Source organism: Macrosteles quadrilineatus, unplaced genomic scaffold (assembly GCF_028750875.1).
Source record: "Macrosteles quadrilineatus isolate MER2022 unplaced genomic scaffold, UCM_ALF_1.0 Scaffold_2__2_contigs__length_208266976, whole genome shotgun sequence".
Taxonomy (NCBI): Eukaryota; Metazoa; Arthropoda; class Insecta; order Hemiptera; family Cicadellidae; genus Macrosteles; species Macrosteles quadrilineatus.
In genome coordinates, this window is record NW_026542595.1 from 36,235,858 (window position 1) to 37,272,318 (window position 1,036,461).

The 1,036,461-nt window shown below is 33.5% G+C and overlaps 6 protein-coding genes across 16 annotated transcripts; 2 read left to right on the top strand and 4 right to left on the bottom strand.

Annotated features, from left to right (window-relative positions):
- Positions 1-3,356: 3,356 nt before the first annotated feature.
- LOC128985852 (ATP-dependent RNA helicase SUV3 homolog, mitochondrial) lies at positions 3,357-57,180 on the bottom strand. Its single transcript, XM_054405795.1, has 14 exons — positions 56,767-57,180; positions 47,537-47,759; positions 42,866-43,034; positions 42,227-42,338; positions 41,280-41,449; positions 28,826-28,942; positions 24,948-25,105; positions 19,412-19,553; positions 17,095-17,253; positions 15,518-15,697; positions 14,226-14,374; positions 9,038-9,234; positions 8,588-8,703; positions 3,357-3,467 (listed from the first exon to the last, which is right to left on the bottom strand). The coding sequence occupies exons 1-14, from the start codon at positions 57,092-57,094 to the stop codon at positions 3,390-3,392; spliced, it is 2,298 nt and encodes a 765-aa protein (XP_054261770.1). The 5' UTR covers positions 57,095-57,180; the 3' UTR covers positions 3,357-3,389.
- A 5,988-nt stretch (positions 57,181-63,168) lies between these two features.
- On the top strand, positions 63,169-83,066 carry LOC128984082 (uncharacterized protein K02A2.6-like). The gene is made up of 3 exons (XM_054403366.1): positions 63,169-63,466; positions 63,582-63,688; positions 81,351-83,066. The coding sequence occupies exons 1-3, from the start codon at positions 63,169-63,171 to the stop codon at positions 83,064-83,066; spliced, it is 2,121 nt and encodes a 706-aa protein (XP_054259341.1).
- A 3,204-nt stretch (positions 83,067-86,270) lies between these two features.
- LOC128985941 (uncharacterized) lies at positions 86,271-157,250 on the top strand. 4 transcript variants are annotated; one of them, XM_054405940.1, is made up of 12 exons: positions 86,271-86,399; positions 89,569-89,736; positions 97,661-97,816; positions 99,262-99,523; positions 115,179-115,395; positions 121,825-122,014; positions 122,657-122,882; positions 128,763-128,952; positions 129,695-129,808; positions 153,264-153,425; positions 155,695-155,956; positions 156,931-157,066. In XM_054405940.1, exons 2-12 carry the CDS (start codon positions 89,586-89,588, stop codon positions 156,936-156,938), a joined length of 1,938 nt encoding a protein of 645 aa, XP_054261915.1. In that variant the 5' UTR covers positions 86,271-86,399; positions 89,569-89,585; the 3' UTR covers positions 156,939-157,066. The 4 variants fall into 4 exon arrangements, with proteins under 4 accessions (XP_054261915.1, XP_054261912.1, XP_054261914.1 ...); XM_054405937.1 differs by having other exon boundaries at positions 155,695-157,250; XM_054405939.1 differs by having other exon boundaries at positions 97,667-97,816; positions 155,695-157,250.
- A 159,898-nt stretch (positions 157,251-317,148) lies between these two features.
- On the bottom strand, positions 317,149-907,649 carry LOC128985943 (complexin). Of its 5 annotated transcripts, none has more exons than XM_054405941.1 (8): positions 907,529-907,649; positions 891,234-891,273; positions 651,899-651,929; positions 558,731-558,764; positions 538,225-538,329; positions 327,128-327,294; positions 323,177-323,309; positions 317,149-321,805 (listed from the first exon to the last, which is right to left on the bottom strand). In XM_054405941.1, exons 5-8 carry the CDS (start codon positions 538,277-538,279, stop codon positions 321,732-321,734), a joined length of 429 nt encoding a protein of 142 aa, XP_054261916.1. In that variant the 5' UTR covers positions 538,280-538,329; positions 558,731-558,764; positions 651,899-651,929; positions 891,234-891,273; positions 907,529-907,649; the 3' UTR covers positions 317,149-321,731. The 5 variants fall into 5 exon arrangements, with proteins under 5 accessions (XP_054261916.1, XP_054261919.1, XP_054261918.1 ...); XM_054405944.1 differs by having other exon boundaries at positions 327,128-327,291; positions 907,529-907,647; XM_054405943.1 differs by lacking the exons at positions 651,899-651,929; positions 891,234-891,273; positions 907,529-907,649 and adding an exon at positions 565,958-566,090.
- Positions 907,650-954,275: 46,626 nt separating this feature from the next.
- Positions 954,276-973,572, bottom strand: LOC128987798 (putative serine protease K12H4.7). 2 transcript variants are annotated; one of them, XM_054408825.1, is made up of 11 exons: positions 973,092-973,109; positions 971,616-971,817; positions 965,020-965,201; positions 964,444-964,679; positions 963,533-963,668; positions 960,303-960,494; positions 959,052-959,176; positions 957,138-957,270; positions 956,578-956,747; positions 955,462-955,588; positions 954,276-954,553 (listed from the first exon to the last, which is right to left on the bottom strand). In XM_054408825.1, exons 2-10 carry the CDS (start codon positions 971,799-971,801, stop codon positions 955,476-955,478), a joined length of 1,473 nt encoding a protein of 490 aa, XP_054264800.1. In that variant the 5' UTR covers positions 971,802-971,817; positions 973,092-973,109; the 3' UTR covers positions 954,276-954,553; positions 955,462-955,475. The 2 variants fall into 2 exon arrangements, with proteins under 2 accessions (XP_054264800.1, XP_054264799.1); XM_054408824.1 differs by lacking the exon at positions 973,092-973,109 and adding an exon at positions 973,512-973,572 and having other exon boundaries at positions 954,277-954,553.
- Positions 973,573-975,450: 1,878 nt separating this feature from the next.
- LOC128986626 (cilia- and flagella-associated protein 206-like) lies at positions 975,451-1,016,037 on the bottom strand. Of its 3 annotated transcripts, XM_054407084.1 has the most exons (15): positions 1,015,941-1,016,037; positions 1,014,388-1,014,526; positions 1,013,603-1,013,884; positions 1,008,519-1,008,651; positions 1,007,110-1,007,281; positions 1,005,699-1,005,887; positions 999,033-999,191; positions 998,292-998,535; positions 992,884-993,013; positions 992,090-992,194; positions 980,236-980,403; positions 979,495-979,643; positions 978,627-978,719; positions 978,203-978,338; positions 975,451-975,714 (listed from the first exon to the last, which is right to left on the bottom strand). In XM_054407084.1, exons 3-15 carry the CDS (start codon positions 1,013,662-1,013,664, stop codon positions 975,478-975,480), a joined length of 1,977 nt encoding a protein of 658 aa, XP_054263059.1. In that variant the 5' UTR covers positions 1,013,665-1,013,884; positions 1,014,388-1,014,526; positions 1,015,941-1,016,037; the 3' UTR covers positions 975,451-975,477. The 3 variants fall into 3 exon arrangements, with proteins under 3 accessions (XP_054263059.1, XP_054263061.1, XP_054263060.1); XM_054407086.1 differs by lacking the exons at positions 1,013,603-1,013,884; positions 1,014,388-1,014,526; positions 1,015,941-1,016,037 and adding an exon at positions 1,012,181-1,012,714; XM_054407085.1 differs by lacking the exons at positions 1,013,603-1,013,884; positions 1,014,388-1,014,526; positions 1,015,941-1,016,037 and adding an exon at positions 1,009,449-1,009,886.
- Between the last annotated feature and the right edge of the window lie 20,424 nt (positions 1,016,038-1,036,461).

Sequence of the window (1,036,461 nt, forward strand, 5' to 3'; positions counted from 1 at the left end):
AGATTAAGAACAGCAGTTAGTTTGCATATTCGCAGATATGCTGGCAAAACTATTATATATAAACCTTCGCAAATACAGTATCTGACAGTTCAAGCCAAAATAAATGCTTCGCAATTAAATGTCACCCGGATCGTTATGGTCCATATGTCCAATGATTAAACTAAAAATGTTTTATAGATCCATGAAGCGTAGCCCTAAAGTAGGCCTATAATTGAAAGTTACTTTCCACATCAGTTAACTTAAACGTATTTAAAGTACTACCTCAACCTCACCATTTAACACTTTATTCCGGTTGACATTTTCAGTATCAAAGGTGCTCTTGTCCATTCCGTGAAACACTGAGAAATAAGGGCATTAATGCGTTACCAACATACATACACACAACAATCCAAAAAAGGCCACAAACTATTGATACATAAACAGTATAAAGGCGTAAACAATTCATGATGGTTTGCCCAACAAATGTTTTACTCAAATAGGTTATCATTTTCTTAGCATACCGGGTAAGAACCTACCTAAGAACTATAGTACATCCGACCAATTAAATACATTAATATCTAGTCCCGAGGATATTGATCTCTTGCTTTTGGATTTTCTCGTAAAAAGTTATAGCGTAAACTTATCGGTGTCAGTTTGAAAAAAAAAAACAACCTTACCCAAACAACTTTTTGTTATTTAATAGATTACGCATTCTCTAAACAATGATTAGTATATCTGTTAACATTAGAAGGAAATGTGACGAAAATCACACAATGTTGGGGTTTTGGTCATTTGTAATTATATTTCTTAAGTAGGTAGGCCATGTATTCTATGGAAAAGTACCGGTATCAAGGATCGTCGTCAAAAAGGTTGTTATGAATAAATATGTAGGCTTACGTACCCAAGATATGAGCTATGGGCCTATTGGCTGTATGGTCCAGCGATTGCATCACACGGTGAGTAGAAACAGAAAGTGACACATTGGAAAAGCGAGTTTAGCACTTCCTCTGTTAAACCTCTGTTACAATCACCCACTGCAGTTGTGATTTTTTACTTTACACTTTACACAACCGCCATTGAAGCGCCGTCAATGAGTGGAAACCTTTTTTGTAAGCTATTGGCGACGATCATTTCAGTGTCCAGCCCTATACAACACTGATTCAAGGTCTTCTTTCTGGTTGTCAAAACTCAAGAAACATTTTATACTCAAAGAATTTCTGGTTCCGATTTGGACGATGTCTAGTTATTTAATTTCATTTACGGTTACACTATTAGACTATATTATTGCACTTGCGATTGATTAAATCCGTTATGTAAGAAAAACGTTTTTAATCTCACTTGGTTGGGATTTGCTTTCAAAACGCGATTCGAAATGGTTGCGGTATTTGTAAACAACATTTGTAAACATATCATTGACAGCTAGAAAAAATAATCTTGATCCGAACAGCTGTTCGTTATTTCATAGACGATTATGTGATAAAAATTGAAAGAAAATTTGACAAAAATCGCACAAAACTGCATTTTTGAACGTCCGTAATTTTATTTACAAAGTAGTGAGGCTATATTTAAATCACTAAAGACACTCTCGCCAATCCAGTGAATACATTAAAATGACTTGGATCTTGATAGGTACTCTGGTTTTCACGGAGAAGATTGCATAAAATGCTATCTTGAGTGTTACAGACAAAGGGAAAGACAGACAGACAGACAGACAGACAGAAATAGAGATAAGACTCGTTTCTGCTTCTTTAATGTATAAAACGTAAAAATAACCTAAAAGTATATAATTCTGAGCAAAGTACAGACAAAACTCTAATTTTATTTATATAGATAATTAGACCACAGTTTAAAATAGTTTAGACCAAAATTAATTAAACCACAGTACAAATCGAGGCTCTGTACACGAGTCTTAATAAAAAAGGATAAATGCAAATTATTTTACTGCTCCACTTTTCAAGGAAAGATTAGAAAAATAACAATGTTTACATGTTTTAATTCTTCATGGTAGCATTTTGTTTACAATTAATGTTTGTCTGCTTTAACTTTGTTTGGATTAGGCCCGGAAATATTGATGTCATAAAAAGAAGATCAAGAATAATCAGGAATCACGATTTTAAATTACCACCACAACCTAAGCCGGGTTTTATACAAAGATAAACAGATGGATGACATAGATTGAACACAACGTCAACATTGACCTAGGATACTGCAATTAGACAAACCATCCTTTTATGAAATCGTGTTCAGTTGTGGTTACGTTTGGGGGTGCCTATATCAGCGCCCCCAAACTTGAAAATAATTCTTTTATTTCAATTATGAATATATTGTAGTTTAAATTAACTAATATGGGAAATTACGATGTATATTTATTCAATGAGGGTGGGTAATTGTCAAGGATAGAACCATAGACTAAACAACACAACAAACTAAACAAACACTTGGGGGAGTATGTTTTATCTATGATAGAACTGATAACGGCATGGATAATAAACATTGACAATTACGTCATTAGCTTTACTAGCGTGTTTACTTTTTATATTCCTGCTACATGTGACCAGTTCTTTTTTTCAAATGAATGTTATTTGAACCAAACAGCTGTTCCAAAACAAACTGTTATTGTTTTTACTTTTCTTTGTTTACACTTATTTATTTAGCAACTAATGCAGTGAAATAATTGATATAAAGGATAGGTGTGACGATTAGTTTTGATGTTAGGACACCAAACTTAAATTATGTGTACTGTGAATTTTATTGGATATTATCGTTTTATTTTAGGTCGTTTCTATTCAGACCTACTGGCAATTGTGTGTAGTAGTTGTATTGTGGTGATAATAATTATGAAAGAGGCAGGTATGCGATGGAAGGTGGTATCGTTGACTAGGTCTATACACTTCTCAATTGACTATTACCATAGATAAAACATACTCCTCAAGCTATTACTCTCTCTACTGTAGGCTACTTATAATCAGTGTGCGTCTGTGCGAATCGGCTGCAAATCTCACTTCAACGCTTTTCACATCGTAAAAATTGCAGAATTGCTGTTTTATTGTAAAATTATCAGATTTAAAATGCATATCGTATAGGCCTATGATGGAATAAAAACATATTTGGTCACACAACATTTGTTTAGAAGATGATTTTTCACATTAAAACTGCAAAAAACTTTGTCTTTAGCCTATATGTGTAAACTAGCTGATCTGATTTGTACACGGTTTTAACTGACTACTGAATTCCCGTACGTAGGACGGGCTAACACCTCGTAATAAATAATTGTTCAACACTTAAATATTGCTTGGAGGTGTAAGATAAAATGTGATACAGTGTCAGTTAACTAACAAATAAAGAGTTAGGGGTTTGTAACAAAAACAAGATTAGGATAACTTTGTTTATAAATTTTAATTTCATTTTAATTATGTTTTTGGCTTTCTTTTTCTCTTGGTTTTTGTATTTGATTCCCCTTCTTCAATTATTTGTTTGTCTTGGCCAATCTGAAACATTAGGAAAGCAACAAAAATTGAAAATGTTTTTTTTCAAACAAAACATCATACATTGTTTTAGGCTTGAAATTAACTGATCGTGATACACTATCATATATAGCTGCTATCCTGACACATTATGAGTTATTAGAGTAAGAAAACAAGGGTTACCAGCCGATTTTAATTTTTTGCAATCTAAAAAAATAGTTGTTTGATAGCTAAACAAGAATGGAGTGCTATAATATAATTGTGAAAATGGATACTATGGGGAAGTAGTTATAATCAAAATATTCACACAATATACCTTAATCTAGGAAAACATTTTTGGTATTAGGGTCCCTAGATGCCAAAACATGGTTTGTTCAATTCACTAGATAAAGTATTTATGTGTCATAAGGAACCACAAATGTTATAAAATCGCCAATTTTGTAGAAATTTGGGCCATACCTGAGAACAAAACCTACAAAAGTATTACGATTTTACAAAACAGTCTGAACTGATTACATGGACAGATCCGACAGATGGTTTGTAGAAGTGAAGTTTGTATTTCAAAAATTTTTTTTTTAACGTTTTCACTCAAATTTTACAAAATTGTACAAGCTTACACAGTTTACATTACGTTCTAAAAAGGACGTAATGTATAATACATTGGCAATACAGAACTTATGGAGATGACCGCGGGACATCTCCCACAGTCGTATAGTTATCATCGTTTTCCGGGATTACGGTAAAATCCTTAACATCTCAGGAGGTTGTTTAAGCATCATCATCACAGCAAAATTCTGTACCACAGTCAAGTAGACATAATTATCATTGTCTTCTGTGATTGCGGCCAAATATTAGACATCCCCCAGGGGTCATATAAACATCACCATGCAGGTATTGTCGTCATCCCCACTCGCAGCAAAAGCGTGATTTTTTTACTTTTTGATCCTAGCACACGTGCCCTGTGATCGCAATCGTAAAATCTCGGCTAAATTTTCCGATTTGGTACTTTTAGCTCATCATCTCTTTCTAATTGTAATCACATTTTCATGATAAAAAGATGATCAGTTTACTAGAAAAGTCCCAATGCGATATTGAACAATATAACTCTTGAATTCAACTACAACAAACAAGTTTATCCATTACACTATCACAGTCTCATTGCAATCAGCTAAATGTTCTATGACTTGACCTAACCCATTGGTGCTGAGATACTTGTGTTGCCTGTTATTTGAATAACTGTAGTTTGTCAAATCTATCCAGCGAGAGCAAGTGTCACCGTATGCTTTCAGTAGCACTCCTCTCTTTGTGTCAGTGGCATGGTAGCTCAGTTGGCTAAGACGTTGAATTGACAAGTGTAGCAATGAAGTCTTTCTTCATGTGCGGGTTCTAATATCGTACATGTGCAATCCATACTATTACACATGTACGTGTAGATGTACACATGTAGATATATTACTAATGAATCAGATTAGTCCATTTATATATAGTTAAATCTCCATTCACTTTATTTAGTTTATTTATTAATTAGATGCATTGATAACATAAAAGCTGGCTGTGATATTCAGTTGAGGTTATTATTGTGCACATTGACGAGGTTGTTAGGTTCATTTGAATATAGTTCCAGCAGCGTCAGGAAATGTGTGTGATTTAGCGGTGATTGGCGGAAGATATACTGGGCCCAGGTATCTTAACTAACACTCATTTCGCCACAAGTAAGCAATACAAGTTTTATGAGCAAATAGTTTTCTGTTTCTTTATGATTTCCTTTATTTACTAGGCATGCGGCCTCAGGTCCGCCAATTGAGCGGAGTAAGCAAGCTTTGATATAAACAAATAACTTTAATTTGTTTTCATGATTCAAATTGAATACATGATGACGTCACCATAGCAACAATCCAATTGAATTCTCGTGTTTGGTTGGAATAGTTGAAGGAAATATGAATCCAGTCAGCTGTTTCTATTAGGTCATTGATTTTTACTTGTTTATATGAGTAATAGTAAAACTGTGTGTTTGTAATACTGTAGCATAAAGATAAGTATTATTTTGTCAATATCCTAATGTTTGTTTAGCATCCATTTATGTAATAGGCCTATAGGCTTCCTTCACATTTTCTCCAACTAAAACATTTAGCCAATTAGTAAACTTTGCTCAGCGAACAGAATGACAGAAGAAGGTGACTATATATAGCAATACCATAGTCAATGGTCACCACAGGAAATAAGGCGCGGCTAATTTCACGAGCTGATGATACCCTGAAAAGATGGTGGTTGCCGCGACGCTAGTGGCATTGAATTGGTGACGTTTGCGCTAGCTCCGCCCCGTTGCCAAAATAGGCCTACTGTACACAATAAATAGATTAGATTTTAAAGACGGCACTGGATAGAGAATTGATGAATTAAACAAGAATATATTTATTCCTCATGCTAAATTACAGCATGATTAAGTAAAATACTGTATAACAAAATTATTAAAATCAAATTATTATAAAAGACGTTTTTATATTAGGCTATGGCAATTTAATTTGAGAACCTGCACTGTGTTGATGTAAAGCCTATTTATTGGGTTGTACTAAATTTTCAACCTGACATAAAAATGCCAACATGCTGTTCTGTTAGCTGTAATAATTCATCTTATAGTATTACGGAAAAAAATAGGAATATTATATCACGCTTATTTTATAACTGGACTCCCGTACAGGCTAAGCGGTCTAGGCTCTACTTTTTGTAATTATTACCTTATTATCTTCATCTTTTACCCAAAAGGGATTGATGGTGTCAGACTTTCAAATAAAAAATATATACATTTAAACAAACAGACATAAATACTGAACATATATTTACAACATTGGCATGTGAAATTGTAACTGTGTCTGTATATCTGCACAGAGAAAATTATTTCCACACTTATAAGTTATAAATTGGACAACACAAGTTAACAAGTTTAGTTAAATATTTAATTATAATAAATAGCTATAACTGAACTTCTGTATAGGCCTAGCAGTCTAGGCATTAGGCCTACGCATCGTAATCGTAACTGTACAAGCCTAACCAATTATTTACACGCCTTAGTTAAAGTGGACTTCTATAATATCCTAGGTAATTATTTATTTATTGTAGTCGCAACTGGACTTTAGTGTGCAAGCCCAGCAAATCACTGTATTTATTTAGGATAGGCTACCGTTAATAATATTTGAAAATACTGAATTCCTGCTTCGGAAATACAGTTTCTATAGTTTTCAATTTGAATACTCTCTTTTACTGTTTATAAACTAAGTACCTGGAGACCCCCCACTCTGCGATGCCAGCCTTTACTACTTCCTTCACCATTTCCTACGTCATTGTTTCCTTCCCTTCTCATAGCATTTAAGTATTACAGATACATTAATCTAACTGCCAAAAACGGTTCCCACACTCTGCGATGCTAAACTTTACTACTTCCTACGTCATGGACATGTTGTCATCTCTTTCCATTGCATTTTAGTATTTTAAATACATTAATCTAATTGCCAACAACATTTCCCACACTCCGCACTGCTAGCATTTACTAATTCTTTAACCATTTCCTATATCTTGGACATCCCATCTCATAGCATTTCAGTATTTCAATTTCAGATACAGAAATCGAACTGTTACAATTGGTTTCCAGTTCCCAGACTCCACAGTGCTCGCATTTACTACTTCCTTCACCTCTTCCTACGTCGTGGACCTGTTTCCCTCTCTTCCCATTGCATTTTAAGATTGCAGATACCTTAATCTAATCCTTATAAACAGTTCCCACACTCCGGACTGCTCGCCTTGACTACTTCCTTTACCACTTCCTACGCCACGGGCCTGTTTTCCTCCCTTCCCATAGCATTTTAGGATAACAGATACCTTAATCTAATCGTCATAAACATTTCCCACACTCCGAACTACTCACCTTTACTACTTCCTTCACCATTTCCTACGTCGCGGACCTGTTTCCCTCTCTTCCCATAGCATTTTAGGATTGTAGATACCTTAATCTAATCGTCATAAACAGTTCCCACACTCCGGACCGTTTACATAAGGTCCGATCTCAAAGAGCTTCGCTCGCTCCGCTCGCTCCGCTCAATTAATAGAGCAATGGTGCAGTCTCAAACCAATTTAACATTTTATTGGCAATAATAGTTTGGTGATGGCTATTGAATTTCCATTTCTGACTTATGTATTTTAAATATGGGTTTTTGGCAGGGAGTGAACAATCGGGATGAAAAATCATACAACTGTTTATAGATACACTACAGCCACAAGCATTGTTGTAAATATATAATGAGCAGTCTTTTATCATATTCATTTTAAATAATCTTACTCGTATTTAGTTGTATTTATCTGCTTATTACTGCTATTTTTTAAAACTTTAATCAGCTATATCATGTCACTCAAGATGTGTATTGGCCCATCTAAATAATTATACCTAGGTCTGGGCCATTTGATTCTTTTGGCTTAAAAATAGTCTGCTGTCAGAACTGAATGAAGCCTAGAAGACTAAAGATTGACATGTGCTGATATTAACCATGTGACTGAAAGGAATCTCATTCTGTGGTAATCCAATTGTATTTCTCTTAATGCATTTCCTTGGTTTTTAGAGAGGGCACTGTGAGAATCTTATTTTTGTGTATTTTTTATGTGAAAATAAATAAATTATTTAATGTGGAAAGCGAAAAGGGACCTTTTGTCGGCGATGCAAAATTTTCAGTACAGCCGATATAAGTAATTAGGGTCAAAAATATTTAAATTCAATTTTTATCCATTGTTATACCTCATTTAATATAGAACAGGACAGTATCGGTTAAAATATAGAATTGAAGATGTAAACAGTGGAAATAAATCCTTTTGTTAGCCTCTGCACGGTCTGAGAAAAGGTACCTCTTGTCGCTCAATGTTATTTTGCCATAACGACAAGAGGTCCCATTTCTAATATTCACTTTATAAACAGACTTAAGTCCAAAAAAAGAATTGTACTGCATTCTAGAGAAAATTTAGTGCGTCGATTGCTTAAGTAGACATAAGAATATTATTTCTCTATTTGATTTTTTCGTCAGCGATGGCTTACTCCAATATTTTATTTTCTAGGATCCCAACTAGTTATGTATGGTTAGATTGTATGTTCTGTCGTACTGTACCTGCTGCCACTCTCTCCTCAACTCTTGCAGCATGTTGGGTGTGAGCAGTCCTTGTGCTATGAGTCGCTCAGTCAGTCTGCCTCGGCCAACTGGTTCACTGCCACTCTGCTTGTCTCCTGCAAACATTCAACTATTATTACAAACCACACAATAACTGTACGGTACGCTACAAGTACAAATGTCCAATAGTTTAATTTTGTTCTGAAATTATCATTCTTTAAGACAACTCGTTCTTTGACTCAGCTATGTGAAATTGGAAAAATCAGACCATTTGAAGTTTCAGTCACAGAAATTTGCAAACAGTTATTTCTAGTGTTTTGATATGGTTTAGACCTACAGTTTTTGAACAGCCAATCAACTGATTGAAATTAAGTAAAATTATTTTAATCCCTTAATTTGAGAGAATAATTATTTGAGGGGAAACAAACTTTAGTCTATCATGGAATATACCTCTGAGATATGCCTGTTGGTTCTGCTTCATTGTGAATTGCTCCTGAGTGTCCGTGCCTGTGCCAGAAGACACTCCTGTTTCACTGTTGCGTAATAGTTTGGTCAGTTGCACCACACCTCGTTGTATTACGTCATCCAACTCTGACTGCATGTCTCGAACCAACTTGGCGTCAGGGAACAGGTCCATAAAACGGTAACTGCAATGTTGGCAAGACTTTAGAAATAATGGTTGGGTAGCTAATGTTATTGAATGTTTATTAGAGGTCTGCAGGTTCTTGAAATGTTGTGTCGAGCCAGGCCACCAGTTGGCCTGAGACATTGGTTTGGGCTATAATTTTTTCTATATATATAAAATCCAATGTATGTTTGTTTGTCCTTTGTGGACTACAAAACCGCTGGACAGATTGTAATGAAACTTTCAGGCATTATTAAGCATTATTCAAGGATGGTGTGTATGAAGTTTGGTGCAGATCCTTCAAAAGGGCTCCGCCTCGGTGGCTCTGGAGTTTACCATGTTAACCTTATGAGTACTCATATTTAAATGGAATTAAAGTATCTTAACAGCTGGTTCAACTAAACAATTTGATTCTGTGATGTTCAATAGCATTAAAAAGTTAATAGGCTTACCAACAGGGTGCAGCACTACTATTTTTTTTAATTTATAACAACAGCTAATTTGCAACCAAAAGGTGAGTGAGCGTAGCGAACAAACTTCCTTTTCAAACCACAAAAAATAATACGGTTTGAAAACCATTACAGTAGAATCCCGCAAACTCGGCACTCGATAACCCGGCAGTCTGGAAAACTCGGCCATCACCTGGCTAAGATAATTAGTGATTTTTTGTGTCCGAGTTAAACATTGACTTAAGCCAGGTCAAGTCATATAATTCACAACTCTGTACCAAGGATTTGTTGTACTATATCTGATCACTTAATACTGGCTTTTTATATAAAAAAGGCGGTTAAAAAGCTTTAAAATTGTATTGATCTTATTTTTAACCCTAGTTCCCAATAATCCGGCATTTCACAAACTTGGCACCCTTCCAATCCACATTACGCCGAGTTTGCGGGACTCTACTGTACTGTATTAATGAGTGCCAACCATCGATGTATAATAACTCTACTGGATAGCGCGCTAGGTGGTGGAAAAACGGTCCGTGCCCGCCAATCGAATTGACGGGATACCGAGGCGGACGGGCCGATTGAACCTCTCTGTTTTACACAAACATACATTCACTCAACCTGCTCTGCTACACTTATTTGTTAACATAAAAATTTCAAATTGATATATTATTTTTCTGGAAAAACCAGTGCTCATTACTGTGTAGCTAGTTTTTACATTAACATATTTTTATAATTTATTTAGGCAAAATAAAACAGATGATTGTTTTTTAACACCACTAAAAACATGAAAAATGTAGTAAGCGAGGAACTTTTTTATTTTTTGGGCAGGAAAAAAATTCCTGCGGCAAAGTTTTAGATCAAAGTATGAATTTTATTTTTTATTTTAAGCTTTTTTTGATACGGAGCCTGCTTGTATCATTTTTAAGCGATTAAAAATAGGCATAAAATCGCTTGGCGCGGCATTGGCGCTAGGAGCTCGGCCGGCTCAGCACCAGTTTACGGAATATAGAAACTGAGTTTCTAGCATTTAATTATCATTATATTACATCAAATATGTCATTACATTACGAAGAATGGTAACTTAATTTACAGGCGTATGTTTGTGCATTTTAATGCTTACCGGTAGTCTATAGTTAACAAAATTCTTTGAATCAAAGAATAAATGTTGGATTTGACAGTAGTATTTAATACCTAAGAAAATATGTTTTTATTATACTTCAGTGAGAATAACGAATATATTTGAGATATTGACATTAAATATTATACACTCATTTTATTTAGCAGCATAATATGTTTTTCAAACACGCTAATCAGTATGACAAAGAAACATATTATAATATAAACAAAATATATATTCTTAAATTATGCAAAGTCTCTCAATAATAATTGGGCCTCACCGAAGCAAATGATTTCATGCATATGTGATCAAATAATTATTGTGATATACTTTGCTCTGGTTAATGTTCAAATATAAATAAATCTAACTCTTCTATATCACCACTACATATCTTATGAGATTTACTTTTGACACATAGTCTATAAAGTGTGAGCAAGTACGTAGATTAATTATATCTGCTTATAAAACCTCCTTAAGTTCATTACAATCAATTATCCTCGGAATATTTCCACAAAACTAAATAGCAATACATGGCGAGAGCGGGCGCGACGCTCGCCACTAGGGTGACTCATGCCTTTATCCCCACTCCTCGCGGACAGAGCGAGGTAGCGACGGACTGTTTTTCGAGCCCTACTTCAACCTGAGAGCGCAATCCAGGGAGTTATTATACATCGATGGTGCTAACCTCATTAACCAATACTGAGTACTGAGTTAACTTGAGTACTGTTTGTTGGTTCAGGTTAATAATACGGTGCGCTTTTTTAACCTGGAGGCGAGTTAGCGCAGCGAATGAGTTCCAACCTAAAGGTGAGTAAGCGTAGCAAACAAACTTCAACCAGGACTGCTTATTATTTTATTCCTTTTAGTTGTGCTACGGTATAATTTTTCTATTAGAAAGGGGAGGATAAAGGATTGTTGGGAAATGGAGAAAAAGGGTGACAGACCCTAGGTTTTAATTTTTTTACCTCAAGTTAAAAAATCTTAGCTCTTAGGTCTTGGGGAAAAATCAGGTTGCTTTGGAAAGTATTGATTAAAAATATAATAATTATATTATATTATATTATATATTATATTATATTATACAATGTACAATATTGTACACGGTTAGGGATCTTGTGACATGAATTCCAGGGGGAGGAGAAGATAACATTCACAAAACAGGCCAGGCCTAACCATAAAACCCTAACATTGGAGAATTTACTTGAATGAATGAATAAAGTGCTTTATTTTTTGATAAACATTCCTCACGTAACATAATCAAACACTTAATTAAACAATGGTTTACGACCGTCTGTTTGGTTGGCACTCTAAATGTTAAAACACAATCCTGAAAATAAAATAAAAACAAAATACACTTAATTCCTAACATACACAAATAAAATTAAAAAAAATATCCAACTACATCCATTTTACATAAAACTTAAAACCTATTTCATGATGGTTTAGATAACTTTTTTTTATTTATCTAATTTTCAAAATTATTAGGTTTTAATAGGTTTATGCATAGTAAAATCTATACAAATTACTATGAATATTCAATATAGAAGACAGGCTGACAAGTTTTTTGACATAATTATAGTTTTGCTATCATTATGCCCCCTCAGTTCATTTTTATCTAGAACAAGTTTATCTCTATGAGCTGCAGACAAGCCAATTTTTCCTGGCTATTGCAGCAAGCTTTGTTTATGAAATGTTGTAAGATTTTTGTGATTTTTCAAATAAATAAATAATTTAGAACATTGAAAGAGAAGTTATATTGATAATGCGGAAATTACATCTAAACTGTAGGATACACAGCTGGTAAGGTATCACACGCATTTTCTTATAACTCGCCGGTTCCATTGTCTCTGCCCTCCCCTCCCCTCACCAGTATTTCTATTGCGGTGTTGTATATGATGCTTGAATTAAAATAAAGTTGGTCGTTTAGAACATTATCCTTGTCTGATTTGACTGCTCTATACATCTCGAATTCTTCCAGGGTGTTAATTTTAAACTTATCTTGTGACGTATGTAAAATTTCCTTGTTTTCATTAATACTACTGTAATTATGCTGATATGAAACTGGATGTTCTGGTCTTCTTTGGTATGTGCTCTTTAAAGCGTTTCGAGAAAGAGCGGGAAGTTTTTACAATTGTTTTTGTAAACACCACTTTTATTATACTTGTGTTTAGTTGTATTTGGCCTTTTTTTTTAATAGTGGTCCCATAATGTTTTTTGTTCTAAAGGATACTGTTATACACGAATACTAGAAAAATACCGGTATGGATCATAAATAAAAACAAATGACGTTTTTGGCCCGAAAATAAACATTATTAAACATTGTTTAAATGGAACTGCCAAAACATATGTTCAATGCTATTAGTATAGGATTCAGGCCAACGTCATTTGCTTATGTTTATGATCCATACCGGTATTTTTCTAGTAATTGTGCTGTTATATTATTCTTCCCCATTTAAGGATTTGAATTTATTGCCAAGAGAAGAACTATAGTCAGCTGATAAAAACTTTTTATTTTGGTTCACTCTTTGAGTTTTATTTTGGTGTTTCAAAATTTATTTATTTATTTATTAGTGAGGTTGTGAATCTGTTGGAAACTGCAATGTGGTTGATAATGTTTATTTCTTCATTGAAATCCACCCTGCTCATTGGGATTGATAATAATCTATTTACAAAACAATGGTATGCGGCTAACTTTTGTGATAATTGATGGTGTGAATCTGAATGTATTGTTTGATCGGTGCAGGTGGGTTTTCGGTAGATTTTGAATTTTAAGCTGCTATTATGTTTTGATATGGTAAGGTCCAGAAAATTATCGTCGTGTTGAAAATTGTGCAGTTTAACATTTGTAAGGTCAGTTAAAAACATTACAGGACTCAACCAGGAAAAAAATTTAAAATGGATAAAAAAATAATAAAATCCTGGGATTGGCTTCTAGACAAATTGCTAAATCCCAGCATTGGATTAAAGCTCCGGAATTAACACCCCTATGCATCATCTCCCTCGTATGATGGTGAAATTAAGAACATTTTTTGCAAAAAGGGTAAAATTATGAATGTCTTTCATAGTAATGGAAAAATCTTTAAAGACTTCTGCGGTTACAGGAAGATTTTGAACACCTTCCACAGTCAGGGGAAAAAGTGAACATCTTCTGTGAAATCGTGAATGTCTTCCGCCAACTGTTGGCTCGACCCAGCCAAAAAAATATTGGGAATAATGCCGGGTGGTAACCCCTATTTTCAGTGCAAGCAGCAGTGATTAAAGGTTTTTGAGCTAATTACACAAATAGCATGAATACTTTAAAATGTAATTATAATATTTTCAACAAGATGTTAGTAGGTACTGGTAATATATTTTTTCACCCTTACTTGCACGAATATTGCTGTTTTGATTGTTTAATTAGTATATTTAAATTTACAAAATAGTTTTAAAATTCCTCAGTCTACTTACCTGAGCCACAGGTATAAGTCTAGAACATCAAATATTGCTTCTAAATGAACTAAATCTAGAATGGTCTTGGGCATGGTGACAGGCCAGCCGACGTTGCGACACAACCAGTCAAAAGTCAGAGCTTCATTCTTGCTGTACTGACGAGCAAACTGAAATATCACAGGTCATGTCACAGCAAAGAAAATTACATTTTACTATTACATAATATTATATTAGTTTGAGTTATGCAGTAGCATTGAGTACATTAAGACAAATCATCTGGGAATCCCTGCATCATGCCCCCCCCCCCTTGTTTCAGAACATTATCACAACTGTGCACACTTGCAGTTTTACATGAAAATCTCAAGTCAAATGTAAATAATGTAGGGTGTGTGCTAAATGTGTTGAAATTTATACTTATCAAACAAAATAAATTCAGAGCATATTTTAAACAACACCTACATTCAGTATCACTAAGGAAAAATATGTAATATCCAATACATAACAATCATCATTGATAAAAAAATAAGGTTCTTGAAATGAAGCATTAACCTGCTTTAGATCTGCAAAGAAATACTCACTCAGGATACTAACTTCTCATGGCAATAAATATTATCTCCATCACTAAATAGTTTATTGATAAAATCTCAAATGTTTCATATGGTTGAATAAGGAATATATCTAAAATAAACAGTATTAGCAATCTGACACATACTTTCTCCCATAAGCTTGTCAACAACCTTTATCATGGGTAAGCGGTGGAAGTAACTATGATATTTTATAATCACAAAAGTTGCAATGGCTTTTTGAACCGTAATTTTTACGGAAATGGGATTTGAACCATTTGTTCAAAATTTAAAGGACTATAACATAACCTACTAAAATGTTATCAAAATTGTTCGGGCCATTTTAGAGAAGATCCGGTTTTCCCGTTTTTTTATGTGTTTTAAGGGAAAATAACCATTAAAATCAACGTTTCAAAAAAGTGAAAGTGCTCAGTAGCTCTGTACACATCCACAGATACACACATACACACACACGCACACACACATATCACTACAAAAAACCACTTTTTTGGGTTCAAGGGGACCCAAAACGGATGTATCCACGAAAACTCAAACACGGAAATTTTGACGAAAACAATACTTTCTCCATATACTATGTATAGGGGAGAAAGTAATATGCCAATTCCCAATGGTCAAGTTGGACGGGTATGAAAAGTAGGCCCTACTCACAAGATAAACTTTAAAACTTTTACACCGTTAGTTAATTATTTTCTTTATAATACATAAAATAATAATAATAATAAATACCTTGAGAAACATAGAGCAAACAAAAGGCATCTTCTTGTTGATAGGAGAGCAGCAAAACACATAGCGGGCTCGCAAAGGTAGAGGAACGTGTTGGATCATGTCAGCCAGAAATTTAAAATCCTCCACATTGCACATGAAGTAGAGGGAATCATCAACCGTTGACAGAGTCACAAAAATATCCTTAACATTAAAAGAAAACATTCAGTGTAATCAGTAAAACACTACGTAAAACTTCCTAAGCAAAAACATGTGTCTCGTATACAAATAGTAAAGATGGATCAGGGTCAAAAATGTCCATCCTTGGCTTTGGTCTGCACCGAGAATCAATAGCTTGCAGTCTTGTAAATTTGTAATTGAATATCAGTCATATAACATAATGATTAGTTGGAAAGTTTGAATATATCTTACATCAGTATCTTTTTACAGGATATGTGTGTCTCTTATAAATTCAATACACTGTATCGACTCAACTGGATCTCTAAGGGCCACTTTCCGCAAATGTAGTTTAACTTAACCTTAGTTAACTTTAAACGGCGGGTTAAACTTAGGATGGCTTTCCCCACTATTTTGTCATGGAAGTTTAGTTCAACCAAGCTTTTTTTGCAAGCAACAGTGTTGGCAACACAGTTATGCAGTTTTGTCTGAAATATTAGCTGTTTAGCTCCTCCCCACTATGACATTATCTGTCATTTATTTATTTTCTCGTGTTTTGGTTGTTTGTATTAAGTTTCGTGTCACTGTCTTCAACTGATGACATTAAAAGGAAACATATTTGCAGGCTACTTGCTGCTAATTTATAATCATTTATTGTGTTTGTTATGTTATTTAAACTTGTGTAGGCCTACTGTACACATAAAATACCTGCAATAATTCCAATCAAGGGAAAATAATTTATTTCCAGTTCAATTTATTTTGGGTTATGTTGAACAAACATCAAACAAGGATATTTGCCATTGCCGAACTTAACAAGTCAGCCAATCAAAATCAAGCTATTATTCTTCTCTCCTGGTTTAACCCATAGATCGCCGGATAAACCAGCCTCTAGCGATGGGGGTATTTTTGTCCTTTGACGCTAGGCACGAGCCCGGGATTGTTTTTCACATAAATTCAGGCTAGACCTAGGGGTTGCATCATTATCACTTAGATAAAATCCTTTGGTGATTTGGCGGGGTTTGGACCCAGGACCCCCGGGACCGAAGTCCCGTGCTCTAACCACTACAACAGCTTGCTCCCCACCCTGAGGATTAACTCAAACCTAGATTAAACCGAGAAATTATTTTGGAGAAAGTGAATCTGAGGTTAAACTAGATTTGGGGAAAGCGGCCCTAAATTTACTACTTTTACACCCCTAATGTCCCATAGTACAGTCGGAACCCATTTTGGTGAAAATTATTAATTTGATTTAACTTAGGGCTTTAGCGAAATAAAAAAAATTCTTGAGCAACTGATTCTGTTGAAAGAATAGAATTATTACCGTTAATAAGGATTATTCGTATGCATGGAATTGTCTTCGTTCATCTCATATGTGACTTAAGAGCATACTCCTAGTTACTGTAAACCTAAAAATATAGTAATACCATGAGATTGGCGAGTGTGGAGTTTGGTAAGTGGTAGGCGTACAGTTCTATCTGCTCTGCTGTGGGATGAAGACCAGCCTTGGTGATAGGCTCAGGTGTCTGAGACAGCAGGTTACGTAAGGTATGCAGATCCTCATGTTTGAACGTAGTAACATAACCCTGTAGGGACATAGTTATACCATGAGATTGGCAAGTGTGGAGTTTGGTAGGTGGTAGGCATACAGTTCTATCTGGCCTGCTGTGGTGGGTTGAAGACCAGCCTTGATGATAGGCTCAGGTGTCTGAGACAGCAGGTTACGTAAGGTATGCAGATCCTCATGTTTGAACGTAGTAACATAACCCTGTAGGGACATAGTTATACCATGAGATTGGCGAGTGTGGAGTTTGGTAGGTGGTAGGCATACAGTTCTATCTGCTCTGCTGTGGTGGGTTGAAGACCAGCCTTGGTGATAGGCTCAGGTGTCTGAGACAGCAGGTTACGTAAGGTATGCAGATCCTCATGTTTGAACGTAGTAACATAACCCTGTAGGGACATAGTTATACCATGAGATTGGCGAGTGTGGAGTTTGGTAGGTGGTAGGCATACAGTTCTATCTGCTCTGCTGTGGTGGGTTGAAGACCAGCCTTGGTGATAGGCTCAGGTGTCTGAGACAGCAGGTTACGTAAGGTATGCAGATCCTCATGTTTGAACGTAGTAACATAACCCTGTAGGGACATAGTTATACCATGAGATTGGCAAGTGTGGAGTTTGGTAGGTGGTAGGCATACAGTTCTATCTGGCCTGCTGTGGTGGGATGAAGACCAGCCTTGATGATGGGCTCAGGTGTCTTCAAGAGTGATTATTTGTTGTAAATAAAATTTGGAAAAATAGAAAGAAGCTATACAGAATAAGAGTACTCTAGAACTCCAACTATCCGAATTCATTAGGACCTTAACATAATAATTAAAAATTCAGATAATTAGATATTGCCGAAAGAGAGTCGAGCCAAGCTTTTACTATTGCAATTGCAGAATGCGTCTGCAAAGATTTTTAAATAAAAAAAATCAAGCTTACACCACGATAGTGGAATTAGAAGATGTTCACATGATCGCGGGGTATAATGATGATGTCAACAAGACCGAGGAAGATGTGCAAGATTTTGCCGTGATCGTCTAAAATGATGACCAGTTTCCATGACCAAGGGGACGATGATCATGGATAAACAACCGTGGGATGTATTTTACATTCTGCCGCAATTACTTAAGAAGATAATGATGTTTCCGTAACCACAGTATTATGCTCTACATTAAACAAGCAGCTCTACTTGGAGGTCACGAATTGTGGAGATTTATAGGCATACACGGTGGATGCGATACACCCTGGTATTGATTAACGTCCGCACTAGTGAGTACTACGACTATCCGCAGTACTATCCTGATAATTAGACCAATTCGTTATTACAAGGTAAAAATGTGGTTCGGATTCACTATAAACTGTAGGTCCCTTAGTTGCCATTGGCTGTGTGGGCTATTAACTAACAGCTGTGTCTAAGTAACATGTTGGCCTTAGTCACTAACAAGACTACAAGATCGGACCACTGATCCTACACTCATCTCCATTAATACTTGGCTTAAAATACCTACATTTGTATGGATGCCATCATATCATACTAATATTATAAATGTGAAAGTTTGTGTGTTTGTTTGTTTATTTGTTTGTTTGTTTGTTTGTTTGAAGTTCAATCACGCATTAACTAATGGTCGGATCACGTTGAAATTTGGTATGATGATAGCTCACATTCCCGATTAACATATAGACATATTCTTACCTCAAAAATCCTTTCGGGCTCCGCCCCAGCGGCTCTAGAGTTTCCCATGTTAACCTTATGAGTATTCATATTTAAAAGGAATGAAATAATTTTGCCAGCTTTTTCAACTACACAATTTGTTTCTATGATATTCAATAGCATTAAAAGGTTATAGGTACGGTTTACCAACAGGGTGCAGCACCATTAGTTCTTTAAACATTTATGACAACAGCTAATTTGAAGCAAGCAGCAACAAAAAAGCTGTGAGATTTTTACATTTTTCTATTGGTTACGTGCAGTGGTAGAGCATGGCTATGGTAAACGTGATGTATTATAGTATACAGTAGTAAATCATAGTAAACCAAATTTTTTTAAAACGTGTCCTCTCCCATTGAAAACGCAAAGCATGAGTATTCAACTACAATAAGCATTGTATACCAACCCCGTACGAAGGACGGGTACTCAGCTAGTTTCAGAATAAAGTATAAAAAAGTATAAGGTTAAATTAAGGTTTGTAATAACAAGGCCACCTTATCAAACTGAGTCCCATAGCGCCCAGCTCGGCCAGCAATCTGCAATGCCTGAGACACTGAGATGACGTCCATCTCCTTCTCTCCTTTGTCATTCATCACAGGCTTGATCAGCGAGTAAAAAATCACTCTTCTTATGCTCCTAGATTGTGAAAAACCCATTTAAAGTTATGAATTTTAAAGAACAGGAAAAGAAAAAGCGTTATATAAGTGTAAGGAATATTTACCTTGACAGATGATTTATAGTAACTGGACTTTGGTGGGTAAACCATAGTCCCTATAACTACTCCAGATTACTTTCATCAGACAAGCAAGGCGTTATAAATCAAGGGGTTATTTTAATAATCAATCACGAGTGTAATACTTTAGAAGCCGCTTTGCGAGTGACGATAACACCGCTATCGCGAGAGATGTTCACGATAGTTCCGCGAACGCAGGAGGCAAAGTCATTTCGACGATCGCGCCGTTACCGCGGAGTCATACCGACGATTGCGCCATGACCATGAGTCAAGTTTCTATACCTGTAAATTTTTACTCATTTTTTGGTTATGATAGATCAGTGCTACAAATGGTAAAAATTGATTTTGTTTGCCTTTTTTGGTAACTGCATTACTCAAGACTTTCTTTTTATGCACAGGAAGAAATCCCGTGACCGCGGAGTCATACCGACGATCACACCATGACTGCGGAGTGATACCGACGATCACGCCGTGATTGCGGAGTCATACAGACAACCACGCCGTGACCGTGAGTCTTAAGTTTCTATACCTGTAAATTTTTACCCATTTTTTGGTTTTGATAGATCAGTGCTACAAATGGTAAAAATTGATTTTGTTTCCCTTTTTTGGTAACTGCATAACTCAAGACTTTCTTTTTATGCACAGGAAAAAATCCCGTCCTGAAAATCGGGAACAAATTAAAAATTCAATCCCGTCCATCCCTAAAATTAGTCCAGCATCTAAAGGGGGTTGAGTATGCACTGCAGTAAAAATAAGAGAAAAATTCCATAAACCTAAAAAAAATTAGCACAACCGGGGAATTTGGTACAGATGTTGGGTGTACCTTCCTTTTGAACATACTAAAAGTCCCCTAAAATTGAAGCTGTGCTACGGCCGCCATATTGGAAAATGGCGGCATATTTCCGTATTTTTCGCTATAGTGACTTTATTATTAGAGATACAGGAAAAAGCTAAATATACAAAATGTAGGTAATCTAAAAATACACATTTTTTGTATTTACCATCTTTCTCTAAACCCAACGGTTTTTTAGTTATTTGTTATTAAGTATAGATAGTTTTTTCTATTTATCAAAAATAGGTGAAACGCATGGAAATTGTCCGTTACTTTCAAGGATTATGATAATTTATCCTATTTAGTTAAATAGTGTGATACTATAAAATCTTAAAATTTAAGCTTATTTTATGAGTAAAACAACTTTGCCACAGCAAACCTGCAGACTCAGCAAATTTCCTTTTGATTGGATGTTTTATTAATTGTATTTAAATAAAATCAGATTCAACAGGTACCTAGGTTTGCTGCTACAGGTAGGTTATTATAGTGTGTTTTTTTAGTAAAATATCAATAACTTAGTATAAAATAATTAATTTTCCAAGTTTGATCATAATTAATCTATAAACAAACAAACTGCAACAGTTAACTAATTCAAAATAATAGCATGGTAGCTTAAGATTTACAATTTACAAATTTAAATATACAAATTTTGGTTGTGTTTACTAAAAATATGGCGATTATTCGTCACGATTCGAATACTAACCGAAGGGGTTTTCAAAAGGAGATGAAGCAAGTAATTTAAGTACTGTAATATTAACTCGTACCAAGTATCGGAAATATTGTATGGAGTGAGGAAATCAACCATATTTTGTAAACTACGCAATAGTCATATTAATATTTTATACTCATTTGTACCCATTTAATAAATAAACATTTTAATATTTTGATAGAACTACCACTATCACTCTGATATCAACTAAGTGGGATGAATAATTGTCGTAAACCTTGAAAGCAACCGTCAATTGCTTCACCGATTTTTGATAAATAAAACTAACTATACCATGCTTAATTAGTCACCAACATGAACTAGACACGAAAAACACCCTTCCAAATTTACAATGGGATGTCAAGTATCGTTAGTTAGTGTGGTGGTGCCATCAAAATACTAAATTGTTAACTATTAAATGGATAAAAAATAAGATAAAATATTAATATGACTATTCCATACTTTACAAAATATGGTAGATTACCTTACTGCATACAATATTTTCGGTGCTTGGTACGAATTAATATTACTTAAATAACAGGCTCCATCTCCTTTTGAAAACCCATTTGGTTAATATTCTAATCGTGACGAATAATCGCCATCTTTTCAGTAAACAAAACCAAAATTTGTATATTCAAATTTGTTTATTGTAAATTTAAAACTCCCATGCTATTCTTATGAATTAGTTAACTGTTGCAGTTTGCTTGTTTATAGACATATTTTGATCAAACTTGGAAAATTAGTTATTTTATAGTAAGGTATTGGTATTAAAAAAAAAACACTATAATAACCTCCCTGTAGCAGCAAACCTAGGTACCTGTTGAACCTAATTTTATTTATATACATTTTTTAATAAAACATCCAATCAAATGGAAATTTTCTGAGTCTGCAGGTTTGCTGTGGCGGAGTTGTTTTACTTATAAAATAAGCTTAAATTCTTAGATTTTATAGTATCACTCAATTTAACTAAATAGGATAAATTATCATAATCCTTGAAAGTAACGGTCAATTTCCATGTGTTTCGCCTATTTTTGATAAATAGAAAAAACTAAATATACTTAATAACAAATAACTCAAAAACCGTTGGGTTTAGAGAAAGATGGTAAATACAAAAAATGTGTATTTTTAGATGACCTACATTTTGTATAATTAGCTTTTTCCTGTATCTCTAATAATAAAGTCACTATAGCGAAAAATACGGAAATATGCCGCCATTTTCCAATATGGCGGCCGTAGCACAGCTTCAATTTTAGGGGACTTTTAGTATGTTCAAAAGGAAGGTACACCCAACATCTGTACCAAATTCCCTGGTTGTGCTAATTTTTTTTTTGTCAAAACATATTTTTACTGTACTAAAAGTGTAACTGTAGTTTATATGGTAGTTAAGTTTTAAAATTAAGTACACCATTTCCAAGCCTATTTTAATATTCTTTTAATAAAAACCATATACATTTCAAACTGAAGCATTTTCATTGATATTTTTACCTAGATTGTTGTTTAAACTTTATATTTAAAATAGCTTAGTGATAAACAGCTTATAATTATTTTCCCGTTAACTTGAGAACTCCGTACACATTATTTAAAGGAAATAACACTTAATGTTTTGTAATTCATGTGTTGAACATAGAATGCACTCCAAACACAGTACTATTTATTGTTTTATGGGAGTTATATAGGTAGATTTAAACAGTATTTTTACTTTAAATTTGTAATTTAAAATTAAATGTTAAATAACTGAATTATTATCATTGATATGGGATTTTTCATTGTAAAATCTTTAAAGCAGATGCGGTTTGTAATACAATGCCGTTTAAAACATGTTTCTTTCGTGTCTAGTTCACGAGATATGAACGATGTTCTAGAACACGCCTCAGCGCTACTTCCCCCCTCCCGCCGAAGTTGTGCACTTGCTGGGAGGGCGACAACATTGGTTTTTGTCATCTCCAAGGTGCCCCCAACAACAATCAAAAGTCAAAATGCGTTACACTTTCAGTACATACGCAATTTTTACAAGTCTGTACTACACGTTGATTTCTGCCGCGCAGCAGCGTCACCAGCCTCACTGTGCCACTTCATCGGAAACCTCGCAAAGCTTTGTAATATTTCGATATAATTATCATATAAAGTGACTTTAGTGTGTTAAAAATACTATGCACGATTAAAGAAATGTACTGTTTGTTGTTTAATAGGGTTTTTAATGGATAGTTTAACGTTATTTAGGGGTTCTAATTCAAATTTTTTAATAAATTGTTAAATAGCTCAATTAATATCATAGATACGGGACTTTTCCTTGATATTGCTTTAAAGCAGATGAAGTTGGCAATACAATACCGTTTAGTGCTTGCTTCTATCGTGTCTAGTTCATGAGATATGAGCGATTTTCTAAAACGCGTCTCAGAGCACCTTCACCCCCTCCCCCCAAGTTGTGCACCTACTGCGAGGGCGACAACATCGGTTTTTGTCATCTCCAAGATGCGCCCAACAAGAATCAAAAGTCAAAAAGAGTTACACTTTCAGTGCATACTCAACCCCCTATAGATGCTGGACTAAATTTGGTAATCCAAGTTTCTGTAAGCAATAGGGATGGACGAGATTGGATTTTTAGTTCGAGACAAGACGAGACAAGATTTTTTATTTCTCATAAAATTTCGAGACGAGATCGAGACGAGATTTCTCTTCTCATACACAACGGGAAATGCACGTTCGAAATTTTTACCTGATTTTGTAACATTGTTAGATGACTGTTTAAATACTAAAATAATGATAATAGGCAAGAATATTTACAATCTTTCATTAAATAACATCAGCATAACATTTTTTTATTAATCACGCCTAACTTATTAAAAATGCCTACGATTAGGAAACATGGTGATATCAGTTAGGATAGAGTTCAACTTATCCTAAAATAAAATAAATCATAAAATAAAAGCAATATTAATTTTTATAAAATAGTTACTTGTTTTGAATTTTTTTATAGTAATAAAACATTCCTCACACTGCTTACACTTAACAAAACTTCTCAAATGTTATTAAAGTAATATTATTAAAATAATGAAAGTAATATTTACATTAAAAGAATTAAAGTAATATTTACATTAAAAGAATTAATTAAATAAGAACGCCTACGAAAAGGAAACGCAACTACAACACGCTCCTGTATTGCGGGTATTGCATTGACTTTCTGCAGGCGTTTTTAATTTTTTTTTTTTTTTTTTTTTTATTCTCGTCTTGATAAAAATCTCGGCCAAAAAGTAATCTCGTCTCGTGTAACGAGATTGAAAATTTCCCGAAAATTTCCCGAAATTTCGAGACTTGACCATCCCTAGTAAGCAATTATGGCACATCTTGATTGCATAGATATATTTAAGTCAACTCTTCCTAACTATAAATTTACTATTTTGATCTTGTTGTGTTTGATTGATACTGACCAAAGGTTTATGATTAAATGAAAGGATGAGGATTTCCAGCCTTTTTTTTTAGTTCTTACTACCCATCCTTGTGAAACATATTAGTTGCACTCAATATGACATATCACAATCAATAGTCAAACTACCATAATATGAAAATCAAGAGAATTATGATGTTGTGGTTTCAAGCATTCCGACAATGTTGAGTGTTTCAAGAAGCGTGGACAAATGTAATTTAAGTAGCTATTTGGAGCCATGTGTATTTTTTCTTTCTGTAAACTTCAATTGAGATTGTCTACAACGGTGTACATATTTAGTAAGATCCTCCACTACTGTATTCTCTATCACTTACAAGTTGAGTCCCATTCCAATGGCATCTGTAGCTACCAGGACCTTGCATGAATTGGCCGGGTCATTGAACTTCTGTGCTTGGGCCAGCTTGGTGCCAGGCGGTAGACCTCCATAAATCACAGCCACCTCCATACCTCTAGCTTCTATGCCTCTGCTTACCTATACACGTTCAATTAGTTGACTTGTTTTGTTGGGTATGCAGTCATGAATGTTACAAGAACATCATTTGGTTGAGGACTCTTTCATTCAGTCTCTGTAATATTGTCTACAAATTAAACCAAAACTTTATTTAGTTAAAAATGGGGCAGCATACACTTAGGGCCGTCGCGTGGTTTATTGGCGCCCGGGGCAGGATGTTGTCAGGTGCCCCCCCCCCCCCCCCATGATGAGTGATGCTCGTTATAAAAAGTTGTGTGGCGGGTTGCGTCGCTATCTGCATTTTATTCCCCAACAACAGACACCCAGAGGATATAATACAAAAATTACAAAAATACTAGAGTCAAGAATCAGGGATTAAATTACTTAAATTTTTGATGAAAATCTTTTTTTTTACCTATAAAAAGTACTATATATGTTATAAATTAATACAGTGCAAATTGGATGTACACTGACACAATATTCACGTAAATAATTCGTAATAACTCATTAAACTAAGCTGACAGCTAAGCTGAGACTGCCGTAGGAGAAAGGAGTGATTGGGGTAGGGGTGACTTGTCAACACTTATATATTTGAAGTGATTGACTCTACCACGAGTCATGTCAGAGTCCCAAGGTCGGCTGTCGGCCGGTCGGGTGAAATAAGACATTGCAATATTGATTTATATTAAGATAATTTAAGTTCGGACAGGGCCTACAACTCCGCAGCGGGGTTAAATATTAGGCTATTATTACTTAACTGAATAGTATACAAGAAAATCCAGCTACTCCATTTTCATAAAATATTTACTTTTGGAAAACATTGCATATACAAAAAGTGATTGGTGTCAAATAATATGTATTTATTCAGTAATATTAAAAAATCGTAATATTCAAAATTCAAATATACATAAACTTTAAACTTTCCAAAATACGTTATGTACATCTAACATATTTTTTCAATTTTGTTGTATTACTTTTTCCATGGCACCCACGGCGCCTCCAAAACCCAGGGCTGTCGCCCCAATCGCCACACCCATGTGACGGCCCTGCATACCGTTACCTGCTTATTGTCACTTTTATATGTATTTAACATCTATGGTGATAAGAATTTGATATGAATGAAAAACCATCAAATTTCATTTCACACTGATGATCATTTTAAAGATGTTTTGTTGCAAATATAAACTTAAATACTGAGGGGCATGGCGCAATTTGCACCATCAACATTTTTGGGGGGCGTGATTTTTTTGGGTAGGATTTTGGTTTTTTTGTAAGGGATTTTATACCAGCAAAAATTGATAGGAAAATTACAAAAAAAATTATCATAAGCAACAGTAAAAAGTACTGTTTATTTATTTAACCATTCAATAAGGAGTTTAGACTTTAGACCAACACCAGAATTTTCCTGTCAATCCGTAAATGTATTGCTCTGGTTAAGAGGACGGTTGGTAGGCCTAATGGCTCGACTTGCAACCATGTCTGTCACAGCCATTAGTTAGAGGATGAGTAAGGAAATAGTCATCTGAAGCGTGCTTTTATTACATTGTACCTTTTTATTTTGCATGAATCGCAATTAATCATACTAGGTAGATAGAGCCTATAAAATATACTCATTCAAATGGATATTTTTTAATCAGGCAATTATTTTTATTTTATTAGCATTTTTGTCATACTCTTGTAATTTTAGCCTATATGATACAACTTACAACATCAGTAATAACCTGTTCCAATGTTTAATGATGTAAGATAACGATATTAGATATATTAATGCTAAGTTTATTAATTTCCTAATTTATTTAGGCCTAATGCAAAATATCTGGTTGATTTAATTTATTGTTTCCATGATGGTGGGGGTTATCTTTTTTACTAAGATAACCCCCACCATCATCAAAACAATAAATTAAATCAATGCATTACTAAACTTTGTAAATTAAGAATGCATGTTGGATAGGTTTGAAAAATATACTACAACACTTACCTACAACAACACAACACTGAACTACAACTGATTCAACCTGTCAAAAGTCAATGATGATATACCTCAAAATGTACCTCATTAGTTTTATTGTTTTATTAATTAGAAACAAATTAGTTACTATTTTATTCATACTATTGAAAGTTGGCTCTGGGCTGGTGCAAGGAGTTTTTTTGCCAGGCTTAAGAGCGTCATTTTGGTGCCCCCTGATACAAACCCACTCCTATCTATATTAAAAAAATATATATATCCTACAAATCTATAAAAAATAAAATATCCTTAAAATGAACAAAGGTTACAAAAGTAAATCAGGTAGGCCTATAATTACTTTTTTGTCTATTTATACAGGGTGTCCCAGAACTCTCTACCAATATTTTAGGGCATTGCTCCTGGGTAAGAAAAATACCTAAATATCATATTTAAATTGTCCGGAAGTCCTTAGTTACTCACACAGCCGCCATTTTTTTTTTCAGTTATTAATTTTTTTCTAAAGAATGGTTAAACATACGAAATGGAAACTTTGCGCAAACATTTATGACAACTAGACAAAGCTACCAAAAAATTATGAAGATTTTTCAAATTCATAAAACAAAATGGCGGCTGTTTAAAATTTTGTTTCTTAAATAACTCGAAAACCGTTGAAAAACTTACATTAACCAAAATGTTGATACACAAATTTTTAGGGTAGTTCAGCCCTATATATATATATTTAACATCCCATCCTTACACCTAAAGAATTTGATTGTTTGTTGTTGTTGAATTGATTGTTTGTTATCAATAGTTGGCGCTACTGATGAACAAAGAATTGTAGGCCTACTTAAAATTTTGATCAATGGGGAAAGGTTTGTGAATTGTACATACATTTATTATCCAAGAAATTAAAACTTTTTAATGAATACCAATAAAATTCACCACAAATCACCATTCTCTATCCACTTAGATGTCTCACAAAATGAAGTACGACGATGTTTCTGTAATCCATGAGAAATAATCTCAACCTTGTCGTGATTGAGGGAGGTAGCCACGACTTTGCCGTGATTGTGGGATACGACCAGGAAGTCGCCTTAATCGCAGGATATGACAAAGACAATGTTAGCGTCAAGTATGTGCACAGAGTTTTTGGGTGCTATCTAGAGAAGAGAAATATGCTAATTTTCTGTGAACTTAGGAAAATGACACGCTGAAATCCAGTAGCAAAAGAAATTCTGCATCTAATGTGCAACTTCATATGTTTCTGATATAGTCCTTTAGTTGGAGTAAAGAAGTGTGAAGCCTACAAAACCGCGGTAGGTGTGCGTTTTTACTGACATACTAATGTTATAATTTAAAGGGTGGAGTGTAGATGTCATGCTTTGGGAGGGTGGCATTAGGCTTGGTTTAGGGGGGGGGCATGCACCATTGCCCTTGGGGGGGGGGGGGGGCTGGGCACCCCAGCTTAAAAAAGCTTTCAAATTTTAGTTTTTAAAACGTTTTTTTAGCCATAATTCTTTGAAGAAAAAAATACCCGTTGCAGTTGTCTTTATGGTTAACCCTCGGACCTCTTTACCTTTTGTTATTTGTAACTGTACGTGACTGTTTCCATTTACAACTGGCTTATTATCATGCTATGTTTTTAAGCTGTAAGAATAACAGTTGAATATTCTAATAATGGATTATTATTATTATTTAATATTTAGGGATATAAAATAGTTAGTACAATAGCAAATGTGATTTTTAACCACCAACATGTAACAGCATTTTGTGACTAGTCCAAATGATGAACTTACTGTATAGACGTCGTTTTTACTGAAGCACACAATGCAGTCCCCAGGAAGAACATTGTCAAGGCTTCCTAGGCCATTGGATTCAATTGTGAGTTCTGTCAGTCTTTTGTATTTGCAAACCTGGTAAAACCAAAATTAGAGCCAATTGATACTATATTACATGAAGTATTACATAAAGCTTAGTTACTAGTTATAATAAAATAATAGTACATTTTATAAATGGAAAAGTCAATTATTGATGGGAAATTCAGCAAACTTTGCCCACAACCATAGTTGAATGTGTCTGCTGTATTCTGGTGGATATATATAATAATAAAGTTATATTTGTTGTACCTACCTCAATATCTTCACCCGTGGTGACAGCTAATGCTTTGACCAGGTCTACTGCTCCTTCCTCCCCACACACATGGATCTCCTCAGCCATTACTCCCAGTAGTGTCCTGGTCTATGCACAACCTTATCCTGGATCTCTCATCATCTGAAGCATAGTTGTTGTACCTACCTCAACATCTTCACCCGTGGTGACAGCTAATGCTTTGACCAGGTCTACTGCTCCTTCCTCCCCACACACATGGATCTCCTCAGCCATTACTCCCAGTAGTGTCCTGGTCTATGCACAACCTTATCCTGGATCTCTCATCATCTGAAGCTTAGTTGTTGTACCTACCTCAACATCTTTATCCGTGGTGACAGCTAATGCTTTGACCAGGTGAACCATGCCCTCGCGCCTGCACCCAGACTAACGAAAAGGAAGCGTGATCCATGCGCAGGCCCGAGGAGCGGCTCACAAAACTTTACTTAACAAAATGAGAACCATGGATGGAGGCTCAAGAACAACACGCCATTTGAGAGAAACGAGCTGTAATTAACCATTTAAAAAAATAACACAACAATAACATCAACAACAATAATTAACAATAATACATGAATTAAATACTCTCAATTAAACTTTAAAAATTTTGATACCCGTTTACCCTACTAACTTACATTTATTTCATTAATCATTTTCAAATAGGCTAAATTTCAAAATAAATCTTACTAGCTTTTACCTTTCAAAAAACTTTTAAATTAACAAATTACAACATGATATATATAATGACTCTTTTAATAAATTCATTTCATCTGGTAACTATAGAAACTTTAGGGGCCCCAAATTAGAATTCAATAGAATATTTAATAAAATTATAAAATTTAAAAAAGATCAACAAGTAGCCTAGGCTAAAGAATTTAAAATTTAAAAAGAAAAACAATTAATAAATCTCTGTGCACAAATTAACAAATAGGTAACGAAATCTCCAAGTCCAGGACGGTGGTTAGCAATAATTAATTAGGCCTAAAACTTGCGGAATTTGCGGTACTAGTTCATGTTTCTGGGCGAGCAGCACCGGAGGGGAAGCAGGCATGACGGAAGAGGGGGGCCAAGATCCAGGGGTGGCCAAGAGTTGTAATTCCCACTCCGCCAAGGCTGATGCAGACTACCGGTACTCCATGTTCCTCCTCACGGGCCCCAAAAGGCGCGCGTGGCGCACTTGACTTACTCCATAACCTCGCAGACTAAGCACAAAGTAAAAAACTTACACAACCTTGTATAAATCATGTGCCAAAAGGGCGATTTAAAACGATGAAAAATGTCTGCGAGGTTAACTAGTTGATTGTCACGCAACCTCTGAAGTGCTTGGCGGTGGGAGTAAAAAGAACAAAACCCACAGCCTTGTTCGGGGGGCCGTGGAGTGAGAAACACTGAACTAGCCTACTATAAAAAAAACACTTGAACCATTGATCATGAGTCGTGACATTCGCCCGGTGGAAATAGTCACGGCTCAACCTCCCTCCCCAAAAGAGGACACTCCTCTCCAAAAGGGACAAACAAACAAGCCTCTCCCCCACTTCCTGAAAAGAGATTGACCTGAAAGACAACTCAAGTGTCTGTGGTGGGGAACGCCAAGGGACTTCCAAACTGAGGGGAAAACTCACCCCCAGGGTTTGCTCTGGCCAGAGCTGGAAAATTTTGTGAGGGAAATTCCTTCGCAGAACACAGGGGACAGGAGAAGTGATCAGGTTCTCTGGCCCAGTGCACTTCCCACCCAGACACAAGAGGAAAGAAAATTGCCTACGGAAGAGTTCCGCGGAAGGGCTTGAGATGAGAAATGTGCGCCCTCCGGAACACTTTTCCAGTCCGCGGATCTCCAAGCTCCGCCGTGACAGGCGTCAAAAACCTCAGGATGCGGTGGGGACCTGACCACCGATGACACAACTTTGCAGCTCTCTTGTCCACAGCCGAACTGGCTGGATGAGCTTTACAAAACACCAAATCCCCCACCTGGAAAGGGTTGTCTACTCTACCACGATTGTGCTTCCTCCGGACCAATTCCCTAGCTCTGATCAAGTTTCTCCTGGCCGCTTGCCAAGTTGCCTTGACATCAGCCGCACCAGGAGGTGGCAGAAGGTCGCCAATTCCCCACACATTCGCTAACGGGTTGTTAGGCGGATAGCCTAGAAACAGCTCGAAAGGGACCGCCTTGTGACTCTCATGGTGAGCAGTATTGAAAGCAAACTGAAGCCAAGGGAGTTCCTGATCCCAGGTGGTCTGCTTGTCAGCATGGAAAGCTATGAGAGCGGAACGAAGATTGCGATTGAACCTTTCAGCATGAGAAGGCTGTGGATAGTAAGGGGAAGTAGTCACATGGCGGATTCCGTGCCCAAAGCACATTCTTTTGAACAGATGGGAAACAAACTGTGTTCCGTTGTCGGAAACAATGGTGGCGGGTATTCCAAAATGTTGGAAGAGGTGAGTTCGAAGTACCTGCACGGTGAGCTGTGCAGTGGCATTCCTTAAGGGGAAAAGCCAACAAAACTTGGAGAAGGCATCCACACAAACAAGTAGGAACTTATTTCCTGACTTGCTACGCGGGAGAGGCCCTACATAGTCAATGAAAACCTTCTCCAAAGGTCTTTCCGCCACCTCAGATGACAACAAACCAAACTTAGAGTTTTGAGCGGGCTTGCTCAGTGAGCACGTTTGACAAGAACGCACCCTAGCAGCAAGATCCCGATCCATACCCTTCCAGATGAACATTTCCCTAACCTTCGCAATGGTCTTGTGGATACCTAGATGCCCACCCACAGGAGAAGAATGAAAATACTCAAAGACCATAGGTATTAGAAGACTAGGCAGCACAACTTTAGGTTTACCTCGCTGCCGAGCGCGACAGCAAAGGGCACCCTGGGACAGAAAATATGGGGGGTGGGCTCCCCCATTTTGAAGCTCACCAATGATCTTTGCCAGCTCAGGATCCTTCAGCTGATGGGGAATGAAATCAGAAAAGGCGAGTGGAAACTCCAAGAGCACGGCACAACCCGGTTGCTCTTGGTCAGAAGGAGGATCGTCGGGTGAATGGTACATCCTAGATAGTGTGTCAGCAATCACATTCTGAGTGCCTCGAACGTGTTGCACTTGGAACTTAAGGGACGATATTTGGACAACCCAACGACCAATTTTCCCAAGCTGGCGTGGATGTGCAAGAAGCCACGAGAGTGCCTGGTTGTCGGTTTCCAATAAAAACTCCTTGTGCTCCAAAAAGCGTCTGAATTTATTGACTCCAAACACGACAGCCAAACACTCGAGTTCATACACCGAAGAGCTTTTCTTTTCGCAGGGACTCAAAGTGCGTGAGGCGTACGCAATTGGCTGCCTAACACCATCCACCTCTTGTGACAACACAGCCGCAATTGCGACGGAGGAAGCATCTGTTTGCAAGACAAAGTTTTGATTGAAATCCGGCATCGCCAAAACAGGGGGCTGCATGATAGCCTCCTTGAGAAGATCAAAAGACGTCTGCTGCGCTTCACCCCAGACAAACTTGGCGCCCTTCTTCCGAAGCTCATTGAGAGGAGCCGCCAATTCAGCAACATTGGGTATGAAGCGTCGGTAAAAACCTACCATGCCGATGAACCTAGCAATACCCTTGACATCTCTGGGAGGAGGAAACTCCCTGATAGCCTGGGTTCTAGCGGGGTCGATGCAGACGCCTCTATGAGAGATAAGATGACCAAGGAACGAAATTTCCGGCTTTGCAAAACTAACCTTGTCAGGATTCACGGTAAGGCCAGCCCTATTCAATCTACTCATGACTTCTTCAAGATGAATCAGGTGATCTTCGAAGCTCTCACTGTACACCAAGAGATCGTCGAGGTAATTGAACACAAACTTGAACTTGACATCATGAAAGATGGAATCAAGGAGTCTGGTGAGAGTCTGGGCCCCCACAGCAAGACCCATCGGAACTCTTGTGAACTGATACAAATTCCACGGAACGCAGAAAGCAGTGAGAGGTCGAGACTCAGGTTTCAAAGGAATCTGATGATAGGCCTGATTCAGATCAAAAACAGAAAAATACTTGGCCTTACCGAACCAATCAAACGCAGAATGCAAATCGGGGAGAGGCACAGAGTCGATTTCAATTTGCGCATTCAATTTGCGATAGTCCAAAACCATTCGGGACTTGCCATTGGGTTTTGGGACGAGAAAAGCTGGACTAGCGTAGCTCGAACGGGAAGGTTCAATGACACCATTTTCCAGAAGTTCGTCAATGATTTTTCTGAGAGTTTCCATTTTGGGTGGAGCTAATTTGTATGGGTGAGAGCGAACGGGACGGGTATCTGTTAGACGAATCTCGTACTCCAACAGGTTAGTGACTCCAAGCTTTGGCGTCAGCACATCTGGGAAACGAGAACACAAGGTTCTGATGGCTTCAGCCTCGCAAGTAGTCAGATGCCCTAACGGATCAATTGTTGGCTTGCTGGGTATCTCAGGCTCGACTACCGCAGCACCACCACCAATTTCATCAGCAAAAGATATTAATACCCGTCTCGCAAATCGGAAAAAACACTGACCTCTGCCTAAATCCAAAATTAGGCCAGTGTGCTTGATAAAATCCGCTCCCAAAATGACAGGGAAACAAAGGTCCTTAGCCACCCAAAAACTCCAAACCCAAGAAAAATGTTCAATTTTGAACTTGAAACGGGCTTCATAGATGATGGGAAGGGGTGAATTTGACGCAGTCCAGCAGATAGGGGTTTTTCGCTCAACTTGCTTGATAAGCCCAGACGATTCAAGTTTTTCAAAAAGGGACAAGGAAATGAGGCAACGGGCTGACCCAGAATCCACTAGGGCCTTCTGCACCGTGGAACCTATGAAGATGTTGAGACGTGGGCAAGTTGAGCGCGCCGCTTTCACGCCCATGGAAGCAAGGCCCGCAATCCCCCGCAGCAGAGGCTCGGTCACAGGCACAACACTCCCAGAAGGGGAGGCAACAGAAACATTAACTGACTTTAACTTAGACTTTGACTTACTTGAAAAAACATTCAAATTATTGCCCTTTACATTATCACCAACAACCTCACAGGAAGGATCGGGCAATTTTTCCTCCTGTGAGCAAACTAGTTTTTTGGACCACGTCCAAAATTTCCACCTTGACGGCAATGCCGCCGAATGTGACCTGGTTGCCCACAACCAAAACAAACAACAGGTTGCCTCTGCCACTGCGGCGGTTCAGGACCCAACACTCCCACGGGTGCTACGACAGCATGATGACCAGCTAGGGGAAGATGCCCCGCCGCTTGGTCTCTCTGAAAATCAGCGTCCTGGACAGATCTCGAAAGGATGGAAAGTCTGTCCAGATCCGCAAAAGAAGAAGGCCGTGGTGCAAAAACCAGACGGGAGCGTTCCTCAGGCTTCAACCCCTGAAGCACAATGTCAATGAGCTCAAGCTCACTGATCCCCAAACGCAAGACCCTTTCCACCGTGCGAATGTCCCCCACGTACTGGCTGAGAGACTCGGCTGGCTGCTGAGGACGAAAAACTCTCTCAACTTTCAGCTTCTCCATGACCCGACGGGGCATGAAAAGCTCCAAAACTTCTTTATGGAAAACATCAAAGGTGACGCCTCTGCGCAAACAATCAAGCAATCTGTCCCCCAACGGTTTCAGACAGTATGGAGCAATGAGTTCCATCAAAGTTGCGTCTGACATGCCAGGGTATTCACGCATGCGCAAAACACTCTCCAGAAAAAAACAAAGACCATTCACATCTAACCCGTCCACCGGCCGGAAACCACTCAGGACAGAGGCAAGGGGATGGGGAAGTTTGCCAAAGGAGTTAGAGATGGAAGGGGAACCATGAACTTGAGAAGGAAAGGGAGATGGGGACTGGACATTCAGCGTAGCCGCAGCCAAGGTGGACGTGTGAGAGGGGGACGGTGTGACATTTGCATTTGACATTTGAACATTTGCAGGCAACTGGAGCAGTGTACTTGGCGTAGGCGGAGCCTGGGGGGTACCCACTGGAGCCACAACTTCAACAACAGACTTTGGCACTTCGTTTGAAGTTTCCGAAGAACGGTTGTCTTCAAAAATTTCAACTTTCTCCTTGACAGACTTTCCTGCCTTAATACTCTCCAAAATTCCTTCCAGCTCAAGAATTCTGGCTTCCACCCAGCTCTTGTCCTCATCTTGGATTTCAGGTTGCCCTGAAACCAAGAGCAGACGCTTACGCCAGTGCGTCAGCTGTGTGATAGCCGAACTCTTAGCTGAGCCCATAGGCAAACTACTCCAACTATCAATTTCCCCACTTAGCTCTTCCATCCTCTCTTTACATGCCTCCAGTTCCTCATCCAAACTGAGCGACTCAACCCAAGCTTGAGGCATGCTAGCAATTTGTCTGAACTGTGTACGCAAAGTGCGTACATCAGTTCCAGGAGTCTCCCCCCGGGACCGCACCTCGTACACCAGCTCCGGCTTCCTCAAATATTCCGGCACAATTGACGCCATACCGAGTCTCAACCAGCACTTGACTCAAAATAACAGCCAACAAAATTTTTTCACAAAACAAACACAGAAATTTAATTCCTAAGGCTTCTGGACGTTGATGCCTACGCACCTGATGGGGCCCAAAAGAAGAACCTGCCCATTCATACCGCAAGTACCGCAAGAAAAAACAACAACAAATGACCCACGAACATACACACACACAAACATACACCGATACATACACTAGACAACACCTAACACTTGTGTGATGGGGTGTACACACAAACCCCTTTTTTTTTTTTTTTTTTTTTTTTTTTTTTTGACACATGACCATGCTTTTGACACTCTTGCTCCCGAAGGATGCAAGTCATTACCACCGATTCCACCCGGTGCCTCGGCCAAAGGGCGAGCTCCTAATAAAAATGTGTTTACGCCCCACCACAACAACAACAAGACCTTTTTCCAAAACTGCCAGGCCAGAACATTTCCAAGAAACCAATCCATCCACGGCTCTTCAAAACAAAACAAAAAACAGAACGCGGACAGTGATCGCATCTCTAAGTATCAGAGTCGTGAAACCAAGTTTCACGACAAGGCACCCAGGACGCAACCCACTAACCACGCTCTGCTACCAGATGAACCATGCCCTCGCGCCTGCACCCAGACTAACGAAAAGGAAGCGTGATCCATGCGCAGGCCCGAGGAGCGGCTCACAAAACTTTACTTAACAAAATGAGAACCATGGATGGAGGCTCAAGAACAACACGCCATTTGAGAGAAACGAGCTGTAATTAACCATTTAAAAAAATAACACAACAATAACATCAACAACAATAATTAACAATAATACATGAATTAAATACTCTCAATTAAACTTTAAAAATTTTGATACCCGTTTACCCTACTAACTTACATTTATTTCATTAATCATTTTCAAATAGGCTAAATTTCAAAATAAATCTTACTAGCTTTTACCTTTCAAAAAACTTTTAAATTAACAAATTACAACATGATATATATAATGACTCTTTTAATAAATTCATTTCATCTGGTAACTATAGAAACTTTAGGGGCCCCAAATTAGAATTCAATAGAATATTTAATAAAATTATAAAATTTAAAAAAGATCAACAAGTAGCCTAGGCTAAAGAATTTAAAATTTAAAAAGAAAAACAATTAATAAATCTCTGTGCACAAATTAACAAATAGGTAACGAAATCTCCAAGTCCAGGACGGTGGTTAGCAATAATTAATTAGGCCTAAAACTTGCGGAATTTGCGGTACTAGTTCATGTTTCTGGGCGAGCAGCACCGGAGGGGAAGCAGGCATGACGGAAGAGGGGGGCCAAGATCCAGGGGTGGCCAAGAGTTGTAATTCCCACTCCGCCAAGGCTGATGCAGACTACCGGTACTCCATGTTCCTCCTCACGGGCCCCAAAAGGCGCGCGTGGCGCACTTGACTTACTCCATAACCTCGCAGACTAAGCACAAAGTAAAAAACTTACACAACCTTGTATAAATCATGTGCCAAAAGGGCGATTTAAAACGATGAAAAATGTCTGCGAGGTTAACTAGTTGATTGTCACGCAACCTCTGAAGTGCTTGGCGGTGGGAGTAAAAAGAACAAAACCCACAGCCTTGTTCGGGGGGCCGTGGAGTGAGAAACACTGAACTAGCCTACTATAAAAAAAACACTTGAACCATTGATCATGAGTCGTGACATTCGCCCGGTGGAAATAGTCACGGCTCACAGGTCTAGTGCTCCTTCCTCCCCACACATGTGGATCTCCTCAGCCATTACTCCCAGTAGTGTCCTGGTCTATGCACAACCTTATCCTGGATCTCTCATCATCTGAAGCTTAGTTGTTGTACCTACCTCAACATCTTTATCCGTGGTGACAGCTAATGCTTTGACCATTTCTAATGCTCCTTCCTCCCCACACATGTGGATCTCCTCAGCCATTACTCCCAGTAGTGTCCTGGTCTATGCACAACCTTATCCTGGATCTCTCATCATCTGAAGCATAGTTGTTGTACCTACCTCAACATCTTCACCCGTGGTGACAGCTAATGCTTTGACCAGGTCTACTGCTCCTTCCTCCCCACACACATGGATCTCCTCAGCCATTACTTCAAGTAGCGTCCTGGTCTATGCACAACCTTATCCTGGATCTCTACTGAAGCATAGTTGTTGTACCTACCTCAATATCTTCACCCGTGGTGACAGCTAATGCTTTGACCAGGTCTACTGCTCCTTCCTCCCCACACACATGGATCTCCTCAGCCATTACTCCCAGTAGTGTCCTGGTCTATGCACAACCTTATCCTGGATCTCTCATCATCTGAAGCATAGTTGTTGTACCTACCTCAACATCTTCACCCGTGGTGACAGCTAATGCTTTGACCAGGTCTACTGCTCCTTCCTCCCCACACACATGGATCTCCTCAGCCATTACTCCCAGTAGTGTCCTGGTCTATGCACAACCTTATCCTGGATCTCTCATCATCTGAAGCTTAGTTGTTGTACCTACCTCAACATCTTTATCCGTGGTGACAGCTAATGCTTTGACCAGGTCTAATGCTCCTTCCTCCCCACACATGTGGATCTCCTCAGTCATTACTCCCAGTAGCGTCCGGTTCTATGCACAACCTTATCCTGGATCTCTCATCATCTGAAGCTTAGTTGTTGTACCTACCTCAACATCTTCACCCGTGGTGACAGCTAATCCTTTGACCAGGTCTAATGCTCCTTCCTCCCCACACATGTGGATCTCCTCAGCCATTACTCCCAGTAGTGTCCGGTTCTATGCACAACCTTATCCTGGATCTCTCATCATCTGAAGCATAGTTGTTGTACCTACCTCAACATCTTCACCCGTGGTGACAGCTAATCCTTTGACCAGGTCTAATGCTCCTTCCTCCCCACACATGTGGATCTCCTCAGCCATTACTCCCAGTAGTGTCCTGGTCTATGCACAACCTTATCCTGGATCTCTCATCATCTGAAGCTTAGTTGTTGTACCTACCTCAACATCTTTATCCGTGGTGACAGCTAATGCTTTGACCAGGTCTAATGCTCCTTCCTCCCCACACATGTGGATCTCCTCAGTCATTACTCCCAGTAGCGTCCGGTTCTATGCACAACCTTATCCTGGATCTCTCATCATCTGAAGCTTAGTTGTTGTACCTACCTCAACATCTTCACCCGTGGTGACAGCTAATGCTTTGACCAGGTCTACTGCTCCTTCCTCCCCACACACATGGATCTCCTCAGCCATTACTCCCAGTAGTGTCCTGGTCTATGCACAACCTTATCCTGGATCTCTCATCATCTGAAGCTTAGTTGTTGTACCTACCTCAACATCTTTATCCGTGGTGACAGCTAATGCTTTGACCAGGTCTAGTGCTCCTTCCTCCCCACACACATGGATCTCCTCAGCCATTACTCCCAGTAGTGTCCGGTTCTATGCACAACCTTATCCTGGATCTCTCATCATCTGAAGCTTAGTTGTTGTACCTACCTCAACATCTTTATCCGTGGTGACAGCTAATGCTTTGACCAGGTCTACTGCTCCTTCCTCCCCACACACATGGATCTCCTCAGCCATTACTCCCAGTAGTGTCCTGGTCTATGCACAACCTTATCCTGGATCTCTCATCATCTGAAGCTTAGTTGTTGTACCTACCTCAACATCTTTATCCGTGGTGACAGCTAATGCTTTGACCAGGTCTACTGCTCCTTCCTCCCCACACACATGGATCTCCTCAGCCATTACTCCCAGTAGCGTCCGGTTCTATGCACAACCTTATCCTGGATCTCTCATCATCTGAAGCTTAGTTGTTGTACCTACCTCAACATCTTCACCCGTGGTGACAGCTAATGCTTTGACCAGGTCTACTGCTCCTTCCTCCCCACACACATGGATCTCCTCAGCCATTACTCCCAGTAGTGTCCTGGTCTATGCACAACCTTATCCTGGATCTCTCATCATCTGAAGCTTAGTTGTTGTACCTACCTCAACATCTTCACCCGTGGTGACAGCTAATGCTTTGACCAGGTCTACTGCTCCTTCCTCCCCACACACATGGATCTCCTCAGCCATTACTCCCAGTAGTGTCCTGGTCTATGCACAACCTTATCCTGGATCTCTCATCATCTGAAGCTTAGTTGTTGTACCTACCTCAACATCTTCACCCGTGGTGACAGCTAATCCTTTGACCAGGTCTAATGCTCCTTCCTCCCCACACATGTGGATCTCCTCAGCCATTACTCCCAGTAGTGTCCTGGTCTATGCACAACCTTATCCTGGATCTCTCATCATCTGAAGCTTAGTTGTTGTACCTACCTCAACATCTTTATCCGTGGTGACAGCTAATGCTTTGACCAGGTCTAATGCTCCTTCCTCCCCACACATGTGGATCTCCTCAGTCATTACTCCCAGTAGCGTCCGGTTCTATGCACAACCTTATCCTGGATCTCTCATCATCTGAAGCTTAGTTGTTGTACCTACCTCAACATCTTCACCCGTGGTGACAGCTAATGCTTTGACCAGGTCTACTCCTCCTTCCTCCCCACACACATGGATCTCCTCAGCCATTACTCCCAGTAGTGTCCTGGTCTATGCACAACCTTATCCTGGATCTCTCATCATCTGAAGCTTAGTTGTTGTACCTACCTCAACATCTTTATCCGTGGTGACAGCTAATGCTTTGACCAGGTCTAATGCTCCTTCCTCCCCACACATGTGGATCTCCTCAGTCATTACTCCCAGTAGCGTCCGGTTCTATGCACAACCTTATCCTGGATCTCTCATCATCTGAAGCTTAGTTGTTGTACCTACCTCAACATCTTCACCCGTGGTGACAGCTAATGCTTTGACCAGGTCTAATGCTCCTTCCTCCCCACACACATGGATCTCCTCAGCCATTACTCCCAGTAGTGTCCTGGTCTATGCACAACCTTATCCTGGATCTCTCATCATCTGAAGCTTAGTTGTTGTACCTACCTCAACATCTTCACCCGTGGTGACAGCTAATCCTTTGACCAGGTCTAGTGCTCCTTTCTCACCATATATATGGATCTCCTGAGCCATTACTCCTAGTAGCGTCCTGTTCTATGCACAACCTTATCCTGGATCTCTCATCACCTGAAGAATAGTTGTTGTACCTACCACAACATCTTCACCCCTGGTGACTGCTAATGCTTTGACCAGGTCTACTTCTCCTTTCTCACCACACACATGGATCTCCTCAGCCATTACTCCCAGTAGTGTCCTGGTCTATGCACAACCTTATCCTGGATCTCTACTGAAGCATAGTTTTTGTACCTACCTCAACATCTTCACCCGTGGTGACAGCTAATGTTTTGACCAGGTCTACTGTTCCTTCCTCACCACACACATGGATCTCCTCAGCCATTACTTCAAGTAGCGTCCTGGTCTATGCACAACCTTATCCTGGATCTCTACTGAAGCATAGTTGTTGTACCTACCTCAACATCTTCACCCGTGGTGACAGCTAATGCTTTGACCAGGTCTACTGCTCCTTCCTCCCCACACACATGGATCTCCTCAGCCATTACTTCAAGTAGCGTCCTGGTCTATGCACAACCTTATCCTGGATCTCTACTGAAGCATAGTTGTTGTACCTACCTCAACATCTTCACCCGTGGTGACAGCTAATGCTTTGACCAGGTCTACTGCTCCTTCCTCCCCACACACATGGATCTCCTCAGCCATTACTCCTAGTAGTGCCCTGGTCCATGCCCAACCTCGCCCTGGATCCCTCATCATCTGGATTTCGTCAATTACTGCTACTTCGTCTAGACAACATATTCTGTTCAATCACATTATTTTAGACAAGATTTTGAAATTCTTAAAACTGAACAGTAAATAAGATGTGGTAAGAATTATAACATGACCTTCAAAGTCAAATGAATCAACAAAAAGTTTCCTGTCATCCAACTCCACATTTCAACTGGTTCCATACTCACATGAACTTTTTTGGCATTTACTTAACACAAATCTTTTCTTTTGCAAACTCAGACTGCGAACTAATTCTTTGTAAAATCCTACACTACAATTTTAGAAAGATACTTAATCAATGGTTTTAGTAGGAATTAAAAAAAACAATCATACATGTATCTTTTTATATTAGTTTTTGAATGAATTTTGCACACACTTGACCATCTTGCAGCTTAAGTGTCTGTCTGTGCTTCAGACTGAAGATGTTCAGCTTGCAACAAGAATTAACAGTGATAAATCTTTCAAAATTGTCTTTTTTAACATTGCAAACATGTTTGAATTCTAAACTTATTTCTAAATGCTTTAGTAACAGCATAGACAAATAGAATAAATATAGACTATCAAAGGAAGGTTCCGGCGCCCACCGCTAGGTTTGCCATGTAGTTACGGCACACACCGCTGCAAGCGAGGTGCTCAGGAGCCGTATGTGACCAGCAGACGCTGCAGCGGTGTGCGCCGTAACCACACGGCAAACCTAGTGGTGAACGCCAGAACTTATGCTAACCGCAGCACAGCTGACGGTCTATATTTATTCTATTTGTCTATGTTAACAGGTACTGGTATTGTAAACCTACAAGGTGTGTTGACTGAGGTCATCTCTACAGTGCATGACACATGAGCAGCAGGGCTGTCTTCACCAGAGACATACTTCCGCTCCTCTCCCGTTATAAGATCACATGGTGTTCCCTGAAAGTAACTTATCTATCTTACTTATGCTCTTTAAGTCCGTTCACAAAATTCAGGCAGTTTGAGGGGAAGTTTTTCTATGTGTTACAGCTGATTGATAGTTTGAATAAATCTATATATTTAATAAGCAACAAGGAAAGTTTTTTCCCCGATAAAAAGACTGAGCCCACATCATTTTATACATAAAAACACGCGTCTACGCAAGTAGGCCTAGATTTGCTAAGTCTTAAAACTTGCAAAAAAACACCGTGATTACATTTATAATTTTAAATTCAGAAATCTCAGCTGTTTTAATAATATAAATTGCAACTAGGCGTATTTTAACTGAAATATGAGTGAAAAATGAAGTTAAAATTACATATATTTATTGTTTGATTATTTAGTAGATTACTCTTGATCTATACAATTGTTATAAGTCATTCCATTGTTTGAGAAACCATGAATGTCTAATAATTTAAGCTACCTTTTATTATTTAACTAGCCTACTTAACTTATTTTGTGCAACAACAGAAGACAAGCATGCTTACCCTGTCATTAGCTTTCTTGAAAACTTCAGTTGCAAGGAGTTTCAATGGACCACAGTAGACTCCTGATTTTGCTGAAATATATCTTTCTAAGGCATGATATGTTTTCCCACTATTTGTTGGTCCTGCATGGAAGATTATTCTTCTATTTATTGATCTTGCATTCGGGTACCTAAGAGGTTTGTTTAGTTGTAATTATGTTTTTTTTTTACCACACTACTCTATTTTAATGGACTTTCAACACCAGGATATAGTCCGGAAAACAGCTGTTTGCAGCCTGCTTAATCAAATGAGATTTCATTATGTACTACTGTACGGTAATGAAATTTACTGAACACCAGCTGATCATAATTAGCCTATTTCTAGTTATAAAAGTAATAATGTAGGTCTGATAAAATTAAAAAATCATATCAAATGAACAGCGTCAAAATTCTTAATCTAAAATACAAAACAGTATCTGATAATGTAATAATAAAGCACTTGTTCACATGAAGGTTACTGCACTTACTAACCAATGTTTATGTAAAATTTTCCTCGCTCATTCGCTCATAACATTTATTTTTTCACACTATACTTAGGCCTAATCGTTAAGATGATATAAGTGATATAGTTAAGGAATCTAACTCTAATATTTTACGGGTAGTAACTTAAGTGGTTACAAACAAAACATAAACCTCAATCAGAGAAGTTATGAGTACCGTAGTGATTGTTTAGTTCTCAAATTAGTGAGAGCATAACTGATTTTGAAAGTTTTTCTATTCTTAGGATAGTTAAGGGTAGTATGTCTAATGGCAAAAATACAGGAGGTACTTCACTTTTCCAAAATATGTTTACCGGACTCATCCGGTTAGCAGGTTATATTTTCCGGACCAATAACATCCTATTACAACATTGTTTTAAAATCAATAATTAGGTACTTGTTTATGTTCCGAGTTGCATTAAATAATACGCTTTAAGTAATCGTCTATTTTATGTCTCAATATTTACATTTAATCAGTAGTTTACCGTTTTCTATGTCCATTAATTGTATATTTTAAAATACATGTCTAAAAGAAAGGTAGGCTATTGCAAGAAAATGGCATGGATAATAGCTCACATTATAGTGGGGGATTACACTCTTCTTTAAAAAAAAGCAGAGCAACACTTGAAGAACAGCCCACACAAAAATAGTAACAAAATTTATAACAGATTTTGATCAAACCTATTGCATATTTCATCAAAATAAAAAATTAAAATTTAACCCTCCGAGCGTCACTTGTCGAAAAATCGACGCGCGACACACTTTGTGTAGTGTCACGCGTCGATTTTTCGACGCACGAACATCGTTTACGGCGAAGGCTCTATGACTGACTGAATCGGATTGAACTGGATCGAGTTAGGTATAGTTCTTTTCGTTAGATTCTACGCTTTCTCCAGAGGTCTGTCTCTAAGCGCTTTATGTTCTCCGAGCCGATCGTAATTGTAGCAGACAGCTGACGTGCGTATTTGTAAACAGCTAGGTTACCCTCGGACCGATGACTGATGTGTTTTATTACGTTTATCATTGTTTTAGTGTTAAAAATCAAAAGTAGTGATATACATGGTGCATTATAAGAAGATTATATATATAGATTTAAGTGATTTTGAAGGGCTGGTTGATGATCCTGAAGAAGTAGGTAGTGATATTGATGTAAATTATCAGCCAGATTCCTAGCTATGGTTAGGCTATGCATTCTTAGCTAAACGCTATGTACTGAAATCTGTTTTTTGCCCATAACTTATTTATTTGCAAATCGACTTCCTTATATTATTATATATTTGTAATCCTCATAAAATTTAGAACAAAGTGGCTATTTTCAAATATTTATAGGCCTATAATCTATACAATTTCATTGAGCGCGAACATATTTTTTTTTGAAAATTTTTCAAAATATTTTTTTTTAACTAAAAAAAACTTTTTGAAACAAATGTTCCTTATGTTTTATGTATAATATTGAAGCCCATGATTTTCCAAACAAAATGGTATATAGAACAGAATTAACATTGTTTTAAGCTTCTCAGATCCGTTTTAATAAAACCTTGCAAATGCGCCAAAAATAGGTGGACATTAAGGCCTAAACTATGGACACTCGGAGGGATATACCCCCGTAGCAGCAAACCTACAGACTAAGCGAATTTCCATATACCTTATTTGACTCTAGCTTAAATCTATTTTAATAGCATTAGGTTTAACGAGTACCTAGGTTTGCTACTACAGGGGGGATGGGGATAATAAAGTGTGTTTTTTAGTAAAATAATAATAGCTTAGTATAAAATAAAGAAATTGGCCGGTCTTGCTTGATCAACATGTATCCAGAAATAAGCAAAGTACAACAGTTTAATTATTCTCCATAAGAATAAAATAGATGAACTTTACATTTAGCCTCACTTTATATTTACAGTAACCGATAACCGCACAAAAACAATTCCATATAGGCCTACTAAATTATTTGTTTTTTTTTTAGCTCTTTAAAATGGTTTAAAAATAAACGGTATCAGCATTCTGACACATACTTTCTCCCATAAGTTTGTCAAAAACCTTTATCATGTGTAAGCGGTGAGAGTAAATATACGGAAATGGGATTTGTAAGATTTCCTTCAGAATTTAAAGGACTATAACATACTAAATTTTTATCAAAATCGTTCGAGCCAATATTGGGAATATATGATTTTCCGTTATTTTATGGGGTTTTTATGGGGAAATAACATAATTTACAATAACTTTTGAACCGTACTTTTTACAGAGATGGGATTTGTACCATTTTGTTCAGAATATAAAGGACTATAACATACTAAATTTTTATCGAAATCGTTGAGGCCATTTTTGGGAAAATCTTTTTTTTCCGTCATTTTATGGGGTTTTATGGGAAAATACCCATTAAAAATAAAAATTTCAAAGAAATGAGAAAAACTATCAAAATTTTAAGGATCATAACATACTATGTTAAATAAAAACGGATTTTTTTTGTCTAAAATCCTATTTTTCGTTATTTTATGGGATTTTTATGGGAAAATAACATAATTTACCATAACTTTTGAACCGTAATTTTTACAGAAATGGGATTTGTACCATTTTGTTCAGAATTTAAAGGGCTACAACATACTAAATTTTTATCAAAATCGTTCGGGCCATTTTTGAGAAAATCCGATTTTTCCGGTTTTTTATTGGTTTTTATGGGAAAATCCCCATTAAAAATAAAAATTTCAAAAAAATTAAAAAAACGCCTGGAGATACCATGGATTAGAACCTACATACCAAATTTCATCGAAATCGGACCACAGGTGTAGTCTCTAGCTCTGTACACATCCAGACACACAGACACACAGACACACAGACACACACACACACACACACACACACACACACACACAGACATCACTTCGAAAACCACTTTTTTGGGTCCAGGGGGACCCAAAACGAATATATCCACTCAAAACTCAAACTCGAAAATTTTGACGAAAACAATACTTTCTCCATATACTATGGTATAGGGGGAGAAAGTAAAAATTGGGAAATTTTGTGTTTTCAGGGCAAAAAATTAGATAGGCCTTTAAACCAGTTTTACCCCATAAAACCCCCCATAAAGCCCCGTTCCCATGGTCTGATCATGCTGGTTTGTAAACTCATTCAAGTTTACCCCGCATTATATCTTCAAAATCAAATCATATCAAATTTCATCAAAATCGGACAAAAATTACTCAATTTATCGCTTTCACGGATATATACATACAGTATATAAAAATTTAAACGAATGGTGTTTATGGCTTCTAGGGACATCAAAATTAAAAATTATATCGGTCCTGTGTCCAGGTCTTGCTGTGCCACCTACGGTAATAGCTCCTTACCTATAGGGAAATTCGCTATAACATTGCTAAAACTTTGTTGGATTATTTTGATGTGATCTAGGCTATTATTTCAGTTGTTTCGTCAACAATGACATCACTAGAATATTGTATAAATAGATCTAGTACCATGCACTTTGTTTTTGTACACAGTTAGTTATTAAAGTATAGAATTGACTTATTTATTTTGTTACTTCAAAAAGAGTTTTGTTTTTAATTTTTGCTTTTGTGAATATATTGTAATTTTGCACATCAAAGTAAAGCTTTGTAAGGAATGTAAAGTTTTAATCACAGTAGAGGTTAGGTCTAATTTTACACACAAATGTAAATGTTTTCTAATTAAAATTTCCAGTTTAATTGGGAGTCTATTTTTACCCAGATTATCAGCCAAATTTTGAGTATTTAATTAATTGTCAACATTTTTGAGTTTTGGGTGGATACCCGTTTTGTCCACCCCTGAAAACAAAAAATTAATTATTGAAGTGATGACTGTCTGTTTGTGTTTTGTTTCTGGATGTGTAGAGCGCTATAGATGACACCTGTGGTCCAATTTAATGAAATTCAATTTGTGGTAACTCCAGGTTTTTTTTATAATTTTTGTTTAACCCTTTTAATTCTTAACAAAATGGTACCCATTGCTGTAAAAATTAAGTTTCAAAAGTTATTGCTACTGATGTGATTTTCCTCCATAAAATATCATCTAGTTACTCCTGTACCACTTACCTATAAGGGTTGTTAACCACTTGTTGTTGATCACTAGATAACCCCTGTAAATACAAAACTAAATTTTAAGCTTAGCCTATTGTCTCATACCAATTAGCTGGAGAGCGAAGATCACTAATTTTCTTCAAATCGTCCATACATTCTAAGTGGGGAAACATTTGACGAGCATGTCTCAAATAGTAAGGGAAAATGTCATCAACATGTCCTGCTCCTTGAATAATGTCACTGAATACAACATGCAAATCTGCTGGGAGGGTTTCAGCTTCTAAACAGTATTTTCTAAAACTGACATATACTTGATGCTGCAAATAACCTGAAAAATTATCCACAACTTAAGGGTAGGCCAAATTGTAGTTAGATCTATAAATATAAAATTCCTACAACAAAGCGGTAAGTACAAAGAGCATGATGTACTAAATTGAGCAGTGTTGCGGTTTTTTCAATAAAGTATCAATTTTGTCCATTGTCCCAACACATGGAGGTATTTAGGAGTCAGCCCCAAATTTTACAATGTAAAGCACGTGAAATCTCATTTTACTCTTTTAGCTTAACTAACTCCATGAAATATTTGGTGAGTTAAATAAGCATATAACTAAAGTATTTTTATTATTATTTTTCCTCCCCTAATAAATTTTCAAAAAATATATAAAAAATTCAAAATATTGTAGGCTAAATGATGTTGTTGGCAGACACTAACTTAACACATCTGATAAAGAATCCACAGATCCTGTCAACTTTCACCTGGAAGCTCTCTACAGTATGTTTAAGGAGGGCCTCTCTCCTACCAAGCTCTGCCACATGCAGACGAAAACTGAAACTCCTCATGAATTACAGTAAGCCTAAGTTTGAACCTCAGAGAGACATCATTTTAACTCTCTATTCGTGCCGTCTCCTAGCTGACCACTGCCTTTTCATGGCCCAACCCTTCCCTGGTGAGTACCGTATCTGCAAGGACCAACCTTGGCTTTTCCCTTCAGTAATGACCAAAATAGTGTACATTGGTCTTTTCCACTGACATGCGCTGCCTGGATTGTTAAATCATGTAGTTATAGTATTTTTAAGCAAGCATCTGCGCTACTTAAATAGCCTACACCATACTTGGCTGCCTCAAACAATTCTTACCAAACTTACTGTAGGCACGAATTGTCCTAAAAATAATTTGGACCGTTCCCTTTCAAAACGTAAAGAATGCAACTGGCTTGAAAACACACAAAATAAAATAAATATCAACAAAGTACCTAGTCAAATTAACTTGAGTTCCGTTTCTTAAATGTACAGCAGAGATCCAACTAAAACGGTAATTGTGCAAAAACAGTTTTCACAATTAATTTCAACTGTGCAAAAACAGTCTGGAGGTAACGTATATTAATAAGTCTGTTCATTAAAACCTAAACTTTACCTTCCTAATCCAACCTAACTTTAAAACACTTAATACAGTACGAATCCGCATAAAACCCGACCTACCTTCCCCACATATGCCTAGGTTAAATAAGGGCAGATTATTTAGATTCAAAACTAATTTATTTCATACCTCATTGTTAAGTCGAGTAGGCTATATAAACAGCTGTTTGCTCTCCTCACTCAGTCCTCAGCCCACATACAAACCCGTCCAGACCACGCAATATTACCATCAGTACCGCTATAGTAAATAAACCATAGATTCGTAATTTTAACCTTTGTTTTACAGCCACTTAGGAATCTCTACGACAAAAACTGATTTCATTTTTGGATTCAGAGTGAATAAAAACTGTAGGCTAAGTAGACATCTAAAAATTACATCATATCCCAGTGTAGACATAGCTTAGCCTATTAAATATGTCGTCGTAATTTTAACCTTCATTTTACAGCCACTTAGGAATCCCTCTAACAAAAACTGATTGCATTTTTGGATTCAGCATAAAAAAATCTGCAAGTTAAGTAGACATCTAAAAATTACATGATATAAGTTAAGTGTAGGAGGAAGAAGAAGTTGGCTGAGCACAGGTCGTCTCCTGTGCAGCTCCTCAGCTTTTAACAGTTTATTACATTTCCTTTTCAAATTAAACCATAAATACAGTCTCAAAGTGATTTAAAAAGTGCATTTTATCTGAAAAACTCACAACTTTATAATATACCGGCATTAATTGACACGAAAAAGACATCGCAACATATTGGTAAGACCAAGCCATTTTCTCAACCATAGGAGCTTCACTCAGAACTTTTATTCGCATTTCTAAATAAATATCTGCAAATTTTGTATTACTCAAGACTCTACAAACTCAAATAAACCAAAACTCTGAAAATTTAAAGTGCTTTCTGTGATTTCTGAACTTATTCATCATTAACTTCTATTTAAAAGTTAAATATGTAACTGTGATCCGCCATCTTGATTCAATCAAGAAGCCAAGCTCAGAAAGCAAAAGACCTCGACCAATCAGAGGACAGCTTAGGAAAACTTCATCAAGCTCAGCCAACCAATCACACGTCACATACATACATCATTAGACCATACACAAACCATTTCTACAGAACACGAATCTACAGTTTTCTACCCAATTAACCAAAAAACTTCCAAAATCACATGAAACACACAATTAAACCTACATACAAACACATAAGCAACTCTTCCCCCACCAAAGTGACATTCTACCTAGCCTACCAATCTCTGACCCCCAAGCTAGGCCTAGACACCCACTGTCTCTCTTCTTTGAATTTTTACTGTCTCTTATCTATTTAATTGTGTATTATTCTTGTATAGCATATGTAATATTTTGTATTCAGTATCATCTTGCTCATCTTTCACATCATCCTGCCTCACATCTTGTAAACCCATACCATCCCATCTGCCCACCAAATCATACATCCTATGTCATTCACCCCACCCCACACATACTACATATCATTGCCTATCAACCACAAGTATTAAATCGCACCTCACCTTGCATCCACCACGCTCACCCATCACCTACCATAGCATCCATCAATCCTCCTTCAAACCTAACCTAACCCTACCAACCTCTGAAACAACGAATTAACAACCATGACAAGATCATCTCAAACCAACAATCAGGGCCCTACCCACCCCTGTGCTATATGTAAAATAGAAGTTCAAGAAAACGACAAAGCAATCGAATGTGATTGCCTAACATGGTACCATATAAAGTGTGTAAATGTCACCGACAAGCAATATAGGGCGCTTTCCCTAAACAATCATCTCTTTGATTGGATGTGTAAGACCTGTTCAAGTAGGACTAGACCCACTAAAAAAGATACACCTGATAATAACGCAAGCCTAGACCCAGCACTGACACAGCTGGAAGTTTCTCAAAGCCAAACATATACAAAAACTGACCAAACAAACAAGATTGTGGAACTTCTGTTAGAAGACATAGACACCCTAAAAACCCAATTAGACACAAAAAATGAAGAAAACCTAAAACTATCTGACATAATAGCCCGCAAAATGGAAGTCATATCCAGACTCGAGGAAACCATCCACGACCTAGTCAAAGATACCTCTAAACTTCCCTCAAGCCCTGAAAATAACCAAGTATCTACAAACCCGATTACTGACAAACCCTCCGAGAGCGCCCGACACACAAACCCAAATCAGGAAACCCGCCAACAAAACCAGATTCATAAACCAAACAAACTCAACCCAACCACAAACAAGCCTAACTATAGGCCTAAAATAAATGTGCCCAACCCAGATGCTAGAAACCTAAACCAACCCAAAAAAAGTACACTACTGATCGGAGACTCAACACTAAGAGCTGCAGCAAGCATTATAAAAGAGAACCACAAGATTGATATCTTAACCAAAGTCCGATCTGGAGCCATCATAAGAGACCTGAGTCAGTACCTAAGCGAAGAAGATAAACTACCTGACCAAATAGTTATAAATATTGGATCTAATAATATGGCACACTCAAAAACGCCCAACCATGTTATGAGGCCGTTATGGCTGACAATAGAGGCCGCCAAAAAGAAATCACCACACACTAAATGGTTTGTAAACGGCATAATGTATCGAAGGGACATAAGAGATAAACATATTGAAGAAACAAATGCAGCACTAAACTACATGTGTAATGAGCTCAAATTGAATTTCATTGACACCAGCCCAGCATGCCAAGAAGACTGCTACGGACCCGACAACATTCACCCCAACCGTAAAGGCGCCACTATTCTTTCTAACATTATCATCGAAAAAGCCAAACTTCTCGTTACCAACCCACCTCAGCCTAGCATAGAAGCCGATCTCACCACCCATCCTAGCCATAAACAAACCAGTGAACACCCATGCCCTCAACACCAGAACAACATCCCTCAGCCAACTGAAGAAACCCAGGAAGCCTCCACCGGCCAACAAATACCCAACAATTCCCAATCAACCACAACAAATACCAGCAACCTAAAACCGACCCTGTCCTCAAAAAACATACAAACTCCCCCCCCTCCAGCTCCAAGCTAAACCTAAACCCGCCACCCCAAAAACCCCAAAACCATCCAAGAAACAGCATCCACCAAAAAAATCACTCCAAAAAAATAAAAATCTTTCACCTCAACATTCAACGAGGGCTCCACAGTAAACTAAGTAAATTAGAATCAGAAATCAGCTCAATAGACCCAGACATTATCATTATATCCGAACACGGCCTAACAGAAGAACACATAAAGCAAATTAATCTACCTGACTACTCCCTAACTACGAGTTTCTCAAGGATATTGCATAAATGGGGAGGGATAGCCATCTTCTCAAAAAAATCAAGTAACAACTCCTACTCAGAAATCGATACCAAGCCACATTGCGAGGAACTTGCCTCAGAACTGGTTGCCATACACCTGCCTAAACAACAACTAACGGTCATTGGAGCCTATAGATCCCCCTCTAAACCCATCGAAGAACTCACCAAACACCTAGATCCCTTTCTGGAAATGTACTCCAAAAGAAATAAGGATATTATATTTTTGGGAGACATAAATGTAAATATCCTGCGCCCACACGAACCGGACACATTGAAATTAATAGCTTTTGCAGACCAACACAACCTAGAGATCGGAAACATCTTGGCCACCAGAATCACCCCCACCTCGGTCAGCAGTATTGACATCTGCCTTACAAATCTTGGACTCCACAACACCGCCCTAAAAACCCACAAAATGTCCTTCTCAGACCATCTGGGAATCAGCTGCACCATAACAAACCGCCACAACCTAAGAAACCAACCCATCAAGAAACAAGTCAGGCCTATCACAAAAACCAAACTGGACCAGCTCAAAATAAATCTCAGCCAATGTGACTGGAATGAAATCTACACTGCTCAATCAGTAGACGCTAAATACAATGCCCTTGTAAATATCCTAACATATGAAATAAATAATACTATGCCGAAGATCTACATAAACTTAAGGAAAAAAACCAATTATACCTTCTGGGATGAAACCACAGCCAAACTTAAAAAACTACTTGACACCGCCCATGACAAATATCTGCTCAGTGGCAGTGAGGAAGACAAAAAAATCTACAGTAACTTCAAAAGAGCATACGACTTAGATGTAAAAAAGAAGAAGTCTGAACATACAATGAGCATAATAAACAATGCCCCCAATAGAAATAAGACGATATGGAACATCATAAATAAAGAAAGGAAAAATACGGACAATGAAGTGAATAATATCACCCTCAACTCAGATGGACACCAAATAACCAACCCAACATCGATCTGCAACACTTTCAACAACTATTTTATCAACATCGGTAACCACGCACTACAAAACCCAAACCTCAGCAAAGCACCTGATCCAACCCCACTTGATATGACACAGAAACCACATCTATCTGCCTTCAAAACAATCACCGAACATGAACTCGATAAGCTCTTCAAAATCCTTCCTCCAAAATCTTCGTGCGGACTGGACGAAATCCCAAACAAAATCCTAAAACACTGCAAGAATGAACTGATCCCTCCTTTGACAAATATTATCAACACTTCCATAATACAAGCCACAGTTCCACAAGCCATGAAACAAGCTCTGGTCTACCCCAAATTCAAGAAAGGAGATACCACCCTAACCGAAAACTATAGACCAATTTCAATACTACCGGCCCTATCCAAATATCTAGAAAAAATAATCAACTCCCAAATAATAACTTTCCTGGAAAACAACCACCTCCTAAGCGACAACCAGCACGGATTCAGAGAAAAGAAATCCATAAATACCGCTCTGGCTCAACTCTGCAACACTATAACCAATATCTGGGAGGATAAAAAAACAGCAAACGGCGTATTTCTGGATCTCCAGAAAGCGTTTGACAGCCTAGACCATAAACTACTTCTCCAAAAAATATCAGCCCTAAACATCAAAAACAAAGCTCTAGACTGGATAAAAAGCTACCTCTACAATAGACAACAACTCATTGAAATTGAACACCAAAGTGGAAACTTCATTACCAAATCCAGATCAAAACTGCAAACCATCACTCAAGGCATACCTCAAGGCTCAGTACTAGGACCCCTACTCTTTCTGATCTACATAGACACCTTCCCCACCCTCCTACCAGCAGACAATACATGTATAATGTTTGCTGACGACACGACCATTATAGTCCCGGGCATACCAACACCTAATCTAACAGAAAAAACAATAGACACAGCAAAAAAAATCTGCAATAGCCTAAATCTCCGAATCAATGAATCTAAAACTGTCTGCCTGAAATTCACCCCAACAAACAAACCTCTAACTCAAGAAGACACAACAAATGCCAACCCCACAACCAGATTCCTTGGCGTCATTCTTGACCAGCAACTAAACTGGCACCCCCACTTGGAAAGGCTCCAGCGAAAACTCTCATCAGCTATCTATGCCCTCAGAAGAATCAGGGAAATCACCAACGAAGAAACTACTAAGATGGCTTACCATGGAATCTTCTCTTCACACCTGAAATTCGGCTTAATTGCATGGGGAAGTGCCAGCGAAAGCCTATTAAAAGAAATACAAATCATTCAAAAGAAAGCAGCCAGAATCATAGACCAATCCCACTACCTCGAACACTGCAAGCCCCTTTTCATAAAACACCAAATCCTAACCCTAACCTCTCAATACATATTTGACACCATCAATTTCATAAAACAAAATCCGCCTGAAACCAGACAAACATGCCACAACCACAACACCAGATCAAAATCGAACTATAACACCCAACAAAACAGATTAAACAAAACCAACAAAACTCCCACTGCAATGGGAGCAAAGCTCTACAACCTACTTCCACAACAACTCAAAACAATAAACAACACAAAAAAATTCACTGCTGCACTAAAAAACTACCTCCTTCAAAGACCATACTACACCATCAAAGAGTTCTATGAAGATCATAACTACCACATAGGGCTATTATAAGAAGAGAAGGAAGGAACTTAAATGACGATTCTCCAGTCTCTACGACTGCGATGAAGAGGACCTATGTAAGATGTAAGTGTAGACATATTAACTTAAATAATTGCCAAACTGACTTAATTATTTTCTTCTACAGCCCCTTCCCGTTGCAAAGCCCTGGTATGACTTAGTAAGCGACTAAAACTTAGTTGAAAATTAAATCTAGCATGTACCATGATATTTGATTAAAAATCAAATCAGGAAAATGGAAATTTGCTTTGCTTTGTCTGCAGGGAGGGCAGGAAGTTGGAAGCTAACTTAGACTTATCACCTTGACAACATGGATCAGGATAACGGCTAATCCTCCACTAACTTAAGTTGCTGTGGCTATCAAGACACCTCACTCGGCCAATAAGTTAAAATTCGTGACCATTAACTTACGAAGCAGTCGATGATGATACTGTCGATTTGGCTTGATGCTGGAAAGTACTGGTTAACTTAAAACTTATTGATTCACAGCCCTAGTGGCAGTAATTTTAGCTTAAAAGGGTACAATTTCTTAACTGGGCTAGGCCTATGCTAATATCGATTAAAACTAATTGAAAATATTGATTAACCCTCCGAGTGTTATGTGTCGTAAAAGCGACTCATAACAAATCCGCTGTAGTGTTGTGTCGCTTTTGCGACTCACAAACACTGTTTACGGCGACGGCTCTGGGACTGACTGAATCGGATTGAACTGGATCGAGTTAGGTAGCCTATCGTTTTTTTCAGCAGATTCAGAGCTTTCTCCTGATGTCTGTTTCTATACGCTTTTCATTTTAGTTCCAAAAATATTGTAGCAGACAGCTATTTGTAAACAGTTTGGTTAACCTCGCACCGATGTGTTTTATTACGTTTATCATTGTTTTAGTGTGAAAAATCAAAAGTAGTGATATACGTGTTGCATTATAAGAAGTTTTAAGTGATTTTGAAGGGCTGGTTGATGATCCTGAAGAAGTAGTTAGTGATATTGATGTAAATTATCAGCCAGATTCCTAGCTATGGTTAGGCTATGCATTCTTAGCTAAACGCTATGTACCGAAATCTGTTTTTTGTCCATAACTCATTTATTTGCAGACCTACTTCCTTATATTATTATATTTTTGGAATCCTCATACAATTCTGAACAAAGTGGCTATTTTAAAATATTTGTAGACCTATAAATTATAACAATTTATTGAGCGCAAACATAATTTTTTTTTTCATTTTTTTAATAATTTTTTAGAAATGTTAGGCTAACCCCACAAAAATTGTTGAACTTTTTTTTGTGATGTTTTATATGTTACATTGAAGCCCATCATTTTCCAAACAAAATGATATATAAAACAGTATGCTTTACATTGTTTTTAAGTTTCTAAGATACATATTAATAAAACCCTGTGATTGCGGAATAAATGGGCGAACATTAAGACCAAAACTAGAGACACTTGGAGGGTTAATGGGTACAGTTTCTTAAATGGGCTATGCTAAATCGATTGAAACTATCAATTTGATTAGTAAACCTTCATGCGATTTTTTCACCATCAGCAAGTTTGGTTGGTTAGGTTAACTTAGGTCATGATAGTTTAATTTGATAATAAATATATTTAAAAATATCGATTAGGCCTATTAATCAATATTTTCAATTCGATAGTTTCAATCGATATTAGCTAAGAAACTGTATCCGGGTTAATAATCGATATTTTTAAATATATTTACTATCAAATTAAACTATCATAACCTAACCTAACCAACCAAACTTGCTGATGGTGAAAAAATCGCATGAAGGTTTACTAATCGAGTCGATAGTTTCAATCGATTTAGCATAGCCCAGTTAAGAAACTGTACCCGCTTAAAAAAAGAAAGTACCTATTTCTAGATTAGGCCTAGCTGTATAACTAGACTATCCTGTAGTGTAACTTAGAGTAGCAATAACTTACTGTCAATCCCATTTTCCATTGCAAGTATTTTAATCTCCTGCTTTTGATAAAATGAACTTAAGATTTTTAATAGTTGGCTTTTGTCTAATTTACCAGTTAATTCAGCTCCTATATTAATTTCATCTGAATTCGGTTTAACGTTAACCGGTACAAATAAGGTGGACACTGGTGCTGTGCTTGTTTTCTTAGATCTGGATTTCACTCTTTTGTTACTATAATGTTTTATCAAGTAGAAGTCTTCACTTACATTATTGAGAAATGAGTTGCAAGTAATTAATTTAGAGCGTGAGCAAATAATGAAAGCAAATGTTTTTCTTATTTGAATCATGTCTATTGTCGATAATCAACCCTAACAAAATGATATTGTAAGCAAGCAACCTTAATCCTGACAACTTGAGCTTGAGAAAGCATAACATAACCTTTAAACATTTGTTTTGTTTTGTTATGATCATTTCGCCGACTTTTTCGCCGTCGTGAAATGGTGTCCGGTCGTCCGTCACCCGGTGGCGCACACGGGAGGGACGATGGCTAACATAGTGTCAGCGTTCGCCGCTAGAACCGCTAAGTTAAATTTTAAATTAAGTTAATTTTATAATTTTTAGTTAAAAAATTAACTTTTTAATTATAAAATTAAACTGTCATATCCTAACCTAACCAACCAAACTTGCTGATAATATAAAAAAGATATAAGATAAAAATCAAATAAAGCAAAATCTTTGACAAAAAATTAGTGTCCCCGACGGGTTTCGAACTCGAGACCTCCTGAACTCTCGTCCAATGCGCTATCAACTTACACACGAATGCCGCTGGAATCACATCGTCTCGTTATAGTAATCGTGTTGCTTCAAGAGAAGACATTAGCATAGATAAAACATACTCCCTTAGTTGTATGTTAGTTAGTTAGTAACTTGTGTTGGTTAGTCACATTAGCCACTATAGATATGACGTCACCACACCTTTAGCCATCGTCCCTCCCGTATGCCCATTCCGTCCACCACCTTCGTGAAGCGGTTTTCATCCATGGTGGAAGGAAAAAACATAGGTGTGCTATTCCCACATATTCTGACGTCACTCGGATTGCAAACAAAAGATTACCTGATTGTAACTGTCAAATTAGTATATGTATTTGTTTTGATTTGGTTGTTATTGTTTTTATTATTATAAAAACAATAACATTCAAATAAAAACAAATACATACTAATTTGACAGTTACAATCAGATGATCTTTTGTTTGCAATCCGAGTGACGTCAGAATATGTGGGAATAGCACACCTGTTTTCATCCATTTCATCGGCGCTTTTTCGAATTATTTAATAAAATACATAATAAAATACTGGTTCGTTTGGGGGTTGAGTTCCCGCAAGGCTCACGGGACGCTCCGTGACGTCATAGTGATGGCAGGTTTCCCATATTCCAGCTTTCCAAGATTACTTCAGATCAAATCATCTGCACTGTCTGTGACAGTTGACAGTATCGTTCGTACTCGTAGTTGTCGTCTGCCTTTGCAAATGTAAAATTGTCAAATCGCCAAAATTGGTTGCTTATTTAAAATGTGTTCCACTTGAGTCAGATATCGTTCCTAGCTCATCACGAAAGAGTTCGGAAAACTCCTGGGTTAATGCCTCAACTTCTGTTTGTAGCTCTTTTCTATAACTTTCTTCATTCTTATATGTCTCTTTATATTTGTCTTTCCATTGTCTATTTTGGAAGAGCTCATCTATTTGTAATCTAGATAACCATCCACTCCATCTCCACTTTTAGTTTTAGGGTAACAATAAGCTACTATAAATATTCGGTAACTTAGCCCTAGATGTGATTTTGCAAAGCCTATGACGCTTGATCTCTGTTATGTTCGTAAATTTTTACCAAATTTATTAAATATTTCATATTAACTCATAAGTTGTTTACAAACTTAAAGCGTTAATTCACTCATACCCCCCCCCCCCCCATTAATATTAAGCAAAATTCCTTTCTACTCCCAACTCAGGTTATTGACTTTCATAAAATAAATGAAATTTGAAACAAAACTTTGTTTTTTGTATTTCAAAACTATCCAACTACTATATTATTTTATTATTTATTTTTCTCAGTTGTTATTGGTTGTTAGCTTGTGGGTTTGTTGCTGTTGTTTCAAATTATTTATTTATTAGTATTCCTTTGGTTATTTTGACGGTTTTTGTTCTTGTCTGGCTGGTAGGTTTGTCATTGTTATTGTTGTTTTGTTATTATTAGATCATTATTATATTGTTGATTTATTATTTCTAGTCCATAAGCACAAAATTATCAATTAATTAAGCCATCCTGAGTTGTAATGTTTTGATTTTTATGGCTGTAAAATGGAAATGTCCGTTGGAAATAAATAAATAATATCATATTAATCAATTATCAATCATTGAGATGGGTACGCCACCTTGGTCCGTAATTGAACCCAAAAACGAGTGAAGGATGAGCGTAGAATATGTTGTGAGATGATCCAGGATGATCTGTGTAGCTTTTGTTACTGACTAAGATCAGTGGTTTCATTAGCCAGGATCATTTATTTAAGCACAATGATCAGGAACAGCTGGGCGCAGTTTCGAACCATCAAAAAGCTAGGGTCTGACCAAGGCCACACTAAGTCTGGTCTGACTTAAGGGAGGTATAAATGAGGCAACGATCACATCATAGTTTAGTTCAAAATTCCTCCGTCAACAGCGTTGTAGTAGAGAGCACAGCGCGTAATTTTTACTTCATTGATTCAATTTTTACATCAGGCCTAGTTAATTATAAATTAAGAAAAATTATAAAATGAATCTTAAAAATTTTCAATTATTAAATTAAACTGTCATAACCTAACCAAACCAACCAAACTTGCTGATATGAAAAAAAATTGTTGACAAAAAGTTAGTGCTGCCAGCGGGATTCGAACCCGGCAACTTCGAATTGTCAGCCCGACACGCTATCCATTACATCATGATATGCATTACACCACCGAGGCCGATGACTGAATTCCGTATCGTTGCGGTAATGGTGTTCCCTCAAGAGATCTGACAGCTGAAATTATCGAAGGCTTTCCTGTACCTCCGGCCCTGGAGTAAATACCAAAAAGCTACTGGCTTTTCTAAGGATCGAACCGGCGACTTTTTGATTACTAGGCGAGCACTATAAACACACAGTTACCCAGCCACAATATGGGTTTATGGGGTTTTATGGGAACATCCCCTTTAAAAAAAAATAAAAAAAATAAAACGCCTGGATTTACAATGGATTAGAACCTACACACCAAATTTAATTAAAATCGGACCACAGGTATAGTCTCTAGCTCTGTACACTTCCATACACACACACACAGACATCAATAATTATGAATTATTATTATTACAATTATGAATGTACCTATTTAAACGTATTTTTGGATAACTGTGCATGTTTTATATTTATTGACTGTATAATATTATTGACTGTAAAAATGATGTTTACCGTATAAATAAATAAATGGTTGTAAAAAAAGAAAGAAATGTTATAGATTGTTAAAAGTGAAAAAAGTGATATGACATAATATTAACCTGAAACAATACATATTATGATGATTAAGGCTGCCAGACAGCTATTCTGTACTAAACAAAATGTACTTTTTTACGTACGAACCCTGCGTGGTTCATGGGAGTATTTGTATTTACATCTTATCCAGAAAATAAAGAATTTTGAACTGTGAACATCACTTCAACAACCACTTTTTTAGGTCTAGGGGGGCCCAAAACGGATATATCCACACAAAACTCAAACATGTTGACGAGAAAAATACTTTCTCCATAAATATACTATGGTATAGGGGGATAAAGTAAGAAGGAATGGAACTGGAAAGTCATTAAATCTCAACGTCGGGGTCGAGCAACGTCAACTAGCGTCTAGATACTCAGAGCAACGAGTAGGCTCACCGGAGCAAATGTCGCGGTGGGGAGAGGGGGAGGAACGATGACGTAATTACTTAATTCAAACCTTCACCATGGGTAGCGCTCTTAGCGGTTAGCTGTCAAGCTGTCTGCTGGCATTGACTTGTGACTTTATATCTACACGTAGGCCTAGATATAAAGTCAATGCTGCTAGCCCTGTAGCGAGTCCGAATCTGGTAAACCAAATTAAAATGGCAAATAGATTTTTAGCGATTGTTTGGAATAAACGTTAAACTGAAAAGATTAAATAAGTTGTTCAAAGAATGATTTTTGATGTCATCTAATAATAAGGAATCGTAATTGTTTTCTTCTTGTATTCTTCTTGTGTGTCCAGTTCATTGTCCAGATCAGCATCAGAAGCATCTTATGCATTTCATCAGAGATTTTTCCATCCATTGCCATTAATGCTGTTATTTTATCTTCAATTTGAGAAAAGTTTACTTTTATTTGAGTTTCTATATCGTTCATCGACAGGTCTTCATTATTAAATGCTTCTTCCAGTTCATAATAAACTTTGGTGAATAGCCTCTTCTGATCTGCGATCTTTTCTTTTTCATAATTTCTAGGCTTTCCATATTGTTATAATCTATTAAATAACCCAGATGTCTTAATTAAAGAAAAGGTCCTGTCACGGTCGCCAAAATGTTTTGAATCTTGAAATAATTACCAGAAATTATAAAATAATTATTTCACAAACAGATTAGTAGGCTTCTTTATTTTATTCCATTTTCGTCTTAACTGAACCTTTTAAACAATTAAATTAATTCAATACAAAATATTTAACATGTGGTAAAACAAAACACAGTAGTTTAGAAAAAATATAACAGTCAGATCAAAAGGAAAATCAATGAAGTGAAAACATATTCAATAAAGTTCACAACATCCTCCCCCCCCCCATTTAAAATTGCTAAACAATCATGTGCAATTTTAAATCAGTAAAATCGCTGGGGCACTTTTACTTCTCTTCCACATCTGGCTTTCTTCTTAGCGAAATCAAAGACTTTGTTTTCAACTATACCTTCTTCTTCCTCTTCAAGTGGTTATTTTCTTTCATACACTTCTTTTCACAAGCTGAGTAAGTAGTGTGCAGGTCTATCAGTTACAGAGGACTCAACAACCCTTTCAATAATGTTTGAATTCAACCACTCTGAAAATACCTGATCATACTCATTGAACTTTTTCTAACTTAATCAACTTCTTGGTCACTGCATTTAGTCGCTTCTCGGCTCTAACTTTGTTGTTCGTAAGCACCGGATGGCCTTCAATCAATGGAAGAGTCACCTTGTACCTATTTTTACTATTTACTACAATAGTTATGTTAAAATGCTCCATGACATCTGATGCATTCGCCTCCTTTGTTTTACTACCCCGATGGATCAGAAATGCCCAAAACATCTAAACGCCGTAGATCTGAAATGTCAATTTTAGCAAAGCAACTAATGCTAATAAGTGACTGGTTACTTTTTCCACATATTTACCCATTACTGTCCATCCTAACACAGTCTGAACAGCAACCAGAGTGTGATCTAGCTGTTCGATTATTTATTCCAAAGTCTTAACTGGACCTTAAATTAATTCAAAAACCACCTCAAAATTTCTAAAATCTTTAAACGATGTTCCTGGTGCATTAACTTTTCATCTTGGTGAAGCAACTGAGAACAGGAGGCTACGTCGAAGGCTCCCTCAAGATCTATTGGATGAATGAAGCCTAAAGACGATTAAATTATTCTCTAAATTAATTATGTTACAGGGTGTACCAGGTTTGGGCAAACCCACGATGTTATTATAGTTAATTTCTTTTTAATTTTGTTAACACTTCTGTGTATAATGTCTACATTGAACCAGAAATAAATGCTGTAAAAAAAAAAAAATAATTCAATACAAAATATTTAACATGTGGTAAAACAAAACACCGTAGTTTAGAAATAATATAACAGTCAGATCAAAAGGAAAAATCAAAATTCAATGAAGTGAAAACCTATTCAATAAAGTTCACAACAGTAATTATATAAATAACAACATATTATATGTTTGTGTATATCTATCTGTCTATAGCTGTAAAATAACTTATTGGCAGGCTATTTTTGAATAAATACTATTGTGTAAATTCTCAGATTTATCTTACGATTAATATATTTTTATTAATTGAAGATATTAGGTTGAAGAACTCATGACAAACCCTTTACAGGTTTATTCTCTGGTTAGTAGTGGTGAACCCAGAAAGAGCCATCACTTTAGGCACGTTTTCCCCATGTTATTCTTATGGGGATCATTTTTTGGCCACTAATTGCAAAAATCCTGCTCTCGACCTATACATATACAAGCCTATATTAATGTTCAATACCATTGTATAACTTTATTACTATTTCAAATCCACATGCATTCACATGTATATTCTCAAAATCATCAACTTGACAGTGCGAGGTTTGTGCGTAAACCATTGATATATAACTACTGCGTAAACTCGGGCATGCTGCTGGCCTTGAGTGCGACCGGTCTTCTCACTTTCAACAGCGACACTAACAACACATCAAGGCTACTTCGGGTACCTCCGCCAAGGTTCGGTGAACCCCACACGACCAAGCGAGGAAGCGTCCATACCACTGCAACTAATTATGCAGACAGCTCACTCCCAGACATTCTATTCAATGTCGAGAGGGGGGGTATTGAAAGAGAGAGAGAGAGAACGCGGCGCGGGAGAGAGTGGCGACACATGTCTAGACAGGTCCCTGGCGCCAGACACATTGACCTGATTGATGTGATGACAGGTGACAGGTGTCAAATTAAATTTGTACTTTCATATTTTAATTTTCTCCAGAAATTGTTAAAATAAATTTTACAAATACACTGCAATTGTTAAAAATTATTTTATGAATTGTAAAGAATTCACTCGCTGGGAATTATATAAAAAGGCGGGGAAAACCGGTTCCTTCAGTCAGTCCCCTTCCGTCGCAGCGCAGCCATCTTGGTCTCTAGCTCCTCCTCCTCTGGTAAGTTTTTTTTGCACATGCGGGGCTGGGCTAGTGGAAGGCGTCAGCGCCAAGGACCTGTCTAGACATCCTACGCCACCACGCCCCTGTATCGGTAGCGAATATAATGTCTGGGAGTGAGCTGTCTGCATAATTAGTTGCAGTGGTATGGACGCTTCCTCGCTTGGTCGTGCGGAAATGACAGTTAGGTGACTGCCTGTCTGTGTATTTATTATTTGAAACTTAGAGTATTTCTCAAAAGACTTGTGACAGTGAAACTTAAACATTAAAGTCCTAATTTTTGAACTTAGAACAATTTTACAGGATTTTTCTTTAAAACTTACATTTATTTTTCTCTAATGACACTTGGTCATTTTTGTATAACTTCCACTATGTTAAAATTTAACAAGTCCTGATTTTTATACACTTAGCTGAATTTCACTCACTGAGGTAACATAGGTAGTTTTCTCTATAACACACACTGTATAAATGTAGACTCAGCATTCTGAATTGCTAAAAAGTATTTTTTTATTTAACAAATTTAATTTTTGATTTCATATTTGATTTTGAAAATTGCAATTATAAAATCTTATTGTATAAAATTGTTTTGAATTTTAACATTTAAAATTCTGATTTAAATTATTATCTCTCACTAATTGAAATTGTTAAAATGTAATTTCAACTATATAGAAGATGCCAACCTAGTTTTTAGTTACATTTTATATAAAATGAAGACTACAGGAACACTGCTCCATGTCACTCCACTCAGCATTCTGAATTGCTAAAAAGTATTCTTTTATTTAACAAATTTAACTTTTAAAATTTAGTTTTGATTTTGAAAATTGCAATTGTCAAATGTTATTGTATAAAATTGTTTTGAATATTTAAATTTAGAATTCTGATTTAAACTATTATTTCTCATTAATTGAAATTGTCAAAATGTAATTTATACTAAAGAGTATTTCTCAACAGTTACTATGGTAGTGAAACTTAAACATTAAAGTCCTTATTTTTGAACTTAGAAAACATTTTACAGGATTTTTCTTTAAAATTTACATTATTTTTCTCTAATGACACTTTGTCATTTTTGTATAACTTCCACTATGTTAAAATATAACAAGTCCTGATTTTTATACACTTATCTGAATTTCACTCACTGAGGTAACATAGGTAGTTTTCTCTATAGCACACACTGTATAAATGTAGACTCAGCATTCTGAATTGCTATAAAGTATTTTTTATTTACAAATTTAACTTTTAAGATTTAGTTTTGATTTTGAAAATTGCAATTGTCAATTTTTATTGTATAAAATTGTTTTGAATATTTAAATTTAGAATTCTGATTTTAATTATTATTTCTCATTAATTGCAAATTCTCAAAATGTAATTTCTACTATATAGAAGATGCCAACCTAGGTTTTTAGTTACATATATAAAATGAAGACTACATGTCAACATTGCTCCGTGTCATTCTCCACCAAAAGTAACCTGATTCGCCACTACAACTTAAAACATCAAATGAAGGTAAAACTGTGTAAAGTTTGTAATTTAATCTGTGATAGTAACATAGCTCTAAAATCTCATATATTACAAACTCACAAGACTTGTAGTTTCTGTAAAAGAAATGTTGTTGGTCATTTTAAAAGACATGTAATTTCTTGCAACAAATGTCCATATACAATGATTAAATTTGTTGGTGAATCGATTAAAACTAAACTTAAAAATACTCTTCAGTCTTGTCCTCTGCCAATAAAATGGACTTTAATAAGGAGAATCAAATTTATTAAATATACAATAGATCAAAATGGAAAATTAATTAATGAAAAAGAATGTATTGCAGATTTTAGAAGCCTTGCCATCCTAACCATTGAGAAGAGAGATTTAAAGTCTCAAATAGAAAATGCACTTTTAAAGATTGACACGTCGATTCATAAATATCAAGCCCAAGGCAGTGGATGGATTTATGACCATACTAAATATTGGCAGTTACATGTTTACAAGTATAAGCCCCTAACTCCAAGGTCATACATTCCTACACCAGAGAGTATTAAATCGAAACATGCAGTTTTAAATATACAAAATTCAGACAATAAATGCTTCCTTTGGTCGATATTAGCAGCTTTATATCCAAGGAACTCTAATGAAAATGCTAATAGAGTCTCCAGCTATACACCCTATGAAACACAGTTAAATATGACAAACATAAAGTATCCTGTGAAAATATCCGATATACATAAATTTGAAAGACAAAATAATATAAGTGTTAATGTATTTGGAGTTGAAGATGATAAATGTATATATCCATTAAGAACAATCAAACTGAATAGTAATACTCACGTAGATTTATTATTATTACAAGAAGGTCGTAAATCACATTACTGTTTAATTCGTGATTTTAATAGGTTAATGCTGCGGTCTACAAAAGATAACAATACAAAGTATTTTTGCAAGTTGTGTTTACAACATTTTTACACTAATGATATATTGGAGCGTCATATAACATATTGTAAAAACTTTGATGCCCAACGAGTTGAAATGTCTAAACAAGATACATTACAATTTAAAAATTTTAAATATCAACTTAAAGCCCCATTTGTGATTTATGCAGATTTTGAATGTTTTATAAACTCAAACAACCATACTCCATCTGGATTTGCATTCGTAGTAGTGAAAGAGTCTAAGATTATTTCTGAAGAGTTATATAGTGGCGAAAATGTTATGGATGTGTTTTTCAAAAGGTTGTTTGAGACTTATGACTTCATTAAAAGTCAAATGGCGATATATATTCCCCTTGTAATGACTCCAGAACAAGAGGCATCTTTTCAAAACTCAACACACTGTCACATTTGCGAAAAGCCCTTATATTTTGATAGGGTGAGAGATCATTGTCATTCAAATGGCCAATACCGTGGAGCTGCCCATAATGATTGTAATTTAAACTATAAAGTAACAAAGAAAATACCAGTATTCTTCCATAACTTGAAAAATTATGATGGCCATTTAATAATGCAACACTTGGGAAATTTTAATCGTAAATTAAATTGCATAGCTAAAGATATGGAAAAATATATATCATTCTCTATTGATGATTTAGTATTTTTAGATTCATACAACTTTCTGTCCCTTCCATTATACAAATTAGCTTCCAATTTAAATACATTTAGATTCATAGACGATCCACTACTACAACGTAAAGGTGTATTTCCCTATGAATATATGACGGGACCAGATAAGTTTGCAGAGTATCTCCCTCCTATAGAAGCATTTTACAGTACTCTAACTAAAGAACATATCTCTCCCATTGAATATGAACATGCTAAAAATGTCTGGACTCAATTTAATATAAATAATTTTCAAGAATATCATGATTTATATCTTAAAACAGACGTATTACTATTGGCTGATGTCTTTGAGACATTTAGAGACCTGTGTTTAAAAGATTACAAACTTGATCCCGTACATATGTATTCACTCCCTGGACTAACATGGGAGGCCTGTCTTAGAATGACTGGTATAAAATTACAATTATTCCAAGATATTGACATGCATTTGTTCATAGAAAGTGCGATTAGAGGAGGAGTCAGTATGATTTCCACACGTTACGCTAAAGCCAATAATAGATATATGAGCGAACACTATGATCCCAATCAAGAGAGTGTGTATTTAATATATTTAGATTGTAACTCGCTATACTCCACAGCAATGTGTGAGCCACTCCCCATGGATGGATTTCGTTGGACCAATGAGATAGACTACAAAATATACAAAAATAACCAAAATAATGAGTTTGGATACATTTTAGAAGTTGATTTAAAATATGATAAAAGCTTACATGTTTTACATAATGACTATCCATTAGCACCAGAGAAAATGAATGGCAAATTAATACCTAATTTAAATGACAAAACTAAATATATTTTACATTACAAAGCATTACAAAAATATGAGGAATTGGGTTTAATTGTTACAAAATACCACAGAATTTTAAAATTTAGACAATCAAAATGGCTTGCGCCCTTTATTAATTTTAATATTGAAAAACGAAAATATGCTAAAAATGATTTCGAAAAAGACTTTTACAAATTGTTAAATAATAGTCTCTTTGGTCGAACAATTATGAATCAACAAAAGTTTCGTGATATATATCTCAGGGATGAGTCACTATTAACAAAATATGTCACTAATCCAAGGTTTGATTGTAGCAAAAAGTTTGATAACAATTTACATGCTATACATTTAAATAAATTAGTTGTAAAGTTTAATAAACCAATATATTTGGGAATGGCCATTTTAGATATTAGTAAAGTAATAATGTATGATTTCCACTATAATTATATGTCAAAATTTAAGAATAAAAGATTTCTAATGACTGATACAGATTCTTTAATGTATGCTATAGTTACAGAGGACTTTTACAAGGAAATAGAATGTGACTTACACTATTTTGATACCTCTGGATATAGTAAAGATCATTTCTTATACTCTGATAAAAATAAAAAAGTCACAGGCAAGTTTAAAGACGAATTAGATGGTCATATTATGTATGAATATTGTGGTTTAAGACCAAAGTTATATTCTTACATTCCTTTAAAATGGTTATATGAAGAAGACAAGCAAGCTTTAGAGGTCAAAAAAGCTAAAGGTGCTGATGTTGCTACAGTTAAACATCTCCTTAGACATCAACATTATTTGAACTGTCTTGCAACTGGGCAAGATTACTATGAGAATGTGACAAGAATTAAATCTACAAACCATCATCTTCAAACATTGACCATGAATAAGAAAGTACTATCGTTTGACGATGACAAGAGGTTTATTCTAGAAGATGGCATCAACACCCTTGCTCTTGGTCATTATAAAATTGATCAAACATAAATCTATATTTGCCATTATTCTTTGACCTTTCTTTGTCTATTACAAAAAATCCATATTTAGTTTTATCCCAACATTGATGACAGAGATTTCTAAATTGGTTAAACGAAAAGTCATTACCAACATGATTGTTATATACATGTTTTAAATTTAAATCATCTTGTTTAAATAATATTAGGAAATTTACATTATCACGTAAATGTTTGTGTACTTTGCTGTAAGATTGACACAAGTAAAAACAGTTAATATTTTTATGTCGACCCATTGAGAAAAATTGTGTAATATTTGGACTATTTATATCATCAAATACAACAATTGACTGTGATTTTACATCATTTGGTGTGATTTCACAGTCAGTAAACGTGTGTAATTTCACTTCGTCACACAAACTAAATATTTCAATTATTTTTTTATATTTTTCTTGTTCTAAAGATTTAGATATTAAATATAAGTTTGTAAATTTTAATCCTTCCTTTCTTAAAATTAAATTGTAAATTACAACCGTCTTCCCACTTCCACTTGGACCACAAATAACACATCGAATATTAGTAGGAAATAGACCCAACTTCTTTGGTATTTTTTCCTTAGTATGTACTATTTTAAATTTATGTTTTTGTTGAATAAAAGACATTTTTTATATAATAAAAATGGTAAAAAATGATAATAAGAAAACATGTAAAAAGGGCAAAGGTTTATTCCTAAAGCCCTATAGGGGTCGAGGGTTATTGAATACTCTTATAAATAACCTTCCATTTCCACTTCACATACCATCATATCAATACTGTGGACCTGGGACGAATGTACGTGAGAATTTAGCTAAAAATGTACCTCCAAAAAATAAACTAGACTCTTATTGTAAAGAGCATGACATATTCTACATGAATAATCCCGATACTGCTGCTCGGAACAAAGCAGACATGAGATTAGCAGACTTAGCTTGGACTAGAGTAACGGCCAAGGACGCAAGTCTTGCTGAAAGAGCTGCTGCTTATGCCGTGACAAATTTGATGAAGGCAAAAGCAAAAATGGGAATGGGATTAAAATTTAACTAGTATCCCTGTTGCTCGAATTCGAGCAATTTATAAGTATTAGAGTCGTTATTTTAAAAGGAATAACGGTCATAATTTCTGATATTTTTAAGAGATTCGACCCTAAGATTATGGAAATATTCAAAATGTACATAACAGAATATATCAATTTATCCAGGTTCTCTCGCTTTTTCCATTGTAATATTTACGCCAACCTAAATTCAAATAGTAAATATGTACAAGCTGCTATACCCGTGCTTTGCAACGGGAAGAAAAAGTGACCTAGAGAGTTATTAAAGTGGTGCTGATGTGTGTTTTAAAATACAGCAACTCTATGATTTAGTTTGAAAATATAAACTGATTTAAAAAGCATAACCCTACTTACTTTCAAACCCCTACTTTTGATGTTAATAGATCCCTAAGAATATGACAACATACATTAGTGTAGCAATAGCATCAATTATTGCTTCATATTGATGATTATGAATGACATGTTTTACCATTTTCTTCAATTTTATTCAAGCCTCTTCACATGTAGCTAACTATATAAATTAAAAAATGAAACTTTGAGCAATACTTTACAAAACGTATACAACCTCACTTTAAAACCAAACATAACCTTCCTCAATCTACATAAAAAGTCACAAACATCTTATTTGAGTAAATAAACAAACACCAGTTCATTGTACTGACCAGCTGTTTCATTAAATAAATTAAATTAAATCATTTAAATATTAGAAGCGTGCCAGGCGTAGCCCTTTGGAAATCAGCCTGTGGGGCAGAGACCTCAGGACATTCGTCCATATCAATACTTTTCGGCAAATCTACACACTCTAAGCTTCATTTTGATGTGCCATATGCCTATATTTTTATTTGGTAAATGACCTTAACCGTTTACATAAAATTTGATTGTATCACTTTAATAATATAATAGATTTCATTTCAACCAAGTCAGTAAAATGTTTGTAGCAAACTGTTAAATTAGCAAACTTTTATCATAAAGAAAATTAAGTAAAAGTTACTTGGCTTGGCGCTTTCATAACTGCAAACTCAAAATACACCCACAAGTAAAAAAGAATCAATTTAATGGAAAAAAAAACTATGTTTGTGTAAAGACATTGTTCACATGAAGTAGGTGATTTGTTTGATTTCTCGATCAGCTGTTTCGTTTGTGATGAATTAATAATGTCAAAGATTTGTGATTTTAAAATCATAAATTATTATAGTAAAGTTTTCAACATCATGGTAACTTAGTCTCAACTACATTTTACTATTCCCAGCATTAAAATAAAGTAGTGAGATCCATTATGAGTAAACGTTAAGGTACACAATTCTTGATTGAAATGTAGTATACATTAACAGTCATAATACACAGCAATTATTATGTAGTAGACTTTGACTATTTTCAATTAACAAACATATGTTTCTGTAAATAAAAATTATCTCCCATGTTATCCTTATGGAGAAATACGAAACTTTAAAGGGCCCCAGGGCCTCACTCTCTAACTATTTCCTTAAAAAGAAGGTTTCCTGCACAACTTCACGTTACGCTCTTTCCAATGACACCAAAAACATCTCAATCGGTTCAGTAGTTTCGGAGGAGTAATTGTCACAAAAAACCTGCTTGCGTATTAAATAAGTAATATAGATATAGATAAAAAAGATGGACAACTACCAGCTGTTAGAGGCCGCAAAAGACGTGCCTCACTTCAGGGGGGTGTACCTAAAAAACGAGCTAAAAAATCTAACACCAAGAGTAAAAGAGTGCGGAATAGTTAATTTAGACAGTTCATCTGGCACACATTGGACAGCATATCGTAAAAATAAAGATATGGTAATTTATTTTGACCCATTTGGAATCCAACCTCCAAAAGAAGTAATTAAATATTTTGAGGGACATAAAATATTCTATACAACTGATCAAATACAAGATTTAAATAGTTCTATTTGTGGAATTTTATGTTTATCATTCATAAAAAATTTTTGTTTATAAAAATGGATTCATTTACTATAACATTTTCGGGTACAGAGTCAGAGCTAAAGTCAGTGTTCTTTCCTCCCATAGAATTAAATGATGATTATGTAATTGGATTAGTAGATTTTCAAAGTTATAATTCTATATTTAATGTTAAAAAACCTCTAAATACTTTAACATATTACAAAGTAGAGAAAATGACATTACCAAAAGGAGAGATCTCTGTCGATGATTTAAACCAGTTATTAAATGGTAAACTTAAAGTTATAATAGATAAAAATGGAGAAGCATTAATTAATACTAAATCCAAACTTTTATTTAAAGGGCTTATTCCAAAATTAAATCAACTTAAGGGCAACAAATTAACCATTAGAGAAGGTAATGATGTTTTCTATTATGACCACAATGCTCCAGTTACAATAGAAATTTCTGAAGGAACATATGAGGTGGTTGAGCTTGCAAAGGAAATTCAAAAGCAAATCCCAGACTTTTTCCTTACAGCTAAAAATAAAACTATGAAAGCTACACTACTTTCTAGCCACGTGTTTGATTTTACAAAACCATGTTTAGGGTCTGTTTTATTGGGATTTAAAGGTGTTTCTACTCCTGGTGTTCAGTTTGAATCTACAAATAAAATAAACATTAATAATGTAAATGTGATTAGAGTAAAATGTAATATTGCAAATGGGTCCTATTTAAATGGCAACAAATCACACACCATACATAGCTTTTATCCAGAAGCTCCTCCCGGATACAAAATTATTGAAGTTCCAAGAAATATTATATATTTTCCTGTAAATAAGAGAAGTTTAGATGTTGTCAGTATTACATTTGCCGATCAGCACGACAAGGCAATTGACTTTAACGGAGAAGAAACTACAATTACTTGTCATATAAAAAAGATATGAGAATTTATAAGAGTGGGCAGCTATCTATAAGTGTACAAAATGCTAGGTTCCTAAAGTCAATAGGACTAAATTTAAAAATTTCTATTAATAAAAATGGAAGATTTTCTAGATGTTACAGGGAAATCCCAATTCGACGATAGTGTGGTTAAAATTACAAATCACTCCTATGTTCCCCACAACACTTTGGCAATAAATAATTCTGATGAAATTCGAATATGTATTAATAATCAAGATTTGCTAACTCTCCCATGTAGGAGTTATCTGTATATTAAGGGAGAAATTGAAAATCATGATAAAGGTCATTTTATAAATAATGCATTTGCGTTCTTATTTGATGAAATTAGATACGAAGTTGCAGGTAAAGAAATAGACATTATAAGAAACCCAGGAATTTCTAGTCTTATGAAAATATTGAGCTCTTACAATAAAACTACTAAATTGTCAAATGTGGCATTTGATTCTGACACAAATTTAAAAGAGTTCCATAAAGGTGGTAAGTTTAGTACATGTTTGCCATTAGAGCTGTTAATGGGTGTATTTGAGGATTTTAATAAGGTATTAGTAAATGTCAAACAAGAATTGGTGTTGAAAAGATCCAAAAAATGATTTGAATTGTATATTAACAACCGCTAGTGCTCCAGCCAGTGGCACTGCTGATATGATTCCCAAAATTACACTTAACTCAATTCAATGGGTGATGCCACATGTGACACCATCAGATGGGGAGAAGTTACAATTACAAAAGATGTTATTGCAAAATAAAAATTTGCAAATTGCATTTAGAAGTTTAGAGTTGCATGAACTTCCATCATATCCCAATACTACAAGACATACATGGTCAGTAAAGACATCTTCAAGTTTGGAGAAGCCTAGGTATATTATATTTGGTTTTCAAACAGCTAGGGATAATAGTGCACGAAAAAGAACTGATGAATTTGATCACTGTAAGTTAAAAAATCTCAAAGTATTTCTAAACTCTGAATATTATCCTTATAGTGATTTAAATCTCGATTTTGAAAATGGAGATGTCTCTAAAGCTTATGAGATGTTTATGAGGTTTAGAGAGACTTACTACAATACTATCCCAGATCCTATGATTAGTAGGGCTGAGTTTATGAAGAAATATCCACTAATTGTAATAGATTGTTCTAGGCAGAACGAAACAGTGAAGGAAGGAATTGTTGATATTAAATTAGAGATTGAAACTGCAGAAAATGTACCAGCAAATACATCTGCATATTGTTTGATAATACATGATAAAGTGTTTGAGTACAATCCTTTGTCAAATGAGATAAATAAAATTTTAATAAAAGATGAAAAACATTCAACAAGAATTGGTTGACTCTGAAAATCAAATACGAGAGAAATATAGAGCTTTAAAACGTGGCAAGTTTCTAGAGGCTGAAGAGAGGTTCCAAACATTCCAACCTTTAATAGAGCCATTACAAGAATTAAAAAAAATCGCCAAAACAGAGAGGCCTCGAATGGAGATACTCCCAATGACTCCATCTAGAATATCAATGATACCAAGATTACAACAATCCACCCCACAGAAATTAGATTTTGGTCTTTTAGCATCAGACTATTTAGGAAATTACCTCAGTAAAAGTAGTATGACAGACACTACATATGGTATTAGACGAGAAGCAAATAAATTTTTTATTGGAAATAAGGAAGTTGATATTGCCAATGATGATGTTACAGTTGCAAATAAAACTTACAAGGGGACAAAAGGCTTGTGGCAATTGTTAACTTTAAAAGAACCTGAGGATTATACTCCGGCTGATTTGCAAAATTATAAAGAAATTTTGGAAGCTACAAATGGGCATTTAAAGAGTTACAAAGATGGTGCACCAATTTCAAGTAATAGACATACTAAATATCTTAATATAATTAAACCTCTATTTAAATCTGTTGGTGAAGGTTTGAGACAAGTGACTGGTAATAAAATAGACTATATTTATTGGGATGATCCTAATGAGCTTGTAGATAGGTTAAGACTTCTTTGGCTAAGTCGCCAAGCCGGTAACTCAGGAGTGGATAATGAAATAGATTCCATTATTGAGGAATTGAGAGAAAGTGGTATTATTTATTAAATAAAAATAATATATTTAATACACAGTTGTAACACTGTTTTCTCAGTAATTACTGGACCGATCTACAAGATTTATGTCTCAAATTAAAGGGGATAGTGTGTAGATTTGCCGAACTTCCTTAGAATTTACGTTTTTTCTAAGGGCTACGACCTACAGCCCTTTAAAGGTCGAGTCAATACAATTCTTATTGAAGAATATAATACACAATTTATAAATTATTCGTCAGCTGTTTAATGTTTGTCAGACATTTGTTAATATTTTTATAACCTCACTTTCAGAATGCAATTATTAAACTTGGAGTTTCTGTTTATAAACACACGATTTTGACCAAGGAAAGTGTATTTGTTAACTTATTTTTGAAATGTTTTAGTTTTCCTGCAAAGTGATCTGAATGAAAGTGGTAATTGAGTTTAAGTTTGAGTATGGAATGTGAAATAATATCTATAGTAGGGAATGGAAACTTATTGTTTGATCAATAGAATTTATTCTCTACGGCCACCAGAATAATCATGGGGAAATCCGCTTGCAAGTTGTACATATAATTGCTAATGAGTGGGAAACATACAAGCATTTTATAGTAGGTGACGAATCTTACTCAAGATCAGTGTTAGACGTTCAGTGGTACCAAACTTTACCTTCTCAAGATGGCGAGTACGCTGGGATATACGTGGAACTACAATATATCAGTGAATTTTTTCAAGTACACAGGGAAGTTGCTTGAGAAACTGTGACTTACCATTCGGTTCTGGCGAAGAAGTATGTGACTTGATGTTTAATGGCAATGTTGACTCGGGTCATTATAACTTTATAAAACTTTATCATTAACACCAGGGTGTGAAAAGTACAAAATGAAAAAGAAAAGGTAATCATTAACCGGGCGTAAAGAGACATACCGAACGAAAAAAAAATGTAGAGAACCATCGAACTAAAAAGGTAAAGAGCAGTGTTGGTGTTAAATGTGCTGTGGAAGTCCCTAAACAAAATACCATCTCTTTTGAATTGGGGTCGTTAGATTGGATTTGTCACTACGGTACTTCAAATCTATGAATTTCGACTCAGAACAGACTAACTGGGACAAGTTGTACAGATAATTGCTAATGATTGGTAAACATACAAACATTTTATCGTTAGTGATTAATCTTAGGCTTACTCAAGATCAATGTTCGACGTCCAAATTTTACCTTCTCGAGATGGTGAGTACGCTGGGATATTTGGAACTGCAATTTATCAGTGAACTATACCCTAACTATATTTTTTCGAGTAGGCCTACACAGGGAAGTTGCTTGAGAAACTGTGACTTACGATTTCGGTTCTGGCGAAGAAGTATCTGACTTGATGTTTAATGGCAATGTTGACTCGGGTCATTATAGCGTTATAAAACTTTATCATTAACCCCAGGATGTGAAAAGTACAAAAAGAAAAAGAAAAGGTAATCATTAACCGGGCGTAAAGAGACATACAGATCGAAAAAACACGTAGAGAACCATCGAACTAAAAAGGTAAAGAGCAGTGATGGTGTTAAATGTGCTCTGGAAGTCCCTTCTAAAAAATACCAATTTTTTAAATTGGGGTCGTTAGATTGGATTTGTCAGTACTGCAAATCTATGAATTTTGAGTCAGAACAGACTAACTGGGACACAAATATTTTTTCCTTATGTTGTGACAAGGGGAAGGTAAAATGAACTCCTTATAAACATTGTGAGTTTATGGAAAATCTTATCAACAGCGACTATAAAAAAAGTATTAAGGGTCAAAAGAGACAAAAAACTATTTGAGTAAAATATAATACAAATCTGCATTTGAAATGGCCAGTTCTGTCTCACTTGAATCAACATCTTTCTGGTAGTGGTAGTCTACATTTAAAATCCACGACTCCTTTTCCATCAAATTGGACCGTTAATACCCTCTAACATTGAACAAAGTATGCCCAACTTTATATATACGACGTAAACACAGCTTTTACTCACCGAATGGGTCAAAGATTCGTGAAATGCGACCAACTGCTGATGCGTGATTTACATGTAGGCTAAGTGACTATCTTTATTCAATACAACAAATGTAATGAAAAAAACGACGAATATAGGAATATACTTGAGCAAATTATCTAAATAGCATAAATAGCTGCTTATTAGGTTATCAGCATTGCCCAGTTCGTATAGGTACTATTTATTTTTCAAATGAAACTCGAATTAATATAAACATTAATTTGGTTAAAATAATATATCGGTTTGATTAACATAAAATAGTTTATACAGGCAAACTACCAGTTATATTTCAAAGATACATAAAGATAATACAAAGATAAACAGTATTTGTTAATTATTATTTCTTTTATTGCTGACAATATTCCCGTGGCGGAGCACGGGCGGTTAACTAGTTTTTATTTAATAAATAATACCACTTTCTCTCAATTCCTCAATAATGGAATCTATTTCATTATCCACTCCTGAGTTACCGGCTTGGCGACTTAGCCAAAGAAGTCTTAACCTATCTACAAGCTCATTAGGATCATCCCATGTTGATATTAAATTAGAGATTGAAACTGCAGAAAATGTACCAGCAAATACATCTGCATATTGTTTGATAATACATGATAAAGTGTTTGAGTACAATCCTTTGTCAAATGAGATAAATAAAATTTAAATAAAAGATGAAAAACATTCAACAAGAATTGGTTGACTCTGAAAATCAAATACGAGAGAAATATAGAGCTTTAAAACGTGGCAAGTTTCTAGAGGCTGAAGAGAGGTTCCAAACATTCCAACCTTTAATAGAGCCATTACAAGAATTAAAAAAAATCGCCAAAACAGAGAGGCCTCGAATGGAGATACTCCCAATGACTCCATCTAGAATATCAATGATACCAAGATTACAACAATCCACCCCACAGAAATTAGATTTTGGTCTTTTAGCATCAGACTATTTAGGAAATTACCTCAGTAAAAGTAGTATGACAGACACTACATATGGTATTAGACGAGAAGCAAATAAATTTTTTATTGGAAATAAGGAAGTTGATATTGCCAATGATGATGTTACAGTTGCAAATAAAACTTACAAGGGGACAAAAGGCTTGTGGCAATTGTTAACTTTAAAAGAACCTGAGGATTATACTCCGGCTGATTTGCAAAATTATAAAGAAATTTTGGAAGCTACAAATGGGCATTTAAAGAGTTACAAAGATGGTGCACCAATTTCAAGTAATAGACATACTAAATATCTTAATATAATTAAACCTCTATTTAAATCTGTTGGTGAAGGTTTGAGACAAGTGACTGGTAATAAAATAGACTATATTTATTGGGATGATCCTAATGAGCTTGTAGATAGGTTAAGACTTCTTTGGCTAAGTCGCCAAGCCGGTAACTCAGGAGTGGATAATGAAATAGATTCCATTATTGAGGAATTGAGAGAAAGTGGTATTATTTATTAAATAAAAACTAGTTAACCGCCCGTGCTCCGCCACGGGAATATTGTCAGCAATAAAAGAAATAATAATTAACAAATACTGTTTATCTTTGTATTATCTTTATGTATCTTTGAAATATAACTGGTAGTTTGCCTGTATAAACTATTTTATGTTAATCAAACCGATATATTATTTTAACCAAATTAATGTTTATATTAATTCGAGTTTCATTTGAAAAATAAATAGTACCTATACGAACTGGGCAATGCTGATAACCTAATAAGCAGCTATTTATGCTATTTAGATAATTTGCTCAAGTATATTCCTATATTCGTCGTTTTTTTCATTACATTTGTTGTATTGAATAAAGATAGTCACTTAGCCTACATGGAAATCACGCATCAGCAGTTGGTCGCATTTCACGAATCTTTGACCCATTCGGTGAGTAAAAGCTGTGTTTACGTCGTATATATAAAGTTGGGCATACTTTGTTCAATGTTAGAGGGTATTAACGGTCCAATTTGATGGAAAAGGAGTCGTGGATTTTAAATGTAGACTACCACTACCAGAAAGATGTTGATTCAAGTGAGACAGAACTGGCCATTTCAAATGCAGATTTGTATTATATTTTACTCAAATAGTTTTTTGTCTCTTTTGACCCTTAATACTTTTTTTATAGTCGCTGTTGATAAGATTTTCCATAAACTCACAATGTTTATAAGGAGTTCATTTTACCTTCCCCTTGTCACAACATAAGGAAAAAACATTTGTGTCCCAGTTAGTCTGTTCTGACTCAAAATTCATAGATTTGCAGTACTGACAAATCCAATCTAACGACCCCAATTTAAAAAATTGGTATTTTTTAGAAGGGACTTCCAGAGCACATTTAACACCATCACTGCTCTTTACCTTTTTAGTTCGATGGTTCTCTACGTGTTTTTTCGATCTGTATGTCTCTTTACGCCCGGTTAATGATTACCTTTTCTTTTTCTTTTTGTACTTTTCACATCCTGGGGTTAATGATAAAGTTTTATAACGCTATAATGACCCGAGTCAACATTGCCATTAAACATCAAGTCAGATACTTCTTCGCCAGAACCGAAATCGTAAGTCACAGTTTCTCAAGCAACTTCCCTGTGTAGGCCTACTCGAAAAAATATAGTTAGGGTATAGTTCACTGATAAATTGCAGTTCCAAATATCCCAGCGTACTCACCATCTCGAGAAGGTAAAATTTGGACGTCGAACATTGATCTTGAGTAAGCCTAAGATTAATCACTAACGATAAAATGTTTGTATGTTTACCAATCATTAGCAATTATCTGTACAACTTGTCCCAGTTAGTCTGTTCTGAGTCGAAATTCATAGATTTGAAGTACCGTAGTGACAAATCCAATCTAACGACCCCAATTCAAAAGAGATGGTATTTTGTTTAGGGACTTCCACAGCACATTTAACACCAACACTGCTCTTTACCTTTTTAGTTCGATGGTTCTCTACATTTTTTTTTCGTTCGGTATGTCTCTTTACGCCCGGTTAATGATTACCTTTTCTTTTTCATTTTGTACTTTTCACACCCTGGTGTTAATGATAAAGTTTTATAAAGTTATAATGACCCGAGTCAACATTGCCATTAAACATCAAGTCACATACTTCTTCGCCAGAACCGAATGGTAAGTCACAGTTTCTCAAGCAACTTCCCTGTGTACTTGAAAAAATTCACTGATATATTGTAGTTCCACGTATATCCCAGCGTACTCGCCATCTTGAGAAGGTAAAGTTTGGTACCACTGAACGTCTAACACTGATCTTGAGTAAGATTCGTCACCTACTATAAAATGCTTGTATGTTTCCCACTCATTAGCAATTATATGTACAACTTGCAAGCGGATTTCCCCATGATTATTCTGGTGGCCGTAGAGAATAAATTCTATTGATCAAACAATAAGTTTCCATTCCCTACTATAGATATTATTTCACATTCCATACTCAAACTTAAACTCAATTACCACTTTCATTCAGATCACTTTGCAGGAAAACTAAAACATTTCAAAAATAAGTTAACAAATACACTTTCCTTGGTCAAAATCGTGTGTTTATAAACAGAAACTCCAAGTTTAATAATTGCATTCTGAAAGTGAGGTTATAAAAATATTAACAAATGTCTGACAAACATTAAACAGCTGACGAATAATTTATAAATTGTGTATTATATTCTTCAATAAGAATTGTATTGACTCGACCTTTAAAGGGCTGTAGGTCGTAGCCCTTAGAAAAAACGTAAATTCTAAGGAAGTTCGGCAAATCTACACACTATCCCCTTTAATTTGAGACATAAATCTTGTAGATCGGTCCAGTAATTACTGAGAAAACAGTGTTACAACTGTGTATTAAATATATAGATATGTTTATAGATAAATTTTATCGTTTATATAATTGTTATGTATCAAGAAATAAGTCCATATGTTTTATTTATAACATCTGTCAGATGACTGTTAACATTATTATGTTTTGTTTACTTTTTAGTTTAGTCTGATTTGTGAGTTCAATAAATTCAGTTGTGTTAATTATGTTTTAATTTACTAAACTGGCGACGAGGATAATTGGATAATGGATCTCAATAAGCCTGATCGTTTTGACCCCCATACAAATCCTGCAAGTGTCGCACAGCGTTGGGGTACATGGATTAAGCAATTTGAGAGGTATGCTTTAGCTGCAGACATTACCAGTGATGTAAGGAAAACTGCACTAGTACTTAATCTAGCTGGTGAGGAAGTGGCTTACATTTTTGATAGTTTACCACAACCTAATGAAATAACGTACAAAAATGTTATAAAACTATTAACTGACTATTTCGCTCCTACCAAAAATGTCCTTTTTGAAATATTTAATTTTAGGAAGTGTCATCAAGCAGAATCAGAGTCGTTTAACTCTTTCTATTCTCGACTAAGAACATTAGCTGTGAACTGTGAATTCAAAGACTTGGATAGGGAATTAATTATGCAAATTTTGATTGGATCTAGAAGTGATGAGTTAAGGAATAAAATTTTGAAAGAACCTACTATTAAACTTCAGGATGTTGTTATTGCAGCTAAGTCAAATGAATTATTTCAAACTCAAAGTAAGGAACTTTCTTTCAGTAGCTCAAGTTTTGCTAATGCACATAAAATTGACCATTCAAACAGGAAATTTGTTGCATTTAACAACAATCCAGCTCACTCTGTTACACCTAATGTTTGTCTTGGTTGTGGATTAAGACATTTTAGAAGGGATTGTCCCCATCTTCAGACTACTTGTAATATTTGCAAGAAAATTGGGCATCTAGCACGAGTTTGTAAAGGAGGGAAACCACGCCCCAAAGAATATTTTAGCCAAAAACACGGATCAAAGGGACAGCGGGCTCATGAAGTTTTGTCAGAGGAAACCAATTATGAACAAGAAGAAACTATTCCGAATGCTGATGGTTTGAGTCGTCTTCCATGTTCCTCCAATGTTGTTGATCAAGAGATAAATGAAGTCTTGAATGACGTGCTATACATTGAATCCGATGAGGTTAAACCAATCACCGCTAATATAATAGCAAAAGAAACAGAAAAGGATCCACTTCTATCTAAAGTACTATTATGGACTCAACGTGGTTGGCCAACTCATAACTCAGATATCAACCTTACGCCTTTCATTTCTCGTCAAAATTCAATTTCTCAATGCAAACAATGTTTACTTTGGGGAACTAGGGTGATCATTCCATCCACTCTCAGGCAACAAGCTCTGAAGCTTCTACACATGGGACATGAGGGCATTGTTCGAACAAAGGCGTTGGCTCGAAGCTATTTCTGGTGGCCAAAACTTGATCAAGACATAGAAAACATAGTGAATTCTTGTCAAGCATGTCAACAAAGTCGTCACAACCCTCCAAGAGCAACAGTTCTTCCCTGGGAGAAAACGAAACAACCCTGGTCTCGTCTCCACATAGATTTCGCTGGGCCCTTCCAAAACAAGTTGTTTTTGATTGTTGTCGATTCTTTCAGCAAATGGTTAGAAGTAGTTTTGGTGCCTTCTACAGATTCAAGATCAACTATAAAGGTCCTCAGAAGCCTTTTCGCAACACATGGTGTTCCAGACACAATAGTATCTGATAACGGGTCGGCTTTCACTTCACAAGAATTTCGATCGTTTAATGAAAGCAATGGCATCCGCCACGTCGTGGTTGCACCATACCATCCGTCATCGAATGGTCAGGCAGAAAGGATGGTCCAAACGACAAAAAATTCTTTGCGACGAATACTTCAAGGAGATTGGCAAAAAAGATTGGCTCAGTTCCTAATATCATCTCATATAACGCCAAATTGTTCTACTAATATGTCACCGAGTGAACTGCTGTTCGGAAGGCGTATTAGAACCATCTTAGACAGAGTTCACCCAGATTATTCTTCAAGTGACAAAGAAGAGAAAATCTTGGATAAAGCGCTTCACGATTACCAACAGTCACCTCAGAGGAAATTTAAAGAAAATGACTCCGTATTTGCAAGAAACTATAATCAGCGAGGACCAAAGTGGATTCCTGCTAAAGTCACTAGAATAACCGGGCCACTGAGCTACCATTTGATAACAAAAGAAGGCATTGAAATACGACGTCATATTGACCAATTGAGACCTCGCTCAGAAACATCAAAAGCATCTACTAACTCACACTTGGATAATCCTGAATCTCCAGTAAACCCACCATTCCACCCACTACTCCAGAATCCTATTCAAATGAGAACACCAGAAGCACATCATATCACTCCAGTGCAACCACCATCAATGGTTCGCAATCCTATTATGATGAGAACACCAGACGTACAACCAATGCGACCATCAGTGATGCAACAATCTCGCAATTCCTTTAGTGGTATAGAAGGTTCAATTAACCCTCATCAAGAAGATGCTGGTTTAATTCAAGACTCCACTAGCATGAGCACGAGTCCACAACCTGTTCGGTCACGTGTCTCTAGATCAAACTCCCAAAACACTTCAATGAGCATGAGTCCTCGACCTGTTCGTATCCGTCGACCACCGGCATATCTGAAGGACTACCTAACGGGAGGAGGAGTGTTATGTATCAAGAAATAAGTCCATATGTTTTATTTATAACATCTGTCAGATGACTGTTTACATTATTATGTTTTGTTTACTTTTTAGTTTAGTCTGATTTGTGAGTTCAATAAATTCAGTTGTGTTAATTATTATGTTTTAATTTACTAAAATAATCCATATAATAAGCCTGCAGAACCCAGGGCTAGTCATGAACCTACTTTAAATTTAAAAGACGATAGTTGGAATTGTTTAAACCGTAAAATTGGTAATGTTAAAGATGGGGAGATTGTAGATGATGTATCAACTTTGGGACAGACATTAACTAGAAAAGGTGATGTCTTTTTACAAGGTAAAACTAAATACGAGTTTTTAGAATCTAAGAATAAAAATTGGAATGCTAAAAAACAGAAAATTACTAATGTGAAAAAGGGTGAAAGTTTAGATGATGTGCCCACTTTACAACAGACTTTAATACGAACAGATGGTGGTAAATTTATACAAGACAATAATAATTATGAATTTGTAGAATCAGAGAATGGTGTTTGGAATGCTAAGAAACGGAAAATTACTAATGTAGAAAAGGGTGAAAGTTTAGATGATGTGCCCACTTTACAACAGACTTTAATACGAAAAGAAGATGGTAAATTTATACAAGATGATAATAATTATGAATTTTTAGAATCAGAGAATGGTGTTTGGAATGCTAAGAAACAGAAACTTAGCAATTTGATGGAAGGTACAGATAGTAAAGATGCTGTGAATGTTTCACAAGTTCCAAAAATGGAAGCAGGCTATTGGAGTTTTTATAATAAAAGGTTAGTACGTGTTAAACCTGCCATTGATGAAACTGACTGTGTTATAAAAGAACAGACTATAACTTTTGATAAAAAAGAAAAATGTTGGGATGCCAAAAAAATATTTATAAGGAATCTACCAGAGGGGGAACATTCGAATGATATTTGTCTAATGTCACAATCTATGCATTACGATGGATCAAAATTTGTATATGGGGAAAAAATTTTTAATTTGATGGAATATAATCCTGATTTATTAGTTGCTGACCCCACATCTTTGAGTGGATTTAAGTATATAGATAATAGACCATATATACCAGAAAACTATGTATTTAAAAGAATGGAAGATAATCTTTTGATTGGGGCTAATGGTGATGTATTTAGAGTTACAGGAAAAAAGGATGATGTTATAAAAAATGAATGAAATTGCATACGAACTTCATAAGCCTGCAAGAAAGAATTTCATTAGAAGGTCTTTTAAAGTATTGGGTATAAACGAAACCATACAAATAGATTTAATTGATATGCAAAACTATGCTAGAGAGAATTCTGGCAATAAATATATTTTAACTTTAATAGATACATTTTCTAAAAAAGCTTATGCTGCTCCACTAAAGAATAAGACAGGGTTAGTGGCTACAGAAGCCATTAAAACCATTCTACCAAAGGGGGTTAAAAACATTCAATCCGACAATGGAAAAGAATTTTTTAATCAATATTTTAGCAAACTAATGAAAAAATTAAATATTAATCACTATCACACATTTTCTACAACTAAGGCTGCAATTGTGGAGAGGTTTCAGAGAACTTTAAAGAATTGGTTATATAGAGAATTTAGTGCTCAGGGGAGTTATAAATGGTTGGATTTACTTCCAAAGTTAATTCGAAAATATAATAATAAAGTGCATAGATCTATAGGTATGAAGCCTAACCAAGTGAATATTAAGAACAGTAAATATGTGCATGAGAGGTTGACTTCTAAAGTAGTGCAAGTTAAAAAGCCAAGATATAAGGTAGGTGATAGCGTGAGAATTTCCAAATATAAACATGTGTTTAGTAAAGGATATACCCCAAATTGGACAGGGGAACTATTTACAATAGCAGAAGTTAAGAATACAAAGCCTGTGACTTATATCTTGAAAGATGAAAATGGTAATATAATCAGAGGAGGCTTCTATACAGAGGAGTTGTTAAAGACCAAGTATAAAGACATGTATTTGATAGAAAAGGTAATTAGGAGGAAGGGTGATTTATTGTATGTCAAATGGCTTGGGTTCCCAAGTAGTCAGAATTCATGGATTTCCACTAAGGATGTCCAAGGGAGCGCGCCATGAGCCGGGAACACGCCCAATTTTGCGTACAAACCTCGCATTGTCAATTTGATGATTTTGAGAATATACATGTGAATGGATGTGGATTTGAAATAGTAATAAAGTTATACAATGGTATTGAACATTAATATAGGCTTGTATAGGTCGAGAGCAGGATTTTTGCAATTAGTGGCCAAAAAATGATCCCCATAAGAATAACATGGGGAAAACGTGCCCCAAGTGATGGCTCTTTCTGGGTTCACCACTACTCTAAATTTACACTTGTAAGGGTCAATAAATGTAAGAAATAGCTTTTTAGCTTAATATCAAATATATTTATGGGGAATAAGTAAGAAATAAGGTTTGACAATTATATAGGGATATTTAGGCAAAGATCAGGATTTTTGGTTTTGGTGGCCAAAAAATGATCCCCATGTTATTCTTATGGGGAAAACGTGCCTAAAGTGATGTATCTTTGCTAGTTCGCCACTACTCTGGTTAAATTATGCCCAAGCTGTTGATAAAAAAAATATTTAAAATCATTTAAGATTAGATAATAAAAATATATGCATGAAATCTAGAACTGCTCAAATTGTGTAGTAAATAAGTCCAAGATAAATGTTCAAATTAATTCTATGATATCTGTTGTAGGCCAACTGGTTTACCAACCATAAGCACAGAAAACGTACTACTATAACCCAAGTGATAATACCAAGTGATAATCAAGTAAGAGCAAAGGTTAGTGTCACATTACCTTTTATAACATACACATACAGATTACAGCTATCCTATATTGACCATGATGAGCTCATACCTCCTTCAGGAAATAGTTTTAATCCATAAATATAAATTAAATCACAATTAATTAATTAATTATTTTAGACATGATAGAGAAATCAGTAAAGCGTAAAGCTGGAAGTAAGTGATGACGTCATCGTTCCTCCCAGCTCCCCACCACGACTGTTGCTCCGGTCCGGTGAGCCGACTCGTTGCTCTCAGTATCTAGATTCTAGACGCTAGTGCAACGTCACGGAGCGTCCCGAGAGCCTTGCGGAAACGTGGCCCTTGGCTGAGTGGCTGGAGGCTGGAGTTTGGATTGGACTCTTTTTGGAGGCTCAGGCCCAGGCTGGCTAGGCTTGCTAATAAAAAACTCAATCCAATTGGGTTGGGAATTGGAATTGGGAGCGTCGCAAATCGCAATCGCAACGCAACATCCTCCTACGTTACGTATACGTACGATCCTACCTAACCTCAATGTTGTAATTGTAAGTAGGCCTAGCCTATGTTTATTCAGCACAAAATTATCTTTTAAGAATAAGAATCTTTTATTTTAGGGACACAGTTGTGTAATAGACATTGTCAATGCTATAAAATAAAAGAAAAAATAGTTGTCACACGCGGAAAATTGTAAAATGTATAACATCGCTACCTACCTAGGCCTAGTTGCACAAATGGGTACAGTTTCTTAACTGGGCTAGGCCCTATGCTAATATTGATTGAAACTATCGAATTGAAAATATTGATTAATAATTGATATTTTTAAATTTATAAAAAAAACTATCATAACCTAACCTAACCAACCAAACTTGCTGATGGTGAAAAAACGCATGAAGGTTTACTTAATCGAATCAATAGTTTCAATCGATATTAGCGTAGCCCAGTTAAGAAACTGTACCCGCACAAATAACTAATGCGTTGCGAGTAGGGTGTTGTTGTTAAATAGGCTAAATAAAGTCTAGAAATTCTGAATAGGGGTACAGTGTCTTAACTGGGCTACGCTAATATTGATTAAAACTATCGAATTGAAAATATTGATTAATAATCAATATTTTTAAATATATATCTAGGCTATTATAAAATAAAACTATCATAACCTAACCTTAATAACCAAACTTGGTGATGGTGAAAAAATCGCATGAAGGTTTACTAATCGAATCAATAGTTTCAATCGATATTAGCGTAGCCCAGTTAAGAAACTGTACCCGTGAATAGGGCTATGTTTTGGCCTAGGCCTACTTCTATGAGTAAAGCCGCGTTTACATGGGAGTTTTTGACACATGCCAGCGACAAAAAGTCTGTTTTAAATCGAGAGTCAAGAAGATTAAAGTAGGCCTACTGTCACCGACAACATCCACAGTAATTAACTGGGTAGACTTTTGTATCTGTTGTCAAAAACAACCAAATGAAAATATCGATCGATTTAGCGATTATTTCATTTGATATGCTGTAGTGACTTTTGTCTGTGGCAAAAGCTTCCTATCTCGTCCGCCAAGTGGACCTACCGGCACACTCAGTACTGGTAGAACAGCGTTGCGGGCAGAATGTGAGATATAATAACTTACTATGTCACTGACCAAAACAAAAGTACAAGATTATCTGTCAGTGACTTATGTCAATAACTTGTGTTTGTATCTTGTGATCTGCGACAAAATTCTAATTAAGAATAAGTAAGTTATGACAATTCTGCCAGTGACTCCGTTGTACTTAGCGTAAACACAGCTTAGCCTTACAAATTTTAGAACAAATGCTTGTAAGCCTAGCTATATTTATGAATCAAGGTGCAACCGGCAATAGATCAGACCCATGGACCATGGCAACGGGGTTTTACTGAGGGTTTTAAGTTTTGGGGTAAAAAATGGGTTTTCTCATTTTTGACGCTCAAAACACAAAATTTCCCAATTTCTCTTTAGACTTTTTTAAAGAACCAACTTAAAAAACATAATTTAGTAGGCCTATATTAAAGTGTTTTTCTATGGTTATTGGCACCTAACAGAGAAAATTAAAAAAAAATTAGGCCTAAATTTAAAATTAGTTTATTATTTTTATGGAGAATATTGTAAAATTCTGTAGTTTTTAGCAATTTAAATTGAGTAAAAATCATCTGATTTTAGCGAATTTCCCAGATAGGGAATAAGCTATTTTCATAGGTCTCATGGTAAGACCTAGACCCGGGACCAATTTACTTTTTCGTTTTGAGGTCTTCAGAGGGCAAAAACACCCTCATATAGAAGGCTTATAAGTTAGCCTATAAATATATATATATATATATATATACACACACACACACGTGTCCGTTAGCGTGATAACTCGAGCAAAACTGATCCGATTTTGATGAAATTTGGTACAAACGTGTAAACCTCCGTTTATTCAAACGAGTTCGCGAACCAGTATGATCGGACTATGGGAACAGGTGTTTAGGGGGGGGGGGGGTTATGGTGTAAAATTTGGTTTTTCCCATTTTTGACTCTAAAAACATAACATTTCAAAATTTATTTCCAGACCATTATGTAGAGCTTAAAAAAAATAATTTTGTTTATTGAAGTGTTGTTGTGTGCCTAAAGTTTACGGAGATAATTAAAAAAACTTAAAATTTAAAATTTCCATGTTATTCTTATGGGGAACAAATAAACTGTTGTAAGCTAGTTTGCTTGTTTATAAACATAGCCTAGGCCTACTGTACTATGTTTTCAGAATCAAATTTGGTAATTTTTTATGTCATACTAAGCTGTCAATATTTCAATTTAAAAAAACACCTCAATACCTTCCCTGTTGCAGCAAACCTAGGTACTCATTAAAATTAATGTTATTTAAATAGGAAATAAATCTGACAATTTTCTGGTAGGCCTAATATTTGAATAGAAATCTAGCCAGGTAAATGGAAATTCGCTTAGTCTGCAGGTTTGCTGTGGCGGGGGTATTTATGAAATCTGGTATACATATAGGCCCATGCAAGTTAACCAAACCTACATTTACCTACCTATACCAACGAGTTCGCAAACCTGCCTCGTAGAAGCAAATCCAAGTAGTTTGATTTGATTTGATTTGATTAGCCCTTCTCATAACAATTAATGTTAGGCCTATTAACCCTTTGAGTGCCAACGTCCGGGGAACCGGACGTTTTTAAAACAAGCCAAAAGTGCCGACGTCCGGCCGACCGGACGTTTTTAGAACGAGCCAAAAGTGCCAACGTCCGGCTGACCAGACGTTTCGTAATGATCGAACAGTTGTCATAACAACCGAATGGATACTCGGATTCTTTTTACCCATATATTAACATTGAGTCTAAAGTTACTAGATGCGATACATCGATTTTCGTTGGTCGAAATATCGAAAATTCTATTTTTACGAAATTTTAACCTAAAAATCGCCAGATCGCGCTCGGCATTTTTAGCGCGACCTTCGGGAAAAATCATCGGCATTTTTTGAGTGTTACTTTTATTTCTCGCCTGGCACTCTAAGGGTTAAAAAAGAAAATAAAGGTCTCTTACAATCTTAAGGAAATAATCCAACCAGATGAATGTAAATTCGCTTTGTCTGGAGGTTTCCTGCTGCGGGGGTATTTTATTATTCTATGTATATTTGCAATCATTTACTAAATCTGAGTTTCTTTTTGTATGGCTTAAAGGAGAATAATTTTGTGTAATTTTATTTTAGATTCTACCGTAGGCTACATGGATTCTTCAGCAGGCTTCAGACGATCAAAACAAAGTGAAATAAAAAATGAAAAAGAGAATCCCAGAACTAGCAGTGGATTAGCTAGTCAAAGAAGTTTTAGTGAAGTTTTAGTAAGAGGGAATAAACTAGACGAAAAGTGTGTGAAAGGTAAGTCCAATTAATCTTTGATTAGATAAGAAGAGCATCTAAAGAAGCCAATTGTCATGGCCTAGACAAGTATAATCAGTACCGGTAGCTTATTTATTTCCAATAACATGAAACCTATTGCAATCATCCCCATTGAAGAACATTAACGGATGAAAAACGACTCATAATTAATTATTAACTTAAACTTACTGAGCTACAATCTTTTCATAGCCACCTCATGTATGGCTTGGTACTGTGGGGCCATTTTAAAACGTTTTTATTAGCTCGCTTCCTTGTCCGGTACAAATTTTGCAATCAATTTTATACTAACTTCCCAATGAGCTAGAGACTTGAAACTTGTAACATAGCTCACAAATGGAAGACAATGCAATATTATATAATTTAATTTTCATAATTTCCCTTGGGCTACGCCCCATGGGCTTGTTTTTATTAACTCGCTTTCTTGCAAATTTTGATACTTCCCGATGAGCTAGAGATTTTAAACTTGAAACCTAGCTCACAAATGGATGATCATGCAATATTATATAATTTAATTTTCATATTTCCCTTGGGCTACGCCCCATGGGCTTGTATTTATTAGCTCGCTTTCCTACAAATTTTGATATCAATTCTAAATGAAGTTCCGGATGAGCTAGAGACTTGAAATTTGAAACATAGCTCACAAATGGATGACAATACAATATTATATAATTTAATTTTCATATTTCCCTTGGGCTACGCCCCATGGGCTTCCAAATTTTCCATGTTTACATTTTGAAAGAATGTAAATATCAATTAATTTAAGTCAGCTGAAAAATACTTAAATTTGACAGTTCGAAGAGCAGAGGTTAAGAGGTACAGGTTTTGCTCCCAACAAATTCATTATACAAACAAACATTTCAAAAAATTTCTTGCTTTCTTGCAAATTTTGATACTTCCCGATGAGCTAGAGATTTTAAACTTAAAACATAGCTCACAAATGGATGATAATGCAATATTATACAATTTAATTTTCATATTTCCCTTGGGCTACGCCCCATGGGCTTGTATTTATTAGCTCGCTTTCCTACAAATTTTGATATCAATTCTAAATGAAGTTCCCGATGAGCTAGAGACTTGAAATTTGAAACATAGCTCACAAAAGGATGACAATGCAATATTATATAATTTAATTTTCATGTTTCCCTTGGGCTACGCCCCATGGGCTTCGGAATTTTCCATGTTTACATTTTGAAAGAATGTAAATATATCAATTAATTTAAGTCAGCTGAAAAATACTTAAATTTGACAGTTCGAAGATCAGAGGTTGGGGGCTAGCCTAGCAAAAAATTTCAAATTTTTAAATTTTTTTAAAATATATTTTTTTATTTTGTGAGTTCTTTCTGAACAGTTTGGTACCAGAATTATAAAGATATCTATTTTTTTAGTTGAGATATGACCAAAAACATTTATCAGTGCACATGCCTTTTCATTGTTAGTCCAATACTTGTCCGCGACTTGTGGCAAGTGTCCGTCGATTTTCCGAAACTAGTGTTTTTTTCTTACTATTTACATGATATCTTCTAAGCCAGTTGAGATATCATTACCAAATTTTTACAGGATGTTTATACCATCAGTACCTATGACCTGAACTAGAATTGTAGCAGTAGGTATGGTTTAAGTAATAAAATATATAAATTTATCAAAAAATAAAATAAAATATTTTTTTATAATCTAATGTTAAGCCAACTAACCAATTTCAATTATATTAACATATTTTTAGTTCAGGCTATAGCCCTAGGCATAAGGAAAAGAACCATACCAAATTTATTTGTGTAAATTAAATACAAAAAAGCACAATGTGTAAAATGGTTACCTAGGTTTTTACAAATATAAAATTTAATTTTTTTATCATAACTCCCGAACACATCAACATTTTTCAAAATATTTTACATGATTATATGCCCAGATTTGTGCTTAAAATGCCCTGAAAAATTCAAAATCCTAGGTCAAAAAGTGTATTCACAGCAAAATGTTTTCTATAAACGTGCGTTTTTAGCTAGGCTAGCCCCCTTTTAAGAGGTACTGTACCAGTAACAGGTTTTGCTCCCAACAGATTCTTTATACAAACAAACATTTCAAAATAAAGATAAACAATCTGATTGCAGATATAAAGGTGTTTGTTAATAATGTCAATTGTTATTTATTTAGTATTCTATAAAGTAAACAATAAATTAAATAGATTGATATATTTATAGTTAGTAGGTAGGCCATACATTCAATCTAATACATAATTATATGAAAAGAAATTCAAATAAACCTTAGATTTCCCAAATGCCTCTGTCTTAATCTGATACAGATGCTTGAAATAGATTTAACATCCACACAAATTAAAAACTAAAAAATATAAAATAATTTATAAATAAAAAAAAAACTTTTTAAAACAAAACGTTTTTAAACGCACTAAAAAGTATAAATTAATTTAAAAATATGTGGAGATTATAAATACTTGTAAGATTTAAAACAAAAAACGCGGGGTGCATGCAATAGATAATTTCTTTTTAGTGCGTTTAAAAACGTTTTGTTTTAAAAAAGTTTTTTTTATTTATAAATTATTTTTTTGTCTGTAGACATGTTGACTGTTGTCTAGGAGAGGGCCAAATGGTTTGGATGATACTGAAGCTTAGAGATGTATTTTTTACTGCACCTCGCAACTTCTTCAGAAACAAATGGAATTTTGCAATCATTGTGAATGGGGACGTTGGATACATACCAAAGGGGCTTTCAGGATGGTTCTTAGTATTTTTGACTGAAAGCTTTGTAATATTAGTAATTTTGACTGAAATCTTTGTAATATATCCAAGTATGATTTTGAAGCTGTTCCCCACAAAGAAATGCCATATGTCCAAATTGGTTTGAGGACAACCTTGTAAAGCAATAATTTATTATTGCTCCATAAGCTGTAAGAATAATATCCTCAGCTGAGTATAATGCACATTAAAGATCCTTTTCAAAGACCTGGGAATTCATGCAGTTTTCTAAATTACTTCTTGATCAAATTTACCCGAAAGTGCAAAAAATACATCTAATAACACTTGTATTTATACTTCTACTGTTGATTCACAAGACGGTAAGCTAAATACAAATAAAAGATAGTAAATGGTGATTGATTTCGATTGAAAACTCCAATCATCATCAGACCCAATAGGCGAATTCACGTTGAACACATCCTTGAAACTACTCTTCCAAAACAAAATTTCCACAAATAAACACCCGCAATGACAATCAGCAAGCCTACTTCTTGATTTGCCGTGATGTCGTCTTGCCCGCATCCTCAAGAGTTGAATTTCAAACATTTTGAACATCAAACATTGCGAGAATTATCCCCGGTACGCCATATACAGGGTGGGGCAATGAAAGCGCCCCAATTTATAAGCAGTACAAACTCAATAATATTCACCCTATGGATAATGCCAAATATATCGAAGAAAGTAAAAATAAATGTAAAGCGGCCTGGAACATAATTAAAACTCATAGTTGTGGTTTACATAAAGCAAACAACCATCACATTGCACCAGATGTCTTTAATACCTTTTTTGTAGAAAGTGTAGCAAATATTAAAATACCCCCGCCGCAGCAAACCTGCCGACTAAGCGAATTTCCATTTGTCTGAATTGATTTTCAGTTAAATATATTTTAATAACATTAGGTTTAACGAGTACCTAGGTTTGCTGCTACAAGGAAACTAATAAAGTGTGTTTTTGAGTAAAATATTGATAGCTTAGTAGAAAATAAATAAATTTGCCAAGTTTGATCAAAATATATTCATAAACAAGCAAACTACAACATTTGACAATATTCTCCATAAGAATAACATGGGAATTTTAAATTTACAATTTTTTTAATTTTCTCCGTTACTAATAATCGAACAAAAATACTTTCATATACTAAATTATTTGCTTTTTTAAGCTCTTTAGAAAGGTCTAAGGAGAAATTGGGAAATTTTGTGTTTTGAGGGTCAAAAGTGAGAAAAACCAATTTTTACCCCATAAAACCCCCGTAAAGCCCCGTTCCCATGGTCCGATCATGCTGGTTCGGGAACTCATTCAAGTTTATCCCGCTTTACACCTTTAAACCAAAATCGGACAAAAATTACTCAAGTTATCGCGTTCACGGACGTATATATATATATATATATAAGTCTATATATATATATAAGTCTATATATATATATAAGTCTATATATATATATATATATATATATAAGTCTATATATATATATATATATATACATATATAAAAATTTGAACGAATAGTGTTTTTGGCCTCTGGGGACATCAAAATGAAAAAGTAAATCGGTCCCGGGTCTAGGTCTTACCGTGCCACCTACGGTAATAGCTACTTCCCTATAGGGAAATTCGCTAAAACAAATTGGTAACACTAAATTTACTTCCAGTGATTTTCTAAGAAATACAGTTATAACCCCAGATATTTTCCAATGGAAACTTGTAAATTCTGAAGATATTATACGGGTTGCTAAAAGACTTAGTAATTCAGACAGCTGTGATGTATATAATATGAGTAACAATTGTCTAAAAAGTATTATTCCTAGTATTTCAGTACCCTTGGCATATTGCATACATTTTTCATTGATTGAGGGAGTCTTTCCAGATCAGTTAAAAATATCCAGGATATGCCCAGTTCGTAAGAAGGGCCCAAGGAACGAACCTTTAAGCTACCGCCCAATTTCAATAATTCCAGTAATTTCAAAAATATATGAAAATATAGCTCATGATCAAATCTATTCCTTTTTTGAAGACAATAAAATTTTCAATCATTGTCAATTCGGGTTTCGAAGGGACAAATCAACAGTCCAAGTTGTAGACAAACTAGTTCGTGAAATTATTTCTTCCTTTGAGACCAAGTCATACGCCCAGGCCACCTTCTGTGATCTTAGCAAGGCATTTGATTGTGTTGATCCAAATGACCTAATAAAAAAATTAAATTACTATGGAATTACAGGCTCTGCTCTAAAGCTCATAAAATCTTACTTATCTAATCGAAGACAAAGGGTTTACACTGATGGTCTCTGGTCTCAAGAAATATCAATAAATGTGGGTGTGCCCCAGGGTTCGGTCCTGGGTCCACTTTTGTTTTTAATATGCATTAATGATCTCCCAAATTCAGTTAATTCCTCAACTATTCTTTATGCAGATGATACAACCTTTTTCCACAGTAATAATGATTTTGAACAGCTAAATTTATTATAAAAAAATACCCTCACCACATCAGACTGGTTCAAAGCAAATGGATTTCTCTTAAATGAAAGTAAAACACAGAATGTTGTTTTCAGCCTAAGACCCCTCCCTAATAGCGGGACTGATATTAATATCGCAGTTAATTCGGTGAAATTTTTGGGCATAAAAATAGATAGTACTCTTACCTGGGGATCTCACATTGATTATATAACACCAAAACTATCAAGAACAATATTTCTCCTAAGACGCCTGGTTCATTGCTTGGAAACAAATTCTGTTAGAACTGCCTATTTTGCCTACTTTCAATCAATAATTAGATATGGATTAATTCTCTGGGGTAACTGCAGTAGAGTGGATGAAATCTTAATTCTCCAAAAAAGAGCCGTTAGGGTTATCGCTGAATCTGAACTTGATGAACATTGTAAACCTCTTTTTGTTTCAACGAAAATTCCTACTATTATTAATCTGTATATCTTTGATTTAACTGTATATGTAATTAATAACACACAAATACTAAAATTCCATGAACACAGATATAATACTAGAAATAAAAATCATACTTCCATTGACTACCACAGGCTCTCAAAATCTATAAACAGCCATGTTGTTGTAGCTCCAAAGGTTTACAATAAACTCATTGGCCTTATCTCAAAATATGATGTCAAACAATTCAAGAGAAAGTTTTATAACTGGTTATTAATAAACCCACTTTATTCACTTAATGAGTTTTTTTCTTGCCAAATTGCTTTCTAGATCGTTCTATACACTTAAATACAAATCCCCTCACTCTATTAATTAATAGTCTCTAAAAATCATTCTTCACATTAAAACTATTATTGAAAACTAATCCTCTCTTTTTTTTATTAAGATATGATGTTATCAGAAATTATTTTCTATTTTATCTGTTATTGATGTTCCTGGCCAGCTTGAAGGAGAAATTGTTTTGTTCTATATACTATATAATTTAAGTTTAATTTTATATTTACATCTACTTTAATTTGCTTCATGACAATTTGTAAAATGCAATCTGACCTATCCTATTGTACTTTATTGTACCGAATGGAAATAAATATATTTGATTTGATTTGATATAAATAGCACATCAAAACACAGCTTATCTTTTGCCATTTTAACTTAACAAAGTCATTTTTCAATTTCTTGAGAACGAAATCCTGCAAGTGGCGTCCTTGTCCTACTTGACATTAGGCACTTGAAAACTCCATCAAATACTCCTCCAGCATTTCTTCAGGAATCACTTTAGTTTTTGGACAATTCTTAGCTTCGGTTCAAGCAAATCTGTGGGGTGACTTTGAAAAACCTCGAACTTCAAATAGCTTATTAGAAACCCCCCCCCTCCCAAAAAAAGAGCCAACGTAAAGCTTTCAACAACAACAGCTTCCTGGCAAATCTCTTTGGACTTTGAGTTACTGCGACTTGCACTCTTTCAACATTTGCTGGTGTTTAAAGAGTTTTGCGGCACCCACCGATCATTTTTAAGGTTTAAGCGTTTATCCTAAATAATTTTACCCAGTTCACCATTGTTTTCCAATCTGGAACAGTGCCATGTTGACCAAGGATGGAATGTGGTCCAAACAATCTCTGGGTTTTTGCACAAGAACCACTATTTTAAAAATAGGTTTGCACATCAAAATCTCAGTGTTAATAGCCTCGGGCATAATATTTACTAAAATGGCATAGTTTAATTGATGTTTTAAGCACAGCTGATCATTCGTTGTTGCAACAATTAACATGTGACAGCTAAAACAAATTGTGGCGTTCTCATTGCCCCACCCTGTATTTGATTTGATTGTTATTGTTTTTACAATTTTTCTCAATGGTAAAATGGTATTTGCAATCTGAGTGACGTCAGCATATGACGGGAATTAGCACACCTATGTATTTTTCTTCCACCATGCAGGCCTCCCTGCCTTTGATAGTATAGTGAGTGCGCCCGGTTCACACTAATGCCTGCCTTTCCCTGACTACACGAGGTATAACCTGAAAGTTGAGTATTTTCAATTTTGTTGTATTTATTTACTTTTGCAATAAGGGAAAATCACTTAACTACAAGTTGAAATCACCCATTTTATTTTTGAAATCCCGGCTGATAAAACCCTATTTTTCCTAGTGCGGGCGGTGGTTCAGGGCGCCCCCCAACCACCGGCGCCCCTGGGTATATGCCCAGTCTGCCCGTTAATAAAAGTGGGCCTGGGTTTCGTTATTCATTGCTTAAACAACACATAAAAAAGTAATGAGCAATTACTGATAATCTGAGAAGATTTTTCTGATATTGTTATTAGGATCACTCCAAATATCGGACACTCAAATGCAAGCCTTTTAGATAAAGACATGACGCTGGTGTTTGCACAATACACAAATGTTTCATTGCAAGTACAACTACGCACAAATAGTAACACAAACACAGATGATCAAACACTTGCACGGATCAGTGTTGTTGAGACGGCAGTCTGGTGAGAACTGAACAATGGCGGTGTGATGTTCCACTTAAATTGGTTTTTTTACACCAACCTAATTGTTATGCACATTATTCAGATAAGGTAGGTAAGTTTAATGTTAAATGGGAAGAAGTCAAATATATAGCAATTATTTTTATGTATTGTAATAGTTTGCAAAAAATGTGTTTCTTTTTGTGTAGCTTGAAGGTGAATAATTAATTATTTGTCTTTTAATTTTATATTCTACCATAGGCAGAGGCTACACAGATTCTTCAAAAAACCCCAAAGGATCAAAACAAAGTGAGTTGAAAAATGAAAGGGAGAATCTCAGAACTAGCAGCGGAGATTCCAGTCAAAGAAATGCGGTTCTTTTTAGTGATAAAGTTAGAGGAAATAAAGTAGACAAAGGTAAGTCTAAATATTTCAAATTAAAATACTTGTAACAACCAAAGTAGGCTAGAGTAACTTGAGAACTCAAAGGAACCAAATTTCATTACCACATCATCATTAGACATCATTCGTCATTAGACAAGAAATCAGTAACTTAATCATCATATATATATTAAAACCTGACAGGGTTTTTTTATTTCACGATTTCTGAATTCATCACTTGACGGATTTTCACGATTTTTGTGTTGAAAGAAAGACAATTTAGAGAATAGGAAATGTCAAAGTCCCTCAATAGTCCAGGAGCTGAGGGGGTTTGAGCATGCATAAAAGTAGTACGCAATGTTATTGCTGATTATTGTAATATGGACTGTGGTGATCAAAATTACGTATGTCGCCTATTTCAAAAGTGGTCGATAAGGTGGGGGGGAGGGGGCAAACATGGCGGTTTGCGCTATGCGCTAAAACGCTGATAGTTCGAAAACGGTATAAGATAGAACATCGGTTAAAACGTCGTTGTAATTCTAAAAATGTGGACAACAATAATGGTTATTGGGTCCGAGGTCGTATCTCTATAAATAAACAAGTTGTTATATATAATATGTAAAAATGGACTTTTCGTGTAGTTTTTTTTACCGAAAGTAGAATTAATTTGTGAGTGTCGCAAAGAAGTAACATAAAATATCTTTGATGATAGGCATACTTTTCAGGTGGTCGAGAACTTGGGAGGAGGGGGGCAAAGATGGCGGAACGCGCTATGCATCGAAACGACTGTAGCTCGAGAACGGTATGAGATAGGACATCGGTTAAAACGTAGATTTAATCCAAAAAATATTACCAATAGAAAAGGTGGTTGGGTAAAAAGTTGTATCTTAACTAATAAAAAAGTTATAACGATAATAAGTTAAACAAAATATACATCGTACAGCTATTTTTTTCGAAAATCGTATGGATTGTTGATAAATAATAGTGTAATTACTTAATTACTCGGCTAAATAGTAACTAGATGCATTTCCTTATAAGAAAAAAATATATTATTACGAATACATTTGGTTTAAAATGTAAAACACAGCCTCCTTTTTGATTGTGAATACAATCAAAAAACTAATGAATTGACCAAGTATTCAGTGTTCTGAGACAGGCCAGCCAAGGGAAAATTATCAAAATACCAAACAACGTGAACTAACTAAGCTCCCAGTTAGACTGCACTGAAATTTGTTGTAATCATGAAATCGTATCGAGGCTTGGTATCCAATATATTAAAATAACCAGCTTATGGTTTATTTTCATTGATTTATCATTGATGTATAATTTGACTAAATACAATTTATGCTGTTTAGTTCTCAAAAGTAATTATTTAATAAATGTTTTTTTTTTATTTAAATAAAAAGAATATAAGAGATTATAACAATTTCTTTTTTTTTTTTTGTGGCAATTCTTACTAATCTTGCTTGTGTGATTTCCAGAGGTTCCAAAGCCACCCTTAGTAAGACCAATCTATCCTAAATTTTCAAAAACTTGCTGGTCTCAATCTAAAACGCCAACTCATAAGGAAGAGACCAAAGAAGAGAAAAAATCTAGATTAATAAAACAATTACAAAAATTTGATTCTCCCTTTAAATGGAAACCGAGAGAAGTTAAGCCAATCAGCGAGCCGGAGGTCATAATTGAAAGAATCCAAGAAAAGGATAAAGAGCTGGTGGATGAAAGAAAGTTTAAATGGCGAAAGTAAGTATTTTATGAAACAAAGGTTCTGTACTTTGTATACAAAATGTAAACTGATTACAGTAGACCCCCTCTTAACCGACCCTAATGGGACCGGACCTAGGTCGGATGATTCAAAAGGTCGGATAAAACGGGCAATCCCTAAAATCATAACAATATAATGAAGTGCTATTCATCTGGAATTATATAATCATTATTTTGAAGTCATACTAGCATTATTTATAAAATAAACTACTCTTATCTCCTTTTTCATATTGATAGAAATGTCACAAATAAACACAAAACACGGTTAAGTCAAATAGAACTACTTTCAGTGAATATATTATAATACTAGGCAAGAGTTAATAAAATTCCTATTTTAATAACTTTACTACTGTAATGTATTAATTAATGCTTTCCAAATACGTCGTAATACAGTAAAGAACCTTTTGTCGTCATTAAAGATACAAGCGACCATTTTGTTACAAGACAGGACGTTTATTTATAGCCTCTCACTGGAGGCTCGAGGCACAAAAACTATCTTGACCTTGGAGTTGTTAACACCCCTTCCCTACCCCCCATACAAGTTGTGTTGTTTGTTTACTCAAGCGATAAGATAATCAGTTCTCAAAATCGTAACGCACTTTATGATGTTATAAATTTGCCGCACAGATAACAATTCAGATCAGATGTGCTCAAGCTACGAACGATGATGACAAACTGACAATAGGCAATGCTATATCCTGTGGAGATAAGCGTATGGTTCAGTTCTCATCGCTGAGCGTGGGAGCGGAAATGCCGAGATTCCTAGAAAGCGGCGGTTAAAACAAACTGTATTATTTTACGATCAAAGGCGGATAATCCGATTATCGGTTAATACGAGGTACAAAAACTATCTTGACCTTGGAGTTGTTAACACCCCTTCCCTACCCCCCATACAAGTTGTGTTGTTTGTTTACTCAAGCGATAAGATAATCAGTTCTCAAAATCGTAACGCACTTTATGATGTTATAAATTTGTTTCGAGGCACAAAAACTATCTTGACCTTGGAGTTGTTAACACCCCTTCCCTACCCCCCATACAAGTTGTGTTGTTTGTTTATTCAAGCGATAAGATAATCAGTTCTCAAAATCGTAACGCACTTTATGATGTTATAAATTTGCCGCACAGATAACAATTCAGATCAGATGTGCTCAAGCTACGAACGATGATGACAAACTGACAATAGGCAGTGCTATATCCTGTGGAGATAAGCGTATGGTTCAGTTCTCATCGCTGAGCGTGGGAGCGGAAATGCCGAGATTCCTAGAAAGCGGCGGTTAAAACAAACTGTATTATTTTACGATCAAAGGCGGATAATCCGATTATCGGTTAATACGAGGTCGGTTAAGAGGGGGTCTACTGTAATTGTATTTACCATTTTTATATCTTGTTTTGTGATGGCAAAATTTAATTAGTCTGATATTCTATATTTCACTTACATTAGTTAAAAAGTACTTTGATTTGCTGCTACTGGGAAGGTAATGAAGTGTTTTATAAATATTTAGTAAAATGTTAAAAAATTATGAAATAATAAATTTTTTTATTTGATCAAAATCCTGTATTCTAATACGAGCTATGTCTGTTTATCTGTCTGTAATATATATATATCTCGAAATCCAGCGGAAGGATTTTGTCTACATTTTGGAATTAGGGACTTTTAGTCCTAAAAACGTGATTGGCAACAGCCACCACCTCAGGAAAATTTGTATTTCTCTACACAACTCATTTGGAAATTAACAAATAACATGGCCTTATTTGTTGCCAAGTAACTATGTCGGTTGAACAAAATAACAAGTAAAAAGTAAACAAAAGAATTGTCACATGTGTTAATATCAAGCCATCCAAAGTACACTAGTAAATTACAAAATACGGTACAATGGGGAAAAAACATCAGTTGTAACTATTGAGCAAAAATTGAAATGAAGATTATTCGATATAGGGGAAAATAGTGCAGATAAAAAATACTGATTATTTTACTTAGCTGTATCCCACCAAAACTTAATCCCCGACGTATTGAGGAATTCCAAGTAAACTAATTTATTACATCTGGGGCCCTTTTTACTTTCTCCCCCTATACCATATTATATGAGGAAAGTATTGTTTTTGTCAAAATTTTCGAGTTTGAGTTTTGAGTGGATATATCCGTTTTGGGTCCCCCTGGAACAAAAAAAGTGGTTTTCAAAGTGATGTCTGTGTCTGTGTGTCTGGATGTGTACAGAGCTAGGGACTACACCTGTGGTGCGATTTCGATGAAATTTGGTGTGTAGGTTTTAATCCAAGGTATCTCCAGGGTTTTTTTTTCATTTTTTTACATTTAGATTTTTAATGTTGATTTTCCTATAAAAATCCATAAAATAACGGAAAAAATCGGATTTTCTCAAAAATGGCCGAACAATTTTGATAAAAATTTAGTTTGTTGTATCCCTTTAAATTCGGAACAAAATTATACAAATCCCATTTCTGTAAAAATTACAGTTCAAAACTTATTGTAAATTATGTTATTTTCCCATAAAAATCCCATAAAATAACAAAAAATAAGATTTTAGATAAAAACTGGTTTTGATTTAACATAGTATGTTATGGTCCTTAAAATATTGAACTTTTTTGGATTTTTTTTTGAAATTTTGACTATCAATGGGGATTTTCCTATAAAAACCCATAAAATAACGGAAAAAATCAGATTTTCTCAAAAATGGCCCGGACGATTTTGATAAAAATGTTGTATGTTATAGTCCTTTAAATTCTGAAAAAAAATTCACAAATCCCATTTCTGTAAAAATTACGGTTCAAAAGTCTGTCACGTTGGTATGTCGTGTCGTCGTATTTTCCCATAAAAAAAACATAAAATAACAAAAAATCTGATTTTTGGAGAAAAGCTGGTTTTGATAAAAATTAATCTGTTATGGTCCTTATAATTCTAAAAATATAGTACAACTTGTATCAATTCTGGTTTAAAAGTTAGTGCAACTTTTGTGATTTTTAACTATAAAATAATATAATATTTATTTACTCTCACCGCTTACCCATGATAAAGGTTGTTGATAAACGTATGTCAGAAAGTGTGTGTCAGAATGCTGATACTGTTTATTTGAAATGGTTGAGTGTTGAGTCACTCACTTTCCAATCGTTTCGTATTTTTCAAACGATTGACAGTTGACTTATCCAACCAAAACTACTCACCACCGGTTGAGCTGTTAAGTGGACGGTTGACTGCACTTCCTTCTTCCTCTCTCGGCAAAAATTGCTCTTTTTGAATCGACGCCATATTGTTTTGTTTATTATCTATATATAGATGTATAGGCTATATATATATATAAAATATGCTAAGCCGATTTTTGCAAACAGAACTCCTCCCTCATTTTTAGACCGATTTTGATGTTTAAAGTGTCAAAATAATGGCCCTGATCTGTAGTTTTGCAAAGTGGTTTGATCGTTTATTGAAATTTAAATTATTTTGAGCAGGGTCTTCCATCAAAGTTGGGTTTTCTCCCATAAGGTTAACATGGAGGAATCTATTTATTCAATTGAAAACTTTGTCTCCACTAATTTGAGAGAACGGCTCTCCGTAAAAGTTTTTTAGAGGTGTCTAAAGAAAGGTCTTGGTCTTTAGATGAGCTTTCAAAAGAAAAACAAAGTGAATTCCCTTGGGCCTCTGCCCCAGTGACCTTTAAAGTTCCCTCTCCAGATTTGTTTACATTATTGCCATATGGATAATTTTTCACTACTTATTAATTTAACAGCTGTTAGTATTAAAATTGTATTTTAAACAACACACATTAATTAATAGGGAGTTGCTGAATTAGTCAAAAAGAAGTATTTGCAATGTTATTTTCTGATTTTAAAATTTATTTTCTTCTGCATCATGTCATGTCATGTTTTGCAATATAACGTGCTATTACGAAATCAGTGGAAATATCTCAATATCACAGTAACTCTTAGATTATTTCTTATTGAATTGTCTTATATCTATATCTATTGTACGGGTTGGTGTCTGCCTTTTTGACCAATTTTGCTCGATACTAAAAACTCGATACTACAAAAAAGTTCAGACCAGAGCCATTTTAATGCCCATGGATTGTGGCATTTATAATTTGGCTTATATTTCTCTAAACCAACAGATTATTCATCTGCAGAAGTTCATTGCGCTCTTATCGTGTCTAATAACATCCAAACACAGAAACCCTGCCTAAAATACTACCAATCTTGACAGATGATTTGCAGTGGCCTATTACGGACTGTGGCCCACTTGCGCATGAGATTTTTAAAAATAACACTACACTTTGACTTTAAAAAAGTGGCACAAAGAGTAATTACTATTTAAGTACTAATTAAATAAGTAATTACTATTTACTTATATAGAGTAATTACTATTTAAGCAGCTAATATCATGACAGAAAGTTCATGTTCCTTTTAAAATAAATCTCATCATCCTTTTTAAGATACATTGATTAACAACAATGCATGTAAACGTCGCTAACTATGTATAGGCGAGGTGCTAGGTGCAGTTGAGTATGCATGAAAAGAGTCAGAGATTTTGACTTTTGATTTTGGTAATGGGGACCTAGGTGAGGGTAAAAACCCATGTCTTCGCCTCCAGGGGTGGTCGACAACATAGGGGTGGGGGTGCAAAGTTGCGAAAAACGTTAATCAGAAAACCACTTTTAACTCCCTTGTTATTGAACGTAAGTAAAAGACTCATTTAAATTGACTTTTGATTTTAGTATTAGGGGCCTAGGTAAGTGTAAAAACCCATGTCATCGCCTCTAGGGGTGGTCGACAACATAGGGGTGGGGGCGCAAAGTTAAGAAAAACGTTAATCAGAAAACCACTTTTAACTCCCTTGTTATTGAACGTAAGTAAAAGACTCATTTAAATTGACTTTTGATTTTAGTAATAGGGGCCTAGGTAAGTGTAAAAACCCATGTCGTCGCCTCTAGGGGTGGTCGACAACATAGGGGTGGGGGCGCAAAGTTAAGAAAAACGTTAATCAGAAAACCACTTTTAACTCCCTTGTTATTGAATTTAAGTAAAAGACTCATTTAAATTGACTTTTTATTTTAGTAATAAGGGCCTAGGTTAGTGTAAAAACCCATGTCGTCCCCTCCAGGGGTGGTCGACAACATAGGGGTGGGGGCGCAAAGTTAAGAAAAACGTTAATCAGAAAACCACTTTAACTCCCTTGTTATTGAACGTAAGTAAAAGACTCATTTAAATTGACTTTTTATTTTGGGCCTAGGGTAAAGACCCATGTCTTAGCCTCCAGGGGTTAAAGTTTTAAGTCACTACATCACGTTTTGAATTAGTTAAGAAACTAACACTGAAGTATGTCACTTTCAAGCTTATTCCCCATAAGAATAACATTGGAAACTGTTATAGCCTCGTAACAGTGTTAGAATCTTTCTACATTAAATTTGCATTTTAGGGGCGAAGGAGCTACGAAAAAATATGTAGTGATTGAAATTTAAAGTAATCTAAGGAGAGTACAAAGCATTAATAATATAAATAATTTATAAATAAAAATACTTTTAAAAAATGCCACATTTTTAAACGCACTAAAAAGTATAAAATAATTTATAAAATGTTGAGAGAATAAATACTTGTAAGATTTAAAACGAAAAACGTGGGGCGCATGCTGATTTACAATTAACTTCACCTATTGAACTATTATGATCTATTGCATGCGCCCCACGTTTTTCGTTTTGAATCTTACAAGTAATTATTCTCTCAACATTTTATAAATTATTTTATACTTTTTAGTGCGTTTAAAAACGTGGCATTTTTAAAAAGTATTTTTATTTATAAATTATTATCTAGTTTTTAGTCTTTAATGTGTAAATATATTAAATCTATAAGTATAAAAGAGGATGTTTGTATATATATATATTTGTTTGGCAGTGATAAACTCAGACACCGCTGAACCGATTGCCACGAAACTTGGTACATACGTGTAGAATTTCATGGAATAGGTTTATACACCATCAATTTCGTGATCCGTCCAATCGGCTCCGCCCCAGTGGCTCTGGAGTTTCCCATGTTAACCTTATGAGAAATGGAATTAATGAATCTTAACAGCTGTTTCATTTAAACAAGTTGGTTCTGTTCTATGATGTTCACTAGCATTAAAGTTACAAGGATTACCAACAGGGTGCAGCACTATTATTTCTTTTACATTTATGACAACAGCTAATTTGCAAGCAAAAGGTGAGTGAGCGTAGCGAACAAACTTCAACCTGGAGGCGAGTTAGCGTAGCGAACGAGCTAACCTGAAGGCAAGTGAGCGCAGCGAACGAGCTCCAACCTTAAGGTGAGTGAGCGTAGCGAACGAGCTCCAACCTAAAGGTGAGTGAGCGTAGCGAACGAGCTCCAACCTAAAGGTGAGTGAGCGTAGCGAACAAACTTCAACCAGGACGTGATTGAGCCATGCGAACGAGATCATCTTGAAAATTAAGAAGTTAAACGGGGCAAAGCCCGCGGATTACAGCTAGTCTATTTTATATAGCCTCTTAATACATAACCAAAGCCCAAAACCTTATTATCTGTAATCAGATGTTTTATCTATACTTTGAAATGATTGTTTTATATTTTTAGAATATCTCGGGAGCAGAACCTGTACCTCTTAGCCTCTGCTCTTCTAACTGTCAAATTTAAGTATTTACAGCTGACTTAGATTAATTTATGTTTACATTCTTTTAAAATGTAAACATGGAAAATTTGGAGGCCAAAGGGGCGTAGCCCAAGGGAAATATGAAAATTAAATGATATAATATTGCATTGTCATCCATTTGTGAGCTATGTTTCAAGTTTCAAGTCTCTAGCTCATCGGGAACTTCGTTTAAAATTGATATCAAAATTTGTAGGAAAGCGAGCTAATAAAAACAAGCCCATGGGGCGTAGTCCAAGGGAAATATGAAAATTAAATGATATAATATTGCATTGTCATCCATTTGTGAGCTATGTTTCAAATTTCAAGTCTCTAGCTCGTCGGGAAGTTAGTATAAAATTGATTTCAAAATTTGTACCGGACAAGAAAGCGAGCTAATAAAAACGTTTTAAAAAATGAAATTAAATAGTTTGGAAAAGTAGCGAAAACCATTTAAATAAACGGTATCAGCATTCTGACACATACTTTCTCCCATAAGTTTGTCAAAAACCTTTTTCATATGTAAGTGGTGAGAGTAAATATACGCAAATGGGATTTGTATAATTTTGTTCACAATTTAAAGGACTATAACATGCTAAATTTTTATCAAAATCGTTTGGGCCATTTTTGTGAAAATCCGATTTTTCTGTTGTTTTATGGGGGTTTTATGGGGAAATGACATAATTTACAATAACTTTTGAACCGTAATTTTTACAGAAATGGGATTTGTACCATTTTGTTCAGAATATAAAGGACTATAACATACTATTTTTTTATCAAAATCGTTCGGGCCATTTTTGGGAAAATCATAGTTTTCCGTTATTTTATGGAGTTTTATGGGAATATCCCCATAAAAAAAAATTCTAAAAAATTAAAAAAACTATCAAAACTGTAAAGACTATAACATACTATGTTAAATCAAAACCGGATTTTTTTCAAAAATCCTATTTTTCGTTATTTTATGGGGTTTTTATGGGAAAATAACATATTTGACCATAACTTTTGAACCGTAATTTTTACAGATATGGGATTTGTACCATTTTATTCCAAATTTAAAGGGCTACAACATACTAAATTTTTATCAAAATCGTTCGGGCCATTTTCGAGAAAATCAGATTTTTCTGGTTTTTTATGGGTTTTTATGGGAAAATCCCCATTAAAAATAAAAATTTCAAAAAAATGAAAAAAACGCCTGGAGATACCATGGATTAGAACCTACATACCAAATTTCATCGAAATCGGACCACAGGTGTGGTCTCTAGCTCTGTACACATCCAGACACACAGACACACACACACACACACACACACACACACAGACATCACTTCGAAAACCACTTTTTTGGGTCCAGGGGGACCCAAAACAAATATATCCACTCAAAACTCAAACTCGAAAATTTTGACGAAAACAATACTTTCTCCATATACTATGGTATAGGGGGAGAAAGTAAAAATTGAACAAAATTTACCAATTTTTGAAAGTATGTCAATTTTTGGGGGTGAAGGGTTGTGATTTTCGGAAACGTCTAGCAGGGTTTTGTGGAAAATTTAATTCCTGATCATGTTCTTTCTTACAAATCTTTTCTAGCTCTTACCCTTTTTGAGTTATAGCCGTTTTTAAAAAACTTGTTTTTTTCGTTTTTAGATGTCCACCATTTTGGATTTTTGGTCAAGTTAAAATTTTAAAATGGGACTTTTGGGAATTTTACCGTTTATTTAGGATCCCATACAACAATACTATCAAATTTAAAGTCTCTAGCACGTTTCTAAACGAATCAGATGAGCATACTAAAGTCTTTAAATTTCATACCTTTTCTCCGTAAGAATAACATAGGGCTAGTAAAAGTGGTAAAAAAAAACTTTAAAATTTTGGCATTAAACCAAAGTTTTGGGGTTGAAGAAGTAAGGTTACGAAAAAACATGTAATGAGTAGAATTTAAAGTAAACTAAGTTAGATATAAAGAATTAATAATATTTGCAAAAGAAAATTCTCAAGGCGAAAAAATAGCGAAAATCATAATAAATTTGAAAGAAATTTATCAAATTTTGAAATTAGGGCGTTTTGTTTAAGGTGAAGGAGTGCGATTTTCGAAAAACGCTTGAAAATGTTTTGTAGAAAATTTAGTTCCTGATCATTAAAATTCTTCCAAATCTTTTATAGCTCTTACCATTTTAGAGCTAGCCATTAAAAAACGTGTTTTATTCGTTTTTAGGTGTCAGCCATTTTGGATTTTTGAGGGGTTAGAATTTGAAAATGGGACTTTTGCAAATTTCACTGTTAATGTAAGATCCGATACGACAATATTACAAATTTTCAAGTCTCTAGCACGTTTCTAAACAGTTTAGATGAGCACACGAAGTCGACCACTTTCAATGCTATTCCCCCTAAGAATGAGATAGAGGGGAAATTTCTAGATTTGGGGGGGGGGGGTTAAAATGTGAAAATGTCATTTTTAAATATTTTCCTTGGGGCCCAAGACCAAGAAGCGTTTGGGCAAGACCAAATTTCAACTCCCTAGCAGCTCTTTTTACACTCACCTAGGCCCCTATTACTAAATGAATCTATTACTTACGTTCAATAACAAGGGAGTTAAAGTGGTTTGCCGACTAACGTTTTTTGCAAATTTGCACCCCCACCCCTAAGTTGTCGACTACCCCTGGAGGCGACGACATGGGTTTTTACACTTACCTAGGCCCCTATTACTAAAATCAAAAGTCAATTTAAATGAGTCTTTTACTTACGTTCATTAACAAGAGAGTTAAAAGTGGTTTTCTGATTAACGTTTTTCGCAACTTTGCGCCCCCACCCCTAGGTTGTCGACCACCCCTGGAGGCGACGACATGGGTTTTTACACTTACCTAGGCCCTTATTACTAAAATAAAAAGTCAATTTAAATGAGTCTTTTACTTACGTTCAATAACAAGGTAGTTAAAAGTGGTTTTCTGATTAACGTTTTTCTTAACTTTGCGCCCCCACCCCTATGTTGTCGACCACCCCTAGAGGCGACGACATGGGTTTTTACACTTACCTAGGCCCCTATTACTAAAATCAAAAGTCAATTTAAATGAGTCTTTTACTCACGTTCAATAACAAGGGAGTTAAAAATTGTTTTCTGATTAACGTTTTTCGCAACTTTGCGCCCCCACCCCTATTTTGTTTTCAAGGAAAATAATGGAGTTTCATAGGACCACTGGCATTCCAATCATAGTGGTAACAAAAGAACAACCTGGTGCTCAGAGAATACTTCACCATGGACTCTCCCATTCAGAATTTGTCCTTAAGCTGAGACAGAACATCCAGACATTATGCCCGGCAAGCAAACCAACAACTGTACCACTGACACTCTGCTCATCTCAACCGTCTTCGCAGCAACTACAACCACTATCTAGTTCTCCACAGCATCACTCACAACCAACTTCAACACAACTTCCTGCTGTTGGTCTTATCAGCCCCCGGTTGGTTCCAGGCGGTCTCAGCTATAACGAAGTTGTTAAGTCAAAACCATCGAGTGTTGTGAAAAAGCAGAGCAAATGTGTGGTGTCAAGTGTTGAGGGTGATCCATCAATGTTAGAGTTAGATTCCTGTTTAGATGATAGTTCTCCTTTAATTTTAAACTGATTCATTCTGACAATGACCTTGTACCTGCTAAATTAAGTAACTTAGATAATTCTTTGCACAAAACAAATTCACTGGCTCAAAATAACAAACTAAAAGGTTAATGTAATCAATCTTTTTATTCAACTAACTGTGATTTAATAATGCATTACAATTGTCAAGGTTTAAATTTAACAAAAATTTCAGCTCTCAATTTATTTTTATCTGAGGCCAATTTGAATATTAAAGCTATATCTTTTAATGAACATTGGTTAGATCATAATTCAGCCTCTCTGTTAAATACAATCAATAATTTTAAATTGGCTAGTGTGTAATGGTCACATTTAAAAAAAGTCAAAAATCTTTTTATAAATTTCCTGAATATTTACAAATTGTTTAGTTTTGAAGCATTATTTACTTAAGTTTTGTATAAATTTGTGTAAAGCATTCAATCTTAGAATTTTAAATTTAAATATTTAGGCCTGTATGTACAGTTTATGCAACAAAATGTTCAATGTTTCATAGGATGATGTAGATTTAAGCATGATGTCACATTTGTGTCCTGACTTCTGACGTTGTCTATTGCAATTTTATGTTGCTGAATGACAATAAAGATTATTATTATTATTATTGGGGGGGTTAGTTTTAATTATTTTAAGGCCGCGAAGGTTTGAGCGCGCTCGACAACAATGCCCAACATGTCCGCTGCAAGTCAAGTCGCCTAGTTCGTGCCTTGGCCGCCGCGACTTCGGGGCGCTGACATAGACGTGGTGGGGAGCAGCCGAGACGCCGGACAGTGGACATTTCTTGAGTCAGTCTACGGCGAGCGCTTGTTCGCTAAACACCCTTCCTCAAGAGCGTGCAGCGGACCTGCGAGCAAAGATCGTCGATTCGATTCGCAACGTGCGAGACAACATAAAAGCGAAAAAATAATAAATCGAGAGAAGTATCGTCAGACGTAAGTACTGTGGGATATCATTACGTTAATAATAATCCTATTTTCCCCGTTTTACTTTGGCGAGTAAAAGTTAACATTTACTATCATCTTAGTTGTAAGTGATTAGCGTATTGTATTTCTCGGGCCGGCACTGCGTGTGCGGTGCCACAGTAGCCTACACTTTTTAGTTTATTTATCGGAAGTTATTTTATTTTATTTTACCTAAAAGTATTTCATTTAGTTATATTTCGAAGCCAAGAAGTTCATTGGCATATTAGCGCTGACTCTTTTCATTTCGTTATTTTGTTATTGCGCGGGTCGACCTTTTATTTTACTACGAGAGATTGATTTTTAGTTTTTATTCGAGAAGCGATACCTTTTGTTAGACTAGAAGCTGGTCACGTATTTTAATTCTCATAGCAGCATCGTATTTAGTGCCGATATATTCCTGGTCAGTGCGTCGTTGTGCTTACATGCAACCATAGTATCGGGTGCATGTAGGACGACGAAGAAAACGTCTACGAAGATCGAGAGGCGGTTAGCAAGCGACGGAGACTCAGCTAGAACCCTGGACTACTCCCGAGCTGTCCGAGCAAATCGGAGGTAAGTTTACGATAGGTGCCCTACCCGACATAAACACCTCACAAGTTCTTATATAAGAGGAAGTGGCTGTAGGGGCGGATCTTGCATATTAGTGGATAAGAACTGTAAATATGTAACAATAACACAGTTTTCCAATTTAAATGAAGACTTTATTTTTGAATGTTCTGCTATTGAACTTGTGGATTTTAATTCAATTTTGATTTCTATTTATACAGTACCAAATTTCAACATAAGTAAACAGTTTTTAGATAGACTTGAAATTCTATTTTTGATAATACAGAAAAAATTAAAAAAAAAATACTGTTTTTGTAACTGGAGATTTTAACATAGACATTTTAACGAATGACACATTCACAAGTAGATTTAAAGAAATTGTCGAATGTAATGGTTTTTGTTTTCAATTTGAGGAGCCAACTAGAATAACAAATACTTCATTTACTTGTTTGGATAATTTTATCACACCCAAAACGTTTAGTTGCCATTACAGGTTAAACACTGAGTTAGGTCTTTCTGATCACAATGCTATATTTATAAACCTCCCTATGCTAGCCAAGTGTAAAACCATCAAGAATACTTCTAGTTCTTTTAAGAAAAGAATCATCTCTGATAGAAATACAGATGAATTTTGCAAATATCTACAGAGCACTAATAATAATTTTGTATTTAACCCCACTTTAAACCCCAATGAAAATTACAATAGTTTTTTGAGAAATTGTTTATTATCTTTCAATCATATATTTCCTGTTAAATCACTAAAAAAGAATGCTAAAACTAATAAATCTACTCTGAATTGGGTGACCCAAGGTATAAGAATTTCCAGTAAGAGGAAACGAGAATTGCACTTGGAAGCCAAGTTTAGTAGAAACCAAGAGTTTTTATCCTATGTAAAGCAATACAAAAAAATATTTAATAAAGTTGTAAAAAATTCAAAAATTCTCTCAAATAATAACCTAATTAGAAAATCTGAAAACAAGTCTAAGGCAGCTTGGCAAATTGTTAACAATGAACTGGGTTTAAACCGTCCTCAAAGATACAAAATTATTTTAAAAGATGATACAAACCAAACCACTGTTAATAATCCTGATGATGTAGCTAAGCTTTTTAACAGTTTTTTCTGTAAAGTTATTAATCTGAATGTAAAAAAGGCTTCTGTCAATGGTGTTCATTCGTCTGTAAAATCATACTGCAGTGATGGTGGGGTTACATTGTTCAATCTTAGCCCCACTAATAAAGATGAAATAAAAAAGATCATCCTTTCTCTAAAGAACAAAATTTCAGTAGGCTGGGACGAAATCCCAATTAAATTGATCAAATCTGCTGCTGACATTATCTCCGAACCCTTATCTCTTATTATAAATCAGTGTTTAGAGAATGGTATTTTTTCGGATCAACTCAAGTACTCCCAAATTTCTCCCGTTTTTAAGAAAGGTTCAAAATCAGATATTAATAACTACCGTCCAGTATCAGTATTAAGTAATTTTTCTAAAATATTTGAAAAAGTAATAAGCTATAGACTAGTTAATTATTTTGAAAGTAATAATTTATTTTACAATAAACAATTTGGTTTCAGAAAAAACTTAAGCACAGTTTCTGCTCTTACTCAGTTTGTTAATGAGATTGCAGAGGCCTTGGACAGGTCTCAGGCCACAGCAGGTGTTTTCTGTGACCTGTCTAAGGCTTTTGATTGTGTGGATCACTCACTCCTGTTGCTAAAACTTATTGATTATGGGATTGGGGGAAGTTGCTTTTCTTTAATACAATCTTACCTTTCTGAAAGAAAACAAAGAACTTTAATTTTAGAAGATAACAAAAAACATTATTCACCATGGGAAATTATATCCACAGGTGTTCCCCAAGGCTCAGTATTGGGCCCACTTTTTTTTCTTATTTACATTAATGATCTTCCAAAAGCTATTAATAAAGAACTAATTCTTTTTGCCGATGACACTACTGCTTTGATCAAAAATAATAATACAGCTGAAATGTTTTCTTCTCTGCAAAGTGTGGTAAAGGACATGGAGCAATGGTTTTTAGAAAATGGGTTAAAACTTAATGTTGAAAAAACAAATATTATTAAATTTTCTACTAGACACAAAAATATGGAAAACTGTTCCTTTAATTTAGTTGAAGCTCATAAATTCTTAGGGGTTTACGTAGATGACGCAGTTAAATGGGATTCACATTTGAATTATTTACGTAACAAAATTAGGTCGATATCATCTTTATTCATACATTTAAGGGACTGTGTTTCTATTGAGACACTTAAAGTAGTTTATCATGCTTATGTGGAGTCAGTGTTAAGATATGGCATAATTTTATGGGGTCAAGCTACTGGTATTAAAACTTTATTCAGGTTACAAAAACGTATTATTCGTATTATTACCAACTCTCATCCACGCAGTTCTTGTAAGAAACATTTTCAAAATTTAAGAATTCATACATTAACAGGGTTGTATATTCTAGAATTATTAAATTACATACATTCAGTTAAAAATGAGCTACCCGAAACAATACATTTTAATCACAGGTATGAAACCCGAAATGAAAATATATTTAGACTCCCCAGACACCGTTTGACCCTATATGAAAAATCTCCATTGTACGCTGGGCTGAGATTGTACAATGTGCTTCCGCCATGCTATAAGTCACTAAGCAAAACCAAATTTAAAGATACAATAGATAATTTTCTTATTGACAAGGCTTTTTACTTAATTGAAGATTTGTACAGAACTACAATTAAAAATTTTTTTTTTTTTTTAAGTGTTTAATTTTAAGTTAAAAGTTTTAATGTTAAATATTTTATGTATGGATTTAATTTTGACAATGCACCTATTCTAAATGTTATGACATGTATGGAATGTTTTGTGCAAATAAAGTCTATTGTCAATGTCTATGTCTATGTCGACCACCCCTGGAGGCGATGACATGGGTTTTTACACTTACCTAGGCCCCTATTACTAAAATCAAAAGTCAATTTAAATGAGTCTTTTACTTACGTTCAATAACAAGGGAGTTAAAAGTGGTTTTCTGATTAACGTTTTTCGCAACTTTGCGCCCCCACCCCTATGTTGTCGACCACCCCTGGAGGCGACGACATGGGTTTTTACACTCACCTAGGTCCCCATTTCCAAAATCAAAAGTCAAAATCTCTGACTCTTTTTATGCATACTCAACTGCACCTAGCGCCTGTACTATAGTTCGGCCGCTTAGAAAGCGACCTCCTCTAGCATTAGCGCGCAGGTCGTTTTCTAAGCGGCCGAACTATAGTAGACTAACAGCCAATTTACAGTATTTGATTTTTTGAAATGAGAAAAAAAAATCTCGTCTCGTCTCAAACTAAAAATTCAATCTCATCCATCCCTACCAGAAAGCGATCAAAAGATATGATCACCAATGTGGCTACGGTTGCAAGAAACTATCACAGAACTCTCTGCGATAGTGCGAGATGTAAATCAACTGTGTCTGGCTTAAGTGGTAGTTTTAGTTTTGTTTCCTTCACATTAGTAAAGAGGAAGAGTACTGGGATTTTTCTTTTTTTGGTTAAATTTGGACATACGTGTTGAACTACAAGTGCAATAGAAGACATAAAACGGCATCACCTAAAAAAATTGGCTTAGGGACAAATATTAAAGCAATGGGTTAGTATTGTATTGGACAAGAGTACTAAAACATTTGTGTTACTGTTTAATAATTTAAATAGGTATTCACTTCCTTAATTAAGACTTAATTATTCACTTCCTTAATTCCTAATTAGACACAGTACATGATTTATAAGGGAATGTAACAATGGAGTATAAATTTTAAGTGGTCCTTTCGTTATTTTTGTTTGTATGTATCCTTTCTTTTATTTTGTTTTGTTTCAGATTTTTACTCCATTTAGTGATCAGTTATGAGTATTGGCGAGCTAAAAATATTTCTAAGGCCTTTGAAGAAGTTTGTGGTTTAGAGTCCTTGTTAAATAACGAGTCAAATCATCGTGACAACCTTTTTAGTTGCATAGAAGATGCTTTAAAACATGTTGTCTATGCTAGTAAAGCTTTCCTCTACCTGGAACAAAACATGCTCACTGAGGCAGAAAAGGTCAGTACTATCATAAAAGTAAACTTAAAGTCATGTGGATAAGCCTAAGAATAGCAGCACAGTGGATGGTGAGGTGAATAAAAACAATAATACCCATGGCCATGTTACAACAAACTTGCAGACTAGGTGAATTTCCATATGCATGATTTAAATTTCCCTAAAATATCTCTTAAAAAATTTCAGATTTATTCGCAACTAGCAGAGTACCCATCCTTTGTATGGGGTTGGCGTATAAGTATATATTATTGCAGTTATACTCATGCTCTGCGTTTGCAATGGGTAAGGACACCGTTTGAGGGAATTTGGTTCATTAAATTTATGGTATGCTATAGCATAAAACATCTACCATAGCCATAATGTTCTACTACTGTACCTAAGCAATAGAAAATACCCCAGCCGCAGCAAACCTGCTGACTAAGTGAATTTCCATTTGCCTGATTGGATTTACACTGAAATGTCTCCTTAAAAATATCACATTTATTCCCTATAAATAGAATTAGTTACACCCCGCTTACCTACGGAGTTAAGGTACAAGTGTTAACCTGAAACAGACAAAGGTTAGCTTAAGATAGGCCTAGCCTAGCCTAAGTCCCACAGAGTCTGGATTTACAAAAAAAAAAAAAAAAACACAAGCTGGCTTAAGTTTTCCTGGTGAGAAACAAATCGAGAAAAACGGAAACGAAAAATAAAACTGCTCCTTGAGCTTAAAACAAAACTAAAACTTGTACTTACTCAAGTGGTCAACTTAAGCAAACTTCTGCAAAACTAGTCTAGCAGAAACCTGTCTGCTGGGACAAACTTAGGGGAACTTTAGAACAGATTTAAAATTTAAGAGAAAGTCCAAATATAAATTTCAAGGCGTTAATTTAGAAGATTAAATCACCAACTACAATGCTTTGCTAAATTGGTTGGTTAAAAGTATCGTATGACTAGGTCTGAGAGTCAGGCCTAGCCCGCAAAATTTGGCTAAGTTTATCGAATAACTGAAACAGGCGAAGTAAATTTGAATAACGCAAGCAGCGTATTATTACACCACTCACCAATAGATGATCCAAACGACAAAAAAGTGTCACTAATACAAAACTCATTATTACTCACTAATACATAACTAATACACCGCGCACAAACAGTGTTGCAATAATTTACATAGGCTTACCCTACCTCACAGAAGGCTATCCTAATCACTATCGATCGACTCCTGGGAAAATCCCTGCAACCCGACTCGTGCGATTCCTGGGACTTCGTTTATCGTACAGGTGGCGTAATTTCCCACGTTTCGTCTTCAGGAAAATTACGTCACAAATATTTCATTCAAATACATTGTCACGTCAATTTAATAAATGATATTCAACAGAAATCCTTAACAGTCCATTGTCTTGACATATACTCTTCTACAGAATAAAAGGATCCTTTACATAGAAAATCATTTAATTTAATTTTAAAATCCTTATCGCTAAGCAGTCTTATACCTAATGGCAACATATTGTAATAAAAACTTCATTTGCATGAGGAGAAGATCCCCAAACAATCAAACCATACCTTAAATGGCTATGAAATAGTCCATAATAAGCCTGTATTAAAGTATTCTGATTCAATTCACCACACAAACATTTCATAGGAAATACACTAGAACTAAGTCTTGCCTTCACCAAATGAACATGATTTTGCCAATTTAGAGTAGAATCAAAAGTTAGTCCCAAACTTTGGCATTTTCATTTGGCATCTCAGTAATCTCTCTATGACTAAATACTACAGTTAATGTTTTATCTTTATATAAAACTATATTATTTTCTGTGAGCCAGTTCTCAACACCATTTTAATCCAACTCACAGTTTTCTAAGAGTTGACAAAAGTCTGTACTCCTGGTGATTACCGTGGTGTCGTCTGCATATAAGCAATATCTGTAAGGACATTTAAAAAGTCATTAACCACTATCAAGAACAATAATGGCCCAAGTACAGAGCCTTGATGGACTCTGCAGGTTACAGGTTTACATCGTGACACATTATTCCCTAATGCTGAGGTCTATTTTGCAGAAAAGACCTAAAAAATCTAAAGCCACACCTTTGATATTGTAGTGCTTTAATATTTCTAACAGTACTGTATGTGAAGCTCGATCGAGGGCTTAACTTAGATCACAGAAAGTGATTGCAGCAAAGTCCTTTTTTCATAACAATCTAGCACCTTATCAACCAGAGAAATAATTGCCAGAGTTGTCTTTTTCAGAATCCAAACTTTTCTTTGCAAATCAAATCATGGGATTCCAAATATTCTAAAAGGTTTAAATACCTGCTATTAAGTAATCCAATGTTGTTGTTAGCACTACTAGTTTCGGTGTCTGTGTGACACCATCATCAGGCTGTACAAGGACAGTTTTCTTTCTTCATACGAAGAGCGTCATATAATTTACACGAAAAAAATAAATAAACATTTAAACACGACACAAACACGAATACGAGACATTTATGGTAACTGATCAGTTAAGAAAACGGACGACGCTAACCCGGCGGAGTTTGAGTCCATACTAAATGTCCAGTTGAGTCCAGTTAGCATAAATGTCTCGTATTCGTGTTTGTGTCGTGTTTAAATGTTTATTTATTTTTTTCGTGTAAATTATATGACGCTAACGGCTTTTATGGGGTAAAAATAGGTTTTTCCCATTTTTGACCCAAAAAACATAAAATGTTGCAATTTCTTTCTAAACTATTTTGTAGAGCTTAAAAAAACAAATAATTTAGTATATTGAAGCGTTATGCGCCTAATGGTTATGGAGAAAATTCCAAAAAATTGTAAATTTAAAATTCCCATGTTATTCTTATGGAGAATAAGTACACTGTTGTAGTTTGCTTGTTTATTAACATATTTTGCCCAAATTTGGAAAATGTTTTTATTTCTTACCAACTATTAACATTTTACATAAAAAACACTTTTACCCTCCCTGTTGCAGCAAACCTAAGTATGTTTTAAACTGATTCTATTTAAATCTTACTAATATTATAAATCTGAAAGTTTGTGAGTTTGTGTGTGTGTTTGTGTGTATGTTTGTGTGTGTGTGTGTGTGTGTTGCTCAATCACGCATAAACTACTGGACGGATTGGGCTAAAATTTGGCATGATTATAGCTCACATTCCCGATTAACATTAAAGCATAAAAATTCTTTCGGGCTCCGCCTCAGTGGCTCTGTAGTTCCCCATGTTAACCTTATGATTTTTCATATTTAAAGGAATTAATGAATCTTAACAGCTGTTTCAATTAAACAAGTTGGTTCTGTTCTATGATGTTCAATAGCATCAAAGTTATAAGGATTACCAACAGGGTGCAGCACTATTATTTTTTTTATTTATGACAACAGCTAATTTCCAACCAAAAGGTGAGTGAGCGTAGCGAACGAACTTCAACCTTGGGGGTGAGATAGCGTAGCGAACGAGCTAACCTGAAGGCAAGTGAGCGCAGCGAACGAGCTCCAACCTAAAGGTGAGTGAGCGTAGCGAACGAACTTCAACCAGGATGTGAATGAGCCATGCGAATACTTATGAAGTTAAACGGGGCGAAGCCCGCGGGTACAGCTAGTAGGGAATAAATGTGATATTTTTAAGGAGACATTTTAGTGTAAATCCATTCAGGGAAATGGAAATTTCGCTTAGTCTGCAGGTTTGCTGCGGCGGGGGTATTTTTTTATCTTTTTGATATTAATTCCATTAGGTACCGGTATTTTATGGGTTTCTATGGGAAAATAAAAAAAATGAAAAAATCTCTGGAGGTATTATAGATTAGCACCCACATACCACGGACGAAAAGCCTCTTTGAGAACACCTTTTCCAGAACATCTTCCTCTGGTTACGATGTTTGCCTAAAAAGTTGAGTCAAGCACAAGCTTATATCGCGCTAACGGACATATATATATATATATGTATATATAGGGTTAGTAAAAAGTGTGGAGACCCCCTATTATTTTTTTAACGGCCCATACTAGAAAAATAAACTCGGCACACCTTTATGACATGTTATGAAGTACTTTTTGGGCATAACCGTCACTTGGTGTACATCCCCAAAATGGGGGATTTTGGGGGAAACTCAAACATTTCAAATACAAAGACCCATTGAGTGACCCCTCATTTTGAAGGTCCTGGTAAAAGAAAACCAACAACGCAAACTAGAGGTCTTTATCTCAATCCAGTAAAAAATGGCAGCCAATTGAAATTTTCAGAATTTAAATTTAACTTGCAGCTTTCCAAGTCTGGAGGCCCCCTGTAAATTTTGTAGCGGCTCACACTAGGATAACTAAACTCTACACACCTTTATGGCATGTTATGAAGTCCTTTTTGAGCATAACCACCACTTGGTGTACTTCCCCAAAATGGGGGATTTTGGGGGAAACCCAAAGGTTTTAAATGATAAGCCCCATCATTTTGAAGGTCCTAAGAAAAGAAAACTAACAACGCAAACTAGAGGTTTCTATCTCAATCCAGTAAACAATGGAAGCCGATTGAAATATTTAGAAATCGGAAATAACCAGGACCTTCAAAATGAGGGGTCACTCGATGGGTCTTTGTATTTGAAATTTTTGAGTTTCCCCCAAAATCCCCCATTTTGGGGATAAACACCAAGTGACGGTTATGCCCAAAAAGTACTTCATAGCATGCCATAATGGTGTGCCGAGTTTAGTTTTTCTAGTATGGGCCGTTAAAAAAATAACAGGGGGTCTCCACACTTTTTACTAACCCTGTATATATATATATACAGTAGAACCTCTTTAATCCGAACTAAATGGGACCAGGGGTAGTTCGGACTAGTGAATAGTTCGGATTACAGAACATATTGTTGTTTTTACATAACAATAGCTAAAACATGGCTAAAATTGATCTAAATTATTTTGGGAAAAGTGAAAAAAATGTTTTATAAATTAAAATACAGTGTTTATCCAATACATGGTGAATAAACAGTACTGTACATTAAATACAGTATACAATAAAGAACTGCTATACTGTGTATAGAGTACAGCAATGAGGGGTTCGGATTAGTGGACGTTCGGATTACGGGGGTTCGGATTAAAGAGGTTCTACTATATATATATATATATATATATATATATACTAGCTGTGTACCCGTTCTACGCACGGGGATCTTATAGTTATCAGTTGAAACCTTCTTATATAACAGCAGTTGGTTTGCATATTTTCAGATATGCTGGCCAAACTATTTATTAGCCTATACATAACTTCATTTTATGTTGTTTGTTGTTCCGGATCGGTATGACAATCAATAAAAGGATAAATTACCTGTGTCAGCTGGTCGATCCTAATGTATCCTATTACAGGAGATGCATTTCGGCGAAATTAAGTCGCCATCATCAGTCCTAATATAAGGTCTTGAGCTTCCCCATTAGGTGCGTCTTGGAGTTTTTGAAACACATACACGAACTATACACTTATACACATGACGAATAAAACATAAATACACGGTAGGCCTACTTTTATTTTTACTATGGACAAGTAGACGCGCGTCGGTCGTGTGCCAAGTCTCGACTGAAAACGCTCATTTAAAAAATGTAAGTTTCCCAGCAATATACAACACTGATTCAAGGTCTATTTCCCTTCAAAACGAGATCGGAAATGGTTGCGGTATTTGTAAACAACATTCAATGTAAACATATCAGTGACAGCTAGAAGAAATAATCTTGATTTGAACAGCTGTTCGTTTTTTCATAGAAGATTATGTGCTAAACATTAGGAGAAAACTTTACAAAAAAATCGCACAAAATTGGGTTTTTAAACGTCCGTCATTTTATTTACAAAGTGGTGACGCCATATTTTAGTGGCTAAAGACAATCTCGCCAATCCAGTGAATACATTAAAATGATTTGGAACTTGATAGGTACTCTCGTTTTTCTGGAGTAGGCCGCGTAAAATGGCTCTTGGGCCGTAACAGACAGGAAGACAGACAGAAATTTAGATGAGACTTGTTTCGGTTTCTCTAATGTATAAGACGTAAAAATAACCTAAAAGTTTATTATTCTGAGCAATGTTCAGACAAAACTCTAATTTTATTTATATAGATATATATATGAATTTGAACGGATGGTGTTTTTGGCCTCTAGGGACCTCAAAACGAAAAAAAAAAAATCGGTCCCGGGTCCAGGTCTTACCATGAGTACTATGGTAATAGCTTATTCCCTATATGGGAAATTCGCTAAAACTAGACAAAAGATTTAGTTCAAATTTAGTATTTTATTACGATCCTTTTAGCTGTAGGCCCATTTCTGTAAAAATTACGGTTTGAGAGTTATTACAACTTTTGTAATTTTACCCACAAAATACCATACTTTCTCCCACTGCATGTCCACGATGAGGATTGTTGACAAGCAAAGGAGAGAAAGTATGTGTCATATTGATGATAACTGTTTATTCATTATTTGGATTCCTGCTCCAGTGCATAGATATGATCCTACCGAAAGATGCGATGAACCGTTCAAACAAATCTGGGATCCATGGCATTACAGCTGGAGTGTTAATGGAATACGGTCACAGAGGAAACAAGTATGCATTGGCTGAGGCTAGTAAGGCAAAGGTGATAGACCATTCTATTGCTGAGTGGCACTTCTTCATCAGTAAATGCATGGGTAAGTATTTATGTTTTTAAAGATTTTAACTGGCTGGGTAGCCGAGTGGTTATAGTGCTTGCCTAAAGATCAAAAGGTTGCCGGTTCGATCCTTAGAAAGGTCAGTAGCTTTTCGATATTTCGAAACTGGACCCAGCTGTTCCTGATCATTGGATTTTAAATAAATGATCCTGGCTAATGAACAGCAAGTCTTAGTCAGTAATTCCCAAGTATAATGTAATCCCGTCCCGAAAATCAAGAAAATTTTTTTCATCGAAATTTCCCAAAATTTCAGGACCCGTCCATCTCTAGTTGTTTCTGACACTATTTGTAAGGACTGGATTTGGAAAAATAACTTGCTCTAACTCTAACTAAGTAACTCTTTAACTAAATAATAAAAATAAATCAAAAAGATTCTGACGAAAACGCCAGCAGAAACTGCTAAATTCTAAACCATGTTTCGGCCGTTTGCCTAACTACCAGCCATTGTTTACGCCGCCTCCATTACCTTTAACCAGTACTTAAAAGACTTGTGTGTGTTTGTGTGTGTGTGTTTGTGTGCAAGTAAGTTTACATTAAATCATCATTTATTCTGACCCCCCATTAACAATTTTTGTTATTTGCTTAGTATTATTGTTATATTACTGTCCAATATTGTTCCAGGGAGATTGCGCAGAGTAGCTCAATGTCATGATCTTGTAGACAGAACAGAAGTCACTGCGATTAATAAAGCTCTTGATCTTGACAAGGGGAATGCAACATACAAAGTTTTCCTGGGCCAAGTCTTGGCCGAGAAAACATTGAGGGAATACAAACATCATCCTAAAATAGAACCTGAGCTAAATAACAAAATTAAGAAAACAAACCATGCAGCTATGAAAAATTTTGAGTAAGTATGGATCAATTTTTTTTTTTTAAATAAAATAAAATAATTCTTTTCTTTTTTGTTATACACAAAGAACACACATTGAATAGTCATATAGGCTATAAATACATACACATGACTATTACAAAATGTTTAAAATATATAATAAGATTTAGTGTCAACAAAATAGTAAAAAAATTAAGAATTTCTAACTGAACATAAACAGAAATATAACAAACTTATATGCAACTTATAGGCCTATATAACCTCTCTAGCTGTGTGGGTGTTCTACGGACGGGATCATGTAGTCAGTTGAAACCTTATAATCAGAACAGCAGTTGGTTGCATGCAATACCGTTGCACATTATTGCACTTTTGTTATTAATAAAATCTGTTATGTAAGGCACAACATTTTTAATCTCACTTGGTTTTGGATTTTCTTACAAAACGTGATTGCAAATGGTTGCGGTATTTGTAAACAACATTTTAATGGAAACATAATATCCAGTGACGGATAGAAAAAATAATCTGTATCTGAACAGCTGTTCGTTACTTCTTGGATGTCGTATTTTCCAAACAGATGAGTATTTCATAAATGACATAATATGGTAAGCATTTAGAGAAAACTTGAAAAAATCTTACACAATTGGGTTTTTGAACGTCCATTATTTTATTTCAAAAGTAGTGAGGTCATATTTTAATGGCTAAAGACACTCTAGCCAATCCAGTGAATACAAAAAGACTATTTGAATCCCGATCGATGCTCTCGTTTTTCAGGAGTTTGCCGCGTAAAATGTTTTCTGGGCCGTGACAGATAGACAGAAATTGAGATAAGACTTGTTTAGGTTTCTTTAATGTATAAAACGTAAAAATAACCAAAAAATATATAACTCTGAGCAATGTATACACAAAACTCTAATTTTATTTATATAGGTATATAAATGTATCAATCATCGTAACATGAGCAGTAAATAAAAAAAAATATATATTTAGTTTCCGGTATAAAATAAATATAATAAAAGTATTACTAATCATAAACAAACATAGTTAAAATTGAAATTGTTCCCCTAATTTTGTTATGAAATTCAAATTAGACTTATGTTACTGTTATGTAACTTTTGTTTAATTCTTAATTCTTTAAAGTCTTCTGCAGCATAAAATGATGTAAATTTAAAAAAAAATCTTTTAGCGTTCTTTTAAATTTATTTAAATTGGTTTCCCTCCTCGCAGGAGCCGGCAGGTGTTGTGATTAAAGTAAACCCTGAATAATTAGTTTTCTTTTTAAAAATAATCCAGTTTATGCCATGGTAAGTTAACTTTAAATTTAGTTTCTAGTGGCAGTGATAAGAACCCGAGGGCCCTCTTCGCAAGTTTGTTCATTCCCTCTCCAAATAATCTTTCAAAACATTATCACAGGTATTTCCACCAAAGCTTGCACTTGGGGTTGGTACATCATTTCCCGAGGCACCGAGGCGTCATCATTGTCATCCATGATTGCGGCAAAATCCTGAACGTCTCCCGAAACAACGGAGATATCATGATCGTCATCTACAGGGGAATGTTCTCGTCGACATCCCCGATTGGAGCAAAAGCGTGAATCTTTCAATCACATGGGTGTGATCCTTGCAGACGTGTTCTACGGTCGGGATGTTATCGTGGTCGCAACAGCTCGGCTTGAGCTCAATTTTGTACTAGATCTCTCAAGCTAGTAGGCCAGGCTCGGCTAGAAAATCGATATTCTCACAGCAGCATAGAGGTTCACAGAGAGCACTGGCACTCACCTATTTGGAGACACTGACTGTGGAGAAGATGGCCATCGCCAGATCTGAACACTCGTACAGGAAACGGACGGAAGCTGAAGCCAACAAAATCAAGGGGGAGCTGTTCAGGTAATTCGTGGCAAAGACGTCAGGATAAGCAGCTGCCATCTTGAAGGCCGAGCCTTGGTGGCTGGCTGTGCTAACGCAGCCACAAAGGATTGGCTGGTCAAGCAAGTCCCCTTCGGGAAAATCTCGCTACAGCTTACCCCAGCCAGAGACCATGTGAGAGCTGTGAACGTATCAGCGTTTGTTCCAACCTTAATGGGGGCAATGACCAGGAAGGACGTGATGCAGGGCCTCAAGCTGCAGAATGACCTTGACACAGACCACTGGGCGGTTGTCGGGGGAAACTCAAACCCTGACGGACAATTGCTGGTCATGATAATGGCAACATACAGTAAAGAGAATGCTGCAGACACCTACCGGCGCGATAGGGCTGAATAAGAAGGGGGTTGGCTTCATCAGCGGCCTCTGGGTTTTCCGCGGACACAATTGCGTTCAAGATTGAACACAAGATGGGAATTCAAGTTGAAAGCCTCTTATGTAGGAAATGTGGTGAGGAAAAGGAGACATAGCCTTCCACGTTATATGTATGTGCCCAGACCAACGAGGTCTGCATATGAGATCCCCTTGGCCTATTTACGGGAGATTAAAGGGAACAACAGGAAACCATAGTCAAAAGGATTTCATGGTTCACAAAGGACCTGGGATGTGACTGAGAATGAGGACCTGTGAATGAGGGTGCACAATAAGCTTTTCCAGCTGTGATGCAATCGCATGGTAACTTGTAAGCCTGGCCCTCTGTTCTCTCTCTGTTGTGACCCGCCGGGGGCCACATCGATTCTAAAATACAGCCCGATTATAGCGCCTTCAAGCAGACCTCAAGGAGAGTTTATACAACCCGCATGACTGCAGACATTTTAGCAAATTTCCTATAGGGTAGTAGCTCAATCCGTAGGTGGCATGGTAAGGTCTAGGCCCGGGACCGATTTACTTTTTAATTTTGACGTCCCCAGAGGCCAAAAACACCATTCGTTCAAATTGTTATATATATTGTGTATTTTATATATTTATATGTGTCAGTGAAAGCGATAACTTGAGTAATTTTTGTCCGATTTTGATGAAATTTGGTTTCAAGGTGTAAGGCGGGATAAACTTGAATGAGTTTGTGAACCAGCATGATTGGACCATGGGAACTGGGTTTTATAGGGTAAAAATTGGTTTTTCTCATTTTTGGCCCTCAAAACATAAAATTTTACAATTTCTCTCAAGTCCTTTTTAAAGAGCTTATAAAAACAAATAATTTAGTATATCAAAGTGTTTTTGTACAATTATTGGTAACGGAGAAAATTCAAAAAATTGTTAATTTAAAATTTTTATGTTATTCTTATGGAGAATATTGTAAAATGTTGTAGTTTGCTTGTTTATGGACATATTTTGATCAAACTAGGCAAATTTATTTATTTAAAAATAAGCTATTAATATTTTACTAAAAACCACACTTTATTAGTTTCCTTGGAGCAGCAAACCTAGGTACTTGTTAAACCCTTTTTTTATTTAAATAGATTTAATTGAAAATCAGTTAGGCAAACGGAAATTCGCTTAGTTGGCAGGTTTGCTGCGGCAGGGGTATTTGACTTAGGAGAGAATTTTTATCGACTGGTCAATAAGTACTGTAGTGTCAGTTTAGCAAAACTTACTTTTGCTAGCGCTCTTAATGGTATTACTTAACACATTTTTGTCAAATAACAATGAATGGTAATGCTCATATAAAATGTTGTTATGATAGGGCCTGTCATGGGTTCCAATAAAATTTCCCGAAAAATCCTGGTTGAGGCTATCGCTGCCATTGTATGTGACCAGTATTGCTTGAAGTGGACGACTCAACAACTATGCCTTAACCCTTTCATTATGAACTACAGCTAATATGGCTAAACTAATACTTATTAAACTAAAATAGGCTTTACCTTCGTCACTGCAGCTCAAATTCTTGTGGTGTAATTACGTTACGGCCGTTTCGGCATTACAATGCCATCGTCAGACTACAAAAACGTATACAAACTATATTGTAATGCCGAAACGGCCGTAACGTAGTTACACCACAAGAATTTGAGCTGCAGTGACGAAGGTAAAGCCTATTTTAGTTATTATACAGCTCAGGGGCTAAAACATGGATTTTAAATAATAATAACTAGTGGAACCCCGTCGAAATCGACGGTTAATCTTGAGGTTTTATGTAAATTCAGCTAACTGCGATGGATAGAGTGAAAGTCATTAAATCTTAGTTAAATGAAGGGAGGATAAGCAATAATAAGTATGACGATTGTGTTCCCTAAAAAAACGTGATTGATGAATTCGTTTAACACAATATTTCCTACCTTTTTATCGGCTTTAGGTTGCCCAAAAGGTATTTTAGGAGTCTTATAATTGTTTGTTCATGAGTTTGTTTCATGCCAAAGCCACTTTCACTATATGGGAGAATGAGTTAATATAATTAGTCTATCATGTAACGGAAAGAGTCAATATTTATTACTAACAACTAATTCCATCTGCTTTAGGAAAATAATTTAGATTGTATCCGGATTTATAATAAATCTTCATCTTTGGTCATAAAAATACAAAATTCTATCAGCATATTAAATCAGTTCTTTTTGTATTTGATAAAAATATCTGATTCTCCAGAAAGCAGTAACATTCTTACTTTGATCCCAGCAATTTTAATTCCTTCTCTTGCCACATCGACCCATGTATTTAATCATCCTGTTCTTACTTGATAATTCATTAACTTATGGGGTAGTTTTGCCTTTGCCATATCGATCACATAAAGCTGTGCATGTATTTCGTGGATGGAATGAACCATAATTGTAGGAAATTTGATCACAAATCTTGAACATTTGCGGAACCAAATCCATAACCTAGTCCAGCTTTGGTAACAAATTATGCAAATGCGATGAGATGTGATGAGACTGTTGTGTTTCCGAATGTTTTGTATGTAATGAGGCTTAGATGCGTTGTTCGACCTAGCTACATGTGTACATCAAAGTAAAAACCGTGTACACATTTTTTTTAAATACCTGAATTGACATTAGTTCACCTACTTCACCAAAACCATAGATGAAACATACTCCGTAGTTAGTCTATTCCAAAACTTGAACACAGCTCTCATCCTCAACGTACTCATCTATGACACAATTTTCAACCCGTTATCAAAAACTTGTATGCCAATAAATTAATCTCTGGTGTTCTTTCTTGAATTTAAAAATAAATGGTGATTGAAAGTAGGAAAAAAAAGGCAATTGCCAACCTTACAATATATATATAAGCTAACCCAATAATTATATGTTCCTTTGAAATTGATATATCACACTTATTTCATAATTTAAAATTTTCTAAGAGCAATAAAGCATAGACAAAACATTTAAAATGTATCATAAATTCATCATTTTGTTGAAACTATAAAAAACTTGCCATGCAGTGGAGAATCCATTTAAAATAAAAAAATATAATGTAAACATTTAATTTTGACAGTTTCAGTAGACCTTTGAATACAATGTTAATATTAACAGCTGGTTTATTAAAAGTAGTGTAAAATTATCCATATGGTCGTAATGTAAACAAAATTGCAGAGTGAACTTTAAAGGCCTCTGGGACAGAGCCCCAAGGAAATTCTCCTCGTTTCTCTTTTGAGGGCTCACTTACAGACCAATACCTTTCTTTAGACACCCCTACCAAGTTTCTACGCCCAGCCGTTCTCCCAAATTAGCTGTGACAAAAACCTCGTTTTCCTCCATAAGAATAACATGGGATGGGAATTTAAAGGCCACTGGGGCAGAGCCCCGAGGGAATTATCCATGGTTCTCTTTTGATGGCTCATCTACAGACCAGGACCTTTCTTTAGACACCTCTACCGAGTTTCTACGCCCAGCCGTTCTCTCAAAATAGCTGTCACAAAGAAAAACAGTTTCAAATTAATCTATAGATACTTATTCTTAACAATTAGAGGTTCTATGCCGTATTATGCTCCAAAATCAAAACCCTATTGACTTTCATTTCCAAACCACTAACGTTATAATTTTTTCAACAGAGAAGCGGTGGAAATGAGACCAAAGGATCCTCATATTTTAATTCGTTGTGCCAAAGGACTGATGAAACTTCCTTACCGTAATAAAAAGCTCAAATTTACCAAAGAATGTATTGACAAAGCTTTGGAATTGGCTCCAAACAATCCAATGGTGCATCATGTACAAGCCATGTATCACCAGAGATACGATTGTGTAAGTGTTATATCTATTTATTTAATATTATTCAATTGATATTGAAACTTAATTGTATTTCAACAAGTTAGTGTAATGTACCTCTCTCCTAATTTTATCGAGATCGACCAAGACAGAAAAGCAACATTCCTTTAAAATTGTTATCCTTAAGGCTAGAGTTGGAATAAAATTTATTTTTATGTTGTAAAACAGAAACTTGATTAAACATGATGTTTACAGGAAAAGGAACAGAAGAATATTTATCTAATAATATGAAATTTTGTAAATTATTAAGTTTCTTGTACCTCAATTTTTAACTTATGTTAATTTATTTGATGATGGATTGGCTCATATCAGCCTACACAAGATTTAAAATAATCATAAACCAAAATGGTGGTATCCACTACTTACCAGATTTAAAAGTCATAACTTAAACGTTTCTATTAAGGCTATAAAAGTTGATTTTTGTTTCTAAAAGCATTGGAGGATGTGTAACTATTATATGCAACAGATGTAAAGATTAAAATGTTTCTATTTTGTGTCCTCTTCCCGTTGCAAAGCACGGGTACAACCGCTAGTTATTTATAAATACGTAATATCGTATCTAAATATCAGCTGACATCCTGACCTAATGATGTGCTCAATGTGCAGCATGAAACAGCTGTGCCCCCTACAAAGTACACGGGATCGTTTTGACGGTAACCAAATAATCTATACATTTATTATTATTTTATTTATTATTTGCATATTGTTGTTATTTTAGGATCATGAACTTGAGTTAAAAGCATATGAAAGGGCGGCTTCATTAAATAATTTTGGAGCATCATTGGATCTCATAAAACTACACCATGAACTTCAAACTGGCGATATCCTTGAGGTAATTTAAATTTATATTTTATATTTGTCTATACATTGTCCATAAATATATTAACTAAACAAACTATTACAACTCGTGACATGTAAGCTGGCACTTGACTGATCGCTACTATCCTAGTCCAAAAGCGTTGTATGCCATCATGCAGCCCCACGTGAAGTCCCTCAAGTACATGAACCTTGAAAACCTACCCCTTGAGTCAGTGACAATGTTTGCAGTCCTGTTTTTAATTACCTCCACCCTCGCCCCACCTACACTGCCCGCGATAGGCTCAAAAGCCAGCTCACAAGTCACCAGATGTACACACTAGTGATGTGTCAAAACCGAATCTCAAATCTCAAAACCATTAAAACTTAGGAAAAGTTTTGGTTTCGAGATTTGATCACCAAGTTTCGAGATTCAAAAGTTTAGAAAAAGAAGATTTTGGCAGTTTTATTTTTGAAACTGCTGACATTTTTTGTGCCATTGTTATTGTTTTTAACACTGTTTCCAACAAGCTAGTAGCAACAGAGCAAACATCGCCATTAACAGTAATGAAACAAGTAAATTTTATTCTGAACTTCAAAAGGTATCTTAAATACTATAACTGGTACAATTCAGTTTCACATCAATATTTACTATACACAAAGAAATATTGACCACTAAATTTTCTAATTAATCTAATACGAGGTGTTAGCCCGTCCTACGTACGGGAATTTAGTAGTCAGTTAAAACCGTGTACAATCCAGATCAGCTAGTTTACACATATAAAGACAAAGTTTCTTGCAGTTTTAATGTGAAAAATCATCTTGTACACAAATGTTGTGTGACCAAATATGTTTTTATTCCATCATAGGCCGAAACGATATGCATTGTAAATCCGATAATTTTACAATAAAACAGCAATTCTGCAATTTTTACGATGTGAAAAGCGTTGAAGTGAGATTTGCAGCCGATTCGCACAGACGCAGACTGATTATAAGTAGCCTACAGTAGAGAGAGTAATAGTCAATTGAGAAGTAGACCTAGTCAATGATACCACCTTCCATAGCATACCTGCCTCTTCCATAATTATTATCACCACAATACAACTACTATACACAATTTCCAGTAGGTATGAATAGAAACGACCTAAAATAAAACGATAATATCCAATAAAATTCACAGTACACATAATTTAAACTTTGGTGTCCTAACATCAAAACTAATCGTCACAACTATGCATTAATTGCTAAATAAATAAGTGTAAACAAAGAAAAGTAAAAACAATAACAGTTTGTTTTGAAACAGCTGTTTGGTTCAAATAACATTTATTTGAAAAAAAGAACTGGTCACATGTAGCAGGAATATAAAAAGTAAACACGCTAGTAAAGCTAATGACGTAATTGTCAATGTTTATTATCCATACCGTTATCAGTTCTATCCTCGATAATTACCCACCCTCATTGAATAAATGTACATCGTAATTTCCCATAGTAGTTAATTTAAACTACAATATATTCATAGTTGAAATAAAAGTGATATTTTCACGTTTGGGGGCGCTGATATAGGCGCCCCCAAACGTAACCACAACTGAACACGATTTCATAAAAGGATGGTTTGTCTAATTGCAGTATCCTAGGTCAATGTTGACGTTGTGTTCAATCTATGTCATCCATCTGTTTATCTTTGTATAAAACCCGGCTGATGTTGTGGTGGTAATTTAAAATCGTGATTCCTGATTATTCTTGATCTCCTTTTTATGAAATCAATATTTCCGGGCCTAATCCAAACAAAGTTAAAGCAGACAAACATTAATTGTAAACAAAAAGCTACCATGAAGAATTAAAACATTTTAACACTGTTATTTTTCTAATCTTTCCTTGAAAAGTGTAGCAGTAAAATAATTTGCGTTTATCCTTTTTTAATAAGACTCGTGTACAGAGCCTCGATTTGTACTGTGGTTTAATTAATTTTGGTTAAAACTGTGGTCTAATTATCTCTACTAATCTTACTTTGACAAAGCAAAACATTTTAATATAATCAATTTTGACATGGAAAAATAATAAAACATTTGTTATTTAAATTAATAAATAACTGGTACTCCAGCCCCATCTTCAAACTCTCTAAAGGTCCTCCACTTCTTCCTTGTCCTCCTTAGAGGATATCTTACCTATTTCCTATAATCAATGACAAAATAAGAGTAAATAAAATAACCTCAAAGTTCCATAGTTTATATTTAACCAGCTGTTAGTTAAAACAAAATATTGATCGAAAACAAATCGATGATTACAAAGATTGCTTTAAAAATAATTTGGACATCCTAGTATTCTTCTATGTATATTTAATTTATCTGCCATCCTCTTACAGAAGAATTGAACTTATCAATGGTTAGCATTACACATAGTATAAATAAGTCAACCCTAAGTATGTCTTTACATTTTTATCCAAATACTGAATTAGTGACACAAAATCTGAATGTTTACAGCTGTTATGTTAAGCAAATTATTTTATGCCAAAAGCTAGTTTAGAATCTTAGCGTCGGCTGCTAGACTTTTTAAAAATTAAAACTTAATTTCTAAAAAACTGGGGCCCTAAACTAAAATTATGGCTTCGACATTCCCTAGTTCTCAAAATTATCTTTCTTTCAACACAAAAATCATGAAAATCCGTCGAGTGGTTGATTCAGAATCGTGAAATAAAAAAACACTGTTTCGTTTTAATATTATAGATTCATGTATATGTTGGTGTTAGAAGTTTAATTAATTTTTTTTGTTGGTTGTTTATAAAAAATTATGTTGTATTGGGTTTTAAGATTATCAGTCACATTCACATACTGTATTTATGTCATGTCGCGGTCAGGAGGAGTTGATCTCTTTCAGTTTAGATTGCATACTTAACATTTTATGATTATGTGTATTTTTTGTAACCTTGACCTTTGTAACCAGCTAAGTAAAAAAGTTTCGCGTTTAGGTTTTGAGATTCGAGATTCGGGATTCGATGTTTCAAAGTTTCGGTTTCGGTTTTGAGATTCGAAATTTCTGGTTTTGACCATCACTAGTACACACACTGTTGAATATTTCTAAAAAATTACTTTAGACAATGTTTTGATCATCAAAATTTACATAGTTAAATTTGATTAACCTCTAGGAGTTCAATTAGGTAGAATTTTAAAATTACTATTCAAATGACAAAAAGTGGCGAAACTTAGTAAAATCTAAAAAAAGAGCTGGTGGCTAAAACTGCTTACACGAGTCTTTTTGGGTACTAGAAGCTCATTAAAAAGGTAGCCCTTATGACGTTGAGTGCAAATAATTATGAGTATTGCGACCCTAAAATGCAAAAGTTTATAATGCGATTACTTTAGTCAAAAATGATGTCAGGATATCCAAAATGATGAATCTAGATATCTCAGTCTGGAATTGGTGACATTACTTCTGGGGCAGGAATTCCTGTTCCCAGGTACTGATGCCAGTCCTTGTCCAACCCCTAATTATTTGTCAGCCCCACACGCTCACAGTCACACAGTAAATATTTGTTTAGCGAATTTCCCATATAGGGTAAACTAAATGCAAATAAACTAGCATCTAATGTTGTAATTAGACTTAGAAAAAGTGGTAACAAAATGGTGATGCTAACTCACTTGTAGAATTTCCAAGACAGCAAGGCATTCCTCTTCGCCTATTCTCTGCGTCTTCCTCATGGCCTTCTTGATAATAAACTAATAACGAATAAGTTACTACCATTGATTATTTTTAAAACGAAACACATCTCTTCTGGTTTATAACATAGGAAATAAGCTATTATAGTTCGGCCGCTTAGAAAACGACCTGCGCGCTAATGCTAAACCAATGCTGGAGGAGGTCGCTTTCTAAGCGGCCGACCTATACCATAGTACTCATGGTAGGACCTGGACCTGGGACTGATTTACTTTTTCGTTTTGAGGTCCCGAGAAGCCAAAAACACTATCCGTTCAAATTCATATACAGGGTGTCCAAAACCACCCGTACACCCCTTTTAAAACAAGGAAAACCTTTTATTACAAACAACAAATAATACAGAACTAGATAAATTGGGCACAGTCTACCAAATGGTGATAATTTCAAATCCAAAATCACACCGGAAGTGGCTTTTTCAGACTAGAAGTTGACTTTTTTAAATGTAAACTACCAATTTTGATCACAGAATCGGATTCTACGTAAAAAATACATACCTTTTGTCATAAACATAAAAAAAACGTTTTTTCTACCCCTAATCCCCAACTAAAGTTAATAATTATAAGTCATTCACCTGTCAAATTGTTGTTTTACAACTATGGAGCTCTCAGAACATTTTCCAAAAATTTTACAGAATTTAGTACCTACATGAAATAGTGGTTGACAAATTTGGATACCACAAATTTTGTGCCAGGTAGGTTTCGAAGTTGCTACAAAAGACCATAAAAAACAAAGAGTTGCTGCAGAACTGATATTTCCGGAAGAGTATGACAAAGGTGGAAACTAGTGATGGTCGGATCCGGATATCGGACTACCGGATCCACCGGATCTGAGCTAGAACCGACACCCGATCGGATCCACAAAAAATCGGATCTTGGGCTGGATCCGGTATTAATGGATCCGATTTTTTTATACTATTAACACAAAACGGGCGAGTATTTGAGATTTCGAGTTCCAGTACAGTACGGCCTTGAAATTCGAGCTTATCTTTGAACTCGCCAGTTTGGTTTAAAATTGTAAAAATCAATATTTGTTGAAATGTAACTTGTGTTTTCATAAAATGATGAATAATTTGTATTACTGTAGATTCTACAGTAATACAAATATAGAAATAAGCAAGAGGTAGTTGTCCTAACCTATTTTTATAGCTGTCAGTGCTGTCACGACAGAATAGGTCAACTCAAGGCAGTCGGCGACTGACTGGCAATGGTATACTGACTTGACACAGAATAGAATGACATGATCGGTAGTGATTTTGTTTTAAAGTAGGTCTACTGTTTCACAATAGAAAATTCCACTACTGAACTGTTGTAAGCAATTATAAAAGTCAGAATAGAAACACTATAAAGGCAAAACAATTTAGAAGGGAGGGAGGAGTTGTGCAATAACCTCGAGCAACATTGAGTAGGGGGTTGGGGGGGGGGGGGGGGAAGGGAAGGCTGAGCCTTTGAGCTATATTTAGACGACTTTCACACTTCCCAAATGGCTGGGTACGGGGATTACAATAGCCGGTTTTTTCCTTGCCTGGTTTGACTTATATCTTTTTGTGTAGGAGATTTGAATAATCAAAAATATAATTTGAATTTACCACAATTATTTAGCATTGATAATACAATTTGCAAGGGACTAGGAGGAAATAGACCAAAACACTAAAATAATAGAATAACACACAAAGTAAACAATAAATGAAATACAGAAGAGCGATTTAACACTGTCACTGTCACTCAATTTTGTTGTCTAGAAGGGTCGGTGAACTAATCAATAAATAGCCAAAACCAGTTTCCTCCCTGTCTTCTCTCTCGGCCAGGTCCAAATTCACCAACATTTTTGGGGTCGTTTCTAATGTCCAAATTCACCAACTTTCTACCTTTAGCAGGTACGATATTTCTCCCGGCGGGCGGGGAAGGAATTCCCTCCGAATAGTTTGCCATCGCCTGCTCCGTCTCGTCTCGGCGAGAGTGTACTGTAACCTAACCTAACCTAACTTAACCTAACCTAACCTAACCAAACCTAACTTAACCTAACCTAACCTAACCTAAAGCTGCCTGAAACAATCACAGCTTAAACAGTACTATTAGGGCTAAGCAGTACACTCTTGCCGAGACGAGACGGAGCAGGCGAGGGCAAACTATTTGGAATTCCTTCCCCGCCCGCCGGGAGAAATATCGTACCTGCTCCAGGTAGAAAGTTGGTGAATTTGGACATTAGAAACGACCCCAAAAATGTTAGTCAATTTGGACATAGCCTCTCTCTCAGTCTCACCACCACCCCTCCCCCCCTTGAGCTGGGAGGCCCAGCACTTTGTCCTTGAAACACCCTAGCCTCTGAAACAATAAACCCTTACACCTGCGTTGCTGTTTTGACAACAGGGTTATGAATGCATTCACTATTTTTCATTTTCCAGAATTAACTATCAATTATTATTATTTGTAAGTTACAAATAGGAAACTACATGACATTATGGTATTCAATGACCCATGTATTATCAAAAATTAATAATTCATTACTTATTTTGAGAATAAAAAGCATTTATTACAGCACGCAGCACTTATTGATATATATAATCATCAAAGTAACTGTTACTTTATACAAAATAGAATAGGTACAAAATTTTGTGGCCAGTTAAACTTTATAAATAAACATTTTATTCTATAAAATACAATAGGGATTGGTTTAAAGGAAATAAAATACGAAACAGATTAATTAATTATTTTGATAAGCAATAGAAAGGTTGTGGGATTGATTGAACTAAAATAACCGCAGGGAAGTAGAAAAGTCGTCAACCACAATCTGTTTAATCAGTACATCGTTAGAGAGAGAGGGGGGAGAGAGAGAGATAGCAGATAGGGGCGTTTGATAGGGAATCTGAAAAAGTAAACAAACAAGGAACAACGACGCGACAATATTCTTTATAGCCTTATTGTCTCGCCCACTACATTTTACACACGTGACCACTTTTTGTTTCTTACTTATCTTTCATCCGTCCCAAAATGGAATTCCTGAAATAGTTTGTTGGTATAATCTTCCCTCCCACACAAGGCGCAGTACTCAGTGCGCACTGTAGGTTGTCACGGCAACCGTGTGTCGTCATAGCGACTAGCCAATCACGCACTCGCACTGCGTTGTAGATTACGATACAAATAGCTGTGTTAGAAAGACAACGCGATAGGTGGTAGTTTTTTATAATTTGTGTTTAGAACCGTACTACGTTTATAAGGTTATATAAAAATGCATTAACAATTTTTTTTGTTATCAGTTTGTGATAAAAGGGAGTTACACATATGGAACACCGTGCAGCAAATGGAACTTATTTTATTGAATCCCCTAAATATTAAAAATCAAAATAGAGGGTTTCTTTGGGGATATCATAAATACAAATGCAAATTACAATATAAGAAAGTTAGTATATATTTTACACATACACAATATAAAGCATTACAACATCATATGGAGACCTGAATAAATATAGTAAAAGAAAATTCACACACTGATGAATGTAAAAATACCCCCGTCGCAGCAAACCTGCATCCTGAGCGAATTTCCATTTACCCGGCTTGATTTCTACTAAAATATTCCCTATAAATTTTCAGATTTATTTCCTATTCAAATAACATTAATTTTAGTGATTACAGTAGTTAGGTTTGCTGTTCCGGGAAGATGTTGAGATGTGTTTTTTCAATTGAAATATTGATAGCTTAGTACCCGGCTTGATTTCTACTAAAATATTCCCTATAAATTTTCAGATTTATTTCCTATTCAAATAACATTAATTTTAGTGATTACAGTAGTTAGGTTTGCTGCTACGGGGAAGATGTTGAGATGTGTTTTTTCAATTGAAATATTGATAGCTTAGTATGAAATAAACCAAATTGCCAAATTTGATTAAAATATATCCATAAACAAGCAAACTAGAACAGTTTATTTATTCTCCATAAGAATAACATGGGAATTTTAAATTTACAATTTTTTTAATTTTCTCCGTAGTCAATGAACATTCAAAAACACTTCAATATACTAAATTATTTGTTTTTTTAAGCTCTTCAAAATGGTCTAGAGAGAAATTTAGAAATTTTAAGTTTTTAGGGTCAAAAATGAGAAAAACCCATTTTTACCCCATAAAACCCCCCATAAACCCCTGATCCCATGGTCCGATTAAGCTGGTTCGCAAACTCGTTCGAATAAATGTAGGTTTACACGTTTGTACCAAATTTCATCAAAATCGGATCAATTTTGCTCGAGTTATCGCGCTAACGGACACATATATAAATATATATATATATATATAAATATATACTTTTGTGCCCACCCGGTTTGGCAGTCAGTGCGCTGGTAATTTACTCGGTGTGGCAGTCACCCGCCCGAAAGCCAGTCAGCTCTCCCATAAGCCAGTCAGGTATGGCTTCCCGTGCACTTTATACGTATGAAAACAGCAAACCGGTGCTGCTGCCTGTGTCGATAAGCGTAACTGCAATACCAATGCGGAGACTGTCTCATCGTGTGTTCTATCGTGGAGTAGTGTAGCCAGTACGGCACCCTACCCTACTTTGTAGCGGTAAAACCCAGCGGTCTGTAACCTTCGTTTACTCCTTTTTACTATTTGTGTTGGGATAGTGATTAACTACGTGTTAATGTTTAAACATGTTCATACTCCAAATAAATATGATGCACCTCTAATAAGGATCGTCGAATATTAATTAATTATAATTGGTTGAATCTTGATCCTACCCGTTCATCATCTCATATTTTAAGTTATTTTGATTTTTTTTACCTTCAGTTGAAATTTTAGTCAACTTCTCCTTTATACAATATTTTTTATCCTAGTATTTACAGTGTTTCCACGGACCGGGAACTATACGGATTTTCTTTATCTCGAGAAATATACGTGAATCTTGTCCGAGATACTGTAACTGTTTTTTACGCAATTGCGTAACGCGAAGGAGTAACTATTACATATGACAACGATATTATTCTATCTGATAAGAATAACCATGAAACTACACTCGAAAGATAAAATATTTTTATAATAATTTCAATTTTACAAACAAACTATTACAGGAATTATATTTTGGGACGGATGAATGATAAGGAAGCAACAAAAAGTGGTCACGAGTGCAAATACGGGGGGGGGGGGGAGGGGGGTACAATATAACGAACGCCAGAAACGATTATTTGTTTACTTTTCAGATTCCTTATCAAATCTCTCCCTCTCTCTCTCTCTCTCGCTCTCTAACAATGTACAGATTGTGGACTTTACGATTTAAGTTTTCCTGCAATTATTTCAGTTCAATCCCATACCTATCCTTATGGTTTCCTATCTATTATTTTTCAAAATAAATAGTAAAGCAGGTTAAACTATTTTTTATTTTATTTTCTTGAAACCAAACACTCTTTACCATCCGGTATTCTGCAGAGTCAAATGTTTAACACTGTGTTTATAAAAATTGAATGGCCACACAATTTTGTGTTTTATTTTTTTTTTACTAATAGTAACTGGGATATTTATATATACCAATAAGTGCTGCAAGATGTAATAAATGCTGCTGATTAATATCAAAATAAGTTATAATTTATTTTGTATAATACATCGGTCATTGAATACAAACCATAATGGGTTTTCTATTTGTAACTTTAACTTGCAAATACAGTAGAACCTCGCTTAACTGGAGTCGCATCATCATGATGCCTATATATTATATAACCTCACAAATCCCAATGTTTTATTAACTGTGTTTTTCAGTCTAATATTTCGATATGAACGATATATTTAACTATTTACGGTAATTTTTATGTGCAGTAGGTTCCCAATTATTGAAATATTACAGTTCATTTAACAAAAATAAGATGGAAGCAAAACGGAGAAATATCGATCAGTATCGTCAAGGTCAACCTATACGCTCGCACCTACAGACTGACAATCTTGCACTGACACTGACATACTGACAATCGTCTGCTTCTGTCTGCTGTCACAACACTACAATATTTTGTGGTTGGGTCGTTGGGTGATTAGTAACCATGACAACTTGTGGATGTAGAGAAACCAAAGAAATAATAGAACAAAGAGAAATAATAAGAGGTGTTTTACATCATTTTTATCTTTATCTTATTTTTATCATTGTTATTATTACCAGAAAGACTTAAGTACAGTACTATGATTTTATGGTGTTTTATGAGTTATTTAATATTTTTATCCCCATACTTCTGTTCTGAAACATCATGTAGTAGTAGCCTAGGATGACTACGGTATCAGTAGTCTTCTAGTCTACATTTTCATTTTGTTTTGTTCTTTACGTGATTTATTGCTGTACAGTAAGCAAATTTTGTTTTGTTTGAGTAAGCATACGGTGTAGTTTTTATTAGTAAACCAAGGTTAATGACTTAACATATCACGGTTGCGCAATACCTATTGTATTTTGACTATGTAAAATGCAAATTTATAATCACGTTAACGTCCATTTATATAGTGTCCCGGAACGGCATTGTTCCTGAGTAAGAAACATATAAATATCATATTTAAATTATCCAGAAGTCCTTAGTTACTCACACGGGGAAAAAAAAGTTTTAGGCCTAAATCATTTGAAACCTGTACATTACATATTTTTGGTCGAGTTTTCGACCACTGGACGACCACTAGTTAAAGTTAATTGTATTACAACAATCTTTATAGTAAGCAATATAAGCTTGATTCGGACTTATCTGCCTTCAGCTAATCCATCATATGATAGTACGTTAGAGAGTATGCCCATGCTGAAGTTTTACTTATACTTGAAGAATGACTTAATTTAGTACCAAGAAATAAATCACACCCCTTACATACACTGTGCTGTTTTAATGCTGTGTAGTTGATTGCTACTGTATTAACCTGTGATCGCATATTAATTCATTCATTAGGAACGTATTTAAAAAAATACTACTTTTATTTTTTTTAAATTTCTATGATTTATTTACAATAACAGAAATGTGTAAGATTAAAATAAATTAATGTGTTGCATTGTCCATTTAAAGTTACATCATAGTAAATTAAAATTCCACTGAAACTTAAACAATAAAAGCCGAAATTAGTTATAAAGAAAACACGAGTTTCCTTTGTATTGCTTTTACAATCGAAATATACATACTGAGCCACGGCTCGGTCCCCCGGTACTTTTCATTTTAAATATTCAAATAAAGTCGATTATTTTTAATGTTTTATGAAACGTGACATAGCAAATTTCCACGGAACTTTTTTTGTCGGCTACTACTTTATTTTATTTTTTGGTCAGGTTAGTTTAAAAACAGTGGATTCTGTATACAAAAAGTGAAATGTTCTAAATCATATTTTTTTATTTTTGGCTTATGTACGTAATTTAAATTGTACGAGAGGGGCTTCCCACCGTGCCGGATTGCGCCGTGCGGGCATATTTTGATCCAGTGGCGGGTGTTTGGTGTTTTGAATAAGAATACTGAATTGCTCGTTTTAAGATCGTATCATTACAAATCCTATCATTTTAAGATTTGCTTACACTTACGAGAAATGCATTTTCCATTTGTACATTTCTCAGGTACAAATTTTATGAAATAACGTACATTATTGAGTTGTTTGACAAGTAGCTGGGGACCGAGCTTTGTTCGGGAAACTTTACACTTTGAGAGTATTCCTTGGTCAATATAATGCTATCCCAAAAATAATAATTTGCGGTATTTTTTTTTCTTGACATTTAACTTCTATTCAAATAATAATATCATAGTTTACTGAAATGATGAGATAGAAGAGTTTTTAAAAATTTGTTTGGTTCCCCTAAATGGCCGAAACTATAGAAATTACCCAGTATTTTTCACGCTGAATTCAAAGAAGGCTATTAGTAGTATGAAAATCTTCCCACCTTCCTTCCTTTGAAGTATTAGTCACTGCAAGAACTTGGACTCGCTCCAAAACCAGAACCGAAACGTTTAATTTACCCTCAATTTTTAAAATGTAATAAGTTACAATTTTCTGGAAACTCAGGACACTTTCTGACTGAAAATAATTACGGTTGATCCTTGTTGGTGAGTACCAAAAAGGAACCTTAGGTATAAACATGGTTGTATATCCAAGTTTGGTTGTCCTTGATATTGCACTATTTCATTGACACTGACAAATTAGGGCTAGGCTGCACTATAAGTTAATTGGGAGTTTATTTGATATCTAGTCCTAAGCTTATAGCCATCTTAAGGCAAACATAACCAAAACCTAACCACAGACATATAAATATAAGTGATATAAATATAAACACTCATCCTCTGTAGGCCTAAAGCTACCTATCTATATTTTTTTGGGTTAGGATTAGTACTTTTTTGAGAGAGTGTCATTATGTACTGAGCACACTTAGATGATATAGGGTATCAGTGATTTATGAAATTATTTATTTATAAAAAGCAACCTAACGGAGTTACCTTAATGATGCACCCAGTATTTAATACAAAAATTAAAGCTTATGCCTATGTATATTAGTTTTAAAACAGAGTAGAATAAGGCACCTATAATCTAGATTAGGCATTGATTAGTGTTTATAAACTAAACATGGATGAACCACTAAGTCAAGCTACTAATCCAGTTGTTCAGGCTAGGCTAAACTGAACTCTGAAAGCATCCATCTCAAAACGGCCACAACTTAAGAACAGATCCTAGAATTTCATTTATTTTAAACTTTATTTTTCTGAAATAGATAGCTAAACAGTCCAGTGCAATCATCCCACACTGCAAATAGCAACACTCAAACTTAGTTAGGTAAGCTAGTGGTAGGTTACAACTAATTATTATCCCTGTGACCGATTCAGTGTAACATCTGACATCAGTCAGAATCAGACGACATTATTGACAACGACACTCGTCGTGTCGTTTCTTTAATTTACGGTATAATATAGTATAAAACATCTACCATATCCATAATAATGTTCTACCACTGCACCTAAACAGCAGAAAAAAGCAAATCACCAAATTCAAATCACCAAGATTCTCACAATATGACAAATTATTTATAAATTAAAAACAGTATATCTTCTGTGCCAGTAGTTAATGCGTGATTGAACTTCAAACAAACAAACAAACACACAAACTTTCACATTTATAATATTAGTAAGATAAGATGTATTAATTAAATATTAATTACTAGCTGTGTGCCCGTTCTACGCACGGGGATCCTCTAGTGGTCAGTTGAAACCTTCCTAAATAAAGAAAAACTATTGGTTTGCATATTTTCAGATATGCTAGCCAAACTATTATATACAAACAAATACAGAAATACAGTATCTGACAGTTTCAAGTAAAAAAAAAAATGCGTAATAGATCTATGAGGGGTACACTTCCATATCTGTTGGCACAAACAGCTAAATTAGTAATATTGATTATTCAATTGTTTAATTCCATATATCGTTTAGTTAGTTAGGTTAGGTTAACCTTACCTAACTAACCAAACGATATATAGTTAAAATACTATACCTCAACCTCGACATTAAACATTCAGGTTGGAAATTTCACTATCAAAGGTGCTCTTGGCCTGTCCGTACGGAACACTGATATTATGCGCTACCAACTTAATTGTTAATTGTTTAATTAATTAAATTAATTGTTAATTAATTGTTTAAGCCTACGAACCCAAGAGATGGATAATTGGTCTGTTGGACGTATGGTCCAGCGAGCAGCACATAGCGTTGAGAAAACACATTAGAAATACGATTTGAGCATAATCCGTAAACCTCTGTTACAATCACCCACTGCAGTTGTCTCTAAACACTTTACACAACCACCATTGAAGTGCCGTCAACGAGTTGAAACCTTATATGTAAGCTATTGGTAACGCTTATGTAAAAAATGTAAGTTTCCCAGGCATATAGAACACTGAGTCAAAGTCTTTTCCCCGGTTATAAACCCAAAACTCGATAGAAATTCTATACACAAAGAAGCTCTATTTTCATTTACGGTTACCCTACACATTATTGCACTTGCGATTAATTAAATCCGTTATGTAAGGAAAAACGGTTTTAATCCAACTTGGTTTGGATTTGCTTTTGTAACTTGATCTGAAATGATTGCGGTATTTGTAAACAATATTCAATGTAAACGTATCAGTGACAGCTAGAGAAAAATAATCTTGATCCGAACAGCTGTTCGCTATTTCATATGATGATTATGTGATAAACATTGTGAGAAAACTTGACAAAAATCGCACAAAATTGGGTTTTAAACGTCCGTAAGTTTTTTTTACAAAGTAGCGAGGCCATATTTTAATAGCTAAAGACACTTTCGCCAATCCAGTGAATACATTAAAATGATTCGAGGATCTTGATAGGTACTCTCGTTTTCAGGAGAAGGCCGCGTAAAATGGCCTTTGGACCGTGACAGACGGAAGATAGACAACAACGAAATTGAGATAATAATTGATTTGAGATAATAATTGATGATTGAGATAATAACGTAATTGAGATGAAACTTTTTTTCGGATTCTTGAATGTTTAAAACGTAAAAATAATCTAAAAGTTGATGATTCTAAACAATGTACAGACAAAACTCTAATTTTATTTATATAGATTAGTACCTGTGGTGATTTTTATTAGAAATTTATTGAAGTAAATAAACAGCAAAGTTAAAAACCATCTGACCAGTGTTTTTATTTAAAAAGTACGTAGGCCTATTTGATTGGCTTTGTTTTCTGAACTAAAATATCTATTTCCTGATCTATTTTTAGTTCCTGTTTTCGAAACATAATTTGGCAAAACAATTATTTATTCATTAAACAACTTGATCGAAAAATAATTTCTAAACATTGGAGGACAATTAAAAAACTTTTGAATTCTAATAAACCTAGCTGCCGTACCTGTGTTTTACATCGGAGAGGATTTTGAAGAGAAAAAGTTTGATACACGTCACATATTTCAAATCCCACTCCAAACACGTCATGTTAATACGTTTACTTCCTTAAATTAAGAATGTCAGAATCTCCAATTAACAGGCCCGTAGCAAAAGTTAAAAGTTTCACAAATCGAATCGTTTCTACCTTTTGGACCGCAAAATCAAAGAACTTTATTGACAGCATTTAAAGCTGACTTCGTTAAACATTCTGTTATCTACATTCTTCAAAAATGTAAACATTGTGAAACTTTGGAATCCCATGGGGCGTAACTCAAAGAAAACACGTTAAATGTAATCGGTATATTTGTTAACCAGGTACAGGGCTTAAATAATATAGTAAATAAATTTATCAATGAAAAAATGACTATATTCTACAAATCATAAAGATATTGGAACTTTATATTTTTTATTTGGTACCTCTTGAATTGATATAGATAATAAATCGAAAAATAAAGAAATATAAGTTGATTGATTATTGGCTCTTAAGGGTAAACAATCAAGGAACATGATTTAATTAAGTAACCACACATCACTGAGTCTATATCTTCATTCTTTCTTGTAAAAATCGCTTTGATTGTGGCTATATAAAATAGGGAAGTAATATTTCACTGTACAACGAGCTCAAAAAGCTCGAGAACCAGCAATGATGGAAATAACCGGCAGAACCTTTAACCATCCACTGGCTCGCTAGTCGCTACCTCAGGTCGGTCGGTAGCCGGGTAGCCCATCAATGGAACCCGTTAGGCTCGCCCCTACCTCTCGCCACAAAAGAGACAAGAATTTTGCCTTGTTCCACACGCCTTTGATTGTTTGAGGCGGGAAAACTATTTGTGTGCTACGGCCCGCGCAACACAGGATATTGTTTTCGTATTAGTTGGCCTTTTTCCAAGATGACCGTGACCGTTAACTTATTTTATGGACTCCCTTGGAGAATAATTCAAAACTACAAAGAACATTTCTAATCCCACAGTATACTAGCTATTTAAATTATAAACACTTTGGTGTTTGAAAAATATTTTTGGACGATAAATTTTGCAGCTTTTTGAAATCATCCAAGATGGCCGCTTGCCTCCAAGGACTCAACAATAGGCCTAATTGTGCGACTATAAAGCAATAACTTCCCACCTTACGCTTGCGAATTAGTACGGTACATATTTGTATCCACAGTTGCCAGGACGACTATTAAGACGACCAAAGATTACATTGACATTTAGGTATTTAATCTGTAGAATAGTAATTGTTAAGTAATCTGGAAGACAACTAATTAAAATGAAGTGCGAAAGATGGGTTATGAGAGTGCCCAATGCCTGAAGCATAATCCATTTGTTTGAGGTGCGGATTTTCAAGTTTGTAGAACAAATAAATATCACAAAGTAGAAGGGCAGGGGTGAAAGTGACTGAAGTGACGGGATACCCGGGTGGATTTTCAGTGACTGGATTCCAGTGGTATGCGGTAAAATATATAGTGACTGGCTTAACAGCACAAATTTTACGTGACTGGCTTTCCCATGCAAATGCGGTGGTGACTGCATTAGCATAGCATTTTTTACGTAATTATATTTTAGTATTTTTAAGAAAAAACGAGATATATACGTTCAGATATGTCTAGGCTTAAGATATTTACCAACATATATTATATATATATCATAGTCTTGAAATATATTGGGGGGTGCAACTGACTGACTTCCAGTGTATATTTTATGTGACTGGCTTCCCGGGCGCGGCCGTGTATATATATATATAAATATATATATATATATGAATTTGAACGGATGGTGTTTTTGGCCTCTGGGGACCTCAAAACGAAAAAGTAAATTGGTCCCGGGTCTAGGTCTTACCATGAGACCTACGGTAATAGCTTATTCCCTATATGGGAAATTCGCTAAAAATTATAAAATGTAAAAGTTACTTAGCCAAAACAAAGTAATATAAAGGCCAATTTATATTTAAGTAATATAAACATAAATTTAAAGGCGGGTTTCAATAAAAAATGTTCCAATATGCCAAAACTTTATCCTAAATTGTAATGACAAAAGAAAAAACAATCAATATCGAGCCAAAAATGGGAAAAAAACTATTTATAATGTCATATTATTTATAAAAATGCATAAACACAATTAAAATTAAGTTTCTGGAGGATTTTATAGTTAATTTATTATTTATGGATAGATATATTTGGAAAGCAGAGCTGCATGGTGGAGTAACGCACTTTGAAAACTCAAAATACCTTCTAGTTTACTGATTTTATGACTCTAAACTATTACAAGGGATGCTATTATAACAGTACATTACAAAACAGCATAGGAATTATATAATCAATATCAACATATCTTTCATTTGCATAAAAATAAAGACGGGATCTTGGGCATGAGTCTTTCACCAGGAACAGCTGTTTTCTTTGAGTTATTTGTCAGAATGTAAACAAATGGATGGTGCTGCCACCTAGCAAAGGTCCATAGTACTAACATTTAAAGTTTCCAGATGCATAGCGCTAGTAGTATCGTTTACAAAAAATAAAATGTCTCGCGTTACAAAGATGTAACACCGTGCATCAAAGAAGTCAAAAAGTCTGTTACATAAATGTAACACTGTGCTTGAAATAGTTAAGTGTTTTTATATGGACACAGTTAGTCTTTGACATTGCCTAGCCATATGAATTATTTTACTTAAAAAACCCACCCTTGAAATAAGAAAAAAATGTATTTGTATTTGGATCCGAAGATCTGGATCCGAGGATCCGGATCCGATTTTTTCAAGATCCGGATCTGGTACCGACATTTTCTTGGATCCGCCCATCACTAGTGGAAACCATATTGATTGTATTGTAACTGATGATGAGACTTGGGTAAAGCATGTCAACTACTCTGTTCCCAGCGATGAAGACGTGGCTTGCTACGTAACGCTTTGACTCTGGCGCTGAACTCCATACTGTTGTAAACCAGTGGTTGAACTCACAGGCGGCTGATTGAGGGCATTGAAAAGCTTGTACCACACTATGATAAACACCTTAGTTTTAATGTGATAATGTATAAAAATATCCTAAAAGTTTAGCTTTAAAATGTATATAATACTAGCAGAGTACCCGTCCTTCGTACAGGGTTGGCATGTAAGTTTAAAATGCTTATTGCAGTTATACTCAAGCTTTGCGTTTGCAATGGGGAAGGACACATTTTGATAAAATTTTCTTCTTTAAATTGACGGTATACTAATGGTATTAAACATCTACCATAGCCATAATGAACCCCATGTGTTTGTAGTTCATGTTCTACCACTTCCCTAAACAATAAAAAAAAAATTATTAAAAATTCACAAAAAATCACAAATTATTCATGACACTTTAAAATATAAACATAACTAAACAAGCCTACTTTGACAGTTCTCATAGCGTATCACAGTTTTTTGTTGCTGCTTAGTTCAAATAAGCTGTTTGCATAAATGCAAAAAAAATATAGTGCTGCACCCTGTTGGTAAATCTTATAACTTTTTAATGCTTTTGTATATCATAGAACCAACTTTTTAGTTGAAACAGCTGACTAAATTCTATAGTTCCCTTTAAATATGAATACTCATTAAGTTAACATGGGGAACTACAACAGAGCCACTGGGGCAGAGCCCAAAAGGATTTTTGAGATAAGAATATGCCTATATGTTAATCGGGAATGTGAGCTATCATCATGCCAAATTTCAGCCCAATCCATCCAGTGGTTTGTTTATGCGTGATTGAACTTCAAACAAACACACAAACTTTCACATTTATAATATTAGTAAGATAAGATAAGATAAATTGTTTTTTTTTTTTCATTTTGTATATGGTTTATTTTAAAATGTACCCGCTACTTTCTGGATAGCCTTATGGCTAGGGGTGTGCGAATATTAAAACTTAGAACTTTTTTGAATCAAATATTGGGATATTTGATTTGATTCAAAATTTCTAAATAGGTTCGAAGTTTGAATCGAATATTTAAATGATCGACCTACCATTTAAAAGTAGGTTATAATCAATTATTATTCCAAACTAAATGATTATTCATATTGTTTTATAGTTCTAAAAAGTATATTAAATAAAAAATAAAGTCCAACTATGAGTTTACTGTCAAGAATATGTAAGATCGGCAGAATAGAATACAAACAATTGACGACACGACACGGGCACGGCAGCTCAGATGAGTCGAATCCTAATCTATTCTTAGGGTTCGACCCTGAGAATAGATTCGGATTTGAGATTCGATTAACGAGATTCGAGAATCGCTCACAGAATACACAGACTCGCCACCAGCTCTATATATAATAACTAATAACGTTAAAAGGGGGTTCGGTACCCCCTATGTTAGCAATGTTAACATAATGTACCTTTTCTCAAAAACCATAGCAACTATGACAATGCAATTTTTGTTAGTTGTTTATGGTAACCTTAGCAACAATTTAACACAGGGATTTTAAAATGTATAAACTTTTAGGTATTAAAAAAATTTTTTTGGAAAACATAAAAAATGTCATGAAATTTACTAATTAGGCATTCCTAAAATCAGTTAAAATCTAACTAGAACAAAACCCATGTGTTAAAATTATCTGTTACACCTAATAAATAAGTGGTTAAAATTTCAGGGCTCTAGCTTTAATAGTTCCTGAGAAAAGATACATTTTATATAAAAAAACAAAACTTTCGGAAAAACGAGTTTAAACTTACAGTAAATGGTAGTTAGTACATTCCTGAAGCATAAGAAGGTCCTGCTTTGCTATCCTCAACATCAAACTCATCTTCAAGCTTTCTTTTGGCAATCTCCTTACTATGTCTGATCTTCTTTTGGATTTCTTGAGCTTCTCGGTCACTTTTCGCGATACGCACCATGTCCAAGTATTTTAATATTTTGCAGCAATTAGTGCCGGGGCCATTCCTAACTTTCTTAAAACAAAACATTTGGCAATATTCCCTTCATTAAAGTATGCCACTGCATCAAAAACCCCTAGTTCTAGAGTGTTAAGGGCCACAAAATTAATTTTGGGTAGTCGGCTCCAGATAATATTATTTACCGATTCATTCGGATTCTGGGTTTTGCCATGCAAGCACTTGCGAAGAAGGTCCTTATTACTCAGGTCCCTGAAAATGTCCTTTAATTCTAACATAGTGTATTCTGGCAAATGAAAATGTTTACTGTGGTCATATGGAGTTCCTGAAGCTACTGACTTTTTATACTTGCACCATGAGTTTTCAGGACAGAGGCCATGCTGCGGTTTTTCATTGCTACTCTGTAAGTGGAAATATTCCGCCCAAACATCCCTTCGCATTGCTTCTAAATTGTTAGGGTTACGTCTGATGGCAAGGCCATAATATTTTTGTATCTTTAAAATGTCTGCATCAGTTAATTTAAATTCAGCTTCCTTTTTCTTATTTTCCTTTTTCTTTGCTGGTTTACCTTCCGCCGACTTCTTTTCTTCATCTGCTTTCTTCTTTTCTGCCATCTTCTGTGCTGTCTTCTTCTTTTTTAAATCCATTAATCTTCTTCCCTTTCTTTTTTGCACATGTCCAATGCACTCTAGTTTTTTTTAATTCAATGTCCTGGCCATAAATATGTAAGTCTGCTACTTGTTGAAAAGATTTTGAGTCACCGTCACCTAAGTAATATTCATATCGCACATCGCGTTCAAGAGATCGTTCAAATATTTCTTTCACCCCACTTATGTCCATTCCTCCACTAACACCTATGTAGTTTGCATAGCATTTTTCTTCATGCTTATTACTATATTTATCCTTACATCTACAGAACTTAGATCTAACCGCTACGTTTATAACTTTTCCTGTGTCAAAGCTAGTGGCTGAGACAACGCCGTTGAGGGACGTGTGCCCACGTTTTTGCCAAGACCCATCTAATGCTATGCTTAGGTCACTGTTCCCATCATTTTTCTCCACAGCTTCTTTTAGGGCATTGTCCATTGAAGTTTTAGCTACATTACTAACAGCTTTTCCAATTACATCTACATATGGAGAAAATCTAGTCGGCGGAGGAGGAAGATTCATTACTCCGGCTAACGTTTTGCCGGCAGTAGGTCCTTTGCCAATGGTGCGAAGACCATACACATATCTTATGTTAATATCAAACAAATGTTTTGGTTTATTTAAATTAGATAGGCCTACTGGTACTTGAGGTGATGAAAAGAATTTGCTTTTGTCATCACAGTTTGTACAACTTACAACTATTTCGTAGGCTAAGCCGAACTGTCGCTCAAAATTTATTGTGAGATTACTACCACAGGTCTGACAGGCTCCAAACTTGCAAAACATTTCCTTGAAGACACTTGTGTCTATTATCAGGTTGAACTCATTGGAATGGTACTCACTATATCTATCTAAATTAGGAGTTATTTTAGTATTTGAAGCCCCTTTACTAAGTTCGGGTTCAGGGTTAGGCCTTGGATTAGGGGAATGTTCAGTTGTGTTGCCTACAGGACACTTAGGTTTCCCAACTAGCCTACGTTTTTTGAACACTTTGGGAACTGTAGATCTCGGCATTGTTACTATAGGCCTAAATCACTAAAAACTATTTCACATAAAACACAACAAACTGAACTAAACTTATTCACATAAGCAAATTTTACTCACAACACTGGTAAGAAAGTAAACAAACAACAATAAAAACAAAGGCTATGTCCAGCTGGCAGGATTGTCAAGCTGTCTTTAAAAGCATGGTGACCAACATAGGAAAATAAAATCAATAATCAATAAGTAATGTTCAGTCATTGACACTTTATGTATGAACATGCAATATTTTATCTCACTTTTGGAGCTAAAACCTGAGTGCTGCATTATTTTTGAAAAATTTTATCTATTGTTTATAAGGCAACAACCCTTATAAGTTATATGTTTCTGAAATCAGAAAAAAACCGAGAATAATATAAAAATATATTTTTTTTTTAAATTTTGAGGTACCGAACCCCCTTGGAACAGCACAGCAGTTAGCAGTGTCAAACTACGCCTAGCTGGAAAAAATCCGAACTCGGTCTCAAAACTTAAGGCCATGGCTTGAATTACGTCTTAGTCGAGTATTAATTGTATTTTAATAGGGATTCAATACCAGTTCTGAAATATTACTCACAATTCTTGATATCGATTCCATATAAAAACTCATATTTAAGGAAGTTGCCTTGGTCAATGTTTTGTTGTTAGTTTAAATTCGGAATAATCAGACAACCGGCGTAGTTCATGCCGGCCCAAAATTATCGTGCCCTCTCAGTTATTTATCGTATCTGAGTGTGATAAGTAAACGGAATCAGGGAACCGCTCTTGCTTTTTACAAAACAAAATAGTCGTAGACTGAAAACATCCAAATGGAGGTAGCACTGGCACAGAAACTCTGCTAGAAAATCGAGACACTGTAAAATATTATGTTGGTACCACTAGAAGAATCAACCAGCTCATTGGCTGTTGGCAATTGCAATGCCATAGTTCCAAAGTACTATTCCCCTAGTAAATATGGCAGCCAACGTCTCCCAATTCTCGCATTCAGTGCTACCTTCGGTTGTAGCTCTAGTTCAGTGCGAGCAACTATTGCCGCCATTGCGGGTATCGACTTAACCTTGATCGCAATAAGTATTTGTCTTTGTTCGTGAGTGTGTGTAGACAGACACAAAGACTGAAACTAAGAAGACTCAGACGGCATGACAATTCAGACAATACTCAATACGATTCCCAATCGACACTTGACTGTGGATTGAATTGATGTTTAGTATTTATTTAATATGTTTTTTTTTTTATTTGATTAACAGAGTATACTATTGTATCGATTAACAAATTTGAAATCACCAAAGTGTACCTACAACAACCATAAACTAGACACGAAAAAACGAGCTTCATAATTTACAATGGGATGAGAAGGCTACTTGTGTTGTTTAGTCTATGGTTCAATCAGCTTACTTGGAAAGTAAAACAACTGTGTAAAACCCTATTTCGTTTGCTTTAAATAACATTTGACTTTAAAAAAAGGCGTGGTATAGGCCTACATTTTTGTCGTGGTAAAAAGTAGGCCTACCGATACAATTTTTTTGTCACACAATCGGTACTTTCTTCTTGATCTTACTCCAAATTTAGCTATATTTCAACATCGGTGATATTTTTTCTTTTCCTTCACTCATCTAAAATAACATACCGGTAGCATTTTTTAACGCACATTTTTGGACTTGGACGACTGGTTTTGGCTGTGGTATGGTACAAGTAGGTGCCTATTACCTAACGTAAAATGATGTTATGGTTGAGGAAGTAAGGTTTAAATAGACAAAAAAAATCATTTTCATTTTATGCTATGGAGGTTGGGTATGTTTTATTTCTTGATTTACGGCAGGGAAATCTGTTCTACAGTACAATACAACAGTAAATGACAGATCATTATTTAATTTTTCAGAATACAGAATTTTAACAGAAAATTTAAAAACCACCATCTACAAATCTCGCTATACCAAGGCCTGAGTCATGAATGATACATATTATTAATGGTAAGGGGAAAAGGAAACGGTGATATAAATAAGTTAACACAATCATATAACTTTTAATTTTGTATTACATAAATTATAGATTTTCTAGGCTTACATTGTATTATACTTACATAACATGAAGTTGATCTCAAACTCAATTGAACTTAAAAACTCTTCGATTGAATATTCGCTCGTAAATATTCGATATTAGGAATAGTAAAAATATATTTGATTTGATTCTAAATCCAACCTAAAAATCACAATTCGCACACCCCTACTTATGGCATGATATTTCATCAAGAAATTGTGTTACTTATAGGTTATCAATCTAGACCAGGTTATGTGAAGGTCTGTTGAGACAGAATAATGTGATACAATATTTGAGCTGTCAAGATAAAATAGATTTAGGGACACATTGGCTCTTATATGTTTTATAGCTACTTATGTTGTCTAATAGGAGCTGGAGATGGTTGCGACCAAATATGAGCAAACAGAGAGGGTCCAAGTAGTCTACACACAAGCAGGATCTTATCTGCTCTTCATCAAGAAGGATTTTGTGGGTGCATTGAAATACTATTTGAAGGTGATTGAAATGGACAAAATGTCATATGCCATGAAGGTAGGTTTTTATGTGTACATTTTCCATAAATAAATTAATTAAATGAGTGTAGCAACATAAAGGTATGCTAGGGAGGCGCATTTCACCCTCAAAATACTGTTTAATACTTTAAGAATAATACTTTACTGTGTAATGTTTAGGATAAATAGAAACATATCACTTTCAATATTGTAGCAACTGTAAAAAAAAACTATTTTCAGTTTTTTCCTTTTAGCGAATTTCCCATATAGGGAATAAGCTATTAGCGTAGTACTCATGGTAAGACCTGGACGCGGGACCGATTTTTTTTTTCGTTTTGAGGTCCCTAGAGGCCAAAAACACCATCCGTTCAAATTCATATATATATATATATTTATATATATATATATGTGTCCGTTAGCACGATAACTCGAGCAAAAATGATCCGGATGAAATTTGGTACAAACGTGTAAACCTACGTTTATTCGAACGAGTTCGCGATCCAGCATGATCGGACCATGGGAACGGGGGTTTACGGGGGGTTTTATGGGGTAAAAATAGGTTTTTCCCATTTTTGACCCAAAAAAACATCAAATTTAGCAATTTCTTTCCAAACCATTTTGTAGAGCTTAAAAAAACAAATAATTTAGTATATTGAAGCGTTATCATGCGCCTAATAGTTACGGAGAAAATTCAAAAAAATTTTAAATTTAAAATTCCAATGTTATTCTTATGGAGAATAAGTAAACTGTTGTAGTTTGCTTGTTTATGAACATATTTTAATCAAATTTGGAAAACGGTTTTATTTCTTACTACCTATTAAGATTTTACAAAAAAAAAAAAACAGTTTTACCCTCCCTGATGCAGCAAACCTAAGTACTTGTTAAACTAATCCTATTTAAATCGGGAATTTAAATGTTATATTTTTAAGTAGACATTTCAGTGTAAATCAAATCAGTCAAATGGAAATTCGCTTAGTCTGCAGGTTTGCTGCGGCGGGGGTATTTTTATTTAAGATTGTCTCCTCTTTCAAGTTCTATGCATTATGCATTATATAAACACATTAAATAAATTCTATATAAAAATTAAATAAATATCTTGCAAACAAATATAAAAAAAATATTGTTTTTAAATAGAGGTGTGCCAGCCTGTGATTTTTGTCAAGACCATTCATTGGCAATCACATCATCCTTATAACCATAAAATGATGCTTATAATAGTTGTGTACACCGCCTACTCTCTATCCCATTGACCCCGACTGATTACAACAATGATAATGAACAATTTTTACATCTTTAAACACAGCACAGTCACTAATGGTTACAATATTTCTCTAATCGTCAAACTGATAAATAAACCGAAAAATTAAACCAAAATAACAAAAGATATATCAGTGCCAATTATGGTGTTGGTATTAAATTACTCCTTAACAAATGAACTGGCTAAAAATGATGTCATAGTAGCCTTCAAAACAAATAACTGATAAGATGCTGTCGTCAGACACTTCAGTCCAGGGAATAAATACATTGAATCCGCGTCATTTGCTTCGTTGGTTTTTAAACACAAACACACATTCAATATACGACACATACAGATACAACATAAATAATTTTTGTATAGAAATAGGCCTTTCCAGGAAACAAAGCATTGCCGGAACGCGAGCAGGTATAAACTGCCAGACAATCCGACAGCTACCGACAGTCTGTCTCGGATTAGTTGTCTCGGATTAGTTCCTGCTTCTGTACTGGCAATGTTGTATTTCCCGAATAGCCTTAGTCTCAATACAGTTGTTGTGAGAAAGTATAAGTTGCTCTTGCAGACTTGTCGAGCTTCAAAAAAATCTTCCACTGACACATTAGTCAATTATGCCATGTTACGATGAATGGCAAGAACACAATCTGACACTAACAAAGGAAGAACTAAGAAACCTAGATCTCAGGTTAAACTGTCCAAAGTTAAAGGACATGCTGCATCCAGATAACTGGTTAATTGGAAATCGAAAGTGAGTTTTGATTACTGAAAAAAGTCAGGGAATTTAGTCTTTAACCGGGAATTTTTATGGAGTGTCTTTAAAGTAAAAAAATGGTGACTGTGGAAAATGATATAGAAGTTACTGTTATTGGGGTTGATGATTACGGATATTGCCACAGTTGCGGAGAAACTTTTGATGTGACCATTATTGTGTATGGCCTCTTACTAGCTTTTATACATACAAGACACAAGTTGAATCTAGCCAATGGGAATTGCAATTAACTGTCATTTTTTTACCATTTATAAGGATTTTAAGTTAATTTTTATTTATTTGTTTCAGTCTCACAAGCCACTCTTCCTGCGTTTAAAAAATCCAGTGAATATGTTTCAAATCTTGATAAATGAATTGGCAGCTGAAAAAACTGATTGGCGTAGTTTTTCACCTGAAGAGAGGAAAGTTTTAAAAGATGTTAGAATAAAACTGATGGATTACAAACCACCTGAAGGTGCAACGGGACCAACAACTGTGGAGGAAGTGCTGAAAAAAGCAGAGGAACATATGCTTCCAAGAAAAAGGAAACAGAAAAGAAAACAGAAATCAGGTAAAAAGTGGTGTGGAAAAAAAAAATCTGTAGCTAAAGCTAAAGTGAAAAAAGACTTTTGTGATGGTGAAAAATTAAATCCTAAATTTATAAACAATTCAAGAAGCCCTGTCAGTGAGAACAGAAATTTAAATACTCAGAATAATCATAAAAGATATAGTATCAGCAGTTGTAGTTCTGTTGATAGTAGTTATCTTCGAGATAGCACAACATTCGGACCTAGAGCATCTTGTCTGCAGACTAGTAATGAGAATTTATATGGTGCCCAAAGTGAAAGAACTTTGGACCAAAAATTTTCAAGGGAGTCAGGAGATTTAAATGGGAAACGTTACTATGAAAACAGAAAATTTTCAAGAGATTTGAGCAATTCGAGTAGATCTAGTATCAATTCAGTCCACAGTGGTTTTGTTTGTCGCCCCGAGAAATTAAATAATTGGATACCTAGTCCTGCAAAATCCACAGAGGGAAGTCTGCTAACAGCTGACAACGTAAACAAGTTTGAACAGTCATATGACAAAAGTATTCGGAGTTTAAGTCAGTTGTCATTAACTGATTCATTGTATAATGAGGTACAAACTCCTAACTCCACAGAAGGAAGTCTGCTAACAGCTGACGACGTAAACAAGTTTGAAAAGGCATGTGATAACAGTATTCGGAGGTTAAGTCAGTTGTCATTGACTGATTCATTACATAATGAGGCACAAAGTGCTGCAAACTCCACAGAAGAAAGTCTGTTAACAGCTGACAACGTTACAAAGTTTGAACAGTCATATGGTAACAGTATTCGGAGGTTAAGTATGTTATCAATTTCTGATGTTAGTGTAGGTAGCCAAGATAGCATAAGTACTTTGTCCGTGATGGATAGAGTCAAACAAAGTTATGCAATGCTTGGCCGTAATAATGAACGACAAAGTAATGCTAAGAAAAACAAAAACTTTAACAAGTTTGGTAGTACTCAAAGTTTGAATTTGCAGAAATCTGATGATTGCAAGAGGAATTTGGGAAGTAGTGGAAGTCTTAACAAATTTGAAGATAGCAATCTTAAAAGAAGATTGAATTCACGAGATTCTAGTGTTGAAAGTACTAGATCCTTCTCATTTATGCCTTCTTTTGCTAAGAAAAAATCTGAAAGTGATTTGTAGCCAATAAGTCGGTATCTGTTAAGTAAGAGGTTGAATGTCATTATGCCTTGTTGTCCGGTAATATAATAATTTCCATTTTAGATTTTAGATGCCCATTTAAAGGGGTAATTTTATGTTATTTAAAATATTTTAATAAATTGTTTTTAGGCTTTTCTTGGAATGATTCATTTTACCTGTACAATGCAAGGCAAGGCACACATTATAGACTGGAGCTGTAATATTAAAGTTTCACCAAAATATTTCATTTTTTTCTTATACCTTCTCAATTTGGTTTACCAATTAATTGTTTATAAATAGGTAAAACCCATCAAAATAGACTGTTACTTTTAAGGGTTCACACCAATTCAGCTAAATACAACTGATAGAGTAAAATTTTTTTAAATATTGAACATTCAACTTTATTTTGAGGAAAATAATAATAATAACAAGCTGTTGCCCCGTCCTACGTATGGGATTGAGAAATATCATGTACACATTGTTATTTTCCTATTCTTTCCTCAAAAAGTCGAACAGAAAAATAATTAGCATACGCTTTCCCTTGAAGACTCGGGGCCAGAACCTCGATTTGTATTCATCAGTGGTTATAAAATCTTACTTATTTCCCATAATCAATGGCAAAATCACAGAATAATAAACTAACCTGATAGTTCTAAAGAATATTTTTATATTCAACCAGCTGTCAGTTAAAACAAATTATATTCCACAAAAAAAAAACTTAAAATTTTAAAGATTGCTCTAAAAAATAAAGTAGAACGTCTAGCATTTTACCATGTATATTTAAATAGTCTGAAATCCTCTTAACCAATAAATGAACGTATCAATGAGTATAGCATTACACATAGTATAAATAAGTCAACCCTATGCATGTCATTATTATCCAAACTAGGTGAAACTAGGTCAAGGCGAGCTGTCCGGTGTGTGGGAACTGTTTATGACGGTTAGATTAAGGTATATGGAATCCTAAAATGCTATTGGAACGGAAGGAAACAGATCCGCGGCGTAGGAAGTGGTGATTTAAATAGTAAAGGCGAGCTGTTTGGGGTATGGGATCTGTGTTTGACCATTAGATTAAGGTATTTGCAATCCTATGATGCTATGAGAGGGAAGGAAACAGGTCCGTGACGTAGGAAGTGGTGAAGGAAGTAGCAAAAGCAGTCCGGACTATGGGAACTGTTTGTGACGATTATATTAAGGTATCTGCAATCCTAAAATCCAAGGGGAAGGGAGGAAAACAGGTCCGCGACGTAGGAAGTGGTCAAGGAAGTGGTCAAGGTGAGCTGTCCGGTGTGTGGGAAATGTTTATGACGATTAAATTAAGGTATATGGAATCCTAAAATGCTATTGGAACGGAAGGAAACAGATCCGCGGCGTAGTAAGTGGTGATTTAAATAGTAAAGGCGAGCTGTTTGGGGTATGGGATCTGTGTTTGACCATTAGATTAAGGTATTTGCAATCCTATGATGCTATTAGAGGGAAGGAAACAGGTCCGTGACGTAGGAAGTGGTGAAGGAAGTAGCAAAAGCAGTCCGGACTATGGGAACTGTTTGTGACGTTATATTAAGGTATCTGCAATCCTAAAATCCAAGGCAGGGGCGGACTGGGTACTCTATTAGGGCGTAAACCTTGACCAGCCCGAAGGCGCCAACCGGGGGGTATGGAATACCCCCCTGTACAGAGGGGGGTCCGGGGGTCCTCCCCCGGGAAATAGTTTAAAAATTATACCTGTAAACTCGCATTTTTAGGCAATCTAGAGGCATTAACAGTGGAAAATCAGAAATCTGATAACTGACACTATTGGTCAATGTTTGGTTTACAAAATTTAGACTATTTACCCACACGACTTGGTGCTATTCTGACAGTAAATATCCTAACAAAAATAAAAATACAAATGATTTTCTTAGGTTCTTTCGTATTATATTTGTGTATTTTCTTTATTTTTCCCTTGCATGACTTGGCTGCATGCATACAATATAAATCATTTGCATCCTGTTTACAACCTGAACTTGCAACTGTTGTATTTTTTGGCACTGTAAATAACAGAAGTTATATATTTTAGATTTCTATGAAATTATTTTAACACAAACAATATGCTTTCACTGTGAACAAAACCAATTTATTGACTTAACCTTTTTTAGCATTACATTAAGTCAAAACTGTAACCCTAAAGTAGGCCTACCTAACGTATTTCTACAAACGAAATAGCCTAGAGAGAACTACGAAGGTATTTTGAGCTGGCTATCTGTAAGCAAAGTAGGAAAGTTGACCAAATTAGTGCCATAGTGCATATTGAAATAATTAATTAATAGGCGGTAGCCACATACGGTATTAAAATAATGTGTACTGTTTAACCTTTACTGTGTAATGGTTAAGTTAACAAATACACTGTCACTAAATCTAATTTAAATTTTGTAAAAGTAGTGATTCTACAATACTGCTTTCGTTCATGTTTCCTGTGTAGGTAAATAATATAAAAATAAATTGAAGCTTTTGACACAGAGACACAAATCAGACACTCACTAAAGAGAGACACATTTTAATTGGCAGCTCACACTTTTTATTTATTTATTAAATGCACGGCAAACGCCATTTTACAAGAGAGTTGAGTTGACATTGATAAAAATTAAATGTGACTTAAAGTGAAATAGTTATAGTGTGAGCAATAATTAAATATTATAACAAATATGAATAATATTAAATTATCTTGACTAGTTGTTTACCACAGACGACATCGTGACATCGACCGATGTCGGATGCAGTCGCAGTGCAGTTTTTTTCGGGTTCGGCGTAAAATGACGTGGGAAGAGGACAGCTGTTTTTAAGTACCTCAGACCACAGAGTAAAGTCAGAGTAAAGTGCCTTCCACTCGGAGTAGGCCTACACCATTGACTATACTCAATGCCTACACGTACGAGAGAGAAGAGCTGCTTTGCTCTCGCTTGTCGACAGTGTCTATTCAGGTCTCACACCCGACTTTATGTTTTGCTATTCACTGCTGAAACTTTTACTCTAAGTTTTTCCTCTTGCTTTCTAAAAACACATCTCGTCTCATTTTTAAAAAATTTTTATGAATTTTTCCTTTAACGAGGGCGCAAATATTGGAATGTTGAGAAGGCGTATCGGCCCACCAGCCGGTGGGCCGGCGGGCCAGTCCGCCCCTGGGGGAAGGGAGGAAAACAGGTCCGCGACGTAGGAAGGGTTGAAGGGGTGCAGTCAAGGCGAGCTGTCCGGAGTGTGGAATCTGTTTTTGACGATTAGATTAAGGTATCTACAATCCTAAAATGCTATGGGAAGGGAGGAAAACAGGTCCGTGATGTAGGAAGTGGTGAAGGAAGTAGTCAAGGCGAGCTGTCCGGAGTGTGGGATCTGTTTATGACCAATAGATTAAGGTATTTGCGATCCTATGATTCTATGGGAAGGGAGGGGAACAGGTCCCTGACGTAGGAAGTGGCGAAGGAAGTAGTAAAGGCGAGCAGTCCGGACTGTGAGAACTGGTTGTGACGATTAGATTAAGGTATCTGCAATCCAAAAATGCTATGGGAAGGGAGGAAAACTGGCCCGCGACGTAGGAAGTGGTGAAGGGTGTAGTCAAGGCGAGCTGTCCGGATTGTGGAAACTGCTTATGACGATTAGATTAAGGTATCTACAATCTTAAAATTCTATGGGAAGGGAGGAAAACAGGTTCGCGATGTAGGAAGGAAGAAGTCAAGGCGAGCTGTCCGGAGTGTGGGAACTGTTTATGACGATTAGATTAAGGTATCTGCAATCCTAAAATGCTACGGGAAGAGAGGGAAACAGGTCCAAGAAGTAGGAAGTGGTGAAGGAAGTAGTCAATGCGAGCTGTCCGGAGTGTGGGAACTGTTTCTGACGATTAGATTAGGGTATCTACAGTCTGAAAATTCTATGGGAAGAGAGGGAAACAGGTCCGCGGCGTAAGAAGAGGTGAAGGAAGTATTAAGGTGAGCAGTGTGGAGTGTGGGAACTAAAAACAGTTTGTAGCAGTTAGAATAATGTATCTGCAATGCTGAAATGCTATGAGAAGGGATGGAAGCATCCCCACGACATAGAAAATGGTGAAAGAACAAGTAAAGGCTAGCAGTGCGGAGTGTGGGGAATGTTTGTGGCAATTAGATTAACGTATCTAAAATACTAAATTGCTATGGAAAGTGATGAAAACAGGTCCACGATGTAGGAAGTGGATTCGAAAGTAAAGTAAAGTTTGAGCGTAGTGTGAGAACCGTCTGTGGCAGTTAGATTAATGTATCTTTAATCCTAAAATGCTATGTCAAGGGAAGGAAACCGGCCCCACGACGTAGGAAGTGATGAAGTAAATAGTAAAGGCTGGTAGTGCAGTGTGGGGGGACCGTTTGGGCTGTTAGATAAATGTATCTATTGCTATGAGAAGGGAAGGAAACAGGTATATGACGTAAGAAATGGCGAAGGAAGTAGTAAGGCTTGCAGTGCAGAGTGTGGGAACTGTCTTTGGCAATTACATTAATGTATTTGCAATCCTAAAATGCTATGGGAAGAGAGGGAAACAGGTCCACGACGTAGGGGGTGGTGAAGGAAGTAGTAAAGGTGAGCAGTGTTGAGTGTGGGAATGGATTAATGTATCTGCAATGCTTAAAAAATTTAAAAACTGTTAGTTACTTTAAAATTATATAGGCATTATCAAAAATTGAAATTGGTTACCTCTAACTAAATCATCCAAACATTTGACAAAACAACCTTGGTAAGTTTGGCTAATATGTTCAGCCATTATCGAGATTTAGTGTTATAAAGAGTACATTGAAGTTGGGCCCAAAGAGCTTCGCTCAAAAATTGAATTTCAATACTGCAGAATAATTGTGAGGAAGCAGAGTTTAATTCAAACAATTATATATGTCAGTATTTTATCAACTGCTTAGATTAAGTCTTAGAATGCATGGACAAAAACATTTATTTTCAAGGCCTACTCTAGATTATTTTTGCTATATTCAGTATTATTTGCACTTGATCTAAAGGTGTTTCTTCTCATAACTTTCAATATCCAAAATCAATGTTACATTTGGTTCACGTGAATGGGACGTTTACTTGCAGTATACAAAGTTAACGGTTCATCTAGTTCATATCAATGGAATGTCTACTTGCAGTATCAAAAGTCAATGGTGCATAGGCACCATAAGAATTGGTTTGGCTTTAGTGAATTGGTTATTTGTTAGCGAATTTCCCTATAGGGAAGTAGCTATTACCGTGGGTGGCACGGAAAGACCTAGACCCAGAACCGATTTACTTTTTCATTTTGATGTCCCCAGAGGCCAAAAACACCATTCGTTCAAATTTCTATATATGTATATATATATATATATAGATTTATATATGTAAATGCATACATATATACATATACATGTAAATAGTAGCCCTAATCACTACAGTTCTCCTAATAGATTGATATATATATATACGTCCGTGAACGCGATAACTTGAGTAATTTTTGTTCAATTTTGATGAAATTTGGTTTAAAGGTGTAAAGCGGGATCAACTTGAATGAGTTCGCGAACCAGCACGATCGGACCATGGGAACGGGGCTTTACGGGGGGTTTTATGGGGTAAAAATTGGTTTTTCTCACTTTTGACCCTCAAAACACAAAATTTCCCAATTTCTCTTTAAACCTTTTTAAAGATCTTAAAAAAACAAATAATTTAGTTTCAAAAAGTATTTTTGTTTGATTATTAGTAACCGAGAAAATAAAAAAAAATTGTAAATTTAAAATTCCCATGCTATTCTTATGAAGAATATTGTCAAATGTTGTAGTTTGCTTGTTTATGGATATATTTTGATCAAATTTGGCAAATTTATTTATTTTGTACTAAGCTATCAATATTTTACTCAAAAACACACTTTATTGGTTTCCTTGTAGCAGCAAACCTAGGTACTCGTTAAACCTAATGTTATTAAAATATATTTAACTGAAAATCAATTCAGACAAATGGAAATTCGCTTAGTCGGCAGGTTTGCTGCGGCGGGGGTATTTTGTAGTATATTATGCTCAACTATAAATTATTGTTTAATCATAATAATTGTATGACTTTTGTTTGTTGTTGTATATATTGCTGTTGTTTTGCAAAACCTGTCATGGCAACCCAATCAACTCATAGGGGCCCATGTTAAATGTCTAAAAGTTTCAAGTAGGGAAAATCCTGTAGTCTGATTTTTACTATTTCAGATTTATACCTTCCCATAGTTTCGGTTCCTATAACTGTCTTAAATTTCGCACATATCGCTTAAGCCATTCAGGAGGAGTACTTGTAAAAAGGATCAGGAGTGTAATATAAGAGCTTCGCTTGCTCCGCACAATTAGTTGTTGAACATGTAAAATAGTACCATATGTATAGTCTGCCATCACGCAAGGGTCCCATATTATATATGCCAGGTTATAGTTCCCACGTGCAAGATTGCTTCATAAACGTATTACCCTTCGATATAGCCACTTTTGAAGACAATTAAGAGCTCTGTATTAAGTTGGCAAGAAATTGGTTTCAACGTAAACAGTATACAGTTTATACAAGCAAGTAACAGCCATTGGAGATCATTAAAATAAACTAATAGAAGAAGCTACTCTAATTTTTGGTCATATTTATTTTTACTACTAATGATCTACAGTAATGTGTTACATTATTTCCTTCAGCAAAACACTTATTACTGTACTTATATAACCATTCCCTTACAAAAAAACCTGTTAAAATTCAATTTTTTCAAAGCACCCACAAAAATATTTAACCTACATCCGGCCCTGTACACATGAGGGCGGCAGCCGCCGCGGTTATTACTATTGCGCGAGGAACCGCGGCGGTTGAAAGTACAAAGGAGCAAATGGGACCGTCCACATGCGACCGCCCACTTCCAATCAACAGCAACAAACCCGTGGTAGATTTCCCTTCGACCGCCGCGGCTCCCGCGCGGTTGGAGTTACTTGAGTTGGCATTAGAGCGTTTAGTTAGAGGGCGGTAGCCGCCGCGGTTGACTTGCAGTTGGTACTAGGATTACACAGTCACTCACATCTGCGCTCACTGATGACAAGTTTTTCTTCTGGCGAAATCCCATCCCTCACTAGGTAATAAGTAATCTTTTACTAAAGTTATCGAAATAGCTAGGTAACACTCATCCAAAAGTAGTTAAAAAACTTAGGAGGGTATTCTCGTAATTTTGGGTACAGAGTAACAAATGAACCGAACCGAAGGTTAAGCTGTCGTCTATTACAGGATGCACCCACCATCTCCTTTGTCGTCTTCGCCTTGATTTCAATCTTCAATGCAGCAACCAAAGACAGGTTAACTCTTCCAGCTCCCTAACTGTACTGTCTGTCGAGTCCGAGAGTCTTGAAGGCCAAAAATCACACCACAACCGCGGCGGTTAACGCTGTCATGTCTACGGTCCTAGGCGGGCGCCGAGGCGGAAACCGCGGCGGCTGCCGCCTTCATGTGTACATGGCCTAAAATCTGGCAGAGCAAGATAAATATACACAGACTAGTTTTCTGTCCCATATCTGTCTTTCCTCTTGCTGAAGACTTTAGATCCAGAGAATCTGGCAATGATATAAGTTATGTATGGTAATACATTTATTAGAAGTGATTATCTACACAGTCACCTATTGATAACATGCAACAAACGATCCTGTGACTACACTTCATCACCTAAGATTGGTTGGATACTGGAATTAAGGATGTAGCCCTAAGGTCCTTCCGTAATGATATCCAATGTACACTCAAGCCCCGTTTATTTAGGGACCCTAAATCGGGCCCGATCGACGTCGGCCTTGAAATCCGGTCGTGTAAACTGTAAACACGTGCTCCTGGTAACGATTTGGCCGGCAACCGGGTAGGGAGGTCGGGAGGGATTTCCATCGGATTTAGGGTGGAAGGGTGAGGATAGCACACTTCCTCTGAGAACGGATGTGAATTCCGAAGCTATACACCAGGCAAATCTCTCAGTCCAACCTTGACATGAGTATCTGAGTTGTTTTCGTGTTTTTGAGATGTATGGAATCTACTCCACAGACGAAAGAATACTTTTGACGGAAATTTTAATGTGTACATATCTTACAAACTGTTGTGAGACACTTCTGAAGCTTTATATTTAAACTTAAAAAAAATCCGAAAAAGCAACTTTTTACAATGACGTTCTCCAACGAAGGAAAGCAACGCACTGAGCTCAGATCGGGCGCAGATCGACGGCATTGCTAGCTAACTGGTTGTGGACGAATTAAACAACACCGCTGCCCCTGATCTCATAAATGCATGGCTTGTAACAGGTAATTTATTTATTTATTTTTTTATGAATTTGGTTATTTATTTTTTTTTTTAATTTTGGTTATTTATTTTATTTTTTTAGGACAATTGGGATTTTGTTCATCTATTTTGATGAAGCTCGTAAAAATTTTGAAACTCATAAAATGTCCCCATTGAAGACGGGTAGGATTAATAACATAAAACAAAATAAAAAAAAAATTTTTTTTCATTATTGCCTTAGTAGATGATCACTTACCTTGTTAAAAACCATCCTGCGTCATTTTTATTGCCTACATATTTTTACTGTCCCAATAAATCGCCGGGTTTTGGCATTTTTAGCGACATTTTGGGCTTACTCAAGGTTATTCTTTGGTTATTTTTTATAATTTTGGTTATTTTTATGTTTTATAACCTCAAATACTGTTACAAGCCCTGTAAATGTATCCTTGCTTGAGGTCAGATAGTCAGTGGACCACATAGGTATCTTCGTATTATCTATTCATTACGTCTTCGTGTGTAGGTATATATATAGGAAAGTTGGAAGATGTATTGCATTATATCTGTTTGACTGCACCAACATGTTAATAAGGTTAATCTAGAAATTATACCGCCTCATTGAAAATACGTATTCTTCTAGTTTTATTTTGCTTTGATTTTAAAAGAATTAGCAAATATTAATTAACTCTAAACTGAAACCTTAAATCGAAACTTTTCTATGTTTCCTGAACATTGCTGTAACATTGTTGTTACGGTGTTGAATCTGAATCAGGTTAAGGAATATAAGGAAGTTAAAACAAGAAGGAATATAAGGAGTAAAACAAAAGGAACATTATTGGAAAGTTTGTTACAAGCTGCTATCGCAATCAGGTAGTTTCTTTGAAATATCGGCCTATCAAAAGTTGACCAAGTTGCTCACAGTTAACCCATTTGTCACTCTGATGCCTTTGTAGAAAACCTTATCGGATTTTTAACAATGTAAAACCACTCAAGTTTGTATTTTTATTTTACTGCTGATCAGTCCCAATGTCAAACTAAAGAAGTATACATTTGTTTCTTATTTTATTTTTCACATTGTTAAAAATATTAAACGAGACCTATACGTTCAGCCTTTCCAATCAAAGGGTAGCTGTTGGTACAAAGTTAGTCTTCAGATAAGCTTATGATTATCATATTACTCTTGATATGTCGTCATGATTTTTTTATATATTAATGTATGCTAATTTTTTGCAGCTCACAATGTATGCTAATTTTTTGCAGCTCACACGATTTACTTCACTTTTAAGGAGGGAATTCCTTTCTGAAATATCATTGGACGAGCTAATTAGCCAAAGAAATCGTTTAGTTTTTAACGTAGTCTTTTGTATTCACATTTGGCATTTTTTATCCCAAAATTAAGATAAGAATGCTCTAAAAGATTAATATACAAATAAACTATGTTAAACGTTTACCAGCTTTAATAGTGTTATTATAACTTTAATTTTTAGATATCGCAGAAAATACGGTTTCTTGTAAATATTTTATGTCGGCATAAAATCCATTATTTTTTTAAAAATATAACAGTAATGAATATTGAACGATTTACAAACATGTTTCAGAAAACGTTACACATGTAATGCTCATGAATCGGGTTTTTTTTAGTACAAAAATTAAAATGACTATTTACTATCTTCTTTGCCCCCTTCCCCACAGTTCTAGTCAGATAGGTATCTATTTTTCTTAAGTTGGAACTTAGACTACCTACTTTATATAGTCAAGAGTTAAGAGTAATACATGAGAACTTATTTAACATAAAGAAATATAAAGAATACGGTATATAAGAATTTGGATATACGTATTTCATTATATCTTTTTGTAAGAAGGTACGCTACATCATAGGCCTACTAAAATAACCTGCATGTATTGTTTGTTGATTACCATCAATATATTTTGATAACTATGGTTACCCTGATAAACTAAAACTGACATTGCAGCTTTTTAAATGGCTAAGCCCTGGGATATCCGTTATGAGTTTTCCCGGTTTCTTTGTTTTAAACTTTTAATGGTAAGACTTTTAACTGGGTCCTTCTGCGCCCTTACTGTAAGCGATTTCGCGTACTGAAACTTTTTGACTTTATCCATTTACTGTATCCTATTGAAAAAAAATCAAACGTCATATTATAATAATTCACAGTAAAGATTAAATCAATTAATTTAAACTTAATGATTTTTAATTAGCCTATATCTCTCTTACATTAAAAAAAAAATCATTTCCCAAGGGTAGGAATTGACTATAAAATATTGGATTAAGAAAGACAACAGTAAAGTATTAGTATAGAAAGTAAATATTTTAACCGTAGCATACATCTCGTCTTCCTCTTTCCCTAGTAAATTTGCAACCTTTAAACATCGCTCTTGCAATATTTTCTGGGAAGGGAAATAGTGTAAAACTTAACAAATCTCTGCCAGTAAAAGTGTAGTTGTTGTCGCTTACTATCAGTTATCAGCATGTTTTAGCTGTTTCATATTAGCCAAATACTAAATTCATGTTTGCAAGCTAGCTGTGTTTTATTGTTTTGGAAATAAAAATCAATCAAATGGTTTGGAATGTATTCGGAAAATACTCTTACTTAGCCCAAAAAGGACATATAATAATACAAATAAAGTTAGATATAGTGCTGAAAGTGCTATTATAAATATGTTTACTAATGCTGCTGTTGTGGCATTTATAATTTATGTTGATTACAAACAGGTTTGCAAGAAAATTACAAAAATGGTGATAGAAATTTTCCAACAAAGTCCATTCCCAGTTTTACGGCTAATCACAAACCATAAAAAAGAAGACAGATTTGTCAAACACACATTTTCTTTAGAATATGTTTGGCTGTCGTCATTTAATGAAATCATAGTATATGTTCCCACCAAAAAAGTGTAATATTACTAGTTTATAGAGTTAATTTAAACATAACCTACATTTTTACGTGAAGGGAAAGGTAAATATGGAGTCTCGACAAACTATTGAATAAAGCGTTATCTGATTTGTAATGTAATAGCAAGTGACAAATATCTTAACGGAGAACAATAACTTAAACTTGGTCAACTTTAGATAGCCCAATATTTCACAAGACTACCTTTGATAGCTACTCGTTACTCGATTTTCATCAGTTTCTTTTGTTTGAAATAATTTGATCAACGATTCATTTCCCCATCGTCTAAACTTTCCCATAATGTTATTGTATTTGTTTATCAAAATATAAAAGCTTACTGCAACCTTGTTTTCTCCTTAACTGAGATATAGACTATTGGTGAAGTATTGGTAAATTATCCTCTTCAGCCGGATCCACAAGGATGATGTATCTATCAATAGATATTATAATCTATGGTTTAAGTGAAGGTTATCAACTGCTTTACTTGGCATATTGAATTTATGCTGACGTCTCCGTATGTTTAATGTCCTTGTAATAATTATTATAAACTATACTCAAGAAGTTCGCATGCATTCTTCTTGCACTCTTATCGAGTGGTATAAGAGTCACTGAACCAAATGTAATCAGGCTCGCTTATAATATCTCCAACTATCGTGCTTTAAGTTTTCCTAGTGCTCTACTCATCCGTCGCACAAATCACGAATCCCCTTGTTGCCACTGGCAGCTCATTTCCTTTATAGTTAATCATATTATGTGAATAATCAAGTTATAAAAAAGTAGTTTATTTAAATGATTTCATTAAACTTTGAAAAGCACATTAGATTACATTATTAATTTTTGCTTGCGTCTAAACCAGAGGCATTTTAATTAGTAAGACCAAAAGCTTTTTTGGGAAAGCGGCACAAACCCGGCTGTGGATGTACCGGGAATCGAACACGTCCATCCCGCACTGAAGTTCGAGACGTTAACCAACCACTAGGCAACCCACATTAAACTTTGAAATGCACATTGGATAACATTAAACTATTATTCAGGCAAAAATGCGTGTCTGTACTCTAGATAATTTACTAGTGGTGTTTTGTGACCATTTCGACTAACATGATCTTCAAACACGATTACAAAACCAGATTTTGTCCTAATAAATAATCATTCATTACAAACATATTTATTGGCAGTTAACGTCGTAAATGGATTGTTGAGCAAATTAAAATATGTTTCAATTTACAATTCTAATTAATTTGTTTAAGTAGTTACGAAAACGTAGATATGGATAAGAGCAAATAAATGTGTTTCAATTTACAGTTATGATGCTACGGCCACACTTGGCGACTTTGTCGTGGCGACAATGAATGAAAGTGCGTAATATTAAACTAAATTGAAACGATCACACTTGCGACTCGCTACCAGCGACCACCGGCGACAGAAAAATAAACACGTAAAAAAAATAAAACGTATTTTAATATTGTAATTTTTAGTATTTTAGGATGAGCATAACTTTGGCGAACATTAAAGACGACGCGCGATGTTTGAAAAAAAAAACAAGTCGTTCCGGATTTCTTTTGCACCAGAAGAGAATATACTTAGGGTTTAATCTCAAATACGCTGCAGGACACATGTTAACATGTCGACACTTATTTTTTCGATAACAATTTTGTATTTGTATTTAACTGCATATTTTCCATATTTAACAATTGACAGCCCAAAACTGAACAATATATACATGAAAAACAAGAAGTCAGTGGGTGTGTGAGCAAGCGACTTGTCGCCTAGAATGACCGGTGCCGTAAGATAACATGGGGAGCGTATTTGTCACCGCGACCAAAAAACGCTCCCGGTCGCGTTTATTTTTCTGTCGCCGGTGGTCGCTGGTCGTGAGTCGCTTAGTGTGGCCGTCTCCGTTTAATTTTACGTTAACGCACTTTCATTCATTGTTACCACGTCAAAGTCGCCAAATGTGGCCGTAGTCTTCATTATTGTGTCGTACATTATGAAGTGTAACTTTATTGTTCTTTGGTATAATTTTCTGATGTTGTAAAGACATTTTTGTATGTGCTTTAGAACTTCCTGTTACTTATCGTGTGCTAATTTCGTCTATATGGTGATGTAAAGGTGAACAAAGTAATCCAAATAAATCAACTTCTAACTAAGCGAGTTATAATGCCTAGCAAGAAGCTAACATATTGTTCAAAGGATAGATATATTTTCCATAAGTCTATTGCCTGGGAATACCTTCAAGTTTATTTGTTCTTTGGCAGAAAGGAGTGGCAGGGACCTCAAATCCATCAGTCGGGATGGTTGGTAGAGAAAAAAACCAAGGACCTCCAATCTATTGTTCGGTTAGTAGAGAGGAGCAAGGACCACCAATTTATTGGTTGGTTTGGTAGAAAGTAGTAGAAAAGATCTCCAATCTATTATTCGGTTGGTATAGAGGAGTCACAAAGGCCTTAAATCAATTAGTTAAGTTCAATCAATTAGTTTAGTTAGTTGGTAAAGACCTCCAATTTATTGGTCGATTGGTAGAAAGGAGTAGAAAGGTCCTCAAATCTATTGGTCAGTTGGTAGAGAGGTGTAGCAAGGACCTCCAATCTATTTGTTGGTTGGTAGAGAGGAGTTGCAAGGACCTCAAAATATATTGTTTGGTTGGTAAAGAGGAGTCGCAAAAACCTCATATCTAATGTTTGTTTGGAAGAAGTTGCTAAGGACCTCCAATCTATCGATCAGTGATAGAACGGATTATTTAGGACCTCCAATCTATCATTCTGTTAGTAGAGGAGTATCAAGGACCCCCAATCTATTGTTAGGTTCGTAGAGAAGAGTAGCAAGGACCTCTAATCTATTGTTAGGTTAGTAGAGAGGAGTATCAAGGAGCCCCAATCCATTGGTCGGTTAGTAGAGAGGCAGAGGAGTAGAAAGCCGCAGTGAGGGAGGGGTGAGGAGAGGAGCTCTAGAACTGACTGGGTGCAGTTTGTATTGCTTCATGAGACCCTCTTCTCACCCTTGACTGCGAGAGGTAATTCTCTGAATAGCCTTTTTTCTGTGGAAGATAATTTTAATTTTGAACAAAATAAGTATATATACATTTCCCACTCTGAATAATAGTAGGCTACATTTGGGGCAAGATGGAGTAGTGGTTTATGATCGAGGAAAAATTGAACGCGGAAACAAATATCGGGCCCAGAACGGATTTTTCGTGACGAGTAGTGAACAATACTTTTAACGATGCAAAATTCACACACAGCTTACTGAGTAAAAAAATGAATATTATTCCATAGTATGTCCAAATATTCTGTTTAAAGTTGTCATGGCACAGGGTTTTCAATTTATTTAACACAGTTGTAAAAAAAAATATATATTTCTCGTAATCAAAAATGCACACATTAGTGCTCCTATGAGCTAAATCGAACTTAGTTGGATTGGGCAAAATAAGAAATTAAAACAGGCAAAATCATACATTTAGCTAGATTGGGAATCGCAGATTTTCGGATAGGTAAGATATATGGAAATGGCTATTTTTTTTTACAGAAAGATGGAAATATGTTTTACGCTAAACGCACTTTTGAACACAAATTGGCTGCCAAAAGCACTTGACATTGTAATGGAACCATTTCCTACGAGTGTCTTTGGTTCAATTACTTTCGCCAAGAAGCAATTTCCCTCAATCTCGGCACTTCTGATCCATCAGCTCTGAATGCCCTCTTTTAGCTCAATTATTTTTAACCTTTACATTAGTTTGACTCTTGAGTAAGTTTAAATAGTAAATTTTTTAAGGTACACTCTCAATCCTTATTTGCAGTATAGCTACCATCACATCTGCACAAAAGTTATGTCGATGCTTAAAACCTACATCTTTCAAGTTTAAACACCATTTTCAACTATGTTTAAATTTAATTTAATTGAGTTTAAAATATATTTTTTTATCTAAAACAAATGTATAGATCGAATGGAGTCATATTCCTTAAATCGGATATAAAACTAAAGAGGCTCATGGATTTTTGTGTTTCTAAACTGTAAACGAGAAAATGTTATAAGTTGCACTAAAAATCACACACAATTTCCACTAATTATCAATTCTGACTAATGATTCTTGTGTACTGTTCGCTTTAAGCACCTTTAGAGGTTATTTAAAACCCCGAGGAAGTTAATTCTGAGCGTAACTTTGAGTTAAGCGAAATTAGTTTTGCATCACTAATGGAGAAATCTTATACTGGTGATTACTTTACAATCAATGTAAGCTTATACATAAAATATAATGGACATTTTGTTAAATATCTTGTTTAAATTGTAGTGACAAACTTACATAAACTTATGACTTTCAATTAATTATATTTGTCTATTGTTAGCGAATTTCCCTTATAGAGAAGAAGCAATTACCGTAGGTGGCATGGCAAGACTTGTACCCGAGACCAATTCGCACTTTCATTTTGTTGTTCCTCAGGCTACGAACAATCTCGTACTAAATGTTATGCACGTGGTGCATTTACGGTCCGGTTTGATGAAATTTGGCATCCATAAATGTCTGTGGTTGCATACACTTTCATGAGATTGCGATCCTGCATCATCGGGTTAGACAAGATTTTATGGGGTTTTAATGTTTTCAAAAATGTATTCACCTAAAAAAGTGCCTTAAAGTATGAAAATGTCAAATTTTTATTATAGCCAAAAGATATCTTAAAATAATTTTGTATAAGAAGTGTTGATGTACGCTAAATGATTACTGAGAAAAAGATAGTAACTGGGGACCGTGCTTTGCTTGGGGAATATCATTAGTATTCTGTATACTCTGAGAGCAGTCTTTGCTCAATGTCATTCACACAAATCTTTCTATCTTAAATCTTTCATATTTGGTAGGATTGTAGTTGACCTTTTTATATAAGCAGCAGTTATGATTCTTATGTATTGTTTACATTTTGTTGTTATTTTAGTAATAAACATATCCAATAATATAAATATTTGAGAAAAATATGAAATAATATAATCTTTTATACAGTGCTAAAATTCCATAAAAACCCTTTTGGAATTTATGTTTGAACAAAGGTAAGGCTCATTTTAAAGAGAGTCAGAGTACTACGGTGCAGCGTACTTATGTCTCTTTTGGAGACGTTAGAAATTATAATAACATGGATTTAACTGTACTTCTTACGGGTGATTTCCAAAAAACTTTACTTCTTGTTACAACTAAGAGGAACTTGAGCAAATAAAATTAAACTGCTAAAGGAATGTTGAAAAACTCCGTTAAAACCTTGAATCTAAAAAAATATTTAACCATGTAGTGGTTGAGAATAAATATACTTTCAAGCTAAGTCCAGGTTTCACCTAACTTTTATTAACTGTAAACCGTACTTGATTAGTAAAAGCTATGAAAGATTAAACTTGGAAATTGAATAGGATTGTTTCACAAAACTTAATTTAGTATTTTTCTGATTTGGTCTCAAATTTAAAAGATTATGTTCCTAAGATCTGCCGTTTGATCCTGGTTATTCCTTCAGATGATACATACAACGTCACACAATAATATTCAATGTTATTATTTGTTTATAATCTAATATTATGAGCGGTGAAAAACTGAAACTTTTCGTTAAAATCTGAACTATTTACGCACTAATAGTTCAGGTTGTACACAAGTTGAATAAATTATAGCACATTACACGAGGGAACACACTATAGTCTGTATGCAATACGTATACAAACTTTATGCCATAATTTCATAATAATTATGGCGATAATAGTTTTTTTTCTGGCTATACCACTTGTCTTGAACTTATTTATGGCGCATAACTTTATTATACCGTAAGTATAAAGAGATTTCCTGGTGCCGATTATAAGATCAAAGTAAAATAATCGAACTTTACTCAGGATCTCAATACAATTTGGCAAGTTTATTTATTTTCAATACTTAGATAATAACATTTTACCATAGATAAAACATAGGGAGTTTGTGATTGTTTTATAGATTGATTTTATAGATTATTTTATAGATTATTTTTATAGATTGTTATTATAGATTTCTTTTATAGATTGTTTTACATTGTATCATCACAGAGGTTATTTTCGAAGATTGATTATTTATATTGTTTTGGACTGTTTGATAGATTGTTTTTATATATAGTTTAAGTAGGTTAATGACAAGAGTTGTTTTGTAAAGCAGAATTGTAAATATCTGAAAAACGCTTGCTGAATAAATGCCATTTATTATTATTATAATTATCATCTATGATTTAAAAAAAAATTCTTTCCTCGGACCAGTAAAACTATATTGCCTACTCAATAAACCTTAATTTCGTTTAAATAGGGGGAATAAAGCCAATATTGTTTAGGAAATATTTTAGTTGAAATCCAATCAGGTAGCCGACATGCTTGCTGGGGTGGTGGTAATGATAATTCCTATGTCTCTTGGTTAGTTATGAAACAGACCTATGTTTATCACACACTCACTTGAGCTTGACACCTTCGACTCTGACTGCCTTGTGAAATCACTCATTATCAATCCACGGACCTCACAACACGAAAACGTTTGAGACACTGATTGCAATATCAAAACACCATCTTAAACAATTTCGTAACAAAATCGTACATAAATAAATAATTCTTTTTTATATTTCCACGCAGGTTTGAAGTATATCATAATGTACAGGTGGACTATAAGTTCGGCCGCTTAGAAAACGACCTGCGCGCTAATGGTAAACCAATGCTGGAGGAGGTCGTTTTCTAAGCGGCCGACCTATAGCAATTGATTTTAGCCAACTAATTGGCTGGTTAGTTGGTATAATTGCAAATATTTCCAGAACTAAATTTAACACTACGAATTCTAACACGCATATTTTGACGTTCCAAAGTATTTATAGATGTACGAAGGTTGTAAGCCAACATACATGACTTAAATTATCCTATTTACATAAAATCACCCAGAAAAATGATATCATAGTTTACTGCGAAATTTAAATTACAAAAATCCATATTTTTATCTACGATTTTTATTTCAAAGTAAACTAACCATTAGTAATTTAGTTAATATCGTAATTATAATTTATCCAAACTTACATTATACATTGGTTTTAGACAGACTACTATTTCGACTTTCAATGTTATTCAAACTAGGAAAGATGTTCGTTGTAAGTATATCGGATTTATATTTATGTTATTATTATTTTGGGCATGATATTCTCCCATTAGTGATTCACAGTGATCATTAAAGACACCCAGCGAAGAAGATATTGATTTTTCAGCATACAAATTTATTTTTCCCGTTGAATTCAACTTTTTTTGCATGCGAAATTTTATGGCATATACTGCTATATAGGATTACAAAATATAGCAAAATAAAAATAAAACAACCATATTCCATGTAATGCAGTACCTCAGTAATGCAGGATAAGATGGGATATAGAAGATTAGGCTGAAGAGCAAATGGCAGTGTAGTGTTATCATGGCATGGTGGTTGATCAAAGCCGCGGAACATTGCTGCTGACAGTTCGATATCATCACAATTCGCGACACACTCCCCGCCCCCGCACTACCGTCGTATCAAAGAATACTACAAATAAATAATGACTTGCAGTCTCACTAAAATATGATAATGTAAAAGTCTCAAACTAAGTCTATAGACTACTTAATATTTCATGATTAACCTTTTTCCATTGTAACATATGTTTGAAGAAGTAGGTTAAATATAATTTGTTGGTCAACGCATTAATTAAACACTGATGTACTTCATTGCACCTTAAATAAACTTAAAATTGTTTACTTTAAACCTCTTCAGCCGGCTGTGGTATTTTCCTTGGATCTAGTGTATTTAATTATGCTTGGTACTTAGTAGAGTTTAACTTAAATTACTACGAAATCGAAAATACAAAAACAAGTTTTGGAAATATATATTTACTATTTTACCTTATATTATATTTACAAGTAACTTAGCCATTACATCGTCCTTTTATCTCATAGTACGAGACTTAATTTAATTTATTCTATACTTTCATCAAAGGACTCAAAAATTTAGATTGTTATTTTTGAAAGCCAATTTAAGGACTAAACTATTCTTTTTGTAAAATACACACAAAACAGATTTTAATGTATTAGTAAATTTTGGCTATATCTTAATATTGTAAGAAAATGGCCACGATTTGTGAAATGTTATACTTGTTCATCCTTTATTGTTGCTTCATTTATTTTATGAATTTCCACTCTGCCTTTAAATATGTAAGAAAATTACTTGTGGAAGATTACGTTTACTTTGCATAACTTCTACCATAATCTTTTAGGAAACTCGGACACATTCTGAGTCTGCCCTGGACTAATAACTCATCCCTAAATCAACACTTGAGGTACAATGAAATTGGGCCATGAGCTGAAAGATAGTCACATGTATGACGTTTTAACAAAATATGTTTTCAAAACTAACTTAAATTCTGAGACAGTACCGCACGCTAAGGCTGTAAAGTGGTTAATTCAAACTCCAAATATTATTTTCACCTTCTAATTAAAAGAAACAATTACCATCAAGTATAAAAATCATAAAAATGAAAAACTGTTTGCTTACCAACTAAATACTATAATAACACATTTACATCCCCCACGTTTAGTATGATTTTAATCAGCAGCGAGTAACGAGATAACCAGGATTAGCGTTTTGCAGTCACATGCCTCTTGTCGCAACACGCATAATGAGTGTGTGATAAATCAACTGAAAGCTCATTATAAAGCCTCTTGTATTCATTTAAAACAATGTCTGCCGCATCTAACGTGACGTACCATTTTTTGACAAACCATACAAAAACTAATCCATAACTAGTAATACTGTTGCATCAACGTTGTTAATAAAATAATCTTCCGATATTCGTAACTGTTTGTAAGGTAAAAATTACTGGTATTACTAGTGATTGTTTCACTAGTAGTTCTACTGGTAATAATGCTTATAAATAAGCAAAAATATGACGTTTTGTGAGTACGTAAATAGTAATAACCCCGCGGCAGCAAACCTGGAGAATATCGAATTCCCATTAACCTGATAGGATTTACACTTAAATATTCCCTTAAAATTTTCAGATTTATTCCTTTATACACATTTAATTGTATTTATACACGAGGGGACCCAAGCACAAATTTCGTAGTTTTATAATAATATTATATTAAAGGACCCAAAACGTTTTTCCAAGGGAAATGAATCCAGTGCAATACCCATTTACTTTTTCAAGGTTATGTTTGCTTTGAATAGTTAGTTTTTAGGTTAAAAGAACTAATAATTTACAATGTTTTTTTTATTTTATACGTACACTATGAAGAGTAATGTCATTAGGTAAAATTTATATAAAAAGTAGCCTATTTAAAAACCATTTTCATATTCTTTTAGTCTCTTGTTTACAATCTGACTGTGGTTATACATTTAACTAATACAGCTGTTAAATTAATTACAGTTCACATACCGTTATAAGGCAAGTTGGTAAGCAAAACTGGATGCTTCAAAATAGACTCTAGAAATAAATTAAACGTTAGGGGTGTAAGGCTCTAAAGGAAATTACCTATATTATTGTCATTCGCAAGCCATGAGCTAGATCATAAGCCTTAAAATGATAACTCAATCGTTACAAGTAGGACGGCTGGAAAATGAATGCAGCAGAGAAGCCCCTTATTGTATTAAGTATGTAAACAATTTGTTTAATGAGTACTTAATGGGATATGCTGCTACAGGGAAGGTAATAAGTTGTGTCTTTTAGTGAAATGTTTATAGCTTAGTATGAAATAAACAAATTTGCCTAATTTGATTAAGTTATATCAATAAACAAGCAAACTAAAAAAGTTACATTATGTGTAAGAATAACATGGGTATTTTTCATTAAAACTTTTTTAGAATTTTCTTTGCAACCCACTATTATTTTTTTAAGTTTTACAAAATAGTTTGGAAAGAAACTGCAATTTTCTTTTGTTTTAGGGGTTGAGAAATGTGAAAACCTAAATTGCAACTCCTTAAAATAACCCATGCAACTCAAGTACCAAATTTCATCAAAATCGGATTAATTTACTCAAGTTATCGCATCAACGAACACGTATATATGTGAATTTGTACGAATGATGTTTTTGTCCCCTAGAGAAATTATATTGCGAATTGTGGATATTTATAGGCATGCGCTGTGGATGCGATACTCTCTGGTGTGGATTAACGTCCGCACGAGTGAGTACTACGTCTATCCGCAGTACTATCCTGTGATAATTAGACCAATTCGTATATACCAAGACAAAAATGTGGTTCGGATTCCACTATAAACTGTAGGTCCCTTAGTTGCCATTAGCTGTATGGGCTATTAATTAACAGCTGTGTCTAAGGAATATGTCGGCCTTAGACACTAACAAGACTACAAGATCGCGCCACTCATCCTACACTCATCTCCATTCATACTTGGCTTAAAATACCTACTTTGTATGGTCGCCATTTCATCGAAAAGTATAAAGTAAGTAAAGTATTCAATAGCTAATTGATTGGCTTTTTACTTTTATAAAAATGAAAGATGGATAACCCCTATAAACAAACTAAGCATATTAATCAATTTAACTGTGTCATGCTGATTAATTACTCTCACTAAAAACCTTTAATCAATTTTGTTGTTTCTGCTCTTCATAATTTACCATTTTAATAGCATACTTGTAGTGCTGTTGTAATGTTTAATAGCAATAACAGGAGAGCACCATTTACATGCTGCTCACCAGTCGTTACACTACTCTATATGATGTATGCCTTGTGTCACCTGGTAGTGAATGTGTTAAACTCATAGTAACAGCAATACATTTGAAGAATACCTTGTCTTTACAAGGATCACAAAGTTCTTGCACTAATTTATCTCATCAAATATGGTTTACATTTAGTTAAGTATCAAATTAATCTTAGCGTAATAAAATTAAACATATAACCCATTCATGAGCATATAATATTGCGAATAACATTTAAATATTGATATTTAAACCAACCAGTAAAACCTTGTCATTTAGTTGAATTTCATCAACAGTATAAATAAACTGTCAGGTTTGAAATGTTGATATTTAGTATCATTTTATAAACTCTCAAAAATAAATTTTATATTAGTATGTACTACCCAATATTTAAATCCACATAATAAAAAATATTCTTAAGTTAAATGGAGCGAGTGAATGTCCAATATGGAAGAGGTATGTAAGGGGAATCCATTGGGAAGATTGCTTCCACACTTTTCTGGGCTGTTGGCTCCAGGATTGAGGTTTCTCCATTTATTCATGAGTCTTAAATCAACTCTAACACTCTGTTTTAATACAAAGTGTGTTTTGTACTTCATAGACTAGACACCAGACCAGTCGGTATAATTATATATATATTTACATTTGTTATAATTAAGAGATATGGATTATTATACATATTAAAATAAACATATTAAAAGAATACTTTACACATATTAACTAAGTGAATTATTAATGTAGCATAGAAAAGTATAACACTTTTTCAACCCTTTGGCCTCAATTACAATATTTAGTAATTTATTTATGCATGTTGATATTATGTTCCCTTACAAATCTTACAGATAAAAAAACCTAATTCAAAACAGGTTTTTGGTGGAGATTAGTGGAACAACTTACAGTAATCGTCAGCAAAAAGTAGTAAATTCCTGATTTGTGGTGCATTTTACGTACACACAACACTGGTGAATGAAAAACTTAGTAGTTTTAAACTCGTTTTCCGGATTACAGCACATTTTGTTGTTGATACACTCGTGAAAAGAGTTGAAAGAGGAAGTTTAGCCAATTCAATATTACTTTTAATATATAGGCTGGTAAATCTAAGAGGTTCTTGCCCTGTGGGGTGGTATGCCAGAACATCTCTAACAGCCTATAGTGGTTCAGCTATATGGAAGTGTGTCTCGGGATGGATGCATTTTGATGCGGGAAGATAGGTTCTATAACTAACGCGTATAAAGATAAATATTTAAGAGATTTAGACTGCTTTCTCTTAAAAGTGTTTGCGATCTTTTATACTGCCTCTGGAGTCGACACTAAAAACAGAAGTTTTGGTGAAGAATAAATTTACCTACCAACAATTACAAACTTATTTACCCATAAACATCACACTGAGAATGTAATAAGGCTACTGTAACGAAAATAAAATGAAAAATTATTACACGTATTTCATTTAAACACCTTAAGAAAGCTCCAAGTATGAAGTTTTAGACAGGGGTAAGGGGGAATAAAAAAGTGTTTTTAAAACTGTTTCTAAATGTTAGTTTATGAGATATTATATAATATATTGATATTATTCTTCCATTTCACTAAAAGAAACAAACACAGGTTGGACTGATTCACCTCTTTAGATGACCTTAAAATCTCTTTGCTTATGCTTATAATCTGAAAAATGGATAATTTAACTATTTTTAGTTTACAACTATCAACTTAGATTTGTTATAATAATTTGAAAGTGTTTATATTCTAACCTCGTCTGCAAATATATTTGGGACTCTTGTGTAGGAATGTGAGCGTCATTTCAAGGGGTATTCAGATATTACGGAGTACTCACATTCTTGAGAGTTTGACTCTAACCTCATTTATTGTAAGCTTATTGATAAAAAAAATTCTATTAATAACTACTGGGGAGCGAGCTGGTCTAGTGGTAGAGCGTGGGGCTTCGGAGCCCAGGGGCTCAAATCCCACCAATCACCAATTGATTTTACCCAAGTAATAATGCCGCTAACCTCTAGAACTAGGCTGAAGTAATGTGTAAACAGCTCTGGGCTAGAACCTAGCATCCTAGGATGTGAAGAAGAGCTACTCCTAATTATATTCTATAAAATGTTTGAATTTTGATAGCTAAGTTTTCAAGAAAGAATAAGATTTAAGAAAACTCTGTGTCAATTAACGTACTGTACATCTAAGAGATAATAGTCCAAAGAATCAGGTTACAAGTACAATTTACAACAGTGTACGCGTTATATATCTTTTGCCAATGCAGCCTTATGGTTGGTAGGTCTACAAAATTCATAATTGCATAGTTGTAAGGTTAGTTGAGTGGTTGCTGTAGTGATCTCAAGCGTGGTTGATTCTTGAGAGGTTAGATGTATATAGACCGATCTCTTGCAAGAAAAGAAAAAAAAGATGCCTCTATGGTAAAAATTTTGTAGCTTAAATGATTAATTGGGGGCTTTGCAGAACATAACATCACTCGTACAAGATTTTATTTTTGTAAAAGCTTCTATAAAATTACACATGAAGAATGTAACAAAGTAAACAATTAAAAAAATAATCAAATCGTAGATAATTCATTGTTAAGGAAGTTGAAAAGGAGCGTCAACACAAAATATTACAGGTGTATTTGCCACTAATCTGGAGATAACTAGATTAAATATTGTTGGATTCAAAATTAGTAAACCTTTAACTAAATACTAATAAGTGGATTTTTAAAACTCAAAACGTAATTGTTGATATTTAAATGACATTCAACACAATTATTTAACACCGTAGTGTAGTGAACGGGGTTTTCCAAAGTTTAATGGGAGCGCTCTAATTTTTTAAATTCAATAACAATTTTTCAAAAGTATCTTTGCGATAAGCCAATAATAAAACGACCTCTTTGTGCCATTCAACATTTTTTCCTTACAATTGATCTTTTCTATACTAAAATGGCAAATCCTTGATGCTTGCAATATTATTCAACTGTATCGAACAATCCATTAAGTTTGAACGTACTAACGGCTCAAATTAGCACTTTTAATGTGAGAGTGTTTTATAATTTATTCAATAAACATACACAATAAGAGAAACTACCGTTACCTTAGGAGGATAAAAAGTGATAATCACTTTGGTATATTTTAGTTTTTAATATACGCCCCAAGCAATTAGTGGCAATTTAATAGGATTTTCTTCTAAGTGGTTAGTTTCTATTGTATTTAACGTAAATTTGGCACAGTAAGATCAAGTCTATACCCAAAACACAATTAGTTATAACATTTTTGAGTATAACATATCAACGTCCCCGCGCCATGTTATGCCGTCCTGTTGTGTATGTAGGCGAGGGGGGGGGGGCTGACCATATTGGACTGTCAGCTGCAATGTTCCGTGGCTTTGATCATTCTAGTCCTGTTAACATTGCCGTTTGCCTCTCAATCTTGTATATTCAATCCACGACTATCATTCTGAAAACTCTACCCCCATAAGAAATACTGTGAAGTTTTAAACTGTGGCATCACTTATAGATACAGATTGCCAAAAGAGAACTTTTTCGAATATGACCAAGGAGTAAAGATAACTACTTATTGAATGGAAATCCCTCTTTGAGAATATTTGTGGTCAGTTTTTGTACATGATCACATTATTGTAAGTTCTGGTTACTTATTTTCGTAATTTGTGGGATTTTTTAAACATAGCAGTTACTGTTTTGTGTAAACTAAAAATCATCAACGGCTACAAACATTGCATGTACAATAAATAACAAATGCCATATTGATAAATAGTCTACTTGGAACAATATTCACGTTTATTTCAACAGTACAATTCGTACAATTTTGTACTAAGTTCGTTATTATATTTTACCAATACAATACAATACGTATACTTTATTGAATACGAACGATTTTTTTAATCGTACAGAGTTGTTATTCATATATTTTAAAATACTGTGTATTGACCTAAATTACGTTTAATGTGACTAGAGTTTTGAGCATTTGCACTAAAATTTACCGAAAATCTGTAATATATTTTAACATCTCTATGTTGGTGTGTGGTGTAAAGGAAATCCATCAGTAGATGACTCTTGCGGCATCTTTCTAAACCATTGGTCTCAAGGGATATGTTACTGGCTGTTCCATTCATTCATGAGCCTTTAATCTGGTTTAAAGAAAGTAAATCTCGCCATGAAAGTGATCTGCGATAAACCTTACCCGACTCCATTTTGCAGTAAAATGTGTCGTAAATTTTAGTTAGAAACGCTGTAGATAACTAAGGAATCATTGAGTACTAGGGGAGCCGTGCGCAAATAGCACAGTTTAATAGGGTCCAAAACTTGCAATACCCATTCACCTTTTCAATATTATGTTTGTTGTAATAGTTATTAGACGAATAGAATTTCAGGTGAGTCGGCGACACAGTCGGTAGCGTCACGGACATGGGGCCCAAGGCAGCGGTGCCGTGGGTTCGGATCCTGGTTACTGCCGAAAACATTTTATCAGTATAGTTACCCTTTGTACTGTACCGGCTCACCCCTTGCTTTGCTGGATACGTTCCACGCACGGGGAGTTAGTCTATGTGGACGGGCAAATTCAAGGTTAAAAGAGGCCACCAACTTCTTTAAAAAAGTCAAAAAAAAAAATAAACAACGAATTTGTTGATTTTTATTTTGGATCTACATTATAAGGAGTGGTTTACGTACGTCAATCAGGCCGCAGAGTTGTAAAAAGGTAGCACATATAAAATACATTTTCATAAACTGTTTAGTCTATTGCTTACAATCTGACTGTGGTTGAACAAGCCACTAAAGAAACAGATGTTAAAAATTACAATTCGCATTTAAAGTGTTTAGATAAAGTTGTCCACTGTAACTGGATATTTGAAAACGGACTCTAGGAATAAATTAAACTCGAGGAGGCGAAGCCTTATAACCTATTTGCAGGTGTGCTAGATAATTAGCTTTGACGTGCCACCTCAATCGTAAAAAGCTGTTAAGTAGGACTGCTGGTAGAGGGCTGTAACATAGAAAATCCTTATTGTATCAAATGTCCGTATACTAGGATTGCTTTCATAGCAATGAAAGCCAGTTGATCGGAGCGATCACGTTTCATGACTTTGAATTAAGCAACAAATAAAAAAAAATATAGATATAGGGCCTACTGTAATACAACATACAACTATTTCATCAATTTAACTTTAGTCAAATTCTTCCACCGGATTTCGAGATATACAGGGTGTCTCACGAGTGGTGTCTCAAATTGATTACGGAAAAATGGCTTAACTTATTTAAGGATGAATTTGCTTATTGATTTGCTTATTTAAGGATGAAATAAAATTATTTCCCGCTAAATCGACCCCAAGAAATAACGTAAAAATATTTTTAACTTTTTCCCAATACAGGGTGTGCCAAAAACTGAGGGTCACTAGTTCGAATCTCGGAATTTTCAAATTTAAACATATGTCATGTTATACATCACTTTAAAGGTATTTGATAGACAAACATTTTGGCGAAAACAGAAATAGGTTATCTTTTCCCGTTTCAAAATGGCGGCAGTTTTTTTGGAAAAAATCTATATTTTTTTAATACTCTGTGTTTCCTATACCAATGCATTTATCCCTTCTCCGGTTGAATTTTCTTACTCGTTATGAAATTAGCTTTACTTTGATATGCTACAAGTAACGGTTTTTTAAAATTATAAAAATACCAAAAAAATGTATTTTTGAAAATTTGCAAATGCTTATTTTTCAAAAAATTCAAATAGCAACATATGTCAAATGGCACATCATTTTATAGGTTTTTTAATTCCTAACAACTTTGTAATTTACACTTACTTCGTATCTCTTTTAGTTTTTGCGTAAATAACAAAAAACCTAATTTTCCTATATCAAATGCATGTAATTTGGGTTTGACGAGGTAACACTTCATCAAATTGGGCCTTTAGTGTTAAACCCAAATAACATGCATTTGATATAGGAAAATTAGGTTTTTTTGTTATTTACGCAAAAACTAAAAGAGATACGAAGTAAGTGTAAATTACAAAGTTGTTAGGAATTAAAAAAACTATAAAATGATGTGCCACTTAACATATGTTGCTATTTGAAATTTTTGAAAAATAAGCATTTGCAAATTTTCAAAAATACATTTTTTTGGAATTTTTATAATTTTAAAAAACCGTTACTTGTAGCATATCAAAGTAAAGCTAATTTCATAACGAGTAAGAAAATTCAACCGGAGAAGGGATAAATGCATTGGTATAGGAAACACAGAGTATTAAAAAAATATAGATTTTTTCCAAAAAAACTGCCGCCATTTTGAAACGGGAAAAGATAACCTATTTCTGTTTTCGCCAAAATGTTTGTCTATCAAATACCTTTAAAATGATGTATAACATGACATATGTTTACATTTGAAAATTCCGAGATTCAAACTAGTGACCCTCAGTGTTTGGCACACCCTGTATTAGGAAAAAGTTAAAAATATTTTTACGTTATTCCTTGGGGTCAATTTAGCGGAAAATAATTTTATTTCATCCTTGTACGTTAAGCCGTTTTTCCGTAATCAATTTGAGACACCTCTCGTGAGACAACCTGTATATTACAGACAGACAAACATACATAGCTCGTTTTAGAGTATAGGATAGATGATTTATATGACGATTTGTGATAGTGTAATATTTGTGTTTGAAACATAATATGTAGCCTAATTACAAAAAAGAGACCAATTAATCCTGATTAAAAATTATGCAACGATTCCTTTCTTGTTAGTTTGTATCTAACAATTATGAAGTGAAACATCCTAAACAAACAGATCATTATAAGTTGTAAAAGACTGACGTTAGCTTTGGAGTGGTTGCGTCGAGTTCTCTGGTATCTGATAGAATTAAAATACATTCACCGTTGTCACAAACGCTGCCATTTCGGAAGAAAGATTTTCCCCACTGATAAGTATTTTAAGATATTCCATTTAAATGCTTGACTTAACTATATACATTTTAAGTACCGGTAATCAATAGTTATCAATGTAAAAAAACCAAGAGTAATCAATAAAAGTGAAATGCTAGAACGGTTACGTGCTCACTGCTCATAGTTATTTTTATAACTTTTAATAGTGTAACTTTTAAGTGAATGACATTGAACAAACCCTCAAGTTATTATTGACTGTTTTTTTCGCTATTTGGTTTTTGTCACCACTGTATTTGGTACTCTAGATAGGTTATTCAATTGGTTCAGGGGTTTATTTGATGATAAATACTATTCTATAGTGGTCAAAAAGCACCGTGCACCAAATGATAACATTACACTTATTTATGGTGTAAAATCTATACTTATCTAATACGCAAGTAGGTTTTTTGTGACAATTACTCCTCCGAAACTACTGAACCGATTGCCATGTTTTTGGTAGCATTGGAAAGAGCGTAACGTGAAGTTGTGCAGGAAACTTTTTTTAGGGGAATAATTAGAGAGTGAGACCCTGGGGTCCTTCAAAGTTTCGTATTTCTCCATAAGATTAACATGGGAAACAAACATTGTAATGAAATTCCAGCTGTTGTCAGAAATTAAAAGTGAGAATAAGAACATGTTAATTGTAAATCGTCAATAAGTTTGCTAATCTAACAGTTTGCTACAAACATATACTGACTTGGTTTAACTTAAATATTTACTTTTTGAATTTGGGTTGGCGTAAATATTATAATTGAAAAAAGCGAGAGAGCCTGGATAACTTTAAATAATAAAAAGAAAACTGAATTAACACTGTGCTGCATTTCTTAGTAATCATTGAAAGAGCCGATTTGCAAACTATGGAAACATAGGAAAGTCATATAACACCGCCAAGGAGAATAAATAGAAATAATGTTTTTTTTTATATAATCTTAAACAAACAAGATCAGCTTTTGAAAAAATGATAAGAACTTACAAGAAATGTTGATTATATCGATCTGTTGTACAACTTAAATATTTCCATAATCATTAAGTCGAATCTTTTAAAGATTATGTTTTAAAATAACGCCTGTAATACTTATCAATTGCTCGAATTCGAGCAACAGGTACACTAGTTATCTTTAAAAGGTTAAAAGACTATTAAAAATAAATTTTGAAAATCAATAAAGTACTCTCACAACTTGAAATTCTTACATTAATAATTAACATCATATTATAAAGTAATGTTGTTATATTATAACATATAGAAGTTCATAGTAGGTAGCACGAAAACGTAATTGTGTATTAAAGCCACATTTTCTTAACAGTTAATACGGGGAGTTTTGTTTATGGTAACAAAATTATCATAAGTACCGCGAGACACTTCTTAATAACGAAAATACACCCACAGCAGCAATCCTGCAGACTAAGCGAATTTATATTTGCCTGATTTGATTTTCACATAAATCTATTTAAATGACATTAAGGTTACCCTAGGGGGGCTAGGTTTGCTGCTACAAGGAGTGTAATAAAGTGTGCGTTTTTAGTAAAATAATAGTAACTTAGTATAAATAAATAAATTTGCCAAGTTTGTTCAAAATATATCTATAAACAATCAAACTACTAAAGTTTACTTATTCTCCATTAGAGTAACTTGAAAATTTTTAATTTAATATTTTTTTAATATTCTCCTTAACCAATAACCGTACAAAACCTTTTTAATATACTGTACTCAATTATTTGTTTTAAGCTCACAAACTGGTTTGGAGAGAAATCGGGAAATGTTGTGTTTTTAGGGGGAAAAATTGTAAAAAGCCGCAATTTTACCCCATAAAACTCCGTCCCCATGGTCCGATTATACTGGTTCGCGAACACTTTTGAATAAAACCTAGGTTTACGCGTTTGTTCCAAATTTTTCATCAAAATCGAATGATTTTTCCTCGAGTTATCGTGCTAACGGACTCATCTAAATAATTAAATACATATAAAGAATTGAACGGATATTGTTTTTGACCTCTAAGGACATAGACACGAAAATGTAAATCGGTCTCGGGTTCAGGTCTTACCATGAGACCTACGGTGTTAGCTTATTACCTATATCGGGAAAATTGAATGTTGAAGTGATATTAAAAAATGTTTTTTTTACCGTTAAAATGAGGACATGACAAAATTTTAGTACAACCATCTTGTAGATCTTAAAAAGCAAATAATTTTCTTCATTCTTGTTAATCTATAACTATGATTGTTCAAATAAATTATAATATTTACAAAACATACATGCAAAACTGCTACAGACACTCTCGAAAATATATTCATCATCAGAATATTAAACTATCTGCATTATACATAACTGTACCACGAGAAAGTTATGTTGATAGATATGGTGTGGTCGGCATCCAAAGTTTATGCATCAATGTAGTTTTAGTCCAGCTATTCTATTAGGTATTTTGTATTTATAATTAGTTCAACATTGTGTAATGTCTGATCCGAACAACGTTATTATTACGTTAGAGATAGGTGAAACGTGTTGCATATCTCCGTATGACGGAGGGGAGGGCACTTGCATGCCGAGCATTCCTCTCCTGGTTATGTCAGCGTGCGTCACTTGATTATACACAGTTTGTCGTTTTCATCTTACTTCATGTGAAATTGTTCACATTTTTATAATTTTAGCTACGAATATTTTTTTTTGTAAACATTCTTCTTGCCATTGTAGTAACATATTCGAAGCTTCACCCTTCCACTACCTAATAAACACATGTGGCCGTTAAAAAATGCGGGGAAATAAAAAAAAAACTTGAAAGAAAATGTGTAAGTTGTGTTCTAATGGATTATTTCTGAGCAATCGACGTCACTGTATGTGATACATTTTTCAAACGCTATATATTCATTTTCCTTGTAATTAGTATCCTTATGCATGAAGGTACTTTTATTATTTTAAAAAAAAACCTTACGTGAAGACGATTAATTACTCGAAAAGAGTTTTTAAATTTCCAAACTATTAATAATTTAAATGATACCTTTTAAACAAATAAATGCGTACTCTAAGGAATTTTATGTCCTCTTTTATCAATCGATCTCCGAGACAATCTGTGTTCATACAATTAAATCTATGCCGCCAGATGTTTGACAATTCATTATCAAGGGTTTTACAAGTAACAAGGACGTGTTGCCTTTACCCTTATTTAAAGATTTTTCGCAATTGTTCTAAGAGATTAATTAATACACCAATTTGGCAGAACACTTGCTGTAACTAACAAACGTAATCTTTATAAAAATGTGTTTTTCTGTATTAAAAAGTCTAGGATTTATTTATTTTATCATATTTTATTTTATATTTTGCCAAATAAATTGTAAAAAAGTACCAAGTAGATTTGATCAATTACCCTGAAAACTGTTATAAAAGAACATCAAACGCATTTGCATGCAACTTTGCGATAATGCATAACATTTTTTATAGTCACGGATTGTACAGTAACGTAAATTTTATCCTTTTAACTGTGGGTGAACAAGATTTAACAACTTAAGTTTCTTGTACTCTTTTATAATCCTAAACAACAAATGCTGTCCCCTAAATCGAAGCTTACTCCCATTTGCATTCTACAGAGCTCGGCCGTCGACAGTTTCGACATGGCGTATTTTATTGTAGGAAAATATACAGAGGACGTGATTTGTTTTTAAACCAGAAGGTTTTCTCTTTCACCGAAGCATGGTTTAAATCGAACACGCAATATGTGTAAAATGTGCAATCATTGCAAACATCTTTCTGGTAGTGGTAGTCTACATAGTTTTAAAATCCACGACTCCTTTTCCATCAAATTGGACCGTTAATACCCTCTAACATTGAAAAAAGTATGCCCAACTTTATATATACGACGTAAACACAGCTTTTACTCACAGTATGGGTCAAAGATTCGTGAAATGCGACCAACTGCTGATGCGTGATTTACATGTAGGCTAAGTGACTATCTTTATTCCATACAACAAATGTAATGAAAAAAAAACGACGAATATAGGAATATACTTGAGCAAATTATCTAAATAGCATAAATAGCTGCTTATTAGGTTATCAGCATTCCCCAGTTCGTATACTATTTATTTTTCAAATGAAACTCGAATTAATATAAAACATTCATTTGGTTAAAATAATATATCAGTTTGATTAACATAAAACCGTTTGTACAGGCAAACTATCAGTTCTATTTCATGTAAAAAATTAAACAACCCCTAAATAAAATACAAAGATAACAGTATTTGTTAATTATTATTTCTTTTATTGCTGACAATATTCCCTTGGCGGAGAACGGGCGGTTAACTAGTCTATACTTATTTAATACGCAAGCAGGAATTTTGTGACAATTACTCCTCCGAAACTACTGAACCGATTGACATGTTTTTGGTGTCATTGGAAAGAGCGTAACGTGAAGTTGTGCAGGAAACTTTCTTTTTAGGGAAATAATTAGAGAGTGAGGCCCTGGGGCCCTTTAAAGTTTCGTATTTCTCCATAAGATTAACATGGGAAACAAAAATTGTTTTGAAACTCCAGCTGTTGCCAGAAATTAAAATTGATAATTGGTCTCCATGGAACCATGAGAAAATTCTAAATGTTTACTTTTGCTTTGACATTTAAATGTAAACAACCAGAACTGTCAAATGCCTTTTTCACAATTTTAGACAGCTGATAAAAAAATAAAACAACTATGTGGTAGGTTTATTTAATCTTAAACTATATGATAGATTATTATAAATCTATTTCAATAATTATGAAACAAATTTTTCCCGTTGCGAAGCAAAAATTAATAGTGAGAAGAAAAAGATATGTTGTAAACAGTCAATGTGTAAATTATCGAAGTTGTATTAAAAATGTGTATAGTTTTGGATGTTGGTTTGTGTTTAATGATATAAGTTAGTTATTACATTTTTGTTTTAAATTTTAAGGATTTGGCATATGACTAAGCCTATGATAAATAACACCATTTCAGATTTCTGCCAGTTATTGCCTAACTCTGTCCTGTAGAGTTTAAAGTAGCCTACACCTTATTGTCTACAAATTGGCTAGATAACTTAGGTACGGAACTTAATAAAAGCTGACAGCCTTTTTACGTTGACCTTAAATTGTAAGCTTACATTTTCCCGTCCATGGGAAGTTTGATTGTTAAAAATTCACCCTTTAAAATGGAAAAGGACTATTATGTAAATTGTAAGTATTTCCATTGGTTTATAATCTTTTAGTTGGCTCTTTTGCTCTTTTAAAATCATTGGAAATTATGACTGTTATAAGTTTTCAACTAAGTAATTTGTTTGTAAAAAACTCCTGTACTTCTTTGCAATTGCTCGATTTTGAGCAACATGTACACTAGTACATATTTAATACGCAAGCAGGATTTTTGTGACAATTACTCCTCCGAAACTACTGAACCGATTGACATGTTTTTGGTGTCATTGGAAAGAGCGTAACGTGAAGTTGTGCAGGAGACTTTCTTTTTAGGTAAATAATTAGAGAGTGATTCCCTGGGGCCCTTTAAAGTTTCGTATTTCTCCATAAGATTAACATGGGAAACAAATATTGTTTTGAAACTCCAGCTGTTGTCAAAAATTAAATATTACATATGCTTTGACATTTAAATGTAAACAACCAGAACTGTCAAATGCCTGAAGAAGAACACATGTTGTTAATTGTAAACAGTCAATGTGTAAATTATCTATGTTGTATTAAAAATGTGTATAGTTTTGGATGTTGGTTTGTGTTTAATGATATAAGTTACTAATTATTGAATTTGTATTTTAAGGATTTGGCATATGAGTATGTCTATGATAAATAACTCCATTTCAGAGTTCTGCCAGTTTTTGCCTAACTCTGTTCTGTAGAGTTTAAAGCAGCCTACACCCTCACCTACAAATTGGCTAAATAACTTAGGTAGGCCTACGGTACATTATAAAAGCTGACAGCCTTTTTACTTTGACTTAAATTGTAAGCTTACCTTTTCCCGTCCATGGACAGTTTGATAGTTAAACATTAACCCTTTAAACTGGAATAAGACTGTTATGTAAATTGTGAGTATTTTTATCAGTTAATAATCTTTTAGTTGACTCTTTTAAAATCATTGGAAATTATGACTGTTATTAGTTTTTAAACAAGTCATTTGTTTATTTGTAACTCCTCAACTCATGTACTTATTTGAAATTGCTCGATTTCGAGCAACATGTACACTAGTCATGTTTAATTTAATGCAATTTAAAACTCTTTTGGGGTTTTCAAGGCTTCCACCACAGACCCACATTCGAATGACAGTCAAAATGCAGGATCATCACGAAATAATTGTTCTATAACTAGATGAGGTCCCACGACAGAGTTGCCTATCTGGTTTTTGAAAGTCATGTGAAAATTGTTGGACCTCATTAAATTCATGGATTTGTCCAGAGCAGGATGACATTGGATAATTGCAATTACAATAACTGTCCACATGCTAATTAGACTGACATCCAATTACGAACAGGTTCTGAACGGGCATCGCACCTTTGGTCCTTTCAGTGTTTGTATTCCATGTGACATTATTGTGCCACGTTGGCTGCCATTAATAAAGCTTTATAGCCGTCCTTTTATAAGACCTTGAGATCAATCATATTACTCGTATACAAACTAAACTGCCATTTACTTACCACTGCATCATATCATCAAAGACTTTTGACCAAGGAGAGGAAAATAATTCCAAATATCCCTGTATATTACAAATGCTAGCTTACGTATTGTTCTGTAATAAATAGTACATCAGACATAAAACAGTTTTAAAAATACCAAACTGTGGCTGATGACTCATTAAATCCTGACATATCATTGAAAATAATATCAGTGGATCCCTACACAGTGGATCTAATATCAGTGTATATGCCTACATGCCTTTACAACGCATATAATTTGCATTTTAATTAAAATATTAAGTAATATGTACTTAATTTAATTAGAACTTATGGATTCATTGCGAATATTAATGCAACGCTGCTTGATAAAAACAGAAATAAGCTAGAGAAATATGCTGCTAATTAAATTAATGCTAATACAAATTAAATTTGATGCAACGGTGTCGATTTTGAAAAGCTGGATTTTCTAATGATATTAAAGTATTTTTTGTTAATTTATGAAATTAAATGCTGACCTAACGTTGCCCTAAACAACAGCAATTAATTTAATGGTGTAGCAGCCTCTGGATCACTAAATGTAAGCTAAATTGATTATATTACCTCGCTTCGTCAAGTGGTCCTTTGCAGTGGTATACTACAATAGTTTCAGACTTCTAGAGTCCATCAACACACTGAATTATAAAAGTCTGAAACTATAGTCTTGCACTACTACAAATGACTTGTTGACGAAGAAAAGTAATGGGAAGCATTTAGTAATTAATCGTATACACGTATTTAAGAAAACTCCTTTAATTGGCATTTTATTTGACATATTTTGTTACCCAAAAACTATGTTTTTGAAGTTCGATTAAATGACGCAGAACCTTAAACATGACTGCTTACTCGCGTAGTGGGAGCCTTACCCAGGGAACTGGTGATAAAATGGTGTTTATCACATCATAGATTTAGAGTTTTGATTTAGTATCATCAAGTGTTTTTGCTAAACCCCTCCTTTGTGTATGAATACTCCGTCGCAGAAAAGTGACATGTGGCCACTGCAGAGGGACTTGTCACTTAAGATTATGTTGTACAAGTTGAGGAAGTCGCATTTAGAGTTCCTCTATTTCTTCATACAAAACGAGACTATGATGGCTGAATGCCCACTAGGTTGTACAAAGATTCATGATTCGTTGATCTAGCTGTTTAGATGAAGATGTGTTCATATATACGTATAAACCAACGTTTATTTGAAAGATTTCACGAAACAGCCTGATTGGACTATGGGAATGGGTTTTCAGGTAAAACTTAAGTTTTCTATTTGTTACCCTTAAACATAAATTTTCGTAATTTCTCCCTAAACCATGTTGTAGAAATTAGACAGTAGAACTAGAAAACACTAATAATGTAGCAAATCGAAGCGTTGCTGTACAATTATTGGTTACGAAGAAAATTTAAAAAATAATTGTAACTTTAAAATCCCCATGTTATTCTTGTATGTATGGAGAATAAGTAAACTTGTGTAGTTTGTTTGTTGATACAACTCACAAAATTTTTATACAAGTTTTAAGCTAAACACATTTTACAAAAAACCTTCTTCTTTCCTTATACCAGCTAAACTAAGTACCCGACAAAATCTAAGGAAGGGGTAGGGTAAATATCTAATCAGGCAAATGGAAATTCGCTTAGTTTGGTAACTTATTATTCTTGTCACAGAGAAAGAAGAATATCAATACATTTCCCAAAATATCCATCTTTCCTTGTTTTTGAATAATCTTTGTCTTTTTTAACGTTACTGGTTTTTAATAATCGTTACGAAATGAAGTAAACAGGTTTTTACTTCATTTGAGCAAAACTAACTTAAACAAGGGGTCCTTGCATTTAATAAACAAGGCAATACAACAACATAATAACAGTGTGGTATAACATTTACTTGCACTGTAGCAAATTCCATTAACTACAGTAAAAGTAAATGTTAAACCACGCTGTCATCTCTACTAATACAGGGTGGGGCAGGGAAATATCCCTACTTTTAAGATGGTACTGTGGGTAGTGGGGGTGTGCTGGAGGAATGGGGTTAGCCTCAAATGAAGCTTTTGTTTTGGGAATTTCTAAAAATATCACTATCAGTAGTAGATATGGCTTGTTCGAGTGACCAATGTGCTTTTGCACTCGAGATGTATTTTTTCAAAAATCTGTCTATTGTTGCTGTGTAGCTACCATTGGCTGTCGGGTTATCGGGTGGCCTGTCACAAAGCTGTTACAATTTGGTGTGGGTGAATTACTTTCGTGTATGTGGTGGTGTATTACGAAGGATTGGAGCTCAAAGAACGGTCCGGAGTCCTGAAAACTTTGACCTTGTCAGAAGATCGATTTTGCAGTCTCCTCAAAGTTCTCCTTGATAATACTCTATTCTATAATAGATCTATTCTATAAAATAATAGATCCTTGAATAAATACAGTATAGATTGAACACTTAGTAACTGGTTAACTATAGGTACATAATCGTATTTTTACTAAATTTTAAATATGAAAATAAAAGGGTTGTATTATTTAATTGAAGAACTATTTAACGAAGCACTGGCGCGACGCGATGTTTTGTCCGGATACCGAGTATAATGAGTTTGGAAGAGCCATCAGTCTGAGAGGGTATTGTTGTAAGACAAATTCGATCCCTCCAGTCAACCTATTCTAGCGCTTTAGATTAACCTACAAACTCAAATGCATCGTCTATTACATGTACAGGGTGGGGCAGGGAAGTATCCCTAATTTTAAAGGTAAATTAAAAGACAACCAAAAATGTTAGAGCCAAACTTTTTATTGAGATTAAAAGGTTACATCTGGGAATTTATTTTAATATAACTTTACTTGGTTTTAAACAGCATATCCTGCAAGTTGTGTCCCTAATCTTAAATGCATTACTGTATTCTGGTTCTGGAGTTCATTATAACTTTGTGAAGCATTTGTTGTGGAAAGAGGCGACATTCAAGGTGAATTGCATCCTTCAAGGCATCTAGGGTCTTCCCTTGAAGTACCCTAGGCTTAGCATCACTCCAATAGAGCACATTCTGCTTATTTACCCGCTCCAGGAATATGGAAGTGTGCCTCGTCACTAAACAAAATCCGAGCAGCATGAGGTAGTCCCGCAATTAAGATTTCACATGCCTGCATTCGTTGTTGCCAGTCCCTTTGTGTGAGTTCATGAGCAACTACCCTCTTGTATAGATGGAGGTGTAAGTCCTCATGGAGAATACGAGGCACAGTACGATTAGACAACGCCAGCGCGGATGCATGCTTACAAGGAGAACTTTGAGGAGACTGCAAAATCGATCTTCTGACAAGGTCAAAGTTTTCAGGACTCCGGACCGTTCTTTGAGCTCCAATCCTTCGTAATACACCACCACATACACGAAAGTAATTCACCCACACCAAATTGTAACAGTTTTGTGACAGGCCACCCGATAACCCGACAGCCAATGGTAGCTACACAGCAACAATAGACAGATTTTTGAAAAAATACATCTCGAGTGCAAAAGCACATTGGTCACTCGAACAAGCCATATCTACTACTGATAGTGATATTTTTAGAAATTCCCAAAACAAAAGCTTCATTTGAGGCTAACCCCATTCCTCCAGCACACCCCCACTACCCACAGTACCATCTTAAAAGTAGGGATATTTCCCTGCCCCACCCTGTATTAGTAGAGATGACAGCGTGGTTTAACATTTACTTTTACTGTAGTTAATGGAATTTGCTACAGTGCAAGTAAATGTTATACCACACTGTTATTATGTTGTTGTATTGCCTTGTTTATTAAATGCAAGGACCCCTTGTTTAAGTTAGTTTTGCTCAAATGAAGTAAAAACCTGTTTACTTCATTTCGTAACGATTATTAAAAACCAGTAACGTTAAAAAAGACAAAGATTATTCAAAAACAAGGAAAGATGGATATTTTGGGAAATGTATTGATATTCTTCTTTCTCTGTGACAAGAATAATAAGTTACCAAACTAAGCGAATTTCCATTTGCCTGATTAGATATTTACCCTACCCCTTCCTTAGATTTTGTCGGGTACTTAGTTTAGCTGGTATAAGGAAAGAAGAAGGTTTTTTGTAAAATGTGTTTAGCTTAAAACTTGTATAAAAATTTTGTGAGTTGTATCAACAAACAAACTACACAAGTTTACTTATTCTCCATACATACAAGAATAACATGGGGATTTTAAAGTTACAATTATTTTTTAAATTTTCTTCGTAACCAATAATTGTACAGCAACGCTTCGATTTGCTACATTATTAGTGTTTTCTAGTTCTACTGTCTAATTTCTACAACATGGTTTAGGGAGAAATTACGAAAATTTATGTTTAAGGGTAACAAATAGAAAACTTAAGTTTTACCTGAAAACCCATTCCCATAGTCCAATCAGGCTGTTTCGTGAAATCTTTCAAATAAACGTTGGTTTATACGTATATATGAACACATCTTCATCTAAACAGCTAGATCAACGAATCATGAATCTTTGTACAACCTAGTGGGCATTCAGCCATCATAGTCTCGTTTTGTATGAAGAAATAGAGGAACTCTAAATGCGACTTCCTCAACTTGTACAACATAATCTTAAGTGACAAGTCCCTCTGCAGTGGCCACATGTCACTTTTCTGCGACGGAGTATTCATACACAAAGGAGGGGTTTAGCAAAAACACTTGATGATACTAAATCAAAACTCTAAATCTATGATGTGATAAACACCATTTTATCACCAGTTCCCTGGGTAAGGCTCCCACTACGCGAGTAAGCAGTCATGTTTAAGGTTCTGCGTCATTTAATCGAACTTCAAAAACATAGTTTTTGGGTAACAAAATATGTCAAATAAAATGCCAATTAAAGGAGTTTTCTTAAATACGTGTATACGATTAATTACTAAATGCTTCCCATTACTTTTCTTCGTCAACAAGTCATTTGTAGTAGTGCAAGACTATAGTTTCAGACTTTTATAATTCAGTGTGTTGATGGACTCTAGAAGTCTGAAACTATTGTAGTATACCACTGCAAAGGACCACTTGACGAAGCGAGGTAATATAATCAATTTAGCTTACATTTAGTGATCCAGAGGCTGCTACACCATTAAATTAATTGCTGTTGTTTAGGGCAACGTTAGGTCAGCATTTAATTTCATAAATTAACAAAAAATACTTTAATATCATTAGAAAATCCAGCTTTTCAAAATCGACACCGTTGCATCAAATTTAATTTGTATTAGCATTAATTTAATTAGCAGCATATTTCTCTAGCTTATTTCTGTTTTTATCAAGCAGCGTTGCATTAATATTCGCAATGAATCCATAAGTTCTAATTAAATTAAGTACATATTACTTAATATTTTAATTAAAATGCAAATTATATGCGTTGTAAAGGCATGTAGGCATATACACTGATATTAGATCCACTGTGTAGGGATCCACTGATATTATTTTCAATGATATGTCAGGATTTAATGAGTCATCAGCCACAGTTTGGTATTTTTAAAACTGTTTTATGTCTGATGTACTATTTATTACAGAACAATACGTAAGCTAGCATTTGTAATATACAGGGATATTTGGAATTATTTTCCTCTCCTTGGTCAAAAGTCTTTGATGATATGATGCAGTGGTAAGTAAATGGCAGTTTAGTTTGTATACGAGTAATATGATTGATCTCAAGGTCTTATAAAAGGACGGCTATAAAGCTTTATTAATGGCAGCCAACGTGGCACAATAATGTCACATGGAATACAAACACTGAAAGGACCAAAGGTGCGATGCCCGTTCAGAACCTGTTCGTAATTGGATGTCAGTCTAATTAGCATGTGGACAGTTATTGTAATTGCAATTATCCAATGTCATCCTGCTCTGGACAAATCCATGAATTTAATGAGGTCCAACAATTTTCACATGACTTTCAAAAACCAGATAGGCAACTCTGTCGTGGGACCTCATCTAGTTATAGAACAATTATTTCGTGATGATCCTGCATTTTGACTGTCATTCGAATGTGGGTCTGTGGTGGAAGCCTTGAAAACCCCAAAAGAGTTTTAAATTGCATTAAATTAAACATGACTAGTGTACATGTTGCTCGAAATCGAGCAATTTCAAATAAGTACATGAGTTGAGGAGTTACAAATAAACAAATGACTTGTTTAAAAACTAATAACAGTCATAATTTCCAATGATTTTAAAAGAGTCAACTAAAAGATTATTAACTGATAAAAATACTCACAATTTACATAACAGTCTTATTCCAGTTTAAAGGGTTAATGTTTAACTATCAAACTGTCCATGGACGGGAAAAGGTAAGCTTACAATTTAAGTCAAAGTAAAAAGGCTGTCAGCTTTTATAATGTACCGTAGGCCTACCTAAGTTATTTAGCCAATTTGTAGGTGAGGGTGTAGGCTGCTTTAAACTCTACAGAACAGAGTTAGGCAAAAACTGGCAGAACTCTGAAATGGAGTTATTTATCATAGACATACTCATATGCCAAATCCTTAAAATACAAATTCAATAATTAGTAACTTATATCATTAAACACAAACCAACATCCAAAACTATACACATTTTTAATACAACATAGATAAGTTACACATTGACTGTTTACAATTAACAACATGTGTTCTTCTTCAGGCATTTGACAGTTCTGGTTGTTTACATTTAAATGTCAAAGCATATGTAATATTTAATTTTTGACAACAGCTGGAGTTTCAAAACAATATTTGTTTCCCATGTTAATCTTATGGAGAAATACGAAACTTTAAAGGGCCCCAGGGAATCACTCTCTAATTATTTACCTAAAAAGAAAGTCTCCTGCACAACTTCACGTTACGCTCTTTCCAATGACACCAAAAACATGTCAATCGGTTCAGTAGTTTCGGAGGAGTAATTGTCACAAAAATCCTGCTTGCGTATTAAATATGTACTAGTGTACATGTTGCTCAAAATCGAGCAATTGCAAAGAAGTACAGGAGTTTTTTACAAACAAATTACTTAGTTGAAAACTTATAACAGTCATAATTTCCAATGATTTTAAAAGAGCAAAAGAGCCAACTAAAAGATTATAAACCAATGGAAATACTTACAATTTACATAATAGTCCTTTTCCATTTTAAAGGGTGAATTTTTAACAATCAAACTTCCCATGGACGGGAAATGTAAGCTTACAATTTAAGGTCAACGTAAAAAGGCTGTCAGCTTTTATTAAGTTCCGTACCTAAGTTATCTAGCCAATTTGTAGACAATAAGGTGTAGGCTACTTTAAACTCTACAGGACAGAGTTAGGCAATAACTGGCAGAAATCTGAAATGGTGTTATTTATCATAGGCTTAGTCATATGCCAAATCCTTAAAATTTAAAACAAAAATGTAATAACTAACTTATATCATTAAACACAAACCAACATCCAAAACTATACACATTTTTAATACAACTTCGATAATTTACACATTGACTGTTTACAACATATCTTTTTCTTCTCACTATTAATTTTTGCTTCGCAACGGGAAAAATTTGTTTCATAATTATTGAAATAGATTTATAATAATCTATCATATAGTTTAAGATTAAATAAACCTACCACATAGTTGTTTTATTTTTTTATCAGCTGTCTAAAATTGTGAAAAAGGCATTTGACAGTTCTGGTTGTTTACATTTAAATGTCAAAGCAAAAGTAAACATTTAGAATTTTCTCATGGTTCCATGGAGACCAATTATCAATTTTAATTTCTGGCAACAGCTGGAGTTTCAAAACAATTTTTGTTTCCCATGTTAATCTTATGGAGAAATACGAAACTTTAAAGGGCCCCAGGGCCTCACTCTCTAATTATTTCCCTAAAAAGAAAGTTTCCTGCACAACTTCACGTTACGCTCTTTCCAATGACACCAAAAACATGTCAATCGGTTCAGTAGTTTCGGAGGAGTAATTGTCACAAAATTCCTGCTTGCGTATTAAATAAGTAATAGAAAGTTTGTAAGCATGCATCCGCGCTGGCGTTGTCTAATCGTACTGTGCCTCGTATTCTCCATGAGGACTTACACCTCCATCTATACAAGAGGGTAGTTGCTCATGAACTCACACAAAGGGACTGGCAACAACGAATGCAGGCATGTGAAATCTTAATTGCGGGACTACCTCATGCTGCTCGGATTTTGTTTAGTGACGAGGCACACTTCCATATTCCTGGAGCGGGTAAATAAGCAGAATGTGCTCTATTGGAGTGATGCTAAGCCTAGGGTACTTCAAGGGAAGACCCTAGATGCCTTGAAGGATGCAATTCACCTTGAATGTCGCCTCTTTCCACAACAAATGCTTCACAAAGTTATAATGAACTCCAGAACCAGAATACAGTAATGCATTTAAGATTAGGGACACAACTTGCAGGATATGCTGTTTAAAACCAAGTAAAGTTATATTAAAATAAATTCCCAGATGTAACCTTTTAATCTCAATAAAAAGTTTGGCTCTAACATTTTTGGTTGTCTTTTAATTTACCTTTAAAATTAGGGATACTTCCCTGCCCCACCCTGTACATGTAATAGACGATGCATTTGAGTTTGTAGGTTAATCTAAAGCGCTAGAATAGGTTGACTGGAGGGATCGAATTTGTCTTACAACAATACCCTCTCAGACTGATGGCTCTTCCAAACTCATTATACTCGGTATCCGGACAAAACATCGCGTCGCGCCAGTGCTTCGTTAAATAGTTCTTCAATTAAATAATACAACCCTTTTATTTTCATATTTAAAATTTAGTAAAAATACGATTATGTACCTATAGTTAAACAGTTACTAAGTGTTCAATCTATACTGTAAGGCAAGGTTTTATTACATTTAACCCATTATCTGTTAATTGATAGAAATGCAGTTCGCCAGCTCATCATATTTTTTATCAACCCATTTTATTTATGGTTATTGGACGTTACACAAAAATAATTGACATATATTGGTATACAATAGTGAGGAAAGTCATTTTTACTCGATGGGTTTTCTTACTAAGTATTCTAATTTCTTTTGTACCAAAATGCTAAGGCTTGATTTTAAATACAATGTAGATATTTTAAACATAAATTTTAAGAGGTGGTAGAACCAAATAAAGTAGTTTTATATTTACACATGAAAAGTACTGATACAATATATTTGTACTGTATGTTTTTAGAGTGTGCGAGATATATAAGTACACAGCATACAGACCGCGCCATGCGGACTCATGTTGACGTTACTATTACAATATACTGTATAGGTATGTAAGAGTGCGCGAGATATATAAGTACACAGCATACAGACCGCGCCATGCGGACTCGTGTTGACGTTTATTGGAAGCAATCAATCACAGGCGAGTCCCACAGCTGGATATCGCTTTGTTTCTTGGAATCCTTCGTGGATCAAAATGTCGATTATTGAGTAGAATTTGAAAACGGAAAGTTATTAAAGTAATATTTTTCTTCAGTAAAGTTGGTGAATCAAATAGTAGTTTTCATCACTACGAGCAAAAGTATTTTTATTGGTTCGCAATCGTGTTTTACGATTTAGTTCCACAAAGACACTTTCGTTCCATGTGATGAACAACTATTTTCATCATACTGTAGAAATAGCCATCTAATCGTTACAAAATTATACCACATAATTTGAGGTTATACAAAGTCGTCACCAATCTTTACATTGCTGTTGTTTACAAATATCGTATTTTATATTTGCTATCTTGTGAGTAACAGAATAAGCGTAAATACATGGTTTCTCAGACCACCCGGCCGGCTTCTATAGCTCCAAAACGAAAACAAATGGAAACCTAATTGCAACTGGATCCCCTAAGGGGTCAACCCTTGGAATTCAGCTAAATTTTTTTAAAACCCAAAAAAGCACCCCAAAGGGCAGATTTTTGGGGATGGGGGTGGTTTTTGGGACATTTTCAAATGTTAAGGGGGTTCGTGGTATACCTCATTTTAAAGGTCCTTGAGTCCTGAGTATTTTAGTGGAAAAAGTTTTAAATTACTTTCATCCCTATTTACAGGGTGTTCAAAAACGTACAAAAAAAGACCTTTGTACTACTTTTCACTGCAAAGAGGTGGAATTTCGTGGAGGGTTAGCTGAATTCCTTTGGATCAAAATAGGGGGTTCCAGTTTGCAGTTAGGTTTCCATTTGCTTTCGTTTTGGAGCTAGAAGCCAGCCGGGTGGTCTGAGACACCCTGTATATGCTTTAAGTGTTATAAGACGTTTCATTTATTTACTTTCCGTAACTATGCAGTAAAAGAATTTTTGTAAGCTTTCGTCTTTGAAAGGTAGCTACATATAAAGTCAATAGTGTAGTGCTCCCAGAATGGCGTGTAGAGTTAGTTGACTGAGTTGCATTCCTTTTGTTAACAATCCAACTTAATTAGTTAGCATGTTTCGCCAATAGTCACACACACTAGTCACACAAGTATTCTGTGCTTAAAATTTAACTAGTGTAGACTTTAGAGGTTATACGTAGACTGTTCACATACACTGACGTAGACTTTTAAGGAACAGTTGTTTTACAATTTTCACGGCATCTATTGAAAGTATTTATCTGCGATTGTCTGACCATGGTACAACTTTTTGAGGTTGTCTCTAGGTTTAGTGATAAAAGTATTACAACAATTTTCGTGTTATAAATTTAGGACCTAGTTAATGTTGTATGACACTGGTGTTTGCTAGCACCTGGTCCATATTAAGTAGTCATACTTAAAATCGGTATTTTGTCATTAATTAGCACTTTACATTCATCTCATATCATATTTACACGTATGTACACTTCAATGTATCCGCTTTTTTAACTCAGTGATCCAACATTCAGAGACTGGGCAAGGATATGCGATAAAGATGTATCTTACTATACAAACGTTTTTGTTCATTCAATTTTTACTTCATTGTAAATTTATGTTTTCAATGACGTTTTTAATCGTACAAAGATTGATATCGATAAAATACCGACCTAAATCGTTTAAGTCGCTCACATTCACGTCTTGAATATTCATGTTCGGTCGCTGAGAACAATCACATGTTTAGTTTGATCTCTCTGTGGTTGTTATCCCTCGACTAAATCAATGTCCACGATGTCTATTGTGTATTCTAAGTGGTCTCTTAGCTTAAAGATCATACTACACATGTATAATGGCTATCCACGATACGTCAAATGCATGTTTTTAATAAACTGCTACTCATCGGTGTGTTGAGTATTATTTGTTTTACACACGGAAAACCTACAGTTCATTTTTTTGACATTTTAGGACAGTTTTCAATAACAATAAAGTTTTACGAATTTTAATTGATTTACTTGTGTTAAAATAGGGTATAAAAATTTGCATTGCTCTTCTGTTTATTTAGCAACACTAAATTTGAATTGAATTGATTAAAAATGCTTAAAATCTAACAATTGTTTCCCTTCTAAGTCAAAAGTGTTTGCTGGAACGTTTCCAGTTATACCATTGGAACTGAGTCAAGTTTCACTGCTCCAACATATATTAATACATCTGTATTCTTTTTGCAGCAAAATATAAGGATGTAACAAATCCATTTTTTCTTGATATTTGTAATCTTTTTACGAGTAAAACAACAAAAGATTTTATTTTCAAATATCATATTTGCTTAAAGTGTAGTATCGTACAGTTTTGGGTACTTAGAGTATCGCTTAGATTGTATGGTTTCAATTATTAATTTAATCGTAAATGGGAAGTGGTTTGTATTATGAAGGTTTTATAAATTATTCATACATTATACATGATTCTATACTTTATACATTATAGTTTATTAACATTAGTCTTATATTTACCGTAGCTTATTGCAATATAAATACTAATATTATGCCAGCCGTTTATTTTACTCGCTGACCCAAGTGTAATAGTATTTTAAGGTGTAGAATAGATTAATTGAGAAATATTTAGGCCCGGTTTCCCCAACTCATTTAAACTTAGTTTTAAGTTAAACGGTGATTTAAACTTAGTTTAACTTTGATTTGTGTTTCCCCAAATTTAAACTAGGTATTAATCTAAGTTCAAACTAAACCACCTCTCGACTTGGTTTAACTACTGGAGATAAAATAAACTGAGTTCAAATTAGTAAATTACAACAGTAACATAACCTCAAATAATTCCAAAACAATAGGTAGCCTAGGTTAATTGAAGCATCAACAAATTTATTTGGACGAAAATAGGCTTAACTTAGGGCTAGCTTATAGTGTAAAGGCCTATAATTATGTTAAGTTTTATTTATATTTTTATTTTATTTTGTTTATGAGTTCTTTTTATTTGTACATTTATTTTTTTGCAAGTTAGGCTACTATTAATTGCAGTATTTACCTTAACTCAAATGGAAGAGTTAATTGACATTTTCGAAGAAGTTGAAGATAAAGATTTTAACACTTTGTGACCAAGAACAAGAGGGCCTACAAAAATAAGGGACAGAATTCTTCTTGTTGTAAAAGAAAAATCAACTTTATAACATAACATAACCTTTTACAGTGATGTTATTCTAGCAGCATTCGCACTTTGCTCGTCTGCTCTACTGAGTTGTAGCGTAGCATAGCGAGCGTTGTAAGAAACACTAGCCCAAAGCCCACCGAAGATTCCTTACAAATACACATTCAGGATTGCCAACCGCTCGAATTGCCGTTTATCTTAAACGAAGCCAGTAAAATTTTGGATAAACCGAACACACATTTTAAACGGAGTTTAAAAATAAACTAGTTTATTATAAACGAAGTTTACACCATTTTGGGGAAACCGGGCCTAAGAGGTTCACGCAGCTTACAGCCAAATAGTGTTAGTGTTTGTGCGTACCCTAAGTTAGTCTTATTTTGAACAATCTCTGTGTTACTGTACTGCAGCTTTACTGTGGTTCATGAAGATAAGCGTAAAGGACAATGTGAACTTGGTTTATAAATAATTATTAGACAAAAAATGATAGTTTTAAAAGATTTTTTGCAAATAATTAGCTTGGAAATTTATTTTAGGTAAAACTTAACAAGTGTATTAAATGTTAAAGGTTAAAGCTTTTATGTACCCACTATAAACAAAGTTCAGCAGTATTTATAAAGAACGCATAATGTCACGAATTAACTTAAAAAATAGATTTAAACTACCCAACTCACTCGATAAAATAACGAAGAACAGAACTGTTTTGTAAGATTAAAAACTACACTTGAGGTACTATGTACGTACCTACTTACAGGCTTATTCTAACATTTTCACTCCACGAAAAACCGCGATATAAATATACGCTACTAAACTATTCACTCATCCAAGCCAATCACAAAGAGTTAATATGTTAAGGAAACCGTGGGATAAACCAACACAAGTATGAAAGGGCTACAATTAAAACTTTGAAGGGATTGACAAATAACCATTTAGTTATTGTGGGTTTACTCTCACACTCTTACATGACAATCTATCATCACCCTCTTCAAATGGTCAGCACAAATCTTTTTTGTTATTTCTTTGGCTAACATGTCCGTTCTCATTGCATTTACAACTCAAATGTCTAATACATCCTCATGTATAAACATCACAGTAAGTAGACGGCAAAGCTTTGTTAGCATTAGCACAATCTCTAGAGACTGACTGTGGCAGACCAAAAGTGGCTCTTCGCTAAATTATACCCAACCCTGCGAGTGGCACCACGGGACTGAACATTTTGACAAATTTTCGACAGCCTATTGAAATACACCGGCTTACATGAAATCTGTTTGTCTTCTTTATTGTTGGCGATTGAAAGTTTGTTCATTTACCTTTGTTACTTGTAGAAAAGTGCATTTTTTACCTTAATGTTTTCACTGTGACTCCTTTAATGGTTATTAAATGTAATACCTCCATCGCAACAAACTTGCAGACTAAAAATACTTATAACTCTCTAACTGGATTTGAATTACAATGATTCTTGAACATTTTAGATTTATTCCGTATTTAAATAACATGAAACTTAACTAGTACTTCCGTTTGCTGCTACAAGGTGTATAAAAAAGTGTTTTTGGATCAAATATGATTATATATAAATATAAAAAAATGCCAACTTTAATCAACATATCCTATATAGCATACGAGTAAAGTTTGTATACTTGTTACTTCAGTCTTGGAATCGACACCAACAAACACGTTTGTACTTATGATATAACTAAATTCTACGTCCAAAAACAGGTATACACGAGTGGTATAACCAGGAAAATATGTTCACCATTATATGTATACAAACTTAAAAAAATTGAAAATTGGCCTAATGGAATGCCATCTTACCATTACGCTCTATGGATCGTTACATTTATTTCATGAATCACGATCGTAAACATTACATTTATTTAATGAATCACGATCGTAAACATGATTGTTAACTTATGTTTATGTAGACCAAAAGAAAATTACAACCAGATTAATTCAATTGAATATATTATACTAAAAAGTAATATCCAATAAGTTCTATGTCAAATGGCGAATAATTTAGGAGGTCGTCCACCAAAAACAGTACAAAATAAGTTTACAAAAGGAAACGCAACGAACTTGATTTAGGTCTACGTGTAAGTTAAAAAAAAGCAATATATACCTAAATGTTTTCCAGTGGTAGGCATATGATGGCTATTATTGTTTTGTACCATATTTTTGTATATTGAAATCAGCTGACAAAAATACCGAATGATTTATCAGTAATTCATGTGTAAACGTCGACAAAGATAATTAGGCAATTAAGCCCCTATCACACGGAGCTGGTTTTCTCGCCGCTAGTACCTAGCAGCTAGAACCAGCATAAAACTAGCATCGTGAGACAGGGACTTTACTGTGCTATTTCAGCTTATCTAAAAATTTGATTGAACATTAGGTGTGAACGTTGATTTAAATAAGCTATATTTAAGTTCACTGGAAATACAGAAGTTGTACCAATGTCTCCCCACCCGAGAAATTGGAACTGTCAAAACCTCAAGATGGGCTCAAACAATGATATTTCTATAATATAGCGTTTTATTTTTCAACTTACCAAGATTACATGGATTTTATTTTAACAAAAATAATGTTCGTTGAAAGAAATGTATTAAAAAAACACCAATGGATGACGTTAAGATTGCAATTCAAATATTTTTACATATATCATAAACGATCTTAATTCTTCGTTGAATAGCAAAACTGTTAACAAAACTTAAGTTCTGAATTGCCTACGTTTTGATTTTTTTATGGATCTAGATTGGAGTAGTTTTGTCGAGTTACCAAAAATAACAAATCCCCATGATTTATAGGCTGAAGGTGATTCTGTATAAAAGATCAACAATTTATGTAGAGATCGGAAGAGGCTCACAGCTGTTTGCCAGGCGAGAGGTGGTTACGGCAATGAAAGCATCCAAATTCAATTCAACTTGGACTGAAAGTTTACAGGTAGTTATGACGGGTGAATTGATTTAGTACTTTGCCCTGAACTGGATGGATAACCTCTAACACCTGTGTAATCATTTAACGTGGATGTGGAGATGGGAAATAATTTTTTGTTATACAACTTTTGTAAATGTTTCTGAAGCAATAGTTGCATTTCTATTGTAGTTACTCCTACATAGTTGTATTTTTATTGCAAACATAACATTCTAGATTGGAAATCAACGTATATAAGGAGAATGTTAACCTATATACTTCCTAATATACATAAGCTACCAGCTATGTAAAGCTTTTCAGAAACAGATTCTTTCTTGGTAGCGTAATTGACTATAACACCTGCCAGGGATCCTGTCGTTCGCATACCAGACTTGACCTTCATTGGGTTTATCCCACTCTTGTCATTCTTGTTCAGTTCTGGCCTACTACTTGCTTTGGTCGGTACAGTCAAATTTAAGGTTTTAAAGGCCACTGCCAAATAACTTATTCGTAACAACCGCACTGGTATAATTGAACCTAAATGAAACAATTAGCCTCATTGTAAGTACAAAAACAACACTTTATTATACCCACTTTGACTATTATCTAGAATAGAGCAGTGTAAACAGAATTATATCAGAGAGCTCATTTTACAAATATTGAACAATACTTCTATAAAAACTCTGGGAACGGTGTCAGACTTAATGACAAAAACTGAATTGCGCTGTTAACAAAAAGGTAAACAGGTTTCCTCTCACAGCAGTCATTTATCACGTGTTTGAGAGTACCAATGTTTTATATTTATTCTTTAGTGTTACTATCTTACTGACCTAGTATAAGTATAACAGTAAATACAATTTTGCGTTATGTTAATTCTTATTCATACAACATTTTTGTTGAAATGGTATTTAAAAGCACCGTTTGGTAGTTAACTATCGATTTTAGATAAATAATATAAATTAAATCTCTGAAAACGTCATAATTTTTATTGAGCTAGAAATGTTATTCGTTTATGGGTTATTTAATGGCTGTGTTGACATTACGGGTTACGACCAAAGTCGTTAAGAGATCCTGTTTCAGATAGATGTTCCTTGGTTATTACTCTATCGTCAATTAAACCCCGTAGGAATATTTCTGTGGTATTGATTTCAATGTTTCTGTATTATTAAAAACAACGACATGTTATTGCTCAGAAATAATTTCAATATCCATCCCATCGTCATGGTGCGATTCCCTCTAAGAATATCATCTCTAGGTGGCTTTTTAATTTAAGAACTAAGAAATTCGTTTTCAAGAATAAACCTCCTTGAAGGTTTAAGTCTGTCCGCACAGAGGAGCATATCGCAAGATTGCGAGAATCTGTCCTCCAAGTCTACAAAAGATAAGCTAAACAAATTTCTTTTGCCTTGAACAGATTTATCTGAATGTAACTTCTGGATTTGGTGCTAACTTATAAGCAAAGTCTAAGATAGAAAACCATTCATGATCTAAAGAACAGCATCATCGATGAAATCTCTGCAACTCAAATGCAGAGAATGTTAAGCAAATATTAGACGCCTGTGTGTAAATTGGTGAAGGTAAGACGTAATTTTCAAATGAAAAACGTAATTTTTCATAAATGAAATTGACAAACGATATTTTGTAATTTAGGTGTATTAATAAAGTAATATTGTTATTTTTCTAAACGTTACTTAATTTAGAAAAAAACTACCATTATTTATGGACCACGCTTTATTATTAGCCACAAGATTTCACACTTAATTGAGTTATTTTTTTTAAAAAACATAAAGATGTCTAGTATAGCATGTTTAATGGAATGTGTTCAAATAAGTAAGCTAATATTAACCTGCTCCTTTATCACAATGCATGAAATAAATTTGACAAATACGAAATATGTATTCCTAATTGATTAACATGCATTTAATGTAAACTACAAACATTTATACAAACGTCATAGATTTAATGTATTCTAATCATTCTAGAAAAACATACATAACTACCTTTTACCGAAGTTGTCCGTTAGTGTGTACAACTGTATCCAGCCGCTACCATGTAGCTAGTTCTAGTCTGACAGTAGCGCCGCGTTATTCTCTCCATGCACAAATATCCCAGTGACAACTCCTATTTAAAGCTCATTGCCATTTGACAAGCTGAACGAAGAACAGTTTTTGGACATAGAAAATGCGCGTGAGTTTAGAGGAAGTTCAGAGGCGAATGTAAACATTTACAAGATGTTCACAATATTTGTTTTGCATAGTTAGTTTTGCGTTTGGTGAGGTCGTTCTTTAGTTTCGTTTGAGGCAGTGCCCAAAGTAAAGGAAATATTGCATGAAGATCATGATGAGACTGAACTTGCTGATATATATATATATATATATTATATCTTACATACTGGCATTAAGTATTTTGTCCAGTTATACAGATAAGGACGACATCAACATGGACGAGGCTCCTACAACACGTAAACACAACATGATGGGCAAGAGCAAGGGTATGGAACACGTTACATCAATTAAGTTGCATAATTACGCAAAATGTACAAAGATGAAATATTTTGAACCAAATTAAAATTTTACTAATTGTATTTTTTTACTATTCCTCTACATACACATTTGATTTTTGTATAGGAGAAGGATGTGAAATACGGCTGTTGTAATTTTCAAGTTTATTATACAATGTACGGTTGACAAATATTATGTACACGTGAGAAATTAACTATTATAGAAATATAATAGTTAATATAATACTATTTCGTACTCGAAATCTATTTTTTCTATCTAAGAACTTTGATGAATCGTATTATGGATATTTCATTCGGATCTTAAATTACCAGTAATTATTTACAAATATATTGTAAATTGAAAACAGTTTACGACTGAAAAGGTTTTTTCAAATTTAAACAAATTGGAGAAAGAGACACAAGAAAGTCGAGTCATCAATTATTTGGAGCATTGTTAAGGAACAAAGACCAGTTTGAGAACAGGGTGAAGCAGACTAAAGAACTTTTAAACTACGATCTTCTATAATCAAACCTCACATCGTGCTAAGGTTTAGATAAAATATTACATTATGTGTAAATGCAACATCAACGATAAACCAGGCTTGGGTTTTCAAATTTTGAAACTGCAAATTATTTTTATAACATGAGACTACTTGACTAAAATAATCTTACACAATATATTTATAACGAAGCTAAAAAATAAATGGTTAGGAACAATATAAAACATATTTTGGTGAGTAGAATGGCCAGTGTTGTATAAAGTCTAAATACTGTAAATTGACTTAATTATCAGCTTTGTGGTAAATAAACATCAATAACAACTGATGTGAAACTACAACTACAAAGGTATAGTTAGATGATGTAGGAAAGGTCTGTTATCTGTAACTGTGTCTCTTATCTTGCAGGATTTTCCACACGAAATGAATAGTCCATAATCATGGAATCTACTGTTGTAAATTGCCTGCCACCTGATAGAGAAAGAACTATCACCTAATACGATCTTACAAACTCCTTGGATAACCTTAATTGGAAGATTTTAACAACAAACAAAAGTTCTTAACAACAAACGGTCCAACAACAGCTGTAGGTGGTAAGCAGCTTATTTGCATGTAGTAGGAATTTAATATCCTTGTAATGCCACAACTACATCAAAGGTGGATTAAAAGCTAAGTATTTAAAAAAAAACTATAATTTTTTCCAGTATAAAATATTTTTGATCCCCCATGAAATCTCATAACAGTGAAATTGTTGTAATATCGGTAAGATTTATGTACTGACGTCTGATGACATTCGGTGGCCGGAATAGTTGATCAACTGCAATATATTTTATTACATATGCAAACCACATGAATTTCTAAAACCTCAATTATTTTACAAAGTTATATTTGAACACAATTAGTTTTATTTACAAATACCTTTTGTTTTTTTTTCAATTATTATTTTATTTATTAGTTTTATTTAAAGAAATTTTTTACCAATAAACCACATAGTTATTTTCGGGGGGCTAAATTGGCTTGCAAAACATAGCACTGGATTAAAACTTAAAAACAAATCTAAATCCATGTAATGTTTATATTCATTATAAAATTAATTTCAAGCTTCTGATTAAATTTCAATGAATTTTCCTATAGAGAGAAGTAAGTAGTTATTAAACCCCGGTAGCACAGTACAGTAATAGCTATTTACTCTATATAAGAAGTAAAATAAAAAGAAGACATAGAAAGATGGGTCATATTAGGAAAGTCGAGCCATCAATTATACAAAGCATCGTTAACTAACAAAGACCTATTTCACAATAGGCGAAGCAGATGGAAGAGCAACCTCTTCTGACTACGATCGAACTTCTTAACAAGTAATTGCTTTATTCCAATCTTAACAATCGTGTACTTCTACAATACTAAGTACCTAATAGATGTGTATAAATCAACACTACGTGGGTAAGTTTGACCAATGATTGACAACCTACATCAATGCTCAAATTATTTTGATCTAAAAAAAAATACATTAAACGCCAAATCGTAGACGTTATTAAGGTAGAAATAACATACACAAATCGAAACGTGTTAGTTAATACAAATGTTTGTTGAAACTCATGAGCAATCAATGTACCATGTTCGTGAAAGCGATAACTCGAGTAATTTTGTTCCGATTTTGATTAAATTCTGCTTGAGCGTGTAGGGTGGCATAGCCTTGAATGCATTCGTGATCTAGCAAGATCGGGTCAAGCACACGAGGTGTAGTTGGGTTAAAAATGTTCAAAAACGGGTTTTTACAAATACTATTACCCTAATGCATAGTTCTTACTATGGCCTTTGTGTAAAGCTTAAAAATAATTGAATCATTGTTGTACAATTAAAACTTACGGAGAGCATTGCAAAACACTGTAGCCTACATTGTAATTACCATGTTATTTTTATGTAGAACAATCAAAACTGTTGTAGTTTGCTTTATGGATATTATATTTTGATCAAATTCGGCTGGTTTATTTATTTCAACTTATTCTATTAATATTTTGTATACATAAAACAAATCTTATTCTGGAATGTAAAAAAGCTTAAATCGAATGTAATTTGAATGGGGACTAAATATGACATGTTTATCGAAATGTTTTGGTAAAAATACAATCAGGCAAATTTAAAACCGCAATTACTGTAGGTTCGCTGCAGTGGTTGTATTAAGTATTATACATATTTTGTTTCCTTATCCTTTCATTTGAGAAGAATCGCGCGAAAAAAGATGATTCTTAGGTAAAAATCTCACTAATCCAATTTTTATATTTTTTCGGAATATAAGTAAGTGAAAATAATAGATTACTCTTAATCATAGCTGCCCAAAATACATAGCTAATATGGTTTTTGCAATAAATAATTTAACTGTATAGCCTAGTTGTACAGAATATTTAATTATTTACACGAGACTACAGGAGAACCGAATCACACAGTTTAATATGTAGATGAATTGCCGTGGCCGAGATGAGCTTCCCCTCAATTTCACGAGGCCGTGGAGTTATGTGGAAGATATTCAGGCTATGACGTTGGAACAACTCTCTTTATATTTAAATTTTATATCTCACGAGAATATGCAGCCAAGGTAAATGGCATTGTGGTAGGCAATCATCCAATATATGTATTACTTTGAAAACTATTTTCTTTTTCTTTTAGCCCCCCCCCCACTACCACATGAAATTTTAAATGTTTCAGCAAAGAGCTGATTACTTTATAACCCTGTTGGTTGATTTAAATACAAAATCTAATGTAAATCATGGTTGCAGCTAGTCATATTGGTTTTAATAATAATTTATTATACTTCAAGTATTACGTGAAATCGCATATAGTTAAGTTTAAACACACCCAACAGTTATAAATAGAGGATACCTTGCGATTGGACTACATACCTATTTTACACTTTGTGGATATAAATATAAGTGCGTCATCAATCGTATTTATATCAAAACCCCAGTTAGTGCAAGTAAATGCTTTATAACCCCGTTTGAAGGAACGCGTTCCAGAGGAAAGCTTTATCATCAGCATACAAATCTATATGAATTATTTACATAGAAGTCTACATGGCAAAAATACCCCTGCAACAGCAAACCTGCAGACTAATTGAGTTTCAATATGGCTGATTGTATATTAAGTCAAATATTTCCAGAAACAAGTCATATTTATTTACCATTTAAATTGCCCTAGATTTAACGATTCCTAGGTTTGCTGCTAAAAGGAAGAGAATAACTACTATTTTTTTATAAAATTTTAATAGTATAGGATGAAATAAATAAATTTGACAAAATGTCATCTAAATATTCATAAGCAAGCAGCATTACAGTTTACTTATTAACTATAAAACTACCATAGAAATTTTAAATGTAATACTATTTTGTCATTTTTATCATCCATTAGACGTACAAACCACATTTAAATTTACAAACTTATTTGATTTTTTTTAGGGCTACTGCGAAATCTTATATTTTGGTTGCCCCATAAAACATTTCCATAGTCCGACCATGGTGATTCGCCAACTCGTTCGAATAAACGTAGGTTAGCAGGTTTGTACCAAATTTAATCAAAATCTGAGGATTTTAACCCGAGTTATCGTACTATCAGCCACACACAAACACACAAATTTTATTACTATTGTGATCAGGAGGCAAAAAACAACAAAAATGAACACAAATTTTACTAAACAAATATTCCCAATCAATCAAACAAATATTCCCTAGGTGTTAACTATTTTACTATCAGCTTTTACTTCGTAGATCTACTCTTAGGTTACGGTACTATATCTGTAGTAGCATTTTGAATATTAAATTTAAACTATCAACCTAGTAAACCGCTTGATCTATAAGAGGTGGACAGCTAACTTAGCTGATAGACAAGTACAACGGACCCGAGGTTGATTGTTAATTTACGCTGATTGGAGCGTAAGTGATGAGAGATTACAACGTAATCAACCTCAGCTCATGTCGCTTCATTGCTGACTTAAGTTGACCGAGAAAAATTTATGTAGTTTTGATTTTTGTATTTACGTTTTCTCACGCCATGGTATTTTTTGGGGCAATTGAACTGCTAAATTGCAGTCTTACTTACTTTCGTCTTATATATGATTACGTCTTAAGATTATATATGATCCTACGTCGACTGTTTGTCAGATAGCACCATTAATTAATTGTACAATAACAGCTATTACGACATCGCATCTAGTGCGGCCTTGCATCGCTGCCCATTGTTGGATGAATTAAGGATATCGTTTAAACGTATACTTGGATACCATTACTGTGATGAGAAATGTTCCTTATGCATCTATCATGGATTACAACAAGTACAGTAGTATGTGATTGAAGGTGGTAACTGACCATAGTAGATAGCCAGTAGAGGTAACTAAAGCGTAAGTACGACTAGATTACAAGACAGTCACCATTAGCTAGTCACTGTTGCCAGCTCACCTCCAAAACGTTGTGAGTTACTGCAACGGTTACTATGCTTTACATTAGTAATGTTTACCAGCCTTAGTTGATTGTCAGTGTTAAATAGGGAACGCTATTCTCATTATTTTCTCAATACGATTGTTGAATTGTTCACAGATTTTTGTCTTTATTCAATTAAAACACGTTAGTGCAGGTTTCCTGACTCTACAATTTACTTTAAAGAGCGAAATTGATTTGAAATAAACGCCAAAAGATTTACACCGCATGGTAAAATAAATATAATTACAAACGATTACCTTAAAGAATATCAAACTATATAAAAACCATTACTATAATATTGAAACTAAAGCATAGGTTGCGTAATGTCAGTTTTTTTAATGTCGTTTAAATTAGGTAGGTAAAGTGTTATTTAGTTGCTATATAATACCATAATACATACTAATTCTAGTTCTTCACCGACTTTCGTTTGAGTCGTTCTTATCATGGTTTGAGGTACATATCCACTATATTTTACGTATTTTAAGATTTGTATTGCCTAGTATAAAAATCTTTTAAGGTTAGCAGTTTTTTTTTTTTTTATAACGATGTTGAGGTTAATTTAATGGCTTAGTAGTTTATACTGTATATCGTACAGAAGTATTCGCCTTTGCTCAAATTGTCACGATTTTTACAACGTACGTGTGGAGAAGACGGAGGTGTAAAACTGAACGTGATATAAGCTCAGCAACTTGAGTGTTCTGTGACAATAAAACTTGATTCAAACTTGAAAGTTAAAGTCCGTAAATAAACTGCTACTACAACGTTCATAGCCATCCGGCTGTAATCCTACATTCGTCGTGTTACTATTAAAGACAGGAGAGTAAAATAAATGTTAATCTGTGAACTTTAAAGTGTATAGGATGTAACACTAGTTCTTATTAGAAAACTAACAAATAGGTGTGCAATGTAGTTGTCTGCTTGTAATATTGGTACTTTGGTATTATACCGACCACGCCTAATAATTATAACCTCACCTAACCCTACCCTACCTAATCTAACTTAACCTAACATAACATAACATATCCTAACCTAAGGATGGACTGTGTTTTAGGCTAGGTAAGGTTATGTTAGGGAATTTTTTTTATTTAAATTAATTAAAATCCTAGTTGGAAGTGGATTTATCGGTGTGATTTGTTTAATACCAAAGTACCACAAGCAGAGCAAGCATATTAACCTCATTCTTTTGAGAAATGTAACAAAACATTGATTGTTACCAGTGGGAACTGGATCACCAACGTGGGATGTCTACTTGCAGTATACAAAGTCAATGGCACATCTGGTTCACAAAATGAGATTTCTGATTGTAATATCTAAAGTCAATGCTGTATCATGTTCAAGTAAATGTGATGTTTACTTGAAATAACTAAGGATAATGGTTTAAATCCACGTAGCGAATAGCCCTGAAGTCAGGTTTGTACCATTTCAGATTTGTACCATCCCATTGACTATGGCTGTGCAAAATTTCATGGGCATCGTTTCACCCGCTTAGAAGTATTTGGAAAACAAAAGCAGGAGTGTAGTATTTAATAAGAGTTTCGTTCACTTCTCTCAGCCATTATAGAATATACTATTTCTTCGTTTTTAAGATTGAAAAGTCTAACTCTAATATAACTGTTAAAAAAAACCTTGAAATGTGGAGAATTGTCTTTATGAAATCTCCAACAATGGAACACAAAAGAAGAACACATGGCAGATAAGGGGGCTTGCACTGCACAATACAGCTGTTACGATGCACCATCACCTGCTAAACAAGATGGCGTCCGATCACATTCACATCAACGTGATTAACTTTGTATCACAGTAAGTACGTGTCTAAAAGTTATATCAGTAAACAGCAGACAGACCACGCCATGCGGACTCATCTTGACGTTACTATTACAATATACTGTATAGGTATGTAGAGTGCGCGAGTTATATCAGTACACAGCATACAGACCACGCCATGCGGACTCATCTTGACGTTACTATTACAATATACTGTATAGGTATGTAGAGTGCGCGAGTTATATCAGTACACAGCAGACAGACCACGCCATGCGGACTCATCTTGACGTTACTATTACAATATACTGTATAGGTATGTAAGAGTGCGCGAGTTATATCAGTACACAGCGTACAGACCGCGCCATGCGGACTCATCTTGACGTTACTATTACAATATACTGTATAGGTATGTAGAGTGCGCGAGTTATATCAGTACACAGCATACAGACCGCGCCTTGCGGACTCATGTTGACGTTACTATTACAATATACTGTATAGGTGTGTAAGAACGTTTTCTGTGGTAAGAGTGCGTGAGTTATATCAGTACACAGCATACAGACCGCGCCTTGCGGACTCATGTTGACGTTACTATTACAATATACTGTATAGGTGTGTAAGAACGTTTTCTGTGGTAAGAGTGCGCGAGTTATATCAGTACACAGCATACAGACCGCGCCTTGCGGACTCATGTTGACGTTACTATTACAATATACTGTATAGGTATGTAAGAGTGCGCGAGTTATATCAGTACACAGCAGACAGACCGCACCATGCGGACTCATGTTGACGTTACTATTACAATATACTGTATAGGTATGTAAGAGTGCGCGAGTTATATCAGTACACAGCAGACAGACCGCGCCATGCGGACTCATGTTGACGTTACTATTACAATATACTGTATAGGTATGTAAGAGTGCGCGAGTTATATCAGTACACAGCATACAGACCGCGCCATGTGGACTCATGTTGACGTTACTATTACAATATACTGTATAGGTATGTAAGAGTGCGTGAGTTATATCAGTACACAGCATACAGACCGCGCCATGCGGACTCATGTTGACGTTACTATTACAATATACTGTATAGGTATGTAAGAGTGCGCGAGTAATATCAGTACACAGCAGACAGACCGCGCCATGCGGACTCATGTTGACGTTACTATTACAATATATCGTATAGGCATGTAAGAGTGCGCGAGTTATATCAGTACACAGCAGACAGACCGCGCCATGCGGACTCATGTTGACGTTACTATTACAATATACTGTATAGGTATGTAAGAGTGCGCGAGTTATATCAGTACACAGCATACAGACCGCGCCATGTGGACTCATGTTGACGTTACTATTACAATATACTGTATAGGTATGTAAGAGTGCGCGAGTTATATCCGCACACAGCATACAGACCACGCCATGCGGACTCATGTTGACGTTACTATTACAATATACTGTATAGGTATGTAAGAGTGCGCGAGTTATATCCGCACACAGCAGACAGACCGCGCCATGCGGACTCATGTTGACGTTACTATTACAATATACTGTATAGGTATGTAAGAGTGCGCGAGTTACACACAGCAGACAGACCGCGCCATGCGGACTCATGTTGACGTTACTATTACAATATACTGTATAGGTATGTAAGAGTGTGCGAGTTATATCAGTACACAGCAGACAGACCGCGCCATGCGGACTCATGTTGACGTTACTATTACAATATACTGTATAGGTATGTAAGAGTGCGCGAGATATATAAGTACACAGCATACAGACCGCGCCATGCGGACTCATGTTGACGTTTATTGGAAGCAATCAATCACAGGCGAGTCCCACAGCTGGATATCGCTTTGTTTCTTGGAATCCTTCGTGGATAAAAATGTCGATTATTGAGTAGAATTGTAGAACTAAGCATTTTCATACTTATTATCTTCTTCAGTGGATGCAGTAAAAGGTAGGATAAATGTACATCAATGTTTTTAATCCACGAAAAAAATATTTATTTAGTGTGAATCCACTTAAGATTAAAGCGGAAATTAATCACTAAAGCGAGTGTTTGAAAAGATTGATTTGGATTTCAGCGCTCAGACTCTTTGACTAATTATCTGCGCGTTTTACTCATTCGTTCTTCTGTAAGCAAATTAAAGTACCATTCCTTATACCGAGCCTGTTGATACAAATCAGTTTATGCTTATAAAATTCTGTTACACATTATTAATTTAAACACATGTATGTTGAAGCATAAACTGAAATCCTCTTTGTATTGTGCAGGGTTTTTACATATATTTTTTTTTAATGCAAGATTGTTATTCAGCGAATTAGAAGAATTAAGTACCTTGAATACGTATACTTCTAGATAGCATTGTATTTCAACATATAAAAAAATCGTCCCAAATCCTATATTTAGAGAGTGAAAAGGTATTCAAGAAACAATAAAATTAAAGATAAACATTTATAACTATTTTTAAGAACCAAGAGATGGGCCCAGTAACACTTAGAATTTATTGAAACCATACCAGTTTCATAGCCTTCACTATGTGTTCAAATCATAACTTTTTAAATAATATTAAAAAAACCCCAAGGATTTATTTCAATAAAATACCGAAGTAAATCGTTTAAGTCCCTCACATTCACGTCTTGAATATTCATGTTCGGTCGCTGAGAACAATCACATGTTTAGTTAGATCTCTCTGTGGTTGTTATCCCTCGACTAAATCAATGTCCACTATGTCTATTGTGTAATTAATAAAGTGTTTATAGTGTGATTTTGGGTAATCTATAGAACAAACAAGCGGTGTCTTTACAGCTTAAGATGAATTAAACAAAGAATTGTGATTTATGCATGGTACAGAAATCAAAAAAATTAACGAATTAAACAAATGTTTGTGTACTTTTAAGCAATATGTTTTTGGTTATTAACATTGTTATTTGAATTAGTTATCAAAAGTGCCTCGTAGTAATTTATTTAACTATTTACAATTTATATTTTTGATATAAGATTTTGTATAATTCACTTAACATTTCATGTAAATATAAACAACTTAAAATATAGATTAGTATGGGCCCTAATTAAAAGCTTTACACAATCAAATTTATCGACAGTGCATTTTAACTTATATTGAATTTTTGTTTAATCAGTTTTTGCAAGTGTTCATGAAAAGTCATCCTAAGTGAAAAATGTTTCTCGGTGCTCGTCCAGTTATACCATTGGCTCGAAGTCAAATGTCTGATTAAATGTATTCTCAACTCTGTTTTGTTGCAAAAACAAAGGGAAATATAGTCTGGCGTCTCCTTGGTGGTTTTATGCTAAAATTCATTAACTGCACTTAAAGTAAAATAAGCCATCGTTAAATACGTATCACATTGTTATACAGATTTCATATGTTATTAGCAAAACAAGAAGAATCGATTATTTAAAAGGAGATAACATATCTTTAACCATAATTATTAATAATTAATATTAAGGTGTCCGTCACTTGGAGATAAAATTTTTATTAATAACCCAACATTTCCCTTCCTCTTCAAAAACATCCCCAGTTTGAACAGAGATTGTTTGTAGTGAGCTTTTGGCTGGTATGTCACTATTTTTTCTTTTCATTTAAAATCATTAGAAAATTGTAGATTGACTCTGTTGTATTGTAACTCAAATGTCTAACACATGTGCAAACATCGCAGTAAGTAGACGGCAAAGCTTTGTTAGCATTAGCACAATCTCTAGAGACTGACTGTGGCAGACCAAAAGTGGCTCTTCGCTAAATTATACCCAACCCAGAGAGTGGCACCTTGGGACTGAGCATTCTGTGTCGTACAAGGCTTCGTTGGTCTATTGAAATTAAGAGGCCTCCACATTGCATTTACTAATCCATGTAATAAGCTATTATAGGTTTCTTCAGTTTACAGACATTAAGAATTTAACTGAAAAACCTTTCAAAGTTAGTAGATGCACTGATATGATTGATATTTAAATTTTAATCATAAACTTACAAATGTGAATCAAAGATTTTGTGTTTGCTGTATCCTTTTAAAAACCAAATTTGTTACTAATATTGGTTTTACATTACCTGTCGTCAGTTCCAAATTCGGAACTAACGATAGGTAATATAAAACCAATATCTATTTATTTATTACGCTAGGCATATTTTTGTCATAATTGTTTAGGAGTGGGGGTGCTACCGATCAACATGTCCATGTCCAAGGTGTCGTTAGAAAGGTCTTAGCATGTAGTTTTGCCATCAAACAAAAAAACGTTGGAATTCCATCAGGGCTCTGCCCCAGTGGCCTTCAAAGTTACCATGTTATTCTTTGTGAGAAAATGTTTGTTTACTTTTGTACAGACGAATACTATTAAATTGACCCTAATATTTGAAACAGCTGGTTATACTAAAATTGTTTAGTCATTATTACAGTTCCGGGGATAATACAATGAATTTTAATTCCAAATTCGTTATTATATAAAAATTTCAGCATGAATTTCATGTGGATTTATTTCATTAAACTAGTTAAACTCAACTTTTAATTAAACTTATGAGCTGATTAAGAGTTATTATTGTGAAACAGTATATTTAAAACAAATTACAGCCTTAAGCACATTGGGTGTTTTTTTTCTACAGCTTGAACCTAGAATTGGAGGCATTCGTTTACCGAAGATAAAGAAGTGTTACAAATTTCTCCATGATTAAATCAAGTTTTAAAAATTCATCAGACTTATATTAATTTAATTTTTTTTTCCAAAATAATATTTCTTTAATATATATATATATATATATATATATATATATACATATATATAACTAAACATATAAAAAGATTTACAATTGCAGGTACAGCTCGGAAGAGATTCACAGCTGTTTGCGAGGCAAGAAGTGGTTACGGCAATGAAAGCATCCAAACTCAATTCAACTTGGTAGGTAAATGGAATTGATTCGCCCATAGACGGGTGAATTGATTTACCCTCAACTGGATGGATAACGTGTATATAACACCTGTGTAATTATGTGAATATGGAAGTGGTTTTTTGCTCGTTTGAGGTGTTGAGGTGGCCTGTAGGCTATATTGTCCTAAATTGAGTCCTTCATCATGTTTATAAAGTACTTATCAAATCAACTTTTGTAAGCCGTTGCGTGTATATAGAACAGCACATTGACTGATACACAAATGTAGCATCAGTTAAGGACAGGTCTACTGAGATAAATGTTTTTTTAGCCCAAAATCTACTTTGAATTTCACTATGCAGAACATTATCGAATAAAAACATAGGTTAGTTTTGCTAACATATTAAGAGAAAGTTTACAAAAGCCGTTTGTCTGATAAATATTACCAAAGTATCATGAGGATTTTCTCTGGGTATAATCCCTCCCAATTGTTAAGCTTAGAAACGTCTAAAATTCCTCCCAGGGTTGACTAAATGTATCCAATAGCCAATCATTTTATTAATTAAACACGATCATGGGAAGGAGGAAAAAGGACATAGTGGTAATTTTATGCAGTAATACTAGGCACCCGCGGAGCTATTTCAATCTCAAAAATAAGAATACATTTTATAAAACATATTTTATGTACTAAAAAACAATTATGTTAAAAATAAAATTTGTTTTCCTCCTTATTATTAACTAATAGTCTTAATATGAGGGAAAATGCCATAGTATTGATAATACTATTGTAACAAATATAACAGTAGCTAAGTTATACAAATGATTTCCTGATACCACCACTGCCGTATAGTTTTTTTTTTTTTTTTAAGGGAGAGGAGGGAAAATGCTTTTACGCACACAGGTAGCCAGCCTGTAGTGTGAGACTCCTGAATCTATCACAGACCTCTCACTAAAAAACCCCCTCTACTCTGTTGGACACAGACCTGGAATTGTTTGTCACATTACTTCAAGTCAGGCCAACATGTGACCATGTGACCTAAGCCCTCAGGGCTCTCACCGTTTTTGGCATTTAGATACATCTAAACTGCCGTATAGTAGTAGAGGTCTACTGTTTATTATTTTAAGCCAAACTACACTGTTTTAACGAACTTCCTACGCAAGGATTCAGTCCAGAAAACAGCTGTTTGCCGCCAGCTTAATCAAATAGTGTTTCAATACATACTATTGTACATTAATGCGTTTTTACCGGACACCAGCGGATGATGATTATATTTGGCAATGAGAAATATGCAATAACAAACAAAAACATAACCTCTCTTAGAGACAATTAGTTGTGATTTTTAGTCCTTTAGTCGGCAGGAACATACATATAAGGTTAGTAATATGGCGTAAATTATCGTACGTCACTGATACAAAATGTGTTTACCGGACTCGTATGGTAATCCCTCACTCTACTTCGTCTAGCACGGGAACGACCACACTCGTCCGGTTAACACACTTATTTTCAGGACTAGTAACGTAATACACTATTACTATACCGGCTTAATCATTGGTTTACTTATGCATTCTAAACACAGGGCTGAGGCTCATTAGACGTGCTAATAATATTTTTACTATACTAGGAACATATTTTTTGGGGTACAAGGATAAGTATCGAAATATAATTTTTTGAGCCTGAAAGACACAGTTTGCTACAATAGTTAACACATGTCTTACGCATATGATACTCTTCATGCACTCCCTAATAGAGATTAGCAATCTAATTACAGCTTGTCACCAAACAATGTTGAATTATTGGTTTTCTCAAATAGTAAAAGCTCTGGGAACGGTGTCAACTCTTGATGGCAAAAACTATTCTGCAACGTTAACAAAAAGGTAAATGTGGTTCTTCCAACAGCAGCCATTTGTCTTTTGTTTGGTACTGAAGCTGTATACAGTTTAACTTTAACCTGAAGCAACGCTGTACTATTGCACTTAATAATATCTTTACATATGAAACATGTTTATAATTAAAATATCACCAGCAAATAACTGCTCAAAACCAAACAAACAACAATTAAACAAAACACGACATAGTTATATAATAATCAACCAAACAAAACTAAATAAAATATGACACATTGCATAATTATCAGACCCTTAAGACCCTTAATTTTTAGAGATTAACATCTTTGTACTGTACCGACTCAACCCTTTGCTTACCTGGATACGTTCCATCATAGATTAAGCATACTCCCTTAGCAATACATTTCTAAGTAAGAAAACATTTGATTTCGAAAAATAATATCCCCAAAGTAAACGACTAAATTAGTAAGATTGCTTAAGTTTATTGTATGTGTCTTTACCATCGAAGTATATAACACAACCTTTACAGATTATATAAAACCCCCCCAAAGAAATATTTGTCACGAACTCTTACTTCTTGTTACGAAAAAAAAATAAATAAAATGCATGGAAATGTGAAGAAGGCAACTATGTCGTGTGATTGGGTCCTATTACCTGCCACTACTATGTTGGTTCTTTTTCCTTGTTCTGTAACGGCTCACCCCTTGCTTTGCTGGATACGTTCCACGCACCGATCCGTAGTATATTTGGACGCGAAAGTTTAAGGTTGAAACAGACCGCCAATCTCTTCTTTTTGACAAAAAAAGATTTCAAATGACTTAAATGTGTTTAGCAAGCCTTTGAAAAATATCTTTAACTGCCATTTGTCTCGTAATATTATTTGGTTTATGGGTTATTTAATGGCTATGTTGACATTTCAGTTTACAGCCTAAGTCGTGAAAGACCCTGTTTCAGATAGATGTTCCTTGGCTATTACTCTATCGTCAATTAAACCTGACGCAGTAATGTTTCTGTAGTATTGACTAGCTGTGTGCCCGTTCTACGCACGGGGATCTTATCATAGTCAGTTAAAACCTTCTTATATAAAGCACAGCAGTTGGTTTGCATACTTTCAGATATGCTGACAAAACTATTCCTTCGCAAATACAGTATCTGACAGTTTTAAGCCAAAACTAATGCTTCGCAATTAAATGTCACCCGGATCTTGTTGGTCCATATGTTATATCCAATGATTAAACTAAATAAACGGTATCAGCATTCTGACACATACTTTCTCCCATAAGTTTGTCAACAACCTTTATCATGTGTAAGCGGTGAGAGTAAATATACGGAAATGGGATTTGTACAATTTTGTTCAGAATTTAAAGGACTATAACATAATGGTTAAAAGTATTTAAGGTACTACCTCAACCTCTTAATTTAACACTTTATTCGGGTTGACATTTTCATTATCAAGGCGCTCTTGTCCTTTCCGTGAAACATTGAGAAACAAGGACATTAATGCGTTACCATCATACATACACACAAAAATACCGAACTTAATTAGGGAATCTGCTACGTTTTAAGCATAAAAAGGTACATATAAAATTATTACTTGAAATCTTTGTTAATGCCATAAAATTTGATCATAACAATTTATATTTGCTTGGACCGGAGATGACTCGAAATTCTGTCGAAATGCTATCTGAATCGGTTTGCTATATGAAATGAAGTACAGTAGGCCTACTATAGACGATTTAGATTGGTAATTTGTAATAAAAATTACCAAAATAGGCCACGAACTATGGTTACATAAACAACGTTCAAAGTGTTTGAACAATTCATGATGGTTTGCTGAATAAATGTTTTACTAAAATGCGTTATAGTTTTCTTAGCATAACATTTTGGAATCCAGACAGAAAAAGCAAAAATTATACAGTTAAGACATCAATTAAATTAAATAGGCCTACGCCTGTAATAAATAAGGTGCAACACCAACGATACCTAATTTGTTAAATTACTGTGATGTGTTGGCACGTAAAAATGATTCTTGTTGCTTCTAAAGGTTAAAAGGAAAAGAACCAGTACCAAAAACCAACGTTTACAGTTAAGAACTGTAGTACAGCCTACCAATTATATGCGTTAATCAAGGTTATTGATCTCTTGGTTTTGGATTTTCTCGTAAAAAGTTATCGGCAATCAAAGTTATTTCCCATTAATTACTTTATTTGTACACAATTCTTAATGTAAACTTATCGGTGTCAGTTTGAAAAAAAAACCGTATACAACATAACTTTCTGTTATTTAATAGATTACGTATTCTCTAAACAATGGTTGCTGGTATATATATTAACATTATAAGGAAATGTGACAAAAATCACACAACGTTGGGTTTTTGGACGTTTATAATTTTATTTCTTAAGTACCTAGGTAGGCCGTGTATTCTATGGAAAAGTACCGGTATCAAGGATCGTTGTCGAAAGGGTTGTTATAAATAATTGGGTAAGCATACGTACCACACGTACCCAAGAGAAGGGCTATGGGCCTATTGGCTGTATGGTCCAGCGATTGCATCACACGGTGAGTAGGAACTATTGACTTTATATAGTCAATGGTAGGAACAGAAAGTGACACATTGGAAAATCGAGTTCAGCATCATCCGTAAACCTCTGTTACAATCACCCACTGCAGTTGTAATTTTTTGCTTTACACTTTACACAACCGCCATTGAAGAGTGGAACATTGTTTCTAAGCTATTGGCGACGGTCATTAGTAAATTTAAGTTTCTCAGCCGTATACAACACTGATTCAATCTTTATTCAATGTCTTCTTTCTGGTTATCAAAACTCCAAAACAATTTTATACACATATTTCTGGTTCCTGACCTGTATGATGCCTAGTTATTTAATTTACGGTTACACTATATTATTCCACTTGCGATTAATTAAATCCTTTATGTAATAAAAACGTTTTTAATCTCACTTGGATGGGATTTGCCTTCAAAACGTGATCGGAAATGGTTGTGGTATTTGTAAACAACATTTGAAAACATTTCAGTGACAGCTAGACAGCTAAAAATAATCTTGATCCGAACAGCTGTTCGTTGTTTCATAGATGATTATGTGATACAAATTGGAAGAAAACTTGACAAAAATCGCACAAAACTGCATTTTTGAACGGCCGTAATTTTAATTACAAAGTAGTGAGACCATATTTTAATGGCTAAAGACACTCTCGCCAATCCAGTGAATACATTAAAATGACTTGGGTCTTGATAGGTACTCTCGTTTTCCTGGAGAAGATTGCGTAAAATGCCATCTTGAGTGTGGCAAGAACAGACAGACAGACAGACAGAAATTTAGATGAGACTTGTTTCGGCTTCTTTAATGTATAAAACGTAAAAATAACCTAAAACTGTATGATTCTGAGCAATGTACAGACAAAACTCTAATTTTATTTATATAGATTTCAAAGTTGCTGCATTATTTATGGTCTCCATCAAAGTTTGATGTTTAATTGATTTGTATGTTTAAATACCTAAGGATTTAATTAAACTACTTTACTAAATGTTTTAGTTGATTAATGTTATTTTCCACCGTCTTGCTGAATGCCTATGGATTACAATGTGTAGTAAAAAAATCAGTCTTTAATAGTTTCCACTATCGAGTGAGTCCACAAACTACACTCTTCGAATGAAAAAACCTTAACTTCTCAAACATTGTTCTAATATATTTTTGAGCTTTTAATGAAAACTATCCTAAATGTAACATATTCCATGAAAACTATCCTGCCATAGTTGACGCTATATCAAAGTAAGTCTCGTATATAAAAATCAGCAACAAATAATTATAATCAGATTTCCCCATTAACACAATTTGCATTTAAACCATTAACCTTAACCTCACTCTACTGTTTAAACAACATTGGTGAATTTAATCAATTAATATATAGCTATCGATAAAAACACAGCTACTTCAGTTAGGTTTCCCTCAATTCCCTCTACATAAGTATTATCAAACATATATGGTAAATTAGGTAAATTACAAGTAATTGATAGTAAGTAGGTATGTTGTGTGCGTAGTATGTATGTTTGGTTTGATTGAAATCATGCCTTATATTTTTTTAAGTCCAACATTACGACTTCAACGATTTAACACACGTCTAAATACGAACAACTTTGCCATAGGACGTGTATTATTTCAAGACTAATAATTATAATAATAATAAAATGTCCTTCATACCATATCTTTATCCAATGTGAAGTAAAGAGTTTTACTGTGTAGTTTTATTAGTTAGTTAGATTCACGTGAATTAATAAATAAAATCTTCACTATAATATAAAACCCTAATGGTGTCTGTTTGTATGTCTATTACTAATAGGCGCAAACACTACTGAACAGACTGGCCTTAAATTTTACAAAAATATAGCTACCATACCGAGAATGCTAGTAGGACTATTCACACTTCGATACTTCAGTGGGCTTTGCCCCTTTTTAAGGTTCTGAGGTGAGTGTTTTAAAAGTAATATTGATCGGTCTTCATGACTGTAATGAGAACACTCACAATGTTTACATTTGCTTTGACATTTCAATTTAAACAATAAGATCTGCCAAATTGCATATTTCATACTTTCAGACAGCTGATCTTAAGGAATTAAATATAACATTTTACATAACTATGGGAATTTTTTTTAATATGGAATATTTATTCCAAAACTATGTCAATGATTATAGAAATAAAAAAAAGATTCTATAAAACTTTTTTGTATCAACTCAGGCTCTGCTTTCGATTTTTAAGGTGTATACGTTTTGAAAATAATATTGTATTGTTATATTTTTATGGAAACATTATTAAAGTTATAATGTATAGATATCTTGTATGAATTTGGAAGGTATTTAAAAATTCAAATTGCTTAAAATGTGTTGGATTAACTTAACAAAACATTGGCTTATTAAATTTAGTAAATGTTTTTGCTACATCTATGCTTTCTAGACTTAAGAATATCATAAATAACTAGATTTTACGCAATTGATTTTTGTGTTCTAAAATCGGTGGTATGTGTAACTATATTCAATTATTACAGAAAATGGTAATACACAATTATTTTATTTTAACATAGCTTGCAGTTCAAAATTTACTTTTTTGAACATAATAAATTTATTATTTTTGTTTGCTACACCACTGATTAAATTAAACCAAGAAAATATAATTAAAATAAGCTGTGGGCCTACGTGTACACAGTGTTATTTTGTTTCAAAAGCCAATGAAATATCTGTTACTATGTTTTCTTAATGTTAAGTGTGAAAATGTAATGAAAAGGTCTATGGGACTGATTAAAATAACTGGTTTGTATATTATGTTCTTCGTTTATGTTTTGTATGGTTAGTCCTTGATGTTTTGATTATCATATTAGTTTTGTTTGCCGTCTCCAATGCTCAATTTCATTTGTAAATTAAATAATATGTATTAAAGATATTAAACAAAGTTTTATTTATAATTTCATTTAAAATAATTCCATATTGGCATCACTACTTACACGAGCTAAACTAATAATTTACAACTTTTATAGTGTGGATAAAGTTTCTTAAATATTTCAACAGACTATTGACAAGGCATATCAATAATTCTAAAGTTTATAACAGCTGAGGTTAATGTTGCATATTATTTATTGTGACTGAGGATGGAAGGATTTGTGATTTAATTAGAAGAAGATTGACCATAAACATTTGGTAATTTAAATTTAGTAGTAGTTTTAAAACTTCATGATTGAAATTAAAAATGTCAAAAATAAAGAAATAAGATATGTGAATATGGGAGATGAAGGTAAACCATGTATGTGGAAATGTTATTCAACAAAGTAATAAGTTTGTCTCATATCAACCTTCACAGGATTGAATATTAATCTAAACAAAAATGGTATCCACTACTTACTAGATTTAAAAGCCACAAACGATTTTATAAAGGCTATAAAGGTTAAATTTTGTTTCTAAGAGCTTCGGTGGATGTGTAACTATTTTATTCAATAAATGTAAAAATGTTAGAAGGATAAAAATGTTTCTATTTTCTGTCCTATTTTCGTTGCAAAGCACGGGTAAAACAGCTAGGACAAGTTATAAATTTCAATTGAATCAGAAACTGCGACCACTACTATTTAAAATTGTTTGTACAGTATTTGCAAGGACCTGTTGTGTAGGTGTCTTCCGGTTGGTCAGAATGTTCTTGAACTTTGAAGCTGCGATCTAATAAGGAAATACCTACTGATTAACTATATGAATAAATTAATAAATCCCCCAATTATTGATTAAGGGATTTTTGGTGTAACAACTGTTTTTCAGAATAACTCTTGTTCTGTTTTTCTTTTAATACGTAATAAAAACTACAACATTACATTTAAAGAATTAGAATAATGTATAAACAACCATAAAAAGTTGTATAAAACATACGTGGTATAGTAAAATGTTTATGTTGCACAGAACAATGAATGTTCATCTAGTTTAGATGTGACTGCCAATACCTAGTTACAAGAGCTGTAAAGCCTATTATCCATGTCAAGGTCGTAGTGCTAATGTCTGGTGACAGCTGACAGTCGGTTGGCACAACGCTGACCAACCGCAATATCTATCATTGCATTGATATACATGTCAACAATAGATATGATATACAACTAACTTTAATCTTAATGAGGACATGTTTGCCAAGAGGTACTGTTTAAAATTTTCAAAGTCCTTTTTTTGTAAGATATTTTGTAATATAGTTTTGATCAAATTTGATGAACCAATCCTTTTAAAACTTTTGGTTCCATGAGAAATATACTTTTTTAGTTTTTACCATGCCTAATCCTTTACATGTTTAAATCCCCAATCTAATATGCATATATTATAGGTAACACACATTTTTTAACATCATCCTTGCAATTTTAAATGTAAAAATAATCGTACTGAAATAACACTTTTTCGAAGGAAACCAGCAGTATTGTTCTCGACTATGCAAGGCTGCACATGTTATACCAAACACTTTGGCAGTTTTGTGTTACCCCATTTTACATTTCACACTGGCAGTATTGTGCCCAGTTATACAGAGATGTTCATCAACATGTACGGGGCTCCAGGGATATCACTTCATCAGACATATCCTACAACACGCAAGCCAAACATTTTAATGACTAGTTTCCTAGATTATGACGCCAGCAATTATAAAATATTGGGTTTTTGTGTAATATTGAAAGGAGTTATTTTAAACAGGAAATATTGGGAAACAATCTATAAATAGAAGAAGTGAAAACGACAGATATATAAAAACTTTATATTTTATATTTTCAATTTTAATATTAAAATATATATTGAAAAAATATATAAAAGTATATATATATATATATATATTTATACATATTTTATTTATATATATTTAAACATTAAACACCATATTTTTTGACATTACTTTACTCATTCGATGGAAGTGAAAATTATTCAAGTATACACATTGAGCATTATTCATCAAATTGTGTTATTTTTTTCCATTAGGAAGAATTTTACAGCAGTATTATACCTTATCATTCACGTATAGGTCGCAACGGCAATAATTGTTAATATGAGTTTTATAGCACAATTAAAATGTTTACTTTTTTCGTTTGGTTGAACAAACAATTGGCTGTCATATAATACTTGAATTTAGTATTTTGAGTCGTAACAAGTTAACTTAAATTTATTTGATGAAAATGATCAAAATTGGATGTTAACAGCATCGTAAAGATGTAGCTTCATCTCGTGTTAGCGTGTACTTGGTTGTGTAATGTCCAAGACAACTGCATGTTTACAGCCCTTACCTTCGACTAAAACATAATATGATTAGGCAAAACAATTATAATTAAAAAATCAAGCTAAGTTATTTGTTTTTAGTTTAACAGAGTATTTAGCTTACCCTCAATTTCAGTATTTATTTAGGTCCCAAACTACAACTTTTAGTGTTATTATTCAGATGCGAGTTTCTAAGTTTTCTGTTTGTGCGAGACTTATTATACTGTTCAGATTGCAAATTAAATTATAATCCGAATATACAATCAAATTAAAGGGAATGTATAACGTTTCAATAATTCCCACAAGTATATGCAAAATTACCAAATAATAATATTCCTTGTATCTGTTCAATCTGCTATCTTACGTGCCTGATTAATTAATGATTGTTTAGTCTGACCTTCTAGTGTTCATTATCAGGAGTAAAGATATTGAGGCACTTATTAAGATCATGATGTTTAACAAAATTGTTAGGTAGTAATTTTTAAATTATCTTAGACTTGACTGGGTATTTTAATTTTTATGGTACATAACGTTCAAGTCCAACCCCTTAACATTAATTGATTAGTTTTTTCGTGTTCCAAACACAATAAGCCATTTTCTTTTACCCCAGGGACATAATTGCATTTTCTTGTAGGGGAAAGGTCCAAACTGTGTTCTTGCAACTCTCAATATTGATATTTCGTAACATCATTAATAATTGTTAGCCCTGTCAAAATGGAAAAAATGCAACTGGACATATCGAATAAAAATTAACACTAAAGCACAATATTTTGTTATTAGAACCTACACAGCACATTTGTTTACAACACCTATACGTATTGCTTGGACCCATCCCACCTATAACCTCAGTAGCGTATGCCTTGTTGGATAATCATCTTCATGTCTATGAAAGGTCGCTCATAACATGCTTGGGACCTATTAAATTACAGCAACATAAAACAATTCCAATAAACAGTGCCTTGCCCATGTCCCTACACGGTGGATATAACCCCACATGTGAGTCTTGTTGTTTTTTCCTCTTCATGTAATTGTTGATCTCTAGATGTGAAGTAAACGAACGAATCACGCTGTTTTATTGGTAGTCTATTTTTTCATACTAGCTAAATAATTGTATGTTTGTTTATTATTTATTTATTGTACTGCTGAATGAAATGTAGATTGTTACAAAATAAAGAAATGACAAAATTTGTTACCAGGTAAACGATATTATATACACTTTTGTAAGAAATTTACTACAAAACACTATTAAATAAGATAGCTATTAAATGACAAATATGATAGATTTTACAAAAAAAAACATAACCTAATTACTAACTAAAATTTCCTTTATAAATTCTATCTTTACGTTATAATTTAAATAAAGAAGAACCGAATCACACAGTTTGATATGTAGATGAATTGCCGTGGCCGAGATGAGCTTCCCCTCAATTTCACGAGGCCGTGGAGTTATGTGGAAGATATTCAGGCTATGACGTTGGAACAACTCTCTTTATATTTAAATTTTATATCTCACGAGAATATGCAGCCAAGGTAAATGACATTGCGGTAGGTAATCTTCCACTATGTGTATTACTTAGATAGATTTAATTTCTAATTTAGTTTTTATAAATTTGTCTGGAATTAATTGTATGACTGCGTGCAAAGTATTTTAATCTATAACATTGTAACTGAAAAATTTCAAGGAATTTTATTTCTTAAATCACTAACATTTCTAGTCTTTTATGTTGTTTTAATAAATACCCTATAACATGTGTTAAAACCCTAATCAAATGTGGGGTTTGTAAAATGAAATAGTAAAAATGTTAAATATGTAAATTTTATACTAAATTAATAATATAGTTCTTTCATAGCAGTAAATCTATAACAGTTTAGTACGCTTATTTAAACATGTGCTGTGACAAATATACACAAGGGTTAATTGATTTTTAATCTTTAAGGGATCTTTAATCTTTAATTGTCATCATAAATTCATAATCAAGCAAAAATGTGGAATTTTTAATCCATTAATTTATTAGGAATCAAAATGTTTGAGTCAAATGTTCGATTTCCTATTCATAATTTCGTACATACTGCCACGTGTTGACAATGGTGGACATAATCATACAAGTCAAGAACAATTTTGTGCGATTTATTTGTTATACCTTAATAATTCTCTAGATTTTAGAAGTAACTTGTTAAAATATCAAAGCGGAGACTTGGTAATACCTCAGGCAGGATTTGTAATCTATAGATAAGGTCAAACTAACAACGCAAGACCTCGGGCTGCAAACTTGCAGAGTGCAGACAGTTTAACTTGATATTAGCAACTATGTTTCAAATACATATTTCTAGTGATGTGCTTTTTATGATCCAGTGAAACAGGTTGAATATTATCGTTGTGAATCAATAACTATTTTGTAATAATAATATTTACTAAATTGCTATATACTATTATACTACCCTAATTAGTTAGTACTTTAATAATATTTCTTTGCAAGAATACATTTTGTATTAGAAGATAGTGTTCACATGGGTACTATTGATTTACTATACTTTAAATTTCGTCCGTTAAACCAAATGATTGTAGGCCTCTGAGGTTACTATATTCTTGTAATCCCCTAATACACTAATTACAACTATCAAACCCCTAGGCCAACGAGATAGACATTCTAACATGACCAGTTAGACGTGTAACATCGGACCCTACTAGTAGGTCGATTGTTAATTTACGCTAATTGGAGCGAAAGTGCTGAGAGATTACTTACAAGATAATCAACCTCGGCTCATATTTGGTACCACCTTATTGAGTCATACTTAAGGATACAGTAAAACCTAAAATTATATATATTTCTGCAGTATTGGAATACCATTTTAATTTCAATTTGAATTAAATTGCATCTACAAATCAATATATTACTTGGACATTGTGTTTTATACTTGTGTATATGTTGCTCTTAATAACTAGGATTTTTTCAGAGCAGTGAAAGCAAGTTGATCATGTTGTTTTGTTGCTTACTACTCCTTTCTTTTTATTCCTCTCACTTTAAAATACAAAAATACTAAAAATATCCATTTTTAGCTTTCAGGGGGAAATACGTGTATTTCTCATTCCAATCTCTATATCCAAACATTCACAAAACCCATTCTTTGGAGTTTGTTTTGTATATGGTGATGTTATCTGTAAATAAAATACTACCCCACTATATGAACGATAAGCATATTGAGGAAGAATAGGAAATAAAATAATACCCAACTTGAAGATCAACGTCACACACAACAAAACGAAACATTTAACAATATATTACTGATCCCGATGAGACTGGAGGCCCAGGGAGCTATTCACCAATGTACTAACAGCTGTATACCTTTTGCACATTACTTGTATTAGAACAGGATACAATAAATTAAGACCGGAGGGCAGCTTTACTCGGAAAATCATTATGGGTACTGTAGGAGCAGTTTATTCGCTCGTTGCCTATATCATCCAATTTTTGTCAAATTAATATTTTATCTTAAATATGTTTTTGTTTGTCTAAGCTTTAATCAGCTGTTTAAAGTTTTTTTGTTGTTTTGTACCCAACACGATAGCTCACAAGGCTAATGTAAAAAAAAATAATGTTTGATGTAAAATTAAAATTTAATTTCGTACAAGGATTTTTTTAAATGCAATTCTGAGTATGATTCGTTTTCTTAACTTCCATAATAAATTGTTTGCTATTTAAATCAATGGATTGAACTTTCTCTTGAAACACACTTCTTACTTATAATGTAAAATTAAATCTCTTTGAAGTAAAACCAGAAAATACACCATCATTACTTAGAATCTTAATGAATCTGGGCTCTTCAGTAAAACCCAACATTCAGCAATCAATTATAAACAAAAGAAAGTAAATATCGCCAAAGATTTAGTATATTATTTCATTGCAGTTTTGAGACGGATAAAGTTGTTTATATCTTACCATTAACTATTGTACGAAGCTAGTTACCTTTACTCATCATGTCACGATCTTTCTAAGTATGTGTGGAGAAGCTAGATGTGTAAAACTTAACGTGATATAAACTCAGTGACTTGAGTGTTCTGTGACAATAAAACTTGATTCAAACTTGAAAGTTAACGTCCATGAATAAACTGCTACTCCAAAGTTCACGTTCTTCCTTCTGTTATTCTACATACGCTATGTCGCTAGTAATACAGAATGTTAAACCGTGAACGTTCAAGTTTGTCGAGTATCAAATTATGCGATTTTTTGAACCTGAAAGCGAAGTTATGTTTTAAAGTTTTTTTTCTCAATAAACTAACTCAATAAAACGCATTATTTTAAATTTATATGTCACAAAAGTTTGTGACGTGAAGGATTTATTTATAACCTTTCCAACAATGAATCGCATTAGAGGACGCATGCCAGTTAACGAGCCGTGTAGAATACAGCTGTTACGATGCACCAGCACCTGTTAAAAAGGTTTACTCCTAAACACCTTCTCGCGTACGTGAGCTATCAATGTATAATTGGTAAATAAGAGCCTGTAATTGTGTTCAAAATATAAAAAATAAATTGTCTGATTTTTCAGAGAATTGATGTATAATGGTTAGCTTCAATAATATTTGTTATAACCAACATTCATATCTTATATATAAAAAAATTGTTTTTATTTTCCGAGTTCGTTTGGCTCTTCACCTCTTTGCAGATATCACATCAAGCATCGGCATATATTTACCTACTGCATTATTTAACCAAAAAACATAATTTGATTAATCTTTGTATTTTTACTTCAATTTAAGATGTATTTCCCCAGTTATAATTTAAAATCCTATATATTTTGAATATATATTTTTGAAGTCTATGGATCTTCAGTGAAATACCTGCTTTCATTTCAGCTATTAGTTATTCAAATCGGACAAGTTTCAAGCAAACTCAAGGTGAACAACGAACATAGAAATTTTGTTTTATAAGGTTTTTCTATGATTAAAAATCAATAGTTCCAGTAATGTTCATGTTTTTGACTAAAAATAATCAGTAAATTATAGGCTTTTATTTTAGCTATTCTTTGAATCATTCGAGCTCAAGATACTGTATTACTCAATAACAAATTATATAATTTGATTATTTCTTGGATATTATAATCATTTTAACAACTCTGTGGAGCAGCATTGGTCCTCTAGTTTTATATTAATATTGGGAACTATTTTCCTAAATCTTCTCCATTATTGGTGTACTTACCACCATTAAGTGAGGATTTACGTAGTGAATTAACGGAAAAGAACAAAATTATATAGTTGACAGATTTTTCGTAAGAACTGCCAGCCATCGACCGTCAGCTCTAGTTGTACAAGAGCCACTCCAAGGCAGGTCACGTAGGCGACAATTCATCATGATGACGTCACTCGCCGTCTATTACTTATTTTACATAACTTGGCTTTTACACATTGGTACATTTTACTGTCTCTTATTACCTTTATTTTTTTATATAGCATTTGTTAATGTTTATCTGAATGACATTTTTTTTAGTTATTTTTTCTGAAACAATCTTTGTTTAGTACACTATAGACTAGCATGTGGAATCGTTACATTATATAATTGCATACATTCTAAACCTATGAATACTGTTGAGTTATTAGTATTAAAGAGTTGTTAATATATTACTAAATCTAAATGATTATTTAGTATTAGTATAACCTAAAACACCTGACTTTCTTCTAACTTTTTGCATAAACATTGGAAATTCCTCAACTTTTAATTTTTAATTTCGAAACATTGAATTATTGACTAAATTTACGGTTTAACTATGAGCAATAGTTATATGGAATATTTAAAGACCTTAATAGGTTCTGGAGTTTGATTCATAGTTCTACATCAATAAATTGCCTATATTTTCTTTTGTATTCGACTGAATTATATTACTTTATAAGGTATCTTGAGTATAATGTCTCAGAAAAATTTCAGAATGTGTCATTTTATGATATTTTCCTGTATCGTAACGTCACACTCTTTAAATGATACGTGTTTTCAAAACGTATTTTTATGGTATAAAACTAGATTTTAACAGCTTTTTATGTACGAAATGTATGTGTTTAAATAGAATCAAAGATGTTATACTTATTTTTTATCTGAATTTACATCGGTTACCATGTAGCTATAATACAGAGGATAATATTACTAAAATATTGTCTTTCATAATCCAACAGTCTGATAATTTTAGTTTTATCTTAAGCCTCGTCCACACATGGCGATTTGTCTGCGGAAACATTGTCTGCCGACTGTCTCCGGAGTGTTGCTATTTTGTCTCCTGTAAGTCGGCCGACTGTCGGCAGACAAATTTCGGTGTTTCTGGAGACAAAATACAGTGATTTCTGTTTCCCGTTCGAATGGGAAACACGGAGACAAGAGACGAAGCTTTTGTCTCAAGTCTGCATGTGTGGACGTGTCTGGAGACAGGAGACTAGATACAAGCTGGAGAGGAATGTTCAACATTCAGCCCATTTAGTTGGACCGCAAAGCGGTAATATTACGATTTTTGGATGGTAATACAAGTGCTGGATTGAGTTTCTTGAAAGTGTTAGAATTAGTTTTCAATGATTTATATAATTATATGACATTTTATTGAATTGTTTATCTCTTAAAGTTTGAAAAAGACCAACAAAGCCCAGAAAATTTAAATTAAACCTAGCATTGTTAAATAAATATCGTTAAAACACGACATATTATAAGGTTAGCTTTACATATAAAAATGTGTTATAAACAAATAATAACGTATAATATACCTAATACAAGTAAAATATTAGAAAATAATTTACGGAATGACAGTTGTAACGATTTAATGGACTGTTCGTAATTTTTAAGTTAACTAGAAACATTAAGATCTTACGCACATTTCTCTTACGACTTAAGACTACATTTGTGTGGGTATACCTCATGGTAGGTCTCTTGATACGTATGTTATAAATGTCACTAAAGAGAAACAAATGTAACGTAAACACAGAATAAGTAGATAAGATTGAAAAAAATAATTATATTGAATGGACGATTAAGTATTAGACCTTTAAGAAACAACTTAGAAAAAAATCTAAGAAAAGAAAAAACTAAAAGGATAGGAAAGAACGAAGTAGGAAAGTCGAGCCATCAATTATTCGAAGCATTGTTAACGAACAAAGACCTATTCTACAATGGGTGAAGCAGAAAGAAGAACAACTTCTGACAAAGATCGAACTTCTTAACAAGTAATTGCCTTCACGTTGTCCAACATATGCACATGATTAGATGTGTATACTGTTTACCTAATAGATGTGCGCTTTGGTATTATTTAACATAAATGAAGATTATGGTGTTAAAGAATATATTTTTTGGATGTGCAAAAGGATTTTTTAAAATTTATCGCATTATTCAATAAAATAAACAAATGCACATTTTGACTATTGGAAAATACATGACTAACCAACTATAATGCTAAAACATTAGCTAATACATTAGTAACATCACTCTAAAAATTATTAAATGTGGATGATTTATGTAAGTGTATTTAATGCACATACAGGAATCATTGGCAATCGTCCATATTTAATAATTTGTAGCGACCGATATATTTATTAAAGATATATCATTATGACGTATTATGCACATTGCTGAGTGAAAATCCACTCGAGCACACCTGCTGGTTAATGAGATCTGGTTGGCAACTTGTTAAGGCCTATATACCCTCTACTCTATAGACAACACAGATTTCAATCCATAATTCTAAGGTAAAACTAACGTATAATAAAGTACAGAACAAAATAATAAATAAAAAAAATCTAACACACTAAATTGTAAGGAAATTTATAACTGGATTGTAAAGACAATGCTCTAACATTGGTTTATATATGGAGGCATAATTACTCATGGATAAGTTATAAAATAAAAATAAAAACTTGAAATTGCTATAAATGTAATAAGTATTGTAAATTAAAGTCTAGTATATTATGCAAGGAAACAATTTAATCGAGTTTACCTCAGAACACTTTGTCAAGGCAAAATAACCGCTTTTGTAAACTTGACTATTCAACACAGTCACAATATTCATGGTACTGCAGTCGTGCATTGTCGTTACAAAGGTTGTCTTAGGAAACTTTCATTCTGCTTGCTCTGTCTCAACATGATTGTTTTTTATCCCATTTTATCGTCCGGTTTGAAAAGGATACCATTGCAATGGAATTAGTTTGATCTTATGTGGCCAATAAACCAAGGGACCTAGGGAAATACGTGAGGACTTTTTGCCATCAAATCAACTAAAACACATATACTAAACACGAATCTTTTCCTCTCTAATTATAGAGTTACGACAGAATGCTACATCGATAAATTTGGTAAGCATTTCTTGGATGAAAAAAGAACGAAGGTTGCATGAGGAATTAGCTTACGAGATAATCTAACATATTAGGCCTTTTAGGGATAATTTGAAACGGCTACGCGTTTTTGATCGGAATCAAACCTTGTTATGGCAATCTGCTTTGGTTCCCGGATCACCAATTATAATTCATCCTTAAAGGGATTTAAATGTTGTCATTTATTTCCAATAAGAAACAATCTCTCAAGTCCAAACTATAGGCCTATTTGAGTCTATGATTAGTATTCTAATTATTCTAAGTTGATAGTCACGTTGCAGTTAGCTATATTTATAAGTTATTATTTACTCAAATTATTTGTCCTATGGATCATACAATTTACAATAAACTAAATCTTCTTAGGTAGAAAAGACTTTTTTAATTTTGGATGGAATACACAATTTATATTTTCACAAGGTAAAACATTTAATAAGAGGAAACATAGCCTATATTACTATCAACTAATAGAAAAAATAATTTTTCAACCAGAAAAATTTAGTTTATTCATATTACTATCGTTTTAGTGTCTATTAATTTTAAAACACAACATTCCAGTAGCTAAATCGAAAAAAAAAAAACACGAAGAAGATATGTACTTTAATTTTGCAGAGTGATCATTGATAGCAGCAATTGAACGGATCCTCTGACTGATTTAATGGTCTGACTGTAAGTGATAAAGTTACTCATTAACAAAATATTCATATTGGAGTTAGTTGTAAATACTTTATTTTAAACTAAACATGTAGCCTATAGCTAAATAGGAAAACATATAATGATTTGTGGTTTGGTAAGTGTATTTCTCATATTTATAAACTACTGTGATTATTTTATAATCTAATTCAATCCTTCTTGTACACCTACAAATTTATGTTAAATTGTTGATTTAATTATGTATTTATGATACACGTATTGGCAACATTTCAAATTAAAAAAATGAATTACTTCTAAAAATACGAACACGTGTCAAACGACGGAGAAAGTAAAAAAAAAAAATATTTATAAAAAAATGAAAACATTTAGCAAAAATAGTACATCAGAAAGATAAACTGACCACTTTATCAATTAGTTGTGATGATTGTGTGAGTTGGTAGTGTGTGATGATGAATTAGTGTACACAAAAACGTATCGGTATCAAAACAAACATATTGTTCAGTCAATCAGTTTATTGGCCTAACTTGTCACTCCTGCTGCTATCTGTAGCGTTACGTGTAGTGTTTTATGTAACGTTTCATGTGGTACGAATATGTATGACATTAGCAAACGACAAACTAAAAACAACTATCAAATAATAAATAACAAACCACTATGGATACTATTAAAACTTGTAATAAGCGGCTGCAAGTCTTTAAATTAATTTTTTGAAAAAAATAGATGGATAAAATATCCTTTTTTATGTGATTTTGTAACGGCTATAGTATCGTAATATGATCGATATGAATATACGTAATATACATCGTAATATGTATCGTGATGAAGCTAATTTCTCTTATAATAATTCGCTACTTACTGAAATGTCTTATTTTAATCTTGCATTAATAGTTATTTGTATAATCCTGACTTCAGTTACCATTAACTGACCATTTTAGACATTAAAACAATATAATAAACCATATTAATTACCTGCTTGACGAAAAAATAAATAAAGGAACCCGTGGACGTAAATAAATACAAACATTTACATACAATTGTATTTTAAAACATTTTACAGTATAAAAATGAACACCCACAAAAGCTCTTCGATAAATTTGAATTAAAGTTTTAAAAATGGAGTGTCAAGAAATTGAAAGAAACAGTAAAGATTCTACATTTCAGGCGTGAACTTTTCTTATAAAACCAATCAAAGCTCGCGGTTATGCGCTGACTAAGGTTCAGCTTCTCGGGAATATTACAGCATTTCGCGTATTCTGCTTGGAGCTTTAGTTATAACGAAAGATATAAAAGAATCAATACTTGAACGCTGTTCATTTCAAATGTTTTTTTTTATAAATACACTAAATCGATGCACATCTTAATATAAATATTATTAGTGCTTAAAGTAATTTTCAACATATGCAATAGTTCAAATACTACAGTAAATCTTTAATCTTCAAAATTTTTCCTAATGTAAATTAAACAATTCATTTGTCAATTAATTGACAACAAAATATATATTTTATTTTTGAACATATCACACTTAGTAGTTTTAGCTACTTACGAGTTTGAAAATATTCTACACTTTGTTACGTTTTGCGAAAAAGGTTTTATTTGTGGGAAAGAAATTACCAAACAATTTTTTAAAATTGGTTTAAACTCTTTTCATATTTTTAATGCTCTATTTTCACATTTTTCTTATTTGACGGATCATAAATAGAGTGTTTTAAGTGACAAAAGTCATGATTGATTAGTTCAAAGCCTTTCTTTATGCTATCAGCCTTTTGATGAAGAGGTAAAATATCCCTGTAAGGATGTTTTTTAAACCACTCGTTCATTTGACTTTTTTAGTAGAGCTATAAAATTACATAATTAACTAGTGACATAGCAAGTGATTCATTAAGTATTTGCACAGCAACCTTTGTAATGGCAATGCACGACTGCTGCATCATCCATATTGTTTCTTAGTCAAGTTTACAAACGCGCTTGTTCTGCCTTGACAAAGTGTTCTTGTAAGGTAACTCGAGTTAATTGTGTTCTTGCAGGATATACATTATTTAATTCACAATACTAATTAAGAATCTTTACTTTGTGTAAATAAAAAAAATGTAAACTAAAATAAAACTAGTTTTTTGCTAATTATTCTATAGGGAAATAGTTATTTGTGCAACTAGTGAGCAAAGTGAGCAATTGCCACTGCTCGTGAGTAAAGATTTCTCGAATGAGGCAATTGCACTTTGCACTCGAGTTGCACATTATATTTTTCCTACAGTTACCATAAAACAAATAAATTGGTAAAGAAACGTAACATATTATTACACAGAAGTGAACTTTTAATATGACATTTAATGTGAAAGTAGCGTTACAGTACAACAGCTGAACAGCTGATTTACAGCCAGTGCTGCCAACGTATTTCGCTGGCATACGACCTTGTCTGCATGTTACGCGCTCACTTTTCGTGCCTTCACGTTGAAAATCTGGAGTGAGACAAAGTAATTAGAGTGAGACAATGTTAACATTGTCTCACTGATGAGTGAATTGGCCACTTTGCTTTCTCAAATCAGTGAGAGAACATGTACATTGTTAGGTAACTGTAGGAAAAAGCTATTACAGTAGGGGTAGTTAGCCCAGGACCGATTTACTTTTACATTTTGACGTATCCAAGGGCCGAAACACCGTTTGTAAAAAGTTATATAAAAATATGTATACTATTTAGATACGTACATTTATATAAATCAAGTTTTATATATGTATTTGTGTGTGTGTCCGTAAAACCGATAACCAGGGTACCTTATTAGCCCGATTTTTTTATAATATCTGATCTGGCTTGAATTTGTATAACTGGGTAAACTAGATGCGTCAGCGAACCAGCAAGATCAGGTCATGAGAATTACTCTACAACATAGTGTAGAGCTGAAAAAAAAATTTGAGCTTGATTCTATAATTATTAAAGTGTCGGAAAAAATAATAATACAAAAAATTACAATAAAAACTCCTATGTTTTTCTTATAGAGAATATACGTACAATTTTGTATTTTGCATGTTTATAATTGGAAATTCGTTTGTACAATTCTAATTCTTGTATTTAATTCTATATTATGAAAATGTTATCTATCTCTTCCCTGTAGCAACCAATCTAAGAACTGGCAACCTAATGCTATTTAAATAGTGAAACGTTCTTTTTGAATTGCGTTATTTGTCAGTAATTTTATCAGATAAAATTATTACACTTTATAACACAATTATTGTTTCTATTGGAATTATGCAATTTTTACTAATAATTAAAATAACATACATTTATCTTTTCTAACTCATAAAAATTTGGTAAAATCATTAAAAACTGGCTTCTAGAAACCCCATTCTATAGCCTAAGTGAGTATTTTGAAGCAGATTTCCTACCAATGACGATTGGACTTAAATAAAGTGATTTATAGCAGCCTGTTCTTGCATGTCGTGTTTGGTGTCAGATCTTTTTTACTTATTTGTAATTATATATTTTAGTGTTTTCTTCATGGTGTTAGTGCGTGTTTTTATTTCATTATTAAGGACTGACTATTGTACGTCAAGAGGACCAAGAGGATTGTCGTTTTGTCAATTTCTGACCTAGCCTATTACTTTAATGTTGAATGGCCCAATAAAATTTTGATTTTGGTTTTTCGTAAATAATTATTTAGTAGAGTAAATCATCTTAATTATCTACATTACCTGTTCACAGTTTTGATTTGATTCTTTTATAATTTGATTGAATATCACAACATAGGCCTTAACCTATTGAATACCTTGCACATCCTCCTAACCTCTTGAATTACCTTGTACATTCTAATACTTATATTGTTATAATCATTTTTAAGGAACAGTTTTCGTTTGAGTGCAATGAGATACATGGAAATTCGTAGACTGCAAGTTTGTTTTGGCAGGAGCACCGAATATATATGACTGGATTTCTTCGTCTCTTTCTTACATTATTTTTACAATTAGAGATTAGTTTCCTTCTTATTTAACTACTTCTTTGTGTTTCTTCCAGAATATATTTATTTTCTGTTGATTTAACTCAAGATTCAAGGATTGAAGGATAATAACTGAAGATTTTGACTTTAGGATCATCTGTGCGGCCTAGTAAGAAAAGGAAATTATTAAGCATGAACAAGTTGCCAACCAGATCTCATTAAACAGCAGGTGTGCTCGAGTGGATTTTCACTCAGCAATATGCATAATACGCCAAGATGGCGAAATTCAAACCAGGTAAACGTAAATTCTTTTTAGTATGCAGATTTGCTGTGGCTGGGGTATTTACTCTTTAGTTTATATTAAAAACGATAGAACATATTTGACTGAGAACCATATCAAAGGTGAATATCTATACAAAACGTGTTTCTGAATATCTCGTCAAAGACCCATCTTGTTGTAGTTCAATTCACAATAAATAATATTATTCAATCTTATAAGAATATATCATATACTGTAAATTCTTATAACAATATTTAAGAATATATATATATGGTCTAGACCATGAAGTTTATTCATAAACCAAATATGTAACTTGTTAAACGTAGACTTTTATCACTGTAAGGACTTGGTAATATATTCTTATCAGATTGAATAATCTTATTTATTGTGAATCGAACTACAACAAGATGGTTCTTTGACGAGATATTCAGAAACACGGTTTGCATATTGTATACTGATTCATATCGTCGTACTAAAAAGTGAATCAAATACTATTTTATGGGATATAAAACGATAAATTTATTTTGGTACTAGGTTTAAGACTACCAATTTGAATTACTAATTTTCAGGTTACAGGAATTAAGTAAACAGATTGTACCCGTGCTCAAATTGCTTAGGTTTGTTTAATAGTGCCCAAAACATGTTTCTGAGGCAGAATGAATCCAGTGCAATATACATTTTACCTTTTCAAGATTATGTTTGTTTACAGCGGTTATTAGGCGAATAGGACTTGTAATTTACAATATATTTGTTGATTTTAGATCTACACAATAAAGCGTAATTTACCCACCTCATTCAGGTCACAGTTTTCATAAAAGTAGCATTTTAACTCATGTTTTCATAAAATATTATATATAAGGATTGGCTAGCATACTGGATTGTTGAAAAATAACCCTAGAAATGAACTAATCGTGACTTCAGAGGTGAGGTGGATCATAAGATTTAAAATTACACCTCAATCGTCAAATCGGTTTGGTAGGGCGGTTGGCAAATATATAAACAGCGAAATCCCTAATTTTATAGATGATTAAACAACTTCTGTTATTAATATATATAAACTATTTGCGTTTGACATATTATATTGTTTCAGGAAAGCAACTACAATAATTCAAGAACAACTATGACTCGAGTGAAATGTTTGCAAACGCCATTTGTGAAGGTAATAAGATACGGCAAAGAGTACCAAAGTAAAAAGCCAAGTCATGTAAAATAAGTAATAGACGGCGAGTGACGTCATCATGATGAATTGTCGCCTACGTGACCTGCCTTGGAGTGGCTCTTGTACGTCTAGAGCTGACGGTCGATGGCTGGCAGTTCTTACAAGAAATATGTAAACTATATAAGTTTATCCACAGACAATAGTATATCTCATAACAAAGAGTAGAGAGTTAGTCATTACATATTTGAAATTAATGTTTGAAGTGCGAGATTTATAAAGCATTTAAAAGGTCGAGAATATCTATAGACCCACTTTCACTCGTTTTTTGAACGCTACTTTTCGCTACAAAGAGCAATAACTACAAGGAATAATAATTATTTTTTTTTTAAATTAAAACAGACATTGGGTATTTCTTTATTACAGTTATACAATTACAAAATTCATAGCATTTTTAGGTTATGCTTCAATTTTAAGTTTATCTTCACGTTGGATGTACAGTTTTGGTTATTGAAAATCGAAACAGTTTACTAAACAATAACAAATCTTTAATTGTTTACGTCGGCAAAAGCCAAAACAGATAGTAAACATTACTTTAGCGAAAAAAATATTTTCGGGTTTCTTATGCAGTGTAAAAAATCGTTTTACAGCGTTAACTTTGTGTAGTTACCATAATTTAAGTTCTTGATACTGGGAAAACAAAAAGAAAATACAATTAATCATAAAAATACAGCAAAAGGAACGCTAGGGGTTGGGTATTTTATTTTTCGTTGCAGTATTAAGGAAATATGTTGATTTATTTCACTATTAAAGTACCGTACGATGTTGGTTACCTTTACTCAACGTTATAAACACTCGACATGTCACGATCTTTCTAAGTATGTGTGGAGGAGACGGAGGTGTAACATTGAACGTGATATAAACTCAGCAACTTGAGTGTTCTGTGACAATAAAACTTGATTCAAACTTGAAAGTTAACGTCCGTTAACAAACTGCTACTAGGCTACTACATTCATAGTCTTCCGGCTGTAATCCTACATTCGCCATGTCGTTATTAAGGATACGAGTTACGAGTAAAACAAAATGTCAAACTGAGAACTCAAAATTGTGTCAAATTATAAGGTATTTAGAAATAGAAGATTATGTTGTATTCACATTTTTAAATTAACCAAGTAACTTAAATCTGGTAAGTACGGTTGTAAACGAATACAGTAGTTCGTGAGTAGACATACACGTGACCGTACACTTCTCGGAAGATTGGCAAGTATATCAGTGAAAGAATAATTCGAGCGTGTAGTAAGTCTTAGGGTTGGTAATATCGACGAGTAAATACTCTCTTACTTAGTATAGTTAACTAATAATAATTAGTATAGTTAACCAATCCCAGGCGTAATAACTTGGACAGGATATTCCAAAGGGACGGCTTACAAGGGAAGTGTTGGTCAGGAAGGGAATACCTTACAGTAAAGTTGTGCTGCTTGAAGGGGCTATAACCTGCTACTGCAAAAGCATACTCGACCGGCATTGGACTACAACTCGCACTCTTGGACTATAGTACCAACCGGCGACCGAATAAGTTGCGGCACTTCAGTTAGGCTAACACAGCGTTGCCCTAACGTAAGTCAATAGATAGGAGCATGGTCAACATTGGTTAACTGGAAATAATTTGATCGTAAATACCTTAGGGTCAAAGTTCAAATTCGACATCTCAAGGTAGGCGATGATGAGTCAATTTTATTGTAGGCGTATCTGGTGGCCGCGGGATGACCTTGAATCTCGAGATTAATAAGAGAATAGAGACCCAGACTTGCTCAGACCTCTGGATATTGCGATACCCGTTCCATGAACTATCTAAGGGAATATTAGTGATCAATATTTAGATTGGAGGGTTGAATCCCTCACAAGACAAACGAAAACAGATTTCAGATAAAAACTAAATAAATTTGGTTAAATAACATTAAGCGTAGAAACTGCTCCTAGAGTGCTGTAATGTGTTTTTCCTAATAAAGCTCTGTCCCCAGGTATTATTTATTGTATCTTGTTCTCATCGTAATATTTATTTGTAACAGCAGTTAGTATATTGTTAAAGGTTTTGTTTGATGTTACCCCTCCAGTTGACTATTCTTTTGTTCTCTGTTCTTCCTTAAAGTACTTCTATGTAACGTTTCATGTGTTACAAATATGTATGACATTAGCAACCGACAATCTAAAAACAACTATCAAATAACAAATAACAAACCACTATGGATACTATTAAGACTTGTAATAAGTGGCTGCCATTCTTTAAATTTATCATTTGAAAAAATAGATAATGAAAATATCCTTTTAGCGAATTTCCCTATAGGGAAGTAGCTATTACCGTAGGTGGCATGGTAAGACCTAGGCCCGGGACCGATTTACTTTTTCATTTTCATGTCCCCAGAGGCCAAAAACACTATTCGTTCAAATTTTTATATATGTATATATATATATATATATAGATTTATATATATATATGTGTCCGTGAACACGATAACTTGAGTAATTTTTGTCCGATTTTGATGAAATTTTGTTTGAAGGTGTAAGGCGGGATAAACTTGAATGAGTTCGCGAACCAGCTTGATCAGCATGGGAACAGGGTTTTACGGGGGGTTTTATATGGGGTAAAAATTGGTTTTTCTAATTTTTTACCCTCTAAACACAAAATTTCTCAATTTCCCTCCGGACCTTATTAAAGAGCCTAAAAAAAGAAATAATTTAGTATATCAAAGTGTTTTTGTACAATTATTGGTTACGGAGAAAATTCAAAAACATGTTATTTTAAAATTCCCATGTTATTCTTATGGAGAATATTGTAAAATGTTGTAGTTTGCTTGTTTATGGATATATTTTGATCAAACTTGGTAAATTTATTTATTTTATACAAAGATATTCATATTTTACTAAAAACACACTTTTTTACCCTCCCTGTAGCACCAAGCCTAGGTACTCACAAAACCTAATGTTAATTAAATACATTCAATTGAAAATCAATTCAGGCAAATGGAAATTCGCTTAGTCGGCAGGTTTGCTGCGGCGGGGGTATTTTATGTTATTTATAACGGCTATAGTATCGTAACATACGATGAAGCTTATTTCTCTTATAATAAGGCGCTACTTACTGAAATTTCTTATTTTAATCTGGGATTAATAGTTATTTTTATAATCCTGACTTCAGTTACCATTAACTGACCATTTTAAACATTAAAACAATATAATAAACCACCTGCTTGACGAAAAAATAAATAAAGGAACCCGTGGACGTAAACAAATACAAACATTTACATACAATTGTATTTTTAAACATTTTACAGTATAAAAATGAACACCCACAAAAGCTCTTCGATAAATTTGAATTGAAGTTTTAAAAATGGAGTGTCAAGAAATTGAAAGAAACAGTAAAGATTCTACATTTCAGGCGTGAACTTTTCTTATAAAACCAATCAAAGCTCGCGGTTATGCGCTGACTAAGGTTCAGCTTCTCGGGAATATTACAGCATTTCGCGTATTCTGCTTGGAGCTTTAGTTATAACGAAATTTAAAAAGTCTCATTACTTGAACGCTGTTCATTTTAAATTTCGTTATTTAATAAATGCACTAAATCAATGCACGTTTTAATATAAATATAACTTATAAGTGCTTAAAGTAATTTACGACATATGCAATGGTTCAAATACTACAAACATTTTTTTAGCTTCAAAATTTGTCTTAAGGTAAATTGAAAAAAATATTTGTCAATTAATTGATTACTAAATATATATTTTATTTTGAACATATCACACTTAATAGTTTTAGCTACTAACGAGTTTGAAAATATTCTACTACTTGAATTACTATGTCAAGTTTTGCGAAAAATGGTTGTGTTTGTGGAAAAAAATCCCAATAAAACAATTTTTGAAATTGGTTTAAACTGTTTTCATATTTTTAATGCTCACTTTTCACATTTATATCATTGGAAGGATCATAAATAGGATGTTTTAAGTGACAAATTCATGATCGATTAGTTCGAAGCCATTTTCTATGCTATCTGCCTTTTTATGATGTAAAAGTAAAATATCCCTGTAAGGATATTTTTTAAGCCACTGGATCTTTTTACTTAATTAGAAAGTAAATCGTTCGTTCATTTAACTTTTTTAGTAGAGCTATAAAATTACATAATAAACTAGCGACATATCAAGTGATTCATAAAATATTGGCACAGCAACCTTTGTAATGCACGACTGCTGCATCATCCATATTGTCAAGTTTACAAACGCGCTTGTTCTGCCCTGACAAAGTGTTCTTGTAAGGTAAACTTGAGTTAGTTGTGTTCTTGCAGGATATACATTATTTAATTCACAATACTAATTAAGAATCTTTACTTTGTGTAAACCTAAAAAATGTAAACTAAAATAAAACTAGTTTTTTGCGAATTACTCTATAGAGAAATAGTTATTTGTGCAACTAGTGAGCAATTGCACTTTGCACTCGAGTTGCACATTATATTTTCCCTACAGTTACCATAAAACAAATAAATAAGTAAAGAACTGTAACATATTTTTACACAGAAGTGAACTTTTAATATGACATTTAATGTGAATGTAGCATTTCAGTATAACAGCTGACCAGCTGATTTACAGCCAGTACAGTGCTGCCAACGTATTTCGCTCGCATACGACCTTGTCTGCATGTTACGCGGTCACTATTTCGTGCCTTCACTTTGCAAATCTGGAGTGAGACAATGTTATTCACTGATGAGCGAATTAGCCACTTTGCTTTCTCAAATACGTGAGAGAACATGTACATTGTACATTGTTAACTGTAGGATAAAGCTATTACAGTAGGAGTAGCTAGCCCGGGACCGATTTACCTTTAAATTTTAACGTAACCAAGGGCCGAAACACCGTTTGTAAAAAGTTATATAAAAATATGTATATTATTTAGATACGTACATTTACATACATCAAGTTGTATATATGTGTTTGTGTGCGTATCCGTAAAACCGATAACCGGGGTACCTTATTAGCCCGATTTTTTATAATATCTGATCTGGCTTGAATTTGTAGAACTGGGTAAACTAGATGCGTCAGCGAACCAGCAAGATCAGGTCATGAGAATTACTCTACAACATAGTGTAGAGCTGAAAAAAATATTTGAGTTTGACTCTATAATTATTAAAGTGTCGGAAAAAAATAATAATACAAAATTTACAATAAAAACTCTTATGTTTTTCTTATAGAGAATATACGTAAAATTTTGTATTTTGCTTGTTTATAATTGGAAATTCGTTTTTATTTAATTCTATATTATGAAAATGTTATTTATCTCTTCCCTGTAGCAGCCAACCTAAGAACTCGCAACCTAATGCTATTTAAATAGTGAAACGTTCTTTTTGAATTGCGTTATTTGTCAGTAATTTTATCGGATACAACTATTACACTTTATAACACAATTATTGTTTCTATTGAAATTATGCGATTTTTACTAATTAAAATTACGTAAATTTATCTTTTCTAACTCATAAAAATTTGGCAAAATCATTAAAACTGGCTTCTAGAAAACCCATTCTATAGCCTAAGTGAGTATTTTGAAGCAGATTTCCCACCAATGACGATTGGACTTAAATAAAGTGATTTATAGCAGCCTGTTCTTGCATGTTGTGTTTGGTATCAGATCTTTTTTACTTATTTATATATATTTTAGTGTTTTCTGCATGGTGTTTGTGCATGTTTTTATTTTATTATTATGGACTGACTATTGCACATCAAGAGAACCCAAGAGGATTGTTGTTTTGTTAATTTCTGACCTAGCCTATTACTTTAATGTTGAATGGCCCAATAAAATTTTGATTTTGGTTTTTCGTAAATAATTATTTAGTAGAGTAAATCATCTTAATTATCTACATTACCTGTTCACAGTTTTGATTTGATTCTTTTATAATTTGATTGAATATCACAACATAGGCCTTAATCTATTGAATACCTTGCACATCCTCCTAACCTATTGAATTACCTTGTACATTCTAATACTTATATTGTTATAATCATTTTTAAGGAACAGTATTCGTTTGAGTGCAATGAGATACATGGAAATTCGTAGACTGCAAGTTTGTTTTGGCAGGAGCACCGAATATATATGACTGGATTTCTTCGTCAATTTCTTACATTATTTTTACAATTAGAGATTAGTTTCCTTCTTATTTAACTACTTCTTTGTGTTTCTTCCAGAATATATTTATTTTCTGTTAATTTAACTCAAGATTCAAGGATTGAAGGATAATAACTGAAGATTTTGACTTTAGGATCATCTGTGCGGCCTAGTAAGAAAAGGAAATTATTAAGCATGAACAAGTTGCCAACCAGATCTCATTGAACAGCAGGTGTGCTCGAGTGGATTTTCACTCAGCAATATGCATAATACGCCAAGATGGCGAAATTCAAACCAGGTAAACGTAAAATCTTTTAGTCTGCAGATTTGCTGTGGCTGGGGTATTTACTCTTTAGTTTATATTAAAAACGGTAGAACATATATGACTGAGAACTAGGGTCTCTATCAAAGGTATATCTATACAAAACGTGTTTCTGAATATCTCGGCAAGGACCCATCTTGTTATAGTTCAATTCACAATAAATAATTATATCATATACTGTATATTCTTGTAACAATATATAACCTATATGAAGAATATATTATTTAAGAATATATATATATGGTCTAGACCATAAATTTTATTCATAAACCAAATATGTAACTTTTAAACGTAGACTTTCATCACTGTAAGGACTTGATAGCATATTCTTATCAGGTTGAATAATGTTATTTATTGTGAACTGAGCTACAACAAGATGGTTCTTTGACGAGACATTCAGAAACACGCTTTGAATTTTGTATAAATTAATTATTCATATCGTCGTACTAAGGGAAATCAAATATTATTTTATGTGATATAAAACAATAAATTTATTTTGGTACCAAGTTTAGGACTACCAATTTGAATTACTAATTTTCAGGTTATAGGAATTAAATAAAACGATGGTACCTGTGCTCAAATTACTCAGGTTTTTAATAGTGTCCAAAACATGTTTCCGAGGCAGAATAAATCCAGTGCAATATACATTTTACCTTTTCAAGATTATGTTTGTTTACAGCAGTTATTAGTTGAATAAGACTTGTAATTTACAATATGTTTGTTGATTTTATATCTACACTATAAAGCGTAATTTAACCACCTCATTCAGGTAACAGTATTCATAAAAATAGCATTTTAACACATGTTTTCATAAAATGCTGGTTAGCATACTGGATTATTGAAAATGAACCCTAGAAATGAACTAATCGTGACAGGGATGAAGTCCTAAAGGAATTTACCTTTTTAATTAGCATTCAGGGGTGAGGTTGATCATAAGATTTAAAATGACTCCTCAATCGTCAAATTGGTTTGGTAGGGCGGTTGGAAAATATATAAACAGCGAAATCCCTAATTGTATAGATAATTAAACAACTTCTGTTATTAATATATTTAAACTATTTGTGTTTGACATATTATATTGTTTCAGGAAAGCAACTACAATAATTCAAGAACGACTATGACTCGAGTGAAATGTTTGCAAACGCCATTTGTGAAGGTAATAAGATACGGCAAAGAGTACCAAAGTAAAAAGCCAAGTCATGTAAAATAAGTAATAGACGGCGAGTGACGTCATCATGATGAATTGTCGCCTACGTGACCTGCCTTGGAGTGTCTCTTGTACGTCTAGAGCTGACGGTCGATGGCTGGCAGTTCTTACAAGAAATATGTAAACTATATAAGTTTATCCACAGACAATAGTATATTTCATAACAAAGAGTAGAAAGTTAGTCATTACATATTTGAAATTAATGTTTGAAGTGCGAGATTTATAAAGCATTTTAAAAGGTCGAGAATATCTATAGACCCACTTTCACTCGTTTTTTGAACGCTACTTTTCGCTACAAAGAGCAATAACTACAAAGAATAATAATTATTTTTTTAAAATTAAAACAGCCATTGGGTATTTCTTTATTACAAATATAAAATTACAAAATTCATAGCATTTTTTTAGGTTTTGCTTCAATTTTAAGTTTATCTTCACTTTGGATATACAGTTTTGGTTGTTGAAAATCGAAACAGTTCACACAACAATAACAAATCTTTAATTGTTTACGTCAGCAAAAGCCAAAACTGATAGTAAACATTACTTTAGCGAAAAAAATATTTTCGGGTTTCTTATGCAGTGTAAAAAATCGTTTTACAGCTTTAATTTTGTACAGTTACTATAATTTAAGTTTCTTCTTATTCTTTAAGTTAACTGGGACAACAACAAAAAATACAATAAATTATGAACATACGATAAAATAAACGCTAGGGGTTGGGTATTTTATGATTTTGTCGTTGCAGTATTAAGGAAATATGTTGATTTATTTAATTATTGAAGTATCGTACGTCGTTGGATACATTTTTTCAACGATATAAACACTCAGCATGTCACGATCTATTTAAGTATGTGTGGAGAAGACGGAGGTGTAAAACTGAACGTGATATAAACTCAGCAACTTAAGTGTTCTGTTACAATAAAACTTGATTCAAACTTGAAAGTTAACGTCCGTGAACAAACTGCTACTAGGCTACAACGTTCATAGTCTTCCGGGTGTAATCCTACATTCGCCATGTCGCTATATGGGACACGAGTTACGAGTAAAACAAAATAACAAACTGAGAACTCAAAATTGTGTCAAATTATAAGGTATTTTGAAATAGAAGATAATGTTGTATTAAACATTTTAAATTAACTAAGTAAATAAAATACGGTAAGTACGGTCGTAAACGAATACAGTAGTTCGCGACTAGACACACACGTGACCGTACAATTCTCGGAAGATTGGCAAGTATACCCGCGACCGAATAAGTCTTAGGGTTTATAGTATCAATGAGTAAATACTCTTGGTCTTTGAGGCATACAAACAAATCATAAAATTAGTATAGTTAGCCATTCCCAAGCGTAATAACTTGGGCAGGATATTCTACTGGGACGGCTTACAAGGGAAGTGTTGGACAGCAAGGGAATACCTTACGGTAAAGTTGTGCTGCTTGAATGGGATATACCCTGCCATTGCAAAAGTATACTCAGGCATTGGACTATAGCTCGCACTCTTGGACTATGGGACCGACCGGTGACCAAATAAGTTGCGGCAGATCAGTTAGGCTAACACATAGTTGCCCTAAACCTAAAGTCAATAGATAGGAGCATGGTCAACATATGTTAACACGAAATAATTTTATTGTAAAGACCTTAGGGTCAAAGTTCAAATTTGACATATCAAGGTAGGCGATGATGAGTCAATTGTAGGCGTATCTGGTTGCCACGGGATGAGCTTGAATCTCGAGAAATATAAGACAACAGAGACCCAGACTTGCTCAGGATATTGAAATACCCGTTTCCTGAACTATCTAAGGGAATATAAGTGATTAATATTTAGATTGGAGGGTCGAATCCCTCACAAGACAAACGAAAACAGATTTCAGATAAAAACTAAATAAATTTGGTTAAATAACATTAAGCGTAGAAACTGCTCCTAGAGTACTGTAATGTGTTTTTCCTAATAAAGCTCTGTCTCCAGGTATTATTTATTGTATCTTGTTCTCATCGTAATATTTATTTGCAACAGCAGTTAGTATATTGTTAAAGGTTTTGTTTGATGTTATACCTCCAGTTGACTATTCTTTTGTTCTCTGTTCTTCCTTAAAGCACTTCTTGTTTATACAGGGTGGCTGAAAAGTAACTTGCACCCCTACTTAACTTTTCAACCATTTGAGATATTTGAAATCGGTTTACGGCAACCTTCTTAGATATGAGGGACTACAATAATTATGGCCAATTTTGAAAATTTTGCCCTTAGGGGTAGGGGGGGTAGGGGGTAGCTCAAAATTTTCAAATAGCAACTATAGTCGAGTTTGGTATCATTTTGTAGGGTTTGACAAAACATAACAATTAACATAAGGAAAATAGAAATCGGACCATTAATAACAAAATGGCAGCTAAAAATGATTTAGACAATGGTTATTTAAAGTAATTTTGAGCTGCTATTTTGTTATCAATGGTCCGATTTCTATTTTCTTTATGTTAATTGTTATGTTTCGTCAAGACCTACAAAATGATACCAAACTCGACTATAGTCGCTATTTGAAAATTTTGAGCTACCCTCTACCCCCGCTACCCCTAAGAGCAAAATTTTCAAAACTGACCATAATTATTGTAACCCTTCATTTCCAAAGAACTTGCCGCAAACTGATTTCAAATATCTCAAATAGTTAAATAGTTAAAGAGGGTGCAAGTTAATTTTTTGCCACCCTCATGGTTATTTGGATTTGAAACTTTTTAGGACGCCATTTTGTTATTAGTGAGCCGATTTTGGTTTTCTTTATGTCAATGTTCATGTTTCGTCAATACCTGTAAAATGATACCAAACTCGACTATACTTGTCATTTGAAAATTTTGAGCTGCCCCCTACCCCCGCTACCCCTAAGGGCAAAGTTTTCAAAATTGACCATAATTATTGTAGCCCCTCATATCTAAGAAGGTTGCCGCAAACCGATTTCAAATATCTCAAATGGCTGAAAAGTTAAGTGGGTGTGCAAGTTACTTTTCAGCCACCCTGTATAGTGGTATACTATTTGATTTAGAGTTGTGATCACTATATGCATATTAAACTCCAGCAGTTAGTCTTGTTTATGTGTGGATATAGAGGTTCGATAACCGATAGAAGAAATCCACTTTCTGAGAAAAACACGTAATTCCCCTTAAAAACTTTGAAACACATAAGGTAAACGCACCAGTAGCTGACAGTATAAGAAACTATACGCACTTAATAATCCGTGGTTTTGAATAAATAGGAACTTAAGAGATATTACGGATTTTATGTGATTCTAAATTTAGTGTAGTTCTCAAATTTGTCATAAAAAAGGGTTTTTTAAATATATTTTATAACATTTTTTAACTTAATGCAACCTTTGTACGTGTTCCAGTGGCTGACAGTGAAAAAAGTGCTTGTACCAGTAGCTGACTGTCAGTTGTCCCAGTAGCTGACACTGGTACTAAAAATGTAATAGCTGCTAAACCTAAGGGTTTTATAATTTATAAGTCGAATAAAATCTAACTTAATAATTAAATAATTATAAAATCATGTAAAACGTTATTAAGAAAATTTATTTTACATATTTTAAAATAAAAAATATTTACATAAAAAAAATAATTAAAAAATTACCATGAGACCTACGGTAATAGCTCTATTTCCAATAGGGAAATTCGCTAAAATCAGTTATGGGGTCTTATTTCTTTATTATAATGACATTTTAAGGTGTGGTTGAGATCACATAAATTATGAATAGTAAGCAAATTTCGATGGGTAAAACTAATTTAATATTGTGCAAGTAGCAAATATCTGTCAGCTAGTGGAACTTGTATAGCTTTTGTGTACCAAAGCCTGACATTGATATAATTTTAAATCCAAAACCCCTAACACCCCAATTTTATTATGAAATTGTCAACAAAGGTATAATTGATTAAAATAATGAGCCTAATCATTAATACTATTTAAGAAATTTAGCGAAATGACAAAAAACCAAACTTACCTTCTTAACAATTTCATTAAGGGAATCGACTAAATGTGATGTGTACAGACAGGGTCACTTTCAAAACAACACCATTCAGTGAGTATGGGCTAAATTTCACTGATTTGTTTGTTAACAAATCAAGAATAAACATATGTTCTTCTAACAATGCAATCATGTGTACATATTTTTAAGAGACCACGTTATAATGTAAAGAAACTCAAACTGTCAGCTTCTGGAGCACTGTCAGCTACTGGTGCATTTACCTTATGTTTAGTACAATGTTTAAGTTAAAAGTTAAAAGAATAGAAAAGAAAGAAGTAGTATACAACAAAACACCATGATTACTTGCTCAACTTCCTTTACTGCTCTGAAACTAAATCAAGCATATTGAGGAGCAGCATATCAAGGTATTGAGGATCAACTTATACACAAGTGTAAGACACAACGTTTAAATAATATTTCGTAACTTGACTCGGAAATTCAATAAAATTGAAATTGAATGTAAAAGTTTTCCTGTTGTTTACAGTTATTATTGTATTTTCTTAAGTATGTCTCCTTAAGGTGGCACCAAACATGAGCCGAGTTTGATTATCTTCTAATCTTTTAGTACTTACGCTCCAGTAAGAGTAAATTAACAATCAACCTAGGGTCCGTTTTTATAAGTCTAACTGCTTAGGTTAGCTGTCTATCTTGCTGACCTAGGGGTTTGATGATTTGATAGTTGTAATATGTGTATTAGGGGACTACTAAGAATATAGTAACCTTAGAGCTTTACATTATTGGTTATAAAGGACGAAAGTTAAAGCACACCAAATCAATAGTACCCATCTTTTAATACAAAACGTAAAATCTTGCAAGGAAAAGTGAATTGTAAATTAAATTACTTGTTATTACCAATGAATACAAACCTCTACCTAGCGGCCGCCACGGGAACTATCGAAAATTCGAATATTTCCAGACTTCTTGGGTTTGTATTCATTGTTATTACTAACTAGAATAATTAGTCTAGTATATAGTATATAGTAGTTTATTGTATAATATTATTATAGTAAAATCATAGTTTTATGACGATATAATCAACAAGTTTTATTACTTAATAAAAAGCACATCACCAGAAATATTTTAAACATAGATGCTAATATCAAGTTAAACTGTCTGCACTCTGCAAGTTTGCAGCCCGAGGCCTTGCGTTGTTAGTTTGACCTTATCTATACCAATCATGCCTGAGGTATTACCAAGTCTATGCCTTGATATCTTCACGAGTGATAATTAAATTTATAGAATGCTATTCAACTAATAATAATGGTTTCAATACCTGATTCTGGCAATCCAATTGTTGTGTTCACAACTAGTTGCAAGCTACTAAGAAATCATCAGGTGAGTACAAGAATGCTTACTTGTACTCACCTGATGATGATCTTTTATCAGATCGAAACTAGTTGTGATTAAAACAATTGGATTGCCAGAATCAGGTATTTAAACAATTATTATTAGTTATTCTTTGCAATCCGGAGGCTATACATACTATAATGAAAAAATTTCTATTCAATGTTGTACAACACACAGATCACACAATAATTGTTCATTACTAGTATAAATTTGGTGAGTAAGGTTAAAATATACTACTGTAGTATGCATGACATGATCAACTGAAAATCGAACACTTGATACCTTTATTGTGATTCCTAATTGATTGTACTAAAATGTACACTTTTTGCTTGATTACATCACTTTGATGATAATAGATTTCCCTCGTTGTAAAAGATGCGTTCCCATAATAAAACAGGGTTTTAGGATATCAATTTGGTGTACAGAAGGTGTTTTATAATGCAACTAGCTGGACCCGCGGGCTTTGCCCCGTTTAACTTCACCAGTGAGCTCGTTCACATGGCTCAAGCACGTCCTGTTTGAAGCTCGTTCGCTTAGGTTGGAGCTCGTTCGCTCCGCTCACTTGCCTTCAGGTTAGCTCGTTCGCTACGCTAACTCGCTTCCAGGTTGAAATTCGTTCGCTACGCTAACTCGCTTCCAGGTTGAAATTCGTTCGCTACGCTAACTCGCTTCCAGGTTGAAATTCGTTCGCTACGCTAACTCGCTTCCAGGTTGAAATTCGTTCGCTACGCTCACTCACCTTTTGGTTGCAAATTGGCTGTAGTCATAAATAAAAAAAAAATAATAGTGCTGCACCCTGTTGGTAACCCTTGTAACTTTAATGCTATTGAACATCATAGAACAGAACCAACTTGTTTAATTGAAACAGTTGTTAAGAAATTCCTTTTAAATATGAAAAATCTTAAGGTTAACATGGGAAACTCCAGAGCCACTGGGGCGGAGCCCGAAAGCCCGATCAGAATAAAAACTACTTAGTTTTCCTATTTAATGCCCAAAGAATCGGTGTTCCGAATTTCAGCCTCCTAGGTAAATGGGAAGTGGGAGAATTAGTGATGAGTGAGTGAGTGAGTAAGTCAGTCAGTCAGTAAGGGCTTTGCATTTTATATATTTAGATATATTTACTTAACCTCATGAAGTCCTAAGATTAATTATAGACGAAAGTGGAAATTAAAAGCAGAAACTAAATATTTCAAAGTAATACACATAGTGGAAGATTACCTACCGCAATGTCATTTACCTTGGCTGCATATTCTCGTGAGATAAAATTTAAATATAAAGAGAGTTGTTCCAACGTCATAGCCTGAATATCTTCCACATAACTCCACGGCCTCGTGAAATTGAGGGGAAGCTCATCTCGGCCACGGCAATTCATCTACATATCAAACTGTGTGATTCGGTTATTCTGTATTATTGCATCGCTATTTAAATACAACATAGAGGTATATTATTGTTGTATTAAATAAACCTTGCCAATTTTTGGTAAGTATATAATTTATATTTTTAAGGTTCAAGGATTAATTTTAATTAAGAGGTTAGTAGTAGGTTTTACAAAAATAAAACTATGCGTAAAAAAGTTTTTTAGTGACTTTCCCATATAATAAGCTATTGCCGTAGGTCTCATGGTAAGACCTAGACCCGGTACCGATTTACTTGTTTGTTTTGAGGTTCCCAGAGGCCAAAAACACCATATATATATGTCCGTTAGCACGATAGCTCGAGAAAAAATGATTCGAAGATGATAAAATTTTGTACAAACGTGTAAACCTACGTTTATTCGAACGTAATCGGACCATGGTAACAGTGGTTTGGGGGGGGGGTTATGAGGTAAAAATTAAGTTTTCCCAATTTTGACCCTAAAAAAAGATTTTGAAATTTCTTTCTTAACCACTTTGTAGAGATTAAACAAAGAAATAATGTTTCCTACAGTCACCCGAAAAAGTTGGCTTTTTTATACTGTTTATAGTACAGAAAGGTGCTAATTGCTGCATATTTATACTTTGCCGTACGGTTTATACTTTGCCGTACGGTTTATACTTTGCCGCACATCAGGATTCCAACGAAACAACACAAAACAGCGTGGTTCTATTATGCACGTAATCCATGTACGCTTGGAAATAGGTTGGCAACACTTAAAGATAATAATACTATGAGCAGCTGATTGACAACTACGATTTAACCTGTCATTTCGTGTTTATAGTTTCGGTATTTCTGAACTTACTGCACTTTTCTTTTAAACGTTTTCAAAACATTCCTATGATCTTAATAAACAAGAAAATACCTTTAAAGCATTTTTTTAGGCGCGGAAACCACTTGAAATTACAAAAACATACGGAACTATATTCTCAAAACGCGGAGCACATTTCTTGCCGAGGAAAAATAGCGGAGTGATACGGACCGCGGGTACTACTTTCTCTAGGGCACCATTTGTGTTGCCAGCTGAACCTAAAAACGTGTTGTATAGTGTTTGAAAGACTAATTAGTTATATGCTTTATAGTGACTGTAGGAAAAATATAATGTGTAACACGAGTGAAAAAGGCCTTTGCTGCACTCGAGATCATTCCGCACTCGCCTGCGGCTCGTGCGTAAACATTGCTCTCGTGTGCAGCAAAGTGCCACTTTCACCACTAGTTACACAAATAACTATAGTATATTGAAGCGCTGTTGTATCCCTTAACGGACACAGAGAAAACTAAAAAAGTGTAACTTAAAATTCCCATGCTATTCTTATGGAGAAAATGAAAATGGTTGTTGTTTACTTGTTTATGGATATTTGTTGATACAATTTGGCAAATTTATTTATTTCATCTTATACTACTGCCCTTTTGATCAAATACACGTTTTACCTTCCCCGTAGCAGCAAACCTAAGCAATCGTTAAATCTAATGTTATTTAAATTGGGAATAAATATGTCTTATTTATGGAAATATTTTAGTAAAAATGTAATCAGACAAGTTGAAATTTGCTGAGTCTGCAGGTTTGCTGTGGCGGGGGCATTTTTGTATTATTATATGCAGTTTATAAGCAAAGTATTTAGTTCGGTAATTTTAATTAATCCATGAAATGATGTTTCATCGTAAAATGCTATTTTTATCATAACAATTATTTTTAATGTTGTTTAATTTCCAACCAACGTATATAGCATAGTTAACCTGGTTTACATGGCCATGCCACTATTTTGTTACAATGTACATTTTACCTAGTACAATAAAAAATATTACGTATACAAATATTTGGCTGGTACAAAACAAACAGACGACCGAAAAGATAACATCAGCGTGATTCATGAATTCACTTACAGCTCTAAGATGACAACAATGACGACCAGATAAATACAATATGTCTTACATCTGTGATGGTGGCCACCGTGAGACAAGGGCAAGGCTAATTATGTGCATTGGTATTATTTGATGTTGCTGTAATTTAATAAGATGTCAAGCACGTTATGAGTGACATTTCCTGATCATGAAGATGAACATACATTACGAGTCACTTTTATGATAACATACAGTAACAGCCAAGTACACGCTAACACGAGATGACGCTATTTCTACGATCCTGTTAACAACCAATTTTGATCCTATTTATTTTCCTTCACCGTCGCAGGGAATAACTCAATCTTAGTATGAACAGTATGAACACTTAGTAGGAAAGAAACAAATTTGCCTAATTTCATCAAATTATGTTTATAAAAAGCAAATTAGGACAGTGTGCTTTTTTCTATGATAACTACATAAGGATTTTAAATTCACAGGTTTTTGGCATTTTATACTTACCCATTAAGGGCATAACAATGCTTCAATATACTAAATAATTTGGGTTTTTAGGCTCCACATAATAGGGTGTAAAGAAATTGCTAAATTTTAGGTTTTTAGGGTTAAACATTGGGAACATAATTTGTACCACATAAAACCTCCATAAGCCCCCGTTACCATGATCCGATCGTTTTTCTGTAGCAGCAAAACTAAGAAATCGTTAAACTGACATTATATAGATAGGGAATGAATATACGTCAATTTTAATGAAATATTTTAGTGAAAATCCAATCAGGCAAATTGAATTTTGCTTAGTCTGCACGATTCATAACTACATACACACATAGGGTGTATATTCATAACTTTTATTTTACAAAGTGATATAATGAATTTTATATAAATACGTAGGCCTACAGATACGTTCTACATTATTTACGTTTTGATTGATTTAGTACATACTTTGACACATGTAATCGTTATGGCTTTTATATAATTTCAAAGCGCACTTCCATTATGTACACAGTATAAATTCTAAACATTTAAGCATGTCCGATAACTTTAAAGTAATTACTTGTTAAGAAGTTCGATCGTAGTCAGAAGAGGTTGCTCTTCCATCTGCTTCACCCATTGTGAAATAGGTCTTTTTAGTTAACAATGCTCCGAATAATTTATGGATTGACTTTCCTATTTCATTATTTCCTATCCTTTTGTTTTATTTTCTTAGATGTTTTTGTAAGTTGTTTCATTGTGACTGATACTTATTAACTAGGTGTACAGTAGAGTTGTCTGTTTGAAATATTGAGCGGAGCAAGCATATTAGTCCAATAATTTTGAGAAATGTATCAGCGAATTGATTGTTCCCAGGGGGTGTCTACTAGCAGTATCTAAAATCAATGCTAAATCTGGTTCACTTTAATGTGATGTCTACTTATAGTTATACAATTTAATGCTACATCTGATTCACTTAAATGTGATGCGAACTTGCAGTATCTTAAGTCAATGGTACGTCTGGTTCACATGTATGGCATGTATACTTACAGTTTCCAAAGTCAATGGTATTTGTGGTTAAAATAAATTAATTGGTTGTCTATTCGTAGTATCTAAAGTCAATGATGCATAGGTCCCAATTGCTTATTAATTTTCAAGTATGTTATGGTCAACGGTATTAGTCCGATTGTCCTTTTCTTTTCTTCTTTCCTTTGTTTTTGTATATCTAACTTCTAGTATAAAGCGTTCATAGTATGAAAAGCCAAAATATGCAAGAGAACACAAAAAATAGATTCATATGGGAGGCTCTTTAAAATGCTATTTTCTTGACTAAAAATTCTGGCTACAGCTTTTATAGATCCATATAGATGAGATGTTTCAGTATCTAAAGATAGTAATAGTATTTGATCTTCAGTCACTGATTTACAATTTATATGGTTTAGAGGCCGCGGTATAACAGATAATAGATGTTATTTATTCTAGTTCACTCACAAAACACAATGTTTTGGAGGCGAGCTGGCAACAGTGACTAACTACTGGTGATTGTCTTGTAATCTACTCGTGCTTACGCTTTAGTTTCCCCTACTGGCAATCTACTACGGTCAATTACTACCTTATTATACATTATTTGTTTTTTTTTCTTTAGTATACAGTATAATTTGGAGTTATAGAAGATTATCGTTCACGTAATATCAACATACACAAAACTAAAAACTCAATTAACTTTTAAGTTTCTTTTCACAACTTTAGTTATTCGCAATAAGGTAGCCTAAATTAACAATTAACCTAGGGTCAGTTGTTACACGTCTAACTTATCATGTAAGCTAACCTCCTTATTTATCTAGGGGTTTGCTAGGCTGTTAGTCTAAAATCTTTTATCCGAAAGGCAAAGCAAATGTTAACCATAATGTTTATAATGATTGGCTGAAGTGAACAAAAGCCTATGCTTAAGCAATAACATCTTACGTGTGAGAAATTTTTATTAACCAAATATGACATTCTGTAGGTGAAAGTGAAATGATATATATATCAGATAGAGTAATTATTATTTGTTTTCATTTATTGTAAATTTTGGTATTTTTAGAGCTCGCGGGACACCTGATGGGCGTGTTGAGCCCGCGGAGACACCTGATGGGCGTGTTGAGCCACGGGCACCGCTGGATAGGCGTGTTGAGCCACCAGCACCGTCGGATGGGCGTGTTGAGCCCGCGGGACACCTGATGGGCGTGTTGAGCCCGCGGGACACCTGATGGGCGTGTTGAGCCCGCGGGACACCTGATGGGCGTGTTGAGCCCGCGGGACACCTGATGGGCGTGTTGAGCCCGCGGGACACCTGATGGGCGTGTTGAGCCCGCGGGACACCTGATGGGCGTGTTGAGCCCGCGGGACACCTGATGGGCGTGTTGAGCCCGCGGGACACCTGATGGGCGTGTTGAGCCACGGGTACCGCTGGATAGGCGTGTTGAGCCACCAGCACCGTCGGATGGGCGTGTTGAGCCCGCAGGTCCGTAGTCGTAGGTGGAGAGGAGGACTTATGTCGTCTCCCACCACCTTAAGATGATATATACAGGTGTACGTCAAGTACTGACGGTAGTTTACGTCGGCCTCCTGACCGAGCAGACTGTCTAGAAAGTGTTAAATTCTGAGCAAGAGACGCCAGAATCGACTTGGAGAGCATTAGCACATTAAACCGGCCCAGCTTGACTTCTCTGCAGGAAAGCCAGAACTGTCTCCAGTGGAACACAGCAGCCATGGGACAGAGGATTCTGGGGTGAAGGTAGCAAGGATCTAGACCGCGGACCCACACGGATACCTTGTAGGAGTGTCGTAGACCACCGGGCCAGTAAGGACGTGGTAATTATAATATAGTACATTTACTTTATATGGATGGTTATTTTCTCATTTTGCAATAGTGTTTATTTAAGGCCAAAACATAGATAACTTTTCCATGCATAACAACATTAAATTAAGCCAGTTGTACGCTAGGACTGATCCAACCATTACCAAACCCTGAACACGAGCCCGGAGACAATGCCTGGTAGTAGGACTATGGACCTAGGATCAAGACTGTATATACAATTGTACATAGAAGCCTGTGTGTTAGCAAAAGAAAAACACTTAATAAAAAGAAGTGTAAGATACCCAGTCTTTCACTTAGCGACCCTTACTAACCTTGAGAAGGCCTAGGGTTCTAGGGGAAACTTTCACATAATTTATTTAATATGTCCGTTAGCACGATAAATCGAGTAAAATCATCCAATTATTAGGTTGTTTGGTAAAAACATTGTACAAAGAGTGGTTGCAAGAAGAGCCATCGATGGTTGCAAGTTGCTGAAGTACAAGTTCGCTGAACTGGGTCTTGTGTTATTCGTTTGCCCAGATTCACGGAGTATCAATCCCGACCATAGGGTTACTAGGTCTCCGTGACGACAAGTTTCATCTATTCGTTCATATCGTAATTTATTCGTTTTTATCGAACTTTATTGACGACCTTCAGTAATTTATGTTGACTCTTTGCTGTCAAAATGGTCTATTCTTGATCTGAAACTCGTTGTCATTACAGCAGCCAAGGATTACTTTATGGAGGTATTTTAACCATAAAAATCATTGTTTTCGTTGTATGTGTCAGAGATTTATAATCGGTATACATATGAACCATACATTGTATGCTCGTAGCACGAACTGTACTAAATAGCCACCATCTGTCACTGAGCGAGGTACTAAATCAATTCACCAGTCAGAACTCTGGCTTAACTTTCAGTCCAAGTTGAATTAAGTTTGGATGCTTTCATTGGCCTGACCCACTCTTGCTCTTGAATCATGCTATTAGTATGGAAACTGATAAATCAATTGATGAGAGATTTTAAAAAGTTGATCCGGGTTGTGTGAAGAGTACATTTACTTTATATGGATGGTTACTTTCTCATTTTACAATAGTGTCTGGCCAAAATATAGAAAAAGTTTTCCATGCATAACAACATTAAATTTAGTTTAATTTACGTATAATATATTAATTATTGAATAATATGCAATAGAAATTGGTATTTTTTACTACTGATTGTTTATAGCAATTTTACTATCTCGTAAATTCTAAGCTCCTACAAATATTTTACGACACTATTTATTTACTAAACTTTTACTGTTTTATTTCAGACCAAAGAGCTCTCAGACCTATGCAATTTTTCCATAGGACTATATATGACAAAATACATCCCATGACGTAACATATAAAAATATATTGTTGGCATTATGCGTTTGTTATGTAATAATTCGTGTATATTGTGTTACGGTTATTTTTTGATTACCTTAAGACCTACAATATAATACGAATAAATTGAAGTATGCTGGTAAGAGGATATGTTGATACCTTTTAAAAGAAGACGTCAAGGAAGATGATCCTGCGGGCAGCAAACTGTTGGTTTAGCCAACAGCTAACAAACCAAGTTTGTTGAGCCCCAACAATCGAAAAATCACGATCCTCCTCGATCCTACAGAAAACTCCATCCATATTCCAAATAAATAAATCTTGTCTTCAGAGGTAAAAAAAAACTTAATTCTTGTTAATTTCTAGTTTGTATTTAATTCCACTAAATGAAGTTCATTCAGGATTCCACTGATAATTTTAAACATACATAAATTAACTATGTAGCTGTTGAGACTTCATTTAAACTCATAATTTATAAACGTAAAAAACATAAACCCACATTGAAATAGTAAATTTGTATTGTATCGCTAAAACATATTACCCTACCCTGATCCCCACGTTTCAATACTGTTTGGTCGTATTATAGTTTATGTCAATTTCTACTCTAAAAATTCTATGCAATTCAGCAGCTACAATTTTTTTACAGCATTACAATAGTTTACAATTTGAAAAATCTAGTATAGCAACATTGGGACCTTTTCTATTGATTCACTACCACTAGTCTTAAGAGCAATAGATTATTAGCAATATAAGTTGTAGTGAGTTAATCTTTGTTTAGGTTAGGTTAGGTTAGTATAGAGTTTAGCGTAGAGTTAAAAAAACCTAACCTAACCTAACAACATTCCACTAGTGGTAAATTAACAATAACCACTAGTGAATACAATAACCAGCGGTGGTGAAGTAACGGGAAAGGACCCAACATTGTTCTAGTTCCATATTTAAAAAAAACCCACATAACGTCATAATTTATTTAACACTAAGTTCCAATAAATGTGCCACAGCCACCGTTTTGTCGGTAGTTCAACCCAGCTGACGTTACAATGTGGCTGACCAATAATATGAATTATTTCTCCATTGAAAGTCTGATTCCACAGCTGGAAATATTACACGTGAAAATTAAAACCAAGATAACTATATCATTTAAACTGCAAAGATAAAATTTGTTGTATTCTTTTACTTAAAAACTACTTACTGCTTTTAAACGCATTTCCCTTAATTTTGTTTCCGTATACAGCAAACTGAAACTCTGACCTGGACAACTTATTAGAATGTTTACCTGTAATTGAATCCATAAACAATCCATAAGCCATCCATAACGATTCCCTAAAATTAAGTTAGTCGTTCACTCATTATTTCATAATCTTTGGTTTTCTTAGGGGATGCATCGTTGCCTATTATATGTTTCTATAAATTAATAATTAAAAATAAAATATATATATTACGGGATAAACCTGACAATGTCATTTAAAAAACACACAAAATATTATTTAGAAAAATATTTTAAGTTAAAAGTTTTTAACGTATAAGAAAATGCAGAGTTTTTATTAAATTTTAATTTTTTAATCCACGATGCCTTATATAATGAGTTCAATATATGTTTTGACAGTACGGACAGTAATTATTACCTTTATTTTTTATTCAGGGAAATAAAGGTTTTGGATTCAAGTGTAATTTTTCCTAAAGTGTAGTACAAACCCCCTCAAAAATCATATGAATCCAGGTAAAGCCCTTATGGATTCATTGTTCATAATACTTAAAAATATTGCCTACTGTATTGGTTCAAACGCAAGAGATTGTGTTCCAGCCGCTATGTTCCACTGGGTTTAGCTTCACTTTGTTGCATCAAAGCTGTTAGGTTCCCTTAATTTTTTGCACACTCTTGGAAAATTCAGAAACAGTGTTCCACTGTTTGGGACTGGACAACATCAGATGAACGATTGTGTCCACAAATATCAGCCAACGGCCGCTTCAATTTCCTTTCCAACTGCTTCACAACTTTATAGATTGGAAGATGGCATGCAGAACATAATCTTAATCGTAATTGTGTTTCTGGCATTACGTGCTTGCTGACTTTCCCATCATGTGAAGTTCTGTTACGGGAACTATCGTTTCTGTGACGCGAACTGTTCGCGTTGTTACGGAAACTTTATTAAGGGAACGGACTATCCAGTTTCTCACATAAGCTGGACAGGCTTATTTTCTACCACCCCGTGCTCTTAAACAAGACGACAATGAAAATCAACCTGGCAAACTATGAGAAAGTTTGGTAACGGTACTGTGAGGTGCGCCGAAGCTAAACTAGGAGCTCTTTTTCTCTGGGCCGCTGCTATATTTCTACTGAGTTGTTTACTTCAGAGTGCCACTGACCATTAAAAAAAAAAAAAAAAAAAAAAAAAAAAAAAAACATAATGTCGACGAACATCCGCTCTCGCCGCTGGTCCATCGACGTTATAATTAACCTGATCAATTTGGCTAATGCATTTTAATTACCAAGATAAGGTCATTTAAAAATTAAAAAATACTTTAAAATATTCACTTAGTTTTAAGAAAGATTCTTCTTATCAATAAGAGTCCAAAAACTTCTGTATTGGGTATAATAAGCTGTACATTATCTGCAGTCTTGATAATTTTAAAACAACGCTATACATTTAGCTGAGGCTACAATATTCACTTCTTCAAAAATGATGTATCACATTTGAAATCGGTCTGTGCTTAGGAATACGATGAAAAACAAAGATAAAATATTCGATATCTATTATATACTCAAATAGTCTTCATATGCACTTCTTGTGATGTCTTACACAGTTTGGACACACTCCCCTTCCAGCAACTTATAGAGTTTTCAAACAAAACAAACAAACAAAAAATAGCTAAAACCACAAATATCGGGCCAACGGCATAATACAATGTTTTAAAGTGTGGCTTGAATAAAAATTAGAAATGTCTATCACAAAATATGGAGAACATTAAAATACAAATAAAAAAATATTTATTATACAATAAATAATTTAACGCTTAGAGAAGATTTTTGTAGTTAGAGAAAATATTAAAAGTACGTTTTTACCCTAAAACATCATTTACAATCTTATTAATTGTGTTTGTGAAACTGGAAACTATACAACGCATTTCAACGGGTTTCTCGGTTGCGTATTCATTGTTTTACGAGAGCACGCCCCGTGGTCGAAAAATCGACCAAAAGTATGTTTTGTACAAACTTTTCTATTTTTACCCCACACTGTAAATAAAACATGTGATTGGAATGTCTTCCATTTGTTTTGATTTTCTGTTTATATTGTGTTGTTATTTCGTCATCGCCATAGCAACTCATAAGACCCATGTTAACTAGGGAACCCGTGCGGCTCAATGAGCCGCCTAGTATTGAAACATAACGCCGAGGAAAACCTTATGCTTAAATTTTAGTAACTTTAGTTACATCTTAGAGTTATTTGAAAACTTGTTAGAAACTAATTTTAAAAATCTCTAATGGCGTCACCAAGGTTCACCTACATAATTTCTGCTCTCGATTTTAACTGATAACTTCTAATGAATGCTAAACGATCTGCCTCAATTCGAGTTAATATGTTGCAACAAAGTTTTTCCAGCATTGAGAATTGAAGAACACTGTTACCGTACTGATACCCTTTCTTAAGTAATTAAAGTTGGACCATTTTATTCCTTTGATTTGAGACATCCCCCGATCAAACGAATTTTCTCCGTAGAGTAACCTGAAAAGTGGGGTGATGTCAACCATTTCATGTGCTCCATTTTTTACCCACAAACTCGGGGTTACCAACTGGACAGCCATAACCTGCTTTGAATAGGCTAAAGCAGCAACACCATTGAAAGTTGGTTAACGTAATTTTAACAAATTTTTTTGAAATATCTCGATCTGTCAGTGTCTGAAGTAAACATTTCTTGCATGCATTCATTTGATCTGACATTTAGGCAAGTTTACTTACCCACCGTGACAACACTATGAGCTTCGTATATTTTTTCACTTCCAAAGTAAGTTGCATAGCAGAACTGGCAAATATTATTCATCTCACAAAGTGAATGTGTATCTGGATGGGTATCTGTTAGACCAGGTCTCTATCTTTTTCTACTCTCCTCATACGCACAAAATATCTTGTGTCCTACTACCGTGTTCAATATTTCTTCTTTGAACTTGAGGCATTTTCTGTTCTTCCAACAAAACTGATTTGAACTGTTTAACTTGGTCTTAACCTACTAAATATTACAAACATCAATATTTACTCCCAAAAAGCTACAGCTTCTTATAAACAGCTGTTTTTTTGTTTTAAATTTGTTCTATGTATTTCTTATGGGGAAAACCCGACCTTTGAGTGGGCCTCACGCTCTTAAGGGCAGGAATTTTAGAATTCTAAAACCTTATTGCAAAACTACATATTGAGACGAATCTTTTGACACCTCAAACGTTGAAATTGGTCCACAAATAAGGGAGGAGTTGCGTTAACAAAAAACGGCTTCACGTATTATATATATAGATTTTTTTAACCGACTTCCCCACTACCAACAAAAGGAGGAGGTTCTCAATTTGTTTTAATTTCAAATTCATTTTTTGTGCTTATTTTTGAGCCTATTTTAATTTATAAAGGGATTCTGCACACCTACAGGAAAATAGCTTTCTAACGGTACGCGTAGATTTTCCCTACGATACACACGAGCTGAGAAAAAAGGTTTTAAAGAAACATGCTTGCCTATTAATATATAGATATCTTCCTGAATGGTTTGTTTCAAAAGATTTGTTTGCATGAATGATGACAGCAGCAGCGCCCAGAGGCTCGGGCTACTTAGTTGGCTTGGATAATGCTTCTCTCCCTTCCACAGTAAATCATACCCCTGGGCCATCAGCAAATGTGGACACCAGCTGGCAAATATAACAGTTGTAACATTATCCCCCCTTTCATGTAATCGTGCAAATTTTTTTATAAAAATTGACTTCAATTCAATTCACACTATTATTACCGATAGTATGCGTCAAGTAAACAATACCGTTGATAATTTGTACATTAAACATGCCTTGTTTTCATTCTTTATTCAAAACATGTTTGGATTATCGACCATCATAATTGTAAATTTAGTTTTAATACTAAACATAAAATCATAATCAACACATCAATTTAGATATGTTTGATACTTTAAACGTTAATTTCACACAAACACACAATTTAATATGTAATTATGTTCTACAGAAAAAATTAATTGGTGATATGCATATGTTTCTACATTTCAGTATTGTAATATAACTTTTTCACTTGAATCTTCTAAGTAAAACGTTTTCATGGTGTTTGATAAGAAAACACTACATCTTTTACTAACGGTATCGCTGAAAATAACTATAAAGTTTTGGTAATAGGCCTTAAAGTATAGTTTTTTTAATAGAATACTACCCATAAACTAGTTTATTTTATGTTTACATACAGGGTGACAATTAAGTCTTAGGACGACTTTATAGCTTTAAAACGAAAACAGATATCACAACCGAATTTGGCATACAATTACTGGTAACGGTAAGCTATTTATTGTGTACATTGTTATCAGATGTGACCTATAGCGGACAGACCATATGGAGTAAGTTGAAAATCGTAAAAGTAAGCGTTGATATGTACGTAAAACTAAAGGTCTTGTTAAACTAAATACCATTCCGCAAACCGGACCTTAAATGTTCAACCGAGTCAAAAATGGTAGCCTCTATCTCTTTGACTATACAGTACATATCTCTTTTCTTTTTAAAGTTTTTAGGTCGTCCTAAAACTTAATTGTCGCCCTGTATACCACTTAGCATGTTTTTTTACCACTTGGTATGTTTATATAAGACATATTAAGAGGTACTATGTATTATGGAGATACATGGTTAATATACAGGATTTTTGTTTAACTTGCTTCTTTATTTATGTAAAAACTGCAATAGATAAAAATATGCAGTTTGCAGGAAACATCTATTAACGTAGAGGCCTCAATTGTTGTGAATTCAACGTTAAGTTCCCATTCACCTTCTTCCTCCCCCTACCTTTAATATAAACTCTTTAAATTTAAAGATACCCCTTGTGACATATGTAATGAAATGGCATTAAAAACAAAAAGAATAACGCAAACTAGAGGTCTATACTGCAATCCTATCAGATGGTATAGTAGTTTTAAAGTTGTAAGTCCCCTTTTTGGGGGGAAAACACATTTCTTTTACGGCTATAGCACGAAAACGGTTAAGAGCTAGCAACGATTTTAAAGGTTTTTCATAGTCAGGGATTAAATTTCCTACAAAACACTCTTGAACACTTCTGAAACTAGCGACAGTTTGATTTGTGTTTTGCCTACTTTTGAGAGACAAACTTTACGTCACCTAAATGAAAGATACGCCAGCATGTATGTGTGGATGCATTTGCTATGCATTACATAATATATTATTTAATTGGTTATTAGATGCATATGATGAATATTCTAGGTAAACTGAAACCCTAAACTACGCCAGCTTCTAATCTATTATTTATGTAAAGTAAGAAAAATAGAACCATCTGGAAGTTAATTATATTTACTTTAAATATTTAAAAAATGTCCGTATTTTTAATATTTCCTATTTTCAAACTGTAACCTAACACGTACATCATACGAGCTATATTACTGTACTTCAATTATGCGGATCTAAGTGGATTCTTTTAAAAAGTTTACAGGAAGGATAATGGGACTTCGCTCTTAGATACGTGCTTCCTTGTCAGTGTTTACTGTCCCATTGTTTCGAAGTTATAATAGCTAAACTTTAAACGAACATGCTTTCTTTTCCAAGGCATTACTGTGTATCAAACGCTTTTTTTTGTACACAGAAGACACGTTTGTGCTGACAGTTTATGCCTGTTTAAATGTATATACATTTTCAGTTAATACATAAACCCTGGATTTAAACCTATACAAATATTTATTGCACATGAAGAAAAACATATTTTTATTTAGTATAAGGCTTAATTATATAAACAAATGGTAAGGTATTAGTTCATCATACACCACATATGTATAATGTATAAACTATAACTTTAAGTAATATGTATTCACCATTGTAGGAAAGGTGTTTTTAAAGTATAAAGCGGAATTGAAATCCACAAAGTCCCACCCCATCATGAAATAGAACAGTTTTCTATATTTTTGCGCTCACTACTAAGAAAGCTCCGGATAAATTTGTTAATATTGTGTAGTTACTTTTACGGCAAATTAATACAATATATAATTCCAATATATTCACTTTATCGTATGGGCCATCATTTAAATATTTATTTCAACTACTGCAGAATAAACGGAAATATTTTACTTGTGTTGTGTTCCTACAGTAGCTCTTTTTCTCCCTAAAGCCAAAAAAGTATCAGCTTGAGTCCAAAACATGAGCTGCAGATTTTATAGCCGAAAATGTGTCTGATTGTTTTGCTAAAGAAAATATTGCCAGTGATATTTCCCTACAGGTGCCACAATTTTTGATTTCTATCGTATCACATTGAATACTGTCCGAAAATATATACACCTTAATCGATATTTTGATCAATTAAATTGTAGGATAATTTCAATCGTTGAATTTGTAATTGAGTGGAAGATGTAATTAATATTGCATCTAAACACCAAAATCGGCCATTTTTATAAGACAAAAATATTTGGGTGTGGCAAAAGTCAGCGTCCCGAAAGTGCAGCTAAACTGCAGCTAGTACATAACTATAACAGTATTATTGTAAGTACGTCTGTTAGAGAAGCTACACAAAAAGACCACCTACAATCCTATCTATACAAACACATCTAGCACCTTTTCAAAACTGATTTAGAAATTCTTTTACATTGTTGTGGTGTGAATATAACATCAAAATATCCCGTTATCAATTCTTTTAAATGTTCTAAGCTTAGAGATTTCTCCGAAAACATGTTTTCCTTAAAACAAACCACACATAATAAAATCACACGGAGTTAAGTCTGGAGACCTAGCTGGCCAACCAATAGTTTCTTTTCGTCCTATCCATTCCGTGAAGTTAGTATTTAAAATGGCTCGAACATTAAGTCCGTAGTGCGGATTAAGTCCGTAGTGCGGAGGTGTTCCGTATTGCTGCCAAATAATTGAACGACGACGCATCTCGCTGTTTCGCAACTCTAATAACACTTCATGTAGCATTTCCAGGTAATATCCCGCATTCACACTGCAATCATAAAAGTAAGTTTCTATCACACCTCCACTCCAAATGCCGGCCCAAACTGTAACTCCTGGGACATTCAACTCATGAGATATCATGGCGTGAGGGCTCCCGGCGGCCCAATAAACACAATTGTGCCGGTTAATCCGACCATTCAGTTTGAAAGTAGCTTCATCTGACCTTAATATTCGTTTAAACAAATTTTTATCGGCTTGCTGTCTTATTATGTATTGCTCACAAAATTAAACGCTGCGGTCTGGGTTGTCTTCGTGAAGCGCTTGAAATAGCTTTGGCCTGTACGGCTTCAATTTTGAATCATACTGTAACATTCTCCTGAGGCTTGGGTCTGAAATATCAAGTTCATTATAGGCTTTTCTCGCAGATTTTTTTGGGGAATTGAAAAATTGTTGAACAATAAATTCCATGTTTTCGAGGGTAAATCATTCGCGGTAAATCATTCACTGAACTTGTCTGTTCAAATCTCTGGTTTAATTTATAATTGCTTGTCGTCTAGGAGGTTGTGTTCCAGGAAACTGTTGTTCATACTAATAAGGCAAAATAAAACATTACATGAAGTTTTATTGGATAAGGAGTAAAACTAAGAGTCAAAAATAGCTCGAGAAATTAACAATGACGCTCACCGGTCTGCAGCGGTACGCTGACCTTTGCCGCACCCGGTATAGCTCAAAAGGTTATTAAGACCAAAAGTGCATTTTCGATCAGTGCTTATTTTTCTAATTCGGCGTGAGTTCGATTGTTAAGCTAGAAATTTGTAAAAAAAGGGTCACTTTAGTGATTAAATATATTACTAGTGTACCTGTTGCTCGAATTCGAGCAATTGCGAAGCATTACAGGCGACTCACGAAGATTATGGAAATACTCACGATCTACACAACAGTTAGATATAATCAAAATCTTTTGTAAATATCTTATCTTTTCTCAAAAAGCTGATCTTTTTTTCCCTCTCATAGCCGCATTAGGTTGTCTATAATAACGATTATAAATGAAAAAAAAAACATTATTTCTTTTCTTGTACTTGGTTGTGTTCTATGACTTTTTCTATGTTTCCATTGTTTGCAAATCGGTTATTTCAATGATTGCTCAAGAAATGTTGCATATTGTTAATTCAGTTTTATTTTTAGCCTATACCAAATTGTCCAGGATTTCTCACTTTTTTCCATTGTAATAATTTCACCAACCCAGGTTTCGTCTACAGATGCAATACGCCAAAGAATATCACCTACGTACAATCACCAAGAAGTGGTAAAAAAGGCAGAAACCAAGCCATACAATAGATATAAGTTAACTCCAAAACTAAGAAATTATTTTATGAGTTAACTTACTGCGATATTAGGATTTTCCACTGATTTGGTAATAGAACATTATATTGCAAAACATGACACGATGCAGAATAAAATCGATTTTAAAATCAGAAAACCCCATTGCAAATACTGTACTTCATTTTGACAAATTCAATTTAAATATTAACAGCTGTTTCATTAAAAAGTAGTGTAGAATTATGCATATGGTAAACAAATTTGAAGAGGCAACTTTAAAGGCTTCTGGGGCAGAGCCCCAAGGGAATTTACCACGTTTCTCTTTTGATGGCTCATCTACAGACCAAGACCTTTCTTTAGACACCTCTACCGAGTTTCTACGCCCAGCCGTTCTCTCAATTTAGCTATGACAAAGAAAAACAGTTTCAAATTAATATATAGATTATGTCTAAATCAAAATATAATGAAGATATAAGAATTAAATCTACTAAGAAAAGTTTAGGAAAATTAGAAACAACTGAAATATACGTCAAAATACAAAATAATGCACTCTGCCTTCAGTTTATTCGGAAATTTGATTAAACTATTTGTTACTAAAATCCTTGCCCATCTATTTATTGTATGTACAATTTAAAGTTTGAAATTATTTGAATGATTTATGTGGTGCACAGTAAGATAACCTACACACGGTGGCCAAGAGAACTAAGGCGATGCAATCAGTAATTGTGTCTGTAGAGCAATGTCAGTACAGATCTGTGTCGGACTCCTTCAATCTCTTCACCCTTCCTGCGGGCAACCGTCTCTTTCCAAGAACTGTGTTAGTTGTTTGGGACTGTTGTGATTAATTTGATTCAATATAAATGAAATCTAATTCACAAGAATGAGAGTAATTTGTCAAAGTCCATTAATAATCAACGAAAGCAGAGATCGATTTCCGATGTAAAAATCGTTAGTACAGTCTAGTATGCATAGGTATATTCAATATCAACCTAACATAGAAATTGTAAACAAGCGGGTGATTTGCTGTATGCCCTTAGGGAGACCTAACGTAGTTGATCAATGCTCGTATATTTTCTGCTTGTAAAAATTAAGATTGTAACAGAAAACGTAGGCTCACTACTGGATTCTAAGATTTTTAAAAATAACTACTTGATAATTTGGGATTTTTTCATCTCACTTATTACTAGGAATCAATGTGAGCACAGTGTAATCTGATCACGAATAGAGCTGATGTATTGCCTTGGGCAGTCCCGGAACTTTATGTGTGTGTCGAGATTTTGTAGATTAATCTAACCAATGCAAATACCATACATTTTAAAGTCTATATCTTTTTACTAAACCTTGTTTTTTAGTAATTACTTTTATAATTTGTAAAAACTGGATAACAAAACATAGCAAAATTGAATTTTCAATATGGTATTCGAGTAAGTTACACGCGTTGTAGAGAGTTTTAAATTCGTATTTTTATTTTACCTTGTTAAAACTGTGTTGGTGATTCCACAATTGGGCAAAGGTGATCTTATTTAAAGCGTCTTTCAGGAAATAGAATTTAACTAATCTCTTAATGTTTTATACCTTGTTTTTAAATTTTAAATACAATTAATACAATAAATACAATTTAAATTTAAATTTTTAAAACCTAATCATGATAACCAAAACTTATTTTGGAATTGATTTAATTACCGAATTGAATACACTTGACTATCTTTATTACTTCAGAACAATGACAAATGGTCGGAAACAGCAGTTGAGAGGTGGCGAAGTAATGTGAGAGAAGCAATGGCGATCTATCGACGCTGAACGTGCCGAGCTTGACGATGAGTCCAATCTGTTTCACGGAGATTTGCATGCATCAAACTCTCCTGAAAATCTTTTACGACATCTTTACACAGCACTCGTACGGTTTTGTTTTATACCAAAGGGCTTTGTCGTATAACACTATGAGGAGATATGAGGACGATGTGCGTATGTTTTGGTATTGAAAATGTAAACATGTTTGGATAAAATAAACATTTAGAAGATATACTATACCTATTATAGGAGTTCTCCTCAAATCTGTCATATAGAGGTATGGTATAAATATAGAGAAAATCTTTACACTCTCCGATTTTAGACCATTGGTAGAAACAATGCCTTAATCTCCATTCCAAACGAGCTACGTGTGGCATGCAATTCCTTAGTAAATAGTAGGCTTAGGGATGAAACAGCTCCCTATGTGCTTCCAAACAGCTCCTGGAAATGTGTGAGAATAGGTTTTAGGTCAGTCTTTTCATAATGCAATCATAATTCTTTGTTTGAAGTTCATTGTTGGTGATGGTGAGTTAATGTTGTTCAAAGGTTTATTGCGGACATTTTCCATCACGATGGTAAAAAAAATGCACAGCAATCATAAGTCATGTAGGAAATTATTTAACTTTTGATATACCACCCTGTTTGTTAACCATAACTCAGATGGAGCAGTGCTAACTTTGGTCAGAACACTATCTAGTCTTATATGTTCTACAGATAGACTAAAAACCTAAAAAAAAACAATTTTTCCTTATAACTAAAAATGAGTGAGCTTAGGACATTATAGGATATTATATTGTATTATAGGACATTTTTTCAGTGTTGACCCCAGTAATTATTTCCTGAAGTTTGTCATGGTTCCGGTGAAACACTCTGTATAATGGAATGAACTATCAGAGGCCTCCTGTGAAAAAAGCAAAAATTAGGGATTAGGTAAAGAACTAGCCTACATTGCGAACTTATTCTGTGTGTGTTATAGGTTTACGTATTAGAAGTTCATGCAATAATTTATGATTAACCTGTTTTATTACTTTTTTATTGAATTAGACTACTAGTAAGAAAAAAAATTCTTATCCAGATTTTTAAAATCATTTTATAATTATTTTAATTTAACCAGTAGATTGGCAAATCCGCACACACCATCAATGGGGAACTTTCTGTATTTGCTTTTTATACCTATACTAATGGAACGTAAAAATGGAATAAAAAATCTGGCTTTAATTATTTCCTAATTTGATGATAATGTTGGCTTTATTTCCTGGACTATTAGTTTTCAACAATTGAACCAATGCTGATGTCAAATTCCTCTAACGTACATTTTAAATAATTAGTTAATTGACAAAGGCTACTTGAGGAACAATGGTTATATAGTTGTTGATTGGAAACATGTGCTTAAATTGCCTTGTATCATTGACTATTGGTTGTTGTATTAACAGTCAAAGCTTGTATGTGTAATAAGCCTTTTAGTCGAAATTTTCAAAAAATGGGAATACAGAAGTGTAGTAAAACATTAAACATTAAATATTAATTGACAAATCATTGCAAGGTCTGACTGATAAGGGAAGTTACAATAAAAGAAGTAGAGTAATATATCACCAATGGACGAACGACTTCGGACTTGACATGCTGCAAGTTTAGAAACTGTGGAGACGGTGATAACGTGAAACTTTCGGCCCCAAAGATATAGGTATTGAATCACATTCATTTCATAGAAAGAAAAGTTTTCTCTGATATTGTTAAAGCACAACTATTGTTCCCTTCTTCAAGTTATACATCAATTTCAGTATCACATATGACAATCCAACCCAATAAACATTCATAACTACTAATTCAAACACACATATACACAAGAAGAAAGAAGTAAAACTGTTATACAGGTACATGAGAGGGAAGAAGTAAAACTATTTTAAACATATGACAAGAACCAGGCTCCAGTTACAACAATGGCGTGATGAAGCAATGATAAAGTAAGTGAAGTTTACTCCAAGTTCAAACTTAAAAACATTACTCGTTTAACAAAACTATAATTTATTGAAACATATAAAAAAACAATATTAAAAATAAGAAATAAATTAAATGGAGAGTTCAATAAAAATGAATACGCTGTTACCGTCATAGAACGTTCTCGTTTTATCGATAATTACAGTAGTATTTCTAGGACTAGTAAACATTAATATCACGTACGAGTACCGTGTTTTCGTGTTGCGGTTGTGTGCTTTGGTTGTAGATCGTTTGATTACATCGCAAAATCAATAGTTTTAAGGCCTTGAACAGGGATATGACTAGGGCTTGTAATAAGCCAAAACTTGTCCCATCCACACCACGGAATAGTCAGAGCTGAGCGGAAGAAGATAATACATTGATAATACCCCCGCCGCAGCAAACCTGCAGACTAAGCGAATTTCCATTTGACTGATTGGATTTACACTGAAATGTCAACTTAAAAATATAACATTTATTCCCGATTTAAATAGAATTAGTTTAACAAGTACTTAGGTTTGCTGCATCAGGGAGGGTAAAACTGTTTTTTTTTTTTTGTAAAATGTTAATAGTTAGTAAGAAATAAAAACATTTTCCAAATTTGATCAAAATATGTTCATAAACAAGCAAACTACAACAGTTTACTCATTCTCCATAAGAATAACATGGGAATTTTAAATTTACAATTTTTGGGAATTTTCTCCGTAACCATTAGGCGCATAATAACGCTTCAATATACTAAATTATTTGTTTTTTAAAGCTCTACAAAATGGTTTGGAAATAAATTGCTAAATCTTATGTTTTTTGGGTCAAAAATGGGAAAAACCTATTTTTACCCCATAAAACCCCCCGTAAACACCCGTTCTCATGGTCCGATCATGCTGGATCGCGAACTCGTTCGAATAAACGTAGGTTTACACGTTTGTACCAAATTTCATCAAAATCGGATCATTTTTGCTCGAGTTATCGTGCTGACGGACATATATATATATATATATAAATATATAAATATATAAATATATAAATATATATATATATATATATATATATATATATATATATATATATATATATGAATTTGAACGGATGGTGTTTTTGGCCTCTAGGGACCTCAAAACGAAAAAAAAATCGGTCCCGCGTCCAGGTCTTACCATGAGTACTACGGTAATAGCTTATTCCCTATATGGGAAATTCGCTAAAATGAAGAATTGAAGATAATATTCCGTAGCTTAAATTCGTTTAACGCTATTAAATAATCACCTAGCTGGCACGTAATAACATGAAATTGACGTTGGTACATACAATTTTGTATGATTTAAATGTGTGGCAAAATATTTAAAATTATTACATTGTTCATATTGTTTACACTCTTCGTAGGCTAAACTGTATTGGTAGCTCACATTTGCTTCATGTTTTCTATAAAGAAAAAAAAAAATAATACAAATAACCTAGTGCGCACATTTTTGTTCAAAACGTTAATGTTTCACCAATAGGAAAGTAAATTAATAAATAAACCATCGTTAATAATAGGCAGTGTTAATTCCTTACACATAGAAAAACTAATAAGTCTGTTTATGATTTGGGTTTTATTTAGTTTGATGATAACTTAAGTATTTTATTATATCTCAGAAGAATATATAAACTGTACTAACTAATCGTCATCTGTCTCTGAGTGATGTACTAAATCAATTCACCAGTCAGAACTCCGGCTAAACTTTCAGTCCAAGTTGAATTGAGTTTGGATGCTTTCATTGGCGTGACCACCTCTTGCTCTTGATGCGATCAAATCATACTATTAGTATGGAAACTGATTAGCAAATTGAAGACGTATTTAGAACTATTGACTTCAATTTATTAGTAATAATTAATTACTGAACATATTAACTACGTGAACAATCCTTTTTCATTAGACCGTATTTGTCATTGAAGTTTTAAAAGTCTTTTTTGAATTGGTATTAAACTAAATTTGTAAACAATTGATGGAATATCGTATAATAAGCAATGGAAATGGATAGTTACCGCTAGAAATAGTTTGCAACAATTCAACGACTACATACAAATATTTTCAACTAAATATTTGTAAATTTCTTTACTGCACTTTAATATTTTGTATTAGACTAAAGAGCTCCTTTTTGTATTTAAATTGGATTGCATGTTAGTCTAAAATAATCGTCATAATTTTACATATTACATTACTAGGGCCGGAAATGGGGTTTTACCGGCTCGAGATAGTTTTTAAGTTCGAGACGAAGTCGAGAGCTGCAAAACCATTACGGTCCATGGTACGAACTCTATTTTTCAAGACACTATACCCTATTACCATTATTCACTTCAATAATGATGCACACTGATAGTCAACACAACTACAACTTAAAGGTTATATGAAGAAATAATTTAAGGAATCAGCAAAAATAATAATAAACAGTTACTAGGCAGCGCTGTTGATAAACAATTCTATTGCAATGCTATGGATTGATACTGATTGTGTATTTAATATGCATTCACGTTTTAAGAAAGTAAACGGGCAACTGATTTTGTGGCCCTAGGGATGAAAAAACCTGCTCGGTCCCCAAATGACGATGACAGCTAGCATGGCCAGCAAAACGTAATTTTCAGCCACTAATTGACGTATGTAAAACACCTAAAAACATCATAGTGCTGTGAAAAAATATTCTAAATTGTGTGTTTGTTTAATAACTCAGCAAATATTGTGTTTTACTAAAATGTCCGGATTAATTTTGAAACAACTATAGGTATATGAAAATGCGTCATTTATAATAATAAATAGAAGTGTTCTAGTGAGAGGATGAGACCTTTTAGATGAAGACGTCAAAGAAGATGATCCAGCGGACAGCAAATTGTTGGTTGAGCCAACAGCCAACAAACCAAGTTTGTTGAGCCGGTACATCGAAATCCTCTTTGACCCCGCAAAAAAACTCAATCTTTATCCCGAGGGAAAAAGTCTTCATAGGTGTGAACCTCTAGTGCACATTAGTTTTTACCTTTATTTTCAATTTATAAGTTCAAGACCTTATACAATATATTTACTGTACAACATTGTGAAAAAATAAAATGGAAAATGTCTTTATTTCAATGTCTTTATTAAAAGTCGATTAATCAACAAAAAGTATGCAACTATTTCATGATTTAAACCCAATACCTATTTTGACGTATTTCTAGGATAAAAGAGGCAATACTTTAACAAGGTTTTTTGTCTTAAAGTACTGCATTTGAAATTCTTAATTATGTGCATACAAGATTTTAAATGTGCCCACTTTTGTGGTCAATTATGAAACGAGGTAATTAATTTGCCTCAGGTAATAATAATAATACCCTTTGGGAGCATGTAAGTATAAGCAAGCTCGTATAAATATTTACTTTCAACTGTAAAAGAATGTAAAATTTTGAATTAAAAACAGATTTCAGTAAATGTTAGTGGCTATGTTCTGTACAACAATATAAACAGAAAGATATTGTACAATTAATACCCTCAAATATCAAGGAAGGTCACAATATCTATCTTGCTGTTCAAAGTACGCGAAATTAGTGGAATGAAAAAAAAAACTGAAACTGGCAACTAGATATATAGTGAGATATAAAAAAAGACAGGAAAATGTATTGATTATACAAAGTAATTAGGTAAGACTTCTTACAAGTGTGACATACCAATAGAATTATAATACTGCGCTTTATGATTTTCAATTACTGTTTAGAGGCGATGTTGTCAGCTGTCAGTCAAGTCATGATCACTGATCACTGCTGATGCCAGAGGTCACGGATTAAATCATACTGACATGACGTAATACATCATAGTGATCACATTAGAATCATCTTGTATATCAAATGCAAATACGACTCACTGACAGATGATCACTATACCTCAAAACATTATATATACTTATGAAATTCGGTATAGTGGTCCCTATATGGTGTAGATGAGCAATAAGACGCGGTTTTGTGAAATTCGTAATTCAATGGGGTTTAGGGAGGGTTAAAGTGATTTCCGGTGAAAATCTACTATATAAGCCATCATATTATATTCTGTAAAACTAAACCACTGTTAGGATGTCAAATCTTATGGAAATTGCTAGTGCGGAGTTAAATTCTCGAAAACTTTCTTTTCCATCTTAAATGGTTTGCGTGTAAAATCATAATCGTCCACCGCAATCGTGGCGATAGGTTGAACTTTTCGATCGTGAAAGCTTTGTAGACGTTTTCTTGGATCGCAGTAGTAAACGCTCGATATATTTTCTTTAAAATACGTTAAATTTCGGTAAATTACAAAGTATCCGAATGTTTACCATCCGAATGCGTTAAGGTTCCAATTAATTTGGATAATTGTAAATCTAATGTATAGAGTGTTCACAATGTACATTTTACAACGCCAAATGCATATTTCATGTATGTGGTAGGTAAAATTCGATTGCGTCAAGGAGGTGTACAGCCAGATTGGGGCATGTTGCTTATACATATTCAACGTTTGATTGGTCAAGTCGGTGGTATGAAACTCCCACCTGAATACCCATCCCTTGGGACTGGTGTAAGTAGAGTCACTACGGGTAGGGTCCTAACTCCCTAAATGGACTATCCTTCATATGTAATACAACAGTGTTTATCAGTGACATTAGCCTAGTTTTGTGTTGAGTGGAGGTATCACTTCAAAGGCTCATTTGACCAACGTTCGCAAATGTTAACTCAACAAAAATGCTGGTAATAGAAATTATAATCATGAATAATAATTATGCCTAATTCTTACGCGGTATAAAATATATGTTTTATCTTTAAAATATCGTTGACTGTTCTTCGTTGGCCCTATGGTTAACACCTGCAGCACTCGATTCTTACAGATTTTGTTTCTCTTGTCCTATTAATTTAACACAATTAGTTATTTTGAAACAAATCTGGACGTTGGTAAATAAGTTGTTTACTTATCAGAAGCAAGTATAAGGTTTAAGAATGAAAAGATTAACCAAATGATTAGTGAAATTGTTAATTAAAAAAGACCTGGGAATGCTAAGCAAATACTTGCTTGGTTTGTATTTTCCTCTACTTAAGATACAAAAAAATTTGTTGGAATACATTTATTTGTTGTTTTTACCTTAAATAGATATTACTTATTTGAAGTTGCTAATCCAGATAGTATTTACGCAGGATTGTTTTTATACCTGCTCAAAAATGCTTTGAAATTGTTTTTGATGTAGATTATAATAGATTCAGATATTTTTTATTAAACATTTAGTTTCAGTGAGGAGTAATAAACGGCACTTATGTGTATTGTGTATTTGGGTTCCGTTTTTAATTATAAGAACGTGTTTCTTATGTGTGTTCTTATGTGTCGTGTTTCTTATGTATAAGATTGTCACTTTTCGACAGTGGGAAAGCTACGTGGCGTTAAACACGCAAGATAAAGTGCCCAATTGTATTTTTACCTACATGAAAGCAAATACATGTAGATATAAAATAAAAACTCTCTTGAGTTTCAAAGTGATTTATTGAGGTAGTACGTGAGTGGCTTGGAAATGACCAGTAAAGTCGCTGCAGAAAATATCCCCTTTCAACTACATACTTATATTTTAGCAACAAGATAACAAATAAACTTTTAATTTGTTAAAAATTTCAGATAATGTTTGAGGTTGTGAACTCACAAATGCTAGACAAGAGTAAAAATACGTGTATTTAGTAAAAAGATAAAGTGAACAATAACAATTGAATGAATTAGTAAACAAATAAAAATCATCTGTTAAATAAAGATTTACAGGGATACAGGTAAGTAGTCAGGCACTACAGTACCCCCTTGCCAGTGGTTGAGCTGTGTAGCTGAGCAAACACAAAAAAATCAACTCTGGAACCGTACTGGAAAATGAACTTGCCTCCCAGAGCGCGTAGTTAATGGTGTAGATCTCAGAATAGGTTTAGATGTCAAGGTACCTCGTTGTTGAATGTCAGAATGAGAAAAGGGAGGAGTAGAAGTTAAGGTGTCTCTGGAAACGCTGGTATCGTCATGATCGAGTTGTAAGGAATAGACTGGCTTAAGTCGATCCATTGAAATGGTTACATCATTGCCTCGCATCCGAATAACTGCAGTCTTGTCAGATCTTCTAATGACGAGGTAAGGACCTGAGTAGGGGGGATCGAATGCACCCTTAGAAATGTCGGTACGTACGAAGACATGAGTGCATGTGTTGAGATCCTTGAACACAAATGGTGTCCTACCTCCATGTCTTGTTCCATCAACTGGTCTTAAGTTGTTGCAATGTTGACGCAGATCTTTGGCAAAACTTTGTGGGTCAAGTTCATGGTTGGAATCGCTAAGTGTAAGGAACTCTCCAGGTAGGCGAAGTGGTTGACCATACAGGAGTTCAGCTGAAGAAGCTTGTAGATCATCACGCCATGCTGTCCGTATTCCCAAAAGTATGACGGGCAACACTTCAGTCCATCGTGCTGTTGCGTGGCATATGATGGCTGCCTTCAGTTGACGGTGAAAACGTTCAACTAGTCCATTTGACGATGGGTGATAGGAAGTTGTTCTGAGACGAGTCGAACCTAACAAATCTCCTAGGTGTTTAAACAGGCTTGACTTAAATTGCCGACCTTGATCTGTTGTAATTCGTAGTGGTGTTCCGTATCTCGAAATCCAAGTGGTAAAAAGTGCTCGTGCTACTGTTTCTGCTTCTATGTTTTCGATTGGTACTGCTTCTGGCCACCTTGAGAAACGATCAACACAGGTCAAACAGTACCTGTGTTGGATTTTTTTAATTAATTGATTAATTAATTGATTGGATTAATTAATTAGTCAATTAATTTATTAATTAATTGAATTAATTAATTAATTTAATTGTTTGGCTAAGTATTTTTTTCTTTTTACATTAAATATTGTTAATAGATTATAGTATTTTATTTGTATTGTACATTGTTTTGTTTTATTTGTATGTTTAGATTTGTATAAACAGGTTAAGTGAAAGAGAGGGCCATGTGGCCCTAACTTTGCGTGACTAAATAAATCATTTTCATTTCATTTCATTTCATTTCATTACCTGTAACCCTCGGAGACAGGTAGCGGACCAACAAGGTCAATGTGTATGTGCTCAAACCTGGAAGATGGAGGAGCGAACATACCTACAGGAGTCCAGTTGTGACGTGATATCTTTGACTTTTGGCATGCCATACAAGAACGGGCCCATCGACGACAGTCAGAGTTCATTGAAGGCCATACAAAACGTTGACTGATAAGTTTCAATGAAGCTTTAATACCTGGGTGAGAAAGATTATGTAAACTGTTAAAAACGGTTTGTCGAAATGGCCTTGTGATGAAGGGACGAGGGATGGGAGTAGATATGTCACAGTAAAGCAAAACCTGTGTTCCTGGAATTGGGACCTGTCGGAGTTTCAGGCTGGAATCAGACTGTATGTGACGTATTAACTCTTCATCTTTGCTCTGTGAGTCTGCTAATGCCTGATAGTCCAATGGAACGGTAATCGTCTCAATTCTGCTCGTAAAAATTCTTTTGTAAAAATTAAGCCTGTAACAGAAAACGTAGGCTCTTTTTAAAAATAACTTCTTGATAATTTGCGATTTTGTCATCTCACTTATTATAGAAATCAATGTGAGCGCAGTGTAATCTGATCACGAATAGAGCTGATGTATTGCCTTGGGCAGTCTCCGCACTTTATGTGTGTGTCGAGAGTTTGTAGATTAATCTAACCAATGCAAATACCATACATTTTAAAGTCCATATCTTTTTACTAAACCTTGTTTTTTAGTAATTACTTTTATAATTTGTAAAATTTGAATAAAAAAAAAAACATAGCAAAATTAAATTTTCAATATAGTATTTGAGTAAGTTACACGCATTGTAGAGAGTTTTCAATTAGTTTTTATTTTACCTTGTTAAAACTGTGTTGGTGATTCCACAATTGGATAAAGGTGATCATATTTAAAGCGTCTTTCAGGAAATATAATTTAACTAATCTCTTCATGTTTTATACCTTATTGAAATTTTTAAAACCTAATCATGCTAACCAAAACTTATTTTGTTTTTAATTTAATTATCGAATTGAATACACTTGACTATCTTTATTACTTCAGAACAATGACAAATGGTCGGAAACAGCAGTTGAGAGGTGGCGAAGTAATGTGAGAGAAGCAATGGCGATCTATCGACGCTGAACGTGCCGAGCTTGACGATGAGTCCAATCTGTTTCACGGAGATTTGCATGCATCAAACTCTCCTGAAAATCTTTTACGACATCTTTACACAGCACTCGTACGGTTTTTTTTATACCAAAGGGCTTTATCGTATAGCACTACGAGGAGATAAGAGGACGATGTGCGTATGTTTTGGTATTGAAAATGTAAACATGTTTGGAGTAGATAAACATTTAGAAGATATACTATTCCTATTATAGGAGTTCTCCTAACATCCGTCAAATAGAGGTATGGTATAAATATAGAGAAAATCTTTATACTCTCCGATTTTGGACCATTGGTAGAAACAATGCCTTAATCTCCTTTCCAAACGAGCTATGTGTGGCATGCAATTCTTTAGTAAGTAGTAGGCTTAGGGATGAAACAGCTCCAAACAGCTCCTGGAAGTGTGTGAGAATAGGTTTTAGGTCAGTCTTTTCATAATGCAATCATACTTCTTTGTTTGAAGTTCATTGTTAGCGATGGTGAGTTAATGTTGTTCAAAGGTTTATTGCGTACATTTTCCATCACGATGGTAAAAAAAAATGCACAGCAATCATAAGTCATGTAGAAAATTATTTTAACTTTTGATATACCACCTTGTTTGTTACCCCGACTCCATAACTCAGATGGAGCAGTGCTAACTTTGGGTAGAACACTATCTAGTCTTAGTTTTCAACAATTGAACCAATGCTAATGTCAAATTCCTCTAACGTACATTTTAAATAATTAGTTAATTGACAAAGGCTACTTGAGGAACAATGGTTATATAGTTGTTGATTGGAAACATGTGCTTAAATTGCCTTGTATCATTGACTATTGGTTGTTGTATTAATAGTCAAAGCTTGTATGTGTAATAAGCCTTTTAGTCGAAATTTTCAAAAAATGGGAATACAGAAGTGTAGTAAAACATTAAACATTAAATATTAATTGACGAACCATTGCAAGGTCTGACTGATAAGGGAAGTTACAATAAAAGAAGTAGAGTAATATATCACCAATGGACGAACGACTTCGGACCTGACATGCTGCAAGTTTAGAAACTGTGGAGACGGTGATAACGTGAAACTTTCTGCCACAAAAAATAGAGGTATTGAATCAGATTCATTTCATAGAAAGAAAAGTTTTCTCTGATATTGTTAAAGCACAACTAATGTTCCCTTATTCAAGTTATACATCAATTTCAATATCACATATGACAATCCAACCCCAATACACATTCATATATACTAATTCAAACACACATATACACAAGAAGAAAGAAGTAAAACTGTTATACAGGTACATGAGAGGAAAGAAGTAAAACTATTTTAAACATATGACAAGAACCAGGCTCCAGTTACAACAATGGCATGATAAAGTAAGTGAAGTTTACTCCAAGTTCAAACTTAAAAATATTACTCGTTTAACAAAACTTTCATTTATTGTAACATATAAAAAAACCAATAAAAATTTGAAATCAATTAAATGGAGAGTTCAATTAAAATAAATGCGTTGTTACCTTTAACGTTCCCGTTTTATCGATAATTACAGTGGTATTTCTACGACTAGTAAACATTAATATCACGTACGAGTACCGTGTTTTCGTGTTGCGGTTGTGTGCTTTGGATGTAAATCGTTTGATTACATCGCAAAATGAATAATTTTAAGGCCTTGAACAGGGATATGACTAGGGCTTGTAATAAGCCAAAACTTGTCCCATCCATACTACGGAATAGTCAGAGCTGAGCGGAAGTAAATGACACATTGATGAAATGAAGAAGGATGAATATTCTGTATCTTAAATTCTTTAGACGCTATTAAAGTAACAAATCACCAAGTTGGTACGTAATAACATGAAATTTTTACGTTTGTACATACAATTTTCTTCGATTTAAATAAGTGGAAAAATATTTTAAATTATTACATTGTTCATATTGTTTGTACTCACTGTATTTGTAGCACACATTATGCTTCATGTTTTCTATAAATAAATAAAATAATACAACCAACCTAGTATGCACATTTTTGTACAAAACTTTAATGTTTTCAACCAATGAAAACAAATAAATATACCATCGTTAATAATAGGCAGTTTTAAACACACACATAACAAATCAAATAAGTTTGATTGTTATTTGGTTTGTATTTAGTCTGATGATAACTTAAGTAATTTATTATATCTCACAAGAATATATAAACTGTACTAACTAATTGCCATCTGTCTCTGAGCGACGTACTAAATCAATTCACCAGTCAGAACTCCGGCTAAACTTTCAGTCCAAGTTGAATTGAGTTTGGATGCTTTCATTGGCGTGACCACCTCTTGCTCTTGATGCGATCAAATCATACTATTAGTATGGAAACTGATTATTAAATTGAAGACGAATTTAGAACTATTGACTTTAATTTATTAGTAATAATTAATTACTGAACATATTAACTACGTGAACAATCCTTTTTCATTAGACCGTATTTGTCATTGAAGTTTTAAAAGAAAAGTCTTTTTTGAATTGGTATTAGACTAAATTTGTAAACAATTGATGGAATATCGTATAATAAGCAATGGAAATGGATAGTTATCGCTAGAAATAGTTTGCAACAATTCAACGACTACATACAAATATGTTCAACTAAATACAGGGTTTCCATAAAATAATGGTGCGGTTTAATTATGAAATGAAAAGATAACGAGAAGAGGTACATAAAAACTATTTACTTTATTGGATTCCTAACATTAAAAAGATTTTATACATATCTAATAAAGCTCACCATGGCCACCATTCCTTGCCCTGCAGACGTCCAAACGATAATCTACTTCAGCCCACATATTTTGCAACATTTCTTTTGTCACCGTTGAAACTGAAATCTGTTGTTTTTATTTTTTGAACAAGTTGAGTTTTGTAGGCATGAGCATGGAGTCTTTTGTGTAAAACTTTCTGAAGAGTACTTACATGTATTCCTAATTCAATACTACGGCGAGGGAGGGACGTCTTTGAACATCTAACATAAGATAGTCTGATGTCTTCAACTGTCTTTTTTAGATACTGGTGGTCTACCAGGTCTACTTTGCTTTTTAACTGACCCAGAGTTTATGAATTGCTTACTCCAACGAATAATGTTGTTTTTATGAGCGGAGCTTTATTGAATGTTCTTCGAAATGCCCGTTGCACTAAAGTCACTGAATTTAACTCACAACAATACACACTTAGCTTTTTCCTAATCTGAAAACATGTTGGTAAAAAAAACTCAACTTATTAAATAAGAAGTGTTTTGAATGGCACTACAATCAAAACAGCTGTTTTAACTAATGTGAACAAAACTGTTTGAGCTACTGAAAACAAGGATACCAACAGAAGTTATTTAATTTGTCTTATAACAGTTTTACAGTATGTTAAAACCGCACCATTATTTTATAGAAACCCTGTATTTGTAAAATTATTTTACTGCACTTTAATATTTTGTATTAGACTAAAGAGCTCCACGTTGTATTTAAATTGGATTGTATGTTAGTCTAAAATATTCGTCATAATTTTACATATTACATTACTAGGGCCGGAAATGAGGTTTTGCCGGCTCGAGATAGTTTTTAAGTTCGAGACGAAGTCGAGAGCTGCAAAACCATTTCGGTCCATGGTACGAACTCTATTTTTCAGCACACTAGGTATAACACACTACACACTACACTAGGTATTCACTAGTAATTATTTCTTCACAGAACCTTAAAGTTTTAATTGTGTTGACTATCAGTGTGCATTATTATTGAAGTGAATAGTGGTAATAGTACCCTATTACCACCTATATATACCTATATAAGTGAATAGTGGTAATAGTACCCTATTACCACTATTCACTTCAATAATAATGCACACTGATAGTCAACACAATTACAACTTTAAGGTTCTGTGAAGAAATAATTTAAGGAATCAGCAAAAATAATAATAAACAGTTACTAGGCAGCGGAGTTGATAAACAATTCTATTGCAATGCTATGGATTTTTATTGATTGTGTATTTAATATGCATTCAAGTTTTAAGAAAGTAAGCGGTCAGCTGATTTTGCGGCCCTAGGGGTGAAAAAAACCTACTCGGTCCCCAAATGACGATGACAGCTGGCATGGCTAGCAAAACATAACTTTCAGCCACCAAGTAATGTATGTAAAACAGCTAAAAACATCATAGTGCGGTGAACAATTATTTTTAAATTGTGTTTTCCAAATCGTGAGTTTGTTTAATAACTCAGCAAATATTGTGCTTTACTAAAATGTCCGAATTAATTTTGAAACAACTATAGGTATATGAAAATGCGTCATTTATAATAATAAATAGAAGTGTTCTAGTGAGAGGATGTGTTGAGACCTTTTAGATGAAGACGTCAAAGAAGATGATCCAGCGGACAGCAAACTGTTGGTTGAGAAAACAGCCAACAAACCAAGTTTGTTGAGCCGGAGACACATCGAAATCCTCTTTGGCCCCGCAAAAAAACTCAATTTTTATCCCGGATGGAAAAAGTCTTCAAAGATGGGACCCTCTAGTGCACACTAATTTTTTATTTACATTTATTTTCAATAATTAAGTTCATTTAAGACCTTACATTATATTTTTACTGTACAAAATTATAAAAAGAGAAATTAGAAAATGTCTTTATGTCTTTATCAAAGTCAATTAATCAACACTAAGTATGCAACTATTTCATGATTTAAACCCAATACCTTTTTTGCTGTTTTTATCTAGGATAAAAGAGACAATACTTTAACAAGATTTTTTGTCTTTAAATACTGCATTTGAAATTCTTATTTATATGCATACAAGATTTTAAATGGGCCCACTTTAGTGATCATTTATGAAACGAGGTAAACATTTTGTTTGCCTCAGGTGATAATTATACACCTTGGGAGCGTGTAAGTATAAGCAAGCCCGGAAAATAGTTACGTCTAACCTAGAAGCATGTGGAATATTCTTTTTTAAAAGAAAATTTTGAATTATTATAAACAGATTTCAGTAAATATAAGTGACTATGTTTCTGTACAACAATATAAACAGAAAGATATTATTCAATTAATACTCTCAAACATCAAGGAATGCCACAATACCTATCTTGCTGTTCAAAGTACGTGAAATTAGTGGAATGAAAAAAATGAAACTGGCAACTAGATACGTAAATTGCCAGATCTTTTCAAAAAATTTAAAAAAGACAGGAAAAATGTATTGATTATACAAAGTAATTAGGTAAGACTTCTTACAAGTGTGACATACCAATAAGATTATAATACTCTGCTTTGTGATTTTCAATTACTGTTTAGAGGCGAGGTTGTCAGCTGTCAGTCAAGTCATGATCACTGATCACTGCTGATGCCAGAGGTCACCGATGAAATCATACTGACATGACATTATAGATCATAGTGATCACATTTGAATCTTCTTGTTTATAAAAGGCAAATACGACTCATTGACAGATGATCGCCATATCTCAAAACATATACTACATATATAATTATGAAATTTTGTATATGGGTCCCTATATTGTGTAGATGAGCAATGAGACGGGGTTTTGTGAAATTCTAAATTAAGGGTGGTTTAGGGTGGGTTAAAATGATTTTTGATGAAAATCTACTATGCAAGCCTTTATATTTTGGTCTGTAAAAGCTAAACCACTTCTTGGATGTCAGATCTTAAGCAAATCCCTAGTGTGGAGTGAAATTCTCAAATGTTTTTTATATTTACAGTTCTTTTCTATCTGATATGGTTTTCGAGTAAATTCATAATCGTCCACCGCAATCGTGGTGAAAGGTTGAATTTTTAGATCGTGAGAGCTTTGTAGACGTTTTCTTGGATCGCAGTAGTAAAAGCTCGATATATTTTCTTTAAAATACCTCGAATTTTGGCAAATTTCAAATTATTCGAATGTTTACAATCCGAATGCGTTAAGGTCTCAATTAATTCCGATAGTATTAGTTCTACTGTAAAGGTATATTTCATGAATGAGGTAGGTAAAATTTGATTGCGTTAAGGAGGTGTACAGCCAGATTGGGGCATGTTGCTTATACATATTCAACGTTTGATTGGTCAAGTCGGTGGTATGAAACTCTCACCAGAATACCCCTCCCTTGGGACTGGTGTAAGTAGAGTCACTACGGGTAGGGTCCTAACTCCCTAAATGGACTATCCTTTATATTTAATAATTCAGATGTTATCAGTGATATTAGACTAGATTTGTGTTGAGTGGAGGCACTTCAAAGGCTCATTTGACCAACGTTCGCAACTGTTAAATCAACAAAAATACCCCCGCCGCAGCAAACCTGCCGACTAAGCGAATTTCCATTTGTCTGAATTGATTTTCAGTTAAATATATTTTAATAACATTAGGTTTAACGAGTACCTAGGTTTGCTGCTACAAGAAAACTAATAAAGTGTGTTTTTGAGTAAAATATTGATAGCTTAGTAGAAAATAAATAAATTTGCCAAGTTTGATCAAAATATATCCATAAACAAGCAAACTACAACATTTGACAATATTCTCCATAAGAATAACATGGGAATTTTAAATTTACAATCTTTTTAATTTTCTCCGTTACTAATAATCGAACAAAAATACTTTTATATACTAAATTATTTGTTTTTTTAAGCTCTTTAAAAAGGTCTAAAGATAAATTGGGAAATTTTGTGTTTTGAGGGTCAAAAGTGAGAAAAAGCAATTTTTACCCCATAAAACCCCCCGTAAAGCCCCGTTCCCATGATCCGATCGTGCTGGTTCGCAAACTCATTCAAGTTTATCCCGCTTTACACCTTTAAACCAAATTTTATCAAAATCGGACAAAAATTACTCAAGTTATCGCGTTCACGGACGTATATATATATACAGGGTGACAAAAAGGCTGGAAACGGCTTGATATCTTTTTAACTAAATTTGTTAGAAAATTAAAACTTTTCACATAATCTTATATGTATGAAAACTACTTTTTGCAAGCATTACCATTTTTTGACCTTAACCAGGGGACGGCCCATGAGGAGTAGGTACATAATCTTTAATGTAAGCATAGATTTATATGCACGTCATTTTAAAGATCTGGTCAAGTGGAGTTCATTGCCGGAAACCGCGTCAAAAAAGGTTCATCCGTTACAAAATGGCGGCAGTCCAAAGTTCTTGCGGAATATACCTGCAGAGGCCTTAGAATTGGTAAATAATCATATTCAACATTAGCCGGGAAATCTGAAACCCGTTTAAATTTGTTTTGAAGATTGAATAATATTAGTCTATGAGATAGTTGACTTTAAAATACAGTTTCAGCTCTCAAGCTAATGTTTAATACGAGTATTTACCAATATTAAGGCCTGTGCAGGTATATTCAACAAGAACTTTGGACAGCCGCCATTTTGTAACGGATGAACCTTTTTTGACGCGGTTTCTGGCAATGAACTCCACTTGACCAGACCTTTAAAATGATGTGCATATCAACCTATGCTTACATTAAAGATTATGTACCTACTCCTCATGGGTCGTCCCCTGGTAGAGGTAAAAAAATGATAATTCTTGGAAAAAGTAGTTTTTATACATGTGAGTTGATGTGGAAGGTTTGAATTTTCTAACGAATTTAGTTAAAAAGATATTAAACCGTTTCCAGACTTTTTTGTCACCCTGTATATATATACATATATAAAAATTTGAACGAATGGTGTTTTTGGGCTCTGGGAACATCAAAATGAAAAAGTAAATCGGTCCCGGGTCTAGGTCTTACCGTGCCACCTACGGTAATAGCTACTTCCCTATAGGGAAATTCGCTAAAACTGGTAATAGAAATTATAATCATGAATAATAATTATGCCTAATTCTTACGCACTATATAAATATTTTTTTTTTCTTTAAATATCGTGGACTGATCTTGGTTGGTCCTATAGTTAACACCCCCTATGGTTGGCACTTACTCCTTACGGATTGTGTTTCTTTTGTCCTCTTCATTTAACAAAATTAGTTATTTTTAAACAAATCTGCACGTTGGTAAATAAATTGTTTACTTATTAGAAGCAAGATTAAGGTTTAAGAATGAAAAGATGAACCAAATGATTAGTGAAATTTTTAATTTAAAAAGACAAGGGAATGCTAAACGAATAATTGCTTGGTTTGTATTTTCCTCTACTTAAGATACAAGGAAGTTTTTTGGAATCCATTTTATTTAACGGTTTTAACTTATATAAATAATACTTTTTTGAAGTTGTTAATCCAGATAGTGATAGTATTTAGGCAAGATTGTGTTTATACCTGCTCAAAAATGTTTTGAAATTGTTTTTGATGTAGATTATAATAGATTCAGATATTTTTCATAAAACATTTAGTTTCAGTGAGGAGTAATAAACGGCACTTATGTGTATTGCGTATTTGTGTTCCGTTCTTAATTATAAGAACGTGTCTCTTATGTGTGTTCTTATGTGTCGTGTTTCTTATGTATAAGATTGTCACTTTTCGACAGTAGGAAAATTACGTGGCATTAAGCACGCAAGATAAAGAGCCCAATTGTATTTTTACCTACATGAAAGCAAATACATGTAGATATAAAATAAAATCTCTCTTGAGTTTCAAAGTGATTTATTGAGGTAGTACGTGAGTGGCTTGGAAATGACCAGTAAAGTCGCTGCAGAAAATATCCCCTTCCCACTTCATACTTATATTTTAGCAACAAGATAACAAATAAACTTTTAATTTACTAAACAATTCAGATGTTAATAAGTAATGATAAGTCGTGTAAAAACTAAGATAATTATACAGGGTGGTAAAAAAGTCCCAGGACAGTTAAATATTTTAAAAAATAATGCAGATAGAGCTACAATACTTGGTACAAAGTTACAGGGCATAAAACTCTATTTTAACACATATTCAGTGATCCAATAACTCTTCAGGGGGACGGCCCACAAGGAGTCGGAAGAAAATCTTAAATGGAAGCATAGGTCAATATGCACATCAAATTAAAGGTCTTTTTTAGTAGAATGCAATGCCGCAACCCGCACTTCAAAAGGTTGATCCTGCGCAAAATGACAGTTGTTCAAAGATTCATTTAATTTACATTGTTATTATAGGCTACGCTTACTCCTCAGGGGGCCCTAGGAATCGGAAGAAAATTGTTAACGTAAGCATAGGTCTATATGCACATCAAATCAAAGGTCTTTACTAGTAGATTACGATGCCGTAAATTCAAGCTCAAAAGAATGCCTGAGTAAAAAATGGCAGTCGTTCAAATATTCAAAATGGCGGATTCAAGAAATCTTTGAACATCTGCCATTTTGCGCAGGATCAACCTTTTGAAGTGCGGTTTGCGGCATTGTATTCTACTAAAAAAAGACCTTTAATATGATGTGCATATTGACCTATGCTTCCTTTTAAGATTTTCTTCCGACTCCTTGTGGGCCGTCCCCCTGAAGAGTTATTGGATCACTGAATATGTGTTAAAATAGAGTTTTATGACCTGTAACTTTGTACCAAGTATTGTAGCTCTATCTGCATTATTTTTTAAAATATTTAACTGTCCTGGGACTTTTTTACCACCCTGTATAATACGGTGCAGCAACCCTCAGAAAGCGAATTTCGTTTGCTTGATTTGATTTTTACTAAGACCTAAATCAATCTTTAAATAAAATTAACTTTAACGAAGCCAAATTATGTTACTACAGGAAGGGCAATAACATGTGGTTTGGTAAATTATTAATAGCTTAGCACAATATAATAAATAACTTGTAAAATCTGATCAAAGTATATCCATAAACAATCAAACTAGGCCTATGATAGTTTTCTCACCCACTAAAAGAATAACATGGGAATTTTAAATTGACAATTTCTTAAATTTTCTCCTCAACCAATAACAAAAATACTTTAATACACTATATTACTTGTTTTTATGAGCTCTTCGAAATAATTTAGAGAGAAATTTAAAAATTGTATATGTTTTGAGGCTCGAAAATGGGAAATAGTTATTTGTGCAACTAGTGAGAAAAGTGAGCAATTGACTCACTCGAGAGAAGTCCTTACTCACGAGCCGTAGGCAAGTGAGGAATGGTTTCTCGAGTGAGGCAATTGTACTTTGAACTCGAGTTGCACATTATACTTTTCCTACAGTTACCATAAAAAAAAATAAATTGGTGAAGAAACATAACCTAGTTTTACACAGAAGTGAACATTTAATATAACATTTAATGTGAAGTGACAAATACAACAGTACAACAGCTGACCAGCTGATTTACAGCCAGTGCTGCCAACGTAATTCGCGCGCATACGACGTTGCCTGCATGTTACGCGCTCACTATTTCGTGCCTTCACGTTGCAAATCTGGAGTGAGACAATGTTAACATTGTCTCACTGATGAGCGAATTGGCCACTTTGCTTTCTCAAATCAGTGAGAGAACATGTACATTGTTAGGTAACCGTAGGAAAATACTATTTTTACGCTATTAAAAATAGCGTAAAGACCCAATACAAACCCCCGTTCCTATAGTACGATCACGCTAATTTGTTCGAATATATGTAGGTTTAAACTTTTGTAGAAAATGTCATCAAAATATGGGACATTTACTAAAATATCAGTTAAATAAAATTGTAGGCTACAAAATATATTCTAACAATAACATTTTATAATTTTAAGCTTTTGAAAATTGACTTGGTTTGATCAATATCTGAAAATTCCTTCATTTAATACGCACGGAACTTGTTAATATTTTTAAATTAATAATTCAAATAAATAAAGGGTCTTTTAGAGCCTTATCAGATACAATTCTGCTTTTCAAATCAACTTTTGTCACTATAGGACTACTTAAACTATTTAAGAAGCAATCCATGAAAACAATTTATTAACAATCTTCATGATTAATCTATTAAAACAATATCTGTAAACAAATTAAAAAAACAATTCTTAAAAATAGTAGGAAAAAGGATAACAAAAATGTATAACAATCCATGCATACATTTAAATATGATCAAAGTAATCCCAAATAACCAAATTTGCCTTTATTAATCTTTTTGCATTTGTATCACATTTATTTTGTAAATAATATATTGAATATCTTATAATAAGCATTGGAAATGGATAGTTATCGCTAGAAATAGTTCGCGACAATTCAACGGCTGCATACAAATATTTTCAACTAATATTTGCAACATCTTTTACTGAAATTTTATTATTTTGTATTAGACTAAAGACCTGCACGTATTTAAATTGGATTGTATGTTAGTCTAAAATATTCGTCATAATTTTACATATTACATTACTAGGGCCGGAAATGAGGTTTTGCCGGCTCGAGATTTTAAGTTGGAGACGAAGTCGACAGCTGCAAATAACCAAATTTGGTTAACGAAATACACTTTTCCAACGATCCTAGTTCATCGTAAATCTTTTGTATATAAAAATAATAAGATCCTAAGTTTTATTAAGTTACAAGTAGTTGAACTGACTCGTTGAGTTGTCATTTCCTAGAATAAATGTTTTTAAAGAAAATTTTAATCGTACATAAATATTGTTCATTTTACGGCATTTGAACGGTAAACTTGTTGCAGTTTTATGTTCAACCACATACTAATCGTTATAATGAGTCAGCAATACTATGGCGTCAGCCGGTCGAATGCTTTTGTAATTGTTGGTTGTTAAACACGCTCTCATATAAATGATTATTACGACCGTAATAACGTTCGTGCTATTTTTATTATAAATAACAAAATATTTACTTCTGTAAAACGTTCAAATACCATTCTCGTAAAGATTATGCAAGCACTTTGAAGCGGCCATAAAGAATTTTCAGGAGAGTTTGAAGCGTGCAAATCTCCGTGAAACAGATTGGACTCATCGTCAAGCTCGGCACGTTCAGCGTCGATAGATCGCCATTGCTTCTCTCACATTACTTCGCCACCTCTCAACTGCTGTTTCCGACCATTTGTCATTGTTCTAAGTAATAAAGATAGACAAGACGTAGAATTCGATCATTATTCAACATAAACGGGCTTAATCGGATTGTTGAATCGGATTTTACCAGCGATTATAAAGAACATTGTTTAGCTACCGTACATTTTTGGGTTTTCACAGCTAATTTTTTTGTCAGTTTATTACCCATATTGGAAGATTATCAACATGTGTGACAAAATAATTTGTATTTTCAATATCCGGTGCAAAACGGTCTTAAGCATTGGGATTGTTTCTAAAACTAAACACCAAGTTGATGGACCCATTCGTGTTAACGCCGCGGCAGATGTTGATTAATAAGTCAAGTGCTGAAATTGTAGGAGGTTGGTTTGTTTACGTCCTCCATTGGTTCAAGTGTTCCAATAATAAAGACCTGATAGTCAGATCCATAACGAGTTCGTCAACCCATTAACACTAGTGGGTATTGTTGTTTATTGAATTGAACCGTAGAATTCAATCTTCTTTGTCCAGCAAGTGCATGAAAGACGTCTAATTCTTATATAATCATAAAAATGCCGTTATTTAGTATAGATAATTTAATAAGTATTTTTAATTCACCGGGATATAAAATATGCCAAAACAGATACATAGATAGAATTTCCTTTGCATTTGTCTACTGGTAGGTTTTATTCATTAACTTACAAAATGTGCGTATTATTGCTACTAGTATTTCATTTTCACAAGGGAGAGTAAACATATGCTCAATTCTCCCCTATGCACTGGGATGAGATTTCTTGGTGAAACCAATTCTTGTTTTCTGCGGTGTTAAATCATTTATATATTATTGTACAACTCTTTTTACAAACATCATAATCGTTAATCAAGTGAAAGGCCAAATTGAAGTCCAAATTTGGAAATATAATATAATATAGTTGACAATGGGATATGTTAATACAATCAGGTGTTTTATGTGCCTTTCTAGACAGTATAGGACTAAGGAACAGTTATCTTCTATTTATTTAATTACGTAAGGTGATTCTTTGCGTTCTATTTTTCCAGTTGCACGAAACCTGAGCGTGAACCAAGCATTGTGAAGGAGCGCAACCTGTGCATACGCCCATGAGCTTTTGTCACTAGTTTAGATTAATTCATATCAAGCATTTGTGTACATCTCAAGTTTATTATTATTGTGTTCAAGATGAATTAAGTGGGAAAGGAGACAAGTGATTATGTACATAACAAATTAAACATTACAGTATTCGATAGGACTTGACCTATTGTAACTTTATAATCATAATAACTTTATAATAGGCCTACCTTATAGCCTATACTGTAAAAAATAAAATGTTTTAACATTTATAAATAAACAAGTATCAACTGCAATGATGATGGGTTTCATGATTAAACATTGAGTTGAAACGTTATTCATAATGTTTTAACAAAATCCCCTCAATTCCCTCGGCTGTAGTTCTGAAGTATTGGACCATTCTCCGGACGACAATTTTTCTTGTAAAGTAGCAATATTTCAGCAAGTAATATTATGGTATTACTATTCTCAATTTTTGTATTACATAGATGTAATTCAATTGGTATAAATGTTTGTGTTGTTTTTTAGTTTAGGCTGTTATACACAAAAACTACTCTTCAATTGAACTATTTTTAATCTTTTGATTCTCCAACAAAACTGCTATCACTCTCATGGTTTGAGGGCAAATGGTCAGAAAGTATTAAAAATGTCTCAAAAATATAAATCAAATGTTTACCAACAATAGAGCCATGTGTACTGGTTTAAACGGATTATTTAGCCGATTGTAACAGACTACCCACTAAAAACAAAAATATAGAACTCGCATATTAATTTTTATCGGCTATTTTTGTAATTGATTATAGTTGAATAGACAACAATAGCATTGGTAAATGAAAGAGTTTTGACTTTTTTCATAAAATAAACTACATTTGTTTAAAACTAATAATTATTATTTTGAATAGTAAATTTACTACCATACATAATGTCATGAGTTTTTGTTATATCTATAATCGTTTTTAGGGACGGATCGACAATTCAAATTGACGAATTGTCCGTTAACTAGGTGTTAGTACGATTGCATTCTCAATTTTCCCTTTATTGTATCTCTAGAGCCATGTTCTAGGGTTTGGCACTTTACCTATTGGTATTTTGTTTTTGGCAGGTTTTTAAGTTAAACAAAACAACAAGTACTAAGAAATGTAATTGTATATTTCGTACCTGGGGCCGAAAATGAGATTTTGCCGGCTCTATATAGATTTTAAGTTCGAGACGAAGACGAGAACTTAAAACGATCGAGAGTTGCAAAACCATTTCGGTCCGTGGTACGAACGCTATTTTTCACCACAATATACCCTATTACCACTGTTCACCACTATAAAAATGCACACTAACGGTAAAAACAACTACAATGTAAAGAAATAATTTGGGGAATCAGCGAAAATAATAAATAGTTGCTAGGCAGCTGTGATAATAAAACATGTTTATTGCAATGCTATGGATACTGATTGTGTATTTAATATGCATATTAATATATAGATTACGGATTAAGAAAGTAGTCTAACAGGAGTTTTTTTGACTCTAGGGATGTAAAAACCTGCTCCATATTATTATCTTAACCATGCACCTTCATGAGGGTTAATGCAGAAATAGTTTATTCCGACAATTCTCACTAAAAAATCTTGATAACACAAAAAACCCTGATAATTACTATTGACTAAGAGAACATCTGGAGGGCACCTATTAGTTCACATTGAAAATAAAACTTTAAAATTGAAGAAGTGTAGAATTTACGGAAGCAGGCATATCCTCCTTGGCCATCAGTATAATGAAACTCAGGCTGGAGAACGACTGCTGCATTTCGATAACGTATTAATGTCAGCTAAAATCCAATCTGTTTTATGATGAATCTAAAACCTCCTTCAAGAGTTCACAGGATATTTTTGGGCATTTGAGGAGTTATGCTTCCTTTTATCATTCCTTTACGTTATTGCAGCATGGTTCCCTTTGACGGTTTGATAAGAAGTGCGTACAAGTTTAAATATTTCCAATTGGTAGGCCTTCTTGTTATTATGATGGATTTGTTGTTGCCTTTTGCCTTAAAATTTAAGGGAAAATATTTCAAGTTTAAGGTTTAATGTTTAAGGTTAAACATTTAATTTAAGGTTAAAATTTAAGGCATTTTAAAATTATTAGGTGAGTCGGTGGCTTAGTTGGTAGCGTCACGGACTTTGGGCCCAAGGCAGCGATGTCGTGGGTTCGGATCCTGGCCACTGCCGAAAACCAGATACACCAGGAAATGAAATGAAATGAAATGATGTTTATTTCCCAACTAAAAAAGTACAATTCATGGTATTTTACAGAATAAATATCTAGGAACAGAGACAGTGTTGTGTGTTGTATTTTATCAGTACAGTTCACCTTTGTACTGTACCGGCTCACCCCATGCTTTGCTGGATACGTTCCACGCACAGATCTGTAGTCTATGTGGACGGGCAAATGCAAGGTTAAAAGAGGCCGCCAATCTAAAAAAAGTTTAACACCGGTTGGGTTTTATTATTAATCTAAGCTCTGTTCCTTACAATTTCGGTGTCTTGATTTTCTCGTAAAAACATTTATGGTATTTATGATAAATTACACATTTTTTTTACGATGATATGATATACATTGTCACTAATGTAGCCTCAAAACCCTTTTAGCGGATTCAAGCGAGAGATGTTCGCAGACGTAACGAAGTTTAAGCGCAATCAACGGAGACGTTGCCGATTGAATTCATTAAGGGTTCATTCAGCTGGATATCCCAAATCTTCGCCTCTACAAAGGTAAAAAATTTATTTTGGATATTTACACAATTCATAATAATAAAATTGTATATAGTTAACTAGGAAATGTTTTAAATACACACCAAAAGGTTTGTTGCTCAACCAGAAATTACTTTTCATCAAAAGGTAAAAAAGACTAGTATCCTTGCTGTGACATCTTACGATTTCAAATATTATAAGGTGGCATGGTTTTGTTTTAGATTCAATGTTGTGAACCAATATAGTTGTAAACAAAACACAATATTGACTATTAAAGCTAGAGTACCTAGTAAACATGTACCTAGTAAACATTTTGAGTTTATATGAATGGGTGCATGAATATGTACCCTGAAAAATGTACCATGTGTATTTATTTCTTACAATTTATTGCTTTTATTTGATATACCATTAACCTTACACCATCAGCATATACTGTTTAAAACGAAATACTGGTATTTTGTAGATATTAGATATCCAATATTATCAAAGGCAACGACGCCACGCTATCATAGAAGCTGTGAAACCTACTTGAATTAAATATGCCCTTAAAATAATTTACATCTAAAAAATCTTGTCTTTAAAAAAGTCCAAAAAGTCTTGGTCTCTGAATTTTAGCTTTGCTTATGTAATGTAGATGGGAAAATTCAATATAAAGAGGTATAATCGGGCAATCAATGAATATGAGATTTTTAACTTGACGTTTTGCACCGCGCTAATTGACGGATCGCCTGTCACTCCAAATTTTAACCTCCTGTAGTTAGACTTCTGGAACAACTAAAACGGGTTGTTTTACCCATTAAGATTATTAAGGCTGAAGATTTATTCCACCTAGGTTGTACGAGTCAGGTATTGGGATTCTTTTCGATCGTTGGAAGACGCTGATGATAAAGAAAAATAATCTTGAGAAGAAATTTCAGTCTACTTAGGCCTACTAGCCCGCCTACTAGCAACCCCATCTTGGTCTTGGTATTTCCAACGAATTCTCTCTGATGATGGTAATTATGAAGGCGCGATCAAATAATGGTTTTACTTTTATTGCTTTTTAGCTTACTTGTCAGGTTAAGCTGTACCGCAGTTCCCAGTTTGATGATGATTCACCACACAATGAAACTTAAATTGTTCTGGGTGATACAGTCACTCAGTCGGTAGGGCTACACACTCTGGAAACCAAAGCCTTGATATGATATTAGTTCATTATTTTAAAATTTTTATCCAAATTTAATTATTATTTCCTATAAATATCTCCGTCGATATTTCCTCTAAAGTATTAGCATGTACAAGCTATATCGTTAACTTGTACGATGGTCTTAGTAATAGCATAAACGTTAGTGAGACAACAGTGCAGTGCACTTAACTTGAAGGTACAGAGATCTAATCACTACAAAACAACACCTCAGAGACAAGACGTTGTTCTATCTCAAAGGGATTGTGTTGAAATGGCTAGTGTCTTATGCCCAGGGGTCTTGTCGATGTAGTTGCTTTTGGGATGTTTGACACAGTACGATGAAGTATCTTAACAAACAACATATTTTAGTTGATATGGTAAAAAAAAGATTTTTAAGTTCTATGAGCATTATTATTCTTATGAGTATTAGTCTTTTCTCTACGTGTTATGTAATGATATTTAATAAGTATATGATACCATTTTAGTAGTTGGAACTCCATTTTAATTGTTGCACTAATAACTCAAAGTAAATGTATACCATAGAACTATCTTTTTACATTGACATTTAAATATCGCCTTTCTGCTTACGGTACTTTTTCCAATCGATCTACTAAAACATTGATTCGACGTACTAATTTATTCAAAAGGGTACATCGTAGTTAATGTATTACAATCGACGAATTATATGTCAAATTCGTTTGTAGTCGAACAAGCAATCATTCAACACTTCAAGTTGGATTCTTTTAAATATTTTTTTAAATACTTAGAAAAAACAAATAATTTCATAAACACACAAAGAAAGAAAGTAAATTTAGTCGCAATTATATCTATTTTAAATATATTTTCTTTGAATAAACCCGTTGAAGCCAGAGATTAGTGACAACAACATTATAAATTAGTACTGAAAAGAAGATAAAAATGAATTTAACTGCGTCCAATGTCTTACTTGTATGATGCATTTGTGATAGTGTTTCTCGAGCATTTATTAGTTAAACTTTCTTCCGACCCAGATTGTATCGCGTGATCAATCGTGCTAAGGGATATACAAGAAGCAGTAAGTCAGTGAGCGATTGCTACTAGTCGTGTACATAATATGTATACATTATATATTATACAGGGTGTCTCGCAAGTAAACAGCCAAACTCCGGGAAATGGTTCTATGGGTCAAAATAAAGAGAAAATCAAGAATATTTTTTTTTTCCAAAATCGCTTCGTTAACCATATATCTGCCATTTTGTATATTTTACAGAAACATTTTTATTTTTGGATTTTTTCAACCGATCTTTATAAAACTTGGTATGTAGGTTAAGGTAGAAGAGCCCATTCTGACTAGCTTCTACCTTATTCTACCCCATTTTACAACTAAAATCTTAATATTTCAGCCATTTATTATTCGATCTTTTTGGTATAGTTTGATAGGGAATAAATAATTCTAAATGGAAGTGTTCTTGGCATTTTTTCATAAAATTAGCCGTTTTTGAGTAATTTAAGTTAAAAATTGAAATTTTAAGTTGAATCAAGATGATTTTTCTCCTGACATGGGGCTCTTTTACTTTAACCTACATACCAAGTTTTAAAATATTAGTTGAAAAAATCCAATAATAATGATTATGTAAGAAATACAAAATGGCGTATATTTGGTTAACTAAGCAATTTTGAAAAAAATGTTAATTAGATTTTCTCTTTATTTTGACCCATAGAACTATTTCCCGGAGTTTGGCTGTTTACTTACGGGACACCCTGTATATACTTAATATTATATATTTCTCTCATTGATTTGTTAACAAGTTTTTTACACCATGATAAAAAACATAGTATAGTACAAACACGGTTACAGTATGATTTGTATTACAGTGCTTTAAGCGGGTTGAAATTATACATTTATTCACAATAATGATTAACACCCGTGCACTTGCTACATGCCTCTACTATTATTATCACATGGGTTGCTAAAACTCTTATTTAGGTCTGCATCTACATTACAACATCTATTGTAGAAAGTAAACTATTATCATTTCAATGTTATAATTTCCACTTATATATTTGTTCTGCTGTTTAAACAATTTAAACATATGACTTTTTAATTACAAAAGTCATTGCAGAATACTATGGTGCCCCAAATACTAAACTATAACAAAGTTCTTAGACGGTTATGTTGAACCATAATAAGCAGAGCGGCGGGGCCGAGCTCGATAACTTATCCAGTGTATTGGCAAGACCTCGTGGCATGGGTCCAGGATCGGCTTGGTACGGACCAACCAGATACTTGCACACGACCTTCGTGATGTGTAACTTGCTTAATGTATTTTAAACAGTTTATAGAGCTCCAAACGTTATAAATATAAAAATTTGTATTTCATGAAATGTATACATTTCGACGACTTTTTGGTTACCATTTTATATTTTCTTTGATATAAGACTACTATTAGCATGTCCATGACAGCACATTATTTTACACATTATAGTATGACTACTAAATTTGTAGTTATATTTGTAAAGGGTTTAAAGTAGAACATTATTATTTTTGACAAGGGTTATAAATCAGCTGAAATTTCATACTTTAAGTAAACTCCCAAAACTTTATTAGAATAAGATCAAAATGAACTCGAATGTAGCACATTGCATATTGTTTTTCCAACTGGATTATAGAGTAAATGTGCTGGCTAATAGTGAGTCCCATGCACTAAGCCGTAACACAACTAGAGGGTGGCCTTGGCACGGCAACTCTGATAGAAAATTTAAATGGTGTATTTTTTAAGTTGGTATAACAAATTAGAAGAATAAACCAGCTCATTATTTCATTGCTTTATTACAATTTCATGATCCCCTATTAGCCACTACCAAGAAAATGTCTACTATGCTAGTAGTACATATGGCGGCCAACGTCTCGGTTTTCTCATTCAGTGCTACCTCCAGTATCCAGTTGCATCTCTATCTGAGTGGTTTCATTCAGTAACCAAACAAAATCAGCTCATCGACAACATATCAGTGTTGTAGTGATATTTAGTTGTAAGTGATAAGTAGAAGACAGCGTTAACATTTTACACTGCAGTGCAAGTTAGTCGTTAGCCATAACAGAGAGAAAACCTTGATGTGTTGGCTCAGAGTGATTCTCTCATGTAGTACTAGGCCAAGATCAGCTTATCAATAACACTGCAGTGCAAGTTAGTCGTTAGCCATAACAGAGAAAAAGCGTTGATGTGTTGACTCAGAGTGAGTCTTTTATGTAATATTAAGCCGAGATCAGCTGATCAATAACACTGCAGTGCAAGTTAGTCGTTAGCCATAATATAGAGAGAGCCTTAATGTGTTGGCTCAGAGTTATTCTCTCATGTAGTATTAGGCCGATATCAGCTGATCAATAACACTGCAGTGCAAGTTAGTCGTTAGTCATAACAGGTCAAATGCGTTGATGTGTTGGCTCAGAGTGAGTCTTTTATGTAATATTAAGCAGAGAGAAGCAGTTTGATAACACTGCAGTGCAAGTTAGTCGTTAGCCAGAACAGAGAGAAAGCCTTGATGTGTTGGCTCAGAGTTATTCTCTCATGTAGTATTAGGCCGAGATCAGCTGATCAATAACACTGCAGTGCAAGTTAGTCGTTAGTCATAACAGGTCAAATGCGTTGATGTGTTGGCTCAGAGTGAGTCTTTTATGTAATATTAAGCCGAGATCAGCTAATCAATAACACTGCAGTGCAAGTTAGTCGTTAGTCATAACAGAGAGAAAGCTTTGATGTGTTGGCTCAGAGTGAGTCTTTTATGTAATATTAAGCCGAGAGAAGCTGTTTAATAACACTGCAGTGCAAGTTAGTCGAGAGAGAAAGCGTTGGTGTGTTGGCTCAGAGTGAGTCTTTTGTGTAATATTAAGCCGAGAGAAGCTGTTTAATAACACTGCAGTGCAAGTTAGTCGAGAGAGAAAGCGTTGATGTGTTGGCTCAGAGTGAGTCTTTTATGTAATATTAAGCCGAGAGAAGCTGTTTAATAACACTGCAGTGCAAGTTAGTCGAGAGAGAAAGCCTTGATGTGTTGGCTCAGAGTGAGTCTTTTATGTAATATTAAGCCGAGATCAGCTAATCAATAACACTGCAGTGCAAGTTAGTCGTTAGTCATAACAGAGAGAAAGCTTTGATGTGTTGGCTCAGAGTGAGTCTTTTATGTAATATACAGCCGAGAGAAGCTGTTTAATAACACTGCAGTGCAAGTTAGTCGAGAGAGAAAGCGTTGATGTGTTGGCTCAGAGTGAGTCTTTTGTGTAATATTAAGCCGAGAGAAGCTGTTTAATAACACTGCAGTGCAAGTTAGTCGAGAGAGAAAGCGTTGATGTGTTGGCTCAGAGTGAGTCTTTTATGTAATATTAAGCCGAGAGAAGCTGTTTAATAACACTGCAGTGCAAGTTAGTCGAGAGAGAAAGCGTTGATGTGTTGGCTCAGAGTGAGTCTTTTGTGTAATATTAAGCCGAGATCAGCTGTTTAATAACACTGCAATGCAAGTTAGTCGAGAGAGAAAGCGTTGATGTGTTGGCTCAGAGTGAGTCTTTTGTGTAATATTAAGCCGAGAGAAGCTGTTTAATAACACTGCAGTGCAAGTTAGTCGAGAGAGAAAGCGTTGATGTGTTGGCTCAGAGTGAGTCTTTTATGTAATATTAAGCCGAGAGAAGCTGTTTAATAACACTGCAGTGCAAGTTAGTCGAGAGAGAAAGCCTTGATGTGTTGGCTCAGAGTGAGTCTTTTGTGTAATATTAAGCCGAGATCAGCTGATCAATAACACTGCAGTGCAAGTTAGTCGAGAGAGAAAGCGTTGATGTGTTGGCTCAGAGTGAGTCTTTTATGTAATATTAAGCCGAGAGAAGCTGTTTAATAACACTGCAGTGCAAGTTAGTCGAGAGAGAAAGCCTTGATGTGTTGGCTCAGAGTGAGTCTTTTGTGTAATATTAAGCCGAGATCAGCTGATCAATAACACTGCAGTGCAAGTTAGTCGAGAGAGAAAGCGTTGATGTGTTGGCTCAGAGTGAGTCTTTTATGTAATATTAAGCCGAGAGAAGCTGTTTAATAACACTGCAGTGCAAGTTAGTCGAGAGAGAAAGCCTTGATGTGTTGGCTCAGAGTGAGTCTTTTGTGTAATATTAAGCCGAGATCAGCTGATCAATAACACTGCAGTGCTAGTTAGTCGTTAGTCATAATATAGAGAGAAATCCTTAACGTGTTGGCTCATATTAAATCTTTTATGTAATAAAAAGCCAAGATCAGCTGATCAATAACACTGCAGTGCGAACTTAATTGTTAGCCACATAACAGAGAGAAGTCGTAAATTGTTAGCTCAGTGTGAGTCTCCCATGTAGACCATAATTTTTAAAATCAGTCATGTAGAAGACAACTTGGAAAAGTAACCCCATTAAAAAAAATCTATAGACTTCATATTCATGTTAAAAAGCTTTTCTGTATGTATGTGGTTTATTAAATTGATGAAACTGTGAGGAAAATGTATGATGTTTCTTCATGCCAGATGATGGGCTGGGCTGATGGGCTTAAAATTAGAAATCTTTGCGTAGTCAATACACCTACTAGAAAAGGAACTGCTCCGACTGAAGGCATGTAACCTTGATTCTTTAAAAAACTTAAAATCTAATCGACTAACCTGTGAAAGAGCCGCTTTTGTCTTAGTCACAAATTTGTAATCATATTATGAGGAAAGGACCACGTCAACCAATGAATAACAAAAAGTTCAATGAAAAAAGATTTATATATTTGGTAAGTGATCAAGATTTTTATAGAAACGGTATTATTTTAACGAAAAGTTTGTTACAACTGCTTTGCATTCATCTTCCGCATCATAGTTGAAATTCAGCTATACAAGGCCCGAGAGGCATTTTACCACATCAATCTTCATATTTAAAATTGTATTTAGCTGTTGTCAGTTGACTTAAATACATAAAGAAGTGGTGATAAATTCACAAGTGACGTCTTATATTCTTAATAATTTCTTAAAATAAGCTAATTGTCTCAACACTTTGTAATTAATATACATACTAAACAGTTTTAGACAATATCTTTTTATAAATAGGGTTACCATGCCTAGATCTAAATGGTAGCGAAGAGTATAAATAGGTGTATTTTTTACGTCAAAAGAATTATCAATAAATCGGGGATGTACTTAACGAATTTCTTAAGTTTCCGCATTTCTTTGAAAAGTCTAAAAGGAAAAAAGAGGTTAAGGAAAGAGATAAAGTAGAGACATTACAATTGAAAGGCATTTACGGGTGAATAGGCCCTTTAATGGGACAGTCACTTAGCCTAAACCATCCCGGAACTAAAGATCGGACTGAATGGCTCCTCGTCCGTAATCCAGGACTGATCTACTCCACACAATCAGTAGTTTAGCCCTTAGAGATGATTTGCCTAGATATATCCAGCCGTGTAACTCATATTAGCTATCAGGTAAAGTTTGTTGATGTGTAATATATAACGAAAACCACAGCGTTTTGATGTAGGGACCAAAACTTCAACACTTGGGAGGAAGTCATCCAAAGGCATTTCCATAATGGACAAATAAACACTATCAGCAAACTAACTAATTTTTCCTATTTTAGCTTGTCAATAGCCCTTATATTGGGGATAGTCGTTATGGGAGGGAGTAACTTTACTATTTTATAGGTAAAACCACAGAAATAGCAATAACTTTCAAACCGAAACTGTACAGCATTGGTAGTCTTATTTTTTTCAATAAATACTAAATGTTAATCAAATTCTTTAAGCCGTGTTGGGGGAAATCCAATTTCCCCGTTGTTTTATGAATTTTCATGAGGAAATCTCCAAGCAAATTTAAAATATCAATACCAGTTTAATCTACCTGAGATGCCATTGGTGCTTTGTACTCATCCACGCACACACAAGGCACACACTTAGACAAAACTTTGAAAACCTCTTTTTTGTTCATGGGGACCCAAAACGCATAATCCTAACCAAAACTCAATCTCCAAAATATTGAAGAAAATATTACCAAGCAATATTGAAGAGTATATTGTCTTCATTGCATTCGTAATATGTACTAAGTATAAATATATATAAGTTAGGAGACAGTTTGTAAGTATTGACCCATTGTAATGGTAATCAATACGTTATAATAAGATTAATTAGAATAAAGATTATAAACAAACAACAGAAATAATCAGAGTTATAATCAGAGTTTCAGATTATATATATAGTATATATATTTATATATATACTATTGTTATCATTGAGTCGAGGATAACGTTCCACAGGTACTCGAACCTGTTAATGTTTATATAGAACGAGTTGACGAGTTGACATAAAATTAAGGCAACACTTTACAGGGAAGTAAAAGGTTCGTTCGAAAAATGCTGGTTAAGCGGATACAAGTGATTTGGATTTGTCGAATGTCAAAATAAATCAGTTTTACCTACTGAACTTTTGAAAAGATAAAACATTATTTTAATCACTTTATCAATACAAGTACTTATTCCATATGAATGTAATATCTGGAATTAAGATAACTATTATTCCCAATGAAAATAAGATAGTAAAAAACTTAAAGGAACTGGTGACAAAAACTTGTCTGGCTTCACATTAAATGTTGTTAAATTATTAAATAATTCGGGATGTTTATTGGTAATATGGTCCTTATTTAATTGTTGCCAAAGAAACAACTGTTAATATTAGTAATATTACAGAGGAAAAAGAAATGTTAAGTAAGGTTTGATAAAGGCGAGTGGGGCTAAAGACTAAGGATGTGTAAACGGACGTGTAATTTGGACGACCCTCGCCCTCTGGGAGTCTTGAAAAGGGGCGGAAGGCCGTTAGGGATCAAAGGTTTGATAAGGCGCGTTCGGACCACTGATGCGGGAACTTCTTGGACCTTATCCAACGCCACTTTCATCTTGGATTTTATATGTGAGAACCCGGTTGATTTATTGCTAAAATTGTATAACTAATCTTTTTTGTAACACTTTTGCATCGTTTTCCAAAACAACGTGTTTGATAAGGTTATTTTGAATTATATCTGTTTACTGATTGGGCCTTTTATACTACAATTTACGGCCTTATACAACTTATTAGGTGGTTCAGAGTCACACTAATATTACTAGAAATAGTACAAAAATATATCGAATAGAGATCTGTTGCATGGCATGTAGAGTTCATTAATGCAGTTTTGAAAAATACTGTTTACTTGGAAATATTAATTGTTAACTCCAAGTATACATACCAAATAAAAACTAAATGTACTGTAGTATTATTATGGCAGTAGTTTTATTATTTACTAGCTTGTACCCGTGGCTTCGTCTGCGATGGTATAACCATAAATATTATACAGCATAAGAAATGAAAATAGTATTACGTGCATTACAATAATTATCCGTAATGGATTTGACAATTATCACAAAAATAATATATTATCATTATTCATTGCGTCACGCATAGTTTAAACATAATATGTTACGATTAAAACGTCTACAGCGATTAAATTGCAATTAAAACCTAAATTAAAACCAATTTTTTTAATATCCGACAAAAAAATGTTACAACAAAAAGTCTTGAAGTTAAAAATGCCGCTACTCTTCAGCTTCTCCAAGTACAGTCATTTCATAGCTTTATCGGCTCTTCTAATACAGGTAAAAACAATTTTCCAACAGAACAACACATCCCAGCAGGCTCATCTTTACATTTTAATGCTCCGCAGTGTATACAATCTCTCTCCATTCGATATATTTTTAATAATTGTATCGTATGTATTTTATTGTTGCGTGATATTCCACTGCACCATTTTCAAACACACAACAAGTATCGAAGTATCTCCATGTTAAGTGTTGAATGCGTGTTGCCAATTATTAAATTAAAACACAAACATAACTGGAAACAATCCTACTTTGACAGTTTTCATTGTACGTTACAGCTTTTTTTGCAGCTAGTTCAAATTAGCTATTAATTGTCATAGATGCAAAAGATGTAGAGCTGAACCCGGGTAAACCTTTTAACTTTTGAATGCTATTGAATAACATAGAAGCAACTTCTCTAATTGAAACAGCTGTCAAAATTAATTAATACTTTTCAAATAAGAATACTAAAAAGGTTACATGGGAAATTCCAGAGCCACTGGGGCTGAGCCCGTTTCATCTTTGATGGAGCTGATTGTTTGTCATGCGATAAGTCTAAGCCTCGTAGGGGACATCGACTTCCTACGTGGCCAATAGAACCCTTAGAAAAGTCAGAGGAGTACAAGGTTTAAAAAAAGTCTCTTCACTGGGCCATCAACCGGAGCTTGAAGAAAGAAGCTATTGCTAGGGGAAACCAAAAGAACGGCATATATTCCGTACCACGGGTCTTGGGATACAAACCTGCAGCCCAGAAACTCAGTTTCAACCCTCCCCCTTTGATAATAGAGGGGAAAATATAATACAGTCCCATTTTGTAACGGGTAACGAGTACACATGTACTCTTTGGGAAGGTGAACTCAAATTAAGTCCCACCTCCAATCCAATCAGTGGAGCCTGGGGTTGGAGATTTTTTATTCTATCCCTAAAAATCAACAAGGCCCCTAGAGATGATGGGGTGACCGGCCAGGCCACCAAGAAAGTTAATCTATCCCCTGATCCAGTTAATCGCGTACGGTGTCCTTTTGGCAGAGAGTTGTTTCCTCGTTCTAGAGAACAGTTAGGTTTGAGTTCACAGGAAAGGGGGAGGGAGGTGTAGACCTGCTATCCTATTACAAACCTCTCTGTTCTCGACTGAGTTCAGCCGTGGTCACTGCGGGAGACCTGTCACCTCCTCCGAACTGCCTCAGGGACGAAGCAAGCCGCTGATGAGAGCTGGTTCATGATACTGTGGGAGGTATCAATTCCGGTGCCGAATGAGGGTCCATATCTCTAAAACGTCACCTACAGCAGCCTTCTGAGATCTTAACTAGATGAGGTAACTGTTTTTGTTTAGTACTTAGATGATCTTACGGTTTTGATAACTGCACGTAGCATTGAGCTGGCTTAGCTAAAACAGAACATAGTCATGCGAACCATCAATGTATGGTTGGCTGACCATTGCCTCTCGCTCACTTAGAACATAGCCAAGAGACTGTAGTGAAACTGACAAAACCGAGTTAGTGCCCCCAAGTACCGTAAAGGCAACATAGATGGTGGAACCAGATCATACTTTCGGAGCCTTATGGTGTTTGGGGCCTGCCAAGTCTGCTGCCACCGCCAGTCCTGAAAAGCGGACTACGCCTCCACAGCTACCGAGTGCAAAGCCTCCTCGGCCAACATCGGCCGCTGTACCAACGCAGCCAGCCTATGTTCCGACGACCGAGGGTGACGCCAGCCCGTCAAAGAGGAGGAGGAAGAGAACCACGAGAACCGCCGGCCACGACAGGGCGAGAGAGAACCCAATCCCACGACAACGAAGAAAACGGAGCAGAGACCGTTGGAGTCAGAAGATCCAACCCCAGCTATTTCTGCGAAGTTTCGCCCGCAGACTCACCACACCCCACCCGCTTCGGGAGCTGCTCCTGAGACAGCAAACCACGACCAATATAAAATCTTCCACCGCTGTAGACGCCCAGACGACCCTTGTGGAGATAAACAAGGTCCTCGCCCAGGTCATGGCAAGAGTGAAAACACTAACGGATCTGACTTCGCGGCTCATCGACCAGCGTTTGTGGACAGCCTGTGTTGCCCACACCGGGACCCAAGCTATCTCCAGCCGGACCGGCATGCAAAGCTTGCGCAAGTTTATGCCACCACGAGAGGGGAGGAAGAACCGGCCGCCTAATGGCCAATATCAGATGCAGAATGATGTTGATACAATCAGCCCATTCCGTACTCGTTTAAATTGAGAAAGAGCAGGGAACAAGAGGGAGGCACTGGTATTTGGACCAGGTGACTTTTTCTGCAAGGCCAACTTTGTGTTAATCAGTGGTATGAAGAGGAAGTCTATTACCTCACTCAGTTCTGTCATTCTATGCATTTTTCCAGCCGTGTTCAGGATGGTAAAATCCATGTCACCCGATTGCAATTACTTACAGGCACTCCCAATAACGCGAAAGAAACTTTCTGGTGTTAACGTAAGCTTAACTTTCTGGAGCGCACTGGGAAACGCTTCACCTGGACGCCTCACACGATGTACGACTATTTTTTGGTTGACGAAGTCACCCTGATGGTGGGGACAATTTGTTCTATGTGCCACAGGGTATCTTTCTTGCCGAGAATGGGATGTTGTCTAGAGCATATAAGAACTGAATACCAGAATCTTTGAAAATTAAAAATGAAATGAAATTAAAAATTATTTATTTACCCAGGCAAAGTTAGGGCCACATGGCCCTTTCTTACACTTAACCATTTAATCTTTGCATGCCCTGAAGGCCAGATATTATGATTATCTAACTTGAAGAAATGGAAAAACAATCTCAGGTCTTTGTCTAATCACAGAGAAGTATGGCATATAAGAAACAAGGTTATGGGGTGACCGTGCAGTCCCAGATCTAGTAGGTGTGAAATATACTTCTGACAAGCAAGGAAGAGCCCGAGCGGCACACCTTGTGTGGAAATTCCTATTGAACAAGGCACAGGGTCTTCCTCCACCGTAAGCGTTGTAGTACATGATGGCGAGGGCGGTGGTGTTAGACTTTGCCCCATAAACCAGCGACTAGTGTTTGGCACCACTTAAGTTTGCCATTGCGTGTTTGTTTCCTCTGTACCTTACTTCTCTATGGCATAAAAAAGTAGAGGGTTTTTTTGTATTAAGTAGTGTGATACATCCAGGGAGTATTACATCACAGGCTAAGGTGTTCTTGTCGTTTCACCTCTACTAGAAATTACACGAGAAAGTTTACTTTAGAAAATTGCTTGGATCTTGAATGCCAACGATGTTTGTTAAGAACGTAATTGAAGAGTCTACTTTGGCCTGAAATAGTGATGCCCTATATTTAAATTTCACATTTCTTATTCAAGCTATGGTGGCAATGTCTTTATAAATACAACTTACCTTTATTTAGTTTTCATTAAATGTTTTAAATGGTGGTGAAGAAAATAAGACACAATACGTTAACAACAACTTTTGTATTTACCAACAGGCTCCTATAAATAAATGTACAACTCCAAGTACTAATACTTCTAACACAACAAAATGATGACAATGCGTTTAGAATTCTGGCTCTTTCCCGATCTATCTTTCGTATCAAATATTACAAAAAAATAATCAACGCCATTATTGAGTTGTTTGTACCAACGATTACATGTACTGCTGATTGAATTATACCAAAACATCGTATAAACCGCGTGTCGTGCCAACGACTGATTACACTGACGTCCTGAATGTTATTGCTATTTATTTTAAAGGTTATAAAATCTCCTAAAAATCTTGAATGAGGATAAAGAATTAAGACAAACATATTATATAAAAAGATTTTTCGTAATTAGATTTCTTTATAAGAACAATAATAATAGATTACACAGATACGTATTTAGGTGTGCTTACACTCTTCAAATAATTAAATTTATTTTAAATGTAAAGCTTTGAAATAGCTTACCACTTAGATATTGAACACAAATAAGGAAAGTTGTTAATTTACTATAAAACTCTAGAATAATCTGGCAGTATTTATCTTACAAAAAAATCTTATAAAGTTTTTAATAGGTGACGAAACACAGAATTATTTTATAGTTTAACAATCTTTACAGGACTATTCTTTTCTTCAAAACTCAACAATTCGATTATTCTAAAGTAACAATTGACGAATATATCTTCTAGAATAACAGTTGCTATACATAGTATGTGCTCCTACCTTCACTTCAAGAAATTCAATAAATGTATATCTAACTATTCTACTTTGGAAATATTTTCTATTCATTTCGAATTTTAACTCTATATACACTATACATGGGAGTGTTTACTGACCATGATAATGGCTGGAGAGTTCATCTTTTGAAAACTGTTATACTAAAAGAATGTATAAAAAGATCATCGTTAGTGGACGCAAACATTTTATCAACTTGTGTATAAGTTAATTATCCAATTGGGAACGCAAGACGTTGAAATAAAATTTCACACAAAAATTGTTATGGATTATTCCAAGATTGCAAAAACTATACTCATGATTTATCATGTTGTTTGGCCAATGGCTTGTAAAGAGGGTGTTAAAATACAATCTCCTCCAACCATCGTCAGGTTTATTCTAACACCACTAAGGAGCAGAATCAACAACAAGCCAAAACCTAACCAACGGCAATACAGATCTAAGACCAAAACACGTTACAAAATTGTAAGAAATGCTATTTTAAATTCATGTTCTTTGGTCTGGTGGAATGAAAACATATTTTCGGTTTCCTCAAAAACGCCTAATGACTATGTGATAATCTAAATGTACAACAGTTTGCAGTATAGAATATAAGATAAGATGAGATAGATATCGTGAGGACAAAGCGTCTATGAGAGACTACAAGAGCACACGATAGGTGCACGACATCGATACAACATCCAGTTGGGAGCGAGAAATAGGTAGCGCAAAGAAAAAACCATCACTTCTACTCTCCAAACTATAAGGACAACACGATCACTTCTACCCTCCAAACAAACCTTAGAATATTCAGTGCAAAGAAAATACCACTTCCTCGTCTCGAAACATACGGAAGAATAGGTAGCATGAAGAAAACACCATCACTTCTACCTTCCAAACAACCATAGAACAAGTAGTGCTAAACAAAACTTCATCACTTCTACCCTGCAAGCAGTCAAGTTTTTTTTTACTGTGTCCTTATACAAGTATTATTAGAGGTATTAAAGTAGTTTCAAGTTTTATTCAGTTAAGTGTTCTGTACCATAAAAAAGGTTAATTGCCGCTCTAAAAAAACAACTATTACCGAACCATCCCATCACTCTGAAATAGATTATTCAATTTTATGTCACCATGACATTGTATAACAACACATTTTAAACCTAATCTATGGAGCCTCTAACATAATGTAACTACAGCACACAAATGTAACTCTTAATAATAGAATATATATTTATATTACAATATCAAATTATAATCAGTATTTATCTAACGATACTGTATAAGTAATTGACTGAATGTCACATATCTAAGGACAGATGCTCTTCATACTGTGAATATGCTTTGAATGGTTTACGATTGAACCTAGCTATATGAAATTTACTTTCTTGTTCAAAATATTTCTATTAGAGTTTCTTCAAAGCAAATTGTTGTAGTGGTTTGGTTTAGGATCTAATTGTTTAAATGCAATTCTCAAAACTACATAAGTTTTGTAAAATAAGAAACACCATTAGTATATTAGCTATATTACTCGTCTCTTCAGCTAGTTTTGTTCCAATTAAGCACCTTGTTTAGGAGGGCGCGTACTACTCTTCACCATGTATAAAGAAATAAATCATCATAGCATAATGTTTTCCTGTGTATGGGTTGATGATAAACAAAGGATATCAAGAGCAAGAACAGAGTACACCAACATGCAAGCTACCCACTGCAGTAGGTTGTTGGTGTTTAGCCTTGGTACGACCCCTTCTTGCATTTTGTTACAACTCATAAAACACGAACAATTATCTTTAAATAGTTTTTTCTATATTATTATACTCTTTATTTCTGTTAAGTATAAATATTGATAATGAGTACTTATTATTTAAAATAAAATATGCTATGTAGGCATATTCATTTGGTTATTTATTTATCATTATCCACTTCTACTCTTAAGTACAAAACACAAGAAGGATCATCAGCTGATAGACGACATTGAGGATAATCAAGAGACCATGCAGATGCAGAGAGGGACACTCCGATATGCGAGGGAATAGATACAGTAGTTGGGGTCTGTAGTGTACAACACTGTACTGTACACCCTTAGTGACGAAGAACAGAGAACAGCAAGCGAAGCAGCGGGCAAGCGACACTGACACATTAAACATCTTAACAATGAATTATATTTCTTTTATCAATTAAAAATCGGTATCACAATCTTTTTGACATTTAACCTCATTTATTATTTCTTAAATGAAATAACACATCCTGAGGTCGGGTAGTAACAACTTTAAACATAGAAAAGAGAGACAATAAAAGTAACAGTAATCGAAGCGGACATAGACTATTTTACAAAAGTCCGTTTCTACATTGTGGAAACATAATTATAAAAAATCCAGTGTTATAAGTGATTTAACGCAACACCACTGAGAATAAGTGTTGTGACCTCGCAAATGGAATCAGAGTCAAAGTTTTACTTTATTTTGTTTTTAACCACAAAATACAGTATATAAAATAATAAATTTTTCATTTGAATTTTGCTGGACAGACTTTTTACTTCATAATAGTAGCCGAATACTTTAAGTCTCAAATAACAGCTGAGTTGGTTAAGTTTGCTCTTGTAGTATTGCGTTAAATCGAAAGTAAGCAATATGGTATATTTACAGGGACCATGTATAACAAACAATCGAGTGTCTAACAGTTTTTTACATTGAATAACGAGTCACTCCATTTACTATAAAAATCAATATTCTAATATGTAGTTTTTGTACAACGTCAAAAATTCAAATTGAAACATCAAAACAAAAGGATATAACAAGGATTGGTATTGTCTCCCTAACCATGTATATAAACACACATAATCTTTAACATACATTCAAAATGTTTTTTTTATAATTTTTATAATTACAAACAGTTATCACAATAACTCTTTGTTTTCTTACATTTTTGTACAAATTTCGGCGTAACAACCACTGAAATTTTCAAACTTGAGCTAAATGCCATGTTATTAGAATTTAAATTAAAGCCAAACGCTTTTAACTCGAATCCTCTCAGAAAGTAAGGTAGGATTATTTAAATTTGATCGTTGTGTGAATTCACTATCACTATTTAACCGTAACTATGTTAAGTATAACAATTATACAAGTACTTAGTTTTACTAGAGTCGTAAAAAATTAAGGCTTTCATTTGCAAGAGGTGAAATAATTATTCTCATTTGAATTTTACGGTCATATAGACAGTTGTTAAAGTCATGGATACTTACTAGTTTAGTTTAAAAGGCCTCATAGTGTCATATTAAATCTCACATCTCTTTTAGCAGTGGATTGGTATTAAAATTATTATTAGCAAACTTCTATCGTCAAACTATATCCACTGTTCTCTGCAATGATGATAATGGTCAATGATGCAGTTAAACGTATTCATTTGGATTAAAATATGTTAACCTGTATTTTATACAAACTAATATTATTATTACATTTTAACATAAACCCCTTTGCAAAATATTGACGGAACTTATAGCTTAAGATCTCTTTACATATAACGTATTATAACCCTCAGTCGTTCTACATTGTGGGCCTTAGGAAATTCAGTTGTAATCCCAAAATAACTTACGGCACACAATAAACTAGTAAGTAACATGATTTTGTATGTCGTAAAAATCTGGTTATTGGAAATCCGATGAGAGAATGCAAAAGCTTTTCCTAAATCGCACGATCTAGATAGCTAACGCATAGCGAAGCAACTAACTGCAAATGTCAACTTATAGGTTTGTCTCTTGTCAGCTCAATGTTTCGCTATCGGGGTGTTGTATCTGCACAATAGTCCATCTACGAGATATGTGGGGCGTAGGGCTCAGGCTCACTTTGGTCCACTCACTGGAGGCTGCACTTGCTTTCTATTTGTGTTTTCAACTCATTCACTTGCGTTTCTATTGTGTTTTTCAGTTCTGAAACAAAAAACACTGAAATTTAAAAACTTGACTTGGCATTATGGTAAGTATAACTAATGTAGGTATCTTATTATGTAATATTGGGGTTGGACAGGAGAAAATAGGTTGTAACCAGTTCATCACCTAGTTTCCCGTACGTAAAACTAGCCTAAAATGGACATATTCTGTGATTACCTTTGAGCATTTAACATTAAATAATTTGACAGTATTTAAGGTTAATCTACTCTAAGATGTTCAATAATGTTTATAAAATATGGAAAATGAGAGATTTGTAAATCGCTAGCTTTAGGTTTGATACTTTACAAAAAATGTTGTTGCTATTCAGGAGTAAAGCATTACATTATGGGGAATGTTGTTCAGTTTTTTTTTTCATTAATACTCATTTAACTTTGATTAAATATAGCAATATTTCATCTATAAATGCACGAAGAAAAGTTTTATAAATGTTGTTTATGGTGAATTATATGATAAAGGTTGTTCCAAGGTTTTTTTACTTACAGTACGTGCACATAATAATCCACACCTCCGTGGACAACTTATACAATATATGATTATTTATCAGAACCCTAGGTGAGTGCAATAGTTTACAATAATATTCAATTAACTCGTCCAGCTTGAGTGTAACTCACACAGTGAACAGTTTTTTTGTTTTTTTTCCTGATATTAATACTTTACTAGACAATGTGACCCAAATGGAGGAGGAAGGTCTACTGAAATCTGACGATGACAACAAGCTCGCAGAAACCGGAAAGGAACGAAAAACAGCGAGTTCCAGGGGCGAGTTGCAAAGATGGAGGATAGCGGATGCTTAAGCCAAAGACGAAAAGGTGCTATCCAGAAGTGAGAGGAGGCTGGTGTGGGCTGCCAAGCACCCTAACTCTGCTGCCTGCAAAGCCAGTTCCTCCGGGAACTAGGATGCTGGGAAAAAGCAGGGCAAGGGTGGTACCCCCAAAGCTGACTCTAATGAAGCCTCCAGGAAGAAAGGTGGAGGTTGTGCTGACGCAGCCACAAAGGATTGGCTGGTCAAGCAAGTTCAGGAGCTGAGTCCTTTCGGGGAAATCTCGCTACGGCTTGCCCCAGCCAGAGACCTTGTTAAAGCTGTGAAGGTATATTTATGTGCCCAGTCCTACAAGGTCTGCGTATGAGATCCCTTGGCCTATTGATGGGATATCAAAAGGAAAAACAGGTCACCATAGTCAAAATGCTCTCACGGTTCGGACGGTGACGGAGAATGCGGATCTGTGAACGAGGGTGCACAATAAGCTGTTCTAGCTGCGATGCAATCCCATGATAACTTGTAAGCCTGGCCCTCTATTAAAAAAAAGGTATCATGAACTACAGTAACATAAACATGTAACGGTAACTCACTAGTAAACTCGTCTTGGTCAGCCTCTTCCGCCTCCCGTGCTAACTCTTCTGGAGTCTTCTTCTTTCGCATCAGAGGGTTTTCAGGCTCCTCTGGTGGCATTTCTTGGATTTCTTCTTTCTTCTTAATGTTATACTAGAACAACAATCGTTATGTTAGTAACTCTTTATCAACACAAGTTTAACATCGATGTAATAACAATTGATTATAACTTGTGAGATCGTGGTAAGTAATTTCTTGATTAGCATTGTACGTGTTGTTAAATTTACGGAAAGTAAATAAAAGAAACGTCTTACAACACTTAAAACATATATTTACACTTATACTGTTACTCACAAGACAAAAAGATGGTAAGTGGTGATCGATTTTGATTGGACACTCCAATCATCATCAGACCCAATAGGCGAATGACCTAAGTGATAAGTGTAAATATATGTTTTATGTGTATACTTTCTTGTGTGTTTATGTGTTTAGACGTTTCTTTTATTTACTTTCCAACATGGTAAGACCAAACATTCAGTTAGTTAATCTTAAGTGGTGCATCTTAAGTCAAACCAATATAAATATAATATATATATTTGTGTTTAATGTAAGTTAAATACAATTTAATACATTCTTAATTATAAACATCGTTATATACTCTAAATTATGATACAATTACGCGTTACTTAAGAATAAATAAACCTATTTATAGTTAGATTTACAAGATCAATATTTCTTCGGATAATTTCTATAAATATTAGTGTTAAAAGTTTTGTGCTGTAGAAAAAAGAAGCAAAAATAACACATAGACCTAACTCCATGAAAGTAAAAATAAATTGTTTAGTCAAAGTCATTTGTGCAAAAAATAATTTTAGATTTTACCATACAAATAAACTTATAGACGGTATCTAAATTTCTCTTATCTAATACTTGATTGTTTATCTAAATATAACATGTATGAACAAAAATATAATTTTGAAAGTACAGTGGAAATGAAAAAAAATACACACACTAACACTACACAATATTAATTAACTAGACACGTATTAATATTATACATTTGTAAAATCTCAAGTTTATTACGTACAATAATGTCAATATTTAAAGACAAATGGATTGGTTCTTAACAATATAATTGTATAATCAAACATTATGCTGAGAAAATCTTTAAGTCTCTTTATAAACATTGAGATGAAACACAACAAATTTAAAATATAGAATGTTCTGTTCTTTAGGATTCTATTAAGTTAAAACACTTTTTGACAGTGCGTGTGTGCTATGTATATAATATTTATTCTTTTCAATTTTTGTACACCAATTAAAATTAAAAAAATATGAGACTTAAATCATTTTTTAATTGTATTGATCAACTTTACTTAATTTTTAAATGCAATAATAGAAACAGGAATGACATTTAGTTTAAGGCAGTAACTGGCTGTAGCAAACGCCAAGATTGTTGGTCTTGAGTCAATCTTGGGCTCCGTGGGGCGAGGACGGTGAATATTTCAAGTGGTCTAAGATGGCGTCCGACGACAAGCCCATAGGAAATCAATCTGACTCCATTAGGGAGTCTACAACTGACTCCCTACTAGAGTCAATTTGACCCCCGTCTGGGACGAATCTACTTGTTCCCATCAATAGGACCAATTATAGTTGCCAGTCGTTCAGATGTCGCTCCCGTTGTTGTTACACGCTGTTGTTGACGTGTCATCTGTTGTTCCTGTTGGTTTATACTGTTGTTTACATAATTTTTAATTTTAAACTACTATTAATTCTATTTTGGTTCTCTATATCAAGCATATATTTATCGTGTCTAGTTATTTTATTTCAATAGAGTCTCCTTATGTATTATTTGCATTACACAATGTAAACTCGACGACACATTAACATCCAAATGATGTGTATTTAAAAAAGTATAGAGCTATAAATACGTATCAAGTACAATGTAGGTAAAATTACGTAGAACTATTATACAATTAAATTTGACAATTAGGTTTGAAAGTCCTTTTACTTATTAGAAATGGAAACAGAATTTGACAAATGTAGCATTGTTCATATAACATCCATCGTTCTTATAAAACCAAAAGAGGTTTTTATTTCTAACTCATTAAGTAAGTATTGGTAGATAATATTCAAAACTGGGTTTTGGTACTTATTATTGCATTATTATATGCATTGAGTTTGGTTCTGTGAGGGACGCTTAAACAATACAGGATAAAACAAATGTTGGTGATAAATAAAATTATAAGTGAAGAATGAAATCGTTAATATACCTGGGTGAAAAATGAACATTCGACTATCTCAAATAAATGTAAGATTGTTCTATTACTTTAGTATGAATGTGATTTAATAGTAGAACTAATCAAATAGAAAATGAAGTGTATGCGCATCAAGCAGTGCAATTTGACAGAAAATCTAAATGAAAATGTCAATCAATATGACCCATTTTTGAAACCACTGAAGAAATAAAAGTGAGATTGAATTGGCTTTTTAAAGTAGGGTACTGTCGTCTGGCTGTATTGACAGCGAGTTTGTTACAAGCAAACATGTTGAACTGCCGAGATGATTTTGAAAAATGCATACTAATATAAACAAAATGCCATAGCTATTTACATGGTTACACACACACGGCAAGTCATTCAATCTTTATTCAACAAAGAGTAAGTCAAGGCTAAAGTATGTTTTAAATATAAAAATGCTTCAGATTAAACTAACTTAACCATTCAGAGGACACTAAGTTAACAGTGTTTTACATAAAGAATAAGGTATGTGGAACACATAATTTACATTTCTGTAATTTGTCACATTATTGTGTATTTTACAATACACACACATATATATATATATATATATTTATATTTATATATAATATTCATATGGCTTGTTCACATACAACCTGAATCGTATTTTTAACAAAAAATGGTTTGATCAACCAACGGTTTCAAAGAATGTTAACAGCTGAGCTTCAAATGATTACGGTAAAAGTTTTATTGATCAAACTTTAATAATTTCCTCCACAAAACATAATAATACACTTATAACTCTTTTTACACAATACCTATTAAAAAAAATATTAAAACATGTCTTACAGACATTAATCTTTCATTTACTTGGTATGTTATTATTGCAATAAAAACATACCAAATAAGTTTCTTTGCTAAAATATAACCTCTTGACTTTTGTACTCAAATGGATACAAACTATGCTAAAGAATTATACTGTTTACGACTTGGTAGTTTTTATCTGAACAAGGTATGTTAGCAGAAATGTAATTTTTCCTTCAAGATGAATAGTAATTAATCCACAAAGATTTGAACTTGTATCCTTATTGACACCTTTAATGTAGTGGCATATCATTGTACTAATAATCTAATTCACCATCGATTAGAGCTCGATTATATTTGATCCAAGTTTAAGTAACATTAAAGATATAAATTAAAAATATGTAAGCTCGAAGTTAGTTTAAATGAAAATTATTTACACAGTCAAGCGCATACTTTATAACACTCTGTAAAAAAAGAATACACCAATATATTTTCGATGTACTGAACATTTTTTCTCAGCTCAGTCTGATAATTAAGCCCACAGTAAATAATAAAATGTTATTAAATTGATTTTAGCTGTAATAGTAAATATCATCATGTTAAAACAACGCTGCTATTGCTGTTTATGATTCTACAGTAGAACGTTAAGTTAAAGAACTTGAATGAAAGGCTACCATGAAGCCTCGGCATAAATTAGTTTCAATTAAAATAACAGCTGAGAACTTAATCAGGGATACAACATCTAGGTTAGTGCAGTGGTTTCTACAAAATCCCAAATAAGTAAGAATTTTTCTGAAAAGAATTTAAAACTATATATTTGACTTAAGACTTATTTATTCTATGCTTATAGTTTTAAGTAGGTCAAACAATATTTACTTAATATTTATCTGATTTCATCGTAGTTTTTGTGGTGTGTGTGACAGTTACCTTATCTCTGATCTCCTGTCTCATCTTTTCTCGCTCCTCCTCCATTTTCCTGTGTTTCTCCTTCCTCCGCTCTTCCGCCTCCCGGATGGCCTCCTGCCGCTCTCTCTCTGCCTCCTCCTCCTTCTCCTTATCATCTTCGTTATCTCCATCTCCACCAACTGCCCCTGTAACCCGGAAAAATAGTTAATTATATTTTCTTTTAATTCGCCGTTTTAGTATTTGTTATTGTTCAAACTTCATTTGCGTCGAAATTCATCTATAGAAGGTTTGTCAAAAGTTTGTCATCACTATTTAAATAGTTGAACAATGCTAGTGTATGTATTTTTAATCTAAAACTTATTTGTTATTTATTTATTAAAAAGAATCTAATTACATTCCGTCTATTGTTTTAATTGATCTTTGTGTCATTGTGTAAACCTCCAACATTTAAATTTTGTTGGCAGTTTATAAATTTGTTTAAGGTGTTTCGACTAGAGTTTTAGAACACCTAATACTTTTTACTGAGTAGATTGGTACAAGGAACTGTGTCCTGCTTGTAATTGAATTGAAACCTTATTTCCGAACAAGCTAGCGGCGCCCGCCTAGCGTACAGCCTTCGGCAACAATATATCATGTTATTACAGTCATTTTTGTTCTTTGAATAAGGGATGGATAATCAGATTCCCATAAAATTTATTTTATATTTACATAAAACAGTAATATTAATGTAATAAACAGCTTTAAACAATTGTACCAGTTTAAAAAGAAACCTATGCAGGAAAACCTTTTTCATTACACTACTGTGAAATGACCTATTTTCTATATACGTTTATCACCTGAAAAAAATCATCATTACATTTTCTACTACGGAAAAAGAAAGTTTACTGTACAAAATTAATATTTACTATCTTATTTGGATTTTTCCGGCGTAAACAAACAATGTTTATTATTGTACATCAGCTGTTTCAATTTGCAACAACCAAAACTGTACAATCAATGTAAATTTATCTTTTAAAACTTCTATAAATTTGTTAGTATTCCTAACTGTAATAAAGAAATATCCAATGCATATTTAAATTAAGAAAATAATTAGTGTTTGTAGTGTAGCGATCAGTAACGTTGAAAACACGAGTGAAAGTGGGTCTATACATATTCTCAACCGTATTTAACGTGCTCCATAAATCTCGCACTTAAACAAATATGGGCTCATATTATGTAATGACTCACTTTTTACTCCTGTTCTGAAATATAATATTATATTTTACATATGGTTAAATAAATTTAGTAAATCAGTAAATGATATTAGGATATAAAATGAACAATAAATATGGCATTGCAAATTTAAAAATTTTTCGGGTTAAATAGTATTTTAACAAAACTAAAAATTATAAATATTTTTAAGAACATTTCCCTAGTAGTTTATTACGTTAGTTAACTCTTAAGGTAACGTTCAAATATCTTGCTTTACCAAGGTGTATGCGTTTTTTTCCATGATTTGTTTGCAATGATATCATTAGAGTCGAAATCCTAAATTTACTATGATAATATCTTATGATCTAATTATTACTATGCAATTTCTGTATACTGTATATAAAACATAGTAATCATTTCATTGTGTATGACCAAATACTGAATTGATTTTATAAATACAATTACTTTAAAAAGAAAAATATTGCTTAACTACCATAGTAAGTTAATTTTTATAAACTTACTATGGTAGTTAAGCAGGAATTTTCTTCAAAATCTTCCAAACATCCGGAAAAGCTAGGCTTTTATCTTAAATAATATTGTAAGAATTTCATTTGAAGAAGGTTGAGTTATTTAAAGGACTATATGTATAAGTTGAAACTTTTGATTGTCTGAAGTTGGTTATAATTATAGTTATAATGTTGGTTATAATTATAGCACAATATTGTAGTCGTGCAGTGAAATACAAGTACAGGCTATACAGCTTGACGATGATATTTTGACGTTAACAAAATTATTTATTGAGTTATCTTCAAGGAGAAAATGTATTTACAAACTTCTCATGCGAAACTTTTAAAACATTTCTTCAAAAGATAACTTGATCTAAAAGAACAATTAAATTATAATAAACCAAAGAGGTGGGATTTTGCGCAGTGTTTTGCGCACAATAATTTTCATGCAAAACCCATTATACTCGTACAAACTCATAATTCAACTGATTAAATATTTCAACTGGGTTAGAAATAATATTTTGATGATACGAGTAAACCACAAAAAGTATTTGTCGAAGACATAAAGAACCCTTGACTTAAATTGACCTGGTCAATTTCTGCTCATATTGTTTGGTACAAGGAGTACAATGCTTTCAAGAGATCGAATGGACAACTTGAACAAGGAATGCAGAGGGCGTTACACTGGTAGATGACTAACAGGAGCAGTTAGCCGGGTAACAAGGGACCTTAGTTGATTGTCAATTAATGCAAGTCAGAGTGTGAGTGTGGCTCCCGAGTAGATTACAAAGCAATCAACATCAGCTGGGCTCTGTTACCAGCTCATCTCCTCAGTCCCCAGCACTACCACAACTGCCCCACAAGTACCCCATCCACAATAATAGTTTACAGTTTATCAGATGTGGCAAGAATTAAATCTTTAGCTGGATATAAAATGAATAGTGGTGGCCTGCTATGCTTCACGCTCGTATTGGATGAAAAAAATAGTTAGATAGTTTCTAGAACTTTTTATACTAGCCATTGTTTGTCGTATTACATTCTTGATAAATAGATTTGTTCACTTATTATTAAATAATACATGGTGTTTAAAAAAGGTAGCGACATAATTAGGTATGGTAATGATTTGTTGGGTCAAAATAAAGATAAAATCAAGAATAACATGTTTTGCAAAATCGCTTCGTCAACCAGATATCCGCCATTCTGTATTTTTTACATAACAATTTTTATCGTAGAATCTTTTTTAAATGGTCTTTATGAAACTTGGTATGTATACTAATGTGTTAGAAAAAAAGTTGTCTAGATAAAAACAATCTAAATGGCTGAAATAAAAATCATAAATGAACATAGCTGAAATATTACGATTTTTATTCCCTATCCAACAATACCAAGTTTAAAAAGATCGATCGGAAAATAACTAAAATATCATGATTGTTAGTTGTAAAATTAGGCAAACCTGACTAGCTTAGTCTTATTATACCCATATTACACAACTAACAATCATAATTTTTCAGTTATTTTCCAATCGATCTTTTTAATTTTGGTATCTTGGAGAGGGAATAAGAAAATGCTAAATAAAAGTGTTCAAGACATTTTTCATAAAATAAGCCACATTTTAGTAATTTACGTTTAGAAATTGGAAAGGGCCACCATTTGAAATTTTATGTTGAATTAAGGTAACTTTGTTTTACATGCTCCTCGTCTATATCCAAGTTTCATAAAGATCGGTTGAACAAATTCTAAGATAAAATGTTTATGTTATAACAATGGCGGAAATCTGGTTAAGAAAGATATTTTGGAAAATATTTTATTCTTGACATTTAGACCTAAGGAATCACAACGTAAATTATGTCCCCACCTTTTTTGAACACCCTGTTTATCACTTAACTTATGTGGAATCCTAAATAACCACTAAGGTTTCAATCAAGCGGTTTGTTTATTTGTGTGTTTTATAAAACAACTCTCTTACAAGATTAAATTTGTTTTTTATTTTTCTTTACAAATAATGTTTACAATAGTAGGCTTTAACACCTGGAAATAACTGGATTTTATTGGATAAGAGTCTATTAAAATAACATTTTGCAAAAGAAAGGATTTTTTTATGTTTACAATTATTCCTTTCAATACTCAACATAGCACGGTGTGTATTTGTAATTTTGACAGCATCCTTTACAATGGTACATGGAACACTAGTGACACTTTTTTACTTAATTAATTGATGATGGGCCCTCATAAAGTGAACATGAAATACATTTTGTAGAAAACAATCTCAGTTCATTTTGTTCATCATAACATATATGTATGTATGTCACAATTATTTTATATTTTCTAATACATTATAATGCTGTTAATATTTTTAACATTACAGATTAACCATGTCTGCTAATTACATGACATCATGACTATTGTAAAGATGAAGAAACAAATTTGCAGGGTTTTAGATATTCCCTTGGTAAAATTATTCTTAAAAACAAAACATTCTGGTGCAATGAGATTATATTCTTAATTATAGTGAATCTTCACGGTCTTAGTTTTTAACTAGTTTTATATGCTTCAACGTGAAGACGTTATGGCAAACGCTTTAAATATGAGAACAAACAAATGCCAGATAACCTGAATGCAGGCCTTGCGTTGGTTAAGTAGTGCGTTTTGGATTGAAATGTATTTATTCTTAATAATTTAATTTATTTCTGCACAGATTACTTTTAGTAGTATTTGTTGGACTATGTTGGACTATATCACTGAACGTGTTTATGTGTCTAATTTGTTCTTAATAGGAATTCATTCAACATAAAAACAACTTGACTTAAAATAAATTTAATAATATTCCAATTCTAATATAAAGGTATACAGGGTGTTCAAAAAGGGTGGAGACATATATCACCTAGTGATTCCTTGACTAAAATAAAGAGAAACTCAAGTATAACATTTTTTCAAAATCGCTTCGTTAACCAGATATCCGCCATTTTGTATTTTTTACATAAACATTTTTATCTTTGGACTTTTTTTAACTGATATTTATAAAACTTGGTATGAATGTTAAAATAAAAGAGACCCATTATAGAAAAACAAATCATCTTGATTCAACTTAAAATTTCAAAATGGCGGCCATTTTAATTTTTTAAACTTAAATTACAAAAAAAAAACGGCTGATTTTATGAACAAACGTATAGAACACTTTTATTTAGCACTTTTAATTCCCTATCAAACGATACCAAGTTCAACAAGATCTAATAAGAAATAGCTGAAATATTGCGATTTTTGTTTGTAAAATGGGGTAAAATAAGGTCGCCCAGCTTTGCCCCATTTTACAAATAAAAATCTTAATATTTCAGCTATTTCTTATGCGATATTTTTGAACTTGGTATTGTTTGATAGGGAGTTAAAATCGGTAAATAAAAGTGTACTTGAAATTTTTTCATAGAACTGACAGTTTTTGAGTAATTTCAATTAAAAAATTAAAATGGCCGCCATTTTGAAATTTTAAGTTGAATAAAAATGACTTTTTCCAACATTGGTCTTTTCTACCTTAACCTACATAACAAATTGTATAAAGATCGGTTGAAAAAGTCCAAAAAAAATGTTTATGTAAAAAATACAAAATAATGGATATCTAATTAACGAAGCGACTATGGAAAAAAATGTTATACGTGATTTTATCTTTATTTTTACCCAAGAAATCACTAGGTAAAATATGTCCCTAGCATTTTTTAACACCCTGTATACATATAATTTTCATATTTGACCATTCGATAGTAAATTGTGGGGTTTAACTAAGAAATCACTTTAAGCTACATTTTCAGAAATAATCAGATAGTTGAATGAATATTTACAAGTATTTATTTACAATCCAAAGAAACGATCACAGATTATGAATAGGTAGGTTTTAGTTAATTTAACTCCAAAAACTGAGCTATCATAAACAAATCCTTCTTAAATTTTAACTGGAAACGAGTTGGAAAGTCGATCGGATGAATTCTTTCAATTCTATAAGTCGATTTGCTGTTACCGATGAGGTTTACTGGCAGTGAGTTTGGATATTTTGTTACAGTATTTTAATATTTTCCATTGCGTTATTAGTTTCTGTTCTAGTAAAAGGAATTTTTGGGTCATCATAAAATTACATGATTACATAACACATAAAAATCACATAACACGGTGCTTCCAAACTCTTTTTAGTATGGAATTTATTAATTTGATTATTTCTACTTTGGGGTTAGAAGTGGCTCCCCAGAGCTAAACAACATCGGTCCAAATCAGTTTTAATAACATTTTGCACAGTAATTTGTTTTCAAGGAATAAAATGTTGAATTGCGATCTATGTACCAAACTAGTTAGTATGTTTTTAAGTTTAGATTAAGTCTTTAGTTCAAAAAGAAGACCATCATTTAAGCCGTTCATCGAGTCCTCATTCTTAGATTTTACTTCATTACATTATGAAAGCAATAATTTATTGAATGTCAGGTGAAGGGGAAGTTCTTTTAGACATAGTACATTAATGCATTTTTTACCAAATAAAAAGTAAAGCTAGATAAAATAAAAATAGATAGTTCCAATGTTGTAATTTATTAAGAGGTTATAACAATACAACCATGTCATAGTAATACTTTGGCTAATATCAAGGTTTTTATAAAACCTATTCCCACCCAAAATAAAATAATATCATTTAAGCAATAGGAACAGCGTTTATTTGAAGTTGAATTTAAAGGTTGTGAGTTTATGTTATCTAAGATATATTGGGGAAATTGTCCATCAAATAAAAAAAAGTAAAGTTTTACGACGTTTTGTTTACGTTCGTTGGTTCAGATTCAATATATCGGAACTTATTCATTTTTGTTTGATTTATCATAGTGATGGAGTATGTCGGCAATAATGTCTAAGGTAAAAAGAACTTGGCTCGTTACTATCACGCTTGAAATGTGCGTCTTATTTTAGTTTTATTTTATAATTTCAAGTTATGTTTTTAATTTATGTAATATATATTGCACCTGAAACTGTTTCACACAATTTCAACAAATTACATGATGTAGAGTTTGATTGGCCAATGTGAGGGTATCACGTGATCACAGGCCACGCCCCTCGCAGCTGATTGCAACAAGCCACGAGGCTGTAGCGCGATAATGGGATTGGAGAAGCGTGTGATTGGAGACAAAATAGATTACGATTCAATCATCACCAGTTGGCCGTGATTCGCTTTGCTGCATGGAAATACCTCCACTCCACCCTTCGGCGTCGCTGGGCACGACGTGTTTTGTGTTTAACTGAAGCAGAGGTTATTGTGCTGTATATAGCATACCCTACACTGATCACAGTAAAGAAATAGTCATTAAATATTATGTAGAATAATTAATGGTTTAAAAACAAACAAATTAAAAAAATTTACGATTAGAAGAAGATGTTTCTGCTCTTTAAGAAAACAATTTGTATTGACGACGTACTGGGGCAGTTGAACTGAAAAGGCGGGCTTTAGTAAAGTAAAAAATAAAGGCAAGAAATTCCTGAAATATTTAGGACGAATGTTAGTCAAATTTCCAATGTAAATCTTTTAAGTATATTCATTTAAGTATTGTGTTTGGTAAAACAAATATATGCGGACGCATCACTATTGACAACTTGATAAAATTATATGTTGAAAATCAAATTAGGAACATTAGTTCAGGGAAATTATAAAAAAAAAATGAAAATTTATAAAAACTTATTTAAACACCATATTCATAGAATATAGTCAGAATCAGCAATAATAATGCTACTGTAGCATACTCATGATAACAATATATGTAAAATTGTTTTCACAAACAGATTTAGAAGTAGATGTAACCTAGCCTCTTTATGAAATAAAATAAAATTAAAGAAATATGATAAATTAGAATAAATTATAAAGGAGATAATACACAGTACGCAAATTTTTACAAAATAACACACCATGGAACATGCTTTTACGGAAACCTTTACCCGGTCTAAAAGTATGATTAGGAGGATTGGATAAATTACTCAGTGTATAAATGAAGTTAATGAAGATCAAATGTTATAATGTATTTTTAAAGGTATTTATAACATAATAACATTTAGATAATTAAAATGATATAAAGGCCAAAACCTGCTATGTAATTAATATCAAACTCTTATACAACAGAAACAATATTTCAAGAGTTAAATGTTACCTACTATAGTGAATTGAGTCCTGCGATTAAGGACTTTTGTTACTTATATGTACGGGATTTTGAAAAAGTCAAATTACTATTGATTGATCCACAGTGATTTATAAAATAAAATACAATTATTAGCCAACTATGCATATAAAAAAAACACATGTACAATAAAATACAAAATTGTATAAAACTTTATATGTTGTTAAGTTGTAACAAAAGTTAACAATCAATGGACATTATACCTACTCATACATTATACTTCTTGTAATCAACATACTCTTCCGCTATCCTAATATATTTATCGTTTAACTATTACTATTAGAGACATTTATGTAATTTATGTACAGAGACATTTATGTTCACTTTGGAACTGTATAACCATATCTATACTATTGAAAACTGGTTTGTCTTGTTTCAAGGTCTAATCAGAGCATTAAACTATGAAATATTGTACAGTATGAATGTTTTAAAAATATCACTTCATGTTACAATTTATGCGTATAAAAGTAATAGGGGAAAAAATAATTTCGGTATGCCAATTGGATCTAATATGTAACTGAGCTTCGAACAATAAGTGGGGACAGGTAGGAAATTAAGATTGTGTTTTTGGGGATACTGAGTTAGTTTTTCAAACAGTTTTTGTGAACTTGTTCATTTATAATCAAACATTTTAAATATATTTTTAATTTCACTGGGTGTAAAAAAGTTATCGAGCGATTTCAGTCTGCTGATATTTTGTTTGAATATGTGATTAGGTTGAGTAGTATTACAGTAGTAAAAGAATGGTTTTTAGCTTCTAGAGCTACTACTGTTAAATGTATGATTAATTAAATTTTTAACTCCTAAACTGTTTACAGAGAACTTGCCTGTTCATGTCTTATGGAATGCTCTTAAAGTTGATTGACCAAAAGGTTTTCAAAGAATCGATATAAGCTACGTAGATGTAGGCCTACTTATGAATATTTCACTTACAAAAAATAATACAAAGCATTTGTTCAATAATCGTCGTGGATTCAGACCTCTAATACATAGATAGCTCCCCGTCTGAGAAATATAATATTTTATTTTATTGGTGAACTGGCAGCTTAAGGTGGGCACCGATCTTATCACATAGTAAATTAACACTGATTGTAGAAGGAATTGAAACTCGAACTTACATTCTGCATTCTAACCACCAAACCAACCGTGCCCCATTTACACAATAAAAATTGCCTACAGCAGAATAATATAGTAAAATAGTATTAAAAAAATGGAAACATTTTAAGTGAAGTAGTCAGTATTTATACTAAACATTTAGCAAGTGGTACAAAGTTATCGCCCTAATACAAACAAATCTTTCCACTAATCAATCAAAAATCTAACTGTAACTTAAATATGTTATATGACGTAGTAGACCTAAAATCTAGTGTTAGTTAGTCTTAAAAGTAATTATACGCCGTTCTTAACCAATTTGTATCTGTGAAATGTTGTTGAATAGAGATATAGTCGTGTGTATTGTGAAACAACTAATGGTTCTGTAAAGTACAATCTAAGTGTAATTGTGTAATCGCATGCAGTAAGATGACTTACACATGGTACCTGGTGCTTAGCTCAGTCCTGGACAGCCTTCCTCCACATTACCTGCAACAAACGTTACTTGTTAGAATTGAAGTTAAGTTTACAACTCTGTAACATATATGTTGCAGTTCAATATGTTGACGATAGAGCTACAAACCTCAGTACCCCCTTTTACATTTTAAAATTAACCATTTGAGTAAACCTACATCTTTAATTTGCATAACAATTGGATATTTTGCGGCAGTATTTTATAGCAGTCGCCTTGTTTTGAAGATTTGTATATGATTCGCTCTTCTTTAAATTCCACTGTAGACCTTTTTTCAATGAGATAAACTATAACACTTTTCTGTTTTCTCTCTCCATTAAGTAAGGATTTTCATTTAAACATTTGGATTTCACTCCATTGCCACCTTATACACATGTGTCAGAAATGTAGAATGAGCCAACTAAACTTTACCAACTACTTTTGAAAACTTTGTTTCTCCTGCTGTAACTCTGTATGAAACAAATAAAACATACAAGTCAGCCTGACGCGCTGCATATACATAACTCATAGCTAAACACATTTTTGGTTACCCCAAATGAAAGTTTAAACCAACAGACAAGTGAGTCACCTAGAAGTAGAAAATCAACACGAATCGGCAGTCATTATTGTAACACGTCCAACATATGTCATGACACAGAAATTAGAAACGACATTCCAATAGTGAGCTTAATTTGTTGATGTTTCATAAAATACCGATAGTGAAAGTTGAACGAAAGTCTTTTTCATATATATGTGGTACATGTGTCTCGAAAAATCAATTTTGAATGTGAATCTTAAATATAATTAATACCAAGAAAAAATTTGATTGGCTGATGCAGAACATAACAAAATATTCATCTAAATTCATTATTTAATGTGATTTGTACATACTTTATGGCAACAAAAAATTACTAGCCTTGCCTTAATCTGAATTTATGTAGTAAGACAAAAATATTCATTCCTGTGTATAACAATAAAAAAATATAATTAAATTCTCTCAGGATTTGATCAGTTTTTAAATAAAATTCTGCATTCGGCTTTATATGTCGAAGCTTCGAATCGTATGAAACAGATAAAACAACTTAATCAGCTTGTAACGGATTATTTTAGGATTGCTGAAACAACTTTGTATGCAAATTAAGTTTGCACAGTGAGTTACAGTTTTAAGCCACTCCCTTAGTTCCTCTGGATTTTTGAAACTCACAACAATATCGTAGGGTAATTATGATTAACATTGAGTGTTAACTCTCTTTGATAGTTTTGTCTTGTTCTAAATTGACTTGGAGTTTTTTTATACATGGTTTTGCTAATATATACTATTTTCCATCATGTGTTTTAGTGTCTACGATAATTTAGAAAAGTAACATGATGAGCGATTTGAGTGAAATTCTTATCATGGGCGTGACAGTCTAACCGCCAAAAGTCGATCCATACCTCAATATAGTTTTAACCGGCCACTTACTCTAAAATATATCTGTCGATGAAGGTACAATAATAAAAAATAAAAAAGGATCACAATACATTATATAAAATTTTACAACAGTATTTCGTAAATAATTCTATTAAATGTTTAATTAAAGCATTTTCAAACTAGTTAGACACATTCCAATATGAATGTCAACTACAACTTGTAAAAGAGCCAACGAATTATAATCGCCTGTTTAACAAATCGAAGGTAGAGTCCGACACAAATAACGGTATGTCAGTTGTAATATGGCTTTAGAATGCGAAGCCATTTATTCACAGAATGTTTACCTGGGTCATGTTTTTGTAAGATGTTATCTGTTATAAATGATTCTCCGTTGAAAGCCAGCCAGAAACGGGCAAATATATAACTTGGCCATAAGACTGCGGATCCGGGCAGAGGGCCAACAACGGCTTGGTACGATCAATATCTATGTTTGAGTTGCACAAAATATACCGAGTTTGTAAAAGGCGTAAGATACATCTACAACACTAGCTATTCAAATTCGGATCGGACAGAAACTCTTCTATTTTTAAGTGTATATGGTCTATTCAATGATTTATGATTACATACATGTTCAGGTTTCTAAATGAATACATTATATAATATTTTAATATCACAGGAGTTTATGATTACTTTATGACAAAGTGTCATATCCAAAACAAAAAGGAATGTATGTAGATAATGTAATAGGTCAAACCTTCTATGACATTGTAAGATTTGGGTAAAGTATATTACAATCAGAAGTAGGCTATATAAAAGAATTTTCCGCAAAGACGTAAGGCAAATGGTTTAACAAGCGTGTAAAAAAGAAAGATCGTGTAAAACAGCCGATTTCGTTTTTAAACGCACTCTCACAACGCATTCTCTTTTTTTGGGATATCGAAAAGGTACAGAACAATAAATAAATTGGAAATATCTAGTAAAAGTAATGTCTGTTGGATTATCGATATCTCCGATTGTTCGAAGCGGATTATATCGAGGGCTTGCGGACTTGAGGGGGGTAATATAGTGGGCAAGATAGAGGGTATAATGGCAGTATCAGTTTGCAATCGCTACCACTTAACTCTCGCTTTAGTGAAGGAAGTGGTGGAAGGGGGGGGGGGGGTCTGCTGATGAAGGTAAGACACTCCTAGTGTAATGTGGGTTAATAAGGCCCGGGAACTACAGTAAATGCAGCTCCATACTTTACATGTAATGTGTGTTAGTAATGAATCAATCGTGTAATCAGTTAACCAACGCGTACTTTGGGTTCGTGGTTTTAGCTGGATCTTAATGTGGAGTAAGTGTTTAATTTTAAATTATTATTTTAATACGTTTAATGCTTAACGTTGCTTACTAATGTAACTCACCAAAGTTGAGGACGAAATGGGGTTGAATAATACGCATGTATTAGGAGTTGGTAAAAAACCTACCCACGGATCCGGTCTAGACAGTTTACAATGTTCATAGCACAAGTGTAATATACATGTTTTTGATGTAATAGTGTTCTATCAAAGTCCAAAATTACACACTGGATAAATTTGTTTAATAACAATTCTTTGATATTTTTGGTAACTTATTATTTGCAGCTTTAAGTTTTAAAAAATTTTTGAAATAAGCGATACGGATAAATGGCGATTCGGTTAATTGGAGTTCGGGTTATTTTAATACTTTCAAAATTGAAAGACATACACCGCTTACAATCATTTTGGTAGAAATGGTTTTGTGTCTGCAGTCTGCAGTGACAGTGTATTGCATCAGTCCCCATCTATAAAGACGTAAACGTAGACATGAAGGCTGATTGTGGCACGAAACACGTAATGGATTAGGAACGTGTTACATCGCTGGATAGTTTTATGTCTGCAGTCTGCAGTGACAGTGTATTGGATCAGTCTCCAGCTATGAAGTCGTAAACGTAGACATGAAGGCTGATTGTGACACGAGACACGTGATGGATTAGGGACGTGTTACATCGCTGGATTGTTTTGTCTGCAGTCTGCAGTGACAGTAAATTGGATCAGTCTCCACCTATGAAGTTGTAAACGTAGACATGAAGGCTGATTGTGGCACGAGACACGTGATGGATTAGGAACGTGTTACATCGCTGGATAGTTTTATGTCTGCAGTCTGCAGTGACAGTGTATTGGATCAGTCTCCAGCTATGAAGTCGTAAACGTAGACATGAAGGCTGATTGTGGCACGAAACACGTGATGGATTAGGAACGTGTTACATCGCTGGATAGTTTTATGTCTGCAGTCTGCAGTGACAGTGTATTGGATCAGTCTCCAGCTATGAAGTCGTAAACGTAGACATGAAGGCTGATTGTGACACGAGACACGTGATGGATTAGGGACGTGTTACATAGCTGGTTTGTTTTATGTCTGCAGTCTGCAGTGACACTAGTGACAGTGTATTGGATCAGTCTCCAGCTATGAAGTCGTAAACGTAGACATGAAGGCTGATTGTGACACGAGACACGTGATGGATTAGGGACGTGTTACATAGCTGGTTTGTTTTATGTCTGCAGTCTGCAGTGACACTAGTGACAGTTTATTGGATCAGTTCCCAGCTGTGAAGTCGTAAACGTAGACATGAAGGTTAATTGTGGCACGAGACACGTGATGGATTTGGAACGTGTTACATCGCTGCATTGTTTTGTCTGCAGTCTGCAGTGACAGTGTATTGGATCAGTCCCCAGCTGTGAAGTCGTAAACCTAGACATGAAGGCTGGTTGTGGCACGAGACACGTGATGGATTAGGGACGTGTTACATCGCTGGATTGTTTTGTATGTAGTCTGCAGTGACAGTGTATTGGATCAGTCCCCAGCTGTGAAGTCGTAAACGTAGACATGAAGGCTGATTGTGGCATGAGACACTTGATGGATTCGGAACGTGTTACATCGCTGGTTTGTTTTATGTCTGCAGTCTGCAGTGACAGTGTATTGGATCAGTCCCCAGCTGTAAAGTAAACGTAGGCATGAAGGCTGATTGTGGCACGAGACACGTGATGGATTAGGGAAGTGTTACATCGCTGGATTGTTTTATGTCTGCAGTCTGCAGTGACACTAGTGACAGTGTATTGGATCAGTCCCTAGCTATGAAGTTGTAAACGTAGACATGAAGGCTGATTGTGGCACGAGACACGTGATGAATTAGGGACGTCTTACATCGCTGGATTGTTTTATGTCTGCAGTCTGCAGTGACAGTGTATTGGATCAGTCCCCAGCTGTGAAGTCGTAAACGTAGACATGAAGGCTGATTGTGGCTTGAGACACGTGATGGATTAGGAACGTGTTACATCGCTGGTTTGTTTTATGTCTGCAGTCTGCAGTGACAGTGTATTGGATCAGTCCCCAGCTGTAAAGTAAACGTAGGCATGAAGGCTGATTGTGGCACGAGACACGTGATGGATTAGGGAAGTGTTACATCGCTGGATTGTTTTATGTCTGCAGTCTGCAGTGACACTAGTGACAGTGTATTGGATCAGTCCCTAGCTATGAAGTTGTAAACGTAGACATGAAGGCTGATTGTGGCACGAGACACGTGATGAATAAGGGACGTCTTACATCGCTGGATTGTTTTATGTCTGCAGTCTGCAGTGACAGTGTTTTGAATCAGTCCCCAGCTGTGAAGTTGTAAACGTATACATGAAGGCTGGTTGTGACACGAGACACGTGATGGATTAGGAACGTGTTACATCGCTGGATTGTTTTATGTCTGCAGTCTGCAGTGACAGTGTATTGGATCAGTCCCCAGCTATGAAGTCGTAAACGTAGACATGAAGGCTGATTGTGGCACGAGACACGTGATGGATTAGGGAAGTGTTACATCGCTGGATTGTTTTATGTCTGCAGTCTGCAGTGACAGTGTATTGGATCAGTCTCCACCTATGAAGTTGTAAACGTTGACATGAAGGCTAATTGTAATTGTGGCACGATACACGTGATGGATTTGGAACGTGTTACATCGCTGGATTGTTTTGTCTGCAGTCTGCAGTGACAGTGTATTGGATCAGTCCCCAGCTGTGAAGTCGTAAACCTAGACATGAAGGCTGGTTGTGGCACGAGACACGTGATGGATTAGGGACGTGTTACATCGCTGGATTGTTTTGTATGTAGTCTGCAGTGACAGTGTATTGGATCAGTCCCCAGCTGTGAAGTCGTAAACGTAGACATGAAGGCTGATTGTGGCATGAGACACGTGATGGATTAGGAACGTGTTACATCGCTGGTTTGTTTTATGTCTGCAGTCTGCAGTGACAGTGTATTGGATCAGTCCCCAGCTGTAAAGTAAACGTAGGCATGAAGGCTGATTGTGGCACGAGACACGTGATGGATTAGGAACGTGTTACATCGCTGGATTGTTTTATGTCTGCAGTCTGCAGTGACACTAGTGACAGTGTATTGGATCAGTCCCTAGCTATGAAGTTGTAAACGTAGACATGAAGGCTGATTGTGGCACGAGACACGTGATGAATTAGGGACGTCTTACATCGCTGGATTGTTTTATGTCTGCAGTCTGCAGTGACAGTGTTTTGAATCAGTCCCCAGCTGTGAAGTTGTAAACGTATACATGAAGGCTGATTGTGACACGAGACACGTGATGGATTAGGATCGTGTTACATCGCTGGATTGTTTTATGTCTGCAGTCTGCAGTGACAGTGTATTGGATCAGTCCCCAGCTATGAAGTTGTAAACGTAGACATGAAGGCTAATTGTAATTGTGGCACGATACACGTGATGGATTTGGAACGTGTTACATCGCTGGATTGTTTTGTCTGCAGTCTGTAGTGACAGTGTATTGGATCAGTCCCCAGCTATGAAGTCGTAAACGTAGACATGAAGGCTGATTGTGGCACGAGACACGTGATGGATTAGGGACGTGTTACATCGCTGGTTTGTTTTCCACGTTTGACAAATGTTCATAGCGTGTTACATGAACACGTGTCTCACGACACAAATAACGTCTCGTTCATATGTATGAACCTCCAGTTGAAATATATTGCCTACAGGCTATTAAGCGCAACAGTAACGTCGTCATTAATGCAGATTGTAACGCTAAATGGGTTTAATTGCACGTCGCGTAACATGTTCTACATTAAAATAATTACAGACGTTTAATACACAGAATGTTTTAGAGATTAACGGTGTGTATAACGGGTTTTCCTGTTCACGTATCGGTAGATGGTAAAGTACAAAACCAACATCGGAAACGGTATTTCGGCATAGTCAATAAATATTGGGTTGCGAATTCCTTGCCAGGTATTGACAGTTTTAAAAGAATCGTAAATATTTCTCTTGTTTTTTTTCAAACATAGCAGAGTTTTTATGCTCCAATGCTATTTACAAAAGTCACAGTTTTATTGACAAATAGTTCCTGATGAACAAATAATTTAGGTTGTAAGTTAATTAAAAAACTAACCTAGTGTAACTAACTAGTGTTGTAGGTTATAACACTTTAAAAAAAGTAAGCAAAGAAAATATGTTAAAGGGAGCTAAACAAGTTTTTTTTTACTTAGTGCTTCTGGATTTCAGTTAGTTTTATGTTTTTAAAGTTTGACCTAGAAATATATTTTTTGTATTCTTTACTCTTTTTTTAGTAGCATTGAAGTTTATAAAAATTAAAGGTTTAAAATCATATATGCAAAGGTTTGTAAGTTTGGTAATATGGTAACTGTGTTTGAGAATGTAATCTTGCCTAGTTGATGGTACCCGGCTATTGATTGGTCTGCAGTTTTGGCCCATCGCCACGGCAGGCTTGGAGCAGCCAAACACATTACAGCGGCTTGGAAATACAAATACAGTAAAATGTGTTATTTATATGAAAAATTGATAGATACTTCTGAACAATAATATATTAATTATACATTATAAATACAGGTTTGAGACTATACATAAATACTGTAAATTGTGATATATAATGCTATAGGAAAGCATTACAAAATGTTTTTAAGACCTTTAACATTACTTGACTTTCATAATTTCTCTATGGGTTCTAAAAATTTACAAGAAAATTTTACATCAAAACAAAAATATCAAATGTGTCCTGAAAGTGAATGTCCAAGTGATGTAAATCAAAATGGTTTTTTGTAACTCACATTTTACCATGGAAAAAGATGCTTCTCTAGTAAAACACGCAAAAAAGGTTATACTGCAACAATTGCTGTATTTACAAACGATTACTGAATTTATTTTGTATTTTTTCTGATCGCGTTCCCAAGCTGTTTAAAACAGTCATATTGAGTGGGCAAGTTTCTGTAAAAGCATATCAAATGCAAATAAGCTCCCTTTTTTGATTCATTTACTTATCTTAAGAACCTGAACTTGTTTTCCATCAGTGGATCATATTTCTCTTCGTGAGTTAAAACAAAACTTGCATAACACTAAAGCTCATAACACTAAACCACAAAAAAATCGAGTTTCGAATCAGAAGCGCCATAACCATAAAGGACCAAATCGGTGTAAAAAGCAACACAGCTCCCCGTGGAGCCGAGTCAGCAGGTCAGGAAGCCAAAACTGTCCAACTTGGGCCTGCAAAAACATGAAACACCCCCATTACCTGCGCCGACTACAGAGAGAGAGGCTGAAATATGAGAGCGACAACATAACAGGAAATTGGGAACAATTCAACGTTGTCAGCTGTGATACAGATTCGATAAAACACATGTTATAGTCACTAACACATATTATAGTAAACCAGCAGTATTTTAGTAAATCTTTTTGACGCCCTAAAGTTGCTGATAACAACACACAGAATGATTGATGTGTTGAAGATAAAGTTTCACTGATGTGTTTATCTAATTAGAAAACGTCCCTGGAGCTAAAACTCTCTCAGAAGCACGTTTTAAAGGATTTCTAAAGCCAACCAGACCTTGCGGGTAAGCTTTAACTAACCTCCTTACTCGATTAGCGCTTCATATTATTTCCATGTCAAACTTGTTTTCCTAAATATAAACCAATTAAATAAAACTTGGAAAATAAAAAAATATAGAAGTCGAGTAGAAGACATGCGGTATATATACTGATTTTGAAAAAATGGTTAAATTTCCATGTTTGTATAGTTCGGCCGCTTAGAAAGCGACCTCCTCCAGCATTGGTTTAGCATTAGTGCGCAGGTCGTTTTCTAAGCGGCCAAACTATAGTTAATGTCTTTTTTAGTTTACGTAATACTAGTTTCAATAGTAATTACCTGATGTTTATTTCGTATGTTAATAATACAGTATATTTTAAACCACTAATAACACAATGCTCATAAACTTTTTTCGTCAAACTACGGCAAAAACAGCCGTTTTCAATGCGTTGCGGGTCTAAAGTAGCATTTTTACTCTCTAGGGAGTAAAAATCGTGTTTAGACCTAAGGGAGTAAAAATCTGCTGTTTACACTTAGTTGTACATTTTGATTGAAAACAATTGCATGTAAAGAAAGTATATATATTTATTGTTTAACCAGTTTTAGTTTGTTGTTGCCTTATTGTAAATAGTTCGTCATATCGATAGTACAGGGCTATTAGAAATTATGGTTCCAAGTTCGGGAGTTTGTATCTCGAAAAGTATAAATCGAAAAAAATACGTTTTATGCAGTTCGAAAAAGAAAGTTTTAATGTTTTATTTACACTGATTACAAATGATCAATGTGTCTCCCCTGTGCTGCGCGGCAATCATCTAAGCGATAGCCAAATTTGCCCAATAAACGAGACAGCATCTCTTGTATCACTGATTGCACAGCTGCGATTTCTTAAAATTGCTTAAAGCCACGAGTTACGTTTTTCCTAGTCGGTGGTTCAATACCCAATTCGAGATGAAAAGCCCGCTGTACTGTAATAGGAGAGTCTATTTTATCAAACTCTGAACTCTTATGCCGCATAGCCATCTTCCTAACAACTGATGGTAACACAAAATGCCTGCCCATTGTTGCAATAACTTTTTCGACCGTTTACAGAACTATTGCAAAACAACTTTAACGTTTCCTCTTTTGAATGGTGTAAAGTTTATGTCTGCCCCATTTATACTTTTTGAGATATAAAGTCATGAAGTATGGTCCATATTTTTGAATAGCCCTATAAAATGTACACAAACAAAATCGGAAAAGACGGAACGACTGAATCACTTATTAAACGGCTGCTTGTTTCCACTAGCAAATTAAATTGAAAACAAGTTAGATGTAGTTTTGAGAGGTTATCTTTAAATGGAAACGGTTTTAGTTTTGTAACATACTTTGTTAAAATAATGGTGCAATATTACTGAAAATGTACTTCATCAGAAGGTCAAAAAGTGTCTTATCAACTATCGCTCATTTTCCAACCTCGACTCGGCTCGAGCGTAAAACTTGAGTTTGGGTCGAAAAGAGTCACTTCACGCCCTAGTGATGAAATATACTACTTTACTCTTTTTGTAAAAATATAAGATTGTTTTCAAAATTTATTTGAATATTCATAGTTTTACAATTTACAATTTAAGATTCCGGATTCCAATCTTGTCTATTAAAATTAGTTGCTTGTCCGATGGTTAGGGGCAAACCTAAGCTATTTTAAAGTATACTAAAATTAATCGTTTCGCTTATTCAATATTGCAGTAACTAGACGAAAATCTAAGTAATAATTTAATATATGCCTGCCTTATTTTGATTTGTGCTTCTTTGATTGTACCATAAACCCAAGATTGCGTAAATAACAAAACACATTTCCAACCTTGGTACCTTGCCAAACAAGTTAGCATGCCACAGCAACAAAAACACAAACAAGTCGCTGTACCAGGTGTTATTCCCGTGTGTTTTGTTTTAAAAGAGAGAGAAATGCAGGGATCGTGTGTCGACATTACGCTTGTAGACAACGTGGACCCTGATAACGGAAACGTTTTTATGTCCTAAATATTTATTTTTTCACGCTCTTCATGAGTAAATTAAAAATTATCAACCTAATCAAAAATTATAAACAAAATTCATCGCGAAGGTATTTTAAGTAAAGGTAAATTTTAGGAGCTCGTTGTCTTTTTCTTTGAAAAGTATATGTAGTATTTATACTATAGTAGAAAGCTAGGTTAAGCTATAATTTACTACCCCACAAACTTTTATTGCCGAATTAATTGTATTATTTCAGTAAGGTATGAAATTCATTCCATATTATTGTGAATTCATGTCACAAACCCAGCCTGACCACAGTTAAGCTGTATAAAGGACGTCGGGCCTACTCGGGATTGCCACGGCCGGGTCATGCCGTGCCACTTAGAGCATTAGTAATGTTTAACTAAAGCTAATTAATTGTAATTTCCATGTGAAATTAACAAGGAAATTATTTCGTGTAGAGCCTTATATCCTTTTGTTTTTCATACAACTTTAATTATATTGGCAAAAATAAATTAAATATAAAATAATATGTTGGTTTAACACCACATAATGTGTATTTAGGGCTAATGCAAAGCATGATTCCATTATGTGCTACATGCCACATTACACTCCAGAATCAGATTAGCCTAATTGAGCCTCATATAGACTAGCACTATCGGACAACCATGTTGATTTAGCTATATCAGCACACTTAGGTAATTGAATAACTGGACAAAACTTTATGCCTTGTTAAACAATGCAAGTATGCTACTTATAGTTCTTGTTTGCGAAGTTAATTGAAATACGGTACAAAAATATGTAACGTAATTCACTTTGCACGTTGGTTTGGCTTCAGCCATTTTCAAGCTCTACCAACGAATTTTTGATTATTTACTTAATAGTATATTTCATACCTAGGGCAAAAAATTAGGTTTTGCCAGCTCGAGATCATTTTTAAATTAAGAGAGCTGCAAAACTCTTTCGGAACGTAGTACAAACACTACTTTTTTACCACACTATACAAAATTGAGAAAATTTATGCAATAAATGCACACTAATAGGCAACACAACTAAAACTTTAAAGTTATGTGAAGAAATAAATGAATCAGCAGAAATAATAATAAATAGTTATTTTCAACAAGCGCAACAAAACATGTCTTTTATAATGGTTTAAATACCTGCATTCAGTAATCCAGTATGCTGCTTGTGGCAACTATAGTTTCGGTTCACAGGGAACCATCTTCAGGCCGTACAAGGCGTCGTTATTATGTACTTATTTATTAAATGACGACCTTCGTATATGGAAGTGAATAACGACGCCTTGTACGGCCTGAAGATGGTTCCCTGTGAACCGAAACTATAGTTGCCACAAGCAGCATACTGGATTACTGAATGCAGGTATTTAAACCATTATAAATATTCAAACGTAATCCGGAGGCTAACAACTCTTAAAAATGAAAACATGTATATTGTAATGCACTGATTGTGTATTTAATATACCAACATACCAATATTGTTTTAAGTAAAAAACTTCTCGGCCCCCAAATGACGACGACAGCTGGATTTTCGGCCAGGACAGCAATACGTAACTTTCAGCCTCCAATTAAAGATTGTAAAACAGCTAAAAACATCATAGTGTAGTGAACAATATGATACATTACAGCCACTTTATCAGCTGCACAATAGGCGCATGTTTATATAACTACTCATGTGTAGGCTACCTTTGTCATTTCATTATTACAGTGACAAGATGCTCCGTATTTTAATATGAAAATTAATGTGATATGGGTGTAGAATGGAGTAAGATACCTTTACAAAATATAGAGTTACCCTATCGGCTTTATTGCTAATAACCCTGCTGTTATTTAGCAAATATTTACTATTCATAGTAAATAGTAGGGTAACTATAAAACCCGGCTGAGACTATTTTCGGTCAATGAAATAGGTCTCCTAACTCTTACCACTCAGACACACTGATAAATAGTGTGGGACTGCATGGAAACGCAAGTTAGTCAAGCTGCTGTGTTGTATTTCACGGCTCGTGTGGTGAGCTGTAATCGACGTTACGATTGACGACCTCGTTGTCTGAGCTCTACGAGCCTCAACAGTTGTGTTAACAAGACAAAGTTATTTATATTATTTTTGTAAGAAAACATGGAAGTTAATGATAATATAATCTAAAAAATTAACAATAGAAAAAATTACATCTTCTTGTATTGCTATAGTCGGATTCTATGATCAATAGGATTGAATCATTGTTGGTTAACGATTTGTTTGTAAATTACATAACATTACTAAGACTTAAAAGTTAATTTGGTTTACCTGATCAATAATCTTTTACAATACTTCGATAAATTCTTCATAAATACTTTGATTCATCAAACAATTTAACAACAAGATCAGACATAGTTTGTCTTTTTTTATTTAATACATGTTGTGAAAAAAAAATCTGTTTGAATGTTTGCTTAGCTATCAGATATGTATTGTTCACCTACAAGTATTCTATGTTGATATTGTGTAAATGTATCGGTTATTTATTGCACTGTTTATTGCATGTATCTACAGTATATGGTGGATAAAAATTCAAGACCCCCCCCCCTAATATTTTTCCAAGTAAATATGCAGAGATATCCTTTTGGTGGTCGTCCAATCTTAGCAGGAAGTTTCATTTTATGATTTTGAAATTTTTGAGTGTCCCCCCAAAAGGGGGGATTTGGGGGGCAACTGAAATATTTTAAATGTAAACCACCATCAAGTGAAGTGTTTACAAAAACTTGAAGAATGGCGAAAACTAGAGGTCGCTATCTCTTCTCTTTCCAAAATGGTAGCCTGTCAAATGTTGTGGAAAATCAATGGTAAAATCGGTTCGTAATGGTAATATTGGCTACCATTCTTTAAGTTTTTGTAAACACTTTAAAACGAAGAGTCACTTGATGGGGGTTTACTTTTAACATTTTGAGTGTCCCCCCAAAAGGGAGGATTTGGGTGGCAACAAAAATTGTTTAAAGTAAACCCCCTCAAGTGACACCTCATTTTGAAGTGTTTACAAAAACTTAAAGAATGGTGAAAACAAGAGTTTGCTTACTCTTCTCTATCCAAAATGTTAGCCAATATTACCATTACGAACCAATTTTACCATTAATTTTCACAACATTTGACAGGCTACCATTTTGGAAAGAGAAGAGTTAGCGACCTCTAGTTTTCACCATTCTGTAAGTTTTTGTAAACACGTCACAATGAGGTGTCACATGAAGGGGGTTTACATTTAAAATATTTGAGTTGCCCCCCAAATCCCCCCACTCAAATTTTTCAAAATCATAAAATGAAACTTCCTGCTAAGATTGCACGACTACCACCAAAAGGATATCTCTGTATATTTACTTGGAAACATATTAGGGGGGGGGGTCTTAACTTTTTATTCACCCTGGATATTAACCTTGTTATTAGTAAAAAGAAATTACCAACCTTTGTATTTTCACGTATATTTGGAAAATGTAATTATTTGATGTACCTTTCGAAGGAAAAACCAATAAATAATTATAATGACCTTCCCCCGTAGATAGCCTAGACTTTCACCATTGCAAGTAACTGTGTCATCTAGGTAGTCTTAAGCTTGTTTAATGTCTGGTAACGATTGGGTATTTTGATATTTAGTTAAAGTTTCCCCACTTATTTCACAAAGTTTTTTAAATCACATTATGTACGTGTTTTTATTAATATCAACGTACAAAGTATATTTTTCACATTGTTCATATTTAACATTAACGAGGACAGGCCACACGACACAGGGTATTGTTCGAGAGGTTGAACGATTGATTGGTCATTTGCCCGTTGGACCGCATCGCACTCTATACAGCTTCGCTATTATTCAGGCATCTGTAGTAGGTAGATAAGGCCATATATTGTTCACGCTCCAGTTATTTTACTCAGAAGCTTATTTATTTCACTGCAGTAAAAGTGCCACGATGACAACGGCGATTTTATATTGAACAAGTTTGTACGTAAAGTACAACGTTTAACACATGTATTTTATACCTGTGTTAAATAAGATTAAAATACATTTTTATTGATAATTGATAATTATATTTATGAAATAAGGTAACATAACGATTCTTTAGCAAAACCCCCTTAGTGTATTAACAAACAATGCCTTGCCATGTTCTTTGTTCTAATGAGGTAAGGTAAAGTGTACATTTTTCGTACGCACATTTTTTTTTAACGACTATTAATCACATTTATTTAAAAATCTTAATAGAGAAGATACAAGAAACAATACAAGCTCAAGTTATCTGGGCATTATCTTTATTTTTCAAAGTCAATAATATATTTAGTTCCCAAGCCGTTTTAAATTACGTTTTATTCAGAATCAAATACTTCTTATTATTGTCTCATAAATAATGCGGAATAAAAAGAAGAAAAAACTGTTTTTGTGTGAAATATGAAATTATCTACAGTGTAGCTGTGGTATAGTGTATTAGTAATATATTTATAAGTAAAATAGAGAATATGGATGACCTTTGTAACTACAAAAACCTTAAATGTATTGCTGATCATCTTAAAGCAAATCAAATGCTCTTAATGGAAAACACAAGCTAGTAGTTTGATAGTAGCTAGTAGTTAGTAGGTATTAGTTTTAATTTTTGTAAAATTGATGGATCAAAAAGATAAAAAGTACATTTATAAAAAAATTAAAAAATAATTTTCAGAACGGTTTTCTTTATGATAATTTGTTTACTAATCCGGCCTACCTACTAAAATTAACCAGCTAAAAACTCTAAAGCACACATAACGTCAACACAGTAACAGATACAATTGTTTCAAAAACCTACAAACCATGCTAGAAAATTAGATAGAGTATAATTTAAAATAGAAACAATCAAGCAAATACGAATAATAGTTAGAAAACTAAATCTAATATACAATAACGATGTGTAAAACTTACAATATTTTATTGCCTCTATTGAAAGGGGCAACACATTTATTACAGAATTTCTAATAACAATGGCGTAAATGTCCAATGACAATATATTTGACTGCTACACAGCCTATAAATCTTGGCGACCCAGGCCCATAATGGCCGTATTACAAGCGCTAGGCGCTACCAACAAGGCCCGGGCTCCACCTCTATTATAACCAAACTAAGATTAGTTTGAATTGTAAAATTGCCATCTAAATAATGAAGTATTAATTATTTAATATAAGTTGCAAAGTATGTGTGAAAGGTTTTGTAATAAACTCACAGGCGAATAAAACTTGGATCTAACTGAGTGGTTTAAAAATGAAAACCATTGTGTTACATTGGAAATCGGTACCAATAGTTCGCAAGTTTTTAAAATATTCGTATCTAAAACCCTAACAACCTAACAAATGCTTGCCATTATTGAATATGATGGCATTCGTTTACCTGAAGTATAGCGTATAGCAGACTTTTTCTCTTAATTAGATTTAGCCTAATTGATCAATTCTATATTGGTACATAAACAAATATTCCTTTAAAGTATTTGTTCATACTTAAATACTTTTCCAAATAACACGATACTGTAATAGGTACTATCATGTTTAGCTTTGGGTTCTAGTTCGATTAGAATACTTTAAATTATCAACATTAATGTGTTTTACTAAATTTAAGGAGTTGTTGTACAAGAAATAACAAATTAGGTACAAAATATTTGCAGTGTTATAGTATTTTTTTTTTTTTTTGTCAAAAACGTATTTTAGCTTAGTATGTAGCATATACTATGTGACTAGATCCTGATTTTAGCCTAAAGTGGAGTATTGTTTGTCACTTTATTAAGTTCATTTTTCCTAATTAACTACGATAAGAAAATATTCGAAGAAATAGATGATAATAAAACAAAATATTAGGCTAGAAGTTGATTCTTTACAGATGCTCTTGATGAAATAATTGTAAAGAATTTGTGATAGAATATTTTGCTTTTTCAAAGTATATTCATCACCATTTTAAAATTGTTCTAAAATGGAAAGATCCGTTAGATATGTTATAAGTATTGCATACTTAAACTTCTTTTCTAAAAAGCTGCACTTGTAATCATACCAGATTGATTTATTTAAAAAATCGCGAAGCAAAGTAATAGCTACTGCAATGAACAGTTTTACTGCTTGAATGTAATTTGATTCATAATTAAAGAGGTGACATGTAACCTCAACTGTTCCCGTGTGGCACGACAAGTCACTAAACCTCACGCTACCAACAACCTTCGACGCACGTGATGTGTGCAATAGGCTTATATACCGACTTCCAAAAACATATTGAACTGAACTGAACTGGAAAATTCTAGAACTGAAAAATATTTACGACTCTTTTTGGTTATAATTCTTTTCCATGCTAGAATTAATAAATTTTAAACAATGTGGTAAAATATTTTTGCTACTAAGAAGATAATTTAAATAAATACCTAAGGTAAAACAGTATCGTATTTTATGTCAGTCTATAAATTTTTAAACGTTTCCTACTAAGGACGTTTATACTATGATATAAAGTTCATACTACGACTGTCCGCAGTACTACCCTGATAATTAGACCAATTCGTTAAAATTTTGGTTCGCATTCCACTATAAACTTGGCTATATGTGCTATTAATTAACAGCTGTGTCTAAGTAACATGTCTGCCTTAGTCACTAACAAGACTACAAGATCGTGCCACTCATCCTACACTCATATCAGGGTTAAAATACCCACAAGTGGCGTCCCCATTTTAAGATAATTGATATAATTTACTTATTGACAAAAGAAAGGTGAGTACTTGGCTTGCCAGCATTGGCCGGACGGCTACGGAGGCGCTGGTAAAATCCCCATATAATTAGGCTCACTAGAAAGAAAAAAAAAAACGTAAACATCTTAGTAATCTGCTGAGACCCTTTCATTGTAGCTATTGTAGCTTCTAGTTGCTTATTTTAATCTTTGGTTACATTAGGAAATTCTACTCTAAATTAATTTTGTGTTATTGTATCCTAATTTTGTACATATTAACTTTTAAATTATGTTTTTATGTAATATATAATTATTTTTAAGAAATGTAGTAAATGTTTAATTAGACAATAAAAATTACTGTTTATCCACAATATACCAGATTGGTAGCAGATTTAGAACTCTTTTTCCGCACACGGGCTTACGCCTATGCGGAAAAATATATTTCTTTTTAATTTATATCTGTTTATTGTATTGTTTATATTTTGGAAATAAACGATTTGATTTGATTTGATTTGACGTAATAACCAATGAACGCTACAAGAATGTTGCGTAAGTTATAGTATATCATGAAAAACTAATAAATAAACAAGCTACTAAATCATCGTTTTGACATAAAACCTATCAATACAATTATATTCTAAACAAGAATACTTTAATGGATACCCGATGGGTTTTACGTATCCTAGAGACGTTGTAACCGGTCTTGGATGTGTAAAGTTGTCAAATGTCATATTTTACAAAGCGCGAGTGCAGTTGTGACAGTGCTACATCATAAGCTGCATAGACCCGCGAGACTGCTACTACTAAACTGTACTTAACTCAGATATCACAAGTGTCACAATGGCAGTGCTATTACAATATATCATCAACTGTTGAGAGACCAACACGGTTCCCATGTCACTGCAATATATACACTATACACCCAACTAGTATCCACCGAATAAACACATCGTACTTTCGCCATATTTTTCATTGTAATCGGAAAAGAATTATTGTGGTTAGTTATAACAAGTGTTGGAAGGACGCTAGTGTGAAGCTTGTGGAGAGTTCATTCATGACACTTTTATTTCTCTGGAGCCAACTAGTTTTTGGCCACGCTATGTATAAAATGTTTCTACGTGTTTTTTTTTTTTTTTTTTTTTTTTTGTACGTCTAGTGTTTTATGTTGTTGTGTATTTGTACGGCGTAGTGACATGAAGACTATAGTGACTTAAAACATGAATAATGATAGTCCAACATTCACTTTAGTATTTAGTACTTAACGATGCAAAATAAAAGATAAAACTATCTTTTTGTTGTATATATCATAGTGATTCAGAGGTTACTATCACCACTGTTACTGTTACTTGTTACGGTTACCACAATGTACTATGTTACTCAACACCTTTAATTATGTAGCAATATCTATTTTTATTTTGGCCATCAAACGAGTCTTATAAACGTAATAGGTAATACAAATAATTAGGGAAATTTTAAGAAACATAGTAAATAGATGTCGAGAGTGTAAAAATTTCTTATAGATATAGAAATCACAGAATTATAAATATTAGGTCGTATATAGATTTAGCTATTAATCATACTTATTAGTTATAAGTTCGGCGGTGCATGTCATTTATAAACTAACTCGTTGTACTCACGCACTTCCACGTTTGTTGTATGATCGGTAGATAATCCGGAAGGGAATCAGGAAATCCCATTATCAAAACATAAATCATCTCATGGCTACCAGTAATCCTCACGTCAATAATCTACCCTTTGGTAATTAAATGTTCGTTAAATCAATTTATTAAAACACGTATTTCTTAACCAACTATAAAAAAGGCCTGTTAGTAAGTAGTTTCTATTTACTTATTACCATTATTTTAATATCCCCAGGTATAAAAAAAATCGAATTCATTAATCGTTGCGATATCAATCACTCCATCGAACTTATTGGTATAGATAAAAAACTATGTAAAAAATCCAACAAATTGTAAAAGTAACCAATGGCCGTGGAGTAGAATGTGTATTAAAGAGAAATGTAAATTTGACAACAAATATAATCCGTAAACGAAACTGTGGAGATTGTAGCGATCGCATCACTGTTTGCTTGCGGCGGAACTTCCGGTGTTACACGTCGGTGTCGTACCGATTTATCGTTTGTATTCATGACTGTCCATAAAAAATATGCTCACCAATACAATGCATGTTGTGTCTCGTTGCTATGTTTGGAATTTTGTTGCTTTAATACGTAAGTAAAAATATGGCTATAAACGTGAATCATTAAAACACTTTTGAACTAAACGCTGATAATTAGACATCATAATGTGAGAGAAATGATAAATATCAATTATCATAAATTCAAAACTAATTAGTACATCATTTGTATTTTTGTTCATCATTTGTATGTTAGTACATCATACTAATTAATTTTGTTTATATTTAATCACCGGCTTAAAAGCCAAAACAGTTACCGAAGAACATAAAGCAATTGCCTTGTTACGGACGAATCAAAACCATTTCCATAACTGATTTAAATTGTATTAGGGGGAAATTTCCATGCGAGGTTTTCTGTTTAACGGGGTTTAATAATAATACATATTTAATCCCCACCACCTAGTGGTCTACAACCTTAAGACTTCAAGGAAAATGCTCTTTTATCGCCTTTTTCTTTCTGACCTCATTCAATGCAACCCATCAATATTCCTATTTAGAGTTCTTTAAGAATAATTGATTTATGTGAAATTCTAAGCAATTATTAATTATAACGTAATTATTGTCAGGTACCTTTTAACTTACATTTATAGGTAACTAAGAAGATAACATTTGCAAGTTGAAGCAGAGAGATAAATTGATTTCTGTTTTATACTCTCTATGACAAAACTGGTTGAAAACTGTAATTGAACAAAATATTAAATCAACGTCATCGAGAATTTATCTGCAAATGTTTTGAAAGCGATAAGCCGTACAGTAACAATGGTTATTTAAAAAACAAACCACACTCAAACCTCGTAGAATAAATCCAATTTCCATAACAATGGCCGAGTCGAAGCTTTCGCTGATGATATCAACGTTTGCCCGCCAACTAGCGATTCAACCGAAGTAAACCTAACCATTCAACATTTGCATCTCACTCCCTTTATCCAGCTTATATCAGCTGCCCTTTAAAGCTACTGAACATGTGGAATTACGAGTCGTTACACAATTTAGTTCTGCATAGAGCAAAGGGGAATGGTATACTCGTTAACCAGTTTAACGCTTCTAAAGATTAAATTACGATTTCATTGTCTTTGTTAGCTCTCACTATATTTAATATTTTTGTATACGGCCATACTTTTTTCAAACTTGTATAATATACAAAGAAAGGGGCTTGTGTCTGGCAATCCCTAAATATATATGGTATAAGATGTTCTTAAATGTTCTGCATCTATGTATATCTTAAACATGTAAGCTTCCTTTGCCACTGAGCATTTGCAGGACGTTCGTAGGGCTCCTCCTGTAAGCTTCCTTTGCCACTAAGGATCTACAGAGCGTTCTTATAGATCCCCTCGCGAACTTCTATACTTCCATTCCCACTAAGGATATACAAAGCGTTCGTAGGGTTCCTCCTGTAAGCTCCCATTGCCACTAAGGATCTACAGAGCGTTCGTAGATCCCCTCGCGAACTTCCATTGCAACTAAGGATATACAGAGCGTTCGTTGAAATCCTCCTGTAAGCTCCCATTGCCATTAAGGATCTACAGAGCGTTCGTAGATCCCCTCGCGAACTTCCATTGCAACTAAGGATATACAGAGCGTTCGTTGAAATCCTCCTGTAAGCTCCCATTGCCATTAAGGATCTACAGAGCGTTCGTAGATCCCCTCGCGAACTTCCATTGCAACTAAGGATATACAGAGCGTTCGTTGAAATCCTCCTGTAAGCTCCCATTGCCATTAAGGATCTACAGAGCGTTCGTAGATCCCCTCGCGAACTTCCATTGCAACTAAGGATATACAGAGCGTTCGTTGAAATCCACCTGTAAGCTTCCATTGCCACTAAGGATCTACAGAGCGTTCGTAGATCCCCTCGCGAACTTCCATTGCAACTAAGGATATACAGAGCGTTCGTTGAAATCCTCCTGTAAGCTCCCATTGCCATTAAGGATCTACAGAGCGTTCGTAGATCCCCTCGCGAACTTCCATTGCAACTAAGGATATACAGAGCGTTCGTTGAAATCCACCTGTAAGCTTCCATTGCCACTAAGGATCTACAGAGCGTTCGTAGATCCCCTCGCGAACTTCCATTGCAACTAAGGATATACAGAGCGTTCGTTGAAATCCACCTGTAAGCTTCCATTCCCACTAAGGATATACAAAGCGTTCGTAGGGTTCCTCCTGTAAGCTCCCATTGCCACTAAGGATCTACAGAGCGTTCGTAGATCCCCTCGCGAACTTCCATTGCAACTAAGGATATACAGAGCGTTCGTTGAAATCCTCCTGTAAGCTCCCATTGCCATTAAGGATCTACAGAGCGTTCGTAGATCCCCTCGCGAACTTCCATTGCAACTAAGGATATACAGAGCGTTCGTTGAAATCCACCTGTAAGCTTCCATTGCCACTAAGGATCTACAGAGCGTTCGTAGGGATCCTCCTGTGCGCTTCCTTTGCCACTCACATTACAGATCGAACAAAGGAAGCTCTACACAAAGCCTTTACGACAAACTCACTCCAAAGTACTTAAGTAATTAACCCGTCCCAGTTACGCTTTACAAGCGCACACCTGCATTGTTTTCGTATTCCCTGATTATAAAGGTGGTTCAGAGCTGTAAAGGTAAAGCACTTGTTTTCAAACATTACTTTACACAGGTTATTTTGAAATGTCTTCCTCGACATTGCGCCGTACTGTTATGTGTGAACGGTTGATATTTTGCACTCAATGATAATTTATTGCTTTATTCTTTATATTAAAAAATAAACTAAGACTGATAAAATAAAAGGATTACCTTATCCGACCACAGTGTATAGAAACTGTGGTTGGATAAGGTAGTCCTTTTATTTTATCGATAATATATTCAAACCAAGGGTCACAATGAATAACATAAACTAACACATCAGTTAGTTGCATCTTTTTTCGCATTAAATTTAATATGTTTTGAAAAATATATACTACGTAAGCTTAGAGAATTTATTATGTTGGAAATAGGTTATTTCCGGAGGTCTCATGGTAAGACCTAGGCCTTAAATTGAAACGAAAAAGTAAATTGGTCCCGGGTCTAGACCCGGTGTGCTTATGTACCCTAGAGGACAAATTCATAATATATAATAAATATGTATCTATTCATATGTATCTATTGGCACGATTAAAAGTCGAGTAGAAATCATCTAATTTTGATGAAATTCGGTATACACGTTTGGATTTACGATTATTTGAACGAGTTCACAAACTAGCATGTTCACGCACCATAGGATTGTGGTTTTAGGGGTTTTTTTTGGGGGGGGGGGGAGGTAAAAGTGGTTATCCCATCAAAAGTTTTGTTTAACCGAGGCTTAAAAACAAATATGTAGGCCAATATTAAGTTGTTGTGGTATGCTCAATAGTCACGGAGAAAGTTCACAAGAAGCTGTAATTGTTAAATTCCCATGTCATTCTTATGGAGAATAAATAGGTTTGCATGTTTATGGATATATTGTCATCGAATTTGGCAAATTTATTTATTTCTTACTAAAATATTAATAGTTTACTTAAAATCCACTTTATTACCTTCCTTGCAAATCACACACAAGATCTCCTTAATTCATTTAAATGGGAGATATCAACGTAACAACCCTACAGTCCAGACCTTGCACCGAGTAACTTTCTCTTGTAAAAAAAAAATTGTTTAGTGGAAATCGCTTTGATGATGACGAGCAGCAATTGCGTATCACCGGGTGGCTGAGCTTGTAGGCGAAAAATCTGACGACAAAAATGTTAAATATCGTCTAAAATAAGTTCATACATTTGTTTGGCAACTGTACAAAAATGTATATTAGTGTCTCTTACAAATGTATAATGGAATTTGTTTCTTGTACAAACTTTTTATTTATTCCAAAATTTTTTCTTCTTTCTAAACAGCCCTAGATAGGTTTTAATAATCAACAAAATCTTAGAACTAGTAATTAACATAATAGAGAAACTTGTGTTTAGTAGTCAACAAACTTTTAAAAGCATAAGACAATTACTATACAAATCCGTTAGAGATAAGGCTCAATAAATGTGTTTATGATGCACAGTAATTACTACCTGGTGTACGGTAGGAGTTTATTTTACACAACTTCCTCCTCGCTGCTGGAGCATAACACGTAAATTGGCATCAATTATGGGTTTGCTTTCCACATCTATTCCGTTGTTAATACAACCATTGCATGCTAGGGATCTAATTTATTTCATAATCATGTTGGCACTGATTCCTCAGTTTGTATGTGTCTGATTTGTAAATGTATATTTAGGGGTTAACAGTCACATTTTACTCAATGCTCCTCTTTGTACAGACTTTAAATATGTAAATGGTTTTTAGTTTTTCATTGCTTTATGATACAGGTCCGTCACCAGGTATTCTGTAAAAACGATAACATTAAAACGACCATTTATTAAAATTAAAACCGTGTATAAGTAAAGCACATTACAGTTTGGATTATAAGTGAAAATTTCAAACTATTAATTTCCCTTCATGCATTTTGAATGGTAAAATAGGGGTTAAATTACACACATGTACATAAAATGTTAAATTTTACCTTTAAAATTCAAATCGAGTATTCAAAGTACCAAATTAATAGACTTTTATATAAGTCACAAATCAGAATGTTTGAAATATTCTTTATATTTCAGAAATTAACAAAGTTAGTATAAAATATTATTACACTCAGAGTAAAAGTTAATGGCATCCCACAGACACACGGCCTGGGCTGAAGTAAGCCATCCACTAACTTTTACGCTGATGCTCGAAACTCGGCTAAGTGCAATGCACCGTGACCAAGTACTAATCTTAAATTACCTAAAAACAAAAGTTTATGAAGCTGGTGTGACCGGATCCCAAAACATAATACATTTTTAAAATATAATTTCTCCTGTGTATAAATTATATTTTATATACATTTATTTCGGGTTTCTACATTTAATTTCAGTATTCTAACACATCTGTCGTTGCCAATATTAATAAATTGTGAACACAACTGTTAAACCTTAAAAGAACATATTTTAAAGCATTGAAACAGATAATAGCATTTTTTTTTCTAGGATTGACATTTAAACCCAAACAAAACTACGTCGAGAGGCATTTACTTACTATAGTGCATTATCTTGAATTGCAGGTAACCTCACCTGGAAAAAGAAACGTATATAATTAATAACAAGCTAGACATATTAAGGCATAAATGTTTGCTTAGGCCTTTTCACGGAAATACACTTAGTACAGGGTGTATGAATGAACACAGATTTTAATTGTATTACCTATCATCTGCTAATTAATTTGTACTAATGGTTCTCCAGCTATACTTCACCATGCCATGGATCTTACATACCTAATAAGGTCAGAAATAATTTACATATTATCTAATTGAACCAAGTGTTTATAGCATAAGGTAAGACTGTAAAACATATTATAAATACAAATGTATTTTTAATTTGTATATAATTTAAAGATTTGTAACGAGTTATTTTCCCTAGGGGGGTATATTTTTGCTATTTGGCCGCGCACCGATTGTTGAGGTGAGCGAGCGGCGGCAGCGAGGCTAGCGAGCGCCCTTTGACCCGGCTTATCAGTGCCGATAAGCCTGGGATATCCTAGATCTTCAGGACAGTATAGGTAGGACATTCGAGTCGTGGATCCCAGTGAGTGAGGATAGCGTGTGTCTAGTGAGACGTCCAGTGGTGTACGTAGAGAGGAGTGCTGTGGTGACATCGGTGTCGTGTGAGGTTGGTGCTCAAGGAGTGAGTGTCGGCATTCAAGTTGGGTAGTGAAACAGTGACCCACTTGGGGTGAGTGGACGACGTTTTATTATATTTTGGTTTAAGAGAGTTAGAGAGTTAGAGTGGTAACCGTGCTGGTCAAAGCCTGACGGTAGTTAGGATTTATTTACAGGTGTCAGGAATAAAAAGTGTATTCCTGACGGTTCTGGGCAGGTGCCAGAGCGCAAATAATATAATTTAATTGACTGTAGTAGATATTATTTTGCGTTGTACCTAGAGTTAGTTATATTACGAATAACTCTGAGGCCCGACAAACCTAGGCTGCACGATTTAGCGTGCGTAGTTGGAAGCACGAGGCCAGTAGGCTAGTAGCTAATATTATTAGCCGATTAACAGAAGCCCAGCTAAGTAACATAAAGTTGGTAGTAGCAGTAGCAGTAGTAGGGTTGTTATTGTTTATTCATTTTATTATTTTAATTTAACCTGAACAGCTTGTTTGGTAGTCCAACACGTTATCTTGGTAGCTTGGATAGCGGAGTACCGGCTATCAGATAATATATTTATCTAGTGTTTGGAACGTATTTAATATTTATTTATCCGCTACTAAGTAGCTCAATATTTTAATAGTGCAATTGCCATTTAGTTTTGCTTGTTTGGCTTGGTATTTATTGAGACCAGCTACTAGTGGTGTAGTCACTCTACCTATAGTGTACTTGTATATTATTATGTGGTACGATTATTGAGTGAACTGTTTGATTCTTAGCTTGGGCATTAGAGTTGTGTATTGGATTATAGTGGCCTAGTAGACCCCGCCTGGTGATAACACGCGTTGTGGTTTTTATTGGCAAGTCGTCGTGTAACTCACCGTGTTTTAGGCACTCTGGGCTTAACTATTGGATAGTTAGGACGAAGCCCGAGTTGCGTAGTCAGCAACGACCCCCTAGGAGTGTGGAGAATCGGCGTAGGTCTGGTAGTGATTATTGCACGTTTGTTGTGGTGACTTGTTTTTGACTTGTTCACAGTGCCCGTGTATGAGCCAGTCCTATACCGGTTAGACCCGGCTTTTGGCCTAGTGGTTTCCCTGACCTTATCGCAGACCCTGGAACTTTACCCAGCCATTGTAGGCTGAGCTATCCCCGGCAAACGGCTGCGACTGCATGCACTTTTAAAATTTATTTTTCCAGTGCAGAAAATTTCGTCGCAAGATGGCGCCCGAACAGGGACTGAGGTTGGCAGTGGTGCTGAGTTGCTGACGTATTAACGGCGCCCGAACAAAATAATTTTATTTGTGCAGATTTGCTGCGGACTTGTGCAGATTGGCTGCGGACCTGAGCTGTTGAGCAGAGTTTTAGGCAGACCTGCTGTGATTTTATAGTCGGTTGGGTAGGCCTAACCTGTTTTCTGTTACAGCGTGGTGTGTTGTGAACCCTAATTTATTTAGTGGTTGTATACATAGATATTAGTTAGTAATTTTAATTTTGCTAATTAATTGAGCCTTATCATTGAATATTATTTGAGTGAGAACCCTTATTGTGTATTTGTGGTTTGACTTTCACACCTATAATTGGTTTGATTTAATAGTACGGTGTTAAATAGATTTTAATCGGTTTCGCTCTTATTTTTGCGGATTAGTCGTAGTATTTGAATTTTAAATATGGTTGTGACTACGAGTACGACGTCTGTGCTGGGCGGTACGCCTATTACGTCTGCTATTGCTACGACTAGTTCTGGGGTTAGCTCCGAACTGTCGGTGATGACGACATCGTCATTGTGGCCGGCGTCTTCGCCCGTTTGGCCGACAATTTCTTCGGTAGTGGCTACGACGGTGACAACGTCTCTGACCTATTCCGCGCCAGCGACTATGACCTTGGGGTCGCAGCCCCGGGACGGTCGCGTGGGTTGGATCTATGACCTCTCGAAAGGGGAGCTCATGAGGACGATGGACCAGTATGGTTTGGTGACCACTGGGACTTCTGCAGAATTACGGCAGAGATTCTCGTCGTTTTGGAAGCAGCGGAATGCCCGTCGGTACAGCGATGATAGGCTGTGTACGGCTGGTGCTGCTGCACCGACATATGTACCGCCGGCTATTACAACTATGGGGTTTCCTGACCCCCTGAGAAATACCACCCCTCAGGTACTGGGTAATACGGGATCGAATCAAGCAGAGATAGTGGGACTTAGCAGGGAGTTAGAGGTGGTTAAAGAGATCCTTGGGTTGTCTTTGGAGACTGATACCCGGACTCTTAGAGAACATCTGGCATCGGTGGTGCGACAGGCGAGAGGCTCGCCGAGTAATGGGGTCGGCTATGGGTTCGAAAGACCCGCCAACCCTACGTCCCGTGTTGTGGCTGCTCCAATGCCTACCTTTGGGTTACCTAGTAGACCCGAGGGATGGCAGCGGCCCAATGATAGTTCTGAGAGACCAGCCCGGCATTCTAGCTTGGAGCTGCCTCGAGGCTCGGATATGCTCTCAAATGAGGCCAGCAGGGTGGAGCCAAAGGATTGCTCCAAGATATGTGACATGGTCCGGAAGTGGGGTTTGAAGTTTGATGGCCGTAGAGACCCTGTATCGTTCCTGGAGCGTCTTGAAGAGCTGATGGGGTCCTACTCTATATCATCAGAGGACCTGCTCAGAGCGCTGCCGGAGCTGTTGCAAGGCTCAGCGCTTCTATGGTACAGGAATTGCAAGGAGCTCCTGTATTCATTCGAAGCTTTTCGGCATCAATTTGAGATCCAGTTCCTTCCACCTGGTTATCAGAGGAATTTGGATGAGGAGATCCGGAAAAGGACACAGGGAGAAGGCGAGCACTTCCGGGACTACGTTGTTGCCATAAGTACCTTGCTTAGGCGTAGCGGTACGTTGTCGGAGCATGGTAGATTAGACTTAATCTACAGCAACATGCGTCCGGAATACAAACTGATGGTACGCCGGCGTGACTTCAGCAACCTGGCCGAGATGGTGGAGTTGGCTGAAGACTATGAGGCCTATCTGCGAGAGAAGGCCGCCTTCCGACCTCCTCCTTCACCAAACGTAGCGCTGGTTTTGGAAACCGCCTATGTTCCCAAGAAGAAGGCTGAGAAGTGTTTTGAAGTGGCCGTGGTCGAAAGACATAGTTTTGAGAGACCGTCTCCTGAAGCCAAGTCAGTTGGGCAGCGGGTTGGTTCATACTCGATCGAGGCTCGTGTACGAAGGCCCGCAATGACAAGGAAAGATTCTGATGGTGTACGGTGCTTTAGGTGCCAGGAGACTGGTCACTTTGTCAAAGAATGTGGCAAGCCGAGGACCGTCTCCTGTTATGGGTGTGGGAAACCTGGTTTTACTGTGAACCAGTGTGGATGTCGTGCGGGAAACGGCAGGCCAGCTCAGACATCAGGAGGTCAACTGAGCGAGGCCACCCGAAACGAACGACCTCAGAAGAGTGGTGCGAGTGGCTCGGAAAACTGAACAGCTTGGTTGGGGGAGTGGAGGAGGACCAGCTGATTTCGGAGTCAAGGCCCTTTGTGGAAGTTGTGCTGATGGGCAGCGTTTTTAAGGCATTATTGGACACTGGCTCCGTAGTTAGCTTGGTTGGGCGAGGAGTCGCCAACCATCTTCAGAACCAGGGTGTAGAGCCGTGTAAGCAAATCGCTCCTCTGAGGATGGCAGAGAGGACACAGTCAACGGCCGAGTATTCGTTTCGGCTAGCAGGAGAAGCTGCGGGAAGACGGTGGATAGGAGATGCCTTGTACGTCCCCACTCTCACCACAGACATGATTCTGGGTATGGATGTCATCCGAGACCTCGGATTGGTGACATGTGGGACAGAGGTAGTAAGAATGGGCGTGGGTGATGACTGTTCTGGCCAAGGTGGCCGCATAGACAGTGTCAAAATTGGTGACGAAGACCCCGAAGGCCCTTGCAATGGAAATCCCCGTCTGGTTCCTGATGCCCAAATCATTCAGCTACATGTTGGCTGGTAGTGGCGAGTAGAAGAGTTTTTCTTTGTTTTAAAGTTTGAGACCTGTGGTGTAGGGTTCACCATTGGGTTAGGGGTTCAAGTATTTTGTTTTGGCCGGAGTTCAAAGATTTTTTTTTCTTTTTGGCCGTTTTCTTTTTTTTCATCCCGATGTAAGTGGGGGATGTAACGAGTTATTTTCCCTAGGGGGGTATATTTTTGCTATTTGGCCGCGCACCGATTGTTGAGGTGAGCGAGCGGCGGCAGCGAGGCTAGCGAGCGCCCTTTGACCCGGCTTATCAGTGCCGATAAGCCTGGGATATCCTAGATCTTCAGGACAGTATAGGTAGGACATTCGAGTCGTGGATCCCAGTGAGTGAGGATAGCGTGTGTCTAGTGAGACGTCCAGTGGTGTACGTAGAGAGGAGTGCTGTGGTGACATCGGTGTCGTGTGAGGTTGGTGCTCAAGGAGTGAGTGTCGGCATTCAAGTTGGGTAGTGAAACAGTGACCCACTTGGGGTGAGTGGACGACGTTTTATTATATTTTGGTTTAAGAGAGTTAGAGAGTTAGAGTGGTAACCGTGCTGGTCAAAGCCTGACGGTAGTTAGGATTTATTTACAGGTGTCAGGAATAAAAAGTGTATTCCTGACGGTTCTGGGCAGGTGCCAGAGCGCAAATAATATAATTTAATTGACTGTAGTAGATATTATTTTGCGTTGTACCTAGAGTTAGTTATATTACGAATAACTCTGAGGCCCGACAAACCTAGGCTGCACGATTTAGCGTGCGTAGTTGGAAGCACGAGGCCAGTAGGCTAGTAGCTAATATTATTAGCCGATTAACAGAAGCCCAGCTAAGTAACATAAAGTTGGTAGTAGCAGTAGCAGTAGTAGGGTTGTTATTGTTTATTCATTTTATTATTTTAATTTAACCTGAACAGCTTGTTTGGTAGTCCAACACGTTATCTTGGTAGCTTGGATAGCGGAGTACCGGCTATCAGATAATATATTTATCTAGTGTTTGGAACGTATTTAATATTTATTTATCCGCTACTAAGTAGCTCAATATTTTAATAGTGCAATTGCCATTTAGTTTTGCTTGTTTGGCTTGGTATTTATTGAGACCAGCTACTAGTGGTGTAGTCACTCTACCTATAGTGTACTTGTATATTATTATGTGGTACGATTATTGAGTGAACTGTTTGATTCTTAGCTTGGGCATTAGAGTTGTGTATTGGATTATAGTGGCCTAGTAGACCCCGCCTGGTGATAACACGCGTTGTGGTTTTTATTGGCAAGTCGTCGTGTAACTCACCGTGTTTTAGGCACTCTGGGCTTAACTATTGGATAGTTAGGACGAAGCCCGAGTTGCGTAGTCAGCAACGACCCCCTAGGAGTGTGGAGAATCGGCGTAGGTCTGGTAGTGATTATTGCACGTTTGTTGTGGTGACTTGTTTTTGACTTGTTCACAGTGCCCGTGTATGAGCCAGTCCTATACCGGTTAGACCCGGCTTTTGGCCTAGTGGTTTCCCTGACCTTATCGCAGACCCTGGAACTTTACCCAGCCATTGTAGGCTGAGCTATCCCCGGCAAACGGCTGCGACTGCATGCACTTTTAAAATTTATTTTTCCAGTGCAGAAAATTTCGTCGCAGATTCATCACTCTGTCTGTATCTGTGTATAGATTTATTGCTAAAATAATTATTTCATAAACACGTAGTAGTAAGATTTGATCACCTTTCAAAAAAGGCAATTAATATTGCACTAAGACATTTTAACTTAAATACATTAAAAAAACTTTAAAACTTTTCGGTTAGTACAAATTTTATCCTCATTAGGATGAAATTGATATAATAAACATTAAAGGCTCGTGGGTGTATAGAAATGTTCAGAGCCCTGACTACTCCTGACAGTTCAACCTGCTAACCTGAACCCCTAATACAGACTTTAATTTAACCCACAACCATCTCAATTTTAGGTTTACACCTATTTTATTTCCTATTTAATTTGCAACCAGAAACTACAAAGAAAATTAACCCACGGCCTGCACAAAATGTGGTGCGGTTTATGTTGTTTGAAGAAAAAAAAGACAAGACCTTGTTGTACATGGTTTTAGAAGACAAGGCTAGAGGTTACCTAGGTCATTAGAGTAGTTATTAGCAATGGCGAGAGTCACTTTTATAAGGATTTCATACTTTAGTACACTGATTAGACATTTTATGAGATTCAAAAATAATTTTATCTCAATGGACTAATAGTACACTAATTACAGGAGATAAATTATAAAACGTTACTTTCTAAGAGAAATTATTAAACACTCTTCACGTTTAAGACCCAAAGAAAGTTAAGTTAATATAAAAGATTATTTAGAGAGAAAATGTTGTGAAAGAAATTCAATAAGTTAGTAGGAAGCAATAACGGAAGCTGGTGAACAGTTCGTGAGTTTTCAAGAGTTGAGGGTTGTCACGCGTTTACGATGAGGGAAGCATCGATCAAACGTAGCGCCGCAATGCCACGCGACCCTCGCACTGCAACCTCCCTGCATAGTCCCTCTTGGTAGCTCAGTAGCTTAGTGTGGTAGTACTATGTGGTATGTATTGAAAAGCTAAATCCAGGTGACTAGACCACACACCACACCTTCATCCTATAGTGATACTGAGTAACTAAATACAGTAATGCTGTATGTGGTTTCTAAAGAAGAGCTTTGCGGCTACGTGACCTAACCGTACAAACTACACCTTCCCTGCATAGTGCCACTGAGTACCCAACTGTAGTAGCGTTATGTAGTTAATAACAAACAGTCAAGTGACTACTTGACTAAACTGCACACACCACACCTCCGTCCATAGTGCTACTGAATACCCAAGGTGACTGTATGACCTAACCGCACCTTATCTGCAAAGTGCATCTGAGTAAAAAATTACTGTGTAGCTTGTAATGAAGATTCAAGTGACTAAGTGACCAAACCGCACATACCCTACCTTATCTGCAAAGTACTACTGAGTACTGAGTACATTAGTACTGAGTGGTTTTTAATGAAGATTCATGTTACTACGTGACCAAAATGCCCACCAAACATTTTCTGCAAAGTGCAGTTCATGAACCTACAATATTAGTGCTATGTGGTTTTCAATGAAGATTCAAGCGACGAAGTGACCTAACCGCACGCACCACACCTTCTGCAAAGTGCTACTGAGTAACAAACTTTATAAGTGCTGTGTGGTTTGTAATAAAGATTCCAGTGACGAAGTGGCCAAACCACACTTACCACACCTTATCTGCAAAGTGCTATTGAGTACCCTATGGTTTTAATGTTTTGTGGTTTGTAATGAATATTCGAGTGACTGAGTGACCTAACCGCACACACCACACCTTATCTTCAAATTACTACTAAGTAACCTACTTTATTAGTGATGTGTGGTTTGTAATGAAGATTCAAGTTACTACGTGACCTAAATGCACACACCACACCTTATCCTCAAAGTGCTACTGATAAACTAACTGCACTCATTTAAGTAAATATAGATTAACAAGCAAAGTATAGGAACAACTTTAACATTAATCCTAAATTAATAAAACTATCGAAGTTATTTCTCCCAGAAAAAAAGGCTATGAATCACTCTGTACGGGGCTTGCGGTTGTATTAAATACCTATTCTGCTAATCAATGCGATTTATTTGTACTTAAAACAATCATCGAATACATCCCTATTTTGTTCGATTGTCACACTGCCACTGTAAACTTTTATAATACACTAAATACTCATTGCATTGATTAAAGGTACTCACAATAAAATTTAAGACTCTAAAATAAAAATAAAAATATTAAAAATCATATAATTTGAAATAGGTACGATAAGTGATTTTTTAAATGCGACGTTTTACAAACCAGGTTGTTATGAAAGCGTCATACGATGTACTCTTAGTTACTTTTTTAATGAAGTATATTTTGTTATAAGTCATTTAGATTACACACCTTCAATGACTGAAGAAGGAATTTTGTCATATAAAGGTAAAGTAACATCAAACGTAAATTTATCTCAACCTAATAAAAAACGTAATAAATATATAAATAACAATTTTGAAAGCGTACTTTTATAATGATGAAAACTGCATTTGTTTCAAAAAATTAATCATTTTTCAAACAAAGTACTCAATTAAAACTTTAAAGATAGATTTATTTATTTGAAAAAGTATACATAATACATCAATTTACCTGAAATAAGTTATAAGATTATTTAACAATCGATAAATAATGTTTTAAAACATTGAAACGTGTAAGCAATTTATTTAGTTTGAAAAACATTTTAAAAGGTATCTTGCTGCAATCAAATAGCAATGCGTACTTGTAAAGTTAAAAGTTTGAATAACTAAAGTGTCGCATTATGTTTAGGGGACCTGGGTGCGCAGTGCTGCCAACACTGCAAAACATAATACCAAACTTTTCAAAAGTTGAAACAACTTTCCTATTACTTACTACAATAAAAAATAGTAGTTTAGGTTCTAAAACCATTTATATAAACTTTACAAATGTGAATACGAACCTAAGAAAACCGTATTGAGAGCGACGTGGCCATGGCGACGTCAAGCCAGGGTGGCCAACATGAGCGCGGTGGAGTCACTACTGGAGACTGCGGCAGACACGGGTGACGTCACTCCTCCCAACCCTCCCCCAACAAACCCTCCCCCCACCTCACCACTCATCCTCTCCTACACTCCTCCACTCCACCATTGTACGCTATTTAATGGTATTTTAATTAAATAATTCTCGCGATTCTTTGTTAGTTCTGAAGAATATTAAAGAGTCGAATTCTCGCGCGGCGTGGCGGAATGATTATTGCTGGGCGCCAGTGATAGATTCCACCGCACGAATATTTGCCGGCATACTTTAGCGTCCAAGTCAAATCGCTCCTCAAGTATCTTGGGGATATTATATTAAATATTTGATCATAAATAGAATTAAAATTATGTGTATATTAATAGAATTGGTGGATCGAGTTTTCAGGATAATTATAATTAACGATTACATAATGATTTATAGTTAGTTATGTTTTGTATGGTAAATTTAACACAACGTACTAAATACTACCTTTAATGGTGCAATATTAATAGTGTAATCTATATATGGTCAGATTTTCCTTCATATCAACAGTTTTCTTTTACGTACAGTTGGTGAGTCCAACTTCGAAGTATACATTTTAAAGTCCATACACTTACAGCCACTGCAGCTGTTCTGTTCCAGCCACGGCCTCTCTAAACAACAAACCTAGTAATGTGTTAATGAAATGAACAGCTTTTCCGAGTTGTGTAACGACTCCGACGAGAGATTAAAGTGTAAGTGCTGCAAACTGTTACATAGCAGTTACATAGTTGTGCTGGAGGCAATGTCGAGCCACGTGTGACAAGTCTTGTACGACAACTCGGTACCAATTAGCTCAAACTCCTCAGATTGTTCCCCAAGTTGGCGTCTTGTTTATCATAAACACAGGTGAGTAGGGGTTGATGAAGAGGATCAGTTTCAAGTTATGGAGCACACGAGAGTTATGACAGTTTGCTTAGTGATTAATATCGGTGCAAATGAGTCTCAAAAAAAACTTTTATGCCATATTATGAAATTATTTTACGGAAACTTTGGAGTTTAAAACAGCGTATACTGCTATAAAATGTAAGCACCATTTTCTTTAGTTTTTTCTGTTGATAGTTTACTCAAAAACAAAAGTTATAATTTCCTTATGAATGGATAAAAACAAAATTATGTTTCAAAAGTACGTTAGAAACTAAGCACCTACTAGGGACCAGAAATTATAACTGGTGGAGATAAGTAGACAAATTAATGAACCAACTACTAAACATCTACTAACCAGTTACAAATAATTGATTGTTTTACTTAAAATCTTGCTAGAGGAACATTTTGTTTCAGCCCATTGATTATGATTCACTATGGTGAAAGTAAGATATGTGTTAAATTTTTGTATGTTAAATATCTCAATTAATGTTTTAAATATTTAAAAAATATTTCGTGTTTGAAAATTAAAGTTAATTTTGCAATTGCTTTCTACAAAATTAAAGCTTTTACTGAAAGATCTTCTCAATCAATGTGCTATACAAAAGTCAAATGGCAGAAATGTAAAAAGGCAATACAACTTCAATTGATCTGTTGTAAAACCTTAAAATCCTGTCACACATTTCCCGAGCCATCAAATGAATATTAAAAACTGCAATGTTCCAATGATGCTTGGCAATTGCTGATTTGATATTTATTCAATCCATCAGAGGATTACTATTTATGAAAATTTAAATGCCATTGTGTTTTTGTATAATGCAATTGTTGCGTTTTCATTCGGTAAATTCAATCGAATTTACCAATTTATTTCTAATAACATTAAACAATTATTACGTAATGTGATTGGGAAACATTAATGTAAACCTACCAATGTAATGAATATCACAAGCTTCTGAAAGAAAACAAATAAGACAAATCCATGTGAGCCGTTTGAAATAAAAATATGCCACCCGATTTAAATAATCCTAGAGATATTAAGGTTGTAATACAAAGAGGTTTCTTTGCAAACTAAAAAGATCGTTTTCACGGTTTCAGCCTGTAACAAAGTTAGTTATGCAAATGTTACTTGCCGTGCGTTGTGCCACAGTCACGCAAGGCTTTACAAATCCAGTCGCAAGATATTGTGCTCTGAATTTGTTAGAAAATGTATCATTGCAGCTCTTTTTCATGGTGAAAAATGGGCTTCAAGTTCATTTTGTAGTTGTTTTAGATTAAACGTAGTTATTTTTAAAACAACTCCATCAAATAATGGATTTCAAACCTTTTTTTGTATGTAATAGCCCTCGAATGTAGCTATTAATCTCTACAACAAAATTATTATAATGGGTTGTTTGCTATTTACATGGATTTATAATTTTTCGTAAACTGTAAAAAGTAAGGTTAGTTTGGGGAGATGTAAAGACAGTTTTAACCGTACTAATGTGCTATTATAAGTTGAGATTTATTGTTTAGAATTATTACTCTCGAATATTAAAGGCAGTATTTTATTCGACAGTATTTAAGACGAATAAATATTGTCGAATATTTAAGAATATAGATTTTTGTAATCGCCCTTTCACACAATATTTTAGTAATACTAACATACTCCTCATGTATTTAACTGATACAATGGAACATATTATGGGTGAACTGTGCCTAGAGATTTAGTCAACACTGATTGAAACTATATTATAAACAATCTTAATCCATCCAAATGCTTAAAGTAATTTTCTTCACAAAATATAATGTTAGTTTCTAAAAGTTTTGGGACAAAAGTTCAACTGTGGATTAGATATCTGGAACGCGACTCAGGGGTATCTAAAGCACGCAGTTATGTAAATGTGACCCAACTGAATACTCGCTCACGCACACGGCTCACACCACCACCACCACCACCATGCACTGGATAAACCCTTACACTCTTGGGTGTAATCGATAGTGTAACTCATTTTATGACCTATGTTTTCTTAGTTTACTAAATCTCCTTATCACAACATCGCAATTGCAAAAGATACTTTCCTCGTTGAAACCATAAAGTCAGTTTTGAATTCATAAAAATGGGTCTTTTGTATTTTAACATTATGTAGATTATCTGACTGTGCAAAGAAAGTTTGAGAGTATAATATTCTCAAACCAAGACGATAATCGGTTGGCTAGCAGCCACTTTTATTTCAGATTAAGTTTACTTTCATATTCATGATATTATGGATTCTAAACTGTACCAGCGATATAACACTAGTGTTTTTTTTACTGTTGTTTTTGTTTACTGTTTTTACTTTTTTTAGTATTGTAAACAAGACACATTTTACCTTTTACTAGGTAGTGATTGAATATAAAAGCCGATTCACACTTGAGTGATTCTGCACACATAATACATCAACAATGAGTTCAGATGTCACAATAGCTATGAGAATGGTATGTATATGTGCAATAGGCCTATTTGTGTAACTCCCTTTACCTAGAATGTGTTATAAAAAAATTGTCCTTTACTATTGTTAGGAAAGTCTAGTCATTAATTCTACGTTGTACATTTTGTACATGGGGTAGTTTCAGGTAATACGTTTATAAGTTATTAATATAGACTAATTTAGTAATTATTTTGCTCATGTTCCGGAGAGATAATAATTTAATGAATTGTGTAACGGAAACGCTAGTCTTTATTTTCTTTCGGAAATAAGAGAATAGGATGTTAATTTAATTTGTGTATTATAAACAAACTATAAAAATATGTGCAAATAATTATGTAGGAATAAAATATAAAAATATACTGCTGACTATGTAATATAAAAATTGTATGCGCTTTAAAGTCCCTAAATACTATATCACTAACACAAGTACGGTTAAAGTAAGCCAATAGATATGCAGAAAAAAATCTCCTTACGCATGTCGTTTATCTTGGTGCAAGCAATCCTAGCAAGTAAATATAAATGTAACCGATATTTCTATCGCCCTCTCTAGATGTAAAATAATATTAGATGGTTCAAGCTAAGAGTATACTTGCTGTATTCGCTGGTCGCTCCTTCATAGTAACATTTAAGATTACGTGAGATCACTACGAGAGGACGTTAAAACCCTTTTTTGCAATAATGTTTATGACTATTATCGGACGAATTAATAAATTATCGTAGATTTATTTAGGAAAGTCATAGTAATAACTACTCAAATATTATATTCTTAAATGTGTACTATGTAAAATGTAAACATTGTAACTGTATGTAATTTTTATAAACTATAACTAACAATCATACTACTTTGATTTGGAAAAATCAATGTTTTATTCGGATTATTTATAATTATTAAACTTTGTTTTGAAATGATAAAATTTTGTACAGAAAACGTACGAAATATGTGGATTTAAAAACGCGTTTAGCAGATACAGCAACGAAAAAGACAATTTACAAACCTTTACGATAGTCTACATCAATACAGTGACTAGTTAATAATAGGCCGACTTAAATGTCACACGTTTTTTCGAGCACTGTTTTGTCCTTTGTCTATTTTAATGTTAGGCCTAATTGACAACTAACTCTATTAATTGATGGAGCATTCCACCTTACGATGAGTGAAAAGGCGAAATATGTCCTGAGTTTGACTACGACACTTTTTTGAACTGCTGACATCAAGATTATAACTTATATTTTTGTTTACGGAAATTAAATAAAGAAACGTCTTATAACACTTAAAACATATATTTACGCTTATACTGTTACTCAAAAGACGGTAAATATACAAAAAAGATGGTAAGTGGTGATCAATTTCAATTGGACATTCCAATCATCCTCAGACCCTCAATAGTCGAATGATTAAGTGTTACAAGACGACACTTTTATTTACTTAAATTTAATAACACGTACAATGCTGATCAATAAGTTTTTTTTTATCAAACAGTTCTGGAACTACATGATGGATTTTAACGAAAAAGAACTACAATACAGTTTTTCATAATATTTAGAACAATCTTCCACAGAGAAATTCTTGGTTTTTATTGTATGGATGTTCTGTACTGTTTTAATTCTTCACTAGGACATTACATAATTTAATTTACATTTAGGAACAAAATAACATATTTACTTTTTAATAAAACTAAGTGCACGTTCCTCTTAAACTGTAATTACTTATTTGTAGGGAAGCAGTTACATAACATGAGCGAATTTAGAGGCAGTAGTGATTCAATTAGACCAGTTATCAGTACCCGGTTGACAGGATAGATTTGAAGGGGACAAAGACAGTCTCAGAGGGACAGTGAGATAATTTATCAGGTGTTCTGATAACGTGGTGAAGAGCCTTTGTGACGTCATAGGCAAGGCCTGCTGCTTCAATGTCCTTGATTAACAATAGATTAGTCGGCTAGGATAAATCACCAACCGGTATTGCAATACTAAAAATATTAAATGTGTAATTATTGTACTGATCTATAATTATTTTTCATCAGTTGGCTTATTAAATTAACCTCGATTGTTTTACTTACACTGAAAATGAAAAGATTACGCTGACCTTAAAAAAGTAAAAATTCAAATATTAAAATCACTGCAGCGTATCCATAAAACTCCAAACTATAGGAGATTGAGAGATTGACTACAGTTCGTTAGATCAAGTTACCAGATATTAAAATTATTTTACAAATCGAATTAACATCGCATTAGAAGTGTTTAATGATTGAAACAATTAGTAGCCTATTAGTTGTGTATTCGTGAAGCACCTAACAGATAAACAGTTATTCTTGCCAAAATTGCTTTTTAGCTATAATTTTTCATTACTAGTAAACACCACCTGATAGTTGTATTTTGAGTATGCATTAATCATCGATATATAAACACAATATGTTTGTTATATATCGATGGCATTAACACACAAATAGTTTTCATTGGTGGTTTGTGGGACTTACCACTTTAGGAAATAAAGTCCCTTTCGTCAACTCTTCGACCACCTGCGTTTCAACAACGGAAAAAAGTTATAGGAAAAAGAAACATCAATTTTACTTTATAAACTTAATATGATTAACTTACAACATAACAATTGTAATTTTATCCCCAATCTTTTAGTATCTGTAGATGAAAACTTTAATAAATGCAAGACTAACAGTTAAATATCATGATTTTGTCCTATGTAATAAAAATAAATTTAAAAGCTTAACCAATCTCATGCACGTATTATAGCCCAGGCAAATTATACTAGAAGCTCCTAAAAATTGTAGAATCGGCCTAGTTTATTGCCTCTTATACACTTAGCTCACTTTAGAATCCGTCGCAAACTCATTTTCAACTTATTTAGGATCTCCAGAGCAGAATAACCGTTTATTCCAGCTTTCCCCCAATATTTAGGAGCTACAGCTCTTTTTGAGCTAATTTGCCTGAGCTATTAGGGTGGTATGTGTAAGGAGAAAACTTTGAACAACTTTTTGATAATAATTAAGGTGTATTTGTGATATTCAAACTACTGTAGTTATAGAAGTGGCATGAATAAATTTAAGGTTTGTAACCTTACTTGTTAAATGTAGACTCCTCAAGATGCCACGTACCTTTGTTTGTAAAACAGAAGCAAGGTAGCTCCAGTAAATGGGCGTATCACCCAACGTGAATAATAATGAGGACACTCTATTACCCCCTGGTGTATGTTAGGGCTACCTTACAATATTCCTTAACCTGTATTGCTCGTGCTTTACAAAACCTAACGTTTATAACATCCTATATACCGTGATACTCCTAACATCCTAACATCAGCATACCCCAGTACTGGTTAATATATTGTTTAGCTTAATAGTTGGGTTTTTTAATACCTAATATGGTTAAATGTAATACATTTTTTTAATAATAAAATCAAACCTATAGAGTGACCTGAAAAGTTATATTGCCCACTATCCCTTTATAATGATATTGGTACCATGGGAAATATCTACTTATGAAATTAAGTTAAAAAAATCTTTGTGCTACTAAATACTTTGTGCTATAAAATTTTACTTATCAATTCAACGATTTAGTCAACACTTAAAATTTGAGTGAATGAGTGATAAATTAAAATTACATAGCAAAGCTTTTTTACTATTATAGAGTTTAACAAGGGTTTAACATTAATTAATAATAAACTATACATATAAATACAATATTGGAAAAAATGAAGGATACTTAGTTTCGATTATTCTTATAATTATTTCTAGGTGTTTACTAATTCCTCAATGTTTGTTTTCTCTTCTCTTTCCTCTACACTTAAACATACTCCATAGTTGTTCTGATGTTTCTCTCCACTAAACTCCTCAAAGGTTTCAGATGCAGAGGTCCACCTCCTCCAGGCTATTTGAATCAGCTGTTTGAAGATAACGTCCGGCTTGCTTCATACTGTCAGAGACAACCTCCGAGCAAGTTATTTCAAAATATAAACTAATTTTAAATCCTATTTAAATTTCATTAAAACTAAAAATAAACTGCCTTTTGAAAAGTGGTTTTCAACTTCGTATTCACAAAGAAGTTATACAAGCATAAGCTTTAATGCAAATAAACTGATCAAAATTTCAAATTTAATTTTTAAATGTTGGCCTAGTAAATAATAACAGGGTGTACGTGATCCCAGCAGTTAATAGGATGTCGAATCACAGTTACTTAATAGTGACTTACGAACATTTACTATAGTTTAAAGATTAAAATGTCAATTACCATAAAAAATTTCTTTAAGGCTGATTTAATCAACTCAATAAAGCTGATTTGGTGTTGCTTTTTGTTTTATAAAGTTTTATTTCAAGCTGTAAGAAAATATATTTCGGGAAGTTGTCGCTACGCTCTAGAAATTTGTTAAAGTTTGTCAATGACCATCCAATGATTGAAAATACGTCATTTACATGCTGTATTTTTTATTTTTGACTGACAGTATTGTAGATACATTATTACGTCCAATTGTTGAACTACAACTAACATAAATCAAATATACTCAATATTACAAGTTCTTTAATTATTTCTCCGTTGTACAATATACTGCAGTGGCTGAATACAGGGAATTTATATTTACAAACTTTTTGGGATTGCATCAAAGCTAGGAACTGACTTCTATGAATGTCTTGTAGACGTTTGTTAACAGTCCATCACAAGTTGCACGTACCCCTCGGTGCTGGGACGGACTGATCGATCCATTCAGTTTATTCATTCGTGATCTCGCCCCCTTCCAGTCAAATTGGTCAGTATTTTGTACCAGTGACATCAGCCAACCCTTGCGTGCTTTACTCGAATATATTTCTCGATTTTATGCACAATATATATGCAATGTTGTGGAAATATTTGAATTTAAGCTTCCTTTCGTTTCGTCATTTGATTGTTTTCAAAGATAACAAGAAACGTTCACTAACAACATAATTATAACATCAAGTTATCTCTAAAACTTAGGTAAAAATGGGCGATGCACACAGAATGACGGAAATATCTGCATACAATATTTTACATTAGTTTTTAGATTTGTTTGCGAGTCGGTGGCTCAGTAAGTAGTGACACAAACTATGAATCAGCTATTTAATTATCTCTTGTACTAGTTACCCCCAGTAACTTTTAACGATAGAGTTCACTCTTGTACTGTAACGGATCACCCCTAGTTTTGTTGAATACTATACACACGCAGGCGGATATAAGAGAACGGTTAGATCAAAATACAAAAGATGGTGCCAACATATACATATTAAACGTCACACCGATGTCTCTTCTAATCAAAACTGTATGACATCATTAATTTTACTTAACATATAGTAAATATATACATTATACATCTCCTTTTAGCGAGTAGAGTGATAGAAGAAGATTCGTTCCTGCCGCATTAAATCTCAACTATTAATGCAAATTAAAACGCTATTAAGTTTTTTCAACAAAGAACTATTTATGAATTACATTAGAATTGTTTGAAGCTTATTTTATTTTTATGACAAACCAGAAGGAAATATGTAAAATGTGATTGAAACCAACCAGGTTATTGAATATTGCGGTCAAAAATGTTTAATGGGCGTATCATTAGATCAACTACTGCATCTATAAATACTCTGCAAATCTCACCGCATGCGATTAAGTACCTTGAATACACAACTATATTTACAAATTGTTTGAAAGTAATTAACGAAACACTTCTAAGTCGAAGTAAAACAGCTTTAAAACGAGATGGGTAGCTCCTAAAGCAAATGATTATACTTGCAAAAGTCAAAATCATTAGTTTCCACGTTTGCGGATTTTGTTTATACTTACAAATCCATTACATGTTTTGTTGATAAATCGTTTTAAAGTACATAACTAACCTCGCAGCGATTACGTCATTACATTGTTCTTGGATTCGTTTAAGTTTCAACTGAGTTTCAGTGAGTGGTAATTTTACATTGCTTTCAGTCTGAAGGATTAAAAAAAAAGTTTTTGAGTTTAAATATAATTTGACATGTAAGTACAGGTAATACATGTCACTCAAACCCCACATATGAAGAAAACAACCACAAACTAGCTTATAGTTATAAAGTTTCGAGTTATATATAGTTATAAAGCTTATAGTTATAAAGTTTTTATAGAGTAGAGCGAGGCTCTAAATATCTTTGTCAATTCGACTATCTTACATAAAATATATTTAGTTCATATTTATAAATGAAGAAGGTAGAAATAGGTATGGGTTTGAAAAGTTGTTCAAGGTTCTTTAAGTGTTACATAAACAACTACGGTACCATAAAAGTTGTATCTTAATGGTTAAAAGTACAGTATCGACATTTCCCTGACTGCTCTTGACAAGAGTCGAAATGTGGGTCAACTCTTGATCGGTGCCATTTCGTAAGTTGCACCGAGAACGAGATTGCAGGGTAATTAAAGAGAAATACACTCGCTACTTCCCCCCCCGGTTCCTCCCCTTACACTAATCACCACGACTCTCTACCCTTGCAGCCGGGGGAATCTCGGTTAAATATACAGGGTGTCCCACGAGAGGTGTCTCAAATTGATTACGGGATAACGGCTTAACGTACAAGGATGAAATAAAATTATTTCCCACTAAATCGACCCCAAGGAATAACGTAAAAATATTTTTTACTTTTTTCAAATACAGGGTGTGCCAAAAACTGAGGGTCACTAGTTCGAATCTCGGAATTTTCAAATGTAAACATATGTCATGTTATACATCATTTTAAAGGTATTTGATAGAAAAACATTTTGGCGAAAACCAAAATTAGTTATCTTTTTCCGTTTCAAAATGGCGGCAGTTTTTTTGAAAGAAATCTATATTTTTTTAATACTCTGTATTTCCTATACCAATGCATTTAGCACTTCTCCGGTTGCATGTTCTTACTCGTTATGAAATTAGCTTTACTGTGATATGCAACAAGTAACGGTTTTTTGAAATAATAAAAATTCCAAAAAAAATTTATTTTTGAAAATTTGCAAATGCTCATTGTTCAAAATTTTCAAATAGCAACATATGTCAAGTGGCACATCATTTTATAGGGTTTTCAATTCCTAACAACTTTGTAATTTACACTTACTTCGTATCTCTTCTAGTTTTTGTGTAAATAACAAAAAACCGAATTTTCCTATATCAAATGCATGTTATTTGGGTTTGACATGGTTCAACACTAAATGAAATGAATCCTTTAGTGTCAAACCCAAATAACATGCATTTGATATAGGAAAATTAAGTTTTTTGTTATTTACACAAAAACTAGAAGAGATACGAAGTAAGTGTAAATTACGTATAAAAAAAAAGTTGTTAGGAATTGAAAAACCTATAAAATGATGTGCCACTTGACATATGTTGCTATTTGAAAATTTTGAACAATGAGCATTTGCAAATTTTCAAAAATAAATTTTTTTGGAATTTTTATTATTTCAAAAAACCGTTACTTGTTGCATATCACAGTAAAGCTAATTTCATAACGAGTAAGAAAATGCAACCGGAGAAGTGCTAAATGCATTGGTATAGGAAATACAGAGTATTAAAAAAATATAGATTTCTTTCAAAAAAACTGCCGCCATTTTGAAACGGAAAAAGATAACTAATTTTGGTTTTCGCCAAAATGTTTTTCTATCAAATACCTTTAAAATGATGTATAACATGACATATGTTTACATTTGAAAATTCCGAGATTCGAACTAGTGACCCTCAGTTTTTGGCACACCCTGTATTTGCAAAAAATTAAAAATATTTTTACGTTATTCCTTGGGGTCGATTTAGTGGGAAATAATTTTATTTCATCCTTGTACGTAAAGCCGTTTTCCAGTAATCGATTTGAGACACCTCTCGAGGGACACCCTGTATACGGACATGTTCTACTTAGGGAAATATAAACTTCTAGAGTATATTAAAATAACTACATGATTCTTCTAGCTATGTTAAATATTACTATTTGCTTCTTATATTTGAATTTATTAATTTCTGAGTGTGCATTATTCTATAGAAATAATTTTAATATAAATAGTCCGTTTGAAGAATTAAAATAGGTAGATGACAGGAGTATATGTTGAGTTCACATAATTGGTTTTTAATGATACATCCACGACATAATCCGGGAAATATACAAATACTATTAAATTTGTATGCACAAATTTGCAACTGTGAATAAAAAGCCATATTAACAGACGGTCGTTCCTAGTAATTTTATATAACAAGGCTGCAGTTTCAACTTAAAGGTATCTGGAAAAATTTGTATGTAAATAGTCTCGAAAACGCTGCTTTGGGTACAACTTTGTGTTGGTATGTTGCAAGGCAAGTTAGTACGAAACCTTCTCAGTATCAACTCACAGGCCAGTCAAACAAGAGACAAGACAGGTTGAATATAGACCTTCTGCGGGAGAGTAACTTGTGCAACGTCACTGATTACTCTCGTACTCTTCTTCTCTGCCAGGTAATGATTAGTTTGGAACAGTGAAATTAATATACTCATTTAAAATAGTACTCACATGTTCAAATGCGATTTTTATTTTAAAAACGTACAATTTGAAAGGGTACAGCGAGTTTGACTACACATAAGAACTAATGCAGAATTGGTGCGGGAGGTAGTTGTCAGTAAAGAAAGTACAGTACTTGGAATTGAAAGAAGTTTATGTAAAATACTCTTGTTTTAATTTGGGCAACATTGGTTGTAGGACGGATTTCCGAAGGAAATAGACGAATAAGACGGACAGAAAAATATACTAAAAAAAGTATAGGTGCAATAAACTGTGGATACACAATCTCGGTCTGCATAAAAAAAAATACAATACGATAAGCTTCTTATGTTTTTCTTTCTTTTGCCGGAACACATTTTACTAGTTACAAAACACATATTATCTGCTTTAAAAAGTATCGGTAAACTATAAAGGATTTCAATTGTAAAACAAAAAGTCGTTTGAAGTAAAGTAAACGTTGCATGTGACGAAGCCGTAGGCCGGCACGCAGTGTTATTATAGCAACAACATGCCTGCCTACAATACATACTGTGGGCAACATGGGGCCTATAAACACCATCGACGTAGAGCCGTCGACAACCAGTGAAAGTTATAAACAAACCTGCTTGGTGAAGGTGACTTAAATAAAATATTGTAATATTATAAGTTTATTGTAATAAATATTATTATTTAAATTCATATTAAATAAAAACAATAACACTGTTGTACGACCAAGTCATTTAACAAATAATATAGTAGATTTTAGATTTAACGTATGTTATTAACTATTTAACTAACTATTTGATCTGTTTTTTAATAGATCAAAAATAAATCATGCAAGAGGAAGGTTATTCCTTAAATTATGTTAAGAGATTAATCTTAAAGTTAATGACTTTTAAATGAGCTATGATATTTTATTAACAGATTGACAATCAATCATCGTGGCTTGTTACTGCTTTCAAATTTCTTTTAAGCTTCAATAAAAGGAAACATAAGTGCGTTTTTTTTTATCGAAAATGATTTCTAATAGGTAAGTTGGTGTCTTATACTCTTAACGGTAGAGTTGGCAAGGACAATCGTAGCAAGTCGAAGTTCGGACAAAGCCCGTTAGAGTTGCACATCAAAGGCAAGGTTGAGCCTCTTATCAGCAATGTAGATGACATTACTTTGTGGTCTCTACGTTGGATATACGATAAACTAGATGAGCTTTTTGTATTACCTATACAAAAAATCGTTGATAATTGGCACAGATGTTTCAAATCTACATACAGCGAGAAACAATTTAAAATGGAAACTAAAATTTGAGACACAGTATCGTAACCATTACCATTTCAAATATGGACGACCCATATGTGCGTATTTTAACCCGAATATGAGTGAAGGACGAGCGTAGAATGGAGTGTAATGCCTTGTCTAGCGTCATTACTGAGTAAGATCAGCTGTTATGGTAGTTAGGACCATTTATTGAAAGTACCCATGATCATTAGCACTTGGGTCCAGTTGTTAACCATCAAAAAGCTACTTACCTCTCATTGTAAGAAAATAGTATATTACGGTACTAGTCCTGAAAATAAGTGTTTACCGGACGAGTGTGGTCGTTCCCGTGCGAGACGAAGTCGAGTACGGGATTACCATACGAGTCCGGTACACACATTTTGGACGAGTGACGTACGATAGTTTACACCATACTACTAAATCTGTACAAATCCTTATATATTTCCACCAACTAAAGGACTAAAAATCACTAGTCATTGAGAGGTTATGTTTTTGTTTATAACCACTCATTGCCACCTAAATACTAAAAAATACAGTACAATCAGCTGATTGGTGTCCGGTAAAACTCATTGCAGCACAGTAGTACGCAATGAAACCCCATTTGAATAAGCTGGCGGCAAACAGCTGTTTTCTGGACTAAATACTTGCGTGGGAAGTTCGTCAAAATAATGTAGTGTGGCGTAAACACTATAACACTATTACCACTGAGCTACCCTTCCATTATAAACTATATAAAGCTATAATGGTTATTATAATGGTTTTCATAGCTATCAACATTCGTTTGTACATACCTATACATAAAATATAAAAAATAAAGTTTCAGAGGTTAGTTCTCTCTAATTTTGAAAATGATAATTTTAGAAGTTGAAGATATGATTTAACTCAAAACTTCACATCGTAATAAAATATCTTTTCCAAACATTAACGTACTCATGTAACTTTCTGATTACATGGAGAGGGCTTTCAAATAGTGTTACATGTGAATGTATATACATTTTTCGAATCAAGAATTATGATTTAACTTATTCTTTTGATTTATTTTTTATGTTTAACTATTAAATAACAATTTATCATAACAACAATTAATAAAAAAGCTATTTAGCCTGGATAGCACGTTAATTTGTCAAAAAGAAAAGAATAACTAATAGGTTATATTTATCTAGTAGCAGGAAATAAGCAATTTGCAAATGTAACTCAATAGGATTTAGTTTTGAAATCATGTTAATTTTTGCTGATATTACTATATGTGTTGTTAGCCCAGTCGTTAGCATCTCAGATTTTGGTGTACGAGGGTTGGGTTTGATTCCTGGCACACCTACAAAACTTAAATGGGTTTGGAGTGCTTTTCCTTAAAAGTGTTAAAACTAAAACTTTCTTTGACTAAAATTAAAAATGCCACTAAAGAAGAAAAACATAATCTCAATCAAACATTTACAATTTGAATAAGCAAGGAGACACCCTTGTAAATATTACCTCAACACAATGGACGACAGTTATTTTTAAATAAATAAACTCATTGCTAATGAGAAGAATGTTAAGATTGAAGAATGGTTAGGAATCAGGAAGTAGTGAGAAGTGGGGATTGGAAGGGGTAAAAGGCCTAACGTTATTTTGGGACGTGTATGAAAAGGAAAATGAGTTTACCCTAGTTTATTAACAAGAATCGAGAATGGTTCAACTTTCGCTAATGGTGAAACTTTTTACGATGTATTCTCTCGGTGGTATTTGCAATAATAATAAAAGTTTATGCTAAAGATGAGTTCATTAGTTGGATAAAAGGTAGAAAATAATAGTGTACTGTACTATAGGTATAATGGCCTAAAGTTTTGAGTGTTACTATAACTGAAAATTATTTAACAATAATAAGTAGATCAAATAGTTATTTCATACTGTAGTAGGCTCTTATTTACAGTCATTTATAAATAATAAGCAAAAGATTTTGTCCATTGAATTTACAGAACTGACTGGTTTCAAATCAATTCCGTATTAATAGGGTCCAAGTTGATGAGGGCTCGTTGTATAACAAGTTCCTAATTGTCATTGTATGTTGATTCCTATGATTCATATTTTGTGAGTTACACCAGCAGTGACCTGTATAGTTGTAAGTAGTATTTAGGTATACATAGAGGTCCTATCACCTGCTACCAATAAGTTTCACCAGCAGTGCCCTGTATGGTTGTATGAAGTAATTAGTTATTCGTAGCGGTCCTATTATCTGATACCAATAAGTTTCACCAGCAGTGAGTGACCTGTATAGTTGTATGAAGTAATTAGTTATTCGTAGCGGTCCTATTATCTGCTACCAATAAGTTTCACCAGCAGTGAGTGACCTGTATAGTTGTATGAAGTAATTAGTTTTTCGTAGCGGTCCTATTATCTGATACCAATAAGTTTCACCAGCAGTGAGTGACCTGTATAGTGTTATGAAGTAATTAGTTATTCGTAGCGGTCCTATTATCTGATACCAATAAGTTTCACCAGCAGTGAGTGACCTGTATAGTTGTATGAAGTAATTAGTTATTCGTAGCAGTCCTATTATCTGCTACCAATAAGTTTCACCAGCAGTGAGTGACCTGTATAGTTGTATGAAGTATTTAGTTATTTGTAGCGGTCCTATCACCTGCTACCAAAACGTTTCACCAGCAGTGACCTGTTGTATCTAGTTGTATGAAGTATTTAGTTATTTGTAGCGGTCCAATCTCTATGCTAGCAATAAGTATCACCAGCAGTGCCCTGTATAGTTGTATGAAGTATTTAGTTATTTGTAGCGGTCCTATCACCTGCTACCAATACGTTTCACCAGCAGTGACCTGTTGTATCTAGTTGTATGAAGTATTTAGTTATTTGTAGCGGTCCAATCTCTATGCTAGCAATAAGTATCACCAGCAGTGCCCTGTATAGTTGTATGAAGTATTTAGTTATTTGTAGTGGTCCTATCACCTGCTAGCAATGAGTTTCACCAGCAGTGACCTGTATAGTTGTATGAAGTATTTAGTTAATTGTAGCGGTCCTATCCCCATGCTAGCAATGAGTTTCACCAGCAGTGACCTGTATAGTTGTTTGAATTATTTAGCTATTTGTAGCAGTCCAATCTCCATGCTAGCAATAATTATCACCAGCAGTGACCTGTATAGTTGTATGAAGAATTTAGCTATTTGTAGCGGTCCTATAAACTGCTACCAATGAGTTTCACCAGCAGTAACTTGTATAGCTGTATGAAGTATTTAGTTATTCGTAGCGGTCCTATCTCCTGCTAGCAATAAGTATCACTAAGAGTGACCTGCATAGTTCTATAAAGTATTTAGTTATTTGTAGCGGTCCTATCACCTGCTACCAATGAGTTTCACCAGCAGTGACCTGTATAGTTGTATGAAGTATTTAGTTATTCGTAGCGGTCCTTTCACATGCTAGCAATAAGTATCACCAGCAGTGACCTGTATTATAGTTGTATGGAGTATTTAGTTATTCGTAGCGGTCCTATCCCCTGCTAGCACGGTTGCGGGCCGGGTCGATGGTTACAATCTGACAGTTTCCAGTTCGTGCTCTCGCCCACTCTCCTCTGATGGTTCCTGCAGAAGTCGCGTGTCCTAACCTCACATCAGTCAATACTTTGATTTGACGAGGGTGTTATTTTTTGACAGATAGTTAATATTTTATATTTGACTAGAGCTTGCTTAGCACATAACTTTAAAGTTGGTAGTTGTAAATATGCAGCTCGGTGAATGTAATGTTGTTAAAAATGCCTTCCAATTAATTACTTAAGTGGTTAAGGATACTTTGTTAAAAGTTAATACTGTATTTACATAAGCTAAGATTCAGTAGAATGGTTTACATTTACTGTAGAAGTTGTACATTATATGATTCTTATATTTTAATAAACAGCTAGTGTATTTCAAATTATTTTTGTTATACTATTAAACAAACAATTAATACAATTTTGCATGTAATATGGTGTACGTTCAGTAAAATGAAAAGTAATTTTATATCTTTATAATACGTTTCAAAGGACTTATAATAAAATCAAACTATAACCAAATATTAATCTAATCCGACTATTAGGGTAATTACAGTTAGGTAACGTGATGAGTAATGACGAATGTTCTGCAAAAGGAAAATTGTTATTTTTTGTGTCTTTATCTCGTGGGCCATATTAGTTGTAAATTTAATCTTATATGGGATCACAATCAAATTAAAATCTCATTTTCGTTAAACTTTTTAATAACAGAGCATGTTTGGCAATTTATAGACAAATATTAAAACTTCCACCTTATTCTATTTACCAAATGATTTAGCAAAAGGAAAGTAAAATGAAAATATAAAGCATAAAATAAGGCCTTGCGATACACCGTGTATGAAAAGTGATGTTCAATCTCCCAAAGCTATTTTGCATACCGAAATTGGAACGGATGGTGAGTGCCCTGAAGGACGTACTACTAACGCTGGCTAGTTACTTATCATCTAGGATGTTATACAGACGTGGAGACTGAATAATACCACTTATAAATGCAATCTTAAGGTGTTGATATTACTTACAAAAATGTTATAGGTTATAATTGTGCAATAAAACACTGTCTTAACTACACAAATTACATTATAAGAATAATAAATTGAGTTCGGAGTTTTGAACACTTGGATACAATTAAATATGTTACTTAAACATTTATTAATAGCTAATTTATTAATTTAATTTAACATGTAAACATTCAATTGATTAAGATATAATGGTTTAAATTTAATTTGAACAAACGATAAAACAGGTACAATATAAAACGATGTTGGCTCAGACCTAATTGAATAGACTTTCTTTAGTTTCTAAACAATTTCCATTTGCAGAAGGGTAACGAACGAGTGTTTGTGGGACTGACCGAAACCTGTGACCGCGGCTTCTCTAATTGCTAAACTTTACTTTCGAGCACCTGAATTCGATAATTGACAGCCTCTGTTAGTTGGGTATGAAAATAAATACCGCTCGTGATTAAGCTAAGCTTTGCTGAGTTGTTACATAGTTTACACATGCATACTATTTTATGCTGCTTTGAAGTATTGCTACATGTGACTGGTTAAAAATGTTGTAATTATTTAAATAAGTAAAACGTATTTACAGTGATTTTAGCTCATTTGAAAACTAAACTACCTGTCCAAGAATAATTACACTTTAAATTAGAATAAAAATACTTTTTCATTAAAACGATACAATCTCGGGTTATAGAGTTCTATCTGTTATTTCCTCAGTAGATGACGGCATCTACGGTGTTTTGAGTCATTTAATTGGTTATCCCATTGGAATGGACAATCTATAATTTTTTATATTTGTGAGTCATTTATTTGCAACACTAACTACGAATTGATTTATATTCTTCTGACATCACCACCAAGTGTTTCCTGGATAAAGTCATTTATGTCTCATGAAAATGTCCTAAAATACTGTGAACACAGAAGAGCAGACTTTGAGGAAATCAATCAAAATAAGATTCAAAGTCAGAAATATCCAAAAAGATTGATGCGCCCATACATGAGTTACGTTCGCAATATCCTATGTAGAATATTTCTACCGAATCTTCTGACCTGTCGAATCGAAGGAAGTAGTGCTTATATACGGTTTCTCATTTCCGCATCAAGCGTTACACCTTTTGTCGATATTAAGGATAAATTTATTTCCTACTGTTACGAATAAGAGTTTACACTAAATATAGTTCAATCAAACTTACGTCGATAAATAGAAATATGTATGAATAATCAAACGACATATGCAAAATATCAATGTATTATAATAAACCAATTTAATCAGATTAATGGTATGTAAATTATTTTTTAACAAATAAATCATTATGAACAATGATTTAAGACTACTAAATAGTAATGTAATTGTATTACATAGTTAAATCTTCCATATAAAATATACCTATGGAAAACGAGCAGCTCTAGTGGTAGAGCGAGGGAATTAATTCCGTGAGGTCCCGGGTTAAATTCCCACTAAATCATTTATGGGTTTTATCTAGTTTCGAAGTGGTAAGACCGCTACTTACCCCTAGGTCTAGCCAAATGAAATATAAAAATGATTCCGGGAAAGTGCCCGTGAAATTTGACTAAAATATAAATATGAAATATCCATTATAACGCCTTAAAATACCATCCACAGAATTGTAGTCTTAAAAACTTACAAAAAAGGTTTCTGAGTGTTTTCAATAGCCAAACGTTACCATCATATGCCACAATAATGATGCATATAAAACATATTTCAAAACTACCCAAACAAAACTATTATACAGGGTGGTAAAAAAGTCCCTGGACAGTTAAATATTTTAAAAAATAATGAAGATAGAGCTACAATACTTGGTACAAAGTTACAGGGCATAAAACTCTATTTTAACACATATTCAGTGATCCAATAACTCTTCAGGGGGACGGCCCACAAGGAGTCGGAAGAAAATCTTAAATGGAAGCATAGGTCAATATGCACATCAAATTAAAGGTCTTTTTTAGTAGAATACAATGCCGCAAACCGCACTTCAAAAGGGTGGGCATTAACTTCCTAGCACAAAGCTAGTTAAAATAATTTTAAATCTTATTATATGGTAGCTGGTCCAGGTAATGAAGAATGTAGTAGAGGCTGATAATTTTAGTTTGTTTTAGGGCGTTGATATAGACACATTTTGGGTTAATTAAGGAATTACCTGTATGAGATCATTTGCCAAACCTAGAGCCAATTACCACAACTACAGCATTAGTTTTTATTTCTCTTAGATTCCTCATAAAAAGCCGGAAGTATTAACCACCTCAACTCTCATGATTCTAGAAATATCAATAGCCTTTGCTTTAGATGACGACCTAAATAATCATGACGTTTTATATCAACAATAACGAACAGTTGAAGTGACTCGTGTACTCAAAGGGATTGCAATTGATATTCCCAGAATGTTGCAAGAATTGTCATGTCAACTGCACTGCATTCTTCCCCACATCACTATTGATGGTTGACAACAGTGAGACATGTTCTGCTTTGACAAGGACCGTTTTGTTAGAAATGAATTCATCTGTTCTGGATAGCGGTTTTTTAAAAATATAATTTCCTTACAAACTGAACTGTTGAAGAGTGCCAATATTATTTCGACAAATCACAACTCATAACTGGAAGTAGTCGTTAGGTATTATGTTGTATAGTGGAGCTTTGTTTCAAAACTCAAATTTATATATTTAGTAAAAAGGATAATTTACAAATTAACTTTCCCTCTAGGGTTAGGGTAAGCCTAGAGCACGGTTGAATAAGGTGTCATATAAAGTATATGTTTATTCATGAGACGACAATAAATTGGGACCAGGGCGTGAAGTACAGTCTGTTTTGCAGATGGATTTATTTTAAGTAAAAACTTTTATTAAATTTCCTGGTTATTCTCCCTACTCTTTTTCTTCTCCTTCGTATTTTATAAACATTAAAATCCAAATAAGCAATATTAATAATATATATTTAAAAAGTATAAATTTCCTAAGTCAAAGCCTAATGATATTTTTACGATATACGTGTAGTTTATAGAAAAGTTGCCGACAAAGGACAAGATAATCGTTTTGTCATGTAAGACACATTCGGAAACTAAATAAGAAATTCCATAAAATTAACTTCAAAGAATTTAAAAACTGATTCCATGCTTACGACGACTTTTTAAAACAACAAATTAAGTTAGTGAATTTTAGAATGGCCTATTTTAAATTCACGAATTATTCGAATTATCAATAATAGTCTATGTGAAACATTAACTGGCTGGGGTTGTAGGGCTCGCCTGTCAATCAAAATGGTGTTGGTTTGATCCTGAGAAAAGTCTGTGCTTTTGGTGGTTTTAAATTGGACCCAGCTGTTCCTGGTCATTGGGCATGGGTTTTAAATAATGGTCCTGACTGATTAAACGGTTGATCTTAGCCAGTAACAAAGCTACACGGATCATCTCATACCATTCTACTCATCCTTCACTCGTATTTGGGTTGAAATACTCAAAGTTTCACCCCTATCTGAATTGATTGAAAACTGATAACCATTTGAAAATTCATTTATTGGCGAACAAAATGAGCCAGAAAACATCTTGATTAACCGCTACATTTTACAGCATTTCAAACATTAATTTCGCTCAAATCTTAACTGGCCTACACACATAAAAAAGAATCATCTATTTACTTAAACAAGGTTTCATGAAAAATGTGTAACAAAATTCGGTATGCAAATTTAGTTAAATGATATTTTAGGTTACAATAAAGTAATTAGCCACTGCACCAAAGTGTTTGACTGAATAGAGGATGAGCATATTATTAGAAATTATATCGTACAAAATAAAATGTGACATTTTGAAGCCTTAAAAGTAATTAGTTATTTTAAAACTTAAAATTAGATTTTTGGCTTTTCTATTTCTGGATTTCTTAAAATTGGTTTGTGTGCAAATATTACTTACAATAAATTTCTCTTGACGATGCTATACAATTTATGCATTTCAAATGTAAGGCTGACAACAACATAGCTATAAGTGGAGTGGTGACACAACACCGGTCAACTTCCGTATCCGGTCGGCTTTGGTCCCCCACTGCCTTCATGATAAATGCTTGGTGGATATATAAACACTACGATCTCTTAAAAAAATGCTCTTTAAATTTGATTAAACAATTTATTATAATTTTAAATGTTACTTAATTGTATGTACCCTAACTGACTCTGACCGTTGAGTTTAACAAATGTAGCCCCACAACCCAGGTATGAACATCAACTTGAGAATAACACAAATTACTTTACTTAAGTTTGTTTTCTATTTCGTCCCCCTGAGCCTATCAAATACACATATAACGGGCATTTAGGCAGTCGATTGTTATTGGGCGTAATCAAAGATAGTGCAGTGTAATCTAAGTAATGCACCAGACAATAAGCAACGTATCATCATGTGGCCCGCTTGCCCGTTGCAGTGACACTTATGTCAATGATAGCTCTGCCAGGCAGTATTTACTACGGTTGTTGGCCTGACACACGAAGTCCAATGGCACTTGGCTGCACAGGTCATTTGAGAATGACTATAGCGTACAACTGTTGGTAAAATATAAAAAAGTAAACTTATCACAATAGTAAATATCGAACATGGATTGCAATAATTATGTGCATGCGTACAAATAGCCATGTTTATATCTTTTTAGACGTTTCACTGAGATTTTTAATCGTTTGGTTTAAGTGTTAAAATATGCATAATCTTTTCCAAGTAATTGGCTTACTTGTTGGAATAGCTATGATTGGCTTGATGCTTTACCTAAATTAATTGTCAATAATGCATACTCATCATTCGTGTAAACTATGCAATTTTTTTTTTTTATGTAAACATATTTATGATCCAACACACTGTATAAGTTGCCATGATAATTCTGCCAATAGCTTACTTTTACACTCGAATAAATACTCTAAAAGGGTATTTAACAATACACTACTTGTCATATTGCAGCAAATACAAAACACAGAGGTAATTAATTAGGATGTTTTATACGTACACGACTTTCTGAACACCACCAAACAGTCACGTTTGCATTTGCTAATTAAATCCCTAATATATGATTACATAAAGCTCAAACACATGTTTTTATTAAATATTATACTACTTATATAAAGGGTAAGTTTAAATACAGCTTTATAAAACCCTAAATAGTTCTAAACATGCCGTAGATGGTGTTGGTGTGAATCGTTTTGTTTTCATAAAGAGGTACAATAATTTTAAGTTTCTTGATTCTCCTGATCAGTGATCATTGAAATTTGGATACTCGAACAGAGCGAGTTTTACAAAACAAGCCTGCGTGTAATTAAGGCCAATTCCATTTAAGTGTTTTTTCACCAAACAACACAAGCTCTTCTGGAATCACAATGATACCGAGAATCGCGCTCAACCCATTTACATTTGAACAGTTATGTAGTCATTTTGTTTATGGATGAAAATCTCAATATCTCAGGCGTTACTACAAATGTTGCTATTAAAATTAATATTTTTAAAATTTTAATACACAAATTACGATACGATAAATGTATGAGATACATATACTGGAGTCAATATGATGAATGTAGACATGGATGACTCACGCATGCAAAAAAAAAACCAGAATTGTAGGATTTGAATTCCCTTTTGGTGGAGAAGAAAATTGTTGTCTTAAGTGGCAAATCCAAATCCTGAATTTGGAATAATTTTAAATAGCCGGCAAGACATCAACCATATATTTTTACAATTTTAGAGGATTTTAAATCAACCTATTTGAGGAATACATCAAATAGCTGTGATATAGTGTCCTTTGTATGTGTGTGGTGTTGGTACTAACAACAGCATACACATTAATGTTATAAAAAGACTTTTTACTTTACACATGTTTATTCAAAGTATTAGCTATTACGTATATTACGTTCTCTAGTAAATTACCATATCTAATTTGTTTAGTAAAAACATGACATGTGACATGACTTGCCATTTGAATGAACAAAGCTGTATATTTGTGCCGCATTATATTCTTTGTTAAATATATCAATTTGGGCCACACTAATAGTCTGTAACACACATAATTTCACCGTAAACATGCAGCTTTCACTATTACAGTACCGTACATTGTGTTTAAAGCACTGCTGGCATTACCCTTTGTAAGACATTTTGTAAGTATTCGCATTTTGCAAGTATTACATATCACTGCCTAGCAGTATATAATTAAGAATTTAAGCCATCATGCACAAAAAGTAAAATACAATTGTTTTATTTCCTATTCGCTTTGTTAATGTTAACTCTGGAGAACGATAAACAACTGGCGAAATCACTATGCGGTTTCCAAACCCGTTCTAATGGAAAGTCAACTATTAGTTTGTCGAATGATCAATCGCCAACGAAGCGTAACGATAACATTCCCTCCAAACTTACTCCCTCAACTGCATTCGCGCGGTAGTTTTACCTACATTTAGTGTGTGATTAGCAAACAAGGTGTATTATATTGTGATCATTTTCGTTTCAGACATGGTTTATAAAAAGCACTAAATATTATCAATTGTAGAAATTTTTGGTCCAAAATCTGCTGTAAAATCTTCTCCTAAGAATCTGGATAATGTTTGAACTTAAAGCAGGGTTATACTTGAATAATATTAAGAGTGAATCTAGCAGGAATTTGTTAATACAAATCTTATTATATAATCGACGTCAGCAAATTTTCATAACTAAAATAAGAGTATTATTATTATACTTAGTTGCTGTTTAATTCAGTTAAACATTCTGTGTATTTTTAAATTGCCTTGGACACAAATATTCTGAACAATTAGCTTACATTGACAACCGTACACATTGACCATATTGAAATTGGGTTTTGTAATATTTTACCAACTGATATTTGTTACAATTTTTATAAAAAAAAACTTGGTATAAATATTTGTAAAGTAACTAGTTTGTAATGCATTTGACTACGAAGTTAGATTTCAAAAGTATCATCAGTAAATGTAAGCGGGAATGCAATATGGAATATCGCAGTATATTTATTCTCTCATGGATAAGCTGCTTAAACGTCGATAGTCAATATTAAATAAAGGATAACCCAAGCTGTAAGATTTATACAGCCAAAACATGAGTTATACACCAATATCCAATATCGAATGTTCCCTACAACCAAATATGCTACCATAAAATCACACCTATTTCGCAATAGCTTTTTATATTGTCAGGTGACCTCCAGCTTACTCTAAATTGTTTGATCAAAGACTATTATTGATTATGTATTAAATTAGAAAAGTGAAATTATTGTATTTAAAATTCATCATTACCCATTGTGTCAACATATAATGTAAATATAAATAATACAAATTATTAGAGGACATACATTACACAGTACATCTATATGCACGCCTACAGTATATATCTCGATATTATTCCTTTGCAGGTGCAATTAAATTCTCGAGGTACAACTATTTTAATGTATTATAAAAACCTTTGGCACGTTATTTAAACATTGGTGGAATTTGGTTTGTAATATGTTTTATTTATTAAAAACTAAACATAACTTTGAAAAAAAATATACGTGCATTATTGCCTTTATCATTCTCGGACGGTTCCCAACAGAGGGAATTTTCTTTTAGGGCTGTTAATATTTCTAAAGCAATAAAATGTGAATGATAAAATAAAAATGCTATAGCAAAGACGTTTCAAAGAAGAAATATGTAGATCAATATATTTTTAAATTTCCTCCAGAAATCTGTGACGGAAGGAGCAACATTTACACACACATTTCTATCAAAATATTTAAAGTAAATAAAAAAACATCTACATAGTATAAATGTGTATTTAATACACAACTATATTTTCACAATGATATACAAACGACATAACAGCTATCAAATCTATTATTTTTGTACGTTATAAAATTAAAACTGTGAAAATGTTAAGAGACGACCGTTGGAATGAGCGGCACCTGGGTTTACATTATCCGTCTTCGCTTAAGAGGGTCATCACAGTGGACATGTTTATTCAGTGGTGAATATGAGGATCGTGATGAGGAAAAAGGTCCCAAGCTGCTCCGCGGTAGTTATCTCAAATATTACCTCGCTCAACGTTCCTTCCGCATATATTCTTTTTCAACCTGCAAAATGTTAAGGACAGTTTCTATGTTTTTTATTCATGCAATAATTATGACTATAAAAATAATCATAATAATAATAACTGATAATGGTCTAACATTTAAGGGCCTGGTGCAAACTCATACAAAGATAGACACTTTCTTTTGACCCATTCACATTAAAATGTTAATTAGTTTGTTTAAAGTGTTGATATATCACTGATAATTACTATACAGTATTAGAGATAGCTCTAAAACCATCGTAACATTTGTTGTAATGTAAGCCCTAGATACAAAAAAAAAAAAATAAACTTCCTTGTTAGATTTGATGTGTTCTTTTTGGATCAGTCCACTAGTGTCTTATATAAATAGTTGCAAAAATACGTTTTCAAATATTTCAAATCATAATAGCCATACCAGAGCCTTTCTAACAAATACTGCTGGGACAAAGATGGAGGAAATATGCCTCACTTTAACAATTGCATTAACTTTAAATAAAAAAAAAACATCGTCATATCTCTCTACAGAGAAATACATTTATTGTAATATTAATTGTAAGAACTGAATCTGTAACTTTTTATCTTTAGAGAAAAAAATTAAAATAAAAATTACTACAGGCAGAATCAATTAACCTGTCGTATTTTATCGGTAAGATACCTATGTTTAAGAAGAGCCAAAATTATACCACAGATTAAAGGACACATTGTATACTCCTTTAATCTATAACTATACTAAAATTATAAACTAACACCAATCTGAATGTTCACGGACCTCTACTATGTGGAAAATATCATAGAGTGGTTTGTCCTAGAAATCTATATTATTTTGACCTTTCCTTACAGTAATGATTTTAGGCAATTTTAAGTGCCGATAGCTGTTAGTACAGCATGTGTATTCTTTGTTGCCCTTAATGAGAATGATTTTACCACATAATATTGTTGTATTTTATTTGTTCGACTCCATTTCACCATCATCCTTAATTTATATTTATGTTTAAATACGCAATAAATGTAAATCAATGTACGTTCATTGTACTGTTATGTCAATGCAACTATAGTATTTTTTATTAATCGATCTCATTTAATGGGGGCCTTTTATATTATATTTAATATAATTGCCTCTAAAGGTTTATTTTACACATAGTTTAACAACTAAGTCGTTTAATGAATCGCTGAATTCCTTTTCTTACCAACTTGAAATAAAGAACTTCTGGAAAAGTAAATTCGAAAAAATATGTTTAAAAAATACAAGTATGTTATAAATTATACTTTTCTATCTTATTAAGCACGAATATTAAATGACAACCTGATTTTCAAATTAAAATAAACAGATTATCCTCAACGCATGAGCGCCGCAAGGCAAAACAGTGAAACTATTTTGACGGTTTTAAGAAATTTGTCAACGTAGGTAAATTTTATTTTGACAAACTGTTATAATTTTTCTGATTTTATATTTATATATAAAACTATATTAAACAAAATACATTCTAATATTACTTTGAAAGGTTTTTGTGTTCGTACATAAGACATTCATGAACATAAAAGGTTTGTGTTGGCACATTAACTTTTATGTGGATTAATGTTATTCATGGACAAATGCCATTAATTTATATTACTTAATTTGTTCCTTTCCATATTACGTGTGGAATGGGCATATAAAAAACTCTCTACACATTTTTAACACTTTATATTAGAAAATTAATTGATAACTTTTATTAAAGAAACACTGCAATAAATTTTAAAAAATCATTAAGGTAAAAGGCAAGAAAAAGCGTAGTGGAAACGATTACAGAGGCAGCAGACAGTAGAGAGCGGCGTCCCTACAATCCGACAATGGCGCACCATGTTTAAAACATGTAATGGATAACACTCATCACTCCACCAAGATCTACGCCACGTTTCTCTGGCAACTGAATTCTCGATTGTTCTCTACATTTCAGATTCATTTTACACAAGCTATTGTCAATAAGGTTCTTTTGAAAAGCTAAACATTGTATTTGAAATGGTAATATTAATCTTAGATATAATTTAAACTCAAGCAAATATATAATACCTCCACCACATGAAACCTGCAGATTATGCTAATTTCATCAAAATCTAATGAATTTGATAAACCTATATGGAGAATTCCCCAAATAACGTCTTGGCCATTCCCTAAAATCAACAAAACCTTCGTAGAAGTTTTACTTTATTTTCCAAAAGACGTTGTTTGATGTATTTACGTATGTAAGCAGTTAACACAATCCGTACACTTTACAATTCTAATTTCAGACATATTTCTGAATATAATCCTTAATCAATAACTACCTTAATAATTGCCTTAATTCTTCCTTGTACTCAATTAAGAGCCAACGCAAATATTGAATAGTATTGTTATTAAAACTGGGTCCTCAAATAATTTAATAATATCTTTGTTTAATTAAATAAATAGTCTAACGTATTAGGAAATTACTTTTTTAAACCCTAAGTAATTAAGAATAGGCTGACTGTAAAAACGTACTTGTAAAGCGGTGTGAGCTCGAATTTATATTTTTAGGAAATATTGACATACCTAAATTATTTTCCAGCTTATAAATTTAAAACACTCCTGGTGGTGATTATGGGGGCCATCATAGCAGGCTTGGATGATGGCTTAATTGTCTCCACTCATTAAACAGCCAAACAGCTGCTTAAGTTCTCAGCATTGCAGTCTCATTAAGACAGGCAAGCTGCCTCAACTTCCTTACTAAAACGTGTAATGTTTTTTATAAGTTTTTAAAACTTTGAGTAAGTCGTTACTCTGTTAACTCTTTCCTTATTGGAGTAAAATAAGGATTATTATGAAATATAAAAAAAATAATTACATTGTATTATAAAAGAACTACTAAAATCTCAAATGTTTACACCTATTTAAAATATTTAAAAATAAAAATTTTGGGCAAATAACAGAGAATAAAGGCTAAACATCAGGTACGTGTTTCTGAGAAGGTTAAACTGTAGCTAAGCACCAATATTAAAGACATTGTAGATGTTGGGGTTAATTAAGTGACGAAATAAATGTATACTGTAATGTATTTCACAGCATTAAAAACTAACTTTTATATGATACTAGCTGTAACCCGCGGGCTTTGCCCCGTTTAACTTCTTAATTTTCAAGATTATCTCGTTCGCATGGCTCAATCACGTCCTAGTTGAAGTTTGTTCGCTACGCTCACTCACCTTTAGGTTGGAGCTCGTTCGCTACGCTCACTCACCTTTAGGTTGGAGCTCGTTCGCTGCGCTCACTTGCCTTCAGGTTAGCTCGTTCGCTACGCTAACTCGCCTCCAGGTTGAAGTTCGTTCGCTACGCTCACTCACCTTTTGGTTGCAAATTAGCTGTTGTCATAAATGTAAAAGAAATAATAGTGCTGCACCCTGTTGGTAATCCTTGTAACTTTAATGCTATTGAACATCATAGAACAGAACCAACTTGTTTAATTGAAACAGCTGTTAAGATTCAATAATTCCATTTCTCATAAGGTTAACATGGGAAACTCCAGAGCCACTGGGGCGGAGCCCGAAAGGATTTTTGAAATAAGAATATGCCTATATGTTAATCGGGAATGTGAGCTATCATCATGCCAAATTTCAGCCCAATCCGAACAGTATTTTTCGAGTTTACTTTTCCCATACACACATACACACATACAGCAACCACCTCTTTTTTATAATAGTATAGATAGATAGATAGATTTAACTGATGCCAGATGTAAGGATTAATGCTAAATAAAAAAAATATATTCTATAAATTCCCTATGAAATATAAATTAGAACTTATACGTATATGTGTTGATGCCAATATTTTTGGTTATCATTTTAATTTCCAGTGGATCAGTTCTTGGATTTGTATGACTTCGGAACCCTGGCTTTCTTTGAATTCCCATCATTTAATCTACTTCAGTATAAAAATATACTAAGAAAATGAACTTGTTTTATATGTGTTATTTATATCTTCTTCATATAAACAATAATTCTTCGGGAAAAGTTGCATTAGATTATCTTAATTATTCGATATTATTAAAATGAGTAACTGCCGAAATTTACTGATATGCCTAATTAGCACTATTTAAGTATTTATTGTATAATTTCATTTTTGGATTATTAAAAGTCTTAACATACTGCGAGAATATGAAGGTACAGGAACCAATGAGAGTAACGTGTAACTCCCTAGAACCTTAAATTATGACCACTTTTGAATATAATCTTGATTAAGCTAAAACAATACAGTTTCAATCAAGCTGTGTTTCCTTATTCAATGAACCAATCAATCCTTTCTGCCTCAGCTGTTCATTGGAACAACTTTGCCACGCGTCATTTCAGTTATTTAATTAAAACGTGATGAAAACGTCTAATCTTCAGTTAGTAGTTTGACTTCGTAAAAGATTATATTTGTAAAGTTGGGATTAAAATAATACAAAGATAATTGATTTCTAAATCTGTTAAAAAAGTTTATCATGTAGCATTTAAATCTGGTAAGACAATTCGAATATATGATGAAACAACTCTCTGTTAAAAAAGGGAACTTTAAAAACTAAAAGCTAAAAATATGTGAGGCCATAAAAAATAATCTTTATTAATGGATAGTTTGATTTCTTAATCTGTTAAAAAAAGTTTATCATGTAGCATTTAAATCTGGTAAGACAAATCGAATATATGATGAAACAACTCTCTGTTAAAAAAGGGAACTTTAAAAACTTACACATCGATTATAGTATAATTTGCTTCCGTTGTGTGCAAAATATTATGTATTTACTTTTCGTTAAAATATCTAATACATAAATAACTTAGGGAAGAAAATGATTGATTTATTTATATTTCAACGTTTACTAAATCCTTTAAAAGTTTCTAATCATACTATGTAATTGACATCATACAACTCTCAAAACTTTTGATATACATAATTAATTTACGAATGATTCTGTTAATTTATTCATAAAAAAGAGATAAAACACAAAATAAACTAGTAACGAGCGTTCGTGTTCACAGCCAAAACAAGATTACGTTTTATCAGATGTTTTTGCTGAGAAATGTTTTTCGTCACAACCTTTGAAGTTACGAGTATTAAGTTATCTTCCGATGCATACTCAAAAGAACTGTCAAAGCAAATTTAATGGTGTGAATTATTTTTCAATTGGTATGTTATACTTAGTACATGGATAAGCGAAACAAGATTACAAAACGCTAATTATAGATGCTATGTATTTAAAATTCATAAATTTTACTTTTGATAAGCAAAGAAACGATTTGTCGGGGTAGCCAAGTGGTTATTGTGTTTGCCTTCATTTCTTTTCTGGTTTGGTTCCAAGCGAGATTTTTAGACCCCGTTTCTTGCCCCAAATACTATTTTTCATTAGTCTGCAATTAACTAATGAAACTATCTAAAATAAGGTCAGATGTTGTAAAAAATTTAGGCTTTTAGTTGCTTCCTTAAAAAAAACTTAAAAATTGCCAAAATCGTTAAACGATGAACATATAAAAAAACTTGTGTATCATGCCACTAAATCTTAAAAAATCAAAGTTTTAAGTGGGAATAGAGTATTGTAAGGTTAGAAAATTGTCGAGAATTCAGTAAACCAACTTTAAATGAAAACGAAAGCATTTCAAATATTGTATGGTGGAAGGATTACAAGAAAATATTCACATGTCAGCCAGGGAAAACAAAAGGACTTTTCTTGTCAAACACAAAGCACTGATGATAAGCGTGACCTATCGGTTATTGCAATAATAACGGGAAATTTTTCCTTTGATGTCTGAAGGTAATACTGGTAAATTAAAAATCTTTGTGTATAAATAATACATGTATATAATGCTTAGATGTACAAGTTGCAATAAACACTACTTTTATAACTATAATAAAGTAGGTCAAACCGATGTATTAAATAAAAGTATGTGGAGAAGGCTATGTGTCTTTGGAGGCGTTATGTTGTACCATGTATTGCTGGGTAAAAGCACCTGCAGCTGAGTAATGTGTGGTAGAACTGCTGCAAATTACCACACTGACCTATATAACTGCTACTACAAATCTCATCATACAACTATTGATCACTGAAAGTAGAGAAGGTTATATGTCTATGGAATCGTTGTATTGTTACATGTATTGCTGGGTAGAAGCACCTAAGGCTGAGTATTGTGTGGTAGAACTGCTGCAAATGACCACACTGACCCATACAACCGCTAGTACAAATCTCACCCTACAACTATTGATCGCTGAATGTAGATAAGGTTATATGTCCATGGAGGCGTTGTATTGTACCATGTATTGCTGGGTAGAAGCACCTACGGCTGAGTAATGTGTGGTAGAACTGATGCAAACGACTACATTGACTTATATAACTGCTACTACAAATATCACCGTACAACTATTAATAAGGTTATATGTCTATGGAGGCGTTTTATTTTACCATGTATTGCTTGGTAGAAGCACCTGCGGCTGAGTATTGTGTGGTTGAACTGCTGCAAACGACCACACTGACCTAAATAACTGCTGCTACAAATATCACCGTACAACTATTGATCACTGAATGTAGATAAGGTTATATGTCTGTGGAGGCGTTGTATTGTACCATTGCTGGGTATAAGCACCTGCGGCTGAGTAATGTGTGGTAGAATTGATGCAAACGACCACACTGACCCATATAACCGCTAGTACAAATCTCACCGTACAACTATTGATCACTGAATGTAGATAAGGTTATATGTCCATGGAGGCGTTGTATTGTACCATGTATTGCTGGGTAGAAGCACCTGCGGCTGAATAATGTGTGGTAGAACTGATGCAAACGACCACACTGACCCATATAACCGCTAGTACAAATCTCACCCTACAACTATTGATCGCTGAATGTAGAGAAGATTATATGTCTGTGGAGGCGTTATGTTGTACCATGTATTGCTTGGTAGAAGCATCTGCGGCTGAGTAATGTACAGTAGAACTGCTGCAAACGACCACACTGACCTATATAACTGCTACTACATATCTCACCCTACAACTATTGATCGCTGAATGTAGAGAAGATTATATGTCAATGGAGGCGTTGTATTGTACCATGTATTGCTGGGTAGAAGCACCTGCGGCTGAGTAATGTGTGGTAGAACTGATGCAAACGACCACATTGACCCATATAACCGCTAGTACAAATCTCACCCTACAACTATTGATCGCTGAATGTAGAGAAGATTATATGTCTGTGGAGGCGTTATGTTGTACCATGTATTGCTTGGTAGAAGTATCTGCGGCTGAGTAATGTACAGTAGAACTGCTGCAAACGACCACACTGACCTATATAACTGCTACTACAAATCTCACCCTACAACTATTGATCACTGAATGTAGATAATGTTATATGTCTATGGAGGCGTTATGTTGTAGCATGTATTGCTGGGTAGAAGCACCTGCGGCTGAGTAATGTGTGGTAGAACTGCTGCAAACGACCACACTGACCTATATAACTGCTACTACAAATCTCACCCTACAACTATTGATCACTGAATGTAGATAAGGTTATATGTCCATGGAGGCGTTGTATTGAACCATGTATTGCTGGGTAGAAGCACCTGCGGCTGAGTAATGTGTGGTAGAACTGATGCAAACGACCACACTGACCTATGTAACTGCTACTACAAATCTCACCCTACAACTATTGATCACTGAATGTAGATAATGTTATATGTCTATGGAGGCGTTATGTTGTAGCATGTATTCCTGGGTAGAAGCACCTGCGGCTAAGTAATGTGTGGTAGAACTGCTGCAAACGACCACACTGACCTATATAACTGCTACTACAAATCTCACCCTACAACTATTGATCACTGAATGTAGATAAGGTTATATGTCTATGGAGGCGTTGTATTGTACCATGTATTGCTGGGTAGAAGCACCTGCGGCTGAGTAATGTGTGGTAGATCTGATGCAAACGACCACACTGACCTATATAACTGCTACTACAAATCTCACCCTACAACTATTGATCACTGAATGTAGTTAATGTTATATGTCTATGGAGGCGTTATGTTGTAGCATGTATTGCTGGGTAGAAGCACCTGCGGCTGAGTAATGTGTGATAGAACTGCTGCAAACGACCACACTGACCCATATAACCGCTAGTAAAAATCTCACCCTACAACTATTGATCACTGAATGTAGATAAGGTTATATGTCCATGGAGGCGTTGTATTGTACCATGTATTGCTTGGTAGAAGCACCTGCGGCTGAGTAATGTGTGGTAGAACTGCTGCAAACGACCACACTGACCTATATAACTGCTACTACATATCTCACCGTACAACTATTGATCACTGAATGTAGATAAGGTTATATGTCCATGGAGGCGTTGTATTGTACCATGTATTGCTGGGTAGAAGCACCTGCAGCTGAGTAATGTTTGGTAGAACTGCTGCAAACGACCACACTGACCTATATAACTGCTACTACAAATCTCACCGTACAACTATTGATCACTGAATGTAGATAAGGTTATATGTCCATGGAGGCGTTGTATTGTACCATGTATTGCTGGGTAGAAGCACCTGCGGCTGAGTAATGTGTGGTAGAACTGCTGCAAACGACCACACTGACCTATATAACTGCTACTACAAATCTCACCCTACAACTATTGATCACTGAATGTAGTTAATGTTATATGTCCATGGAGGTGTTATGTTGTAGCATGTATTGCTGGGTAGAAGCACCTGCGGCTGAGTAATGTGTGGTAGAACTGATGCAAACGACCACACTGACCCATACAACCGCTAGTACAAATCTCACCCTACAACTATTGATCGCTGAATGTAGAGAAGATTATATGTCTGTGGAGGCGTTATGTTGTACCATGTATTGCTTGGTAGAAGCATCTGCGGCTGAGTAATGTGTGGTAGAACTGATGCAAACGACCACACTGACCTATATAACTGCTACTACAAATCTCATCCTACAACTATTGATCACTGAATGTAGAGAAGATTATATGTCTGTGGGGGCGTTATGTTGTACCATGTATTGCTTGGTAGAAGCATCTGCGGCTGAGTAATGTGGGGTAGAACTGCTGCAAACGACCACACTGACCCATACAGCCGCTAGTACAAATCTCACCCTACAACTATTGATCACTGAATGTGGAGAGTATGTCTATGGAGTCGTTGTATTGTACCATGTATTGCTGGGTAGAAGCACCTGCGGCTAAGTAACGTGAGGTAGTGTTGTTGCAAACAACAACACTGTTGCTGTAGTTTGTTTGTTTTTAGATACATTTTGATCAAACTTTACTATCAAAAAATATACTAAGCTATTACTATTTTTTCCAAAAATACACTTTAGGACCCTCCCTGTAGCAGAAAATATAGATACTAGTTTAACGAATTGTTATTTAAATTTATTTGGTTGAAAATCAAATCAGACAAATAGAGATATGCCTACATTACAGGTTTGCTACGGTGGGGGTATCGCACATTTTATAGTTTTATGTTGCAATATTTCCTATTGACAAACAGCAACTGTCAGTAAACATTGTGATAACCAATAGATCACGTCTATCATAAGCCCTTTGTGTGTCACTCGGACAACGCTTTGTCTCTCCTGGCTGACATATTTGTATTCTCTTAATTCCTATTTTTTATATCACTTTAAACATTTTTGATGCAATGTATTATTTGATTTTATTTTCCTTTAGGTCCATAAACCAATTAACATAAAATTCTAAAATATAACTTTAATTGATTGTAGAAAACGACGTGTCTATGTAGTAAACGGTTACTATATATATGAACAAATGTATTATTTTGCACTCATACATTACATGTTAAAAAATCCCAATTTTTTTATATTGTTGCAATAAGGATAATTAGTTCTTTCGAGCATGAAACGGAACACGTATGCACGTCCTCAAAAAACATATATATTTATAAAATTTTTATTAGATTGGTTCTATGCCACTTTCACATAATGAAGGAAGTTAGTACTAATTTATTTTTTTTTTATATCTGTTATTTGAAACTAACCAGTTGAATTAACAAGAAAAGCTAAAGCATTTATACCTGTAATTTTAACACTTATATTATTTATGTTGTGTGTGCTGTAAGACTATTAGAATTATTTACGCTATAGTGCATTACTCGCAAATTGTTAGCGAATTTCCCATATAGGGAATAAGCTATTACCGTAGTACTCATGGTAAGACCTGGACCCGAGACCGATTTAATTTTTCATTTTGAGGTCCCTAGAGCCCAAAAAAACCATCCGTTCAAATTCATATATATATATATATATATATATATATATATATATATATATATATATATCCGTTAGCGCGATAACTCGAGCAAAAATGATCCGATTTTGATGAAATTTGGTACAAACGTGTAAACTTACGTTTATTCGAACGAGTTCGCGATCCAGCATAATCGGACCATGGGAACGGGAGTTTATGGGGGGTTTTATGGGGTAAAAATGTGTTTTTCCCATTTTTGAACCTAAAAACAAAAAATTTTGCGATTTCTTTCTAAACCGTTTTGTAGAGCTTAAAAAAAGAAATAATTCAGTATATTGAAGCGCTGTTGTATGCCTAACGGTCATGGAGAAAATTCAAAAAAAGTGTAATTAAAAATTCCCATGTTATTCTTATGGAGAAAATGAAAATTGTTGTAGTTTACTTGTTTATGGGTATATATTGATAAAATTTGGAAGATTTGTTCATTTCATCCTATACTATTGACGTATGGTCAAAAAACACTTTTTACCTTCCCCGTAGCAGCAAACCTAAGCACTCGTTAAATCTAATGTTATTTAAATAGGGAATAATATGTCTTATTTATGGAAATATTTTAGTAAAAATGTAATCAGACGAGTTGAAATTCGCTTAGTCTGCAGGTTTGCTGCGGCGGGGGTATTTGAAAATTAGAAAGCAAATAAAACTCATTATTCCTTAGATGTAAAAGTAACGAATGTTGAACAGTCCAGTAACATGCTGTGAGAAAATATGAAATTTTTTTAAGTCAATTATTTTGTATAAATTGGTTTTCAAAGACAGTTGATTAAAATGAGATGCAAATATGTTTTACTCGGATTATAATTTACGTGAAACACAAATATAATGTTGGACGAAATCAAACCGCTGACTGATTACCAAGCACTTTCTATATCAGAGGTAAAATGTTTTATCGCGTTTTAATTAAATAACTGAAATGACGCGTGGCAAAGTTGTTCCATTCAACAGTTGAGGCAGAAGGGATTGATTGGTTCATTGAATAAGGAAACACAGCTTGATTGAAACTGTTTTGTTTTAGCTTAATCTAGATAAGATTTAAATTACCAATATACAATTCTTACAAAATTCATTGAATAAATGTTGCACGAGTTACTATTTCGTCGTATGGCTTCAGTTTTAAATGTCAAAAATTTTATAGCGATAATAAATAAGAATAGTCAATGTTTAACCATCCAATCAGATATGATGTTAAAATAGGAATATATGAAAATATGTAATACAGTGACAAATATTTGCGATATAGTCCGATAGTCTAATATGATTATCACTATAATTTTAAGCATTACAAATACAGTATTTATAGTGTTTAGACACATTTTGAAAGTGTGTTTATATACATTGTACTTTGTACAAAGTAAATAATATAAACTACTTTATGTATTGGGAATAACAATTTAAGATAAAAGGTATTGAAACGATCAAGTTGAAATTTACAATAAAGTTGGATAAGTTATATAACAGATTTATAGAACAAAATATTAAATTATGCATCAAAATTGGTTTTATGCGTCGTGAATTTTGTAAGGTGATTTTTACTCTTAAATTGTAATGATTTTTGAATACTTAACCCTAATTCACTAGTTAGAATCTCACAATTGTCAAATACAAACATATGTCATATTATACGGACAACGTTTTAAAGCTCTATGAATACAAACATTTTGGACGAATCAAAATTCGATTATGTTCATACGGAAAAAATTGCTGTGGATACTTGTGCTTTTTTGAATACTCTGTATTTAAAATACAGATATTTCCATTCTAGTTAAAATTTCACATTCCTTGTTAGCTAAGCTTAATTGTTATATGCAATATTACAATATTATGTTTTTTTTTCTTAAGTCAAATAAAAAAGAAATTCTAAAAAATCAACGATTTTAAACAGCACCATATGAAAAAAATATTATATCAATTTAAAGGTATTTTAATTCCAAGTTACTTGAAAGCCTAAACTTCCGTATATTGTTTGATTTTTTAGGTATTAACTAAAAACCTGTTTCCCCCATAGAAAACGCTTGTAAAATTGTTTAACATTATTTGCCAAAATGTCTAAGGAAATAGAAACGGCATTTCAAACAAAGGTTAATTTTCGTGACACAGTTAATCTAATCTTGAATCACTTATTATTAATGATATGGATAATAGGCGTTAACAATACACATAGCATGTGGTTATTTGTTTTTCGTTTTTGCTCAAATCGTTCTACGTGTCTCTTGTGAAATTTGTTCACATTATATTACAAGATAATTGTAACCGTGCATGGACAATGCCTGCATTACTGTTCTTCCTAGATTGGATAGAATATATTAACTTTCTTTCACAGAGAATTTAAAAAAGAAATATCTGGGATGTATTTTAGATTTTGGGAAGATAGGCAGGATATAGGCCTACATTAATCAAATGAAACACAGCTGAAGGTAACCGAATGACAATTACAGATGTATAGAGGACAGAACGTGATTCACGTACGGAAACACAATGTAGCGACAACAAATGACCGTAGGCCGCCGCTACTGGCTGTGTGAATGTTGTGTTGCAATAAATGTGGCTCCAGTTGTTATCAGGGAAGGAGGAGGTGGAATGTGACTAAAGTAACTTTAATCCATCAGGAAACGAGTGTAACAAGAAAAACATATTTGCGTCAAACTTCTCCTTCCTAAGACTCTCCTCTTTTTTCTAAAAGTAATTAATCATATAATTCGTCTTAATAACTACACTTCAAACTGATTTTATGCTTGGATCTAATACTTAAGTAATAAAAACACCCTTTTTCATCACACGTTAAAAAAAAAATATTCTCAAAGCCTTTTATTGGTATAGTAAAATATTAGTATTGAATCTTTCTGGAAAATAATTAAGCCTTGGTTGTGTAATGTGTAGTAGCATAGAGCAGATTGCATATTTTAATAATATGCGATTGCAATCTTTGATTGTGATTAGATATAAATCAAATTTCCACATGGCGTGTGCTCCATCTAGTTACTTTTATAGATTGAAATTACGAGTTCTCGATATAGCAGGTGTACGAAGATTACCAAATGTACATATTAAGTCTCCGATTTGTATTTGGCCTACACTATGATAACTTCAATAGTCATCGGATTTTGCAAAGTCCAAGTATATAGATAAAAGGACAGGTCTTTGTGTATTTATTGTAAAAGAAAAAAAAACAATACGACACTACTATTGCATTTTCCAAATATTTATCCTGATATTAAAGACAACAACCTACGTTTTCATCCAATAATAATTTACCCCTTTCCAATGCTATAAGCTAAAGATATTTAATAAAGTATTTATTCCGGTCCAGTCAGCTGATTAAATGATCAGCTGGCTTGTGTGGGGTCAAAGCTCGCTGTAGTGGCATCACTGCCAATTACAATTATGGTAGTGGCAGCACTCTGAGCTGTGGCGAATTAAACCTTTGTTAATGACGTTTATAGCCCGGTGAACAAAACGTCTCTTCCAATTGATTTTTCGCAATATTATGGTTGAAACAAATGAAATAAAATAAAAACTAGAACTTCTAAATACTTTTAAATGTTTATTAAAATTATACTTTTTTTATTTATAGGCTTACATGTGTCGGCGCTTAACCATTAGAGACAGGAATTTTTAAATTAAAGTATTACATTTAAGACTAAATAAGCTTCTTCCTCATTTAAGTTTCATCCAATCGTAGAACACGCGGAATGCATTGCAATATAATTTCTAGTCACAATTCATTCTGATTCACAGTACGGAGTTGTAAGGGAGATAGCTATGAGATAGTAGAAGCTTATAGAAAACAAATAATATTAACTGGATGTATATATTCTGGATTGGTAAATTACTATATTAATATTTTTTTTCTCCTTTTATGTACATATTAAGTCTCCGATTTGCATTTGTCCTACAATACAACTAGTTTTATGTCTCATTGTAAATCTTAATAACTTGTCTTTGTCAATATGTCTATTCAAAATTAAACTGAACGAATTTCTTACCACTCCATAATATGAAAATAACGTCCACGTGATCAGTATAACTAGTAGGGCGTCTTCTGTTGAATAACTTGTAACATCTAGAACCCCACCAACTGCTGTGTATACAACTCCAGGGGATATGTTACGTCCCTCACCTATGTACAATAGCTAGTTGGTAAACTATTTTTAGATTATAGTACCCGATATAAGCAGACCCGAGTGGTACAATATATATTTAACAAAGTTTATTTACAGACAGCATTCAATCTTGGATTTTAGTAAAACTATCCTCAACATACTGACATAATAAACTTGTATTATAATAATAAATTTTCTGTGATGACTTCTATATTAGTACCCAACACACAAAGGAATCTCTGTAAAGTTATTGTTCTACTGGTGGCACTATACCTGGCAGAATACAACTGGTCTTGCTATTTCTAACATTTCTGCATAGAAATAATATTCACAATTTTTTTTAATTGTTAAGTTACAGTCCCTTAAACTGGTTTCTGCATCCCTTAAGCCATCAAACGTAGATAAATGTAATGATTCAATAGGATTTAGGTGTATAATGTGCTTAAGTAAAAGAAATTTCCAATTATAACATATTCACGGTATTATAGGGCATCAATAAAAACACTCTACCGGTTACATTGCTGTTTTAGATCCATAAGCACATCAGTTTACTATATAAAAATACTATCACGGGCTTGGTAAGTAAAACAAACATATCTGCAAACCCACAGATACGTTTTGTACTTTTATAGAGTAGATGTAGACTTCTCATACCCGCACTACACCTAATAAGAATCCAAGAACAGGAAATGCCATTTTTACAGGATTGTGTAGTAATATTCCAAAACAGTGATTTTATATTTACAAAATGTGAAGAAATAATTATTTCTAAGGGATAAATGCTATAATTTAGAATATTTGTAAGGCGTTATGACACCTCAGGATAATTACAGTGACGGGAATAAAAAAGAGAATTCAGCGCCACCATTTGTATAGTTATAAATAAAAAAAAACTTCAAAGAGATAACAGTTTACTAAATATTGAAACATAAAAAAAACTACAATTCAATCAATCAATTATTTAATATGGGGACGCCACTATGGGCGTATTTTAACCCAAATATGAGTGAAGGATGAGTGTAGGAATAAGTTGAGGAGCAGTAACTTATTAATAACACTTACAAAACAATATGATTTCTAAAAACTCCCTTTACCAGAAGCAAATTAATGTCAACACAATTGGTTTTGAAATCTATTACTGTACTGTGAGAATTCAATTGAAACGTACGTCCAGTCCACCGGGCTATAAACGTCATTAACAAAGGTTTAATTCGCCACAGCTCAGAGTGCTGCCACTACCATAATTGTAATTGGCAGTGATGCCACTACAGCGAGCTTTGACCCCACACAAGCCAGCTGATCATTTAATCAGCTGACTGGACCGGGATAAATACTTTATTAAGTTTTTAACGAAATTGAGCAAAAACATTACAGAATTATAAGGCTATGTATGAGACAGTAAAATATATTTAATATAGCTATTTTGATTGCTTATTTAACACAATTAACATTCAGTCGTAAAAGCTTAATAATGTTAGGGAAATACTTTATTTTAGATTTTTTTTATTAACCTGTCATTATGACCGTAAGGACTGCGAATCTTTCAAAATGTATTTTGCATAGTATTTGTAAATGGTACCTAAATGAACTATGTCGGTGTTTCATGAGAATAATGTAATTTTCAATAGACTATCAAACCTCACTCATCCCTTTCTTAATCTTTGTAGCCTGCATGTGTTTATAAAATTTACAAAGTTGATAAACACTTAATTAAGTCCTGTTTAAAATTGGTAATTTATATTTTTAGTACACCTGATAATAGAAATATCCTAATTAAAATTAATAAAATAAACTTTGCAAGTGTCAGAACGCACCATTTATAAATTAGAGTAGTTTATTTTACGCAAATTAAAGTTACACTGTATGTAGGCCTACTTAAAGAAATTATGCATCTTTAAATAGCCTAAGTTTTAAGGGCCGGTTTTCAGAAATATAGATACAGAAATGTAGATACTCTAACAGTTTTAAAATATATGCTACATGCCTTATTAATATAAAAAATAACTAGCTTATGTTATTTTTTCATGCAAAAATTTTATTCAAATAACGAACAAAGATCAATTTGGTATATAATTTAATTGGTTGAAGAAATACAAATACAAATTACACAAAACATATAATGGTCAAAATGAAACACAAACATTTTTGTGAAAATTACACCTTCCTCAAAACGTTTGATTGATGGGCGTGATTTAGGTCATATCTTTGATAACATTTCTCTTACAACTGGAGCCACATTTATTGTAGAACACACAACATTCACATAGCCAGTAGCGACGGCCTACTGTCCTTTGTTGTTGCTAAATTGTGTTCGTCCGTGAATGACGTTCCGTCCTCTACACATATGTTCTTTTACTTTATTTAATCTTCAGCATTGATTATTTGTGATTATTTATTTAATATCCACCCGGATAGTATAAATTCAAATTTATTTAAAAAATTGAAATCTTACTACACATTGTAGTCTGCTGTAGAACAAAGAATAATATTACATTAAATTTTGCAAGTTTGATTAAACCTAATTATGATAGTTGTTATATAGGTGGTTTCTTATAATATTAATAGAAAATTTTATGGCTGTTAAAGATATTAAATATAGCACTTGATTTTCCAACTTGAATTTCTTCCAAAATTTCTCAACTTGTTGAGGAATTGTTCCTCTTGATCCAATGAGTAGTCCATATACTTCGAATTTTGATATTTTATATTTCTCTGAATAATATGGGATAGTTTTCTTGTAAATATTTACTTTTTCTTCATGGACTTCCTGTGGCTGATTTTCATTTGTCTCAAGACGAACTGTTGGGTCTATAATGAGACCGAAATCTTTCTCCTTGTCTATAACAATGATGTCACTCCGCCTCACAGAGCCCTCTTCTTCTATAGCCGTTACCTCTTCATAGACCTCGTAACTTTTCTTTCTGAATTGATCAGCTATGATTTTTCTGATGGTATGGTGGCGGGTATTTCGTAGAAGACTACTAAATGGGCACTTTCCAAGGACGTGGGCAAGAGTTTCAAGAGTAAATTTCTCAGATACAGGACAATGCCTGCACTGGTTCCCGTCCCTGGATCTCCCATGAAGACTTCTAAGAGGAATAACGTCTCCGACCATTTTCAAGTATTGTTTGAACTCAGCTTCTGTGAGGCCACAACCTCTAGCCAAATTTTTATTGATCTTGTTACATTCTTTGAAAAGAACCACCCCATTCCCTTTGTATGGAAGTTTACACCAATTTTTATACTCTAAGTCTCGTAAGGTTTCTCGCAGTATCTTGGGTTTTGATTCAATAAATTCAATACTTAAATTCAATTTTTCCAGACAAAACCTAATTTCTTCGTCAAATTGACGAATATTAAGTAAGTAGGGGTTTCCCGTTTGTTTTAATACGCGACATATGTTTATATGTTGGATTGATGATTCCCACATTGATTTACATAACCCAATCCCTTTGTTTTTAGTACTTGTATAAAACATAGAATTTGGCATATCATTTGGAAGATCTAAGATTTCCTTTGTTGTTGATCTTATCACTTTATCAACATCGTCAAAGAATTTCATTGTAATTTTCTTAATTGGTGCGGTTTGAAAAGGATATATTAAAGATGGCCAAATATTATGATTCAATACATACATTTTTTGTTCAGACCTTAAAAAAGGAGAACATGTTAATTTTTCAATTTTGTTTATCAATGAACTAATTGTTTTTTCAGAGTCAAATAGGTTTGCTTTATGCCTTCCAACGATTTATTTCTAATCTTAGTTGCTTGACATTTATTATTAGGGACATTTAAACTCTGTTTTTTTAGACATTCAATTTCATTATAGATATTACCTACAAGAAAATCCTGTTTATACATCTTGTCCGATATGGTTAAGTTATTGTTTATTATTCTGTTACAAACAATTTTTGCAAAATGTAGGCAGTACACACCACACTCAACTCTTCCACGTTGTTGAAGACAATCTACTTCTAACATATTAATCTCATCAGTTCCCAAGCTGCATTTACTCAGTCTTTCGGTCATTTTCTTGGCAATCTGACTGTTGGATGGAGATTTTGAGTCAAAATGATATGTTGTGTTTTTATATACGTCACAGATCAACAGAGACCAATGACAAGCATTCTCCTTTTCCTCATTAGTTTTATTATTTATTATTAAGAAAATAAATTCACTTTTTGACAATTTCATTTCATCTTTGATTGTTTTAAGGACAAAACTTTCGCTTCCCACACGCAGCAAATGTACTACAGCTGGAGGAATAAATACACAATTTAGGGGTAGCTGCAAACAATTTGATGCCCAAAGGTCTATCTCGAAGTCTCTAAGTTCATACCACAATTTTGTGGAACTATAACTACAGGTTCTGGTTCTACTTTTTCTTAAATTATCTGATTCTGTTATATAATAATTGTCATGAGTTGCCTTGATATGAGACTTAAGTCTATAAAAATGTTTTTTACAAAACGGACACTCTTCTTTTGATACATCATTGCTATTTTCAGGCCCAGGGTTTTCTTCTATGTCTCCACATAAAAGAATCAAATTAATCAAAAAGAAGTAAGATACATAAAGCTTTAGGTTAAGTGATCGCCAAATAACTTTCCATTTAGATTTATTTTTTCTGTTCTTTGTTCTATCTAACATTTTGTTTTTTAATGAAAAATCATTTGAAATTTGGAAGTATATACATCTCATGTTAATTTCAGGATGAATATTTTTAAGAGAAATATGTATGGTTTCTTGTCTACAGATTGAAACCAATATTTTTACCAGTACTATAATCAGTATTGTTCTTATGAGAGAACCAAAAGAAATTTTTGAATGCATTATTTTCATGTTGCCTAGTAACCAAAAGATTACAGATATTTTAATTTTGATTTCCTAACCCCAAATTAAACACAAACTTCAACTTAAAACTATGAACTTGGTTTGAATTCACTTAAAAAGATTTATACATCCGGACATCACAAACTCACTAATTTAACTGAAATTACATTCAAAATCACCAAAACACTCTGAAAATATCTCAAATTCATTAAAAATGTAGGAACAAAATCTCAAAACAACTTTTAAGTTAGCCACATCAGCTGTCAGTCATCAATACAATCATCAATTCGAGTATCTTTGCAGGCTTTGTCACAGAGTATTTGTACCTTTCTCTGAAACAAGCACGTAAATAGTAGCAACAAGGGAAAAATTAATATTTAATATTTTTTTATGATAAAAGCATTAAGAGATATAATATTATTATGAAAAAGATTCATCGGGGGTAATATAAAAGAGAAATAGTACCAGAAATTGTACCAACTAAAATACAACACAATTCGTTCAGATGAAACATCTATTAAGTAAAGCAAGAGAGTAGAATATTTTCCCTAACGTCTTGTCGTCAAAGAATATTTAGGGTAAAAAACATTTACGATTTCAAACGATGTAATTCTAACCTAATTTTACATCGTTGTATTTGGGTAAACAATCAGCATTCAGATGGTAAATTAGATTTGTCGTCGTCGCCAAAACTTAAACTTTGGTGGTGGTAAATGGTTTATCGATCTCTGCTAAGGGTTCTTTGTTCTACCATCATTGTTCTTACTCCCAAAGGCATCTTATGAATTCTGTATGAACAAGGTACTTCCATAATACCGGCAAGGGGGATGCGTTTTCTGTAAGATTTACCTAAATAGTTAGACAGTTTCTCCCTAGTGAGCTCAACAACAATGTTTACAGAGGCGTGCAGTACAGGCCTCCCAATTCCCCATATAAAAAAATAGTTTTTTTCCAGATTTAATATTTTAACCCTGTATTTCAGTATGCAATGTTTGTTTGGTTAACAGCGTTCCAGGAGCTAATGATTTTGCACTACTTAGAATTTATTATCTATGATTTATTTTTAGATTGGTTAAGCTATTCGTATGTTCTGTGAGAGATAAAATGTATAAAGACTTGTTATGGATTGAAAATAAATAAATAGATTCACTCTTCGCTCCAAGATAACCCTATTTTTGCAAAGTATTGTCGAAAAAGATACCTCAGTGATAGCGACTTGGTCTGATATTGCAGACAATACTGATTTGAGTTTGCTCTAAAATGTCCCTACGGTCCACCTTTACTGGCTTGCCAATGTATACGTAACCGTAACTGTAATCTATATATTAATAGGAATAAATTCTAATCACATATTTAATTTATAGCGTGGGGGAAAAATAGAGAAGTCTGTAAAATAAATATTTTTGGTCGAGTTTTAGACCACTGGAAGACCTCTAATGCCTTTAAATCACCACACAGATCAGTAATCTATGATAGTAATGACTTGTGAATTAAAAAAAAATAATTAAATAAACTGTCCAGGTAAAAACATTAAAATGTGCATTGTAATCCAGCATGGGCTTTTCCGGAATTGAATCGACGTTGCAACAGTGTTGATAAATTACCTAGGCTTGAGTAAACCACACACATGTTCAGATGATTGTTCACCGGTGAACAAATCTAAGGTTTACAAGCATAACTAATCCAACAGACCAATACGTTGCTGAACCACAGACTATATCGAGGGCTGCCGGCAGTGAATGGTTTGTGGTCTTGAACATGTGGTTGCATAACACTCTGCGCTAGCTAGCAGTGTTCCATAGCCTAGATTGATTGGTTCAATCCACATATACAAAATAAATTACAATATCTGAGCTGGATATCTTCACGAAGAGACTAGAGGAAGACATAGCAAACAATTATCATCATTTTTTATGACATTCATCAAAACCATGAAGTCATTTGCATTATCGACTTTCATTAAAGGAACTAACACTTATTTTATTCCTAATATAATAATAATCTTTTAATTAAAAGCTGTTTTTTCATTTAATTTCCGCTTGAACGACTGTTTTACATTTTTTCGAGTGTTTGTCTAGCTTACATAAAATAGTTTACGAAGAACTGTTGTAACAATACAATGGCTGATAGATAGCATGGTTCAACAAAGTAAACATTGGGATTAGTTTGCTTTGGATTCCACCGGTAATGTATTTGAAAGGTAACATTGTCTAGCCGTATAATATCGAATCCTATTTTGATTTGTCGAACGGTTTGTGATAATATTGTTGGTATTGGATTATCAATGAAACCGTTGTTTTCCTATAGCATTGGTATAGGTACCTATATCATAGGGGGAATGCTGTACCACTGTGACAAAATATAATTGGGCAGCTTTGTAATGCTGATTACGTGGAAAATATTCATGTGGGGTTTGTTTGTTCCTCTACTTGAAAACTATAGGAATAAAGCAACTTGGTGTGTTTATCAATGTATGATTCATAGATAACTTACTTAAATATGCAAATCAATTAATTTGTAATCTATGGATCAATGTTTGAACTAATTGCTAATACAGCACCTCATAGAAGTTTGCTGGAAACTCAAAGAATGTAACTAGGCAATAAATAAAACTTATTAACTCACTTGATAATACTATTTATTTTTAAATATATTTACTAATTTTGGTATGTCCCTCTTTCACATTTTAGGACGCTAGTACTAGCCCGGAACCGTTTAATACATTACTTCAGGCTAGTCCTAGAGGGTTGCAGCATTATCACATACATAAAATCCATTGGCGATCGGCGGGATTTGAACCTGGGACCTTGACTACCGCATCCCCGTGCTTAACCACTAGACCAGCCGCTCCTCCTTATAATTATTACAGTATGCGTAGATTTTCCCTACGATGCTCACGAGCAGAGAATGAAGGTTTTGAAGAAATGTGCTTGCCTATTAATGAGTGGGCTGCAACATTATCACATAGATAAAATCCATTGGCGATTGGCGGGATTTGAACCCGGGACCTTGGCCACCGAATCCCCGCGCTTAACCACAAGCCCAGCCCGCTCCTCCTTATAATGATAGTAATAGGCTTATTTAGTAGTGAGCGTAAATAGAAAACTTTGAAACGAAATCAATATTATATTTAATTCCTTTGACTTTGAACAATTTCTATTTAACAAAACATTGTGTAGTTCTATTAGAGAGATAAATCAATTTTCCCAAATAAAAAAAGTAGATGCTGCTCCTTAGCTCTGTTAAAAGTGAAAAACCTTTAAGTAACTGAATATTACCAGAATATTATTTAAAACATAATAATTTGTCGCCCAGGAGGGTCTATTCATTTATTTATAAACTAAAATAAAAATGTATAATAATGTTCCAACGAAATAAACATCAATAGCAGCAAGCATAGGGATTGTAACGATACAACCTCAACCTTTGTCAGCGGTTCTGTTAACGACTCCAGCTGACAAGTCATTGTTGTTTGAGGTGTCGTGATCGCAACGTCAGCTGAAAACCAATATAGTACGACGTACAGAACTTGGCAGTTAACAGGTGAAAGGTGCTTTAAACGTAAACATTTAATTGTAGGATGTGCAGAATTCCTAGAATTTTACTATAACGTATATATACTCCAATTGGTTTATAACAAAACTGACACGAATTGTGTTAACATAAATAAAACAAATTGCACGACATGTGGGTTGCCATTAATTTAAATATTTTTGTTAAAAACATTAAGTATATAGTTTAGTATATAGTAATTAGATAAAGTAGGGTCAAATAAAAAAAATATTGTAAGGAAACTGATATTTCATAATAATTGTAAACATGAAAATGGTATACGTTGCATGTTCGCATGATAGTGGTATTCAATGCATGTATTTACTTATAGACGAATACAAAATTAAACATGTACAAGCAATACATACTGAGTGCCTGATAGATATAGTGGTTATTAAAACACACATAAAAAAAATGGAATTACTGAAAACATCCAGGAATATTTAAACACAATGTTTCTTTATTAGCTCGATCCCGTTGACTTTATTGTGACACAAAAATGTGTAAAGTAGGTGTGAGGTAAAACCAGAGTGAATCTGACAAGTGATAGATAACGCAGCCCTGATGATGGCACTAATCTGACATGTGAGTCAACTGATGTAGAGCTGTTCCGTAAACAAAAGGTAAGGGATGTGACAATATCATTTATCACTTGCGTGTAGAGCTGACGTGCTAAGAGGAACCACATGTATACACGGCAGCTCAGTTGTAACAATCACCACTAATAGCTATGTAATAAACTAGCCTTATTATCAATCAATCACTATGTACAATTGTAATAAATTACATTGTGATGTACGTAGGAGGTAATGATTCCAACCAATCCCAAGAATTGCTTTGAAATTCCAATTATCGAGGGTTAATTATAATATTTAATTAGTTTTCTAGTGTAATTATTTGTAAAACAGTTTTGACTGTAGAAAAACATCGGTTGGAGATGAAAATACTCGTCGGAACCGAGGAAATCTTTCAATTCATTTCCCGCCGTTGTTTGTCAACCACTTCCGCCACACTCTGGACAATTGATGAAAGATCTCTCCACCATCAACAATGGCCTTTATGGGATGTTTACAAACCCGCTGCTTCCTCACAAACAAATATCTTTCTTCCGTTTGTAAATCGGTTAGCAGATATACTGTATTTTTGTTTACAATACTTAATAATATTTTATACATAAATTTATTGTAACTAGAGACTTTCGTGGAGCAATTTAACATATTAGTGCACATCAGTACACTTATTTAAATGAATTACAACCTGTAAACACATATTTATTTTATCATGTATTTTTAATATTTGTTTCTATAAGAGGCCAGATTACTAATAATTCGAGTGAAATTGTTTTAACACACTCTTTGTTAAATAGCTGCAAAATTATAATATAAAAAAATATATATTTTATTTTTCAAACTAAACATTTTCATATATTAATAGGCAAGTATGTTTTTTTAAAACCTTTTTTCTAATCTCGTGTGCATCACAGGGAAAATTTACGCATCATGTTAGAAATATGTTTTACTGTATGTGTGCAGAATCCATTTATAAATTTAATAGGCTCAAAAATATGCACAAAATGGATTCGAATTAAAAAAAAATTACTTGGGCCTTATGGGTTGCCATGCTGGTGACGAAATAACAACAAAATATAAATAGAAAATCAAATAAAATGGAAGAAATTACAATCACATGTATTATTTACACCGTGGGGTGAAAATAGAGAGGACTGTAATTGTTTTTACAGATTGTACACATCCAGTTTTCGACCACTGGACGACCACTAGTTCTTACAAATATTATAAATACAAATTAAAGATATATTTCTCCTAATTTATTCTAAAAAAAAATAGATATACTAACGATGTTTCATGGCAAAATTACATCTAAATATCTACGTAATATTAGAAGAACGTTTGTAAATTCAAATTATCAGATTTTAAAGTTATATTATCCATGTTTTATGCATCTAGATTTTCATTAAATAAACAGAAAAGGACAGTATATACATTATTTAAACATTTATTGACACAGACCCAATATAGGTATTTTTTAACAAGGTTCTCTAGTGTGAAAAAGATTTAGAACAGAGTAGAAGATGATGAAAACAGCGAGAAGTCAATTTTAAATGTGCAGCGTTGTGTGCTGAGTCTGACGACGCGAGGCGTGTATCAGAGAATGCTGAGCTGCCGAGCTGAGTCAGCAAATAAACCTACTGTACTGCTGACTAGCGCGTCACTCTAAACATAGTGTAGAGTAGAAGATGATGGAAACAGTGAGAAGTCAATTTTAAATGTGCAGCGTTGTGTGCTGAGTCTGACGACGCGAGGCGTGTATCAGAGAATGCTGAGCTGCCGAGCTGAGTCAGCAAATAAACCTACTGTACTGCTGACTAGCGCGTCACTCTAAACATAGTGTAGAGTAGAAGATGATGGAAACAGTGAGAAGTCAATTTTAAATGTGCAGCGTTGTGTGCTGAGTCTGACGACGCGAGGCGTGTATCAGAGAATGCTGAGCTGCCGAGCTGCGTCAGCAAATAAACCTACTGTACTGCTGACTAGCGCGTCACTCTTAACATAGTGTAGAGTAGAAGATAATGGAAACAGCGAGAAGTCAATTTTAAATGTGCAGCGTTGTGTGCTGAGTCTGACGACGCGAGGCGTGTATCAGAGAATGCTGAGCTGCCGAGCTGAGTCAGCAAATAGACCTACTGTACTGCTGACTAGCGCGTCACTCTTAACATGGTGTAGAGTAGAAGATGATGGAAACAGCGAGAAGTCAATTTTAAATGTGCAGCGTTGTGTGCTGAGTCTGACGACGCGAGGCGTGTGTATCAGAGAATGCTGAGCTGCCGACCTGCGTCAGCAAATAGACCTACTGTACTGCTGACTAGCGCGTCACTCTTAACATGGTGTAGAGTAGAAGATGATGGAAACAGCGAGAAGTCAATTTTAAATGTGCAGCGTTGTGTGCTGAGTCTGACGACGCGAGGCGTGTATCAGAGAATGCTGAGCTGCCGAGCTGAGTCAGCAAATAAACCTACTGTACTGCTGACTAGCGCGTCACTCTTAACATAGTGTAGAGTAGAAGATAATGGAAACAGCGAGAAGTCAATTTTAAATGTGCAGCGTTGTGTGCTGAGTCTGACGACGCGAGGCGTGTATCAGAGAATGCTGAGCTGCCGAGCTGAGTCAGCAAATAAACCTACTGTACTGCTGACTAGCGCGTCACTCTTAACATAGTGTAGAGTAGAAGATAATGGAAACAGCGAGAAGTCAATTTTAAATGTGCAGCGTTGTGTGCTGAGTCTGACGACGCGAGGCGTGTGTATCAGAGAATGCTGAGCTGCCGACCTGCGTCAGCAAATAGACCTACTGTACTGCTGACTAGCGCGTCACTCTTAACATGGTGTAGAGTAGAAGATGATGGAAACAGCGAGAAGTCAATTTTAAATGTGCAGCGTTGTGTACTGAGTCTGAAGACGCGGGGCGTGTGTATCAGAAAATGCTGAGCTGCCGAGCTGCGTCAGCAAATAAACCTACTGTACTGCTGACTAGCGCGTCACTCTTAACATAGTGTAGAGTAGAAGATGATGGAAACAGTGAGAAGTCAATTTTAAATGTGCAGCGTTGTGTGCTTAGTCTGACGACGCGAGGCGTGTATCAGAGAATGCTGAGCTGCCGAGCTGCGTCAGCAAATAAACCTACTGTACTGCTGACTAGCGCGTCACTCAGTGTAATAATTGTACACAGTGTACCTCATTAATTACTGACTGTAACTAATCAATAACCTCAAATCTTCCCTTTTACAACAGCATTGTGAGTCATGATTAAACATTTGTCATCTATATCGTCATACAAATACATTATTTCATATTGATTGTTACACAGAATACACTCATGTTTACTTATATTATACTAAACTTTGTATCGTAGTTAGTGCAAATATGTTTACAACTACTACACCCTAATTGATCGCAGAAACAGGAGTACGTACTCAGCATGGTTACCAAATTTCGATTGGATGGGAGTTGGAGACGTTCTCTTCAACGGAGTTTATTTCACTACATTTGTTATTATTGTATTGTGTAATATGTAATAGGCCTATGTGGATGACCAAAGGTCAGATTAAAAGAGGCCACTAACCTCCAAAAAATATGCATTTTTGAGTGCATACGTACAAATTGAGATTTCTTCTCTCTGAATTGAACAAATAGCTTTTTTTATGACTTTTCAATTCTGAACTTCCGCTCTTATAATGGTATTTTATAGTTTTTTCAGTAATGTTACGTTGTATATTGAGGACAATTTACTATATGGGATTCCTTTTATAGGCACCAGAACATAAGTATCCAAACGAAAATTGTGACTCATTTAAATTTAGTCTATGGTCATCTAAAACAAATATCAGTTAACTTTTCCAAGATAAAATCAATAAGTTACTATTGTTTTAATATCGTAAACAAAATCCTCGCTAACTAGACTGCTATCAAAGATCAATAATATTACAGGATAACACCATTAACCCGGTATACATAGATAAAGAAATACGATTATTTCTCTTTCTTTCAAGTCTAAAATATTGAAGGGGCATTTTAAGGGCTGAATAGTCGGAATTGGTGTATCATATAACAATGTTGTGTCTTTATATTTAACTTACCGTCACCGTCGTTAACAGCATACAAAACCAATAACAAATTTAAGATCAAACAGACTTCAGGTGTAAAGCCTTTAGCGTAAATGAATGTAGCCCTTTCAACGTTACTAGGGTCTCAGCGGAAATTATACGAAACCCGGTGTAAAGCGTTTGTAAAAGATTTATCATGTCCTTTTTATTTGAACCCCCCGCGTTTACTTTGTGTGGAGAAAAGCCTGCGCAAACATTTTTGCCTTTCACGATGCTTACAGAATAAGAGCATTGGCTAAAGTAAGGGTCATTGACCACTGTGCAAACCTATTACAAACTATTATTGTATTATTGTTGCACGAGCCCGACTTGCTATTGTATAGTGTGTAGACAAAGGCAATATGTTTCAGAACAAATTAAATCTAAACCAACCACCAACTTTATAATTACAATATTGCCAACTTACAATATACTACGGTTGGTTTAATCATTAAAATAAACAATTGCATTTTATAAAAAATCTTTACGAGTATAATTTTTGAGGAAGAATTATTTAAATGGGAGTTTTCATATAATTGTCAAACTCGATTCAATCTTAAAATCGCAATTAAGACAGGATTAATTTAAGGCAAGATTAATAATGTAAGAAAATAAGTTTAAAATTTAATGTGACGTCTACTCTCAAACTCATAGTCGGGGATGGTATATCAACCTAAGTTTGTCCTGGTCGGAACTAAGTTTGTCTGTTCCAATGTTCACGCCAGGCAAGCGGGGTTGCTGACCAAAGCTCTGCTCTCTCTCTGTCTAATTGGCAAAGTTTGTCGGAACACCTGGTGGCAAAAGCAACCTCAACGAGTCAAGAGAACGAGTCATGCGTGATATCACTACTAACTCACTGTCCCTGAAAAACTTTGGGAAAACTCGTAATTTACAGATATACAGAAGTGTTTCCCTTTAGTCAATTTATCGACCTCTCCCCAGATTTACTTGTTGAAGATTCACAAATTAAAGAATTCACACGTTTGTTTAAATTCAAATATTTGGTTTTCATAAATGTGAAACCTGCATTCATTTACATGTTGTTAATTGCCATATTCTTATATTTGTGTTATGGGAATCACAAAATCTTCAAAAATATCTAATATCCAAAAGTAAACTCACCACGTACACTACAAAATAAGTTTTTTTTACTCTTTTTGGGAATTATGTATTTTTTCTATTGCAAGTAATCCAAAAAAATGTAGTCTTTCAATTTTGTAATATGCAATTACTAATTAGTGTACTGTATACACTTGTGGAATATAAAATATTATTCTCGGGAATGAAAATATTTTTATTAGGTAATAGTATACTTTTGCTAAAAACACACGTGTTTTAAACTTCACAAAAAATAAAGTAAGATATTTAACATTTTACCATCAGTTTCACATTAATTTCAATTGCCTTTGCGAAAATTTGATTTGAAACATCGGTTATAATTGTGCTTTGATATGTTATCAAACTCGTACAACAATCACTCTTCAAATTATCCGTTATTAAATTGTTACTATAAAAGACGTACTGTATTTAGAATCAGATTCAGTAACGATTTATTCAAGATTTACAATAAACTTCACCACCAATTAGTTATATATAAATATAACTATAGAATGGCGACAATAAATACAATTAATTCTAGAAAAAGTTATCAACATTTCATATAATATAAACGAGGTACTATTTCACTTAGACTTTTTACGCTTCTTAAACAATATGTTCCACAGTGAAATAACACAGTAAACGACAAAACGCCATGAGTAAACGACAGTAAACGACAAAGGGGACGTAATTATAGCTCAATTGTTCAGATGAAAGTTTAAGAGGGTTTTTAAATGTTTGAACTAAATATATACATGTAATATAATAATTGGAATTGAAGTGTTTAAATGTACATTTATTATGTAACGCCACGTCGATCGAAAACAGACACTGTCAGCGGTAATGTCAATACCGTTTGTAGAGCTGAGTCACCTGTTTAGAGTGCAAACCAAGCTTTGTATAATCAGTATGATTTATAAATGTGCACGTAAATACTAAATGGCGTTCGATACGTGACAGTTACAGCGTATGGCGAGAAGCTACGTCACGTCAACTGTTGTATAATTCAGTGTTCCCAACAGAATCCTTGTACCGCAGCAAATTATCGTATTCCTACAGTGACAGCTTCACGAATAATACATAGCTGGGATACGAGTCACTTTATATTTGACCTTTCAGCTGGTTTGTTGATTTTGCTAAAATAATGGCTGCCATTTATCAAATTTAAATTTCAATTCATATTTTAATTTGTATCATGGACTAAGATTTATGTTTGAAAAATAAATTACCCTTTACTTTCACAAATAAGCTAAAAATAATAAAACTTACACGATATTTGAACTACAGTGCTGCTGTCAATTCATATAATAAATTTATACAATATACAGTTAAAATAATAAAAAAAAACTGAAAATTGCATAAGAGGTTGAGTTTGTTGATGAAATGAATTAAAACGAGCTTACAACTGTGCAAGGGTCTACTCATTATTAAATTGAATATACAAGACTGTTGTAAATAAGATAGTTTGTTTTAAAATTATAAACAGACCTTTACAGCTTTTGATTTGATAACATCAAACACCTGGATGCTAACTGATCCCAAACACAAGAGACGTTTTATCAAAGATAACCTTTCATTTAATGACGTAATATTGTACCTTCAGTTAGCGGTAGCGTTTGTAAGGCAAAGGGCTGCCCCAACAAACGCTCTGTGTGCATACATGATTGCGTCGTTACCCGAAAATCAGCACCAGGTGAAATTTCTTTTCAGTTTAATAGAACAAGAAAGAACGTTGGAATTCTTTGGTTTTAGCTTTGGCAATATGCCATCGAAAATGTTTTAAATTATTAAATACGGTTTTGATTTACTATAAACATCCTTTTAAGTTTCAGTTGGATTATATTTATATTTACAGCCACTTATGATTAAAAAGCTTAACTAATAGTAACATTAATCTGAATTAACATTACAAATACAAACTATGCAATGTTCAGTATAGAATTGTAATGATACTGAACATACACTGTGGAAAAGTATTTCTCGTACGTTATGGAATAGGTATACTTTTTTAACTTGTAAATAATACTAATAATAGAAATAATTAAATGTTAATGTGTATTTTACTTTACTAATTTATACAGCTTGTTTATATATTTTCATTACTCTGCATACGAATATCGTGGGTTTCCAATCTATTAAAACGTATAAGTTAGCCTGTCCTCAACATTACCTTTCCTTGCCCAAACAAACTTTTTCCTTTCCTAAACAAACTTTTGCCTATCACGGAAATTCGAAGTTCCCATTTAAAAGAATCAATAAGGTATGTGTTCTTTTTATTACGGTGAATATTGTTTAGAAGAATATACTTTAAAATAAACTCTAACGCTATGCTAAAGAAAGCTTGAAGAAAATTAGTAACCATGAAAATATTGCCAATGTTATATTTTATAAATATTTTATTATTTAAAACCAAGAAACTTTGTGTGATTAATTGCATCGTGTTGAAAAGTATCGTTCACTACTCTTCACGAAAGCTCCGTTCCGGGCTCAATAGTTGTTTTCCGCCCTGGCTCCGTCTCGCTCGTAAACCACTACTGTATTTTGCCCGGAAATTGATCAATTTCGGGACTAGTGATGGAACATAATATTTTTATAATTTACTGAGGAGACATACAACATAAAAACGCTCATGTGTTACCAGAAAAAAAAATCGTTATGAATAGAAATATAATTTCTAAATTATCTATAATTAATGGAAGTTATGTTTTATTGATTTAAATGTAACGATATTTTAAACAAAAAATCTCCATACAAAATTATAGTAAAACATGTAATAGAAAAAGAAGCCTAAAAAAAACAAAGAGATATTTTTCTTACCTCTGTCTAAGAATCTATCAAAAGAATTTAAAAAATGTTTTTGATTATATCATGGAACTTTCACTATGTTTTATGGGCATAATTTAATTACACTTTGTAATAAATTAACTCTACTAACAGCTAGAAATTGTAAAAGCATTTTTAATGAACCACTGGTAATTTTATCAGACGGAGTTGCCAAGACGTCTCTAGGGGCAAAACAAAGAGCACCGAACAAAGGCCTTCCTTCAAGATCGATGTGACGCTTCCAGGCCAAAGTTATACTTGAGAACGAGCCATGCGTTGTATGGTACGTTAAAGATTTGTACTTAGAATCAGGTGGCTTTGTTATCAAAATATCATTGTTTTTAACTTATTGGAAAACGTACCTAAAATAAACGAAAGTTTTAACGGCCATTAAAAAATTACAGTAGTATCAATGCATTTCCTTGCCACCAACATGTCTATTCTTTATTTTAACATTTTGAATCTACGTAAGCAATATATGCACTTATACCTTTGGGCTCCAGGAAATTAATTTTTGCCGTTATTAAACCTAAAAAAACTTGGTCGAGGAAAATCTTAAATTCTGAGCAAATAGGCTGCAAATGAAAAGCAAATACGGTTTAGCGCCTGGTTAGGGGAAGGGGCTTGTTTGTGTTTACTTTCCTGCTTACAAGGCTTTCAAAAATATAGCAGACACTTTCAACTCTTATATAGTTTAGGTTAAAAGAAGAGTACCATATAAAAGATTTATTTGTATACATTACTAAACAGTTCCCTGCTTTACTAAAAAATAGGTAAGTCTGCCCGAATGCTAAGGGCTGTTTTAGAGTAACTGTTGCCCTACATTAAAACTAAACTACACCCGATCCCATGGAATATAGTTAGAACTAGAAATTAACAACGACCTGAGTCTAGACGCTACACTTGTCAAATTGACTTACAAACAGTTTTTCTCTAATTCGCGTTGCAACCAAAATATGATGAAAACTATTTCTATACGAATACAATGACACGTACAATAAATTTCTAGATCAAACATAAAGTGGGGTTAGTTGAATTTGGATTAAGCCACATCTGCACAACTAATGCTATGTACACAGTTCCCAGATATTTAACTGGTCAATGTTCCCATAAATCAGGTGGCGAAAATGTATCGTCTTTAAAAACAAGTACAATACAACACAGTATGTCTTACAGTGGAGTTTAACATAACTTTTGAACTCGTAAATAGCTTACAACTAAATTCATACTGTTTTTATAAAAACATGTTTTGCCAAAATGTTTAACAATATTATTATTTTATACACTGCTCGTACACAAATACATGGCACACTGTGAGAATTCCAAAATGACAATTAAAACAGTAAGAGGTAAAAGAGGGTGGGTTTAAATCCTTAAAATCAACATAAAAAAGGTGGCGCGGATGATGGCCACCCTCTTTTTGCTAAAGTCTGGAACTCACCTTCCTCATAATGTTTGTATGGTCTGCTTAAACTCTTAATTATGTTTTCATTTGACCCTAACTACGTTTACCTAGAACGGACTAAACATAACCAACACCCAATTCAGTTTTTCTTTTGGTAGTAACTACAAATATTCCGATTTTTAGTGTTTTATATGACGTAATATTTATCTACGAGCCTAAATTTATCAGTATATTATTTAAATGTACTTAATTAAGTTTACTAAACTATAAATCTTAAAATCATATTGTGGAATTGCCGTGAATATTTCGTTAGTACAAATGCTTAGTTATATTTATTGTGTCTCACCTCCACATTCTATTACTAGCCTGAAATACTTCAGACTAGATCTTGAAGGTCAAAGCGTTATCACGAGGCTAAAGAACATTGGCAATTGACTGGATGTGATCCCACGACCTTGGGGACCGAAACCCTGTGCTCTGTTAGAGGACCAGCTATCTTCCATCAATTAATTTTGTCGGTTGGCACATTTATTGAACAATAACGATGCATTTAAGACCTCTAATTTTCATACCGACTTGAATAACTCGAATCCAATTATTTAAAATTAGATGTCAATAAGCATTTCCTAATTGGAAAACTAAGTGATAGACAAAGAAATATCTACATAGCACCATGCTTACTTTTAATTTTTTTTCCATTGTAGGACCAATTCCCCAATAGTAAATAATCGAAATATGATATAAGTCTGAAACAATGTTTGTTGTATCGATTATCTCTAAGTTTACTAAAAAGCTATAAACTAGGCATTAAATTGCCTTACCTAATATGCGTTTTTTTTGTCTTAGGACGCTAGGCACGAGCCCGGAATTGTTTTTCACATTACTTCAGGCTAGACCTAGGGGGTTACGGCATTAAAATCCATTAGTAATTAGGCGGGATTTGAACCCGGCACCCCAGGAACCGGATTCCCACGCTCTAACCACTAGACCAGCTCGTTCCCCCATATGAGGTTGGGATACGTTTAATTTAAAACACTATTACAACATTCGTTTGTTGTCTAGAAAAATACAATGTAAATTGAATCTAGATAAGAGGTAAGCAGCTGAATGGAGTCCACAATTGAGGCAAATCCACTCTGGCTTCATTTCCGGGCTTGTTTGTGAACCACTTGGAGGTATAATGGATTGCCACAGACCACCACTCAAACATTTTTGGAAACAGAATAGAAAGTTTACTGTTTCAGTTGGAACTAATAAACGTAATTGGTATTGGGTATTTGTTGTGACATTACTTATAACTCATTTATCTCGACCTATGTGTAAGTATATGTAAAATCTATTTTAACACTAAATCTTCTCTTTATACCCAATTAAATATTTATTTTGTGCTAATTAGTCCATAACTGGTCCATAGTGTAGAGTTAGTTTTGAATCAATGAACCCATATCGAGGTTGCAATACACATTATTATATAAAACAATTAAAAAATTCTCGAAATAAAATGTAACATGAATAATCCTATACCAGATAAAATAAATAATGTAATAAATGACTAAATCGTGATACATTGCATTTTTGTAAACCAATACAGTTTCATAAACAGAGCGTGCTGTAGTATTGCAGTTACAAGGCCTTAGGAATTCCCGGGGTAGTTAAAATATCTTTAAATGTCAAAAGTTGTCCTCCTTTTTCAACATACATACACCACTTATAATAGATGACATTTATAATGATCAAACAATCGAATTATTTAAAAATAAAATTTTCCTATCAAAAAAATATATTTTAGAAGTAATGACAAATTTAAGAACAGACCATTATAAGCGGCACCAGGTTTGACGAGTTAGAAATGTCTCATCTCAACGAAAAAAAGATGGCGTTGATATCAGTATCAAATTAACGAAAGCTATCCCAATATTTTATCAGGTATGGTATAAAAAAAATGCTTGCATCTTTTGTATTAGTAGTGACAATAGAAGAATATGACGTCACTTGGGGCGTTTTTCCCCATAAGAATAACATGGGGATCATTTTTTAGCCACCAAATCCAAAAATCCTGATCTTCGCCTGTACACCCCAATATAAATGTTCAATACCATTGTATAACTTCATTACTATTTCAAATCCACATGCATTCACAAGTATATTCTCAAAATCATCAACTTGACAGTGTGAGGTTTGCACGTGCTCCCAGCTCACGGCGCGCTCCCTTGGACATCCTTAGTGGAAATCCATGAATTCTGACTACTTGGGAACCCAAGCCATTTGACATACAATAAATCACCCTTCCTTCTAATTACCTTTTCTATTAAATACATGTCTTTATATTTGGTCTTTAACAACTCCTCTGTATAGAAGCCTCCCCTGATTATATTGCCATTTTCATCTTTCAAGATATAAGTCACAGGCTTTGTATTCTTAACTTCTGCTATTGTAAATAGCTCACCTGTCCAATTTGGGGTATAACCTTTACTAAAAACATGTTTATACTTGGAAATTCTCACGCTATCACCCACCTTATATCTTGGCTTCTTAACTTGCACTACTTTAGAAGTCAACCTCTCATGCACATATTTACTATTCTTAATATTCACTTGGTTAGGCTTCATTCCTATAGATCTATGCACCTTATTATTATATTTTCGAATTAACTTTGGAAGTAAATCCAACCATTTATAACTCCCCTGAGCACTAAATTCCCTATATAACCAATTCTTTAAAGTTCTCTGAAACCTCTCCACAATTGCAGCCTTAGTTGTAGAAAATGTGTGATAGTGATTAATATTTAAGTTTTTCATTAGTTTGCTAAAATATTGATTAAAAAATTCTTTTCCATTGTCAGATTGAATGTTTTTAACCCCCTTTGGTAGAATGGTTTTAATGGCTTCTGTAACCACCAACCCTGTCTTATTCTTTAGCGGAGCAGCATAAGCTTTTTTAGAAAATGTATCTATTAAAGTTAAAATATATTTATTGCCAGAATTTTCTCTAGCATAGTTTTGCATATCAATTAAATCTATTTGTAAGGTTTCGTTTATACCTAATACTTTAAAAGATCTTCTAATGAAATTCTTTCTTGCAGGCTTATGAAGTTCGTATGCAATTTCATTCATTTTTTATAACATCACTCTTTCCTTGTACTGTAAATATATTACCATTAGCCCCAATCAATAGATTATCTTCCATTCTTTTAAATACATAGTTTTCTGGTATATAAGGTCTATTATCTATATACTTAAATCCACTCAAAGATGTAGGGTCGGCAACTAATAAATCAGGATTGTATTCCATCAAATTAAATTTTCTTCCTGCATATACAAATTTTGATCCATCATAATACATAGCTTGTGACATTAAACAAATATCATCTAAATATTCCCCCTTTGGCAGATTCCTTATAAATTGTTTTTTGGCATCCCAACATTTTTCTTTTTTATCAAAAGTTATAGTCTGTTCTTTTGTAACACAGTCAGTGTCATCAACGGCGGGTTTTACACGTACTAACCTTTTATTATTAAAATCCCAATAGCCTGCTTCCATTTTTGGAACTTGTGAAACATTCACAGCATCTTTACTATCTGTACCTTCCATCAAATTGCTAAGTTTCTGTTTCTTAGCATTCCAAACACCATTCTCTGATTCTAAAAATTCATAATTATTATTGTCTTGTACAAATGTACCACCGTCTTTACGTATTAAAGTCTGTTGTAAAGTGGGCACATCATCTAAACTTTCACCTTTTTTCACATTAGTAATTTTCTGTTTTTTAGCATTCCAATTTTTATTCTTAGATTCTAAAAACTCATATTTAGTTTTACCTTGTAAAAAGACATCACCTTTTCTAGTTAATGTCTGTCCCAAAGTTGATACATCATCTACAATCTCCCCATCTTTAACATTACCAATTTTACGGTTTAAACCATTCCAACTATCGTCTTGTAAATTTAAAGTAGGTTCATGACTAGCCCTGGGTTCTGCAGGCTTATTATATGGATTATATAAACGATAAAATTTATCTATAAACATATTTTTATTTAATAAATAATACCACTTTCTCTCAATTCCTCAATAATGGAATCTATTTCATTATCCACTCCTGAGTTACCGGCTTGGCGACTTAGCCAAAGAAGTCTTAACCTATCTACAAGCTCATTAGGATCATCCCAATAAATATAGTCTATTTTATTACCAGTCACTTGTCTCAAACCTTCACCAATAGATTTAAATAGAGGTTTAATTATATTAAGATATTTAGTATGTCTATTACTTGAAATTGGTGCACCATCTTTGTAACTCTTTAAATGCCCATTTGTAGCTTCCAAAATTTCTTTATAATTTTGCAAATCAGCCGGAGTATAATCCTCAGGTTCTTTTAAAGTTAACAACTGCCACAAGCCTTTTGTCCCCTTGTAAGTTTTATTTGCAACTGTAACATCATCATTGGCAATATCAACTTCCTTATTTCCAATAAAAAATTTATTTGCTTCTCGTCTAATACCATATGTAGTGTCTGTCATACTACTTTTACTGAGGTAATTTCCTAAATAGTCTGATGCTAAAAGACCAAAATCTAATTTCTGTGGGGTGGATTGTTGTAATCTTGGTATCATTGATATTCTAGATGGAGTCATTGGGAGTATCTCCATTCGAGGCCTCTCTGTTTTGGCGATTTTTTTTTAATTCTTGTAATGGCTCTATTAAAGGTTGGAATGTTTGGAACCTCTCTTCAGCCTCTAGAAATTTGCCACGTTTTAAAGCTCTATATTTCTCTCGTATTTGATTTGCAGAGTCAACCAATTCTTGTTGAATGTTTTTCATCTTTTATTTAAATTTTATTTATCTCATTTGACAAAGGATTGTACTCAAACACTTTATCATGTATTATCAAACAATATGCAGATGTATTTGCTGGTACATTTTCTGCAGTTTCAATCTCTAATTTAATATCAACAATTCCTTCCTTCACTGTTTCGTTCTGTCTAGAACAATCTATTACAATTAGTGGATATTTCTTCATAAACTCAGCCCTACTAATCATAGGATCTGGGATAGTATTGTAGTAAGTCTCTCTAAACCTCATAAACATCTCATAAGCTTTAGAGACATCTCCATTTTCAAAATCGAGATTTAAATCACTATAAGGATAATATTCAGAGTTTAGAAATACTTTGAGATTTTTTAACTTACAGTGATCAAATTCATCAGTTCTTTTTCGTGCACTATTATCCCTTGCTGTTTGAAAACCAAATATAATATACCTAGGCTTCTCCAAACTTGAAGATGTCTTTACTGACCATGTATGTCTTGTAGTATTGGGATATGATGGAAGTTCATGCAACTCTAAACTTCTAAATGCAATTTGCAAATTTTTATTTTGCAATAACATCTTTTGTAATTGTAACTTCTCCCCATCTGATGGTGTCACATGTGGCATCACCCATTGAATTGAGTTAAGTGTAATTTTGGGAATCATATCAGCAGTGCCACTGGCTGGAGCACTAGCAGTTGTTAATATACAATTCAAATCATTTTTGGATCTTTTCAACACCAATTCTTGTTTGACATTTACTAATACCTTATTAAAATCCTCAAATACACCCATTAACAGCTCTAATGGCAAACATGTACTAAACTTACCACCTTTATGGAAATCTTTTAAATTTGTGTCAGAATCAAATGCCACATTTGACAATTTAGTAGTTTTATTGTAAGAGCTCAATATTTTCATAAGACTAGAAATTCCTGGGTTTCTTACAATGTCTATTTCTTTACCTGCAACTTCGTATCTAATTTCATCAAATAAGAACGCAAATGCATTATTTATAAAATGACCTTTATCATGATTTTCAATTTCTCCCTTAATATACAGATAACTCCTACATGGGAGAGTTAGCAAATCTTGATTATTAATACATATTCGAATTTCATCAGAATTATTTATTGCCAAAGTGTTGTGGGGAACATAGGAGTGATTTGTAATTTTAACCACACTATCGTCGAATTGGGATTTCCCTGTAACATCTAGAAAATCTTCCATTTTTATTAATAGAAATTTTTAACTTTAGTCCTATTGACTTTAGGAACCTAGCATTTTGTACACTTATAGATAGCTGCCCACTCTTATAAATTCTCATATCTTTATTATATGACAAGTAATTGTAGTTTCTTCTCCGTTAAAGTCAATTGCCTTGTCGTGCTGATCGGCAAATGTAATACTGACAACATCTAAACTTCTCTTATTTACAGGAAAATATATAATATTTCTTGGAACTTCAATAATTTTGTAGCCAGGAGGAGCTTCTGGATAAAAGCTATGTATGGTGTGTGATTTGTTGCCATTTAAATAGGACCCGTTTGCAATATTACATTTTACTCTAATCACATTTACATTATTAATGTTTATTTTATTTGTAGATTCAAACTGAACACCAGGAGTAGAAACACCTTTAAATCCCAATAAAACAGACCCTAAACATGGTTTTGTAAAATCAAACACGTGGCTAGAAAGTAGTGTAGCTTTCATAGTTTTATTATTAGCTGTAAGGAAAAAGTCTGGGATTTGCTTTTGAATTTCCTTTGCAAGCTCAACCACCTCATATGTTCCTTCAGAAATTTCTATTGTAACTGGAGCATTGTGATCATAATAGAAAACATCATCACCTTCTCCAATGGTTAATTTGTTGCCTTTAAGTTGATTTAATTTTGGAATAAGCCCTTTGAATAAAAGTTTGGATTTAGTATTAATTAATGCTTCTCCATTTTTATCTACTATAACTTTAAGTTTACCATTTAATAACTGGTTTAAATCATCGACAGAGATCTCTCCTTTTGGTAATGTCATTTTCTCTACTTTGTAATATGTTAAAGTATTTAGAGGTTTTTTAACATTAAATATAGAATTATAACTTTGAAAATCTACTAATCCAATTACATAATCATCATTTAATTCTATGGGAGGAAAGAACACTGACTTTAGCTCTGACTCTGTACCCGAAAATGTTATAGTAAATGAATCCATTTTTATAAACAAAAATTTTTTATGAATGATAAACATAAAATTCCACAAATAGAACTATTTAAATCTTGTATTTGATCAGTTGTATAGAATATTTTATGTCCCTCAAAATATTTAATTACTTCTTTTGGAGGTTGGATTCCAAATGGGTCAAAATAAATTACAATATCTTTATTTTTACGATATGCTGTCCAATGTGTGCCAGATGAACTATCTAAATTAACTATTCCGCACTCTTTTACTCTTGGTGTTAGATTTTTTAGCTCGCTTTTTAGGTACACTCCCCTGAAGTGAGGCACGTCTTTTGCGGCCTCTAACAGCTGGTAGTTGTCCATCTTTTTTATTAAATTTTAGTCCCATTCCCATTTTTGCTTTAGCCTTCATCAAATTTGTCACTGCATAAGCAGCGGCTTTTTCAGCAAGACTTGCGTCCTTGGCCGTTACTCTAGTCCAAGCTAAGTCTGCTAATCTCATGTCTGCTTTGTTCCGAGCAGCAGTATCAGGATTATTCATGTAGAATATGTCATGCTCTTTACAATAAGAGTCTAGTTTATTTTTTGGAGGTACATTTTTAGCTAAATTCTCACGTACATTCGTCCCAGGTCCACAGTATTGATATGATGGTATGTGAAGTGGAAATGGAAGGTTATTTATAAGAGTATTCAATAACCCTCGACCCCTGTAAGGCTTTAGGAATAAACCTTTGCCCTTTTTACATGTTTTCTTATTATCATTTTTTACTATTTTTATTATATAAAAAATGTCTTTTATTCAACAAAAACATAAATTTAAAATATCACATACTAAGGAGTATATACCAAAGAAGTTGGGTCTATTTCCTACCAATATTCGATGTGTTATTTGTGGTCCAAGTGGAAGTGGGAAGACGGTTGTAATTTACAATTTAATTGTAAGAAAGGAAGGATTAAAATTTACAAACTTATATTTAATATCTAAATCTTTAGAACAAGAAAAATATAAAAAAATAATTGAAATATTTAGTTTGTGTGATGAAGTGAAATTACACACGTTTACTGACTGTGAAATCACACCAAATGATGTAAAATCACAGTCAGTTGTTGTATTTGATGACATAAATAGTCAAAATATTACACAATTTTTCTCAATGGGTCGACATAAAAATATTAACTGTTTTTACTTGTGTCAATCTTACAGCAAAGTACACAAACATTTACGTGATAATGTAAATTTCCTAATATTATTCAAACAAGATGATTTAAATTTAAAACATGTATATAACAATCATGTTGGTAATGACTTTTCATTTAACCAATTTAGAAATCTCTGCCACCAATGTTGGGATAAAACTAAATATGGCTTTTTTGTAATAGACAAAGAAAGGTCAAAGAATAATGGCAAATATAGATTTATGTTTGATCAATTTTATAATGACCAAGAGCAAGGGTGTTGATGCCATCTTCTAGAATAAACCTCTTGTCATCGTCAAAGGATAGTACTTTCTTGTTCATGGTCAAGGTTTGAAGATGATGATTTGTAGATTTAATTCTTGTCACATTCTCATAGTAGTCTTGACCAGTTGCAAGACAGTTCAAATAATGTTTATGTCTAAGGAGATGTTTAACTGTATCACCATCAGCTCCTTTAGCTTTTTTGACCTCTAAAGCTTGCTTGTCTTCTTCATATAACCATTTTAGAGGAATGTAAGAGTATAACTTTGGTCTTAAACCACAATATTCATACATAATATGACCATCCAATTCGTCTTTAAACTTCCCAGTGACTTTTTTATTTTTATCAGAGTATAAGAAATGGTCTTTACTATATCCAGAGGTATCAAAATAGTGCAAGTCACATTCTATTTCCTTGTAAAAGTCCTCTGTAACTATAGCATACATTAAAGAATCTGTATCTGTCATTAGAAATCTTTTATTCTTAAATTTTGACATATAGTTATAGTGGAAATCATACATTATTACTTTACTAATATCCAAAATGGTCATTCCCAAATATATTGGTTTATTAAACTTTACAACTAATTTATTTAAATGTATAGCATGTAAATTGTTATCAAACTTTTTGCTACAATCAAACCTTGGATTAGTGACATATTTTGTTAATAGTGACTCATCCTTGAGATATATATCACGAAACTTTCGTTGATTCATAATTGTCCGACCAAAGAGACTATTATTTAACAATTTGTACAAGTCTTTTTCGAAATCATTTTTAGCCCATTTTCTTTTTTCAATATTAAAATTAATATAGGGTGCAAGCCATTTTGATTGTCTAAATTTTAAAATTCTGTGGTATTTTGTAACAATCAAACCCAATTCCTCATATTTTTGTAATGCTTTGTAATGTAAAATATATTTAGTTTTGTCATGTAAATTAGGTATTAATTTGCCATTCATTTTCTCTGGTGCTAATGGATAGTCATTATGTAAATCATGTAAGCTTTTATCATATTTTAAATCAACTTCTAAAATGTATCCAAACTCATCATTTTGATTATTTTTGTATATTTTGTAGTCTATCTCATTAGTCCAACGAAATCCATCCACAGGTAGTGGCTCACACATTGCTGTGGAGTATAGCGAGTTACAATCTAAATATATTAAATACACACTCTCTTGATTGGGATCATAGTGTTCGCCCATATATCTATTATTGGCTTTAGCGTAACGTGTAGAAATCATACTGACTCCTCCTCTAATCGCACTTTCTATGAACAAATGCATGTCAATATCTTGAAATAATTGTAATTTTATACCAGTCATTCTAAGACAGGCCTCCCATGTTAATCCAGGAAGTGAATACATATGTACGGGGTCAAGTTTGTAATCTTTTAAACACAGGTCTCTAAATGTCTCAAACACATCAGCCAGTAGCAATACATCTGTTTTAAGATATAAATCATGATATTCTTGTAAATTATTTATATTAAAATGGGTCCAGACATTTTTAGCATGTTCATATTCAATGGGAGAGATATGTTCTTTAGTTAGAGTACTGTAAAATGCTTCTATAGGAGGGAGATACTCTGCAAACTTATCTGGTCCCGTCATATATTCATAGGGAAATACGCCTTTACGTTGTAGAAGTGGATCGTCTATGAATCTAAATGTATTTAAATTGGAAGCTAATTTGTATAATGGAAGGGACAGAAAGTTGTATGAATCTAAAAATACTAAATCATCAACAGAGAATGATATATATTTTTCCATATCTTTAGCTATGCAATTTAATTTACGATTAAAATTTCCCAAGTGTTGCATTATTAAATGGCCATCATAATTTTTCAAGTTATGGAAGAATACTGGTATTTTCTTTGTTAATTTATAGTTTAAATTACAATCATTATGGGCAGCTCCACGGTATTGGCCATTTGAATGACAATGATCTCTCACCCTATCAAAATATAAGGGCTTTTCACAAATGTGACAGTGTGTTGAGTTTTGAAAAGATGCCTCTTGCTCTGGAGTCATTACAAGGGGAATATATATCGCCATTTGACTTTTAATGAAGTCATAAGTCTCAAACAACCTTTTGAAAAACACATCCATAACATTTTCGCCACTATATAACTCTTCAGAAATAATCTTAGACTCTTTCACTACTACGAATGCAAATCCAGATGGAGTATGGTTGTTTGAGTTTATAAAACATTCAAAATCTGCATAAATCACAAATGGGGCTTTAAGTTGATATTTAAAATTTTTAAATTGTAATGTATCTTGTTTAGACATTTCCACTCGTTGAGAATCAAAGTTTTTACAATATGTTGCATGACGCTCCAATTTATCATTAGTATAAAAATGTTGTAAACAAAATTTGCAAAAATGCTTCTTATTGTTATTTTTTGTAGAGTGGAGCATTAACATATTAAAATCACGAATTAAACAGTAATGTGATTTACGACCTTCTTGTAATAATAATAAATCTATGTGAGTATTTCTATTTAGTTTGGTTGTTCTTAATGGATATACACATTTAAGGTCTTCAACTCCAAATACATTGACACTTATATTATTCTGTCTTTCGAATTTATCTATATCAGATATTTTTACGGGATATTTTATATTTGTCATATTTAACTGTGTTTCATAGGGTGTATAGTTAGAGACTCTTTTAGCATTTTCATTTTTAGCATTCCTTGGATATAAAGCTGCTAAAATTGACCAAAGGAAGCATTTATTGTCAAAATTTCTTATATTTAAAACTGCTTTTGTCAATTTAATACTCTCTGGTGTGGGAATGTATGATTTTGGAGTTAAGGGCTTATACTTGTAAACATGTAACTGCCAATATTTAGTATGGTCATAAATCCATCCACTGCCTTGGGCTTGATATTTGTGTATAGATGCATCAATCTTTAAAAGAGCATTGTCAATTTGAGGCTTTAAATCTCTCTTCTCAATAGTTAAGGTGGTAATGCTTCTAAAATCTGCAATACATTCTTTCTCATTAACTAATTTTCCATTTTGATCCACAGAATATTTTATAAATTTGATTCTCCTTACTAAAGTCCATTTTATCGGCAGAGGACAAGAGTGAAGAGTATTTTTAAGTTTAGTTTTAATCGATTCACCAACAAATTTAATCATTGTATATGGACATTTGTTGCAAGAATGTACATGTCTTTTAAAATGACCAACAACATTTCTTTTACAGAAACTACAAGTCTTATGAGTTATTAATATATGAGATTTTAGAGCTATGTTACTATCACAGATTAAATTACAAACTTTACACAGTTTTACCTTGATTTGATGTATCAAATTGTAGTGGCGAATCAGGTTACTTTTGGTGGAGAATGACACAGAGCAGTGTTGACATGTAGCCTTCATTTTATATATGTAACAAAAAACTAGGTTGGCATCTTCTATATAGTTGAAATTACATTTTAACAATTTCAATTAGTGAGAAATAATAATTTAAATCTGAATTTTAAATGTTAATATTCAAAACAATTTTATACAATAAGATTTTATAATTGCAATTTTCAAAATCAAAACTAGATCAAAAATTAAATTTGTTAAATAAAAAATACTTTTTAGCAATTCAGAATGTTGAGTCTACATTTATACAGTGTGTGCTATAGAGAAAACTATCTATGTTAACTCTGTGAGTGAAATTTGGCTAAGTGTTAAAAAATCAGGACTTTGTAAATTTTTGTATAGTAGAAGTCACATGAAAAACGACTAAGTGTAATTGGAGAATAATAATCTAAGTGTTAAAGAAAAAACTTTGTAAATTTTTTCAAAGTTCAAAAATTGGGTCTTTAATGTTTAAGTTTGACTGTCACAATTATATTGAAAAAAACTCTTTAGTAGAAATTACATTTTGAAAATTTCAATTAATGAGGAATAATAATTTAAATCAGAATTCTAAATTTAAATATTCAAAACAATTTTATACAATAAGATTTAACAATTGCAATTTTCAAAATCAAAACTAAATCTTAAAAGATAAATTTGTAAATAAAAAATACTTTATAGCAATTCAGAATGTTGAGTCTACATTTATACAATGTGTGTGCTATAGGAAGGACTATCTATGTTATCTCAGTGAGTGAAATTTTAGCTAAGTTTTAAAAATCAGGACTTAGTAAATTTTTGTATAGTAAAAGTCACATAAAAAACGACAAAGTGTAATTGGAGAATAATAATCTAAGTGTTAAAGAAAAAACTGTATACATTTTTTCTAAGTTCAAAAATTGGGACTTTAATGTTTAAGTTTCACTATCACAATTGTATTGAGAAATACTCTAAGTGACAAATAATAAATACACAAACAGGCAGTCACCTAACTAAGTCATTTCCGCACGACCAAGCGAGGAAGCGTCCATACCACTGGAACTAATTATGCAGACAGCTCACTCCCAGACATTCTATTCGCTACCAAGACAGGGGTGTGGCGGCGTAGGATGTCTAGACAGGTCCTTGGCGCCGACGCCTTCCACTAGCCCAGCCCCGCATGTGCAAAAAAACTTACCAGAGGAGAGAGACCAAGATGGCTGCGCTGCGACGGAAGGAGACTGACTGAAGGAACCGGTTTTCCCCGCCTTTTTATATAATTCCCAGCGAGTGAATTCATAAAATAATTTTTAACAATTGCAGTGTATTTGTAAAATTTATTTTAACAATTTCTGGAGAAAATTAAAATATGAAAGTACAAATTTAATTTGACACCTGTCACCTGTCATCACATCAATCAGGTCAATGTGTCTGGTGCCAGGGACCTGTCTAGACATGTGTCGCCACTCTCTCCCACACCGCGTTCTCTCTCTCTCTCTCTCTCTTTCCCCCCTCTCGACATTGAATAGAACACCTGAGATTGGTCTGTCTGCATAATTAATTGCAGTGGTATGGACGCTTCGTCGCTTGCTCGTGTGGGGTTCACCGAACCTTGGCGGAGGTACCCGAAGTAGCCTTGATGTGTTGTTAGTGTCGCTGTTGAAAGTGAGAAGACCGGTCGCACTCAAGGCCAGCAGCATGCCCAAGTTTACGCAGTAGTTATATATCGATGGTTTACGTACAAACCTCGCACTGTCAAGTTGATGATTTTGAGAATATACTTGTGAATGGATGTGGATTTGAAATAGTAATGAAGTTATACAATGGTATTGAACATTTATATTGGGGTGTACAGGCGAAGATCAGGATTTTTGGATTTGGTGGCTAAAAAATGATCCCCATGTTATTCTTATGGGGAAAAACGCCCCAAGTGACGTCATATTCTTCTATTGTCACTACTTGTATTCATATTATTTTGAAACTGATAACATTGCACACAATGTTCCATTAATGTCTCTACAACAAAGAACTGGACTCGTAGGTCCGATATCTTTGCATAGAAATAAATGTAAATAGTTTGGCAATTAGCAATATGTTTTAAATATTATAATGTAAAATTATTTTATTTAAATTAAATTACTGAAGCATATCATATGGACAGAACATTTAAATTTGTCAGATTAAATTTAAGTTTGTTTAGCATATAAAGAGGTTGGTAATATTATTAAGAATATTAATACACAAATTGATTAACTAAACTTTCGTTATAGACAAAAAGTAGTGCTATAAACACCAATTGAACCTACATATAAAACCCCTAACAAACAATTTAATCTCCACTAAAGTGCAGTGAGAGTTATGTGCTTTTAAACATATTGAAATGAACATATAATGGTAAAGAACATGTATAGTATTATGTGAAAGGGAACTAATATGTTAAAGTGCTTGGATGTGACGAATAAATAAACTAACCAAACACTCTGCGCCATTTAACAAAGGAGCTGCAATGTTTAAAACATGCAACGAATTGTTTATCTTCTACTCCAACTTTTATTTGTGCGAGTGGATTGATTGTTGCTTTTACTATGTAGTCTTTCATGTGCTTTCAAACGTACACAGTTGGATTCTGGCGATATAAAGAAAGGAAACTAAGTTTTCCTTTGACTCTAAAAATATGTTTAAACTATATTCTCATCATTTCCAGACAGTTTAATTTTTTCTTAACTTAGGGCAGTTATTTTGAATTGGAAGACAATATTTTTTTTTTATTTTAATAGAATATCACGTCATTATTTTAAATTGTTTTTATGCTGAACCCTGTTGTTTTTTATTTTTCTAAATGTTAAACCACCTAAAATCACGTTGAAAATTTTTATCCCTCTGATGCCTTCTACACAATGAAAAATACTAAATGAACGGATATCATTAAAGTACTCCTGAATCCTGGTTGTGTTGACGAGATCAGACTGTTAACTAATAGCACGTGTTTCAAAGGCGTGAGGTCGTCACTGGAGCTGCTAAATATAAACATACGTGAGACGAGTAATTAAATCTAGAGGACATTCAAAGGAAGCCTTGTATTGCATTTGATTGACCGGGTATTGAGGGTCTAATAAGCCTGAGACGTGCGTGCTCGTAATGATAATTGAACCTTTGAGGAAAAATGGGTTCAATCATGACATAAAATCAAAGGACAATTCAATTATGCATCAATTACTCGGCTGGGTAGCCGAGTGGTAATAATTGTCGCATAACAATTACAAATGGTCACCAGATAGATCCTTAGAAAACTCAGAAGCTTTTTATTGGTTCGAAACTGGACTTAGATTATTGGGTTTTTATTTAAATAATCCTGACCGATGAAACAGCTGATCATCGGCTACACAGATCATCTCACACCATTCTACACTCATCTTTCACTTTTATTTGGGTTAAAATACGAATCTAGGTGGCACCCCCATCTTGTAATGATAATGATAATGATTATAACTTATGAAAATGGTTAAAGGGAACACCTCATATAAAGGCAATGTGCATCACAATGTATGATCGCCAATATTAAGGGAGGTTTTACTAAAACAAACCTCGTAGATGCAAAGAATAGGCAGCAGTTTTAACATCATCACTATTTTAAATAAAAACGAAAATAAAATATCAATGTTCTTATATTGTAACATACTCTTAGAATGCACGCTGTTTTAAATCGAATTAAAAATATAGACCTTATATTAGCGTATGACAATTCCTCATCCCCTTATTATTAATACCTATTATTACTTTAGAATATGAAAAATATAAAAATTTCTCGCAAAGAATGTTGAAGAAATTAAAGCTTATATAAAATACGCTTTTGTTAGAAAACTAGTTTAACTATTAAGAACGCATAGCTGTATAAATTATAACGTAAGCCTATATGCAGTGGGCGAATGATAGGTATGTTATGTAGCCTACTTCAGGGTGACTGGCGGGATAGTGTTTATTTAATGAGGAGGAAGTGTAAAGCCCATCAGCCTACTGCAGTATTTAGCGTCCCGTCTGTCGACTAGGTACAGATCAATAAACTAATCCTCTCAACAATTACCAGAGTCATTTTTTATTCTTTGCTTACAAAATAATAGATAAATATTTTAGTTCAAATGACTAAGTTAATAAACGTTTTCATGTATAAGAGGCATCATCAGTTAACACTAGTAACTCTAGACGAGATTATTTTTTGAACAGGTTCTTAATTGGATATGATATTATAATCTTATTTATTAATGTTTCTTAAACAAATGTTCCTGTCCTGATACAACTGATTTGATTTGAATATGTTTTGGTACAAACATTTCTATTCATTCAAAACACTTAAAAAAACATTTAACCCAGATAATTCTATAAATTACTATGACAATTTTAGACAGTCTATCTTTTTACAACTATCATAACTGACCACAGTTATAATTTCTGTTGCGAATAAATCAATAATATGTAATAACTCAAAATAAATATATTGTCTAACCTAAATTGTAGGTTTACATCAAATTTATGACCGTGTGCATATACGAATGGTCTACATTACATACACAAGAATAAACTGAATTGTAGTGTTCTACAAAACAAATCTAAGTTAGTTACGATTGAATGTGTTTTATTCATTGTTAAACATGAACACGAAAGTCCGTAACATAAGGAGTTCTTAGAATACGCATGGAAACCAGTGTTTATATTATACCGAGGTATTTGGGATCGGAATGAATGCAGATATTGCTCGCAATTTAACTGGAAGTGGCTGGAATTGAGAAGTAAATGGGATATAAATGGAAACGACGCAAACAGCTCGGCTTGCTTATTTGACTGAGAACCATCTTGCCACGAGGAGCACTCAGTTATTTCTCTGCAAGTTATGAAAATATTCTTGAAAAATATTATTTCACATTTGGCCTAATTTTCAAACCAGAAATATATATTCTGAATATCTGTTTATGTAAAATATGTATAGGAAGGAATACTTGTATTACACTGGGTCTCTTTAATAAGCCTAAAAACGTATGTTGATATAACAGGTTAAGGTAAAAAACAATGGAAGACAAATTTAAAGAAAATTAATAACAATTCACTTTGTTTAATACATCAGCTTTCATCTATATACCATATCACTGGTTTTTTGTTGGATTTTTTTATCCGTTTTTGTCTAGTCTACTTAACCGGTACAGCGAACGTTGTGTTCAGTGGTACATTTAAAACAATAAGCCACGGCTTGCTCTGTTGCGGGTAATGCCTGCACATTTGAGTAGGCAATGCAGATGCAGTACTCATATTGCAGTACGCAGGTTGAAGGGGCTTCTCACTTTTGGGATTATTTTAGACTGCTTGCTGTGGATGCGACTTACTAAAATATTGTGAACAACTACAACAAATCACATAAGAGTGAAAGTAGTTACAGTACAGTTTATTTTATCTTGGTTTGAGAAATTGGATCCTAAAAGTCCTCGCTCTGAATTGATTCTCAGTGATGTTTTTCAACCAATTACGATCCCCTGTTTGGAAAACTCGAAGAGTTGTTTCATAATGACATAGCTATTTTTGCTTCTATAGTTTCTTACCTAAACAATCAGGATAATATACGCAATAAGGTGGACCGTGATACATGTAAAATGTGTAACTTAGATAAAATAATATTTAAAAACTTATATTTTATGATTAAACATCAAATACAACTTTTTAACAAATTAACACAAGTCAGTAGCGTAGTGTAGAATTAGTAATGTTGTGATACGTGTTCAACAAAATATAATTAAATACCTATATGTATCACTGCCAACACAATGCGTTTGCGTTGTTGTTCCTACACAGCAGGCAGGGAACACACACTAAACCACGTCCATTTCCTTCAAAAGTTACTTGGTATAATTTTCCATGTTTTTACCTTTTTATTTTAAGAAAACTTTAATATTTCTTTAAAAATCAGTACTGACTGTTTTTATGACGACAATATGCAATAAGTTGTGTACATTATAATAGGAATGTAAAAGCAACTGGTGATACTTACAAAAAAAGGGAAAAGTCCCTGAAATAATTTAATGTTGTCATCTGAACATTGTGTTTAATAATTCTTTCAGTAAAACTATATTGGACTCTTTGACTTCTAATGTCTTCCCTATACATAGTATATGGGGAAAGTATGTATTTTGTCAATATTTTGCAGTTTGATTTTCGGGTGGAATAATCTGTTTTGGGTACCGCCGAAAAAGAATTTCGTTTACAAGTTTTAAAAATGTGAGATTGTATGTGTGTGTGTATTGGTACAGGGATACAGACAACACCTGCGGTTTATTTTAATGAGATTGATAATATGGGCAGGCCTACTGGTTTTTCCAGACGTTTATCATATTTTTTGAAATTTTTATTGCTAAAGGTGATTTTTTTTTCTATAAAGCCCAAAAAATAACAGAATAATATAGTTTATAGAAAAAAGTTCAATCTATTTCAATTATAATTTAGTCGATTAATGACCATTAAACTCTAAGGAAAATAGTACACCTCCAAGGCTCTAAACAATAGGGTACAAAGGTAACACACTAAGGCACAAAGGTTGTGTCACTTTTGAGTCTTTTAACCCTAAAATACCAAAGTAGAAGGACGTATGTGTCAAGTTGCTGGCACTGTTTATTTATAATCATAATGAAATTTAATCATGTAGTTTGCGAATCAGTTAAAAAAATATTTCTATAAAATTCCATTCCGTAATAAACAAATTTATAGTAATACCAGTTAATCTTAAGTTGAAAAAGTAAAAAGTAAAACCTGTAGTTTAAAAGCAATTTTGAAGATACGTTAGATTCCAAATTCAAGTTTTATACACATAATTGTGTGTATAATAGGAGTAATATATCTGTATAGAGGGTTTTAAATCCATTAGTAAAGCATACATCAGTAGCTTTTAAGAACAGATTAGTCACATATAAGACTATGGATTTTGCAAACATTTCCAAAGTGCCATCCATCTTTTCCCGTAAAACGAAGGTAAACTTTGTCAGCGTAATTGACCGTTCAGAAACAATATTACAAACTTTGAGTCTAACGTAATATCGAGGCCACAGTTTGTTTGGTTTAAGAGTTTTTAGGTGTTTACAATTTATACCTTACATTTAAATGCAGTCATAATTAACTCGATTGAACTATATATATTTAAAAATAAAATTTAAATAAAAATTAAATTAAAAACTGTTTAACGTACAGGGTTCAACTATCAATTTGAAAAATCATATCATAATTGTTTAATCTGAAATTTTTTGGATCTTGATAAATTAAAGCTGTACAATTTTGTAAATGAAAATATTAAATAAAGTAATTATAAATCATTAATTTAGCCTAAAAATAAAAGATTTTTGTAGAAAATATTTAAAAACATAGCTGTATATATTGATAAAATTTCATAGCAAAATAAACGAAATCTAAGTTTTCGCATAACGAGTTGTTGATCCGGTTATACGGTTAAGTTAACGACTTTTTCAATTGTAATGTTCTCTCTGGGGAAATCACAAAGCAACACGTATCTGATGCAATTAGAGACTCGGAGAGTTACAGTCAGTCCGTCAGTCATGACTGATTAACTCGGCCCTTACATTAACTAATTACATCCATTGAATCGGTGTAACCCAAACCGCTCAAACTCTTCACAGCTGTGGGCGTTATATTCACATACCGACAGTTGTCATTATAATTATTGTAACAATGAATGTTGTTTTGGTATATTTCGTCTACATCGTGTCAAGTTTTAGAACGTTATACAATACTTTCTTTCTGATTTGTCGATAGTGTACGGTTGTAAAGTATTTAACAGCTGGTTTAGTTCCATTGTCTTAGGCAATATCTTGATAATAATAATAACACCTGTAGAGTATACTTCTACATACAACATTTGATGTATGTAAATTGTGCAGTAATAATTTAAAATACAGTAAGGGTAAAAATATTGTCTCTGATTGTATCTGAAGATGGTCAGTGTAAAGAATTAAAATCAATTACCATGTCAACATCGTTATAATTCTTATTAAATTGTATTTTAGTACCAACATATAAATACTAGTAAGACTTTTTTAATAGACCTACCTGAAACAAACCAGTTTTAATACATTTTATTACCGGAATATAAAAATGTAACAGAATATTTTCACTAGGATAAACTACCATAAAAGTGTTAATTTATAATACAAAGATTCGTATTTTTAGTTAAACAATTATTGAATTGGAAAAAAACTAATTCAATTAATGTAATGTCATAAAATTTAATAATCTAATTATGATGTAACAAATAGCCGTTGAAAAATTGGTACTTTTAGTTCATCTTAAAGTCAAAACATGAGGAATACAAAATATAGCTTTTCTTGAAGCCTGGTATAGCTTGATTTAAAATTGAAACAAGATAAACAAACAAAGCATGGTAGAGAACGACGAGAAATGATGATGTCAAGATAGAACGGCTGAGATTAATCATAAAGTGCTCTTCATAAGAAAGCAGAAAGTCAAGACGAATCGTTGTAATCACTTAAGTCTGAGAGAGTCAGACACAAACAGTGCTAGTTAATGCGTACAATGGCCACCACCATGTTTAAAACATGTGATGGATGAACGCAATCACTCACCCGCTACTGCAATAAGAAATACACAACAACTAACTACCTTGGCTACCTCAGTGATATCGGTGTAAGAAGGCATTTAAAACACGCTTTATGCTCAGTTGTAATTAGGATTGTTTGTGGCAAGTACCAGTGGAAAACTAAATATTCATCACTGAAGAAAAATAACTTTTTAGAAAGAATATTTTTAACTGTTGACTTCTTAAAAAAACTGTTCTTAACTTCGACTTTAATTTATTACTTTCATGTTATTCTCAATTTACGATAAATCTCCTACAGGAAGTTATCACAACTGCACACTGATGTGTCGATTACGGCTTGTGTTTAGTGAGAGCCTTCTGTGATAATGGCCTAGTCCGACAGCTTACATGGGTAGTTTTGTTTCTCTTGATCTGGTTTAGGGTGTATTTACACCTGTCAATTAAAACTGTCACTCCGTGGAAAGCGACAAGAAAATCAATTAAAAAACTTTATAATATTTAAATGTCCTTGTATGGAGTAGCTTAGCTTAAAACCCATGTGAACACTGCTTAAAAGTAAAAACTATTTCTTTACAAATGCTTTTTATTATTTTTTTTTTAATCTACGTGCAAGATTGTTTAATAAAACATGAAGTACCGCATAGCTTGCTGTGCACGTAACAACATTAGTAAGAAATTTATGTTTGTTTTGTAACTAACTTTTCTCAAACATATCGAAGAAGACCGCAAAAGCATCATCGGTTTATAAAAGTGTGCAAATATCGAGAGGCATAAAATCTACAATTTCCGAAAAGTTTCTCAAAACTGGCCCTGGTTTACTGTTATTGTCGGGCTACTGGCGAAGATTTTGATGACACCGGTTGTTTGTCCTCTTACAATGATTTTCTTTTGGTAAGTTTATTAGTTATCAAAGCTAAATACAGATTTATTTACCTGTTTTATCACATTTGTGATAAAACACACAAGACCCACATGACTAGTAAAAAATGGTGACTACTAATGTAAAAGTTATTATTTGGTATCATAATCAGGCATCGAAAAGTTACAGTGCATTATAGTGAGTCTAAGAATATTGTTGAGTAGTTGAGTAGGTATATCATCCTCATACTTGAGATAATCTGAAACTATAATCTTTTTAATAGCTAACGAATTATTATGACAATTAAATAGATTTCCAGAACATATTTGTTTCTAATACAAAGTCCATTTAGCAGAGCAAACGCGCTAGCTCGTTGATTTTAAGGGGATTACTTTCATTTTGCAGATAGGAAACGGTTTAAGAGGGAGTTGTGAGTTTTAATTTTGTCTGTAAGCCGGAACGCTGGAGCACTGGGACGCTTTGTAACAGGTTTATTAGCCATTGTAGCAGAATTGTTGGCTTTGAAACAAGAATTTATCTGCTAAATATAGTGTTTAGAGAAGATAATACTTCCCATAAGCCCAAAACAAACATATATTCACATAAACAAACCTTAAAAATACTATGTTTGTCAAAAATGGTTATTATTTGTAGAACCTTAAAGGATAGAAGATATTACGACATTTTGCACTGTCTTAATTGCCAAACCACGTACGTTATACAAGTATGGTCATATTTATGCTACGGGCTCAACAATAAGGTAAAAATATGTTTCAAATACACAGTCATACTTTTGTATGCGGAGTATTGGTATTTTATACAATTACAGCTTCGTAAGAAGGTTCTAGGTCTACATTAATTTGAAACAATATTACGTAACAATAGAAAATGTAGCATTTAGTCAGAATTGTCTAACCATATGCGAATTGCAGATATCCAAATTAATGAATAATACATACGATCTGAATCCTCAATTGATTTGAGTACCATAATGAATAAGTATGCAAGATTAAATTAAACGCAAACTGTGTATGATTGTTTTACATGTATTTTTACTACTACTGATGAGCTTTTTTAAGCGAAATGTTAGTCTCTAAAGGAGTTCAGCAGTTTTTCCAACAAGTATTTTTAGTCTAATCAATTTCATTGAACAAGTGCGGAGTTGGAAACTATGCCGAGAACTCTACAGTCACTCTACTCGTTACTTGAAGGCTTTAATTAAAATGTAAAGTATTCAAAGACTTCACAGCTCCTAAAGAAACTTTAGAAATGCTTCTAAAAGAGTAGCATCATGAATAGTAAAGAATTGTCTTCCTTTACTTTTATATTAAATTACGTGCTTTGAATGGTTTAGTTACTTTTAACTCGTAAATGTAATTTAAACCTACCAGGAAATTATAAAAAAAAACAATATTTAACTCATGACTTCCCATACTTTAAAAATATAATCACAAAATGTAGCTAATTTATTTTTGATATTGGTATTAAGTATATATTTAATATTGATTACGTTAGATTTAGTTTTTGATTGCTAATTCGGAATCAAGTCATAGATATAATTGCGAAAAAATAAATAAAACACGTTTTATATGTACACTAGCGTATACAGGGATGCTGGTGACATTGGAGCAGAATCAATATTTTAGTTTAAAATTGTATGCAAGGTAAAACTTTGAGATTTTGTTCAGAAATACAAGAAATATCTTCGTAATGTATTAACATTTCCTATGGCAAACTAAATGCAGTATTTTGTTAATTAGAAATCATATTAAACGTAAACGTTTAACAATATCACCCATATGTCAACTCAGTGTTTGGTTGAATGATCTGTTGTTACAGACAGCGTTTATTATTATTATAAAATCAACGGAGTTGAAAACAAAAACTATGATACTGAATTTAAACATGTCGAAATTATATTAAAATCAAGTGTTAACCTTCGAACAATAGAACAATCGAAAATAGTTTAAGTTCATCATAAACTCAGTCTTCCAGAGTAAAGCCCTAAGTTTGCCAAAGCTGAGTTTTGTGAGCTCAATTTATTAGGGATATTTTTTGGTAGGCTCTTTCCGAGACCTTATCTTTTAAAAATAATCTTTTCTTGAATTTAAAAATTTCCATCAACCCTCTGTGGACCGTCTCCGGCTGGAGTTAAAGAGTAGCCAAGAAAATGTAAAAAAAAAACTTTCAGGTCCAGAAACAATGTTCAGATTTCCATTTTATATCTAACGTTAACATTTATTTTAATACTTCTTCCTGGAGATTCTTCGACAGTTAGCTTTTAAGAGAACGGAATTCCTGACATTTTATAACTTTAATCAGTTATTTTTACACTAGTAAAAATATATTTGCTGTCCTATTGATATCTAAAGAACTGATTTGGCCTTTTTATCTAATTCAACAATGTGTTTTACACCTATAATTTAAGATTTGCCAATTGGGTCTGATGATGATTGGAGTGTCCAATCGAAATCAATCACCACTTACCATCTTTTTTGTTTATTTACCGTCTTGTGAGTAACAGTATAAGCGTAAATACTGTTTTAAAGGTTATAAGACGTCTCTTTATTTACTTTACGTAAATTTAATAATACGTGCAATGCTGATCAAGAAGTTACCTATAATTTTCACTATGAGGGCACAGGGATTTTCATATGATTCTTTTTTTATTTGGCAACAGGTAATATCCTATAAAATATCGTGTGGATGTATTAAATAGTTTTACTTTTTGTTTACTTTATTTTTTCCTTATACTCATATATTTGGAATATGTATCAATAAATGTATATAATAAAATACAGTTACCTTGTCAATACCCTTTGGTCTTGTTAGATGACGAGCGGTTTCGTGACGACAGTCATATCATCGGGTCAATCCTCGTAGAACGATTCGTTATAAAAAATACATAAAGTTTTTACCTAATTTTTTATAACGAATCGTTCTACGAGGATTGACCCGATGATGTGACTGTCGTCACGAAACCGATCGTCATCTAACAAGACCAAAGGATATTGAACAAGGTAACTGTATTTTATTATTAAAATCTTCAATATCCAGTAGTAGGAAAATGAACTCTAATAAATGTATGTACATTATAACATTTCAAAATGTTATAACATGTTACCATAAGATAAATAGTGTATAGTCGGTTCGGATTCTAGATTTTCAAACCGGCAATCATTTTGAAATTATGGCGACTAAAAACAAAAATAACCATTGCCTTTATATTGTAATGTTATAAATAATTTGGCTTTTTTATCTTAGGGCTCACAACTATGTCTAGTTAAATTGATTTAGTCTGAATAGAATGTGTTGAAGTATAACTTAATACAATTAAGAAAGTATTACAAAATACATTATACTTGGATTGATTTGAAAAACTAAGCCTTAAATGTCAAGTAAAAAAATAGTGCTTGGATTTAATCTGCACCCTTTAAATTATTTATTAACTTTTTAACTTATCGCATCTCAAATATGAGTTTTTGCAAGCATATAACTGTATTGGTTAATAATAAAACCTATAACACAAGCGCGTGATATTGAATTAACCAACATCACGCTTACTACTTACCAAAGAACAATTATTGCTTTATTTTGTGTAACCCTTTATAGTATTAAAAATGCTTGCATTCTCTAGCACAGTCAAACGTAACTTAAATTTCATGCACCATTAGCAAAAACTTGTTTCACAATGCACTCTACGAATGCATGATTAAGTTGTTAACGTAAGACCGTAAAGATGCATGTATACCTACTTGCAATGTTCTCGCTGCCGTTTTCTTGTTCTATTGAAGTTTTGCATCCTTCAAAGAAAATATCATGGTTATTACTAACAAATGTTAGATGCTAGTGAGGTGTTCTTAACTCATTCTGTGATCAAGAATATCCACTCTGAAATTGTTAACACGATTAAATTAATAGTAATGAATAATTTTGATTTTTTTCATATTAATTTGTTTATATTTACCGGTACGTAGGCCTACTATGTAACCAAACCACATTAAGTACCCCAACCCACCTTATATAGCCTTCAGTGCTTGAGAATCTTATTTCGGCCAATATATTTGCTTCATGTTAAAAACTGCAATATTTTAATGGAAGATTTTAAGGTAATTCTGTGAAATAAGCCACATGTTCATATACATGAGGAATGATACTAGGGTATAATACGTCTTTTAAAACGGGGGTGCTATTATAACGTGTAAATTGCCTAATATGCAAAAGTGCTTTCACATGCCAAAGTGTCAAACTTAAATTTTCTCTACAAAAGGAGCGCTCGGACAAAGGTTGCACTTTGGGTGCCTGAGTCTAACACTAATTCCTTACAGTTTTACACTTCAGTGACGTAAAAAATCCCGTGCAGCTGTATTTCCGTTGAATTTCTACGGTCTGCAATTGTATAATAGAATAATCGGATGAGCTTGACACTGAGGTGGTAATTTTGGTGTCCAAGAGGATGCGACTTTGTAAACACTCTATTATATCGATATTTCATATCTAGCTTTCCAAGAAATAAAGAAAATAGTACAAATATCTTCGATGTACGGAATTTAAAATTGAATGAATATTTTAGTGAGTATTGGTAATTGACAAATATTCACGATGAGTTATATGTCTATTTTATCAAACGTTATACACCGTTAAGGTTTATGCTATTGCAGTGTTAAAGTAAGACTGTGTGCTACTACCTTTAATATAAATCTATTTCATGCCAAAATATATGTCAATATTATGTTTTCATGTCAATAAAAATGTGTCTATAATTTCAAAGATTTTGAGTTGGTAAGGGCGAATAAAATTGTAAAAAGATGTATTCATTTTTTTAAAGGCTGGATGACAAGACATGGAAGAAGGCAAAAGTCAAGGCAAGATAAAGCGCAGGGTTTGCACAAAAATGAAGAAAGACCATGGCAAAGAGAACTGGAGAAAGGCGTGCAGCATTGTCAGTTTAGAAAAACTTGTAAAGTAACTATTTTTGTTCGTACCATGTGTATTTAACGAAATGTAGAGATGGTAGCAGTGTCAGTGTGCCTTACCAAGTGTACAGCGGCAAGATTACCTGCTAAAAGTAAAGAGAATTCAGTATAGGTTAGACAGACATGTGAAAATAGACGTAGAAAAGACAGTTGGCATGCAATAGAATAGAATACTCAACAGTGGCTAGTGTTATCACGGCGATTGTAATGAGTTTAAGTCTTCTGCAAATAAAACACATGTTTCACTGCTAAATACATTTTTAATAAATAAATTGAGCATATCATTAAAACTATCTATTGTTTTACGGTTTTGATATACGCTTGTATCAATGGGCTTACCCAAGAACAACTGTAAACCTTAAAGACGCCCAAAAAACTTTTATTCACTCAGACAACCTCCTAACTTACCTCTTTAAACAATCTCGACATGTCATGTTCAGCCAATAAGAGCATTCTAACGTTTGTTGGAATTGTAGATTCAATGTACAACATTTTCTTGATATAAATATAAATTAAGTAAAAAGCACTACGAAAAGTATACTCTTTAATAAAACAAAACCTCTTAAGACATGTCAAACCTAGTTCAAATGCATTCTGCACTACTAAAGTTATCTTAAATGAACAAAATAAATCAAAGTAGCATATTACCATGTTCTATTAATTGCTTTACTTTTTAATAGTAAAAACTTTATAGTGTCAGTATAAATGGATTATTTTTTGTATGAGGGATAATAAAGTTGGGTGAATAATCTTTGGGGTTCTATAGGAAGTCTAAGCATAATCTATTAATTCAACCATAGTGTTCCAATGTGAAGAGTTTCTGGTTATAAGTATTACATTTCTATAACATTAATCAATTTACGAAAGGGCTATTTTACTGATAGGCAGGGTCCAAAGTACCTCGGGGCCATACAATTACAGGGTATGTTTTGAATCTCACCCAGTATAGAAAAGACATTTGTGCTGGTTTACCTTCTGAAATAAAACGATAAAATAAATTTGACATAAAATGGTTATGTATAACTTAAAAAAGTAAAACCAATCTTGTTTCTGTTTTAATTAATAACGAACGTATATGCTGCCAACTGTTTTAAACATGCTTCTTTTTATACATTACAGCTTAAAAGTGAATAAACAAAAAGACCGATACAAATAAGCCAATAAAGACTAACATCTACTGCATTTGATACATCTTTTACTAACGTACAAAAAATTAAAGAAATATTTCTTTTAATTTATTAACATTCTTAGTTCTTCTGAATTATAATGTTACAGGTTTGACTTTAAGTTGCACCTGCGATATAAATACTGCTGTTAGCTGTTGTATCTCAGACACTATTGTGTGCTGTTGATAATAAATTAATAGAAATCATTACTATTTATTAATTAAACGATTAATTGAAAAGGGAATTATTGAAATGACATATATTAAGTTGACTAAGCAATCAAAATAACAGTCACTAAATATACATTAAAACAAATTATACGAAACAATAATATACACGTTTTGGAGTTATATAAACCTAGCATGAAGGCTCCAGTTTGGCATCAAAACCTAGACAAAATCCGTTTTAATTTAAAAGTAAATGTCTAGGGGGAAGTTTATTAGAAAACTAGGTTGTGCTACATATAGCATATAGCACGAGTACCGTAATCACTAAAATTGTGTGTAACTTTTTTGTATGGCAAAAGTTATATAGCAATGTTATATAGCAAAAGTTATATTACAATGTTATATAGCAAAAGTTATATATCAGGTTTTGCTACATAGTGTGAACCCGGCTTAAATTTATTTGTATAATTTTAAGTACAGTATTGACCCGAGAGTTGGCCATGACTGTAGCTGATGTTAACGACATGGCGACGCCATTTACACTCTACTTCCCTCAGATAAGTGTTTAATGATGAGCGCGAGCTGTTATCTACCATCTCTCTCGCACTCAGGGTACTGTGTTGCAAAACACACCAAACTCACATCCAACCGTTCCTAACCCACCTTATTATTCATTGGAATAATAATTACTATTGATTGAGAAAATATATTCGATATTGATTATAATAATTTGATAAACAGTTACTTTATTTGTTTTATGCAAAATGTAAATCATACGGTTCATGCATATTTTAAGTGGTTGTTAAAAACTCACCACACTATACAGCAAATTTCAGTAGTTACCTGCAACAAACAACAGAGTTATTAGCACTTAAAAGAAATGTATGATTCAATGTTGTGGTTCATATTGGGTATACAAAACACGACACATCATTGTGCGTATTTTACATTGACTGAGATCCAACAAAAGGCAAAGCCTGATCAAGAACTACTTATCGAAATCGTAATGATCAAAATCGGAAGAATTTTGGTTAGAACCATAAAAACAACTCTAGATTTGATCAGTGTTTGAATCAGTTACCCTCTGATTTTAAGGCGAGCGCTATATTTAATCCTCTATCCCATATGCATAGTAAATTAAATCTTAAAAACCAATATTAATACATGATCACAGTTCTCTCTACACCGATTTTTAATTAAATGCACAAAATCTACACATTTACAACACATTTTTCGCATTACATTTTAAATAGATATTTTAATTTTCTAAAACTATTTAATTTTAAGTCATTGTCTGCTTGGTTGATTTAACTCGACCTAATTAATGGTTGAATATAACCAATGTTAGGTAAACCCTCAACTCCAACTTTACTGCACTTCAAATTGGTTGTTTGCGATAAATGAGATCAATTTAATCCAAAAACAAGACAAAGCGTTGATACAAGGTATACGCGATGCCTTTATCCTGTAACATAAAACGTCCTTCAAGAGAGGTAGAGAGCTTTCATCAATCGTGAAAGGAAGTTAAGCTGGAGGCCAATCCTTTTAAACAAAACTTTTACAATGAAATCATTTTCTTATATTCCCGAAGCCTTAAGGTACCTTTCATCCTTTGCCAAAAAATGTATCATGGGAAAGGATTATAACAACGGATTTGATGCTTTTGAACATGTTCAAAGAGTTCTTCTCTTTTTATAATACGTATTTTTATGCAGTAAGAAATTACGAGGTTAAAATATATAAACAATGAAAGATATTTAACAGTTATTATCAACATATTCAATTTCAACAAGTTTAGCGGGTTTTAAAGAGAGATATGCCTAATTTAATGAAATAAATTTTGGCAAATGAGGAATTTAGTCAAATTTAAATGGATATATATATATATATATATAAACTGTAAGATATTACCCATACACCATGTAGGAATATATTATTGTAATTATTCCTATTAAACAAATATGTTCATTGAAAATTCCATGTTACATATATTCAAAACAAATGTAAGAGAGCTTCTAAATAAACACATTAGTTTTGACAAGAAGAAAAATTAACATTTTACAAAGTAGTTGGCGCCCGAAATCAACTGTACGGCTACTGTATATTTATCAATACAATTGTCTGATATTTCACCACAATGTTTGGCTAAAGACAAATGATATCTGAGGCTGATAACAATCATTTGTCGAAAAGCTAGCCTGTTTTGAAGAAACCCCGAGACCAATACTTCTAAAGAAAACTTTTACAACTAAAGCCCTTTAATATATCTTCCAGCTCTAAAGGAATCCTTGTATCTTGATCCATCAAATATACGGCTTTGGTGCAGATACTATTCAGGTTCCCGCAGAATTATCCAATCGCATATATGCTTACATTAATTTATATCGTATGATGTTCGTTTTAAATTCTCCAGTTAATTTAATCCAATATATTTTTATATCCAATATACCAGAATATCTTTGATGGTATAAAGTTAAAAGGCATTTCTATTACTAGTTGTTTTTTTTTAACACGGATGTAAAGCGTATTTTCCGAGTGTATTTAATTTCAATGTAAATATTTCTCATTTTCTATTAGGTGAAGATTTTTTTATAATTTACATACAGTAAAAAACAACCTTTATTTGTATGATTGAGAGTGTCAGGCATCATTACTACTTTCTCGGACTTTCGTTTCAAATCGATATCTACTCCATTTACAATAACATACGTTTAGCCCATTTTATGATGTGGCATTGTATATGCAGCCTCAGCTTTGCCTCGTAGGTTTTGTACATCGTGTGGATAGCAATTTACGCGGATCTTATTAGTAGACTGCGAAAACAGTAGAAACCAATATGTTTCAAAACACTATAAGGTATTATGTACTTAATTAATTACAAGGGAAAATTTGGTTCGGGTTCCACTATCAACTGTAGGTCCCTTAGTAACCATTATCTGCATGAGCTGTTAAAAACAGCTGTGTCTAACTACAGATCATGCCACTTATGCTACACTCATCCCCATTCATACTTGGCTTAAAATACCTACTTTCTTATGGTCACCATTTCAAAAAGTGAAGTAAAGTAAAACGGTATAAAATATTAAATTAGATTTTGTTAGAAAGTTTTTACAGTTGCGATATGCTGTGACAGCGTGTTCTGCTCTATATGAATAATAGGAGTGATATAAGTACGGAATTCTAACAAAGTTCAAATTATTGATATGCTCCATTTATGTGTATCAAATAATTGGTTAATGCAATGAATTTTTGTTTGTTTCGAAACTTTACTAGCAGCGATTATCTTAGAGTATTGCATTCGGCAACACGCCTGTAGCGTATAGCTTGCCACTAATGTGGACCAGCAAAATGGTTTAAGCGCGTTAACAGATAAACCCTCAGTCACTTAATCCGTTATATATATATATATATATATATATATATATACCTTTACCTTTAAAATTAGCGTTTGTAGCATTGATAATTTTTATTTTTTTTTTTTTTTTTGTATTTCCAACATCTAAACCCTATTGGCTCATCTAAAACCCTTGTAGATTTTTTTGACATCTTTGACATCATATTCAGTTTTTTTATTTCTTGCGGTATAGGGTTTCTTGAAGGTTATACTAAAAAGTAAATTGTTGATTGCAATTACTGTTTGCATGCCATCGATAAAACATATTCTTATTTAATTCCATAAAGTATAAGAGTAAAATAGTAAGCTATAAAAGAAATTAAAACAATATAATTACAATAATCAAAAGAATATCAACCTCGAGTGATAAAGTATTTAGGTATATTTAGCTGCTTTAACAAAATACTGCTTGAATACCACCATATGGTTCTATGTATATTATAATTTCTGTATGGTCAGGTATCATATTTTAAAGAGTTAACAATTCTGCACTAGTTACCACATTGCCATTTATCATCAACGAACCCAAATTAAATCTCGTTCTCTAGTCTTCATGCAAACAAACAAAAACAAAGTATACTTTTACTTTGCTCCCAAAGCTACCTATTGTTTACATTTATGACGTAAAAGTCACAACTGAGGTTTGTAACTTATTATGTTTCCCTGATCCCTGTATCTTCCTGAGAGGAAACACGTTGGAACAAAACAACAAAGAAATGTTCCACAGAAACTAGTTACAGACAGAGAGAAGAGACTTTTAGAGGTAGAGACATTGCTTTGTGTAAGGATAACCATGTTTTCATTACTTGCATACATTGTGTACTAGTGTTGTTTGATGTAACACAATCACAGGGAATATATAAAGACATATTGTCAAAGATTATCCCATAATTCAGGTGTATTAATGATATATAAAGAACAATATTTAATATCTACGCTTACTAATTAATATTCAGTTTTAAAAGCATAGATTATCTTTTTGAGTATATCGTAGCTAGCACCACGAATGTAGCCTATGGAACTATTGTAGAACAATAGAATTGTTTAAGCAACTTAACGGATAAACTCTAGTCGAATGATTTATTCTAGCAGTAAAAAAAGGTTTGTACGAAAAGTAAGAAATTCACAAATCCTCAGCACTGGCAGGATTTATTAAAATTAGTATATCTACCAGATATCTTAGTTACTTCGTATAGTGCATATAGTTAACAATCAACCTCTATGCATTTGCAGTTAACTCGTAGCCATCAATAATCATTTACTAAGGTCCTAAAGTATTACTGTAAGAATGTAGAGCACTGTGTAGGATTGTTTTTTTTTTCTGGTTACTGCATATTGGACAGACTAACTAATAAACTAAAATGTAAATGTTCTGTTGAAAAGTACCTCTATCTAGCATTTATTAATTCCTAATGTAAAAAGTAAAGTTTTTCTCATTTCTTATAACATTTTAGAGATTTAGAAACACTTTATAAATGTATATTGAGGTAATAAATTAAAAAATTAAAAAGTTTTTCAAAGCATGTAAAAAAACATCTATAATTATTGTGTTAGTTTGTGTTAATGTGTTATTTATAAGTTGTATGTGTATGAAGAGTTACCACAATCCATTACAAATACTGCGGCACTATAGCAACGATTTTTATAACATCGAGTTTAAAGTTGATTGTCAATAAAAGCCGGATTTCTATGGGTGGAGGTGTTTACTAACCACTTTTACGATAAATATAAAACACAAATAATAATAATTGTATTGCACTTCTCTTTATTGAATATTATTGAATATTGAATATTAAGTGTTTCATTACTCAAATAAAAAAAAAAAAAATTAAGGTAGTTAGTTAACTAAATTTTCTCCATATAAATAAAAACGCGTTTTTCTTTTATAAAACTTACTATAAGATAAGAAAAAAAGTTCATCATCAACATCAATTCTTAGAAATACTTTTAACTTGGCTCCACAATACTGGGAAATCTAACTTTTCTCCTGTACTATGTATTAAGTATACTAAGTGTATTAAGTACACAACAATGTAATATTTGTTGAATAATTTGTCGTTTTGATAGACTGCAAATCTATTGCATCATCATTACATTGCATACATTGCATTTTACATTACGGGTATTTCCCAACTGAAACAAGGTCATTTTTAAAACAAATATCTTGTAGATTGAAATGTTTTAAACAATTCAATCTTAATAATAATTTTTGTTTAATCTAATCTTGAAACCTAGATTTTCCAGATTTAGTCTTAATGCAAAAAATTAAACATATCGAATACTGTCAAACTTGTGAATTTCAACTATTACTTGATTCAATTCCAATTTAAATGCATTTTATGTTATGTCATCTTATACAACTTTTATAAATATTACACACACATACTTGCCATTAAATATAACTTTTAGAGACGTTTAACATCCATAGTCAAACTGTCAAATCATCCTGCATTTTTTATTATAAAGTTATTTTGACAGCATTTATTTATCTAAATTGTATAGAAAACTACACGGTTCAAGTTACATTTTGGTACATGGCACGCCACAAATTACACTTCAGCCTAACTTATACACATTCGCACATTGTTGTTCACATGTGCGGTTTAACATTCACAATAGGCTGCAGCTCTGTGGCACAGAGATAAAGCGGGTACAGAGAGCAGATGTCGAGGCTAATATCATTTAATTGTCCACATTGTTCCTGGGTAATCGATCCTTTTTGCTCCGGGACTTCCTGCATGTACCGTGTGTTTGTGTTCTCTCCTCTGTCCAATTTAGGGGAAAAGCGAGTTCCATGAATGATCCAATGTTTCACTGTGTTTTCAATATAATCTAATTATTCAAAAACCTCATACTACAAAATTTGATTATTTATGGTTTGTGTGTATGTTTCACTAAAAAATACGATTAAAGATGAGTGAAATGTAGAGATTTAAGTAAATTTTATTTGCAATTCAAGTTTACAAAACAAAGGTGTACCGATTACAATGTAAGATTGGAAGATGATTTTCGGAATATAATGTTTTGGTAAATATTCGTTTTTACATCGTATAACACCAAAATGTGTTAATTTGTTATGTTTAAACTGTTTATAAAACTAAATACCATAATCTTAATGATTGGTGCAATGTACTGTATTAGGGTAAAAACACAGTGGAGCAGGGCAGGTAGCTGGTAGCCTGGCCGGTCGCTTAATCGCTTACTGCGATGTAGAATTAAAGCACGCGTTGTTATGGGTACGCACACAGTCGCGCCTAGCAGGTAGCCGAGAGGGTAGCAGTAAGCTAGGCGGCAAGCTAGAAGGGTAAAAACACAGTGGAGCAGGGCAGGTAGCTGGTAGCCTGGCTGGTCGCTTACTCGCTTAACTGCTGGTTACCTGGAGGGTAGCTGGGACATACACACAGTGGCGCTCAGTACAGTCGCTTGTCACTTGTCAGCCGCCGATACTAATATTATCACTTATAATATTAGTGGTATAGGATAAACTTTTGTTTGAATCCTAGTTCATTCGCTATTTCATTCTACAGATCGTTGAGTTCGTGACGTTTGTGGTGGTCCGGATGGGCTTGTTTCCACAAAGGCACACGGATAAAAACCTCTGATATGAATTTGTCTACGTCCATTATTTTATTCCATGTTAACAAAACAACTTCCAGATAAATCAACTAAAACAAACAACACTCCGTATACAAAGAACTCGCCTTTGGCTCGCTGGGGGCTCCGCCCCCAGGCCCCCTTTTTGGTTGGGGGTAAATGAGCCACGGGGGACAGGGCGCAAGACCTACAATCGGGCCAAATTTCAGACATCCAGTTAATCTAGAAATGGGTAAACGTGATTTAGACTTACGCACCTGTAAGAATAACATTGGGGCTGGGGAGGATATAATATTAGGGAGGGGGGGGGTTGGAAATACGATAGGAGGATTAAACTTTAAGTAAACCAGAGTATATACAAAATATTAATAATGTTTGCAAAAAGAATTTACTTAGATTGGGAAAAGTAGCCAAAATCGGGGGTAAAATTTTGTAAGTACAAATGTGCCACAGGGGGACAGGGTGCAAATTTCAGGATTTTTAGCTAATCTAGAAATTGGTAAACGTGATTTAGACCGATGAATCTGTGGTGGCTATAGGATAGATATAAGGGGGATTTCGAGAGGGGGGGGGGACTTTTTAAATGGTCCTTATTATATTCATACCTTGGTGTTAGCTCTAATACAGTAAACTTTGTATAGTTTTAATAACCTTGTGCATACAGAAAAAGTAAAGAGTCTATTATTACCTCGTGAAACTGGTAAAACCTTTTAAATTTTGATATTAAACTTAAGTTTTGGGGGTCAAGGAGTAAAGTTACGAAAAAACATGTATGATTAAAACCGAAATTAAGCCAAGGAAAATACAAAGCATTGATAACATTTGCAAAAAGTGATTATTTAAGTATGTAAAAATAGCGAAAACCGGTAAAAATTTGAAAAATACCAATTTCTGAAAGTAGGACGTTTTTTAGGGGTGAAGGGGAGAAATTTTAGGAAAACACGTGTAAGGGTTTTGTAGAAAATTAAATTCCTGAACATGAAAATCCATTCAAATCTTGGCTAGCTCCTATTGCTTTTTAGTTATAGCCGTAAAAAACGTGTTATATCGTCTTTAGATATCCGCCATTTTGGATTTTTGGGGAGTTAAAAATTTTAAAATGACTTAAAAGTGACTTTTGCAAATTTCACCCTTAACTTAGTATTCCATACTACAATACTGCCAAATTACAAGTCTCTAGCACGATTCTAAACGATTCTGATGACCATTAAATTTCAATGTTATTCTCCATAATAATACCATTGGGCTCGTAGTTTTGGGGGTCAAGAAGTAAAGTTACGAAAAAAAATGTAAATGAGTAAAATTTAAAGCAAAGTAAGGGAAAAGCAATAATAATATTTGCAAAAATAAATTATTCAAGTTTAAAAAAATTGCAAAAACCAGTAACAATTTTAGAGAAATTTACCAAATTTTGAAAGTAGGGCGTTTTTTGAAGCTGAAGGAGTGCGATTTTCGGGTAACGCCTAAAAGGGTTTTGTAGAAAATTTAATTCCTGTTCATGAAAAATCTTTCAAATCTTTTCTAGCTCTTACAGTTTTCGAACTATAGCCGAATGAAAAAAACGTGATTTGTCGTTTTCAGAGGTCCGCCATTTTGGATTTTTGGGTGTGTTAAAATAAGCAATAATAATATTTGCAAAAAGGAATTGTTTAAGTATGAAAAAATAACGAAAACCGGTAAAAATTTGAAAGAAATTTACAAAATTTTGAAATTAGGGCGTTTTTTGAAGCTTAAGGAGTGCGATTTTGGAAAACGCTTAGAGGGGTTCTGTAGAAAATTTAATTTCCTTTCGCTAAGATCCTTTCAAATCTTTTCTAGCTCTTACTGTTTTCGAGCTATATCCGTTTGAAAAAAACTTGTTTTATCGTTTTCAGAGGTCCGCCATTTTGGATTTTTGGGGGGGTTAAAATTTGAAAATGGGACTTTTGCAAATTTCATCATTAATATAAGATCCCCTACTACAATAATACCAAGTTTCAAGTCTCTAGCACGTTTCTAAACGGTTCGGATGAGCACACCAAAGTCTACCATTTTCAATGTTATTCTCCATAAGAATAACATGGGGCTTGTAAAAGTGGTAAAAAACCTTTAAAATTTGACATTAAACCTAAGTTTTGGGGGTTAAGGAGTAAGGATACAAAAAAACATTAAATGAGTAAAATTTAAAGTCAATTAAGGGGAACACAGAGCACTAATAATATCTGCAAAAAATAATTATTTAAGTATGAAAAAATAGCGAAAACCGTAAAAAATTTCAAAGAAATTTACTAAATTTTGAAAGTAGGGCGTTTTTTGAAGGTTAAGGAGTGCGATTTCCGGAAAACGCCCAAGAGGGTTTTGTAGAAAATTTAATTTCCTTTCGCTAAGATCCTTTCAAATCTTTTCTAGCTCTACATCCGGTTGAAAAAAAAAGTGTTTTTTCGTTTTCAGAGGTCCGCCATTTTGGATTTTTGGGGGGGGTTAAAATTTGAAAATGGGACTTTTGGGAATTTCACCGGTAATGTAAGATCCCATACTACAATACTACCAAGTTTCAAGTCTCTAGCACGTTTCTAAGTGGTTCAGATGAGCATACTAAAGTCGGCATTTTTCAATGTAATTCTCCATAAGAATAACATGGGGCTTGTAAAAGTTGTAAAAAACCTTTAAATTTTGACATTAAACCTAAGTTTTGGGGATTAAGGAGTAAAGATACAAAAAAACATTAAATTAGTAAAATATAAAGTAAAGTAAGAAGAATACAGAACATTAATAATATCTGCAAAAAGAAATTATTTAAATATGAAAAAATAGCGAAAACCGTAAAAAATGTGAGTGAAATTTACAAAATTTTGAAAGTAGGCCGTTTTTTGAAGCTGAAGGAGTCCGAATTTTGGAAAACGCCCAAGAGGGTTTTGTATAAAATTTAATTCCTGTTCCTGGATATACTTTCAAATCTTTTCTATCTCTTACCGTTTTCGAGCTACATCCGGTTGAAAAAAAAGTGTTTTTTCGTTTTCAGAGGTCCGCCATTTTGGATTTTTGGGGTGGTTAAAATTTGAAAATGGGACTTTTGCAAATTCCACCGGTAATGTAAGATCCCATACTGCAATACTACGCAAATTTGAAGTCTCTACCACGTTTCTAAGTGGTTCAGATGGGAACACGAAAGTCGGCCATTTTTAATGTTATTCCCCATAAGAATAGCATGGGGGGGGAATTCGAATTTTCGGGGGGGTTAAAATTTGAAAATGCGACTTTTTGGAATTTTATGGGTGGTTTGGGCACTAGACCTACAACCACCGAAAATTTCAAGTCTCTAGCTCATCTAGAAGTGGTCTAGAATTTGTATCCCCAGTCAGTTACACATCGGATTGTATAGTATTTAGATGCGCAGTGAAAGATCCCGCGTGGAACTTGGGAACTCGAGAACAAGTGGCTGTCAAGTTCTGCTATTTGCGCATGCCCCAGTCGAGCCTTCCCCGCTTGAAGCTCCCAAACAATCGACTTGGCAATTCTTCTAGCTTGCCGCCTAGCTTACTGCTACCCTCTCGGCTACCAGCTAAGCGCGACTGTGTGCGTACCCATAACAACGCGTGCTTTAATTCTACATCGCAGTAAGCGATTAAGCGACCCACCAGGCTACCAGCTACCTGCCCTGCTCCACTGTGTTTTTACCCGAAGAATTGCCAAGTCGATTGTTTGGAAGCTTCAAGCGGGGAAGGCTCGACTGGGGCATGCGCAAATAGCAGAACTTGACAGCCACGAGTTCTCGAGTTCGCAAGTTCCACGCGGGACCTTTCACTGCGCATTCTTTGTATACGTTGTTTGTTTGTTTTAGCTGATTTATTTGGAAGTTGTTTTGCTTACATGAAATAAAATAATGGACGTAGACAAATTAATATCAGAGGTTATTATCCGTGTGCCATTGTGGAAACAAGCCCATCCGGACCACCACAAACGTCACGTACTCGACGATCTGTAGAATGAAATAGCGAATGAACTAGGATTCAAACAAAAGTTTATCCTGTACCACTAATATTATAAGTGACAATATTAGTATCGGCGGCTGACAAGCGACTGTACTGAGCGCCACTGTGTGTGTCCTAGCTACCCTCCAGGTAACCAGCAGTAAGCGAGTAAGCGACCAGCCAGGCTACCAGCTACCTGCCCTGCTCCACTTTGTTTTTACCCTTAGGAAGATATTTAGATGTCCTACTAGTTTTTTATGGCGTAAACTATTTCCTGTAATCCCTTAGAATATATAATTCTACAGTTACCACGTGTTGTTACAGAAATTAATTTTACTAATACTAAAAGAAACTGGGGTTTTTTTCTAAATAGAAGAGTTTTAAATAGAACCGGGTTTAATTTCCCACAAGGTTATAAAATATAACTATTAACAATACCTAATCCCTGAAGGCATTACCAACTTATTTCGCCACGTTTTTGAAAGTGAACTCTTATGTTTAACGTAATGAGAGCTTATACTCTGCGATAGGAAGCTATCAAAAATATTTCTCAGAACAATTTATGACATTCTTATAGCACATATATTGGATAAGCACGTTAGAGGCAATCCATAACAGAATCATGCTTTCAATAAAATATTAGAAATGTAAATAGCCAAAAAATACAACGTGAATTGCAGTGGGCGACAAGGAAACCAAAAGGTTAAGATAAAATCTCCAATTCTTTAGCTAAATGGAACGAAGTGACAGATAATTTATATTTGAAATAACTTAAGTAAATAGTCAGATAAACGAATGCATAGAAACAAACAACAAAAGCAAATTTTAAATAAGGAGCTGTACAATCAACTTTCAATACGAAAAGTATTCAAAAAATGTTCGCAAAAGCCCAAACGAAGCAAAGCTTACTTAATGGAAACAGTAAATTGATTGTTATTTCCCTCCCCGGCATTTATTTTAATTGGCTCTCTTCAATCAGCTTTATCTTAAGAGATTGCTGAGAATCATCTTATTATGTACACTTAGTTTTTCTGATTGATTAATTTCTTACTTGAAATAAGTTAATTAGTGCTCAATAATCAAGTAAAATGTAAAGTCTGCAGTGTTACTATTTAAAGAATTGAAGTAGTATTATATCTTCATTTGAATAAAGCAATAATAATCGTAAATAGTTTGAGCTTAAAAAAACAATCTCTAATAATTTCGAAGTTTTAAGGAAGGAAGAAATTACCAATATTGCAATCTATGAAAACATAATGTTTTGTTTTATAATAACCTTTTCTCATATATTTTGAAGCATTTACTTTTTTTTTGTAACAACAAGTTACATAACCCGCTTTCTCTTTAGCTAATAAAAAGTAAGGCGATGAGAAATTCATTTAATTTTGACATTCCAGTTTCCTATTTACATAGATATGGCTACAAATAATATTGTGTTCTAATGCTACTAGAAGGAAAGTGGCCGGGGTTAAGCTAAACACCCACTAATCTCCTACGGATCCAACTTGTATTAGCGACTAGTAAATGCTATGTTTCCAAGCTATTTAGCAAATCCTTCAATATTAATGCTATCTAGTATATAGCATTTATAATTTAACAACTAAAAGTTGGTAGTGAAGACAACACTTTTTAGAGTATTTCATACCACTGCCAAATAACTCAAGGATTCTTTTGAGCTTGGTAATGAAAAGCATAAAGTTTATAAAAACGTAAAAGTGTGTATCAGTCGTTATCATCATTATATTTTTAGAACAAAACGTACTGATAACAGATTTTGTAAACCTGTATGGATTTTTGTAGACTCTTCGTCATTTCCTTGTGAAAAATAATAATCTTATTCACAATTCTAATCAGCGTAAAATTGACGAATGCATTTTAGGTTCAAAATTCCTAAAATATAACATTGCTTTAATCATTTTAAAATTCAAGGAAGAAACAATACAATTTTATACTTTAAAGTCAGCTATTAAAAATATGGAGAACTCAAGTCAAAAAGATATTCTTAGTTTGTTATTGATCTTACGAAAAGCCCGCATTGTTACGGTCAGTGAAGTTGTTTGCCAAGTTGGGAGAAAACAAGTTGTGGCTTAGGAGATTTGAGTCCCTACTTACTTTTGTTTCTAAGTATAGAGCAACAAAGCAAATACTGAAACTGGGTTGATGCGGATCCACTTTCTTCATACATTTCCGAATGCGAATTGTAATTCAACAGCTATTTGTTCAGTTGAATGCTAACCCATAGTCATATTGTAAAAAAAAAACACATTTAGGATACCTTTTTGACAATTGTCACCAGATTGAGGTAGGGAGATTGCTGTTTTTTTATGTAGATCTAAAACCAACAAATTAAATTTACTGTTAATCAGTTTTATTTGCCCAATGACCACATTTTAGTGAACTACATAATCTTTGAAAATTTAAAGGGGATTGCAGTATTTGTTTTGTTTTGGAAACCATTTTTAAACAATATAAAAATGTGCAATTTGCACATGGGTTCCTCTAGTTTTATAAATAGTTGCACAAAGTATTGCCCTGCTTAAAAAATTACTAAATACTTTCCTTCACATGTCAGCAAACTATGGTGGTAAATAAATTAACAACTTTTGAACAAATTTAAATTTCTTTAGATGCAATGAATGATGTAAGACTAACTCATCACTTATGATATAAACATAGGGGTTACTAATTGACACAGAAAATTCCAACTAACCAGATTGGAATTGAAACCTTCCTACAGTATGGAAACAATTGATTTTAAACTTACATTTGATGAAAAAGTGTGTATTTTTTATTGAATTACAAATGTAACTTGGTAATTATTTTAAGATGATAGTAAATACATTTTAAAATGTAGAATGAAGATAGTTGGATTTGTGAATTGCAGGCATTTAACAATGGTGAACATAGCGGTTGAGTTAGTCATGTCATACACCGGTAATGAGTTGCCGGTCTGCCATGTGCTGTGTACGCATTTCTGATAATCTCTGTTTAGAACTGTTAATGCTAGGATCGTAAAGAGAGTATTGGTTACTTTAGAGATATTAATGTACTTACGTTTTAAATGTCAGCGTAAAAATGTATAGAAATATCAGTTAAACAATTTTTATTGAAGTAGTTAATAATCTGATAGTGATATTTCATTAAATTTCAATCATAATGCGAATCTCTTTAAACAGCTTATAACATTAGCTTTCTAGCTAAATAGGTAAACATTGCAATCTAGATAAATTTAGTTACAGTCATATATGATAAGATAATATCTGTAAAATTATATCTTTTTCAGCTCTGTCGATGTTTTAACTCAGTTGAGTCAATTCCAACTGGAAACGGCCTTTTGTTTACATTATACACCAAAGTCTTCTGCATATGATTCCAAGTATCCACATTACAGTGCGTTCAAACAGCCGTGGCTCCTGACGGATTAGGAGACCCCAAGGGTTTCCATGGGGTCTCCTAATCCGTCAGGTGCCACGACTGTTTGAACGCATTGTAAGCTGGAAGGGTTAACTCAGGTTACGTGGCATCCAGTACCCTACTGACATAAACATGACTTGTCTGATCAGGCACTTTACACTTTCGTGTGTACTTAGTCCCAGGCGTGTGCGACCAGGGCTAGAGATATACATATGTATATCTCTAGCCCTGGTGTGCGACGGGCCCACCCACCTATGCAAGTTACATTGTACTGAGCTTTCTCTTGAATATTAGAGGCTCCCAATTATATGGTGGTGATATCCAGGTGGGAATGCCACTTTCCATTTAAATGAGTTCACTATTAATTCTATTGTATTCTCACACCAGTAACCAGTCAAAGATTTGCGTGAACTAAATTCCCGAATCGTTCTACTCATGCTTAGCATTATCTCTATTACAACGAGTTGACGCCAGTCAATGTCTATAATGTACTACTAGTCTGACAATGATATGTATTCACAGTTTCAGTGGGCCTGGTCATCATTTGACAATGACCAGAAATACTTTACTACTGGGGTTGATCACGTACCTTCACAAGTATGTGGTCCTAATGTACTTCTCAATACATCAAACAGGGTTTAAGACCCCGTAACCAGTAAAACAACTGAGACTTGCTATTGTGTTGCCTTGTAGTATGTTACAAAACTGCTAACCCAGCTGACCAGATCCTCCAGTATCCAACTTTATTCACCCTAAGTTAGTCTGACCTGGCTCTACAGCGTCGGGAAACCGAGACGCGAAACACTCGGACAGAAAGTAATTAGAGGAGACAAAGGACTACAAAGACAATGTCAGATCTATTGTGTGACTCCACAGTGTCTTCTGTGTGTCTTGGGAAACAACACAATCACTGTTGTGGCTGCAGGGAAACACTATACATGCTTGATTAAATGGTAGTTATAATATAATATTCATTGAAAGTAGGCTATGTCACATGATAGAACTTTATTAATACATTTTGGATACGTTATTGTAACCAGTGGCTATCGCATTTTAATTGAATTCAGAGATACTATTTTACTCAATTAATTCAAAACCAGATTTTTATGTATTAGTTCACATAGAATTATTAGCAGACGTTAATCATATTCATGTTGCATATGATAATGCTAAAATTCCCAAATTTCCATGTTCATTTAATATTTAACGGGACAATGTAGTTTCTCGTCATACTACATGCGAAATTACCCAAAGATGAAAGAAAAAAGTTGGTAAATAGCATGGAAACCATTGTAGTCTTACTTTAGAACATTCAATCATTGAATATTTTAATAAACTAAGATAACATTGTTATTATGTAAACAATAATGTGTAGACAAAGTAAAGAAAAGTAGACAACGATAGTAATTATACAAATTTCAAAAGGATCGCTTTGTTGAATGATTCATTTAACAATAAAAGGTAATCTTGTAAGCATGTTTTGCTGTGAAGGTGTAAAGGAAATACCAAAAATGCATTTACAATGAGCTGCACAGCGTTGTGGTTGCAAAATAAACCGAATTTAGAGGGAATATCTCGAGGTTAATATCATTTAATTGTTCGTATTGTCCTTGGGGAATCAATTCAGGGTTGTTTTAGACAGTTCATGTGTATTCTGTGCTCAGGCCATCCAATTTTCATAAATCATATTTGCGACAATCTGTTTATTATGTGTGTGTGTGTTTGAATTTGAATGGATGTGTGTGTAGTGTAGAGTGCAGGGTCTGTAATTGTGATTCGACTTTCATTAGCCACAATATATACAGCGGTTTGTTTTAATTTTCGTATGTTTTTTAAGTGTGATTAACCTTTCTAAACTCCATATAATAACAACACGTCCAGATAAAACAATAATTATGACTTTAAGTTAAGAACAGTAAATAACCATTTTACTGATAAACATAATAGCATTATTATTATGTTATGTATTATTATCATTATTTGTACGTGTTATGTGGGAATAGCGGCTCAGAGGTTATCGATAAAAACTATCCAAATTATAAAAGTATTTTAAAATAATTGTTACTTTAATTTAAATTAGTTTTTTGAATGTTCAAAAAGCCACTTCTTACTCAAGCAAAATGCATAACATTTTTCTGTTGCTCGGCTACACAAAGTGAAACCAAGTACATTAATCATATACATCCAAATGGATTTTCTTAACGGAGTTATATAATTGAACCATTGTATATAACTCTTAAGTAAGTCATCTAAATCACTTTTGTTTAACTAATTATTTTATATCTGTGTGCCAATTAAAACAGTTATAGTTCGTTGTGGACACAAAGAACATAGTAATAAAAAAAGGGTTGACTTCAAATCTTATAAATTCATGAATTCTTATGGTTTTATTCTGTTGTTAGAGGCTGCCAGATACAGTTCTAAGGCGCTTATTTATCAAGACGAGGAAGCGTCTGCTCAATTAAAATAAATTGGACCCCCAGTGACTACGTTTCTTCATTGCCAATCAGGGATGGCGTTGCAAGCTTTAGACTACTTATCAGTTAAGCTGCATCAATTAACTATTGTACCTTTCAGTGATGATAAAATTTATTTACACGTGAATCCCATATTGTTTTATTGTATCAAAATCAATTGTATAATTAATTTGAAGTGGACTTTTTTGGGGAAAGTTCCTAAATCTGTGTATCAGTAATATTCGTATAATAATTAGGTTTGTAATTATAAGAACTGATAGGTTTTATTTTGTTATCCTATTTTGTTTTAAATGGCAAATAATCTATTCACAATATACCTTATATTAAATGTTATTTATTACTGATTTTGGCTAACATGTGTTTAGTGTTGGTACATGCTGGTTGGTTGGTAAAGCATATAGTTACAAATACCAAATGGGTTTGCGGCTGGCAACATCACTGTTGATAAGTAAACGAGTTAACTTTCCATCACACAATACTGCTAATTGTAACCAATAAGGTTTATATTACTATTGTAAATGCAGATTGCAGAGTGAATACATTATTCAAAAGTTGTTTTACTCCGTAACAACAAACCTATATTCAAATGTATTTATTGTTTGGTATACTATATACTACGTACTATATACTATGTTTGGTAGTTTATATACAGCGTGGTTAAAGAATTTTAACTATTGTCGGGACCACATAAGTTTGCAGTTGAGGGAGGAGCCTATTTACCATATGGGTTTGAATGAACCAATGAGAACCGTGCGGTGTTGCCAAATTTAATAATACCAGCTGATTTGAAAATATTGCTTAGTATATTTTATTAGTGCGATGTGGCAACGTTGCACTAGCCTTGTCTTGTGATTGGCTGCCACCAACTGCAAACTTACGTGGTCCCGACAATAAAAGGTGTACATAGGCGTTTCATTTCTGGCATCACTAACGTTTAACATTCGACCTCAGGTTTAAAGACCGAGGTGAAGCCAAGATAAGAAAATGGGTGAAGGCCAGGGAGACATTTTGTCCTTGTGATTCTTTTAGCTGTATTTCACACAAAAGAAAAATAATCTTATATTTTCCCCATTGTATGTTTGTTCTCAAATTTGCATTCATAATGTTTTGCCCATATTCCAATAGACTTAAATTACCTTACAATTCTTGACTACTCTAAAGCTTTCTATCAATTCTGTATTGAAAAAACTTATTTTGCACAACTAAAATGTCTTCAATCAATGAAAAATACAGTCAAACGAAGAAATAAATTAGATTAAACAGAGTCACTATGCCTACATAAGAAAAATATACGTACACTGTAGTAGAAGTCATTATAGTTTATATATGAACAGTTATAATTATTAGTAACGGAAGAGTTATTATGTTTTGCGGGGTGGCTGCACTGTGCACTGAGCCCTGAAGTGGGATGATTCGTCACGGCTCCTTCTTCTATGTCCACCAACGAACGTAAGTGGTTCTCTTCCTGTTTTGTCCACTTTTCTAGCGTAACGTTAGGTTACGACATACACATTACAAATAATAACATATTTGGTTAATATGTCGAGCCTTAGGGTCTGCAACCGATTTCTGGATTTTCTTTCATTCTACGAGAAGTTTTACACTGATTCCTAAAATGATGTTATTTCCCGAAAAAGACGATAACCCGAACAATTACCAACATGACGAATAAACCGTCCGTGGGTACTCAAATTAAAGGGAATAACAAACAGATCACTAATATGCAAGACTTTTTTTATCTAAATAAGCGATACACTTCGATAGTTCGACACTCGATAGTTTGACACGGGCTGAGCCTAGAACAGGCCTAACCTTTAAAATGCTGCCGACTAAAAGCCTTGCACTCAAAACAGAAAAATCTGCTGGTGGTTACAAAAGCCTTGTTAAGCATTTTAGTATTTAATAAATTTAGTGATTTCTATTTAAAACTTGTGTTTTTACTCCCCTGCATGTTGAACTCCATTTACCCCCTATGGTTCGATGTTTCGATAGTTCGAAACCGCTTAAGTCCACAAAATGTCGATCTATCAGGGTTCTACTATTGAAAAGTAATAACTTACTGTCAGCTTACTCCAACTCACTAGGGGACCGGTGGGAATTCGGGGTTTTGGGTAGGGGATACATCTAAATTGGTTAATCATCTGGAGAAAAGTGTAATTAGACGGGTAAAGGGGTGAATTTATAGGTAATAATGGGTCATTTGCAGGGAAGAATGGGGACTTCATATAAAAACACACAAAAAAACACAAATTGAGCTATGATATTTTTTATGCATGTGGGGAGATGTGTAGGAGTTTATGTGGATTCGTGGCTGAATTAAGTGTTTTGGAGTTAGGTTAGATTAGGAACGTAAAGTGTAGGCTATAGTCTACCAGGCTGCTAATTGCGTTGAACTCATATTGTTTTAAGCTATTTGAGTAGTAGATTAAACATCCGGTAAACAATTTAGAAAATGCTTGTATTTTCGAAATTGTTTAGTTGTTTAACATTGTATGTTCACCTTGACGCAGTCACGAATCAGCATAAAGCACGGCCTGGCCTAACTACGTGCCTTTTATCTTATGCAAGCGATTTATATAATCATACGTGAAGATTGGTTAGGTTTGGTAAGTTTAGCACAGTTTAATTTTCTAACCAATGCTTGTTTTTTCACTTAAGGTTATAGAGTTCACAAGAGCTACTTGGTAAAATCTTAAGCACAATTATTTGCTATTAAAAACCGGGTAATGGTGGGATAGACAGGGGAGTTTACAGGGTATTTGAGGGGTATTCATTTTCATCTCGTTTATTTGATGCACGTTAGAGGCAATCCATAACAGAATCATGCTTTCAATAAAATATTAGAAATGTAAGTAGCCAAAAATACAACGTGAATTGCAGTGGACGACAAAAAACCAAAAGCTTAAGATAAAATCTCCAATTCTTTAGCCAAGTGAAACGAAGTGACAGATAATTAATATTTGAATAAGCTTAAGTAAATAGTCAGATAAACGAATGCATAGAAACAAACAACAAAAGCAAATTTTAAATAAGGTACAATCAACTTTAAATACGAAAAGTATTCCAAAAATGTTCGCAAAAGCCCAAACGAAGCAAAGCTTACTTAATGGAAACAGTAAATTGATTGTTATTTCCCTCCCTAGCATTTATTTTAATTGGCTCACTTCAATCAGCTTTATCTTAAGAGATTGCTGAGAATCATCTTATTATGTACACTTAGTTTTTCTGATTGATTAATTTCTTACTTGAAATAAGTTAATTAGTGCTCAATAATCAAGTAAAATGTAAACTCTACATTGTTACTATTAAAAAAATTGAAGTAGTATTATATCTTCATTTGAATAAAGCAATAATAATCGTAAATAGTTTGAGCTTTAAAAAAATCTCTAATAATTTCGAAGTTTTAACGAAGGAAGAAATTACCAATATTTGAATCTATGAAAAACATAGTATGTTTTGTTTTATAACCTTTTCTCATAGATTTTGAAGCATTTACTTTTTACATAACCCGCTTTCTCTTTAGCTAATAAAAAGTAAGGCGATGAGAAATTCGCTTAATGTTGACATTCCAGTTTCCTATCCACATAGATGTGGCTACTAAGAATATTCTGTGCGGTTAAGCTACACAGTCGGTAATCTCTACAGATCCAACTTCTATCTGTAGGACTAGTAAAAGCAATGTTTCCAAGCTATTTAGCAAATTCTTCACTATAATATCAATGCTATATAGTGTATAGCATTTACAATTTTACAACTAAAAGTTGGTAGTGAAGACAACACTTTTTAGAGTATTTCATACCACTGCCAAATAACTCAAGAATCATTTTGAGCTTGGTAATGAAAAACATAAAGTTAATATAGTAGAAGTGTGTATCAGTCGTTATCATCATTATATTTTTAGAACAAAACGTACTGATAACATATTTTGTAAACCTGTATGGATTTTTGTAGACTCTTCGTCATTTCCTTGTGACGAATAATGATCTTATTTAGAATTCTAATCAGCGTAAAATTTACAAATGCATTTGAGGTTCAAAATTTCTAAAAGATAACATTGCATTAAACATTTTAAAATTCAAAGAACAATACAATTTGACACTTTAAAGTCAGCTATTAAAAAATATGGAAACCTTAAGTCAAAGTGATATTCTTAGTTTCTTATTGATCTTACGAAAAGCCCGCATTGTTACGGTCAGTGAAGTTGTTTGTCAAGTTGGGAGAAAACAAGTTGTGGCTTGGGAGATTTGAGTCCGGACTTACTTTTGTTTCTTAGTATAGAGCAACAAAGTAAATACTGAAACTGGGTTGATGCGGATCGACTTTCTTCATACATTTTCGAATGCGAATTGTAATTCAACAGCTATTTGTATTGAATGCTAACCCATAGTCATATTGCAAAAAAAAAAACACTTTTAGAATATCTTTTTGAAAGTTGTAGCCAGATTGAGGTAGGGAGATGATGTAGATCTAAAACCAACCAATTAAATTTACTGTTAATCAGTTTTATTTACCTAATGACCACATTTTAGTGAACTACATAATCTTTGAAAATTTAAAGGGGATTGCAGTATTCGTTTTGTTTTGGAAACCGGTTTTGAACAAAATGAAAATGCTCAATTCGCTCATGGGTTCCTCTAGTTTTATAAATAGTTGCACAAGTATTGCTGTGCTTAAAAATTACAAAATACTTTCCTTAAAATGTCAGAAAACTATTTAGATAAGGAGATAAATTAATAACTTTTGAACAAACTTAAATTTCTTTAGTTGCAAAGAATGTTGTAAAGACTAACTTATTACTTATGAAATAAAAATAAAGGTTACTTTTGACACAGAAAAATTCCAACAAACCAGAATATAATACCCGTATAGAAAATTGGTTGTTTCATAATTACGACCAAAACTTAATTTTCGCAAGAGCGTTTATATTGTTCAGTGAGTAATGTAGTACAACCCACAAATGTAACTTGGTAATTATTGTAATAACCACAAGCGATGATAGTTAACACATTTTAAAAAGGTAGAATGAAGATAGTTGGATTTGTGAATTGCAGGCATTTAACAATGGTGAACATAGCGGTTGAGTTAGTCATGTCATACACCGGTAATGAGTTGCCGGTCTGCCATGTGCTGTGTACGCATTTCTGATAATCTCTGTTTAGAGCTGTTAATGCTAGGATCGTAAAGAACATTGATTACTCTAGATATATTAATGTACCTACGTTTTTAATGGCAGCATAAAAATGTATAAAAATATCAGTTAAACAATTTTTATTGAAGTAGTTAATAATCTGACAGTGGTATTTCATTAAATTTTAATCATAATGTGAATCTCTTTAAAAAGCTTGTAACATTAGCTTTCTAGCTTAATAGGTAAACATCGCATATCTAGAGAAATTTAGTTACAGTCATAGATGATAAGATAATATCTGTAAAATTATATCTTCTTCAGCTCTGTCACTGTTTTAATTCAGTTGAGTCAATTCCAACTGGAAACGGTCTTTTGTTTCCATTATGCCGAAGTATTCTGCATATGATTCAAAGTATCAACATTAAGCTTTCCGAAGAGTTAACCCAGGTAAGGTGACGTCCAGTACCCTACTGTCACGAAGAAGACTTGTATGAACTGGCACTTTACACTTACGGAACTTTAAAGTCACAGGCGTTTGCACGGGCCCACCCGCCTATGCAAGTTACATTGTACTGAGCCTTCTCTTGCAGATTAGTGGTTCCCAATCAGATGTCGGTGGTATCCAGGTGGGAATGCTACCTTCCGTTTAAGGGAGTTCACTATTTATTATATGTTATTCTCACACCTACAACCAGGCAAAGATTTGCGTGAACTAAATGCCCGGATGGTTCTACTCATGCTTAGCATTATCTCTATTACAACGAGTTGACGCTAGTCAATGTCTATAATGTCCTACTAGCCCGCCTGACAATGATATGTATCCACAGTTTCAGTGGGCCTGGTCTTCATTTGACAATGACCAGAACTACTTTACTACTGGGGTTGATCACGAACCTCCACAGGTATGTGGTCCTAATATACTTCTCATTACATCAAACAGGGTTTAAGACCCCGTAACCAGTAGAACAACCGCGACTTGCTATGGTGTTGCCTTTTAGTATGTTACAAAACTGCTAACCCAGCTGACCAGATCCTTCAGTATACAACTTTATTCACTCTAAGTTAGTCTGACCCAACTCTACGGTATACAGCGTCGGGAAACCGAGACGCGAAACACTCGGACAGAAAGTAATTAGAGAAGACAAAGGACTACAAAGACAATGTCAGATCTATTGTGTGACTCCACAGTGTCTTCTGTGTGTCTTGGGAAACAACACAATCACTGTTGTGGCTGCACACTATACATTCTTGATTAAATTTTAGTTATAATATAATAATTATAATATTCATTGAAAGTAGGCTTTCACATATAATATTCACATATAATATTCAATTATAATATTCACATGATAGAACGGAGAGCTTTATTAATACATTTTGGATACGTTATTGTAACCATTGGCTATTGCATTTTAATTGAATTCAGCGATACTTTATTACTCAATTCATCGAAAACCAGATTTTGATGTATTAGTTTACCGGTACATAGAATTATTAGCAGACGTTAATTATATTAATGTTGTATATGATTAAGCTAAAATTGTTAAATTTTAATGTTTATTTGATATTCAACGGGGCACTGTATTTTCTCGTCTTACTACATGTGACATTACCCAAAGATGAAATAGCATGAAAACCATAATGTGTATACAAAGTAAAGCAAAGTAGACAACGATAGTAATTAAATATACAAATTTCACAAAGATCGCTTTGTTGAATGATTCAATTTATTAACAGAGGTAGAATTTTAAGTATATTTTACTGTGAAGGTGTAAAGGAAATACCAAAAATGCATTTAAAATGGGCTGCACAGCGTTGTGGTTGCAAAATAAACCGAATTTAGAGGGAATATCTCGAGGTTAATATCATTTAATTGTTCGCATTGTCCTTGGGGAATCAATTCAGGGTTGTTTTAGACAGTTCATGTGTATTCTGCGCTCGGGCCATCCAATTTTCATAAATCATATTTGCGACAATCTGTTTTTATTATGTGTGTGTTTGAATTTGTATGGATGTGTGTGTAGAGTGCAGGGTCTGTAATTGTGATTCAATTTTCATTAGCCACAATATCTACAGCAGTTTGTTTCAATTTTCGTATGTTTTTCAAAGTGCAATTAACTTTTCTAAACTCCATATAATAACAACACGTCCAGATAAAAAAATAATGATGACTTTAAGTTAAGAACAGTAAATAGCCATTTTACTGATAAACATAATAGCATTATTATTATGTTATGTATTATTATCATTATTATTACGTGTTATGTGGGAATAGTGGCTCAGAGGTTATCGATAAAAACTATCCAAATTATAAAAGCATTTTAAAATAATTGTTACTTTAATTTAAATTAGTTTTTTGAATTTTCAAAAAGCCACTCCATACTCATGAAAATGCATAACATTTTTCTGTTGCAAGGCTACACGAAGTAAAACCAAGTACAGTAATCATATACATCCAAATGGATTTTCTTAACGGAGTAATATAATTGAACCATTGTATATAACCCTTAAGTAAGTCATCTAAATCACTTTTGTCCAACTAAATATTTTACATCTGTGTGCCAATAAAAACAGTTATAGTTCGTTGTGGGCACAAAGAACATAGTAATAAAAAAAGGGTTGACTTCAAATTTTATAAATTCATGAATTATTATGGTTTTAGCGAATTTCCCTATAGGGAAGTAGCTATTACCGTAGGTGGCACGGTAAGACCTAGACCTGGGACCGATTTACTTTTTCATTTTGATGTCCCCAGAGGCCAAAAACACCATTCGTTCAAATTTTTATATATGTATATATATATATATATATAGATTTATATATATATATATATATATATATATATATATATACGTCCGTGAACACGATAACTTGAGTAATTTTGGTCCGATTTTGATGAAATTTGGTTTAAAGGTGTAAAGCGAGATAAACTTGAATGAGTTCGCGAACCAGCATGATCGGACCATGGGAACGGGGCTTTAGGGGGGGTTTTATGGGGTAAAAATTGGTTTTTCTCACTTTTGACCCTCAAAACACAAAATTTCCCAATTTCTCTTTAGACCTTTTTAAAGAGCTTAAAAAAACAAATAATTTAATATATAAAAGTATTTTTGTTCGATTATTAGTAACGGAGAAAATTAAAAAAATTGTAAATTTAAAATTCCCATGTTATTCTTATGGAGAATATTGCTAAATGTTGTAATTTGCTTGTTTATGGATATATTTTGATCAAACTTGGCAAATTTATTTATTTTGTACTAAGCTATCAATATTTTACTCAAAAACACACTTTATTAGGTTCCTTGTAGCAGCAAACCTAGGTACTCGTTAAACCTAATGTTATTAAAATATATTTAACTGAAAATCAATTCAGACAAATGGAAATTCGCTTAGTCGGCAGGTTTGCTGCGGCGGGGGTATTATTCTGTTTGTTAGAGGCTGCCAGATACAGTTCTAAGGCGCTTATTTATCAAGACGAGGAAGCGCCTGCTCAATTAAAATAAATTGGACCCCCAGTGACTACGTTTCTTCATTGCCAATCAGGGATGGCGTTGCAAGCTTTGGACTACTTATCAGTTAAGCTGCATCAATAAATTATTGTACCTTTCAGTGATGATAAAATTTATTAACACGCGAATCACATATTGTGTTATTGTATCAAAATTAATTGGGTGAATAAAAAGTCAAGACCCCCCTCTAATATTTTTCCAAGTAAGTATACAGAGATATCCTTTTGGTGGTCGTACAATCTTAGCAGGAAGATTCGTTTTATGATTTTGAAATTTTTGAGTGTCCCCCAAAAGGGCCAAAAAGGTCTCTGGTTTTCACCATTCTTTAGGGTTTTGTAAGCACTTCAAAATGGGGTGTCACTTGATGGGGGTTTACATTGAAAAATCTTTAGTTACCCCCAATTTCCCCCTTTTGGGGGGACACTCAAACGTTTTAAATGTAAACCAACATTTAGTAACACTTCGTTTTGAATTGTTTACAGAAACTTAAAGAATGGTGTAAACCAGAGTTTGCTATCTCTTCTCTATCCAAAATGGTAGCCAATATTACCATTACGAACCAATTTTACCATTGATTTTCCACAACATTTGACGGGCTACCTTTTGGATAGAGAAGAGATAGCGGCCTCTAGTTTTCAGCATTCTTTAAGTTTTTGTAAAAACTTCAAAATGATTGGTCACTTGAAGGGGGTTTACAACTAAAATATTTGAGTTGCCCCCCAATTCACCCCTTTTCGGGGGACACTCAAAAATTTCAAAATCATAAAACGAATCTTCCTGCTAAGATTGTACGTCCACCAAAAGGATATCTCTGTATACTTACTTGGAAAAATATTAGAGGGGGGTCTTGACTTTTTATTCACCCTGTATAATTAATTTGAAGTGGACTTTTTTTGGGAAAAGTTCATAAATCAGTGTACTAGTATTATTCGTATATTAATTAGGTTTTAGCGAATTTCCCTATAGGGAAGTAGCTATTACCGTAGGTCTCATGGTAAGACTTAGGCTCGGGACCGATTTACTTTTTCATTTTAATGTCCCCAGAGGCCAAAAACACCATTCGTTCAAATTTTTATATATGTATATATATATATATATATATATATATATATATAGATTTATATATATATGTGTCCGTGAACACGATAACTTGAGTAATTTTTATCCGATTTTGATAAAATTTGGTTTGAAGGTGTAAGGCGGGATAAACTTGAATGAGTTCGCGATCCAGCATGATCGGACTATGGGAACAGGGTTTTATGGGGGGTTTTATGGGGTAAAAATTGGTTTTTCTCACTTCTTACCCTCAAAACACAAAATTTCCCAATTTTTCTCTAAACCTTCTTAAAGAGCTTAAAAAAACAAACAATTCAGTATATCAAAGTGTTTTTGTACGGTTATTGGTTACGGAGAAAACTAAAAAAATGGTAAATTTAAAATTCCCATGTTATTCTTATGGAGAATATTGTAAAATGTTGTAGTTTGCTTGTTTATGGATATATTTTGATCAAACTTGGCAAATTTATTCATTTTATAGTAAGCTATAAATATTTTACTAAAAACACACTACTTTATTAGTTTCCTTGTAGCAGCAAACCTAGGTACTCGTTAAACCTTGTATTGTTAAATCTATGTTATTTAAATAGATCAATTGAAAATCAATTCGGCCAAATGGAAATTCGCTTAGACGGCAGGTTTGCTGCGGCGGGGGTATTAATTATAAGAACTGATAGGTTTTATGTTTTATCCTATTTTGTTTTAAATGACAAATATTCTACTCATATGTCCCTTATATCAACTGTTATTTATTCCTGTTTTGGCTATTATGTGTTTGGTGTTGGTACATGCTATCACTGTTGATAAGTTTACGAGTTAACTCTCCATCACACAGCACTGCTAATTGTAACCAATAAGGTTTATATTAGGTCTACTATTGTAATCGCAGATTGCAGAGTGAATACATTTATTCAAAAGTTGTTTTACTCCGTAACAACAAACCTATATTCAAACGTTTTTATTGTTTGGTATACTATATACTACGTACTATATACTATGCTTGGTAGTTTATATACAGCGTGGTTCAAGTATTTTAACTTAAAGGTGTACAAAGGTGTTTCATCTCTGCCATCACTTACGTTTAACATTCGACCTCAGGTTTAAAGACCGAGGTGAAGCCAAGATAAGAAAATGGGCGAAGGCCAAGGAGACATTTTGTCCTTGTGATTCTTTTAGCTGTATTTCACACAAAAGAAAAATAATCTTATATTTTCTCCGTTGTATGCTTGGTCTCAAATTGCATTCCTATTGTTTTGCCCATATTTCAATAGAATTAAATTATCTTACAATTCTTGACTACTCTAAGGCTTACGATCAATCCTGTTTTAAAAAACTTATTTGGCATAACTAAAATGTCTTTAATCAATGAAAAATACAGTCAAACGAAGAAACCTATGCCTACTTAACAAAAAGATACGTACACGAAAAAAATAATAAAATATTTGGTTAATATTTTGAACCTATTTTAGGGTCTAGTACCGATTTATTGGATTGTCTTGACTCTACTCAAAATTTGACACTGATTCCGAAAATGACGTTTTTTTTCGCGGAAAACAATGATAGCCCCAAAACTACCAACATGACGAATAAACCTTTTGACCAAAACATGTCATGTGGGTACTCAAATTAAACGGAATAACAAACATATCACTATTGTGCAAGACCTTTTTTTTTATCTAAATAAGCGATACAGTAAACCTTCAATAGTTCAACGCTCGATAGTTCGACACTCTGTTTAGTTTGACTCGGGCTGAAACTAGAACACAGGCATAATTTTACAATGCTGCCGACTAAAAACCTTGCACTCAAAACAGAAAAAGCTGCTGGTGGTTACAAAATCTTTGTTAAGCTTTTTGGTATTTAATAAATGTAGGTGATTCTTATATAAAACTTGTGTTTTTACTCTCCTGCATGTTGAACACCTATTACCCCCTATGGTTCGATGTTTTGATAGTTTGACACCGCTTAGGTTCACAAAGTGTCGAACTATCAGGGTTCTACTATTGAAAAGTAATTAATAACTTACTGTCAGCTAACTCCAACTCACTAGGGGACCGGTGGGAATTCAGGGTTTTGGGTGGGGGAGACATCTTAAGTGTTAATCATCTGGAGAAAAGGGTAATTGGACGGGTAAAAGGGTGAATTTATAGGTAATAATGGGTCATTTGCAGGGAAGAATGGAAACTTCATATAAAACACAAATACCCCCAAATTGAGCAATGATCTTTTGTATGCATGTGGGGAGGGCAGGTAGGTGTTTATGTGGATTCGTGGCTGCATTAAGTGTTTTGGAGTTAGATGTTTGGAGGTTAGATTAGGAACGTAAAAAGTAGGCACGTAGGAACGTAAAGTGTGTAGTGTATAGTCTACCAGGCTGTTAATTGCGTTGAATTCATATTGTTTTTAAGCTATTTGCGTAGTCAGATTAAATATCCAGGAAACAATTTAGAAAATACTTGTATTGTCGAAATGGTTTAGTTGTTTAACATTGTATGTTCACCTTGACGCAGTCACGAATCAGCATAAAGCACGGCCTGGCCTCACTACGTGCCTTTTATCTTATGCAAGCGATTTATATAATCATATATGAAGTTTGTTAGGTTTGGTAAGTTTAGCACAGTTTAATTTTATAACCAATGCTTGTTTTTTCACTTAAGGTTTTAGAGTTCATAAGAGCTACTTGGTAAAATCTTAAGCGCAACAATTTGCTGTTAAAACCGTGTATTGGTGGGATGTTGGACAGGAGAGTTTTCAGGGTATTTGAAGGGTATTCCAAAAATGCGCCACACATTTTCATCTCGTTAATTTGATGCCGAATCAAAATAAAAACTGCATATCCGTGATTTGCCTGTTATTCCTGTTAGGGTGAGTGGGTTGTAGGTACATGACGTGTTCTGGTAAAAAAAGTTTTTTGTCGTTGACGGGTATATCATACACCTCATTTTCGAAATCATCATTTGAGTAGAACTTCGGTTAGAATTAAAACAAATTCAATAACCAGATGCAGGCCCAAAAATAAACAAAGAAAAAAGTTATTGTTAATATAACGATCCGCTGAAGTAGACAATATCCTAATTTTCAAATGACTCATAACATAGATTATAATAGTAGACATGTCAGACAGATATGACATTCTTAAAAATGAAGTTATCTCTAAAATACTGTTTAATGTTGCCATAGTTGAATTAGCGGGATTCGAACCGAAATATCCTACACTCTTTTAAACTATTACTATTACTATTTTAACCATGTTACATCATGTAACCGTTAGAACAGAATTATGAAGAATAGATTTAAGGAAACTATTCCAGCATGAGCTTTTTAAAAAATAATCCCAGGAAATATAGTTATTATTTTATTATTATCTCTATTCCACAGAACATTGGTTACCTTAAACAAAAATTGACGCGTTATTGTAAGAAAGCATCAGAAGAATTGAACCTAAACTTGCGATTTTAAGTTTGTTATTTATTTTACGAAAAGCCCGCATTGTTACGGTCAGTGAAGTTGTTTGCTAAGCTAAGAGAAACCAAGTTGTGGCTTGAGAGATTTAAGTCCCTACTTACTTTCATGGCATAAAGCAAGAAAATCACTATTATATTATGTTTTATTTGATATCTTATTTTGGACGATTACTTTAACGGAGAGTATCGTTTGTACGGTTTTTTATGAACAAGTAAAAATACGGTTTACTTTTATATGGTTTTTTAATTATGGTTATCTACCAGTAAAATGTATGAAATTAAATGAATGCGATAAAAAAAACATATCCACAGAATATTGTAGTTAAAATGTATCGTAAAAAATAGAATTAGGTGTACAACATTTTACATCTAAGAGGGTTTTAAGGTCACACCATATAGAGAGACAATATTCATATCTTTGACACAACAAAGGTTTGCTAAATAAGTTTTTTCATGTGATATTTATTTGGCTTCATATATATATATACTGTACTTTTTAGTGGGTTAGCTACAGTATGAATGAACTTGAAACATGATTGGTTTAAAATTTTGTATTTAAACTTAATATTGAGTTACTTATACTTAATGTAATTTTTTGTTAATTTCAGTAACAACAGGACAAGATTAGCCAGCTGCCAGAGACCTAATCTCTGTATACAATGCGTACGACTGGAGGGCTCATACAATACATCGTAGACAGTAGAGGACTAAAATATTTTTCTTAAAACTGGTTCAGTAAAACACTGTTTTAATATTTTACGAGAACAAATTTAAAACCCAGGATTTGGGAGACTCTTGTGTCAAAACAAAAGTATGTTTTATGAATAGTTACGGGTTTATAATTTTAATATTATTACTATATACTACTTATTACCCACTTCTAAGATCAGCGACAATTACACCAAACGTTCAAACAAATGTAATGAGAAAATATAACAATTTCACTGATACAAAAGGTTATAACTTAGGAAATGATTCGTTCCCGGACTTATTTCCTGCAAACATTTAACAAAAAAGGATTATTGCATGCTGTAATGATTTTAATTTAATGAGAATCTTTATTAGGTCGAACATGAAAATTTAATTAATCCTCAATCCAACAAAGTGTCCATTTGGAAAGAGTTAAGTCGAGACGGGCTTCATAAAGTCACAATGAACTGAGTTTCATCCACTGTGTTTCATCTTGGCAAGCCTTCCGGGCTTCAATTTAATTACAAGGCAAAATTTATGAAGCTAGATTATTTCTCAAACACTATTAACAGTTTGGGAAACAAACAACCCACAATAGGGGAATTACAATTTAATTTTGTTTTTCTTTTTTCCTTGGAGTCAACCTTAACCAATAAACCAGTATAAACGGTATTAATAACACAATATTTTTACACACCTCCTTGTATATTTTAGTTAATATAATATTTATAGCATAGGTTAAAACACCAAAAATATAAATTTTACTGTAATATTTGGTGGTAAGTATGATATTTGATACAAATTTACGTATGTAAAGTGAATATACTAAATACATTCAATTGTTTACACAGTACATAAGATGAATAATTATTAGATATAGGGTTTTTACAATAATTATACTTCAATATGATCATTATTCTTATTATAATCTTCACTAAGGCAATACGTTATTCTTCTCGACCCGACCTCAAGTTTAACCTCTTTTTAGGTAAAGGCTTTTTCACTACACTACTATGACTTGAGCTGTTTTGTTATGTGTTTATCACCTGCTAAACATCATATTTTCAACAGCTGTCTATTGTTTACTACCTAAAGTAACATTTCTTACAACCGAAAATTATCCACTGTCAACAACTTCAAATATTTGCTATTGTTTTATCAACTGTTTCAATTTTCAACAATTACAGTAAATACAAACTTTAAATTGAAGCCATAACCTAAAATATTCTATGAGTTTTGTAATGAAGAAAATAATAATTATTTTTAGTATAGCGAAAAGTAACGTTTAAAACACGAGTGAAAGTGGGTCTATACATTCTTGACCATTTAAAGTGCTGGATTAATCTTGCACTTCAAACATGGTTTCAAATTTGTAATGACTCACTTCATACTCTTGTTATCAAATATACTATTTCGTCATGCTGCTTAACAAAGGCCGTTTTAGTACATGAGTTGCGGGTCTAAAGTTGCTCTTTTACTCCCAAGGTAAAACGCCTGTTTTAAACTTCGATTGTAAGCAATCGTATGAATTGAAATTATGCAATGATTAATTCAATTGGTTGTAGCTTAATGTTGCATTCTTCTCAATAGTTTCATATATCGATAGTATAATGTACACTTATCAATCTTAATGGACGAAATAACCAAATCACTTATTAAGAGATAAGTTGCTCTTGTTGGCATCGGCTAAATTGAAAATAAGTTGGAATACGTTTTGAGAGGTTATCTTCCAATGAATTTTTTCGTTCTTCAATTTGGGGTTTTAAATGATGCTGCAATATGACAAAGTTAACCACAAGGGCAAAAAGTGTATTTTCAAACGTTCACTCAGTTAAAAAAGAAGAGTCACTTTATGAAATTATTATTAAAGTTAAAATCACAAATCCCTAACATAACAAGGATATTTACAAAATACGTTACAGCTTATAGGCTTTAGCTCATTTTGTTGTTGAATATAACACAAATTTAACCATTATAAATTGAGTACCAAGAAAATGCAATTACTAAATAACGAGTACTAAGTATGTAGGGCATTGCACAACATTACAAATACTCTAATTTCACCTTTGGAAACCCCCCAAAAAATGTATTTCAGGAGTCTATCATGTAGCTTTACTGCAAATCCAAGCCTTGCACAGGTTAAAGACAGGTAGCGACAGGGTTATCTACCCGTGGTATAAACCGTTGATGAGTTGCCGGTTTGTTATCTGCTGTGTAAGACATTTGAGATAATCGTTATTTAGGGTAGTTGCTGTCATCATCACTAAATTGCCGGTCCTTTAATGAAGTTTTTTTTATAATTTGATGTTAAAACTCAGCAGTTTCAAAGTACTTGGAACATTTTATTTTTTTGGATAAATTTTATACTTACGGAAAGTACCGTTGAGTAAACAACTTAACGAGTTACAAAAATATTATGATAACAAAGAAAAACGGTTTGGCATTAATCTTGTCTTGGCATTTAATTATTTTTCTTGAGTTGATAGCGTTATATGAATCATCGTATAGCTGTATTTTGCAAATTTTCTATTAAACCTAATCTCATATAAAAAAAGGAAAAAAATATTGAAATAGGTAACTCATGTCTTCAGTCTGTTCATATGACATCCTTTTTGTGGAAAAAAATAATTAGATTAGGCCTAAGTTTTTTTATAGACATAACCTTAAAACTGCTTATTTGCACCGAGGGAAAATTCGACTAACAATGACTATTCTTATATCGGTCTTACATAGACGATGTATCACCATTTTCATAGCACGCTCACTTGAAAACAAACATTTTTGTAATAATATAACTATTTTTTAATGAATATCGATGAACTTATAAAGCTTACATTCTATTTATACGTTTCCAAAATATCATTTCTAAATAATAATAACATTTTTGTGACACCACGTTTAACCAATTCAAATATGCAAATTACATCAGCGACACAGTTGAAAGTGAATTTAACGCGTTGTATATGAAAATTCTTGATTTGACCCTAAGCATCTGCGTTTGTCACTGGGTTATTCATATTCATATTCTGTAATTATAGACGTGAAACACTCGGACAGAAAGTAATTAGAGAAGACAAAGGACTACAAAGACAATGTCAGATCTATTGTGTGACTCCACAGTGTCTTCTGTGTGTCTTGGGAAACAACGCAATCACTGTTGTGGCTGCAGGGAAACACTATACGTTCTTAATTAAATGGTAGTTATAATAAAATAATTATAATATTCATTGAAAGTAGGCTATGTCACATGATATAACGGAGAGCTTTATTAATACATTTTGGATACGTTATTGTAACCAGTGGCTATTGCATTTTAATTGAATTCAGTGATACTTTATTACTTAATTAAATCAAAACCGGATTTTGATGTATTAGTTCACATTGAATTATTAGCAGACGTTAATTATATTCATGTTGTATATGATTAAGCTAAAATTCCTAAAATTCCATGTTCATTTGATATTCAACGGGGCACTGAAGTTTGTGGTCTTACTACATGTGACTTACCCAAAGATGAAAGAAAAAAGTTGGTAAATAGCATGGAAACCATTGTAGTCTTACTTTAGAACATTCAATCATTGTATATTTTAATAAACTAAGAAAATATTGTTATTATTTACACAATAATGTGTGGACAAAGTAAAGAAAAGTAGACAACGATAGTAATTATACAAATTTCAAAAGGATCGCGTTGTTGATGATTGTTGAACAATAAAAGGTAATCTTGAAAGCATGTTTTACCGTGAAGGTGTAAAGGAAATACCAAAAATTCATTAAAAATGGCCTGCACAGTGTTGTGGTTGCAAAATAAACCGAATTTAGAGAGCATATCTCGAGGTTAATATCATTTAATTGTTCGCATTGTCCTTGGGGAATCAATTCGGGGTTGTTTTAGACAGTTCATGTGTATTCTGTGCTCGGGCCATCCAATTTTCATAAATCATATTTGCGACAATCTGTTTATTATGTGTGTGTGTTTGAATTTGTATGGATGTGTGTGCAGAGTGCAGGGTCTGTAATTATGATTCGATTTTCATTAGCCTCAATATCTACAGCGGTTTGTTTCAATTTTCGTATGTTTTTTAAAGTGCGATTAACCTTTCTAAACTCCATATAATAACAACACATCCAGATAGAAAAATAATTATGACTTTAAGTTAAGAACAGTAAATAGTCCTTTTACGGATAAACATAATAGCATTATTATTATTTTATGTATTATTATCATTATTATTATGTGTTATGTAGGAATAACGGTTCAGAGGTTATCGAAAAAAAAATCCAAATTATAAAAACATCTTAGAATAATCGTTACTTTAATTTAAATTAGTTTCTTGAATGTTCAAAAAGCCACTTCATAAAAATGCATAACATGTTTCGGTACTTTCCTGTTAAAGGGAACATTCATTAGTATCGATGATTTTCAATCGATATATCGATATTAACGAATTGAAACTTATCAGCTGACAACTACGATAGATAAATATTGTTCAGTATAAAAAAAATTGAAATTAAACTGTTCCAAACCAACCTAACAAAACTAACAAAACTTGCTGTAACATTTAAAAAATCCGTTTAATATTCCCCACATGCCTTTTCTGTAATCAAACGGAATTTTTAAAATGGTACAGCAAGTTTGGTTGGTCATGTTAGGTTAGCTTAGAACAGTTTTAATCCATAATAGACTAGATTTTAGCCTGAACAAGATCAGTTGTCAATCTGTAATGGATCGTAAAGGAAACAAAAATATCGATATATCGATTAAAAATCATCGATAATAATGAATGTTCCCTTTAACAGGAAAGTACCCATTTTTCTGTTGCAAAGCTACACGAAGTAAAACCAAGTACAGTAATCATATACATCCAAATGGATTTTCTTAACGGAGTAATATAATTGAACCATTGTATATAACCCTTAAGTAAGTCATCTAAATCACTTTTGTCCAACTAAATATTTTATATCTGTGTGCCAATTAAAACAGTTATAGTTCGTTGTGGACACAAAGAACATAGTAATAAAAAAGGGTTGACTTCAAATGTTATAAATTCATGAATTCTTATGGTTTTATTCTGATTGTTAGAGGCTGCCAGATACAGTTCTAATGCGCTTATTTATCAAGACGGGGAAGCGTCTGCTCAATTAAAATAAATTGGACCCCCAGTGACTACGTTTCTTCATCGCCAATCAGGGATGGCGTTGCAAGCTTTGGACTACTTATCAGTTACGCCTCTTTCACACGACGCGGCGCGCGCCGTGCGGCGTCCGCCGGATCCGGCGTAGGGCTATCGGAGTATATGAGTCCTTTCACACTATAGTCGAGTAAATATAGGCACTTGAGATAGAACAAATTCCAACAAATGGTTTTTCGACGGATTTTGGTAGTAATAGGTGTAGAAAGTGCCAGAAAAAAAGTCTACCAAAATCGGACAACCGGAAGTCGGGTTTTCCAAGATGGCCGCCGTGAGGCCCTCAAATCGACAAGATGACTGCAAATTGGTCGATTCATAGTTCCAGGATTGGCCGATTTCCACGAAAATTGGCAAACACATGTAGAACTATATTTCCAACCTTAAATATAAAAACTAGGCAGACAAAGTAACCCAAAGATGAGTTTTCAGGGTATTATGTGCTAATTTTTTACCTCAAATATATGTTTTTCTAATATTTTGTACAAAAGTTTGTTATAATTTCAAATTTATTTTTTCACCATTAGATTCAACACAAAAAACCTAACAATTTAGTATATTGAATCTTTGTTCTGCTTCACTTTGTTACAGAGATATTGAAAGTAATAACTTTAGTATGTTTTCTTGCCGAGATAACTCAATGTTAACTAGTGTACAAGTTGCTCGAATTCGAGCAATTGCAAAGTATTACAGGAGTTATTTCAAAACGAATATCAGTCATATTTACAATGAGTTCAAAAAGAGTCAACTCAAAGATTACCGGTCGGTGTGTAAAACAGACCATGTTTATCTTCGTTATTGATAAACCTAAAGCATTCCGGCCGGTTTTCTCCTTCTCAAAATGCCTCGCTGTACAGGCAACACAGGTCATTGATAAGAGGGCCAATTGAGAACAAAAAGTCGTTTTGGGGTAGTGTTAGGGCGCATTTATAGCTTAATAGTTGAGATTGTCCAGGGTCAGGTGCTGACTTGATGAGTTAAGCCTATTACGCGCCACTATTCTGTAGCTGCGGTCGTTATCACGATTACGCCTCCTGTCTATGTTTCGTTGTCGTCACGTCGTAGGCATTTAAAAGAAAAAACAACAACAAATAAACAAATTATAGCTACACAAAACAACGATAAATGCACAAATTTAAGATACAACCATACTAACACGATCCGTCTTGGGGGTTATGTTTACACAAACTCAAATACTGTAGTAAATAAATGTACTCAATGCGTTTCATTGAATTGAAAAATAAATAACAGCAATTAAATTATACGGCTGATCAAAATGTAAACAATTGTGTTCTCCATAAGGATAACATGGGAACTTTCAAAGCCAATGGGGCAGAGGCCAAGGGACTTTTTCAAAAATGTAAGGCCAGTTTGCAAATCTACGCGACACGCTCTTTCCAATGAGACGTCAATGGATAAAATCGGTTAAGAAATGGCGGAGGAGTTCAACCGACAAAGTTTCATGTAGCGTATTAATTATATAGATCTTATGGAGAATAAGCATAAATATTAATATTATTTTTCATTAAACCTATATAGATAAGACTTTTTGTTCTGCTTCATATCATCTGTTTTAATATTTTTTTACTAAACATTCCTTTTTTGGCAGTTACCATTGCGGCAAACCTACGTATTCGGTTCCTCAGTTTTAATCATAAAGAAAATAAGCAAAAATCAATTTTTTTATTAGTCCGAGAAGTATAGAATATTACCTTAAAAAATTGCAAGAAAACGTTTTATGGTTTTATGTTGTATTGTTGGGTATGCAGAGTAACATAGTAAAAATTGCCAAAAATCGGTATACTGGAAAACCCCTAGAATCAAGATTTAACATGACGGATTTTCTCAACATTGGAAAAATTAAAAAAAATCCACATGCATTTTCATTGATATTGACTTCAGACCACCACCGATATTTATTGGGTGGTCATTTCTTCATTTCGATAGGGAACGTGTTTTCGGCCGTCATTTTGGATCCCCCTATTGGATTTAAATATTTTTTTTAAATTTAATGACAGTGTCATTTCAATAGGGAACGTGTTTTTGGCCGTCATCTTGGATCGGCCATATTGGATATATATATATTTTTTAAATGTAATAGCAATGTTGTGACATATTATTTTAAACTAGCTTTCACGCCCATTCCATTGCCAAAATGAGTTTTTAAATATCTTTTTTTCGTTTTAAAGATATATCCAAACGAAAATTCTCCTGCATACATTTCTTAAGGACGTTTCGTATTTTGAACATTTTTTAAGATTATTTTTTCTTATATCTCCAGTACATATTAACGCTTGCAGTTCGTTCTAGCCTTAAACATTTAGTGATGTGAGGGCTTTCATTTGAGCTATTGATCATTAAAATCTGACGAGTTAGAGACAAGTTACCAACCCCAACAAAATATTAAATTTCACTTTTTAGAAATACATTTGTATTAAAATATTTATATCTCAGGTTCTTAATACGCCACCAAGTTCTTTCTGGTTTCATATTACTCAATAAATGTTTGGGTTAGTTTTTTTAATCACTAAATAAAATGTGGCAAATTTAATATGGGTCTGTCTTATTTAACAATATTTTTTTTTCGAGATTTGTCTTTAGTTTAAGACATATACCCCCAAATCGAAAAATAACTCACAATACTCTTTTAATCTTAAAAAATTCTGTATTAACTTTTACTGTAGTTATGGATGATTTATTGGGAGTTATTAGAATTGGGGATATATGTACTTAACTAAAGACAAATTTTAAATGCAAATAATTTAATATTAAATTAAGGTGCATGACTAATTTTTAATTAATTAGTCAGATATTATTTAGTGACTAATAAAATAAAAAATCTAATTCTCTACTGAGTAATTTGAGACCAGAAAGAACTTGGTGACTTATTAAGAACCCGAGATATAAATCATTTAATAAAAACTGATTTATAAAAAGTTAAATTTAATATTTTGTTGGGATTGTTAGCTCGACTCTAACTCGTCCAATTTTAATGATCAATAGCTCAAATGAAAGCCCTTACATCATTAATTATTTCAATAAGGTGGATCTAAAATGGCAGCCAAAATACGTTTCCCATCGAAATGAAGTACTGACCACCCAATAAATATCGATGTTGGTCCCAAGTCAATATTTAGAAAACTGTGCATAGAAAATGCTTATGGAATCTTTTTTTCTAAATTTGTCCAATGTTGGGAAAATCCGACTCTGCACACCCAAAACTACAACATAAAACCATAAAACGTTTTCTTGTATTGTTTTTAAGGTTATTCTATACTTCTCGGACTAATAAGAAATTGATTTTTGCTTATTCTCTTTATGATTAAAACTGAGGAACCGAATACGTAGGTTTGCTGCAATGGTAACTGCCAAAAAAGGAATGTTTAGTAAAAAATATTAAAACAGATAATATTAAGCAGAACAAAAAGTCTTATCCATATAGGTTTAATGAAAAATAATATTAATATTTATGCTTATTCTCCATAAGATTAACATTGAGCTATCTCGGCAAGAAAACATAGGCTACTAAAGTTATTACTTTCAATATCTCTGTAACAAATTGAAGCAGAACAAAGATTCAATATACTAAATTGTTAGGTTTTTTGTGTTGAATCTAATGGTGAAAAAATAAATTTGAAATTATAACAAACTTTTGTACAATATATTAGAAAAACATATATTTGAGGTAAAAAAATGTTTTTTTAGCACATAATACCCTGAAAATTCATTTTTGGGTTACTTTGTCTGCCTAGTTTTTATATTTAAGGTTGGAAATATAGTTCTACATGTGTTTGCCAATTTTCGTGGAAATCGGCCAATCCTGGAACTATGAATCGACGAATTTGCAGTCATCTTGTCGATTTGAGGGCCTCACGGCGGCCATCTTGGAAAACCCGACTTCCGGTTGTCCGATTTTGGTAGACTTTTTTTCTGGCACTTTCTACACCTATTACTACCAAAATCCGTCGAAAAACCATTTGTTGGAATTTGTTCTATCTTAGAGGCTTTTTTTGGGCTAAATCGACTCGTCTACCATGTCCGGCGCGCGCCGCGCGGCGATTTCGCCGCACGGCGCGCGAGTTACCGCCGGATGCACCTTGAGCCGGACGACAGCGCCGCGCGGCGTCCACGCCGCACAATTCGGTAAAGGTGCATTGGTTCTTATGGGAGCTTTCACACGGTGCGGCGCGCGCCGCATGGCCCAACCCCTACGCTGTCTCAGGCAAACTACCTGACCAAGAGGGTGCAACAGTTAATTAAGAAATTATATATCGTTGTAACGGAAAATAATATATTTATTAATAATATATATTAAGTTATTACAAAACATATATTTTTATGTTCATCCCATGCAAATCGGCCAACTTAAAGTATCAAAACAAAATTTTTCCTTTAATAACTAGAGGAGTATATTTAGTATTAAATTAATAATTTAGTAATTTATACGCAATGAAACATTTTTTTAAACTTCTAGAATATATTATGACGAATACTTATATATAATACGTGAAGGCGATTTCTACGAAATACTACTCCTCCGTTAATAATGGACGGATTTTTACAAACGATGTGTCTAAGTATTGTTTGTGTAGATGCCCTCTTTCACCAATTCCTGTAGTAAAAGTCCTCGGGCTTTGCCCCTCAGGCCATCAAAATCCCAATGTATATCTTATGAAGACAAGATTTTGTTTAGCTAAACAGACAAATAATATCATTGACTATATAACACTTGATAATATGTATTAATTACAGCTGTTCATAGTACACACATGATACACACAAGAGTTTTCGTTTTCAGTTTCGATAGATGGAGTGGAGTGAGCGTTCGTTTTCAGAGTGAGTTCGTTTCCAGTTTCGATAACTGGAGTGGAGTGATTAGTTACATTATCTTTGAGTTGACTCTCACACGTCAACGGAAATTGTGACAATTATTCGTAAAAAACTCCTTTAATATTTTGCAATTGCTCAAATTCGATCAACAGGTGCACTAGTTTATTAAATTTAAAATTAGCCCATTCATTTTATTCGAACTTTTAAGTGGAGTATTCATTTAAAAGCCACAACTGAACAGAAGATAATAAATTATTTAGGAGTGCCGTACGGCGCGCGCCGCACGAAAACGTACTAGTGTGAAGACACACGCTTGTCCGGCGCAGCGCCGCGCGGCGGACGCCGTACGGCGCGCGCCGCTTCGTGTGAAAGAGGCGTTGGCTGCATCAATTAATTATTGTACCTTTCAGTGATGATAAAATTTATTAACACGTGAATCACATATTGTGTTATTGTATAAAAATCAATTGGGTGAATAAAAAGTCAAGACCCCCCCCCCCTCTAATATTTTTCCAAGTAAATATACAGAGATATTGTTTTGGTGGTCGTGCAACCTTAGCAGGAAGTTTCATTTATGATTTTGAAATTTTTGAGTGTACCCTAAAAAGGGCCAAAAAGCGAACTCTGGTTTTCAGCATTCTTTAGGTTTTTTTAAGCACTTCAAAATGAGGTGTCACCTGATGGGGGTTTACATCTAAAATATTTGAATTGCCCCCCAAATCCCCCCTTTTAGGGGGACACTCAAAAATTTCAAAATCATAAAATGAATCTTCCAGCTAAGATTGTACGACCACCAAAAGGATATCTCTATATATTTCCGTGGAAAAATATAAGAGGGGGGGGGGGGTCTTGTCATTTTATTCGACTTGTATAATTAATTTTAAGTGGATTTTTTTGGGGAATAGTTCATAAATCAGTGTACTAGTAATATTCGTATATTAATTAGGTTTGTAATTATAAGAACTGATATGTTTTATTTTTTATCATATTTTGTTTTAAATGACAAATATTCTACTCATATGTCCCTTATATTAACTGTTATTTATTACCGTTTTGGCTATTATGTGTTTGGTGTTGGTACATGCTGGTTGGTATAAGCATATAGTTACAAATACCAAATGGGTTTGTGGCTGGCAACATCACTGTTGATAAGTTAACGAGTCAACTCTCCATCACACAGCACTGCTAATAGTAACCAATAAGGTTTATATTAGGCCTACTATTGTAATCGCAGATTGCAGAGTGAATACATTTATTCAAAAGTTGTTTTACTCCGTAACAACAAACCTATATTCAAACGTATTTATTGTTTGGTATACTATATACTACGTACTATATACTATGTTTGGTAGTTTATATACAGCGTGGTTAAAGTATTTTAACTAAGAGGTGTACAAAGGCGTTTCATCTCTGGCATAACTTACGTTTAACATTCTACCTCAAGTTTAAAGACCGAGGTGAAGCTAAGATAAGAAAATGGGCGAAGGCCAAGGAGACGTTTTGTTCTTGTGATTCTTTTAGCTGTACTTCTCACAAAAGAAAAACAATCTTATATTTTCTCGGTTGTATGCTTGGTCTCAAATTTTCATTCCTATTGTTTTGCCCATATTTCAATAGAATTAAATTATCTTACGATTCTTGACTGCTCTAAGGCTTACGACCAATCCTGTATTGAAAAACTTATTTGGCACAACTAAAATGTCTTCAATCAATGAAAAATACAGTCCAACGAAGAAATAAATTAGATTAAACAGAGTCACTATGCCTACATAACAAAAAGATACGTACACATTACAAACCATAAAATCTTCATCTCTGGCATAACTTACGTTTAACATTCTACCTCAAGTTTAAAGACCGAGGTGAAGCTAAGATAAGAAAATGGGCGAAGGCCAAGGAGACGTTTTGTTCTTGTGATTCTTTTAGCTGTACTTCTCACAAAAGAAAAACAATCTTATATTTTCTCGGTTGTATGCTTGGTCTCAAATTTTCATTCCTATTGTTTTGCCCATATTTCAATAGAATTAAATTATCTTACGATTCTTGACTGCTCTAAGGCTTACGACCAATCCTGTATTGAAAAACTTATTTGGCACAACTAAAATGTCTTCAATCAATGAAAAATACAGTCCAACGAAGAAATAAATTAGATTAAACAGAGTCACTATGCCTACATAACAAAAAGATACGTACACATTACAAACCATAAAATCTTTGGTTAATATGTTGAGCCTACTTTAGGGTCTGCTACCGATTTCTGGATTTTCTTTCATTCTACGCGAAATTTAACACTGATTCCAAAAATGACGTTTTTTCCTGAAACGATAACCCGAACAACTACCAACATGACGAATAAACCGTGAGTACTCAAATTGGACGGAATAACAAATAGATCACAAATATATGCAAGACTTTTTTTATCTAAATAAACGATACACTTCGATAGTTCGACACTCGATAGGTCGACACTGTGTAGTTGGACACGGGCTGAGGATAGAACACAGGCCCAAACTTTAGAATGCTGCCGACTAAAAGCCTTGCACTCAAAACAGAAAAATCTGCTGGTGGTTACAAAAGCCTTGTTAAGAATTTTAGTATTTAACAAATTTGGTGATTTCTATATAAAACTTGTGTTTTTACTCTCCTGCATGTTAAACTCCAATTACCCCCTATGGTTTGATGTTTCGATAGTTCGACAACGCTTAAGTCCACAAAGTGTCGAACTATCAGAGTTCTACTATTGAAGAGTAATAACTTACTGTCAGCCAACTCCAACTCACTAGGGGACCGGTGGGAATCCGGGGTTTTGGGTGGGGGAGACATCTAAAGTGGTTAATCATATGGAGCAAGGGGTAATTAGACGGGTATAAGGGTGGATTTATAGGTAATGGGAACATCATATAAAACACAAAAAAACACGAACGGAGCAATGATCTTTTTTATGCATGTGGGGAGATGTGTAGGAGTTTATGTGGATTCGTGGCTGCATTAAGTGTTTTGGAGTTAGGTTAGATTAGGAACGTAAAGTGTAGATATAGTCTACCAGGTTGTTAATTGCGTTGAATTCATATTGTTTTTAAGCTATTTGCGTAGTAGATTAAACATCCAGGAAAAAATTTTGAAAATGCTTGTATTTTCGAAATTGTTTAGTTGTTTAACATTGTATGTTCATCTTGACGCAGTCACGAATCAGCATAAAGCACGGCCTGGCCTAACTACGTGCCTTTTATCTTATGCAAGCGATTTATGTAATCATACCTGAAGTTTGGTTAGGTTTGGTCAGTTTAGCACAGTTTAATTTTATAACTAATTCTTGTTTTTTCACTAAAGGTTTAGGAGTTCACAAGAGCTACTCGGTAAAATCTTAAGTCTAATTATTTGCTATTAAAAACCGGGTAATTGTGAGATAGACAGGGGAGTTTACAGGGTATTTGAGGGGTATTCCAAAAACGCGCCACACATTATAATCTCGTTTATTTGTTGCCGAATCAAAATAAGAACTGCATATCCGGGATTTGCTTGTTATTCCTGTTAGTTTGAGTACCCACATGACATGTTATCGTAAAAAAAGGGTTTTTGTTCGTTTTCGGGTATATCGTTGTTTTCCAAGGAAAAAGAACGACATTTTCGGAATCAGCGTTGAACTTTGAGTAAAATGAAAGAAATCAAAAATCGTGTGCAGACCCTAAAATATGCGAAGAAAAATTAAATTTAAATAAAACTATCCGCTGCAGTAGAGAAAAGTCGTAATTTCCAAATGACTCATCATGAACTTATGCAATTTTGAATTGCATTGTATGCAATTTTGAACTACGATAAAATATTTTGATTATCATGGATCTTTTCTCGCCATCAGGTGGAAGCAGTTAATTTAATCGCTAATATCTGTATTTATTTTTAGCTAGCTATACTAAAAAATAAAGTTATCTCTAAAATACTGTTTAATGTTTTCCATTGTTGAATTAGCGGGGTTTGAACAGAAATGTCCAAAACTCTTTTGAACTATTACTATTACTCTTTTAACCATGTAACCGTTAGATCCGAATTATGAAGAAGTAGATTTAAGGAAACTATTCCAACATGACCACTTAAAAAATAATACCAGGTAATATAGTTATTATTTTATTATTATCTCTATTCCACAGAACATTGGTTACCTTAAACAAAAATTGACGCGTTATTGTAAGAAAGCATTAGAAGAATTGTACCTAAACTTGCGATTTTAAGTTTGTTATTTATTTTACGAAAAGCCCGCATTGTTACGGTCAGTGAAGTTGTTTGCTAAGCTAAGAGAAACCAAGTTGTGGGTTGAGAGATTTGAGTCCCTACTTACTTTCATGGCATAAAGCAAGAAAGTCACTATTACATTTTGTTTTATTTTATGTCTTATTTTGGACGATTACTCTAACGGAGAATATCGGTTGAACGTTTTTTTTAATGAACAAGTAAAAATACGGTTTACTTTTATATAGTTTTTTTAATTACGGTTATCTACCAGTAAAATGTATGAAATTAAATGAATGAGATTAAAAAAAAGTATCCACAGAATATTGTAGTCAAGATGTAACGTAAAAAATAGAATTAGGTGTACAACATTTTACATCTAAGAGGGTTTTAAGGTCAAACCATATAGAGAGACAATATTCATATCTTTGACACAACAAAGGTTTGATAAATAAGTTTTTTCATGTGATATTTATTTGGCTTCATATATATACACTGTACTTTTCAGTGGGTTAGCTACAGTATGAATGGTACAGCCCTTGAAACATGATTGGTTAAAATTTTGTATTTAAACTTAATATTGAGTCAATTATATTTAATGTTATTTTTTGTATTATTTCAGTAACAACAGGACAAGGATAGCCAGCTGCCAGATACCTAATCTCTGTTTAAAATTCGTACGACATGGCTCATACAATACATCGTAGACAGTAGACTAAAATATTTTTCTTAAAACTGGTTCAGTAATAAAATGTTTTAATATTTTACAAGAACAAATTTAAACCCCAGGATTTGGGAGACTCTTGTGTCAAACCAAAATTAAATTTGTATGAATAGTTATGGGTTTATAATTTTAACATTATTACTATGGACTACTTATTACCTACTTTTAAGATCAGCGACAATTAGATCAAACGTTCAAACAAATATAATGAGAAAATATAACAATTTCACGGATACAAAAGCTTATAACTTAGGAAATGATTCGTTCCCGGACTTATTTCGTGCAAACATTTAACAAAAACGGATTATTGCATGCTGTAATGATTTTAATTTAATGAGAATCTTTATTAGGTCGAACATGAAAATTTAATTAATCCTCAATCCAACAAAGTGTCCATTTGGAAAGAGTTAAGTCGAGACGGGCTTCATAAAGTCACAATGAACTGAGTTTCATCCACTGTGTTTCATCTTGGCAAGCCTTCCGGGCTTCAATTTAATTACAAGGCAAAATTTATGAAGCTAGATTATTTCTCAAACACTATTAACAGTTTGGGAAACAAACAACCCACAATAGGGGAATTACAATTTAATTTTGTTTTTCTTTTTCCTTGGAGTCAACCTTAACCAATAAACCAGTATAAACGGTATTAATAACACAGTATTTTTACACATCTCCTTATATATTTTAGTTACTATAATCATTTACAGCATAGGTTAAAACATCAAAAATATAAATTTTACTGTAATATTTGGTGGTAAATATGATATTGGATACAAATTTACGTATTTAAAGTGAATATACTAAATACCTTTAATTGTTTACACAGTACATAAGATGAATAATAATTAGATATAGTATATTTACAATAATTATACTTCAATATGATAATTATTCTTCACTAAGGCGTAAAGTAATTCTTCTCGACCCGAGCTCAAGTTTAACCTCTTTTAGCGAATTTCCCATATAGGGAATAAGCTATTACCGTAGGTCTCATGGTAGGACCTAGACCCGGGACCAATTTACTTTTTCGTTTTGAGGTCCCCAGAGACCAAAAACACCATCCGTTCAAATTCATATATATATATATATATATATATATATATATATATATATATATATATATATATATTTATATATGTGTCCATTAGCAAAAATGATCCGATTTTTATGAAATTTGGTACAAATGTGTAAACCTACGTTTATTTGAACGAGTTCGCGAACCAGCATAATCGGACCATGGGAACAGGGGTTTATGGGGGGTTTTATGGGGTAAAATGGGTTTTTCCCATTTTTACCCTAAAAACAAAAAATTTTGCAATTTCTTTCTCAACCATTTTGTAGAGCTTAAAAAAAGAAATAATTTAGTATATTGAAGCGCTGTTGTATGCCTAACGGTCACGGAGAAAATAAAAAAAAAGTGTAATTTAAAATGCCCATGTTATTCTTATGGAGAAAATGAAAACTGTTGTAGTTTACTTGTTTATGGATATATATTGATAAAATTTGGCAAATTTATTTATTTCATCCTATACTATTGACATATGGTCAAAAACACTTTTTACCTTCCCCTTAGCAGCAAACCTAAGCACTTGTTAAATCTAATGTTATTTAAATTGGGAATAAATATGTCTTATTTATGGAAATATTTTAGTAAAAATGTAATCAGACAAGTTGAAATTCGCTTAGTCTGCAGGTTTGCTGCAGCGGGGGTATTTAGGATTGTAAAGGCTTTTTCACTACACTACTATGACTTGAGCTGTTTTGTTATGTGTTTAAAACCTGCTAAACATCATATTGTCAACAGCTGTCTATTATTCACTACCGAAAGTAAGGTTAAGGTAAAGGTTTACAACCGAAAATTATCCACTGTCAACAACTTCAAATATTTTCCATTGTTTTATAAACTGTTTCAATTTTTAACAATTATAGTAAATATAAACTTTAAATTAATAATTGATATATGAAGGCATAACCTAAAATATTCTATGAGTCTTGTAATGAAGAAAATAATAATTATTTTTAGTGTAGCGAAAAGTAACGTTCAAAACATGAGTGAAAGTGAGTCTATACATTCTTGACCATTTAAAGTACTCGATTAATCTTGCACTTCAAAGATGGTTTCATAATGTAATGACTCACTTTATACTCTTGTTATGAAATATACTATTTCGTCATGCTGCATTAACAAAGGCCGTTTTCGTACATGAGTTGCGGGTCTATAGTTGCTCTTTTACTCCCCAGAGAAAACGCCTATTTTAAACTTTGATTGTAAGCAATCGTATGAATTGAAATTGATTCAATTGGTTGTAGCTTAATGTTGCATTAATAGTTTCATATATCGATAGTTTAATGTACACTTATCAATCTTAATGGACGAAATAACCAAATCAATTTTTGAACAGCTGCTTGTTGAAATTGGCTAAATTTAAAACAAGTTGGAACATGTTTTAAGAGGTTATCTTCCAATGAAAATTTTCTTCGTTCTTTAATTTGGTTTTTTTCAATAATCTTGAAATATGACAAAGTATAATTAACCACAAGGGCAAGTGTCTTTTCAAACCTCGCTCATTTTCAAACCAAGTTTAAAAAGATAAACTTGAGCTCATGATAAGAAAAGCCACCTTTCGAAATTATTATTTAAAGATAAAATCACAAATCCTTAACCTAACAATGATATTTACAAAATACGTTACAGCTTATGGGCTTTAGCTCATTTTGTTGTTGAATATAACACAAATTTAACCATTATAAATTGAGGACCAAGAAAATGCAATTACTAAATAACGAGTACTAAGTATGTAGAGCATTGCTTAACATGAAAAATGCTCTAATTTAACCTTTGGAAACCCGAAAAAAAATTATTTCAGGAGTCTATCATGTAGCTTTACTGCAAATTCAACCCTGGTACAGGTTAGAGATAGGTAGCGACAGGGTTATCTACCCTTGGTATAAACCGTTGATGAGTTGCCGGTTTGTTATCTGCTGTGTAAGACATTTGAGATAATCGTTGTTTAGGTTAGTTGCTGCCATCATCACTAAATTGCCGGTCCTTAAATGTAGTTTTTTTATAATTTGATGTTTCGAAGCAGTTTCGAAGTACTTGGAACATTTAATTTTTTTGGATAAATTTTGTCCTTACGGAAAGTACTGTTAAATAAACAACTTAACGAATTACAAAAATATTATGATAACAAAGAAAAACGGTTTGGCATTAATCTTGTCTTGGCATTTAATTATTTTTCTTGAGTTGTTAGCGTTATATGAATCATCGTATAGCTGTATTTTGCAAATTTTAGATCAAACCTAATCTCATATAAAAAAAGAAAAAAATATTGAAATAGGTAACTCATGTCTTCAGTCTGTTCATATGACATCCTTTTTGTGGAAAAAAATAATTAGATTAGGCCTAAGTTTTTTATAGACATACCTTAAAACTGCGTATTCGCACCGAGGGAAAATTCGACTAACGATTTCATATCGGTCTTACCTAGACGATGTATCAACATTTTCATAGCACGCTCACTTGAAAACAAACATTTTTGTAATAATATAACTATTTTTTAAAGAATATCGATGAACTTATAAAGCTTACATTCTATTTATACGTTTCCAAAATATCAAAATCTAAATGATAATAAAATTTTTGTGACACCACGTTTAACCAACTCATGCAATTTACATCAGCGACACAGTTGAAAGTGAATTTAATTTAAAGCGTTATATATGAAAATTCTTGATTGACCCTCAGCATCTGCGTTAGTCGCTGGGTTATTCATATTCATATTCTGTAATTATAGACGTGAAACACTCGGACAGAAAGTAATTAGAGAAGACAAAGGACTACAAAGACAATGTCAGATCTATTGTGTGACTCCACAGGGTCTTCTGTGTGTCTTGGGAAACAACGCAATCACTGTTGTGGCTGCAGGGAAACACTATACCTTCTTGATTACATGGTTGAACTATATTTACCAACAAAACATTACTTTAATTTTATTATGCATATAAAGTTACCTTACATTTATATTCAAGGTACAATTGAACAAACTTGTACCCATGTTATCTTGTGTTAATCCTATATATTTACCCATTTAAATAAAATTCACGAAAATATGATGAATTAATTCGGTTATATATTTTGTAAGCTTTATGAAATGCAATAAACAAAAAAAAATTAATACAAATATAAAATACGAGCTTTATATCTAAGTACTTTAATATTTTATTTTTAATTGCAATGGTAACCATACGGATGAGCTTAGGATGGGTGTCGCGATCTCGTAGTCTTGTTAGTGACTAAGGCCGACATATTCTTTAGACACCGTTGTTAGTTAATAGCCCATACAGCTAAGCTAATGTATTTCAACTTGGCGCATGTATATTTTTAGCGATATCTTAATGTAATACTACCTGTGAAAAATATATTGCCAATTGATTTTAGTGTGATTTTGTTTAAATTTTACAAATACGTTGGTATTGCGTTGGTTATTAATATAGTTAAGTAGAAGTAATGAAGTAACATGAGGCAAATTAGTTGAGTTCGGATAGTCGTGGAATCAATGCAATTAATTATTGCATGATATCAACGGGTCATTACTAGTAAAGGTTACTAATTCGTAGACCTAATTAAACGGACTGCAAATATCTTTGGGAATGAATTAATTTCTTTAATTCTAAATGTATACGGCGGGTTTGAATTAATTATTAACTTTAGTTTCAAGCTACAATAGACACAGTTGTAAACACTTGCTAATTATGAAGTATTTGCTTGAACATCACTTTCATAAAAACCCCACTTCCATAAACACTGACAAATTAATCTGAAATTTGAAGCTAAGATGTGAAAACCATCGCGAAAACAATGTTAAATAAGGCTCTAAAACTTATAATCTAAAAATTGCTAACTATTGTTATTGCAAAGAATAAAGGTTTGCAAAGTTCTTGAAAAACATCAGTTCTTAAGCCGGGTGGGTCTTATTTATTGTTTTGTCTGCTGGAAAAAGCTGTTTGTTAGGATTAATCAGAGACTGCCAGATACAGTTCCAAGAGGCTTATTTATCAAGACGGGGAAGCGTCTGCTCAATTAAAATAAATTGGACCCCCAGTGACTACGTCTCTTCATCGCCAATCACAGTCAGCGTGGCCAAGCTTTAGGCTACTTAGTTTAAGTAGCAGTTATTTGAATCAAACTTCAGAAAATAAAAACATAAAATACTAATAACTATACTTCATAATAACCGTTACACAATTTAATACAATGTACTGTATATTTTTGATACTTAACACATGCTAATCTCTGAAAGGCCATGTGTATAAACATTTCCCAAACTACCCATGTTTATGTTATAGATGTAAAATATTTTACACACTGAATTTTTTATAATTGTTTACACCATATTTCATATCACATGTAAATTAAATTTACTTCAATCAGTAACAGTCAAACATTGCATTTTGTACCAATAATTATCAATTATCTATTGAGGTGAGTTGGTACTACAGCGGGTTACATAACTAAGATAGTGAAGTCTGGGAGTTGCATCCCGGTGCCGCTGCCAAACTAAATTTCAAAATTGTACTGTACTAACTCACCCTTTGCTAAGGCTTATTGCGTTGAAAGGGGCCTTGTGAGTTACCTAATTGTAGGCTAAAAAAAGGTTTACAACAAAAAATCTTTCGTGGAAAAATTATAACCCTTAAATGATTTGTTTTTATTAATACGAGACATTGGCAGCTATATTAGTTGTGTAAAAATGTATCATCGAGTATTTTTGAGCAGCAACTGACAATTTGGGATAGTTTCTCATTAACCACAGCTTTAGTAAGTTTTAAAAAACTTTAGAACGGTTAATAAATTAAGATAATTGTATAGGGAACCAGATATTGTGGGAGTGGTAAAGAATGTAAGGTTAAGCTGGCTGGGCTACATTCAACGCAGAGTTAGAGGGGTAAAGCAGATTCTAAGAGGTACTCTGGAGGGCAATAGACCATTGGAAAGACCAAGGATGCGACCTTGACATGGTTACGAAGGACGTAAGACAGTGGGAGTAGCTGGCAGAAGACAGAGGATCCTGGGGGCACATGGATAATGAGGCCAAAGACTTTTGTTTTAATGGCCACTGGAGTCCTAACCATAAATACAGCAATACATAAATACATAAATACAGCATACAAATACGGTTAAATTTGGTTTTTAAGTATAATAAATACAAACGGTCGTATTTTTATCTTCTAATATTTCTTGTTAAGACAGTAAAGTTAATAAATTTACTGGTTACTAATGATATTTGTAAACTTGTCAATGATAATTAATGCACATTTAAAATAGGCCTACTGTTTTTAGAGTAAATAAGATAGTGAAACGTTAAGAGCATTTAATGTTATATCTCTGAAGGTATCGAATGTTTTACAAGTTGTTGAGGTCACGGGGCCAGACGTTTCTACAGGGCAGGGTAGGGCTGTGTAGCGGTAGAGGTTGGGGTTAGGCTAAACACACAATCATTAATCTGCTACAGATCCTGACTAGGGTTGTGGCTGGCAACATCACGGTTGATAACTTATCGACCAAACTCTGCATTTCACGATACAGCCTAGCCAGTAGCCATTCCAATAATATTGATAATCCTGCTATGCATATTGCATATTGCTAACTTGCAACAAAGGCTGGCTGCAGTCCTGTGTTCAATGTGGGTTTATTAGTATAAGCAATATTACAAATTGACAAGACGCAATAAGCCTCAGTTAATAATTTAGTATGCAATAAAATGGGAGTTTACGAACTTAAATATTAGCCGTAAAAGTTTGAATTGATAATATGAACCATTATGTTAGTTTTGAAGTAAATCCCTAATTCTGTACAATTAAGTTAATAGGGATGAATCAGGAAATAATTCTACATTCTATAGAAACTAAAAGAGAAAATCGTGTTTTAATAGCTCGTAAAGTAAATGTGTAACCAATATCTACATCATAGTTTACATATCTGTGATTAGGGGTTCCTAAATCATTGAAATCACTTATATCTAACCACTTGATAAAGTTATCAAATACAGAATTGGAAAACGATTTGTGAAAATGAATCCTTTGTCAATGCCATAATAAAATAAATCAAAGCAAATTAAAACATTTTATTAGTGAACCTAACATGCGTACTAGCCGAAATTAACATGTAATATAATTTGACATTGAACTATTAATCGGTTGTGGAAATATCTTTTAGTAGTTAGTTGATTAAAACAAAAATAATCTTGCTAAACGACCAAACGAAGAGTCAATAGTACTGTATGTGGTATAAAAATAAGTAAACGGGTCACACCATTCTTAATTTTATAATTGAATCCAAAACGTTTTTACTTTTGGAAAACGTGAACATTTTAATTAAAACGCAACCAACAAAGTGTTCATTTGGAAATTTCACATTAAGACAGCCTTCATGAAGTCAGAATGAGCTTCATCCACTGTATTTCATCCTTTCAGACTGCAATTTAATTGCAAGCAGGAATCTTCTTAACATTCAGTTTTGCGAGAACAATAAATAAACAGCGAGACTTAGAATAACCTAGAGAAGTAAATTGATATTTTTTTCAGAAGATAACATTTTATATTACCACAAAGTTTAACACAATTTTGTGTTATTTTGTAGTGTTATATCTTAAGTGATTTCTAGGGTAAAAATCGGTAAAAGGAGAATACATTTATATGAATCTTAATTTAAAGAGAGGTAATTTAAATTTTTTTTTTTAGATATATATATTTACTATACATAACGTGGCTGTGTATTAGGGCACGTTAAAAGCAGGATATAGAACTGTGTTGGAATTAAAGTAAAATAACGATTCTAACACTTTGCTAACTCATGTCTATTTACTATTAATACTTACAGGAGTTTTAGCTGTATTTAGATAACCACAACTATAATTTAAATATCGTACATCATACGTAATTATATGATAATAATATATATAATATTTTATACCGAGTAAGATTATACAGGGTGAGTTTTAATTGTCCCCCCCCCAACTTTTTTCTACATTTTTTCAAATATCAATCCCAGACAACTTCCAAACATTGTTGGGTAGTAAGTACTTCATTTTGACAAGGTGGTCATTTCCGGCCGCCATCTTGGATCCGCCATATTGGATGCAAAATATTTTTTTCAAATGTAAAGGTGGGGTTGTGACCCATTATTTCGAACTAGATTTTTACCCTGATTACAATGCCGCAAACCGTTAAAACAAAATCTTGATTCATTCTAAAGTTATGAGGCCTTTTTAAAACTTTATTTTTAGCCCATTTTAACATTGTGCATTTACAAACTAAGATCATAATCTCAAAATAGTGCTAGATAAAGATAAGTATACACTACCAATTATTGTAAACCTATTTTAACTTATTTATGACTGATGCATTTTTTCGGCCGCCATCTTGGATCCGCCATTTTGAAATGGGATAAACTATTTTAAATATGAAGGGTGTGTTGTGACCCATCATTTTGAACTACTTTTTTAAGCTAAACACAATGCCGCAATCCATTTTTTGTTATCAAGTTTTATTTATGAATTATTGCAATATTTTTGTTAAAAATGTTAATATTTCAAAATTAAAATATGAAAATAAAAAATGGACCATGGAATTGAGTTCAGTTTAAAAAAGTAATCCGAAATGATGGGTCACAACACCCCTTTTATATTAAAAATAATTTATCACATTTCAAAATGGCGGATCCAAGATGGCGGCCGAAAAAAATACATCATTCATAACCAAAATGGAAATAGGTTGGCAATGACTGGTAGTGTATACTTATCTTTATCTAGCACTATTTTGAGATTATGGTCTTAGTTTGTACAAGCACAATGTTAAAATGGGCTAAAAATAAAGTTTTAAAAAGGCTTCATAACTTTAGAATGAATCTAGATTTTTTAAAACGGTTTGCGGCATTGTAATCAGGGTAAAAATCTAGTTCGAAATAATGGGTCACAACCCCACCTTTATATTTGAAAAAAATATTTTGCATCCAATATGGCGGATCCAAGATGGCGGCCGGAAATGACCACAATGTCAAAATGAAGTACTTACTACCCAACAATGTTTGGAAGTGGTCTGGGATTGATATTTGAAAAAATGTAGAAAAAAGTTGGGGGGGGGACAATTAAAACTCACCCTGTATAATATGACACTAAATTGGTCATCTAAGTAACCAACTGATTCCAAAGAAATCGTTCAAAGGACTTAGAATAAAGTAAGTTAGAAAATATTACCTCTTTGAAAAACATTCATTCACAGAAATAAGAGGTATTCAAACTTATTAGATAGAATTGTATGTTCATATTTCTTTTTATTATTTTACAAAATTAAAATAACATAAACCATTTAGTAACGCACAGTATTCGTTTGGAATTTTAGTACGATTTAAGTTTTTAGACATATTTTTAAGTCCTGTAAAACATTGTAAAAATCTAGCAACACTGTTATAAAAAGAATATGAAGAAGCCGAGCTATCTAGAGCGGAATAAACCGTTGATGAGTTGCTGGTCAGACAACTGCTGAGCAAGCATTTTCAATAATCACTGCGGGAGGGTGCTGTGAGAGCCCAAGTTAGATATACGAGTTTATCAATTAAAATAATCTGCTTGTGAGTGATTTTCAAGAAAATATCATTAGGTTAAACACAAAATTAATAATCATAGCGAAATGTTCTGCATGCATCATGAAGATGGTCCAGATTACATTCATGCAACTCCTTCATTTTCTGTAATATAAGGTGTTCTCTGTTATATAATTAAAACAAAATCATCACATTCTTTCTTTGAGTTCTCAACTTAAGTTAAATTAAATAAAACGAGAAACCATTGTTGACTATGGCGCATCTGATTGCAAGTTACAAGTCTATACATCAATAGACTAACTATTGGTGGTCATGGATGACACAATAATTTGGACTAATGGTATAAAAGCGCACTTCGACCAGCCATAACTGTGTCTGTCAATTACTGGGAGTGCTTACAGTTCTGTGTGTCGTTATCAACATCATTTGTACGTTTAGTAATTTAAAATTTGTTTGGAAACAGATACGCTCAATGTACTGTTTCTTTGAATTCAGCTCAATAATAAATTGCTTACCAACTTGATTTTATCTTATTAAATTATTTTGCACCCAATTACAAAACAATACTGAACAATTATGTACAGATACTCTTTTGTGTTAAGTAATAAATAAATTATAGCTCTTTTGGCCATTTTTAATTTAGATTTTAAAGATTTTAAAGACGCCTATTTAGTTTTATCTATAAAACGATAGAACATCCAATTCATATTTTAATTGTATCGCCCTAAAAAGGAAAACAAGTGATTTTAAAAGTATCAAAATGGCTTTTAAGGTAGGAAAAAACACACTAAGCCTAGTCAAGGTACTAATTTCCCGTGAATATTTTTCGTCATTTAGTAAATACATTAAAGTAAATTAGTACCAAAGTACATTTCAAAAGAATCTATTTTGTGATAAAATCATAAAAAATGCACACATGCTGTTTTAATTAATAGACTTTTTACACGCATAGCGCTTTTTAAATATTCACCTTAGTAAGCTATACGGTAGAAGCGCAGATATAACTGAACAGACCACAATAATACTGAAGTGTACTGTTGGAAGAAAACCAAGATACACTTGACTGGAACACTCCCATGACAGTCACAAGCACTATAACAATGACGACAATCTTCCTGCTTTCGCATTGTTGTCAAACTAAACTTTATGATGCAAGTACAACTTTAACTTGGAGGTTAATGCAAGTTTTACTCTATGTTTTACATAGTTTGCTGCAGCATTTTTCCTAAACTAACTGCATTACTATTTTAATGGGAATCAAGAAAGGAATTCAATTTGAATATATTTTTAAATAGATGAAATGTTTAACACAGTTTAGTAACATATCTATTTAAAGAAATACAGATGGTACGTAACTAGCGTTGACCTGCAATTAAATTATTTATACAATTGATTTAACAGTAAATGTTTAAGCAAACCATGCTAGTATTAGTCAACTATCAATTATTTGTAATAAGCATAAAGGATTTAGTAAATTTAACAAAAAATCTCTATAAAAAAAAATTTATTTAACGTAATAACTTCTTATTTAATTAAAGCGTACCTTTGAAATTTAGAGTAATTAAATGAAAGCGTGTAATTACCGCAAACATTCGGTTTTGCATAAATATTAGTTTGTTACCAAGCGACCATCTTGCTCAATGTTTATGTTTGACATGGGAATTTATAGTAATAAAGCAACTGCAGTAATAATAAATTGTATTATATAACAGATGCAACGTACATTTTGGAAATTCCTCTTCCTGTGTACTAATAAATTAAATTTTCTGTGTATTAAAAATGCAGATTGTATACCGAATATTAGATTTTAAAAAAATTCTTCACAGAAATATAAACTATGTATGAAATTGATAGTCATTTTGTACTATATATTATAGGTTAAGACTAGTAGATTCAAAAGGCATTGACAACGCCGACTTAACCTAGGTTGATTTGAATAAACCGTTACTGTATTGGCATCTTCCGAAACGAACACTACTCGTAGAAAATGTAAGTTTCTTTATGAAATTAATTTATTGTCTGATGTCTAATTTCCAAGCCAAAAGATTCATTTGTAAAACTAGTCTTAAACTAATTGTAAATTGTCAAGAATTGTATTTTATTTGAAATCTTGTTAGTCACTTTTGCAAATATTTTCTTTTAGCTAATCAATTATTCATGTTTCAAATGGTTTCAGAGATCAGGAAATTTTATTTTGTTAACTTATTAATATAATTTATTAATGCTCTGTGGGGTAATTTTTTCACAGACGAGTTCGAGTGGAATAAGGGAGATTTGCCAAGTATACGTCATTGTAAGGTAGTAGACATTACTATAATTTAAATGGATGAGTAATTTAATTAATTAAAGCATATGATACGAGGTTAAAGCAAATTTGAGAGTACTGTATTATTTGAAGAGTAAATTTTATTTTATTTAATAAATACTTATATTGATTTAACATGTGATGGCATTGATTTAATTGAAACCCGTGATCCAGAGAACAAATTAAATTGTGAGATAATCAGCCCCAAAATCTTCTATATTTATATCTAATTGGTATCTTAAAAAGGGTATAATTGAAGATTTATTTATTTGCTTCAGTTAGTAAATTTTGCATGCATTATAAAAATAAGAATAAGAGTATAGACATTCTAACTCATAAAACAATTTAAAAACTACAAAGAACATTTTCTATTCTCACAGTACACTGAACATATTTTTATACTAGACATTTAAATGACAATCACTTTGGTATTCGAAAAATATTTGGAGATGGTAAATAACTCTTGAGCGGCTGTTTGAAAATAACTAAATCTACATTGCTCTTATGGATAGCCAATGACTTCCATGGAATCCTTTGGAAATCAATCAAAAACTACAACAAAAATTTCTAGTCTCATAGTATAGGCCTACTAGATATTAAAATTATAATCACATTAGTGTTTGAACAAATATTTTTGGATGATAATTAACTCTTCAGCTGCTGTTTGAAATTATCCCAGATGGCCGCTAGCCTCCATATGAAACCGACATTATAGTTGGCTAAAGGTGAATCAACGATTGATGAAATTTTGGATTAGTTTTATTCTTACCATAACACAAAATCAGTAGATAATCAATATCAGTATGTATATTTTATGGTTTGTAAGATTCCATATCATATATATTAACTGCTATAATAACATATTTTTATAGCTTTACCTAACATACTGTTACGGAAAGAAGTACTAACTATATGGTCCCGGTAACTAGTATACAACGTGTTTATCCGTACCTGATTTTATAAAATGAAATACGGTTGTATCTGTTGCACGTTTCAGGGAGTTTTTTTACCGACATTATAAAAACGTTATTCTTCCTTCACCAACTTTAAATTGAAATACTAATTATAATTGAATTACTATATTTGCCTAAAACTTGCATTAACTACGGAATATCAAGAAGATAAAAGTATAATTAAATGGAAACTCACTGGGAGCTTGGTCTGCGTAGTACATTTTGCACTAAATGTAGACAAGGTTGTACTTTCTTACCTAATATCAACCCCCATTATTAATTAAAAAATATTATAATATTAATTGCATACTGATCTAATATGAGCAGTAGTAATTAACTGATACTTTTATCTGCTTAAACACGCTGCAAACATTCACCCTTATTGTATGTAGACCATTCACTGCTCTCTGTATCCTGCTCGTTGCGTGGTAGCACTAAAGAATAACCATCATGAACCAGATTTTATGTTGATATTTACAACACAAAAACACGTTAGTTCCGCGAAAGCGATGCTTTTAACGAGCGCTTTACCCCCTCCACTCTTTTATGCCCCTCTATTAACGAATGTATGTCCACACACTTTCCTGAAACACATGGGCTTGTACATAAAACAGCTCCTTTGTTGTGTTTAACAACTTTCAAAATGTCCTTTCACTGCACCCATAGACAGTAATTATTGTTCTCTGTTTTACAAAAAGAAATTGTACAAAACCTGTACAAAGTTAAAATCATCTTGCTTAAGAAACCATACCTTTTTACCTGGCGTATTTCTCTTGGCAAAATATTATGTCTTGTTAGTTTTCTGTAGAAAATTTAAATAAAAACTAGTTAAGGAAAATCTTTAAATTGAAAATTATTTTCATGATTTTCTCACTACACATAAATTAATCGACATCTAAAGGATCTTTACTTTTACAAAATTTCAACTTAAACCTTTAAATTTAAAATTTAAACAAAACAAGTGTTTACATTGATGCATAACTACCACCTTCACATTTTGAAAAAAAATTGAAGAATGTATATTTAAAATATATATAATAATATATTAGCTTAAACTATAAACAGGGTTTTTTCTCTGTATTTAAAAGTGTTTATATTGAGAAATGCTTCATTAAACAGCTTAAATACGATCCATCGCAGTTGAGATGATTGGCAAGTTGGAACTTTGACTTGTTGAAATGGTCTTCTGATGAACAGTTACGAGTAGTTCACAGCTCTTTGATACATCAGTCGGAATAACTGCGGAGAGCTTCTAATCGCTCTTGAATACAAATGTTAAGTATCTCTAATGGATTATTAACTACCCCAAAAGCTTAAGACATGAAAATAGGTTCGTGTTATTCCGATGTATATTTCCATTAATATGTAAGGGCAGCACTCATTATTTGATTGTTGTGAGAATGTTTGAAACTACCTCAAATTACACGATATATCCATTTTTTTTTTTTTTTTATTTATAGCTTTAATGTTAGTGGTTTATAATCCGATGCAAATGTTATAGAACATTACTTTACTGTTGCTTAGAGGACATTATTAATTTTCTTTAAATGAACTTATGCGTTTAATCATTTTGTATTATAGGATTAGTTTATATTGACCATCTGAGAAAACAGTGTGAAACTATTGGACACATCTAACTTTCTTTGGTGTTCGTTTTCGTTGGCTGGACGCAAATGTGTTAAGCCGTTAGTCAAAATATAGTTGGGGAGCGAGCTGGCCTAGTTGTAGAATGCAGGGCTTTTGTGCCTAAGGTCCCGGGTTCAATTACCGCCAATCACCAATGGATTTTATCCAAGTAATAGTGCCGCAACCCTCTAGGACTAGCCTAAAGTAGTGAGTAAAACTGTTCCGGGCTAGGATCGGGTCCTAGAATGTAAAAGCGGGACATAAAAATGTAAAAATACAGTACAAAAAAAATATCTTGCCCACTAGGCTAGGGATAGTTATCAAACATTTCTAGATACTATAGAACTCATAGTCAGGTAACAAGAAACTAAATTTCGAATGTAAACTAACTGATGATGTTCCAAAGAGTACGGCTGGACTTATATATACTTATGTAGAAAAATAGTTATAATGTATAGCTTATGAAAGGAGTTTGAGATTAATAAGTAGCTTTTGTATTTTTCACATGATTTTACCTGTGCGATTAATATCAATTTAAATAATTATAAGAAACTAATGAGTGTTTTTAAAAATAAAACATCCACACCTGTGCTATAAGTGATCCTATATACATGTATAGCAGTATAGTACAAATACTGTTCGATGTTCGATTTAATCATGACATTAGTACAGTACTACACCACGTAAAGTTTCATTTTTATGCTGATGACCTGCAAATTTATTCTCATTTTAAAGTCAGCGATATAAATGAAGCTATAGACATAATGAATCACGACATTGACAACATTGTTCAATGGGCAGCACAGAATGGACTTAGACTCAATCCTGACAAAACAAAACCAATCATTATAGGTCACTCACGTTTACTAAAACTTGAAGAAGACAATTTACCAGAACTCACTGTAAATGGAATTACTTTGCAATATCAAAACAAAATCAAAAGTCTTGGATTGCTGATGAACCGCACATTAGACTGGACTGACGCGGTGGTAGATACTTGTAAAAGAGTATTTGCCGCCATTCACACAATGAAGAAGATGCAACGACTCCTTCCTTTTCACATTAGACTCTTACTGGTCAAATCACTTGTGTTTCCACACTTCAATTACTGCAACACTGTGGTTAATGATATGACTGTGGCTTTGGCAACAAAACTACAACGTGCACAAAATTATTGTATTAGATTTCTGTTTGACCTTAGGCAGGACGACCACGTCACACCTTATTACATAAATGAATCAATTTTGAAATTAGATGACCTCAGAAAACTCCGAATACTTTCAATCACTCATTCGGCTATCAATTTTGGAATTCCAAATTACATTGCAAAGAATTTTGAATTTTTGAATGAAAGAGGTGCAAGGGATACTCGCTCTGGCTCGTCTACGTTGCGCATTCCTCGTCACAGAACAACTATTTATAATAAATCATTTGTAGTCACAGCATGCCGCCTATGGAACTCTATACCCGATGCCATTAAATCCATAGAAAACCGATCCCGACTGAAGGCGACACTGAAAGAATATTATCTCAACCGGATGGTAGTGGCGTGGCGGGATGGCGTGCGTTAGGCTTAGCTGCTGCAAAGAGTGTATGTGTGTGTGACTGTATGCTAGGAAAAGAAATGTATGTTATGTTGTTTATTATTAATTATGTTACGAAATGTGTATTTTACTTTTGTTCATATCATGTATTATTGTTATTACTATTATTATTTAGAGGTTAACTGTAAGAAAGGACCATGAGGTCCTAAGTTCGCCTCACTAAAGAAGGATTTTCATTTCATTTCATTTCATTTAATTTCATTTCATTTCAATCATGTGTACAAAGTTTTAGCACACTGTTACAGTTGTAGATAACCTAACGGATTTAAAACCCATTCATTGTAAGTAACTTAATAGATATTTATCACTTTACACTACAACCCAAATACTCCTAGTTAGATAACCATTTCATCATACTTTTATAAAAAAAAAAAAATCATTATTATTAATTAAAGTAAAAAGATCCGCTGTGACAAAGCGAGAAGCTTTGAAAGCAATATCGTCGGTTTATAAAGTTATCACCAAGAATTATGAGGTTTTTTTACCAGGAAGATAATTAGGTATTAAAATATAAGACCTCTCATAATGAAACTATATTTGCATTCAATTAAAGAACTTCAAGAAACCAAATCCGTCCTAATTCATCCTTAAGGCTCCAAGGGATAATTTGCAAAGAAACACAATTGTCATTAAACTAGGTTATCTTGAGAAGCGTTCAAGAGTTAAATTTAAGAATTGAGGAGTTATGCCAATAAATAGAGTAAATTGTAAAATGGAAACTATAAATGATTTGGATGACTATATTAAGAATTGTGATTACATACAGTGAACAACTATCTTGGCAATCTAATTTATAATACCAAATGTAGTATTTGAAACTATTTATTGCAAAATACGAATACAAATTTCACACCCTTCGTAATATTTACAATGATAAAAAATCGTGAAAAGATTGAAAAGTGGCTTGGACAGCAAACTGGTAAGAATTGATTCAATAATTTATGGGATCAATAGAAAATTAAAAATACTACTACAAATAGCATGGTTTGTAATAGTTGATTGACTTTTATCGGTTCCTTACTAGTTAAAGTTTAATAAAAATATTTAATAACTCATAATTCTTGATATAGGATAGTGTTTTATTCACTTGTAATGCAAATAAATACCCAGTAGGCAATTTAAAAATAATATTTTGAACCAGAATTTTATTTACCCTATATAAAAATAACATAAATTTACATTATCAGTTGGTAAAAAAATATGAGTCCTTGAGACATTGTATGAAAAAATTAAAAACCTCTTATTTTGAAAGGTTTCCATCTTCGGTAGCTAGGTCACAGATTTGTTCTCTTGTAATTAGGTTATACAAGATTGTAGCACTAAAGTAGTAACAAGAGAGCTTTCTGCTAACAACAAGCGCAATATGCTTTCAACTGGCTATATCATTAGGTCTTACTGAACTTCTGAATGATAATTACAATAAAATGCAACCTCTCGACATGAAATTTTGCTTTATGTGAACCAAAAACTAACAACCAATATTTTACTACCGCTGTTATTGATATAATTTAACTTCTGTGGCAGGACTAAGTAGCGTGTATGATTTAGAATAGGGAAAGTGTATTTTTATGGCCTAAATGTGATGACCATGGTATGGATTTAAAAAAACTATAAGAAAATGTTAAATTTAAATCTGACATTTCACTTAGTGGAAGAATCCATGAGTTAGTAGGTCGTCCGCTATGACCGATCGACATATTGACTGAAGGATGACGTGTTCCTTCAAAGAAGCGGACGACAGTTATCCGATAAAACTGAATAATCCCCAGTCTCCTTGACCCCAAGCACTGTTATATTATGTATTCGGCTTAAGATATCGATCGGGATAAACATAGTAGACCCTTGACGCTTGTTGGTTCTCACTATATTCAACACGGTTCTAATATTTGAAATGCATCTCCTAAATTATTTCGGGATATATTGTTGATGGATTTACAATGCTTCAATCATTTAGTTATTATCAAACTAAATAGTAAAAAAAAACTATATTCATCTTTTATTCTGAATTATTGTGCTTTGACCAAGTAAGGCTGGACTAACAAGCCTTACTTGGTCAAAGCACTAACTTTTTTTATATTTGAAATTTCAAAGTTAATCTTTTAGTATTTTTTTTATTAGTGTCCACGCCAGTAGGATTTGGTATAAGAGCAACTGACTGGAAAACGAAAGGTTTAAGGGAAAAATCCTTGAAGTTGTATTAAATGTATGCCAGAAATCAAACTCGTCTCTTTCCAGCGAAATAAAACTAACTACTACCATCATATTACCAAAATGGAGCTAGTAACACTATTAAAACGTTAAAGCTATTGCCTATACAATGCAATGCAATTTTGTTTATCGCATGATAAATGTTATAACAATTAATTATCATGGTTAAGTTATCTCTATCTTTTTAGTTCCTGGGTAATTTTCTGATGAATAAAATTTGGTTTCCTTGTAAAATTTACTGTGGGTATGCAGATTTTGCTAAATTTGATTCATAAAATGTTCCATTTTTATTCAAAAAGTACTAATAGTATCAAGTCAGAACCACGTTCCTTTTTGAAAAACATTACTTAACGTTAGCGGAAAAGCAATAAGGTTGAATTTATATCAGGGTATTATAGGTTTTAAACTAATTATTAAATTGTGACGCTTATATCAGATATCATCGTCTTGTATCTTGCAGATTCTGTTAAGGGCTTAAGTGGTTTTCTTTTTAATTTGGTGCAACAACGTAAACATAATAAATATTTATTTTTTCCTTGGGGTTGTAATATGAGATAAAAAAAAGTTGTGTTGGAAGAAAGAGTAGGTCAGTCATGATCATTGTATGGTTATTAACCAATCAAACAATTAGTAATATAGCTTCTTAAAGTCTTAACTGAGTTTGAAGGGGGGGAGTGGAGAGGAAGGGTGTGTCAGTACCTACAGTTGGATAATTATCTAATCAAACAATCAGTAGTGTAATTAGTGGTCTAACACCTCTTGACATGATAGAGCTTCTTGCAATAATTCCTCCAGGTTATGTAACGAGTGGTGAGGAGTGATGGAGAGGAAGGGAGTGTCAGTAACTACAGTTGGATAATCATCCAATCAAACAATCAGTAGTGTAATTAGTGGTCTAACACCTCTTGACATGATAGAGCTTCTTGCAATAATTCCTCCAGGTTATGTAATGAGTGGTGAGGAGTGATGGAGAGGAAGGGTGTGTCAGTAACTACAGTTGGATAATTATCTAATCAAACAATCAGTAGTGTAATTAGTGGTCTAACACCTCTTGACATGATAGAGCTTCTTGCAATAATTCCTCCAGGTTATGTAATGAGTGGTGAGGAGTGATGGAGAGGAAGGGTGTGTCAGTGACTACAGTTGGATAATCATCCAATCAAACAATCAGTAGTGTAATTAGTGGTATATCACTACTTGACATGATAGAGCTTCTTGCAATAATTCCTCCAGGTTATGTAATGAGTGGCGAGGAGTGATGGAGAGGAAGGGTGTGTCAGTAACTACAGTTGGATAATTATCTAATCAAACAATCAGTAGTGTAATTAGTGGTCTAACACCTCTTGACATGATAGAGCTTCTTGCAATAATTCCTCCAGGTTATGTAATGAGTGGTGAGGAGTAATGGAGAGGAAGGGTGTGTCAGTAACTACAGTTGGATAATCATCCAATCAAACAATCAGTAGTGTAATTAGTGGTATATCACTACTTGACATGATAGAGCTTCTTGCAATAATTCCTCCAGGTTATGTAATGAGTGGTGAGGAGTGATGGAAAGGAAGGGTGTGTCAGTAACTACAGTTGGATAATCATCCAATCAAACAATCAGTAGTGTAATTAGTGGTATATCACTACTTGACATGATAGAGCTTCTTGCAATAATTCCTCCAGGTTATGTAATGAGTGGTGAAGAGTGATGGAGAGTAAGGGAGTGTCAGTAACTACAGTTGGATAATCATCCAATCAAACAATCAGTAGTGTAATTAGTGGTCTATCACTGCTCGACATGATAGAGCTTCTTGCAATAATTCATCCAGGTTTTGTAATGAGTGGTGAAGAGTGATGGAGAGGAAGGGTGTGTCAGTAATTATAGTTGGATAACTATCCAATTACAATCATCAGTAGTGTAATTAGTGGTCTATAACCACTTGTCGTGATAGAGCTTCTTGCAATAATTCATCCAGGTTTTGTAATGAGTGGTGAAGAGTGATGGAGAGGAAGGGTGTGTCAGTAATTATACTTGGATAATCATCCAATCAAACAATCAGTAGTGTAATTAGTGGTCTATCACTACTTGACATGATAGAGCTTCTTGCAATTATTAATCCAAGTTTTGTTGTGAGGAGTGATGGAGAGGAAGGTGTGTCAGTAATTATAGATGGATAATTATCCAATCAAACAATCAGCGGTGTAATCAGTGGTCTATCATTTACTTTACATGATAAACAACCTTTCAATTATCCATCCAGATTTTTTTGTGAGTGAGGAGGGGAGATAGAGAGCAAGTGTGTGTCAATAAAAACAGTGGTTCGATGTAACTATTTAAACATCCATCAGCATTGCAGGTATTACTTCTTGTCTGCTTACCACAGTCAATTATTACTTGACAAGACATATGTTTTATCATCTTGTGTTGGACATACGTGCTGTGAATTATATTTGACTAACTAACTAATCAAGAAATATGAAACGTAATACAAGGCCTTTGTTCCTTCACATTTTTTTTGCATTTTTTTACACGCCGTCCCGCATCCTTGGTCACAGATTATACTAATATAGTGCATTTTTCTTAGAGATAGGTGTACTGTGTGGGCTTGTATTGACGAAGGGTGTCGGCCACGTGTCAGCTGTTGGCCAATCAAATAATCAGCTGACTAATCAGTGTATATCATCACCTGACACGATTCAACCCACGGTGACGTAAGAATAACATTTATTTTAGGTACCGTAAGTATACCCTTTTCTTATTATGAAATTGTTATTAGTTTTAAAGGGTCGAATATCTTACAGGTTTTACTAAATTACTTCAATGTTGCTGTGACACGATACGTTTCTAATTTGTATAAAAAACAATCTAAGAACACATAATTTTGTAAATCGTTAATCTTTTTTGTATTAAATCATTTGAATTATTCCACCATTTTAAAATACCATACGATCCAAGACCAGGATGGATAATTTTATGTGAAACTCTCACAACAGACTATCTACACTCTATATGTCTAACAGAGTTTATATCAAAGAAAGTCATTAGCTCTCTACTTTATTAACTTTCATATCAAGACAACTTGAATCTAGATGGCATGTCTCGGGGGATTAATAATCTCGATCTTCGTTTTAATATAAGTTTGAATTTACCTACTAAGTTTATGTAAGTAAGATCAATGGTAATAGAGCAAACCAATATTTATCAAATATATGAAGTACAGTAATTTTAGTACAGTAATAGTAAAATGCGTTGTTGACAATAATAATTATAAATTGTCTAAGGACTTAAGCATTCTATTAAAATAAATGTTATTATCTATTTATCGAAATCAGGATGCTGGAGATAGGACATTGTTTTCCTGAAAGTATTTAAACGAATCACACATTTAATCCAGAAAATATGTCTGTGAAGTAGCTCTGCTCAAACCTTTGTAAGCATACACTGGCTTACAGATGTCACCGCAACGAAAATTCATTGAACATGCGGGTAAAAAATGTAAAGATACTTTCACTCTTTTATTTGTACAGTTTCTTTGTAAATAATAATGTAAATAGAACCATGATAGGCGAAACATTTTGTCATTTGGTAAACATTTTACAATTACTCGCATTAGGGGTATCAATGCAATCCATTAAATTTTATGTGGGCTATGTTTGACAACCTGTTTATTTTTCCGCCTCCAGAGGGTTTAAATGAAAATAAGAAACATTAATGTTTCTTTAATGTTAGTTTTTTTAAATGCAAAACATTATGTTGTTGTTGTGAGATAACATAAAATTAGGAAATATTGCTTAGTAGTGATTGACAATAAGGAGCACCTCTGAATTTACTGATTGATTGGTTGATTGGTTGATTGATTGATTAATTGATTGATTAATTGAACTAGCTGTTCTTCTTGCCTCTCAATTAATTTAGTGTATTCGTTAAAACTGACAAAAAGTACAAAAATATATTACGAGTATATAGACTACAAGTAGAGCATACTCAGACGATCTACAGGAAATATAGAAGTAACAAGACAATATCGGTATTCAACATTGGCAAATAATAATTCAATAACAGTTTCTAAAAATTTATTTTGAGATAAATTTTATCTCATTTTTCAAATGTAATAGATTTAATATTTATGTTATTACAGAAAGTAGGCCTAGTAAAGAAGCTCTTCTGTTGGTTTTTTGTGGGATTCCACGTAGAAACAAAATTAGTTATTGAAAAGTAATAGAGGTACATCGATAAATTTATAAATTGCAAATAGTTACAATCAAACTCTAGCGTTAAATCGGTTTAAACTACATCAATGGTTTAAACTTAGACAAAGTGCGAACCAATCAAGCAAAATTAAATTATGTTCCTATATGATTTATCCCCATGGTGTAGCTAATGCATATGACGCCTATCATAGTAGATAGATGATTAATTAATTAACTATACAGGTTATGTGCATAGAAGTGATTGCTAATACCTACATGTTCTACTCCTTGTAAACGTTTGATATAGCAGTGCCAACAGTTCCCAGTCTTCTTAAATCAGTTCAAGGATATGTTGACTTAACACCCGACTAATATGTAGTTAGTAAATACTCTACTGATACTTTTGCTATACAACTACGGCCGATATCCTCCAATAGGTAGAAAACACGAGGCGGACCAAAGGTAAATCCACTTTTATGCCACTACGTGCATTGAAAAAGCTAAGATTTCAAAGTCAGAGCCAATAAAACTCAGCACCAAATAAAACTATAGCTGAACCTGATTAGTCAAAAGACAAAACTGATATAATCCTCCTGCTTACGAAAGGGTTAATAAATAAAACTAATATCTTTCGGGGAATTTTAACATCAAGACCTTTCATTCAATTATTCGGTTCACATCAAAACAAAACTTAGTGTAATAAGTGTTTCAACTAAGTTTTGGCACGTTGCATACAATTGCTAAACCTAATCTATTTACAAAGGGCCTAAAGCATCGCATTGTTAAATCGCTATGCTGCAGATGTCAAATCCAATACTGTTCTTCATCAGTAACTGTATGTGGACCCTGTATGTGGTACCTTGACGAGGTATACGACTATACGAGGTTTACACGTCCAGAGTAACAATACAACGCTTTCGACAGATATGGCTCGACGTAGATAGATATTTTTAACAAAAAGGAAATTTTCTGCGGTTTGTAGTGATGGTGGTATGCTCTTTTTGGTGCCTCTCACTACTCACTGAACTTGCACTGAAATTAACATCAGTGTTGAGTAATGTGTATAATGAAACTTACAAGGTTTTTAGAAAATTATACATGTGGATAAATAATTAATATTAATGATTATAAGCTAAGCCAATGTCCACCCATGTATAGGACCCTTTATCAACTGACTCAAGTTATACTATAATATTCTTCCGTAACATAACGTCTTTATCAGAAAATGGTTTAAGTAACTTGTTGAATTTTAAATACGCAGCTATGGTTGTTAATTAAGTATACGCATAATAAACACTCTCATAGTCATGTGGGTAGTTGAGTACTTAGGTGGGTGAAGTAGGGATACAGCAGGGGTCCCGTAAAAAATTGAAGGTTATAGGTTCGTTTCCAACAGAGTTTGATTCTAGAATGAAGATGAAGATGACACCAGGCATTGAGCTAACAACCAATCGAACAAAACTTAAACGTTAAATAGTAACAAGACCAAGGATTGGACAGTTTAAGTTATCGTATTTACGGACACACACACAAATGTATGTAAGCAAATAAAAAATCAAATATAAAATGGAAGAAGGCAACTGATATCATGTAAGTTTAGCGGCTTATGTAACTGTGAATCATATAATATTTCCTTTGTAGAAAGACAACCACGAGTCATCTGTAAGCAGCATTCGCATCTACTGCATTAGCGAGAGGAGATGCTGAGCACGAGACAAGATGCCACATCAAAGAAGACGTGTTCTCAAATGAATCTCAAAGACAAGTCTGCAATCAGCGTGCGGGAATTAATACTTTACACAACACACCACTCCGAGATGTCGTGTCTAATACACATGAGAAAGTGATGTATATGTTTCACAATTTATATATTAACAAGGCTACAAATGTTATATTATTTTGATAGAACCTAATGGTACATTTAAAAACCACAGTTTTTACACAATTTAAATTTTGAAAATGCAGAGATTTACATCATGTAAATGTAGATTAAATTTTAATCATACTTATAATATTATAAATGTGGAAGTCACGCTTCAGGTTGGATTGAGCTGAAATTTGGCATGACTATAGCTCACATTCCCGATTAACAGATATGCATATTCTCATCTCAAAGATTCTTTCAGGCTCCGCCCCAGTGGCTCTGTGATTTCACATGTTAAACTTTTGGATGTTCACATTTAAAAATTGAATTAAATAATTTTGTCAGCTGATTCAACTAAAAAAGTTCGTTCTATGATATTCAATAGCATTGAAAAGTTGAAGGCTTACCAACTTTTTTTTTTCATTATGATGACAGCAACAAATTTGAAGTAAGCGGCGTCAAAAATCTTTGATACACAATGAGAGCTGTGAAATAAGAATTGTTTACAGCTATGTTTATGTTTTTAATTTAATAAATAATTCGTGATATTGTGCGAATGTTTGATGGTTTACTTTTTCTATTGTTTAGGTGCAGTGGTAGAACAGTATGGCTATGGTAGACGTGTAATAATATGTATGGCATACCGTAATGAACCAAATTTTCTCATACCTTATCCTCCCCATTGCAAAAGGAAATCACTGCAATACGCATTTTATGCTTATACTCAAACCCCGTACCTAAGATACGTATTTTAAAGACACCTCTTTACAATTCTAATTATTAACTATAAAGCAATGCACAATTAATAATTAACACGTATTGTGCTAACATGTTTTTGTTGGTAAAATTGAATCATTTAGCCCGGATGCATTTAAATAGTTATATCTGTTATCTTGAAAAACTAATATTTAATAATAAAAAATATATTTTTTGTAATATTGTAGAAACTTTATTTATGTAAATCCTTAGGGTGTTATTTTTTATATACGATCAATAGTAGTACAGTAATATTACCATTATTAAACTTGACAAAAGAATAGTGTTTATTTCATCGTGAAAATGTGTGTTTATAATTCATCCAGAATTCGTTGTTATTTTTATAAGATTTTTATGGCAGATAAAGAATAGAACCTAGTGTTGAAATAGGAAAAATGACAATAAATGTTTAGATGAAAATCAGTAAAATTGCAAACTTATATATGAAATAAAAGAAACTGAGGAAGTAACAAAATTTACCGTGGGTTGGTAGCAGATGTTCCAATTAGGATAAAGTGATTTCTCTCTTCTGGGAATCCAAGTTCCCTTTCTAACTAATCCTGCATTGAGATGCTTTGCAATTGATTGAGGTTAACACCTGACATTCCAGCGAAGTGTGAGGGGAGTGGAATTTGTAGGCCATTAGTAAACCATAATTAGAATTCCGTAATTTGAAATTATTATTATTACTAACCGTTATACATACAAGCATCAAGGATAAAATATTTTCTTTTGAAATATTTTATATTTTTTAGTTATTTAAATCTATATACTAAAAATAGTAAAAATACTTGTAATATTTCACAATATTTGTGTATAACAAAGATATATAAATGTGTTGATATTTTTTATTAATTATATTTTACTATGTGAATAGTGCACAAATCATTTTACAAAAATTATATCTTCTATAAAACTTATTGTGTTAGCCTCCTAACATGCCTTACAAAGACTTAGTATTGTTTAGCAGTACTAAATTAGCAGTTTTATTCCATAATGTTCCCTTTTTACTTTTAAATTATTTCATTTTATATACCAGTGACATTGTATAAAGGTTTTTATAAACGTGTGCAATTTTTTGTTGAATAAGCCATTCATTTATTTATATTAATGTGTGAAATTCAGTACAATAGGATTGAAATTCAAGTTATAATCAAACTATAGATATAAAATAATCTTAAAATAAACTTGTAACAGACTGGTGTGTTCGATAAATAAACGATAACAGTTTGAAAACATTATGGTACCATAATGGTAATATGTTACAGTGCAGGAAAAACAACCAAATTGTATATGGAAAACACTAAGTCTTATTGTTTATAAGATATAATGTAGGGTTCTAAGAAGAAACAATAGACTGCAATCTATAAAAATAATAAATCGTAAACAGGATTTTATGATTCTGTTTTTACTCTTAATTTTCAGTCGCGTCAATGACGTACTTAGAAATCAGAAACTTGTTCAATGGCGAACAACTCAAATAGTCACTCGAAATGTATTCAGAAAGTTTTTTGGAGGAAATAAAATGAACCAGCTACGAGGAGAAGTCACAACTCAGAAACTCAAGTGCCGTAATAAGCCGCTAGCGTTTGTGTTGTCAATTACAGAAGTCGAAGTTAAACAAAATTACAACCCGACATCTGCAACCAAGGAACACCAAACACCTTAACCGTTACTTCTATTCAACCAAGGCTCTTACGTTTCTTTCTAATGTTATCATTGTTAAACAAATATTTTTTGTACCTAGTTTTACTTTTTCAAGTTTTTTGGACTGCCATTCTTGTATTAACCATACAAGAAACAATAGTTATCGTAATTTATTTACAAAATCATAAATAATGTTTATCAAACGATGGACTTGATATTAACTATAGTTAGAGTATGTCTGCCAAATAAATAGATTTTTTGCAAAAGGTTTTGAAATATATCTTGAATTGTTTATATAGCTAAACAAGTTTTCCATGAAGCACAGGTTTTACATGGGTCAAGAGCAAACAGTTCTTTGAATAGTTTTTCTAAAGTATTTGTTTTTCCATTGAGGCAAGGCAATGTTTTCTTTTGACCATACTCTATTCGCTTTAGTGGCTTCAGTACTTTCGTAAATGTGGTCAATCAACCTGGCTGTGAGGTACGAAGAATCGCAGTTATAGCTGCTAGGTCAATGATTTACCACTACAATAGGTTTTTTTCTGAGAATCTAAACTGATTGAACGATGTAATTAAACCCCCTAAAGTTTGTTTAAGATTTAGTTATGAAGGTTGTTTTGTAAATGGTCTTTTTGTGTTACGCTTGTTCCTCCATACACATTTCGTCAGAGGTCTCGTGTCAGTATCACATCAGTAGTGGATCGATCCCCGCGCTGAGAGCTTAGATGGCTTCCCAAGTCAATCATGAGAGCTGCAATGTTACACCTTCCTACCTCAGGCCGAAGCGAAGACTTTTCCCGACATCATCTTAGGTAAAATATTAAAACATAAAATCAAACAATATTTCAATGCCTTAAAACCAAGAAAGTGTTATTTTAAAAACTAATATAGTGAAACTTTGACAAAAGAATGTTTCCGTAAATTATCGTTTGGAAAAATTAATTACAGTTCCTACTTATAACTTTAAAGGGATAACTATACGGTATTTGTAAACTTAAGCTACTCATGAAATTTTTAAAACTTTTTTTATTTATATGGCTAAACTAAGCAATTCTAAGGACTTTATACCTCTGGGACTTTGGGGCGAACACCGGTTTCACCCCGATATTCTTATTTTAAGGTTGCCTTATTTGGGGAAGTGAGGATGGTAGGTCGGCCTTCATGTGAATTTTGGGATGTAATAAGTGTTTTGAAGTTAGGTTATATTAGGAAGGCAAAGGTTAGGTTAAAAGGAACCGAATTGTTAGTTTATGTTACCTTCAGTCTGTTTATAACAATCATACTGCGTAAGACACTGCAAAATACTATTTCCAAATGGTTGCATTTTTCACTAGAATTTTGCAGTGTTTTCGCACCTATGCTCTACCTTACCTAATCTAACCTACCTAAAGTACTTAATGCAGTCACGAATTTTCATCAAGGCCGGCCTACTGTCGTAACATGGCTATTCTGACATCAAAATAAATTTGCTAATTTTATAGAAGTTTGATTAGGTTATTTTAGGTTTGGTCTGGTAAGGTTAGTTTAGGTTTGATCAGGTTAAGTTCGGTTCGGTTCAGTTAGCGGTTGTAGGCAGTTTTAACACTAAGGGTACTTGTTTAGATTTAAATACATTCACAACCTACTTAAATTAACATAAATTTAAAAAAATCGCGTTTTCGGCCGAACCGTTACCATTTTTGGCAACCTTAAAACGGCCAGGGTAAATAGTACTTAGAGTTGCCTAATTTAGCCAAATAAACACAAGTTTTGTAAAAATCGCGTGAAGACCGAGCGGTTTAAGTTCATAATTAACAAACCACCAGATAAGTAAACTATTCTGAAATGATTCTAACAAAAGTTAATATTTAGAAACACCGTAAACATTCATGACTGTCACATTCAATAAAGATGAAAAACAACACTGAAAAATAAATAAACAATAACGTTGGGAATTCGACATGGATATGGAACAATCCCCGCAAAAAATTATAAAACAACAAAATAGTAGGAGGTGGTTTCCCATCATGTTTTGACAGTTTTCCAATACTTGGTCAGTGATGATTGAAAACCGATCCTCGTTATAACGCCACTCGTTAACACTCCAACACGAAATATTTCCCTCCGAATCCATACGAATGACAGCTATGTCTGTAAATTGTCTGGCTTAGCTGCAACGTAATGTGTCGAGTCTACCACGCCCTGACTGTCATATTGTCATATACAGTAGATTAGGTCTGTCTTTGTCTTTATCTATTTGTTGAATTTCAGGATAATCTCCTAACACGTTTGTTCCTAATTATACTGTGATACCATTTAAGGAATAATTCCCCAAAAATATTTAATTTTCGTCTTTATAGAGCTTTTAGTGACCCTTGATGAACAAGGCAAAGATTGTTCGAAACAACAATATGGTTTTTATGTTATTTAATCTATGTTGTAGCTATTAATCTTAAGCGACATATTTTCTTTGAAATACATTCTTCCGGGAATGAGGTCAAGTTTTTTGGGATATTTTTAATGTTTGGACATATAACTGTGCAGATGTAAAATGCACATTGAAGATAGTCCAACCAATATTAATATTACATAATGTTTTTATATTGAAGTTAGGCAAATGAAGCTGTTCCGATTAAATGTTCTTGAATCGCTTTGAATTTCACAGCACGAGGTATCCAAGAAGTAAATTTTATAAAATACTTGATTCAAAACAAGATAACTCTCCATTTGCACTGGAGAGGATTGTAGATATAACGTTTTTATAAGAAAGACACCAGAAGAGGTTCGTATTAAAGTTGTGTTGTGTCTAAAATCCTGAAAATACAAATGTTTACTCAATTTATTATTTCACGTAATATGCCATAAAAAAGATTATGTGAATTGCAACCATAATTTACTCGTAAAAATACACGAAAAAGGTAGTAGAAATTAAAACATGACTTTAAATAATTAATAAACTATGTTCCATTTTTTCCTTTAATATTTCTGAATTTTTCTCTAGGTAATCTTTAATATTGTTTTTAAAAGAAGTAGGCTACTAAAATCTAAATGAATCACGATATGAAGAACAAAGGGATTTATTTAGCATAAATACAAACTAAGCTAATTAGTTGAACCAATTAACTGAACAAGAAAAAAGTAGCATCATAAATGCTTTATTGGGGTAAATACTACTTTAACGTTTTCCAACAAAATATTTCAAAATGCATCCAGGTAACGAATGACGAAATAACTGCGATGGCAGATAACTAGCACCAGCATATTGCGAGTTGTTGTTCCTGTTGGGTTGTTCTGATGAAATAACGCAGATCCTGCAACAGGATATCCTTGTTCGCTGTTTGTTTGCAGATATTTCAATTAATTTAACAATTGCATCCCAACTATATTTCAGTTGCAAATAAAAATTGACATGTAGACACACAAATCGTACTGGTTGGATCAACTACGGTTGATACAAAATATTTACCACAGAATTGTATACTCTATGATAACGAACACTAAAAGTTCACGTCACTAAGCACATTTCTCTCTTCAGAACACGATATCGTATTTTTTTTTACTATGGTGTGAATTTTAGCCCACTGAAAATTCACTCACTTTTTTCATTACTGTGGTTGAATAAAAAAGAAATTCAATATCCGGAATAGCCTACAAGTGCAACTGCGTCAATCATTTTCTGACAGGTTTCCAATTCCAATAGAAATGAAATCACCTATTGTAAAGTCCTGGCGACCATTTATACTTGTTATTCCAAAAATTAATATTTCCCCCCAACGGCTGTCGTTCAGCCAAACTCCACCTGAGCGGTTGAGCTTTGATAAATTAGTTAGTTATGGTAGCTATATGTTATTAATCATAGTTTTTGACCTAGCATATTATTATGTGTAACTCAAAAGCCGAAAGCTTTATAAAAAATTAAATTTAATAACAATTCTCAGAGTGTAAAAAAAATTCAATAATATAATCTGAGTATGGGTGCAAACGTCATCGATGAGTTCTATAACACTACATTCTTAAACGCCTAATATAAGGTATGCTATAATAGGCATACTATAATTCATGAAATGTATCCATATAACATTTAGATGACTATACGTATGTGTTTGTATATTATGCAATGTTCAATTCATAACTTGAATACAGCTGCATTACACACATTAATATGTATATTAAATATCTACATTAGAATACCTGGTTAGACGAAGTTAATACGTTTACTTTGTCAACTAATATACAGTATAATATTAAAACTTTTAGAAATGCAATTCTAATTTTGAAATCCTGATATACGGAAAAACTAAAAAGTAACTTGAACTCATCTTAATTTTTTAACTATTTGAGCTATTTTAATTCAGATTGCGCAAACCTTTTTAGATATGAAGGGCTACAATTACTATGGTTAATAACAAAAAAAACTTTAACTTTAAGGGTAGTGGTGACAGGGAGTAGCTTGACTCTAGTCGACTTTCATATCATTTAACAGGTTTTGATGAAACCAAACAATTGACTTAAAAAGTAATACAAATAGGACCAGTCACAACAAAATGGCGCCCTAAAATGCCACGCAGGTCTTATTAACAATGATCAAAACTAAAAAAATTGCCTTGACGAAAATTGCAAATTCGTTAAAAAATATTTTTTTACTATCACAGTACAGTGCTGTTTTATTATTATTTTATTAGGCGGGTTATTAAAAGCAATTTTTAGATGGGCGTCTTTTTTATTTTTAGTTAAGGAGGAGGGGGAGGGGTTGCAAGTTAGTTCTCAGTTTAGAGTTTATTCATCCCTAAATAATAATAAAAGTGTATACGTTTATACACTCATAAATGAAGTGGAAAATCGACTTACTCACTTCTTCTAAACCCGTATTTAAATTTAATGTAGAAGATGATGCTATTTTGTTAAACGATCTCGCACTGAAATAGATAAGTTCACCCCCTTGGCTCAGGTCTCAGACTTCGTTTGTTGAGGGCTGATACTGGTGGTTTTAGGGTCCTTCCAGTTATACATATTCTTTGGTGGTTTTAGGGTCCATCCAATTACATAGATTCACCGGTGGTTTTAGGGTCCTTCCAGTTATACATATTCTTTGGTGATTTTAGGGTCCATCCAATTTATACATATTCACCGGTGGTTTTAGGGTCCATCCAATTATACATATTCACCGGGGGTTTTAGGATCCATCCAGTTATACATATTCACCAGTGGTTTAGGGTCAATCCAATTATACATATTCACCGGTGGTTTTAGGGTCCTTCCATTTATAAATATTCACCGGTGGTTTTAGGGTCAATCCAATTATACATACTCACCGGTGGTTTTAGGGCCCTTCCAGTTATACAAATTCTTTGGTGATTTTAGGGTCCATCCAATTCATACATATTCACCGGTGATTTTAGGGTCCATCCAATTTATACATATTCACCGGTGGTTTTAGGGTCCATCCAATTTATACATATTCACCGGTGGTTTTAAGGTCCATCCAATTATACATATTCACCGGTGGTTTTAGGGTCCATCCAATTTATACATATTCACCGGTGGTTTTAGGGTCCATCCAATTATACATATTCACCGGTGGTTTTAGGGTCCATCCAATTATACATATTCACCGGTGGTTTTAGGGTCCATCCAATTTATACATATTCACCGGTGGTTTTAGGATCCATCCAGTTATACAGATTCACCAGTGGTTTTAGGGTCAATCCAATTTTTACTGATTCACCGGTGGTTTTACAGTCAATCCAATTATACATATTCACCGGTGGTTTTAGGGTCAATCCAATCATATAGATTCACCGGTGGTTTTACGGTCAATCCAATTATACATATTCACCGGTGGTTTTAGGGTCAATCCAAATATATGGATTCACCGGTGGTTTTAGGGTCCTTCCAGTTATACATATTCTTTGGTGATTTTAGGGTCCATCCAATTTATACATATTCACCAGTGATTTTAGTGTCCATCTAATTTTTACTGATTCACCGGTGTTTTTTTTTTTAATGTCCATCCAATTTTTACAGATTCACCTGTTGTTTTAGGGTCCGTCAAATTACACAGATTCTTACAGTCCTCGTAACGCCCCGGGACAGCCACGTAAACAAAACACGAATATAGACGGTACTAGCACAGCTATAAGGCAATCACCTTAACCCTATTTTTTGTGCCTGTTAAGAGGATTATTTAATCTGATATTTTGAAGACCAGTGAACCATCATTTAATCCTAATGTGGCCGATAGGTAAACCACAACACAGTAGAAATAAAATAGCTACCACTCTTGATTAGGGAGTGGTCGAGAAGGATAACAATAGAACTGATTATTCTGCTAGTAGGCTTATTATTTGGATTTTGCGATTTTTCTATTTATTATTCGATGCCAAATACATCGCTATGAATGTTAAAAACAGACTTTTGGTACGTAGTACAATACAGACGCTTAAAATGTATTTCATGTTAACTATGAATTCGGATATTGAAGATATCATTTTAAATATTAGATTCGCTGATAAAACACCCTTAAAAGATTATAATTTACTCTGGAATTCGCATAATTCATATAATCATTTCAAATCCCAACATTGTAAAAAGGGTTAGTTCAAATTTAAAATGACTGCTAACGCATTTTCTCATTAGGTATGTAATCGTGGCTGGTTATATGGCTATATGGCTAGTGATGTTTGGGTTCAGTACAGGGATCGTGATCGCAGTATATCAGGCACCGGATGGCATCAAGCCCCAGATCGAAGGCTAAGCCATGACACGGCCCCGAGTTGGCTTCCAAAGTCAATCTGATCTGATTTATGGGTTCATATAGTCCACCTATTGCGAGTTTACATTGTGAATTAATAACCTAAATCATAAATGGAATTAAAAAAATATAAATACACATTAACAATATTATTTACTTGGAATAAAATACGATATTTGTATTGCAATAGTATACCATGTAAAAAATCTTAAGAAGTTAAAACATAGCTGAAACTTTAACATTACCAAACTGATGAATCACAGAAACACAAAACATTCCAGCAAATCGTACCCAAGCAGGTTATTACTTGTACACAATTTCCAAGGAACATACTCCACTATTTCAATAATTGTTCAATATTTCATATTGTGAAAAATGTAATACAAACATTCAAAATGTTTCATGAAACAATAAACATATTCACCACCGTTGTCGATACAAAGGAATTATATGTGAACAAAGCATCAATTATCAAAACAAACACGGTGCAGTAGCAGCAATCGCATTAGTTACAGATGACCGGTGCAGTAAAACATTGACCATTCGTTAGACCTTATCTAATTTACTGATCAGTTATAATAACCAAATTGGATTTTAGTTGAATATCAATACACTTGTGTAATCCACTTATCGCCATTGTTGTTTTACATGGTGTATGAGTTTAAGCATTATATCGACGAAAACGTGGTGTTTTGAAATTATTTTTAACGGTGCAAAATCTTTTTGCTGTTATGATAGGCTAGGAGATGATGAACTAACTCATAATAAATGGAAAATGGGTGGGATATATAATTTGTTGAGAAAGGTACTTTGGTAATAGATATGAAGGCACCAAGCAAAGTACGTATGGTAACTCTTACAGGTATAGGCCAATCTCCTGCGCAAGAATAGTTAGCAAATATCAACACTCTCCGTACTTAAAAAAAAATTGGTGTACTATACAATCTAAATATATAAAAGCCAAAGCCCTCACTGACTGACTCACTCACTCACTCATCACTAATTCTCCCACTTCCCATTTACCTAGGAGGCTGAAATTTGGTGCACAGATTCTTTAGGCATTATATAGGAAAACTAAGTTGTTTTAATTCTGATCGGACTCTCGGGCTCCGCCCCAGAGGCTCTAGAGTTACCCATGTTAACCTTATGATTTTTCATATTTAAATGGAATTAATAAGTGGTGTACTATACAATAGTAAATATATATGGGATTATAATATATTGTTAAAAGGTTTATTCGGTGTTATATTACATGGCTGTGTTATAAAAACAAGCATTAATTTTTTTAGTTTGAATTCTTTAAGTACTTAAGAATTTCGTGTAGCTAGAAATCCTAATGTAGAGGTGAAGAAACTGTGATGTGATAGGTAAGGAGCCGAGTATAAACAGAATGTCGGGACCTGAATTCAAGTGGACCAAGTCATCATTATTTCAAGAGTCCTCATTGATTCAGTGTTCCGCCTACTCTCACCTTTCTCCCTCCACAGACAAATCCACCCTCTCTCCTGCTTACAACCCTTGCACGACATGCAGCGATGCACACGGAGCGCATCGGGCTGTTGTTATAAATAAACTAGTATATATATTCCCAGTATGCTTTACTCTTCACCACACATTCATATGAACATATCATTTTATGATCCATCGACAATACGACATGTTTCAGTAAGTAGGTAACGTGATAAATTTTGATAGTGACAAAATCAAATACACTTTGTGGGCTGCGGGCTACTACTTGCGAATCATTGGCTAACCTGACTGGTGAGAGATTTTTAGTAAATATTTGGTTTTATATTAGCATTAAATAAGATTGTTTTCATAAGCAATATTTCAGGTCGAAATTAGAAGAATTATGTTATTAAGTTTTAGGAAAGTAGTAGACCTTTATTAAAACGTTTATCTGATAAATATAAGTGTCCAATTATACTTGGTATAACCTAAACCCGCATATACCGTAAAAGATCTTTCTGTAATTCCCTTACAAATATATCTTCGCATAAACAAATCGATCATAGAGTAAGAAGGTGTGAATAGTGTATTTGAATTCCTAAAAATATATGTGATAATTTCAAGCTAGTTATCACTATCATATTATCAATTTTATCTTAATTAAATTTCAAATGTCCTGTTAAAATCTCTGAGGACACCGACAAAGTTTTATATACTGTTTAAAACTACAGAATGTCTATATCTCAAAGGTTATTATTAGAACTAAATAGAAACTATGATAGCTAATAATTGTAAACATTAAAGGGAAGTGACGCATACTGATTCAATTTATATAAACAAACGATTGCAATAACATAGATTAACAATTAACTCTTTGTTTGGTTAAACAATAATTGGAATTGGTAGAGGACGGCTTTGGCCTGCACTTGTAACTATGGAGGTGCATTTTTCACCAGTACACGAGTCGCACATGTTCAATAATCGATTTGCATCGATAAAACTAATAACGAGTTTTCTATGTTTGAGTGAATGTGAATGATATCTGCATTTTGTGACCTAGGTAGTGTTGAACATAAAAAATACTTTGACACGAATTAAATATAATTTTAAACGTTTAGAAAAAACTTAACTTATAAACATCTTAACACAACATAATGTAGTATAAATAAATATCTTCTGATATTGAATTTTTATTAAGGAGGATAAGAAAACTATTGTAATTTGCTTGTTTATGGATGTATTTTGATCAAACTTGGCAAATTTATTTATTTTATACTACTAAGCTATTAATAATTTTAATACAAAGCACACTTTATAACCCTCCCTGTAGCAGCAAACCTAGATATTCATTAAATTTAATGTTATTGAAATGGATTTAATTGAAAGTCAAATCAGGCAAGTTGGAATTCAGTCTGCAGGTTTGTTGTGGCGGTGTATTTTAAATTTAAGGATAGCTGTGAATAATCGATATATGAATATTCTAAATGGCCATTTTAGTTTACTAAAGGCTTTTAAGAAAAATGAAAATATAACCCGTACCTATAAATACCTTTTGCAATTTCCAATAAGGAACAAACCGTTTTCCTAGAAATTGTAGACGTTGCTTTTATAAACTCTAAAACTGTTAATAATTCAAATGAAAAATTTTTTGTTGACAGACTGTTCTAACAGGCAAGCATTTATTACCAAAACCTAGGAATGTAACGAGATTTGGTGGTTTATGAGTTTAAATACAACACACCTTTAACAGCGTTCAGCTTGTTCCCCACCATCTGCTTCGCCACAAACGCCGCCATCTTGGTCTGGTCGGCTTCTCTTCAACGTGGGAATTTGCTTCAATTCAGTACTGAAACACAACAATATATATGAATGAAAACAAATAATGCCTTACTACATGCAGAATGCCAGTCTTATAAATCAGAAATAAATAAATTAGTTATTTATACTCTAAGTAAACGTGGTTTTATTCTTTGGCCTGGATGGTGTCTAGAGATGGTTGAAATGTTTGTATAGTGGCAAACATTAATTTGTGATCTTAATAAAAAAATAAGAACTAATCTAAATGCATCATAATTCAAAACCTGGCCATAATCATCTAAATGAGACAAGAAGTTGAGATAAAACAAGTTTCGTCATGAAAAAGTTTACATTTGGAACAAAACTTAATTTATTTTTTACACACGTGCCTTTATAGTTTTAAACAAACACTATTCCATTACTTATAATATTAACTTATTAACTTATTATATGTAAGTAATGCTTCTGTGTATTTTAAACGAGTAATCCTGTATTTTTTCAAATGATACAACAGATAATTTGTACGAAACTGTAATTGGAACACAAAGCACGGTTACATTAAGCAGTAATTCCGTTGGCCCACTCAGTTAGCATTAATTGCAGTAACATTATTCAGCCTCTGGGCTCGGGGTGTGAGGCGTGGGGCAATCAGCCATTCTAAATCATGATCAACTTTATTTATACCCCAATTATCTGACACCCCCAGGGAGAGGAAACTTTTTGACATTTCCCATACATCTTCCTGACTTAAAAATTACTTTTTAACCTAAATTTTTTGAAAAACCTCCCCTGCCTTGGTATTACAAATGGGCTTGCCTATTAACAAGATTTAACTCATGTTTGATTTAAGTTGTATATTATTTTCAAAAAAGGTTAAATATTGACGATAATAATATTTTAGCTTGGTTACATTTGGTAGCACATTATTATTCTATGAATATGTGATTTACAAATATGAACCCAATAAACCTTCTTGCATTTTATAAATTTCCTCAGCATAAAAACGTAATTAAACTTTCATGTGAAATAAAATTATGTCCATTTAAAATTTTAACTAAATACTGGTTTTCCATTCTTGTAAAGTTAATTCTAGTAGTTACAAGCAATGAATGTAAAGTCCATTGGCGCGATTTTAAATAAGTGTATGAAATGAAAAAGACAAATATATACAATAAGAACAGGTGGTTAGAGATTCATTGCAATAAATCCATGAGTTACTAAATATGTTTGCCCATTGCTGAAATGTAAACGTTGTCACTGTAAACTTGCCAAAACATAAAGGTTGTGATTTATTATCATCAGGTTTTAAAGAGAAAAGTATTACAGGTGATAAAGCACGAAAGTCTAGAAAATGACGTCATAATCTGAGCCATAAGCCTTCTGGCACAGGCACTACCTTACACAGGACCGCCTGTAATACCTGGACTTGTCACCCCTAGCTACTGCGCCATATATATAATATGTTGCTGTTCTGTTACAATAGGCTATTTATGCAACGGTTTATTTATAAAAACTCCTCATCGAATCTGTAAATAAAAAAATGCTCAAATTGATAACTCTAAACTGGCGAATTTCTGTTAAATGTCTACTCGTGTTTCAACAAAAAAGATCTTCTAAAAAGGATTTGGTTGCAAAATGTATCAGGTGTTATTGTTCGTTGTTGCGCTATCAGGTTATGATTCTATATAAAATAAGACCAACGTTATACAATAATAAGACTAGGTCTTAGATCGTTGCCGCACAAACATTTTAAAAATGCCAAAGCTGTACATTCAAGGTAAAATGAAATTTTGTGAACATTCCTTTGAACATACACAGGCAGTCACACAGATACATATATTCTTTAAACTCAAAATGTTTTAGGAAATGAGCTTAGTGAAAAAATGGGTCATTAGAAATGTCAATCCTTATTAACACGTCTATTTTTCATAACAGTTTTTGTCGAATCTTAAATGCACAAAGTGTTGTCACATGTAAATAAAACAGAGAACAAGTATGTGCGACGAAATTCCTAGCTTAAAATATGGAAAAATATACTACGTCGGTTGGTATGCAAACGTAAGAATCTGTGAGAAAAAAAACATATTTTTAATTTAGAAAAAGCTGAAGAAATTATCAAAACCACTGTAACTTTAGATAGGTAATTGCTGAAGGAATTCTTTCAAATATAACCGAATAGTTATCACCATTTAACAACGCAAACCACCCGCCTCTACAAAGCTAGGGTTGGCCGGTTACACTAAATCAAGATCAACTTTATTTATATCCTAACTTTGGGACGTGCGTAATGAAGGGAAACTTTTGAACATAATTCAAGCTTATTTTATTTCGGTCCAAGTCTATTATGTGGGTTTACGTAGGAATGTAATTTACTTAATTTACATAGCTCCATTAAAAAAACTACTTTATCTTGCCTTTAAGAACAATATTAGTAAATTTTGATAAAAACAATCGTTATGGAATTATTTGTTGGTAATCGGTTTTATTTTTGGTTGATAAATCAAATACATTATGTGCTCTTTAAGGTATTATGTTAGAGGTTTCTTGGAAAAGATTGATAAGAGGTTGCTTATAATGTTAAAAAAAAATTCCTTCCGCTATCTTCTGAACACACAAAATTATAAATAATAACAGATAATTAGAAAGTGCAATACGATTGAATTAACCAGTTTACATTTATCACTAATTAATTACAGTGGACAATTATTTGTATATTGATGAAAGAATTATCAAAGTATAACATAACAGAAATATAATAATAATATCAGTCAAGGTATTGAACAGAAATTGATATAAATTATGGACCATGCAGCTTTCCTATCAGCCACCAAGCACATTCATCACAGATAAAACTGCTGCAACGGACATTTGACTGTGTAACGTATCTATGCTGCTAATATAGGCGTAGAGTTTTATAAAACACACCACTACGAGTGTTCATAACGCTGCTGCAGATATTTTACAGTACAGCTTCTCTCAGCTTTTTATTGATTTTTCTCACAGCTTCTTACGTTTGCACACCAACCAACGTAGTATAATTTTTCTATATTTTTAGCTGGGGTGTTTTAGTTGCAAATATTTGTGTGCTATTTTAATATTTCTAACCTACTGAACTGCGATATAGGTGTATATTTGTATAAAACAAACCACTACAGTGTTCATAACGCTGCTGCAGATATTTTGCCGTGTAATATTTTTATGCTGCTGAACTGCGATATAGGAGTATAGTTGTATAAAACACACCACTACAGTGTTCATAACGCTGCTGCAGATATTTTACTATGTAATATTTCTATGCTGCTGAACATAGGCTTATAGTGTAAAACACACTACTTCAGAGTGTTCGAAATGCTAGTGCGGATATTTCACCGTGTAATATTTCTTGGAAGTGTATACCACACAGAATAACCTTATTATGATCGCCAATATAGGCTATATTAAAATTTGTAACGTATGACAAAAAATACAATCATGTAAGCCAATACTACTTGTATGACCAAAATACAATTCATGCAAATTTTCGGCCCACTTTAATATAAACCAGCAAACTCATGTGAGTAAGGATCTTAACGGTATACAGGAAATTCGTACAATTTGTATAATATTTATATTACAACAACATAAATTTTAAGAAAATTACTGCGCCATTTTCTAGTGATAAATGGGGTTTCCCCTTACCGAAATTAATATTTTCCTGCCAAGAAGGGATAAGATAAACAGTGTCAAGTCAAAGTCGAAGCGAGAATATTAATCGGGTAGTCTCCTTGAGGCGGTCCGTTGTTTGCTGTCTGTCAGCAGCTTCGTGCGTCGACATAATTACTACAGTGGAGCCCGTGGTGGCTCTCAGCAAGAATAACACAACATTCACACTGAGATTTCTACATATGATTTGAATGTTTACTAATACAAAAATTTTATTCATGTTGAATTAGTAGTTTGACTGTAACTTCATATTTATGTAACTAAAATTGATTAATAATCAATCACATATCCCCGAAAGAGACGGGTTGCAAATTTAAAAGTTCTAACAGTGAGAAACCTTAGAGATCAACACATAGTATATGGTGTGAGATGATCTAGTGCTAGTGTAAGAGTAGAGGGATTTGGTCTCTGAATTCCTGGGTTCAAATCCTGTCAATCACCAATTAATTTTAGCTGTGTAATATTGACAAGGTCCTCTAGGCCTTAGTCTGTAGAAATGTGTAGCGGGTACGGACTAGAGCGTAGCGTTTTAGGATGCAAAAGTAGGACATGAAACACTTCATAACCAATATTGCTTTCTAGCATTAGGTTAATTCAGTTTTGGTTTATGTTTTGTAACGTTATGATGTATACGCATAATTAACTTTAAACATGTCAATTTTTGTACTGATTTTAATAAAAGTGTAAAAAAATACAATGAGGAGTTTAAGGATTGAAGTAGGGCCTACACTAAAACCTGCAGACATGGTTGTAAAGATATGCAAGATTGCTGAAAGGCATTAAAAACATAACCCTAATAAACACGATAAAATGTTTTCGCGATTTTGATTGTACCATTTTGTTCCTAAAGATTTTACTCTGAATCCATTATTAAGAGTAATTGCGACTGATAATGCGATGATGGTGCACATCAAAATCTAAATTTTTATATCTATATTACCACTCTACAACAGACCGGATGTAAATTAAGTTAAACACAATTGCCATTTCATTGATTTCAAACTATAGTTTACTTATAAGTCTTGTAAGTATATAAGGTAGATACTGCTAGATTGTTTTCAAAAACATTGGTCTCATAACAAGACCAAGGTGTCCAACTTGTTTCCAAGAATAACTCCGTAATCTCCCTCATAAGCTTGTTAGTCTTTTGTTACTCGCGACAATTCTGTTTCTCTAACTTTTATTTGTATTTGGGTATTTCTAAAACAACTTATTCCCCCAACCATGTAAAGCTTGAAATCGATTTTCATTGAAATTGCATTTTATTTTAAACTAGAATGTAGTAAGAATAGATTAGTTGTAGCAGGGCCGGTTTAACCCATACGCGAACTACGCGGCCGCATATGGCGCCACGAAAAAGTGGCGCCGTGGCGCCAATGGAACATTTTTTTTACGCGAACAACGTAATTTTGTTAATTTTTGCTCAGAGTTCAAGTATTCAAAGCACCACAATAAAGGCATTTATTCTGTTTGTACCAACAGCACTTGAAAATGTTGTATATTTGTACAGCAATACAACTCAATGCCATTTGCAGTTTCGATTTGAACTGAGCTGACGCTCGGCAGTCGGCAGCGTCAGCGCCAGCGTTTGCTGGGTTTCATTTCACGAATCACTCATGCTCGAGATAAGCAAGCGCGCAGCGCCACTTGTCACAACAAGAAACTTCCCCTTTCTTTCACTCCTTTCTGCCTCTGTTCATAGAGCAGAGCACTACGTTGGATTGCACTCTTTTAGTTGTATACGTAGGCCCACGATTACTAGAAAAATACCGGTATGGATCATAAACATAAACAAATGACGTTGTTGGCCCGAATCCTATACTAATAGCATTGAACATAACATATGTTTTGGCAGTTCCATTTAAGCAATGTTAAATAATGTTTATTTTCTGGCCAAAAACGTCATTTGTTTATGTTTATGATCCATACCGGTATTTTTCTAGTAATCGGGCGTAGGCCTATACCGTATCGGCATCGTATTGGCATTGTTTTGATGATTCATGATTGTTGATAAGCGAATTATTACGAGTGTTTTAAGTTTAATTTATAATTAGCACATTAAATAAAAAGAAAGTATAAACTGAATGAATGAATGAAACATATTGCGAGCCGAAACTATGAAAACAATGGCAGAAAAAAAGAAACCGTCTGGCACTTATCATAGAAAGCGTAAGGTGAATTTGGAGGAGGAAGAAAAAAAAGCCAAATCAATGAGTAGACTATTGTAGAAATCATCTGGTGGCGAGTCCAGTCAGCCGGGGGTAGGTTAGTTCCGCATTTGCTACCTACACTAATCTGGGTCCCGTAGGGTGGGTTATAATCTGGTAGGTTAGTTCCGCATTTGACGGCTTCAACAATAGATCTCTTGAAATTGTAAAGATCAGTGAAGCGTACAAAAAAGCCAGTCAACCGAAATAATCCATAAAAATAAGCAAGTTATAATTGAGTTAAAGTTGAAGTAGTATGTTCCAGTTGTAGCGATTTCTCTAGTTTTTTTTTACCATAGCTGATGCAGATATTTCTTTCACCGATCCCAGCCAGTCAAATCATTATCAATTTAGTATGTACCATTAAACTATGTATAGCCAGCCACCTGTCATGTGAAGCCGCAATCTTAAAACTAAAAAATCACATTACACCAGCTGCTGCTTAAATACGCATATGTTACAAAATGCTAATAACTCAGTTGGTAAACTAAACCTGTCACAGGAAAAACTTTAAACTTTGTCAGCATCTTATATCATATTAAAAATATAAAACAAAACTAGTGTACCTGTTGCTCGAAATCGAGCAGTTGTCTAGTACCGGCACTACAGAAGCTATATTAAAACTAGTAGTCATAATTGTCTATGAGTTTAAAAGACCCTATTAAAAGCGTATGCAACTCATGGAAATACATACGCTGATAATAACAGTTATAATAAACACGACTTGTAAATATTGTAGTATCATATTTCAGAAGCTGACCTTGTTTTTACTGTTTTTGAAAAATGATTCCCGTTTTACCCATAGCCGCATAAAGCGATACTGATTACAAATTGCAGTCATTTTTCTTAAAGAGTTATAATTGTTCATCAAGTATTACTGATATCCTGCACTAACAGTCTGTTAACATTTATTAACATTTATGAAACAGGTGATTTTCTTACATCCTAAACCTAAAATATGTAGAGTTTGTATCATTAATATTCAAATTTTTCGAATATTCCGAATTTCGAATCGGATACAAGCGTATCCAATCTTTGGATATTTAACTTAAATATGTTCAATATTCATTCTACGTCGGCTTTTAGTGAGGCTAATTACCCTTGTCTAATGGAGTGTAACCCACCTTTGTCGATATAAATGCGGAACTAACCTACCTACTTAAGGGGCCCACCAGATTCAAATGCGGAACTAACCTACCCATTTATGGCCCTAGGGTCATTACAGCGATCACATAAGACCAATAGATGGAGCACGCCTATCTAACTAACATTAAAGCAGGTGAAGCCAGGTCCGCCATCTTACTGTAGGATAGAAGCGCTAGATGTCGATGAAAACGGCACCAAAACTCAATGTTCCGCTTCAAAATAACTCGACATTTAGCCTACTTAGACTTAAGTTATATGGTTGAAACTTCGTATGAGTGAAGTCAATAAGTCTATGACACTATTGGTTTTAATTAAAAGCTTAAAAGTTAGTATTTTCTATTTTAAATCTTCAAATAAAGTCGGTACTTTTAAATGAGTTTTAAAATATGACATGAAAAAGTTCGTCGGCTGCTACTTTTTTATTTTTTGCTCAGGTAAGTTAAAAAACGGTGGATTTTGTAGCTAAAGAGTTGAACCTTATGGATCATATTTTTTTAAATTTATAGCTGGTGTAGTTTGGTTGTAATTTAAATTGTAATATAGGGGCTACCCGCCGCGTCGCGTGGCGTCATGCGGGCAGATTCTGCCTACAACCTCACTTGTAATACAGTTTAGATACTCAAATTTGGAGCTATACAGAAAAGTTACTAAACTAATTAGAAAAACACGGATTACATATAAATGTTCTTCGTTTTATTATTTGTATTCATCTAAAAATTAACATTTTTTAGCTCTTTCATAAAAATTAGTATGACAGTCAGAATATAAAGGAGAGTTGTATAAAAGAGTTTCAGAAACTATCTTGTCACTTTGAAAATTCGTAGATTGTAAACCAAACATCAGAACTTTATGAAACTTTAATACGATGTAGATACATATATTATAAACAGATTTGTAGCTTTTCAGAATTTTCCTTTCGCCTAAAAAGTTTTTGTTGTTAATTATGTAAACTAACTTTTTCTAAGAAACGGTAAACGCTAGAAGAAAAATCAAAAGCGTATTTTGAAGGTCATTGTGTTATTAACAGAAATATTTGTAATACAAAGGCGTATTGTCATGGATACCATTGCTATCGACTAACATTTAATTAGTTGCGCGCGGTACTAGGGCTCATCACAGCCGGCAGCCGCCATCTTAGTTAAGATTAGTGAAAAATACTGGCTTCACGTCGCGGCCAACATGCTCCATCTATTGGTCTTATGTGATCGTTGGGTCATTATCTGCGGAACTAACCTACCACCCCAGTCAGCCCAAAAGAGTCACGATAGAAGACGGCAATGAATGACGTAGGTATTTATTTATTTTCCAAGGAAAGATTAAAACAAGCAGCTGATCACAAACGGCAAACATTACGTCATTGCCGTCTTCTATCGTGACGTCATGCTTGACGAACATTACATTACGGACTGTTTTTTTAGTGTGTCCTTGGTTTTGCTATAGTTTATATGATGAGTAAAAGTGTATAAATGTCACATTTCTGCGAATAATAAACAGCGTTTTATTGCAAGTTAGTATTCTTCTACCTAAACTTAAAAAAAGAATTCTTCCCAAAGTGATTGGGAAAAAATTCACAAATACGGTTAAGTTATGTTCATGGTTTTTTTTTGGGGGGGGGGGAATTCTAAGTGGTGCTGATTCGGGTGTTCGCTTAACTCTGAAAAATTCCTAGAACCGGCCCTGAGTTGTAGTGTAGCAAGAAATATATTACATTTTAGAACCTTAGTAATTAGTATGCTACTTTACAAATTCCTTAGGTTGGCTGGTCGGGATGTAAGAAACATTGGTAGCTTAAAACTGAATAAAGCTTCCCTTGATCATGGGGTTTATCATGTAATCCTGGATCAGGAATAAGCTGTTCGTAGTCAGTAAGAAAGGAAGGAATTCTCTCATCCTTTATTGCTATGCAACATAAACTCATCTTACTTGCACAAAAGTTAACATACAACAGAAGAATAAAGCTTGTATATACATACTAGCAGAGTACCCGTACTTCGTACGGGGTTGGCATATAAGTATAAAATGCGTATTGCAGTTATACTCGAGGTTTACTTTTTCAATGGGGGAGGCCACAGTTTAGCCATAATGTTCTACCACTTCACCTAAACAATAGAGAAAAATAAATTAATTCTAAAAATATTACAAATTATTTATGAAATTAAAAACATATAATTGTAAACAATCCTACTTTGACAGTTCCCATTGTGTATCACATTTTTTTTGTGGCGCTTAGTTCAAAGTAGCTGTTTTCATAAATGCAATAAAAATAATAGTGCTTCACCCTGTTGGTAAATCTTATAACTTTTTAATGCTTTTTCATATCATAGAACTAACCTTTTAAGTTGAAACAGCTGACTAAATTCTTTAATTCCCTTTAAAAATTTGATTACTCATAAGGATAACATGGGGAACTACAGAGCCACTGGGGCGAAGCCCGAAAGGATTTTTGAGATAAGAAATCGCCTATATGTTAATTGGGAATGTGAGCTATCATCATGCCAAATTTCAGCCCAATCCGTTCAGTAGTTAATGCGTGATTGAACTTCAAACAAACAAACAAACAAACACACAAACTTTCACATTTATAATATTAGTAAGATTTTGGTTTCTACGTCATATTTATAATGTCATCACTTTGGAAACTTTGTGTTTATTTAACAAATTTGCCAAATCGAGATGGAGGGTAGAACGTATAACTTAACTCTAGCGTACTCAGGGGTAAAACTAGAGAATCTCTAAAAAGTGCAACTTGCTACTTTTAACTAGCTTTACTTAATTAGTGTAAATAATAATATCAAAAATTGTAAAAACTATTATATCCATTTAAAATTGGTTATAATAGGATGTTACAATAATAGCTTAAGCTGCATATTAACTTCTATTTAATATCACGGTGAAAAACCCCAGCCTATGAGCTATGACCAATAATATTTATTTTAGCAGGAAATGTAAGTATGTTAGCTACAATTTAAACCCCAACAAGTTATATGAAGAGAAAAGAAATTGTGTAACCAATAATTGCTGCAAAAACCCGTAAAGTACATTGCAATTTGCACTGACTTGACATGTACAAACACTGCCCCAGTTTGAGTCGTCACCTAGCAACTTTATTTAAACACAAGTTTTTATCAAGTTGTTTTTACTGTAAAAAAAGTTATGTGTTCATTCCAATGGTTACTATCTACTAAAAACATTATGAATACACAAATGGTTTTTAAAAAAGGATAAAGGTATTTTTATTTCCTTACCTTAATTGGATAGTTAATAAGTTTAGAAAATAAGTGTCACGTTTTTTAATATTCTGCCATTTATAAACTAGTTTTAAAATCGTATGAGATAATAGTACTTATTTTGGTTGAACTAACACTATAAATTATGTAATTATACAATATACATCCTTTACCACCCGGTAGAAAGTTGGTAAACATTGTTTGTATAACATACATATAGATATTATTCTCTTTCTTAACGATGCAGCACTAATAACTTTAGATTTTTTTAAAGTATAAGTGATGTAATGAAAAAAACCTTTGTTCTATCATGTTACCCGGATAAGTGCATGGTAAATCTGTGTTAAGATTCTTGGAAATGTCGATAGTATTCCAACTGTTATGTACAAGGCTTAACGATCTAGTCTCTTAAGCTTATTAGTCTCTCTCTCGCTTTGGATTATCTCGACTACAAACAAACATCTTACACCTAAATACCGTATACCCTGCCATACCGATAATTGCTTAGTACAACAATACGTCGTTAGCTCAGTGGTTGGCTGTAAACAATAACCCTGGGTTAAATCATTGAATCCCACACTACATGTAAACAAAGAGTATATACTTGTTAGTATCCATAACAAATTATTCGAAATTTTAAACAATGAGGATTGAAAGTTATTCAAATCATGTATCACGCTTATACCCTCCATGGATAAATGTGACTTCGGTTGTGAATAAATATGTATCTGGTAGTATTTAATGAAAATATAATGTTTTGAAATACGTTTCTTACTATAATTAAAAGGTTTACTGAAGTTTTACTCTGTATGTTAATAATCAATAACAAATACCCACACTGAAGTTAATTGTGCAGTAATAAGTCACAATATCACAAAGTAATGACTGGTTTTATTTTAATAATAGATTTACTCAACGTTCTTAATATCAAAACGTTTTTACATACAAATTATTGAAACCTTTGTATTAAATAACAATATTTATGTAAATAGTCGTATATTTTTTACGTACTACGAGTACGTTGGGACTCTGGGGACTCTTGAAACGCTGGGAGACTCTGATGGTAATTTTTAGTGGTATAATTTGTAAAAAAAAGTTAAACAGCAATGCTCAATTTAAGTAAAAGTGTGCAAGGGCTTAAAACTATGTACGTAACATTTATTTAGTTTTGCAATTTTTTGCTTTATAGATAAAATCAATTAGTTATGCGTTTTTGATCTTTGAAAATGTTTTGAAATTATTATTCGATAGAAGTAAGGAACGAGAACCTGAGGTTCAACTGCACAACACTGCTGTGTAATGTTTGTTAAAATAGGGTCGGTTGTATCAAAATCTGCAAAACAGCCGGTGTAATGGCCGCTACATGAATGGCCATGCTCTGCCGTTACGTTGGTTGGCTCTTCTAGTGCTGAATGTTTATGTCTGTGAAGCTTTGGATGATGAGGTATCAGATTTCTGTAAATATTTGAGCTTTCAAGAAAATCGTCGCTGCATAGTAACTGTACTGTACATAATTCAGAGCTGTCGATCAAAAATAAATGCTACATCATAAAATATATAAGGCTATATGCATAATATTAAAAAAAAAAATTATTATGAAGTACAGCAACTATTCTAAACCCAGTGTGGACGTGTGGTATCATACTGTGATGTACATCCAGTGAATCAAATCTGAACGTCATCCAAAGATTCCAATCTAAGGTTCTAAGGCACATTCTCCAGGCACCATGGTTCGAAGTGCTTCACAGGGACAGTCGAACCCCAACGGTCAAAGAAGAAATTTCAAGGTCAAGTGCCAAATACTTAAATAAATTAGAGTATCATACTAACTACCTTGCTTTAAATTTATTGGACAACAGCAACTGTGTATATAGATTGAAAAGATGCCATGTTTTGGACCTAAGTTGTCGTTTTTAGGAATTTATAACGTTTAAACTTTGTACCAATATGCAAAGTTTGTGTGTTAGCTTTTTTGTTGGATAAAGACTAACTACTGTATTTAAATTTGATCATATTTGCTTATCGTTCTATTTTTGTTGAACAGATTGTAAATTAAATTAAATGTTAAAAAAAGAAGGTACAGCAAGAAAATCAAGAAAACTGTAAGTTTAAAGATAGAAAAACACCGTTTTTTGTATCGTTGGAAGATTGAAATAATTTAATCTAAGTCAATGCGAATAAAAATATTTTAAATAACATGTTGGGTGAGCTTGGAATATAAGTTAAACATCCGAATATAGCAAATATTTAAAAACACACTTTTTCAGTAAATAGGTCAACCTTAAGAATCAAATTAAATACATAACGACAAACATAGCGGCATGTGGTTACTCTTTGCTCAGATTTTGTTTGTGATCAATACAAATACAACACGATATAAATACGATTGGACATAACAGTTAATGCTCCATAATTGCCTAGGTGGTGATTAGACCTGCAATTGCAGTATGTTTTACTGGTATGGTAATTCAGGAACGCTAGTTTCGTGACGGTATAATATGGAATGCTGTTTAGAGCGAATCTATTACCTTGAGCACAATCCGGAATTTTTCTCTACCGTACATTTATTGTCCTTGATTTGACTAATTGTAACATTTAACAAAGTCTAATAATACATATTGTAAATTCAACCACTTACATTTGTCCTTCTGACTAATCTATGAACAAAATTTCTCCCAAAACCAATTTCTTTTATAATGTAAAAAGACTTGGTTTGAAAACAAAATTTTAGACTGATTTATATGAAATATAAATAAATATGCTGCAAATAAAGTAAAAATAGTTAGAGTTGAACACTACGTATCGAATCAAAAAATATATAGTTACTATACAAAATACGTTTACAACTAATATTTAAATGTGTATACTCGTATGTACAATGTTAGTTTATTTTTACAAGGCGATACGAGTACCGTGAAGTTAACGATACAATTGATAACCACAGTGATTGCATTATTAAAACTCATTTTTATAAAAAGTAATTTTTATTTTCAAAACATCTATTACACTTGGATGTCAGGTACAGTATTAGGAGGGAAATGAGCAACGGAAGATTGGTACGCAGATCATCTGGCTCACTTAAGTGTTGTTGACTGTATAGTCAAGTGACCTCAGTTAACCAGTCGAATATCATCATCAATGAAACCTTCAAGTGTTTCACAATCCTCGTCGACCGGTCTCCCCCTCCCCCCCCCCCCGTCGCTACATACACCACAAGCTTACTCTCCGCACGTCCATGATCAAATAACTGACACAGCACAATGTGATGCAATGTAATACTTAAATAATAGACTATCTGAGATAAAATCACATTATTAAACTTTACTAATAAACGTTTGAATTACTGCAATATAAATTCGGTATAAACACAGAACTGTACTTATACAAGTTTTAATTACTGCAATAGAAATAAACAATGAAAGAAGTCTAAATTACTGGATAGTTGACGTTCGCCACACATTAAACGAGGGGAACTAAGTTCAAACCAGGGTAATTGAATCTAGCTGAAGCCAGAAAATGTCGAGGTCGGTTTCTCTACCATGCAATATCGCCTTATACAAGTGTTTGCCACCTACTACAACAAAATTTCAAAACATTTCTTTTATGCCCCTCAATTAATTATTATTTTAAAATTATTTTAATTAAATGTAATTTTTTATGGGTTCTGAGGACTCAAGAGCTGTCACTGTTAGGTCACTATTCACTTGCATTTGCTTATTATAACTAACAGGAAGCTATCCCAACGTGGGAATGAGCTTTGCTATTCATTCGTACATGAGTAATATTGTTACACAGAAAAATTCTGTTAACGTTTGAACATTCAAATAACACATCAGCTACATATCTATGTAGACGCCAGATGTTACTCAAAATGGAATTACCGTACGAGGCTCCTTTATGATGCAATCATTGATTTTGAAAGTTACGTACGTAAAAATGTCTTTTATGTAATGATTGCGTTGGAAAATACCGTTGCAAACTATATGTAAGCTAGTAAAAGTTTCTCTATAGTCTTACACTTCCTATTTATTAGCACTTTCTTAAATGGTGGTAAACACAAGAGAATGACTTACAATTGAACGCAACCATAAGTGCCACCTCCACCTTCACGGAGACTCTTTTGCGTTAAATATGTATAACTGTATATAAAACGAGCTGTCAAAATTATTTTAATATCATTTGATGGTAATTATGTACATATTTGCATAGCACAAAACCCGAATCTTCGTCTAAGGCGGTAAAATGTACAAAGATGAATGGTTGTGTTATGATATTGTGTGACAGTTGACATAATAAATGGAGTATTCAGCTTCCTTATCAGCTGTTGGAGAAGCATCCATCACCTCCGTGTAGTTCTCTCTTCAACTCGGAACCTCAATGTGTGATTTAATATAACGATTGAGATAAATAGATTATTTTAATACTTGTATAGTTTTTCGATGTAAGAAATTATAATCTTAAGTAGTAAATTATCAGGCATTTAATTGGTAGGCGTTATCATACATTTTGTCATGACTGACCAGTCTAAAGCAAGACAACACGTCTGCCCGTGCCTCGTCGTGTGTGGAACTAGTTCCTGAATTTATGTTAATTGTCTGTCAATATGTCTCGTGTTTTAATTATTTAAATGTTAGTGTCTTTCGCGTGGTTCTAAAACTCGATGATCTCGCAAGTGACAACAAGAGCCTGATGGTGAGGTTTTTATCCTTGAAACCGGTTGCTTAATTCAACAAATTTTAGGATCATAGATAACCATTTTAATATTCAAGAAGTGATCCTGGACCAAAGAACATCAATATGAAGTTTCTTGAATTATTCGCTGCAGAACGGTCACTGTATCAAGCTTCTTAGAATACTAAGATCGTGACTCAACTTGTCAACTAGTTGCCTAAGATTGCACTAAAGTGCTACTAAAAACCGAACAACTGCGCTGCACAACTCTCAACACTCTGCCATCGTTGACTTTTTTAAGTAGATTAAATCAAAAAGATAGACTAAGAAGCGCGTCTCGAATGAACAGTCCACGCCAACGAAAGGTGGATTTCCGATCCCCCCCATGCGCGAGTTTCAAGCTAAGCGTGGTGAAGAGCAAAAATGCACACCCCGTGGGAACCAAGCTTTATATTTAAATATTATATTTTAATAGCACTTATGAACATTTTGAAACGATGTTTTTGTACACCATAATGTAATTCGAGCAGTAGAAAATATAGGTAACAATTACGTAGATAATGTCAAAATGTGTGAAATAAAGAAGAAATAATAAAAAAAAACGCGTGGGTAAAAAATCTTTATCCAACCAGCCAATTGGTTTAAATAGAGTATGTCATGATTTAAATGTGATTGACCAACTTGCGAACTTACATTTGCATGAGAAAATAAAATGCTACCTTTGCTTTGGTGAAATTTTTCGTGGGATATCAATCATGCAAGGAATCTTAGAATTTTACAGTAATTTAGTATAACTATTTGGAGATCTTTTTACAATATATTTACTCTTTTAAGACTGTACGGCTGGTCTATTGGTTAGAACAGACGAAATCTAATTTAAATCCTACCAACGATCAATGGAATTTAGCTATGAATTAATGCTGTCACCCGTTTTCATCAGTACATCTCAATCTCTAGATGCACTTATCAAAAAAGAAACTACTCCTAGGCAAGGAGATCTTTCTTACTATTCAAGAACACTGTAATAAAAAAAAATTACAATTTAATTAAATAACTCAACAGTATCTGATGTCACTTCAACTTATTGTGTTAAATTGCACTACGGGCACTTTTCAGAGAAAAAAAATACTCATGAAAGGATCCAACAATTCAACCGCTTCTACACAACTGCCAGTCTCGCTAAGTGGATCCGGCAGCAACGAATTACATCCGACCACAGAACTGACGCTGTGCAAGGTTCTGGACCCTACGTGGACTACGAGCACTTTTATCATGCGTTGAACACTGCAGTGGTGGGCATCGGTGTGATCAATATACTGTACATGCTAACAATACACACATTTACGATTAGCATTGTTTCAGAACATGAGGTTTATACTAAATAAATAACCTAAAGTCTGATAAACAACGTAAACTTCACCATTTAACAGCTATTTGCAAATAAGATGGATTTTTATGAGGCCAATAGCTCTCACGGTGGATAGATGGAATAGTACAATAGGGACACAAAGTCAATTTACGATGGAACATTGCAACAGTAAAGACGTAGAATTGCTCATAAAGTGGTGCAGTTATCTTCAGTCGTGGGTTTTTACCGACGTGTCACTCAAATGCTTAGGTTTTATTTCGATAATGCGGTGTATAATACTGCAGTAGCTCTTTCCCTTTGGGACGAGATTCTTATCATACTTTTGCCTTAAATATGAATATGAGTGATGCATAGATAAACTGATGTCCTCAAGGTTTAATGTGTAAACAATAAACCATGTACGAAGTTTCCTTTAAAAAGATTCACTTTATTAGTTCGTATTTACGTTAATGTATGTTAACAGGCATGTTGTTAGTAACTCCATATTCGTCCGAAGTTAGGTCATTGGTAAGCTCAGATCACAATACGATTTCTGTAACATTAATTGTTTTTAGTTTGGTTAACTTGTGAGTGAACTAGATAGTTTATAAATGTTAATTCTTCATATCTTAAATTTAAATGCCATGGTTTCGTTGTTGTTATACTTTTATTATCAGTGACCAGACCTTCCAGCCGGGCGGGGCTGCATCCGGCGCGGCGCCTGTCCTCTTTCCCACAGTCGTCATCACAGATATTGGGGATTTTGGACATGTGCTCAAAACATTAAACTTGTTGTTCCTTACGACAATATGTTTTTAATATATAGTTTTGCCTCTCCATGTAAAATGATCATATTGATTTGTTTTCCGAATAGTTAGTTCGTACATAAGAGTGTTTTTTAATCGACTGAAAAACAATTGCGTCTGCCGATGGGCATATGTTTGCGAGCCTAGTAAATTTAATTAGTCCAGGCCTGTGTTAGCAACCTAACCGTACCCGTTGCTCTTCTGTAGCTTTTTGTTGTACAATTACAATTTCAAACATGCAATTTAGAGAACTAAATTTATATATTGCAGCAATTTAGTTTTAGTCAGATTTTTTTAAATGTCGTTTAAATTATATGATTGTATTGATATTATGAAGGAATATAATTAGTTTAGTAACTGTAGCAGTTTGTAATTGTGGTAGATCTGCCCAATGTTTATCAGAAATATAGAAATGTTCATAGGAACCTTTCTTTCTTTGAATAATTGTCATGAATTATAATTTTAGTTATGAAGTGTTTTCGAGTCATTTGAGAACGACTGTCGTCCTGAATATTCATAAGTAAACAAACTTACACCGTCTGAAGTGTGAAACGACGTAGCGTTTTAAACTCACATTAAAATATAAAATTACAAAAATAATTTCCCCAGGCAAAGGTTTGGGACTAACCATTATGGGTTAATGTATCATAGTAAGGAGTCTACAAATACTAAGCTAGGAATTTCAAAATTTGGGGTAATCGGTATACAAAAAAAATAAAAAAAAAATAGAATATAGCATAGGGCGTAATTATTTACTTATTGATGTTAGATCAATAATTCCGCACATATAGTACCAAGCACCTAGTACTTGCCTAAAATACTAAGTATTAAGTATACAAACGTTGACAAAATATGACTTTAATCGTTCGCAAACAAATGAATCAAACCATAAATCTTATAGTAAAAAAAAACGTGTTAATAATTTTAAGTTTCAAAATTTTCGTTCAGAGTCATTGTCTTCTAAAATAAAACACCAGTGATGTGATTCATTACCGATGTTACATCTCACGAATTATTCGATTTAGAAAAGCAACGTCAGATTGGCTGAGGACACACTCCACTATTTTCTGATCAAATAAGGAATAGACAATCTCAACAGAATTTTCAAAGAAGTCATACGCCATGACTGTACAAACAGAATATAGAAAAAATAACTACCCTACTTATACAAAGAAATCTAACATATAAAGTGCAACATATTTATGTAAGACAGAAACGTTTTTAAGGTGAAAATGTACAAAAATACGTATTTTAAACACCAACAGAATAAATCCATTCGCCCATAAATTAATATTTATCACAGGGATAACGTCACAACAGATTTTGGGTTCTTATAAATTTATGAAGGTGCAATAATGTTCGACAAAGTTTAATGGGTTTTGAAACTTTAAACAATAAAAATGTCGATATAATGTCGAAGAACACTTAAACAGAGGATACTGCCGACATTGATGGTGGTATCAAACTAGTTAACGGCGCCGCGGTCATTTTATACCGTCGTAACATCGGTCAGCCTAGCCGTGCTGGGCAGACGGTTCTGACGGATCACTGCTGATTATAATAAGGCTGACTCTGATTTTCAAACTTAATTTTAAATTTATAGCTTCATTCTTTCCGTAGTGATTCTTTTCTGTTATATATTTATTGATAAATGTATTTATGCATTCCTGGAAAAAACGTCTCAACTACCTATTTTTCTTTACAGGGATAAAAGTTTAAAAATCCAGAATACTATTTTTAAATCGAATGGTATGTAAGTATAGCATAAGCGCGAATAAATCGTGAATGTGTCTCAAAATAAACATTAATATTATAAAACGTTGTTAAACCAACTACGATATACCTACCCTAATCGTTTACAGATGTTAGCTCAAAGTATTCCAATTCAAAACGTAGGTATTTAAATAATTTCAGAGACAAACTTCTGTATAAAAAACCTTTTCATTTAAAACTTTTCCATCGAACTTTATTTACTAGAATCGGGGCTTTAATTTGCATTCATTTTAAATAAATAATGAGAGGCAAGGTAGGCAATTAATATTCATTGAAATCATTGAGAAACTTTTCGTGTTGTTTCGTTTAAACTTTAGAATGAAGCGAGAATGCACTGAGTGGAGTAGTCTGTTTTGTTATGTATTTATGCGTCTTTGTACATTCGTCGCGTCGTTTTCTTGAAGTAAATTAAATAAAGAAGTGTTTAATTTAGATTTTAAATCTTATAAAGTGTGGAAATATTACTTGTAATGCCTTTTAGTTTTACATACGATTGTTAAAACAGATACTATGCAGTTCATTAATATTAAAACACTACCGACAAGTAGACATTCAATTTTCTAGTATTAATTTCACCCCGTCCCTTAATTTTACCAGAATGGTATTGGAAACTTTCTGCCAACTGTTCAGCAACTTTAAGCTAAAACTATCTTCAACTGGTACGTATAGAGGGCATTACGTAGTGCAGAATCCGAAGGTACCAGTTGTACATTGTCAGTCTACATTATGTAGTACAGAATCCAAAGATACCAGTTGTACATTGTCAGTCTACATTATGTAGTACAGAATCCAACGATACCAGTTGTACATTGTCAGTCTACATTATGTAGTACAGAATCCAAAGGTACCAGTTGTACATTGTCAGTCTACATTATGTAGTACAGAATCCAAAGGTACCAGTTGTACATTGTCAGTCTACATTATGTAGTACAGAATCCAAAGACACCAGTTGTACATTGTCAGTCTACAATTCTATGATGAATAAAAATTTCTGTTTATTGGCACTTTCTTAGTTGGTGGTAAACTTAAGAGAATGAGTTATAATTGAATGCAACCATAAACGCCGCGTCCACCTTTACAGAGAGTCGTGTTGACGGTTGACATAATAAATAGAGTATTCAGCTTATTTATCAGCTGAACACACACATTACATTAAAATTATAATGTAGATTTACAAATATATTTCGCTGAACCTAGCCACAGTCGATATAATTCCTGGTTGGTGGTGGGGACGGGGAAGGAAGGTGTTATTTGGAAGACCCGCGGGCTGATCGCCTCATAAAGAAAGACTCGGAGACGTTCCATTTCGTCGCAGCGTTCCCATTTAATTGCGGTCCCACACTTTACGCGGATCATAACGATCCCGCCAAATTACAACCAGGATTCTAACTAATCACACACTCCACCCACGCTCTGATTGCTCAGGCTAAATGTTCTTGTGATCACCAAAATGTTGGTATATATGAAAGTAGGTTTTTGTATAAGTGAAATTGCTAATTACATATGTGTTTGGTATGTTTTAGGTACAGCTAAAATGTCTTAGGTAATCAATAAATAATGAGATACTTACAAAATAAAATATGAGTTGGCCTTGAGAGTCGTTCCTAAAAAGAGGAAAAATATGATAAGAGCATCGAATAAGGCTGGTTCAATGTTTAAATTTATACGTATGGACTATGTTAAACTATTGGATGATGCCTGCTACATGGTGATGCAACATAGGAACTGCAATACAAGTAATATGGAACAAATAAAATCAGCATCGTTGTCACGTAGGCAGCAGCATCGACGAGAGCACGAACCAGCTAGCAGTCGACGGGATTCCCATTTATTGATGGGCACCAGACAACTGCGGCTAAATGGAAAACACACGATAGGCTACAATTTATCGATGTTGGAGTGAGGAAGTTTATTTCTTTGATATAGTATATCATTTTAATAGGTCCTGGTGTAGTTTGAATAAACTATCCAAAAGTCTATCTTCCTAACACACAATAAAATGAACATCTTTAAATTTTAAACTATTAGGATTATTTTAAATACAGGAGTTTACACATCGTTTCAACTCAAAACCCCACCCCTCTCACACACACAACTGCCTTTTCACATGATAAACAAAATTCAAATCAATTGGGTAATGCAATACCCATAATAATAAAGCTTTTATTAATTTGTTATTTTAACACTGACACATTCATATACAGCAACATTCATACAATACTTATACTGTTCGGCTGGATACGTGATGGGGGTTTTTTACTATACTATGGATGGACAAATTTTAAAAGATAATTTTAAAATTGTTACAGTTTACACAGATGTTATTAATATATATTAAATTTTATCTTGTTTATAACTACTCATGAATATAGTATATATAAGTTATAAAAACATTAAAAAGCATTAAGAAAATTTAGAAAACGAGTTGTTCTAGTTCCATCTCGTCTATTATGCCTGAATCCACATCTAAATAATGTGCTTTTGAGTTGTACAAAATTGTGAGGTGGTGCTGTGATTTGTGTGATGCTAATTCGGCAATCTGCTTAGTAGCCAGCGAGGCGTACATGTATACAAGTGTGAGTGTGTGGTGACCTGTGTGTGTGTGTGTGTGTGTTTGAGAGAGAGAGAGAGAGAGAGAGAGAGAGTCTGAAGGGGTGAGGAGAGGGTAAAGGCGCGGCATGCTAGTGACGGATGATCCTCCAGGATTTGATAAGGAAAGTGAATGCGTTATTTGTTATCACAGCTCAACTCAATGCTGCTATTCTACCATTACGCGTAAGCCGTACACGATGAACACTTGTAATCTGTAAAGTATATTTTGTATAGTAACATGGAGAGTTTGATATATAACATCTCAGTTGCAATGATTTACTGGTGTTGCCTTGGAATAGGCTACTGATGAAACATTGTTTCTTGATTGAATACTAAATGAAATATTGTCCTATTCAGGATGGAACAGTTCTTACAGGGAAATAACGTAGGCTAGGTGAAATCTAACTAGTCAATTACTCTGTTAAATTAAAATGCAAATAAAGTTCCATTTGTGGAGTTTATTTTTTCCAACGGAATTAATCGTTACATGCCTCAGAATGTTTTTTTTATATCGCTAAATCATCATCCTCAATATATTTTGGTTTGACAGCAAAGTTATATGTATTCTTTTCAAAATTAAATATTCAAGAACACGAAAAATAGCTTTAGAGAAAACCTGATGATACCGCTCCGAAGTAAGATATACGACAGCCAAAAGCTACCCTTAGGAACGAGATAAGCGGGGATTATGTCATTAATTATGCAGCCTGTCGCGAGAGACGTTCACCAGTATGATCTTGTGATTTATTATGGCAGAATATATCAGTTAGCATTTACATCTTCATCTCCCCGTTCCCAGTAGACGGTCCTAAAACTTACAATCTCTAAACGAACAATCATCCAAAGATATCCTAGTAACAAACAACTTGACATTTTCTTTAATCTCAATTACTTGAGAATATCCGGATAAAAGAAGTGCATATAAATATGGACTTTCCACAGGGTGCCATAAAACCAAGCATGACTTACAAAGATATCTGAAAATTTGAATGTATACCAAAATTACTGTTTGGATCTTCTGCTAGTCAATGGTTAGGACCTTAAATAGTACCTTAGGGTACATTTTAAATGAATAGTCAAAACTCTTTGGTCAAAATAAATGCCGGCCATTTACAAATAGTTCTATTTATTGCCAATGAGAACTAAAAATCTGTAATTTAAGACTTTCATACGCTATTAATATAACTGTAGTGTGTACGAGCAGCTGTAAACTAAATTAGAACAAATCGATGGTGGAAAAGGTAATATTAGAATAAGCCAGTTTCCTTAAAAAGTAATTTCCTTCATAGCTCTCTGAGAGGGCGGGATCGCGTCCAGTAAATAATGATAATATCTACTGAGCACATCGGTAAATCCTCCTGCTCACCTCTTGCTCGACAATTGAAACTCTTTCGCTTTAGTGTAATCATCGAGAGGTTAACTAAATCGTTGATAAAAAAATACTTCTACGTAACGTTTCAACTTATAACATCTTGCCGTACTTTATGCATGAAAAACAACTAAATTGTACACGTTATATAACAGATATGAATTACAATTTTTCTTTAGGTAATCAAACTATTATCAACGCTTAACAGAACCAGGATGAAAATGTGCAGGTGATACAAGAAAGTGACTAAACGAAAAGCTCCGTGTCTCCTGCACTGTCAAACCTGTCGGCGTTCCATAACTCTTGTGCAGGCGTTATAACGTCTAAATTTACGGCTTGATTGTATTGGCTTTGGGATATTGTGTCGCAGTTGTACTGCAGTTATTTATAATGGGATTGCGACCGGACTAAGAGTTATTTTTAAGAATTATATAAGATAAATTGAATTAAATAAGTAATTTTAGCACATCCATATATAAATCCCAAAGTACCCATGAACTTTTGAGAAAACTAACAAACAAGTCACAACCCCATAAACCATATACTTAAATAGTTCATCATGACAAGAAACCTTGCGTAAAACTATCCATTATTTTATGGCCCTTTAAGGTCGTAATTCATTTCTAAAGAGAACTTTCCATATACCTAATGCTAAAAATACCCCAGCTGCACCAATTTGTTTGTTATTCTTTCAATTTATTTACCTTATTAAAATCAGGTTTGATTATTTGTTTGTATTACTGTATTCTGTTTTGTTTATTTCAGCTTAACTTAACCAATCAATAGTTTTATTAATACTAATGAAGTCAAACGGGGTGAAGCCCGTGGGTAACAGCTAGTATAATTTAATAGGATTTCCACACCTGATAAGGTTTTTAATATATTTAGTGAGGGAGCGGTCTGTATTAAGAGCGTGTCCTTATTAAATGTCATTCGTGTGTGGGGATATTGCTCAAAAAGAGTTAACGTGTAACGATAAATGTGTACACTGTAGCTGAGTGGTTAAAGTGCTCAGGTCGCCCGTATGATCCTGAGATAAGTTAGGGGCTTTTTTGTTCGAAATTGGACCCAAGCTGTCGTGGCTCTTAGTCTGTAACAACTTCGAAAGGTTTCTCATTCCATTCTACACTCATATTTACACACCAAAATACACACCTTCACCATGGTTTGGTGACATCCCGGTCTCTGTTTCACATGAAGACTTATTGTTGAAAAATAAATGCCGGTTTTTAATATTGTTAGATTACTATAAGGCTACACAAAAATATTTGAAAGCTATCGTCTTGAAAAACAACATCCACAATATTTTATTGTAATTACATTGTTGTGAGAGCCCTAATTTAAAACGTGGTGTTGCTGCTCTTTAGCTTTTGCAAAGACAGATTTTTGTGCAAAAAGGGCTATACGTAGCTTGTATCTGCTTGACCTATCTCACAGCTGAAGTAAATCTCCGGATTCAAGCTCATAGGGAGGACTTGCGCTGTAGAAATCCTCCCCAGTAAACAGCAATGATGAGAGTGTTTGATTGTAGATTGTAATGGTAAGATCACAATCAATTTTATCTATGTGATGACGCCGTGACGCTCCAAGCCTAGAAGTAATGTACAAACGGTACTGGGATCAAGCCTAACGTCCTAGGATGAGGAGGCTGGGTCCAAGAAAACATATTTTGAGGTACTGGACATGGAGCACGCTTGATACAACACATACAACGATCACCTTTCACGTCGTCACTGTTTTGACCTCTCAGCGGTGACTACCCAAATCTTTATATCCACAAGTTTTTTTTTATTACAAATAAATTTATTATAATGAACCCAATTTTCCTAAAACAAAAAAAAACTACAATAAAATCTTACTATACTGAACACAGTATAGTAAGATTAACTGCTTCATTCAATTAATTTAGTCTAGGATCAAATCATTGAACTTCTCTCTTAAGTCCACTAAAACATTTCTTCAGTTCATTTGTTGATTGTTTTATCTCAGCTCGAGGTTGACATTGTAATTGCCTCATTACTTTAGTGGCGGCACTCTCACACCAGGGCGTGACTGTATCGTTGTCTGCTCACACAAGCAGGTCAAGTGACCTTGACTCTAATTGTAGGTCCATGCAGTGCACGTAATGACACTTCCGCTCACTTCCCACGCTTCGCCCCCCCCCTCCCCCCAAACTGTCAAAACACTCTGTGATTTATTAAAAAATAATATATCAAATATTGTGGGAAAAATATGTGCGACCTATTTGTCTCCCTAATTCTTACAGGAAACATTTTAAAACTATATGATTTTCGCAGATTTCCACATTTAAAAAGGCTATCATAACCACCAATGTAACGCAAACTAATAACTGCTCCTGTTTTATTTAGGATACCCAGTAGCTGTAAACAAAGATTGCTTAAACTTCTATACATAGTTCCTCTATAAAAACATTTATCATAATTTAATTCAGATTAAAAGACAAACAATCTTGTACACTTAAACCCTAAGCTAATCAAAAGATATATTACGTGGTTGATACAGAAAGCATATTAACATTTTACGTTATTAAGATTCTTCATAAAATTTGGTCAACGATCTTTATTATTTTTTTTTCAAACAACTTTTTGAAAACTTCAGACGAAAACCCTCAGTACCCCTAAGTCGAATGGTAAGTGCTCGCCTTCAAATCCAAAGTTTGCTGATTCAATTTTCTGAGTGGGATCGTTTCTGCACTTAGATCTAACAAAATGTCGCCGTTAGATAATAACAAAGCCATATCACGTCCCATTCCCTTAAAAGGTCACCTACAAGAACAAATGAAAGTCATAAATAAAACAAAATCTATCACGTAATCACTTAATGATCTACTGTATAAAGGTGTTATGAAAGGAAGGTGTACAATGGAGAGTTGGGTGGTGGTATTCTCAATTCATAAGGGCGCAGTTTGACACACATATCAGAGTAAAGACAAATAGGATATCCTTGCACTAGTGATGAGTGCATATTATATAAGTGATTATATGGCAATGGTGCCTCCATAGCAGCACCCGCTAAAATCATTAGAGATATTTCGTTACATAAATATCTCTAATAAAAAAAAAACTAATCGTACAGCTCAGGTTCCGTAATTGGCTATTCAACATGTTAATCAATATGAACGCGCTACGGTGGCCCACTCATAGTTACTTTTTAATCGACATTGAAATCTAATTACATTTTATGAAGGTGTTTTTCATAGTTCTAAAAAATGTTGATTAAATTTTAGCAAATTCAAAGAGAAATTTAGCTATCGACTCCATCCATTGTTAGTCTTTCCAACGAAAGTACAAAATGGTTTTCAAAAGAACCACGAAAAATAAATAATTTAAGTTACTATAAAATTTACAACGTTGCTCTACCTAACGTTTCGATTGATTTACTACAGTATCATCTTATGGTTTAAAACATTAGTGAGATCTTTCGAATATAGATTAGTCCGATTTAACTGCCTGATTACAGATCCCAACTGCACATAAAAACAAACACAACACACACTAATGCTAATACATATTGATATTTATAAAAACCTATTAGCATTCTGGTTATAGTGTAAAATGATTAATTAATTGTTCATTTTCTACTACTAACACACTAACAGAAAACAGTATTTAAATATCTTCGTTGCCAACACACAGCAACAGACTAATGAAATGTCAACGTCGTATGAATGCAAGTTTTATCAGAGTTCTGATAAGAGGAAATGAAAACATCAACCAATACAGTGACGTAACGAATCAGTCAACACTGAATAGAAGCTGTTTTGATTTGTGATTTTTCATTACGGGTTTTATGGATATATTTTAAATCCTCCTGTGTAAAAACACTTTAGAGCTTATCGATTTCCAACTCATACCATTGACTGCATCATTAATGCTGTGTATATAGTTAATACTTATATTTGTAAGTCTTACGATTTTTTCGGAATATTCTATAAATTGAAACTTGTTTACATGTATTTACTTCTAATTTCACATACATTAAAGGCTTAATGTTAGAGTAATACATTGAAAACTTATATTAATAAGATACACCTCCTTCCGGGGTGGGGATATTTAATCAGTTTGAAAATTTTAAAACGTAAAATCATTCATTAAACTTACGTACGATACATGAGTATGAAAGGATTTTAGAGAGTCACTATGGATTGTTTTAGTTATAATATGCAAGTTTGATGATCGCATCTTGTAATGTCATCTTTAATGACCCGACCCATTAAACCATTGTGATGGACGGTGATGGCTTTTTGATAATATTTTATGCAGTTTACGAGTATTATTATAAACATTTCATATATTAAAATTTAATCCTACTGTTTGTTCTGTCAGTAAATTTTCAAAACTAGATTTCAAAGACACTGTCTATGGGTTGGTACTTTTATTTGTTTATTAATTAAATATGGGATTTTAATAAAACCCATATTACTTTAATTTGGGAATTACAAATAAATAGTAAAAATAGACCTATTTTTAATATCAATAATCAATACGTAAATCAATATTATTTCTAAAAATATATGCAATAGGTCTAATACCTTTTATTGTAATTTGTATTCATTACAAGAACAATCAATAAACAACCCCCTCTTTTAATATTTTAATTTTATAAACCTTTTAGGTTAAGCTGCAAAACAGTATACGTTGCTATTTTGTATTTCAAGACTTGATGTATTAAACATTAACACATCTGTTAATGTGTGAAATCTTGAGTAAAAAAATGAAATACGAGTAGTTCATCATTATGATTATAATGCATTGCCACTACAAGAAGATATAAGAAAATACTTTCATAAATAACACAATATTGTAAGAATATTACCTTGTTTGTGTCTTGATCGTCGGGTGAAGAGATATTTTAAAACAATACACAACGTAGTCCCAAAAATTCAATAATGAAAATACGAAAGCAGGCACTAGCACAGACTTGACACACTTCGACTGTCCTGGTTGGCACGCACTGCCAATCTGACTCAGAATCCCAATAATCAGCTGACAGCGCCACTGCAGGCTTGCCAACCGAGTTCCGCAAACGCTAAATTTCCCTAAAACCAGCATTTATTTCATGACGATTTTCTGACTGTTGTATAATTATAGTCTAAATGGTACTCGACGATATCTTAGTTTGTAATTAGAAAATAATATATGTTTTTTATTTAATAAGTCATGTGCCTCTTATAACTAGTTGGGATTTTTTAACACGTGTAATGTAATATTTTCTTAAATATAATTTATCTAATGAGGTAAAAACAATGTTTTTTCCATTTTCGATAGTGATATTATAGAAAATTTGTAAAATCGTATATCTGTACAGTAGGAAATAAATATCTGCGATCTTTTTACTATGGCCAAATTTCTCCATAATCAAATCTGTTTCTTATAATTCAACCAAATAGCAAGTTTTCACGACACGAGTTAAGCAAACTACTATGATTATGTTAAATATTTAGTCTTGAATACAATAGTCTTAAATGTTGTTCTGTAGACGAATTAGATTGAGAATTAACTTCAAGCTCAACGTTAAATAAACTAAACCAACCAACTAAATAAAACGCAAGCTCTTTTGTCAACATTTAAAATTACTGAATCGCTAACTTTTATCCTTAATGCGGAGTTGACTTTTCGTTTTAGTTTCAGCTTTCAACTGGAAAACATTCTTTCCTGGCAGTGAATCATTCGTACAAATATTTGTTAATTGATTCACACGTTACACAATTATCAAGAGTAATACTTAAGGAATAGTACTTACTAGTAATAGTTAGTTTTTAATGTATAGGTAGGATAAGAACGGCAGACAATCTAATCAAACATTAAACATTGGAAAATCGGATTAACTGGACATTGATATTTGTGACTGGGTTTGTGTTAGTCGAGTGGATGTTTTTCAGTACGAGATAAACTGGTTCAGTTCCAGGCTTATCATAAACCATTCGAGAGGTTAAAACTGCTTCATCTAAAAACACTTGAGTTTCTCGTCTAATAAAATTCCACTGACTTTATGTAACAATTAAAGCAACTGAATGGTTTGTCTGACAAATAAAATAATACCATGACACAATGATCTACATATATGGTTTACACATCGGTTGCATCCGTTCGCCTAATGAGCATGATATAAACGTAATATTCACTTGATTTGCTTCCCTCGCATTGTTAAGTTTATTACTGATCTGTACAATAGTGAAATTGAAATGTCAAGATAAATAACAACCACTTTGTCCACAAACTACATGCTACAAGAGCTCGTTTTCTTTTGTTGCCTTGCTAAGTGCTACGTATATTACTCTTGGTAGGCGTCAATGTGTTGTGCTATTACAAAAACAATGTGTAGTGCTGGTCAATTCTTTGACTACACATTATTATGTTACATTGACAGGGTTTGCCTTTATTTTTGGGACATTTATAAAACTCCCTGTTTGTTCACCGCAGAAGTGCGGTCACTCTTAATGTTGATTTTATTAGCCTTATAATGAGCACTAGTTAGAATCACAATGTTTGTAAGACCAGGAAGATATCTCGAGTGCGTAACATAAGTAAATAAGAGCAAATTTAATTCAAAATGTGCGTACCTTGAAGGGTGGGCGTTGTGTTGAAAGTTGACCGTTTGTGTGTGTGTTAGAAACCAACCATCGGAACAATTTTAAATCTTTGGCACTAAATTTGTTAAATGAAAAAATTATATCTTTATTATACAATGAAATATCATACTGTGGTAATAGAACTATACTGCAACTAATCAGTTAAATGAGGATTGTTTTGTCTAAAAACTAAATTAAAAATATTGTTTCGATTAATTTAAATATAAATTTAAAAATAAATTTAAAAGATAAATAGAGGTCAGAGGCATGTCCCCGTTTTATCACTCATCTCATTTTAATCCAACTCTTAATCAAAAATCCCATTTTTTTGTATAAAATCCCACTTGTGGTAACACTGGACAGGCACTGCCATTACCATATAACAAAACCTCATGGGCCAAGAACCAGGCAACCCAAAGACAGAAAAGAAAATGCAATTGTGTATTATTTCTTAATCTGCTTTTACAGTTAAGTATTGCTGCCATAAACTCTGATTCATAATAAGTGCCTGCCACAGACCGCCTTAGAGTATCAGAAATAAATGCATTTGAATTTGAACACAAATGGGATAAAAATATTAGAGAGATTAAAGTTGGCAATGAGTAGTTAGAAATATGTTTCTCGATGATCAGACCCTTTACCAACAATCTTACCACAATTCAAATCCATAGAAGAGCCTGAAATTTCGAAAAACATAAAAAAAAGAATTATAAGGATAATGTTGCACTAAATAAAAACATAGTATACATAAATAAAAAAAATATCAACCGCATACATAACTTTTTTGTCATCTTGAGTTAGAATACTATAAATTTAGGTTAGCGGGAAAAAAATATTTGCCAAAAAGTACATGACACCACTAAATAGTCCACAAGATTTCCATTTGATATCTTCATATTTATTGAATACTGTTCTCTGTGGAGATGAACTGTTCAATACCAGCGTTGTCCTCACATTACACTGCAATGGCACTCTTCATACCACGCTAGGTAATTTGAAAGTTAAATTATAATCATATCTTACCCATGGCACAGTTCACGTTTTATTCTCTTTCGTTGGTTTATTAAAAAGTACTTAATCCGCTTGAATTATACTTGGAAAATAACATGCGAAAGCACTTTTTAAATCATAAAATTTATACTTCGGTGGTACTTTCATATTTTTACAGATTACTATCATTTTAACTATCAAATTATTCACAAAATTCTTCAGGTTCACAGAAATAAACATACCGTATAAAGGAAACGAAAAGTTAGTGATAACAGATTTCCAAGGTGTATCCTTGATATTTTTTTACAAAGTGATTAGTTTAAAGTAAAAGAAATGTAGTTTTGAGTAGGACGGCCAGAAAATAGTGACCCACACAACACATAACCCCGGTAGTATATAACAATTAACCAGCCCCATCTGCACGTATCTTTAGCCAGTTAAGGCTGAAACCTTTGCTCTTTGCTACATATACAAAAGTAAAACTTTGAGGATTTTACCAAGTATTAAACTTTCATCCTATAGTGTGCACATGCGAACTCCCTGTAAAATGCTGCGTTTGTTTCTTAGTTCAATCAAATAGAAAATGCTCGTGTTTTCTGTCTTTTTGCCTATGTGTTCTTTACCAATAAGAGCTACATGACATACAATAATTTTGTAAAAATATATGATATATGCATTTGTGAGGTAATTCTTTTTAAGGGATTTAAAATATATTAATTTTGACTGCTATTTTGAATTTGTTCACAGAAGAAATTTAATACTTGGTGTAAGTTTAGGTGCTAACCTTCATTACACATGTAATAAACTAGCAGTTAATCGTTAAATTTGTTACACAGTTATAGATATAATTTTAAAAGTAGCTGTCGACATAAAACCAACCATTTTAGACTCATAATTATTTAAGGTCAAAACAACTCCCTAAAAAGCCTTCTGAAAAAATGGTTAAAATGTTTCTGAATTTCATTTAAATATTTAAGTTATAAAATGCAGACATGGTTGACTATTTGTTACAGGGTTTCTGAAATACTAATTCTTGAAACAAAAAACACGCAGATAAAGGATAACCAATCGCGAAATCGCCGAATGATACTAAACATACTTCACTTGTATGTCTTTAAGTTGTTTTTTACGAAAATCTAATATTAAAATCATTTTTTTGTTTCAATGCTGCATCTTGTACAATGTACGTTTAAAGCTACATGTTTTTCCCCCTAATTAAATATTCTTTTATGTATTTCAAGTCAATAAACGTTGCTGCTTAAAAATCTTTGTTTCAGAATTTAAATTTAACGTATCACTTACGTTGCAGATGCAAAAGTTGATAGTCGATAAAAGACGATGTGCAGAAAGTGAGCTACGGATGAGACTTGGACCCTGTCGGGGAGCTTAGCGGTTATTAATTATCTTGTTGGAGACGTGATGATGGATCACTGTTTGTGGACCTACAATCTTCCCAACCTGCTTCCTCTTTAAACGGAACTTTCAACCAAGCACTATCGTCTATTTAGAATTTGAAATACTGAAACTATACTTAATGTCCAATATTGTATTTAAGTTTATAGTTTTGTTATATGCTTATCATGTAAGTCAAAATACTACACCATATGCATCACATATGCACCAAAAATATGTTTATTTGTATTATTTAATTTGTCATATTTTTATGGATTTCCATAAAAAAAATTGTATATACAGGGTGTCCGGTCATAAGTGTTAAATAAAATTGTGCATTAAACTACATGGTAATGGTGACAGAATGTCGCAAATTTAAGGTTCCCAACTTCAACAGTTAGAGAATAACAAATAAATTAAGATTTTTCAAAAATGTTTGTAGTTGTTGTGAAAAAGGTTATTTTACTCTATTAAAAATGCACTTACTGTCAGTTTCAATGTCATTTTCAGAATCCTCACAAAATTTTAAATAAATATAACACATAATCGTTGGGGTACGTAAAAATATTCTATTTAAAATTCTTCGTTAAACAAATTATTTTTATATCGACGAAAATGTAAATAACATACAGCAATTTATTTCTCGGTTGTTGAGTTCCGGAGAGGTTATCAAATATGACTAAAAACTTCCTTATTTAAAGGGCTTTACAATGATGTATAACAACACTTACCTACTGTCAAATCCATGGTGAATTTTACGCACTATTGTGAAAAATCACGGTCAAGCCAAAACAGATATTGTAAAAAATAATAAAATTTTACTTAATTTTTTATGAGCTGACCACTGATGATGAGGGTATGTATAATTTATGATTGACCAGACTACACTTCCATCAAACTAAATAGTTTTTTTAAGACTTTGAAAAATTTGTAATTAAAAAACACAACACATTAGTAAAAACATAATACACACTACAATTTAAATATGAAATGATAGTTAACCCATTAAACAAATCAATGACATACTTTGTCCGAAGCACAAATCACAGTTTGGGTGTAAAGTGCCCACCGTTTTCCCGCAAGCAGGCCCTAGCTCTTTTGCGGATTGCGCCAACTGTGAACTCATACGTCAATTTTTCCCTTACTTTCCCAGCAGCCTCAAAGATTCTCTCCCGTAACTCAACTTCAGAGTTTACAACAGTTGAGTAAACTAGACTTTTCATGTAACCCCAAACAAAAAAATCTAACGGGCTCAAGTCTGGAGATCGAGGAGGCCATGTCACACTTCCTCCACGTCCAATCCATGTCGGGTAGTTTTGGGATAGCCACAACCGAACGCTTTCAGTAAAATGTGGTGGAGCACCATCCTGCTGAAATATGATTTCAGCTCTTTGTTGAGGATCAATTTCATCCAACAACTGAGGTAGAGAGTGCTGAAGAAAATCTAGATATAAATCACCGTTCAGATTTCCTTCGAAGATATGAGGACCAATTAACCGATCTCCAATCACACCTGCCCACACGTTGATCCCAAACCTTTTTTGAAAAGAAGCTTCTCTGGAGGCTTTTGGATTTTCATTATTCCAAAGATGCATATTGTGAATATTTATCACACCTTCTCTGGTAAAACGGGATTCGTCAGTCCATAGTATTTTTTTAAGGAAGTGATATTCAACAATATCACGTTGAAGAAGCCAGCGGCAGAACTCCTTTCTGGATTCGAAGTCACGAGGCTCCAATCCTTGGACCTTTGTAAAATGATACGGATGGAAGTTATTGTCCTTTAACACTTTATGTACTTTCCACCGGGACATACTAGTTTCAAGGGCAAGCTGCCTAACACTAGTAGTAGGATTATCCATAACTCTCTGAATTACACCCTCTTCAGCTGCAACATCATGCACAGGTCCTACTTCTTTCTTCTTCTTCTCAACCGATCCTGTTTCCAGCAAACGTTGATGCACTCTAGTAAACACCTGAGTACTGGGGGTGGTGCGATCAGGATACCGATTCTGGTACTCTCTCTGAGCAGCCGACGCATTACCGTTACACAAACCATAAATAAAATGCATTTCAACATACTCCCGAATCGAAAAAGACATAGTTGACCGATCACTGTCCACATATGACTGATAGATCGTTTTAAAATATGACTGCTGGTTCGCTTTGTTTTCTTATCGCTTGGATAAAGTATTGTTATCAGTAAAATACCTGAATCTATTGACTAAATCCATTCAACAAAATTGAAATTCCGGGAGATAATTTAAATCTTATATGAAAATTATACGATAACCGTAACTTTATCACAAACACATTTTACTACTATGTTTCTTTTCTTAGCTGGGTAGTTATAAACAAAGCGTTGCATGCGAGAAAAAATACAAATTATTTGTTGCCTGCACTTAAATGTATTATTCTTCACAAAAAATTTTCTTTGCCCTACCATGTTTTTTCACAATAATGATCGAATTACATTAGGAAATTTGAAATACGGTAAAAACTATTATACACCATTGTAAAGCCCTTTAAATAAGGAAGTTTTTAGTCATATTTGATAACCTCGCCGGAACTCAACAACCGAGAAATAAATTGCTGAATGTTATTTACATTTTCGTCGATCTAAAAATAATTTGTTTAACGAAGAATTTTAAATAGAATATTTTTACGTACCCCAACGATTATGTTTTATATTTATTTAAAATTTTGTGAGGATTCTGAAAATGTCATTGAAATTGACGGTAAGTGCATTTTAAACAGAGTAAAATAACCTTTTTCACAACAACTACAATAATTTTTGAAAAATCTTAATTTATTTGTTATTCTCTAACTGTTGAAGTTGGGAACCTCAAATGTGCGACATTCTGTCACCATTACCATGTAGTTTAATGAAAAATTTTATTTAACACTTATGACCGGACACCCTGTATATATATATTCAATACCATAACTTTAAGGTTGCCTTATATGTGTTATTAAGATGTTTCATGTCTTTAGCAAAGACTAAAAAAATGCATAGAAATGCATAAATGTTTGAAATTCGAATAAATTGTGAAAAATCATAGGATGCAGTAGATTTTGATGACATAATGTGATTTGATCGAGTAAATTCTTTATTATTTACCAAACCTTTGCAAAATACATTGAATTTTCTTTTTGATTTTTATTGTGTTGCTCCCTATTCCATGTTTGAAAATAGAAGTAGACTGCAAACACTATAATAATTATACGACAAAATATTTTGTATTTGTTTAATGCCATGAATATTTTATTCACGGTTATTGGATTTGAAGTTCAAAACTAAGCCCGACTAATAACTGTCAGGTTGATGGACCAATTATCATCAGATATAATGAGTAGAACATGTTACGACCATCAGTATATACAGGCTAATTAAACAGTAACAAGCATAATATAGATTTAATTGATGCACATTCTCCACCATTAAACATTTAATCCAATCAGTTATATTTGCCTAATAGTTGGAAGCGTTGTTAATGGAAACAGTGGAACTTTATATTGTGACTAAACGTTTTCTTTTTTTTTTTTTTTCAATGACTGTAAAATTACAACTGTCTTGGAATTGTCCACGAGTTTCCAGATATTTTTATGTGTACCTGAAGTTACATCTGAATACAGTATTCTGGTGATGATTCTAGGTCAGAGGTCTGTTTGAGGAAAGACGTCGTTTGGGAGAAGGTTGTCTTGAATCGATAAATCCAACCGTTATCTGATCTAGAGTCTACATCTATCCACCGCCTGTCGTCCTGGTAATACTAACAGACTTTATAGTTTTGGAAAATCAACATCTGGAAATGTGATAGTGCTGCATAATTTTACTGCATGGGTTTCATTTTAATCCGTATATTTTCATACAATTCTGTATGCAAAGCGGAATCGTTTTCTATTACCAATATTCCGCTCTCCTAACCTTTGAAATGACAAATTAAATGTTGGTAAGTCTATGAAAACATCTCTTAAGTTCAAGATTAACGGCACGTTTGCTACTGTTGCTGGAATGCAATTTAGTATGTTTTATGGGGAATTGCAGTTACCCTAGGTTCTTCTGTTGGTGAATTAGGTAAATAAAATATTCTACTGCAAATTTGGCTAAATATTAGTTCCAAACGTTGGATTAGTGAACCAATATAATAACTTAGCATCATTTTGAAAATGAACATTTTAAAGCTTGTTTCTTACAATATCTAGCGTTCTACCACGAAGCTTAAGTGGATCCGGAGGTTTCTTTACTTATGTTGAGTCACTACATTGGTTTTTCCATATACATCATTTTATTTCAACACTATACCTCACATTTTGTTTTTAACCTAAGCTTTAATGATTTATTGTTTATTTTATATGTGTTTGTTTTTTCTCTCTTGATACTTAGGATAGCTTCTTTACAGTTGGGTAACATTTTCAATACAATTTTGATGAAATACAAGCTCCTGTGACAGGCCTTGTAGATGAATAGGGCAAGACTTCACATGTGAGGATGTTCTTGGATACGTCGGATAATTTATGTCCTTATTCGTAATGCTGCGCCATGCTATACGGAAACCCGGTTCCCATAAGTAAAAGTGTATAACGATATTTTCAAATACCAATACGAAGATTTTTTAAGTTATATCGTAAATACATTATGCATATAAACTCACAGTTGTCCATTTTGAAAAAAAAAATAAGCTTACTGTTAATTTGTATTCTTAAGATAAACCAATGAAGGAAGAAATAAATTTTGCATCCATATTTTTCTCTTTGTCAACAAATTAACAGAATGACTTTACTAAACAATCAGAATATTGTCTGGGTAGCCGTGTGGTGATAGTTTTTGCTTTCAAATCTGTCGCTTAAAAGGACGCTGGTTCGATTTAAAGCGATATCGACCAACTAGACCCAGAGTTGTCATTGATCTATTAATTAATTATGCTATGCATAAAAAAGGTTGGATCAGGGTTTGTACCGTTCCCTTCTAAAATAAGAACGTAAAAATGCCATTGGCGCAGTACATGGTACGAGTTTTTTTGTATTTTCTTATACAGTTAAAACGTTTATAAGTAAATTTAATCCCAATATAAATTCACATCAATATATTGCACATTCCTCTAATATTATTATCTTCTCTTCCAAGCTGGCTATACGTATTGTCTTTGAATGTTACCATGATAAACCCAGGTTATCCAATCTCGAAAAGTCGCAAAGCAGATATGTAAAGCAGTAAGAAAGCTCTTCTAATCTCAAGTGGTTGTTAGGAAAGTGCATAGTGCTGTAGTTCAGACCTGTTTTTAAAGTGCAGCTTACTCGAGTGCGGCAAAACATCTTGCACTAAGGGATTTTGTTTTATGGCATTTCAACGTAAGTGAATCTTTATAATTGTATCTTGTTTTTTTTTTATTCTTATCATGCTTTTTTTCTTATTATGTTCTTTGTTAGTTAAAGATGACTATTGTATATAGCTAGTTGGGGATTTTGTTGGTTGAGAAAAGTGAATATTGACGCAGACGTACGACACACTGTCTTTGGTATTAACAAATATCAAGACAAACTTATTGTAAAAGACAACATTATATTTTGTATTTTTTACATAGATTTTCATTTAAAACTGGCGTGATATATGTTAAGTATGGAAGTAAAATTATAAGAAATACCTTTAGATCCTAAAACAGAAGATCTATCCAGTTTTGGTAGAACAGGAACAAGATGAGCACAGAAGCGATGGCTCTGGCCAGAGTGATGAACATCGAAGGACCACAGATGAAAGATGATGTTGAAAAATAACTATTGTTGTGTAGTATGTAATTCGTCACTGATTTAAATTAAAACTCTTCTTCATTAATAAAAAGAAAGCAATTCACTACTCATGAATATTCTGGACTGTACACGAAAATTTACAACACATTTACTTTAAAATAAAATAAAAATATCTTCTTGAATCCTAGCTTGAAACTTGGTAATAGGGAATCAATATTTAAATGAGAAATAATGCACTTGCAGCGGTAAGAGGGAGAGAGATTTAAATATTCAATATAAACTTAACCAAAAGGTAAGCACTGTGTACTGTGATGTCATCATACCAGCTGTTGTATCCTTTCAATAACTGAACTAAACACTTGACTTGAATGTTAATACTACTTGATTAATTGTTTATATATGGTTGAATTATAGTGCATATGTTATTAAATAAATATTCTATTAATTGTCATTAGTTGAATTACTAAATATTTAAAAATATAATTGCAAGATCACTACAATTTTGATAGGCATTGCGTCATATCGAAGCTGGCAAGACACACACAATTGACAATAACCTTAGTCAAATGCATTTTAACGAGATGTTTTACTAAACCGGGCTTAATTGAGATATTGTATAATACTGCTTGTTTTCAATATCATTTCGATATGGAGTTGGTTTGATGAAAGACACTGTTAATTTTAAGCATAGTTCAAATTCTAACCTATAAAATTCTCAGAAAATCGAGTGACGAACTAGCAATGGTCCATATATTAACAAACACTGTTGTGTTAACAAGACCCTAACATAATAATATAACATGTTAAACTGGAACCCAGAATATGTATTGAAATATCAGTAAACATTAGTATGTCAAATGCGCCTTTCAATAGCTATCAGCTTTAATTGATTGCTACTCTCGTTAATATGTATGAGGCTTCACTCGAAATAATGGCGGTCACATGATAGCGTTAAGCCACCACTGGTAATTGAGGGACTACAGACAAAAGGGTATGTTAAATTGTTTTCCAGTTACCTATTGAAAAGAGAAACTGTTATTTAAGCATGTAAAATAAAGTATTATACAATTTAAGGTTACATACAGATTTACAATGGAGACTCAGACTTTGTTACGTAAACAAAGCCGTTACAGAATATTCTTGATCGAGTTGTGAAGCAGGTCTATCGTTTTGCACAAAACACAGAACTGCTGATTTAGCAAATCCAGGATATCCCAGGATCCAGCCGAGGAGACTCCTTGACAGACAACTATTAATTTCAGTCTGCTGAAGTGACAGGTGATTAATGGTTCCAAGTTACTGTTTTGTTAATTTCCCGTTGTAACCTATAGTTAGAACGTGTCTAAAATTTTAAGCGGAATTAATTAAAATACACACATTTGTTCGTGTTATTCTTAACTAGCACATTCTGTGTGTTACTAGAACATGCGTTGTAGTTTAAAAATGGCATCCTACTTAATAGGCGTATTAACTACAAAATAAGATCTTGCAAATTATTTCTATTTGCTTTAAAATTTTGGAGGAAGATTAGTTTAAAGTATATTTTTTGTGTTACAATGAACTGGAACTCTCTTAAATATACAAGTATATTGTTCGTAGATTTACAACCTAAATCACATTTGAATTGAATTGAAAAATTGAATTTTAAAGGCTTATTACTAAAAAAACTTACAAAATATCCTTTCCTGTTAGTTACAAACTCGACTGATAAAATACCATTATTACAAAAACTGAAGCAAGAAATAAAAGGTCTAGGATGATTAATTCAGGTCAGAGATTGTCTAGACAAATGTAGGATTTCAATTCTTTGTTCTCAGATTCCATTGTTTTATTCTCATTTCATTCGGTGGGATTAGGCTAAAATAGTTTCAGACTAATATCGTAGTATATTGTCGTTTTAGTATATTGTTATTAAAAACATTTTATATTCTTGAACGTATGCTGTTTCATAACTAACACTTTTAGATTAGTATTAGAGAAATTAATCATTATGTCAGCTTTGAATATAATATCGATTAGTTTATTTTGGTTATTGTTGACAGCCTGCCACGGGAGATAATTTAAATACGCGCGTACATTCAGCACTTCAGGCACTTGCTTTGCTCATACTTGTGATAGAACATCCAGAAGTAAGAGCAAGGAAAAGACAATTATTTACTATCTGGTTTACAACCCGAAACCCCACACCACAGCTACATGACGCAAACTCTTTCGTTCACCTTTTCATCCTCAATATAACACTCATTGACCAACATAAGAAGGAAGTTGTAGGGGCATGCCTACTGGTAGCATCGGAGAATCATTATACTTATTCTCAGTCACTTTTCCCTGGTCAGTTATCGGCCAGGTTCCATCAGGTTACCCTGTAGAGACTTGCAGGAGTGTTCGTATTCACCGCTACCAGCACCTTATGAGGGAATCTATATTCTTTAATTAGCTACATGTGTATATCTAAACTATTACATTTTTTTCAATCCCGACCAAAAACTTCACATTTACAAATCAGTAGATCAAACATAACAAAAAAGTAAAAAATTTTAACTGTTTGTAAACTAATAAACTAAATAATTGTTGTAACAGTTTTAGTACATGAGCTGAAAAATATATACACGAAAAAGTGTAAATTCAGTACGTCACTGGAACGAATCCAAAGAGGTTAAATCGTAGTTTTATCAAATAGTTATGGGATCATGCTAAATCATTTAACATCAAATGCATTTTCCTGGTTCATGTTGAGTGATTAATACCGCTAAACCAATGGCACTTTTAGTTCTGAAATTGAATCTATCACTGACTGTGTATTTATTAGTTTAGCCTGCCTCAGAGGCCACTTTAAACTATTGGCATTGCAGTAACATTAATTTATAAAACCAATTGTTCCTATGATTAATTAATTTTAATTCATTACAAGTATAAGTGGTTTATTAATTTTACCACTAGAACGACCCTTAGTTATTCCTTTGTATAAGGGCTAAGACATATGATTTAAACGGACTAGGCAAAGCTTAGGACAGGAAATTACCTGGGATTGAAAACCTACTTTTTTACTTGGGATTAACAATATTTTATTCGTATTCTTCTAAAAAGTCATAATTTTACCAAATTAATCAGATTTTAAGCAATTATTACCATTACGAGTCCTTTTAACATTAATTTGATTCCAAGCTCAGATAGTTGAGCCCAGTTTCGACCATAACGAGCTATTGACTTAATACTGGGTCGAAACGGTAAATATGATAATGAAGTTGTTTGGTATATTGTCGAAATATCGTGAAGTTGGGAAAATGTACTCCGCTACACGGGTCTTCTCGATCATTTTGAGGCCTCGGATTCGCCTCGTTAACGTAAGTTTTACTTTGGCCATTGTGATAAAAATAACAATTTCTAGAAGTTAAATCATAGTTTTCTTACCAGAATATGATGAATGGATGTATGGAAATAAACCTTCGTATTTTAAAACATAGGTAGTACTAACAGGATGGCTAAAGAAGATAAAATTAAGAAAAGTACTACATTTACTGTATATGATTTTATTATTTGATGTATATACTTATTCACATAAAATTATATTTAATTTTATTATGATCCCAAACATATTATATTTTCCTTATGTTAACCAGTAGGGAAGTACAGTAAAAGTGGAGAGGCCCTAAGGCTACAATGTAAGTAAGAGATGAGGCTATTTCATTTATTGGATGAAAGCATTTGGCCACTAGTGACCCATAGATTTTTATCTCTAGCGGCAACGCCAAAGAAAAATAAGGCCAAATGGTTCTTCGGACGATTTAGATCAACTTCCTCAAAACAATTTTGCGCTTTAACACTTTATTATCACTTTTCTTACAGCTGAATCCCTGTTTTTGAAGAGAATTTATCCGACCGCATTTTTAATATTGTTGCAAAGTATTTTATCTTACTATGTAATGAAAAAAGGTTGTAGCATGGGTTACGATGAGATGATTTCTATGATAAGTTAACTAAATTAGGGAATATTTTTAGATTTGCGTTCTTTATTTATTGGAAATATATTGTGTTGTATATTTTTTACATTTTATATAGAAAAAATATACATATTTTTTATTTTAACGACACAAGTGTGATAAATCTGTTTTTAGTTATACTATTTATTATAACTTAACGCAAACTTTTACGTAAATGTTACGCAATGTTAAACATTGAGATCACTGATAGCCTCAGGGCATTGATGTAAGCGGGATGGTCAACTTTCACAACGTCCTTACGACGCGCTAGTCAGTATGGTTATACACAGCGGACACAAAACCGTAGGTCTCTTACTCTCAATCAGTTCTCTATTGCCCACTATGCGCTAGTTTTTGTTTACAAAATTTATTTCTATTAAAATCAGCAGTTTTTACTGTTTAACAATACAAATGTAAACATAAATATGCATTAGCCAGCTTTGTTGTTTTTGTAAAAGAAGTTGATATTTGTTTTAGATTGCAATAAAAGTTTACTGTACAATGAGCATAACCTTGGACTTGAACTTCTGATTTTTAACGATGTTATGTATTAGGTTTGCTAAAGCTTGATTCCTTTGATTTTTCTATTAATATAATTTTAATTACGGAGTAATAGTATTGATTTAATTGAGGTGTGTTATTAGTATTAGTATTTATGCGTCTGGATGAAAAGTATCCCTCATAACTCGTACTAAAAATAATTTTTCGACTTTTACTTCAATAATTATTCCCGTCCTCAACTTTGCCAAATACGTGAAATTAGCCCTATGAGGCAACAGGCTACAATTATACGCTGGCGTCCGGGACGCTAGCGGGACATTTAATCAAATGGGGGCCATTATACTAGGGGTGCCAGCATCGGATGCCAAAAAAAACCACCGGACGCTTGATTTTGTGCCTCCTAGCCGGGATGCTGAAATTCGAGCGTTCGACTTTTTGCCTCCCGAGATGCACAGAATCGGGTGTGGGGCATTGGTTCAAATGTGGCGCATTATACTGACGGCTAGCATCCGAGACGCTCTCTTTGGACATGTGCCCGAATATAGGGAATACGCTATTAGCATAGGTCTCATGGTAAGACCTGGACCCGGGACCGATTTACTTTTTTCGATTTGATGTCCCCAGAGGCCAAAAACACCATCAATTCATATAGATTTAAATATTATATATCTGTCCTTAAACGCGAAACTTGAGTAATCTTTGTCAGATTTTGATGAAATTAGGTTAAAGGTGTAGGGCGGTATAAACTTGAATGAGATCGCGAACAAGCATAAACAGATCATGGGAAGGGTGTTTTATGGTTTATGGAGGTAAAAAAGGATTTTGCCATTTTTGACCCATAAAAAGATTTCCCAAATTCTCTCCAGACAATTTTAATGAGCCTAAAAACAAATAGTTTAGTATATTAAAGTGTTTTGATGGTTGTTAGTGTATAGAGAAAAAAAATTAAATTACAAATGTCCATTTTATTCTTATAGAAAATATTGTTAACTGTTATAATTTGCTTGTATATGGATATATTTTTATAAAACTTGGCAAATTTTTTTATACTAAGCTATTAATATTTTACTAAAGACACACATTTTGCTAACTTGTTAACTTAGATTATTTCAAGCTATCTGTTGTATCAGCTGTTTTCTTTGTTGCATTGTCGTCAAACTGGATTAGTCTCACTGAAGCAGAAAACCTAGGTACTCGTGAAACCTAATTTTATTTAAATAGATACAAAAAAAAAAACATTGAAATAAAATGGTAGTCTGAGAGGCTTGCAACCCAACCCAAATCGATCATTTTCGGCTCGAAGTGGGACGCTAGTCTCTCGGACGCCAGCATCCCGTCCTAATGAGAAAATTACACTTTTGGTTCCAGTAAAGCAATGAACTTATTCCACATTTTATGAAAATTGTCCATAAGAATAGAATATATTTATAGATATAGACTTAAATATATATACTACTTTTCCCCTACCCATAACTTGTTTTTTAATAGCAAGGTACCCGCCCTTGTGACATATCAAATGAAAAATAAATTTCATCAAACATTTTCTTTTTTCATGCTCTTTCATTTGATATGTCACAAGGGGTACTTTACTATTGAAAAAAATTAAGTTCCGGGGAAGGGGGTGGAGAAATATCTCGCAAATTTATGAACCGATTTTCAATTTTTTTTTCATCAAACATTTTCTTTTTTCATGCTCTTTCATTTGATATGTCACAAGGGGTACCTTGCTATTTAAAAAAAAAATAAGTTAGGGTCAGGGGGGAAAGGGGGGGGAATGTGAATGTAACGTTGAATTCAAAACAATTGGGCCCCTACGTCAATAGATGATTCCCGCAAACTGCATATTTCTATCTATTGCGGTTTTTACATAAATAAAGATGCAAGTTATAAAAAAAAAACATTACCCAACTATGTGGTAGGATTATTTATCATATATCTAAAACTTCACCATAGATTATTTATTCTAAATCTATGTCAATGATTATGAAATATATTTTTCTTCCCCTAGCAAAGCACGGGTACAGCAGCTAGTATAGTATGTAAAATTGTACTAGATAGACGCAAACAAAGATTTACAAAATCAGATAGTTACAGCTTACATTATAATCAGAACATAGAGCGTCTCACATGTGTAATGTGTCGGTGGATAGTTTAGTCGAGTACTTGTCGCCGTGATAGAGATTCTAAACACGCAGCCTGTAACTCGCCTTATGTGCATAGCGGCACTTAGTCATGATTTATGGCTCATATACATTTTACGTGCAGTCACAATATACATTTCAAGCGATGATATTAATTATTACTTAATTTTTCCTGCGATAAGTAGATTGTAGACCTTATAAATTACTCAAATGGCGTTTTAATACACTATGCTATCGAACTTTACCTGATTGAGGGTTACTTAATCTTGTCTGATTTCACTACATTTCATATAATTGAATGCCGACTAGGTATGACAAGTAAGAAATTGAATTTCACAAAATTTCAATTATATAATATATTACAACAACTAGATATTCGTTAAAACTACAAATAAATTCACACTAACGATAATCAGAGAAACATTCACTCAACACTGAAAATGAAAATGAAAAAATGAATGAAAAATACTTTATTCCATCAAAACACAAAAATTGTTCACAGGGTTGTACACACAGATGGATTATTCCCCACATAGGCACAGCCTGTGTATGGGGAATGAGCTTCACCAGTACTCAACATACTATTTTATATAAATTTAATTAATAACTAAAATTATTATTCTACATACATTTTGAAGGAGTATTTATACTAAAGTACTAAGGAGTAAGTATACTATTGCTGTATACTAGAGATTTCGAAAAGCAAAAGCTCTAGAGTGTTCATTTAAAAACCAAATCATAGTGACACAAGGAAGGAAATAAATATTTATAAAGTACAAGCCCTTTGATTGGAAATTGTCTTTGTTCAAATGCTGACTTGCAGCTTCACACAATTTACCAAACGTGATAGGCTACAAAGTTAATGGGAATATTATTAACTATCGTTACCAATATGATTAACAATATGGTTACATAGTGTAAGTTCAATCTGCAAAGCACAAGCAGGTTGTGAGGCTACTAGTGATAGCTTTTATAGTTTGTTGTTTGCATGGCTGCCTAAAAAGCTCTAAAAACGTCATCAGGAAATAGATTCTCTTTATGAGAGCTTTATAGATAATTTGTTTCGTGTACCCCAGTGTACTTTTAAGAACATTTCAGTTTTTGAAACATACGTAAAGGGTTAATATAATTCAATATATGAATCGGCATCATACGCAACTTTTCCCACAAAAACCATAATGGAATAGTATAACTTCGTAGAACAATTTGTGTTTGATACTTATCCACTTAATCCACGTAAAGGATATATTTTCAACTTCATCTGTATTACATTAGTATTCTGAAAACTGAAATTACATGAATAACAAAACAAACCATTAAAAAACTAGGTGAACAACCATCACACAACCACGTTCCTACCAAAACGTGTTTTTATTACATTTCCAATTAGTTAAATAAAATAGCTTTAAGTATATTTTAGTTGAAAGCAAAATCAAGTTGTAAATATTGTATTTTAAATAAATTATAGGTTCATTTCAGTACAAGACTATAACATGACGACGTGTACGTACAGCAGTATAACTTTATTTATTTAGTAAAACGAAATATCCTTCCGCAGCAAACCTGCAGACTAAGCTAATTTTACATGCCTGATGTGATTTTCACTAAACAATTCCACAAATATATTAGATTTATTCCCTTTAAAATAGCGTTAGGTATGCTGCAACAGAGAACGTAACAAAGATTACTGTAGTGAAATGGAAATAGCTTAGTATGAAAAAATAAATGTGCCAACTTTGATCAAAATATTTCTACAAAAAAGGGAACTACAATTCACTTATTTCCCACAAGAACACTCTATATATTCTCAAAAATATAATTTACAACTCAGTTTACAAATGGATCAATTGCTCCTACAATAATAAACTCTCTTAATTAATGAAATTATGTATTAACAAATTAATAGTTTACCAGAGAAACTGTTTAAAATAACTTTGCATAATCCTTGGTGCTCTACAACTTATAACTGGACACGGAACAAGCTGATTGGATGGACTGGGTTGTTTTACCAGATATCCAATTAAGCTTATCCGGGTTTGATTTGTGTATTACTTCTTTCAATCTATTGTTTGGACCTAAGCGTAAAATATAATGGCCACCGTTGCACGGGTTGCTGACGTAATATTTATTTATGACACAGCAAATAAACAGAGTAACCTAGTTTATATCAGTACAAAAGAAATGTCTTAATTTTAACCTAATTTTAAATAATGCTGTTATATCAGTATCACACAGAAATACTTACCAAGCAACTAAATAAACTGAAATCTGTATTTTCAGAACATTTATTTCCCGCTTTCTTCATTACGAATATTCTCGTGATGGTTAATAGTGTTACACACAAGCCAAATTATAAAAGCATCCCTTTTTAACAAAATAGATGGAGTAAAACTTGTTCTCAAAATGTAGGCTATAAGGTGTATTTTTTTAAAGCATACAACTTAAACATGATATTAAAACAAAAACACATACCAATGGCAATTTAATGCAATTTAGTTTTCAAAATATTTTAAGGAATATGAGCTAAAAGGTAGATGTAAACTAGTCTTTTTCTGATAAACCACAAACGTAAGACCATTTGGAAATATACCTCTATCGTGTGATTGCCGGTGCAGGGCCCCAGCTACTGGAGAAAGTAATCGAAAACTAGTCTTTACTAGGTTGTGCTTCACTCGAGCCAGCCGCGGCGCTCATTTCACCCTTTCCTGGAACTTATTTTAAAAGTCCAAAACAATTGTATAAAATTACCAAGTAAATAAATTCAATACCATGGTAGAAATGTGATTTTAGTGTGTTTTATATAGTTTTAAGGTTGTATACCTACTTCTAAAAATCACACTTTACTTACAAATTGTTACTGTCTTAATAAATAACATTTAGTTTTAGTTTGTAGGATGTAGTTTTTTTAAAAATCTCCTGTTGCTCGTAAATGTCTCTTAAGTGTTTGTTATTTGGTAGTCTTGTCTGACTTTGTACACCCGGAAAGCCGTACTGTATACTTGAGTATATTTTCCTCAATCGTTTGATTAAATAAATAATCAAATTACGAATTTCAATAAAGACACGTAGAGATATTTGAAATGGAAGGTATCATTATAGTGTGCGCTGTAGCATAATTATCATACTGTTGTACTGTGCTAATAGCGATATATTTAAATACAAAATTAATTATCCAGATGTCTGATTCTGTATTAATTTTAACATGAAATGCTTGATTGAGAATTCATGTCCTAGTTGCATTTGAATCACTAAACTGGAGTGATGTATGCAGCTCTGCTGTCAAGTTGCATCTTGACAATGTGACAAAGGAGAACTAAGTTTATAAGCTGACCTAAATAACTAATCTAACACTACATTTTACTATGTTTTAGAAACGTCCCAGTTCCGCACTAATTTTGATGAAACGAGGGAATAAAATACATAAATTACTTTATAAATAGTTTTTGTAAAAAGGAAAAATATTAAAACATTAACACTTCAAACTGTGAACATTAATATGCAGAACAACATAATATAATCAAACAGCTGATATAAATGATACATTAAAAAGATATTTGATTATATAGCACTAGCAAAACTATATAAAATCCTCATCATTCCTCCTTAATCAAACATATTTTTTTTATTTAATCTGAGTCTTTAAGCCCCAAGTCTGTCACAAAATTATTAAATTTTTCACGTGACAAATATTTAGTTAAAATATTAGCCGTCGTATTTTTAGTTGGCATGTGCTTGATTTCAATGAACTTCTTAACCATATTCTTGACCTTTAGCAACAAGACGTGCTTTGAACTTCTCACGATCACCATCTACATTTATCTTAGTTTTATGAACCCACTTGCGTTTAACCACATTTTCATTCTTTGGACGATCAACCAACTTTAAAAAATTGTTCTTAATCAGAGAATTATACTCTTTATCCATAGCATTCATCCATTCTTCTTTGAAATTACTTTTAATTGCCTCATTGATAGTTTGCAGTTCATCAAAAACATAGATAGCTCGATATGAAACGAAGTCGTTCATCCATAATGGTTTTCTGATATCACGTTAAGGTCTTTTATCCTCAATCAAAGAATTTCTTTCTTCCAAAACTTGCTGTTCATTTTCATTATGTAAATTGTCTAGATAAGAATTTTCATTTTCTGAAATGTCCTGTTCACTTTCACTGTTAGAATGAAAAAGATTTTCTTCGTTGTTAACAGAGTTTAGTTTATCATTGTTTGGCTCTTCCACAAGTTCAGTTGTGCTTCTGTTTATAACAGTATATTCAACTTGTCGACTTTAATTTTTCAGGTCATTTTTCACATCAGAGGCACTACATTGGTCTTATACAAAAACAACATCACGTGATTTTATAATAGAAGCTGGTTGCTTAGGATCAATCAGTCGGTAACCTTTGGAATGTTCACAATATCCAACCATAATACAAGGCTTTGATTTTGAGTCAAGTTTCTTACTGTAACATTTGGGAAAATGAGCATAAGCTTTAGAGCCAAAACCCCGTAAGTGACTTAGATCAACATTTGAACCAGTCCAAACTTCCTCTGGAATCACATTCTTTAAAGCTGCCGTAGGACTACGATTTTTCAAGTAGATAGCTGTGTTAATAGCTTCTCCCCAATATCGTAATTCCTAAACATGAATCTTGAAGTAAACATTTTGTCTTTTCAACTAGTGTTCGGTTAACACGTTCACTTACAACGTTTTGCTCTGGAGTGTGAGGTATAGTGGTCTCATGAATTATGCCATTTAAATGTAAAAAATCTGCAAATTGTTTGTTAACATACTTACCCTTGCCATTATTAGTTCTCAAGCGCTTAATTTTTATGCCAGTTTGATTTTTAACTTCCATTTTGAGGTCTTTGAATTTACTGAAAACCTCATTTTTGTGTTTAAGTAAATAACCAAAAGTTTTTCTTGGGAGGTCATCGGTGAATGTTAAAAGATAAAGAGATCCACCCAAACCTTTAACTGACATAGGTCCACATAAGTCTGAATGAATTTAGCTCAAGTAATGAAAAAAGCTCTGATACTTACTTTAAGGAAAAGATTTTCTTGTTATCTCACCTTTCAATACATGCGGTACAAATATTCTCCTGTTCTGATTTTGAATAATTTACTCCATTAACGAAACCATTTCTTAGTAAATCCATTCTTTTATGACTTAGATGGCCTAATCTACGGTGCCACGTACCTTTGGTAGCAACTGTAAGAGCAGCTGATGAAAAATCTTTTTCGAATTTAGAGTGACCATTCAACTCTGTTGGCTCAATTAAGTTTAGTTTATATACACCACCGTCATTCACAGCAGAAATTTCACTATTTCCCTCTATTCGACAGTAATTTTCGGAATAAATTCTGCACGAATCTTTGTCAAAAACTACTATTTTACCTTTTTCTGTAATTGTATATATAGACAACAAATTAGTAGTAAGTTCTGGTGTGTATAAAACATCCTTAACAGTAACTTTATTAGAATTATCTATATAAAGTTCAATATCACCAACACAATTACTTGTAAGTTTTGCATTATTGGCCACAAAAATTTCCTTCTTTTCAAACTTACCATTTGATTACGTATATGTGTTATAAAACCTGAATCAATGTAATCATTATGATAAACTTTGGATTCATAAGATTATATTCTGTGGTAAAAACTTACCTTTTGAATCTTTCAACTTCTAATTTCTCTTGACATAAGAATGTTTAGATGCCAATGCTGATTCACTTCCAGTTGAAGTATTTTCAGACCTCCTAAAGTCCTCTTGTAAGAGACGAGTTTTAACAAACTCACTCTAGACAGTTGTTTGAGTAACTTCAATACCCATAATAAGTAGTTCATATTCTGAAGGTAAACCACCCAGAAGTAGCATTGCAACTTCTTCATCATCAACAATGTGATTTATGTCTGCTAACTGTTGAACTAAAGTTAAAGTTCCATTTACATAGTCTGCCATTGTAATAAAATCTTCCATTTGGTTCTGAGTAAACGTCTTAAAAGACTTAGCCTTCTAACAAAACTTTTGTTTTCAAAAGCATTCTGGAGATTATCCCAAGCTTCTTCAGCAGTGTTAGCATTCCTAACGTAAGGGTAACAAGTAGGCAAAACATTTAAAGAAGTTTTTGCAAGAGCCTTTTGGTCCCTGTTTTTTATCTTTAATTTCAATATCATCAGATACACAACCCAAAAGTCCATACGTTATTAAGGCCATTTTCATTGAAAACTTCCAATTATTATAATTGAAACACCCTCTAGACGGTCAACATTACTATTTCCTCCCATTATAATATTTTTCATACTAGACAATCCTGTATTACTTGAGATTAATTGTAGGAGTGGTTTCTTGTGTTGGTATCTTGTGTAGTTTCCATTTTAGGTCAAACAACTTAAAAATGCATCAAATACTTTTTTAATAATTGATATAAAAAGGAAAAATACTAAAACATTAACACTTCAAACTGTGGACATAATAGAACAACAACATAATATAATCAAGGAGCTGATATAAATAGATCCATTAAAAAGATATTTGACAAACAAAAACAAAATTGTGTTTTCATAGTTTTATAATTAGGCTCAATCAATTGAATTATCATTTTTGAATACCACTTGGGAGCTGAATTACCCTATACCCAATGATAGTTTTATGTTGCAAAGTTAATTAATAACTCCACATGATATAGACATTTACTTAGGTGATTTATACTAAATTAACTTATAATAATTCAATTATCTAAGATAAAATGAAATTAAAGTAATTGTGTCACCAAAGCCACAAAACAAGTTCATGAAAAAAATATGTTTCATATACAACACCATTACTTGATAGAAAGATAAATACTAGATGATTGATCAATATTTTTTGAAACAATAAAGATATTATTTTCCATCAAAAATTTTAAAATGATATGTTCCATTGTTATTGGATTAAGGAAAGATGACTTACTGTTTGGGTGTATTACTAACAAAGGAAGATCCTTGAAAGCCGATAGATCAATCCCAGTAAGAGGCTTAGATCGTATCCAGATATTCACATTATGTGGCAAACAGAGTATTATGGTTGTGAAAAATAACCATTTATTTTAATCCACCATTTATTAATATTTACATAACTATTTTCTAGATAGGAGATCGTCTCTAATTCTGTTTAATATCCATTGCTCTATACTTAATGAATAATTAAAGCTTATTTCACTTCTCATTGTTTGAATTAAATCAACGTTGTGATTGCTTCGTATTAAATTTTCAAAAACAATTGAACACTAAAATCACAAAGAATTTTGTCTAGCTTGAGCTCTAATGACATACTTCTATAATTGTTGCAACTTTTCGACAGAAAACTTATAAAATGCTATTGCTTTTTGGATTGCTTGATTTGATATGTATAGCAGAATGCTTGCAATTCTAATTTGTAGAATTGCCTTGCTTATACGACCATGCTTTGTATAAATTTGCCTGTGCACATTTGATGTTTTATCTTAACGACTGTGTTGCATAATGCATAATGCAACATTCCTAAGATCATAGTCATAAATCCTAGGTAGACAACATATTGAGGTTAATTTGAGTGATGAGGTGGAGTATACGCGTACTATTATTTATAAGCAGATTATAGTACCATTATTGATTTCTTTAGTTAAACCATTAACCCTTATTTGATCCTAAATCGAAATTTTTATCATTGAGACAACTGTTAAATCCTTGAGATATATATTAAGCCTGCTATTAAACTTTAATAACAACTCATTGGCTTACAAGTTGTATTTTATTGCGATATAATATTGCCATGAACCCTTGTTACCAGTAAATCCTTAGATTATACCACATTATTCCTTGATTTACTACCCAGTAAACCAAATACCAGTAAATAATTGGATAATTACCTTTATTTTCTGGAGATAATAAATGTTTATACAGCCCTAGTTACCACTAAATCCTTAATTCATGCCCCTTATTACCTCGTTTTACTACCATATAATTTAACCTTGAAATCATTAAACCCTTGGTATATACCACCTAATTCGTTGGTTTATTACTTGATAAGATAAGCACAAATGATAGATTTTTAACTTGAATAGATACCGTCAAATTACAAACCAACCCTATTCGATTACCTTTTGCTGTTCCTTGATTGCTTGCACAGCATTCCTTGGGTAAGGGTGGTGATAAGAGATTAGCAGAAAGTATATGAAGGAATCTCAAGAGTGATTTCAAAGCTGCGCTCCTGAGCCCATCCTAAAAACCCAAATCCATCCCAAAATTCACAAAAAATCTATCTTGGTTTCACTCACTTCTAGCGATTGAACTATCTGAAATTTGACCTTAGGTGACAGTGCAAACAAATCTACCCAAACCCGAAAAACACTGTGACAAAACATCACACACAAATTTATTTTTAACAAAAGAAAAATAAAATCAACAGCTGAAAATAGTGAAACAACAATTCTGAGCTAAAAATCCTCGAATATGGTTTGTAGGGTATTTTTGATATCCCGTTGAAGCACATAGGCAGGTTGCATGACCTTTTAATTAGTTGCTGAGAGGGATAATACGATCAAGTGGTTAGGTGAAGGGTTAAGTTTGTAACTGGAAAGGCGTATTATAATCTCCCAGGGTCCTACGTGACATAACGTTATCATTCGAGGGGCTTGCTTCTAATTCTGTCATTTACGCTTTGATAACAAGCATAATGAACGTATTAAAACCTTGTTACGGTATTAAATAAACAAGACTACGCTAATAGCTACGTTTCGTAAACGAAACAAATCATTATTATTATAATTATTAAAGTGCAGTTCCGTAATTAATTATGATGCAATCATATTTTATTTTACGCTGATTATGCACGGCTAATCTAAATAGAACCATAAGACACCTCCTTAAGGAATCGGAGGAATTTAATTTGAAAAAGTTTCAAACAATAAAAAAACACACCTTCCGATGAGAGTAAGGTTGCATTTATGTTTTACGGCAAAGCAAGCTAGCCGATTTTAGTACAACGTGAACTGGGTTTGTAATTAAAACAAAATACATTAAAATACGAAATGAAAAAAAATATATAAAAATTATAAGGTATGATTGAAGATTAAGACGCATACCAGATATACTTTGCCCAAATAAGATAGGGAGCAGCTAATTTATTGTATGATAGATAAATTATCATCTAGAGTTTTAATTTTATATATTTTCAACTTACTTTTCGTCTTTACAAATTAAATACCCATTTAAGAAACTTCCTTCTGAATAATAGATGAAAGAAAGGTTACATAAATTAATTAAACATTTAATAAAGGATTTAGGGTTAAGTTTGTGGTTTATAAGATAAATGGCAAAGGCACAAAGTGATAATACGCACACAAAAACTTAGAGGTTTCTTTACTGAGGGCTCTTTGCTAAAGTAAAACGTTAAGAAAAGAACAAAGAACAAAACTGAAAGCGCATTGTCGGTGGTCATTAGTGGCGAAAACGCAACCCCTTGGGGACTCATTACACTGAGCTGGCTGGGGACGCTATCTGGTTCTAGGAAATTTAAATATTTTGAATCTGTAAAGTGATAAAAATCTCATCCAAATGTATGCCTTTATTTATGTACATTATTTCTCAGTCTTAGCTGAAACAAAGATAACGACTCAAGACAAAACGTTTCAATATGTAATTGTGTCTTTATTAGTAAAGTAATGTGTTTCTCAGTACGTGCTAGGTTCGTAAAATTGTTCAAATGTAACATAAAGGAAAATCGCAATAAAAACTACAAATTACACATTTTTAAGTAGGAAATTAAATTAACCTAAAGTAAATCACCGTTTTGGGGACGGGGGGAAGTCGCTACAAAACGTTTTACCGAAGTACGAACATCGAGCATCTTCTACATCCATACTCTAGTCCTATTCTGGGAATTGGAAGCAGGTGACGTCCATCACGGGTTCTGGGTAGAGAGCTTTTCCCACGCTAACGGAAGTGGAGCCACTCGATAAGGTACTATGGCTTCTGTAAGACCATAACCTTGTGTACTACACTGAATGACGTGGTTATTTTATTTTGGAAAGTAGTCAATTTGAATGATGATAAAAATAAACCTAAATAACGGAAGTTAATATGCATGTAACCGAGTAATTAAAAGATGGAAATTACTTAAGGACGTTGTTTATAAAACAAACCCCGTTAAACAACTCAAACAAAAGGTTTAGAGCCGAGAAGTTCACCCAGTTCGCACTTCTAGCATCGGAAACACACGGAACTTTATGTTTGAGCTCCCCGGATATTGCTTTACTGACAAATTGTAAACTTTTGTTCTAGAAATCCAAACTGCTCTCTTTGCTCATCTTCACTGTTTCAAGTGCACGTTGAAATAACTTCCAGGAAAACTTATTTAACAACAGAGTTTTCATTATCATGGTATTAGTATACTTTAAGGAATGTAGTATTCCTTAAAGTTGTATACTTTATTTTCAAACAATTTATTAGAGATGGAATATAACTAATTATTTTAATCATTCTAATGAATATAGATTTTAGAGCCTTTCAAAATGTCAATGTATAACGCTAGTTTTTAATTTAAAGATCAAATTATTGTAAACAAATCCACGTCAAGAATACTTAGTTAAGTAAATGAAAAGAATTCGTTGTTTTCACAAGTCATGAATACTTGGTCATTACCAAGTGCTACCATGAGTTTCGTTCTAAGTATATTTTTTAGGCTAGATGAAGAAGTTTCGATATAATATGTACACCGAAACTACACAAGGAAGATTCTTACGTTGATATACAAATAGTTCTTATTATGTATATCTAATACCCATAAATAACATAATGCTGACTAAAATATGCTACATATTTGGTATACCTTAGTCTAAACATGCTTTAGTTATCTAAAAGAAATGGAACTACAACTAACCTGCTTTATTTGTAAACTTAACTAAGCCAATGACAGCTTTACAACACTATAAGTATTAAAATACATTTCCTTGGAACCCATATTGAAGTAAACAATTATTTCAACGACGTATCCCTTTGATTCACGACAATGTTTTACGTGTAGTAAAAATCGGCCGCGTCGTGTTAAAATAGTACAACTCTAACAAACATATTTATGACATTAAACCTAATTTAGTGACATTTGTAAATGGTCCGAAAATGTATTAAATTTACAAACTAGTGAGGGTTGGTCTTTAACTACGATTTATAGTTGAGCTTTGCGCAATCTCTGCGTTATCAGGGGTTGTGAGTTGAGCCACCCTGCTTAGTGGGACTCTGCCCTGGTATATATCATCAGTTACTGATGCAGTGTTGTCAACGATAACTTTGACTAACTGAATTTTGAACTAGAGTGACATTCGTAATATCTTAAAGTTGCACATGAATTGCGCCAAAAGAAATTTCAATACAGAAAGAGTTTAATTCTACGGCTACCAGTTTTTGGAAAAATTCTAAATAGTTTGAGTGAAAAGATTGAACTTTGTAATGGTCATCTTAAAATAATATTTTTCAAGTTGAATTATGTCTTTGTCATTTACTTTTACTATTCAATACAATTTATACTACTTGAAGACTTCAGTTCTAAGAGATTAATGCTAGGTAATAAGGTTGTCCGGTTGCATTAAACATCAGAAATTATGGAACAATATACATAGGTAGTGTTTGACTTTGTGTTACTTTTCCATAAAGTCAGCAGGTAAGAGGACAATATTCATTCTAACGGTGTTTGGCTACGCGAGATAAGACAGCTCAGTGCTCAGTGACATGGAAGTCCACAACACGCGGAATGATACTACTTGGCTAGTGTGTAACATTCTATAAGTATATGATAGTGTTTAACATATAAGAGACGAATGGATAATATTTTAGTCATGCACAATCAATATGAAACGAGATAGCTCAGTGACATGACCCCACAAATTGTCAGATGAAATTTCGTTGCTATTGTTTATACATCAAAATACATGAGGACCCTAAGAATATACAATATAAAGTACGTGGGTTGTTTCCGTGATATGGGGATGATCAAAGGTGCTTAAGTACTTAACATGTAAAACAAAAATAATAGAGGAATTCAGTCGTATACGTATGTATATTTACTAAGAGAGTAGCCAGTAGAAAATTTAACAAAGTATTTGTGGGCATTGTGAGATAATACGGTTCAGTGGCTTGGAAGACAACAAGACTGGAAGTGATACAGTATGTTGTAACTTTCCACTAGTATGTAAAAATGATGCAGGTAGACAATATGGATTTTACGAGTCATTAATTTGTGAGGTAAGGTAAATAATAAACAATAAGTCAACATTTGCCTAATTAAAGGTTTTAGTATCCGTACTGTAAGAATATGTAAACTAATTATTGAATGACCTAAATTGTTATTTTTATTTAATATAATTTTTTCATTTTACATTCTTATTTGTTTCTAGAAAATATTAGAATTTTTTGTTATACTAGGAGAGCAAGGGTTTTGTATAGAGAAAGAGTTCCAGTTTTATCCCTAAAAGTGATATATGATGCTCTTCATTTATTGTGTGAAACCCTCTTATCTCTTTTTGACCTTAGATTTTCATCTCTAGATAAACATTTTATTACTAGAAAACATTTGTTTGTTTTATGATGTATTATCCTATACTAGGTGTCGCACGAGGAGGTTGCTTACTTTATTCAATATACCTGTCGTATCGAACAGGCTATTAAGTTGAAACTGACAGGCTTAGACATCATGTAAATAATAATAGCGTGTCTATATTAATTCTAATTAATCAGAAAAACATCGTGGAATAGCAAGATCAAAAAAAAAATCTAAAACAATTTTGATTGGAACATTTAACCTATTTTTTCATGACTATCGTTTAAAATATAGGGTGTGCCATTTTGTTCTAGTTGGGTTGGAATAAATTGGAAACCAAAAGTGTTTTATTTAGATATGTGTCGGTTTTAGCTGTGGGATTTCAAGATTGTAGCATGTTATATGCATGAGTAACATTTGAAAATTTACCTGTATCAAAAGTTACCACGAGAAAATAATTTAGTATAAAATCCACGTTAAATTGTAAAAAAGTAAATAAATTATTAAAATGGTTTTGGTGGTTTGTAATTAAAGCTTAGTTACCTTGAAATTAAAATCAGTATCATTATTTTGTTCTAAAATGTTTATAACTTTAAAAGTATTAATTAAAAATTAGAATTTTAAACATTAACCATGATGTTTGTTAGTTGTTTCTTATGTTTAAATGTTTTACGGAAAGTAAATAAAAGAAACGTCTTACAACAATTAAAGCATATATTTTTGCTTATACTGTTACTCACAATACGGTAAATATACAAAAAAAGATGGTAAGTGTTTATGCTGATCAAGAAATTTTTTGTTATGCTGATCAAGAAGTTATTAAACGTCTTACTGTAGATTTTTTTTATTTGAGAAATAAACGTGTATGGGGTAAATGTAAAAAATATGTTCAGTACAACAGTTATCGAAAGTTTTGTTCAATCAACTGTGTTACATCCTAAATGTCTATCTTAACTTATTGATTATTTATTTTATAGCTATTACCAGCTGGTTATAATGTTTACTTTTTCACTTTGTTTTTAATTTGTGTTGAATAAAGTTGGTTAAAATTGTACTTTTACAAATACATTTATTATTTGTTCTAATTACATACAGAACAATTTGGCGACGAGGATGGGATCTCAATTATCAATTATCAATTACAATTATCAATCTGACACTTACAGTAAACTTAGGGATATATTGCATCCTGTATCACCTATAACTAAATCCTATGCTGAATTAGTTCAAACTCTTAATTCACATTTTACACCAAAACCAAATGAAGTATCAGAGACATTCAAATTTCATTGTAGACACCAATATGAAGGAGAAAACGTTTCTGAATTTTCATTGGATCTTAGAAAGTTGTCTAGATATTGTAATTTCGGCACATTTCTGTCAAAAGCCCTGAGAAACCAATTCATACTCGGGCTAAGGGATGAAAAAATACAGACAAGGTTAATTACTCTAAGTGACAGTGATTTGAGTTTTTAAAAAGCTGTAGACATGGCTCAAGTAATTGAAAAGGCTCAAAAACGATTCAATAACAATCCAATCAAAATTCAATCATGAAAAAAATGAATTGCCGGTTAACTTAAATGTTGTACAACAGAAAAGTTTTAAAAAACCTAAAAACAGTACCAATCTTAAACAATGTCACCGTTGTGGAGAGTTACATGAATTGCATGAGTTGTTGTTTGCATGAATTGTGGTATGCAAACACAAAAATACAACATGTAACTTCTGTAAAAAAATAGGGCATCTAGCAAAGATTTGTTTTAGGAATCCTAATGCACCTATCAAATTGCAAAGACAAAACAAGACTACATTTAACTCTACGTCAAGAAATGTAAAACAAATAACGGACTCGTTCGAAGATCAAAGTGAAATATTGCTACAACAAAATATGAACAATTCTGTTAGATCCCTCTGTAAGGAAACTAATGTTATTGACATTTGTTCTATGAATACATCAGAAGATAAATTTAGGAAAATTATGTTAAACATAAAAATAAATGGGAAAACTATTCCGTTTGAACTAGATACAGGAGCAGGGGTATCTTTGATGTCAAAAAGTAACTTTTCCAAGTTTTTTCCAAAACACATACCTTTAATGAATCCAGACATAATATTAAGAGATTTCAACAAAAATGAATTTGTTCCATTGGGTAAAACCATTGTTCAAGTTGGTTACGGTAACCAAACCAAATATCTTCCATTGTATATAGTCGATGGTAATAGAGATACGATATTTGGTAGGGAATGGCTGAGATCGATTAAAATAAATTGGTCAGACATAAATAACGTTCACGGAGCTGACTTGAATAGAGTTAAACACTCAAATCCCAAAGCACACGATATTTTGATGGAATTTAAATCCATATTTGAACCAAGAGTTGGAAGTTTCAAAGGGGGAGAAGAACTTCTTAACTTAAAGCCTGACACTACACCAGTTTTTAAAAAAGCTAGACCACTACCTTATGCTTTGTTACCAAAAGTTAGTGCAGAAATCGACAGACTAGAAAAAGAAGGTATAATTACAAAGGTGAATCAGAGTTCTTGGGCTACTCCAGTTGTACCGATTATGAAGGCAAATGGGAATATCAGACTGTGTGGAGACTACAAAGTAACCCTCAATCCCCATTTGGTAATACCAGAACCCAACATGCCCCGCATTGATGATATTTTGGCCAGAATGGGTAATTCGACTAAATTTACAAAGATTGATATATCCGAAGCTTACCTACACATGCCAGTGAAAGAAGAATACAGAGAATTGCTCACAATCAATACACACAAAGGTCTATATCGATTAAATCGTCTACCATTCGGAATTGCAAGTGCACCTGCTATTTGGCAATCAGCAATGGAAAATATTCTACAAGGTATTGATGGTGTTGATGTTTTCTTTGACGATGTCAAAATAACAGCCCACAGTGAGGAAGAACATTTGAAAAGACTCCGTGCTGTATTAAATCGGTTCAAAGACAACGATTTACACATTAATGTTTCTAAATCCCAATTCCTTGTACCAGAGATTGACTTTCTTGGTTACCATGTCTCGTCAAAGGGAATAAGTAAAAGTAAACATATTACTGAAGCAATAAGAAACCTGAAGAGACCAAGTAATGTGAAAGAAGTTAGACAAATCCTTGGGTTGATAAGTTACTATCGAAAGTTTATTCCAAACTTAAGTGAAAAGATGCAAGCTATTATTAATCTCACAAGAGCTAATGTACCTTTTAATTGGACTGAAGAATGTGAACGAGATTTTCAATTGGTGAAGGAGGAAATGATGTCAGAGAATATACTATGCCATTTTGACCCACACTTGCCACTCATTCTAGCAACAGATGCTAGTCAATCTGGAATTTCGGCAATTCTTTCTCATGTGTTTCCGGATGGAAACGAAAGACCTGTTGCATTTGCTTCCAAAACACTATCACAAAAACAAAAACAGTACAGTGTCATACAAAAAGAAGCCCTGGCAATTTATTTTTGAGTTAAACACTTTTACCAATACCTTTATGGACGTCATTTCACCCTAGTTACAGACCACAAACCCCTGGTATCAATATTTGGACCGAAAAATGGAATACCACTTATGGCCGCAACAAGACTACAACATTATGCTATATTCCTTCAGGCATTTTCATTTGACATAAAGTATAAATCAACCAAAGACAATGTTAATGCTGATGCACTTTCAAGACTACCTAAAAATGTTGAAGAAGCTGCTGTTATTGACTTAGCCGATGTTCATGAAATAGAACAAATCTATACTTTACCTGTCACAGCTGAAGAAATAGCAAAAAATACACAATCTGATCCAGATCTTAGAGATATTTATCAATCACTAATCAGAGGGGAGCAAATCCATCACCCGATGTCTTCTAACGAACAAGAATGGTCAATTCATCTTGGATGCTTATTAAAAGGGAATCGTGTGGTGATTCCCAAACAACTTCGTCCAAGAATTTTGAAATAACTTCATGAGGCTCATGTGGGTATAGTTCGCATGAAGGGACTAGCTCGTTCGTATGTTTGGTGGCCTAAAATTGATACAGACATTTAGAATATGACCTTAAATTGTTTGGGATGTCAACGAGTACAACATGAAGCACCCAAAGCACAAGTTCACCACTGGGAATATCCTTCAAGGCCTATGCAAAGAGTTCATGTTGATTTTGCAGGACCATTTTATGGCCATTATTTTCTCCTAATTGTGGATGCCTACAGTAAATGGCCAGAGATTGTAACACTTACAACTATAAATTCACATAAAACCATTGAGGCTTTGCGGAAATTCTTTTGCTCTTTTGGAATCCCTGACATATTAGTGTCAGACAACGGAAGGCAATTTGTTTCGTTAGAGTTTGAAAAATTTCTTAAATCTAACGGAATTAGACACAAGAGATCAGCACCTTACCATCCTGCAACTAATGGCCAAGTAGAACGCTATGTACTAGACTTGAAAGATACTATCAGAGCCATGCACTTTGAGGAAGGCTCAATTGAGTTGAAATTACAGAGATATTTAATGGCCTATCGAAGAGCTCCACATAGTACTACACACATAGGACAGTCTCCTTCACATCTCTCTATTGGACGTCAAATTCGATCAAGACTTGACTTATTGTATCCTGATTTGTCACAAAAAATGAACCAAAATTTTGACTCAAAATCATATTCTGACAGGCAAAAATCATTTAAAGCTCAAGACCCTGTTGCTTACCGCCTCTATGGGACCTGCAACAAATGGGGCTTTGGAAAGATCAATAGAAAAGAAGGACCAAGAAATTATGAAATATCCACAAGCAGTGGCACAATCAGACGTCATCAAGACCAAATTAGACGTTCAGGGCGAAACTTGTGTGAGTTTTCATTAAGGAATGAGCAAAATCAAGTATTCATACCAAGAAATTTTGGAGGAGTTCATTCTGGAGGAGTCAGAGAGGAACCAACCGAAAACCACGCAACAAATGATAACAACATACCAACCGAAAACCACATAACAAATGATCACAACATACCAGATGTTCCAGAGGCCAACGATCACAACATATCAGATGTTCCAGTGGCACCAACACCCGCTATTACAGTGAGACGTTAAAAAAGGACACATAAACCCGTGGATAGACTCAATTTATGAAGCTCACTTAAGAAGGGGAAGTGTTACATCCTAAATGTCTATCTTAACTTATTGATTATTTATTTTATAGCTATTACCAGCTGGTTATAATGTTTACTTTTTCACTTTGTTTTTAATTTGTGTTGAATAAAGTTGGTTAAAATTGTACTTTTACAAATACATTTATTATTTGTTCTAATTACATACAGAACAAACTGTGAAATAAAAAAAAAAGAGTAACAGGTTCAAGGTGTTATAGTTTACCTTATTTTACTTGTTTTAGACAATAAAACATATTCTATTTTGATATAATAACTAATAAAAAAATACTGCAAACATAATAATACATCATTTTAAACCAAATAAAGATTACAAGAAGTTTGTATGTGTATAAGTAAGTTTTTGCCATTATACTCCGTAGAGTTTGTATCCAACCTCAACAGGACGGAACGACCAGTGCGGCCTGGTTGGGAGGGTGAGATAAGGCTAGCGCAGTGGTATGGAATAACCTTCCCGCACATTGTTGATGCTCTTAACTTATCGGTTGTTGAGGCAGAAAATCAAGTAGGTGTGTCTAACCATTACCTATAATGTACGACCCTCATTTGCTGCACTCGATCTATGAGATATATTGCTAAATATTATGTTAGTAAGATCACTTGGAAAATATTTACTCGAATTTTGAAATTTAAATCCAGTTTTTTTTCTAAGTATCATTTGGTTCTGTCACAACTAAAACTATTACCTCATCTGCTTTTAAACGTTAGTTGACTTGCCCTGTTTCAAATGAACTAACTTATGTGTTTGTTAGTGTTTTTTGTAATTATTTTTGGTAAATAAACAATGATTAACTTACCGGTCGCAAACCAATATTAATGAACTGTAATGAATTACTGCGTTTTACCGCCTCAGTTTGCGTGAGGTTTCTCAGTTTTGTATCAAATTAAATGTAGCGTAAAGTATTACATATACAAATTTCAAATATCTATAATGCTTCCAGTGATGAAAAATCCAACTGCTTTCATTAACCATAACACCATATCAATGACTATGGTACTCAGTAATAAATATATAAAGCTACGAAAAATTAGAGACAACTGATAATAATAATATTATGAGTACATATTACGTAAATATAAACGCTTAAACTGAAAGGCGAGCCAATATTTTAGTACGAATAATCAAAGGTAAACAAGTTTGCTAAAGGAAGACTTTGTAATCATGTGTCGGTACTTGTTAATCGACAAAATACTTGATTTTTATAAGATATAGTTTAACGTGATACCAAAACAATTCAAATGTAAAAATTAATATATATCATGATTTGTTTCGTTATAAAGTGCATAAATTAAACAAGTTGTTAAAATTGTAAAAACAATTTATATCTTAAAAAATGATTAACTAATAACTCGTGAAAATGTAACAATATTTCTAATAGTATTTTGTTGGTTTAAAGTGAACGGAAACAGTTATATACCACAAATTAAAATGTACTGATATACGATAAGTTGTTTCTTGGCTGATAAGGTAATGAGAAACACATCGGTATGTATAAGTCAAAAATGTATAACCTAATAGAAGGTTTATAAACCTGCCATATAGACCGAACATAAAAGGCTGGCAGCCACTTGCGGTTCATTGAATTTTATCACCAACGATAACGTTGGTCAGATCTTTTTTCTTTAAGTAATAGTAGCTTTTATTATGTTTGGCGTGTAAGAGTCTTGAATTTTAAAAAGTTGAATTCTTTAAAAGAAGTATAATTTTATTATTATTTTTTTTATAAGCATTTTTTACGTTAACACTATTCTTGCAGTATCGTATAAACCGCTTATAAAGTCCAAAATATACAGTATCATTAAGTTAGACAGTAATCGTTTAACAAGCTTGTTAAAAAAACGTTTAGTCAAAACTCAGCCCAAACATCTCTTTTATGTCCAAACAAATTAAAATTGTGTAATAAGTTTACTATTTTTCGCCAATAGATTTGCGGCTAGACCAGTGAGTTATTACACATTGTTTAGTTTATAATTTATTTTTAATTAAATCAGTTATTTAACATGTCTTGTTGCTAATTACATTTTTAATTCATATCGAGTTGTTGATAGTTGCATCGTCAGTGCAAGAATTTCGATTTTACATAATTCATAAGATATCATGGTAAACAAATACCAGTATGTAAAACATATATGGGCACCTATATTTTAAACTTATCTATCAGTGAATTAATTGTTTGGTTTCGAACCATTTAAATGTTGTCGTGGGTAACCTTCCATTTGGCAACAAAGGTAATTAGTAGGAATCTTCTTGTGCAATGTTGACCTTTCAATAGTTTGGATATATTCCTTTAAAGGCCTAATTATAGTATTGTAATAATAACAGTGCTTATTAAGTACTACAACGCAATGAGATATCCAAAACGTACATCTAGAGCTGCACATCTAAGTCTCGCTACTAAGCCTGATAAGGAACAGATCATTCGTCAACCCACAATCTGATTGGTTGGAGAAATTGATCCTCTTTAAAGCTTACTTCCTACTTCCACATGTAATTGATGAAAAACATTGACATTCTTTATAGGCTAATCGATTAAAAATCTGAAACTGAAATATTTCAATGCTTTAGACAGGTTATTTATAATTTTACCGGGGGATACACAGAGGTTTTTAAATTTTACATTTCATAAAAAGTCTGCTGACTCAATTTTTTAACACATGCATGATAAGCAAATTGGTATTATTGACATTGGTGATTTAAATTGTTTGTTACTGAAGTATTTATTGGTTCTTAAGTATGTGTTTTGTCAAAAATAGCTTACTGATTTACTGGGTGAAAAGAAAACTATTTGTGTTTGCTTTAAACAATTGATTCATTTAATTAGTATTTTTACCAGGAAAGTTGTGGGGTAGTTTAGATTTTTTACATTTGGCAAGGTTTTTGGGGCGCTGAATCTGAATCTGGTTTGCTACCAAAAATACCAACATTGACAAAATGAGAAAAATGTGAAAAAACTCAGAAAACTTGTAACTCAGAAACTATCAACTTTTTGTAGATTTATGCTTGTAAAATTAAAGTACACAAAACATACCCCTTAGGTGTTAATCTCCGATGAATTGAAAATTAGATGATTTTTGTTTTTTTAGAAAATTTCTGGAAATTCTTCCGTCAATGTCATTTATTAATTGTATATTCCCAGGTAAAGGTCTTATACAAATCCACAGTGTTGAACTTGTTTAGTTTTGTGTTAGTGAATCGTTCATTTTTTTCTATAAAGGTTAAATGAACCGTTGCTGTTTAAATTACCCTGGCTCAGAGGGTTGTAATAGGGCAGGCTCTGGTACACGTTAAGATGCTTTAGATGTGAGCGTACGAGCTTGTTCATCTGCACAATTCTAAAAGGTTATTAGTAAAAAAAACAATTTGCACATCATAAGTAATACCAAAATTAAAATTATAGCAAACTTTCAACCATGTAATATGTATGAACTTGATAACGTGATATTAAGATATACGTTAATGCAAAAGTGCTATGTAGGCAGTAGTTATACTGTTGCTAATCTTTTATAATTTATACAAATTTAACAAGTAAAATAAATAAGGAATAATAAAGTGAGTTTGATACTATACTTAATGTCTGTACAGTCTAAGCATGTACTTCCAGTATGTTTTCCGTCTCCTTCTTCGGATCCATATATTCATCAATGTCAACATCATCTTCACATAAAAACTACCCCACAAATTTCCCGCTAGGGTTACATTTAAATACAAATTTACTGGATTAAATGTGCTGTCTTACAAAATTAGTATGTGATAAAGAAATTATTGCCTTAAACTGGCTGTCATAGGGAAAGATGAACGTGATATTTTTATCTAGCAAAGCACAAATCGAATTGCTGAGTTTTGAGTTCAAAGTGGATACCCATGTCTTCCCTAATGATACTGCTGTCATATGCAAGAAAGCACTAGTAAAATACTGATAGCAGGAAATACTGTGAAAATTTAAGTATCGTGTATAGAATGTAACAACACTATTCAAACCTTTGTTTTTTAAAACATAAAAAATGTATAAAAAGTACAGCCACTAGAAGCGAAAGTGGCTCTTTCTGGTACACATTTGTTGAAAATACGATTAAGTAGGCCTACCAAAAAGACACTTTCGCTCCGTGTGATGAACAACTATTTTCATCATACTGTAGAAATAACCTTCTAATCGTTACAAATTTGGACCACATTTTTTAAAGTTATTCATTGTCTTTATCAATGTTTACATTTCTGTTGTTTGCAAATATAACTTTAAATATCATGTGATGGTACCTTGGGGGTTATTATTAAAAAAAATGTTAAATTGTTCATTTTGATTTCCCCATAAAAAACCAATAAGATAACGAAAAATTGCTATTAAAAACGACTCAAACAATATTGTGTTTCAAATTTTGCAATTTGTAAATATTATGGTTCAATGACTATTGCAACTTTTATGGGTTCTCCAAAATAAACCCACAAAAACTCAGAAAGTAACGCTAAAATCATATTTACGAAAGGACTAGACCAATTTTCATAAATATTTAACAGGATATATCCATTTTGAGTCTAAAGGAAACAATACAACCCCCATTTCTGTAAAACATATAGACAAAAGGTTATTGCAGCTTTTCCTATTTTCACCATGAGATATCAAAGTTACCCCTATCATTTACCCTATGGCCTAAAGCATAAGGGTTGTTGACAATCTAATTGGGCAAAATATGTGTCAGGTTGATGATACCGTTTATTTGCACTACATTAAAATACAATTGTATTCGGCATGGTACGTGTTCAAAATCTGGAAACCTAAGTTTTGGGTAAATATTATGAAAACGCCAACAGAATTATATGCGATTTACTATTTTGGATACAATGGGAACAGAAAGCCAACGAAGGCACGGACGTGAGCAGATTAAATCGACTATTTGTATTATTCCGGAAGAAGAGAGAAGATTGTGTTCTGCCGGCTGATTCAACCCATGTATAAAATAATAGCCGTGGAATCCAAATGATTAGTTCTGGTAATCAAATTAACATTAATCTAATTACAATCCGAAGTATTATTTGAACTCGTTGTCTGCTTAAAATATACATTCCCATTATACATTCCAAATAATATTTCAAATTATTTATTTGCACCTAATCTAATATATGAAGTATGGCAAAGTAGCTCTGTAAATTATATTTATAGTGGATTTTGATATTGTAAACTTTATATTTGGCTAAATTTTATGTTAGACATAGAGTAAATAAATTAGTTCATGTTTAGGGTAATTCATAAGATTAAAAACTAAAATAACTTATAAATTTCACCATAATGGTTAACTATAGTATATTTTAATATTTACCATTTGGTTTAATGACCGGTTTTTACATTAAAGAATTAAACGGGATGATGATAAATGCACTGTTGTATCTAGCAAAGGAAGTTTAATAATGAAATTCCTGGCTGCTTCCTCCCTTGGAAAGTGTGAATTACATTCCTCTGACCACAAGAACTGTGCTGGAAGTAAAAGTATTGTGCGGAAAAGTTGCTTTAATATTTTGTTAAATAATCACGTTAGCCTATACAACTTTTGCACGCACAATAATTTCATAAACGACTACAACGATTTCCTCTTAAATTTTGGAAACGTTTTAGTTTTAGGTTAAACTGGTCCTAAACAATATAAATTACAATATTCATGGTAGGCTCTGTTCTAAAAACATTGTTTTCCGTAAAATATTAAATATTTTTAACATTCGTCAGGATTGCCAAGTACAAATACAGTATGAATTTGTCATTCGAATTAATACCATTGAGCATAGGCCTAGCACACAACTGTATGATACGACTATCGGCCGGGTATTTAGATGTCAAATATTGGCTTATAAACTAAGAAATATCCTATGTTATACATAATGTATAATGGCCCAGTATCCAAACCGTCTCTATAACCACCTCTGTATTTGATATGTTGTGTTCAAATACAGATTTTTTTAACATGTTGTTACTTTCCTTTGATATGTCAGTAATTCGTGTTTATTTACAATGGTTTGAATGACTTGAGATCGCAATATTGTAAGCAACATGTAAGCATCAATAATCTATACTTATTTAATACGCAAGCAGTTTTTTTGTGACAATTACTCCTCCGAAACTACTGAACCGATTGACATGTTTTTGGTGTCATTGGAAAGAGCGTAACGTGAAGTTGTGCAGGAAACTTTCTTTTTAGGGAAATAATTAGAGAGTGAGGCCCTGGGGCCCTTTAAAGTTTTGTATTTCTTCATAAGATTAACATGGGAAACAAAAATTGTTATGAAACTCCAGCTGTTGTCAGAAATTAAAAGTGAGAAGAAGAACATATGTTAAATGGAAACAGTCAATAAGTTTGCTAATTTAACAGTTTGCTACAAACATTTACTGACTTATAACACTAAAAAACAAGATCAGCTTTTGAAATATGATAAGATATTTACAAACAATTTTGATTGTATTGATCTGTTATGTACATCTTGAGTATTTCCATAATCTTTGAGTTGAATATTTTAAAGTCATCAGAAAATATGAAAAAAATAATAGAATAATCCGTAATAGGATAACAGAAATTATACGTTTTAAAATAACGCCTGTAATACTTAGCAATCGCTCGAATTCGAGCAACCGGTACACTAGTTTTGCATTATATCATGTATTTATATTATACGTTATATTACATGTTTTATATTGTGTTTTATAATATTATTGTTTGTATAAAATAAAATCTGTTGGAAATCATACATATGTATGTTTAATCTTTTTACCACCCACGAGCTATGCTCGATCTCCAAGCCCTCATTTATGAAAGGAGCAGAGTTTGGAAATGCACTTCAAGCTGTTTACGTGACAAAGGCTTAGGGTACAAAACTAGCCATTACCAATAATGTTCGGGATACAATTCATAAATTCAATGAAACTGATTTATGTCCAATCTACGAATATTACTTCCGTTATAATCATAGCAGTTTTTCTTTGGATATTACTTCTATTTGACCAACACTCAAAAGTTATATGTAATGGGGAAATACAAACGTAATTTGTGCTTATGGTCCCTACATTTCCCGGCCTCCTTGGCCAGAATTGGCTATACTCCTCATGGCTATATGCCAGGGAGTCAAATATGATCTCATAGATTTTCACTACCTACAATTATGGTATTATAACTTTGGACTTTACTAATAATGTTAATATACGACAGTATCACTTTCCATCATTACCATCACTATTCTTCCTCAAATATTACTTCATTGACCCAAACCCCAATCTGAAAAAATAGCTTAGCAATGTAGTCTTATTCTCAAAATAAAACTATTTAAAATTGCTATTGCTGTTTTTTAAGCCCAACTGTAATCTACTTATAACAGCGCCTACGAGTCATAGGGCCTGCGGTAGCTAGCACTAATAAGCATACAGCTAATAAACCAGCATCCCTAAAGGGGGCCCCAGTGAGCCAATGGTGAGTTTAATTATATATTGGTATTACTAACTAGTAATCCTCTTAAATGCACAAATAATTTATTGATTTAAAATATATGAAATCATATTGAAACTGAAATGATTTTTTCCTACAGTTACCTAACAATGTACATGTTCTCTGACTGATTTGAGAAAGCAAAGTGGCCTCGCTCATCAGTGAGACAATGTTAACATTGTCTCACTCTAATTACTTTGTCTCACTCCAGATTTGCAACGTGAAGGCACGAAATAGTGAGCGCGTAACAAGCAGGCAACGTCGTATGCGCGCGAAGTACGTTGGCAGCACTGGCTGTAAATCAGCTGGTCAGCTGTTGTACTGTTGTATTTGTCACTTCACATTAAATGTTATATTAAAAGTTCACTTCTGTGTAAAAATAGGTTATGTTTCTTCACCAATTTATTCGTTTTATGGTAACTGTAGGAAAAGTATAATGTCCAACTCGAGTTCAAAGTACAATTGCCTCACTCGAGAAACCATTCCTCACTCGCCTACGGCTCGTGAGTAAGGATTTCTCTCGAGTGAGTCAATTGCTCACTTTTCTCACTAGTTGCACAAATAAGTATTATTAAAATAATTAAAATAATTGATGGACATTATATTGAAAACATGTAAGTCCTTAATTAAAGGCAAAGTACATCAACAGATTTTTATTCTAAGGACAAAGAGAATTAATCCATAATCAACTCCTCTAAATTGTCGAATTTCAACAGTCAAGCCATTTCATCAACGATTTGTCTAGATTTACAGCAAATAGAAACCATTAGTTCAATGACCGCTCTCGGTAATTAATAGAATCCTCTTACACCCGTGGATAAACAAACTAAGCAAATTTTGTGTTTTTAAACGCCGAGCAAAGGTTTCAAATGGTTGTGTTTTGTCACATGGCAGAAATAAATCCAACGGGTCGCACTCTGTACGTTAATCTACTTTATAGGTTTTCGTGATGGGATTTAGTGTATAGAAGCAGTATATTTTATGATTTGGGCGTCAAGTAACGCTTTTCGACTTGAGCTCAAGCGTGATCGAGGCGAAGCCGAGGTGAGGATTGAAAAGAAACTTTTTTCCCGTGTGATGAACTATGTTTTTCGTCATATTGTACTCTTACTTAAGGAAACTAAATTCAAAAACAAAAATGCTTCTAATGTAAATATAACCCCTCAAAACGACGTCGATGATTTCAATTTAGTGAATGAAAACACGTACTGTAGCTGTTTAGTTAGTGATTCAAAAAGTTTTTCTATTACGATTACGATCGTGTTAGTTTACATTATACTATTAATTAGTGAATAATTGACAAGGATGAAACAATTAGTTAAAACCAAAAATAATCGATACATACTCTCGACACATGATAGGCTTTCATGTTTTGTTTTCACATGTTAGGCTTTCATTCAAGTTTACAACAGCAGCTTTTTACTCAACAAGAGTTAATTTAGACTCGCAACGTATGTATTAATATATAAGTATATAGTATGTAATATTATTATTAATATGTATTAATATGTATGTATTAAGTCTCTTTTCAATCTGAAATAAGACTTTAAAAACCTTTTTCATTAATAAGCTATTAAAAAAAAGCTTTCATACAGATTTCTTAAGGGATTTTTTTAATAGGATGTTTTAAATCAAATTTAAAAACAAATACTTATACTATCTAGTTGTTAACCATTTAGATACCTATTACTTCCTAGACTATCTTGATACTTACAAATCTAAGCTTTTAAATGGTTAACAGGGTAAATGGTTCAATGGTTTTTAACAGATTATAGCGCTTCAATAAAGGAATCGATGAATAAAAAATCGTATATCCTGTAAGGAAGTTTTCCCTTTTGAAAGGAGAAAAGTCCCTTTCACTCTCCTATGAAATATTACTAGCTTTTTCCTATCGGGTATTTCCTGGGTTAGTGACAACTCAGACTGTTACAAACTGATCTCATTTATTGTACAATATTTACAAATCAGAATATGCCTTCTATTTCTAAGACAACCATCAATCGTCCAGTGTTCACCGTCGTACTGGTCCTTGCGATCCTCTGGAATGCCGTTCCAACGGCGTACTCCCCAGAGAGCAACCTGTCGTTGCTGTCGCCTCGCGTCGGCTGTCTGGCTCCAACTGCCCAGCCCTCTAACAGTGATGTCGACTCTGCGGCGCTGTCTCTTGCTGACACCTCTCGTCGGCTGTCTGGCTCCAACTGCCCAGCCTTCAAATAGTGGTGTAGACCTGTAGCAAGCTGCGCTGTCTTCGGCTGACCTTTCTCGTCGGCTGTCTGGCTCCAACTGCCCAGCCTAAAACAGAATCCCCTATTTAATACCGTCCACTATTGTACGGAGTGGAAGGGGAAGATTCAAAGGATAGATGGGGGCTCAACACGCCCATCCAGCCAGTGCGGGCTCAACACGCCCGTGCACTAAGGTACTGGGGGCTCAACACGCCCATCCTGTACCGGGGAAAGGATGCGTACTGGGGGCTCAGCACGCCCGTCCTGTACCGGAGAAAGGAAAAAGTACTGGGGGCTCAACACGCCCGTCCTGTACCGGAGGGAAAGGTAAAGAAGGAGCGCTGGGGGCTCAACACGCCCGTCCAGCCAGTGCGGGCTCAACACGCCCATGCACTAAGGGAAAGGGAATAGTACTGGGGGCTCAACACGCCCATCCCGTACCGGAGAGAGGGAAAAATACTGGGGGCTCAACACGCCCGTCCTGTACCGGAGAAAGGAAAAAGTACTGGGGGCTCAACACGCCCGTCCTGTACCGGAGGGAAAGGTAAAGAAGGAGCGCTGGGGGCTCAACACGCCCGTCCAGCCAGTGCGGGCTCAACACGCCCATGCACTAAGGGAAAGGGAATAGTACTGGGGGCTCAACACGCCCATCCCGTACCGGAGAGAGGGAAAAGTACTGGGGGCTCAGCACGCCCGTCCTGTACCGGAGAAAGGAAAAAGTACTGGGGGCTCAACACGCCCGTCCTGTACTAGAGGGAAGGGAAAAGTACTGGGTGCTCAACACGCCCATCCAGCACTAGAGGGAAGGGAACAGTACTGGGGGCTCAACACGCCCATCCAGCACTAGAGGGAAGGGAAAAGTACTGGGGGCTCAACACGCCCATCCAGCACTAGAGGGAAGGGGAAAGTACTGAGGGCTCAACACGCCCATCCAGCACCCAGGGAAGGGTCACCGGGGGCTCAACACGCCCATCCGGTGGGGTCGGGCCCGAAGGCCCAACTGACTCTGCTGCCCAAGTGTCCTCCCTTATATGCACGGATTTTACCCCAAAAGGGTGGGGGAAAGTACTCAGTACCGGGCCCTGGTACTGAGCTCCTTCCCCATCACATTGTCCTGAGAGAATTTACCTGAGTGAAAAGTACTGGGGGAAAAGTACTGAGGGAAAAGTACTGAGGGAAAAGTACTGAGGGAAAAGTACTGAGGGAAAAGTGCTGAGGGAAAAGTGCTGAGGGAGAAGTGCTGAGGGAAAACGGTACAGTTCTATGTGTATCTATATCACTTTATTACACTCCCCTCTTTCTTTAATCACGTCAAGAAAGACTCAGACTTATTCTGAGTCAAGATTTCCAACCATCTTTTTAATACCACTTATTTTCATTTTATTTCGATCAAAAATACCAATGACACTTATTTACCTGACCTCCTTGGCCATTAGGTAAAATAACCAACACTCAACATATACAAATAATATTCTTCATTTCGCAGTTAGCATAACTACGAACAGTAACAAAAAATAATTGTATTCGAAAGTCAAAACCAAACAATATAATTCTCCTAAACAAAATAATCTCCTTAAAAAAAAAATTCCCACATAAACTGAACGTTTTGTTTTACTTAGAATAAATCTTTCTTACTTTCTGGCCATATCTCCTTTAGGTACCCTGCATTCACGAGAAAAGTGTCCTGGCTGATTGCAATTCCAACAATTGGTTCGGTTTCCAACTGACGGATTCTGTCTCCTGCTCTGCGGGGTTTCATTTCTGGTTCTTCGTTCCATATTTTCTCGTAAGTTAGCTGCAGCTTTACTCCCTGGCTCATTGTTAGAAGGTCCTGGGAGACTGTATCCTCCCTTAAGGAAAGATGATAGGGCTTTCCTTCCGTCTCTTACGTTGCCGCTGACGGGAAGGCCGAATTTCTTCAGCTCCTCTACTAGTTCTGCCTTCTTTAGGGTGTAGATCCATCCTACTCGGGGGTTCTGTCTTGTTTCGTCGGGGATGCTCTCTGACTCTGAATCAGTCATTATGTTTGTGTCTTGGTCCTCCTGGGAATAACAATTAATTATTTTCATAAGCCAGTATCAAATTACTAATAGTAATAACTTAGAGATCGTTCCTTTGTTCCTCACAATCTTTAACTTTTTCAAAGTTCTTAATTTCTTGAGTCAATTTGTACTGAGTTGTCACTATTATAGTCCCTGTTCGGGCGCCAAAATTATGTAAGGAAGTTTTCCCTTTTGAAAGGAGAAAGGTCCCTTTCACTCTCCTATGAAATATTACTAGCTTTTTCCTATCGGGTATTTCCTGGGTTAGTGACAACTCAGACTGTTACAAACTGATCTCATTTATTGTACAATATTTACAAATCAGAATATGCCTTCTATTTCTAAGACAACCATCAATCGTCCAGTGTTCACCGTCGTACTGGTCCTTGCGATCCTCTGGAATGCCGTTCCAACGGCGTACTCCCCAGAGAGCAACCTATCGTTGCTGTCGCCTCGCGTCGGCTGTCTGGCTCCAACTGCCCAGCCCTCTAACAGTGATGTCGACTCTGCGGCGCTGTCTCTTGCTGACACCTCTCGTCGGCTGTCTGGCTCCAACTGCCCAGCCTTCAAATAGTGGTGTAGACCTGTAGCAAGTTGCGCTGTCTTCGGCTGACCTTTCTCGTCGGCTGTCTGGCTCCAACTGCCCAGCCTAAAACAGAATCCCCTATTTAATACCGTCCACTATTGTACGGAGTGGAAGGGGAAGATTCAAAGGATAGATGGGGGCTCAACACGCCCATCCAGCCAGTGCGGGCTCAACACGCCCGTGCACTAAGGTACTGGGGGCTCAACACGCCCATCCTGTACCGGGGAGAGGATGCGTACTGGGGGCTAAGCACGCCCGTCCTGTACCGGAGAAAGGAAAAGTACTGGGGGCTCAACACGCCCGTCCTGTACCGGAGGGAAAGGTATAGAAGGAGTGCTGGGGGCTCAACACGCCCGTCCAGCCAGTGCGGGCTCAACACGCCCATGCACTAAGGGAAAGGAAATAGTACTGGGGGCTCAACACGCCCATCCCATACCGGAGAGAGGGAAAAGTACTGGGGGCTCAGCACGCCCGTCCTGTACCGGAGAAAGGAAAAAGTACTGGGGGCTTAACACGCCCGTCCTGTACCGGAGGGAAAGGTAAAGAAGGAGCGCTGGGGGCTCAACACGCCCGTCCAGCCAGTGCGGGCTCAACACGCCCATGCACTAAGGGAAAGGGAATAGTACTGGGGGCTCAACACGCCCATCCCGTACCGGAGAGAGGGAAAAGTACTGGGGGCTCAGCACGCCCGTCCTGTACCGGAGAAAGGAAAAAGTACTGGGGGCTCAACACGCCCGTCCTGTACCGGAGGGAAAGGTAAAGAAGGAGCGCTGGGGGCTCAACACGCCCGTCCAGCCAGTACGGGCTCAACACGCCCATGCACTAAGGGAAAGGGAATAGTACTGGGGGCTCAACACGCCCATCCCGTACCGGAGAGAGGGAAAAGTACTGGGGGCTCAGCACGCCCGTCCTGTACCGGAGAAAGGAAAAAGTACTGGGGGCTCAATACGCCCGTCCTGTACTAGAGGGAAGGGAAAAGTACTGGGTGCTCAACACGCCCATCCAGCACTAGAGGGAAGGGAACAGTACTGGGGGCTCAAAACGCCCATCCAGCACTAGAGGGAAGGGAAAAGTACTGGGGGCTCAACACGCCCATCCAGCACTAGAGGGAAGGGGAAAGTACTTGGGGCTCAACACGCCCATCCAGCACCCAGGGAAGGGTCACCGGGGGCTCAACACGCCCATCCGGTGGGGTCGGGCCCGAAGGCCCAACTGACTCTGCTGCCCAAGTGTCCTCCCTTATATGCACGGATTTTACCCCCAAAGGGTGGGGGAAAGTACTCAGTACCGGGCCCTGGTACTGAGCTCCTTCCCCAGCACATTGTCCTGAGAGAATTTACCTGAGTGAAAAGTACTGGGGGAAAAGTACTGAGGGAAAAGTACTGAGGGAAAAGTACTGAGGGAAAAGTACTGAGGGAAAAGTACTGAGGGAAAAGTGCTGAGGGAGAAGTGCTGAGGGAAAACGGTACAGTTCTATGTGTATCTATATCACTTTATTACAATCCTCAGTTTTGCAATGACCTATTTTAATTACACAATATTCTCTACTGCAATTTTGTTTTACTTTCTTTAATAATCTAGAAAAATATTTACCTAACTAATGGACGTGTATCTCACTGAAGCGTTTTTAGAATGATTTTTTTCTTGAAATTAAAGAGCAGAAGTAAACTGAGGCTGCAATACAAATAAAAGAGGAAATTGAAAAGGTGTCAGACGCATATGAGAAACCCAGTCTTTGGAGGTACATTTTAATTTCACGCTTTGCTAAACATATTTCACTCGTTTCACGACCTAACTTTGCCAATATTTGCAAGTTTTTGCTGAATCCAACATTATCCTGGCTAAGAAAAAGGATTGTTTTCGTTTTGTATTTTGTATAGGCCTTGGTCGATCTTATCTTATCTTCAGAATGCCACGTTACACATACAGTTAGGATTTTAATAAATCGTTAATAAGTAAAAATTTTATTTCATAGCAAAGTGGCCAAATCTATTATGTACGCATTTAAAAATAACGATGCAAATTTATTTGAATTGTGTATATCAGTAAAATCCTAAATGAATGTTGTACATCAAACTTATACTGTAGAACATTTTGACAGTTAAACATGAAGATAATAGCCTTATATTATATCGATAAAATACTAAATATAAAATGTAGCCATAACAATTAGAGCTTACTGTAAAGAAATATAAAATTTAAGAACATAGAATTTTGAAAACTAACCCTGTTCTTCAATAGTATCAATAAATAATGTTATTGTCCTGGTTGGAAATACTTAGCGGATAAAATTACTAAACAAATTTATAATAATAACATTTGCAAATTCACATCTATATACTAATCTCTTTTAAAGTATTTCTTTATATCTGTGATAGTAAAAAAGATAATTTCCTCTATCTTTGATGGTTTTATAGTTTCAAAACATATTTGCAGACAACGTGTAAATTTCTTAAATTACAAGTCAATGCATAAAGAATATGAATCGGTACTTCATCAGGGTGTGGGATTCCTGATTTTTAGTTTTTAGTATTTTTAGTATGTGGTTTCAATAATAACTTTAGCGAGAATGCAAAACCATTTATTTTTTTGCTACAAAGAACTACATTAGAGAGGTGAGCACGAGTCTCTTTAATTTTTAACGGATGTTTAACTAAGGAACAAAAAAGCAAACTTTTTTCATTTCCATGTTTCGATCTCCAACTAAAAGTATTTTTGAATTGTATTACTCGAATTGCCTTCGATTTGTAATCCAGTTGATTTGTTAGGTTTTACACAGATATGTCTTTTGTCATCCTATGACAGAATTATGATGTATCGAGGAATACTGGTTTAGATTTGTAGAATTACTATAAAAGTTGGATGTCAACTAGATTAATAACTCTAGTCATAATGTTCAAACTAATTATAAATTTATTTTTTCCAACGTTTTAAGTGTAAAATTGATAACATTGTCTATGTATAGGTAGATTATAAAATACCAGAATATAATCTTTCAGTTTCGTACAAAAATGTATTATAAACGTTTAAATCATACTTATTTTGAACACAGGAATCTCGCCATTTTCCATTAAGATAAGGGCAAAAACGAAATTGCACATCCAATTGACTGTCGAACAAAGAAATGCCTAAAGAAGCGTAGCGCCCCATTTCCGTAAGAGGCTTAACCCAGCCCTTGTGATATTGTACGAACAAGATATCCTTAATTTGGTGGTGTCCTGCAATAGATTATAGATCATACAGTATCTTCCAGAGTATTTAGATTTAATAGCGACTAATTATACTGTTATTTAAGTGATATTTAATAAAATGATCAGTTTAATTTAGTACTACCAATAATTTACATTAAAACTATGTAAAAATAAATTTTATCTTTGCTTTAGAAAATGAAATCAATTATACTGTATATATTCACTACGAACGTCAAACGATTTTAAGATGATATTAAATTAATCTTTTTACCAATGTAAGAACAATGCTTTCTAGAAGGGTTGTACTAAATTGTAAAATGATATTAGTATACAGGTTTTCTATAATTAATAAATAGTGACAATAGTTTTAAATAAAAGGTTGTTTAACAGTTAGTTACAATTTAAGAAACGCTTGGTAATTTAATGTTTTTTTTTATTTCAGAAGCTATTTAATATAGGCCTATACAAATCACGAATGAACGAAAGCTAAGCGAAATCCATCGTAATTTTTTGGAGTGAGCATGCCTATTGTCCAGAGATAAATGAAACACATTTTATATATTATTTAAAAAGTTACGGTAATAAATAACCCGCCAAGAACTTTTAAGGTATTATTTTTATATTAGCAAAGGTTACGTGTCGTCAAGTAGTAGGCCTACCAGTACCACCAGTTGGATAAATAGTATTAGTATCCACAGTAATAACTTCTATGTTTTGTGATGGACAAATAACCCTAGCATTTATTAATTTGTGACTAGTGTATGTTAGGGTGAAGTAAACTTTTTGACCTATATTATCCAATTATACCTATGCTCATTTCGATAATTTATGAAAATGTCGAGTAACATTGGTTATTTAATTTACGAAATTACCAGTATTACTTGTATTTTGTTCCAGACAATGTCACGTTGGCCTTAACCAAAACTGATCGTGGATATTAAAAAAGGGTATTTATATACACCATCTACATAAAAATGTTATTAATTTGTCACACGTATTTTTCAATGACATATGAAGCCAATTAATACCTCCATGATATGTGCAAATAGCCAGGATATTTGTTATAAATTATTCCATTTGCTAACGAATTGAATTATTGCAGTAGCTCGTCAAACCAATTTATATCAATGAATATTCAATAACCAATCTATTATCTTATTACAATCGGAAATTAAAAAAAAATACGAACACGATTTAAAGTTACTAAAGAGACTCTAAAGTTTGTTTTGGCAATACTAGCTCGTTTTACAGTACACAAATAACAGAAAATTACAACCGCGTCCGGAATTCAAAGTATGTCCTTAACTAGTTTAATTATAACGATCTAATTATCAATTATTATCAATTATTAATCATCAATTATTATCAATATTATCAATTATTTAAGATGGGGACACCACTATGTGCGTATTTTAACCCAAATATGAGTGAAGGATGAGTGTAGGATGAGTGGCGCGATCTTGTAGTCTTGTTAGTGACTGTCTTGCAAGGTCGACATATTCCTTAGACACAGCTGTTAATTAATAGCCCAAACAGCCAATGGAAACTAAGGGACCTACAGTTGATAGTGGAATCCGAACCACATTCTTGCCTTGGTATTAACGAATTGGTCTAATTATGCGGATAGTCGTAGTACTCACTAGTGCGGACGTTAATCCACGCTAGGGAGTATCGCATCCACAGTGCATCGCTATAAATATCCATAATTCGTGACCTCATAGTAATCTAACGCAATGGCCCTTTCCTTAAAGTCTACAACGTTATCTGTGGCATTAATCTCTCAGTTAATCATCATATGGGCTGGGTAAGGTTTAAATTTGGCAAAATTGAAATTGTAGACTTTTTCGTAGGAAACTCAAGGTTTCGCACAGCAAGAAACGCATATTAAAAATGATATAAAAATATTAAAAAGACAACGAACCTGGATACTAAACAGTGGATGCAGTTAACCACAGAGCTTGTAACTGCATTATCAAGAGAAATTGGTCATGAATCTAATAACTAACTTTTCAATATTTTTAGATTGATTGATTCTCTTACCAAGCAGACATAGGTAAATATTTATATAGTAAATATCACAAATGCTGAGACGTAAAATATTATAGCAATTAGTTATATCGTTGTGGGGAGTGTTTACAAGCCAGCTTACACAAAGTGGGCAGATGATGCAGTTTCACATACGACATGCTTACTAAATACTTTTGTAAATATAAAATCACCGCAGTCAATAAGGATACGTAAATAATGAAGGCAATGTATCAAATCTTTCTGCGTGGCTGAAGAAAATTATAGACTCACCCTAACACTTTCTAGGGAATTTCTATTAACCATACGTTAACAAAACGAATAATAATATTATTATTATTAATATCATATTTAAACATATAACTTATCGCATATATAGTTCATCAAAGGGTTCTTATTTTAATGAAACATATTAGGGTTACTACTCAAGTCTTTCAGGGATATTCTGTAAATTAAAATACATAAACTACTTAAGAAATTTAATTCCCAACAGTGTGTGTTGTGTGTGAAAAAAGAAACACATTCCAGATCCTAAGGAAGTTTTATCAGAATAAGATTTTTAAATATGAAATAATGAACCAATACGCTGTCAGTAAACACGGTTGTGAGAAGAAAGCGATTTGCACCGCAGTTAACAATTTGACAGGTAAATTCATCTGAGGAAGATCAGTCACGTCTTTCCTGTCTGTCGCCTCGCTGTGTCAACAAACTGTCTTTAGGTCTTTCACGAGCTTTTAGCAATTTGGCTCTTTACAATATTTATGTTATGTAACAGTTTTATTACTTATATGATTTCAATTTATTCTTAAATAATCCAGAGAAACAAATTTAAAATATACATAAAAAATGTGTCTATTAGTAATTAAATAAATAAATAATATTTTATATTTTTATTTTTACTTTTTGTTCCGGTAAATGATGGACGATAAAAATAAAAATTAGCTAGAATGACCTTGCTACACACATTTGCTAAAAAGCTTAAAAAAGCTTGTTATCGAAACATTTATATAATACGGGAACACATTAATTATTTTTTACAGCTTTTGTCAATAATGTGATAAGTTAAAAGTTACTTTATTCAAGCGGCATCTATTATCACTAGCTGTTACCCACGGGCTTCACCCCGTTTGTCTTCATAATCATAAGTATTAATAAAACTATTGATTGGTTAAGTTAAGCTGAAATAAACAAAACAGAATACAGTAATGCAAACAAATAATCGCACCTGATTTTAATAAGGTAATAATTTGAAAGAATAACATACAAATAAGTGTAGCTGAGGTATTTTTAACATTAGGAATATGGAAAGTTCCCTTAAGAAAGGAATTAGGAACTTAAAGGGCAATTTGTAAAAAAAATTGTTTTGCACAAGGTTTCACGTCTTGACGAACATTTTAAGTATATGGTTTATGGGGGTGTGAGTTTTAGTTTTTTCAAAAGTTCATGGGAACTTTGAAATTTATATATGGATATGTTTTTAGTATGTTTATACGCACAATGAAAAACACGAGGATTTTAAGCTGTGTTGTTATCAAACACTGTAATATTTCTATAATAGAACCGTTAATACAATTTAAACCACAAGTGAATAGAAAACTTTAAGTTTTTCGAAAGTATTTTATGTGTCAAAGGACAGTTCTGTCCTTCGATATATTCTATTTCAGCCAGTAAAGTTTGAGAGCAAATGTTGACGTCAGCGCGGATCGAGGCAATTTCTTTGATGATATCGACACAGCGACAACAATCAAGCAATGTCCACAAACATGGGTGAAAATATTCTGGTTCTATATTCCTATTTGTGTTTCAGTTGAATGAAACTCTTAAAAAGGTAATGAAATGTTTCAAAATGTTGGTCATAATCTGTTTAACCTATCTTTTTTCAACACAGCTGATTATTTTATAGTCCAGGATCTGAGAGGAGTTAGTATGCATGGAAAGCCTGACGTAATTTTTCCGATTGTTGTTATAGGCACTGTAGTGATCATAAAAACCTTCCACAGCGACATCCCTGTGGTGAGGGGGGGGGGGGGTATTAGCGGAATAATTTATCTAGAGAAACGTTTTAGATCCAGCTTACAAAGATATGGTCTTAAAAAGGTTAACGTTTAAATCCGTATGGTCGGTGTTTTAGTTATCAAATATTATATACTGAACTTGATACTTTATACTGAAGCTCAAATATTCAATACCCAGTGTTTCATGGGAACTGGAACCCGGACAAACTTCAGGAAACGGTCCGAAGGGTCGATACGAGAAAAAAAGCTATAACGATAGATAAAAAACCTATTAGTTTCATATGCGCAGCAATAAATAGTTTTTTTTTCGGTTTTGCTTGTCATTAAGGTATTTTCTACCTTTGGATTAATAATTAGCCATAATATTTTAGGACCTATAATATTTGTTACATTTTTACAGATATTATCGTTACAGTTTAAAGTACTGTACTATAGTAAGAACTTTTATTTGAAAACAACACTTTTAGGATAAAAATTGTACAACAAAATTTAAGTTTTAAATGACTTTCACGTGAGATCCAAAGGACCATTAGGGCTGACACGTGAATCAAAGTTCTAGAATAAGTGTACAATAAGGTAGTCCGGTCAACAGTGTATTCTGCACTTTAATAAAATAGCAATGTCTAGATTTAAAAAATTCAATATAAATCTGAATAGCTCTTCAATCCGTCATATAGAAAAGCATTATAAAAAGTTTATCAATGATCATAATTTACAACTGTGTAATGTCATATATTATTTTCCTGGTGTGCTATGTTACACCTGATGGTTTGTATTGTTCCTAAAAAATATGTTCATCTTATAGAGAAAAATCTATGCTTTAGGGTAAGCTTTATACCGTATGGTTTATCTTTGAAAGAGCTCAAAGTTTGTTTGGGCTTGACGGATATTACTTTACCAAAGTGCTAAGAACTCCTTTTTTAAATATTGTATCTTCACATGTGCTTCTTAATCCTTTCTCCTTGGTTAAAGACAGGTATCATTGACTTATACTACTCTTCATACTTCATCAACTCTTTTATTAAGATACATGCAGTAAATACACTTATTTGAAATAGTTTATTCATCAAATTTATAAAATTTTTGACAATTTAATATATGTTTGAATAAATACATTTTTAAAGCGTGATTAGGTTTTTAGATGAATGTAACTAAACAGGGTTTCCCTAAAATATTTGGAACTCATAAAATCTATCTTGTATGACTCGCGATACGTTAGAGTTTAACGAATAAAAGCCAATCGTTTTACCCCTTAAATTAGGCTATGTTCATACATTGCTTTAAATGATACGAATATGCTAAAATGCGAATAGAATAAGTTACATAAAATTGTGCCGAAACTTTCAGCAGCATAGAGCATCATTACGACAAATGGGTTCGTGAACACATTCATATTCTTCCCTATACAAACAGAAATGCTTATCTTGTGTTTATTTCACCAGTGATAGTGAGTTGACGGACTATTACAAGGGTTGCTCAAATGTATACAACAAAACTCCTGGGGAACACCAAAACGTAGATATATCTCTCTAGAGCCACAGACATGCTAATCTAAGGTTTATTGTGTGTTTACTTCACCAGTGATCGTGAGTTGACGGACTACTACAAGGGTTGCTCTAATGTATACAACAAGACTCCTGGGGAACATCAACACGTAGATATATATATATCTAGAGTCACAGACATGCTAATCTTGTAGTTATTTTGTGTTTATTTCACCAGTGATCGTGAGTTGACGGACTACTACAAGGGTTGCTCTAGTGTATACACCATACTCCTGGGGAACACCAACACGTAGATATATCTCTAGAGCCACAGACATGCTAATCTTGTATTTATTTTGTGTTTACTCCACCAGTGAGTTGACGGACTATTACAAGGGTTGCTCTAGAGTATACAACAAGACTCCTGGGGAACATCAACACGTAGATATATCTCTCTAGAGTCACAGACATGCTATTCTTGTATTTATTTTGTGTTTATTTCACCAGTGATCGTGAGTTGACGGACTACTACAAGGGTTGCTCTAGTGTATACACCATACTCCTGGGGAACACCAACACGTAGATATATCTCTAGAGCCACAGACATGCTAATCTTGTATTTATTTTGTGTTTATTTCACCAGTGATCGTGAGTTGACGGACTATTACAAGGGTTGCTCAAATGTATACAACAAAACTCCTGGGGAACACCAAAACGTAGATATATCTCTCTAGAGCCACAGACATGCTAATCTTAGGTTTATTGTGTGTTTACTTCACCAGTGATCGTGAGTTGACGGACTATTACAAGGGTTACTCTAGTGTATACAACAAGACTCCTGGGGAACATCAACACGTAGATATATCTCTAGAGCCACAGACATGCTAATTTTGTATTTATTTTGTGTTTATTTCACCAGTGATCGTGAGTTGACGGACTACTACAAGGGTTGCTCTAGTGTATACACCATATTCCTGGGGAACACCAACACGTAGATATATCTCTAAAGCCACAGACATGCTAATCTTGTATTTATTTTGTGTTTATTTCACCAGTGATCGTGAGTTGACGGACTATTACAAGGGTTGCTCAAATGTATACAACAAAACTCCTGGGGAACACCAAAACGGAGATATATCTCTCTAGAGCCACAGACATGCTAATCTTAGGTTTATTGTGTGTTTACTTCACCAGTGATCGTGAGTTGACGGACTATTACAAGGGTTGCTCTAGAGTATACAACAAGACTCCTGGGGAACATCAACACGTAGATATATATCTCTAGAGTCACAGACATGCTAATCTTGTATTTATTTTGTGTTTATTTCACCAGTGATCGTGAGTTGACGGACTACTACAAGGGTTGCTCTAGTGTATACACCATACTCCTGGGGAACACCAACACGTAGATATATCTCTAGAGCCACAGACATGCTAATTTTGTATTTATTTTGTGTTTATTTCACCAGTGATCGTGAGTTGACGGACTACTACAAGGGTTGCTCAAATGTATACAACAAAACTCCTGGGGAACATCAACACGTAGATATATCTCTAGAGCCACAGACATGCTAATCCTGTATTTATTTTGTGTTTATTTTACCAGTGATCGTGAGTTGACGGACTACTACAAGGGTTGCTCAAATGTATACAACAAGACTCCTGGGGAACATCAACACGTAGATATATCTCTCTAGAGCCACAGACATGCTAATCTTGTATTTATTTTGTGTTTATTTCACCAGTGATCCTGAGTTGACGGACTATTACAAGGGTTGCTCAAATGTATACAACAAGACTCCTGGGGAACATCAACACGTAGATATATCTCTCTAGAGCCACAGACATGCTAATCTTGTGTTTATTTTGTGTTTACTTCACCAGTGATCGTGAGTTGACGGACCATTACAAGGGTTGCTCTGGTGTATACAACAAAACTCCTGGGGAACACCAACACGTAGATATATCTCTAGAGCCACAGACATGCTAATCTTGTATTTATTTTGTGTTTACTTCACCAGTGATCGTGAGTTGACGGACCATTACAAGGGTTGCTCTGGTGTATACAACAAGACTCCTGGGGAACACCAACACGTAGATATATCTCTAGAGCCACAGACATGCTAATCTTGTATTTATTTTGTGTTTATTTCACCAGTGATCGTGAGTTGACGGACTACTACAAGGGTTGCTCTAATGTATACAACAAAACTCCTGGGGAAAACCAACACGTAGATATATATCTCTAGAGCCACAGACATGCTAATCTTGTATTTATTTTGTGTTTATTTCACCAGTGATCGTGAGTTGACGGACTATTACAAGGGTTGCTCAAATGTATACAACAAGACTCCTGGGGAACATCAACACGTAGATATATATCTCTAGAGCCACAGACATGCTAATCTTGTATTTATTTTTTGTTTATTTCACCAGTGATCGTGAGTTGACGGACTATTACAAGGGTTGCTCAAATGTATACAACAAGACTCCTGGGGAACATCAACACGTAGATATATATCTCTAGAGCCACAGACATGCTAATCTTGTATTTATTTTGTGTTTATTTCACCAGTGATCGTGAGTTGACGGACTATTGTAAGGGTTGCTTAAATGTATACAACAAGACTCCTGGGGAACATCAACACGTAGATATATATCTCTAGAGCCACAGACATGCTAATCTTGTATTTATTTTGTGTTTACTTCACCAGTGATCGTGAGTTGACGGACTACTACAAGGGTTGCTCTAATGTATACAACAAGACTCCTGGGGAACACCAACACGTAGATATATCTCTCTAGAGCCACAGACATGCTAGTCTTGTGTTTATTTCACCAGTGATCGTGAGTTGACGGACTACTACAAGGGTTGCTCTAATGTATACAACAAGACTCCTGCGGAACACCAACACGTAGATATATCTCTCTAGAGCCACAGACATGCTAGTCTTGTGTTTATTTCACCAGTGATCGTGAGTTGACGGACTATTACAAGGGTTGCTCTAATGTATACAACAAGACTCCTGGGGAACACCAACACGTAGATATATCTCTCTAGAGCCACAGACATGCTAGTCTTGTGTTTATTTCACCAGTGATCGTGAGTTGACGGACTACTACAAGGATTGCTCTAATGTATACAACAAGACTCCTGGGGAACACCAACACGTAGATATATCTCTCTAGAGCCACAGACATGCTAGTCTTGTGTTTATTCCACCAGTGATCATGAGTTGACGGACTACTACAAGGGTTGCTCTAATGTATACAACAAGACTCCTGGGGAACACCAACACGTAGATATATCTCTCTAGAGCCACAGACATGCTAGTCTTGTGTTTATTTCACCAGTGATCGTGAGTTGACGGACTACTACAAGGGTTGCTCTAATGTATACAACAAGACTCCTGCGGAACACCAACACGTAGATATATCTCACTAGAGCCACAGACATGCTAGTCTTGTGTTTATTTCACCAGTGATCGTGAGTTGACGGACTATAACAAGGGTTGCTCTAATGTATACGACAAGACTCCTGGGGAACACCAACACGTAGATATATCTCTCTAGAGCCACAGACATGCTAGTCTTGTGTTTATTTCACCAGTGATCGTGAGTTGACGGACTACTACAAGGATTTCTCTAATGTATACAACAAGACTCCTGCGGAACACCAACACGTGGATATATCTCTCTAGAGCCACAGACATGCTAGTCTTGTGTTTATTTCACCAGTGATCGTGAGTTGACGGACAACTACAAGGGTCGCTCTAATGTATACAACAAGACTCCTGGGGAACACCAACACGTAGATATATCTCTCTAGAGCCACAGACATGCTAGTCTTGTGTTTATTTCACCAGTGATCGTGAGTTGACGGACTACTACAAGGGTTGCTCTAATGTATACAACAAGACTCCTGGGGAACACCAACACGTAGATATATCTCTCTAGAGCCACAGACATGCTAGTCTTGTGTTTATTTCACCAGTGATCGTGAGTTGACGGACTACTACAAGGGTTGCTCTAATGTATACAACAAGACTCCTGCGGAACACCAACACGTAGATATATCTCTCTAGAGCCACAGACATGCTAGTCTTGTGTTTATTTCACCAGTGATCGTGAGTTGACGGACTATTACAAGGGTTGCTCTGGTGTATAACAAAAGACTCTTGGGGAACACCAACACGTAGAAATATCTCTCTAGAGCCACAGACATGATAGTCTTGTGTTTATTTCACCAGTGATCGTGAGTTGACGGACTACTACAAGGGTTGCTCAAATGTATACAACAAGACTCCTGGGGAACATCAACACGTAGATATATCTCCCTAGAGCCACAGACATGCTAATCTTGTATTTATTTTGTGTTTATTTCACCAGTGATCGTGAGTTGACGGACTACTACAAGGGTTGCTCAAATGTATACAACAAAACTCCTGGGGAACATCAACACGTAGATATATCTCTAGAGCCACAGACATGCTAATCCTGTATTTATTTTGTGTTTATTTCACCAGTGATCGTGAGTTGACGGACTACTACAAGGGTTGCTCAAATGTATACAACAAGACTCCTGGGGAACATCAACACGTAGATATATCTCTCTAGAGCCACAGACATGCTAATCTTGTATTTATTTTGTGTTTATTTCACCAGTGATCCTGAGTTGACGGACTATTACAAGGGTTGCTCAAATGTATACAACAAGACTCCTGGGGAACATCAACACGTAGATATATCTCTCTATAGCCACAGACATGCTAATCTTGTATTTATTTTGTGTTTATTTCACCAGTGATCGTGAGTTGACGGACTATTACAAGGGTTGCTCAAATGTATACAACAAGACTCCTGGGGAACATCAACACGTAGATATATATCTCTAGAGTCACAGACATGCTAATCTTGTGTTTATTTTGTGTTTACTTCACCAGTGATCGTGAGTTGACGGACCATTACAAGGGTTGCTCTGGTGTATACAACAAAACTCCTGGGGAACACCAACACGTAGATATATCTCTAGAGCCACAGACATGCTAATCTTGTATTTATTTTGTGTTTACTTCACCAGTGATCGTGAGTTGACGGACCATTACAAGGGTTGCTCTGGTGTATACAACAAGACTCCTGGGGAACACCAACCCGTAGATATATCTCTAGAGCCACAGACATGCTAATCTTGTGTTTATTTTGTGTTTATTTCACCAGTGATCGTGAGTTGACGGACTACTACAAGGGTTGCTCTAATGTATACAACAAGACTCCTGGGGAACACCAACACGTAGATGTATATCTCTAGAGCCACAGACTTGCTAATCTTGTATTTATTTTGTGTTTATTTCACCAGTGATCGTGAGTTGACGAACTATTACAAGGGTTGCTCAAATGTATACAACAAGACTCCTGGGGAACATCAACACGTAAATATATCTCTAGAGCCACAGACATGCTAATCTTGTATTTATTTTGTGTTTATTTCACCAGTGATCGTGAGTTGACGGACTATTACAAGGGTTGCTCAAATGTATACAACAAGACTCCTGGGTAACACCAACACGTAGATATATATCTCTAGAGCCACAGACATGCTAATCTTGTATTTATTTTGTGTTGATTTCACCAGTGATCGTGAGTTGACGGACTATTACAAGGGTTGCTCAAATGTATACAACAAGACTCCTGGGGAACATCAACACGTAGATATATATCTCTAGAGCCACAGACATGCTAATCTTGTATTTATTTTGCGTTTACTTCACCAGTGATCGTGAGTTGACGGATCATTACAAGGGTTGCTCTAATGTATACAACAAGACTCCTGGGGAACACCAACACGTAGATATATCTCTAGAGCCACAGACATGCTAATCTTGTATTTATTTTGTTTTTATTTCACCAGTGATCGTGAGTTGACGGACTACTACAAGGGTTGCTCTAATGTATACAACAAGACTCCTGGGGAACACCAACACGTAGATATATCTCTCTAGAGCCACAGACATGCTAGTCTTGTGTTTATTTCACCAGTGATCGTGAGTTGACGGACTACTACAAGGGTTGCTCTAATGTATACAACAAGACTCCTGCGGAACACCAACACGTAGATATATCTCTCTAGAGCCACAGACATGCTAGTCTTGTGTTTATTTCACAAGTGATCGTGAGTTGACGGACTATTACAAGGGTTGCTCTAATGTATACAACAAGACTCCTGGGGAACACCAACACGTAGATATATCTCTCTAGAGCCACAGACATGCTAGTCTTGTGTTTATTTCACCAGTGATCGTGAGTTGACGGACTACTACAAGGATTGCTCTAATGTATACAACAAGACTCCTGCGGAACACCAACACGTAGATATATCTCTCTAGAGCCACAGACATGCTAGTCTTGTGTTTATTTCACCAGTGATCGTGAGTTGACGGACAACTACAAGGGTTGCTCTAATGTATACAACAAGACTCCTGGGGAACACCAACACGTAGATATATCTCTCTAGAGCCACAGACATGCTAGTCTTGTGTTTATTCCACCAGTGATCGTGAGTTGACGGACTACTACAAGGGTTGCTCTAATGTATACAACAAGACTCCTGGGGAACACCAACACGTAGATATATCTCTCTAGAGCCACAGACATGCTAGTCTTGTGTTTATTTCACCAGTGATCGTGAGTTGACGGACTATTACAAGGGTTGCTCTGGTGTATAACAAAAGACTCTTGGGGAACACCAACACGTAGAAATATCTCTCTAGAGCCACAGACATGATAGTCTTGTGTTTATTTCACCAGTGATCGTGAGTTGACGGACTACTACAAGGGTTGCTCAAATGTATACAACAAGACTCCTGGGGAACATCAACACGTAGATATATCTCTAGAGCCACAGACATGCTAATCTTGTATTTATTTTGTGTTTATTTCACCAGTGATCGTGAGTTGACGGACTACTACAAGGGTTGCTCTAATGTATACAAGACTCCTGGGGAACATCAACACGTAGATATATCTCTCTAGAGCCACAGACATGCTAATCTTGTATTTATTTTGTGTTTATTTCACCAGTAATCGTGAGTTGACGGACTATTACAAGGGTTGCTCAAATGTATACAACAAGACTCCTGGGGAACATCAACACGTAGATATATCTCTCTAGAGCCACAGACATGCTAATCTTGTATTTATTTTGAGTTTATTTCACCAGTGATCGTGAGTTGACGGACTATTACAAGGGTTGCTCTGGTGTATAACCAAAGACTCTTGGGGAACACCAACACGTAGATATATCTCTCTAGAGCCACAGACATGTTAATTTTGTATTTATTTTGTGTTTACTCCATCAGTGATCGTGAGTTGACGGACTATTACAAGGGTTGCTCAAATGTATACAACAAGACTCCTGGGGAACATCAACACGTAGATATATATCTCTAGAGTCACAGACATGCTAATCTTGTGTTTATTTTGTGTTTACTTCACCAGTGATCGTGAGTTGACGGACCATTACAAGGGTTGCTCTGGTGTATACAACAAAACTCCTGGGGAACACCAACACGTAGATATATCTCTAGAGCCACAGACATGCTAATCTTGTATTTATTTTGTGTTTACTTCACCAGTGATCGTGAGTTGACGGACCATTACAAGGGTTGCTCTGGTGTATACAACAAGACTCCTGGGGAACACCAACCCGTAGATATATCTCTAGAGCCACAGACATGCTAATCTTGTATTTATTTTGTGTTTATTTCACCAGTGATCGTGAGTTGACGGACTACTACAAGGGTTGCTCTAATGTATACAACAAGACTCCTGGGGAACACCAACACGTAGATGTATATCTCTAGAGCCACAGACATGCTAATCTTGTATTTATTTTGTGTTTATTTCACCAGTGATCGTGAGTTGACGAACTATTACAAGGGTTGCTCAAATGTATACAACAAGACTCCTGGGGAACATCAACACGTAAATATATCTCTAGAGCCACAGACATGCTAATCTTGTATTTATTTTGTGTTTATTTCACCAGTGATCGTGAGTTGACGGACTATTACAAGGGTTGCTCAAATGTATACAACAAGACTCCTGGGGAACATCAACACGTAGATATATATCTCTAGAGCCACAGACATGCTAATCTTGTATTTATTTTGTGTTTATTTCACCAGTGATCGTGAGTTGACGGACTATTACAAGGGTTGCTCAAATGTATACAACAAGACTCCTGGGGAACATCAACACGTAGATATATATCTCTAGAGCCACAGACATGCTAATCTTGTATTTATTTTGCGTTTACTTCACCAGTGATCGTGAGTTGACGGATCATTACAAGGGTTGCTCTAATGTATACAACAAGACTCCTGGGGAACACCAACACGTAGATATATCTCTAGAGCCACAGACATGCTAATCTTGTATTTATTTTGTTTTTATTTCACCAGTGATCGTCAGTTGACGGACTACTACAAGGGTTGCTCTAATGTATACAACAAGACTCCTGGGGAACACCAACACGTAGATATATCTCTCTAGAGCCACAGACATGCTAATCTTGTATTTATTTTGTTTTTATTTCACCAGTGATCGTGAGTTGACGGACTACTACAAGGGTTGCTCTAATGTATACAACAAGACTCCTGGGGAACACCAACACGTAGATATATCTCTCTAGAGCCACAGACATGCTAGTCTTGTGTTTATTTCACCAGTGATCGTGAGTTGACGGACTACTACAAGGGTTGCTCTAATGTATACAACAAGACTCCTGCGGAACACCAACACGTAGATATATCTCTCTAGAGCCACAGACATGCTAGTCTTGTGTTTATTTCACAAGTGATCGTGAGTTGACGGACTATTACAAGGGTTGCTCTAATGTATACAACAAGACTCCTGGGGAACACCAACACGTAGATATATCTCTCTAGAGCCACAGACATGCTAGTCTTGTGTTTATTTCACCAGTGATCGTGAGTTGACGGACTACTACAAGGATTGCTCTAATGTATACAACAAGACTCCTGCGGAACACCAACACGTAGATATATCTCTCTAGAGCCACAGACATGCTAGTCTTGTGTTTATTTCACCAGTGATCGTGAGTTGACGGACAACTACAAGGGTTGCTCTAATGTATACAACAAGACTCCTGGGGAACACCAACACGTAGATATATCTCTCTAGAGCCACAGACATGCTAGTCTTGTGTTTATTCCACCAGTGATCGTGAGTTGACGGACTACTACAAGGGTTGCTCTAATGTATACAACAAGACTCCTGGGGAACACCAACACGTAGATATATCTCTCTAGAGCCACAGACATGCTAGTCTTGTGTTTATTTCACCAGTGATCGTGAGTTGACGGACTATTACAAGGGTTGCTCTGGTGTATAACAAAAGACTCTTGGGGAACACCAACACGTAGAAATATCTCTCTAGAGCCACAGACATGATAGTCTTGTGTTTATTTCACCAGTGATCGTGAGTTGACGGACTACTACAAGGGTTGCTCAAATGTATACAACAAGACTCCTGGGGAACATCAACACGTAGATATATCTCTAGAGCCACAGACATGCTAATCTTGTATTTATTTTGTGTTTATTTCACCAGTGATCGTGAGTTGACGGACTACTACAAGGGTTGCTCTAATGTATACAAGACTCCTGGGGAACATCAACACGTAGATATATCTCTCTAGAGCCACAGACATGCTAATCTTGTATTTATTTTGTGTTTATTTCACCAGTAATCGTGAGTTGACGGACTATTACAAGGGTTGCTCAAATGTATACAACAAGACTCCTGGGGAACATCAACACGTAGATATATCTCTCTAGAGCCACAGACATGCTAATCTTGTATTTATTTTGAGTTTATTTCACCAGTGATCGTGAGTTGACGGACTATTACAAGGGTTGCTCTGGTGTATAACCAAAGACTCTTGGGGAACACCAACACGTAGATATATCTCTCTAGAGCCACAGACATGTTAATTTTGTATTTATTTTGTGTTTACTCCATCAGTGATCGTGAGTTGACGGACTTCTACAAGGGTTGCTCTAGTGTATACAACATTGTGTATGTGGCTCTAGAGAGATATATCTACGTGTTGATGTTCCCCAGGAGTCTTGTTGTATACATTAGAGCAACTCTTGTAATAGTCCGTCAACTCACGATCATTGGTGAAATAAACACAAGACTAGCATGTCTGTGGCTCTTGAGAGATATTTCTACGTGTTGGTGTTCCCCAAGAGTCTTTGGTTATACACCAGAGCAACCCTTGTAATAGTCCGTCAACTCACGATCACTGGTGAAATAAACACAAGACTAGCATGTCTGTGGCTCTAGAGAGATATATCTGCGTGTTGGTGTTCCCCAGGAGTCTTGTTGTATACATTAGAGCAACCCTTGTAGTAGTCCGTCAACTCACGATCACTGATGGAGTAAACACAAAATAAATACAAGATTAACATGTCTGTGGCTCTAGAGAGATATATCTACGTGTTGGTGTTCCCCAGGAGTCTTGTTGTATACACCATAGCAACCCTTGTAGTAGTCCGTCAACTCACGATCACTGGTGAAATAAACACAATATTAGCATGTCTGTGGCTCTAATGTATACAACAAGACTCCTGGGGAACACCAACACGTAGATATATCTCCCTAGAGCCACAGACATGCTAATATTGTGTTTATTTTGTGTTTACTACACCAGTGATCGTGAGTTGACGGACTACTACGAGGGTTGCTCTGGTGTATACAACAAGACTCCTGGGGAACACCAACACGTAAATATATCTCTAGAGCCACAGACATGCTAATATTGTGTTTATTTTGTGTTTACTCCACCAGTGGTCGTGAGTTGACGGACTACTACGAGGGTTGTTATGGTGTATACAACAAGACTCCTGGGGAACACTAACACGTAAATATATCTCTAGAGCAACAGACATGCTAATCTTGTGTTTATTTTGTGTTTACTCCACCAGTGATCGAGAGTTGACGGACTACTACGAGGGTTGCTATGGTGTATACAACAAGACTCCTGGGGAACACCAACACGTAAATATATCTCTAGAGCAACAGACATGCTAATCTTGTGTTTATTTTGTGTTTACTCCACCAGTGATCGTGAGTTGACGGACTACTAAGAGGGTTGCTCTGGTGTATACAACAAGACTCCTGGGGAACACCAACACGTAAATATATCTCTAGAGCCAAAGACATGCTAATCTTGTGTTTATTTTGTGTTTACTTCACCAGTGATCGTGAGTTGACGGACTACTACGAGGGTTGCTCTAATGTATACAACAAGACTCCTGGGGAACACCAACACATAGATATATCTCTCTAGAGTCACAAACATGCTAATCTTGTGTTTATTTTGTGTTTACTCCACCAGTGATCGTGAGTTGACGGACTACTACAAGGGTTGCTCTAATGTATACAACAAGACTCCTGGGGAACATCAACACGTAGATATATATCTCTAGAGCCACAGACATGCTAATCTTGTGTTTATTTTGTGTTTACTTCACCAGTGATCGTGAGTTGACGGACTACTACAAGGGTTGCTCTAATGTATACAACAAGACTCCTGGGGAACATCAACACGTAGATATATATCTCTAGAGCCACAGACATGCTAATCTTGGGTTTATATTGTGCTTACTCCACCAATGAGTTGACGGACTACTACAAGGGTTGCTCTAATGTATACAACAAGACTCCTGGGGAACTCCAACACGTAGATATATCTCTCTAGAGTCACACACATGCTAATCTTGTGTTTATTTTGTGTTTACTCCACCAATGAGTTGACGGACTACTAAGAGGGTTGCTCTAATGTATACAACAAGACTCCTGGGGAACACCAACACGTAGATATATATCTCTAGAGTCACAGACATGCTAATCTTGTGTTTATTTTGTGTTTACTCCACCAATGAGTTGACGGACTACTACAAGGGTTGCTCTAATGTATACAACAAGACTCCTGGGGAACACCAACACGTAGATATATCTCTCTAGAGTCACAGACATGCTAATCTTGTGTTTATTTTGTGTTTACTCCACCAATGAGTTGACGGACTACTACGAGGGTTGCTCTAATGTATACAACAAGACTCCTGGGGAACACCAACACGTAGATATATATCTCTAGAGCCACAGACATGCTAATCTTGTGTTTATTTTGTGTTTACTTCACCAGTGATCGTGAGTTGACGGACTACTACAAGGGTTGCTCTAATGTATACAACAAGACTCCTGGGGAACACCAACACGTAGATATATCTCTCTAGAGTCACAGACATGCTAATCTTGTGTTTATTTTGTTTTTACTTCACTAGTAAACGTGAGTTAATGAACAATTACAAAAGTGTAATGTTTATATTTTTGTTTTATTCTTCTACCAAAACTAATGAATAATGTATAACTTATCAGTTGATATCTATATTGTCTACACAATTATGCATAATGTAAAACTAGTTGATTTTTAACTATAAGTTGAAAAATTACAGACAAAAATTATTTTTTTATTCATTTCCACCTGTACTTATCAAACACTAACCTTAAACTATCAGGGTCATACAATGATGAGAACTTGCATTTAATAAAATTGATAAAGTAATTGGTTCTAATAAATTCTATTGGGTGAGGTTCATAATGTCCAAATTTCACAAACTCCAACGTCTAAAATATTAAATAAACGGTGCGTTTCATTACCTCCAAATTTCATAAACTCCAAAACTATAACTTTCAAATAATCACCGATTCACAATGTCCAAATTTCACAAACTCCAACGTTTAAATATCAAATAAACAGAGCGGTTCATAACCTCAAAGTTTCATAAGCTCCAACGGTACAGTCTCTGCCAGAAGTCGCTGCAGAGGTTGCCGTGGTTCGGTATGTAGGCGCTACACGTTCTACTGTTGTAGCGGTGTAACACGAAGTATCATTGTTGCTCCGTAATTGCTTTCTTAAGAGTATAAGTATATATTCTTAAGAGTTCCCATAGTCCGATCATGCTGGTTCGCGAACTCGTTCGAATAAACGTAGGTTTACACGTTTGTACCAAATTTCATCAAAATCGGATGATTTTTGCTCGAGTTTTCGCGCTAACGGACACACATATAAATATATATATAACTGATGGTGTTTTTGGTCTCTAGGGACCTTAAAACGAAAAAGTAAATCGGTCCCGGGACCAGGTCTTACCATGAGTACTACGGTAACAGCTTATTCCCTATAGGGGAAATTCGCTAAAATGTAAATTTGATTTACACATTGTGTGCTAACACATATTTGAGTCACACATCTGAGTGTTCTTCAATCATTAAAATGTACGTATAATCAGTAGTTGAGCGCTGGCAAACGGTGCCTGCTATCTGACTGTGGCAACCACTAGAGAGACTTCTGGCCCAGACTGTACCGTTGGAGGTTATGAAATTTGGACATTATGAACCGCTCTGTTGATTTAATATTTAAACGTTGGAGTTTGTGAAACTTGGACATTGTGAAACAGTGATTATTTGAATGTTATAGATTTGGAGCTTATGAAATTTGGAGGTTATGAACCGCTCTGTTTATTTAATATTTTAAGCGTTTGGAGTTTGTGAAATTTGGAGTTTATGAAACGCTCCCATTCTATTACACCAATCAATAGATGCATCATACTTGGCAGGGCGTATTGTAGCATATTGGATATCTAATGATTTCCGAAGAGCCTTTAGACCTCACAACACCCCTTAATGTTCCACAAGCAATAGATTCGTCTTATTAGCAATATCTACGTGGGTTCAGCGTATAGTGACAATAGATGAATAAAGAACGAAACTAAATCATAAATATTTTATAAAACAAATATATATGTACCTAATTATAATAGTCAATCAAGTAGTAAGGACAATAAGATTATACTTCCCATACAATTTTAAAATTTGAATCAAAAAAATATGGTGCAATCTGTTGGTCCACCAACTAACGGCAATATTCTGTGTCAAGTGATAAATCAATCAGCTGTTGGCATGGATTTTAATTAATATTCCACCCAACACACAAATACCCTCTGGTGAGATGGTCCTGATTTTTTTAAAGTGAGAATTAGTAAAATTGCAGTTCCAAACATATTTACATTTATAGGAAGTCTACTCTGTGTATAGTCAACAGTCCTCGATCTTTTGATAGTCATTTTAGTTTTATTCCATTTAAAATAAATGTGGCACTAATCTGGGCAAAAACGTTTACTTTAAAGGCCATTAAGGTTAAATGTTCTTTCTAAAACTGTTAGTGAATGTGTAACTGTTTATACAACAGATGTAAAGATTAAAATGTTTCTATTTCTAGTCCTCTTCCCTTGCAAAGCACGGGTACAACAGCTAGCACTTAATATTACTATTAAAATAGCAAAATACAGCTAATTAGTATTCAAATCTTTTGTAATAAAATTGTTTGGTTGCTTCAAACATTATTTTAGTTATCACAGGAATGGCCACACAGCTACAACCCTCCAAACTAGTTAAACATGGCCTACCACTCATATAACCGAGATATCAGATGTGTGATATTGTAGCTCAGGAGGAGCCTGACGGATTACGCGGGTTATCAGGCGGGTTGTGATCTGAACCCACGGGCTTACTACGACCTCTGACCTTAATATATCAACGCATCAAACCGTCTAAGGGAATCAAGCGAACTCAAATATGATTGCACAGGTAACTAGTATAATTAACGTCGTATTGTTTGATATTTTCTCAAACATTCAACGGTTTTACAATTTGTTGCGTCCTAAAACGGATGGGCTATTTATCTAAGGTCTTGCAACACAATTTTGTATATTGAAATTATTTTAAATTCCTTTGAATGAATGTATTTTCAAAAGTCAAATTGTGATTAAAAGTATGTTCAGTAGATATTTGATTAATAAACCCCCTTTTTACGACTCAAAAGTGCACAACTAAGTATCTTGTTCTTTGTCGTAAATTAGGAATCTAATATACGCTAGCTAATTATTGTTTGTTTAGAATTAGTCAACAATATGTATTTGATTTGTAATCTTATTACTCCAAAATCCATACCTTAATTATTTATTTTCTCAAAAAAAATTAATATTTCTAAGTTCTATTTACACTATGCTTGTTAAAATGTTTTTATACAAAACGGTAGCATTATCATTATAATTTCGCCTAATTAAAGTTGTACAATATTATTGTTGTCATGGTGGTAGATGGTGTACTACCATGACCTGCAGTGACATATTGACAAGCATTATTGATTCATGTATTTGAATCAAAAGCTAAAATTCATGTTTTAGGTTAATTGTGCATTTTATAATATCCAGCAGGCAAAAACAAAATAAACAAAGAACCGCAGCTGGGAATAAAATGATGAGGTCATTAGCAGAGGACGAATTGCCTCGCACAAAAACATTTGTATCCTCTATATCAGAAAGTAAACCCGTTCTCGTTATAAAAAGTATAATTATGGCAATGTTTTTCGAAAGTATATGTTTTATTTGTTTTTAAACTTCAATAGTTAATTGCTAATAGTTTAAGCCATTGGCTACGTAAGACATGCCAAACAACACTGTTTTGAATAAACAATGAGAAAATATCCGGAAAAATCTATAAGCGTCTAGCTTACTTACTAACAGCCTTTTTAATGTTAAATAAGACATTTTACGTATGTGAATAATAATTAAAAGGTTTCGGGGCCTTTTAAATCTACAATGAACATTTTTGTATAAATATTCACCAAATATCCTAGTTTATATTTATCCTAAGTTTATATATAGCCTATATATATATCCAAATATCCTAATTTAAATCATTAAAAAGATTTACTTTGAGAAATGTCTCGCAATTGCTAATCAAGACAAGTCAGTAAGATGTGCACGTACCATTAGGGTGAACATTTTTTACCTAATAGGCTCAAATAATAAAATAAAACGTATTAAATTCAACGGTTTTGAACAAACATCTGAAATTTCGACTTTTGTATTTTATTTTAAGATGGTTCAAAATAGACCTAATGTACTTCGATGTAAGTTTTATCTGACGATAGATAATGTTTAGGACACGGGTAGAGTCGGCATTATTCTTCGTTCATATATAAATGGCACAGTTGTAATCAGTATTGTTTTTTTTACAAATCATAATTTAAGTTATTTTCAGAACTCGTTTCATAGTACTGTATGAAGTTCTGTTATTTATGATAAAATTGTGAACTAGATTTCTTTTAGGTTTCCATTATATTTCAAAACTGCAAAATAAGTTGCTAAGTGATTTCAGTTATTGTGCACACCATGTATATTGACATTTTTCTCCTCCTTTTATTTTTAAGACATTTTACGAATTGCCTTCACCGTAAGGATGATAGATTTTGAACACCTATTAATTCATTTCGATTTATCTATATATATATATATAAAGCTCAAATACCACTGACTCACTCACTCATCACGAAATCTCAGAAACCATAAGACCTAGGAACCTGAAACTTTGCAGGCATCTTAGTAGACGCTCACTAAGAAAGGATTTTACCCTCCGACCTCTGGGCTCCGCCCCAGTGGCTCTGGAGTTTCCCATGTTAACCTTATGAGTACTCATATTTAAATGGAATTAATGAATCTTAACAGCTGTTTCAATTAAACAAGTTGGTTCTGTTCTATGATGTTCAATAGCATTAAAGTTACAAGGATTACCAACAGGGTGCAGCACTATTATTTCATTTACATTTATGACAACAGCTAATTTGCAACCAAAAGGTGAGTAAGCGTAGCGAACGAACTTCAACCTGGAGGCGAGTTAGCGTAGCGAACGAGCTAACCTGAAGGCAAGTGAGCGCAGCGAACGAGCTCTAACCTAAACCAGGAGGATTGAGCCATGCGAACGAGCTCACTTATGAAGTTAAACGGGGCAAAGCCCGCGGGTTCAACCAGGACGTGATTGAGCCATGCGAACGAGCTCGCTTATGAAGTTAAACGGGGCAAAGCCCGCGGGTTCAACCAGGACGTGATTGAGCCATGCGAACGAGCTCACTTATGAAGTTAAACGGGGCAAAGCCCGCGGGTACAGCTAGTAACTGTATATATTTAAAATGGCGTTGGTGGATTATCGATGTATCACCTCTGCATATTATCAATCAGGAAAGGTATGTTTGATTGACAGTGTCATCGAGCGTGCAGTTTAATTTAATGAAGTCATCAATCATAGCATCCACCAAAAAAATTATACTGTGGATATTCAGTCAACAGAACTGTATGAATTATCTACTATTATCTACAAAAAAGTTCTAGTAAAAGTTAAAATTTAATTCGTTTTTGACGTGGAAATATATCCAATTTATAATGTAATCATAAATTTACATGATCGTGTACTTTAAGTGTATTTTGTCTCTGAGCATTCACATTCATCTCTATAGTTTCTTTTAGTACACAATCTGGATTTTGTCTCTCACAAGACTTCCGATAAACGAAGTAAAAATTGAAAGCCAGTAATGGAAGAGGGAGTGACAATTTATGTCGAGGGTGCTGAGCTTCCTTTCAACTAGAATTCTTTGTTGAAATAACAGTTTTAAATATCAACTAACCAAACCAAACTTTGATACATTAATTTTATTTATTTATTTTTATGTATATGTAGCTTCCTTTCACACATTCCTGTGTTATTAAACAGTTGTTCTTTTACTGAACTACTTTAAATGCTGTTTTCATTAGCTTTAAACTTAACTCATACTTATCACTTTTACTTATAACTCATAACTTTTCGTTAACTGTAAATGTATAAATTATCCGAGTAGACAAATATATGCACGAAATGCAATTTTATTTAATTATATGATGATATCGGTGCATTATCTTGTAAAGAAATTAAATTTATAATTTAAGTAACATATTTTTTATGTGATATTGTGTATTCACAAGCAGGCATGCCAACTATATTTTCATAAGTATGTAAATTGTGATTTTTAAAATGTATTATAGAAATATTTAATAAATAAAAATAGTATACGTAAATTAAACATTTATTTTTAGGTTGTATTTTATTGGTAAACTATAGTTGTTATTAATCGGTATATTTTCATAGTTGAATTATTATACGATGATTGTTTTGAAATGACATGTAATTCAGCCAGTTTCCGATGTGAAACGTTCGGAGCGGATAATAGCAATGGGAGGAACACGTGCTGATTGAAAATATCAGTCAGGTGGGGACTGATTTGAAAGTGATTTTCCGGCTCAGAAAATATTCAAGTCCGCCTTTTGTAGATTCTAAACGTGTATTTTAGATTCATAGTTCACGTTTAAATTGATATTCAACGTTTAATCCTGTAAGAATGCAGTTTCTTACAGGTTATTTTTTAAATTTATTTTTTACCAAGTAAAATATTCAGCTTTTATTTTAAATTGAAAATATTTGGTATGGCTTACAACTATAATACAACATTTATTTTGTACTAAGCATTTTAAAATATGTACTTGGAAAAATACACGACGGATTACATTTTGTATTCGTATGATATAGGATTATGTTTAGATGCATTAAAATAGGTGAATTAAACAGTTCATTAACATTTGAGTGCCAAAGTATAAAACATACTTATTTAATTTGTTTTAAAATTAAAAATGTCGTTCTTTGTATTGACATTAGTCTTTCTTGTACATATTCCTTTGAAAATATATGTTAATTCAATTACTAAACGTCTTATTTGAGTATTCAATTCTTCAATAAGCGCAAAGAAGAATGAAAAAAGGCAACCTGCCTAAAACGTTTCTTTAAATATAAAAAGAGTTAAACAAATTCTAATTTGGATTGGATTTGCTGCACAATCACAAAGATTTGTAAGTAATAAAGGTAATGTCAAATGGCAGTTTGCGCTATCATACGTGGCGGGTGTATATCAAATAGTATAACAAACAGTGTATCGGATTATAACATATTTAAAAGAATATTGCCTTGAAAATTGTTTTCCCAAGGTTTCCTAACTGTTTACAAATACACGCCCTTTACCGCAGTCAAAAACGTCGTATTCTAACGATTGAAAACGGGTCTTTATCGCATAATTAGAAATGCTGTTCATGTGATTCAGCCCAACTCTGCAAACTCTAACATGTGTTGTAAACGATGAATATGCATAAGCAATATGTCACAGTTGAGGTGTCAATTTATGCGGAATATACGACCACGTTAATTGTTAAGTGAACTCTAGTCACAACTCATATTTCATCGTAGACGACTACAAGTATAATGTATACTACCTTCAAAATATATTTTTCATTACGCTGTCTCAAAAACTGCTTTCTTAAGGATCCTTTTGAGTCCCTAAAGATAGCTTTTTGAGGACTAGTCCGTAAAATTTTACGGACTCAAATCATATGGTTATGTCAAAACTAGTATAGAAACAAATCAGCTGTTCTGGTCCTTTAAAATGCTTCAACAATATATAAACAAACTTTGTTTGAAATGTTCCTTTTTAATCAAACGGTTTTGGCTATATTTGGTATTTTCTGCTATAATATGTGAAAATGTAATAAAAGATTTGGTTCGTAACTCGTCCTAAAATGCTTTTTAGAGACTTAATCGAATTTCCTGACTCGGCTTAAACGCGATTTTGTCCCAAAAAGCCTACTTTAGGGACTAGTGACGAAAACTACTAATTTATTGAGATTCCAATTTTATGGATACATTTATAATATAATTTTTTATCAACTATACCATATATACATATAATAAATATTTGATTTTGTTAAGAGTTTTTCGTTGTTTTGTTTACATTAGTTTATGTAGTTTTTTTAGCCTCATTTTGACCATGAGGCGGTTTTCTTCATATGCTTTCTAAAAACATTACCTTGTTTAGAATATACAAACACAAACATTTTTTTTGTTTTAGTTTAAAATCGAGTTTACTTTAATTTAGTCAGCTTTTAAGTACATAAAATACTCAAATGTTCAAACAATTGATAAACTGTAATATTCATGTTAGCAAAAGGAGATGCAAATTGGATTACATCAACTGATTGGTGCAATATGATCGTACTATGATACAGCTAGTTGCAGATGATTCAATCTGCAGTGTGGCGGAGCACAGTAATGCAGGGATCAGCAACGCCTGGTAGGCACGGTAATGGTAGTGCTACGGTTGACTAACCATCTTACCACATGCTACGTCTTCACTTCATTCTACCGTTACTGCATCTAGTTATCATTTAACATGCTTTACTGACTGGTTAGTGCATACAAGGATGAATATCTATATTTTTATAATTACGCTCTTAACTCATAAAAACCGTTTTTACCTACGACCGTTTTTTACAGTAGCCGTATCAGTTCAGCTCTTAAAATTGGAAAGTTTTACATAACAGCATTGTTTACTTACGTAACAGCATATGTATACTTAACAACACAGTCAACGGACCAATGAGGTCCAAGGATTGAGAGAGGAGAAGTAAAATTGTAACGCTTCGATCTTCAGCTGTTTACCAATTAAATTGTTAACGATTGGTTCAATTAGCGATTGGAACAATGAGTCGTTGCATCAATGTCAGTTGAAATGAGAGGTTAAAAACGAAAACATAACCTCTCTTAAAAGTTACGACTAGTGTTAAAACTTCAACCGTATTATTTTTGTGTCAAATTATAATTGATCATAGGTTATAAATAAGTTGTTTGTTAAAAGCCCCTATACAGGTAGTTGTGTAACATTTGTAACAAAACAAGGGACCATGTTTTATTCAATGTAACACGACTCAAAACACCCCAAGAGATAAAGGTTAACACTTTGGTTTATGAGGATCTCTTTTCACCAAATTTACGATTATAATTACAAGAATAATCGTCGGTGCCACCAATTAAAAGAGTTTACAGAGGGAAGGAGGTGAACAAAATCTAGATTGTAAAAGAGGGATCTCAGAGTTATCTGAGTTTTATTATGGGTTGATTTATAATTTAATAACATAAAACCTTTCTAGTCAGTAATTATACTTTTGAACTCTTATTATTATTTCAAAACTATACTTTCAGTGTTTAATTGTGATCAACTATATTCATGATTTAATGTATATTAAATATTTATAAAAAAAATAACTAAAATATTGGTTATGATTTTTAACTCAACATTTTACGTTTTGTTAACATTAGCCACGTTTTAAAATAAGATGGTAGATTTTTCTTGAAAATTGGGATTGTGTTTGAGTTAAGTTGACGTTAAGTAAACGGCCTTAAGTTAAGTTGTAATATGACCATACAAATATATAATTTTTCTTACATCCTCTATTTACTAATTTGGTGACCAGTTCACTATATTTGACCAGACTGAGATGCTGAGGTACCAGAGACTGATAAATACCACGTTATTAGCCATTGAACACGTTTGTACTTCTATGTAAGAGGAAGTAATAGTTTTGTAAAATAATTGAATATAACACAAATAATCAATTATTTTACAAAACTGTAAATTATATCCCCCAACTCAATATAATGAACAAATATAATTTATTTTAAGTTTTAGTCTTATATTCCAATTGTTTTATTGATGTGTTAGTTTGTGTCAGATCTTCTTCTAGAAGATCTTGAAGCAACTTTAAAATAATAAATGTTTAACTAACTCAAGTAGAACTAGCTTTATAATGTTTAAGATATCAGTGACTATAGGTTATGAAAATGTCAACTTTAACAAAAGTTTAAATTTATTTGATATATAGTGATTTCATGCATAATGTAAAGTAACGCACTCTAAAATTAAACATACAACTCTAGTGTACGTTGCGGTTTAGTACCAATATACCTAATTTAATGAAAACTGAGTGTTTGTGTCTCATGCTCACAACACACACACATTCGTAACCTCATGCACAAAAAACATTCATTACAAAACATAATAATTTCTGTTATTTTACTCAAGAGACACGCAATTACAAATGAACATAAAAAGCAACTCGATATTTTCACCCAAGCAATAATATCTCAATTGCAAAAAGTAATGCAATCAAATTAAGAATACCCTTAGCAGAAATTTCAATTTAACAGTACTCATCCATGTGACCGAATGAAAAGGTCAGTCTCTTTGAATAATTTCATAATAGAGGTTCTTCTGGTTTTATGCAATTCTAAGTAAATAATCAAATAAAAACTTCTATGACATAATTTTAGTAGTTAAAACTCACCCACGGTTTAGCATTCTAGTAATTATAGTAGTTATTTTCTAATTATTGTAAATCTATCGCATTCTCTGTTGTGGATTAACGTCCGCACGAGTGAGTATTACGACTATCCTCAATGCTATCCTGATAATTAGACCAAATCGTAAGTACCAAGGACAAAATGTGGTTCCGATTCCACTATAAACTGTAGGTCCCTTAGTTGTCATTAGCTGTATGTGCTATTAATTAACAGCTGTGTCTAAGGAATATGTCGGCCTTGGTCACTAATAAGACTACAAGATCGCGCCACTCATCCTACACTCATCTCCATTCATACTTGGCTTAAAATACCTACTTTATTTGGTCGCCATTTAATCGAAAAGTATTTAAAGTACGTCTATGCATTTTATTAAGGTAATTAAAATAAACAGGAAACAACTTTGCTTAACAAGTCTTTAATGTCAGCAGAACACATGGCAATATTTAACACCGGAACGCAATTATCCCTGTGTTACAGTAAGCGTTCTTTCTGTACCGAAGGCAGTTAATTAATTATGATTAAATGTATTGGATTGGCCTCTATAAAGTTTCTGGACCACTCTACTTGTTCTAAGCGTGAATTTCATTTGGTGCAACAATTATATTGGCTGAAACTGTTACAATTAATTTAAATTGCGAAGAAAATATATATCGATTATACAATTTATAGGCAATTTTTTTAAGTGATCTTCCAAATTATTAAAAGAGTTTTAAAATAACTCTATGAGTGTTTTAATGAATGTTTAAAACCATTTCAAACAGTTTTCGATGTATTGTTCTAAATTTACCTATGGGCCTAGTAAATAATATAAAAAAGTTGCTCTTTAATAAATGTATTTGAGGGATTACGTCTTGTTTTTGTTTACATACATATATTTCAACCCTTTTTATATCCACGAAATCTAAAAGTTTTCCAAGGTACATAAACACAAACGGAAGTTTTCGCCGAATGCTTTCATCTTAATATTGTTTTTCTACGGGTTATAAACTTTTTATAACTTCCTTCTTTCTCTGTTGTTTACATGTTGGATGAAGTCCATAAAGTTTTCAAGAAAGATGTCGGATCTCGTTGATAAAATATTTCGTATCAAATACATAATTGCCATAGTATATAGTCTGTAATATAATATCGCTATTAATTTATTAAAAACCATAACAAACTGATTATAAATTTTTGAAACCCCGCATCTCACATGAACCTACTTTAAAAACAGTTTTTATCAACAATTACAAACATGTTATTGTAATTATTTGTAACAATAATCTCATTGAGGTTTTATCCACTTTCTAAACTGTGTAAATAAACGTTGTAATTAATTACAAAACATTAATAATATTACACTCTCTTGAACTCTCTGTACTTGAAAATTAGTAGATTGTTATCATTATCACATGTATTGAACCATATGGTGTTTGAATATTAGGTTATTCATTATTATTCATCTCACTATCATTCATATTATATTATTCATACGCTTTCTCACCGTGATATGTGACAACACCATGCTTACTGAAAAGATTGAGTGGAAAAAAATTAGAAATGTCTTTTTTTTTAGAGGCAGGTTGTATAGTGTGCTTGATAGAAGGTTAAATCAAATTAAACAAATAATATTTAATTATATTTATTCTGAATACCTATAAGAATGTCAAAAATGTAAGGAGGTGGCACGTTAATATCTTGGGTACGAATATTATGATGCTGCAACAACTGCCCCAGTTATGGGCGCTTTAGTACTAAAGTGTTAGTCATATTTGGATATCATATGTTATGTGCTATACTATTACAAAATGATGAATTATTGATTATTATGATGATGGGTATACGTAAGATGGCATTTATTCTTCAAAAGCAAAAGAGGAGGTGTCGTAAATTGTGGTTTAAGATAAAGGGAATAATCTTTATAAAGTAACACGACACAAGTTCAGTTGCAGTTGTGTATCGAGTTGTATTGCATAACACTCACTTCCTATTGTAAAATCTAAAGCCTATTATGATATGATTTTACTGTCTATTGAGACTTGGTTGCTTTGGTTGTCGAAATGTTTCTAAATCTAGCACAAGCTTTTGCTTTGTACGCACCGTCCGACCGACTATGTTGACCGGCAGTTTAGACTTTACAGCCATCCGGTCGTGACACATCATTCCCACACTGCAGTTACCGTTTTAGTTAGTTTATTAGTTTTAAATGGACCATTTTTATCATTTTAATGTTCGTGTTCGTGTGCCTGTTTACCGTCTGTGTAACGACGACCTACTTATGAAGTGATCACTATTTTGACATATTTAACGCCTGAAGATAGCTTAAGTCTAAACTAGTTGTGAGAAAAGCAACAATTACGATTACCACGTAGCAGGTATTTACACCAATTTTGTATATTCAACATAATCCGGAGGCTAACATAAACAAAATTACTAATAATCTTTGCTATTTTTAGTCTCATTAGAATTAAATTGATACACATAAAGCATAGTTACAGTTAACCCAGACTACCCCATGATGTGTTATACTGACTATGAAAACAATGTACTTATAAATTTACATAATTGTTTATTAGCATAAACAAATATTAAGTTTAATCGTATTGTTAATATCACAAGACTTCATGCAGTCTTTAAACCAATATACTTTATTGACTAATAGCAAGTTCGAACTTATTTGCTTCTTTTTCATCATAATCAAAGTTGAAATTCTTTGTTTGTCAAAAAGCTGATTGGAACCCTAGGGTTTGTTATTATCAATAAAACAGAAAGCGCTGAAATATCTGTCGGTCTGTTGACTGTTGACTGTTGACTATCCGTAGCAGTTTAATCACACATAGATAAAACCCCCGATCGCAATTTTAAAAGTCAGTAAAAATTAAGTGACTAAAAGATAATTGATACGAAGTTTTTTTTAACACGTTAGTGTTCAAGAAACGTTTTTAGCTGGCCCATTTTCTAAATAAAATTAATTTTCTTTTTTAATTTCTTTACGATTGTTCCATGCGGATCACTCATTCAACAATTGTTTCAATAAATAAAGGAAAAACATATCGACGACGAAATTTGTATGAAAACCTGTAAACAATTGAAAGCATTTATTATTTATTTTTACACTTTAAGATATACTATATTTGGTATGTTTAAGGAAAAATTATTAAAATAAAATACATTCATTTGACGTAAATGCAATACTATTTGCTCATAAACGAAATTGTACAGGCATTTGTTTATATTTTCTTATTGTTTATATTATATTTTCCCAATCCAACAAAGCTAAAATATTAAAATTGAATAAATGAGATAATTACTAAACCAAAGTAAAAAATATAAATAGCAACCCGCAACAAAGTTAATATGTTACAGTCTTGAATTTTGTCATCAGCCATTCCTTAATGTCTTTTGACATTTTCCATAACTAACACTGAAACAATTGAATGGTTAGAACCTGCTTAGAATGTTGAGCTTACGGCTAATCAGTATGTTGGTATTGAGGTTAACACTATGCTCATAATAATGTATATAAAAGAGTTTTAGTTTTATATAGGAGTAATATAAGTTATGAATTAAAAATAATTTGAACATTAAATAGCAGTTGGAATCCCATTACCATCGTGAAATTTTTTCACTGGTGCGATTTCTTTCTCGTTCCTCTCGAGCACATGCTAATCATGCTTATTCAATTTACGACCAAACTGTATAGTTTATTATTATTTCATGTATACAATTTTAGTTATTGCTCTAAAAAATATTTGGTTTGTCAGATGACTTAACTAAAAAAGCGATTACGAAGACGTTAAAAATTGGTTTGGTCTTAAATAGTTAAAATTTTAACAGTTAATTTTGTTTGCATACATAAAAACTATTTGACTTTTTAACATTTATTTTATTGAGATCATCAAGTCGTAAAATTACTTAAATCAAATTTCAATGGCAGAAAGTAAAACTACTCTATTGGTTGCTGAACAAAATAAGGCACTAAAATAAAAAGTTTCTAAATTACGATGATAGAACCAACAACTGAGTTTGAAATATAAGTCAATGTATTTGTTTACTTTCTTCTTCCTTTGTCAGAGTATTCATAAACTTAACAGTGGGTTCGGTATATGTTACCTCTTTGTCTATTTTATTAGACATCCATCAGTACTACATGGTTTTATTGTATTATAAAATCAACAAAATATACAGTTCCTTTTTCCTAGGTGGTCCTCAATAACCGCTAAAATTTTGATTTGTGACAGCTAAACTGATTGGCTAGAGAGATGGTTTTTTCCGTTGAAAAGATTCTTTATTAATAGATTTTGTTTTATGTGTCCAAACTATGAAACTTTACTTATGAAGGAGGTACCTATCAAAAACAAATAATGTGTGAAATCTATGCAATGTTTATTTAGCGGTCGTGAAGTAATAGACAAAATAACGCTGTGAAAATTATAATTACAGTAAAAAAAAAAAATAAAAAAAATAAACTATTTCTATATACTATTTCTGTGAGTTTTAATAAACTGCATTTGTTATTTTATACAGCATTGTTTTATTCACACCCGCAAAACGAACAATTAATAGATTTTACAAATAACTTATTTTTTATGCCACCACTATTAATAATTGAATAGTTTGAACAACTTATAATTGCAAAAAATTCTATTTATTGAGGTACCGTAAAAAAATCATCTCTCTAAACTATGAATTAGCTGAGCTGTCACAAAAATCAAAAATATAGTGGTTATTATGGACCACCCGTTATAATTTCGCAAAAGAAGGTAAGCTAAATAAATATAATATTGGGCATACTAATGATCTAAGGGGGGCAACGTTTAAAATAAAACGGGTATTTATTTAAATTGTTTTGAAATAATTTTATGGTAACAAATCACTCTTTTAGACTGTGTATCGATAATCATTTCATTTCACAACGAACGTTCTGGATAACGCTTGTACTGTATTTATAAATGCGCAAAGAGACGCCAAGATTACCATTTAGGCTTTAATGAACCAATTAGATCTCAAAGGGAAGATGCAATGTCTTTCTAATTATCAGCAAGAATCGTAAGTAATTTCATTTTTCCTGTTTCCAAATCATGCAGTGTAGGTAAATAATGAACAGTATCATAATTTTTATTCTGGTTAAGGTCTACAGAAAAATGTATTTTTGTATCAGAATTTTACTGTTCAACTACCTATATACTTAAACAATCTGTCATTAGATCTTATTTTATTTCCTTTTACCCTTACAGTTGTATTATTACTTTACATTTTGGAATATTAAACCCTAATTCACCTAATAGACCCAGTTTTACCTAATACACTTAATTAATTTTAGGTCTGTAACCTATAAAATTTGGATGTACAAAAAACGGTGTTTTAACTAATCATGTGTTGAGATTTTTTACTTTGTATAAGTATAAGGATTGAAACTTGGTGGTCAGGAACATCCCAGAGAGAGTAATGATGGTTACTGTACATTGTAAACAGCCTCAGGGCGATATTTGCTTTGACATTGTGCTTTGATCAAGTACTGTCACACTGTGTCTTGATTTGTATGACATTATTTTAGCGAACTGAAAAAAAAACTAATCAACCTAGTGTTAATATCAAGTAAGTTCTTCCGTAAAGTACAATGATATTATTAAGGGCAATTAGACTTTACAACAAAGATGGAATGAACCATAAAAACTTATAATACTAATAATATTTTCGTAGAGGTTTTACAGTTTATTTAACGAAGTCAAATCAGTAATTATAAAATTCGTTACCGCAAGACGATTGTTTAAAGGCAGGATGAAAGTGAAGTGACCTAAGGAATGGTTACAACAGGAGAAAAAACTTCCTAAGAAAATACAGATTTGTTTTTGTAGGTTATAAAAAACTACATAAAACAAAAGAAATTACAGTATTAATACCATTGCAACAATGAAGCATCGGCTTCAAGTTCAGGTAACGTGTGTTTGATAACTTAAAAAAATATAAAACTAATGCACATGTCGCTTGAAATTGAGCAATTATCAAGTAGTTCTACCGGTATAATTACATAAGCTATTTTAAAACTAATAGCAGTCGTAATTTTCGATGAGTTAAAAAGACTAAACTAAAAGCTGTAACTAACGAAAATACTTACGATATTAATAACAGTTTGATATAATAAACGCTTATGTAAATATTTGATAATTTTTCAGAAGTTTACCTAGTTTTTTAAGGTTTAAAAAATGAACAGTGCATAAAGTTGTCCATGTATATATTCGCCATTGATAAAGTAGCCTACATAGTTGCTACATTGTTGCCAGTGTAATTACAAATAGCAGTCTTTTTTTCCGTTTAGCGGTGCAAAGTCGTTCACTTTACTCAAGTACTACTTGATATCCTGCATTATCAGTCCCTCATAATTTTATTTCAAGGAAATTTTTAAACGTGTGAGACCTTATATGGCATATATTCAGTGAGATTGTATCAATAAGCCGTAAACCAACGACATTGGTTGAGAAATTACAGAGGAGTTTTCGGAAAAAATGCTTGCCTCTTTAATATACTCTTACGTGTAGATGTTATCAAATAATTTTGGTTAGTGATGTTTGGTATCCATACATTCATAAGGTAGTAAAATAGCCGAAATGAAATTGACGTAAGAAGCATACGAAAGCTAGGTAATTTTTTTATCATTAACTGATTTAAAATAAAATTCATATGTTCTTTTAAGATGCTTTAAAGCATATCTTAACTTATCATTTTTGGACTCAAGAGCAGTTACAGTTGCCTTAAGTCACAAAGATTCAAATGCAACGATAAATCTTGACATAATCTATTCTTCTATCGACATAAATATTACACAGTTTTTCAGCTCCACCATATTTATGCTGAAAGATTATTATAAAAAACGTTCTGCTTACTGCGACTTCAAATAAATAGTATAGTGTTGATATTCATACATTGAAAACAACCTTTTTAATTATTTCGTGTACGAACAAATCTCATTTACCTAGACCTTAGCTTTACAAAAATCTTCGATGTACTACCTATCGAAACAAAAGATTTTGCCTGTCCTAAACATATTTTCACCAATTCCAAACAAACGAAGTTTCAGTTTACAACAACATAAGCACTTACGTATGTATTCTTTAAATATAAGAAATTAAAAACAATATTGACAAGTCTGTAAATTTAGCCTTTATTTGGCATTGCATTACTCCATTTACAAATCCTAACCAAGAAGTAAAACATTTTACAGTATTTCTAAACCACCTCAGATCAGTGCTGTATTCTTTCTTGATGCGTTCCATCAGTGTAATCTTGACTGAGAAAAGTTAGTGCAGTTTTTCATGTTGGCTTCCCTCTGTCTATTCTTTATCTGCTTTAGCTCGAGGCTGAGTTGGAATTCTGATTGTATTGGAGCAGTAAGAAATCTGTTATTGTGGCAAGCATTTAGTTCACTAAATAACAAGTTAAATAATGATTAGTATTTACTGTTTTTAAAGCCTAATGACACGTAAGATAAAAAATATTGCCTTTAAAGTTCAATGACTAATCCTTATTGAACATTACTAAATGAATTTCTACATAAAAATGGTACCTATGAACGTATTTATTTTATGTGGAGTATTATACATTATTCTTACATTATGCTCAGTAAGTAAAACCTTAATAAAACGGATATTGTATCCTGATATTTAGGTTTGACCTCTCTCATTTGGTCGACAGTTTCCTTTAATACAACGTTGTACTTTTTTTCGCATCGTCAATTGATATACTACTCTTAAGAGTTCACTGAGTAATTATTGTATAAATAAATGAAATGAATAACGATATATTCCCACGAATATACTTTTTTTATTTTAAGCTGCCTAAGATACACGTGACTGTTATAGTAAAGTAGATAAAGTCATTTGCTTAGGAAATTAAACGACACAACTTATTCATGGTTTTAGAATAAAAAGATATAATCCAACTTAAGCTAAACTGTGCTTGAAAACATGGATGTTAAAATTTGATTCATTACAACTAAACTAAACTTGAATTCAGTTCAGAAATGCCGCGTAAAGATGTTTATAAGAATATGAATTTTAAAATGTCTAATATTATTTATATATATATTATAACTGCATAATTTATCGCCAGTACTTTAAAAAGATAATGATGACGAAGAGTAGGATTAACCACTTTATAATTTAATATCGTATGCTTATTCGAAACAAAAGTAGTACAGCTAAAATAATAATTTAAGGGGAAAGTTTCTTTTCACTGTGTATAGGACGACCCCCTTGGTAAAATGTCTGGTTTAGTGGAACAATTGAAGTAAATTAATGACTGAACCCAATAATAACCGCACTTATCAGATTAAAATGTATCTATAAATAGAAATACACTTAAATACTTCATAATGACTCACATTCTACCATACTGATAATATTTAAGATCCCTTAGCATTCACACATTTTAAAAATCGGTATTTTCATGATTAAGACATAAAAAACATGACATAAATAAACTTTGAACATTAGGAATCTACTTACCTAACGCAAAATCCTCTCGCCTTCAAAGAACCTGAAACACATTAAGCCTTCAATACGATCCACGAGTAGAACAAATATTGAACTTTTCATGCTTATTTGTAAAATGTTTTCATCAGCAAATTACTCCTTAGAATATTTTTTCTTGAAAAATTAAGCATTTAAACTACAAATTTATGAAAAGTTCAGATTTTAAATAAATAATAAGAACAACGGATTAAAATGTTATTACAATGTCGTTAAAAAGAAAGGATAATTCTTTAACCTGCTATTTCACTTTAATGTGCTAAAGCATAAGTGTTTTGTAATACCAGACATACAATAGGTAAAACAAAAGTTAAATGCCCACAAACAACAAGTGTATGTGATACAAATTTCAATTTGTTCGATTGGAATTTTACAAAATGTTTTCACAAATAAGTGATATTTATCATAGTCTTAAAATTTAAATAAATTTAATCACGTTTTACACTTTACATTTTCCTTCAAAAGCTACTCGTCCCGCACTCTACCACTAGACCCCCATTCTGCACCCTATAGCTCCTAAACGAGTAATTTTCGAGAGGATACTCATGGAAACAAGTCTTAGAATTGTCTTAACATCTACGTTTAAAAAATATAATAAAAACTAGAGTCCTTAAATTTAATATAAGACGCCATATTGAAGAATTATAACCATTTATTGTATTTTTAACAGTAGATTAAGTATTTTCAACGAATTTTATGACCTTTTACACTAAGAACACAACAAGATAAATTCATTATTTAGATGTCCATTTTATGTTCCAATTATGTTTTTGTAGCATATTTTTTCATCACTGAAGTCACTCTTTTCGAAAATTTTTAATTTATAACCTCTCAAAACGACTTCCCGCTCGTTTTCAATTTTGACCATGTAAATAAGCAGAGCTGTTTATTAGGCTATTCGATAATTTCGCTTTTACGATTGTGTTACATTTTACTATAGATATGTTAAAATGAATATACGCTAAAACCTAACCAAATATTTCAATAAATAAATAATTGATGAATAATTTTGGTCCATGCGATTGTTCACAAATTACCTAATTGAAATTTATAACTGTTTACATTGGCAGACTTTTACTCTCTAGGGTAAAAATGCTACCTAGCTTCCACAACACATGTATTAAAAAGACCGTTTTTGCTGCGTATGAAAACAATTAAACATTCAGCTAATTAAAAACTATATTCTTTTAAAATTTCAAAAATACCTATCAATTTCAAAAATGTTCGTAGGAAATTACCGCTAAGGCCCAGCGCACACGGTGTGACTGTTTTGAGAGCAACCGTTGCAAACCCGTTGCGACTGCAACCAGTTTGCAACTGAAAAAGAGCTTCTGTCCGCACACGGTGCAACTGTGTTACAACTACAGTTGCGTATATTCTGCAATCAGTGGAGTGTTATATTGTAAGTGCAGTGACGTTGTTTTTAAGGCCTTCCTTGTTTTTAAGTGTTTTTAAGTACAATAACAATGTCAGACTCAGACGAAGAAGACGTCATTAGTTATTATGAATACAGAAAGCTTCGTAGGGTACAGAGGGATCATTGGGTTCACCCTTATTTGAGAAATAACGTCAGGCGTAGGCTGTTTGTAGCAGCTAGCTATGATAACACATAGCTTGAACATAACAAAAGAATACACCTCCACTTCAGTTGAAAATTATTATTTTTTTTTATTATCTATGTTTTTTGACATCTGAATTAAGGTTCCATCTTTTTCCCATGCATTATTTTGCGGAAATTACTTAAGCCATACATCATCATTTAAATAAATGTATTAGGCCTACACTATACTGAATGTGTTACATGCATTTATCAACAAGTAAACTCAAACAAGCATGGGTTACTGATAACTTGTTGAAAAACAAGTATTTACTCTTTAGGCAAGTATTTGCTCGTTGTTATTCACACCAAATTTATAGGTTTATGAGGGTATTATTCCTTGGCAAGGCTTTACTAACAAGTACAAGCCGCGAGGGATTATAGGAAGTTTACCGCGATTGCATGCAAATACATTCACCATTTTTTTATATTTTTAATTTTTTTGGCACCCCCCCCCCCCCAAAAAAAAGCCAATTGCCTCGCGCCCTAGGCACGTGCCTACCATGCCTATTCGGTTAATTGGCTTTGACTAAACACCTTCTGTAATGCTGTACTTGTGCCCCGTGCTCGTGCGTGTCCTTCAAAATATCGTACAAGTGTAGCTACCTCTTCCGGCCGGACCGAAACGATTCGTACAAGTGTAGCCACCCCTTACAAATTCGGGACGGACCGGACCGGACCGAATCGGGCAAGTGTAGCCGCTGCTTAATCAGTCAAATCTTTCCTTGAATATCCTGGCAGTTTGTAGTTGTACAGAACTTCATGTTTCTCCACTTCTCCAACGAGCTTCAAGTTGAATTCTTGATCATTCATTTTGAGATGAACACTATACGGCCGTCAAAATAACAACAAATTTCCACCAAACACCACAAAAACACCCCGTGGTTTCGTGCAACTGGTTGCTGCAACGTCGGGCCCACCGTTGCATGTGACTGGTTTCAAACTTTTTTGAAAATCGCAAACGACCAGTTGCGTCGTGTGCGGCTCCCCATTGCAATACATTGCCGATGTTGCAAAACAGTTGCAAGCGCAACTGGTTTGCAACGACAGTTGTAAAACAGTCACACCGTGTGCGCTCGGCCTAAGGTCACGGTTATTTCTGTTATGATTCGGTTCCTTACCCAGGGACAGAAATCCATTCAAATAATTGTTGAACTCATTAAGCCCTTCATGTCTGTCAACTCATAAACCCATGCCAAAAACTACACTATTATCATGTTCATTAGAAACCTAAACGCTAATCAGGGCCATAAATGGCTTAAGATCAGATGTAGCTCACTTTGACTTCCTCTAGTCAACCGTTGCCTTAGTAAGCAATAGCCCGTAATCCTTTCAAACTGACTAAGACGAAACTTACCGTATAAGAAACCTTTTCCATTACTGTAAATAAGCGACAAGTGCGGGTGCTAACAAGGGCACAATTGTGCGTGTGAGACCCCGTTCTCCACACAGCCACTGTTATTGTGGATATTTCAAGGATACGCTTGTTTAGTGGCAACTATGCCTGTGTAAAACAAAGGCATTAACCCATAACATTATATGATTATAACATCACTTTAAAGATAGTGTTCAAAGAGGCCCTGTACGCATGTAAAATGTCAATAGCTAACCTTATGTTTTAAAAAAGTAATTAATCTGTAATGTAAACCCACATACTATTTCTTACTTTAACCCATACCTACAAAATGGCATACCTACTATTCGGTGATAACTGTATAGTGTGTCCTTCAATGAAGTAGGATTTTTGGATAATACAAAGCAAAGCTTAGAATGGGTCAGCTGGTATTTTATTCAATATGGAGTCACAATGCCGAGACATTCTATTGAAATGTAATAAATGTGATGTAATGAGAGACGAGGACATATCCCGGCTACGCTATTGTGTCTGTAAAATGTCTGTGATACAACCTACGCTGACAGAGAAAGAGTAAAGTCAACAAATACATTGACTGATATTGCGACCTCGTCTGTTGATTTTATCATCCTGATATAGGAGCTATCTTTTGTTTTTACATCTTTATCGTACAACTGAATGGATACTTTTATTCCTGGTTAGTTTTACTTGATCAAAATAAATGTCTTACAAAAAAAATCTATGTGCAGCTGTTCATGTTTATGGTTATTCAGCTTAAAATATGTTTTGAAGCAATCATTAACTATCCAAAGCTTAGTATTAACTGCATGATTTGCGTTGGAAACCATTCTTGGAGTTAACATTTCTCAAATGGCAGAAAGTTTACAACACAAATTATAGCTACTGTAATATGTCATGACATTCGCTATCTATGTAGATATATCTAATTCCAAATGACTACCTTACTTTACAGAATTTCCTGTATTAAGGTGTAAATTAACGGAGTGTTTGATTAATGATTATATAAAACTAGGAAGCACGACTTACAATTTAACTTCTTACAGAGAAAGGGGTAATGAGAATTGCCTGATACATTTTTAACACAGGGTCACTAGACGTTTCATCTTTATTCTGTTACTTAAATATCGTAAAAGGTGTTGCTATATGCCACTGCTACACATTCCTGAACGTACCATGTAGAATATTGTTGAGAGGTGGTATATGATCTCGAAAGGTGATATATTTGCCGGTTATTAAATAAAGGGAAAGAACATCAAAGCTTGCATCTTCAATGTACCGTCATCCAAGCGTCTACTTTTATTAGTCTACCGAAGTGATGCAAAACTGGCACAAAGCACAATACTTCATAAATCACTATTTTCACTATAAACGTAATTACCTGTAGATATTAATATACTGAAAACTATAACAATTTTTTTCTAATTAAAATATTTCACTATTTGACTTCTAGAACGGAATATATTTGTTTTGTTATAACAACACGATATCAAAGGCATGTGTGCCTTGCTGCTGTTTACCAAAATGAGCCCCTCAGAATGTTATCATACCTAAGTAACTACAGTGCTTTCAAAGAAATTGAATGTAGAAAATTAAATGAATGCTTTTATGGCTCATTCACTAGTAATTTATTTAAAACATTATTTCAAGCCAAAGTAAAATGAAAACTAATACGTTTCAGCAGCGTTTAGTATTATTTTTGTATATTTTTTTTAAATCAAGACGTAACAAGAACAATCTTTTAAAATTGCATCATCTATATTTCCAATAATATTATTATTTATGTTGGGAAAATTCCTGAAATATCATATTTATATAGAGGACAACTATTATGCTTCGTTTAACATGGAAATCAACCATTGCGAATTTGTGACTGCTCAATAAATAGTATTTTGTGTACTACGTTTGTTTTTTTTTCTTAATTATTTTACCTTGTTGTCTCTGAAATAGTATAAACCCTTTGATTTCTCCATAGAAGTTTTCTTAGGTCTACTCTAATATTTTCTGTGCTTTCCTGAAAAAGAAAATAAAATTGTAAGGTTTTTTAAGCAAATATTTCAAGACATGCTGCATATATGACGAGGATAAATTTAATTTCAAATGTTTATATAATGTTCTTCACTGAAAGTCATATTCTTCCCCTAGAATCTCAAAACCTCCATAAGTTTCACTTTTCACAGACGAATTCTCATCTTGATGAACATGTGGCTGTGCAAGGAGTTGAGCCTGAGTTCAAAGATGTTACCACTGTCACATGTTTGTCTTTATAACTTGTACATTCACTATATACTCGTAATTAGGCCTAAGAACACATGGCTATGCCTGGTTCTACTACTTACATGTGTGTAATAATTATACATGCCCGTATAACATGTCACATTTACATTCATAAAACGTTACAAAACCCATTGATATGATTGGATTGAAAATAAATTGCATTATCCTGTAAAATATTTATTCGACTGTATTTATTTATATAAAAAAACATTTTCTTGTAAGAAAAAGTAAATTTTGCGCTTTAAACTGTAGGTTTGTTTGTTTTTAAATATTTTTTAACAGGTTTAATATCTGAAAACTATTTGTATAAATAATACTATTCAATAGACTGTTCATGAACCCAAGATGACCTGGTACCAAATTGAATTTATGAAAATAGATCACTTGGGAAAGTTTAAATAAGGCGAAAAAAAATGTAATAAACAATCAACTTATTGGTAAATATTATACACTATCCTTTATACTTATGAATAGTTCAATCTACTATTTTAACAGAGCACAGAGGTACGTATATCCTGAGATAAAACGAATAGTTCACAGATTTCAAACTTTCTAATAGCTCCGTAATTCAATTTTTAAATGAAAAAATTGCTAGCTTCATAATTTAATACACTTTATATCCTAATATTAATTCTTATTCCGTTTTTGTTGCATCGTCCTACTTTTTATTCTAAGCTTTGGTTTTAAGGTTTTTACCCCAATTTTTATTAGGTACTAGTAACAAATGTAGTGAGGGTAAATCGCCAATGCAACAAAAAAGAACCAAATATCCCCCAATATCTTTCGACATTTATTAGCCCCCCCCCCTGTATGAAGCTGTATGTTTGGCCATATACATTTTACAGTCAATACAATACACCCTACGGTTTATTGTCTGACGTCTGTAAATATAAATGACTCAATACTTCCCTTTGATACTATTTTTTCTCTCTGGGAGCAGTAAATAAGTGTTATTTGGATTTAGTGGGAGACAAATTCAGTGAGCCAAGAATTTTAAAACCGAAGTATAGTTTATTCACATTAATGCAATAATATTTGATAAAACAAACTAAAATGTTCAGGCTTCTAAGGTTTTGATAACAGAAAAAAAGTAATTATAAAATTCTGCACTATTAAAAAAATATGCCTCATATGTTTCAAACAACATTTTTTGATTGTTGTTGTGTTATTTGTGATTATTTTGACGTGTCACATTATATCTTAAGAACTTTCTCTCATTATTATTCTTACGATAATCGGATCGATAGTGGATTGGATTTGTTAACTTTAGATTCTAGTGATGTTCTTGTCTGTATTTTAAGAAAGCGAAGGGGAGGTTCTAGACATACTTTCTTCCGTTAGTAGTAATTATCTATGAACATTCATTTTTTCGTCTTATTGCTTAACCTATAAATATTAGGATCCTACAATACTGCACAGAGGGTATTTATTCTGTAGACCCTCTGTAAAACCCCAAAATCTACTTGAAACTGAAAACTTTTCTTACTTTTTATTCTTAAACTTTGATCTTTTTAACTTTTCAATATATATATTTTTTCTCACGGTTGAAATTTTCTCTGAGTCTAAGAATGTTCTTGTGGTAAGGTATAATACAAAGTGAACAATCTTCATCAAGCGTCAACTACACAAAACTTGCTTGTTACTCTTAAACTAACAAGCACATGACATGTGTTGTAACTTAACAAGTTTAAATGATACGCGTGTCATATTACTTGTCTGGTACCTAAATGCTTTCTCATACAGTTTCAGTTATGTAAGATAAGTCGAATTATTTTTCGGAACAAACTTAAGAAGGAAGTTCTAATGACCTAATACTATCATTTATATACTTAAATACTCGCCTTTGGCTCGCTGGGGGCTCCGCCCCCAGGCCCCCTTTTTGGTTGGGGGTAAATGAGCCACGGGGGACAGGGCGCAAGACCTACAATCGGGCCAAATTTCAGACATCCAGTTAATCTAGAAATGGGTAAACGTGATTTAGACTTACGCACCTGTAAGAATAACATTGGGGCTGGGGAGGATATAATATTAGGGAGGGGGGGGGTTGGAAATACGATAGGAGGATTAAACTTTAAGTAAACCAGAGTATATACAAAATATTAATAATGTTTGCAAAAAGAATTTACTTAGATTGGGAAAAGTAGCCAAAATCGGGGGTAAAATTTTGTAAGTACAAATGTGCCACAGGGGGACAGGGTGCAAATTTCAGGATTTTTAGCTAATCTAGAAATTGGTAAACGTGATTTAGACCGATGAATCTGTGGTGGCTATAGGATAGATATAAGGGGGATTTCGAGAGGGGGGGGGGACTTTTTAAATGGTCCTTATTATATTCATACCTTGGTGTTAGCTCTAATACAGTAAACTTTGTATAGTTTTAATAACCTTGTGCATACAGAAAAAGTAAAGAGTCTATTATTACCTCGTGAAACTGGTAAAACCTTTTAAATTTTGATATTAAACTTAAGTTTTGGGGGTCAAGGAGTAAAGTTACGAAAAAACATGTATGATTAAAACCGAAATTAAGCCAAGGAAAATACAAAGCATTGATAACATTTGCAAAAAGTGATTATTTAAGTATGTAAAAATAGCGAAAACCGGTAAAAATTTGAAAAATACCAATTTCTGAAAGTAGGACGTTTTTTAGGGGTGAAGGGGAGAAATTTTAGGAAAACACGTGTAAGGGTTTTGTAGAAAATTAAATTCCTGAACATGAAAATCCATTCAAATCTTGGCTAGCTCCTATTGCTTTTTAGTTATAGCCGTAAAAAACGTGTTATATCGTCTTTAGATATCCGCCATTTTGGATTTTTGGGGAGTTAAAAATTTTAAAATGACTTAAAAGTGACTTTTGCAAATTTCACCCTTAACTTAGTATTCCATACTACAATACTGCCAAATTACAAGTCTCTAGCACGATTCTAAACGATTCTGATGACCATTAAATTTCAATGTTATTCTCCATAATAATACCATTGGGCTCGTAGTTTTGGGGGTCAAGAAGTAAAGTTACGAAAAAAAATGTAAATGAGTAAAATTTAAAGCAAAGTAAGGGAAAAGCAATAATAATATTTGCAAAAATAAATTATTCAAGTTTAAAAAAATTGCAAAAACCAGTAACAATTTTAGAGAAATTTACCAAATTTTGAAAGTAGGGCGTTTTTTGAAGCTGAAGGAGTGCGATTTTCGGGTAACGCCTAAAAGGGTTTTGTAGAAAATTTAATTCCTGTTCATGAAAAATCTTTCAAATCTTTTCTAGCTCTTACAGTTTTCGAACTATAGCCGAATGAAAAAAACGTGATTTGTCGTTTTCAGAGGTCCGCCATTTTGGATTTTTGGGTGTGTTAAAATAAGCAATAATAATATTTGCAAAAAGGAATTGTTTAAGTATGAAAAAATAACGAAAACCGGTAAAAATTTGAAAGAAATTTACAAAATTTTGAAATTAGGGCGTTTTTTGAAGCTTAAGGAGTGCGATTTTGGAAAACGCTTAGAGGGGTTCTGTAGAAAATTTAATTTCCTTTCGCTAAGATCCTTTCAAATCTTTTCTAGCTCTTACTGTTTTCGAGCTATATCCGTTTGAAAAAAACTTGTTTTATCGTTTTCAGAGGTCCGCCATTTTGGATTTTTGGGGGGGTTAAAATTTGAAAATGGGACTTTTGCAAATTTCATCATTAATATAAGATCCCCTACTACAATAATACCAAGTTTCAAGTCTCTAGCACGTTTCTAAACGGTTCGGATGAGCACACCAAAGTCTACCATTTTCAATGTTATTCTCCATAAGAATAACATGGGGCTTGTAAAAGTGGTAAAAAACCTTTAAAATTTGACATTAAACCTAAGTTTTGGGGGTTAAGGAGTAAGGATACAAAAAAACATTAAATGAGTAAAATTTAAAGTCAATTAAGGGGAACACAGAGCACTAATAATATCTGCAAAAAATAATTATTTAAGTATGAAAAAATAGCGAAAACCGTAAAAAATTTCAAAGAAATTTACTAAATTTTGAAAGTAGGGCGTTTTTTGAAGGTTAAGGAGTGCGATTTCCGGAAAACGCCCAAGAGGGTTTTGTAGAAAATTTAATTTCCTTTCGCTAAGATCCTTTCAAATCTTTTCTAGCTCTACATCCGGTTGAAAAAAAAAGTGTTTTTTCGTTTTCAGAGGTCCGCCATTTTGGATTTTTGGGGGGGGTTAAAATTTGAAAATGGGACTTTTGGGAATTTCACCGGTAATGTAAGATCCCATACTACAATACTACCAAGTTTCAAGTCTCTAGCACGTTTCTAAGTGGTTCAGATGAGCATACTAAAGTCGGCATTTTTCAATGTAATTCTCCATAAGAATAACATGGGGCTTGTAAAAGTTGTAAAAAACCTTTAAATTTTGACATTAAACCTAAGTTTTGGGGATTAAGGAGTAAAGATACAAAAAAACATTAAATTAGTAAAATATAAAGTAAAGTAAGAAGAATACAGAACATTAATAATATCTGCAAAAAGAAATTATTTAAATATGAAAAAATAGCGAAAACCGTAAAAAATGTGAGTGAAATTTACAAAATTTTGAAAGTAGGCCGTTTTTTGAAGCTGAAGGAGTCCGAATTTTGGAAAACGCCCAAGAGGGTTTTGTATAAAATTTAATTCCTGTTCCTGGATATACTTTCAAATCTTTTCTATCTCTTACCGTTTTCGAGCTACATCCGGTTGAAAAAAAAGTGTTTTTTCGTTTTCAGAGGTCCGCCATTTTGGATTTTTGGGGTGGTTAAAATTTGAAAATGGGACTTTTGCAAATTCCACCGGTAATGTAAGATCCCATACTGCAATACTACGCAAATTTGAAGTCTCTACCACGTTTCTAAGTGGTTCAGATGGGAACACGAAAGTCGGCCATTTTTAATGTTATTCCCCATAAGAATAGCATGGGGGGGGAATTCGAATTTTCGGGGGGGTTAAAATTTGAAAATGCGACTTTTTGGAATTTTATGGGTGGTTTGGGCACTAGACCTACAACCACCGAAAATTTCAAGTCTCTAGCTCATCTAGAAGTGGTCTAGAATTTGTATCCCCAGTCAGTTACACATCGGATTGTATAGTATTTAGACTCGCCTTGTGCTCGCTGGGGGCTCCGCCCCCAGGCCCCCTTTTAATAGTAGCCGTGATGAGAAATTGTCACGGGGGACAGGATGTTGTCCGGAAACATTTTTGCGTAAAAGACGTAGTGATAACTTGGCAGTTGCGAAGTATTCCATAGGGGGGTTGTTTAGTGCAAACCAAACCAGTCTTGATATGTTAGAGTCTCGATGTAGGGCCGGTGCTATGATAAATTAAATTTGCTAAGTCACAACCTCTAAAACTTTCTTCACATCAATAAGCATCGATATAAAGTCTTAGGAGTTAGAGTGAGGTAAAATAATATTTTAAAATAATCTTAGACCCCCTTCGGGGGCGGGGGGTTGGTAAAAATCATCGGCATGAAGAGTGGACCTCTTGCACAGTAAAAATCACCAAAAATAGGGAAAATAAGGTAAAATTTCAGGTTTAAACACGAATTTGGGGTGGAGATGGGAAAAAAATTAAACTAAACGCATGGCTCAATCAAATCCTGGTTGAAGTTCGTTCGCTACGCTCACTCACCTTTAGGTTGGAGCTCGTTCGCTGCGCTCACTTGCCTTCAAGTTAGCTCGTTCGCTACGCTCACTCACCTTTAGGTTGGAGCTCGTTCGCTGCGCTCACTTGCCTTCAGGTTAGCTCGTTCGCTGCGCTCGTTGGCTTCAGGTTCGCTCGTTCGCTACGCTCACTCACTTTTAGGTTGGAGCTCGTTCGCTGCGCTCACTTGCCTTCAGGTTAGCTCGTTCGCTACGCTCACTCACCTGTAGGTTGGAGCTCGTTCGCTGCGCTCACTTGCCTTCAGTTTAGCTCGTTCGCTACGCTCACTCACCTTTTGGTTGGAGCTCGTTCGCTGCGCTCACTTGCCTTCAGGTTAGCTCGTTCGCTACGCTCACTCACCTTTTGGTTGCAAATTAGCTATTGTCATAAATTTAAAAAAATATTAGTGCTGCACCTTGTTGTTAATGGTACAATTTTATTAATGGTAATGAAAGAGGGGGGGGGTAAATGGGATTGGTCTAAATATCCATAATTCACCTACTTACATATAGATCTCGTTGGCGTGTCAAAGCATGTTAATTTTCTATAAGGAATACGTTATAAAAGCGTTAAAAACTACCTTTTTGATTGAAAACCCGCCATTTTAAATTTTTTTAGTACGTTAAAATTATAGAAGGTCACTTAAGGCACTTTCCTTTCAACTTTGGGATCATAAAAAGTACAAATATATGTTCTAAAAGTCGTTTTAAAAATTAAAAAACACCTAAATATTGAGAATTTTCGTGATTTTTGGAAGTAAAGCGTTTTTTGAAGGTTAAGGAGTGCGATTTTCGATATAAGGCCTTCTTCGAGAAAAGTGTCTTGTAGAAAATTTAATTCTGAACCTACGATTTTCCCTCAAATCCTTTCTAGCTCTTACCGTTTCCGAGCTATAGTCGTTTTAAAAAAACGTGTTTTTCTCAAAAATTGGGCAATTTAAGGGCATTTTTGGGGGGATTGTAATTTGAAAATGTAAGTTTTTGGATTTTTCTGGGTGGCTTGGGACTAAGACGAACCTTTACAAAAAATTTCAGCTCCGTAGCTACTCTACAAGTGACAAAAATGCTTTTTCTGTCGCCAAACGCCCATATTTCACCTACTGACGTTTACTTCTAGTTTGCTTGTCGTAGCATGTTAATTCTCCATAAGAATTACGTTTAAAAACGATCTTTTTTATTGAAAATCCGCCATTTTTAATTTTTTTAGTAGGTTAAAATTATAGAAGGTCACTTGAGGCACTTTACTTTCAACGTTGGGTGCATAAAAAGTAGAAATATATATGTGAAAAGTCGTTTTAAAAATTAAAAACACGTAAAAAAATTACTAATTTTTACTATTTTTGGAAGTAGGGCGTTTTTTGAAGGTGAAGGAGTGCGATTTTCGAAAAACGCTTAATAGTGTCTTGTAGAAAATTTCATTCCGAACCTACGTTTTTTCCTCAAATCGATTCTAGCTCTTACCGTTTTCGAGCTACAGCCGTTTTAAAAAAACGTGTTTTTCGCAAAAATGCTCGTTTTTAATGGAATTTTTTTGGGGGGGTTGCAATTTGAAAATGTAACTTTTTGGGATTTTCCCGGTGGTCTGGGACCCATACGGACCTCCACCGAAAATTTCAGCTCTCTAGCTACTCTAGAAGTGCCCAATCTTTTGTATACCTGATCAGTGAGTCAGTCAGTCAGTTACACATCGGGCTGTATATAATATAGACTCGCCTTGTGCTCGCTGGGGGCTCCGCCCCCAGGCCCCCTTTTTTGGTTGGGGGTCAGTGCAAGGCCCCCTTTTAATAGTAGCCGTGATGAGAAATGTTCACGGGGGACAGGATGTTGTCCGGAAACATTTTTGCGTAAAAGACGTAGTGATAACTTTGCAGTTGCGAAGTATTTCATAGAGGGGTTGTTAAGTGCAAACTAAACTAGTCTTGACATGTTAGAGTCTCGATGTAGGGCCGGTGCTATGATAAATTAAATTTCCTAAGTCACAACCTCTAAAACTTTCTTCACATCAATAAGCATCGATATAAAGTCTTAGGAGTTAGAGTGAGGTAAAATGGCTCAATCAAATCCTGGTTGAAGTTCGTTCGCTACGCTCACTCACTTTTAGGTTGGAGCTCGTTCGCTGCGCTCACTTGCCTTCAGGTTAGCTCGTTCGCTACGCTCACTCACCTTTAGGTTGGAGCTCGTTCGCTGCGCTCACTTGCCTTCAGGTTAGCTCGTTCGCTACGCTCACTCACTTTTAGGTTGGAGCTCGTTCGCTACGCTCACTCACCTTTTAATTCACCTACTTACATTTAGATCTCGTTTGTGTGTATAAGCATGTTAATTTTCTATAAGGAATACGTTAAAAAAGAGTCAAAAACTACATTTTTGATTGAAAATCCGCCATTTTAAATTTTTTAGTACGTCGAAATTATAGAAGGTGACTCAAGGGACTTTCTTTCCAACGTTAAGACCATAAAAAGTACAAATATATGTACGAAAATCCGTTTTATAAATTAAAAACATCAAAGAAATCAAGAATTTTAACAATTTTTCGAAGTAGAGCGTTTTTTGAAGGTGAAGGAGTAAGATTTTCGATATGACCCCTTCTTTGAGAAAAGTGTCTTGTAGAAAATTTAATTCTGAACCTACGATTTTCCCTCAAATCGTTTCTAGCTCTTACCGTTTTCGAGCTACAGCAGTTTAAAAAAAACATGTTTTTCCGAAAAAAACTAGGGTTTTATGGGATTTCTTTTGGTGGGTTTCAGTTGGAAAAACTAAATTTCGGGACTTTCTGGGTGGTTTGGTACCCAGACATACCTTAACAAAAAATTTCAGCCCCGTAGATACTCTAGAAGTGACGGAAATGCTTTTTCTGTCGCCAAACGCCCATATTTCACCTACTGACGTTTACTTCTAGTTTGCTTGTCGTAGCATGTTAATTCTCCATAAGAAATACGTTAAAAAATAATCTTTTTTATTGAAAATCCGCCATTTTGAATTTTTTTTGTAAGTTAAAATTATAGAAGGTTACTCTAGGGACATTCCTTTCAACGTTGGGAGCATAAAAAGTACAAATATACGAACGAAAAGTCGTTTTAAAAATTAAAAACACGTAAAAAAATCGAGCATTTTCACAAATTTTGGAAGTAGGGCGTTTTTTTAAGGTGAAGGAGTGCGATTTTCGAAAAACGCTTAATAGTGTCTTGTAGAAAATTTCATTCCAAACTCACGATTTTTCCTCAAATCGAATCTAGCTCTTACCGTTTTCGAGCTACAGCTGTTTTAAAAAAACGTGTTTTTTCCAAAAACCGGGATTTTAATGGAATTTTTTTGGGGGGGTTGAATTTTGAAAATGGGGTTTTTACGAATTTCACCGGTAACGTAAGATCCCATAGTGCAATACTACGCAAATTCCAAGTCTCTAGCACGTTTCTAAACGGTTCAGATGAGCGTACGAAAGTCGGTATTTTTCAATGTTATTTCCCGTAAGAATAACATGGGGGGGAAATTGTTAATTTAGGGGGGGTTGAAAGGGGAAATTGCTACTTTTCGGGATTTTCCCGGGGGTTTGGGCACTAGACCTACAAAACACCGAAAATTTCAAGTCTCTAGCTCGTCTAGAAGTGCCCAAACATTAGTATACCTGATCAGTCAGTTACACATCGGGCTGTATAGTTAATTAGACTCGCCTTGTGCTCGCTGGGGGCTCCGCCCCCAGGCCCCCTTTTAATAGTAGCCGTGATGAGAAATTGTCACGGGGGACAGGATGTTGTCCGGAAACATTTTTGCGTAAAAGACGTAGTGATAACTTGGCAGTTGCGAAGTATTCCATAGGGGGGTTGTTTAGTGCAAACCAAACCAGTCTTGATATGTTAGAGTCTCGATGTAGGGCCGGTGCTATGATAAATTAAATTTGCTAAGTCACAACCTCTAAAACTTTCTTCACATCAATAAGCATCGATATAAAGTCTTAGGAGTTAGAGTGAGGTAAAATAATATTTTAAAATAATCTTAGACCCCCTTCGGGGGCGGGGGGTTGGTAAAAATCATCGGCATGAAGAGTGGACCTCTTGCACAGTAAAAATCACCAAAAATAGGGAAAATAAGGTAAAATTTCAGGTTTAAACACGAATTTGGGGTGGAGATGGGAAAAAAATTAAACTAAACGCATGGCTCAATCAAATCCTGGTTGAAGTTCGTTCGCTACGCTCACTCACCTTTAGGTTGGAGCTCGTTCGCTGCGCTCACTTGCCTTCAAGTTAGCTCGTTAGCTACGCTCACTCACCTTTAGGTTGGAGCTCGTTCGCTGCGCTCACTTGCCTTCAGGTTAGCTCGTTCGCTGCGCTCGTTGGCTTCAGGTTCGCTCGTTCGCTACGCTCACTCACTTTTAGGTTGGAGCTCGTTCGCTGCGCTCACTTGCCTTCAGGTTAGCTCGTTCGCTACGCTCACTCACCTGTAGGTTGGAGCTCGTTCGCTGCGCTCACTTGCCTTCAGTTTAGCTCGTTCGCTACGCTCACTCACCTTTTGGTTGGAGCTCGTTCGCTGCGCTCACTTGCCTTCAGGTTAGCTCGTTCGCTACGCTCACTCACCTTTTGGTTGCAAATTAGCTATTGTCATAAATTTAAAAAAATATTAGTGCTGCACCTTGTTGTTAATGGTACAATTTTATTAATGGTAATGAAAGAGGGGGGGGGTAAATGGGATTGGTCTAAATATCCATAATTCACCTACTTACATATAGATCTCGTTGGCGTGTCAAAGCATGTTAATTTTCTATAAGGAATACGTTATAAAAGCGTTAAAAACTACCTTTTTGATTGAAAACCCGCCATTTTAAATTTTTTTAGTACGTTAAAATTATAGAAGGTCACTTAAGGCACTTTCCTTTCAACTTTGGGATCATAAAAAGTACAAATATATGTTCTAAAAGTCGTTTTAAAAATTAAAAAACACCTAAATATTGAGAATTTTCGTGATTTTTGGAAGTAAAGCGTTTTTTGAAGGTTAAGGAGTGCGATTTTCGATATAAGGCCTTCTTCGAGAAAAGTGTCTTGTAGAAAATTTAATTCTGAACCTACGATTTTCCCTCAAATCCTTTCTAGCTCTTACCGTTTCCGAGCTATAGTCGTTTTAAAAAAACGTGTTTTTCTCAAAAATTGGGCAATTTAAGGGCATTTTTGGGGGGATTGTAATTTGAAAATGTAAGTTTTTGGATTTTTCTGGGTGGCTTGGGACTAAGACGAACCTTTACAAAAAATTTCAGCTCCGTAGCTACTCTACAAGTGACAAAAATGCTTTTTCTGTCGCCAAACGCCCATATTTCACCTACTGACGTTTACTTCTAGTTTGCTTGTCGTAGCATGTTAATTCTCCATAAGAATTACGTTTAAAAACGATCTTTTTTATTGAAAATCCGCCATTTTTAATTTTTTTAGTAGGTTAAAATTATAGAAGGTCACTTGAGGCACTTTACTTTCAACGTTGGGTGCATAAAAAGTAGAAATATATATGTGAAAAGTCGTTTTAAAAATTAAAAACACGTAAAAAAATTACTAATTTTTACTATTTTTGGAAGTAGGGCGTTTTTTGAAGGTGAAGGAGTGCGATTTTCGAAAAACGCTTAATAGTGTCTTGTAGAAAATTTCATTCCGAACCTACGTTTTTTCCTCAAATCGATTCTAGCTCTTACCGTTTTCGAGCTACAGCCGTTTTAAAAAAACGTGTTTTTCGCAAAAATGCTCGTTTTTAATGGAATTTTTTTGGGGGGGTTGCAATTTGAAAATGTAACTTTTTGGGATTTTCCCGGTGGTCTGGGACCCATACGGACCTCCAACGAAAATTTCAGCTCTCTAGCTACTCTAGAAGTGCCCAATCTTTTGTATACCTGATCAGTGAGTCAGTCAGTCAGTTACACATCGGGCTGTATATAATATAGATTATACAGACATTATTTAAGCATTCGTAAGGTTCTCAGTACACATTGAATAAATTAAAATGATTAATTAAGTACAACATTTAATTTCAAAACATTTAATTGTAAATGTCAAACCGAATCTAGAGAACGGACAGAGACAATCAATCCGTAGTAAATAGACTGAACCGCTTGAAGGTGATTACTGTGGTGGTTGAGACCGGCTAGCGGTAACGACGTCTCAGCTGTGGTGACTGCTACATTTGCCGCTGACTTTGTCATTGACAGTTGAATGGGATAGGTATTTTTGCAATTGTACAAGAATATAGTTTTTAATTAGCTGAATGTTTTATTTTTCATCGTACTGCAGCAAAAACAGACGTTTTTGACATGCGTTGCAGGTGCCAAGTAGCATTTTTTTCTCCCTAGGGGTCCAAATTTGTCTCCATGTTCACGGGTAAGTAGACTGTGCAGATGTTTGTAACGATTTCAAGTGTGTTTGCATCTGGTGTCTGGCATCTTCGAGATCCCTAATTTGATTATATCAATTGCCAGCAAAAGGTGAACCAGAAAAGACGCAAATTTAAGTTTTAGTAAATAGATAATTGCTTGTTAATTTTATCACAATAGAATATATTATCTATATTCCATCGATAGGGAGTAATGTAGAATTTTTCGAAACGAGTTTAAGTCGTTGTTGCGAGGGTTAAAAATACACCTTTTCCTGTGTGCTGAAGTATATTATTCGTTACATTGCAACATTGTATGGGAAAACTATGTTAAAAAAGTACTTATATGTAAACATAAACCTTCCAAAATGACTTCCATCTTGTTTTCAATTTTGCTATTGTAAACAATCAGCTGTTTAGTTAGGCATTGCATCATCTCATCTATTACGATGGTGTTGTTGTCCATCACACTATCGATAGATATCGATATGTCAAACTAGTGATTCATTGATAGTATACTTGAATTTCTTGTGTTTTCAATGCAATAAACCGTTTTCCAATGTCATCAATCTTCTAAGATTCTCTGTAAACACATTTGAATTCAGTCGTCAACTCCACAACATGTATTACAACTGAAAAGAACTACTCGACACTCGCAACCGAAACGCATGTATTGATAACAGCCATTTTTGCTTCAGTCTAACGAAAATTTTATTTATTTAGATAGTATAAATATATTAGATTATTAATATTTCTGATTATTCGATGGTCAACGAATAAATCCTCTTCACAAAGGGACTTTGATTGTAAATGTTCATCAAAATCTCAACTACTTTAACTCATTTGGACTCAAAACAATACTTTTACAAAACAAAAATATTAGCAAAATATGTCTAATAGCATAAAATATTACCGCCTATCATTAATAGTCATTTAATAGCTATTTACCTTACAAGTGTTGTAAGAGCGTTTTCACATCACGTAGGCGATTGTTGTGCAACGAGCGGAAGCGAGTTGCATAATTTACCGAAGTGATGTAAACACGCTCTTGCGTAACGTGTAACGTACAAGATTTTACCTGACCCGACAATATACAGGAGGTTACGAACAATATTTTTCATCATCCATTTCACTCATCTTCTAACAGTAACGTTCATTTACAAACAAAATCTTGGTTAGGAATTTTCTTCAAAACATAACAATAAAATTCAAGCGCACACCTGATTTCTAGCGTTGAACGTCATTGGCTCCATTGAGGTATATTTTTTAAGTTAAGCACTCCTTGGGATAGGGAAGTTTAATATGGTGGGTTACGTAAAAATATTTGAAGAATGCGAATGATATAGAACAATTTATGCTCATAGAAAGAAAAAAAAAACTATGAATATGAGTATTTATTCATGATGTTATTCTAATGGAAAGTATATTGTTATGAAAATATTGACAAAACTGTACTCGAGGGAAATATTTTATAAGAAATATGTTAGAAATGGTTATCCTTTCTAGTAAATATACTTAATAAGTGATGTTTAAACTATTGATGTTTTAAATAATTTCAGTATTCTTTTTTTAGTATTCATTTATTACCATTTAACATATGGAATGGAATTCCCTTACAAATTCCATTAGTTTATATCTTTGTGCGATACAAAACGTGACCTTTTTTGGAATGAGCTCAAAACAGTCAGAACGATCGTAGGCGTATTATTGAGTTCTAATTAGGAAGTGGGAAAAGGAACCTAATCAACTTACTTCTAGGTAAATGTGTTCTCTTTCATCCACAAGAATAGACAGGACTGAAATAGATTTCCATTAGTATTCACTATGAAAACTTTGAATAAAGGCTTTTTAATAACACTCAAATAAAGTAACTTTATATTGAAATTATTTGGGTGCGAGCAAGTTAAATCTCCTCACACAGTATAAGTTAGATTTTCTTAATGTACTTTATCGCATTATTGTCCTCCATAATAATTAATGACTTAAAAAAAGCTGTTTCTTTCTTCATTGGCTTTCAATCTGTCGAATGATTGTAGTGCCTAAGGTCTGGCATAAACAAAGAACACTTCATAGCCCACTGCAGGCCTATATTTCAGCAACTGAACATTCTAACATTTGCTTCAGCCTTGGTTTTGGAATCAGCAGTCCTACTAAGAAGAAAACCAGAATATTTTATAAGTAACCAACAAATACATGGATACAACACCAGACAGAAAAAAGATAGTCATATTCGACAAGTAAAAACAAACAACATTAATGAAAAATAGTGCCTACTATAATACAACAAAAATTTATAATAAAGTACCAGAAGACATAAAAGGTATTCAAGACTTAAACAAATTCAAGAAACAATTAAAGAAGCATCTGATGGGAAAGCAATATTACAACTTGAAAGAGCATCTGGAAGAATAAAGAAATATAAACAAAACTATGACAACCGTGGTGCGAATGCACTTCCAACGGGCTTACTTCAAGTATCAAGTAAGTATCAAGTAAGTCTGTTTCAACAAAATTGGCGACTGTTGATGTACAATATTTAGGACAAATATACATTTCTATTGACTTTATAACTGTGAATCTCTGCCGAAAGGTAAATAATGATTTTATACATCAATTAAACAAAATTTTTAATTTTAAAATGAGAAAATAAAAAAAAATGTAAAGTTGGTTAATGGTATTTAGCTAATCAATCTTTCGATGTACTATAACAAAAGAGGCTGTTGTGAAATTAATTACGACATAACAATATTGATGTCGATAAGCCGTATAACCTGACCTCATGTACAATAATTTCCAGCGGTTATCTGCAAGTCATACTTCCGTCATGGCAACTGTTTTGGTTAAATATGACGTCATATGTTTTTTCTTCAGTTACATTGATCTTTTCTGAATGTGGATCATACTTATTTACTTATGATGTTACTATTGCAACTATAAACTTGAGAAACATTTGAATATTCGCAATACATTATGCTGTAAAAGCATATGAAATACAATAATTTTCAAATATTTAGTTTTAAATAGTGTAGATATCATCACTACATAGTGTTTTGATTTAAAATACAATAGTTTATAGTAAAAATTAATAAATAAAAATATCTGAAGAGTTTCTTGTTAAAAGTCTTTTATTTCTTAAAACAGCAGAGGTATTTTGTATCATATAACCTTGCAAAATCTATATAATAGAATTAAATTATAGAACAGAAACCTTTCTCGTGAACAAATTGACATAAATTTCAACCTACACAAAAAGTACAGCAAAGTAAATCCAGGTTAGTGACGGTACATTAGATGACCCAATTCAATAAGGTGCTTCGACCAATGGAGCAATCAATTGCACCTGGGACCCTTGATATCATATTGATCGAATTCTTGGAATTAGTATCATGCAATATGTTCAAATAAATACTTTTGCTTGTATATATATAATAAATAGGGTGGCGCAGATGGATCGGGTGGTTTTAAAATATTTGTCAAACTGCCAATTTTAAAGGTATTGGATTGAAATAAAGTGTAAAACGTGTAGTTACAATGGAAGTTTATTGAAAAAAAAATTAATTAAGTTTTTAAAAATTATATCCATCAAATGCCTTCCTTCTCGAGCGACGCATTCTTGGAGTCGGACCTAGAGGTTCCGCATTGCTCGCTCAAGCACATCACCAGGAATTGATGTGATTTCGTTGTGAATTGCAGCCTTCAACTCCTGAAGCAAGGGTCTACATGAACAAACCCCGGACCATTCAGGAGTTGAAGGCTGCAATTTACAACGAAATCACATCAATTCCTGGTGATGTGCTTGAGCGAGAAATGCGGAACCTCGAAGACCGACTCCAAGAATGCGTCGCTCGAGAAGGAAGGCATTTAATTGATATAATTTTTAAAAACTAACTTAACTAATTTTTTGTCAATAAACTTCCATTGTAACTACACGTTTTACACTTTATTTCAATCCAATACCTTTAAAATTGACAGTTTGACAAGTATTTTAAAACCACCCAATCCATCTGCGCCACCCTGTATTTTAGATAGTCATTATACTTAAGGTACTCCTAATTTATATAATTTACGTAAGAAGGTATGTACAGTATACATGATAAGATCATTTGTTTGTCCTTATTAGGCAAAACAAAATGAGTAATGTGAATTTCTCTGCAAATCTTTTGTCTTAACTGAAATGCACATACAAAAATAAAAGTGCGACAGTAGTAAAAATGTTTTGGGTAACCTGTGTTTTACGCCATTCATACTTGAATAGCGGACATTTATCGGGATCAAATATTACGTTTTATGGTATTGTTTGAAAGCTTAGATCATGGAGCAGTTTTTAAAAGTGTTTGCTGCTCGTTAAAACCCTTTTTGAAAAAAGTTTTATGTTTACGTATTTTTTTTTTAATTTTTTGAAAAACAAAAATGTTTATTTCTATTCAATTAAACAAGTAGCTATGCAGATTTTGGCAAGTTGAAATACATGTATTTTTATTCAAAATTTTGTGGAGAACGCGATGGTACAGTTAATTGTTGCTGAAAGTTTTAAATTAACCCGAAAAATGCAACATTTTTGCATTTATGTCAATCTTTTTCAAAAAACTTAAAACATGTCATCTCTGGGGGTGTGTATGAGATATATTTTTTAAACCACGTTTACGAGTTCTATTTATGCTCCTATTATACCCAATTAAAAGTTTAACGCTTATTCGCGACCACCCTGTATACGTTTAACACTAAGTATTGTAATTACTTGTAGAGAGTGACGTTCAAAGGGAGTCTTATAGTTAAACAGCAACAGGACACTCCTGCCCTCTGTGTTGTTTGGTTGAATCACAATCTCTGTGAAACTCTCTAGAGGTTATAGACAACTTGAATGTGTTATAATAGATACTATTTGATAATGTTTCTGGAATGATTCAATCAACGCTAGGAGATACTTTAAAAGTTAACATGTGGTTTCCGGGTTTCAATTTGGACCGCAGCCTTCTCCGGTGTGTTGTAAGAGGTGACTAAGGGTGACCGGCGCTCTCCCTGGGAGTCCCTGGGAGTGCCCTTGTTGTTTTGCAGGGTTTTCGCTTTGTGCTGCCGATGGATATTCTCAGTGGGTTGTGAGAAACTAGCCACTTCGGTCCTCAGTCAGAAAGTGCAGTATGGATGCATAGAAAATTGTGAATATAGTCGTTGAGCTGGAGGTGTCAGTAACTCTTCTGCCGATCATGGCGTGCATTCTATCGAAGAACATGGCCTGGAGTGTGAGAAGGAGTCCAACCCCCTGTCAAAATAATTAGCTTGGTAAAGAACATGTAGGAAAATCGGAAAGTCCAAGCCAATGTAAATCTATCTATAACGGTTAGCCTCCCGAAGGCAAAATATTGTGTCGAGAAGAATTGTTTTCTTTAGATAAAAATCTAGAAGGCACAGGTTCTGGTTAGCTAATGGGAGCTTCGGAACCGGGCTTTTGTCCCAAAACTAATTGAATAAGGAGGCAACCAAAGGAAATGGGTGAGGTCTTTGCCATCAGGTAGCCTCATTCTGCCCGGGGTGGCCAACCAGAGGCCATGGAATACTGAGCCAATGGTGGCCACGGACAGATCCACCCAGACAACGCATTTAGCTTGGCACAGTCCTATTCCAAAAACATATGTAACACTATCTAAGATAACATTTATGGCATATAGTGTTACATTTTCCTTGCATAGCTTTCATTTTTCTATTAAACAAATTTTAAAGACTCAGGAAATTTATTAGGCCTACGAGTTAAACAATTATGATTGTACAGTTTCTATGGTGGTCAGATATCACCAGTCAAAAATTTGAATGTATGACCACAATAAGGACATTAAAATATTCATACCATCAGAAAAATAAACAAGAGCACTTAATACTTGCGTAAATTTAATATTAGTGTAAAACTAATCATTTTCCTGACAATATTGGTTGTTAAATAAGACTACGACGTATCACGAGTTGTCAGCACAATTGGAAACAAGAAGCTATAACCTTAGACACAATAGGTTGTCGAAATGCTGAAACCGTTACTATGGCTAGTTAGCTCTCCTCCACGCACTGTCGCATACCGAAAAAATATTGTTTTATCGCAAAAGATTATCCATACAGCCTTGCATAAATAGTTATAATATATCTCATTACATACAGCTCGTTATAAATACATCTCGTTTAGCGTTCCTCTTTCGCCGACCCTCGTTGTTCAGTCCGTCCTTATATTTTTAACTTGAGCCTACCCCCTTATTCAAAATCTTTAGTCTCACATAATGGTTAATGTTATTTAATTCTCTCTCCTTCATCAGTTATCGTGTGTCTCATAATTGCTTATTATCTTGTTTAGTTTTGTTATTCTTAATCACTCTTATTTCTTGTTACCATTATTTATTGTTGTTGTTATTTGCTAATTAATTAATATAATATTAACATTTATTTCAATAGAAAATCTGCAAGAAATTGTCATTAAATCATTACAACTTTTACAAAATTGATAATGTTAATAAAATGATTGAGGCATTCCTCTTAATTGCCCATACATATTGCATAGTGGCAATGATTGAATGCACGATCTATAATTATTAACTCGAATCCATACGGCACTAATAATATAATATAAAAGTAATTTAACACCTAATTACTTATACGAGCTTGTAGATTTCAACCATAAAAGCTGACTTTCCGAGTTGAATTCAACAGATGACATCACAATGTTAGTCAACAAATTTGTTGACATCACTATTCCCCTGTCAGCGTAAAATTTACATCGCTTGCCAGATTTGTTCACCTCCTCCTCCTTATGATAACATAAAATAAAATATCACATTGATTCAGGTGTAAAAAAACATCCTGAATTTTAAACAAAACTTGGGTTGAGTTTTACCATTCGCTGATGTGGTGCAGAACGAGGAAGATCAATGTTTTTATCAAAAGAAATATAATTCGGAAAAATTGGCATCCATCTATACTAAATACATAACTTATAAATGAAATGAAATGATTTATTGTCGTTAAAACTATGTACAAAGTTCATGACAATCGTCAAAATAAAAACAAAACAATCAAGATGGCTCTGGCAACTAAAATATCTAAAACTCTAAACCAAAGTACTCTTCATGTTTATACAGGCAAGCCTGGGTTAGAGAAGTTTTTAAAACATGTTTGAATTTTAAAACACACAGGTTTTTGATGGATGCAGGCAAGAAATTGTACATTTTATCACCTTGGTACTCAAAACTATTTTGAGTGGCTGTATACTTATGCCTTAGTGTAGACAGATTATCTTTTGATCTAGTACAGTAGTTGTGCACATCAGATATCTTTTCAAAGTGAGAAATGTTTTCTTTTACATACAACAAACTTGCCAAAACATACAATGATGGAAATGTGAGAATGTTAAGACCCACAAAAAGGGGCTTACAATGTGTTCTTCTATTCACACTACAAATTAACCTCACCGCCTTCTTTTGTAAAGTAAAGAGCAACCTGTTAGCATAAAAACTGTTGGCCCACAGTGAGGTACCATAGGACAAATAGCTATGAATGTGGCCATAATATATACAAATAAGGACATCAACTGAAACAGTGGACCTAAGTGCTCTTATCATAAATATGCCTTTTACAATTTTAAAAGCTACAAAATCTACATGTGAAATCCACTTCAAGTTTGACTGCAAGTGAAAATCCAAAAACTTCAGAGTGTTTACATCATTACCATTACTGCTAAGACTAATAGTTAGGTCTTGAGTCTTATCAGCATTAAGACATAACTTGTTTGCATTACACCAGTCATTAATAACAGAAGATTTTGTATCTAATGTATCTGTAACGTTATTCAAAGAGTTACCCCGTACACACAAGGCCAAGTCATCAGCAAAAAGAAAGCTTTTTACAGATAAGTCATTAATATTACAAGGTAAGTCATATATATACAGTATAAACAGGGTAGGGCCCAATATAGAGCCTTGGGGCACTCCGTGGGGCACTCGAACAGGGCTAGAATAAGTGCCGTTTAGATAAACTTTTTGCCATCTGTCACTGAGATAAGATTGAAAGAACCTAACCAAAACTGCATCAAGGTTATAGCAAGAAAGCTTATCCACAAGGAGATCATGAGCCACTGTGTCAAAGGCCTTAGACATGTCGTACGATCTAATCACTATACCACTTTTGGCCTCTAAACTTTGAAAGCAATTTGATATCAGTTATATTCCTGGATCAATTTACTTAAGTCAAACATGCATGGTTTTAGTTTTGTCGCTGCTTTGTAAATAAGTATTACTTTTATTGTTTTCTTACGGATAAAACTTTTTTTCTGCAAAAGGTTACAGATTGTTTTCTGAATTGGTAGACGTTTAGTATAAAACGAGTTTCTTACCATTTAACCGTAGTACTATACGATACCTGACCACAACCGTTAGTGGCAGTATTGATTTTAATAAGAAACTACAAGCCAAAGAAAAATCCTTAATATCTATCACACTTGTGATCACAACCATCATTTTAATTCAAACATAATGTAAATATTCAAATAGCCACACTACCCTATAATAAAATTTTTTTATAAAATTAAGTAAATTGTAATACACTTAATTAAGCGTAGTGAATATTATAAGTTGAATTAAACTAATGTATCTACCTCGGCACAATCATCAGTTCCATATAATTTATAATCATGATCTATGTTTTTTTTTTTTCAGACTAGAAGCGTGAATGTTTTGGATAAAATTGGAGATCAAAGAGTAGAGTTTCATAAACCCTCTGGCATTTCTATTTGTCATCCTGTTTGTCAATATGTGAAAAAGGTAGAGCCTGTTGACTGGTTATGAACAAACTCAGAATGAATAACCTCTTTTTACATAACATATTTAATATAGTATCATTTTCTGATTAAATAAAGACGTAGCTTTACGTAAATTTTTTGTGTCAATAAAACATTAAATTAATGTCGATTGACTATGTAATGTCGATGGAAGATTTTTAGGTTGACAATTCCCAAAAGGTTTGCCCACTTGGCTATGAGGAAATGTTTTAGTACCAAAATAAAAGTAAATTAAGCATCTTATACGGAATTCGGCCAACATGAGTTACTCAGAATCCGCGATATAAGCAAACGTGCATACTTATTTGCTCAAAAGTACTAAGTATTTGGAGAAAATACTAATCTGTATCACACGAAAGCTATAACCCACCCACGTAGTGGAGTGAGCTGAACTTTCTTCCAATGTAAGGGATTGGCAACTAAGCCGAATGTCTATGTGCATTGACATTTTAAATTTTTTAGCTTTGCACCTTTTTTGATTTTGTACAAATAATAACAGTAAAGTAATATCATTTAAATCGTCCCTTATAAGAATTGTTCCAGTAGAATGAATTTAAAAAAGTCAAATGAATTAGAATTTAGATTATAATAATGTATTGTATTGGTAATGCATTTAAACAAATGCCGTTTGGTAAAAGAAATATGAACTTATATTTGATACGGTTAGTATGACTAACTGATAGAATTTATCAGTTGCTCCAAAAACATAATCATTAATCATCTGTACAACATTTATAATATGAAGTTCAAGCTCACTCTTCCGAAAATGTATACTACCACTATGACAATTTACATTTCGGATTTTGTGCAGAATAAAGCTTTTTATAAGAAAATACTTTTTCGAGAGATAATTCTCAGATGGTGTAAGGTGCCAGACCTTTTTCAATAATGCAAGGAGTCTACTGGGAATTACTTTTTGTATCTTTTGTTGGAAGTGAGAATTCTAGATGAAGCTTTCAGACTTTCCTCCATGAGAGCAATGCTAAAGCCAAATAAATATGACAATAGAGCGATTCCTCCTCTTTAACTGGATTATTTGTCCGGACGTAACATAACGGAGCGTACACAATACTTAAGCCAACTACAACGGTTCTATATTAGAAATAATACGACTTAGAACAAATGCTAATATTTGGTCAAAATCCATGTTTTTTTTAAGCTAGTTATATTTTTTAAATCATTTAACTTAGAATTTAAAACATATGCATTGCAAAACAGATGATGGTTGTATACAGATTAGAATGCTTTGATGTTTTAACAGTAGAAAAAAATTTTATAACCATGAAAATGCTGTAAGCCACTTGATAGACCTATCAGTGAGGCAGCTTTGTATTATTTCATAGAGAGTCGGAGCAGTAACACCGTCGTACTCGTACAAAACGTGAAATACCAAATTAGATGAAGCATTACAAATACATAAGAAAAGTCCAATTTTTTTTCTCTAACACCAATTCTTAAATAAAAAAAGGAGAAATAATAATTAATTTTCACCTATCCTTTTTTATACGGATATGAAAACTGTTGTCTGAGAAAGCTCCCCCGAGGCCTTATGGTTTGTGTAGTACTTGGTGGTCAGAGCTAAACAAGCTGGGGCGAGTTGTCCCTGGAGGAGAAGTGATGATTGTTGTTCATTGTAAACTAACTGAGGGTGGCGTTTGCTTACACATTGTGCTTCGATCAAGTGCTGTCTTCATTTGTAGTTCATTCATAGTTTGTAGATCTGATTAAGGAAGATGGAAAAAAATAATTTACCCTTTTTTAGAGCTTGGAGCTCGGATCACTCGGATCTAAGTAGAATAATTTTTTTTTTTTTAAACATAAGCTATTACGTCGAACTTGTGAAATTTCAATTGTAATACAGGCACACTATTTTCTTATAAACATAGATATGTTATATTCTTTCAGATTTAAATACTATTTTATGTTTTTTTTATGGCTTGGCTACCATATTGTCATCCATTTCCAGCTATCTTAGCTGTACAGAGATATCTTAGCTGTACAGAGCTATCTTAGATTTACAGCTATCTAAGCTGTAATGTTTTTGCATAAGTTTTACTCGAGTAGCCTTTGACACCATCACTTATAAGTTATATAAATTTTATTGTAATTTTAACATTTGAAAACTAAATTAAATAATTTGTAGGACTGTATTAAATGACAATATTTCCGTTTAAAACCTGGTCCTGTAAAATTCCTTTTCTTTAAAACTGTTTGTATTTACATAATTTTTAATTTTTTTTATTGTTTTATTTTGGGTAAAAAAAGTTCCTGCATTTTTTGTACCAGACCTTCTTTTATTGATTTAAATAACCTCGAGATTTATGTGTTGAGATTCAACAGACTTTGGCGATAAACATTCCCCATCTGAACATTCGTCATAGTGATACATTAAAGAGCTGTGATTTCTAATAAATTATAAACAGATTGAGTTTAAGGGATGCGATGAATGCAACGGAATTCTAACATTTGAGCTCAAATTCATCATTGCTCTAAAGACTTTACCCTCGAAAGTTAAGTTTGATGCAATAGTTATATCTTTCAAATTCATCGACTCTAAAATAGATTACGCTGAACCATCTTTTTTTACTTTATTAATTTAACATACCAACATATGGCTTAAAACAAGGCAGTCACCTCCACAGCTGTTTTACATTGTCGTGATATGCTACACTGACCTCATGTTTAATGCAAGTCATACATCGCACCATCTGGTACAAAGTTTCCTTCAATATTACTGAATACGCAGTGTCTTGTCTGAGACAATCTAGCCTTCTATCAAATTGTATTGTTTTATCTATCAAAAACCAGGCAAGTCTGTTAACCATTTGAAAAATTATTAGGTAAATGTTTAAAAAAATATATGTTAATCACTTCATATTAATAAAATGGAAGAACAGAACTTTTACATTAAATAATCGTTCTATCACCGGAATTGGAAAGCTGAACTAACAGAACAAAGAAAAGGAATTTGGTGGAAAGAAAGTCTAGTTCAGTGGCAGCATATTATAAACCCAACCCCCCAATATGGTACTTGGTCGAGTACAGCAATCAAATACTCTTAAGTCTGTGTTGATATCAAATTTATTGTATTTTTAATATCAGTTTTGTCATAGGGTTTAACATACTGCTTGGTCATACATCTAAGATATGTGTTTGTTAAGTATTATCAAATAGTAACTACTTATAACATGGATCCAAACAGTTGCTGTTTTGCAAAAAAATTAATATTTTTGTACATTTGATGCAAATGCAGGTATTTTATAACCGTATGCGTTTGGTATATATGAAACCCAACCGTCAAATACTTAACGATCATTCGAAATACCATTGTGAGATTTATATCTATCGCATAAACTAGATTTAAACAAAAACATTGATTTTTAGTTTTTGAAGTTAACTTCTCAGAAAGCATCGTAACTACATGTAGATTGTAACATTCAAAGGGACTCGTATTGTCAAACAGCAACACGCCACACCAGCACTCGGTGTCGTGTTGTTATAATGGAATTCCTTCAGATTAATACATTGACGGTTACTTTAATGATTATTTATTTTGTTTACGAGCTACACAGACTATTTAAAACTAATCTTGTTCACAAAAATATTTAAGGAGTTTCACTTATAAGTAACAAAGCATTCTGTTTATCCTCAACTATTTAAAGTGACATTCTCTTTGTTTGCAAAAGGTGATTGGAAACGTAGGGTTTGAAAATGTTCAATAAACAGACATCGCTACAATATCTATCAAACTGATGACTCTATAAAATTGTTTTTCCTGTTGACCTTAAATTCATTCTCATTTAGATTTGTTGCTTATCTGTGCTTAAATATTGAGATTATTTATGTATATGATATTACATAATTTATAAGTTAATCATACTTTTAGGATCCTTAAATAAATTAAGTTATTAATTCAAATTTTACTAGCATTATATAAAAAAAAGTGCACACAGTCACATTCCAGCACTTATTAAGAATAACTCTACTTGGTAAAATATATTATTCTATAACTTAAATAAAAATAATAAAAATTAAAATAATTATACTTTGATCAAACAAATTTGAAACGCCTACACTGCATATAACTAGTACATATCAGATTCATTAAAAAGTTAATGCCTTTTACATTACTCAGAAAGCAAGATTTGTTCTCCAATTATGAAAAAATACGTAAATAATTCCAAAGCCAATGTGAGTCAATAAAGATATTATTATTTAATGCAATATTTATCATTCTAGACTTCCCTTTGTCTTGCATTTTCCTGATAGTGCCTTACCTATGGCTAAGAGATTTTATTTTATCAATTCTTCTACGTTTACAATTATACAATAGTTTCCTTTACATCCACCAATTAATATCACTTACAAAACTCGATTGTTTGGTGAAAACCTCAACCTGATAATTTGGTTAAAATTACATGGAATAAATAACAACTCAATATAAATTAAATGTTACATTAAATATAAACAATGCCACCAGCGTAATTGGTTCATAACGTTTAACATTCGTGCAAACACCTTCGGATATGGTTTGTGTTTAAACATCATTATAACTGGGTGTACTATGTGATATCTACACTGCAGGCTTTATCTGTTATGTTGAGTGTTTTTTTCCATGACCAGAGGCTAAATTATGATATTTCGTAGGGTAACAGCTTAGGTACGTTCTTAAAATATCAGTAGAAACGAATGAAACTATAAAGGAAGGAACACATTTTTATATCTAGATGGTTTCGTCTTTGACAGTTTATTGAATAGGGCACCACTTAACTGTGTTATTCATTAAAAGATTTTTGTGTATTTTGTACGGAGCTGCGGAACTGATGACTAAGTGAATTGCGATGTGTCCGATTGATTTTTTTTATTATTTCCATGTACAAGTCATTTATTCCCTGTATAAATAGCATTAGATTTACCAATTGGTTACGTATATTGCTAGGAACAGGGAAAGAGAGTTAAATTTGGTCTAATCTTAATAATAATGAAAGCTTAAATAAATAAATCATCCAAATTCTATCAACATATATTTATAATCAAACAAACTACATCGGTGTTCCCTATCTTACATAAGAATAACATGTGAAATTTAAATTAGTTTTTTCTACGTAACCTTTAATTGTACATAAGTGCTTCAATATACAATGTTGTTTGTTATTTTTACATAATCAGGACGGCAGTAAAAAAATTGGAAATATCGATGTTTAAGGGTAAAATCGAAGAAAAATGAATTTTTTAACACTCTAATCCCTTGTATCATGATATTCCCATTGCCCGATCTTGCTCATTTGCAGCCTCGATCAAGCTTATCCAGGTCTTCACATTAATGCAAAAAAGGCATCAAATTCTAATTATAAAGGCTAGGGTTGTCAAGTTCAACGACTCAAAACGAAATAAATCAAATATGATTTTTGGATTTGGTAAATTGGCCCCGGGTCTAATTGCGTGTAAAGGCAACTCTAAATACGGTGTTCCGCTTCAATCGCATAGCTTGTGCAAAAAGAGTTTAATATGAATAAAGATTTCACAAAAACATATTTTCAACTCAATAAATATTGTCGTGAACAATACAACACTACTCCAACAACACAACACAACAACAATGGCACACGTGAACAATAGTACCCCTCAAAGATTCTTTCATATTAACTTATATCAAAGTAAAAGCACCCAGAAATAAAACTACTATGCATTTCATTCGGTCGTATGGATGAAATCAAAAGAAATGTACTATATCAGGATGATGAAATCAACAGACGGGTCGCAATATCAGTCAATGTATTTGTTGACTTTACTCTTTCTCTGTCAGCGTAGATTGTATCACAGACATTTTACAGCGTATCTGGGATATGTCCTCGCTTCTCTCATTACATCAAATTTATTACATTTCAATAGAATGTCTCGGCATTGGCTCCATGACAAATACAACATTTCATTTTATCTAACTTGTTAGAAGAAAACATATACGTTGAAAATCTAAATTATTCTCTTACCTTTGTTTTATAACCATTTATTAATCTATAATGCAATCATAAAACTTGCAGCTATTCCAACAGAAAAGCCTATCCCTACTTTAAGTTCCACTTGCTTACAGATACAAATTTACCAACCAGAAATAGCTACATTGAGAAAATCTTGATGTAAAGGCAACAAAGAGGATAATACACAATATTGATTGCTAATAAAAGGCCTATAACCATGAATGAGGAAAACCTACATATTTTACTAAAAATTAAGTAAACAGTTTGTTTGATTTTACGTTTTTTATTTAAGAGACACGCATACTATCAATGGCTACTATTTAAAAAAATTCTAACAGTATAAAAACACTTTGTATGAAGTGGCTATTGTTGTAGGGTAAAATATCAACTACGCGACAAATATAATTCACGTTATTTGGACTTTCAGAATCAACCTCCTATTATCAAAGCATCTACTAATAAGAAAATTTAAAAGTAATAAAATATTGATGAACGTTGTAAACAAAATAAATACAAACACCAATATGCATCTTTATAAACTTTTTACAATGTTATTTTCACACGGAAGTATTTATAAAAATATACTAAAATGGAAACGGTAAGAATAAGCTATGTTAAAAACTGTCATGACTTAAATATAAATTTAATATATAAAAAAATATAAAATAAATTATTTCAAAAGCCATTAATTGTAAATGTAAAATTTAAAGTTAGTTTTAAACATTTAACACTCATTTCAGTCGTTCAATATAATATCAACTTAATACTATTGAACATAGAAACTAAATGCCCTTACAAATTGAATTTTTTTTTCTTTGCTCGTTTTTTTTTACTTGATGTGATATTCTTTGGAATAAGCTCAATACAGATGGCAGTATGGCGTATTATGTGGGCGTATTGAATTTTTATTAGATGAAAATTGACAGTGTTATCTTGTTATAGTTCACTTCACGTGAATCATCTGTTTGATCTTAAAAAAAATATTTAATGAGTATTACTTTCTATCAAAATATATAGTTGGGTTTTTTAGAAGTAATCAGTGGAAATATTTTTGCACAGTATAAGTTGAATTGTATTTACGGGTACAGTGTTGTATTGGATGAGTGTATGTGCAAGTTTAAGCAATGACATTAATATATTTAAAAGTAAAACGGGCTGCACAGGCTTTAAAGAATTCTTTCTACAAAAATAATACTAAGCTGATAGCTGATACTATTTGGTTAATACGATAAGTCGTACATGAGTCACCAGTAAAGTTACAGTAATGATTGTATTCTATGTTGTATTTAGTTTTTCTGCAAGAAATAATTAAATAACATAGAACCTTGATAACATCTACAAAAATACGTAAAACTGTTAATAGAAAATAAGTGGTTATATATTGTTTGGCTTTCAAAGTACTGGCATGTTACCGTACATATAGTCGGGTTTAACTAACTAATATGTGAATGGCAATGCAATACTGGATTTGAAAATGTATACATTTGTACTAACTTTCTTACTATGATTCTTTGCCAAATGAAAATGATAGTATTAATAAATGGACCAATCATAATTTTAAAATGTCCTAAAGATAATAAAATACAACATAACAATTAGTTTAAACAACACCAAGTGCGTAAGTATGTCGTTTAGTAGTTTAGGATTTGTAAAAAAAGCTGAGATTAAGACAGTCGCCATCTAGACTAACTTCATGTTTAATGCAAGTCATACACCCGTCACATGGCGGACTGTGTCCTTCAATATGACGTCAGACGTTGCCTCGTCTCATCTATTGGTCAAACTTATTCTCTCCAGAAACACTTATATATTTACATAATAACATTAAGCGGATAAACATTCGAATAGTCTCAAGTGTTAATAGTAGAATGTCTAATCAAATAATTTTAATACTATTGAATTATATTTATTTTTGTTCAATTAATGTTTTATAGATATATATATTTTGGTTGGTACCGCGAAAAATACAATACGGTTTCATTGCAAATACAATAACTGATAATAAACTAACAGATTTGCGGTCTTTCTTCGAGTATTTAATTTCTTACACTATCCAATGTATTTGTTTGATATAATCTTAAAAAGCACCAATTATAATAATTATCACAGAAAAGAAACTTGAACTGCAAAAACTTAACTAACTAGTGTAGTACACTAGATGACCCACTTCAATAAGGTGCTGGAACGAATGGAGCAATCGATTTCACCTGGGACCACCCTTGATATCAAATTGATTGAATTTCTGAAATTAGTATTGTACAACGTACCAAGACAATCCGTTTGGATTTATAATAATATTTAACACTATTAGATACTAATTATAATAAAAATATTATTAATTTAAAATGTATAATGTTTTTGTGTTTCATAAGCACCACCGTTGGCAGAATAATAAAAAAGTGATTAATTTCAAATATTTCTATAGGTTTAGTAAATGATTATAAGAGTTCATTGTTATTAAAAACAATGCTTATCTGTCATCTTGAACTGTCAGTCAGCCAGCAGCCAATGTAGCAGTCACCACAGGGGCCCTATTTTTGAAATGGTTGACATTTGAGTCAATCGTCAGCACTCAACTCAACCAACAACATGATTTGGTATTTTTGAAACCCCCAACAGTTGGGAAGCGAGTTGGGAATCACTAGTTGAGAGACTCGTGGTGGAAATGTAGAGCATACGACCGTCAAAAATTCAGATGACGTCATTTTGAACCAATCACAATGCAGAGTTATTGCGGACTTCGATTTAACCTCTTCTTACTCTAAAATCTGGCAGCTAATCTCAATCTGCCATATTTCGAGACACTGAGGTAAACTGTCAACTCCGTTCTTGAGAGATTGAGATTGAGGTTATGTCTTGCTTAATCTTAGTGATTGCAAAGTACCTTAACTTAAGTAATTAACTAAAGTAAACTAAATAAAGTAATAAACTTAAGTATAAAAAATAAAATTTACTATGGATGTTTGTTTTAGGGTGTAGCTAATTATAAGTTTAGGCATAGGCTGCACTTTACTTTAGGTCCTACACTCATCCTAAATACATTATTATTTGCTTTCTTCGTCTCTATTTCGGAACACATCACCTTATTTTAGTTTCCTTCATCGGTTTGTTTTATGTTATTTTTAATTGTTTTTTATTTAGGTTAAAGCGGCTATTTGCCATTGCACTGAAAGCATATCGTAACTTAAATTAATTTGATCCCTTTATTAGGCGAATGGTATTGAAACAAACTATGATATTGTTTCTCTCTACCACAATCTTTAATACCTTAAATCATAGGTCTAATAACAATAATTATCTTATAATAAGTTCAATTAGTATGCCTAGTCTATTTCAAACATTCCAACAAGAATAAAACCCTTGATTAAATAGTCTAGTATTGACACAGTAAATAAAATTAAAATGCGATTATTCTACAGAAAACAATCGCATAATTGGGTGCTAATACATTGACAACAAATACATAACCTCTAAATCGCAATTAGTAAATTAAAGCAATAACAAAACAATATGGCGTCGTCTCAAAAAGAGTAATTTTTTGCCGAAAGAGAGGAAGAAGAAAGTGCAGTCAACCTCCACTCAACAGCTCGATAGGTGTTGAGTAGTTTTGGTTGTATAAGTCCACCGTCAACCGTTTCAAAAATACGAAACGATTGGAAATAGAATGACTCGACACTCAACTCAACAGTCAACCATTTCAAAAATAGGGCCCCAGCTGAGACGTCGTTACCGCTAGCCGGTCTCAACCACCACAGTAATCACCTTCAAGCGGTTCAATCTATTTACTACGGATTGATTGACGCTGTCGTTTATCTCAATCATTTTAGCTTTAAGTGTATTTTTCTACGTGAGATAAAAAAATATTATTAGTCAAAAATTGTTATCGATGTATATTTTTTATTTAAAAACTAATCCGCTCTAATTTGCAATTCAAGTAACTAAGAACATAATAATACTAGTTTACGAATTATTTAAAACAAAACACAACAAAACTACATGTTTTTACGTAAACAGGGGTAATTCATCTGTTGTTTGTCTATTTATCCGTCGTATAACACTTAGTTTATAATTTTATCACACGAAAAATCAGTTGAGCCTGTCAAGCTACAGCACATGTCACAAGTTTGCAGGTTCGCGTGTGTTGTTAACTAAGTTTGTTGTTAACACATGATGAACACTTTTTATTTCTCTGTGGGAAGACTCGAGGTTTACACTATGAGTAAAACATAACAAAATAAAGGGGCGGTGTACACACCTCCTACGGTGCAAATAAGCATACTAAGCATATAACCATTTGGCTTAATTGCATTTGTTCTCTAAAATATTTCCTCAAAATGGCAGATTTATTCCCTATCTAATAAAAAGGATTTTTAATAGGAAATTAGTTTGCTGCAACGGAAAGGTAATAAATAGTGTTCTTGGTAAAATGGCAATAGATTATTATAAAATAAAATTGAATTGACCATTTTAATCATAATAGGTATCATAAAGAAACAAACTACAACAGTTTACTTATCCTCCAGAAGAATTACATGGAAATCTTGAATTTAAAGTTTTTTAGTACCTTTTTTCTATTTATTGAGCGTACAACAACGCTTTAATATAACCTCCTAAATTACTTGTTTTTGAGCTCTTCAAAATGACGTGGAAAGAAATAGTTAAGTTTTATGATTTTAGGTTTAGAAAATGGGAAAAATCATTATTATACATATTGAACCCCCTTTTTCATAGTGCAATCGTGCTGGTTCGCGAACTTGTTAAAAACTAAACTTTGGTTTACACGTTTGTTCCTGACGTTATCGAAATAAAATAATTTTTACTCCAGTTATCGTGCTAACGGACACACACAAGGCGTTTCGTTACTCTCTACAGGCCTTATTTCAGGTTTTTATTCACAACCAATTTAATTATGAGATTTAAATTTGTCTGTTAGTCAATGGTTACATGCCGAACCACTATACTGTATTTTTAAAGCATTGCTTTTTCCTACAATAACCGTGAAACTTATTACTCTAAAATTTCATACGAATCCCAATACTGGCGTCCCTAACATATGAAAAGATATTAAACTTTTCCAATTTAAAAACTTAAAATGGCGTTAATATATTTTTTAAACAAGAATAAGTAGATAGAATACCAGAATATGACCCCACTTTCGGCGTTTTTGGACCTAGGACTTTTGAATTTTTTTGGCGAAAAAACACCTAAAATAGGTAAAATATGATGGTTTTACCCTATTTTTGGCGTTTTAGAGGCTATATGGGGGCATTTTTTGGTTAAAAAATGTTATTAATACTGAAAAAACAAGCCTGGAAATGAAGAGCTTTTTTTGACCACTTTTTTTAAAACCCAGCTCTCGGCACGTGAACTCGGACGCGCTCCCGACCCATAGGTTACTTCTGATCCCCAGCGATGACAAACTAAAAGTCTTATGAAAAAATGTTAGAAACAAAAATTGAGGAACATCTAATCATCTATACTTCTTCCACTGAAAGTTTTTCTCTGACCGAAAAATAAAAAAAATCCTTGCTTACTTACTTTTTCATGTTTGCTTTGAGTAACCTTTTTATATTTTCCTTAATTAATAATTATACAGTGGCATAAATTAAATTATATTTATATTGTATTAAACAGTAGTTTATGTAGAATTTTAATATATAAATTTTATGCTATAAATATTTTTTTTAGAAGCTAGACAAACATGTAAGTGATAGAAGGCGCATCACTTTGAACATCGTCATGCCCCCGACAGTGCCGTGCTGGTAATACCTAGAGTTTGAAACTATTGCTATTGTTGAAATTATATTATAGCACATTTACATACAAAAGAAACTGGTAAATGGTTTTAAATTGTTTAACTTTTTATGCTGTATTATTATGTTGAAGGCTATTTTGGTTGCTGGAATTTTAGCTGTTTTGTTGTATATCAAGCCTTTTTTTAGATATAAGTATTTTTAAACAATAAATCAGACCTTTATTTACTAATGCTATTATTATATTACAATGCATTGGCATACAAATGAAAATGGTTTGATTTATTTGTACTCATATAAAATAATATAATTCTTTTGAGTTATAGGGATGTCTGGTGATTAAATCACAAATTTAGAATATTTAATAATGGACTTTTAAAATAATGGAATTAAGTATAGACTTATAACATTTTCATGATAACTGTTTGATTTATTTGTACTCATTTAAAATAATGTTAAAATAGTATTTGATTTTTATGTTGTATTATTGTTTTTTGTTGTTTAAAAGTTGGAACTAACATAGTGTACCTAAATTTAACCATTTGTCGTATCTCAAGCAGTTTTTGAGAAATAAGCATTTTAAAACGATAAAGTCACACCAGTAATGCATGGAGTTTGTAACCATTACCAACACTGATATTATGTTATAATACATTGTCATACAAATGGAACCATTTAATTTATTTACCAAATGGTATTCATATAAGTTTTAGATTTTTAAATTTTTACCCTGTATTATTGTTTTATATCAAAAGTTGAAATCAATGTAGTGTGCCTAAATATGTTTATTTACTGTATCTCAAGCAAATAGATAGAATAGGATAAAGAGGTGTTTTTGGTGTTTTACCTATGAGAATAACATGGGGAGATTTTAAGCCACTTTTTAAAAAATCGTGCTTATTTATACATTTCTATATAAATGTCCAACTCCAAAAATATTTTCAATCCATATTAATGTCTGTATCATGTGAGATTTGTACCAGTTGGTTTGAAATATTTATAAATATAATGTGTTGCTGGAATCACCTTAAATGGCAAGAAACACATAGTGTTGGGACCTCTGGTAAAATATTGGATTTTTTCTAGTTTGGATTAAATATTTGTGAAAAATTGAAAAAATATGTTTTTTACTCAACTATTTTAGCGTCTTGAAACATGTATTACCGAGGAATCAGGCAAATATTTCGTGCCGAAATTATATTTTACCTTACGTGAGAACTTGGAATCATTATTTAAACTCAGTCCTGCTCCACAGTATCATTGCAGGCTTGCTTCTTGTCCCAAGTGGTGAATTGTGTACAGTTTATGTGTGGTGCAAAGACTGGGTTTTCTTTTTAGTTGTGACCAGCTCATTCCTAAGATGCTAGATGGTATCCACTTTGCCTCTGAACATAAGCAAATTGTAATCTTCAGTTTAGGACTTAAAATTAATGTCGGATGCGATGCCTCTTTAATCGGAAGTTTGGGTTGTGATGAGCTCAACCCCTATTACCAATATCAGCATAGATCCATTGAACTATTATGTGTTATTGTACTTTGTGCTGATTAATATGTGTTTGGTAAATTAGCATGGCACAACACACAATCCCACATCTTGCTAATCGTAGTTGGTAGTTTAACTTAGCAACGATAATAACAAATTATTATGTCATTGCATTATTATGTCATGTCGGGGGTCTATTTGGTGGTCAAAGTAGAAGTAGGGAGCATTGACTTTCTACAATCATGATGAGATATCCAGCCAGAGCCTCAGACTGTAATAAAAAAATAGATGAAAATGCAAACTCTAAAGGCCCTGACGACCATGTTGTATACTTCCAGGCTGGAACAACCTTTACTTGGAATATTGTATATAAATTGTTTGTATACATAAGACTCTTTTAGTGAATGTACTCTTTGATGAAAATACAAAATAAAGATGAAAACTACTTTATGCAAAGAAGAGAAAGTAATTGTGAAGGGTAGCTACAAACAATTGCATTTTAGTGAGCAATGAAAGTTGCTATAATTATTGGGATTGTTTTGGGTAAGTTTATAGATATGCATTGTGTTTACAGGAATTAATCATAGTGGGGATGCCATTTACATCGAGACATATCGATTTAGTTAAAGTGATAAAACGAAGACCATGATAGTGGTGGATAAAGATTTTATTTGTTGAGCAATCGATATGAGAAGGAGTTTCTTGTTAAACAATAACCTGGAAAACCAATACAACATAATGCACTGTCATCCCTCATTGGTATTGTAACTTACAAGCTCTGTTGTTCTTTACTCATTTTCAAAAACATATAAATTATAAAATAAGCCATTTTGTTGTTTATTTTACTGTTATGTATTGTAAGTGTATATTGAAATAAATGGTTAAATAAATGTAAGTTGAAAAATGAGCCTTATTTTGTCACTAGTTTATTTACATTGATTTGAATCACATTTTTGAACTAACAGATGATTAAATTATTAATTGCATAACATTTGAAACATAGAGATACAACATTTACATTATTAACTGGAAACTATAGATCTATATTATTGTATGAACATAATTTCTGTATTTCATATATGTAAAAGCAATGAGACCATGCTAAATTACAGGATTCAATAACAAAGGAAGCTGATATTGTGCTATATACCTGAGGGTGTAAATATAGAGGTGGGCATTTCCATAGAGACCTAATGACGAATTAGAATGTGAAAGTTCTATGGTAGAAATATCAAGTATGCAAGAGTGATCATCAGAGGTAACATGGTCATCAGGCAATTCATAGAGAGGGGTCAGTCAGGTTGAACTAGTATATTGCAGTGATTCATCCAATATAGAAACAATAGTTACAAATAACCAGAACCAATTACTGGACATTGTAGTTACCAGTTTTCCTATCCTACTGTTAAAATATGAACCTCATTTTAATATGAGTTGGTGAGTTCATGCCCGGTAACATGAATGTAATAATGGTTCTAAATGTATTTATCTTATTTTATGGTAGATTTCACTATGTGTGCTTACTCTATGGTAAAATTCTTTGAGATCATTTAATATTTAACACACTTAGATTAGTGAATAAATCATCAAAGTGTGATATAAATATGCTGGGTGAAACGTATTAAAACTTGCTTCCAGTTTATCTATTAAAGGATTGTCAAACGTCTCGGTTTTGCTAACTATGACCTGGTGTCCCGAAAAGGGCTCTTAAGACCATAAGATGACAATACATAAAGTTTGGACTATTGACTGTGATGTGAATTTATGCATACTTTGTCATACAAATTTTACACTATAGTATTTTTACGAGTTCTGACTGTGACTGTGATGTGAATTTGTGTGTATTTCATCACATAAATTTCACTCTATTTTCACTCATTTCACACCACTATTATGATGTGCTGTGCCTGTATGAGTGTGTTGAGCCATGAATATCATAGACTACCAAGCTATAAGGACGTATGCTAGAACTGATCTAACCTCTGCCAAACCCTGAATACGAGCCTGGAGGCACAGACTTTGGACCAAGGATCAATAATTGTAAATAGACAAACCTGTGTGATAGGATATAGAACACTGAAAAATAAAAATGTTAGAAACTTTAGTCTTTTACTTATTTACCCTTATCACCCTCTGTTTTGGAGGAAACTGCCTAACAACCAACATTATGAAGATTGCATTAATACTCATGATCTTGGTCATTATAAAATTTATCAAACATAAATCCGTATTTGCCATTATTCATAGACCTTTCCTTGTCTATTATGAAAAAGCTATCCAACACTGGTGGTAAAGACTTTTATATTGATGAAATGAAAAGTCATTATTAATATGATTGTTAAATATAAGGTTTAAAATTTATATTGCCTTGTTTGGATAATATTAGAAAATGTATGTTATCGCATAAATGTTTGCGTACTTTCTAAGTAAAAGCAGTTAATATTTTTATGTTGACCCATTGAGAGAAATTGTATACTATTTGTTCTATAAAAAGTCTATTCATGCATATCAGTCCAGTAAAAGTTCTGTTACAATCCAGTCATAGGTCAGTCTCAATTGCATCCATAGTTTCTCAGTCAACCTGTCAGTCATTTGGTTACAGTCTGTTTTCTAACTCTTTATTAACCAATATTGCATAACATTTTTTATTTAAAACACAATATTCTATAAAATTTTCATTGGCCAGTTGTTGTTGATTGTTATAAACAGTACTTGATATACAAACACATACGTTGTCATCAGTCAGGCATCCAAACAATTAAAAAATATCGTTGAGAAGAAATCGGTTGTTGTATTTAACAACATAAAGGTCGATTCACAAACGGTATGTAATAGTTTAATCATGTCACAGTGTATACAACAACTGACTGTGACTGTGATGTGAATTTGATTAGTTGTGTGAAATGTGTGAAAATAGTGTGAAATTTTTGAAACTGCTTCCAGTTTATATGTTGTCATTAAGCAAGCGTTTAAAAATCCAACAATATCGTTGAGAAGAAACCAGCTGTTGTATTTGACGACATAAAAATCAATTCACACATAACACGTCACAGTTCAATCACATCAGTTACGACACCGTGTATACACCAACTGACTGTGACTGTGATGTGAATTTGTGTGTACTTCGTCACACAAATTTTACACAAATTTCACACATATTTCACACATTTCACACAACTATCATGATATTTGTGTGAAATGTGTGAAATATGTGTGAAATTTGTGTAAAATTTGTGTGACGAAGTACACACAAATTCACATCACAGTCACAGTCAGTTGGTGTATACACGGTGTCGTAACTGATGTGATTGAACTGTGACGTGTTATGTGTGAATTGATTTTTATGTCGTCAAATACAACAGCTGGTTTCTTCTCAACGATATTGTTGGATTTTTAAACGCTTGCTTAATGACAACATATAAACTGGAAGCAGTTTCAAAAATTTCACACTATTTTCACACATTTCACACAACTAATCAAATTCACATCACAGTCACAGTCAGTTGTTGTATACACTGTGACATGATTAAACTATTACATACCGTTTGTGAATCGACCTTTATGTTGTTAAATACAACAACCGATTTCTTCTCAACGATATTTTTTAATTGTTTGGATGCCTGACTGATGACAACGTATGTGTTTGTATATCAAGTACTGTTTATAACAATCAACAACAACTGGCCAATGAAAATTTTATAGAATATTGTGTTTTAAATAAAAAATGTTATGCAATATTGGTTAATAAAGAGTTAGAAAACAGACTGTAACCAAATGACTGACAGGTTGACTGAGAAACTATGGATGCAATTGAGACTGACCTATGACTGGATTGTAACAGAACTTTTACTGGACTGATATGCATGAATAGACTTTTTATAGAACAAATAGTATACAATTTCTCTCAATGGGTCAACATAAAAATATTAACTGCTTTTACTTAGAAAGTACGCAAACATTTATGCGATAACATACATTTTCTAATATTATCCAAACAAGGTAATATAAATTTTAAACCTTATATTTAACAATCATATTAATAATGACTTTTCATTTCATCAATATAAAAGTCTTTACCACCAGTGTTGGATAGCTTTTTCATAATAGACAAGGAAAGGTCTATGAATAATGGCAAATACGGATTTATGTTTGATAAATTTTATAATGACCAAGATCATGAGTATTAATGCAATCTTCATAATGTTGGTTGTTAGGCAGTTTCCTCCAAAACAGAGGGTGATAAGGGTAAATAAGTAAAAGACTAAAGTTTCTAACATTTTTATTTTTCAGTGTTCTATATCCTATCACACAGGTTTGTCTATTTACAATTATTGATCCTTGGTCCAAAGTCTGTGCCTCCAGGCTCGTATTCAGGGTTTGGCAGAGGTTAGATCAGTTCTAGCATACGTCCTTATAGCTTGGTAGTCTATGATATTCATGGCTCAACACACTCATACAGGCACAGCACATCATAATAGTGGTGTGAAATGAGTGAAAATAGAGTGAAATTTATGTGATGAAATACACACAAATTCACATCACAGTCACAGTCAGAACTCGTAAAAATACTATAGTGTAAAATTTGTATGACAAAGTATGCATAAATTCACATCACAGTCAATAGTCCAAACTTTATGTATTGTCATCTTATGGTCTTAAGAGCCCTTTTCGGGACACCAGGTCATAGTTAGCAAAACCGAGACGTTTGACAATCCTTTAATAGATAAACTGGAAGCAAGTTTTAATACGTTTCACCCAGCATATTTATATCACACTTTGATGATTTATTCACTAATCTAAGTGTGTTAAATATTAAATGATCTCAAAGAATTTTACCATAGAGTAAGCACACATAGTGAAATCTACCATAAAATAAGATAAATACATTTAGAACCATTATTACATTCATGTTACCGGGCATGAACTCACCAACTCATATTAAAATGAGGTTCATATTTTAACAGTAGGATAGGAAAACTGGTAACTACAATGTCCAGTAATTGGTTCTGGTTATTTGTAACTATTGTTTCTATATTGGATGAATCACTGCAATATACTAGTTCAACCTGACTGACCCCTCTCTATGAATTGCCTGATGACCATGTTACCTCTGATGATCACTCTTGCATACTTGATATTTCTACCATAGAACTTTCACATTCTAATTCGTCATTAGGTCTCTATGGAAATGCCCACCTCTATATTTACACCCTCAGGTATATAGCACAATATCAGCTTCCTTTGTTATTGAATCCTGTAATTTAGCATGGTCTCATTGCTTTTACATATATGAAATACAGAAATTATGTTCATACAATAATATAGATCTATAGTTTCCAGTTAATAATGTAAATGTTGTATCTCTATGTTTCAAATGTTATGCAATTAATAATTTAATCATCTGTTAGTTCAAAAATGTGATTCAAATCAATGTAAATAAACTAGTGACAAAATAAGGCTCATTTTTCAACTTACATTTATTTAACCATTTATTTCAATATACACTTACAATACATAACAGTAAAATAAACAACAAAATGGCTTATTTTATAATTTATATGTTTTTGAAAATGAGTAAAGAACAACAGAGCTTGTAAGTTACAATACCAATGAGGGATGACAGTGCATTATGTTGTATTGGTTTTCCAGGTTATTGTTTAACAAGAAACTCCTTCTCATATCGATTGCTCAACAAATAAAATCTTTATCCACCACTATCATGGTCTTCGTTTTATCACTTTAACTAAATCGATATGTCTCGATGTAAATGGCATCCCCACTATGATTAATTCCTGTAAACACAATGCATATCTATAAACTTACCCAAAACAATCCCAATAATTATAGCAACTTTCATTGCTCACTAAAATGCAATTGTTTGTAGCTACCCTTCACAATTACTTTCTCTTCTTTGCATAAAGTAGTTTTCATCTTTATTTTGTATTTTCATCAAAGAGTACATTCACTAAAAGAGTCTTATGTATACAAACAATTTATATACAATATTCCAAGTAAAGGTTGTTCCAGCCTGGAAGTATACAACATGGTCGTCAGGGCCTTTAGAGTTTGCATTTTCATCTATTTTTTTATTACAGTCTGAGGCTCTGGCTGGATATCTCATCATGATTGTAGAAAGTCAATGCTCCCTACTTCTACTTTGACCACCAAATAGACCCCCGACATGACATAATAATGCAATGACATAATAATTTGTTATTATCGTTGCTAAGTTAAACTACCAACTACGATTAGCAAGATGTGGGATTGTGTGTTGTGCCATGCTAATTTACCAAACACATATTAATCAGCACAAAGTACAATAACACATAATAGTTCAATGGATCTATGCTGATATTGGTAATAGGGGTTGAGCTCATCACAACCCAAACTTCCGATTAAAGAGGCATCGCATCCGACATTAATTTTAAGTCCTAAACTGAAGATTACAATTTGCTTATGTTCAGAGGCAAAGTGGATACCATCTAGCATCTTAGGAATGAGCTGGTCACAACTAAAAAGAAAACCCAGTCTTTGCACCACACATAAACTGTACACAATTCACCACTTGGGACAAGAAGCAAGCCTGCAATGATACTGTGGAGCAGGACTGAGTTTAAATAATGATTCCAAGTTCTCACGTAAGGTAAAATATAATTTCGGCACGAAATATTTGCCTGATTCCTCGGTAATACATGTTTCAAGACGCTAAAATAGTTGAGTAAAAAACATATTTTTTCAATTTTTCACAAATATTTAATCCAAACTAGAAAAAATCCAATATTTTACCAGAGGTCCCAACACTATGTGTTTCTTGCCATTTAAGGTGATTCCAGCAACACATTATATTTATAAATATTTCAAACCAACTGGTACAAATCTCACATGATACAGACATTAATATGGATTGAAAATATTTTTGGAGTTGGACATTTATATAGAAATGTATAAATAAGCACGATTTTTTAAAAAGTGGCTTAAAATCTCCCCATGTTATTCTCATAGGTAAAACACCAAAAACACCTCTTTATCCTATTCTATCTATTTGCTTGAGATACAGTAAATAAACATATTTAGGCACACTACATTGATTTCAACTTTTGATATAAAACAATAATACAGGGTAAAAATTTAAAAATCTAAAACTTATATGAATACCATTTGGTAAATAAATTAAATGGTTCCATTTGTATGACAATGTATTATAACATAATATCAGTGTTGGTAATGGTTACAAACTCCATGCATTACTGGTGTGACTTTATCGTTTTAAAATGCTTATTTCTCAAAAACTGCTTGAGATACGACAAATGGTTAAATTTAGGTACACTATGTTAGTTCCAACTTTTAAACAACAAAAAACAATAATACAACATAAAAATCAAATACTATTTTAACATTATTTTAAATGAGTACAAATAAATCAAACAGTTATCATGAAAATGTTATAAGTCTATACTTAATTCCATTATTTTAAAAGTCCATTATTAAATATTCTAAATTTGTGATTTAATCACCAGACATCCCTATAACTCAAAAGAATTATATTATTTTATATGAGTACAAATAAATCAAACCATTTTCATTTGTATGCCAATGCATTGTAATATAATAATAGCATTAGTAAATAAAGGTCTGATTTATTGTTTAAAAATACTTATATCTAAAAAAAGGCTTGATATACAACAAAACAGCTAAAATTCCAGCAACCAAAATAGCCTTCAACATAATAATACAGCATAAAAAGTTAAACAATTTAAAACCATTTACCAGTTTCTTTTGTATGTAAATGTGCTATAATATAATTTCAACAATAGCAATAGTTTCAAACTCTAGGTATTACCAGCACGGCACTGTCGGGGGCATGACGATGTTCAAAGTGATGCGCCTTCTATCACTTACATGTTTGTCTAGCTTCTAAAAAAAATATTTATAGCATAAAATTTATATATTAAAATTCTACATAAACTACTGTTTAATACAATATAAATATAATTTAATTTATGCCACTGTATAATTATTAATTAAGGAAAATATAAAAAGGTTACTCAAAGCAAACATGAAAAAGTAAGTAAGCAAGGATTTTTTTTATTTTTCGGTCAGAGAAAAACTTTCAGTGGAAGAAGTATAGATGATTAGATGTTCCTCAATTTTTGTTTCTAACATTTTTTCATAAGACTTTTAGTTTGTCATCGCTGGGGATCAGAAGTAACCTATGGGTCGGGAGCGCGTCCGAGTTCACGTGCCGAGAGCTGGGTTTTAAAAAAAGTGGTCAAAAAAAGCTCTTCATTTCCAGGCTTGTTTTTTCAGTATTAATAACATTTTTTAACCAAAAAATGCCCCCATATAGCCTCTAAAACGCCAAAAATAGGGTAAAACCATCATATTTTACCTATTTTAGGTGTTTTTTCGCCAAAAAAATTCAAAAGTCCTAGGTCCAAAAACGCCGAAAGTGGGGTCATATTCTGGTATTCTATCTACTAGAATAACTAAAAAGAATTGTGATCTTATTAGAATTTCACAGGAAATGGTTTCATTGGGATTTTAAAGATTATCGTAATGATACTTTAATATTTAAAATCCAATAGAAATTAACGAAATATGAAATATTTTGTAGTGTACGCCTATTAGTATAGGTAAATGTACGGCTTGTACGTTGGCTAGTCATTTAATTAATTTTACGATTGGTTAACTAAATTGCCAAGAGAGCAAAGATAAAAAAGTAATTTAAATTAAAAGAGATTTCAAAGGTTTGATGCATATTTGGTAATTGATGAACTGACTAATTCTATTTAACTAGTTTATATTCAAAGTAAAGAACAGTACTCATAGTGCAGTAATATTAGCTATTTGGTATGCAAGCGAGTCAATCTATTTCCTTCTACGTAAATGTTAATTTAACACAATGTATTTTAATTACAAGTGAACAGTGACGTTCAAAGGGACTCATATAATAATAGTTACACAACAACACGACACACCTGCCCTTGGTGTTGTTTGGTTGGATCACAATCTCTGGGAAACTCTCTTGAGCGTAGAAAACTAGGTTACGTACTAATTTAACTTATTTATATAGATGCGGTTTAATAATATTATATGTAAGACTCAAACAGTGGTTAGAGTAAAACAAAACAAAATTACTAGTAATAGACAATGACACATGCAAATCAATTACTACGAGTATATCTTCGGATAACACGAAAGGGATCTTTAAGGCAGTCAAATCTAACGGCTATGAAATAATGAATTTTTTATCTAAAACCCAACCAAAGCATTACTGTAATGAATTAATTTTGTTTCGGTTATTACCACATCACATAATTTTCGGTCATAGCTTCTCTGTAAAGTTAACGCTTTAAGACAAATTCCTGTGAAACCCTATTTCGACAAGGATAAACCTCTTTGTTAACCTGTTATTTTTCCCCGTAAGGACAGATGTTTTATCCCATTAGTGTCAATCTAAATTTTCATTCAGCTCGTTCACGGCTTTACGTTTGTAAGCACGCGTTAAGCTTACTTTGTGATGTGAAGCTACCAAACAAACGCTGAAAACCCCTAGCTACAAAACGAATTTCACAAATTCTCATCTTTCTGTTACACCCTGTATACATTATAACATAAACTGCCATTTTGATATAAACAACTGTATGAATAATCAAATTTAATATACATTTATATATTATAAACATTTAAAATTTATATTTTTGGTTTAAAAAATAATTTTAAGAAATATGAAACCTATGTTATCTAAGTTTAGTCTAAAGATTCATCATTGTTTACAATCCAATACAAACTAGTGGTACTGTCTACGGGAAAAATCTGCTTACCAGCATGAGAAAAATAGGTTTATACAAGAACACTTTGTATAAACAAATGAAAACTTTGGTGGAACAATAACTGTGTTAGCACTAGATAAGATAAGACTACAACTGATCAGTATCAATGGGAACCAAAAGTTGTACCCTTAGATACAATAGGTCGTCCAAATGCTGATACCGTAGCCATGGCAACGTAGAGAAACGATTTTCCACGACCTCATGAATGACAAAATAAAATGTTTTACATTATCATACAAAAAATCGTAGCAATAATATGAGCAATAATGATTAAATGGATACAGAAATAATGGAAATATTGCGGATTTTATAATGATAATAAAATAGTCCTTGCACTCTTTCAGTTTCACTTTCTTAGCGGCTTTGATGCACGATCTGTGCTTTACTTACATGGACTAAGTACTCCTGATTTAATATAAAAATAAGGTTAATTTATTCAAACGATACAAAACAACTGCCTCGAATTTAAAATAAAAATCAACGGACGAGTCCCCAATATAAGTCAATGAATTTGTTAACAGAACTCTTCCACTAACAGAGTATGTTTCATCAAAAGAAATTACAACGAGCACAGGAGTTGTCCTCAAATCACCCACCCTCTCTTTTTAAAAATTAAAACGTTAAATTACATGGCGAGAGTTTCATCCGTCATCCTGAATTTTCACTAAGACCCGCGTTGAATACCGTATTTTTGTCGTAACTCCTAATAAATGTATAAACCAGGAAAATTAATTAATAGGACATACATATGCTTTAATAATAATAATGCTATAATAAATTAATTAATTACTAAACAAATTGAAGATTTATGTGTCTTAATCACTTATGTTTATAGGTATCCGTTGTTAAGCCAGAAGTGCATTTGCACAAGTTTCTTGCATTTTTGAAGGTAGATATTCAATAATTTGTTTTTTTTTACGTCATAGCTTTTCGTTACGAAAGCAATGTTTTATAATCTAAAGTTCATAATTAGTTCATAAAGTTCGCATCCTTTCTTTTATGACATCAAATTCATTATTTCATTGCTGTAAGCGTTTCCTATCATCCTGAATTCTTACTTTAAATCTTTTACTGAAGTAGTTTTGGTTTTCTAAATGAGCAGACATCCATTGATGAGTTTAGGACAATTGAACAGTGGTAGGTACTATGCCTTACCTAACCTCAACCATAGGAGACATTCTAGATTTAAACCAGAAACCACAAATAAAATCCAAATCTTTGCACGTAACCAAACTTGTGATAAAGACCATTATTTCTAACTCATTAATACTGTAATCATATTTATATCTATGTTTTATAATTTCTATAAACCGAAAAAACACTTAACTTAGCGAGATGATTAAGTCTATTTAAGCTATTTCACTCAATGTAAGGCTTTGTTTGGGATAAATGCGTGAAATTTCGACTAAAATTAAAGATCAAAAGAGTCGAGTTTAATAAACCCTCAGGTATTTCTTTTTTTGTCATCGCCGTTCTCAGTATGTGCCGACGGTAGATCCTGTTGACTGTGTATGAACAAACTCAAAATGAACATCTCTTTGCACATATGTACAATATTTTATATTTACTGAAGAATTTTCGAGCACATTGAATTTTAGGTTTTAATTTATGCGTTTAAATTTATGTTTTGAATGGAAAATTCTCGAAATAACGTTGGTTAACTACTCAATTTTAATGCAACACCTATAGGCTGACAATGACCGACACGTTTTCTCAGATTGCGAAGTGGAAATCGTGATAGTCCCAAATTAAGTTAAGTGAAGTGAGTAGCTTATACGTTATTTGACCAAATTTAGTTATCCCGAAAACGTTATTTTATTTTGGGATCATCAATTCTGTTATGCCTAGAAACAACTCATTTAAAAGGTATTACACCCGACTGTTGTTTTTATTGGTTGAGTAAGCTAAATTATTCGTATAATGTGAGAATTTAGCAATGGAATCCATTATGTCTATGTGCTTGTAGACACTCTTTTTACTTGAACAGTTATAATAAAATTCAATTCATGATTTAAATTACGCCTTTCTGATCACGGTTCCCCACAGTATTTCTTGTATTGAAAACGGTAAGGATCAAATTGCTCAAGTTAAAGAAATGTATACAAATACTGAAACAATTATTAAAAATAATAAATATGTTGATTTTTATTAATATATTATTGATTTTAACATTATAACATCAATCGTAAGAAAAATTTAACTTACAAACCGATAACATATTTTTTAAATTTATTTTTAGTAATGCAGCCTATTAAAATGAAGGTTAGTCTATGCCAGTTAAAGGTGCAGTACGAACATTTTTATAAACTACTTTTTCAATATTATATTTTCCTCGGATAGTGTAAGATAATTGTCTCAATAATTCAAATATTCTCCTGGGCATTGAGTTTTGTATGATTCCGTTGGAAGTGAGAATTCTAGATGAAGCTTTTATTCAGAAATTCCTCAGAGATATAAGTAATGCAAAAACCAAGTAAATTTGACATTAGAGCGATTCTACATCTTTAACTGGATTATTTGCCCGGAAGTCATGTCATATAACGGACTGCAAAGGATATTTACGCTGAAAACAACGGCACTTTATGTAAAAAAAAAATGACTCAGTACACAAATATTTAATAGTATATTTCGTACCAAGGGCCGAAAATGAGGTTTTGCCGGCTCGAGATAGTTTTTAAGTTCGAGACGAAGTCGAGAACTTAAATCGATCGAGAGCTGCAAAACCATTTCGGTCCGTGGTACGAACGCTATTTTTCACCACACTATACCCAATTACCACTATTCACCACTATAATAATGCACACTGATCGTCAACACAACTACAACTTTAAGGTTAAGAAATAATTTGAGGAATCAGCAAAAATATAAATAAATAGTTGCTTGGCAACGGTGACAATAACACAATTCTATATTGCAATGCTATGGATTTTGATTGTGTATTTAAAACGCATTCATGTTCTAAGTAAGTAAGCGGACAGCTGATTTTGCGGCCCCGGCCTGTAAAAACCTGCTCGGTCCCCAAATTGGCGACAGCTGGCATGGCCAGCAAAACGTAACTTTCAGCCACCAATTAACGTATGTAATACAGCCAAAAACATCATAGTGTGGTGAAAAAATATTTCCTGATGAATTTCCTGGTTCAACGTTTAATGAACGATAAGAAAATTTAAATAATTCAAAGTTTATTTTATAACTCTAAGTGTACCAGCAATATTTTAAACACACTTTTTAAACATTTAAAATACATATTGGTTGTATAAAGATTATAATACTCCAACAATGTGGTTAACGTAGGTTAAAAGTACGGTAACGTGGTTAAAAGTAGGTTATGTAACTTTACCTTGACGATTGTCCATCATTTATTGTTAATTTTTTTTAAATTCATTATTTACTGCTACTCGCCCTCATAACAACTTTGAATTATTTAAATTTTCTTGTCTTTCATTAAATGTTTAGTAACACCTATATCAGTCTTAGGACGCTTACAACCTTTTACTCCTCAGCCAAGAATAGCTTTATTTTAAAAGAGACATGGGACTCGGCAATACTCACGCCTTTTACATGACTGATAACTTGTCCTGGTATAATTTATTATCTGTAGTAAAGAATCAAAGCCCATATTATTCGGTCTAGAAACTAAAATTGCATGCAATGTACATTAATCTGAATTTATCGTTGTCTTGCAATGACTGTCTTATATTTGCAGTTTTGATAATATCATCAATTCTTTCGGAATTATCATCATTTCAGAGTAATAACAGTAATGTGGTTTGATTGTTTGGCTTAAGGAAAAAAGAAGCATATGCTAAATAAAATAACCTAACGAATAAATTGTGTCAGAACCCAACACTAATTTAATTTCACACAGAATATAAACAATGCTTCTAGCGTTATGGGTTCATAACATGTAACGTTCATACAAACACCTTCGGTTATTGTTTGTGTATAAACATCATTAAAACTGGGTGTACTATGTGATATATACGCTGTAGGCTTTATCTGTTATGTTTGGCAAACTTTGAGTGTGGTAGTTTAATTCACATTTAATACTCGTATTAATAAAGATAATTCGCAATACTTGACCTTTGGCAGCACTTTCCAGAAATTAAACAGGGAGTATGGGTAGAGCGAAGGCCTAAAGGTTATTGCTTTTTTAACTACCATTCGTAATTTAATTGGGACACAAGGTTTAAATAGGACCTCAAACGTAAACACCGTTTAAATAAGACAAGTTAAAAAGGATGTTACCGAAAAACCCCTTTTTTGTTTCAAGTTTAAAAAATTGTTTATCCAATAATAACTGTCTAAAATTATGCTAGTGTACGAATATAAAATAAATATTTATAAAATGCTCTTTGGTTTCTGCCTTCAAAATTAAAATAAATAATCCAAATAATGAATTAAAGAGTAAATAAGTACAACTTAACACAAAGTTCAGTTTTTTTTCGTTTAACGCTCATTTTAGCTAACAATTTTGATAAACTCTTAAGTTTGTAAGTGATGACATATGAGTAGAACTTTCTTGCTAGAATTCGTTATGGAAACCTATCAAAATTGAAGCATCTAAAATGGGAAAATGCTGAATAGTGTCCTTTGTAAAAGAACGAAACTTCAGACTAAATCATGTACTAAACGTGTAAAGCGTTGGTAAAATAACTTATACTGTTGTAGCTGTGACTATGAGGACTAACTGACACTTAATTAGCATAGCAAATAAAAACAATGTCAGATTGTTATTGAAATTCAAAAAAAAATATGTTTAACTCAATTACTACTGACTTCACCAGTTATATGATAACATTCCAAGAAAGCTCTTTGAAAGTTATTTCGATCCAGCAAAACTACTAGAAACTAAAACTGATATGTATACAGATCTAAAATATTTATGTAAAACAAAATAAAGCTCCTATATCACGCTGATGAAATCAACAGACGAGGTCGCAATATCAGTCAATGTATTTGTTGACTTTACTCTTTCTCTGTCAGCGTAGGTTGTATCACAGACATTTTACAGACACAACAGCGTAGCCGGGATATGTCCTCGTCTCTCATTACATCACATTTATTACATTGATAGAATAATCAAAAATTCTAAACAAACAATAAATAGGCCTACAATATTTCATTCAATATAATATACATTTATAAATAAAACATGAATAGTTAGGTTTCGCAAGGTAACCTAAATGTAACTATTATTATTAAATATAAACATAAACAGTTTTAATTTTTAAAGATCGGTTGTTCAGAATTCTAACTTTTTTTTTTTGCTAGGCTTTTGGAGCAAACTATCAAACTCATAAACTTATGTATTGATAATAAAACAACGAATTTAAAAAGTTTATTCCAAAATAAACCGTTGCGAGCGTTTCAGGGATTGAAAACAACTCATCGGGAGTGTTGGTAAACCTCACCATGAAACTTCTCTCTAAAACTTTGTTATACTTATTATATTTTCTTTGATATTATATTTCACAATAAATCTATAAAGACTTACAGACACTATTATTATTCATAAATAAAGTCATATAATAACATGAGGGGTTTATTTTAGAAATTTAATGCAAATATTTTAACTATTCTAACCATAAAAAACTTTTTAAACAAAAATAAAAACAGTATTCACTAGCCCACACAAATTGATACTAACGGAAATAATAGAGAGAGACAATTTTTTTAAGCAACAAAGAGAAACATTTAGAATATTGATTGATAAACAAAAGAACTAGGAAAAACGTCAAGAAGACGTTTACATTCACTTAAGTTTTAATTAATATACTATACTATTTACTGTATTAAAATACAGTAAAACGCCCGATTTTATCATAGTAAATAAAAACATAATTTGCCTTAAGTGACTATTAGTTGTTAATCAGCTATTCAAAATCTTAACTCTGTGATTACGACGATTTGGAGTTAAAATGACACTTTTGTAAAGATGCAGTAAAATATGTACTCAATTACATAAAGTATTAACCTATCTTAGTACATATTTATCTTATCACAATTTAGCAAACTTGCCAAGTTATCAAATAACGGGCGATCATAAGCAAAATAAATAAATAAAAACAGACTGCAATAAAGTATTGATAAAATTAAATATTGAGAACAAATCTCGATAGCATAATATGTTATAGCTTGTTGTAAAATGTACATATGATGAGGAATTGTTGGTGTAATATATCAATGGGAATACTCATGCCACTAAAATTCGTTTTTAAATTAAATTAGTTTTCACCTCTGTTCGTTTACTTTTACTCGACGTGACCTTCTTTAGAATAAGCTCAGTTGGCAGAAATGGCGTATTATGTGAGCGTATTGAATTTTCATTAGGAAGCGGAGAAAGGAACCTAATCAACTTCTTCTTGGTAAATAGTTTTTCTTTCTTCGACATAATTAGATCGGACTTAACTTAAATAAAATATACTATGTATTACACCTTAGTCCAATTCTAAATTTTACTAATATTCAATTAAATGTTGTTTGGAAGCGTGTAAAGTGACCATTGTAGTAGATCGTGATATGCATTTTGAGTAAGATTATATTTGCATCTTTTGTATTGTATGATTGTCTTCTAATGTACGTACAAAGACCCGTCATATGGCGGACTAATTCGTTCTATATAACACCATTCGTCGTCTTTGCTCTTTTATTGGTCTACTTATAATCTTAAGAAAAGTCTGAATGAAGAACCTAATAATAATTATTGTAGCCTAACAGTAACGTGATCAAATTTCGAACGCTGTCAATCTTGCATAGGGCGTAGGTTAATTAACACACTTTAAGATCTAATTGAATAATATTTAGTTTTGGATTATGGGAAAACCGCCGTAACATAATATAGTATCATGGAAATCATACAAAAAATCATACATCATGGAAAAGCCTGCTGACTAAGTGAATTTTTCAATTTGTCTGATTGGTTTTTAACACAAATATTTCCATAAACAAGATATGTTTTTATTACCCATTTAAATAGCATTGAATTTAACGAATGCTTAAGTTTTCCTACTAAGGGGAAGGTAATCAGTGATTTTTGCCAAAAATTAATGGTATAGGAAATAAATACGTTTGCAAAATTTGTTCGACACATATCAAACCACCCCATGCATATTAACCAAGCTCCATTTAACCAAGTAAACTAAAATACAACAGTTGGTTTTTCCTCGATAAGAACAACATTGGAATAATAATGTGAAGATTTTGGGATTTATTTCTAATCGTTCAAAAACACTCAAATGTACAATAGTATTTGTTTTTAAGCTCTACAAGATGGTTTTAAGGAAAATTAAGCATGTTTTTAGGGGAAGAAATTGACATTTTTTTTAATTTCAACCCCTATGATACCCTGTTTTTATTAACCGATCCTGTTGGTTTGCGAACTACTCAAGTTAATCCCGCCCTACACATTCAAGCGAAATTGTATTAAAAAAAACAAACCTAAAACTCAGTATATCGCGCTCATGGACATACATATACAGGGTGGCTGAAAAGTAACTTACACCCCCCCTTAACTTTTCCACCATTTGAGATATTTGAAATCTGTTTGCGGCAACCTTCTTCGATATGAAGGGCTACAATGATTATGGTCAATTTTGAAAATTTTGCCCTTAGGGGTAGTGGGGGTAGGCAGTAGCTCAACATTTTAAAATGACAAGTATAGTCGAGTTTGGTATCATTTTACAGGTCTTGACAAAACATAAAAATTGACATAAAGAAAGGCAAAATCGGCCGACTAATAATAAAATGGCGCCCTAAAACGTTTCAAATCCAAATAACCATGAGGGTGGCTGAAAATTAACTTGCACCCCCTTTAACTTTTTGAGATATTTGAAATCGGTTTGCAGCAAATTGTTTGGATATGAAGGGCTACAATAATTATGGTCAGTTTTGAAAATTTTGCCCTTAAGGGTAGCGGGGGTAGGGGGTAGCTCAACATTTTCAAATAGCAAGTATAGTCGAGTTTGGTACCATTTTACAGGTCTTGACGAAATATAACAATTAACATAAAGAAAATAGAAATCGGACCATTAATAACAAAATGGCAGCTAAAAATGATTAAGACAGTGGTCATTAAAAGTAGTTTTAAACTGCCTTTTTGTTATTAATGCTCAGATTTCTGTTTTCTTTATTTTATTTGTTATGTTTCATCAAGACCTGTAAAATGATACCAAACTCGACTATACTTGCTATTTAACAATTTTGAGCTACCCCCTACCCCCGCTACCCCTAAGGGCAAAATTTTCAAAACTGACCGTAATTATTGTGGCCCTTCATATCCAAACAATTTGCCGCAAACCGATTTCAAATATCTCAAATAGTAAAAACGTTAAAGGGGGTGCAAGTTAATTTTTAGCCACCCTCATGGTTATTTGGATTTGAAACGTTTTAGGGCGCCATTTTGTTATTAGTGGGCCGATTTTGGTTTTATTTATGTCAATTTTTATGTTTTGTCAAGACCTATAAAATGATACCAAACTCGTCTATACTTGTCATTTGAAAATTTTGAGCTACCCCCTACCCTCACTACCCCGAAGGGCAAAATTTTCAAAATTGACCATAATCATTGTAGCCCTTCATATCGAAGAAGGTTGCCGCAAACAGATTTCAAATATCTCAAATGGTTGAAAAGTTAAGGGGGGGTGTAAGTTACTTTTCAGCCACCCTGTATAACAATTTGCACGAATAGTGGTTTTTACCTCTAGGGATATCAAGATGAAAATGTGTATTGGCTTTGGGTCTACGTCTTACCATGCTATCTACGGTAACAGCTAATTCTCTATAGGGAAATTTGTTAACATAAAATTCTTAAATAAAAATAACTGCCTAGTCTTGTGTTATATTTGTTACATTCTTATCGAAAGAATTCACATAACCTCTTAACAAAAATAAAAGGAAAATAGTGAAAAGTAAATCCATTTTAGTGACAGTACACTAGATGACCCACTTCAATAAGGTGCTTGAACGAATGGAGCAATCGATTTCACCTGGGACCACCCTTGATATCAAATTGATCGAACTCCCGAAATTATTATTGTGCAACGGATTCAAAGACACTTCTTATTATATAAAAAATATAAATGTATTAAAAAATTAATAGAGAAGCATTAATTTATTACATCTATTACTTTTTATGATTTATTACACAAAGAATTAGTGTAGACTTTCAAGTTTCAACAAATACATTAAGTTTACTAGTTTCTGTTGTTAACAAGTGATGAAAACCTTGTATTGTTATTTCACTGAGTGAAGATCCGAGGAGGAAACAATTGATAAAAATAATCTGAGGATGTATAAAAAAGGAAACTGGAAAAATCACAAAAAAAACAGGATTAAAGCTGATCATGCATAAGAAACTTGAATCATTGTTGAATATGATTGAAAGCTTAAAGTTTTCACAATATGATTGACTACACCGTTTTTATTTAGCTATTTATAATATTGTTTGGTTAGGAAACAATAAAAAAAAATAACACAATATCCATAGTAGTTAACTGAATATGCGTGAAACTTCAAGAGTTCAAATTGCCATTAAGTTTCCCTATTTATTTATTTACTCAGGAAACAACCAATCGTTAAGAAAGTAATCAAATCAAATCAAATCAAATCCATTTATTGCCATCAACACTAAAATACATGTATAGCAACGTCATACAATTACATCACAGTATATGCATTAACCTACTTAATATGTTCTACAAATTCTTTGACCTTATACACACATAAATCACACAAAATCTTTCTAATAGTAAATTTAAATTGTCGTATTTCAAGACATTTAATGTGAGCAGGTAACATATTATACAACCTTTTGCCAAATTCACTAAAGTTATTAATTGTGGTCATAAAATTACATTGGTTTGGACGGAGAAAGGTGTTTTGTCTGGTAAAATGGTTATGAACTGAATCATTTGTAGGGAAATCTCTAATATTATTTTTAACATACAGTAAACAATCTAAAATGTACAGAGAAGTGACAGTTAAAATTCCAAGTTTCTTGAATAATGGCTTACAATGTGTTTCACTGTCAACATTGAATATTGCCCTAACAGCTTTCTTTTGCAACAGTTTCAGCTTTTTAATACTACCAGAATGGCCCCACACAACAATACTATAAGACAAATGTTTTTGAATGTGAGCAAAATAAATGGATTTCAACACATCTATACTAACAAAAGGTCTAAGTTTTCTAATCATAAATGTACCCTTGGCAACTTTTTTACAAATCATATCACTCTGAGAATCCCACTTAATGTTAGGCTGTACTAATACTCCCAAAAACTTAACACTATCTGAACAGGTACTTGATAAACTAAATTCAATATTCTGTGTTTTGCTACTGTTTATACACAATGAATTGGCAGCAGTCCAGTCCTCGATTACAGAGTTAGTAGTATGTAGAAGATTTTTAATTAAGGAAGAACATTTACAATTTATCAGGACAGCTAAATCATCAGCATACATATACGATTTAATATTATCATTACTTAATGCAGTAGTTAAATCATTTATATAAACAATAAACATAGTAGGTCCTAGAATTGATCCTTGAGGTATGCCTGAATGAACAGAGAGATATGAAGAGAAGCATCCATTATAATACACAGATTGATATCGGTCCATTAAATATGATTGCAAAAAATCCAAAGATGTCTGATCAAAACCATAATATTTCAACTTTTTCAACAATATATCATGTGAGATGGTATCAAAAGCTTTGGACATATCAAACCAGCTACCTAATACTTTGTTTTTAGCATCTAAGCCGTTGACACAGTGTTTCATAAAACTAACAATAGCATTACTGGTGCCCCTGTTAGGCCTAAAACCAAACTGATCATCTGAGAACAATGAATTTGTTTCAAAATACTTAATTATTTTACTATTTAACAAAACTTCAAATATTTTAGAAAAAACAGGAATTATTGACACTGGGCGATAATTAGCATAATCTGTTTTCACACCCTTCTTAAACAAAGGTACAACTTTGAGACAATTTGAGATGGATAGGAAATACACAATTATCAATACACTGGTTATACAAATAGGCCAAAACCTCAACGATAAATGGAGCAGCATGTTTAACAATCAATGAATTAATATTATAAACATCCAAACTAATACTATTACTAAGTGAAAAAATTGCGCTGTATACTTCCTCTACACTTACATTACTAATAGAAAAAACAGATGAAATATCACAGGATCTCTGGTAACTCAGCTTATCAAGATAAAAAGACACATCATGTTTAGAACTAGGTATGCATTGCTTAATAGAACTCACATTACTTAGAAAGAATTTATTAAAACTATCACTTGACAGTTTTGTTGTTTGTAGATCATCTGATCCTTTATCATTTACATTTAAATTTTCTTTAATGACAGACCATATAGCTTTAGGTTTATTGTTAGCTTGAAGTACTCTATTACAGTTATAGGCTCGCTTTGCTTCTGCACATTCATTTCTGTATCTTGATTTCAGAATTTTATAAGACTCTCTGTATTGATCTAAACCAGTTTCCTTATATATACTATACATAAACAGACAATTTTCTTTAAGATCTAATAAATTCTGAGAATACCATCTAGGCCGACATTTAATATTTTTACCACCTTTCACATATTTAACAGGAAAAACAATATCTACAATATTAAGAAAAACATTTAAAAAATATTCAAACTTATCATTAACAGTACTTAAGGTATAAAGCTTTAACCAATTAACTTTACTTAGTAAGGAGATGAAATATCTCACATTAATATCATCTATTGGACGTATTATTCTATAGGAACTAGAAACATTTGATTTACTGGTAACACAATCTTTTTTTGTAGACTAAATAAACCAACCACCGGATGATGATCAGAAACTACCGTTGGTTTAACGAACACAGATTTTACTCTATCTGGATATATTGATGTTGCTATATTATCTATGCATGTACCTATGTTACCAGGAAGTGTGCTAGGCCTAGTGACATCAAACAATGTAAACGTTAAATTGAAGCTATTCAACATGTTCACCAAAACAGACACTTGAATATCATTGACCAGAAAATTTACATTAAAATCTCCACAGAGAAGGATGGATGCATTTGACTTATTTCTAACAAACAAAACATTTAAAACATTGTATAAACATTCGATAAAGATATCAAAATTAGTAATATCAGGAACTCTATAAACTTCCAAAAAAATAACGTTCCACTCGTGAATGTAGACCGCAGCAACTTCACAGGCACACGGTATCGAAAGCTCTACGAGGTATAAAAGTTCATCGTACGCCAGATCTTCTTTGAGAAAAACCGCTGCTCCTCCTCTGACACCCCCAGGTCTACCATAAGCACTAGCCAATTTAAAACCAGATAGAGACATAGAACTGATTTCATTGTCATTTAGCCAATGTTCACAGGTCCCAACAGCAAGAATGTTTTTTTATTTCATTAATAAGAATTTGTATCTCATCTATCTTATTGGTAATACCTTGAACATTCCAATGTACAACAGAAAAATTAACTTCTAGGTCTGTGTTGGTATCTGACTGGTTTGGTCCAAAAAATGATCACCATTGGTCACATTGGCCTTGTTTCGTGGACCCTTGTATTTCCCCACAACACAACCTTGAGGCCACAAATTCGGGTGCATGAGTTCATCCGCTAACTCGACAGGGACTCCAACTTTAAATGAGCAATATGTATCATCTATTACTATAACCCCGTAAAATACCAAGTAACATAAAAAAAATAAAAAAATCACCCAGGTCGATTGATTGGTTGATAAATAATAGGTTTTAATTAATAACGTAAATGAAATTTGAAAAGGTTTAATATGTATTCAGTAATAGATTATAAGACTAACTATGTTAAACACGTTTATATTCAAAAGGTACGAGTAACACACTTAACACAGGAAGATTAGATATCACAATAATTTCTGGGTTCCATACGGTATCCAAGAGAACTAATTTATGTGTTTTACGTACACGTACATTAATTAACACAAAGTTGTGTAATTAAATGTGAGCAGTAACGTTCAAAGGGACTCATATTGTTAAACTACACGACACACCTGCCCTCGGTGTCCTTTGGTTAACTTACAATCTCTGTGAACCCCTCTAGTCTAGAGAGTTGTTAACTAGGTTACGTACTAGGCTTATTGAATGTATTCAATCAGATACTAATTGTTATTTGTCATTTGTAAGATTTAAAACGCGATGGGTGGTTATTTAAAAGTTTCGGATCAAATATACTTTAACCATTGCTTTACCTTACTTACCAAACTCTAACTATTTAAATCAATCCTTTCTGTTATTGATTTGGTATATCAATAAAATTCGCCATGGAAAAAAACAGGCACCTAGGTATATTAATTTAAATTTGTATATTTGACATGCCAGTTGATTTCAGCCTTAATTTGAAAGAAGGCGTCATAGTTGTTTTTTTGTGTTTTTTGTTTGTTTTTAGAGTGAGGTATTTATTATTAATGGAATGACTTTCGACAAAAATATACGTAACAATTGGCTCTAACCGCAAGGAAGTCAACAGAGTCCTTAAAGCTATAAAAATCTACAGATGAATAATTTATCCACAATTCATGCACAGAAAGTGGAGTATCCAAACCTACTTAGAATTACTGGCAGATTTTGAAATATTTGTTTTTCTTATTCCATTCCCAACCATGGTTTTTGGCAGTTTACTTTTTTGTTGATGGGTTATAACAACATTTTTATTGATTCTTCCGAGTTGGCTTTCTGTTAGTCATGCATTTTACATAGGCCAGATAAATTTATTTTTCCTCTCCGCTGAAGGTGCATCACATTTACCTTGACAGTAGATATACCGTACTACCATAACACGTGTAGTATACGGACGACTTATGACGCAACATTGAGCCCCCTAATTGCTTCAGTACCGTCTATCGTAGTGTAAGCTAAGGTACGATTTTCTTTCGGTTTTTCCAGTTTCATGAAATTGTGCATTATGTTTCGTGTTACGTTTCAGCTTTTACTGTGGACTTTTCCCATTCACTGACCTTTGTTATTTCTACAAGTCAGTTTCTTCAAAATTTGTGTTTTCACAACATTTTGTAGTTTTTTTTTTGTACACTTAACCAGTTTTTGACATTCCACACACATTTTTTACATATACATCAAATATATTTATTTGTTTTGAAAAAAGATTATATTTTCACCAATTTTTTAGATTCTAACAATAAATACTGCTTTCAATCTAATTTAATAGCGATAAAAGTTCAGTTTCATGGAGTATATAAAGTTTTCCATAATTTCATTCGTAAAAGGACGTTTAGATTGTAATTTGATATTGTATTACCTTTCATGAACTACACTTATATTTGTATTACCTTTACCTAAAAGGTTATCAACTTAAAAAGTTACAATCTGTAAGTGTTAATAAAACCTATCTGTCACAACAAACCCACAACAAAGAAATTTAGTGAATTTCTTATATAGGGAACAAGCTATAAACGCTGTTATTTTAGTAAGACACACATTCAAATTTTTTTTTATTTATATTTCCCCAGAGGCCAAAAATATCTTGCGTTTAAATCTATATACATATGATCGTTGGTATAAAAATCATTAGATTGTTCATGCAACTTTGTACAAACGTGTAAACCTATGTTTATTCAAAGGAGATCGCCAACTGGCATGATTAGACTATGGGAATGGGGTTTTATGGCATAAACTATTGTTCTTATTTCATAATTTTAAAATGAAATCTCGCCAATCTTAAATATAAATATATATTCAAAACATGAATTACAAGAGGAGAGAACTGTTTTATGTTTATAAATGATGGGGTTTAAATTTTTGTTACCTGCGAAGGTTTACGATTTTTGTTTTATTTATGAAAATATTAAATAAAAATGACATATTATTATATTTATTAGTGGTTTAGAATGTTTCGCTATCCCCCCCCCAACGTAATAAATTTGATGTAATGAGAGAAGCGAGGACATATCCTGACTACGCTGTAAAATGTCTGTGATACAACCTACGCTGACAGAGAAAGAGTAAAGTCAACAAATACATTGACTGATATTGCGACCTCGTCTGTTGATTTCATCATCCTGATATATGAGCTTTCTTTTGTTTCATGTCCATACCATCGAATAAAATTAATAGTAGTTATATATTTTATAATATTTTGACTTAATCCAAATTACTTTCAAAGCATTTTTGTATACCATGCACGTCAATACCGTACTTATTAAATTTAAAATATGTTTAAGTACAATCTTGATTTAAACCAAAAGATGTTTACTAGTTATGCGATTGAAGTGAGAGCCCGTGCTCAGAGTGACCATTACTACAATCAGTATTTTTAATTAAACTTTTCCTTTTATAGTATTTTTATTCAGATTGAAGATAAATTATTAAATATCTTCCCATTTCTAAGCCCCTTATAAAGGATTTAGCGTATGCTATAACATAAGCATCTTTACGTTAACATACAACCTCATAATTAACACTAGCATTTTATTTTTTGCATAGTGGTTTTAAATTTAAATAACTTTTCTAGCATGAACATTTTAATCGTATATTTTCAGGTAAAAATAATATTTTTAAGTAATTATACAAGTACTTATCACATAGCACTCTATACTTTAATGCTGTGTATAAACCAGAATAAACTATTTAAATGAAACCAATATTAAGATAATATTACTATAATGAATTTTGCATTCCACTTAGCTGTCCTTTCATATAAGAACGGCTTGAACGCACAATTGTAAGTACCTTTGTAAGTATACAAGTAAGTACACATCTTTTGGCAGTAAGCACACCTTTGTAAGTACAATTGTAAGTACACAATTGTAAGTCTTATTAACTTTGACCTAGTACTCCTTTCATGATATAACACTAACGAGTTATTCTATGTTACAATTTAAAGCTATGAAAATCTATAATTGTAACTATTGTTATAATTATCATTGACATTGAGATATAGACGCTACCTTTGTGCGTATTTTACCCCAAATAAGAGTGAAGGATGAGTGTAGAATGGGATGAAAATGGCTTCTGTAGCTTTTTTACTGACTGTTTCGTAGTCAGGAGAATTTATTAAATTCCAAGGCCAGCTAAGTCCAGTTTCAAACCACCAAAAAGCTAACTACTGTATATTTTAAAATTCAAAATCAACCAACGAGTTAGCAGTTATATTAGCAAGTTGAATTTATGACTTAACTCTTCTAGCGTTGATTTCATCCCAGACAATTCACACCGTACGCAGAATATGTAGTCATTTCGCCCACCCTCTTATGGCAGTATAAATTGTTATTACATTGCAAAAGGTTGAGTTCTTTACAAGATGCGCATTGAATACAGTTTAATTATGACTCTTATACAGCTTTGAAAAAATATCAATTAAAAGTGGCTCGAAATAAAAGTAATTTGTAAAAATGAAGGTAGGCTACGTTTTATAATTTCCATTTTTGAACGTTCGGATTGGATAAAAAATATTGTTCTTACTTGTATTTGAATAAATAAGCATTTCCATTGTTTAATGAGGCTTCTTGATACGAAAAACCGGCAGTTTCTTCAAATCCTGAACTCCATTTAAACAAAAAGTTGAAACCAATTAACAGTGGTATTATACCAGAGCTAACCACAACCGTTTGTGACAGTCTTGATTTTAACCAGGAACAACAAATCAAAGCCAAAGTCCCACTCTGTAACCAAACTTTGTCAAGACACTTGTTTCTTTCCTTATAGATCTTGAAAACATTCATGTAAGCCACACTCAGTTAGTTCAAAATGAACAGCAATCACCCCTTCTGCTCCAGGGACAACTCGCCCCAGCTTGTTTGGATCTGACCACCAAGTACTACACAAACCATAAGGCTATAAGAGTACTATTTGATACCCTGCTAAACTTAACAAAACTATAAAACACTAATGAAGTGTAGATTTTAATTATAGGTTAGATAAAACTTTTGTATATAGGATACCGCTTTTTTGACTAGATATGTGAAAGTTTGGGATGAAATTGTAGATTAAAGAATGGAGTTTTGTGCTTATTTTTTTTACATCCCGTTTGTCAATATGTTAAAAAAGGAGGCTATAATGAACTAACTCTGAAGGAACAAATCTTTGCATACTAAAAATATTTAATATTTACAATCTATTAATTTTATTTTAAGTTTCTTGAGTAGTTAGTATTTTATCATCAATTTACTTATTATTAATACGATATAAAAACATAACATAATATTTGTTTGAATCCATATGAAAACTTGCATATTTAAGAGACAAAAATCTGTATTAAATCCTTAATAACACGTTGTTGACCACTAGAGTTTTATATTCAACATCTTGAGGCGTAATACCTGTACATACTTCAGTTAATGAATTGGGAAACAAGTTTGCTAACTTTACGATCACGATGTGAAGTTTGGAAAATACCAAAATAAATAAGAGGTGTATATTTTATACGAGATTATAACGAGGAAAAGATGTATTATCCATGACTTATCGTCATAGTAGAGTTTTCGTCCAAAGACAGAACATGAAAAGCAACCACAATATACACCTAAGTGCCAGGAGGGATGTCTTTCATTAAATACTTGTTTTCCAATGAATATAGAATACTATACACCTTTGTTATTGACAACAGCCATTAAATCTTTTTAATCTTGTCTGGAAGAGGTGGTATGAAGCTTTAGGGGCCAAAACATTTGTAATGATTTGTGATATGGTAAAATTAAAGAATATATAGATGACCGTAGTGTTTTTAAGAATGTATTGTATTGTTAAGTTTAGAGTGAATGGCCTTGTGTAAAACACACGTACAAACATTGTTACAGTTATAAACATATCATATCATTAATTAATAAGCCCAAAAAGCACAGTAAACTATAATTATAATATTTTGTAAAGAAATGTGGAGAAACAATAACTACCGAAGACAGTGTGCATTTAGTTTAAGGTGCAGTATTTGGTATAAAAAACTGTTTCAATGGATCATAGTTAGATAGTGTAAGGTGCGAGACCTCTCTCAATAATGCTATGAGTCTACTGGGCATTACTTTTTGTGCCTTTTGTTGGAAGTGAGAATTTTATATGAAGCCTTTCTCAGAAATCCCTCTGAGATATAAGTTATGCAAGAGCCAAGTAGATATAGAATTACAATGATTCTTTCTTTTTAACCGGATTATTTCTCCGGATGTCATAAAACATTGCTGAGTGCACAGTGCACACATTATTTATACTAAATACAATGGCACTTTAATGTAAGAATAAATATCACATGGTATAAAAAGTTGTTGAAGTATTCTGTGTTTTGATACCTATTAATTTGCCTACGTTTTATTATTGTTGCCTTTCAGTTCCCAAAGGTAGGTTCTTTTTATAGTAGTTTTATTTTTACATATGTTCATCTAAATTTAAAATCAAACATTGTATATTGTTATAATACTCTGCATTACTATCCTCTACTGTGTGTGGGATGGCACACATGTATGTGCTAGTCGATGTAAATTATTGAGAAAACAGTGAAAGTGTTATAAACTAGGAGCAATATTACGAAAATTCTATTTTTATAAGGAAGATAGCTTTGTAGGCGCAGGAAGAAAAATTAATAAAGATTAGCTAATCTATTGCTTAACTTAGTATTTTTTTTTCAAAACTGGCCTCGTACAACACGTGAAATGCAAAAATAAAAATACAGCATCGAAATTTCATAGAAAAATTCCATTTTTTATGTAGGAATCTTATAAAAAAAATTAAAAGTATGATGATGATGATGATGATGATAATGATAATAATAATAATAATAATAACAATAATAAATATAAATAATCATGAGTTACATAAAGTACACTAAGCCCAAAGCTGTATGACTGCTTCTTTACAGGCATTACTATGAACACCAAACATAAGTTTACTTTAATGGAATGCTTGTTTTTGTTGAAGCGTACAACTTTGAAATATACATTTAAAAATTATAGAAATGTAATAATTAGTTTAAAAAACCTAAACCCGCAGTCCCTAATATGGAAACTCATAATTGTTTTTATAACAAAATTGATAACTACTCATAGGAAATTTACCAAACAAACTATTTAAGTAATTCATTATCTTCCCCTAGGCCTTATAGTTTGTGTAGTACTTGGTGATCAGAGCTAAACAAGCTGGGGCGAGTTGTCCCTGGAGCACAAGTGATGATTGTTGTTCATTGTAAACTAACTGAGGGCGGCGTTTGCTTACACATTGTGCTTTGATCAAGTGCTGTCTTCATTTTGTTTATAGCTCAGATTTAAGCATGCATAAAACAAAAGCATACTTTTTATTTCGTTATTTATTTATATTATTTATTTACCCAACATAACAAATTTCATTCGTGAAATAACAAAACACTTGGCCTAACTAAATAAGAAACTAGGCCTAACTAACGTGATGAGTGATGTGGTCTATACAATTCTAACATGTCTGCTTAAATACACTGTTGTTTTAAATAACCATTGAAAGTTAATAAGTTTGATTCAATTGTATGACGTTTCTCACATAAATAGATTCCAAAATATAATAATCAAATGTTTTCTTTACCAATTTAACATACAAACATGAGGCTTAAAACAAGGCAGTCACCTCCACAGCTGTTTTACATTGTCGTGATATGCTACACTGACCTCATGTTTAATGCAAGTCATACATCGCACCATCTGGTACAAAGTTTCCTTCAATATTACTGAATCCGTCATGTCATGTCTCACCATGATCTGACTCTTGAAAATTGGAAATACTTCCAAAACTTATGGAAAAACTAAGTGAGAATGTGAAAAGTTTTAAATTAATTTGGAAACTAATTAGTAATATTTTATAGTATTCGTTTTTTTAATTACTTTTAATTATGTTAATAAACGGAACTTTTAAATTAAATATTTGTTTACTGTGATGATTACTGATCTTGAAATAGCAGGTAGAAGAGAAAGGAAAGTTGGTTCAAAGAAAGACCAGTTCAGCGACAGTATATCAGAACCTCCCTCCCCCCACTAGTAGGGTGCTTGGTCAAGTGCAGCAATCTTCAGCACCTGGGTTTGTGTTGATATCAAATTGATTGAGTCCCAGGAATTAGTATCGTTTTAGCATTTAAATATTTAATATTTAATATAATGGCAAATAGTCCTGCAGCTGGCTATACTTTAGTGTACAAACGAATTAAATGAACAGAATTATTTAATTAAATTAAATGTAATTAAACAGCTTTTTCTTGGATTAATTTGTTAGAGACCTTAAAGCTTCATTTGCCTCAAGTGCCCTAGTACCTTGTAACAGTTATGGAGCCCATCACACTGAAGAGATGTAAATTAGGTGTTTTTGTGAGATTTATCTAGTTTCTTAACGTAATCTTTTGGGTAAAGCATATCAAATATGGTATTTTTGTAAAGCTCTTTAAACTTTCTACAAACTTTTGTATAGGTTGTTTCTGAAATATTGTATCAATAAAAAGTTACAAACAAAAATATTTAAAAATATCGGTTTTTGCAAAATTACGAAAAATGTACTAACCATACAACAAATATGTAAATGTAAGAAAGATAGCATGTAAACATATCTTTCAAACAAAACAAGTTCGTCCCGATCCGACAAATAGTTTGCGAAAAGTATACTTAAAAAAAATCCATGGTGATTACGTCATAGCCGGAAAACGTGGAGGGTAGGAGGTAAACACCCAGGTTTTTTAAACTCCCTAGACATTTAACTAAAAGGTTATGCAAGAATATTGAGTATACGCAAGTTTGCTCACTAAAATATTTTTAAAGTTTGGACTAAAATATTTCCAGCAGATTTTTCTCTTAACTTTTTGTACACAATGCTTTGTGTTTTATATTAATTGTATACAAACTGTCTACGTTTGTATCGGCAAATGGTATGTTCTTTTACTATTGTCTAAACAATGTTTCTATGTAACTAAATTGATTTAAATATTGCATTGACATAAAATGAAAAGACTTTTTTTCTGTAACAGGAAAATAGTTTTATTTCTTTGTCTATTAGAATCATCTGTTATATCGATAAAAGCTTAAATTCTAGAAACCAGCTGCCAAATTATATTATTCGTCCCTTGTATTACACAGGCTATATGGCAAAGGACATTAGCTATTCTCTTTAACTATCAGTTAACTGGGGCAGAGGCTATATTGGCAGTCACCACAGCTGAGACGTCGTTACCGCTAGCTGGTCTCACCACCACAGTAATCACCTTCAAGCGGTTCAGTCTATTTACTACGGATTGATCGTTCTGTGCTTGAGATTCACTTAAAATGAAGAATGATTAAAACTTTTCTTCCTAATCTCTGCCATACACTAAGCACCATGACGATGCGACGTAATATTTATTTTAATTAATGTTTTAATTGTGAGTTTTTGTTTGTCTCCATTGAAGTGACATACGAAATTAAAATAACACTAGCTGTTGGCCCGTCCTACGTACGGGAATCAAGTAGTTGATTATTACTGTATAGAATTCAGAACACATAGTTTATACGCATAAAGAATCATTTTGGCAGTCTTAATAGGGGAAATACTCTTGTAAACAAATATCATGATACCACCTATTTCTTTCATCTATATAGGCCTATACGATATGCATTTTAAATCCGATAATTTTACAATCAGGCAGTGATTGTGTTGATTTGAAAAGACAAGTGAGATTGGCGGTCGATTCACACACACTGGTAACTGGTGGTCTAGTACTGTAGCCAGACCACCTTCCATTGCATACTATCACTTACATAGTAGCCTACCTTCTTTTACCTCATTGGCCACTGACTCCTTGAGAGAATTTTGGCCTCCCATTCTCTTCTATCCGTTGCCTCTTATGATGATGATTCCAGTGATAAGTCTTTCATTGCTTGGTTCTCCTAATGGTCGTCTTACTTGTGGTACTCCTTGGAATACATTCGATAAAGTCGATGTATCTCCTCTCCTCCACGCATAGCATGTACATCCAAGCCTTTTACTTCTGGAAAGCACCCAAATATTCGGCGTATAACATTCCTCTTGGCTCTCCTTTCTTTCGTATCTCAACCGCCATTATCTTGAAATAGTCCGTATATTTTTTCTGCACTCCATTCTCAAACCCAGCAATAGCAATAAGGCTTTTAGGTTCTTTGGTCAGGGTCCATTCGGCCCAAGTTTCTGTACCATACAGTACTATTGGGATAATATGGTATGGTATGAAACGAATTTGGTTTCTACTGGCACCCTGCAGCTTTTGGACAGTTTTCTAGAGACCTGCCACACCAACTGACATATGCTTTAGCATCCACAAATGTTGCATGCCGACATATTTCTGACATTATTAAATAAATCGTTCATATACCTATCCTTTGTATCAATTTCAATGCATTAACTGCTAAACAAATTAGTAAACAAAGAAAAGTAAAACAATAAACAATAACGGATTGTTTGTTTTGAAACATATGTTTTGATAAAATGACATTCATTTGAAAAAATAACTTGTCATCTGTGGAAGGAATTTGAAAAAGTAAACATTCTAGTTAGATGGTGACGTAATTTGTCTATGTTTATTAATCGTACTGTTATCCGTTCTCATTGTATAACCTCCCTGCAGAATTTATTTTGCCTAAACCCCACCCCAGTTATTTTATGATAATCTAATTTTATACCTTCTAAGATTTTAAAAATGTTATACATATCTATCATAATATTTATTAAGGTAAATTAACGGGGCCATTGGACCCCTAGAACGTTTTGTAGAGTTCCTGGTTTTCTTGCGATAAACGAAATGATATGAAAATGTTCGGGAACTGCGTTATGTATAAAGGGCATATCGCTGTTCGCAAAATTGCCGCTTTTACAGGGCAGTGGAGTGAAAATCACACGCGACCGAACAGAAAAATTGAATTTGTCGAGGAAAAAACATGTTCAGCGTAAACACAAATACACGTGTATTTTAAAACCTCTACAGCATTCAGCAAAACACATTTTTAGCCGTGACATATAACGAATCTGTTTATTTGCGAAAATCAAATTAATTAGTGAGTTTTTTTTCGGTCTAAAAGATAGTATGTAGTTGTTTCGTGAAAAAATGTTAAAAACAACCCTACGCTTGCAATATTTCTACATTGTAGGTCATACAGTACTAGGTTTTCTACGAATTTGTATTAAGCAAATTACTTATGCCTAATCCAATAACGATATGTATGATATTTCTATGAAAAATCATAGAGTTTGTACAATTATTAACTTAAAGCTGTGAATGATTGCTTATATTTCTTTCCAATATTACTAATGGTGATAAATGTTTTTCAAATAGTGCATGGTTGATGTACTAGTTGTTTTATGGATTAATTTAAATCAGAATTTATTTGGTATGGATGGTACATATAAAACAAACTGCCCAAATACAATGTCGTATATTGAGTATCATCCACTTAAACACCGGTGAGACATCACTCCTGAACAGCAACAAAGACATTTGTCATATTGTGAGCATTGAGTTCATAAACAAAGCAGCTTGCAGTTTAACAAACTATAATTTCTTCAATGAAAATTTGCATATTTTACCGTTCGACTCGAATAGCACAAGTACAGTTAATCAAGTATCAAGTTTGAAACTTTTAAACGAAATGACATGTTTTGATGATAAATAAAACACGTAAAAAATGAAACTACCTGACATCACTTTAATACTGTTTACTGTTATTAATATTTACAACTAATACCTCTTATTTCCCAAATTATCGTGAACATGAAAGAAACTAGGATTTCGATATACTAAAAAATCTTTTTATTTGAAGTACAGTAAAAATTTTGATAAATACATGCTAGTTGTTATTCTTTGAAATAAACCATTGATCTCTACTCAAACAGAGATCCTGTACATTTCTCAAGACCCTCTAGATAATATTTGCTTTGTCAATTCTGCAAATCTGTCAACAGATCATCCTTGTTTACACATTTAGATTGTTTACATAGCTAATGTACGGCATTCATTGTAAATATTACTAAAATGTGTGTTTTCTTAAATCCTTTTGATTTAAATTGACATTGACGAAATACAATTTATTAAAGTGTTAGTGGATTAACGTAGGTAGGAATTATCCTTTATAACAATTTATAACACTTTCTTCAACAATTACATTGGCATATATTAATGATAGCTAAGAAATATAAAAACATTCCTCCAAGTTGTACATAATCTTTCATCATAAATATGTTTGAGCTTTATTAAACAATAGCGTGTTTGTAATACACTATACATTTCCGATTCGATAATTTATGTTGAAGGATGATATCGTTTTTTTCTCAATCATGTTCAGGCTAGTAATGACTGATATGATAAGATCAGGAAGCTAGGTTTGAGCTATAACTGTATCTGATTAATTAAAACTGTGTCTGATTCGCTACTCTTAATAACTTATAATTCTGTCTTGTAATTACTTAACAACTTGTATACTTACAATTACTTGTATACTTGGATACACTTAACTTATCAAAAGCATCTGGAAATGATTCCAAAATCCTACATAAGTTTGATCCACCGGTAGAACAAAGTTTTTTCCAAAATAATATTATGCAGATTAGTTTATTAAGTTAGCTGTTTAACTCGTGTTGTGGTAAAGATTCAAAATGGATTTGTTGAGTTTAATCAAATTATTATAAAATGTAATTCACTTTATAACACGTTAACCGGACCTTTAAACTGACGTATAGAGGAAGAATAGTTGGATTACGTAAAGGGTAATCGCTCTGGTTTGTCTTTAAAATTTGTGAGATATAAGGTCTTAAAAATCTATAAAATCTAAAGTCAATGTAGCTTGCATTTACTGTACTAGAAACAAAATTCTAGAACCACAATTTGTAAATAACTGAGCTGTGCTTCCATATACTTAGTTAAAGTATATAAAAGTGGTAAGTTTCCCCGTTCTATACTAGGTATTTCTAAAGATTGAAAGACAGAGGCGACGATGCGGAGGACAGCTTCAGCGCTACAGCGCAACTTGCCACTTACACCCCATTAGCTCTGTAATAAATTGCTTAGTAAAGGGTAAAATTTCATTCCTGCGACACACTTTGGTATTAATTTAAAATTAGCTTGCTTTTAGAAGTAATCAGATACTTGGCAAGCGGAGAAGTGCTATCCAAATTTCTTTTATGCGATTATTATATAAGCAACCCCGGATTTCTAGGTAGTTTATTCAAAACCACCCCGTTCGTGGATAAGAATGAAAAAAAACTTTTAGTGTTATTATAAAAACATGCACAAAGATGGGTTTAAATGTTTCATATTATGAAGAGCTCCTTTCAACTCCAAGTCTTGATTACTCTTGAGACTGTCAATCTGGTTCAAATTCCTTATCCGACCCACAAACAGTTGACGTTTTGTATTTTAGATAGAACTGGCCTATGAATTTGTTTGTGTTTTAAATGCTTATGGTATTTAATTTGATAGACACAATATAGGCAGAGTATTGTATAGACACTGTGTTGGTTGTTTATTTTTTGAACATGCATGTACCACGCCAAACAAATATTATATGGAATACGCAAAAAAAATTAAATCAGGGAGCCCTACGGTTAAATTATATATATATATATATTTTTTTAAATTTTATTGGCTTTTAATCGAAGGATTAAGTCTCACGGGTCATGCACTGCAAAGCTGTAACAATGTATCATTAACTAGAACAATATTAGTTATCGCATACCCTTATAATTTGTTAAGTGGCAGATATTTCATTACATTGACTATGAGACACTCAGGAGAAAGAATCAAATTTCATTATCAATCTTTTTGTACAGCTTTTACAGAACTTCTAGACATTAAAAAATTCCTTTAATAGCCCTAAATCTTGCAAGAAATTTCAATAAACAATTGGGCCTTTTAGTAAATTTTCCTATTGCGAAGTAGCTATTACTACAGGTTGCACGGAAAGTCTTAGACCCGGGACGATTTACTTTTTCATTTTGATGAGCCCAGCAGACAAAAACACAATTCTTTCGTATGCATACATGTTGTGTGTGTGATCAAACATATGTGTGAGCGTGTCTCTAAACACAATAACTCGACAAAATCCTACTAATATCATGAATGAGAAAGTTTGGATGTATGGATGTATGTAAGTTTGTGACAAGTAAACACGAAAAATAATGGTCGGATTGGGCTGAAATTTTGGGTGATGATAGCTCACATTCCCGATTAACATATAGGCATATTGTTATCTCAAAACTCATTTCAGGCTCCGTTCCAGTGGCTCTGGGGTTTCCTATGTTAACCTTATGGGTATTCACATTTAAAAAGAACTAAATAGTTTTGTTAGCTGATTCGACCAAACAAGTTGGTTCTACGATATTAAAAAGTTCTAAGGTTTACCAACAAGGTGCAGCACCATTTTATTTTTTTCAAATATGATAACAGCTAATTTGAAGTAAGCAGCATAAAAAAATCTGTGATACACAATCAGAACTGTCAAAGTAGGATTGTTTACAGTTATGTTTATGTTTTTAATTTGATGTACATAATTTGTGTTATTGTGTGAATGTTTGATAGTTTACTTTTTTATATTGTTTAGGTGCAGTGGTAGAACAGAATGGCTGTGGTAGATGTTTAATACTATACTGTATAACTAAAAATACTGTATATACTTGTACTATATCTGTAATACTATAACATACCGTAAATATAAAGAACCAAATTCTCTCAAGCCTTATCCTCCCCCATTGCAAACGCAAAGCTAGATTATAACTGCAATAACCATTTTTATACTTATACGCCAACCCCGTACGAAGAACGGGTACTCTGCTACAGGACTACTTACATAGATATGATACTGTATGTTACTAGTCCTGACTCTGCTAGTTTAATCATATTTTATACACGTAAAAGGTGCCTGCGTCAATACATCTTTGTCTTTGAAAAACCTTTGTTTGACAATATATTGAATACATTGAACAAAATATTTTAATTATTATGTGAATTGTATTGCACATTTATGTATTAACCTAAATAAACCATCTACCTAAAGATGGACTCGAACCTTGTCAAGACCAATAAAGTTTGATAGGAAGCCTCCCAAGGGAAATCCTCAGTATTGTCTGAGGCGGCTTACGTCACAAATTGTTACCTTTGAAACGGATAGTTCGACCTGCAACTGTTCGACTTGACCTCGTTCTGTTCTCATTCAATACGAGGGATTATTGTGCAGAGTCATTTCCCAACCACATTTTCTTAGATTTATATGGAATCTGAACTCTTCTATTGAAACTTTTAACTAAAATAATGTCACAGCAATAACCCTCATACAGCTTAAACCTTTTCTGGGTATCCTACTGTCAAAAAACATCGATATACATTTATGTTCTACCAATGACTTTCCCTTTTTGAAGTAACATTTTATTATTTGTAAACACCGTGATTTTTAAAAAGGTTTGAAATTGAACATTGAGCATATGAATGTTTAAATAGCATCTTACATAATTATTAGATTTAAAATTAAAAATATTGTGTATTACATTCAAAATGCAGATAAGCAATACTCAGCAAGTCGTGTTAAAAAACAGTGTCACCTAAATTAAAACCTTATTATTATACTTACATTCGGCGTCAACACATAATGGTATTTTATTGGATAGTATTATATTATTTCACTAGTCCTGTGTTGATATTTTATTGTTGGTCTGATTGAATAGGTAATTTTTACTGGAAATAATATTGGAATTGAGATAAAACCAATCTGATATAGACAAAACTTTCAAAACATGTTAAATACGAGTCAACTTGTATGGTTTTATAAGGAATGTTTAGATATTTAGAAAATTGGCCTTTAAATACATAGTTATCCTTACATGCTTACCACAGTTAAATTTGCAAAGGATCGGTAAAATTAACATAAAAACAAACAATATTAAAGTTTGTTTTGGTTAAACATAATTGTACAATTTTAAATTAAAAAATAATACCGTTTTTTTTTACCTGAGTCTTCGACAATTCTACTTTTTTGTAAGTTAATAATAATCATAACGGCAATAATAGCGTAGAACATAAATTTCTTTGGTTAATTTTTTCACTAAAAAAAGCATAATCTTAGGAACCCAAAACTCACAAAGACCGATATAAAATGTCAAATAGAACCAGACAGCAGTTTAACATGTATGTCAGATCTTTCACCATTATAAATTCATGCCATTTTCATAAAAGTATAACAACCAAAAACCCTCCTAGATTGGAACTATTCATTTAATGAAATGCAATAGTAACAGGAGTAGAAAGTGAGTCATTACCTACTTATTTGAGACCATGTTTAAAGTGCGAGATTTCTCGAGCACTATAAATAGTACAGAATATGTATAGACTCACTTTCACTTGTGTTTTGAACGATACTTCTCCCTACACTACAAATACGAATTATTTTATTAATTAAAACAGACTTTGGATATTTCTTTATTATCCTACAGTTAGGTTTATATTATTTATTTAGGTTATGCCTTCAATTTAAAATTGATATTTACTTTGGCTGTACAGTTTTAGATGTTAAAAGTTTAAACATTTGACGTTAAACAACGACAAATTTTTGTTTATTTGCGTCGGCAAAATCCAAAAAAAGATAGTCAACATTACTTTCACATAGTAAACATTCCTTTTCCTTAGTAAACAATGTAATGATGAATTTTCGCAGGTGATAAGCATGTAACGAAAACAGGCCATTTCACAGTAGTATGGCGAAACGTTATGTTACAAGTTTAAACTACAACATGTTGCCCCATAACGCTTGGTAATCGAACCTGAAATTAGATCAAAATAATACGTACTACAACTTATTAGCGGACTTAAGGTGTTATTAGCATACTAAAAAACTTATTAGCATACGAACATTATTTTAAATTTATCAGCCAACGTAACGTTACGTTCTATTACACATTGTGCGATCATTGTCCTAATGAAGGTGCAGCCCCCATGTAAAAATACCAACTCTTCCCGCATTGTATAGTTTACTATAATTTTAGGTACAGAGACAATACTGCTTATTTAAAAAAATATTCATTTCAGCTTAGGATAGATTTTAAAATAAAAAAATTTTGAGTCAAAACATAGGCTATATATATTTTTTTTTTGCAAGGTAAAAGAAATCGTTATAAAATATTATTAGGCTGCTTAAATAAATAATGTGTAAATAAATAGTGTATGTATTCGTAAATAATAATTAAAAATGTAAGCATTAATTTATACACGAATTACAAGTACTACCCGCCGTGAACTTTGGTACAAAGACTTGTAGAGTGAGATGTAGAACATACAGAACCTGCTTATAGAGCAACTATACTAAACTCATCACTCTCAGATAATTGAACCAGTCATAATTGCAGCAAAATTTTTTTTTAAGTATGCATTACATATACATTTAAAAATTACATAATTTTCTGAAGTGGTTTCATCGCCTTTTTTAAATCAAGGGGGGTCTGTGGTGAGCCACTATAAACTGTAAAATAAAACAAAAACAAAGAGTAATCGGAATGGATAAGATAGTTCTGTAAGAATTTCTCTTTAACAATGGATAAGCTGTTCCTAATATGTGCTTTTTTGGTGCAACCTTGACAAAGAAAAGTAGCTCCAGTAACTCGCGAAGGCTGTTCCTTTGTGTTTCCTCTTATCTGCTTTATCATATAAGACACACTTTGACTTTGAGAAATTGCTGCAATAAATATTCATATCATATCCAACCAATATTCAAATTTACTCTAGCTTTATCTTTTTGTCTATTATTTGACTAAAATTATTCACCCAGAAAAACTTTGATCATGTAAAATCATATCACGTATATTTGAAATATAGTTATGATGGATTAGTTTCTGGTTTATGGAAGAATACAAAAGGGCAAGATGATAACGCTATATTTATTGTGTAAGAAAGTTGAAGTCTTGTTACGCTCCCTCATTTCACGTCAACATAGTTTACACAATTCAAACTTCCTGACTAAAGTAAGTTACAAAATAATTATAAGACAATAAGAGCTTAAAATAACTCGGTCTGTAATATAAATAGAGTATCAATACCACTCGTGATCGTACGATACGTAATTTCTGAATAGCTGGAGTAAGTGTTTGGTTGAAATTATAATCTATTAGCATTAATTACTTGAAAAGCAATTAGATCAAAAGAGGCATAATTAGAATCAGGGTTGGATGGTACTAATGAGATGCTAATCATTCGCAGAAATCAAAGCTGTTGAGAGTTAAATTGGCATTCATCGCTCAACCGTTTTTTTTATTTTTTTTATTATAGTTATACCTGATATGATGCAAAACGTAAGCAGGGACCATTTTTGAAAATATTTGATTGTTTTTATTCGCATAAAACACGCGTACTTTGTCCAGCCATCACAATTTTGTATGATTTCATGTGACTTTTTTCTTTTCGTGCATTCTAATTGAAATAGCCAAACAAAAGGCATACAATCGAAATTGTTTGTATTTATAAAATATAGGCTATATATTGTTAAATATATACGTTTCATGATAAACATTTAATATACTATTCAGTGATATGATAAAGGCCCCATAGTTCATAATCTTTAACATTTTGATTTACATAAAACTATGTAAATATATTTTATAACATTCTAAACATTCTAAATGTATGCCACTATTTTGGCTGAAGAAATTATTTACCTTAAGCCTAATTTCATGCCTGGATTAGTAAATCACATATCGTGGACCACCTGCATATAAATATGTTTAATAAGTATAAATTGTCCAAGTATAATTTGTCCAATAATTAGTATAGTTCTTACCCTAGGTATTTTTCCTGAATGTTTGAAGTTTGCTAATATCACCCCAATCTTTAAGCGAGGGGATCCAAATAAGGCTGATTGTTATAGGCCTATAGCGATTGTTCCTATAGTTGGTAAGGTAATAGAATCTTGTATAACTGCACAAATGTATCAATATTTCAACAACAACAACTTGCTCTATAACCATCAATATGGTTTTCGTCCAAAATGTAATACAGTTCAAGCGATGGAAGTTATTGTCAACTTTATCATTAAAGGTTTTGAAAACAAGAATATCATTGCCTCAAATTTGATTGATCTTTCAAAGGCTTTTGACTGCCTATCTTTTGATATTTTGTACAAAAATTAGATTTCTATGGTGTTAGAGATAAGGAACTAAATCTTGTGAAATCTTACTTGTCTGGACGTAAACAAAAGGTCAAAGTAAATAATGTTAGCTCTAACTTCATTGATGTTAAGGCTGGTGTACCCCAAGGCTCCCACCTCTTGCTCGGAACCAAAAGTGCTCGGACCTTTCTTGTACCTGATTTTTGTTAACGATATGTATTGTAATGTCCCTATTTTGTCAGTACTTTACGCTGATGACACAACCTTGATATGCTCAGATAGTTGTTTCGAACATGCCAATCAACTACTCTCAAATGCCTTAATCTCTTCCAAAAACTGGTTTGCATCCAATAATTTAGTAATAAATGAGCAAAAAACAGATTTAATTTATTTCTCTCTTAGAGAAATTCCGACAACCTGTAATCAATCAATCAATCAATTATTGAGATGGGGACGCCACCTAGGTGCGTATTTTAACCCAAATATGAGTGAAGGATGAGTGTAGAATGGTGTGTGATGACCTGTGTAGCTTTGTTACTGACTAAGATCAGCGGTTTCATTAGTCAGGATCATTTATTTAAAGCCCAATGATCAGGAACAGCTGGGTCCAGTTTCGAACCATCAAAAAGCTACTAACTTTTCTCAGGATCGAACCGGCGACCTTTTGATTACTAGGCGAGCACTATAACCACTCAGCTACCCAGCTAATGCAAGAAGTGATGTCAAACTTCTGGGTTTCACTTTAGACAACCACCTCACTTGGAAACCTCATGTCCGTAATCTGTGTAAAAAACTATCAAGAATTGTGTACCTAATAAGAAGGCTTAAGCAATCAGTAAGCTCTGATACACTGCTAGTTGTCTAATATGGACTCTTTCATGCTACTTTCAGCTATGGTATTCGACTGTGGGGTCATTCATGCCATGCAAAAAAGGTTTTCCGATGGCAAAAGAAGGCGGTAAGACTACTTGACAACTTAAGAGATCGTCAATCATGTAAAACTAGCTTTCAGAAGTTAAAAATCTTGACCATGCCATCTGTGTGTATTTTAAACACCTTAGTATATGTCAAACAAAATATCAACACTTTTGCTCCTCAAAATGCTCATCATGATAACGTCACTAGATTTAGACATAACCTTGTTACTCCATATGTAAGGCTTGCAAAAACCCGGCATTGTCATGCTTACCATCAACTCGCTCTTTATAATAAACTCCCAATAGCTATTAGAAGTTTGCCACTCAATAGATTTAAGAAAACTGTAACTCTATTTCTAAAGGACCAATCCTACTACTCTGTTGCAGACTACATGGACGATCGCCTCACATCATGACCTGTTTATCCGATGTAAACACTTTATCTAAATCTTTGTCTGCTCTTATCTTGTTTTTAAGCTATGTGTCTCAACTCTATGTATTTTACCATATAAAATTCTTGACTTGTTCTATTGCATTATCTGTATGCTTAAAGGAATAAATATATATTGTCTATTGTCTATTGTCTATTGTAATGAAATATTTCGTTCTAACGAACGATGTGTGAAAATAGGTGAGTTGTAATGTAGTTGCAATAGTTAAAAGCATTACAAACATGACGTAAAACTACAGAAATAATGGAAATTAAGAAATAAAAACGTAGTAAAAGAATGATAAAACAGGCGATTTCATATTCAATGCTCATAGAAACGCTGTTATCATGTGACAGGTCTGACCACGACAGTAATCGCGTTGGAATGGTTGATTCAATTTACATCTGGTTGATAATCTGTGGCAGAGAATCGGACATCTGGGCTGATACACGTGGTCAGTTTTATCTCTAAATCGTAATTGTTCAATGCATGAAAACTTTAACAGTTTATTAGAAAAGTACTTTGTTCGTTTAGGTCGAACTACTTTAAAACTCGTTATAGCACCAACAATACCATTTTTAAAAGTAGAACATCTAATATTTTATTTATTTATACATAATGTTAAGCTTATATGCATCTAGCAAAAAGATACAATACATTATTCGTAAACTTACCTATCCGTATAAAAATTATATTTTTAAATTAAAACATTAATACTTGACTTTAAAATACTTAAACTATATGAAGCCAGTTTACTATGAAAGGTTGATGTTTCGCAATCTCTGTTTTAGACATTTAAATTTACCTCGTTTAAATCCAATTAAGGAAATACACTCTTAACTCCAACTGTTTATCGGGAGAGCTGTTTTAATCTCGCAACAGCCAAAGGCGACGCTTTGAAAGGTTTTAGAAATGCAGGATTATTTTTCTACTAAATTATATCCCATCTCAGTGAGCTTCATGTGATTCCGTATTGCTATTATAGTTTTGTATATTTTTTTAAAGGTAGTTTACTTTTGATTGATTTGGTATAGAAATGGCTATTTGAGGAATTCCTACACTATTACTTAGTAAGAGTAAATAAGAATCAACATTTCATATCAAATCATATTAAAGTCTTCATGAATTATGACAAGGGAAATGCATTCACACAAATTAGTAATACCTACATAGTTTTATGTGTATGCAATAAATAACATATTAAAATATAGATAACATTATTTATTTCCTCCACTGTTATATATATATATTTGCATTACACAAGTACAAGTATATATTTTTAATATTCACATTTTTTAAATATTATGTTGTGTTTTAATTACGCTAGGATTTTTTAAATTGTTTTTGAGGGAACGGACCATATCCTGGTAATGTTAAGATCTAGCATCGACTTTTTTTATAAAAAGCATTGATAGCCCAATGAATGACATCTGGGTCTGGTAAGGCAAAATGGAAAATCTAACACAAGTGAGGTATTTTATGACATGAAATGATGTCTTGTAGAGTGTTAGGGGAACATTGTGTTCAGATATGCGTTCCTACAAGTTGTCAGTGACGAGAGACAGCAACTTCAGTTTTGTAAGACAATGTGAGAACTTGTGACAAAACGTCAACTATCCTGAACTAATCTACTGCTATATTGAACCTTGGCATTGACACGTGTTCTTGGCATGACAGGTTCATACTCCGCTAACAATCGAGCTTTGAAAGTAAAACTGATCTTTGACGTTGCTTAAGTAAAAATTACAATGTTTATGAGTATGATATTGGAAAAAATGCCAAATACTTGGATAGCCTAGTAAATGTAATATTTATAATTAAACTCTTTATCTAGCACAGTTTTGACATTATGGTCTTACTTTGTAAATTCACAATGTTAAGATGGGCTAAAAAAGAAGTTATAAAAACCCCTCACCACTTTGGAATGTATCAAGATTTTTAAAAACGGTTTGTGGCATTGTAATCAGGGTAAACATCTAGTTCGAAATAATGGGTTACAACCGTACCTCTAGTTAAAAAAAATATTTTGCATCTAATAAGGGGAATCCAAGATGACGGCCGGAAATGACCACCTTGTCAAAATGAAGTTCTTACTACCCAACAATGTTTGGAAGTGGTCTGGGATTGATATTTAAAAAAATGTAGAGTAAAGTTGGGGGGGGGGACAATTAAAACTCACCCTGAATAACTGAGCATCAACTATTTACCATCCAGGTCTTTTGTACATTCTGTTCGGTTGAAATCAAACAGCAATAATTTAATTAATGCAAAACTAAGGATGAAACTAGCCTTTTATGTACCTGAGAAGTGCAGTTACTAGCATTTAGACGTAAAGATATATTTATAAATGATGGTGTACAGGTACTTTGTATCGATAGTAGGTGCAACCGTATTAAATAAATGTTAAGTGCAGTTGTAAACATGCTTCCGTAACATTACACACATTAGTAAATGAATCAGTATTTAGGTTAGATACGTATATAAAACAGTAATACAATACTTTTAAAATACAGTAAAATGTTCAATTCGTTAAATATAGTTATGTACACGCAAAAACTATGTTGTATAAACAGATATTGTTTTTTTTCGTTTTAAAAAACATTTTAAAAATATACTATCAAACATTGATCATATTTGATATATTTTATGAGATTGTTTTGGTATCTTAACAGTAATTTATCATACGTACCTAGTATTCATAAATCTGTATTCGGGTCAGCTTACCTGCAACATAAGTGTTTGGGTTTTAATGTTGAGCATAAATTATCCAGGTAAGAACAATTGTAGCCATAAGAAGTTATCAAAGAAGAGAATTTTATGGATAATTGAAATTGTTTCTGGTTTAAATGAGTTAGGTGGTATTTGTTCTTGTTAGTGTGATTTGAGGGGGAGGGGGTTAGTGAGTAAAGGAGAGAGTTAAAGGTTGGAGAAAAGTGTGGGGATAGATTAGGAGAGAGTGAATAAGGGGGTGAATGATTTTACTAGTGATTTATGGTGATTTTGAAGGGGAGGGGGTTGATTCTGAGTGTTGTAGTGGTGATTGTTTTTGTTCAAGTGATAACAATCAATAGATTGTTCATGTTCGTGATTGATTTAAGAGGGGGGGTAGTTGTTATTTTATTGGTTTGATGACTGTTTTTGTTAACGTGATTGTAGTAGTTAATGTTCATGGTTGATGATAATGTGGGGGTTGTATTGAAGTATGATTATGCATTGTGGCGGTGGGCATGGGTTGATATATTGAATGTGTGTGTGTATGTGATATGGTGCTTGTATGTTTATATTTTTTAGTACTTGCATGTGGGTGTGTTGGTTGCATGTTGGTATTGTAAATGGGAGTTTAGAGGTGGTATGGTACTTGTATGTTTGTGTGTTATGGTACTCGTATCAGTGTGTTGGTTGTGTGATTTAAATTGTAAGTGGGATTGTTAGTTACTTATATCTCTGCTTTATTTTGTATGTCTTGGTATAAATTTATAATTAATTATTCTTTTATCTTAATCTATATCGAATCAATATGAAAGGTAACTGAAAACTTAAATAATTATTTCCTATACAACAACACTAAGAAATTCATGTATTTAATCAAACAACCAACGATCATAGACAGGTTAATTCCAAATGAAAATAATTATATAATATTCATGAACAAGAAAAGGGTCTAGTGCAAGAAACCAATACCTCTAGGATTTTCAATATTATGTCTAAGTCAGTGATACAAGTACCAGATGTATTACAATAAATTGAAAAAGCATTTTTCCTTCTCCTTCTCCTTTTTTTTTCTTTCTCATCCTCCTTTATCTTGTCCTTCTTTTTCTCTTTCTCATTTTCCTTCTTCTTCTTCTCTTTCTCTTTCACTTTCCATTTCTCATCTGGAGGTCTCTAACCCCCCCCCTAAATACCACGTCAACCAGGTGAACCAGAAAATATTCAATTTCATATAAAAAAATAATATATGAGGAAAAAATATTCTTCAATCTAAGAAAGCAAATCATTTGTATAACTAACTAAATTAAGTATTTAACTTAATCAAGCAAAATACATTATACTTAAAATGGAATAGTTGAGGTAAAAGCGAATTTAGGAAACACTAAGTAACCGAAACTATACATTTTCAATAACAACTTTTATCACACAGTATAGACCAATTTTGTAATTTTAATATTTACTTCACGAGTCTTTCAAAACCACCCGTTTGTGAAATATTTCATCAAAACTTCAAAGGAATATTCCTTAACAAAGTTATCGTAACAAATATCTCCTCGAAGTAACAGCTTCAACCTTAATAAGTTTCATAAATTTATTACCTGCACCAAAGTCTTCAACATAATAATAAAAATAAATTTTAATCAGAATAATCCTCAAATGTAATTAATTGTTACTTCTTTATTTTACAAATCTTTTACATTTTTTTATTTATTAATGGCTTTTATTTATTCAAACAACTCATTTTTCCCGATTAAAACATCAAAAATAGCCGAATAGTTTTTGAGGTAAAGTAATGTTTACAATTTTTACTTGATTCGTATAGTCTATTACGTTATTATTCGACTAATACACGATTTAAACACTTTGAATAAGGATGAAAATGGATATGTTTTTGAGTTTTATAACACCTGGATATGGCATTGCTGTTGGCCTTTAAAATAGATCTACATGTTAGTAAATAGTTGAGTAAAATCACGGGGGTATCACGCTAGACAGGTCCATCAGTCGTCCCTAATAATGTAAAATCACTCAACCATTCTATCCAACAATTCCGGTTTAGATAGCTTGTGAGGTTTGTCCGAATGGAAACTTGTCTCTTTCGTCATCGTCGTTCATGGAAAAATAACAATACAAAAAATTATTAACAATTGACAAACGAGATATACTAAACTTAAAGGAGAGTTTGAGGAGCACCTTTTTATTACTTCTATCCTTTATGTAAGCTTTTGGGTCCATTATGTGTATTATGTATCTTATCATGTATTTCGTATGCAGAAAGTAAAATAAGTGAGAAACATAAAGAAATTTTCAAATTCAAAGATTGTGTTACTTATTTAGTAACAACTTTTGTAAGGACGATTGATGGTACCGTCAAAATAAAGGTGATTTCCTATAAATTATTTTGATTTATACAGTTGAGATCGATGTGAAAAGAATTATAATTTGTTTTGATTATGTCCATGGATAATTTTGGGTATTGGATATAAATCCAATTAATACCCTTACTTGATAAAACGCAGACGATTTCTGAGAAAGGCGATCGTTTTAGCTAAAAAATCATTGGGGTTCGTAGATACGCAGTTCGTAGGTTGTAATTTACCATACATACATGGCACCTCTTTGATTTACTCAGAATGTACAAAAAATACAGATATAATATTTTAAATAAAATTGAAAATGGAAATCACGTGAGTTACCTACCAAAATGTAAAAATAATATTTTCTAACTGGACAAAAGCAGTTTATTCCAGGGCCTATAAAGTTACTATTTTTTGAATAGCAGCTTGTGTATTACTAAATAACATGAAAACGTAAGTTTATTTTATTTCTCAGGGACAGAATGTAAAAACAGCCTAAATGGTCATTTGAAACTAATAACAAATCACAAGACTTTCATGAAGTAAAGTATCGATTGTAGGAAAGAAAGTAAAACAAAGTTATAAAGTCAGTTTTATTGAAGCCAAACTTATGGTGACCAAAGTTCCATCCAAGTTCTTTAGTGAATCGTATTATTCTAACTCTCTGACTTCGAAAGCACAATTCCTTCTAAAATAAATGTTAAGTTCATAATAGTTTCTAAGCCCTAATTGCTAATAAAAATATAATAGTATCTTGTTAACTAAGTCATTTTTTAATCTTGAAATTAAAAATAATAACATTTTATGATTAAACGTGTTTGTAATGATCATTAAACCCTATTTTTCTTTTATCTAGATTTTTCTAACGAAATCTTAACTTATCTTAAAATAATATTAATTTATTTGGTTAATAAAAAAGCAATTTCTGGTAAATGCCTACCTAGTACATGTTGTATCGTAAGTATAGAAAATGTGATGACCTAAATAGAAAAGCATTTAACTAAGTTGTTATCCAGAGCGAATGGTTACTACAGTTATAACGAACTAAATATCTGTTACAATGATTTTATTTGTATTGCCACTATTTCTAATCTTGGTGAGGTTAAACATTTTATCAATCTGCAAAACATAAACCGATGACAGTTTACTTTTGAAATTTCCAATTCATCCCTTAATCTCATCCCATTCTGTACTATTTCACAAACCACAACTATTAAACTCGTCAAATGCAAACACCAGAGCTTGACCATTTAAGATTCAGTGGCATTGATATCATAGGTCAGTTAGATAATCAAGTGTGTATTATGACCCATTTTTGTCACCTAGTTTTAGCTGGAGCTGAGCCAAGAGTTTCTCTCTAATCAATACTACCAGTGACGCACATTGTTAAAACAAAACTTAGTTAAACAGATAATTGAAACACCTATTAATATACATTAAGTAATATATTAGTAATAAAAGTTGGTTTGTAGTTTTACAGGGTGATTGATATAAGTGTGCCAGCTGTTTTATTTGCAAACTATAAGAGATATCAAAAAAAGTTAAACTGTAAGTGCCTTGGATTTTTTATTTTAAAAAATCGTAGTCAAGTCGAAAAAAATATTTTAGTCGCTATTTTTCCAATATGGCCACCAACTTAGATTTTTCTTATGGAACACCCTGTATTTTATGATGTATTCCAGTAGAAAAAGTAATTTTAAGACGAATTTACTCTTGTGTTTCTTTTTATTAACCTAACCGTTTCAAAGATAATATTGGTTAAAGTTGTGAAATTTTGGCATGAGAAATAGTTTTAATAAAGGCCTTGGCAAGCATGCCAGCTGTTTTATTCGAAAACTTTCACAACTTTAACCTATATTATCTTTGAAACGGTTAGGTTTATGAAAAAAAAACAAAAGAGTAAAATCGTCTTAAAATTACATTTTCTACTTGAATACATCATAAAATACAGGGTGTTCCATAAGAAAAATCAAAGTTGTTGGCCATATTGGAAAAATGGTGCCTAAAATATTTTTTTCGACTTGACTACAATTTTTTTAATAAAAAATCCGAGGCACTTACCTTTTAACGTTTTTTGTTAACACTTATAGTTTTCGAATAAAAACGGTGGCACACTTATATCACCCTTAATAGGATCGCCGTAAAATCTTGAATAGGATGTTTTGTTTGTCAGGGTGCGTTTGTTCACTTTGTTTTTGAAACCTTAGAGATATAGTGAAGAGAATAAATGGTATAAAAACAACAAACACAAACAACAAACATAATGGATTGAATAAAAAAGTACACTTTAAAACACGGTAAGAAATTAATCAAACTTCCATTAAGAAATACCCGTATAGCGATTCTAATTTAGAATAAAAAGTTAAGTTTAAATACTTCGCACAGAGGATGAATTAAAAACTTATTTTAAGACGCTAAAATATTACTTAAACATTTTAATGGGAAGTTCGATTTAGGTGGTTTGTTGAACAAAATAATTTAACGTCAATCCAGTGTTATGAGCATTTAATTAATGTAAATACATCAAAATAATTTCATGCTCTTTGTATTTAAAATAAAGAAGTTTAACCATGATTTTCTCGTTAAGTTTCATGCTGTAAGTACGCCATTTTTTACATACAAGTTTGGCCCTACAAGCCCAATTACACATGTGGGGGTAGTTGTAATCAAGCTCATCTATAATTACCACTATCTAGGGGAAGCCTGCGTTCAAAGGGAGCTATACCCTCTGACAAAACTAGATCATGCGTGTTTTTATAGCCATACACGGTGTGAAAATCTGTTAATTACTCATACATTTTGTTTTCAACCATGTATTATGATATAAAACATAATGTTTAATGGTTGTTGTTACCAAAACTTATAGTCTACTTAAATTGCAGTGGTCTACAGGGTTGTCTGACGCACAACTGCGTCGCTTGGTCTGTGGATATGATGATTGGTGACGTCATATGATAGTTGGAAAAACTGTTCTTTACTTTTATTTATCAAAGTATCTATGTATGCTGCATTATCCTATGTAGCTTTTATATTTGTTCAATTATAAACTGTTCTTGAATAATCTGTGTGTGTTTTTTTTTACCTTTTTTCACCTTAAAAAATAAACAAAATGAACCGTCGCATATATGCGACGTTTAAGCTATTTCAAGAAAATTATAATTATTTTTACTATTGTCTTCGCTATAAGCCGGCTGTCGCAAATATGCGACATTACAATATAAAAACAGGAAACTATTATTTCAAACACGATTGCAGCGTATTAACAAGTAAATGATCACTGGTTAACAGGTTTTCGTCCGTGGTCTGCGTGTACTGTTAACCAAGTGACAGTCGGTCTCAGTGCTTTAAGATTAAATTGTATACCTCGGTCCGTGGCAATGATCGCGTCGTCGCATATACGCGACGCTCGGTAGCGAACGTGTTTTAAATGGGTTCTTACGTTACCCGTAAACGTAAATTAAATATTGAACACTCTTAGTACAAAGTATAATTAAAAAACCTCAATGTTTTGAATTTTTCACAGTAATGACTTTTTAAATCAAATGGCTATTTTTTTTTTATTATTATCTTACACATCGCACATACATTCAAAGATACGTAGTTCAGATTTTAGGTATGACCTGCCACTAATGTTTATGTTCAAGTTTCAACCGCATACCCATAATCTCCTCGCTTGACACATATGCTGTCGTCCAACCTATATTTGCTGGCAAGTCGCCAAGATACAACGAGTTAGCGATCAATACTGTACTGTATCCAGATCGTTCAGGCTTGTAAATAATTTCATTTACAGGGATAACATAATGCTTTACATGAAAACGAATTTTTCAATAGAGTTGTTAGTTTTTTATGAATGTCAAACATAGGAAACAGCTTTTAAAATAAGTCTATAAGTAAAAATATCACCCAGATATTCAGTAACATTTGTTAAACTAGTGTGGCTTAACGTATATTGATTTTTTACAACTTGTAAATTAATTTACTTTCAATACTTTTCAAAAGTAAATTTAGGCCTGTAAATGTTGGCAAATACTTATTTAAATACGATATTTAAATAAACATTTTTACTTCTACATACTCTTTTATCTAGAATTTCAGTGTTTCCAGCCGTGACGAATAAGCAGAAATTAAACTAAGACAACTTTTCTTATAAAATATACAGTATAATTGGGTAATTTAGTAATTTAAATATTTTATTTGATATTTTCTGATCTATTCTCTATTAGGTTTGTATGACATTTAAAACTAACACGGATATATTTAAATGATTGAACCCAAAACAAAAATAATCATGAACTGCCTAAGTAAAGTTTAATAAATTGATATTCATTTGAAATTAAATCATACTAAAGCAAAATAAATGCGGTTTGCATGCTTGATTTACTTTCAATTGCAACGACAAATTAACTAGTTGCAAAATGTTAATAGTAAAAATAACCATTAATATTAAATTAATAATGCACTAATGAATTTTTAATTAGGTTAAACTGTTATAAATGCGTCAACAATTGCTCACAATTGGGTCTCAACGTTCACATGTACGTTCACTTATATAACCCGTAAAAATAAGAAAGTGCCTAATTATTTATATTTGAAATTGTTGGTAATAATGTATATATTAAACTTATGTGTAAAGTTTTTATTAAATTATCATTACAGGAGATACAAATTATATTTAGAGCTATCTCATTGTACAGAGATATTATAATGTTCATTCATTCCTTAATATGTTATTCCCTATAACAATTGAAAGTAATAAAAATATATGGAGGAGGGCAAATATAGCCTCCATACTCACAATATCCGAACAATAGCTTTCAAACACATAAGAAAAGAGAAATAGAGAAGTCAAATACATTTTTGACCGTAAGTACAAAGCGGGAAGGAAAACCGTTAAAAATTTAGGATACAATCAAGCACCTTGCCTGCAGCCATTGCTACTTTAATCCTTCTTGCAGTCTGGTCATTAAAGTGACTATAAAAAGAGAGTAACTTGGGTTATACTGGTTTTGAATAGTATAATTGTATTTTGAAGTTTCACTTTTTCCTTTGTATTTCATTCTATAATTGTAATTTTAATCCAAGGATATTGCAAAATTAAGTTAATTACTTTTATTGTTTATTTAAATACACCTAAAAGAATTTATAACCTAAATATACTTTAAACCATGTTATATGTAAAAATGCTTATTCTATACTGTTAAACAAATTTTTATTATTGAGATGATAAAATTCAATTACAAATCCGGACAAAAATTATTTTAAGCACACATTTAAGATTATAGTAATAAATGTATCTATATCTTCCAGATAGCAGGGATATATCCTTATATATCCATATATATCCATATATATATATATATATATATATATATATCCAGATAGCTTTCAATAAGTAATGAAAATACAAGCAATAGGTATTTTTATAAAGAGTGCATTAAACTTAAGTGATATGTATAATTTCAAATATTATGGGGGTCGATGTATATAAACATTAAAAATGGCAGGGAAATTAGTTTACATTTGTAAACCTATGTAAAACTAAAACGAAACATATCATATGTACTTCTGAACAATATTATCATTACGTTAGTTATACAAATTTAGTTTCAGGTAAATTAATAAAGTTCACTGGTATTTTTCTGTTTGGAATTTTGCAAACGTACAATACAATTAACAGGGCGAGTTTACCAGGTTTGGTATATCCAATAGCACAAATGGAAATTCGCTAAACATAGGTCTCATAGCAAGACCTAGACCCGGAAGCGAAACAGATTGTTTTAAGCTCCTCAGAGGCCAAAACAGTTCGTTCAAATATGTAAGTGCAATATAAGGATATTTATAATTGCGTCCATTAGCACTATAACTCAAGAAAAAATAATACAAATTTGGCAACATTTGGAACAAACGTGTGAATCTAAGTCTTTTCAAAGGAGATCGCGAACCAGCATGGCCGGACTAATAAAGTAAAAAAAAAAAAAAAAAAAAAAAACAACAATATCTCTAGTGACGCCTCGTCTTCATTCTTTATTTAATTAATAAACATTTTCATTTCGACATTTTTTTTGGAAAGCGATCTCTAATGAAAAGATTATTATCATCAGCTTTAAAAACAATTAACTATCAAATTAATTAATTATCAAAGCTCTACAAAAGATTCATAATAAATAACGACATTTGTTGAAGGCTATTAGTTCCAGTTTTTGAAATCCTTGGAGCAATTTTTTAAACATTTTAAGCATATACGTAACGCGTATAAAATCCTATCTCCCTCGCACCTTTTTCCCCATCGTAGATACATGTGTCCGCAATGTTCCGCCCTTGAAATATTTGCAGAGACCTGTCAACCCCTTGCAGTAATCTCTAGTGTCCGCTTATGCCCTCTTTAATGATGTGTCTTTAAATGTATCTTTATTTGACTGGGACGGGTGGCGTCGTCCTGTAATCCAGCTACTAGGAGGTCACGAATTGTGGATATTTATAGGGATGCACTGTGGATGCGATGCTCCCTGGTGTGGATTAACGTCCGCACTAGTGAGTACTACGACTATCCGCAGTACTATCCTGATAATTAGACCAATTCGTAAATTACAAGGAAAAATGTGGTTCGGATTCCACTATAAACTGTAGGTCCCTTAGTTGCCATTAGCTGTATGGGCTATTAATTAACAGCTGTGTCTAAGGAATATGTCGGCCTTAGTCACTAACAAGACTACAAGATCGCGCCACTCATCCTACACTCATCCTTCACTCATATTTGGGTTAAAATACGCACATAGTGGCGTCCCCATCTTAACTAATTGATAATTGATTGATAATTGATTGATTGTCCCCAATATTCCGTGTCCGCATTTGCCCGGCATTCAGTAGAACTATTTTCGTTGTCATAAACTTAGTTTTTGTTAACATAAGCAGTTTAACATGAATAATTTCCTAGACACCCATACATACATAGCGTTAGCTAAATTCTTATAGCAATCATTTGTTTCTGTATTCTCAAGTCTCTAAATCTTAAAATATAATTTCAAACGAGTCATTTGGATATTACTTAATAATTGAAGTCCATTTATAATTATTTTATTTTAATAAAAATAAAATTTGCAGATTACAATGTAATGATTTAAGGCTCTATCTGCAATAGAAACGTTGATTAGATTATGAAATTGATATGAGTATCCATCTTGACAAATAAATAATTTGATTCTTAGTTTGTTTAAATATTACAATAAGTTGTTTCACATTTTGAGCTTTTTAGGGACTTTGTCCCTACATGCCCCTAGTTTATTATTGAAGGAGTCAATCAATATGAATATGAACAAAGACAGATCATTCAGTTGACCTGTTAGCTTATTCGTAATTCTGGAATTAATGTATGATAAAGTATCATTATCTAGTATCGTGAAATCATTAACCGTCCAAATTAACTACTTAAGTTCAAATAAAAACAGAATATTTAAATGAAACTACAATTCTGCAGTCGTACGCTTCGGATTATGCTAGATTAAGGTTTTGATCAAAATTCATGTTTTCGGCCTCTGGACTATATTGTTAAGACAATAATAGGTTTTTTACATACCTCAGTCAAATAGTCCGAAAATGAAATTGCTCAACAGCTTACATGTTTCGTTGCGAAGGCAACATTATCAAAGCTTGCAACTCGTCAAAAACACGAACACGAACACAGAAAACATTAATATGGTACATCCCTGAGTCTGCTACCAGCCCCGCGCCGCGCCAGACCAAATCAGTATTATGATAGCGCTATCTAAATGTCAATCGTGTATTCGTACCATATTAATGTTTTCTGTGTTCGTGTTCGTGTTTTAAATGTGTTTTTCTCCTTTAAAGCATTTCTCCTTTGCCATGGTTCATAAATTAGTGATTAATTACAGCCATTATTGGTATTGAAGAAAAAAAAACACCATTTGCATTAATTAATGTCCATGTTTCCTATTAATTTAGAGACAAACTAATAGTAACAAATACTGACTCTCACCACCCCAGGAGTGGGGGAATGACACTGGAGTCTAAACCTTCGCTAAATCATCACGATGTTGTCCCCTGGCGCTGCGGAGTGGGGGAAATGATTCTCCCTCCACCTCCCCTCTAGACGGCGTCCAAACAAGCTCGCGTTGTTTTACATGCATATCATATACCTATGCTGCAGTTTTTCAATAAGTTAAAAAATGAATATTTATAAAATTAAACTGTCAAAACTAACCTAACCAACCAAACATGCTGATTATATAAAAAAAAATTTAAAATAATAATCGAATGAAGGTTTACTAATCGAAAAAATAGTTCTGTTCATAAAATAAAATTATAAATGTCTTGAATTCAATTTTAGAATTTATTAATTATAAAATTAAACTGTCATAACCTAACCAAACCAACCAAACTTGCTGATAGGGGCCTAATGAAAAATCGAACAAGGTTTACTAATAGAAAAAAATAGTTCTAAAATTATAAAAGCTCAAATTGAATTTTATAATGTTTTAATTAACAAATTAAACTGTCATAACCTAACCAAACTAACCAAACTTGCTGATAATGCAAAAATCTTAGACAAAAAGTTAGTGCTACCGAGAGGATTCGAACCTGGTACCTTCAGATCCTCAGCCCGGCACGTTAACCATTAGACCACCGAGGCCGGTGTTTACAAACCGTATCGTTGCGGTAATGGTGTTCCCTCAGCCAATAGAATGCTTTGCTTCCCCCACTCCGCAGTGCCAGGGGACAACATCGTGATGATTTAGCGAAGGTTTAGACTCTAGTGGGAATGACGGTCAAAGACAACGTTTTAGTATTTGTTGTTCGACTCCTAAAGTAATTGTTTTAGGTTAACATTCTTGGGTTTACATGGTACAAAACAATATTTCAACATATAGCCACGAGAATAAAAGTTGAAACTAATTAAACTGAAATCTTTGTTTTTATGGTGACTGAAATCTCCCTTAGCTGACTGCCATTACACCAGTCTTACCTAAAAATGTATCGAGGAATTGATCTAAATATTCTTAAGTGAAAATGGCTTGAGAATTAACATTGCAAACATGAGATTATTTAAAATCGTTGAATGGAATAAGGTATTGAAATGAATTTTATTCTGGATGAGGGAAAAGTAATATTGAGGAAACACACAATGTATTAAGGTGTGAAGTTGTTAATCCTTACACAAAGGATTGCATTAGTACTCTTTAGGTTTCTAAAATTTGTACTTTTGTTTTCCTCTATACGTTCTATAAATAAAATACCTGTTAAGTAAAAATAGTAACCCTTACATTACTTTAAGTTATGACCTAGTCATCCTATGAAAAAAAGATTGTGTTAGTATGTGTTTACTTCAATATGCTATTAAGGTGGCCAGAACAACACGTTTTGTTATGTTTTAATATATTTATAATCCTCTTGAATGATCTGTTTTGGGCGAAATTAAGAATTGAAATAGATCAGTTATAGAATTTTGAACTGTTTTATAATCAATTAAGAGTATATAAGAAGCTTTTAGGACATGGATAGATTTGTAAGAAGATGAAGAATAAATACATTTCCATTACTTTTTGGGAAAAAATGTTGTAATTATTTCGTGAGAAGACTATTTTCATTGAATAACACAGATCAGCACCACACGTGTTATTCAGTTACCTGAAAAATTATACGTCTAATAACACTAGTAATAATATATTTACACTTATACCTCACAGGACGGTAAACACATATGAAAGGTGGTAAGTGGTGATCGATTTCGATTGGACACTCCAATCATCATCAGACCCAATTGGGTCACGATTCGCCTATTTAGTCTGATGATGATTTGAGTGTCCAAACGAAATCGATCACCACTTACCACCTTTCATATGTATTTACAGTCTTGTGAGTCAACAGTATAAGTGTAAATATATTATTACTAGTGTTATTAGACGTACATCTTTCAGTGTTTCTTCCTACAGTATTTTCACCGAAAATAAAAATTAAACAACATTATAGGGCAAATGCATCAGCGATTCAATAAAAACTCAATAGTTGGTGCAGTAATCGTTCAATATACGTCAATATGAGTACGGTACACATCATATTGATAGTGATGTTAACTTGTCAGAAAAGAAACTCTTGTCAGTTTCAAAGTTTAATATAGCAGTAGATGTTCTAGAAAGTTGACGTTTTGTGAAAAGTTCTCACATTGTTTTACAAAAAGTCCCTACGTCTCGTCACTGACAAGCTTTAGGAAGAAAAATCCGAACACAATAATAATACCTTAATCACTTTTAAGCTTTATATCACCGCCCAAAACTCTACGATTTGCGGTTATCAAATGTATAATGGGTATCTGTGTGTCACCAACGAAATAAACGTATTAAAATACAAATCTAATTAAAAAATCAGCTTACTCGGTGGTATTTTCAACTATTTGCATATAAACATTTAATATCATTCTTTTTTGTTGCGCTATTAAAAAAAAATAAATAAAAGAGTATTCTATGTTTTTTGTAGTTTTAAAATGCAAGAGATAGCAGGAACTATTTACAAGGTTATAGTTCTAATGTAAATTTCAAAGTAATTTTAAAACAGAAGCAATAAAAAATAAAGTAAATTAAAGTTCCTTGAGCTGGAATAAATTTAAAGAGTTGACTTATTTACGTTTAGGTAAATGAGGAAATAACTTCATGTTTGGGTCAGGATATATATTATGAGGTATGAAAAGGTCCTACTACAGCACTACTAAAATGTTATTATTTACCTGTGTCATTTATTGCATTTGACTATTTGTATTTTATACCCATTTATTATTAAATATTTTTAAACCTTTGTATTAGCGTGTAGTTGCCGTTGAAAATTTATATTGGGTAATTTACCCATTTAGCACAGTTAACAAAAGGTAAATGGGTGAGAACAAATCGTGTAGTCCTGGATTTTTTAACTGGAGAAAAATTATTTTAGCTAAAGAATTATAATGAATGAAAAACAATAGCTTGTTTTAATCAAAGCATTGCCTTTGGCTGTTGTTGGATTAAAACTACCCTACTTATAAACAGTTAAATGTGTATATCTTAATTAGGTTTAAAATAATTGAAATTTGAAATGTCTAAACCAGAGCCAGAAAATCGTCAAGTTTTCTTTGCATCTAAGGTTAAACTGATTTAGTTATACAAGATTGTTCATATAAAAGTATTATTTAAATTTTAGGTTTATATAATCAAGTTTCATGGCATGCAATGTTAAATCTTTCTTGCACATAATATTATTATTTTAAGAAAAAATAAGTCTGTTACATTTCAATTAAAGCAGCTTAATACTCATGCAGCTTTAAGAATAAAGCTAGTTCATCTCATTGTCACTTTTATATTGTTTTAACTAGTATTTATTCTATAAAGGAATTTTTACGGTATTTATTTCAAATTAAATAATTGATAGACTTCAAATGTCACAAACAAAAATAGATTGTCTTATGATTGGAACTGATACAGCAACCAGTATACCTTCATGTTTTTTATAGGAATATGAACTACACCACTGATAACATTTGTATGATTATATAAAACTCTTAAATTTAATAACAATCGTTATTACTTGTATATGTCTAATATGATTACGTGAATATTTATTAAACAACAAACTGACTCTTAAGAAAGTGGTACGCTATTCTTGTTCTGGAATTCGAATCACAGCAGGATGCAAGCACTGTTTTGTCATCTCATACTGTTTAAACAGCTTTAGCCTTTATAGTCCTTGTTAATTAGTTTGCTAAACGTTAATCCCGAAGTATTACAACTCAATTCATGAAAGGGGTTCTTATGAATCTGTTTCTTTATAGAATGTTGTCTTGTACGTAAAGTGTGCATGAACACGTGTGTACTGTAGCTATGATAACTCTCGCAGAAGTTTTGCAATTTTGTAATTTGAACAAATGTATGAACCATATTTTTACGAGTTCACAAACTAATACTTGGGTTCAATGTTGCTATTAAAAAAATATCTTCATCAAAATCAAACTTCAACCACGCATTAAAAACAGATGTAAATTGTATCTTTAGGACTCATGGGTTTAACCCAATGATAAAACTAAAAACTAAGTAACTGCAGTTCAGTCAACATGATATCTTAAAATCACTCATTAGGAATTTGGGATGTGAAGGGTTTCCACCACTGTTATATCTTGAAAATTGTTAAGTCTATAATATATCTTAATTTTGATATTTATGATTTGGTCAAATATGGTTTCATGTTTTTGGTTCTATTCACCAGCGTATTGAAGTAGATGGTTGAATGTAGATAGACAAACGTTATTTTGATTACTTGGAAAACGTCACAATTTTGTATTTCAAGCAACACTATTTCCGCTCAGCTGAATATTAATTTCTGAGATTCAATTAATACAAAGAAATGAGGTAAAAACACTTTCTTGAACGTTTTGAAAAAAAAAACTAATTTTAAAGTAACAGTTACCACTTTGGTGTTGTGTTGAGGTATTGAAGCGCCAATGTTTACCAAATGAAATGTGAAAATTGGGTTCCATCAAAGAAATAAGTCTCATAAGCCAGAACCCGCTTTTGGTGCTTTGTTTGTTTAAATTTCATCACAAACATCAGCCAATTCACGATATTCCAATCATATCAAACTTGAGCGAAATGAGCTTTGAGCTTGCTTAAAATTTAAATATGTTTCAAATTCAATTAATGTACAAATTGTGTTTTAACCTTGATGAACACAAATTGACATTTTATGCATACTGAGGAAGTATATACAGTAAACAAACCCACTAATACATGTGTAATGAATCAATTTAGAGGATTTTTATGGTCATGTGAACAACGGATATTTAAAACCAATGTTCGAATTTTAAATTATGTTTCCTAACACGAACTGGGCCATCATTTTCGTGAAACTATTGCTAATTCATTGTTTCTAATTAATGATTTCTTTTAAATGAAGACCTGTGTTTCAATGTAACTCGGCTTAAATTGTTTTACATCTCACGCATAAGACCTACATTTTGTTTAAAACATAAACTGAAAGAGTATGCAAATTAAATCCATCATAACATGTTCAACTACATAACATTGGCCACTATTGACAAAGCCAATAAACTAAAATAATTAATTCACTGTCTCTTTACAGTTTCAAGTTATCTAGAATTTTTTTAATAGTTTTTTACTGTCTGGATATAATTTATTTGGCAATGATATACTAAATGTTTATTACACTCAATTTAAAAGACGATTCCAAGATACGCATATAAAATACAAAATTAGTAAAATGAAGTATTTTATGACATCATAAAATGTATTGAAATGTAATGTATTGAATTAAATGTATAGAAATGTTAAAATGTATTGATTTATGACATCATGTATTGAAGATGCGATAATACTTTGAAAACCCCTACAAGAAAAACAATGAATACAAATTTCAAAGAATATGTGCTACAGAAGATCATAACTCCAGATTTATGTTGAAGTACTCCTGTATTACAGCGTAAGACTCTCTCTTTTTACAGAATAGAATTTATAACTTTACAGTAAAATTGGAAGTTAATAAGTAAGTGGTTAGAATTATTATTAGTTATATAAAAAATGACATTATTTAAAAACAATCAGAACCGAAACATCCAAAGTACTGATAACAACATAGGTCATTATGACATAATAACTTCAAATAATCTGATATGATTACTGAAACTAAACGCAATTCAGTACAAACTCCAGCAACTCAGTAGTACCAAGTCCTTAATGAAGTGGAAACCTATTTGGAAAAATCGAGATAAAAGAATTCAATCAAACGAGTGAACAAACCGCGGGTTCTAAATCCTCGCTGGATCCCACATCATTCTGTCCTTCATAATGAAGCACACACACAGCGGCATTGTACGTCATTAGTATTATTCGTTGACAAACTTCCTCGTCCTAATGTTTTTTTTTTAATTTTTTATATTTTCCACACATTAGTTATACATTGTAACATTTGTACGGTTTAATTAGCGCCCCCCGTAATCCGTCAGGGTTGAAAACCATAAAAAATAAGTGTAATATTTAAAAAAGCATTTTCAACCCGCTGCCTTGCATGATGTTGTTAATAGCTTTAACTACAATATAAATGGATTTTAACAAATAAATGCTAAAATTAACACCAGATTTTTATAATTGAGACTGATCGATGAAAATGTTTCACAACTATAAATTAGAAATGTAAAATATCTAAGCTTTAATAGGTATATGTCCTATTTGTGGATCTGACCTATCTTGGTACCAAAACTTTACCGAACTCTATTCAAACGCTCTTGTGTGTTTGAATACCAAATACCCATCCAATCATCCAAAATCAAACATTTATTTTAGTACCCTACTGTCTCTAACACGATGTTTGTTTGTGCCGTTTGTTTTGCATAGTGACATGATCTGACTTCGTGTGCATTTGTCATTAATGCAATTGAGTAATAGTGAGATATATAACACTTTTCAACAGAGAGTTTCAAACTGTAATTATTGCCAATTATTGGGATTCGCAGTTATTGTTTAAGTTAAAATGGTTATCTGTAATTTCCCCCGTAATACGCGTACGCTTTAAAATAATCTTGGAACACTTAAATATACTACGACTACAATCAAAAATAATTGCTATGTTCTTCGTGACACAATGGCGATGTCACATTATATTTATTATAATGAATGTTTTTCCTGTAAGAATTCGTTTGTCTATATTGTAGGTACAGATGTACGAAATTTTAATACTTCTTATCTTACATATTTTTAGTATTCACTACAACGTTAAGCTTGGAATAACATTTCTAATAACATTTCATAAGCATATTTATGAATGTACAACAACGGGGCCATTGAACCCCAAAAAACGTTTTCGTTGAGTTCCTCGTTTCCTTATGATAAACGTAATAATATGAAAATTTTCGGGAATTGCGTTATGTATAAAGGGCATATCGCTGTTCGCAAAATTGCCGCTTTTACAGGACAGTGGAGTGAAAATCACACGCGACCGAACAGAAAAATTGAATTTATCGAGGAATAAAAACATGTTTCAGCGTACAAATAAATATATGTGTCCTTAAAGACATGGAGCATATAAATCAAACTGTCCAAATACTCGTACTCGTAGTTATCAGATTATCCACTTCAATACCGGTGCGACAACATTCTTGTACAACAACAAAGAAATTTCTGATAATGAGAGCATTGAGTTCATAAACCAACGGCTCACTACTCAACACATAAAACTATAATTTATTTAATGAATATTTGCATATTTTATCTGTCGACTCTAATTGCCCAAGTACGTCTTAGTACAAGTTTAAAAATGTTTAAATTGCGCAACATATTTAATGATAAATAAACAACATAAAATAAAATAAAACTACCAAGTAACACTATCTTTTATGGTTATAAATACTTGTAACTGATACTCATAACCTTCAACGTTATCATGTATATTTTTTAACAACTACGATTTTGAAATACTGATTGTATATTTCATTCAAAATACAGTGAAAACACAGGAATACATATATTGTAAGAGAATTGATTTTTTGAATTGCAACGTAGATCCCTATTCAAACAAATATCCTGTACATTACTCAAGACTCTGTAGATAATATTTGCTTTGTCAATACTGCAAATCTGTCAACATATCATCCTTGTTTACACATTTAGATTGTTAACATAGCTAATGTACGACATTCATTGCAAATATTAGCGATATGTTTGTTTAGTTAAATCTTTTTCTTAAATTAACATTAAAGAACTATTTATTTTTTATTTAATTTAAGTAGGAATTATCCTTGATAACATTTGATACAATTTTCTACAACATCGGCAAATATAAATGATGTATAAGAAATATAAAACCATTTTTCCAAATTGTATAAAACCTTTCAGAATCAATCTTTTTGTGCTTTATAATACAATAACGTGTTTGTAATGCACAATTTATAACCGATTTAATACTTTATGTTTAAGGATCCAATAGTGATTTATTTTCTCAATCATGTTCAGGCAAGTAATTAACAGCTCGGTTGGAGCTCTAACTGTAAATTGATTAATCAGTCTGATTTGCTATTTAATGACCAAAAATTTGGTTTTGTAATTACTTGAAAACACAAAAAAGCATTTGGAATAGATTCCAACCTCTTATATGTTTGATTCGACGGCAAAACAATTTGACAAAATGGAATAGTTGATTTTAACCAGATCCTGAGGAACACGTTTACCGGATCTTTCAATACGTTAACCGGACGTATACGCGAAGTATGGTTGGATAACTTAGAGGGCAATCTTACTATTTTGTTTTTCAGATTGATGATATAACATGTAACGATCTTTCAAATCCATGTATAAGCAGCTTGTATTAACTGGAAAAGAAGGTTTAGAATCGTTATTTGTAAAGAAATGAGTGGTGCTTCCATATATTTAGTTAAAGTATATTAAATTGGTAAGTTTCCCCGTTCCATACGAGGTATTTCTAAAGTTTGAGGGAGAGAGGCGACGATGCGGAGGACAGGGCTTCAGCGCTACAGCGCAACTTGCCACTTACACTCCATTAGCTCTGTAATAAATTGCTTAGTAAAGGGTAAAATTTCATTCCTGCGACACACTTTAGTATTAATTTAAAATTAGCTTGCTTTTAGAAGTAATGAGAAACTTGGAAAGGGGAAGAAGTGCTATCCAAATTTCATTTTTTTATTATTACGTAAGGAAACACAGATGTCTAGTTAGTTTATTCAAAACCTCCACGTTCGTAGATAAGAATGAAAAAAAGCTTTTAGTGTTATTATAAAAACATGCACAAAGATGGGTTCAAATGTTTCATATTATGAAGAGCTCCTTTCAACTCCAAGTCTTGATTACTCTTGAGACTGTCAATCTGGTTCAAATTCCTTATCCGACCCACAACAGTTGACGTTTTGTATTTTTTTTACATATATACGCGTAAGAAATATTTGTGTTTTAAATATTTTTATCTAAAAAATATACATTTTGATATTTTCCTGTTAGACTGTTACATAGAAAATTAAGAAACTGTCATAGTTTTTGTTGTTTATAAATTTAAATCTTAGTTAATCAAACATTATATGCAATGCCCTAAATATTTTTAATCAGGGAGACCTTAGGTGTCATTATTTATGTTTTACTTATACTGGCCTTTAAGTGGTTTAAGAACCACTCGCACTGCAAGGCTGTAACAGTTTTTCAGAAATGTAAAAAATGTCTCATAACGATAAGCAGATTTTCTAGAATAATGTAAACTTTTTGTTTTGTGTTGCCTTGAGTTCTTGATGTTCTTGACTTATCAAGAACTCAAGGCAACACAAAACAAAAAAAAGGTAACTTCTTGAAACTGGTTACATTACTAAAATAATAATGTTATTATTGCCGTGGGCCTCTTAATGTAGTGAGTCAATGATATTTTACGACCCTGATTTATAAGACACTCTGAAGTACGAATGAAATTTCTCGAACCTTCTTCCCGTTCCGCTATGACAGAAGTCTTAAGACATGTTAATATTCCTTTAATGCACAAAACTCTCGCAAGGAAAAGTAAGGCCCTATAGCGAAAAATTTCCTTTTGCGAATCAGCTATAACGTAGGCTCACGACAAAGAATTATTAACTTTTTTAGTTTTGATTTCCCCAGGTCCAAAAAAAAAACATAATTCGTCCAAATGTGTAAATATGAATGTTTGCGTGTACGTAAACTCAAATAATTTTGCTCCAATTCTATTTACGTTTCATTTTCCTACGTTAATACATATTTGTTTGACCATAGTGGAATGGTATATATTGATAAAAATATCTCAATTATTTTACCAATTGTGTTGGACATATATGTTGTGTTCATTTTTGTTTATTGCCTAAATAAACCATCTACCTAAAGATGGACTCGAACCTTGTCAAGACCAATAAAGTTTGATAGGAAGCCTCCCAAGGGAAATCTTCAGTATTGTCTGAGGCGGCTTACGCCACAAATTGTTACCTTTGAAACGGATAGTTCGACCTGCAACTGTTCGACTTGACCTCGTTCCGTTCCCATTCAATACGAGTGATTATTGTGCAGAGTCATTTCCTGTTCATCGTGTGATAAAAAAAAATGTATTTTAAATATCTGTATTTTGTATCACCAATATTCATAATAGTATAACTGGCGAAAAATACTCTTACAGTGAAACTATTCGTTGAAAAAACTTCAACATTATGTTAGTAGTTTGGAATACAGCCTATTATTGTCAAATATAACGCTTGTGAATTGAACCTTAAATCATTTCAAAATAATTGTTTGATTTGATTAGCATACTTAAAGTATTACATAATTAATCAACTAACGTGACGTTAAATTCTATTGCACGGTGTGCGATGATTGTCCTAATGAATGTACACTGTACAGCCCCTATGTATACGTGCCCGCACTACCCGCATCGTATAGCTTACTCAGCATTTTTGAAATTATTATTTATCGTGTTTAAAGCACTTAGCTCAGGTACAGAGAGAATATTGCTCTATAGTCTATACATTTTGTTCAGCTTTAGGCTTGATTTTAAAATAAAACACCTTAGGCCAAAATATGTGATTCCTTTTTCTTTACCAGGTAGGCTTAAAACAAATTATTAGGCTGTATGAATAAACAATGGGTGTTTAGGTGTGAGTAAATCAAAAGTGTATGTGTTCGTAAATAATAGTTAAAAATTAAGGCGTCCATTTATACACGAATTACAGGTATTACCCACCATGTACGTTAGTACGGACAATGGTAAAGTGAAATATAAAAATTACTAAACGTGCTTATAAAGGCCTTCATACTAAACTTTGTATATATATCATGGCAAGACATCAAATCAGTGATAATTGCAGCTAAACATTGGTTTCTACCTTCGTGGCTGAGCGAATATCTTTGTATTTTTCTAACACACTTTATATATGTTTTGAGGCGAAAACACTCAATTAATAATGACCATTGTGGGGTACAAGGGTATAGTTAGTTGAGGATGCCAATACATAATGTAATGTTTTTAATGAGTGTAATCTTAGCAATTTTGCTACAGTGTTTGGCACCTGTTTGTAACCTGGATAGCATAACTTATGTATGTAACTAATGAAACTTATTAGGAAGATTTGATTTATATATAAACATTATAATTTATATATTTTAATATAATCCTCTAACTAGGTATTTTGCTTAATTTAATATAAATTATATCACCTAAAAATTCTTGTAAGTAGTTAAATTTCACAAGTAAAGTGTGGAGAGCTCACAATTAAGCCGTTTAAGTGTGAGCCTTAGTTTGAGAATTCAAAATACTATAACATTTGACAATAAGTGCAAGCTACATTTATCTAAATACTTTTTCTACGTAAATATTTTTTTGTATCTGTGGCAGGCTACTAAAACAATAAAATAAAAGAATAATGGCTTATCTTATTTAGTAAGATGCTTCTGCAGAATTTCTCTTTCAAAATGGATAAGCTGTTTCTAATATGTGTTCTTTTAGCTCAACCTTGACAAAGAAAAGTAGCTCCAGTAACTCTCGAAGGCTTTTCCTTTGTGTTTCCTCTCATCTGCTCTATCATATAAGACAAACTTCGACTTTGAGAAATAGCTGCAATAAATATTCATTCCTTATCCACCTATATTCAACTTTACTTGAACATATTTTTTTTATCTACCCTTTGTCTGCAATTCACCTAGAATAACTTTTTTATTATGTAAGATCCCACCACTTATTATATGTTTGAAATAATGTAATAGTGGATTTTGATGAATGAAGAAAGAATACATAAGGGAAAAGTTATAACGTTCTATTTATTGTATGAGTAGAAGGCTTGCTATGTACTCTAATTTCACGAAAGAGGAAATCATTTTATTAGTTACTTACACAATAAAATCTTCTGAACCAAAGTAATTTAAAAACATACTAATAAAACGATAGCTGGCTGAATTAAATCTTACTGTGATATAAATAGAGTATCAATACAAATCGTGATCGTACAATACATAATTTCTGAATAACTGTAGTAAGTGGCTGGCTGAAATTAGAATCTTAATTACTATTAAACCAATTAGAACAACTAATTTGACATAATTTGAATCAGAGTTGAATGGTATTAATGAGATTCTAATCATTCCCATAATCAAAGCCGTTCAAACATCTCTGGTAGATTTATAGATAGATAGATTTATAGATAAATAGATTTATAGATAGATAGATTTATAGATAGATAGATTAATAGATGGATAGATTTTGGGTGGTTTTTTTTATATTTATATTAGTTTTATTCTCATAAAACAGGAATATTTTGTCACATTTACACAATTTTGTATAATTTATCATGGGTTTTCCCGTTTGGGCTTTCGCCGTTCAAATTTAAATAGCCAAAGTCATACAACTCAAATTGTTTGTTTTAATATCATTAATTGTCAAAAATACATGTTTTGTGATTAACATTATTACTACACATACTATCAAAGTAAAGGCCCCATAGTTTATAATATTTAACATTTCGATTCACCTATACTGAATAAATATAATTTACGACATCCTAAACGTAGGCCAATATTTTGGAAAAAAATATCTACCTTAAAAGCCTGTTTTCATGCTTAGATTAATAAATCACATATCGTGGACCACCTGCATATAAACTTCTTTCCTAAAGTATATATTGTAATGAAATATATTCAGTTCTCACGTTGTATGTCTGAAAATATTATGTGAGATTGAATATCTGTTGTTGACGCTAAAATGAGAATGCAATGGTGAAGAACATTACAAACTGGACGTTTTGCAGCAGAAAATACGGGAATTAAAGATAAAGAAAAACTGTAGTAAAAGAATGATAAAACGGTCGATTTCATATTCAATGCTCATAGAAACGCTGTTATCATGTGACAGGTCTGACCACGACAGTAATCGCGTTGGAATGGTTGATTCAATTTACATCTGGTTGATAATCTGTGGCAGAGAATCGGACATCTGGGCTGATACACGTGGTCAGTTTTATCTCTAAATCGTAATTGTTCAATGCATGAAAACTTTAACAATTTATTAGAAAAGAACTCAGTTCGTGTAGGTCGAACTACTTTAAAACTCGTTATAACACTAACTAAACCATTAAATACTAGAACGTCTAAAATTTTATTTTATTTTCAGCTTTACATAACATATGACGCTTATACGTGTATACCAGCTTAAATACAAGTAAAAATTAAACATTATTACTTTACTTAAATAAATTAAACCACAAAGCTAAGGCCAGTTTGCTTCGAAAGGTGGATTTTGTACTGTCTCTGTTTTAGATATTTAACATTATCCTCGTTCAAATTCAATTAAGGAAATACACTCTTGACTCCAACTGTTTATTGGGGATTGTTTTAATCTCCCAACAGCCAAAGGCGACGCTTTGAAAGGTTTTAGAAATGCAGGATTGTTTTTTTTTTGTAAATTATATTCTATCAAAGTAAGCTCGATATGATTCCGTTTTGTTGGTTTAGTTCTGAATATATTTTTTCCCCAAAAGATTCTTCGCTTTCCTATTGAAGCCCTAGCTTAAGACTGAAGTAATGTAGAAATGGGTATTTGATAAACTATAACGGCATTACTTAGTAATGAGTGGGTTAGAAACAATTATTCTTATAAAATCTTATTTAATTTGTCATGGAATATAACAGGACAGTAAATAAATACATACGAGTTTGTAACCACTACAAAATTGTGGGTTCTATAAAATAACAAACATATTACTGAAGTTGCATAAAGTCATATGTTGCATGAAGTTAATTTACTCTAGGGAGTGAAAACACTTTTAGTCCCTAAGTAAAAGTCAGCGGACGTAAACACAGTTGTAAACTTTGATTGTAAGCAATTATCATGTATAGTAAGTCAGTATCACCGTTTTAATGGATTGTAGCTTATTGATGCATTCTTGTTAACAATTCGACATAGTCATAGTATGTATAATGTACGTACACTAAAGAAAATTGTAATAGTCAAAAGGAATTAATCACTAACTCAACAGCTGCTTAAAAACAAGTAGAATCAAACATGACATGATGTCTTGTAGAGTGTTAGAGGAACATTGTGTTCAGATATGCGTTCCTACAAGTTGTCAGTGACGAGAGACAGCAACTTCAGTTTTGTAAGACAATGTGAGAACTTGTCACAAAACGTCAACTATCCTGAATTAATCTACTGCTATATTGAACCTTGACATTGACACGTGTTCTTGTCCTGACAGGTTCATACTCTACTAACAATTAAGCTTTAAAAGTAGAACTGGTCTTTGACATTGCCTAAGCAAAAGCTACAATGCTTAATTATTTATTTGCCCCATAACAGTAAACAACAATTTACATTAGCTTATTTATAAACATAATGTATCTAATAACATAAAGTATTAAACATATTGATACAATCAAGCTAACAAGTAGCTGTCAATTGGGATATTGATTTTATGAGAGGGATCCCCGGAAAAATGTTTGATTTGTGAAATATATTCTATGATTAAAATAAGACTAAAAACGTTATCTAAATATTTAAAATTAGTACACATGCACCTAGTATGAGTGTGTTACTTAAATTCAGCTGTAGATAGGAAGCATAATCTTTATTCTATATTTTTATCACTGCCAAACCTGTTTTACAGTTGGATCACACGATGTTGTGTATTTTACGGAATGCGCATCATGTGTGATCTATACATGTTTAATTATTGTATTAATAGTCAAAGTTATTTGATACATTAAGTGTACTTATTACTAATATCACACTAAGGATTATTATATTTGGTGATATTGATTACCATTTTTATATTTATTTTAACAAAAGGCTTGTAATGAGCAATCTAAGTACATTTAAAGTTGGTTTTTGCATTACAAACTTCTATTAGCTACTACTATAAAAAAGGGATATGTTCACGAAAAAGATTTTATTTTCTGAATAGACGACTCAGAAGTTGCTTCTTTTAAAGTGTTTTATAAACTTAATTATTATAATTACTAAATAATACCAAGATTAATTTAACAGACTTTATGTCTGTTGGCGTTAAAAAACCTTAATTAATTATGACCATTATGATGAGGACAGTTTATTACTATACTGAAGATGCTAATCAGTATAATAATCTTTCTACTGAGTTTAATTTACGATAGGAAATAATGCCAAATACCTTATGGACCAAATGGATAGCAGAATTAACGTAATAATGATAATGCAACTACTTTGGGAAAATATCTTTCCATACAAACATTATAGTTTTTATATTTTCATAAAATATTCTAAGTAGATATTTATATAAATTGCATAAGCATATTTTCCCTGGGAATTCTCGATAGCAGTTGAATTTCACGCATAAAGTGTGAAGAGCTATTGTGAGCCGTAGGTCCTCTGTAGAGCCTCCAGTTAGAGAATTCACAACAATGTGATATTTTTAGGTGCAAGTTACATTTCCCTCGTGTATAACATCTTGATGGTAAAATATACTTTACACTAAAGGCCGTTATATCTTTTAAAATTATCATAAAAACTGTAACAAGCGAAATAGATGACGTGATTATGTGAGCTAACTAGTTTGTTTTAAGGTTTTTTTTTCGATGCTAACAACATTATTTTCCCGAGACAGAACTAGATAAATACTTTCTTTGTATTACAGTTATCCCAACCTCACTATATGAGTACGAATAAAATGTGTATATAGAAGAATGCACACAAAAATTCAAAGTTAAGTGAAGTATATAGATATATTCTTCAGTTTATTTTATTCATTTGAATTTTTGTTCCAAATTTGTGTAGGTCATTATAGTTCAAAGTACAACATTAGGCAATAAGCATATTATAAATTAATTAATTCACTATAACCCTTGCTTGTAGTGAACGTTTTACTATTTGTTAGCTGCATTGTTTTCACAAACATCTCTAAGTAGCATCTAACACTCTTAAATTGAAATTTTCATAGTATCGTCGTCGCATATAATCAGAGTACTATGGTACTGTTTTCGACAACGAGTTTTACTTTCCATAATACTGAAAAAATAATATTTAATACTAAACCAGAAATGTAACGGAATATCAACAATCTACCCTCAAGTCTTATCCGTACATTCTGTTTGGGTAAAATTAAACAGCAACAATTGCTTGAATTTTAAACTAAGGATGTAACTAGACTTCTGTTAACTCAGTAGTGAAGTTACTAGCATTTAGACGTAAAGATATAGTTAGAAATTATAGGGCAAAATTTATAATTCGTAATTCTGGCAAATGCGACTATACTACGTTCCTAATGTCACGTCTAATGCTACGTTCATTTGCAAACTTGTTTTAGTGACATAATACACTTTAGCAATTGAAGAGGGCAATTACTTTGGACGAACATAATACATTTAAATGAACTAAAATGTGCAATTAATTGCATAACCTACACTAAAGAATAATGTTGTAAGAACACATGATTGTTCAATTTTTATTTATTTTCCTAACATTTTAAATCTTTGGTAATATTTGTTATCCTGTATGTGATTGTTTTGAAGTTATAACAGTCAAATATCATACATACCTAGTAATCATAAATCTGTATTCTTCTGTCAGCTTACCTGTAACATAAGGGTTTGTATTTTACTTTTGAATATAAGTTAGCAACGGTAGGAACATGTAGCATTAATTCTTTCTTTTTAATACACCCTCTGAAACGCGCTAATTACGTATAAGCGCCTAATCCTAATTATCTTAATACCAATCCTAATACTATTGAATACTCTTAATAATCAAAGAACCATCTCATGAATAGTTCTAAATTCCTCATTTACCTTTGACATAAATCCGAAGAAGAGGGTATTAAAATGCAAATGAGTCATTAAGAGGCCTTTAGCTTAACATTAAGACACTGTAGGGTCTCTTAGTTCTTGTAGAGACAGTTTGGATGAGCGATAAACATCCTGTATTAAGACAGTAATTGTGTATACAAGCAGCATAATGGAAACAGTTACTAACTCTTGTAGCATTTATTAGAATGAAAAACCTTAAAATATTTGTAATCTTAGTTTTTTTGGATAATAGTGAAAATATGGATTATTTATATCACATGCTCAACAGATCTTAAAATACTTCAGTTAGTTCATAATTCAACTTAAATTCTATAGTAATATACATTAGAAACTAAATACTGTATATCTTTTAAATAAGTGATGCCAAAAATACTGTTTAGTTTCCAGAGTAAAAGTGAACATATCACCTAACAGTACATGGTAACCAACATCTGCTAATTTAATTAAACGACATTTATTGTTAAGTTTGAATCATGCATGTTTGTTAGGTAAGCAATACAGTTGCAATACGCTAATAATATTAATAATAATTGTAGTACGTATCATTTTTCAGGAACAAATTGCAAGCATTTTGAGACTAGAGACAGTAGTTAAAACGTGTAACGTAACTATGCAGACAGTTCAATAAATAGTTCAAATCTACCTGCAAAGATTTACTTGAAATATATTTGTGGCGTATACTAGAACTGTACCAAGAATGAGATACAACGTGTGTTGGGATTATAAACCGACCAATGGTAAAGATCTCAGATTCTACACCACAGATTATTGGCCACTTGTCAATTTGAATCAACCATTCCAATGTGATTACAGTCGTATTCAGACCCGTCACATGATAGTCTAATGATGTTTCTGTAACTGAATCGTGAATTGTTTCAATTGTCGCCTAAGTGAATCGTGCAGTTCGTTGATTTGCTGTATAAAAATTTTATACTTTACCAAACTGTTAAAAAACAATTAAACTAACCTAACTATTGTCCTAACAACTGTATTTTTAGTTTTACTAATAATGAAACGTTCATAATTCAAAACATTCCTAAAGTCGCATCTTAGTAAAGCCATTTTTATACTTTCATCCATTACTAATTTTGACTTAATTGTTGTGCTATAAGATAACAGTGTGGATTCAATTTAATGTCGTAATAGGGGACTATGGTGTAAAACGTGGTTGCAAAATCAAACATGTTCTGGTTATAAAATTAAACAAAATCCTCAATCTTAAATATACATTTTATAACTAGACAAAAAACCCATTCCAGGACGTTCGAAAAGACCCAATCTTAAATATTAACCTGTGTATTACAAAACAACATTACAAATTAGGTTTATTTTATTGCTCAGGGACAACATTTTAAAACACCAAAAAATGTTCTTTAAAACGAATAAAAAATTACAAGAAGTTCATGAAGTTAAGTATCGATTGTAGGAAAGAAAATCAAACAAAGTTATAAAGACAGTTTTATTGAAGCCAAACTTATGGTGACCAAAGTTCTATCCCAGTTCTTTAGTGAATCGTATTATTCTAACTCTCTGACTTCGAAAGCACAATTTCTTCTGAAATAAATGTTAAGTTCATAATAGTTTCTAAGCCCTAATTGCTAATAAAACTTTAATAGTCTTGAGTTAACTTAGTTATTTTTTCATCTCAATCCATAAAATAATAACGCCTAATATAAACGTGTTTGTAAAGATCATTAACAACAATTTGTCTTTTATGTAGCTCATACTAACGATATCTTGACATTCATTTGATCAACACAAATTAAAATTTGGTGAAAACCTATCTAGTTCTTGTTGCATGGTAAGTATAGGACATATGATGACCTAAAAAGTATGGTGTAAAAGCGCACGTTTTGTTAACGAATAGCAGCATTTAACTTATTTGTAATTCGGAGCTATTGGTTTCTACAGTTATAAAGAACATAATATCCGTTACAATGTTTTTTATTTGGGTTGCCACTATTTCTAATCTTGGTAAGGTCAAACATTTGATCAATAGGCAAAACATAAACCGATGAAGGTGTATTTATGAAATTTCCAATTCATAACTTGATGTAACCACATTCCGTACTATTTCACCGACCACAACTATTGAACTTATCAAATGCAAACACCAGAGCATGACTATTTAAGATTCAGTGGCATTGATATCATAGGTCAGTTAGATAATCAAGTATGTATTATGACCCATTTTTGTCACCTAGTTTTAGCTGGAGCTGAGCCAAGAGTTTCTCTCTAATCAATACTACCAGTGACGCACATTGTTAAAACAAAACTTAGTTAAGCGGATAATTAAATGAACAACTATTTCAAAGTATTGATCAACAAACTACAATATTAAATTTATCATTAATGTTTTTTTTTCAGTTTATTTCCAGCAACTATTTATATACGTGTGGTTGAATTTTTGTTATGAAGTTAAGCATATTGATATGTTAATAAAAAAAGTTAGTATTTAGTTAAAATGTGTAGTAGAATATTATTTTTGGTCTGGTTAGATTTGTGCACTTTCCTTTTACCCAATAATTGTAGTAAAACTATTATACTGGCAGAATAAATGTAATAAAAAGGAAGCTTTAAATCACTGTAAGAGTTTAGATTTGAAGGAGGAAATATCAGTCCAAGAATTATAGCTTAGAATAAACAATTAATTTTAATATGTTGCACTGAAGATAAATTTAAAACTCACTTTTCCACAGTAGGCCTACGTGAAAATACTTCCATACTTTTTATATTTTAATTTAAGAAGATTAACCATGATTTGCTCGTTAAATTCATGCTGTAGGTACGCTATTTTATTTAACATACAGGTTTGGCTCTACGAGCTCAATTGCTCATATTGGGATGACCCAAGCCTATCTATAATTACCACTATCTAGGGGAAGACTACGTTGAAAGGGAGCTCTACCCTTTGACAAAACCAGATCATGCGTGTTTTTTATGGTCTGTTATACACGGTGTGAAAAACTTTTGTTACCTAGTGTCCGTTACATTATTCTTAATTATAAACCATTTTTTTATATGAAACATAGTGTTCAATTGTTACTGTTGCTAAAATCCACAGTGTACATAATAAAACAAATTTAACACATGTTTTCATAAAATATAACCAGTTGTCTTCTTAATCATGGTGGACTGGAAACGTATTCATGTTTTCAATTATTGTAAGCAAACCTTTTCTCCATTAGGATAACATAGGGGGTTTTAAGGTCACTAGAACCTCTAAGCTAATTCCTGACTTCTTGTTGTTTGTGATATATTAATGATTAATTGAGTAAGTTAATGAGTGATTGAGTGAAAGAGTTAGTGATTGACATTTTATGAATATAGACATATACTCATAATACACGTGAATTATAGAAATATAGTTTCATACCTATAGTTATCAATATAGTTTCATGGTAAATGTGCACAGTATATGTAGTTTTCTAGTGTCAATGAATTAGGAAAAGTAAATTTCATTTTTGTTATTTTGGTATCGTAGCAAAATATTCACACAATACCTAATAAAATATTACTTTTCTTCCTAATGCTGTCTTTGCCTTATTACTAACCCTATTAAAATTACTTTTTACGTTGATAAATGACTCAATAATAGTTTCCTAATTTCTTATTTAATAGAGTTGAAAAAAAACTAACGCTTGTGTAGGTTGATATTACGATGAATACTATTAGTAATCAAAATTCTGTCTCATGAATAATTCTAAATTCCTTGTTTATCTCCAAAATAAATCGAAAGTGAGAGGGTATTAAAATGGAAGTGATTCATTAAGAGACCTTTAGCTTAACATTAAGACACTAAAGGATCTCTTAGTTCTTGTGGAGACAGTTTGAATGAGCAATAAACATCCTGTATTAAGACGGTAATTGTGTCAACAAGGAGTGTAATGGAAATAGTTACTATCTATAAAAGCATTCGAGACAAGAATTGCCTTAAAATTTAAATAAAATACAGTTAAATTTCTAGATATATTTTTTCCTTGAATTTTTATCTTAACTCAAGGATCATTTTGGATATAACCAAGCGTATCTTAAAAAGTAATGAATATTACAAACTTTGAACAGTATTTAAAATATTCGATGCCAAAAATACGTTATATTTGTCAAATTGCAAATAATAAACATATTAATATACAAGTACAAACTTCCTTTACTAAACGATTTTTTTTCTTAGCTGTTTTTTTTTTTTTTAACAATACAGTTGCAACACACTATATCTATAATTCATCACGATAGTATGTACAGAATGCAGAAAACTTCAGTGACATAAATCACAAAGATCACAATGGGGTCTTCTAATCTGTACTCGTCTAGACATTCATGATGCACCAGTATGTATTGTACGTGTACATGCAAGAAGTAACAATAGAGCTTGCCATTGTCAGCAAGTATTTGTTACATACTTTTAGACTATTACAACGCGTACAAATTATTCTGCATAGTAGTATTGTTTTACTAAAATGTCTATGGGCAAGTTGCTTTTACTTAGTTATTTAAATTGCATGTGATAATTTGTTTTAAATTGTATACTATTCAACAACTATTTTAAGATAACAATAGCCAAGATTTAAAATAAGTGAATCGTCGTCGTGAGGGATATTGCTGGGCAGGTCAGATATATCTTGCTACTTGTGCTTCATTTATAAGGAATTAATGCTATTTTTAACTATGGTCTTAGTTAATTTGGTTTAATTTTGATTATTTTGTTTAACCAATTAATATATTCAAAGGAATTCGCGACGATATTTTGCGAAGAAGTTATTCAAAAGGTTTTAGCTACACCAATACAAAGGGGTAGTTAAGTTGCAAAACAACGTAATTTCAGAAAGTTTACAAGTTTCCACATTTCACACTGCAGGCGTGAAGTCATTGTTAATCGTGTTGAAATGTCACGCCGTTTTTAACAGCAACCGTCTTCCTTTTTAAAAATACTAACAATCTATTTTACACATAAGAAATCAACTATTATAGGTAGATTATTAATAACAAACTTTGAGGTTTGGAAAAATAAATCAAATATGATTATGCATCAACCAACAAAATTATTTTTTACATCAATCAAAAATCTAATATGTGTTAGTTGATGAATAGTTTTTAATATGTAAATTAATTGTTGGAATACACATTTATATATCACTAATTATGTAAGGTTTCCCTAAAGCGGACATGGTTTATTAAAAAAGATCAACCGTTTGTAACGAAAATAGAATATATAACTGCCGAAACCCTTAACATAAAAAAATATACAGATTCTTGGAAAAGATTTAGCTTCGAAATGTTCTTACTATAAATTCGCATGACACATATTCGATGGTGCAAGAAAATGGCAGGAATTTAAACATAATGTGACCAAAGTTTAGAGTACATTCAAGCAAATAGCTTTTCCTAACTTTAACCAATACCTATGAAAACAATTCATACAAATGACTGAATAATTAAATCACTAAAAATACTAACAGATTTAGTAATAGAGTTATGTAAAACACATATACCATTTTATCAACTTTCTTAGGGGTGATGTCTGATACAGGTACAGTAATATTGTATCTTTCTATTTTTTTATTCTGTTGTAAGTTAGTTGTCGAATTAAAAAAAATAATTAAAACATCTAAACACTATATACCCTTGTGGGGTACAAAAATGTAAAGGAGCGTGGCTAAAACTAATAACATTGGCATCATTAGTATTCTAAGGATGTTGGAATTCAGCATTAAGCAATTTTACTGGACAATTAATCACTGTTGAAGGCTTAAATGATGCACAAAATAAAAATTTTCCGATCGTTGCTCGGAGGTAGCTGCTTGGGCTGATGTGGCCAGACTTGCAGGTTTTAGATCACTGCCTGCAGGATCATTCATGTGACTTACGTTGTAACGGCACTAACGTCTTTTTTAAAGCACTTTACACAGTTTAGTATATGGTTGGAGGCGAGTTAGCGTAGCGAACGAGCGAACCTGAAGGCAAGTGAACGCAGCGAACGAGCTCCAACTCAAAGGTGAGTGAGCGTAGCGAACGAACTTCAACCATGACGTGATTGAGCCATGCGAACGAGCTCATCTTGAAAATTAAGAAGTTAAACGGGGCAAAGCCCGAGGGTACAGCTAGTTATCTTATAAATCACACATACATTCAAAGATACGTAGTTCAGAATCTAGGTATGACCTGCCACTAATGTTTATGTTCAAGTTTCAACCGCATACCCATAATCTCCAACATATATTTGCTGGCAAGTCGCCAAGATACAACGAGTTAGCGATCAATACTGTACTGTATCCAGATCGTTCAGGCTTGTAAATAATTTCATTTACAGGGATAACATAATGCCTTCGTTACATGAAAATGTATATTTAATAGAGTTGTTCTTAGTTTTTATTAATCACAAACATAGGTAAAAAGCTTTGTAAAAATTCTGCATCAATATATTGCTGTTACAATCAGTAAAATTTTGTTCAACACATTAACCTAGAGTTGCTTACCAGTATAATTGTCACGAGCCAGTAAATTAATTAAATTTCAAATACATGTCATTAACTATTTGCGTAACTAGTGTGCAAAGTAGCACGTAGTACGTATGTGTGGTCACATCAATAAATGATACTATTTGTCGTGTTCGTACAATGTACGTTGTCAAACTACTAATTGTGACACAAAAACTACCATGTAAGCGGACTCAAACTTCAATTGTTAGTAACCAGTTATGGATTAATCTCTAACATCCAGTGAATTGATAACAGAAGGTTGAATTCAGTCGGGTTTTTTTGTCAACTAAAAGTTTATGAACGAGGAAGGAAAATTGTGTTTTAAGCTAGCCTACATGAGAATCGAATATCTGTTATGAATAAATGGTTTAACAAAATGTGATTAAGATCATTTATTTATACGCAATATGAACAAGATATAATTATCTAATCCTCTACCGAGAAATACTATTAATGATTTGGCCCTTTTCTTTTGTAGGGTGAAGTTAAGTTTATAAATAGACAAACAACAAGAAGTAGACAGAGGTAGAAGTAGTTAGAGGTAGATTTATGTAACCTTTTATAATTAGATCCAGCTTTTAATCCAGCTTTTCACCTAGTTATTTTGTTTTATCATGCAATAACATAGACTTTGCCATCTTTAGCAGTGTTTGGTATCATAAGTACTCGTATTTAGAAATGTTGGTGTTCCCCATAAAATGAGAAAAGTAATCTAGATGTTTGTGACCTCTAAAGTCAGTTTTCTTCTAGCTATCGACCTAAAACCATCACCTAATAGATGAATCATCATTTGTCACACCCGACATAACAAGCTTCCTAGCGATTTATTTAGAGGCTTCTCGTCACTGCATTGCCCTTGTTAATGAAAGGTCATTGTTAATTAATAAGTAATAATTATAAAAGTAATACAAACTATAAATTTAACTAATTGTGATAGCTATACAATTACTATTTTAAATGCATGAATTTGTGTATTTGAATATATGTATGAATTTTTATCTCTTATGTATTTGATTAAGTAAATAATTGGAATACCAGAAATCCATTAAATTCGTAATTTTATACATTTTCTATGTTCTTGATAAATATTTCAAACTTCAAACATAAAAAGGAGGAGAGACTGTGATCCCCTTTCTAGTCTGTCCTCATGTTAAATGCAAGTCATATATGCTGCAGATGGTGGACTGGGGGTAACTTCACAATATCATGTAAAAATCTGGCTTGTTTCGTATTCTTTGTTTCTTTATATGTAGCTGTGAAAAATATATTAACACCGATTTCAATAGTGATATCTGTTGACTAATGGGTTAGTCACTTCACATTACGATACACCATCTCCTTGTTGGCGATTTTCCCATATCAGGAATAAGCTATTACCGTAGGTCTCATGGTAAGACCTGGACCCGGGACTGTTGGTTTTTTTATGCCCCCAGAGGCCAAAAACACAATCAGTTTGAATTCATATATATATACTATATATATATACTTATATGAGTGTGTGTCAAAAAAATCATCTGATTTCGATTAAATGTTGTATAAACGGATAAACTTGCGAACCAGCATGATCGGACTATGGAAACGGGCGTTTATGGTGGGTTTTATAGAGTAAAAATTGGTTTATCCTATTTTTGATCCTAAAAACGTACACTTTTTCCAAATTATTTCCAAACCACACGTCATTAATACTCATTCATTTATATCCTAAAAGTACTAATCGGCGAATGTTTGACAATAATCATTAGATTTCATTTGTGTTAATTTGATTTCAATGAAGTTTACATCCTGTATTATAATAGGTCCTTACTAATTCCATATCATAACCCTAAGTTAGATTTTTCACTAGTAGTGCTGTGTACGTTACAGTTGTGCATGCAAATAATTACTTTAGATCCCTTTTAAGAACATTCTTTGCTATTTAGCTCCCCTTGCACCCCCGCCTATTTGTGGAATGCCAGTGGAATTCAATCATGCTCATGGTATGCAAGTGATGTCACATCCACATGACATGTCCCTAGCTGTCCTCACCCCTGTCAGCTGATACATCTTTGTTATTTAATTCAAAACATAGCAAACAGTGGTCCTGTGGTACATAATAAATAGTTGCAGATTAAATCTCATCGTTCAAAGCTACTTCACAATTAAAACTTATAAGAATAACTAGGGAATGCCCCACAAATTAGCAGGTCTCTAAGAGCATTTTAAATGTTTTTCACCACACTACGATGTTTTTAGCAATTTTACACAGGTTTATAGCAGGAAGTAAGATAGGTATTGCTGACCATACCAGCTGCCATCGTCAATTGGGGACCGAGCAGGTTTTTACATCCCTAGGGCTGAAAACCAGCTGTTTGCTTATCTATATATTAATACGTAAGCGGTTTTCTTTTCATGGTCATAACTCGATAACGGCTTGACGGATTCTAGCGTTTGAGGTGTCAAAATAAAGGTATTTTAGAACATTATGAAAGGGTATCATTTAGGTTCAGTTAAGAGCTCAAGTTTGGGAACGGCGGTGCTAACTGTTGACATTAGATCAAACTTAATTCCCTTTGTTTACAGCTAAACATATGGACATTACTTACTATATGTCCGTCCAGACGATAACTTGAGTAATTTTTGTCCGATTTTGATAAAATTTGGTTTGAAGGTGTAAGTGTAAAGTGTAAGGTGAAGTGTAAACTTGAAAGAGTTCGCGAACCAGCATGATTGGACCATGGGATCCCAATTTATGGGGTAAAAATGGGTTTTCTAATTTTTTGCACTTAAAACACAAATTTTTCATTTTTTTCCAGACCTTTTTAAAGATCCTAAAAAAATGATAATAATTTAGTATATCAAAGTGTTTTTGTACGTTGATTGGTTACGGAGAACATTTGAAAAATTGTTAATTAAAAATTCCAATGTTACGGAGAATATTGTAAAATGTTGTGATTGGCTTGTTTATTTATATTTTGATCAAACTTGGCGGATTTATTTATTTAACCCAAGCTATTGATGTTTTAATAAAAAAAACTTTATTAGTTTCCCTGTAGCAGCTTACCTAGGTACTCGTTTACTTAAAACTTTAATGTATATAAAATACACAAGCAGTATGCATTATTAGACTTGTATTATTGTCACTGCTTCAGAGTCAACTATTTATTGTTGATTTTGCGGATTCCTCAAAATATTTCACATTACCTTAAAGTTGTAGCTGTGTAGACTGATAGTGTGAATAATTATTGTAGAGAACAGTGGTAATAGGGTATATAGTGTAGTGAAAAATAGCGTTCGTACCACGGGCCTCTCGACTTCGTCTCGAACTTATATATATTATCTAGAGCCGGCAAAACCTCATTTTTGGCCCTAGGTACGAAATATACTATTTTATTTGCTAGTAAGTTTTTTTTTTTTTTTATATATACTCAAGCTTTTTAACTTCTATATCAGCATTGTACGTGTTAAAGATTCCGTCAAACTCGTGTAAATTCCGCCAAACTTTTTTTACCTTAATAACAAACAAATGCCATAACTCCTAAATTATGAATCAGGTTCCTATGTAAGTTCGTCAAGAAGTGTTGGATAAAAGTATATTTGTAGCAAGTTTCATTATTATTTAAATATACAGTACGTTACACATTTCGTTTCTAGGATATATTTATTAAAATATACAATTTAATTAGTCAAAAATTACTTTAAACGAAACATTCCCCATCTTATTACCAATGGCTTCCTTTATAACAAAAAATAAACACAGTAAAATCTTGTATGCTATGACTATTCATTCAAGTAAACAAGTTTAAATCCAATTTACCCGTGGTAGAATCAAGTTTCAAACTTTTTTAGCCTTCCTTCCCTGTGTTTGTCAGCGCCTATTTGGTGTTATGAAAATAGCTTAAATAAGCAAAAGTTTTGAAACTTGCCAAGCTGTTCCCTGACGAGAATAAGCACAGTGTTTACCTTGAAACGCTGAATCCTTCACTCTAACCCACCTTTTAGCGAATTTCCCTATAGGGAAGTAGCTATTACCGTAGGTGGCACGGTAAGACCTAGACCCGGGACCGATTTACTTTTTCATTTTGATGTCCCCAATAAACACTATTCGTTCAAATTTTTATATATGTATATATATATAGACTTATGAAAAATACAAAAATAGGGCTACTATATATAAATAAAGATTAAACATTAATGAACTTAGTTCCCAAGTAAAATTATTTATTAAAATATTTACTGACTATAGTTTCGGCTCTAAGGCCATTTTCAAAGTCTATAGTCAGTAAATATTTTAATAAATAATTTTACTTGGGTTCTAAGTTCATTAATGTTTAATATTTACTTATATATAGACTTATATATATATACGTCCGTGAACGCGATAACTTGAGTATTTTTTGTCCGATTTTGATGAAATTTGGTTTAAAGGTGTAAAGCGGGATAAACTTGAATGAGTTCGCGAACCAGCACGATCGGACCATTGGAACGGGGCTTTACGGGGGGTTTTATGGGGTAAAAATTTGTTTTTCTCACTTTTGACCCTCAAAACACAAAATTTCCCAATTTCTCTTTAGACCTTTTTAAAGAGCTTAAAAAAACAAATAATTAAGTATATAAAAGTATTTTTGTTCGAATATTAGTAACGGAGAAAATTTAAAAAGTTGTAAATTTAAAATTCCCATGTTATTCTTAAGGAGAATATTGCCAAATGTTGTAGTTTGCTTGTTTGTGAATATATTTTGATCAAACTTGGCAAATTTATTTATTTTGTACTAAGCTATCAATATTTTACTCAAAAACACACTTTATTAGTTTCCTTGTAGCAGCAAACCTAGGTACTCGTTAAACCTAATGTTATTAAAATATATTTAACTGAAAATCAATTCAGACAAATGGAAACTCGCTTAGTCGGCAGGCTAGCTGCGGCGGGGGTATTTATACATTAATATGGCTTTGAATTGTGTAAGTAAGGTTTGATAAATTGGAATTCAATTGAAATTAAATCATACTATGGTAAATTAAAGGTGGTTTACATGCTCCATTTACTTTTAATTGCAACAACAAAGTAATTAGTTGCAAAATATTTAATAGTAAACCATAATTATTAATATTAAATTACTTATGCACTAATGCATTTTTAATTTCTACTGAATAAGGTAACTCATGATAAATGAGTCAAAACTCAGCCACTGTTAACTCAATGTAGATTCTCTTACATGTCTTGTTTAAATTAAAATAAGTTAAGTTCAAGATTTTTTGTTTATTTTTATTTGGAATTTTAAGTAACAAGGTGTAAGATAAAATTCCGCAGTTGGTGTTATTCATTCCTGAATAATCTATTAAACCTATGTCCAAAAGTTTTTCCTGAATAATCTTTGCAGGTGATTAAAAACTATCTTCGGTGCTATCTCATTGTAAAGATGTTAAAATGTTCATTCATTCATTTCTTATTATGTTATTCCACCTAGTATTTGAAATTAGTCAAAATTATGGAAGAGGGTGGTTATAGTTATTAAGCTCCATAATAGCAACATCAATAGCTTTTAAACACATAAGAATGCAGCAATGGCGAAGTCAAATAAATTTTTGACCGTAAGTACACAGGGAGCAGGAAACCCGTTAAACATTTAGGATACAATCAAGTACCTTGCCTGCAGCCGTTGCTACTTTAATCCTTCTTGGTGTCTGGTCATAAAAGTAACTGTCAAAGGTGAATAGTTAGTTTTTTATTCGATATGAATAGTGTGATATTGTTTTGAAGTTTAACTTTCTCTTTTGTTTTTCTTTCTATAATTGTAGTCGTAAGCCAAGAATATCGCAAAATTAAGGAAATTGCTTTGTAATAGTTTTAAAAACACCTAAAAGTAATTAACAACACAATATATTTAAACCGTGTATTGAAAATGCAGACTTATTATTGACACTTAGAAACTGAAGCGTTCAAGTTATTTCCATATCATAAACCTTTTCAAATTTTCGATATAATTTATTTAATCAAGTTTGATTGAAGGCTTTATCTGCAATAGATACGTTAATTGAATCATGAAATCGATATTAGTAATTAATATTGAGGGAGTCAATCAATAAGAATATGAATAAATGACGGATCATTCAGTTGATCAGTTTGCTTGCTTTATATGTAATGCTAACGAGTTATGCTGGAACTAATGTATGATTGAGTATCATTATCTATCATCGCGACAACATCAACAGTACTAATTAACTACTTCAGTTTAGAAAATAACATTATATGTCAATGAAATAATAAAAACGTAATGTGACAAAGTAGATTTTAATCGATTCCAGCCAAGTTTCTATATTTGTCATAATATAGACAATGCTTTAAAATTTTCTTAATTCTTGGTCAAATGTGTTTTTATCCCAGTCGTAGCCAAGAAATTTATGGAAATACCCCCACAGTAAGATTTGTTTTTAAATCTGGTGCTTTTCAATTGCCTCTAGCATCGTTTCCAAAATGGAGCTTAACAATTAATTCAAAAACACGTATGGGCGACAACATCGAGGGTTTAGTGGTTTTAATTAATTTTCAATATTGTTTTAGTTATTTAAATTTAATATAACTAGCCCAATCCCAGTAAGCTGTAGAGTGATTGGTAAAACAAATAAAGGAGTTTTAAAATAGAAACGGAAAAATATAGCTTAGTTTAAAAACTTAAAAACTAAAATAAATGACAATTTATCTAAATATTCTTAAGTAGACAAGACCTTGAGAGGTAACATTGCAAAAATGAGATTCGTTTAAGATCATTGAATTAAATAAGGTATTGAAAGAAATTTTATTCCAGAAAAGTATTTTAAGAAAACACACAATATATTAAGGTGTGAAGCTGTAAATCCTTACACAAAGAATTGCTTTAGTACTCTTGAGGTTTCTAATATTGTTACTTTTGTGTTCCTCCACACATTCAATAAGTAAAATACGTATTTTGTAAACATAGTAACCCTTACATTAAATCAAGATATGACCTAGCTTTCTTAAATCATCTCATGATATGAAATTTGTATTACTACGTTTACAACCCATTGTTTACTTTTCAATAATCTATGAAGGTGGACTTAACATCATATTTTTTATGTTCTACATATTTGTATAATCCTCTTGAATAATCAGTTATGGGTGAAATTAAGAATTGAAATAGACTACTTATAGAATTTTGAATTTTTCTTACGATCATTCAGGATTATATCAGAAAAATAGGCCATGGATATATTTAAAAGATCAGGAAAGATAGATAAATTTCATTTTGAAGGGGAATTATTTAATGTTTTCGTTGGAAGACATAGTACAGTTTTTTTAATTAGGAGCTAGAATGAATGTATTTCCATAGAATTACTTTAAGTTAAACAATGTTATATGACACTTACATCTACTATATTTTTAAAGCTTAATAGTTGGCACCAGTATAACTAAATTTTCATGTTTTTACACGAATATTACCAACACCGCTAAAAGATTTTGTAAGATGATATAAAATTTTACAAACATTTATTTTAATAATACAATTTTTAAATTTAACAACTACCGTTATTACTTGTATACGACTATTATGATTACGTAAATAATTTATTAATTAATAAACTGACACTTAAAAATTGGTATGCTATTCTTTTCCTGGTATTCAAATCACAACAGGTTGCAAGCCCAGCACTGTTTTGTCATCTCATACTGTTTAAACACATCAAACAGCTTTAGCCTTTATAGTCCTTGTTAATTAGTTTGCTAAACGTTAATCCCGAAGTATTACAACTCAATTCATTAAGGGTTTCTTATGAATCTTATTCTTTGCAGAATGTTTTCCAATTTGTTAAGTGTGCATGATCACGTGTGTACTGTAGGTATGATAACTCTCGCAGAAGTGTTGCAATTTTGATGGCAATTCAAACAAACGTATGAATTATATTTTTATGAGATAACAAGATAATATTTGGGTTCAAAGTTGCTACTTAAAAAATATCTTCGTCAAAATCAACCACGCATTAAAAACAGATGTAAATTGTATCTTTAGGACTCATGGGTTTAACTCTATGATAAAACTAAAAACTGAGTAACTGCAGTTCAGTCTACGTGATATCTCAATACTACTCATTAGTACTATTTTAGTTCTATTCAACATGGAATTATATGAGATGGATAAATGTAGATAGATGGTCGTTATTTTGATTACTTGGAAAACGTGAAAATTGTGCATTTCAAGAAACGCTCTTTCCGCTCAGCTGAATATAAATTTCTGAGATTAAATTATAAAAAAAAAATACAACCTAAGAAAGGGAAAAACTTTTTCTTGAACGTTCTGAAAAGGACAAACAAGTTTTGATGTAATAGTTACCACTTTAGTATTCAGTTGAGGTATTGAAGCGCCAATGTTTACCAAATGAAATGTGAAAATTGGGTTCCATCAAAGAAATAAGTCTCATAAGCCAGACCCTGTTTGTGGCGCTTTGTTTGTTTCAATTTCATCACAAACATCAGCCAATTCAAGATACTCCAATCATATCAAATGACTGTGGAGTACACTAATGGGCGAAAAAAGCTTTGAGCTTGCTTAAATTTAAATTGATGTTTCAAATTCCATTAATGTAAAATTGTGTTTTAACTTGATGAACACAAATTGTATTTTTGTAAAGCATACTAAGGAGGTAAATAGGCTACAGTAAAAAAAAAAAAACACGAATACACATGTAAAGAATCAATATAAAGAACTTTTATGGTGACGTGAACAACGGATATTTAAGAATGTTCCTATACACTTTTACTCTGTAAGGCTTGAAAGTATTTCCAATGAACTTGTACCTAAAATCGCAATGGCTGTATTTTCAATAACATATCGGTAACTTTAGTAACACAAATTGGCTCATCATTTTTTTAACTGTTGCTAATTCATTGTTTCTATTTAATGATTTTTTTCACTGAAGACCAGTTTTTCAATGTAACTCGGCTTAAATTGTTTAGATATCACGCGTAAGACTTACGTTTTGTTTTAAACATAAACTAAAAGAGTATGCAAATTAAATCCACCATGACACACCATCCATCATGATCCATTGGCCACTATTGTGAAAGCCAATTAACTAAAATAATTAATTAGCTGCTTTCTTTACAGTTTCGAGTTATCTAGAATTATTTAATAGTTGTTTTATTGTCTGGATATAATTTATTTGCAATGATATACTAAATGTTTATTGAATTCAATTTAAAAGACGATTCCAAGATACGCATATAAAATACAAAATAAATAAAATGAAGTGTTTTATGGCATCATATGGAGTATTGAAGATAAGATAATACTATGAAAACCCCTACAAGAAAAACAATGAATACAAATTTCAAAGAATATGTGCTACAGAAGATCATAACTCCAGATTTATGTTGAAGTACTCCTGTATTAGAGCGTAAGACTCTCTCTTTTTAAAGACAAGAATTTATAACTTTACAGTGAAATTGGAAGTTAATAAGTAAGTGGTTAGAATTATTATTAGTTATATAAAAAATAACATTATTTAAAAACAATCAGAACCGAAACATCCAAAGTACTGATAACATCATAGGTCATTATGACATAATTACTTCAAATAATCTGATATGATTACTGAAACTAAACGCAATTCAGTACAAACTTCAGCATCTCAGTAGTACCAAGTCCTTAATGAAGTGGAAACCTATTTAGAAAAATCGAGATGAAAGAATTCAATCAAACGAGTGAACAAACCGCGGGTTCTAAATCCTCGCTGGATCCCACATCATTCTGTCCTTCATAATGACGCACATACACAGCGGCATTGTACGTCATTAGTATTATTCGTTGACAAACTTCCTCATCCTAATGTTTTTTTTTTATATTTTCCACAGATTAGTTAAACATTGTAACATTGTATGGTTCAATTAGCGCCACCCTTAATCCGTTAAGGTTGAAAATTATGAAAAAATAGGGTTATATTATAAAACGCATTTTTAACCCGCTGCCTTGTATTATGTATTAATAAGAAGCTTTAACAACAATATAAACAGAATTTAACAGATAAATGCTAAAATTGACACAAGATTTTTTCATGGAGAGTGATTGATGAAAAATGTGTCAAAACTATGAGTTGGAAATGTAAAATATCTAAACTTTAATAGGTATATGTCCTATTTGTGGATCTGATCTATCTTGGTACCAAAACTTTATCGAACTCTGTTCAAACGCTCTTGTGTGTTTGAATACCAAATACCCATCCCATCGTCCAAAATCAAACATTTATTTTAGTACCCTACTGTTTCTAACACGATGTTTGTTTGTGCCGTTTTTTTTTCATAGTGACATGATCTGACTTCGTATGCATTAATCATTAACGAAATTGAGTAATAAGGAGGTATATACAGGGTGTCCATAAAAAACGTTTCAGGACTTTGGGAAATGAATCCTCATACTAAAAGGAAGAAAATAGTTTTGTGTGAAGATATGTCCGAAAATGCATATTTACCCAGTTATCAGCCATTTTGTTTTTTATACGAGACTATTTTTATCTGTGAAGTTTTTCATTTAATAATTATTAAAATTTGGTAAGCATGTTAAAATACACAAGACCTATTGTAGAAAAAGATAATAAAGTATTTCCAATTGTAGATATAAAAATGGCGGCCTTTTGAATATTTATAACTTAAAGAACGTCTAATTCAATGAAAATACTTCAAGAATACTTTTTTTTGCATTTTTAATTCCCTATCAAACAATACTTATATAATAAAGATCGGAAGAAAAATAATGGAAATATAACATTTTTGGTGTAAAAATAAGGCAAAGTTAGTCAGGGAACACTAAATTTTGCCTGATTATACAAATATAAACTTTCCATTTCAGTTTTTGTCGTCTGTTCCTTTTTATCTTGGTATCGTTTGATAGGGAAATAAAAATGCAAAAAAATATATCTTGAAACTCTTTCATTGAATTAGCCGTTTTTGAGTTATTCAAATTATAAAAATGTTAAAGGCCACAATTTTTTTTTAGAATCGTACCAACGTTATTATTTTTTTCTATAATAGGAGTTGTGTATGTTAACATGCTTACCAAATTTCATAATCATTGAATAAAACATTTAATTAAAAAATAGTTTTCTATAAAAAAACAAAATGGCGGATATCTGGGTAAATATGAATTTTCGGATATACCTTCACCTAACTTTTTTCTTCCTTTTAGTCTGATGAAATTTGAAATAAGTTGGCTACACATATACTACGACTACAATCAGCTGATACAGCGTTTCCTATTTCGTTCAACGCTGTGATTTAACCTAACCAAAAACGCTGTTTAGTGTTTAAAAGAAAGAATAATTATTTCTATGCTTTATAGTAACTGAAGGAAAATATAATGAGTAACGCAAACGCTAAGTGCCTTTGCTGCACTTGATAAACTTTCCACACTCGCCTGCGGCTCGTAACCGGCCTCGTTCGTAAACATTTCTCTCATGTACAGAAAAGTGTCACTTTACACACTAGCTATACAAATAACTATTGTAGATCCCCAAATATGGAAATTTGTCGCATTCTTCAGTTTGATCAAACAGTAGCAGCTAGCGAAGCATATAAGAAACTATATCCTTAGATTTAAATCACGAATTAAAGTTAAACTCATTGTATAACCTGCCAGCAGATTGTATTTTGCTTATAAGTGCCACCCAAAGTTATGTTATCATAATCTAAGTGTAAACCTGATAAGATTTTTAAAATGTAACACACATATTATATTTATTAATGTAAAACAAGAGGGCATTGAACTCCTAGAAAGTTTTCTAGAGTTCCTCGTTTCCTTACGATAAACGAAATGATATGAAAATGTTCAGGAACTGCGTTATGTATAAAGGGCATATCGCTGTTCGCAAAATTGCCGCTTTTACAGGGCAGTGGAGTGAAAATCTCACGCGACCGAACAGAAAAATTGAATTTATCGAGGAATAAAAACATGTTTCAGCGCACAAACAAATATATGTGTCCTTAAAGACATGGAGCATATAAAGCAAACTGTCCAAATACTGGTACTCGTAGTTATCAGATTATCCACTTCAATTCCGGTGCGACAATATTGTTGTACAGCAACAAGGAAATTTCTGATAATGAGAGCATTAGTTCATAAACCAACGGCTCACTACTCAACAAATAAAACTATAATTTATTTCATGAATATTTGCAAATTTTATCTGTCGACTCTAATTGCACAAGTACGTCTTAGTACAAGTTTAAAAATGTAACCATTTAGGAGTTATTAGTTTTTTTTGTAAAAAACACATAAATACCGACAGTCGGTAAACTAGACACCACAGACCCATGTCCCTATGGTGAAATGTGTTTGTCTTGACCTAAGGAATAACGCTACATACAAGTGTCCAGAGAGTTACGGGACACCCTGTATGTTTGATTCGACGGCAAAACAATTTGACAAAACGGAATAGTTGATTTTAACCAGATCCTTAGGAACACGTTTACCGGATCTTTCAATACGTTAACCGGACGTATACGCGAAGTATAGTTGGATTACTTAGAGGATAATCTTACTATTTTGTTTTTTAGATTGATGATATAACATGTAACAATCTTTCAAATCCATGTACAAGCAGCTTGTATTAACTGGAAATGAAGGTTTAGAATCGTTATTTGTAAAGAACTGAGTGGTGCTTCCACACATATAGTTAAAGTATATTAAATTTGTAAGTTTACCCGTTCTATACGAGGTATTTCTAAAGTTTGAGGGACAGAGGCGACGATGTGGAGGACAGCTTCAGCGCTACAGCGCAACTTGCCACTTACACTCCATTAGCTCTGTAATAAATTGCTTAGTAAAGGGTAAAATATTCCTGCGACACACTTTGGTATTAATTTAAAATTAGCTTGCTTTTAGAAGTAATTAGAAACTTGGCAAGGGGAAGAAGTGCTATCCGAATTTCATTTTTTTATTACTACGTAAGGAAACACAGATGTCTAGTTAGTTTATTCAAAACCACTCCGTTCGTGGATAAGAATGAAAAAAAACTTTTAGTGTTATTATAAAAACATGCACAAAGATGGGTTCAAATGTTTCATATTATGAAGAGCTCCTTTCAACTCCAAGTCTTGATTACTCTTGAGACTGTCAATCTGGTTCAAATTCCTTATCCGACCCACAACAGTTGACGTTTTGTATTTTGTTTTTATATATACGCGTAAGAATTATTTGTGTTTTAAATGTTTTGATTTAAAAAATATGCATTTTGATATTTTGCTGTTACCTCGTAGACCGTTACATAGACAATCAAGAAACTGTCATAGTTTTTATTGTTTAGAAATTTAAATCTTAGTTAATCAAACATTATATGCAATGCCCTAAATATTTTTAATCAGAGAGACCTTGGGTGTCATTATTTATGTTTTACTTATACTGGCCTTTAATTGAAAGATTAAGAACCACTCGCAATGCAAAGCTGTAACAGTTTTTCAGAAATGTAAAAAAGTTCTCATAACGATAAGCAGATTTTCTAGAATAATGTAAACTTTTTGTTTTGTGTTGCCTTGAGTTCTTGATGTTCTTGACTTATCAAGAACTCAAGGCAACACAAAACAAAAAGGTAACTTCTTGAAACTGGGTACATTACTAAAATAATAATGTTATTATTGCCGTGGGGGCCTCTTAATATAGTGAGTCGATGACATTTTACGACCCTGATTTATAAGACACTCTGAAGTACGATTCAAATTTCTCGTACCTTCTTCCCGTTCCGCTATGACAGAAGTCTTAAGACATGTTAATATTCCTTTAATGCACAAAACTCTTGCAAGAAAAAGTTAGGCCCTATAGCGAAAAATTTCCTTTTGCGAATCAGCTATAACGTCAAAGAATTATTAACTTTTTTTTAGTTTTGATGTCCCCAGAGGCCAAAAAAACATAATTCGTGCAAATGTATATAAATGAATGTTTGTGTGTATGTAAACTCAAATAATTTTCCTCCAATTATATTTACATACCAATTTCCTACGTTAATACATATTTGTTTGACCATAGTGGAATGGTATATATTGATAAAAATATCTTAATTATTTTGTCAAGTGTGTTGAACATATATGTTGTGTTAATTTTTGTTTATTGCCTAAATAAACCATCTACTTAAAGATGGACTCGAACCTTGTCAAGACCAATAAAGTTTGATAAGAAGAATCCCAAGGCAAATCCTCAGTATTGTCTGAGGCGGCTTACGTCACAAATTGTTACCTTTGAAACGGATAGTTCAACCTGCAACTGTTCGACTTGACCTCGTTCTGTTCTCATTCAATACGAGTGATTATTGTGCAGAGTCATTTCCTGTTCATCGTGTGATAAAAAAAAATGTATTTTAAATATCTGTATTTTGTATAACCAATATTCATGATAGTATAACTTCCAAAAATACTCTTAGATTGAAACTATTCGTTGAACAAACTCCAAAATTATGTTACTAGTTTGAATTACAGGCTATTGTCACATATAAAGCTTGTGAATTGAACCATTTATAATTTTAAAATAATACGTACTACAATTGTTTGATTTTATTAGGACACTTAAAGTATTACATAATTAATCAACTAACGTGACGTTAAATTCTATTGCACGGTGTGCGATGATTGTCCTAATGAATGTACACTGTACAGCCCCTATGTATACGTGCCCGCACTACCCGCATCGTATAGCTTACTCAGCATTTTTGAAATTATTATTTATCGTGTTTAAAGCACTTAGCTCAGGTACAGAGAGAATATTGTTCTATAGTTTATAAATTGAGTTCAGCTTTAGGCTCGATTTTAAAATAAAACGCCTTAAGCCAAAGTATGTATTTCCTTTTTCTTAACCAGGTAGGCCCCAAAAAATATTATTAGGCTGTACAAATAAACAATAGGTGTCTAGGTGTGTGTACATCAAAAGTATTCGTAAATAATAGTTAATGTTTTTACAGAGTGTAATCTTAGCAATTTTTGCTAAAGTGTTTGGCACCTGTTTGTAACCTGGATAGCATAACTTATGTATGTAACTAATGAAACTTATTAGGAAGAATTGATTTTTATATAAACATTATAATTTATATATTTTAATAAAATCCTCTAGCTAGGTATTTTGTTAAATTTAATATAAATTATATCACCTAAAAATTCTTGGAAGTAGTTAAATTTCACAAGTTAAGTGTGGAGAGCTCACAATTAAGCTTTTAAGTGTGAGCCGTATAGAGTCCTCAGTTTGAGAATTCAAAATACTATAACATTTGACAATAAGTGCAAGCTACATTTATCTAAATACTTTTTCTACATAAATATTTTTTGTATCTTTGGCAGGCTACTAAAACAATAAAATAAAAGAATAATGGCTTATCTTATTTAGTAAGATGCTTCTGCAGAATTTCTCTTTCAAAATGGATAAGCTGTTTCTAATATGAGTTCTTTTAGCTCAACCTTGCCAAAGAAAAGTAGCTCCAGTAACTCGCGAAGGCTTTTCCTTTGTGTTTCCTCTTATCTGCTCTATCATATAAGACAAACTTCGACTTTGAGAAATGACTGCAATAAATATTCATTTCATATCCACCTATATTCAACTTTACCTGAACATAATTTTTTTATCATGTTGTCTGCAATTCACCTAGAGTAACATTTAATATGTAAGATCACACCACTTATTGTATGTTTGAAAAAAGGTAATAGTGGATTTTTCTAGTTGAAGGAATAATACATAAGAGAAAAACATATAACGTTCTGTTTATTGTATGAGTAAGATAAAGGCTTGCCATGACCTCTCATTTCACAAAAGAGGGCATCATTTTATTAGTTTCTTACACAAATAAATCTTTTGAAGCAAATTAAGTTAAAAACATACTAATAAAACGGTAGCTTGCCAAATTCACTTTTAAGATAAATGGAGTATAAATACAAATCGATATCGTACAATACATAATTTATGAATAGCTGGAGTAAGTGGCCGGCTGAAATTAGAATCGTTGTGTGTTAAAATAGGTGAGTTTGAATCTCTGTTGGTGACGGTAAAATGCAATAGTTATAAACATTACAAACAGAACGTGTTTCAGCAAACATACGGAAATTAAAGATAAAAGAAAACTTTAGTAAAAGAATGATGAAACAGGCGATTTCATATTCAATGCTCATAGAACCACTGTTATCATGTGACAGGTCTGACCACGACAGTAATCGCGTTGGAATGGTTGATTCAATTTACATCTGGTTGATAATCTGTGGCAGAGAATCGGACATCTGGGCTGATACACGTGGTCAGTTTTATCTCTAAATCGTAATTGTTCAATGCATGAAAACTTTAACAGTTTATTAGAAAAGTACTTTGTTCGTTTAGGTCGAACTACTTTAAAACTCGTTATAGCACCAACAATACCATTAAATACTAGAACGTCTAAAATTTTATTTTATTTTCAGCTTTACATAACATATGACGCTTATACGTGTATACCAGCTTAAATACAAGTAAAAATTAAACATTATTACTTTACTTAAATAAATTAAACCACAAAGCTAAGGCCAGTTTGCTTCGAAAGGTGGATTTTGTACTGTCTCTGTTTTAGACATTTAACATCTTCCTCGTTCAAATTCAATTAAGGAAATACTCTTTTAACTCCAACTGTTTATTGGAGAAAACATCTTGCTACGGCCGAAGATGACGCTTTGAAAGGTTTTAGAATTGCAGGATTGTTTTTTTTATAAATTATATTCTATCAAAGTAAAGAATATGCGGGATCTGATTCCATTTTGTTTTTTCTGAATATATTTTTCCCCAAAATATTCTTCACTTTACTAGTGTAGCCCTAGCTTAATACTGATGTAGTGCAGAAATGGGTATTTAATCAACTATTACTCCATTACTTAGTAAGAGTTGGTTAGAATCAACTATTCTTATAAAGTCGTATTTAGGTTGTCACGGAATATAACAGGACAGAAAATACATAAAAATTTGTATCCCCTACAAAATTGTGGGTTTTATAAAATAAAAACATATTACAGGTGTATACAAATTATTACTTCACCTTAGAGAAACTGCCAACAAAATAATGTAATACAAAAAGGTTTGTATCAATATATTATTTTAATTTGTTTGATTAAAAAAGCCAAAAAGATCTATTTTTAATACATTCGTTGCATGTAGTTATTTTACCCTAGGGAGATATGCATTCTTAGCCCCTAATAAGTAAAAGTCAGCTTATGTAAACACTGTTGTAAACTTTGATAGTAAGCAAGCATCACTCATATCTATCGCTCGTTTTAATAGGTTGTAGCTAATTGATGCATTCTTGTTAACAGTTCGACATAGTGATGGTATGCATAATATACGTACACAAAAAAATTGTAATAGTCGAAAGGAATTAATCACAAACTCAACAGCAGCTTAAAAACAAGTAAAATCAAACATGACATGATGTCTTGTAGAGTGTTAGCGGAACATTGTGTTCAGATATGCGTTCCTACAAGTTGTCAGTGACGAGAGACAGCAACTTCAGTTTTGTAAGACAATGTGAGAACTTGTCACAAAACGTCAACTATCCTGAACTAATCTACTGCTATATTGAACCTTGTCATTGACACGTGTTCTTGTCCTGACAGGTTCATACTCAACTAACAATTAAGCTTTGAAAGTAAAACTCATCTTTGACATTGCTTATATAAAAGCTACAATGTTAAAATTATTTATTTGCCCCATAACAGTAAACAACAATTTACATTAGCTTATTTATAAACATAATATATCTAATAACTAAAATTATTAAACATATTGATCCAATCAAGCTAACAATCAGTTGTCAATTGGGATATTGATTTTATGAGAGGAATCCCCGGAAAAATCTTTGATTTATAAAATATATTCTATGATTAAAATACGAATAAACAGTTATTTAAATATGTAAAATTAGTACACATGCTTTTCGTATGAATGTGTTATTTAAATCACGGCCGCATATAAATACAGCTGTAGATAGGAAGCATAATCTTTATGCTATATTTTTATTGCTTTGAAAAAGATTTAATTTTTTTAAATGAACGAATCAGAACTTGCTTCTTTTAAAGTGTTTCATAAACTTTATTATTATAATTACTAAATATTACCAAGATTAATTTAACAGACTTTATGTCTGCTGGCGTAAAAAAACCGTAATTGATTATGACCATTATGATGAGGACAGTTGATTACTATACTGAAGATGCTAATCAGTATAGTAATCTTTCTACTGAGTTTACTTTACTATAGGAAATAATGCCAAATACCTAGGGACCAAATGGATAGCAGAATTAACGTAATATTGATAATGCAACTACTTTGGGAAAATATCTTTCCATACAAACATTATAGTTTATATATTTTCATAAAATATTCTAGGTAGATATTTATATAAATTGTTTAAGCATATTTTCCCCTGGGAATTCCCGAAATATGTTGAATTTTACGCATAAAGTGTGAAGAGCTTTTGTGAGCCGTGGTCCTCTGTAGAGCCTCCGGTTAGAGAATTCACAACACTGTGATATTTTTAGGTGCAAGTTACATTTCCCTCGTATATAAGATCTTGATGGTAAAATATACTTTACACTAAAGGCCGTTATATCTTTTTAAATTATCATAAAAACTGTAACAAGCGAAATAGATTACGTGATTATGTGAGCTATCTAGTTACTTTTAAGGGGTTTTTTCAATGCTTACAACATTATTTTCCCGAGACAGAAAGAACTAGATAAATACTTTCTTTGTATTACAGTTATCCCAACCTCACTATATAAGTACGAATAGAATGTGTATATAGATGAATGCACTCATAAATTCAAAGTAAAGTGAAGTATACAGATATATTCTTCAGTTTATTTTATTTATTTGAATTTTTGTTCCAAATTTGTGTAGGTCATTATAGTTTAAAATACAACATTAGGTGATAAGCATATTATAAATTAATTAATTCACTATAACCCTTGCTTATAGTGAACGTTTTACTATTTGTTAGCTGCATTGTTTTCACAAACATCTCTAAGTAGCATCTAACACTCTCAAATTGAAATTTTCATAGTATCGTCGTCGCATATATTCAGAGCACTATGGTACTGTTTTCGACAACGAGTTTTACTTTCCATCATACTGTAAACTATAATATTTAATACTAAACTAGGAATGTAACGGAATATCAACGATCTACCCTCAAGTCTTCTGTACATTCTGTTTGGGTAAAATTAAACAGCAATAATTACATGAATACAAAACTAAGGATGTAACCTGGCTTCTGTTAACTCTGCTTAGTAAAGTTACTAGCATTTAGACGTAAAGATATATTTAGAAATTATATGGCAAAATATATAATTCGTAATTTTGGCAAATCCGACTTTATTACGTTCCTAATGTCACGTCTAATGTTACGTTCATTTGCAAACTTGTTTTAGTGACATAATACACTTTAGAAATTGAAGAGGGTAATTACTTTGGACGAACATAATACATTTAAATGAACTAAAATGTGCAATTGATTGCATAACCTACACTCAAGAATAATGTTGTAAGAACACTTGATTGTTCTATTTTTTATTTATTTTCCTAGCATTTTAAAACTTTGGTAATATTTGTTATCCTGTATGTGATTGTTTTGGAGTTATAACATTAAAATATCATACATACCTAGTAATCATAAATCTGTATTCATCTGTCAGCTTACCTGCAACATAAGGGTTTGTATTTTAATTTTGAATATAAGTTAGCAACGGTAAGAACATGTAGCATTAATTCTTTCTTTTTAATACACCATCTGAAACGCGCTTACAGTATATGCTATGTTAAATCTATACTAAGAACAAATAAACGAGAATAATCAACTCTTAAAACCAATGAGACATATTTTTTCATAATTAACTAAATTTAGTACTTAATTATTCAAATGAAACACATTAAAAGTAAATGAGGTAAAATTGAGGTAAGAAAATGTGATCAGGAAATACCATGTAACCGACACTGTACATTTAAAAAAATAGTTTTAATCAAACAACAAAGATATTGTAATTTTAATATTTACTTCACAGGTCTTTTAAAACCACCCGTTTGTGAAATATTTCATCAAAACTTCAAAGGAATATTTCTTAACAAAGTTATCATAATAAATAACTCCTCTAAATAACAGTTTTAATCTTAACAAGTTTCGTAAATCTATTACCTGCACCGAACGTAATAATAAAACAAATTTTCAATCACAATAATCTACTTCTATTATTAGCATTGGTCACTATTTTAATTCAACTACTCATTTGAGCAGAATGATATCAAAACATAACAGACTGATACATAACCGAATAGGTTTTAATGTCTTAAAATATGTAAAGGAAAGTAATACACTAATTAATTTATACCCTGTTATACATACTGTAGTCATGGAAGGTATTAAATAATTTAATTATACATGTAACCAATTTTAATTGGCCAAGTAACGGATTTCTACTTAGGTTAATAAAATGCCTGGATATGACTTTGAACCTAGCTTTCAAAATATTAAGTTACATTTTGGTAAATAGTTTAGTTAAATCTGGGATGTCACTAGACAGGTCTATCAGCCGTCCTTAATAATGTAATATCACTCAACAATTCTAACCAGCTATTCCAGCTTAGATAGCTTGAGAGGTTTATCCGAATGGAAACTTGCCTCTTTCGTTTATGGAAATCTAATAATATGAGTACAATACACTCTTAACTAAAGAGTTTTACTAAAGTAGAGGGAGATTTTTAGGAGTATTTTTGTCAGCCCTTTATATGACTTTTTTGGGTCCTTCATGTGTAATATATACCTTATAATTTTTTACATACATCAAAGTAAATAAGTGGAAACGTGCAGAACTTTCCAAACACAAGATTTTGTTGATAATTTAGTAACAACATTTATGAAGACAATTGAAAGTGCTATCAAAATGATACCACTAACTTTCATATAAATTATTCGGATGTATACAGTTAAGATCAATGTGAAAAGAATTAAAAATGCATGCCAATCTTAATATTAATCCTAATTATACTACCTAATCCTAATTATCTTAATACCAATCCTAATACTATTGAATACTCTTAATAATCAAAGAGCCATCTCATCAATAATTCTAAACTCCTCATTTACCTTTGACATAAATCCGAAGAAGAGGGTATTAAAATGCAAATGAGTCATTAAGAGGCCTTTAGCTTAACATTCAGACACTAAAGGATCTCTTAGTTCTTGTAGAGACAGTTTAAATGAGCGATAAACATCCTGTATTAAGACAGTAATTGTGTCAACAAGGAGTATAATGGAAACAGTTACTAACTCTTGTAGCATTTAATACAATGAAAAACCTTCAAATATCTTTTTTGTAATTCTTCGTATTTAAAATTAGTAGTTTAACTTGTTTTGTGAAGAAATCGTCCATCCTTGTGTCTATCTAAACTTAAACTTTTTATATAAAGCCTAATAACTAGCCAGATGACAATGGAATATGGAAAAGTGTGGAATCTGTGTCCGGAACCGATATTACAAGGGCTGAACCAAAGACCGTTAAATTTGATGGTGAGAACTATAACCAACCTCTTGACTTCCTAGACAAGGAGTAATTTCAATAAGTTTCTAAACAAATTCAACAAATACGTAAACATTCACAACTCTATAATACTATTGTTTTTACTTGATATATTTGATGCCTCTGCAATGTCGATACCCACTGTAATCTTAGTTTTTTTGGATAAGAGTGAAAATATGGATTATTTATATGCACATGCTCAACAGATCTTAAAATACATCAGTTAGTTCATAAATCAACGTACATTCTATAGTAATATACATTAGAAACTAAATATATCTTTTAAATAAGTGATGCCAAAAATACTGTTCAGTTTCCAGAGTAAAAGTGAACACATCACCTAACAGTACATGGTAACCAACCTCTGCTAATTTAATTAAACGACATTTATTGTTTAGTTTGAATCATGCATGTTTGTTCGGTAAGCAATACAGTTGCAATGCGCTAATGATATTAATGAGAATGAGAATGAGAATGAGAATGAGAATGAGAATGAGAATGAGAATGAGAATGAGAACCCGTAATCATCCGTAATACTGACTGACTTGACTATCAGGTAGTCAATTACAACTGAATAATAATTGTAGTACGTATCACTTTTCAGGATCAAATTGCAAGCATTTTGAGACTAGAGACAGTAGTTAAAACGTGTAACGTAACTATGCAGTAAGTTCAATAAATAGTTCAAATCTACCTGCAAAAATTTACATGAAATATTTGTGGCGTATACGAGAACTGTACCAAGAATGAGATACAACGTGTGTTGGGATTATAAACCGACCAATTGTAAAGATTTCAGATTTTACCCCACAGATTATTGGCCACATGTAAATTGAATCAACCATTCCAATGTGATTACAGTCGTATTCAGACCCGTCACATGATAGTCTAATGATGTTTCTGTAACTGAATCGTGAATTGTTTCAATTGTCGCCTAAGTGAATCGTGCAGTTCGTTGATTTGCTGCAGTATACATATTTTATAATTTACCAAACTTTTAAATAACAATTAAACTTACCTAACTATTGTCCTAACAACTGTATTTTTAGTTTTACTAGCAATGATACGTTTATAATTCAAAACATTCCTAAAGTCACATCTTAGTAAAGCCATTTTATTACTTTCATCCATTACTATTTTTTACTTATTTGTTGTGCTATAAGATAACAGTGTGGATTCAATTTAATACCGTCATAGGGGACTATGATATAAAACGTGTTTGCAAAATCAAGCGTGTTCTGGTTATAAAATGAAACAAAATCCTTAAACTTAAAAATACATTTTATAAATAGACAAAAAAACCATTCCGGGACGTTCAAAAAGACCCAATCTTAAATATTAACCTGTGTATTACAAAACAACGTTACAACTTAGGTTAATTTTATTTCTCAGGGACAAAATGTTAAAACAAAAAAAAAGTTCTTTGAAACGAATAAAAATTACAAGAAGTTCATGAAGTTAAGTATCGATTGTAGGAAAGAAAATCAAACAAAGTTATAAAGACAGTTTTATTGAAGCCAAACTTATGGTGACCAAAGTTCTATCCAAGTTCTTTAGTGAATCGTATTATTCTAACTCTCTGACTTCGAAAGCACAATTCCTTCTGAAATAAATGTTAAGTTCATAATAGTTTCTAAGCCATAATTGCTAATAAAACTATAATAGGCTCAAGTTAACTTAGTTCTTTTTTAATCTCAATCTATAAAATAATAACGCCTAATATAAACGTGTTTGTAATGATCATTAACATCAATTTTTCTTCTATGTAGCTCATACTAACGATATCTTGACATTCATTCGATCAATACAAATTAAAACAATTTTTGGTGAAAACTTATCTAGTTCTTGTTGCATGGTAAGTATAGGACATGATGACCTAAAAAGTATGGTGTAAAAGTGCACGTTTTGTTAACGAATAGCAACATTTAACTTATTTGTAATTCTGAGCTATTGGTTACTACAGTTGTAAAGAACATAATATCCGTTACAATGTTTTTTATTTGGGTTGCCACTATTTCTAATCTTGGTGAGGTCAAACATTTTATCAATATGCAAAACATAAACCGATGAAGGTTTATTTATGAAATTTCCAATTCATCACTTGATGTCACCACATTCCGTACTATTTCACCGACCACAACTATTGAACTCATCAAATGCAAACACCAGAGGATGACCATTTCAGATTCAGTGGCATTGATGTTATAGGTCAGTTAGATAATCAAGTATGTATTATGACCCATTTTTGTCACCTAGTTTTAGCTGGAGCTGAGCCAAGAGTTTCTCTCTAATCAATACTACCAGTGACGCACATTGTTAAAACAAAACTTAGTTAAGCAGATAAATAAATGAAACAACTATTTCAAAGTATTAATCAACAAACTACAATATTAAATTTAGCATTAATTTTTTTTACAGTTTATTGCCAGCAACTATTTATATACGTGTGGTTCAATTTTTGTTGTGAAGTTAAGCATATTAATATGTTAATAAAAAAGTTAGTATTTAGTTAAAATGTGTAGTTAAATATTATTTTTTGTCTGGGTAGATTTGTGCACTTTCCCTTTTACCCAAGAATTATAGTAATACTATCATACGGGCAGAATAAATTTAATAAAAATGAAGCTTCAAATTACTGTAAGAGTTTAGATTTGGATGAGTAAATCCGTCTAAGAATTATAGTTTAGAATAAAAAGTTAATTTTAAATATGTTGCACTAAAGATAAATTTAAAACTCACTTTTCCACAGTACGTGAAAATACTTTCATACTTTTTATATTTGAAACTAAGAAGATTAACCATGACTTGCTCGTTAAATTCATGCTGTAGGTACGCTATTTTATTTAACATACAGGTTGGGCTCTACAAGCTCAATTGCACATATGGGGATAAGTGTAACCCAAGCCTATCTATAATTACTACTATCTAGGGGAAGACTACGTTCAAAAGGAACTCTACCCTTTGACAAAAGCAGATCATGCGTGTTTTATGGTCTGTTATACACGGTGTGAAAAACTTTTGTTACCTACCTATAGTGTCTGTTACATTATTCTTAATTATAAACCCTTTTTTTATATGAAACATAGTGTTCAATTGTTACTGTTGCTAAAATCTACAGTGTACATAATAAAACAAATTTAACACATGTTTTCATAAAATAAAATTAAAATATAACCAGTTTTCTTCTTAATAATGGTGGACTGGAAACTTATTCATGTTTTCAATTATTGTAAGCAAACCTTTTATCCATTAGGATAACATAGGGGGTTTTAAGGTCACTGGAACTTCTAAGCTAATTCCTGACTTCTTGTTGTCTGTGATATATCAATGAAAGAGTGAGTGATTGACATTTTATGAATATAGACATATACTCATAATACACGTGAATTATAGAAATATAGTTTCATGCCTATAGTTATCAGTATAGTATATTAATATAGTTTCATGGAAAATGTGCACAGTGTCATATGTATATGTAGTTTTCCAGTGTCAATGCATTAGGAAAAGTAAATTTCATTTTTGTTATTTTAGTATCGTAGCAAAATATTCACACAATACCTAATAAAATATTACTTTTCTTCCTAATGCTGTCTTTGCCTTATTACTAACCCTATTAAAATTACTTTTTCCTACAGTTACCTAACAATGTATATGTTCTCTCACTGATTTGAGAAAGCAAATTGACCAATTCGCTCACCAGTGAGACAATGTTAACATTGTCTCACTTTAATTACTTTGTCTCACTCCAGATTTGCAACGTGAAGGCACGAAATAGTCAGCACGTAACATGCAGACAAGGTCGTATGCGCGCGAAATACGTTGGCAGCACTGGCTGTAAATCAGCTGGTCAGCTGTTGTACTGTTGTATCATTTAATGTCATATTAAAAGTTCACTACTGTGTAAAAATATGTTACGTTTCTTTACCAATTTATTTGTTTTACGGTAACTGTAGGAAAAATATAATGTGCAACTCGAGTGCAATGTGCAATTGCCTCACTCACGAAACCATTCCTCACTCGCCTACGGCTCGTGAGTAAGTATTTATCTCGAGTGAGTCAATTGCTCACTTTGCTCACTAGTTGCACAAATAACTATTTACGTTGATAAATGACTCAATAAGTTTCCTAATTTCTTATTTAATAGAGTTGAAAAAAAAACTAAAGCTTGTGTAGGTTGATATTACGATGAATGCTATTAGTAATCGAAATGCCGTCTCATCAATAATTCTAAATTCCTTATTTACCTCCATAATAAATCCGAAGTGAGAGGGTATTAAAATGCAAATGAGTCAATAAGAGGCCTTTAGCTTCACATTAAAACACTAAAGGATCTCTTAGTTCTTGTAGAGACATTTTGAATTAGCGATAAACATCCTGTATTAAGACAGTAATTGTGTCAACAAGGAGTATAATGGAAATAGTTACTATCTATAATAGCTTTCAAGACAAGAATTGACTTAAAATTTAAATAAACTACAGTTAAATTTCTAGTAGATATATTTTTTCTTTGAATTTTCATCTTAACTCAAGAATCATTTTGGATATAACCAAAGAATATCAAAACACGTTTAACGTATCTTTAAAAGTAATGATCATTACAAACGTTAAACTGTCGTTAAAATATTCTATGCCAAAAAGTACACATTGCCTTTACCAAACGAGTTTTTTTACTAAGTAGGTTTTTGGTAAGAAATACAGTTGCAACACACTATATCTATAATTCATCACGATAGTATGTACGGAATGCAGAAAAATTCAGTGACATAAATCACAAAGAACACAATGGAGTCCTCTAATCTGTACTCGTCTAGACACTCATGATGCACCAGTATGTATTGTGCATGTACATACAAGAAGTAACAATATGTAGCTTTCATTGTCAGGAAGTATTTGTTACATACTTTTAGATTATTTCAAAGCGTAAAAATTATTCTGCATCGTAGTATTGTTTTACTAAAATGTCTATGGGCATGTTGCTTTTACTTTGTTATTTAAATTGTATGTGTTAATTTGTTTATTAAATGTGTATACTATTTAACGTGTATTCACTTATACAATTAAAAAGTACAACTTAGTAAAACGAAACTTGACTTTAATCGTGTAAAACCTAACTGTCAACAAAAAGTAAACAACCTTGTTATTTGTATGTAACATATGGTAATAAATAATGTGAACTCTATACAGACCAAAAGCACGAACACTTCACCTTCTCGCCGAGATTGAACTACTGTCCTTGTCTTCAAGAAGGTTTTTATGCTTTAGTTGGTCAGCGTGTTTTTTAAAGATTCTTCTATCGTTACCTTCAACTTTCCACACGTTTCGCCCTAGTCTCTTCAAGATTACGCCGGGTTTCCACACAACATTTCCGTTTCTGGTTTCTGCCCAAAACACAGGTTCATTTATTTTGAAGTTTTTTAGGCTAGTAGTGGCTCCTTCTTTATTCTCTTCCTCTTTTGTTTTATCTTCTTTATTTTCTTCCTCTTCTGTTTCAATCTGACTTCCTTTTTGGGGTTGAACTAAATCTAAGATACATCTTAGCTGACGTCCTAAAAACAACTCAGAAGGTGACATTCCAGAAGTTATGTGTGGTGTTAACCTGTACTTAAATAAAAAGTTGTTTAAGTCAGCTTCCAAACCTTTAGGGGATTGTTCTTGGCAAAGTTTTCTCAACGCCTGTTTCATGGTATCGACGTATTTTTCAACTTGTCCGTTGGAACACGGATGGTAAGGTGGAGTGGTTACGTGGTCAATTCCAAATGCTTTACAAAACTGTGCAATTCTACGGACGTAAAACAGGGTCCGTTGTCTGTCACTATGGTTTTAGGGATTCCATATCGGCATATTAACAGCTTAATTTGTTTGATTGTTACTGAAGTAGTCATAGAGTTCAACTTGATAATTTCTGGCCAACCGGAGTATGCATCTACGACCAAAAGAAAAACACTATTAAGGAAAGGTCCAGCGAAGTCCAAGTGTATACGGGTCCAAGGGTCAGTGCATCTCAGCCAATTACTGAGGAACTTTATCTGTGGTTCTCTTGCAGCATACAAGTTGCATAGTGCACAAGTTCTTGCCACGTTTTCGATGTCACTGTCCATCGATGGCCACCAAAAACGATCTCGGGCCAACGCCTTCATCTTTACCATTCCTAAATGAGTGTCGTGCAGGTTCATAAGTAATTTCTGCTTGAACTTTTCTGGGATAATTGCTCTAACCCCCCACATTAGGCAGCCCTCATGTATGGATATCTCGTTCTTCCTTGACTCATAGGGTTTTAACTCCAGATTGTTTGTCTTGTTTGGCCATCCACTTAATACAAACTCTTTGACCCGATTAAGAGTGACATCATTCGACGTTTCTTCACTGATTTCTTTAGCCGTAACTGGTAGACAATCTATGTTACCTGAGAATATTAATCCAACTACGGTGCTATAACTCTCATCGGCTTGGTCAAACTCGACATCTTCCTCGAAAGGCAAACGACTTAAACAGTCAACTTTCCCAAATAGTTTAGTAGAAACGTATTCTATGTCAAAACGAAAATTTGTTAAAAACAAGCCCACCTTTGTATTCTGCAAGACGTGGTTACTGGCACTCCTTTGCTGGATCCGAATATAGACAATAGAGGTCTGTGGTCTGTTTGGATCAGAAAATGTGTGCCCCAAAGGTAGATGCGGAACTTTTTAATAGCATAAATCAAAGCTAAAGCTTCTCGTTCAATTTGCGAATAATTTTGCTCTGCCTTGTTCAGTGTTTTAGAAGCATACGCGATCGGCTTCTCTTCTCCGTTAGGATATCGATGAAAAATTGCGCAACCAATCCCCACTGATGAAGCATCGGCTGCAACCACTATAGGTAATTCACTATTAAATGGCACTAGAATAGGAGTGGAAACTAAAGCATCTTTAATACGGTTAATTGACTGAGAGCATTGTTCTGTCCATGTCCATTGAACATTTTTCTGCCTTAGTTTGTTTAATGGTGCACAGATCTCAGAAAAGTTTGGGATGAACTTTGAGTAAAAGTTTGCCATTCCTATAAATGATTACAACTGTTTAATGTTTTGGGGTTCAGGCATATCTACTATGGGCTTTATCTTGTCTTGATTCGTCGAAATTCCATCTTTGGAAATACATAGACCCAAATAGTTGACTTTTTCCTTCATGAAGTGACACTTAGCTCTGTTTAAACAAAAACCATTGTCCTCAATGCGTTTCAAAACCTCTTTTAACGTGTTTAGATGTTCAGTGACATTTATTCCTGTTATAATGACATCATCCAGTAGGAAAGCGACCCCATCTAATCCAGAAAGCATAGAATGCATCTTTTTTTGAAAAATTGCCGTAGCAGGAGCTACGCCAAAACACAGTCGATTGTATCGCATAAGACCAAAAATAGTATTAATGACAAGGAGTTTTTTAGATTCTGTGTCCATGGGAATAGAAAGGTAAGCATCAGAGAGGTCAAGGGTAGTAAATTTCTGTCCAGAACCTATCTTGGTCAACAAATCGTCTTGAGTTGGTAATGGAAACTGCTGCACCTTTAATGCTTGGTTGAGTCCCGTTGAAAAATCTGCGCATATTCTAATAGCTCCATTCGGTTTTCTTACAATCACGCATGGCGCAGCTCATTCTGAATGGTCTATTTCTTCAAGGATACCATTTCTTTTTAACCGGTCAAGTTCTTCTTTAACCTTGTCCCTTAAAGCTAAAGGAACAGGCCTTGCCTTTTTAAACACTGGTGTAGCACCCTCTTTTAGGTACAAATGAGCAGTTGTATTTGAACATTTATTTTCATTGGGTTGAAAGACGTCAGAAAACTCATCCACAAGTTTGGCAAGTTGTTGATCCGTATTTTCTACTTGTAAGGTTTGTTTATACGGTTCTGAACATATCCTTTGCAAATCGGAAAGTGATATTTTGTGGAGAAATAAAGGTGTAATCCAATCTCTTCCCAAAATATTTTGTTTGACACCCGAAGCGACAAAAGCTCTGAGTTTGGTTTTAACGTTTGCAAAAACAACTTCTACATCCATCTCACCAAGAAGTTTAACACAATGACCTGTAAATGAAGTAAAATTCTGTTTACTTAACAAAAGGTCGGGTTTTCCTATCTGTTTCCAAGTATGATCTGAGATAATTGAAGCGCAGCTAACTGTATCAAACTGCATCCTTACGATCTGGTTATTGAGTAAGATATTAAGAATAAGTATCGGGTAAAAGGTTGCCTGCTTTCCGATTGAAAGAACGTCCTGTATTCCTCCCAAAGAGTTCGTGTCATTATAGCTAGTTACATCATTATCAACAACGTTACTACCGGATTCCTTTGACTTTGGACCATTCTCAACAATGTTGCTTTTAAGGTGTCGTTTCTCCACCTGTCCCGTTTTACTTATTCTAGTTATATGATTCCTACTCCCGCATTTGTAACATCTTGGATTTTTAATGTTACAATTCCTTTTCAGATGTTTACCACCACATATAAAGCATGGTCCTAGAGATAAAACATTACAATCTTCCCTCTGAGAAAAACTATTTAATGAAGCATCTTTTACTGAGAAAAGAGAATTAGCTACGTTAATGACTTCTGAGAACGTTTCATAATCCTTCTCCATGAGTTTGGATCTTATATTGTTATCACATATCCCCATTACAAAAGCGGTAACAAGTGCTTGTTGGAAAAATTGAATGGGAAATTGACAATCATTTACTTTATTCCTCAAAACATTGGTAAACTCCGTCAGACTCTCGCAGCCCTGACGCAGTGAAAAAAACTTGACTCTTTCTGCAATGGCGATTTTTTTTAGTTTTAAAATTGTCCAACAATATTTTAAAACGTTCTTCATACTTAAAGTCATTTAAATCATTAGGTCTACAAAGGTTAACCAGTGTGCTTAACACATTTGTACCCAAAGCGTTTATGAATAGCAAGCGTTTGGTTTCATCATCGTTAATTCCATTGAGTTTAAGACCTGTAGTAAACTTAATGTGCCACACATCAATCTCTACTGTGTCCGGGTCGAACAAGTCACATTTAAAATTACAAATACTTTTTTCATTACGAACTTGATCGGTACCTGGATCGTCTTGATGTCGTCTATGTCTACCTGATGTCGGCATTGTGTGAGTTCTAATTCCTCGTCGCCAATAACGTGTATTCACTTATACAATTAAAAAGTACAACTTAGTAAAACTAAACTTGACTTTAATCATGTAAAAACTAACTGACAACAAAAAGTAAACAACCTTGTTATTTGTATGTAACATATGGTAATAAATAATGTGAACTCTATACAGACCAAAAGAACGAACACTTCACTATTCATCAATTATTTTAAGATAACAGCCAAGATTTAAAATAAGTGAATCGTCCACTTATTGAATGACAAGAAAAATGACACTTTTTATAATGCTATTGATAAAATAAGATTTAAAAGGTCGGTCTGGCGTTGACCAACTTCCTACTTGTGCTTTACTGTAGCCCTAAATAATGTACTACTGCTTGACAGGATGCACATTGCTAGACAGGTGAGATAAATCTTGCTACTTGTGCTTCATTTATAAGAAATTAATGCTATTTTTTACTATGGTCTTAATTAATTTGGTTTAATTTTGATTATTTTGGTTAACCAATTAATATATTCAAAGGATTACGCGACGATATTTTGCGAAGAAGTTATTCAAAAGGTTTTAGCTACACTAATACAAAGGGGTAGTTAAGTTGCAAAACAACGTAATTTCAGAAAGTATACAAGTTTCCACATTTCACACTGCAGGCGTGAAGCCATTGTTAATCGTGTTGAAATGTCACACCGTTTTTTAACAGCAACCGTCTTCCTTTTTAAAAATACTAACAATCTATTTTACACATAAGAAATCAACTATTATAGGTAGATTATTAATAACAAACTTTGAGGTTGGAAAAATAAATTGAATATGATTATGCATCAACCAACAAAATTATTTTTTACATCAATCAAAAATCTAATATGTGTTAGTTGATGAATAGTTTTTAATAAGTAAATTAATTGTTGGAATACACATTTATATATCACTAATTATGTAAGGTTTCCCTAAAGCGGACATGGTTTATTAAAAAAGATCAACCGTTTGTAACAAAAATAGAATATATAACTGCCGAAACCCTTAACATAAAAAAGTATACAGATTCTTGGAAAAAATTTAGCTTCAAAATGTTCTTACTATAGATTCGCATGACACATATTCGATGGTGCAAGAAAATGGCAGGAAGTTAAACATACTGTGACCAAAGTTTCGAGTACATTCCAGCAAATAGCTTTTACTAATTTTAACCAATACCTATAAAAACAATTCATACAAATGACTGAATAATTAAATCAGTAAAAATACTAACAGATTTAGTAATAGAGTTATGTAAAACACATATACCATTTTATCAACTTTCGTAGGGGGATGTCTGATACAGGTACAGTAATATTGTATCTTTCTATTTTTTTCATTCTGTTGTAAGTTTGTTGTCGAATAAAAAAAAATAATTAAAACATCTAAACACTATGTTCCCTCGTAGGGTACAAAACTGTAAAGGAGCGTGGCTAAAACTAATAACATTGGCATCAATAGTATTCTAAGGATGTTTGTATTTAGCGTTAACTTTACTGGACAATTAATCATTGTTGAAGGCTTAAATGATGCACAAAATAAAAATTTACCGGTCGTGGTTGTAGTCCAGTAAAATAAGACATTTTGGTATGCAAAAGGTCGGGTAGTTCTGATTTTTGGATATGTTGTTAGTATTGGGCCCATAACATAAAATCCAAGTTATCCACCTCGAGATGTTGCCGCTCGCCGCGGGGCGCGCCACTTGTTATAGAAATATCAAAAATATGGCAATTCCTATTGTTTTTCACTCAATCTCGCGAACCGCTCATTTGACCGAAAATTTTATATTATTACATTAAAGAAGAATAAATTTGTGACAGTTTAAGCCCAACAGCAAGTATGTAGCGTAAATAATGGTCAAAATACAGACCATCAAAATAAATAAATTTTCCATAGACCGATAAAAATTGTGGTTTTTTCAATATTTCCACAATATAGTTGTTTGAAGCAAACACCGTATTGATTTAGAGAGTATGCCAGTTTATTTGCTATTAATAGAAAATAAATGAAAGTATGAATAAAAATACCCCCACCTCAGCAAACCTGCAGACTAAGCGAATTTCCATTTACTTGATTTGATTTTCACAAACCTATTTAAATCACATTAGGTTTAACTGGTGCCTAGGTTTGCTGCTACAGGGAGAGTAATATAGCATATAAAATAATAATAGTATGATAAGAAACAAATAAATTTACCCAATTTTATAAAAAGGTGTCTATAAATAAGGAAAAAAAACAATAATTAAAAAATCTTCGCTATTAGAATAACTTGAGGTTTTTAATTTACATTTTTTTATTTTCTCCGTAACCAATAACTGTAAAAAAACCATTTTAATGTACTAAATTATTTGTTTTTAAGCTCTACAAAATAGTCTAGAGATACATTGTAAAGTATTTTTTAAGGGTAAAAATACGAAAAACCAGGTCTTAACAAAAAACCCCATAAAGCAACCGTTCCCATGGCCTGATCAAATCAAATCAAAATCTGTTTTATTTTCAAAATTTTTTTACAATATATACATATACAAAATACGAACAATAGTCCCGCATAGGCCGTAAAAGACGTGTGCGCAGGACGAGCTCTATTACAAATCAAATTAGAAATATTCTTAAAAATTAAAACTAAATTAATCAAAATACTATTTACAACTAAGCTATGAGACAGCTACAGGAACATTTAATGCTAAGTAAAAGGTAGTCGAGTGAATGGAGTTGCAGTTACTAATGTCTGTACGCTAAATATTGTTTGGTGTACTTGTGTATTTATTATTGTTATGTATTGTATACTGAACTGATAAGTGTCTCAGACTGATCGAGCCCAATCTCCGACAGCCAACTGCTTACCGAACGTTTATAAACTGGAAGAGATACCTGTAGATCTCTAATCTCTGATGGTATATTCCTATACAAAAAATTCGCAATATAAAAAGCATTGGTAAGGTTTTCATACTTGAAAACTCGGGGTACCTGCATACCTACATTTACAGCTCCTCTGGTGGGATAGTTATGTGTGATTGGCGTCACTATCAAATCTTGATTGGAGAAGGTATATACTAGTACAGTTTTGATAAAAAAAGTTGACGCACCAAAAGTAATTGAGTGTTTTTGAATAATAAATTTGTAGGGAAACGCCTGTTAAATTAAATAGCTATTTTAATAATTAGTTTTTGTATGACAAACAGTGGCTTTAAAATATTGCTACTAGCTCCTCCCCATACTATAATTCCATATTGAAATACTGATTGGACATGTGCATAGTATAACATTTTTATTTCATTAATGTTAAGAATTTCGCGTACGTTTCTAAAAACATAAATTAATTTCCTAAGTTTTGTCTTATACTTCAATGATCATGCTTCGCGAACTCGTTTTAATAAATGTAGGTTTACATGCCGAAAAACAGACCTTCAAAATATACCTTCAACGGCAAAACTACTCTTCCCAAAGCTGTCAAATGTTTATACATAAACATTTAAGCTAAGCTTTGGGTACCTACAATACTTTCACATGAAAACAAAATAAAACAGTTTAACATAGTAAACAGTTTATTGAGGCTGAAAGATCAGGCAAATAAGATCTTCCAATTACAATCACTCTACAGATCTTCCATGCAGCGGGTAATTTTTCCACGCCAAGTGCGCCCATCTATATTGGACATGCTGAATATGAATTGAAATACAGGATTGATATTGAAGAACACAAAAAATTCACAAAGATCGGAAATTTCACTACAAGACGTGCAGACAAGTTCTGGTGTGGAATTTGGTCTGATTAGGCCATCGAACAGGCCCTCATAAAGACAATGAAAAGCTCTGGTGGATTGACTCGGGGACGAGGGATAACAGACAAAATGTTGTAACTTGATGGGCGCTTCGGATGATCCGTCCTCATCAAATCCGTAGGAAGTTGAGAAAAATGACGTCAGTTGAACATTAATAGTGAGCAACATGTTGACGTGCGCCTTTCTCGCATTGCTCAAGACAACGAAATTGATGAAAAGATTCAATAGTGGTTTCCTCAACACACATCATTCAATATAAATGATATGCTGATTATTAGCAAATTTCCCTTATAGGGAATACGCTATTACAGTAGGTCTCATGGTAAGACCTAGACCCGGGACTGATTTACTTTTTCATTTTGGTATTCCTAGAGGCCAAAAATACTGTTGGTTCAAATTGTTATAACATATATAAATATATATATACCGGGTGTCCGAAAAAGACTCCATAGTTTTAAACATACCTCACGATACTATTGTTCAAATGGATGAGTAATAATCATTTCGTGCTGTGTAGAGTATACTTCAAAGTATTAGTTTCGTACGTTGGCAATGAGTTGCGTACACCTATTTGACCTTGAACATAGTTTTGGTAATAAATTATAATACAAATAATAAAATATTAATGATAAAAATGAGTAAAAATAGCTTGCATGTCTGCAGAGCTACAAATGGTTCGCATATTGAGGTGTGATAGTGTTAAAATAACTTTTATTTTATTACCTTTCATTTAATGTATCAGCATAGCCTTCTCTATGGTATCAGTCGTTGAACAGTAGTTTGTAGGCCTATATAGTACAATAAATAAATAAATTTTTAAACTAGGTAAGATTTTTGGAGACCCTGTAAAAAAAAAACTAAAGATTTTACTAAACTGTATCCAAAAAAAGTTATTATCGTCCGTTAGCACGATGATTCCCAAAAATCATCCGATTTAGTGGAATTTGGTACAAACATTACTTTTATTTGTGAATCAAGAGATGGACTATTTATAATTTACTTTGTATTGTAAGTGACTTAGCCTATTGCTTTTGCTTATTGGCCCATATAAATCATTGAATCATGCACGCGTACATTTATTTATTAAAACGAGTTCGCAAAGCATGATCGGCATGATAAGGCCATAGGAACGGTTGCTTTATAGGTATTTTGCCAGTGAGAATATTTTTTGTTTCATTTTTAACCCTTAAAACATACAATTTTACAATGTATCTCTAGACTATTTTGTAGAGCTTAAAAACAAATAATTTAGTACATTAAAATGTTTTTTTTACAGTTATTGGTTACGGAGAAAATAAAAAAATGTAAATTAAAAACCTCAAGTTATTCTAATAGCGAAGATTTTTTAATTATTGTTTTTTTCCTTATTTATAGACACCTTTTTATAAAATTGGGTAAATTTATTTGTTTCTTATCATACTATTATTATTTTATATGCTATATTACTCTCCCTGTAGCAGCAAACCTAGGCACCAGTTAAACCTAATGTGATTTAAATAGGTTTGTGAAAATCAAATCAAGTAAATGGAAATTCGCTTAGTCTGCAGGTTTGCTGAGGTGGGGGTATTTTTTAATAGCAAATAAACTGGCATACTCTCTAAATCAATACGGTGTTTGCTTCAAACAACTATATTGTGGAAATATTGAAAAAACCACAATTTTTATCGGTCTATGGAAAATTTATTTATTTTCATGGTCTGTATTTTGACCATTATTTACGCTACATACTTGCTGTTGGGCTTAAACTGTCACAAATTTATTCTTCTTTAATGTAATAATATAAAATTTTCGGTCAAATGAGCGGTTCGCGAGATTGAGTGAAAAACAATAGGAATTGCCATATTTTTGATATATCTATAACAAGTGGCGCGCCCCGCGGCGAGCGGCAACATCTCGAGGTGGATAACTTGGATTTTATGTTATGGGCCCAATACTAACAACATATCCAAAAATCAGAACTACCCGACCTTTTGCACAGCAACCCCATATTTTCTGACAGATTTACTGGACTATTGCTCGGAGGTAGCTGCTTGGGCTGATGTGGCCAGACTTGGAGGTTTGAGATCACTGCCTGCAGGATCATTCCCTGCGGTTACCCCTATCATATATATGTGACTTACGTTGTATCGGGACTAACGTCTTTTTTAAAGCACTTTACACAGTTAAGTATATGGTTCATCTATGGGGCCAGACGGTTTAGGTTGGTAAAGTTGGATTTTTGACTATTGTAAGAAATTTACTTACGGGGGTGCTTAAGTTACCCATGGACGTAAATTAATTATTGAACACTTTTAGTACAAAGTATAAATAAAAATAAACTCACAATTTTGAAATGTTTTCATAGTAATTACTATTTTAAATCAAACGGGTAAACAGTTTACTTTTGATTATTATCTTATACATTACACATACATTCAAAGATACGTAGTTCAGATTTTAGGTATGACCTGCCACTAATGTTTATGTTCAAGTTTCAACCGCATACCCATAATCTCCAACATATATTTGCTGGCAAGTCGCCAAGATACAACGAGTTAGCGATCAATACTGTACTGTATCCAGATCGTTCAGGCTTGTAAATAATTTCATTTACATGGATAACATAATGCTTTCGTTACATGAAAATATACATTTTAATAGAGTTGTTATTAGTTTTTATTAATCACAAACATATCTAAAAATCTTTGTAAAAAGTCTGCGTCAATATATTGCTGTTACAGTCAGTAAAATTTTGTTTAAAACATTAACCTAGAGTTGCTTAACAGTATAATTTTCACGAGCCAGTAAATTAATTGAAATTCAAATACTTTTCATTAGCTATTTGTGTAACTAGTGTGCAAAGTAGCACGTAGTACGTATGTGTAGTCACATCAATAAATGATACTATTTGTCGTATTCGTACAATGTACGTTGTCAAACTACTAATGGTGACACAAAAACTACCATGTAAGCGGACTCAAACTTCAATTGCTAGTAACCAGTTATGGATTAATCTCTAAAATCTAGTAAATTGGAAACAGAAGGTCACTATTCAGTCGGGTTCAGAACTGGTGTTTTGTCAACTAGAAGATTATGAACGAGGTAGGAAATTGGTGTTTTCAAGTTAGCCTATTTGAGAATCGATTACCTGTTATGAATAAACGTTTTAACAAAATCTGATTAAGATCATTTAATCGTAATATGAACACGGTATAATTACCTAATTATCTACCTAGAAATACTATTAATGATTTTACCCTCTTCTTCGTAGGGTAAAGTTAAGTTTAAAAGTGGAGAAACAACAAGAAGAAGCAGAGATAGAAGTAGTTAAGGGTAGATTAATGTGACCCAATTAAGTGAACCTTATTTATAATTTGAATATCCAGCTTTACACCTAATTATCTTGTTTTATCATGCAATAACATAGACTTTGCAATCTTTAGCAGTCTTTGGTATCATAAGTATTTAGAAATGTTGGTGTTCCCCATAAAATGAGCAAAGTAATCTAGATGTTTGTGACCTGTAAAGTCAGTTTTCTTCTTCATTCAGACCCAAACCATCACCTAATAGATGCATCATCATTTGTCACACCCGACATAACTAGCTTCCTAGCGATTTATTTAGAGGCTTCTCGTCACTGCATTGCCCTTGTTAATGAAAGGTCATTGTAAATTAATAAGTAATAATTATAAAAGTAATACAAACTATTTAATTTAACTAATTGTGATAGCTATAAAATTACTATTTTAAATGCACGAATTTGTGTATTTGAATATATGTATGAATTGTTATCTCTTATGTATATGATTAAGTAAATATTTGGAATACCAGAAATCCATTAAATTCGTAATTTTATACATTTTCTATGTTATTGATGAATGTTTCAAACCTCAAACATAAAAAGGAGGAGAGACTGTGATCCCCTTTCTAGTCTGTCCTCATGTTAAATGCAAGTCATATATGCTGCAGATGGTGGACTGGGGGTAACTTCACAATATCATGTAAAAATCTGGCTTGTTTCGTATTCTTTGTTTCTTTATATGTAGTTGTGAAAAATATATTATCACCTATTTCAAAGGTGATATCTGTCGACTAATGAGATGGTCACTTAAAATTACGATACACCATCTCCTTTTTGGCGAATTTCCCATATCAGAAATAAGCTATTACCGTAGGTCTCATGGTTAGACCTAGACCCGGGACTGTTTGTTTTTGTTTTGATGCCCCCAGAGGCCAAAAACACCATCAGTTTGAATTCATATATATATTATATATATATACTTATATGAGTGTGTGTCAGAAACAAATCATCTGATTTCGATGAAATGTTGTATAAACGGATAAACTTGCTAACCAGCATGATCGGACTATGGAAACTGGCGTTTATAGGGGGTCTTATAGAGTAAAAATTGGTTTATCCTATTTTTGATCCTAAAAACGTACACTTTTTCCAAATTATTTCCAAACCACACGTCATTAATACTCATTCATTTATATCCTAAAAGTACTAATTGGCGACTGTTTGACAATAATCATTAGAGTTTCATTCGTGTAAGTTTAATTTCAATGAATAAAAACTACACCCTGAATTATAGGTCCTGACTAATTTCATATCATAACCTTAAGTTAGATTTTTCATAAGTAGTGTTGTGTACGTTACAGATGTTTATGCAAATAATTACTTTAGATCCCTTTTAAGAACATTCTTTGCTATTTAGCTCCCCTTGCACCCCCGCCTATTTGTGGAATGCCAGTGGAATTCAATCATGCTCATGGTATGCAAGTGATGTCACATCCACATGACATGTCCCTAGCCATCCTCACCCCTGTCAGCTGATACATCTTGGTTATTTAATTAAAAACATAGCAAACAGTGGTCCTGTGGTACATAATAAATAGTTGCAGATTAAATCTCATCGTTCAAAGCTACTTCACAATTAAAACTTATAAGAATAACTAGGGAATGCCCCACAAATTAGCAGGTCTCTAAGAGCATTTTAAATGTTTTTCACCACACTACGATGTTTTTAGCAATTTTACACAGGTTTATAGCAGGAAGTAAGATAGGTATTGCTGACCATACCAGCTGCCATCGTCAATTGGGGACCGAGCAGGTTTTTACATCCCTAGGGCTGAAAACCAGCTGTTTGCTTATCTATATATTAATACGTAAGCGGTTTTCTTTTCATGGTCATAACTCGATAACGGATTCTAACGTTTGAGGTGTCAAAATAAAGGTTTTTTTAGAACATTATGAAAGGGTATCACTTAGGTTCAGTTAAGAGCTCAAGTTTGGGAATGGCGGTGCTAACTGTTGACATTAGATCAAACTTAATTCCCTTTGTTTACAGCTAAACATGTGGACATTACTTACTATATGTCCGTCCAGACGATAACTTGAGTAATTTTCGTCCGATTTTGATAAAATTTTGTTTGAAGGTGTAAGTGTAAAGTGTAAGGTGAAGTGTAAACTTAAAAGAGTTCGCGAACCAGCATGATTGGACCATGGGATCCCAATTTATGGGGTAAAAATGGGTTTTCTCATTTTTTGCACTTAAAACACAAATTTTTCATTTTTTTCAGACCTTTTTAAAGATCCTAAAAAAATGATAATAATTTAGTATATCAAAGTGTTTTTGTACGTTGATTGGTTACGGAGAACATTTGAAAAATTGTTAATTAAAAATTCCAATGTTACGGAGAATATTGTAAAATGTTGTGATTGGCTTGTTTATTTATATTTTGATCAAACTTGGCGGATTTATTTATTTAACCCAAGCTATTGATGTTTTAATAAAAAAAACTTTATTAGTTTCCCTGTAGCAGCTTACCTAGGTACTCGTTTACTTAAAAACTTTAATGTATATAAAATACACAAGCAGTATGCATTATTAGACTTGTATTATTGTCACTGCTTCAGAGGCAACTATTTATTGTTGATTTTGCGGATTCCTCAAAATATTTCACATAACCTTAAAGTTGTAGTTGTGTAGACTGATAATGTGAATATTTTTTGTAGGGAACAGTGGTAATAGGGTATATATATATCGTGGTAAAAAATAGCGTTTGTACCACGGGCCCCTCGACTTCGTCTCGAACTTAAATATATTATCTAGAGCCGGCAAAACCTAATTTTCGGTACGAAATATACTATTTTATTTGCTAGTAAGTGTTTTTTTTATATACTCAAACTTTTAACTTCTTGATCAGCACCGTACGTATTGAGGATTCCGTCAAACTAGTGTCAATTCCGTCAAACTTTTTTTAGCTTAAAAATAAACAAATGGCATAACTCCTAAATTATGAATCAGGTTCCTACATAGGAGTTCGTAAAGAAGTGTTGGATAAAAAGTATATTCGTAGCAAGTTTCATAATTATTTAAATATATAGTATGTTACACATTTCGTTTCTAAGATATATTATTACCAATTATATACCAATGGCTTGCTTTATAACAAAAAAGAAACACAGTAAAATCCTGTATGCTATGACTATTCATTCAAGTAAACAAGTTTAAATCCAATCTACCCGTGGTTGATTCAAGTTTCAAACTTTTTTAGCCTTCCTTCCCTGTGTTTGTCAGCGCCTATTTGGTGTTATGAAAATAGCTTAAATAAGCAAAAGTTTAGAAACTTGCCAAGCTGTTCCCTGACGAGAATAAGCACAGTGTTTACCTTGAACAGTTAATCCTTGAATCCTTCACTCTAAACCATCTTTTATAAATTAATATGGCTTTGAACTGTGTAAGTAAGGTTTGATAAATTGATATTCAATTGAAATTAAATCACACTATGGTAAATTAAAAGTGGTTTGCATGCTTTATTTACATTTAATTGCAACAAGTTGCAAAATATTTAATAGTAAATCATAAATGAACTAATGAATTTTTAATTTCTACTGAATAAGGTAACTCAATAAATAAGTCAAAACTCGGCCACTGTTGGGCCTCAATGTACATTCTCTTACATGTCTTGTTTAAATTAAGATGAGTTAAGTTCAAGAATTCTTTTTATTTCTATTTGCAATCTTAAGTAACAAGTTATCTATTAAACCTATGTCCAAAAGTTTTTCCTGAATAATCTTTACAGGTGATTAAAAATTATCTTCGGTGCTATCTCATTGTAAAGATGTTATAATATTCATTCATTTCTTATTTTGTCATTCCCTTTAACAATTGAAATAAGTCAAAACTATGGAAGAGGTTGGTTATAGTTCTTAAGCTCCATAATCGCAACATCAATAGCTTCCAAACACATAAGAAAGCAGCAATGGTGAAGTCAAATAAATTTTTGGCCGTAAGGACACAGGGAGCAGAAAACACCGTTAAACATTTAGGATACAATCAAGTACCTTGCCTGCAGCCATTGCTACTTTAATCCTTCTTGCCGTCTGGTCATAAAAGTAACTATCAAAAGTGAATAGTTAGTTCTTTATTCGATATGAATAGTGTGATTTTATTTTGAAGTTTAACTTTCTCTTTTGTTTTTCTTTCTATAATTGTAGTCGTAAGCCAAGGAGATTACAAAATTAAGTGAATTGCTTTTAATAGTTTTAAAAACACCTAAAAATTATTATCAACACAATATATTTAAACCGTGTTTATGAAAAAATACCTTTTCTATGTAACAAATGTTCATCATTCAAATGATCAAACTAAAATACAATTCAAGAAAAAGAATTTAAATACAAATGTAAGATTATTGTTATAAAAATAATCTATATCTTCCAGACAGCGGAAATACGCTATAGCAAATGGTGTTGATTGTGTTAAATATTGTGTTATATATTTAAATGTTATTTAAATCTGAGGTACCAAATTTATCATTTTAAATCTGTAGGTATTTCAAAACGAATCCAAACACATGAAAATACAATGATAGCATCCTGGTTATTAAATAATAAAAGTGGATATTAATTAGGAACATTACGATTGTACAAAAATACATTTCCCATTAGAATAAAGAACGGTACATGTTTTGCATCAATGTAGGCTACATGTTATCAGTAATATTAGTAAGATAGTAAAATAAATAAATTATAGTAAATATAACACAATTCACAGACGATTTATTCACTTTAATTTTGTTTTAAATTAAAGAAATACAATACAAGCTCGTGTGAATGAAAGTTTTTTTCAAAACATTTTTGTTCTATTAAAAATGCAGACTTATTATTGACACTAAGAAACTGAAGCGTTTAAATTATTTCCATATCATAACCCTTTTCAAATTTTCGATATAATTTATTTAATCAAATTTGATTGAAGGCTTTATCTGCAATAGATACGTTAATTGAATCATGAAATCGATATTAGTAATTAATATTGAGGGAGTCAATCAATAAGAATATGAATAAATGACGGATCATTCAGTTGATCTGATTGCTTATTCGTAATGCTAACGAGTTATGCTGGAATTATTGAATGATTTAGTATCATTATCAATCATCGCGACAACATCAACAGTCCAAATTAACTACTTCAGTTTATAAAATAACATGATAATATGTCAATGAAATAATAAAAACGTAATGTGACAAAGTAGATTTTGATCAATTCCAGCCTAGTTTCTATATTTGTCATAATATAGACAATGATTTAAAGATTTCTTAATTCTTGGTCAAATATGTTTTTATCCCAGTCGTAGCCAAGAAATTTATGGAAATACCCCCGCAGTAAGATTTGTTTTTAAATCTGGTGGTTTTCAATTGCCTCTAGCATCGTTTCCAAAATGGAGCTTAACAATTAATTCAAAAACACGTATGGGCGACAACATTTTAATAATACAGTTTAAAATTTAACAGCTATCGTTGTTACTTGTATACAACTATTATGATTACGTAAATAATGTATTAATTAACAAACTGAAACTTAAAAATTAGTATGCTATTTTCGTTCAGGCATTCAAATCACAGCAGGTTGCAAGCAAAGCACTGTTTTGTCATCTCATACTGTTTAAACACATCACACAGCTTTAGCCTTTATAGTGCTTGTTAATTAGTTTGCTAAACGTTAATCCCGAAGTATTACAACTTAATTCATGAAGGTTTTCTTATGAATCTGTTTCTTTGCAGAATGTTTTCCTATACGTAAAGTGTGCTTGATCACATGCGTGATAAATGTATGACAAATCTCTCAGAAGTGTTGCAATTTCGATGACATTTTAAACAGACGTATGAACCATATTTTTAGTAGTTCACAAACCAATACTTGGGTTCACAGTTGCTACTTCAAAAATTTCTTTATTTAAATGAAACTTTAACTTCGCATTAAACGCAATAAACTACTTAATTTTTGTTTTAGGGTTATAAAATGTAAATAAACGTTTTATGAACCTTATAACTGCAAATTGAATAATTAAGTCAAATCTAAGTGACATTTTAAGACTTTAGTTACGAATCTTTTTGAAAACATATAAATTGTGTATTTCATGAAGCACTTTTTACGCTCAGCTTAATATTAATTGCTAAAATTCAATACAAAGATATAATTAACTATGAAATATAAAAACACTTTCTTGAACGAGTTTGCTTATATAAAATCTTTCGTAAAGGGAAAAAACAGTTATGAAGTAACAGTTACCACTTTGGTATTCAGTTGAAGTATTGAAGCGCCAATGTTTACCAAATGGAATGTGAAAATTGGGTTCCATCAAAGAAATAAGTCTCATAAGCCAAAGCCCGCTTTTGGCGCTTTGTATGTTTCAATTTCATCACAAACATCAGCCAATTCATGATATTCCAATCCTATCAACTTACTGTGGAGTTTTATATTACAGGGCATGGACGGACAACCCAATAAACCTTTTAACGGGTTACACCTGGAAAACCAAACTCTGCACACCTCTATATGGCATAAAAGAAGACTTTTTTTGGAATCCCTTTTTTTTGCAAACACACAAATTAGGTAATTTAGGGGGCTGCTAAAAAAAAGTCAATTTAAAACCCCATCAAGTAACACTTCATTTAAATGGCCATTAGTAGAAAAGAAAATCGGTGAAAACTAGAGGTCTCTATGTCAAAAGTCAACCCACACAGAACAGCGGAAATTTTTCATCTGCTTGAGATGCCCCATGGAATAATATACATCATTTTTCATGCATTATGGGTTGTACCAGGAAAATCTAAACTTAGTATTATTGTAACAAGAAACTAAAAACTAGCTTTTAGTTGTTATGAAAATTTTGCGCGCGACCCCAAAATATGGTATTTTGGGAGCAGCTTATATATTTTTTAATTAATATAAAGTCTAATCAACTGATACCTCTTAAGAAAGGCCTGAATGAAAGGCCTTTACATCGGCGAAAACCAGAGGTCCCTATCTCAATTCAGTACATTATAGCGGCTGTTTTAGTTGCCACGCTTTACTTTTAACATTTTTGAACTGCCCTGACATGCCTCATTTTAGGTTCTCAGGCGGAATTGTAATACCAACTAAAAAGTACTCTATTTGTCTTATGATGTGGTATGCTTACCTGGTACAACCTAATTAAATATCAATAGATGATATTAATGTATATGTTTAAGTGGGGTCTCTCAGATTGATGAAAACTAACAACTGCCGCCATTTAGTACTGGGTTTAGATAATGATCTCAAACTTTCCCCGATATTCTTTTTAACTCATGGTCATTTAAAATGACTGGTCACTTGATTGGGCTTTATATTTCACAATTTTGAACTGCCAGTAAAATACCCCAATAAGGAAGGGTCCCTGAAAAAAATGTCATAGCGACTAATAAGTAGTTTGTTAGTCTATTACAGTATCTTGTTATTATCTTGATACGATAATTTTACAGTCTAGTTTTCATGGCCAACCCATAAAAATGTAATAGGGGATATTGATGTACGGTATATTTTTACATGGGGTACCTCAAGCGGATGTAAAATTAAATTGGCTGCCATTCTGTAATGGGTTGAGATGGAGACTACTAGTTTTCACCGATATTTTTTACCAATGATCTTTAAATAAAATAACACTTGATGGGGCTTTATATATAAAATTGTTGCGCAACCTCCAAAAGAATCCATTTTGTAAATCCGGAAAAAAATTAGGATATCAACTAAAAACTTTATTTGTCAGCTGTGTAGAGCTATGCAGAGTTTGGTTTTCCTGGTGTAACCAACAAAAAATAGGGGGTCTCGATACTTTTGCCCAACTCTTCACGATATTTCAATCCTATAAACTTACTATGGAGTTTTACATTATATTGTTAAACTAATGAACGAAAACATTTTGAGCTTGCCTTAACAAATTGACTTTTTTTAAACATACTGAGGAATTATATACAGAAAATAAAATATTTTAATAATAAAAAACACTATCACACATGTAGAGAATCAATTAAAACGATTTTCATGGTGCTGAGAAAAACCGATGTTTTAGGACCAAGTTCCGCATCTTAAACGATGCTCCTTTACATTTATACACTGTAAGGCAATAAAGTATTTCCAATGACGAACTTGGACTTCAAACTTCATTGGCTAGTATGTATTTTAAATAAAATTGTGGTAACTTTAAGAATCCAAATAGGCTCATTATCTTTTAAGCTATTCATTCATTGTTTCTTTATTAATGATTTTCTTTTTACTCTAAATTTAAGACCAGGGTTTCAATGTTGTGCGACTTAATTTTTTTTACATATCAAATCAATCAAATCAAACATCATTTATTCCATGAATCAAAATATACAACAGTAATTCTAAAAAAATGGATCCTCCCCACATTGGCAGAGCCTGTGCGTGGGGAAACGAGTTATCGGTCATCATATTCTACAATCTATAATCTAACATTATATACCTCACAAGACCTAAATTCCTTTTAAACACAAACTGAAGGAGTATACAAATTACATTATTTATAATATGTTTCATTGGCCACAATTAATTGTGAAGGCCAATAAGCTAAAATAATAAATTGGTTCCATCTTTATAGTTTCAAAGGATCTAAAATGTCTTGAATGTATTTTTTTCTTTCTAAATATAGTTTTATTTAGTAACAATATAGTGAGTGGTTTTTAAACTTAATTTAATAGACGATTGTAATATACGCGTACAAATACCAAACATATCAAACGCAGTCTTTGATGAATCCTAGAGAGGATATTGAACATGTAATAACACTACTCTTACATGAAAGATAATGAATACCATTTTCAAAGAATATGAGCTAGAGAAGATCACAACTTCACATTTAGGTTGAAGTACTCATGTATTGGAGCGAGAGACTCTCTCTTTTCACTCCCGATAATTTATTATTTTACAGTAAAATTACGAGATAAGTAAGTTCTTATCAGTTCAATAAAAGCAATCAGAGAAGAACTATCAGAAATAAAGCATCCAATATGCTGTTAATAAAATAGGTCTTTGTGTCATAATTTCTACAAATAATACGATACGATTACTAAAACTTGACAACATTCAGTACAAACTCCACAACTCAGTAGTACCAAGTCCCTAATGAACAAAAAACCTCTTTTAAAAAATCGAGATAAAAGAATTCAATCAAACGAGTGAACAAACCGCGGGTTCTAAATCCTCGCTGGATCCCACATCATTCTGTCCTTCATAATGACGCACATACACAGCAGCATTGTATTATTCTTTGAAAATTTTCCTCATTTTAATGTTGTCTTTATATTTTTCCACAGTAGAGTTATACATTGTAACATTTGTACGGTTTAATTAGCGCTCCTCATAATCCGTTAAGGTTGAAAAAAATGAGGATAATATTTTTAACGCATTTTTAGCCCGCTGCCTAGCATAATGTATTAATAACAAGCTTAAACAACGATATAAACAGTATTTAATAAATAAATGCTAATATTAACACTAGATTTGTTCTTGGAGACTAATCAATTTTATCAATTTTACACAACCATATTTTGAAAATGTATATTATATAAACATCATTAGGATATATGTTTATATACCTACATACATTATTAGGATCTATCCTATTTGTGGATATGATACATCTCAGTACAAAACTTTACCGAACTCTATCCAAACTCTCTTGTGTGTTTGAATACCAAATACCCATCCAATCACCTAAAATCAAACCTTTATATTAGTATTGTTACTAATCCGATGTTTGTTCGTGCTATTTGATTTGAATTGCCACTTAACGAGCTTTGCATAGTAATATAATCTGGCAGTTTATGCATTGATTGGAATGAAAAGGAATGTTGGGGATATATAACTATACTATAAACTATACATAAGTATGTTTCAAACTATAGCTATTGCTTACTATTGTGATTCGGACTTATTACTTAAGTTTAACAAATGAAATTAGTTTTACTATCAACCACTACAAGTCATATCTACAGCTAAAAATGATGGATGACAACAACTTCTGTGACATTTAGCTCAAAGTTTTTTGGTGCATGCCTTTACAATGCTATGCATATGTGCTGTCAGTGAACCTATATTTGCTGTCAAGTAGTCAAAAAGCAACGGTTGATCGATTAATACAAAACTTTAACTGTATCCAGAACCAAAGTAGTGGAGTATTAGAGTAGAGTTTTAGAAGTGGGGAAAATAAAATATACCTTGACTAAGCTACATTTAATAATATAACTAACTAGCCTTGTAGGCCGGGATTCTTGTAGTCAGTTTAAATATTATAATATACAGAAAAGCAGTTCCTTACTTACCAATTTTGCATTTTTCTAGATATGCAGACAAAAGAATTCTACACATAACTGTCATAAACACACTACCTGACAATTTTAAGGCAAAGCAAAAACCTTGCAAACAAATGTCACGTGGATATGTATTTTCGTGGTATATATTTGACATACGATAACTAAACTAAAACAGCAGCTTTATAGATTTTTGGACATAGCCCTGAGAGAAAAATGTGAAGCTACTTTCCACATGGGGTAAGAGTAGTCAAATACCACCATTGCATATTATATCAGTTGACATTTTCATTAATGACTTGCACTCTTGTCTTTTCTGTAAAATGTTGAGAAGTAAGGGCACTAATGGGACTAATGCGTATCCAACAGAAATACAGAATAAAAGGCAGCATAGAGTTAAGACGTTCACTACGCCAACCAAAGGAATGTACAGACAAAGTTAGTATTTGAAATATTTTTTTATTTCATAGGGCTGTATTTACTACTTGTGCAGTGGTTTTGTGTTTTCTAAAAAAAAAAGTTTTAATCAAACGTTTTTATAAAAAAAAAACTAATAATTCTATTTTCGGACAGAATATTTTGCGATAAAACAGATTTAAACTCATGGTAATTATTGGCATATATAGTTAAACATTACACATTTCCTGAATAATAAACAATAGTAGTTTCATGATTTGCAATGTACAGATAAAACTATAGTTTTTGTTGTATAGATGAATCCACACAAATCTAAATTCATTAAAAAACACTACGCTCTACCACCACTAAATCAACAACGATGTGACGTATTAGTAATAATTGAGTTGAAGAAAAGGTGCGCGTATAGTGTGGGATTCCTATAGTGTAACGTCACCACTGTAAAGACGTTTTAAAATGACAGGAGACGGAAGTAGTGAAAATAAAAACTATATAAGTAATAGCAGCCACTGCTACACGGACCGTGGCAGGAAGGTGAGACGGTCGCTGGACTAGCACAGACGGGAGAATTGTCGAGTGGTAAGGATACCTGGGTATGGCGCGGTCACAACAGCCAATGGGAATTTATTAAAATATCACCTGACATAACGTCACAGACGTGCGTGGTGGATATGACATGATTTACGTATCGATCCTTTATACGCACACACATTTGATACAAATCAGATTTTCTAGAAGAAACGCTGTTTTATAAGATATATTTATTACATGCAAAATCATCAAACATAATACACATAGTTGGACGAGGAAAAAACAGTCTATAACAAAGGAAAATAAATATGAAATGAAGTGCTTTGATCGTTTGGGGGCACGAAAACGTCCGATGATTATTTCTGTCAAGTTATCGTGTCACTTTGTCTTTCCACCTTTTCTCTCTAAACTCTGACCAAGCGTAACATTTTGTATCCGCCTGAAATATAAAACTTGTATAAAAAATCTATTAGGTTTATCATAGAAAATTTAAATTATTACTTTTGTTACAATCAGAAAACTAAAGGCTATTTGTTTGCAAGCTGTATAAGACTTGTATAACACATAAAATTAAAAGATTTGTATAATAGTTGAGTTAGTCAATTAGCTACACAACTCTTAGAGAATTATTGTAAATTTTTGTCAAGGACCCAATTGAAATATCTTTCCTATTGTAAATAATTTGAAGTAAACGTTGACCTATTTATTCACATTACCCTTAATTGCACAATGTCAACCTCGAGTAACAGCATAACATTGAAACGAATCCGTTTACCTCTTAAAACTTTATTATTATTTAGAAATCACCTAAAAAATTTGTTGTTAATAAATAAATAGGAGGTTAAGAGAATAACAACGGAATAGGCTGTAATGAGTTTTACAAATAAATTATTTTTTAAGTGGAACCATAATGATAAGGTAAAGTGAGTTTATTGGATGCAAATGGCAGACCGTTTCTGCTACACAAATGATAATTTATTTGTGAGCTAGGATCATAATTGTCCAAGTAAACGGTGTTTGACTGCTAGGCATGTTGACAACGGTCCGTCATCACATGTAGGGTGTTACACTGTAGTCTGACTATAGGCTGTGTGTGCTACTGACAACACAAATGATCATTTGTGAGCTAGAATACGTTTTCCAAGTAAATCATGTTTGAATTTTAGGTGTGTTGCTCTATAGCTGATGAAAACATGTATATCAACCTAATCAATTTCACGGTCCTGAGTTCCCAAGACATTCATTTCATTCTACCCCTAACGCCCTGTCAACTCTTTTCTCTAACTATGGTCTCTTCTGACTCGTCTTGTATGATTGACGTTCGTTGTTGCCTGTTAAAATATTGTTTTAACTGTAAATAAATTACTGTTTATTCTGTTTAAAAAAATAAGCTGTATCCAGAAAAAAAAAACTACAACGGCAAGGTGTAAAATTAATGGATTGAATTTGCAATACAGCCGTTTTTACTGTCATGACTATAACTCAGAGAAGAAAAATATGAATTAGGAAAGTAGATCTTAAACTGATAGCAGCATAGCCAATTATCATTTGTGATGTTTTAATACCCTGTAATAATCCAAATAAATAAATAGAAATAAAACTAATGTCATACTTTATGTATACCAAGCTGAAAAACAGATTGGTGTTATCTGTTTCTATCTCCAACAACCAAGTAGCCAGGGTTCTTTTATTTTAATTATAAAAAAACAATACAAATCGTAACGGTAGATTGAGGCAGATTTCTTTGAAGAAAGGACTAACAGTGGCTTCCCTTTTTTGGTATAGACGTAAAATATAAACAGTATATCATAGTGTTCTTTAAACTAGAATTTGAAAGACCAAACAATGTATACTGTCACGCAAAAAATACGATCGAGATACCATTTGTTGGATAGGTTATTGTTGCTACATTGTAAAGCATATCTGAAACAAATGGGCTATATATCTTGGTGCTAGTGAGCTCAATAATCTCCGTAATCCAACATACGATGCTCATCTAGAGATTATCTGCTTTAGACTTTCTTGCTATATCACTCTCTCTTTTTACTCAATTTTCGTCGAATAGGATTCGTATATTAAAACCGACCGAAAACTTATGCACAATATGACAAAATTATTATCGGAACATCTCAATCTCATTTCTCGAATCCAGAACAAGAAATCTCTAAATTCAATCCCGTTATATAAATGTATTTTTGGAACTCTACCCAAACTCTACCCAAAGTTAAATGATAGATCATCAAAATGATAATAAATCATGCCGAGAATATCTCGAATTTCGGATATGTATAATCAAACTTACAAAGTAATTACACACGTCAAGACTTTGTCAGGTTTAATATAACAAGAGAAGTTCAGTGTAGCTGACGCCTCATGTCAATCTTCTACATTGTCTTTCCTACATCAATTAACCAGTATGTCGAAACTTATCATGTGATAGTAATGTCGTGACTTTCACTTCCTTGACAAAGCCGAACAATGATATTTGTTGAATTCAATTTTTGTATTAAGGGGCTTATCGGATTTAACATAATTCAATTTGAAACATTAAGAACACACAAATATTTTTTTTATATTTTAATCTACCTTTAAGCTACATATAAGAGTTTAACTGGATCGATGTCTTGTGGGTGAACATAAAAAGCACTAGGTAATCAAATTGTGATTAAAACCAATCCTGCTAAGGGACCCTTAAAACTTACATTTCCAGGAGAATATTGATTTTAAAATCTCTAGTTTAATTGATTTACAAAATAATAAACAGAGTAACGATTAAACTTGTACATCCTTCACGCCAACAGCTAATACTCATGACTTGTGTATTCAACTTGTAATAAGCTGTAAGCATGAGTTTACATACTCCATGGTATTTATCAGTTACCTTGTTTGGATATATAAAATAGTGCATAAACTCGTAATTTAATATTAAAAGACGATATGCAGTTATCTTAATGCTTTGAATTACTTTAGTGTAAATTATTAAGCCAAATTTCGATGTGTAATTTGATTTGTTTCTGATCTTAAGCACTGTCCTGTATTCACAACTCTTACAATATTTGCAGACTTTTGTTTCAAGTGTTACATTTCCTAACAAACAGAGCATGGAATTCAATATTTAACTAAATTACACATAGTAATATAGCATAACTTACTGTAGAAGCAGCGATTTGACATTCATACCTAGAAAATGAAACACATTACTAATTTACTTTTAAATGCCTGATGTTAAAGTTAGATATGAAAATCAAATGTTGTACATGTATAATTAATAAAAACGTCACAAACATCGGAATAACTGTAAATTAGAAAATTAACATATAGAATGCTGGGTCGCTGGAATTTTCTCCCCCTTGAATTTTTTCACCCCCTGGGCAAAGCTGACATCACTATGATGTAGTAACCTGAGCGCTCTATAGTTTGTTCGCGGGTAGAATTCTACCCCCACGGATTTGGGAGTCTAATGAAAATAGACAGAGCGTGATAAATTAGATTAGCAATAAAAACCGGAATTTTACCCCCTGTCCCTATATCTGGCGTTTACGCAACTGGAGGTGTACGGCTAATTGGGATTTTACCCCCGGATTATCCCCGGATCTTTACCCCCGGAATTTTACCCCCTGTACAGATATAGAAATTAGTGAGATTAATTAATTTTCTAATTTCAGTTTTGATTGAATAGTAAGAATTTTATTATTAAATAGTCTATCTTAAATTATTTGTAACCTCAAATAATCAAATAGGTATAGCTGTTTGATTTTGATATTCGAGTTTTACTATTCGACTATTTGGGCCAACTGTTAATTAATATGTATGTAAACATACTGAACTGACTTTTGAATGATAATTGGGTGAACATTTCTTAAACGATTTACCATAAGATCGTGGAAAAACAATTTATTTCTTTTCTGTTGTACACTAGCACAATAGGCTGCACAATAAACTGTTCCAGCTTCGCTGCAATCCCATGGTTACTTGTAAGCCTGACCCTCGATAAAAAAAAGAAGAAAAAAAACACTAGCACAATATACCTTTTAGTTTCTTTAGGCACAAACCATGGGTTTACTTACAGTAGTCAAAACAAAAATTGGTCAAATACTTTGTACCGGATGCTACATGTACATTTTACAACAGGTATTTTGTACCTTATTTAGTACAAACTATCAATAGCTCATGGTTTGTGCCTGAAGAAACAATGAGGCATATTTTGTTATTGTTCCACGGAAGTTTAGTAAATTGTTAAACCTACTTACTTACTTGAATACTTGTTGTCTTAATCTTTGACCGATGTATCTCGGATGGATTGCGTTGTTATACTAATATTTACAAAATTATTATTTACAAAAACTTGCTTTACAAAATTCCAAAAACTTAAAACTTTAAAACTTAGGCTGTGGTAAGCGAGCCACAGCCTAAAAAAAAATGGTCGATACAATTACTCATATGGGCTACTCAGTTTGTTTACATACATATTAACCAACAGTTGGCCAAAAAATCTAATTACAAAAGTGGAATGAGGTTACACTAGATGAACTAAGATATGCTACTTCATAATAAAATGTTTACTATTAAGTTCAAACTGAAAGGAGAAAATTAACTATTATCACTAATTTCTAAATCTAGGAGTGAAAATCCAGGGGATTAAATTTCGGCGGTAAAAATCCGGGCCGTACATTTTGAGCTGACTTCATAAAGGAGGTAAAAATTTGGGGGTAAAATTCCGGTCCGTACACTCTAGGTTTTATAATTTAATGTGTGAGTAAATTCACAATCGTGAAAATATACGTTTAATTCCACCTTAATTTATTGAACTGATTATGTGCAACTCAAAAGTTCGCAGCCGAATTTTTACTGGTTTTACCCCTGTTTTGTGGCGGCAATTTTGCTCTGGGGGTAAAATTCCAGGGGGGATAAAACTGCGATACCCCAAAATGTTCATATATTAAAATAGAATGTTATAGAAATCTTTTTACATTGCATTACAAAGTGTTGTTTTTCTCGGCTAAGGATTTATTTTACAGAATTAAAATAATAAATAAAATCGCGGTATTTTCAGTGAAACATTTCCACGAAGAAATATGCACACGGAGAATGAGCCATATTTCCTGCCAGACATACAGTGTGGGGCAATTGTCACTGTCAACTTGGATAGTTGAACCTTCATATTGGTCAGTTCAACTTACTCATTAATTTAATCATAAGCAATCACAAAAATATATTTAAACACAAACATAAATAGCTTGAACAAAAATTTAGTACGATAAAATGTTTTCTATTTGTTTATTCGTTTGACTATGGATATATTTATGAGCAAATCTAACAAATCTGGGATTAATTTTTGGTTAAGCCTATCGCTTTTATATTTTTAGGCTAGCTCACTATAGTTCTTGCGAAAATCTTACGAATCGGAGACACTTAAGCAAATAAAAGATGTGTAATTTATTTAAGTGAATAATGATTTACACCAGTTTGCTTAATAAGTACTTTAAATTCAAAGAAATTAAAATATTTGATTATATTACCTACTCTACAGACATATTGCTATGTAAGCTGCGTTAAAAATAACAATTCGTTCAAAGAACGGCAGCGATTCATATTACATTATTGGTAATGGTATTAAACTTATTTATTACCATTTTAGTGAAGACAACGGTCTTGTCGATTCAGTTTTACTACCTATGGAGTGTAAATAAATATCTTTTTTGTACGTAACTTGTGCTCGATCCTTCTCAAATGAATGGTTAATGTAACAAAAATCTATAATACAATTAAAGTGTAGTGTTATATATGCTGAGTTGGTTTAGCTTACTGGGTTTAGTTTGCCAGCTATTATCAAATATTAATATTTGTATTAGAATGCTTGGCCCGTGGTCGAAAACTCGGCCAAAAGTATGTATTGTGCAAACTTCCCCGTTTTAACCCCACGATGAAAATAAAACATGTGTTTGGAATTTCTTCTATTTTTTTTTTATTTTCTGTTTATATTTTGTTGGTATTTCGTCACCAACATGGCAACCCATAAAGCCCATGTAAAATAAAAATAAAAAATTTTAATTAATTTTTCGTGCTTTTTTAGGCTAAAGGGAATCTGCCCATCTACAGGAAAATATTTTTCACTTGGTACCAACCGCATGTAATTCGGTCCTTTAGTATGGCTAGGCTAGCTGTCGTAAGTTTTGCAAAAGTTTTTTAGTAAGATAAATAACTAAAACACGTGTTTATTCGTTTTTAAAAAGAGAATGTAAAAAAAGTTAGTGTGTTGTGTGTTGTCTTTTGACCCATGAAGATGTTAGTTAAAATGGTTCAAATAAAATAATGCTATACCTACTTTCACTGACTACTCATTTTTTTTTGAAAGTTTATTTGTAACATATAGAAAGTCAACTCTATCTAGCATTGTAAGACGAAAAAATACATATCCAAAATTAGACAGAGTGCACCAGAGTGTAGACATGGTAAACATTTGTTTTGTCTCTGAAGAATTCAAGAACGATTCCATAATTCAGTTGTAGTTATATGTAATATATACTACAATGTAAATAAAACATTGATACTGTGTTATTTTGCACACAACAAAAGACGGCAGATTAAACGATGTTTGAATTGACTAGTCTAGTAAATAAGTTTTAATCCGATTTCCCTGCGGCGGAATGAAGTTTGAAACTTTTTTTAGCTTCTATACCATTTCCTATGTTATTCAGCGAGCTTTATCTTGCGCATACAAAAACACATGATTTTAGCGCATCTACATAAACTATGCGTAACCTTAAGCCACGTTTAAAATTAAAACAACATCCTGGACGTTTTTTGTAATTTGAAAGATTATCTTTTCTTGATGTCAATCATCATTCAAAATTTAGCTTACTAAGTTAAAAATAATTTTAAGATGTTATTGTTGTTTAAGATGTTATTTTAAATAGTTTATTCTAATTATTTAATCTTCAAATAACCTACAAAAAATAATAATACTGACTGAAAATGCTCCCTAATATATTTTTGTCTTAATCAAAGATGAAACAAAATAATTTTAAGCTATCTTTCCCTCTATGTTTAGATTTTTAAGATTTTAATTGTGGTTCTATTTTAACCATGAGAATGATTTAAACACAATTAATCTAACGTAACTAAAGGTTAAAGTGTAAATTGTACTAACTCCACTACAAATCTTTAGGCTATACTTTTGCCTTTGAATTTCATGAAAAATAAATGTATACGTCAATTCCAAAGTACATTTACCTAAAATGGGCTGATAAATTTAATTCAGGAATTGTATCAAGGGTCATTCAAGTTAGATAAAATGTTATAGATAAATGACAGACTATAGTATGCAGAAACGTCATTTTATTCATGCTTGAAGAATATGAAACGAAATTTGATTAATTAAGCAAAAATAATTATGTAAGGGTACATTTAACTAGCTATTCCCATGATGTCCCAGTAAAAAAAAAAACATTGTTCAGACAATTGAATTTCGTTAGACATTATTGTAAAAAGAACGTTTCATATGTATATGTTTTTCAGTCATAGGTTGTTTTTTATTATAGAGCAATATTAAATAGGGAAAGGTTATTTATTTTCCTATTTATTTAACATATATTTATATACATATTTTGTTAATTTAAAAGTATTTAAAGAAGCTTTAATGTAGTTTAAGTTTAAAATTAAGTGTCAACCGAACAGACGGTTATTTATCCATTGTTTCGTAAAGTTTAACTGTTGACCTGTGAATGTATAGGGTGATTGGTACTCAGTGTGACAAACATTTTTTGGTGTAAGTACAAAATAAATGCAGTATGATGATGCATATAAAATGTTCCAAGTCTAAAAATTAGCATACCAAAGAATTATTTTATGTTTTTTTCAAAAATAACTATGTTTTTAAACGTAATGCAACTATTTCTCAATTACCTGTAAATGGATTTGAGTAGATAATGTCATTTTCGTGTTCTACATTAAATTTTGAATAAGAATAATACAAAATGACAGAGGATCAGTTGTAAAAACTCCATTGTAAATAGATTCAAAGATAAAAATTAAGATGTTTGATAAACATTTTAAAAAACATTGGTCAATTGCATTTTTCACTCCCTGTATACAAGAAAGTGTCGGAATATGTTAAAAACTGCGCCATTTTATAAGCTTTCCAACCATATGCTACACCATTGAGCTTTATGTCTGCTAATGTACGCTTTCGTGGTTTGAAGACTACAAAGCATGGTGTCTTTAACATTTAAAACATAAAAAGTCGGCATGTATTAAGCAAAAATTGTATTTTTGTTTCAGCTTGAACAGTAAAACAGTAAAAAAGTTCCCTGTTTTCTGGCATTCAAACCACTAAAACAAACAAAAAAATATCTAAACCTCAATAGTGTAGCATATGGTTGGAAAGCTTATAAAATGGCGCAGTTTTTAACATATTCCGACACTTTCTTGTATACAGGGTGTGAAAAATGCAATAGACCATAGTTTTTTATAAATTTTTATCAAACATCCTAATTTTTATCTTTGAATCTATTTGCAATGGAGTTTTTACAACTGATCCTCTGTCATTTTGTACTATTCTTATCCAAAATTTAATGTAGAACACGAAAATGACATTATCTACTCAAATCCTTATACAGGTAATTGAGAAATCGTTGTATTAAGTTTCAAAGCATGGTTATTTTTGAAAAACATAAAATAATATTTTGGGAAGCTAATTTTTAGACTTGGAACATTTTATATGCATCATCACACTTCATTTACTTTGTACTTACACCAAAAAATTTTTGTCACACTGAGTACCAATCACCCTGTATAACAATTTGTTGTAAATAAAGCACTTATTCATTTCATTTCAATGTATACTGAGAACACATGGCGAAAGTTAGTAACATTTTCAACATGTTTGTTGGTACTCTAGCCTAAAAAGAATAAAAAATCATTTAAAAAACCCCATGTAATTATTGTTTGTGGAACGGTTCGAGAATTGGAGAAACACGTTGTAATACAAAACTAAATGGGATTTATACAAAGATATAATTTGAATAAAAACGATGTCATTAACCGGGTATCTTGATTCAGATGAGACGAGGTAACTGATTTGATTTTGCAGCATTAAATACAAGAGCATTAAAGTATTCATAAACAAGTTTCAAAAGTTCAGTTTTGATAATGACAGTACTGTTTATGATTCAAACTCTGTCATTACTTAATTGGTCGTACTAGAATATTATTTTACAAAATTCGAAAACATCGTGTGCGATAAACGCGTTGAATATTTTATAAAGTATAATTTGTAAATCTATATGCATATAGCTTGCAGGTGTCATCTGCAATTGATATTTGAATTTCATCATTGAATCGACAAATGTGTTTAATATTGATGAACGTCATCGATAGGTCAATGAAATGCCTCAGACGTTATGTCACATTAGTATAGATTAATCAATTTTTTCTTAATCAATTGATTGATTTCATTTATGTTTTATCAACAGTGGAAACCTTACAATCTTTGGTTTCTCGAAGAAATGTTAGACATTTCTTAAAAGTAACGTTTTAACTTTACACACATAATTTTACATAAATATTTTGAAAATATAATAAGGTATTTTAATTTTCCTTATTTGAATTACTTGCGAGCTTTCTGCAATTAAGTGAACAGGCTAAAGAGGAAACACAAATTACACAAATTTAAACGGTAAAGCAGGTTTGTGTCAGTAATGTACGACAGTTCTTCCACTTTTGTATTTAACGATTTACAAGTAAACGTGTTTTGAAATGATAAAATAAAAGGTTAATAATAATCCTGGTAAACTGAAGACTGATTGGAAAATGGTAAACTATTTATTCCTCACCAAAACAATTCCTTAAGCTAGTTTTCTAGTTACCTTACCGGATAAGCTGTCTAACTTATCATCGTGGCAACTATGAAAACTAAACCTTTTTAAACATAGTATTTTCGGCGAAAAACTATATTTATCATGGAAAACATATTCAAATAACACGTAGGCATTTTAGTAAATTATTCAATTTTAAATGCTTTAGGTACCACAACTGAAATCCCTTAACACCATTTACATGGAATGTATGAGCTACTTATTACAATTACTTTATAACAAAGCCAAGCATAGAAAAAGTTTGAGCGGGAGTTTACTTTAGCTGAAAATTTAGCTTTTGAGTTAAGAAAATAGTTTAACGCGCAAGTATTCAAACCATTAGGCAGGTCATTTAAGAGAAACTTATTTTCACGACAAATTAAAGTTGAAGGATTTAGTTCTCCATTAATTTAAGTTTTAATTCGACATGACTATTTTTTTGCGCTAGATAATACTATAAGGATGTGAGTCTAAACGATATTGTCTTTGCAACTATAGATTACATAAAACATTTTAAAATACAACGCACTACAAGCTGCTTTATTATTTGGAGACTTATGCAACAGATACATAAACAAATAAAAAATCGTTTATTGTAATAAATAGCATAATATATAAAAGTAAAACACATTAAACTACTCAAATAAATAGTTTAACTCCAAACTATTCACCATTACTACTCTGTTTATTGTATTTTCCACTAAAAATGACTGATTTTCAAATACTGTATAATATTATAAAATGCAACAAAGTCAAACAAAAACTCAATGCATAGACATTTTTGTATTTCAGCTTAGTTAATCGATTACAAAAGGGAGAATGGCCCACTCTAAAGGCAAATACACATTTTTTTACTATGATAAAACGTTGTTATGAAAATGTACGCGAACAATATTAAAGTGAAATGGGTGAAAGCTTTCACACATTCAAAACCTATCAGCATAAAATACTGCTTCGGAAATCGTAACGAAATTTAATTTACCGTTAAAATGATTTCTCTATCATCTGTTATTGCAGTATTTCACCTTTTTTAATTAATTAGGTGAATTATATTCCTATGATTTCAACTGTTTTCGTGTTACATTTTCCTTAACAGTATTCCCCTAACTGTATTTCTAAAAATATTTACCGAAAGTTAATATGTAATAACTTTGAAGAATCCGCGAGGAAGGATAAGAGAAGCGGGGAAATGAGACTCAGTCACAACCCACAATGTCTTCACACTTTCACACGTTCTCGCCTGCTTTTGTTGTTTACTTGTGTTCATGCTAGAACGGATCCCATCAAAACATGTGGGAGAAATGTGCCACCAACATTGAATACAGGGATTACGCATTCCTTCATACGCATTTACAAAAACAAGGCCCGGTATAATTGTGTAATTAGAAAATATTCTCTGGAATGTATTTTTCGGCCTTCGTAATTGTCAGTTTTGTTTCATTTGATTTGGCCTAACTTAAAATAAGCATCCTTGGTTGCTAGGTTCACATTTAGGTATGCGAGAGGGCGAAACATCTGGTGACCAAATAACACTATGAAGTTTAAAATTGGTTTTTGTGTGATAATTATTCATCATAATAATTATATTAACTTAGAATAGTGTATTGATATACGTGCGTTGCAAGATAAAGCCCTAATGCTACAGAGACCATAACCTAATTTACACAGTAATAAAAAAAAGACAACAAAGAACTCGTAATGAGGGTAATTAAATTTTATACACGAAACATAAAATATAATACATTACTTTCAAATATATATTATAATTATATCAAGTAAAGAAGATCAATATTTTTAATTCAATAGAAGTTTTCAAAGCCAACGAATTTCAAATGAAATGTGAAAATTGGTTTACATCAAAGAAATAAACTAGTTTAACTACCCCCGGCTCAAACCCCTTTGTTGTGTTTTAAAAGGGTTTGTTTATCCAAATTGATATTTTTCGGTTGTATTGCGTGTTAACAATTTGTCAAAGCTTTTATATCATTCGAAAAACGATGTAATGCGATAGCTTTTTGTCATATATTTTAGTGGGAGATTAACTAATGAATAAGTTTTTAAGCTTGATGATAAAAATATTTTTGGCCACAGCTACAGAAAATAGAATGACTGGTAATTTAACTAATTCAAATTTATCGTCCACTATGACGACCTCCCTCCAAAAAATTATATAAATATCTTTGACTATACTGCTTTTTATATCAAAGTGTACTTTTATATCAAAGCAACTGTTTATTTTAACTATTTAAGATTTACTGTGTCATAAGTTGCCATATAGTATTAGACCAATCTGTGATCTTTATAAACCTATAATTTTCTATAAAATTCTATCATAACTAGCCAAACAGCAATACCTAAACTATCCAATAAAATAGCTTGAAATTTGGTTGGAACTAATATCGTTTACTTAACAGCCTGAGGACATATTTAATAGTTTACCTGTTTTCAATAATTGGTTTTCAATATTTTCTCAGAAACCAATTCTCGGTACCTTGAAATGAAATATAAAAGAAAACAAACAATAAAGAAACAATTAATTTTAATTACTTCAACATTTGTCTGCAATCTTCATTTCTATTTCATTTTACACGAGTGGATGTTATTGTAGTGTATATTGCATTTTATTTCGTTATTAGCTGACTTTCGTTAATTAGAAACTTCATACTCTTGGTAGCAAAAACTGAGGTATCCTATAAATTTACTGGCTAACACAACTATTAGCTATAGAACAGATTTTAATAATCAAAGTCCTATTAGTTATATAAAAGTATTGTTTTGTAATCCAGATCAAAATTGCATATTAACGAGGTTTACAAGCACCACTACACAGAACGATAATTGCTATCAGACCATTATGGAGCATTGTTCTGCAAATTTTCAATGTTGTTACGAGTGCATTAAATTTCATATTTTTTCTCTAATCCTTACGTTCTCCAATGTTTATAATCTTTGCTAAAACAATATGAATATTATACCTCTAAAAAAAAAAATTAATAACGTTCCAGATACTGAAGTGTAGGTGAACAAGAATCAAATGTATGCGTGATTAAAAATACTTCTGAAATTTTGATGCAGATTATATTCACTTATCGTAGATTATTTAGTTTAGATCAGATGTGAAAACATTGAGCCCTTAGATATATCCAGCACCGGTGGGATCGTTTGCTTGCACAACAAGTCAAACGAAAGATGTAGTTGGCAATTTTACCAAGTGTTTAAAAAATAACAAAGTCATAATTTATTTTTTACCATTTAAACTTGTGAAAAAAAAACTATAACACTCGGCTTTATTCAAACGTCCTTATACGAACGAGACTCGTGGGTGGGTCTGTGTTCTCACACGATTCACCCAACAAAGTCCGCTACTTGCAACTTTACTTTTAAACAAACCTCGGTTGTTTTTCACGAGTAGTTTGAAGAGTTCGTACAGTCAATCGACGAGACTCGTGGATGGGTCTGTGTTCTCACACGGTTCACCCGACAGAGTCCGCTACTCGAACATCAAAACAAAGTTGTTTGTACGACAGTAGTCTTTTACATTTTAACAGCACATAACAACAACAACGAGACTCGTGGGTGGGTCTGTGTTCTCACACGGTTCACCCTACAAAGTGTTCTGCTTATGTCGTTCTGCTTATGTTGTTCTGCTTATTGTCAAAGTCCAATCACGAGACACGAGGCCGTGCGTTCTCACGCATTCGACCCCGTTTCGTCTCTGACGGACGTCGGGTGTGCGTGTGTGCGGTGCGCGTCTTTCACGCTGGCCTACCACACCACCACACGTGTGCGAACTCTTAGTTCTTACACGTTTGAACTGTAGGGAAATCGACGGTCGAGCTGTTGGGCTCTACCGTCGATCGTCTTTCCCAGTTCACAAATATCGTCCAGTTCACTCACGTCCGTGTTTCACATCTGTCAAAGTGTGTGTAACGCTCACAGATCATACATACCAGAGACAAACGCTCTTGACTTGTCCCACACGACAGCAGCTTCGGCTGTCTCGTGTGCACGACACTATCGTTCGATTACTGTTACTGTTTTTACAGTTACGAGTATTTCAGCTGTTATCTATCGTTCACAACATGTGGCGGTCTTATTTCGTCACAGCTTTTGTGATTCCTTCGATGTTCATGTTATACATTATAATGTCGCAGCGAGAACTGCCAGCTCGGATTTGTTCATATATACAATTTATGGTTAGTTTCATATTATGGTTAGATATATTAGGTAATAAATTAAAAAGCAGTTTGATTATTATTCTCAGAACCAAAATCTTGGTAAAATGTAACATCTTGGTTTACAAAAAAAGTGAGCGATTGAAAAAATATCAACAAACAACTTAATATACAAACCAGTTATTTTAATCAGTTCCATCGTCCATTGCCTTTACGATTTCACACTTACCATTAAGTAAACATAGTAACAGATATTTCATTGATTTTAGAAACAAAAGAACACTGTGTACTGCTTAGTTTTATTATATTTTTCCATGGTTTCATTTAATCAGTGGTGTGGCAAAACATAAATAATAAATTTTTCAAATAAAGTAAATGTGAACTGAAAGCTATGTTAAGATAAAATAAGAGTATTTTGTATTACCATTTGATAATTAAATATAGTTACACATATACAACAGATTTTAGTACACACAAATCAACGACGTACAATTTAGTTAGTGATGATATTCTTTAGTTTATTTCAAGCATAGGTCTATCAAAACACAATAACTAAATTTACCTAAATATACATATTATAAATAAACGGTATCAGCATTCTGACACATACTTTCTCCCATTAGTTTGTCAACAACCTTTATCATGTGTAAGCGGTGGGATTAAATATACGGAAATGGGATTTATACAATTTTGTTCACAATTTAAAGGACTACATAATAAATTTTTATCAAAATCTTTCGGGCCATTTTTGTGAAAATCGGATTTTTCCATGATTTTATGGGGTTTTATGGGAAAATAACATAATTTACAATAACTTTTGAACCATAATTTTTACAGAAATGGGATTTGTACCATTTTGTTCAGAATATAAAGGACTATAACATACAAAATCTTTTTCAAAATCGTTCGGGCCGTTTTTGGGAAAATCCTATTTTTCCGCTTTTTTATGGGGTTTCATGGGAAAATTCCCATTAAAAATAAAAAAAATTTAAAAATGAAAAACTATTAAAATTTTAAGGACTATAACATACTATGTTAAAATAAAACCGGATTTTTTTCTAAAATCCTATTTTTCGTTATTTTATGGAGTTTTTATGGGGAAATAACATAATTTACCATAACTTTTGAACCGTAATTTTTACAGAAATGGGATTTGTACCATTTTGTTTAGAATTTAAAGGGCTACAACATACTAAATTTTTATCAAAATCGTTCGGGCCATTTTTGAGAAAATCCGATTTTTCCGGTTTTTTATGGGTTTTTATGGGAAAATCCCCTTTAAAAATCAAAATTTCAAAAAAATGAAAAAAACGCCTGGAGATACCATGGACTAGAACCTACATACCAAATTTCATCGAAATCGGACCACAAGTGTAGTCTCTAGCTCTGTACACATCCAGACACACAGACACACACACACACACACACACACACACACACACACACACACACACACACACACACACACACACAGACATCACTTCGAAAACCACTTTTTTGGGTCCAGGGGGACCCAAAACGAATATATCCACTCAAAACTCAAACTCGAAAATTTTGACGAAAACAATACTTTCTCCATATACTATGGTATAGGGGGAGAAAGTAAAAAACGATGTGATGTGCACGTTATGTTAAGTTAATCAAACACATGTTAAACAGTTCAAATTTATTTAAAGTAGCCTCCAAATTCATTCAAAACATATATACATTGTAATTTTCTTACTGTTTCTATGAAAATATACCAATAACATTATTTTCATAACATTTAAGACGCTAAAAATCGAAACCAGAGCCTGAGTTGATACAGCAACGCTTTTAGAATATTTTTTTTTATTATTTCTATAATCATTGACTTAGTTTTTTGAATAAAATGATCTTTGATACATTTTTAGATTAAATAAACCAATCCCATAATTGTGCGAAATATTACATTTAATTTCATTGGCACCAGCTGTCTTAAATTTGTGAAATATGCAATTTGGTAGTTTTTCTTGTTTACATTGAAACGTTAAAGCAAATGTAAATACTGTGAGTATTCTCATTGCAGATATGGAGACCAATCAATATTTACTTTTAAAATCCTCACCTCAGAACTTTTAAATCCAAAGGGGCAAAGCACACTGTCAGTGTCGAAGTGTGGATAGTTCTATAATGGTCCTTGGTATAGTAGCTATATTTTTGTAAAATTTAAGCCCAGTTGGTTCAGCAGTTTTTTCACCTATTAGGAATACACATACAGACAGACAACATTAGATTTTTATATAATATTCTAATAGTATAGATTAATTTACACCAGGTAATATCAGTGTTCCACAAATGGCATATAAGTTGATTTTATTCAGAGTAATAAGTGTTAGTTTTGTTTAAACATAGTAAGTTTTGGATACGTTCCGCAGCGAACTTGCGATATATTACCGGTTAATATCAAAATATCGATTTTGATTCGGTTCGATAAATCGTTTCTTCAACGTCATTTTGCTATATAAACATTGACTTGAGTGATAACTGATAACATACTGTGTGATTGACATGATCTGTTTTATCATATTATAAAATTAAATTCAAAATAATATTTATATCGATACGAATCACAATTGATATATATTTATTAGTTATTTTTTATTGTATGCAATACACCACGAAATACTCTTCTGTTTTCCCAATATTTCTACATTTTCAATATTTACTGGTGATTAAAAACACTGCTGGATTTAAAACCTCATTCAATTTATATTATTAAAATCATTTAGAAAACAAACTTTGATTACTTAAATACATCTTTGCTCACTGAATCAAAGAGCAGTTAATTTTAAATATTGGACAGGTACTCAGATTGATTAAATTGGTACATTTCAATTTACTATGGCTCAATGAACAACCTTACCTATTTCATTAGTTTTCAATACGCCCTATGTTTTTTTATTCCTTATATTAGATTTGTGAGAAAATTAGTATTGGCCTCCAGCCTAAAAACCTAACTGTATTACATTATTAAAATTGAAATTATTGAACCGTCATAAATCGATAGTAATTTATATGTGCAAAAATAATTTGCTATTTCACAATTCATAAGTAAAGTATTTCAATATCATGTTTATTCTTTATTTTAAAAATCCGCCTTATTCTTAAACTCTCGAATGTTAAGGTGTACATACTTTTAACTTACTCAAAATTATTAAATAATTTACTGCGGTACCATGAGCGAGTTAAACATTTGGTATAGGATGTTGAGAATATGCGGTTTACAGCACACAAAAATAAAGCAATGCCGACCACCACAGTTAATTTATTATAATTTATGTCCATGGCAAAACTAACATACCAACATTCTTGTCTGACTTAATGAAATACGCACTCAATAGACTATAGTAATTCAAAACATTTAATTTTGGCATGATAATAGGAAGCTATGTTATCGTAAGTAATAAGGTGGTAGAGGAAATTTGTAATGAAAATATTTTGTTTGGTAATAGAATATGCTCATATTGGCATATTTTATTCCCAATACACTAACTCACCTCTAAAAAAATTACAATCATATACGGCTGCGCAAGAAGTTGGTGGACATTAAAATACTCAAGAATAAAGCTATGTTGTTCTATCTATTAAAACGTTTACATGTGAGGGATAAATCATTCAATTCCTAATAAACAATACTCCTTCAGGACTGAAACCACATTCCTATTATCCCAACTAGGTCACACAATTTAAAACCTGACCTTTTACACATTGATATTTGGTCGGTAGAAAGGAGCTCACATAAAAAGTGATTTTATTACTGTTCGTGTGCCATAAGATGTAGGGTTCAAACGCATTTGCTACGAGTCAAAATCAAAGCAAGAGAACTTCACAAATGAAGCTAATGTTCTTAAACCCCACTCGGTTCATTAATAGTTCATCTCCTTCGCTGAGTTGGATGTACAGTAATCAAATATCTTTCTGAGAGTTAGTGATGAATGCGCTTGTCAAAGTTGAAACGGAACTGCACACTTTGGTATAACTTACAGAGTTACGTGAATGTGATAAGTTTGTTTTGCATGATTAGTAAAGTAACAATATATTTTTAACAATAGTTAAATTTAGGGCATGTTTTACTAAAATCTTTCTGGTTTATGACCTATTATTTATAATTTAAAAACGTTAATTAGTCTTTTAGATTGTTTTTAATTTTATAAACGTCACGCACGAATAATTGATCTAGGTGTTAGTAAATCTTACATTTATAAAAGTGTCCCAATGCCTCACCGAAATAAAGGCCAAACTTTGAAGTTGAAAGTAAGGTAACAAAATATGCGTTTTTTTATTCGTCACGTACCAGAAGTTCTCATGCTATGAAGACTTGTATTCGTTTCTCCCTTTACTTCCTGTTATAAAAAAAAAAATATTTGTACATAATCGAAGAAAAGTCAGAAGGTAAACATATTTCATAAAAATTACCTTAAACAAAATGTTATAAATTATAATTTACTTTTACATTCGAGCAAAAGCTTATCAACTTGCTTAAGATTTAATCGTAGGCTTGCTGGTGTGTAAGATGCAGGAGCTGTATTTACTTAGAATTGACATTTGTCTAAGTGTTAGACCTATAGAGAACCTAAACCTTTTTTACGTGAGATCAAAACAAATAAACCGGTAGTTGTTAAAGCAATGTAAAATGTATTTATCTATGCTTATTGCTTAAAGGCAGTTTGGATACAATTTCATAAACTGAAATAGCCCCGAGTACTATCAAGTAATTTCTTTGATACATCGGGTAAAACAATATCCCCTGCGCGTTCATAATAGGCTTTGCACTAATTCAATGGCGCTGAGTGCCTTCTCTTGTTTCTAGAATAAACATTTTACACTGGCGCAGCCTACAGAGGCTAAGTCTTGAATTTTCCAACAGATCAAAGCTCACTCATGATATATTCGTCATTTATTTAACTCATCCAAAAAGTAAAACAACTCTTCAGATAAACGATTGCTCGCCTAATTTCCCGTCTATTTGTGATTTTTCAACTATCATATAATATTATTTAAATGACTTTAATATTATTTAAATAATAATAATATTATTTAATATATTATTATTTAAATAAAAATAATAATATTATTTAATATTATATTATAATATTATTTAAATAATAATAACTATAATATTATTTAAATAAAAATTTGTCCTTTGTAGCATATTGAAATACAGTATACTGGTTATAACGGGTTTCTGCGCTTTAAGCTACTTAGCTGAAAGAAGTTTTATTTTGAAACATAAAACGAATTTTTCCGTTTCTACCGTTTTTTAATACTACGAATTAAAGTGTTAACTATTAATTAACCCGTAGTTAAGTAAATTTGTAATTACAATTTTTAAATCTGGTTACTCTTTTACAAAAGAGTGATTATATGGGAAACCGAAAGATAGTAGTTTTATTGGTATGAAGATGTCTACAACCATTGCTGTTCTAACTTTAATAAGAGTTTCTACAAAGTACACAAGAGAAAATATAAATAATATAAATAACAAATAGCTTTATTTTTCATAAAGTTAAACGCTTAATTACGGTATGGTGTCTTAAAGACATTTAAATACCAAATTAAAAATAACTGAGGTAATTTCCTGAATCAAATCGGTCTATTCTTAGATTTTGACTTTTTGGTACACGGAGACTTTGATGAGTATGTACTTTTCTACTGTTATATATGCTTTAAACATGGTTATGTGTTCGAATATGCTATCATTTTCAAACAATTCGTAGGACGTAAAAGTTACCCAAACAACTAATTCCGTTGCTAAGGGTAAGTTGTTTTTAATGGCAAACCGTTTAGAAAGGTTTGATAAATCAACGAAAATATCAAATTTGAGGATTAAATTACCTTCTATTAGTCAGCAATCCAATGTTGATCTGATGTTATCTGACATAAAACCTGTTAACACTAAAACACCCGTTTATTTTACCAGATGGTTGGCATCACGTTTTTTTGCCAAGTGATATAGAATATTGTGTAGAATTAGACTAATAACTCTCTGATATAACTTTGACATCTAAACACTTATATAAAATACTCGTAATTAAATCATTTACATCCATAACCAAACAATGTAAATTACATTATAAATTACCCGACTTAATAAGCTGTGTTGTCAAACGCAAACATTATTTTGTTGACACTGTCGAATTTTCATAATTTGACACAAACTGACCAAAGGTGAGACCAGTGAGACGAAAGTAAACAAATGCCTGGCTAATGTGATTTTGACTAATCTACTAATATATTAATGTTATATTATTTTCATTTCAGTCCAGTTGATCTAAACGATTCGTAACCAAATTTCGCATTGTTTCTACCTTTGTAGGCTATATTATATTATTAGCATGTGTGTATTATAAGGCTATACGTAAACATAAAAAATACATAAAATTAAGAGAATTGTCTATAAATTAAGGTCATGCTTTCATCGCTAACAAGCAAACTAGTTAAAATCTCAAACCAACGCCGTGTTTGTTACTTTATTCTCCGCTGTTTTAGGAATTATAATCGGACGATTGGTCAGGTCATAGTATTTAAAATCATTGTGAAAGAAAATTGACACTCCTTCCAACAGTGAATCGTGTTATCTGGCTAGGTTTCTGTAGGAAAGGAGTCAATCCCTAGACATTACTTTTGCCTGTTGTCAAATGTGTATGCAGAAAAGTGGTTCAAACTAGAAAATGTGCATTAGTGGTGGAGGAAGTTCTTTGAAGTCCGTAGATATTTCCATAACGAGAGGGATGAGGTGTTCATCACATTCCATCACCGCCTGGAATGAATTTAAAGAAAGTCTGCTTGCAGATTGGCATTTATAAGCCTTCCAGGGCTGACCGTAATCTTTGGTAGTCCTATAGAGACGTCTCCAATTAGTTCGATAATCTCTTGAGAGAGATTACAGTAAGAACAGCCACGATCCGCATGTGAATTTCCCCTACCATTGGTCAAAGGGGAAAACATCGTGCGAATGTTAAGTTCACCTCAGAACTCCCTCCACATCTTGCGCGCTTTTTTACATCCTAACACTTAACTCTGTCCGTCATGTATTGATGTACTGTAATAGCACGTGACGACTGACTTCTAATAAATTTAATTACATAACTCGACTCATACTCGGCGAGAGCGTCAATTCATTTCACAGCGACTTCTAATACTGTGACCAGACTATTTGTCCCATGATAATGCTATATAGAGTAGTAGTGAATAAAGTAAGGAGCACGTCGTTGACCTCAGATTTATGATAGCTTGCTTGGCTGTGACAAGGTTGTTATAGTTCTTAATTTACGGACAACCCTAGAATAAAGCGGGGTTTTCAGCGGATATAATTAATTTGAAATGAAGACAGTCAAGCTGGAAGGCATTGTGTATTCATATAATGTAGAAAAGATCACTTTTTTACGACGCCAACACACTACTTGAAGGTCAATATGGCTAAAGGATGAATGTTGAATGCACAATATGAGAGTTTTGAAACTAATCAAAATCAGAGAGCTCTTTATCCGGGACTAATCGTTGAACTTATTACTCGATATACTTTTATAGTAAATCCAATACTTTTATACATCTATATCTATCTATCTATCTATCTATATATATAATAGGCTAAGCCGTTTTTTGTTAATCAAACTCCTCTGTTATTATTCGCCCGATTTTGACGTTTGAGGTCTCAAAATAAAGGTTAAAACGTGTAGTTGTGCCCAACGATATTAGATTTTTTATAAAGTCGTTGGTAAGGGCGTCAGAGGCCCTTAAAGTCAGTTTTTTCTCCATAAGGATAACATGGGAGATAATTTTTATTTATAAAAACATATGTTTTTGGTTGAAAATAGTCAAAGTCTACTACATAAGAAATCGGTGTGTATTATACCTGTAAATGTATATTAAGTTTAATCATGTTTTGGATACCTTAAAGTGTACTCATAATGGATCATACTACTTTATTTTAATGTGAAGAATAGTAAAATTTAGTTGAGAATAAGTTACCATGATTTACAAAACTGTACTGTAACATTCAACATCACAAATCTTTGACAATCATTAATTTGACATGAAACAGCTGATCTACCAGACAATTTATTTATAAATCAAAACAAAACAAATCCTCTACTTCAAGTTTGTTTCTATACAAAAATATGTTTGTTTATTAATTGTTGTGTATCCTAAAAGTGGAACCTTAGAAGATTTGGCTGTACACTCTTCAGGTCTTGATCCAATAGCCTTACACACTGATTGATCGGGCAACTACTCACTGGAACACTGTTACACATTTGCAGTTCGCGGCCCACAGGCTATCTGTTGGACTTCAGTATTCTGCTGTTGTGGTAAGGTTACACTTCAATATATAGTTGAAATTTTTATGAGAATTGAAGGTGAACGTCTCGGTTTAGGGAACAGCCAAAACTTCGAGCAGAGCTATATGAACCTTCATGACGCAATACATGCATAAGTAGAAAATAAAAGAGTCAAAATAGGCTAAAGCTAATTGATTCCTTATTTTGCCAGCAAGATTGCTTGGAGTTGGATGCCCTGTTGATTTCATCCACCCAAACGTCGTTGAAAGTATACAAAATGGTCAAATAAAAGACAAAGCTATTTTAGCTCCAAAAACAGTGTCTGTGGTTTGATCAACAACAAAGTTTTGGATAAATTGCCAGGTGAGCCCAAGGTGTACGAAAGCATTGATAGTTTGCTTGCAGATAATTTAAACACACATCTAGAATGTCCAACAGAGTTTTTAAACAATATAGAGGTCAGTGGATTGCCAAGGCACAGATTGATTTTAAACAGGGGGCAGTGTGGTTTTATTGATGAGGAATATCAATACACCAAAGAGCCTCATTAATGGAACAAGGCTCCAAGTGACCAAAATGGTTACCGGTAACAATTTAATAGAATGTGTGTGTTTGAAAGTCCTAACTAGAATAAGTGCGGGGGGACATATTTTGATTCCGAGAATAAAAATGTGCCCGTCGGAAACAAACTTAACATTTAAAATGGGAAGATGCCAATTTCCATAAGCTTTGTCATTTGCAATGACAATCAATAAAGCACAAGGGCAATCACTTAAAAGAGTAGTACTGTTCTTGCCCAGACCAGTTTTCAGTGTTGCTTTAAGTAGGGCTACATATTTGGTCGTGTACACCTATTCATCACGGAAAATTCTGACCAGGGTAATCTTCCTGAAGGTGATTTCACAAATAAAAACTTAGTAAGTTTATTCAAGGAAGTACTGTTGTCAATAAAATAGTTTTTTTTGTGTTTATTTTTAAAAGGGGTTTCTTCAAGAAGCATTTTTATGTTCTTCAAATATGCTACATATTGGTTTTATTAAATGTGTTATAAAATCTTAAAATAACTATGAAATACTTGATACCGTAGCTTATTAATTTACTAAATATAAGACATATGAAGCTAGAAAATTGATGGACTACTTTCCTTCTAAGGCTTCATTCATTACTGTATTTTATTTTCGACTCAGAGTCAATATATGACAGTATGAATTTGTTTTCTAAATTCATGTATGTATTTTTGCGGCGCGTTGAGCCGCACGGGTTCACTAGTATTGTAATATTCTGCTTATAGAATGAGTATTCATAGATTATTGTATTTAATTCGGAGTTATTCTCAAGTTGAAATTATAATTATGTGTATTTCGTTTTCTTTTTAGTAACGTATGTAGGCAGGTGTCCAAAATATTGTAGTATTTAACGAAATAATGGTATCCTACTGTCTGTTCCGACATAAAAATATGAAAATCACGAAAAAATTAAAATTCCTTATAGAAAATATGTATAATAATCTATAAAATATGCTGCACTATATGGTTGCAAACAGCGTCACACATTATGCTGATGCCTTCAGCAAAAGAATACACAGATTTGTTGTGTCCTATCTTTTATGTTTTAGAACTTGATCATTATTGACGGTTTCTTTTGTATGAAGATTTGTATTTTTGTCGGATATCTACCAAATTTTAATTAGTTTAAAGTAGTCAACATTATTAAAGTATTAATATCCGATTCAATTATTTTAAATGTCCGTATGTTCATCGTGTGCGAGGAAATAAAATCTATCATACATTTCGATGGATGGAGCATAAGCCTATGTGGTTTAGCACGCAATAATAAAACGAAGTGCTACAATGGTGGATGTGGTGGCTATTGTGAGATGTAACTGAGTTTCACGGTGTGAGAAGCTCATGTCTGTTATTTACACTCTCAACACGAACATCGCGTATTTGAAGACATCACTCACGGCTTTCCTACACCTTTTAAATAAGGCCTTTTATTTAAAGCCCTTTAAATAAGGAAGTTTTTAGTCATATTTGATAACCTCGCCGGAACTCAACAACCGAGAAATAAATTGATGAATGTTATTTACATATTCGTCGATATAAAAATAATTTGTTTAACGAAGAATTTTAAATAGAATATTTTTCCGTGCCCCAACGATTATGTGTTATATCTATTTAAAATTTTGTGAGGATTCTGAAAATGACATTGAAATTGACAGTAAGTGCATTTTTAACAGAGTAAAATAACCTTTTTCATAACAACTACAATAATTTTTGAAAAATCTTAATTTATTTTTTATTCTCTAACTGTTGAAGTTGGGAACCTCAAATTTGCGACATTCTGTCACCATTACCATGTAGTTTAATGCAAAATTTTATTTAACACTTATGACCGGACACCCTGTATATATATATATATATAAATTTGAATTAAACAAAATTATAATTTCGAATGATTGTAGTAATTATCATTAATCGAAATTGTTTGGCATATCCAGTTCCGCCACCAGTATGCTAGTAAACCTTACGTACAACTATTTAGAAATAACCTTCTAACGTTTAATCAGACATAAACCATACCGTAATTAATTTCAAGCTCTACACCTAACCACACAAAGTAGAAACTCCATATTATATAAATGTAATATTATTATTATCGGGCGAATGCTATTAGTATTTTACTGTGTCATATGAGTAAAAGTTTAAATTTTTACATTATTAGTAACGAAATTGCCAAATGATATTATTATTAAAAAACCTTAGACTCAAATTGTATCTATGTAAATTTTTTACGAACTTACTGATTGGTCTAATATTCATACGAAAAAACATACAATATTTTACTCATGAAATGATACTTGTGTATTTGTATTTTTAAATGTATGTGTATGTGAAAAAGTGCGTATGTGTATTTTAAACGAGAGTAAACATGCTGGTACCAAATTTAGAAATCTTTAAAAGCCCTTCTAAAAAAAACGCACTTTTAACTATGAAAAGTATCTAAAAGTATGAAAATGTTTCATTCAGCCTAATTTACGGCCATGTATTTTAAACCTATTTTTAAATATACTTTTTCAGTATTTACAAAACCCGAAACAGTTTGTAGATGAGAGAGCACTGTAGGTCCCGTTACAAAATCATTATGAAGCATTATAGCACATGTAATAAGTGCACAACCATGATAGCTGTACGTTATAAGCAGCTTAAGTCACAACATACTAGTTTCATGCATTTAGAATAGAACCTAATATATTTATCAGTTGGTGGATTACTGACATTATAAAACATTTTTTTTTTAATCAACTAAAATTTTATTTTACAAGTACAAAATCAACTTTAATGATTAACTTAGGCTTTGAATGCTTCTAATGAATTGTTGATGGAAGATAATACTACTAATGTTGCTGTTTATTTTTTTTTTTTAGCATGAATGATTTTGTAAACATTATATGTAAATATTTAATGACAAAAATATGAGTCAATTTTAATCTCAAATCTATTGATGGTTCGTACTCTAAAATTCATAACAAACGTATCATATAATCGAGTTGAACTTGCCCGTAGTGCTCGATATTGTCGGTTAAGCGTTGAAGTTAAAAAAGTTAATATTGAATTATTAGTCTGAAAACTCGTTTGCCTGGAGGTGTGCTGTATATTGCATTCATATGTTGTCATTGTCAATCATGGTTCTATCTTTAGCATTTCTCTTATAAGCGTTTAACAGTCAAAAACGAAAATTATAACTTCTACATTTTAACATTGAACTAAAAATATTAAAGTGTACATGGGCTATAAGTATAGTGACGTGAGGTCTAAAACTATAACTGCTTGGACCAACCAGCTACACAATACTAAAAGTCTATTTCTTAACGCAATGTAAGACAATAATTGTGCTTGAAAGTCCATGCTTGAATACGAATCAATAAGGGATCATTAGACTGTCAATAAATGCAATTTGACAAATATTACGAAGGTTACATTAAGATAATAAAAAGCTATTACGTATTCTTTCTTATCCAATGCCAAATTGGCTATAAAATATTCAACAGGATTTCATGGAGTATATTTTAAATTAATTTATGTGCTATTGTTTGATTTTAAAATATAACGGAAACTTATTCATATCACAAATATATATAAAACAGAGTTTATAAAATAAAAAAATAAAAATTCAGAGTGCTGAGTTAGTATGCTTTCTTTAATATTTACAATAGTATCCCTCTACCAAACAATTTTATGTATAAATATATCTTTATCACATTTCTATGGAGTTTTTGCAGCTCTTTTATAATACAGCTTTCAATAAGAAATGAAATTTTACATCATCCATAATAATATTTGCAGGGGTTTAGAAGTCAAGAACAAAGGTTACCAAACTATAACGTATAATTACAATTTCTATTTCTTGCCACTTTGAAAAAATAAAATATTTGCAGGTTACTATAACTGCATGCATATTGTAACCATACGAGGAGCTGATATTCTCTTTAATATTTATTACCCTGCTTCATGGATATAAACTGATTTCATGATAGCAAATTGAATACAGATTTTACTCGTATTGTTGGTTTTACATTGCAGTACTTGCATCTCTCTGAGAATTACACAGAAGAGAATGGAAACGTAGCTTGATAATTTCATCAAGCATTCGACCTTCCTTCAAGGGGCTTGTTCGAATGTGTTCCCTGATGACAGAATATTGTATCACAGCTAATTAATGTTAACATTTCGATAAACTGTTAAAAGTTACTATTGCAATGTTAATAACAACTTTGAAATATGAACGATAATAATAACAACAACGCTATTTTATGACGAAAGACATACACGAATCCGTCCAACGCACCAGATTTGAGAAATATCACGTACTTGTTATTACTGTGTTAAAGGTTGAGAAACACCAAATTTTTAGGTTAATAAACAGTACTCGTGGGTGATTTTATAAGTGAAGTAGAAGATAAAGTTTGCAAGCAGAATCTGTATATAATATTAGTTTATATTTGTAAACATAAGTTGTTCGTCTGAAAAGGTGCACAAATCAGAAGTGATACATTTTACCAAACTTTAGACGGAAAGCTTGGTAATATAACCGGATACATTGTCAATGAATAAATTATTTTAAATTATAGCCAAGTTCAAATTTATAAGTAAAAAAAAAATAAAATATTTTTACAGTTAGCTTCCTTCTATAAAGTTACAAATTTCAAACCACACATAGAAAATAAAGTATATATGTTCAACATAATAGTTAAATGAAATTTGTTTCATAACACACGTGGATTTAAAACTGATTAGAAATCAAATAAATAATTACTACTATTGTTTCCGTCTTATTTACATTTACATTGAATACTAATTTACAGAACAAATACACAAAATAGATAATTATTACCTTCCAATTTCAAAATAAATAAACGGTTATTTTCATCTTGTTTACAAAATCATTCATGCAAAATTAAACAGCAAAATTAGTAGTATTATCTTCCATCAACAATAATTAAGAGGATTGTTTTCAATAAACAAAGGCCTTTCATTAGAAGCATTCAAAGTCTAAGCTAATCATTAAAATTGATATCGTACTTTGTAAAATTAAATTTTATTTGATTTTAAAAAATCTTTCAGAATGTCTGTAATCCACCTACTAATTAATACAGGGTGAGTCAGTGAAACGGGCCATTTTTCGGTAGGTATTAAAAAAAGGTCAAACATCATACGATCGATTTATTCATTGAAAAACGTAGTAAATGAGTGGAAGTTTGTGTTGAACCAACAAAACAAGCATCAAGTCTTAAAAATAATATCAGAGTCAACTCCTTAAGCTTTAGTCAAGCCACAAAAAAAAAAAAAAAAAAAAAAAACAGGAGCTGAGGTCAGAGGATCAAGGGGGCCAGGCAATATCCCCATTTCATGTCAAGGGAAGAAACGGCACACCAAACCGTTGCTTTATTAGAGTGAACTGGCCATTCATGAAGTGCTTGTGGACCGACCAATATCAAAAATTTGCTTATTGACATCCCGTTAAGAGGAAATGAGCCTCATCGCTTATCTATAGGCTGTGAATTAGCACAAAAAGTAATGCAAGATCAAAAATCACCCATATTCTAGGCTTGCACAACCTTAATTTTATACCGATGCATGTTAAGATCTTAATGCAAAATTCGCCTCACTGTTGGCGCGGAAAGTCCAAGTGCTTTGCTAAGCCGTTGGCCAGATCCACAGGGACTTCTGGCAATCGTTTAACTGATTCAAATGTTTCGGGTGTCCGCATAGTTCTGGTACTCCCACCTCTTCTTTTTGTGGTTTGTCCCGTTTCTTCCAAGTTTCAGCCCTGAATTGCATGTCTCGATGGAACTTGAGAGGGCAGACCAAAATTAATGCGCAAGGCCCGATGTGGTGTACGCACAGAACTTTCACTGTTTTGATGAAATGCCTTGACGGCAAAACCCCGCTGTGGTCCGGTCTAAAGCTGTATGGCAACTAAACTTCCAGAGGTTGGGAACGCAGGGTAACTTACTCGGCCCCTTTCCTTCTTCCCCTCTACTCACTAAGGTTATGAGAAAATAGCCCGTTTCACTGACTCACCCTGTATATTAGGTTATATTCTAAATACATGAAACTAGTATGTTGTGACTTAAGCTGCTTATAACGTACAGCTATCATGGTTGTGCACTTATTACATGTGCTATAATGCTTCATAATGATTTTGTAACGGGACCCATAACAGTGCTCTCTCATCTACAAACTGTTTCGGGATTTGAAAATACTGAAACATTATATTTAAAAATAGGTTTAAAATACATGGCCCTTAATTAGGCTGAATGAAACATTTTCATACTTTTAGATACTTTACATAGTTAAAAGTGCGTTTTTTGTTAGAAGGGCTTTTAAAGATTTCTAAATATGGCACCAGCATGTTTACTCTCGTTTAAAATACACATACGCATTTTTTCACATACACATACATTTAAAAATACACATATACACGTATCGTTTCAGGAGTAAACTATTGTATGTTTTTTCGTATGAATATTAGACCAATCAGTGCGTCCGTTATTGAATTTCCGATTTCTGTTCAATTCAATTTGAATTTTCACATAGTCTGCATGTTTGCTGCCGCAGGGGTATTTTGCACAGGGCATTGTGTAAGTATCATAATCAATGATAAAACATACTAATCCGATGATGGCGTTTTAACTAGATACAACCAGTTCATTGATCAAATGTATAGGAATTGATCAGATGTCTAGTTCCTGGTACAGGTGCAGCATAGAACACGATTGAATGGGCTATGTGTTGGCGATGGGACGAGGAAAAACACATCGAGTTCTTTATGAGAGCAAAATGTTTACAATAGTTTATATTAAAAACATTTTATATATTTTTTTACATTTTATAGTTAAATTTTTTACTATAGAAATATGGGCTCAGGAAAAAAGAGAAATTCAATGGAGTACAATATTTTTAATAAAAGTACATATTATATCGCTATAGTACATGTACGATGACGAAAACGCTTTTAAATGATTATAAATTGTACAGCTTAGTATAGCCTGCAATTTTAGTTTTAAAAGTTCACTTCATTATTTTGCTAATTATAAATCTCATGTTTATGGTTGCAAATGGAAACACTATCATTCATTGCATGTTTTATTAATGAACAGCCTTTGAATTACTCCCCCTTACACGGATTGATATTACCTACATGACCATACGGAATTACTATGTTCAGTTTTGGGTCGTAAAGAAACGTTTTTAAGCAAAAGCCTTTCAGCTTAGGAAAACATGTCATTACTCTTAAAACGTTCAATATTAAATTCTTATAGTATTTATCTATATTTTGCAAAGTTATAATCTTAAAACTTAATTGGTGTAATATTAGTTCTAAAATGTCTACAGTGCGTCCATTAAAAGAAGGCAGAATAAAAATTTTATCTAGTGTATGCATCTTGTCTTCTTATTATAATTTGATTGTTAATTCTACTTATTCTTTTTTCTGAGGTTACTTATTATCTGAAGTTACACGTAAGAGAAGGATGACAAATTATTATAATTACAAAAAAAGTGTGTAGATATGGATTTGCTTTAGGACAAAATTTTACATTGCATGCACATACATACACAGTAACAATTAATTATTTATTTAATAATTTTTAAGTATTTTAATTAACATCATCATGGTACTATGTTGATATGAATCAACCGTAGTTCCTAGTTGTGTTTGAGTATCATCAGTTGTTTTTCTTAAATAAAATCATATAGGCCTATGTTTAAATTTCGTTATTGTTTGGTAGGATAAAACAAACTAAAGTTCTGTCTAATGTGCGATAATTATTATTCAAAACAAGTATGATAATACGGCCTTATAATAACCAAAGTCGAAATGCAATTGTTGAATTGAACGATTGATAATTAAGTAATCACATTAATTGCAGTAATTTCTCTTTTCCACTAATAAATGATTCCAGTAGGTCTATTTAGGATTTAAATGCAAATATTGTACAAAAAGATATTGTGGTTTTTTAAAAGTGCAGCTTGCGCAAACACTAACGAATACAAAGCTTGCTTACACCACGTCACATGTCTATGATTACATAAAGACATTCATGTCGGGTTGACATTGTTATAAATTTGTAGATACTGAAATATTAGAAGAAACCACATTGAATACAAAATTCGTAGAGCAATAAATTTGCGCTTTGAGTAATTTAACGTACTCATTTGGTTTGTTTACAAACATACCAAGTAACATTATATCTTGGGAAAATTTCAATACGCTGTGTAATTTCACCAAATAACGTTATTGTGTTGGTATGTAGAGTAGAGAGAGAGATAGAGAGTGTTGTGTTGAATTTAGATGCATTCAATTAACTAATGAGAAATCCAAGGCGTTGTAGAAGAACCAGAATAGCTTTTTGCGTGATTAGGTTTTAGTAATCTTTGTTTTAATAATTAAGTTAATTAGGTAATTTGTTAAAATGTCTAAAACAGTCAAACATTTTATCATGAACTTTCTACGTATTGTAAGAGGTTGTTTTTTTCCAAATGCTTTCCCTTTTAGTCAAGCTTTAGATTTTACTTGTATAATTTAGTGATGTGGGTAAAACTTTACTTACAAGTTTCCTATGCTAAACATTTACAAAAATATATTAAAATAATGGGAAATGGAGGCAGAAAACGTTTGTTGTATCTTCAAACCCTACACTTGCTTTATACACAAATAGACTTTAGAACAGCAAGGCAAGGGTTATGTTAAATAATCCGAAATAAAAATTAATTCTATTCTGATATGAGCTAATCGGTAGTGAATGTACAAATGTGTGCATGTTTTTTAATTATTTTAATAATTAAAAATGGCTTCAAGTATAGGAACGGATTAACTTTTAATTAACCACTAAACCTTGAACAAGAACCTTATACAATTGAATATATAAAAATAAATGTACTTTAAAAATAAACTATTTAAATTGTAAAAGTTGTATGGAACGCATAATTATTGTAGTTCATTTAAGACCACTTTTGGAAGGAAACAATTCGCTGAAACATTTCATTCATCAACTAATATCACTAACAGACTTGATTATGTATAATATTTTACACTTCAACCATAAGCCGTCTGACTTTTAAAAAAAAGTTAGTTTAATCTAAACCTGCAATAACAGTTTTATATTATCTTAATAGTATGTTTACGTAAAATAGTTCTGTACCTTTATTCTCCGAAACTGTCGGATAGTAATGTTCTTTTTAGACTTTTTTTACTCTAACTAGTTAAAAGTTCAATCTAATATTGTTTATGAAATTCTAAACCCTGGAATGAAATAGTTCTCTCTTGAGCTCAGTTCATTGATAAGCTTGTTTAATTAACAATACTAAACAATGACCATTTTGTTAGTCGCGCCAAAGTTAGCGAGGGATGAAAAGTTGGACCTAAAGTTGTGGTGCGGTTGCCGGAGGCGCTTACGTCTTTGTGCCATTTGTAATCAGCTCAAGGGACCAATGCTACGGTTACGTAGATTATGTTTACTTTGTTTGGTCCACAACTGAATTATGCTATTTAATCGTATTGTTTTGGTTATTCAGTTGTAGCAAGTAGTTAAAACAATGGCCACTAATATAAATTACTTTTCTGCAAAACACACCAAATGTATTACTTATAAGAGACTAGCCGTACCCGCGGGCTTTGCTCCGTTTAACTTTAGTACCTGGGGACCGAGCTTTGCTCGGGGGAAATCATTAGTTTACTCTTAAAGCAGTTTAGTATTGCAGATACATTAATCCACTCCAAAACTCAACACTGCTCACCTTTACTACTTCCTTACCACTCCCTACATTTTGGACCTGTTTGGCCTCCTTCCCTATACCATTTTAGAATTGCAGATACATAAATGCCACAAACTGTTCCCACACTCTGCCCTGCTAGCCTTACTACTTCCTTCACCATTTCCTACGTAATGGACCTGTTTTCCTCCATTCTCATTGCATTTTAGGATTTTAGATACCCTAATCTAATCCCCATTATCAGTTCCCACAGTTCGGACTGCCCACCTTTACTACTTCCTTCACCATTTCCTACGTCGCAGAACTGTTTCCCTTCCTTCCAACGGCATTTTAGGATTGCAGATACCTTAATCTAATCATCATAAACAGTTCCCAAACTCTGGACTGCTTACCTTTGCTACTTCCTTCACCACTTCCTACGTTGCGGACCTGTTTCCCTCCCTTCCAACGGCATTTTAGGATCGCAGATACCCTAATCTAATCGTCATTAACAGTTCCTACACTCCGGACTGCTCACCTTTACTACTTCCTTCACCACTTCCTACGTCGCAGACCTGTTTTCCTTCCTTCCAACGGCATTTTAGGATTGCAGATACCTTAATCTAATCATCATAAACAATAAACAGTTCCCACAGTTCGGACTGCCCACCTTTAATACTTCCTTCACCACTTCCTACGTCGCAGACATGTTTCCCTTCCTTCCAACGGCATTTTAGGATTGCAGATACCTTAATTTAATCATCATAAACAGTTCCCACCCTCCGAACTGCTTGTCTTTAATACTTCCTTCACCACTTCCTACGTCGCAAACCTGTTTCCCCCTCTTCCCATAGCATTTTAGGATTGCAGATACCTTAATTTAATCGTCAAAAACAGTTCCCACACTCCAGACTTCTCGCCTTTACTACTTCTTTCACCACTTTCTACGTCGCGGAACTGTTTCCTTTCCTTAACATAGCATTTTATGATTGTAGATACCTTAATTTAATCGTCATTAACTGTTCCCACACTCCGGACTGCTCACCTTTACTACTTCCTTCACCACTTTCTACGTCGTGGACCTGTTTCCCTCCCTTCCCATAGCATTTTAGGATTGTAAATACCTTAATGTAATCACTCCGGACTGCTCACCTTTACTACTTCCTTCACCACTTCCTACGTCATGGACCTGTTTTCCTCTCTTCCCATAGCATTTTAGGATTACAGATACATTAGTCATTAGTCTAATCGTCATAAACAGTTCCCACACTCCGGACAGCACGGCTTGACTACTTCCCTCACCACTTCCTACGTCGCCGTCCTGTTTCCCTCCCTTCCCACGGCATTTTAGGTTTGCAGATACCTTAATCTAATCGTCATAAACAGTTCCCACACACCGGACTGCTTGCCTTTATTACTTCCTTCGCCACTTCCTACGTCGCGGACCTGTTTCCCTCCCTTCTCATAGCATTTTAGGATTGCAGATACCTTAATCTAATCGTCAAAAACAGTTCCCACACTCCAGACTTCTCACCTTTACTACTTCCTTCACCACTTCCTACGTCGTGGACCTGTTTTCCTCCCTTCCCATAGCATTTTAGGATCGCAGATACATTAATCTAACCGTCATAAACAGTTCCCACACTACGGACAGCACGCCTTGACTACTTCCCTCACCACTTCCTACGTCGCCGACCTGTTTCCCTCCCTTCCAATGGCATTTTAGGTTTGCAGATACCTTAATCTAATCGTCATAAACAGTTCCCACACTCTGGACTGCTTACCTTTGCTACTTCCTTCACCACTTCCTACGTTGCGGACCTGTTTCCCTCCCTTCCAACGGCATTTTAGGATCGCAGATACCCTAATCTAATCGTCATTAACAGTTCCTACACTCCGGACTGCTCACCTTTACTACTTCCTTCACCACTTCCTACGTCGCAGACCTGTTTTCCTTCCTTCCAACGGCATTTTAGGATTGCAGATACCTTAATCTAATCATCATAAACAATAAACAGTTCCCACAGTTCGGACTGCCCACCTTTAATACTTCCTTCACCACTTCCTACGTCGCAGACCTGTTTCCCTTCCTTCCAACGGCATTTTAGGATTGCAGATACCTTAATTTAATCATCATAAACAGTTCCCACCCTCCGAACTGCTTGTCTTTAATACTTCCTTCACCACTTCCTACGTCGCAAACCTGTTTCCCCCTCTTCCCATAGCATTTTAGGATTGCAGATACCTTAATTTAATCGTCAAAAACAGTTCCCACACTCCAGACTTCTCGCCTTTACTACTTCTTTCACCACTTTCTACGTCGCGGAACTGTTTCCTTTCCTTAACATAGCATTTTATGATTGTAGATACCTTAATTTAATCGTCATTAACTGTTCCCACACTCCGGACTGCTCACCTTTACTACTTCCTTCACCACTTTCTACGTCGTGGACCTGTTTCCCTCCCTTCCCATAGCATTTTAGGATTGTAAATACCTTAATGTAATCACTCCGGACTGCTCACCTTTACTACTTCCTTCACCACTTCCTACGTCATGGACCTGTTTTCCTCTCTTCCCATAGCATTTTAGGATTACAGATACATTAGTCATTAGTCTAATCGTCATAAACAGTTCCCACACTCCGGACAGCACGGCTTGACTACTTCCCTCACCACTTCCTACGTCGCCGTCCTGTTTCCCTCCCTTCCCACGGCATTTTAGGTTTGCAGATACCTTAATCTAATCGTCATAAACAGTTCCCACACTCCGGACTGCTTGCCTTTATTACTTCCTTCGCCACTTCCTACGTCGCGGACCTGTTTCCCTCCCTTCTCATAGCATTTTAGGATTGCAGATACCTTAATCTAATCGTCAAAAACAGTTCCCACACTCCAGACTTCTCACCTTTACTACTTCCTTCACCACTTCCTACGTCGTGGACCTGTTTTCCTCCCTTCCCATAGCATTTTAGGATCGCAGATACATTAATCTAACCGTCATAAACAGTTCCCACACTACGGACAGCACGCCTTGACTACTTCCCTCACCACTTCCTACGTCGCCGACCTGTTTCCCTCCCTTCCAATGGCATTTTAGGTTTGCAGATACCTTAATCTAATCGTCATAAACAGTTCCCACACTCCGGACTGCTTGCCTTTATTACTTCCTTCACCACTTCCTACGTCGCGGACCTGTTTCCCTCCCTTTCTATAGCATTTTAGGATTTAATTTTCCTATACCTTAATCTAATCCTTATTAACAGTTCCCACACTCCGGACAGCTCGCCTTTATTACTTCCTTCACCACTTCATACGTCGCCGACCTGTTTTCCTCCCTTCCCATTGCATTTTAAGGTTGCAGATTCCTATATCTAATCGTCATTTACAGTTCCTACACTCCGGACGGCTTGCATTTACTACTTCCTTACCACTTCCTACGTCGCGGACCTGTTTCCCTCCCTTCCCATAGCATTTTAGGATTGCAGATACCTTAATCTAATCGTCCTAAACGGTTCCCACACTCCACACTGCTAGCCTTTACTACAATCATAGATAAAAAAAAAGTCCTGCTACAACGTATCGAGTAATCTTCAGTATAATCTTTGCTCAATAGTAACAACTGATGTTTTTCCTTTTGTACTGTATTTGTAATTTGCTAGTATACTGTGGGTAGTTGGCTTATTATGAACACATGCTACAACTTCAAGTCTGTTGTTTACTTTTTCCTTGTTATTTAATTCAGCCAACATGGTTACCTAGCAACCCATAAGAATAATGTAAAAAAATGTGATTTTCAGTTTCATTTTTCTAAGTAATTTGATTTTTGTTGGCAGTTCTGACTGCAGTAAACTCGTTTTTAGGCAAGAAATAAACTATTTACAGCATTTGAAGAAAATCGTCGGAGCCATTTTCGAGATCTTGGTGCAAGCATACATACAAGCAAACTTTGCTCGTATTAGAGTATAGGATAAGTGAGCTGGTTCGCATGGCTCAATCACGTCCTGGTTGAAGTTCGTTCGCTACGCTCACTCACTTTTAGGTTGGAGCTCGTTCGCTGCGCTCACTTGCCTTCAGGTTAGCTCGTTCGCTACGCTAACTCGCCTCCAGGTTGAAATTCGTTCGCTACGCTCACTCACCTTGGTTGCAAATTAGCTGTTGTCATAAATGTAAAAGAAATAATAGTGCTGCACCCTGTTGGTAATCCTTGTAACTTTAATGCTATTGAACATCATAGAACAGAACCAACTTGTTTAATTGAAACAGCTGTTAAGATTCATTAATTCCATTTCAATATGAGTACTCATAAGGTTAACATGGGAAACTCCAGAGCCACTGGGGCGGAGCCCGAGAGTCCGATCAGAATAAAAACAGCTTAGTTTTCCTATTTAATGCCTAAAGAATCAGTGTACCAAATGTCAGCCTCCTAGGTAAATGGGAAGTAAGAGAATTAGTGATGAGTGAGTGAGTCAGTGAGTCAGTCAGTCAGTGAGAGCTTTGCCTTTTATATGGGTGACCGTTAAGTCTTAGGACGACTTTATAACTTTTAAACGACAAACGATATCACAACCACATTTGGTATACCGTTACTGGAAATTGTAAGCTACTTTTTTGCGTACATGGTGGTCGGATATCACCTTTGGGGGACGGCCCGGCCCGTCAGGGGTCAGAAGAAAATCTTTAATGACAGCCTATGTTGAGTTGTAAATCATTTTAAAGGTCTACTTCAACTGAAAACAATGCCGCAATTCGCACTTCGAAAGGTTGATCCTGCGCAAAATGGCAGATGTTCAAAGATTTTCAAAATTAGCCAATTTCTTTAAATTAAAACACTTTTTTAAATCTTTAAACAACTGTCATTTTTTTACGGATGGTACTTTTGAAGTACGGTTTGCGGCATTCTTCTTTGCTTAAAATTTCCTTTAAAATGATACCCATAACTTCACATTCAGTGATCCAAATTACTCTTCAGGGCGACGGCCCACAAGGAGTCGGAAGTAAATCTTGAATTGAAGCATAGGTTGATATGCACATCAAATTAAAGGTATTTATTAGTAGAATACAATGCCGCAAACCGTACTTCAAAAGGACCATCCGTTAGTATTTAGTTATTTAGATCGTTGATTATTTCTTCACATAACCTTAAAGTTGTAATTGTGTTGACTGTTAGTCTACATTATTATTGTGTTGAATAGTAGTAATAGGGTATAGTGTGGTGAAAAATAGTGTTCGTACCACGGACCGAAATGGTTTCCGGCCCTAGGTACAAAATATACTATTAATACAAACTTTAAAAATAAAAATGACCTTCGAATGACACAAATATAGTCTGCTGATAAAAATAAAAGACTGCGGTCATAGTTCAGATCGGAAAGTTGACAACAGCTCGGGCTACGTTCAGATTACGTCGTCACTGTCTACTTTGTTTACAGGACAAACTTTACAATCTATCAACTTTACTTACTCATCAAAATTAATTTTGTGTTTGACTTACATAGCTTGAATTTTAAGTGACTATTTAGAGTGGTTATAGTGAAAAGGTTTCAAACTTTCCAATCTTTCCAATCCAAACTAGCTTGCTTGGCTGTGACGAGGTTGTTATAGTTCTTAATTTACGGACAACCCTAGAATAAAGCGGGGTTTTCAGCGGATATAATTCATTTGAAATAAAGACAGACAACCTGGAAGGCATTGTGTATTCATATACTGTAGAAAAGATCACTTTTTTACGACGCCAACACACTACTTGAAGGTTAATATGGCTGAAGGATGAATGTTGAATGGACAACATGAGAGTTTTGAGACTAATCAAAATCAGAGAGCTCTTTATCCGGGAATAATCGTTGTACTTATTACTCGATATACTTGTATAGTAAACTTAATACTTTTACACGTGTTGTTATATTCTGTTTATAGAATTATTATTCATTGACTATTATATTTAATTCGGAGTTATGCTCAAGTTGTAATTATAATTCCGTGTATTTCGTTTTCGTTGCAGTAACTTATGCAGGCAGGTATCCAAAATATTGTAGTATTTAACGAAATAATGGCACTGTCTGTGTTGGCATGAAAATATTGTTAGAGGTTGTTTTTTTCCAAATGCTTTCTTTTTTAGTCAAGCTTTAGATTTTACTAGTATAATTTAGTGATGTGGACAAAACTTTACTTAAAAGCTTCCTTTATGCTAAACATTTACTAAAATATGGTAACATGTTGGAAAATGGACGCAGAACACGTTTGTTGTATCTTCAAACCCTACACTTGCTTTATACACAAATATACTTTAGAACAGCAAGGCAAGGGTTTTGTTAAATAATCCAAAATGAAAGTTTATTTCTACATTGATATGAGCTAATCGGTAGTGAATGTACAAATGTGTGCATGTTTTTTTAATTATTTTAATAATTAAAAAATGGCTTCAAGTTTAGGAACGGATTCACTTTTAATTAACCACTTAAAATTGAACAAGAACCTTATACAACTGAATATATAAAAATAAATGTACTTTAAAAAAAAACTATTTAAAATGTAAAAGTTGTATGGAACGCATAATTATTGTAATTCATTAAGGCCACTTTTAGAAGGAAACATTTCGCTGAAAATTGCCATTCACCAGCTACTATCACTAACAGACTTGATTATGTATAATTTTGTACACGTCAAATATAAGCTGTCTAACTTTTAAATAAGTGTTGGTTCAATCTAAACCATCAATAACAGTTTTACGTTATCTTGATAGTACGTTCAAGTCAAATAGTTCTGTAATTGTATTCTCAGACCTGTTTGATCTTTTTGAACATTTGTACCTTTAACTGTCATTGTTTCTGATAGGCTCGTTTTTTGTCTATTTATTTATGTTTTATCTAGTTTCCTTCTCTTGGTTGAACTTGTAACCTCATTTTTGACTTTGTCATATGCATAATGCATGTACCTTGCAAATTAAGACGATAAAAAGTTTCTGATTTCTGAAACTGGCAGCTAATCATGCCCATATACAACTTTTTACTCTGACTAGTTTAGCGTTCAATCAAATATTGTTTATGAAATTCTAAACCCTGTAATGAAATAGTTCTCTCTCGAGCTCAGTTCATTGATAAGCTTGTTTAATTAACAATACTAAACAATGACCATTTTGTTAGTCGCGCCAAAGTTAGCGAGGGATGAAAAGTTGGACCTAAAGTTGTGGTGCGGTAGCCCGAGGCGCTTAAGTCTTTGTGCCATTTGTAATCGGCTCAAGGGACCAATGCTACGGTTACGTAGATTATGTTTACTTGGTTTGGTCCACAACTGAATTATGCTATTTAATCGTATTGTTTTGGTTATTCAGTTGTAGCAAGTAGTTAAAACAATGGCAATTGATATAAATTACTTTTCTGAAAAACACACAAAATGTATTACTTATAAGAGATTATGAAAGCTATTAAGGTCTATGGCTGTTTATTACGTTGCGGTACAATTATATAGTTGTAGTTGAATTTAAGTTCTAATATTCATTTTTGTAGGAATATGCTGATTCGTTTTGTCGCAGATCATAGCAATTGTAATAGGAGGGTCAAATATTGTGAAGAGGAAGTGTTTGGCAATGTTGTGTGAGTAGGCTGGTAGTGTTGTTAAACAATAACTTGTTGTGCTGACCTACTGAAGGCTGTTGCTTTAAGTAGGCCAGTGCACTTGATCAGGGGGTCAGTTTTGTGTGGAGTGGTTTGTGTGGTGCACCAGAGGACGGGGTCCTGCTGGGGGAGCTGGAGCCCAAGGCCCTTGGCCTTGGGTCCAGGTAAGAACATGTTAAGGGTTTTCAAAATTGGGGTTTAGAGTCTTTTCAAAATTGGGGTTTCAGTTTCTAACTAAATTATTACAGTTCCAGTCTACTCTACCTTTTTTGATTGTTAGTTATCTCTGTGTTCTTTGTGTTGTTTTGAGTAATTAATAAAGTTGGGTTTTGTAAGCGAGTGCTGAGTTTCATTCCTGAGCTACGTCACCCAAAGTAGCGGTAGGTATTCCAAGGGGATACGACCGTTACAAGGTGATGGAAGCGCCGGGAGTTTTGTAATTTTTTACAAAACTTCGATCTTGGTACCTCTTAGAAAAATAATTAGCTTTAATTTTTGGGGTTCTAGTAATGTGAAAAGTTTGGTTTTTTTTAATATATTTTTTTTTTATTATTTGTAATCATCACTTTGGTGCAGTTTTTATTCAGTTCTATTTGGGGGTTCAGTGTTTTTTGGGACAGCAGTGAAGGGCTGGAATGCCGTAAATGTGAAGTTTTCAGTGTTATTTTGTGTGAGTCTAAGCGCCATGTGCGGGTTGCACGTGAGTTTGATATGTGTTCGTGTTGGGTTACACGAGTGTTCTATGCGTCATGTGTGGGTTGCACGTGAGTTTGATATGTGTTCGTGTTGGGTTACACGAGTGTTCTATGCGTCATGTGCGGGTTGCACGTGAGTTTGATATGTGTTCGTGTTGGGTTACACGAGTGTTCTATGCGTCATGTGTGGGTTGCACGTGAGTTTGATATGTGTTCGTGTTGGGTTACACGAGTGTTCTATGCGTCATGTGCGGGTTGCACGTGAGTTTGATATGTGTTCGTGTTGGGTTACACGAGTGTTCTATGCGTCATGTGCGGGTTGCACGTGAGTTCGATATGTGTTCGTGTTGGGTTACACGAGTGTTCCATGCGTCATGTGCGGGTTGCACATGAGTTCGATATGTGTCCCTTGAGTTTATTGTGTGTCGTGTTTGGAAGCACGAGAGTTATTGCGTTACGTGCTGGATGCACGAGGTATTATGTGTTGTGCTGGATGCACAGGGTTTTCATTTGTTATGTGCTGGGAGCACAAGGTGAATTTGTGTTACGTGCTGAGTGCACGAGGTACTTTTTTACTTTATGCTAAGTGCTAGCTGCACAAGGTATTTATTTGTTCTGTGCTGGATGCACATGTGTAATGTCTGTTTCAGATGATGTTTGCTGTGCACAAGTGTGTGTATTTGCCTGGTTAAATTTGTGTTGAATCTGGGATCTTGTAGTTCCCAGGTTTCTCGAAGATGTGATTCTGTGGTTGCAGACCTGCTATTTCCACCCTAGAGTGTATATTGTGCTAATAATGTGGCGAACATGTGTGTTAAAATTAGTCTGTTTCAGCTCTTTATGCGCAGTAGATGCAGTGAATAATGGATCAATATATTATATTTTGTAGAAGTAGTTTGAGGGATAATTATTCATAGTGTATTATGGTGTACTGTTTTAGAAATATATTTGAGTTTAAACTTTAATTTGGTAGTAATATATTTTTTTTCAGATGGGGATTTTTACGAATGGTCAATACTGTTAATGATTAGAGTAGGTGTTTATATGTTGATATTTCAGAGTATTGCACGAGCAAAGTTGCGGTGACAGTAGTCAGCATGTTTGTAGGCTGAGGAATGCTGAGCGTAGTGTAAATGGCCTCTCTGTGACTTGACCTTGCTGAGTGCTGGCCGTGTTTTGTTACAATGTTTACCTTTTAGTACTGATGCCTAGAGTTTGCTTTGGGAAATCAGCAATGCATGAATGTTTTATTTAGGGAACAATTTTTTGTTTTTACAGGTGATAGATTGTTGGAGAAATTTTAAAAGGGAAATAGGTTTTGCTTACGGGTTAGATTGTAACGATTTGGGCCCAAATCATTTTTTTTCAGCAATCATGTTTTTGAATTGTTATCAGAGAATTACACATGCAATTTTTCAAGTTCATTTTCTGAATTTATGTATTGCTTTTTAAGTTTTTGAAGTATGTGATTTAAAAATGTAGCCTACTGAAGTAAAATGTTTCACTTGTTTTAACACCAAAGCAAAGTAGGGAGTGATTTGAAATGTTTGTTTAACTATTATTTTTTATAGTAATAAATTTTAGTTGTGTTTTTAAAGATACTAAGGAAAATTGAATTTGATTCGGGAGATGATTTTGTTTTGTTAGGTAAGAGATAAATCGCATGACTCCCCGAAAATAACTGTATTGGGAAATAATGTTTTAAATGTTGCAATAGTGTCCTTTAGTGAATTTAATAGTCTCACAAAATTTAAAGACAAAGACGGATTATGTATTAAAAGAATATTTTATTGAGATATATTTTGTTGTTTAGATTTTTAATTATCAGGGACTTAAATGGGAGACAAATTGAATATTTTTGTTTATTCAGAATTAAATTAAATTATACTAGAAATGAAAGACTGTTCCATCATTTATTGTTTTAAATGCTTTGAAAAAGGTTATATTTGAAGAATTTAAAGTAAATCAATCTGAAATTATTTATAATGTTTTGTTATTTCATCGTATATGCCTATGATTTGTTAAGGTAACACATTCCAAACACTTCTCTTAGTTTCAATAATTTTTGTTTTAATGTTGGTTGTTTTGTTTTGTTCTTAATGTGAGTTTGAGAATTTCTTTAAAAGTCTAGGGTTTTTTTATAAATTATATGTTGTATTTGTGAGTTATATGTTTGTGTAGGCTTTCTATTTACCCATCCCCACTGACCAACTGTTGACAAGGCTACAAGAACTTCATGATTTGCCGTGCTATCTTCAACATTAGGATCGGAGGAAGGAGACTTTGTCAAACTCAATGAAAACTGGGGAAAAACAGCTGGCATGGGCTTTTAAGAAGAGGATAACTTCAGGCTGCAGTACACTCAATCAATGGCAAAGGCAGTCCAACATCATCGTCAACCAAAGTCGATTCATCATCAATGCTGTCAAGGAACGCTGGATGGACTACAGACTATAGACACCGAAGTGGGAGACATCGCAGAAGACATGGCTGTGGTCAAACATCTGAAGACCAACGACTGTTCGAGGAGGCTTTATCGACGCAACTGCTGAGGAAGCCAGCAAATAGTTGGTCAGTTCTTCCCCTCCTAAACCTTATTTTAATTTTGTTTAAGTACAATTTTAAAAGATTTTAATCAGTTTTTGTTATTAATTTTTTTTCTCTCTGAGTGGATGTATCTATGTAGTTAAGACGCTGAGGACATCGTCTGGAGGAAATGGGGGGATGTAATAGGAGGGTCAAATATTGTGAAGAGGAAGTTTTTGGCAATGTTGTGTGAGTAGGCTGGTAGTGTTGTTAAACAATAACTTGTTGTGCTGACCTACTGAAGGCTGTTGCTTTAAGTAGGCCAGTGCACTTGATCAGGGGGTCAGTTTTTGTGTGGAGTGGTTTGTGTGGTGCACCAGAGGACGGGGTCCTGCTGGGGGAGCTGGAGCCCAAGGCCCTTGGCCTTGGGTCCAGGTAAGAACATGTTAAGGGTTTTCAAAATTGGGGTTTAGAGTCTTTTCAAAATTGGGGTTTCAGTTTCTAACTAAATTATTACAGTTCCAGTCTACTCTACCTTTTTTGATTGTTAGTTATCTCTGTGTTCTTTGTGTTGTTTTGAGTAATTAATAAAGTTGGGTTTTGTAAGCGAGTGCTGAGTTTCATTCCTGAGCTACGTCACCCAAAGTAGCGGTAGGTATTCCAAGGGGATACGACCGTTACACAATCATAATAAAATCTCATTAAATTTATATTTAAATTGGCGCCGCACCAACCACCTTTGTAGCGCTAATCCTTGTACATAGTTTATAGCCATAAGATAAGCTGAGCAATTATAAATTCTCCGATATCTCTAACCTCCCCACGGGTTGTCGTCCCTTTGTGCTAGTTCTAGTTTACCTAACAAAACACTCTCTCTAGACCTTTTTAACAAATGCATTTTTTACCACACTACTCACTTTCTCGTATTATGTTTTAGTTTTTTTACATACAGCTAAAAAGGCATACTGCTAAGGCTCATTGGTGTCTGAAAATTACGTTGTGCTGGCCATGCCCTGCTGTATTCATCATTTTGGGGACCAAGTAGGTTTTTACTTCCCTAGGGCCGCAAAATCAACTGTTCGCTTTATATTATATACACAAACTGTATCCATAGCATTGCAATAGACTTGTTTTTTTGTCACCGCTGCCTAGCAACTGTTTATTATTATGTTTTCTAATTCCACAACTTATTTCTTCACATAACCTTAAAGTTGTAATTGTGTTGACTGTTAGTCTACATTATTATTGTGGTGCATAGTCGTAATAGGTATAGTGTCGTGAAAAGTAGTGTTCGCACCACGGACCGAAATGGTTTTCGGCCCTAGGTACGAAATATACAATTAATACAAACTTTAAAAATGATAATTACCTTTGAATGACAAAAATATAGTCTGCTAATAAAAATAAAAGACTGCGGTCATAGTTCAGATCGGATCTGTTGTTGACAACAGCTCGGGCTACGTTCAGATTACGTCGTCACTGTCTACTTTGTTTACAGGACAAACTTTACAATCTATCAACTTTACTTACTCATCAAAATTAATTTTGTGTTTGACTTACATAGCTTGAATTTTAAGTGACTATTTAGAGTGGTTATAGTGAAAAGGTTTCAAACTTTCCAATCTTTTTGTAGAAAATATTACTTTGGTTTATGTTGCGAGGAACATTTTTCCTAAACTATCGTTTTACTTAGTTTAAAATATATATATATATATATATATATATATATATTTTACTTTTTTATTATTAGGACCACTAACCTACCATTATTGTTTTTACCATGACAAATACAGATTTCCTTGCGTGCTATTGCAATAAATCTGTCATACTGGTTATATATTTATTCCTGGACTTGACAAATTTAATTTGTAATGGTACACAAGACAAATTTAATTTGTAATGGTACACATTACAAATTGGGAAACGTTGTACTAATGAATAAGATGGAGAGCCATTACAGTACAGAGTGGTCACAAAATGTCGTAGGTAAATTCAAATCCTCCCTAGAGAAGTAGTGGTTTTTGTTCATGAACGACAAATGGAGAGTGCAGGTTAAAATTAATGCTGAAGTTGAATTTTGTGAATGTGAAAATTTAATTGTGGTTATCTGCAACGTTTAACCACATGTACTATGATTCAATCTCATAAATTAGATGTGGTACGAGGCTTTGCTCTCATAAACAACTCGATGTGTTTTTCCTCGTCCCATCGCCAACACATAGCCCATTCAATCGTGTTCTATGCTGCACCTGTACCAGGAACTAGACATCTGAACAATTCCTATACATTTGATCAATGAACTGGTTGCATCTATTTCAAAACATCATCATCGGATTAGTATGTTTTATCAGTGATTATGAAACATACACCATGTACTGTGCAAAATACCCCTGCCGCAGCAAACATGCAGACCATGTGAATATCACTTTGTCAAATTGGATTTTAATAGAATATTTTCATAAGCAAGTCATAACATTCATTTACTATTAGAAAAATTATTTTTGTCCTAGGACGATAGGTTTCATGATTGTGCCAGGGGTCGTTTTTCACATTACTTCAGGCTAGACCTAGGGGTTTCGGCAGTATCACTTAGATAAAGTACATTGGTGATTTGTCAGGATTTGAACCCAGGACCTCAGCAACAGTACCGCGCTCTAACCACTGGACCAGCTCGCTCCCCCAATTAATAATCATTAGTTGTAAACAAGCACTTAGGATCACTACTACGGGGAAGGGAAAACGTGTTTTTGAATAAAGATTAATAGTATAGGATGTAATGGATAAATTTGCTTAATTTTATCAAAATATATCAATGAAAAAGCAAAGTTTTATATTTCTTCATAAGAATAACATGGACATTTTTTATTTACGTAAATTGTTTTTAGAATTATTTTGTCCGTAACCTTTGTACATCAATGCTTCAATACTCAAATTTATTAGATTTTTAAGCTCTACACGGTGACTGTTATAAAAATTGGGCATTTAAATTTTACGGAACTTAAAACTAATTAAAAAAAAAACTTCAAAACCCCATATCACCTTATTTTTATGAGAAAAAAATTTTGCTGGTTTGAATAGGCCATTCTAGTTCCTCCCGTCCTACGCCTTCAAGCCAAATGTTATCAGAATCACTCCAAAATAACCCAACCCATCATGATCACGGGCACACATACATGTATATACATGTAAATATATACACATCGAAACGAGCTGTGATTTTGGCCTAAAAGTATTTTGAAATTACAATGTAAATCTGTCCCCGGTCTAGGTCTTTGTAACTCCTACGGTACACAACCCTTCTTTGTCTTATGAAACGATTGTTAAATGCAACTAATAATTCTAAGTGTCTTTAAGAGTCGTCTTCTGCAGAATTTCCTAAAGTGTGTAAATTACGAAACAATCACTATATTAGGTACCTCTTCTAATATATAGTGTTAATAATAAGTTGCAATATATTGGTATTAACAACCAAGAGCCATGCATAGCACTAAATAATGAGAAAGTACAAAGAAATATATTTTAACAAGTTACCATTTTATTAGGTGGTGTGGAAATAACAAATAAAGATTGTTTGGTGAACTTCTAGCTTGATCAATGTTCAAACCTGAACAGACGACATTCGATATTAACCTTACTATTTATTAGTCACAAAGTCAACATGAGTTTTGGCGCGGTTGCCCGAGGTGCTTAAGTCTTTGTGTCGTTTGTAATCGGCTCAAGGGACCGAATCAACGGCAACATGTTTACTGGTTTTGTTCCAGAAATACATTTGATATTTCATGTATTTAGAATTGTTTGAATAATCTTTATCAGAATTTCGGTATTGTGTTCTTAGCTGTCAATATAATTCGCACAAGTCAGAGTTCTTTAGATTATGTTTTTAGTTAAAATATAGCACCATGTGAGATATGTTTTGTGAACTAGCATTTAAATACTTTAGTTTTACTGATGTATTTTCTTTTTTAATTATTTTGCAGATAATTCGTCTGGATACAATTACTACGATTAATCAACGACTGAAGGTTGAAATAATTATTCATTTATGTTGGTATATACTGTGTTGGCTTCATTAAGATAGATAATATGTGGATAGAACACAGAAAAGAAAGTATTTGCTGCAGTAGTTTTATGTGACATGGGTTTGCTATCCTCGTGACAATTGATTTATGCTTTCACAATAACAGCCACAGTAAAAAGGAAACCTAATAATTTTACACAACAGAAATATATATAGCCTATGTTAGGGCTGTATAACATCTCCTCGGTACTCCCAGTAAAATTGAGTTTGCTTAATAATTAAAACTTTCCAAGAAAGGCCCAAAAAGACCCTGGGAGTTATTTTACAGCAGGCCGTGGCTGTTGACACGACAACGTCTGGATTAAGTCCTCTCTGTCCGTCTTGTTTACAAGAAGACACACTTTACGATCCTTCAACTTTACTTTTCATCACAGAGTTTTATGTTTCAGATGAAATTTTTTTTAAATAAACATTTTTCTACGAGGCTAGTTTTGTTTGGAACACATTAAAGAAACTTATTAGAAGAGTTGTTAAAGGCTGACAATTTTTAAGATACATAAATTGAATGAGACATTTCCTCACATCTAATAATGATTCAAGAAGCTTGAATTACGTTTGATTGATATAATGTGTGAAAGGCATATTTATCTATGATTAGTACATTTTTAAAATAAAATAATTTCGTACTATTTTTAGGCATTAAAACATTGTTTTCTACACATATTCATGAAACAACACTGTAAATTAATTGCAGCTGTGTTATTGTTGCTGTCCAAGCAGAAAACCCAACCGAATCAGTGGAATATAATTCCGATCCAAGAACTCTTTACCACTTACTTGGAAATACCATAGTTGTTGAGGTAAAAATAAATAATCAACAATAAAATTGCTCTGCATGCGTAGTTTTATATATATGTTCAATGTGACTACTAAGAGAAGAAAAAATTATTATACAATAACTTACTGAACACACAATAGCATACAATCTATAGATAAAACATAACATAATATTTTAAATAAAAATGAATCTTCCATATGATTTGACTCGTATATAACTGTGAGGAGTGCTACAATGGTGGATGTGGTGTCTATTGTGAGATGAAACTGAGTTTCACGGTGTGAGAAGCTCATGTCTGTTATTTACACTCTCAACACGAACATACAGAATTAGACAACAAATAAATATATATTATCACTTATAAATAATTATATTATTAGTAAAAATAAAAAAAAACTAAAAAAAACTATCGGTCAAAGATACATTGTGACCAACTTAATCTAAGCAGGGAAATTATTTTTCCCAATTATTTTTTCTATCAATACATTTTTCATAGAATTCATAAACTTGTTTAGATAGTTTACATTTTGGTAAGGAAATACTCATATTAAACTTTTTACAAAGTCTTTATTGAAGAGTAGATTGTGATGAACGGAGATGGGTAAATTCGAATAAATGATGATTAGGTCCCTGCAGTTAATTGAGAACCTCTTATATATACATGTATAGCTATTTTACACACTTATCATGCCATTTTAATAATATAATAAATTTAAGTAATAAATAAATTAATAAGTTCATTAAGTTAAGGATTCAAGCTGCTTTTAATTAAACACTTTGTTAAGTGAAAACAATCCTTTCCAACTGCTGAGGCAAGATAATACCACTAATTAGAGCTCTTTAATTATGCAAGAATCATTTTGTAAACATGATAATCAGAACAAAATAATCCGTGATTCACTTACTCGTTTCTATATAAAGCTTTCTTGGTAAGTTGATTAAAATGCATTGTAGTAGCAACTGACAGTAGTCAATAAATATACTATAAATATTTATAATAACCAACAGTTTTTTAAAGTTTTTTTACACTTTAACAAAAATACGAATTAAATACATATAAATACATATACATTCGCTGGATATATGATTTAAATAACACATTTAACACCTTTAAAGTCGAATTAATGTTTATTATTGCAGTAATATTTTAATTTTCCCTTCCGTAGATGTTACCAACACTATAAGTACTAAAATGCACAAGATACATCAGATAGTATGGTCATGACTATAACACTTTGATTGCAATACAAAACACAAGTAAAATATTTATTTGGAATCAAAATGCTTTGCGAGGATGAATCGCCACCAATATTGGTTTGTACTTATTTTACATTCTTACCTGACCTAATTACCTAACAAAGAATGTATATTATCATTTGCTGTTAACAAATACGGTATGTCCGCCAAATGATTTGTTTTGTCAGCACTACGACAGTTTTCAGATGCATGTTTCTCAAACAAACTACTAAATCTACCTTTGCTTAAAGGTTAAAAAAAGCTGTATGAAACTATCGATAAATTATAGCAACTGTAACGTATTTCCATTGTACCTCGATACATTGTTCTGTTATCAGGAACCATAATCCAACCGTATCCAACAAGGCCGTAACGTAGCTATCTCCAACAATTTAGCTTAGCATAACCAACAATCAGTATTTATAACCAACAAGCATGTATCATACTAATATTACGAGTATAAATGTGAAAGTTTGTGTTTGTTTGAAGTTCAATCCCGCATTAACTAGTGGTCGGATTGAGCTGAAATTTTGAGCGGCGATAGCTTACGTTCCCGATTAACATATAGGCATATTCTTGTCTCAAAGGTCCTTTCGGGCTCCGCTCCAGTGGCTCTGGAGATTCCCATGTTAACCTTATCAGTATTCAAATTTGGGTTTATTTGCATTTGGTGATGTTGCAGTGAGTTTAAGTAAAATTTTGTAATGTTATTTGTGTAAAATGTAAAGAAAAAAATGACTTACGTTAGGTTTTGTGTTTTCATTGTATGTATCATTAGTATTTGTAATTTTTCAATGATGCCTTGAAGAGATCGCGAACGCAGTGAAAATAATGGTGCTCGTAACGCAAATAATAGGGATATGACGAGACCATTGACTATAAATACCTATACTATATATACAGGCTGATACATAATCGTTTTCACCCTTATCAACTATATATAAAATATATCACGGATTTTAAGGTTGCTAGTAATATATTAAAATTACACTGGAGGACCCATGCTGCTCTGCAGCGTTAAACTAAAAATATAATATCCAAAAACTAATCAAATTTATGATTTTTTATGAGAAATACAGTATCTTGATACTGATTCAAACGATCAATAGCTCAATTTAAAGCCTATAATTACTGATTATTTTGAGTCTAAAACATACATGAACAATCCTGGAGCTATTGATTTTTAGTCATAGAAACCCCTTATGAAAAATAATGCTTATGTTGGTTGTTCTCTTTGCGTTTGCTTGAAACTCGTCCGATTTGAATAACTAATACAGTAGCTTAAATGAATGCAGGTATTTCACTGAAGGTCCTTAGACCAAAATATGTAAGATTGTATAGTTATAACTGGTGAAATACATCTTAAATTGAAGTAAGAATTCTAAAATGAATCAAATTATGTTTTTCGGTCAATAATAAAGTAGGTAAATATATGCTAATGCATTTACTTCGATGGCCGATTCTTGATGTGAAATCTATGCGTGTATGCCTTCAATTTAAGACCTCAATCAAGAGAATCGGTCTGGTAAACGAGCCAAACTCACTCGGAAAAGAGAAACAAAATTTAACCCCCATAAGAAATATATGGGAAGAAAGTTTTCTTGCCGTATAAGCCGAGTGGGGTTAAAGATAAATATATACCGATGCTTGATGGCAAATCTGTGCGTGCAAACTTTCAATTTGAGACCTCAATCATGAAAATCGGTCTGGTAGAAGAGCCAAACGAACTCGGCAAAGAAAAGCCAAATTTAACTCCCATAAGAAATACATGGGGAGCAAATTTTGTTTGCGTATATGCCGAGTGGGATTATAGATAAATTTATGCCGATGCTTGATGGCAAATCTGTACGTGCATACCTTCTATTCGAGACCTCAATCTTGAAAATCGGTCTGGTAGAAGAGCCAAACGAACTCGGAAAATAAAAACCAAATTTTTTTTAATATTTAAAATTCTGAGAGTGTTAAAAGCCCCATTTTAATACTAATCAGCGGTCGATATTTAAAAGTTACACCCAAATACCCAGGTTGGAAAATTGAAATCTTAAAGTTAGTTTTTTTTATTTTTATTTAATTTTTTATTTAAAAACAACATGTGGACTTTAAATAATAAGCGATTATCGTAGCAAAATCAGTATTACAGGAAAAATAAATGTTTTATATATTTTGAAAAAAAGGTAAAAACCTTTTTGAGCAAAACGTTTTTATCTACAAGCCCTTTTAGTTCTATAGGAGGTTCCACAAAAGGAAGCAGGATAAGGTTTCGCAGGGCTTTACCCGTTTTAAGTAACAATCATGTTATTTTGTGAAGTGGAATGATTGATTGCTCTGAAGAAAACTATTAGTAGGCCTACTATCAATGGTAACTACACTATTGTAACATCCTGTTAATAAGTTATTATTTGAATTTATTCAACGTTTGAATCTAAATTATTGGGGATAAATAGACCTTCTCTACTCTTCTCTGTACTGAGATCATAGGAGTTTTGAGTCTGGGGTGTATGGTTGTGGTGTAGGGTTATTAGTGTACTTCAACGAAGTGAGATAACGAACGCCAAAGCAATCAACAAATACAATCCCGGAACTGAATGAGACGAGTGGCGCCAAGTTATTTCAATTAACGCGGCGTTCGGTCTTCTTACTAATAATTAAGAATAATAATGGCAATTGAGCATATTATACAAATTAATTAAAGCTGCTTCATTGACTCTTTTGGTAAATACAATATATCAGAAGGATTTATTGTGTAAATTCAATTCAATGGATTTCCTTTATAAGGGCTTTGGTATATTTTATTCGTATTTCAAAAGTAAATCACCGTAGGTTCAATGAGTTACAAATTAATAGTTTTACAGGTAAATGATACGGTTAATTGGGTTTTACCTACTGAGGTTTGGTAATGTCGCGTGCGTTGAAAGGTCAGTAACAAAATGTTTTTAAATATTTCTTCTAATAGTTTTAGCAGTATGGATGTATTGATTGTCTAGCGGTTATCATCTGGAGCTTTGTTTTGAGAGTGATGGGTCCGATCTTCGACATATCCACAAACATTTGAGGAGTTTGGACGATTCCTCATAAATTGTGTTTCGTTGTGACATGAAAATGAGTCAGATGCAGACATTATTAAACATAAGGAACTCGAACTGACAAAACAAGCTCGCAATTTTTTAATTAGCTGAAGATAAGCAAGCAAAGTTAAGTTTATTATAAATGTATATTAACTTAAAATTCTAAATAAACTTTAAATCCGATAAATTAATTATAGTTATTTTTTCAAGCCTATATACCTTGTACCTAGTAAATATAATAGTTTATTTTACCTATTATTTAACTGTTCATTATTAAAATTATCCTAAATCACCGCGTCGTAATGGCATCGAGAGACCAAGAAAGAGAGTGCTGTGTTCAATTAAGATCTACTCAATTAATTGTTGAGAATGAAATGCGATGGCGGAGGGCTAAAATAGCTTTCTGCATGATTAGAATTGAGTTTGCCAGTTTTGTTGTTATTACAATGATTAAAAGAATCAACAACTCTTTCAATACCAGTAGTTTACTTAAAGAAATTAATTTTATTGTAAAACACAGTAAGATTAGTTTAAAATTATTCTTCGATAGTTTAATTTACTTATTTATTGGGGTTTTAATAGGTTTTAAGTTTTATAAAACTATATGTAACACTGAAACTGTGTTACTCTTGGTATATTAAATAATCAACTGCAGTTTCTGCCTAAATCTATGTCCATACCTATTTCTTTTGCTTTGCATCAATCCTTTCGTAAAAGAAAATTGCATAAAATGGATGATGTTAATTCGGTAAAAAAAATAAGTAGCTGAATTACTACAGGACACTAAATTCCTAAAATGTCCGCAAATCTTTGAAAACATTACTCTTTTCTATAACTTAATACATCACAGCACTCACACGGATGACTTCTTATTCATTGATTATTTGAAAAAATTTGCATCTGAGGAAATATGTTCAACTATCAATAAGTGTCCTTGTATCATAAGTAATATTTATAATCATATTTTAACTATGAATTAAACCATCAAAAGAATACTATTTCCTTTAAAAACATTATTAAGTTACTTAATTAAAATGCCGAGTGTTTAAAGGATAATCTTAATGATTAAGTAAACATTTATCATTTAAACATTGCGGTACAGTCGTAGTTTTTTTACTTTACCATTATGTCATTTAGGATTCATATGCCATTTCATATGCCAGGTTCCATATGCCAATTAGGATTTTTTTTATTTTATAATTGAGAAAAACAAGTATATGTTATTTTGTTTTAACTTCGTACTATTGATCATCCCTAAAAAGGTTAAATGTCCAATCTATCAGTGCAACCTATAATAATCTGGTTCACATTTCTTAGTAGAAAACAATGCATGAAGTGAACATAACAAATATGTAAACATGTTTCATAACGAAAGACTGCATGGCAGCGGATTTGCCGCAGTGAAGTAGTGAGTTGTCTTGATGTTTTATGAGTGCAATACACTAATGAGGGAAGCAATCTCATCTCGCTCCCACTCCGTTATGAGGACTCATGAGACAAAGCTGCGATAGACTGTAGCATACATTGGCATGCAGCTTTAGTTTTATAAAAAATGTATTTAATTTGTTTCAGTAAAATATTTACATTTTTTATGTGTAATTGTACGGGGTGAGTAAAAAGTCAAGACCCCCTCCTCTAATATTTTTCTTAATAAATATACAGAAATATCCTTTTGTTGGTCGTGCAATCTTAGCAGGAAGTTTCAAAGTGTTTTTTTTTTTTAGTGTCCCCCTAAAATGGGGGATTTGGGGGAAAACTCAAAACGGTTAAATGTAAAGAACTTTTAAATGACACCTTATTTTGAAGTTTTACAAAACCTTGAAGAATTGTGGAAACCAGAGTTCAATATGTATTCTCTATCCAAAGTGGTAGCCATTCAAATGTATTCAAGTCTACATATTTTTTTAATATTTTAAGATGTTGGCGGCCTCTTTTGTCCTTGCATTTGCTTGTCCACTGAGACTACAGCTGTGAACGTGGAACGCATCCAGCAAAGCAAGGGGTGAGCCGGTACGAAGGTGAACTGTACTGATAAAATGTTTGCGGCAGTGACCAGGAATCCGAACCCACGACATCGCTGCATTGGGCCCGAAGTCCGTGACGCTACCAGCTGAGCCACCGTCTCACCTAAATTATTAATTTACCTACATTACCTTAATTATTAATTTACCTTAATTTACCTAAACTATTATTTGTATTAAAAGGATAAAAAAATCAATGCAGGCCTAATTGTGATATTGGCTACCATCATCGATCTCTTAGAGATCGATGGCTACCATAAGTAATTTATAGTATGGATACCTTAGGCATACAATCGACTTAAACGACAAATTAAAACGATAGCATATGAAAATCAAACCAATTATATATTTTTTTTCAATTCATGTTGGCAAAGAAATTGGAGCTTAAATTTATAAAAATATAAGTAAGTAAGCCAAATAAAATACCATACTACCTACACCTAAATAATGTTTCATATTATTAAATGACTACATGTATGATGCCTATTGCTCAGTGCAATCATACTCTATTCAAGAGCCACATGTTGATGCACTGTAGTCCCACGTCACCGAGGACAATGCCTGCTTGCATCATGGATGACAATGGCTCAACTGAGCAATTCCAATGAGCTGCATGTGAAGTACATTGAGTACAACGTGGAAACTAGGTGTTTTAGGATGTCCGGCCCGGTGTGTTTCACTATTATTTATGGTTTACTTAATCTGAGCTAATTGCAAAGTTAGTATACCTTGTAACCGTCTCCGCAGCAATTGGTTGATGAAAAAGCAGGTATTTACAGAATTGGAAGTATTTATTTGGATTTTGATGTGGGAGTAATGATTACAACGAAATAGTTATATGTGTCATAGTAAATAGTAACCAAGCACTATTTATTTTTATTGTTTAAGTTAAAATTTTATTAGAAATGTCATTACCTCGTATAAAAATGATATATTAAGGATCAACATGATAATTTATATTTTTGTACATAAAATAAGCTATTTTTGACTAAGGGCTAACTTTTTGGCAAATTAGCCCTTGCTTGGTAACTTTTCAGATACAAACAGAAGTCATTACAACATTAGCGATGTTATTTATTAGCCACAATTTAAGCAAGCAAAATTTGTTATCGGTTGTCTGAGGAACTTGAGTATTTGTTCCATTCATTATCAGCCCAAAGGTCAAATAACACCTAAATGTTAACTTATTTTGTCCCATAAATGAATTATTCTTTGGTTTCAAGCTTCTATGAAAAATACCTTTTAAAAGTTGGCGGAATAATCCAATAAGGTATATTTTTACACACTAATCATATTAAGTAATGTGTTTAGTAAAGTTTCTACTGGTAATTTATGTAAATACTTTTAAAAAGTATCGGAATTAAAGTACGAATTAATTATATTTGCACAGCAGTTGTAAGCGTTGGATCAATAATTGATATTTTGGAAGAAAACAAGTAGTAATAGCTTAAGGTTTGTGTCGAAGAATGTTTTCAATCACAATTTTTTCCAGGAAAGGCCCAAAAAGACCCGGTGAGTTATTTTACAGCAGGCAGTGGCTGTTGACACGACAACGTCCAGATTAAGTCATCAATGTCCGTCTTGTTTACACTCCTTCAACTTTACTTTTCATCAGAGAGTCTATAAGTTTTAAAATGGAAACGTTTTAAGAAAGCAAATTTTACAAAACATTGCTATCAAACTTATAGGTTTAAAAAGGTTTACCTTCAGTTTCACAATTAGTTTGTATACACTATTTTGTAGAGCTTAGAAAACAAATAACATCGTTTATTAACGAATTGTACTCTTAATGGTTACGTAGAAAATCTTAAAGACTATCAATTAAAATTTTTCGTCTGTTACTATTATGGATAATAGCTAGACTACTGTAGTTTATTTATTTATGGGTAATTTTGTTTAAATTTTGCAGATTTTATTAATTTATTTATAACATAAACATTTAACCAAAAGGGCACAATTTTATTGCTTGTCATAGTAGCAAACCTAAGTACTTGTTAAATTTTATATTATTTAATTAGGGATTAAATCTGACATTTTATTGGAAATAGTCACACAAATTTAAACTCGCAGGTTTGCTAGAGCGGGGATATTTTAAGAGTAGTGTGTTAATTGCCTGATCCGAAAAATACTTTGTTATTATACCAACACAGACTTGTCCTGTATGAAGCACATAGCTATGCAAAATATATCACATAAATGCTTAAATGGTATAAAATAAAATGAAGGATGGATCTAACATACTCGTATATAAATGCGGAGGAGTGCTACAATGGTGGATGTGGTGGCTATTGTGAGATGTAACTGAGTTTCACGGTGTGAGAAGCTCATGTCTGTTATTTACACTCTCAACACGAACATCGCGTATTTGAAACTATATAATCACTCAAGGCTTATAATGTACCTACTTCTAAGTGTATGGTTTTAAAGGCCAATGGTAAAGGTATCAACACCATTTAAAATTGCTATTATAATTTCAAAGCTGTACTATGTAACATATCAGATATGAACTACCTATGGCATACGATTTAAGTTTTTTCGTATGATTAAACCTCTTAGCATTGGTTATTGGATCGATAATGGTTGTATAATATTATGATGGAGAAAGATTTGATAATTCAGGTGAAAAAATTAAAACGTATTTTGTATTTATTGTAGATTCACCCAATTGAAATTATACCTATTTTATACTCATTTACTCATATGTAAACTTACAAAATATTTTTTTCCTAAACTAAAACAAACTTTGCAAAGTGTTTTTGAATTAAATACATCACCGATGGATTTTTATAATAGAAATAGTTATTTGTGCAACTAGTGAGAAAAGTGAGCAATTGACTCACTCGAGAGAAACCCTTACTCACGAGCCGTAGGCGAGTGAGGAATGGTTTCTCGAGTGAGGCAATTGTACTTTGCACTCGAGTTGCACATTATACTTTTCCTACAGTTAACACAAAACAAATAAATTGGTGAAGAGACATAACCTAGTTTTACACAGAAGTGAACTTTTAATATAACATTTAATGTGAAGTGACAAATACAACAGTACAACAGCTGACCAGCTGATTTACAGCCAACGTATTTCGCGCGCATACGACGTTGCCTGCATGTTACGCGCTAACTATTTCGTGCCTTCACGTTGCAAATCTGGAGTGAGACAAAGTAATTAGAGTGATGAGCGAATTGGCCACTTTGCTTTCTCAAATTAGTGAGAGAACATGTACATTGTTAGGTAACTGTAGGAAAAATAATTTGTTTGTAATTAAATTCCGAAAAGACCAACATATATTTAAATTGAGTTTGGAATTGTGAGGTAATCATTGGTTGATTCATATTGGTGATACAGCTGGTGTTATATTGGTGGTTTTTATGTATTATATTAATATCAATTATAAATCATAATTGAATAAAAACATGTATGTTTATTAAGTGTTCATCATAATAAATTTCTCAACTCTGAAAATATAAAACGACTTAAATAATGAAAGGAACTATACATACAACGCTACCACAAATATATTATTTATGAGCTATTTATACATAAAATGGTATTAGAATACATTTGAGAGTAAGCTAGTTCTTAGATATAGTAATACCTTTTTACAAAGTTGTTAACACTTTTACCAAATATTTATCGATGAGCTGATCTAATTAATTGTGCTAACCCCTGGTTGATTAGCTAAAATTAAACAAGGCTTTACTATTATTAAACTTGATATTTAGGATACTGATATATTTAAAGGTTTTAAAATGTAGTAACATTGAATATGAAAATCAGTTAAAAACTTAAAATGCCTTTCAAAACATGTATATATTTTGGAAGCAATTGTCTTCACCTCCCAAGCAAGATAACATTACTAATTAGAACCATCCCATTTAGAATTACTGTTTTTGTAAACAAGATAATTGGAAGATGAAAACAGTATAAATATTGTTGTTTTTGTGATGGGTGTGCTCATTACTAACTAGCAATATCTCTTGGGACACTGCAAATACAGTTTTTGTAAATTTAATTGTATTGTTAATTTCCAGCTCGCAATCTTATCGAAGGAATTTGATACCAGGTTTGTTTAAGGTTTAAATCTATTAGCTGAATACTAAATGCATGTTATATTTGTATACCCAGATAGGTTTTGATGATTTAGATGAATAAAATTGTAATATAAGCTATCTTTACAAAATTGTCCATGTTTATAAGAAAACAAACAATACGAACCCTACAATCATGACAAACTCTACACTTCTTGTAATGCAAACAAGTTGGTAAGTCAACGCTCGGTACGATTTAATTAAAGTACAAAGGAAATGTTTCTCGATCTTCAATAGTGCAGCATGAGCGCGGTAAACACAGCTGATGATCTAGAGCACTACTGCTATAGTCAGATCCGTAGTATTGTTTTACAATGACATCGCTATACAAATGCAGTTAAAATATAGGTAAATGATGCCGTTCACAGCAATGATGATGTTAAAACCTACATCATTTTTTTAGATTGTAATGCATGTAAACGAACAAATTGTAACAATACTATCAATGCGTTACTGCAGAGCCAACAGTCTATATAAACGTTATATTTATTTAATTTAGGGAGAATTTATTCATATCTACTGAGCAAGATTTGTGAACTGGGTAAATGATATGAGAGACTATTGTCCTAGCTCGTTCAAATGACAAATCTTAAGATTAAAATTGTCTTGTAAATTAAATCTATAGTATTTAGCTAGTCTCCAGTTAGTGTGTAAACTAGTTTCCAATATAATCACAAAAGAACAAAATACCCCCGCCACAGCAAACCTGCCGACTAAGTGAATTTCCATTTGCCTGAATTGATTTTCAATTGAATGTATTTAATTAACATTAGGTTTTATGAGTACCTAGGCTTGGTGCTAAAGGGAGGGTAAAAAAGTGAGTTTTTAGTAAAATATGAATAACTTTGTAGAAATTAAATAAATTTACCAAGTTTGATCAAAATATATCCATAAACAAGCAAACTACAACATTTTACAATATTCTACATAAGAATAACATGGGAATTTTAACATAATTTTTTTTTTTTCTCCGTAACCAATAATTGTACAAAAACACTTTGATATACTAAATTATTTCTTTTTTTAAGCTCTTTAAAAAGGTCTGGAGAGAAATTGGGAAATTTTGTATTCAGAGGGTAAAAAATTAGAAAAACCAATTTTACCCCTTAAAACCCCCCGTAAAACCCTGTTCCCATGGTCCGATCATGCTGGTTCGCAAAACTCATTCAAGTTTATCCCGCCTTACACCTTCAAACGAAATTTCATCAAAATCGGACAAAAATTACTCAAGTAATCGTGTTCACGGACACATATATATATAAATCTCTCTATATATATAAAAATTTGAACGAATGGTGTTTTTGGCCTCTGGGGACATCAAAATGAAAAAGTAAATCGGTCCCGGGCCTAGGTCTTACCATTCCACCTACGGTAATAGCTACTTCCCTATAGGGAAATTCCAAAACGCATATTACATTTATAGGTTACGTGCGGATTGTTCTAAGGGTGTTTAAAATAATAAAGCCTATAATAAAAAACCACCAAATAATATCGATTGACAAAACAATAACAATAACAATGTGTTAGTTAACTGGCTGATAACGATAAATGTTATCATATGGTACCTTTTTTGATCGGAACCATGGAGTGACCCAAAGCCAAGAACCTGATTTCTTAGAGAATGACCCTATAGGGAAACATTTAGTTATATGTAGAAGCATTAGCTTAATATAGATCCATGTATATCGTATCGTTATTGTGGCTGAATTGTAGCTATTGATAGCGATTAATCAGATAGTTTTTATAGCCGAGGGAATCTATATACTTAATGCAATAAGGGTTTACTCTGTGACCCCTCGTTTTTTTTAAACAAACTTATTATAATTAATCAAATAGAACATAATATTAATTTATTTACTTTTCATTCAAACTACATCCCAGTTTTTTACACATCTTTCAGCTTCAACTTAAAAGCTAGTTTGAAGGGCAAACTAAAAATGAAGATTATTGTTTTGAGTGAAATTGTGATGTTTGGTGAAAATAAGTAAAACAAATGTATGAATGATTGTAGTTGCATGGATTTAACAGTTCTTGAATGCAATGTAATATACAACAACACCTCCAGGCAAACGAGTTTCGGGACTAATAATACGATATTAACTTTTAAACTTCAACTTGAACCGGCAATATGGACGACCACAGGCGAGATCATCACGATCAAACAAAACAACTGTTATCAGTTTTATAGTACATGACATGCCAATGACTTTTAGTTACCAACTCTGTTATAAAAGAGGCTGAGATTTGACAAGCCATAGGGGGGAACTGAGTTCATTATTCAAAAATGTATTGGCATAGTACATTTATTTCTGAAATCAGTGTGATTCATAAAAATATGTAAAGATGGGTTTTTAATCTCAATTTATTCCAACTATTACCGTAATTTTAACGATTGTTGTTTTAAAAGTTTTGAGTAACTCATTGATAATTGTAGTACTCCTATTATATTTTACTAAGCATATATTATTCACTATTATTACTTCACTTATTATTATTTCACTTACTTTATTATCACTTTTATTAAGTATATATTATTTAATATATATAATATATATATATATATATTATTCACTACTTTAACTTTATAATTTTTCACTGGCTTTTAAATAAGATAATGGTCATTAACTAGTCGTTTCCTTAAATAGTGCTGAAGAGTAGAAGTTTAAATTATTTTCTATGTGTGAAACAAAACGAAGGTGACACAAGAACGATATATGGGGGCTAAATTCAACAAAATAATTTTAAGGACAAAACCATACAATGTGTGCTCTGTACAACGTACCATTTCTATTATGTTCAGTATTATAGATCTCCAAAGAATGTATTTTATAATGTAATGAAAGTTAAAAATCCATGTCCAACTTTTTATTATTATTCTGTAACTGACAGGAAGTCTTACAGTAGAAGGAATAATAAAATAGTAGTTTGCAATAATTGTGAGTGATCAAAATATACGAATTGATTTAGGAATATAAGACTAAATCTATTCATGTGTTAGTGTTAATGGTCTTTAATTGATTTAGGGGTATTTTTGCAATTAGACGTCGAAGTGGACTAACGAACGCTCTAAAAATTGTCAATAATCAATTATATTCTGAAATTGAATCAGCAATGTCATGTTGTCAAAATCAGGGCATTAGCTCAAATATTAATAATATTTCTTGACAGGTTTTATGGCTGTACCTGTACTTTAATTATGAAACAAAAGTTTTGATGTTTAATTGATTAATCTATGGTTACAATTGACTGTAGTTAGTTTAACACTTTGCTGTATGTAGCAAAATCTAAATATGAAACATTATTTTAATTATCACGTATGTTTATAAAATTTAAGTCAATAGTCAATATTTTTTTTACCAAGCAATATAGTAATATAATTAATCTAATTGGCTACTTTGAAATTTGGCTTCGTAAAACAAGTTTAAATCTCAAATATAAATGTTATTATGTGAAAAGTTTGGAGTAGATTCTTGAACAATTAAGTTGGATGGTCATTATTTTGTTCAATTTACATCAACATCATATGATCCGTAATTAAATAACTGCTTCCCATTGATATAGAAACACAGACACATGGAGAGTATTGTGTTGTGTTGAATTTAGCTGCTCTCAATTAACTAACGAGAATGCCAAGGCGTTGCAGAAGGGTCAAAGTTGCTTTCTACATGATTGGATTTGAGTTTGGCATCTTATTGTAATTAGGGTTATTAGATATATTCATAAAAGTATGAACACATTAAAAAGATTGCCATAGGTATGTTTTTAGAATTATACTGTTGTCATAAACTTTACTAAGTTTTACACAGATCGTTTCTCAACAATGTTATGTTCTTACTTAGTAGGTTTAAAAGTTTTATAAATAACTTTGTAAACTGAATTAATACTCTATAAACACACGTTGCCATCGTAAAGTCAGACATTTTTTTCGGCGACATTAAAAAGAATAAAATATACAAGAAATTTATACCTCCGATATTAAATCAACTAATTCGTACTAAACGCTTTTGTTTAACATGAATTATATTACTTAATTTTTATGGTAAATTAAACACGGTAATCTAATAACTTAAACTACCATTGCAGTAAAAATATATTTAGAAATATGGATTAAGGATTTTGCTAATAAAAAAAAATTACGATTTCTATAACACAAGTGCATTTAACGCTTTTCTTAGCCTATCTACTGAAAAGAATTGAGTTAAAGCTATTGAAAGAACGTGAGAGTTGCCTGCAAAACTCATATTGGATTTATTGAACAAAATCGTGTGACAATATTTTGTATAGAATTAACTGGCATTGTACTAATCCCCGCAATTGGTACTGGGGTAAAATTGATTAAGGATTGAAGGAAACATCCAAGTAAGAGGGGTTCAAATAACAAATGTGTTGAATTAAGAATTAAATTTACAATTGATAGGAAAGCTTCAACATTTACTTAAATTGAATGGACATTGTGGAAGTCGTTTGTAAACCGACAGACTACGTTTGCTTCTAACTTTAGAGGTGGAATATAGTAAATATAGGTAAACGTGGCTGTTGTTTTTTGTGTTTGTCATATTGGCCCTAAATTAACTTAAGAAGTGGTTTGAATGTAAGAAAATTTGAGACACAGTCACACTGTACATTTATAGGAGGATCATTTTAGCGAATTACCCTATAGCGAAGTAGTTATTACGGTAGGTGGCACGGTATGGCCCAGACCCAGGGCCAATTTTTAAAGCTAAATATGACTAACAAAAACCTTTTTCAATTATGAAACACTGAAGACACACTATAACTTATTAGCCTACCGTTTTCAACCAGCCACTACTGCAGAACAGATCAAATAGACATAATCTACGAAACGCTGTATTGGTCGATCGGGCCGATTACAAATGGCACAAAGACGCTTTAAAACAAGGTGTCAGTTGGTGGGGCTTTACATTTGAATGTTTTGAGCAGCTTCCATAACTCAGTTTGAATGGCATTGGGATAGCAAAAAGGTGAACTTTTATGCCACAAAGAGGTCTGCAGAGTCTGGTTTTCCTTGTGTAACTTATTACAAAGTTAATAGGAGGAGGCCATACTTTTTCCAAACTTTTGTATGTGCTTATACATGGCACACTTATGATATTATAGTTTTGTTACTAATTTTTATTTAATGATATATTCCGTTTGTAATGACAATTTTTAAATAGAAAGGCTAAGTTATGATGTATGCCTGTATGGTTCGGTTGTGTCTCACGAGTCCTCTCATAACGGAGTGGGAGCGAGATGAGATTGCTTTCCTCATTAGTGTATTGTACACATAAAACATCAAGACAACTCACTACTGCACTACTGAAAATTTGCTACTCTCGCCCTATAGTGGGATAAAACTTATGAGCACATCTTTGCATTCATGTAATTTTTTATCCCAGTAATTATTCCAAAGTAAACTAAAATACACGTGCAATCTGCATCTACAACATTATTTTGACGATTGGTTATGTTAGTAAATCGTTTATTTATTTAAAACTGTGATATTATTGTCGATTAGCAATATCCTGAGCCCAGTTTTGTAAGGTATTCACTGCAATGGACAATCAATATATTAAATTAGACATGTGTAATATACTATGAAGATTACTAGATTAAATTTATTGCCCACTAAGTAATGTTATCTTATACGAAAAAACATCCTGTACATTTAATACAATATCTGCCGTCTTAAAACTCACATTCACGTGATAGTTCGTCGTGTTTGGTATCACAAATTTGCATGGCATTATAAATATAGTTAATGTTGACATATAAACTACACAACTATTATTCCATTAAAGTTTCTAATGTCACTGAACTTCATCCGGCTTTACGCCTTCGCCCCTCAGTGCTAACTTTTGATAACCTAAAAATGTACACCACATTTGCATCAACACTTTGTCAATAGCTAGTTCTCACAAATGATGTTCTGTCAGATATTTTCTACAGATGCTATAAGGGTAAAGATGCAATCACTTTCAGTAATTTTACAGGAGATAAGGTCCCAGAGCTGACATGGCAATGTCCAGATTACGTCATCACTGTCTACCTTGTTTGCAGGACAAACTTCACAATCTATCAAATTAATTTTTTTTCGAAAATAATTATTAACTTCAAAGTTTAAGGCGTTATTGACAGATTTGAAAATGAAAACACAGAAACAATCTAAATAGCTTCGTTTAAATTATTAAATTTATGAGGGTATCATTCTCTACCCCAAGTTGTGTATATTTTTACAAAAGGTTAACTTACAAAGGGATGCACAATATGTTATTCCAATAAATATATATTGGTAATACTGTATTGGTCACACACCATATTTGAAAAGAAGTGGTTTGGTGTACTGATTGTTTAATAAAACAGTGGAGAAAATTATAAATTACAATTTTATACACGCTTGCATATAGGACTAAAACAACAATAATAACAATTTAGAATAAGGTCAGATTGAGATAAAAGTTGTAATAACAGGCTGTTTGTAATTAGAATGGGTCCACCTATGATAACAGCATGGAACGGTCTCAGAATCTCATATTTTTACAACCACTTACTGTGGTAAACTTTAGGCCTACACTACAAAAACAAAAGTCCGTTTCCAAAGTTAGGTTGCCTATAATCGTAATTTGTTTCAATGTTACACACCGTATGATATTTCCTTGGGAAATCTTGGCCATTCAATTGCAGTATACGTTGCAGCTGTACTAAGAATTCTATATTTAGTCCATAATCCAACAAATTTATAACATACTAGCCGCGCCCGTGCTTCACAACTAACAGGAAGGGGACGCTAAAGAAGTTGTGTTCTATAGGTTTACTGAATAAAAAGTTATTAACTCATAAGAAATGTCCACAAGTTTGCTAAACCACTAACAAAATCATATTCAAACATGTAGTTCATAGCAATTTGGCAATTGTTGTACGAATTTCATTCATAAGAATAAAATAGAAACTTTGCAAACTTTAAGGGCAGAGTCCTTAGAGAGTATATAAAATAAAGGACTATGTCCGTCCACTAAGGCTGTAATATATTGGCTCCATTCATGGAAAAATCTGCTCAATTGGTCAAGTAATTTTAACGTAATTTACATGCACTTAACTTTCACATATATAATATTAGTTCCTCCCATCAAAGTCATTCATTTGATCAGTACTAAATCTAAAATTATTAACAGGCTACTCCGTTTCCCAGATTTATTTCGTGGGGAAAAACATGTAAACACAATACATTTTTATAAACATTTTGAAAAAAAGAGCAAGTCAATAAGTAGATAAATTTTACACTTAAAAAACAAAACGCTCTATTCGCAAAGTAACGCAAATTATTTATTAAATTAAAAATATTAAAATTACTGTAAACAATCCTATTTTGACAGTTCTCACCGCGTATCACTTTTTTGCTGCTTAGTTCAAATTAGTTGTTGTCATAGATTTAAACAAAACGATTATTAGTGCTGCAACGTGTTGGTCCAGCATTACCTTGTAACTTTCTTATGCTATTGAAAATCATAAAACCCTACTGCCCGCTTGATACAGCTGTCAAGAATCTTAAGTTTTTTTTTTTTATATATGAATACTCATAAAAGTAACATGGGAACCTCCAGAGCCACTAGGGCGGAGCTCAAAAGGATGTTTGATATAACAGGAATGTGAGCTATCCTCATGCCAAATTTCAGTCAAATTCGACCAATAGTTAATGCGTGATTTGAGCCCCAAACAAACTTACAAACTTATAAGCAAACAAACAAACAAACTTACACATTTATAATGTACTAGCAGAGTACCCGTCCTTCGTACGATGTTTGCGTATAAGAATAAAATGTTTATTGCAGTTATACTCGTGCACTACGTTTACAATGGGAGAGGACACGGTTTAAGACAATTTTGGAAATTTTCTCAATTTACGGTATGCTATAGAATAGCACATCTACCGTGGCCATAATGTTCTACTACTGCACCTAAAACAATATCAAAAAATGAAATTATCAAACATTCACACAATATCACAAAATATTTATTAAATTAAAACATAAACAACCCTGTAAACAATCCTACTTTGACATTGCGTATTTCAGCTTTTAGTTGCTGCTTACTTTAAATTAGCTGTTGTCATAAATGCAAAAAAAAAAGAAAAATTAAAAAACTTTGGAATAAATGTTTTCCTCAAACGGTTTTAACTTAAGTATCAATTGAGGGGATTAGTTCGTAGAACCTCAGTTCATACCGGTATTACATAAAATATAATCACACGATTTGTTTTAAGCAATGTTATCTTGTTTTGCTTTTGTAACTACAGTCAATTCCAGAGAGACGGCGTCAAAAATGTACATCATGTAACAAATACTTTTATCATATTATTAAAAAAATTACATAAAAAAGGTTTTAACATAAAAATAGAGAAAAGTTAAAGGTCACAAATCCATACGACATGAAATGACGAATACGAATTTCATTATTTGTTTGAAGTCATTCAAATATACCCATTACAAAATAAAAGTTATTTTGTAATAAGACCGAAATTATATTTCCTAAATCTATTGTAAACTTTATGATCGGTAATGTTTTAATTTAACATTTTTACATGTATTGGCAAAGGAACATACGAATATATCAGTCACCTAAGACGAATTAATGTTACACGTATGATTACTATTGTTCAGTGCAATCATACTCTATTCAAGAGCCACATGTTGATGCACTGTAGTCCCACGTCACCGAGGACAATGCCTGCTTGCATCATGGATGACAATGGCTCAACTGAGCAATTCCAGTGTAGGCCTACTGCACGAGTTATAATAATGGACTGACCGAGAAAACTGCGTTTTAGCGTTTTAGGAGATACTATTATTGTAAACTGTAAATTTATGTTCACCTCAATAATATATTGCAAAACTTCAAAAACACATGGAAAATGTATATCCTGTATTTCAACCGTAATCAATAAAACGCTACTGATGTAGCCTACCACTTACCACGTAATAGCTCTGTAAACATTCTCATAGAAATCCGTATGCAAACTCAGGTATATCCATTACTTGGTGAAAGCTATAACGGCTATATTATGTCTACCTTATTATTTGAAATTTCCGTATTATTTTACTTAAGAATTAGTTTGGTCAAGTTAACAAATCCAAACATTTTGTTCTTCTTTTTTTTAACAAAACGACAGAAGCTAACGTTGAAACAGCTGATATGTTTTGTTTAATAGATTAGTTAAAATATTAAAAGAGAACAAGTCAACTGTTTTAGAATGTAATAAGCTTTTAATCGTAATGAAGAGTAAGTATTGACATAACTAATGTATATTATCAATCACAGTAGCTGAGCATTTGAATGAATAATGAAATATATAATTAAATTAACAAGTTCTACAAGGCCAATATGTATAATAATTTTATTTTATTCACTAGCGCTTTCAGAAACTAGGTTTCCACCTTCATGCACTAGTACACTGGTAAAAAAAGTAAATATTTACTTAATAATAAATTAATTTTAAACAAAGTGAAAACAGATGTTGTAAACACTGTAATATATCCAAAATTCAAAAGATTATTTTTCTAATATTAATTTTTATATAATTTTCCAATGTCCTTTACAACATCTGTTTTCACTTTGTTTAAAATTAATTTATTATTAAGTAAATAGACACTTTTTGTACCAGTGAACTAGTGCCGGAAAATGGAAACCTAGTTTCTGAAAGCGCTAGTGAATAAAATAAAATTATTATATATTGGCCTTGTTGAGCTTGTAAATTTAATTATATATTTCATTATTAATTGCCAATATCTCCAATATTAGTTATCAAAATGTCTCTAAAGACCTCGGAGATTAACAAACTACACAAACTCAAACAAAAAGTAAGTTTACTAAACCTAGACATAAACTTTATTAAAAAATGTAAACGAAACAATATTTTTCCAAATTGTATAAAAGTAAATACACCGGTAATCAATCCAACTACTATAAAAGTTATTGATCATGCGAAAATTCATTGGCTAAATTTGGAAATAAAAACCTATATTCAAAACAATCTTCACTTGAATTAGAAACAATGGAATTACATCTCAATATAACCAAAAGGATGTGCTCACTAGACTATGAATACTTCAATGATAAATATCTCAACATTATTGAAAGTATTAAAAACAAATGTAAGAAAAACTAGAAAAGCTTGATAACAAATTCAACACGCTGATAAACAAATCTAATGAAAATTCCACAAATCTATGGAAAACAACAAACAACCCGTTATAAAAACAATGTTTAGTTCATAACCTATCTACTGCTACATTTACACATCAAGAAACACAGCTTTTAAACAAAGGGTTGAATTTTAATTTTATAAATGATAAATTTGAAGTTGAATCTTTGATCATTGATATCGAATCTAACATACAATATCTAAAAAACAACATTAAAAATGAAATCAGATCATAAGTTCATAAAGAACTTACTACAGATACCAAAGTAAAAAACAACAATCAACTTCAACCTGAAATCACATCTCTTCAAAAGAAAGATGTTTTCTATTTAAAAGCTGATAAGGGAAATTCTATTGTAATTATTGACAAAACTGACTACTATGAAAGAGTCAATGCTATGATAACAGAAGGTCCATACAATTTATGCCCAAAAAAATCCGCTCAATAAGTTCATATCATCTACTAATGATACAATGAAAGAATGTAAAACGTTGATATCACCAAAACTCAAAAAAATATAACCATCTCAAATCCAATGTTACCAGTATTGTACTGTTTACCGAAAATACACAAAAGTGGAAAACAAATATGACCAATTGTATCATCAATAAATTCTAAAAACATACCTGATATCAAAATGGCTACAGAAAAAATTGTCTACACTAGCACCATACGAATCATTTTCCATTATGCACAGATATGAATTCATTGATGCAGCGAAAGACATTAATCTGGAAGATCATGAATTTTTTGTATCTTTTGATGTAGTTGGACTCTACCCAAATGTACCAATAGAAGTTACTTCAGAACTGATCAAAGATTGGCTCATTTCAAATGATTTATCAAAGTTAGAAGTACAAGAATACTTACATTTGTTAACCTTTGCATGGCTCAAACAACGTTTGTTTTTAAGATAAATTCTACTCACAAACTAATGGCACGGCAATGGGAAATCCTCTTTCATGTTTTGTCGCTGATGTATGAGTCATTTCGAGATCTTAGCAAAACAATCAGTACCACATTTTCCCAGAATTTGGATTAGATACGTTGATTACATATTTGCTGTCTTTGACAAAAATCATGACATAAAAATATTTACCGACCAAATCAACGGAATATATCCAACAATAAAATTCACTACAGAAACAGAATTAGCTGGAAAACTTTCTGACTTGCAGCCACATGAAGTTGTCCATGCGAAAATTTAGTGAAGGCAATACCAAACTGGTAATATTGAACCCTTGTTATGGACTAACCCTGAGCTTTATTAGTGCCATAGATAAAGCTAAAATTTCCAATAATTGAGTTCTATGAAAATAGAATAGTAGCACCTTGTCTGATTTATTCAAAAATTTACTTTGGTTATCAGGATTCGTTGTTTGGGCCTATTTTTATGAACCAATCTGTTTTGCTGTTACACAAAAGTTTCACCTTTAATTTCGTTCCATTAATCGATAATTTAATATGTTTAAATTCCTTATCAGCACTACCACTGAATTTTTGCGTATTAGCCGATGAGGTGGCAGTTCACTTAGACAACATACACAATAAACTAGTGGTACAAACTATTTAATATTATGTTGTGTATCGGTTATTTTCCTGCTTTTTGTCTGTTATTACTGAAACACTTAAATATACTTTCTCTCGTCCTGGGATCATAGATAAAACAATACAGCTCAATTTTAAGCAATGCACAAAGGACTAACTTTGTTAGAATAAAGGGTGGACCAAAAAAACAGGGACAATTTTAAAATGTTATTACTCAGCTGTTATAAAGGCTGGAAAGTTCATTGATGCGGCAAAAGAAAGTTTACTTGATGCCATTTAGTGTATAGTTACTATGGATCATCAACGGTTACCGCAACATCGTGCCTTTGTCATAGAGACTTTTTTGAAGAATAATTTGACTTTCATTTCTACTCAACGTCAATTTCGTGTTCACTTCAACTTTGGCCGTAATGGTGCAGCCCCAAACCGAATAAACTACTCAAAGATGGGTAAACAATGTCCTAAACACTTTTGTACTCAAAATTAAACCTATGCAAATTTAAATTTCAATGCAATGTTTTGCAAACGGTTGGCTTTGGACGTTCGACGCAGGACACTCGCGCGAACCATTTCAATGTTTTCCGGCGTTCGAACAGTCCGATGTATCTTACTAGGTTTGACTTTGTGTGCAGAAGACGTGTTCTGGAAATTACTTACCCAACTTTAAATAGTTTTTCGCTTTGGGGTTGCACCATTACGGCCAATGTTGAAGTGAAAACGAAATTGACGTTGAGTAGAAATGAAAGTCAAATTATTCTTCATAAAAGTCTCTATGACAAAGGCACGATGTTGCGGTAACCATTGATGATCCATAGTAACTATACACTAAATGGCTTCAAATAAACTTTCTTTTGTCGCATCAATGAACTCTCCAGCCTTTATAACAGCTGAGTAATAACATTTTTAAATTGTCCCTGTTTTTTTGGTCCACCCTTTATCTTGTGTTAGGATTTTCCAATCAACATTCGGACCAAGAATGTTTTTATTATTTTTGTATAGACAAAATAAATATTAGATCCTTTACCTTTTATCTGCATAATATCAGGTCCCAAATCATGTATACCCATGAGTACCCATGTACATCTCAATGTTGTTTTATAAAATTGGAAAATTCTAAAAAAGAATTATTATCTCTCATGTTTGCTGTTGTTCAATTAAATTTGATGAATATGATTTATTTTCGCATTGAAACTGCGTGTCTATAATATGGTACGTTTGGCTGCAACTTTCTCAAATCACTAAACAGGAATTCTAACACTAATCTCTGAAACTCTTTGGGTATTAATAATTAAAAAGCCTGTTAATGTTCAACTTTTAAATACCTTCAATAGATAATAATGAGTGATCAGTGGTCTTTGAATAAATGGCCCTGGAAAATTAAACAGATAATCTTACTCAGTAACAAAGCTAAACAAAGCGTTTTTCTTCTTTCTACACTAACTTACTTTGGGTTTAAATGCGCACTTAGAAGGCGTACCCATCCCAAGGGTATCAGAAATAATGCTAATTTAGTAGCCCCACTTGGGCATAAGTTATTATATTTACACCAATATATTTAAAAATAATACTTGAACAATGAATGTAGTGCAAAAGTAAAAAAACATATTATTGTAGTAATTTCTTGATCGTAATTTTTTCCAGGAAAGGCCCTACCCGGGGAGTTATTTTACAGCAGGCCGTGGCTGTTGACACGACAACGTCCAGATTAAGTCCTCTCCGTCCGTCTTGTTTACAAGAAGACATACTTTACGATCCTTCTGCTTTTCTTTTCATCACAGAGTTTTATATTTAGAATAGAATTTTAAGATGTGTTATCTTAATAACAAAATTACCCTTTTTTCTTTTTTTGTTCAATAAAATTACACGACATGTTTTTTTATATAATGACATCTTCAAGTGTTTACCTAATTCCAAAACAATAATATTGGTCATATAATATTGATTAGGATATTTCTTACTTACCTCTAAGACAAGTAGTGTTCCAAGAGGCTCATAAGATTTCCTGAAAAAATGAAAAAACCTCAATTTTTAGTCTGCATGATTATACGAGTATAATGAATACATGTATGAATAAGTAAATGTACCATCCTAGAAATAGGGAGATGTTAAAATGTTAGTAAAATAACTTTCAATGCCCTAGAAAATGAGTATTTAACACATAATTATGAAACTACAATGTTAATTACGCTACAAGGCTGGAAAGTAGATATTTTCGGTAAAAGAATTACTGTACCCGTACTGTGCTTGACAAGTGAATGATTTTATGCGAGTCCCCATAACACTGAGCCAGTTAAGTAGTGTACAACACTTTTTACCATGATACCAGCAATAAATATAACATATAGGGTAAGATAAACACAGTTATATATTGTGTTGGCCTTGTATGGAGCCACCATAATATTAAGTATCCGGTTCACTATTTTAACACAACATTGTATTTTGTATTTTCATTGAGAGCCTTCTCTTATTAACTTATACTTGTTTGAAAAATATCAGGTGTACGAAAGATTGATCAGTAAATCTACCATTCTCCAGCTGAATTAACCGCACTCATACTTTACATAATTTGCTGGTCAATTTGTGTTAACATTGAATTTATTGTCTTCTTGGAGTATAGCAACCAGCCTCTTACTTTGAGTGCGTTGAAAAATATGTCCTTTGAACAACTCAAGCAAAATATAAAACCAAATATCTGAGTGAAAATATCAAGACGGCTGAACACCAACGGTGTACATGATCACTCAAGTAAAAATCGTCAGTTTTTATTTGATTTGGTAAAATGGTGTTTAGGTTGGACGCATTGCACGACGTCCAAGTGCCACGACGTCCAAAGATATCAGTCAGTGCCATGACGTCCAATGTAAAATATTTGACTGTTACATGACGTCCAAATCTCACCATGTCCAAAAAAGTACAGTAACTGCAATAATCATAGTCTTTCTACAAGCTCTGGGCAGTGTTTCATAAAAGGTGACAGGTATGACAGGTGACAGGTGACAGGTATATTAGAAGTATCTACAATTTTACAAATTTCTGTTTCATATAAGTGTTAAAATTTACAATTTTATGTCAAATTTTCTTTCTAAAATTTCAATGGTTTGACAAATTTGTCAGACTTGTGTTTCATAAAACTTGTATTGTGACGAGTGAATTTTCACAAATTGTCGAGAAATATGTTGACAATCATGTTTATGAAACTTCTCAAAATTAAAATTAATTTTACAATACGACTTTTTTGTCAAATTGTCAGAATAAAACTGACATAGGGCTCCTTCCGTGTGTGTCAAGCCATTGTCATTAGTGCTTAGTAGTATGAATGTAAACGGTAATGTTACAGAATTAATTTTAACTTTTTGTGTGGATGGGTCGTAATTCAAATTGATGCACCCCATGAAAATCAGGGCGCAGTTGTGGATAGGGATGATAATCATTCAATAAACACTATGGTTATATGTGAGCAAAATTTAGAATTTTTCTATGCATCTACACAATTTTCTAAAAAGGAAGTCTTATTTCTCTTTAATTCGCTTTAATATTGTTATTGTGTCATTAGACATCTTGCACTGGAATTCGTTACAATAAACAATCAGCAATTGGAAATGTAGCTAATTCTTGACATGTGTTTTCGTGACAATTGTAAACTATAGTTAAACATATGACAATTAAATTTTTTTTATTTGTCACCTGTCGAATAGTATTATTTATAAATAATTAATAGTTTCTGAACAATTTGTTAAATTGTCGGGGTTGTCATACCTTTAACCTTTTATGAAACAGGGCCCAGTCAAACCTTAACGTCATGAGATTGGTCGTCGTGTAATAGTACACTTTACACTCTTTAAAAAAACCCAGCAGTTACACCACGTCCACAGCCGCTGCAAGTTGCACGACGTCCACTGTTTTACCGTCTAACCTAACCTAATTTAATCTTGCTCCATATGCAGCAGATCTGGACGTCGTCGTGCAACAGTGCTGAGATATTTGACGTCGTGCTACTGGTAGCGGCTTTGGACGTTGTTCTACTGCTAATTTGTCAAGAGTTTGAAGTGCGCTATTGCAAGACGACCAAAGCTTGTATGAAGACTATGTTTCATGCAGTTTCTGTACTTTTGGACATGGTGAGATTTGTACGTCATGCAACAGTTAAATAACTTATACTGGACGTCGTGAAACAGCTTAAAACTATATTTTGGACGTCGTTACACTGACTTATATCATTGGACGTCGTGACATTTGGACGTCATTCAACACTTTTATTGATGCGTTCATTCGATTGAGTTTACAAACAAGCACGAGCTACTGCACGATGTAATGTGGCAACGGAGTTCTATGGGGGCTTTATGTGGTAAAAGTTGGATGTTTATACAATTCTTAGACGATTAAGAATTTTTTTACTATTTTTAGAGCTTGAAAAACAGATATTTTAGTATATTGAATCTATGTCGTGCACTTGATGAACACAGAGACAATTTCAAAAGCAACTGTCCGAAATATTTTGAGAAAATCCAATCAGGCAAATGGAAATGTGCCAAGTCTGCAGAGTTGCTGTGACGGGGGGTTTTATATTTACAACATTCGAGATGGATTTTATTTTAAAGCGACATGCAGATGATTCAGCAGATCCCAAGTTTACATACATTACATTATCGTGAATGAGCTTGCCACCGTATCGATGAATATTCCGCTATCCACAGAAATTCAGTTTGCACATTTTAACGTTTATACCGAAAGAACAGACATTGTAAATGTTTTCTGTTTGAAATTTATATTCTATACCTTTAAATATACCTCAATTTCTTTTTATAAAAACTTAATAATTGGGATTGTTATCGTAGAAAAAATTCTTTTTCGTATGTTAAATACATTTGTATAGTCTATAAAATATAAATAAGTTCTACATTTTCCTTTTAATAATTAGTGTTTCATATTATGATAAATGTCAACCAAGTGAAAAAGGTTTTAATCCCCGCCACTCGTCGTCCCTATGTTTGAGTTTATATAGAACGCGGTCAAATCCTTAATCCCTTAATGCCTGTCCACTGGATCAATTGATTTATTTAGTGGAACGTATTTATACAGCTTATTTGGTCAAGTTAAAAGGTCTTTAAGCTAAAATGGTCTATTTACATATTCGTATTTTTTACAATAATACTGCAGTTGGTAATAAAATTAGTTAAATAACCCTTACTACTGCAAGTTTGCAAAAATTATACAATCAAATAGCAGAAAATTAACTGATTTCTTGCTACAGGTATTTTTAAATATAATTTACGCTTTTAAAATCACATCTCACTCACAGATGTTATTTAAAGTTTAGTAAACAGTTCTACGCAAAATGCAGTTTTCAAGTGTAATGTTAAATACCCCCGCCGCAGCAAACCTGCAGACTAAGCGAATTTCCATTTGCCTGATTGGATTTACACTAAAATGTCTCCTTAAAAATATCACATCTATTCCCTATTTAAATAGCATTAGTTAGTAACGAGTACTTAGGTTTGCTGCAACAGGGAGGGTAAAAGTGTGTTTTTTTTAATGTTAATAGTTTAGTAAGAAATTAATGCATTTTCCAAATTTGATCAAAATATGCTCATAAACAAGTAAACTACAACAGTTTACAATTTTCTCCATAAGATTAACATGGGAATTTTAAATTTACACTTTTTGATTTTTTTCCCGCAACCATTAGGCATACGACAATGCTTCAATATACTAAATTATTTATTTTTAAGCTCTACAAAATGGTTGGGAAAGAAATTCCAAAATAATATGTTTTTTGGGTCAAAAATGGGAAAACCCTATTTTTTACACCATAAAACACACATAAACCCCTCTTCCCATAGTCCGATCATGCTGGTTCGCGAACTCGTTCGAATAAACGTAGGTTTACATGTTTGTACCAAATTTCATCGAAATCGGATGATTTTTGCTCGATTTATCGCGCTAACGGACACATATAGAAATATGTATATATGAATTTGAACGGATCGTGTTTTTGGCCTCTAGGGACCTCAAAACGAAAAAGTAAATTGGTCCCGGGTCGAGGTCTTACCATGAGTTCTACGGTAATAGCTTATCCCCTATATGGGAAATTCGCTAAAAGTGCTTCTTGTAAAATAGTCATGGCAAACAAATAAAAATAATTAAAACCAATTAAATAGTGAACAAACGTCTATCATGTTCTCATACAATTTTAATGGCATAGAATATTGAAATTAAAAATCTGTGTTATACAATGAGGTTTCTGCAGCTCGCAGATGATACAGTAGCGTTTAACAATATCGTATGAAATAGTTGGTCTAGAAGTGGGGAAGGAGACACGTGGTGGTGGCTTTGTTAGACCCGGCGCAATATTAAACCAATTATCGGGACAAGCGATGCCAATGCAATTACTACGTGACCGGTTTATCCTCTTCTCCACGCGGTTCTGCTTAAGGCGGACTACATCTTTAAAAAGTTCAATTATGTATAGTTATTTTTATTATTACCAATGATGAATAAGTTAAATATATAAAAAAAAAAACAGTCCTTAAGATTTTCACTGGGATAGGAGTAATCTGCGTTTCCATTACCTTTGAAACTGCTTTTCTCCTTTTGTAACGACAGATAGGTATGAAAGTGATGTATTCAGTCAAACATGTAACGAGAACCTTTGACATACAGAAATAGACTTGTCTTTTTTAGATATGTATAAGTCAGGTTTCTATTTTTGACATTGAGTGGCTGTCGATACCAAGAGGGCGACTGATTGGCAGAGTAAGTGCTTGTCATAATTTTTTTAGGCGGGTGAGCTTTTTTGATAAGGGTGATCCTGAGAAGTGTTAGGTTTACAATGCCACTCATATATTTTTTTACTCAACAAATGTTTTACTAACGGATCGACATAAAGCTGAGCATATCTTTATGCTAAGCCTAAAATATTTTGATTCATTTTAATACTCAGCTTTATTTTGTATATGTACAGAAAATCTAAATCATTGTAAAAACTATTATGTAAAGTAGTATTATTTTGTATCCATTCTCGTAGTTCCTGACCTACGTATATACAGGGTGTATATTGTATATAAAGTCCCGCACGGGCTTAATATTTTCTAAACGACAACAGATAAATCAATAAGATTTGGTACATCAACACCACACCTAAAAATCTACCTTTTCAAGGAACTATCAATTTTCTGTCATATCATGGGGACGTCCCGCAAGGAGTCAGAAGGAAATCTTAAATAGAAAAATAGGTTGGTATGTACATCAAATTAAAGGTCTTTACTAGCAGAATATAATGCCACAAATTTGAACTCAAACGGACAACCGAGCCAATAATGACAGTCGTTCAAAGATTAATTTAATTTGCATTGCTATTAGACGCTTACTCCTCAGGGGACACAGCCCTAGGAATCGGAAGAAAATTGTTAACGTAAGCATAGGTCGATATGCACATCAAATTAAAGGTCTTCACTAGTAGATTACAATGCCGTAAATTCAAGCTCAAAAGAACGCCTGAATAAAAACTGGCAGTCGTTCAAAGATTCAAAATGGCTGATTTAAGAAATATTTGAACGGCCGCCATTTTGCGCAGGATCAACCTTTTGAAGTGCGGTTTGCGGCATTGTATTCTACTAAAAAGACCTTTCATTTGATGTGCATATTGACCTATGCTCCTATTTCAGATTTCCTTCTGACTCCTTGCGGGACGACCCCATGATATGATGATTGATGAAAATTGATAGTTCCTTAAAAGAGTAGATTTTTAGGTGTGAGTTTATGTACCAAATCTTGATTTATCTGTTGTCGTTTGGAAAATATTAAGCCCGTGCGGGACTTTATATACACCCTGTATGTGACTTCTAGACTATTGCTTACGTGCTAAGTCAGCAGTCCAAATTAAGTCAAAATTTCATAATTGATAATTGGACATGTTTCGATGCAACATTATCAGAACTTGCTACGCGTCAAAAAACAAATGTTTCAAGCTGTAGACAACTACCCCTTGAAAAAAACACAAGCTTAAAATATATACGTTTCTTTCTGATCAAGATGTTTTCAAGTTTCCCACTTTACATTTGAAACGTGTCTCTTGGGTACAAGAGGATACTGGTAGAGAATAAACAATCAGGCAAACATGAGATTAGCATTTACAATACTCGTGAAAGGCTCCACACTTTGGCGTGTCTATTTTATTTTAATGCCTTCTCCTTTTCACTCTTCCTTACTTTGTATCCGGTCACGAGTGTTGTTTATTTAACAGTTACTATCCCTAAGTGCATTTTAACTAATACCATTTTGATTAAATTTTCTAAATAATTAATAAAAAAACCGTTGTCAGGGTAGTTCCTGGGATTTGAGATAATATGCAAGTAATAATTTTATTTAATATACGGCTTTACTGCTAACGATTTATTATTTTAAAACATAATTAGGTTATAAATCGAGTTTCTTTTATTTCAAACTAAGATAAACTAAGATAAAACCTTGATCTTTTCTCCCATGCACATCTTTAAGAATATTTGAATTTTTCTGATAAGTAAATCAACATAATTAAATTTTGTTGCATGACCCCGACCAGATATTAAGGAATATGCTGGTTTTGACTATTTATTTCAAATTAAAATCAAATGGCCTATAAGGATTTTTTGCTATAAACTACCGTACACCGAAAATATTGTGTTCTTTGAATATTTTTGTTTCTCAGAACGTTTTCCAAGATTGGGTGTGATAATATAATAATATCGTGTTCTTTGTTAAATGTAAATGTTTATGTTTTGTTTGGAATAGTAATACATAAATATATATGTTTGTAGACAGATCTGCCAGCTTGTGATTTTTAAACATACAGATCTCATTTACCGATGATTAAAACTGAGTCACTGCCATATAATCAACTCTCGGAGCTAAATTGCAAAGTTTAAAGTTAGCCGAGAGCGTGGAAATGACTGGAGAAGTGTCGGTGAAAACTTTGTGAAGAGCGACTGATGATTGTACTTTCATTGTCCTTTATAAATATGTGGTTGTTACTTTAATTGTTATTGAACATTGTTTTATCACAATCATTTAAACCCACCATAACAACGAGTTTTGTTTTATTTTTAAAAGGTACAATTTTTGTTAGCAAGGAAGTACATTCTAGAGTAGGCCTAAATTTGAACTGTGCATGGGAGACCAGGCCGTGTATATTTTTAAAACGACAATGTCAAGGTATAGGCCTACCTTAATATATTCTTATTATGATAAGGGTAGAAGTTTGTTTTTTGTGAGAATGTCACATCGTCAATCGCATATAAACTAATAGAGGAATTTGGCTGGTACTTCGCTGAAATACAGTACACAGAAATATTTTATTACCATTATTTAATAAGTAGGCATAATTTTATTTAAAAACTCTTCCAACACTGGCTTTTAAATTTCCGTTGTTATTTTTATAAATACATAACAAGAAATGCTTTTCCTACACCAGATGCCAGAACATGTTTATATTGCGCTTCAATCGCATTGTGGAAGTTACTGTTTGATTCAATATGAGCTTGATGTTTCATTATCTAACTAAAGGTTTTGTGAAATTTCGCTTATCGTTTCCTGTGACATATGTATGATGAGCTGAAGGTTTAGGTGAGTCGGTAGTGCCAAAGACTTCGGGCCCAAAGCAGCAATGTCGTGGGTTTGGATCCTTTTATCTGCCACTACTTTATTATCAGTACACTTCACCCTTTAGCAGTTCCTTTATTTAGGATCATTTATTAGATTCTCAATTATCAAGAACAGATAGGCCTAGTTCTGAACAGGCAAAAGCTAAAACCTTTCTTGCAATGGAAAATTGATAACAGATCCTTGAAAAATATTTAAATTTTAAGGTAAACAAATATAACTGTTAGAACCATTTGTTATTACTGAAAATGAAACTTGCTGTTTTAACTAACTTTTCAGGATGAGAGTAAGATAATTACATGTATGGTAGTATTTTGTTAGAATCTATATTGTTTGATGCCTAATCCGGCATGTGAGCCTATGTGTAACTAACCCCTTCCATTGAGAAAACGTAACAAACTAAGGGTTCTTTTTTGATACCTAAAAGTTTAAGCAGAAATCAGCATCAATAAAAATGTGACAGCTACTTTCTAAACTTTGAACGAACCTAGTTTAGATGAGAACAAAAACATGTTTTAATTATGCTGAAATGATTTTGTACATTGTCTCCCACTTTATACTGGTTTGAGAATGTCTCGTGAAATCATCGTAAATTACCAAGATATCTTCGTAATTAAGTTTTGAAGTTAGTTGAATGATGCTTGCGGACGACATTACTTTAAAAGTCTTAATTGAGTGTAACGCCGTCGATAGCAGAGTTTCCCAGTTAATTGTTCCCGCAAACTCTCGTAACTCCACTTAGCTTCAATATTTTTAATTTATCCCAGTGTTTTATCTGACAAGCGTATAGTCAATGCAAAAATTTGCCAACGCTTCCCAGACTAGAGGTTATTAAAATTCCTTTCTGTGAATAATTATTGCCGATAAAGCATATTGATCAGAAAATCGGCTGATCTTTTACATTTTCTTAATGAATAAAATCACTAAGCTATAACAATGACGCACTGAATCAAAAGTGTACCTGGTTGCCCAGGGAGTAAACCAATTCCGAAATAAAATGCATGTGCGTTGAATCGACGATTTTTTCATCTTAAACAATTACTTTAGTGAAATTAAAATTACATATAATTATCTCGAAAAGGATATTTAGTAGTCAGGAGCGTTTGGGGGAATATTAAATAACACTGTTATAAAGGTTGATATCTTATCAAAGTTTGCAATAACATGTGATTAGGGTAAAACAAACTCAAGAGGGTTTAAACATTTCCCTTGTTCTCTAGGGTCTTGTTATCGAGGTTCCACTTATCTTCATTTTATAGCTTGAGAACCCATGGTGTTTCTCAGAAGAAAAGGTATACCGTAATTAATTCAATCAGTAATCCATGACAGTTTATTATGTATTTCAGTTGGTGAGCCGAACCACCCACCCATGCAGGAAGGATTAAATAGACTCTTGGCCAACGCATCCGTAACGTCACCCTGGGATAACACATCCGTAACAACACCCTGGGCCAACGCATCCGTAACGTCACCCTTGGATAACGCATCTGTAACGTCACCTTTAGCCAACGCATCCGTAACAACACCCTGGGCCAACACATCCGTAACGTCACCCTGGGATAACGCATCCGTAACGTTACCCTGGGCTAACGCACCCAAGCGGGAATAAACCAACACCCCTTCTGGGGACAGCACCCTGGACCAACGCATCCGTAACGTCACCTTTCGCCAACACATCCGTAACAACACCCTGGGCCAACGCATCCGTAATAACACCCTGGGACAACGCATCCGTAACGTCACCCTGGGCTAACGCACCCAAGCTTGAACATAAACCAACACCCCTTCTGGGGACTGCACCCTGGGCCAACGCATCCGTAACAACACCCTGGGCCAACGCATCCGTAACGTCACCCTTGGATAACGCATCCGTAACGTCACCTTTAGCCAACGCATCCGTAACAACACCCTGGGCCAACACATCCGTAACGTCACCCTGGGATAACGCATCCGTAACGTTACCCTGGGCTAACGCACCGAAGCGGGAATAAACCAACACCCCTTCTGGGGACAGCACCCTGGACCAACGCATCCGTAACGTCACCTTTCGCCAACACATCCGTAACAACACCCTGGGCCAACGCATCCGTAACGTCACCTTCAGCCAACACATCCGTAACGTCACCCTGGAATAACGCATCCGTAACGTCACCCTGGGCTAACGCACCCAAGCAGGAACATAAACCAACACCCCTTCTGGGGACTGCACCCTGGGTAAACGCATCCACGTCACCCTGGAATAACACATCCGTAACGTCACCCTGGGCTATCGCACCCAAGCAGGAACATAGACCAACACCCCTTCTGGGAACTGCACCCTGGGCCAACGCATCCGTAACGTCAACTTTCGCCAACTCATCCGTAACAGCACCCTGGGCCAACGCATCCGTAACGTCACCTTTAGCCAACGCATCCGTAACATCTCCCTTGGATAACACATCCGTAACGTCACCCTGGGATAACGCATCCGTAACGTTACCCTGGGCTAACGCACCCAAGCAGGAACATAAACCAACACCCCTTCTGGGGACAGCACCCTGGGCCAACGCATCCGTAACGTCAACTTTCGCCAACACATCCGTAACAGCACCCTGGGCCAACGCATCCGTAACGTCACCTTTAGCCAACGCATCCGTAACATCTCCCTTGGATAACGCATCCGTAACGTCACCCTGGGCCAGCGCACCCAAGCAGGAAGAAAACCCAACACCCCTTCTGGGGACTGCACCCTGGGCCATTGACGGGGGCCTTTAACGATTTCTGGTGAGTATCAATTGAAATCATGTAAAATAAGTCTTGTTGGACAACCAATCATTTTGAAACCAAAACGTTATCATGCGTAAAATTTTATTGAATTATTTTACCACTATGGAGGAACCATTTGTTGCCTTTACAACTGTTTTGCTTGTTCAAATATTGATACTCCTGCTACGCTAAAACATATTGCAATATATTGCCAATTAGTCTAACTAGCTGTTACCCACGGGTTCCACCCCGTTTTACTACATTTTAGTATTAATAAAACTATTGATTGGTTAAGTTAAGATGAAATAAACAAAACAGAATACAGTAATGGTAATACAAACAAATAATAACAGCTGAGGTATTTTTAACATTAGGTAAATGGAAAGTTCCCTTTGGAAAGCAATTTCGACCTTATAGGGCAATTTATGCCGATGCATTGTGTTTGCAAAGGAGTGAGGATATGGAAGGGGACAAGTATGGTTTTATAAATTTACTCTATGACAATAGTTGTATTCCTACCATTTTGACAAAATTCAATTTTATAGCTTAGATTTTAAAAGATATCTTTATTTTAATTCAGGCGAATGGCAATAACTCATCTGGTTACTTATTACAATTTGCGTAATTTTCAATTAAGTGTAAATTAAACCAATAATTGCTTCCATAATGATTACCGTGTGCCTATTCTCAATATAGGTGTAGATCATATAAACTTCTGTTTTTATCACATTCTATTTATGTTACGCTTAGGTTTTAGAAAAGGGAAATATTCACTTTAAACAAACAGTAAAAGAAAATACAGTAAAAGCTAACAATCCACCAATTTGGAACGTCAAAAGGATGTTCGAGTTTTGTATTTTTCGTTAAAAATAAAACTCGTTTCTCAGAAATTTGAAAGGAAAAGCTGGGTTTCTTTGACGCAAAAGGTTCGAACGATCTCTGACGTGGGTCTGATGTCAAACAGGTCCGAACACACGCGTGGCATCGTTTAACAAAACCCGAACACGAGAAGAATGTTGGTTTACAAAGCTTTGACCTGTCCACATAAACACGATCTGCTAGAGCATTGTTGGGCTTCACACAGTGATTGGTAGAGTGTGCTTTAATATGAAAACTCGAGTGATAGGTTTAACTAAAACCAAGACAGGGTCAACCTCTTTGATAAGATAGAAAAACTCACATGTACTAAATTAAATGTTCTTCACCTGATTTGTTGAGGTTTTTAAAAGTGAGTTATAATGCACAAATCGTTCAACTTAAGTTGGATAAGATCTATTTTCTATTCTGAATATTTATCAAATACCGTTTAAAACCAACTTTGAAACACGTATAAGTAGCAAGTAAATCATCACACTGATAGAAAAACAAATGTAATGGACGAACAGTCACTGTCAGTGGACTAAGGCTATTTTAAATAGTTTATGTCGTTGTAGAACACAGTAGAGGTACTTTAGACGAGCCAATAAAAAATTAAAGATAAACCATAATATTCTCATTGTGACGCAAACTCTGCTGTATTATTCTGATGCACAATTTAATTACGTCTTTGCTGAGTTTAATTTTAAAATATGTTTCTAAGAAAAAAGACTCTTTGGCTTCATCACCTTCACAAAGCCATTCGAGGTACAAATAGGTGTTATACAGATATAATACCATATAAAAATTTCATAAACCTGGAAAACTGTGTATAAATACTTCAATTGTCAATTGTTTAACATAGAAACATACGTGGCAAAAAAACACTTAAAATTGTTCAAGGTGTAAATGTAGTTTAAGAAGATGTTAATTTTCACAACCTGCAAGACAATTCTGTATAGTCTAAGCTAAACTGTACCCAAGATTTAGCTTCAGCCAGGGCCAGAACCCGTCTTAACGACTTTGTTAGGTTAGTATATCTAGGATGCTGCGAACTCTAACCCTACGTCAGTGGTTGAAGAACGAGCGTCGAATACTGCAATCAATTTTATTTCTAGAGTATTGCTATTTTTAAATAAATAATAAATAAATAAATGCCTTTATTTGCGAGCGTCTTTCAGTACAAGAACTGTTTTACAAAGTAACTCATGTCAATATAACTAACTTAAAAATATACAAAAATTATTATACAAAACAATGTGTATGACAAAACAAAATTATAAGCTATATACAATATTTTACATCTTCTTTACTTTTCTTTTGAAAGCCAGGACCCCCAGCTGATCTTTGGGCCAAAGTAAGAAAACCCTTTTCTACCTACTTCTAGTCTTACTTTTGGAATTTGGAGCAAGGCGTTTTGCCGGGTCACACTAGGTTTATAAACTAGGTATATAAAATTATCTATAATACTATTTAATACCCGCCACTGGGGCGGGTGGCGTTGTCCTGAAATCCAGCTACTAGGAGGTCATGAATTGTGGATAATTATAGGGATGCACTGTGGATGCGATGCTCCCTGGTGTGGATAAACGTCCGCACTAGTGAGTACTACGACTATCCGCAGTGCTATCCTAGTAATTAGACCAATTCGTTGATTACGACGAAAAAGTGTGGTTCGGATTCCACAATAAACTGTAGGCCCCTTAGTTGCAATTAGCTGTATGGGCTATTAATTAACAACTGTGTCTAAGGAACATGTCGACCTTAGTCACTAACAAGACTACAAGATCGCGCCGCTCATCCTACACTCATCCTTCACTCATATTTGGGTTAAAATACGCACATAGTGGCGTCCCCATCTTAAATAACTGATAATTGATAATTTATTATATTAATATTGAGAATAATATTTGTTTTGCATTCAAACTGTATGTTAAGATGCAAATTCAAACAAATGGTTACGGGATATTTCACATATAATTCCAGTTATACATTGGGTGATATAATATTTCATTACAAGACTTCCTTTGAATAGGCTTCACTCAAACACGTGTGACGTTATGCTTTTTTAAAACATGGAATATAGTTCGTAAATTATACATTCGATTTATCTTATTATAGTTGACATATAGTATATAGTAATACTGTACAAAAGTTGACATACCACTACAAATAAACAGGATTTTATCAGTGGCAAAATTCACTTCAATTCCTTCATATTACTGTGTTACTCGTACTATGTATTGTTTTACAGCCTTAAAATTTTTTTTATGAACATATATGTTTATTTTATGTTATGCACATCAATAATTCCAAAGTCACTAATCAGTATTTCAAGTTTATTATCTACAATATATTAATCGGAGTTCGGTTCAATTCCAATTTGCTGTATTTTATTGACTTGCAGTACTTATAAACTCTGCTGTGTACATACATATGTTTGAGTCTCGTATTTAAATTATAAGTAACATACAAAGTGAGGTAACTGGTTTTCTAATGATTTTACCTTCAAGATTTTAATACTTAAAATTATTGTTCAGTTATTGTAAAACTGATTAGACGTCTTTGAAACGTAAATATATTTTAAATGCTGACTAGTGTTTACTAGTTTATTTTTTTTATAGAACTACTGTGTCTGCTTAAGTCGGAAAGTTAATTAATTTTTATTTCGTTGAGAATTATTTCCGTTTGAGACAAAATGACTAGTGGTTGAAATCAGGTATCAATTGAAATGACCGTATATAATATTTGAGTTAAATTGATTACATTTAATTATAATCGAAACTGTAATTGGACTTTGAAATAGTTGAAATGGCTGTCGATATTTCCGAAATACAAGGTTACCAATAAATTGTTATGAACAAATTATGATTTATGTTTGTAAAATCACATAAATATTTCAGCTTGCAGATTCTCATAACACATACTGCTTGGGGCTGTGAGTGACGAATGGCAAGTTTTATGTTGTCAGGATGTTGAGCATGTTTGCCTCAATAAAGGTGGGTTTTCACGACACAAGGCACTTGATTTGTGACGAGAGTGCGATATGCCTGTAATATCCTGCCACTTGCTTCGCTCCCGCGATTCTAATCATATTTACGACGAGCAACGGAGGCTCTAAATCTTGCTCAGTGTTCTACAATCCCTCTCTAGCGTTGAAGATGTGCTCGCGTACTCAGATGGATTTGTACATTTCCATCATCATTATATGGCACACTCCCTATTGTTGGAATTAATTGTATACATAATTTAAGATTTATTTTAAGAATAAGTAGGTTAGTGTTTTCCGCTTGGGTATAGAACATACCTGTATTTACCCTACTACAGGTAGAAAATGGGCTTCGGTCCCAGAGGCCCCGGGTTCAAATCCTGCCAATCATCAAAGGTTTTTTGCTGTGTGATAATAACGCGACGCAAGTAGCCTGAAGTGATATGTAGCTTCATATAGTTCCCGAATAGAGTCTAGCGTACACATGTAAATGCAGGACATAAAAACCAACTATATAAAGATCCCAAGATTTAATTAAATGTAAAAACAAATTATTTAATTTATTGTTTTGGTAATATATAGATTAATGACTTTGTAATGGACGAAGAATAAATAATACACTTTAATATTATAAAAAAAAGGAATTTCCATAATATACATAAAAATTTATATGCATAGCACTACTATATAATGACTGTGTAGTTGGTTACATTTATTCAGCTGGTAACCTAAAACTGAAATGATGCTACGTGTGTGAAGCATGCTACTTGTTAAGTCAATTATTTTCTAAAAATGTAAACATATGTCTTAGTCATAGTTTTTCCAATAATGAGTTAAATAAAAATATCAGAAAATGTGTGTCATTCAGCCTAGTGAACCTCAAAATATTTAATTACTTCTTTGGAGGTTAGATTCCAAATGGGTCAAAATAAATTACAATATCTTTATTTTTACGATATGCTGTCCAATGTGTGCCATGGGATCATATCCGACTATAATGTAACACAATTAATATAGCTAATTCTATTAACTGGTATAATTTTTGTTATTAACAATACTGACGTCTTTTCCCACATTACTAATCAATATAACATATAGATACATACATTTAGATTTTTTTTACATACTGGTTTTAAATCGAAGATATTCCCAATAGGACGTTATATCATATTGTATTTTTATAAATTGGTAAGATATCAGATCCAACGATTGAGTGGTACACAGAGGAAAATATGTTTTCTTTATGTACGAACAGAAAAACGTCAGTTTTAAATTATTTGTAGGAAGACCACCAAAATAACATATGTTTTCGAAATCATTAAGTTCCAGCTGTTCTTGGAAATTTCGACGAGGGTAAAAGCTGAAACTGTTCAGTCATAAGATTACAAATCATTTCCAGGATATTTGTTTCATTTTATTCCATTCAGATGAGAGAATGGTTAACGCAATACATTTTGAGTCATTTTTTAACAGACAAGCCTATTTTGAGTTTTATTAGTTAAACAATTATTTGACATTATATTTAGTTCATGTTTGTCATGAGTCGTTTATTCTATTTATAAATACAAAATCAAAAGGTAAAGATGACGTGGGTGCGGGTGCAGTGTGCAGTGAGAATGTATCGTCGTACCGTACGAGTGTATTGACGATGAGTGCACGTGACTCAGGAAAGTCAATAACAGACCGTTCCGCGGCCCAGCCTTGTAACTGACGATCACAACCCCTACTGACCTCCTGTATTTTAGATATATGCTAATAAAACGTTAAAATATGTAGTTACAAACAGTATAGTAAAGGTGTTCACACATATACGTAGGAGGTGAATATTTAAAATCAGGTAAGGTTATGTTGTCGTTTATTTACATAGCATTATTTTTCTCCTACTAAAAGAAACCATGGTTTAGCATTACAATACATTTTCGTTAGATACATTTTTAAACAAGACACTTGAAAATGTGGTCGTCTTGACAGATTGCGGGTAAAACTAACCTGCTCAAACGCACAACTTAACCTTCTTAGATTGCGTACTCACAGTGCTCGCAGGGTCGACAGGGATAGGAAGAAATCTGGAAGATACAGAACTGTCAAGAGCACCTCCTGATTGATAGTTCACGATTGACAACCACCCGTAAACGAAACCACGAATTGAAATAGTCTTCTATGAGCGACTGGCGGTGAGGTGTGCGACGGTGGCGCTGAGTAGTGAGCAGCGGAGGAACTACTCTCACTACGGCTTATTGATTGGGTGGCCAACATCTAGCGTACATGCGGCCTACGCCCGTTACATGCACTTCCGCATGCTGAACGTGGAATGTGATCACCACTGCATTCCGCTCAACGCACAACGCACAACGCTCAACATCCGCCACCTCGAGTTATTTAATTAAATACACTCAATATTTATTTATAGCTAAGTAACACTTATGAGCTTCACGTCTAATCAAAGTACAGTTTATTTAATTGTGGTTTAGTTCCTATCATTTACTGTATTGGCTGGTGTAAAATCAAATAGTTTCTACAAACAATAATTTAACAGATTTAAAAAAAATATTAGTTCAATGTACAACAAGAATATATTATTTTGAAATTCAAGTGAAACCTTTTTTACATAATAGAAAGAAACACAGTATGAACCTAGTTATTAACTAACTATAAAGGAAATATTTTTAAATGTTCAATTTATTTAACTTATTTTCACTCTGATGTGAGTAGTGAAATAATCAGTATACCATAAATAAAATATTGATATAATTGTAAGCTGTATATAGTATAGTGATGGAAGTAGTAGAGAAAGTAAAATGTATCTTTGTATTCAAAATCTAGCTGCAACCCGTGGAAGTTACAGTAAGAGCTTGATTTTAATGTAGTGTGAAATGTGGGTCAGGAGGGATACAGGGGAGCCTACTGGGTCAAACGAGATACGCCCAATCTGACAGCAACCCTTCTACACAAACGTGTTTGTAGTATGTAATACAAATATAAATATAGTTATTTGTATGGGACAGAAAGTTCGTATAGTGACAAGAAACAAATAAATGTTGTTTTATTCATAGCCCTCGAGGACGATGACTCCTGGCTGTCGCGGGCGATATGCAACTAGGCCATTATGTATCTAGGCCAGATCATCATACTGTGGTGTTCTCAACGAGCGCTTCTTTTTATCATCATTTTTGTCAAAATAATAATACATATTTGATTTTGGTTACATATAAAAATATATGCCGATTGTATATTATCATGTTGGTTATAACCAATTAGCAAAACATATGACATTACCTATCTCCATTATTTAAGTGTCTCTAAATTAATCTCTGTTATGAAAGAATTGTTTTAAATATTTCAATCATCTTAAGAATAATAAATATCAATATGTCGTATACCATTCCCCTTAATGGAGAATAAATTATTTTTTGCTTACTGTGTACTTGTGCATGGATTTTTAGAATGTGGTAAAGATCTTTACCTAACCCGCCATGTTAAACTTCCCTATCCCAAGCGTGATGTATATAACTTCGTTACTTCTCGAGTGATGTAAAGTTGAAAGAACTCACTCGGTGATGTAATGAAACCTATTTAAATAACATTGAGTGCTTAACTTAAAAAATATACCTCTATGGAGCCAACGACGTTCAACGCTAGAAATCAGCTGTGCGCTTGAATTTTATTGTTATGTTTTGACGAATTTTCCTAACCTAGCTTTTGTTTGTAAATGAACGTTACTGTTAGAAAATGAGTGAAATGGATAATGAAAATATTGTTCGTAACCTCCTGCATATTGTCGGGTCAGGTAAAATCTTGTACGTTACACGTTACGCAAGAGCGTGTTTACATCACTTCGGTAAATTATGCAACTCGCTTCCGCTCGTTGCACAACATTCACCTGCGTGATGTAAAAACGCTCTTACTACACTTGTAAAGTAAATGGCTATTATTTTATCTGTTTAATCTTAATCAAAACAAGATTCGTAAAATTAAACCACCACTCCTGTGTTGTTTGCAATGTCTGTGAATCTAGTTTCGTGACGTAATTTCTTCATTTCACATAGTTTTATATATAATTTAAGAAGTGTAAGAACGAGTTAACTATTCAATTGTTTACGTATCCCATGTCAAAAAAGCTCTTTTAAATCATTCATACTACACTTGAAAAAACCAAAACAAGTGATGAAGGATGATGAATTGAACTGCAGAGTTCAGATTTGCCTTTAACTACTCATCAGCAACAAATAAACTCACTCCCTATAACAACCATTGCACTGTTGGAAAAACAACAATCATCATCCGAATGGATTTCAATAGAGTCAAACTGCAATCCGTAATGTTTCGCCAGAGAGATTCACCAAATTATGACGAATGGTTGGTTATGTATGCTTGGTTGAACAATTGAGTTTCCAGCCATTTTGTCTCATTATCATACATAATTAGCTTTGATATACTCTGATTTGTTAGTGTATTACGTTTTAACATAAATACAACACACAGTTAATAACTAAGATATTTCGCGATTACTCTTTTATGGAATGATTTTAAATTAATCATATACCAAAATAATACTTACAAAATAATACTTACAAAATAATACTTACTTTAATTACAACTTGTAAAAAGCGTTTGTTAATGTTTTACCAAAAACATTAACTTATACACTAATATTGAACTAAAAGTCTAAAGGAAAGGCCAAGGACGTTTTGTAGTTTTCAACGATGCGCCGCCAAAATTGATGCGTTATTCCACGATCCCTTAATTATAGTTGTGACGTTCTGCGGTCCCAGTGACTAACACAATAACAGTTAATAGGTTTTATGTATCACGAGTTTTTATATTGAAGTTTATTGTAGAAATTTTATGGATTGCTCGTCCACATGAAAAAGTTTGTCAGGTAAATTAAGAATGAGCAGGTGTCTACCGAAAACGAATTGAATTTAGAACTTAATTAATCGTAGCAAAACTGAACATATTTGTAGGCTAATAGGTTTTTTTTACCTCTTGAACCAATTAAACACCTCGAGCAATGCTCCGTCCCTAGTACTATTATTTTAAATACTTAAAGGTAGTTATATACATATATGAGATATGGGTAGAGAAAATGTAACAATAATACCCTATGAGAGAACTAAGAGTTGTACCAACTGAATATCTTCTACCTTGGATATGACACCACCTTATATGAATAACAATGATCGGAGCCTATAATTAAGGAATTGTGATTACATTTTGCTCAGCAATCTTGATTACAAAGACCAGTAATGCCCTGTTCTGGACACAACACTTGTATTCTGTAGCATCACAGACAGTAGAAGTGTTTGTAAAGCTAAGCAGCGCAGGGACCTCCCTTAGGGACACAGTGTCTATTTATTTTAATTCTCACAACCGTAACAAAGTGTTTGACAAACGACGCGATTTTCTTTTCATCCATAAAGCTCACTATAACTCATCGTTAATGAATCCAACCCAGGAAAAAGTGGAAAGCTACTAAATTATTTAGTTTGACCGTTTATTAGTGCAGAACTAGTTTCCTCGTCTAAGTAAGTCTGTAGATTATTAATTCCCTAGGAAAATGATTAAATCATTAAACAAGATTAAACTATTAAACTCTTTATTTCTGTGGAATATTTTAGAGTTACTAATAAGCTACACGAGGGGACATGTGTACGAATCTCGTATTTTATTAGGGTTCTACACTCATTTTCTAGGTAAAACAAATAATGCAATATCCTTTTACCGTGTCTCCTTGTTGTCATTTGATCTTCTTTTGGGTTATGTTTGTATAAGACGGCATTGGATGTATAAAATACTAAGATAGGGCCTACAATAAATTAAATTCGTTGATAAGGAGTGATTCGCCAATGTATATATGGATATTTTAATATTTTATTCAGAAGTTAAAAATAATGCTGGGGAATTCACATTTTAAAATTCACATGTAACCAAATCATTCAAAAGGAAACATTGAATGTTGCAGTCGGAACTTCTGTTTTGCGTTGTCAGTGAAGCAAAACGTACCATGAAACTACAAACTGCACACTGCAAACTTTTCTTTCAAGTAATCAAAACTTCTACATTGTTGGAGTTCACAAAGTTACCTTCTGTTATGAAATAAAACAGAAAACTCGAAACGTATGTGTAATATGTGTGTATGCTGAACCTAACTTACTTATCATGTCAGGGTATTCAGCGATACCCTTAATTTCCCTACATTATAATGTTGTAATGTATAACAAGGTGTAACATTGCGTATTGACAATAATTTGGGATGACAATTAAGACATACAAACATTTCAATTTTAAATCAAATCCACAGGGTTTTACGTCATTCTACTGAACTATGACATTTTAAAAATGCTGATTTTTAACTGTGACCTTTAGCATCACCCTAAGCTGCGCTTGTACATCCAAACAGATTTACGGTTTCGTTAATCTCAACCCATAAACTTCTAATTAAGGTTATTTATCAGCCATAGTCGTAGCTAGGCCTACTCAACAATATGGGGGAATATTTAATAAACTATCTTGGTATTATTTTTATTGTTTTATGAGAAGACCTTAGTATGTTCAAACGATTGATATCGTATTTATCTCACATGCCATGCTATTTGTAAATTATATAGACTCATTGTAAGACCTCGTCTCGGGTCGATTTGCTTTTTCTTTTTTATATTTCCAGAGCCCTAAAATGCCATCCGTTCAAATTCATATAAATATATTGTATATACCAGCAAATATGTGTGTGAGTGTCTGTTAGTATGATAACTCGAGCTAAAATCATCAAGTTTTGATTAAATGCAGTACAAACGTGTAAATCTACGTTTATTAAAACAAGTTTGCGAACCAGCATGACCGTAAACCGTTTTATTGTTGTCATGGGAACGAGGTTTTTTTTATTATATTTTTTGTTATTTTTTTTAGAGATTGGCGGCCTCTCTTGACCTTGCATTTGCCCGTCCACATGGGGCAAACGCCAATAAACTAATTTGTTTGTTTGTTGTCGATTTGTTTATCCGATTTGATGAGAAGAAAATAGGGGTTTTCCCATTGTCAACCCTAAAAACATAACTTTCCCTGATTTCTCCCCAAACCATATTATGGAGCTTAAATACCCCAGCCGCAGCAAGCCTGCAGACTAAGCGAGTTTCTATTTGCCTGAATTGGTTTTACAGAAAATTAATCTATTTAAATAACATTAGGTTTAACAAGTATCAAGGTTTGCTGCTACAGGGAGGCTAATAAATAGTGTTTTTTATTATTAGTAGCTTAGTATAAAATAAATAAATTTGCCAAGGTTAATCAAAATATTGCCATAAGTAAGCAAACAACATTTTACAATATTTTCCAGAAGAATAACATGGGAATTTTAAATTAGCAATTTTTGGATTTTCTCCGTAACCAGTACCCGTACAAAACACACGTACACTTTGGTATGCTATATTATTTGTTTGTTTAAGTTCTTTAAAATGTCTAGAGAGAAATTGAAAACTTTTATTTTTTCAGGGTCAAAAATGAGAAAACCCCAATTTTACCCTATAACGCTCCCCGTAAAACCCTGTTCCCATAGTACGATCAGATCATGCTGGTTTGCGAACTCATTCAAGTTAATCCTGCCTTAAACCTTCTAACCGAATTTCATAAAAATCGGACAAAAATTACTCTTGTTATCGCGTTTACGGACGTATATTTTCTATATATTACCTATATTACAACCTATATTAGCTATAGGCCTATCATATTATACTGTATTATATTATTGTATTATATTGGTGTTTTTAATATGTATTTTTACATATTCTATATGTAATCTTATCTATTTACATATATATAGATATACATATATAAAAATTAAACGAATGGTGTTTTTGGCCTCTAGGGACATCAAAATTTAACATTATATCGGTCCCGGCTCCAGATCTTACCATGCCACTTACGGTAATAGCTACTTCCCTTTTGCAAAAAACAAATGATGTAGTTTATTGAAATGTTTTTGCATGGTTATTGGTTAGAAGAAACAAAAGTTAAATTCCCATACTATTGTTAAAGAGAATAAGTATACTGTAGTATTTTGCTTGTTTATGGATACATTCATTTTGATCAAACCTGGCCAATGTAATAATTTTACTATTAATATTTTACTAAAACCCCAGTTTATTTCCCTCCTTGTAGCAGATAACCTAGGTTAAACCTAATGTCATTTAAATAGATTGAAATGTAAATCTAATTAGGCAAATTAAAATTCGCTTAGTCTGCAGGTTAGAGGTGGCGGGGCTGTTTTAGCTAATTTCCCTATAGGGAAGTAGCTATTACCGTAGGTGTCACAGTAAAACCTAGGCCCGGGACCGATTAACTTTTTCATTTTGATGTCCCCAGAGGCCAAAAACACCATTCGTCCAAATTTTTATATATGCCGTTTGGCAGCCGGTGAGTGTGATGACCTCAAGTCATCCTCCTATGGTGTCGTTAAGGTTGGTGCGTAAGTTCCAATCGGCATCATAGGTCCCGGGTTGAGTAATAGGTACCGTGTGTGTCGGGGAGTTTCGGCTCTTCTGACAAAGTAACATAACAGAACATAACATAACATAACATATGTTTATATATACAGTATATATGTGTCCGTGAACGCGATAACTTGAGTAATTTTTGTCCGATTTTGATGAAATTTGGTTTAAAGGTGTAAGGCGAGATAAACTTGAATGAGTTTGCGAACCAGCATGATCGGACCATGGAAACAGGGTTTTACGGGGGGTTATATGGGGTAAAAATGGGTTTTTCTCACTTTTGACCCCCAAAACACAAAATTTCTAAATTTATTTTTAGACCATATTAAAGAGCTTAAAAAAAAACAAATAATTTAGTATATCAAAGTGTTTTTGTACAGTTATTGGTAACGGAGAAAATTCTAAAAATTGCAAATTAAAAGTTCCCATGTTATTCTTACGGAGAATATTGAAAATGTTGTAGTTTGTTTGTTTATGGATATATGTTGATCAAACTAGCCAATTTTTTTTTTTATACTAAGCTATTAATATTTTACTAAAACATATTTTATTAGTTTCAGTTTCCTTGTTGCAGCAAACCTAGGTACTCGTTAAACCTAAATAGATTCAATTGAAAATCATTCAGAGAAATGGAAATTCGCTTAGTCGGCAGGTTTGCTGTGGCGGGGGTATATATTTTTAGATAGTATCTTTTTACGTAGCTTATTATCAAACTGTTATATTATTACATTACACAAACGGGGGTATGGTAAAGGCTTAAAATACAACATTTTCTATTAACCATGTCCTTTAAAATATTCAATTTCCTCCATGACATTTTTTTATATTTTTTAAATCATAACAGCCATAAATGGAATCTCCATCAGCTTATCAGTCACCAGTCACTATTCTGTGAAATTTAAATATTCCTCATTTGTTCACTCATTGTCAGCCAAAACAAAAAATATAATATAAACTTTTGTATTATAATATATTCTTTATGTGTATCTAAAATAGTTGACTGATAGCAGATAATTTAGACTTATTATTTTAAGCATAAATCAAATAACCGGATTAAGTAGTACATATGTCAGTACTATAAGGTCACGTATTTCCAGACTTCATAGAGTGATTGTTCTTAATTAGGGGATTTCAGAAATGTTGGGAGGAAAATCCCTGTCAGCTTCATTAATGTCACGGATAATTAAAGAGTCAACCATACAAGAAGATCTAGTCAAAACGTAATCCTAGAGTATTTAATTTTAAAAAGCTTGGATAAAGTAATTTTCATTTTACGTCCTGAAACTCGACTCTTTTCATATCAGCTTGCTTCATATACACCACTATAATCACTAATCAAATGTTTAAAAGAATAGAATACATTCTGAGATGCGTTTTTAATAATTGTTGATGCTGTAATTCTTGAAAATCTCTTTTAAACTAATTATTAACACAACTTAATTTGATTTATTTTCTGTAATTTTATTAAAACTGTACAAGTCAAATGACGAATTACTAACGCCACAGTAAATCTAAATTCTAAACTAGATAATAATTGAAATATCATTAAACTTCAAAGTTAGTATCAAATAGGCGGTGTCGTGTAAAAATTATCCCAGGTTCACTGCTGGGTGTAAACAGCCATTATTTCAAATGTTAACGGCAACAAATGAATGGACAAAACAGTTATATTATCAAGATAGTGGCCATATGAATAACACAGCACATAATGGTTTGTCACAGAATCTTGCGGAAATAATATTAAACAATAATTGTTAAAAGGCATACAAACACAGTAGTTGATTTTATATTTGGTTAAATTGGAAATAGAAAAATTTTCTAAGTGTATTATAAGATAAGTGTATTATTAAACCAACTTTTTGGTCCTATTCATCCTTTTTACACATGGGTCTTTTTTAACTAAAATAAACCCGATAATTTGTAGATGTCGCGGTCTAGAAGTCACAATAGAAGTAGGTCACTGAAAGGTATTTTTTTACAGATCGACCCGAATAAGCCATTTTAAAGCTATGAGATGTTGGCAATCTCAAATGTTTTTACAAGACAGACCGCCACATGGTGATATCTTAGATTTATATCTTGAAAAGGTTTCAGATGAATAGTTTTACTACTATTTTCATAATAAAATAAGTTTAATTACAGAGTCTCTTTATGTTAAAGTTCTTTTAACATCAATTATTAGTCTATATATTAATTATTCAATCAAGGGTTTATATAAGTACTATCTCGATCGATGTAATATCTATGTGACATATGTAATAAGAATTAATATCTAATATTGCATTGAGCTAACTAACAGTAAAGATCCATGTATCGCCAAATATTAGAAAACCAGTGCAGTGACAAACAATCAAACGTTGCAGGTGTTATGAACATAGCAAAAAATAATATTACTGTCAAACATTCATATAAAAATCAGTAAGATGTTTGTACTCAATGCAGAATAACTTCACCGAAATGTATAATCACACTAAATGTGATGGGTTTTTAAAAGATAAACTAAATGTATCTGTTATAACGAGACAGATAACATAGCGAAATGCATTAAACTGTCAAAAGTATGAACATGAAGTTTTGATGCGCAGAGTATTTAACTTTATCTGCCGTAACTTCGTATGAAAGTCATTGGGTAGGAAATTAAGGCTCCATTCCCGTGACACTGTGACTACCTCGTGATATTTTGATATTTCCTGACTGTCGCATAATGCGGCAAAGCGGTTCGGCGAAACAGTTTTGTTACTCACCACAGTGTGTTTAACACATTTTGCGCCCTACCAACAAATTTATTGTATGATATGTTTGTGAAATACAGTGTATACTGTTTTCATGTTTGATAGGTAGTGCTGTCATTTACTTGAATCATTCCTACACCAATCTATGTGTAATGTAATCATCAACTTGCCAATGTTTACTCAGTAATATGGACACACCAATATTCTGTTCACTGGTCTAGAAATTCAACTGGGTGTATCACTTACGTCAACTCTGCTAGAAAATCAAGACGCTGTAATTTTTTGATTGTTAGCAGCATATTGGGAATCTAGCTCATTGCCTCATGACTTTCTGGGTACATAATTTCACAATCCACAAATTCTAATACCCAAAGTACAAGGATAAAGTGCTACAATGTACTTTATCCTCCAGTACATATGGCGGCCAACATCTCACGATTCTCTCACTCAGTGCTCCCCTCAGTTGTATCTCTAGCTCAGTAGTTATGATACGTAATATTTACAAAAATTCACTAAAAACGGATGCAGTCAACAAATCTCGTTTATAATGTGTAACTCAACAAGTTTAGTATGTTATTGTACATTATATGTAGCAATATTGGTTAAGTATATAGAAGGGATTACATACAAATTAAATAAACGTTTAGAATGATTGTAGTTATGTCGAGTGGTCCTGTTTTTATTGTTAGGTCACCAAAATAAAAATAATATTCTTAATTATTAGAGTTATGAAGAGTCGTCATAAACTAAAACACGAATATGAACATAAATGCGAACGCGAACGGATGGATACAAACATCAAAACAAACCAAATTATATATAATTTCGGTCGAGTGTATATGTAGGTGAATGTCGAGCCGTGATATATTGTTTTTTACAAACTTTGTTAGTTATTTAAAATAGCCTATGAGATATTAAAAGGCAAAATATCGTTTAGTTGCTTTCGTTAAAAAGTGCATAGACTGCCTTCTGAACGTCAACATTATGTGTATACATCTTTGAAACTTAAGTCTTGAGTCTTAAGTCTAGTCTGTATCACTCATGGCAACTCTGCTAGAAAATCAATACGCTGTAATTTTGTATCGTTGATAGCAAATTGGGAATTTAGCTCATTGGCTTATGACTCATCTTCTATATCTATATATATTATCTACGGATATAACAAAACTTCCTGTAACAGTTCAGAACATTATTACTTACATAAAATTTATATTTTTATAACATAAAATGCCGTTTGTTTGTCATACCATACCAAGGGGAAAAGGTAAACTATAGAAAAAGTGACGATTTTCCCTGATCAGAAAAGCTTGGACATGGCTTCGAGCAGTTGTTGACTTTCTTGAACTACTTTAAGTCTCAAGTCATGTTTCTGGGCATAGTTTTTTGATTGTTGAATAGCTCATGAACCTATTTGATCTATTTGTGAACTATTGATATATCTACATACTAATGAACTATTTGTAAATTTGTATGGATTTATATATTAAAATAAATTTTACATCAATAAACTATCAACTATAAATAACTATTTAAAAAATTCCTTTACCAGGTTTTGTAGGATGTTTTCGTTAAATTAATTAAAGAATACATGACACATACCCTACTTCAAAATAAGAACTAAGTAAAACAAGTAACCGAACCAGCAAAATTACACAATCATATAAAAATAAAAGTCTACTTTACATTGTTAGTTATGTATATTGATTGTTTGTGGGCCTATCTAGTCCCTATTTAGTACCTAATTTACAGGTAGCTATTTTGCAATTTAATGACACTTTACAGGTTAATTTAGATTTAACTATCAAGTTTTACATTAAGCACTAGTATGTTTAAAAGTGGCAAGTATAATTTGGGTGTCATATTGGCCCATTGTCCTTAGATAACAAAGTAAAAACTTGTTATGAAACATCTAACCTCGTATACCATTTAACGCGAAAGTCATGAATAAAATACTCTGTTATTATGGCAACCTAAAGCATGTGAGTTTAAAAGCTAGAAACGTTTGGTGTGACCGACAAGCTGGGAAAATCTGCTTAACTTTCACTAACTTGATAGTCTACTGTCCTGGTCACCTTTGATACCATCAATCCTCCACGTTCATCAGAACAGCTCTTGGCGAAGTCATTAATTCTGCTTATTTTAATGTAAAAGCGGAACAGTAGGTACTTAGGTATTATATCGACCACACCGATAAATGGTCTTCCAAATAAGATGTTAATTAGTTTAAATATACAAAATCTTACCAACCTATATCAATTATAACCTAAATGATAATAAATCATAACCTAACCTAAATGTTTTATATCACCAATTTAGGGGTGGTTGGTATAATACGAAAGTATCGAGAAATACATATTACATATTAAAGATAACCGTAAATATATATAGTAACATCTATTCATAATAGTACCAAACGGTATCAGCAATATGACACATACTTTCTCCCATTAGCTTGTCAACAATCTTTATCATGGGTAAGCGGTGGGAGTAATTATTACAAACAACAATAACAAAACAGTGCAAATTGCTGTAAAAATTAATGTTAAAAAGTTATTGCATCTTATTACATAACAACATAATGAAATAATAAGATAATTTTTACAGCAATTTGCACTGTTTTGTTTAAAGGACCATGACAAACTAATTTTAATACAAAAACCAGCTTTTTTCCTAAAATTCGATTTTGTTGTTATTTTATGGTTTTTATGGGAAAATTACATAAGTTGTAGCCTTTTGAACCGCAATTTTAACGAAAATGGTATTTGTGCCATTTTGTTCAGAATTTAATGGACCATAACGTACTAATTTTAATCAAACCCAGTTTTTTTTTTCTAGAATCAGACTTTTTGTTATTTTATTGTTTTTTTTTATTATTGGAAAATAGCATAAATTACAAAACTTTTTGGAGTCTGGATGGATTCTGTGCCAATCATTTATACCTCATTGGATTTAACACAGCAGTAGGAGAATAAAATTACTCAAAACGTTTCTGTTTAAGATTTTTTTGCTACTAAGGTGCCTTATATCCATCAAGGCTATTTGCAATTGGCGTTGAGCTGAGGTTTATCCAACATTTTTAGAATTAAATATGCTGGGATGGCGCTGTGACTAGATGGTCTTGCGTACAGCTGATTATATTTAAAAATTGCCTGTGTATTTGTTATAGCTTGTCAGAGTTTCTCTCCCATCATGTAAGGAATCCTACGCTTTAAAATCGTACACAATTCAATATAAAGTTGGATGTATCCTCCATAATACACGCGTACATATATTATTATGTAATTTGATCATAGTTATGTTTGGATATTTAGTCTGAATGGTTATATAATGGTAAATCAACTAACGATTTGTTTAAGTATTATTAATATTTAACTGCCTCGCACATATTATAAATAATACACTGTAATACTGTGGTGTATTTTTAGAGAAATTATAAATGACGTGACATAAGATTGATACATTCTATCATAGATTAAAAGAAGTAGACACTCCTTTTATCTATGATTCTATGGTATAGTTGTTGTATGTATCAATATAATTCTTTTCCGATGAGCAATATAATAAGATATGTATTTAAGAACGGTAACTATTTTGATATCTTAAATAGTATTAGGCATATGCACGTTTATTGTAGGATAATATTCTACTACCATATAACATGTAAAATGTCATTACAAACAATATGTGACTTAAATAATATGACAAGTAACGCGGTGAAATGCATTAAAATGTCAAAAGTTCAAACATAAAGCGTTGATGCGCAGAGTATTTCACTTTATCTGCCGTAACTTCGTATGAAAGTCATTGGGTAGGAAATTAAGGCTCCATTCCCGTGACACTGTGACTACCTCGTGATATTTTGATATTTCCTGACTGTCGCATTATGCGGCAAAGCGGGTTTGGTGAAACAGTTTTGTTACTCACCACAATGCGTTGTGTTACACGTCGAGTTTAATTAGATTTCATACATTAACAAATACATTGAACGTATTATATTTTGGTAAACTGTTTTAATGTAAGGCTGTTACGTGTTTTTGTAAGGTCTAAACATTATATCAGAACAGTTTTACCACCGAATAGTCTAAGAATATAGGCTGACGAAATTTATTATTTAGAATGTGTGTTCGAAATGTTAGTTATAGGTTCAATGACTGACAAACAATAACTGTACCACTAACAAAACTACGGAAGAAATAAATTGTTTTACCGACAAAGATCATCAACTGAGTCCTGGTCTCTGATTACTCACTACTGCCTTCTTACCTAATGCATATTTTGATATATTTTTGCTTTATCGATAGGATTTTAACCTAACCCAAACACAAAACTACCCTTCAAGTTCGAGAATCAAAGACCGTGGCAAAATTAAATTAAAATAGTATAAACCATAAAAATATTCCAATCACAGTTATCACAGTCCGTGATATTTTTACTGCTATTTCTTGTAATATTAGACTTTGAAAACTAATTTATAGTTTAAAGATATATGAACATAAAACGATCCAGTTTGGACTTACAAAACAATATGCCGTATTCAAATAAAAATGAATAAACAATGAAGTAAGCAATTCGAAAGGGAATTTTCGTGAGCGTCAGAATCGATTTCGCATTTAAATATTCCGTGTAATCCCTATCAACTTCTACTGTGACATGTTGATCCCCGCCTACGAAACACCCTTGGCTTCTCATTAGGCAAAATGTCTCAATCAAATGAAGACGCATTAGACTTGAAATGTGTCAAATGAAATTATGATTTTAGATTACTAGCGTTGGACACTGTAACGGTGGGAGAGATGTTAAGTTTATGATTACTGACAGCATAGACCTTTATAAAGAAAAATTAAAAAGACTTACGTAATAAGTGAAGGGCATGTACACAACAATGTTTGTTGATTAATAGCAGAGTTTATTGCTCATTGTCTTACTCCATACTTAGCAGATTACAGTTTGGTTATAAGTGAGGTGTTGGCCTAACCTTCCTTGAAACGTGAGGTGTTACAAATCCGACTTTGAACGCTAACGCTAAAAAGATTATGATTCACTGATTGATATTCTTTAAACTATAGTTCAGTGAAAAAATAATTTTATCTTTCAATTGAACTTAAAAATACGAACGCTAATAGTTAACTGTTTGCTACTTTTCTTATAATGGTTCAAAATACTAAACTCAATTATTCGTCTCTCACTTTTTACCTAAAAATATATTAATGTAGATTCATGATTAAAGGGTAAATGTCCACATAATTATGAATGTCCCGCATTTTATGACTAACTATTTATATAAACAATATCAGCGTAGGTTTTCTTTGATTGTGGTAAAACCATCATCAGAATCCAAAGTACCTTCTCAGATTGTTAAGCTACTTCAATTAAATATTTCAATCGTTTTAAAATGGTGGTTTGAAAAATTGGATGGGTTTTTAACCATAACCTGAGTGCAAAAGCTATAAAAACTGCATTGTCCAAACCCAAAAGTTAGGGAGCTGGTATAATTATTTTCTTCATATTTCATTTTGTGCTAAACGTACCATTTTAGCTCTTGTATGAGAATTTATGTATTTAGATTTTTTTAAATACCCTTATTTAGAACTTTTGATAAATCAACTAACTCCATCCTCTTTTTATTTAAAGATTCCAAGCTGTTATTATTAGTTGAGTCAGATGTTGAAATCGAAAATAATAGAATATCAGTGTTAAGAAAAACGAGAAAGTGCTTTCTCTTTCAGTCGGTTGGCGTTGGGTGAATTAAAACAAATAGTCCCAAGAAGGTTGGGGACATCCCTTCTCCACCACTTAGTCCCACAAACTGCTCCAACAACCAGAGGGGTGGATCGGACGCTTAATCACTTTTTCTTTACCGTTTCATTCTTTGTATAAAATAAAGCCCGAGTCTTACGATACTGATTGGTTAGATATACCTAAAATGTTAAGGCATAAAAACGTTAATACAGTATTAATGTATTTAATAAAAATGCATCCTATATAGACATTACATTCAATATTATTAAACAAAATTTCTCAGTTAAATAATGATATACATTGTGCAAAGAATAAGAAAAGAAATGCTAACCAAGACACTGGGATTAACAAGATCTACTTGTGGAAACCGATACAAAGAAGATTAGAGAGAAACAAGTTCCATGTTTGCGATTTCATTCAAACAGGTTTTAAATTTTACCTTTTGTGCCACCTCAATTATTCTGTTTCTTATCTCAAACATAGATTTTAATGTTATATTAAATTGTTTATATTTGTATAGTTAATTTTTATAGTATGTAATTATTATGCCGGGGGATGATTAAATTATATTCATTAATGTTTAAGACATCTAAAATTGATGTTCCCGTTCAATCGAATGAGAGATTTATAAAATGCAAAATTTTATAACAGTGGGATCTTCGACGGAACTATATCTGTATACGAGAGAAAACACTTTCCATATCTGGAATGGGATATTCACATTTATTTTAAGATAATTTTAATCCGATTAGCTCTTACTGTGTGGGCGTAAAGCACTCTGCTTTTTTATAATATTTGAGTTTAAGGTCAATGGGAGAGGATGTGGGATTGGTGGGCCAGCAATACTTTACTTGAACTTCTTTCCCTAACGGCTAAGCATGTTACTGAAAATGTGTACATTCTTTAGTTTTGTTTTTTATAAAGTAAATTCAAAATACGCCATCCACAGCATTATAGATTATATTAAAACAAAAACATATTTATTATAAATTAGAATACGCTGTTTTTCCTAGGAGTTGTTGACGACTTAAATCTCAGTAAGCCCTATGTATTCCGCACGTAGAACAAAACATGCTTTAAGTTCGATAAGGAGAAACGTGGCAGCCGCAGTAGAACGACAGAAGCAAGTGACCGACCACCGTCATCCACTATATGGGCATCAACAGCAGCCCTCTAGACTCCGGTCAAGAGTTTCCTCAAAACCACTGAGATACATTCAGTAACACCGGAAGTATTAAGGCTTCAGCTATGGAGGCAGGAGGCTCAACAGCCACCAGTAGAACTCAGAGAGGAACTCCCTGCAGGCTGTCACCTGCCTTACCCCACATGGAGGACCCTAAATAGATTGCGAAGTGGGGTCTCGAGGTGCAAAGTAAACCTCATGAGGTGGGGGTACTATGAACGAGAACCAAACTGCTCATGTGGGGCCCTCAGGACCATGAACATCTACTAGTTTGTCCAGATATGGACAGAACATGCTCCTGGCTCGATATTAAGGAGGCAAATGACGAAGCCATATATGTGGCAGATTATTGGAAAAATAATATCTAACTGAGCTGGTATTTTTTTCCGGACACGTAACAAAAAGTAAGCCATAAAGATATAAGACCGATTGATTGGGATTATTACAATATTATACATGACGAATTCCAAGGTTACTAATGGTTCTATAATGGGAACCTCGTTGAATAAAATTGTTTTGCACCTTGCTATGTTTCCTTCGCTACTAGTCTAGATTTATTTTGAATACAAAACAGAAAACCCTATTTCAATTCTGTACCAGTACTCATACTGGCATTTTTTTTATGATTAACTATATTTAGTAAAGTCGTGATGCAACAGAAAAAACAAATAAAAATTCAGGGTTAATTTTTGAAAATTTCATAACAGTTTATTGTGCTTAAAGTAAAATATTAGTATCCTAAATAAAACCTTTGTGCAGTAAAGTATTTTGATTCAATAACACAATAAATAAACGTCACAAAGTCCTATACAAACAGAAGTTTTGTTTAGTCGTCCTGTCCTTTAACTCAATCATCCCTCGCCAATCTGTGTGTAATTTAATCAGCAAATTGCCAATGTTTTCCCCAGTGATATGACCACATCAATGTTATGTTACGTAATGGATTTCAATCATTTACTCAAAACTGCTACAGTCAGTCTATCTCGTTTGTAATTTATACGGCTACAATATTGCACTTCCATATCACAATATTGGTTCGTAATACATCATTGTGCCTGGAGAAATATGTTTTAAAAGCGTATTTGATTGGTGGTTCTTAATGTCAGACCTACTACTTTTAAGTTCATTATATCCACAATTAAAAACTAAAAACTAAAATAATATTTAGTTTTTTACGTAATTAGTGGATTATTAATCATTGATAAAGAGTTAAATGTAGTAATTCATTTTCTCAAATTTTGTACGAAGTTCTTTTAGAATACACTTCTGAAAGTAGGGTATAGCAACGTATTATTCATTTAATAAGTTTTTAATTTTGATTTTAGTCATAGGGATAGTGGTAATGTAAAAGGTTTGACAAATAAACAATGTAATTTGTCAAGTCAGAAGTTATTTGTTAATCGGAATAACCAAAATAATTGAATCACTTAATAGTATAGGCCTAAACTTAATCTTACCAAACAGCAGCAAGCTTATTTGCAATAGCAAATTCAAAAGTAAATTGGAAGATTCTGTTGAAAGGTTGTTTTTACATGAAAAGGTATTTTCGTTTTCTACTTAGTTTGTTCAATAATTTTGCAATATGATGGAAAGTATAGTCAATCACACGGGCGAAAGATGTATTTTCAACCCTTGCTCATTTTCCAAAAAAAGCTTGAATTCGGGTCGAAAAGAGTCGCTTTACTCCCTAGTGTTGAAATATACTATTATATTAGTTATTCGCCACTAAGTTAAGAAAATCCAAAAATAATCTGTGTTCTAGTTTTTAATCTGATCTTTAAGTTAGAGCAGTTGTGCAACGTTATACTATATTTTATAACCTACACAAAATATTCCTCAACAGTATTTAATTTCCTGTGACTTGCAGATGCAGTCCGGATTGCGACCGTTCACTGCTTCTTGTAATTGCAGAAAAATATCAGTGTGAGTTTTTTTTAACGATTTGCCATAAGATACTTCTTTTAAGTAATGCAATAACAGTATTACGTACACGGTAAATTATGTCGTTGGTTATGAACTTATCACAGCAGATTTCGGTAAATGCAATTACAGTATCGATATATAATTAAATCGATACTGCGTTACAAATCGATGAATACAATACGTGAACCGATCCATGACCAACGTTGACGAATAGAGTTAGTGTTTAAGCTCCGCTGTTATCTTAGAACAGCCATATTAAATCAAATAAAAATCCTCATGTTTAACACCCTGAAACAAGTTATGCTAAAAACCTATTGAAGTATGAATACGTTTACTATATAAGTATTATCCAGAAAGTACTAACCTTTCTACGGCATGCCAAGGTCAACTCGATAGGATTAAAATTTCTGTACCCGTAGATTATGTGACAAAAAAATTCTTAAAAACTTAACATTCATAGATGGATAACACGAATGTTGGCACAGAAAAGTCTGAATACGAAAAAAGTGATAGAATTAGTTTCAGATTGTCTTTGTTTGGAGAAGTTAGGACATGTCTTCAGGCAGTAGTTTGACTTTCTTAAATTACTTCAAGTCTCAAGTCACGTCTCTGGGGGAAACTTTGTTGATTGTCAAATAACTCGGATACTTTAATTTGTAACAAATATAAAATATCCTTTATCTTACTAATATTATTAATGTGAAAGTTTGTGTGTTTGTTTGTTTGTTTGAAGTTCAATCACGCATTAACCACTGGACAGATTGGGCTGAAATTTGGCATGATGATAGCTCACATTCCCGATTAACATATAGGCATATTCTTATCTCAAAAACTCTTTCGGGCTCTGCCCCAGTGGCTCTGTAGTTCCCTATGTTAACCTTATGAGTATTCATATTTAAAGGGAATTAAAGAATTTAGTCAGCTGTTGGTTCTTAAAACTTTGGTTCTATGATATGCAAGAGCATTAAAAACTATAAGGTTTACCAACAGGGTGCAGCACTATACTTTTTGCATCAAGCAGCAACAAAAAAGTGTGATACGCAATGAGAACTAACTGTCAAAGTAGGATTGTTTACAGTTGTTTTTTTTTATTTCATGAATAATTTGCGATATTTTGAGAATTTTTGATCATTATTTTTTCTCTATTGTTTAAGTGAAGTGGTAGATCATTATGGCAGATTTTACAGTATGTGACTATAGAATACTGTAAATTTAAAGAAGCAAATTTTATCAAACTGTATCCTCCCTCATTGCAAACGCAAAGCTTGAGTATAACTGCAATAAGCATTTTATACTTATATCCCAACCCCGTACGAAGGACGGGTACTCTGCTAGTGTGATATAATTATATACAACGGTGAAACGTTCAGTAAATTTTGTGAAAAAAAAAAACAACTACATTCTATGGTAAATTGGGGAGTCGCTACTCAAGTTAGTGAAAAATCTTCAAAAATTAAATTTTTTTTTGTTCCTAAATTATAATATATATCTTTTTACAGCATAAAAACCACCCAAAATCATTTTTACATACATGTACCTAGGAGAAAAAAATCAAACAAACTGTTTTACGGTGCGACAAAGACAAGTAGGCTAATGTAACCAAAGGCTTATAAAAAGGTATGTGCATATGTTATTCACAACTTAGTCCTAAATAAATTGTAGTTTATAGCTTTTTGCATTCTTATTTGTTTGTTACCATGGCATTGTAAAAAAAAATACCAAAAATTGTTTTTTATTAAAAAATGCTAATTATTTTGTAAAGTTTCCCGAAAGTTGTGTTTTACCATGTTTCAGCCTAAAAACTTTTATATTCCAAAAAAGCTACTTGAGCTACAGTTCTGAAACTTTGTACACACCTTATGCATATAAAACCCGAAAAGAACACGTATTTTGAATCCATTTGGTAAAATTGCTTTTTATTTATAAGTTAACAAAAAAATGAAAAAAAAAAATAAAAAGTATTCTTAAAATTTGCTGTTATTTAAAAAAAAGTAAATGTTTCTGCAATACAATAAAAATACGTGATATTAAAGTAAATTTAATGCTGAACAAAAGTATACCATTTCCATTTGTGTAAGGTTTATGGTTTTCTTTAAATATCAATTTTAAAAATGTTCCGAAAAACAATAAAACCCAAATTTAGGGCACATAAAAAAAATATTTTTTATTAAAAATTTTTGTTTTTTTTGTTTTAGGTCTTTCTTAAGTATAAAAGCCTGATACAAAGTAAAAATTAGTTAAAATAACAATTTTAGCGATTTCAGTAGCGACTCCCCTTATAAAATATTGGAAATTAAAAATTTTTATTAATGTTATTTTAGTAATATAAGAGGGATATTAAGCGTATTTTATTAATTTATATTGTAAATTTTCTTGTTTCAAAATTATTCAAAAATGTTTCACAATTATTGTTTATCTTATACGTATCTTACGGTTCTAATGGTACTATTTATTACATGTTTCATAATATCGTCGCAATCATGAAAACCTGGTATGGTTTTTTTTTTACTTTTATGTATCTAAACCTTATGCAATTGTGTTAACAACTTTTTGTAATAGAAGTAAAACAGCAATAGAGTGTAATAGAGTATTGGACAAAAACTAAGTCGTGTTACCAACGTCGACATCTTTAATAATATGTTATCATTAGTTTACAGCCCAATAATAAATTTAATACCATCTGGATCTAGTATCAGTATCTCTTGGAACACTATAACCACTAGACATTTATAACCACTGGGCTACCGGGTGAATTAGAGGTTTTCGTGTAGCCTACTATAATGTATGTGTTAATTACTATATCCTTATGATAATTTTCATCTCATAACAAATTTCGATTAAGACTAATCTTTGTGTCATATTACGATAAATATTCAACCCGTATCCATGAGTGCTATTGCCAAATCTTAATTTTCGTGAGTTGATTCGTAATGACCTTAGCAAAATATATATTGCATTAGGCTTAAATGTACGCCAAAGTTAATACTCAACTAACTAACTATCCAGAGAGCCATTTACAAACTCTGCCTCAAGTGGTAAGTAATCTTGTCAAAGTCTGCGCAACAAATAGTGCTTTAACTTGAAGCTTATTTCCAAGTTAATAGAGCTTAAAAACTTAGAAATAAGTTTTCTCGTCACATCCTCGTACATTAAAACCTCTTCATTCAGTAAAATAAAGAAACATGTTTTACTTTAAAATTGAATGGTAAACTAGTTCTTAAAGCTCCTACATATTAGGAAATTTTAGTTTATGCATTTATAGTAATAGTGAATGATAATATTTCTAATTTTGATTTCTGCAATAGGTACTCAGTTTCCATTAAAATCTTCATAACTTTCACATTGAAAGACTAAAAATGTTTCATATTCATAATAGTGTTTCGATAACACCTGAAACGCAGTCGTTCAAAGTTTAGGGGTTTTTACAATAAACTGTTAGAACACAATAAGAAAAGATAGTGTAATGAAGGTAAGTCCGTAAACTAGAGTTTATAAAATCAATTCAGATTGTGAGTTTTCAACGGCTGGTATGTCTCCGTGTAAAAAATAACAGAGCTGTATCATAGATTAAACATGTTTAATCTATGGCTGTATGCATACAGTACTCTACAAGTTATACAAACTTTAGATACTTGGTTATTAGATTTAGATAGGTTTTAGATACTTCTAACTAGCGAATATTATTATAGAGTCACGGTACAGTAATTGACAAGCTTTCCAGCTGAACAATAATTGACTTGTTACTATTGGCTTTTGACATTTAGTGATGTATGGGATATCGGCATTGTTGTGATGAAAAGCCAGTAACTCAATGACAACGAGACTTTGTTTTATCATTCATTGATACGTGAACTGAACATGGACACTGGGTACCTGCTTTTGTGTTGCCCACAATACTCGTACAAAGTAGGGGTTACTCCTGGTTATCTCAATACAATGGAGCAAGTCTGGCCATCGTCAAAATGAGTTTAAGTCTTTGGCAACAAAAAAGATATCGGTGTTTCCAAAACCTGTAAAAATATTACAAAATCAATGCGTTCTCAAACAAAATTAAAACGTAGTTTTAACAGTTTTAGAAGAGATTATTTTGTTATTGTCTGATACCTATTACCTGAATGTTCAAATAATTATTTTTATTCATTTTAATTCGATCGTTCTTTTTACCAATAGTTTTTAGTCCATGCCAATTAATATAAAACCCCTAGAGAAAACCTTGTTCTGCTTTATTTTATAATTATAATTTTTACATTTTTTTTGTCGTAAAATACATTCGAATTTTCCATGTTTAAAACAATTATAGTTCAATAATATTTTGAAATACGATTACGTATGCCAGTTCTCAGTACCACTAAAGTTTATGTGTTAAACTTATGTACCGGTAAAATATTAAACAAAAGAAAATGCAACTGTATTTACTTTATTCTCATCAAACCCTAAAAAGCAGTAGGATTAAGCAAATACAAGCCTTTTTTTTAAACGTATACCGCACAAATCAAAACTCTGTGTTTGTTCAATAAATCATTTATAAAATACAATGTATAATATTATATCTATTATATCATTTTAGCAACTATTTATTTAAGCTGATCAGAAATAATATTGATCACATTGTTGTTCAGCTCTGTTCAGCCCTAATGGCCATCGGATCTATGTCTTAGTCAAACATTACAAGTGTGTTTGTTAAGCTTTTATCCATAGACCTCGTCAGCGGTTCAGGTCCAGCTCACAATCCCAGAACATACGACACTTTGTCATAAGTTGACTAGGCGAACTAAATTATATGCACAGATACAAAGTTTCCTCATTTAAGGAATTATTTCCAGATATAGGGGTATTTTCACCTAATATGACTGGACTAGAAGTATACCTCTTAGGTAAACTTAGTTTAAAAGTAATCAAATTACGGCTGATACAGTCTATGCTATTTATCTTCATTGTCCGCGGTTAAATCATTCAAGTTACTTAAATGTACGCAACATATTATTTTTAACCGACTTCCCCACTACCAACAAAAGGAGGAGGTTCTCAATTTGTCTGTGGCGATGTTTTTTTTTCTATGTATGTTCACCAATTTCTCTGTGATTCTTTTACCGATCAGCGTGGTTATAGCACCAAAATAACCAGGAGAGTTTCTATTTGGTACCATATATAGCATTCATTATGTTTAAGAGAAATATTTGTGTGGTGAAAAATGCTGAAAACCTCAAATATTCAACATTTGTTTTGTTTATATTTTTGCAGAGAAGGCAATGAATAGTAATAACATTCCTACAGCTGTTAGTTAAAACCATTTAAATGAAGCTACAGACAGTTTCTTCATGAAACAGTTGCTTCATATTGATTAATAAACTATTTCTTGCCATGGAGCCTAAGTAAGTTACATTGAAAAAATGCATTTTGTTTTGGTTCATGTTATTGGTTGTTGTTGGTTTATGTTTGGTTCATATATCAACGTTTGACCTGATTTGTGTATGATTCTGTTTTGAGTATTAAATGTTCTGACTTATAAAAACATAGTGAATAGCTGTATGATATTGGCAATTTAAGGTGTATTGTGAAAACCAAAGCATTCGTAATAGAGGTCCAAATATAAATTAGATGCAATTATTCCTTAAACGACATAAGAGGTGTGAGATTGCATACTCGTCAATCGTCTTAAAAGTGTTAAATATTTTAATTACTAAACATGCATTTGAAGATGTGGAATGTTTATTAATATTCTCCACTGTCAATAATATTATGCCTGCTTAGGAAATGGGAAGCTGATTTGCAATTTCGACTACATCTTGAGCAAACAAAACCACCTACCCCTTACACCACTTTTAGCTGAACCAATCATATACGTATTTTTCAAAAGTAATATACTGTACGTGTTAACAACCAATTTTCTACTTTTAAGAGATTTTTTAGTGCTGGTGGCTGAGGAATAACTTTCTTATTGTTCCAAACGGCTTGGGACCATACTGTATTTCTTTTTATAATGTAGAAGTACACCAATTGCAGAAAACGATGATGTCTGGCATTTCAATGTCCCTAGTAAAGACATTTAGCTTTTCATTCGGCCTAATGTAATGGACAACTCTTTGTTTTTTAAGGAGAATCTAAAAATTTTAATTTTTATACCCATTGATTATATAACCTGAACAGGTGACTCAAGCTGTTTAAAAATAATGATTGTTCTGTGGCACTTTTGATTGTTTCAAACAGTTTTGCTTATCAAAAAACTTCAAGTAATTAATATATAACAAATTATACAGTCACTAAAAATCATGAAATAATTTATTTTTGTAAAAAAATACAACCGACTTCAAATGCTCTAAAAAGAATGAAATAATTTCAATGAAGTAAACTTTTGTATTAGTCAAGCTCACGTATTTCAAGTCGGCGCGGCTCTAACTGCAAAAATATGAATAAAATAAAAGATATTGAGAGTGTATTTTGAAAATCAATAAATTGTCGCTGGATAACATAATTATATAAAAAAACATACTGAACTGTTTTGTTTATATATATCAAAGGAAGTATTTTCTTGTATTTTATGTTTACTTCAGAATGATTGAATTATGAAAATAACACACACAAATGTTCTATATGAATAAAAAAATTATTTATTTTGATATATGATAGGGAAAAGAAGCTAGTTTAAAATTAAAACGTTACTTTTCCAAGTTAGAAATATGTAAATACATTATAATCTTTTTAAAGATACTCGTTAATACCACTATAAGATTATAATCACCTTTAGCTATAGATAGTCACCTGCAATGTGGACATCCTCTACAGTCTAGATTTCATTTTGTATAAAAAATCATCATAGAGCCGCGCAAACTTAAAATACGTGAGCTTGACTAATACAAAAGTTTACTTCATTGAATTTATTTCATTCTTTTTAGAGCATTTGAAGTCGGTTGTATTTAAAAAAAAAAATAAATTATTGAATTGTATGAACACAATAAGCTTAATAACCTATATTAATAAATCATTCAATGCTCATTTATGACATTTAAGCTTATAAAATTTAGTCTGTTAAAATAAAGTAAAATTATTTAAGAAATTTACCCTCTAGGCTTAAGTGAGAGATACATAGAGCAAATGCCACTCATTTATCGTACAAAACAACCCATTTGACTGATAGGCAACCCTGGGTAAACAAATCTTGCAGCAAACAAAGAAACATTAACACAAATAAACCAATTCACATGGATTTATTGCAATGTTGAAGGTTGCATTGTTAGTATTATTTCTTTGTTTAAGTTATAGCAAGCATGAAGCAGATGTTATGATGCAAAAGGCTAGTTAACGAATTACCAAAGTAAGCTCTGTGTGCAAAGAGACCTCTTATCATAATTTTAACTATTATCTATATACAGGGTGTTCATTTGAAAACTTTCCATATCTGTTGTGTGCAAAGGTAAGGCTTTTACCACTTGTTTGTTCTCATTTCCCCCTAATTTGGACATGCCAAATCCAATAAAATTATTTTCAATTTCGAAAAATGCCCCAAAAGGGCCCAATTTGGGGGGTAGGGGTGCTTTTTGTGAAATTTTCAAATGTAAACATGGGTTGTGTGATACATCAATTTAAAGGCCCAATCATCCCAACTATTTTGGTGCAATAAAAATGTAATTATCTTTAACCGTATTTACAGGGTGGGTCAAAACGTTTTAAAAAAGGACTTTGAGGTTATGTACCGTATTACCCGAACTACTGAACGGAACAGCGCCAAATTTATTTCCAAGCTTATTCTTGATCTACTCTTTAAGATAACTTGTAATAAGGGCATTTTCCATGTTATTTTCTAATTTTTAAAAAATCTCAAATTTTAAGAATAAAAGAAAGCTGAAAACTCAAAATTCTTAAATAGCAAGGTATAACAAATTTCATACCACGTGAAAGGTCCTTTTTTAACAAACATTTTACGTATTTAAGTTTTCTTTCTATCTCTTACCGTTTAAAAATTGCAGTAGAAAAACTGAATTTTCTATGGTAAATTATAACTAGTTTTCTAACAAAACACGCATTGCACTTTGCTCAACGATGTATTATGATTAATTACAAATTGATCAACTACTTTTACTTGTGTCAGTTCATCTTGGACCCTTCATCCTGTTCTTTTCTCATTGGTAACTGAGCCAGTTTCAGAAATTTCTTAACTAAATCATTTACAGCTTTATGACTTAAGGTCTTACCTGGATATTTTTTGTTAAACACTTTGCAGTTATCCTGAAACACTTTTGTTCTGCCCAATAAGTAAAAATAAAGTCTATTTCTTTAAGTGTTTACCATATTCGATTAGATACTATAGAAAATAGTACTTTTTGAAATTAGTACTACCATTGACTAGTCAATGGTACTACAGAAAGCGGCCCACATGTAGGTTGTCCTCATCAGCTATACGACTTGTTTTTCACAAATTAAAACGTAATAACTTGTTTGTCAATCAGGGTATCAATAATTATGAATTGTTTCCTTCAGTTAATGCACCATTAAATGTGTCTAGAAACGAATTTTGGCTGTTTTATTAGAAAACTAGTTACAATATTACTATGGAAAATTCAGTTTTTCTGCTGCAATTTTTAAACGGTAAGAGATAGAAAGAAAACTTAAATACGTAAAATGTTTGTTAAAAAAGGACCTTTCACGTGGTATGAAATTTGTTATACCTTGCTATTTAAGAATTTTGAGTTTTCAGCTTTCTTTTATTCTTAAAATTTGAGATTTTTAAAAAATTAGAAAATAACATGGAAAATGCCCTTATTACAAGTTATCTTAAAGAGTAGATCAAGAATAAGCTTGGAAATAAATTTGGCGCTGTTCCGTTCAGTAGTTCGGGTAATACGGTACATAACCTCAAAGTCCTTTTTTAAAATGTTTTGAACCACCCTGTAAATACGGTTAAAGATAATTACATTTTTATTGCACCAAAATAGTCGGGATGATTAGACGTTTAACTTGATGTATCACACAACCCATGTTTACATTTGAAAATTTCTCAAAAAGCACCCCTACCCCCCAAATTGGGCCCTTTTGGGGTATTTTTCGAAATTGAAAATAATTTTATTGGATTTGGCATGTCCAAATTAGGGGGAAATGAGAACAAACAAGTGTAAAAAGCCTTACCTTGGCACACAACAGATATGGAAAGTTTTCAAATGAACACCCTGTATATAAAAGGCAAAGCCCTCACTGACTCACTCACTCACTCACTCATCACTAGTTCTCCCACTTCCCATTTACCTAGGAGGCTGAAATTTGGTACACTGATTCTTTAGGCATTAAATAGGAAAACTAAGTGGTTTTTATTCTGATCGGGCTCTCGGGCCCCGCCCCAGTGGCTCTGGAGTTTCCCATGTTAACCTTATGAGTACTCATATTTAAATGGAATTAATGTATCTTAACAGCTGTTTCAATTAAACAAGTTGGTTCTGTTCTATGATGTGCAATAGCATTAAAGTTACAAGGATTACCAACAGGGTTCAGCACTATTATTCTTTTTTAAATTTATGACAACAGCTAATTTGCAACCAAAAGGTGAGTGAGCGTAGCGAACGAACTTCAACCCGGAGGCGAGTTAGCGTAGCGAACGAGCTAACCTGAAGGCAAGTGAGCGCAGCGAACGAGCTCCAATCTAAAGGTGAGTGAGCGTAGCGAACAAACTTCAACCAGGACGTGATTGAGCCATGCGAACGAGCTCACTTATGAAGTAAAACGGGGCAAAGCCCGCGGGTACAGCTAGTTTCTTATCAATCTCTTTTGGTATTTCAACAAATTATATGTTAATTTGTGTATATGCTTTTTTCAAGGTAATTAATCCCATTACATATATGATTCCACTTTGAAACAAAAAGTGGCTACACAGTTTCATTATTTGTCTCGGAGTAGTTATAGTGCTCGTCCTTGTATCGGACTTATTGGAAGTTGTCAAGAACTGAAATTGAACATGCGTTGTTATTTTTATTTCTTTTACTGCAGAAAGTTTTGAACTTTTTATAAGGGTAATAAAAATAGCCTAACTATTTGTGTCATTGCAATTCCTATTTATTTGTGAGCAAGTTTTATTTATTTTAATACACAATTATTGGGAAATGTCGGTCTCGGCCTGACGGAATATATAGCAATACCTGCAGGTGAATTTCCATTACAACAGAAGGCATCCCTTGATTAGAATTCTTCATGGGAAGAGCTCTATAACCCACGTTCGTGTAGGAATTCTCTCCCAAACTCCAATTTTACTGGTGTTTGTCACAATGGATTGTACGTATTAAATTTACCTATTTTTAATACAGATTAATATTTTTTTCCTACTTATCTTTTAACAACTTTGCATACTTCTATTCAACACGAACAATGGATGTTAAAATTACTTATTTTAATCAGTAACACTACTTTGGATTTAGTTAATAGGTATAGGTCTAGAATGTTTTAACAGGATAATTTTACATGTCCTATGGAATAGTGAACATGCAGAAAGTCAAGTTATGTTTCGCAATTGGTTTTATGACAAAAACGTTTAAGTCTGACTGCAGCAAAAACAACCGTTGCGTATGTAAAGTAGCTGTTTTAGCCCGGAAGTAAAGCCTTTTTAGTCCCTAAGGGAGTAAAAAGTCAGCTGTTGTAAACATTGATTGTAGGCAATCACAATTTTATTTTAATCATTTATCGGTCGATTTAGTTAGTTGTAGCTTTAGTTTGCATTCTTGTCAATAGTTGAACATAGCGATAGTATATTAATAATGTACAGTAACACAATAGTAATTTACGAAATGATCGAATCACTTACTAAACAGCACGATTACTAGAAAAATACCGATATGGATCATAAACATAAACAAATGACGTTGTTGGCCCGAATCCTATACTAGTAGCATTGAACATATGTTTTGGCAGTTCCATTTAAGCAATGTTAAATCATGTTTATTTTCGGGCCAAAAACGTCATTTGTTTATGTTTATGATCCATACCGGTATTTTTCTAGTAGTGCTTTTGCACCAAAACACAGTATTTTTCAGGTTATAACTTAAATTTAAACTTTATACATTCTTTGGTTTTACAGTTTTGTTTGTTGAAAATTAAAACAGTTGAGAAAACAGTAACAAATCTTTGTTTGTTTACGTCGGAAAATCCAAATAATATAGTAAACGTTACTTTCGCATAGTAAATATTCTTTTGCCGTAGTAAAAAATGTAATGGTGAATTTTCACAGGTGATAAACAACGAAAAAAGGTCATTTCACAGTAGTGTAGCGAAATAGTAAATTTCGTACCTAGGGCCGAAAACCATTTTTGGTCCGTGGTACGAACACTATTTTTCACCACACTACTACTATTGACAATAATAATGAATGCACACTGATAGCCAACGCAACTTTAAGGTTATGTGAAGAAGTCATTTCAGGAATCAGCAAAAATAATAATAAACAGTTCCTAGGCAACGGTGAGTAGTGGCGAACTAGCAAAGAGACATCACTTTAGGCATGTTTTCCCCATAAGAATAACATGGGGATCATTTTTTGGCCACCAAAACCAAAAATCCTGATCTTTGCCTAAATATCCCTATATAATTGTCAAACCTTATTCCTTACTTATTCCCCATAAATATATTTGATATTAAGCTAAAAAGCTATTTCTTATATTTATTGACCCTTACAAGTGTAAATTTAGAGTAGAGGCAATAGAAGAATATGACGTCACTTGGGGCGTTTTTCCCCATAAGAATAACATGGGGATCATTTTTTAGCCACCAAATCCAAAAATCCTGATCTTCGCCTGTACACCCCAATATAAATGTTCAATACCATTGTATAACTTCATTACTATTTCAAATCCACATGCATTCACAAGTATATTCTCAAAATCATCAACTTGACAGTGCGAGGTTTGCACGTGCTCCCAGCTCACGGCGCGCTCCCTTGGACATCCTTAGTGGAAATCCATGAATTTTGACTACTTGGGAACCCAAGCCATTTGACATACAATAAATCACCCTTCCTTCTAATTACCTTTTCTATTAAATACATGTCTTTATATTTGGTCTTTAACAACTCCTCTGTATAGAAGCCTCCCCTGATTATATTGCCATTTTCATCTTTCAAGATATAAGTCACAGGCTTTGTATTCTTAAGGGTGTTTGGTCGCAAATTTTCATGTCTGATTTTTTGTTATTGTTTAATTGTACTAAAAATTAGAGATACAAATATATAAGAAAAAAATTTTTATTTTGAATATTAAGCGAGATATGGAGCTTGAAAGTAGTAAATTTTTAATCTTTGGTACCAGTTCACAGGGAGAACGGGTAATGCGATTCTCACCAAAATTTGCATTCAGGTGTGTAAAAATAAGATAATAATCACTAGCTATTTAAAATTAAAAATTTTTTAAAAAATTTTATTTTTTATTTTTTAAAAATTTTTTAAAAAATTAAAAAAAAATTTTTAAAAAATTTTAAAATAGCTGTTTGTTTTTGGGAAAAATGTAACTGTATGTTGAAATTTAAAAACATGTGATATGTTAACTCGTTTGGGCTGTGAATTCGTACCTTTGATGCCTTGCGCTGTCGGAGCACTACTCGTTGAGAGTTTGTACACTAACACCGGGGCTTTAGAATACTTTAACATCACGTAATTATTAACATCCTTTAGCATTGAAAGAATACGTTTATCGTTGTATTCTAAAGCCCCGGTGTTAGTGTACACACTCTCAACGAGTAGTGCTCCGACAGCGCAAGGCATCAAAGGTACGAATTCACAGCCCAAACGAGTTAACATATCACATTTTTTTTTGTTTCAACATACAGATACATTTTTCCCAAAAACAAACAGCTATTTTGAAATTTTTTTAAAAAAAATTTTAATTTTTTAAAAAATTTATAAAAAATAAAAATAAAATTTTTTTAAAAATTTTAAATTTTAAATAGCTAGTGATTATTATCTTATTTTTCCACACCTGAATGCAAATTTTGGTGAGAATCGCATTACCCATTCTCCCTGTGAACTGGTACCAAAGTTTAAAAATTTACTACTTTCAAGCTCCATATCTCACTTAATATTCAAAATAAAAATTTTTTTCTTATATATTCGTATCTCTAATTTTTAGTACAATTGAACAATAACAAAAAATAAGACATCAAATTTTTGACCAAACACCCTTCTGCTATTGTAAATAGCTCACCTGTCCAATTTGGGGTATAACCTTTACTAAAAACATGTTTATACTTGGAAATTCTCACGCTATCACCCACCTTATATCTTGGCTTCTTAACTTGCACTACTTTAGAAGTCAACCTCTCATGCACATATTTACTATTCTTAATATTCACTTGGTTAGGCTTCATTCCTATAGATCTATGCACCTTATTATTATATTTTCGAATTAACTTTGGAAGTAAATCCAACCATTTATAACTCCCCTGAGCACTAAATTCCCTATATAACCAATTCTTTAAAGTTCTCTGAAACCTCTCCACAATTGCAGCCTTAGTTGTAGAAAATGTGTGATAGTGATTAATATTTAAGTTTTTCATTAGTTTGCTAAAATATTGATTAAAAAATTCTTTTCCATTGTCAGATTGAATGTTTTTAACCCCCTTTGGTAGAATGGTTTTAATGGCTTCTGTAACCACCAACCCTGTCTTATTCTTTAGCGGAGCAGCATAAGCTTTTTTAGAAAATGTATCTATTAAAGTTAAAATATATTTATTGCCAGAATTTTCTCTAGCATAGTTTTGCATATCAATTAAATCTATTTGTAAGGTTTCGTTTATACCTAATACTTTAAAAGATCTTCTAATGAAATTCTTTCTTGCAGGCTTATGAAGTTCGTATGCAATTTCATTCATTTTTTATAACATCACTCTTTCCTTGTACTGTAAATATATTACCATTAGCCCCAATCAATAGATTATCTTCCATTCTTTTAAATACATAGTTTTCTGGTATATAAGGTCTATTATCTATATACTTAAATCCACTCAAAGATGTAGGGTCGGCAACTAATAAATCAGGATTGTATTCCATCAAATTAAATTTTCTTCCTGCATATACAAATTTTGATCCATCATAATACATAGCTTGTGACATTAAACAAATATCATCTAAATATTCCCCCTTTGGCAGATTCCTTATAAATTGTTTTTTGGCATCCCAACATTTTTCTTTTTTATCAAAAGTTATAGTCTGTTCTTTTGTAACACAGTCAGTGTCATCAACGGCGGGTTTTACACGTACTAACCTTTTATTATTAAAATCCCAATAGCCTGCTTCCATTTTTGGAACTTGTGAAACATTCACAGCATCTTTACTATCTGTACCTTCCATCAAATTGCTAAGTTTCTGTTTCTTAGCATTCCAAACACCATTCTCAGATTCTAAAAATTCATAATTATTATCGTCTTGTACAAATTTACCATCTTCTTTTCGTATTAAAGTCTGTTGTAAAGTGGGCACATCATTTAAACTTTCACCCTTTTCCACATTAGTAATTTTCCGTTTCTTAGCATTCCAAACACCATTCTCTGATTCTAAAAAATCATAATTATTATTGTCTTGTACAAATGTACCACCGTCTTTACGTATTAAAGTCTGTTGTAAAGTGGGCACATCATCTAAACTTTCACCTTTTTTCACATTAGTAATTTTCTGTTTTTTAGCATTCCAATTTTTATTCTTAGATTCTAAAAACTCATATTTAGTTTTACCTTGTAAAAAGACATCACCTTTTCTAGTTAATGTCTGTCCCAAAGTTGATACATCATCTACAATCTCCCCATCTTTAACATTACCAATTTTACGGTTTAAACCATTCCAACTATCGTCTTGTAAATTTAAAGTAGGTTCATGACTAGCCCTGGGTTCTGCAGGCTTATTATATGGATTATATAAACGATAAAATTTATCTATAAACATATTTTTATTTAATAAATAATACCACTTTCTCTCAATTCCTCAATAATGGAATCTATTTCATTATCCACTCCTGAGTTACCGGCTTGGCGACTTAGCCAAAGAAGTCTTAACCTATCTACAAGCTCATTAGGATCATCCCAATAAATATAGTCTATTTTATTACCAGTCACTTGTCTCAAACCTTCACCAACAGATTTAAATAGAGGTTTAATTATATTAAGATATTTAGTATGTCTATTACTTGAAATTGGTGCACCATCTTTGTAACTCTTTAAATGCCCATTTGTAGCTTCCAAAATTTCTTTATAATTTTGCAAATCAGCCGGAGTATAATCCTCAGGTTCTTTTAAAGTTAACAACTGCCACAAGCCTTTTGTCCCCTTGTAAGTTTTATTTGCAACTGTAACATCATCATTGGCAATATCAACTTCCTTATTTCCAATAAAAAATTTATTTGCTTCTCGTCTAATACCATATGTAGTGTCTGTCATACTACTTTTACTGAGGTAATTTCCTAAATAGTCTGATGCTAAAAGACCAAAATCTAATTTCTGTGGAGTGGATTGCTGTAATGGTTGTAATGGTTGTAATCTTGGTATCATTGATATTCTAGATGGAGTCATTGGGAGTATCTCCATTTGAGGCCTCTCTGTTTTACCAATAGATGTGATTTTTTTTAATTCTTGTAATGGCTCTATTAAAGGTTGGAATGTTTGGAACCTCTCTTCAGCCTCTAGAAATTTGCCACGTTTTAAAGCTCTATATTTCTCTCGTATTTGATTTGCAGAGTCAACCAATTCTTGTTGAATGTTTTTCATCTTTTATTTAAATTTTATTTATCTCATTTGACAAAGGATTGTACTCAAACACTTTATCATGTATTATCAAACAATATGCAGATGTATTTGCTGGTACATTTTCTGCAGTTTCAATCTCTAATTTAATATCAACAATTCCTTCCTTCACTGTTTCGTTCTGTCTAGAACAATCTATTACAATTAGTGGATATTTCTTCATAAACTCAGCCCTACTAATCATAGGATCTGGGATAGTATTGTAGTAAGTCTCTCTAAACCTCATAAACATCTCATAAGCTTTAGAGACATCTCCATTTTCAAAATCGAGATTTAAATCACTATAAGGATAATATTCAGAGTTTAGAAATACTTTGAGATTTTTTAACTTACAGTGATCAAATTCATCAGTTCTTTTTCGTGCACTATTATCCCTTGCTGTTTGAAAACCAAATATAATATACCTAGGCTTCTCCAAACTTGAAGATGTCTTTACTGACCATGTATGTCTTGTAGTATTGGGATATGATGGAAGTTCATGCAACTCTAAACTTCTAAATGCAATTTGCAAATTTTTATTTTGCAATAACATCTTTTGTAATTGTAACTTCTCCCCATCTGATGGTGTCACATGTGGCATCACCCATTGAATTGAGTTAAGTGTAATTTTGGGAATCATATCAACAGTGCCACTGGCTGGAGCACTAGCAGTTGTTAATATACAATTCAAATCATTTTTGGATCTTTTCAACACCAATTCTTGTTTGACATTTACTAATACCTTATTAAAATCCTCAAATACACCCATTAACAGCTCTAATGGCAAACATGTACTAAACTTACCACCATTATGGAAATCTTTTAAATTTGTGTCAGAATCAAATGCCACATTTGACAATTTAGTAGTTTTATTGTAAGAGCTCAATATTTTCATAAGACTAGAAATTCCTGGGTTTCTTACAATGTCTATTTCTTTACCTGCAACTTCGTATCTAATTTCATCAAATAAGAACGCAAATGCATTATTTATAAAATGACCTTTATCATGATTTTCAATTTCTCCCTTAATATACAGATAACTCCTACATGGGAGAGTTAGCAAATCTTGATTATTAATACATATTCGAATTTCATCAGAATTATTTATTGCCAAAGTGTTGTGGGGAACATAGGAGTGATTTGTAATTTTAACCACACTATCGTCGAATTGGGATTTCCCTGTAACATCTAGAAAATCTTCCATTTTTATTAATAGAAAATTTTAACTTTAGTCCTATTGACTTTAGGAACCTAGCATTTTGTACACTTATAGATAAATTCTTATAAATTCTCATATCTTTTTTATATGACAAGTAATTGTAGTTTCTTCTCCGTTAAAGTCAATTGCCTTGTCGTGCTGATCGGCAAATGTAATACTGACAACATCTAAACTTCTCTTATTTACAGGAAAATATATAATATTTCTTGGAACTTCAATAATTTTGTAGCCAGGAGGAGCTTCTGGATAAAAGCTATGTATGGTGTGTGATTTGTTGCCATTTAAATAGGACCCGTTTGCAATATTACATTTTACTCTAATCACATTTACATTATTAATGTTTATTTTATTTGTAGATTCAAACTGAACACCAGGAGTAGAAACACCTTTAAATCCCAATAAAACAGACCCTAAACATGGTTTTGTAAAATCAAACACGTGGCTAGAAAGTAGTGTAGCTTTCATAGTTTTATTATTAGCTGTAAGGAAAAAGTCTGGGATTTGCTTTTGAATTTCCTTTGCAAGCTCAACCACCTCATATGTTCCTTCAGAAATTTCTATTGTAACTGGAGCATTGTGATCATAATAGAAAACATCATCACCTTCTCCAATGGTTAATTTGTTGCCTTTAAGTTGATTTAATTTTGGAATAAGCCCTTTGAATAAAAGTTTGGATTTAGTATTAATTAATGCTTCTCCATTTTTACCTACTATAACTTTAAGTTTACCATTTAATAACTGGTTTAAATCATCGACAGAGATCTCTCCTTTTGGTAATGTCATTTTCTCTACTTTGTAATATGTTAAAGTATTTAGAGGTTTTTTAACATTAAATATAGAATTATAACTTTGAAAATCTACTAATCCAATTACATAATCATCATTTAATTCTATGGGAGGAAAGAACACTGACTTTAGCTCTGACTCTGTACCCGAAAATGTTATAGTAAATGAATCCATTTTTATAAACAAAAATTTTTTATGAATGATAAACATAAAATTCCACAAATAGAACTATTTAAATCTTTTATTTGATCAGTTGTATAGAATATTTTATGTCCCTCAAAATATTTAATTACTTCTTTTGGAGGTTGGATTCCAAATGGGTCAAAATAAATTACAATATCTTTATTTTTACGATATGCTGTCCAATGTGTGCCAGATGAACTATCTAAATTAACTATTCCGCACTCTTTTACTCTTGGTGTTAGATTTTTTAGCTCGCTTTTTAGGTACACTCCCCTGAAGTGAGGCACGTCTTTTGCGGCCTCTAACAGCTGGTAGTTGTCCATCTTTTTTATTAAATTTTAGTCCCATTCCCATTTTTGCTTTAGCCTTCATCAAATTTGTCACTGCATAAGCAGCGGCTTTTTCAGCAAGACTTGCGTCCTTGGCCGTTACTCTAGTCCAAGCTAAGTCTGCTAATCTCATGTCTGCTTTGTTCCGAGCAGCAGTATCAGGATTATTCATGTAGAATATGTCATGCTCTTTACAATAAGAGTCTAGTTTATTTTTTGGAGGTACATTTTTAGCTAAATTCTCACGTACATTCGTCCCAGGTCCACAGTATTGATATGATGGTATGTGAAGTGGAAATGGAAGGTTATTTATAAGAGTATTCAATAACCCTCGACCCCTGTAAGGCTTTAGGAATAAACCTTTGCCCTTTTTACATGTTTTCTTATTATCATTTTTTACCATTTTTATTATATAAAAAATGTCTTTTATTCAACAAAAACATAAATTTAAAATATCACATACTAAGGAGTATATACCAAAGAAGTTGGGTCTATTTCCTACCAATATTCGATGTGTTATTTGTGGTCCAAGTGGAAGTGGGAAGACGGTTGTAATTTACAATTTAATTGTAAGAAAGGAAGGATTAAAATTTACAAACTTATATTTAATATCTAAATCTTTAGAACAAGAAAAATATAAAAAAATAATTGAAATATTTAGTTTGTGTGATGAAGTGAAATTACACACGTTTACTGACTGTGAAATCACACTAAATGATGTAAAATCACAGTCAGTTGTTGTATTTGATGACATAAATAGTCAAAATATTACACAATTTTTCTCAATGGGTCGACATAAAAATATTAACTGTTTTTACTTGTGTCAATCTTACAGCAAAGTACACAAACATTTACGTGATAATGTAAATTTCCTAATATTATTCAAACAAGATGATTTAAATTTAAAACATGTATATAACAATCATGTTGGTAATGACTTTTCATTTAACCAATTTAGAAATCTCTGCCACCAATGTTGGGATAAAACTAAATATGGCTTTTTTGTAATAGACAAAGAAAGGTCAAAGAATAATGGCAAATATAGATTTATGTTTGATCAATTTTATAATGACCAAGAGCAAGGGTGTTGATGCCATCTTCTAGAATAAACCTCTTGTCATCGTCAAAGGATAGTACTTTCTTGTTCATGGTCAAGGTTTGAAGATGATGATTTGTAGATTTAATTCTTGTCACATTCTCATAGTAGTCTTGACCAGTTGCAAGACAGTTCAAATAATGTTGATGTCTAAGGAGATGTTTAACTGTAGCACCATCAGCTCCTTTAGCTTTTTTGACCTCTAAAGCTTGCTTGTCTTCTTCATATAACCATTTTAGAGGAATGTAAGAGTATAACTTTGGTCTTAAACCACAATATTCATACATAATATGACCATCCAATTCGTCTTTAAACTTCCCAGTGACTTTTTTATTTTTATCAGAGTATAAGAAATGGTCTTTACTATATCCAGAGGTATCAAAATAGTGCAAGTCACATTCTATTTCCTTGTAAAAGTCCTCTGTAACTATAGCATACATTAAAGAATCTGTATCTGTCATTAGAAATCTTTTATTCTTAAATTTTGACATATAGTTATAGTGGAAATCATACATTATTACTTTACTAATATCCAAAATGGTCATTCCCAAATATATTGGTTTATTAAACTTTACAACTAATTTATTTAAATGTATAGCATGTAAATTGTTATCAAACTTTTTGCTACAATCAAACCTTGGATTAGTGACATATTTTGTTAATAGTGACTCATCCTTGAGATATATATCACGAAACTTTCGTTGATTCATAATTGTCCGACCAAAGAGACTATTATTTAACAATTTGTAAAAGTCTTTTTCGAAATCATTTTTAGCCCATTTTCTTTTTTCAATATTAAAATTAATATAGGGTGCAAGCCATTTTGATTGTCTAAATTTTAAAATTCTGTGGTATTTTGTAACAATCAAACCCAATTCCTAATATTTTTGTAATGCATTGTAATGTAAAATATATTTAGTTTTGTCATTTAAATTTGGCATTAATTTGCCATTCATTTTCTCTGGTGCTAATGGATAGTCATTATGTAAATCATGTAAGCTTTTATCATATTTTAAATCAACTTCTAAAATGTATCCAAACTCATCATTTTGATTATATTTGTAGTCTATCTCATTCGACCAACAAAATCCATCCATAGGTAGCGGCTCGCACATCGCTGTTGAGTATAGCGAGTTACAATCTAAATATATTAAATAGACACTCTCTTGATTGGGATCATAGTGTTCACCCATATATCTATTATTTGCTTTAGCGTAACGTGTAGAAATCATACTGACTCCTCCTCGAATCGCACTTTCTATGAACAAATGCATGTCAATATCTTTGAATAATTGTAATTTTATTCCTGTCATTCTAAGACAGGCCTCCCATGTAAGTCCAGGAAGTGAATACATATGTACAGGGTCAAGTTTGTAATCTTTTAAACACAGGTCTCTAAATGTCTCAAACACATCAGCCAGTAGCAATACATCTGTTTTAAGATATAAATCATGATATTCTTGTAAATTATTTATATTAAAATGGGTCCATACATTTTTAGCATGTTCATATTCATTGGGAGAGATATGTTCTTTAGTTATAGAACTGTAAAATGTTTCAATTGGGGGTAGAGACTCTGCGAACTTATCTGGTCCCGTCATATATTCATAGGGATATACACCTTTACGTTGTAGTAGTGGATTTTGTATGAATCTAAATGTGTTCAAATTGGAAGCCAATTTATATAATGGAAGGGACAGAAAGTTGTATGAATCTAAAAATACTAAATCATCAACAGAGAATGATATATATTTTTCCATATCTTTAGCTATACAATTTAATTTACGTTTATTAAACTTTCCCAAATGTTGCATTATTATGTGACCATCATAATTTTTCAAGTTATGGAAGAATACTGGTATTTTCTTTGTTACTTTATAATTTAAATTACAATCATTGTGGGCAGCTCCACGGTATTGGCCAGAGGAATGGCAATGATCTCTCACCCTATCAAAATATAGGGGCTTTTCACAAATATTACAGTGTGTTGAGTTTTGGAAAGATACCTCTTGCTCAGGAGTCATTTGAAGAGGAATATATATTGCCATTTGGTTTTTAATATAATCATAAGTCTGAAATAATCTTTCAAAAACACATCCATAACATTTGTGCCACTGTACAACTCTTCAGAAATAATTTTTGAATCTTTTACTACAACAAATGCAAATCCAGATGGAGTATGCTTGTTAGAGTTTATAAAGCATTCAAAATCTGCATAAATAACAAATGGGGCTTTAAGTTGATATTTATAATTTTTAAATTGTAATGTATCTTGTTTAGACATTTCCACTCGTTGGGCATCAAAGTTTTTACAATAAGTTGTGTGACGTTCTAATATATCATTAGTGTAAAAATGTTGCAAACACAACTTGCAAAAATTCTTCTTATGGTCATATTTTGTAGACCGCAGCATTAACTTACCAAAATCACGAATTAAACAATAATGTGATTTACGACCTTCTTGTAATAATAATAAATCGATGTGAGTATTACTATTCAGTTTGGTTGTTCTTAATGGATATATACATTTCTGGTCTTCAACTCCAAATACATTTACACTTATATTATTTTGTGTTTCAAATTTATCTATATCAGATATTTTCACAGGATACTTTATGTTTGTCATATTCAGCTGACCTATGTAGGGTACATAGCTGGAGACTCTATTAGCATTTTCATTAGAGTTCCTTGGATATAAAGCTGCTAATATCGACCAAAGGAAGCATTTATTATCAGCATTTTTTATATTTAACACTGCATGTTTCGATTGAATAGTTTTTGGTGTGGGAATGTATGACTTTGGAGTTAGGGGCTTATACTTGTAAACATGTAACTGCCAATATTTAGTATGGTCATAAATCCATCCACTGCCTTGGGCTTGATATTTGTGTATGGATGCATCAATCTTTAAAAATGCATTTTCAATTTGAGGCTTTAAATCTCTCTTCTCAATAGTTAAGGTAGTAAGGCTTCTAAAATTTGCAATACATTCTTTTTCATTAACTAATTGTCCATTTTGATCCATTGAATATTTTATAAATTTGATTCTCCTTACTAAAGTCCATTTTATTGGCAGAGGACAAGACTGAAGAGTATTTTTAAGTTCAGTTCTAATCGATTCACCAACAAATTTAATCATTGTGTATGGACATTTTATGCAAGAATTGGCGTGTCTTTTAAAATGTCCAACAACATTCGTTTTACAGAAATTACAAGTCTTGTGATTTTGTAATATATGAGATTTTAGAGCTATGTTACTATCACAGATTAAATTACAAACTTTACACAGTTTTACCTTGATTTGATGTATCAAATTGTAGTGGCGAATCAGGTTACTTTTGGTGGAGAGCGACACAGAGCAGTGTTGACAGGTGGGCCTCATGGTCCAGAATGAAATATCACCCGAATGTCACTTCTATTTATAGACTTTTCGAAAATTTCAAAATTTTTTAAATTTTCAAAAATATTTTTGCTAGAAATTAAAAATTGTTAAACAATTTAACTAGAAATTACTTCAACAGGAGGTCACCCACCCAGGACTTAATCAAGAGCTGCCACTAGAGACGAGACGACCGACCATGGGTCAGGAGCGAGAAGCCTGACCATAAGTCGGGAGCATGCCCACGCCGTGAGCTGGGAGCACATGCAAACCTCGCACTGTCAAGTTGATGATTTTGAGAATATACTTGTAAATGCATGTGGATTTGAAATAGTAATGAAGTTATACAATGGTGTTGAACATTTATATTGGGGTGTACAGGCGAAGATCAGGATTTTTGGATTTGGTGGCTAAAAAATGATCCCCATGTTATTCTTATGGGGAAAAACGCCCCAAGTGACGTCATATTCTTCTATTGCCTCTACTCTAAATTTACACTTGTAAGGGTCAATAAATATAAGAAATAGCTTTTTAGCTTAATATCAAATATATTTATGGGGAATAAGTAAGGAATAAGGTTTGACAATTATATAGGGATATTTAGGCAAAGATCAGGATTTTTGGTTTTGGTGGCCAAAAAATGATCCCCATGTTATTCTTATGGGGAAAACATGCCTAAAGTGATGTCTCTTTGCTAGTTCGCCACTACTACGGTGAAAATAAAGGAATTCTATTCAATGCTATAGATACTGTTTGTGTATTTAATATGCAAGCGGGCAGCTGATTTTGCAGCCCTAGGGATGTAAAAAAACCTGCTCGGTCCCCAAATGACGATGACAGCTGGCATGGCCAGCAAAACCTAACTTTCAGCCTCTAATTAACGTATGTAAAACAGCTAATAACATCAGAGTGTGGTGAAAATACCATTAAACTAAACTAGCTGTTACCCACGGGCTTCATCCAGTTTGACTTCATAAGTACTAGCAGCAAAACCCGGCGTTGCCCGGGTAAAAATAAAATGCACAATAATGGTAATAAAATAGGGTTTTTGATTGCGTTATACAGTATCTTGAACTTAACTGATCCAAACGATTAACATCTCAAATGAAAGCCTTTATTTTAGGAGTATTTTAACCAAGACCAAAGATTTGACCAAGACATCAAAAATAAATAATAATGATTGTTGATTCGTGATTCAGCAGCGTGTTTTAGGTACGTCCGATCTTAATAATCAATAGTTCAAATGAAAGCTGGTATTTCATTGAAAGTTTGTTCTATGACCAAAACATGTTGGAGGATGTAGTTAGAACTGGTGAAACACATAATTAATTTAGAAAGAATTAAAAAATAATTTAATTTTTGGTCAAGTAATACAGTAGATAAAAAAGTGATGGTGAGTTATGGAAAATCCATGCGTGCTTACCTTTAATTTAAGATCAAAATCTATGAAAATCGGTCGGTTAGAAGAGCCATACGAACTCGGAAAATAAAAACCAAATTTAACTCCCATAAGAAATGTACAGGGAGGCAGTTGCTTTTGTGCAGAACTCAAAATATACATCATACAAATGAATGCCGATGCTTGATGGCAAATCAGTGCGTTTGGTCCATAACTTTAATTTATGACCAAAATTATGAAAATCTGTCTGGACGAAGAACCAAACAAACACTCTCAAATGTATATCTGTTTTTTTTTACTATAAGCTAAGTCAGGACGAGTGACATTCTTATTTTTCTAATGACATTTTCCAACAGAGTTTAAGGTGATGGTTGAAAGATTTTAAGACAATAATACACAAACTTTTCATCAAATACCAAATCGTCATGAATGTTGTATGTGAGTAGGCCTAATGATTTACAAACGTGACTCTACTTACAGATTATGTAACTAAAATACTTTACATCTGGCCTATTTTCGAGAGTATAATAACCTTAGGATACCAAAGATCCGATTGAGATACTGTAGGCCTAAGCTTATGTTGAAAAGTTGAGACTGTAATGGATTTTCAGTGTACCAATGAACGCTAGGCTATATGGCAAGCTCTCTCAAGTGTTTTGTTTATTTGAAAACATCCACTTTCTGGCGCCAATCCCAGAACATTCAAATTTATAGCCATGTTGGTATGTATTTTAATACTTATTCAAAAGAGTTCATCAGAATATAGCTTTCTACATCCTGAAATTAATATACAGTATTTTATTTTTAAACTTTAATAAACATTAAATACCTAACTTTAGTTTATATAATTGGATTTGTGTAAATTTAATTTAATTTACAGATTAATTTTTACGAGACAGGCTTTTGGAATTTGTTGGTTATTGGTTACTTGTAAAAAATTGAATTTCTTGAAGAATTTTTTTGGATGATTGAGAATTTTCTGATTTTCTTTACGTATGAAATAATGTCTGTGTGACCCATTTTGTTTAGGACTTTTAGAATTGTCAAACATCACATCATTGTCATTGTCATTGTCATGTCATTGATTAAATTTGTGTAACTGTGGTTATGGTTAGTAAGAGATGTTTAAAAAAGACAAGATTTGAAAACCTAACAACAGTAACATAAAAGTTTTCAACTGTTTTTCGTTCTCAGGGAAGAAACATGGACAGACAGAAAAGCAGAATTCCACATGTCTACTTTATCATATAATAGGTCAATCGCTCCAACAGCCGTCTATCACATCTGAGTTTCAATGTGGCGATAATCTGGGATTTCTTATTCATTCATGGTTCATTTATGTCAAAGGTTTTAATTATGGTGTGGAAAACGATGAGAAGTGCTTCTTATTTTTAGACTAGAGTTTTTGATGAATCATTTAACATTTTCATCCAAACCCTAAATAATGATTGAATACTTTGAAATGTTTACCAAATCATGCTGCACACCAAATTGGTAGAGCTCAGAAGATCTTCCAGCCCAACAAAATAAAATATCCTTACTAATGCTTGCCAACAATTCCTTAAGTTCTTTTAACCTTGTGTATGATAATTAAATTTAAATTTTTTTTTTATTGCAAAAATATCTGGTTTTTGAGTGTGGGCCAAGCATCAAGTCTTATCCTAATCCCGATGTACCTACTTTACAATGGGTTTCGTGGCAATCCCTTCCAAGATGACTGGAACCCGGGACGAGTGATTGATCTCGGATGGAAGTTGCAAGTTTTATTTGAGAAGTGGTACGGAGAGGTTGTAAAATCTGTCTTCAGTGTTCAGCATGTTAGCCCACCTGAATACATTTTTCACGTCTATGTCAAAATGACAAGCCGTTTGAGTCCCTTCGTAAGTAAAGATCACCAAGGCAACATGTTGGATTGTTGATCAAAGTGCTCGAGATTTGTACTGACTAATGGGAAGTTCCATGGGCGGGATTTGGTAAGGGCAGGAGTTATTGTGATTAAAATGTATATTAAAAAGTAAATGTTATTGGGATTTTAATGTAGGCTAAAAAACTCATTTTAACTCAGAATTGATGTAATTAAAATTAATTAAAAAAATCAAATTACAAAGTTTTTCATTGTAAAAAAAAAGTATTAACATAATATTTCTACATTGAAATACATTTTTTACCGTTTGATTAATTTTAAGTTTGAATATATCTCCAATGAGAACAGCTCAAGAAAAGCATCTGAATTGATTCTAAAAGAAAGCCTGTGTAGATCAAGTTCATCTGTAAGTCAAGTTTATTTAGTTTTAGCATGAATAATCTGTTAGGAGTAATTTGGAGTAAATTATAACTAAGCTTTTTGCTTTCAGAGTCTAATTACAGGAAATTGATTCATATTTAAAGTACATCAAATTAACATTTCAGAAACAAGGAGAGCCGGATAAAAATTATTTATTGCAGACACTAACTTTGTAAAAGAAACAGAGGAATAAAATCGTATACAGTAGTATCATCACCCCAATGAAAATAGTGGTATACATTTTTATTCCTCCGATTTTTTTACAAAGTTAGAAAAGAAAGTTATTCCCAGATGTGGCTGTAGCGTCATGAAAAAAAAGGGTGATCTCCTGATCCCGCCAATGGGAAGTTCAGTTGCAACTTCTTTTGCCTGTGAGAGTTTTCACCAACAAAGACATGTGTTGAAGCCTCTTTGCGCTCGGATGTAATCGACACCAGCCTAAGTACCCAAATCGACCGCAGCAAGGAAAAATATTTCTGTTCCTCCTCACGCTATCCATTATTCCTCAACCATGGTAGAATCACAGTATTTGATCTTAAACAGGGCCTCCAACTCATTTAGACTGTAAGAAATAACGTTGATTTGTTGCCCCTCCATCTCGTGCACATCTTTAGTTTGACTCCTCTGACGACAGAGACCACCACAGTTCTTTCTATGAGTCATAGAGGCGTCTTCTTAATTTACTTCTTTATATAGTCTTGTCAAACAGTTTTGATGGAGACTTCCTTCTCGTTTTTCCCTAATTGAAGACTCTTGTTTAGCCCACTAGCAGAACTCTTTGGGTAGTAGTAGTTTTGGGATTATAGAGCTCATTCACGTAATGATGTTCATCAAGGATCTTTAGATTGACTGGCTCTGAGGAACGAAACAGTAAGGGTTAAATGCACGGATGCGTGGCAGTAGCGTCAAGGAAAAAGGTTCACCACCAGTCAATCAATCATCACTCCCACAATAAAGATAACCTATTATCCTAGTAACTTCTTCCTTTATAAGCCAGCAAATAGAAGATGACAAATCCGTAGACAATTTCACACTTATACAATTGAGGAGCTAGTTCAGATAAAAAAAAAAAAACTAAATTTGTGTGAGATCTTTAGAAGGCACCCAGTGGATTTTGTTTTTAATATTGCTCACTATTTTATAGACTCGTTATTAAGTGTCAAAGTCAATCAATATAAAATAGCACTTTGGAGCTTCTTTACCAACGGCATTGAATTGAAGATTGAGTGAAAACTGTATGCTATTTGACACATGAAATATCCTAAACTGGTGCTCTCTAAAACTACAATTTTCATCAAGTAAAACTGAAAAAGTGATGTAATATAGAGGAGTCTATTACTATTACAACGAAACCAAGTCAATCATATGCTCTAACTGTTAAACTAGAGGGTGAAGATTCTTTGATGTAACTAGTTTACTCAAGGCGGGGCGGGGTCCATGTTTGCTTCAACTAGTTTAGAAGTGACTCAACTTGGGAGCATCGTTAAACAAAGTATGTCAACCAACATCTTCAAACAGAAGTTTAAGGGTTAAAAGCAAATTGCTCAATATCAAATATCATGAACTATTACATTAAGTAAAAGTAAAATAATACTTTTCAATCAACAGAAATTTGAAATGTTAAGGATTTTCCCCACTCAGTAGTTAGACTCTGAGACCTGTTGGAATACAAATTAATTCTTTGATGTCTGCTAGCATAGCCAAATATATTTTTGGGTTTCATTACTTGCCTTTAAAAACTTGTTATATTTATTACGAAAAAAGTAATTAAAAAAAACTGAAACAAATATTGTGCTTAGACAGTGGCCACTATGTGGTTAATTTCCTTGTGTTTACTATATAAATGAAAGTTTAGTTTGGTTTGGAATAAAAATATTTCTTGAATATTGAATACAATGTATACAATATTATACAATACAATACATAATAGAAAGCTTCATAAAGCCACATCTGGTTGGTGTTACGAAATAAATGAATAGTACAGGTATGATATGAATAAATACTAAAATATTTTTGTAGTTGAAATAGTATATTTCGTACCTATAGGGCCGTAAATGAGGTTTTGCCGGCTCGAGATAGTTTTAAAGTTCGAGACGAAGTCGAGAACTTAAAAAGATCGAGAGCTGCAAAACCATTTTGGCCCTAGGTAGTGTAGTGGAAAAGATGGGTTAGGCTTCAGCACCATAGGGTAAGTAAGCTCACCCTCTTCTCCCCTTCCCAGATGGTCACCTCCAATGCTCTACGTTTAGACAGGAAGCAACTCAGACAGATCACAGGATTGGTCACTGGACATGGCTTCCTGAAATTGCACCTGCATCGCTTGAGGATCCACAATGGTGACACTCTAGGAAATGTGGGCAATCAGAGGAGACTGCTGATCACCTACTCTACGACTGCACAGCTCTGAATGAGGTAAGGGACAGTACTCTTGGTGCAATGACAAGGGGCAGACACCTTCCTCAGGAGGAGCTCATAGACAGGATGCTGGAGCTCATTAAGCAACTCAGGTCTGACAGACTCTGAAGTACCATGTGGGGAGCGCAAAAAGCCCATCAGTGGCTGACGTGCAACAGGACAAGGTCCGCCCCTACAGAATCAATCAATCAATCAATCAAGTGTGGTGAAAAATAGCATATTTTCCTCCACACTATACCCTATTACCATTATTCACCACAATGATAATGCACACTGATAGTCACACAACTACAACTTTAAGGTTATGTGATGAAATAATTTGAGGAATCAGAAAAAATAATAATAAATAGTTGCTAGGCAGCTGCGACAATAAAACGATTCTATTGCAATGCTATGGATGCTGATTGTGTATTAAATATGCATTCATGTTTTAAGAAAGTAAGCGGGCAGCTGATTTTGCGGCACTAGGGATGTAAAAGCCTGCTCGTTCCCAAAATGACGATGACAGCTGGCATGGTCAGCAAAACGTAACTTTCAGTCATTAATTAAGGTATGTAAAACAGCTAAAAACATCATAGTGTGGTGAAAACTTTATTATCAGGCCACACTAGCTATATTGTACTTTAGCATCAAACTGTTTAATGATTACTGGAAGTTCTTTTCTGCACAGATGTCATTTGTCAAAAGTTTAATGTTGTGGAGAAAAATAAATATAAAAACATTCTACTTTCACAAACTCTGCACAAGGTAAAACAAAAAATAGCCAGAAACATAATGATTAATTCCCAATAAATGTGACAACTATGAGGTTACTAAGTAAATGTCTTACGAGAAACAAAAAGAGTTTGAATCTGTTCCAAATATGATGGAGTTAAGAACATTAATTATAGTGCCTCGTTTTAACTGTATTCAAGAAAACTAGTTTAATTCATTTAGAAGAAATCAACTGTTGAACTTAGATTTGTTAATGAGAGGAAAATGAAATGGTAACCAACATATAGAGTAAAGTGGGTGTCTAAGAGATGGAGTCTTGGTGAGGAAATGTGGTGAGGTTGATTAATTTGATCCTTGTTTTGTTACCGTTTAAAGTTATTTTATTCCTGCTCAATCCACTTTCCTATTAGAACTCCTACTTCTTTTCTGGCAGCTTTTAGTGCGGGTAAGTCCGTCTTCGCAGGAGGATACATGTTAGCACAGTGAGCTGTTCCTGTAACAAAGAAATAATGCTGTTATAATTTTGACTTACAGAAGTTATTGGTTTAATAATGCTCTTCCATCAAAATGCCAATGAAATGAGAGAAGTGTCTTCAATACTTTTAAATCTTTATAGCATAGCCTACTTTTTCAAAGTAAAACAGAATATTGTTGGTCTTCTTTAACTTGTGTATTACAAAGTTTAGCAAATAAAATAGTTTTTTAAATCATATGTGTATGTAAAAGGTAATTTTTAACACGTTCGCTACCGCAAAAGTACTAAATTTTTCATTCATATGGACCAGCGACGCACATATGCGACGGTCGGTTTCTACCGATGATAGACTGGCTAATCACATTAAAATAGACTGACGTTGTACCATATTTGCGTTGATGTACCAATGTTTTTAAAACGCTTATATCTTCATAATGGTCTATTTGAAGGCCCTGAATTTTCTGCAGTGGTCTACAGAGATATCTGTCGCATATGTGACTACAGTAGATATGACGATTAGTGACGTCATATGATAGTTGGCAAAACTTCTTTACTTTGTTGCATCACTGACCCTGTTGTCTGTGTTTACTGTGATCCAAAAGACAACCGGTCTAATTGGTCCGCGACAATGACCGCAGTGTCGCATATATGTGGCGATCGGTAGCAAACATGTTTAGACATTGGTAGCCTTTTTTAAAACATACATTTTACCTTTCCGCATGGACCTCAGGCCTGTGTGTGGTGTGGTGAGTGGTTACAGTGGAAGAATGACCTGTACTGGTAAAATAATATTCTAGTAGACAAGATGCAAATCCAAGACATTGCTGCTTTGGTCTCTTGGTTGGTCATGAAACCAACTCACCATTCATGACTATTAGTATATTCATATGTTAATATTGATCTTAAACATAACTTTATATGAAAATACTTAACTTTTTTATACCTTATTGTTTGGTGTAGTAAAACATATAATAACTAAGAAAACCTATAACAGGAAAGCTATGTACCATTGATGAGGAGTGCAGTAGTTTGGTTGTCCCTGGCACTGGTGATGCCGAGAGCATGCCAAGGGTCTATTGAGCCGTGGACATACACAACATTGGTCGCTGACAGGTCCAAACCTCCATATATAGTGTTGGTGCGGTACACCCCAGCATCCACTACGTCCTTGGTGAAACTGGAGCAAAACACAACAGCAGGTTATGGTAACCAATAGTCATTGTGATAATTCAGGTACAAATCTACATCAAGCCGGCCAGCACAACAGGCAAAAACTGTCAAGGTTTGAATCAAACTTGATAGTAAATACAATACAAATTAAATATTATATAGAGCATGAGAACTCTTATTTATTTTTTAAAAAAGAGACTTCCTCCTGAAAATGTACAATAACAAAAATCAATAAGTGGAATGTTTATTTAGGTAAAGTTAATGATTATAGTATTGTATTGATAAAAATCTTTAGAGATTTTATTAATGTCTGAGATGATATAACAATGCAGGCTAAATGACAAATTAAAAAACTGCATTAACAGCAATCATATTCACAACATAGTTGATGCATTACCTTTTGCCAAAAATGTCAGTACATTGCTGGATGAAAAAGTTTAGGGGAAAGTCGTTTCCAAACAAATCAGTTTTATTTTCTGAAGTTTGATAGTAGCCAAACTCTGTGCATGTTTGGTAGGTCCACTGGCGAGCTAGAAAACAAACATTCATGGGTTAAATAAACACATGTTCAGCTTAGTTTCACCATTTTTGACGTGGGGATTTAAGTTTTGGATTCAAAAACAATAATCTACTGGTTATAATTAGTATGCTGGCTCCAAACTCTAAGATTTGAAAAAAAAATTAATAATATTTTATGATTTATAACCAAGTAAAACAGGTTCTTGATTTAATAAAGAATGATAGTTTATTCACATTATAATCCTATTAAAGTATGTAGGCCAACTCTAGCAAAGCATGAGAGATGATATGAGATAGAAAAATAATAAGCAAAGAGGAGCCATGAACCCATGAGCAATCTGCGCATTTCAATAGGGTTCAAGACTTGTTTGCAAAGGAAAACAAAAAATACAATACCCTTTTACCTTCCAAAGATTATGTTTATTTCAGAAACTAACTACGTCAATAAATCTACTAATTTGCAATAAATTAAATTTGTTGATTGTGATCTAAAACACCCTAAGGAGTGATTTACCTACCTCAATCAGGCTACAATCATAAATAAAAATTACTTGTTTGAAATTTGTTTTGATAAATTGGTTCTTTTCTTATCTGTGGTTCATAACTGTGGTTAATCATTAAACTGAAGGATCGGCTGTTAAATTATTAAAATTTACATTTAAAAAGTTGTAAAGTAAGTTGGTCAGTATCACTGCATCTTTAAGCCCAGTCAATGAAGGATTATATTCACAACTAATTCGGGGAAAGCTGGATTTTTTATACAGGGTGATTGATATAAGTGTGCCAGCCGTTTTATTCGAAAACTATAAGAGATATCAAAAAAAGTTAAATGGTGCCTTGGATTTTTTATTAAAAAAAATTGTAGTAAAGTCAAAAAAATTATTTTAGCCGCCATTTTCCAATATGGCCGCCAACTTTGATTTTTCTTACGGAACACCCCGTATTTTATGATGTATTCTGGTAGAAAAAGTAATTTTAAGACGATTTTATTCTTGTGATTTTTTTTCATAAACCTAACCGTTTCAAAGATAATAATGGTTAAAATTTTGAAATTTCTGCATGAGAAAGAGTTTCGATAAAGGCCTAAGCAAGCATGCCAGCTGTTTTGATCGAAAACCATTCAAAATTTCACAATTTAAACCATTATTATCTTTGATAGAACCAATGAGAGGTGTATTTCCCTAAAGTCCCCACTTCCACCCCCAAAGCTTCCCCCCTGCCAGCCCTCCAAAAATAGATATTGCAGTGTTTCACTTAATTTATCATAAATCGAATACTATGTATACTATCGTGTAGAATTTTTGTTTGTTTTATTTCTGATTAGCTTTCCAACAACTTTTGTATTTACAATTTCTATCTAAAACCAGTATTAAGGGAGATATAAAATTTAAACTTTATTGAAGGCCTTGTTTCAGAGTACACAATTTTGTTTTTCTCTAAAATAATTTTAAGACCTTCTTTAAGCATTGAGGCTTTTGAATTTTTTTTGTAAAAACAAATGTACTGTAGCAACAAAACTAGAAAGAGGATAAAGAACAGTTTTAAAGAAAAGTTAAAATTTATGGAAATCCTTTTATGATAACATTTTTGCATTACCTGAACTCAGCTTTTGTGAGTATCTTTCAAATAATTTATTTTGTTACAAATGACAGGTATACTCTGATCATGTTTAATGGTTTACTTATGTTATAGTACTCTATAACTAGCAGTGCTTGATTTAAAAAAAATTTTTGAAGAAGTATAGATTATTTTTGTATCAGTTTTATTTTATTTATGAAACATTCATACCGACCTCCATAGTAGCCACCTATACCGCCCCAAGAAATGTTTTTTAACTCTTCTATGTAGTTGTTATACTTATAGTCTAAACAATTCTCTTCATAAGCATCTAGCAACAATGTGTTCACAGCAGCATATCTAAAAGAAAAGAAAAGTTTTTTTTATACATTTGTTAAAAATATACAAGGGTTGTCTGTAAAGTAAGAGGCCCATGAAGAGGTCCGGTCACAGCCAGGCTGGCTAGTTCAAATCCGACCAGGGCTGTGATATTTCCTTTTTTTTGTTTTTTTTTGCTCCTATCCAAAAAACATTTACTTCATCCACTACAGTCCTAGCTTATGGTTCCCACACCCAAGGTGAAGATAAGTCTTTTCATAGTAGCCAAAAACAAGAGGGAAAATAGATGCTCCCACCGAGTATGAATCAAATTTTGTGATTTTGTTTCTGTGGGTAGGTGGTTAACTGCTATTGAAATCCGTTGACAGATGTGTATGCAGAAAAGTGTTTAGACATAAAAAATCTGCACAAGAAGCTTAAGAGTTTGCAGAAGGCTGTACACTTGTACAGGTTTGCACAACAATGCCGGGAGCTGTTAGTCATTAGTTTCAATCAAGACAGTGATTTAAGTTGAGAAACCCTCAATAAAGTTGCTTGCTGATCGGTCTGTTTCAGATTACCAGGATTTACCCCTGTCCTTTATTTCTATAGTGAACTGAACTTGTGTTTTAGTCACACCAAGATTTGCATGCCAAATTCCCATAGTTTTGTCACTGCCCCAAACGAGACTGATGAACACCATCTATCCTATATGACGCAAACCTTGTGCAACAGTCTAACCATCAACTCCTTACTCCTCCCTCTCTTTTTCTATGTCCAAAAACTTGAATCCATTCAAATCTGTTAACTGGCCATGGCAACTCTGGTAATGGAGGTTGATGCCTTGGATCATACAATCACAGAACACACAGTTCATACTTGACTGGAGCGTAGATTTTTCTTTGCATTATTTTTGGCTACAATAATGAAACAAACTGTAGCATAGAGGAAAGAACCAGACAGATTGGTTGTGAATGAAGTAAAGAACAAGACGGTCTTAGATTTCAACTAGATAGCTTGGCTGCAACTATGGATTTTAGATAGACCATAATTTACAGACAAACTTTGTTAATACATACGGTAGGTAACTTATTTGAAGGTTAAATCCTACTGATTCCATTATAATATGTCGATTGCAATACTATACATCCTACCAGTCTTCACCCACCTGGCCTGAGTGTTGCCCAGACTCTGGTTAACCATGATGTCACAGACAGTGTCAATGGTGATGTTCCAAGTAGATGACCTGAAGGCTCTATTGTCTTTGTTGTACTGCACAATCCCTGCAATGTTGTCAGCCATGGCCTCCAACAAACTGTATATGTCAAACTGGTTCGTAACATTTATTGTGTCACACAACCTAGAAAACAAAATTTCTAAATCAGCCAATTATAAACTTCCAAGTTTCTGGCAACATTTATCAAGTTAGCTTGTTCTTTTTTCCTTCACATAAATATTTTTCAGCTTTTGCGTGAGACCTTATGTTCACCTTTTATAGTTTATCTTCTCCCGGAGAGTCAGTTGTGCAGATATGATCATTCTAATTAATTGGTATTATGGTAATGCACAGAATATATATATATTAAATATTTAAATAAACAAGTACAACTGAGCACCCTGAATATTAATTTTTTTTTTTTAGAAGTGACATGTTTCGGACATAAGTCCATTTTTAAACTTCAAATACATTAAATACTTAACTGTTGTTTATATTGTTTGTTTGTAAATAAATATAATTTATATTTATTTATTATGTATATATGTCCAAAACATGTCACTTCTTTAAAAAAAAATATAATATTCAGGGTGCTCAGTTGTACTTATTTACTTAAATATTTAATATATCAGCAGCCCTATTACGTGAACACCTAAATTAAAACACATATATAACGTAGATCGGGGTGACTTTGTGACAACTTTTGCACATTTTGCTCAATTTGGGCGATAGCTTAAATGTTAAATTCAAAGAAGTCACTGGTAACTGTTTGTGCACTATTCAAGAACAAATTTATCAATGTTTCAAAATTTTTATGAAGGAAATATATTTATAAAAAAATAAATAGTGTGTCACAATTTCACCACACCTGGCACAAAGTCACCCCGATCTACGGTATATGTTTTAAATTATGTAATTCATCTGCAACATCACTTACATTGAAGTAGCATACCAAACCAGTACCTGTGAGGTTATAAAGTACTACTTCATTATAAGTTGTAGTACTAATGAAGAAAAAAATAGAAACAATATCAATGTAGATAATTTACTATATTGTGATCTGCTTAAACAAGAAAAATATGCTCTAGCCTTATATTAATTCAAAAGTACCAATTATCTTTTAACAATACTAAATATCACACACCCATCAACCATATACATAAAATGTTTGTCTTTCCGAGAAACCAGTGGGAAGATATTAATTTTTTTCATAAATTGCCCATGCAGAGCTTTTGTATTCGTGATTGCAGAAAGATTCAGGGAAGATGCACAGTCTAAATTTTGCCCCCGAACGGGTAATCTTCACAGCTTTACGGGAATTGCGGGAGTCAATTATGAAGTCTCTGAGTCTGTGGAATAGGTTCACGATTTTGCCTTGACTGCAGAAGATTTTCTTCAGTTATATTTCAGCAGGGCCGTCGCGTGGGTGGGGCGACCAGGGCGACCGCCTGGGCGCCGCGGTCAGGGGGGCGCCGCGGCAAAAGTAATGCAACAAAATTAAAAAAAAGTTAGATGCACATAACGTATTTTGGAAAGTTATGTATAGCCACGAATACTAGTTCTATTATTCGTGTGTGTAACTGAGTGTTGAATATTACGTTGTATGCCTTTATTGAACAAATGCATATTATTTTATACCAATCACTTTATAGTTTGCAATGTTTTCCAAATTAAATATCAATATAGTATTGAATTAAATTTAGTAATAATAGCCTAAACAATCAACTCCACTGTGGAGTTGAAGGCTCTGTCCTAACTTAATTATCTTTATATTGCAATGTCTTAATTATCTTAATATTGCAATGTCGCGGTTCGCGGTGTTGCTCTGTACACGTAGCTGCCGTATTCTATTTTTATTTCGCCCGACCGGCCGACGGTCGACCTTGGGAACCACCCCTACCCCAATCACTCCTTTCTCCTACGGCAGTCTCAGCTGAGCTGCCAGCTTAGTTTGATGAGTTATCTATATATTTAATACGCTAGGCATATTTTCGTCATAATTGTTTTGAAGCTGCTATGCATCGGTTTACCAAGTTTGAGGTGTCGTTGGATAGGGTTTGGCACGTAGATTTGCCATCTATCAAAAAATCTTTGAAATTCCATCAGGGCTCTGCCCCAGTGGCCTTCAAAGTTCCCATGTTATCCTTATGGAGAAAATGTTTGTTTTCATTTGAACAGATGAATACTTTGAAATTTACACTAATATTTGAAACAGCTGGTTATACTCAAATTGAAATTAATGGAAACATGACAAAGATTTGAAGAGATAAAAATATACACTGTTTTTTTTTTACAATAATTAGCGTTTCACTGCAAAACACATTATTAGGGTTCAGTGAATTTTAAAGTGAACTGACAGTACAGCAGTTACACGGGTTTGGCTTATTATTTAGGTTATCATCAATTAATCAAAAGAGAATCTTTACTGACTTTCACAAAAGAAACTGCAAAAACGGCAGGTAAACTGCAAACTCAATTAGGCCTTTTACCGTCACCAGCTTTAGCAACAAAACCAAGAAACGAGATAACGCCAAATAAAAAAAATCAATACAAATCCTTCTTCTCCTTTGTCTAAATTGCGCACGATTTCGTGTGCCAGGTTCTCTAGTTTACATTTAATGTTCAGGATCTCATATCTAAATGTGATAACGTGGTTTTCTTTTATTCTGTATAAAAATTCTATTCAGAGTAGGTTTGGTTTGAGGTTTTGCATACATTGCATTAATTTCAATTTGCTCTGTATTAATTAATAACATATACAGTATAGTACTTTTTATACATTTTAACATTTTCTTACATTAATAGGGATTTGGTTATCATCAATTAAAAAAGATTTTCATACAAAATTTAAGTAATTTATCCCTAATAATCAATCCCAGATTCCTGACTCATATTTTTGTAAGGTGATTCAATCCCTTTAGGTGTCTGTTTTTGGGGATTAAAACAAAGATAGCGACATCATCACTCATTGTGTGTTGGGGGGGTGGGCGCCTGGCAACATCCCGCCCCGGGCGCCAAAAAACCACGCGACGGCCCTGTATTTCAGCTTCGTACTTAGGTCTTAAAAATAATAACAATAATTTCTTAAATCTATTTTGGAATATGTGGGTTTTTGATATAGGGTGGTTCCAATTAGCGGGACACTATTACATTAATATCCTACTATCTTGTAAAACACTTACCTGAACTGCTTGAAAATTGTTTTTTTGCCTTTTTTATTTTTCAAGTTTTTGTTTATAAGACGATTAGCGCTTTTAATTGCTTTTGGACAATTTTCTCCATAGGTAGAGAGTGATTGTGTGACGACATCCATGTATTCTAAACAATTCAGATAAATTTTATTCAGTACCTGCGGGAACTAAGTAATATCACAGAATTAAGCAAACATTAGGCTTGAATTAACATTGTTTACTTATTTAATTACTTTATAATAACAAAACTATTAAGGCATTTAACTTTTCTATCTTGGTTCTGCTAAGCTTGTAATGAAAACCCATTCTATTGTGTAGAGGCTTTGAACTATCAGATTACTCACTAAACCTCTAATTGCATGCACAGCTGTCTAAAGAAAAATGGGTGGTATAAAAGGTTACAAATTAAAATTATAAAACAAAATTTAGACAATGGGTTTTGAACAAAATTACAACTCTCTCGTTTGGTGTATAGTAAAAACTATGTGTTAGTGTACAGTATAATATATAGGCCTACATTTGTTTTTGTCCAACATTCTTTCTCTAGTACCAGGAGAGACTGAGCTTATAGCTAGGATTGAAGTTATTTTGCTAAATTAAAGATATTTATTATGTACGGTATATTTATCAATGTGAACTAATTTTAGATGATAAAAAAACATTTTAATACACCTTGATAAATAGAATAGGATAAATCATCCCAGCAAAGAAGGTGGCTTACCGCCATGCACCGAATGCTGTGATCGCCCTAGCACTTACTGAATGGAGGAAATAATGCTTTTAGTGTGTATGCCCAACAAAGTTCCCCAAAAATTGTGTGATTTCCGCAGGTACTATTTGGTGTACTTTTTCCAAGGTAAGCTAACTGCAATCCTTTCTTAAAATGCATAAACAAAAGTAACCAGTAAAGTCAGTCTTGGCCAGGACAGGTCCACTAGCAGACATTGCACCGTGTACCAGATGAGGATACTTGTATCTAAGCCACGCAGCCAGGTTGCCAGAGTAGGAGCCACCAAACACTATCCACCTGGTGCCTGTGGGAAGGCTATACTGAACAGTAATCTCCTGTATGAAGTAGGCAGCATCTGCCAACGCCTGCTCACTGGTCAGGTAGCGCAGGTTAGCCACACTCAGGTCACTGAAAATGAAAAAAAACACTGCTAGTTGCATAATAATTACCTTGAAAGTTGCATATACACTGTGTAGTATTAATTTTTAAGAAAATTTACAGTGGCCTCTTATACCACCAGAAATGTTATGTAAAAATACATTTCATTAAGTAGTATAATTTACTGTGAAAGCTGTGATCAGAGATAGTTGAGCCAGGTCTTGAACCCTCAGAATAATTTTTTACTATTGAACTGATTACCTTTGAATCACCATGACTTAAGAATATAGCACGAACAATTAACATTACTATGTTATATTGTTAATGGATAGAGCAGGTATCTTCTTTAATAATAATAATTAATGCATACCTCGTAGGATGGCTCTTCCCATAGAACCTATGTTCCAATTGAAACATCAAGGCCTTGTACTTCTTGGCATAGTTCACCCAGTTGCCCTTTACAAGCCACACGGGAGTTGCTTCCCCCTCTCCTCCCAGCATAATAAACACTGGGCCTCCAGTCACATAGTAGTCTGACAAAGACTGGTATCTCTGGAAAGGCCATATAAAAGTTCTTGCTAGGGATCAAGAGTTTAGCTTTACTTCTACAGGGAACGGCAAAATGATCTGACGGTTTTCTTTGCTGCCCTGTCAAGTGAGTGATTGGCGTAGGGTGGTGGGAACAGAGGCGTTACAAAGCCAACGTGTGAACATTTTTAGTAGCCACGGAGCCGTGGGGCAGCTGAGCACCATGACTTTGTAGTAGAAGTGTTTTTAAAAGTGGCAATTCCTGTGTAGCTGTTCAGTACACGTTTCAATGTGGGTCAATGAAGAAAAGTCCCAACTCGAAACACCATTTTGCTGTAGGTGGGTAACTTTAGAGCTACTAGTTCAGCATTGAAACTAAAATCTGACTACGTGGTGTGAAACTAAAGAAAGTGTCATATGTTTGTTGTTCTTTAATATTTATTTAGTTATTATTAAGATCATCTGGAGATTGTTTTTGTATTGTATTTACAAATAATTCAGTTGGTAACATTTTATTCCTAAGATAAAAATTGTTAATCAATATAACACTTCTTTATTTGACATGGTGGCAGCGGTTTAGTTTTTTTTTTTTTAAATGCCAAAAAACAATAGATTATCAATCAGAGGAAACAAATCAAATCAATCATCAGAAACACATAATGTTCTAGAACCAAGACAGCAGCAAGGACTACATCAGTCATGTTTCAACCTCCTAAACCTTTTGATTCAAAATATCCAGAATTATGGGAAAAGTGGTTTAAGCGATTTGAAAGGTATAGAATTGCATCAGGACTGGACAATGAACCTCAAGTAAAACAAGTAAGCTGCTTGATTTACTGTATGGGGCCTGATTCTGAGGATATCTTATCAACAGCACACCTCTCAGAAGATGACAAAGCCTCATATGAATCGGTAACAGAAGCCTTTGACAACATATTTACTGGCAAAAGAAATGTCATATACGAACGAGCAAAGTTTAATTCAAGATCACAACAACCAGATGAATTATTTGATACATTTCTGGCAGACATAAGCTCAATGGCCGGACACTGTTCATTCAAGAACCTTAAAGCAGAACTAATACGTGATAGAATTGTAGTGGGTATAACTGATAAACGTTTATCGGCCCAATTACAAGAAGATTCAAATCTTACATTGGAAAAAGCAGTTCAAAAATGCAAACAAAAAGAGTCTATCAGCAAACAAGCAGCTGAACTAGAAATGATATGCCAAGGAAAACATGCAGAAGTTGACCGAATCAAATCAGACCAAAAACAAAGTGCAAGATTTAACAAAACCCATGATTTAAAGACAGCTAGGAAAGAATGTTGTTGGAACTGTGGAGGTCCAATGCACCCCAGGCACTTATGCCCTGCTAAATATTTAGCATGCCATTACTGCCAAAAAATCGGTCACTTTGCCAAACATTGCAGAAGCAGATTATTAGAGACTAAAACAACGGACAGCACGAAGAGACTCAACGAAATAAGACGTTTGGACAAGCCTGACAACACCGGAGCTTCAGTAGCATATTTAGGACCTGTGAATGCTTCATGCTATGACTCCAGTTCTTGGTATGTAGAAATATTTATCAATAACCAGTTAGTTAAAGCGAAACTTGATTCAGGCGCAGAAGTTACAGCCATTCCTTCAAATGTAATTCATGCAAAACTTATGAAATCTGACCGTATACTTAGGAATGCTGATCAGAGGGAACTAGATGTAAGAGGTATGTTTATAGCAGACATAGCTTACGATGGGAAAATGGTAAAAGAAAAGGTGTATGTTGTTGCAGGATTAAATGAACCTTTACTTGGAATTCCTGCGATTAAATCTTTAAATCTCATAACCCTCAGAAAACCTGATACTGCAGGACTTAACTCAATTACCTTAGACTCTGTATTAACTAGCCACCCTGAGCTTTTCATTGGTCTGGGTGGCATTCCAGGAGAATATAAGATTGAATTAAACGAAAACGCTCAACCGCACTCGGTTCGAGCTCCAATAAACATATCAATTCCTTTACGTTCAAAAGTGGAGACAGAATTGAACAGAATGTTGGACTTAGGAGTGATAGAAAAAGTAGAGTCTCCAACTGACTGGTGTGCACCAATAGTACCAGTACTCAAGCCCAATGGTAGTCTACGTTTGTGTGTTGATTACACTGAACTTAATAGGAATGTTAAACGGCCAAAGATAATACTACCATATGTAGAAGAAACACTAGGGCAAATTGGGCGCTCTAAAATATTTTCAAAACTAGATGCCCAGTCAGGGTTTTGGCAGATAAAAATATCACCTGACACAGCTAAACTAACTTCTTTTATTACTCCATTCGGAAGATTTTATTTCAAGAGATTACCCTTTGGCATTACAAGCGCACCAGAGTTTTTCACTACACAGATGTTTAAACTTTTAAATGGTATCGATGGGGTATTATGTCACATGGATGACATACTTATACATGGCCGAACACAAGAGGAGCATGATTACCGGCTCACTCAAGTATTAGATCGCTTAAAAAAAGCAAAGGTTGTACTGAACAAAGAAAAATGTTCTATTTCCCAAACATCTGTGAAGTTTCTTGGAAACCTGATCGACTTTGATGGTATCAAGGTCGATCCTGATCGTATACGAGCACTCGAGGAACTTCCCCCTCCTAAAGATATTGCGGGAGTTCGACGATTAAATGGTATGTTGAATCAACTGAACAAGTTCATTCCAAACTTAGCTGATAAAACTGAATCATTCCGTGAGCTTACTAGAAAGAATAGACAATTTTGTTGGACAAGTCAACATCAAGAAGCCCTTTCAGACATTATACAGACCGTCAATGAATCAATATCTTTAACTAAGTATGATGTAAATGCTGAAGCTATTGTTATAGCCGATTCATCAGCATATGGATTGGGTGCAATGTTACTTCAGGTTGAAGATAAATCTCCCAAAGTAGTGATGTTTGCTTCAAGGACCTTACAGGACTGTGAAAGACGATATGCCCAGATAGAAAAGGAAGCTCTTGCATGTGCATGGGCCGCAGAAAAGTTTTCTAAGTTTTTAGTCGGAAAAAAATTTAGAATCCTAACTGACCACAAACCATTAGTTTCGCTCCTTGGAAGCAAAGACCTAGACACAATACCAGCTAGGATTCAGAGATTCAAAATGCGATTGATGAAATTTGACTACTCCATCGAACACATTCCCGGAAAAGAAATGTTTACAGCAGACACATTAAGCCGAGCGCCGATCCCAGATTCTACAGATGAGTTCACAAAAGAGGTAGAGGCACACATTAAGTAATATCTTTAAACTTTCCAGCAACACAGTCAAGATTGGAACAAATAAAGAATGCCCAGATCCTGTGTGAAGAATGTCAGATGTTGGTGAAATACACAGAAAATGGATGGCCTAAATATAAGAAGGATGTGCCAGAGAGTATGAGAAAGTGGTATACCTTTAAAGACGACCTATCTATAATAGAAGACTTGATATGTTATAAAGAAAGAATTATTATCCCATTTGAACTTAGAAAAGATATCATTAATAAACTGCACGATGGTCATTTCGGGTCTACACGTACAGTCCTCCGAGCGAAACAATCTGTGTTTTGGCCAGGAATTACAACAGAGATACATAACTTGATTGAAAATTGTGACACTTGTGCTAAACACCAAAACCAAAAGTCAGAAAAAATGATTCAATCAGACACTCCTGACTATCCATGGCAAAGAATAGCAGTTGATTACTTTGACTTTGTGAAAGGCAAATACTTGGCTGTTGTGGACTATTATTCACGGTACTTGGAAATGATTGTGTCCACAATGACTGTAGATGAACTAATCAAGAAGATGAAAGCCTGTTTTGCTCGACATGGGATCCCTGAAATCGTAATTTCTGATTCTGGCTCACAGTTTACAAGCTCAGAATGGAGAGCCTTTGCAGCCGATTTTGGGTTTAAAACTATTTGTTGTAGTCCCTTACACCATCAGGCAAACGGTGAAGCTGAAAGAGCAGTCCAAACGCTTAAAAAGATGCTTACAAAGAACAAAGACCCCACTCTTGCATTACTGGAGTACAGGTCAACACCAGGTCCATCAGGGTACAGCCCTTCGGAATTGTTGATGGGAAGAAGACTAAGAACCCGACTACCGTCATTGACGAAAGATCTCAAGCCTAAAATGGTAGATCACAAGACATTTAGAGAATTGGACAAACTATATAGAGCAACTCAAGCAGATTACTTCAATAAACGGCATGGAGTGAGAGATGAAAAGCAATTCACTATTGGATGCAACGTGTATATTCCTGATAAGAGAGAAGATGGGAAGATAGTTAATAAAGTAGCTCCAAGATCATACACAGTTAAGACAAACGAAGGCATGTTACGTCACAACGGGATAATGCTAAGACAACTACAACCCAAAACATCTGATGACCCTGGAACTGAGCCTAATTGTTTTTCCTCATTTGGTAGACAAATAAATCCACCAAGAAGAACATGTCTTTAAAAAAAAGGAAGAGAAGATGTCATATGTTTGTTGTTCTTTAATATTTATTTAGTTATTATTAAGATCATCTGGAGATTGTTTTTGTATTGTATTTACAAATAATTCAGTTGGTAACATTTTATTCCTAAGATAAAAATTGTTAATCAATATAACACTTCTTTATTTGACAGAAAGTGAGAAAGACTATGTGGCGTGATTGAAAGTGTGATTCGTCACTCATAATGACAACTTTGTCATCACTACTTGTTCTGAAAAAGAGATGCGCTTTGCATAACCACTGTGCTTCAACTGTTGCAGTTGCACGATTGCCATTTTGTATGAATGAAAATGCAGATGGTATTGTAATACTCTTCTACTGAGCGGCCAGACAAGTGCAGAGCTGCAGCTTATTTACGTTTAGGCTGCTGAGGACTAACTTCTACAGCGTATCTCACTCTCTCGGCGCTCTCTGGTGTCCGAGCTGACATTGGACAGCCTGTTGACTTTTTTCAATGCTATACTAGTAGCTCTAAAGTTACCTACTCACAGCAAAATGGTTTTTTTGGAGTTGGGACTTTTCCCCTTGGACCCACATTGAAAAGTGTACTGAACAGCTACACAGGAATTTCCACTTTTAAAAACACTTCTACTACAAATACATGTTTCTCAGCTATCCCACGGCTCCATGGCTACTAAAAATGTTCACACGTTGGCTTTGTAACGCCCCTATTCCCACCACCCTACGCCACTCATTCGCTCGACAGGGCGGCAAAGAAAACCGTCAGATCATTTTGCCGCTCCTTGTATTTATAATCAACTATCCAAGAACATGTTAACATGGGAACAGTGAATTGCATACAAAAAGCAGGTTGCACAGCAAAAATCAAGCTCAAGATAAAAAATATTCCACTACAAAATGAGCAATGTTTACTCCTCTTATGTTTACTTCATTGTGGTAACTGATATCAGATGAATACAAGACTCCTCTTATTACATACTAAAGCACTACTGCTTCTCTTCAACCAACATCTCTGCTACAGCGTAAATTTAATTTTAAAAAAGCAAATTACCATGCTTCACTATATGGTGATAAACCTAGTCCTTTACTCAACTTTGTGGCAGACAAGCCAAATGCTTAAGTATCAATATAGCCTACTCATTAATGACAGAAAATGTATAATTATTATTATGTAAATTTTTTTACTTATTGTTAACTTGTAACAATAAGTACAAACACCAATCACCAGAAAAAATGCTTAGCAAAATGCCTGAGGGAAAAATACTCAGGGACGGTTCTGAGGGGAAAACGCCCAGTACTTTTTCCAAGTGCCCGGTACAGATTACTTTCCTCCCAAACTCAAAGGACCTTGAACCCCTACTTAAGGCACATCCTTGGGAGAATCCTGTTGTTGCCCTTGACCCAGCCGGTAGACTTTAACGGTGGGGTATGCACCTGAGCGGGTTGAGCCCTAGTATCAAATATAAGTCCCCAGTGATGAAATTAGCTGCCTCTCTTGACCGTGAATTCGCCAGAAGAGGAATGTAGAAACCCTAACCCTGACTATAGAAGTAAGCCATCTGATACCGAGGGTTAGTCTACGTCCTAAAGAAAAATTGGCTGCATTAAGAGGACATAGAAGCTGCTGCGTATGAGACATAATGAGCTACCAGAAGACAGGAGAAGTAGAGAATACTGCAAGAACAGAGAGGAGGATCAATTTAAAGATAATTCTAAATCTAATAATAACAATAACTAATGTATAATAACTATTGTAGGAGAATCAGTGTGGACAGCTAAAGAACTGGAGTACCCAGGCAATTGGACTGGTCTGGAAGTAGAGCAGGTTTGTCTCCAGTCCCCAGTGATGTTTAATGAACCTGTTTCATCTCCTCAACAGTGCCTCACAGTATAGCTAAAATTAGACATATTATTATGTGGTACTCAGGATACCTGCTGCCAGGTGTTGTTGTTGGTTGGGTCAGAGTGGTCCAATAGCTGAGTGAACCATTGGTCTGGAGGTAGAGGTTTGTCATCAGTGATGGTCAATGTACCCAGTCGTCCATACCTGTCTCTTCTCAACACTGCTCCAGTTATACTTGCCAACAGTAGCAGTGATATTTGTAGTAACAAAGCCATCACTATCTCTTTGATACTGGAAAAAACACAATTTAGTATGATTGTCTTTTTAGAGAATTTCTCTACTGTATAAGGAAACAGCTATTGGTGTAAGCCTTAGAGGTAAGACCTAGATCCTCGACCGATATCCTTTTTTATTTATGTATTTGTTTGTGTGTCTGTTAACTTGACTTGAATAATTTTGGTCTGGTTTTGATGAAATTTGGCTTGAATGTGTAAGGCGGGATAAACTTGATTGAGTTTGTAAACAAACAATATTGGGCTATGGGATCATAGTATTATGGAGATAAACAATTTTCAAAAAATAGTTTTTTTTATGTTCCAAAAAACATGGATATTCCTTTTTTTATTGCAGCTATCGTGTAAAGCATTGAGGAGATTGAAGTGTTATCGTACAATTAAAGGTAACAGAGCAAACTCCAATAAACTGTAAGACTAAATTTTATTTTAGTTGATTAAATTTGCCAAACTTATTGATTTAATCCTATACTATAAACATTTGGTCATAAAACACACTTTACCTTCCCCATAACACCAAAACCTAAGCACTCATTAAATCAAATGTAATTTAAATGAGTAATTGATATAACCTTGTTTATGGAAATATTTTAATAAAAATCCAATGATACAAATTGAAATTTGCTGTGTCTGCAGATTTGCTGTGGTAGGGGTATTTTAATATTGTAAAACTTCCCAAAACCAAAAGCCATAAATCCAAAATCTTATCAGGGTTTGGTAAAAAAATTTGTTTGGAAAAAACAGGGTGGCCACATAACACCTGAGAAAAATTCACACATTTTTCTTTGCAGCGACCTGGGTAGGCATACTGCTGTCCCGGAGATTATTCTTGGTCACTAAGTGTACCTTTTTACTAGGGGTCTGCAAATCCTAGATATCTTCTGATTGCATCGGGTCAAAAATTGTCCGAATGGATCTGTCAAAGGGAAATATGTTCATGATTTATCTATAATCACAGAAAATGTTCTTGCTTTTGCCTCAGACAATGTTCACGATGTTGCTATTACCGAGGAAGATGTTCTCGATCCTTTCAATAGGGTTCTCCTGTATTTCACAAATTGTTTTTTTTTTATACTGAATGTTGTACTGTTAATTTCTAATTGCCATACAAGGATATAGTCTATAAATTAAAAATCTCCAATGACCTCCCATCCTAACAGAGCGAGCTAGTTCAAATCTAAACATAGATTCAATGCATGGCATTGAAAGTATCAGTCAGGAAAAAAAAAATCAAAGATCTTGATTTTGATTTAGTTAGTAGGCCCTACCTACCTTAATTCTTTGCAAATATTCTAAAAACCACAACTTTTTAGTTGAACACAAAAGGAATTATAATTTTTAACTTCACCCCGCTTAGAAACACACAAACCGAAATCCTGGACCTGTGAGACCCCGCTTTAAAATACACCAATGCTGGGCTTCTGAGCCAGGCATGTTATGAACAGACAACCTTTCAAGGTCACGGCACCCACGAAAAATGAACAAACAATAGATCAACATGTAGGGGAGGAAAATGGGGGAAGGTATTGGGGGAATGGAATTCCCCAAGTAAACAGTGTTACCAACATGCGTTTGTGAAAATTCCCGTGGGTCTGTCAGACCGGGGTTTCGGTATAAGTGTTAAATATTACAGTATTTTTACAATTTGAAAAGTTATTATGTTAGTTATATTACAATATTCTATGTACTTACAATTCCAGTAGTTGTCAAAGAGCAATAGCCAAAGAAGTAGCTCCACTTAGGTTTTATCTTCTACTTTACCATTTGTATAATCATAATCTAATCTAAGCTTCTAATCTCAAGTTTTCTATACTTGATATGTTTTTAGACTGACTTTCTATCAATGTTCAGGAATTAAAATTGAACCATTTTACAAGTAATATAAAATTTAATTTTATTAATTTTACTAACCTTCCCAAAGAGTATTCTGTCATATAAATATTCAGTAATACTTATGGGTAAATTATAGTTTAGGGTTATCATACTTGGATTCTGCGGATGCATTATGATGATATACTGTTATAGCATCATTTAGAACGGCAGGCTTACCCCTGTATAGATAAAAAAACTCTGGCACAAGATTTTTTGTGAAATACATACTATTTACTATTCATAACAATTTGAACATTTTGAAGATCTCTAGATAATTGAAATAGATTACAACAATTATTATTAATGTGACTGCAAAACTTCAGATTTCCTTGACCCCAAAAACCCAAACACCTCACACCTAAGTTTGAGTGGTTCTCCAAAGTCCATAGCTATGTGGAAAGATAAAAATATATCTATATATATATATCTATGTACAAGTAAAAAAAAATAAAATAAAATATATTTTTATTAATTTTGATTTTTAAATTATCGTTCCAGAGGTGAAGGACTATCCAAAGAAATACAACCTAAAAATTGATGACCATTTACATACTTCTGATATTGTTCAAACGAAAGCCCATCAGGCATTTAATTAAGACAACACATTTAATTAAACAAACAAAATAAAGGGGAGAGGTGATTTTAAATAGCTTTTTTCAGTAATCATCAGTTGGAATACAAACACTATTTCGGTTCAAAGATATATACAATGGTAGATTTTTAGTTTTTACATTGTATAAATTACTTCCATTTTTATCTTATCTACAACAGCATATACACAAAATCCATTCATAAAATAATTGGCAGGCATATTCTGAACTTAATCTTGATCACGGTATAAGATAAATCTTCCAATTTATTTAAATTTTTAATTATGGTTATGATTAACCCTGGTTTCAGTTAAACAAGGAAGGGGTACTGAAGTTTTATCAATAATCAAAGATTTAGTATCAGCTTTGACAGTGGATAGAAACAGACATTCCATTCTCATGTTAAAGTTACAAATGTTTTAGAAACAAATGAGAGTTATTGAAAGCCACAGACAGTGAGATCTGATATAAATTACTGATTACTGTCAAAGCCAAGTTTTTAACTGAGCCAAACTAAAAGGACAACTAATAGTAAAATAATTAATATAGCAAGTTTTATGTCTTAACATCCATCACAGACTCCAAAACTGAGGGTACACATGATTTCAACAGTAACACAATCTGCCACAAGCTCATTTAACTATGTTTTTTTTATTAGGTTCTAGATGGTCCATGGTAAATGGTTTAATGAGTCTGATAACTTTACTTCTAACACTCTCTGAGGGAATGAAAAAAATATCTCACTAAAATTGTCTGGGAAACTGAGTGGTTATGGTGGTTGCCTTCAAATCTGAAGGGTGCTTGGTTTGATTGCAAGCAGGATCGTTAGAGGACTGCCATTTGTCATTGGGCTGTCAATTATAGTGTAGTGGTGAGGTCTAGCTAAATATCAACGATGGTAACATGAAAAAAAACAAAAAAACCTTATAAAATGCTAAAGGTGTAGAAATACATTAAAAATTAACAAAGTGGCTTTAGCTAAAGCTGACTCTGTGAATGGCTCTTTCAGCTATGTTCTTTTTAGTCAAATATTGGCCATAGCTAGTTCATATAGATTGGATATTTGAATGTATACTTAAGTTCCAAAAATTAATGGTTCAGACTCCAAAAGAGGAAAATAAAATAAAAAAAAGCTTTATCACAATTTTTTTTACTAAAATTTATTGCATATTAAGAATCAGTTTTTTGAAAGCAAATCAAGTTTGTGGACAGCGTGGCAGGTGTGTCCACATATTGTTGGACATGAACTGGTCTCTCAGCCAAGTACCCCGCAGTCCCACTATGTAGCTGCGTACTGCGGGAGTGTTGGTAGCTGTGTGTCTGTCATGCTGCACACCAGTGCTGCGAGAAGGCTTGGCTTGTACTGCGATATGCAGCCTCTTGTGGCTGTGATCTGTCTGACAGCTGCGGGTCGCTGACTTGCAGATATCAGCCTAAATGCACACAACAATTACTGCCATTCGTACTAATTTAGGTTTACAGAAATTGAATCCCAAGAAAATATTTTAATTTTTAAAATATAAAACAAGGGTGTACACATTTTTTTAACCCTTTGAGTGCCAACGTCCGGGGAACCGGACGTTTTTAAAACGAGCCAAAAGTGCCAACGTCCGGCTGACCGGACGTTTCGTAATGATCGAACAGTTGTCATAACAACCGAATGGATACTCGGATTCTTTTAACCCATATATTAACATTGAGTCGAAAGTTACTAGATGCAATACATCGATTTTCGTTGGTCGAAATATCAAAAATTCGATTTTTACGAAATTTTAACCTAAAAATCGCCAGATCGCGCTCGGCATTTTTAGCGTGACCTTCGGGAAAAATCATCGGCATTTTTTGAGCTTTACTTTTATTTCTCGCCTGGCACTCTAAGGGTTAAAGACTTGATCTGTGGCAGAAAGGAGACTGGTTCTTCTACCATGACAATGCACCTGCACACACATCCACTGATGTTTACTCGTTTTTTGGCTAAAAACGAGATGGTTGTGCTATCCCACGCTTCTTATTCACCTGACCTGGCTCCATGTGACATTTTTAACCATGCATAAAAACGAGGGACAAGCTGGCGGCCATCTCAAAATATGACTTTAGAAATTTGTTTTGAGAAATGGAAAAACAGTTGGGACCAGTAAGCTTCAAATGGAGAGTAATGTAAATGGAGGTTAAAGTTTTAAAAATGTCAAATATCTTTATATTTTTGTTGAATACTGTTGTGCAATCATTGTAAAACTTCAATAGAATTTTCAATAGAGACAAATTTTGGTCTTATTCATGGTATAACCTTGGAGAACAATCTTCAAGTGAATAATGCCTTTGGCATCGGAAAAACAATTCAGCATTGTTTTTATGTTTAATTTGACCTAACAGCATTTTCCATTGAGTTGCTATGTTTCTGGGTCGTAAATTTCAACTTTTTAAGCTGTTTTCAACCTTTAAACAGTTTCATCAGCATTTTTACCCAATAGAAAACAAAACTTGACACATTCTAGTGCTAGTTGTTCACTTTTTTACTTGCCATTGCAAAAAAACAAATCACTAGAAAAAATTGGGCCAACAAAAACGGTCACTACAGACCAAAACAACCACTCACTGAACTGGCAATGAGTTGTGCTATACACGCCTACAGGCTGAAACACGTACTATGTAAGCTCTGTCCAGGGCAATGCTATTCCGGTATTTTCGGGTACCCCCTATTATGTTTCATAAGTTTGCTTTGAACTATACACAATTTACTCTTGCTTGGTTGCACTTTTTATGTTTAGAAATTGAAATCCAAGAAATCAAGAAAATATATATTATAGCCTTTTGATAAGCTATGTAACAAAATCACTTTTATATAAGTAACTGATACTGGGACAAAGATTAACAAGTAATTTGTACCCATATACAGTAGACTCCCTCTTATCCAGACACCTTTTGACCGGACATCCGTTCACCAAGACTACACTCGGTGGAAAATGACATCTCTCTAACAGGACAATTTTTATCAGCACATCGGTTTAACTGGACTAGATCTGTAGGAAGTGGGTGGTACTGAAACGACTGTTCTCGTGGGAAAGATTTGAGACCAGTGATCACGTGTCTAAATACAATGCTCTCCTAAATTTAAGTCAAATAATGTATACGATATGCATTTAAACGGTCTGTTTTAACGAGTTTTTGAGAATGTCGGTTTAACCAGAAAAACCGTTATCCGGACAAGCCTCGGTCCCGAGGAGTCCGGATAAGAGGGAGTCTACTGTAGCTAAATTTTCATAGCATCTCAGTGTTACTTCAAAGAATTATATTTTGTGTCTTAAAACATAAAAGAAGATAAAACTATCTGATTAATTTAATATGGTCAAGGAAGTAATATAGAGTACATTCCGGCACAAACAAAATAAAAATAAATCAAAATACTGTCGTCGACTGTACACAAAATTTTGAAGATTTCACCAAGAATGGGTTGAGTGGGAAAGAGAGTCTTCAGGGGTCCTAATGGGGATTTGAATTGTGACATGAAGACTCTCTCTTCCCAACTCTACCCTTTGTTGGTTGAAAATGCCGTCAGGGACAATGAATATTCTGACTTTTGTCTATTCTGACTGTTAAAAAAACAAACACAGATAAGTTTTAGTCTAATCCAAAGAAATTTATTTTTTGGATCTGACCTATGCAACACAAACTCTTTAATAATGTGACTAGAAAGCATTGGGATAGGACTCAGTTTGACAAGTTGTTTGATAGCATTTATAAGGTGAGTATGCCTAATATTTTTCAAGTGATCCAAATATTTCAATTGACACAAGATCTCAGCTTTCGGAAAAAAATATTATTTTAGCTTTGAAACTCTAAGATAGAATATCTGACTTGAACATTGATGGTATATAGCTTAATAGCTAATGGTTGTAAGTAGTGTTATTGTTAGTGACTGACCAGTTGTACAGCTTGTCTCTTGTAGTCCCAGATGTTCCAAGAGTACGAGGGATCTAGCTGGTGCTCCACAGGGTGAGTGTCTGTCTGTGTTTGTGAGTCACACTTCTGGATCATAGCAGATGTTGGGGTTTTGGATCTGAAAAGTACAAATCCCTTATAATAACACACTAAAACACACACGTTAAACTGTACTGAAACTGTATACTGACTGTAAGTCAAACATCTGAATAGCTCTGAGGCTGAATAAAACTACAATCTTTGTGAAGCCACAATTTGTTAAACCTTCATTTCCATTTCCAAGCTGAAGAATATTTAAATTAGTGTGTGTTTATGTTTCAACAATGAAAATCACATTTCAGGACTATGCAATCAAGGTACATGCACCAAATTATTGAGTTTCTTAGACTAGCATAAAAAAACTTACGTTGGTTTCAAGTTGTGAATTTGTTCATCCATATTGAACAAAACGATGAGTTCTGGTCTATGAACTACAAGGTCCAATCCTTGTTGATAATATCTAAAGAAAAATATAGGTTTAAAAAATTTAGTAAAATAAAACAGAACACAGTGGTATGTTAAATATAGTTTTGAACACCATTTTAATTTTTTTATCTTTTTCAGTACTGCTACATGCACATATTTCTGTAATCAAAAATAATATTTCTCCTGTTACTTGCAAATGGTAAGGGATTCAAACCACAGTAAAATTCCATAAATTGTAACATTCTGCCCAAAATTTTTTATTTTTTTGTCCTAGGACGCTAGGTACGAGCCCGGGATTGTTTTTCACATTACTTCAGGCTAGACCTAGGGCTTGCGGCATTATCACTTAGATAAAATCCATTGCTGATTAGGTGGGATTTGAACCCGGGACCTCAGGCACCGAAGCCCCGTGCTCTAACCACTAGACCAGCTCGCTCCCCCAACATTCTGCCCAATAAGCAAGATATGCCAAAAGGTAGAGTGTGCAATCTAAGATTTTTGATCAAGCCAATTGGCTTAAGCTTTTGGAATAAAACTTGAGGCTCAAGGTTTTTAACACCATGTAATGAATTAATTGAGTAATTTAATGTTTTAATGATGTAATTTAATGATTGTCTCCCATAATCACAATCAATCTTTATGTTGTCATCCATAATGTCAGCAAAATCATAAATCTTTCAATTGCAAGTGCATTACTTTTGTGAGAGTTTACTTACTTTCCCTATAACCTCGCATACTCCTTCCCATCTCCATGTGCAGTATGCTTAGTAGTAAATGTACAAAATTAAATAAAAATAAACTAATAATACCTTTCAGGATCTCTTCCGAATGTATAAGCAGCTTCAACAGAACTGAATGCAAAGAGAAATCCCTTGTATCTCAGCAACCCCAGGGAGAGCTCTGCAGGGAAAAGGGAACCTTCCATCTCCACAAACCTGAAGGCACAGTGGCCATAGTACTGCGGAAACAAATGGTACTGATCATTACACTGGTATATTGCTTGCTTAAAGCTGAGCATTGCTCCAGACAGAATACAGCCAATCTCAATCCTATTACTCTCATATAAAAGCAAAACATTTTGTCTTAATATATTCTTAGTAGGCTATGTTATGATGCTGTGTAATATACTACAACGGAAAGTAAGATTGTCAACCCTCTAACTGAGTAGACATGTATTATTTGATCTTTTGTTTGACTGAACAATAGTGGTGATTTTATCTTGTATTTTTATTTAATTAATATTTTTTACATTGTTTGAGATGGCCTTGCACTTATCTGACATTTCCGATTTTGCAAACTTGCTGTGGCTGTTTAACCATATTTTCAAGACTCTTTTTATAGATGATAATGAACTAAAGCAACATTTAATTATTGGTATGTGAAATATTGCTGCATTGGTCAAGATTCCGAATATATTAAATATATGTATATAAAAAAAAGTAAAACAATTTAGGACTATTGAAACTTCAATGGACAAGTGACTACAATTAATTGTTTTAAGCTTTATTCTTTGGCTAATCGTTTTATGTTAATTGATTTTTTTTGGATACCTGAATTTTTTTCGGATCACAATTTTCAATGTTGACAAGCTCCAAAACTTCACATTTTACTTTGGACGGTTGAATTTTCTGTACCCTGTCATACATTGAAATTCTGGAGGTAAAAGTGTTTAGTAAATCATTCAATGAGTCTATTTTATCTTCAGACAGCCGATGAATCTGCAACAACAACAAAATTTCACCTTTGTAACAAACTTTAATAACCAAACTAATCCTGAAATCTCAAGAAAAATCATGATTGCTTTAACTGGGATTTAGGCACACTGTAGGAAAAGAGAATTGGAACATTAGGCCCTTATTCTTATCATTGGCAGAAAATTTTTATAGGTTTAGAGACTGTGGACTGTGGCTTAGGGTGTCAGATGGCCAAGTGCACCAATGGATGATCCAGGATTTTCAGGCCAAACCTCAAAACAGTAAGACTACTTACTGCTGGGTTATGTTATGTGTGAGCATAGCATAATCATCCTTAGACTTTTAGGGGTGTGCGAAGCAGCAAAAAATCTTCGATTCGAAGCAACATGTCGATTCAAAGCAATACGCATTTTTCTATTCATACATGTCAATGGAGTGAAGTAACAATAGGCTAATTAAAATTTACCACATTTGTGTAAAGCAAAGTTTTGTTGATGTGGTATTAGGCCTTATCATATATATGACATAATATGAATTTTAAGTGAAAAAATATTTATTTTCAATCATATATTAGAAGAACCTGTATTGCTGGAAATGTCAGTGAGCTGCTTTACTTGCCTACATGTTACCTATTTTATAGTATTGATTTTACAAATAAAGATATGTTTTGGCGTAAACAAATAAAAACATTTGCAATATTTATACTGAAACTTTCAATTGGTTCAAATTGATAAAATGAGAGGATAGAATCAGACCTACAAACTACAAGGAATACAAAGCAGGCAAAAAATACCAAATTTATCAGTCTAAGACCTAAAATTACTAGTTAAGTATCAAGTAAAAATTTTTCAGACCTGTGTTATTTTTAGAATGATTTTAGAGTGGCTTGTTTTGGCTATTACAGTAGTAAAACATGTCTCACACTGGTTACACCAAACAAAACTTCTCATAATTTGCAATGTCAAAATAAAACATTATAAAACAATTAAAGCAATATTTACAAGCAAAGAATTAATTAAACCGCTCCTGTATTGCGGGTATTGCGTTGACTTTGTGCAGGCATTTTTTGTATATGGATACCACGAATACTAGAAAAATACCGGTATGGATCATAAACATAAACAAATGACGTTTTTGGCCTGAAAATAAACATTATTTAAAATTGCTTAAATGGAACTGCCAAACCATATGTTCAATGATATTAGTATAGGATTGGGGCCAACAACGTCATTTGTTTATGTTTATGATCCATACCGGTATTTTTCTAGTAATCGTAATGGATACTGACTCCCTCATGAAATTGTTTTTTGATCACCACTGAATCAAATCGCGATTTGATGCATCAAATTGAATCGAATCGTAATTTTGATGCATTTTCGATGCATTGCACATCCCTAGACTTTTTTTATTATCAAGGAATCCATTGTTAGAAATTCCCAGAATTTTGGGTATGCTTGATGTATTTGGGTTCTTATGAATTCTGAACCTCTCCCTAAAACGTGATACAAATTATGAAAGAGTTACACAATAGAGTTAAGATGAAGAAAAATATTGATTTTCTAATCTCACACTTTGGAAAACTGTAAATTTCATTGACAGGATTTTCTCTGTATTCGCCTAAACATTTTAAACCAAAAGGTATGAAGCCAGGTCAAAAAGCTGGCGTTGTCAAATTATTGGTTTTGCCCAACTCGTGTATGAATGCTGTCTGTAAATAAAGTCCTCCATCAAGCTCCAAACAAGCTAGTTTAAATATTAGGCTAACGTCGGGTTTTAATTCATCCATCCACTTTTATTCTAGCCAGTTCCCATTACTCACGGTTCGATTAGTCTCACACAGTGTTTAAAAAAGGTTGTGAAGCAAAGTTGATGCTCCTGCTAATTATAAATCAGGTTCTGTCATTATATTTCTGCGGTCTCAAACATGAACTTATTGAAGTCGATCTACAGACAGAGATGGAGTAAAGTAGTTTGGAAGTAGAAAATGTGTGACGTAGAAAGTGGAGGAAGGGGCAACTGCTCTCGTTCATCAGACTTGTTCGAAGCAGTGACTAGAAGTAGGGAATTTGGCATGCGGATCACAATGTAACTAAAGAAGACATTGCCAAACTGATAGGGGATATCTATCGAGGACTACAATAAATACCTGGAAATCTTGAACACACTGAGTAGATAGCAAAGTTTAATCAAATTTATTTTGATCGAAACTGATGAAGACTTGTTGCTGGCCTTGTACAAATGTTCAACACTTTCTATTAACTTGCAGCAGTATTTGCCAAGGATTCACCCCTTCTTACCACAACCTAATCATCAAACATGATTTACAGCTGTTGGGAACATCAATTCGCATCACAAAGTTTAAATACTAATACTAGCCTTTGTCCAAACTAATCACGAGAGATAAAAGGATATCCCAAAGAATTGGGTCTGTTAGCAATAAAAGTGATCTGGCGCGGAGACGGCGATCTTGTGTGGTTGAGCCTCGATGCAGTGAGTTGGGAGGGACCTCATTTGGGACAGTGCAGGAGTAGGGATAAACAGTTAAATTGTAACGAAGTGATCATAGTATACATAGAATTGAGCCGTTTTCCCTCAGCACTTTTCCCTCAGCACTTTTCCCTCAGTACTTTTCCCACAACACTTTTCTCTCAGCACTTTTCCCTCAGCACTTTTCCCCCAGTACTTTTCACTCAGGTAAATTCTCTCAGGACAATGTGCTGGGGAAGGAGCTCAGTACCAGGGCCCGGTACTGAGTACTTTCCCCCACCTTTTGGGGGTAAAATCCGTGCATATAAGGGAGGACACTTGGGCAGCAGAGTCAGTTGGGCCTTCGGGCCCGACCCCACCGGATGGGCGTGTTGAGCCCCCGGTGACCCTTCCCTGGGTGCTGGACAGGCGTGTTGAGCCCCCAGTACTTTTTCCTTTCTCCGGTACAGGACGGGCGTGCTGAGCCCCCAGTACTTTTCCCTTCCCTCTAGTACAGGACGGGCGTGTTGAGCCCCCAGTACTTTATCCTTTCTCCGGTACAGGACGGGCGTGCTGAGCCCCCAGTACTTTTCCCTCTCTCCGGTACGGGATGGGCGTGTTGAGCCCCCAGTACTATTCCCTTTCCCTTAGTGCATGGGCGTGTTGAGCCCGCACTGGCTGGACGGGCGTGTTGAGCCCCCAGCGCTCCTTCTTTACCTTTCCCTCCGGTACAGGACGGGCGTGCTGAGCCCCCATTACTTTTCCCTCTCTCCGGTACGGGATGGGCGTGTTGAGCCCCCAGTACTATTCCCTTTCCCTTAGTGCATGGGCGTGTTGAGCTCGCACTGGCTGGACGGGCGTGTTGAGCCCCCAGCGCTCCTTCTTTACCTTTCCCTCCGGTACAGGACGGGCGTGCTGAGCCCCCAGTACTTTTCCCTCTCTCCGGTACGGGATGGGCGTGTTGAGCCCCCAGTACTATTCCCATCCCTTAGTGCATGGGCGTGTTGAGCCCGCACTGGCTGGACGGGCGTGTTGAGCCCCCAGCACTCCTTCTTTACCTTTCCCTCCGGTACGGGACGGGCGTGTTGAGCCCCCAGTACTTTTTCCTTTCTCCGGTACAGGACGGGCGTGCTGAGCCCCCAGTACTTTTCCCTCTCTCCGGTACGGGATGGGCGTGTTGAGCCCCCAGTACTTTTTCCTTTCTCCGGTACAGGATGGGCGTGTTGAGCCCCCAGTACCTTAGTGCACGGGCGTGTTGAGCCCGCACTGGCTGGATGGGCGTGTTGAGCCCCCAGCTATCCTTTGAATCTTCCCATTCCACTCCGTACAATAGTGGACGGTATTAAATAGGGGATTCTGTTTTAGGCTGGGCAGTTGGAGCCAGACAGCCTACGAGAAAGGTCAGCAGAAGACAGCGCAGCTTGCTACAGGTCTACACCACTATTTGAAGGCTGGGCAGTTGGAGCCAGACAGCCGACGAGAGGTGTCAGCAAGAGACAGCGCCGCAGAATCGACATCACTGTTAGAGGGCTGGGCAGTTGGAGCCAGACAGCCGACGCGAGGCGACAGCAACGATAGGTTGCTCTCTGGGGAGTACGCCGTTGGAACGGCATTCCAGAGGATCGCAAGGACCAGTACGACGGTGAACACTGGACGATTGATGGTTGTCTTTGAAATAGAAGGCATAATATGTTTTAAAGAAATTGATGTAAATATTGTAAATAGCGCAAAATAAATGAGTTCAGTTTGTAACAGTCTGAGTTGTCACTAACCCAGGAAATACCCGATAGGAAAAAGCTAGAAATATTTTGTAGTAGAGTGAAAGGGACTTTTCTCCTTTCAAAAGGGAAAAGTTCCTTACAAAATTAATGTTTACAATTATTTATTAAGCACATAGAATGATCATCAAGAGAACATTGGTTAATATGTTGTATCTTGAGCAAAAGCGATTGGTGTATTCAAATTCAGACTCCTCAGTGAGTAGCTTGGCACCGTCTTGGGTGAGAATGTCTTGGAGATCATCGCTGCCGCCGTAGACTGTCCTGATAGATGTTTTGAAGTTGAATTCTTCTTGTGTTCCTTCGTGTTGATGGTTGAAGACTGTCAACACCACCATGTTGTATTTGAGACTGGGCAATGTTTTAAACTCTTCTCGAAGCAGTTTCTCAGCAACCAGAAATGTAACACTCAGGAACGCTTTCGTGTCACAGTAGTAAGCTTTGGGATTGTCAATGATAAAATCCCGACAACTTAGTAGACCTCTTTTCATTTACCATTTTAGTTGAGGCAGTTTGTGGGCTGTTCCAGACTGCTAACTTAGTAGACCTCTTTTCATTTACCATTTTAGTTGAGGCAGTTTGTGGGCTGTTCCAGACTGCTTTGATGTGGTGGTACTGTTTCGAGTCGTCTGTAGTTGGATGTTTGTAGGCTGAGCTGTAGATGTTCCTGGAGTTGGTAGTCGGGAGGTTGAAGACACTTGAAGGGCTGCAGACTCCTCGAATCTCTCGGCAAGTGGCAGGCTGCTGTTCCGTAGCTTCTTTCCTCTAGACGACGTTTCCGGATGATTTAGAGCAACCTCCTCATCAGAAGACGATGTAAATAGAGTATGTTTCCTGCCCTTGCTGAATTTTTTTGAATACACTTTGGTAGCAAGACACATTTGCTAGTGTCTCGCTAATGCTTTCACTGATATAAAATATGCTTCATGACAAATGGAGCATTCTATAAACTCCATCACGAACAAAGTCACAAAAGAACATTTATCACACCGAGTCACAAACACCGGTACAAAGCTAAAGCACGCAGATGTTACTGCTACTCTGAGCACTGAGCCAATGAGTGCTGATCACAGAGTGCTGAGGGTATTTATGTCGAATAAGGGGTGTACGCTTGACACCTTTGTGACCCTGGTCGTCTTTAACCTGGGTCGTACATTGTCATTGACCCGGTCATTTATATTGAGGGTTGACCCGGTCATTTATATTGAGGGTTGTCTTCAACCCCCTTAGGGTAAATGTCTAGTTTTACCTGCTGCATTTTGGCACAGAAAACGTACTACTATACCCAGAATGCCAACCGCATGGTAAAAAGCATTAAGCGGTTTGAGAGAGCTTTGCCTGTCAATCCGTAGGCAGCCCCACCAGCGTTGCCATGCAATAGCATAGCAACGCTGGTGGCGCTGCCTACGGATTGACAGGCAAAGCTCTCTCAAACCGCTTAATGCTTTTTACCATGCGGTTGGCATTCTGGGTTATAGTAGTACGTTTTCTGTGATTTTGGTGACAGGCGTCTAGTTATACCTCGTCCAAAGCTGTAGGGACAGCTTGACGATGGTGCGGACGTCTAGTTGTACCTCTTAAAAATCTGCAGGTACAACTAGTCGGGTACGCCACCGTGTACTTGTACCTCATATGTCTGCGTCTACTTGTACCTACGACTACTTGTACCTACGACTACTTGTACCTACGACTAGTTGTACCTACGCCTACTTGTACCTACGTCTAGTTATACCTACGTCTAGTGGTACCTACGGCTAGTTGTATCTCCCCTTCAACTTGTCACCAGTTTAAGGGATTTATTTTATTTCTTTAAAAATCATACAATCTTACAACAATTTTTTATAAACAACTTGCTACAAAAGCCAGGAAAATTTGTCTTGTCTGCAGCTCATTGAGAAACCCCTGTTCTTTATAAAGATATACTTGGTCAGTCCTTATCATATTATCCTTATTATTACACTTTGGTTTTTATTGTTTACAACCTTTTTCTCAGCTCGTGAACATCACAGAGAAATTATCAGCATATCGGTGGAAATGTATTTTCCTGTCGATCTACAGAATGCCTTTATAAATTAAAATGGACTAAAAAGACATAAAAAAGAATTACAAATTTTAAAAACTAACGTGGGTTTAACGGGTTGCTATGCTGGTGACGAAATAACAACTAATTAATTATGAAAATAAAATCAAAACAAATGGAAAAAATTCTAATCACATGTATTATTTACAGTGTATGTTAAATAGAGAAGTCTGTACATTGCATATTTTTCAACTTCATTGCACACTTAAGCTGTTCACTGGGAAATCCATTGTAAACTATACTTTTTATGAAATGGCGACCATATACATAGTATGTTTTTTTAAGCCAAGTATGAATGCATATAAGATATGCATATGTATGAATATATATAAGAAATGCACACTAATCAAGGCAAATGCTTTAAGGTTATGTGAAAAAATATTTAAAGGAATCAGCAAAAATAGTAATACATAAATTTGTAAACTCACCTTACAATATTCATTTAGGCTAGGCCTATTCTATAAATGTTTAAAGTTAATAAGTTAACAAAGATATATGAATTACAAAAGGTGTTTTATTTAAACAAATGAACAAACATGCAATGAGAAAATGCTTGATGTTACAATGATAGGACTGACAATGGTGTGTGGGGTTGAAATTAAAATGAAATAAAAGATAAATTTGAATAAAGGTTCAAATAATTTAGATGTGATATATCTCAGGGTAGGGTGTCGTGCTGGCTTGAATGCTAAGAATTAATAAATTTAATAGTGTCCAAATAGTCCTAATTAAGGTGTTAAACTTACAAATCCCAACAGTGAAAAATCTAATTTTGGTGTTGTCCAAAAGGTAAGTCCAATTAGCACTGAATTAAAAGAGTTTAAAAGAAAGTTCATACTTAATTTTGAAAATAACAATGATGGAGTTGAGTCCTCTTGAGGTTTAGGCTACTGTGATATAACTTGATATAAACTGGTCTTCTTGATAAATGAATTTGATTTAGATAAAATTTGGACTCCTTCTAACTAACAGTTTCAACTACTCCAATGGCTTCCTTCTCTTTCAATCTCAATGTTCACATCATTCATTGTTAAACACATGGGATCACTTTCACTGCTTCTTAAATTTTGATTCCTTAAGGACTAATTTTGAAATGATATTATAAGAAATTTTGATGTATTGCAATTCTCTTACATATTTAATAAATAGGCCTAACTAAGTTGTGGGCTTTGTAAAAAAAATATACAGGATATGGAATGAATATTATTAATGATTAATTAAACAGATTAATGAAATTATATAAATTAGGGAAATGAATATTAGGCCAGCCTCTCTGGGGAGTGATTGTTAGGATGAATAGAAGTTAAGATTTTAAGAAACTTAATACTAAATAATTAATTAAATGACATGAAATATACATAATTACTACATAATTGCTAGGCAGCGGTCTATTGCAATTCATTAAGGATATAATTGTTTGTATATTTAATCTTACTAATATTATAAATCTGAAAGTTTGTGAGTTTGTGTGTATGTTTGTGTGTATGTTTGTGTGTGTGTTTGTTGCTCAATCACGCATAAACTACTGGACGGATTGGGTTGAAATTTGGCATGATGATAGCTCACATTCCCGATTAACATTAAAGCATATTCTTATCTCAAAAACCCTTTCGGGCTCCGCCCCAGTGGCTCTGTAGTTCCCCATGTTAATCTTATGATTTTTCATATTTAAAAGGAATTAATGAATCTTAACAGCTGTTTCAATTAAACAAGTTGGTTCTGTTTTATGATGTGCAATAGCATAAAAGTTACAAGGATTACCAACAGGGTGCAGCACTATTAATTTTTGACAACGGCTAATTTCCAACCAAAAGGTGAGTGAGCGTAGCGAACGAACTTCAACCTGGAGGCGAGTTAGCGTAGCGAACGAGCTAACCTGAAGGCAAGTGAGCGCAGCGAACGAACTTCAACCAGGACGTGAATGAGCCATGCGAATACTTATGAAGTTAAACGGGGCGAAGCCCGCGGGTACAGCTAGTAATACATATAAATGTTTTAAGTAAATAAGCGATTTCCGGTACTTGGACTGGAAAAATTTAATTACAACTATAGCTGCCATTTCGACCCTGGACAGCAATGCGTAGCTTTCAGCCTCCAATTTACGTCTGTAAAACTACTAAATTCATTTCACTTCTATTTAAAAGTAAAAAAGGTTTTGTGAGAATTAACGATAGTTGGTAGTTTTGTGAACTGCCACAGTCTGCTTGGGTATTTTTCTTTTGCAAATTGTGCTGGCGGTTGTAACTCAAGAGGCTTTATATTTTTCCAATTACTGCCATAAGTCTGTAAGTCAACGGTATTTATCATGTTTACTGCGCGGCTCGGTTTTATTTGTAGGTTTCAGTGTGGTTTTGTGTATACACGCGTTTTTTATAAACAAAAAGCTGAAGCATGATTTTTACGATATGGGTTTTGTGAGTTTGACCATTGTACTTTTATGATGCATGCCAAACTTTATTTGGTTTACAGACCTCTTGTTTTCTGGTTTCTAGTTACACTACACTACTTTTGGGTTGTGAAAGTAACAATAACAGTAAACAACAGTACATTTATTTTTATTTGAATAAATCGATTATATCGTTATCGTCTAAACTGTTATATCCTGACGACGATGATAATGACGACATCAATTCGTCGAGCTCTTCTGTCAATTCATCATCGTCGTCAGGTATCACAATTGGTGACGGCATACGTGGTGGTGCTGTAGAGGTGTGTGGTGTGTGTGACGGCTCGGACGTGTCTGGGCGTGGCTTCAGCAAAGGGGGAATTGAGTATAGAGCAGAGCGTCGTACACTGTTTTTTTGAAGGCGGGCCCTGTCCCTCTGTCCGTCTCTTTCCGCCGCGGTAACAAATCAAAGATTCGTGGCGCATAGCTGCCGACATTCTTCCAGCTGTAACAGATTAGTTGTTTAGTTTAGAGTACAGTTTGTCCCTGAGGATCGGCGTTTTTATTACTGTGGATATTGGTGTGTCTTGGTTTACATGTGTTGTATGAGTTTTGACATCAACTATAGCATTGACAAAATACAGTAGTTTATCTGGTTTACAAAGAATATTACCGTTCACTGCCTAGTTGTTACAGAGTATTTTTAACATCAAATACTTTTACGGTTTTGGCTGGTATCGGAGTTTTGACATTCGGTGGGAAAATATAGAGTAGTTACGCCTTGTAACATTATCAGATTTATAATATTACTACCGTCATTCGTCTGTTTAGAGCGAGTTTACCGTAGTGCTGGATCTAGGTCGCAGGCTTGTTTTGGTTTCTTAGGATACAAGGTTGTTATTTTCTCATGTTTACTTTGACTACGTTTGTTAATCACTATCTTTTAACAACTGCTCTATATTATCAAATTTTATTCGGACAATACTACAAAGCTCATTTAGCATTCATAAAGTTCGTTCAGTACTAGATAAATAAACCCCGGTTTCCAAACACAAGGCAGCAAGCCGGCGGGTGACACAGTCGCGGCACACACTCTAACCGGTTTATATGTTTCAGAACCATGTCTGATCTCCGTGCTAAACTGAACAAGCTAGAGGTTGTCGAGGGACCCTCTAGGATTGCCATGACTGAGCTTACCAAACCTGCTGGCTTCGTAATTACGGCGGCACGGTTACACAGCCATGCTCAATACGGCATTAGCATTATTTTGGAGGTACAGGTGGACAACCTTGTGAGGATGGTTTTATTTACCAAAACGCTTTGGACAAACTCTGTCCCAATTGGATGTGGATACGCTGGCTAACGGGAATTACAAGGTGAAATGTACCTGCGTCACTAACTGCTCTCCAAATGTTATAATTTTTCAATGAGACAAAATATAGCCACATATTAACAGAAATTGTGTTTTATTCCACTACCTTATTTACCTGTGAATAGCTGGTGACGTCTTCTACCACTTCTTATATCTTCGATGGTAGGACCTCAAAGTGGCGTCTTAGCGTCGCCAGAGCTTCTTTCCCCTCGGTGATCGAATCAAACTCGAACAGGATGTTGAAGATCATGTTGGAAACTGGTCCAAATTGCAGTTTTGGGTTACCTTGAACTGCACACACCTTGAACTAATAACCCGCTATCCACATTGCAACTGCACTTGACATTACACAACGGACCCGCTAACCCACTGTCCTGACTACACAAGGTCGCCACACGAGATCGCCGTCCCCGCGCCAGATCACTTTTATTACCCTGATGTTACGAAGAGGAGGTAATACTATCTACTAATCCGAGTGAATGTCATCCGTTGACATGATAAATAATCTATATACTACTGCAACATAACATAATTGATGCGCTATCGGTTTAACCGGTCTAGATCGGCAGGAAGTGGGCGGTACTGAAACGACTGTTCTCGTGGGAAAGATTTGAGACCAGTGATCACATATCTAAATACGTAATAACCATTATTGGCTTATACAGTATGCATTTAAACAGTCCGTTTTAACAAGTTTTTGGGACATCGGTTTAACTGAAAAAACCTTTATCCGGACTGGCCTCGGTCCCGAGGAGTCCGGATAAGAGGGAGTCTACTGTAGTCTGGAACAAAACATAAAATACTCATGCCGCAGCAAACATGCAGACTAAGCAAATTTTCATCTACCTGGCTGGAATTCCACTAAATTATTCCCTTAAATAAAATTTTTAGATCTATTTACTATTTAAAAATCATTTATTTTGATGAGTACTTAAGTTTGCTGCTACAGGGAAGAAAATAGAGGGGTTTTTATTGAAATGTTGATACTTGATAGCTTAGTATGAAGTAAACAAAATTTCAAAATGTCATTAAAATATCTCCATAGAGAAGCAAGCGACAACAGTTTAATTATTCTCTATAAGAATAACATGTTAATTTTCAATTTATAAACTACCAAGTCCAAATGAATGTAAATTTGTATTACATTTTCCAGTGACTAAGAGTGCTGTGTTGCTATTAAGCTCCGTCGCAGAAAACATACTACTATAACCCAGAATGCCAACCGCATGGTAAAAAGCGTTAAGTACTTTGAGAGAGCTTTGCCTGTCAATTCGTAGGCAGCGCCAAAAGCGTTGCCATGCGTGCAAAGTAGCAACAGTTAAGGCGCAGCAACAGTTGCTTCAGCTGTCTGACTCGAACAGAAATTCCACTATCTGTACACCAATACTAATCAGTAGAGAACCAGCTTAGTAATGGATGAAGAAAAGAACACGTTGGTCTCAGATTTAAACCACCTTGATACCTTGGGAGGTCGATGAAGACCTTAATTTACTGACGGCCCTTGTACTATGGTATAGAATGAGTAATTAGTTTTAACTGCTGGTCCAATGATCTGAGTTTTTTTTTTATTCATTGTTCAGCTTTTTCCTGAAAAGTGTTTAACCACTCAGTTTAGGAATAAGACTCACCTTTGACATGTTTTGAAGAGCGTAAATGATCTGATTGTACGTACTCAGGACTATCATCTGATCTTGGAGACTGAACCATGTTATTGATAGGTCCATAAACTGGGGCTGAAAAAAGCATATGTTTTATACAAATAGTTGTATTGAGTCTACAGTAAAAACTTGATTAACGATATGTAACTTACAATACAATAAATCCAGGTTATAATAATGAATTGTTTTTTTTTTAATGATTGAACTTTTTATTATGTTGTATGGATTTTAAATAATAATTTATATTCTGAAACGTTCTTACAACAATTATACAACCAAACCCTGAACCAGATGTCTTTGTGAGTTTATGCATTAAATAAAACTTATAGATGATGAGTTTCGTCACCACACTGATCGACCGATTAACTTTAATTGGCGTTGAACCCTTAGACCACAAGTATATAATATCTGGAACAGAGTTCATACTTGTTTTTGGTAACTCTCATAGTTGCATGTGATGGAAATAGTATGTATTTTTCTCCTAAGGTACAATATCAGAAGAAAATTTATGCCAAGTTTGACAAATATTCCTTATAGAGGAAGAGGACTGAGTACTCTTATTTTCTTTACTTAAAATCTAACTAATAACATATGACAGCAATAATTTAATTTTAAAATTAATATTTCAGTTTGACCAAATCTTTCTGATAATGATGATATCAAAGCAATACTTCCTGTAATTTTTTCTTATCTAATGGTATTATAAGAACAAAATTACTATGGCGGCTTGGCTATCTTATAACATATTAGTAGGTAAGTATTACATAGACTTGGTTGGTTGGGATGGCCGTGCGGTATCTGACTGTGTCATGCAGCTGTAGTAGTCTCTCGGTTACATGGGAACAGAGGACTACAATCTCCTTCTCACATTCCTTCACATCTTCTAGCATTGTCCTGCCAGTGAGAAACATATGTTGTGGTTACAATGAAAGCGTGTTGTTCTACTTGAGGTGCCCATACTCACGGCCACCTTTAACTAAGGCCGCAGAGTTTGAAGTGGCAACACCGCATGGGATGGCTGAGTGGCTACCACTACGCTACACCACTGAACGCTCGCACCAGTCGCACCACGGAGGATAGAGCAAGCAGGCAAATAATCTATTACTTTAGATGTTTAATATCTGGCAAAACTAATGTGTATGAAAAGAAGGAAATTATCATATGAGGCTGTTGTGTTAATACAAGAAAATTAAAAACTAACGAGAACATTAAATTCAACAAAAAAATGTCTAGAATGTGGCCTAATTCCAAAGTACATTTCTGTCAGAGTAAATACTCAATCTTTTGCTGCAATGAAAGCTAAAGCAACTGCAGAAAAAACCTGGCTAAAAAATGAGATTAAATATTTATACTCGAAGAAAGAAATGCTTAATAAGTTGCTTTTTAGAACACACTTGGAATTGTTGGATTCGTTACATCCTAGCCAGAATCAAGTTATATACAATTTAGACTCCCAGATTAATAAAAAGATTCTTACCAAAAAAAGGGTACAAACCAAAAAAATTAAAGAGCTTTCAGAAAATCAAATCCAAAAAGAGATCATCAAATGCAACCACAAATTTTACCCTACAGTAGTGAATAAAACCAACATAAATTTTAATGAACAAGAAATGAACCTTTTGAGTAAAGGGCTTAATTTTAATTTTTCTAAAACAGGGGACAAATCCATATTATCAGACATATTACACTCTGAGGCTGCCATAAGAACCATAAAAGATGAGAATGCAAGGGTATTGGCACGTGCGAGTATTGTTAATAAGGCTAGACATGTAGTTAACAATCGACACAATACCTCCAGACATGTCAACCACAGGTCACTAAGACAGGTAGCGGCAGGCATTAGAGATAAGATCACTGACAACGACGCCGTAGTCTGCAAAGCCGATAAAGGCAACTCAATAATAATTCTTCCAAAACTTGACTATATAAGGAAAGTACATGCCTTCTTTGAAACTAATGACATTGGAAAATTGAGCAACGATCCTACCATACAGTATTCCAAAGAAATAAATAAACAAATTAGTTCGAGTACAACGCTCCTATCAAAATCTGAGATATTCACTTTAAAGGTTACTAATCCACAAGCTCCTATTTTCAGAGGCCTGCCTAAAATCCATAAACCAGACATTCCCATAAGACCTTTAGTAAATTTTATTCCATCAGCGGCTTATAAAATTGCAAAAAAACTGGACAACATAATAAGGAGGGAGTTCAAAATGGAAAATAGTTTTAGTTTGAAAAACAGTGTTGACTTGATTAGCAAAATAAATAATGTAAGAATAGAAGATAAATACATCCTAGCATCACTCGACGTGGTAAATTTGTACACTAATGTACCAATAAATGAGACAATTGCTATACTGAAAGATAACTTATTGAAAAACCCCTCATTAAGTAAAGTAGCTGTTGACGAGCTAATAAAACTCACTGAAATAGTTCTAAGACAAAATTACTTTCAATTTGAAAACGAAATATTTTTACAAAAAGAAGGACTGGCTATGGGATCACCCTTATCTTGTATTTTAGCAGAAATCTACTTGAACAACTTAGAGAACAAACATCTGTGGTCTGATAGTAACCGTCTAAAAGACAAGATAATATTTTATCATCGTTATGTGGACGACACCATTGTCCTTTTTAATGGAACAAAAAGACAATTGGGCATGTTATGCACGTACCTAAACAATATACACAGGAATATTAAGTTCACACTTGAAATTGAAAACAACAAATCATAAAATTTTCTGGACCTAAATATTTTTAAATGCTCTGATGAAAACAAACTAAAATTCAGAATATACCGGAAACCTACCACCACAAACCAGACTATACATAACACTTCACACCATCCTCAAAATCAGAAATTAGCCGCTTACCACAGTTTTGTCAATAGATTATTATCAGTTCCATTGTCCGAAGAAGATTACAAGGAAGAGGTAAACACGCTAAAATACATTGCGGTGTCCAATGGATACAATAGTAATATTATTGACAAACTCATTAAGAAACACAAAAATAAAAATATCCACACCAATAAGAGAACAAGCAAACCAATATATATATCTACTGAGTTTGGGACATACTTTAACAGCACATTGAAGAAAGAAATGTCAAAGAACAATGTTGTAGTATCGTTCAGTACTAACAATAGACTCTCATCTGCATTAAGAAGCACTATGAATAAATCTACCACTGACAAATCGGAAGGATCTGGAGTTTACAAACTTAATTGCAACAGCTGCTCTAGTTTTTAAATTGGACAAACCGCCCGCTCATTCAAAACTAGGTATAAGGATCACCTACCAAAACCATCCATCCACAAACCCAATTCTGCATTTGCTGATCATCTGATAAGTAATAACCACGATGTCTCATCTATTGACAAATCCATCAATGTATTACATTATTATAGAAAAAGAGGTCGTTTCCTGGATACAATCGAAGAATTTGAGATATTCAAGGCCGGCAAGAAACATCCCCAACACATCCTCAATGAAAAAACATCGTTTGAATCAAACATTATTTACGAAGCAGCCTCATTCATTCAAAACATATCAGAAGACAATGGCACTGATAACAACAAAGGATAGGAGGGGAGGGGAAGGACACGGCGACGGTCAGTCTAGACCTACACCCTGAACCCGCAGCCGCGCCGTGAGTTGTATGGCCATACTGTATTCGTTAAAAATGTGTGTTCGTGTTCGTTTTTGTTATTTGTTCTTCTCGTTATGTGTTTTTGAAGACTTTATGACGACCTCTTAGGAGCGAAAAAACACGTCTACCGTCTAGGCTTGACAATGACACCATAAGTGTGTCGAAACCGGTAGCCATTAAGTCTACCAAGGATTACGTTGGCAATAAGGTATTTAACCTCTAGATTAGTACAAGAAAATTATTTATTAAAACCTTTTATGGTGCATTGAACATTTAAGTATTATTAACTAAGAATTGTAGCTTTCTTCCATCTATTCAGCGTATTTACTCTAGTATTTATTATTTGTTAAAATTTCAATCCTATTTACATTGTTATTTAATTAACTCTTCTATATAGGCTATTGTTTTATCAATATTATTAGAATAATGACGTTTACTATACAATGTAAAAATGTTCAAAAACAATCAATAATATTATTATTATTATCAAGAAAGGATTGAAATTTTCTACAGTTACAGTGGCTACTATTTTTCACTAAAAACCAGCGAATATAACTGAACCCTGATTACAAGTTGTTACTAATTTTACTTATTACAGGAAATTATAAGGAAAAACTAGATACCACACACAGGTAAAGTTTTTATAGTTATAACTGAACTTCTATACTGGTTAGGGGAATGTATATAAAACCAATATTTCATACAAAAGTAATAATCTTGAGGATAATCAAAAGGCATATGAACCTGCTTGAAATAATTCAGTAGGCCTACATTAATTAGCTATGCGATACTACACTACATCATGCGGCCAGCTGCACGCCGCGCCGTGCCATAAAACTGAGATTTTGTCACGCTGTTCAACCCAAAATTTTAACAAAACTAAGCATGATAGAAAGAAAAGTGAAATACAAACAGTAAAGTATATTTTATTATCTACAACCTTCTCACAGATGAAACTTCTCTGACCAACAAAGAACAATTTTAGTAGACAACTACCTTTTTCACTTTACTTTTCAAAAAAATTTTCTAATGTGTTAATTTTAAAAATATTTATATATTTAAATATTTTAATATTTATATCTACTAAACGGAATTTTAATTTTTAAAACTATAATTGGTATAAAGGGTTTATTCGCTAGCTCTGTACCAAATTTCAAAATTGAATCTCAATTGTAAGCGTGTAAAAATTCAGTATATTTCAACCGGGACCACTAAACCACCGTAATGGTGAGACAGCTGGACGTAGATGCTTGGCGTTGCCAATTCTCGCTTAAAGGCTCGCTTAGTTAAAGGCGGCCGTGCCATACTCAAGTGAGATATAACACTTTTAACAATCATGAGATTAACATTTTATGCTTTTTACAATTTCAACATAAAATATAAGGCCACCTTCTTACTAGGTCGCAGCCAGGGCGTCGCAGCCACCCATCAGCCACTAGATCTGTAAAATTGCATTGAGTCTTAGTGAGCCCTTCACACTAGGGGGTAGCAGCGATCCACCACGGTGGCAGCGACCCGGTTGCCAAAGAACTTCCTCACTGGTTGGTGGCTGCCACCGTGCTATTTCAAAGACTCAACTCATAGCAGGCCATTGTAATATACCTGGCCCCTTCACACAAGGTGGCTGCGAACTAGTTCTCAGGGATGCGCACGCAGCTTGTTTAGTCGTCTGACTGCCTTCTCTGTACACCAGTCTGTCTGTTACTGATGTCCACATTAATTTTGTTTTATAGCTTGTTAACAATATGGAAAAATAGCGCAATACATTTCTGGATAGTAGTGAAAGTTTGTTAATAACAGTAGGTAGTCCAACTGAATATGTTCATGTTAGTAAACCAAAATACCCCTGCCGCAGCAAACCTGCAGACTAAGCGAATTTCCATTTACCCGGCTGGATTTCTACTAAAATATTTCCTAAAAATTTTCAGATTTATTTCGTCTTTAAATAATATTAGTTTTAGTGAGTACTTAGGTTTGATGCTACAGGGAAGATATTGAGGTGGGGGATAATTGGAGTTCTACTGTATATGAATTTGAACGGATGGTGCTTTTGGCCTCTGGGGACCTCAAAAATAAAAAGTAAATCGGTCCCGGGTCTAGGTCTTACCATGAGACCTACAGTAATAGCTTATTCCCTGTATGGGAAATTCGTTAAAAGAAAGGAAAAGCATCCAGCGAGGAAAAATGCCAGAAACTTTATTCCATCTTGATGAATAAATCATACGACATGAAACCGAGTACTTTTCTTATTGAGAAGGTCGCAGCCACTTGGTTGCAACCACCATGTGTGAAGGGACAAGCTTTGCTACAACCCTGAAAAGGCGGCCTAACCTATGATAAGCAAGGATGTCTCCTAAAAATGGATAACTGTGCACCAATGGATTCTGCCAAGTCAACAATTGCAAATAGGCCTACCTGTAACAATTATATTTAGTTATACACAGGCCAATCTCAAAATTACTAAAAAAACTATCTGGTCTGAGTAAACTACAAACAAACCAAGTAAAAGTTGACTTACTTAAGATAAATCTGGTACTGCATTAAGTGTACAGCATTCTCTTTGAGCAGGATGAGGTCCTCCTCAGCAAGGGTAGGTGGGATGTTGACATTGACTTGAACTGTCTCTGAATCTTCCATCACCTTCTCCTGGTAGAGATGATTAAGCCAAGCAGTTATCTGGTCTATTTGTTCCTGGGTGTCTTGTATCCCTTGATTCAGCAGATCTCTTGTAGCCATTACTGCTTGCTGTAGAATACTCGGCACTAAAAAACACAAACCTTTAGGGGTTCCAGTTTTATTTATTTGTTTTATATTAGTTTATAACTGTTCAGTGTCAATGAGCAATGTCTAGACTGTGTGAAATGCGTCAACCTTATCTAGATGTAACTAATGTTTGGTGAGTCAGCGGCCCAGTTGTTAGATGGATGGACTATCAACCCCAATGGGATAGGTTTGTGTAATAGTGCCTACTATGTGGATGGGAAAATTCAAGGTAAACATAGGCTGACAAAAATAAAAAACAAACTGTAGTAAAATTATTCTAAAAAAACTTGTAAAAAATCCAGATAGGCTTGAATACGAAATGTAGTTTATATTTGAATTTGAGCTAACAAACATGTTTAATGCTGTTAGGCCTAACAAGCATTTGATAACTTGTGTGTAATTCCTTTAATATGGTTATTTGGTAAAACTACAATAGTAGTAGACTTAAATGAACTATTTACTATTTAGTACAATCAAATAGGTACTTAGTACATACTATCATCAATGCCTTCTCCACCCTTGTGTGAATCTCGATTGAAAAGTCTTATACCAGATACAATCTGCTTTAGTTCAATAATTTGTTTCATCTTGTCTTCATCTGACAGCATGATGAACCTATTAAGTTCTGATAGGGGGAAGACGCTATGGAGAGCAGCTGAAAAATACAGTCAACGATATATCAGAAAACTGACAGCAATTGGATGAAAATTTTAAAAAGAAATACCTTCAAATCATTTGACAGGGCCGAACTTACCTATGGGCGGAGGGGGCGAGCGCCCGGGGCCCCCGGGCCAAGGGGGGGCCCCGACAGGGGCCCCCTTTGCACAGCAGTTTTTATTAATAACCTCGAAAATTAATCAGACACTTACCAAATGGCCTTCTTTTGTAACAGCTTTATTTTTATTTTCGTTATCCTATATTTTGAGGTTATTGTTAGGTGCATTAAGGCATTACTAGAAACAAAATTCTTGATCCTAAGGGACTTTTCCTCAGAGTTGCACTCGGCCCCACGCTTAGGCCTGTTTTACACGAGCATATGTGCTAGGCTGTGACTGTGACGGACAAGTTTCAGTTTCAATGAAGCCGCTCGCCCGAACGTACGGCCGCAGCGAATGAGTTGAAGGGGGCCCTGCGCTTAGGGCAAAAATACAATAAATATGAAAACTCTTGTCCCAACATAACGTAACTTGTAAAATTGTGTTGTGTTAAATGGAGATCAGTGAATCCATTTAAATCCATTTGAATCCATTGGGTTCAAATACTTTTAAAAATAAAAACATTGCTCCGTTTATGTTTTATTAAAAATGTTATTATTTTCTTTTACTTCTAAGTATATACCAATCAGGATTTTAAGGGGTAGAAGTATATTATCCGTTCAATTTTAAGGTTTTGTAAAATAGCAATTAATTAAGTTATGTGTCGAAATTTTGATATCCAATTTAGTCTTTGGAGTCAAAATCATACAGCGCCAGTAAGACTTTTTAAATCTAGACACTTTACAACAACTAGAGTCGTCTGATGTTAACAAAAAATTACATTTATTGGGAGTGGGCGAGCGTTGTCAACTGAAATCGTAAACAAGCGATAAGCAGAAGCAGCTGCAACAATAAATGATAATGAGGTAATATTAAGGGATCCTGTCTGTCTCACACACATAAAATGCCTTATTGCCTATCCAAAACAATTTAAATCACTTTACTCCCATAGTTTGTTCTTTGAGACTAGTGGTCACGTCATTTTTTAGTTTTGGTTGAAATTGTCTTACTTTTGTGTTATTTTATTGCAATTCTGTAAACTAACAGTACAAAAACACAGCTGAAGTGAGTAATGTTGTATGTTTGTGTTGTATTAATCGATATTGGATCCATTTAAACATCTTTCAGTTACTCATATAAATAGTTAGCTTGTAAGTGTTTATTAGACTTTTATTGCAAGATTTTGCTTGTCAATAAAAAACTCAAACTTGAAAGTCCTCAATGGTACTTTTCATGCTAGGACTTTAACATATTATAAAAACGAGAATGCCATAGGTACCAGAACCATTATAAAAATAAACATAAGTCATATTTTATATATATTTTATGGTTTTTTATGAAAAAAAACAAAAACTCTACAAACCAACAGTTGTGTTTTAGAGTTAATGAATCTTAATGTTAAAAAACCTAGTTCCAAGCCTATTTTAATTTTATTGGTGTTGATACGTAGGCTAATTGAAAACAGAAAATGTTATTTAAATAAGTTAATATACATTAAAACTATATACACATGAATGAGCAACGTTTACTACTTCAACAATTTAAAAGCATGCTATATGTCTCTAATACTCTAATGAGGTGGCTAAATCGTGGCAAAAAAACAAAAGATTTTAAAATTCAAATTGGTTTGATTTTTATTATTAGAAAAAGAGTTTTAATCCAAAATAAAATAATCACACCTATATTGTAGCAATATTGAAAAATCATACAAATCGACGGCAATAATCAATAATTTAAATACTTAATAAACAAAAATATATCAATACTTCTAATCCAAATATATTATGGTAGCCTACCATGCTACCATACCAAATATGCCGTCACTGGTACAGTAGAGTCCCGCAAACTCGGCACTCGATAACCCGGCAGTCCGGATAACTCGGCCATCTCCTGGCTCAGAAAATTATTGATTTTTTAGTCCGAGTTAAACATGGACTCAAGCCAAGTCGTTCGCGACATGAGTACAGTACAATATTTTGGATTAATGTTGGCTGGAATGGAGCGAGTAAGGCATGAATTTGAATGCGAACAAATGCCGTACTCACGCAAACTCATTCTTGACGCATCACTACGGAACATCCCCGCGCAAGCAGACCGGCTAAAGGTCATTGTCCCTGTCGGGCGGGGCGTTCCTATGTCTCGCGTCACACTCCCACTCCACTACGTTATTGGTTGTCTAATCCCCCACTCCGCATCCCCCACGCCTGCCACCGGATGTGTGCGGCCCGCGGCCATTCCGTGTTCAGTCGATCAGTGACAGTGGTGGCGATGCGACGTGTGTTTTTTGTTCGGTAGTTTTTCATTTTAAAATGGCGACTTCAGCAAAAAGAAAACAAGTTAATGTATCTATGGAACAAAAGTTAAGTGCTTTAAAAAGACTGGACAAAGGAGAAAGTGTAAATGAAATTGCATTGAATCTTGGAGTTGGAAGAAGTACGATTGGTGATTGGAAAAAGAAAAGAGCTGAAATTGAGTCTTGGTGTTTAAAGAGAATGTGTACTGAGTCGTTGAAAGAAAGGAAAAACATGAAGGAAAGCGAATTTCATGAGGTTAGTGAAGCTCTATATTTATGGTTTCGACAGCAAAGAGAAAAAGGGACACCGATATCAGGACCCATACTGCAGGAAAAAGCTATTCAATTGTATGAAAAAATAAAGAAAGAAGGAGAGGCAACATTCGTGGCTAGCATCGGCTGGCTAGACCGATGGAAAAAACGGTATGGAGTAAGGCAACTAGCAATATGTGGCGAAAAACTTTCTGGTAACGATGAAAGTGTTCTGAAATTTAAGGAAAACTTTCAAAAGCTTATTGAAAGTGAAGGACTGTCTGGTGAGCAAATTTACAACTGTGACGAGACAGGACTGAATTTTCGTATGTTACCTGAGAAGAGCTTAGCTTCAAAACAAGAGAAATCTGCTCCAGGGTACAAAAGAAGCAAAGAAAGAGTTACGATTATGGCCTGCAGCAACGCAACTGGTGAGCATAAGTTAAAGCTTTGTTTTATTGGAAAAGCTAAAAAGCCTCGTGCTTTCAAGAATATACAAAACTTAAATGAACTTCCAGTTTGGTACACAAACCAATCTAATGCCTGGATGGATGGAACAATTTTCAAAAATTGGTTTTACAATCAGTTCGTTCCGTCTGTAGAAACGTTTTTAAAATCAAAGAATCTTGAAAGGAAAGCCATTTTGATTCTGGACAACGCTTCCTCACACCCTGATGCTGAAGAGTTAGTTGATGGCAACATAAAAACGATGTTTTTACCACCAAATGTGACTGCACTATGTCAGCCTATGGACCAAGGTGTTCTAGCCGCAATGAAAAAAAGATATCGGCGCAAACTTCTATCAACTCTAGTGACGGCGATTGACGAAGGCCAAGAACTAGTGAATAGGCTTAAAAAGGTTGATTTGCTGGATGTTATTGGATGGGTTGCTGAGTCTTGGGATGAGTTAGAGCCAATAACATTAGTGCGATCCTGGAAAAAACTTCTGGATCATTCAGGAAATTCGTTTACTGATGTCCCAAAGGAGGAAGATTCTGCTTTAGTTGATCTATTAAAGAAGATTCCCGGCTGTGAAAACTTCAGTGATGGGGATGTACAGGAATGGATGGACCAAGATGCCACGGAGAATGCTCTTTCCGATGACGAAATTGTCACCATGGTGAAAGAAAAGGAACAGCCTGAAGAAAGCGAATCAGAAGACAAAGACGCATGTGACACTCAAGAAGTACAAAAAATGAGCCACAGTGAAGGATTAAAAGCTGTTGATGGGGCCTTACGATATTTTGAGGAGCAAGGAGCTTCACCAATGGACATATTGTGTCTTCGCCGCCTTCGAGATATAGCAGCAAAGCGCAGAGTTCAGTGTGAGAAACAAATGAGCATTAAAAACTTTTTCTGGAAAAAATGAATTAGGTTTTTATTTGAACTGTACTGAGTTTTCCTGGCGTGTACTGTACTTATTTATCTTGTCTATAAAAGTACGTAATATATACTGTACAATATGTATAGGCCTACAGAATACATTCTTTTTATTTCTTATGACTTAATACTGTAATATAAATACTGTAAAAATAAAAAACGGCGGTTAAAACGCTTAAAAATTGTATTGTTCTTATTTTTAACCCTAGTTCCCGATAACCCGGCATTTCACAAACTCGGCACCCTTACAGTCCACATTACGCCGGGTTTGCGGGACTCTACTGTGCTACAAAGCAATTTGAAACATTTTGTCAGGGTCTGTTTAAATAGTGAATGCAAAAGATTAGGTTTCAAACATTTTTATTTTTTGTGTATAAAATTAAAAGATGCTGTATATGAAAATATGTTAAAATAGTTATATTTTAAGAACGATTTTCGATATAGAACTTATTGCTTATTTGGCCTTAAATTGCTCTATTTGAAGCCTAAATTTAGAAGTTTTCCCCCCAAATTCCCCCAGAGGACCCCCCCCCCCAAACTGAAATCCTAGGGCCCCATTGGAAAATTTGCCTGGGGCCCCTGAAGTCCTAAGTCCGGCCCTGTCATTTGACCACTTACTAGCAACTACTGGCTCTTTTATAGTTATAGATTGGACCATTAAACCTTGTCTCTAGACTAGTAAGAATAAATTATTTTGATTCTTGACCATGGTGGAAGGGTGGGGGAGCTATTATTGGTATGATAAGAATAGGAAATACAAAAGTTGTTAATAAATTACATTTAAATTTAGTTTGGTTTTCAACAGACACTTGCCCCAAGAGTATTTTACTAGTCCACAAGCAAGTTATTTCACTTATCAATACAAGTTTGTCCAAATTAATATAATAGCATGCGCTAAGTTATTTTTTAAATGTTAGATCCGTATAATACCCCGACTAAAAGTCAAGATACAATAACAATATACAAATACATATACATAAACACTATACAATAGATTAAAGTCAAGATAGTATATACCACATACTATGTATTATCAGCACTTGTGGAAGGGGCCCTACACTATACATTTTAAAGGAACATACTCTATTGAATTATGGACCTTAGTAACTATTTATATGATCAAAAGCTAATAAATATGATTGATTAATATACAGACTGTCCCAAAAGTCCCGGACCGGTTTAATATTTTCTAAACGACAACAGATAAATCAATAAGATTTGGTACATCAACACCACACCTAAAAATCTACTTTTTTAAGGAAATTTCAATTTTCTGTCACATCATGGGGACGTCCCGTAAGGAGTCAGAAGGAAATTTTAAATAGAAGCATAGGTTGATATGCACATCAAATTAAAGACCTTTACTAGCAGAATATAATGCCGCAAATTTGAACTCAAACGGATAACTGAATAAAAAATGGCAGCCGTTCAAAGATTTCTTGAATCTGCCATTTTGAATCTTTGAACGACTGCCATTTTTTACTCAGGCGTTCTTTTGAGCTTGAATTTACGACATTGTAATCTACTAGTGAATACCTTTAATTTGATGTGCATATCGACCTATGCTTACGTTAACAATTTTTTACGATTCCTAGGGCTGTGCCCCCCGAGGAGTAAGCGTATAATAGCAATGTAAATTAAAAGAATCTTTGAACCAATGTCATTCTTGACTCGGTTGTCCGTTTGAGTTCAAATTTGCGGCATTGTATTCTGCTAGTAAAGACCTTTAATTTGATGTACATGTCAACCTATGCTTCTGTTTAAGATTTCCTTCTGACTCCTTGCGGGACGTCCCCATGATGTGACAGCAAATTGATATTTCCTTAAAAAAGTAGATTTTTTGGCGTGGTGTTAATGTACCAAATCTTATTGATTTATCTGTTCTCGTTTAGAAAATACTAAACCGGTCCGGGACTTTTGGGACATTCTGTATATAAATTGGAACAATGCAAAAACAAGTACAAAACTAGCGCTGGAAAGCTAATATTTCTATGAATATTTTTTTTATTGGTCTCTTTGAATATTTTTTATATACAGGGTGTCTCAGACCACCCGGCCGGCTTCTATAGCTCCAATATGCAAGCAAATAGAAACCTAATTGCAACTGGAACCCGCTATTTTGACCCCAATGAATTAAGCTAAATTATTTTTAAACCCAAAAAAGCACGCCAAAGGGCAGATTTTCAAAACTTTATTAGAGATATGGAATTGAAAAATAACTAAGAAATTTGCAATTATGTTCTTTCCTTTATTAATCTTTCTACCGTCCAACAATTTTTTTTTACCTAATTAGTAATTAGTTTAATCCAGACCTAGACATTTACATTTACAACAGCAAAAACTCTAATAAAACATTAAAATACACTAATTTCCTACAGCTCTTCAACCAGTTGCAATTAGGTTTCTATTTGCTTTCATATTGGAGCTAGAGAAGCCGGCCGGGTGGTCTGGGACACCCTGTATAAATAAAGTCTCCACGTACCAGTTGCCTCCTTGAGTACAGATGTAGCCGATGGGTTGCCCAGGCCAGACAAGAGTGTTATAGCAATGACTAACTTGCGGTAAAGATTCTTCAAGTCATCCCCTGTTACCAGTCCTGTATCCTTGATCTCAGCAATGAGAGGCTCAGTCCGACTCAGAACATTGTGTCTGTGATCCACTACAATCTCGTCTGGAAATAGACTGAATACAGTACAAATTATACTGGTTCATTGATTTAAATTAAGCTCAAATGACTGATGATGTTGTAAGGGCGGCTGGCTTATCAATACTCTGTACCATTATAAAACAAAACATTGTAAACAACTCATAGTAACAATAAGAATAATTGGTCTGGCTAGTAACCAGTTTTCTATGGTTATAAAGAGTGATTTTCCAGCTTTAGCTAGGTTTGTTTAGTTATGTTTTAGATACTTTCTCACCTGAGGACGGGATCAGATTCCAGGACCCAAAAGTCGTGAAAACTTGTTTTTGCCATACACGTAATAATAAAAAAATGTATAATCCCTCAAATCCTTCCCCACCGTCAGCAAAAATTAACTTTAGACAATGAATTTTACACAACTATATCAGAGTTTTCTTCTCGCTATCTAACAATTGGTATTTTAAATAATACAGTATGACTTCAATGACTCGAACCTTGACTCCAATTCCTTGAATGAAGCACTTAAATTTTGTTTGTCTTACAAACAGAATAGATGTTTGATCTTTTCTTTTTAATCCAGTGGCATTGAGGATTCAAATATGTAGCTCTCTAAAGTTACTTTTGAGACTCTTTGTAATTAATTAATTAGGCAAAAGGAAAAGGTTAATATGATGATTTATATATGAAAAGGTAATTTACTTGGAGGTTGCCACCCTACTAGTTTTATAACCGTGGATTTCCACTTTATTGGTTCACCTCTCGCCACACTTTTTTAAAATTGTGAATGTAGATAGCTATCATTTTATTAATATTTAACACCACAGCTAGAAGTTAAAATAACATAATGTTTTGCAAGTGCGAGAATCCAGACCCAAGTATATCCAAACGTAGTTAAATTTTCACCTAAAAAACGTTATTAAAATACTTTTTTAAATATTCCGATTTTTTACATCCTAAGTTTTAAGTTAAGAATGTTAGCTGATGCTAAATTAAGAATATCTCCAACTGTTAACAAACAAAAGATTTGCAACTTGCCAGTTGCTATGTGCAAGAACTGACCCTGTAGGGAAAATTAGGTTTATTTTATTTTATTTTTTTGTGACCGATCTCACTTGCTCCCGCATAAGGGTACCAACGTGTATATTAGAACAACTGTACTAGGATATTTGGTTACTTTCCAAACATTAAACAGTTCAGATAACCATCGTAGCTTTTGTTGAAAAACATAAACGATCCATAGAAAGCGTACCTCTGGTTGTATAATTAGAACTGAAGTAAACCTGCATCTCTATGGTACGAGAGGAAGAACCAACTCTGTCAGTCATCTTGGCCACACATGTTGCCACCAACTGCTGGATCTGCGGCCGGGTCATCATATCTGAGCCAAAGTCATATTCGGGATTTTGAATAGTAATCTTCATCTGAAATACAAATTTTAATTTCCCATAATATTGGGGGTACTAAATTTCTAAAATAGGAAAGGAGATGATTTAATATGCTTTTACTAACAACTTGCATACACCTTTAGTTATTTTATAAGTTACAAATCCTTGTTTAAAGAAACCAGGCTTTGTAAGAAAACCAGTAAGCCAGCATTTGATAAAGCGATAAAGCTGACAACTCCAGAAGGCCTGGTAAAATCACTTGCACGAAGATTGTTTAACATGCCATAAAGAATGTGAAGATGGTGTTTAAACCCATGATAATATCTTAGGCTAGTATATATAAAGCAACATATATGAGAATTATCTAAGAATATTTAAACTGACAACCGAAACAGGATTCTAACACTGAAATAATTAATAAATAAATGAGGTTTAAAAATGAGTAGCTTCCAAATAGTATAAAATAAACACTCATCCAGTAGCTTATATCATAGACAAAAATAGTTAAATATAGACCGACAGCAGTGCTGCGGTTATCATAAGTTTTGGCGTCTACCACTAGGAGTGCCGTGTAGTTACGGCGCACATCGCTGCAGTCTGCTGGTAGCATACGGCAAAGAGTAGGACGACGGCAGCGAATCGAACACTGAGCACTCTAGCGGGACATCGGGGAACCTTTCTTTGACAGTCTAATTTATTCTATTTGTCTATGCTTATATTTATCAAACATAAAAAAAGCTTCTTGACAGCAAAAGAATAGAGTGAACAGAATAACTACACATAATCCAGACCTAGACGTGTACATTTACAACAGCAAACTTGTGATGACAAGTAGACCTTCATTGTAAATTTTGAAGCTCGTTTTTCGTGTTTGCTAGTGATACTGATCCACTAGTGTTGAAATTTAAAAAAATATAATTAGTAAGGTTAATTTCATAATGTGTGCTTTCGTCTTTGGTTAGGCCTATATAAACTAGAGGATGAGTTAGTCTATTGTTAATGATTGGTATGTTTTATTTGTCTAAAGGAGGTTTTAAATTATTGAAATTACAAGAAAAAAATTTTGAACAAAACACGACACCTAGTACACCGGACGGAACTAACAATAAAATTGTCTTCAGCTATTAAGTGAGTACCTATGTTAAATCTATCTATAGTCATAGCTATATAAAGCTATTGGTAAATTACTTCAAAGTAGTTGAATATACTTTGGGTTATCGTTCTCAACTTATCATATTTAAAAATAGCATCATACTATAAAATGTTGACTTACAATTCTTAAAGCACATGCTGAACTGATGGTCTGGCCTTTAGCTGCACATTTTGTTACAATGTCCTTGGCTATATTCTTCAAAACATTCTTGGTTTCAATAAGACGATTCATTTTTAACAGTTCGGCGACAAAACTGTTGAATTAAATAATGATTAAAGACAGCACATTAGCCTAATAATAGGAGTTGGGAAAACCATTTAATTTTAGATGGTAAAACAGTACCATCAAAACGTCCTAAAAAGCTAACTGGCTGATTCATCATTTCACTTTCTTCTTTTACTTTGAGGCAATCCAGATTTTCAAATCAAAAACACACTAAGAACGTCACAGTCAAGCAATAATGAGACATAGTCTTAGTCAGTAAGAACAAGCATCTCACTCCATTCTGTACCCATCCTTCACTCAGCTTTGGGTTAAAATACTAAAAGTTGGTTTTAAAAACTAAAAGAGATAATTCAGATATGTAAAACGTTGTTGAAAGCACTCAAGAGCTTTGTATGCTAATTTGTCTATATGCTCTAGCCCCACCATAGCCCCCTTGTTCCTCTTATGAATGAGAAGCAGAAAATGTACTTGCCTCGTTAGCTGGGGAAAGTTTATACCCTCGGTAGGAAAATTATTAAATTTTGTTTACATGGAATATTCAATAGGAATCTGGGTTAATATAATTAGGTATTGTTTATCTTTGCTGCACTTGAGAAATTATTTTTTTTTGAAGAATAATCACTTAATCCATAAAACTAAATAAACTATACCTATAACACAATGAAAACAAGATACAAAATTTTAAAAATTGATAAAAATTGTTATCAGTTAGGCCTACAAACTTTGAAGTTTTGTGCAAGTTATAAAAGTAGGCTATAATAAAACTAGGTAAATTATATCTTTAGCAAACTACAGAGAATGTGTTTTAGTGCTACCAGTACTTACTCTTAATTTGTTCTAGAAATAAGTAAGATATATAGAAGAGGCCCCCACAACCCACACAGCTTGTGATAACTTGGCACCTCAGGTTAAATCAATAATACCATAGCTACAACACAGCATGTATACAGTAAAGATTCACTTCACATTCCAATCATAAATAAAGCCAATGGTACTCTAATGGTATAAAGCCAGGTAATGGTACATTTATAACCTAATATCCGATTGAAATTACCTACTGATTGATTGTGCCAAACATGTAAAACATGGATCAGCCTAACCTAATTAGTTTTGTCAAACATAACTAGTAATGTTTTTAAAGAGCCATTAATACATTTTTTAGATCAGATGTTTAGAAAAAGTAAAGATGTAGTAAAGATGATTTGGAAATTAGCTATATTTTTATAGAGTTTATACTATAACTTTTGTTAGGCTATAAGAAACTGTCAGAAAACTGTAATTTTGGGGGCAAACATGACGTGTATATGGCCAAAATCAAATTTAATTAACGTTTAACTTTAATCAAAAATAAAAAAAAGTTTAAGGCCAGCCATTTACTATGATTAAAACAATAATATTGTCAATAGACAATAGCCAATAGACAATGTTATTTTTTACATATTCGTGGGAGAATAGTACATGCGTCAAAACAAAAGATTTTAGATTGTCAAAGTTATACAATTCTCAAGATTTTTTTTATATAGTTATGTAATGTGATAACACAAAGTTAACATTTTGATGTCCAGAGAGAGCTCTCGTCGGCGGCGGCGCTGTGTCAGGTGTTCAGGAATTCTGATTCTGAGTAGTAGGGTCTTTCTTGGAGCCATTCCGTTAGCTGGTTCTTGAAACGTTGGGGTGGCTGGCTTCTTAGATGGTCGGGTAGGTGGTTGATGAAGAGCGCTCCTTTGTATGAAGGTTTCTTCTCGAAAAACGTTAGGCGGTGTAGTGGAAGGGTGAAATTTGTGGCATGTCTTGTGTTGTATGTATGTAGTTCATGATGTCCTAACTGTTGTGAGGTGACTGCATGCAACCCGATTTTGAACCGATCTGATTTGGCCTGAGGCCCTTCGTAACATTTTTAGTGCGTTCAAGATCGGGTTTCCTTTTCCTGGCCTTTCTTCACGTATCCAGCAACTCCTCCTCTGATGTGGTCTTTTCTTATGAATCCCCCAATAAGTGAGTAGCCCTCAATGCAGGTTGTAGCAAGGTTTTCCTTTCATAGTCCATGTTCAGTTATTTTTAACAGGTCCGGGTTTTCATTGTAGAGGAAATGGTTAAGTCTATTTAGTTTATTAGTTAGCCAGTTTATATTTTGATGAGCTATTTTTATGGTGTTTTGGTTGCTAAGCGTTTGGTGTTCCTGAGAGCTGAGTTCCAGAGTGTCTGGGTTTTTTATTCTATGTTCAGCTTGTGTCTCTTTTTGGGAGTAGTGCTTCGGACAAAAAAATGGTGTTGCGGTGTTTTCTGCTCAGGATGTAGGTTTGTTTGTATTTTATGTTCATCAATGGTGTTAAAAAAAAAAAATTACGATTATAACATAGGTGACCTGTTTTAGCAGGTAAAGATTGATGCTTGTAAAAATTTCAGTGGTAAATATTTACATTACAGACATATGACATGTGGGATTATTACCGGTAAGTAATTTCAATTCAAACGCTTAAGGGAAATTTTTGCTCACTGATGAGGTGTATGGATACTGGAAGATGGGGGGATAGAGGGAAGCGGCAGCCCTATTTTTTTATTGTATTTAGTGGTTTGTGGTAAAATCCACTTCCTTAATTTCAAAGCTTGGATATCAGCATTGTATCCACAGGCACCAAGAATGAATACCTGGATTCTTGTTCCATGCCACTGAAGACTCACTGGCCCTCTACCCTATGGCCACGGTTGTACTTCCTTGAACAAAACTTGGCCTCTTTGATTTTTACAACCATGCTGGGCCCACCGAGGTTGCTTCAAGCACTATAGTAATACCAGAAACAAAAGAACCCTGGGCCGTTTCGAGCCTCGCAGGTTTGAATGGTACTCCACACCTACCTGCGCGAACCACGTGATCTTTTCGTTTCTGCGCTGGTTGTTTTGTTCTTGGGATGTCTATAGTTGGCCTGGTTCACAAGGACTTCTCAATGTAACGAGAACCAATCTGTTTTGGTGTGGTCAGCAGCCCCGCAGTTTTTCGTGATGTAGGCTAGCTGTCACAGGGATTCAGCCACAGATAGGAGGCAACTAGTTCCATGATAGTCCTCGGCGAAATAAGAGTCTTGGCGAGGAACGTGTACTTCAACGCCGTAACGCTTCCAGCTGCAACTTGTAGGCCTCTTTTGCTTGAAGAGTTGAATGCTCACGCGGTCGCACTGGAAAGCAACATTTCCCGGTTGAGCAAAATTCCAGCCCACATTTCTCGCACCTTATCGGACATTGCTGAGAACATCATGCTGTACAAAGAGATCCAGCATCTCACCTTCGCTTTTTCTTACAATTTCGAAGTGACCCAGTCAACTCCATACTTTGTTCATTGAACCTACAAAAGGTCGATATACGAAAGATTAACATGGCAATGACTAGAGATGTAAAATACCAGGGTATTTGTAACTGCGGGTAAATACCCATTTTTCATACACCCGGGTATGGTATTATATGATTATTCAGCTACAAGCCATACACAAGTTTTTTTTTTTTAGTTCACCATAAGTTACATCTCAAAATATAGGCCTAGCTCCTAACAAACAAATACCTACCCTTCATTTTTACCATCTTAAAAGAAAGGATCCACACTGTGGTGGACGGTGAGGAGCGAGCTGGTCTAGTGATAGAGTAAGGGATTCCAGTCTCAGGGGAAGTACAATATACAATTAAGTCCCTGAAAAATGACAAAGCTCCTGGAAGAGATTAAATAACAGCAGAGATATATTAAAGAGAGTAGGAAACATAATAGCAGAAAAGCTGTATAATTTAATTTCAAAAATATGGGAACAAGAAGAAATGCCAATGGAGTGGCAGGAAGCAGTCATTATCCCTATTCATAAAAAGGGTGAGAAAGAAGTTTGTGATAACTATAGGGGAATCTCACTGCTTAGTATCCCATACAAAGTTATCTCAAAAATTATTTTAAAGCGTCTAGAACAATACTCGTAACACGAGTTGATAGGTGAGCATCAAGCGGGGTTTAGGGGAAGAGTAGATCGACAACTGACCAAATATTTATCTTAAAAGAAATAGTAGCCAATTATTGGGAGTTCAATAAAGAATTTTATGCCTTAGGCCTATTTATTGACTTTCAAAGGCTTACGACAGCATAAGAAGGGACAAATTATGGGCACAGCTAAGAAAATTCGGCTTACCGAATAAAATTATAGCCTTAATGAAAATGAGTATTTCAGGATCTAAGTGTTCAGTTAGAATTGATGGCCACAACTGCAACCCCTTTGAAGTAAACTCTGGTGTCAGACAAGGAGATGGGCTATCACCGATCCTATTTAATTTTGCCATTGAAGAAACTCTACAGAAGGTAGCAGAGAAGAACATAGGAGTGAAAATAGGATCCAAAATAAACATCTTAGCCTTTGCAGATGATGTGGTTATAATCACATAAAAAGTAGTATTTAAAAAAGTATTTATGAAAGAAACAGAAAAAGTAGGCCAAAAACAAACGATTCAAAAAACTAAGTACATGCACTTTTCAAGAAACCTGGATAATACTGAAGAACCAATAGAAATTGATGGCCATACATTTGAACAAGTCAATCTACGGTCTAGATCAAACAAATACAAAACTGTCATACAAAAATTCTCTAATATGAAAGATAAATCCATCTAGTACAGTATAAAATTTAGTATATATTAGACTTGTATAGTATGTGTCCTTGAACACAATCAATTGAGTAAATTTTTTATTATTGTTTAATTGATTATAATTTATCCACAAGTTAAATTACCAGTAGATTGTGACAAGGTTTGCAGATTTGATGATGGAACTTAATTTGAATAGCCTACGATTGACAAAAAATTGAAAGCTTAAATTTTTCTATGGCAAAATTAGAAAAAATTTAAAGGGGAATTTCTTTACTAAAAACTTAATTCATGTTTAAAGTTGATTTTGGGTTTTTTTACAGTCACTCCTGGATGTTTTATATTAATGTTTAGGTAATGTGTTAACTTACTGTTCATTTTGCCTTTGGTCCTCAGCACGTCCTCCTTCTCTCTCTTCCTCTCTGATGTGCATTCCGCTCCGCCCTTCTCTCTTCTTGTCTTCCCCTCTGTACTATGCGCTCCGCCCTTCTTTCTAGCTCTCTATTCTCATGTATTTCGCGCCCTCCTCTGCGCCGCTCTCTTCTAGGCCCTCCTCTCGCACCTCCTCTTCCTACTTCTCCCAGGCGTCTACCTAACATCCTCCAGTTTGGGGAGGATGTTGATGACGCACATCTCGTTGTATTGAAATTGCTCTAACGAGTAATTGCAATAAATTAAAATATATACAATATATGCGATAAATATCTTAATTAGTTATTTTTATTACGTGTATGAATATAAAAGTTTTACTTTGATAAAGGTATTTACTTTTTATGTTTACATATTTAACACAGTAGGGGAGAATGTAGGCCTAAACGTTTTTTAGTGCACAAGTGTGCTCCGAATGAGGCTTAATATATTTGAACTTATCTAAAAGTAAAATTGTTTCATGTGTTCTGTGGAAATATTGTGGCATTATTCAAAATTATGAGAAATACAGGATGTTGTGATTATTCAAACCAACAGTTGGTGAAATAATACAAATACTATCCTCATGTTACGGAAGTAATAAGACTATGGTGTTATTGCTGTTATTATGTTGCAATTTACACACAGTTATTCTGGTTATTAGTTTATGGCCAACACGTTACAACTGTCCCTACTCACAAATTGTAAATGAGTTTGACGTTTCATTTATATCTTTCCTGCAACTTACCAAGCATTCCTACGAGTAGGAATGTATTTGCCCATGGTAGGCTTTCGGCCAGTCGATTGGCTATTGAAGCTCGCCGAAGAGCCTCCTCGGACACAACATATGTTGAGGCAGCCGCCATGTTAAGTTTACGATTAGGCATCTGTGAAAATAATATTTTCAAAACTTAGTCTTCAATTTAAGTGCATATGTTATTTCTTTGCTGAAAAGTTTTTACATTTATGAAGTAGGCCTGGGCCAACTAATGTAACTTTTGCTCTAACAGGGACAGCTAGAGAGGGTTGGCCAGGCCTACCTAAGATTTTGATGGATACCGGTATTTCAAAATGATAAATAAATGAACAAATGTAAGTTAATTATAAGTAGGTAAATAAAAGAAAAACAGTAGGCTACAAGTAATTAATTTTTAATTAAAATTTTCCAAATTCCTCCCTTTTGCAGGGAAGGCTCTCAAACCTCTCGTACCCTGCTGGTCAAACTACTTCTTGATCCTTGTCAGCCCTAAGTACCCAATGTCAATGGCAGCACTTCGTTAAGTTATGATGTTCATACCGTCGTGTCCGTTAAAGTGTCCTCTATCTGTTGACATCATCGGTAATATGGATCGCGGACGTATTTTGCCGCAAAACGGCCAGCAATAGATTTTAGCGGGCGCGCGCACAACTTATTGCTGATTTTACCCCACCTAACTTACTCCCCAGGTACATAATGTTGATACTGTCGTGTCCGTTAAAGTGTCCTCTATCTGTTGGCATCATTGGTAAAAGCATAGACTAAGCAACACAAGTAGACTCCTCATCCCATTGTAAATTTTGAAGCTTGTTTTTGCGTCTAGTTCATGTCCGTCCACACTGATCGCTAGTGTAAGTTAGACAACATTTTGTTTCTATTATTTTAGGGCTATTTTCATGATTTGTGCTTTACTATTTGGTTATATAACTAGGAGACCAGTTATTGCTTATGATTATATCGTTTTATTAGGTTAAACAAGGTTTTAAATGACTGCAATAACAAGAAACAAATTGTAAACAAAACATAACCTCTATAGTTGGACGTACAGAACTAACAATAAAATTGGCTTCAGCTGTTCCATTAGGATGACTAATCTACTAAGGGAGTATGTTTTATCTATGGTAAAAGTAATATGGATCGCGGACGTATTTTCTCCAAAACGGCCAGCAATAGATTTGTTATGGCGCGTGCACTACTTATTGCCGAGTTATTGCCAGGTTCACACAAGTCAAAAGTATTTTTGGCAGAACTAGGCCTAGTTTAGTTAGCCTAATAATAAGTTAGTACACAGAAAAGTAAGGTACAGAGGAGACATGTAGCCTACTGTTAATAGTACCTACCTCCCTATGTACTATTCCCTATGTACCTCCCTTGTTAGTTTGCATAGGCTAAGCATGAGCGAAATCCCAGTCTAAATTTATCAAAATTTGTTAAAGCAATTAGCATACGTTCAGATGTTGCATAGCCTACAAACAAAATATTCATTATGGTTGGATAAATATAGGATCAAAGTTTAGTAACTCAAATTAGAGTAGGTAACTTACTATAATATAATGAAGTAGGCCTAATTATGATGATTATTCTTATTCGTTCTTCTGCATAAACGGGGAAAGGGACGGACAAAGTAGAGCATAACCTATCCTATTAGAGATGTGTCGTTCGGTCATGACGGGTCAGTCAGGTGAACGAGTGATCCGGGTCACACTTATTCAAAAGACCCGTTCAATTCTGATTTCGTTCACTCCAATCAACTGACTGTTTAAATTTTGTAACGAAACTCTATTATAAGAAAAATTGTGTATCTTAATATATTTACTCATAAAAAAAAATAAAAACATTATTTATTGAGTTTAAAATATCAATATTGACTTAATTTAACCTAGAAAATAATACAGGATAGAAAATATGTTCTGTGTTGACTCACGTAGTTTACTTTGGTTTCGTTCGGTCTCGGTCTTTTCGTTCATTTCGTTCGGTCTCGGTCTTTTCGTTCGCCGTTCGCCAAGATCCGATGACCGAAGAAGTCCGATTGCGTTCGGAATGGCAAGGAACCTGGCTGACTGACAGTCGACAGACCGGTTCAATTGAACGGGTCTTTTGAACGGGTCGCGGCAGTGAACGAGACCGGTTGACCCGGATCAGTAAAACGATCCGAACGTCCCATCTCTACCCATCGATATATAACTACTACTGGATTGCTGGCTGAGCTCGCTAACCCGAGCCGAAATCAGAGGTTGCGTTCTGCTCTTGAAGGCGTCGGGTAGGGGCAAGAAAGGGGCAAGAAACCCGCACGGTGCTTGGGTTTTACATCGCACTGACGCTGTGATAGCATTTGTTTACCCTATTTTAACTATTGATTCACGAAAAATTGCTTGTATGGTTTGGGTTATGGGTTCTATAAAAAGGTTGATAATTTTAAACAATAAAAATACAGCACAGTTGTATAAAAACCATTTACTGTATTTGAATACAGTACCACACAGAGTAGCCTACATTTCACGCATGATTAAAAAGTACTAATTTTGTTAGCTTTTGACGAATACCAACTTTTGACAGTGCAATGGTTTGCTCTTTAGCATGACTGTAGCAAATTATTTTAAAAAACAAATTTCCGATTAACTTTATCAGCTTAATTTCTTGTGTGTCCTCTGCAAAGTCAACGTTAGACATATGGGTGTAGCTACTTAAATTGCATTCGTAAGCTGTCAAAAGACTAACACATTCTTCACATGTGATATAATATTTTTCTGATACCTAATATTTTTCTAACAATAAAACCACACATATAATATTAATACATTATTCTTGTATGATCCAGTTTCCGCAGATACCACTCTTTGAAAGTCAATTACATCGTTTTCTTCACCAGTCATCAATATCGTAATTAACAATTGCCTTTGTCTCTGTATTTGTATGCCTTAGGGCTGTAAAAATAGACAGCGAGTGCAAATTCTTTCATTTTTTCTGAATACGCGGTCCTGAATTTACTGGTGTTACTATTTTTCATAGAATGGGCAATTAAATCTAACGGAAATCCTGACAACTTTTCCTCTAAAACCTCTATTAACCTATCAGTGCTTTAAGTTTTTTCTTAAACTCTACAATCATTTCACGCATGTATTTTATCCTAGCATCACTTCTGTTTAGCCGCGGTTGAAGAATTTTGACCTTCCGTCTCAGAAAAGAGATAGCTCCTATCCATTATTTGTCCATTTAAAAATACTTCCAATTCAACACCTGTTTTTTTATAAAGTATTAAGACTTTTTTATATTCGAAGTGGGAATAATGGAACAAACAATCTTTCATAAAACACAAGAAGCAACAGTCAAAGATTATTTAGATTGCCCAAAAAGAAAACCAATCAATATTTAGACAGTCAGTACAGTGGGCCAAAATATTTCAACCAATTACCTCACGATATCAAAAGCAGTGCAAATTTAAAGTCATTTATTCATATAAATAAAAAAGTGGTTAATTGAGACGCCAAATATAGATTTTTTAAATAAAGTTGTAACATAAAGAATTTTGTTCTAAATCTTTGCAAATTTAACGTTTTGTATTGTAATTATCAAATCTGCATATCTTGTTTTAAATTGTCAATTTACATGATTTAATACTGCTTATATAGGATCCATTTTTTAATATATTTTTATTGTAAATATCTATTATTGTAATAATATTGTTATTTTGTTTAATTTAACAACTGTCATCAAGACGCCACAGAGAGCGGCAAGGTGTTTTTCATGTGTGGACTGAACTGGAAAGTTTATAGAATGTACTTTATATTGTTAATTTTTATTGAATGTTGTCACATTAACTGGATGCTGTGGCAACGTAATTCCAAGTTTTTATTTCATTTGTATGTAATGTTATTATGGTGGAATAAATCATTCTTTCATATTTCATTAATTCATACATTGCTAACCAAACTACCACGTGAAAGTGCTATCCGTCCACTAATAACTGGCAGGACGACTCATTCACAGGTGGTTTACTTTTGCTTCTTCATACATGACCTCGAATTGTTAAAAAAAACTATTATAGATTTGGCGGTGTTGCTAGTGGCGGAATAATTTTTTTGGCGGGATAGTTCGTTGGCGGGAATAGCAGCGGGTGGCGGCACGAGTTGCTGTTTTGCCCCTACCGGGCGCCTGCAACGCCGCAACACGTCCCGCCACTCACACCTGTACGCGACCGAATTTCTCTACACAGCTCTTATGGACAGCGCGCAATCCAGTAGTAGTTATATATCGATGTCTCTACCACGTCCACAACACACCACACACCACACAAACACAACACAACAAAAAAACAAAACAACGAAACCCAAACAACAGGAACTCGAGAACACCTCAGCTGTCAAAGTAAAAAATATCACAAATTTGATGCTTTTTTCGGTTAAAACTGGAGCAGATCTGTTATTTATGCATGAAGCCCGTTCTTCGTTCTTTCATACTACTGTAGTATACTTACTTACTTACTTCATACATACTTCATACTTACTTCATACTTCATACTTTTCTCTTCATCGTTGACCAGTATAACTGGATAGATGGCGTCAATACTATTACTAAACAAAACATATATTTACAGCAAAAAAAAACTTGAGAAATTAAATTCTTAGATCTTGATTTAAATTTGGCGGCAGGTCACTTCATTTTATTGAGGAGTAGTCGGCTTCTAGATACTCATTAAGTGTGTAGAAGGGATTGTTTTTAAGCCAAGTCCCAATTTTATTTTCAAACGTCCTTGGTTCTAGTTCTTTGACGGCAGCCGGGAGTAAATCATGGTGAAAGGAAAAAGGCGTTTCCTTCCACTAATAACGAGTATGGATTTAATGATGGATTTAATGAGTATGGATTTAATATACAATCAACCTTCAAATCTCAATATTGTAAAATCTGCACTGTACCTGCTGACAGAGTATATTTTTCTCTATTTAACAGCCATGTGACCCATGAAACTCAGTTCTGAGGACATGCCTCTGTCTCTGTCAGCAGTCGGGTGCTTCGATTGCATAATCTTTATTCATGGTATGAAAAATACAGTTCAATAATTAATTATATAAATACCTTTGACTGTATCTTTAGCAGTGTGCCACTTTTGCCACATGCAATAAATTCAAAAAAATTACTACATCCTTGGCAATGTGCCATTTTTGGCACGCCCAAGAAAATTCGGTGGCTCTCTGCATCTTTGGTAATGTGCCATTTCTGGCACGCACTCAAATTTTCGTGGTTCCCTGGATCTTTGACAATGTGCCATTTTTGTCACACTCAAATTGTTTGGGTTATAAAACTCTAATTATTAATATTCAAGCTAATACCTGGAATATGTTTTCTCATCTTTAATCTGTGAAAATCACTTGGATATATAAAAACAGCCTTTAAATAATGAAATAAGAAATAATTTACTAACCTTCCACTCGTAGCCTCCATGTTTCCTTTTCGACAAGTTGGTAGGTACTTTCCCTGTTAAAGGGAACATTCATTATCATCAATGATTTTTTCCTACAGTCACCCGACAAAGTTGGCTTCCCTGTACTGTTTATAGTACAGAAAGCTGCTAATTGCTGCATATTTATACTTTGCCGTACGGTTTATACTTTGCCGCACGGTTTATACTTTGCCGCACATCAGGATTCCAACCAAACAACACAAAACAGCGTGGTTTTATTATGCACGTAATCCGTGTACGCTTGGAAATAGGTTGGCAACACTTAAAGATAATAATACTATGAACAGCTGATTGACTATTATAACTACAATTTAACCTGTCATTTCGTGTTTATAGTTTTGGTATTTCTGAACTTTCTGGACTTTTCTTTTAAACGTTTTTAAAACATTCCTACGGTCTTAATAAACAAGAAAATACCTTTAAAGCATTTTTTTTAGGCGCGGAAACCACTTCAAATTACAAAAACATACGGAACTATATTCTCAAAAGACGGAGCACATTTCTTGCCGAGGAAAAATAGCGGAGTGATACGGACCACGGGTACTACTTTCTCCAGGGCACCATTTGTGTAATTGTGTTGCTAGCTGAACCTAAAAACGTGTTGTATAGTGTTTGAAAGACTAATTATTTATGTTTTATAGTGACTGTAGGAAAAATATAATGTGTAACACGAGTGAAAAAGGCCTTTGCTGCACTCGAGATCATTCCGCACTCGCCTGCGGCTCGTGCGTAAACATTGCTCTCGTGTGCAGCAAAGTGCCACTTTCACCACTAGTTACACAAATAACTATTTTCTCGATATATCGATATTAACAAATTGAAACATATATCAGCTGACAACTACGAAAAATATTGTTCAGTATCAACAAACATTAATTTATTTATTTTTTTTTTACATTTTATTTAATTTACAATCTGTTCAATAAAGATAGAACAATAAGCAAATATGATACAATTTAAACACAGTAGTTAGCCTTTATCCAACAATAAAGCTAAAACACAAACTTTGCATATTGGTACAAAGTATTAAAGTCCATAAATTTCTAAAAACGACTACTCAGGTCCAAAACATGGCATCTTTTCAATCTATATACACAGTTGCTGTTGTCCAACAAATTCAAAGCAAGGTAGTTGGTATGGTACTCTAATTTCTTTAAGTATTTGGCACTTAACCTTGAAATTTCTTCCTTAACCGTTGGGGTCCGACTGTCTCTATGGAGCACTTCGTTGTTAACGAACCATGCTGCCTGGATAATGTGCCTTAGAATCTTGGATTGGAATCTTTAGATGACACGTTGAGATTTGATTCTCTGGATGTCCCCCACAGTTGGAAACCATACGTCCATACTGGTTTTAAAATAGTTTTATATAAAAGTAATTTATTTTCTGTTGTTAATTTAGAATTTTGATTTAATAGTCAAGAAAGATTTTTAAATTTTAAATTTTAAATTTAACGAAATTCGCTTGTTCCAGATGTGGCTTTTCCAAGTGAGTCTTCTATCAAGGGTCAAGCCCAAGTAGCACTGTGGGATTTGAACCTTGTTTAGGGTAACTGGAGGACACGTGTCTAATCTTGTTGTAAAGGTTGTATGGACAGATTTACTCTCATTTACTTTGATCCCCCATTTTTTCAGCCAATCGGAGATATCATCGAGTCCAGTCTGCAACATTTGTGAAGCTATAACAGGGTTTTCATGAGAGGCTATAATAGCAGTATCATCAGCGAAGGTTGCAATTTCGACATTAGGATTTTCAGGGAGGTCCGTCGTGAACAATGTGTAGAGAACGGGGCCCAATTATACACTTCCTTGGGGAACTCCTGCTTGAATTTCGTGAAGTGGGGTAACAATATCACAAAATTTTACTCCAAAGTGTCGGTTGGAAAGGTAAGACCTCATGAGATTGAAAAATGTGTGGGGAAGATTAAGTTTTAGTTTGTAAAATAAATGAATGAATAATAAATAAATGAAATTTATTTATTTGTAAACGGCAAACACCATTTTACATTTCACATTGCAATTTATTACAAATTTGAAATGAAACTATTCTAAAAAAATAACCTAACGTAACTAACCAAACTTGCTGTAACATTTAAAAATCCCGTGTTTATAACTTGCCTTTTATATTCAAACCCAAACGGAATGTTTAAATGGTACAGCAAGTTTGGTTATGGTTATGTTAGGTAAGCTCAGAAACGTTTCATTTCTTAATCCATATAATAGACTATTTTAGCCTAAACAAGATCAGTTAGTTGTTGTCAATTTGTAATGGATCGGAAAACAAAAACATCGATATATCGAGAAAAAAATCATCGATAATAATGAATGTTCCCTTTAACAGTAAAGTACCTGTTGGGTATAAAGTGATAGTAGTTGCCAAGACAGCTACCAGAGTGCACAAAACCCTAATAGCAATAGACAAAAAAACCATTTGGTGCCGTTGTTGGAATGCAAAAGTTGACCGGCGAACAAGATTATTTTTTAAATCCTCATGTGCCAATAATGGCACGCTGCCAAATTAAGAGTTGCAGTAGGGGCAAATGATCAACGTGGCATATCATATCACCAAATACAGGCATGGCCGCATTGGTGGCCTTGATACAGGTTAGATGTAGCAGCAAATGCCAAATAAATATTTTATTAGTTAGTTTGGCTTTGCACATTAAGGTTCGATCGTGGAACTTAATTGTGCTTTACAATCAAAACAGCCAACAAAAGTATTTCACCCCATTGGAAATCTATAAGGAAATTTTTGAAAGAGTTCACATGGACTATGTAGGACGATGTAGGACCATTTAAATGGACACCACTTCCTAGTAGTGGCCTGCTTGGATGGCGCTCCAACATAGACGCCTGGGCATGGCCCCCACATTTGATTGCGGGCCATGTAATCAGAATCGAGCTCGGACCCCTTCCACTAATGTTGCTACCGAGCTGGCACCTCTGCAATGCGGACAATCACCGGCTGAACTATATCTGAATTGAACAATCCGAACAAAACTAGATGCTCTTAGGCCACCCAAGAAAAACGCGTAACACATCCAGATTTGCAACAGGTACGCCGCTAATTTAAAGTGGGGATGAAGAGAATATTATAATGAACGTATATAATTATACGTTCCATGAACGGAAAAGATATCTTTCAACTTGGAGCTCTGCACTACAACGTCAAACTAGACAACGGTTACATTGGCAAAAGACACATCGATCAATTATTGAAGAGAACATTAGTGCGAGACAGCCATCGATCTCTATTAAGACAGCATACACTCCAGCTCATCTCCTATTACAAAAAAATACCAGTTCTCAACAACAGAACGTGAAAGCCAATGTACAATGATGATCTGGTGTTGCAGAAATGAGGCTTCGATCCATTATAGTGGAGATATAATAATTATCAAACAACGCCTCAACAAGTTACTAACTTCGAAAATCAGCCAGAACTAGAAAGCAACCAAAATAAGCTACCGTACTGGACCTATGAATCAAATTTAGTGGGGAATAAACTGTTGTACCTCGACCTGTGATGTTACCTACAATCTGTACTAACTGCTATGCTTTTGTTAGTGATTTTCAATGTCAATCATCTGTTATATTATTGTTCTAATGTTTTTCAATGAATCCTATACTGCAATATGAGCAATGCTTGTATGTAGGCCTATGTATGTATGTTTGAACAAAGATCTCGATCGGCTTTGACGATTTTCTTCAAAATGTTGTAAGTGGTTTATTTCTGGCCTAAAAACGAGTCTAGGCCTACTGTAGTTGAGAACTGCCAAACGAAAATATAATTAGGTCTACGTAGAAAAATTAAACTGCAAGTCTAATTACTTTTAACATTAGTCTTATGGGTTTCTAAGTAACAGGGGCGTCATTTGGGGGGGGGGGGGCAGGTCCGCGACGTAGGAATTGGTGAAGGAAGTAGTCATGGCGAGCTATCCAGAGTGTGGGATCTGTTTATGACGATTAAGATTAAGGTATCTGCAATAAAAAAAAAAATGCTATGGGAAGGGAGGGAAACAGGCCCGAGACGTAGGTAGTGGTGAAGGAAGTAGTAAAGGCTTGTAGTCCAGAGTGTGGGAACTGTTTATGACAATTATACGAAGGTACTGTATCTGTAATCCTAAAATGCTATGGGAAGGGCGGAAAACAGTTCCGCGACGTAGGAAGTGGTGAAAGAAGTAGTCAAGGCGAGCTGTCCGGAGAGTGGGAACTGCTATTGGCGATTAGATTAAGGTATCCATAATCCTAAAATTCCATTCGCAGGTGCGCTGGATCATAAGCTTTAAAATGACAACTTAGTCCTCAATCGTAAAAATCGGCCAAGTATGACGGATGAAAAAGGGATGTAACAGAGGAAACCCTTACTATGTTTATAGACTACAGCAACAGTAACAGAAATATTAAATATGTCCCCTATAGGGTCTGACGATGATTGGAGTGTTCAATCGAAATCGATCACCACACTACCATCTTTTGTATATTTGCCGTCTTGTGAGTTAGTGAGTTAACAGTATAAGTGTTCAAAACACCTAATTCGATCTGTTTTTGTAGGTTAGGCTGTAAATATGTGTTTTTTTATGTAATTGTATTACTTTTTTATGTTTTAAGTGCTATTAGACGCTTTTTTTTATTTGATTTAGTTTCTATAAAAAAATCCATAAAATATGTCTCTTTCCTGTGGCACAGACCTTATGAAATCCATTTAATACGACCATTCCTTATCATTCACATTGCGACGTAGCCATCTTTCTACATATCGTCTGAAAAAAACAAACAAATACTGCTAGAAAAATAAAGCTTCTAGGTTGTGTAATCGATTACGTTATTAGTTGTAAAAATAATACTCGTCATCAATTAGAAGCATAAAGCTCTTCGTGTTAATATATAGATAGAACGGTATAACAAATTTATGAAATGAAGTAGTCTATCTAGAATAGATAATGCATTCCTTCAAACTATATTCTCACGTTCTATTCGTGTTTGTAACGGATTCGGTCTTTGACCTTATCCTTAAGGAAAAGAGGCAGTGACTGTCTGAAATATATGTAGCAGTTTATAATGCAAAATCGACCTCTTCGTTAGGAAACTTTCCACTAGCAGTGGGCTGAACTGATTCTTCTGCTGGAATGCTCTGTCTAACGTTTCTATCGACATGAGATACGGACGTACAGCATATGAATTATTTAATTAATTCAGAAAGAGATGGTCGCGATTGTCTGACATTGGCGGGGACCGGTCCTCAATGCCGTGGATGTAGCGGCTACACTGCTACAGTGGTGGAGGCCCCTCAGTATCCGACTCCTGGGGACCACGGCCGGAGCACCCCTACCCTACAAGGTAACACTAGCGTCCTGAATACTAAGAAATCTATGTAAAAAACAAATTGATTACTCCTTGTCACCCACGACACCTTTGAAACTGCACAAATTTAGATTATTATAATGCTAACATTTAAAAACTGACATTATTGGCAAAAGTCACATTTATTTTATTTTAAAATTATATGACATACTATTCGAAAATAATCAGCCAATCACATAGAACTGCGTACACTCAATGAAAGGGCGAGAACTATCGACAACTCCCAGTACGGAATTGCTGCTGTGAAAAAAACAACAACATAAAACCAATATTTAAATAAAAATATGTGTCGTTGTAATAGTTATGAATTTAGGTAGGAATCACAAGTGATTAAGGAATTAAGTGGTTTGTTGTATGTCGGCAGGTATTAGTGTAAAATGGGTAACACATCTTCTACTAATTTATCGCCCTACAATTATTTAACAAAATACTGCCAACTGTGTTAATCAACATGCTGTCAATATAGCAGGAACAAATTGCTTTACCGAATCCGTGAGCATATGCTGTCAGTATAATTAACTGTTTTATATCAAGAATACTCATGACGTATTTGTAAAATACACAGTTCTGCAATAGCTATTTATACGTACGTAATATTGAGGCATGGTTATAAATGTTAAGCCATGCATTACATATTTATTATACGGTTTTCACGTTGATACTAAAATTTATACAGTATACGGATAAACCATTCCCTTTTTACAGCCATGGGGATTAAGTAGTAAAGTACATTATTGTAAGACACTCATGGTGTTACGAATAAACAATTTAGGTAATGCAGTAATGTTTTCAGTGCTGAAGTAACCTTTAACATCGCATGCAGGAAGTCAATCAGACTAGGACGACTTGTTATATCAATCATCTTTTACTTGTGGACCTTATTACACTTGTTGGTCATGAGATTATCAAAGTGGAACAGAAGTAAATGACAGTAAGGTCGCCTGCGAGTAATGAAAAACAGTGGAAATACCGCCGCGTTCTTACGTGGTTTACATGATAAGGATACAGGCCAAACAGAATAGAAAAATTTCAACAAAAATTAAGTAAATGCCGACGAAAAAAAAAATTAAATATGGTATAAATGTAAGCAAGTAAATATATGGAATCAAATTATTGCATTTACCAATGAAAAAGGTGATTTATTGCATTATTAAAATATTGAATTTTACTTTTAATTTTTAATTTTTAACGAAAATACAAATTTGTTTTTATTAAATATATTTGTCAAACCACTCCCAATATATGTACAACGATTTGAAAATGAATCATTAGGTTGATACATTGGGATTCGTAATATTATAGACGTTACACAAACAAATAGTTATTTACGAACTACATGTCCAAATCCTTACATTAAAGACGTTTTAACATTATTTCTTTGGCTAAACTACTTTGAAAAAATGCATAATAATTACAGGGTCCAGACTTATTCCGAAAAACTGCTGATTTTGGTGTAGTAAAAACAATGCCTAGTAATTGTTTTCCAACTAAAAATCTGAAATTCTAAGCCTTAATTTTATTCAATCAGATCCTATTTCCCTATAGTACGTATCACTGTACAATATCTTACTTGCAAACATTTACGTGTTCGTAGACGTAGAGGATATCAAGCCTGGTTAACACTGCTTGCATTTATTTTACGATGAATACTACAGTATATTCCTATTCCTATCCTTGACACCAATGGATACGAGGATGTATACACAAGATGCTTGTATGTTTTCCCATATTAACATTGGGAGAATGAAAAAAATTAATCCACTACGTGAACAACCTGTTAGTTGACATCAGTGATAAAAACTCTGAGCTTACAAAGGTCTTTCTAACTGGGTTGCTGTGTTTAGTTGTCACTGGGCCAACAGATATACATTGATACACATTGTTTGTGAAGTATTTTACAGATATTATACTGGAGGAAGAATGAAATACTATACCAAAAGATAGACTAAAATATGTTCATGCCTGGTGAATTTCGGATTTGAACGTTGTTGGTTTGTTAGCCAGTATGTTGAATCCATCTGTAAATTAATTAATTGACGAATTAATACTTCCTGCTCAACTACTTATCTTCATTATCTACCATTTTAAAGTGGAAAACTCCAAAAAAAGAAATGCCAGCATGACTTACGACCAGATAGACATATTTACTAGGTAGGATATATAGATAAATATCAAGAGTGTTAAAGTATTTTTTAAGTCATGTAACCGAACTTTATACCTACATATTGAGCTTAAGCCGCATTTGTAAACCTACGTTGCACAACTGATTATAGTAATTTGATGTGCACACTATTAAGAATGCTATGCAAATTTTTAAATAAAGCTGTTCAACAATTTGCCTTTCAATAAAAAATTGCATTTTACAACAGGTTGGCTTTCTCACCCGTGCCGATAAGACCAAAGAAGTTTATGTTCTATAAATCCTTTCTGTAAAATATTTTTTAAAGTTGTATTAAATACTGACAACATCTATAAACATTTACATCTATACATAACAATAGGCAACAACGATCTATATACATATATCAACCAAGTTGTATCATATGTAAACACGGCTTTTGGACTTTTTAATAACTAGTGAATAAGTAATTAAAACAAACACTAGGTAGACTAACTAAAAAACCTTCAATGTCAGGAAAACGATTAACAATAATTACAATCATTACGATTAACACTGAACGCCAGACACGTGTTAATTATTGTTTACCACATTCATATCTAACAAACAGATCTGATTCATTGTCTGCATTCTTCTTTACTAAATAAGCATGGGTTTCTTGACTGTTTTATATTGTACAGTTTTAAATAACATGAGTAATTTCTGAATATTTATTTAGCTAGTCACAAATCAGTCAAATCAACTCACACGAAATAAACGGTATCAGCATTCTGACACATACTTTCTCCCATAAGTTTGTCAACAACCTTTATCATGTGTAAGCGGTGAGAGTAAATATACGGAAATGGGGTTTGTAAGATTTTCTTCAGAATTTAAAGGACTATAACATACTACATTTTTATCAAAATCGTTCGAGCCAATTTTGGGAAAATGTGATTTTCCGTTATTTTGTGGGGTTTTAATGGGAAAATAACATAATTTACAATAACTTTTGAACCGTAATTTTTACAGAGATGAGATTTGTACCATTTTGTTCAGAATATAAACATTTTGTCCGGACTATAACATACAAAATTTTTATCAAAATCGTTTGGGCCATTTTTGGGAAAATCTTATTTTTCCGTTATTTTATGGGGTTTTATGGGAAAATACCCATTAAAAATAAGAATTTCTAAAAAATTAAAAAAATATCATAATTGTAAGGACCATAACATACTATGTCAAATAAAAACTGGATTTTTGTTTAAATCCTATTTTCCGTTATTTTATGGGGTTTTTATGGGAAAATAACATAATTTACCATAACTTTTGAACCGTAATTTTTACAGAAATGGGATTTGTACCATTTTGTTCAGAATTTAAAGGGCTACAACATACTAAATTTTAATCAAAATCGTTCGGGCCATTTTTGAGAAAATCCGATTTTTCCGGTTTTTTATGGGTTTTTATGGGAAAATCCCCATTAAAAATCAAAATTTCAAAAAAATGAAAAAAACGCCTGGAGATACCATGGATTAGAACCTACATACCAAATTTCATCGAAATCGGACCACAGGTGTAGTCTCTAGCTCTGTACACATCCAGACACACAGACACACGGACACACAGACACACACACACACACACACACACACAGACATCACTTTGAAAACCACTTTTTTGGGTCCACGGGGACCCAAAACGAATATATCCACTCAAAACTCAAAGTCGAAAATTTTGACGAAAACAATACTTTCTCCATATACTATGGTATAGGGGGAGAAAGTAAAAATATATTGGGAGCAGTCTGGCCTTGGCTGATTAGTATTCAATGTTTTAATTCAAGGTTTAATATTTTTTATTTTAAGGTTTTATTTAAGGTACACTGTTTTTCATCTTTCCATCGCAAGTACAGTTTAGGTGGTGATATCTAAGATCCGTTTACAGAATAACGAAGGTTCGGTTATCCTGCGATACATTTGCCATACAGGCATAATAATGGGTAGTCCTTAGGTATACATACCTGACACCGCCACCCGCTAAGTTCCTTGCACTGATGTCACAAGACGGTCATCGCCCAGCAGCGATTTCGCATCAGGAAGTTTTATAATTGGTAGTATTCGTGACCTTGCACTGAGGAACCTGCTCCTGTAAACCGGAATTGTTACAAGGGCGCTGTGTTTCCTGCATCCTCGCCTTCCTCTCTGCAGGATTAATAAACTGATGCAGAACACTTCCGTCATCAAATAGAGGCGGCGAAATACCCAGCTGGGCAATGTTTGGTGATGAGTCCTCTAGCACGAGACATTGCATAGGGTAATGTAACTGCAATATGTAACCTGCTAAAAGTTAACGAGTGGATAACACGTCATACCATTGAAGTCGTTATTCTGTGGTCAAACATGGTAAAATTAACTTTCAGTCAAATAATTACGAGTACTGTATAATCTGTAATAGGTAGGGCCAATAGTAGTGTCAAGTTTCTCAAATTTTTTTGTTTAGTCAAATTTCTCCCTCAAAATATGGTGTAATTACAAATAAGCTGTTAAGGAAAAATTTATTTCAAAATTGGTAAATAAATTAAGTAAAAAAGTAAGCAAATGAAAAAAGAGGAGCTTAGGATGACGATTATGTAGAACGATACTATATCCACTTCTGTGCAAACAAATTCTTTGATAAGAAAACACGATAAAAATCCCACTTTTGCATGTAACCGTGGTAAGCAAAACAGACTCGATTCCTGGACAAAATTATCCAGCGAAGTTAATCGTCAGCGGAAAGATCACGGTCGGCTTGGATAGGCGTGAAGTGTAAGTATGACCGTGACCCGACGTGGAGTGTAGCGTGTAGCGTGATTCAGACACGCCTGTTAAGGCCGGTCTACACGCAAGGATTTCGCGAACGTTTTATCTGCGCAGGTAAAACGTTGCAGTCAAGTCGTTGCAAAGAAATGCGTCCACACGGTACAGGTTTCAGCACCAACTATTAGTGCAGTTTTGTGATAACTTTCAGTGTACGTGCATGTAATATCGTGGAAGATGTGTTTCTGCTGGCAATTTCTGCAGCCAGTGTTACAAGTAAGCAAAGAAATAAGTCTGAGAGACGACGGCACTCGTATGGTCAAGACGTTGGTTACTAAAAAGACAACAAACTTAATAATAGTTTCTCTGTTCACGTTTGAATCTACTGCTTTGTATTTTTCAAAAGTATCTAAGTCTTTTTTCTTATCACAGTCACTATATTCCTTACTCTTGACCCTCCATAAATTAAGGACACTTCTGGACAGTTCGATGAATTCAACAATAAAATCACGGGAACATTGGCGAAGATCTGCGATCGTAATTAAAAAAACACACTTATACCTCTGACAGCAGGTGAAGACAACACTGCATACTGGGGTTTTGAGCGTGAAGACGGAGTTGAAACGGATGACAGTGTCCACACGCAACGACTTGCCTGAAAACGTTGTCAAAACTATGCTCTCAGCAATAGTTTTATCGCTCCGTCTTCCGTCTCCGCGCAGTTCTAAAAAATGCACAGTTTTGCGGTACACACGCAACGATTTGACTGCAACGATTTACTTGCGCAGGTAAAACGTACGGTAAATCCTTGCGTGTAGACCGGCCTTTACAATACAATGTCGGTCTGTGTTCAGTCCTTCGTCGTCGATTGATTCAGAATGGTAGTAACAATGGTGGGAACTAGCCTTACCATCGGCTTGATGTAACCCACGCCTCATCGAGGTCTCGTACTGCTAATAGACCAGGCATCAGACGTGTAAATCTAGATTTGTGTTAAATTTTGAACAAATTAATATGATGAGGGTTCGGGTCTAGTGGTTAGATTGCACGGAACTTCTATCCAAGGTTAATATCATGTCGAATATAATGTCTATTAGTTGTAAGATAGTTCTGCCACACTCCGCTATCCGGCGACTCTTATTGTGTTAATTAAGACACTTTGAACACGAGTTGCACATAACATGTCCACAGTTTTTGGTATGTGACAACAACAACAAAATTATATGCCGATAGTGTACTTACATCATTGAGATGAGGACTTTTGAGGCTGATCAGCATTGTTATGTTGATAAACAAAGGCATAGCAAACTTCAAAATTCGTCTCATTTACTTAGGTACCTAGCATAAATGGATAATTGATTCGTTTTTAAACAAAAACATCAGTTTATATGTTTATTTACAACATTTTACAAGTAAGAGTCTGTTTATTAATCTTACAGCTCATTTTCATTACCTTATTATCATGTAAAATAAACTAAGCCTAAATTTTGTTTTGTTCAGTTGCTCATTTGTAAACTTTTAACACTACTTTTTTTAACCTCGGATGACAATTGAACAAATCAAAATTGCCAGCAAAGTGGACAAAGTAACATGTTGAGAAATCAGTTCTAGTGAGTGAAATGCCACCTTAAAGGACAACTGTGGACAAAATATGTCTTACACATTTAAAGCCATCTTCAGGCTTGGCCGAAAGCGGATGCTATCCGATGACTTGACAAACTATTTTAATCTAAAAGTCATTATTTATCGGGGCGGACATAAACTATGATTACCTCGTTTCATAATGGCCCAAAATCAGTAAATCAACAAATTTAATAAACTTCTATTCAGAATAACAGTTTAGAATAGAATAGAATAGCCTAACTTAAGTATTCTTGAAACATGTAAATGTGGCCTGTGTTACCTACCTCACAAGACACTTTACTGTTTGTTACATCTTGTTTGGATAAAGCATGTTGTTTGTAATTCATTTGTCATAAAGCCATTCAAACACTACCAAAAATATTCCCCGCATTATTTTACATCAGAGATGACCTTCGATTGAAGGAAGGTTGCATGATGTCCGGATGCATTCAATATTGTTAATTGCAATATGAATACTGAAACCTAGCATTACATAAAATGAGAAATAAGAAAGAACCATATTATAACAGGAACGGTATGGAGCATTTACATAAACAAATGACGTCACTGTCTAGAAGTGAACATGATTATTTTATTAATTTGAATGTCACTGCCAAAAAAGCTCGAAACCATAGCTGTTACGGCTATTAGTATTGAGATTAAGACAAGTGACGTCATTTGTATGTTTACGATCCATATATAGGTCGGCCGTTTAGAAAACGACCTGCGCGAAATTTTTAGCGCATGTAGGGGAGGTGAAAGAGAGGGAGGGTACTTTCCCCCTCTCCGCCAATGGCCGTTTTCACAAGGTGTGTGCATAGTGACGTCACGTGCGAACTGAACGTATTTTATTTGACCAAATCACATGTTTTCTTGTAATTTCCCAAAGACTTTCGAATGACAATCATTACGAATTAGCATTGAATATATAACACTATTTAGCGTTTTATATCCAACATAGTGTTGTATTCAATATTGAATATAGTTATTGTGTTATACAGTACAGGGTGCGGCAAAAAACCGATCCATTTTCTGCAGAGCACTGTTCAGCGACAGGTTGTCTGAAAGTGGTGGGAGTAAGCTCGTTGGAAAGCCTACACGATGCCATTTTTTCTAGTCACAGAGCAGTGGTCGCCTGAGCTACGTGCGGTTGTTATGGAGTTGTTTTTAAAAAGTATTGAATTCATTCATTGCAACTCAGCAGCATTAGCAGTTTCGTGCATTATTTCAATTGAGGTGACATGGAGAATTTCCGGTGCGTATAACAATAATGCGGTGGGTTACTAACTTTAGAACAACGGCTTCTGCGTTGAAAAGGAAGCTGAAAGGCCAACCAAAGTCAGATCGGATGCCTATTGGCATCGTATAGGCTATCCTACTCCCACCACCCTCAGACGGCCTGTCGCTGAACAGTACACTGAAGAAAATAGATCGGTTTTTTGCCGCACCCTGTATATTCAATGGGGGTAGTATATAACATTTTGATAGTGAGTACCTTTTAATCGAAAAACAGTGAGCAGTAAATACTGTAACTGTGGCTGTCTAACAGTCAATATATTTTTAGGTGACCATATACAAATAGTTTTTAATATAATACCTTTTTTGCAACTCCTACTTATGTTTTATATAATTGAAAATCTCTCATTTAAGTAGCCTTAGTAGAAAATAAATAGTTACAAATAAATTGACAAGATTGTTTTTACACATATTTAACAAAAACAGCACAAAACTACATATAGCTTAAGTTGTAGAGATTTTATTACACTTAAATGACATACACTAAACCCAAGCACTAAACTACTAAACCCGTAGGAGAACCCCTCGGACTATGGTTTTTCTTAATAACTTCACAAATTTACTAGACGCTTACCGAATGGCCTCTTTCGTTTTGCGAAGTGGAAAATCATGACCACAGCAAACTATCACGAATACAGGACCCACCGCAACGGCTGTTGCCGCGATACGGACAATCATCACGAATCTCGCCGCGATTAAGATATGGCCGCAATCACAAAGAGTCATGGTAACTGAGATAATCGCATGAGATTATCGCGGATGTTGCCAGGATTGTGTAAGACGCAATTTTTTTTGTTTTTTTTTGTCCTAGTACGCTAGGCACGAGCCTGGGATTGTTGTACACATTACTTTAGGCTAGACCTAGGGGTTGCGGCATTGTCACTTAGATCAAATCCATTGGTGACTTGGCGGGGATCGAACCCGGGACCTCAGGGACTGAAGTCTCGCGCTCTAACCACTACGCCAGCTCGCTCCCCCGTGTAAGACGCAAATAACGTGACTGCAATTATAATGGCGTTGCCACCATCGCAAGTAACGATCACACATCTTAGTGACGGCCTTTTATTGAATTTCCTATATAGGGTATAAGCTATTACCGTAGTACTCATGTACAGTAGTACTGTAATACCTCTGGACCCGGGATGGCAAGGAGTATAAAAGAAGGTGTGTGCACGCACATCCCCCACCCCTCCAATCAGCCAACCAAGTACGGTATTTACTGCTTTACTGTTTTTCGATTAAATGGTACCATATAACTGGACAGTATATTCACTCAATGTTGAATACAACGGATATATAAAACTAAATAATAGTGTTATATATTCAATGCTGATTCCTAATGATTGTCATTCAAAAGTCTTTGGAAAATTACAAGAAAACATATGATTTGGTAAAATAAAAGGTAAAATAAAATAAAGGGTGGGGGTGGGGTGGCAGCGGAGTGGGGGAAGAGCCATAATCTGTCTCACTCCCACAGCTCGGTATCTCTCTCTCGCACCAATGCTACGAGGAGGACGCTTTCTAAGAGGCCGACCTATCTTTTCAAATAGCCCATTCCATGGAAAAAAGCTATCTGATAGTAATGTAAGGCCTACATCTAATTTTACCATTTGGATTGTTTTGAATTAAACCCATTACCGGTACTAGGATAGCTGTTTGAACAAATGTGTTAGCATACCGGTAGCACTTTAGTAATCAACAAAACATATTTTATTATAAGAAAACCATCACTTTTGTCCAATATCGCATTGTGTACAAACAAAACATGTACCGTAAAGTGATTGATGAAAAATAATTAGCATCCTAACAGCAGTAGTTGATATTTACATAAACAACCCATTGTTTGCTAACCTACATCAAGACATTGAGGTGTGTACGACAGTAGCAAGGAATTTTACTATAGGCCTACATTGGGAAACATTATATTTGTGTTTTCCTCGTGTTGTTCTGTCAGCGGAATTTTAAAAACGTATTTTTGTGAGGAAACGTTTGTAACCTTAGCCTTGTTACCATGTTGCCTAGCTCTTGTTAGACAGCACAATTAATTTATAGCCCAATGACGAATGGCAGGGGAGAGAGCTGGCGTAGTGGTTAGAGCGCGGGACTTCAGTCCCTGAGGTCCCAGGTTTGTTCCCCGCCAAGTCACCAATGGATTTTATCTAAGTGATAATGCCGCAACCCCTAGGTCTAGCCTGAAGTAATGTGAAAAACAATCCCAGGCTCGTGCCTAGCGTCCTAGGGAAAAAATGACGAATGGCATCTAAACTCGAAATCAATCCCACGTGGATCGAACTAGCAACCTTCGGATTTGAAGGCAACACTGTAACTACAGTGATTGTTGAAATCAACTTATCAGTCGCCTTAGTGTGAACTATTCTTTACTTCTTAGACAAATAAACACACACATCAAAGTAATCACTTACAATAATTCTTTGGTTTAATACATTCCGCGTCATGTGCAAGATTAGCAGCTTATGGAAATGACCCAGTCGGATCCTTGAAGTCAAAGTTCCAGTCCTTGACCCTCTCGCCTTCCACTGCCCGGGGTTTCTGTGTCTGGGAGATATGGTAAATATCTGAGACTTGCATCGCCGCTAGCCCTCTACTCGGTCTCGCTGCTCGTCTGTCTAAACACCAATCACGTACGAAGGATCAAGGGAACTCATTCCTCACCGAGCGAATCCTTACAAACATACAAAGTGAATTATGTTAAGAATAAGGAGATAAATCACACTGTGACTGTGGTTACAAACAATTTCAACAACAATGTATAACGAATACACCCTTCAATGCAGTAAAGCTGTTTCACGCGTTTCTATCCAAGCTATTAAGGGTGGCATGTGTGGTTCTTTAACCTCCAACTTAAACAAAATGCATATTCTAGAATGTAGCAGTTGTTGACCAAGTAATGAAGGCTTTATTTTATCATATCTTATCTTCTTAGAACATCTCATCTTACTTCTTACTTGTCAAATAAGAATACGAGTATTGTGAATGTATGAAAAACTTATACATTCACGTGATATATTTGTGAGTTGTCCAGTAGTCAATCACATGAAAACTACGAAACCAAACTAGCTGAAAGATTTAGGGATATACCACAGAGGAGCTTAGGCGTATTGTTATTTGAAACTTGCCTAATAGGCTTCACTCTATTAGCTCCCAAAAGTTGCCTACTAATCTAAGAAATAGACTCAATAATAGATTTACCATATCATTTTTAACCAAATGTTTACATCAGAATTGAAAACCGCATATGTTATTTGATCATACCTTAAAATCTATCATTGACTTTGTATCCTGGGAGGTAGCTTAAATAAGTGTTCACAGTCTGTGTTAACAAAAACGTACTATTATCAAGTTCAGTAATACAGTTTTATTTCGTTTCTAAATTAAATGGTAGTGTGAAACCATTTTTAAGACCTT

Coding starts and splice junctions, on each gene's coding strand:
- LOC128987798 (XM_054408825.1), bottom strand. CDS start 971,801: ATGGCTTTGTTACTACAAATATCACTGCTACTGTTGGCAAGTATAACT. Junction 959,177..960,302: donor CTGGGCAACACTCAGGCCAG/GTGGGTGAAGAC, acceptor CTTTTCTTTTAG/ATATGCTGCTGTGAACACAT. Junction 955,589..956,577: donor TACTGCACTCCTCATCAATG/GTACATAGCTTT, acceptor TCTTTGTTACAG/GAACAGCTCACTGTGCTAAC.
- LOC128984082 (XM_054403366.1), top strand. CDS start 63,169: ATGCTGCTGGCCTTGAGTGCGACCGGTCTTCTCACTTTCAACAGCGAC. Junction 63,467..63,581: donor CCTGATTGATGTGATGACAG/GTGACAGGTGTC, acceptor TGAATTGTAAAG/AATTCACTCGCTGGGAATTA. Junction 63,689..81,350: donor CTCTAGCTCCTCCTCCTCTG/GTAAGTTTTTTT, acceptor TCAAAGGGACAG/CGGGCTCATGAAGTTTTGTC.
- LOC128985941 (XM_054405937.1), top strand. CDS start 89,586: ATGGATTCTTCAGCAGGCTTCAGACGATCAAAACAAAGTGAAATAAAA. Junction 115,396..121,824: donor TGCTCACTGAGGCAGAAAAG/GTCAGTACTATC, acceptor TTCCTGCTCCAG/TGCATAGATATGATCCTACC. Junction 122,015..122,656: donor CTTCATCAGTAAATGCATGG/GTAAGTATTTAT, acceptor ATATTGTTCCAG/GGAGATTGCGCAGAGTAGCT.
- LOC128985852 (XM_054405795.1), bottom strand. CDS start 57,094: ATGATTCAAATAAGAAAAACATTTGCTTTCATTATTTGCTCACGCTCT. Junction 47,760..56,766: donor AATGGAAAATGGGATTGACA/GTAAGTTATTGC, acceptor ATAATTTTTCAG/GTTATTTGCAGCATCAAGTA. Junction 8,704..9,037: donor CCAACAGGCATATCTCAGAG/GTATATTCCATG, acceptor GAATGTTTGCAG/GAGACAAGCAGAGTGGCAGT.
- LOC128985943 (XM_054405941.1), bottom strand. CDS start 538,279: ATGGCGGCGTTTGTGGCGAAGCAGATGGTGGGGAACAAGCTGAACGCT. Junction 327,295..538,224: donor CAAGCTGAACGCTGTTAAAG/GTGTGTTGTATT, acceptor TTTTCCGGGTTA/CAGGGGCAGTTGGTGGAGAT. Junction 323,310..327,127: donor GACAGGAGATCAGAGATAAG/GTAACTGTCACA, acceptor TTGTTGTTCTAG/TATAACATTAAGAAGAAAGA.
- LOC128986626 (XM_054407084.1), bottom strand. CDS start 1,013,664: ATGCACATCAGAGAGGAAGAGAGAGAAGGAGGACGTGCTGAGGACCAA. Junction 998,536..999,032: donor TGGAGAAGGCATTGATGATA/GTATGTACTAAG, acceptor TGTGTTTTTTAG/TGCCGAGTATTCTACAGCAA. Junction 979,644..980,235: donor GTGATCCGAAAAAAATTCAG/GTATCCAAAAAA, acceptor TTGTTTCCGCAG/TACTATGGCCACTGTGCCTT.